Source organism: Pristiophorus japonicus, chromosome 5, assembly GCF_044704955.1.
Source record: "Pristiophorus japonicus isolate sPriJap1 chromosome 5, sPriJap1.hap1, whole genome shotgun sequence".
Taxonomy (NCBI): Eukaryota; Metazoa; Chordata; class Chondrichthyes; family Pristiophoridae; genus Pristiophorus; species Pristiophorus japonicus.
In genome coordinates this window covers 95458177-96534726 of record NC_091981.1, presented here as the reverse complement: position 1 = coordinate 96534726, position 1076550 = coordinate 95458177, and the positions used below count along the sequence as shown (strand labels likewise).

At 46.2% G+C, this 1076550-nt stretch overlaps 2 protein-coding genes across 3 annotated transcripts; one reads left to right on the top strand and one right to left on the bottom strand.

Moving 5' to 3' along the window:
* Positions 1 to 44509: 44509 nt before the first annotated feature.
* Positions 44510 to 59588, top strand: cfap90 (cilia and flagella associated protein 90). Of its 2 annotated transcripts, XM_070879908.1 has the most exons (4): positions 44510 to 44913; positions 52147 to 52164; positions 54169 to 54285; positions 59310 to 59588. In XM_070879908.1, exons 1-4 carry the CDS (start codon positions 44797 to 44799, stop codon positions 59466 to 59468), a joined length of 411 nt encoding a protein of 136 aa, XP_070736009.1. In that variant the 5' UTR covers positions 44510 to 44796; the 3' UTR covers positions 59469 to 59588. The 2 variants fall into 2 exon arrangements, with proteins under 2 accessions (XP_070736009.1, XP_070736011.1); XM_070879910.1 differs by lacking the exon at positions 52147 to 52164.
* A 74522-nt stretch (positions 59589 to 134110) lies between these two features.
* Positions 134111 to 930743, bottom strand: adcy2b (adenylate cyclase 2b (brain)). The gene is made up of 25 exons (XM_070879907.1): positions 930546 to 930743; positions 912046 to 912243; positions 777731 to 777892; positions 616212 to 616361; positions 567330 to 567484; positions 479462 to 479573; positions 479218 to 479345; positions 419078 to 419236; positions 414047 to 414179; positions 392293 to 392469; positions 370687 to 370730; positions 368419 to 368499; positions 365360 to 365429; positions 363126 to 363223; positions 358672 to 358756; positions 351953 to 352090; positions 294450 to 294566; positions 289560 to 289744; positions 286551 to 286635; positions 265474 to 265632; positions 207246 to 207392; positions 177259 to 177366; positions 163352 to 163466; positions 158516 to 158640; positions 134111 to 134356 (listed from the first exon to the last, which is right to left on the bottom strand). Exons 1-25 carry the CDS (start codon positions 930741 to 930743, stop codon positions 134204 to 134206), a joined length of 3282 nt encoding a protein of 1093 aa, XP_070736008.1. The 3' UTR covers positions 134111 to 134203.
* Between the last annotated feature and the right edge of the window lie 145807 nt (positions 930744 to 1076550).

The following is a 1076550-nucleotide window of genomic DNA, read 5'->3' as shown; positions in this document are numbered from 1 at the left end:
CCAATCTGCTGGGACCTCCCCAGGATCCAGGGAATTTTGATAAATTACAACCAATGCATCCACTATTCCTGCCGCTACTTCTCTTAAGACCCTAGGATGCAAGCCATCAGGTCCAGGGAATATATCCGCATTTAGTCCCATTATCTTACTGAGTACCACCTCCTTAGTGATCGTGATTGTATTAAGTTCCTCCCTCCCTATAGCCCCTTGACATTCCACTGTTGGGATATTTTTAGTATCCTCTACCGTAAAGACTGATAGAAAATATTTGTTCAGAGTTTCTGCCTTCTCCATGTTCCCCATCACTAATTCCCCAGTCTCGTCCTCTAAGGGACCAACATTTTTACTTTAGCCACTCTTTTCCTTTTTATATACCTGTAGAAACTCTTGCTATCTGTTTTTATATTTCGTGCTAGTTTAGTCTATCTTCCCTTTCTTAATCATTTTTTTTTAGTCATTCTTTGCTGGCTTTTTTTTAATAATAGATGGCACCTCTGACACTGCAGCACTCCCTCAGCAATGCACTGGAGTGTCAGCCTAGATTTGTCTGCTCAAGTTCCTGGAGTGGGATTTGAACCCACAACCTTCTGACTCAGAGGCAAGAGTGCTACCCACTGAGTGGCTTTTAAAAGCTTCCTAATCTTCTGTCCTCCCACTAGTTTTGGCCACTTTGTATGCCCTTGTTTTTAATTGAATACCATCTTTTATTTCTTTAGTTAGCCACGGATGGCTATCTTTTCTTTTACATCCTTTCCTCCTCACTGGAATATATTTTTATTGAGAGTTATGAAATATCTCCTTAAATGTACACCACCGTCCTACACTTTAATTGATTTTCCCAGTCCACTTTAACCAACTCTGCCCTCATAACTTTGTAGTCTCCTTTATTTAAGCTTAGTGCGCTGATTTGAGATCCAACTTTCTCACCCTCCATCTGAATTTGGAATTCAGCCATGCTATGATCACTCATTCCAAGGGGATCCTTTACTAGGAGATTGTTTATTAATCCTGTCTCATTACACAGGACCAGATCCAAGATAGCCTGCCCCTGGTTGGTTCCGCTACATACTGCTCAAGGAACCCATCCTTATGCACTCTATGAACTCTTCCTCAAGGCTACCCTGACCAATTTGATTTGTCCAATCAATATGGAGGTTAAAATCACCCATGATTGTTGCTGTTCCCTTTTTACAAGCCCCCCCATTTCTTGGTTTCTGCTCCAACCAACAGAGTTGCTACTGTTAGGGGGCCTATAGACTATGCCCACCAGTGACTTTCTCCCCTTATTATTCGTTATCTGTACCCAAACTGTTTCAACATCCTGATCATTTCAGCCAATATCGTTTCTCACTAGTGCAGTGATTACATGCTTTATCAACAGAGCTACCCCGCCTCCTTTTTCTTTCTGTCTCTCCTTCCGAATTGTCAAGTGCTGCTGAATGTTTAGTTCCCAGTCCTAGTCACCTTGCAACCAGATCATACCCATTTGTAACTATTTGTGCTGTTAGCTCATCTGAATGCTAAGTGCATTCAGATAAAGAGCTTTTAAATGTGTTTCGTTACCATTTTCTCCTGCTATGGCCCAAGTTTCTGATACACCCTTATGTTTATAGATTCTGTCCCTTCCTGTCACGCTCTTGTTTTAGTTTCCCCCAATGCTGCCCTGCTCTATTGCCGCCACCTTGTACTTTGAGCTTTTAGGTTTCTCCTCACCTGAACCGTTCCCCGTTATATAATGGCCCAGATTTTGCAGTGGGTATAATGGCGTAGTATGCCATCATACCGCCTTGGAACACACCACAAGTTCGGGAGTTCCGCTTGTGCATGCACTAAAGCTCGAACTTGCGATCTGTCAAGGTACGCCTTGAAAGATCATCTGCTCCGCCTTGAAAATCACAATTGCTGCCGCAGAGTTGGGCTAATTGCCCACCAACTGCCCAGAAATGACCCCTGAAAATTTTACGGTTAGTGAAAGCAGCCACAGGAGCCTGTTTCGCATCTTAAAAGATTTTGGTGGCGGAAACTTTTTTTGGTGGCTGATTAAGGTTCAAATGGCCATGCCTTTCAAGTTAAAGCATACATAGGCGCAGAATTTGCAGTCGGAGGCATCCCGGGTGGATGGCTCCAATCTCAAAAATTTATACGCAAGTTACCTGATGGTCCCAAAGGTACAGAGACCTCTGGTCCTGGGCCTCTATGTGAAGGCCTGCGCAGAGGCCCACGTATTCCAGGAGCGTATGTTTTGCTGAAATCACATGGGCCGGCCCAACCTATCAAAATGGGGTATTTCCAGTGATACTTATGGTGAGTTCCGTTTGTAGGGAACAGCCATAGGTATGAATGGGAATACCCCCAAAAACACACAAACATATTAAATACATTTTTTTTTAAATTACATATTTAACATTACTTAAAATACAAATTAATTAAATATTTTCTGCAAAAAATTATTTTTTTGAATTTTTATAAAATATGATTTAACAGGGCCGGAAATAAACTTACTTTAATGGACAGGGGTTTTAATGTGTAAATGAGTGCTAATTGTTTATTTTTCTTGTTATGTATTTAACCCTATGTATCCTGCAAGACACCTGACTACCAGAGAACCCACCTGTTGGAGTCCCAAGGGATCCCAGCATCCCTTGGCCTATGACCTCTGGCCTCATGAAGAATCTCCTGGCCCTGGCAAAACCAACAGAGAAATCCTATGAAGAATTGTGTACGCTGGTCCGGGAGCACCTAAATCCTAAGGAAAGCGTTTTGATGGCGAGATATCAGTCCTACACGTGTCAACGATCGGAGGGTCAGGAAGTGGCGAGCTATGTCGCCGAACTAAGGCACCTCACAGGATATTGTGAGTTTGAGGGATTCCTAGAACAAATGCTCAGAGACTTTTTTGTACTGGGCATTGGACATGAGACAATCCTTCGCAAACTGTTAACTGTAGAAACTCCGAATCTAAGTAAAGCCATAACGATAGCCCAGGCATTTATGTCCACCAGTGACAACACCAAGCAGATTTCGCAGAGTAAAGAAGTTTCGGCCAGTACTGTGCATAAAGTAACGTCAGTCTCGAGCAGAAATGTACATGGCAGAACATGCTGGCTGCTGCTGTACGACCTCAGATGACCCAGAGTCTGCCATCAATCGTTAATGCGAGGCAGTTAGCACCTTATTGGCGCTGCGGATGTGATCATCGGCTCCATCAATGCCGCTTTAAGCACTATGCGTGCAATAGTTGCATAACAAAGGGGCACCTCCAATGAATGTGTAGGCGAGCTGCAAACCTTGCAAACCCTGCAAACCACCATGTTACAGAGGAAGATCGATCCACTGTGGATCAGGCTGAATTGGAGACTCATACTGAGGCGGCAGAAGTCTATGGGGTACACACATTCACTACGAGATGCCCACCAATAATGCTGAGAATTGAACTGAACGGTATTCCAGTATGTATGGAACTGGACACAGGGGCAAATCAGTCCATAATGAGTAAAAAGGCCTTTGAAAGGCTGTGGGGCAAAAAGGCACACAGGCCCAAGCTCAGCCCCATTCACACCAAACTAAGGACTTGCACCAAGAAACTAATCTCTGTAATTGGCAGTGCAGAAGTCAAAGTTTCGTATGACGGAGCAGTACACGAACTCCCGCTGTGGATTATGCCAGGGGATGGCCCCACATTGTTTGGCAGAAGCTGGCTGAGAAAGATTGTACCGGGTGGAAATGGCACAGCCAGCGGACTTGCTCATCGTCATGGAGGCATTCAAGAACGTGAAGTCCCCCGTTACGGCCCACCAGATCAGAACCTGGACCAGCCAACATCCTTTACTGTCCTTGATAAAAAACTGTGTCCTCCATGGGAGTTGCTCCGGTGTCCCAGTGGAGATGCAGGAGGCGATTAAGCCGTTCCACAGACGCAAGGACGAGTTGTCCTTGCAGGCGGACTGTCTATTGTGGAGCAATCGCGTGTTCTTGCCCAAGAAAGGCAGAGATACTTTCATATGTGAACTGCACAGCACCTACCCAGGCATTGTAATGATGAAAGCCATAGCCAGATCCCATGTGTGGTGGCCCGACATCGACTCAGATTTAGAGTTATGCGTGCGCCAGTGCAACACTTGCTCTCAGCTGAGCAATGCACCCAGACAGGCACCACTAAGTTTGTGATAGTGGCCCTCCAAACCGTGGTCGAGGATCCACGTAGATTATGCGGGCCCATTTCTAGGCAAAATGTTTTTGGTTGTCGTGGATGCTTACTCAAAATGGATTGAATGTGCAATAATGTCTGTAAGCACGTCCACAGCCACTATTGAAAGCCTACGAGCCATGTTTGCCACACACGGCTTGCCTGATGTCCTAGTCAGCGATAATGAGCCTTGCTTCACCAGTGCTGAATTCAAGGAATTCATGACCCGCAACGGGATCAAACATGTCACATGTGCCCCATTCAAGCCCGCATCCAACGACCAGGCAGAACGGGCAGTTCATACCATCAAGCAAAGCTTGAAACGTGTGTCGAAAGGTTCCCTGCAGACCCGGCTGTCCCGAGTGCTGCTCAGCTACCGCACTAGACCCCACTCACTCACCGGGGCTCCCCCAGCCGAGCTGCTCATGAAAATGGCGCTTAAAACAAGGCTCTCTCTTGTCTGCCCTGATCTCCATGATCGCTTGGAGGGCAAGCGGCATCAACAAAATGTGTACCATGATCGCGCAAATTTGTCACACGATATTGAGATAAATGATCCCGTGTTTGTGCTCAATTATGGACATGGTCCCAAATGACTCGCTGGCACGGTCACAGCCAAAGAGGGGAGTAGGGTGTTTCAGGTCAAATTGGCCAATGGACAAATGCACAGAAAACATTTGGACCAAATCAAATTGAGGTTCACCAACAGCTACGAACAACCTGAAGAAGACACCACCAACTTTAACCCTCCAACACACACAAAAGTGACAACTGACATCATGGTTGACCATGAAGCTGAACTCACCATCCCCAGCAGCCCAGCAAGGCCGGCTGCCCAACAGCCCAGTGAAGAACTGACCAATCCAACCACACCAGCATTTGTACCGAGACGATCGACAAGGGAGCGAAAAGCCTCAGATCGTCTCACCTTGTAAATAAGTGTACTATTGACTTCACAGGGGAGTGATGTTTTGTATTTAACCCTTTGTAACCTGCATGACACCTGACCACCAGAGGACCCACCTGTTGGAGTCCCAAGGGATCCTAGCATTCCTTGGGAGCACAATATATAAGCAGGCCACCCACGAGGTACCTGCACTCTGGAGTCTTATTAAAAGAGCTAAGTTCACACTTGCTCATTGTACACAGTACTCAGTTTCATCCTTTATTATGAGTGTACCATTTCTTTTTTTTTTAAACTTACAATGGTTAAAGCAGGCCTTACACTTTTACCAGGTGTAATAATTTGAAGGATATTCGCTGGGCAGGAGTTGGGCAAATAGCCCAATCGGATCACAAGTTATGGGTTTAGGTGCATGTTCTTCGCATTCCTAAACATGAACTTGCGCGGCCCCTAGTGGCACGTGTACACCTCGTACACACCTATAGGGGCCGCGAATTCAGGGCCATAGTGTGACAAATAATCTTCAAGACCAGAAAACATGTCAAACTAGAATTAAAAGTTTTCAACATTTCTAGCTTGATGTTCAATATAAATTTGTGGTTTTTAGATGTGTGTGTGAGAGAGACATACACAAGTTGGTGCCGTCCTGGTTGGAGATACCAGCAGCGGGACAAAAGAGGAGCAGTACCTAAGTCCCAGCATGGCGCCGACCTGGTTGGAGACACCAGCAGTGGGGATAAGAGCAGCAAGCTGCCGCCGGAAGCAGTGCGAGCCGTCCTGAGAGGGCGACAAAATCGAAGTGTGACGTCACCGGAAACCAGGTAGCTGATTGGCTGCGTATTTCAGATTGAGGTCGGGGCCCCAGGAGCAAGGTCGGGATCCAGGTGTGAGGTCGGGACCCAGGAGCGAGGTCAGGAGGAACAGCGAGGTAAGGACCCAGGAGCCAGGTGGGGAGGAGCAGCAAGGGCGGGCCCCAGGAGCGAGGTCAGGAGGAGCAGCAAGGTTGGGATCCAGGAGCGAGGTCGGGCCCCAGGAGCGAGGTTGGAAGGAGCAGCAAGGTTGGGACCCAGGAGCGAGGTCGGAACCCAGGAGTGAGGTCGGGACCCAGGAACGAGGTCGGAAGGCTTACACTGCATCTTATGAAACCCAGGGAGAGAGTACCTGTGGGAATGAGGGAGGAGGACAGTGGGAATATGTGTGTGTGTGCGTAATAGGCCCTTGCAGTGGAGCCTGGTCTCGAATCGTCTTGGATCCCCTTGCCATTGGACCAAGATTTTGCTCTGTCAAGCCCATGTGGTAGCTGGTGTGCAACAGCCACCCATAAGAAAATAAGAACATAAGAACATAAGAATTAGGAACAGGAGTAGGCCATCTAGCCCCTCGAGCCTGCTTCGCCATTTAATAAGATCATGGCTGATCTGGCCGTGGACTCAGCTCCACTTACCTGCCCTCTCCGCGTAACCCTTAATTCCCTTATTGGTTAAAAATCTATCTATCTGTGACTTGAATACATTCAATGAGCTAGCCTCAACTGCTTCCTTGGGCAGATAATTCCACAGATTCACAACCCTCTGGGAGAAGAAATTCCTTCTCAACTCGGTTTTAAATTGGCTCTCCCGTATTTTGAGGCTGTGCCCCCTAGTTCTAGTCTCCCCTACCAGTGGACACAACCTCTCTGCCTCTATCTTGTCTATCCCTTTCATGATTTTAAATGTTTCTATAAGATCACCCTCATCCTTCTGAACTCCAACGAGTAAAGACCCAGTCTACTCAATCTATCATTATAAGGTAACCCCCTCATCTTCGGAATCAGCCTAGTGAATCATCTTTGTACCCCTTCCAAAGCCAGTATATCCTTCCTTAAGTAAGGTGACCAAAACTGCACGCAGTACTCCAGGTGCGGCCTTACCTATACAGTTGCAGCAGGACCTCCCTGCTTTTGTACTCCATTCCTCTCGCAATGAAGGCCAACATTCCATTCACCTTCCTGTTTACCTGCTGCACCTGCAAAATTAGTTTTTGGGATTCATGCACAAGGACCCCCAGGTCCCTCTGCACCTCAGCATGTTGTAATTTCTCCCCATTCAAATAATATTCCCTTTTACTGTTTTTTTTCCCAAGGTGGATGACCTCACACTTTCCGACATTGTATTCCATCTGCCAAACCTTAGCCCATTCGCTTAACCTATCCAAATCTCTTTGCAGCCTCTCTGTGTCCTCTACACAACCCGCTTTCCCACTAATCTTAGTGTCATCTGCAAATTTTGTTACACTCTGTTACACTACACTCTGTCCCCTCTTCCAGGTCATCTATGTATATTGTAAAGAGTTGTGGTCCCAGCACCGATCCCTGTGGCACACCACTAACCACCGATTTCCAACCCGAAAAGGACCCATTTATCCCGACTCTCTGCTTTCTGTTCGCCAGCCAATTCTCTATCCATGCTAATATATTTCCTCTGACTCCACGTACCTCTATCTTCTGCAGTAACCTTTTGTGTGGCACCTTATCGAATGCCTTTTGGAAATCTAAATACACCACATCCATTGGTACACCTTTATCCACCATGCACGTTATATCCTCAAAGAATTCTAGTAAATTAGTTAAACATGATTTCCCCTTCATGAATCCATGCTGCATCTGCTTGATTGCACTATTCCTATCTAGATGTCCCGCTATTTCTTCCTTAATGATATTTTCAAGCATTTTCCCCACTACAGATGTTAAACTAACCGGCCTATAGTTACCTGCCTTTTGTCTGCCCCCTTTTTTAAACAGAGGCGTTACATTAGCTGCTTTCCAATCCGCTGGTACCTCCCCAGAGTCCAGAGAATTTTGGTAGATTATAACGAATGCATCTGCTATAACTTCCGCCATCTCTTTTAATACCCTCGGATGCATTTCATCAGGACCAGGGGACATGTCTACCTTGAGTCCCATTAGCCTGTCCAGCACTATCCCGTAGTGATAGTGATTGTCTCAAGGTCCTCCCTTCCCACATTCCCGTGACCAGTAATTTTTGGCATGGTTTTTGTGTCTTCCACTGTGAAGACGGAAGCAAAATAATTGTTTAAGCTCTCAGCCATTTCCACATTTCCCATTATTAAATCCCCCTTCTCATCTTCTAAGGGACCAACATTTACTTTAGTCACTCTTTTCCGTTTTATATATCTGTAAAAGCTTTTACTATCTGTTTTTATGTTTTGCGCAAGTTTACCTTCGAAATCTATCTTTCCTTTCTTTATTGCTTTTTTAGTCATTCTTTGCTGTTGTTTAAAATTTTCCCAATCCTCCAACTTCCCACTAACCTTGGCCACCTTATATGCATTGGTCTTTGATTTGATACTCTCCTTAATTTCCTTGGTTATCATGGCTGGTTATCCCTTCTCTTACCGCCTTTCTTTTTCACTGGAATATATTTTTGTTGTGCATTTTGAAAGAGCTGCTTAAAAGTCCTCCACTGTTCCTCAATTGTGCCACCGTTTAGCCGGTGTTTCCAGTCTACTTTAGCCAACTCTACCCTCATCCCACTATAGTCCCCTTTGTTTAAGCTTAGTACGCTCGTTTCTGACACAACTTCCTCACCCTCAATCTGTATTACAAATTCAACCATACTGTGATCACTCATTCCGAGAGGATCTTTTACTCGGAGATCGTTTATTTTTCCTGTCTCATTACACAGGACCAGATCTAAGATAGCTTGCTCCCTTGTAGGTTCTGTTACATACTGTTCTAAGAAACAATCCCGTATGCATTCTATGAATTCCTCCTCCAGGCTACCCCGTGCGATTTGAGTTGACCAATCGATATGTAGGTTAAAATCCCCCATGACTACTGCCATTCCTTTTTCACATGCCTCCATTATTCCCTTGATTATTGCCCGCCCCACCGTGAAGTTATTATTTGGGGGCCTATAAACTACGCCCACCAGTGACTTTTTCCCCTTACTATCTCTAATCTCCACCTACAATGATTCAACATTTTATTCATTAGAGCCAATATCATCTCTCACAACTGCCTGATATCATCCTTTATTAACAGAGCTACCCCACCTCCTTTCCCTTCTTGTCTATCTTTCCGAATCATCAGATAGCCCTGTATGTTTAATTCCCAGTCTTGGCCACCCTGCAACCATGTTTCTGTAATGGCCACCAAATCATACCCATTTGTAATGATTTGTGCCGTCAACTCATTTACTTTATTTCGAATGCTGCGTGCATTTAGGTAGAGTGTTTTAATCCTAGTTTTTAAACCACCCCATGTTAAAAGAATTCACGCACAGGCATCTTCTGCCCTTCAAAGTGACCTGGGACCTGGAACATCAGAACACTCATGGGCAACCCCAACAGCGACAGACTGGAACACTGTACTGCTACCGTTGCCCGGGAACTCAGACGATTCGACATTGACATCGCCGCCCTAAGCAACACTTGATAGGCAGGGGAAAGCCAGCTCAAGGAACAAGGTGATGGTTACATCTTCTTGTGGAAAGGTAAACCAGAAGAAGAACGCCGCCTCCATGGGGTAGACTTCACCATAAAAAATTAATTAGTTGGGCATCTCAGAGACTTCACTTGTGGGATAAACGAACGCCTCATGACCATTCGGCTCATCCTAACCCAGAACCAGTGTGCTACGGTCTTCAGCGTGTATGCCCCAACACTGAAAGCTACAGACGAGACCAAAGAGGAATTCTATTCCAACCTTGAACAATCCCTGACCTGAGTCTCAATGGGCAACAAGCTGATCCTCCTTAGTGACTTTAGTGCGAGAGTTGGAAAGGACACAGACCTGTGGGGAGGTGTGATCGGCAGAGCAAACCGGTAGGGAAAACCAACTCCAACAGTACCCTCCTGATGAAATGCTTAGAACATGGTCTTGTCATCACCAACACCTTGTTCTGTCAGTGGGACACGTACAAGGCCTCATGACAACACCCCTGCTTCAAGCACTGTCATCTGTCATCATCTGAGCGAGGGACCGCAAGGACATCCGCTTAACCCGTGCCATGACAGGAGCTGACGACTGCTGGACGGACCACCGCCTAATCCGCTTTGTCATTTCTAATAGTCTGAATCCTAGAGTACTTAAGGAAGTGGCCCTAGAATTAGTAGATGCATCTTCTAGAGTTTTTTGAGCATGTAACTAGTAGAGTGGATAAGGGAGAACCAGTGGATGTGGTGTATATGGACTTTCAAAAGGCTTTTCACAAGGTCCCACACAAGAGATTAGTGTGCAAAATTAAGGCACATGGTATTGGGGGTAATGTATTGACGTGGATAGAGAACTGGTTGGCAGACAGGAAGCAAAGAGTGGGAATAAATGGGTCCTTTTCAGAATGGCAGGCAGTGACTAGTGGGGTGCCGCAGGGTTCAGTGCTGGGACCCCAGCGATTTACAATATACATTAATGATTTAGACAAAGCAATTGAATGTAATATCTCCAAGTTTGCAGATGACACTAAGCTGGGTGGCAGTGTGAGCTGTGAGGAGGATGCTAAGATGCTGCAGGGTGACTTGGACAGGTTAGGTGAGTGGGCAAATGCATGGCAGGTGCAGTATAATGTGGATAAGTGTGAGGTTATCCACTTTGGTGGCAAAAACAGGAAGGCAGATTATTTTCTGAATGGTGACAGATTAGTGAAAGGGGAGGTGCAACGAGACTTGGGTGTCATGGTACATCAGTCATTGAAAGTTGGCATGCAGGTACAGCAGGCAATAAAGAAAGCAAATGGCATGCTAGCCTTCATAGCGAGGGGGTTTGAGTATAGGAGCAGGGGGGTCATACTGCAGTTGTACAGGGCCTTGGTGAGGCCACACCTTCAGTATTGTGGGCAGTTTTGGTCTTCTAATCTGAGGAAGGACATTCTTGCTATTGAGGGAGTGCAGCGAAGATTCACCAGACTGATTCCCGGGATGGCAGGACTGACATATGAAGAAAGACTGGATCGACTAGGCTTATATTCACTGGAATTTAGAAGAATGAGAGGGGATCTCGTAGAAACATATAAAATTCTGACGGGACTGGACAGGTTAGATGCAGGAAGAATGTTCCCGATGTTGGGGAAGTCCAGAACCAGGGGGTCACAGTCTAAGGATAATGGGTAAGCCATTTAGGACTGAGATGAGGAGAAACTTCTTCACTCAGAGAATTGTGAACGTGTGGAATTCTTTACCACAGAAAGTTGTTGAGGCCTGTTCGTTAGATATATTCAAAAGGGAGTTAGATGTGGTCCTTATGGCTAAAGGGATCAAGGGATATGGGGAAAAAGCAGGAATGGGGTACTGAAGTTGCATGATCAGCCATGATCATATTGAATGGTGGTGCAGGCTCGATGGGCCGAATGGCCTACTCCTGCACCTACTTTCTATGTTTCTATGTTTCTTTCAATGTAGCCCCAAAACAGCAGCGGCAACAGAAACGCTGCCGCAGGAAAATCAATGCTGGAGCACTCAAAGATCTTGCTAAGAAAGCCCTATTCAGCCAACCTGAAGTCTTCCAGTGAACTGGAGACACAGAGTGTCCACAGTGCCTGGTCTGCCCTCAAGGGCTACATAATTAGCAGCTGTGAAGAGACGCTTGGTCACTCCACCAGGAAACATTAAGACTGGTTCGACGAAATGACCAGGTGATCCAGGAGATAATAAGCCCCAAGCGCAAGGCATTCTTGAACTGAAAACAATAACACAACTTGAGAGCAAAAAATCAGCACTACAGATATCTGAAGGTCGAGGTCCAACATAAAACTCATGACCTAAAGAATAGATGGTGGGTGGAAAAAGCGCAGGAGATCCAGCAACTATTCGACAACCATGACATGCGTGGATTCTTTAGCGCAGTCAAGACCATCTATGGCCCAAGCACCCAAGGTCCTACCCCACTGAGGGCCAAGAACGGAAAGGTACTCATCAAGGACAGAGAGGCAGTCAATGCCCACTGGAAGGAGCACTTTGAAGATCTCTTTAACTGAGACTCTGTCTTCGACATGAGTGTCCTCAACTCCATCCCGCAACATGCTACCCGCCACCACCTCAGCACAACGCCTGCCCGGCACCAGGTTGAAAAGGCCATCCAATAACTGAAGAACAACAAGACCTCAGGAGCAGGTGGAATCCCCGCCGAAGCACTAAAGCATGGCGGAGAAACACTATTGGTGCCAATCCATGAACTAATTTCTCTTATTTGGAAGGAGGAGAGCATGCCAGGGGATCTCAGACGCTGTAATCGTGACCATCCAAGAAAGGTGGCAAATCCGATTGAGGGAATTACAGAGGCATTTCCCTGCAGTCTGCTACAGGGAAATTCATTGCAATAATCCTCCTCAATTGCCTTCTCCCAGTGACTAAAGAGTTTCTCCCAGAGTTACAATGCGAATTCTGCCCATTAATGGACATGATCTTCACCACGCGTCAAATTCAAGAAAATGCAGGGAGCAGCACCAACCTCTATAAATGGCATTCTTTGACCTCACAAAGACCTTCGACTCTGTCGAGGGATTATGGAGGGTCCTCCTCAAATTCGGCTGCTCTCAAAAGTTCGTCACCATCCTCTACCTGCTTCACAATGACATGTGTTAGATCTCTTAATTTTCAATGAAATGCGTACTCCGGTTGTAGTTTTAATGTAATTTTATTCTGGCAGCAGCAACAAGCTTCTGGCTTTAAGCCAGGCCTTTGTCCTTCTGAGACCACATGGCCAAAATGGCTGTACTTATACCTGGCTCAGTTTACAGAAAAGAATGCGCCTTCTTTGACCTTATTGGCTCAATTGATAGCCGGTTAACCTTTAATTGGCTCACTACCAAAGGTCCTAAAATGTCAAGTTGATTGATGACTTAATGCAACATACTCCCACTCACGTAGCATCTCTGACTGGAAAGTCTGTGAATTCTTTATCAACATGCAAGCCATGATCCTGACCAACGAATCCACCACAGACCAAATACACATGCAGACTGGGGCCAAGCAAGGCTGTGTCATCGCCCCAAGCTCTTCCTGATCTTCCTTGCTGCAATGCTCCATCTCAACCTCAGTAAGCTCCCACTGGAGTGGAGCTGATCTACAGAACAAATGGGAAATTGTTCAACCTCCGTTGCCTCCAGTCCAGATCCAAGGTCTTCCCATCCTCTGTCTTTGAATTACAGTATGCAGACAACACTTGCATTTGTTCATACTCGGAGGTCGAATTCCAAACCATTGTCAATACCTTCACCAAACGTAGGAGAGTATGGGCCTTACACTAAACATCTGTAAGACAAAGGTCCTCTATCAACCTGCCCCCGCCACACAGTACTGCCCCCTGATTATCAAGATCCAGGATGAGGCCTTGGACAACGTGAACCATTTTCCATACTTCGATGACGAAGTCCAACACCGCCTTCATTGTGCCAGTGCAGCCTTTGGTCACCTGAGGAAGATGTTGTTTGAAGACCAGGACCTCAAACACGGCACCAAGCTCATGGTCTACAGCGCAATAATGATACCCGCCCTCCTATATGCTTCAGAGACATGGACTATGTACAGCAGGCACCTCAAAGCACTGGAGAAGTACCACCAACACTGCCTCCGCAAGATTCTGCAAATCCATTGGCAGGATAGGCGCACTAACATCAGTGTTCTCGCTCAGGCCAACATCCCCTGCATCGAAGCATTGACGACACTCAATCAGCTCCGATGGACGGGCGATATTGTCCGCATGCCCAACACTAGACTCCCAAAACAAGCGCTCTACTCAAAGCTCCGACATGGCAAGCGAGTCCCAGGTGGGCAGAGGAAATACTTCAAGGACATCCTCAAAGCCTCCTTGAAAAAGTGCAACATCCCCATCGACACCTGGGAATCCCCGGCTCAAGACCACTCAAAGTGGAAGAGAAGCATTATGAGTCTCTTCGCCGGGAACACAGAGAAGCCAAGCGCAAACAACGGAAGGAGCGCACAACAACCCAAGCATCCCACCCACCCGTTCCTTCAATCACCGTCTGCCCCACCTGTGACAGAGACTGTAGGTCCCACATTGGACTCATCGGTCACCTGAGAACTCATATCAGTGTGTAAGCAAGTCATCCTCGACTCCGAGGGACTGCCTAAGAAGAAGACACAAGCACACAAGTAAATATTTGTAATATTGTATTACTAAGAGCATACTTATCACCTATGTTCAAATAGCCTGGATAAAACCATCTCCTAAAGTCAAATTATGCTTCTCACAGTACACTTTGCAGACTTTTAAGTAGAAATCAATTCAAGGTTTCAGTGTTTAGTGAGGGCATGTTATGTTATGTGAACTTTAGTTTTATATTATTAAATGGAGAGCACACATCCAAATCATACAATGTAACAGTAGTTAAAATATTTTTTTTCACTTATTTTTGCAAGTTTCATGTTTACACACTATTTAGCATACTCTATTTTACTTTCAGTTAAATTCTGAAAATTAATTGATTGCTCATGAAAAAATATTCTTCAGAAACACAGATGGCCAGACAGATAGAAAGATAGATAGAAAGTATTCATTTTACTTACTTGGGAAGTTGAATAAGAAAGTTAGATAAAGCAAACATCTATCAGATTTCAGTGACCAATTCTAATCTTTCAACACAAAAATAAACATCTATAACAAGAAAAATAGATTTATCTATTACCAGTCGAAATGAGGTCTGAATTATGGCCCGGATTTTACAGTGCTTCCGATCGCATACACACAGTAGGCGTAAGGCCTTTTACCAGCATAAGGGTTAAAATAAATGTTAAAATAAAATTTCTTAAATGATTTAAACATTCACTTACATTTAAAATTAGGTTAGATAAATTTTGTCCCATTTTAAAATGATTACATTTATTTTTCAAAAATATAAAATTTTTATTTTAAATGTTTAATTAAAGGGTAGTCTAATTAATAGTCTAATTAGCTTTGTGTTATATATGCAGACTATAGATATACTCTCTGTGTAGTCACTGTATAGTTGCATAAGATGGAGACTTGTTTACCTGATGTACTATCAATAGGGTTTACACTGTGTATATACATGCTGGCACCATTAGAGGGTGCAACTGGTGGAGACCTGGGTTTCCTGCCCTGGAGGCAGGGCTGTATAAAAGGATACGAATAAAGGACCAAGGTCACTGCAGTTTGAGTACAACACATTGCCTCGTGGAGTCATTCACAAGTACATTACAAACATAACAACTGACGACGAGAATTTGGACTTTCACGCGATTATGGCTACCTTTGGCACACTAAAAGACTTCGCAGAGGGTGATGATAGGTATGCCTTCACGGAAAGGCTCGAGCAATATTTCATGGCAAACGAATTGGCAGGGAAGACGGACGCATCGGCAGGGAAGCGTAAGGCTATACTGCTGACCAATTGTGGGCCCGAGGTCTACCGCCTCGTCAGGGACTTGCTGGCATCCACGAAGGCCAAGGATAAGACATACGATGAGCTGACTGAACTAATTTGTGACCAACTAAAACCAAAAGAGAGCATCCTCACGGCCAGGCACAGGTTCTACACTCACCGCAGACCTGAGGGCCAAGAGATTGCAAAATATGCTGCCGACCTCAGAAGACTTGCGGCACCATGTGATTTTGGCACGCACCTCAACAAAGCATTATGAGACATCTTCATTATAGGAATTGGCCATGAGGGCCTCCTTCACAAGCTATTATCTGCCGACACCACAGTCAACCTGCAGAAGGCCATCAGCATCAGTCAGGCGTTCATGACCTCGACCTGCAGCACCAAGCAAATTATTCATCCTGTGGACTCAAACCCAGGAAGTACTGTACACAGAATGGTGCCTTTCACAGGCAAGACTGTAGGATGTGGCTCTGCACGGGGCAGAGAGCACAGACCTCAGGGTTCCAGAACTCAGAGTCCGCCGAGGAGTGCTAATCGAGTAGCACCATTCTGGCATTGCGGAGGAAACCATAGGACTCACCAGTGTTGGTTTGCTGAGTACGTATGCAAAGCCTGTAACATGAAGGGCCACCTCCAGCGTATGTGTAAAAGAAATACGACTCACCATCTAGCAGAGGAGTCAGTAAATGATGTTGAATCCAGCGGGGAGTATGATGATTTAGCCAGAGAGGCAGCTCAGCCCCAAGAAGAAGTGTATGGAGTGTATATCTGCACCATCGATTGTCCTCCAGTGAAGATGGAAGTCGAGATAAATGGCGTTCCAGTCTTCATGGAAGTGGACACGGGAGCGAGCCAGTCAGTGATGAGCCAGAATGCCTTTGAGAGGCTATGGAATGAAAAATGACCCGAATTGGTTCCAGTATAGGAAAAGTTGTGCACCGACACAAAGGAACTGATCCCAGTCCTTGGTAGTGCGGAAGTAAGTGTAATCCATAATGGCGTGGTGCACAAGTTACCTCTGTGGATTGTTGCAGATGATGGTCCAATGCTACTCGGAGGAAGGTGGATGGTGAAGATCCAGTGGAAATGGGAAGACCTTTTCACTCTAGCAATCAATGTCCCCCGTGCTCACAGTCAGAGCAAAACCTCACCTTCACTTGGGCCAGGCACCAGAGAACAGACCAGCACAGCACCTGAGACACAGACCGTCCACCAGGATTGCATGGCAATAATCCAACCAGAGCAACCTAAAAGTACCTTCCCGGCTCCAATGGCAGGACTTCTTGGGAGGAAGATCGAATTCACAGGCACTCTTCCAACCTTTGTGGCAGAATAGCGGGAGAGAAGGATCAAGGCATTCGACCTCGAGGACAGAGGCAAGATGGCAACCCTGCTGCAGCGAGGTGCAGCATGGCTGGAAAAAAAGATGGCCATAGCCAGACCACTAGCTGCAATGCTGAGGGACCAACACGTAGTGTCTAATAAAGGATTTGATTGGGTTAAAGCTAGCAGTGTTCATTTAAAGGAGACCTGCAATCAACTGAACTTAAAGTGACATTGTATGCATGGCAATCAATGTAACGAACTGATTAAGAATATAAAGAACAAAATGTTGTTGCGAGATGTCGGGCATAGAGTGTCCCGAAAAGTAGCAAGCGAGCGAATTCGGGAGGGTAAAGGCACTGATCCTGATACCCTGCCCCAGGTCTATCCCACGCTGCAGGCACCCGATGGCACTATTCGCCACGAACCTGGAAATGAAAACAGCGCCAATACGTGCAGTCGGCCGCCGTTGCCCACCACCCGGGTGGAGATGGCGCAGCCCCCAGACCCAGTCACTACCTCGGCCATGTCCAGGAGCGAAAGGTCAGAACCAATGAGTTCTTCAAACGGGATCTGGAACAGCCATGTTCCCAACACCGTTAGAGAGGAGGCAGAACATTCTGCAGCCCTCAAAGGAGGACAGGGAGGCCACACATATCTGTGTCTCTGCCCACCACTAGGCCACGGCAAAGGCCCTGAGTCCTGGCAAGGTGAGCGAACCAAGCCCACTCCACTAGCAGGGAGCACAGTGCCGCCATCAGATGACTAGGAACACAGTGCTCTGGAACCTGCGTCCTTGCATACCTGTACTGCTTCCTCAGTACTGACCATGACAGAACCATGAATGCAATCTACCCAATCCTGGTGCACGACCGTAAAACGTAACGAATGTAAGTCACTGAACCAAGGTGTCACGATACAAACTGTAAAAAAAATGTTTTTTTTCTTCCTTTCTTTGTACTTGCACTGTCTCTGATCCTGTATGTTAATGTAACGGGCCAGCTGCATGATGTCACTGTGGGGGTGGGGGGGGGACTGCATGTATGTAGTCATGGACACACACATGGATCACACCCAGAACCCACTGGAACTTCCACTGCATCATCAAACCATCCAAACTGGTAACCATTACCCAACGTTGTGGCAAAAGGACTTGGGGTTTAACAGGGAGAGAGCCAAGCCAAAGCACAGCCAAGGTTCAAGGGCTATTGGCACTTAAGTCTGGGGAGAGCTAAGCCAGAGCACATAGTGCAAAGATAATTGGCACAAAGGACTTGGGGGAGAGTGATGTTATGTATGCAGACTATAGATGCACTCTCTGTGTAATCACTGTATAGTTGCAGAAGATGGAGACTTGTTTACCTGATGTACTATCAATAAGGTTTACACTGTGTATGTACATGCTGGCACCACTAGAGGGTGCAACTGGTGGAGACCAGCGTTTCCTGCCCTGGTGGCAGGGGCTGTATAAAAGGGTAGCCACCATGTGGCTAGCTCACTCTGGAGTTACGAATAAAGGACCAAGGTCACTACAGTTTGAGTACAACACATTTCCTCGTGGAGTCATTTATAGGTACATTACAGACATAACATTTTGAACATTTGATCATCTCTTTTTTTAAAAAGAGGTGTGAAATGTTATTTATTAGGTGATTTCTATTGTACTTATGGGAATTCTGTTCGTAAATGGAATCCCCGTAAGCATCATAGGAATCCCCCTTTTTCATTGGTTAGGCTGGACCACATGATCACAGGATGCTTGTGGAAACACCAGGTAAATTTATACTTTTCTTTCGGTTTGGAGGTGTTCAACATTACTTGTAGGAGTGTTAGACCTTTATTTAATATCAAAACAGGAATGTATACATAGGGACTAATAAATTGTGAATTTGGATGAAAAAATAAAACAAAAAGCTGATATGCAAAATAAGTCCAAGTACCAGTTTAATTAAAAGTTTTTACAAATTTTTACAGGCTTTTTAAAATGTAATTTCAATGGAAGAAACTGAGAGAAGTTTCAGTGGGGTGGCTTAGTATTGACAGCTTTTGTGGGTGTGCCTTCCCTTATGAATAGGCTGTACGCTGCGCTCCTGGCATCCCTGATGTCATACGCTGCACAGAGCTTTGCAGCACAGAAGAGCAAGTCTCCATTCTGGGCCTCGCACAAGGTAAGGTTGTATTATTTTCGTAGGTCACTGGCGTACTCGTAGAAAGCCTCTGTCCGCAATTTTTGGGCCAATATGTTAAAGACATATGGGCTGAAATTTCCAGTGGGAGGCTTCCCGAGGCCATTCGCCTCGAACCACCGGATGCGATCCGCATCTACCTTTAGGTGCTGCGCCTTCCTATGATTGCGGTTTTCTCTGGGAGGTTCCTGGGTAGCGGATGATGTCACGTCACCGAGGAACATTGCGCGCGCGAAGCCTGTTGCTTCAATCGTAAAATAGTCCCGCCCACAATATATGCCAAAAAAGCTCATTTAAGTAAGTCACCCCCCGTTTTTTTAACACTTCACAGTCTTCAGCTTTGAAAGTCGCTGGAAAGGCTTCTAGGTAAGATTCTTTAAAGACTTTACTAATCTTTAAGAAAATTTAAAAGACTGTCAAATTGATTTGAAACATTTTATATAGTTTTCAAGACTTTCGAAGAGATTTAAAGCAATTTAAAGTCTTTTAAAAACGTTGAAATAATTTGCGATTAATAATTAAACAGAAGAGTCAAATGGAAGTATCAAACATTGTCCTTATGAAAAGAGCTCAGAATTTCACTGATGGTGATCTGACCACACTCCTCAATGAGGTTGAGGCGAAACGTCTACAGCTAATTGGGACCACGAAGTCGAAAGCACTGCGGAAAGGACAAATGGCAGCCTGGAATGAAGCTGCGATGGTTGTAAGTGCCAACTCCACTGTTCCACCGACAGCGGGACAATGCCGCAAAAAAATTAATTATTTGATGAGACCTGCCAGGGTTTGTATAGTTATAAGAAATCTCAAATGTTTTTAACCTATTTAAAAGTCCATTGTTATCTGACTTAATTATCCTGTTACATGAGCTCATTGTGAAGTTATATGGTTGTGGTTCAATGAAAGGGGATGTTTACATTTATCTTTGATGAACTGCTTGTAAGTTGTAAAAACTCAATTAGTCAACATTTGTGTGTCTCCAACACAGACAAGTGCTTGTCTGGGCTTTAAAAACCAAAATTTTAATTTTCCTTTCTGTTTTCAATTTAGAGTAGTTGGCACATAATACGAGGGAGCGGGCAATGATAGGCAGGGGGCTTTGCCACTCTCAGGCAGTTATCAGACCTAGATGAAAGGGTGGCACAGTTGTTTGGCCTCCTATGTGGTGGTTCTGCATCTGTTGCCCAAGCAGACATTGAATAACGAAAGGTGAGTGGCTCTGTCCAGCTGCATGTTTAGAACTGTTAGGTGTGCGCATAATATCAGCTTCTGTGATGTGACAGATCACGGGTCAACTTTTTAAATGTTTACTGTTTACGTCCCACAGGTGGACAGCTGTCTTCACACACAGTGGGCGAACAGTTCGTAGAGACAGTGGCTGCAGAGGACATTGTCCAAGAGCTTTCAGATCTGGTGCCAGCAGTGAGGCGGCACAGGAGGAATGGGTGACTTTAGAGTCAGTAGAAGGGGTGGGTAGCAACCCTAGGTCTCTGCACACCACCTTTCCATCTCCCGGCCCCTCTGTCTCTGTGAGAGGCACAGATGTCTGTGGTTCCAGAGCCACACACCAGCCTGATACTGCACAGTAAGTGGGAGAAGTAGGAAATCTACAAACTGTGATAGAAGCTGAGGCGCAACAAATTGCACATATGAGGCAAGAGATGCTTAGTCATTATACAAATTTAATAAACTTTCTTGCCTTTATCGTTCGTGCGATTGATGGTGCTGGGAGCAAGGTGGACTTGGCTTCAAAAAGCTGTTCACTTGCGATGGGCCAGATTAACAAAGCTCTCATTCCACTGTCGCAGTTGTCGCAGTTGATTCCTACTCTTATTCAGATTAGTGACACAAACTCAACTATTGCAGTTTATTCCTGCTGCGCTTAATCAGATTCACGACACGCACACTCAACTATTGCAGTCAAATACTGCTGCGCTTAATCAGATTAGCAACATTCTAATTCAACTATTGGATTTGAAGAGTGCAGGCCCTGATCCCATTATTTTGACTACTGCGGATAACACCTTCCCTGATCCCAGCGAAGACACAGTGCAGGGCCACGAGATGGGAGCCACGCTAGCGATGCTGGAAGGGAATGTTGCCCTTCAGCAGCAACAGGAAGAGCAACCCTGCAATGAGCCAACTGCTGAAGGGCAACAGTTGGATATTTCAACTGGCAGGAGAATAGTCCCGTGACGGGGAAGGGGAAAGTGCAGGAGACAGTAGGTGTCACGCTGTACACAAGCTGCCTCTTTGGACCCTTAGGAATAGATATTCGTTAATGTTGTATTTAAATGTTGGTGTTATGTTATTATTTAAAACTGATATTGTATTTCACTTTTATTTAATAGTTATAGCCTGTAGTCGCTTGAAATTTTGATTCAACTGTTTTATTGTCAACCAAATGTTACAACTGTTTGTTAAGTAGAAAATAACTAGTTTACATCTTGATTGTTAAGTCTTTATTACATTACAAAACAAAAACAATCACTTTAAACTGTTTACATGTTTTTATCAAACACTTTATAATAGAAAATGTTTACAAAGTAGCAAATAGGTATCTAACAATTTGTAATTAAAGACGAAAAACATTGCTGCAATAAAAGTTCACTGTTTCACTTTAAACTGCGTGTGATCTTCTCTGTGCCTTGCTGGGGTAAGTGGGAGGCAGCAGTATCATCACCCTGTGTATGTGTTGGCTACTAGCTGTTCCCTTGCAGCTCTGCTTTCGGTACAAGTTGACTCCTCCCCTTCATGCCTTGCCCTAGAAATCCCGGTCAGCTGCTTCTGGCAATCAACTGAAATAGGGAAAAAAGATGCACACTTACCTGAACCTTCTGTGCCCACGAGAGATCCCGGTCCTGAGGCCTCCTTTCACTGCGCATTAGAGCGCGTGCACGTCAGGACGTCCGTAGAGCTGGAGCTGCAGTCACACGGCTCTGTGCAGCCAATCAAGGTAAAGTAGAAGTTCCCATTATTATGATTGAGAAACAACCCCCAAACACCAAAACACTAATAAAAAATAGAAAAAATATGCCACATATTTAATATTAATTTAAATTAAAGTTATTGATGTCATTAAAAAATTTTTTTAAATTATGATTTAAAATAAACTTACCGTAGTGTGGAGGGTTTTTAACAATAACATGTGTTTTTAATTTTATGTTATTATGTTTTTGTGTGTTTTAAAACTCTTATGCCTGTAAAAGCAGGCGATGCGCCTGCTTTTATCAGGCGCAAGAGTTTTCAGGAGATCCGCTGAGCAAGATATGGGTAAATACTGCAATCTTGCCCATGCGAATGTCCTTGCTCCCGCATGCGCATTGTGTGCTGAAAACTGGCTTTTGCGATGCTTTCCCGGGTCCGTACACACTCAGGGAGGCCGCGATTTCTGGGCCAATGTGATCGTCAAGATCTTCCATTTCAGCAGGGAGCTCATCTGCAGGATTAAGAGTTAGTCCTTTCTGCAGGGCAAAGTTGTGCATTGCGCAACAAGCCACCGCAATTCTGACCGTTTTCACAGGACTGTACTGTAATGTCTCCCCTGACCTATCCAAGTATTGGAAGCATGATTTCAAAAGCCTGATTATCCTTTCGACCACTTGCCATGTGCCCACATGTGCTTGGTTGTATTTCTCCTGTGTCTCATTATTGGTCCTGCGGTATGGTGTCATCAGCCACGGCTTTAGCAGGTAGCCCTTGTTGCCCAATATCCATGAGGATCCTGGAGGCAATTTGTTGAGAGCATCATATAAGTTGGAGTGGTGGAGGACAAAGGAGTCATGAGTACTTCCACAGTGACCACAGGTCCTGCATTCACGCTTAGGATCCTGAATTGTGCATCACAGACGATCATTACATTTAATGAATAATACTTCTTCCTGTTGATGTATCTCACAGATGTATCAATTGATGCCTTCAATGGAACATGGTTTCCATCGATGGCTCCAATCACTTTTCGGATGCCAGCAATTTTAAAACAGGCAAGGGCACTCTCCTTTTGCTGCCAAGAGGGCAAGTCAAAGTGTATGAACTCGGAGGCCCTAGGGAATATGGCATCCGTGACCTGGTGAATGCAGGACCTCACAGCATACTGTCTGATGTTTGAAATGTCACTGGTGCCTGTCTGAAATGATCCTGATGCAAAGAAGTTCAGTGCAGTGGTTATCTTCATGGTCACAGACAAAGCAATGCGGGTCTTTGAGCATGTTTGAAGGTCGTCCTTTAACATGTCACACAATCACCCGATTGCCTCTTTGCTGAAGCACAGCCTCTTCAGACACAACTCCTCCAATATAATTTCAAAAGATAGCCTCTTCCTGTACACTTTCTGTGGTGGGTATAGTTCCTTTTGATGATGCGGTGGTCATGGTTTCTCAATCTTCTTAGTTGTTCCCTGTGGCATTTCATTCTATGCGCCAGAATCACATAGAGTATCGGGATAAAATTATAAACAGGCATTTTGCTCCCTCTCAGGCTTCCTCTGTAGATAGATGCTGTACACATAGGAAGAAAGATGGAAAGACTTGTAAAAGTAATTTTTAAAGTGAGTAGATAGAAATTCACGTTGGGCGGTGGAGCAAAACGATCGGTAACTGATCGCCATTCATCATACCCACCTGGTAAATATCATGCCCTAAATTAATTTTTAAGACACTTTATAAATTCATACATAAAAATTTTAAAAAGCATAAAAAGTTAGCATTTAAAACATTCATATATTATGGGATAATTATTTTAAACAGCAGTAGCTATGAGAAAAATCATTTTGAAACAGTCTTTTTCAGGTTAAAAACAAGTGCAATCAAATTGAATACACAGTTGAAGTTACTCTTCAAATTAACTGTACTGCTGAGAAAAAGATACAAAACTAATGAAATATCTGTACAATTATGTTGTTAAAGGCTTAAATCAGCCTTTTAAAAACTGCTTTCTCACAGTTAAATGTTATAGGGCTTTAAGCTAAATAGTGGGTTGGGGGGGAGTGGGGGAGATCAGGTGAGTGGAAATTTAAAAAGTCAAAAAGAAAGGAGAAGGCAATAGTGCAGGGTGTTGATAAGGATAATGATAACCAAAGTGTGACAGGAAGAGACAGAGCGTATAAACATAAGAGTGCATCAGAAAGTGGGATCAGAGTAGGGAAAAATGGTAAAAAGACAAAATTAAAAGTTCTTTATCTGAATGCACGATAGATGAGTTGATGGCACAAATAGAAGTAAATGGGTATGATATGATAACCATTACAGAGATGTGCTTGCAAGGAAACCAAGACTGGGAATTGAATATTCAGGGGTATTTGCCATTTCGGAAGGATTGGCAGAAAGGAAAAGGAGGTGGAGTAGCTCTGTTAATAAAGGATGAGATTAGTGCAGTAATAAGAAATGATATTGGTTCAGAAGATCAAGATATAGAATCAGTTTGGGTGGAGATAAGAAATAATAAGGGAAAGAAGTCGCTGGTGGGAATAGTCTATAGGCCACCAAATAGTAGCCACACTGTCGCACAGAGTATAAATCAAGAAATAATGGGTGATATTAATCTTCATATTGATTCGACAAATCAAATTGACAAAGGTATAGCCTTGAGGAAGAGTTCATAGAGTGTATTCGGGATGGTTTCTTGGAACAATACATTGTGGAACCAACCAGTCCTGAACTTAAATAAAGGCAATTACAAAGGTATGAAGGCAGAGTTGTCTAAAGTGGACTGAGAAAATAGATTAAAGGGTAAGACATAGATGAGCAGTGGCAAACATTTAAGGAGATATTTTGCAACTCTCAGCAAAGATATAGAAACATAGAAACATAGAAACATAGAAAATAGGTGCAGGAGTAGGCCATTCGGCCCTTCTAGCCTGCACCGCCATTCAATGAGTTCATGGCTGAACATTCAACTTCAGTACCCCATTCCTGCTTTCTCGCCATACCCCTTGATCCCCCTAGCAGTAAGGACCTCATCTAACTCCTTTTTGAATATATTTAGTGAATTGGCCTCAACAACTTTCTGTGGTAGAGAATTCCACAGGTTCACCACTCTCTGGGTGAAGAAGTTCCTCCGCATCTCGGTCCTAAATGGCTTACCCCTTATCCTTAGACTGTGACCCCTGGTTCTGGACTTCCCCAACATTGGGAACATTCTTCCTGCATCTAACCTGTCTAACCCCGTCAGAATTTTATATGTTTCTATGAGGTCCCCTCTCATTCTTCTGAACTCCAGTGAATACAAGCCCAGTTGATCCAGTCTTTCTTGATAGGTCAGTCCCGTCATCCCGGGAATCAGTCTGGTGAACCTTCGCTGCACTCCCTCAATAGCAAGAATGTCCTTCCTCAGGTTAGGAGACCAAAACTGTACACAATACTCCAGGTGTGGCCTCACCAATGCCCTGTACAACTGTAGCAACACCTCCCTGCCCCTGTACTCAAATCCCCTTGCTATGAAGGCCAACATGCCATTTGCTTTCTTAACCGCCTGCTGCACCTGCATGCCAACCTTCAATGACTGATGTACCATGACACCCAGGTCTCTTTGCACCTCCCCTTTTCCTAATCTGTCACCATTCAGATAATAGTCTGTCTCTCTGTTTTTACCACCAAAGTGGATAACCTCACATTTATCCACATTATACTTCATCTGCCATGCATTTGCCCACTCACCTAACCTATCCAAGTCGCTCTGCAGCCTCACAGCATCCTCCTCGCAGCTCACACTGCCACCCAACTTAGTGTCATCCGCAAATTTGGAGATACTACATTTAATCCCCTCATCTAAATCATTAATGTACAGTGTAAACAGCTGGGGCCCCAGCACAGAACCTTGCGGTACCCCACTAGTCACTGCCTGCCATTCTGAAAAGTACCCATTTACTCCTACTCTTTGCTTCCTGTCTGACAACCAGTTCTGAATCCATGTCAGTACACTACCCCCAATCCCATGTGCTCTAACTTTGCACATCAATCTCTTGTGAGAAAGAAAGACTCTAAAAGGATGAACCAACTGTGGCTAACTAAGGAAGTAAAGAATGGTATCAAATTGAAAACAAAGGCATACAATGTTGCAAAGATTATTGGAAGGCCAGAGGATTGGGAAATTTTTAGAAACCAGCAAAGGCTGACTAAAAAAATGATAAAGTGAACATAGTTTATGAGCGTAAACTAGCAAGAAATATTAAAACAGACAGTAAAAGCATCTACAGGTATGCAAAAAGGAAGAAAGTAGCTAAAGTAAATGTTGGTCCCTTAGAGGATGAGACTGGGAAATTAATAATGGGAAACGGGGAAGTGGCAGAGACTTTGAACAAATAATTTATATCATTCTTCACAGTAGAAGGCACTAAAAAATCTCAATAATTGATAATCAAGGGGCTATTGGGAAGGGGAAGCTAAAAACAATCACTATCACTAGAGAAAAAGTACTGTGCAAACTAATGGGCCTAAAGGTGGACAAGATCCCTGGACCTGATGTCTTGCATCCTAGATTCTTAAAAGATGTGGCTGCAAAGATAGTGGATGCATTGGTTGTAATCTACCAAAATTACCTGAATTCTGGAGAGGTCCCAGTGGATTGGAAAACCGCAACTGGAACATCCCTATTTAAGAAAGAAGGAAGACAGAAAGCAGGAAACTATAGACCAATTAACCTAACATCTGTCATTGGGAAAATGCTGGAGTCCATTATTAAGGGAGTAGGACATTTAGAAAATCATAATACAGTCAAGCAGAGTCAGCTTGATTTTATGAAAGGGAAATCATGTTTGACAAATTTGCTGGAGTTCTTTGAGGAATTAACGAGCAGGGTGGATAAAGGGGAACCAGTAGATATCGTGTATTTGGATTTCCAGAAGACAGTCGATAAGCTGCCACATAAAAGGTTACTGCACAAGAGCTCACAGGGTTGGGGGTAATATATTAGCAGGGATAGAGGATTGGCTAACTAACAGAAAACAGAGAGTCGGGATAAATGGGTCATTTTTGAGTTGGCAAACTGTAACTAGTGGGGTGCCACAGGGATCATTGCTGGGAGCTCAACTATTTGAAATCTATATTAATGACTTGGATGAAGGGACCGAGTGTAATGTAGTCAAATTTGCTGATGATACAAAGATTGGTGGGAAAGCAAGTTGTGAGTAGGACGCAAAGAATCTGCAAAGGGATATAGATAGGCTAAGTGAGGGGGCAAAAATTGTCAGATGGAGTATAATGTGGGAAAATGTAAGGTTATCCACGTTGGTAGGAAAAATAAAAAAGCTAATTATTATTTAAATGAGAAGAGATTAAAAAATGCTGAGGTGCAGAGGGATCTGGAGTCCCTTGTGCATGAAACACAAAAAAGTTAGCAAGCAGGTACAGAAAGTAATTACGAAGGCAAATTATATGTTGACCTTCATTGCAAGGGGGTGCAGTATAAAAGTATGGAAGTTCTGCTACAACTGTACAAGGTGTTGGTGAGACCACACCTGGAGTACTGTGTACAGTTTTGGTCTCCTTATTTAAGGAAGGATATACTTGCATTGGAGGCAGTTCAGAGAAGGTTCATGAGGTTGATTCCTGAAATGAAAGGGTTGTCTTATGAAGTAAGGTTGAGCAGGTTGGGCTTATACTCAGTGGAGTTTAGAAGAATAAGAGGTGATCTTATTGAGACATATAAGATTCTGAGGGGGCTTGACAGGGTAGATGCAGAGAGGATGTTTCCTCTCATGGGGGAATCTAGAACTAGGTGGCAAAGTTTCAGAACAAGGGGGTCACACATTTAAAATGGAAATGATGAGGAATTTCTTCTCTCAGAGGGTCATGAATCTTTGGAATTCTCTGCCCCAGAGAGCTGTGGAGGCTGGGTCATTGAATAGATTTAAGGTGGAAATAGACAGATTTTTGAATGATAAGGGAGACGAGGGTTATGGGGAGCAGGCAGGGAAGTGGAGTTGAGGCCAAGATCAGATCAGCATGATCTTATTGAATGGTGGATTGGCCTACTCCTGCTCTTATTACTTACGTTCTTATTAATAAAAACTTAGCGTTTAAAACCTCCCCAATTCTTCCTGCTTCCTCCTGCTGCTGTTCTCTCGATAGAATGCAGGATGTATGTCTGCTTCCATCTGCCGCAGAAGTTTCGTGGGTAGTTTCTTGCCAGTAGATGGGCAAACTGCCCAATCTCGCGCGAGAACGGCTACTTCTCCAACGCACACGGAGTATCTGTCATCTTCTTGTTTCACAGATCGCAAAAGCCAGTTTTGGGTGTATGTGTAGTGTACGCCTAAGTCTGGCACTTCTGGGGCCTCTACAGGTGTGTGCGCTCTTAATACACACCCGCGAGGTTGCAATTTTCGCCCCGTATTGTATACATGTTGAGGTCCGCTGAAAATGAAATTATCAAATGGTGTCTGAGACTACAAGGTGCTCACGACCACATTACAATGCATGGAATACAAACAGAAAATGCTACAAATCTACTGCAGTGTTGATTCAGGTGTGAAATGGGATGAAAAGTCAATAATTAAGGTTAGATACCACCAGATCCCTTCATCTTTCTGGGCTGATAATTTACACAAAGAAACTTCACAGTTCACACACTAATTGGATGACACAAACCCTATGTTACATTAATAAAGCTACTTAAACACCAGGAATAAATTCATTGGTATACCACTAACATTTTATAAATAAAGTAAATATTAAAAACACAACTCTACTTTTAACACTTATGTCTGATTGTATCCTCTGGCATCATTCCCCTATCTAAGCAGGATGGAAGATTGTGGCCAGAGCCACCACAATCTCCACCCTTACTTCCCCCAGTAACCTAGGATGAATCCCATCTGGACCAAGTGACTTTTCTACTTTGAGGACCTTTTAAGTATATCCTTTTTATCAATTTGTATCCTATCCAATATCGCTACTGCCTCCTTCTTTACTGCTACTGGCAGCATCCTATTCTCTAGTAAAGACAGATGCAAATTACTTATTTATTACCTCAGCCATGCCCTCTACCCTTCTTTTGACTTTCCTTCTACTATTTATGTGTTTCTAAAAGACTTTTGGTTTCCCTTTTGTGTCAGCTCCAGTTGTTTTTCAGACTGGAGAAAGTGGTATTCCCCAGGGGTTGGTATTAGGACCACTGTTCCTTTTGATATAATTAAGGACTTGGGTATAAAGGGCATAATTTCAAACTTCGCAGATGACACGAAAGTTGGAAATGTAGTAAACAATGAGGTAGATAGTAAAAGACTTCAGGATGACATGAACAGTCTGTTAAAATAGGCAGACATGTGGCAGATGGAATGTAATGCAGAGAAGTGTGAAGCGATGTAAGCTTTGGATCACAGGTCACACATAGATTACCCAATAGGTCATAGGAGTTACAAGGTGTTTTATTAAAGAGCTACAGTTTTAAGCATAATCAGATGCTACATGTGATTCAGATAGATACAGTAGACATACAACCCGTGACAGATGAGAACAACCTACGGCCCCAGAACGGAATGTAATGACCGGTTGGATGAATGGCGAGGTAGAACGGTGGTCTCGGATTGGGTGAATCCCTACAGCCTACTGCAGTGTTTACATCTGTTAGGCTGTCCCTCGAACTGTTGGAGATGTTAGGCCATCAGCCAGCATTGATCTATCCTAAAGGTTAAGCTTGACCAAGATGTTAGGCCGTAGCCAGCATACATCCACCTTGGGGAAGCTGTTCCCCTGAACTGCCTGTTTTTCTCTCTCAGTCACCCATTTTTATACAATATTTTGATGGACTCTTGGTGTCAATCATTTTAATCCATTCCATGATCCTATCACAGGGGAGCGAGTATCTCTGACAGCCCCCTCCCATCCTCCTGAGGTCAGCTTTTTCCTTATCGTTCTAAATGTCCTGTTGTTCTTCTACAGACAGCTTGTTTATCTTTAAGGCTCCTTGCGAAAATCCCTTATCGACATAGCTATGCCTTGAAGGTCTGTTTTTCTCTCTCTGACCTTGCAACTCAGCTCTCTGTATAACTCTTTTCCTGACATGACTGAAGTCCTTTTGTATCCTCAACTTAAGCAAACTGCTGAGCTAGGGAACCCGTAACAAACTATTATTTCTTCCAATCCATGATTTCTTACATCTCCCCTCCTGAGGAGGAAATATCCTTATTGATTCTCACAATTGGTTCCTGACCACTCTGACTAGTTCCAAGTTATTTGCTGATTGCTTTCTGCACTTGGGCGTTAGTTAGTTCAGAGACTCAGAAATGAAGATTCCCCCCTTTCTTACAGTCCATTCCTTTGAGGGGGAGGAGAAACCTTCGACCCCATACTCAAATTCAATTCACCGTTCCGGTGTTCCAATTGTACCCCGCCTGGGGTATCCTCTGCTTCTTCTACCTTTCCTGATCGTATCCCACATGGGGTCTCCTCTACGTTGCTTCAGATCTTCTCTTTCGGTATGTTCAATTAATTTTTTTTTAGTGCTGGTTAGTCATAGACATGAGTACACAATTGGCTTATGCATCAAAGTCTTGCGACATGGGGTACATGTATCAAATATATCAAATACACTATCATTACAAGTTGAAGAACTACCCGACTGTGTGAAATTACACGAACCCAAGAGTGTGCTGATATATTAAGTCCAATATCCCACCAGTGTGAGTCGTCCCCTATGCTGTAAATTTTAATACTATTCTCAAGATGTCTTGCTCCAAAACAGATGTAATGTGAAGCAGAAACTAGGGCTATTAATGGGAGAGGTCCTGTTAGACCCGTAAAGCATGGTAGTTGCAATCGCAGTGACACAGGAGGCACCACCAAAACCACCTCATTCTGGATCCGTACTGGCTTTTCCCATGCTCTGTTACCTACAAAATACGATTATTACAGTCACAATCACAGTTAAACTCAGTCTTACAATCATTTCAAGTGACACAACAGTTTAACATCTAATCAACAGTCATGGACTTGAATGATCTCCAGATCTCATTTTTACTCATATCCATCTTGTGCATAGCTCTTGCTAAATTTATTTCTCCTTAGTCTTCAATTGTCCCAATCCAAATTCCATGTAACTCTCCATTTCAGCTACAATTTCAATCCTTCTAACAGTTTCCAGTGTGTTTAACTCTATCCTGATTGTTTAATTAATTAATAGTTTCTCGATGGACCTTGTGCCAATGCTTTAAAAGATGTCTCACTCTCCTAAGCAACATTAACCATTTCATATATCGCTGTTGTCAAGTAACTGAGCATATCTGAGACCAGTTCTTCAGCGCAAATTCATTTGCACATTACATTCATACCAGTATCTCAATATCATACCACAAGTGCCATCGGATACAAGCCATTCTCGGGCTTTCAGGTGATCTTATCAGAAGGTTGTACTCGTCTTTGCTCATCTCCCTCTGCATGGTCCTGATGTCTTGACTAATGACCAGGCTATCAATGCAGTTTTCTTAAAAGGTACATAAGCAAGGACAACAAATGTCTCCAAGAGAAAGCTGTTAATTTACGATCCATAACTACACTTTCCTGACTTTCACTAGAAAGCTAGGAAAATTCCATTTGGTAGTATAATTTTTCTGTTTCTATCTGCATTGTAAGTGGGGCAACCCATTAATTACCATTCTATCTCATTCATGAGCCCTGGAGGAATACAATATTCAAGATAGAAAACATAAATCAAACGTTCCCGCTTGGTCAAATTATGTCTGCAGATAAATTCATAAATTCTGATGCTGAGGATGCCGTGAATAGCATGTTTAGTGAGTTGGCCACACCGCAGGTTACACAGGCAGATGGCAAATGGGTGACCAACAGGAAGAGCAGTGGAAGGAAGGTAGTGCAGGGGTCCCCTGTGGTCATTCCCCTGCAAAACAGATACAATGCTTTGGGTACTGTTTAGGGGGATGACTCATCAGGGGAGAGCAGCAGCAGCCAAGTTCATGGCACCGTGGGTGGCTCCGCTGCACAGGAGGGCAGGAAAAAGAGTGGAAGAGCTATAGTGGTAGGGGATTCTATTGTAAGAGGAATAGATAGGCATTTCTGCGGCCACAATCGAGACTCCAGGATGGTATGTTGCCTCCCTGGTGCAAGGGTCAAGGATGTCTCGGAGAGGCTGCAGGATATTTTGAAGGGGGAGGGTGAACAGCCAGTTGTCGTGGTGCATATAGGTACCAATGATACAGGTAAAAAACGGGATGAGGTCTTACAAGCAGAATTTAGGGAGCTAGGAGTTAAATTAAAAAGTAGGACCTCAAAAGTAGTAATCTCAGGATTGCTAGCAGTGCCATGTGCTAGTCAGAGTAGCAATCGCAGGATAGCTCAGATGAATACATGGCTTGAGGAGTGGTGCAGAAGGGAGGGATTCAAATTCCTGGGATATTGGAACCGGCTCTGGGGGAGGTGGGACCAGTACAAACCAGACAGTCTGCACCTGGGCAGGACCGGAACCAATATCCTAGGGGGAGTGTTTGTTAACGCTGTTGGGGAGGGGTTAAGCTAGGATGGCAGGGGGATGGGAACCTATGCAGGGAGATAGAGGGAAGATGAATGGGGGCAGAAGAAAAAGATAGAAAGAAGAAAGGTAAAAGTGGAGGTCAGAGAAACCCAAGGCAAAAATCAAAAAGGTCCATATTACAGCAAAACTCTAAAAGGGCAAAGTGTGTTAAACAGACAAGCCTGAAGGCTCTGTGCCTCAATGCGAGGAGTATTCGTAATAAGCTGGACGAATTAACCGCACAGGCAGCAATTAATGAATATGATATAATTGGCATCACGGAGACGTGGCTCCAGGGTGACCAAGGCTGGGAACTCAACATCCAGGGGTATTCAACATTCAGGAAGGATAGATAGGAACGAAAAGGAGGTGGGGTAGCGTTGCTGGTTAAAGAGGAAATTAACGCAATAATAAGGAAGGACATTAGCTTGGATGATGTGGAATCTGTATGGGTGGAGCTGCGGAATACCAAGGGGCAGAAAATGCTGGTGGGAGTTGTGTACAGACCACCAAACAGTAGTAGTGATGTTGGGACAGCATCAAACAAGAAATTAGGGAGGCATGCAATAAAGGTACAGCAGTTATCATAGGCTACTTTAATCTACATAGAGATTGGGCTAACCAAACTGGTAGCAATATGGTGGAGGAGGATTTCCTGGAGTGTATTAGGAATGGTTTTCTAGACCAATATGTCAAGGAACCAACTAGAGGGCTGGCTATCCTAGACTGGGTGATGTGTAATGAGAAAGGACTAATTAGCAATCTTGTTGTGCGAGGCCCCTTGAGGAAGAGTGACCATAATATTGTAGAATTCTTTATTAAGATGGAGAGTGACACAGTTAATTCAGAGACTAGGGTCCTGAACTTAAGCAAAGGTAACTTCGATGGTATGCGACGTGAATTGGCTAGAATAGACTGGCAAATGATACTTAAAGGGTTGACGGTGGATAGGCAATGGCAAACATTTAAGGATCACATGGATGAGCTTCAACAATTGTACATCCCTGTTTGGAGTAAAAATAAAACGGGGAAGATGGCTCAACCGTGGCTAACAAGGGAAATTAAGGATAGTGTTAAATCCCAGGAAGAGGCATATAAATTGGCCAGAAAAAGCAGCAAACTAGAGGACTGGGAGAAATTTCGAATTCAGCAGAGGAGTACAAAGGGTTTAATTAGGAGGGGGGAAATAGAGTATGAGAGGAAGCTTGCCAGGAACATAAAAACTGACTGCAAAAGCTTCTATAGATATGTGAAGAGAAAAAGATTAGTGAAGACAAATGTAGGTCCCTTGCAGTCAGATTTAGGTGAATTTATAATGGGGAACAAAGAGATGGCAGACCAGTTGAACAAATACTTTGGTTCTGTCTTCACAAAGGAAGACACAAATAACCTTCTGGAAGTACTAGGGGACCAAGGGTCTAGTGAGAAGGAGGAACTGAAGGATATCCTTATTAGGTGGGAAATTGTGTTAGGGAAATTGATGGGATTGAAGGCCGATAAATCCCCGGATCCTGATAGTCTGCATCATAGAATACTTAAGGAAGTGGCCCTAGAAATAGTGGCTGCATTGGTGATCATTTTCCAACAGTCTATCGACTCTGGATCAGTCCCTATAGACTGGAGGATAGCTAATGTAACACCACTTTTTTAAAAAGGAGGGAGAGAGAAAACAGGTAATTATAGACCGGTTAGCCTGACATCAGTAGCGGGGGAAAATGTTAGAATCAATTGTTAAAGATGAAATAGCAGCGCATTTGCAAAGCAGTGACAGGATTGGTCCAAGTCAGCATGGATTTATGAAAGGGAAATCATGCTTGACGAATCTTCTGGAATTTTTTGAGGATGTAACTAGTAGAGTGGACAAGGGAGAACCAGTGGATGTGGTGTATTTGGACTTTCAAAAGGCTTTTGACAAGGTCCCACACAAGAGATTGGCATTCAAAATTAAAGCACATGGTATTGGGGGTAATGTACTGACGTGGATAGAGAACTGGTTGGCAGACAGGAAGCAGAGAGTTGAGATAAATGGGTCCTTTTCAGAATGGCAGGCAGTGACTAGTGGGGTGCTGCAGGGCTCAGTGCTGGGACCCCAGCTCTTTACAATATACATTAATGATTTAGATGAAGGAATTGAGTGTAATATCTCCAAGTTTGCAGATGACACTAAACTGGTGTGAGCTGTGAGGAGGATGCTAAGAGGCTGCAGGGTGACTTGGACAGGTTAGGTGAGTGGGCAAATGCATGGCAGATGCAGTATAATGTGGATAAATGTGAGGTTATCCACTTTGGGGGCAGAAACACGAAGGCAGAATATTATCTGAATGGCGGCAGATTAGGAAAATGGGGGGTGCAACGAGACCTGGGTGTCATGGTTCATCGGTCATTAAAAGTTGGTAGGTACAGCAGGCAGTGAAGAAGGAAAATGGTATGTTGGCCTTCATAGCTAGAGGATTTGAGTATAGGAGCAGGGAGGTCTTACTGCATTTGTACAGGGCCTTGGTGAGGCCTCACCTGGAATATTGTCTTCAGTTTTGGTCTCCTAATCTGAGGAAGGACGTTCTTACTATTGAGGGAGTGCAGCAAAGGTTCACCAGACTGATTCCCGGGATGGCAGGACTGACATATGAGGAAAGACTGAATCGACTGGGCCTGTATCCACTGGAAGGATGAGAGGGGATCTCATAGAAACATATAAAATTCTGACGGGACTGGACAGGTTAGATGCAGGAAGAATGTTTCCGATGTTGGGGTAGTCCACAACCAGGGGACACAGTCTAAGGATAAGGGGTAAGCCAGTTAGGACTGAGATGAGGAGAAACTTCTTCACTCAGAGAGTTGTTAACCTGTGGAATTCCCTACCGCAGAGAGTTGTTGATGCCAGTTCATTGGATATTTTCAAGAGGGAGTTAGATATGGCCCTTACGGCTAAAGGGACCAAGCGGTATGGAGAGAAAGCAGGAAAGGGTTACTGAGGTGAAGGATCAGCCATGATCTTATTGAATGGTGGTGCAGGCTCGAAGGGCCGAATGGCCTGCTCCTGCACCTATTTTCTATGTTTCTATGTTTCTACGTTTCTATGTTTCCTAAAACTGCTGGATCTCTTGCTACATCATCATTATTAACTTTAAATAAAACATTCTCATCACGGAAGACATCATTTTTAGATTCCAAAACCCAGTAAGTTACGTCATTTATTTTGTTCTTTCTTCAGATCCCTTTTGAAATGACTAAAAATACTGAAAATGGCGAAAAATTAGTTTTCACATTTAAACAAATGAAATCAAACTGCTTTGGATATTGCTATAGCAACCATGACTCCAAGGTTAAATCTTGTTAAACAAACTTATTTTGGTTTTCTCAGTTTTTCTACCAGCTTAACCTAAATATGTTCATACACTCTTAAAACATCCAATACCAAGACAAGATTACAAAGGGTTAAATGGCTTTTAGCTCTGTGCTCAAAGAAGTGGATGGAGCTAAAATGAACATAACAGACACGTTTTTTAAAAAACAGACTTTTACACAAAAGCAATACTGTAACGTTTTAAACATTCATACATTTAAACAAGACATTAACATTCACACTGAAAACAAAAAAAAACTGTAGAACATCAGAAAAGAGACATGATCTTCCCTCTTCTTCTTTATTCCATCATAACTATTTTACCCTTTCTCCCATAAGCTAATTTTTAATTTCTGAGGCTTTCTACTGAATCCATTCCATACTGATTATTGCCACTGGGTATCTGGGAGAGTAGGGTGGGTGTCTCCCAAACCAATATGGCACACTCAGGTTTGACTGAGTTGTGTTGGCAATAGTCAATAGTCATCCAGTTTTCTAACCGGCCAAACTGGGGAATTAGTCGTGAACTTGCCTTTGCGAACAATACCTTGCTTTAGCTCCAAGGGAAGGGATCCTTGTATAGTTATCTGGATTGAATTGCCAAAGCCCGATAAAGCTTGTAGGATCGGGGTGGGATCATGAATGATGATGGCGGAGAAGCCGGAGTCGATTAACATTAATTGTTGATGGCCTCCAGGATCACCAGTCTCCCACTCCATCATATTGGAGAGGGGAAGTTATCTCCCCTTGCGACACTTGCAGGAGTCATAGGGGAGGTGGAAGTGGAGGCGTTGGCTCGGGTTGCTGATGCATCGCGGCAACCAGTCAAGCCCCTTGAATGCCTCCATTCTCTCTAGCTGCTGTTTGACCGAGTCGGGGCCTGTCCATCTTGGGGGAGCATAGCATTGACGAGCATAGTGGCCTAGGTGATTGCAGAGATAGCAGCACACCGAGACACCTTTTTCTGGCATGGGGGTTTTGGACAGCCCTGACTTCTGGTTAGGCAGCAGGCCTTCGACGGCCGCTATTGCAACTTTAGCCGGTGTCCTAGAGATATTGGCACGGGTCTGATCCCAAGCAGTCCTGGCTTAGGTGCGTACTTATTCCCACAGAGTATCTTTGGAGACATAAACGCCCAGTGCATTCCGGCCAACGGTGGAGGCTGTTCGAATAGAAGGTTTTGTAGCCTAGATAGTTGAAGTAGATCCCTCCACCACCCCAGGTGTGCTGGAAGGTGCCATCGAGTTTATGCGTGAAGGCATTCGGGCTTTTGGTGGGACCCTGCATGGTGCTACCTAGGAGCTGATGGATGTCGATGCCCTCCTCCTCTAGTTTTTGGCACAGTTCTAACTCAATATCCTCTATCGCATCCTCCACCGGAATGTCCTGATCCATTTCTTGTTTTAATTCTGAGGAACACGCATCAAGGAGGACCTGTTTACAGTCGTCCTCTTCTAGTTCTGGATGGGTAATCTTAAAAATCCTCCACCGCTGACTGAGGTTGAGGGGGCTGGTGTCTGTGTTTTAACTCTTTAGTTTTCTTATTTAACTGTACAGCGCACAAGTTTGCTTCATAAGTTAACTTATCTCAGCCTTTTTCAGCTTAAGTTTGTTTTTCTGGACATCCTCAGAGAGTCTGTCAAGAATATAATCATAGTCCCCGTTACTAACTTCTAGGATTTTTAGAAGGTCCGTCGCCACAGGCCCGCCAGCCTTTTCTGTCAGGCTGTCTATTAAGCGTTCCCAGTGATATGTTAATGCCATTGTATTTCTGGTTTTACTTTTAACGCGCGCTCTCCCTCTCCCTTCTTTCAGGGAGTCCCCTACTCAGTCTAAGCAACAATCACACGCAGTCGATCAAGTCTCTCCGGTCCTCACACCGGGACCTTACAACTTCCTACATTGTGAATCTCACTACTGACACCAATGTAAGATTTAAATCACAGGTCACACACAGATTACCCAAAGGGTCTTAGGAGTTGTAAGGCATTTTATGAAAGAGCTACAGTTTTAAGCATAATCAGATACTACATGCGATTGTGATACATATAGTAGACATACAACCCGTGACAGATGAGAGTGACCTACGGCCCTGGAATAGAACGGAATGACCGGATGGATGAATAGTGAGGCAGAACGGTGGTCTCGGATTTGGTGGATTCCTGCAGCCTGCAGCAGCGTTTACTTCTGTTGGGCCATCGCTCGAGCTGTTAGAGGTGTTAGGCCGTCAGCCAGCATTGATCCACCCCGGATTTCGTCCACTTCGGGGCACAAGGGACATGATTATTGCAGCGCGACAGCTGCAGGAAAAATGCAGCGAACAGCGCCAGCCCTTATACATGGCCTTCTTTGATCTTACAAAGGCCTTTGACACTGTCAACCGCGAGGGTCTATGGAGCGTCCTCCTCCGATTCAGATGCCCCCAAAAGTACGTCACCATCCTCTTCCTGCTCCACGATGACATGCAGCCGTGATCCTTACCAATGGATCCATCGCAGACCCAATCCATGTCCAGACCGGGGTCAAGCAGGGCTGCGTCATCGCCCCAACCCTGTCCTCAATATTCCTCGCTGCCATGCTCCACCTTACAGTGGACAACCTCCCTGCTGGAGTGGAACTGAACTACAGAACCAGTTCAACCTTCGCCGTCTCCAGGCCAGGTCCAAGACCACTCCAACCTCTGTTGTCGAGCTACAGTATGCGAATGACACCTGCATCTGTGCACACACAGAGGCTGAATTCCAGGACATTGTCGACGTATTTACCGAGGCATATGAAAGCATGGGCCTTACACTAAACATCAGTAAGACAAAGGTCCTCCAACACACAGCACTGCCCCCCCCCCCCAGATATCAAGATCCTCAGTGCGGCCCTGGACAACGTGGACCACTTCCCTTATCTCGGGAGCCTCCTAGCAACAAGAGCAGTCAGTGACGACACGATCCAACACCGCCTCCAGTGCGCCAGTGCAGCCTTCTGCCGCCTGAGGAAAAAAGTGTTTGAAGACCAGGCCCTCAAAACTGTCACCAAGCTCATGGTCTACAGGGATGTAGTAATACCTGACTTCCTGTATGGCTTAGAGACATGGAGTATGTACAGTAGACACCTCAAATCACTGAAGAAATACCACCAATTATGCCTCCGCAAGATCCTACAAATCCCCTGGGAGGACAGACGCGCCAACATTAGCATCCTCGTCCAGGCGCACATCCCCAGCATTGAAGCACTGACAACACTTGATCAGCTCTGCTGGGCAGGCCACATAGTTCGCATGCCAGACACGAGACTCCCAAAGCAAGTGCTCTACTTGGAACTCATCCATGGCAAACAAGCCAAAGTTGAGCAGCGGAAACGTTACAAGGACACCCTCAAAGCTTCCCTGATAAAGTGCAACATCCCCACTGACACCTGGGAGTCCCTGGCCAAAGACCGCCCTAAGTGGAGGAAGTGCATCCGGGAGGGCGCTGAGCTCCTCGAGTACCGTTGCCGAGAGCATGCAGAAATCAAGCACAGGCAGTGGAGGGAGCGTGCAGCAAACTAGGCTCCCTGCCCACCCTTCCCTTCGAACCACGGTCTGTCCCACCTGTGACAGAGACTGTATTGGACTGTACTGCCACCTAAGAATTCATGCTAAGAGTGGAAGCAAGTCTTCCTCGATTCTGAGGGACTGCCTATGATGATGATGATGATGACCCCAGAGGTTAAACTTGACCAAAGTGTAAGGCTGTAGCCAGCATACATCCACCTCGGGGAAAATGTTCCCCCTAACTGCCTGTTTTTCTCTCTTGGTTGCCCGTTTCTATACAATACTTTGATGGACTCATTGATACCTATTCTCAATCATTTTTACCCATTCCATGATCCTATTACAGGGGAGTGAGTACCTCTGACAGCCCCTCCCATCCTCCTGAGGTCAGCTTTTTCCTTATCTCTGTTTTAAATGTCGTCTTGTTCTTCTACAGACAGCTTGTTTATCTTTAAGGCTCCTTGCTAAGTTCCCTTATCAGCATAGCTATGCCATGAAGGCCTGTTTTTCTCTCTCTGACCTCGCAACTCAGCTCTCTGTACAACTCCGTTCCTGACATGACTGGAATCCTTCTGTATCCTCAACTTAAGCAAAGTGCTGAGCTAGGGAACCTGTAACAAACTATTATTTCATCCAATCCACGATTTCTTACGGTGATATATTTCAGTAGGATGAATGAGGAGAGGCAATTTGAACTAAATGGTACAATGTTAAAGGGGGTGCTGGAAAAGAGACATGGGGGTGTATGTACACAAATCTGTGAAGGTAATAGGACAAGTTGTGAAAGCTGTCAAAAACCATATGGGATCCTTAGCTTTATTCATAGAGGACTAGAGTGCAAAAGCAAGGAAATTATGCTAAACCTATATAAAACACTGGTTAGACCTCAGCTGGAATATTGTGTTCAATTCTGGGCACCACACTTTAGGAAGGATGTCAAGGCCATGGAGAGGGTGCAGAAGAGATTTACTAGAATGGTACCAGGGATGAGAGACTTCAGTTATGTGGAGAGACTGGAGAAGCTTGGGTTGTTCTCCTTAGAGCAGAGAGGTTTAAGAGGAGATTTGATAGAGGTATTCAAAATCATGAATGATTTTGATAGAGTAACTAAGAAGAAATGATTTCCAATGGCAGTAGGGTTGGTAATCAGAGGAGACAGATTTAAGGCAATTGGCAAAAGAACCAGAGGTGACATGAGGAAACATTTTTTTACACAGCGAGTTCTTGTGATCTGGAATGCACTGCCTGAAAGGGTGGTGGAAGCAGCTTCAATAGTAACATTCAAAAGAGAATTGGATAAATACTTGAAGTGAAAAACTATAGAAGGCTATGGGAAAAGAGTAGGGGAGTGGAATTAATTGGATAGCTCTTTCAAAGAGTCGGCACAGGCATAATGGGTCGAATGGCCTCCTTCTGTGCAGTATCATTCTACGATAGATTTTTGTTAGATAATGGTGTCAAGGGATATGGAGAACAGGTGGGTAAATGGAGTTGAGGTATAGATCAGTCATGATCTAATAAATTGGCATAACAGGCTTAAGGGGTTGAATGACCACCCCACTTCCCGGCTGTCGAAAACCACATGGAGGTTTGCATAAGATATATATTTTTTTGTTTTTGCAATAAACCTAAAACAGAAAACAGTTTCAACAGCCACAAACCTAATCATGGCATGTCATGCGAAAGAGGGGGGGAGTGGGACTAAATGGATTGGTTTTCGAAAGTGTCGGCACAGACTCAATGGGCCAAATGGCCTCCTTCTGTGCTGTATGATTCTATGATTTCTTCTTTCAGATGAGTCATTAAACTGAGGTCCCATCTGCTCTCTCAGGTGGACTTAAAAGATCCCATGGCATTATTTCAAAGAAGAGCAGGGGAGTTATCCTCGCTGGCCTGGCCAATAATTATCCCTCAATCAACATAACAAAAACAGATTTCCTTCCTTCCTTCCTTCCTTCCTTCCTTCCTTTCTTTCTTTCTTTCTTTCTTTCTTTCCCCTTGTGCGTACTGACTTCATCATCATAGGCAGTCCCTCGAAATTGAGGAAGACTTGCTTCCACTCTAAAAGTGAGTTCTTAGGTGACTGAACAGTCCAATACGGGAATTACAGTCTCTGTCACAGGTGGGACAGTCGTTGAAGGAAAGGGTGGGTGAGGAGTCTGGTTTGCCGCACGCTCCTTCCGCTGCTTGCGCTTGTTTTCTGCATGCTCTCGGCGATGAGACTTGAGGTACTCAGCGCCCTCCCAGATGCTCTTCCTCCACTTAGGGCAGTCTTTGGCCAGGGGCTCCCACATGTCGGTGGGGATGTTACATTTTATCAAGGAGGCTTTGAGCGTGTCCTTGAAACGTTAACTCTGCCCATCTGGGGCTCGCTTGCCGTGTAGGAGTTCGGAGTAGAGCGCTTGCTTTGGGAGTCTTTGTCAGGCATGCGAACAATGTGGCCCACCCAATGGAGCTGGTCGAGTGTGGTCAGTGCTTCGATGCTGAGGATGTTAGCCTGAATGAGAACACTAACATTGGTGCGTCTGTCTTCCCAGGAGATTTGCAGGATCTTGCGGAGACAACGCTGGTGGTATTTCTCCAGCGATTTGAGGTGTCTACTGTATATGGTCCATGTCTGAGCCATATAAGAGGGTGGGTGTAACTACAGCCCTGTAGACCATAAGCTTGGTGCCAGATTTGAGGGCCTGATCTTTGAACACCCTTTTCCTCAGGCGGCCGAAGGCTGTGCTGGCACATTGGAGGTGGTGTTAAACCTCCTCGTCGATGTCTGCCCTTGCTTACAATAGGCTCCCGAGTTATAGGAAGTGGTCCACGTGGCCGTGGATCTTGATGACTGGGGGGACAGTGCTGTATGGCAGGATCAGGTTGGTGGAGGACCTTTGTCTTACGGATGTTTAGCGTAAGGCCCATGCTTTCGTACGCCTCGGTGAAGATGTTGACTATGACTTGGAGTTCAACCTCTGAATGTGCGCAGACGCATTACATTGGCCTACATTGGCTTCTAATCCCCCAGTGCTTCAAATTTAAAATTCACATTCTAGAACATAAGAACATAAGAAATAGGAGCAGAAGTAGGCCATACGGGCTCTCGAGCCTGCTCCGCCATTTAATACAATCATGGCTGATCCGATCATGAACTGAGGTCCACTTCCCTGCCGGCTCCCCATAACCCTTTATTCCCTTATCGATTAAGAAACTGTATCTCTGACTTAAATTTATTCAATGATCCAGCTTCCACAGCTCTCTGAGGCAGCAAATTCCAGAGATTTACAACCCTCTGAGAGAAGAAATTCCTCCTCGTCTCAGTTTTAAATGGGCGGTCCCTTATTCTAAGATTATGCCCCCTAGTTCTAGTCTCCCCTATCAGTGGAAACATCCTCTCTGCATCCACCTTGTCAAGCCCCCTCATAATCTTATACATTTCAATAAGATCACCTATCATTCTTCTGAATTCCAATGAGTAGAGGCCCAACCTACTCAACCTTTCCTCATAAGTCAACACCCTCATCTTCGAAATCAACCTAGTGAACCTTCTCTGAACTGCCTCCAAAGCAAGTATATCCTTTCTTAAATATGGAAACCGAAACTGCACGCAGTATTCTAGGTGTAGCCTCACCAATATCCTGCATAACTGTAGCAAGACTTCCCTGCTTTTATACTCCATCCCCTTTGCAATAAAGGCCAAGATTCCATTGGCCTTCCTGATCACTTGCTGTACCTGCAAACTAACCTTTTGTGTTTCATGCACAAGTAACCCCAGGTCCTGCTGCACTGCAATACTTTGCAATTTTTCCCCATTTAAATAATAACTTGCTCTTTGATTTTTTTTCTGTCAAAGTGCATGACCTCACACTTTCCAACATTATACTCCATCTGCCAAATTTTTGCCCACTCACTTAGCCTGTCTATGTCCTTTTGCAGATTTTTTGTGTCCTCCTCACACATTGTTTTTCCTCCCATCATCAGCAAACTTGGCTACGTTACACTCGGTCCCTTCTTCCAAGTCATTAATATAGATTGTAAATAGTTGGGGTCCCAGCACTGATCCCTTTGGCACCCTACTAGTTAATGATTGCTAACCCGAGAATGAACCATTTATCCCGACTCTCTGTTTTCTGTTAGTTAGCCAATTCTCTATCCATGCTTATATATTACCCCCAACCCTGTGAACTTTTATCTTGTGCAGTAACCTGTTATGTGGCACCTTGTCAAATGCGTTCTGGAAGTCCAAATACACCACATCCACTGGTTCCCTTTTATCCACCATGTTTGTTACATCCTCAAAGAATTCCAGCAAATTTGTCAAACGTGACTTCCCCTTCATAAGTCCATGCTAACTGAATTATGCTTTTCCAAATGTCCTGCTACTGCTTCTTTAATAATAGACTCCAACATTTTCCCAACCACAAATGTTAGGCTAACTGGTCTATAGTTTCCTGCTTTTTGTCAGTCTCCTTTTTTAAATAGGCGCGTTACGTTTGTAGTTTTCCGATCTGCTGGGACTCCCCAGAATCCAGGGAATTTTGATAAATTCCAATCAATGCATCCACTATCCCTGCCGCTACTTCTCTTAAGACCCTAGGATGCATGCCATCAGGTCCAGGGGATTTATCTGCCTTTAGACCCATTATCTTACTGAGTACTATACCTCGTTAGTGATTGTGATTGTTTTAAAGCTCCTCCCACCCTATTGGCACTTGACGATCCACTGTTGGGATCTCATCTTTAAATCCCTCAATGGCCTCACCCTCTCCATTTCTGTAAACTACTCCAGCCCTGCAACCTTTGGTGAATTCTGCTTTACTCCAGCTTCGGCTTCTTTATCCCGCTATAAAAGCTGTCCCTTCAGCTGTCTCAGCCCATTGCTCTGGAATTCCCTCCCAAAGCCGTTCGTCTACCCATCGCTCGCCTCCTTCAAGATCCTCTTGAAAACCTCTCTTCGACCAAGCTTTCAGTCACCTTAATATATTTTGCTTTGTGTTTATTTCGATCTGATAACGCATCTGCTAATATTTTCTGTTAAGGTGCGATGTGAATGTGTTATGTAAGTGCAAAGACTTCAGGTCCTGGTCATAGTCTCAAAGGAAATAGTTATTTTTAGCGTGAACTCAGGTAACCAGCCAACCAGCTGGCTCAATGTCAGCAGCAGAGTCCGCAAACAGCCTGCTGTGACGTTGCCAGTTGCCCACGGCACAATCGAGCCATTGTGACGTCACAGCACAGCTGGCCAGACACGCGATGCTCTGACGCCATTCGAGCAGCAAACAAAGGCGCTTCGGCCCATCGCCGGCGTCAGCCGCTGAGTCTGGTGAGCAGTTACAGGCCTGGTGCTGCTAACATGAGCGCTTTAGTGCTGCTCATGTCCGTCTCAGAAAGTAGTTCACATTGAGAAAGAGCCGGAACTGACCACGAGTCCCGGGTGTTTGTAACTTAGCAACGAAAGGACGCGAGAAGTTCCGGGGCTGCGCCTGTATTTTCACTGTAAATAGATAAACAAAAGAACATGACGGAAATAACCAAACGCTTAAACAAGACATCGCTGTGTACGTTATCTGCCTTCAGTTTCATCCCGGAGAGAAGAAACCCCAACGAGCTGACATACTTCGGTAACAAGAAGAAAGTGAGTGCCCGTTCTAAACAGAATCCTTTCCATAAAGTCTCCCCGTCACAGTTCTTAATTGTAAAAATATTCTTTCTGCTTATCACAAAATGTCTCTTGATCGACTGCTAATAACAGAATCATAGAATGACACCGCACAGAAGGAGTTTCTGGCATGTTCTCAGTTTCGTCTCATCTGCAAACCAAGTCCAGGTCATTCGTGCTTGTGCCGGCTCTTCGGTGGAGCTAACCAATTGTGTCCACTCCCCTTCAAATATAAAATCCAATTCCTTTTTGAAAGTTATTATTCAATCTGGCTGTATTTGGACTTCCAGAAGACATTTGACAAGGTGCCACATAAAAGGTTATTGCACAAGATAAAAATTTACAGGGTTGGGGTTAATATATTAGCATGGATAGATGGAAAACAGAGAGTCAGGATAAATGGTTCATTCTCTGGTTGGCAACCAGTAACTAATTGGGTGCTGCAGGGATCAGTGTTGGGACTCCAACTATTTGCAATCTATATAAATGATTTGGATGAAGGGACCAAGTGTAACGTAGCCAAGTTTGCCGATGATACAAAGATGGGAGGAAAAACAATGTGTGAGGAGAACACAAAAAATCTGCAAAAGGACATAGACAGGCTAAGTGAGTGGGCCAAAATTTGGCCGATGGAGTATAATGTTGGAAAGTGTGAGGTCATGCATTTTGGCAGCAAAAAAAAATCAAAGAGCAAGTTATTATTTAAATGGAGAAAGATTGCAAAGTGCCGCAGGACCTGGGGGGTACTTGTGCATGAAACACAAAAGGATAGTATGCAGGTACAGCAAGTGATCAGGAAGGCCAATGGTATCTTGGCCTTTATTGCAAAGGGGATGGAGTATAAAAGCAGGGAAGTCTTGCTACAGCTCTATAAGATATTGGTGAGGTCACACCTGGAATACTGCGTGCAATTTTGGTTTCCATATTTATGATAAGATATACTTGCTTTGGAGGCAGTTCGGAGAAGGTTCACTAAGTTGATTCCGGGGAAGAGGGGGTTGACTTATGAGGAAAGGTTGAGTAGGTTGGGCCTCGACTCACTGGAATTCAGAAGAATGAGAGGTAATCTTATCGAAACATATAAAGTTATGAGGGGGCTTGACAAGGTGGATGCAGAGAGGGGGAGACTAGAACTAGAGGGCATGATCTTAGAATAAGGGGCCGCCCATTTAAAACAGAGATGAGGAGAAATTTTTTCTCTCAGAGGGTTGTAAATCTGTGGAATTCGCTGCCTCAGAGAGCTGTGAAACAGGGGCATTGAATAAATTTAAGACAGAAATAGACAGTTTCTTAAACGATAAGGGGATAAGGGGTTATGGGGAGTGCGCGGGGAAGTGGAGCTGAGTCCATGATCAGATCAGCCATGATCTTATTGAATGGTGGAGCAGGCTCGAGGGGCCGTATAGCCTACTCCTCCTATTTAGACGAAGGAATTAAATGTAATATCTCCAAATTTGCAGATGACATTAAGCTGACTGACAGTGTGCGTTGTGAGGAGGATGCTAAGAGGCTGCAGGGTGACTTGGACAGGTTAGATGAGTGGGCAAATGCATGGCAGTTGCAGTATAATGTGGATAAATGTGAGGTTATCCACTTTTGTGGCAAAAACAGGAAGGCAGATTATTATCTGAATGGTGACAGATTAGTAAAAGGGGAGGTGTCATGGTACATCAGTCATTGAAAGTAGGCAGCAGGCAGTAAAGAAAGCAAATGGCATGTTAGCCTTCACAGCGAGAGGATTTGAGTATAGGAGCAGGGAGGTCTTACTGCAGTTGTACAGGGCCTTGGTGAGACTATTGTGTGCAGTTTTGGTCTCCTAATCTGAGGAAGGACATTCTTGCTATTGAGGGAGTGCTGCGACGGTTCACCAGACTGATTCCCGGGATGGCAGGACTGACATATGAAGAAAGACTGGATCGACTAGGCTTATATTGCCTGGAATTTAGAAGAATGAGAGGGGATCTCATAGAAGCATATAACATTCTGACAGGATTGGACAGGTTAGATGCAGGAAGAATGTTCCCGATGTTGGGGAAATCCAAAACTAGGGGTCATAGTCTAAGGATAAAGGGTAAGCCATATAGGATCGAAATGAGGAGAAACTTTTTCACCCAGAGAATTGTGAACCTATGGAATTCTCTACCACAGAAAGTTGTTGAGGCCAGTTCGTTGGATATACTTAAATGGGAGTTCGATGTGGCTCTTACGGCTAAAGGGATCATGGGGTATGGAGAGAAGACAGGACTGGGGTACTGAAGTTGCATGATCAAAAGGCCAAATGGCCTGCTCCTGCACCTATTTTCTATGTTTCTGTTTCTTATGTTCTTGTGTAAAACCTGAAGTGGGGAGGTTGGAGGTGAGTTCAGGTTGGATTCACACTTTTAACACTTTACTCCCATCCACCCAACCCACCCTTTTTTTAGGTGAAAATCCCCACCATTGTTTTTGGTGACCTCTATTCATCTCATTCCCTTGCCACTGATATCATGCCCTCATCACTTGGTCAGGCTGAATAAAACCATGCACACCCTCAATGGTTTATTCAACCTTGAGCTAAGCTTCGTACTCCACATCCTGTCCATCACCAAGTGTGCTTACTTCCAATATTGCCTGTCTCCTCCTATACCTCCATCTCCACACCACTGAAACTGTTGATGCTTTTAGCACGTCCAAAATTGATTATCCAGACCCTTTTGCCTCCAAATGTCCATTCTCCACAAACACTAACATTTAAAAAATGCTGCCACCCACATCCTGTCCCAAACTAAGTCCACTTGCCTACAACGCAGGGCTATACCTCCATGTTAAACACCAAAAGCAGTGTGCCATAGTTAGATCGAAGTGGTCCCATAACCAAAAGATCTGAGCAAAGCTCCGTAGCCTACACATCCAGTCAAGAATAGTGGTAGACAGTCAGGAAACTAATATAAGGATATGCCATGTACATGGTGGAACGCAGCACATGAGCAAAGAGACAAGCGTTTGCAAGATCTTCAGCCAAAAGTGTTGAGTGGATGATCCTACTCTGCCTCCTCCTGCAGTCCCCACAATCATAGGTGCCAGTGTCCAACTAATTTGGTTCACACCTTATTACATTAAAATGCAGCTGAGGCATTAGTCACAGTGAAGGCTATGGGCCTTGACAACATTCTGGCTGTACTGTTCAAGACCTGCACACCGGAACAATAGCCTTCTCCCACCTCAACCAAATTGTGAGCATTGTGGCTAGGAGAGCAAGGCAGAAACTCGGTGTTAGCGCGAATGTTTTCCCGGAAGAATCACTCGACACTCTGTGTCGGTTCCATACATCAAAACGGCCTTTATTACGCCAGCGGGGAGGAAGTCTCTGGTCCAACTTCAGGCACTCCACTCCACCAAACAAAGAAATCCATCGACATTTATATGTTTTACAACAGTTCATTACAGTTACTCATCCCATGTTGGCTGGACACAATCCAATCATAACGATTATAAATTACATATAGGTTTCTTTGGGCCAACAGAATTGGCCCCTACGCATCAGGGGCTGCATGCTCAGTTCATGTTTAGCTGGAGCTGATTCATGCCCTTGTGATGTTCTCCAGACCCCCCTATCTTAGAGATATTCCTGGTACCAGGCACTGCAGTGTCAGCACCTATCCAGAAACTTAGCTAACTTGGCTAACTGAATTCCCATAATGCTTTGCGGAGCCCCTGGCAGCCATTTTATATCTGGCTACCATTTTAAACATACATACATGCATACATATATTCAGCAGGTGCCTTTGCCTTTGAAAGCACCCTACAACACTAGGCATTCTGAGAGAAATAGCCCTAGAAACATGCCTGATGCCATATTGGTTCGGGTGCTGTAAAGGTGTCCCCAGCGACTATTGAAAATGGATGTTGGCCCCTTGTCTTAATAAGGGGCTAAATGGTCTCCTTCTGTGCGGTAATGATTTTATGACTCTCTATATGCGCTCCCAGCAATCCTGGTCAAGGTTATGAGCCTGCTTGCTGAGTTAAAGTATGGTTCATGGCTAAAGAAAACATAAATAACTAATTATGCAAGAATAGGTTGCTCATGAACAGAAATGTATAACACAGACTAAAATGAAAGCACTCCTAAAATCTGAATTAATCAAATTTCCTAATTCAATTTATTCCATGTAATTCTAATTAAGGGAAAATTTGCAACAGAAATTGAAAATTTTGCTGAGTATTGGCTTTTTATTATGTTCAAAATGAAGCATTGTGTGGAAAAAGTAATTCAAGCTAAAAGCATTAACGTTTCACTAGTTCCTTCAGTCTCTATAGATAGAAAGTGTTTTTTTAAGAGATACAGCCATTCCCTAAATGCATTATGTAAGGACTGCAAATTTCAAAATGTCTTTCCTTTTATAAGATGAGAATGGCAGCTCAAGAATTTTGATATAAAAGGAATGAAATCTTGCAGTGGTCCTTTGCTTTTATGCAAGACAGTTGGATGGGTACTAGTCATGTCTTGTAAAGGTACATGCTTTTTGCACTATATAAACTCTTCAGAAAGTAGTCTTTGATAAAGCAGTAGTTTGTAAAATAACAAATGATTTTAATCAGTCATCACATGTTTGCCATTCATTCAGAGTTACTGCCACTGGTAAATCTTGGCATGAGGGAGTTGCTTCTCACCCACTTGCTGTTAGAACCCCAGTCCTAGCAAAACTATAGAGAATACTCCTTTCTCGTGTTCCTGAACTGGAAGGGAGATGGAACTCTGTACAGCTGGCTACAAATTATTCTTAATTCAAATTTTTCTTTGCCCCATTTGGGCCTAGGGAGGGCTCTACTGCACCTTGGAAGGGCTGATCGGCTCGGCTGGATGCTCCTAATGCTGTTTTGCAAGCACCGGTGGCCAGTTTTGGTACAAAATGACCCGATTCCTGGGATTTGGCTCTAGGTCTCTGGTCTTTGGGCGAGTGCAGATGGGGATTTGGCTCCGCTGCACTTAACACCAGCGGAGCGGTGCCCCAGAAATTTGCAAGCCTATAAATTAGTCAGATTTTAAAAATATGGTTGTGGAAAACTCTCAGTATACTTAATTACTGCAGTTCTTTGAATTGTTCTTTTTTGAACAAATAAACATTTTACATTATCTAACTTATTTGATTGGAAAAAAATGTGCAAAGCAACTGACTTATTTACATTGTTGGATCAACCTGATAACCCCTGGAAGTGACAAGAATATTACAGCTTTAAATATTCCAAATGGTCTGTGTTATTTCTCTCATTAAAATTCATTGGGTAAAAGCAATCTAAATACCAAGCGCCAGGTGTCCAACACATGTTATAACACCAGCATCACTTGGATATTAAGCCTGTAATCGTAGTTACTAGTATTTGCAGCACACAAACAGGCCATTCGGCCCAACAAGTCCATGACAGTGTTTATGCTTCACACGAGCTTTCTTCCACCCTTCTTCATCTAACCCCATTCGCATCTCCCTCATGTGTTTATCAAACTTTCCTATAAATGCATTTATGCTAATCACCTCAACTACTCCTTGTGGTGGCAAGTTCCACATTCTAACCACTCCCTAGGTAAAGAAGTTTCTCCTGAATTCCCTTTTGCATTTATTAGTGACTATCTTGCATTTATGGCCCCTAGTTCTGGTCTCTTCTGCTAGTGGCAACATCTTCTCTGCATCTACCGATCAAACCCTTTCATAATCTTAGATCTCTATCCAGTTACCCCTCAGTTTTCTCTTTTCTAGAGAAAAGAGCCCCAGCCTGTTCAGTCTTTCCTGATGGGTACAACCTCTCAGTTCTGGTATCATTCTAGTAAATCCTGTTTTGTACTATCTGCAGTGCCTTTGTATCCTTTTTATTAATATGGAGACCTCGGGGGAGAAATTGGGCTCCTTTGCGCCTCCAGTTGTCGTCTCCGGGGAGGCGATAACGGAGCGCAAATGGGTTTGCAACCGGGCGCGGCAAGAGATCAGGGACTCCTGTTAAATTCGGTGGGAGTTTTGCGGCAACGGTGTGGTGTTGCGCCCCAGTCTCCTTCACTTGGAGATCGTGACATCATCATCGTGAGCATCGTCCTGGTAGCACCCAGGACCCGAACTTGCGTTCCGCCCCCTGTAGCATCACCGGGAAAAAACACTGACCACTGTAGGAGGTGTCCATTGGGAGGCCGGGCGCTTCAGAGGCGATGCTTAAAGGTGAGGTGGCTGAGGTAAGTTTATAAAAAAGAAATGTTTTCACATTTCTGCTTCAAATTTTTTACCTGGTTTCCTGCCCGTGATCGATCAGCCTGGTATTCTGCTGTAGTGCATTGGGGTGATCAGGTTGGATCGCGGCAGCCGTTGGGGTCCAGGTAAGTCTTTTGTAGAGCCTGCAGCGATGGTCCTTCGTTTTAAGGGAGGGAAGGAGCCTCCGAACGTGACCGCGCTGCACGGCCTATTGTGCAGCGCTACATAGCTACCTGCCTGCTGCTTCTTGCGCTCCAGGAAGGAAGTGGAGCACTTGATTTAGCGCTCCACTTCCTTCCTGAAGCGCAAATGCTGAACTTTAAAAGTTGAAAACATTAGCACTCTATCCGATTTTATACACTTACTTTCCAAAGAATATGTGGTCTCCTTATTCCCCTGACCAAAATGTACCACCTCACACTTGCTTATGTTGAATTTCCTTTGCTAATTACACTCCCATTCTGCAAGTTTTTTAATGTCTTCCTCTATTTTGTTGTTGTCCTCCTCTGTATTAACCACAACCCCACCCCCCCCAAATTTGATGTCATTTGCAAATGATTAAATTGTGCTTCTGATTCACAAGTCCAGATTGTTTATGGAAATGTTGAGCAGCAGTGGTTCCAACATCGATCCTTATGGAATACAACTTCCCACCTTTTGCCATTCTGAGTAGCTACCTTTTACCTCTACTCTCTTAACTTCTGCTATCTCTTCCCTAACTTTTAATATGTATGGGTGCAATAAATCCAGACCAGCAGTTTTGTCTTCTCTAAGTTTGATTAGTTTATCACTTATCTCTCTTCTTTCTATCTCAAATGTCTTGATATCTTTTGATCTCTTCTTCCAATGTCATGTCCACCATGCTAATCTCCCTGATAAGTACCAAGACAAAGTAATTATTTAATATTTCTGCCATTTCACTGTTGTTATCTGACTTTATTGTGTGTATCTCATAGTGGCCCTTGACATTTCTTGATTTTTCTTTTGTTATTTTTAGATCCTTCAGGATATTGTGGTAGGGACATGTTGCTACAACAGCAGTTCGATAGATGTTTAACCTGACTACTTCCAGGGAAGTTTCTGTGTCCGTTGTACCCAGTTGTCCCCATCTCCAAATGTACTCCATTGATTAGCAGTGCCTCATCACTTGAACAAATACTTCGGTTCTGTCTTCACGAAGGAAGACACAAATAACCTTCCGAATGTACTAGGGGACAGTAGGTCTAGTGAGAAGGAGGAACTGAAGGATATCCTTATTAGGTGGGAAATTGTGTTCGGGAAATTGATAGGATTGAAGGCCGATAAATCCCCGGGGCCTGATAGTCTGCATCCCAGAGTACTTAAGGAAGTGGCCCTAGAAATAGTGGATGCATTGGTGATCATTTTCCAACAGTCTATCGACTCTGGATCAGTTCCTATGGACTGGAGGGTAGCTAATGTAACACCACTTTTAAAAAAAGGAGGGAGAGAGAAAACGGGTAATTATAGACCGGTTCGCCTGACATCAGTAGTGGGGAAAATGTTGGAATCAATCATTAAGGATGAAATAGCAGCGCATTTGGAAAGCAGTGACAGGATTGGACCAAGTCAGCATGGATTTATGAAAGGGAAATCATGCTTGACGAATCTTCTGGAATTTTTTGAGGATGTAACTAGCAGAGTGGACAAGGGAGAACCAGTGGATGTGGTGTATTTGGACTTTCAAAAGGCTTTTGACAAGGTCCCGCACAAGAGATTGGTGTGCAAAATCAAAGCACATGGTATTGGGGGTAATGTACTGACGTAGATAGAGAACTGGTTGGCAGACAGGAAGCAGAGAGTTGGAATAAACGGGTCCTTTTCAGAATGGCAGGCAGTGACTAGTGGAGTGCCACAGGGCTCAGTGCTGGGACCCCAGCTCTTTACAATATACATTAAAGATTTAGATGAAGGAATTGAGTGTAATATCTCCAAGTTTGCGGATGACACTAAACTGGGTGGCGGTGTGAGCTGTGAGGAGGACGCTAAGAGGCTGCAGGGTGACTTGGACAGGTTAGGTGAGTGGGCAAGTTCATGGAAGGTGCAGTAATGTGGATAAATGTGAGGTTATCCATTTTGGGGGCAAAAACACAAAGGCAGAATATTATCTGGATGGCGGCAGATTAGGAAAAGGGGAGGTGCAATGAGACCTGGGTGTCATGGTTCATCAGTCACTGAAAGTGGGCAGTCACTGAAGAAGGTTCACCAGACTGATTCCAGGGATGGCTGGACTGTCATATGAAGAGAAACTGGATCAACTGGGCCTTTATTCACTGAAGTTTAGAAGGATGAGAGGGGATCTCATAGAAACGTATAAGATTCTAACAGGAATAGACAGATTAGATGCGGGAAGAATGTTCCTGATTTTGGGGAAGTCCAGAACCAGGGGACATAGTCTTAGGATAAGGGGTAGGCCATTTAGGACTGCGATGAGGAGAAACTTCTTCACTCAGAGAGTTGTTAACCTATGGAATTCCCTCCCGCAGAGAGTTGTTGATGCCAGTTCATTGGATATATTCAAGAGAGAGTTCGATATGGCCCTTGCGGCTAAGGGGCTCAAGGGGTATGGAGAGAAAGCAGGAAAGTGGTACTGAGGGAATGATCAGCCATGATCTTATTGAATGGTGGTGCAGGCTCGAAGGGCCGAATGGCTTACTCCTGCACCTATTTTCTATGTTTCTATGTTTCTCTGTTTCATCCAGAATTGCTCATACAAGTTCAGAGATTAGGAAAGTTTGAATCAACAATTATATTTTTTTATTTATTGAAATGTGGATGAAGCTGCCAATTTGATTTGACATTTATTGCCTATCCTTAGTTGCCCTGAAAAGATGCTGGTGGATCTTCTCCTTCAACTGCTGTAGTCCTTGTCCTGATCTGATGCCTAGGTCTTTGCTGATGGGGCCCATCCAATATTTCTCACCATGAACTCACAACACAGTGAATTAGGAGACTATGAACAAGATTTTATATGGCTATTAACATAATTCATTTTTTTTAGGAAGTATCCGTGCTGTTTTATGATCAGATTTTTAAAGTACAACAAGGGTATAATAATAAGATTCATCGTGATGATCGAGAACACAGTCGCATCCAAGGTCTTAATGTGAATGCTGAGGTATGTGGCCTTTTTAAATAAAAATGATATTCCCATTCTCCCATTCATTGAAGTATTATGTCTGGATGGTAGGAAATGGTGTGGGAGAAATGGGTTTTAGTTCATGAGGCACTGGCACCAATACTGGGGTAAGAGAGAGCTGTTCTTTTGGGACGGGCTCCATTTGAACCATGCTGGGACTAGTGCCCTGGCGAATCGAATAACTAGGGCTGTAGAGAGGGCTTTAAACTAAATAATGGGGGGGACGGTTCAGGTGAGCGGAAATTAAAAAAGTCAAAGAGCAAGAAGGCAATAGAGCAGGGTAGCGATGGGGAAAATGATAACCAGAATGTAACAGGAAGGAACAGAATGAATAAAAATAAGAGTGCATCAGAAAGTGGGGTCAAAGCAGGGAAAAACGGTAAAGAAACAAAATTAAAAACTCTTTATCTGAATGCATGCAACATTCGTAACAAGATAGATAAGTTGACGGCACAAATAGATATAAATGGGTATGATCTAATAGCGATTACAGAGATGTGGTTGCAAGGTGATTAAGGCTGGGAACTGAATATTCAGATGTATTTGACAATCCGGAAGAATAGACAGGAAGGAAAAGGAGATGGGGTGGCTCTGATAAAGGATGAGATCAGTGCAGTAGTGAAGAATGATATTGGCTCAGAAGATCAAGATGTAGAATCAATTTGGGTGGAGATAAGAAATAAAAAGGGGAAGAAGTCACTCGTGGGAGTAGTTTACAGGCCCCCAAACGGTAGCCACACTGTTGCAGGGAGTATAAATCAAGAAATAACGGAGGCTTGTAAGAAAGGAACGCCAATAATCATGGGCGACTTTAATCTTCATATTGATTGGACAAATCAAATTGGCCAAGGTAGCCTTGAGGAAGAGTTCATAGAGTGTATCCGGGATGGTTGAACAGTACATAGTGGAACCAACCAGGGAGCAGGTTATCTTGGAGCTAGTACAGTGTAATGAGACAGGATTAGTAGCTGATCTCCCATTAAAGGATCCTCTAGGAAAGAATGATCATAGCATGGTTGAATTCCTAATTCAATTGGAGGGTGAGAAAGTTGGATCTCAAACCAGTGTCCTGATCTTAAATAAATGAGATTACAATGGTATGGAGGCAGAGTTGGCTAAAGTGGACTGGGAAAATAAATTCAAATGTAAGACTTAAGCAGTGCCAGACATTGAAGGAGATATTTCATAACTCTCAACAAAAATATATTCCAGTGAGAAGGAAAGACTTTAAGAAAAGGGAGAATCATTTGTGGCTAAGGATGGTATCAAATTGAAAACAATGGCATACAAAGAGGCCAAGATTAGTGGGAGGTCAGAGGATTGGGAACCTTTTTAAAACTAGCAAAGGATGACTAAAAAAAATAAGAGGTGGAAGATGGATTATGAAAGTAAACTAGCAAGAAATAGAAAAACAGACAGTAAGAGTTTCTACATGTATATAAAAAGGAAGAGTAGCTAAAGTAAACGTTGGTCTCTTAGAGGATGAGACTGGGGAATTAATAATGGGAAATGTGGAAGTGGCAGAGACTTTGAACAAATAATTTATATAATTCTTCACAGTAGAAGGCACAAAAAACATCCCAATAATAGATAATCAAGGGGCTATAGGGAGCGAGGAACTTAAAACAATCACCATCACTAAAGAAAAAGTACTCTGTAAAATAATGGAACTAAAGGTGGACAAGTCCCCTGGACCTGATGGCTTGCATCCTAGGGTCTTAAAAGAAGTGGCAGCAGAGATAGTGGATGCATTGGTTGTAATCTACCAAAATTCCCTGGATTCTGGTGCGGTCCTAGCGGATTGGAAAACCACAAATGTAACGCCCTTATTTTAAAAAAGGAGGCAGACAGAAAACAGGAAACTATGGACCAGTGAGCCTAACCTCTGTCATTGGGAAAATGTTGGTGTCCATTATTAAGATAGCAGTAGCAGGACATTTGGAAAAGCATAATACAGTCAAACAGTCAGCATGGTTTTATGAAAGGAAATCATGTTTGGCAAATTTGCTGGAGTTCTTTGAAGATGTAACGAGCAGGGTGGATAAGAGGGAACCAATGAACGTGGTGTATTTGGATTTCCAGAAGGCATTCAGTAAGGTGCCACATAAAAGGTTACTGCACATGATAAAAGTGCATGGAGTTGGGAGTAATATATTAGCATGGATAGAGGATTGGCTAACTAACAGAAAACAGAGAGTCGGGATAAATGGATCATTTTCTGATTGGCAAACAGTAACTAGTGGGGTGCCACAAGGATTGGTGCTGGGGCCTCAAATATTTACAATCTATATTAATGATTTGGATGAAGGGACCGTGTAATGTAGCCAAGTGTGCTGATGATACAAAGATGGGTGGGAAAGCAAGTTGTGAGAAGAACACAAAAAATCTGCAAAGGGATACAGACAGGCTAAGTGAGTGGCCAAATATTTGGCAGATGAAGTATAATGTAGGAAAGTGTGAGTTTATCCACTTTGGCAGAAAAAATAAAAAGGAAAATTATTATTCAAATGGAGAGAAATTACAAAATGCTGCCGTATAGAGGGACCTGGGGGTCCTTGTGCATGAAACACGAAAAAAGTTAGTATGCAGGTATAGCAAGTAATCAGGAAGGCAAATGGAATGTTGGCCTTTATTGCAAAGGAGATGCAGTATAAAAGTAGAGAAGTCCTGCTACAACTGTACAGGGTATTGATGAGACCAGACCTAGAGTAGTGCATACAGTTTTGGTCTCCTTATTTAAGGAACGATATACTTGCATTGGAGGCAGTTCAAAGAAGGTTCACTAGGTTGATTCCTGAGATGAAGTAGGTGACATAAAGAAAGGTTGAGTAGGTTGGACCTATACTCATTGGCGTTTAGAAGAATGAGAGGTGATCTTATTGAAACATATAAGATACTGAGGCGACTAGACAAGGTAGATGCAGAGAGGATGTTTCCACTCGTGGGGGAATCTAGAACTAGGGGGCATAGTTACAGAATAAGGGGTCGCCATTTAAAATTGAGATGAGGAGGCATTTCATATCTCGGAGGGCTGTAAATCTGTGGAATTCTCTGCCTCAGAGCTGTGGAGGCTGGGTCATTGAATTTATTTAAGGTGGAGATAGACAGATATTTGAGCGATAAGGGAGTAAAGGGTTATGGGGAGTGGGCAGGGAAGTGGAGCTGAGCCCAAGATCAGATTAGTCATGATCTGATTGAATGGCGGAGCAGGCTTGAGGGGCCATGTGGCCTACTCCTGCTCCTATTTTTTATGTTCTTATGAGAGGGGGAATCAAAGGGACATTGAGTGGTGTAAGTATGTAATCTTCCCCTGTTATGTATCGTTGTTCTGGTATAGCAACTCAATTCTTCTTCCGTCATCAGTAGCACTCTATTCTTTTGTTAAAATATGAGAAAATGTTGTTCATTATTTGGTAGAGTTCTTCCTTGGCTAAAGTTATGTTGAATGCTTTGTAATGATTCTGAAATGTTTGTAAATCTTTTTTGGCTTATTAAGATCACATTGCGCTAAATATTCCCCTGCTATCCTAACCAATATTTGGTGGGAGAATGGAGCAGGGACCTGCAAAGGCTTCCTCACCCCCACCATGATTCGCCTACCAACTGCCCCTTCCTTGTTTACCACATGTGACTACCACCCTGGCTCCTGTTCCATTTTGCTCCTGCCAGCCCTGTTGCCGCTTGCCGCTTACCAGTCGATCCAGGGCAGCAGCAGTACTGACCTCAAAGTGCAGCAATGGAACGGAAGGGCTAAGTAGATGCCTCCTCTACCCGAATCTTGCCTCCAGTCACTTACCTGGCGAAGCCTCACATTTTGCCAAGGCCTACAAACCTGGGACTTCCTGCTGTCCGTGGGATCTTGTGCCTCGTTAGGATCTTTTGCCACTTCCAGTGATGCTGCAGTGATGTCCCCGCTGCAGCACAGCCAGACGTTCTTCGCTGTCACTAGTATCTCTTGGTAGCAGGAATCTTGACTAAAGCCTGCTTGTTGAGCATGCTCCATGTGACTTGAACCAAGAAATTGGACGGGGCCTTGGTAAAGGTTAGAGGGGCATGTGGAAATCCTGCCCAACTGCAACTCAACCCCAAGGAGGGAAATTTGCTCATTTCTTAATCCGAATTTTTTTTATTTTGAGAGTTATTTTATTTATTCCCCCTGCCATGACCTGTACTTAAATCTGAAAGTGACTGTAGTGTCCAGGAAGATAACATTCTCCAATATGCTGGAAGAAAGTCCCAACCAAATCATAGTCGTGTTGGATAGGGGTGGGAAAATTCAGCTCATGTTCCCAATCCAGTGACTGATGCTGAAAATGTGTGTGCGTAGGTGTCAATGGAGGACAGTGGATTGGGGCTAGCTGCAGTGTTCTCCACAGACCGTCACCATCTAGGCTAATGCATTAAAGAATGTTCACTTGGGTTTATAGTGCTGGTGAACCAGACTCCAACATGCCAATGGGGGTCATTTTTATCTTCGCTATCTGGGCAGTAATCTGGCAGAATGGGGATGAATGACACAGATTCTACAAATGGACAGACAATCCGCTCTACCACATTACCGTCCAAGTGGTTGAGCTGAGAATTATCCCCAGTCTATTTAGTAAAGGTGAGGAAGCAATTGACAATTATTATTTGAATAATAATTTTATCAAGTATAACTATATATCAAATTATGTTCTTGCATCTTCTCTCCCTGGGAGTTCATTCCAATCAGAAAAATGGCGTTCACGTTTTGGACTATTTTGAATAGAAAGAAAAATCAGTTTACTAAGATAATGCAGGGAAGTAGAAAAGATTTCAGAATTCGTTTTGTTTTTCTGAGTAATTAGATATACTAAATTTAGAAATTTCAGGAGAATAATCTGAAAACTATATATGAAACAAATAAACTGTTAAAATGACATTTAAATTGTCTATTTTAAATATTCTTTGTTCAGGATCTGTCAGCATTATAATTTTATTTTTCAAAACTTTTGAACAATAACTACTCATCTGTCTTGCAGGAAAATGCTCGAATAGTTCCAGTATTGTCGTCATCACACTATGGTAAACGTCCCCAGCTTGAGCCAACAAATCGGACTTTTGTCAGAGTTGCCCGAGTCCAAGCAGAATTTTACAGAAGAAATGGCATTGCCAATTATTTGGAAGAGGATAAGCAATGAAAAATTAGAGTAAATTCAACCTGATTATTGTCTCATTTCCTCTGGAATTTAAATACATTCCTTGTTAAATGTAGATTTCTCTTTTTGGAAGAGAATTCTTGATTAAAAATTTAAACTTGTTTCAAGCTTGAAGATTTTTCTGAACTATTAGCATTTTTTTTTACAGTTCAATCTCTTCATAGATGAGGAGGTGATCCATATGCATTCTGTAGCTAGCCATCATTGCTGACTGGACTTGGGATCCAGAGATGTGTGTTCAAATTCCATCACGGCAGCTGGGGAATTTAAATTCAGTTATTTAAATAAGTCTGGAATAAAAAAACTAGTATCGATAATGGTGACCATGAAACTATCGTATTGTTGTAAAAACCAACTGGTTCACTAATGTCCTTTTTAGGCAAGGAAATCCACTGTCCTTACCTAGTCTGGCCTATTTGTGATTCCAGACCAATAACAATGTGGTTGCCTTTTAACTGCCCTCAGTTCTACCAAACAGCTACGGAAAACAATAAGATGATTAAAACCTGAAGGACCACTCGACATTGACCTAAGCACTGGCTTCCGACAGGATAAAGGCACACCCAGTCCAGTCAACCCTGCAAAGTCCTCCTCAAAAACATCTGGGGACTTGTGCCAAAATTGGGAGAGCTGTCCCACAAGCAACAACCTGACTCACAGAACCATACCTTTCAGTCAGCATCCCACAGGAAGACAAACAGGAAATTGAGATTGATTTGAAGCTTTGGGAAGAGCACTGTAAAGACGAAAACCAACATCATCTATGAATGATACCAGTTTAACAATTGTGTACAAGGGGACGAACGGTTTGACAGATATCTCGTGAAAGTGAAGGAGCTAGCGTCGTCATGTGATTTCGGCAATTTGAGGGATGATTTCATCAGAGACCGCATAGTCTGCGGAATATCTGATAACACTCTGCGTAAGAGGCTGTTGCAAGAATCAAGCCTAACATTTGATAAATGTGTGATGCTCTGTAAAGCTACAGAGGCCACAGTTGCACAAATCAAATCCATGAAGCTCACTAAAACAGATTTAGACTCTGAAGATGTCAAAGCTGTCAGACAGAAACCCTGATCCACGAAGAAAGAATTCACAAAGAGTTCACAAACGCCTGTAGATATTGTGGCAAAAGACATGAACTGTCAAAAACTAAATGCCCAGCATATGGGAAGACCAGCACAAGTTGCGACAAACAAAATCACTTTTCTCAAAAGTGCAGGTAGAATGGATCGAGGCAGAAGTCTACACATAACCCTAAATATAACGGCACGTCAAAAGTTCATGCATTATATGAAGACAGTAATGATTTTGATTTTGAAGTTATGGCTGTAAAGATGCTTGGTAAAGTTGATCGCACAATCAAGGACAAAGCTGACAGAAAGTATCCTAACAAGATTATGTCTACCTTCTCCATTAAAGGTCAAAGGGTAAAAATGCAAATAGATTATGGGGCCACATGCAATGTGCTACTTCTTAGATACTTACCTAAAGGCTTAAAGGTAAAATAATCTAAAACAACACTGTCACTATGACAACCATGCAACCATTCCAGTGGTAGGAACTTGTAATGTGCCACTGGAACATACAAAGATCAAGCAAAAGTACTTTGTGTCCTTTTTGATCATTGAGGGCCAAAGTGCACCACTGATTGGCTCATGCGCTGCTCAACAGCTACAACTGATAAAAGTGCAGCATCAGAATATCGCAGTGATAAATGAACCATACGAATCGCAAACTACGAATAGGGCAAACATTTAGCTAGCGTCAAAAACTGTCAACAATGCATATCCGGATGTGTTTAAGGGACTTGGACACATGCCAAGGACAGTTCACCTTGAACTTAATGAATCAGCGACACCCGCGGTAATGCCACCCAGACGGTTGCCAATAGCGATCAAATAGATGCTGAAAGAGGAACTCAATCGTTTGGAAGAACGACAAATCATCACGAAAGTTGTTGAACCGACAGACTGGGTATCCAGTCTAGTGACTGTACAGAAACCAAATGGAAAGATACGAGTATGTATCGACCCTCAACATCTGAACAATGCCCTGAAACGCGGACACTATCTATTTCCTGCGATCGATGACATCTTGCCACAGATGTCAAATGTAAAGGTCTTCACTAAAGCAGACTGTAAGGAGGGTTGCTTGCAATGTGAACTATACACTGAGTCCTCCTAACTCATGACCTTCCAGACTGCATGGGGACGATACGGATATAATAGAATGCCATTTGGCATCAGTCCTGCCCTGGAAATCTTCCAGCAGAAACTAGACCAGAACCTTGGGTCTAGATAGGGTCTACAAGATTACAGATTGCAGATGATATCTTGTTCACTGGACACTTAAAGGCCAATCACGATCATGACGCAAACTTACGCAAATTCATGCAGTGATGCAGAGAGCAAAACATCAACGGTCGCAAGATCATGCAATGGACAGACCGTAAGCCATTGGTTGCCATAAGATGCAAGCCATTATCTACAGCACCCAAGCGGCAACAACGTCTGCTCATTTGGCTCAACCAATATGCCAAAATAAAGTATCAACCAGGAAAAAAAATGTACCTAGCAGACACCCTCTTGCGCGCACATCTTGAAAATGTGGAGAGATCACCAACTGAAATTGCAGTGGAATGAATCCACATGGTGGACTTTCTCCCACTCTCCTGACATATAATGCTCATCTGCAAGCGACTCCACATTACAACTGGTCGTACAACAAATCACAACTGGATGGCCAGAAATGACATATGAATGCCTGCCTGAAATGCATGATTACTTCAAAGTTCGTGATGAACTCACAACCCAGGATGGCATAGTCTTCAAAGGCTGTGTCATACCAAAAACCCTGAGATCTGACATTCAGCAGTGACTTCATGCTGCTCACACTGGCGCAAGAGCACTCTTCGACGTGCCAGGGAATCCTTTTACTGGCCAGGACTGAATAGTGACATAAAGGACTATGAGCCCGAAATTCATTGACATATCGTCCACTACCGCCTGCTTCTCGCCCAAAAATACAAATTTCGACAGAAAACAGGTACATACCAATCGGCGAAAGATTCATCATTGATATACCATCGAGCGGTACCGCCCAAAAAATGCAAGTTTCATGACATACTGCCAATATACCACCAGAGCTGCATACCGTCCTGGAAAAGGTGGTTTTACTTGATCTTAAGTGGGTGGGAATGGCCGGTAGTGCTTGGTGCCGCCATTTTGAAATCGGGAACAGGCAGCAAAAGCAGTACCTCAGTATTTCAGAGGTGAACAGTGACTTTGCAGTGCGATTTACAGTGGGAAAGGTATTTTTTTATTGGTACTGAGTACATTATTAAGATAGAAGGCATTTGAGTTAAATGATTTTTCAATGAAAAAAAATAGTGAGTTTATCTCAGGATATTTGAGGAGATTCTGGAGATTTAAAAAGAATGGGGCCTGTACTATCTCAGCCTGTATTGCTGACTACCTGTCTAATGCAGGATCAAGATGGGAGAAGGTTTATTGAGCAGAATTATCAGGGTAATGGAGGAGGTTGCAGACTAATGAGGAGGAGACGAGGAAGAGGCTTTTCAGGGAGAAGTGTGTTCGAAGGCTGTGCTTCTAAAAAGAGTTAATCAATGAGATTTGCCAGCTCATTAAAGCAGACCTGCAGCCCAGTACCACCAACATTACTGCACTGTCTGTCGAGATGAAGGTGACTGCGGCACTTTCCTTTTATGCATGCGGCTCTTTTCAGGCATCAGCTGGGGACATATACTGCATTTCTCAGAACCCTACTCATTGCTGCATTCGACAGGTAACCGAAGCAGTGTATGCACGCCGGATGGAATTTATAAACTTCCCAATGACCAGTGAGGCACAGAGTGACAGAGCTTTGGGTTTTGCACGCATTTCCGGCTTCCCCAAGGTGTAGGGTGCTATTGACTGTGTCCATATTGCCCTGCGAGCACCATTACAGGAGGCGGAGGTGTACCAAAACCATAAAGGATTCCACTCCCTCAACGTACAGCTCGTCTGCAACCATACACAGTGCGTAATGGCAGTGAATGCCTACTTTCCAGGGAGCATCCATGATGTACACATCTTGTGTGAGAGCACAGTGTCTGACTTGTTTGAAATCTGAGCCACAAGGTAAATACAGGATGCTGGGAGACAAACGGTACGGCCTCATCACCTAGCTCTTGACCCCCTATGGAACCCTCAGACAGAAGCCGATCAACGATATAAGAGCCATATAGCCACACGTAATATGATTGAGAAGACAATTGGAGTGCTGAAGCAGCCCTTTCGATGCTTGGACCACTCGGGAGGCAGGCTGCAGTACCACCTTGAGCAGTTTGCTCAGTTCACAGTGGTGTACTGCATGTTGCATAATTTAGCAATCATGTGGGGACAGGAATTACCACAAGGGACTGCGGGACTACCTGAGGAGAGAGTGCAGGAGACTGAGGAGGAAGAAGAGGAAAATGAGGTGGAGGAGGATGAGGAGGAGCTTCCAGATGAACCTATGGCACCGCGCTCCCACTCAGTGGAGGGCACACAGAGCGTATGCCTCTGCAAAATTGTTAGGTCAGCAGCTCATAAATGAACACTTTGCTTGAATGTGGAGAGCTGTGTTTTGGGACCCTGATGACTGTTTCCCCAAAAGTTTGACACTGTATAAGAGAGCTTAAATTCAATTGAAACATTAATGTAAAAAATATACAACAACTGTAAAACTTTGTAAAATGTATAACTGTAACTTTGAACAACTGTAGCCACTTTAACAACTTGAACTAAATTTAAAATAGTTGAAGTTTGATTTTTAAAAGTTAACAGTGAACACTTGACTACAACAAAGCACTCTTTACTGTCCTTGACCTTGACCTCGACTGTGTACTCCCCCACCCTTCGGACTCACCACCCCTTTCTTACTCCCGCCCTTCCTTTTCCCACTGCCTCTGAGTCCAGACCTCCCCGTGGTGGTACCAAGCCGGCGTGCAGCAGGGCACCCCGAGTGCTGTTGCTATCGGGGCTGGACATTTCAGGCGCAATGAATGGGGCCTCAGGAGAAGCTCATGATCTGGAAGGCACGGCTTCAGGGCTAGAAGCTGCTGTCGACCCGACTACTATGGCATGGGGGGATTCCGTGTCATGACCCGATCCTGTCGATTGCCGCACAGCATCGACAGAGTCAGCGGTTCGCTCCATCGCGGTGATCAGACGTGACATATCCTCCGACTGTCGTTCTGATAGTGCCGGGATGTTTCTGGCTATCATAGCCATGGTCTTGAGCAGCTCTCGACCTATGTCGACGCTGGCCTGTGACAGACGCACCATGTCCTGGTACGCACCTATCTGACTTGCAGCAACGGACCTTTTCAGCACCAACCTCTCGCTGCGGCAAAGGCGCTGCACCGCTGGAGGTGCGTTGCTGCGCACCGCTTGGTCCTGCAGAATCAGAGGAGACATGGGGAAATCACATGAATATAGAGTTGGTGGTGGAGGATGTTCCAGCTGGCCCACATATTCTCCTCCATCTCCACCTCTAGCTCCACTTCCACTGGCTCCAGAATGAGCTGCACGTCCTCTTCCTCAGCTCTGGCACGGGTGAAGTTGGGATAGGGAGGGCTGGGTGATGCCAGAGGTGGAGGCAGTGGGTTTGTCGTCTGTTCTCTCTGCAGAGGTCTCATCTGAGTCCACCGAGTCTGGAAGAACAAAACAACATTTAAAAGTGCTTGGCACCAGGGAAGGGGTCAGGGTTACATAAGTACATGAGTACAGTGATGTAGTGCAATCTTACTTAAATGTCCACCACTGCTGCATTACTGTATTACATATCGCAGACAGACAATACATATATACATATACATAGCGTTACATGCCCCCAACATTGCAGTACATCACATGAGCCCAACATTACAGTGCAATAAACTTACATTACATGAGGCCAACATTACGGTTACATTACATGACATTACAGGACTGAAACACATACTGGGGATTGTATTGAAGTGACCATTCTGTGTGGTTGGGTCAGCTCCAACACTAGTGGTGGCACATTTGATATCACCGACCAGCGACAGTGCACGGATCTCAGTCTCCATCAGTGGTTCTTGCATTGGGGATCCTCCCCCCATACGCCGCTGATCCGCTGCTATTGCAGATGTCTTCTTCTGAAGAAAGTGAAGTAAATGAAAGTAAAAATCTTCAATCCATTTAATATTGCAGACACACAGGTTCGCACACACATCAAAACACTGGGTTGATCCTCTTGTCATTGCTTGAAAGCATAAATACATCACCGTAACCTCGGGATAAATAACACCATCCATGTGACATTGAACCTACATTTACACGGTACATGGGGGGTGCGTAAATAAAATCATTACTCCTGCTACCCTCACCAGGTCTTTCCACACCTCTTACGACATCTTTCTCCAATGCGTACCATTGTACTTGTGGAGGAGACAGCCTCCCCGATCACGTCCCATATTCTGTTGTAATCCTTTTAGTTAAGTCGGAGTATCTCTCTGTGATATTCTCCAGCAGGGAAGGTAGCTCCGTTTCATCGAAGGCGGGCGCCCTGAACCTCCCGTCCTTCTCAATGGTCCTGCGCTTCGACTTCTTTTTCAGCATTTCCATTATATTTATTTAATTATATAATTTTTTATTTATAAAATATGTATTATTATTGTTGATATTGTATAATTATTTATTAATATTATTTGACTCTAGAATCCCTGATGAAAACAAGTGATCTCGAATACTTTGCTGCTCCTTCTCACTCTCTCTCCCTTGACCTCAACTCTCTGTGCATGTGCAGGTAACCCCTGGTCCACAAAATGACGGGGAAAAAGCATCTGTGGAACAAAAAGCAAAAAAAAAAAAATTTGCGCATGCGCAGTGCCGCACCGTTCATCGACAAGAAAGTCAATCTTGATCGACTATAATGCTGCATACCGCCCACTGCACATCGCTCGCATACCGCCGAAAAAATTCACCAAACCAGTGCTCTTCGGTCTCGGCGGTATTCTGGTGGTTTTAAACGACACACCGCCGAGAAATGGGTGAACCTTATGTCCTGATGAATTTCGGGCCCTATGTTTCAAAGTGTGCAACATGCAACACCTATCAATCGAGCCAACCAAAAGAGCCATTGATAAGTCACAACCTCCCTCAGAGACTATGGGAAAAGATTGGTTGTGACATATTCACATTCGATAGCAAAGACTACTTATGCACAGTGGACTGCTACTCAGACTATTTTGAGATAGACAATCTGCACAGAAAGAAAGATGCCACTGTCATCATCAAACACCTCAAGAAACACTTCTCTAACCAGGTATTCCAGACAAGGTTCAATCCGACAATGGACTTCCGTTCAACTCACAACAGTTCACAAACTTTGCCACAAAATATGGATTAGATCACACAACAAGCTCACCAAAATATCCACAAAGCAACAAAAAGGTTGAGAACACAGTTAAGCTCGCAAAGTATTTAATCAAGAAGACAAAGAAAGACTGGTGACTTCTACATGAACCTTCTCATCTGGCGAAACACACCATCAGAAGGCCTTGATTGTACGCCAGCACAATGCTTACTCGGTCGCCGCACAAAGACAAACATCCCAATCGCAAATGTACTACTCAAACCAAGAATCATACATGATGTCATTGTCAACAAAGAAAAGAACCATGCCAAACAAACAACAGAGGTGCTGCAGCACTTCCTACACTGCAGGAAGGAGAAATAGTGAGACTCAAACAAATGAGAGACAGCAAAGTGTGTCAAAAAGCTCAGGTTCAGAAACAAGTTGGCATTCGATCATATAAGGTCATTACAGAAGATGATGATGAGTAGCGCCGAAATAGAAAACATCTGAAAAAGAGTGCTGAGACATTCATCAAAACTCCAGAGATCTCAGTGACACCCACACACGATCCGCTGACTACACAGCCAGCTAACACGTGAAACAGCACTTCAATGACAACATGTGAAAACAGTGATATGTTGCCTGATATTTCCCCTCAGAGCACTGATAAAGGAACTTAAGTGATCAGTGCACACAACACCACTGAAACAACCAGTTTGAGGCGAAGCAACAGAATCCGCACAACACCAAAATACTTGGAACACTATGTACAGAATAAGAAATCATGCACACTGGACACTTGGATAAAGAATCAGTAAGACAAAGTTTTTTGTTGTTTGTTAAACTTGTAGTTGTTTATTGCATGTATTCATAAGAAGATAATTACCAGTTATATTGAAGGTCACTTTAATCCAATTTGTTTCTTATGAAAGGAAAGGAAAGGTGTAACGGTATAATGTACAGCATCCTCTAGCTAGGAGGTCTAAAACCCTGGTTCTGTATTTTAAGAAACCTGCTTGTCTGATGAGAAACTTCATTTTAATCTGCACATGGTTGTCTGAGATCTCCCAAATAAATAGAGTTCATTTGAACTAAGAATGTTCAAGAAACTATAAAATATAGGTAGCATGACTACTGACCGAGCTGGCTGAGTCCTGAAGGGCATAGCTGCCAGACTAGGCCTGCGGCAAATGGTGAGAGAACTAACACGAGGGAAAAACCTACTTGACCTCGTCCTCATCAATCTACTTGTCACAAGTGCATCTGTCCATGACAGTATTGGTAGGCGTGACAACCGTACAGTCCTTGTGGAGACAAAGTCCCGTCTTCACACTGAGGACACCCTCTAACGTGCTGTGTGACAACACCACTGTGCTAAATGGGATAGATTCAGATCAGATCTAGCAACTTCAAACTCGACATCCATGAGGTGCTGTGGGCCATCAGCAGCAGCAGAATTGGACTCTACCACAACCTGTAACTTCATGGCCTGGCATATTCTTCACTCTAACATTACCATCAAGCCAGGGGACCAAATCTGGTTCAATGAGGAATGCAGACGAGCATGCCAGGAGCAGCACCATCCTGGAGGTCACCATTGACCAGAAACCTAACTGGACCAGTCATGCAAATACTGTCGGACAAGAGCAGGTCAGCGGCTGGGTATTCTGTGATGAGTGTCTCACCCGTAGACTTCCCAAAGCCTTTCCTGACTTGTGCCTTGCAGATGGTTGTGTGTGTTGGAATGCTCTCCATTTGCCTGGATAAGTGCAGCTTCAACAATACTCAAGAAGATTGACACGATCCAAGACAAAGCAGCCTGCTTGATTGACACCCCATCCATCACCTTAAACATTCACTCGCTCCACCACCGGTGCACCATGGCTGCAGCATGTACCATCTACAAGAAGCACTTCAGCAGCTCGCCAAGACATCTTTGACAGCACCTCCCAAACCTGCGATCTCTACCACCTAGAAGGACAAAGGCAGCAGGTGCATGAGAACACCATCACCTGCAAGTTCCCCTGCAAGTTATACACCATCCTGACTAGGAAATATATCACCGTTCCTTCATCGTCGCTGGGTCAAAATCCTGGAACTCCCTCCATAACAGTACTGTGGTAGTACCTTCACCACACAGACTGCAGCGGTTCAAGAAGGCAGCTCACCATCACCTTCGAATAATTAGGATGTGTAATAAATGCTGGCCTTGTCAGCGATGCCCACAGCCCAGTAATAAAAAAAGTCAAAGTCTTTGAAGTTGGACTTGAACCTACGACCATCTGACTCAGAGCTGAAAGTGTTACCCACACCCACTGCTTTGATATCTAACTGTATCTTCAACTGGATGTGAACCCTAGTCACCAGAGCGTCCATCGGTAATGGGCGAGAGCTCATGCATATATGCAAATAGGGGTCAAGTGCTATAATTTAGAGATTTTCATCAATCACCACCTGACTACCTCTAGTTCATGGTCCTGATCATCAACCTTGCGCGATAAAAGTCATGAGGCAAAGATTTGGGGTAATGTTTAAAGGGATACTTAAAAGAATACTTTTCTGGAAGTTGTTTATGGGTTTCGCATCTGAATGGATTTAAAAGCTTATGTAGTTCCTAGTTTAGGGAATGAACTTGTGTTGCTACTCGCTGTTTCTGCTGAAAAATGCACCTTTTTAAGCTACTGTTGCAGGCCCTTGACAATCAGCCTTATCACCCTATTTCCTGCCTCCAAATCGATGAGATGCCTATGGGGAGCACAGTTCATGCTGGCAGCTCATCAACCACATGTAAATGAAGCATCGCACAGTTCCCCCATTGACACCTCCAGGTGGGACCACACTTGCTCCACTCACTACTGACCCATTTACCGTGTGCATATGAAAATTGGCCACCATAAGTTCTTTTAAAAGAGAATTAAATAGTTGTTTAAATAAAATGAATATTAAAAGGTATGAAGAGCAGACATCTGCTGAATACAATTGATTTTTCATATGCCTCTTTTCCCTGTTCATGTACTTATTATGTGTGACTCGTTTTGTTTTTGTACAATACTGCAGACCCATTGGCGTGACAACAACAGCAACTTGTATTTATATAGCGCCTTTAATGTAGTAACATGACCCAAGGCACTTCACAGGTGTGTTATAAGACAAAGCAAATAAATTTGACACCGAGCCACATAAGAAGAAATTACGGCAGATGACCAAAAGCTTGTTCAAAGAGGTAGGTTTTAAGGAGCGTCTTAAAGAAGAAAGAGAGGTAGAGAGGTGGATGGGTTTAAGAGGGAATTCCAGAGCTTAGGGCCCAGGCAGCTGAAGGCATGGCCACCAATGGTTGAGCAGTTATAATCAGGGATGCTTAAGAGGGCAGAATTTGAGGAGTACAGACATCTTGAGGGGGTGGGGTTGGAGGGTGGTGGAGAGGTTGTGAGGCTGAAGGAGACTACAGAGATAGAGAGAGGCAAGGCTATGGAGGGATTTGTAAACAAGGATGAGAATTTTGAAATCGAGGCATTGCTTAACCGGAGGTCAATGTAGATTAACGAGCACAGGGGTGATGGGTGAGCGGGATTTGGTGCAAGTTAGGACACAGATTGCCAAGTTTTGGATGACCTCAAGTTTACGTAGGGTAGAATGTGGGAGGCCAGTAAGGAGTGCATTGGAATAGTCAAGTCTAGAGGTAACAATGGCATGGATGAGGGTTTCAGCAGCAGATGAGCTGAGGCAGGGGCGTCTGACAATTTAGAGAAAATGGAGGGGTCGAGAGAAGTGGTGGTGAGGTAGAACTGGGTGTCGTCAGCATACATGTGGAAACTGACCCCATGTTTTCAGATGATGTCGCCAAGGGGCAGCATATCGATGAGAAATAGGAGGGGGCCAAGGATAGATCCTTGGGGGACACCAGAGGTAACGATGTGCGAGTGGGAAGAGAAGCCATTGCAGATGATTCTCTGGCTACGATTAGATAGATAAGAATGGAACCATTCTTAGCCCACCCAGCTGGACGATGGTGGAGAGGCGTTGGAGGAGGATGAAGTGGTCAACTGTGCCAAAGGCTGCTGACAGGTCGAGAAGGATGAGGAGGGTTAGTTTACCTTTGTCACAGTCACAAAGGATGTCATTTGTGACTGATGAGAGTCATTTCGGTACTGTGGTAGGGGTGAAAACCAGATTGAAGGGATTCAAACATGGAGTTCTGGGAAAGATGGGCATGGACTTGAGAGGCAAAAACACGTTTGAGGACTTTGGAGAGGAAAGGGAAGTTGGAGATGGGGCGGTAGCTTGCAAGAACAGTGGGGTCAAGGGTTGTTTTTTTAAGGAGGGGGTGATGATGGTAGATCTGAAGGACGGGGAATAGTACCTGAGGAGAGAGAACCGCTAACAATCTCAGCTAACGTGGAAGCCAGGAAAGGAAGTTGGGTGGTCAGCACTTTAGTGGGAATAGGGTCGAGGGGGCAGGAGGTGGGTCTCATGGACAAGAGTGTGACGAGGTCAAGAGGGGAGATCGAAGAGAAACTGAGAAAGATGCAAGTTCAAGGCTAGGGCAGGGGGGAACCTCAGAGGAAGTTTGGCCCGGTGGGCTAGGGGAAGGAAGGGAACTGGCAGGGGCAACTAATCGGACAGTATCAGAAGAAGAAGTCCATGAGCTCCTCCCACTTGTTGGAAGTGAGTGTGATGTAGATGTAAATTCCTGGATTCTTTTACCTCAATCTGGTTCAGTAAAATTACTGAGTTGAATACCTCTTGTGCTTTGAACAAAGCAGTCTTTATTACCGGCCAGTAAGACCTATCAGACAGAAGATATACTCTCTGGATAGAGCGTACACACTCCCTACGGATAGGTGAAGTTACATCGTAAAGCGTCAACAGTTATACAGTTTTGAAATCAGATAACAAAATACAATGAGATTGACATTCTAACTCAGCCACTCATTAGTCAATCTATATGAGATGTTTTTTTATGAAAGCTCAAGCATTGCCTCTAAATGTTTCAATCTAGTGGTGTGACTACTAACTGAGACCTTGCAATTCTGCAGATTTATTTCATGTTACAATTAGATGTTATTGGCAGGATTAGTGACTTGAAACCTTGAGAAAGACTGTTAGCTATGCTGATGTTGCACTATTTGCAATCTGACATTCTCCCAGCTATTCTTCCATGGCTTATACATTTTCATATATCCCGTTTACTTTACTATCCTTAATTCCATATATTCCGTTCAGATATCCACATCCCTCCTTTTATCATTCTATGATAACATTTAGGATCATTCTAGGAGTATTGCATTCATCCGTTCGCACTCCCTTTCCAGAATCATATTATTGTTGAGTAGTTCTCTAGTTTGTTGGATCATAACCCAGGAACCCTTGACCACAAGAGGGTCTGCTAACCTTGTCATCATTACTTTACAGCAGAGGTTAAGGCAACCAACAATCAAACAGCAGGTAATTATTATTACGATGAGAACAATTGCCCCATGTATTAGATAGGATCTCCAAGATCCACCCAGAAACCAATCAAACCTGCTAAGTTCTTTTGCTGGTGTGGATAACTTCTTTACCTCCCTCCTTATGTGATCGGCAAGGTGGGTTATGTTTTCTGAACTATCAGGAATGTAAGTGCAACATTCAGATCCTATCAGGGCACACGTTCCCCCTTTCTCAGCTAACAGGTAATCGAGGGCCATTCGGTTTTGTAATGCTACGGTCCTTATCGCTACCTTTTCAGCTGTGATGCCCTCCAGAGCCTCAGCAGTGCGGTTAGCTACCTGTTCCAATATCATTTCTTTGAATCTATCTAACAGCCTCAGTTAGGGTCAGTGGAACGGTGCGCAAAGGAATTCCCCCTTTGGAATGTATAGGAATATGTGAACACACCCAGCATCTAGTGAAGTGCCCTTTTTCCGCATAAACGCAAGATATATACAAAAAGGTGTTTACATGGAGCTCACGCCTTTGTCTTCCTTCCCGTGCACCAAAACTGTCATATATCAACACTATTATGCAGACAGTGGCATACAGACATAGTCTCATCTTATAAATAGTCCAATTATTTAGCTGATAAAAAGAGTTCTGTTTTCCCGTTTCCCTTCTTCAGGTCTCCGTCAGTGTATTTGGCTGTCTTACGGGTAAAAGTTCAAACTGATCCTCCTTCAACTGCCTTGTTCAGCTATGGGGAAGAGGAGATCTGGAACAGAAACAGGAATTAGACTAACCAGCAAAATTTGTTTAAATGGTGATGAGCTTGCAGTGGTGCAGGTGAACCCAGGCACTTTTCCCCTCAACCTTGGCTGCAGTGGGGGTAGTGAGTGACACCTAAAAAGGCCCCTCCCATTGTGGCTCTAATCCCTTCCGAATCCATACTTCCCTGGTGCCACGAGGGACAATTCGGGTAAAACTGGGAGTTCGAGGTGAGCATCTTGAACCTGGTTGTGAACTAATCGCAGAGCCTGAGTCAGAGAAAGAACATAGGTAGTCATCAGTCGAGCTGAGATCTCATATCTAGGAACAATTTCCCTCATTAACACCTTAACAACAGTTTGAGTCTTATTGTCTAGGTTAGGGTAGGCTTCAATCCATCTGCTAAACACATCTACTATTACTAACACATATTTGTAACACTGAACTTTTTGCAACTCAATGTAGTCCAACTGAAATGTCTCAAAGGGACCTTCGGGTAGGGGCGTTTTACCCCAATCACAGGGGACTCCCTTCCCTGGATTATGTTGCTGGCCAACCAGGCAACGACTACTGATGTTCTGGGTGAGCGCCTGGAGTCTAGGGTGCCACCAAGTAGCCAAAAGCGTATCACTTGTTGCCCTTGCTCCACAATGAGTAGCAAAATGCAGACATTCTATAACCCATGAGGCCAACTCGTCAGACATGCAAGTCTGTTCCGCGGGAGTGGTCCAGAGTTTAGAAACATTGTCATAAGTACATGCATAATATTTCCACAACAGTTTATCTTTTTCAGGAGCGTCCTCCTGTGCTTTTATAACATCTTGGATGGTTGGCATTGGTTTTTCCGAGGCTAACTTATCCTTCACAGGATTTTTAGTCTGACTCATAATTTTGGGCACTACCATCTGTTGGTCACGAGAGGCCTGTTTGGCCTCTTGGTCAGGACAACGATTCCCTATATCAACCAGAGAATTTCCGGTAGTATGGGCGGTACATTTGACAATGGCAATGCGTTTGGGGAACATGAGGGCTTGCAACAAATCAGATACTAGCTGTTTATGAGATATCTCATTCCCCTATGAGGTTAGGAATCCCCTACTTTTCCATAATTGTCCGAAATCATGGGCCACCCCAAAGGCATACCTAGAGTCGGTATAGATATTGACTTTGAGATCTTTGGCCAAGATACAGGCTCGGGTGAGGGCGAATAGTTCAGCTTGTTGAGCAGAATAGGCGGTTTCAAAAGCGGCAGATTCCAAGACCTGATTCTCCTGGTTTACTATGGCGTATCCTGAGATTTGTGTATCTTCTGGATTAATAGAAGTACTTCCGTCAACATACATGAACAATCATGACTGGGTTCTTCCTCATCTTGGGTTGGCTCAGTAAGAATACAGTCTGGATCTTCCATTGGTACATCAACTAAATCTTCCCTGACTGATGTGGCCTCTTAAATTAAAGATAAGCAATCATGACTGGGTTCTTCCTCATCTTGGGGTGGCTCAGTAAGAAAACAGGCCGGATTAATTGCAGTATAGTGCCGAAAGGTCAGTTTAGGATTGCCTGTGATTTCAGTGGGTTCTGTCGGATAGAGGGCCAGTCCACATTGCCCTGCACTGGGATCTCAATCGGATCAATGGGAGTATAACCCACTTGGGAGGGGTCCTCTGCCCACACATGAGGATCCATATAGTCAGGTATGTCCGAGCCAGTATGATGCTGTAGAGTCGTTAAGACCTTCTCGGGGTCCCCATGAAATTGGACTGTTCGGCCATGTTTTACGATTTGCACATCCCGGCTGGTAGGGTCAGCCTCATCTATGGCCTTGCGTACCATAACTCCCAAATCTTTAGCATGGTGAGGGGCTAATACTTCACGAGCAATATGCGGTGCCATTGTTAGGGGCTGTTTCCACAGATTCTTATCCACTTCCACAAAATCTGCCTCTCTTTCCAGTCCAGTCACTCTAGCCCTTAATAGAATTCCCTTCACTTCCCCTTCGTGATCCTGATAAAAGTTCTGCAGGTCCTGATTCTTTCCACTGGGATCGTATGCTAGGGTCACGTGATAGGGTGCCTGCGGCAGGTCCAGAGACCACTACTGAGGGGTTCTAGTGGTATAATACTGCAGCTTAAGGGTTTCCTGTTTTACAATAATCCCATCATCTCCACACTCCAAATGCAACTGGAATTTGCAAAGGAAGTCTCTAGCCATCAAGTTACAGTCCAGATTAGTTGTGATAACAACTCGATGTTCCACCGATTATTCCTGGTAACCCATTTTAACCGGTTCTGACACTGGGAATGTTGAGATTTGTCCCAGGAATCCTGAAAGTTCCTGTGTTTCAGTAGAGACAGGGAGTTTAAGCTTTGATTGTACAGAAGACATGAAGGCTCCCGTATCTATCAAAAAGGGTTGCCACTCATTCAGAATGGGTTCGTCGTCCGGGGAGGATCCCTGCACAATCAAACTGCGTAGTCAATCGAGGGACAATTGACCAAAGGGGTTGTTTCTGGGAGAAGTTAGTGTAAGATCCTCCTCTCCCCCCTTGCCCCCCTCCTCTTCCTCCTCTTCCTTTTCCATGCTGACGGTAGGGGCAATTTTTATTCCAATGTCCTTCCTGCCCACAATTAAAACAGTCAATTCTTCTTACCCAGTCCCGGCCTCTTCCCATACCATGCCGGGGACAATAGGGAGGTTTATTAGCAGGGCTCGGGCCATTTGGTTGTTTAGTATAACCGTATCCTTGCTTATCCATCCAATCCTGTATGCAACACTACGGTTCTATTGATCCTTCCTCCCGAGATGGCTCTTCCTTTCTAGTCACGTATTCAGTCTTGACCCGGGTTGGGGGCGCACCTCCCCCCTCCTCTTTCTTTTCCTGCCAATAATATCTAACTGCCCTTTCCATCTGTCCGGATAGCGTGAGCAATCAAATAGTTGTTTGAAGATCACAGACATCTATAGAGAGGTGGTCTGCAGCTTGTTGTGCATCAGGGTTTGGCATTGGTCTGACAGGGAATTGGTGTCGGGACTTTGGGATCTTGGAAATCATTTCTAGGCCGGAGGATGTTTCAGAGCTGTCTGACTGCTTGACAGTTCTGCGTCTCGATCGGCGGGGGTGTTTGCTATGTCTTTCACAACTTGGACTGGTAGATAGACTAGAAGATTTACGGGACTGTTTGTGATGTTGAGATATAGTTCTGCCCTTTCGAGTGTGAGATCTGGTCCTTTCGGATATATTGCCTGTGAACTGGGGATCCAAATCGCTATCAGAGGATGAGAAGTCAGTTTGGGTTAGTTGCTTTGGTGATATGGGATTGTTCCTAACTCTTTTTACCGGAGTGTTAGGTGGAGGGTGTTGGGAAGAGGACTGGAGCAAGGGGCCAGGGGGTGCGGGAGGCACCGTTGGGCGCTGAGTCAGTGACCACTCATCAATTTCATCATCAGCCTCGGTTAACACAAAGCCAGCCATTTTTACTACGTAGTCGGTCAATACCTTTCTCAGAGGTCCCAGAGGATCTCTTAGTAAGTTTCTCGTGCACACATTCTTTTTTTTTTAAAGACGTCTACAGTTTTAACATGTGTTCCCTCTGTCAATGCAAGTCCTAATTTAATAGCATTTGTTTGCCAACTTGACAGAAGTGATGCATCTTTTAATTAATTTTTTTTTAACAATCCCTGTGCTTTTTTTTTACTACCTCTACGCTTCTAGTGCCACCTAGAGGCCATTGATCATCTCCCAATAATTTGTTCAGGGCTCCTGATAATTTCCTAAAGTCTTCAGCTCTTTCAGGGAATTCCTCACATAGCTTTTGTAGCGGACTATCCGCATCCGTTGTTTCATCCAACAGATTACCCATTTTCACACTGCCCCTCGTATTACCGTGTCGTTACGCGTTCGTGTCGTCGTGCAATTTAAACAAACTTAAAAATAGACACAGACTTTACAGAAACTAACACTGACTTTAACTAACTCCAAATAAACAAACTTTACTAATGCTAACACTTACCCGCGTCACCACGCGGTTCTCGTCGCCGCGCGATAGGATACTTAAAACTCCCACGTCGCCTCACAGTTCACGTCGCCGCGCAATTCGCGTTGCCTCGCAGTTCACGTCGCCACGCAATCCGCGTCGACCTGTGGCTCGTGTCGCCGTGCGAGTTAAGATACTTAAAACGTTAAAAGATAAACAAGGACTTCTAACACTTACCCGCGTCGCCGCGCGGATCACGTCGCCGCGCGATTTCAATACAAGATAGACAAAGACTTCTAACACTTACCCGCGTCGCCACGCAGTTCGTGTCGACGCGCGATTTAAATACTTAAAACTCTAAACACTTAAGACTTACAAAGACTTACTGACATTAGCACTGACTTTCGCGATTCGCGTTGCTGCGCCTCTGCGTCACTACGCGTCGGAGTCACTGCGCGTCTACGTCACTGCGTGTTTGCGTCACTACGCGTTAGTGTCGCTGCACGTTCGCGTCGTTTGCGCGTCTGCGCCGCTGCGCGCTCGCGTCGGCCCTACCTTCCGAGTTGCTGCGGGTTTTTAAATTCAATCAGAGCCTAGACGGGCCAAGTGATATACAAGGTCGACGTCGTACCTGAATTGAACACCTATCCTCTATTTAAATCCCCATTTTATTCCCTGTGAGCCTAATTTTCTAATTTTGATTTTTTATGAGCCTCAATTAATTTCTTTCAGTCTCCAAATTTCCCTATCCTTTCGCGTTACTGCGCAGTTTAAATTCAATCAGTCAATGACAGCCCTAATTTAATGGAGTTTTTCTGCCAACTGGACAGGAGTGATTTATTTTTTTCTTACTGCAGTGGAATTTTTCTCATAATTTAAAATCTCAGAACTTTTTTTTTAGCACCTATTTAGTACGTTACTTTTTTTTAATAACTAGAGAGAAGTCTGGCACGTAGGCTGTGGACTGCTTTTCGTTATCTCAATTGTTCCAGCCTCAAGGTCGTGTTATTTAATATAATTTTTTTTTGAATCCTTTTGAATCCATCTCAGTTGATTTGCTGTGCCTTCTCTGAATGTTTTCTTTCAACAAGTTTTTCTTTTTTTTTTAACCACCGGGACCATGTAATTTTTTTTTTCAACAACCTATCCTTTGTGCATTTCCTGGCTCCGTAACTTATCATCCGAATATACGCAATTCAATAAGGCTCACACTCTTAAACTTCCCACATACAGGACAACACTAAGAAGGGTTAAAACAAACTTTCATTCTGTTTGAGATAAAACAAACCACAACTCCCCGGCTTTTTTTTTTCAGTAAAAATCACAGAAGCATTTCTCATTTAAACAGACATTCACAAGAGTCTCTTTTCTTTCCTATTAATTTTTGGATCCATGATTGATCATCTATCCCTATCTAGCTCTAACTATAATCTATCTTTCCAAGTCGCCGCTTGGTTTGCGTCATCGCGCAATTTCCCTATCTCTATCCCTATTCTAAGTTTGAAAGGTATTCACCAGATTGTCCTGGATCTCGTTCAGACACTACCAGAGAACCAGCGAGTGGCTAAACTTTCCTCAGACTTTTGAAACCGGGGGAAACTGGAGCAGTATTGAAATCATACTCACTCCAGTGGCCACTTTCCCCTCGTCTCGTCCAAGGCTAGTCTGGCTCTTAATTCGCAAGTTTTCGGCTGTCGTCCGTTGAGATCCCACTTCTGACACCAAATGTAAATTCCTGGATTCTTTTACCTCAATCTGGTTCAGTAAAATTACTGAGTCGAATACCTCTTGTGCTTTGAACAAAGCAGTCTTTATTACCGGCCAGTAAGACTTATCAGACAGAAGATATACTCTCTGGATAGAGCGTACACACTCCCTACGGATAGGTGAAGTTACATCGTAAAGCGTCAACAGTTATACAGTTTTGAAATCAGATAACAAAATACAATGAGATTGACATTCTAACTCAGCCACTCATTAGTCAATCTATATGAGATGTTTTTTATGAAAGCTCAAGCTTTGCCTCTAAATGTTTCAATCTAGTGGTGTGACTACTAACTGAGACCTTGCAATTCTGCAGATTTATTTCATGTTACAATTAGATGTTATTGGCAGGATTAGTGACTTGAAACCTTGAGAAAGACTGTTAGCTATGCTGATGTTGCACTATTTGCAATCTGACATTCTCCCAGCTATTCTTCCATGGCTTATACATTTTCATATATCCCGTGTCCTTAATTCCATATATTCCATTCAGATATCCACATAGACAGGGGAGAGGGGTTTAAGAAGACGGTTAGCAGTAGAGGATAGTAGCCAGATGTTATCTTTGCATTCATAGAAACATAGAAACATAGAAAATAGGTGCAGGAGTAGGCCATTCGGCCCTTCTAGCCTGCACCGCCATTCAATGAGTTCATGGCTGAACATGCAACTTCAGTACCCCATTCCTGCTTTCTCACCATACCCCTTGATTCCCCTAGTAGTAAGGACTTCATCTAACTCCTTTTTGAATATATTCAGTGAATTGGCCTCAACAACTTTCTGTGGTAGAGAATTCCACAGGTTCACCACTCTCTGGGTGAAGAAATTCCTCCTCATCTCGGTCCTAAATGGCTTCCCCCTTATCCTTAGACTGTGTCCCCTGGTTCTGGACTTCCCCAACATTGGGAACATTCTTCCTGCATCTAACCTGTCTAACCCCGTCAGAATTTTAAACGTTTCTATGAGGTCCCCTCTCATTCTTCTGAACTCCAGTGAATACAAGCCCAGTTGATCCAGTCTTTCTTGATAGGTCAGTCCCGCCATCCCGGGAATCAGTCTGGTGAACCTTCGCTGCACTCCCTCAATAGCAAGAATGTCCTTCCTCAGGTTAGAATGATGCTGGACTAGTGAGCAGTTTTTGCAGGCAAGAGTAGGAAGCGATAATGCTTTATGTGGTCCAGCCAGATCTGGCGGTGGTTGGCTAAACCATTGTCTACCACATCAGTTCAAGTCTGCATCCCTTGGTCTTGAAGAAGCGAAGATGAAGGCCGTACCAGGGAGAACAGCTAGGGTGAGAAAGAGTAATGGTTTTACTAGGGACTAGGGCATCAAAGGTGGTGGTGAGGGTGTGGTTGAACAGATTGGTGGCTGCAGAAATGTCATGGTGAATGGACGGCCAAAGATTGGACAGTTTGGAGTTGATAAGTGCATTTGTAAGAGACTTCTTTCCAGGGGCGGACGCAGAAGGAAGTGATTGACTATCCATAAGCACACCAACCTGAATAGACTCGGGAACATTTACAATTAATGTCCATGTCAGTAATATGGATGCTTTGTATTGTGTTTCTAATACAGATGAGGCTGCACACAGGGAGGTTAAAGTAACGGTGACCTCAGTCTTTAATAAGACACTCCAGAGTGAGGAACAGGCCTTAGGGGCCGGCTTATATACAGTGCTCCCAAGGGATGCTGGGATCCCTTGGGACTTCAGGGGATGAGTTCCCTGGTGGCGGAACATGGGAGTGCATGCTTAACAGATACACAACATCACTCCACTCCCCCACCCAAAGTCAAAGAGAAAACTATTTACAAGGTGAGGCGGTCGGAAGCCTTTCTTTCCCTGGTGGACCGCCTCGGTACAAACGTCTGTTCTGGTGTGTTGGCTGTGCCCTCGCTGGGCTGGTGTGTTGTTGGCCCTGCAGGGCTGCTAGATGAGCCTGGCCTTGCTGGGTTGTTGGGCGTGATGTGTTCAATTTCCTGGTTCGGGGTGATGTCATTGATCCTTTGGGTGTGAGTTGTGGGCTCGAAAAAGGTGGTGTCTGCTGTGGGTTGTTCAGCAGCCTCATTTTGTCGAGGTGCTTTCTGCAAATTTGTCCATTGTCTAGTTTGACTACAAACACCCTATTCCCTTCTTTAGCTATCACCGTGCCCGCGATCCACTTGGGACCATGTCCATAGTTCAGCACATACACAGGGTCATTCAGATCAATTGCCCGTGACACAGTGGCGCGACCATGGTTTACATTTTGTTGCTGCCGCCTGCTCTCTACCTGATCATGCAAGTTGGGGTGAACCAGCGAGAGTCTGGTTTTAAGTGTCCTTTTCATGAGTAGCTCAGCCGGGGGCACCCCTGTGAGCGAGTGAGGTCTCGTGCGGTAACTGAGCAATACTCGGGACAGGCGGGTTTGGAGTGAGCCTTCCGTGACTCGTTTAAGGCTCTGTTTGATGGTTTGTACTGCCCGCTCTGCCTGCCCATTGGAGGCTGGTTTAAACGGGGCCGAGGTGACATGTTTGATCCCATTGCGGGTCATGAATTCTTTAAATTCGGCACTGGTGAAACATGGCCCGTTGTCACTGACCAGTATGTCAGGTAGGCTGTGGGTGGCAAACATGGCCCTCAGGCTTTCAATGGTGGTGGTGGCGGTGCTTCCCGACATTATTTCACGTTCAATCCATTTTGAAAAAGCATCCACCACCATCAGGAACATTTTACCGAGAAACGGGCCCGCATAGTCGACATGGATCCTCGACCATGGCCTGGAGGATCAGGACCACAAACATAGTGGTGCCTCTCTGGGCGCGTTGCTCAACTGAGCACATATGCTGCATTGTCATACACAGGACTCTAAGTCAGAGTCGATACCAGGCCACCACATGTGGGATCTGGCTATGGCTTTCATCATTACTGTATTCGGGTGTGTGCTGTGAAGATCCGAGATGAACGTCTCCCTGCCCTTTTTTGGTAGCACTACACGGTTACCCCACAACAGGCAGTTTGCTTGAATGGACAGCTCGTCCTTTCGCCGCTGGAACGGCTTGGTTGAAATGCAAGAGCCAACGGGGTTGCTGGCCCAGCTTCCATGCGATACACAGTTTTTTTATGAGGGACAGCAGAGGATCTTGGCTAGTCCAAGTCCTAATCTGGCGGGCCGTGACAGGTGATTTATCATTTGCAAACGCTTCCATGACCATCAACAAGTCTGCGGGCTGCGCCATTTCCACCCCCGTGGTGGGCAATGGTAACCGACTGAGAGCATGCCCACCTTTGTATGCGGGCTGAGGCATTAGTATTTATCCCCTTGTTTTTCGTGAACAGGGATGTGAGGGGCTTGTGATCGGTTTGCAGCTCAAATTTGAGGCCAAACAGGTACTGATGCATTTTCTTTATCCCGAACACACACGCTAATGCCTCTTTCTCAATCATGCTGTAGGCCCTCTCAGCCTTAGACAAGCTCCTGGAAGCATAGGCGACAGGTTGCAACTTCCCCGCAACGTTAGCTTGTTGTAATACACACCCGACTCCGTACAACGATGCGTCACATGCTAGTCTTTTACACGGGTTATACAATACAAGCAGTTTGTTGAAGCATAAAATGCTTCTGGCTTTCTCAAAAGCAATTACTTGTTTTTTTTCCCCATACCCAGTTCTCACCTTTGCGCAATAACACATGTAGGTGTTCTAAAAGAGTGCTTAACCCCGGTAGGAAGTTACCAAAATAATTGAGGAGTACCAGGAACGACCGCAGCTCCGTGATGTTCTGTGGCCTGGGCGTGTTCCTGATAGCGTCTGTCTTGGCGTCTGTGGGCCGAATGCCATCCGCTGCTATCTTTCTCCCCAAAAACTCCACTTCTGTTGCCATGAAGACGCATTTCGACCTCTTCAGCTGCAGCCCTACGCGACCCAGTCGCTGGAGGACGTCCTCCAGGTTTTGTAGGTGCTCGGCGGTGTCCCAACCCGTGACCAATATGTCGTCCTGAAAGACCTCCGTGTGTGGTACCGACTTGAGTAGGCTCTCCATGTTTCTCTGGAAGATCACTGCAGCTGTCTGAATTCCAAATGGGCATCCGTTGTAGATGAACAGTCCCTTTTGTGCGTGTTGTTGCAGGTGAGCCCCTTCGAAGACTCCTTCAGCTCCTGCGTCATGTAGGCCGAAGTCAGGTCGAGCTTGGTGAATATCTTGCCTCCTGCCAGCGTCGCAAATATGTCATCTGCCTTAGGTAGCGGGTATTGGTCCTGCAGCGAGAAATGATTAATAGTTACTTTATAATTGCAAATCCTGACCATGCCATCACTTTTAAGTACTGGAACAAGCGGGCTGGCCCACTCACTGAATTCCACTGGGGAGATGATGCCCTCGAGTTGCAGCCTGTCCAGTTTGATTTCCACTCTCTCCCTCATATGTGAGGTATCGCTTGCGCCTTGTGGTGAATGGGTCGTGCCTCTGGGACCAAGTGGATCCGCACCTTCGCCCCGGAAAAGTTTCCAATGCCTGGCTCAAAAAGGGAAGGAAATTTGTTAAGAACCTGGGTACATGAGGCCTCATCGACATATGATAGCGCTCGGCTGTCATCCCAGTTCCAGCGGATTTTGCCCAGCCAGCTCCTTCCAAGCAGTGTGGGGCCATTGCCCGGGACAATCCAGACTGGCAGTTCATGCATCGTGTCCTCGTAGGTGACCTTGACCATGGTGCTGCCCAGGACCGTGATAAGCTCTTTGGTGTACATTCTCAGTTTTGTGTGTATGGGGTCAGGGCTGGTCTGAATGCCTTGTGCACCACAATCTCTCAAACATCTTTTTATTCATGATGGATTGGCTGGCGCCAGTGTCCAGTTCCATGGCTACGGGTAAGCCATTCAATTTTATGTTTAGCATTATAGGTGGACATTTCGTTGAAAATGTGTGCACCCCGTGTACTTCAGCATCTGCCTCCTCTCTGAGGCTCGAAATTGCTTTGATCCACCATGGACCGATTTTCCTCTGCCACGTGGTGGTTAGCAGGTTTTGCAGAGCTTGCAGCTCGTTTGCAAGCTCGTTGGAGGTGCCCCATTGTTCCACAGCTCTTGCAAACATACCCTTTGAAGCGGCACGAATAGGCTGAATGGAAGCCTCCACAACGCCATCAAGGCGTGAATTGCCTTGCATTCATCCTTTCTTGGGGATTCTGAGTCATCTAGGTCAGGTGCCCCACAGACCGTGAGGAGGACCGCTCTCCTTTTTGCAGCGCTTCTTTCTCCGTCCAGCTCGTTGGCTACAAAGTACTGGTCTAGCCGTTCGACATAGGCTTCCCAGTCCTCACCCTCCGAGAACTTTTCCAGGATGCCCACAGTTTGCTGCATCTTTGCGTTGGATTCGTATTCTCGTCGCCAGTTATTGTGTTCCTAACACAGAGGAGGCTGCACACAGGGAGGTTAAATTAAAAGTGACCTCAGTCTTTAATAAGACACTCCAGATTGAGGAACAGGCCTTTGGGGCCGGCTTATATATAGTGCTCCCAAGGGATGCTGGGATCCCTTGGGACTTCAGGGGATGAGCTCCCTGGTGGCGGAACATGGGAGTGCACGCTTTACAGATGCACAACATTTGAAAATAAATCTGAATGATATATTTATGCTTTACAGACAAATAGTTGAAAAATGGTTGTATTCAGTTTTGTTGTTGGGTGTGGAGGGTGGGGGAGAAGAAGATAAATCACATTAGATAATACTAATCGAAGACTTGAGATGTTACTGCATTCAATAACACAGTGAGAGTTTGCTCGCACTCCAAAAATAAATATATTCCCAATTACAAGAGGAAGACCAGTTGCTATCAGCCAATTGTTAATTTAGACTCAGGGTGGATCCTGTGAATTATATCAAAGAGTAACTGGCACAAAAAGATTCTATCTTCATCCCAGCATAGAGTCACCGTGAGAGCACATTCAATTTTACAGTGAGAGATAACATTCAGTTAATCATCTTTACTGCGAGAATTCATAACGTTTACTGTGAGAATACATCAAATTTTACTGAGAGATTCAAGCACTTTTTACATTGAGATCCCATCACTTTTTACTTTGGGATTCCATCACTTTTTCCTGTGAGTATCCATCAAATTTTACTGAGAGAATCCACCAATTTTTACCATGAGAATCCATTACTTTTTACTGAGAATCCATCACTTTTTACTGTGAATATAATATATTTGCTTCATGGGTTCTTTGCTTAAGAATTCATAGCAACACATTGCTATTAATAACTACCGGGTAGTTGGTTTATTAGCAAAAGTTTTAACAATCACATTGCACATTACCAATTCATCCACCAGGCTCACAAACACCTGCCTCATTGTGGATCCCCTGAACGCAACTGGCTGGGTTTTATTGAGTCTTGTGAACATCACATGACTGGCTGAGCCACTCAGAACTCAACAGCTCTGCAACTATTTTGAGCATAACTTTAAATCAAGTGCCCCCACAAATTCTAGAACCCATAAAATTCCAAATAAAACTTTAAAGGAAATTTAGTTCAATCTAAAATTCGGTTGCCGGGAGTGACGATGGGGCCTACCTCTCACGGAAGGCCGCAAGATGCTCCATCTCCAGGGACACCCTGGCACGAACATAGCCATGGAAGAGAGGCAGGCAATTGGACTGAACGACCCACTCAACTGCATCAACAGCTCTACAACTCTTTTTGTAGCAAAAACAATGAAATCAAGTACCCCCTTATTAAGGCGGGGCGGGGGGAGGGGGGTGGTGGGGGGGAGGCGGAGAAACTCCAAACACTTTTCACGTGCTCTTTTTTTATGTGTTTTTTTGTGTATTTTTTTAGGGCACCGATAGGCAAATTATACAAGTGCCCCCTGACTGGGGGGACACTAAAACCGTCAATAAAAACAAATTAAACGTTGAAACATATAAAATCAAATTAAAATTTGGTTGCCGGGGGTGATGATGCACTCCAGTCCCTCCGGCGCCCACCTCTCGCGGAAGGCCGCGAGCGTACCGGTGGACACCGCGTGCTCCATCTCCAGGGACACCTTGGCTTGGAGGTAAGCGCGGAAGAGGGGCAGGCAGTCAGGCTGAATGACCCCCTCGACCGCCTGCTGCCTGGACCGGTTGATGGCACCCTTGGCCGTGCCCAGGAGCAGTCCTACGAGGAGGCCTTTGGACCTACACTCTCCCGTCCGCACAGGGTGCCCAAAGATCAGGAGTGTGGGACTGAAGTGCAACCAGAAATTGAGGAGCAGCCCTTTTAATTAATGGAACAGGGGCTGCAACCTCGCACATTCGATAAAAACGTAGAACACGGATTCTTCCAGACCGCAGAAATTGCAGGCAGCCTGGGAGCCCGTGAACCGACTTAAAAATTTGTTGCACGGGACTGCTCCGTGCACCACCCTCCAGGCCAAGTCCCCAATAAATAGTGGGAGGACTCCCGCGTAGAGTGCACTCCATCGGGGACCCCCGCCTCCTCCGGACAGCAAAATGATGCGCCATGACGTGTCCGGACGGCAGGCAAGGATGGCAAGGTTGAGAATGTGCAGGAGCAGCCCGTACAGGAAACCCCTTCGTGCAGAACTAAAAGACACGGAGGGGATTTCCCCGAGATGGCTCAAGTGGTGAGGCGCCGGCTCCCAAGGGATGTTTCGGGGCTTGGCGCCGATGAGGAATTCTGTCTGGACGGGGGTCAGTTCGGACAGGATCTCCCCATGTGCCTGAGCCTCTTCGACACACCTAATGGAATCAGGGCCCAGCGCTGTTTTTAGTGACTTGATGGCATCGGCCGCGTGGCGGACGTCGGCCCAGTTTAGGCGCCGTGCCAGCACGTCTGGCGCCATCCAGCCCGATCCTCCGCCATCGAGCAGGTCTCTGACCTTGGTCACCTCGCCAGCCACAGCCCCCTCGTCCATCTGCCATCTAAAACCGCGATCGTGGAGGTAAGGATTCCTGAGCAGCGGCTCCTGCAGGACAGCCGCCACTCCAGATGTTGGAGAGCTGTGCTTGGTGACGACTCTGTTCCAGACCCTGATGAGTTCCTGGTAAAAGACAGGCAGTCCCTGGACGGCGGTCCTGATGCTCCCCAGGCCCACAAACGGGAGCTGCGTGTAGTATTTCAGGCTGTCCTGCTGGCGGAAGAAATACGTCGCCAGCACACGCCACCTAGGAGGGGGCTCGACGTAAAGGTATCTCTGCAGGGTCTGAAGACGGAAAGTCGCGAGCTGGGCGCTGACGTACACCAATGCCTGACCGCCCTCCTTAAGCGGGAGACTCAAGACCGCGGCAGAGACCCAGTGCTTCCTATTGTTCCAGAAGAAGTCCACCAGCTTCTTCTGTATCTTGGCGACAAATGCAGGGGAAGGGGTCAAAGTGACCAGCCGGTACGACAGCATAGCGGCCACCAGCTGGTTTATGACTAGCGATCGACCCCTGTAGGACAGCACTCGGAGCAGTCCGTCCAGCGCTCGAGGCGAGCGGTGACCTTGGCCTCCAGCTCTTGCCAGTTCGCCGACCAGGCTTCCTCATCGTGGCTAAGGTAGATTCCCAGATAGAGGAGATGGGTCGTGCTCCAGACAAAAGGCCTGAACTCCTTTGGCAGGGAGCCCACCTGCCACTGACCCACCAGGCGTCCGGAACATTTCTCCCAGTTGATCCTGGCGGAGGATGCAGCTGAGTAAATCTCCTTGCACTCATGCATCCTCCGCAGGTCAACGGGATCCTCTACCGTGAGGAGCACATCATCGGCGTAAGCCGAGAGGATGACCTCCACACCCGGCCCTTGCAGAGGCAGTCCCGTCAATCTCGTCCGCAGGAGGCGCATGATTGGCTCCACGCAGATGGCATATAACTGGCCGGACATGGGGCAACCCTGGCGCACCCCTCTCCCAAAGTAAAGGGACGCCTTCAAGGACCCGTTAACCTTAATCAGACATTCCGCGGCGGCGTACAAAAGTCGGATCCGGGTGACAAAATGCGTCCCAAACCCGAATGAGCGCAGAGTTCCGAACAGATATTCATGATCCACCCTGTCGACCGCCTTCTCTTGGTCTCGGGATCGGAAGGCGACCGACAGACCAGCCTCCTGGGAATGATGGATGAGGTCCCGGACCAGATGGATGTTATTATGGATTGTCCGGCCCGGGACCATGTAGGACTGGTCGGGGTGGATCATGTGGTCCAGCACGGCGCCAAGGTGAGCAGTCACCACCCTGGCGAAGATTTTATAATCCTTGCTGAGGGCGGAGACCAGGCGCCAGTTCTTAAGGAGGTGGAGATCGCCCTTCTTAGGCAGCAGGGCGATGAATGCCCTGCGCCAAGAGAGGGGCATCTCCCCAGTCGCCAGACTTTCCCCCAGGACTCGCGCGTAGTCACCCCCCAAGACATCCCAGAATGCCCTGTGGAACTCCACGGTCAGCTCATTCAGCCCCGGGGCTTTTCCCCACGAGAGCTGGTCGAGGGCGCCGGTCAGCTCCACCAGGCTTAGCGGAGCTTCCAGATTTTCGGCGCCCTCTGGGCCGACCTTCGTCAGGTCCTCCCACAAATCTCTAAGCGCTTCCTCCCTGGACGGATCCGAAGAGAACGGAGCCCCATAATATTGTCGGGCCCTGTTGCCTCCGGATCTGAGACGACTCGTCATCAGCCAGCAGCGTCAAGAGCTGCTTACGGACTCCCTGTCTTTTTTCCAGCGAGTAGAAGAAGCGGGAACCGCAGTCCAGGTCCCGCAGGAACCGGATCCGCGACCTCACGAACGCGCCTCAGGACCCGACGAGCTGCAGGTCCTTCAGCGCGGCCTTTTTCGCTTCATACACTGTCCGCAGGGCTGGGTCCTCAACGACTTGACCGATACGGGATTCCTGGTCGAGCACCTTTTCTAGGCGCCCGACCCTGGCCGCCCGCCTCTTGGTCGACCCCCTCGCATACTCTTGACAGAAGAGACTGACGTGAGCAGTGCCCACATCCCACCATAGCTTCAAGGAGGGGAAGCCCCCCTGCTTCCCTCTCCAGTCGGCCCAGAAACGACGGAACGAGTCCTGGAACCGCTCGTCCTCCAGCAGCAGGTTGTTAAAGTGCTTGTACGCGACCCCGTCCTCGCGCGGAGCGAAGTGAGCTCCGCCCACACCAGGTGGTGGTCCGAGCACGGCGCGTGCTGTATGGTGGCCACTGGAATACAGAAGACATACGCCTGAGACACGTAAAGGCGGTTGTGATATATTCACAGAGCACAGCACACACAGCTTCCTAACATGGAAGGCAGCTCTCTCGGAAGACTCCGGAAATCTGCCTGGGCTGTTTATTATTAACTCTGCAGTTGCAGTACACAATACATCCACATCCACAGTGTGGAGCTACAAACATTACAAGCTTACAGACATTACACTTCTCCCTCCTTAATGAAGAAGCCATCATAAAAACATAATACATAACTTTCATGTTTATACGTAACACAGGATATAAACTTATTTTTTTCCATATTTACAAATTTAACTTTATCACTTGTTTTCTAATTTGAAGAGGATACCTTCGCTCTCGAACAGAACCTTCCAAACATGGTGTTGATTTCACACTCATTCGAGGCTCATCCTGAGGAACGTTTTCCTCCACGAAATTGCCTTGATTTTCATTTGAACTCACTCTAACTTCAGGCTCTTTGTTTTCCTGACTCGGACTCAGACTTTCATTCTGATTCTCTCCTGGATTTGTTTCCAGTACATTGGATTTAGGATTTGCTACTGGTGTATCAAAACTATCTGATGAGCCAGAAATAATTGAATCATTCCCACCTTCAACTCCTTCCATGTCTGTAGGTAAAATATGATCAATATGAACAAACCTAACCTGTCCATTATCAAACATCTTTACCAAATATGTGCGAGGACCACATATCTTCAACACTCTTCCTGGTAACCACTTTAACCATTTATGGTGATGGTTCTTCACTCTCACCTTCTGGTTTAATTTCACATTTCTCTCTTTTACTCTACCTCTATCATGATTCTCTTTCTGTCTTAATTGTGTCTCTTCTACAAACTGTGCCAAATTTGGCTTTAACAACAAGAATCTGGTTTGTGGCTGTCGTTTGAGAAACAAATCTGCTGGTGTTCTACCAGTAGTTGTATGAGGAGTATTTCGATATGTAATCAAAAAATTAGCCAATTTGTGATCCAATGTCAACTGTCGTTTCCTTGGATTTGATCTAACATTTGTTTTACGAGGGCACGTTTTACAATTTGTACAGTGTGCTCTGCTGCACCATTCAAAGCAGGATGGTATGGTGGAACCTTGCTATGTTTCACACCATTTTTGCTTGTGAATTGTGCAAATTCTTCTGAACGAAATTGTGGTCCATTATCCGAAACAATTTCTTCAGGGAGGCCAAATGCAGAAAATAATTTTCGTAAAATGTCCAATGTTTTACATGTTGTTATTTTCCACATTGGAAACACCTCAACCCACTTCGAATGGCTATCAATCACAATGAACAATTGTTGTCCTTCTAACTCAGCAAAATCAATATGTACCCTTTGCCACACCCTGGGAGGCCATTTCCATGGCTGTAATGGTACTGGTAGTAGTTGCTTGCTTACCGATTGACATGCCGTACACTGACTCATGATGTACTCTATATCTTTATCAAGATCTGGCCACCATAAATAACTGCGTGCAAAACTCTTGGTCAAGCACATTCCCAGGTGCTGGTCATGGAGGTCTCCTAATAATTTGGACCTGAATTTATTTGGTATAACCACTCTTGCACCCCACATGATACAATCTTTATCAACTGATAATTCATTCCTACGAATGAAGAATGGATGTGTATCTTTGTCTGTTACCTGGTTTGGCCATCCATTTGCAATATACTCATACACCTTTGACATCACTGGGTCACGTTTGATTGCTCTACCAATCTCTTCAGCTGTTCATCAATGTATGAAAAATAGAACACTTCTTCCCTATTGGGCGTAACTTGTGATGGGGAAGGCATTCTAGACATTGCATCAGCATTACTGTGATCAGCTGATCATCTGTATTCAATACCATATGTATATGCTGACAAAGTCAAAGCCCATCTCTGCATTCGGGCTGCAGCTAATGTTGGAACTGGGGACTTTGGATGGAGGATTGCTGTTAGGGGCTTATGATCCGTAACTATGGCAAACTTACGACCATACAAGTATTTGTAAAACTTCTTGACCCCAAAAATTTATGCCAAAGCTTCCCTTTCAATTTGCGCATAATTACTCTCACTGGCACTGAGAGTGCGTGAAGCAAAAGCAATTGGTCTCTCCTCCCCACTACTTAATACATGAGCACTACTTAATACATGAGAGATTACTGCCCCAACTCCATACAGAGAAGCATCACATGCTAGCTTAATCTCCTTAGATATGTCATAGTGAACTAACATGGTGCTCTCTACCAATTTGCTTTTACACTCCTTGAATGCTGTATCGCATTCTTTTGACCACTTCCAATGGACCTGTTCTTTCAAAAGTTCATTCAGTGATTGTAATACTGTAGCCAAATTTGGTAGGAACTTCCCATAATAGTTCAAAAGACCCAAGAATGAACAAAGTTCAGTGGCATTCCTAGGAGTGGGTGCATTTCTAATTGCATCCAATTTTTCCATAGTTGGATGTAAACCATCTTTGTCTACTCTGTACCCTAAGTACTCCACTGAGTTTTTAAATAATTCACACTTACGAGCAGACACTTGTACTCTGTGCTTCTCTAGCCGTTTGAGGACTTCATTCAATATGTTATTTTGAAATTGCCTATTTGGTGCTGAAATTAGTATGTCATCCAAATAACATACTACCCCTTCAATACCTTGCAAAATCTGGTTCATCACCCCTTGGAATATGGCAGGAGCAGAAGACACTCCAAACGGTAGCCTATTAAATTGATATAGGCCTAGATGAGTATCTATAGTCAAACATGACTTGGACTCCTCATCTAGTTCAAGCTGTAAGTAGGCATTCGTAAGATCCAGTTTTGAGAAGATCTAACCACCTGTCAGTGTTGTGAACAAATCTTCTATATTCAACAATGTATTGGGGACATTATCCTCGAGAACCTGGTTTACGGTTACGTTATAATCACCACACAATCTTACCTTACCATCAGACTTAGGTACAACAACAATGGGTGTAGCCCAATTATATCAATCTATCTTACAAATAATGTTCTCAGTCTCTAGTCTTTTGAGTTCTTGCTCAACTTTCTCCTTGAGTCCATATAGTACAGAATGTGGCTTGTAGTTGGAATCAATCATTAAGGATGAAATAGCAGTGCATTGGGAAAGCAGTGACAGGATCAGACCAAGTCAGCATGGATTTATGAAAGGGTAATCATGTTTGGCGAATCTTCTGGAATTTTTTGAGGATGTAACTAGCAGAGTGGACAAGGGAGAACAAGTGGATGTGGTGTATTTGGACTTTCAAAAGGCTTTTGACAAAGTCCCGCACAAGAGATTGGTGTGCAAAATCAAAGCGCATGGTATTGGGGGTAATGTACTGACGTGGAGAGAGAATTGGTTGGCAGACAGGAAGCAGAGAGTCAGGATAAACGGGTCCTTTTCAGAATGGCAGGCAGTGACTAGTGGAGTGCCGCAGGGCTCAGTGCTGGGACGCCAGCTCTTTACAATGTACATTAAAGATTTAGATGAAGGAATTGAGTGTAATATTTCCAAGTTTGCGGATGACACTAAACTGGGTGGTGGTGTGAGCTGTGAGGAGGACATTAAGAGGCTGCAGAGTGACTTGGACAGGTTAGGTGAGTGGGCAAATACATGGCAGATGCAGTATAATGTGGATAAATTGAGGTTATCCATTTTGGGGGCAAAAACACGAAGGCAGAATATTATCTGGATGGCGGCAGATTCGGAAAAGGGGAGGTGCATCCAGACCTGGGTGTCATGGTTCATCAGTCACTGAAAGTGGGCATGCAGGTACAGTAGGCAGTGAAGGCGGCAAATGGCATGTTGGCCTTCATAGCTAGGGGATTTGAGTATAGGAGCAGGGAGATCTTACTGCAGTTGTACAGGGCCTTAGTGAGGCCTCACCTGGAATATTGTGTACAGTTTTGGTCTCCTAATCTGAGGAAGGACGTTCTTGCTATTGAGGGAGTGCAGCGAAGGTTCACCAGACTGATTCCAGGGATGGCTGGACTGTCATATGAGGAGAGACTGGATCAACTGGGCCTTTATTCACTGGAGTTTAGAAGGATGAGAGGGGATCTCATAGAAACGTATAAGATTCTGACGGGACTGGACAGGTTAGATTCGGGAAGAATGTTCCCGATGTTGGGGAAGTCCAGAACCAGGGGACATAGTTTTAGGATAAGGGGTAGGCCATTTAGGACTGAGATGAGGAGAAACTGCTTCACAGAGAGTTGTTAACCTGTGGAATTCCCTACCGCAGAGAGTTGTTGATGTCAGTTCATTGGATATCTACAAGAGGGAGTTAGATATGGCCCTTACAGCTAAGGGGATCAAGGGGTATGGAGAGACAGCAGGAAAGGGGTACTGAGGGAATGATTAGCCATGACCTTATTGAATGGCGCTGCAGCCTCGAAGGGCCAAATGGCCTACTCCTGCACCTATTTTCTATGTTTCTATACCGATCTAGCATCCTTCTGTACCCTGACACTCACCTTGAAGCCTTGGATCAGACTGCCCGTTTCACAGAACACCTTCGGATATTTCTTGATAACCTCATCCGTTGATGAAAATCTCGCTTTCACACAGAAAACCTTACTCCAATCTAGCTTCAGTGAGCTCAACCAATTTCTTCCTAGTAAGGCAGACTTGTCTCCTTTCACTACTATTAGAGGCAAGTTCTGAAATTGATCTTTATATTTCACCGTTACGGTGATACGACCTACCACAGGAATTTTCTCTCCCGAGTAGCCTCGCAGCTCTATCTTGGATTTCTCCTGTTGGAAATCACGCAATTTGTCGCGGCATAGTGACTCCGGTACTACACTCATGGAGGCAACCGTGTCAATTTCCATTGGTAGCTTGAATCCCACAACATCTATGTGGATTTTGATGCTTTCCGAATCGCTGTCCGTTAAACTCGTGCTCCTGATGACGTGTAACTCTAACATCTCCTCGTCCTGTTGTTCTTCCATGCTATATAGTCTCTTTGGATTTCTACTCATAGCTTTGAACGCTGGACTCATAGCTTTGAAAACTGGTTTACCCTTCAGTCGGCATGCCTTCACAAGATGCCCAGTCTTCCTGCAGAAGAAACACTCTGCCTTCACATATGGACAACTTTGAGCAATGTGTTGTCCCAGGCGCCTATAGCATGACTTCGACGCTCTGTTAGAATTTCCAGTTTCTAAGACTTTCGGCCATGCCCGTCTTTTACTTTGAACCTGCAGGTGACTTACCTCGGTTGACTGATGACCGTAATCATTATTTAATTCTCGGGAATATTGTTCGGCCATGCCCATCGACCTCGCTGTCTGACAAGCAATCTCAAAAGTCAAGTCATCCGTCATCAATAACTTCCTTCTGATCGCATCATTTTTCATCCCACAAACAAAACGATCCTGTAATGCTCGGTTTTGAAAGTTGGCAAAATTACAGTGCATCGATAGCTTTTTTAATGCTACGATGTAATCACTGATACTTGCATCAGCCTTTTGATTCCGAATCCCGAAACGATAGCTTTCAGCAATTTCTAACAGTTTGGGGTTATAGTGCTGCTCCAGCTTCGTTAAAATCTCTTTAAGCATTGTGTCCTTTGGCTCGTCAGGCACAAGCAGATTTACAAGGGTTTCGTATAATGTCGGATCGGCCACCGATAAGAAGATCGCTTTCTTATGTTCCAACACAGCCCAGTTCTGGACTGCATTGTCTGGAACTTCGATTATGTTATTTGCAGTGAAATACATTTCTAGCCAATGCACATACGCTTTCAAACATTCCCGGTCGTGTCTATATTCCCCCAAATGTCCCAATACACCTGCGGGTGCTGCCATTTTAATCTCTAGCTGTTCACACCGTGTGCTGTATTTTAACTCGGATTTTGTAGCTTTTATCCAAAGACAGAAACTTCCAAAGTCTCTCTGTCGGTTGGCTGAATCTTTCACCAACAAAATTTAAGCTATAAATCATCCGAAAAATCCCATCTCAATCACCAAACGTGATATATTCACAGAACACAGCACTCACAGCTTCCTAACATGCAGGCAGCTCTCTCGGAAGTCTCCGGAAATCTGCTTGGGCTGTTTATTATTAACCCTGCACTTGCAGTACACAATACGTCCACATCCACTGTGTGGAGCCACAAACATTACAAGCTTACAGACATGGAAAGGCGGTCGATTCTGGACCATCCTCCTCCAGGCCTCACCCAAGTAAAGGCGCTGGAGTCGGGATGGAGGTTTCGCCAGATGTCCACCAATTCGAAGGACCCGACCAGGTCCATCAACTTCTCGATCACCGTCATGCTCTGCGGGGCACCGGAGCAGTCCCACGCCTCGAGGGTGCAGTGAAAATCCCCCCCCGAGGCCAATGCAGTCGCCGACGTCAACGGAGCCAAGAAGAGTGGACACTTCTTCGAAGAAGTGCGTTTGCCGTGGGCCGGGCTGAGGGGCGTACACATTCACGAGATGGAGCGGCACGTCCCCCAGGCAAACCATGACGTGCAGCAAGCAGCCTGGCACGGGCTCCTCATCCCCCAAGAACTCCAGCTGAAAATGTGGGGCCAGCAAGATGGCTACCTCACAAGAAGTGGCGGTGAGGTGGCTCATGGGGACCTCTCCTTGCCATTCCAGGAGCCATGTGGCCTCATCTCCCGGAACGGTGTGGGTTTCTTGCAGGAAGCATACTGCATATTTCCCCTCCCGCAGGAGCGAAAAATTGTTAAATCTACGGCGTGCCTCTCTGCCGCCGTTGATGTTGAAGCTGGTTATGGTTATATTCATGGCAAAAGCATTGTGCAACCTCTAATTAAACCTATTGTGGGGGCCGAGTGGAGTAGTTTGTTGACCTCCACTCCCTCAGCAACCCAGCGAGGAACGTTTTGAGCCGGCGCAGCTCAAGGCTTTGTGCTTTTAATAAGGGCCCGCCCGCGGCCATGGTTTTAGCGGCGGCGCGGACAGACCTGATGAGCAGCGCCGGCTCAGACCATTTTTCCAGGGCCAGATGGGCTTGGTTGCGATGACCCTGGCTTTGGACCATAAAGTCCCAGAGTTCCTTTACAGGAATGAGGGGGGACTCAGCGGCGGGCACGAGGAGATCCACCACCTCACTGGCGATGGACTCCAGATCGTCTCCCGTGCCCTCCACCGAGTCCCCGTCCCCCTCCGGGAGGTCGCCGCCAGCAGCTGGTCCGTCGACCGCACGAGGTACGGCAAACGGCCCGGCCACTCCATCCGGCCCTGGCTCTGCCCCGATCCCACCCCCAGGATCGTCGGCAGAGGAGTCCCCCCCTGGACTCTTTTTCTTGGGATGCCGGGTCGGGAAGCGGCAGCAGAAGGGGGTCCCCCTCCGCCCCAGGCACTGGGGAACACGGAGAAAATGGGCCGAAGTACAGCTCCAGGTCCTCCAAGTCCCCCAGCTCCAAATTCAGGGGCGAAGGTTGGGATTCCTCACACACCCGGCAGCAGCCCCCGGCCCAGCGGGTGCGAGTTCAGGGAATTCGTTATTTTTTTAAATGTTAAAATACGGATTCCCGAGTAGCGGCTCCTGCAGGACAGCCGCCACTCCAGACGGTGGAGAGCTGCGCTTGGTGGAGACTTTGTTCCAGACCCTGACGAGTTCCTGGTAAAAGACAGGCAGCCCCTGGACGGTGGTTCTGACACCCACAAGCTCACAAACAGGAGCTGCGTGTCGTAATTGAGGTTATATTGCTGGTGGAAGAAATACCTCGCCAGAGCACACCACCTAGGAGGGGGCTCGACGTAAAGGTATCTCTGCAGGGTCTGAAGACGGAAAGTCGCGAGCTGGGTGCTGACGCACACCAACGACTGACCGCCCTCCCGAAGCGGGAGACTCAAGACCGCGGCAGAGACCCAGTGCTTCCTGTTGTTCCAGAAGAAGTCCACCAGCTTCTTCTGTACCTTGGCGACAAACACAGGGGGAGGGGTCAAAGTGACCAGCCGGTACCACAGCATAATGGCCATCAGGTGGTTTATGACTAGCGCTCGATCCCTGTAGGACAGCACTCGGAGCAGTCCTGTCCAGCGCCCTAGGCGAGCGGCGACCTTGGCCTCCAGCTCCTGCCAGTTCGCCGGCCAGGCTTCCTCGTCGGGGCTAAGGTAGACTCCCAGATAGAGGAGATGGGTCGTGCTCCAGGCAAAAGGCCTGAGCTCCTCCGGCAGGGAGTCCACCTGCCACTGACCCACCAGGAGTCCGGAACATTTCTCCCAGTTGAGCCTGGCGGAGGATGCGGCCGAGTAAATCTCCTAGCACTCACGCATCCTCCGCAGGTCAACGGGATCCTCTACCATGAGGAGCACGTCATCGGCGTAAGCCGAGACGACGACCTCCACGCCCGGCCCTTGCAGAGCCAGTCCCGTCAACCTCGTCCGCAGGAAGCGCAGGAAAGACTTCACGCAGATGGCATATAAATGGCCGGACATGGGGCATCCCTGGCGCACTCCTCTCCTAAAGCGAAGGGGCGCCGTCAAGGACCCGTTAACCTTAATTAGACACTCCGCGGCGGCATACAAAAGTCGGATCCGGGTGACGAAATGCGTCCCAAACCGGAAAGCGCGCAGAGTTCCAAACAGTTAATCGTGATCCACCCTGTCGAACGCCTTCTCTTGGTCGAGAGATAGGAAGGCGACCGACAGACCAGCCTCCTGGGAATGATGGATCAGGTCCCGGACCAGATGGATGTTGTCGTGGATTATCCGGCCCGGGACCGTGTAGGACTGGTCGGGGTGGATCATGTGGTCCAGCACGGCACCAAGGCGAGCAGACATCACCCTGGTGAAGATTTTGTAGTCCGTGCTGAGGAGGGAGACCGGGCGCCAGTTCTTAAGTAGGCGGAGATCGCCCTTCTGATGATGACTGCCCTGCGCCAAAAAAAGGGCATCTCCCCGGTCGCCAGATTTCCCCCAGGACCCGCGCGTAGTCGCCCCCCAGGACGTCCCAGAACGCCCTGTGGAACTCCATGGTCAGCCCGTCCAGCCCCGGGGCTTTTCCCCTTGAGAGCCGGTCGAGGGCGCCGGTCAGCTCGGTCAAGCTTAGCGGAGCTTCCAGATTTACGGCGCCCTCTGGACCGACCTTCAGCAGGTCCTCCCACAAAACTCTACGCGCTTCCTCGCTGGACGGCTCCGGAGAGAACAGAGCCCCGTAATATTCTTGGGCCCTGTTGCTGACGCGCTCCGGATCCGAGACGAGAGAGCCATCGTCAGCCAGCAGCGTCAAGAGATGCTTACGGACACCATCTTTTTTCCAGCGCGTAGAAGAAGGGGGAGCCGCGGTCCAGATCCCGGAGTAACCAGATCCGCGACCTCACGAACGCGCCTCGGGACCCGACGAACTGCAGGTCCTTCAGCGCGGCCTTCTTTGCTTCGTACACCGTCCGCAGGGCCGGGTCCTCGACGACTTGACCGAGACGGGATTCCAGATCGAGCACCTCTTTTTCTAGGCGCCCGACCCAGGCCGCCCGCCTCTTGGTTGACCCCCTCGCATACTCTTGGTAGAAGACACGGACATGAGCCTTGCCCACGTCCCACCATAGCCTCAAGGAGGGGAAGCCCCCCTGCTTCCTTCTCCAGTCGGCCCAGAATCGACGGAACGAGTCCTGGAACCGCACGTCCTCCAGCAGCCGGTTGTTAAAGTGCCAGTACGCGGACCCCGTCCTCGCGCGGAGAGAAGCGAGCTCCGCCCACACCAAGATGGTGGTCCGAACACGGCGCCGGCAGCATGGAGGCCGCCGGAACGCAGGAGACATACGCCCGAGACATGTAAAGGCGGTCGATTCTGGACCATCCTCTTCCAGGCCTCACCCAAGTAAAGGCGCTGGAGTCGGGGTGGAGATTTCGCCAGATGTCCACCAAATTGAAGGACCCGACCAAGTCCCTCAACTTCTCGATCGCCGTTATGCACTGCGGGGCACAGGAGTGGTCCCTTGCCTCGAGGGTGCAGTTAAAATCCCCCCCGAGGACAATGCAGTCGCTGACGTCGACGGAGCCAAGAAGAGCGGACACTTCTTCGAAGAAGCGCGTTTGCTGCAGGCCGGGCTGAGGGGCGTACACGTTCACGAGATGGAGCGGCACGTCCCCCAGGCGAACCGTTACGTGCAGCAAGTGGCCTGGCACAGGCTCCTCGACCCCCAAGATCTCCGGCTGAAAATGCGGGGCCAGCAAGAAGGCCACCCCACAAGAAGTGGCGGTGAGGTGGCTCATGCAGACCTCTCCTTGCCATTCCAGGAGCCACGTGGCTTCATCTCCCGGAACGGTGTGGGTTTCTTGCAGGAAGTACACCGCATATTTCCCCTCCCGCAGGAGCGAAAAATTGTTAAATCTACGACGTGCTTCTCTGCCGCCGTTGATGTTGAGGCTGGCTATGGTTATCTTCATGGCAAAAGCATAGTGCAACCTCTACCGTAAATTATTATCGGGGTGGGAGTGGAGTCATTTGTTGACCTCCATTCCCTCAGCAGCCCAGTGAGGAACGTTTTGAGCCGGCGCAGCTGAAGGCCTTGCGCCTTTGATAAGGGCCCGCCCGCGGCCATGGTTTTAGCGGCGGCGCGGACGGACGTGATGAGCAGCGCAGGCTCGGACCATTTTTCCAGGGCCAGATGGGCTCGGTTGCGGCGACCCTGGCTTTGGACCAGAAAGTCCCGGAGTTCCTTTACAGGAATGAGGGGGGACTCAGCGGCGGGTACGAGGAGATCTACTGCCTCGCTAGCGATGGACTCCAGATCTTCTCCCGTGCCCTCCACCGAATCCCCGTCCCCCTCCGGGAGGTCGCCACCAGCAGCCGGTCCGTCGACCGCACGAGGTATGGCAAAAGACCCGGCCGCTCCATCCGGCCCTGGCTCTGCCCCGATCCCATCCCCAGGATCGTCGGCCGAGGAGTCCCCACTGGGCTCTTTTAACTATGGTGCTTGGTCAGGAAGCGGCAGCGAGTTCCCCCTCTGCCCCAGGGACCGAAGAAATGCTCCAGGTCCTCCAAGTCCCCCAGCTCCAAAGTTGGGGGCGAGGGTTGGTGTTCTTCCCCCTCCCCGGCGCCACCCCCCGGCTCAGCGTGTACATGTTCATTAAAATCAATAGTTTTGTGTTCGGTTTCTGCCGGATCGAGCAAGTCCCGGGGGATGTTGATTGTTGGCTGGGCGGGCTTAGGTTCGGCCTTTTCGGCTCCGCCCGCCTCAGTCCCCGGGACGCTCGACCCGGCGGTGATGCATTCCTCCGCCGGCCCCACGCCCCCCACAACAGGCAGATCTTCCTCGCCACCCCTGGGAGGCAGAGGCTGGGCAGCCTCGACTGTCTGACCCTCCCCGGGGACAGATTCCCCCCGCTTACGGTGCGGTTTGGGGGCGCTGGTGGGGGATGCGGGACACGCGGCGGGCACCGACTCCTCCGCGGAGGGATGTTGTTCCCCCTCCACCTCATTGGAGCGGCGCCTCCTTTTTTTCCTGGGGGGGCGCGGAGGCAGGGAGACCTCCATGTCTGCCAAGGCCTCCTGCTCCACTCCCCCCTTTTGCTTTTCTTGCCCATGCCCGAGCCCCTCTGCGGTATTGGTCAAGGGCTCGGGCACAGGCTCAGGGCACCCCGTGCTCGCCGGTGACAGGGTTGGGCTGAGCGCGGTGATCGGACTGTCCGGTGCACTGAGGGTCCCGCCTCGAGGTGTCTTGTCTTCCTCCGCGCCTTCCTTCCGACCGGACGCTCTCCCTCCCTCCCGCCGGAGGCCGTGAAAACAAAGGCCCCCGACGATGCCCACGCACCTATGGCTCCCGGTACGCGGACGATACTAGGGGGAGGCTTGGCCGCCTTAGGTGGTTTGGCGGCTTTGGAGGCGGGGCAGTTTTTACAAACGTGCCCCACCTCCCTACAGGCATGGCACCGCATGCCGTCCGAGGCAGTCCCCTCGTGTACCACATTAAAAGTGCCCTCCGTCGTCTCCTCCCGCGCCAGCTGGACAAAAAGCTGGCGGCGGAAGGAGAATACGTGACGCAGGCTGGTCTCCCTGAGGGTTAATCCCCTCCGCCCCAGGCACCGGGGAACATGGAGAGACCTGGTCAAAGAAATGCTCCAGGTCTTCCAAATCCCCCAGCTCCAAAGTTGGGGGCGAGGGTTGTTGTTCTTCCCCCTCCCCGCCGCCAACCCCCGGCCCAGCCTGTGCAGATTCATAAACATTTTTTAAATGTTCGATTTCTGCCGGATCGAGCAAGTCCCCGGGGGAAGTTGGATAATGGCTGGGCGAGCTCAGGTTCGGCCTTTTCGGCCCCGCCCGCCTCAGTCCCCGGGACGCTCGACCCTCCCCGGGGACAGATTCCCCCCCGCCTACGGCGCGGTTTGGGGGCGCTGGTGGGGGACGCGGGACACGCGGCAGGCACCGACTCCTCCGCGGAGGGATGTTGTTCCCCCTCCATCTCATTGGAGCGGCGCCTCCTTTTTTTCCTGGGGGGGCGCGGAGGCAGGGAGACCTCCATATCTGCCGAGGCCTCCCGCTCCACTCCCCCCTTTTGCTTTTCTTGCGCGCGCCCGAGCCCCTCTGCGGTATTGGTCGAGGGCTCGGGCACGGGCTCAGGGCACCCGTGCTCGCCGGTGACAGGGTTGGGCTGAATGCGGTGATTGGGCTGTCCGGCGCACTGAGGGAACCCGCCTTGAGGTGTCTTGTCTTCCTCCGCGCCTTCCTTCCGTCCGGACGTTCTCCCTCCCCCCCACCGGAGGCCGTGAAAACAAAGGCCCCCGACGATGCCCGCGCACCTACGGCTCCCGGTACGCGGACGCTACTAGGAGGAGGGGTGGCAGCTGCGCCAGCCTTGGCCGCCTTAGGTGGTTTGGCGGCCTTGGAGGCGGGGCAGTTCTTACGAACATGCCCCACCTCCCTACAGGCATGGCACCGCACGCCGTCCGACGTCCAGAAGATGTGGTAGGCGGTCCCCTTGTGCACCACGCTGAAGGTGCCCTCCGTCGTCTCCTCCCGCGCCAGCCGGACAAAAAGATGGCGGCGGAAGGAGAACACATGACGCAGACTGGTCTCCCTGAGGCCGAGCGGTATCGGGTTAATCCCCGACCTTACCTCCCCCAGTTGATGTAGGTGGGGGAGGAGGAGCTCAGCGGGAACAAAGGGTGGGACGTTCGAAAGAATGACCCTCTGCACGGTGGCCTCAAGAGGGTCCACCGGCAGGAATGTCCCACCCACCGTGAGCCCCTTTTCAAGGGCCAGGGACACTGCCCGCTCCAACCCCAGGAAGCACACAGCCTTCCCAGACATCTTGGAGGCTGCGACAATGGCCGAGGGGCCGACTACCCCAGCCATCGCACGCACGCACTCCTCAATGCTCATAGTGGGGTGAGTGTAGCTCTTGACCCCGTTTTTTTTGGTAATTAACCTGAACTGTGGCAGGGCAGCAGGAGGCGCAGGAGGCACCGTGGCTGAAGACGCCGCCTGTGCGTATGTTTTTGCTGGCCCTGCCACCGGCGTGGATGGGGTCACCATCACGGGGTCCCTTTAAGGGCTACACCCACCCCAAGGCCACAGGCCTTAATGGTCTTAAAGAGGCCTCGTTAATGTGTGAGCAGAAGGAACTCTTAGAGAGGCACACCTCTCCCCTCGTTAACGATTGGGGAGGGGCCTTGCTCCCTCTGTTCAGTTGTCTTTTAATTGATTTTTTTAATTAGCAGGAAAGAGCCCTCAGAGAGAGAGGGGAGAGACAGAGGGAGAGAGAGAGAGAGAGAGAGAAGGGGGTAGAAAAGAGGAAAGCTGTGAGGGCAGGTCTCCCCTCACAGTGCTGGGTGGGTGTTTTGCTGGGGTGCACCCCCCAGATGGTGAAAGAACAAAGTCTTATGGATGGTCTTCGGGTGGGGGGAGAAGATGTCTTCACCTGGGGCAGCTGGAGCTACCCAGGCACAGCACTCCCAACGATGTTAATTGGGGTTAACAACAAGTCTTTACCCAGGTAGCTCCAGCTATCCCAGGCCAGGCAATGGGGGAGGGGTGCTTCAGTGGTGTGTGGGGCCTAATTGTGGGCAAGACCCCCACACACACTTCCACACACACACACCCCCGCGATGTTCCGGCCCTCGAGAAGGTCTTCTTTCCTTCCCCTACCAATAAAACAAAGTCTTTAGGGAGTGCACCAATATACACCCACCTGTAGAAGATGTTGACTCACCCTCCTTCCACACTGGATGGTGTTTTCTCAGGTTCTGATGTTATTATTTCCCCCTCTCTCCAACTCTCTGCAGCAGTAATAAAGTTGTTGTTTTCTGCTCTCCTCCTCTCCCTCTGGATGAATTGTAGAGTAGCAAGCCCCCTTCTCCTCTTCCTGGGCTGGTCTCAGGGTTCACAGGCCTCAGGCAGGAGCAAAAGCAGGGAGCTCCTTCCCTCACTGCTCCAGGCTCCAAATGATTAGGCCACACCTCCAACAGCTCCACAACTCTTTTGGGGAAAACATAATAAATTAAGCCAAGTGCCCCCCGATCTGGGGGACACTCCAAACACTTTTCACGTGCCCTCTTTTTTTTTGTGATTTTTGTGGGTTTTATTTTTTTTGGGGCAGTAAAACCATAATTTATAACTGCCCCCTATAAAAGGGGAGGGGGAGCAACAACAGCTCCACAACTCTTTTGGGGAGTACAAAATTAACATTAGATCGCGTGCCCCCCGATCTGGGGGACACTCCAGACACTTATAACTGCCCTCTTTTTTGTTTGTTTTTTTTTGTGTTTTTTTTTCATTTTGTGATTTTTTGGGGGGGCATTAAAATCATATAATTTACAAGTGCCCCCTATAAAAGGGGAAGGGGACACTAAAACCCGGCAATTAAAACAAATTAAACTTTAAAACATATAAATTAAAATTAAAATTTGGTTGCCGGGGGTAACGATGCACTCCAGCCCCTCCGGCGTCCACCTCTCGCGGAAGGCCATGAGCGTACCGGTGGGCACCGCGTGCTCCATCTCCAGGGACACCCTGGCCTGGATGTACGCGCGGAAGAGAGGCAGGCGGTCAGGCTGAACGACCCCCTTGACCGCCCGCTGCCTGGACCGGCTGATGGCACCCTTGGCCGTGCCCAGGAGCAGTCCTACGAGGAGGCCTTCGGAACTACCCGCTCCCCTCCGCACAGAGTGCCCAAAGATCAGGAGTGTGGGACTGAAGTGCAACCAGAAATTGAGGAGCAGCCCCTTTAAATAATGAAACAGGGGCTGCAATCTCGCACACTCCATAAAAACATGGAACACGGACTCTTCCAGACCGCAGAAATTGCAGGCGGCCTGGGAGCCCATGAACCGACTTAAAAATTTGTTGCACGGGACTGCTCCATGCACCACCCTCCAGGCCAAGTCCCCGATGAATAGTGGGAGGACTCCCGTGTAGAGTGCACTCCATCGGGGACCCCCGCCTCCTCCGGACGGCAAGATGGTACGCCATGGCGTGTCCGGCCGGCAGACGAGGATGGCAAGGTTGAGAGTGTGCAGGAGCAGCCCGTACAGGAAACCCCTCCGCGCGGAACTGAAAGGCACGGAGGGGATTTCCCCAAGGCGGCTCAAGTTGTGAGGCGTCAGCTCCCGAGGGAGGTTCCGGGGTTTGGTGCCGATGAGGAATTCCTACCGGACGGGGGTCAGTTCGGACGGGATCTCCCCACGTGCTTGAGCCTCCTTGACACACCTAACGGAGTCAGGGCCCAGAGCTGTTTTTAGCGACTCGATGGCATCGGCCGCACGGCGGACGTCGGCCGAATTTAGGCGCCGCACCAGCATGTCTGGTGCCATCCAGCCCGCTCCTCCGCCATCGAGCAGGTCCCTGACCCTGGTCACCTCACCAGCCACAGCCCTCTCTTCCGACCGCCACATAAACCCTCGGTCGTGGAGGTACGGATTCCCGAGCACCGGCTCCTGCAGGACAGCCGCCACTCCAGCCGGTGGAGAGCTGCGCTTGGTGGAGACTTTGTTCCAGACACTGGTGAGTTCCTTGTAAAAGACAGGCAGCTCCCGGAGGGCGGTCCTGACGCGCCCCAAGTTCACAAACAGGAGCTGCGTGTTGTAATTGAGGTCGCGCTGCTGGCGGAAGAAATACCTCGCCAGCGCACGCCACCTAGGAGGGGGCTCCACGTAAAGGTATCTCTGCAGGGTCTGAAGACGGAAAGTCGCTAGCTGGGTGCTGACGCACACCAACAACTGACCGCCCTCCCCAAGCGGGAGACTCAAGACCGCGGCAGAGACCCAGTGCTTCCTGTTGTTCCAGAAGAAGTCCACCAGCTTCTTCTGTATCTTGGCGACAAACGCAGGGGGAGGGGTCAAAGTGACCAGCCGGTACCACAGCATAGTGGCCACCAGCTGGTTTATGACTAGCGCTCGACACCGGTAGGACAGCACTCAGAGCAGTCCTGTCCAGCGCCCTAGGCGAGCGGCGACCTTGGCCTCCAGCTCTTGCCAGTTCGCTGGCCAGGCTTCCTCATCAGGGCTAAGGTAGATTCCCAGATAGAGGAGATGGGTCGTGCTCCAGGCAAAAGGCCTGAGCTCCTCCGGCAGGGAGTCCACCCGCCACTGACCCACCAGGAGTCCAGAACATTTCTCCCAGTTGAGCCTGGCAGAGGATGCGGCCGAGTAAATCTCCTGGCACTCACGCATCCTCCGCAGGTCAACGGGATCCTCTACCGTGAATAGTTTTGTGTTCGGTTTCTGCCGGATCGAGCAAGTCCCGGGGGATGTTGATTGTTGGCTGGGCGGGCTTAGGTTCGGCCTTTTCGGCTCCGCCCGCCTCAGTCCCCGGGATGCTCGACCCGGCGGTGATGCATTCCTCCGCCGGCCCCACGCCCCCCACAACAGGCAGATCTTCCTCGCCACCCCTGGGAGGCAGAGGCTGGGCAGCCTCGACTGTCTGACCCTCCCCGGGGACAGATTCCCCCCGCTTACGGTGCGGTTTGGGGGCGCTGGTGGGGGATGCGGGACACGCGGCGGGCACCGACTCCTCCGCGGAGGGATGTTGTTCCCCCTCCACCTCATTGGAGCGGCGCCTCCTTTTTTTCCTGGGGGGGCGCGGAGGCAGGGAGACCTCCATGTCTGCCAAGGCCTCCTGCTCCACTCCCCCCTTTTGCTTTTCTTGCCCATGCCCGAGCCCCTCTGCGGTATTGGTCAAGGGCTCGGGCATAGGCTCAGGGCACCCCGTGCTCGCCGGTGACAGGGTTGGGCTGAGCGCGGTGATCGGACTGTCCGGTGCACTGAGGGTCCCGCCTCGAGGTGTCTTGTCTTCCTCCGCGCCTTCCTTCCGACCGGACGCTCTCCCTCCCTCCCGCCGGAGGCCGTGAAAACAAAGGCCCCCGACGATGCCCACGCACCTACGGCTCCCGGTGCGCGGACGCTACTAGGGGGAGGCTTGGCTGCCTTAGGTGGTTTGGCGGCCTTGGAGGCGGGGCAGTTCTTACAAACGTGCCCCACCTCCCTACAGGCATGGCACCGCATGCCGTCCGAGGCAGTCCCCTCGTGTACCACATTAAAAGTGCCCTCCGTCGTCTCCTCCCGCGCCAGCTGGACAAAAAGCTGGCGGCGGAAGGAGAATACGTGACGCAGGCTGGTCTCCCTGAGGGTTAATCCCCTCCGCCCCAGGCACCGGGGAACATGGAGAGACCTGGTCAAAGAAATGCTCCAGGTCTTCCAAATCCCCCAGCTCCAAAGTTGGGGGCGAGGGTTGTTGTTCTTCCCCCTCCCCGCCGCCAACCCCCGGCCCAGCCTGTGCAGATTCATAAACATTTTTTAAATGTTCGATTTCTGCCGGATCGAGCAAGTCCCCGGGGGAAGTTGGATAATGGCTGGGCGGGCTCAGGTTCGGCCTTTTCGGCCCCGCCCGCCTCAGTCCCCGGGACGCTCGACCCTCCCCGGGGACAGATTCCCCCCGCCTACGGCGCGGTTTGGGGGCGCTGGTGGGGGACGCGGGACACGCGGCGGGCACCGACTCCTCCGCGGAGGGATGTTGTTCCCCCTCCATCTCATTGGAGCGGCACCTCCTTTTTTTCCTGGGGGGGCGCGGAGGCAGGGAGACCTCCATATCTGCCGAGGCCTCCCGCTCCACTCCCCCCTTTTGCTTTTCTTGCGCGCGCCCGAGCCCCTCTGCGGTATTGGTCGAGGGCTCGGGCACGGGCTCAGGGCACCCGTGCTCGCCGGTGACAGGATTGGGCTGAATGCGGTGATTGGGCTGTCCGGCGCACTGAGGGGACCCGCCTTGAGGTGTCTTGTCTTCCTCCGCGCCTTCCTTCCTTCCGGACATTCTCCCTCCCCCCCACCGGAGGCCGTGAAAACAAAGGCCCCCGACGATGCCCGCGCACCTACGGCTCCCGGTACGCGGATGCTACTAGGAGGAGGGGTGGCAGCTGCGCCAGCCTTGGCCGCCTTAGGTGGTTTGGCGGCCTTGGAGGCGGGGCAGTTCTTACGAACGTGCCCCACCTCCCTACAGGCATGGCACCGCACGCCGTCCGACGTCCAGAAGATGTGGTAGGCGGTCCCCTTGTGCACCACGCTGAAGGTGCCCTCCGTCGTCTCCTCCCGCGCCAGACGGACAAAATGCTGGCGGCGGAAGGAGAACACATGACGCAGACTGGTCTCCCTGAGGCCGAGCGTATCGGGTTAATCCCCGACCTTACCTCCCCCAGTTGATGTAGGAGGGGGAGGAGGAGCTCAGCGGGAACAAAGGGTGGGACGTTCGAAAGAATGACCCTCTGCACGGTGGCCTCAAGAGGGTCCACCGGCAGGAATGTCCCACCCACCGTGAGCCCCTTTTCAAGGGCCAGGGACACCGCCCGCTCCAACCCCAGGAAGAACACAGCCTTCCCAGACATCTTGGAGGCTGCGACAATGGCCGAGGGGCCGACTACCCCAGCCATCGCCCGCAGGCACTCCTCAATGCTCATAGTGGGGTGAGTGTAGCTCTTGACCCCGTTTTTTTTGGTAATTAACCGGAACGGTGGCAGGGCAGCAGGAGGCGCAGGAGGCACCGTGGCTGAAGACGCCGCCTGTGCGTATGTTTTTGCTGGCCCTGCCACCGGCGTGGATGGGGTCGCCATCACGGGGTCCCTTTAAGGGCTACACCCACCTCAAGGTCACAGGCCTTAATGGTCTTAAAGAGGCCTCGTTAATGTGTGAGCAGAAGGAACTCTTAGAGAGGCACACCTCTCCCCTCGTTAACGATTGGGGAGGGGCCTTGCTCCCTCTGTTCAGTTGTCTTTTAATTGATTTTTTTAATTAGCAGGAAAGAGCCCTCAGAGAGAGAGGGGAGAGACAGAGAGAGAGAGAGAGAGAGAGAGAGAAGGGGGTAGAAAAGAGGAAAGCTGTGAGGGCAGGTCTCCCCTCACAGTGCTGGGTGGGTGTTTTGCTGGGGTGCACCCCCCGGATGGTGAAAGAACAAAGTCTTATGGATGGTCTTCGGGTGGGGGGAGAAGATGTCTTCACCTGGGGCAGCTGGAGCTACCCAGGCACAGCACTCCCAACGATGTTAATTGGGGTTAACAACAAGTCTTTACCCAGGTAGCTCCAGCTATCCCAGGCCAGGCAATGGGGGAGGGGTGCTTCAGTGGTGTGTGGGGCCTAATTGTGGGCAAGACCCCCACACACACTTCCACACACACACACCCCCGCGATGTTCCGGCCCTCGAGAAGGTCTTCTTTCCTTCCCCTACCAATAAAACAAAGTCTTTAGGGAGTGCACCAATATACACCCACCTGTAGAAGATGTTGACTCACCCTCCTTCCACACTGGATGGTGTTTTCTCAGGTTCTGATGTTATTATTTCCCCCTCTCTCCAACTCTCTGCAGCAGTAATAAAGTTGTTGTTTTCTGCTCTCCTCCTCTCCCTCTGGATGAATTGTAGAGTAGCAAGCCCCCTTCTCCTCTTCCTGGGCTGGTCTCAGGGTTCACAGGCCTCAGGCAGGAGTAAAAGCAGGGAGCTCCTTCCCTCACTGCTCCAGGCTCCAAATGATTAGGCCACGCCTCCAACAGCTCCACAACTCTTTTGGGGAAAAGATAATAAATTAAGCCAAGTGCCCCCCGATCTGGGGGACACTCCAAACACTTTTCACGTGCCCTCTTTTTTTTTGTGATTTTTGTGGGTTTTATTTTTTTTGGGGCAGTAAAACCATAATTTATAACTGCCCCCTATAAAAGGGGAGGGGGAGCAACAACAGCTCCACAACTCTTTTGGGGAGTACAAAATTAACATTAGATCGCGTGCCCCCCGATCTGGGGGACACTCTAGACACTTATAACTGCCCTCTTTTTTGTTTGTTTTTTTTTGTGTTTTTTTTTCATTTTGTGATTTTTTGGGGGGGCATTAAAATCATATAATTTACAAGTGCCCCCTATAAAAGGGGAGGGGGACACTAAAACCCGGCAATTAAAACAAATTAAACTTTAAAACATATAAATTCAAATTAAAATTTGGTTGCCGGGGGTAACGATGCACTCCAGCCCCTCCGGCGTCCACCTCTCGCGGAAGGCCGTGAGCGTACCGGTGGACACCGCGTGCTCCATCTCCAGGGACACCCTGGCCCGGATGTACGCGCGGAAGAGAGGCAGGCAGTCAGGCTGAACGACACCCTTGACCGCCCGCTGCCTGGACCGGCTGATGGCACCCTTGGCTGTGCCCAGGAGCAGTCCTACGAGGAGGCCTTCGGACCTACCCGCTCCCCTCCACACAGAGTGCCCAAAGATCAGGAGTGTGGGACTGAAGTGCAACCAGAAATTGAGGAGCAGCCCCTTTAAATAATGAAACAGGGGCTGCAACCTCGCACACTCCATAAAAACATGGAACACGGACTCTTCCAGACCGCAGAAATTGCAGGCGGCCTGGGAGCCCATGAACCGACTTAAAAATTTGTTGCACGGGACTGCTCCGTGCACCACCCTCCAGGCCAAGTCCCCGATGAATAGTGGGAGGACTCCCGTGTAGAGTGCACTCCATCGGAGACGCCCGCCTCCTCCAGGCGGCAAGATGGTACGCCATGGCGTGTCCGGACAGCCGGCGAGGATGGCAAGGTTGAGAGTGTGCAGGAGCAGCCTGTACAGGAAACCCCTCCGCGCACAACTGAAAGGCACGGAGGGGATTTCCCCGAGGCGGCTCAAGTTGTGAGGCGTCGGCTCCCGAGGGAGGTTCCGGGGTTTGGCGCCGATGAGGAATTCCGTCCGGACGGGGGTCAGTTCGGACGGGATCTCCCCACGTGCTTGAGCCTCCTTGACACACCTAACGGAGTCAGGGCCCAGAGCTGTTTTTAGCGACTCGATGACATCGGCCGCACGGCGGACGTCGGCCGAATTTAGGCGCCGCTCCAGCATGTCTGGTGCCATCCAGCCCGCTCCTCCACCATCGAGCAGGTCCCTGACCCTGGTCACCTCGCCAGCCACATCGTGGAGGTACGGATTCCCGAGCACCGGCTCCTGCAGGACAGCCGTCACTCCAGCCGGTGGAGAGCTGCGCTTGGTGGAGACTTTGTTCCAGACACTGGTGAGTTCCTTGTAAAAGACAGGCAGCTCCTGGAGGGCGGTCCTGACGTGCCCCAAGCTCACAAACAGGAGCTGCGTGTTGTAGTTGAGGTCGCGCTGCTGGCGGAAGAAATACGTCGCCAGCGCACGCCACCTAGGAGGGGCTCCACGTAAAGGTATCTCTGCAGGGTCTGAAGACGGAAAGTCGCTAGCTGGGTGCTGACGCACACCAACAACTGACCGCCCTCCCCAAGCGGGAGACTCAAGACCGCGGCAGAGACCCAGTGCTTCCTGTTGTTCCAGAAGAAGTCCACCAGCTTCTTCTATATCTTGGCGACAAACGCAGGGGGAGGGGTCAAAGTGACCAGCCGGTACCACAGCATAGTGGCCACCAGCTGGTTTATGACTAGCGCTCGACACCGGTAGGACAGCACTCAGAGCAGTCCTGTCCAGCGCCCTAGGCGAGCGGCGACCTTGGCCTCCAGCTCTTGCCAGTTCGCTGGCCAGGCTTCCTCGTCGGGGCTAAGGTAGACTCCCAGATAGAGGAGATGGGTCGTGCTCCAGGCAAAAGGCCTGAGCTCCTCCGGCAGGGAGTCCACCCGCCACTGACCCACCAGGAGTCCGGAACATTTCTCCCAGTTGAGCCTGGCGGAGGATGCGGCCGAGTAAATCTCCTGGCACTCACGCATCCTCCGCAGGTCAACGGGATCCTCTACCGTGAGGAGCACGTCATCGGCGTAAGCCGAGAGGACGACCTCCACGCCCGGCCCTTGCAGAGCCAGTCCCGTCAACCTCGTCCGCTGGAGGCGCAGGAAAGGCTCCATGCAGATGGCATATAACTGCCCATCCCTGGCGCACTCCTCTCCTAAAGCGAAGGGGCGCCGTCAAGGACCTTTATCTTAATCAGACACTCCGCGGCGGCGTACAAAAGTCGGATCCGGGCGACGAAATGCGACCCGAACCCAAAAGCGCGCAGAGTTCCGAACAGATAGTCGTGATCCACCCTGTCGAACGCCTTCTCTTGGTCGAGGGATAGGAAGGCGACTGACAGACCAGCCTCCTGGGAATGATGGATGAGGTCCCGGACCAGATGGATGTTATCGTGGATTGTCCGGCCCGGGACCGTGTAGGACTGGTCGGGGTGGATCATTTGGTCCAGCACACCGCCAAGACGAGCAGACATCACCCTGGGGAAGATTTTGTAGTCCGTGCTGAGGAGGGAGACCGGGCGCCAGTTGTTAAGTAGGCAGAGATCGCCCTTCTTAGGCAGCAGGACGATGACTGCCCAGCCCCAAGAGAGGGGCATCTCCCCGGTTGCCAGACTTTCCCCCAGGATCTGCGTGTAGTCGCCCCCCAGGACGTCCCAGAACGCCCTGTGGAACTCCACGGTCAGCCCGTCCAGCCCCGGGGCTTTTCCCCTCGAGAGCCGGTCGAGGGCGCTGGTCAGCTCTGCCAGGCTTAGCGGAGCTTCCAGATTTTCGCCGCCCTCCGGGCTGACCTTCAGCAGGTCCTCCCACAAAACTCTACGTGCTTCCTCGCTGGACGGCTCCCAAGAGAACAGAGCCCCGTAATATTCTCGGGCCCTGTTGCTAATGCCCTCCAGATCCGAGACGAGAGAGCCGTCGTCGGCCAGCAGCGTCAAGAGCTGCTTACGGAATCCTTGTCTTTTTTCCAGCGAGTAGAAGAAGGGGGAGCCGCAGTCCAAATCCCGCAGGAACCGGATCCGTGACCTCACGAACGCGCCTTGGGACCCGATGAACTGCAGGTCCTTCAGCGCGGCTTTCTTCGCTTCGTACACCGTCCGCAGGACCGGGTCCTCGACGACTTGACTGATAAGGGATTCCAGATCGAGCACCTCTTTTTCTAGGCGCCCGACCCTGGCCGCCCGCCTCTTGGTCGACCCCCTCGCATACTCTTGACAGAAGTCACGGACATGAGCCTTGCCCACGTCCCACCATAGCCTCAAGGAGGGGAAGCCCCCCTGCTTCCTTCTCCAGTCGGCCCAGAAATGACGGAACGAGTCCTGGAACCGCACGTCCTCCAGCAGCCGGTTGTTAAAATGCCAGTACGCGGACCCCGTCCTCGCGCGGAGCGAAGCGAGCTCCGCCCACACCAGGAGGTGGTCCGAACACGGCACCGGCCGCATGGAGGCCCCCGGGACGCAGGAAACGTACGCCCGAGACACATAATGGCAGTCGATTCTGGACCATCCTACTCCAGGCCTCACCCAAGTAAAGGCGCTGGAGTCGGGGTGGAGATTTCGCCAGACGTCCACCACGTCGAAGTACCCGACCAGGTCCCTCAACTTCTCGATCGCTGTCATGCTCTGTGGGGCACCGGAGCGGTCCCTCGCCTCGAGGGTGCAGTTAAAATCCCCCCCGAGGACAATGCAGTCGCCGACGTCGACGGAGCCAAGAAGAGCGGACACTTCTTCGAAGAAGCGCGTTTGCTGCGGGCCGGGCTGAGGGGCGTACACGTTCACGAGATGGAGCGGCACGTCCCCCAGGCGAACCGTGATGTGCAGCAAGCGCCCTGGCACAGGCTCCTCGACCCCCAAGATCTCCGGCTGAAAATGCGGGGCCAGCAAGATGGCCACCCCACAAGAAGTGGCGGTGAGGTGGCTCATGCGGACCTCTCCTTGCCATTCCAGGAGCCACGTGGCTTCGTCTCCCGGAACGGTGTGGGTTTCTTGCAGGAAGCACACCGCATATTTCCCCTCCCGCAGGAGCGAAAAATTGTCAAATCTACGGCGTGCCTCTCTGCCACCGTTGATGTTGAGGCTGGCTATGGTCATCTTCATGACAAAAGCATAGTGCAACCTCTACCTAACCTATTGTGGGGGGGGGGAGTGGAGTCGTTTGTTGACCTCCACTCCTTCAGCAACTCAGCGAGGAACGTTTTGAGCCGGCGCAGCTCAAGGCCTTGCGCCTTTGATAAGGGCCCGCCCGCGGCCATGGTTTTAGCGGCGGTGCGGACGGACGTGATGAGCAGCGCCGGCTCGGACCATTTTTCCAGGGCCAGATGGGCTCGGTTGCGGCGACCCTGGCTCTGGACCATAAAGTCCCGGAGCTCCTTTACGGGAATGAGGGGGGACTCAGCGGCGGGCACGAGGAGATCCACCGCCTCACTGGCGATGGACTCCAGATCTTCTCCCGCGTCCTCCATCAAGTCCCCGTCCCCCTCCGGGAGGTCGCCGCCAGCAGCCGGTCCGTCAACCGCATGAGGTACGGCAAACGGCCCGTCCGCTCCATCCGGCCCTAGCTCTGCCCCGATCCCACCCCCAAGATCTTCGGCAGAGGAGTCCCCACTGGGCTCTTTTAATTGTGGTGTCGGGTCAGGAAGCGGCAGCGGAAGGGGTTCCCCCTCCGCCCCAGGGACCGGGGAACATGGAGAGACCTGGTCAAAGAAATGCTCCAGGTCCTCCAAGCCTCCAAAGTTGGGGGCGAGGGTTGATGTTCTTCGCCCTCCCCGCTGCCACCCTCCGGCCCAGCGAGTGGATATTCTTTAAAATGGTTAAAATGTTCGGTTTCTGCCGGATCGAGCAAGTCCCTGGGGATGTTGATTGTTGGCTGGGCGGGCTCAGGTTCGGCCTTTTCAGCCCCGCCCGCCTCAGTCCCCGGGACGATCGACCCGGCGGCGACGCATTCCTCCGCCGGTCCCACGCTGCCCACGCCAGGCAGATCTTCCTCGCCATCCCCGGGAGGCAGAGGCTGGGCAGCCTCGACTGCCCCACCCTCCCCGGGGACTGACTCCCCCCGTCTATGGCGCGGTTTGGGGGCGCTGGTGGGGGATGCGGGACACGCGGCGGGCACCGACTCCTCCGCGGAGGGATGTTGTTCCCCTTCCGCCTCATTGGAGTGGCGCCTCCTTTTTTGTCTGGGGGGGCGCGGAGGCAGGGCGACCTCCATGTCTGCCGAGGCCTCCCGCTCCACTCCCCTCTTTTGTTTTGCTTGCCCATGCCCGAGCCCCTCTGCGGTATTGGTCAAGGGCTCGGGCATGGGCTCAGGGCACCCCACGCTCGCCGGTGACAGGGGTGGGCTGAGCGCGGTGATGGGACTTTCCGGTGCACTGAGGGGACCCGCCTCGAGGTGTCTTGTCTTCCTCCGCGCCTTCCTTCTGACCGGACGCTCTCCCTCCCTCCCACCGGAGGCCGTGAAGACAAAGGCCTCCGACGATGTCCGCGCATCCACGCGGACGCTACTAGGGGGAGGGGTGATGGCGGCGCCAGCCTTGGCCGCCTTAGGTGGTTTGGCCGCCTTGGAGGCATGGCACTGCACGCCGTCCGACGTCCAGAAGACGCGGTAGGCAGTCCCCTCGTGCACCACGTTAAAAGTGCCCTCCGTCGTCTCCTCCCACGCCAGCAGGACAAAAAGCTGGCGGCGGAAGGAGAACACGTGACGCAGGCTGTTCTCCCTGAGGCCGAACGGTATCGGGTTAATCCCCGACCTTACCTCCCCCAGTTGATGTAGGTGGGGGAGCAGGAGCTCAGCGGGAACAAAGGGTGGGATGTTTTTGCTGGCCCTGCCACCGGCGTAGATGGGGACGCCATCACGGGGTCCCTTTAAGGGCTTCACCCACCCCAAAGTCACAGGCCTTAAAAGTCTTAATTGACCTCGTTAATGTGAGCAGAAGGAGCTCTTAAAGAGGCACACCTCTCCCTAGTTAACAATTTGGGGAGGGGCCTTGCTCCCTCTGCTCAGTTGTCTTTATCATTTTTAATTAAGGAGAAAGGGGCTCTCAGAGAGAGAGGGGAGAGACAGAGAGACACAGAGAGAGAGAGGGTAGTGGGAAAGAAGAATGCTGTAAGGGCAGGTCTCCCCTCACAGTGCTGGGTGGGTGTTCGCTGGGGTGCACTCCCCAGATGGTGGAAAACAAAGTCTTATTGATGGTCTTCGGGTGGGGGGAGAAAATGTCTTCACCCAGGATAGCTGGAGCAACCCAGGCACAGCACCCCCAATGGTGTTAATTATGTACTAACCATTCTTCACCCAGGCAGCTCCAGCTAACCCAGGTCAGGCAATGGGGGAGGGGTGCTTCAGTGGTGTGTGGGGCCTAGTTGTATGCAAGACCCCCACACACACTTCCACACACACACACCCCCCGTGATGTTCTGGCCCTCGAGCAAATCCTCTTTCCTCCCCCCCACCGATAAAACAAAGTCTTTAGGGGAATGCACCAGTACACCCACCTTTGGATGATGTTGACTGTCTCTCCTTCCACATTGGATGGTGTTTCCTCAGGTTGCTAATATTATTCCCTCTCTCTCCAACTCTCTGCAGCAGTAATAAAGTTGTTGTTTTCTGCTCTCCTCCTCTCCCTCTGGATGGTGAAGTGTTGTAAGCCCCTTCCTCCTCTTCCTGGGATGATGTGCAAGGTCACACAGGCCTTCAGGCAGGAGCTAAAGCAGAGAGGTCCTTCCCTCACTGCTCCAGGCTCCAAATGATTAGGCCACGCCTCCAACAGCTCCACAACTCTTTTTGGGGAACAAAAATAAACGTTAGATTGAGTGCCCTCCAATCTGGGGGACACTCCAGACACTTAACTGCCCCTTTTTTTAATAAATGTTTTTTTTTGGGGGGTTTTTTGTGGGTTTTTTTGGGGCATTAAAATCATATAATTTACAAGGGGAGGGGGACACTAAAAGGGGAGGGGGACATTAAAACCCGGCAATTAAAACAGTTGTAGACAAGACCCCCACACACACTTCCGCACACACACACCCCCCGCGATGTTCCGGCCTTCGAAATAGTCTTCTTTCCTCCCCCCACCGATAAAACAAAAGTCTTTCGGGAGTGCACCAAATTACACCCACCTGTCGAAGATGTTGACTCTCCCTCTTTCCACACTGGATGGTGTTTTCTCAGGTTTTGATGTTATTATTTCCCCCTCTCTCCAACTCTCTGTAGAAGTGATGATATTGTAGTATTTTCTGCTCTCCTCCTCTCCCTATAGATGGTTTGATGTAGTAGCAGGCCCCTTCCTCCTCTTCCTGGGGTGTTTCTCAGGGTTTTCCAGGCCTTCAAGCAGGAGCCAAAGCAGGGAGCTCCTTCCCTCACTGCACCAGGCTCCAAATGATTAGGCCACGCCTCCAACAGCTCCACAGCGCTTTTTGGGGAGAAAAGTAAACATTAAATCAAGTGCCCCCCGATCTGGGGGACACTCCAAACATTTTTCAAGGCCCTTTTTTGTGTTTTTTTGTGTTTTTTTTGTATTTTGTTTTCTTTTGTTTTTTGGGGTTTTTTTGGGCACTAAAATCATATTTTTTTCAAGTGCCCCCTATAAAAGGGGAGGGGGACACTAAAAACCCGGCAGTTAAAACAAATTAAACTTTAAAACATATAAAATGAAATTAAAATTTGGTTGCCAGGGGTGACAATGCACTCCAGTCTCTCCGGCACCCACCTCTCGCGGAAGGCCGCGAGCGTACCGGTGGACAGAGATGAGGATTTTACTGTGAGTAGGGAACTGGTGGTCTGCACAGTGTTCACAGATAGAGGTTCAGAGGCTGGTATGTCGGAGTTATGCGTTGTGGAAACATGTACTCACTGACTGAGGTGGTTGAATTTTTACAGCACTGTGTGAGGGTTCGGTCTGTCACCGTGTTGGCCGAGACCTCCTCACGCATCTCTCACCACATAGCCCTGAAAACCTGTGGCAATGGCTTCCTTCCAGATGGAGGGAACAGCGCATCCCTCCTTCTCTCCACTGCCCCCACCAATGTCTCCAACACCACTTGGTTGACTCGTGGAGCCCTTTCCCTTGCACCAGGATTCTGAGCAAAGTCCACAAGTTAATGAGAGTATTCACTCAAGTGCAGCAATGCTGAAAATGAGCCTTCAACAGCTCCACAACACCTGTGAGCATACTCACAGGTGCATACATTACACTGCTTCCCTTTTTTTTTAGAAGCAAGGTATTTATACAATATTTCAAAAGATTTCTTATCATGATTACAATTTTACAAATTTGACTGCTGAGCCTGACTATCTTGTCGTAAACTTTTAGCTTGCTCCATTTCTTTGCACTTGGCTGGCTATGCGCATTTTCTATATTCTTATTTGACTCCGGAGACTGTCTTGGGGAATTTCTGTTTTCAGGGCATGTAGCCCAGGATTCCTGACCTTTATCTTCCTACGTCCTCTTGAGTTTTCTTGATATTTTTTCTAAGATCTTGATATTTCCAGTTATCAATATCCTGTCTAGTTGGCTTGTGTTTTCTCGTTGATCTTCTCAACTGAACCCCAACTCTGCCTTCCCCCCCCCCCCCCCCCCCGCGGAAGGTACAGAGTGTCTGTGAGATTGTCCCATACCCGCAGTCGGGTATGCAGTCGGCTGCATCTGAGTTGGTGGGGATATGGATGTTGTGATCATTGTGTCCGTTGAAGTACTTGGACCTGCCAACTCACTCTGATCATCATCCAAGTCAGGCTCATAATTATCTACTCGTGGTACTGAAGGTGCATCATTACGCTCACTGCAAACATTTGATCCACATTAACCTTCCTGGTGTATTCCCCAATTTTGAACAAATACTGTTTGGTGCCACATACCTGAATAATTGTACCAATGTCCCATTTATGTGGACCTGCCCTTTTTGACTGACTTAAAACTCTGACCTGATCATCCTTCTCAAAGCACCGCTCTTTAGTACCGGAATGATAACGATGTTTCTGCACCGATTGTGCCTTCTCTCCCTTATCAGACAAGTATGGTTGCAATAAACTGAGATGCGTCCTCAGCCTATGCTTCATCAATAATTCAGCAGGTGTGTAGCCTGTTGTAGAATGAGGTGTTGTTCTGTATTTGAAAAGACAATTTGCTAACCTGTGCTTCATGCTCACTGATGATCCAGCCTGTAGAACTTGTTTCCGCAAAGCCCCCTTGACAATCCTGACAGATCTTTCAGCTGCACCATTCGATGATATGGTGCTACCAATGTGTGTTTGATACCATTGTGTACCAATTTACAAATTGCATTGGCCGAAATTGCGGCCCATTATCTGACACCATTTCTTCAGGCAGGCCATGGCATGCAAAAATGTCCCACAATTCATCCAATGTACGCTCTGTAGTCGTAGATGACTCCATATGCCATACCTCCAGCCATTGCGAATGGCTATCGATTAGAACCAGAAAATTATCACAGCCCCTCTCGCAAAAATCAATATTTATTCCTTGGAATAGTCTCAGCCAAGTCCATGTTTGCAGTGGCGTTTTAGCTGGCATGGTCCTGCAGTCTTGACACTTACTTACTCATACTTATAAGTCTTTATCCAACCCAGGCCAATAAACAAAATTTTGGGCCACTGCTTTGATGCCGACGATGCCAGTGTGCTCACCGTGAAGTTCCGTCAAGACTTCGGCCCGTAGTACACTGGGAATGATTACACTCAGGCCCCATTTTAGACATCCCTGCTCACATGATAATTCGTGCCGACAATGATAAAAGGGCTTTATCGCCTCATCTAAATGTGTCTGATCTTCAGCCTACCCTCGCAGGGTGTGCTCATAGGCCTACTGTAATGTGGCATCTTTCTGTGTGTGCTCTGCAATAACAGAGGCAGTGACCGGAAAGTCCTCATCAACGATATCTAGAGTGAAGACAGACTGTTTGCAGCCAATTTCTGAATCTTCATGAGGCAACCTTGAAAGGGCATCTGCCACTGCATTCTGCTTTGACGTGCGATACCCGATTTTGTAATCGTACTGCAACAATAAAATAGCCATTCTTTGCACCTGGAAGCCGCCATAGATGGAATTGCTGCCGTTGGGCCTAGGATAGTTAGTAACGGTTTGTGATCGGTTGCTAGCATGAATTAGCATCCCAAAAGAAACTGGTGAAACTTTTTAATACCAAATATAATTACCAAAGCCTCTTCCTCAATCTGGGCATAATTTTGTTTGCTTTTGTTGAGCATACGCGATGCAAAGGCAACTGGTTTTTCCTGCCCATCATTCATAACATGGCTGATCACTGCTCCCACATCATACCCAGAGGCATCACATGCTAGTCTTAGTTCATGAGTCAGATTATTGTGGACGAGAAGAGCACTACTGCTCAAGTATCGCTTGCATGTGTCGTATGCATTCTGTGGCTCTTTGTCCCATATCCAATGATGGGGATGCTTTAATCTTCCACCAATGGAGAAGGTGGAAGCATCTACCATGGCCAGTTCTGAGGCAGTTGATGGTTGTCCACTGTTTGCGAGGAAGGTTTGATCCTACAGGTTGTACTGTGGGGTCCTCTATAAGGAATCCATTCCGTATATCACAGTTCTTCCAAGTATTTCACCTTCGATCATCAAGGCTGAGGGGAGATCGCTGAAGGGCTTCGGGGACGGTCCAAAATGACCTTCTAGATTTGAGGCAGGTTGGTGATAGGTTGTTCAAGTCGGCCTGGGTCGACATGCCTTTGCTGGTGTAGTGGTTGTATTCTCTGGAGACTGCATATTGACGACGTAGGTCTGGTGGTATGACGTTTGCAAGTATGGGGAGCCAAGGTCATGTACTACAACTGGTACTGTGGAGCTGCTTCAACTGGACCGAAGATATCCAGCTGAAGTTGTTGCCGTGGTTTTTGTGGCTATGGAATGGGCTTCATTGGCGCTGGTTGGATGTTTGTGGCCTTTTCGCTCAGACTGAATGCTTCGCAGTGGAAGACAAACTCCACGATGCGAGTGTCAATCTCAGGCCACAATACTGAATCGTGACATCTCTGCTTCATGTGGACAATGCCAGGGCGTCCATCGTGTGCCAATGAGAGAATGCGCTGTTGATGTGATTTGAGAATCACTGCTCTATCACCACAAGCTATGCAGCCATCGTTCTAAACGGAAAATTCATCGCAAAGTCTGTGGAAGGTTTTCAGCTCTTCCGGAATTTGCTTAGGCCACTCCATCTGGAGGAAGTGACTCACGTGCTGGAGCGTAGCATCACTTTGTGATTCGGTTTTGAGTTTGTCGCAGGAGACAAGGTTTCTGATGGACTGAGTGATGATCGATGTGACATATGTGTCGTCATCTGAGAACAAGTCAACACCAGAGTCCGAAACAGGAGTTGAGCGGCTGAGCATGTCAACTACATGGTTGCAACTGCCAGCGATGTACTGTACATCAATGTTATACTGATGAAAGCGATCTGACCATCGGCTGATTTGTAGTGGTCTGTGCCCAGATCCAGTTGTAGCGAGTAGTATAGTTAGTGCTTGGTGATCCGTACGGAGGGTAAATTTCCTGCCATAGAGGTAGATGTGCCAGCGTTCAAATGCGTAGATGCAAGCGAGTGCTTTGTGTTCTCCTGTAGAGTATTTACGTTCTGCAGACAAGAGCGTGCGAGAGGCGAAGGCGACTAGGCGTTCCAGGCCGTCTATCCAGTTCGAGAGCACAGTACCCATGGCAGCGCCTGATGCATCCGTGGTGACATAGGTAGTGGCATTCGGAGCAAAGTGTGCGAGGATAAGAGGGGATGTGATTTTCTCCTTAAGCGTGGTGAATGCCTGAGCCTGGGAATCTGTCCGTTCCCAAGTTACGTCCTTGCGCAGCAATTTGCGAAGTGGTTCGGCAATGTGCGCGTAGTGCGGGACGAACTTCAGATAGGAGTTGCAAGTGCCGAGGAATGATGAAAGTTCTTTGACGTTGGTAGCCTCCTGCATTCGCTGGATCACGTCAATGGTGTCGACACCTTGTGCTGTGACTCTGTAGCCCAGAAAGTTTACATCTCCAGCAGCGAAGACACACTTATTGGCATTAAGTGTAATGTTATGTGCAGCCAGTCTAGCTATAAAAGTTCTCCAATGTTATGTCCTTGTAGTATATTGGGACAGATATGACCCCAAGTACCTCAATTTTGGAGCCGAAGTACACATGTAGAATGGAAGCTGTGGGCTGCGGTTGACAGTGCGTGAAGTGGGTTTTGTACACAGCCTCGCTCAAAATGGAGACTTTGGCTCCAAGGTCAAAGAGGAGGCAGCAGGGCATGCCATCAATTTTTACCTCACAGTTCTTGAATTTGCCTGAATCGATGTGCAAAATGTCACGAACAGTGTAAACCATACTGGGTTTATGGCTATCGCGGTTGTCAACATGTCGAATATGCTGCGATGAGAGACAGACACTAGCAAAATGGTTAATTTCACTACACTCAGAGCATTTCTTCCCACTTGCAGGGCAGTTATGACTCTTTGCTGAGTATGATTTGTCCCCACAGTTAAAGCAGTTGAAGTTAGGCCCACTATCCATAGTGTGTGGCTTATTACTAGCCTTGGGTCTCTTCTGTGATTTCCGCTTTGGACGAATGCCTTGCACATGGGCTGTATCTGCAGTCTGCTGCACAGGGGGGAGCAGGGGATCTGATCGCTTTTGAATCGGAAAGCGCTGATTCGATTTTGATGGCCAAATTAGTTGCTTTGTCCAATGTCAATTTGTCATCCTGCATTAGCAAGTCTTCCCGAATGCGGGAATCATTGTTTTCTCAATAATTTGATCACTGATCATTTCCTCTGTGAGTGCTCCAAAGTTACACGTAGTGGCCAGTTCAGTTAATTAAATTATGTAATGGTTGATTGGTTCACCGTTCCCTTGCCCCCTTTTATGAAATTGGTATCTCTCCATCACGATACTTTTTTCTGGCCCCAAATAGTTCTTTAGGGCGCTTACCGTTTTGTCGTAAGACTCTATGTCTTTGATTTGGTCAAAGATGCGTTGGCCTTCGGTGCCGAGGCATTGGATAAGTATTGCACGGCGGCAAGCTTGTGTTACGCTGTCGCAATCTAACGCACTCGTCAAGATGTAGGTAGAAAAACGTTTTATCTATCTCGGCCACGGAATTGGAGGGTCCCCGGGTGTGGAGAGGAAAGGCGGGTGGGGGGGGGAGGGCGGGTGGTATGGAGGTTAATTTGAGTCATCCTCATCACCAAATTATGCTGTGTATGCGTAAATAACTGACAAACTGAGCCAAGAGTAAAGTAACTTAACTTAACTGTGCTTTTATACAATCCAAAATGGAGCCCCAAACTGGCATGAACCAGAATGAGTACAGCAACTGTGAATAGCTCCTGCAGGGTCCTAATGCCTGTCTAGTGAGCTGTAACAAATAAATAGAGCCTGTCTAGTGAGCTGTAACAAATAAATAGAGTATCAAAACAACAGAATCCATTAATTTAATGAGAATCCATCACTTTTTACTGAATCCATCATTTTTTCTGAGAATCCATCACTTTTTGCTGATAATCCATAAATTTTACTGTGAGAATCCGTAACTTTTTACTGAGATTCCATCACTTTTTACTGTGAATCCATTACTTTGTAATGAAAATCCAATTTTTACTGAATCCTTTGTTTTTTTACTGAAAATCCTTCACTTTTTACTGGGATTCCACAATCCGTCACTTTTTACTGAATCCGTCACTTTTTACTGAGAATTCGTCACTTTTTACTGAGAATTCATCACTTTTTACTGAGAATTCGTCACTTTTTACTGCGATTCTACAATCCGTCACTTATTACAGAATCCATCGCTTATTACTGTGAGAATCCATCACATTTTAGTAAGAAACCATCATTTTTTACTGAGAATCCACTTTTTACTGAGAATCCCACTTTTTACTGAGAATCTGTCACTTTTTACTGAATCCATATTTAACTGAGAATCCATCAATTTTTAACGTGAGAATATATAATTATTAATGTGAGAATCCATCACTTTTTACATTGAGATTCCATCATTTTTACAGAGTTGTCTGCCTTTTTTACTTTGTGAGTCCTTCATGCTTTACTGGAAAAGTTAATTACTTGCAATAAAATTTGATGGATCCCGACATCTTTGCATGATGGGTGGACCACCAATTTTGAAATTTATGGGGAACGCCAAGTCAAAGAAGTGCATGTGCATGACTATGCATCGTGACATTCCATGCACGGATTTGGGTGCCTTGCCATTCATTCTATGTAACAATGTAACACACAATCGCACATATTTGTTATTCGTTATAATACAGGCAGTATTAAAGAGAATTACTAGCCAATTTATACCTGAAAAGTTATCAGAAGGAGCTGAGTAAATGTGAAACAAAGCACTAAATCTGTGTATATGACTAATGTGACAATGAAGCTTTATTTCATAATTTAATAGCAGAAAATGTATGATGTGCTAAGAAGCCAAACCTTCTTTCTCTGATGTAAAGAACTAACAGTCCCACTACTGCATCATAATAACTCCGTAAACGCAGGATTCTTCTGAACAATATTTCTGAACTGATGAAATTGATTACACATTTATATTTCTGATTAACATTTCTTCAGTATTTTACATTAAAAAATAATGTTAGTAATATTTGTAATATTTCCTTCAAAAGATAGGACAGGTACAGCGTCTAAAATCCGGAATTCCGGAATCCGGATTGTCCGGAATCCGGACTCCGGGACGATCCGTGGCAGGGTCGTCCAGAATCCGCAAAATGTTCCAGAATCCGGACACCCTGCCAAACCGTTACCGCTGCCAGCCGGGCCCAGTGAAAAGTCAAAAAATGAAATCCAACTACTGTACAGTGATAAAAATTGCAAGAATAAAAACGCCAATCCTACATGTTCTAGGCCAGGTCTTCACAGTCACCACACCGCTGTTCCTGGGTCCGCACCAACTCTGCATAGCACACAAGTCCCTTCGGCCAGAATCAAACTCTGCACAGCACACAAGTCCCTTCAGCCAGAACCAACCAAGCTCCCGCGTGCAAGTCCCCTCCTGCGCGCAAGTCCCCTCTCGCACGCAAGTCCCTGGCCAGAATCAAACTCTACACAGCACACTGCCGCTCCCCAAAGCAGCAACTGCGCGATCGGATTGCCACGCCCCATGGCTCCAAGTGGAGCTGACCCGACCTCACCTAAGCTGACCCGACCTCACCTGAGCTGACCCGACCTCACCCAAACTGACCCGACCTCACCTGAGCTGACCCGACCTCACCTGAGCTGACCCGACCTCACCCAAACTGACCCGACCTCACCTGAGCTGACCCGACCTCACCCAAACTGACCCGACCTCACCTGAGCTGACCCGACCTCACCTGAGCTGACCCGACCTCACCCAAACTGACCCGACCTCACCTGAGCTGACCCGACCTCACGCAAACTGACCCGACCTCACCTGAGCTGACCCGACCTCACCCAAACTGACCCGACCTCACCTGAGCTGACCTGACCTCACCCGACCAGATTGCGAATTTAAGTTTGCACATCTGGAGGCTGATCAGAGAAGGTTCACTAGGTTGATTCCAGCGATGGGGGTTGACTTATGAGGATAGGTTGAGTAGGTTGGACTTATATACATTGGAGTTAAGAAGAATGAGAGGTGATATTATTGAAACTTATAAAATAATGAGGGGGCTCGATAAAGTGAATGTAGAGAGGGTATTTCCACTCATAGGGGAAGCACATTGGAGGGCGCAAAAGAGCCAGGAGGTTTTCAGACGAGGCAAATGCCTCCCTCCTGCAGGAGGTCAAGTTACACTGTGGTGATTTGGCTCAGGGACGGTGTGGGATGCCCACCCCAAAGGCATACCAGAAGATATGGACTGAGATAGCAGAGGTGGTCTCGTCGGCGACCAACGAGGTGCGTGAGGGCAACCAATGCCGCAAACGATGGAACGACCTTGCGGGATCCGCAAGAGAAAGTATTACATTGATTTGCATGTACTTATGTATTTATATAATTTGATTTGTAACAGTCATGAGTGCCTATCATCAGATGTGAGGTCTTTCACTTTTACCAGGAATGTTTTACTCAAAGCCTGCAGTCATAGTGTACGTCTTTAGGTAAAGAATGATAATTATCATAATAATCATGATTACATCTGTCGGTTGTGTGTTGTATCAGTGACTGTGACAGTACCGAGCAATGATATCATGCAATGATCTCATGCCATGTCGTCCTGTCACCTTTTACAGAAGAAGCTATCGACGATGAGGTCCGTGCAGAGGCGAACGGGTGGGGGGCCACCAGTCCCCAGCGACATCACTGAGATGGAGGAGCGTGTGCTCACACTCGTGGGGAAGCACCCCCGTACAGCCACGGACGCATTTGCAGACCCTGAAGTGATGCCACGTGAGTAAAACTTACACCATTGCATGATGTAAAGTCAATAGATGCCACACCCACTCATATCCGAACAATCATATATGATAGATGATTTCTAAAATTGTCATATAAATAATGCTGGCCTAATGAAAATCATTGGAATGCAAATGTGTTGATGGTCATGAAATGTGATGTCTGTGATGATTTTGATAGCGGTGGTGCTTTTGATGTGCATATGCTGTGTGTAGCGTGGACTCACCTTGTCACCCTAGCACCCCCTTCTCCTCTAATCACCTAATTTGTGTTTTGCAGCTCAGCCAGCAGCACGTCCTAAGGCAAGACCACAGAGGCCAGAAGCTGGGGGCGGGGCAGGAGTCGGTGGACGATCCTACATCTGGTGCTGAGGAGTTCCGCTGGGTCTGTTCTCCATGGATGAGAGCGCGGACTTCGAGGAACCTGCATCGCCACGCTCCGGAAGCCATTCTACCTCAAGGTCATCTAGTGGTCCTCCGGTTATTCCCGCCTCCACTCTGGAGGCACTGATCCCAAGCACCTCCCCACATTTGTCCCCAGGACCGCTCCGACCCCGCGGAGGTCCCGTGGATGCGGCAGGTCTGTTTCACGAGCGCGACATGACAGCGGAGAGATGGTACAGTTGTCCAGGAGGACTGTAGACATTAGTGATCAGCTCATCGAAGCATTGGGGGACATATCCTGACAGCTGGCCACCATCCCCGGCACCATGACCGAGTACATTCTGCGGATGGCGGAGTCCCTGGATGCGATAGCCAGGAACACTGCTGCCACAGGCTTCCCAGTAGTCCCCGAGCATGGCACTCCACCCCCAGGTTCTGCACCACCACTGCGAACAACAGATGAGAGCAAAGACCAAGATCCTGCTTCTGCATCAGAGAACGTTGCCCCCTCGGCTCCCCCCGCTCCCATACCCATCCAACCACCGCCTCTGCCTTCATACCCCCCAATGCAGCACCACCTGAGGAGCTCCTCAGCCAGGCGCCATGGAGCAAGGAGGGGAAGGGGTAGAGGTGGGGAGAAGAAGGGGAGGGGGGAAAGAAAGTGAGGTGCATGTCTGCAGGTGATGGCTGTGTTATATCTCCATCTGGGTGTATGCAATTTGTTGCAATGTATGGGGGATGGGGACCACGCTCTTGCTTTTCCTTTGTATTCTATGTTGCTGGACATGTTGAACATGTGATTAATGTCAATGGTGGAAAAAGTGGGGCGTGGGCGGGGGTTGGGTGTTATTGCCTGTGATGCTTATGATTTCAGACCAATGTTGGTATAAAATTTTTGTTATTGACCATAACCTTGTTGCTCATTGTCTCAGATAGCTGAACCGTTACACACTGGTGATCCATTAACATGAAAGGGTTAAATACAACTTAACATCAATGAACAAAAATTTTAACTGGCACCAAGATGATGGGCACCATTGATGTCTGAGCTGCACACACACAATAGTGTGTCAGCGTTGTCACTCACATCAACGCTCTTTCAGGCAAATCGCTCAAGATATCAGCTCCTCATGTAAGAGTAGGATTTTAAAAATGCCAGCCATACAGCATTCGTTCAGAATAGTTCCACTTTTTGTGGCCGTTTTTTTGGGGGTCAGCAATATGTGTGTGAGGTGGTGAAATTGATGCTGGCTGATCTGCTGAGCATTAGTTTCGGTAAATATGTGGGCGGGCGTTAATATTGAAGCTTGTCGTTAAATCAGCGCGGAAATTAACGCTGAGTGATATTATGGGCCTTGATTTCGCCCATTTGATGATTCTACCCAAAAAAGTGGGCGGGCGGTAATATTTTTTTCCGGCATTAAGCACATTGGGAAAGTAATGCTCGGCGATAATGTGCTGAAAAATGGACGTCAGTTTCCATTTTATGGCTAAATGGGCGATATCTGGGCGTTATTCGTCATTTCAGCGATACAATGGGCGTTAAGTCGCCGTTAAGCATGCAAAAAAAGTGCAGGTTCTAGCCCATAGTCTTATTTAAAACTGCCCGTCTAAAACTGAGCTGAGGAGAAATTTCTTCTTCTAGAGGGTTGTAAATCTATGGAATTCTCTGCCCGAGAGAGCTGTGGAGGCTGGGTCATTGAATATATTTAAGGCAGAGATAGACAGATTTTTGAAAGATACGAGAATAAAGGGTTATGGGGAGCTGAGTCATGATCAGATCAAACATGATTTATTGAATGGTGGAGCAGGCTCGAGGGGACAAATGGCCTACTCCTGCTCCTATTTCTTATGTTCTTATGTACCTGTAATAAAATATAGTACCTGTACCTGCATCTGTACTGTACATGCACTTTTAAATTCAGCATTTAAAAAAAATAGTGGCATTAAACATTATAGGGCTGACCCACCTACACTCCATGCTGAGACCCCACCTGACCCACCTACATCCCATGATCAGGCCCCACCCAACCTGACTCCGTCGCTGTGGTGTTTTTCTCGATTTAAAGATCTGCACAGATAAAGATTGTGACTTTGTGTTGTGTCATCGCAAACATGTCAAAAAGGCCAACAGGTACCCCAATGGGTTCAGATAAAGGAAAGAGGAAGCATAGTTCACTTTCAATTGCCAAGAAAGCGGAGTTACTCCAGAGATTAAATAGAATTGCTTCAGTGCGAAGATTGAGTGAGGAGTATGGCGTTGGACTCTCCACCATCTGTATCAGAAAACAGAAAGAACAGCTCATGAAGTTTTATGTGGAAAGTGATGTTCATAAGGAAATGAGTAAGAGAAAAAGTATGCATAAGCTGAAATGTGATGATTTGGATCGAGCAGTGATGGAATGGCGGTGACAGAGGCGAAGTGGAAAGGTTCCTTTGTCTGGCCCAATGGTGGTGTAACAAGCTAAAATATTCCAAAGCTCCATGCGAGTACTCTTCTGGTTAGCTAGCCACATTTAAAAGGCATCATGGCATCAGGCATGAAAGAATGTGGTGTGAAACCCTCAGCAGATCATGAGGCGGCTGGAAATTATATTGATGAGTTCATCAAACTAATTGCTGATGAAAACCTTTCACCTGAGCAAATGTACAATACTGACAAGACAGCACTGTATTGGTGCTACGTACCGCGAAAGACATTAGCAGCAGCAGAAGAAACGCAGCTAGCAGGTGTAAAAGACACCAAAGATAGGTTGACTGTGCTTGCTACTTCAAATGCGGCTGGGACACATAAGTGTAAGCTTTTGATCATTGGGAGAAGCCAGCGTCCAAGATGTTTCAAGGGTTTGAGAGTATTGCCAGTGCATTATTATGCCAATAAGAAAGCATGGTAACCAGGGTAATTTTTCTGAACTGGTTTGAGAAGCATTTTGTCCCTCAGGCGCGTGCTCATTGCACGGAAGCTGGCTTTGAGGAAAACTGCAAAATATACTTGTTACTCGACAATTGCTCAGCACGTCCCGATGCTGAGCTTTTGTTAAAGGATAATGTCCATGGAATCTACTTACCTCCAAATGTTACATCACTGATATAGCCAATGGACCAAGGCATTTTGAGATTAATGAAGTGGCTCTACAAAAACAAGTTTATGAGGTGTTTGCTTAATGCTGTGAACATAGGCATGGGAATAAAAGCATTCTCAAAAGCTTTCTCTGTCAAGGACGCCATATGGGCAGCTGCGGATGCATGGAACTTGGTAACTGCAGACACCTTGGTCAATGCTTGGCATAACATCTGGCTGTGATATATTCACACAACTTTCTAACATGGCAGGCAGCTCTCTCGGAAGTCACCGGAACCTGCTGCTTCTGTTTAATTATTAACTCTGTAGTTGTAGTACACAATACGTCCACATCCACAGTGTGGAGCTACAAACATTACAAGCTTACAGACATTACACTGGCCATCAACTATGCTTGCTGAAGTTGATGCTGATGATGCTCCTCAGGATTTTCAAGGCTTTCGTGTGTCCAGCGAGAAAACAATGATTGTTCAACTTTTAGATTATGGAAGAGGGCTGACTTGCGAAGCTGTGCAGGAATTGAATGAGGATGATGTTGCAGGAGTCATGGACATAGACAACATAGAAAATAGGTGCAGGAGTAGGCCATTCGGCCCTTCTAGCCTGCACCGCCATTCAATGAGTTCATGGCTGAACATTCAACTTCAGTACCCCATTCCTGCTTTCTCGCCATACCCCTTGATCCCCCTAGTAGTAAGGACTTCATCTAACTCCTTTTTGAATATATTTAGTGAATTGGCCTCAACAACTTTCTGTGGTAGAGAATTCCACAGGTTCACCACTCTCTGGGTGAAGAAATTCCTCCGCATCTCGGTCCTAAATGGCTTACCCCTTATCCTTAGACTGTGACCTCTGATTCTGGACTTCCCCAACATTGGGAACATTCTTCCTGCATCTAACCTGTCTAACCCCGTCAGAATTTTAAATGTTTCTATGAGGTCCCCTCTCATTCTTCTGAACTCCAGTGAATACAAGCCCAGTTGATCCAGTCTTTCTTGATAGGTCAGTCCCGCCATCCCGGGAATCAGTCTGGTGAACCTTCGCTGCACTCCCTCAATAGCAAGAATGTCCTTCCTCAGGTTAGGAGACCAAAACTGTACACAATACTCCAGGTGTGGCCTCACCAATGCCCTGTACAACTGTAGCAACACCTCCCTGCCCCTGTACTCAAATCCCCTTGCTATGAAGGCCAACATGCCATTTGCTTTCTTAACCGCCTGCTGCACCTGCATGCCAACCTTCAATGACTGATGTACCATGACACCCAGGTCTCTTTGCACCTCCCCTTTTCCTAATCTGTCACCATTCAGATAATAGTCTGTCTCTCTGTTTTTACCACCAAAGTGGATAACCTCACATTTATCCACATTATACTTCATCTGCCATGCATTTGCCCACTCACCTAACCTATCCAAGTCGCTCTGCAGCCTCACAGCATCCTCCTCGCAGCTCACACTGCCACCCAACTTAGTGTCATCCGCAAATTTGGAGATACTACATTTAATCCCCTCATCTAAAACAACGATGCTCCCATTGTGCATGCAGTGACAGATGAAGAAATCATGTAGAGGGTTTTGCATCCAGAAGAAAAGGATGAAAGCAGTGAGGATGATGTTGATGCCTGTGATCAAGTCGAAAAAGTGCCCATTGACAAAGCAATCAATCTTTGTCAAGAATTAATTTATGCCTTAGAGCAACAAAGCTTCATAAGTGAAGAAGAAATACTGCAGGTCTACAGAATTCGTAAAAAGTTCGTGAAAAAAAAGCCCAAATTATTTAAACAAACAACAATATTAAATATCTTTCAAAAGATGTCACATCAGAAGGCCCAAGACCTACAATGTGCAAATACACCAGTAATTTCCACATTTGATAATCCTATTGCTGGCCCATCCATCATCAGCCCCAGCCATCATAGCTGAGCCCTCTACATCAAGCATAATCTTCAGCCAATTGTAACTGAACCTGTTTATTTTTACTCTGTTTACCAAATAAAAGCCTTCATTTACTGTTTTAGATTTCAGAACTTTACTGCTCTGCAAATAAAAACCTTTATATTTCATGCTTTGAGTACTTTTCAAATTTGAAGATGGTAGCAAAAGATACAGGCCAGGAAGCTCACATTAAGTACAGGTATTGCTTTGCAAAAGCAAGAGAGGGACACTTACCATGCATTGCGAAGAAGCGAGGACTACAAGACCTGCGAGGAGAACTACAAAATGACGTCCAAAAACCAGAAATATTGGAACCTGGGCCCAGGCATTTCCGGACTCGGGATGCTCCAAAGTCCAGAAAAACACGAAGTCCGGAATGGCCTCGGTTCCGATGGTTCCAGATTTTAGGCGCTGTACCTGTAATAAGCCTATTTGATCATCTGATGATTATGCCCTGCGGCAAACCAGTCCCACCCACCCCTTCCCTCAATGAATATCTGTCCCACCTGTGACAGAGTCTGTGGCTCTCGCATTGGACTGTTCAGCCACCAAAGAACTCACTTCAGGAGTGGAAGCAAGTCTTCCTCGATTCTGAGGGACTGCCTATGATGATGATGATTATGCCCTGCTGTCTAAGTACATACATAATTACAGGATTGTGGCTTTGATTAGCCTTTATTATGAAATTGTTTAAAGTAAACTTCAAATACTCAAAATTCTGAATTCATTTCAACCTGTCTATCAATCAATGGCAGCAATATCCATGATTACAATAAGTAGTTTCTGAAGTAGATTATTAAATACAATGCTCAGTTTGGCAATACTCTAATGAATTTTCATAGTGTTTTGTGATTCATCCACCACTGATGAAAAACTGCTTTGGTTTGTCCTTTCCATAAAGGAGCTTTGTTTGATATCTTTTGAACATGCATTAACAGTCCATTAGTGTTTCATAGAAAAAGTGGTGTCAATTTTCTTGACCTTTGTTCCATTTCTCAAGCACAAACATCAAGAAAAATAGGGTGGATGCATCAGGTCTTCTGTTGCTGTGGGATTATTGGTTCCTTCACAGGGAACAGAGTTGGGCCTGCAACTACTGTAGACTTCCGAAGACCAGAGGATGCTGGGCACTTTGAGGGGGGGGGGGTCAGAAAAATTAGTTCCGGCATTTTGCTGCAATACTGAAATACATCTCCTGGCAGATTGTTGAAGGAACAGCACTGATTACAATAGGATAGATTTTTTTCTGGGCCCATTTTCGGGATTGATCAGTGCATGTCTGAACTGAAAGGCCAGAGGATCAATGGAAATTGGTCCTCGGGCTTCGTCAACAGACTTGGCACAAGCTGCTGATGCTTGGCAGCTCGTCCGAGTGCAGAGATCAATGTTGGGCTGCTTGCCTTGCTGGAAGCGGCCCTCAGCTAAGTCCCAGGAGAGGGATTGGATTGGTTTGTGAATTTAGAAGTGGGGCTAGTGCCTGTGCAGATTTTGTGCAGGCAGTCCTATTTTACATCTGAAAAGGAGGCGTAAAAGATGCCAATCTAAACCCTATAAGTATACTGATTTCCCTTTATGAAGATACAACTTTGATTTGACTTGACATGAACTAACTACTCCATTCTCTGCGAGTAGAGTTTTACAAGTTGAAGAGAACAAGATACTGGCACCAAGGGTTAATTAAGATGCAGCATAAACAATTAATGCTATCTTATGTGAAGCTAGAGTAAAGAAAAGTGACCTAGATAACTGTGGCTGTGGGTTCCTAAAATGGTGCTTGCAAACATAAACCATATCTTTGTCGATTTTAACAAAATATACTTAAACATTTATTCCTGAAGCTGACTTAACCTTCTACATGCCTCCAATCAGAAAAGATCAAAATGAGTTCCAAAATATCTTAAAATATTAATATTTGGTCTAACCCTGTAGATTGATAAAAGATGTGCTTCATGGTGCACACATACTTGAATGGAAGCTTTTTTGACTGACTTATTTTTTTTGCAGTCATTTTCTATTTCATGAACTACATTGAACTTTTAATTTTCGAAAGAGTCTTACAGCTCCATAAATCCCACTTGCAGCTTTTACATACACAAAGAACTAAAAAAAAGTCAGAGTTGAAATTTATACTTGAGGCACTGTTGGCAGATTCACCGTCCCCGAAGAAAATATTTTATGCTAGTGAAGACAAGAATGTGAAAATATCCTTCGGATTTTAGATTGAGATCTACTTTATAAACTCGTCCAACAATGCCCTTGGCTCAACAGTATGCTTCTACATATAGTTTTACAAGCTGTGGGAACTGGGTGTTGCATATTCTTGACATATAGTGGATTAAAAATGTTATCTTACTACACCCGTTTTACAGGCATAATATGGGTGGCTAAGAATCCAATATGGTGGATGGCATGCGTCCACTTATTCTGCACTGGAAATACATCACCTGCCATATTGGATCGGGCTGCTCAGTAGGTGCCTAGGGCAGGTGCCTGAAATTGGAAGTGATGCTGTGGTTAGTTTTTCAGGCGCACAGCTGGAGGCTGCCACTTAAAAGGTAAGTTTCAAACTTTTCATTGACCTTATTGTAGAGCCGAGAGGGATGTTCCAGCCACAGCTTGTACCCCTCCCGATTGCCTCTTCCCGAACTCTCCTGAGGCCCTCTGAGCTGGCTGATCTTGCTGTCACCCCCTGTGACCGGTAACTTGTCTCTGGGGCTGCAACTGGTGCCTGCAGCTCACCAGTACTATCTGACTGAGGCTGCTGGATCAATTTGCCACGGCCCTGCCGCCAGCCTCATTAAGCCTGTGCAGTGTGCCCTGCACAGGGACGCAAAGACAATTTACAATCCGTTTCATGAGTAGAGAAGATGGAGGGAAGTTTAACCGGTAGTGGAAAGCTGACCCCTGGTGGTAGAAGCAGTAGTCTACATATCAAGGTAAATGAGGTCAACCTTAATGTGTAAAAGCATTACGTTTTATTTTTCCATGGAATAATAACAAATGACAGATTCTGTAAATAAAAGAACATACAAACGTTTAATGAATAAGTTATTATAAAACAATGTAACTTTAAATGCAAGACACATTTGTAAAAACTTGTCCTTGTAAGTGATTCTTTTAGTTTGCTCAATTGAAGCAAATAAGGTGTACACAGCACGTCTGAGTGTTTCTAAACCTGAAGAATTTAGATATAAGTAATTCTACATATCCAAAACATAAGCAATGCATGTGCAACTAAGGACAGAATCAAACCTATGTACACAGTTTTTATTCAGATCACTCCTTCAGAGGCTTCTCTGACTTTGCTGCTGAATATATGATATAAACGTTGAGCCTTCTGTTTTTAGGTCACCAGATTTCCTTGTGACAGCGATCGTGTCATTTCTGTATTTACAAAGTATGTTTTCAGCTCTCCTTTCCCTTTGACATTTATTATTCCCCTGCATGTGCAGTTGTAGCCGAGTGTTTGTAAAATGTTACTGGTTTCTTCTGTGATCTAGGAAAAGTTAAAAATGAACAAGAAAAAAAGACTTGTTACTACAGTAATTTATCCTGCACATGTGCCTATTGCTATGTTCTTATAGAAACATGGAAACATAGAAAATAGGTGCAGGAGTAGGCCATTCGGCCCTTCGAGCCTGCACCACCATTCAATAAGATCATGGCTGATCATTCACCTCAGTGCCCCTTTCTTGCTTTCTCTCCATACCCCTTCATCCCTTTAGCGTAAGGGCCACATCTACCTCCCTCTTTAATATATCCAATGAACTGCCATCAACAACTCTCTGCGGGAGGGAATTCCACAGGTAACAACTTTCTGAGTGAAGAAGTTTCTTCTCATCTCAGTCCTAAATGGCTTACCCCTTATCCTTAGACTGTGTCCCCTGGTTCTGGACTTCCCCAACATCAGGAACATTCTTCCTGCATCTAACCTGTCCAGTCCTGTCAGAATTTTTTATGTTTCTATGAGATCCCCTCTCATCCTTCTAAATTCCAGTGAATAAAGGCCCAGTCGATCCAGTCTCTCTTCATATGTCAGTCCAGCCATCCCGGGAATCAGTCTGGTGAACCTTCACTGCACTGCCTCAATAGCAAGAATGTCCTTCCTCAGATTAGGAGACCAAAACTGAACACAATATTCCAGGTGAGGCCTGTACAACTGCAGTAAAACCTCCCTGCGCCTATACTCAAAATCCCTAGCTATGAAGGCCAACATGCCATTTGCCTTCTTCACCGCCTGCTGTACCTGCATGCCAACTTTCAAAGACTGATGTACCATGACACCCAGGTCTCATTGCACCTCCATTTTTCCTAATCTGCCGCCATTCAGATAATATTCTGCCTTCGTGTTTTTGCCCCCAAATTGGATAACCTCACATTTATCCACATTATAATGCATCTGCCATGCATTCGCCCACTCACTTAACCTGTCCACATCACCCTGCAGCCTCTTAGCATCCTCCTCACAGCTCACACCCCACCCAGTTTAGTGTCATCTGCAAACTTGGAGATAGTACACTCAATTCCTTCATCTAAATCATTGATGTATATTGTAAATAGCTGGGGTCCCAGCACTGAGCCCTGCGGCACCCCACTAGTCACTGTCTGCCATTTTGAAAAGGACCCGTTTATCCCGACTCTCTGCTTCCTGTCTGCCAACCAGTTCTCTATCCACGTCAGTACATTACCCCCAATACCATGCGCTTTAATTTTGCACACCAATCTCTTGTGTGGGACCTTGTCAAAAGCCTTTTGAAAGTCCAAATACACCACATCTACTGGTTCTCCCTTGTCCACTTTACTAGTTACATCCTCAAAAAATTCCAGAAGATTTGTCAAGCATGATTTCCCTTTCATAAATCAATGTTGATTTGGACCGATCCTGTCATTGCTTTCGAAATGCGCTGTTATTTCATCTTTAGTAATTGATTCCAACATTTTCCCCACTACTGATGTCAGGCTAACCGGTCTATAAATACCCGCTTTCTCTCTCCCTCCCTTTTTAAAAAGTGGTGTTACATTAGCTACCCTCCAGTCCATAGGAACTGATCCAGAGTTGATTGACCGTTGGAAAATGATCACCAATGCATCCACTATTTCTAGGGCCACTTCCTTAAGTACTCTGGGATGCAGACTATCAAGCCCCAGAGATTTATCGGCCTTCAATCCCATCAATTTCCCAAACACAATTTCCTGCCTAATAAGGATATCCTTCAGTTCCTCATTCTCACTAGACCCGAGGTCTGCTAGTACTTCCAGAAGATTATTTGTGTCTTCCTTCGTGAAGACAGAACCAAAGTATTTGTTCAACTGGTCTGCCATTTCTTTGTTCCCCATTATAAATTCACCTGAATCTGACTGCAAGGGACCTACGTTTGTCTTCACTAATCTTTTTCTCTTCACATATCTAAGATTTTGCAGTCAGTTTTTATGTTCCCAGCAAGCTTTCTCTCATACTCTATTTTCCCCCTCCTAATTAAACCCTTTGTCCTCCTCTGCTGAATTCTAAATTTCTCCCAGTCCTCCGGTTTGCTGCTTTTTCTGGCCAATTTATATGCCTCTTCCTTGGATTTAACACTGTCCTTAATTTCCCTTGTTAGCCACGGTTGAGCCGCCTTCCCGACTTTATTTTTATTCCAGATAGGGATGTTGAAGTTCATCCATGTGATCTTTAAATGTTTGCCATTGCCTATCCACCATCAACCTTCTAAGTATCATTTGCCAGTCTATTCTAGCCAATTCACGTCTCATACCATCGAAGTTACCTTTCCTTAAGTTCAGGATCCTAGTCTCTGAATTAACTGTGTCACTCTCCATCTTAATAATGAATTCCACCATATTATGGTCACTCTTCCCCAAGAGGCCTCGCACAACAAGATTGCTAATTAGTCCTTTCTCATTACACATCACCCAGTCTAGGATGGCCAGCCCTCTAGTTGGTTCCTTGACATATTGGTCCAGAAAACCATCCCTAATACACTCCAGGAAATCCTCCTCCATCATATTGCTACCAGTTTGGTTAGCCCAATCTATATGTAGATTAAAGTTGCCCATGATAACTGCTGAACCTTTATTGCACTCGTCCCTAATTTCTTGTTTGATGCTTGAATCTCTAAACTAATGTTGTAAAATATTACAACAAAATACCATTTTGATATTTGATTCTGGGCTTTCCTTCTAATTACAGTCAATTTTCAGGCAGTTTGGGTTCGCTGAAAAGAGTAAAATGGGATGGTAAGTTCAACCAGAAAAGAATTGCATTCATCTTTAACGCCTGCCTGGAGCCAACTCACCACAATTAAATGGTGATGGGCAGGTGCGACTAACATACCTGCTCCATTTCCTTCAACTACTGCAACAAATCTGACCCAAATAAAAGCATATGAGCAATTTACAGCTGTATCCTTGAGGCTGATACTGTTTGATACTCTGGAGGTTCTGCAACACTCTTCCAGTCACACTGAGGATATGGATTTCCCCAATGGGAATCCCTTTATTCTTAGGTTTTGAAGAAGAGGATGAGGCGATTAGAGAAACATAGACATAGAAACATAGAAAATAGGTGCAGGAGTAGGCCATTCAGCCCTTCTAGCCTGCACCGCCATTCAATGAGTTCATGGCTGAACATGCAACTTCAGTACCCCATTCCTGCTTTCTCACCATACCCCTTGATTCCCCTAGTAGTAAGGACTTCATCTAACTCCTTTTTGAATATATTTAGTGAATTGGCCTCAACAACTTTCTGTGGTAGAGAATTCCACAGGTTCACCACTCTCTGGGTGAAGAAATTCCTCCTCATCTCGGTCCTAAATGGCTTCCCCCTTATCCTTAGACTGTGTCCCCTGGTTCTGGACTTCCCCAACATTGGGAACATTCTTCCTGCATCTAACCTGTCTAACCCCGTCAGAATTTTAAACGTTTCTATGAGGTCCCCTCTCATTCTTCTGAACTCCAGTGAATACAAGCCCAGTTGATCCAGTCTTTCTTGATAGGTCAGTCCCGCCATCCCGGGAATCAGTCTGGTGAACCTTCGCTGCACTCCCTCAATAGCAAGAATGTCCTTCCTCAGGTTAGGAGACCAAAACTGCACACAATACTCCAGGTGTGGCCTCACCAAGGCCCTGTACAATTGTAGCAACACCTCCCTGCCCCTGTACTCAAATCCCCTCGCTATGAAGGCCAACATGCCATTTGCTTTCTTAACCGCCTGCTGTACCTGCATGCCAACCTTCAATGACTGATGTACCATGACACCCAGGTCTCTTTGCACCTCCCCTTTTCCTAATCTGTCACCATTCAGATAATAGTCTGTCTCTCTGTTTTACCACCAAAGTGGATAACCTCACATTTATCCACATTATACTTCATCTGCCATGCATTTGCCCACTCACCTAACCTATCCAAGTCGCTCTGCAGCCTCATAGCATCCTCCTTGCAGCTCACACTGCCACCCAACTTAGTGTCATCCGCAAATTTGGAGATACTACATTTAATCCCCTCGTCTAAATCATTAATGTAAAGTGTAAACAGCTGGGGCCCCAGCACAGAACCTTGCGGTACCCCACTAGTCACTGCCTGCCATTCTGAAAAGTCCCCATTTACTCCTACTCTTTGCTTCCTGTCTGACAACCAGTTCTCAATCCATGTCAGCACACTACCCCCAATCCCATGTGCTTTAACTTTTCTCTTGTGAAGGACCTTGTCGAAAGCCTTCTGAAAGTCCAAATATACCACATCAACTGGTTCTCCCTTGTCCACTCTACTGGAAACATCCTCAAAAAATTCCAGAAGATTTGTCAAGCATGATTTCCCTTTCACAAATCCATGCTGACTTGGACCTATCATATTACCTCTTTCCAAATGCACTGCTATGACATCCTTAATAATTGATTCCATCATTTTACCCACTACCGATGTCAGGCTGACCGGTCTATAATTCCCTGTTTTCTCTCTCCCTCCTTTTTTTAAAAAGTGGGGTTACATTGGCTACCCTCCACTCCATAGGAACTGATCCAGAGTCAATGGAATGTTGGAAAATGACTGTCAATGCATCCACTATTTCCAAGGCCACCTCCTTAAGTACTCTGGGATGCAGTCCTTCAGGCCCTGGGGATTTATCGGCCTTCAATCCCATCAATTTCCCCAACACAATTTCCCGACTAATAAGGATTTCCCTCAGTTCCTCCTCCTTACTAGACCCTCCGACCCCTTTAATATCCCCTGATTCTGACTGCAGGGGACCTACGTTTGTCTTTACTAACCTTTTTCTCTTTACATATCTATAGAAACTTTTGCAATCCGTCTTAATGTTCCCTGCAAGCTTCTTCTCGTACTCCATTTTCCCTGCCCTAATCAAACCCCTTGTCCTCCTCTGCTGAGTTCTAAATTTCTCCCAGTCCCCTGGTTCTCTGCTATTTCTGGCCAATTTGTATGCCACTTCCTTGGCTTTAATGCTATCCCTGATTTCCCTTGATAGCCACGGTTGAGCCACCTTCCCTTTTTTATTTTTACGACAGACAGGAATGTACAATTGTTGTAGTTCATCCATGCGGTCTCTAAATGTCTGCCATTGCCCATCCACAGTCAACCCCTTCAGTATCATTCGCCAATCTATCCTAGCCAATTCACGCCTCATACCTTCAAAGTTACCCTTCTTTAAGTTCTGGACCATGGTCTCTGAATTAACTGTTTCATTCTCCATCCTAATGCAGAATTCCACCATATTATGGTCACTCTTCCCCAAGGGGCCTCGCACAACGAGATTGCTAATTAATCCTCTCTCATTACACAACACCCAGTCTAAGATGACCTCCCCGCTAGTTGGTTCCTCGACATATTGGTCTAAAAAACCATCCCTTAAGCACTCCAGGAAATCCTCCTCTACCGTATTGCTTCCAGTTTGGTTAACCCAATCTATGTGCATATTAAAGTCACCCATTATAACTGCTGCACCTTTATTGCATGCACCCCTAATTTCCTGTTTGATGCCCTCCCCAACATCACTACTACTGTTTGGAGGTCTGTACACAACTCCCACTAACGTTTTTTGCCCTTTGGTATTCTGCAGCTCTACCCATATAGATTCCACATCATCCAAGCTAATGTCCTTCCGAACTATTGCCTTAATTTGCTCCTTAATCAGCAATGCTACCCCACCTCCTTTTCCTTTTATTCTATCTTTCCTGAATGTTGAATACCCCTGGATGTTGAGTTCCCAGCCCTGATCATCCTGGAGCCATGTCTCCGTAATCCCAATCACATCATATTTGTTAACATCTATTTGCACAGTTAATTCATCCACTTTATTGCGGATACTCCTTGCATTAAGACACAAAGCCTTCAGGCTTGTTTTTTTAACACCCTTTGTCCTTTTAGAATTTTGCTGTACAGTGGCCCTTTTTGTTCTTTGCCTTGGGTTTCTCTGCCCTCCACTTTTCCTCATCTCCTTTCTGTCTTTTGCTTTTGCCTCCTTTTTGTTTCCCTCTGTCTCCCTGCATTGGTTCCCATCCCCCTACCATATTAGTTTAAATCCTCCCCAACAGCACTAGCAAACACTCCCCCTAGGACATTGGTTCCAGTCCTGCCCAGGTGCAGACCGTCCGGTTTGTACTGGTCCCACCTCCCCCAGAACCGGTTCCAATGCCCCAGGAATTTGAATCCCTCCCTGCTGCACCACTGCTCAAGCCACGTATTCATCTGTGCTATCCTGCGATTCCTACTCTGACTATCACGTGGCACTGGTAGCAATCCCGAGATTACTACTTTTGAGGTACTAATTTTTTAATTTAGCTCCTAGCTCCTTAAATTCGTTTCGTAGGACCTCATCCCTTTTTTTTACCTATGTCGTGGCTGTTCTCCCTCCCTTTTTAGAATGTCCTGCACCCGCTCCGAGACATCCTTGACCCTTGCACCAGGGAGGCAACATACCATCCTGGAGTCTCGGTTGCGGCCGCAGAAACGCCTATCTATTCCCCTCACCATTGAATCCCCAATCACTATTGCTCTCCCACTCTTTTTCCTGCCCTCCTGTGCAGCAGAGCCAGCCATGGTGCCATGAACTTGGCTGCTGCTGCCCTCCCCTGATGAGTCATCCCCCTCAACAGTACCCAAAGCAGTGTATCTGTTTTGCACCGGGATGACCACATGGGACTCCTGCACTACCTTCCTTGCAGTGCTCTTCCTGTTGGTCTTCCATTCTCTATCTGGCTGTGGACCTTTTCCCTGCGGTACGACCAACTCGCTACACGTGATACTCACGTCATTCTCAGCATCGTGGATGCTCCAGAGTGAATCCACTCTCAGCTCCAACTCCGCAACGCAGACCGTCAGGAGCTTGAGGTGGATACACTTCCTGCAGATATAGTCGTCAGGGACACTGGTGTCATCCCTGAGTTCCCACATGGTACAGGAGGAGCATAACACCCGACCGAGCTCTCCTGCCATGACTTAACCCTTAGATACACTTAAATTGGCAACAACAATGTTAAAAGTTACTCACTGATATAGAAGAGAAAAAAGAAAAACTACTCACCAATCACCAGCCAATCACTTACCCTCTTGGCTGTGACGTCACCTTTTGATTTCTTTCTACTTCTTTTTTGCCTTCTCCCTGTAGCTGCACAAGTCACGCCTTTTATAGGCCTCTCCAACGCACCTCCTCAACGCTGCTCCCGACTGCCGCCCACGCTGGGCCCCGGACTCCCTGCTGTGCCTTTTATGGGCCTCTCCACGCACCTCCTCGACGCTGGGCCCCGGACTCCCTGCTGTGCCTTTTATAGACCTCACCACGCACCTTCAACGCTGCTCCCGACTGCCGCCGACATTGTGAAACATTGCAGAAGACATTTGTTTCCTACATGTAGCTACCCACTCATCAGGGTTTACAGACTTAGTTTTCTCAACATGTCACTTCCTCAGAAGGTTGTGCTTTCTCTCAGAGGTAACTGAAGACCTGCCACCCACTTCCACCAGAGGAACTGCATTGTTTGTAGCAGTGAAAAATCAGTACTGCCTTGAATTTCTTTGCTACTGGATTCTTCCAGGCAGCATTTTAGTGACCTTTGTCACATTGGCCATGTAGCATCTCACCTCTCATACTATTTTCAGCGGCCACCCAGTTTATTTCCTTGTCAATGACACCAATCACACAGAGCTATTCAATTCTACAGGTGTAAGGAGCACTTTCTGAATGCATGTGGTACTCAAAGCCCAATATGTGAACCATCCTCAATTTCAAAAACATGAAGGTCTTTCATTTGATTATTACACAGCTAGAGTGTGCTGGCAATGACCTTATCCTAAATTTATTTGCTCACATGGAGGGAGATATTGAGGCCCTAAAGTAAGTTCAGAGGAGCGTCATTAGATTAATACCTAGTTTAAAAATCCTTACCTATTAAAATTAGCTTAGAGAGGTGGGTCTTTTTACTCAAGAAAAGCACAGGCTTCAGATAGACTTGATTGAAGTATTTAAAATGATGAAGGAACTAGACTGAGTACACATGGACAGATTATTTGAATTGAGTAAATTAGAGAGAATGAGGGGACATGCGTACCAGGTGCTTAAGCATAAGATTAGACGTCAGGAATTTTTTTTTGCCAGGAGATCACTGACCTTCAGTTCGTACAGTGGGTGCAGATTTGCTGCTAATGTTCAAAAGGTAGGGTTCCCGGAGAAGGCTGATGGTGCTGCATACAAAAGGTAGGTGCAATGTTGTGTGATGTACCTTATGGTCACTGTTTTCTCCTGGAACTTGTTTTTGATCACCTTTGGGGGTCAGAGAAATCTTTATTCCTTGAATTGGCACAGGGTTTAAAAAAAATCTTAATTTTACTCTCCCAGGAGATTACATGTCTGCTGGGAGTATTGAAGCTTGTGTTGCTTAGTTGCAATATAACTGAATGAGACAGACTCGATGGACCAGCTAGTCTTTTTCTGTTCATCTTTTTCATTTGTTCATATGTCAGTATCCACTATCTGGCAGCTGTCAGGACAGTTTCATCTTGGGTCAATCCACTAAACCAGATAACTCAAAGCCATGTAGCAGATGGTTGATTGGTGATCAGGGCTTTTCTCTGCAGGTATGACTTATGACTCCAGTAAAACTTCTGCAATTGGGCAAATTTTGCTGTCAAAATAACAGCAAGACTAATGGCACACACCATTATTTTGTGGGTAAATGGTACAGTAACTTCAGGCAGCAGATGCGAATATCCATAAATTGTTGTCCGCGTTGCACCGCTCTGCCATTAGTTTTTCGAAAATGACATCTTGCCCTTAGCCTCCCTGTTTTTTTTTTAGGAACTTGCTTTATTTGTCCATTACTTGCCCATTAAACTCGCCACAAAAAGCTAAGCCTAGTCATTACAAGTACACTTTTAACAACGTGATAAGTGTTAGTGACTGCCAATTAACTTCTCTCGCACCAAAAATTAACTATCACAAGTGTGGCATCTCATTCCTTCAGATTTTGAATTTTTTGAGATCTTAAAAATGTAAAATTTTAAATGTTAAATGTTTTTTTCTTACTTTTCCTTTGTGTCCCTTTCTATCTCTTTTATCTCTCTCTCTTAATCCAATCGTTCTTTCCCTCTCTTTATTTCTTTCTGAACTTGCCCCCTTGAATTTGCCCCCTTTAATTCACCCTCCTTCTCAGTCCTTCCTGTATTTATTTCCCAATAGTTAAAACTTATTGGTTAAGAAGATACCCTGTTGGTTGCCCTGTTTACTCAGTGACCAGGTGCCATGTTTTCCTCGCTGCGCCATCATCAGCTTGCACTTTCAGGAACTTTGTGGGGAAAAATGTTTTGAGCTGAAGGGTGCAGAGGTAAGTCCAACTAATGGAAGATGCCATTAGATGCACGGTTACAGCAAATTCTAGCTCAATTAGTCTTGTGGGATTATGAGAAGTGTGGTAGTGCAGACTATAGCCATTCTGAAGTCTCATTTTAGGTGCTTGGATAACTCTGGTGGAGCCCTGCAAGACAGTCTAGCAAGAATATCGAACATTATTGTAGCATGCTCCATATTACATAATATTGCTATGAAAAAGGCTTGTTGCTTCTGGAAGCTGAAGAGGATTATGATAACGATGGAAGGGAAGGACCTCCAACCCACATCAGGAGGAGGGTACACAGGCAAGAAAGGATATAGAACAGGACAGTAAACAGCTAGAGAAAGGAGACAACTTATAAGGCTCAATTTTCCCCAAGTCCATTTTCTGCCATATTGCCAGAGTTACGCCTGTTCTTCTAGGCCAGAAATGCACCAGAAATATTTTGCCAAAGTTTCCCCAATGTATCATTCAAATTTGGCGCCGCGCAGCTTGTCCAGTCGCCTCGGGGGGCGGAGCCTGCTGTCTGCGCCAAAAAATGAAGCCGCACCTTCTGAACATGCACGGGAAAAAAATTACGTTTCTGGCATGCTCAGTACAGCTCGGATTTGGCAATCGGCCATTTTTAAAGAGCCAGTTGTGTGTGTGAGAAGGAATGCTGTGTGAGAGCATTGGAAAAATCGCAGCTGGAGCAATACAAGATGCAACATGGTGCATGGACCAAGAATGTCTTACAGGAAGAAGTGGAGGCACTAGTTACTGTGATTGAGGCCAGATGGCAGGAGCTGGACACCAGCAGAGATCACAAATAAGTTCCACCCAATGAAATGAAGAAACGCTGGAACTAAGTTGCAGAAGATTACTGCGCAATGGTGACCACCACGAGATCTGGAGGCCAGTGTAAAAAGAAGTGTCAGGACCTTGGTCAAGTAGTTAGTGTAAGTAATATTTTCATTTATTCAATGGAATTGCAATTGAAAAGTGACCATCTGTATCTCCCAGCCAGCAGAAAGGCACCCTCTTTAAAAAGTTGCATTTTCATCTTTGCAGAGGAAGGTGGCACATACTACAAGGGAAAGAACTCGAACAGGAGGAGACCCGGCAAATCTGCACCCACTGACACACTTGGAAGAGAGAGTCACTGCTTTGATGGGTCCTGCCTGGAGAAAAGCAATCAGTACTGCACAAGCTGGGCCCACACTCGAGGGAGAGGATAAGTCCTGCAAATTCATCATGGTCCTTCAAATCAGCCTGCTGCCTGGCCTGCTATATGGGAGCCTACTCATATCACCCACCCTGGCCCCTCCACTGCTGCTAACCATTTGACTGTTCTGTTATCTTTTGCAGAATTTGAGACCATCCCTGACGATGCAGAAGAAGATTCAGACGCGGCCGAGCCTAAAAAGGAGAACATCTTCCAATCCAACCCTCCAGACCAAGAACATGGGGGTGAGGGGGAGGGGATGGAGCTGGATAAAGCTCTTACTGTTGTACTGACTTTGGAGGAGCTGCTGCTCATGGAGGTGACGGCCCCTTCCATGACTAGTGGCACCAAAGATAGAATTCCTGGGGTGGAAAATTGCTGCTGACGGCATCAGGCCCACGGACGCGAAAACCAAGGCCATCAAGAATGCATCCAAGCCACAGAATGTGATGGAGCTGTGTTCATTCCTGGGTCTACTCAACTACTTCCTACCTAAATTGAGCACCTTATTAGAACCATTGCACGTGCTGCTAAGAAAAGGCGACAACTGGGTGTGGGGTGCGTCTCAAGATAGAGCTTTTGAGAAAGCCACCAGTCTGCTTTGCTCTAACAAGCTGTTGGTACATTATGACCCATGTAAACATTTAGTATTGGCCTGTGATGCTTCGTCATATGGAATTGGTTGCGTACTCCAACAAGCTAATGAGTCGGGTAAACTTCAACCAGTCGCATATGCTTCAAAAGGTTTGTCTAAAGCGAAACAGCCTACAGCATGGGAGAAAAAGAAGCACTAGCCTGTGTGTATGGGGTTAAAAAGATGCATCAGTACCTGTTTGATCTTCGGTTTGAACTGGAGACAGATCACAAGCCGTTCATTTCACTATTCTCTGAAATCAAAGGTATCAATACCAATACTTCATCCTGCATCCAGAGGTGGGCGCTGACATTATCCGCCTATGATTATGTCATTCGCCAGAGACCTGGCACCGAGGATTGTGCCGATGCTTTGAGCCATCTGCCGTTGCCTGCACCGGAGGTGGAAACGCCACAACCGGTGGACCTATTGTTAGTTATGGATGCTTTTGAGAGTGAAGGAACCCCTGTCACGGCTCAACAAGTTATGACCTGGCCCAGCCGGGACCCGATTTTATCAGTGGTGAAGAGTTGTATCCTCAAAGGTGATTGATCTGCCATACCCAAGCAAATGTGCGAGGAGACCAAACCTTACATTCATCACAAAGACAAACTGTCTATTCAGTTGGATTGTATACTGTAGGGCAATCATGTTATGCCCAAGAAAGGGAGAGAGAAATTTGTATGTGAGCTACATAACACTTACCCCATTGTAATGATGAAAGCCATTGCCAGGTCTCATGTATGGTGGCCGGGAATTGACTCTGAGCAAAGCACCAGCGGAATCGCTGCTGACTCTAGTCGTGGCCGTCCAAGGATCCAGGATCCACATAGACTTTGCAGGTCCCTTCCTGGGGAAGATGTTTTTAGTTGTAGTGGATGCATATTTGAAGTAGATAGAGTGTATAATCATGTCATCCAGTACATCCACAGCTACCATTGAGAATCTCAGTGTTATGTTCGTGACAGATGGTCTGCCTGACATCGTTGTTAGTGACAACAGATCATGCTTCACCAGTCAGGAGTTTCAAGAGTTCATGAAATTCAATGGTATCAAACATGTAAGGTCAGCACCGTTCAAACCTGCATCCAATGGGCAAGCAGAACGTGCTGTCCAAATCATAAAACAGAGTTTGAAGTGAGTAACCCAAGGGTCACTGCAGACCCGCCTGTCATGCATACTGCTGAGTTACAGGACAAGACCACACACGCTTACTGGGGTCTCGCCTGCTGAACTAATGATGAAGAGAGGTCTTAAGATCAAGCTATCTCTTGTACACCCTGACTTGAATAATCATGTTGAATATAGATGACAAAGTCAGCAAGGGTATCACGATCGTGCAGCTGTGTCACGCGATATTTCTGTAAATGATCCTGTATATGTTCTCAATTATAGTCAGGGTCCCAAGTGGATCACTGGTACTGTCATGGCCAAGGAGGGCAACAGAGTATTTGTTGTGAAGCTCAAAAATGGGCAAACATGCAGGAAACATATGGATCAGACAAAGCTGTGGCACACAGATGAACTGGAACAGTTGGAGGAAGAGACAATCGACGACCAACCAACCTATCCCCAGTCATCAGAGGACTCGGTCGTCATCAGTGAATCGGGACTTTCAATCATTGACATGTTCAATGAAAATGGACTTTCAATCCTTGACATGTTCAATGAAAATGGACTTTCAATCCCTGACATGGCCACAGCCACTCCCACCAGGTCAGCCACCCAGCCACCAGTCACAACAGACTCTGAACACTCACCCAAGGCTGGAGTTGAACTGAAACGGTCAACCCGGGAGCGTAAAACACCGGACCGCCTCAATTTGTAAAAGACTGTGTTAATATCTCAGAGGGGGGTATTGTCATGTATTTACTTTTGGGATCACTAGCCACTAGATGGCGTCACTGTTGGAGGCCATTGGGCTGCACGCACGTGTGTGCAGCCCAAGTATAAAAGGCCAGCCATTTTGTATATTAGGCACTTTGGGCATTTATAAAGCAGAGCCAAGGTCGTACCTCTTGGAGTTAAACAGTACTCAGTCTAACAGTTATTTTTGCATACACAACACTCGCAAGGCGATGTGGGTATAATCAATGCAGCCCTGCACCTTTGGGAAACCAGCAATCCTGGAAAAGCCCACAGCCCTGTTATGGATTGCTTGGGCGGTCATGAGGAACTTCATGAAGTCATTCCTATGTGCATACAGTGCAGCCATGACCTAGCGAATGGAGACATGTGTTTCACGTTGAGAGATGGCGCACACATCTCCAGTTGTAGCTTGAAACAATCCGGAGGCATAGAATGAAAGTGCAGCTGTAACCTTCACTTCAACTGACAAAGCTGTCCTCCTGATGCTTCCAAGTTGCAGGTCTGCTTTGACCAACTCACAGATCTCAGTTATAACTTATTTGTGGAAACATAGCCTTCTGACACAGTCTGCATCACTCAGGTGGAGGTACAAACGCCTGTCTCGATATAGCCGAGGTGGGTAAGGCCTCCTGCCCAGCACCCTATGGGCTCTGATATTCCTGATGCGATGAAGTCGAATGAATTGTCTCCTATGTAGCACCATGATGCAGAAGGCTTGGACAAGGTATGGCATTGTCAGTATTTCCCCCATACTTAAATTTACCTTTGAAATAAGCTCAAAATGGCAGGAAAGCAGGCAGCACAGGTTCGCAGTTCTCTTTCTCCAGGTCTGTATGGATGGACCACACCCAAAGGTCCTGTGATTTATCCTCTCTCCACCCCCCTTTTACTAATTGGAGTCTTGTGACTTCTCTCCCTCCCCCCGCCCCCCCACACACTCATTGCAGTCTTCAGTGCAGAAACACCTCGCTCCCCGGGCTCTAAGCCTTCTGATCGGTATCTCGCTGTCTCTCTCTCCTCTACCACCTCCGCCACCCCCCCCACCCCCCATGGCTTGTTTTGCAGCCAAGCCCTGAGCCGCTGTGTCCAGGCATGAGGCCGATTCTGCCAACCAAAGCTACGCCCCTCCAGCTCTGCTTCAAGACATTCGGTGGTGGCGTGTGAGTGAGTAAAACAATGAGAGAATTTCTGAAATCCAACAAATTTACACTTCTACGTTGACAGGTAAAAAAAAATTAACTTTATTATTGATTTTGACAGTTTTCTTGACTCCCTCCAAAATCTTTGATTTAAAAACAATGGCATCTTTCAGCACAGGTTTGTGAATGTGCACTGGTTTTCTTAACTCACCAGAAGGTTTTTTGGCACTGGCCAGATATGGCGACCTAGGAGAAAAAAATGTTGCCAAACTGCGAATAATTGAAAAAAACGGCGCAGACATGAGGGAACTATGACGTAAAAACAAAAACGGGCCTAGAAAAATCGTAACTAAATCAGTTATGCCGGCGCAGATCGCAGGGGGAAACTTTGAAAAAAATAAATACGCCAAAAAAACGGTGTGTGCCAAAAAAACAGCGCAAATGAATGGGGAAAATTGAGCCCATAGTCTGGAGATCTCAATGAATGTAAGTTGACACACCAAATAAAATCACTTCACATCTGCCTTTTAACCCACCAGCCTCACAAAGTCCTTCACTTATCCTTCCAAAGACAGCAATCTACATTTTTTGAGCCATCATTCAACTGCAACTATACACAGAAATGAACTCAGAACTATGGTCACGCCATGTTTACTTTCCAGAATAATTTTAACAAAAAGTGCCAAGAAAACCTGTACATCCCATTTATAACTACTTCTTACCACTGTGTCAACCCTTTGTGCCAGTTACTTCAATTCCTCCAGCTCTTAATCTACTAAATTCCCTGAATGAGATGAAGTTAAAAGGTAGATAGCTGGGAAGGTTCCCTATGAACCTTAGAGGCCTGAGGGAATGCTCATCTCAGTGAAATAACTGTACCAGAGGGGCAAGCTATTCGCAGCTTTTCTCTAACAGAATCAAGCAGTGCAATGTCTGAAGCTCCCTCGTGTGCAGGCATTTAAGGGGCCTGAAGGAAGCAGGCTCATTGCCACTCTCTGGAGAGAAAGTGACATCTATAACAACTCCTTACAACCCACTTGTGCAGGGCACAGACTCGGAGGTGCTACTGGTTGATGGCATTATAGGCAGAACAGTACCAATTAAGTCAAGGAAGCCCTGTGAAAGTGTTGTTTTAGGCTGACACTCAAAGCATCTATTGGAACTGTGGTAGCTATCATTCCTGTAGCCACCACAGTTCTTATAACCTCCTCCTGCTGCCTTGTTGCTGTAGAAACTGCTTGAACTGTCATTCTCTCCAGAATTGTTTTCATTTCATGAGAAACTTCTTGAAATATGTTACAGATAGATGTAGTGGACTCCACCTAAATATCTATCATCTCAACCACATGCATGGAAACCTTTTCCACTGCCTACACAAAATCATAATATCATTGGCAGAGTCAACTTGCTTTTATGAAAGGGAAATCATGTTTAACAAATTTATTAGAGTTTTTTGAGGATGTAACAAGCAGGATAAAGGGTAGTATATTTGGATTTTCAAAAGGCATTCAATAAGGTGCCATGTAAAAGGTTGCTATGCAAGATAAGGGCTCATGGGGTTGGCGGTAATGTGGATAGAGGATTGATTAATGGACAGAAAAAAGAGAGTAGGGATAAATGGGTCATTTTCATGGTGGCAGGTTGTAACTAGTGGGGTGCTGCAAGGATCAGTGCTTGGGACTCAGCTATTTACAATCTATATTAATGACTTAGATGAAGGGACCGAGTGCAATGTATCCTAGTTTGCTGCCAATACAAAGCTAGATGGGAAAATAAGTTGTGAGGAGGATACAAAAAGCCGGCAAAGATATATAGACAGGTTAAGTGAGTGGGCAATAAGGTGGCAGATGGAGTATGATGTGGGGAAATGTGAGGTTATTCACTTTGGTAGGATTAATAGAAAAACAGAATATTTTTTAAATGGTGAGAAACTATTAAATGTTGGTGTTCAGAGAGATTTAGGTGTCTCCTCGTATAGGAAACACAGACGATAACGGGGCGCCAACTGGGTTGCGACTGGGCACGGCGACAACATTGAATCCGGCCATATTTGGCGGGAGTTTTGCGGTGGCGGTACGGCAATGCACCCCAATCACCTTCACCTGGAAATCGTGACGTCAGCACCGTGCGCATCGCCCCAGATTCGAGCTTATGTTCCGAGCCCTGCAGCATCGTCGGGCGAAAACACCAGCAGCTGCAGGAGGCGTCCATCAGGAGGCCGGTTGCTTCACGGGTGATACTTAAAGGTGAGGTAAGTAAAAAAAAAAAAATTGACTTTCTTTCTCTCTTGCAGGTTTTTTTGTTGGTTCCTGCCTGCGATCGATCAGTCTGGCACTGCTTAAGTGCCGAGCTGATCAGGCAGGATCGTGGCTGTCGTCGTGGAGAAGGTAAGTTTTTGTTTCTTTGCATAGCCTGTAGCGATGGTCCTTCTCTTTAAGGAAGGGAAGGAGGGTTTAAATACGGCAGTGCTGCATGGCCCAGTGTCCAGCGCTGCTCCACTCACCACCCCACCTGCTGCTGATTGCGCTCCAGGAAGGAAGTGGAGCGCCTGATTTAGCGCAACTGCCAAATTTTTTTAAAGTTTGAAAATATTAATGCCTGGCTCCCGAAATTCTCCCCCAGAGAGTTAGCATACAGGTACAGCAAGCAATTAAGAAGGCAAATGGCATGTTGGCCTTTATTCCAAGGGAGTTGGAGTACAAGAGTAAGGAAGTCTTGCTATGATTTTTAAAAATTTGTTCACGTGATGTGGGCATCGCTGGCAAGGTCAGCATCTATTGCCCATCCCTTGAGAATTGCCTTTGAGAAGGGGTGGTGAACCGCAGCCTTGAAACGCTGTAGTCTGTGTGGTGAAGGTACTCCCACGGTGCAGTTAGGTAGGGAGTTCCAGGATTTTGACCCAGTGATGATGAAGGAACGGCAATATACTTCCGAGTCAGGATGGTGTGTAACTTGGAGGAGAAGATGCAGGTGATGATGTTCCCATGTGCCTGCTGTTCTAGGTGGTAGAAGTCGCGGATCTGCAAAGGTACTGCCGAAGAAGCCTTGGTGAGTTGCTGCAGTGCATTTTGTAAATGGTACACACTGCACCAACGTCAGCATTCTCTCTCAGGCTAACATCCCCAGCACCGAGGCATTGACCATGCTTGATCAGCTTTAATGGGCGGGCCACATTGTCCGCATGCCCGATACTAGACTCCCGAAACAAGCACTCTACTCGGATCTACATCACGGCAGGCGGGTCCCAGGAGGGCAGAGAAAACGCTTCAAGGGCACCCTCAAAGCCTTCTTAATAAAATGTAACATCCACACCGACTCTTGGGAATCCTCATGGCCCAAGACTGCTCAAAGTGGAGAAGCATCTGAGAAGGCGGCGAACACTTCGAGTCCCTTCGCCGGGAGTACGCGGAAGCCAAGTACAAACAGCGGAAGGAGCGTACGACAAATCAAGCACCCGACTCACCCGTCCCTTCAACCATCATCTACCCCATCTGTGACAGAGACTGTAGTTCCCGCATTGGTCTCATCAGTCACCTTAGAACTCATTTTAGTGTGGAAGCAAGTCATCCTCAACTCCGGGGGACTGCCTAAGAAGAAGACACACTGCAGCCAAAGTAGGCCGATGGTGGAGGGAGTGAATGTTGAAGGTGATGGATGGGATGCCAATCAAGCAAGCTGCTTTGTCCCATTGGCTTCAGTTTTACAAGGGTTCTCCTTGATGTCAAGGGCACTCACTCTCACCTCACCTCTGGAATTCAGCTCTTTTGACAATATTTCGACCAAGGCTGTAATGAGGTCAGGAGTCGAGTGGTGCTGGCGGAACCCAAACTGGGCATCGGTAAGTAAGTGCTGTTTAATAGCACTGTTGATGACATTTTCCATCACTTTGCTGATGATTGAGTGTAGACTGATGGGGTGGTAATTGGACGGATTGGATTTGTGCCGTTTTCTGTGGACAGGACACACCTGGACAGTTTTCCACATTGTTGAATAGATGAGAACATAAGAACATAAGAAATAGGAGCAGGAGTAGGCCATACAGCCCCTCGAGCCTGCACCGCCATTCAATAAGATCATGGCTGATCTGATCATGGACTCAGCTCCACTTCCCTGCCCGCTCCCCATAATCCTTTATCCCCTTATCATTTAAGAAACTGTCTATTTCTGTCTTAAATTTATTCTATGTCTCGGCTTCCACAGCTCTCTGAGGCAGCAAATTCCACAGATTTACAACCCTCTGAGAAGAAATTTCTCCTCATCTCAATTTTAAATGGGCGGCCCCTTATTCTAAGATTATGCCCTCTAGTTCTAGTCTCCTCCATCAGTGGAAACATCTTCTCTGCATCCACCTTGTTAAGCCCCCTCATAATCTTACACGTTTCGATAAGATCACACCTCATTCTTCTGAATTCCAATGAGTAGAGGCCCAACCTGCTCAAACTTTCCTCATAAGTCAACCCTCTCATCCCCAGAATCAACCTAGTGAACCTTCTCTGAACTACCTCCAAAGCAAGTCTATCCTTTCATAAATATGGAAACCAAAACTGCACAAGGTATTCCAGGTGTGGCCTCACCAATAACCTGTATAGCTGTAGCAAGACTTCCCTGCTTTTATACTCCATCCCCTTTGCAATAAAGGCCAAGATTCCATTGGCCTTCCTGATCATTTGCTGTACCTGCATACTATCCTTTTTTGTTTTATGCACAAGTACCCCCAGGTCCTGCTGTACTGCAGCACTTTGCAATCTTTCTCCATTTAAATAATAACTTGCTCTTTGATTTTTTTCTGCCAAAGTGCGTTACCTCACACTTTCCAACATTATACTCCATCTGCCAAATTTTTGCCCACTCACTCAGCCTATATATGTCCTTTTGCAGATTTTTTGTGTCCTCCTCACACATTGCTTTTCCTCCCATCTTTGTATTGTCAGCAACCTTGGCTATGTTACACTCTTCCAAGTCGTTAATATAGATTGTAAATAGTTGGGGTCCCAGCACTGTTCCCTGCGGCACCCCACTAGTTACTGATTACCAACCCGAGAATGAACCATATATCCCTACTCTCTGTTTTCTGTTAGTTAGCCAATCCTCTATCCATGCTAATATATTATTACCCTCAACCCCGTGAATTTTTATCTTGTGCAGTAACCTTTTATGTGGCACCTTGTCAAATGCCTTCTGGAAGTCCAAATACACCACATCCATTGGTTCCCCTTTATCCACCCTCTTTGTTACATCCTCAAAGAACTCCAGCAAATTTGTCTGTTAAGTATGGAAGAACTCCACAAGACTGAGTACTGTGAGCTAAAACTGACGTGACCTTAGTCTCTTTAATGCAACTCCAGAGTGCCTAAGCAGCATGGCAGACAACCTTTTATACTCCCTTGCATGAGGTATGCAGGTGACCCTTGGGCCTCCAACAGTTGCGTCCTCTGGTGGCAAGTCTTACAGAGTTACAATGTTTACATACATAACATCACTCCCCCTCAAAGTCTTTGATACAAATTATTTACAATCCGGGGGCCTATGCTCCCTGGTTGATCGTCTGAGTTCAAACTCTGGCATGGGTGAGTTGGTTGGACCATTGCTGCACTGTGGCGCGGCTGGTCTGACAGGACTGTTGGGAATGGCGGGTTCATCCTCTTGATTAACAGCGAGGTCGATTGCTGGTTGGGTGTGTGTTGGTGGATCGATGATGGTGATCTCCTCTTCAGGTTTTTCCTGGTTGTCGATGAACAGCAGTTTGGTCTGATCCAAGTGTTTTCTGCACGCTTGTCCATTCAATAGTTTGACTATAAACACTCTATTCCCCTCCTTGGCCAAGACAGTGCCAGCAACCCATTTAGGACCATGACTGTAATTAAGGACTAACACAGGGTCATTAACATCAATGTCACGCGATACAGCCGCGCGATCGTGGTACATATTTTGCCGGTGACGCCGGGTTTCCACATGATCATTTAGATCCGGGTGGAATAGGGAGAGCCTGGTTTTGAATGCTCTCTTCATTAACAATTCTGCAGGGGGAACCCCAGTGAGCGAGTGGGGTCACGTCCGGTAGCTGAGCAGAACCCGAGATAAGCGGGTCTGCAAGGAGCCTTCCGTCACGCATTTCAAGCTCTGCTTGATAGTTTGGACTGCCCATTCCACTTCATTGTTGGACGCTCAAACAAATTGCTTGTGCTGTACGATCCATGTAAGTGTTTGGTACTAGCATGTGATGCGTCGTCATATGGCGTCGGGTGTGTATTGCAACAAGCTAATGATTTCAGGAAACTGCAACCGGTTGCTTATGCATCCAGGCGTCTATCTAAGGCTGAGAGAGCCTACAGCATGATTGAGAAAGAAGTGTTAGCATGTGTCTATGGGGTAAAGAAAATGCATCAATACCTGTTTGGGCTAAAATTTGAATTGGAAAATGATCATAAGCCACTTATATCCCTGTTTTCCGAGAGTAAAGGGATAAATATCAATGCATCGGCCCACATCCAGAGATGGGCGCTCACATTGCCCGCATACAACTACGCCATCCTCCATAGGCCAGGCATAGAAAACTACGCCGATGCTCTCAGTAGGCTGCCATTGCCCATCACGGGGGTGGAAATGGTGCAGCCTGCAGATCTAGCCATGATTATGGAAGCATTTGATAGTGAGCAATCACCCGTCACTGCCTGGCAGATCCAAACCTGGACAAGTAAGGACCCCTTATTATCTCTAGTCAAAAGCTGTGTGCTTCACGGGAGCTGGTCCAGTGTCCTAGTGCAAATGCAGGAAGAGATAAAGCCGTTCCAGGGTGCAAAGATGAAATGTATATACAAGCAGACTGCCTTCTGTGGGGCAATCGCGTAGTGGTCCCCAAGAAGGGCAGAGACACCTTCATCAATGGCCTCCACAGTACCCACCCAGGCATCCTAATGATGAAAGCGATAGCCAGATCCCACGTGTGGTGGCCCGGTATCGATGCAGACTTAGAGTCCTGCATTCACAGATGTAATACATGCTCGCAGTTAAGCAATGTACCCAGGGAGGCGCCGCTAAGGTTATGATCTTGGCCCTCCAAACCGTGGTCTAGGGTACACATCGCCTATGCAGGCCCATTCTTGGGTAAAATGTTCCTTGTGTTTGTAGACGCTTATTCCAAGTGGATTGAATGGGAGATAATGTCAGCTAGCATGTCCGCTGCCACTACTGAAAGCCTGCGGGCCATGTTTGCCACTCACGGCTTACCTGATGTCCTGGTGAGCGACAACGGGCCATGTTTTACCAGTGCTGAGTTCAAAGAATTCATGGCCCGTAACGGGATCAAACATGTCACATCTGCCCCGTTTAAACCAGCGTCCAATGGTCAGGCAGAGAGAGTAGTGCAAACCATCAAGCAAGGCTTGAAGAGAGTAATCAAAGGCTCACTGCAGACACGCCTATCCCGAGTTCTGCTTAGCTACCACACGAGACCTCTCTCGCTCACTGGGATCCCACTTGCTGAACTGCTCATGAAAAGAGCGGTTAAGACAAGGCTCTCGTTAGTTCACCCTGATCTACATGAACACGTAGAGAGCAGGTGGCTTCAACAAAGTGCATACCATGATAGCGAAAATATGTCACACGAGATTGAAATCAATGATCCTGTATTTGTATTGAATTATGGACAAGGTCCCAAGTGGCTTCCCGGCACTGTCGTGGCCAAAGAGGGGAGCAGGGTGTTTCGGGCCAAACTTTCAAGTGGACTCATTCACCGGAAACACTTGGACCAAATCAAACATTACGGACTATCCTGAGCAACCCACCTTGGACCCTACCTTTTTTGATCCCCCAACATACACGTCAGTGGCAACCGGCACCATGGTTGACGACGAAGCAGAACCCATCATTCCCAGCAGCCCAGCGAGGACCCAACACACCAGGCAGCCCAGCAAGGCTAACTGCATAGCAGCCCAGCGAGGGCCCAACAAATGATTCAACAACACCAGCTTTCACATCGAGACGATCAACCAGGGCAAGAAGGGCCCCAGATCGACTCACATCGTAAATATATACACTATTGACTTTGGCGGGGAGTGTTGTTATTTATTTAAACTTGTATTTACTCTGTACAGCCACCAGAAGGCTCAACCCCTGGAGTCCCAAGGGATCCCATAATTCCTTGGGAGCACTGGTATTTAAGGAGGCTTCACAAGTTGGAGAGGCACTCTGGAGACCTGCAATAAAAGACTAAGGTCACACTTTACTTTGAGCTCACAGTGTTCTGTCTGGCTCTTTCTCCATACATAACACTTTCAACTGCCAACCTGAAGGCAGATGTATGTCATATAGTTGATGAGGGAACACAGAAACTTCAGATGGCTTAGTGATAGAATTTTCCAGTAGTCTGGCAAATGGAAACTATTCTCAGTTATTATCAGTTAATGTGACTTTGGATGCCAGAAGCTTTTGCTCATTTTAATGCAAGTTGAATTCTCACATTTACGAATTTCTGATAAAAATAGGATGTCATTAACAAATCATTCACAAAGCTTTTGCTCATTTTTATGATAATTCTGCATGTGATGATTTATTTACAGAAGTAACATAAGTTAACACTGAAAGGTAGATTTACTAATCCCTGCAGGGAGCCATAGAAACATAGAAACATAGAAAATAGGTGCAGGAGTAGGCCATTCAGCCCTTCTAGCCTGCACCGCCATTCAATGAGTTCATGGCTGAACATGAAACTTCAGTACCCCCTTCCTGCTTTCTCGCCATACCCCTTGATCCCCCGAGTAGTAAGGACTTCATCTAACTCCCTTTTGAATATATTTAGTGAATTGGCCTCAACTACTTTCTGTGGTAGAGAATTCCACAGGTTCACCACTCTCTGGGTGAAGAAGTTTCTCCTCATCTCGGTCCTAAATGGCTTACCCCTTATCCTTAGACTGTGACCCCTGGTTCTGGACTTCCCCAACATTGGGAACATTCTTCCTGCATCCAACCTGTCCAAACCCGTCAGAATTTTAAACGTTTCTATGAGGTCCCCTCTCACTCTTCTGAACTCCAGTGAATACAAGCCCAGTTGATCCAGTCTTTCTTGATAGGTCAGTCCCACCATCCTGGGAATCAGTCTGGTGAATCTTCGCTGCACTCCCTCAATAGCAAGAACGTCCTTCCTCAAGTTAGGAGACCAAAACTGTACACAATACTCCAGGTGTGGCCTCACCAAGGCCCTATACAACTGTAGCAACACCTCCCTGCCCCTGTACTCAAATGAAGGAAGCATGGAGCAGATACAGCGCTACAATCCTGTGGCATTGATTCTTTGACTTATGCTCCTATCGAGTGCAGCTTTCCACAAAGAGTGTGAAATCAGTAAATTTATCTGTTTGAAAAATATTGCATAAAACAGCTTTGAAAATCAGCAATCTTTGGTGACCAGCTATCAGTTAATCAAGTTACAACCTATCTTCCTGCAGGTCATTGTGGTTAGATAAACTTTTTTTCATTCTGAGATCCTAACATATAACTGGATTCTGTTGTAACTTAAGAGTGAAAGTATTTGACACTAATTATTCTTTAAAAAATGACAGCTATAAGAAATAGCTGCTGCAGGTTGGATCTCCCTTATTTGGGACTCCCTTCTCCGGCACCACCCCTCGTCCGGCATGATTCCGGCAGCAGGGGGCGTATGGGCATAATACGGCCGACCTCCACCCCGACTTTGGGGCCGCTCTGACACTCGGCCCGCTGGTGCCCGCCGACACTTTGCAGTCCGCTGAGGGCCCGCCGACACTTCGGGCCTACCCGGTGCACCGACCTCCCCCCTGCCCCCTCCCCGACCTCGGGCTGACCTCCCGTCATCTGGCAAAATCCCTTATACGGCACAGGCCAGGTCCCGAGGGTACCGAATAAAGGAGATTCAACCTGTATTTGTGGCATATGAATGGTTGTACATCCATTAGGTACTTGCGTCTGAAAAACAATGTAGAATCAATTTGGATGAGGCTACCTGTATCTTGCCTAGGACTCCTGTGCTGTCCATCCTGCTGGCCACATTAACACTATTTCCCCAGATGTCGTACTGTGGTTTCTGAGCTCCAATCACTCCAGCAATAACAGGACCGTGGTTAATACCTGCCAGAAAATTAAATAATTATGTTGCAAAAAATGGTACAAAAAATATTTTCTCATTGTTACAAAATAAAAGTAGGGCAAGGGCAGCGACAGGTCATTGCATATCAAAAAATATTAAGGGGCAGATTTTGCAGTCAGCAGCGTACCTATGGTGTAGTGGAGGGCAGAGTAATGGCCTACAGATCCCCGGGGAGCAGCGTGTGCAGAAGAGTACCAGGGATCATGGGGGCCTAGTGCTCCAATCATTAAACAAAATTAGATGTTAGATCATTTCAGAATCGAATCCCGTAATCAGATTTAATCAAAATTACTTTACAAGATTGGAATTTTACAGCATGTAAGAACAAAGGAGCAGATTATGCCTTGTGTATGTTTAATTAACAAAGTTATGACTGGGGATGGCGATCTAAGTATCAATTCAAACACCTCAAACACAGAAAATTAACCAGTCCGATTTCTGAGATGAAAATGATTTTAAAACATGTCAAACGATGCTTTGGATCTTTTGCGATATCCCCTCACGCTGATGCAAACAGGCCCTGTAAAATTTTCGTACGTGATTGCCGGACAGTTGGTTGGCAATTAGCCCAACTCTGCACCAGCAATTGGGTTTTCCAGGGCCGTGCGGATGATCTGTCAACTTGACAGATTGCAAGTTCGGGATTTAAGCATGTACTTCCCGAACTTGCGGTCCATTTCAAAGGTGGTATGATATATACCCACTGCAAATTCTGGCACAACATCTGCATGGCAGACAGGTCTAATGGCAACCCTTTAATTGCTCCATGACTATAACATAGCAGGCATATGCAACTCCGATCCTTTGATTAGAGGGTTATGATTTGAATTATCAGAGAGAAAAAAATTGGAAATTTTGAATCGAAAAGGAACATTCTATAGTGGGTTAAGTGATTACAGGACATAGCTCCATTTACCAACATAACACCATGGGCCTGAATTTGTGGCCCCTACGGGCGTGTACGAGGTGTCCATGCGTTCGTAGAGACCACAGAAGTTCCGGCTTTAAGCATGCACTGCGCATGTGCACCCGGAACTTGCAATCAGTCAAGGAATCTGACAGATCCACTTCACCCAAAGGAAAAGGGCCTCCGCGGGCAGAGAGTTGTGTTATTTGCCCAACTCCTGCCCAACGAATGTCCTTGAAATTCTTACGCTGGTGAAAGCAGGCATATGGCCTGCTTTTACCAGCGTAAGTAACCAGCATAAGTGCTTTAAAAAATAGAAAAATAAAATGTTATCACTCATTTATATATTAAAAACCCTGTCCATTAAGGTAAGTTTATTTTTAACCCTGTTAAAACATATTTAAAAATTTTTCAAAAAATAAATATTTGTATAAATATTTAATTAAATCGCACTTTAATTAATTTTATATATGTAATGGGTTTTTTAAATTAATTTTCAGTGTTTCTGTGTTTTTGGGGGTATTCCCATTCATATTTATGGCAGCTCCGTACAAACGGAATCGCCATAGGTATGATTGGAGATTCCCCATACTCTGATAGCTTGGGCTGGCCCATGTGATTCCAGAGATCTGTATGAAGCCCTTACGATCCTGGGATACATGGGCCTCTATGCTGGCCTTCTGGTAGAGCCCCAGGACCATAAGTCGCCAAACCTCCGGCACCAGCAAGTACTTTTGTAGAAATCTTTACAGTCGGAGGCATCCTCCTGCGGGAAGCCTCCGACCACAATTTCTGGGCCATTATTTTCTTCTGGCAAACCACCTGTTTTCAGGCAGTGCAGGGAAAATGAACATAGGGAGGCCTATCTGAATCCCGGTCCCTAAATCAGGCTACAGAAACTTTTCTATCCTGCCATTACCAGAGATTATGGCTGTCTGGCCTTTGGCCGTCCTGCTACATTCAAATGATGGTGAGGATGCAGGATTTTATTGCTGCAGTGCAGCCAACCCATAACTTGATTGCTACCAGCGTGGCAGGTTATGGATTTTAGTGAAGGAAAGAGTGTGCCATCCAGGGAAGGGGGAGGGAAAGAACTTGTTTTGTCCACCACTCTCTCTCTTATGACCCCCAACAACTAACAGGTCTGTTTTGAATATCGTCAGGACAATTCTGCCTCCTTTAACAGTTATCTGGATTTTCCTAGGTTGCATTGCTGGGCTCCCTCTGCAGAGCATAAATAATTGATCCCAACTCGGGAAAATGAGAAATCCTCCCCCAACCCATCTCCAGCGGCAATACCATTCCAGATGAAAGTCCATGTCTATATATCAGGGGATTAATACTTCTACCTGAAATAATGAGTCGATGAAGGAATAGACTTTTGAATAAATAGTTTGTTTATTTGAGTATCAACGGTGTTCTAGTTGCTTACGTCTAATGAAGCTTTTCTGTTCTGTACTATTTAAAACTGGGTGCTGCAAGTACTGGCACATCTTTTTTATTTGTTCATGGGATGTGGGTGTTGCTGGCAAGCCCATCCCTAATTGCCCTTGAGAAGATGGTGGTGAGCCGCCTTCTTGAACTGCTGCAGTCCGTGAGTTGAAGCTACTCTCACAGTGCTGTTAGGTAGGGAGTTCCAGGATTTCAACCTAGCGACGATGAAGGAATGGCGATATATTTCCAAGTCAGGATGGTGTGCAACTTGGAGGGGAACTTGCAGATGGTGGTGTTCCCATGTGCCTGCTGCCCTTTTCCTTCTAGGTCAGTGGCGGGCACAATATCCGGCCCACCAATGGATTCAATCTGGCCTGCTAAGGCCTGGCTTCGAGGCCGAATGTCTGCTACACCTGACCCCTAGTCTGACCTCGGCCACGTAAGGAGGCGGGTCATTGTTTCCAAGGCAGCAGGGGTATCTATAATGCGTCTTAGAGATGGGAGGCAAAGATACATTGTTTGGCAGCTGAGGTGGACAGAAGGCAGCCGGGAGTCGTAGATTGGGCCACAGTCCCCCCGGTGAGGGCCTTTTACCAACGGCAGCATGGTTCCTCAACCGGTGGAGAGCGGTGAGTGCAGTAGTTGGGATGGCACTGGCCTATCCCCTCCAGCCCAGGCTGTCTATCACCATCTGTCAGGTACTAAAGGAAATCTGATACTGTCTCACTTCATTACCGAGAAGGATGGATATCAGGTAGCAGACTGTTTGTTCTACTGAAGTGTTGTGAGAGTTGTATAAGACCACATGGTGTTTGATCTCGCTATTGAGGCATAGGTCCAGCACAGATGTGACAGACTATACCAAATCAGATTCATCAGATATTATTCTCATGTCACAACGTGTCTGAAGCATCCCGAAATCTGGCTACATTTATCTAATGCCCTTGATGGGATGACTGATGGATGATACCTGTTAACCGGTTATTAACTACCACCTAACTAATTAATGCAAAACTGATTTGTGTTTACTAATAAGAATTTTAATTATCTCAAATTTATTTAACATTGTTTATTTATACTAACTGATAATTTGTAAATTTGTTAGCAAATTTATTCACTAACTTAACACCCTCTGCTTGTTAGACAATGGTGAGCAATTTAATTGTGCTCATTACTGAACTAATTACACAGCTATTAATTTAAAAGCCGCTGAGCGGTCAGACTGCTGCGTGACTGTGTGATTGCACAGGCTAACGGGACCATTGGTGTGCGGCCCTCAACAGCTCATCTAAACTGGTTAAGTGGCCCTCCAGCCCAAATAATTGCTCACCCCTATTCTAGGTGGTAGAAGTTACGGGTTTGGGAGGTGTTGTCGAAGAAGCGGCGAGTTGCTGCAGTGCATTTTGTAGATGGTACACACTGCAGCCACGGTGTACCGGTAGTGGAGGGAGCGGATGGTTAAGGTGGTGGATGGAATGCCAATCAAGTGGGCTGTTTTGTCCTGGATGGTGTTGAGCTTCTTGATTGTTGTTGGTGCTGCACTCATCCAGGCAAATGGAGAGTGTTCCATCACATTCCTGACTTGTGCCTTGTAGATGGGGGAAAGAATTTGGGGAGTCAGGAGTTGAGTTACTTGCTGCAGAATACTCAGCCTCTGACCTGTTCTTGTAGTATTTATAAGCCTGGTCCAGTTAAGTTTCTGGTCAATGGTCACCCCCAGGATTTTGCTCGTGAGGGATTTGGCGATGGTTATCCTGTTAAATGTCAGGGACCGGTGTCTAGACTTTCTCTTGTTGGAGATAGTCATTGCCTGGCACTTGTGTGAATATTACTTGCCACTTTTCAGCCCAAGCCTGAATGTTGTCCAGGTCTTTCTGCATGCGGGCACGGACTGCTTCATTATCTGAGGAGTTGCAAATGGTACTGAACACTGTGTAATCATCAGCGAACATCCTCACTTCTGACCTTATGATGGAGGGAAGGTCATTGATGAAGCAGCTGAAGATTGGTTGGACCTAAGACATAGCCCTGAGGAACTCTGCAATGAAGTCCTGGGGCTGAGATGATTGGCCTCCAATAACCACAACCATCTTCCAACTGGAGTCAGCGTTAGTCTACAAATCCAGAATGAAGAACCCCTTGCATGTGTAGACAAACATGCCTGTAAAAAGCCTCATATGTCTGATTAGATGAGGATATGGAACTGGACGTATAATTCAGTGTCACCAGTTCTGCAGCATTCTAAGCAGGTATAGGTTTCAAACCATATCTGTAGCATAACAGCACCAAAGGAGTACTTTGTACTAGCAGTTTCACCAGATCATGAGAGCAGACAGTATAAACATACATACCAATACGCAGCTTAAAGTCATTGAAAGAATGCTTGTTGATCACGTCAAGTTTTATCATGAGTGCAAAGGCAAACTCTAACATGGTTCCAATGTGTGTATACTGTCTGTCTGCCTCCTGCAAATCAAGAGAATCTTTGAATCAAATTGCATACAAAAGAAAGACTTTCATTTATATAGCATCTTTCATCCAAAGCACTTTACAGCCAATGAAGTACTTTTGAAGTGTAGTCACTTTTGTAATGTAGGAAACGCACAGCCAATTCAGCACTGCAAGCTCCCACAAACAGCAATGTGATAATGACCAGATAATCTCTTTTTTAATTATGTTGATTGAGGGATAAATATTCACCAGGACACTGGGGATAACACCCCTGCTCTTCTTTGAAATAGTGCCATGGGATCTTTTACGTCAACCTGAGAGTGCAGACAGGGCCTCGGTTTATCAACTCTTTCGAAAGACGGCACCTCTGACAGTGTAGCACTCCCTCAGTACTGCACTGGAGTTTCAGCCTGGATTTTGTGCTCAAGTCTCTGGAGAGGAACTTGAACTCACAACCTTCTGACTCAGAGGCAAGATTGCTACCTACTTAGCCACAACTAACACTTAGGGCCCAAGTTTCCACATGATTCGCGCCTGATTTTTAGGAGCAACTGGTGGAGAACGGACTATTTTAGAAATCGCAATTCTCCACATTTTTTTTCTGCAGTTCTAGTCAGGTAGAACAGTTCTAGTTTAGAACAGAATTTTTTCTTCAAAAGGCGTCCGGCCACTGACGCCTAATTTGAAAGTTTCCACAGTGAAAATGTACTCCAAACTAAAGTAGAATGGAGCCAGTGAAGATTTTTGTAGAACTGAAAAAACCTGTTCTACACATTAAAAAATCAGGCGCAGGTTACAAATTAGGCGTCCAGAGCGAGGTGGGGGGGAGGGGGGGGGGGAAGGGAACTCATTAAATTCGACAATAAATCCTTATTTATACTTCTACAAATATTATACAAATAAATCCAACCTGAATAAACATTTATAAGCCACGAAAAGATTAAATAAACCATCTTCCTACCTGTGTGAAAGTGCTTCAGCCAGGGAGAATTCTGCAACCGTTCGTGCCGCTGAGTGGGAGGGAGAGAGAGAGGGAGGGAGGGAGAGAGAGGGAGGGAGGGAGAGAGGGAGAGGGAGGGAGGGAGAGAGGGGGAGGGAGGGAGGGAGAGAGGGGGAGGGAGGGAGGGAGGGAGGGGGGGGAGGGAGGGAGAGAGGGGAGGGAGGGAGGGAGGAGAGGGGGGGGAGGGAGAGAGAGAGGGGAGGGGGGAGGGAGAGAGAGAGGGGGGAGGGAGAGAGAGAGGGGGGGAGGGAGAGAGAGGGGGGGGGCGTTGGGTTGGGGAACAGGAGCGCGGGTCGGGTCAGTCGGGGGTGGGGGGGAGCGGGTGTCGGGTCTCGGGGCGGGGGGTGGGGGGGAGCGGGTGTCGGGTCGTCGGGGGGGGGGAGCGAGTGTCGGGTCTGGTCAGGCGGGGAGCATGAGCTGGCCGTGGGAGGAGCCCCAGTGAGGCCATTGAGCCAGGGCTAGTGGCTGCGTGCTTCGGGCCCCTCCCACACAGTTCGGCGCCTGGAGCTACTGCACTTGCGTGCCGACTGTAGCGCGCATGTGCAGAGGTCCCGGCACTGTTTTCAGCGCCGGGACCTGGCTCCGCCCCCCCACAGTTCGTGCTGACTGCGCCATGGGCCAGAGGACCTGTAAGTAGGTGCAGACTACCGAGGATTTTTTTAGGCGCCGTTTTAGGCGCGAAAAACGGGCGCCCAGCTCGGAGGGGCGCCCGTTTTTTTTCTTGTGGAAACCTGGGCCCATTGTAACTAGTCAACTGACAGTTCACAAATTAAAGACATATTGGAAAGCATTTAGAAATTGATTATAAAACTGAGCAAAATAAATCTATGGATGTAAGCTAAAAATGCAGAAAATGCTATAAAGTAACATGAATTTTTAAAGAAAAATGTAGGTCAACATTCACTAATCAGTAAGTGCCATACAGCCTGCACAATGAACATATTGAGTGATAATATATATTAAATAATCTACCAAAGGACATTGATTATCTTAGATGTTGTCATGTATCTTACATTATTATAGATAACTGTATCCTAACATACTATACATGACTGTAATAAGATATGACCTGTAACCACCAGCATACCTTACCACCAGGGGTGCACTTGCAAGAGACAGGTATATAAGGACAGGTCTCAGGCAAGTGCAGCATTCCAGAGCTGTGAAATAAAGGTGCAGGTCCAGAGTGACCTTGACTTCACGACATGCCTTGTGTGAATCTGTACAGAGGGGACAGGACTTTACAGATGTCATGCCCAAATTTGCGTATTTTAAATCATGCCCTTCTCCAAAGATATTTGCTATAATTTTCCACTTGTGATGTAGAATCTCAAAAATTAAGTTCAAGCTTTTTATTATGAAACAAATGTTTCTGGTTTTATGTTGTTGATGCATTGATGAGGTGACTAACAGTTCACGGAACAAAATAATACAATGGTGTTAATTTACTTGTTTTGCCTGCTTAATCTTGCACATTATGTTTGCAGTTTTTCTGTTTTATGTAGCATCAGCTGCTGAGCTTCCCTGATAATGTTACTGCCAAGTGTAGAATCACCACTTTATCTGATGGGTTGTGAATGGCTGCTGATTTATGTTAATTCACATTATATTCTGTCCAGAATACTTTGCTCGTGCATTTAAACTCACACATGGGGAATCTTGAAATGTGGGCGTTCAACACCCAGTACAACTGGGACTAGCATGCATAGCACCTGCTACGCTTATTTTTTACCATAATTGTAATTAGGGTCCTATTGGGATGAATATTGTCTCAAATTTTGCATTGTTAAATGCCTGATACTGGCAGAATAATGAGTGTTATGGATATTGCACGGAGGGAGGAAAAATAAACCATGCACTTATGCAAACAGATTAATCTTATCTTGGAAAGCAGTCAATTCTTGTGAGGAAAAAGTTATTAACCTTAATATAATTTTGGATTTCAAGCTGCTTGGCAGTTCACAATTAAGTATCCTCTTTATATAGTCAGCAGTTTGGGAGCCTCATCCGTGTCAAAACAAACATCAATGTAGACCAAACCTCTGTCCTGACAGCACTGCTCTTTCCGAGCCAGGTTAAAGGGCAGAGTGGAAGATGAGTACCATTTGAACTAAATTAGAAGGAAAGAACAGTGCAGGTTCAATGGTGGAGGCATGTGTGCCAGGCTCAATTGAGGAGAAAGGAAAAGTGTGGCAGATTGAAATGAGGTGAGAGGCGGTTGAATTGAGGAGAGTAAAGCAAAAAACATGAGCTGGGTGAGTTTGTGGAGGAGAGAGTTGGCTGGATTTTTCTATTTTCACAGTAGGAGGTGGGTTGGATCTGGACTTCTACCACTGTCCTAACCATGCATTGAATGCAACTGATTTTCCTGAGTCAGGTCTGATTAAAAGTCCTGGTGAGATCTCCACCATCACCACTGTGCATCAAAATTTGGGCCAGAAGAAGAAGGAGCCAGCACTGAAAGGGGCAGAATCACCCCAAAGACATTTAAAGCAATTTTTACAAAAGGTTCTGAATGAACAATTGTCCCAAGGCATGGGACAGAAAAGAGGGACAGGTGTCCACTACCAGGCCCTCTCAGTCCATTAGGACCTTCAGTGGTCTTTGTGCCACTGTCTCCAAGTTACCTGGGGTTGGTTCTACATGAGCGGGAAGGCAGAGAAATAGGATAGTGTGGTTGTCAAGTGTTGGGTGGGCAAGTTTCCTGCTTGGGGAGAGGAAAACTTGAGATATCAGCTTTCAGGGTCAGGGATTCAGTGACATGAGGAAAGAAGCTGGAGGCAGTGTGAGAGTGGAGAGAGGGGAGGGAGTTCTGGGGAGGATGGGAAGAACACAAGTTTGAATTGGGGGAGAAAGCAGAGTGCTGGGTTCCACCAGGAAAGCGGGGACTGGCGGTTGAGCACCAGTTTGAACCGAGGGGAGGATGGGGAGAGGATTTCCAGTATGAACTGGAAGAGTTGGAAAGGGGGATAGTGTATTTGGTTCAGAGTGTCTCAGTAAAGTGGGGGTCTGGTTTGAGGGCATGAGTGCCCCATGAAACAGGAATAGTGACTATTGAGGTAGGTTTTGGAGGAACCCCAATGACATTGCATTTCTCCTTTTATTAGATTCAAAATCTATCAGTTGTGAAGTATAAATGGAGGGGCAACATTTGGAAATGTGTATAATTCTAAATTTATTGCTTCAAATGATCCTATGATCAATAAGGACACATTTGAGTCCCCTATTTGCAGTGATGCTATTTTTAGAAAAAAAAAGAATTAAAAACTTTTCTCTCTCAGTATATAGATTGTCTTCTGCTGTTGAGAAAAGCTTTTAAACATAAAGAAGAAGAATGAATTACCAAAAACAAATACAATATACTTTTCAATAAAATTGAGTCCATCCTTTTTCGGTGAATAAATGCAATGCACTTTCGCATTATAGGTTCCAAAATACTTAAAATGCACAAAATTAAGTACTGAAAACAACAACTGGCACCCCTTTAACGTAGAAAAATGTCCCAAGACATTTTACAGGTGTACTCATAAATTGGATGCTGAGCTAAAGAAGGTATAATTAGGAAAGGTGACCAAAAGCTTGGTCAAAGATGTGTATATTAAAGAGGATCTTGAATGAGGAGAGGATAGTGAAGAGCTGTAAGGGTTTAGGGAGGGAATTCAAGAGCATGGGGCCTTGGAGGCTGAATGCAGTCAGCAATGGTGGAGTAAGGGAGCGGTGCTTAAGAGTTCCAAGACAGAGTAACACAGAGTTCAGAAGGGGTTGTAAGGCTGGATGAGGTTTCAGAAATAGGGGAAGGAAGGTCATGAAGGGGTTTAAACACTAAGATGAGAATTTTAAATTTGAGATATTGGAAGACCAAAAGCTAATGTTGGAATGTTGGGGAGGACAGCAGGACTTGATAGGGGATAGGATACAGGCAGCCGAATTTTGGATGAGCTGATGTTTATGGAGGGTGGATGTTTGGTGTCGTCGGCGTACTTGTGGAAGATGGCACCATGTGTGTGGATGATGTCGCCAAGGGGTTACATGTAAATGAGTATGAGGAGGGGGCAAGATAGATCCTTGGAGAACTTCAGAGATAATGGTGTAAAGGCAGGAAGAGAAGCCATTGATGGAGATGCTCTGGCTACAAAATGTTCTGAGTTGGGGAGGGAGGTAGGTGACATAACCTCAGGCCCCACTCCCCAAAAAATTAATTTTGTACCTTCAACATCTGTATGTCTCCAGATTTTCAAGCACTTATTTGTTCCCTCCAATATGAGTGAAGGAATGTTGGGTATACCAATAGCTTATGTTACAAGCTCATGTCCTACTGCATTCTCAGTATAAATACTTGTTTTCACTTACCATAAACAAAGTCAGATTTGATTTTTGAAACAATTAGTCTACTTTTTTGAAGCTATTGATCAGCTTTTGCTACTTTTCTAGGTTGGCAATTATGTATATAACATTGTCACAGCTAAACAACACAGCCTAATTCATTTTGATATAATTCACATGGAAGATAAACAGGAGGCAAACACTTGTCTAAAAACAGCCATTTTAGTTAAAATAGTCTGTATTCACAGTAGATGCTATAAAGACACGCTTTTGGAAAGCAAAATGTTAAGTAGTGTTTAGCAATGAAGAGTTCACTACAGGGAAAGTTATCAGATTGCATAATTGGCAATACCTTTGTGATACACTAAACAACGAAGAGACTGAATAAAACTCTTCATATTATTTGCATTCTATGAAACTGCAGCAACTCATTTTAATTGGTTGCTGTCATTAACACAGAGCAATCACATTTCACAGTTAGAATTCTAATCAGCAATTCAAATTGCTGCTGCAATTACCAAATTATTCCTCTTCTACAGATCCTAATAAAGCTCCTTCACTCTGAGAAGTTTAGATCCTAAAGCATTCACTCATTTTGCAAAATGGGCACAGGTATATCAATTTCAGCGTAACCATAGCAATATGTTTAATAACCAAAACAGAGCATTATAATCTGTTCTGGTTTAATGGAAGCTTGGCTATAAATTTAAAATAAAACCATGTCTTGCTAATGATACTTCACTCTGTCTGGGAAAAAGTTCAGATAGTTTAAAATGCTTTAAAAGTAAACTATTTCAGGACTATGATATAGCTTTTGCAGTAAAATTAAAATCAAAATGATAGTGTATGTGTGGGACTGAGCTCTGAATGAAACTGAACAGTTCGCTCCTTTTATATCCCTATCTCTCTTTTCAACAGCATCATGTTCTAACTCATTGATCTTTTATCAATCAACCACGTGCTTACCTCATAAATAACAGCATTAACTCCCTGGGCTATACCCTCTACTGGATACATATGCAACTGCATTTTATCATTTTAAGCATCACTGTGATTCTGAACATTTGCATCATTTTCTATTATACAGAAAATGTGTATGTGATATATATTTTACATTAAAGTGGAAACTGAGGATTAGGAGAATTACAGCTATGGCGATCAATTGTTCACACAGATTGTTTTATTACCTGGAACATTTTAGGTTAACTGCAAGTTAGGGCTCTGCATAAGTGTAATTTATACATTTGGCAAATACTCTGATAGAGTAGTTCTGTGGTCTTGTTTTCCCATTTATCTGAATATCCCCAAATCAATTTTTTTTATAGGCATTCTCTAATTCTAAGCCCATAGACTGTCTTTACATTACCCATATTTAGGAGGGACTGTAAATAGTGCAGATAAGAACATAAGAATATAAGAAATAGGAGCAGGAGTAGGTCATACAGCCCCTCAAGCCTGCTCTGCCATGTAATACGATCATGGCTGATCTGATCATGGACTCAGGTCCACTTCCCTGCCCGCTCTCTATTCCCTTATCATTTAAGAAACTGTCTATTTCTGTCTTAAATTTATTCAATGTCCCAGCTTCCACAGCTCTCTGAGGCAGCGAATTCCATAGTTCCACAACCCTCTAAGAGAAGAAATTTCTCCTCTTCTCAGTTTTAAATGGGCGGCCCCTTATTCTAAGACCATGCCCTCTAGTTCTAGTCTCCTCTATCAGTGGAAACATCCTCTCTGCATCCACCTTGTCAAGCCCCCTCATAATCTTATACATTTCAATAAGATAATCTCTCATTCTTCTGAACTCCAATGAGTAGAGGCCCAACCTACTCAACCTTTCCTCATAAGTCAACCCTCTCATCTCTGGAATCAACCTGGTGAACCTTCTCTGAACTGCCTCCAAAGCAAGTATATCCTTTCGTAAATATGGAAACCAAAACTACACGCAGTATTCCAGGTGTGGCCTCACCAATACCCTGTACAACTGTAGCAAGACTTTCCTGCTTTTATACTCCATCCCCTTTGCAATAAAGGCCAAGATTCCATTGGCCTTCCTGATCACTTGCTGTACCTGTATACGAAGATGGGAGAAGGAAGTTGCAAAGGGACAGAGAGAGATTCAACGAGTGGGCAAAATTATGGCAAATAAAATTCAACGTGGGCAAGTGTGAGGTTATCAACCTTGGACCTAAGAAAGATACGTCAGATTATTTTCTAAATGGTGAGAAATGAGGAACTGCATAGGATCAAAAAGATTTGGGGCTAAATTTTCCATGTTTTTTGCATGCTTAACGCCCACTTAACATCTATTTTACCGCTGAAATGATGTATAATGCCCATATATTGCCCATTTAGCCACAAAATGAAAACTGACGGGCATTTTTCAGAAAACTTAGCGCCGAACGTTACTTTCCCCTTGTGCTTAACGCTGGGAAAAAAATACCACCTACCCACTTTTTTGGAGTGGAATCATCAGAATGGGTGAAATCAACGCCCATAATATCGTCCAGCATTAATTTCCGCAGTGATTTAACACCGAGATTCAATATTAACACCCGCCCACTTTTTTTGTCGTGAAGAGCATATTTACCAAGACTAATGCCCAGCAGATCGCCCAGCGTCAGTTTCACCACCTCACACACATATCGCCCACAACATCGCTCGCCCAAAAAAATGCGCACAAAAAGTGGAACTGTTCTGAACTAAAGCCAGCAGTATGGCTGCCACTTTTAAAATCGCAAGTCGCTTCATTCAAAAGGCTGCTTCAACTTCGGGGGAGTTTGCATTGACTCTGGAGTTCTTCTCAAGTGAAGTGACCATCTCAACCGACATATATTGGGGGTTTACTCTAGGTGTATTTCCTGTATCAGTGTCCTCGCCCAGGCTAACATCCCCAGCACTGAAGCACTAACCACACTCGATCAGCTTCGCTGGGCAGGCCACTTAGTTCGCATGCCAGACACGAGACTCCCTAAGCAATTGCTCTACACAGAGCTCCTTCATAGCAAATGAGCCAAAGGTGGGCAGTGGAAATGTTACAAGGACACCCTCAAAGCCTCCCTGGTGAAGTGCAACATCACCACAGACACCTGGGTGACCTAGGTGAAGAGAGTGCATCCGGGAGGGCGTTGAGCTCTTCGAATCTCAACGCTGCGAGCGTGAAGAGGTCAGGCACAGGCAGCGGAAGGAGCGTGTGGTAAATGCCACCTCAGTGCCACCTCCCCCTTCCCCCGAAAAATATCTGTGCCACCTGTGACAGGGTCTGTGGCTCTCGTGTTGGACTGCTCAGCCACCAAAGAATTCACTTTAGTAGTGGAAGCAAGTCTTCCTCGATTCCGAGGGACTGCCTATGATGATGATGATGATGCGGATGATGATTTTAGTGAGGAAATTATTGCTTCTGATCAATCGCTATTATACTTTCATTGCAACGGCCATTTCTCAGCCTACATCGATTAATATGCAGATGCTGCAGAGTGCAGATGGCTCAATGTGTGATGCACATCATTATGTCCCCAATTTAAGACGTGCAAGAATGAGGAGGAGGACCAGACCATACACACCCCGCACGTACAGGGAAAAGTGGTCTTACCTCGAAGTCTCCGATCACATCTGCCTTCGAAGACTGCGCTTCCACAAGGTGGTGATCAATGAAATATGCAAGCTCATCAGGCCACATATGCAGCCTGCCATCAGGACTTCAGTGTTGGCCGAGGTCAAGGTCACTGCGGCACTGTCTTTCTACATGTCCGGTTCCTTTCGGGCCTCCATGGTCGAGATTTGCCCTCTGTCTCACCATGCAACCCATCGTTGCATTAGACAGGTCACGGAGGCCCTGTACGTGAGAATGATGGACTTTATCACCTTCCCCATGACCACGGAGGCTCAGACTGACAGGGCTGGAGCATTCTACCACATTGCTAAGTTCCCCAGGGTGCAGGGAGCAATACAGTGCACTCACATCGCCATGTGGCCACCTTTTCTGGACCCGGAGCATTTTCATAACAGAAAGGATTTCACTCCCTGAAAGTCCAACTAGTTGTCGACCACAACTAGATCATAATGGCAGTGAATGCCAAATGTCCGGGCACCTTCGATGAGGCTCACATCCTGCGTGAGAGTGTTTTCTCTGACATATTTAAGAGTCAGCCACAAGGACAATGCTGGATGCTTGGTGATAATCGATATGGCCTAGCCACCTGGCTGATGACCCCCCTGCGTGACACCCACACCGAGGCCGAGAAGCGATACAACCGGAGCCACAGAGACACACACAGTGTGGTTCAGAAAACAATAACTGTACGTAAGTAGCGCTTCAGATGTCTGGACCACTCAGGAGGGGAGCTACAATATAATCCTAAGCAAGTAGGTAAATTCGTGGTCGTGTGCTCCATACTGCACAATCTGGCTATCAGGAGGGGCCAAGAATTGTCAAAAGGGACTGATGCTCCACCTCAGGAGAGAGAGGAAGAGGACAACGAGGGGCTGTATGCTAACCTAGGGCCAGACAATCAGGCTGGCTATGCAACCATGCCCATGACCCCCTCCAGACCACAGGAAAAAGCCCGTGGTGGCTACATAGCTGCAAGACTCTTACCTGAGGAGCTGATATCTGAACGATTTGTCAGAAAGAATGTTGCTGTGAGTGACAACGCTGACACACTGCTGTGTGTGTGCAGCTCAGACATCAATGGTGCCCATCAACTTGGTGCCAGTTAAAGCTTATGTTGATTGAAGTTACATTTTATTTAATCCTTTTATGTTGAGGAATCGCCAGTGTGTAACGGTCCAGAGATAATGCGCAACAAGGTTATGTTCAACCAAAAATTTTTTATACCAACATTGGTCTGAAAACATAAGTATCACAGGCACTATCACCCAACCCCCACCCACACCCCACTTTTTCCACCATTGACATCAATCAAATGTTCAACATGTCCAGCAACACAGAATACAAAGGCAAAGCAGGAGGGTGGTCCCCTCCCCCATACATTACAACAAATTGCATACACCCAGATGGAGATATAACACAGCCATCACCTGCAGACATTCACCTAATTTCCTTCCCCCACTCTCCTTCTTCTCCCCACCTCTACCCCTTTCCCTCCTTGTTCCATTGCACCTGGCCGAGGAGCTCCTCAGGCGGTGCCTCATTGGGGTGGATGAAGGCAGAGGCAGTAGTTGCACGGGTACAGGAATGGGGGGTGCCGAGGGGGCAACATTCTCTGATGCAGAAGCAGGATCTTGGTCCTTGCTCTCATCTGTCATTCTCAGTGGTGTTGCAGAACCTAGGGGTGGAGTGCTGCACTCTGGGACCACTGGGAGGCCTGTGCCAGCAGTGTTCCTGGCTATAGCATCCAGGGCCTCCGCCATCCGCAGAATGTACTCGGTCATGGTGGCCAGCTGTCAGGATATGCCCCCGATGCTTCAATGAGCTGGTCACCAATGTCTACAGTCCTCTTGGACAACTGTACCATTTCTCCACTCTCATGTGGCGCTCGTAGACCACACCTGTCGCATCCATGAGGCCTCCGCGGGGTTGGCACCGTCCTGGGGACAAATCGGGTGCCCTGTGGCGAGGTGCTTGGGGCTGGTACCTCCAGAGTGGAGGCGGGAATGACCGGAGGACCACTAGATGGTCTTAGAGTGGAATAGCTTCTTGGATGTGGCGATGCAGGTTCCTCGAAGTCGGCGCTCTCATCCGTGGAGAACAGATCCAGTGGATTGACGGGCGGGAATCGGAACTCCTCAGCACCAGATGTAGGATCATCCGGAGAGTCGGGCCTCGCGTCCCCACCTTCTGGCCTCTGTGGCCTTGCTTGGGGATGTGCAGCTGGCTGAGCTGAAAAACACAAATGAGGTTATTAGAGGAGAAGGGGGTGCTAGGGTCACAAGGTGAGTCCAGCGCTACACACAGCATATGCACGACAAAAGCACCACCGCTCTCAAAATCATCACAGACATCACATTTCATGACCATCAATACATTTGCATTGCAATGATTAACATTAGGCCAGCATTATTTCTAGGACAATTTTAGAAATCATATATCATATATTATTGTTTAGATGTGAGTGGGTGTGGCATCTATTGAATTTACGTCACGCAATGGTGTAAGTTTTACTCACGTGGCATCACTTCAGGGTCTGTAGATGCTTCCGTGGCTGTCCGGGGGTGCTTCCCCACGAGTGCGAGCACCCGCTCCTCCATCTCAGTGATGTCGCTGGGGACTGGTGGCCCCCCACCCGTTCGCCTCTGCATGGACCTCATCATCGATAGCTTCTTCTGTAAAAGGTGACAGGACGACATGGCATAAGATCATTGCATGATATCATCGCTAGGTACTGTCACAGAGACGAATACAACACATAACCGACAGATGTAATCATGCTTATTATAATAATTATCATTCTTTACCTAAAGACGTGCACCATGACTGCAGGCTTTGAGTAAAACATTCCCGGTAAAAGTGGTAGACCTGACATCTGCTGATAGTCACTCATGATTCTTACAAATCAAATCATATAAATACATACGTACATGTAAATAAATGTAATACTTACTCTTGCGGATCCCACAAGAGCATTGGTTGCCCTCATGCACCTCGTTGGTTGCCGACGAGACCACCTCTGCTATCTCGGTCCATATCTTCTGGTAGGCCTTTGGGGTGGGCTTCCCACGCCCTCCCTGTGTCAAATTGTCCCAGCGTAACTCGACCTCCTTCAAGAGGGAGGCATTTGCCTCGTCCAAGAACCTCCTTGCTCTTTTGCGCCCTCCAATGTGTTCCTCTCCCACCTCACTGCTCTCTCCAGCGTCAGTCTCCACAGCGTGCTGTGATGCCTCCTCCTCTCCCTTCATTATAGGCCAAATTCGGATAAATATGTGGCTGGTAACAGCTAATTTTTGTTTCCCTATTTGTTGTGAAGCTCTAAAGTCTCCCTCCTTTCTCCCAAAGCAGCCACACCACACCCACACATGCCTTCAGTCCCTCTCAGCTCCCTCTCTCTCTGTCTCCTCTTCTGCGCATGTCATGATGACCCTTGACCTTCTGAATCACGGGAATCGAGTGTTGCCATGCCATTGCGAAGGACGCGACACTTTACGGCAGAAGGTCAGCGAGATTTAACGCTACCGCCCATTTCATATCGCTCGCGGTAACACCCAATTTCAAAAATGGAGACTAGATGCTTTGAGAATGGGCGAGAAGCCGGCGATTTGAAAACCCATTTTTGCCGCCCACGCCGGAAATAACACCCATTTTTGGGTGATAAGCACAAAATTGTAAAATCTAGCCCTTGGAGTGCAAGTAGACAAATCATTAAAAGGTACAAAAAGGCTAATGAAATGTTGGTCTATATATCAAGGGGGCTAGTATAGAAAGGGGAGGAAGTTATGCTTCAGTTGTATAGAGCCTTGGTCAGACCCCATCTGGAGTACAGCATGCAGTTTTGAACACCGCAACGTAGGAAGGATAAATTGGCCTTGTCGCGGGTGCAGCGCAGATTCACCAGAATGATACCGGGTCTTGGTTAAATTATGGGGACAGGTTGCACAAACCTGTCAATATTCTCTTGTGTATAGAAGATTGAGGGGGTCATCTGATAGAGCTGTTTAACATGTTGAAAGGATTTGATAAGGTAGATATGGAGAATCTATTTCTTGTAGTAGGGGAAATCAAGAACAAGGGGGCATAACTTTTAAAATTACAGGCCATTCAGAAACAAAATCAGAAAGCACTTTGTCACACAAAGGGTAGTAGAAATCTGAAACTCTCTCCCCAAAAGACTGTGGATACTAGGATAATGAGAACTTTCAAGACTGATAGATAGATTTTTGTTAGGCAAGGGTACCAAGAGATATGGAGCAAAGGTGGGAAAATGGAGTCCAGGTACAGATCAAACATAATCTAATTGATTAGCAGAGCAGGATGGAAGGGCTGAATGGCCTTCTCCTGTTTCTAATGGTCTATGTTCCAGAGAGAACGGGAATCTTTACATAGATCATAATTGTGCATTGAGTACCCATAAACCCTCACATGGGTGAAAGTAAATTTATACCACCTTTAGCTTCCCAAGACCCAATTATGAGCTCCCAGCACCACCTCAGCAACAAAATGGTTTCTCATCTATAGCCCCAGAACTGACAGTTTAGAGAGTAGGAAGCAGCAGATCCAGAGAAAATAGTCGATGACAGTGACCACGCATCTTAATGGGGTGCCTGCTTGGATCACAGGAAATGTGCCTCTCTGATTTTAATACGTTTCCAGTGGCAACAATCCCACTCTCCACAATGCTGCTACACTGCACCCTCCCCTTTGTTGCCACTCGCCAAAGTATAAAATCTTAAAATAGCAAAATATTTTGTGCAGGTTTGTTTCTAAAATTATGGGAATGCCCCTTGTAAATCTGAAACTGAACAGTGATATGCACTGAAAACTTGCCATTAGAAACTAATTTTACTGAAAGGGAAAAGAATATGACTTACTTGGCTGTACTCCTGAACTGTGGCAGCACTTAACCCAGTTGCTGCCATATACGTGCTCCCAATAGTTTTGATTTTTTCTACTCCGCTGAATTTAGGCTTGGACAATAACTATAGGAAATAATAACAATATTTTTGTGAACATCTAAATGGTAATTTGGATAATCAGATTCCAACTAAATAGAGTCTTGAACAACAGTGATGTGTATATATTTAGGAAGTTAACATGCTGTGATTGTTTTAACACAAGATAAAAATAAGATATTGCTTTATGTTGTACAAAATAAGCTAACAGACAAGTATTACTTTCAATTTAAAACAGATAGATTTATTCCAAAAAATGGAGAAAAGAAGCAACAACACAACAGACTGTTTAAATGTTTATTATCTTTGAATTTTATTATCAGGAAAATTGTGATTAAGGGTGACTAATGAAAGTGCTTCAAGATTATTCTGAAAGCCAACCTGAGGGGCTGTTGAATTCCCATTATGGTCTGGGAAAAGCAAATTGAATCTTGCACAATGTATGAAAGATAACCCAAAGCAATTGAAGAAAAATGTATGCCTGACCTAGCAGAAAAAACAGATCACCAAGAACAGACTATGGCGAATTTACTGGCACTAAATGTGACCATGTACGCACATCACTTGTTGCATTTGCATTCATCCCAGAATCCTAAAAGCTTTAAATCCATATCAATGTAACATGACTGTTATGATCACTTTTGATTTGGCAGTACCTGAGCTAAATTTCAAAAGGTAACCTGTTCTATTGCACAAGAAGTGTGTCTATATTTCAAAGTCTATGTTTGGAGAGAAAGTGAAAGTGAATTGAATCGGGGAGAGTAGAGAGATGCGTTTATTATTTATTCATCTGTCTTATAAAAATAAAACCACATTGGTTTAAAGCCTATAGGTCTAGAAGTTGGCCAAATAGCATGAGTATGGTTCTTTTGGTGCTAATCGCATATAACGTTTTGTTATCGCACAAATAACATCAAAAAATAATACCACAAAATTGGCCAACCCCTTTTTGCCGATTGCTATAGAGGTAAAAGTGCGCGTTGAAACTCAATTTCTCGTTCTGCATATGTGCAAAAACAAAATTCCTCGTGTTTTTTTTCATCCGATCCTTCTGGCATCATCCAGGTCACGTGCAAGGTGTGCCTGCACAAGTGCAGTACACCCAGGGCCGAATCAGCCATTTTTGAGAGGGGATTTAAAGATCTGCAGACCAGCACAACTCAGAAACAGTTAATCAAAAATCAAAAATGCCGGGTGATTCAGCAAGGAAGAGGGCCAGGAAATTCACTCAAGATGCTTATGAGGCATTAATCACTGCTGTAGAAGGCAGATGAGGGGAGATCTCGAGGAAGGGTCATGGAAAACTATACCCATCTGCTATGGTGCATGTGTGGAAAAGTGTGGCTGAGCAGGTTTCCTCAGTGGACTCTATCCAGAGGGACCATGTCCAGTGCAGGACGAGGTGGAATGACCATTGCAGGGTTGTCAGAGCAAGTAATATTTTTATTTATGCACTCCAATTACTTAAATTGTAAATGTGACACATGTTGGTATCGTTAGGCATGGTGTTGCAACTTATTTGCCATGAATAATTGTCACACATTATAAAGATTGCTTTTTGACATCTTAAAAGATGTTTCTATACTTCGATGTTTTCCTGATGAAGCACATAGAACAACCAGGGCCATTAAATGGAGCACTATATTAAATGCACACAATATGGTATATCATCGTCATCATAGGCAGTCCCTCGGAATCGAGGAAGACTTGCTTCCACTCTAAACATGAGTCCTTAGGTGGCTGAACAGTCCAATACGAGAACCACAGTCCCTGTCACAGGTGGTGCAGATGGTCGTTAAGGGAAGGGGTGGGTGGGACAGGATTGCCGCACGCTCTTTCCACTGCCTGTGCTTGATTTCTGCGTGCTCTCAGCAATGAGACTCGAGGTGCTCGGCGCCCTCCCGGATGCACTTCCTCCAGTTAGGGCGGTCTTTGACCAGGGACTCCCAGGTGGCAGTGGGGATGTTGCATTTTATCAGGGAGGCTTTGAGGGTGTCCTTGAAACGTTTCCTCTGCCCACCTTTGGCTTGTTTGCCGTGAAGGAGTTCCGAGTAGAGCGCTTGCTTTGGGAATCTCGTGTCTAGCATGCGAACAGTGTGGCCTGCCCAGCGGAGCCGATCAAGTGCTTTGATGACTATCTGTGCATGCCACAAGAGCAGAAGGACCCTCTGTTAAAAATTTGTATTGTCATCTTTGCAGGGAAAGTTGTCACACAACCGCTGAGATAGGTGTAGAGAGAAACAGAAAAAAATAAGAAAACAGCCAAAGCAGGATTAATGGTAATAAGTCAGTGCCTACAATTACGGAGGTTAAGAGTAGAAGTGAATAGTTTGAGAATGACGCCCACTGGACGGTTGGGACAGAGACTGATGAAGAAAAACAAGGAAACCAGAAAATAAGTTGCTCAAAAAACTAACTAAAAAAAAAAGAAAATAAGTTTTGTTGAATGAAAGTTGGTGTGAATGTCTGTCTTTAAAATAAAGTGTCTGTTATGTTTGTTTAAGCTCCACCCACTTCTGTGCAGAAGCTAGCTTATTAACCCTTTTATCATGGATGTGGGAACTTTTATATTCATTGTTTACCTAGAAGTGAATTACATTTTAATTTAGAAACGCAGGTGCGGATTTATTTTGATTATGATTTACGAAGCAATGAAATACACAAAGGGTTTGTTTAACAAAAGATATATATATTATATAAAAGAAAATAGAACCCACACAGAAGCTTCAGCTCTTCGACGTTCTAATTGGATTACAGTAAAAAAAGATGCGTGGTCTCGTTTTTTTTTAAAAAATTTCCGACCCGCTCACTTAGTTGTCAAAAGAAAACACATTGATTACATTGGGTTAAAAGACAATACATTTAGTCTAAGAATGAGATAAAGAAAGGAGAAGGGAAATTGTAATGCCTTTAAAAAAGCCTGCATGGGTCTCTCGAGGTTACGGACTGGGGGAAGGCTGCCCCCCCCCCCCCAACCCCCGTTTTCCTTTGTGTAAAATCTTATGCTAAATGACGTGAAAGCTTCTAGCTCAGTAAAAAGAGTTTTAAATAAAAGATTGGCAGTACAATATTTGAATTGGGATTTTGAGATATTTCAGGTGATTCTCCTTGATAAACATTTTGGTTGTATTGGAAAATCTTGGGTTTGGAAAACTTTTTTAAAAGAAATAATACTAAACAGTGTAGGAAAAAAAACTAAAAAGTTTGGAAACAATCTAAAAATGTCATTTTCTCTGATGAGAGACAGAAAAGCCGTTTTGGGGAGACGAGGTAAGATATGGAAGTAACCTTGGAAATGATTTGCGAGAACTTGAATGTTAAGATAGTTTATAAACTATCACTTGTTTTTGAATACAGGAAACCAGACAATCCTGGTCAGAATTACTACCCACGATACCAATGAGGTTACGCGCCACACCAAATCAAATGACAGGATTAACCCCCTATGAGCTAATAAGGATACAAAAACTACATAAAACAGCCCCTAGGGGGTGACATCCGAGTGCCAGGAGCATTTATCTTGAAGCCACAAGATGAGTGGGTAACAGGATGTTACCTGAACATTGTAAACCAGGGGAGTAAGGAAGGTGTTAGGAATCTTTAATTATAGTCGGAATTTTATACCTCAATACACAACAATAGCGGAACACATACAGAAATTAATTAAAGGAACCGGGGGATCCCTACAGAAGATAGTTTGGAGACCGGAACAGGAAAAGACATATGGAGAATTAAAAAGAGCCCTGATGTCGGCCCCCGCCCTAGGATTGCCAGATCCCAATAAACCTTTCCACCTATATTATGATCAGGATGATGGAAGCTATTCCGCCATGGTAATGCAGGAACATGGGGGCCGACAGAGAATTATAGCCTACTACTTGACCAAAAAGACCCAGTGGTTAATGGGATGCCCCGATGTGTGGCCGCCCTGGACTGTGCAACTTGGGTGGTGAAAGTAAGCAAACCAGTAGTGATGATGGGACAGACCATTTTGCACACACAACATACCTTGCTAGAATTACTAAATACTGGAAAGTTGGGTCGATCTCGGACAGCCAAAAGGCTAAGTGAGAGGCCGCATTGTTACGCAAAAACAAATCAGTAATAATAAAAAAGCATAATGGAGTTAACCCCGCTACCGGGGTGTTGACAGAAGGGGAGGAAACGGATAGTGGGGTAAAGGAAGAGCCATTGGACAACCCAGATGAGACTTTATATATGGACGGATCCAGAAAATACATTGATGGAGAACCCCATACTGGGTGGGCGGGAGTAACACAGGAGGCAGAGACAATAATGGCAGGAGCACTCCCAGGAGACAAGTCAGCTCAGGTGGCAGAACTGGTAGCCCTTATAAAGGCTCTCAAGACAGCCAAAGGAAAGCGAGTAAATATATATTCAGATAGTCGATACGCTTTCGGGGTGGTTCACGACTATATGGCAGCCTGGTCACGACGAGGTTATGTGACATCTACTGGCGAGGTGGTAAAACATGGAAAGCTAGTAGAAAGGCTAATGAAAGCAGCAAAGGAACCATAGGAAGCAACGGTAATCAAGGCAAAAGCACACACAAAACTAACTAGTAAGGGCCACAAGCACCCACAAGACCTAACCACCTTGGGAAATCGGTTTGCAGACCTAGCAGCAAACGAGCGGCAGCTGAACGGAAGCCAGAGCCAGCATTTAAGGCTGAAGTTCAACCAATAATGACTAACAGTGTTCAGACAGACGTAAATATAGCACAGGTCCACCAGAGTTTCGATCAGGAAGAGCGACGTGAATGGAGTAAGCACGGGCCCAACAAAAGGGTGACATATGGGGTCACCAGGAGCAAGTTGTGGCACCACAATGCTGTAGGCAACAACTACTAAAATTATATCACAGAATAACACATACCGGAAGAAGTAACATGCTGTGCCTGCTCTCGCAGTACTGGTGGTGGCCAGGAATGGGGAAGGATGTAGCTAAATTTTGCCAAAGGTGCATTATTTGTGCCCAACATAATGTAGGTAGGGGATGCAAGGTACGAATGGGACATCAACCAAGGCCACAGAGACCTTGGGAGAATTTACAGATAGACTTCACCGGCCCCCTGCCAGAGCATAGGGGAAAAAGATATTGCCTGGTAATTATAGACCAGTTCATCCGGTGGGTGGAAGCCTTCGCTACCAGGGAATGCTCCGCTCGGACGGTAGCGCAGATCCTGGTTAGCGAGGTGATACTTTGGTGGGGAGTACCCCTACAGATAGATTCAAAAAAATGGGACACATTTCACGGGCAAAATAATGAAAGAAACATGTGCCCTGCTGGGAATCAAACAGAGGTACCACATACCATATCGTCCCCAAAGTTCGGGAATGGTGGAGAGAATAAATAGGACCTTAAAAATGGCCCTGTCCAAAGCAATCCAGGAGACAGGCAAGGGATGGACTGGGGTGTTAGCAGCAATTCTAATGCAGCCCAGAGCCACCCCAAGGCGAATCATGGGACTAACACCCTATAAGCTGATAACTGGATGGGCTATGAGACTATCAAAGGATTTAGCCAGAGGGACAGGTGAAGCAGGACCAATTCAGGATAGGCTAAGGCGGTACTTGGTCCACTTAAACCAAGAGGAGCAGGCTATGAATAAAGAAGTTAAAAGCAGACAGCAGATAAGAGATCTAGAAATTCAGAATGAGGGAATGAGACCCGAAAGGCTACCTAAAATAGGGGAACAGGTTATGATGAAGGTAACAGGGATGCGAAAGGGAATGGAGCCCTGATGGATGGGGCCGTACTCGGTACTAATGACAAGCGATACTTGTGTTTGTCTACAGGAACCCACTGGACACAGGCAAAACCATATAACACTAAACAACCCCCGTCTGTTTTAACCCACAGTGAAGGTGCATCCAGCAATGACAAAGGAATAAGATAAACCTCAACCAATGAACAAAATGAAGTGGGTATTACTAGGGATGGTGGCCATAGAAGCCCTGCCATTACCCCCGCAACGGTACGGGGGGTTGGAAAGTGTCACAAAGGAACTGAACGCAGGACAATTTTACCTGTGAGGCCAAAAGCAGATGTAATATGTTAGATATAACATATAATTGCACCTCATGCACCTTGGGAAGAGAGCCTCCTGTCTGCACCGGAGACAAATGCCACCCCGGGAACATCATGATAATAACACATACCAATGAAACCATAACCCTGGAAAGCAGGTGGGAACCAGACGGCCCAACAATAATATGTAAAAACGGGAGCGATGATACCCCATCTAATCAGACAAAGCTAATAAAGGAATTTTACGGGGGAACCAATAATTACACTAAAAGTACTAATTAGATGAAGGTTGAACAAAGGGACGGAGAATGGTGGTTATGTAAAAACGGAACGACAATAAATGGCCGGGGACCATACCTCTTTATGATAAGCGTAAGAAATCCCCGCACCAACAAGGAATAGATGCCACACTTACAAAGGCTGCACGATACATGCCTGAGCACACTGATAGCCCCTTCAATAATAAATTTAACAATAATTATACAGTATGACCGAAAATGATACCCAGGTATTGTAAGAACCCGGATCTTGCCCTAAAAATAACAAAAGCTCATAATCGGCGACACATACTAGATACAGTAATAGGAGAGATAGGAACGGGAATAGGAGCATTAAATTCAATGGATATCAAGACGCTGCAGAATAAACTACAGAAAGCGGAACACTTGACTAAAAATGTCATAAGGCTGCCAGATGTATGGCAGGAACCCTTACAAGCCAATAGCCTGCGGGGATGGCTGTCAGACAAAATGATATGGCAGTGGGCAAACAAAACTAGCTGGGAACAGCAACAGGTATCGGCCAATTTAACACGGGAAGCCAATAAGACTCACTGCCTGAGAAAGGGTCTGATCAAGGAAGGACAATGGGCTGAATTAGAAAGGATAGCATTCTCTGGGAATGCCCCACAATGGGCTAAACTGTTTCAGTTTGACCAACAAAATCTAACACTCAGACCAAATATGAAGCATGCACGATGAGATAAAGAGGGATGTAATATGACTATGTTGTTGGCTAATGTTACTAACAGTCATATATGGTGTGAGTTTGTGACCCTACCTCAACTATTCGGTAAAAACTTATGGAAGCCAGTTTTACGGAAAATGGATAGACCCAAAGAATAAAACGCACAAAGGGATGGACTGTGTAAAATGGCCATTCGGACAAGTATGCCCGCTACATACACCAGCGGTGGAATCATGCAGCATGGAAGGCACAGTAAGGGCTTGTGAATGCAACCCTTAAGTGATACCATAATACATGAAATCGGACAAAACTACATATGTGTAACCGGTACCCGCACGGTATACTTGAACGCGGATCGATTGGAACCCCCGGTAAATGAGTGTCGGAAGGAAATATATGTCGTTTTCAACGTTAAAACGACCAAGTCCTACCAAATAGGACAAAGGAAAAATATTGCACAACATAGAAGCACCAGAGGACTATCAGTACTACCCCCGGTAGTGGACTTGGTGAAGTTAAGGGCCTTTTTGAAAAAACACATTTAGGTGACCAAGTACCTGGAAGAAAAAAGGGAACGGTTCCTCAGACAATAGGTCGTAATGAGTTACACAAAACAAGAACTGATCCGATTGACGGAGGAACTAAATGACGATCGTCACTGGTGGGACATTTTTAAGGGCTGGTCACCTAAGGCTTATGCTGTCCTCAAATTGATGTGGCACCCGATTGTGATAATAATGGTAGTGGTGGGGATATGTATTGTGATCCAACTATATCTGATGTATATGATCAGAAGGGATATACAACCGCATGGCTGCAGCCGAACAGCAAACAGCCTTATTAACTATGTAATGTAAGTATAATAAGGAGGCGAATGACTTTGTAATGAGTTAGGGAAATAACTAAGACCCCCGAGCTTAGGCTCTGTATGTACAAAAACAAATATAAGCAGCTTGCCAATAATCCCAGGGAGATGGTCAGGGGTAGTATGCAAAGACTCCGTTAAAAGACAGAACTACGAGCGATCCCAAGGACATGGATGTGATCATCATTTCCGGCAGATGGCTCACAACATATATGTGGTCGGCTGATTATTTAGACAGTGGATAGTCAAGAGGCTACAGGGCGGGAGGAACTTAACACAATCACAATCACTAAGGAGGCGGTGCTCAGTAAGATAATGGGATTAAAGGCAGATAAATCCCCTGGACCTGATGGCGTGCATCCTAGGGTCTTAAGAGAAGTAATGGCAGGGATTGTGGATGCATTGGTTGTAATTTACCAAAATTCCCTGGATTCTGGGGAGGTCCCAGCAGATTGGAAACCTGCAAATGTAACGCCCCTATTCAAAAAAGGAGGCAGACAAAAAGCAGGAAACGAGAGCCCAGTTAGCCTAACATCTGCGGTTGGGAAAATGTTGGAGTCCATTATTAAAGAAGCAGTAACAGGACATTTGGAAAAGCAAAATTTAGTCAGGCAAAGTCAGCATGAATTTATGAAGGAGAAGTCATGTTTGACAAATTTGCTGGAATTCTTTGAGGATGTAACGAACAGGGTGGATAAGGGGGAACCAGTGGATGTGGTGTATTTGGACTTCCAGAAGGCATTTGACAAGGTTCCACACAAAAGGTTACTGCACAAGATAAAAGTTCACAGGGTTTGGGGTAATATATTAGCATGGATAGAAGATTGGATGATAAACAGAAATCAGAGAGTCATGATAAATGGTTCATTCTCTGGTTGGCAATCAATAATGAGTGGGGTGCCGCAGGGATCAGTGCTGGGACCGCAACTATTTACAATCTATATTAACAACTTGGAGGAGGGGACTGAGTATAACGTAGCCAAGTTTTCTGACAATACAAAGATGGGAGGAAGGGTAATGTGTGAGGAGGACATGACGAGGCTGCAGGGGGACATAGACAGGCTAAGTGAGTGGGCAAGAATTTGGCAGATGGAGTATAATATTGGAAAATGTGAGGTCATGCACTTTGGCAGAAAAAAATCAAAGAGCAAGTTATTATTTAAATGGAGAAAGATTGCAAAGTGTTGCAGTACAGTGGGGCCTGGGGCACTTGTGGATAGTGTTATATTTGTGAACTTGTATTTACTCTGTACAGCCACCAGAGGGCTCATCCCCTGGAGTCCCAAGGGATCTCATAACCCTTTGGGAGCACAGGTATTTAAGGAGGCCTCACAGGTTGGAGAGGCACTCTGGAGACCTGCAATAGAAGACTAAGGTCACATTTTACCTTGAGCTCACAGTGTTCAGTCTGACTCTTTCTCCATACTTAACAACTGGCAATGAGATACAGATAGTGAACCAAAAGATGCAGAGAACAGTGGGCATCCTGGAGAAATTCTCGGAGGGAGATGATTGGGAAACTTTTGTGGAGCGACTCGACCAATAATTCGTGGCCAATGAGCTAGATGGGGAAGAGAGCGCTGCCAAACGAAGGGCGATCCTCCTCACCGTCTGTGGGGCACCAACGTATGACCTCATGAAGAATCTGCTCACTCCAGCGAAACCTACGGAGAAATCATATGACTATTTGTGCACACTGGTCTGAGAGCATTTGAACTCGAAGGAAAGTTTTCTGATGGCGAGTTACGGTTCTACACCTACAAAAGGTCTGAAGGCCAGGAAGTGGCGAGTTATGTCGCCGAGTTAAGTTGCCTTGCAGGATATTGCGAATTTGATGCACATTTGGAGCACATGCTCAGAGACTTTTTCATACTTGGCATTGGCCACGAAACCATACTTCGCAAACTTTTGACTGCAGAGACCCCAACCTTGAGTAAGGCCATAGCGATAGACCAGGCGTCCATTGCCACCAGTGATAATACGAAGCAAATCTCTCAGCATACAAGTGCTGCTACAAGTACTGTGAACAAAGTGATGTTGTTTTCGAATCATAATGTACGGGGCAGCACACATACCTGCAGCTGCACGTCTGCAGATACCTCAGAGTCCACCATCAAGGGTGATGAATGCAAGGCCATTAAAACCTTGTTGGCGCTGCGGGGGTGATCATTGTTTCCATTCATGCTGATTCAAAGGGTACATTTGCAAGGGCTGTGGAACAATGGGACATCTCCAACGAGTGTGCAGGCAAGCTGAAAATCCTGTTAAACCTGCAAACCACCATGTTGCAGAGGAGGGCAGACCCACGGAGGATCACGACGAACCAGAGCCTCAGACCGGGAGGCAGAGGTATATGGGGTGCACACATTCACCACGAATTGTCCCCCGATAATGCTGAATGTTGAACTAAATGGACTCCCGGTGTCAATGGAGCTGGACACGGGTGCAAGCCAGTCCATCATGGGCAAAAAGACTTTCAAAAGATTGTGGTGCAACAAGGCCTGAAGGCCAGTCTTAACTCCAGTTCGCACAAAACTAAGAACTTACACACAAGAACTGATTCCTGTAATTCGCAGTGCTACCGTAAAGGTCTCCTATGAGGGAGCAGTGCACAAGTTACCACTCTGGGTGGTACCGGGCGATGGTCCCACGCTGCTCGGCAGGAGCTGGCTGGGAAAGATACGCTGGAACTGGGGCGACGTCTGAGCACTATCGCCCACTGACGACATTTCGTGTGCCCACGTCTTAAACAAATTTCCTTCACTGTTCGAACCAGGCATCGGGAAATTCCAAAGAGCAACAGTGCAGATCCACCTAATTCCGGGGGCACGACCCATCCATCACAAGGCAAGAGCAGTACCATGCATGATGAGAGAAAGGGTAGAGATCGAGCTAGGTTGGCTGCAAAGAGAGAGCATCATTTCACCGATCAAGTTCAACGAGTGGGCCAGTCCAATGGTTCCTGTCTTCAAGGGAGACGGCACCATCAGAATCTGTGGCAATTACAAAATAACTATCAATCGTTTCTCCCTGCAGGACCAATACCCACTACCAAAGGCCGACGACCTCTTTGTAACGCTGGCGGGAGGTAAGACGTTCACAAAGCTGGATCTGACTTCAGCCTACATGACACAGGAACTGGAGGAATCATCGAAGGCCCTCACCTGCATCAACACGCACAAAGGTCTTTTTGTTTTTAACAGATGACCCCTTGGAATCCGATCAACGCTGGCGATATTCCAGAGAAACATGGAAAGCTTACTGAAGTCGGTCCCACACACCGTTGTCATGTATTCAACTATCATTGTAACCCATGTATAAGCTGACCTAAGTTGTACACCTTGAGAACATTAACCACAAGGGGGTGAACTTGTGGGAGACACTCCTAACCTGGACTTTCAGATATAAAACGGGAAGCTCCACCCACCTTCATCACTTGAGGTCTTGGTAATAAAGATAACTGGTCACAGAGTGACCTTCTCTCAAGATGGGTCTCATGTGCATTTATACTGTATAGTAAGGACATATCATTGGCGATGAGAAACTGGGATTCAAACCACGCGAGCATGGCCACTAGCAGCACAGAAGAGAGGTACTGTGTTGGTGATGATTGGGACGACTTTATTGAGAGACTACAGCACTAAGGAATGGTTGGAACAGGATTCGGACGATAAACGCAGGGCTCATCTCCTGACGGTTTGTGGATCCAGAACGTACTCCCTGATGAAGGACCATCTAGCGCCAGAGAAGCCGGCGGACAAGACGTTCGAAGAGCTCAGTAAGATGATCGGGGAACACCTTAAACCGGTGAGCAGCATGCACATGGCGAGACACCGGTTTTACACACACCGGCGGTGAGAAGGGCAAACTGTTCCTGACTTCGTGGCCGATATCCGGCGACTGGCGAGCCTATGTAAGTTCACAGATGCATGCAGAGCGGAGAAGCTGCGAGACTTTTTTATTGAGGGCATTGGGCACGCTGGGATTTTCAGGAAACTGATTGAGACCAAAGACTTGACCTTGGAAGCAACGGCTCTGATAGTCCAGATATTTATCTCGGGGAGGAAGAGACCAGAATGATGTATGACAAAAATCTTGGCTCAAATGCGGCAAATGACCAGGGAGTCAACAATGTTAATGCGGCACACAGTTCTCTAGGCAGACAAGGGCAATCGGACATGCCCCAGCATGTGGTCGAACCCAAAGGGGGAATTCAACATAGAAAATGGCTAGCTGAACGGTGCTTCATGCCATCGCAATGGATAATGCGGCCAGTAATGGGGCCATCAACACCTGTTAATGGTGTGCTTAAGGATAGTTACAGAGACAGTCAGAGATGATCGACGAGTAATGGACCTTTTGTTTCCAACAACGGGGCCTCCAGCTCATGCTGGAGGTGTGCAGGCAAACACCCAGCCAGAGCTTGTAGGATTCAGCAATATACCTGCAGAAACTGCAATGTCAGCGGGCACTTGGCACGTATGTGCAGGAAGCCTGCAGCCAGGTTGATGTACGAGGAGGACGGGCCCGATGTAAGCCCGACGAGGCCAAATGAATACTGGGGGAAATCGCTGGAAGCTGAAGTTCAGTGAGTTCATGTGGAGCACATATACAGTTCATATACCAGGACGCCACCGATAATGATGAAAGTGCTCCTCAATGGCATCCCAGTATTAATGGAGCTAGACACGGGGACCAGCCAGTCCCTGATGAGTATCAAACAGTTCAAAAGGTTGTGGATGTCCAAGGCCAGGAGGCCAAAATTATTGCCGATTGACACATAGCTGCGGACATATACAAAGGAGATAATTCCGGTGCTAAGCAACGCCACGGTAGTCGTGACCCACAAAGATTCGGAGAACAGGTTGCCACTCTGGAATGTCCTGGGGGACCGTCCCGCACTACTGGGGAGGAGTTGGCTTGCTGTCATGAACTGGAAATGAGGCGATGTCAATGCAATTTCTTCTGTGGAGCGAGTATCATGTTCACAGCTCCTCGGCAAATTTGACTCATTATTTCAACGCGGCATTGGCACTTTCATGGGGACCAAGGTAGTGATTCACATAAACCCGGACGCCAGGCCAGTACACCACAAGGCCAGAGCGGTGCCGTACGTGATGCGGGAAAAGATAGAAGGCGAATTGGACCGCCTGCTGAGGGAAGGCATCATCTCGCCAGTCAAATTCAGTGACTGGGCGAGCCCGATTGTGCCGGTGATCAAGGCGGATGGGTCGGTCAGGATATGTTGCGATTACAAGGCCACCATCAATCGGGTGTCACTCCAAGACCAGTACCCGCTACCGAGAGCGGAGGACCTCTTTGTGACACTATCCGGTGGCAAACCTTTTTTCAAAATTGGACATGACCCAGGAGCTGGTGAGTGAGTCAAAAAAGCTGACCACCATCACAACACACAAGGGGTTGTTTGAGTATAACTGATGTCCGTTCGGGATTCGTTCGGCTGCCGTGATCTTTCAGCGAACTATGGAAAACCTCCTCAAGTCGATTCCAAGGACGGTGGTTTTTCAAGGCGACATCCTCATCACGGGTCGCGATACTGAAGAACACCTCCACAACCTGGAGGAGGTGCTATGCAGACTGGACCGGGTAGGGCTGCGACTGAAAAAGGCGAAGTGCATCTTCTTAGCTCCAGAGGTAGAATTCCTGGGGAGGAGGGTAGCAGCAGACGGGATCAGACCCACTGCGTCCAAAATGGAAGCGATCCAGAGAGCACCCAGACCCCGTAACATGATGGAGCTGCGTTCGTTCCTGGGGCTCCTGAACTATTTTGGTAACTTTCTTCCCAAATTGAGCACGCTGTTAGAGCCGCTACACGTGCTCCTATGCAAGGGTCGTGAATGGGTCTGGGGGGACAGCCAGGAAAGGGCTTTTGATAGAGCATGCAACTTGTTATGCTCCAACAAACTGTTAACATTATATGACCCGTGTAAGAAACTTGTTCTAACGTGCGATGTGTCATCCTATGGGGTCGGGTGTGTGTTGCAGCATGTGAATGCCAATGGTCAGTTACAGCCGGTAGCTTCTGCCTCCAGAAGTCTGTCCCAGGCAGAAAGGGGCTACGGGAAAAGGAAGCGTTAGCATGTGTATATGCAATAAAAAAAATGCACCAGTACCTGTTTGGCAGGAAATTTGAGCTGGAGACAGATCACAAATCCCCAACGTCCCTTTTGGCTGACAACAAGGTCATAAATGCCAATGCATCGGCACGCATACAGAGGTGGGCACTTACGTTAGCCGCCTATGACTACACAATTCGGCACAGACCAGGCACTGAAAACTGCGCCAGTGCACTCAGCAGGCTCCCACTAGCCACCACTGAGGGGGCAACTGAGCATGATGCTGAGATGGTCATGGCTGTTGAAGCTTTCAAAAAGTGAAGGCTCACCTGTGACAGCCCGTCAGATTAAAGTCTGGACAAATAAAGACCCGCTACTGTCTTTAGTTAAGAAATGTGTCCTGAATGGGGACTGGGCAGCCACGTACGGGGCATGCCCTGAGGAATTTAAACCGTTTCATAGGCGCAAGGATGAACTCTCGATTCAGGCCGATTGCCTACTGTGGGGAAACCACGTAGTCCTGCCCCAGAGGGACAGAGAGGTGTTTATCAGAGAACTTCACAATGAGCACCCGGGCATTGTCATAATGAAGGCAATTGCCAGGTCACACGTTTGGTGGCCAGGGATAGATGCAGACCTGGAACATTGTGTTCGCAGTTGCAACACATGTGCTCAGCTGGGCAACGCAACCAGGGAAGCCCCCCATAGCCCCTGGTCCTGGCCCGCCAAGTCATGGTCACGCATCCATGTGGACTACGCAGGTCCTTTCATGGGAAAAATGTTTTTGGTTGTAGTAGACGCCTACTCCAAATGGATTGAGTGTGCCATTTTAAATTCAAGCACATCCTCTGCCACGGTAGAAAGTCTACGGGCAATGTTCGTCGCCCATGGTCGACCAGATGTCTTGGTCAGCGACAATGGCTCGTGCTTCACAAGCACTGAATTCCAGGACTTCATGGCAGGCAATGGAATCAACCATGTCAGAACGGCACCGTTCAAGCCGGCCTCAAACGGCCAGGTGGAATGAGCAGTGCAGATAATCAAACGGGGGATGTAGGGGTTCCCTACAAAGCCGCTTATCACACCTCCTGTTGGCCAATAGAACCCGACCACACTCGCTCACAGGGGTTCCACCCGCAGAGCTGCTAATTAAAAGGATGCTCAAAACCAGGTTATCACTTATACACCCCACTATGAAAGAAATTGTTGAGAGCAGGCGTCAGTCACAATGTGACTACCATGACAGGAATGCGAGGGTGCGATGTATTGATGTCAATGACCCTGTTTTTGTCCTTAATTATGCTGCAGGGCCCAAATGGCTTGCAGGCCCTGTGATTGCCAAAGAGGGGAATAGGGTTTTGGTAGTTAAACTTACTAATGGACAAATCTGCCGCAAACACGTGGATCAAACTAAAAGGATGTTCAGCAACCCCATAGAAGAAGCAGAGGAAGAACACGACGTTGAGTTTACTCCACCACAGGTGACCGAACACCGGAACCAAGTGGAGGAGAGCCCAGTCACTGTGGGCAGTCCAGACAGGCCTGAGGCACCGCAAACAGCAGACACTCAGGCCAGCGCCCAACAATCGGAGCCCCAACTCAGGCGCTCTGCAAGGGAGCGCAAACAACCAGAGAGACTTAACCTGTGATCCCAATAAGATTTTGGCGGGGGGAGGCGATGTCATGTATTCAACTATCATTGTAACCCATGTATAAGCTGACCTAAGTTGTACACCTTGAGAACATTGACCACAAGCGGGTGAACTTGTGGGAGACACTCCTAACCTGGACTTTCAGGTATAAAAGGGGAAGCTCCATCCACCTTCATCACTTGAGCTTTTGGTAATAAAGGTAACTGGTTACAGAGTGACCTTCTCTCAAGTATGCATTTATACTGTATAGTAAGGACATATCAACCGTGATCTTCCAGGACAACATCTTGGTCACAGGTCAGAACACAGTCGAGCATCTGCAGCACCTGGAGGAGGTTCTTAGTTGACTCAACCGCATGGGGCTCAGGTGAAAACGCGAGAAGTGCGTTTTCCTGGCGCCTGAAGTGGAGTGCTTGGGAAGAAGGATTGCGGCAGACTGCATCAGGCCCACCAACGCGAAGACGGAGGCAATCGAGAATGCACTGAGGCCACAGAACGTGAAGGTGCTGCGGTCATTTCTGGGACTTCTGAACTACTTTGATAACTTCTTACCGGGTGTTAGCACACTGTTCGAACCACTGCATGTTTTACTATGGAAAGGGGATGAATGGGCTTGGGGCAAAAACCAAGAAAATGCCTTTGTAAAAGCGAGAAAACTGTTATGCTCAAACAAATTGCTTGTGTTGTATGATCCATGTAAGTGTTTGGTACTAGCATGTGATGTGTCGTCATATGGTATTGGGTGTGTATTGCAACAAGCTAATGATTCTGGGAAACTGCAACCGGTTGCTTATGCATCCAGGAATCTGTCTAAGGCTGAGAGAGCCGACAGCATGATTGAGAAAGAAGCATTAGCGTGTGTCTATGGAGTAAACAAAATGCATGAATAACTGTTTAGGCTAAAATTCGAAATGGAAACTGACCATAAGCCACTTATATCCCGGTTCTCCGAGAGTAAAGGGATAAATACCAACGCATCGGCTCGCATCCTGAGATGGGCGCTTACGTTGTCCGCATACAACTACACCATCGCCACAGGCCAGGCACAGAAAACTGCGCCGATGCTCTCAGTAGGCTGCCATTGTCCACCATGGGGGAGGAAATGGTGCAACCCGCAGATCTAGCCATGGTTATGGAAGCATTTGAGAGTGAGCAATCACCCGTCACTGCCCGGCAGATCAAAACCTGGACAAGGCAGGACCCCTTATTATCTCTAGTCAACAGCTGTGTGCTTCACGGGAGCTGGTCCAGTGTCTCAGTGGAAATGCAGGAAGAGATAAAGCCGTTCCAGCGGCGCAAAGATGAAATGTCTACACAAGCAGACTGCCTTCTGTGGAGTAATCGAATCGTGGTCCGAAGAAGGGCAGAGACACTTTCATCAATGACCTCCACAGTATCCACCCAGGCATCGTAATGATGAAAGCGATAGCCAGATCCCACGTGTGGTGGCCCGGTATCGATGCGAACTTAGAGTCCTGCCTTCACAGATGTAATACATGCTCTCAGTTAAGCAATATACCCAGGGAGGCGCCGCTAAGTTTATGGTCTTGGCCCTCTAAACCGTGGTCTAGGGTACACGTCGACTATGCAGGCCCGTTCTTGGATAAAATGTTCCTTGTGGTTGTAGACGCGTACTCCAAGTGGATTCAATGTGAAATAATGTTGGCTAGCACGTCTGCTGCCACTACTAAAAGCCTGCGGGCCATGTTTGCCACTCACGGCTTACCCGATGTCCTGGTGAGCGACAAAGGGCCATGTTTTACCAGTGCTGAGTTCAAAGAATTCATGACCCATAACGGGATCAAACATGTCACATCTGCCCCATTTAAACCAGAGTCCAATGGTCAGGCAGAGAGAGCAGTGCAAACCATCAAGCAAGGCTTGTAGAGGGTAACTGAAGGCTCGCTGCAGACTCGCCTATCCTGAGTCCTGCTTAGCTACTGCATGAGACCCCACTCGCTCACTGGAATCCCACCTGCTGAACTGCTCATGAAAAGAGCACTTAAGACAAGGCTCTCGTTAGTTCACCCTGATCTACATGAACAGGTAAAGAGCAGGCTGCTTCAACAAAGTACATACCATGATAGCGCAAATGTGTCACGTGAGATGGAAATCAATGATCCTGTATTTGTATTGAATTATGGACAAGGTCCCAAGTGGCTTCCCGGCACTGTCGTGGCCAAAGAGGGGAGCAGGGTGTTTTGGGTCAAACTTTCAAATGGACTTATTCACCGGAAACACTTGGACCAAATCAAACTCAGATTTACGAACTATCCTGAGCAACCCACCTTGGACCTTACCTTTTTGATCCCCAACTTACACACCAGTGGCAACCGGCACCACGGTTGACCACGAAGCAGAACCCATCATCCACAGCAGCCCAGCGAGGACCCAACAAATGATTCAACAATACCAGCTTTCACACCGAGACGATTAACCAGGACAAGAAGGGCCCCAGATCGACTCACATTGTAAATAAGTACACTATTGACTTTGGCGTTGGAGGGGGAGTGTTGTTATATATGTGAACTTGTATTTACTCTGTACAGCCAAAAGAGGGCTCATCCCCAGGAGTCCCAAGGGATCCCATAATCCCTTGGGAGCACAGGTATTTAAGGAGGCCTCACAGATTGGAGAGGCACTCTGGAGACCTGCAATAAAAGACGAAGGTCACACTTTATCTTGAGCTCACAGTGTTCAGTCTGACTCTTTTTCCATACATAACAGATGGTATGCAGTACAGCAAGTGATCAGGAAGGCTAATGGAATCTTGGCCTTTATTGCAAAGAGGATGGAGTATAAAAGCAGGGAAGCCTTGTTACAGCTGTACAGGGTATTGGTGAGGCCACACCTGGAATACTGCGTGCAGTTTTGGTTTCCATATTTACGAAAGGATATACTTGATGTGGAGGCAGTTCAGAGTAGGTTCACTAGGTTGTTTCTGGGGATGAGTGGGTTGACATATGAGGAAAGGTTGAATAGGTTGGGCCTCCACATTGGAATTCAGAAGAATGAGATGTGATCTTATAGAAACGTGTAAGATTATGAGGGGGCTTGACAAGGTGGATGCTGCAGAGAGGATGTTTCCACTGGTGGGGGAGACTAGAATTAGAGGCTATGATCTTAGGATAAGGGGCTGCCCATTTAGAACTGAGATGAGGAGAAATCTCTTCTCTCAGAGGGTTGTGAATCTGTGGAATTCACTGCCTCAGAGAGCTGTGGAAGCTGGGATCTTAAATAAATTTAAGACAGAAATAGACAGTTTCTTAAACAATAAGGAGATAAGGGGTTATGGGGAGCGGGCAGGGAAGTGGAACTGAGTCCAAGATCAGATCAGCCATGATCTTATTGAATGGCGGAGCAGGCTTGAGAGGCCTTATGGCCTACTCCTGCTCCTATTTCTTATGTTCTTATGTACTTATGTAGGAGGGACTGAAGAGGTAAATTACAATTCTTTATAATTGTGCCATTTTAAAATGGAGCAAACAGATTTTAAAATGGAATCCACAGCCTGGTTTACAGACTGTGAGAACATTCCTGTGATGTTCCAGTTCGACGACTAAAGACCTTGGGCCTTGGGAGGCGAGAGTACAAAGAGATAACCTAGAAACTGAAGCCAAAGCAAGATAAGGGTAGAATAGAAATGGACACTATAGCAACTGTCTGGACTTACCATTTAAGGCAGATGAAAGTCAGACTGGAGGAAACGCTGTACCAATGTACTAATCAATCATCATGTATCAATCATCATGTATTAATTGTAACTTGCGTAATTACGTAATGACTTAATCTGGAACTGTATAAAGGACTACGTCTCCAGGTCTTCGGTGAGCACTGTTCTAAGGAAGAATGTCTCCCCTGTCGACTTGCATAATAAACTGCATTTACTTTAAGGCTAACGGAGTGGTGGTTTGAAGTTAACCCTTACCTGCGGGCTACGGTTCAATTAATACAATGTACTGTCAGTCATCGACATGTAATGCAGTAATGGTGGTCCTTCAAATGAGCCTGCACTATGTGAGCCTACTGATGTCACCCTACCTCCTCCCCTGCTGCTAACCAGTCGCCTGTTGTTGTCTATTTTGTAGAGGTGGATTCCGAGTCATCCAATGCACCAGAGGAAGCCCCCAGCTCAATGGGTGTCATGGTCGAGGACACCGACCTCAGTCCTGCTGAGAAACTTCCACAGGAGGAGGCACAGGAGGAGGAACAAAGTGTTATGGGGGTGGGGGGGTCGGTGGGCGGGGGATAACCCACAAAGGCACTAACCACTTCAGCTGCAGCCACCAGTTTGTCGGATGAGGACATCACATTCCGTAGTTATCCAGCATCCGGGGCCCCAGGTCCCAGTGGATTGCAGCAAAGCACACCCGGGGCAGAAGCCCGTATGACATCGGTGTGGAGGCTGAGTCGCCAAAGCCGCTCTGCCGAAGGGCAGGCAGACAAGCAAATGGATTTGGTGGGACTGTCTGGGGAGAGCATCCAGCTCAGCCGACAGCTCCTCGAGGCCATGGGTGTGATCTCGGGAAACATTACCGCACTATCTACGGACATAAGGGAGGGTTTTTCGCAGCTTGTAGTTGCAACAAGGCAGAACACCGAGGCTGTCAATGCTCAACTACAATTGACGGCCTCGCCTCATGGCACTCCAGTCCCCTGTATCCCCAGACTGACAGCACCAGTGAGTGGTGAGGCTGAGCAACAGGCTCACCACTCAGAAGCCAGACCTTCCACAGCCGTAGCTTCTCCAGGGCTTCGAATGGCGTCTCCTATGTCTGTCCCCCAACAACAGCAGTGCCCTGTCCGCGCTGCTAGTAAATGTCTTGGGACCAGTGCAGGTAGGGGTAGGGGCAAGGGCAACAATCGACGGCGGGGCGGGGCGGGGGGGGGGGGGTTAAAATTAGGGTGCGGGTGGGTAAAGATGACTGCAGCTAAAGAATGTTAGGTGCAGGGTTGTACTTTTGTTATTCTTTTGTTGTTGTTGTTTTGCTGTTATTTAAGTAAAGTTTACATTTCAAAAGTTTTAATATTCAAAAATGTTATTGAAGTTACTAAATTAACATTTACAAAGTTTCATTAATGTACAACTGTACAAATATTTAATACATTTCTAGTTATTTTTTCACCGAAACCAAACTTGTGCAGTGTCGCATTTGAAGGTCCACATAGTGGATGAGAGTGGGCAGTCAATGATGAAATGTGCTGTTCAGCATTCATGCAATGCGTTGAATTATCAGCTGCTGATGTAAGGCTTTTGCAATGGGGAAAGCTGCACGAGACCTCCTCCCCTGTCGTGGGAGTGGTGGTAGCATGGGTTCCTCGTCCTCGTCCTCCCCCCTCCTTTCCTGAGGTAGTTCTGCAATCCCCAGTGGCAAATCCTGTCCTCTCATGATGGCTAAGTTGTGTAGCATGTAGCACACAACAATAAACTCAGCGACCTGCTCAGGGTAATATTGCAGAGAGCCTCCGGAGTGGTCCAGACATCAGAAGCGCTGCTTCAGCACTCCAATTGTCTCCCCGACGATGTTGGGTGTGGCTATATGGCTGTTATTGTAGCGATGCTCGGCTTCTGTCTGAGGGTTGCAGAGCGGGGTTATGAGCCAGGTGGTGAGCCCTTAACCTTTGTCCCCCAGCATCCAGCTCTGGCCTTCTGACTGATGCTCAAACAGCTGTGAGATAGTGCTCTCACGCAAGATGAAAGCATCATGGATGCTCCCTGGAAGTTGTGCATTTACTGCCATGATCCGCTGAGTGTGGTCACACATTATCTGTATGTTCAGCGAGTGGAATCCCTTTTGGTTTCGGTAAACCTCTGGATCCTCAAAAGGTGATCGCAGGGCGATGTGCGTACAGTCAATAGTAGCCTGTATCTTTAGGAAGCCAGCAATTCATGCAAAGCCTAAAGCCCTCTGTGCCTCCTTGACCATTGGTAAGTTTATGAGGTCCTTCTTGTGTGCATACCGTGCAGTAGTCACCTGGCGAATGCAGCGATGTGTAGCGCACTGCGAGATGGAGCATATGTCCCCTGCTGATGCCTGAAAGGAGCTGGAGGCATAGAAGGCAAGTGCACTGTCACCTTCACCTCGACGGGCAGTGCAGTCCTCCTCATATTTGTAGGCTGCATGGCTGCCTTTCTGAGCTGGCATATCTCTGTGACCACCTCTATTTGAAAGCGCAGCCTTCTAATGCACTGTGCCTCAGACAGGTGCAGGTATGAATACTGTTCCCTGAAAACTTGTGGGGGGTAAGGCCTCCTCCTCATAAGTCTGCAAGCTCTTTGATTAAGCTGATAATGCTGTTGAATAAGCCTTCTTCCAGGTCTCTCTGCTCCATAGAAAAAGCAGTCAGCAATAATAGCAGAGATAGCATAGGCCCCATTCTTTTTAATGTCCTTAAATGTCCTCAAAAACAAAGTATAAACTCACAAAATGCTAAAGTGTAAAACGCAGCGTTCCCTCCAAATGCTTTAATTCACTGAACTATAACTCCATTTTTCAAGATGGCGCCGTTAACGCTGGTTTCGTTGTAAATCCGACCTGGTAAGATTTGCATTTTTCGGGCATTTTTTTTTGCGGTATTAAAATGCCGGTATTCACCAATTTTGCTAAAACGGCGGTATCGTAGCGTTTGACGCCCAGTGATGTCATAGAAACGGTCCAAAAAAGGGCAGATGGCATTTTTTATTGCTGGCATTAAACCGTTGACCAATTTTGAAAAATAGTGGTAAATTATTTTAGCGCCAAAAAACACATTTTACCTTTAAAAAATGGCAGTAAAATGGGCGCAAGGCTGGCCAATTTCTAGCCCTGAGTCTTGGTTTTGCATGAGCACATATTCAGTCTGCTTTTGAATAGGAGAGTCACACATCATATATACCATTAGCTGGGAATCTCTTTTATAATCTGTGGGTCTTGCTATCATTTACCGAGATATTGAGCAGAAAAAGAGGCACTCTGGATTATAAGGAATCCAGGTAAAAAGGTCTGCTTATAGGAGTGGTCAGTGAAGCTGAATAATAACAACTTGTAATTAAATAGTGCCTTTAACGTAGACACAGAAGGAGATGTTAGGAGTAACTAAAAGCTTGGTCAAAACGATAGGTTTTAAGGAGGGTCTTAAAGAGGAAGAGAGAGGCAGAGAGCTTTATATTGTGTTCCGAACACAGATGAGGCTGCACCCAGGGAGGTTACAGTAACAATGACCTCAGTCTTTAATAAGATACTCCAGAGTGAGGAACAGGCCTTAGGGGCCGGCTTATATACAGTGCTCCCAAGGGATGCTGGTATTCCTTGGTACTTCAAGGGATGAGCTCCCTGGTGGCAGAACATGGGAGTGCATGTTTTACAGATACACAACATCACTCCCCCCCGCCCCCAAAGTCAAAGTTAAAACTATTTACAAGGTGAGGCGGTCGGGAGCCTTTCTTTCCCTGGTGGACCGCCTCGGTACAAATGTCTGTTCTGGTGTGTTGACTGTGCCCTCGCTGGGCTGGCGTGTTGTTGGCCCTGCAGGGCTGCTGGGTGAGCCTGGCCTTGCTGGGCTGTTGGGCATGATGGGTTCGATTTCCTGGTCCGGCGTGGTGTCATTGATCCTTTGGGTGTGTGTTGTGGGCTCGATAAAGGTGGTGTCTGCTGTGGGTTGTTCAGGGCAGTCTGTGCACCGCAGCCTCGTTTGGTCCAGGTGCTTTCTGCAAATTTGTCCATTGTCTAGTTTGACTACAAACACCCTATTCCCTTCTTTAGCTATCACCGTGCCCGTGATCCACTTGGGACCACGTCCATAGTTTAGCACATATATAGGGTCATTCAGATCAATTTCCCGTGACACAATGGTGCGACCATCGTTTACATTTTGTTGCTGCCGCCTGCTCTCTACCTGATCATGCAGGTTGGGGTGAACCAGCGAGAGTCTGGTTTTAAGTGTCCTTTTCATGAGTAGCTCATCCGGGGGCACCTCAGTGAGTGAGTGGGGTCTCGTGCGGTAGCTGAGCAGTACTCGGGACAGGCGGGTTTGGAGTGAGCCTTCTGTGACTCTTTTAAGGCTCTGTTTGATGGTTTGTACTGCCCGCTCTGTCTGCCCATTGGAGGCTGGTTTAAATGGGGCCGAGGTGACACGTTTGATCCCATTGCGGGTCATGAAGTCTTTAAATTCGGCACTGGTGAAACATGGCTCGTTGTCACTGACCAGTATGTCAGGCAAGCCGTGGGTGGCAAACATGGCCCTCAGGCTTTCAATGGTGGCGGTGGCAGTGCTTTCCGACATTATTTCACATTCAATACATTTTGAAAAAGCATCCACCACCACCACCAGGAACATTTTACCAAGAAACGGGCCCGCACAGTTGACAAGGTACCTCGACCATGGTCTGGAGGGCCAGGACCACAAAATTAGTGGTGCCTCTCTGGGCACGTTGCTCAACTGAGCACATACGCTGCATTGCCATACACAGGACTCTAAGTCAGAGTCGATACCGGGTCACCACACGTGGGATCTGGCTATCACTTTCATCATTACTATACACGGGAGTGTGCTGTGGAGATCCGAGATGAACATCTCCCTGCCCTTTTTTGGTAGCACTACGCGGTTACCCCACAACAGGCAGTTTGCCTGAATGGACAGCTCGTCCTTTCGCCGCTGGAATGGCTTGATTGGCTCTTGCATTTCAATGGGGATGCTGGCCCAGCTCCCATGCAGTACACAGTTTTTTACTAGGTACAGCAGAGGATCTTGGCTGGTCCAAGTCCTAATCTGGCGGGCCGTGACAGGTGATTTATCATTTTCAAATGCTTCCATGACCATCAACAAGTCTGCAGGCTGCGCCACCATCAACAAGTTTGCAGGCTGCGCTATTTCCACCCATGTGGTGGGCAATGGTAGCCGACTGAGAGCATCTGCACAGTTCTCGGTGCCTGGCCTGTGGCAGATGGTATAGTTGTACGCTGATAGCACGAGTGCCCACCTTTGTATGCGGGCTGTGGCATTAGTATTTATCCCCTTGTTTTCAGCGAACAGGGATGTGAGGGGCTTGTGATCGGTTTCCAGCTCAAATTAAGGCCAAACAGGTACTGATGCATTTTCTTTACCCCGAACACACACGCTAATGCCTCTTTCTCAATCATGCTGTAGGTTCTCTCGGCATTCGACAAGCTCCTGGAAGCATAGGCGACAGGATGCAACTTCCCCGCAACGTTAGCTTGTTGTAATACACACCCGACTCCGTACGACGACACGTCACATGCTAGCACAAGTCTTTTACACGGGTTATACAATACAAGCAACTTGTTGGAGCATAAAATGTTTCTGGCTTTCTCAAAAACAATTACTTGTTTTTTTTCCCCATACCCAGTTCTCACCTTTGCGCAATAACACATGTAGGGGCTCTAAGAGGATGTTTAACCCCGGTAGGAAGTTACCAAAATAGTTGAGGAGTCCCAGGAATGACCGCAGCTCCATGTCGTTCTGTGGCCTGTGCGCGTTCCTGATAGCCTCTGTCTTGGCGTCTGTGGGCCGAATGCCGTCCGCCGCAATCTTTCTCCCTATAAACTCCACTTCTGTTGCCATGAAGACGCATTTCAACCTCTTCAGCTGCAGCCCTACGCGATCCAGTCACTGGAGGACCTCCTCAAGGTTTTGTAGGTGCTCGGCAGTGTCCCGACCCATAACCAATATGTTGTCCTGAAAGACCACCGTGTGTGGTACCGACTTGAGTAGGCTCTCCATGTTTCTCTGGAAGATCGCTGCAGCTGACCGAATTCCAAACGGGGATCTGTTGTAGATAAACTGTCCCTTGTGCGTGTTGATGCAGGTGAGGCCCTTCGAAGACTCCTCCAGCTCCTGCGTCATGTAGGCCGAAGTCAGGTCGAGCTTGGTGAACGTCTTGCCTCCTGCCAGCGTCGTAAATAGGTCGTCTGACTTAGGTAGCGGGTATTGGTCCTGTAGCGAGAAACGATTAATAGTTACTTTATAATCGCCGCAAATCCTGACCGTGCCATCACTTTTGTGCACTGGAACAATCGGGCTGGCCCACTCACTGAATTCCACTGAAGAGATGATGCCCTCGTGTTGCAGCCTGTCCAGCTCGATTTCCACTCTCTCCCTCATCATGTGAGGTACCGCTCACGCCTTGGGGTGAATGGGTCATGCCTCTGGGACCAAGTGGATCTGCACCTTTGCCCCGGAAAAGTTTCCAATGCCTCGCTCAAAAAGGGAAGGAAATTTGTTTAGAACCTGGGTACATGAGGCCTCATCGACATGTGATAGCGCTCGGATGTCATCCCAGTTCCAGCGGATTTTGCCCAGCCAGCTTCTTCCAAGCCGTGTGGGGCCATCGCCCGGGACAATCCAGAGTGGCAGTTCATGCACCATGCCCTCGTTGGTGACCTTGACCATGGCGCTGCCCAGGACAGTGATGAGCTCTTTGGTGTACGTTCTCAGTTTCGTGTGGATGGGGCTCAGGGCTGGTCTGAATGCCTTGTTGCACCACAGTCTCTCCAACATCTTTTTACTCATGATGGATTGGCTAGCACCAGTGTCCAGTTCCATGGCTACGGGTAAGCCATTCAATTTTATGTTTAGCATTATAGGTGGATATTTCATTGAAAATGTGTGCACCCCGTGTACTTCAGCATCTGCCTCCTCTCTCTGAAGCTCGAAATTGCTTTGATCCACCATGGACCGATCTTCCTCTGCCACATGGTGGTTATCAGGTTTTGCAGAGCTTGCAGCTCGTTTGCAAGCTCGTTGGAGGTGCCCCATTGTTCCACAGCTCTTGCAAACATAACCTTTGAAGCGGCATGAATAGGCTGAATGGAAGCCTCTACGATGCCAACAAGGTGTGAATTGCCTTGCATTCATCCTTTGTTGGGGACTGTGAGTCATCTGGGTCACCTGAGGCCTGCTGGTCATTGCAGACTCATGGGTTCTGCCCTGTACATTTCTGCTCGCAAACACAGTTCCAGTTAATTTATGGACATTGCTAGCACTTGTGTGCTGAGAGATTTGTTTGGTGTTATCACTGGTGGACATAAATGCCTGTGCTATCGCAATGGCCTTACTGAGGGTCGGTGTCTCTACAGTCAAAGGTTTTCGTAGCATGGTCTCGTGGCCAATGCCCAGCACAAAAAAGTCTCTGAGCATTTGCTCCAGGTAGCCATCAAACTCACATCGCCTTAGCTCGGTAACGTGGCACGTGTAGAACTGATACCTCGCCATCAGCACGCTCTCCCTCGGGTTAAGATGCTCCCGAACCAGTTGTACACAGCTCCTCATACGACTTATCTGTGAGTTTCACTGGAGCCAGAAGATTCTTCATGAGGCTGTTGGTCGGTGCCCCGCAGACTGTGAGGAAGACCGCTCTCCTTTTTGCAGCGCTTCCTTCTCCGTCCAGGCTACAAAGTACTGGTCTAGCCATTCGACATAGGCTTCCCAGTCCTCACCCTCTGAGAACTTCTCCAGGATGCCCACAGTTTGCTGCATCTTTGCATTGGATTCGTATTCTCGTCGCCAGTTATTGTGTTCCTAACACAGATGAGACTGCACACAGAGAGGTTAAAGTAACAGTGACCTCAGTCTTTAATAAGACACCCCAGAGTGAGGTACAGGCCTTAGGGCCAGGCTTATATATAGTGCTCCCAAGGGAGGCTGGGATCCCTTGGGAATTCAGGGGATGAGCTCCCTGGTGGTGGAACATGCTTTACAGATACACAACACTTTAAGGAGGGAATTCCAGATCTTAGGCAGCTGAAGTCTGACCGCTTTGGAGGGGCGAAGGGAGTGCAGGGATGCACAAGATCCCAGAGAGTTGGAGGAATGCACAGTTCTCAGAAGGTTATAGGGCTGGAGAAGGTTACAGAAATAAGAAAGGGCGAACTATGAAGGGATTTGAACAAGAGGTTGAGAATTTTAAATTGGGAGTGTTGGGAAACTGAGAGCCAATGCAGGTCAGTGAGCACAGGAATGATGGGTGAGCAGTATTTGGTGCAGGTCAGGGAACAGGCAGCAAAGCTTTGGATGAGCTGAAGTTTATGGAGGTCAGGAGGCTAGTCAGGAGAGCATTGAAATAATTGAATCTGGAGGTGACAAAGGCATGGGTGAACGTTTCGGCAGCAGATAAGCTGAAGCAGGGAAGGAGACAGGCAATATTACAGACATTTTTGTGATGGAGAGGAGATAGGGTCAGAAGTTCAACTCGGAGACAAATAGGAGACTGAGATTATGAAAATTGGCTTCAACCTGAGACAGTGGCAGGGAACAGGGATGGAATTGGTATCGTGGGTACAGAGTGTGGCAGGTTCGAAGACGATGGTTTTGGTATTCCCAATATTTAGCTGGAAAAAATTGTGGCTAATCCAGGACTAGAAGTTGGACCAGCAGTGTGACAACAGAGAAGCAGTGGAAGAGTCGAGAGAGATGGTGGAGAAGTAAAGCTTGCTATCGTCCGTATACATGTGGAACCGGCCAACAGGTCTTTGGATGATGTACCCAATGAAGGGGCATATAAATGAGGAAAATCCATTACTGGAGATGCTCTGATAACATTTGGATAAGAAAGAGTGGAACCAAGTGAGCACTGTTCCATTGAGCTGGATAATGGAAGAGAAGTGTTAGAGGAGGATAGTGTGGTCAGAAATGTCAAAGGTAATAGAAAGGTCGAGAAGGACGAGGAGGATAGTGCACTATGCTCACAGTCACAGAGGATATAATTTTGTTTCAGTGCTTTGGCAGGGGTAGAAATCTGATTGTAGAGAATCAAACGCTGAATTGCGGGAAAGATGGGCATGGATTTTGGAGGTAACAACATATTCCAGGACTTTGGAGATGCAAGGGAGATTGGAGATGGGGTGATAGTTTGCAAGGACAGAGGGGTTGAGGGTGGGTTTTTGAGGAGGAGATGCAAGCATTTACAACGTGGGGCTGGAAATCAATGTTAGCAAATTAGTGGGAATGGGGACGAGCGAGCAGGAGGTGGGTCTCATGGACAAGATGAGCTCAGAGATGGCATGAGGGGAGTAAGGAGACAAGCTAGAGTAAGACCCGGTTCAGGGCTAGGGCTTGGGAAACAGTTATAAGTAGGGCGGAAGGGAGAGAAATCTGTCGGACATGCTGCCCTCACCACTATTTGCATGTGATTGGCAGGAAAGACCAGTAGAAATTCTTGTGGGAATAGACAGAAGGAAATCTTGGTCATAAGCTGAGAGGCTGTAGTTGGCCTCATTGCTCACATTTTTCATCATTCTCCTTTGATTCCATCTGATTTCGGACGGGATTGTGGATGGTGAATGCTGGCCACAGTTATTTTGTACTTGTCTCTAAATTTGCTACTACCTTCTTCTTCATCATTAAAAATGAAAATGTGAATGAAAAAAATGGTTTATGTGAAATAATTTGCAATGCAGTAAGTTAGATTATTGCACTTTTTCCATCGAGGGCTATCAGTCCATCATCATCTGAATACAGGTTGAACTTCCCTTATCCGGCACCCTCGGGACCTGACCTGTGCCAAATAAGGGATTTTGCCAGATAAAGGGAGGTCAGCCCGAGGGGGTGGGTGGGGGGGTGTGGGAGGATGTCGGTGCCCTGGGCAGGCCCGAAGTGTTGGCGGGTCGCGAAGTGTCAGTGGGCCCCCGGCTGGCCAAGTGTCGGCGGGCCCCAGCGGGCCGAGTGTCAGCGGGTCCCAGCGGGCCAAGTGTCGGCGGGTCCCAGCGGGCCGAGTGTCGGCGGGCCCCAGCGGGCCGAGTGTCGGCGGGCCCCAGCGGGCCGAGTGTCGGCGGGCCCCAGCGTACCGAGTGTCGGCGGGCCCCAGCGGGCCGAGTGTCAGCGGGCCCCAGCGGTCCGAGTGTCGGCGGGCCCCAGCGGGCCGAGTGTCAGCGGGCCCCAGCGGGCCGAGTGTCAGCGGGCCCCAGCGGTCCGAGTGTCGGCGGGCCCCAGCGGTCCGAGTGTCGGCGGGCCCCAGCGGGCCGAGTGTCGGCGGGCCCCAGCGGGCCGAGTGTCAGCGGGCCCCAGCGGTCCGAGTGTCGGCGGGCCCCAGCGGTCCGAGTGTCGGCGGGCCCCAGCGGGCCGAGTGTCGGTGGGCCCCAGCGGTCCGAGTGTCGGTGGGCCCCAGCGGTGTGGAGGTCAGCTACATTATGCGCATGCGCCCCCGGGCTCCAGAATCATGCCGGATGAGGCGTGGTGCCGGATAAGGGAGTCCCGGATAAGGGAGTCCTACCTGTACTAAGAAGTGGTTCCCCTGCATTTGGAAAGATCACACCATTGTATCTACAGACTAACAAGTGTCTTATGTTGCTGTATACTTACATCATCAAAGTCAGCAATAATTTCATTCAATAATCGTAGACATTCCAATCCTTCTTTATTTACATCTGACTCTGTGTAGAATTCTTTGAAATCTGGGATAGATGCAAACATGACACAGACACACTCGTATGACTGATGGTAAAGATCCTGCCAAGCAAATGAGAAATATAACATTAGAAACGTGCAGACTTATTCTTTTCCACTGAAAGTTTAAATCCAGCACATTGTCCAAGTTTAATTACAATCATGCATTAAAGAATTGAAAAAAATTGAACAGTCTGCACACAGGCTAACCGAGCTCTTTTTCAGCAGTATGTTTGATTACATGTATTTATCAGCACAATGTGTTTCTCGTTAGTCCCCAGGCGGCACCTACATTTTTGCTGCCCACTGCTGCTGGGGCCAGTCAGGAGCGAGCTTCACCGCAGTTGTGTCGGCGGCAGCGGCAGGCAGCGGGAGTCGGTGGGCGGCGGCAGCAGTGGGCGGTAGGTGCAGGCCTCTCGATTCGGAAAACTTCGGAGGCCGTGCACCGCGCATGCGCGAGACTTTGGGATATTTTTTTTGCAGTTTTATTTGCCAGCTGACGTCAGTGTTGCTGCATAAGAACATAAGAATTAGGAACAGGCTGTGCCCCCTAGTTCTAGTCTCCCCCACCAATGGAAATAACCTCTCTGCCTCTATCTTGTCTATCCCTTTCATGATTTTAAATGTTTCTATAAGATCACCCCTCATCCTTCTGAACTCCAACGAGTAAAGACCCAGTCTACTCAATCTATCATCATAAGGTAACCCCCTCATTTCTTGAATCAGCCCAGTGAATCGTCTCTGTACCCCTTCCAAAGCTAGTATATCCTTCCTTAAGTAAGGTGACCAAAACTGCACGCAGTACTCCAGGTGCGACCTTACCAATACTTTATACAGTTGCAGCAACACCTCCCTGCTTTTGTACTCCATCCCTCTCGCAATGAAGACCAATATTCCATTCGCCTTCCTGATTACCTGCTGCACCTGCAAACTAACTTTTTGGGATTCATGCACAAGGACCCCCAGGTCCCTCTGCACCACAGCATGTTGTAATTTCTCCCCATTCAAATAATATTCCCTTTTACTGTTTTTTTTCCCAAGACTGGGTGATGTGAAATAAGAATATAAGAACATAAGAATTAGGAACAGGAGTAGGCCATCTAGCCCCTCGAGCCTGCTCCGCCATTCAATAAGATCATGGCTAATCTGGTCGTGGACTCAGCTCCACTTACCCGCCCTCTCCCCGTAACCCTTAATTCCCTTATTGCTTAAAAATCTATCTATCTTTGACTTGAAAACATTCAATGAGCCAGCCTCAACTGCTTCCTTGGGCAGAGAATTCCACAGATTCACAACCCACTGGGAGAAGAAATTCTTTCTCAACTCGGTTTTAAATTGGCTCCTCCGTATTTTGAGGCTGTGCCCCCTAGTTCTAGTCTCCCCTACCAGTGGAAACAACCTCTCTGCCTCTATCTTGTCTATCCTTTTCATGATTTTAAATGTTTTTGTAAGATCACCCCTCATCCTTCTGAACTCCAAGGAGTAAAGACCCAGTCTACTCAATCTATCATCATAAGGTAACCCCCTCATTTCTCGAATCAGCCTCGTGAATCGTCTCTGTACCCCTTCCAAAGCTAGTATATCCTTCCTTAAGTAAGGTGACCAAAACTGCACGCAGTACTCCAGGTGCGGCCTTACCAATACCTTATACAGTTGCAGCAACACCTCCCTGCTTTTGTACTCCATCCCTTTCGCAATGAAGGCCAACATTCCATTTGCCTTCCTGATTACCTGCTGCACCTGCAAACTAACCTTTTGGGATTCATGCACAAGGACCCCCCGGTCCCTCTGCACCACAGCATGTTGTAATTTCTCCCCATTCAAATAATATTCCCTTTTACTGTTTTTTTCCCAAGGTGGATGACCTCACACTTTCCGACATTGTATTCCATCTGCCAAACTTAGCCCATTCGCTTAACCTATCCAAATCTCCTTGCACCCTCTCTGAGTCCTCTACACAACCTGCTTTCCCACTAATCTTAGTGTCATCTGCAAATTTTGTTGCACTACACTCTGTCCCCTCCTCTAGGTCATCTATGTATATTGTAAACAGTTGTGGTCCCAGCACTGATCCCTGTGGCACACCACTGATTTCCATCCGGAAAAGGACCCATTTAGCCCGACTCTCTGCTTTCTGTTCGCCAGCCAATTCTCTATCCATGCTAATACATTTCCTCTGACTCCGCGTACCTTTATCTTCTGCAGTAACCTTTTGTGTGGCACCTTATCGAATGCCTTTTGGAAATCTAAATACACCACATCCATCGGTACACCTCTATCCACCATGCTCGTTATATCCTCAAAGAATTCCAGTAAGTTAGTTAAACATGATTTCCCTTTCATGAATCCATGCTGCGTCTGCTTGATTGCACTATTCCTATCCAGATGTCCCGCTATTTCTTCCTTAATGATAGTTTCAAGCATTTTCCCCACTACAGATGTTAAACTAACCGGCCTATAGTTACCTGCCTTTTGTCTGCCCCCTTTTTTAAACAGAGGCGTTACATTAGCTGCTCTCCAATCCGCTGGTATCTCCCCAGAGTCCAGAGAATTTTAGTAGATTATAACAAATGCATCTGCTATAACTTCCGCCATCTCTTTTAATACCCTGGGATGCATTTCATCAGGACCAGGGGACTTGTCTACCTTCAGTCCCATTAGTCTGTCCAGCACTACCTCCCTAGTGATAGTGATCATCTCAAGGTCCTCCCTTCCCACATTCCTATGACCAGCAATTTTTGGCATGGTTTTTGTGTCTTCTACTGTGAAGACGGAAGCAAAATAATTGTTTAAGGTCTCAGCCATTTCCACATTTCCCATTATTAAATCCCCCTTTTCATCTTCTAAGGGACCAACATTTACTTTAGTCACTCTTTTCCATTTTATATATCTGTAAAAGCTTTTACTATCTGTTTTTATGTTTTGCGCAAGTTTACCTTCGTAATCTATCTTCCCTTTCTTTTTTACTTTTTTAGTCATTCTTTGCTGTTGCTTAAAATCTTCCCAATCCTCTAGTTTCCCACTAACCTTGGCCACCTTATACGCATTGGTCTTTGATTTGATACTTTCCTTTATTTCCTTGGTTATCCACGGCTGGTTATCTCTTCTCTTGCCGCCCTTCTTTTTCACTGGAATATATTTTTGTTGTGCATTATGAAAGAGCTCCTTAAAAGTCCTCCACTGTTCCTCAATTGTGCCACCGTTTAATCCTTGTTTCCAGTCTACTTTAGCCAACTCTGCCCTCATCCCACTGTAGTTCCCTTTGTTTAAGCATAGTACCCTCGTTTCTGACACAACTTCCTCATCCTCAATCTGTATTACAAATTCAACCATATTGTGATCACTCATTCCGAGGGGATCTTTTACGAGGAGATCGTTTATTTTTCCTGTCTCGTTACATAGGACCAGATCCAAAATGGCTTGCTCCCTTGTAGGCTCTGTTACATACTGTTCTAAGAAACAATCCCGGATGCATTCTATGAATTCCTCCTCCAGGCTACCCCCTGCGATTTGATTTGACCAATCGATATGTAGGTTAAAATCCCCCATAACTACTGCCATTCCTTTTTCACATGCCTCCATTATTCCCTTGATTATTGCCCGCCCCACCGTGAAGTTATTATTTGGGGTTGATGGGACATCTCCGCATGCGCTTAAATGCTGATCACTCCCTTGCACCTGCCAGTTGGAGAGGTGAGAGTGTTGGAAATACAGAGCTACAAAGTAATCAGCAGCCATCCATCAAGGAAATTAAAATGAGTGGACAAAAAGCTTCAACGAAGAATGTTAAAACCAAGCCCAGAGCTCCCTGGTTTAATGATGAAGAACTGGAGGAGCATGTAACAGAGGTGGAGAGCAAGCCGAAAGACCTCACCCGGAATGGTCGTGGCAAGCCTCCACCACCCCAATACAGACACATTTGGAAGGAGATTGGCGAAGTTGTGTCCTCAATGGGCAACATTGCGTGGGATGGAGATCAGTGTAGGAAACGTTGGAACAATGTGTTGGCGTCAGCAAGAGTGAGTAACCATTTATTGGAGCCCTCCCGTACAACTTCAAAAGCTTCTGTGCCAGATGTGTCTGTGTGTGTGTGAGTGTGCGTGTGGGGCATGAGCAAAATGGGTCAAGTCTGCAACGTTTCTTTCTGCAGAAGAAAAATACATCCAAGACAGCAAGCCTCAGTGCCACGGGAGGGGGCCTAGCAGAGTTGAGCAGCCTGGAGGAGCATGCCTTGGCATTGGTGGGTGACCACCGCCGTGCAACCACAAAGGGTGATGCAGATCCCGTGCTAGAGCATGGTAAGGATATACTAATCTCCGGTGTGCATAATGCTCATGTCATGAAAGGTCATGCAATGTTAAATCAAATGCGTTTTAACGCACACTTTATCGGCCATTATTGGTGGGCCCATGTAGCGATGGAATTCCTGGATGGCACAATGTGAATGGCATGGCTCACATGTCATCTTGACCAACCCCACCCCCCAGCTACAGACTGAAATATTGTCCTCTACTTGCAGATGGTGAGTCAGACAGTACCGAGCAATGCACACCATCCACCTTTGGCACACAAAGGAGGAGTGTGATCCCAACTTCTCCCACCCCAATGCTGTGACCAGCCCAAGACAGCAGCTCCTTCCTCCACCATCTCTCCACCCCTCCCCCAAGATCACCCATGTCCACCGCATCCACCTCTGCAATCCAGAGTCAGGAAGACCAGGAGGGAGAAGGGCCTGTGTTCAAGCCAATTGAGCTTGAAGAGCTGGAAGTGGAGGACACCAGCCTCCTGACATGTGTGCCACCTGTCCGAAGAGTCTCGGCATCGGGGTCCGAATTCATGGGCTTCGAACCGGACGAACCAAGAACAAGTGCTGGCAGGCGCAGAGGCCGTGGCGTTAAACCAACCACGCCTCATGCACCCACACTGACCCAAAAATCACTTGAGGATGCAGGACGGCTCACAGCTATTCAGGAGATAATCCAGCTGTTGAGAACGATGCTGACCTAGGTCGCGATCTGCGGCAGACCATGGCTGGGACAGTTGCCAGCAGCGCAACCTTTGCTCAGCACCATACTGACAGCATGGAGTGGCTCATTAGTGCGGTGGAACCGAGTCTGTTGAGGCGATGAGGTAAGCGATGGCAAGCCCCCGACCCCACACCCTCAAGGCACACAGATCGCGAGGAGCCGGAGATACCGGCGCATTCAATCACGCCCCCTGCACGTCTGCAGAGATCTGGCTGCCCTCCTGCACAACCTGATCAAGCAGAGGCGGTGAGGGGCAGGGGTGCGGCACACCGTGTTGAAGGCAGAGCGAAGAAGAGGATGATGGGCCTCACATCGAGGGGGGGAAGAGAGGTGGTTGGTGGCGGGTAGAGGGGTGGGTGTTGGTGGTGGATATGTTCGTTAATGTTATGATGTTCTGTCACTTTTGGCATGCTGCACTTTTCAATACAGTCACATTGTTCACCCACTCTTGGTCAGTGTCTTAATTTTACACAATGTGTGTTGCCTTCTGAGAAAAACACAGCTCTCCCTCAGGTGTTCTGCTGTATGAGGAATATCTTGCCCTCCACGTATGATTCTACTGCATAATCATATGTGGAGGGCAAGATATTCCTCAAGTAAGGGTCACCAATTCAGGTAGGCTTCCATTTAATGAGTCAGTTGAACTACTTGCAGGGCACACATTAAGGCTTGCAGTTCACCCCACTTTTTCTGACACCAAACATCGCATAATGCCATCCCTGAGATGACATGTGCATCAGTGATATTGCAGTCCATTATATGTATTTTTCCATCTTTCATACCTCATATCATGCTTTTCTCACTTTCATATGCAGCAAACTGCCAGAGCATTACATCTTCTAACTTTCGCTTATTTACTGACATAAGCTCATACCATCTGCGCAGTCACAATCTGTCACTAAATATGTTCCGCCTGAAATGGTGTCAAAATTCTTGTAGGGCATCTCCATTGAGCCTTTAGCATCTCTCGCTACTCATTGCTGCTTCCTCTTCCACACCTTTCCTTCAACGGAGTAATCTGGATTTACATATCTCAATTCAATGCGGATTAAGGTCCATCACATTACTATTTCTATGCCACTGTTAATGCTGCAGCATATGCACGGTACCCGGGATGTGAAGCGCTGCAGCACCCTGCCGCCTGACTTGCAGCCAGCTCAGACCAGCTTTTTGCCAGCGGTCCTTCTGGTGGGCGGCAAGGTGAGCTTAGTCCATGGTGCCTGAGGAAAATCCTGGATTTCCAGCCTCCAGCATGGGTGGGCGGCAGCAAGTAGCACCGGCAGAACCTCCGCGAGGAATCTCCCAGGGGGTGGTACCTGGGCGGCAGGTGGGCGGTACCGGAGGAATCGCAAAAAAAAACTATTTCTGGCGGAATCTCAGCGGCTGTGGGCGGAGGGCACCTCACTAACCTGAGGCAGGTGGGTACAAATGCCAGTTTGGGTGCATCGCTGATGTCCCCGCTTTATGCCTACTGAAACTCAGGACTTCCTCCATCTGTTGGGCGGGCGTTTGGGGGTTGAAGAGTTGCCGTGGCCCTTCCTGACCCGGGCAACTGTCCTATTGGCCCTTGAGTAAGGAGGCCGATCTCCAAATTATTTTACAAAAGAACTTAGTGGTTTTCAGAGTTTCAGGCTGTTTGCATTGCCTGGACTCCAGTGGTGGGGCCCACATATATATATATCCTTGTATGCCTCCACTCTATGGGCTCAAATTTGGCCAGTATAGATTTCTGGAGCACTCACCAGAGTTGCACCGCTTTTGTCCGCCTCGAAGTGCTACAAATATCTTCGGGCCGAGCTTGGCCGCTCCTCAGCCTCTCCTCGGTGGTGGCGTAGCATGGCCACTGGATTTGGGGGTGGAGCCAGGTCCCGGCGCTAGAATGTGCGCATGTGCAGTAGCACCTTGCCCCCAGGGGCCGAAGTCATAGCAAGTATACACAGATTGCTCTAACCAGACTAACATGCAGCAATCAGAAAAGACTACATTGGGGCATTGGAACCGGTTCTGGGGGATGTGGGACCAGTACAAACCGGACGGTCTGCACCTGGGCAGGACCGGAACCAATGTCCGAGGGGGAGTGTTTGCTAGTGCTGTTGGGGAGGAGTTAAACTAATATGGCAGGGGGATGAGAACCAATGCAGGGAGACAGAGGGAAACAAAAAGGAGACAAAAGCAAAAGACAGAAAGGAGAAGAGTAAAGGTAGAGGGCAGAGAAACCCAAGGCAAAAAATAAAAAGGGCCACTGTACAGCAAAATTCTAAAGGGTCAAAGTGTAATAAAAAGGCAAGCATGAAAGCTCGGTGCCTCAATGCAAAGAGTATTCGGAACACAGGAGAGGGCTCTGAGCGAGTTAGAATGGGTGAGAGCTCAGATGAACAGGACCCCAAGAAAGAATGCAAAAGGCAGGAGGCAACAGAGCAGAGTAGCACTGGGGTAAGTGTAAACAACAAGGTGATAGGAAGGGACAATATGTATGAATATAAAGGGGCTGCAGGAGGGTCAAAACTAAAAATCATGGTTTAAAAACTAGTATTAAAACACTCTACCTAAACGCACGCAGCATTCGAAATAAATTGAATGAGTTGACGGTACAAATCATTACAAATGGGTATGATTTGGTGGCCATTACAGAAACGTGGTTGCAGGGTGGCCAAGACTGGGAATTAAACATACAGGGGTATCTGACAATTCGGAAAGATAGACAAGAAGGGAAAGGAGGTGGGGTAGCTCTGTTAATAAAGGAAGATATCAGGGCAGTTGTGAGAGACGATATTGGCTCAAATGAACAAAATGTTGAATCATTGGACCCAAGTTTCCAAATGATTTGCGCCTGATTTTTAGGAGCAACTGGTGGAGAATGGACTATCTTAGAAATCGCAATTCTCCACATTTTTTTTTCTGCAGTTCTAGTCAGGTAGAACAGTTCTACTTTGGAACAGAATTTTTTCTTCAAAAGGGGGCGTGTCCGGCCACTGACGCCTGATTTCAAAGTTTCCACAGTGAAAACGTACTCCAAACTAACTTAGAATGGAGCAAGTGAAGATTTTTGTAGAACTGAAAAAACCTGTTCTACACATTAAAAAATCAGGCGCAGGTTACAAATTAGATGTAGGGAACGAGGGGGGGAAGGGAAGTCATTAAATTCTACAATAAATCCTTAGTTATACTTATACAAATATTATACAAATAAATCCAACCTGAATAAACATTTATAAGCAAAGAAAAGATTAAATAAACCATGTTCCTACCTGTGTGAAAGTTCTTCAGGCAGGCCTTTAGGGAGCGGTTTGCCGTCGGGACCGAAGGCTGAACGGGCCGGGCCCGAGATTTCGGGCAGGGCCCGTCCCCAGCACCAGAGGTAGGTGGCGTTGGGTCGGGTCGGGGAGAGAGGTTCGGTTCGGGTCGGCGGGGGAGGGAGGGAGAGTGGGGGAGGGAGAGAGGGAGGGAGGGAGAGAGGGGGAGAGGGAGGGAGGGAGAGAGGGAGAGGGAGGGAGGGAGAGAGGGAGGGGAGGGAGGGAGGTCAGGTCGGGGAGAGGGAGGTCAGGTCAGATCCAGTCCGGGGGCGGGAGTAGAGTCGGGTTGAGTCGGGTGGGAGCGGGAGCGGCAGCGGCAGACGGGTCGAGTCGGGTCCGGTCCGGTCCACGGGGGGGGGAAGCAGGAGCGGCGGGGAAGCAGGAGCGGCAGCAACAGGCGGGTCGAGTCGGGTCCGGTCGGGGGGGGGGGGGGGCGGGGGGAAGCAGGAGCGGCAGCTCGTCTTCTCTGAGGAGCAGTTCCTTCAGCTGCTCAGGGTGGGGACGCACTGGAGGACGGGCAGGGTGCTTGATCTCGGAGCTGGAGACGTAGAGGTTACTAAAACCATCAGCCCCTATTTTGACGAGGTCTATGTGACTGAAGTGTCTCCCACCATGAAGTGGCAACTTAAAAAGAAACAGTACAGAGTTCTAGGTCGGGGCGGGTCCGGTCCGGCGGGGGGAAAGCAGGAGCGGGAGTCAGCAGGAAGCAGGAACTGGCCGTGGGGGGAGCCTTATTCACGCAGCCCCAGTGAGGCCATTCGGCCAGGGCTCGGGGCTGCGTGCTTCGGGCCCCTCCCACACAGTTTCGGGCACCTGGAGCTACTGCACTTGCGTGCCACTGTAGCGCACATGTGCAGAGCTCCCGGCACTGTTTTCGGCGCAGGGTCCAAGCTCCGCCCCCTACATCTCCTGCTGCGCCGCGCCGAGGGCCAGAGGACCTGCAGGGAGGTGGAGAATACGGAGGGTTTTTTTAGGCGCACTTTGTGGCGCGAAAAACGGGCGCCCAGCTCGGAGGGGCGCCCATTTTTTATCATGTGGAAACTTGGGCCCATAGTGGGTGGAGATTAGAGATATTAAGGGGGAAAAGTCACTGGTAGGCGTAGTTTATAGGCCCCCAAATAATAACTTCATGGTGGGGCGGGCAATAATCAAGGGAATAATGGAGGCATGTGAAAAAGGAACGGCAGTTACCATGGGGGATTTTAACCTACATATCGATTGGTCAAATTAAATCGCACGGGGTAGCCTTGAGGAGGAATTCATAGAATGCATACGGGATTGTTTCTTAGAACAGTATGTTACAGAACCTACAAGGGAGCAAGCGATCTTAGATCTGGTCCTGTGTAATGAGACAGGAATAATAAACGATCTCCTAGTAAAAGATCCTCTCGGAATGAGTGATCACGGTATGGTTGAATTTGTAATACAGATTGAGGGTGAGGAAGTAGTGTCTCAAACGAACATACTATGCTTAAACAAAGGGAACTACAGTGGGATGAGGGCAGAGTTGGCTAAGGTAGACTGGAAACACAGACTAAACGGTGGCAGAATTGAGGAACAGTGGAGGACTTTTAAGGAGCTCTTTCATAGTGCTCAACAAAAATATATTCCAGTGAAAAAGAGGGGCGGTAAGAGAAGGGATAACCAGCCGTGGATAACCAAGGAAATAAAGGAGAGTATCAAATTAAAAACCAATGCGTATAAGGTGGCCAAGGTTAGTGGGAAACTAGAAGATTGGGAAAATTTTAAACGACAGCAAAGAATGACTAAGAAAGCAATAAAGAAAGGAAAGATAGATTACGAAAGTAAACTTGCGCAAAACATAAAAACAGATAGTAAAAGCTTTTACCGATATATAAAATGGAAAAGAGTGACTAAAGTAAATGTTGGTCCCTTAGAAGATGAGAAGGGGGATTTAATAATGGGAAATGTGGAAATGGCTGAGACTTTAAACAATTATTTTGCTTCGGTCTTCACAGTGGAAGACACAAAAACCATGCCAAAAATTGCTGGTCACAGGAATGTGGGAAGGGAGGACCTTGAGACAATCACTATTACTTGGGGAGTAGTGCTGGACAGGCTAATGGGACTCAAGGTAGACAAGTCCCCTGGTCCTGATGAAATGCATCCCAAGGTATTAAAAGAGATGGCGGAAGTTATAGCAGATGCATTCGTTATAATCTACCAAAATTCTCTGGACTCTGGGGAGGTACCAGCGGATTGGAAAGCAGCTAGTGTAACGCCTCTGTTTAAAAAAGGGGGCAGACAAAAGGCAGGTAACTATAGGCCAGTTGGTTTAACAACTGTAGTGGGGAAAATGCTTGAAGCTATCATTAAGGAAGAAATAGCGGGACATCTAGATAGGAATAGTGCAATCAAGCAGACGCAACATTGATTCATGAAGGGGAAATCATGTTTAACTAATTTACTGGAATTCTTTGAGGATATAACGAGCATGGTGGATAGAGGTGTACCGATGGATGTGGTGTATTTTGATTTCCAAAAGGCATTCGATAAGGTGCCACACAAAAGGTTACTGCAGAAGATAAAGGTACACGGAGTCAGAGGAAATGAGGAAAGGCAAAGAACAAAAAGGGCCACTGTACAGCAAAATTCTAAAAGGACAAAGGGTGTTAATAAAACAAGCCTGAAGGCTTTGTGTCTTAATGCAAGGAGTATCCGCAATAAGGTGGATGAATTAATTGTGCAAATAGATGTTAACAAATATGATGTGATTGGGATTACGGAGACGTGGCTCCAGGATGATCAGGGCTGGGAACTCAACATTCAGGGGTATTCAACATTCAGGAAGGATAGAATAAAAGGAAAAGGAGGTGGGGTAGCATTGCTGGTTAAAGAGGAGATTAATGCAATAGTTAGGAAAGACATTAGCTTGGATGATGTGGAATCTATATGGGTAGAGCTGCAGAACACCAAAGGGCAAAAAACGTTAGTAGGAGTTGTGTACAGACCTCCAAACAGTAATAGGGATGTTGGGGAGGGCATCAAACAGGAAATTAGGGGTGCATGCAATAAAGGTGTAGCAGTTATAATGGGTGACTTTAATATGCACATAGATTGAGCTAGCCAAACTGGAAGCAATACGGTGGAGGAGGATTTCCTGGAGTGCATAAGGGATGGTTTTCTAGACCAATATGTTGAGGAACCAACTAGGGGGGAGGCCATCTTAGACTGGGTGTTGTGTAATGAGAGAGGATTAATTAGCAATCTCATTGTGCGAGGCCCCTTGGGGAAGAGTGACCATAATATGGTGGAATTCTGCATTAGGATGGAGAATGAAACAGTAATTTCAGAGACCATGGTCCAGAACTTAAAGAAGGGTAACTTTGAAGGTATGAGGCGTGAATTGGCTAGGATAGATTGGCGAATGATACTTAGGGGGTTGACTGTGGATGGGCAATGGCAGACATTTAGAGACCGCATGGATGAATTACAACAATTGTACATTCCTGTCTGGCGTAAAAATAAAAAAGGGAAGGTGGCTCAACCGTGGCTATCTAGGGAAATCAGGGATAGTATTAAAGCCAAGGAAGTGGCATACAAATTGGCCAGAAATAGCAGCGAACCTGGGGACTGGGAGAAATTTAGAACTCAGCAGAGGAGGACAAAGGGTTTGATTAGGGCAGGGAAAATGAAGTACGAGAAGAAGCTTGCAGGGAACATTAAGGCGGATTGCAAAAGTTTCTATAGGTATGTAAAGAGAAAAAGGTTGGTGAAGACAAACGTAGGTCCCCTGCAGTCAGAATCAGGGGAAGTCATAACGGGGAACAAAGAAATGGCAGACCAATTGAACAAGTACTTTGGTTCGGTATTCACTAAGGAGGATACAAACAACCTTCCGGATATAAAAGGGGTCAGAGGGTCTAGTAAGGAGGGGGAACTGAGGGAAATCTTTATTAGTCGGGAAATTGTGTTGGGGAAATTGATGGGATTGAAGGCCGATAAATCCCCAGGGCCTGATGGACTGCATCCTAGAGTACTTAAGGAGGTGGCCTTGGAAATAGCGGATGCATTGACAGTCATTTTCCAACATTCCATTGACTCTGGATCAGTTCCTATGGAGTGGAGGGTAGCCAATGTAACCCCACTTTTTAAAAAAGGAGGGAGAGAGAAAACAGGGAATTATAGACCGGTCAGCCTGACCTCAGTAGTGGGTGAAATGATGGAATCAATTATTAAGGATGTCATAGCAGTGCATCTGGAAAATGGTGACATGATAGGTCCAAGTCAGCATGGATTTGTGAAAGGGAAATCATGCTTGACAAATCTTCTGGAATTTTTTGAGGATGTTTCCAGTAAAGTGGACAAAGGAGAACCAGTTGATGTGGTATATTTGGACTTTCAGAAGGCTTTCGACAAGGTCCCACACAAGAGATTAATGTGCAAAGTTAAAGCACATGGGATTGGGGGTAGTGTGCTGACGTGGATTGAGAACTGGTTGTCAGACAGGAAGCAAAGAGTAGGAGTAAACGGGTACTTTTCAGAATGGCAGGCAGTGACTAGTGGAGTGCCGCAAGGTTCTGTGCTGGGGCCCCAGCTGTTTACATTGTACATTAATGATTTAGACGAGGGGATTAAATGCAGTATCTCCAAATTTGCGGATGATACTAAGTTGGGTGGCAGTGTGAGCTGCGAGGAGGATGCTATTAGGCTGCAGAGTGACTTGGATAGGTTAGGTGAGTGGGCAAATGCATGGCAGATGAAGTATAATGTGGATAAATGTGAGGTTATCCACTTTGGTGGTAAAAACAGAGAGACAGACTATTATCTGAATGGTGACAGATTAGGAAAAGGGAAGGTGCAACGAGACCTGGGTGTCATGGTACATCAGTCATTGAAGGTTAGCATGCAGGTACAGCAGGCGGTTAAGAAAGCAAATGGCATGTTGGCCTTCATAGCGAGGGGATTTGAATACAGGGGCAGGGAGGTGTTGCTACAGTTGTACAGGGCCTTGGTGAGGCCACACCTGGAGTATTGTGTACAGTTTTGGTCTCCTAACTTGAGGAAGGACATTCTTGCTATTGAGGGAGTGCAGCGAAGGTTCACCAGACTGATTCCCGGGATGGCGGGACTGACCTATCAAGAAAGATTGGATCAACTGGGCTTGTATTCACTGGAGTTCAGAAGAATGAGAGGGGACCTCATAGAAACGTTTAAAATTCTGACGGGTTTAGACAGGTTAGATGCAGAAAGAATGTTCCCAATGTTGGGGAAGTCCAGAACCAGGGGTCACAGTCTGAGGATAAGGGGTAAGCCATTTAGGACCGAGATGAGGAGAAACTTCTTCACCCAGAGAGTGGTGAACCTGTGGAATTCTCTACCACAGAAAGTAGTTGAGGCCAATTCACTAAATATATTCAAAAGGGAGTTAGATGAAGTCCTTACTACTCGGGGGATCAAGGGTTATGGCGAGAAAGCAGGAAGGGGGTACTGAAGTTTCATGTTCAGCCATGAACTCATTGAATGGCGGTGCAGGCTAGAAGGGCTGAATGGCCTGCTCCTGCACCTATTTTCTATGTTTCTATGTTTCTATGTATTAGCATGGATAGAGAATTGGCTAGCTAACAGAAAGCAGAGAGTCGGGATAAATGGGTCCTTTTCGAGTTGGAAATCGGTGGTTAGTGGTGTGCCACAGGGATCGGTGCTGGGACCACAACTGTTTACAATATACATAGATGACCTGGAAAAGGGGACAGAGTGTAGTGTAACAAAATTTGCAGATGACACAAAGATTAGTGGGAAAGCGGGTTGTGTAGAGGACACAGAGAGGCTGCAAAGAGATTTAGAAAGATTAAGCGAATGGGCTAAGGTTTGGCAGATGGAATACAATGTCGGAAAATGTGAGGTCATCCACCTTGGAAAAAAAAACAGTAAAAGGAAATATTATTTGAATGGGGAGAAATTACAACATGCTGCGGTGCAGAGGGACCTGGGGGTCCTTGTGCATGAAACTCTTTTTAAGTTTATCTGTAAAACAAAAAACATTAAACCGTGCCACCCGCCCTGGATGACACAGCAGACATTTACAAGGCCCTTTATTGTTTTCCTTTTTTGTGTTTTTTTTTGTGTTTTTCTTTTTTTTTGGATTTTTTTTTGGGCGCTAAAATCACATTTTTCCAAGTGCCCCCTATAAAAGGGGAGGGGGACACTAAAAGCTCCTTGTGCATGAAACTCTTTTTGGGGTTTACCTGCAAAACAAAAACATTAATCGGTGCCACCCGCCCTGGATGACACACCAGACATTTACAAGGCCCTCTTTTTTTTCCTTTTTTTGGTTTTTTTTTTGGGCACTAAAATCAAATTTTCCTTTTTCCAGTGCCCCCTATAAAAGGGGAGGGGGACACTAAAAGCACCGGCAATTAAAACAAATTAAACTTTAAAACGTAAAATCAAATTAAAATTTGGTTGCCGGGCGTGATGATGCACTCCAGTCCCTCTGGTGCCCACCTCTTCCTTGTGCATGAATCCCAAAAAGTTAGTTTGCAGGTGCAACAGGTAATCAGGAAGGCGAATGGAATGTTGGCCTTCATTGCGAGAGGGATGGAGTACAAAATCAGGGAGGTCCTGCTGCAACTGTACAGGGTATTGGTGAGGCCGCACCTGGAGTACTGCATGCAGTTTTGGTCACCTTTCTTAAGGAAGGATATACTAGCTTTGGAGGGGGTACAGAGACGATTCACTAGGCTGATTCTGGAGATGAGGGGGTTACCTTATGATGATAGATTGAGTAGACTGGGTCTTTACTCGTTGGAGTTCAGAAGGATGAGGGGTGATCTTATAGAAACATTTAAAATAATGAAAGGGATAGACAAGATAGAGGCAGAGGTTGCGTCCACTGGTCGGGGAGACTAGAACTAGGGGGCACAGCCTCAAAATACGGGGGAGCCAATTTAAAACCGAGTTGAGAAGGAAGTTCTTCTCCCAGAGAGTTGTGAATCTGTGGAATTCTCTGCCCAAGGAAGCAGTTGAGGCTAGCTCATTGAATGTATTCAAATCACAGATAGATAGATTTTTAACCAATAAGGGAATTAAGGGTTACGGGGAGCGGGCGGGTAAGTGGAGCTGAGTCCACGGCCAGATCAGCTATGATCTTGTTGAATGGCGGAGCAGGCTCAAGGGGCTAGATGGCCTACTCCTGTTCCTAATTCTTATGTTCTTATGTTCTTATAATTAAATGGTGCGAGTTGCATTTTACTTTGAAAAGTATTTCACTATCCAGACTTAGTAATGTTTCACTGTAAACATTTCTACTTTGGAATTAACTTGGAGAAGTCCCTGGGAGAAGTCCCTTGGTGAAGTCCCCGGAGAAGTCCTCAGGGAAGTCCTCGGAGAAGTCCCTGGAGAAATCCCTCAGTCAAGTCCCTGGAGAAGTCCCTCGGAGACGTCCCTCAGTCAAGTCCCTGGAGAAGTCCCTCGGAGAAGACCATGGAGAAGTCCTCAGAGAAGTCCCTCGGAGAAGTCCTCGGAGAAGTTCCTCGGTGAAGTCTCTCGGAGAAGTCCCTCGGAGAAGTCCCTCGGAGAAGAGGAGCACTGGAGCACTGGGGAACAGGAGACCTGGAGAGCTGGAACACTGGACCATGGGAGAACGGCTACACTGCTGCTGGCTGCAAGGCTCCTGCACCTAGCCCTGGCTGAAGGGCATTGCCGGTGCGTGCTCCAGTCGGGAAGGTAGGACTCCTTATTAATTATTACTTGATTTATTTTTCATTTACTATTATTTATTAATTATTATGGTTTCTATGGTTCTTTATTGTTAAAAGTGAAGTGTTTAATACTTTGGAGAATCCTCTAACTTCCCCCCCGTCTCTGGCTACCTGTGCTGATCTCTTAATTCACTGCAGGGTTTTTCAGCACGTACTAAAGTGGACACTTACTCTGGCCTAAGTTAGTTTGGAGTAAGTTTTAGTTGGCTAAACTTGCTTAAATGGCCAAAACAGGTGTAAGTGGCTGGTAACGCCCCCTTTTGAAAGAAAAACGTAACTAAAAAAAACCTAACTAACTCACTTGCACTGGAGCAACTTAAATGGGGAGAATTACGATTTTTAAGTTACTCCAAAAAAATCTAGTTGCTCCAAAAAAAACGGAGCAACTCCTGGGGAAACTTGGGGCCAATTAGGTGTATCAGTGGCCACACAAATGGCAGATTTTGACTGTGGATCAAAAATGGGGAGGCCTCGCCCCATGCCCTGCCCTTTCCCTGTAATTTGCCTGGTAAGAGGCGGACACAGGTCATTGTGGAAACAGCCATAAATGGCGAAAACTCAGCTTAACTGGGTCATAACATGTTCTTGGGAATTCCGAAAGAGATACAAAAGGAGAACCGTGGAACCCTGGCAGAATTTATGTGATATAGCATTTTAGTGTCCCATTGATGGTAACAGATTTGGACCCTGAAACAGGAATACATATAATCGGCAAAGTTTACACATGAATATTACATTCTTCTGTGTTCTGTTTTAAGGCAGACATTAACCATTTTATGAGTACATTAAACATTTTTACTTGAACTTCACCAATCAGAAAATATAATTGACACAGCCAAAATAATTTAGGATCTCTTTGATGATGCACTAGCTTTGGGACAACCAGGTAGAAAAACTAAGGTGTTATAGATTCCATTGACAGCCGGCAACAATGCACAAAAAAGTACTGTATAGATGCCAGTCCCTGACATGGCAGGGATTGTAAACATGTTCTGTGCTGTTTTTGAACTGGTTAATAATTGAGGCAAGGATGAATAGTCCTTTTAACTATTGATAGCTTGTGTGGGTGGTAAGCTCCATCACGCGAGATAAGTGGTTACATTCTGAAAGCACTCTGGAGGTACTTGTAAATCACAATTTTCAGATTTATCTATAATGGTATTCAATGCCACTTCCTGCCATCACATGCAAAACATTATTTTTTTTCCCCCAATAATACCAATGCTAACAACAAGTAAAGAATCAGGTGTAATAATTCTCAGAAAGATAAACATGTCTTGGGCAAAAAGGAATTCATAGAAATTAAATGCTAAAGCTTCTAAAACTTAGAAAACCTTGTTGCATAGTTACGTTTTTGGATTTTTTTCATTAAGTATTTTCATTAGGTTCAGCATCACACTCCATAAGTGAGTAGTTGATCCCTATGACCATTATCTAACATCTTGGTAAGTGATGTGAGCGCAGGGTTCCAACAGAGATAAGAACATAAGAATTAGGAGCAGGAGTACTCCATACGGCCCTTCGAGCCTGCTCCACCATTCAATAACATCATGGCTAATCTTTGACTTCAACACCACTTTCTTGTCTATCCTCATATCCCTTGATTCCTCTAGAGTCCAAAAATCCATCTATCTTGGCCTTGAATATACAATGACTGAGCATCTACAGCCCTTTGGGGTAGAGAATTCCAATGATTCGCAACCCTCTGAGTGAAGAAATTCCTCCTCATCACAGTCTTAGAAGGCTGACCCTTTATCTTGAGACTTTGCCCCCTAGTTCTAGACTCATCAGCCAGGGGAAACAATCTCCAAGCAGGAGGCTAAATCTCTCAGAACTTAAGCAGCACCGGGTGAAAATCATCTCGGCTGCACATCCTCACTCCTCATTAAAATGGTTGCAGTCATGACTCTAGACTAAAAGCTCAAACTCATTGGCATTGCACTGAAAAGATGGACCAATATTGGGGGCAGTCTAAATGCAAATAATGATTGCCACAGGCTTTTTTCAACAACATCAACAACAACAATTTGTATTCATATAGTGCCTTTAATGTAGTGAAACATCACAAGGTGCTTCACAGGAGTATTATGAGCCAAAAAAATTTGACACTGAGCCACATAAGGAGAAATTAGGGCCGGTGACCAAAAGCTTGGTCAAAGAGGTAGGTTTTAAGGAGCATCCTGAAGGAGGAAAGAGAGGTATAGAGGCGGAAAGGTTTAGGCAGGGAATTCCAGAGCTTAGGGCCTAAGCAGCAGAGGACGCGGCCAACAATGGTTGAGTAATTATAGTCAGGGATGCTCAAGAGGGCAGCATTAGAGGAGCACAGACATCTCGGTGGGTTGTGGGGCTGAAGGAGATTGCAGAGATAGGGACGGGTGAGGCCATGGATTTGATTCACTACTCAAATGGGAGGATCATTGATGTACTTTGATGTAAATAAGGAGCACTGATGGCAGGTCTCCGCCCCAGGGAGAGAGCCCGGAGGTTTTCCAAGGAAGCTTTGCTGGCATTGCTTTTAACAGTAGAGAGATTGCGGATGGTCCTGTACCCTCCAACTGGCAGAAGGCCCTCACAACAAGTCTGCCAGACTATGTGGAGCAAGTTGGCACACCACGACTCGGCAGCACTGTGCTCCACAAGACCCACACAACAGAGCAGGAGGAAGTTTAACAAGCTCACATGGTGGTCAGGGTGAGTGAAGGCTTCAACAAGTGCTATGTACCACTATCTGTATCACAAGCTTCACACACAGCTCAATGCACCACATCCCCAACATTCACCCACCAACAACCTCTACCTAGCAACACTAACACTCACATCTCAACCTTGCACATAATGACAGCTGTTCAACTATGGCAGGCACAAGGGTCATTAGTTATTAGAGTTCATGTGATATGTGTGATATGTTTCTAGATAAATTTATTAAGTGTGCTTGGAATATTTGTGTTCTCTCTCATTTCACTTTTGTTCCCAGAAGGACGCTATGATATAGCATGAGGTAGGGATTGTATGATGGAGATGTGGTGAGCTACAGGGATCTGGGGTTTTATTCATGCGAATCAGAGTCTGATGAGCCCATCATGGACAGCCCTTCCGGAAGGCTGATTGTCTCGCTGCCTTCGCCCTTCCTCCTATTCCTCCTCCTCCTCATCCACCTCCTCCTTGTCTCCTTCCTCCTCATCCTCCTCTGCCTCATCCTCTTCCTATTCGTCCTCCTCCTCCTCGCCCTTCTCTGTCTCATTGTCCTCCTGAGGTAATCATGCAGCTCTTATGACTGTGAGGAAGTGTATGAGCAGAAGCCTTTAATAAATAATGAGTGACTTCTGCACTTGAATCAACACTCCCTGTCAACAAAAAACTTGAAATAACTAAAGGAAGCTGTTATATGTGTAAACTTGTATTTACTCTATACAGCCACCAAAGGGCTCATTCCCTGGAGTCCCAAGGGATCCCATAATCCCACCAACCCATAAGGAGGTAAAAGGCCTCTTTTCGACCTTGCACATTCCAGTACCAAGGCTCCAGAAGTTACGAATTTAATATTTACCAGGACACCAGATAACATTTCGACAAGACACAATGGAAGAGCCTAAACAGACATTGATAAGACCCTGCGAAGAGGCTCAAGATAGACTCACGGGCACCAAGGAGAATAAGCAAATTCTAACCTGATGAAATCATCTTAGTAGGGCCTAGGGCTGCCTTGGGGTCCATCAATCCAATGTAGTACTGATAAGGTAACCCAATTGGAGATCAGGGAGGGTCATACCGGGGGGCCAAGGGGTCTGTAAAATGTATAAATGATGTTGATTTTGTTACACGAGGAGCATCTCCACTCACAGGCAACTGTGATGAGAGGTGTCCCCGGACGTTCATAATTAAAGATCGTTATACCTTGCCATCCTTCTCTGTCTGCTAACTTCGAGAACTGCTACACGTGTTGGGGCGAGCGCCGACCCTCTAGATCGGGGGCCGGCTCATGGGAGGAGAAGCATTCCCAATTTCCCCCGACAACCTGCAATAAAAGACTCCGGTCACACTTTTACTTTGAGCTCACAGTGTTCAGTCTGACTCTCTCTCCACACACTACAACTGGCGACGAGATACAGATAGCGAACCCAAAGATGCAGAGCACAGTGGGCATCCTGGAGAAATTTTAGGAGGGAGATAATTGGGAAACTTTTGTGGAGCAACTCGATCAATACTTCGTGGCCAATGAGCTAGATGGAGGAGAGCGCTGCCAAACGAAGGGCGATCCTGCTCACCGTCTGTGGGGCACCAACGTATGGCCTCATGAAGAATCTGCTCACTCCGGCAAAACCCACGGAGAAATCGTATGACGATTTGTGCACACTGGCCTGAGAGCATTTGAACCCGAAGGAAAGCGTTCTGATGGCTGGTACCGGTTCTACACCTACAAAATGTCTAAAGGCCAGGAAGTGGCTAGTTATGTTGCCGATCTAAGAAGCCATGCAGGATATTGCGAATTTGAAGGACATTTGGGGCACATGCTCACAGACTTTTTCGTATTTGACTTTTGACTGTAGAGGCTCCAACCTTGAGTAAGGCCATAGCGATAGCCCAGGCGTTCATTGCCACCAGTGACAATACGAAGCAAATCTCTCAGCACACAAGTGCTGCTACAAGTACTGTAAACAAAGTGATGTTGTTTTTGAATCGTAACATACAGGGCAGGTCACACATACCTGCAGCTACACGTCTGCAGATGTCTCACAGTCCACCATCAAGGGTGATGAATGCAAGGCCATTAACACCTTGTTGGCACTGCGGGGGTGATCATCGTTTCCATTCATGCCAATTCAAAGTATACATTTGCAAGGGCTGTGGAACAATGGGACACCTCCAACGAGTGTGCAGGCGAGCTGCGAGGTGTGTTAAACTTGCAAACCACCATGTTGCAGAAGAGGATCATGACGAACCAGAGCCTCAGATAGAGGAGGCAGAGGTACAGGGGGTACACACATTCACCACGAATTGTCCCCCGATAATGCTGAATGTTGAACTAAATGGACTCCTGGTGTCAATTGAGCTGGACACGGGCGCGGGCCAGTCCATCATGGGCAAAAAGACTTTCAAAAGGTTGTGGTGCAACAAGGTCTCAAGGCCAGTCTTAACTCCAATTCGCATGAAACTAAGAACTTACACAAAAGAACTGATTCCTGTAATCGGCAGTGCTACCATAAAGGTCTCCTATGATGGAGGGCTGCACAAGCTACCACTCTGGGTGGTACCGGGCGACGGTCCCACACTGCTCAGCAGGAGCTGGCTGGGAAAGATACGCTAGAACTGGGACGACGTCCGAGCGATATCGCCCACTGACGACACTTCGTGTGCCCAGGTCTTAAACAAATTTCCTTCGCTGTTCGAACCAGCCATCGGGAAATTCCAAGAAGCAAAAGTGCAGATTCACCAAATTCCGGGGGCGCGACCCATCCATCACAAGGCGAGAGCAGACCGTACATGATGAGAGAAAGGGTAGAGATGGAGCTAGACCAGCTGCAATGAGAGGGCATCATTTCACCGATCTATTTCTGCGAGTGGGCCAGTCCTATTGTCCCAGTCCTCAAGGGAGATGACACCGTCAGAATCTGTAGCGAATACAAAGCAACTATCAATCGTTTTTCCCTGCACGACCAATATCCACTACCAAAAGCCGACGACCACTTTGCAACACTGCATCAATACACACAAAGGTCTTTTTGTTTATAACAGATGCCCGTTTTGAATCCGATCAGTGGCGGCGATATTCCAGAGAAACATGGAAAGTTTACTGAAGTCGGTTCCGCACACCGTGGTCGTCCAGGACGAAATCTTGGTCACAGGTCGGAACACAGCCGAGCATCTGCAGAACCTGGAGAAGGTTCTTAGTTGACTCAACCGTGTGGGGCTCAGGTTAAAACGCTCGAAGTGCATTTTCCTGGTGCCTGAAGTGGAATTCCTGGGAAGGAGGATCGCAAAGTTGGAGGCAATTGAGAATGCACCGAGACCACAGAATGTGACGGAGCTGCGGTCGTTTCTGGGACTCTTGAACTACTTTGGTAACTTCTTACCGGGTCTCAGCACCCTGCTAGAACCACCACTACATGTCTTACTATGAAAAGGGGGCGAATGGGTTTGGGGCAAAAGCCAAGAAAATGCCTTTGAAAAAGCGAGAAAATTGTTATGCTCAAACAAATTGCTTGTGTTGTGTGATCCATGTAAATGTTTGGTACTAACATGTGATGCGTCGTCATATGGCGTCAGGTGTGTATTGCAACAAGCTAATGATTTTGGGAAACTGTAACCGGCTGCTTATGCATCCAGGAGTCTGTCTAAGGCTGAGAGAGCCTACAGCATGATTGAAAAAGAAGCGTTAACGTGTGTCTATGGGGTAAAGAAAATGCATCAATACCTGTTTGGGCTAAAATTCGAAATGGAAACTGACGATAAGCCACTTATATCCCTGTTTTCCGAGAGTAAAGGGATAAATACCAATGCATCAGCCCGCATCCAGAGATGGGCGCTCACGTTGTCCGCATACAACTACGCCATCCGCCACAGGCCAGGGACAGAAAACTGCGCCGATGCTCTCAGTAGGCTGCCATGACCCACCACGAGGGTGGAAATGGCGCAGCCCGCAGATCTAGCCATGGTTATGGAAGCATTTGAGAGTGAGCAATCACCCATCACTGCCTGGCATATCAAAACCTGGACAAGCCAGGACCCCTTATTATCTCTCGTCAAAAGCTGTGTGCTTCACGGGAGCTGGTCCAGTGTCCCAGTGGAAATGCAGGAAGAGGAAAAAGCTGTTCCAGCGGCGCAAAGATGAAATGTCTATACAGGCAGACTGCCTTCTGTGGGGGCAATCGAGTAGTGGTTCCCAAAACCTGATCCCAATGACCTCCACAGTACCCACCCAGTCATCGTAATGATGAAAGCGATAGCCAGATCCCACATGCGGTGGCCCGGTATCGATGTGGACTTAGAGTCCCGCATTCACAGATATAGTACATGCTCGCAGTTAAGCAATGTACCCAGGGAGACGCCGCTAAGTTTATGGTCTTGGCCCTCCAAACCGTGGTCTAGGGTACACGTCGACTATGCAGGTCCGTTCTTGGGTAAAATGTTCCTTGTGGTTGTAGAAGCGTACTCCAAGTGGATTGAATGTGAGATAATGTCGGCTAGCACGTCCGCTGCCATTACTGAAAGCCTGCGGGCCATGTTTGCCACACACGGCTTACCTGATGTCCTGGTGACCGACAACGGGCCATGTTTTACCAGTGCTGAGTTCAAAGAATTGATGACCCATAACGGGATCAAACATGTCACATCTGCCCCGTTTAAATCAGCATCCAATGGTCAAGCAGAGAGAGCAGTGCAAACCATCAAGCAAGGCTTGCAGAGGGTAACTGAAGGCTCACTGCAGACTCGCCTATCCCGAGTCCTGCTTAGCTACAGCACGAGACCCCACTCACTCACTGGGATCCCACCCGCTGAATTGCTGATGAAAAGAGCACTCAAGACAAGGCTCTCGTTCATTCGCCCTGATTTACATGAACAGGTCGAGAGCAGGCGGCTTCATCAAAGTGCATACCATGATAGCGCAAATGTGTCACACGAGATTGAAATCAATGATCCTGAATTTGTTTTAAATTATGGACAAGGTCCCAAGTGGCTTCCCGGCACTGTCATGGCCAAAGAGGGGAGCAGGGTGTTTCGGGTCAAACTTTCAAATGGACTCATTCACCGGAAACACTTGGACCAAATCAAACTCAGATTCACGGACTACCCTGAGCAGCCCACCTTGGACCCTACCTTTTTTGATCCGCCAACACACACACCAGTGGCAACCGACACCATGGTTGACCACGAAGCAAAACCCATCATCAACAGCAGCCCTGCAGGGCCCAACATACCAGGCAACCCAGCAAGGCCAGCTGCACAACAGCCTAGCGAGGGCCCAACAAATGATTCAACAACACCAGCTTTCACACCGAGGTGATCAACCAGGGCAAGAAGGGCCCCAGATCGACTCACAACTATTGACTTTGCGCGGGAATGTTTTTATATATGTGGGCTTATATTTACTCTGTACAGCCACCAGAGGGCTCATTCCCCGGAGTCCGAAGGGATCCCATAATCCCTTGGGAGCACAGGTATTTAAGAAGGCTTCACAGGTTGGAGAGGCACGCTGGAGACCTGCAATAAAAGACTAAGGTCACACTTTACTTTGAGCTCACAGTGTTCAGTCTGACTCTTTCTCCACACACTACAGAAGCTGTTTCAGTTGCAGGAATTAGCAAACAGGCACTGAAACTGCAGAGCCATGTTAGTTGGAGCTGATTGGGGATGGTACTTTTAAATATTGCTGCTGCAGCCCGCTTCCTGCTGGTAAACGCCAGCTCTCCCTGTCATTGTTTTTCGCTGCCGTAAGTGGCTATAACAAAGTTGGGAGATCGGATATCTAGTGATTGTTGCACGCTCACTACCACTTCTCTCAACCCCTCCACGGTCTCTAAATTCTCAGAGTGTTTGTCTGACATCCAATTGTGATTGAACAGAAATTTTCTCCAATTGAATATTGGGAAGACCAAAGCCCCACCACAAACTCCGTTCCCTAGCCACTGACTCCATCCTCTCCCCAACTTCTGTATGAGGCTGACCCAGACTGTTCGCAACCTTGGTGTCATATTTGACCCTGAAATGAGCTTTCCACCGGATATCCGCAAGCATAACTAAGACCGCCGATTTCCACATCCGTAACATCGCCCATCTCTATCCTTGCCTCAGCTCATCCGCTACTGAACACCTCATCCATGCCTTTGTTACCTCTAGATTTGACTATTCCAATGCATGCACAAGAACACAATAAACAGGAGCAGGAGTAGGCCATCTGACCGCTCAAGATCATGGCTGATCTGATCATGGATTCAGTTCCACTTCCCTGCCCGCTCCCCATAACCCTTTATTCCATTATCACTTAAAAATCTGTCTATCTCTGCCTTAAATATAATCAATGACCCAGCATCCACAGCTCTCCGGGGCAAAGAATTCCACAGATTTACAACCCTCTAAGAGAAGAAATTCCTCCTCATCTCAGTTTTAAATGGGCGGCCCATTATTCTGAGATTATGCCCCCTAGTTTTAGTTTCCCCGATGAGTGGAAATATACTCTCTGCATCCATCTTTTCCAGCCCTCTCATTATCTTATATGTTTCGATAAGATCACCTCTCATTCTTCTGAACTCCAATGAGTATAGACCCAACCTGCTCAACCAATCTTCATAAGTCAACCCCCTCATCTCCGGAATCAACTTAGCGAACCTTCTCTAACAGGCTCCAATGCAAGTATATACTTTCTTAAATACGGAGACCAAAACTGCATGCAGTACTCCAGGTGTGGCCTCACCAATACCCTGTACAGTTGTAGCAAGACTTCTCTGCTTTTATACTCTATCCTCCTTGCAATAAAGCCCAACATTCCATTTGCCTTCCTGATTACTTGCTCTACCTGCATACTAACTTCTTTGTTTCATTCACAAGGACCTCCCATGTCCCTCTACACTGAAGCACTTTGCCATTTTTCTCCATTTAAATTATAATCTGCTTCTCTATTTTTTCTGCCAAAGTGGATAACCTCATATTTTCCTACATTATACTCCATCTGCCAAATTTTTGCCCATTCACTTAGCCTGTCTATACCCCTTTGCAATTTTTTTGGGTCCTCCTCACAATTTGCTTTCCCATCCATCTTTGTATCATCAGCAAACTTGGTTACATTGCACTCAGTCCCTTTATCCAAGTCATTAATATAGATTGTAAATAGTTGAGGTCCAGCAATGATCCTTGTGGCCCGCCACTAGTTACTGTTTGCCAACCAGATAATGACCCGATTATCCCGACTCTCTGTTTTCTGTTAGTTAGCCAAACCTCAATCCATGCTAATATATTATCCCCAACCCCGTGAGCATTTATCTTGTGCAGTAACCTTTTATGTGGCACCTTATCGAATGCCTTCTGGAAATCCAAATACACCACATCCAATGATTCCCCCTTATCCACCCTGCTCATTACATCCTTGAAGAACTTCGGCAAATTTGTCAAACATGATTTCCCTTTCATAAAACTATGCTGACTCTGCTTGATTGAATTATGCTTTTCCAAATGTCCTGTGACTGCTTCCTTAATAAGGGACTCCAGCATTTTCCCAATGACAGATGGCTGGCCTCCTACATTCTACCCTAAATAAACTACAGGTGATCCAAAACTCGGCTGCCTGTGTCCTAACTCGCACCAAATCCCGCTCACCCATCACCCCTGTGCTCACTGACCTACATTGGTTTCCGGTTAAGCAACGCCTCAATTTCAAAATTTTCATCCTTATCTTTAAATCCCTCCATTGCCTTGCTCCTCCCTATCTCTGTAATCTCCTCCAGCTCCACAACCTACCGAGATGTCTGTACTCCTATAATTCTGCCCTCTTGAGCATCCCTGATTATAACAGCTCAACCAGTGATGGCCGTGCCTTCTGCTGCCTAGACCCCAAGCTCTGGAACTCACTACTTAAACCTCTCTGCCTCTGCATCTCTCTTTCCTCCTTTAAGACGCTCCTTAAAACATACCTCTTTGACTAAGCTTTTGGTCACCTGCTCTAATTTCTACTTCTGCTGCTCTGTGTCAAATTTCCATCTCATAGAAACATAGAAAATAGGTGCAGGAGTAGGCCATTCGGCCCTTCGAGCCTGCACCACCATTCAATATGATCATGGCTGATCATCTTTGCAACTTTAGCATCCCATTCCTGCTTTCTCTCTATACCCCTTGATCCCCTTAGCCGTAAGGGCCATATCTAACTCCCTTTTGAATATATCTAACGAACTGGCCTCAACAACTTTCTGTGGTAGAGAATTCCACAGGTTCACAATTCTCTGAGTGAAGAAGTTTCTCCTCATCTCGGTCCCAAATGGCTTACCCGTTATCTTTAGACTGTGGCCCCTGGTTCTGTACTTTCCCAACATCGGGAATATTCTTCCTGCTTCTAACTTGTCCAATCCTGTCAGAATTTTATATGTTTCTATGAGATCCCCTCTCATTCTTCCAAATTCCAGTGAATATAAGCCTAGTCGATCCGATCTTTCTTCATATGTCAGTCCTGCCATCCCGGGAATCAGTCTGCTGAACCTTCGCTGCACTCCCTCAATAGCAGGAATGTCCTTCCTCACATTAGGAGACCAAAACTGTACACAATATTCAAGGTGTGGCCTCACCAAGGCCCTGTATACTGCAGTAAGACCTCCCTGCTCCTACACTCAAATCCTCTTGCTATGAAAGCCAACATGCCATTTGCCTTCTTCACCGTCTGCTGTACCTGCATGCCAACTTTCAATGACTGATCTACCATGACACCCAGGTCTCGTTGCACCTCCCCTTTTCCTAATCTTTCACCATTCAGATAGTATTTTGCCTTCCTGTTTTTGCCACCAAAGTAGATAACCTCACATTTATCTACATTATACTGCATCTGCCATGCATTTGCCCACTCACCTAACCTGTCCAAGTCACCCTGCAGCCTCTTAGCAGCCTCCTCACAGCGCATACTGCCACCCAGCTTAGTGTCATCTGCAAACTTGGAGATATTACACTCAATTCCTTCATCCAAATCATTAATGTACATTGTAAATAGCTGGGGTCCCAGCACTGAACCTTGCGGTACCCCAGTAGTCACTGCCTGCCATTCTGAAAAGGACCCGTTTATTCCTACTCTTTGCTTCCTGTCTGCCAACCAGTTCTCTATCCACATCAATACATTACCCCCAATACCATGTGCTTTAATTTTGCAAACTGATCTCTTGTGTAGGACCTTGTCAAACGCCTTCTGAAAGTCCAAATACACCACATCCACTGATTCTCCCTTGTCCACTCTACAAGTTACATCATCAAAAATCTCTAGAAGATATGTCAAGCATCATTTCCCTTTCATAAATCCATGCTGACTTGGACTGATCCTGTCACTGCTTTCCAAATGCGCTGCTATTTCATCTTTAATAATTGATTCCAACATTTTCCCCACTACCGATGTCACGCTAAACGGTCTATAATTCCCTGTTTTCTCTCTCCCTCCTTTTTAAAAAAGTGTGGTTACATTAGCTACCTTCCAATCCATAGGAACTTATCCAGAGTCAATAGAATGTTGGAAAATGACTAACAATGCATCCACTATTTCTAGGGCCACTTCCTTAAGTACTCTGGGGAGCTGACTATCAGGTCCTAGGGATTTATCGGCCTTCAATCCCATCAATTTCCCAAACATCATTTCCTGACTAACAAGGATTTCCTTCAGTTCCTCCTTCTCGCTCACATGGATGAATGACAACAATTGCCTGGCGTAAAAATATCAGGTCCCCTATTATTTTCAGAAGGTTATTCGTGTCTTCCTTCGTGAAGACAGAACCAAAGTATTTGTTCAATTGGTTTGCCATTTCCTTGTTCCCCATTATGAATTCACCTGATACTGACTGCAAGGGACCTATATAGTCTTCATTTATCTTTTTCTCTTCACTTTGTAGTCAGTTTTTATGTTCCCTGCAAGCTTACTCTCGTATTCTATTTTCCGCCTCCAAATTAAATCCTTAGTCCTCCTCTGCTGGATTCTAAATTTCTCCCAGTACTCAGGTTTGCTGCTTTTTCTGGCCAATTTATATGCCTCTTCCTTGGATTTAACACTATCCCTAATTTCCCTTGTTAGCCACGGTTGAGCCACCTTCCCCTTTTTATTTTTACGCCAGACAGGAATGTACAATTGTTGTCGTTCATCCATGTGATTTTTAAATGTCTGCCATTGCCCATCCACCATCAATCCTTTAAATATTATTTGCCAGTCTATCCTAGTCAATTCATGTCTCATACCATCGAAGTTACCTTTCTTTAAGTTCACGACCCTAGTCTCTGAATTCACAGTGTCACTCTCCATCTTAATGAAGAATTATACCATATTATGGTAACTCTTCCCCAAGGGGCTTCGCATGACCAGATTGCTAATTAATCCTCTCTTATCACACAAGACCCAGTCTAGGATGGCCTGCTCTCTAATTGGTTCTTTGACATATTGGTCTAGAAAACCATCCCTTATACACTCCAAGAAATCCTCCTCCACAGTACTGCTACCAGTTTGGTTAGCCCAATCTATATGTAGATTAAAGTCACCCATGATAACTGCTGTGTCCTTATTGCACACATCCCTAATTTCCTGTTTGATGTCATCCCCGACTTCCCTACTACTATTTGGTGGTCTGTATACAACTCCCACTAATGTTTTCTGCCCTTTGGTGTTTTGCAGCTCTACCCATATAGATTCCACATCATCCAAGCTAATGTCCTTCCTTACTATTGCGTTAATCTCCTCTTTAACCAGTAACGCTACCCCACCTCCTTTTCCTTTCTGTCTATCCTTCCTGAATATTGAATACTCCTGGATGTTGAGTTCCCAGTCTTGGTTACCCTGGAGCCATGTCTCCGTAATCCCAATGACATCATATCCGTTAACAGCTATCTGCGTAGTTAATTCATCCAGCTTATTACGAATGCTCCTCGCATTGAGACTCAGAGCCTTCAGGCTTGTTTTTTTTAACACTCTTTGTCCTTTTAGAATTATGTTGTAATGTGGCACGTTTTGAATTTTGCCCCTGATTTCTCTGCCCTCCACTCTTGTTTTTCTCCTTCCTATCTTTTGCTTCTGCCCCCTTTTCACTTCCCTCTGCCTCCCTGCGTAGATTCCCATCCCCCTGTCATATTAGTTTAAACCCTCCCCAACAGCACTGGCAACACTCCCCCTAGAACATTGGTTCCGGTCCTGCTCAGGTGCAGACCATCCGGTTTGTACTGGTCCACCTCCTCCTGAACCGGTTCCAATGTCCCAGGAATTTGAATTCCTCCCCCTTGCACCACATATTCATCTGAACTATCCTGCTATTCCTACTCTGACCAGCACATGGAACTGGTAGCAATCCTGAGATTACTACCTTTGAGGCCCTACTTTTTAATTTAACTCCTAGCTCCCTAAATTCAGCTTCTCGGACCTCATCCATTTTTTACCTATATCATTGGTACCTCTATGCACCACGACAGCTGGCTGTTCACACTCCCCCTCCAGAATGCCCTGCAGCAGCTCCGAGACATCCTTGACCCTTGCACCAGGGAGGCAACATACCATCCTGGAATCTCGATTGCGGCCGCAGAAACGTCTATCCACCTTACAATAGAATCCCCTATCACTATAGCTCTCCCACTCTTTTTCCTGCCCTCCTGTGCAGCAGAGCCACCTATGGTGCCATCAAGTTGGCTGCTGCTGCCTTCCCCAGATGAGCCATCTCCCCAACAGTATCCAAAACGGTATATCTGTTTTGGAGGGAGATGACCGCAGGGGACCCCTGCACTACCTTCCTTCCCCTGCTCTTCCTGCTAGTCACCAATTCTTTCTCTGCCTATATAACCTTTACCTACAGTGTGACCAGCTCACTAAATGTGCTCTTCACGACATCCTCAGCATCGCGGATGCTCCAGAGTGAATCCATGCGCAGCTCCAGTGCCGCAATAGAAAGAAGAAAAGTAAAAGTGGAGAGCAGAGAAACCGAAGGCAAAAAGCAAAAAGGGCTACATTACAGCAAAACTCTAAAGGGGCAAAGTGTGTTAAAAAGACAAGCCTGAAGGCTCTGTGCCTCAATGCGAGGAGTATTCATAATAAGATGGACGAATTAATTGCGCAGATCGCTGTTAACGGATATGATGTAATTGGCATCACGGAGACATGGCTCCAGGATGACCATGGCTGGGAACTCAACATCCAGGGGTATTCAACATTCAGGAAGGATAGAAACATAGAATCATAGAAAATAGGTGCAGGAGTAGGCCATTTGGCCCTTTGAGCCTGCACCGCCATTCAATAAGATCATGGCTGATCATTCCTTCAGTACCCCTTTCTTGCTTTCTCTCCATACCCCTTGATCCCCTTAACTGTAAGGGCCATATCTAAATCCCTCTTGAATATATCCAATGAACTGGCATCAACAACTCTCTGCGGCAGGGAATTCCACAGGTCAACAACTCTCTGAGTGAAGAAGTTTCTCCTCATCTCAGTCCTAAATGGCCGACCCCTTATCCTAAGACTATGTCCCCTGGTTCTGGACTTCCCCAACATCGAGAACATTCTTCCCACATCTAACCTGTCCAGTCCCGTCAAATCTTATATGTTTCTATGAGATCCACTCTCATCCTTCTAAACGCCAGTGAATACAGGCCCAGTTGATCCAGTCTCTCCTCATATAACAGCCCGCCATCCCTGGAATCAGTCTGGTGAACCTTTGCTGCACTCCCTCAACAGCAAGAACGTCCTTCCTCAGACTAGGAGACCAAAACTGAACACAATATTCCAGGTGAGGCCTCACTAAGGCCCTGTACAACTGCAGTAAGACCTCCCTGCTCCTATATTCAAACCCCCGAGCTATGAAGGCCAACATACCATTTGCCTTCTTTACCGCCTGCTGTACCTGCATGCCCACTTTCAGTAACTGATGAACCATGACACCCAGGTCTCGTTGCACCTCCCCTTTTTCTAGTCTGCTGCCATTCAGATAATATTCTGCCTTCGTGTTTTTGCCCCCAAAATGGATAACCTCACATTTATCCACATTATACTGCATCTGTCGTGTATTTACCCACTCACCTAATCTGTCCAAGTCACTTGCAGCCTCTTAGCGTCCTCCTCACAGCTCACACCGCCACCCAGTTTAGTGTCATCCGCAAACTTGGAGATATTACATTCTATTCCTTCATCCAAATCGTTAATGTATATTGTGAAGAGCTGGGGTCCCAGCACTGAGCCTTGTGGCACCCCACTAGTAACTGCCTGCCATTCTGAAAAGGACCCGTTTATCCCGACTCTCTGCTTCCTGTCTGCCAATCATTTCTCTATCTACATCAGTACATTACCCCCAATACCATGCGCTTTGATTTTGTACACCAATCTCTTGTGTGGGACCTTGTCAAAAAGCCTTTTGAAAGTCCAAATACACCACATCCACTAGTTCTCCCTTGTCTACTCTACTAGTTACATCCTCAAAAAATTCCAGAAGATTCGTCAAGCATGATTTCCCTTTCATAAATCCATGCTGACTCGGTCCGATCCTGTCACTGCTTTCCAAATGGGCTGCTATTTCATCCTTAATGATTGATTCCAACATTTTCCCCATTACTGATGTCAGGCTAACCGGTCTATAATTACCCGCTTTCTCTATCCCTCCTTTTTTAAAAAGTGGTGTTACATTAGCTACCCTCCAGTCCATAGGAACTGATCCAGAGTCGATAGATTGTTGGAAAATGATCACCAATGCATCCACTATTTCTAGGGCCACTTCCTTAAGTACTCTGGGATGCAGACTATCAGGCCCCGGGATTTATCGGCCTTTAATCCCATCAATTTTTCTAACACCATTTCCCGCCTAATAAGGGTATCCGACATATTTATAGAAGCTTTTGCAGTCAGTTTTTATGTTCCCTGCAAGCTTCCTCTCGTACTCTATTTTCCCCTTCTTAATTAAACCCTGAGTCCTCCTCTGTTGAATTCTAAATTTCTCCCAGTCCTCAGGTTTGTTGCTTTTTCTAGTCAATTTATATGCCTCTTCCTTAGTTTTAACACTATCCTTAATTTTCCTTGTTAGCCATGGTTGAGCCACCTTCCCAGTTTTATTTTTACTCCAGACAGGGATGTACAATTGCTGAAGTTCATCCATGTGATTTTTAAATGTTTGCCATTGCTTATCCACCGTCAACCCTTTAAGTATCCTCTGCCAGTCTATTCTAGCCAATTCACACCTCATACCATCGAAATTACCTTTCCTTAAGTTCAGGACCCAAGTTTCCAAATTAACTTTGTCACTCTCCATCTTAATAAAGAATTCTACCATATTATGGTCACTTTTCCCCAAAGGGACTCGCACAACAAGATTTCTAATTAGTCCCTTCTCAGTTGGCGAGAGGTGGGAGCAGTGTCGGAGCGGCCTATAAAAGGTGTACCGGTGCAGCTACAGCGGGAGAGAAAGCAAAAAAGAAGTAGAAAGGAATCAAAAGGTGACGTCACAGCCAATGGGGTAAGTGATTGGCTGGTGATTGGTGAGTAGCTTTTCTTTTTCTTTTTATATCAGTAAGTAAACTGTAACATTGTTATTACCAATTTAAGGGTATCTAAGGGTTAAGGCATGGCAGGAGAGATCGGTCACGTGATATGCTCCTCCTGTGCCATGTGGGAACTCAGGGACGCTTCCGGTGTCCCTGACGACTACATGTGTAAGAAGTGTATCCGCCTCCATCTCCTGATGGACCGCGTTGCGGAATTGGAGCTGAGGGTGGATTCACTCTGGAGCATCCACGATGCTGAGAATAACATAAGTGGCACGTGTAGTGAGTTGGTCTTACCGCATGAGGAGGATCCACAGCCAGCTAGGGAATGGAAGACCAGCAGGAAGAGTAGTACAAAGAAGGTAGTGCAGGGGTCCCATCTGGTCATCCCCCTGCAAAACAGATACACTGTTTTGAGTGCTGTTGAGGGAGATGACTCATTAGGGGAGAGCAACAGCAGCCAAGTTCATGGCACCGTGGCTGGCTCTGTTGTACAGGAGGGCTTAAAAAAGAGTGGGAGAGCGATAGTGATAGGGGATTCAATCATAAGGGGAATAGATAGGCGTTTCTGTGGCCGCAATCGAGACTCCAGGATGGTATGTTGCCTCCCTGGTGCAAGGGTCAAGGATGTCTCCGAGCGAGTGCAGGACATTCTGAAAAGGGAGGGAGAACAGCCAGTTGTCGTGGTGCACATTGGTACCAACGACATAGGTAAAAAAAGGGATAAGGTCCTACGAGACGAATTTAAGGAGCTAGGAGTTAAATTAAAAAGTAGGACCTCAAAAGAAGTAATCTCGGGATTGCTACCAGTGTCACGTGCTAGTCAAAGTAGGAATCGCAGGATAGCACAGATGAATACGTGGCTTGAGCAGTGGTGCAGAAGGGGGGGATTCAAATTCGTGGGGCATTGGAACAGGTTCTGGGGGAGGTGGGACCAGTACAAACCGGACGGTCTGCACTTGGGCAGGAACGGAACCAATGTCCGAGGAGGAGTGTTTGCTAGTGCTGTTGGTGAGGAGTTAAACTAATATGGCAGGGGGATGGGAACCAATACAGGGAGACAGAGGGAAACAAAAAGGAGACAAAAACAAAAGACAGAAAAGAGATGAGTAAAAGTGGAGGCAGAGAAACCAAAGGCAAGAAACAAAAAGGGCCACTGAATATAAAAGGGCTGCAGGAGGGGTAAAAACTAAAAATCATGGTTTAAAAACTAGGATGAAAACACTCTACCTAAATGCACGCAGCATTAGAAATGAAGTAAATGAGTTGACGGCACAAATCATTACAAATGGGTATGATTTGGTGGCCATTACAGAGACATGGTTGCAAGGTGGCCAGGACTGGAAATTAAATGTACAGGGGTATCTGACGATTCGGAAAGATAGGCAGGAAGGGAAGGGAGGTGGGGTAGCTCTGTTAATAAGGGATGATATCAGGGCAGTTGTGAGGTATGATATTGGCTCCAATGAACAAAATGTTGAATCATTGTGGGTGGAGATTAGAGATAGTAAGGGGAAAAAGTCACTGGTCGGCGTAGTTTATAGGCCCCCAAATAATAACTTCATGGTGGGGCGGGCAATAATCAAGGGAATAATGGAGGCATGTGAAAAAGGAACGGCAGTAGTTATGGGGGATTTTAACCTACATATCGATTTGTCAAATCAAATAGCAGGGGGTAGCCTGGAGGAGGAATTCATAGAATGCATACGGGATTGTTTCTTAGAACAGTATGTAACAGAGCCTACAAGGGAGCAAGCCATTTTGGATCTGGTCCTGTGTAACGAGACAGGAAAAATAAACGATCTCCTCGTAAAAGATCCTCTTGGAATGAGTGATCACAATATGGTGGAATTTGTAATACAGATTGAGGATGACGAAGTTGTGTCAGAAACGAGCATACTATGCTTAAACAAAGGGGACTACAGTGGGATGAGGGCAGAGTTGGCTAAAGTAGACTGGAAACAAGGACTAAACGGTGGCACAATTGAGGAACAGTGAAGGACTTTTAAGGAGCTCTTTCATAATGCGCAACAAAAATATATTCCAGTGAAAAAGGGCGGCAAGAGAAGAGATAACCAGCCGTGGATAACCAAGGAAATAAAGGAAAGTATCAAATCAAAGACCAATGCGTATAAGGTGGCCAAGGTTAGTGGGAAACTAGAGGATTGGGAAGATTTTAAGCAACAGCAAAGAATGACTAAAAAAGCAAAAAAGAAAGGGAAGCTAGATTACGAAGGTAAACTTGCGCAAAACATAAAAACAGATAGTAAAAGCTTTTACAGATATATAAAACGGAAAAGAGTGACTAAAGTAAATGTTGGTCCCTTAGAAGATGAAAAGGGGGATTTAATAATGGGAAATGTTGAAATGGCTGAGACCTTAAACAATTATTTTGCTTCTGTCTTCACAGTGGAAGACACAAAAACCATGCCAAAAATTGCTGGTCATAGGAATGTGGGAAGGGAGGACCTTGAGATGATCACTATCACTAGGGAGGTAGTGCTGGACAGACTAATGGGACTGAAGGTAGACAAGTCCCCTGGTCCTGATGAAATGCATCCCAGGGTATTAAAAGAGATGGCGGAAGTTATAGCAGATGCATTTGTTATAATCTACCAAAATTCTCTGGACTCTGGGGAGGTACCAGCGGATTGGAGAGCAGCTAATGTAACGCCTGTTTATAAAAGGGGGCAGGTTAGTTTAACATCTGTAGTGGGGAAAATGCTTGAAACTATCATTAAGGAAGAAATAGCGGGACATCTGGATAGGAATAGTGCAATCAAGCAGACGCAGCATGGATTCATGAAAGGGAAATCATGTTTAACTAACTTACTGGAATTCTTTGAGGATATAACGAGCATGGTGGATAGAGGTGTACCGATGGATGTGGTGTATTTAGATTTCCAAAAGGCATTCGATAAGGTGCCACACAAAAGGTTACTGCAGAAGATAAAGGTACACGGAGTCAGAGGAAATGTATTAGCATGGATAGAGAATTGGCTGGCGAACAGAAAGCAGAGAGTCGGGCTAAATGGGTCCTTTTCCGGATGGAAATCAGTGGTGTGCCACAGGGATCAGTGCTGGGACCACAACTGTTTACAATATACATAGATGACCTAGAGGAGGGGACAGAGTGTAGTGCAACAAAATTTGCAGATGACACTAAGATTAGTGGGAAAGCAGGTTGTGTAGAGGACTCAGAGAGGGTGCAAGGAGATTTGGATAGGTTAAGCGAATGGGCTAAGTTTGGCAGATGGAATACAATGTCGGAAAGTGTGAGGTCATCCACCTTGGGAAAAAAAACAGTAAAAGGGAATATTATTTGAATGGGGAGAAATTACAACATGCTGTGGTGCAGAGGGACCTGGGGGTCCTTGTGCATGAATCCCAAAAGGTTAGTTTGCAGGTGCAGCAGGTAATCAGGAAGGCAAATGGAATGTTGGCCTTCATTGCGAAAGGGATGGAGTACAAAAGCAGGGAGGTGTTGCTGCAACTGTATAAGGTATTGGTAAGGCCGCACCTGGAGTACTGCGTGCAGTTTTGGTCACCTTACTTAAGGAAGGATATACTAGCTTTGGAAGGGGTACAGAGACGATTCACGAGGCTGATTCGAGAAATGAGGGGGTTACCTTATGATGATAGATTGAGTAGACTGGGTCTTTACTCCTTGGAGTTCAGAAGGATGAGGGGTGATCTTACAAAAACATTTAAAATCATGAAAAGGATAGACAAGATAGAGGCAGAGAGGTTGTTTCCACTGGTAGGGGAGACTAGAACTAGGGGGCACAGCCTCAAAATACGGAGGAGCCAATTTAAAACCGAGTTGAGAAAGAATTTCTTCTCCCAGTGGGTTGTGAATCTGTGGAATTCTCTGCCCAAGGAAGCAGTTGAGGCTGGCTCATTGAATGTTTTCAAGTCAAAGATAGATAGATTTTTAAGCAATAAGGGAATTAAGGGTTACGGGGAGAGGGCGGGTAAGTGGAGCTGAGTCCACGACCAGATCAGCCATGATCTTATTGAATGGCGGAGCAGGCTCGAGGGGCTAGATGGCCTACTCCTGTTCCTAATTCTTATGTTCTTATATTCTTATTTCACATCACCCAGTCTAGGGTGGCCAGCTCCCTGGTTGGTTCCTCGGCATATTGGTCTAGAAAACCATCCCTAATACACTCCAGGAAATCCTTCTCCACTGCATAGCTACCAGTTTGGTTAGCCCAATCTATATGTAGATTAAAGTCTCCCATGATTACTGCTGTGCCTTTATTGCACACATCCCTTATTTCTTGTTTGATGCTGTCCCCAACCTCACTACGACTATTTGGTCATCTATGCACAACTCCCACTTGCGTTTTCTGCCCTTTGGAATTCCGCAGCTCCACCCATACCAATTCCACATCATCCAAGCTAATGTCCTTCCTTACAATTGCATTGATTTTCTCTTTAACCAGCAATGCCACCCCGCTTCCTTTTCCTTTCTGTCTATCCTTCCTAAATGCTGAATATCCTTAGATGTTGAGTTTCCAGCCTTGGTCACCCTGGAGCCATGTCTCCCTGATGCTAATCACATCGTATCCGTTAACTGCTATCTGCGCAGTTAATTCATCCACCTTATTCCGAATACTCCTCGCATTGAGGCACACAGCCTTCAGGCTTGTCTTTTTAACACACTTTGCCCCTTTTGAACCTTGCTGTAATGTGACCCTTTTTGCTTTTTGCCGTGGGTTTCTCTGCCCTCCACTTTTACTATTCTCCTTTCTATCTTTTGCTTCTGGCCCCCTTCTATTTCCCTCTGTCTCCCTGCATAGGTTCCCATCCCCCTGCCATATTAGTTTAACTCCTCCCCAACAGCACTAGCAAACACTCCCCCTCGGACATTGGTTCCGATCCTGCCCAGGTGCAGACCATCTGGTTTGTACTGGTCCCACCTCCCCCAGAACCGGATCCAATGTCCCAGGAATTTGAATCCCTCCCTTCTGCACCATTTCTCAAGCCACGTATTCATCTGAGCTATCCTGCGATTCCTACTCTGACTAGCACGTGGCACTGGTAGCAATCCTGAGATTACTACTTTTGAGGTCCTACTTTTTAATTTAACTCCTAGCTCCCTAAATTCGTCTCGTAAGACCTCATCCCGTTTTTTTACCTATATCGTTGGTACCTATATGCAGTACGACAACTGGCTGTTCACCCTCCCTTTTCAGAATGTCCTGCACCCGCTCTGAGACATCCTTGACCCTTGCACCAGGGAGGCAACATACCACCCTGGAGTCTTGGTTGTGGCCGCAGAAACGCCAATCTATTCCCCTTAGAATTGAATCCCCCCATCACTATCGCTCTCCCTCTCTTTTTCCTGCCCTCCTGTGCAGCAGAGCCAGCCACAGTGCCATGAACTTGGCTGCTGCTGCTCTCCCCTGATGAATCATCCTCCTCAACAGTACCCAAAGACAGAAAGGAAAAGGAGGTGAAGTGGCGTTGCTGGTTAAACAGGAAATTAACGCAATAGTAAGGAAGGACATTAACTTGGATGATGTGGAATCGGTATGGGTGGAGCTACGGAATAGCAAAGGGCAGAAAACACTAGTGGGAGTTGTGTACAAACCACCAAACAGTAGTAGTGAGGTTGGGGACAGCATCAAACAAGAAACTCGGGAGGCGCGCAATAAAGGTACAGCAGTTATCATGGACGACTTTAATCTACATATTGATTGGGCTAACCAAACTGGTAACAATGTGGTGGAGGAGGATTTCTTGGAGTGTATTCGGGATGGTTTTCTGGATCAATATGTCAAGGAGCTGACTAGAGGACTGGTCATCCTAGACTGGATGATGTGTAATGAGAAGGAACTGATTAGCAATCTTGTTGTGCGAGGCCCCTTGGCCACGGATTAAAGTTGCCAAAACTTGGGGTTTGCGCCGTGAATCCTCGTGCAACCACTCCTTTACCGATGTGGCGCAGACATAAAGACCAAATGTTTGGCCAAAAAACGGTAGCGCTGCGAAAATGGTAATTTTGCCATAAAACTACCGTTTCGCCGAAAGCAGAAAATGAGTCACCTTTTGTTTTATTTGTACTATTATAATATTACTGAAAAGTTGCTGGGTTTGCAGAATTGTTCAGGTAAAATAACAGACACCAACAAAGTTTTCAAAAATTCTATGATTTTACTTAAAGTTTTTTCATTTTAATTTGAAACATATGGTGGGTGACACAATTACGCCATTGTTGTGTTCAACAACCTAACGGCCCTGCAATTGCGGTGTCTGTGACAGTGTAGTTGTAGTGTATGCCGTGTATTCTCTTTGAAAGGCGCTGCAAGTTCTGGATTTCAACATCCGCTTGCAGTACGCCTTGACAGATCATTCAAACAGCTTGAAAAATGAATGTTGCTGGTGCAGAGTTGGGCTATTTACCCAAAAACTGCTTAGCACTTGCGCACGCAACTCTTACGGCTTGTAAAAGCAGGTATATAACACTTAAATAAAACAATTAAAAATCCAAAATTATGCACATACACTTTAAATGAGTTTATGCAAATATATTCCCGCATTAAGAAGTTTAAAATTATTTATCAAGAAATTAAATTTTTATTGAGGTTGGTGCATGAAGGAAATCATGAATAAAATTGCAATTCATTACATTGTATAATTATTAGAATTCTGTACTTTGTATAATTATTTGGGGATTACAAATTATTTGGGGATGAAGAAATTTTGGCAAATAAAATCAAAGTTAACTCAAAAATGTTTTATAAATACATTAAGAGCAAGAGGATAACTAAAGAAAGAGTAGGGCCTATTAGAGACCATGGGCTGGATTTTCAGTTTGTTGCCGCCTCTGTTTTCACCACGGAGGGACGGTAATGGCGGCAGGAAGCATTTCTGGGCAGACGGCCAGCTTCCAGTGCCACGCTGGGGCATTCGGTGCTGGGTTTATGGGAGCGTGGCGCAGTACCACTCAGGAGAGACGAGCCGGTGTGCAACGCTGCTGGTGGCGACACCGGTCTGAAATTTGAAACTTGCACGATCCGTAATGTCCCACAGCGCACTCTCGTAGGACCGCCTATGAAAGCTGGCAGTTCCAGCTATAGCGGCCACAGTGAGGACAGGAATGTCTACCTAAGGTAAGTGTGATTGTTTTTTATTTTTTTATTTTTGCAATTCCTGTAGATGTGGCATGAGGAAAGTATTGGGAATGTTTTGGTGGGGTTTTTAAAGTTTTTTTTCACGGAAGCTTCTCTTAGGGCACTCTGAGGCTGACTGTTTAGCTCAGGATTTTCAGTTGCTCAGCCGGCCTAGCATGCTAAAAGAGGCGTGCGCCTCCCTTAGAGCTCCGCCCCACACTCAGGGCCCAGCTAGTGAATTTTGCAGCTGCAGGCGCAAACCATTTTCTGGCGCAAAATTTACCACTCTGCCCAGGTTAACGCCGCAACAGAGGCAGGACCAAATTTCTACCCCCATAAAGGTAATCCGTGTGTGGAGGCAGAACACGTGTGTATGATTCTTAGTGAATACTTTGCGTCTGTTTTCACAAAAGAGAGGGGCAATGCAGACATTGCAATCAGGGAGGAGGAGTGTGAAATATTAGATGAAATAAACATAATGAGAGAGGAAGCATTAAAGTGTTTAGCAACTTTGAAAGTGGCTAAGTCCCCAGGCCTGCATGAAATGTATTCCAGGCTGTTAAGAGAAGCAAAAGAGAAAATAGCAGAGGCTCTGACCATAATTTTCCAATCCTCTCTGGCTACAGGTGTGATGCCAGAGGACTGGAGGACTGCTAACATTGTACCTTTGTTTAAAAAGGGAGAAAAGGATAGACTGAGTAATTACAGGCCAGTCAGCCTAACCTCGGTGGTGGGAAAATTATTGGAAAAAATTCTGAGAGACAGGATAAATCTTCATTTAGTAAGACATGGATTAATCAGGGACAGTCAGGGATTTGTTAAGGGAAGGTCGTGTCTGACTAACTTGTTTGAATTTTTTGAGGAGGTAACAAGGAGGGTCAACGAGAGTAGGGCATTTGATGTAGTGTACATGGATTTTAGCAAGGCTTTTGATAAGGTCCCACATGGCAGACTGGCCACGAAAGTAAAACCAAAGGATCCAAGGCAAAGTGGCAAGCTGGATCCAAAATTGGCTCAGATGCAGTGAGCAAAGGGTAATAGTGGATGGGTGTTTTTGTGACTGGAAGGCTGTTTCCAGCAGGGTTCCGCAGGGCTCAGTACAAAGTCCCGTGATTTTTGTGGTATATATCAATGATTTAGACTTGAATGTAGCGGGTGTAATTAAAAAGTTTGCAGATGATACAAAAATTGGCTGTGTGGCTGATAATGAAGAAGAAAACTGTAGACTGTAGGAAGATATCAATGAACTGATCAGATGGGCAGATCAGTGGCAAATGGAAATCAATACGGATAAGTGTGAGGTAATGCATTTGGAGAGGGCTAACAAGGCAAGGGAATACACATTAAATGGTAGGATACTGGGAAGTGTAGAGGAACAAAGGGACTTGGAGTGCATGTCCACAGATCCCTGAAGTTAGCAGGCCAAGTAGATAAGGTGGTTAAGAAGACATACGGAATATTTGCCTTTATTAGCCGAGGCATAGAATAGAAAAGCAGGGAGGTTATGCTTGAACTGTATAAAACACTAGTTAGGCCACAGCTGGAGTACTGTGTGCAGTTCTGGTCACCACATTACAGGAAAGATGTGATTGCACTAGAGACGGTACAGAAGAGATTTACGAGGATGTTGCCTGGAGTGAAAAATTTTAGCTATGAGGAAAGATTGAATAGGCTGGGTTTGTTTTCTTTGGAACGGAAGAGGCTGAGAGGAGATCCTATTGAGGTGTATAAAATTATGAGGGGCCTCGATAGAGTGGTTAGGAAGGACCTATTTCCCTTAGCAGATTGGTCAACAACCAGGGGGCACAAATTTAAAGTAATTGGTAGGAGGTTTAAAGGGGATTTAAGGGAAAATTATTTCACTCAGAGGGTGGTAGGGGTCTGGAACTCACTGCCTGAAGGGGTGGTAGAGGCAGAAACCCTCACCACATTTAAAAAGTACTTAGATATGCACTTGAAGTGCCGTAACCTACAAGGCTACGGACCAAGAGCTGGAAAGTGGGGTTAGGCTGGATAGCTCTTTTTTGGCATGGACATGATGGGCCGAAATTTCCATGCTGTAAGTTTCTATGATTCTATGATTCCATTGCATATCATTAGGGGATTTGTTTCATAAATGATTGCAATGGAATTCTCCTATGTCATTGGAGGACCGGGCGCATGTGATCCCTGGGACACTTCGGAACCACCTGCGTCCCTGGGAACCGTGAACCTTTACTCTTCCTTCTGTCTGGAGGCCTGAGACTGTAACTCTTCACAGTCTGGCCGCCAGCATGTAATTTCGGAATTATTTTGCGGGTTGGTGGCGTACTCTGGAGGTACGCCTCCCACTGAAAGTTCTAGGCTAATATGTACCAAAAGAATCTTTAAAATTGACTTGGATTTTCAATCAAAATCACTATTGCCATTTTCTACATACGTGCATCAATCCAGTATTGCAACATAGACAAGTATTTTTTTTTAAATGTACATGAAAGGTGGTATTTTAGAAAACTATTAAACTTTCTGTGTATTTATTATTCCTATAAGTTTTGAAAATAAGTAATATGCAAAAAAAGTTCAATAAGACTAAATTAGCAACTGGACTGACTGCAGCACTGGTTTGATGCACTGTGTTTAGAAAATGGCATGAGTGATTATTAGTAAAATAATATTGAATTGAAAATCCAAGTCAACTGTAAAGATTCTTTTGGTACATATTAAGTAATTGAACACACAATGGCATAATTGCATCACTCACCATATGTTTTAAGTAAAAATGAAAAAAATTTACAGTAAAATAGTAGAACTCCACTTTCTGTCTGCTTCTCACTCAAACTCTGTTATATATTTGGACTTGTATTTACTCTGTACAGCCACCAGAGGGCTCATCCCCCGGAGTCCCAATGGATCCCATAATCCCTTGGGAGCACAGGTATTTAAGGAGGCTTCACATGTTGGAGAGGCACTCTGGAGACCTGCAATAAAAGACTACGGTCACACTTTACTTAGAGCTCACAGTGTTCAGTCAGACTCTTTCTCCATACACAACAACTGGCGACGAGATACAAATAGCGAACCCAAAGAAGCAGAAAACAGTGGGTATCCTGGAGAAATTTCAGAGGGAGATGATTGGGAAACTTTTGTGGAGCGACTTGACCAATACTTTGTGGCCAACGAGCTAGATGGGGAAGAGAGCGCTGCAAAACAAAGGGCGATCCTCCTCACCGTCTGTGGGGCACCAACATATGGCCTCATGAAGAATCTGCTCTCTCCAGCAAAACCCACGGAGAAATCGTATGACGATTTGTGCACATTGGTCCGAGAGCATTTGAACCCGAAGGAAAGCGTTCTGATAGCGAGGTACCAGTTCTACACCTACAAAAGGTCTGACGGCCAGGAAATGGTGAGTTATGTCGCTAAGCTAAGATGCCTTGCAGGACATTGCGAATTTGAAGAACATTTGGAGCACATACTTGGCATTGGCCACAAAATCATACTTTGCAAACTTTTGACTGCAGAGACCCCAACCTTGAGTAAGGCCATAGCGATAGCCCAGGTGTTCATTGCCACCAGTGACAATACGAAGTAAATCTCTCAGCATACAAGTGCTGCTACAAGTACTGTGAACAAAGTGATGTTGTTTTCGAATCGTAACATACAAGGCAGGTCACACATACCTGCAACTGCACATCCGCAGATGACTCAGAGTCCACCATCAAGGGTGATGAATGCAAGGCCATTAACACTTTGTTGGCGCTGCGGAGGTGATCACCGTTTCCATTCATGCCGATTCAAAGAGTACGTTTGCAAGGGCTGTGGAACAATTGGACACATCCAACAAGTGTGCAGGTGAGCTGCTAAGCCTGTTAAACCTGCAAACCACCATGTTGCAGAGGAGGACAGATCCACGGGGGATCACGACAAATCAGATAGAGGAGGCAGAAGTACATGAGGTGCATACATTCACCACGAATTGTCCCCCGATAATGCTGAATGTTGAACTAAATGGACTCCCGGTGTCAATGGAGCTGGACATGGACGCAAGCCGGTCCATCATGGGCAAAAAGACTTTCGAAAGGTTGTGGTGCAACAAGGCCTCAAGGCCAGTCTTAACTCCAGTTCGCACGAAACTAAGGACTTACACAAAAGAACTGATCCCTGTAATCGCCAGTGCTACCGTAAAGGTCTCCTACGATGGAGCGGTGCACAAGCTACCACTCTGGGTGGTACCGGGCGATGGTCCCACGCTGTTCGGCAGGAGCTGGCTGGGAAAGATACGCTGGAACTGGGATGACGTCCAAGTGCTATTGCCCGCTGACGACACTTCGGGTGCCCAGGTCTTAAACAAATTTTCTTCGCTGTTCGAACCAGGCATCGTGAAATTCCAAGGAGCAAAAGTGCAGATCCACCTAATTCCGGGGCCATGACCCATCCATCACAAGGCGAGAGCAGTACCGTACATGATGAGAGAAAGGGTAGAGATCGAGCTAGACCGGCTGCAAAGAGAGGGCATCATTTCACCGATCGAGTTCAGTGAGTGGGCCAGTCCTTTTGTTCCACTCCTCAAGGGAGACGTCACCGTCAGAATCTGTGGCGATTACAAAGTAACTATCAATCGTTTCTCCCTGCAGGACCAACACCCACTACCAAAGGCCGATGACCTTTTTGCCTCCTGGCAGGAGGAAAGACATTCACGAAGCTGGATCTGACTTCAGCCTACATGACGCAGGAACTGGAAGAATCATCGAAGGCCGTCACCTGCATCAACATGCACAAAGGTCTTTTTGTTTATAACAGATGCCCCTTTGGAATCTGATCAGTGGCGGCGATATTCCAGAGAAATATGGAAACTTTACTGAAGTCAGTCCCGCACACAGTGGTCTTCGAGGATGACATCTTGATCACAAGTCGGAACACAGTCGAGCCCCTGCAGAACCTGGAGGAGGTTCTTAGTTGACTCAACCGTGTGGGGCTCAGGTTAAAACACTCAAAGTGGGTTTTCCTGATGCCTGAAGTGGAGTTCCTGGGAAGGAGGATCGCGAAGACAGAGGCAGTCGAAAATGCACCGAGGCCACAGAATGTGACAGAGCTGCGGTCATTTCTGGGACTCTTGAATTACTTTGGTAACTTCTTACTGGGTTTCAGCACACTGCTAGAACCACTTACTATGAAAAGGGGGCGAATGGGTTTGGGACAAAAGCCAAGAAAATGCCTTTGTAAAAGCGAGAAAATTGTTATGCTCAAACAAATTGCTTGTGTTGTCTGATCCATGTAAGCGTTTCGTACTACCATGTGATGCGTCGTCATATGGTGTCGGGTGTGTATTGCAACAAGCTAATGATTACGGGAAACTGCAACCGGTTGCTTATGCATCCAGGAGTCTGTCTAAGGCTGAGAAAGCCTACAGCATGATTGAAAAAGAAGCGTTAGCATGTGTCTATGCGGTAAAGAAAATGCATCAATACCTGTTTGGGCTAAAATTCGAAATGGAAACTGACCATATGCCACATATCCCTGTTTTCTGAGAATAAAGGGATGAATACTAAAGCATCGGCCCGCATCCAGAGATGGGCGCTCACGCTGTCCGCATACAACTACGCCATCCACCACAGGCCAGGCACAGAAAACTGCGCCGATGCTCTTAGTAGGCTGCCATGGCCCACCACGGGGGTGGAAATGGCACAGCCCGCAAATCTAGCCATGGTTGTGGAAGCATTTGAGAGTGAGCAATCACCCGTCACTGCCCGGCAGATCAAAACCTGGACAAGCCAGGACCCCTTATTATCTCTAGTCAAAAGATGTGTGCTTCACTGGAGCTGGTCTTGTGTCCCAGTGGAAATGCAGGAAGAGATAAGGCCGTTCCAGCGGCGCAAAGATGAAATGTCTATACAGGCAGACTGCCTTCTGTGGGGCAATCGAGTAGTAGTCCCCAAGAAGGGCAGAGACACCTTCATCAATGACCTCCACAGTACCTACCCAGGCATCGTAGTGATAAAAGCGATAGCCAGATCCCACATGTGGTGGCCCGGTATTGATGCGGACTTAGAGTCTTGCATTCACCGATGTAATACATGCTTGCAGTTAAGCAATGTACCCAGGGAGGCGCCGCTAAGTTTATGGTCCTGGCCCTTCAAACCGTGATCTAGGATACATGTCGACTATGCAGGCCCGTTCTTGGGTAAAATGTTTCTTGTGTTGTAGACGCATACTCCAAGTGGATTGAATGTGAGATAATGTCGGCTAGCATGTCTGCTGCCACTACTGAAATCCTGCGGGCCATGTTTGCCACACACAGCTTACCTGATGTCCTGGTGACTGACAACGGGCCATGTTTTGCCAGTGCTGAGTTCATAGAATTCATGACCCGTAACGGGATCAAACATATCACATCTGCCCCGTTTAAACCAGCATCCAATGGTCAAGCAGAAAGAGCAGTGCAAACCATCAAGCAAGGCTTGAAGAGGGTAACTGAAGGCTCACTGCAGACTCGCCTATCCCGAGTCCTGCTTAGCTACAGCACGAGACCCCACTCACTTACTGGGATCCCACCTGTTGAATTTCTCATTAAAGAGTACTTAAGACAAGGCTCTCGTTAGTTCACCCTGATCTACATGAACAGGGAGAGAGCAGGCGGCTTCAACAAAGTGCACACCATGATAGCGCAAATGTGTCATGCGAGTTTGAAATCAATGATCCTGTATTTGTATTAAATTATGGACAAGGTCCCAGTGCCTTCCGGCACTGTCGTGGCCAAAGAAGGAAGCAGGATGTTTCGGGTCTAACTTTCAAATGGACTCATTCACCGGAAACACTTGGACCAAATCAAACTCAGATTCACGGACTCCGCTGAGCAACCCACCTTGGACCCTACCTTTTTTGATCCCCCAACATACATACCAGTGGCAACCGGCACCACGGTTGACCACGAAGCAGAACCCATCATCCATAGCAGCCGCACAGGGCCCAACACACCAGGCAGCCCAGCAAGGCCAGCTGCACAGCAGCCCAGCGAGGGCCCAACAAATGATTCTACAACACCAGCTTTCGCACCAAGACAATCAACCAGGACCCGAAGGGCCCCAGGTCGACTCACCTCGTAAATAGTTACACTATTGACTTTAGCGGGGAGTGTTGTTATATATGTGGACTTGTATTTACTCTGTACAGCCACTAGAGGGCTTATCCACTGGAGTCCCAAGGGATCCCATAATTCCTTGGGAGCACAGGTATTGAAGGAGGCTTCACAGGTTGGAGAGGCACTCTGGAGACCTGCAATAAAAGACTAAGGTCACACTTTACTTTGAGCTCACAGTGTTCAGTCTGACTCTTTCTCCATATACAATAAACTCTATGTGAAGTTTTCTGTTAAAGCCAGTACCGGTGGGAATCCTTCAAACCAACAAGATTGGTGACTATAATTGTCAGAGAATTCAATCCTAATTAGTAGTTGAAAAGGAGCTTCATTTTCACATTGCATAGTTGGTGGATAGGCTCATTAACAAATCCTGTTCTGAAAACTCAGGTCAATATCTGCCATTTTGGTCAGCGGGAAGTGTTTGTGCTACAGTCGAGTCTTTACTGCAGCTACCTGACTTTAGTGCAGCACAACATTCCTCAATGCTTCAGACACTGGTTTTAATTTTATACATAGATGGGGTTTTTTTTAAGTTGCAGAATTTGTGACTGGTGAAAGCGGTGAACACCTTGCTCTCCTGGTAAGAAACACAGAAACATAGAAACATAGAAAATAGGTGCAGGAGTAGGCCATTCGGCCCTTCAAGCCTGCACCACCATTCAATGAGTTCATGGCTGAACATTCAACTTCAGTACCTCATTCCTGATTTCTCGCCATACCCCATCTCCCTAGTAGTAAGGACTACATCTAACTCCTTTTTGAATATATTTAGTGAATTGGCCTCAACAACTTTCTGTGGTAGCGAATTCCACAGGTTCACCACTCTCTGGGTGAAGAAGTTTCTCCTCATCTCGGTCCGAAATGGCTTGCCCCTTATCCTTAGACTGTGACCCCTGGTTCTGGACTTCCCCAACATTGGGAACATTCTTCCTGCATCTAACCTGTCTAAACATGTCAGAATTTTAAATGTTTCTATGAGATCCCCTCTCATTCTTCTGAACTCCAGTGAATACAAACCCAGTTGATCCAGTCTTTCTTGATATGTCAATCCCGCCATCCCGGGAATCAGTCTGGTGAACCTTCGCTGCACTCCCTCAATAGCAAGAATATCCTTCCTCAAGTTAGGAGACCAAAACTGTACACAATACTCCAGGTGTGGCCTCACCAAGGCCCTGTACAACTGTAGTAACACCTCCCTGCCCCTTTATTCAAATCCCCTCGCTATGAAGGCCAACATGCCATTTGCTTTCTTAACCGCCTGCTTTACCTGCATGCCAACCTTCAATGACTGATGTACCATGACACCCAGGTCTCGTTGCACCTCCCCTTTTCCTAATCTGTCACCATTCCGATAATAGTCTGTCTCTCTGTTTTTACCACCAAAGTGGATAACCTCACATTTATCCACATTATACTTCATCTGCCATGCATTTGCCCACTCACCTAACCTATCCAAGTCATTCTGCAGCCTCATAGCATCCTCCTCGCAGCTCACACTGCCATCCAACTTTGTGTCAACCGCAAATTTGGAGATATTACATTTAATCCCCTTGTCTAAATCATTAATGTACAATGTAAACAGCTGGGGCCCCAGCACAGAACCTTACGGTACCCCACTAGTCACTGCCTGCCATTCTGAAAAGTACCCATTTACTCCTACTCTTTGCTTCCTGTCTGCCAACCAGTTCTCAATCCACGTCAGCACACTACCCCCAATCCCATGTGCTTTAACTTTGCACATTAATCTCTTGTGTGGGACCTTGTCGAAAGCCTTCTGAAAGTCCAAATACACCACATTAACTGGCTCTCCCTTGTCCACTCTACTGGAAACATCCTCAAAAAATTCCAGAAGATTTGTCAAGCATGATTTCCCTTTCACAAATCCATGTTGTCTTGGACCTATCATGTCACCTCTTTCCAAATGCGCTGCTATGACATCCTTAATAATTGATTCCATCATTTTACCCACTACCGATGTCAGGCTGACCGGTCTATAATTCCCTGTTTTCTCTCTCCCTCCTTTTTTAAAAAGTGGAGTTACATTGGCTACCCTCCACTCCATAGGAACTGATCCAGAGTCTATGGAATGTTGGAAAATGACTGTCAATGCATCCACTATTTCCAAGGCCACCTCCTTAAGTACTCTGGGATGCAGACCATCAGGCCCTGGGGATTTATCGGCCTTCAATCCCATCAATTTCCCCAACACAATTTCCCGACTAATAAGGATTTCCCTCAGTTCCTCCTCCTTACTAGACCCTCTGACCCCTTTTATATCCGGAAGGTTGTTTGTGTCCTTCTTAATGAATACCGAATCAAAGTACTTGTTCAATTGGTCTGCCATTTCTTTGTTCCCCGTTATGACTTCCCCTGATTCTGACTTCAGGGGACCTACATTTGTCTTTACTAACCTTTTACTCTTTACATAACTATCGAAGCTTTTGCAGTCCGTTTTAATGCTCCCTGCAAGTTCCTTTCGTACTCTGTTTTCCCTGCCCTAATCAAATCCTTTGTCCTCCTCTGCTGAGTTCTAAATTTCTCCCAGCCCCCGGGTTCGCTGCTATTTCTGGCCAATTTGTATGCCACTTCCTTGGCTTTAATACTATCTCTGATTTCCCTTGATAACCACGGTTGAGCCACCTTCTCTTTTTTATTTTTACGCCAGACAGGGATGTACAATTGTTGGAGTTCATCCATCCGGTCTCTAAATGTCTGCCATTGCCCATCCACTGTCAACCCTTTCAGTATCATTCGCCAATCTATCCTAGCCAATTCATGCCTCATACCTTCAAAGTTACCCTTCATTAAGTTCTGGACCATGGTCTCTGAATTAACTGTTTCATTCTCCATCCTAATGCAGAATTCCACCATATTATGGTCACTCTTCCCCAAGGGGCCTCACACAACGAGATTGCTGATTAATCCTCTCTCATTACACAACACCCAGTCTAAGATGGCCTCCCCCCTCGTTGGTTCCTCGACATATTGGTCTAGAAAACCATCCCTTATGCACTCCAGGAAATCCTCCTCCACCGTATTGTTTCCAGTTTGGTTAGCCCAATCTATATGCATACTAAAGTCACCCATGATAACTGCTGCACCTTTATTGCATGCACCCCTAATTTCCTGTTTGATGCCCTCCCCAACATCACTACTACTGTTTGGAGGTCTGTACACAACTCCCAATTGGATTTTCCTGCCCTTTGGTATTCCATAGCTCCACCCATACCGATTCCACATCATCTAAGCTAATGTCTTTCCTTACAATTGCATTAATTTCCTCTTTAACCAGCAATGCCACCCCGCTTCCTTTTCCTTTCTGTCTATCCTTCCTAAACGTTGAATACCCTTGGATGTTGAGTTCCCAGCCTTGGTCACCCTGGAGCCATGTCTCCGTGATGCCAACCACATCGTATCTGTTAACTACTATCTGCACAGTTAATTTGTCCACCTTATTCCGAATACTCCTCGCATTGAGGCACAGAGCCTTCAAGCTTGCCTTTTTAACACACTTTGACCTTTTAGAATTTTGCTGTAAAGTGGCCCTTTTTGTTTTTTGCCTTGGGTTTCTCTGCCCTCCACTTTTACTCTTCTCCTTTCCATCTTTTGCTTCTGTCTCCATTTCGTTTCCCTCTGTCTCCCTGCATTGGTTCCAATCCCCCTGCCATATTAGTTTAACTCCTCCCCAACAGCACTAGCAAACACTCCCCCGCGGACATTGGTTCCGGTCCTGCCCAGGTCCTGTAAGACAGTAACACTCCTCCAAAAGGTTGCGTAAAACTGGGTTGACAAGAAACTACCTTTTTCCCCTCTCATGTTCTCTACTTACTTCTTCAGGGTGCTGAGTCCTGCTGGAGAAAAATCTCACAGGGGCCAACATGCCTCTTCTACCTCAACCAAGGGATAATTTTTCACATCCTTCTTCTTAGGCAGGCCCCCAGAGTTGAGGATGACTTGCTTCCCCACTAAAATGAGTTCTAAGGTGACTGATGAGACCAATGCGGGATCTGCAGTCTCTGTCACAGGTGGGGTAGATGGTGGTTGGAGGGATGGGTGGGTCGAGTGCTTGATTTCTCGTACGCTCCTTCCACTGTTTGTACTTGGCTTCCGCATGCTCCCGGCGAAGAGACTCGAGGTGTTCGGTGCCTTCACGGATGTTTCTCCTCCACTTTGAGCGGCCTTGGGCCAGGGATTCCCAAGAGTTGGTGGGGATGTTGCACTTTTTCAAGGAGGCTTTGAGGGTGTCCTTGGAGCATTTGCTATGCCTTCCTGGGATATAGCTTGGAGTAGAGTGTTTGTGTCGGGAGTCTAGTATCATGTATGCAGACAATCGGAGCTGATTGTCCGAGCATGATCAATGCCTCGATGCTGGGGATGTTGGCCTGAGAGAGAACGCTGAAACTGACGTTGGTGCACCTACCCTGGCAATGAATTTGTAGGATTTTTCAGAGGCAGCATTGGTGGTATTTTTCCAGTGCTTTGAGGTGCCTACTGTATATAGACCATGTTTCTGAAGCATATAGGAGGGCGGCTATCACTACTGCTCTATAGACCATGAGCTTGGTGCTGGGTTTGCGATCCTGGTCTTCGACACTCAGGTGGCCGAAGGCTGCACTGGCACACTGAAGGTGGTGTTGGACTTCGTCGTTGATGTCTGTCCTTGCTGATAGTAGGCTTCTAAGGTATGGGATGTGATCCACATTGTCCAAGGTCTCATTATGGATCATGATAATCGGAGAGTAGTATTCTATGGCGGGGCAGGTTGGTAGAGAACCTTTGTCTTATGGATGTTAATGTAAGGCCCAGACTCTCATACGCTTCAGTGAAGGTATCAACAAGGTTTTGAGTTCGGCCTCCGCGTGTGCACAAACGCAAGCTCCATCTGCATATTGTAGTTCAATGACAGAGGTTGGAACCACCTTCGATCTGGACTGGAGGCATCAATTTCCCACTTGTCCTGTAGATTACTTCCATTCCAGTGGGGAACTTGTTAAAGGTGAGATGAAGCATTGCAACAAGGAAGATTGGGAAGAGCATTGGTGCGATGACACATCCTTGCTTGATCCTGCACTTGTATTGGGTCTGTGGTAGATCCATTGGCAAGAATCATGGCTTGTATATCATCGTGAAGCAGGTGGATGATGGTGACAAATTTTTGAGGACAGCCGAATTTGAGGAGGACACGCCATAATCCCTAATGGTTGACAGAGTCGAAGGCCTTTGTGAGGTCAAATAAAGCCATGTACAGAGGTTGATGCTGCTCTCTACACTTTTCTTGGATTTGTCACGCGGTGAAGATCATGTCCGTTGTGCCCCTTAGTGGCCAGAATCTGCATTACGACTCTGGGAGGAGCTCTTCAGCCACTGGGAGGAGACGATTGAGGAGGATTCTTGCGATGATTTTCTCTGGGACAGACAGCAGGGAAACTCCTCTATGATTACCGCAGTTGGACTTGTTACCTTTCTTGAAGATGGTCACGATTACGACGTCTCTGAGATCCCCTGGCATGCTCTCCTCCTTCCAGATAAGAAAGATGAGGTCATGGATTCATGACAAGAATATTTCTCCACCATGCTTTAATGCTTCAGCAGGTATTCCATCTGCCCCTGAAACCTTGTTGTTTTTCAGTTGTCGGATGGCCTTTTCAACCTCATACCAGGCTGATATTGAGGTGGTGGCGGGTAGCATGCGATGGGATGGAGTCAAGGACGTCATGTCAAAGACAGAGTCTTTGTTAAGGAGATCTTTGAAATGCTTTTTCCAGCAGGCACTGACTGCTTCACTGTCCTTGATGGGCACTGACTGCCTCTCCGTCCTTGATGAGCACCTCTCTGTTCTTGGCTCTCAGTGGAATAGGACCTTGAGTGCTTGGGCCGTAGGTGGTCTTGACTGCGCTAAAAAATCCACACATGTCGTGATTGTCGGCTAGTTGCTGGAACTCCTGTGCTTTTTCCACCCACCATCTGTTCTTTAGGCCACGAGTTTTATGTTGGACCTCGGCCTTCAGTTGTCTGTTGAGTTCCGTTTTGTTCAGTTGTCTCTGCTTCCTCTCCACAGATGCTGCTTGACCTGCTGAGATTTCCAGCATTTTTTGTTTTTATTATTGTTGAGTTGTGGTGAATTCAGAAATGCCTTGCATTAGCGATTTATTAGCTCTTGGATCTTCTGGTCGTTCTCATCAAACCAGTCTTGGGGCTAGAACCTCCACTTTTTTTGCATGCTTAACGCCCACTTACCGCCCATTTTACCGCTGAAATGACGTATAACGCTCATATAGCGCCCATTTTGGCACAAAATGGAAACTGACGGGCTTTTTTAGGAGACTTATCGCCGTGTTATTTTCCCCATGTGCTTAACGCCAGGAAAATATATTGCAACCCGCCCATTTTCTGGGGGGCAGGATCTGCAGAACAGGCGAAATCAACGGCCATAATATCGCCTAGCATTACTTTCTGCACGGAATTAACGCCGAGATTCAATATGAACGGCCGCCCACTGTTTTTTGTCGTAAAGAGCATATTCACCCAAACTAGCGACCATGGAGATCGCCCATCGTCAATTTCACCACCTCACACACATTTCGTCCACAATATCGCTCGCCCAAAAAACTGCCCACAAAAAGTGGAACTAACCGAAACGAACGGCAGCAGTGTGGCTGGCATTTGTTAAATCCCCCTCTTACATGAGGAGCTGATATCTGAAAGATTTGCCGAAGAGTACTGATGTGAGTGACAACGCTGACACACTTTTGTGTGTGTGCAGTTCAGACATCAATGGTGCCTATCACCTTGGTGCCAGTTAAAGTTTACGTTGATTGATGTTAAGTTGTATTTAACCCTTTCATGGTAAGGAATCACCAATGTTTAATGGTCTTGCTATCTGAGACAATGCGCAACAAGGTTATGTTCAATAACAAAAGATTAATACCAACATTGGCCTGAAATCATACGTATCACAGCCAATAACACCCAACCCCCGCCCACACCCCACTTTTTCCACCATTGACATAAATCACATGTTCAACATGTGCACCAACACAGAGTAAAAAGGCAAAGTAGGAGGGTGGTCCCCAGCCCCTATACATTGGAATAAATTGCATACACCCAGATGGAGATATAACACAGCCATCACCTGCGCACATGCACCTCACTTTCCTTTCCCCCCTCTCCTTCTTCTCCCCACCTCTACCCTTTCCCCTCCTCGCTCCATGGCGCCTGGCTGAGAAGCTCCTCAGGCGATGCTTCATTGGGGGGGATGAAGGCAGATGCGATGGTTGCACGGGTACTGGAACAGGGGGTGCCGAAGGGGCAACATTCTCTGATGCAGAAGCAGGATCTTGGTCCTTGCTCTCATCTGTCATTCGCAGCGGTGGTGCAGAATTTGGCTCTCAGGGACCACTGGGAGGCCTGTGGCAGCAGTGTTCCTGGCTATCGCATCCAGGGACTCCGCCATGCATGGAATGTACTCGGTCATGGTGGCCAGCTATCGGGATATGCTCCCCAAAGCTTCGATGAGCTGGTCACCAATGTCTACAGTCCCCCTGGACAACTGTACCATCTCTTCGCTCTCATGTCACGCTCATGGAACAACAGACCTGTTGCGTCAACAAGTCCTCCGTGGGGTCGGCACCATCCTGGGGACGAATGGGGTGCCCTATGGAGAGGTGCTTGGAGCCGGTACCTCCAGAGTAAAGGCGGGAATGACCGCAGGACTACTGGATGGCCTTGGGGTGGAATGGCTTCTGGAGCGTGGCGTTACAGGTTCTTCGAAGTCCGCGCTCTCATCCGTCGAGAACAGACCCAGCGGATTGACGGGCGACAATCGGAGCTCCTCAGCACCAGATGTAGTAGGATCGTCCGCCGACTCCTGCCCAAAACCCCCACCTTCTGGCCTCTGTGGCCTTGCTTGGGGCTGTGCTGCTGGCTGAGCTGCAAAACACAAGTAAGGTTATTAGAGGAGAAGTGAGTGCTCGGGTGACAAGGTGAGTCCAGTGCTACACACAGCATATGCACGACAAAAGCACCACCGCTCTCAAAATCATCGCAGACATCACATTTCATGACCATCAACACATTGTGCATTGCAATGATTTTCATTAGGCCAGCATTATTTCTATGACACTTTTAGAAAGCATCTATCATATATGACTGTTCGGATATGAGTGGGTGTGGCATCTATTGACTTTACATCACGCAATGGTGTAACCTTTTCTCACGTGGCATCACTTCAGGGTCTGCAAATGCGTCCATGGCTGTCCGGGGGTGCTTCCCCACGATTGCGAGCACACGCTCCTCCATCTCTGTGATGTCACTGGGGACTGGTGGCCCCCCACCCATTCCCCTCTGCACTGACCTCATCATCGATAGCTTCTTCTATAAAAGGTGACAGGATGACATGGCATGAGATCATTGCATGATATCATTGCTAGGTACTGTCCCAGAGATTGATACAACACATAACTGACAGATGTAATAATGATTATTATGATTATTATCATTCTTTACTTAAAGACATACACTGTGACTGCAGGCTTTGAGTAAAACATTCCCGATAAAAGTGAAAGACCTCACATCTGATGATAGTCACTAATGACTGTTACAAATCAAATTATATCAACACATAAGTACATGTAAATCAATGTAATTCTTACTCTTGCGGATCAAACAAGGTTGTTCCATCGTTTGTGGCAGTGGTTGCCCTCCCGCACCTTGTTGGTCGCTGATGAGACCACCTCTGCTATCTCGGTCCATATCTTCTGGCAGGCCTTTTGGGTGGGCTTCCCACGCCCTCCCTGTGTCAAATCACCCCAGCGTAACTCGACCTCCTGCAGCAGGGAGGCATTTGCCTCGACCGAGAACCTCCTGGCTCTTTTGCGGCCTTCAATGTGCTCCTCTCCCACCTCACTGCTCTCTCCAGCATCAGTCTCCACAGTGTGCAGTGCTGCCTCCTCCTCTCTCTCCATTATAGGCCAAATTCAGTCAAATATATGGCTGGTAACAGCTCATTTTTGTTTACCTACTTGCTGTGAAGCTCCAACGTCTCCCTCCTCCCTCCCAAAGCTGCCACACCACACTCACATACGCCTTCAGTCCCTCTGAGCTCCCTCTCTCTCTGTCTCCTCTTCTGCGCATGTCATGGTGACCATTGACCTCCAGAATCGCGGAAATCGAGCGTTGCCTTGCCGTTGCTAAGGACAGCGACACTTTACGGCAGAAGGTCAAAAAAATTTATCGCTAGTGGTAATGCCCATTTTCAAAAATGGAAACTAGGTATTTTGAGAATGGGCGAGAAGCCAGCAATCTGAAAACCCTTTTTTAATGCCCACGCCGGAAATAATGCCCATTTTTGGGTGATAAGCACAAAAGTGGAGGTTCTAGCCCTTGGTGTTTTCTGGTAGAATAACCAAGAGTCTCTTCACAGGTGCCAATTATGATGGCCTTGAGGGCAGACCAGGCACTTTAAAATATGGACATTTTGCGTCTCCAGTTCATTGGAAGTCGTCAGGTAAAGAAGCTGAACAAATTCGCAAACTGCTCCAAGATTGGGGACCGGGGTGGGGGGGGGGGGGGGGGCAGGGAGGGGCCTGGCGGAGCGGGGGGATGCCCCGGATGGCAAGGATAGGCAGGCGGCGAGGATCAGCGAGAATCGGTGGGCGGCGAGGACCCAGGAAAGGTACAGCACGAGCCAGCAGCAAGTTTGGGAGCTAGGAAAGGTTCAGCACGGGCCAACAGCCGAGACAGTATCAGGAGTCTAAGATGCTAGGCATCAATGTCCAACTTAATCAAGACTTCACCTGGCATCCAGACACACACATATGGCTGACTGGATATACAGATCAGGAGCTGTTTTCCACTTGCTTTGGGAGAAACTGAGGTCAATTGTAGTGTTCCATCTTTACACCAGCTGAAGTTGCCCAGTATAGCATAGACTGAGAAGCCAAGCTGGGACGTTGTTAGTCTGTATAGTTCAGTTCGATTTCATATATTTGCTTGCTGAGCCAGTTATCTTAGATTTTAGTATATGGCAGGGGGGGGTGGGGGTGAGGAAATTGCCTCCTTCTTTAAGGCCCATTAACGGGGCAGTAACGCTTCCACCCAAGAGCAGGTGCCAGGGCCGACCCATCCACAATTTCCCCCGGGCCGGGGTTGGTGGGTACAGGTTTCCGCTGCGCTCCGTGTATTCACTCTGCATGCCAGCCCCTTACCGCCTGGCGACAACCCCTTTTCCACCCCACCGGTCGGTGCCCCAACAGCTTCGCGAGGCAGGAAGTTGCCAGTGGTTGGGCGGTGTGGCCACCCTTAAACGGTAGGGCACATGGCCGCCATTTTGTTTCAATCGTCAGCCGATTCCTGAGTCGGCCCGACAATGGCGGTCGTTGATTTGGCCCTTCCCTGGTGGACCAGTGGGCTCCATGAGAAGGGGAGGGGAGGGACGTTGCAACACCAATGGACACCGCCCCACTCCCGACTGGAACCCACCCCTAACCAGCCTCAAACAACGCCCCAAAATGCTTGGAAGTAGTGTCAGTTAAAGAGCCGAATTTTTCAGCTCTTCTCTCTGACACCCGCCGGCGGTAAATTTCCAGATAAATCAAAGTGCCCTCCCCAATTTCCTGCTGAGGCAATTTCAGACCCATAGACTCATACCAGAAACCACTGATTTGTTTTTGTCGAAGTCCGAAAAAACACTTACTTCATTTTTCCAGTTTTGAGCCAGGAAATGTTCAGCCACGTGAGCAGGAAGCACATTTTCTAGCAATACTCTGTTGAGGTTTTCCATAGTTTCTATCTCCTCACATTCTCTTTTGAATTTGTTCTTCCACAGGAAGTCTAACCTACAGTAATATTCATTCTGTTACAAGAGGACACAAAGGTAAAGAAACAATAGACAACTTATCATCTGACTGAATTACACAAGATGTTAAAAATATTCTAAGGCAAATGGAATACAGGTCAACACACACCAGTTTATAATATGAAAGCACTGATTGTATCAAATCAATGGTAGATGTCGCAGTAAAATTCTCAAAATCTCAACTTGCATCTGTACAGCGCTCCTTACATGCAGGAAGATGTCTCAGAGCACTTTACAATAAAGTACAAAGGGATAGCGTACACACCTAGCATGAGGAATGAGGGAAAAAGGCAAGTAAGGTTTTGAGGAGTTTTTTGAAAGCCGGGGGAGGAGGTGCAAGGCAGAGAGAACTAGGTAAAGAGTCCCAGAGGGCTGGAGCACAGAGGGAGAGATTGGCCAATGCCGATCGATGGGCACAAATCGGGCAGCGCTACTTCAACGCACACCTGAAGAGGTTGGCCCAAGGAACACCAAAAATTGGTCCTGAAGCCTCATTCCCATGAAACCGGTGAGATTGGGGCAGCAAACAAGTGCTCCAGTGCAGCTCACCAGTCAGGCCAAATGCAAAATCAGTTAGTTTGGATGCATGCAACAGTCGTCATGTAGATCCTGTGGGGTGGGTGGCAAACAGGAGGGTCTAGTGCGTGCCAGCAGTGGAAACTCTACAAAGCTTTTGAATAATTTTTGATTGGGGTCCTAATAAGTCATTCGACCCCTGATTAGCATATGCACGGAGCCCAACACTTGTTTCTTGATCTAACACTTGACCTAATTTTGCATTTGCCACGCTTCAGGGTTGAATTGGGCATGGAACATTATGCTTCAAAATTGTTAGGTTTTGCATCTGTTTCACACCCGAAAAATGGGCAGAATGCATACCAGTTCCTACCATATATATAGTGGCTAACTCATTACTTTCAATCTTATATTTAAATATTAATCTTCACGCCCAGAAGCTGAGTAAATACAAATAATCTCCAAATAACAATACTTCAAAATGTTACATTTTAATCTACATTTACATTTCCTGAAATTAATAAAAGATTATTTGGACTAAAATTGACCTTAAAAAGAGTTATTTTCGCATATGGTACCTTCAGTTGAATATAATTTCATGGTGAGTTTGTAGTGTGAAGATTTATGTTAGAAACACTAAAAGTCCATATTTTGTGAATAGATTAATTACCACGTTCTATAAATTCAATTAGCTACAATTATCAGCTGATTACATCAAGGGCCTCAAAAATTCTAGCATTATACAAGCTCAAGGGGACCAGTTAAAATTCTTCTGGCTATCTTTCTTCTCCACATGAGTCGCTGTTACTAACAGAGAGCTCTGAAGTCGCAGATTGTGCTGCTGGATTGCACAAACACACACATGACTCAATCTTAAAAGTAAAAGAGCCCTTTCTAAAAGGTATTTAAAAAAAATACGTTCTTGGTGAGGGTTAGTGCTCCACTAACCGCCAAGGGCTCAGCTATGTCCCTGCAAACAATGGCCTGCACTATCTCCTCCAAGGGGGTGAGGTGAGGCTTGGAATGGGAGGTGCATCCCGTGACTGGTACAGATTGCTGGTAGGTGAGTGATTTGGCAGGGGCGGGGAGTCGTGCATTGAGCAATGTGTGAGGCTAGCTGGAGTGCTGCGTGAGAGACCCCGAGTGTCCCTTCCCTGGCTTGCTGAATCATTTGTGCTAGAGCTGAAGCACTTTTCCCATTTTTTGAGGTTGGGAAAGGGAATTCAGCTTTAAGACTTGAAGACACCCATTTGGCACTTTTTAATATATTTTTTTTTAAAGGCAGTAAGGGATGAAAACTGCATTTTTCCACTTCATTGTTATTTTTACCCGCCTTGGTACCATTTCCCTTTTAATGCATTGCCCTTTTAATTTCCCACAATACTGAGTGAACTGCATTGCTTCGCTTCCAGAGGCTGTTGGAAAATCGAACACTGCTTCTGTGGGGGGGGCAACTTCGACTCCCATGCCTGTACTAACGCCACCAGGATGACATTATATGGTAAGTTAGCGCTGGGGTAAAAATCATTAGTCCCTAGTGCGTATTTTTGTCTTGTCGTGCTTCATCCATTTTCAGTGGCCGTTAACCCAAGGCCGTCATGACACCGGCAACTCTCGTGGCAGCCCTGAATATTTAGCCACTAGATCTTGCAGACGATAGCTGCCTCATTAATAGAAGTATACAAGACATGCAAAGAAAGACAAATGGGGGGACAAAATTGCCTCACGCCAGGTCTGGGGCGCATAATTCGAATAAAGTGAAAATTTATCACCTGGCGCCAAAGGAAGGAAAGTGATCCGAAATTCGACCCGCAAAGCTGTCGGTGGCATTGTCCTGCGCCAACCTTGCTCCCGTGAGCCGTAAAGGGATCGGTGCGGGGAGTAAAGGGTTCGGTGTGTGGTGATAAGGGGTCGGCGCGCACGGTGATGACATCATCAAAACTACAGAACGCAGTGCAAAGCCGTTTTCGCCCACGGCATCCCGGTGACAATTCCGGAGGCGCTAACAGGCCTTTCGCAAAAGGGCAATTTTGACCCCATGATCTCAGAGACAAAATCAGAAAAGTGGGGCTATGCATCAATGGTACTAAAAGTCATGCCATATCATGAAAGTTAATGTTGACTGAATGGTGTATGAATGCAGGCTTTGTATTCTTAAACCTACTTCGGCAGTGTGGTGGAAGACGATAGAGGCTGCATGTCAGATGCCAAAGCTCGCACTGGAAACCTAGTAGATCTTTTAAAATGCTTTACTCAATCTGGAAATCAAATGTGACTGGAGAAAAAGCATAGTTGAGAATTTTTCAAAGAAGTGTACGAGCTGTGCTCCTATATTGATCAGAAATGTGGTGGTCCAACAGAGCCACCAAAAAGAAACTCAACAGCTTTCAGTTGAAGTCTGTAGCCTGCCTGTTTAAAGTAGCCTCGGGTAGGGGCAAATTCCAAAGCAGAAAAGTTTGAATTTAAACAGGAAGTTGCATCAAACAGGAAGAGGTATTTTTGATGGACATTCAAGTTGGCCAATCTCTAACCAAACTCTAACCAAACAGAACTGGACATTTGACTGTTAACCGGGATCATTTATTTGAGAAATATAAGAACTTCGAACAAAAAAATGTTCTTTCTCTAGAGCTTCGAACAAAACACTAGAAGGAGATGCTGGAAGACAGCCGTCGAACATATGGAACGGAATACGTGGAAGGGAACACGTGTAAGGTATATTCGTAAGGACTGATCACCCACTGAATTATACTGAGCCAGTTTTAGCATAGTTACTGCTGAAAGGCATGACCAGTTAATGTAGGAATAGGTTAACTGTAAACAGTTGGATATATACATTGTGGGATGCATTGTGTATAACCAGTTAATGTAGCAGCATATATGTTGCGAAGTGTAAGGTTGTTTAAATTGTAAGCAACTGGGAGAATTGGGGTATGTCAATCTAAAATCGGGAAGCTAGAGATTCGTGGTTTTGGTTCTTGATTTTAAATCTGTATGCAGTATTGTTGAACTCGGAACTTATAGTCATTTTAATCTTTTTAATAAAAGTCCATTGTATTGGAAAATCTCAGTGTTCTTATAAGTCTTGATGTTCGAAACCCGTAAGAAGAGATCCTACAGAAATGGCGATCACCGAAGGGACATTGAGCTAAAAACACTGACTATGGGGATAAAAAGAGAATGTCTATGGATGAGTTGATAGTGAAATATATTCACTGGAGAATTAGACCAACTGATCCATGGGTGCAGGATATAAGGGAGGGGGAAGACCCCATCCAGAAAGCGAAAGAATGGACAGAGGATCCATCATCATCATAGGTAGTCCCTCGAACCGAGAATGACTTGCTTCCACGTCAAAAAGTTCACAGGTGTTTCAATGATGGACCTAAAAATCCAGGTCCGAACTAAATCTTGAAGGGTGGAAGATGCCTGTGCGTGGGTTTTTTTAACGTGTGGCGACCGTTGCACACCAGTCACCACACAGGCTTGACAGAGCTAGGTCTTGGTCCAGTAGCAAGGATTAACCAAGACGACTGGAGACTTGCTTTGCTGCATGGACCTAGTACGCACACATATTGCAGTGTGGGCTGGCCTGTGCTGCCCCTGGGCCCTCACCCTGAACTCGCGCCTCTCCTGGGCCCCGATCACATCCCTCTATAATCTCTCGCCGCTCCTTCGCCTTGATCTCGCCGCTCCTGATGTACCTGCCCACGTTCCAATCACCGACCAGGGACCTTGGTGACGTCCATTTTCACTGCCACTGCTCTCCTGCTCCAGCGCATGCTTCTCTCTAGAGTGGTATGCTGCCACGCTGCTCCTTCCGCTCCTCGGCCTGCTCCGATGGTGCTCGCAGGCCTGGGGCAGCGCAGACTGCTGGGCTCGGCTCCAACGCTGCTCCATCTGCTCCCCGGCCTGCTCCATTCACTAAACCACTGTGGCACAAGGCAGTGTGGCTGATGGCTTACCGCAGGGAGTCAGATAATAGGTTACAATTGAGACAGCTGGAGAAGGCCATTGTGGAGTTAAAAAGGAAAGCTAGCAATAGAGAAGCAATAGTAAATCGCCTGCTCAAGGAGCTGAAAGAGTCGCGGAACAGCAGAGAGGCCAATAAGCTGCGGCTGGAGAACACAATAGAATATTTGCAAAGTTCGGTTACAGAGAACTCGAGGGGGTGCAATGAATATCGGGGGGAGTGTAATATAAATTTTAGGCAGGCCCAGAAGGCTGAGGAGACAGCCAGAGAAGTAAAAGCAGCTTTTAAGGTTCTGCAAAACCAAAGAGAGAGTGAGACTGATCACACAAGATGGGTGCAGGAGAGTCAGAAAATCGGAAAAGAACTGGACATAAAAAGGGGAATTATTTCCTTAATGAACCCTGGTATGGAACAAGAGGTGGAGGAAAAGGGGAAGTCTGATGATGGGCCCCAGTACAGGAATGTAAGGCCTCCACCTGAGGTGCCTGCGCACCTGGTGCCGATGAACCCCATGCGGGAACAAAGGTTTGTGCCGCCTGAACAGGACCGCCAAACAGGGGCATTGCAAAGTGATTATGTGGCCCCCTATAACACGGCCCAGCTTAAAAAGAATTGGTTCAAGAAGTACTGAAGCTGGGGTTAGGGAGCGATCCTGGCCAGAGGATTCAGGAGATTAAAGTGGTGCAGAGAAAGGTTGTGAAACAGAATGGGCAGAAGGACCATGCAGAATAAGAACATAAGAACATAAGAATTAGGAACAGGAGTAGGCCATCAAGCCCCTCGAGCCTGCTCCGCCATTCAACAAGATCATGGCTGATCTGGCCGTGGACTCAGCTCCACTTACCCGCCCGCTCCCCGTAACCCTTAATTCCCTTATTGGTTAAAAATCTATCTATCTGTGATTTGAATACATTCAATGAACTAGCCTCAACTGCTTCCTTGGGCAGAGAATTCCACAGATTCACAACCCTCTGGGAGAAGAAATTCCTTCTCAACTCGGTTTTAAATTGGCTCCCCCGCATTTTGAGGCTGTGCCCCCTAGTTCTAGTCTCCTCGACCAGTGGAAACAACCTCTGCCTCTATCTTGGCTATCCCTTTCATTATTTTAAATGTTTCTATAAGATCACCCCTTATCCTTCTGAATTCCAACGAGTAAAGACCCAGTCTACTCAATCTATCATCATAAGGTAACCCCCTCATCTCCGGAATCAGCCTAGTGAATCGTCTCTGTACCCCCTCTAAAGTTAGTTTATCCTTCCTTAAGAAAGGTGACCAAAACTGCATGCAGTACTCCAGGTGCGGCCTCACCAATACCCTGTACATTTGCAGCAGAACCTCCCTGCTTTTGTACTCCATCCCTCTCGCAATGAAGGCCAACATTCCATTCGCCTTCCTGATTACCTGCTGCACCTGCAAACTAACTTTTTGGGATTCATGCACAAGGACCCCCAGGTCCCTCTGCACCGCAGCATGTTGTAATTTCTCCCCATTCAAATAATATTCCCTTTTACTGTTTTTTTTTCCAAGGTGGATGACCTCACATTTTCCGACATTGTATTCCATCTGCCAAACCTTAGCCCATTCGCTTAACCTATCTAAATCTCTTTGCAGCCTCTCTGTGTCCTCTACACAACCTGCTTTCCCACTAATCTTTGTGTCATCTGCAAATGTTGTTACACTACACACTGTCCCCTCTTCCAGGTCATCTATGTATATTGTAAACAGTTGTGGTCCCAGCACCGATCCCTGTGACCACCGATTTTTAACCCGAAAAGGATCCATTTATCCCGACTCTCTGCTTTCTGTTAGCTAGCCAATTCTCTATCCATGCTAATACATTTCCTCTGACTCCGCGTACCTTTATCTTCTGCAGTAACCTTTTGTGTGACACCTTATCGAATGCCTTTTGGAAATCTAAATACACCACATCCATCGGTACACCTCTATCCACCATGCTCATTATATCCTCAAAGAATTCCAGTAAATTAGTTAAACATGATTTCCCCTTCATGAATTCATGTTGCGTCCGCTTGATTGCACTATTCCTATCTAGATGTCCCGCTATTTCTTCCTTAATGATAGCTTCAAGCATTTTCCCCACTACAGATGTTAAACTAACCGGCCTATAGTTACCTGACTTTTGTCTGCCCCCTTTTTTAAACAGAGGCGTTACATTAGCTGCTTTCCAATCCGCTGGTACCTCCCCAGAGTCCAGAGAATTTTGTTAGATTATAACGAATGCATCTGCTATAACTTCCGCCATCTCTTTTAATACCCTGGGATGCATTTCATCAGGACCAGGGGACTTGTTTACCTTGAGTCCCATTAGCCTGTCCAGCACTACCCCCCTAGTGATAGTGATTATCTCAAGGTCCTCCCTTCCCACATTCCTGTGACCAGCAATTTTTGGCATGGTTTTTGTGTCTTCCACTGTGAAGACCGAAGCAAAATAATTGTTTAAGGTCTCAACCATTTCCACATTTCCCATTATTAAATCCCCCTGCTCATCTTCTAAGGGACCAACATTTACTTTAGTCACTATTTTCCGTTTTATATATCGGTAAAAGCTTTTACTATCTGTTTTTATGTTTTGCGCAAGTTTACTTTCGTAATCTATCTTTCCTTTCTTTATTGCTTTTTTAGTCATTTTTTGCTGTCGTTTAAAATTTTCCCAATCTTCTAGTTTCCCACTGATCTTGACCACCTTGTACGCATTGGTTTTTAATTTGATACTCTCCTTTATTTCCTTAGTTATCCACGGCTGGTTATCCCTTCTCTTACCGCCCTTTTTTTTCACTGGAATATATTTTTGTTGAGCATTCTGAAAGAGCTCCTTAAAAGTCCTCCACTGTTCCTCAATTGTGCCACCGTTTAGTCTGTGTTTCCAGTCTACTTTAGCCAACTCTGCCCTCATCCCACTGTAGTCCCCTTTGTTTAAGCATAGTACGCTCGTTTGAGACACTACTTCCTCACCCTCAATCTGTATTACAAATTCAACCATACTGTGATCACTCATTCCGAGAGGATCTTTTACTAGGTGATCGTTTATTATTCCTGTCTCATTAGACAGGACCAGATCTAAGATAGCTTGCTCCCTTGTAGGTTCTGTAACATACTGTTCGAAGAAACAATCCCGTATGCATTCTATGAATTCCTCCTCAAGGCTACCCCGTGTGATTTGATTTGACCAATCGATATGTAGGTTAAAATCCCCCATGATCACTGCCGTTCCTTTTTCACATGCCTCCATTATTTCCTTGATTATTGTCCGCCCCACCGTGAAGTTATTATTTGGGGGCCTATAAACTACGCCCACCAGTGACTTTTTCCCCTTACTATCTCTAATCTCCACCCACAATGATTCAACATTTTGTTCATTGGAGCCAATATCGTCTCTCACAACTGCCCTGATATCATCCTTTATTAACAGAGCTACCCCACCTCCTTTCCCTTCTTGTTTATCTTTCCGAATTGTCAGATACCCCTGTATATTTAATTCCCAGTCTTGGCCACCCTGCAACCACGTTTCTGTAATGGCCACCAAATCATACCCATTTGTAATGATTTGTGCCATCAACTCATTTACTTTATTTCGAATGCTGCATGCGTTTCGGTAAAGTGTTTTAATACTAGTTTTTAAACCATGATTTTTAGTTTTGACCTCTCCTGCAGCCCCTTTATATTCATACATATTGTCACTTCCTATCACCTTGTGGTTTACACTTACCCCAGTGCTACTCTGCTCTGTTGCCTCCTGCCTTTTGCATTCTTTCTTGGGGTCCTGTTCATCAGAGCTCTCACCCACTCTAACGAGCTCAGAGCCCTCTCCTGGGTTCCGAATACTCCTTGCACTGAAGCACCGAGCTTTCATGCTTGCCTTTTTTTTATTACACTTTGTCCCTTTAGAATTTTGCTGTACAGTGGCCCTTTTTGTTTTTTTGCCTTGGGTTTCTCTGCCCTCCACTTTTACTCATCTCCTTTCTGTCTTTTGCTTTTGTCTCCATTTTGTTTCCCTCTGTCTCCCTGCATTGGTTCCCATCCCCCTGCCATATTAGTTTAACTCCTCCCCAACAGCACTAGCAAACACTCCCCCTAAGACATTGATTCTGGTCCTGCCCAGGTGCAGACCGTCCGGTTTATACTGGTCCCACCTCCCCCAGAACCGGATCCAATGCCCCAGGAATTTGAATCCCTCCCTGCTGCACCACTGCTCAAGCCACGTATTCAAAATCCAAAAAGAACTTCACAGGGTTTGGATATAGGTTACTGATTCAGAAAATAATTGTATTTGTTGTATCTTTATAGTCCGGAATCAGGTACACCGATTGTTTAAAAGACAGGAAAAAAATAAACAGATGTTTGGGGAGTGGAAGAATTTTCATTTGTTTGAAACTCTGTTTTCCAAAGAAAGTTTCTTCTGTTTGTTTTAGCTGCACCCATTTTTTTTTCCTGGACAAATGTAATGTGTGGAATGTGGAGAGGGAGGGCCCTTTTGTGCTGGAGGAGATAAGGATCGAAGTTAGTTGCTATGGTGACTGCTTAAAAAAAAGCAGGAATGAATTTGAAATAGAGATGTTCAGTTCGAATCCAAACCATGAATTGTAGGCATATAGCAGAGAAAAGTGCTACAGGGGCAACAAATTATGGTGGCAATTATAAAACAAATATTAAATGGTATGACACTGAACAATGTAGAGGAACAAAGAGACCTTGGAGTGCAGGTCCACAGATCCCTGAAGGTAGCAGGTGGATAAGGTGGTTAAGAAGGCATACGGATACTTGCCCTTATTAGTCAAGGCATGGCATACAGGAGCAGGGACTTTATGCTTGAACTGTATAAAACACTAGTTGGGTCACGGCTGGAGTGCTGTGTGTGGTTCTGGTCACCACATTGCAGGAAAGATGTGATTGCACTGGAAAGGTGCAGAGGAGATTTACTCGAGTGTTGCCTGGACTGGAGAATTTTGGCTGTGTGGAAAGATTGGCGATGCTGGGTCCCTTTTCTTTGGAACAGAGGAGATATGAGGGGAAATTTCTTCACCCAGAGGGTGGTGGTGGTCTGGAACTCACTGCCTGGAAGGGTGATAGAGGCAGAAAGCCTCACCACTTTTAAAAATACTTGGATGTGCACTTGAAATGTGCAGGGATCAGAAATTGAAAATTGGTTTAAGGAAAAATCGATAAATAGTTATGACTGAATCAAAAGGAGAAAAAGGGAAGATCAGATTTCTTTCATACTGTCCTCGTGTTTTTCTTTGATGTTTCAGTAAAGTTTTAGGAAAGCATGTGTGACTGTTCCTTTGTGTGGCTGTGGCTCCTTCCCTTTTTCTAAGTGATATTGGTTAGTTTAAGATTGGAATTATTGAGGTTAATTAACCTATTAAAATCAGACTTTTATTATGGCCATGATAAAATTCTGGTTGGTGTAAATTGCGTGAAGAGCTTTTAGTTCCAGACATAAGGCAATTCACATACATAATTAGTATTGTTTTTAAACAAAATTCTGATCAATATGTGACTGGGGAGAAAAGGATGAAATGATATTGGTGTGTGCAAAGTTGTTTTCCTGAATGTTTATTTTAAAAGTAAAAGCACAGAGACTTTACAAAAGTATAGTTTTTTTTAACTGGAAATGCTACAAGCTGTGTGACTGAATTTGACATTGATTGATGGTGTCTGTGTTTCTCAGCTGTTGAAACAACAAAAGTTAACTCTTTCATAAGCAGCTGTGAATTCTGTTTTAATTCAGTGGGCAACACCTTTTGAATATTGGAAATTGTCTTAATTTGAAGAGACTATTTGCTCCTGGGGTGGAAGGAATTTCATGATCATGCTATAAAGTAAGCCTTTGGGCTCTTAAACAGAGTCAAAAGGGATTCTCTTTGTCTTTTGTTTTAAGTAGCTGACCATTGGGAAGAAGGCAAACCTGTTTAAAGGGGTTGGTGGATTGTGCCCGAGGGACCAGGAGGGCACACCACCATAACCAACTGCACCTGGCCCCAAGTAAACCTCAGGAATGGGAGGTGGGGGGCCAGGTAATGGAACAAAACTATGCAAAGGTGGAAGTTTTGAACCCCGGTACATGGGACCGTATAATATCATTGGTAAAGCTAGTCCCATGGTATACACAGTCCAGTTACCTAGGAGAATTAAATGGTTTTATATTAACCAGATTAAGTTTTTTTTAGTCCACTAGCAGGTCAGTGAGACAAGAAGAAATGGTTATGAACATGGGGAGCTGGATTAGATTTCTCCAGGGGGATGAAGAAGAAGGGGTGCCCAATGGGATACCCCCATCTAATCAGGTACAGTTTGATTCAGGACACAGGAGCTGGAAGAATCTCCTCGGGTCCAAGATCTGGAACCACCTCCTATCCACAAACATGTCTCACAAATCCCTCCAATCCCACGAAGTAGTAAGAGACATATCATGAATGCTAGAAGTAGGGACGGCCGAGGGTATAAGGTCAGGGTACATTTCCAGTGGCTTGGTAATCATACCATTGTAAGCATCCATTATATCAAGGGATGGAAGGATGGGAGCGCAGTTGTACAAGCAATAGAGTTTTTTTTAAAAAAAACCTCATCCGGGGGTTCCTTCTCCTGTGAATAAACAGATTGTTTGTCATAAGTACATCTCAGGGCCAACAAATGGGCTCATGGTAATCCCAACTCAGATGATATTGCACCATGATGTGCATCATGAAGTGGTACGTGTAATATTGAGTCTGGCCGGGATGGGACTGCCTGGGTGGTGCAAGCCTAAAACAGCGCGGCTACATGGGAGAATGATCAAGGGATCTTGGCAGAGGGCCAGTATAACCTACACCGAATCCAAGGAAAGTAATAAGCTTAATCATACCTTGACAAGAATGGTACTAAATCTGTTAAAGAAAATCATAACAGAAGGTGGCGAGGCCTGACTAATATGTTGCAACTGGTTTTAATGCTAAAAAGGAGGTAAACCAGATTATATAAGGGAATAAAACATCTTTAACGAAACAACTCGAAGTAAAGTATGGATCTTGGTTAATGGAACAAGCCCGAGAAAACCTGCAGCATATTGCAGAGGAAAAGCTCTCTTTGTGGGTAACTGATCGAGACCTGAGAATAATGTCCACTTATCAACTTACTAAGACTCTACGCCAAGTCAGAAATTTAGTACAGGTGTACCCGGTGGCACGAGTGTCATTTACAGGAACAGAATGACATCACCCTGTTAGCGATAGTATGGTATTACCCAATCATGTCCGAGAAAATTTAGTAGGATACAGTGAACACCGGAAATGTAACCCGGGTGGATTACTTTTCTTTCTCTAGAGCTTGAAACAGAACAGAAGGAGGTGTTGGAAGATGGCCATGGGGCCCGCCTGACGCAAACACCTCGATGGGCCCGCCCGCCTGACAACATCTTTGGTGGGGCCAGCCCGCCCGACAACCTCCTCAGCAGAGGCCCGCCCGACGTGGAAGTGAACACATGGAAGGGAACACGTGTAAGGTATATTCGTATGGACTGATCATCCACTGAATTATACTGAACCAGTTTTAGCATAGTTACTGCTGAAAGGCATGACCAGTTAACGTGGGAATAATTGTACATAACTGGGGAATAGGATAACTGTAAACAGTTGGATATATTATGGGACGCATTGCGTATGACCAGTTAACGCAGGTTTTAATTGTACATAACTGGGGAAAATAGGATAATTGTAAACAGTTGGATACAGGTGCAGCGTCCCGAATACGGAACCCTTGGGACCGAGGCCATTCCAGATTCCACATTTTCCGGACTTTGGAACATCTTTCTGATGTCACGTAGCCGGCAACACCCGAGCCCAGGTTCGGGTATTTCCGGATTTTGGAACGTCAGAAGGGGGCAGGGAGATACCTGCCGAGGAGCAGTTCGGGCCATTCGAGGCCCACTGAGGAGGTCGTGTTGGCAGGTCCCCACTGAGGAGGTCATCGTCGGGCCGGCCCCGCCAAGGATGTTGTCGGGCGCGGCTCCGCTGAGGAGCTTGTCGGGCGGGCTGGCCCCGCCAAGGATGTTGTTGGGCGGGCCGTCCCCGCCGAGGAGGTGTTCGGGCAAGGGCCCCGCCAAGGAGGTGTTCGGGCAAGGGCCCTGCCGAGGAGGTGTTTGGGCGGGCCGGCGAGGAGGCCTCGAGGTAAGGGCAGTGGCGGTGGAGCGAGGTGAGCAGCGGCAAGGCGAGGCCCGAGGTCGGGCAGCGGTGGGACCAAATTTCGGAACGTTTTACGGATTCCGAACAACCCTGGCACCGATCGTCCCAGAGTCTGGATTCTGGAACATTCCGGATTCTGGTACTCCGGATTCTGGACACTGCACCTGTATATACATTGCAGGAGAATTGTGCATAACCAATTAATGTAGCAGCACATAGGTTACGATGTGTAAGGTTGGTTAAATTGTAAGCAACTAGGAGAACTGGGGTATGTGAATCTAAAATCGGGAAGCTCGAGATTTGTGGTTTTGGTTCTTGATTTTAAATCTGTATGCAGTAGTTTTGAACTCAGAACTTATAATCATTTTAATCTTTTTAATAAAAGTCCATTGTATTAGAAAATCTCAGTGTTCTTATAAGTTTTGATGTTCAAAACCCGTAAGAAGAAATCCTACACAGTGTAGATGCCTGCGATGGCTCTTTAACATTGGAGGATTTAATAAAGTGATGATTGCAAGTGATGACTTCAGGTGGCACAGATGCCATCATAGATATAATTGCCACCTACGTGAGGCCTTTAAAGAGGAAATGGTTTGTGTACTGAGTAGATACAATCCCACGAGGGAGAAAGGAAGGGCATCCAAGGCTAGAGCTCCCTGGATGAATAAAGATATAGGGGGAGAAATTCAGAATCGCCTCATTTGAGGCACTAACTTATGAAAGCTGGGAAAATTAGCACCAGGCGCGAATGATTCCCAACTTTTTGTAAATTCAGTGTTTGCGGTCCGGGAAGGGCCATCACTGCAAGCTCTGCATTGGGACCCGTTAGCTGGTCTCCAACGGCAGCCACGATCCGGCCCAAACAGCCTCATGCACTCCAGCAGAGTGCCAGACTTATTGATCGCGGTCGAAAAGGCAGCAAAAAACTTGCAAGTAACCATTCCACCCATGAAGCTGCCGGCCTCCGGAACAAAGCCTTCAGCAGCTGTCGGTGTTTTTACCTGGTGATGCTGCAGGTGGTGGAACCAAAGTTCAGGTCCGGGGCGCTACCGGGGTGATGCGCACGGCAATGTCGTCATGATCTCTGGGCACAGGAGACCGTGGCACAAAGTGTTACCACCGCCACAAACCTCCCGCCCAAGTTAGCAGGAGTCGTTCATCTCGCTGTGCCCAGTTGATAAGTCGTTAGCGCCCTGTTCTATCGGGAGGCACTAAGGAGGCCAATTCCTAGGGGTATGGAGAGAAATCAGGAAAGGGGTACTGAGGTGAATGATCAGCCATGATCTTATTGAAAGGTGGTGCAGGCTTGAAGGACCGAATGGCCTACTCCTGCACCTATTTTCTATGTTTCTATGTTTCTAGGCCATAGATGTTAAAATGAGAAAGAAAAAGGAGGCTTATGATAATTGAAAGATTCATAACACAGTAAAGAACCAAGCTGAATATAGAAAGTACAGAGGAAATCTAAAAAAGGGCATACAAGGGGCAAAGCAAGTGTAGGAGAATAGATTAATGGCTAACATAAAAGGGAACCCAAAAGTCTTTTTATAAACACATAAATAGTAAGATGATAGTCAAAGGAAGAGTGAGGCCGAGTAGGGACCAAAAAGGAAATATTGTGGAGGCAGAGGGCATAGCTGAGGTACTAAATGCGTACTTTGCACTTGTCTTCACTAGAGAAGAGGATTCTGCCAATGTAGCCATAATGAAGGAGGCAGTAGCGATTTGGCTAGGGTGATGATAAATAAAGAGGAGGTATTTAAGTGTTTGGCAGTCCTCAAAGTAGAAAAGTCACCTGGTCTGAATGGGATGCATTCTAGGTTACTGAGTGAAAGGTTAGAAATCGCAGAGCTTCTGGCCACAATCTTCCAATCCTCCTTGGGTATGGGGGTGGTGCCAAAGGACTGGAGGATTGCAAATGTTAAAATGGGAAAGCAATAAACCTGAAACCTGAAAACTACAGATTAGTTGGCCTAACGTTGGTGTTGGAGAAACCTTCAGAGACAATAATCTGAGACATTAATTAGCATTTGGAAAAGTATGGGCTAATAAATTAAAGTTAACATGGATTTTTTAAAGGCAAATTGTGTTTGAAAAACTTGATTGAGTTCTTTGATGAAGTAACGGAGAGTGTTGATGAGGCTGATGTTGTGTATATGGACTTTCAAACAGAGTTTGACAAAGTAGCACATAATAGTCATGTTAACAGAATTAAAACCCATGTGATTAAAAGGACAATGGCAAAAAGGATACAAAATTATCTAAGAAAGAAAGAATTGTATTTATATAGCCCCTTTCACGACCACATGCAGCCAGTTTGTGCATAGCAAGCTCCCACAAACTGCAATGTGATAATGACCAGATAATCTGTTTGTTGATTGAAGGATAAATATTGGCTAGGACACCGGTGAGAACTCTCCTGCTCTTCTTCGAAATAGTGCCATGGTCTCTCTTGTATCCACCTGAGAGAGCAGACAGGGCCTCGGTTTAACGACTCATCCAAAAGACAAGAGAAAGCAGAGAGTAGTGGTCAACAGTTGATTTTCAGACTGGAGTGAGGTATACAGTGGTGTTCCCAGTGGTCGGTGTTAGGACCACAGCTCTTTATAATATATATTAATGACTTGGGTATACAGGACATAATTTCAAAGTTTGAAGATGATAAGAAACTGTGTAGAAAACAATGAGGATAGTAACTGAATTCAGGAGGACATAGACATACTGGTGAAATGGGCCGACACATGGCAAATACAATTTAATGCAGAGAAGTGTGAAGTGATACATTTTGGTAGGAAGAATAAAGGGAGGCAATATGAACTAAATGGTATAATTTTAAAGGGGATGGAAAAACAGAGAGGCATGTGGTTATAAGTACATAAATCTTTAGAGCTGGCAAGTTATTAAGGCTATTAAAAGCATCTGGGATACTTGGCTTTATTCATAGAGGATCAGAATACAAAAGCAAGGAAATTATGCTAAACCTATATTAAAAACACTGGTTAGGCCTCAGCTGGAGTATTGTGTTCAATTCTGGGCACCATATTTTCGGGAGAATGTCAAGGCCTTGGGGAGGGTGCAGGAAGGCCAGGAAGTGGCGAGCTATGTCGCCGAGCTAAGACACCTTGCAGGACATTGCGAATTTGAAGGACATTTAGAGCACATGCTCAGGGACTTCTTTGTACTTGGCATTGGCCATGAAGTGATACTTCACAAACTTTTGACTGTAGAGACCCCAACCTTGAGTAAAGCCATAGCAATAGCCCAGGCGTTCATTTCCACCAGTGACAATACCAAACAAATCTCTCAGCACACAAGTGCTGCGACAAATACTGTGAACAAAGTAATGTTGTTTTCGAATTGTAACATACAGGGCAGGCCTCACATGCCTGCAGCTGCACGTCCACAGATGTCTCAGAGTCCACCATCAAGGGTGATGAATGCTAGGCCATTAACATTGTGTTGTTGCTGTGGAGGTGATCATCATTTCCATTCATGCCACTTCAAAGGATACATTTGTAAGGACTGTGGAACAATGGGACATCTCCAACATATGTGCAGGCGAGCTGCAAACTCTGCTAATCCTGCAAACCACCATGTTGCAAAGGAGGACAAATCCACGGTGGATCACGACAGTCCAGAGCCTCAGACTGAGGAAGCAGAGGTGTATGGGGTACACACATTTACCACAAAGTGTCCCCCGATAATGCTGAAGGTTAAATTAAATGGACTCCCGGTGTGAATGGATCTGGACACGGGCGCGAGCCAGTCCATTATGTGCAAAAATACTTTCGATAAATTGTGATGCAGCAAGGCACAAGGCCAGTCCTGACTCCCATTCGCACTAAACTGAGAACTTACATAAAGGAACTGATTCCCGTAAACGGCAGTGCTACTGTAAAGGTCTCCTACGATGGAGCGGGGCACAAGCTACCACTCTGGGTGGTACCGGGCGATGGGCCCACGCTGCTCGGCAGGAGCTGGCTGGGGAAGATACACTGGAACTGGGACAACATCTGAGCGCTCTCATCCGTCGATGACACTTTGTGTGCCCAGGTCTTAAACAAGTTGCTCTCACTATTTGAACCAGGCATCGGGAAGTTCCAAGGAGCAAAAGTGCAGATCCACCTAATTCCGGGGGCGCGACCCATCCATCACAAGGCGAGAGCAGTACTGTACATGATAAAAGAGAGAGCGGAGATCAAGCTGGACCGGCTGCAATGAAAGGGCATCATTTCGCCGATCGAATTCAATGAGTGGGCCAGTCCGATTGTTTCAGTCCTCAAGGGAGACAGCACTGTCAGAATCTGTGGTGATTACAAAGTAACTATCAATCGTTTCTTCCTACAGGATCAATACCCACTACCAAAGGCAGGCGACCTTTTTGCGACGCTGGCGGGAGGAAAAACGTTCACGAAGCTGGACTTGACCATGGCCTACATGACGCAGGAGCTGGAGTAATCAGCGAAGAGCCTCACTTGCATCAACACGCACAAAGGTCTCTTCTTTTACAACAGATGCCCGTTTGGGATTCAATCAGCCGCAGCGATATTCCAGAGAAACATGGAAAGCTTACTGAAGTTGGTCCCGCGCACCGTGGTCTTCCAGGACGACATCTTGGTTACAGGTCGGTACACAGTCGAGCATCTGCAGAACCTGGAGGAGCTTCTTAGTTGGCTTAACCACGTGGGGCTCAGGTTAAAACGCTCTAAGTGCATTTTGCCGGCACCTGCACTGGAGTTCCTGGGGAGAAAAATCGCGGCGGACGGCATCAATCCCACCGATTCGAAGATGGAGGCAATCGGGAACGCACCAAGGCCACAGAATGTGATGGAGCTGCGGTCGTTTCTAGGACTCCTGAACTACTTTGGTAACTTCTTACCGGGTCTCAGCACACTGTTAGAACCACTGCATGCCTTATTGCGTAAAGGAGAAGAATGGGTATGGGGTAAAAGCCAAGAAAATGCCTTTTTAAAAGCTAGAAAACTGTTATGCTCAAACAAATTGCTTGTGTTGTATGATCCATGTAAGCGTTTGGTACTAGCATGTGATGCATCGTCATATGGTGTCGGGTGTGTATTGCAACAAGCTAATGAAGCTGGGAAATTGCAACCAGTTGCCTATGCATCCAGAAATCTGTCGAAGGCTGAGAGGGCCAACAGCATGATTGAAAAAGAAGCATTAGCGTGTGTTTATGGGGTAAAGAAAATGCATCAATATCTGTTTGGGCTCAAATTTGAATTGGAAACTGACCATATCCCTCTTTTCTGAAAGTAAGTGGATAAATACGCATGCATCAGCCCGCATCCAGAGATGGGCGTTCATGTTGTCCGCATACAACTACGCCATCCGCCACAGGCCAGGCACAGAAAACTGTGCCGATGCTCTCAGAAGGCTGCCATTGCCCACCATGGGGGTAGAAATGGCACAGCCCACAGATCTAGTCATGGTAATGGAAGCATTCGAGTGTGAGCAATCACCCATCACAGCCCGTCAGATTAGAACCTGGACGAGCCAGGATACCTGACTCTCCTTAGTAAAAAAGCTGTTTGCTTCACGGGAGCTGGTCCAGTGTCCCATTAGAAATGCAGGAAGAGATAAAGCTGTACCAACGGCGCAAAGATGAAGTGTCTATACAGGCAGACTACCTTCTGTGGGGTAATCGGGTAGAGGTACCCAAAAAAGGCAGGGACACTTTCATTAGTGATCTCCACAGCACCCACCCAGGCATTGTAATGATGAAAGCGATAGCAAGATCCCACGTGTGGTGGCCTGGTATCGATGCCGACTTAGAGTCCTGCGTGCACAAATGTAACACATGTTCATAGTTAAGCAATGCACCCAGGGAGGCGCCACTAAGTTTATGGTCTTGGCCCTCCAAACCGTGGTCTAGGGTCCATGTCAACTATGCAGGCCCGTTCTTGGGTAAAATGTTCCTAGTGGTTGTAGATGCGTACTCCAAATAGATTGAATGTAAGATAATGTCGGCAAGCACGTCCGCTGCCACCACTGAAAGCCTGCGGGCCATGTTTGCCTCGCGCGGCTTGCCTGATGTCCTTGTGAGCGACAAAGGGCCGTGTTTCACCAGTGCCGAGTTCAAAGAGTTCATGACCCGCAATGGGATCAAACATGTTACATCTGCCCCGTTCAAACCAGCATCCAATGGTCAGGCAAAGACAGCAGTGCAAACTATCTAGCAGAGCTTGAAGAGGGTAACTGAAGGCTCACTGCAGACTCGCCTATCCCGAGTCCTGCTTAGTTACCGCACGAGACCTCACTCGCTCACTGGGATTTCACCTGCTGAACTGCTCATGAAAAGGGCACTTAAGACAAGGCTCTCGTTAGTCCACCCTGATCTACAGGAACAGGTAGAGAGCAGGCAGCTTCAACAAAGTACATATCATGAGAACGTAAATGTGTCACGCGAAATTGAAATTAATTATCCTGTATTTGTGTTGAATTATGGACAATGTCCCAAGTGGCTTCCCGGCACTGTCATGGCCAAAGAGGGGAGTAGGGCGTTTCAGGTCAAACTTTCAAATATACTCATCTACAGGAAACACTTGGACCAAACCAAACTCAGATTTACGGACTATCCTGAGCAACCCACATTAGACCCTACCTTTTTTGACCCGCCAACACACACACCAAGTACATCGACACAGCGGTTGACCATGAAGCAGAACCCATCGCCCGCAGCAGCCCAGCAGGACTCACCACACCAGGCAGCCCAGCAAAGCCAGCTGCACCGCAGCCCAGCGAGGATCCAACAAAGGACTCACCAAAACCAGCATTTGTACCGAGACGATCAACCAGGGAAAGAAAGACCCCAGATCGACTCACCTTGTAAATAGTTACACTATTGACTTTGGGGGGAAGTGTTGTTATATATGTAAACCTGTAAATACCTTGTTTAACCACCAGAGGACTCATCCCCTGGAGTCCCAAGGGATCCCACAATCCCTTGGGAGCACCTGTAGATAAGGAGGCCTCACAGACTGCAGACCTGCAATAAAAGGCTATTTCACACTTTACTTTGAGCTCATAGTATCTGGTCAGGCTCTTTATTCATACACTATGTTAGCGCGAATGTTTTCCTGCAAGAATCACTCGACACTCTGGGTCGGTTCCAATGCTAAAACGGCTGTTATTACGCTGGCGGGGAGAGAGCCTCTGGTCCAACTCCAGGCACTCCACTCCACCGAACAAGGAAATTCATCGATATTTATATGTTTTACAATAGTTCATTACAGTTACTCAGCCCACTTCGGCTGGACACAATCCAATCATAATGATTATAGATTACATATAGTTTAAATGGGCCAATAGAATTAACCCTGATACATCAGGGGGCTGCATGATCAGTTTGTGACAGTTGGGGGCGGATCCTTATCCGTGTGATGCTCTCCAGGCCCCCCTTAACTTTGTTGCTCATGGATTCTGCCGGTGCCTAGCTCCTTATCTCTATGGTTGCGAGGCACCCTATATGGGGGTCACTGACTTGAGGACATGCCGTACTAGGTACCGCAGTGTTCTATATACTATCTTGTCTCAAGCTGTTGATTCAAGACATTCCTGAGACCAGGCTCTGCAGGGTCAGTGCTCAGTCAGCAGCTTTAGCTAACTTGGCTAACCGAGCCCCCATCATGCTTTGCTAAGCCCCCTGGCAGCCATTTTATACTTGGCTAACATTTTAAACATACATATATTTATATATTCAGCAGGTGCCTAATGCCCTACAACACACTACAATTATCACATTGCTGTGGGAGCTTGCTGTGTGAAATTGGCAACTGCATTTCCTACATTACAACAATGACTACCCTTCAAAAAGTACTTAATTTGTCTGTAAAGCGCTTTGGGTCTGGTGGTCGTGAAAGATGTTATATAAATGCAAGTCTTTTCTTTTTAAAAAACGTTGACAGCTCCAAAAACAAAGAAAAACACATTATATGTCACTGTACGAACTGTAGCTGAAGCCAAAAGAGTTTCAACTTAGGTACCAGAAAAACAATCAACAATTAGTGTGTAAGCTGCAAGTTAATACAAGAAAAAATGCTAATCCCTGTATTAATCACTTGAATGCCAACAAAGTCAAGGGAGTCTAGTGTCATTGAACCTCTGTTTCTTATTGCAGTATTAATTTAATAATCTTTAAAATTATTCCTGCACATCTCCGTGGTTCTGCTCTTTTCTGTCTATTTTATATTTTATTGTTTAAAAATCAAATATTTAGAGAATACTGTCCTCACCTGTCTGGCCAGAACAAGAAGAGTGACGAAGAAAATTAGAAGAGAGATTGCACCCATTGTCTTCAAATCCTTCAGCACACCAGGCCTAACAAAGGAGTAGAAATATAATGCTTAATACATGAAATCAATATTAGAATAAAATTCTGTCACCAGATCAGTGGATAACTGTAAACAATATCAGAATCAGCGATCAATACTTCTTTGAGTTATTGATCTTCAAAACATCGATTCAATTTATTTGTATACAGTCTTCCATTTTGTTACACATTATAATTGTTCCTTACTTCCACTATTTTAATTTAATGTTCATTGCAAGTTGTAACATATCCATCTGTTTCTTTTAAGATATTATGATAAACATAAAATGATGGAAAACATGATCAAATGTTTTAAGTTTTTCATATGCACCACAAAAATATTTATTTCAAGCTGTTCTGAATTGATTCCATCATACTCATTATATTCATAATGGGACGTAAATTGCGGCCTCTCCGGGTGCATACGATGTGCGCATGTGCCCAAAGAGACCTTGCAAGTGCCGGTACCCGGTGCGTGATGCGCTTCTGCCGAGAGCCTGCATTTGCGAATCGTCAAAATGTATTTTTACAGATTGAACGCATCCCCAGGAGAAGGACATTTGCACACAGAGATTTGGGCTATTTGCCCAACTCCTACCCAGCGATTATCCTTCAAACTTTTACGCCTGGTAAAAGAAGGCGTATAGACTGTTTTTCATAGAATCATAGATATTCACAGCACGGAAGGAGGCCATTTCAACCTATCATGTCCGCGACAGTCAACAAAGAGCCAGCCAGCCTAATCCCACTTCCCAGCTCTTGGTCAATAACCCTGTAGGTTACGGCACTTCAAGTACAAACCGAAGTACTTTTAAAATGTGGTGAGGGTTTCTGCCTCTACCACCCTTTCAGGCAGTGAGTTCCAGACCCCCACCACCATCTGGGTGAAGAAATTTCCACTCAAAGCTACTTTAAATCTATGCCCTATGGTTGTTGATCCCTCTGCTAAGGGAAATAGGCCCTTCCTATTCACTCTATCTAGGCCCCTCATAACTTTATACATCTCAATAAGGTCTCCCCTCAGCCTCCTCTTTTCCAAAGAAAACAAACCCAGACTATCCAATCTTTCCTCATAGCTAAATTTCTCCAGTCCAGCCAACATCCTTGGAAATCTATGCTGTACCCTCTCTAGTGCAATCACATCTTTCCTGTAGTGTGGTGACCAGAACTCCACACAGTACTCTAGCTGTGGTCTAACTAGTGTTTATACAGTTCAAGCATAACCTCCCTGCTCTTGTACTCTATGCCGCAACTAATAAAGGCAAGTGTTCCGTTTGCCTTCTTAACCATCTTATCTACCTGGCCTGTGCTCCAAGGTCCCTTTGTTCCTCTACACTTCTCAATATCCTACCATTTAATGTGTATTCCCTTGCCTTGTTAGCCCTCCCCAAATGCATTACCTTACACTTCTCTCGATTGAATTCCATTTGCCACTGTTCTGCCCACCTGACCAGTTCACTGATATCTTCCTGCAGTCTACAACTTTCTTATTCATTATCAACAATACATCCGATTTTAGTATCATCTGCAAACTTCTTAATCATACCCCGTACATTCAAGACTAAATCATTGATATATACCAAAAAAACAGGGACCTAGTACTGAGCCCTGCAGAATCCCACTGGAAACAGCTTTCCAATCACAAAAATACCCATCGACCATTACCCTTTGCTTCCTGCCTCCAAGCCAATTTTGGCTCCAACTTGCCATTTTGCTCTGGATTCCATGTGCTTTTACTTTTGTGACCAGTCTGCCATGTGGAACCTTATCAAAAGCTTTGCTAAAATCCATATACAGTACATCAAAGACTTTTACCAGCGTAAGAGTTTTAAAAGATAGAAAAATTTAAAATTAAATTAAATTTTATCACTAATTTTTATATTAAAAGCCCTGTCCATTAAGGTATGTTTATTTTTACCCCAATTAAATCATATAAAAAAATTCAAAAAAAAAAATGTTTTTCTAAAACATTTAATTAAATTCAATTTCAATTAATTTTAAATATGTGAGGTGTTATATTTTATTTATTGTGTTGTGTTTCTCTGCTTTTTGGGGTATTCTCATTGATAGTAATGGGAGCTCGTACAAATGGAACTCACCATTATTATCAATGAGAATACTTTATGTCCATTGGTGTCCAGGCTCACACGATTCCAGGTTGCGCTTACGTTCCTTGGATGCGTAGGTCCATATGCTGGACTGTGAATGGAGGCCTCGGACTGCAAACCTATGTTCCTCTGGAACCACTAGGTACTTTTGTAAAAAAAATTTCGGTCAGAGCCATCTGCCCACAGGAAGCTTCCGACCGCAGTTTCTGGGACAAGATTTATAAATTCTTTGCTACTTTCATTTTTTAAACCTTGATTTCTTCAACTTTTTCTATCCACAGTATATTTCAGCCAGAAGGATGAAATAACGTGTATTGTTAACAGAGTAGGGTGCATAATGAGAGTTTTTCACTTACTTGAAATAAAATAATGGCATCAGGAGTAATTTTTTGGTGAAGCAGAGAAGGCTAAAAAATATAATTTATATGTTTAAAATTCTGACAGGGTGAATAGAAAAAGAATATTTACTCTAGTTGGAGATTCAGTGATAGGTGAATTTAAAACAGTCATTCCCACAGTGAGATGAGAGGATAGAAGGGATTTCTTTAGGCAGAGAGATATTGGAGCATCTAATGCTTTGCTACAGGACTTAAGACAGACCTTTTAATGTAAAAGTGCATAAATATTTGAAGCAGGGGAAGATACAGAGCTACATGGAAAAAAACAAGGCAGTGGGATTAGTTTTGGATTGCTCTAGCAAAGAACTGGCCGATGGGCCGAATGGCCTCCCTCTATGCTCTACATTTCTGTGGTTGAATGATTCACACATGTGGTAACCAATGGAAAAAACTCGACGAAGTACTGTAAGCTTGGAGAGAATTTACCTTTCTATCTGTACAGTTGTGTACAGCATTTTGCTATAATCATCAAAGAGCGAGGCATGGGTTTGCAGAAGAATTACATTGTAAACCACCACAGCAATCAGCATCATCACCATTTTCAGCTCGTAGTTTACTCGCAGGAACACAGAACACGACATCAATCCCAAAATGCAGCTGTATAGAAAATACTATGGTAGAAAAGTAACATATTAAAACCCTATTATAGTGATGTCTATTAAAATGAAATTTCCTTTGTAATTTAAAAAAAAATTGTACTGTTGGCTTCTGATATAGTAAAAAGCCTCTTACAGGGAGATGTCTCCTAAAAGGTCAAGATCAGTGCCGCAAGGCTAAGAGCATTTAGATGTATTGCTAGCGCAATCTAATATAAAACAAAAAGCATCATTCAGGGATCAATTTTCCCCAGTGATTTGCGCCATTTTTTTGGCCTAAGTTTAAAAAATACAAGTTTCCCCAATCAATGTGCGCCAGCGTAACTCAATTAGTTACGATTTTTATTAGGTTCAGTCTTTTTGTATCATGGGGGCATAACCTGCCACCCGTGCCAATTCTGGCCAGTTAAGCAAGTTTGGCCAGCTCCGATTTACTCCAATTCTTCTTAGGACGGCGTATGTGGCCTCTGTGGAAAAACCTTCTGGTGAGTTAAGAAAATCGGCACAGGTAAGGAGATCAGAGCAGCAGATGCCCGGACAGCAGCAGCAGAGAGGTGAGAGAGAGTGGGAGAGAGATGAAGGGGGAAGCCTTTCGGGCATAGTTAGGTGTGGGAACCGGGAGAGAGGAGGCCGTTTGGCCTGGGATAGGTGTGGGGAACGGGACTGGGAGGCCATTTGGCCTGGGATAGGTGTGGGGGATCAGGACCGGGAGGCCATTTGGCCTGGGTAGGTGCGGGGATTGGGACCAGTACCAGGAGGCCCTTCGGCCTGGGATAGGTGCGGGGACCGGCATCGGGAGGGGGGTTTGGGGGTGGGGGGAGATAGACTTTTGTCATTACACTTTAATAATTTAACGGAGGTAAATTGCTGCAATGTTTAATATGCTTGGTAAGTTGCTGTGAGCTGGCTGTATGTTTCACTTTCCAACCTCAGCCCACATTGTGTCCCGTGGCAACCCAATCTTTTTGGCACAGATCTTGGGCCCCACCCCCAAAACTGAACGACAGACTAGACGGAGCCAAAATGAAGAATTCAAACGGGGAAACTTGGATGATTTTTTTTGGCGTACTTGGACCCAAAATAAACGGGCGTAACTCTTTAAGTACGTCAAAAAACAGCTTTGGGGAAAATTGAGCCCAATGTCTTCGTACAAAACCTTAGTTAGAACTTATCTAGAAGTCAAGTTATGATCCCCTCTCATGGTGGGTAATAGAGGCTCTGGAAAAGGTTCAGAGGAGGGCCACTAGATTGACACCCAGTTTAAAAGCCCTTAGTTATGATATGTTTACAGAGCTGGGCCTTTTTATTCTAGAAAAGCATAGACTTTGGGCAGATTTGATTGAAATATTTAAAATAATGAAAGAACTAGACTGTGTTTGGGTGAATAGACTAATTTAATTAGAAATTTTAGAGACTACCAGGGGACATGCATATAAGTTAGGTAAGAAAAGGATTAGGTTAGATGTCAGAGGTTCTTCTTTTAGCAGAGGGCTATCATTCTCTTCAACAAGTTGCCTGCCTGTCTGCCTGCTTGATTCATTGCAAACATTCAAGAGGGAGTTGGAGGAATTCCTGGCTGATATCACGGTGTGCAAAAGGTAGGTGGAATGGATTAGGTGATCTGTCTCATGATCACTGTGGTTTCTGGAACTAGTTTGGGGAGTCAATGTGAAATTACTTCACAGCAACAGATAAGCCTACATTTCTCAGTTATCTGCAAACATTCTTCATTCTGTCTTAAATTATCATTTTACAAATCAAATAATTATAAAACTCGTCAGTTGATCTAATTTGAGCTTTTAAAAAAAATAAATGTGTCTTTTTTGTTCTGTAAATTAATTTCTGTTTGTGTAGTATTGTGCAACACTTTATCTCAAGAATAATCTGATGAATAATCAAGAAGGAAGTTAATCAGAGCATAAATAATAGATGTTTCACTGCAGATGGAAAAATAAGTAACATTTTAGATCTTTAAATGTATCGAGCTGTTTCTTCTTTTCTTGGATAGAGGTTCTACATTTCCTTTTTCTACTGTGATGCTTCTAACTTATTTTTCAGGGCAGGAAGTGAATTCATAACTACTGTCAAGATGATATAATAAAATAAATATCAAATATAGCCTCCTGCTGGCCATAGGAAAATGTGCTCTTTAGGATGTGATAAACGTCTTAAATTGTACGTTTAGATGTCCTTTGGTGTCACTTAATCTTGAAGCATTTCATTAAAGGTGCATTCTTACTACAAGTGCTGACTCGGCTTTTGTTCAGAAAATGTTATTTTAACACCAAATACCACCCATTAGGAAAATATTCACTCAGCATGAAGTTTCCAGTAGGGTTTCATGCTGTCAGATCAATATAAAAAATTTCAAACCATATGCATCACTAATCACTCGAGCATTGAAATATTATTGTCCAACATGCAACATAATCAAACATACAATAATGAATTAATAAATTAATAGAGAACCATCAACTAGTGAATTAATACATTCAGAGACCAGGGAGCCAGAAATGAATAAATGAATAGAGTAACAGAAAAAGCAATAAAGAAAAAATAATACCAGGGCAACTATTGTAGAAATGAGCTGCAGGGCCAGTGGAAACACTAGCAAAAACAAGATTTGATCAAAGAATTGGGCAATAAATTAATAGATTCATCGAGCAGTAGGCACACCGATAAATGAATACATTGGCACAGCACTAGTCAATTAATAAATGAATGGAGTGGTGGTACATAAACAAATCAATAAATTAGTCAGTGTAAATTATGGCCTCTCCGGGTGCGTATGATGTGCGCACGTGCCCGAAGAGGCCTCTCAAGTGCCAGTTCTCGGTGCGCAATGTGCATGTGCCGAGAACCAGCACTTGCCAACTGTCAAAGTTTCTTTTGACTGATCGAACGCATCCCCGGGAAAAGGATATTTGCGGGCGGAGATTTGGGCTATTTGCCCAACTCTTGCCCAGCATATGTACTTCAAACTCTTACGCTGGTAAAAGCAGGCATATAGAGTTTTAAAAAATAGAGAAATTAAATGTTATCATTAATTTTTATATTAAAATCCCTGTCCATTAAGGTAAGTTTATTTTTACCCCGATTAAAACACATTAAAAAAATATTTTTTTGTCTAAAACATTTAATTAAATTCAATTTCAATTAATTTTAAATATGTGAGCTGTTTTTATATTTATTTTATATTGTGTTACTGAGTTTTGGGGGGTATTCTCATTGATAGTAATTGGAGCTCGTAAAAAAGGAACTCACTATTATTATCAATGAGAATACTCCATGTTCATTGATGGTCCAGGCCCATATGATCCCAGGTTATGCTTACGTACCTGCGATGCGTGGGCCCATATGCTGGACTGCAAATAGAGGCATCGGACTGCAGGTCTACATTCCTCCAGAACCATCAGGTACTTGCGTAAAAAACATTTTGGTCGGAGGCGTCCGCCCACAGGAAGCCTCCGACCACAATTTCTGGGCCAATGAAGCCTCAGTCACTAATAAATTCATAGAAGAGCGAGAATGATCAGCCATGATCTTATTGAATGACGGTGCAGGCTCGAAGGGCCGACTGGCCTGCTCCTGCACCTAATTTCTATGTTTCTATGTTTCTACACCAAAAAAATCAATGAAACAGCAGGCACGACAAAATAAATAATGCATAAGTGGGCACCAATTAGTAAATTTACAGATAGCAATCACACCAACAAACCAATAAAGTAATGAAGCAGAAAGCATCAGTGAAGCAATGAATTAACATGGCAGCATACACACCAACATATCAATAAATGGATGGTGTAGCAAATACACCAACAAATAAATAATGGCCATACCGACAATCAAAAGATCATAGAGCAATAGGCACTAGTGAATTAATACAAAATAAATAACTTAATTATGGGACAGTACTAAACAGCGAAATTAAGAAATCAACGTAGAAGTGAGTATTAACTAATGAATAATTTAATGGAGCAGCAGGCACACCATTAAATCAATGCATTAATGCAAAATGGACACACCAACTGAATGGTATATCAGGCAGAAATTAATTAATAAATTCACAAAGCAGTGAGCAAACTGACAAATCAAGAATTAATTAATGGAATAGTGTGCATTTGTATTCAATTAATTGTGGAACAGTAGGCACACCAAAATGGAGCAGTGAATACAAGTGAATTAATATACCCTTCCTATTTTTGCAACTGCTGCCTCCTGCAGCTGCTAATTTACTTTCATTAGTTTCACCTGCAGTTAACTACAACTATATTTTCATGTCACAGTGTCATATGGTGGCCAGAAGGCAACCATATTCATTTTGGGGTTTTCTATTCTACTCTTTTTTTCCATTGTAAATATTGGCATGAAAGTGACATAACACTGCGACAACAGAGAATACGTTTTGTAAACAGGAAGTGCATGCCTTTTAATAATACTGATATATTCACCTATGTGAAGAGAAAGTGGAAAAACAATTATAAATTAACTTCCAGATTAAACATTTTAAATCCTCTTCTACAATTTATTTGGATTATTTGCATATTGGCAAGTAATTGATTTTTAAATTATACATGAACAGTACTTTATTACTTTAAATGTTCCAGTTGGTACAGTGAAACAAATGACTTCAACAAACTGTTCCCTTTTAGTTAAATATTAACATGCATATACAAAACCATTCATAAGGGAGAGAGTGGACAAATAGAATTGTACTTACTGGCAGGAAGAAATAGTCATTGTGCACAAACCACAGAGCCTGCCCATTTGAAAATTGTAAACTTGCATTTGTGCTGTTAACAGAGACAGAAGGTACCACTGAGTTCTTCAAGAAAAACTGAAGGAAAAGAATGACAAAAGAAATCAACAATTGTAGTTAAAAATAGAAGTTTTCATTTTGGATAGTAACATCTCTTAAGACTATTGGTGTAAAACATCTTCTCTCAGCGTATGTATAATATATTGGGCCAAAGATTACAGTCAGAGACTTCCCTCGGGTGGATGCCTCTGACCTAAATTAATTTTACGAAAATACCTGGCGGTCCTGGAGGAACGAGCACTTCGGGTCCCAGGCCAAGATGCGCAGCACACGCAGAGGCCCACGTATCCCAGGAGCATACGCGCTTCCTGGGATCACATGGGCCCGGACCACCAATCAAAATGCAGTATTCTCATTCATAGTCATGGGAGCTCCGAGCTCCCATTTCTATCAGAGCTCCCCTTACTATGAATGAGAATACCTCCAAAATCAAATAAAACACAAGCATAAATAAAAAGAACACCTCACTTTGTTAAAAGTGATAGAAATTAAATTAAAATCAATGTTTTAGAAAAAATATTAATTTTTCAATTAAAATTTTTTTTTAATAGTGTTAAACATAAACTTACCTTCATAGGCAGGGATTTTAATATTCAAATAAGTAATGACATTTATTTTTTCTATCTTTTAAAACACATGTTGGTAAAAGCAGGCCTTACGCCAGCTTTTACCAGGCGTAAGAGTTTGAAGGTCATTCATTGGGCAAATAACCCAAATCTTCGCCCTCAAAGGCCCTTCTTCAAGGGATGCCTGCACTCTATCAAAATAAATTTTGACAGATTGCAAGTGCTGGGCACGCACCTAAACCCAGAACCTGCGGGGCCTCTTTGGATGCGTGCGCACATCGTACTCACCTGGAGAGGTCACAATTTATAGCCCATTGTGACAGTATAGGAAGCAGCTGAATAATTTTTAATGATAAATTAGCCCTTACCTAGATATTCAGTGAATATATTGAAACCATTTGTCAATGTGATAAATTCTGTTTTTTCAATTGCTATTACAGGTACAACGTCCAGAATCCGGCTGTCTGAAAACCGGACGCGGCCAAGATGGCAACATCGGGTGGCAAGGGACGAGGAAAACAGGCAAAAAAAAAACATAGTGCCAGGGGCCGCGGGCGGCGAGAATCAGCATGTCGGCGGGCAGCGAGGAGCACCAACAGCGAGATCCGAAATCCAGAAAAATCCGAAAACCGGCACAGTCTCAGTCCTGAGGTTACCGGATTTCAGACATTGTTACCTGTATGTGCATACTTATATTATATAACTATATTTTTGCTCTATTTAAATGCATTTCCCCCCAAATTATTCTATGCCTTATCTATCTTGCAGCAGTTCCATCCAGGCTGGAGAAGGGCGGGGTGAAAAAGTGGTGATTCTTCACATTGTATCATCAGAACATGTACAAACTATACTTTATGCTTGGTGGTCATTTGACTGATTTGTTATTCATGTTGTTATTAATGGTAAAAATATATGCTGTTTTGTGACAGATTTGAATATGCAAAGTGGCTTCTTCAAATGGCGTAATGTTTAGGCTAAGAGTTTACTTCGCTAATTGTTTGTAGACCGTGGGCAGAGTCTCAAAAAAATGCTTTTCCATAGTCCCCTCAGTGGAAGTAGTTCATATTCACACAAATATTAGTTTAGGGATCACTTATCACGAAAATCAATGTTCCCATCTTCAAAAAGTGAGTATTTTGCAGAAATTTTCATTAGAAAATAGACAAAAATCTCGTCAAAACCCAGAATAATATAATTGTGAGTTACTTAAATGACCAATCACAACTGACGTATTTGTCAGTACCGCAAAATCAGCCAATCATGATCTTTGTACTAGATTGATTAAAGTCAGTGACTGCATGCACCGAAACAATGGCGTGCTGCATACACGTCGTTGCAGGAGCCAAAGACAACATAATTTATTTTTTGGAGTCTAGCTGGATGACATTTTTCACGAGTGTTTATCAGTGGAATTTAACTGGAACTAGAAAGGCTAAAATTGCAGAGAATGCTATCGAAAGTTTAGATCTGGAGCAAGTTATTGCACCAGAAAGACTCGCAACAATCCCACATTCAATTGGATATCATCAGCAGTGCTACAGGCTTTTCACTGATAAATCCAAGATCGACAGAGCCAAGAAGAAGCAAGAAAGGGAAAATCAGAACTATGAATGTGAGTACACGTGATTATACAGTATTTCCTATGAAACTGTGTCAGCCTACAGTTCAATGGTTATGCCCTGGTCTCGCCACTGACTCTAAACTTCTCACTCTGGTCATAACACACACAAACACAGCAAAAACAGGTCTTTTGACCAAGGGTCATTGTCAGTGGGGCTGATTAGAATATCCATTTTATCATTCCTTCGCAGCCATTGCAGAACCATTAGAAAGAAGACGAGAGGAGTGAAGTCACCACCAAGGATCAACTGCTTTGCTCAAAGACAATAGCACCCAAGGTTATACCTGCGAGGGCTTCCCATCTTCTTCCAGTGCAGTGCCTTCTCTGCAAGAAGGACAAGAACATTATGTATAGATACAGCCAAAAGAAACAAAAAGAGAGGCTGATACAATGTGAGACTAAAACTGCAGGTAAGCTGCTCCTTGCAGCAGAAACCCGCAAAAATGAGGCAATCCACAAGATCGTGCTGCCCTTGAAGCAAGGTATCAGTGTAGCTGCTAGCAGAGCTACACCAGATTTCTGACCAGAAAGGAGCAGGAAGACCCTCCAGAAGGCAACCTCTACCAGACAGGATACAGGCACTTCTGTGATACAGTGATAGAGGGCAAGATTGTAAAGAACCGTGAAGTTCTTAGAATGACAAAGCTGAACAGTTTGTTTTGTTGTGTTCTGTGGGACACATCAGTAAGGCAGAAGATGTCCCTGCACCAGTAATATTTCCACAACTTGTAAGACTTGCAACAGCATGCAATTTACCAACTCTGAATGTACGTGCTGCCAATCATTAGCATTACTCATGCCTGCAACTTGCCAAAGTACGTTAATTATACTCAATCCAGCAACTTATTTAAGCAGCAGGTTATTTAAGCCAGAGGGTGAAAACAGGGGTTAAATGAGTGCTGTGCTAATAATAAACACCTGTTTGAAAGTCCAGATTTTGCATGCAATTTTTGGGCTAATTGATGATTATCATGATTTGAACATGCCTGGAGCACTAACCAGAAACCTGCAGGTTTAGCACAAGTGCTGATTAGATGAAATTTTAGAGGAGTAGTAGATGTGGGCTCTTCACACCTACTTCCACTGAAGGGCTGCAATTTCGGCAACAGTGGCGAGACTGGTGTGGCCGGCATTGGTGGTATGTGGGGAACGCTCTCTCGGCTCCATCCCGGCCTCTCAACGCTTTTTTCCCTTGATTGGGCTTATTAAGCCCGCCCTGTGAGGTTCATTCCAATTAACAGGAAGTGGGTCTGATGCCAGGTTTCCTGAAGGAACCATGGTCCATTGAGGTGCTGCAAACACTGAAAAGCACTGCACTGATAAGTCCTTACTATACAGTATAAATGCACAAGAGGCCCATGCTTGAGAGAAGGTCAGTCTGTGACCTGTCCTTTATTCCTCAGCACTCAAATGCAGCTAGTGGGTGGAGCTTCCTCTTTTATATCTGAAGGTCCAGGTTAGGAGTGTCTCCCACAAGTTCACCACCTAGTGGTCATTGTTCTCACAGTGTACAACTTAGGTCAGATTATACATGGGTTACATTGCTGGTTGAATACACGACATCACCTCCCCCCCCCAAAGTCTTATTGGGATCACAGGTTGAGTCTCTCTAGTGGCTTACGCTCCCTTGTAGAGCGCCTGAGTTGGGGCTCCGGTTGTTGGGCGCTGGCCTGAGTGTCTGTTGTTTGCAGTGCCTCAGGCCTATCCAGATTGCCCACAGTGACTGGGCTCTCCTCCCTTTGGTCCCTGTGTTCAGTCACCTGTGGTGGAGTGAACTCTATATTGTGTTCTTCCTCTGCTTCTTCTATGGGGTTGCTGAACCTCCTTTTTGTTTGATCCACATGTTTGCGGCAGATTTGTCCATTGGTAAGTTTAACTACCAGAATCCTATTTCCCTCTTTGGCAATCACAATGCCTGCGAGACATTTGGGCCCTGCAGCGTAGTTGAGGACAAAAACAGGGTCATTTACATCAATACATCGCGCCCTCGCATTCCTGTCATGGTAGTCATATTGTGGCTGGGGCCTGCTCTCGACAATTTCTTTCATGGTGGGGTGTATAAGGGATAACCGGGTTTTGAGTGTCCTTTTCATTAGCAGCTCTGCGGGTGGAACCCCTGTGAGTGAGTGTGGTCGGGATCTGTAGGCCAACAGGAAGCGTGATAAGCGGGTTTGTAGGGAACCCTCTTGGATTTTGAGCATCCCCTGTTTGATTAGCTGCACTGCTCATTCTGGCTGGCTGTTTGAGGCCAGCTTGAATGGTGCCGTTCTGACATGGTTAATTCCATTGCCTGCCATGAAGTCCTGGAATTCAGTGCTTGTGAAGCACGGCCATTGTCGCTGACCAAGATGTCCGGTAGACCGTGGGCGGCGAACATTGCCCGTAGACTTTCTACGGTGGCAGAGGATGTGCTTGAATTTAAAATGTCACACTCGATTCATTTGGAGTAGGCGTCTACAACAACCAAAAACATTTTTCCAATGAAAGGACCTGCGTAGTCCACATGGATGCATGACCATGGCTTGGCGGGCCATGGCCAGAGGCTAAGGGGGGGCTTCCCTGGGCGCATTGCCCAGCTGGGCACACGTGTTGCACCTGCGAACACAAAGTTCCAGATCTGCTTCTATCCTGGGCCACCAAATGTGTGACCTGGCAATTGCCTTCATCATAATAATGCCCGGGTGCTCATTGTGGAGTTCTCTGATGAACACCTCTCTGCCCATCTGGGGCATGACTACACGGTTTCCCCACAGTAGGCAATCGGCCTGAATCGAGAGCTCATCCCTGCGCCTGTGAAATGGTTTAAATTCCTCAGGGCATGCCCTGTACATGGCTGCCCAGTCCCCATTCAGGACACATTTCTTGACGAGAGACAATAGCGAGTCTCTATTTGTCCAGACTTTAATCTGACGGGCTGTCACGGGTGAGCCTTCGCTTCCGAAAGCTTCAACAGCCATGACCATCTCAGCACCATGCTCGGTAGCCCCCTCAGTGGTGGCTAGTGGGAGCCTGCTGAGTGCCTCGGCGCAGTTTTCGGTGCCCAGTCTGTGCCGAATTGTGTAATCATAGGCGGCTATCGTGAGTGAAAACCTCTGTATGCGGGCCGATGCGTTTGCATTTATGGCCTTGTTGTCGGCCAAAAGGGACGTTAGGGGTTTGTGAACTGCCTCCAGCTTAAATTTCCTGCCAAACAGGTACTGGTGCATTTTCTTTACCGCATATACACATGCGAGCGCCTCCTTTTCTACCATCCCGTATCCCCTTTCTGCCTGGGACAGACTTCTGGAGGCATAAGCTACCGGCTGTAACTGACCCTTGGCATTGACATGCTGCAACACACACCCGACACTATAGGACGATGCATCGCACGTTAAAACAAGTTTCTTACATGGGTCATATCGCGTTTTTTCTATGTTTCTATATTAACAGATTGTTGGAACATAACAAATTGCGTGCTCTATTAAAAGCCCTTTCCTGACTGTCCCCCCAGACCCATTCACGACCCTTGCGAAGGAGCACGTGTAGCGGCTCTAGCAGCGTGCTCAATTTGGGAAGAAAGTTACCAAAATAGTTCAGGAGCCCCAGGAATGAACGCAACTCCGTCGTGTTACGGGGTCTGGGTGCTCTCTGGATCGCTTCCATCTTGGACGCAGTAGGGCTGATCCCGTCTGCTGCTACCCTCATCCCCAGGAATTCTACCTCTGGAGCTAGGAAGACGCACTTCGCCTTTTTCAGTCGCAGCCCTACCCAGTCCAGTCTACGTAGCACCTCCTCCATGTTGTGGAGGTATTCTTCAGTATCGTAACCCATGATGAGGATGACGTCCTGAAAAACCACCGTCCCTGGAATCGACTTGAGGAGGCTTTCCATATTTCATTGGAAGATCGCGGTGGCTGAGCGAATCCCGAACGGACATCTGTTGTACTCAAACAGCCCCTTGTGTGTCGTGATGGTGGTCAGCTTCTTCGACTCACTCGCCAGCTCCTGGATCATGTAAGCTGAGGTCAGGTCCAATTTTGAAAAAAGTTTGCCACCGGATAGCGTCACAAAGAGGTCCTCCGCTCTCGGTAGCGGGTTCTGGTCTTGGAGTGACACCCGATCGATGGTGGCCTTGTAATCACCACATATCCTGACCGACCCATCCTCCTTGAGCACCGGCACAATCGGGCTTGCCCAGTCACTGAATTCAACTGGCAAGATGATGCCTTCCCTCAGCAGGCGGTCCAATTCGCCTTCTATCTTTTCCCGCATCAGGTACGGCACCGCCCTGGCTTTGTGATGTACTGGCCTGGCGTCCGGGTTTATGTGAATCACTACCTTGGCCCCCATGAAAGTGCCAATGCCGGGTTGAAATAATGAGTCAAATTTGTCCAGGATCTGTGAGCATGATACTCGCTCCACAGAGGAAATTGCATTGACATCGCCCCATTTCCAGTTCATGACAGCAAGCCAACTCCTCCCCAGTAATGCGGGACCGTCCCCCGGGACAACCCAGATGGCAACCGATTCTCCGAATCTTTGTGGGTCACGATTACCGTGGTGCTGCCTAGCACCGGAATGATCTCCTTTGTGTATATCCGTAGCTGTGCGTCAATCGGCAATAATTTTGGCCTCCTGGCCTTGGACGCCCACAACCTTTCGAACTGTTTGATACCCATCAGGGACTGGCTGGCCCCCGTATCTAGCTTCATTGATACTGGGATGCCATTGAGGAGCACTTTTATCATTATCGGTGGCGTCCTGGTGTATGAACTGTGTATGTGCTCCACATGAACTCGCTGAACTTCAGCTTCCAGCGATTTCTCCCAGCGTTCATTTCTGCAATTTCTGCTGGTATTTTGCTCATCTCTGCAAACTCCGGCTGAGTGTGTGCCTCCATGCCTCCAACATGAGCTGCTGTTGGAAACAAAAGGTCCTTTGTCAGTCGATCGTCCCTGACTGCCCCTGTTATTGTCCTTGAGTGCGCCATTAACAGGTGTTGATGGCCCCATTACTGGCCACATTGTCCCTTGCAATGGCATGAATTGCCGTTCAGCTTGCCATTGTCTCTGTCGAACTCCCCCTCTGCCTGGAGAACTGTGTGCTGCTTTAACAATGTTGAATCTCTGTCCCAACCATTCCTTAATACAGTACCTCTCATCTCTTCTGCTTGTGGCCATGCTCGCGTGGTTTAAATCTCAGTTTCTCATCGCCATTGATACGCTCTTACTGTACAGTATAAATGCACACGAGGCCTATGCTTGAGAGAAGGTCAGTCTGTGACCTGTCCTTTATTCCTCAGCACTCAAGTGCAGCTAGTGGGTGGAGCTTCCCCTTTTATATCTGAAGGTCCAGGATGGGAGTGTCTCCCACAAGTTCACCACCTAGTGTTCATTGTTCTCACAGTGTACACTTAGGTCAGACTATACATGGGTTACATTGCTGGTTGAATACATGCCATGCAGAAAGGTGCACAGTTACATCCAGGCTTTACTATGACTCCCTCCAAATGCTTATGGAGGGAGTCACAGCATGCAGGGAAGTTCTCTTCTCTTTCAAAGGACGGAAGAGATCTCACCAGGACACCAACACAGCCAGGTTACATATTGCACAAGAGGTCACAAGCACATGGACTTGGCTGCAGTCGTACAAATCTTTCAATGATCTCAGTTGATCATGAAACGTTACTGCAAAGCCATACTCAACCTCACCCTGCTGTGCCACTCATCACATTCCCATCACTCTGCATTCTCTACCCTACTCCTGCACATCCTTACTCACACCAACTGACCTTGCACCTCCACCCATCACACTATCTCTCTATCTCTATCAGTTCCCCATCTCACTAGCCACCCTTCACACTCACCCTCATCCTTGTCCAACGAACAACACACAAGGGTAGGCACTTGGGTGTTTTTGATAATGTTCATGTAGAGTTTCTGCTAATGTGTTGTCAAACATTGAAATCTTTATTTTGAACATGTTGTATTTGTGACAGATTTGTGTGCACCTTTGGAAGTTGCTTAGTGAGTGGTAGTGAATGGTCAGACATAAGGATACCCTGCACAATGGTGATGAGTGTGAAAGGAATGGCTTGGGCATTGTAGGAATGCTTTATGGTGCTGGTGTGGGTTGGTGCCAATCTGGCACATCATGTAGCAGCCAGGTTGTTCAGCATCAAGTGAAGTAAATCTGGCCATGGTGAGGCCATGCCTGGCCTCCCGGGCAGCAATGTGGTCGGGTGCTGATGCCCTGTGTCCTGTGCAGCATCAGGTGATTGCGGAGAAGGTCTGTGTTATTGTTGGTGATGCTGGTGTATTGATGTTGGGGCTGATCATGGTGGAATTCTGAGGATCAAGCTGAGATTTTTTCAAGGGCACAAATGCTGCTGGAATAGATGGCAGATGAGGTTGAGTTGATAGAAACGATCTGTCAATGGTGAGAGAGGTTGTTCCAAGGAGGTGACAGTGAATAGAATTCACTGCAAACACTTCCAAACTGCATACAGCTCAAAGGTTTCTTCAAAATCCTGAAGGCTTCAGCTTTTGACATTGGAAAGTGAATAACTGTGAAATAGTAATGTTTATACCACTTCTGCAGCAGTCAACTAGTCAAAGCAATGGAGAGTCACTGAGAACCCGATACACTTAGGGACCCGAGGGACAGCAACTCGTTGAAAACTTAGTAAAAATGGTAAGTGCCTGGGTAAAATCCTTTGAAATACCTTTAAATGACCTCTTAAGCATCTTAAATGACTGGCCCACCACTTGGTGTTAGGTCTGTGATCCGCACGTAGACCTGACAGTTGAGATACTGACACAGAGGCGGTTTCAGAGTGGTCTTCTGCCCCGCTATCAATCAGGGTCATATTCACAAGGGGCCTACCTCCAAACCTGCACTCGCAGGGCTGGGAAGATTTTGACCAAGGTGTGGAGTGCTCTGGCAGGCACACAGCAGTACATTGCAGGATGGCATAGGGACCAAGGGAAATAGCGCAGGTTATCAGATGTGGCACTGGAGATTCTGGTGAAAGAGGTCCAGAGGAGGAGGAGGGATGTTCTGTAACTGCAGGAGGGAAGGACGCCACCTTGCCCTCCTGTCTCTCTCTCCTGGTGCTGCTCTGCCTAGCCTCATGTCCTCCTCTCATTCCTTATCCAGACCAAGGGGTACCGCTAGCAAGATGCCCATGACCAAGCATGCCATGCAAACTTTTTAATGAGTGCTAGCACGCATTTCAAGTAGCAATCAGTTGTTTAATAAGCTTCCGAGCAGTCGTGACTAGTGCTGGTTTCAACTCCTTTATCAAGATGGCATCTTGCGCAAGCGTAGGCTAAACCGGCATTTCAGCTTAAGACCCCATCTTGGCCACCTCTTTAGTGCCTGAAGTAAACAGCGAAAAATGCCCCAATTACTTTGGTGGATGTTATTCCTGCTACACCTGCCACCCTCCAGTTCCAGGATTCAACATGCAAATCAGCCCAAAGTGTTCTCAGAAATTCAAATAGATGTTTCATTTTGATGGAGAAAGGCTCAGCAGATCTGACAGGATTAAATCAGTTAAGCAGAAAGAGAACTGGAATTGATTTATTTTCCTGTCCTATTTTAAGATGAGGGATTGGAGTCAAAACTCCTAGCTCTTATTCAGTTTACCTCGTCATGTACTTTCAAAGACATAACAGATGATTTTACTTATGTTAAGACTTTTAACCATCATGTTCTCATCTTCAAATCAGCTCTCAAATACTAGTTGCTCAGCTCACTGCAACAACAACATACTAGAGGCAGCTTTGAAAGTGTCAGGATGCTCTGTACTTTTAAATCTGTGCTTATTAAGGGTATTTTCTTTATCAAAATATCAGGGATAAAAGTTTGTGTTCGCTAGTAACTGCAGTTAACGGTTGCTGGAAATGGCCACAATGCTAACCGAGTGAAAATGGTCTGGGGGGAGCTCACAGATAGGTGGTGCAGCGCCCACCTTCCGTGCAACGCTGTCCTGGTGGCATCCCTGGAGAATCCAGGATGAAGTTCCTGGCCAGGTCCAGTGTTGCAGCTTTCCACAACCTCTGTGAGAAAACTGTGGAGTTTGCAAAGAATTGTGGGTAATGAAGAGGTCTGAGAATTAAATGGGGCCATGTACACTGAAACAATACAAAATAAAATGCAGTGAATCAATAGACTTTTCAGCCCTTTCTGCCTTTTAAAAATGCACTTTGGGTTTCTGGTGGTAGCCATGGAGAGGAGGTGGGTTGTCCTCTTCCTGTAAACTGGTAGGAAGCCATCGGCCCATGTGTGTAGAAGGCTATGGCAGGAGATATCTGCTCACATGACAGCCAACAGTGTGGTCCCCAGGAGCTCGATCCAATGCCACAAGAATTCTAATGATCTCACATTGCAAGTCAAAGTGAGTGAAGGCTTCAGTAAATGACATATCCCATTATCTGCACCACAAGCCTCACACACTGCTCAATGCACGATACCCCCTGCACTCACCTACCATCAATCTCTAACTAACAACGGTCAGACCTCACAATCATAGCTTCACTTCACCCTTACAACCTTACCACTAATGAAACATTCACATCCACATCTCACACCTTGCACACACAGACAGCTGTTTAGCTATAGCATGCACATCACCCAAACACATTGCACCTCACTCACTCACAGACATCCCTCTCTCTTGCAGGCTAAAGTCGAGCACAATCGGCAGGTGCAGCGGCAGACAGATGGTGGGCGGGGAGCCGCGATACAGGCCTTGAGCCAACTGGAGGAAAGATTGCTCGACATCACTGGACGGGAAGTCACCAAGGCCTAAGCAACGGGTGAAGTTGAAGCCCTTGGGAACAATAACGGTATGGTCATTCCTAATCCTTCTTCTTACATCCTACTTCCTCCTCATCCCACAATCTCTTCTCACTTGCATGCATATCTTGCTCTTCCCCCTGCTTCCCTTACCACTACCTGACACTTGTGCCTTTCTGCTTTCAGATAACTAAGAATAAGCAGCACAGAGCCTATCCCTGAGGCGATGGAGGACAGCGATGGGGCAAGAAGAAGACACAGCATCTGACACTCACAGATACCAGCTCAGAAACTAGCACTGCGCGTAATTTAGAGGGTAGTGTAGATGCATCGGGCTCGAGTGGGCTGCAGCAAGGCCAGGGGGAAAGGGTTGCTTGGAGACCAACTCCCTAAAGGGTGAGTTCGCGTGCGTCTTTTGCTGCAAATGACCTAGATGTGGACCTAGATGGTGTGTTTTTCAGAAGAAGGGTGATGGGCATGCATACCAAATTGCTAGGTACAATGGCACGCCTGCCAGAGAGCCTGTTGGCAATGTCATGGAGCATGGAGGAGTCTGCCCCAACAGAGCCCAGACTGTCCATGCTGGAAATGATGGAAAACTCCAGGAGAGACCGTGTCAACCCAGACATGATGCTGTGTGTCATGGGTGATGTTGCGGCTGCCATTGTAGCACAGGCGGAAGCGACCCAACGTCTTAGTGCTGCAGTGGAAGTGTAGACTGCTGTCTTGCAGTCTCAGCTTGCTGCCACGCAAGATCAGCCTGCTGCCATTGTGGCTGGGTTTACCACTGTCGAACTGGGCTTGCAAGGTGTTACAGCAGGCCAGCAATCCGTCCTCCAACAGATTGCTAGGAATACTGAGGCGCCACCCTAGGGAATGGCAGTGAGTCTGCAGAGCAAGACTCTACTATCTTCTATCAAGATGACAGCATTCCTGTTGCCACTACTGCCACTCCGCCATTGTCCTTGCCACTGTCAGCCAGCCTAGACTGTTGCCGCCCATGCCAAGGTGGAGCAGTCTATAGACGGGCCTTCTAGGTCCAGAGCTGCTCAAGATCATCCTGCAAGGCCATCTGACATCTCCCCTATGGAAATTCGACAGTCTTCCGCCAGCCATGCTGCAGCTGCTGGGGGAGTACTTCATAGGAGTACTTGAGTAGGAAAGGGCACTTGAACTACAGGCACTTAGGGATTGCACAAGGGTGATTAGTTGATATAGTATTTATGAATTGATTATTGATAAATGTATTAATTTTGTTTGGAATCTTTGTTTTGTGGTGGTTCTCATTTCAGCTTTGTGCCCAGGAGAATTCTGTGACATTCTATGGCACGGTGATGTTATGATTGGGATGTGGTTGATGAGGACATGGTGAGCAACGGGGATCAGGCGTTCACAGACAGCCCATGCAAAAGAGGGATTTGTTGCCTGCCTCCTCCCTTCCTCCTCTTCCTCTTCCCGAGCTGGTCCCGCAATCCTCGAATGTAAGGGGGAATGCCAGTAGAGCCCCCATGACTGGGAGCAAGTGTTGCAAGCAGAAGCCTTTAAATAAGAATGAAGGTGTTCTCTACTTGCCCCAACACTCCCTGTTACTTTATGAAAGAAGTTTATAAAGCTGCTAGAGTTGCAGAAAATTCCACAGAGCCAGTCAAACTGAAGAAACACATCAGCTACAAGTTGTTGCTGATGATCCCTTTAATTAACATTGCTGGAACCTCCTTCCTATAAGAACATAAGAACATAAAAAATAGGAATAGGTGTAGGCCACATGGCCCCTCGAGCCTGCTCCGCCATTCAATAAGATCATGGCTGATCTGATCATGGACTCAGCTCCACTTCCCCGCCCGCTCCCCATAACCACTTTTCACCTTATTGTTTAAGAAACTCTGGGCCCCATTTTCGGGCCGTGCCTAGAACAGCGCAGCCCCGACCTGGACGCCCGTTTTTCGCGCCACAAAATGCGCCTAAAAAAAACGTACAGATTCTCCGGCTCCCTGCTGGTCCTCTGGAGTCGGGCGCGGCGCAGCACGAGCTGTAGGGGGCGGAGCCAGGTTCCTGCGCTGAAAATAGTGCCGGGACCTCTGCACATGCGCGCTACAGTGGGCGCGCATGTGCAGTGCAGTAGCTCCAGGCGCCCAAAACTGTGTGGGAGGGGCCCGAAGTACGCAGCCCCTAGCCCTGGCCGAACGGCCTCACTGGGGCTGCGTGCATAAGGCTGCCTCCCACGCCCAGCTCCTGCTTCCTCCTGACCCGACTCGACTCCTGCTTCCCCTCACCCCCGACCTGACCTCCCTCTCCCTCCCTCCCTCCCCCCGACCCGAACCGAACCAACCTCCCTCCCACCACCCCCCCGACCCCGACCCGCGCTTCCCCCGACCCGACCCACGCTCCCGCCCCATCTCTTTCCCCTTCTCGCCCCATCTCTTTCCCCTTCTCCACCCTCCCCCCCTCCCCCTTCTCTTCCCCCTTCTCCCCCATCCATCCCTCCCCCTCTGCCTCCCTCCCTCCCCTCCCCCTGCCCCCCCTCTCTCCCTCTACCCTCCTCCTCCTCCTCCCCTCGCTGTCAGAAACACAGACACTGACAGACAGAGAGTGAGAGACACAGACAGACAGACAGACAGAGAGATAGAGACACTGACAGAGACACACTGCGGGGGGCATCCCAGCACGCTGTTGGAGGGCTCCCGGTGCTGCAGTCGGTAAGTAGAAAATGTTTTATTTATTGATTTAAAAAAAAATTATTTCTTATTAATTTTTTTTGATTGATTTATTGGTTGATTTATTGATGTATTTATCATTTATTATTGATGATGGCTCTTTATTTGTAAAACTGAAGTGTTTAATGTTTGTAAACTTCCCTTTAAACCCCCCCCCCACCATTCCCTACGCCTGATTTGTAACCTACGCCTGATTTTCTAAAGTGTAGACAAGGTTTTTTCGAGCGTACAAAAATCTTCACTTACTCCATTCTAAGTTAGTTTGGAGTAAGTTTTCTCTGACGAAACTTTGAAAACAGGCGTAAGTGGCCGGACACGCCCCCTTTTGAAAAAAAAATTCTGTTCCAAAGTGAAACTGTTCTAACTGACTAGAACTGGAGCAAACTAAATGCCGAGAATTTGAATTTCTAAGATATTCCGTTCTACACCAGTTGCTCCAAAAAATCAGGAGCAACTGAGGCCAAAACTTGGGCCCTCTATTTCTGTCTTAAATTTATCAATGACCCAGCTTCCACAGATCTCTGAGGCAGCGAATTCCACAGATTTACAACCCTCTGAGAGAAGAAATTTCTCCTCATCTCTGTTTTAAATGGGTGGCCTCTTATTCTAAGATCATGCCCTCTAGTTCTAGTCTCCCCCATCAGTGGAAACATCCTCTCTGCATCCACCTTGTCAAGCCCCCTCATAATCTTATACGTTTCGATAAGATTACATCTCATTCTTCTAAATTCCAATGAGTAGAGGCCCAACCTACTCAACCTTTCCTCATAAGTCAACCCCCTCATCCCCGGAATCAACTTAGTGAACCTTCTCTGAACTGCCTCCAAAGCAAATATATCCTTTCTTAATATGGAAACCAAAACTGCACGCAGTATTCCAGGTGTGGCCTCAGCAATAGCTGTAGTAAGACTTCCCTGCTTTTATATTCCATCCCCTTTGCAATAAAGTACCATTGGCCTTCCTGATCACTTGCTGTACCTCCATACTATCTTTTTGTGTTTCATGCACAATACCCCCAGGTCCCGCTGTACAGCAGCACTTTGCAATCTTTCGCCATTTAAATAATAACTTGCTCTTTGATTTTTTTCTGCCAAAGTGCATGACCTCGCACTTTCCGACATTATACTCCATCTGCCAAATTTTTGCCCACTCACTTAGCCTGTCTATTCTCCTCACACATTGCTTTTCCTCCCATATTTGTATCATCAGCAAACTTGGCTATGTTGCACTCTGTCCCTTCTTCCAAGTCGTTAATATAGATTGTAAATGGTTGGGGTCCCAGCACTGATCTCTGCGGCACCCCACTAGTTACTGGTTGCCAACCAGAGAATGAATCATTTATCACGCTTGACAATGTTTGCTCAGCTTGGTCGCACTTAAGACAGGAGGTAAGTGGAGCAGCGCACTTCAAAATTGCAACTCGGACATCAAGTGAGCGTTGCACACTCACTGATGTCATGATCTGCATAATCTCCAAAATGATAGCAAGCGTACACATGGTCAGCACAACCGCCCGGCCAAAAATGGCGGCTGCCACAGGACCCGCCAGCAGTGGGTGAAAGTTTGACGGCCACCTGTTTTCTCCCAAATCGGGCCTTAATGGCCGACACCATACTCTCACATTTCTAGAATTTGAAATGAAACAACACGGATGCTTATGATAAATATCAGGCTCATAATGCAGTCGAAAACCAAACTGAATTGCAAGAAGTAATGAGGAGAACTGAAAAAGGAGATTAGCAAAGAGAGAGTATGTGAATAGATTAGTGGGTGACATTAAATATAGCCCAAAAGTCTTTAAAAATATATAAATAGTAAATGGTAGTCAAAGGAACGATGGAGCCGATTAGGGACTGAAAAGATCTTCTCGTTGAAACAGAGGGCAAGGCTGAGATACTAAATGATTACATTTTATGTGTCTTCACGAAAGAAGAGGATGATGCCAATGTCACAGTAAAGGAGAAGGTAATGGCTGATTTGATAGGGTAAACATAGATAAAGAAGAGGTATTAAAAGATTGGCAGCGCTCAAAGTAGAAAAGTCACCCGATCCAGATGGGATGCATCCTAGGTTTCTAAGCGAAGTAAGGCGAGGAGATAGTGGAGGCTCTGGCCACAATCTTCCAGTCAATGTTCCCTATAAGCTGCACGGCTGTGGAGCTCCCTGCCAGTCCCACACAGCCTGAGACCGACTTTTGCAATGTTAAAGTTTGGACATTCGTGAAACTGTGAATGTGCCACACAGCCCCTTAAAAAATGATGGTGTAAGTTGCTCCCAATCCTCCTAAGAGTTGCAAAATTAAAAAGGAAATACAAGAATAGATTTGCGGCTAACATAAAGGGGAATCCAATGGTCTTCTATAGGCATATTAACAGTAAAAGAATCGTCAGAGGAGCGGTGGGGGCAATCAGGGACCAAAATGGAGAACTATTGGTGGAAGCAGAAGGCATGGCTGAGGTTCTAAATGAGTATTTTGCATTGGTGTTTACCAAGGAAGAGGACTTTGCCAAAGCTATGGTAAACAAGGAGGTTGCTGCGATAGTGGATGAGGTAAAAATACATAAAGAGGAGGTACTATACAGGCTGGCAGTAATTGAAGTGGATAAGTCACCCGTTCCAGATGGAATACATCCTGGGTTACTGAGGGAAGCAAGGGTAGAGATTGCGGAGGTGTTGGCCACAATTTTCCAATCCTCCTTAAATAGAGATGGTGCAAAAGGACTGGCAAATGATACATCCTTGTTCAAAAAAGGTAAGAAGGATAAACCTGGCAATTACAAGCCAAGTCAGTTTAATGTCGATGGTGGGGAAGCTTTTAGAAACAATAATCCGGGAGAAAATTAACAGCCATTTGGACAAAATGGACTAATAAAAGAGAGCCAGCACTGATTTGTTAAGGGCAAATCGTGTTTGACTAACTTGATTGAGTTTTTTGATGAGGTATCAGAGAGGGTGTTTGAGGGTAGTGTGGTTGATGTTTTGTATATTGACTTTCAAAAGCCGTTTGATAAACTACCACATAATAGGTTTGTTATTTTTGTTGTTTTTGTTGTTTTTGATATACATTAATGACTTGGACTTGGGGGCGTACAGGCCATAATTTCAAAATTTGCAGATGACAAAAAACTTGGAAGTGTAGTAAACTGTGAGGAAAATAGAAATAGACTTCAAGAAGATAGACTGGCTGGTGGCATGGGTGGACACATGGCAGATGAAATTCAATGCAGAGATGTGTAAGGTGATATATTTTGGTAGGAAGAATAAGGATCGACCATACATACCAAATAGTACAATTATGAAGGGGACGCAAGAACACAGAGGCCTGGGGATGCTTTTGCACAAATCTTTGAAGGTGACAGTACAGTTAACAAAGCTTTATAAATAGAGGCATTGAGTACAAAAGCCAGGAAGTTATGATGAATCCGTGTTGACTCTACCCAATCCTATTATTATTTTCTAAGTGCCCTAAGTGCTGAACATTTATAAAACATTGGTTCGGCCTCAACTGAAGTATTGTATCCAATCTGGGCACCGCACTTTAGGAAGGATGTGAAGGTCTTAGAGAGGGTGCAGAAAAGATTTACAAGAATGGTTCCAGGGATGAGGGACTTCAGTTACCTGGACAGACTGGAGATCTAGAATCTATTATTAAGGATGTGGTAACAGGGCACTTAGAAAATAATAATAGGATTGAACAGAGTCAACACGGATTTATGAAAGGGAAATCATGTTTGACAAATCTGTTAGAGCTTTTTGAGGTTGTAACTAGCAGAATAAATAAGGGGGGACCAGTGGATGTGGTGTATTTGAATATTCAGAAGGCATTCGATAAGGTGCCACACAAGAGGTTATTGAACAAAATTAGAGCTCATGGGATTGGGGATAATATACTAACATGGATTGAGGATTGGTTAACAGACAGAAAACAGAGAGTGGGAACAAATGGGTCATATTTAGGTTGACAGGCTGTAATTAGTGGTGTGCTGCAAGGATCAGTGCTTGGGCCCCAGCTATTCACAATTTATATCAATGATTTGGTTGGGGGAACCAAATGTAAATTATCCAAGTTTGCTGATGATACAAAACAAGGTGGGAATGTAAGTTGTGTGAAGGATGCAAAGAGACTTAAAGGGGATCTAGACAGGCTAAGTGAGTGGGTAAGAGCATGGTAAATGGAATATAATGTGGAGAAATGTGAGGGTGTCCTTGTAACGTTTCCTCTGCCCAACTTTGGCTCGCTTGCCATGAAGGAGTTCCGAGTAGAGAGCTTGCTTTGGGAGCCTCATGTCTGGCATGCGAACAATGTGGCCTGCCCAGCGGAGCTGATCAAGTGTGGTCAGTGCTTTAATGTTGGGGATGATGGCCTGGTCGAGTACGTTAACGTTGGTGCGTCTGTCCTCCCAGAGGATTTGTAGACTCTTACGGAGACATCGTTGGTGGTTTTTCTCCAGCGACTTGAGGTGTCTACTGTACATGGTCCATGTCTCTGAGCCATATAGAAGGGCGGGTATTACTACAGCCCTTAGACCATGAGCTTGGTGGTGGATTTGAGGGCTTGGTCTTCAAACACTCTTTTCCTCAGGCGGCCGAAGGCTGCGCTGGCGCACTGGAGGCGGTATCGAATCTCGTCGTCAATGTCTGCTCTTGTTGATAAGAGGCTCCCGAGGTATGGGAAATGGTCCATGTTGTCCAGAGCTGCAGCGTGGATCTTGATGACTGGGGAGGGGGGAGTGCTGTGCAGCGAGGACAGGCTGGTGGAGGATCTTTGTCTTACGGATATTTTGCATAAGGCCCATGCTTTTGTACGCCTCAGTAAATATGTTGACTATGACTTGGAGTTCAGCCTCTGTATGTGCGCAGACACAGGCATCGTCCATGTACTGTAGCTCGACGGTGGTTTTGGACCTGGCCTGGAGTCGACAAACGTTGAACAGGTTCCCACTGGTTCTGTAGTTTAGATCTACTCCAGCGGGGAGCTTGTTGACTGTGAGATGGAGCATGGCAGTGAGAATGATTGATAGACTGGTGGATACAGATTCAATAGTAGTTTCAAAAGTGAATTGGATAAATACTTGAAGAAAAAATTGCATGACATGGAGAAAGAGCAGGGGAATGGGACAAATCGGATTGCTCTTTGATAGAGCTGACTTAGACTTGATGGGCCGAATGGCCTCCTTCTGTGCTATACTATTCTATTATTCTAAGGGAGAGGTGCCAGTGGGCTGGAGGATTGAAAATGCTACACCCCTGTTCATAAAAGGGGAGAGGGATAAACCCAGCAACTACTGGACAGTCAGCCTAATGTTCGTGGTGAGGAAAATTTTAGAAACAATAATCCGGGACAAAATTAATTCTCACTTGGAAAAATATGGGTTAATAAATTACAGCCAGCATGTATTCGTTAAAGGCAAATCATTGACTAATTTGATTGAGCTCTTTGAAGTAGTGGAAAGGGTGAATTAATTTAGTATAGTTGATGTGTATATGTTTGATGCGGCTGAAGACGTGTCTCCAGGATGGTATGTTGCCTCCCTGTTGCCAGAATCAAGGATGTCACTTTGTGGCTACAGAACATTCTGAACGGGTAGGGTGAACAGCCAGAGATCGTGGTCTATGTCGATATCAACAACATAGATAGAAAGAGGGATGAGGTCATGCAGACAGAGTTTAGGGAGCTAGGAAAGAGATTAAAAAGCAGAACCTCAAAGGTAGTAATCTCTGGATTACTCCCAGTGCCACGAGCTAGTGAGTATAAAAAGATGAATCAGCAAATAAATGCATTGCTGGAGAGATGATGTAAGAGGGAGGGCTTTAAATTCTAGAACATTGGGAGCAGTTCTGGGGGAGGTGGGACTTGTACAGGCCAGATGGGATGCACCTCAACAGAGCCGTGACCAATTTCTGCTGTGGGTGGGGGTGGTGGGGGGGGGGGCGTTTGCAAGTGCTGTTGGAGAGAGGTTAAACTAATCTGGCAGGGGGATGGGGGAACCACAATATAGCATTAGAAAGGGGAAACAAAGGACTGGGAAAAACAGATAATACCACAGTAAGAAATACCCTGTAGTACGGTATTAGTTGGGGTCAGACTAAGAGAGAATACAAAAAGGTCTAAGATAGGTTTGCAATGTATGTGTGTCAATGCACAAAGCATGGTAAATACGGTTGGTGAGCTGCAGGTGCAAATATGATGTCATGGCGATAACGGTGACCTGGCTCAAAAAGGGGCAGGATGGGGTACTAAATATTCCTGAATAAAAGGTGTTCAAGAAAGATAGGGAAAGAAAGAAAGGAGGTGGGGTGGCATTATTAATTAAGGAGAATATTACAGTGCTGGAGAGAGAAGATGTCCTGGTGGGATCAAGGACTGAATCTATTTGATTAGAGTTGAGAAACAATAGAGGTGCCAAGTAGTGGGAAGGACACAGGAGCAAATTTTCAGGGAAATTACAGAGGTGCAAGAATTATACAGTAGTGATAATGGGGGACTTCAACTATCCTAATATATACTGGGATATTCATAGTGTAAAGGACAGAGAGGGGGAAGAATTTCTGGAGTATTCAGGAGAACTTTCTTGATCGGTACATTTCCAGCCCAACAAGAAAGGAGGCATTGCTGGATCTAATTCTGGGGAATGAGATAGGTCAAGTGGAGCAAGTGTCAGTAGGGGAACATTTAAGAAGCAGTGATCATAGTACCACAAGGTTTAGATTAGGTATGGAAAAGGACAAGGAGCAATCTAGAGTAAAAATAGTTAATTGGACGAAGGCCAATTTCAGTGGGTTGAGAATGGATCTAGCTCGGGTAAATTGGAATCAAATATTGTTAGGCAAAACTGTAATTGAACAATGCGCTGCCTTTAAAGAGATGGTTTGGATACAGTCGAGTTACATTCCCATGAGGGGAAAGGTAGGGCAACCAAAGCAAGAGCTCCCTGGATGATGAAAGAGATAGAGAACAGGGTGAAGCAGAAAAAGGAGGTGTATGACAGATGTCAGGTCGAGAATACAAGTGAGAACTAGGCTGAATATAGAAAGTTCAGAGGGGAAGTGTAAAAGGAAATAAGAGGAGCAAAGAGAGAGTATGAGAATAGACGGGCAACTAACATAAAAGGGAATCCAAAAGTCTTCTATAGGCAAATAAATAATAAACAGATAGTAAGAGCAGGTGGGGCCGATTAGCAACCAAAAAGGAGACCTACACGTGGAGGCAGAGGGCATGGCTGAGGTACTTAGGGCTAGAGTTTCCCTAATCTGTTTTTCTAGCACCCTCACCCGAGGTGCACCGCTTTTGTCCGCCTCCAAGCGCGCTGAAGAAAGATGTGCGTATTCTGGCCGCTCATCGGTCGCGGTGCAGCGTGGCCCAATGGATTGGGGGCGGAGCCAGGTCCCAGTGCTGAAAACAGTGCTAGGACCTCTGCACATGCATGCTAGAGTCTGCGTGCATGTGCAGTAGCTCCTGGCAGGCAGTTTCTGCAAACGCGCGTTGCAGGCTGTGTGGGAGAGGCATGAAGCACGCCGCCCATAGCCCTGGCCGAATGGGCTCCCTCATCAGCGGCCAGAGTGTGCTCTGCAGGCTGTGTCAACTCTGACCTGAGTGTAAAACTCCTGAAGTGTTTCTGGGGGTCTGGGTTTGTAACTCTCGACCAGATGAATCGGGGATTCATGCGGGTGTTTGATGTCATGCCAGACATCAGTCTAGACGTGCCAAACTCTTAGAGGACCAATGTCATCAGCAAGTGGTCATCACCAAAGCCCTCCAAGATCAGTGCCCCAAACGTGAAGCCAGGCCCTCTGGGAGCAAGGATGGGAATAACTGCGTCATGCAGGCAGCCAAGTAAGCGGCCCCGACAACAGGAACAGATGCGCCTGAGCGGAGGGAACGTCCACCGTATCTCGGGCGAACAAGATCCTCAGGATACTGAAGTCCAAGGGGCTAGCTCCAGACCTTTTAGAGGATTTGTACCATTTGATCAAAAGGGTACATCCACCTTCCCCCTCTCCTCTCTCTCCCCACCCCTCCCTCCCTCCCTTTCCTCTCCCCAACCCCCCTCCTCTCTCCCCCCCCCCCCCCCGCCAGCCCTAGCCGAATGGTCTCGGTCATCGGTGGCTCGCTGCCTTCCCGAGCTGTGTTTTGGTAGGACTTCTATTTTTAAATTATTATTGACTGATTGATTGCTTATTACTTTGGTCTTGGTGCTTTAGGTGCAGGGTTCCTTCTATTTTTTATTTGTTAATTAATTGCTTCTTACTTTTTGTGCTTTGTTTAGTGTTTGGTGGTGCTTTAAATGTAGTTACTTGCACCGATTCCTTAACTCTAGGTAAGGTTCTTCTTTGCGGACAGAAGTGGCAGCATACACTGGCCGAAGTTAGTTTGGAGCAACTATTTGCTGGCCAAACACCTAAAACAGGGATAAGTGGCTGGGAACGCCCCCTTTTGAAAAAAAAACTGAACTAAAAAAATACCTACCTAACTCACTTACACTGGCACAAATTAAATGGCCAGAATTGCAACTAAAAATATAGTCCAGAAAAATCAAGTTGCTCCAAAAAAAAAAGTAGCAACTCCTGGGGAAACTTCAGCCCTAAATGAATACTTTGCATTTGTCTTTAACAAGGAACAAAACCCTGCCAAAGTCATTTTGAAATAGGAGGTAGTTGAGAAACTGGTTGGGGTAAACATAGAAACATAGAAATATAGAGATTAGGTGCAGGAGCAGGTCATTCGGCCCTTCGAGCCTGCACCGCCATTCAATAAGATCATGGCTGATCATTCAACCTCAGTACCCTTTTCCTGCTTTCTCTCCATACCCCTTGATCCCTTTGGCCGTAGGGGCCATATCTAACTCCCTTTTGAATATATCTAACGAACTGGCCTCAACAACTTTCTGCGGTAGAGAACGCCACAGGTTAATCTCTGAGTGAAGAAGTTTCTCCTCATCTCAGTCCTAAATGGCTTACCCCTTATTCTTAGACTGTGACCCCTGGTTCTAGAACTCCCCAGCAACGGGAACATTCTTCCTGCCTCTAACCTGTCCAATCCCGTCGGAATTTTATATGCTTCTATGAGATCCCCTTTCATTCTTCTAAACCCCAGTGGATACAAGCCCAGTTGATCCAGTCTTTCCTCATATGTCAGTCCTGCCATCCCGGGAATCAATCTGGAGAACCTTCGCTGTACTCCCTCAATTGCAAAAACATCCTTCCTCAGATTAGGAGACCAAAACTGAACACAATATTCCAGGTGTGGCCACACCAAGGCCCTGTACAACAGCAGTAAGACCTCCCGGCTCCTATACTCAAATCCTCTAGCTATGAAGGCCAACATGCCATTTGCCTTCTTCACTGCCTGCTGTACCTGCATGCCAAACTTCAATGACTGATGTACCATGACACCCAGGTCTCGTTGCACCTCCCCTTTTCCTAATCTGTCACCATTCAGATAATAATCTGTCTTCCTGTTTTTGCCACCAAGTGGATAACCTTACATTTATCCACATTATACTGCATCTGCCATGCATTTCCCCACTCACCTAACCTGTTCAAGTCACCCTGCAGCCTCTTTGCATCCTCCTCACAGCTCACACCGCCACCCAGCTTAGTGTCATCTGCAAACTTGGAGATATTACATTCAATTCCTTCATCTAAATCATTGATGTATATTGATAAAGAGGACAAACTAGAAAGTCGGACTCTACTTAAAGTAGACAAGTCACCAGATGGGATGTATCCTAGGATGTTGAGGGAAGTAAAAGTTGAAATTGTTGAATAATCTTCCAATCCTCCTTATCATCATCATAGGCAGTCCCTCAAAATGGAGGAAGACTTGCTTCCACTCTTAAAATGAGTTCTTAGGTGGCTGTACAGTCCAATATGAGAATCACAGTCTCTGTCACAGGTGGGACCGATAGTCATTGAGGGAAGGGGTGGGTGGGACTAGTTTGCCGCACGCTCTTTCCACCGCTTGCGCTTGATTTCTGCATGCTCTCGGTGATGAGACTCGAGGTGCTCAGCGCCTTCCCGGGTGCACTTCCTCCACTTAGGGCCGTCTTTGGCCAGGGACTCCCAGTGTCAGTGGGGATGTTGCACTTTATCAGGGAGGCTTTGAGGGTGTCCTTGTAACATTCCCTCTGCACACCTTTTGCTCGTTTGCCGTGAAGGAGTTCCGAGTAGAATGCTTGCTTTGGGAGTCTTGTGTCAGGCATGCGAACAATGTGGCCTGCCCAGCGGAGCTGATCAAGTGTGGTCAGTGCTTCAATGCTGGGAATGTTGGCCAGGTCGAGGATGCTAATGTTGGCGTGTCTGTCCTCCCAGGGGATTTGCAGGATCTTGCGAAGACATCGTTGGTGGTATTTCTCCAGCGACTTGAGGTGTCTACTGTACATGGTCCATGTCTCTGAGCCATACAGGAGGGCGGGTATTACTACAGCCTTGTAGACCGTGAGCTTGGTGACAGTTTTGAGGGCCTGGTCTTCAAACACTCATTACCTCAGGCGGCCGAAGGCTGCACTGGCGCACTGGAGGCGGTGTTGAATCTCATTGTTAAAGTCTGCTCTTGTTGATAAGAGACTCTCGAGGTATGGGAAATAGTCCAGATTGTCCAGGCCGTGCCATGGATCTTGATGACTGGGGGGCAGTGCTGTACGGCAAAGACAGGCTGGTGGAGGACCTTTGTCTTACGGATGTTTAGCGATAGACCCATGCTTTTGTACGCCTCAGTAAATACGTCGACTAAGTCCTGGAGTTCAGCCTCTGTATGTGTGCAGAAGCATACATCGTCCGCGTACTATAGCTTGATGACAGAGCTTGTGATGGTCTTAGACCTGGCCTGGAGTTGACGAAAGTTGTGCAAGTTCCCACTGGTTCTGTAGTTTAGTTCCACTCCAGTGGGGAGCTTGTTGACTGTGAGGTGGAGCATTGCAGCGAGGAAGATTGAGAAGAGGGTTGGGGCGATGATGCAGCCCTGTTTGACCCTGGTCCGGATGTGATTGGGTCTGTAATGGATCCGTTGTTAGGGATCATGGCCTGCATGTCGTCATGGAGCAGGCGGAGGATGGTGACGAACATTTGGGGGTATCCGAAACGGAGGAGGATGCTCCAGAGACCCTCGTGGTTGACAGTGTCAAAGGCCTTTGTAAGGTCAAAGAAGGCCATGTATAAGGGCTAGCGCTGTTCCCTGCATTTTTCCTTCAACTGTCGCGCTGCAAAAATCATGTCCGTTGTGCCCCGTAGGAGATGAAATCCGCATTGCCACTCCGGGAGGAGCTCCTCGGCCACAGGGGGAAGACGGTTGAGGAGGACTCTAGTGACGACTTTCCCAGTAGCTGATAACAGGGAGATTCCTCTGTAGTTGCCACAGTCGGACATGTCCCCTTTGTTAAAGATGGTCCCTGTTATATATGTAAACCCGTAAATACCTTGTTTAACCACCAGAGGGCTCATCCCCTGGAGTCCCAAGGGACCCCACAATCTCTTGCGAGCACCTGTACATAAGGAGGCCTCACAGGCTGGAGAGGCACTCGGGAGACCTGTAATAAAGGACTACGGTCACACATTACTTTAAGCTTACAGTATCTGGTCAGATTCTTAACTCAAGACATAACAACTGGCGATGAGATACAGATGACGAATCCCACTGCAACAATGCAGAGAACCATGGGTATCCTGGAGAAATTTTCAGAGGGAGATGATTGGGAAACCTTCATGGAGCGACTCGACCAATACGTCGTGGCCAACGAGCTGGAAGGAGAAGCGAACACTGCCAAATGAAGGGGGATCTTCCTCACCGTTTGCAGGGCACCAACATATGGCCTCATGAAAAATCTGCTCGCTCCAGCGAAACCCACAGAGAAGTCGTACAATGATTTGTGCACACTGGTCCGGGAGCATCTAAACCCGAAGGAAAACGTTGTGATGGCAAGGTACCAGTTCTACACGTACAAGAGGTCTGAAGGCCAGGAAGTGGCAAGCTACGTCATCGAGCTAAGGCGCCTTGCAAGACATTGCGAATTTGAAGGAAACTTGGAGCATATGCTCAGGGACTTCTTTGTATTGGCATTGGCCATGAAGTATTACTTCGCAAACTTTTGATGGTAGAAACACCAACCTTGAGTAAAACCATAGCGATAGCCCAGGAGTTCATCGCCACCAGTGACAATACCACACAAGTGCTGCTGCAAGTACTGTGAATAAAGTAATGTTGTTTTCGAATCGTAACATACAGGGCAGGACTCACATGCCTGCAGCTGCATGTCCACAGATGTCTCAGAGTCCACCATCAAGGGTGGTGAATGCAAGGCCATTAACACCTTCTGGTGCGGTGGAGGTGATCATCGTTTTCATTCATGCCACTTCAAAGGATATGTTTGCAAGGGCTGTGAAACAATGGGACACCTCCAACATATGTGCAGGCGAGCTGCAAACCCTGCTAATCCTGAAAACCACCAATTTGCAGAGGAGGACAGATCCACGGTGGATTACGATGAACCAGAGCCTCAGACTGAGGAGGCAGAGGTATATGGGGTGCACACATTAACCACAAAGTGTGCCCCGATAATGCTGAAGGTTGAATTAAATGGACTCCCGGTGTCAATGGACCTGGACACGGGCACGAGCCAGTCCATAATGAACAAAAAGACTTTTGATAAATTGTGGTGCAGCAAGGCCTCAAAGCCAGTCCTCACCCCCATTCGTACTAAACTGAGAACGTACACAAAGGAACTGATTCCCGTAATCGGCAGTGCTACCGTAAAGGTCTCCTAAGATGGAGCGGTGCACAATTTACCACTCTGGGTGGTACCAGGCGATGACCCCATGCTGTTTGGCAGGAGCTGGCTGGGAAAGATACGCTGGAACTGGATGACGTCCGAGCGCTCTTGTCCGTCAATGACACTTCATGTGCCCAGGTCCTAAACAAGTTCCCCTCGCTGTTCGAACCGGGCATCGGGAAGTTCCAAGGAGCAAAAGTGCAGATCCACTTGATTCCGGGGGCGAGATACATCCATCACAAGGTGAGAGCGGTACCGTACATGATGAGGGAGAGGGTGGAGATCGAGCTGGACCGGCTGCAACGATCGAATTCAACGAATGGGCCAGTGCGATTGTTCCAGTCCTCAAGGAAGACGGTACCGTCAAAATCTGTGGTGATTACAAAGTAACTATAAATCGTTTCACCCTGCAGGATCAATACCCGCTACCAAAGATAGACAACCTATTTGCGACGCTGGCGGGAGGAAAAACGTTCACGAAGCTGGACTTGACCTCGGCCGACATGAAGCAGGAGTTGGAGGAATAATCGAAGGGCCTCACCTGCATCAACATGCACAAAGGTCTCTTCATTTACAACAGATGCCCATTTGGGATTCAATCAGCCGCGTTGATATTCCAGAGGAACATGGAAAGCTTGTTGAAGTCGGTCCCGCGCATCGTGGTCTTCCAGGACGACATCTTGGTTACGGGTCAGGACACCGTCGAGCACTTGCAAAACCTGGAGGAGGTTCTTAGTCGGCTTAATTATGTAGGGCTCAGATTAAAATGCTCGAAGTGCATTTTTCTGGTGCCTGAAGTGGAGTTCCTGGGGAGAAGAATCGCGGCGGATGGCATCAGGCCCATCGATTCGAAGATGGAGGCAATCAAGAACGCACCGAGACCACAGAACGTGACGGAGCCGTTGTCATTTCTAGGACTTTTGAACTACTTTGGTAACTTCTTACCGGGTCTTAGCTCACTTATAGAATCACTGCCCTCTTTACTGCATACAGGAGATGAATGGGTATGGGGTAAAAGCCAAGAAAATGCCTTTGAGAAAGCTAGGAAACTGTTATGCTCAAAAAAATTGCTTGTGTTGTATGATCCATGTAAGCGTTTGGTACTAGCATGTGATGCATCGTCATATGGTGTCGGGTGTGTATTGCAACAAGCAAATGAATCTGGGAAATTGCAACTGGTTGCTTATGCATCCAGAAGTCTGTCTAAGGCTGAGAGGGCCTACAGCATGATCGAAAAAGAAGCATTAGCATGTGTTTATGGGGTAAAGAAAATACATCAATATCTGTTTGGGCTCAAATTTGAATTGGAAACTAACCATAAGCCACTTATAACCCTCTTTTCTGAAAGTAAGGGGATAAATACGAATGCATCGGCCCTCATCCAGAGATGGGTGCTCACGTTGTCCGCATACAACTACGCCATCCGCCACAGGCCAGGCACAGAAAACTGTGCCGATGCTCTCAGTAGGCTGCCATCGCCCACCACAGGGGTGGAGATGGCACAGCTCGCGGATTTAGTTATGGTAATGGAAGCATTCGAGAGTGAGCAATCACCTGTTACCGCCCGACAGATTAGAACCTGGACGAGCCAGGACCCCTTACTGTCCTTAGTAAAAAACTGTGTACTCCATGGGAGTTGGTCTATTGTCCCGTTAAGAGATGCAGATAGAAATAAAGCCGTACCAGCAGTGCAGAGATGAAATGTCCATACAGGCAGACTGCCTCCTATGGGGTAATCGGGTAGTGGTGCGAAAAAAGGGCAGAGACACTTTCATTAGTGACCTCCACAGTACCCACCCAGGCTATGTAATGATAAAAACGTTAGCCAGATCCCACGTGTGGTGGTCCAGTATCGATGCAGACTTAGAGTCCTGCATGCATAAATGTAACACATGTTCACAGTTAAGCAATGCACCCAGGGAGGCGCCACTAAGTTTATGGTCCTGGCCCTCCAAACCTTGGTCCATGGTCCATGTCAACTATGCAGGCCCATTCTTGGGAAAATTGTTCCTTGTGGTTGCAGATGCATACTCCAAATAGATTGAATGTGAGATAATGTCGGCAAGCATGTCTGCTGCCACCATTGAAAGCCTGCGGGCCATGTTTGCCACGCACGGCCTGCCTTATGTCCTTATGAGTGACAATGGGCCGTGCTTCACCAGTGCAGAGTTCAAAGAGTTCATGACCCACAATGGGATCAAACATGTCACATCTGCCCCATTTAAACCAGCGTCCAATGGTCAGGCAGAGCGAGCAGTGCAAACAATCAAGCAGAGCTTGAAGAGGGTAACTGAAGGCTCACTGCAGACTCGCCTATCCCGAGTCCTGCTTAGTTACCGCACAAGACCCCACTCGCTCACTGGGGTTCCCCCCGCTGAACTGCTCATGAAAAGGGCACTTAAGACAATGCTCTCGTTAGTCCACCCTGATCTATATGAACAGGTAGAGAGCAGGCGGCTTCAACAAAATACATATCATGATCGCGCAAATGTGTCACGCGAAATTGAGATTAATGATCCTGTATTTGTGTTGAACTATGGACAAGGTCCCAAGTGGCTTCCCAGCACTGTTGTGGCCAAAGAGGGGAGTAGGGTGTTTCTGGTCAAACTTTCAAATGGACTCACCTGCAGAAAACACTTGGACCAAACCAAACTCAGATTTACGGAATATCCAGAACAACCCACAATAGACTGTACCTTTTTCGACCCTCCAACACTTATACAAGTGGCAACCGACTCAGTGGTTGACCACGAAGCAGAACCCATCACCGCAGCAGCCCAGCAGGACTCACCACCCCAGCAGCCCTGCAAGGCCAGCTGTGCAGCAACCCAGCAAGGGCCCAACAAATGACTCAACAAAACCAGCGTTTGCACCAAGAAGATCAACCAGGGAAAGGAAGGCCCCAGATCGACTCACATTGTAAATAGTTACACTTTTGACTTTGGGGGCGAGTGTTGTTATATATGTAAACCTGTAAATACCTTGTTTAACCACCAGAGGACTTATCCGCTGGAGTCCCAAGAGATCCCACAATCCCTTGGGAACACCTGTACATAAGGAGGCCTCACAGGCTGGAGAGGCACTCTGGAGACCTCTAATAAAGGACTACGGTCACACATTACTTTAAGCTTACAGTATCTGGTCAGATTCTTCATTCAAGACATAACAGTCATGATCACTGCATCTCTGAGATCTTCCGGCATGCTCTCCTCCCTTCAGATGAGAGAGATGAGTTCATGTATTCGCGCTAACAGTCCCTCTCCACCATACTGCACAAGATAAAAGTTCACGGGATAGAGGATTGGCTAACTAACAGAAAACAGAGAGTTGGGATAAATGGTTCATTCTCGGGTTGGCAATCAGTAACTAGTGGGGTGCCGCAGGGATCAGTGCTGGGACCCCAACTATTTACAATCTATATTAACGACTTGGAAGAAGGAACCGAGTGTAAGGTAGCCAAGTTTGCTGACAATACAAAGATGGGAGGAAAAGTAATGTGTGAGGAGAACACAAAAAATCTGCAAAAGGACATAGACAGGCTAAGTGAGTGGGCAAAAATTTGGCAGATGGAGGATAATGTTGGGAAGTGTGAGGTCATGCACATTGGCAGAAAAAATCAAATAGCAAGTTATTATTTAAATGGAGAAAGATTGCAAAGTGCTGCAGTACAGCAGGACCTGGGGGTACGTGTGCATGAAACACAAAAGGTTAGTATGCAGGTACAGCAAGTGATCAGGAAGGCCAATGGAATCTTGGCCTTTATTGCAAAGGGAATGGAGTATAAAAGCAGGGGCGTCTTGCTACAGTTATACAGGCCACACCTGGAATACTGCATGCAGTTTTGGTTTCCATATTTACGAAAGGATATACTTGCTTTGGAGGCTGTTCAGAGAAGGTTCACTAGGTTGATTCCAGAGATGAGGGGGTTAACTTATGAGGAAAGGTTGAGTAGGTTGAGCCTCTACTGATTGGAATTCACAAGAATGAGAGATGATCTTATTGAAATGTATAAGATTATGAGGGGGCTTGACAAGGTGAATGCAGGGAGGATGTTTCCACTGATGGGGGAGACTAGAACTAGAGGGCATAATCTTAGAATAAGGGGCCGCCCATTTAAAACTGAGATGAGGAGAAATTTCTTCTCTCAGAGGGTTATGAATCTGTGGAATTTGCTGCCTCAGAGCTGTGGAAGCTGGGATATTGAATAAATTTAAGACAGAGATAGACAGTTTCTTAAACGATAAGGGAATAAGGAGTTATGGGGAGCGGGCAGGGAAGTGGACCTGAGTCCATGATCGGATCAGCCATGATCATATTAAATGGCGGAGCAGGCTCAAGGGGCCGTATGGCCTACTCCTGCTCCTATTTCTTATGATCTTATGTTCTTATACTTTAGAGCCTCAGCAGGGATTCCATCCGCTCCCGTAGCCTTGTTGTTTTTAAGCTACCTTATGGCTTTTTCTACCTCGTGCAGTGTTGGTGTTTTACTGAGGTGGTGATGACTAGCATGCTGCGGATGGAATTGAGAACACTCACGTCAAAGGCAGAGTCTTGATTGAGGAGATCTTCGAAGTGCTCCTTCCAGCGGGCCCTGACTGTCTCAGTATCCTTGATGAGTGTTTCGCCATTCTTGGCCAGCAGTGGGCTGGGGCCTTGGGTGTTTGGGCCGTAGGTGGCCTTGACTGTGGTGAAGAATCCTCGCACTTTATGGCTGTCGGCCAGCTGTTGTATCTCCTGTGTTTTCTCCATCCACCACCTGTTCTTTAGATCCCGGGTTTTTTGTTGGACCTCAGCCTTGAGCCGTCTGTAATGCTGCTTTGCTGCTCCCGAGTTGGGTTGTTGTTTAAGGCTCAGAAATGCCCTGTGCTTGCGATCTATTAGCTCTTGGATCTCCTGATCATTCTCATCAAACCAGTCCTGGTGTTTTCTGGTTGAGTGACTGAGCGTCTCTTTGCGGGCACTGGTTATAGAGGCCTGGAGGACAGACTAAGCGCTGTGGGCATTCTGCGTCTCGGGGTCATCAAGGCACCCCAGGTTAGCTGTGAGGTGCTGACTGTATAGGGCTCTCTTAGCTGGGTCCTTAATTGCCCCGACATTGACTTTTTTGTGGCACTGCTTCTTCTGCCCCCTCCGTTTTGGGGCTATGTTGATGCCATTGATGGATCGGATTAGGTGGTGGTTCGTCCAGCAGTCATCAATCCTGTCATGGCACAAGTGATGCGCACAACCTTGCGACCCCTGGCTCGGACGATGACATAGTCGAGCAGGTGCCAGTGTTTGGAGCGAGTGTGTTGCCACGATGCCTTGTATTTATCCCTCTGGCGGAACAAGGTTTTGGTGATGACAAGTTCATGTTCTAGACATTTTATCAGGAGTAGGGTACCGCTGGAGTTGGCTTTCCCTACCCACTCTCTGCCAATCACACCTACCCAGAGAGCTGTGTCCTTGTCGACCCTGGCATTAAAATCACTGAGGAGGATCAGTTGGTCATCCGCGGGGACACGGGACAGGGATTTTTCGAGGTTGGAGTAAAAACCCTCCTTGTTCTCATCTGTTGCATCGAGTGTTAGGGCATACGCACTGATGACTGTGGCGCATTGATTCCGGGATAGGGTGAGTCCAAGACTCATGAGGCATTCATTAACCCCACAGGGGGAGTCTTTGATGGCGAAGGCAACTCCGTGGATGCGGCGTTCTTCCTTTGGTTTTCCTTTCCAGAAGAAGATGTAACCTCCACCTTGTTCCTTGAGCTGGCCTTCCCCTGCCTGCCAGGTCTCGCTTAGGACAGTGATGTCGATATCAAAGCGTCTAAGTTCCCGGGCAACGATGGCAGTGCGGCATTCCGGCCTATCGCTGTTGGAGTTGTCCATGAGGGTCCTGACGTTCCCAGGTCCCGAACTTCATGTTATAGGATTGGAAGATGCCTGTGCATGAGTTTTTTTAATGTGGGGTGGTCGTTGCACACCGGCTACCACACAGGCTTAGCTGAGCGAGGTCTTGGTCCAGTTGCAAGGGGGTCCAAGATGACTGAGACCAGGCACTGCAATATGGGCCAAGTTGCCCACGGTGAGATGTTGGCCGCAGGCTCGGTGCTGAGTAGCGCCCTTGATGGTAGGTGGTCCGAGGCTTGGTTGGGTGTAGGCATTGGGAGGGTCTGTGGCCCTGAGGGTGTGCTGCAATGTCAGAGGGGTAGTACTGAGAGAGTACCAGTACAAGCTGGTAAGATGGCCACCGGGGTGGCAGCTCCCTAGGGAGCTCCCGTGCAAAACAACACCCTTCTTCTACCATTGGAAACTTTCCACCCTCAACCTCCCCCCTCCCACTGTCTAAACTTCCCCTTGCCCTGATATACTCTAATAGGGGGTCTTAAACTTCCCCTTGGCCTGATATACTCTAATAGGGGGTCTTAAACACTTAAATCCCTACTCTAAACCTAACTCTGCGAATCCCAGAAGTTCGGGCCTACCTCAGGCTTCCCACCACACCACCCATCAGTGACGACGACAGGGCCTCCTGCGGCAACGACCTGGAACTCCCGATTGGAACATCTCTAGTGGCGGCAATGGGCCTCTCCTCTACAACGGTGTCTGGGCCTCCTCGACAACGGCTGGATCTCCTGCGGCAACAGGCGACCTCTTCCTTAACGGCGACCGGGTCCTCGTCTCCTACGACGGCAGTTGGCCACCCCCTCTCCCTCAGCATGACTGGAGCTCTCCTTCCCTACTGGTGACCTGGCCTCTTCTCCTCCTCCAACACATGGTGAGTACCATGGCTGTGACCCTCCTGACCTCCCACACCACACTTTAGGAAGTAAGTGAAAGTCTTCGAGAGGGTGCAGAAAGGAAGATTCCAGGGATGAGGGACTTCAGTTATGTGGATAGACTGGAGAACCTGGAGCTGTTCTCCTTAAAGCAGAGAAGGTTGAGAGGAGAATTGATAGAGGTGTTCAAAATCATGAGGTGTCTAGACAGAGTACATAGAGAAAAACTGTTCCTATTGGCGGAAGACTAGAGAATCAGAGGACCCAGATTTAAGATGATTGGCAGAAGAAGTAATGATTATGGTCTGGAATGCATTGCAAGGTGATTCAATCATGGCTTTCAAAAGGGAATTAGATGAATACCTGAAGGAAAAAAATTTGCAGGGCTGTAGGCAAAGGGTGGGATATTGGGACAAGCTGAAGCGCTCTTGCAAAGAGTCGGCATGGGCTCGATGGGCCGAATGGCCTCCTTCTGTGCTGTAACCATTCTATGATTCTATGATATTGACTTTCAAAAGGCATTTGACAAATAACCATGTAATATACCTGTTAACAAAATTCAAGCTGATTAAAGCGGGCAGTGGCAGCATGGATCCGAAATTAGCTAAGAGACAGAAAGCAGAGAGTAGTGGTAAACGATGCATTTCAGTATGGAAGGAACTATAGAGTGATGTCCCTCAGGGGTGGGTATTACAGAGGAAAATTGATAGAGGTGTTCAAAATCATGAGGTGTCTAGACAGAGTACATAGAGAGAAACTGTTCCTATTGGCGGAAGACTAGAGAATCAGAGGACCCAGATTTAAGATGATTGGCAGAAGAAGTAATGATTATGGTCTGGAATGCATTGCAAGATGATTCAATCATGGCTTTCAAAAGGGAATTAGATAAATACCTGAAAGAAAAAAATTTGCAGGGCTATAGGCAAAGGGACTTCAGTTATGTGGATAGACTGGAGAACCTGGAGCTGTTCTCCTTAAAGCAGAGAAGGTTGAGAGGAGAATTGATAGAGGTGTTCAAATTCATGTTTTTGGTATATATTAATAACTTGGTATAAAGGGCATAATTGCAAAACTTGTAGATGAAACAAAACTCAGAAATATAGTAAACAGTGAGGAGGACAGTAGCAGACTTCAGGAGGATGTAGATCGACAGGTGAAATGGTCGGTCATATGGCAGATGCAATTTAACGCAGAGAAATGTGAAGCAATGCATTTTAATAGGAACAATGGGGAGAGGCAATATAAACTAAATGATACAATTTTAAAAGGGGTGCCGGAACAGAGAAACATGAAAGTGTACATACAGAATCATTTGAAGGTGGCAGGACAAATTGAGAACAATGTTAAAAAGGCTACAGATACTTGGCTTTATAAACAAAGGGTTCCTATTAAATTGCATTGCTTCACATTTCTCTGCGTTCAAAAGGGAATTGGATAAATACTCGAATTGGCAACATTTGGAGGGCTATGGGGAAAGGGCAGACGAATGGAACTAATTGGATAGCTCTTTCATAGAGTTGGCACAGGCAGGATGGGCCAAATGGCCTCCTTCCGTGCTGTATCATTCTATGACTAAACTTCTAGGACCAACATTTTGTAGAAGACAATGTCAGGAAAATAGTTCATAGAATTATAGAATGGTTACAGCATGGAAGAAGGCCCGTGCCGACTCACTGCAAGAACGCTTCAGCTAGTCCCAATCCCCCGCCCTTTCCCCATAGCCCTGCAAGTTTTTTTCTTTCAGGTACTTATCCAACTCTCTTTTGGAAGCCGTGTTTGAGTCTGCCTCACCACCCTTTCAGGCAGTGCATTCCAGATTCTAACCACTCGCTATGTAAAAAGTTTTTTCTTATGTCGCCCTAGGTTCTTTTGCCAATCACTTTAAATTTGTGTCCTCTAGTTCTCGACCCTTCCGCCAATGGGAACAGTTTCTATCTTCTCTGTCCAGACCCCTCATGATTTTAAACATCTCTATCAAATCTCCTCTCAATCTTCTCTGCTCCAAATAGAACAACCCCAGCTTCTCCAGGTTCAGAGGCAGGAAGCAAAGGGTAATGGTCAATGGGTGTTTTTGTGACAGGAAGGCTGTTTCCAGTGGAGTTCTGCAGGGTTCGGTACTAGGTTTCTTGCTTTTTGTGATATATATCAATGATGTAGACTTGAATGTATGATTAAGAAGTTTGCAGATGATACAAACATTGGCAGTGTGGTTAATAATGAAGAAGAAAGCTGTAGATTGCAGGAAGATGTCAATGAACTGGTCAGGTGGGCAGAACAGTGGCAAATGGAATTAAATAGAGAGAATTGTGAGGTAATGCATTTGGGGAGAGTTAACAAGGCAAGGGAATACACAATAAATGGTAGGACACTGAGAAATGTAGAGGAACAGAGGGACCTTGGAGTGCACATCCACAGATCCCTGAAGGTAGCAGGCCAGATCGATAAGGTGGGGAAGAGTGATCATAATATGGTTGACTTCTTTATTAAGATGAAGAGTGACACAGTTAATTCAAAGACTCGGGTCCTGAACTTAAGGAAAGGAAACTTCAATGGTATGAGACGTGAATTGGCTAGGATAGACTGGCGAATGATACTTAAAGGGTTGATGGTGAATAGGCAATGGCAGACATTTAAAGATCACATGGATGAACTACAACAATTGTACATCCCTGTCTGGCATAAAAATAAACGGGGAAGGTGGCTCAACCGTGGCTAACAAGGGAAATTAGGGATAGTGTTAAATCCAAGGAAGGCGCATATAAATTGGCCAGAAAAAGCAGCAAACCTGAGGACTGGGAGAAATTTACAATTCAGCAGAGGAGGACTAAGGGTTTAATTAGGAGGGGGAAAATAGAGTATGAGAGTAAGCTTGCAGGGAACATAAAAACTGACTGCAAAAGCTTCTATAGATATGTGAAGAGAAAAAGATTAGTGAAAACAAACGTAGGTCCCTTACAGTCAGAATCAGGTGAATTCAAAATGGGGAACAAGGAACTGGCAGACCAATTGAACAAATACTTTGGTTCTGTCTTCACTAAGGAAGACATGAATAACCTCCCGAAAATACTAGGGGACTGAGAGTCTAGCGAGAAGGAGGAACTGAGGGAACTGAGGAAAATCCTTATTAGTCAGGAAATGGTGTTAAGGAAATTGATAGGATTGAAGGCCGATAAATCCCCAGGGCCTGATAGTCTGCATCCCAGAGTACTTAAGGAAGTGGCCCTAGAAATAGTAGATGCATTGGTGGTCATTTTCCAACATTCCATGGATTCTGGATCAGTTCCTATGGATTGGAAAGTAGCTAATGTAACCCCATTTTTTAAAAAAGGAAGGAGAGAAAACAAGGACTTATAGACCGGTTAGCCTGATATCGGTAGTGGGGAAAATGCTGGAATCAATTATTAAAGATGAAATAGCAGCGCATTTGGAAAGCAGTGACAGGATCGGTTCAAGTCAGCATGGATTTATGAAATGGAAATCATGCTTGACAAATCTTCTAGAATTTTTTGAGGATGTAACTAGTAGGGTGGATAAGGGAGAACAAGTGGATGTGGTGTATTTGGACTTTCAAAAGGCTTTTGACAAGGTCCCACACAAGAGATTAGTGTGCAAAATTAAGGCACATAGGATTGGGGATAATGTATTAATGTAATGGATGGCAAGCAGTAACTAGTGGGATACCGCTAGATTCAGTGCTGGGACCCCAGCTATTTACAAAATACATTAATGATTTAGACGAAGGAATTGAATGTAATATCTCCAAGTTTGCAGATGACACTAAGCTGGGTGGCAGTGTGAGCTGTGAGGAGGATGCTAAGAGGCTGCAGGGTGACTTGGACAGGTTAGGTGAGTGGGCAAATGCATGACAGATGCAGTATAATGTGGATAAGTGTGAGGTTATCCACTTTGGTGGCAAAAACAGGAAGGCAGATTATTATCTGAATGGTGACAGATTAGTAAAAGGAAAGTGCAACGAGACCTGGGTACATCAGTCATTGGTCATGGTACATCAGTCATTGAAAGTAGGCATGCAGGTACAGCAGGCAGTAAAGAAAGCAAATGGCATGTTGGCCTTCATAGTGAGAAGATTTGAGTATAGGAGCAGGGAGGTCTTGCTGCATTTGTACAGGGCCTTGGTGTGACCACACCTTGAGTATTGTATGCAGTTTTGGTCTCCTAATCAGAGGAAGGACATTCTTGCCAACGAGGGTGTGCAGCGAAGGTTCACCAGACTGATTCCCGAGATGGCAGGACTGACATATAAAGAAAGGCTGGATTGACTAGGCTTATATTCAATGGAATTTAGAAGGATGAGAGGTGATCTCATAGAAGCATATAAAATTCTGATGGGATTGGACAAGTTAAATGCAGGAAAAATGATCCCGATGTTGGGGAAGTCCAGAACCAGGGGTCACAGTCTAAGGATAAGTGATAAGCCATATAGGACCTAGATGAGGAGAAACTTTTTCACCCAGAGAATTGTGAACCAGTGGAATTCTCTACCACAGAAAGTTGTTGAGTCCAGTTCATTGGATATATTCAAAAGGGAGTTAGATGTGGCCCTTACGGCTAAAGGGATCAGGGGGTATGGAGAGAAGGCAGGAGTGGGGTTCTGAAGTTGCATGATCAGCCATGTTCATATTGAATGGTGGTGCAGGCACGAAGGGCGGAATCGCCTGCTCGTGCACCTATTTTCTATGTTTCTATGTTAAGAAGGCATACGGAATACTTGCCTTTATTAGCCGAGGCATAGAATACAAGAGCAGGGAGGTTTTGCTTGAACTGTATAAAACACTAGTTCGGCCACAGCTAGAGTACCGTGTGTAGTTCTGGTCACCACATTACAGGAAAGATGTGATTGCAATAGAGGAGGGTTGCCTGGGGACAATTTTAGCTATGAGGAAAGATTAGATAGGTGGGTTTGTTTTCTTTGGAACAGTGGAGGCTAAGTGGTGACCTTATTGAGGTGTAGAAATTATGACGGGCTTAGATAGAGTGAAGAGGAAGAACCTAATTCCCTTAGCAGAGGGTTCAACAAACAGGGGACATAGATTTAAAGTAATTGGTAGGAGGTTTAGAGGGGATTTGAGGGGAAGATTTTTCACCCAGTGGGTGGTGGGGGTCTGGAACTCACTGCCTGAAAGGGTGGTAGAGGCAGAAACGCTCACCACATTTAAAAAGTACTTGGATGTGCATTTGAAGTGCCATAAGCTGCAAGTCTATGGACCAAGAGCTGGAAAGTGGGATTAGGCTTGATAGCTCTTTGTCAGCCGGAGTGGACACGATGGGCCGAAATGGCCTCCAACTTGCTGTAAATTTTTATGATTCTATGCACGTAATTGAAGTTCCTCATCCCTGGAATCCTTCTCGTAAATCTTTTCTGCGCCAGGTTGTATTGTCTTGCAGCACATCTACTCTATAGAATCGCTTTGTTTTGTTGTGTCAGCTGTGGCTCAGTGGGTAACTCTCTGAGTCAGAAGGTTGTGGGTTCATAGTCCCACTCCAGGAATTTGAGCACAAAAAGAGTTATCCCCAGTGTCCTGGCCAAATTTAGCTCTCATTCAATATAACAAGCAAATTATCTTGTCACGATCACATTGCTGGTTGTGAGAGCCTGCTGTGTGCAATTGGCTGCTGTGTTTCCTACACGACAACAGTGACTACACTTCAAAAGCACAAGTGGAAAATTATAGCAAATATCTTTGGAGCAGGGCATTATTTAAAATACTCAAATTTGGGCATAGAAACATAGAAACATAGAAAATAGGTACAGGAGTAGGCCATTCGGCCCTTTGAGCCTGCACCACCATTCAATAAGATCATGGCTGATCATTCACTCAGTACCTAAGGGCTAAAATTAGCTAAAATAGACTGGCAAAGGATACTTAAAGGGTTGACAGTGGATAGGCAATGGCAAACATTTATAGATCACATGGACGAACGTCAACAAGTGTACATCCCTGTCTGGAGTAAAAATAAAACCGGGAAGGTGGCTCAACCGTGGCTAACAAGAGAAATTAAGGATAATGTTAGATCCAAGGAAGAGGCATATAAATTGGCCAGAAAAAGCAGTGAACCTGAGGACTGGGAGAAATTTAGAATTCAGCAGAGGAGGACAAAGGGTTTACTTAGGAGGGCAAAAATAGAGTACGAGAGGAAGCTTGCCGGGAACATAAGAACCGACTGCAAAAACTTCTATAGATATGTGAAGAGAAAAAGATTAGTGAAGACAAACATAGGTCCCTTGCAGTCAGAATCAGGTGAGAGCTAAGGTAATCAATGTCCTTTGGTAGATTATTTTATATATATATATATTATCACTCAATAAATGTGTTCATTGTGCAGGCTGTATGGCACTTACTGATTAGTGAATGTTGTCCCACATTTTTCTTTAAAAATTCATGTTACTTAATAGCATTTTCTGCATTTTTAGCTTACATCCATAGATTTATTTTTGCTCAGTTTTATAAACAATTTCTAAATGCTTTCAAATGTGCCTTTAATTTGTGAACTATCGGTTTACTAGTTACTAAGTGTTATTTGTGGCTAAGTGGGTAGCAATCTTGCCTGAGTCAGAAGGTTGTGGGTTCAAGTTCCCCTCCAGAGACTTGAGCACAAAATCCAGGCTGAAACTCCAGTGCAGTACTGAGGGAGTGCTACACTGTCAGAGGTGCCGTCTCTCAAAAGAGATGTTAAACCGAGGCCCTGTCTGCTCTGTCAGGTTGACGTAAAAGATCCCATGGCACTATTTCACAGAAGAGCAGGGATGGTGTCCTGGTGAATATTTATCCTTCAATCAGCATAATTAAAAAACAGATTATCTGGTCATTATCACATTGCTGTTTGTGGGAGCTTGCTGGGCTAAATTGGCTGTGCATTTCCTACATTACAACAATGACTACACTTCAAAAGTACTTAATTGGCTGTACACTGCTTTGGGATATCCTGAGGTTGTGAAAGGAGATATATAAATGCAAGTCTTTATTTCTTTTTTGGTAGAGCTCTGTACTTTTTTGTGTATGGGACTGTATCCTTTGGAAATGCAAGAGAATGGCAATCAGAGGTTTCACTGAGATGAGGGTCACCACAGTCCTCAAACGTTTCAGAGGAATCATCTCTGCCACACACTTCTCAATCTCCAATCACTCAAAGAACAGTCATTGAAGTAGTAAATTAGGAACTAGAGTAAGGCGGCTACCATGAAGGGGAGACACAGTGGTAATAAATAGTTGCAGTTAGTGTTTGAAATTATGTTTTTGACGAATTTGATCTCAAAAGTAACATTTATTTGACCACAGATTTCAGAGTTCATTTCCACGTGTCACTATAACGTAGTGGTCCACAACTTATGTGGTACTGTGACTTCTGTATTATGGAGGCAAGGTACAGAAGCAGTTGGGAATACAAATCTTTTCATGGCAGTTGAGAGTACAGAGAGGTACATGCAGCTGGGCGAGACACTTTCATTGGGTTTCACAACTTCTATTAATTGAAAGCACTCAACTATAAGTTGCTGCCTCCTTTCTCTGGCTGCAGGCTGATAGCTCTCTTGCTCAACCTCCTCTCCTTCCTGTGCACGCTCCTCCTGATGTAGGTATAGTGGGCCTTCTCCATCTTCTTCAGCATCATTATTTCAGCTCCAGGAAACAACAACCTTTTCAGTATTGTTAAGTCCTGACTCTAATGTATTGACTTACACGAGACACACGCTGAAGTCAAGGTCACTCAGGGTGTGCACCTGTAATTCCCAGCTCTCCAGTGCTGCACTTGCCTGAGACCTCCCTTTATATACCTCAGTGGGACAGGTATGGAGTGTCTCCTGCAAATGCACCCCTGGTGGTAAGGTATGCTTATTGTTACAGGTCATATCCAGTTACAGTCATTTATAGCATGGTAAGATACAGTTATATACAGTAATGTGAGATACATGACATCACCCTCCCCCAAGGTCTTATTGCCTTTATAGATTCAGTCTCTCAGGTGGTCTGCGCTCTCGCGTGGAGCGTCTTAGTTGTGGTTCAGTTGTTTGCCTTGGTGCCTGTTTTTCGTTCAGTGTGATTGCTGGTATCTCGCCTGGGCTGTTTGTTGAGACTGCCCTTTCCTCAGGTTGTTCCACCTGTCTGTCCACCAGGTGTGATGTGAGTTCCACATTGTAGTCTGCCTCTGGTTCTTCAGTGTTATCAGTGAATCTACTTTTTACTTGGCCTACATACCTCCGGCAGGTTTGGCCATTGTCCATTTGTACAACCAGTAGCCTGTTTCCCTCTTTGTCTGTTACTGTCCCTGCTAGCCATTTGGGACCCCGGCCATAGTTTAGCACAAACACTTTGTCCCCTATCTCATTCCACCTCCCCCTCGAATTTCGGTCATAGCTTTTGATGCTTAGCCTCAACAATTTCATGCATGTCTGGGAGGATTAACGAGAGCCTAGTCTTTAAGGTCTGTTTCATCAACAGTTGTGCGGACAACGAATGCAGACGAGATCTGTATGCCAGCAGCATTCACGACAGGCGGCTCTGCAGCATGGGACCTTGGATTCTGAGCATGCCTTGTTTAATGATCTGCACTGCTCGCTCCGCCTGGTCATTGGAGGCCGGCTTGAAAGGTGCCGTCTTAACGTGATTTATACCGTGGTCAACTATAAAATCGTGAAATGCTGCGCTGGTGAAGCACGGACCATTATCACTGACCAATATGTCAGGAATGCCTTGCATTGCAAACATGGTTCTGAGGCTCTCCACAGTGGTGGAGATGGTGCTCGAGTTTAAAATGGTGCACTTGATCCATTTTGAAAATGCATCAACGACTACGAGGAACATTTTGCCCATGAATGGGCCCGCATTGTCTACATGCCCCCGCGACCATGGTTTGGTGGGCCAGGGCCAGGGGCTTAGGGGGGCCTCCCTGGGGGCATTACTGAGTTGGGCACAAATGGTGCACCGACGGACGCAGAGCTCCAAGTCCGCGTCAATACCAGGCCACCAGACATGAGATCTGGCTATGATCTTCATAAGGACGATCCCCGGGTGCTCGCGATGGAGCTCCCGGACAAACGCCTCCCTGCCTCGTAAGGGCATAACTTCTCAGCTGCCCCACATCAGGCAGTCTGCCTGTAGTGAGAGTTCATGCATGCGCCTATGGAAGGGTTTGACCTCCTCAGGGCAGGCACCGTGAGCCTCTGCCCAGTCATCAGTTAAAACGCATCTTTTAACTAGAGATAACGTGGGGTGGCTGGTCGTCCAGGCTCTGACTTGGCGAGCCGTCATAGGTGAACCTGTGGATTCAAAGGCATTGATTGCCATGACCATCTCACAGTCCTGTTCGTCGGACCCTTCTGTGGTCGCCAGGGGTAGCCTGCTAAGCGCGTCGGCACAGTTGTCTATGCCTGGTCTGTGCCTTATCGTGTCGTCGTAAGCCGCCAGCATAAGTGCCCATCGCTGAATGCGCGCCGAGGCGTTGGCGTTGATTGCCTTGCACTCGGATAGTAGGGACGTGAAGGGTTTGTGGTCGGTTTCTAATGCAAACTTGGCCCCGAAAAGGTATTGGTGCATCTTTTTGACACCGTACACGTACACGAGCACTTCCTTCTCAACCATACCGTACCCGCGCTCCGCCAGCGAAGGTGACCTGGAGGCATAAGCAATGGGCTGCAATTTACCCGCATCATTGACGTGCTGTAAAATGCAACCGACCCCGTACGCTGACGCATCACACGTAAGGACTAACTTTTTACCTGGGTCAAAAAAGGCTAAAACACTCTTGCAACATAGAAGATTGCGTGCCTTATTGAAGGTGCGTTCTTGGGCGTCCCCCCAAAACCAATCGCACCCCTTTCTGAATAGCACGTGGAGAGGCTCCAGCAGCGTGCTCAAGTTCTGCATAAAGTTCCCAAAATAATTGAGTAGCCCGAGAAAGGCGCGCAGTTCTGAGATATTCCGGGGCCTGGGTGCCAGGCGAATCGCTTCGGTTTTGGATTCGGTTGGGCGGATTCCATCAGCGGCAATCTTTCTGCCCAAAAATTCAACCTCAGGCACGAGAAACAGACACTTGGATTTCTTAACTCTTAGGCCAACTCGATCCAATCGACTTAGTACTTCCTCAAGATTGCGGAGATGAGGGTCGGTGTCCCTGCCCGTGATGAGTATGTCATCTTGAAACACAACCGTCCCCGGGATGGACTTGAGCAGACTTTCCATGTTGCGCTGGAATATGGCAGCTGCCGACCTGATGCCGAAGGGGCATCGATTGTACACAAAAAGGCCTCAATGTGTGTTGATGGTGTTGAGTAGCTTAGACTCTTCAGTCAGTTCTTGCATCATATACGCAGATGTGAGGTCAAGTTTCGAGAAAAGTTTTCCTGCAGCCAACGTGGCAAATAGGTCCTCCGCTCTGTGCAGCGGGTATTGGTCCTGTAGGGAGACTCTGTTTATGGTAGACTTGTAATCCCCACAGATTCGCATGGATCCATCAGGCTTCATGACGGGGACGATGGGGCTTGCCCAGTCGCTGAATTCCACGGGAGAAATTATGCCTTCCCGCAGAAGCCGGTCCAATTCGTTTTCAATCTTTCCCCTCATCACATAAGGCACAGCTTTAGCTCTAGCCTTGTGATGGACCGATCTGGCATTCTGTGTGATGTAGATTCTAACTTTAGCCCCTTTGAAGGTGCCCACACCTGGCTGAAAGAGATGTTCAAAACAGCTTAGAACTGTTGAGCAGGAGCTCCGTTCCTCTGACGACATGGTATGAACATCATTCCATTTCCAATTAAGTTCTGCTAGCCAGCTTCTCCCCAACAGGGCTGGGAGATCCCCGGGGACAATCCACAGGGAAAGTCGGTGCACCATCCCTTTGTGTGTGACTGAGAGCATGGCGCTGCCAAGGACTGGGACGATTTCTTTAGTATAGGTCCTAGTTTGGTGTCGATCTTTGTGAGTTTTGGTCTGTTGCTTTTGTGCGGCCACAGCTGTTCAAATTGTTGAACGCTCATGAGGGATTGACTGGCCCCCGTGTCCAGTTCTATGTTGACGGGTATCCCATTGATCATAATTGGAGTCTTCTTGGTGTAAGAACAGTGGACATTGATCGTGTTAACCCGCTGTACCCCGTGCACTGTTCCAACCTTCTTCTGGTCCGCTTTCCATCCCTTCCGATTCGTATACCAGCCGAGCTGCTGTTTTTCTGCACATGCGAGTCAGATGCCCTGTGTAGTTGCAGTTTCTGCAAACGGCATGCTGAAATCGATTCACCTTGGTTGAGTGCCTTCCCCCACATCTCCAACACAGACCGTTTCCATTGTTTCTGAAGGATGAGCTGCGTCTGGCTGATCTCCCTTGAGCTTCTCTCAATCTGTTGTTGATTGCTCGCATTGTGGGTTGATGAGGTGTGATCGGCCGTTCATGTGGCCCTCGATTTTGATGGCTTCTGGCACCACTGTCTGTTGTTGAAGGCCTGCTCTCCTGCCTTTGTCTGTGTGTGGGGGTAGCGGTTTGTTTCACAATGTGAACCCCTTGTTCTGATGCCTCGTTGGTAGTCGTACCCGAAGTATAGATCAGCCTCGTTTCTTCTTCGCCTGCCAAGAATGTCTGTGGGACCAGTGCTGCTGCTTCTAGAGTCAAATTCTTAGTCTCTATAAGCTTTTGGAATATGCCTGTGTGGCCTATTCCTTCAATGAAAAAGTCTCTCAGTACTTCTCTCCTTAGTTCATCGGGGAACTCACATGAACTAGCCAGCCTCCGAAGTTCCACCACGAAGTCGGGTATGCTTTGGCCCACACAGCGTCTGTAGTTGTAGAACCTGTGTCTGGCCATGTGTTGGCTGCTCGCTGGCTTCAAGTGGTCTCTCACCAGTGTGCTCAACTCCTCAAATGACTTGCTTGCTGGTTTCTCGGGTGCCAGCAGGTCTTTCATTAAAGCATATGTTTTCGAGCCACAGCTGGTCAAGAGATGGGCTCTTCTCTTGTCTGCCTTATCGTCGCCCAGCCAGTCTTTGGTAACAAAGCTTTGCTGGAGCCTTTCTATAAAGTCATCCCAATTGTCTCCAGCATTGTATTTCTCATCTGAGCTGTTGGTAGCCATTCTGTGGATTCTGTGATTCCGTAACTCATCGCCACTGATAAGTCCTGACTCTAATGTACTGACTTACACGAGACAAATGTTGAAGTCAAGGTCACTCAAGACCTGCACCTTTCATTCCCAGTTCTCCAGTGCTGCACTTGCCTGAGACCTCCCTTTACAGTCTTGGCGTCTGTGGGCCGAATGCCGTCCAGCGCGATCTTTCTCCCCAAAAACTCCTCTTCTGTTGCCATGAAGATGCATTTCGACCTCTTCAGCCGCGGCCCTACGTGATCCAGTCGCTGGAGGACATCCTCCAGGTTTTGTAGGTGCTCGATGGTGACCAATATGTCATCCTGAAAAATCATCGTGCGTGGTACCGACTTGAGTGGGCTCTCCATGTTTCTCTGGAAGATCGCTGCAGCCAACCAAATTCCAAACAGGCATCTGTTGTAGATGAATAATCCCTTGTGCGTGTTGATACAGGTGAGGCCCTTTGAAGACTCCTCCAGCTTCTGCGTCATGTAGGCCGAAATCAGGTCAAGCTTGGTGAACGTCTTGCCTCCTACCAGCGTCGCAAATAGGTCGTCTGCCTTAAGTAGCGGGTATTGATCCTGCAGCGAGAAACGATTAATAGTTACTTTATAATCACCGCAAATCCTGACCGTGCCATCACTTTTGAGTACTTGAACAATCGGGCTAGCCCACTCACTGAATTCCACTGGGGAGATGATGCCCTTGCGTTGCAGCCTGTCCAGCTGGATTTCCACTCTCTCCCTCATCATGTGAGGTACCGCTCGCGCCTTGTGGTGAATGGGTCATGCCTCTGGGACCAAGTGGATCCGCACCTTTGCCCTGGAAAAGTTTCCAATGCCTGGCTCAAAAAGGGAAGGAAATTTGTTCAGAACCTGGGTACATGAGGCCTCATCGACATGTGATCGCGCTCGGATGTCATCCCAGTTCCAGTGGATTTTGCCCAGCCAGTTCCTTCCAAATAGTGTGGGACCATCACCCGGGACAATCCAGAGCGGCAGTTCATGCACCGTGCCTTCGTAGGTGACCTTGACCGTGCCGCTGCCCAGGACAGTGATGAGCTCTTTGGTGTACCTTCTCAGTTTCGTGTGGATTGGGCTCAGGGCTGGTCTGAGTACCTTGCTGCACCACAGTCTCTCAAACATCTTTTTACTCATGATGGATTGGCTAGCGCCAGTGTCCAGTTCCATGGCTACCAGTAAGCCATTCAATTTTACATTTAGCATTATAGGTGGACATTTAGTCGAAAATGTGTGCACCCCGTGTACTTCAGCATCTGACTCCTCTCTCTGAGGCTCGAAATTGCTTTGATCCACCATGGACCGATCTTCCTCTGCCACATGGTGGTTAGCAGATTTTTCAGAGTTAGCAGCTCGTCTGCAAGTTCGTTGGAGGTGCCCCATTGTTCCATAGCTCTTGCAAACATACCCTTTGAAGCGGCATGAATAGGCTGAATGGAAGCCTCCACAACGCCAACAAGGTGTGAATTGCCTTGCATTCATCCTTTGTTGCAGACTCTGAGTAATCTGGGTCACCTGAGGCCTGCTGGCAATTGCAGACTCGTGGTTTCTGCTTTGTACATTTCTGCTCGCAAACACAGTTCAAGTTAATTTATGAACATTGCTAGCACTTGTGTGCTGAGAGATTTGTTTGGTGTTATCACTGGTGGACATAAACGGCTGTTCTATCGCAATGGCCTTACTGAGGGTCGGTGTCTCTACAGTCAAAAGTTTTCGTAGGATCGTCTCGTGGCCAATGCCCAGTACAAAAAAGTCTCTGAGCATTTGATGCAGGTAGCCATCAAACTCACATTGTCCTGCAAGTCGCCTTAGCTTGGCGACGTAGCTCGCCACTTCCTGACCCTCAGATCACTGCCACGTGTAGAACCGATACCTCGCCATCAGCACGCTCTCCCTTGGGTTAAGATGCTCCCGAACCAGTGTACACAGCTCCTCATACGACTTATCTGTGGGTTTCACTGGAGCCAGAAGATTCTTCATGAGGCTGTAGGTCGGTGCCCCGCAGACCGTGAGGAGGACCGTTCCCCTTTTTGCAGCGCTTCCTTCTCCGTCCAGCTCGTTGGCTACAAAGTACTGGTCGAGCCGTTCGACATAGCCTTCCCAGTCCTCACCGTCCGAGAACTTCTCCAGGATGTCCACAGTTTGCTGCATCTTTGCGTTGGATTCGTATACTCATCGCCAGTTATTGTGTTCCTAACACAGATGAGACTGCACACAGGAAGGTTAAAGTAACAGTAACCTCAGTCTTTATTAAGACATTCCAGAGTAAGGAACAGGCCTTAGGGGCCGGTTTATATACAGTGCTCCCAAGGAATGCTGGGATCCCTTGGGACTTCAGGGGATGCGCTCCCTGGTGGCGGAACATGGGAGTGCATGCTTTACAGATACACAACACTCGCGAACTTACCTTGAGAACTTCCTGCGCCCCAGAGATCATAATGTCATCCAGTTCACAGCGCCCCATTACCGCCCCAGATGCTAACTTCGCATCCGCCCCTGCAGTATCGCCAGCATCAACAACAGCAGCTGTAGTGTGGTCAGCCGGCCGCTTGCGGAATGGTAGTTAAAGGGATTGGTGGTCAAGCAGGCCAAAACAAATTCTCACGCCTCTGCTCTTTTTTCACTTTCTGTATTGCCGTGATTGATCGGCGTTGCACTTGGTTGGAGTGATTGGGGCTGATCTATCATATCGCAGGTGCCGAGCAATGTATATGTTTCTTCGCAGCGTCCTCAGCATTGGCCCTTCCCTTTACGTTGCACTGCTTCCTTTGAGGGGCAATCATGGGCGGCATGCACTGAGAGGGGAGGGCCGCTGTGCACTCTGCAGGCCCTTTGGTGGCCGCCACTGAGCCACCAGATACGCAATTGACCGGGCCAGCAGCCAAAACGGAGTGCCTGGCTGCATGATGCCAGCCTGGTCGCGCGAGGGCCACCATTGTCGGGTCGACGCAAGAGTCGATGGACAAATTAAAATGGTGGCTCGGGGTGCTAAACGCCTCTCCTTTAAGGGGCGCTCTGGTGGCGGATGTCCACAACCCATGAAGCTGGCGCTGACATCCGCCCATGCTAGCCTCGTGGCCTGCGGAGGCAATTTCCCCCATGGGACGGTGAGGGGTTGGTGCACACGGTGATGTCGTCATCGCTGGCTGTGTCCCGGACCAGGGCTCTGATCACGTGGCGCTGCACTGCCGGGACAGCGCAGTCCCCTAATCATCGGGGCAATTTCCCCAGAGGTGGTAGCACCCCCCCGCCCCTGGGCAAAAATGCCACTGGGCCCCAGAGGTGCTTACAGGGATATAAAAAGGGGCAATTTTGGCCCCTAGCTCTTTTTCTCTCTCCACACATGCTGCCTGACTTGCTAATTATTTCGAGCATTTTCTGCTTTTATCCCCAATAGTCAAACAGAAGAAGTCTTCAGAGACGTTCCATGGCAAGCACCAACCAAAGATCACTGTAGGAAAATATTCGACAAGCTTCACCCACAAAATTTTAAATCGCCACTTAAGTGTCACTTTTAGAGTGGCAATGCTCTGGAAGGTCAAGTTAGGGGTGGAAGTTGGGATAAATGTTGTGGGAACATTGGCATGCCCACCCGGCTCCACTTACATACGGAGAAGTATGCTCCAGGCGGATGCCAATATCAATTAGTGATGTTGTTGACTACCTTTTGGGGTGGGTTTGTGGCAGTAAGCCACACATGCCTTGTTTTACTTTATTTTATGCTTCAATACTGCTTGAAAATAAGTGTATTTTAACACAAGAATCCTAGCCGTTATCTTCCCAAAATAGAGGGACCGAGGTCCTGGTTTTCTTGCTTGTTTGGGAAGTTGCTCTGATTATTCTATAAGTCAGTTTGATGAACTGGTGGAATGAAAGAAAGTGATACTGTACTTGCCCTTGTATAGCTAGCTGCCCTCACGCAGAGCACTTTTCTTCTTTTTTAGTTCATTTGCATGAGACAGGAGGGTGGACACCTGTTTAATCAGCTTGGACCAGGAGAAGGCCTTTGACAGGATATCGCACACGTACCTGATGGACATGGTCTCCAAGATGGGGTTTGGGGAGGGTATCCGCAATTAGATTCAACTGCTCTACACAGATATCAGTAGCACAGTTCTAATCAACGGGTGGGAAACTGAAAGCTTTCCGATCAGGTCTGGAGTCAGGCAAGGCTGTCCTCTCTCCGCTGTCTTGTTTGTGTGCTGTATCGAGCCCTTTGCCAAGTCCATCAGGAAGGATGTGGGCATTAGAGGGGTGACAATCCCAGGCAGCAGAGGAGCTCAGGTCAAGACCTTCCTGTACATGGATGACGTCACCGTCTTTAGCTCGGATCCGCAGTCAGTCCATGGATTGCTCACAATATGCGACCAGTTTGAACTGGCCTCAGGGGTGAAGGTTAATTGCAGCAAAAGCGACGTCGGTGGGTATGGAATCTGTGTAGGGCCATGTGTACACTGCTCGCCGGTTTGAGCTGCTCACCGATTAGTTTGCTGAGCTCTTCAAAGGTTTTGTTTGCCGGCTTCTCGGGTGCTAGCACATCTTTCATGAGCGTGTAAGTCTTAGGTCCACAGCTGGTCAGCAGATGAGCCCTTCGCTTGCCGGCCGCTGCGTTTCCCAGCCAGTCCTTCGTGACAAAACTCTGCTGGAGCCTCTCAATGAAATTGTCCCAGTCCTCACCAACACTGTACCGTTCATCTGTGCTGCCGGTGGCCATTCTCGTGGGTTGTTGATTCCCGTTTCTCGTCGCCAATGTAAGGTCCTTACACAATACCACAAATCCACACGAGGCACATTCTATGGACAAGGTCACTCCATGACTTGAACCTTTATTCACAGGACCAAGAAGTGATGACCCTGCGTGGGATCTCCCTTTATATACCTGGATGACCAGGTGAGGAGTGTCTCCCACAAGTTCACCCCCTGCGGTCAAGGTGTGCATTTCTTACGTATATACAGTATTGCAGTGTTGTTACATAAAGGTTACATACATGACAACCATGGAGGCCAGGCCCCAGAAGGCGGGAAGAGGCCACAAAGGACTCAAGTGGAGTCCAAACCTGGGAGGAAGTCTGGAAACCATGCCCTGAGGCCCTGCATCCATTAAAACACAGACAGTGGTCTGTGTATTGGGGGTATATCAGAGAGCTGTTTTGGATAGCGCTCTCCCTCTCTTTCTCTCTCCTGCGCTCACCATAACGAACGTCAAGAGGAGCTGAGCCTTGCTCTTCCAACAGAGACAGACTTCGACTCAGACTGGGACTCACATACCACAAGGCCGTTATAGAACCAGGTAGCTAAAACTTACGGGAAGAAGCTGCAAGCAAGATCAAGGAAAATCTAGATGAGCATTGCCAAGCCTACACCGCCACAAGATCATTTAGCTGGGAAAGGGGGTGACTGTATGTTCTTACTAAACCAGAGGGGGTTTCGTGTTGAAAGGGTCCGTTGATAGTTTAGTTCATGGGAGGGTGTCTTTATGTCATGGTAAGTCAGTATGACAGGGGCTTGTTGGACAAGCCAGGGTTATACTGTTGTAAACTGTACTGTTGTGTGCACATTGCTTGTACTGTGTACGAGCGGGGTGGTTTTGTTAACCTGAATAAACACTGTACGGGTGAGCCCGAAAATGCTGTCCTCAGTAATCCCTATCATCCAGAACTTGTAGTAAGGGGGTTTGCCTGCTCGGTATGGGCGGGGCGAAACCACTTACAATAACCGGCGATTGTGGCGGGGCTTATTGGTTGCCACAAAAACCGGTTACAGATATTGCCGACCGCAGCAGGACAATAGGTTGTGGATTAGATATGGACAGTTTGGATGGCAAGAATTCCGGAATGGAGGACAGAATTTCTTCCTACGTGTTTACAAAGGTTAACATGTCTAAGCACTGGGTGCTGGAAATGTTGCGCTCTGAGAGTCTGCAGGATAGGGCCGCAGAGTGGACAGGTAGCAAGGATCACAGGAAGTCCAAAGAGAAAGCGATTTGGCTCCTATGTCTGCAGAAGCAAGTTCAACTGCTCAGGGAGCAGGTTGCAAAGCTCAAAAACGAGCTGATGGAGTTTGAAGACAGGTCAGATGTATGGGGGATAGGCTGGAGTAGACAAATGGAGGAGTTGCGCGAGGAAAGATGCGCGCAGAAAGAGACCACCCATAATATGGGGGAATACCTGCAGTACCAGGTTATGGAGGCCAGGTTAAATGAACAGTCCTTACGGGGGGACAACGCAAGATTAACAGCGAGAACCAATGGTTTTGAGGGTCAGCTAAGGGACATTAAAATAGCTATAGGGTAGCTAGAAGTAGGAGCTATGAAACGTAGAAACATAGAAAATAGGTGGAGCAGTAGGCCATTCGGCCCTTCGAGCCTGCACCAACATTCAATAAGATCATGGCTGATCATTCACCTCAGTACCCCTTTCCTGCTTTCTCTCCGTACCCCTTGATCCCTTTAGCCGTAAGGGCCATATCTAACTCCCTCTTGAATATATCTAACGAACTGGCATCATCAACTCTCTGCGGTAGAGAATTCCACAGGTTCACAATTCTCTGAGTGAAGAAGTTTCTTCTCATCTCGGGCCTAAATGGCCTACCCCTTATCCTTGACTGTGACTTCTGGTACTGGACTTCCCCAACATCGGAACATTCTTCCTGCATCTAACCTGTCCAGTCCCGTCAGAATTTTATATGTTTCTATGAGATCCTCTCTCATTCTTCTAAACTCCAGTGAATACAGGCCCAGTCGATTCAGTCTCTTCTCCTATGTCAGTCCTGCCATCCCGGGAATCAGTTTGGTGAACCTTCGTTGCACTCCCTCAATAGCAAGAATGTCCTTCCTCAGATTAGGAGACCAAAACTGTACATAATATTCAAGGTGTGGCCTCACCAAGGCCCTGTACAACTGCAGTAAGACCTCCATGCTCCTATACACAAATCCCTAGCTATGAAGGCCAACATGCCATTTGCCTTATTCACCACCTGCTGTACATGCATGCCAACTTTCAATGACTGATGTACCATGATACCCAGGTCTCGTTGCACCTCCCCTTTTCCTAATCTGTCACCATTCAAATAATATTCTGCCTTCGTGTTTTTGCCACCGGTGGATAACCTCACACTTATCTACATTATACTACATCTGCCATGCATTTGCCCACTCACCTAACCTGTCTAAGTCACCCTGCAGCCCCTTAGCATCTTCCTCACAGCTCACACTGCCACCCAGCTTAGTGTCATCTGCAAATTTGGAGATATTACATTCAATTCCTTCGTCTAAATCATTAATGTATATTGTAAATAGCAGGGGTCCCAGCACTGAACCGTGCGGTACCCAACTAATCACTGCCGGCCTTTCTGAAAAGGACCTGTTTATCCCGACTCTCTGCTTCCTGTCTGCCAACCAGTTCTCTATCCACTTCAATACATTACCCCCAATACCATGTGCTTTAATTTTGCACACCAATCTCTTGTGTGGGACCTTGTCAAAAGCCTTTTGAAAGTCCAAATACACCACATCCACTGGTTCTCCCTTGTCCACTCTACTAGTTACATCCTCAAAAAACTCTAGAAGATTTGTCAAGCATGGTTTCCCTTTCATAAATCCATGCTGACTTGGACCGATCCTGTCATTGCTTTCCAAATGCGCAGCCATTACATCTTTAATAAATGATTCCAACATTTCCCCCACTACTGATGTCAGGCTAACCAGTCTATAAATCCCTGTTTTCTCTCTCCCTCCTTTTTTAAAAAGTGGGGTTACATTAGCTACCCTCCAATTCATAGGAACTGATCCAGAGTCTATGGAATGTTGGAAAATGAGCACCAATGCATCCACTATTTCTAGGGCCACTTCCTTAAGTACTCTGGGATGCTGACTATCAGGCCCTAGGGATTTATCGGCCTTCAATCCCATCAATTTCCCTCACACAATTTCCTGATTAATAAGGATTTCCTTCAGTTCCTCCTTCTCACTAGGCCCTCAGTCCCCTATTATTTCCGGAAGGTTATTTGTGTCTTCCTTAGTGAAGACAGAACCAAAGTATTTGTTCAATTGGTCTGCCATTTCTTTGTTCCCCATTATAAATTCACCTGATTCTGACTGCAAGGGACCTACATTTGTCTTCACTAATCTTTTTCTCTTCACATATCTATAGAAGCTTTTACAGTCAGTTTATATGTTCCCTGCAAGCTTACTCTCATTTTCCATTTTCCCCCTCCGAATTAAACCCTTTGTCCTCCTCTGCTGAATTCTAAATTTCTCCCAGTCCTCAGGTTTGCTGCTTTTTCTGGCCAATTTATATGCCTCTTCCTTGGATTTAACACTATTCCTAATTTCCCTTGTTAGCCACGGTTGAGTCACCTTCCCTGTTTTATTTTTACGCCAGACAGAGATGTACAATTGTTGAAGTTCATCCATGTGATCCTTAAATGTCTGCCATTGCCTATCCACCGTCAACCCTTTAAGTCTCATTTGCCAGTCTATTCTAGCCAATTCACATCTCATACCATCGAAGTTACCTTTCTTTAAGTTCAGGACCCTAGTCTCGGAATTAACTGTGTCACCTTCCATCTTAATGAAGAATTCTACCAACTAGAATTCTCTCTACTTGGTTCCTCGACATATTGGTCTAGAAAACCATCCCTTATACACTCCAGGAAATCCTCCTCCACCTTATTGCTACCAGTTTGGTTAGCCCAATCTATATGTAGATTAAAGTCACTTTTGATAACTGTTGTACCTTTATTGCATACATCCCTAATTTCCTGTTTGATGCCATCCCCAACATCACTACTACTGTTTGGTCGTCTGTATACAACTCCCACTAGCGTTTTCTGCCCTTTGGTGTTCCGCAGCTCTATCCATACAGATTCCACATCATCCAAGCTAATGTCCTTCCTTACTATTGCGTTAATCTCCTCTTTAACCAGCAACGCTACCCCACCTCCTTTTCCTTTCTGTCTATCCTTCCTGAATATTGAATACCCCTGGATGTTGAGTTCCCAGCTATGGTCACCCTGGAGCCATGTCTCCGTAATCCCAATTACATCATATCCGTTAACAGCTATCTGCGCAGTTAATTCATCCACCTTATTACGAATGCTCCTCGCATTGAGACACAGAGCCTTCAGGCTTGTTTTTTTAACACTCTTTGTCCTTTTAGAATTATGTTGTAATGCGCCCCTTTTTGATATTTGCCTTTGATTTCTCTGCCCTCCACTTTTCCTTATCTTCTTTCTACCTTTTGCTTCTGCCCCCATTTTACTTCCCTCTGTCTCTCTGCATAGATTCTCATCCCCCTGCCATATTAGTTCAAACTCTCCCCAACAGCACTAGCAAACACTAGGATTGGTTCCAGTCCTGCCCTGGTGAAAACCTGGTTTGTACTGGTCCCACCTCCCCCAGAACCGGTTCCAATGTCCCAGGAATTTGAAGCCCTCCCTCTTGCACCATTCCTCAAGCCACGTATTCATCTTAACTATCCTGCTATTTCTACTCTGACTAGCACGTGGCATTGGTAGCAATCCTGAGATTACTACCTTTGAGGTCCTACCTTTTAATTGAACTCCTAACTCCCTAAATTCAGTTTGTAGGACCTCATCCTGTTTTTTACCTACATCGTTGGTACCTATATGCATCACGACAACTGGCTGTTCACCCTCCCCTTCCAGTATGCCCTGCAGCCGCTCTGAGACATCCTTGACCTTTGCACCAGGGAGGCAACATACCATCCTGGAGTCTCGCAGGCCGCAGAAATGCCTATCTATTCCTCTTACAATAGAATTCCCTACCACTATCGCTCTCCCACTCTTTTTCCTGCCCTCCTGTGCAGCAGAGCCACCCATGGTGCCATGAACTTAGCTGCTGCTGCCTTCCCCTGATGGGCCATCTCCCCCAACAGTACCCAAAATGGTATATCTGTTTTGGAGGGAGGTGACCGCAGGGGATCCCTGCACTACCTTCCTTTCACTGCTCTTCCTGATGGTCACCCATTCCCTCTCTGCCTGTGTAACCTTTACCTGCTCGCTAAACGTGCTATTCACGACATCCTCAGCATCGCGGATGCTCCAGAGTGAATCCATGCGCAGCTCCAGTGCCGCAATGCGGTCTGTCAGGAGCTGCAGCTAGATACACGTCCTGCACACATAGGGTCTGGGCTCTTGTGCCATGACTTAACCCTTAAATTAACTTAATTTGGCAACAAAGGTTACCTACTCATAAGAAAAGAAAAAGATCATGACATCAATCAGTGTGCGACACTAATTTGATGGAAGACCTCCCATTTTCGATGTCGCCATTCCATTCAACACCCTCTCCAAATCACGAAGAGCTGGACATGCATCCAGCAGCAAAACGCAGCCCCCCCAGCAGCTCTATTTAAAGAGATCAGCAACTGACTTGCTGTTTGATTTCTGCGGGCTCTGTATAAGTTTGTGCAACTTTTTGGAGCTTTCTGCACTTACTTAAAGTTGGTGGGATGACAGGGAGTGAAGCTGCAAGTGGAAAACCCTTGCTTCTTATTTAAAGAGTTCTGTTTGCACCACTTGCTCCCAGTCATGGGGGTTCTGCTTGCAGATCCCCTCATGCTCGAATATGACAGAAATATGGAATGGAGGCAGCGAAGAAGAGGAGAACGTGCTCGCATGGGGAGGAGAAGAGGGGCAGGAGGGCTCTCAGCAGGAGACCTTATCCACCTAGGGTCTTCTGAGAGCACTTTTCTTAACTCCACTGAAGTGAGGAGTAGTGTATTAGGAGGCTTATCTTCATCAAGGAAGTGGTCATAGAACTCTGCCACTATTGAAATAAGACCTGCTGCCTCAGAGCATGCACTGCCAGTGGCCCTCAAGTTCACCGTGGTCCTCAATGATTTCGACACTGGATTCTTCCCATATGGAGCAGGAGATATAGCTACTATCTCCCAGTTCGCTGTCCATTGTTACATCCGGGAGGTCAGAGGCTTTATACTCCAGGAGAAGGGACTTCGTTGTCCTCTGTCTAACAGAGAAAAACAGGATGAGTGAGCATGTGGCTTTGCCAGGATATCAGGCTTCTCCATGGTGCAGGGTGCCATCGACTGCACACACGTGACTTTGCGGGTGCTGAATAGCAATCCTGAGATGTTCCGTAACTACAAAGGCTGCCACTTACTTAATATGCAGTTGATGTGTAACCACACCCAGCGCATCCTAATGGTGAATGCCTGGTATTCTGGCAACAGTCACGATGCCTTCATCCTGCGCCAGTCCAGTGTGCTGGCAACATTCCAGCCACCACGTCAAACCCAAGGGTGGCTGCTTGGAGACCAGGGATATCCGCTCTACATCTGGCATAATAAATAGTTGGATATCAAAGGGTGAAAGGGCAGAATGGCAGCACAGCATGTTAGAACACCTAAACACTGAGCAAACATATGCAATATGCTTCTCTGCTGTGCACTGAGAAGAAATCAGAGAGCAAGTCGACTGTAGCTCATTCTTACACAAACCTGGATAACCAACTTAATAGTAATTCTGGCAGAAACCTGGGTGCAAGCATTTGTTTATACTCTAATCTATACTCTAAGCAAGCACTCTACTCGGAACTTCTTCATGGCAAACGAGCCAAAGGTGGACAGTGGAAACGTTACAAGGACATCCTTAAAGCCTCACTGATAAAGCGCAACATCCCCACTGTCACCTAGGAGTCCCTGGCCAGAGACCGCCCTAAGAGGAGGAAGTGCATCTGGGAGGGCGCTGAGCACCTCGAGTCTCATTGCCAAGAGCATGCTGAAAACAAGTGTCGACAGCGGAAAGAGCGTGCGGCAAAACAGTCCCACCCACCCCTTCCCTCAACGACTATCTGCCCCACCTGTGACAGAGTCTGTGGTTCTCGTATTGGACTGTTCAGCCACCTAAGAACTCATGTTAAGAGGGGAAGCAAGTCCTCCTCAATTCCAAGGGATTGCATTTGTGAATGGTCCATGAAACAAGAGGAAAGAAAACTAAATAGAGATGATTTAATATAGCAGCACATAAAATTAATTTAATAACGAAGATTAATTCTATAATGTTAAAAGAATCAAAGCCGATTTGGTTTAATTATATAATAACATACTTACCATGTTAAATATGGCCATAACTAATATAACTGTGGTGGTTGTCATTGTGAGAATAAGACGCGGCAAAGGCGTGTTGGCAATTATCTCAGATGATTTCAAAATCCACAACAAGGATGCTGAAGCCTTTTTGCTACATTGCTAGATGCAAAAGAAACAATACAATTAAACCTGTTTAAAAGAAAATTGCATTGTGTCCAAATTAACAATTTCTGTCAGCTTAAATGCTTTTGGTTTTGCTAGTATAAATTACTGCCAGCAAAAGTGGAAAATTAGAAAACTAAATTTTTGTTAAACAAACCATTAGTTATGTATTTAACAAGATTAAAATGCTGCAGAATCTCCAACCTCCTTTTGATAACAATTAAGTATTTGAATATATTATTCCTGTATAAAAACATATCAACGCCACCTCTAGTGCGCCAGTGCAGCCTTCTGCCACCTGAGGAAAAGAGTGTTTGAAGACCAGGCCCTCAAAACTTCAACCAAGCTCATGATCTACAGGGCTGTAGTAATACCCTCCCTCCTGTATGGCTTGGAGAAATGGACCATGTACAGTAGACATCTCATGTCACTGGAGAAATACCACAATGATGCCTCCGCAAGATCCTACAAATCCTTTGGGAGGGCAGATGCACCAACATTAGCGCCCTCGACCAGGCCAACATCCCCAGCTTTGAAGCACTGACCACACTTGATCAGCTCCACTGGGCAGGCCACATTGTTCGCATGCCAGACATGAGACTCCCAAAGCAAGCGCTCTACTCAGAACTCCTTCACGGCAAACGAGCCAAAGGGGCACAGAGGAAATGTTACAGGGCCTGAAAGCCTCCCTGAAAAAGTGTAACATCCCCACTGACACCTGGGAATCCCTGGCCAAAGACGGTCCTAAGTGGAGGAAGTGCATCCGGGAGGGCGCCGAGCATCTCGAGTCTCATCGTCGAGAGCATGCAGAAATCAAGCGCAGGCAGCAGAAAGAGCGTGCAGCAAACCAGTCCCACCCACCCCTTCCCTCAATAACTATCTGTCCCACCTGTGACAGGGACTGTGGTTCTTGTATTGGACTGTTCAGCCACCTAAGGACTCATTTTTAAGAATGGAAGCAAGTCTTCCTTGATTCAGAGGGACTGCCTAAGATGACGATGATAAAAACATATGCCACATATTACTACTTTAAAACTGCAGAGATGCACTTGGTATAACCTTGAAAGGTTTACATCTCATCTTTGGTGGATCCAGTTAACAATCAGATTTTTTTGGTCCAAAAAGATTCTGCTGCTTCATTTGAGTTGCAGCCCTTACGTGCTGTCCACACAACATTGACACTTGCTTCAAAAACACTTAAGAAGGCATTATTCGAACTGTGAAGCTGTGTCCCAATGTGCAGAGGCAAGATCATCATTTATTCAAGATCTTTGAAGCCCACATTTTCCTGCTGTCACCCTATTCACCATGCAGAATCATAAAATCATAGAATAGTACAGCACAGAAGGAGACCAATCAGCCCATGGTGTCTGCGCTGGCTCTTTCGAAGAGCATTCCAGTTAGTCCTACTCCCCCACTCTTTCCCCATATCCCTGCAATTTTTTATTCTTCAAGTATGTATCCAATTACTTTTTGAATGCTACTATTGAATCTGTATCCACCACTCTATCATGCAGTGCATTCTAAATCCTAACCACTTGTTGCATCAGGTGCAGAATGTCCGGCCCCGGAGAGGTTACCGCCCCCAACTGGGGCAATGGTCAATTTCAAACCCTCTGTTTTCTATCCTTTAGCCAATTTTACATCTATTCTGTGACTGCACCTTTTATCCCATGAGCTTCAATTTTGCTAACAAGCCTAATATCTTGTACTTTATCAAACACCTTTTGAAAAACACCATTAATTGCACTGCCCTCATCCACCCTCTCTGTTACCTCATTAAAAAAACTCAATCAAGTTAGTCGATCACAATTAACAAATCCGTGTTGGCTCTCCTTTATTAGCCCACGCTTGTCCAAGTGGCTGTTAATTTTCTCCTGCATTATTGTTTCGAAAAGCTTCCCCACCACCAATGTTAAACTGACTGAAGTGTCATTGCCAGGTTTATCCTTTTCCCCTATTTTGAACAAAGGTGTAGCATTTGCAATCTTCCAGTTCACTGGCACCACCCCTATATTTAAGGAGGATTGGAACATTGTGACCTCTGCAATTTTAGGCAAAATATGCATATTCATCTACACATAGCTCATTGTATTTTAAGTTCCTTGCTCAATTTTCTTTACAAGTTGCTTATTTACATCATAAATTGGGAATCATTGAAAAAGGGAAGATAACAATAATTAAGGAGAATTAATAAAGTGTGCTGTGCGTCTTAAATTTAACACCTGAGAATGACAAACTGTGGATCTTAATAATTTGTACGCAGTGATGGTATTGGAGAAGATTTTAAATGCTATACTTTATAAAAAAAACAGTCAGTCATTGCAGCTAGAGGGTCAAGACTTTTTTGTGTTCAATAATGCTTATGCAAGCAATCCGAAGAGAAAAAATCCGAATACACTTGGTCTATGAAGGAGACCAACTAGTTCTATTATTCTTGGTACAAACTGATTTATTTCACTGGTCTTAGGAAGTCATCATCATCATAGGCAGTCCCTTGAAATCGAGGAAGACTTGCTTCCACTCTGAAAGTGAGTTCTCAGGTGACTGTACAGTCCAATACAGAAATTACAGTCTCTGTCACAGATGCGACAGACAGTTGTTGAAGGAAAGGGTGGGTGGGGTGTCTGGTTTGCCGCACACTCCTTCCGCTGTCTGCACTTGATTTCTGCATGCTCTCGGTGAGGCTTTGAGGGTATCCGTTAAACCTTTCCTCTGTCCACCAGGGGTTCGCTTGCCATGTCGGAGTTCCGAGTAGAGAGCTTGCTTTTGGAGTCTCGTGTCGGACATGCGGACGATATGGCCCGCCCATCGGAGCTGGTCAAGTGTGGTTAGTGCCTCGATGCTGGGGATGTTGGCCTGATTGAGAACATTGACATTGGTGTGTCTATCCTCCCAGTAGATTTGCAGGATCTTGTGGAGGCAGCGCTGGTAGTATTTCTCCAGCGCTTTGAGGTTCAACAGCATATGGTCCACATCTCTGAGCCATATAGGAGGGCAGGTATCACTACTGCCCTGTAGACTATAAGCTTGTTGCCAGATTTGAGGTCCTGGTCTTCAAACACTCTCTTCCTGTGCAGATGTGTACAGTTGCAAGCGTCGTCCACATACTGTAGTTCGATGACAAGGATGGGGCAATCTTGAATCTAGCCTGGAGACGACGAAAGTTGAACAGGTCCCCATTGGTTCTATAGTTTAGTTCCACTCCAGAGGGGAGCTTGTTGACAGTGAGATGGAGCATTGCAGCGAGGAAGATCGAGAAGAGCGTTGGCACGATAACACAGCCCTGCTTGATCCCGGTCCGGACGTAGATTGGGTCTGTGGTGGAACCGTTGGTCCGAATCACGGCTTGCATGTCGTCGTGGAGCAGGCGGAGGATGGTGACAAACTTTTGAGGGCAGCCAAAACGGAGGAGAACGCTCCATAGTCCCTCACGGTTGACAGTGTCAAAGGTCTTTGTGAGGTCAAAGAAGGCCATGTACAAGGATTGGTGCTGTTCCCTGCTGTTCCTCTTGTAGTTGTCGCGTGGTGAAGATCATGTCCGTTGTATCCCTTATGGATGGAATCCGCATTGTGACTCTGAGAGGAGCTCTTCAACCACAAGGAGAAGACGGTTGGGGAGGATTCTAGCGATGACTTTCCCAGTGACCGACAGCAGGGAAATTCCTCTGTAGTTGCCGCAGTCGGACTTGTCCCCTTTTTTGAAGATGGTCACGATTACCGCATCTCTGAGATCTCCTGGCATGCTCTCCTCCTTCCAGATAAGAAAGATGAGGTCATGCATTCATGCCAATAGTGCTTCTCTGCCATACTTTAGTGCCTCAGCGAGGATTCCATCTGCTCCTGATTCCATCCCACTCAACCACAGAACCCTTGGCAAGTACATGGTGTGCACAATGGCTGTGGCCCCTCCGACCTCTCCTCCTTCCACGAAGTGGACCTCTGGCCATCTCAATGCCTGCCCTCAGTCAGGAGCTAATACCTGAGAAAGGGAAGCATTACCTCAAATCTCTCACCCCCACTTTCCACGCCTCGGATCTCTCACCATCTCACCAAAGGGCGCTGCTCAGCGCCGAGCTTACGGCTTGCATCCCACCATAGGCAACTAGGCCCATACAGTGGAGCCTGGTCTCCAGTCATCTTGGATCTCCTTGGTACTGGACCAAGACCTTGCTCTACTAAGCCCGTGTGGCAGCCGGTGTGCAATGGCCACCCCACATTAAAAGAACTCACGAACAGGCCTCTTCCACCCCTTCAAAGTGAAGTTCGGGACTTGGAATGTCAGGACCCTCATGGACAACCCCAACAGCAACTGACTGGAATGCCGCACTGCCATCATTGCCCGGGAACTCAGATGCTTCTTGGGAAGTACCTACATCATCACCAAGACTCGGGTAATGCTGAGAAACTAAGAAGACAGACATTGGTGAGTAGCCATCCAGGTCATTGCTGCAGGGGTTCCTCAGGGCAATGTTCTAGCCTCAACTATCTTCAGCTCTTTTATCATTGATTTTCACTTCATCGTTATATCAGAATGGGGCTGTTTGTTGACAGTGATTTCATAGTTTTCGGCTCCATTCACAATTTATCAGATAATGAAGCAGTCTATGCCTGTATGCAGCAAGACTTGGACAACATCGAGGCTTGAGCTGATAAATGGCAAGTAACATTAGTGCTACACAAGTACCAAACAATGACCATCACAACAAAAGAAACAACAACAACTATTATTTATCACCAGCAAGAGAGAGCCTTAGCCCTTTCTCCTGACATTCAATGGGATTACCATCACCAAGACCCCACCATTAATATCCTGGGGGTCACTATTAATCAGAAACACAACTGGAACAGCCACATAAATGTCGTGGCTATTTCAGCAGGTCAGAAGCTGGGTGTTCTGCAGCGAGTTGCTCACATCCTGACTCCCTAAACCCTCTCCATCAACTATAACCCACAAGTAAGAAGTGTGATGGAATCTCCTCTCTTCTTAGGCAGTCCCTCGGAGTCAAGTGATGGAGTACATTCCACTTGCCTGGATGAATGCAGCTGCAACAACACTCAATAATGCTCAACACCATGCTTAACAAAGCAATCCACTTGACTGGCATCTTATCAACTAGTTTAAATATCCACTTTCTCCCCCACCATGCGTGCAATGTGTCCTATCTACAGGATACACTGCAGGAAATCACCAAGGCTCCAAAACCCGCAACCTCCACTACCTAGTAGCTTCAGAATGGTTGAGCTGCATGTTGACCCTTTTGTCACTCTTGAATATCCACTCTGTGTAGTGCTAAAGCAGATTAATGTATATGTCTCCTGTGGTTTTTCCAAACTTAATACCACATAGTAGTACAAATACATTGCTCTCTTAAATTCTAAAGGGGAGAAACTGGGCTCCTTTGCACTTCCCATTAGAGCCTCCGGGGGCGATTACGGGGTGCAAATGGGTTCACGACTGGGTGCGGTGAGATCAGCGACTCATGGTAAATTCGATGTGAGTTTTGTGGCGGCGGTACAGCGTTGCACCCCAATCTCCTTCGAGATGTCATCGCCATGTGCATAACTCCGGTAGCGCCCCACCCGAACTTACATTCCACCCCCTGCAGCATTGCCGGGCGACAACACCGGCAGATGCAGGAGGCGTCAATCGGGAGGCCGGGTGCTTCGGGGACGATGCTTAAAGGCGACGTGGTCAAGGTAAGTAAAAAATTAATTACAATCTCTGTTTCGAATTTTTTACCTGGTTTCCTGCCCGCGATCAATCAGCCCGGCACTCTGTTACAGTGCTCAACGCGGCAGCCGTTGGGGTCCAGGTAAGTCTTCTTTTGCAGAGCCTGCAGCAATGGCTCTTCCTTTAAGGTAGGGAAGGAGCCTTCGAACGCGGCAGTGCTGCATGGCCCAGTGTGCAGCGCTGCACACCCACCGTCCCACCTGCTGCCTCTTGCGCTGCAGGAAGGAAGTGAAGTGCTTGATTTAGCGCTCCACTTCCATCTTGGAACCGAAATGGCGATTTTAAAAAAAGTTTGAAAACATTAGTGCCTGCCACTAATTTTTCAAACTTTTAAAAGTTAGCGCCCCAAATGGGGCGCTGTCCAATTTCTCCCCCTAAATTCTATCAGTTTGCTTTAGCTGTTGGTTAATTGTGCTCTCCCTCTGTGCTGGCTGGGCTCAATTGTGATGTTGGACGAACAAAAAAAACTGTCGGATTCATTATGTAGGCTGAGATATTTTTTTAAATGGCCATTTGAGAACAATAGCACACTGTGGCCAGCAGCCATTGAATTATATTCTACTTTAAGAAGAGGAAGAATGAAAGGAGATCATGATTTTGTTTTAAAAGAACAGCTTGCCTAAGGACGGGAAACTTTTAGCACTGGTTTCTTGAATCAATGTTGCAATACATTTTAAGAAAATTAACCTGTTTTTCTAACTGCTGTGGGTGAATTCTTCATCATAGACATACATACATATATAAATATATCTGATATTATCTAACTGATCAATCACATGAATATAAATATTTGTCTGTTAATTTATTATCATCTTTATCCTAAAAGAAAGACACGAACACCCACCAGAAGCTGTCCTGCAAAACAGATGAAGAGGATGAAGACGAGTGTGAGGAAAGCAGTTCCAAATGAAATTCCAAGAACAGAAGTTCTACAAGAAATCCAAATATTTCATTTAAAATAAATGTAATTTTGATCACTTACACAAATAATATTAACAGTTGCTGAATTAACCAATACGTGTTTCAACTTTTGCCTGCCATCAAAACAGTACCTCACATCTCTCAAGATATCCCAAAGTGTGTCGCATATATTGAATTACTTTTTGAATTGCAGTCACTTTTGTTATGCAGGTAAATGTGGTAGCCCTTTTACACACAAGGCTCCACAAGTAGGAATGAGATGAATGGCAATTTATTCTGGTGATGTTGATTGAGAGAAGAATGCTGGCCAGGAATCTGCTCATCTTTTAATAGTGCCATAGAATCATTAACATCTACATGAACCACTGGACTAGGCAGATAAGATCTTGGGATCTTGGTTTAATGTGTCATCTGAAGGACACATCTCCAGCTGCGTACCAGTTTAGATTATGCTGTCAAGTACCGGAACTAAGCTCAGAATCTCCGTTGGATGGGAGGAGGGGGAGGGGGAGTGGAGGGGTGGCGGGGGGTGGGACGGTTGAAAGTGATTCTAAGTAAGCCAGCTAACACTTAAAGAACTTCTGCTGATGGATATTGGATTCAATGGCTTGTAGAATCCCTATATTGCAGCACCATGGAATGATGTGAGTTTAAGATTGTGAGTCCTCATTTTTCTGATTTCCAATCTCAGCCACTGTGGAAAAGCACTGATGAGAGGTCTAGCCTTCCTCTAAAAAGGAAAAACTTAGTGAGAGATTTGTCCCAAGCTGCTGTCAACACACATTTCCACATCTTAGCATCCAATTCAAGTGTGCATGGGTGGAGGCTGACAAGGAAGTATGGAGGTTGATGTCTGGAAAGCAGTTGGTGTGTACCATGGCCAACCACGGCATGGAGAGAATAAAATAGAAGTTAGCACTCCTATTTAAAAATGAAATTGCTCTCATTGACTCTGTTGATGTGCATTACATAAGTCACTTAACAAAGCAAAATCTGTAGCAAGTAAAGACCACATTTGTCGTATGAGCCTTATATTAAATGTCCATCAAATTCACTAGTAATATAGGTGCACATAGTCAGGCAAAACAGGAAAGCATCAAACAATGCTACCAGTCAAATTGAATATATTACTATTACTGAATAAAAAGCAAAGACAGAAATCAAATACGCAACCTGATAATCAAAGAATAGATATATTTAATGCATCATTAAATGCTCAGTATTAAACTATTAAAATATGGAGGGGTTAGTAAAGCTTTATCTTGTAGTCCCTCTTTTATATTTCAACCCTGCTTGCTTGATTCACATTACCAACTCTCCATCAGCATATATCATAGGTACTTTTTATGCAGTCAGCCCTAATATAATTCCTTGGTCAACCTGCCAGGGTTGGAATCAAGCTTGGGGAATGAGAAATGTTCTGACAATTGTCAAGTCTACTAAGATTTTGATAGTATTTCAGTTGGCTAGCCTACCACTGGTGGTAGCTTATTTCCTGAACTGACGTGGGTAGGGAGACTATGCTCTTTATCTTTGCTTTTATTGATGACACAGTTGACAATAGCAAAACAAAGTCACTAAGGAAAACATAATGTAAATGATGGTTTAAACTATGATTTGAACTCAGGTTCACCAGTTAAGAATTCATTTCTCAAACGTCATAGTTGCGGAATCAAGAATAAATTGAGTTTTACATGTGAAAAATCAACAATTTTGTTGATAATTTGCATCTTAAAGATCCGCTTGTAGCAGCATCTACAAGTGTAAAGTGCTTCCTTACAAAAGGATATTGGGAAGAGAAATCAAATTCAATTGCAGAACTGTCAATTATCACTTCTGTTATTACGTATCATGACAATGTCAAGGGAAAGTCACAACATTTTCATAAAGTGAAGAACATTTTTACAATACAACTTAAGTTACACTTAAGAACGGTCCTTGTTTGTGGCCTTCTACTGCTGGTTTTCCCACCCGGCAGCCAACCAGCCTCTTAATCTGGCTGACTGTGAGGAGGGAAATGGAGTAAAAAACTAATAATGAGGTCCTGCCTTTAAATTCGTCAGGACTTTGACATTTCCGGCATTGCCAGGCTCATTCCCCCTCATGCCTCGACTGCCCCCCACCTTCCCCCCCCCCACCCCCCTCCGTCTCCCCCCACCTCCGCAAATACAGGAATTGTATGTTGGTGATTTTAACTTTACAATATGAAAAATCTACAGTGGTGGTAATCCACTTAAACAGTGGAAGATTTAAATGGCACTGAGGCACAGGCCCTATATCCTTCTCATTTCTACCTGTCTACCAACTTACCCATTATTTTATCAGTTCACATGCTGTGTTTCCCTTCAGTTTACTTTTTCAGTTATTTAGACGTAATTAAATTATTTAATTCCCATATTAGTTCAAAATATTATACCTCAAAGGTGTATTAATTATGATGAGTAGATATCATGAATGATACATACATCTCATTAAAGGTGCATTTCATTAATAGTCTAAATTTGCATCTAAATAATATACTTGCATACATATCTGTAAAGCAAGCATTATTTTGTTTCCAAACAGGGAGGGACATGCTGGGATGATACTCAATCTTGATCACTGATCTTAGTAGGGGCATAGTTTTGGTTGCAGCTATGAAGACAGGAAGAGGCCTGTGCACACCCTGGCTTTTAAAGGTACCAGCACCATTAAATAGGACGCAGAATAAAAGCCTCACGAGAGGCCAGAAAGGATTTGTTTTCTTTAACGGGTAATACGGAAGGATTTTATCTGGATACCTTCTGATGAAGAATACTATGTTCTTAAGTTAATGGGGGTAATTTTAATCCCACATGATGGGCGAGAGAGGGGTCGGAGGTTAAATTGGCAAATATATGAAACCTGACCCCAAACCACTCAAATGCGCCGACTTCCGGTTTAATCACGACCCACATCTGGTGAGTACCCGGCTCTGGAGGGGCAGGTTTGTGATTATAATATGCTAATGAGTCTCAGTTCTTCAGATTTTGGCAGCCATTTGATTTTACCGCTGACCGGCCATGTTTCCCAGGGCTTGGGAAACCAGGCAGCTAAAGGGAGGTGGAAATAGCCAGCTCAAGCAGGTAAGTGCTTTTTCGAGCACTGGTTGTGGGCCAGGAGGAGCAGGAGTCCTTCCCCTCGGCCCCTTAAGCAAATCTCCTGCCGCAATAGGCTGGCCCCAGCCGCCCCCACAATCTGCCAACCCCTCCCCAACACCAAACCTGTGATCCTGAGCTTTCCTCCTAGCCAGCTCTCTCTCCTTGCTGCCACGCTCTGAGCCCTCCATCATGCCTCGACCTTTTCTGATTGCTGACTGCTGTTTTCTACCGCTGGCTTTCCCACCCAGCAACCAGCCAACCTCTCAATCTAGCCAACTGCCAGGAGGTAAATGGAGTAAAAGAATAATAATGAGTAACAGGAGGGTATTGATTTGACTGTGAAGCTTGTCCTTTTACTCCAAGTGGCATGGAGTAGGCATATGCTCAGCAAGTGGGGGAGGATTCTAAATCAGTTGCAGTGGTTAGTGGCTTAGAAGAGGCTGAGGTGAATAGCTATCAAACAGCTTGAGGTTGCTTCCCTTCATCTGCTTCCAAATAAGCCATTGTCAAAAAAGCGTAGGATGTGGCACAGCACAACCTCCATTACTAGGTGTAACAGATGACCAACATTCGGCACCAAGCCTTCAATCAGCAAAACCATTTTTTATTCAAAAAGCAAAACTCTTCTTGACATTGCCAGCCTGTCCTTTAAGAGAGACAGCATCTAAATGGTGCACTGGAATCAGTTGCACCAGGTTTTTTGGGGGAGTAGTTTGTTTCTGGACTGAATCTGAGTGCAAAGATCTATGGCATTCATTTTCATGTAATTTACATTATTGATCCCTCTTCAGCTGCAGACACCATAAAAGCCCAGCGGTTGGAGACCCTGCAGCAGTGGGAATGGCCACTGGAATCGTGTCCTTCCGAATGCTATCTAAAAACAGCAGCCACGAGGCCTTCTGTATTGAATCCTGTTCCTTGAAGATGAAAAAAAAGACTTAGCTTGGTCCCTGTTGTCTTTGGTGCCTGCCCCTCTGTGACCATCGACTAGAGAGTGGCCGGGCACAGTCCCAAAGTCTACTAGACACCTTTCAAAATGGCTCCCTTTCAGTTTTGGAGAGGAAAATGAAGCAGGAGAGCCAGGACATGACAACCCTTAGCCTGTGCCTATTGTAATACAGGCATTTTCTCCACTTCTTGGAGAAATGCAAAGGGGAAGAGAATAAGAATCTTCTGGATGCAAAGCCCAGGGAAATTGCCCCTAATATTTCAAGGACATTAATATATTCACAGAAGTGAATTGTGTACATGTACTTACTTTGGCAACACCAAAATCTGAACGATGAAGATACAGAAAAATATGAGGCAAGCACAGGTGACATAGTACTTGAAGGCTGGAAGTGCAGTTGCTCGGTACTACAGGAGTTAATATAAAAATATTAATTAATCAATGATCTAATGTAAAAAAAAGGCTACACATTAGGGTAAAGTGATATTATTTCTAAGTACAGACAGTAAAACAATAGCCCCAAAATTCACAAGGAGGCCTTAGCAAGGTGAACGGGAGTAAATAGTTTCCCTATAAAACGATTTGTAAAACGTTCCCAAGCAGTCATAGTTGGTCCACTTTGGAATATTTAAAATGCTGGCAAAGAGTTCTGTCAGTTTTTTGCTAACATTAAATAAATTGGCAAATGCTGATGAGAGAACCGTTTCAAATATATTTAAGTATGTATGCATTGAATATTATACTGCCACAGAACAATGCATATTTGGCAGTATAATTTAGCATTGCAAATTTTATGGTACCATGCAGGTACTGCTTTAAATGGTAATCTGTAATATAATAGTGCCATAAAAGTACTGAAGCCTAATGATTTAGGGGCAAATTTGGGCCATATATCACCTGTTTGTTAGGCGCTATATGGCCAATTAATGTGTTCCAAGATGCATATGCGTGCTTTTGATGAGTATTGTGCAGACGCCATCTTGGTAAAGGGGCTTGTGCGCGTGCCTAACGACCACCAGCAGCATGCAGAGCAGCGAGATAATGACGTAAATCAGTGTGCAATGCTGATTTGAAGCCACCACTCTAATTTTTCAACTCCACACTCTAGCCAATGCTGAACATGATGTTAAGCAGAATGAAGGATTCCCCACCCGTGTTATTTAAAGGGATCATGAACATTATTCCCTGTAATTTTTTTTTGCTGTGCGGGCCCTATAACTGGCTGCATGGTCCATTCAATTTCTCGCACATGTGCAGTTGTTTACATTGAAAAGTCTGTAAGCAGCCTGCACGGATCCTCCAGAACGCTGCGCGTTAGTGGGAACATTGATCATGAAGTACTTACAGATTAGTTGCTGAATTATTTCTTCTGGCTATCAGTGCAATTGTATGTATTTTTGGAGGGTTCCTACACTTGGCTGTTTGATTGTAGAATTTGAATACTCTACAGGGAGTAGTCTGGATAGTCTTTTTTTGTTCTATAAAATATTATGCTGAAAGAAGTTGCTTCCAGGCATGGGTGGTCTGGGAATTGAGCATAGCTGGAAGTATGAAGAGAGGCCTCGCAGAGCAGGACAAGCTGCTAGAAGAAGGAGGAGGAGGGGGAAACAATAGCCATGAAGGGCCTTCAGGGACCAATTTTCTTACCTAAACTTCAGTGACAACCAGTGGATGTGATGTCTTCAATTCATTAAAGAAGTCATGACTGAAATCTGTCAACTTCTGCAGCAGTAACTACAGCCTGAAGGCAGAGCAAGGACAGCATTACCTGTAGCTGTCATGGTTGAAAAGCTGCAGTATGTGTGAGCTGTGAATTGTGTGTGAGGGTGAGTTAAACCACAGGAATTGAAGGGTTGAGTAATGACTGATAGATATTGTTGATAGGTGGTGAGGGGAATATAGTGAATTCAGCAATAGATGAGATTTGAGGTGCAGTTGATAGGATGTGTCATTTAAAGATTGAACTCATGCACCTTGACAACTCATGTCAGATCATTAAACTTTTTCTTGCACAGCATCCATATTCTTGGAGCAACTCTCCTGGCATTGACCTCTGCTGCTCTTCTTCCTATTGCTTCCTGAGAACATGTCTCAAGGGTCTCCTGGCTCCCTGAGGATAAAGGATATCCCTCCTTCTTTCCCCATCTTGCACCAAGTTCTCCAGCACATTATTAGAAAACCTTGGTACACACCGTCTCGCATGTTCAGTCATTCTTCAATATATTACAGCCCAGATTCAGTTCACAAAGGACTCCCACCACTTCTTGCAGCCACAGCGCACCTTCCATTTAAGAGGTGCAGGCTGTCTTTAAGTAGCACTAACCACCTGCAATGTAGGGTACCCTGCTGATACATGCAGCCAATAAACAGCACGGGTAGTACCGACTGCACGCAGCAATCATTTAAGACAGCAGGCAGCACAAATTTAATATGCTGCCTGCAACACAGTCAATGGGTTAATTGCCCGTTTTTTAGGGGTTATCCAATTTAACCCCCGATATCTTTCCCTATAATATCAATATTTGAATAAAAGTGACACTTACCTCTTTCTCTAATTCTTGATTATGAAAGAAAAGGGAAATTCTTTGAATGTCATCAGATTTTAGCCATTGTCTGTAAAAGAAACACATTTTCTATAAACTGTTCCATTAATTCTCAAACAAATGCTACAGATTTTTTTTTAAAGAGTAAACATTGTGATCTGGGATTGAGTCCAGATAAATGCATAATCTGATCCAAACCAAGAACTTTAATGTAGTAATGGCAATGTCTAACCCAAATAAAATTATCTGGTGCATGGAGTTCGGACTTTTAACACATCACTCTCACTGCACCACTGGTAAGTACAGCGAGCACTGTTAATGAAAAGCGCTCAATCCTGAAAATCCGATTTACTGGTAGATTTTAGGAATTTAACAAAAAACTAGTATCAGCATTGCTGCTAAATTAGCAGGAGCGAAGCAGGCTGACATGCAGTTATTGTTTCCAGCAGTGGTGTTCTCCACTCCAGTTGAGTCACCTGTGCAGAAGGAATCTGTTAAAAGGCAGAGTTCTGCAAGCTGGATAATGATGAGAAACAGGCTAGATTTGGTTCATGGGCTGGAGAATGGACACTATCACCCACACATCAGAGTTCTGAAGCCCCCTCTTTTAACTGTCTGAGTGCTGATGCCATTGCCTCTAACTTACCTATTCACTTGAGTCCTGATTCTCCTATGCACCTGTCTGAGTCTCCACCTGATGCTGCTGTCTCTAAATTGAGTTTCAGTGCTGCTGCTTCTATCCATCTACTCAAGTCCCTACCTTATGCTTCTCTATTGAACACGCTTGCTGACGTAGATACTCATATTGGTGTCTCCCCTTGACTGCAATTGTAGAAACAAACAGGGGCGAGTGTCAAAAACAGAAGAGTAAGAAAAAAGTGAAAAAGGAGAAAAGAGAGCAGAGAGAGAGAGAAGTGAAGGAGAATGTTCTTTCATTTTATTGAGGAAGAGAATTAAGTCCCTGCTCCTCCGGGTCCGGTAAGAAATGTCAGAAAAAAAACAAATAGGGAGAAAAATTGGGCTTGGTAGCACTGTATTTGGGCACTACAAGTGCCCTTAGGGTTCCAAAATGGCATCTGGAGCACGTGTGCACTTAATGCCCACCTGAAGTATGCAGAGCAGGCAGATCATGACGTCATGCTGATTTGACACCAGCTCTGCCATTTTGGAGCTCCATGCTCTCTCTTAAACCTGCAGCATCAAGGTCCCCCCAACCAGCGCTATTTAAAGGGATCATTAATTACTTACAGGTCAGTTTCTGGTTTATTTCTTCTGGCTGTTGCTACAATTCTACACGTTTTTGGTGCTTTCCATAGTTGTTTCAAGTTTCAAAAGTCTGCAGGGAATAATGTGGCTGGTGCTGAAGTACTTTATGCTGACTTCAAGGCTTCTGCACAAACCAGACATAGGTGCACTAGCACACCTTCCTCTTGGAATCGAGCATGACTGGAAGAATGAACAGAAGCCAGCAGTGTAAGACAAGCTGCTAGAAGAGGGAGGAGGAGGAGGAGGAGAAGAAGCACTCTCAGCAGGAGTGCCGAGGCTTTTCAGGGCGCAATTCTCCCACCTGAACCACAGCGACAACCAATGTTTCAGATGTCTGCACTTCACTAAAAAGGATGTCAGTGAAATCTGCCAAATGCAGCAGCCACAACTCCAACCTTAGAGCAGGGCAAGGATCGCATTGCCAGTGGCTGTGAAGGTGACTGAGGGTATAAAATGTTATGCATCTGGCTCCTTCCAGGCTGGAGCTGGAGGCATTTGCAACATCTCACAGTTTTGCTTAAGAAAGATCACTGAAGCTCTGTCCAAAGAGAGATAACTTCATTTCATTCCTCGGTTAGATTCTCGCTTTTTGAAGATGGTCATTACCTGGCACGTGTGTGGCGCGAATGTTACTTGCCACTTATCAGCCTAAGCCTGAATGTCATCCAAGTCTTTTTGCAACTGGACACAGACTACTTCATTTTCTGAGGAGTTGCGAATGGAACTGAACACTATGCAATAATCAGCAAACATCCCCACTTCTGACCTTATCATAGAGGGAAGGTCATTGCAGCAATACCTTGGGGCTGAGAGGATTGATCTCCAAAAACCACAACCATCTTCCTTTGTGTTAGGTATGACTCCAGCTTGTGGACATTTTTCCTTCTGATTCCCATTGACTTCAATTTTACTCAGGCTCCTTGATACCATACTTGGTCAAATGCTGCCTTGGTATCAAGGGCAGTCACTCTCCACTCTGGAATTCAGCTCTTCTGTCCATGTTTAGACCAAGACTGTAATGAGGTCTGGAGCCAAGTGGTCCTGGTGGAAGTTATACATCATCCTGACTTGGAAATATATCACTGTTCCTTCATTGTCATTGGGTCAAAATCCTGGAACTCCCTCCCTTACAGCACTATGGGAGTACCTTCACCAAATGGATTGCAGCAGTTCAACAAGGCAGCTCACCAACACCTTCTCAAGGGCAATTAGGGATGGGCAATGAATCCTGGCCTTGCCAGCGACACCCACATTCTTTGCTGTTGATTTGCAGAGAGATACAGGCCCTGGGTAGAATGGATCGAATCAATGGAGAAGTGTGCTTTTTGGTGTATTTTTATTGGTTAATAAACGCATTTCCACTGCTTTTTGATAGAGTCCCCAACTATCTGGGTGGTCTCAGACAGTCATTGCCTAATTCCTATGGCATAGGAGAATGTTAGAGGTAGTACCTGCACTTTAGTAGCACATAGGTGATCTCTGATGCATAGATGCTGTTTGGGGTATTTGTGATCTCTGGCTGGTAGTGGCCATACGATTGCCAAAGATGAGTGCACAATCAGCAGCATATATTGATGAGTTTCTTTTTTGACTTTCTTACACTAATTCTTTCCCTTCCGTGTTATCCTTCAACAGAGATGGTGAGGCAGTTAAGGCTTTAAATTTCTCCACAGCTGTCAGGAGCATTCTAACCATCCCAGATACAAACTTATGGTAAATTGTGTGGCATTAATATTTAATTCTGCATTTTAGAATATTATTAATTTATCAGCCTTTCTTTAATGTAAACTTACTTTTGTGAATTAATTCCGTCTATAGCTCGAATCATCCTTTCATTTAATTCCTCCTCAAATCTCCTTTTCTGTGACTTTGTTCTGCAACAGTAAAAGTGGTTATCTGTCAATGTATAGCGTGGGATACTTAACGGCAAGTAATTCAGAGAAAAACTCTGAGGATTCCCATCATATTTTCCTTATCCCCACATGCATAGTACTCTTGATGGCCTTGAAATTGTGCACGAGGATAAAAGAAGCCATAATTCCAGAAAATAGGCTAGGGCCCAGATACGTTAGGTCCTGGCATGTGCTGTCACTTCTTGTGGGGCCTTGTGGAGTACAGGAGCAGGGATTAGGGAGTAGGGAGTCCCCTGACCTTGAGCTAACACAAGCTGAGAGCATTTTCAGAAGCCAGTATACCGGAAGAGTAGAGCTATACCGGCCCCTTCCTTGGCAGAAGTGGGGGTGGGGGTAACTAGGTCTCGATGGTAATTTGGACCCTTGAAGAGATAAGGCGCATGAATTGTTATGTGTTTTGCTTGTTTTTCAGGTAAAATGGCACAGCATATAGCAATTACTGGGTACGTGGTCTTGTGCCCGATATGCAGTGGCAGTTTGACCACTGGCATATTGGAATTTCAGAGCTATAGTGTACAAATCCTTAAGACATTCATATGAAATTTCTCTCTGCTAAATTAGTGGCGGTGTTAGCCATTTAAAGAAAATGGGTTAATGCCTTCGCTAACATAGGCCCCAAGTTTCCACACGCGGCGAAAAAGGCGCACCTCAGAACTGGGCGCCTGTTTTTCGCGCCGAAAACGGCGCCTGAAAAAAAATGCGGTATTCTCAAGCTCCTTGGAGCTCGATGTCTGCTTGGCACGGCGCACAGGGGGCGGAGCCTACCACTCGCGCCGATTTTGTAAGTAGGAGGGGGCGGGTACAATTTAAATGAGGCTTCTTGGTGCCGGCAACCCTACGCGTGCGCGTTGGAGCGTTCGCGCATGCGCAGTCTGAAGTAAACATTGGCACTCGGCCATTTTTAAAAGTGCTGCAGAAAAAGTGAAGATTTGTTTCTTGGACCCCTGCAAAGGCTTATATTTTAATTTTCTTGATATTTCTGTGTGTGAGGGAGTGTTTTTAGCAGCACTGCTGAATAAATCACCTGCTGAAATCAGTGAGTTCAGCTTTTCACTGCTAAACTTGCAGAACCGGTGCCTGCAAATTAAGGACTGTGTGTTTGGAGAAATAAAAGTGCCAATTCAACTTTGCAATGGATCAACTTCCACCAAGGACAAAGAATTTCTTACATGAGGAAGCAAACCATTGCATAATATGTGGTGCACCCATTCTGCAAATTTAAATATAAAGATGTCGATGTGGCTGCCTTGCCCTGTCCAAATGGCCTCAGTCAGTCCCCCTCACAGCTCGAAGGCTGCTGCTGCTCCCGGCCAGCCACTGACGCCGCTGCAATCCCATGGCCGAATGGCCTCAAGTCCGTCCGGGTGCTGCATCTTCACGGGGAATGAAGGCCTGCCTCAAGCACCGCAGCTCAGCTCGAAGGCTGCTTGCTGCCTGCCCCTGCCGTCGAGAGACACTGACGCCACACCGCTGCCTGAAAGGCCTGCCTGAAGCACTTTCACACAGGTAGGAACATGGTTTATTTAATCTTTTCTTTGCTTATAAATTTTTATTCAGGTTGGATTTATTTGTAGAATATTTGTATAAGTATAACTAAGGATTGATTGTAGAATTGAATGACTTCCCTTCCCCCCCCCCACTCGTTCCGGACGCCTAATTTGTAACCTGCGCCTGATTTTTTAAAGTGTAGACAAGGTTTTTTCAAGCGTACAAAAATCTTCACTTGTTCCATTCTAAGTTAGTTTGGAGTACGTTTTCACTGTGGAAACTTTCAAATCAGGCGTCAGTGGCCGGACACGCCCCCTTTTGAAAAAAAAAATTCTGTTCCAAAGTGAAACTGTTCTACCTGACTAGAACTGCAGAAAACTAAATGTGGAGAATTCCGATTTCTAAGACACTCCGTTCTACACCAGTTGCTCCTAAAAATCAGGAGCAAATCATGTGGAAACTTGGGGCCATAGTGTTTAAAGAATTTCAGATAAATCTGTTATTCATTGCTACACTATTATCTTAAAGCATAATTTCAGAGCCACTGTAAAAAACCTTCAACAGTTCCGAATATGTAAGCTTTCACAGAGTGATCAGGAAAACAGCTGATGGAAATAATGAATTAGAAGCTGTATATGAAGGATGATAATTGACACTAACCTTTCTGTGCGTCGATGGAAATGGTACTGAACCATAGGTACATCCTGCAAAAGTGGAATAATATTTGATCATTGTTATCTGGAAAAAACCCAAAACAGTAAGAAAACACACCATTTCATGATGTTGTCACACATATAAATAAATGTTCCTGTTTCTTTAAACACTCTCAGCTTTATGAGACTGAAATTTACGGGGCTTGAGATTTGGGGCGGAACACAGATCTGTTGTTTTATCACTCCATTTAAACAATGTCCCAATTCCATTGGGGATGGGGCGGGCAAGCCATCTGCCTGACCCTATGCCTTGGGACATGTCTGTGGGAGTTCAGGACTACCTAAGAAGTTCATCAATTGCAACCCCATTAGGTTCACCAGAACTCTCACCTGCTGAGAGCTGGCATGACTTTTACTTTGGGATTAGCAAAGGCTTCAAGACTGTACTTATAGTGTATGGACTGAACACTGTGAGCTCAAAGTAAAGTGTGACCTTAGTCTTTTATTGCAGGTCTCCAGAGTGCCTCTCCAATCTGTGATGCCTTCTTAAATACCTGTGCTCCCAAGGGATTATGGGATTCCTTGGGACTCCATGGAATGAGCCCTCTGGTGGCTGTACAGAGTAAATACAAGCCCACATATATAACAACATTCCCCCCCAAAGTCAATCGGGTAACTATTTACAATATGAGTCGATCTGGGGCCCTTCTTGCCCTGGTTGATCGTCTCGGTGTGAAAGCTGGTGTTGTTGAATCATTTGTTGTGCCCTCGCTGGGCTGCTGTGCAGCTGGCCTTGCTGGGCTGCCTGGTGTGTTGGGCCCTGCAGGGCTGCTGTGGATAATAGGTTCTGCTCCGTGGTCAACCGTGGTGTCGGTTGCCACTGGTGTGTAGGTTGGGGGATCAAAAAAGATAGGGTCCAAGGTGGGTTGCTCAGGGTAGTCCATGAATCTGATTTTGATTTGGTCCAAGTGTTTCCGGTGAATGAGTCCATTTGAAAGTTTGACCCGAAACACCCTGCTCCCCTCTTTGGCCACGACAGTGCCGGGAAGCCACTTGGGACCTTGTCCATAATTTAATACAAATACAGGATCATTGATTTCAATCTCGCGTGACACATTTGCGCTGACATGGTATGCACTTTGTTGAAGCCGCCTGCTCTTTACCTGTTCATGTAGATCAGGGTGAACTAACGAGAGCCTTGTCTTAAGTGCTCTTTTCATGAGCAGTTCAGCAGGTGGGATCCCAGTGAGTAAGTGGGGTCTCGTGTGGTAGCTAAGCAGGACTCGGATTAGGCGAGTCTACAGTGAGCCTTCAATTACCCACTTCAAGCCTTGCTTGATGGTTTGCACTGCTTTCTCTGCCTGACCATTGGACACTGGTTTAAACGGGGCAGATGTGACATGTTTGATCCCGTTACGGGTCATGAATTCTTTGAACTCAGCACTGGTAAAACATGGCCCGTTGTCGCTCACCAGAACATTGGGTAAGCCGTGAGTGGCAAACATGGCTCGCAGGCTTTCAGTAGTGGCAGCGGATTTGCTAGCCGACATTATCTCACATTCAATCCACTGGTACTGTGGAGGTCATTGATGTAGGGGTCTCTGCCCTTCTTGGGGACCACTACTCGATTGCCCCACAGAAGGCAGTCTGCCTGTATAGACATTTCATCTTTTTGCCGCTGGAACGGCTTTATCTCTTCCTGCATTTCCACTGGGACACTGGACCAGCTCCTGTGAAGCAAACAGCTTTTGACTAGAGATAATAAGGGGTCCTGGCTTGTCCAGGTTTTGATCTGCCGGGCAGTGATGGGTGTTTGCTCACTCTCAAATGCTTCCATAACCATGGCTAAATCTGCGGGCTGTGCCATTTCCACCCCCGTGGTGGTCAATGGCAGCCTACTGAGAGCATCGCAGTTTTCTGTGCCTGGCCTGTGGCGGATGGCGTAGTTGTATGCGGACAACATGATCGCCCATCTCTGGATGCGGGCCGATACGTTGGTATTTATCCCTTTACTCTTGGAAAACAGGGATATAAGTGGCTTATGGTCAGTTTCCAATTCGAATTTTAGCCCAAACAGGTACTGATGCATTTTCTCTACCCCATAGACACACGCTAACGCTTCTTTTTCAATCATGCTGTAGACTCTCTCGGCCTTAGACACACTCTTGGATGCATAAGCAGCCGGTTGCAGTTTCTCAAAATCATTAACTTGTTGCAATACACACCCGACGCCATATGACGACGCATCACATGCTAATACCAAATGCTTACATGGATCATACAACACAAGCAATTTGTTTGAGCATAACAATTTTCTCGCTTTAACAAAGGCATTTTCTTGGCTTTTGCCCCAAACCCATTCACCCCCTTTTCGTAGTAAGACATGCAGTGGTTCTAGCAGGGTGCTGAGACCCGGTAAGAAGTTATCAAAGTCGTTCAAGAGTCCCAGAAACGACCGCAGCTCCATCACGTTCTGTGGCCTTGGTGCGTTCTCGATCGCCTCCGATCAGGTGGACCTGATGCCGTCTGCCGCAATCCTCCTTCCCAGGAACTTCAATTCAGGCGCTAGGAAAACACACCGAGCGTTTTAACCTGAGCCCCACAGGGTTGAGTCGATTAAGAACCTCTTCCAGGTTCTGCAGGTGCTCAACTGTGTTCCGACTGTGACCAAAATGTTGTCCTAGAAGACCACGGTGTGCAGGACCGACTTTCCATGTTTCTCTGGAATATTGGATTCCAAACGGACATCTGTTATAAACAAAAAGACCTTTGTGCATGTTGATGCAGGTAAGGGCCTTTGATGATTCCTCCAGTTCCTGCGTCATGTAGGCTGAAGTCAGATCCAGCTTCATGAACGTCTTTCCTCCCGCCAGCGTTGCAAAGAGGTCGTCGGCTTTTCATAGTGGGTGTTGGTCCTGCAGGGAGAAACGATTGATAGTTACTTTGTAATCGCTACAAATTCTGATGGTGCCGTCTCCCTTGAGGACTGGGACAATCGGACTGGCCCACTCGCTGAATTCGATCGGTGAAATGATGCTCTCTCTTTGTAGCCGATCTAGCTCGATCTCTGTCCTTTCTCTCATCATGTATGGTACTGCACTCGCCTTGTGATGGATGGATCACACCCCCGGAATTAGGTGGATCTGCACTTTTGCTCCTTGGAATTTCCCGATGGCTGGTTTGAACAGCAACAGAAATTTGTTTAAGACCTAGGCACACGAAGTGTCGTCAGCGGGCGATAGCGCTCAGATGTCGTCCCACTTCCAGCGTATCTTTCCCAGCTAGCTCCTGCCGAGCAGCGTGGGACTATCGCCCGGTACCAGCCAGAGTGGTAGCTTGTGCACTGCTCCATCGTAGGAGACCTTTACGGTAGCACTGCCGATTACAGGAATCAGTTATTTTGTGTAAGTTCTTAGTTTCGTGCGAATTAGAGTTAAGACTGGCCTTGAGGCCTTGTTGCACCACAACCTTTAGAAAGTCTTTTTGCCCATGATGGACTGGCTTGCACCCGTGTCCAGCTCCATTGACATCAGGAGTCCATTTAGTTCAACATTCAGCATTATCGGGGGATAATTCGTGGTGAATGTTTATACCCCGAATGTTTCATCGTGATCCTCCTCTGCAACCTGGTGGTTTGCAGGCTTAGCAGCTCGCCTGCACACTCGTTGTCGGTGTCCCATTGTTCCACAGCCCTTGCAAACATACTCTTTGAATCGGTATGAATGGAAATGATGATCATCCCCGCAGCGCCAACAAGGTGTTAATGGCCTTGCATTCATCATCCTTGATGGTGGTCTCTGAGACATCTGCAGATGTGTAGCTGCAGGTATGTGTGACCTGCCCTGTATGTTATGATTCAAAAACATCATCACTTTGTTCACTATACTTGTAGCAGCACTTGTGTGCTGAGAGATTTGCTTAGTTTTGTCACTGGTGGCAATGAATGCCTGGGCTATCGCTATGGCCTTACTCAAGGCTGGGGTCTCTACAGTGAAAAGCTTTCAAAGTATGTTTTTATGGCCAATGCCAAGTACGATAAAGTCTCTCAGCATGTGCTCCAAATGTCCTTCAAATTCGCAATGTCCTGCAAGGCGTCTTAGCTCGGCGACATAACTCGCCATTTCCTGGCCCTCAGATCTTTTGTAGGTGTAGAACCAGTACCTCACCATCATAACGATTTCCTTCAGGTTGAAATGTTCTCGGACCAGTGTGCACAAATCGTTGTACGGTTTCTCTGTGGGTTTTGCTGGAGTGAGCAGATTCTTCATGAGGCCATATGTTGGTGCCCCACAGATAGTGAGGAGGATCGCCCTTCGTTTGGCAGCGCTCTCTTCCCCATCTAGCTTGTTGGCCACGAAGTATTGGTCGAGTCGCTCCACAAAAGCTTCCCAATCATCTCCCTCTGAAAATTTCTCCAGGATGCGCACTGTTTTCTGCATCTTTGGGTTCGCTAACTGTATCTTGTCGCCAGTTGTTGTGTATGGAGAAAGAGTCACACTGAACACTGTGAGCTCAAAGTAAAGTGTGACCGTAGTCTTTTATTGCAGGTCTCCAGAGTGCCTCTCCAACCTGTGAAGCCTTCTTAAATACCCGTGCTCCCAAGGGATTATGGGATCCTTTGGGACTCCGGGGAATGAGCCCTTTGATGGCTGTACAGAGTAAATACAAGTCCACATATATAGCAGTCCTGAAGAAAGGTCTTCTGTGGGGATCAATTACTTTGCCGATTGCACTCTTGGGAAAATTCAAACAAATTTGGCATTTTCTCTTTGGGCTTTCCTGGGCCTCACATTCACCATTGGTCCTGCATGACTCCTCTCCAAATTTCCCAAACCTCTGTACAAGCATGGGCTACCTGTATTTAAACAATTTCATCCTCATGATTTGGGACAGGATCTACAGCGATGGATGATCGTGGAAGGGAGTCCCGCTCCTTTACCCTATTCAGTTTTGCATGGATAGTTTTATTTAGCAGCGATTATTGTCTGGAGCCACATATCCAGAAACTTGTTTTCAGTCCTGAATTCATTCAGAATCACTATTATTTTGTACATTCATCTTTTTATTTTTAAATGTAGACTTTGCTCTTCCCCCCAACCCCGCACCCAATGCTGTGCATTAATTCCTAAGTGACAGGTAGGCAGACAACATGCTGTGAAGTTGATAATTTTCCATCCATCCCAGCAGTGCTTCAAACAAAATCAGAAACTTCTTGTGAGGGATTCATAAGTGAAAACTCAGATCTCATCACTTCACAGCATAGCACAAAGCCTGCTGTTACTGAAATGAAGCGAGTGCACTAGTCAGCTCAGTTATTTATAGTTTTCTGTTACTTGGTAAGTTCAAACTCATGTCATCTTATATTATTTGTAGCTCTCCAGATGAGAAACAGAATTTATTTATGAAGTTTGTTGGAAAGGTGTGATTATCATGTGATACACTATGCAATGTAGAACGACACTAATGGTTCTAAGAAAAGACAAATGGATGTATACAGATCTTTGTACTTAAATGCCATCCTGCACTTTTTAAACATTCATTTCATTAATTAAAAGCTTATCAATATATTTCTTTAAAAGACTTGTATTTCTCACATTTTATTCTTCACAGGAGGTTGGAGGATATGCTGTCTGTCCTATTCCCTGCTCTCCTGCCCCAAACCTAGGCATCATCGCTAATCTTCGCCATTCCTTCAACTCTGCAATTGCCCTATTTTTCTTCATTTGTTACCTCCTACCCCAGCACTCTTTGACATTTCTACTAATGCTCCCTCTCTGGATTTCCCTGTTCTCCAATACTCTTTCACCCACTTCCTCCTTCTGAGCTATGCAAAAGATTTTTACCCGCTTACCTTCCATCCACCATCCAGGTGTCCCATCAGGATGAGGCATATTGCCTGTGATCCCAGCCTGGTTGTTACCTTTCCTTACTCACTTCCTGCACTCCTGCACCATCCTGTGTGATCATTACAGGTAAACTGGCACAACAGTTCGGAATGTGCAATGAAGCGCTTGCAATGCAGGACACCAGGTTGGTGGGAAAGTGGACAGGAAAGCTGTGGCAAATAGGAGTCAACCCTTTAGAGCCTAATGGTGCAGCAGCATGGTGAGTCTGAGATGCGAAGTGAGAATGGGAGACCTGGGAGTAGGAAGAAAGGCAGCAGACAAAAGTGAATAATATTTAACAATTTACCTGGAGGAGGGGACCAGGTGGTACTGTCCAGAGGTTCAATCTTGGAACAATTATTAATAAATGTGCAACTAATAGATGGGGAAGGTTAAAAAGAAGTTAAAAAATTGAGCAGAGGGAAGTGGTGAAATTGGAGAATGCAGGGTTCCTCAGGAATGACATGAAGGGTGATTGAGGCAGGAGCTGGGGCTGGAAGTCTGGATTTTAGGCCTGGTGGCCCTGACTTAGACAGAAAATTGACGAAATATTATTAAAAATAGAATGGAAAGCAGAAAAGATAGAGCAGAAAATTAAATACTTTGGAAAAGCTCAATAGGCACCAGAAAGAACTCTGGAGATCCGATGCTGAGACCTGATTGAGGGGGTTGCTGATTGGGGGAATTTACCATTGATGCCAGAGGAACCTGAGGACATGTAAACAGCTGGACAGTGACGTGCTATGGGTTAGGTCACTCTGGGAGAATGGGTCAAACTGCATATTTTCAAGTAAAGGTGAGAACTAATTTTTCCAAATACATTTAGTTTGTTTCCATACTACATATTTTATATCTTTGATCCTAATTGTGATTAAAGTTGAAATATTCTTCTGCTGCCAGTGCATGCCTATGTAGTGCCATTGCATGCTTAGTCTGAGATCAATATCAGTAATGGGGTATTCAGCTAACATTACATCAAAGGTCTTTTTACATTGTAAAGGCTATCATAGCACCACTTACAGGCATAAATAATACTGCAACCACATGTTGACAGTTTTAAAGTGAATTTTGCTTTTTATGGAGCCTGACATAGGAATTATCAATTTGTTTTGGAACAAAATGTTGCGACCCACTCGTATTTTTAATATATAACAGATATATTAGTAGAAGAGAAAAGGTCTAGTAGCCGAAATTATTGTTATAAAGGGAAAGGAGTCTACTAAATAAATATAGACTAAGATGAGGTAAGGACTAAAGATAAAGAAATAAAATACCTAAAGCAGGTTTCAAAAAGCATGAGATTTTCCAGTAGTATCCATTAGGCTGGGATAATCAACTCACGGACCCGGTGATGTCACAGGACAGCAAGTTGGTGATTGGTTGGTGAGTAATGCATTTTTTTTGCTTTCAGGTGAGTAAACAGTAAACAATTTGTTTTTATTAACGAAAGCAGTCTACCTACTTTTAATTCCGGCTATCAATAAACAAATAAATAAAAAATATTAGAGATGGCAGTAAAGGGGAGTGTCAGGACTGCAGTATGTGAGTTTATGTGGACAGTGAACCTGTCCCGGATCACACATCGGCAGGAACTGTCTCTGCCTTTAATCACTCTGGCTCAGCGTCATTGAGCTGGAGTGTGAGTTAGAGACACTCCGAAACATAGGGGAGGAGGAGGAATTTCCATGCTAGTTTTACCCAGAACACAATCACACCCCAGAGGAAAGCACAGGTTCAGACAGGGGAGGGTGTAACTGTTAAGGAGCCGGGTAGGGGGACTTAGGAGAGGTTGAGAAGAAGGTCTCACAGATACTGGTCCTGCCCAACAGGTCCTGTGAGGACAAGAAAAAAGACTGCGGAAAAGACAGCCACAATGCAGATCAAGGCACCGTCGCTCAGAAGGCTGTCTGGGCAGGGACAGCAGAATAGAAATGTGGTAATGATAGGGGATTCTATATTTGTGGGATAGCTAGCATCCTCTGCAACCACGAACGAGAGTCCCAAAGGATGTGTTGCCTACCTGGTGCCAGGGTAAGGGATATCACGTGGTGGCTGGAGAGGAATTTGGAAATGGAGGGGAAAATCCAGTTGTCGTGGTCTATGTCGGAACAAAAAAGATAGGTAGAAACAGGAGGAAGTCCTGCTAAGGGAGTATCAGGAGCTAAATTAAAAAGCAGAACCTCGAGGGTAATAATCTCTGGATTATTGAATGAACCATGTGCAAATTGACTGATCAAGAAAATTAACACAAGGCTGAAAGGCTGATGTAGGGGTTTCTTTTCATGGGATAGTAGCATCAGTACTGAGTCAGAAAGGAGCTGTACCAATGGAACGAGCTCCACCTGAACATGGTTGGGACCAGTATCCTCGTGGAATGGGTAAATAGGGTGATGGCAATAGCTTTAAACCAATAAGACGGGAGTAGGGATCCACAAAAAATGAAACAAGTCCAAATATAAAAAATACAGTAAAGGAGAGCATAGGACAGAATAAATAAATTAAATTAAAAGACCAGGGAATAAATAGAGTTGTAGAAAAGGAGTGTAAAAAGTTGATTAAAAATAAATTGAGAGGAATTGGTATTAACAATGACTTAAACAGCAATGCAGAGAGTGTCCGTAAAACAGAGGAACTGCAGGCAATAATACATTGCGAGGAACCAGAGATAGTAGGGATTACTGAGACATGCTACAGAAAAATCAGGACTAGGAATTAAACATTGCAAGGTATATCACAATTAGAAAAGATACAGAATGAAAAGGGGAAGGTGGAGAATCTGTCCTTATTAGAGAAAACATAATGGCAGTAGAAAAAAGTGACACAGCCATCAGTAAGACAGAAATCGAATCCACGTGGATAGACATAAAAGATAAGGGTAGCCTACAGTCCTTTAAGCTACGTGGCTGCGCAGTGCTCTGGAGTCTCGTGCAGCCAGTGAGATGACTCTTAAATTGAAATAAACGCACATGTGCAGATTTTTGAATGGGTCATGCAGCCTGCTAAAGGGGCTGCCTGGGCCCAAAAAAATTAAAGGGAACATTGCTACAGACCACCTAATAGTGGAAGGGAGGTGGAGGAAGAAATATTCAAACAAATTAGGGAAATGAGTAATAATCATGGGGGTTTCAACTACCCCAAAATAAATTGGATTGAAGATGTAGGTAAAAGGGATAAGGGAATGGGGTTCCTACAATGTGAACAGGACTGCTTTCTAAACCAATATATAAAAAACCCAACAAGGGAGGATTCACTATTGGATCTAGTAATGGGGAATGAACCAGAGCAGATAAGATAAATAAAAGTAGGGGAACATCTAGGCAATAGTGACCATAATATAACGCACTTTATATTAATAATTGAGAAAGATAAGTATGATGAAGACCAAGATAATAGATTGGAGAAAAGCTGATTTTGAGGGGCTGAGAATAGAACTTGGGAAAATAAAATATATAACAATAATGTAGAACAGCAATAGGAAACATTTAAAATGGTGTTCAACAGAGACCAGGAAAAATATATTCTGCTTAAAAAAACTAAACACTAATGAGACACTATGAATGAATAATGAAATCAGGGAAAGATTGAGGGTAAAGAAAGAGCCATACACTAAGTACATGAACAGTAGGAAAGAGCACAACAAGGGAGAATACAAAGTGATTGGGAGAGAAGTCAAAAAAACAATAAGGAAGGCAAAGAGGAACTATGAAATTAAATTATCAAGGAACATAAAACAAAACAGTAAAATATTCCACAGGCAAGTAAATAAAAAAAGGAAAGTTGGGATGGACAGGATGAAATCATAGGTAGTGATAATGAAATGTCAGGAATATTAAATAATTACTTTGCTTCAGTATTTACCAGGGAGACAGATAAGATGAACACAACATCAGAAGATGAGAAATTATATAACTGCATTTAAAATAAAATATTAAATAAACTAATCAAACTCAAGGAGGATATAAGCCCTGGTCCAGACGGCTTGCATCCACACAGAAAATAGAAAAACATCTAGGGCTAGACTTTCCATCGGGATCTATGTCACCCAAAAATGGATGATATTTCTGGCATTAATTATATTATTATTTTTTGGGATCGCCGGAATATCACCCATTTTCAAAAGCGCTAGTTTCGATTTTTTAATTTGGGCGTTAGCGAAGTGAAATGGGCGTTAGCAATTTATTCCGTCATGCAAGACCAGCGTCCATAGCAATAGCCGTTCTGCGCATGTGTGCTTTTTTCTTTAGGTGATTAACTTTTCCTGTGATTCGGGAGGTCAGGGGTCATCTGCACATGCGCAGAACAGAGAGAGAAAGAGAGAGAGAGAGTCGAGTGTGGTTGGAAAGCTGGTTTTGTTGATTGGATATTGGATATTGAAGAATTATTTTTTGACGGGAAATAACTGAAAATAATTATAAATAAATAATGGAACACGTAGAGGAGGCCATGTTGAGTGATGTCATAGAGGTGGAGGAGGTGGGTGAAGAGACTGATCTGGGTGAGGTGGGACAAGAGGTGGGTGGCAGAAGGCAAGCCAAGAGGAGGCAAATGCTGCCCTCGTCCACGAGGTGGAAACTCGTTGGGCCCAATTGACCTGGGGTGGTCATGGGAAACACCCCCCAGGGTTTATCAGCGAATATGGGAAGATATCGTCGAAGCGATACATGCTGTCCGTGGGCCAAACGAGTGCCGCAAGCTCTGGAACGACATTGTTGGTTCCGGAAGAGTAAATATTAAATTTATTAAATTTATAAATTGTAATGATGTAATGACTCATTAATTTAAATGTAGATCTGCTGAATTGTAATTAAGTTGGTAATCTTGGTGTCATGCATTAGTTCCTAACTGCGATCTTATTAAATTTATTCTCAGACCGTAGATGTAACCATGCATTCAATTGCATACAAAGCGTATTAGCATGTAAAGTTAACGATGAATAGCCAGGGCAATGACTAATTGTGGATTATCTGTGTGTTGTGTGTGTTGTGTTGTGTGTGTTGTGTAATAGTAATAGTATCTATTAATATCTGTAATATCTGCAATAGTACTGAGGCAATGAGCTTATGCCATGCTCTTGTCATCTTTGCAGAGGAAACTGTCAAAAAACCAGGCCGAGCAGAGGCGGACTGGTGGAGGACCGGCAGACCTCCAACAACTCACTGACCTCAAGGAGCGGGCGTTGGCATTAGTGGGGGTCCATAATCGTTCGGCCACCCGTGGTGGTGCTGAACCTGTTCTTGTGCCACGTGAATAATGTATAAATCATTGGTGATTTAAAGTCATTTAATGCCATTTCAGTATAATGTATGATTGATGTAATGTTATGCAATGTTATGTAATTAATGGTGAGATCATGAAATATCATTGTAATGCAATGCAAATTCTGTACTATCATGATGTTAATTATATGTGACGTCTGTCAGTGATATTTATAGCTGTAGTGTTTCGTACATATGCCTGCATAGTGTAAGCATTCTCATGTCACCCTGGAATCCCCTTCTCTTCTACTAACCTCATTTATGTTTTCTAGGTCCCCAGGCTCCCCAGGTTCTCCAGATTCTCCAGGCTCCCCAGGTACTCCAGGCTCCCCAGGTTCTCCAGGTTCTCCAGGCTCCCCAGGTTCTCCAGGCTCCCCAGGTACTCCAGGCTCCCCAGGTTCTCCAGGTTCTCCAGGCTCCCCAGGCTCCCCAGGTTCTCCAGGCTCCCCAGGTTCTCCAGGCTCCCCAGGTACTCCAGGCTCCCTAGGTTCTCCAGGTTCTCCAGGCTCCCCACGTTCTCCAGGTACTCCAAGTTCTCCAGACTCCCCAGGTTCTCCAGGTACTCCAGACTCCCCAGGTTCTCCAGGTTCTCCAGGTACTCCAGACTCCTCAGGTTCTCCAAGCTCCCCAGGTTCCCCAGGTTCTCCAGACTTGCCAGGTTCTCCAGGTTCTCCAGGCTCCCCAAGTTCTCCAGGCTCCCCAGGTTCTCCAGACTCCCCAGGTTCTCCAGGCTCCCCAGGTTCTCCAGGCTCCCCAGACTCTCCAGCCTTCCCAGGCTGTATCTGGCGGCGAGGAGGCAAGAGCCTCTCCGCTGCTCGTACAAGTGCTCTTGTCCACCGAGGACAGTGAGGAGATGGAAGAAGAGCCTGCAGCAGGTTGTTCCAATGATCCTGCGGCCACATCCTCAACCACCGAAGAAGCAGCGGGGCCGAGCTCCTTGCAGCAGGGCACCCCGAGTGGTTCAATGCCTGTGCCTACCCCGCGGAGGTTGGTTCGGCGAGGTTGGATTGCTCCCTGACCGGCAGAAGTCAACCTGGACATGGTACAACTGTCACGGACAAGCGTCGACATTGGTCGTGAGCTCCTCCAGGCAATGGGCAGGTTAACTGGGTATGTTGCCGCTCTGACCGCGATAGTCTCGGAGGAGATGCTGCGGATGGTTGCGGCAATGCAGAGAATAGCCGATTCCATGGATGCCAGATGGCAGGCTGCTGTCTTGGAATAGGGCACTGCACCTCAAAGGTGCCGTACTGCCATTGTCAGTGGATGCAAGTCAGGAGGAAGCAGTTGCTTCTGACTCGGAGGACGTTTATTTGGAAACGTCCTCTCCAGCTTCTCCAGCCTCATCTGTGAGTCTGGCACCATTAGCCCCCACACAGCAGCAGCACTCGAAGTACCCTACTACAAGGCGGCTTGGTGTGGGTAGAAGGGAGGCTGTAAGTGGGAGAGTTGGGGTTCAGACCGTTGGGGGGGGGGCGTGGGGGTAAAGACAAGGTGAGGCGTGGCTGCCAGTGGGGGGGGGGTGACTGTATTTTTTTGTATTTTTGGATTATTGTTATTAATAAATTTGTTGACTGTTGGGTGGGTGGGTGGGTGTTTGTTACATTTATAATTGTTTTTGAATGTTTGTTGTTGTTATACTGTTATGTATTATGCTGTTGTTAATGTTGTTACTATTATTTTAAAAATGTTCACTGTTGGGTTGGAGGTGGGGGATAGATGGGTGTTTATTTGTTAAAAAAAAATTCTTTCAAAATGTTGTAATCATTAAATATTTTTTATTTAACCTAACATTGTTGTGCAGTGTCTTCCAATAACAGAGACATTAAATATCAATACAAAGTTTGCAAACAATGGCGAGGCCAGGCCAGGCAAGGATGAAACGTAACGGAATGCAACTGTAACTGTCACCAACGTAACTTCACGTAAAGCGTTCATTTATGAGCTGCTGACGCAACAGTCTTGCAGCTGTGTAACTGTGCTGCGTTTCCTGTGGTCTACAGTGGGATGGGGGCATGGTTTCAATGCCAGCCTGATTGTCCTCCCCGAGGTCCTCGTCCACCTCCTCGTCCTCCTCTTCCGCGTCGCCTCTCTCCTGAGGTGTCCCTTCCTGATAGCTAAGTTATGCAACATGCAGCACACCACAATGAACTCGGTGACCTGCTCAGGGTGGTATGTAAGTAGCCACCTGAGTGGTCCAGGCATCCGAAGCGCTGCTTCAGCACACCAATTGTCTTTTCGATGATATTGCGTGTGGCTATATGGCTTTCATTATTGCGCTTCTCGGCTTTCATCTGGGGCTTACGCAGGGGGGTCATGAGCGAGCTGGCAAGGCCATATCCTTTATTCCCCAGTATCCAACCGTGACCTTATGGCTCACTATTAAACAGGTCAGAGACAGTGCTCTCACGCAAGATGTGCACATCATGGATGCTCCCTGGAAATTTTGCATTTTATTATTTTATGGTGGTCGACGAGTTGCGCATTCAGGGAGTCGAATCCCTTTCGGTTCCGAAACACCTCTGCATCCTGAAAAGGTGCTCGGAGGGCGATGTGCGTACAGTCTATTGCTCCCTGCATATTGGGAAAATGTGCTATTCTTGAGAAACCCAAAGCCCTCTCAGTCTGTGCCTCCCTGGTCATAAGGAAGTTTATAAAGTCCATCCTGTGAGCGTAAAGGGCTTCAGTCGAATGCAGCAATATGTTGCGTGCTGAGAGATATCACAAATGTCACCAGCTGAGGCCCGAAAGGAGCCCGATGCATAGAAGGAAAGTGCCGCAGTAACCTTGACATCAATGGGCAGTGCAGTTCTGATGGTGCTAGTAGACTGCAGATCTCCATTAATTAGCTGGCATATCTCACTGATGATCTCCTTACAGAAGCGCAGCCTCCTAAGGCACATGTTATCGGTAAGTCCAGGTATGATCGCTTATCCCGGTAAGTGAGTTGGGTGTAAGGTCGCCTCCTCCTCAGCAGTCTGCCACCTCTTTGTTCGGGCTCTTCAATAAACCTTCTCCCATCTCTAGTCTAGCATGTGAGTAGTGATCAATATTGGCTGAGAAATTACAGGCCCCATTACTATAAATGTCCGATTATGTCTTCAAAATTATTAAATTGTCCTCTAAAAACGCAATAGAAACTGAAAATTCACCACAATGTGATTGGATGGTTGTCAAGAGATTTTAAAATGACCTTAAAAGCACTCACAAATTACTTCAATGCTCCCATGAACTTGAAGCAGCCTTTTATGAAAAGTCTCCCGAATTACAAAATGGCATTCCATACCGTTTGGTTAAGGTCAGGTGAGTGCAGCTTTCCTTGAGCATTTTTTTTGGGCGAGTGATCATTTGGGCAGTATATGGACGAGATGCCGAAAGTAGTGCTCGCCGATAATCTGGGCGGTATTTGGGCGTTAGTTTCCATTATAAACAGTCTTCTGGGCAGTGCATGAGTGATGATGTCAGATTTTATAAAAATAATATGGGCGGGTGGTTCAGCTAGTTCCCAGCGTTAATTGTATGCTGAAAGTTACGCCGGCGATAAATGGGCGATAATTGGACATTAGTTTTTATTTTTAATCAAATATCGGTGTTAAACTCAATCTCAGCGGTTAAATGGGTTGTAACTGGGTAGTAACTGGACAATCTCGATGGAAAGTCTAGCCCCAGAAACGAAAAATATAATAACAAATAATTAGCCTGGATTTCAAAAGGGAAACTCTTGTTTGACTAACCTTGCTGAATTCTTTGAAGAGGTAACAGAGAGAGAGAGTAGACAAGAGTAATGCAGTAGATGTAATTTATCCAGATTTCCAAAAGGCCTTTAATATAATATGTGGCTCCTTATCAATGAATAAGGTCAGAGCATGCGGAGTCAGGGGACAAGCAGGAGAATGGATAGCCAGCTGGCTGCAAGACACAAAACAGAGAGTAGGGAAAAAGGGCCGCTGCTCATAGTGGCAGAAGCTATAAATTGGGGTCCCACAAGGATTTGTGCTTGGACTACTATTGTTCACAATTTATATTAATGATTTAGAAACATAGAAACACAGAAAATAGGTGCAGCAGTAGGCCATTTGGTCCTTCGAGCCTGCACCACCATTCAATATGATCATGGCTGATCATCTTTGCAACTTTAGTACCGCATTCTTACTTTCTCTCTATACCCCTTAATCCCTTTAGCCGTAATAACCGTAATAAATACAAATAACCTTCCGAATGTACTAGGGGACAGTGGGTCTAGTGAGAAAGAGGAACTGAAAGATATCCTTATTAGGCAGAAAATTGTGTTAGGGAAATTGATGGGATTAAAGGCCAATAAATCCCCGGGCCCTGATAGTCTGCATCCCAGAGTACTTAAGGAAGTGGCCCTAGAAATAGTGGTTGCATTGGTGGTCATTTTCCAACAATCTATTCACTCTGGATCAATTCCAATGGACTGGAGGGTAGCTAATGTAATGCCACTTTTTAAAAAAGGAGGGAGAGAGAAAGTGGGTAATTATAGACCGGTTAGCCTGACATCAATAGTGGGGAAAATGTTGGAATCAATCATTAAGGATGAAATAGCAGCGCATTTGGAAAGCAGTGACAGGATCGGACCGAGTCAGCATGGATTTATGAAAGGGAAATCATGCTTGATGAATCTGCTGGAATTTTTTGAGGATGTAATTAGTAGCGTGGACAAGGGAGAACCAGTGGATGTAGTGTATTTGGACTTTCAAAAGGCTTTTGACAAGGTCCCGCACAAGAGATTGGTGTACAAAATCAAAGTGCATGGTATTGTTCGTAATGTACTGACGTGGATAAAAAACTGGTTGGCAGACAGGAAGCAGAGAGTCGGGATAAAGGGGTCCTTTTCGGAATGGCAGGCAGTTACTAGTGGGGTGCCACAGGGCTCAGTGCTGGGACCCCAGCTCTTTACAATATACATTAACGATTTGGATGAAGGAATAGAGTGTAATATCTCCAAGTTTGCGGATGACACTAAACTGGGTGGTGGTGTGAGCTGTGAGGAGGACGCTAAGAGGCTGCAGGGTGACTTGGACAGATTAGGTGAGTGGGCAAATGCATGGCAGATGCAGTATAATGTGGATAAATGTGAGATTATCCATTTTGGGAGCAAAAACACGAAGGCAGAATATTATCTGAATGGCGGCAGACTAGAAAAAGGGGAGGTGCAACGAGACCTGGGTGTCATGGTTCATCAGTCACTGAAAGTGGGCACGCATAGCTAGGGGATTTGAATATAGGAGCAGGGAGGTCTTACTGCAGTTGTACAGGGCCTTAGTGAGGCCTCACCTAGACTATTGTGTTCAGTTTTGGTCTCCTAGTCTGAGGAAGGATGTTCTTGCTATTGAGGGAGTGCAGCGAAGGTTCACCAGACCGATTCCAGGGATGGCTGGTCTGTCATATGAGGAGAGACTGGATCAACTGGGCATTTATTCACTGGCATTTAGAAGGATGAGAGGGGATCTCATAGAAACGTATAAGATTCTGACGGGACGGGACAGGTTAGATGCGGGAAGAATGTTCTCGATGTTGGGGAAGTCCAGAACTAGGGGACATAGTCTTAGGATAAGGGGTAGGCCATTTAGGACTGAGATGAGGAGAAACTTCTTCACTCAAAGAGTTGTTGACCTGTAGAATTCCCTGCTGCAGAGAGTTGTTGATGCCAGTTCATTGGATATATTCAATGAACTGGCATCAATTACGGTTAAGGGGATCAAGGGGTATGGAGAGAAAGCAGGAAAGGGGTACTGAAGGAATGATCAGCCATGATCTTATTGAATGGCGGTGCAGGCTCGAAGGGCCGAATGGCCTACTCCTGCACCTATTTTCTATGTTTCTATGTAAGGGCCAAATCTAACTCCCTTTTGAATACATCCAACGAACTGGCCTCAACAACTTTCTGTTGTAGAGAATTCCACAGGTTCACAATTCTCTGAGTGAAGATGTTTCTCCTCATCTTGGTCCCAAATGGCTTACCTCTTACCCTTAGACCATAACCCCTGGTTCTGGACTTCCCCAACATCGGGAACATTCTTCCTGCATCTAACCTGTCCAATCCCATCAGAATTTTATATGTTTCTATGAGATCCCCTCTCATTCTTCTAAATTCCAGTGAATATAAGCCTAGTCGATCCAGTCTTTCTCCATATGTCAGTCCTGCCATCCCGGGAATCAGTCTGGTGAATCTTCGCTGCACTCCCTCAATAGCAAGAACGTCCTTCCTCAGATTAGGAGACCAAAACTGTACACAATATTCAAGGTGTGGCCTCACCAAGGCCCTGTACAACTGCAGTAAGACCTCCCTGCTCCTATACTCAAATCCTCTCGCTTGGAATCAAAAGCACAGGCCTAAAAATTACTTATCTTCGCACCACCCATTAGCACTGGAACCATGGCAGCCGGCACTCTACTGCCCATCTCTGAGGCGGGACTCGGTGGCTGCCATTTGGTGAGGGCCTTAGTCCCGCCAATAGCAGCACTGGTCCTGGAGATGTAAATCAGGAAAGTGTGACATCAGTCGGCGTGCATCGCTGACTCAATGTCATCTCAGTGAACTTGAACGTTAGTAGTGCCGGGTCCTAAGCTCACTCAGTGTTCAGCAGACCAACAGAGATGCTGTCAGCACGTCTTAAAGGGACACACAATCTTTCAGGTAAGTTTGCATTTAAGCTTTTGGACTGGATATTTTTTATTTTACTGAAGTAGTGGCTTGCTGCAATCGATGTTAAACATTTTTTTTAAGTGTGAAGGGAGTGCTGTTGGACACTTTCAAGCTTCGGATGGTAAAGGAAATACTCAGCAGGTCAGGCAGCATCTGTGGAGAGAGAAACAGAGTTGTCTCAGGTCAAGATATTGCCTGACCTACTGAGTATTTTCAGGATTTTATGCTTTAATTTCAGATTTATAACATCCGCTCGCAGAGGGGAGAGGAGGAAGTAGAATAGGAGGAAGCAGAAGGAAGGATGCAACCCAGAAGACCCTTTTTGCCTGGGATATCCGAGATGGAATCATCCGCCTGCGATACCAGTGATCACAACACAAATTCCGCTTTCAACATTTGTCCCACATTTTACTTTCCCTCTGTTAATGATCTATCACAGCGTCCTCTTGGCCACAATGCTGAAATAAAATCCAGCACAAAGCCAACTTTCCAATCCAACTTTATACATCTATCCATCCAATATGACACCATGAAATTGACTCATCACCCTTATGCATTCTCTTAGTGACTGTCTTGTGTGTGCCTTTACTTATCCCACTGATGTCAGGCAGTGCTACCCCACTGGCTGCAGCATGGCTGGTAGAAGGCTGCTGACTTTCAATGGGGGACACTGCAAATGGCCTTGCTGATCGACCTTGAGGAGCTGGTGGCTGGGAATGTGAAATCGAGTGCCAGTGTTTCTTCTTCTTCTTCTTTTTTTTCTTTTTCACTCTCCTCTCCCTCTTCTTGGTCACCCACTGGCTGGGCAGGCTGCATTTCATGGGTATGTGAAATGAGGAAGGCACAAGCGTGGAGCTGTGGTGAGAGGAGGGTGGGAAAGCAAGAGGTGCATGTGAGAAGGAGGATAACGTATGAGACTACCAACATCTTGTATCCTTTCAGTCCCGTTTCTGACCAAGGGCTCAGCCAAGCTCCTGCCAAGAATGGCCAGCACCATCTTCTCCAAGGGGGTAAGGTTAAGCCAGGAATGGGAGGTATGTCTCATATTTGGTACAGATTGTTGGTAGGTGAGTGCTTGGATGGGGGGGGGGGGTGGCGAGCGGGGAGAGTCATGCATTGAGAAGTCTGTGAGGCTGGTGGTGTATTTGGTAGGAGATTCCTTTTGAAGATGCATTCACTGACCTTGACCACTGGTCTGAGGTCATGAAGCTTCTTTGGGCACTGGTGGGGGCAATGCTGCTGGTAGTGACGGCCTCAGTGATCAGGTCACACATCCTTCTTTCTGGAGGGCCTCCCTGCTCCTGTGGGTAGAGGACCTCTCTTGCGATGTTGACCCCCTGCACAAAGCTGGAGTGCTGCATGCAATACCCTGGGTGCCCCTTCCCTGGCTTGCTGAGCCATTTGTGTTAGTGCTGAAGCATTTTCCCATTTGTTTAGGTGCAGAAGGGAATTTGGCTTGAAGAGCTGAAGACTCCCATTTAGGAATTCTGTTTATTGTTTTTTTCAGAAGGCAGTTGAGCTGTCAGGACTAAAAGCTGCATATTTTTACATCATTTTTATCTTTTTCATTTCAGAAGGCAATGCCCCATTAAAAGATCGAAAATGCTTTCTGAAATGACAGCCTTGCTTTCAGAGAGGCCATTCTCGCTGCAGTGACGCTTTGGTCATGCTACATTGGGACCTCATGTCAGAACCAATGCCATCAAGATGCAATAAGTTAAGCACTGGGCTTAATTGGTCTCCAGTGCCACCATTTTCAGCGGTCGTTAACACCCATTAAAATAGTAATCCAAGCACTAGGGCTTATTTCTAGATGACGAGAATTGAAAAGTAGAGAAGTTATGCTAAACTTATATTGAACCTTGGAGTACTGTGTACAGGTCTGATCACCATATTATAAAAAGGATATTGAGGCACTGGAGAGGGTGCAAAAAAGATTTACAACGATGACACCAGAAATGCGAGGTTATAACTATCAGGAAAAGATGAAAATGCTGGGTCTCTCTTTTCTTAAAAAGAGAAGGCTGCGTGGTGACCTAAAAGGTCTTTAAAATTATGAAAGTTTTTGATAGAGTGGACACAGAGAGAGTATTTCCATTTGTGGGGAAGAGCAAAACTAGAGACCATCAATATAAGATAGTCACCAAGAAATCAAATAGGGAATTCAGAAGAAACTTCTTTACCCAGAGAGTGGTGAGAATGTGGAACTCGCTACCACAGGGAGTAGTTGAGGCAAATAGTGTTGATGCATTTAAGGGGAGGCTAGATAAGCATATGGGAGAAGTGAAATGAGGGTTATGCTTGATAGAGTGAGTTGAGGAAAGATGGGAGGAGGCTCAAGTGGAGTATGAATGGCGGCATGAACTGGTTGGCCCGAATGTGCTGTATATTCTTTGTAATCTATGTAATTCTACTCATTTTAAAATAAGTTTTCAATTTGTGGTATGAAGGTAATACCATTTCTCAGCAGGTATTGATTCAAATTTTTCTGGTATTGTACCAATTTTGTGGAGAAAATCAATAATCTCAGGGCAATAAATGCTGCCGTGAGATTACCATAATTGCTCACTACTACCATTTTCTATGTTCAGGTTTAAAAATACCTGCATGTAGCAGAAAGGTTAAAATTTAGACACTGGTGTTTTAACTAACATCTAACTAGGATGAGGTATCTCCTTGCCTTCTACATTTTTTCACATACTCTGTTAACTTTTAACTCATTTATAATCATGATTCAGTGCTGCATAATTATTCTATTATCATCATCTGATTTAGAGGATAGAATATTATTCGAGAGCAGTCACATCACAATTGCCTCTCACAGATTTCAATCTTTTCCATTTAATTGAGCCTATTGTTATAACTGCAGCTACAAATATGATTGCAGAGCCACAATTTAATCATGGATTCAGCAGCACCCATAAAGCACTCATGTGGCTTAGAAAGGTCCTCTGAAGCCCTAAAACCATAATACACCCTCAACTATCCATATCTCTCTCTATAATTTAAAAGAAGAGATAAATAATGTAGATTAATCTGGACAACTGCTGATGTGACAGCAGCTCTGTTGAGCAGTTAGTGACTAAGAGATGTTGATGCTGAAGAATGAAACAGTGTTCCACTTTTTACATTGTCGGCATCAAGCACCACAGACCAAGTATAACACAGGTTAGATTTGAGTGGAGGCGTCCTCTGTTCCATTCCAACAATGTGCCTAAAATCCCATGACTCACTTACTGCATTAGTGTGACAATGTAGATCTCCCACAATGTGGAAGTTTTCTGAGCAAGTATGTCAATTTAGTGGCCGATAGTGCTGAATTATGGATAGTTTTAAGATAGGACCTTTCACCAACATGAACCATATTGATACCATTTGTAACTTATTCATGTTGTGCCCTTGATTTCCTGTCATTAATCTCAGCTCTGGAAAGGGATAGTGCTCTAACCCACTGCAACTCCCAACCTAAGCCTGATTTTAAGTAATTGTATAAATTCTCTGTAACCCATGGGGAACTCCTCATACAAGCCTAACTGAAGTTGTTATCCTTGATATCATGGAGTTTCAATGGTACAATTGCATGCATTTCCAAATACCATGTAAGAACCACTATAACTTCCCATAGGTTCGTTCCACAATGTAACACACTATACATATCCAACACAATTATGACACAGGTCAATACAATACATCCACGAGTGAAATTTAGTTTTCTTGTAATTAATACATTTCATAAACTTCAAAAGAAAGTAACAATTTTAGAAAAATCTCCCAAAAAATAAAGTATCCCAGCTTATCCTTACAACAGTGTTGATTTTGCCATTTTCAGTTGTCATGCTGTCTCGATGGTGTAAATGTGCAAAGGGTTTGGCTGCTCCCCAGGACTCCAGATATCTGGTCATCCGGACAGAAGCTCTCATCTTGGCTCCATCTGCGGTGTGTCGATGTCTGTAATGGTGCTGGGGGCTACGTCTTTCCACCTGCAAATATTAAAACAAAAATACTAAAAATCTGTACTTTCTAAAGGTCACATGAACAAGATATTCTACATCTTGCATTAACTCACATTAAAAAATACATATTATTAGACTAGAAAATTAAAGTGATCCCTTAAGGATCACACCCACCTTAAAGAAGTCTCGCTACCAGGACTCTTTCTCAAAATCATACTGTTACAAACAATTATGAATAACTTACACCCCTTTTTTCTGTCCTTTCATCTGTCATTGGTCAGCTTTGTTTACGTAAAAAAGATTTAAGAACATATACAAGGATAGATTCTGCAAGTCTGTGCACATAGTGAGGCTTTGAAAAATGTACCCAATATTGATGACATCATGAAAAGAACAATTGTGTAAAAGTTTCACCACGCAAGGGAGCCAATTACAATCTGCAGGGACAATCATTATTAAACTAATGTGCATCAGCAATTTTGGTCATTTCAACTAATTTGGCTCCCTGCTTTTCAAATTCATCACTGTACATTCTCCAATTGGTTACACCTTGATTAACAGGCATAAGTGGGTGTAACCAATCGTTGGAGATCACTCACAACTGAGTTCCACCCATTTTAGGCCTCATTAAATTCTCCACTCAGATATTATGATGCTGCCAGACACATCATCACTTAAAAGTCGGCTCCACTTTGGTATGTCCATAATACTGCCAGCAAATGAGGGTGAGCGTTGTGTCACTGCATCACTTTGCCCCAAACTTGGCAGATTATTTTGGTCAAAGGGTGAAAATGGGTGCTGAACTAAGAAACACCTGTCTGAAAGGTTGCAAGCAATATTCAGGCGAATTGATGAATTTCATGATTTGAACATGCCGATAGATACTAGTCAGAAACCTGCAGGTTAGCAGTATATGCAGGCTTCTCGCAACCACTTCCACTGAAGGTGTGGAGAGCTCTGCCTGGCACACAGCAGAACATTGCAGGATGCTACAGGGACTGAGGGAGAGGGCGCACAGGTTATTGGATACAGCACTGTTGGTCCTGGTGAAGGAGGTCACAGAGGAGGAGGTCAGAGGTCAGAGGTCCTGTACCCGCAGAAAGGAAGGACACCACCTTGCCCTCCTGTCCCTCTCTCCGACAGAAGCTGGTGCAGCTCTGCATGGCCTCATTCCTCATCTTAAACCTAAATAAAGCCAATGACATTGATATGAGGAGCGAGTTTGCTATGGTAGATTTGGAACTTACATTAAAAGGTATGATGGTAGATAAGCAGTGGCAAACATTTAAATAAATATTCCAAAATTCTTATACATTCCATTTAGAAATAAAAACTCCATGGGAAAAGTGAACAATGCATAGCTAACTAATGAAATTAAGGATAGTATTAGATTAAAAGGCTTAGAATGTTGCAAAGAATAGCAGTAAGCCTGAGAATTGGGAGAGTTTTAGAAACCAGCAAAGGATAACCAAAAAATTCATAAGAAGGAAGAAAATAGAATATGAGAGTAAACTCACAGGAAATATTAAAATAGATTGTAAATGTTGTGTATCTGTAAAGCATGCACTCCCATGTTCTGCCACCAGGCAGCGCATCCCCTGAAGTCCCAAGGGATCGCAGCATCCCTTGGGAACACTGTATATAAGCCGGCCCCTAAGGCTTGTTCCTCACTCTGGAATGTCTTAATAAAGACTGAGGTTATTGTTACTTTAACCTTCCTGTGCACAGTCTCATCTGTGTTAGGAACACAATAACTGGCGACGAGGATATGAATCAAACGCAAAGATGCAGCAAACTGTGGGCATCCTGAAGAAGTTCTCGAAGGGTGAGGACTGGGAAGCCTATGTCGAATGGCTAGACCAGTACTTTGTAGCCATTGAGCTGGATGGAGAAGGAAGCGCTGCAAAAAAAGAGAGCGGTCCTCCTCATGGTCTACGGGGCACCAACCTACAGCCTCATGAAGAATCTTCTGGCTCCGGTGAAACCCACAGATAAGTTCTATGAGGAGCTGTGTACACTGGTTTGGGAGCATCTTAACCTGAGGGAGAGTGTGCTGATGGCGAGGTATCGGTTCTACACATGCCAGCAGTCTGAAGGTCAGGAAGTGGCGAGCTACGTCGCCAAGCTAAGGCGACTTGCAGGACAATGTGAGTTTGATGGCTACCTGGAGCAGATGCTCAGAGACGTTTGTGTACTTAGCATTGTCCACGAGACCATCTGACAAAAGCTTTTGACTACAGAGACACCGACCCTCAGTAAGGCCATTGTGATAGCACAGGCGTTTATGTCCACCAGTGATAACACCAAACAAATCTCTCAGCACACAAGTGCTAGCAATATTCATAAATTAACTGGAACTGTGTTTGTGAGCAGAAATGTACAGGGCAGATACCATAAGTCTGCAACTGTCAGCAGGCCTCAGGTGACCCAGATGACTCAGAGTCCGCAACAAAGGATGAATGCAAGGCAATTCACACCTTGTTGGCGTTGTGGAGGCTTCCATTCAGCCTATTCATGCCGCTTCAAAGGGTATGTTTGCAAGAGCTATGGAACAATGGGGCACCTCCAACGAGCTTGCAGACGAGCTGCAAGCTCTGCAAAACCTGCTAACCACCACATGGAAGAGGAAGATCGGTCCATGGTGGATCAAAGCAATTTCGAGCCTCAGTTAGAGGAGGCAGATGCTGAAGTACACTGGGTGCACACATTTTCGACGAAATGTCCACCTATAATGCTAAATGTAAAATTGAATGGCTTACCCGTAGCGCTAGCCAATCCATCATGAGTAAAAAGATGTTTGAGAGACTGTGGTGCAACTAGGCACTCAGACCAGCCCTGAGCCCCATCCACACAAAACTGAGAATGTACACCAAAGAGCTTATCACGGTCCTGGGCAGCGCCTTGGTCAAGGTCACCTACGAGGGCACGAACTGCCACTCTGGATTGTCCCGGGCGATGACCCCACATTGCTTGGAAGGAGCTGGCTGGGCAAAATCTGCTGGAACTGGGATGACATCCGAGCGCTATCACATGTCGATGAGGCCTCATGTACCCAGGTTCTTAACAAATTTCCTTCCATTTTTGAGCCAGGTATTGGAAACTTTTCCGGGGTGAAGGTGCAGAACCGCTTGGTCCCAGAGGCACGGCCCATTCACCACAAGGCGTGAGCGGTATCTCACATGATGAGGGAGAGAGTGGAAATCGAGCTGGACAGGCTGCAACGCGAGGGCATCATCTGCCCAGTGGAATTCAGTGAGTGGGCCAGCCCGATTGTTCCAGTACTCAAAAGTGATGGCATGGTCAGGATTTGCGGCGATTATAAAGTAACTATTAATCGTTTCTCTTCTCAGGACCAATACCCGCTACCTAAGGCAGATGACCTATTTGCGACGCTGGCAGTAGGCAAGACATTCACCAAGCTCGACCTGACTTCGGCCTACATGACGCAGGAGCTGGAGGAGTCTTCGAAGGGCCTCACCTGCATCAACACACACAAAGGACTGTTCATCTACAACAGATGCCCGTTTGGAATTCGGTCGGCTGCAGCGATCTTCCAGAGAAACATGGAGAGCCGACTCAAGTCGGTACTACGCACGGTGGTTTTTCAGGACGACATATTGGTCATGGGTCGGGACACCGTCGAGCACCTACAAAACCTGGAGGAGTTCCTCCAGCGACTGGATCGCGTAGGGCTGCGGCTGAAAAGGTCATTTCGTAATTGCGTTATTGCGAAAAGGTGAGAACTGGTTATGGGGAAAAAAACAAGTAATTGCTTTTGAGAAAGCCAGAAACATTTTAAGCTCCAACAAGCTGCTTGTATTGTATAACCCGTGTAAAAGACTTGTGCTAGCATGTGACGCGTCGTCGTACGGAGTCGGGTGTGTATTACAAGAAGCTAACGTTGCGGGGAAGTTGCAACCTGTCGCCTATGCTCCAGGAGCTTGTCTAAGGCCGAGAGGGCCTACAGCATGATTGAGAAAGAGGCATTAGCGTGTGTGTTCAGGGTAAAGAAAATGCATCAGTACCTGTTTGGCCTCAAATTTGAGCTGGAAACCGATCACAAGCCCCTCATATCCCTGTTCGCTGAAAACAAGGAGATAAATACTAATACCTCAGCCCACATATAAAGGTGGGCACTTGCATTATCAGCGTATAACTAGACCATCCACCACATGCCAGGCACTGAGAACTGTGCGGATGCTCTCAGTCGGCTACCATTGCCCACCACGGGGGTAGAAATGGCGCGGCCTGCAAACTTGTTGATGGTGGCACAGCCCGCAGACTTGTTGATGATCATGGAAGCGTTTGAAAATGATAAATCACCTGTCACAGTCCGCCAGATTCGGACTTGGACCAGCCAAGATCCTCTACTGTCCCTAGTAAAAACCTGTGTACTGCATGGGAGCTGGGCCAGCATCCCCATTGAAATGCAAGAGCTCATCAAGCCGTTCCAGCGGCGAAAGGACGAGTTGTCCATTCAGGCAGACTGCCTGTTGTGGGGTAACTGCGTAGTGCTACCCAAAAAGGACAGGGAGACGTTCATCTCGGATCTCCACAGCACACATCCGGGTATAGTAATGATGAAAGTGATAGCCAGATCCCACGTGTGGTGGCCCGGTATCGACTCTGACTTCGAGTCCTGTGTATGACAATGCCGCATGTGTGCTCAGTTGAGCAATTCGCCCAGAGAGGCACCACTAAGTTTGTGCTCCTGACCCTCCAGACCATGGTCGAGGATCCATGTCGACTATGCGGGCCTGTTTCTCGGTAAAATGTTCCTGGTGGTGGTGGATGCTTTTTCAAAATGGATTGAATGTAAAATAATGTCGGGAAGCACTGCCACCACCACCATTGAAAGCCTGAGGGCCATGTTTGCCACCCAGGGCCTGCCTGACATACTGGTCAATGACAACGGGCCATGTTTCACCAGTGCCAAATTTAAAGAATTCATGACCCGCAATGGGATCAAACATGTCTCCTCGGCCCCGTTTAAACCAGCCTCCAATGGGCAGGCAGAGCGGGCAGTACAAACCATCAAACAGAGCCTTAAACGAGTCACAGAAGGTTCACTCCAAACCCGCCTGTCCCGAGTACTGCTCAGCTACCGCACGAGACCCCACTCGCTCACAGGAGTGCCCATGGCTGAGCTACTCATGAAAAGGACACTTAAAACCAGACTCTCGCTGGTTCATCCCAACCTGCATGATCAGCTAGAGAGCAGGCGGCAGCAACAAAATGTAAAGATGGTCGCACCACCGTGTCACGGGAAATTGATCTGAATTACCCTGTGTATGTTACAAACTATGGACATGGTCCCAAGTGGATCACAGGCACGGTGATAACTAAAGAAGAGAGTAGGGTGTTTGTAGTCAAACTAGACAATGGACAAATTGGTCCAGGTGCTTTCTGGAAAACGAGGCTGCAGTTCACAGACTGCCCTGAACATCCCACAGCAGACACCACCTTTTTCGAGCCCACAACACATACCCAAAGGATCAACAACACCACCCCGGATCAGGAAATCAAACCCATCATGCCCAACAGCCCAGCAAGGCCAGGCTCACCCAGCAGCCCTGCAGGACCAACAACACGCCAGCCCAGTGAGGGCACAGCCAACACACCAAAACAGACATTTGTACCGAGGCGGTCCACCAGGGAAAGAAAGGCTCCCGACCGCCTCACCTTGTAAATAGTTTTCACTTTGACTTTGGGGGGGGCGGTGATGTGTATATGTAAAGCATGCACTCCCATGTTCCGCCACCAGGGAGTGCATCTCCTGAAATCCCAAGGGATCCCAGCATCCCTTGGGAGCACTCTATATAAGCCGGCCCCTATGGCCTGTTCCTCACTCTGGAGTGTCTTAATAAAGACTGAGGTCACTGTTACTTTAACCTCCCTGTGTGCAGTCTCATCTGTGTTCGGAACACAATAGTAAAAGCTCCTACAAATATGTAAAAAGGTAGAAAGTAGCAAAAGTAAGCATTGGTCCATTAGATGTTGAGACATCAGAAATTATAGTGGAGAATAAGGAAATGGCAGAGACTTTAAACAAATATTTTGTATCTGTCTTCACAGAAGAAGACACAATAAGCATACCAGAAATAGTGGGAAACCAAGGGGCGAATGAAATTGTGGAACTTAAAGTAATTAAGTTGAGTGGAGAAAAAGTACTTGAGAAACTAATGGGACTAAAAGCCAACAAATCCCTTTTACCTGATGGCCTACATCCTAGGGTTCGACAAGAGCTGGCTGCAGAGATAGTGGATGCAGTGGTTGTGATCTTCCAAAATTCCCTCGATTTTAGAATGGTCCCAGCAGATTGAAAAGTAGCAAATGTAGATGCATTATTTAAGAAAGGAGGGAGAGAGAAAGCAGGGAACTACTGGCGAGTTAGCTTGACATCAGTCGTTGGGAAAATGCTGGAATCCATTATTAAGGAAGGGGTAACAGGGCACTTAGAAAATCCTAACATGATTAGGCAGAGTCAACATGGGTTTATGAAAGGGAAATCATGTTTAACAAATGTGTTAGAGTTTTTGAGGTTGTAACTCGCAGGGTAGATAAAGGGGAAGCAGTGGATGTGGTATATTTGGACTTCCAAAAAGCTTTCGATAAGGTGCTACATAAAAGGTTATTACTCAAGACAGGAGCTCATGGGTTGGAGCAATTAGTTAGCATGGATAGAGAATTGTTAATGGACAGAAAACAAAGAGTAGGGATAAACAGGTCATTTTCAGGTTGGCAGGCTGTAACTAATGGGGTGTCGCAAGGATCAGTGCTGGGGCCTCAGCTATTTACAAACTATATTAATGAGAGATGAAGGGGCCAAGTGTAATGTATCCAAGTTTGCTGATGATACAAAGCTAGGTGGGAAAGTCAGCTGTGAGGAGTATGCAAAGAGCCTGCAAAGGGATATAGGTTAAGTGAGTGGGCAATAAGGTGGCAGATGGAGTATAATGTGGGGAAATGTGAGGTTATTCACTTTAGTTGGAAGAATAGAAAAACTGAATATTTTTTAAATGGTGAGAAACTATTAAATGTTAGTGTTCAGAGAGATTTAGGTTTCCTTATATAGGAAACAGAGAGTTAGTGTACAGGTACAGCAAGCAATTAGGAAGGCAAATTACATGTTGGCCTTTATTGCAAGGAGGTTGGTGTACAAGAATAAGGAAGTCTTGCTACAGTTGTATAGGGCTTTGGTGAGACCAAACCTGGAGTACTGTGCACAGTGGTGGTCTCCTTATTTGAGGATGGATATACTTGCTTTAGAGGCAGTGCAACGAAGGTTCACTAGATTGATCCCTGGGATGAGAGGGTTGTCCTATGAAGAGAGATTGAGTAGATTGGGTCTATATTTGCTGCAGTTTAGAAAAATGAGAGGTGCTCTCATTGAAATATATAAGATTCTGAGGGGGATTCACAGGGTAGATGCTGAGAGTTTTTTTCCCTGGCTGGAGAGTCTAGAACTAGAGGGCATAGAAGTTGCAGAGGTGCTGGCCACAATCTTCCAAATCCTCCTTGAATTGAATTGAAATTATACATCCTTGTTCAAAAAAGGGGAGAAGGTTAACCTGCCAAATACAGGCCGGTCAGTTTAACATCAGAGGTGGGGAGGCAGATTATCAAAGCTGTTTATAAAGCATATAGGATCCTGAGCTTTATAAATAGAGTACAAATGCCAGGACATTAGATTAAATCTATATAAGACACTAGTTCGGCCTGAGTTGGAGCACTGTGTGCAATTCTGGGCACCACACTTTTGGAAGGATATGAAGGATTTGGAGAGGGTACAGAATAGATTTACAAGAATGGTTCCATGGATGAGGGAAAACAGTTATGTGGATAGACTAGAGAAGCTGAGGTTGTTCTCCTTGGAGCAAAGAAGGCAAAGAGGAAATTTTGTAGGTGTTAAAATCATGAATCCATTCCCTGGATTCTGGTGCGGTCCCAGCAGATTGGAAACCCGCAAATATAACGCCTCTATTTAAAAAAAGGCAGACAAAAAGCAGGAAACTATAAACCAGTTAGCCTGACATCTGTCGTTGGGAATATGCTGGAGTCCATTATTAAGGAAGCAGTAGCAGGACATTTGGAAAAGCATGATTCAATCAAGCCGAGTCAGCATGGTTTTATGAAAGGGAAATCATGTTTAACAAATTTGCTGAATTTTTTTGAGGATGTAATGAGCAGAGTGGATAAGGGGGAACCAGTGGATGTGGTGTATTTGGATTTCCAGAAGGCATTCGATAAAGTGCCACATAAGAGGTTACTGCACAAGATAAAAGTTCACGGGATTGGGGCTAATATATTAGCATGGATAGAGGATTGGCCATCTAACAGAAAACAGAGTCGGGATAAATGGGTCATTTTCCGGTAGGCAAACAGGACTAGTGGGGTGCCGCAGTGATCGGTGCTGGGTCCGCAACTATTTATAGTCGATATTAATGACTTGGATGAAGGGACCGGGTATAATGTAGCCAAGTTTGCTGATGATACAAAGATGGGCGGGAAAGCAAATTGTAAGGAGGACTCAAAAAATCTGCAAAGGGATATAGACAGGCTAAGTGAGTGGGCAAAAATTTGGCAGATGGAGTATAATGTGGGAAAATGTGAGGTTATCCACTTTAGCAGAAATAATAGAAAAGAAAATGATAATTTAAATGGAAAAACATTGCAAAGTGCTGCAGTACAGAGAGACCTGGGGGGTCCTTCTGCATGAAACACAAAAAGTTAATATGCAGGTACAGCAAGTAATCAGGAAGGCAAATGGAATGTTGGCCTTTATTGCAAGAGGGATAGAGTATAAAAGCAGAAAAGTCCTGCTACAACTGTACAGGGTATTGGTGAGGCCACACCTGGAGTACTGCTTACAGTTTTGGTCTCCATATTTAAGGAAGGGTATAGTTGTATTGGAGGCTGTTTAGAGAAGGTTCACTAGGTTGATTCTGGAGATGAGGGGGCTGACTTATGAGAATAGGTTGAGTAGATTGGGCCTATACATATTGGAGTTCAGAAGAATGAGAGATGATCTTATTGAAACTTATAAGATAATGAGGGGGCTCGACAAGATGGATTCAGAGAGCATATTCCCATTTAAAACTGAGATGAGGAGAAATTTCTTCTCTCAGAGGGTTGTAAATCTATGGAATTCTCTGCCCCAGAGAGCTGTGGAGGCTGGGTCATTGAATATATTTAAGGCGGAGAGAGACAGATTTTTGAACGGGTAAAGGGTTATGGGGAGCGGGTAGTGAAGTGGAACTGAGTCCATGATCAGATCAGCCATGATCTTATTGAATGGCAGTGCAGGCTCAAGGGGCCAAATGGCCTACTCTTGCTCCTATTTCTTATGTTCTTATGAAGGGTTTAGTTAGATTAAATAAAGAGAAACTGTTTCCAATGGCTAAAGGGTCGATACTGAGAGGGCACAAACTTAAGGGGCTGGATTTTCGGCTCATTTGCGCCTCGGTTAGCGCCCTGGTGGTGAACTAGTAATGCTGGCTTCGGGTGTTATGCCGGCCATGCAGAATTTACCGCCAAGGCAGAAGATTCAGCTATAGGTTGGCGCCGGCGCAAATAATTACCGCCCCGCCCTCCGTTTTTAGTGTGATGATGATGTCAATCATCATGCAATGCTGCACTTGTGCCCTGGATGAAACATTTGGCCTTAACGCCTCATTTAACGCCTGCCCCAGGAAATGCCTGAAAAACACTGTGCCGCAGGCGGTATTGCCAGCATTTTTAAATGGAGCCATGAGGATCCTACATCGCAGGTAATATTGACGACAACGGTTGCGCACATAATGCTGTGTGAAGCTCCAACTTGCAAACCTCACTTGTATCTACCATTACAGTGCCCTTACAACTTCAGTGAGAGAATTTAATGGGGGCATTACTAGTTCACCAGCATATCAGTAGTAAAGGATCCCATTGAAATGAGTGATCATAGCATGATTGAATTTCAAATTCAGATGGAGGGTGAGAAAGTTGGATCTCTAACCAGCGTACTAAGCTTAAATAAAGGAGACTATGAAGGTATGAGGGCAGAGTTGGCTAATGTGGACTGGGAAAATAGATTAAAGTGTAGGACGGTTGATGAACAGTGGTGTACATTTAAGGAGATATTTCACAACTCTCAAGAAAAATATATTCCAGTGAGGAGGAAAGGGTGTAAAAGAAAATATAGCCATCCGTGGCTAACTAAAGAAATAAAGGACGGTATCCAATTAAAAACAAGGGCCACTGTACAGCAAAATTCTAAAAGGACAAAGGGCGTTAAAAGAACAAGCCTGAAGGCTTTGTGTCTTAATGCAAGGAGTATCTGTAATAAGGTGGATGAATTAACTGTGCAAATAGATGTTAACAAATATGATGTGATTGGGATTACAGAGACGTGGTTCCAGGATGATCAGGGCTGGGAACTCAATATCCAGGGGTATTCAACATTCAGGAAGGATAGAATAAAAGGAAAAAGAGGTGGGGTAGCATTGCTAGTTAAAGAGGAGATTAATGCAATAGTTAGGAAGGACATTAGCTTGGATGATGTGGAATCTATATGGGTAGAGCTGCAGAACACCAAAGGGCAAAAAGCGTTAGTGGGAGTTGTGTACAGACCTCCATACAGTAATAGTGATGTTGGGGAGGGCATCAAACAGGAAATTAGGGGTGCATGCAATAAAGGTGCAGCAGTTATAATGGCTGACTTTAATATGCATATAGATTGGGCTAACCAAACTGGAAGCAATACGGTGGAGGAGGATTTCCTGGAGTGCATAAGGGATGGTTTTTTAGACCAATATGTCGAGGAACCAACTAGGGGGGAGGCCATCTTAGACTGGGTGTTGTGTAATGAGAGAGGATTAATTAGCAATCTCGTTGTGCGAGGCCCCTTGGGGAAGAGTGACCATAATATGGTGGAATTCTGCATTAGGATGGAGAATGAAACAGTTAATTCAGAGACCATGGTCCAGAACTTAAAGAAGGCTAACTTTGAAGGTATGAGGCATGAATTGGCTAGGATAGATTGGCGAATGATACTTAAGGGGTTGACTGTGGATGGGCAATGGCAGACATTTAGGGACTGCATGGATGAACTACAACAACTGTACATTCCTGTCTGGCGTAAAAATAAAAAAGGGAAGGTGGCTCAACCGTGGCTATCAAGGGAAATCAGGGATAGTATTAAAGCCAAGGAAGTGGCATACAAATTGGCCAGAAATAGCAGTGAACCCAGGGACTGGGAGAAATTTAGAACTCAGCAGAGGAGGACAAAGGGTTTGATTAGGGCAGGGAAAATGGAGTACGAGAAGAAGCTTGCAGGGAACATTAAGACGGATTGCAAAAGTTTCTATAGGTATGTAAAGAGAAAAAGGTTAGTAAAGACAAACGTAGGTCCCCTGCAGTCAGAATCAGGGGAAGTCATAACGGGGAACAAAGAAATGGCAGACCAATTGAACAAGTACTTTGGTTTGGTATTCACTAAGGAGGACACAAACAACCTTCCGGATATAAAAGGGGTCAGAGGATCTAGTAAGAAGGAGGAACTGAGGGAAATCTTTATTAGTCGGGAAATTGTGTTGGGGAAATTAATGGGATTGAAGGCCGATAAATTCCCAGGGCCTGATGGACTGCATCCCAGAGTACTTAAGGAGGTGGCCTTGGAAATAGCGGATGCATTGACAATCATTTTCCAACATTCCATTGACTCTGGATCAGTTCCTATCGAGTGGAGGGTAGCCAATGTAACCCCACTTTTTAAAAAAGGAGGGAGAGAGAAAACAGGGAATTATAGACCGGTCAGCCTGACCTCAGTAGTGGGTAAAATGATGGAATCAATTATTAAGGATGTCATAGCAGCACATTTGGAAAGAGGTGACATGATAGGTCCAAGTCAGCATGGATTTGTGAAAGGGAAATCATGCTTGACAAATCTTTTGGAATTTTTTGAGGATGTTTCCAGTAGAGTGGACAAGGGAGAACCAGTTGATGTGGTATATTTGGACTTTCAGAAGGCTTTCGACAAGGTCCCACACAAGAGATTAATGTGCAAAGTTAAAGCACATGGGATTGGGGGTAGTGTGCTGACATGGATTGAGAACTGGTTGTCAGACAGGAAGCAAAGAGTAGGAGTAAATGGGTACTTTTCAGAATGGCAGGCAGTGACTAGTGGGGTACCGCAAGGTTCTGTGCTGGGGCCCCAGCTGTTTACACTGTACATTAATGATTTAGACGAGGGGATTAAATGTAGTATCTCCAAATTTGCGGATGACACTAAGTTGGGTGGCAGTGTGAGCTGCGAGGAGGATGCTATGAGGCTGCAGAGTGACTTGGATAGGTTAGGTGAGTGGGCAAATGCATGGCAGATGAAGTATAATGTGGATAAATGTGAGGTTATCCACTTTGGTGGTAAAAACAGAGAGACAGACTATTATCTGAATGGTGACAGATTAGGAAAAGGGGAGGTGCAACGAGACCTGGGTGTCATGGTACGTCAGTCATTGAAGGTTGGCATGCAGGTACAGCAGACGGTTAAGAAAGCAAATGGCATGTTGGCCTTCATAGCGAGGGGATTTGAGTACAGGAGCAGGGAGGTGTTGCTACAGTTGTACAGGGCCTTGGTGAGGCCACACCTGGAGTATTGTGTACAGTTTTGGTCTCCTAACTTGAGGAAGGACATTCTTGCTATTGAGGGAGTGCAGCGAAGGTTCACCAGACTGATTCCCGGGATGGCGGGACTGACCTATCAAGAAAGACTGGATCAACTGGGCTTGTATTCACTGGAGTTCAGAAGAATGAGAGGGGACCTTAGAGAAACGTTTAAAATTCTGATAGGTTCAGACAGGTTAGATGCAGGAAGAATGTTCCCAATGTTGGGGAAGTCCAGAACCAGGGGTCACAGTCTAAGGATAAGGGGTAAGCCATTTAGGACTGAGATGAGGAGAAACTTCTTCACCCAGAGAGTGGTGAACCTGTGGAATTCTCTACCACAGAAAGTAGTTGAGGCCAATTCACTAAATATATTCAAAAAGGAGTTAGATGAAGTCCTTACTACTAGGGGGATCAAGGGTAATGGCGAGAAAGCAGGAATGGGTTACTGAAGTTGCATGTTCAGCCATGAACTCATTGAAAGGCAGTGCAGGCTAGAAGGGCCGAATGGCCTACTCCTGCACCTATTTTCTATGTTTCTATGTTTCTGTACAAAGTGGCTAAAGCTAGTGGGAGGATAGAAGATTGGGAAGCATTTAAAAGCCAGCAAAGAATGACTAAAAAAATGATTAAGAAAGGGAAGATAGACTATGAAAAGTAACTAGCACGAAATATAAAAACAGATCGCAAGAGTTTCTATAGGTATATAAAAAGGAAAAGAGTGGCTAGAGTAAACGTTGGTCCCTTAGAGGACGAGACCGGGGAATTAGTAATGGAGAACATGGAGATGGCAGAAACTTTGAACAAATATTTTGTATCAGTCTTTATGGTAGAGGACACTAACAATATTCCAACAGTGGATAGTCAAGGGGCTAAAGAGGGGAGGAACTTAACACAATCACAATCACAGAGGTGGTACTCAGTAAGATATTGGGACTAAAGGCAAATAAATCCCCTGGACCTGATGGCTTGCATCCTCGGGTCTTAAGAGAAGTAACGGCAGGGATAGTGGATGCATTGGTTGTAATTTAACAAAATTCCCTGGATTCTGGGGAGGTCCCAGCAGATTGGAAAACTGCAAATGTAATGCCCCTATGTAAAAAAGGAGCCAGACAAAAACCAGGAAACTATAGACCAGTTAGCCTAACATCTGTGGTTGGGAAAATGTTGGAGTCCCTTATTAAAGAAGCAGTAGCAGGACATTTGGAAAAGCATAATTCGGTCAGCAAGAGTCAGCATGGATTTATGAAGGGGAAGTCATGTTTGACAAATTTGCTGGAATTCTTTGAGGATGTAACGAACCGGATGGATAAAGGAGAACCAGTGGATGTGGTGTATTTGGACTTCCAGAAGGCATTTGACAAGGTGCCACATACAAGGTTACTGCACAAGATAAAAGTTCATGGAATTGGGGGTAATATATTAGTATGGATAAAGGATTGGCTAATAAATAGAAAACAGAGGGTCGGGATAAATGGTTCATTCTCGGGTTGGCAATCAGTAACTAGTGGGGTGCCACAGGGATCAGTGCTGGGAGCCCAACTATTTACAATCTATATTAACGACTTGGAAGAAGAGACCGAGTGTAATGTAGCCAAGTTTGCTGATGATACAAAGATGGGAGGAAAAGCAATGTGAGAGGATGACACCAAAAATCTGCAAAAGGACATCGACAGGCTAAGTGAGTGGGCAAAAAATTGGCAGATGGAGTATAATGTTGGAAAGTGTGAGGTCATGCACTTTGGCAGAAAAAAATCAAAGACCAAGTTATTATTTAAATGGAGAAAGATTGCAAAGTGCTGCAGTACAGCGGGACCTGGGAGTATTTGTGCATGAAACACAAAAGAATAGTAAGCAGGTACAGCAAGTGATCAGGAAGGCCAATGGTATCTTAGCCTTTATTGCAAAGGGGATGGAGTATAAAAGCAGGAAAGTCTTGCTACAGTTATACAAGGCATTGGTGAGGCAACACCTGGAATACCTCGTGCAGTTTTGATTTCCATATTTACGAAAGGATATAATTGCTTTGGAGGCAGTTCAGAGAAGGTTCACTAGATTGATTCCAGAGATGAGGGGGTTGACTTATGAGGAAAGATTGAGCAGGTTGGGCCTCTACTCATTGGAATTCAGAAGATTGAGAGGTGATCTTATCAAAAGATTATGCGCAGGTGGATGCAGAGAGAATGTTTCCACTAGGGGAGACTAGAACATGGGGGCATAATCTTAGAATAAGGGGCCGCCCATTTAAAACTGAGATGAGGAGAAATTTCTTTTCTCAGAGGGATCTGTGGAATTCGCTGCCTCAGAGAGTTGTGGAAGCTGGGACATTGAATAAATTTAAGACAGAGATAAACAGTTTCTTAACCGATAAGGGAATAAAAGGTTATGGGAGAGGGCAGGAAAGTGGACCCGAGTCCATGATCGGATCAGCCAAGTTCGTATTAAATGGTGGAGCTGGCTCGAGGGGCCTTATGGCCTACTCTTGCTCCTACTTCTTATGTTCTTATGTTCTTATGTTCTTATCATGCTCGATGCTATTGTCAAGCTGGAGGAAGGACTCTTGGTTATGTCAGCCCATGGATGATGAAAGGCTGAAGACGTCCAGGAAGGAGGGCTTACCCCCCATGGGTTTACATGCACAAACGCTCAGACCTCCACCTCTCTGAGGAGCAGTGTGTGAGAAGGCTGCATTTCCGAAAGGAAGGGCTGACAAAGATATGCCATCTCCTACAGGCCGATTCCCGCACCGCTCTGGAGGCAGCCTTCAATACGCCCCTCAACAGGTTTCCAAATTCAGTGTGGTGTTGTGCATGTTGCACAGCTTGGCCCTCATGAGGGGCCAGGCATTGCCAGTGGGGATTGCATGCCCACCGCAGAAGGAGGAGGATGACAAAGAAGAGCATGGCGAGGCCCTCATTGGATAGCCACCCCATCCATGGGGGAAGCAGCGTGGAGATGCTGCCGGACCAACACTCGTACGTCACCAGCTCATAATGGACCGGCTCTCCTAAATGGAGGAAACTGAGGGATGGAGCTAATACTGGACATTCGATGTGCCCCCATAAAGGCACATCTCCGGTGAATGTTGGAATGATGCACAAGACACTAATGGCAAATGATGAGTCATAAATGTTACCGCAACAAAGTCACAAAAACACCCCACCAAAATAAAACCATACAATATGCAACATTATGTTGCAGGGCATTAAACAACAATGAAACTTCTTTACCGCTGCAAGATTCGGCTCGGGCGCACAAAGTCCATTGTGTTATGCCTGATTTAACGCCAGTGCTCCTCCAACTTACATTTTCGCTGAAACTTTCAGTTGGAGGAGCAAACTATTTTCAGGCGTTAATTTTAACACCCCGCCGGGATTAACGCCCCTAAATCCAAAAAAACAAAATCCAGCCCAAGATGATAAGGAAAAGAACCAGAGGTGACATGAGAAAACACTTTTTTATGCAACACGCAGTTGGGATTTGGGATGCACTGCCTTATAGGGTGGTGGATACAGATTCAATAGTCACATTCAAAAGGGAATTGGATACATACTTGAAGGAGAAAAAAAATTGCACGGATATGGGGAAAGAGCGGGGGAGTGAGACTAACTGCATTGCTCTTCAATGGGCCGAATGGCCTCCTTCTGTGCTGTACTATTTTATGATTTATTTTTCTATCTCCTTGGGATATTCCAGCACAAGGGGGATTTCAAGTAGAGCTCCCATGACTGGGATCAAGTGGTTTAAGCAGAACCCTTGACGTCAGAAGCAAGGCCTTGTCCATTTGCAACACCACTCCCTGCCACGTCACCAACTTTAAATAACTCTAGAAAGCTCTAAACAGTTGCACAAACTTACACAGAGCAAATAGAAATCACAAACCAAGTCACCTGCAAGTTGTTGATGATCCCTTTAAATACCATTGGTGGGGGTCCCTCATGCAGCTGAACGCACGTTCTGCTCTGCGTGATTTGGAGAGGCTATGCAGTCGAGCACGACTTCCAAAATAGCAGGTCGTGCATCAAATCAGTGTTGCGTGCTGATTTATGTTACGATCTGATTCATTAGCATTCTTCTGGGCAATGGGCGTGCTACCAACCTGCCCAAAATTGCGACCCGTGCCGGAAGTCGGCGGAAACGAGGTGGCTGCCATTTTGCTAACAGCCAGTGCTAAAGTGCAAAAGTTCACAGCTTAAGCCTTAGAATTAGTTAAGTGGGCTAGGTTTCTATTGGAGAAAGAGAGTGCACTTTCTATATTGGGAAAACACAACTTCCACATTAAAGATTTCTCAGTTGGTTGGACTGTCGACTTTTATACACTTTGATGGGCTTGCATATGTGTCAGACAAAACACTTTAACATTTATATTTTTGAGGCAAAGCAGTAGAAAACATAATATACAATGAAAATCTCTAGAAAGAAAAATAAAATGCAAACTAAACTGTAATTATTAAATGCACTTGATTAAAATATTTGAAAATTAAACTGATTCCCATGGTACAAATGAAAATTCAAAGTTGCGTGACTATAATATTTTCAGACAGGGTACATTTGAAAAGATAATGCATTGTGCAGCTAAATGTAGAAACAGATGAATAAATAATAAAGTGGATTCCTATTCTTCAGAGTCATTCAATTCCCCAGACATATTTTCTTATCAAACCAACTTTTCCATTTAAATGGAATGCAACCTCTCTCAGCTTCTCCTGTAATCTTTGCATGTTCCAGGGAACTTGCTGTAATTGCCCACTAGTTCCGCAAGAAAAAGAGCTGAAAAAGTTAGGGCTGTTGCATTGAGGAGTAAGTTGGTTTATAATGGCATGATAAATGATAATTACTGCTGAACAACCTCTCGGGCCCTGAAAAATTAATTTTCCCTTCATCCCATCTGTATGTCCCAATCTTTGTTTTGCTTTCTGTACATCATTTAAATCTAATTTATATTTCTTGCTTTATACTTCCTGGTTTGGACTCTGCATGTCTCAGATGAGGCAAACTTCATAGCTACATTATTAACTGTAAGGATACGTGCAACCACCTCTTGTATAAGGACAGCTCTGCCAGTGGTAGATAGTCACCAACTCCACTGCCACCGTTAACCTTTAATTATATTAGAGCCTTTCAGGACTTTGGCTGTAAAGCATTTGGGACATCCAATGAAGTACAGCCAGTGTAGCCACTGTTGTAATGTAGGAAACATGGCAGCCAATTTGCACACAGCAAGGTCTCACAAACTGCAATGAGATAAATGACCAAATAACATGTTTTTAATTATGTTGGTTGAGGGAGAACTTCCCTGCTGTTCTTCCAATAGTGCAGAGGGATCTCACTACAAAAGAACCAATTTTCCGTGCACTCTGTTCACTGCTCAGCCATTATTACTTCTCAAATATCTGCTGCTGCTTATTAACATCAAATTTTAGACTTTCATTAAAATGTTTCAAACCCAAATAATGTTGTTCGAAAACTAACTAACAATGAAAAGTATAACAACTGCACAATATAGAGCAAACAGGTTGTAAATACACTCCCCATACCTCAATTCTCAAGATATAATTTGAGGCATACTGTCTTGTAGTCATCAAAGTATGTGGCTAGAATGGAGACACTGGGCCGTCATGTCATGCTCCTGTTGCTATTTAGTGAGAAAGGAGGTGAAAGTGTTGTGATACTGACTCTCTGCATCAACTGTTTAATAAATTTGTGGCCAACACATTGATACTGCAGATGATCCATATTCTAGCATGGAAGGAGGCAGGGGCATAAAGGTTAACGGCGGTGGTAGTGATGGTGACTATCTACTGCTGGCAGAGCTGTCCTTATGCAAGAGGTGATTGTACGTATCCCTACAGCTATGCAATTAGCCTAATGCTGACCCAGAGCCTTTGGAGGCAGTCGTCATCAGTCATTGCTTGGTAGGTATTCCATGACCAGATATGGTTGGTGGCAAAACAGGAGGTATAGGAAGTCTAACTTTGGTAATTGGCCTCCTTGATTTTCCCTTTTTCACCTTGTACCACTTCAACTTTAAAAGCATTCCTTGTCATTATTCTAAATTGTACTGCAAATCGGCATATTGTCACTCCGAGGTGGAGTAAACATTTGTATTTTCATGTCCACTGTTCCTTTGCTAGATTCCTGTTCTGCTGAACTTTTGTATCTGTTTCAAGACTGACTGACTTGTAATTATATACCGCCTTTCACAACCTTGGACTTCCCAAATGCTTTACAGCCAATGAAGTACAGCCAGTGTAGACACTGTTGTAATGTAGGAAATGTGGCAGCCATTTTGCGTACAGCAAGGTCCCACAAACCGCAATGAGATAAATGACCAGATAACAGGCTCAATTTTCTCCAGTGATTTGCACCATTTTTTTTTGAGCAGGCTGCTTTTTTTGGCCTACGTTAAAAAACCACAGTTTCCCAATCAATTTGCACCAGTGTAACTCAGTTAGTTACGATTTTTTTTAGGTACGTTTTTTTTTTAGCCAGAGGTGGCGTAACCTGCCACCCGCGCCAATTCTGGCTATTTAGGCAAGTTTGGCCAGCTGAGAGTTACTCCAGTTCTGCTTAGGCCAGCACGTGTGGCCTCTGCAGAAAAACCTTCTGGAGAGTTAAAGAAATCGGCGCAGGTAAGGAAATCGACGCTGGTAAGTGTAGCAGATGCCCGGACAGTAGCAGCAGGAAAGGTAAGAGGGGGAGAGAGAGGTCAGGGGTTGGGGGGGGCTGGGGAGAGAGAGGTGGGGGAGAGAGAGGGGGTGGGAGAAGCCTTTCGGGTGTCGTTAGGTGCGGAGACCGGGAGGGAGGAGGCTATTCGGCCTGGGATAGGGGCAGGGGAGCAGACTGGTAAGGTACTTGGGGCCAGGGTCAGGCGGGGGAGTGGACCGGCAAGCCCTTTGGCAGGGCTAGGGGCGGGGGAGTAGACCGGCAAGGTACTCATGACTGGGGGTGGGGGGGGGAGCTGGAGCTGGAGCTGAACTGGCACTGGCAAGGGGCTCAGGGAGGGCTAGGCAAACAGACCACCAAGCCCTTCGGTCAGGGCTAGGGCAAGCGAGCGGACCGGCAAGGCACTCAGGGCCAGCGTCGGGCAGGGGTGCGGATCGGCACGCCCTTCGGCCAGGGCTAGGGGCGGGGGACCGGGACTGGCAAGGCACTCGGGGCTGGGGCGGGTGGGAGATGCTGGAGCTGGAGCTGGAGCTAGAGCTGGAGCTGGAGCTGGAGCCGGAGCAGGAGCCGGAGCTGGAGCTGGAGCTGGAGCTGGACTGGCACCAGCAAGGGGCTCGGGGCGTGCTAGGCAAACAGACCGGCAAGCCCTTCGGCCAGGGCTGGGGGTGAAGGTAGCAGGACCCCGGCTTTAATAATTGGAGGTAAGTTACTGCAATATATTTTAATGTGTTTTTAAGTTGGTGCAATGTGTTTTTAAATTGATGCAATGTGTTTTAATATGTTGCGAGCTGGCTGTATCTTTCACTTTGCTGCCTCACCTCGCATTGTGTCCCTGGTTACCACCGCAGATCAAGGCTCCACCCCCCAAAAATAAAGGACAGGTTAGGCCATGCCAAAATGAAGAAATCCAATGGGGAAAATTAGAACATTTTTTTTTGGCGTACTTGGGCCCCCCAAAAATGGGCGTAACTCTTCAAGTACGCCAAAAAAAAAGCTTTGGGGGAAATTGAGCCCAATATGCTTTTAATGATGTTGGTGGAGGGAGAAATTCCCTGCTCTTCTTCCAATAGGGCAGATGGGATCTCGGTTTAATGTCTCATCCGTAAGACCACACCTCTGACAGTGAAGCACTTCCTCAGTACTGCAGCGGTGTGTCAGCCTACATTTTGTGCTCAAGCCTCTGGAGTGGAACTTCAACTCACATCCTTCTGATTTAGAGGCAAGAGTTCGACCACTGAGCCACAGCTATAATTCAATTACAATTCAGCTGTATTTTGTTCATACATAAAAGGGGGTGAAATTCACCAGCACCCCGTTTGGGGGCGGTAACTGACTCGGGGTGAGACATCCTGCACCCGGCGCGGAAGACCCGCCCCGGCCGTGAAATTGCAGTTACTGCCTCTCACAGGAAGTGTATCTCAATGTCGCGTGCTGCACTTACTTTTGGGGCAGGTTTGGGGGCGCTTCTCAAGCACGTTCGTCAGTGCGACACTGCTACTCTACGTAGCACTGATGCATTTTAATGCCCTTCCCCTTCCGTTAAAGGGGAGGATTGCTGCACACTCTGCTGGGCCTCTGATGGCCTCCACTGGGCTACCAGGGCAGTGTGGTGCCAAGGCTGCAGCCCGACACCCAAATGATTGCAAGATGGCAGGCTGGACCACGCCAAGGAAAAACAGAAAGGGCCGACCAGTGAGTCAGTCAGAAAAAAACATGGCATTGCACAGCGCTCCTGATCTCCCTTTTAACTTCCTTCCCGGGAGCGGAGGTTGGCCCGGTGGGCAACCCATGAGGCTGGCGCTGACACCGCTGGCAGCAGCCTTGAGGGGCACTGGCCAATTTCAGCCATGTGGCGGAAAGGGGTCGCCGCGTGTCAGGCCCCCGCTAACTCCCACACAATATCGCAGGAGCTGGAAGCACAGTTTTGCACCCCGTTAGTGCACCCTGGTGGCACTAACGTTGGTGCAAAACAGGGCAATATCAGCCCCAAACTTTCTGAACATCTCCTGAAACAAAAAAAACTGCAAAAAACAAAAGCCAAAAATGAGAAAAAAGGAGAGAAAAACAACACATTTTTTAAACCAGAAGTGAAAAGCCACTTAAAAAAAAACATTGGCCCAGATTTTCTGGGGGCTTATGACCACACACTGGAATGTCAGCCTAGATTTTTGTACTCAAGTCTCTGGAGTGAACACACATTGCCAGAGATTGGTGGTCATGTGTGGTCCAATGTTTGGATGCAGCCAATTTAAAGAATTATACCATAAAGAGAGGAGGATAACCAATTAACACTTACATTTGGGTTAATCACTAAGTGGGTCCTGATGTTGTGCTCCTTCAGATAGGGGTCTCTGATATGTCCATTACCATCTTCCACTTTATAAGCTCCATTCAAATGTTCCAGTGTGACAGAAGTGATATGCACACGACTAGCATGGTCAAAAATAAGATAAAGTTGCAAAATATAAGAGTAAGATTGCATAGTACTGTGGAAAGTAAATGTTAACAATCACAGACTTACAAAATGACCGTAAGGTAGTTCAAACTTAGCTTCTCGACATACACGGATTACAGCCATTAATCTTTACAAATAGGTGCTCATTGCCCCAGTCACCCATGTAAGAATGCCACAAAACTAAGTGATAATGAAGATATTAAGTAGCTAAAGCTCAAGTTTATAATCAGAATTATTACTGATAGCTGAGGCCTGGAAGTTACAGGGGAGAAATTGCCCTGCGCCCCGATTGTGGGCTGTAACCTGCTCGGGGAGGTACTACCTGCATCCGGTGCATAAGTCCCATCCCAGCAGTTGAATTGGCCTTACCGCCCCTGAGAGAAAATCGAGTGCAATCTCGTGCGTTCCACTTCTTCTTAGGGCAGGTCCAGCAGCGCTAATGGGGCATGATCAGCAGCACTACACGGATGCTCCGCGTAGAGCTAATGCATTTCAACGCCCCTCCCTTTCGTTTAAAGGGAAGGAGTGCTGCGCACTCTGCAAAGCCTCTGATGGCCTCCACCTTTTTTTCCTCTCTATCTACTCTGTCCGGACTCATGACGATTTTGAACACCTCTATCAAATCTCCTCTCAACCTTCTCTGCTCTAAGGAGAACAACCCCAGCTTCTCTAGTCTATCTACATAACTGAAGTCTCTCATCACTGGAACCATTTTTGTAAATCTGTTCTGTACCCTCTCTAAGGTCTTCATAACTTTCCACATTGCTTCTTTCCCATCCTGTGCACAACACATCTTCAGTGGAAGTGGGTGAGTGCAGGCTGCATATAAAGCTCCATGAAAAATGAGTGAGTGCTAAACCTGCATCAAAAGATGCATGCTAAATCCACACTTTTAAACAGACCTTTCTTATTAGCATAGCATTGGCCAAAATAACCCCCTTATTATTCTAAAAGGCTTTGCATGAAAAATTACTTCCAAGTTCCCACTTTAAGCTTCTACTACTAACCCCAAATGTTTGTCCCCTTGTTACTGATTCAACAACAAATGGAAATAATCTTTCACTGCTTACATTTCCCAAACACTTTCATAATTTTGAACATGCTGATCAGATTATTTCTTAACTGTTTCTACTCCAGTGAATGCAGCTGAACTTTTCAAACCTCCCCCATCACTGCGTGTCATATCCGTTCAGCCCTGACAGACCTGACATCTGAGAAAGTAGCGTGGCAGCGGGTTGACATAGGGGTCCCAACCTGCTGGCAGAATTTTCTTTTCCCACCCGACCCATCGCTGTGCCCTCGAAAAATCTTGGCCTCCCTGTTTCAGTGCCACACCTACATGGCTGCTGCAACATGACTGGCATTGTGACAAGGGAAAAATGTTGCTTCTTGTGTGCTCAAGAGCTAAAACCATCTATGGGAACAGCTGTATCTTTAGTTAAATAGTTATATGGGTTCCACAATTAATATAGCACAATTTTATGATGAACCATTAATCAGATAATTGGGTACAAGGGAATATTTTAGTAATGCAATATTTGACAGGAAAATAATAAATAATAACAAGCAAGTGTCCTAATTGAGCTGTATTCAATCTCACTACTTTTTCTTAACGATATATTCAAATGACAACTTTTAAAAGTTTTATGGGGGCTGTGATTGGTAGGCTGCTGATTCTTCCTCAAAATATTACTGCAGTCTCGCACAACCTGTAGATGTGAAATGGACTGGCTGAATCCATTCGGGCGGTGTAATAGAGCTCTGCCTAGTGGACTACTGCTCCACTTAGTGGACTACTGTGGTAATGCAACTGCTGATGTAAAAGGGTCATGTGGCAAAGTTACATGATGACAAGGTTTCTGTGTAAGAACCATCTTGTAGAGTGTGTTTGTTAGTGATGTCCTAAGAATATATCACAGGCGGAATATTTGGCTGTGACTTTGGGGGGAATTTTAACCCCCATAAATTTTGGGTGCTGGGTCAGGTGGGAAGTAAAAATGTAAAAAATCTCGAACTACAATCCAACCTACATCTAACTTCTGATTTTAACAGAAGCAGGCAGGGGGGGGGGGGGGGGGGGGGGGGGCGGTGGCAGGGAACAAACCAGATCCCAGGAGGTGTGTCGTTCATTTAAATCTTTTAATGAGGCTACATGCCTCAGATTTCTTTCACAGGTTTCAGCTTTAATGCTGGCCAGCCAGGATTCCCGGGCCTCAGGAAGCCCAGCAGCTAAAGGGAGGCGAGGATTGCTGTATGGAAGGCAAGTGCTTTTCCAGCATTGCTTGTGGGCCAGAAGGAGCAGAAGTGTTCCTTCCCGGCTGCCCGAGCAAACCTGTTAACTTCCCCAATGATTGGACCCCCACTCCCCGTAATCTGAAGCCCTCCCAACGTCCTCCACAGCCCCAATTTCCTCCAGGCCTCCCTCCATGCCCCCCCTCCCCCACCCCCTCACGAGCTTCTCCCCTTGTCCCTCGATCTCTTCGGCTCCTTGCCTGATCTTCTCCCCTCCATCCCTGATCTCTCCGGATGCTCCCATTGACGGCCTTCCAACCCCCGAAGCCAGGGAACGGAGTACAAAAATGGTAATCATGTCCTGCTATTAACTTCGGCAGCACCTGAGGGAAACCCGGTCTTCCATGTATCCTGACTGCAAAAATGCCGCCCCCCCCCACTCTCTGCCTCCCCGTTAATGTCGAGGCCTTTGAAAGGTACATTTTAAAAGTCATATCCTCTGAAACCAAGTGCAATGCCAAACTTTGGATTTTCTAGATTGATTCAGGCCCCTGAGTAAAAGTATGCTGATTTTCCTTTTTGTAGTGCCTAATCAGTCTCACCGATTCTTAGATTGTACTTTTTAAAACTGTTCATTCTAATTCAATTACAGGAAATTACAAATCTCAGGATCACAATTAATTTTTCAAAATGATAGTCAATTCCGAAACCTGAAAAAAGTGGAGAATACGATACCTTTCCTTATTAAGAATCTTTGATCCCGATATTTACTGGGTGGCTGTGAGGGAGTGGGGGGCAGCTTTGCATTCAGGTCCTGCTATTAAATTCGGCAGGACCCGATTAACATTTTTTTATCTGTGGTTCCTGGCCGCAGCCAGCCAGAATGAGAGTCTGGCTGGCTGTTGGTCATATAGGCCTGCGGCACCAGGCTGCATCCACAGAGCAGAGAGATCAGGGGGTTTAAGATTTTTAACATTTTGACACCTCATCTGACCCAAACTCACCTGTTTTTGAGGGTTAAAATGTCCCGCTTTGAATCACATTTTAAATCAATGTGAAGAGTGCATTTATTTCAAATTGAACAGTTTTTACTGCAACTAAGGTTGTCATTGTCTTTTTCATTTCATCAGACTATCAGTCAAAAATATTGGCCCCAATATTTACAGGGAAGGTGCGGGGCGACCAAGAACAGCTGAAGAACCCAGCAAGGCCGTGGATGCGGAGTTCTTGTTGGACTTAACAGCAATACCTCATTACCATCTTTTTGTCCTCTTTTCTGCCTGGGAGCTGGAAAAATTGACAGGTTGGGCAGTGGCTGGGAAAGAAAACCAGATGCAGGAGGCCGCAACCAAGGACCCTTGGGGACAGTCCCCGGCAATCGGGAGGGAGGAGAGTGAGGTCATCGGGGTTGGGGATGGGAGATCGGCGGTCATGCTAGGACAGAGGAAAGGCAGGAGGGAGGTCGAAGGCTTCCTTGCGAGGCCAGGAGAGTGCTGGAAAAGGAGCCGACAGTTCCTGTCTGGTTTCCCAACCCCTGGGAAACCTGTGCAGCAGCAGTGAATTTTAAATCAGGCTTCCAATTGCACCTTGAGAGCTCAATTTAAATATGTTAATGTAGTGTCATTTCTCCATGTCGGGACATTCGGACAGCCTGAAATCCGCCACCGTAAAAAAGGTGGCAGGTGCGTAGGCTATTTGTTGGGGACGTGTTCCCCGTGTTTATATCTTTAAGCCTCCACCACCCCCCACCGCCTTGGTGAGGAGGCAGTGAGAGGGTGACGGTTAATATCAAGGTCACTGTGTCAGCTCCTGATATAGTGAAACTCCTATAAAATTATATTTTGTTTTGTATTACAAACTTTATAATAAAAGTAGTATATTCTAAACTGACAATGTACACTTGCCTAAAATGTAGAAAGAGAATAAATTTTGCATCACAAATATAATAACTTATTAAACATTAATTACATGGTGTCAAACATTTCAATTATTTAGACTTAGAAAGTCTTTGAATTACCAAATTACTCAAGTATGAGGCAACCCACATGTAAGGTGACCTGCCAAAATTCCACTAAAAAAGAACTATGACCCTTGTATAAGACCAGAGTCAACACAGCTTCTATTCAACAAAATGTCACCTACATGTTGGCTGGTGTACACAAATGTAATTTCTCTCATCTTTTTCTTTACGCCTATTAACTGGTCCTCCACTTTTCCAGTGCAGTAATATGTCTGCCAATTTCAGTACTGGCTTCTGCTGCTGAATTTAAATCTTCCCTCACTGTATCTGTCTGATGCTTTCAATTTTAAACCAGCAGCAGGAGTCTCGATTGAAGTTGGTAGCCGAGAGAAAAAATTGCCATTAATATTGCAACATTGAAGGAGGAGCGTAGAATAACAAGTGACAGCAACAGTTGATCAGAATGCAGAGGCACTGCACTGTTGCTGGGTCTACAATTTTTGAAGAAATTGTTCCACTAGGAGGGAAATCAGTCAGGATGCAAACCATGTGCAGGATATCAACCTTGTATAAGACAACCTTGGTTGCTACTTTTCATCCCAAGTAGACATATGGAAATATATATGGTATTTTAAAATTTCAAACATAAAAAATAGTGGTGCACTTGGAAACTTTCTTACCCTGGGACACCTCCAGCTTCCAAGTGATTTGCAAGAGTAACATCATGTGACCAGACATCATATTGCCATTTCTGTAATCCAATGACTCCACAAAGAACATTCCCAGAATGTACTCCGACACGCATGTTTATATCAACTCCTGTGGCATCCCTTACCTTCCTTAAAAATAAAAGATGAAGATGAATATGAGTAACTTTTATTTTAGAACGAGAACAAATTGAAAAATAACTCCCAACTATCCATTACAGATTTCTAGTGCTGAAAGTTCCTTTCCGAGATATTAGGCAGACGTGTGGTTAATTTTCATTTCCATTGCCAGGAGCAAAATGGGAGGTAGTGGATCGGCCGCCCATTTTTACACCGTGTGTATACCAGTTCACACTGACATATCTCCCACCACCCCACCCCACCGGCCATCATTTATCTGTGGGCCAACTTGGCGAACCAGCCAGATGATTTGGGGAGCTGCATTGGAGTGCCATCCACAGCTTGCCAGTGTTATGCAGATGAGCCCAAAAAGTTAATTGTAAGCGAGTCTTTGGCCTCCATCTTCAAGAGCGTGTCCCAGGTGCACAATCCACTTTGCTCCAGTTTTTGGTGCGGGATTCATTTCCTAGCCAATATGTTCCTCAACTAAATATAACAGCCGCGAAATTTGGCTCCTTAGCGCCCATTGTTTTAGCGCTACGAGTGCTATTTTAGCTCCAAAAGGTGTCCGCAGCGTGCTTGTACACTTCTGGTGCGAGTCACGTTGCACGCCATCTTGGTGAGAGTGTTAGCACCTGCACAATGAGCGTCCATGGGAAGTATGTAGAGGGCAGATCATGCCGTTAATCAGCGTGCAATGCTGATTCAATGCCAGCACTGTCATTTTGGAGCTATATGCTCCAGCTAATTCACACAGCTATTTAAAGGGATCATCAAATGTTTTCAGGTTCGTTTCTGGTTGATTTTTATTGGCTGTTGCTACAACTGCATACGTGTTTGGTGCTTTCTAGAGTTCTTTAAAGTTGCTAAAGAGGATGGGGAGTGCTTTGAGAGGTGCTGAATGCCTTTAACCTGATTTCAAAGCTTCTGCACAAACAAGTTGCTCCCAGACATGAGTAAACTTGTGGGAATTCCGCTTGGAATACAGCATGACCTGGAGAATGAAAAGAGGGTAGGCAGAGCAGGACAAGCTGCTGGCAGGGAAAGGAGTAGGGGGAAGAAGGGCTCACAGCAGGAGGCCATAACAGCCCAGGGTGTTAAGGGAGCAATTCACATACCTGAACCTTAGCGAGGAACAGTGTGTGAGGTGTCTGTGTTTCAGTAAGGATGTCCTCAATGAAATCTGCCACATGCTGCAGCCACAACTGCAACCTCAGAGCAGGATGAATAGCACATTGCCAGTGGCTGTGAAGGTGACAGTGGCCATGAACTTTTATGTGCAGGCTCCTTCCAGGCTGGAGCAGGAGATATTTGCAAGTTTGCCATCCACTGTTGCATAAGGGAGGTTACTGAGGCTCTGTATTCCAAGAGAGGTGAATACATTTCATTCCCTCTTGCCAGAGAGAAATAGGCAGAGTGAGCACATGGCTTTGCGAGGATTTCAAGCCTTCCGCATGGCGCAGGGTGCCATTGACTACATGCATATCGCTTTGTGGGCACTGCATGCCAACTCTGAGATTTATTATAACAAAAGGGATTCCACTCCTTCAATGTCCAGCTGATGTGTGACCATATGCAGCAAATTATGCAGGTCAATGCCCGGTATCCTGGAAGCAGTCCATTCTGTGGCATTCCACTGTGCCATCAGCATTTAAGCCACCAGGACAAACCAAGTGACTCCTGGGCAACAAGGGCTATCCATTGACAACATGGCTCATGGCATCGGTGTGCACACGTGGGCAGCATGTATACAATGAAAGCCATGGTGCCACACAAAATGTGACAGAGCACACCATTGGCATGCTAAAACAATGCTTCCAATGCCTGGATCATTCAAGAGAAGCCCTGCGGTACTCAGCAGGACAGGTGTCAAGATTTGTGATGGTCTCCTGCATGCTGCACAATCTTGCTATCAAGAGGGCACAGCCCTCGTCACCAGCTGTACATCGAGCTGCTGAGGAGAAGGAGGAGCAGAAGCAGGAAGAGAAGGAGGAGGAGGAAGAGAAAGTGAAGAGGCAAACTAGACAGCCCCTGTCTGGCTGGGGTCTCTGTGAATGATTTATCCAAATGCGATACCAGTAAATGCAATCCAAATTTCCCATTCACCAACAGTCCCACACCTTACCTTCCCTCTGTTACTGGCCATCACAGCATCCGCTTGGCTACAATAAAAATAAAAGCCAACATAAATTAAACATTCCAAACCAAATTTATAAAACTAACCATGCCATATTGCATACAAACATCAACGAATCATCCTTGTGCATTCCCTGAGTTTTATTTTCTTCGTTCCTGGAATATGAGCTTTGCTAGCAAGGCCAGCATTTATTGCCCATCTCTAATTGCCCTCGAGAAGGTGATGGTGAGCTGCTGCCATAAACCGTTGCAGTCTTTGTGGTGAAGGTACTCCCACAGTGCTATTAGGGAGGGAGTTCCAGGATTTTGACCCAGCAACAATAAAGGAACAGCGATATATTTCCAAGTCAGGATTGTGTAACTTGGAGGGGAACTTGCAGGTGATGGTGCTCCCTTGCATCTGCTGTCCTTGTCCTTCTAGGTGGTAGAGGTCGCGCGTTTGGAAGATACTGCCGAAGAAGTCTTGGCGAGTTGCTGTAAAGCATCTTGTAGATGGTACACACTGCAGCCATGATGCGCTAGTGGTGGAGGGAGTGACTGTTTATGGTGATGGATGTAGTACCAATCAAGTGGGCTGTTTTGTCTTGGAGGGTGTCAAGTTTCTAGAATGTTGTTGGAGCTGCATTCGTCCAGGCAAGTGGAAAGTATTTCATCACACTCGTGACTTGTGCCTTGTAGATGGTGGAAAGATTTTGGTGAGTGAGGGGAGGAGACACTCACCTCAGAATACCCAGCCTCTGACCTGCTCTTGTAGCCACAGTATTTATGTGCTGGTCCAGTTAAGTTTCTGGTCAATGGTGACCCCAGGATGTTGATGGTGGGGGATTCGGCTATGGTAATGCCATTGAATGTCAAGGGACAGTGGTTAAACTCGCGCTTGTTGGAGATAATCATTGCCTGGCAACTTTGTGGTGCGAATGTTACTTGCCACATCAGCCCAAGCCTGAATGTTGTCCAGGTCTTGCTGCATTTAGGCATGGACTGCTTCATTATCTGAGGAGTTGCGAATGGAACTGAAACATGTGCAATCATCAGCGAACATCCCCAATTCTGATGATGGAGGGAAAGTCATTGGTGAAGCAGCTGAAGATGCTTGGGCCTAGGATACTCCCCTAAGGAAATCCTTCAGTGATGTCCTTGAGCTGGGATGATTGACCTCCAACAACCACAACCATCTTCCTTTGTGCGAGGTATGACTCCAGCCAGTGCAGAATTTTACGTTAATTCCCATTGACTTCAATTTTACTAGGGCTCCTTGATGCCACACTCCGTCAAATGCTGCCTTGATGTCAAGGGCACTTCAGCTCTGGAATTCAGCTCTTTTGTCCATGTTTGGACGAAGGCTTTAATGAGGTCTGCAGCCAAGTGGTCGGTTATTGGTGAGTAAGTACCGCTTAATAGCACTGTCGATGACACCTTGCATCACTTTGCTGATGATTAAGAGTAGACTGATGAGGTGATAATTGGCTGGATTGGATTTGTCCTGCATTTTGTAGACAAGACATACCTGGGCAGTTGTCCACATTGTCGGGTAGATGCCAATGTTGTAACTGTATAGGAGCAACTGGGCTAGAGGCACACCAGTTCTGGAGTACAAGCCTTCAGCACGACAGCCAAGATGTTGTCAGGGCCCATAGCCTTTGCTGTATCCAGTGCGCTCAGCTGTTTCTTGATATCACATGGAGTGAATCAAATTGGCTGAAGACTGGCTTCTGTGATGGTGGTGACATCAGGCGGAGGCCAATATGGATCATCCACTCGGCACAACTGACTGGAGATGGTTGCAAACACTTCATCCATGTCTTTTGCAATTGCATACTGGGCTCCATCATCATTCTGGAAAGAAATATTCATTGAGCCTCCTCCTCCCGTTAGTTGTTTAATTGTCCACCTCCATTCACGACTGGATGTGGCAGGACTGCAGGACTTTGATCTGATCTGTTGATTGTGGGATCGCTTAGCTCTGTTTATAGCATGCTGCTTCCGCGGATGGGAAGCTCGACTTCACAACCTCATGGAGCTGGAGGACGTAGTGCTGGAGATAATTGCATGGGCCGTCATTGAGTCTATGGCGAGCTGCAAAGTTGAAAGCATTGCTCATGATGACATTATGCTCATACCTAATTCTTCTCACGTCCCACTTGCCCCTCATCCCACAATCTCTTCTCATTTACAAGCTGCTGATGGTGTAAGCCTGCACATTTTGCTTTCCCTGCTCCCCTCACGACAACTCGGCCCTTGTTCCTTTCGCCTTTCAGATACCCAAGGAGTCCCACCAGCTAGCCTGTCCCCGAAGTTATGAGGACGAGAGTGAAGGAGATGAAGAGGCACTGTCACTCGGTCTGACACTTCCAGACACCAGCTCAGAAAATGGCAGTGTGAACTTTAGAGGGTAGTATAGAAGTGGGATCTGTGAGTCACAGGGCACAAGTGGGCTACAGTCAGGCCAGGGGGAAAGGCTAGCTCGGGTGCCGGTGAGTTTGCGCATGTGTTTTGCTGCACAGGACTCAGATGATGACCTCGATGGGGTGGCCTTCAGAAGAAGGGTGATGGGCATGCACACAGAAATTCTTCATGCAATGACAAGCCTGTTGTCAGTGTCAAGAGTATGGAGGAGTCTGACTCCAACATTGCATGGGGTTTTGCATGGAGCCAGGAGCCCATGATTTCCAGGATGGAAATGACATTATGTGATGGGCAATTTTGCAGCTTGCATTGCAGCATAGGCAGAAGTGACCCAGTGGATGCTCAGACTGCTCTCATGCAGTCTCAGCTTGCTTCCACGCAAGAGCAGATGGCTGCCATCGTGACTGGGTTTAGAAGTGTGGAAATGAGTTTGCAGGGTCTCACATCAGTCTAGCAATCTGTCCTCCAACATGGCTAGAACTGCTGAGGTGCCACCCCAGGAGAGTGGTAATGGCTCCGTGGAGTAAGAACCTACTGTCCTCTCTCCGGATGACAGCATTCCTACTCCCACCCCTTCCAGTCCACCAGTGTCCTTGCTGCTGCCTGACATCCAGTCAATCTAGACTCCTGCTGCTGAGGCCAAGGTAGTGCAGTCTACAGTCGGGCCTTCTAGCCCCAGGGCTGCTTAACATCACGCTGCAAGGCCCCCACTGAAAATCAGCAGCCTTCCACCAGCCATGCTGCAGCTACTATGGTTGCACTGCATAGGAACACTAGCGTAGGAAAAGGAACATGAAATAGAGACACCATGGGCGAAAAATTGAATGGAACAGCACCACCCATTAGCACCGGAGAGGGGCGATAACAGGCCGCTAAGCACTTACCGCCACAGTGCCACGCTGTCAGTGCCTCCCGAGAACTTGATTGGAGGTTTACCGGCAGCGCTACCAGTTGGCACCTGCCGCTAATCACAGCATAGAAAGCAGAAGCTCTCGGGGTGATACTGAAACGGATCATCAGGTGAGTGGTTAGAAGATGGGGTTTTTTCATTAACATGCACTGAATCAATTTTTCCCCCTAAGGGAATGCATAAAGGTGATTAGTTGACTTTGTTGTGTAGTATTGGAATTAATAAGTTTATAAATTATGTTCGTAATATTTGTTTTGTGGTGGCCCTCATTTCAGCTTTGTGCCCAGGAAGATGCTGTGATGTTCCGTGACAGAGTGATAATAAGATGGGGAAATGGTGAGCAATGGGGATCTGGGGATTCATTCATTGGAACCAGAGTCTATTGACATGCTCACGGACAGCCCGTCCGGAATGGGGATCCGCTGCCTGCCTCCTCCTTTCCTCCTCCTCCTTCTGAGGTGGTCCCGGAACCCATGGTGGCAAGGTTGTGTTAGATGCAGCAGACCACCACAAAATGGAACAACCACTCAGGTGTATACTGGGGGGCTCCTCCCGAGCGGTCAAGGCAGCAGAACCATTGCGTGAGCACCCTGATGGTCTGCTCGATAATGATCCTCATGGAAGCAAGGCTCTCATAATATGAGTGCTGGCTACAAATGGTCGGGTTGCGTAGGGGAGTCATCAGCGAGGTATAGAATGGAAAGCCCTAGTCTCTGAGCCACCACCCTTGGGTTTGACAAGGTGTCTGGAAGATTGCTGGTACACCAGACTGACGCAGGATGAAAGCATCATGATTGCTGCTAGGATACTGGGAATTCATCATCATGATGTGCTGGACGTGGTTGCACAACAATTACACGTTAAGTGAGCAATACCTTTTGAGGTTAGGGAATATCTCAGGATTGATATATGGTGCCCGCAAAGCCATGTGTGTGCCGTCAATGGCGCCCTGCACCATGGGAAAGCCCGACATCCTGGCAAAGCCACATGCATGTTCGTCATGCTTCTCTCTGTTCGGAGAGAAGACAATGAAGTCCCTTCTCCTGATGTATAGAGCCTCCCAAGTGCAGTGATGGATGGCGAACTGGGAGATATTAGCTATGTCTCCTGCTCCAGACTGGAAGGATGTGGTGGAGAATAAAATTGAGGGCCACTGGGAGAGCCATGGTCACCCTGCTCTGAGGCTGGAGGTCTGGTTCCAGGAGGTAGCAGAGTTCTGTGACCCCCCTCCTTGATGAAGTGGAGTCTCCTAATACACTGCTCCTCGTTTACGTGGAGTTAAGAGAACTGCTCTCGGAAGACCCTAGGTGGGTAAGGCCTTCTGCTGAGAGCCCTTGTGCCCCTCCTCCCTCTATGAGCAGCTTGTTTTCTTCTTCACTGCTTCTGCTCCATCTCCCTGTCATACTTGAATGCGAGGGGGACTGCAAGTAGAGCCCCCATGACTGGAATCAATTGGTGTGAGCAGAACTCTTTACAACAGAAGCAAGGCCTGCAGTAACACTCATTATCATCTCACCAACTTTAAGTAAGTGCAGAAAGCTCCAAACCATTGCACAAAGTTACACAGAGCCAGTCGAAATCAAAAGCAAGTCAGCTGCAAGTTGTTACTGATCCCTTTAAATAGTGCTGGTGGGAGATCCTTCCTGCTGCTGAACGCATGTTCAGTGGTTCGCGATTTGGAGAGGATGTTGAATGAAATGGTGACATCCAAAATAGCAGATTGTGTGTCAAATCAGAATTGCATGCTCATTGCCATCACGATCTGCCTCATTACCATTTCTCTAACGAGCGCAGGTAACGGCAACGCTGCAAACCTGCCCAAAATGGCGGTAACCACGGTACCCACCGGAGGTGGGCTGAAGTGAGGCGGCTGCCATTTTTTCACCGAAACTGGCCTTATCAGCTGGTGCTGTGGGGCTGAATTTCATGGTCACTGACCTTGACCACATTCGCGAGGTCATTGAACTTTTTGCGGCACTGCATCTAGGTCCTTGGGGCTTGACTACTGGCATTGACTGCAACAGTTATCTGGTCTCCAATGGACATGAATAGAGACACTTTGGGCTGAATTTCCTGTGGTGGTAGCGGGCGAGATTGGTGGCGGGTTGGGTGGGAAAGTTGGTTCTTTTTGACAGCGGGTCAGGAACCCGCTGTCGTCCCGCAGATGCATCTGTCACCGTGGAGCCGACCCGACCTGCAGCAATTGAAATCATTATGAGGTACTTTACAGGCACTAAGAGCCTTTGCCCCTCCACCCCCCCCACCTCCCCTACTTTTTAAATTTCCCTGCATGGCCACGGGATTCACACAGCTTGGGGACCACGTCTGTCAATCTGAGGCACGAGTTCTGTGGCCATAGCTCCAACTGATTACTTGACAATATTGGAAACAATCTAGAATAAAAAACATGTCGATTACATCAGCTAATAGATTGATGAAGATTCTGTTCTACTTGAAAAGCTACTGGTAAATGTAACTTCAGAAATTCCTGAAGGGATGTAAATGGTGAGGGAAATACATTTTTCACTGACAATTCTTGGCTGTTGCCTTCCTGCTGAACAATAATTGCAGTGCATTGATCTGCACTGTAAAAAGGACACATATCATTTAAATGCATTTTTGTGATGTTTCTGGTTAGGTTTTTCTCACAGTATACTGTGATTGTTCAGTTACACATTAAATCAAGTCATCAACCATAACAATTTCATTCTCATCACTCATTCTATTGGTTCAATTTGCTTTTAATCCCTGAATGTGACGAATTAAATTTTTCAGACTGAGACTTTAGGGTGAATTTCTGCGGAGGTTCTTGTCCATTGTTAACTTCAATGGGAAATCTGCAAAAATCTCAAAAACACATTGTAAGCATCACTTACACTGTTTGTCAGGGATTCCGCAGCTGTTCCACTGAACTTGCATAAGATTGTAAATCCACTCCTTTAAAATTACATTTAAAATCTGTTTAATTGTATGTCTTACCTATACACATGCATCTTTTATTTGTACCAGTTACTGATATAAAAGTCTATAGTTTAGTGACTAAAACACCAATACCTTCATAATTAATGTACTTTTTAAATTATGTTTTGATCGTATTTGTAGATGTAATCATATTACTTAATGACAATATAATTTAAATATTTCTTTATCACTCATATATTACTTTTATTATATTATTCTACAGTAAAGATTCAACAACCACAACAAAACTTAGCATTTAATGTATCCATGGTCTCTTAAAGGATCCTGGTTTAAAATGCATCATGAATGACATCATCAGCCCTTCTCCATCTAATTGGGCCAATAACATGCTGGAGGGGGGCTTAATAGGCCACATTAAGGTAAGTTCATTTTCTACAGCGGATGGAGGCAGCAGCGGGTTTGACCCGATATGGCCACTGGCCGCACCGGACACACCAAGGTAAGGAAAATTCTGGCCTTTAAATTCACTGAATCACTCGACTGATTCCTCCTGGAAATGCACTCATCAAACAATTACGATGATTTTACGACTGTTGATTTTTCTACTTTCAAATGCAAATTGCTAGTGAGTGTCAAGTAATGATCTGATGGAAACCTCACACTTCAACAGTTTATAATGAATTTATCAAGTATTTATTCATGTGTAAATCACATTATAACACCAGCGGTCACGTACCCATTTTACACCAACCTCAAAAGCCGTGACTTTCAATGCGACATTCAGCTTGATCAGTGATAATTGATATGTTATATGGTTGTGAAGAAAAATGGAACTTTCTCTCCTTTGATGATCAACAGCTTTCAAATCAGCTGATATGGAGGCAGTGATCAAATGCATAACCTGTGCCTGCCTCTCTTCCGCTCTTACATCCGGTCCAGGGTGTCCTTGGAGATGGAGCACGCGGTGTCCACCGGTACGCTCGCGGCCTTCCGCGAGAGGTGGGCACCGGAGGGACTGGAGTGCATCATCATGCCCGGCAACCAAATTTTAATTTGATTTTACGTTTTAAAGTTTAATTTGTTTTAATTGCCGGTGCTTTTAGTGTCCCCCTTCCCTTTTATAGGGGGCACTGGGGAAAATTGTGATTTTAGTGCCCAAAAAAAAAAACAAAAAAAAAAAAATAAAAAAAATAAATAAAAAAATGCATAACCTGTGAATCAAAAGGAATGGCACAGCAAGAGATGGTGGCAGAACATCCATTATCAATATGATGTGAGACTGCTAGAACAGCAGCACGATGATCTGGGGGACAGCCTGTTACAGGAGGTAAAGGCTGCATCCATTATCATCACAAATTGTTTGCCATCACCACCTGCTTTCAGACGAAAGAACGAGCACTTCAAATTATTGGAACCTTTTATTCACCCTTTCCAATTCACACTTAACAGCAAAACTACATGTTCCCATTATAGACAATTAGAGAGGATGTGGTATAATTAGTGTTCAGCTTTTAAAAAACAAGGCATACTGAAACCATATAGCATCACATATAAAAAAAACTCTGTAATATTAGACAATCATTGAATGATACAGCACAGGAGAGCATTTGTCCCATCGTGCTTGTGCCAGCTCTTTAAAAGACAGCCTGCCCTTTCCTCATAGCCCTGCAAATTGTTCCTTTTCCAGTTTTTATCAAAATCCCTTTTGAAAGTTATTATTAAATCTCCTTCCACCACCCTTTCAGACAGTGCATTCCAGATCATAACATCTCTGAAATGTTTTTATCCTCATGCTGCCTCTGGTTCTTTTGCCAATTACCTTAAGTCTCTATTCTCTGGTTACCGACCCTTCTGCCACTGGAAACGATTTCCCCTTAATTACCCTTTGAAAACCCTTCATAATTTTGGACACTTCTATTAAATATACCCCCCGATCTAAGGAGGACAATCACAGCTTTTCCAGTCTCTCCACCGAAAGGATGTCCAGCATCCCTGGTACTATTCTAGTAAATCTTCTCTCCACACTTTGGGCCCAACTTTGGCCATGACTTGCATCAATTTTTTTGGAGTAAGTTGTTTTTTCTGGCGTAAGTTAAAAAATGCCATTTTCCCCCCAAAATTTGCTCCAGAGTAAGTCAGTTAGGTACGATTTTTTTTAGGTCAGTTTTTTTTTTCAAAAGGGGACGTTCCCAGACACTTAGGCCAGTTTTGGCCATTTATGCCACTTTGGCCAGCAAAAACTTACTCCAAATCGACTTAGGTCAGCGTATGTGGCCAGCTCTGAAAAACCTTGCAGGCTGTAAAGAAAAAGCAGCGGACATTCGGCAGACATTAGGGCAGGGATAAGGGAGGGAAGGGAACTGGAGAGGATCTCAACAACCAAGCACCAAACATTGCAAGGAAAAGTTCAAACAATTAAAATACTATTAAAAATGAAGTAAATCCTACCGGAGAAACGCAAGCTGCTGGCCGTGATGTCACGGGGGGGGAGGGGGAGGGGGTTTTGGGGGTAGCCAGAGAGAGAGCGAGAGAGATACTGGTATTCAAAACACTCTTTCTCCCCAACCCCCAAAACAATCTTTCACCAACCCCCCCCCCGCACAAAACACTCCTCCTCCCCAATACATTCTTTCTCTCCCCCCGCCCCCCCCGAAAACTCTCCTCCTCCTTCCCTCCCCCCAATCAAAACTCTCAAGCACACACAACCACTAAATAAAAAGTAAAACCGAAGTCCTACCTCACCCAGGAACTCAGCGGGCTGGCCAACCGGTGCGGGAGGCCACTCGGCTGGGGATAGGGGCTGCGAGCATTGGGTCCTGCTCACAGCCCACAGGACACGCCGAAAGGGCAGGAGCATGTGCGCAGCCTTCACTGTGCATGCGCGCAGGTGCCGGCAGTGCTTTCTGCGCTGGCCTGTTGCTCCGCCCCCCCCCCCTTTAGTCTGCATGCCACGTCACGACTCTGGGGACTCCGAAGAGCAGCCAGGATGGGGCCCCTTTTTCCCGGCACCCTTTCCAGCACGCAAAGTTGGCGCACTTTAGGTAAGTGCGCCGAAAAAGGGGTTGGGTAAAATTGGGCCCTTTCTAAGGTCTTAACATTCTTCCAAAAGTGTGGTACCCAGAATTAGACACAATGGAGGGAACTTTAACTTTTGGACCAGCTGGGACCAGGGGTGAGGTTGCGGGGGGTGTGTGTGTATAGGGCGGGGCGGGGCAGGGCCAGTATCGCGATGGAAGCCCGGAAGGGTTTCCCCACATGCCACACCATGCGTGTGACGTCACTGACAGGTTCCCCGCCCGGAAATCACCCTGATTGACAGGTGTGGCTTCCAGTCGGGTGGGGAAAGCTGGAGGAATGGCTGCAGCCCCAGGTAGGTCCGAGCCCCAAACATGGGGTTGTCTGATCCTGGTGGGATATCCGATCCTGGTTTGTGTGGCGGGGTGGGATTGATTGTTGTGGAGCTTGAGAGCCCGGGCGGAAGCACACCTGTTCCTCCCGACCCACAAGGAGTGCTCCCCGAGGCTGTCCTCACCTTGCTGCAGGAATTTCCGAGGCTCGGGAACCCCGGCCGGCCACAGTTAAACCTGCTAAATAGATTTCCAGTCACATGATCATATTTGAAGTGAAAACCGGCCTCATGGGAGCCAGGTTGGCTGCCTGTCCCCATCCCACCTCCGTTAAAACCAGAAGCAGGTAGGTTGGGGTCGCGATTCAGATTTTTAACACTTTAACCTCCTAACCGACCATAACCTGTCGTTTTTTGGTGTTAAAATTCCCCCCTTATGTGGCCTAATCAATGATTTATAAAGATTTAGCATAACTATTTTGTTTCTGTACTCTCTACTCTGTTTACAAAGCCAAGCTTTTTTTAACAGCCTTCTCAACTTGTCCTGCCACAGATTTGTATATGTGCACCCCCAGGTCTCTCTGTTCCTGCATCTCCTTTAAAATTGTACCATTTAGTTTATATTACCTCTTCTTATTCCCCTACCAAAATGCATCACTTCGCATTTTTCTGCATTAAATTGAATCTGCCGTGGATCTGCCCATTTCACCAGTCTGTTCATGTCCTCCTGAAGTCTGTTACTATCCTCCTCTCAATTTACTACATTTCAGAATTTTGTGTCATCTACATACTTTGAAATAATGCCACGTATACCTAAGTCAAAGTCATTAATATATCAAAAAGAGTAGTGGACTTAATACCAGCCCCTGAGAAACACCACTGTCTACTTCCCTCCGGTCTGTAAAACAACCGTTCACCATTATTCTGCTTTTTTTCTCTTAGCCAATTTTGTATCCATGCTGCCACTGCCCCTTTAATCACATAGACTTCAATTTTGACAACAAGTCAATTATGCAGTATTTTATCAAGTGCCTCAATCGCACTACCTTCATCAACCCTCTCTGTTACTTTATCAAAGAACTCAACTAAGTTAGTCAAACACGATTTGACTTTAACAAATCCATGCAGGCTGTCATTTATTACCCCATATTTCTCCAATTGCAAATTAAATTTGTCTCGGATTATTGTCACTAAGAGTTTCCTCACTACCGACGTTGGGCTGATTGTCCTGTCGTGTCCTGGTTTATTCCTCTCCTCTGCTTTGAATGGAGGCAGGGATAATGTTTGCAATCCTCCAGTCCTCTGGCACTGCTCTCATATCTAAGGAGTATTGGAAGATTGTGACTGGAGCTTCTGCAATCTCCACGTTTAGTTTCCTCAGCAACCCAGGATGCATTCAAACCAGACCAAGTGACTTAGAACCTCAGAAATGCCCTCTGCTTCCACAATAAAATCTCTTTTCTGGTCCTAACTAGCCCTAACCTCCCCTTGACTACCCTTTTACTTTTAAGTTTGTACCTGTTTCAGATTCAAACCTCAAATTTCATTCGGTTAGAAATTGATTATAGCCAAAAAATGAGCGGTGTTTTGACTAAAAATGGTTAAGTAGCGCCACCTGCAAAGCGCCTAGAATGCACGCAAAATTCATGCTCACTCCTCATTAAAATGATTGCAGTCATGTTTCCAGTCTAAAAACCCAAGCTGAAAAGCTAGATCAATATCGGGGACAATCTAATTGCAAGTCATGGGACTAGAAAGTCATCTACTTACCGACACTCTGTAGCGCTATGAAATGGCGATAAAATGGCTGCTGCCACTCTTTTGCCAGCAGGTGGTGGGTCCTGTGACGGCCGCCATATTCCTCTCTCCCTCCCACAAGATGGATATGGTGTGCGGCACTGGAACTGCCATCAGCTGGCGATAGAGCTCTGAACGGCGTTTTAGCGGCATCTCATGGTGCTAATGTGTGGCACTAAACACACAAATTTCTCCCCCATTATTTTTACTAAATGTTACAACATGATTTATTTTCTCCTTGCAAGCACTGTTTTATAATTCAGCAATGATTTTATATGGGCCCAAAACTCTTTCAGTCACATGCTTCTTTCCTCACAAGCATTGGGGCAGACTACAGTTTCTATAAAACAGGTGCTATGTCGTGTTTGTCCCTCTTCATGCATTTTAATGTTTGAACACACAGGTATTATAAAAGAAAGTACTTTGATTCCTGATACTGAAAACTATTAAAACTTACCTCTTTGACCAAGCCTATGGTCATCTGCCCTAATTTCTCCATATGTGGCTCGGTGTAAAATGTTTGTCTTATAATACTCTTGTGAAGTGCCTTAGGGTGTTTTACAATGTTAAAGGCACTATATAAATACATGTTGTTGTTGTTGTTGTTGTTATTATTATTATTATTATTATTATTATTATTATTAATAATAAAATTATTTCAATCCTTATCCAATGAGTGCTGAAAGACCTTTTCAACTTTCAAAGCATAAATGTTTTATGCAGTTAAATGAGTGAGGTAAAGTACAATTAGAGAAATGTAAAAAAAAAGGATATTTATGATTTATCCTAATAAGACAAAAACTGATAAATTTGCTTCTTTGCTGGAAATTTAGTTCAAAAAAATCTAGAGTGCCATTGCATTAAAGCCGCTAGATTTTTTGGATCATGAAATACGATGGGTTAGAAATTTGAAAAGTTGAAAAAGTACCGGCAGGTTCTAATCAGTCTCTCCTCCAAAGATATTCAGTTTTAGCGCTCTAAAAGGGAGGTGGAGCGTTAAATCAAGCACTAACCACTTCTCTTACAGTGCTAAAGTCCGAGAGCGGGGCAGTAGCAGCAGAGCGCTAAACAATTTCGATCATGAGGGCTGCTTCCCTCGCTTAAAGGGAAGGGCCAAAGATGCTGCACAATCTAGTTGTCGGCAGTTCTTTTTTGCAAGGTGACCTGCGCGACTCCATTACAGCCCCAAACACTCTCACAAAGTGGAGGGCTGGGACATCTTGCACCAGTGAAACATGAAAAACTTTGCGTAAGTACCAGACTGGCGCAAATAACAAATGTTGCGCTAGCTGAAACCCATTCCCTCTAATTACTGCTCCCCAAGTGGCCAGCTGAGTTCCCAACGCCTCCTCTTGTTGGCATTGTCGGGGCGAGGTGATACAGCAGGGGGAAAGAGCCAATTTTACATCTGAGGCGATAACAGGGCGCTGTGCACTTTATGACATCATGATCGGCAAGGCGCTAGAGGCCGAGGCACTACGAGTTACTGCCAGTGCTAACCGACACTGAAGTTCACGGATATCGCTGCATTCACCGCGCCCGGTCGCTAACCTACTGAATTTGTAGTCCTATGCAACAAGCGCCATGTTGGAATCTTGGCATGCATGATTTTCCACATGAGCTTCATTTCTATATTTAAATAGTGCTTCTGTGCCAGCCTTGGTCAAAAAGTTGTGAGGGATGGCAGAAATTGCCCTGTTCTGTGCCTTCCATTAGCATCTCTAGGCGGTGCTAATGGGGTGCAAAACTGTTTTTGCCTGGAGAGGGTTGGGGGTCAGGGATACTATCAGCTCCCGTGAAATTGTACAGGAGTTAGCGGAGGTGCTGACACAGTAGCGGCGCATCAGCCTAATAGTGCCCAGGGCCAGCGCGCAACCGCCGATGACATCATCGCTGTACACGACAACCCTTTAGAGCCCTGCAGCGACCCCTTTCTGCCCTGCGCCGGAATTTGGCTAGCATCCCATGAGGCTAACGTGAGTGGTGTCAGTGCCAGCCTAGCGGGTCGCAAATCGGGTCAACCACTCCCGGGGCAGAAGTGAAAGGGGAGGTGTGCTGCGCCATTTATCTTTTCACCCATCAGCCCGTTGTAATCTGCTGCCACGTGTTCTGGGCCGCCATCGTGTAGCCCTGCACTCCGTCACGGCACCACGCAGCTCTGGTAGCCCAGTGGAGGCCATCAAAGGGTCTGCAGAGTTCGCAGCAGCCCTCCCCTTTAACGTCAAAATGTGTCAGTGCTACGCAGAGAAGCCGCGTAGCGCTGCCAAACCTGCCCGAAGAGCACCCCCATACCCACCGCAACAGGAAGTGGAGCATGCGACAATGCGCTCCACTTCCTGTGAGACTCAGTATATGAAATTTTGTGGCCGTAGTGAGACCTCCCCACCGGGTGCAGAAATCTTGCCCCAACTGGGTTACTGCCCCTAAATGGGGCGCTGGGGAATTTCGCCCCCTTGAGCACATATTCTAGGCTGATACTTCAGTATATTAGTGATGGGTGCTGACTTTTGGATGAGTTGTTAATTAAGGCCCTATCTACCCTCTCAACATCACTGAAACAGATTACTTGGTCATTTATCTTATTGCAGTTTGTGGGATTTGCTGCGCGCAACTTGGTTGCCACATTTTCCCCCCATTACAACAGTGCATATTTCATTGGCTGTGAAGTACTTTGGGACATCCTGTGGCTATGAATGGCACTATATAAAGGCAAATTATTTGTTTCTTAATGAAGTTTCTGTCCTTCCTTTATTTTTTTTAGCTGCTTTTTAAACATATCTTTTCTGAGGTTATTTTTCTATGTTCCTTCCTGATTTTCTGGCTTTTATCGCTTTCTGCTCAATTTTTGGCATTAGATGTTCAGACTGTTTCCGTGGAAACAAAAACATTTGAATATAAGGGTAGAATTTACGAACTAGTGCTCCTAACAGAGAGTTTTGCATGACAGCACACATATTTGGATTTCTACTGCGGATATCAGAGCACCTTGCAAAATTTTCTACTAATTTGCTTGCAAAATCCCAGGCCAGTGCACTGTAATTGAAGCAGACATAAAAAGGGGATATTGCAATACACCAGCTCAGCGAATGATAATTCACCTAATGCTTGCCAGCGGCAGGTCATCTCAAAATGATTGCTGGGGTTACTAGTAAAATATCAAAATTGCATCACATCATGATTGAATTACATGATGAAAGAAGAACATAAGAACACAAGAAATAGGAACAGGAGTAGACCATTTAGCCCCTCGAGCCTGCTCCGCCATTCAATAAGATCATGGCTGATCTTCTACCTCAACTCTACTTTGCTGCACTATCCACATATGCCTTGATTCTATCGATCACTGGGGCAGAAATTCAGGCCCACCGGAAAGCTGGTGCACCTAACGTTTTTAAAGTTTTTTTCCCGCCGCACTGGATGAGGCGGCCTCTTTCGCAAAATTTAACACTTTTTCATTTTTTTTCAGGTGTACCGGAAGTCGGTCATAATGGGACAAAAGTGGGGCAGTAAGTAGAAGATGGACCACGAGAGGGGCAGAAGTGGAGGCGGGACAATTTCACCACCGCTCATCAACAGAGCGGTGATGGCGTCATGATGCATGTGCATCACCACAGCTCTCCACTTCACTTAAAGGGGAGAGTCATCGCCATTTAAAAGTTTCGGTCCACTGGGCCACCAGGGAGGGTTTCGTCCGGGCCAGCGGCCTGGCACCCAAAAGGGGGTGCCAGGCTGTATGTTGGTAGCTCAGCCAAACCCGGGGGTATAATTGTCGGACCGACCTGGCAGTCGGCCGACAAAAAGATAAACATGGCGGCTGCGGCATTGGGCCTTCACCTTTAATAACTGCTGCATAGCCATGTCCCACATGCTGAAAGCAAGATGCACCAACAGAATAAGCTGTCGGGGGCACCGGGCAGCGGATCTACGATTTTTTTGTGCTGAATTTGGTTGGAGCTGCGGGAGATTGGCGGCGCGCTCTTTGATTATGTACTTAGGACGGGTCAGCAGCAGCGGGGCAGAAGTGGGGACTGCCGTAAAAACCCCCGAGGTAAATTTCGCTGGCGGTGGCCATTTGACCCCAAATCGGCGGCCATTCGACTCCACCGCATGGCTGCCGCTTTCTGATAGTAAGAGGCCTTTTCTGGAGGCTGAATTTCGGCCCCTCTGTCTTAAATATACTCCACAGCCCTCTGGGGTAGAGAATTCCAAAGATTCACTACCCTTTGAGTGAAGAAATTTCTCCTCATCTCAATTCTAAATTAAAAAAATACCTCTGATTCTGAGACTGTGACCCCTGGTTCTAGACTCCTCAGCCAGGTGAAACATCCTCCTTGCATCTACCCTGTCAAGCCCTGTAAGAATTTTTTATGTTTCAATGAGATCACCTCTCATTCTTCTAAACTCTATAGAATATAGGCCTAGTTTACTCAATCTCTTCTCATAGGACAATCCCCCCATCCCAGGAATCAGTCTGTTGAACCTTTGTTGCACTCCCTCTATGGCAAGTATATCTTTCTTTAGGTAGGGAGACCAAAACTGCACACAATACACCAGGTGTGGTCTCAACATGGCCCTATATAAGTGCAGTAAGACGTTTTTACTCTTATACTCAAATCCTCTTGTAATAAAGACCAACATACCATTTGCTTTCCTAATTGCTTGTGTACAAGGACACCCAGGTCCATCTGAACACCAACATTTCCCAATCTCTCACCAATTTAAAAAATACTCTGCTTTTCTATTATTCCTACCAAAGAAGGCATGCCAGATCCATCAGAAGGGATCAGAGCTGGACCCCCTCCACAGACACCCATTATGCCATCAACTTGCAGGATCTAGCATGCTTACCTGACAATGACGTAAGACAATCAGCACCACGTCTCACAGTTATACCATCAGCTGCAAGAACACTTGTAGCCAACATAGTGAAGGCCAGCGGTAGGCAAAGTCAGCACTCCCTTCAAGCATTCTGTCTTTGTCTTCACCTGAAATATCAACCATTGTGCTGGTCACACATGTGGCAGTGTCTAGTGTTGTCAGCACATTTATCTACTTACCCACTGTATAAGAGTGATGCAGCTGCTGAATGACGCAACAAGTGAGAACCAGTCTGAATATAGAAAGTTCAGAGGGGAAGTTTAAAAGGACATAAGAAGGGCAAAGAGAGAGTATGAGAATAGATTGGCAGCTAACATAAAAGTGAATCCAAAAGTCTTCTATAGGCATATAAATAGTAAACGAGTAGCAAGAAGAGGGGTGGGGCCGATTAGGGACCAGAATGGAGACCTACGCATGGAGGCAGAGGGCAATGGCTGAGGTACTAAAGAAATACTTTGCTTCTGTCTTTACCAAGGAAGAAGATGCTGCCAAAGTCATAGTGAAAGCATATTTCTCTTGAAAATAGAAGCTGAGGGTTGATCTAATGGAGGTCTTTAAATTTTGAAAGGTTTTGATCGAGTGGATACAGCGAGACTTTCCACTTATGGGGAAGAGCATAACTAGAGGCTGTCAATATAAGATAGTCACCAAGAAATCAAATAGGGAATTCAGAAGAAACTTCTTACCCAAACAGTGGTGAGAATGTGGAAGTCGCTGCCACAGTGAGTGATTGAAGCGTATGGTATAGATGCATTTAAGAGGAGGCTAGACAAGCATATGAGGGAGAAAGGAGTAGAGGGTTATGCTGCAATGGAGCATAAATGCCTGCACAGACTAGTTGGTCCAAATGGCCTGTTTCTGTGCCGCATATCCTATGAAAGAGGAGGTAGTTGACATACTGGATGGGCTAAAAATGGATAAGGAGGTACTGGAAAGGCTGTCTGTACTTAAAGTTGATAAGTCACCAGGACCGGATGGGATGCATCCTAGGATGCTGAGGGAAGTAAAGATGGAAATTGCAGAGCTACTGGTCATAATCTTCCAATCCTTCTTGGATACAGGGGTGGTGCCACAGGACTGGAGAATTGCAAATGTTACACCCTTGTTCAAATAAGGGGAGAAGGATAAAGCCAGCAACTACAGATCAAGATCAGTCAGTTCAACCTCGGTATTGTGGAAGCTTTTAGAAATTATAATCCAGGACAAAATTAAGAGTCATTTGGACAAATGTGGATTAATTAAGTAAAGCCAGCATGGATTTGTTAAAGGCAAAAAATGTTTAACTAACTTGATTGAGTTTTTGATGAAGTAACAGAGAGTTATTGAGGGCAATGTGGTTGATGTGGTGTACATGGACTTCCAAAAGGCGTTTGATAAAATGCCGTATAATAGGCTTGCCAGCAAAGTTGAAGCCCATGCAATGCAGTATGGAGACAAAATTGGCTATGTGACAGGAAACAGAGAGTAGTGGTGAACGGTTTTTTTTCGGACTGGAGTGGTGTTGCCCAGGGGTCGGTACTAGGACCACTGCTTTTGTTGATGTATATTAATGACTTGAACTTGGCTGTACAGAGCACAATTTCAAAATTTACAGATGACACAAAACTTGGAAGTACATTGAACAGTGAGGAAAATAGTGATAGACTTCAAGGAGACATAGACAGGCTGGTGAAATGGGCGGACACGTGGCAGATGAAATTTGTGAAAAGTCTGAAGTGATATATTTTGGTAGGAAGAATGACAAGAGGCAATATAAACTAAAGGGTACAATTTTAAAGTGGGTGTATGAAAGAGAGACCTGGGGGTATATGTTCATAAATTGTTGAAGGTGGCAGGGCCGGTTGAGACAGCAGTTAAAAAGCGAATGGGATTCTGGACTTCATAAACAGAGGCATAGAGTACAAAAGTAAGGAACTTATGATGAACCTTTATGCAACACTGGTTTGGCTTTAACTGGAGTATTGTGTCCAATTCTGGGCACCACACTTTAGGAAGGATGTGAAGGCCTCAGATAGGGAGCAGAAAAGATTTAGAAGAATGGTTCCAGGGATGAGGGACTTCAGTTACGAGGAGAGACTGGAGAAGCTGGGGTTGTTCTCCTTAGAGCAGAGAAGGTTGAGAGGAGATTTGATTGAGGTGTTCAAGATCATGAGGGGTCTAGATAGAGTAGCTGTTTCCATTGGCGAAAGGGTCAAGAAACAAGAGGACACAGATTTAAGGTGATTGGCAGAAGAAGCAAAGGTGACATAAGAAAAAACATTTTCACACAGCGAGTGGTTAGAATCTAGAATGCACTGCTTGAATCATCATCATCATAGGTGGTCCCTTGAATCAAGGAGGACTTGCTTCCATGCCAAAAATAGATGAGTTCACAGGTGTTTCAATGAAGGACCTAGTATTCCAGGTCACAAACTACATCTTGAAGGGTGCAGAAGATGCCTGTGCGTGGATTTTTTTAACGTGTGGTGGCCATTGCACATCAGCCACCACACAGACTTAATTGAGCTAAGTCCAGTGACAAGGATTAGCCAAGACGACTGGAGACCAGCTCTGCTGCACGGACAGAGTGTGCACCATGCTGCCCCGGGCCCAACGCCTCTTCTGGTCCCAAACTCACGCGTCTCCTGGGCCCCAATCCCGTCGTTCCACGATCACTCACCGCTCCTGCACTCCAACCTTGCCGCTCCTGCTGTACCTGCCCAAGCTCCAATCACTGACCCAGACCTTGATGATGTCCAATCCAGTCACCCTCTTCACTGCCATTGCCCTCCTGCACCAGCACGCGCTGTGCCTTGCAGTGCTACGCCACCACGCTGCTCCAGGCCGCCGCTCGCCGCTCCTTTTATGGCCCCGACCTGCCGCTGATGGTCTCTCACAGGTCGGGGCCACCACGCTGCCTGAAAGGGTGATGGAGGCATATTCAATCGTGGCTTTCAAAAATGAATTGGTAAGTAGTTGAAGGAAAATTGATTGCAGGGCTATTGGGGAAGCGGGGGTGGGGAGTGGGATTAGCTGAAGTGCTATTGCAGAGAGCCTGCATGGGCTCGATTGGCCAAATGGCCTCCTGCTGTGCTGTAACCATTCTATAATTCTACGATTGCTGTATTTTCCAAAGTAGAGGGGGTCATTGATAACAGCCGCGTGACCACCTGGGCAACTTGAATGTGTGGTCTGCTGGAGTTTCGGTGTGCATAGTCACTTTAATGGTGAGGCCTGAGACTCCCCAGATATTGGGCCTTGAGCCTAATTATAATGGAGTGCCATCAGAACCAACTAACAGGAGTGTAAGATCGGGCCGCTGCGATTTAAGTAGGTCTCGGGGTCGGGTCAAGCCATGGATTGGGGCCAGGGGTTGGGGTCGGTTCTGGAAGTTAGTCCTTGGGGCCGGGACCGGGGGTGCCTGGGGAGATCAGGGTCAGGGCCGGGGCAGATCGACAGTCAGGAGTGAGGGAAATCAGGGATCAGAACGAGGGAAATCAGGAATCTGGAGATCAGGCATCAAGGCTCAGCGTGGCAGCGATGTGGGTGGGAGGGAGCATTGGCGATCGGTTTCTGTTCCTCCAGGTTCCATTTTCAGGTTAAGTTACTTAATTTCTTGGTTGGGCCTAACAGGCGATCATTGGACCTGGTTTCCCTGAGCCAGTCTGGTCAAGGTCACCAGGGGCTGGAAATCGCAGGGCCAGGAATTGTGGTGTTGAGGGTCAGGGTGGCCAGGATTCAGGGCTGGGGAAGGGGTAGATCGGGGTTCGGGACAGATTGGTGTCAGGACCTGGAGCGGGGGTCAGGGCTGGGGGACATCAGGAGTGGAGAGCGAGGGAGATTGGGGATTGGGGCCAGGAGATCAAGGGTTAAATTACGTAACTTCTTGGTTGGGCCAAGTAGGCGATCCCTCAGCCTGGTTTTCCTGAGTGGAGCCTGTGTGGCGCAGGCACCAGCTGTATCAGGGCAATCCAAGCTTGGGAGAGGGGGCCCCAAATAGGTGTTAGATCCCTTATTTGCATATGCAAAGAGCCAACCACCTATTTCAGGAAGCATATCTTTCGTGCTTGCCCAATATGACAAGCACTGCAATTCTGTCCGGAAATGTGCGCATGCTTCCTCCCCTATTGGGGCCTTAGTATTCCAAGAACACCCAAAATAAAATAAAACAATAAAAATAAAATGAACAATTGAGAATGTAATTTATTGGGGGCCGAAATTGTTCCCCGCCCAAAATTATAATAATAACTTTTATTTATATAGCACCTTTACTGTATTAAAACATCCCAAGGCACTTAATGGGGAAATGGGGTGCCGCAACCCGTTTTGATGGTTTTTACCGCTGCAGTGATTGAGGTCGCCTCTTGAGCAAAATTCTACTCTTTGTTGCTTTTTTTAATTTGGATCCGGAAGTCGCTCTTAATGCGGGCGGTGATGTGGCAATGGCAACACTAGAGGGGCAGAAGTGGGGGGCGGTGCGGAGTGGCCGCCGCAATGACATCATCATGGCACCGTGTCACCACGGCTCTCCCCTTCACTTAAGTAGGAGAGCCTCCGCAATTATTTAACTTCGGTCCACTGTGCCAGCAGGGAGGGTTTTGGCCGGTCCAGGGATCTGGCATCCAAGAGTGCGTGCCAGACTGCCTTTTGGCAGCCCGGCCAAACCCGGGGCCACAACTGTCGGGCTGATATGGCAGTCGGCCAAGAAAAAAAACATGGCGGCAGCAGCAATGCATCCTCCCCTTTAAGGGAAGCTACACCGCCATTGCAGAAGGCCACAGCCTCACTGAACCACCAGGAAAAAACAGGTTTTGGCACCACCGGGCAGGCTGAAGATTTTCATGGCAGAATTTTGCTGTCAGAGGGGTAGATTGACAGTGCACACTGTGAGGATGCACTTAACATGGATTAGCAGCAGCGAAGCGGTAGGGGAGGGAAACAGGTCGCCGCCGGGATAACATGGGAATGGAATTTTGATCATGGCGGCCATTACATGAAAAATGCTGAACTGCTCTCATTTAATTTTTTTCGTTGCTTTTTCCCTGCGATCATTCAGCCCAGCACTCTGCTGCAGTGCATCAGGCTGATCGGACCCAATCGTGGCTGCCATTGGGGACCAGGTAAGCTTTTACTTTGCAGAGCCTGCAGTGATAGCCCTTCCCTTTAAGAGAGGGAAGTGGCCTTCCAACAAGGCAGCGCTCCACGGCCCATTGTGCAGCCTGCACACCTACCTCCCCACCTGCTGCCTGTTGTGCTCCAGGAAGGAAGTGGAGTATTTGATTTGGCGCTCCACTTCCTTCCTGAAGCGCAAATCACAATTTTTCTTAAAGTTATAAAACATTAGCGCCGAGTGCTAATTTTTTCAATTTTTAAAAGCTAGCCACCACAATGATGACCCTTGTCACACTGCACCAAGCTTTCCGAGAAATCAGGTGTGGGTGTAAAGGGGGTGGGGTTGGAAGAACATGATCCATCTTCCCGAGTTCCATTTCTCCCCGCTGATCCCTTCTCCCTCCCCAGTCTCTCTCTCTCTCTCTCTCTCTCTCCCCTGATCTCTCTCTCTCTCTCGCCCTGCAGTTTCTCTCTCCCCTAGTCTCACTCTCTCTCACCAAGTCTCTCTCCCCCCACCCAGTCTCTCTCCTCCCCCCATGTCTCTCTCTCCTCCCCCCATGTCTCTCTCTCCCCTGATTTGTCTCTCCTCCTCATCTCTCTCTCTCTCCCCCACCCGCCATATCTCTCTCTCTCCACCTCCCCGTCTCTATCTCCCCCCCACCGTCTCTTTTCCCCACCATCTCTTTCTCTCTCTCCTCGACCCCCCGTCTCTCTCTCCCCCTCCCTGTCTCTCTCCCCCCTGGTGTCTCACTCTCTCTACACCCCATCTTTCTCTCTCTCCCCTCCCCCATTTCTCTCTCCCCCTCTCCCCCTCCCCCAGTCTCTCTCCCTCCCCAGTCTCTCTTTTTCCCTGATCTCGCTCTCTCTCCCCAGTTTATCTCTCCCCCAGTCTTACTCTCTCTCCCCCAGTCTCTCTCTCTCCGCCCACCCAGTCTCTCTCCTCCCCCCACATCTCTCTCTCCCCTGATCTGTCTCTCCTCCTCATCTCTCTCTCCCCTCCCCCATCTCTCTCTCTCCCTCGCTCCCTCCCCCATCTCTCTCTCTCTCCCTGTCGATCTCTCTCTCTCCCCGTCTATCTCTCTCTCCCATCCTATCTCTCTCTCTCTCCCCCATCTCTCTCCCCCCGTCTCTCGCCCCACGTCTCTCTCGCCCCCCCCACTTCTCTATCTCCCCCTCCCATCTCTCTCCACCCCTATCTCTCACACTCCCCCCGACCTTGTCTCTCTCCCCATCTACATGTCTCTCTCTCCCCCCATCGCTCCCTCTCCCCCCTCCCATCTCTCTCCTCTGCCCTGTCTCCCTCACCTCCATCCTGTCTCTCACTTTCACTCACCACCCCCGTCTCTCTCTCTACACCCACCCCCACCCTCATCTCTCTCTCTCTTTCCCCATCTCTCTCTCTGCCCCCGTCTCTCTCATTTGCTCTCCCGCCCCCTGTCTCTCTCTCTTTCTCCCCCCCCCACATCTCTCATGCTCCCCCCTACCCTGTCTCTCTCCCCCACCTGCCCCCGTCTCTCTCTCTCTCTCTCTCTCTCTCATCCCCATCTCTCTCTTTCTCTCTGCCCCCCATCTCTCTCTCTCCCCCCGTCCCTCTCTGCCCCCACCCCGTCGCTCTCTTCCCCCCCCGTCTCTCTCACTCTCTCTCCTCGCCCCTCTGTCTCTCTCTCCTCCCCCATCTCTCTCGCCCCTCCACCCCATCTCTCTCTCTCTCTCTGCCACCAACCCTGTCTCTCTCTCTCTCTCTGCCCCCCTGATCTCTCTCTCTACCCCCCACTCATCTTTTTCTCCCCCGCACCATCTCTCTCCCCACAGTATTTCTCTCTCTCTTCCGCCCCCCCACTCCATTTCTCTCTCGCTCTCTAACCCCCCCATCTCTCTCTCCCCCCGTTTCTCTCTCTCTCCCCCACTGTCCCTCTCACTCTCTCTCTCCACCTGTCTCTCTCTCTCTTTCTCCTCTCCATCTCTCTCTCTCTCTCTCTCTCGCATCTCTCTCTCTCCACCTACCGCCCCTGTTTCTCTCCCTCTATCTCCCCTCGTCTCTCTCTCTATCCCCCCATCTCTATCTCTCTGCCCCCCATCTCTCTCCCCCCCTGCCCTCGTGTCTCTCTCTCTCTCCCGTCTCTCTCTCGTTTTCCCCCATCTCTCTCTCTCCCCCCCGCCGTCTCTCTCTCTCTCTCTATTATATATGCAGACTATAGATATAGTCTCCGTGTATCACTGTATGGTTGCAATAAGATGGAGACTTGTTTACCTGATGTACAATCAATAAGGTTTATACTGTGTAAATACTATGCCTGCACCACTAGAGGGTGCAACTGGTGGAGACCGGGGTTTCCTGCCCTGGTGGCAGAGGCTGTATAAAAGGGTGGCCACCATGTGGCTAGCTCACTCTGGAGTTACGAATAAAGGACCAAGGTTATTACAGTTTGAGTACGACACATTGTCTCGTGGAGTCATTCATAAGCACATTGCAGACATAGCAACTGTCGATGAGTATACGGACTGTCACGCGATTATGGCTACCTTTGGCGCACTAAAAGACTTCGCAGAGGATGATGATTTGGATGCCTTCACGGAAAAGCTCGAGCAATATTTTGTGGCAAACGACCTTGCAGGGGCCCGACGTCTACCGCCTCGTCAGAGACTTGATGGCATCCACGAAGGCCAAGGATAAGACATACGATAAACTGACTGAACTAATTTGCGACCAACTAAAACCAAAAGAGAGCATCCTCACGGCCAGGCACAGATTCTACACTCACCACAAACCTGAGGGCCAGGAGATTGCAAAATATGCTGCCGACCTCAGGAGACTTGCTGCACCATGTGATTTTGGCACGCACCTCAACGAAGCATTGCGAGACATCTTCGTTATGGGAATTGGCCACGAAGGCCCCCTTCACAAGCTCCTATCTGCCAACACCACAGTCAACCTGCAGAAGACCATTAGCATCAGTCAGGCGTTCATGACCTTGACCTGCAGCACCAAGCAAATTATTCATTTTGTGGACTCAAACCCGGCAAGTACTGTAGAACGTGGCTCTGCCCAGGGCAGAGAGCACAGACCTCAGGGTTCCAGAACTCAGAGTCCGCCGAGGGGTGCTAATTGAGTAGCACCATGCTGGCATTGCGGAGGAAACCATAGGGCTCACCAGTGTCGGTTTGCTGAGTACGTATGCAAAGCCTGTAACACGAAGGGCCGCCTCCAGCATATGTGTAAAAGAAATACGACTCACCGTCTAGCAGAGGAGTCAGTAGATGACTTTGAATCCAGTATGATGATTTGGCCGGAGAGGCAGCTCAGCCCCAAGAAAAAGTGTAAGGAATGTATACCTGCACCACCGATTGTCCTCCAGTGAAGCTGGAAGTCAAGATAAACGGCGTTCCAGTCTTCATGGAAGCGGACACAGGAGCGAGCCAGTCAGTGATGAGCCAGGATGCCTTTGAGAGGCTATGGAACGAAAAACCACCTGAGCTGGTTCCAGTTCAGGAAAAGTTGTGCACCTACACCAAGGAGCTGATGCTAGTGTGGATGTAAGTGTAATCCATAATGGCGTGGTGCACAAGTTACCTCTGTGGATTGTTGCAGGTGATGGTCCAGCGCTACTCGGAAGAAGGTGGATGGGGAAGATCCAGTGGAAATGGGAAGACCTCTTCACTCCAGAAATCGATGTCCTCCATGTTCAGAGGCAGAGCAAAACTTCACCTTCGCTTGGGCCAGGCACTAGAGAACAGACCAGCGCAGCACCTGAGGCATAGACCATCCATCATGACTGCGTGGCAATGATCCAACCGGAACAACCTAAAAGTACCTTCCTGGCTCCAGTGGCAGGACTCCTGGGGAAGAAGATCAAATTCACAGGCACTCTTCCAGCTTTTGTGGCAGAATCGGGAGACAGAAGGATCAAGGCAGTCTACCTCGAGGACAGAGGCAAGATGGCGTACCTGCTGCAGCGAGGTGCAGCATGATTGAAAAAAAAGATGGCTGCAGCCATACCACGAGGTGCAATGCTGAGGGACCAACATGTGGTATCTAACAAAGGATTTGATTGGAGTAAAGCCAGCAGGGTTCTCTTAAAGGAGACCTGCAACCAACTGAACTTAGAGACATTGTATGCATGGCAATCAATGTAACGAACCGATTAAAAGTGTGAACAAAATGTTGTTGCAAGATGTCGGGAATAGAGTGTCCCCAAAAGTACCAAGTGAGCGAATTCAGGAGGGTAAAGGCGCTGATCCTGATGCCCTGCCCCATGTATCCCCACAAGTTATAGGCCAACGACCTCAGAAGGGTGAAGGCACTGATCCTGATACCCTGCCCCAGGTCTATCCCACGCTGCAGGCATCTGATGGCACTATTTGCCACGGACCTGGAAACGTAAAAGGCGCCAATACGCACAGTCGGCCGCTGTTGCCCACCACCCGGGTGGAGACGGCGCAGCCTCCAGACCCAGTCGCTACCTCGGCCATGTCCGGGAGTGAAAGGTCAGAACCAATGAGTTCCCTAAATGCGACCTGGAACAGCCAGGTTCCCAACAATGTTAGAGAGCAGGCAGAAGATTCTGCAGTTCTCAAAGGAGGACAGGGAGGCCACACACATCTGTGGCTCTGCCCACCACTAGGCCACAGCAAAGGCCCTAAGTCATGGCAAGGTGAGCGAACCAAGCCCACCCCACTAGTAGGGGCCGCAGCGCCACCATCAGATGACTAGGACCCCATCCCGTTGCTCTGGAACCAGCATCCTCGCACACCTGTATTGCTACCTCAGTACTGACCATGACTGAACCATGAATGCAATCTACCCAATCCTGGCGCACGACTGTAAAACGTAGCAAATGTAAGTCACTGAACCAAGGTGTCACGATACGAATTGTACTTGCACTGTGTCTGATCCTATATGTTAATGTAATGGGCCAGCTGCATGATCTCGCTGTGGGGGGTGGGGGGAGAAAATGGATGTACGTTGCCATGGACACACATATGGATCACAACCAGAACCCACTGGAACCTCCACTGCATCATCAAATCATCCAAACTGGTAACCACTACCCAACGTTGTGGCAAAAAGACTTGGAGGTTAACATGGAGAGAGCCAAACCAAAGCACAGCCAAGGTGCAAGGGCTATTGGTACTTAAGTCTGGGGAGAGATAAGCCAGAGCACATAGTGCAAAGGTAATTGGCACAAAGGACTTGGGGGGGAGTGATGTTATCTATGCAGACTATAGATATACTCTCTGTGTAGTCACTGTATAGATGCATAAGATGGAGACTTGTTTACCTGATGTACGATCAATACTATGCTGGCACCACTAGAGGATGCAACTGGTGGAGACCAGGGTTTCCTGCCCTGGTGGCAGGGCTGTATAAAAGGGTAGCCACCATGCGGCTAGCTCACTCTGGAGTTACGAATAAAGGACCAAGGTCACTACAGTTTGAGTACAACACATTGCCTCATGGAGTCATTCTTAAGTACATTACAGACATAACACTCTCTCCCACTACCTCCGATGTTTTCTCTCCCACAGAAGGCCTCAAAAATGTTTCAACTAATCCAAATGCTAGAAGTAGCTCCACGCGGCTCGTGATTTGGCCAATTCCGACTTCTTGATATGTCGCACTGTGCATGCGCGACCGAATCGAGGGCCCATGCTCAAAAAGGGGGCAGAGTCCAATGCGCACATGTGCAGAAGGACACACTAAAACCTAGTGCAAATAGTCACTCTGTATTTATATCCTATTCAATATCGCTACTACCTTCTCCTTGACTGCTACATTGGCAGCATTCTCTTCTGTAGTGAAGACAGATGCAAAGTACTCATTTGGTATCACGACAAGAATATCCACTTTATGGTCCTTAAATGACACTACCTTTCCTTTAACTACCCTTTTACTATTTATATGTTTTTGTTTTGTTTTTATTTGTTCACAAGATATGGACTTTGCTGACTTTATTGCTCATCCCTCGTTACCTGTTCAACGGTAACCCTCAGGATATTGATGGTGAGTGGATTCAATGATGGTAATGTCATTGAATGTCAAGGGGATATGGTTAAACTCTTTCTTGTTGGAGATGATCATTGCCGGACACTTGTGTGGCACAAATGTTACTTACCACTTATCAGCCCAAACCTGAATGTTATCCAGGTCTTGCTGCTTGCTGACACAGACTGCTTCATTATCTGAGAAGTTATGAATGGAACTGAACACTGTGCAGTCATCAGCGAACATCCCCACTTCTGACCTTATGATGGAGAGAAGCTCATTGATGAAGCAGCTGAAGATGGTTCGACGTAGGACACTATCCTGAGAAACTCCTGCAGAAATGTCCTGGGGCTGAGATGATTGGCCTCCAACAACCACAACCATCATCCTTTGTGCTAGGTATGACTCCAATCAGTGGCGAATTTCCCACCTGATTCTTATTGACTTCAATTTTACTTGGGCTCCCTAATATCACATTCAGTCAAATGCAGCATTGATGTCAAGGGCAGTCACACTCACCTCAACTCTGTAATTCAGCTCTTTTGTCCATGTTTGGACCAAGGCTGTAAGAAGGTCTGGAGCCTAGTGGTTGTGGTGAAACCTAAATTGAGCATCCGTAAGCAGGTTATTGATGAGTAGGTGATGCTTGATAGTACCGTCAGCCAGCCCTTCCAGCACTTTGAAGATGATTGTGCATAGGTTGATGTAGAGTTAATTGGCCGGACTGGATTTATTCTGCTTTTTGTGGACAGGACATACCTGGGCAATTTTGCACTTTGTCGGGTTGATGCCAGTGTTGTAGCTGTACTGGAACACTTCGCTCGAGGCGTGGCTAGTTCTGGAGCACAAGTCTTCAGCATTACAGCCGGAATGTAGCTGTGACCCATAGCTGTATCCAGTGCACTCAGCCATTTTTGGATATCACGTGGAGTGAATCGGATTGGCTGAAGACTGGCTTCTGTGATGGTGGGGTCCTCGGGAGGATAACGAGATGGATCATTGACTTGGCACTTCTGGCTGAAGATGGTTGCAAATACTGCAAGATTCCAAAATTCGTGGAAACCCCACAGTGTTTGGACTCATTGAAAAGGAAATTCGATTTGGGACTATTGAGCAGATAGTTTGGTTTCCTAAAATGTTTATGGAAGAAATCTACGAGTTTTAACCAAGTTTGGGATTTTTATAAAGGTGAATGTTGGGTCTGCAAGAAAAGGGGTGGGGTCAGTTTGGACACTGGAGCTAATCAAATTGTCTGGGGAACTGTTTACCCCTGAAACCTGCCCCTAGAAGACATTTACATTTCAACAATCGATTAAAGAAAGTACAGTTTCAACTCAAGCACAAAAACTCATCCAACACATGCATAATGCTAATCACTTTTCCGGCCTGCATTGACAAGAGCTCATCAGCTCAGAAAAGTCTATCAGCGCCAGATTGAAACTTAATCAAATTTCAGTTAGCTGGGCTGCAAAACTTAAAGAATCAAGGTTGATTTGGGGAGCAGATAAGGAAGTCTCTCAAAGTATAATTAAGGCCTGTTTTTACAGCCAGGAGGACACTTTGCTTCTACACCAGCTTCGTATGCTTCAGACCTGGCAGACTTCAAGATCAGCACACCAGTTTTCGTTAACCTGGTTCTTCAGAACATCAACCAAGACAGCATCGCAAACGACTATGACACCAAGCACGCCACAGCAGCAAGAGGTTCACGAAGCAACCACCAAGATATTACCAGCAACCAAATTGGTAATATTAAGCGACCGCGACCAACGATTTCCAAACCGAAGAAAACACGAAGATTCACAAGCTGTTTCCACTCTACAAGCTATCCCTGAGCTACCAACGGGTAAAACATTATCTAAAAGAACTTTAAAACCTACTGCTGAAGGAAGAAAGTGGGTACTTACCCCATAAATCCAATACGTGCCCGACCGCATCAGCGGAAACCACCCAACTGAGGAACAGGCAGCAAGAAGTCCTCTCCTACGTCTGGGGTACGGCTAGCAGAATCGACAAAATCCAACGCACCCCGAAACCGTGACCCATTACCGACTGTCAAGGAAGGATTGGTGAGCATTGTCCCTGAAGCCCCAGAGCCTAACCTAGTTAGATAGGGGGAATTGGGAGGTGGGAGGTGTTGTACTGCTGTGTATTCTTTTGTGTTTGAGTAAAGGATTCCCCATTAGAGTGATAAGTTTTCTCTCATCTAAAGTGATAAGTTTTCTCAGTTTTAATAAAGGGTGTATTCATTCTTCTTGAATAAAAACCATACATTTCTTTGTACAAAACAGTTGTCTGCTGCACCTTATCAAACCCTGATTAATAAATCCAGGCTCGAGAACCAGGGAGTAGGGCCGATTCGCAACCGCTCTGGGTCAGGGAAGGCAAACTGACCCCACACACCACCCCCTACAGAATGACGAGTCAGGTAGAAGCTTGGTCAAAAATGTGTGATTCAGTAGACACTGTTTGTGAGGAAAGAAGCAAAATGGAAGAGAAGATTTCCCCTTACATATTCAAGAAAGTCAATATAACAAAGAAATTGGTACTGAACCTATTGCGCGCTGAGTATCCTATAGACACTGCAGCCAAATGGACTGAGAGTAAGCACTCTGTGGAGATAGCAATATGGTTAGTCTGCCTGCACTGACAGATCCAGCAATTGGACAAGAAAGTCGAGTCGCTGGAGGCAGACCTCAGGTAGTCCGAGGAGCACTCGTGTGCCAGAGCTATCATGGGGGAGAGATTATTTGAGGAGTCAGGCAAGCAAAAGCAAGGGAAACTATGGTTAGTGGAAACACATAGAAACCGCCAGGATTACCTTCAGTGTCAGGTCACCGAAGCGAAGGGTGAAAAACTGGTGTTGCGGGAGGAAAGCACCCGCCTCACCAGGATAATTAAAGAGCAGGAGGAGAAGTTAAGGGATGTACAAGCTGCTTATAAGGTAGCAAGCAGCAGTCCCTGCCAAAAGCAAATTGATTCTGAACCTTGCTCTTTCCAAGGCCAAAGGCATGTTCTGCCTAATAAACCCGAGTACGGCTCGGGCAGACCTGGAAGGGCAGGGGGGATCCGTTCGACCAGTCCTATGGCGCTGGGGCTTAGCCCGGTCTGGCAGCAGGAGGGGCGAACGGGGAGGGACATTCAGGGAACCGAAGGGTCCTCTTTATGGCTGAGCTTGTCCAGGTGGGCTACCATGGTTCTAAGCTGCTGGGTGCTGTGGGGGAAGACAAAGTTACTTTCGAGAGGCCCTGCTGCCCCACCGAGAGTCGGCGCACCGTACTTCTGCTGCCATACCGGGCACATCAGCCCCGGTCCCGACCCTCGTTGTACTGGTGTCGCTCCCACCTCTCCCTGCTCCCAAGTTTGACAGCAGGAGGGGCGAACAGTTAGTGGGGCAGACGGGGACGGTGCACCACCACCTGTGGCGTTGGGTTGTGACTCGGCTTGGCAGCAGGGAGAGGTGGGAGCAGCAACTGTACGACAAGGGCCGGAACCGGAGCCGATGTGCCCGGTACAGCAGCAGAAGTACGGTGCGCCTACTGTCGGTGGGGCAGCAGGGCTCCTCGAAAGTAACTTCGTCTTCGCCCACAGCACCCAGCAGCTTAGAACCATGGTAGCCCACCTGGACAAGCTCACCCATAAAGGGGACCCTTCGGTTCACTTTATGGAAGTAGACCAAGCGGCAGGCATCGAAGGGTGCGACGACTCTGAAACGGCAAAAATGCTTCTATTCTCCCTAGACAGTAGAATATACCAGTCTCTCTCTGTGGAAAGCAAGAGAGGGCAGCATACATACGCTACTGTCAAGGAAGAAGTCTTGTAAGTTATGGGCCTAAATGACGGGAGTCCCTTCTCCCAAGTGGAGAAGACGATGCAACAGGCAGGGGAAACTTCACAAGCTTTCGCAGACAGGCTGTGGCCCATCTATGAGAGTGCCTGCATTGGGACCCTCAACCGGGATCACTTGACCCGGGATGAGAGGGCCCACTGGTTCTGGAGCCTGGTGGCAAACAGTTTGCCATGGGTGAAGGCCAAAGCCGAGCTGTGGTTCGATCCTAGGGATCCTAACGCCACCGAGGAGTCAGTGATTAGGCAACTGACCCTGGTTTTTAGGAGCAGCCGAGGGACGGAGGAGAACACACCCAAGGGGAGGGTACATGAGTTAAAGCCCCACCAAGCAAAGCGAGAATGGCATCAGAAAGAGGGTATCTCTTCTGACACCAAGCGTAACTGCTTTGGGTGCGGGAAAAGTGGGCACTGGAGAAAGGATTGTAGGAACCCTTGGAAGGATAACGTAGCTAAGGAACCCCCAGCACCTGCCCAAAAGGCCGGACCCGGAGCACAGAAGTCTCCCTCTTCCTTCGAGGAGTTCGTGGCCGCGCACTGGTCTGTATTGGACGGCCCAGGGAAGGTAGCTACGGCCATCAAGAGGGAAATCCCATCTGCTCCACCAAATCCTGACCCATGACTAGGTACACCGCCTGTGTACCTGTGTCTCCTAGAATACGAGAGACCGTGCATTAAGATGGAGGTGGAGAAGGTGACAGGGACCTATCTGCTAGATATTGGAGCTTCAAGCACCATTGTATACGCAGATAACCCATCCGCCTCACCTCTATCTAACGGGGTCCTGTACAGTCTAGTGGGTTTCACAGAGAACAAACAGGCTTGGTTGTTCTCTATCCCGCTATCATTGGGAACAGTGAACCGTTCTAGGAACAGGATCCTCAGCCAGCAGCCTCCGACTGTGGAAACCCACAGGGTACGTTGCAGACTCACAGACTGTACCGATGGGGACGGTGAACGGTATTACTGGAGGAGCTATCCCCCCAGTCATTTGGGACTCGGACGCACCCCCAGTAGCCAGAACCTTAAGAAGGGCTCCCCGCACACCCGGCCTAAGACACCGTGGTCACCAGCACCCCAGTTTTAGTGGTTCAGCCCTGGGAGGTTTGCCATCCGTAAAAGAATACCCAAGATCAGGGATCAGTCTACGGACAGGGACCCCCCAGCTGGTAGTCTTGGGCGGTGAGGAACTCATGGGAGAGGTAGTGGTGGACCAGCCACCAACTGAGAGTCCCCAGCCTGCAGCCTCAGGCTGCGCAGAATTCACAGGGAACGACATGGACCCAGCAGCTACACAGAAGGAGGTAGTGTGCTGTAGTACCGGAGGGGCCATTCCCCCAATCATCTGGGACTCAGGGAAACCCCCAGTTCTCCGGGTCCTGCAGTACAGACCACCTTACATCCAGCCATACAAGCTGCCCAGAAGTTGCAAAAGGAAAGAGCAGAAGAGGATTTAGCCTGGCCACCCGGAGACGGGTGACGAATGTACATGGCGCAGTCAGTCGAGGAGGCGGGAGCTCGGAGCAGCGCGAGTCCGGGGTCGGCGAGAGGCCTATAAAGGCCAGCGGGAGCTCGGAGCAGTCAGTCGAGGAGGCGGGAGCTCGGAGCAGCGCGAGTCCGGGGTCGGCGAGAGGCCTATAAAGGCCAGCGGGAGCTCGGAGCAGTCAGTCGAGGAGGCGGGAGCTCGGAGCAGCGCGAGTCCGGGGTCGGCGAGAGGCCTATAAAGGCCAGCGGGAGCTCGGAGCAGTCAGTCGAGGAGGCGGGAGCTCGGAGCAGCGCGAGTCCGGGGTCGGCGAGAGGCCTATAAAGGCCAGCGGGAGCTCGGAGCAGTCAGTCGAGGAGGCGGGAGCTCGGAGCAGCGCGAGTCCGGGGTCGGCGAGAGGCGTACCGGTGTAGCTGCAGGGAGAAGGCAAAGATACAAAGGTGACGTCACAGCCTAGGGGGTAAGTGATTGGCTGGTGATTGGTGAGTAGTTTTTCTTTTTCTTCTTATATTGGTCAGTAACTTTTAACATTGTTATTACCAGTTTAAGTGTATCTAAGGGTTAAGACATGGCAGGAGAGCTCAGTCGGGTGTTATGCTCCTCCTGTACCATGTGGGAACTCAGGGACGCTTCCGGTGTCCCTGACGACTACGTGTGCGGGAAGTGTGTCCACCTCCAGCTCCTGACCGACCGCGTTGCGGAGTTGGAGCTGAGGGTGGATTCACTCTGGAGCATCCACGATGCTGAGAATGACGTGAGTATCACGTGTAGTGAGTTGGTCTTACCGCAGGGAAAGGGTCCACAGCCAGATAGGGAATGGAAGACCAGCAGGAAGAGTAGAGCAAGGAAGGTAGTGCAGGAGTCCCCTGTGGTCATCCCCCTGCAAAACAGATACACTGCTTTGGGTGCTGTTGAGGGGAATGACTCATCAGGGGAGGGCAGCAGCAGCCAAGTTCATGGCACCGTGGCTGGCTCTGCTGCACAGGAGGGCAAGAAAAAGAGTGGGAGAGCAATAGTGATAGGGGATTCAATTGTGAGGGGAATAGATAGGCGTTTCTGCGGCCGCAACCGAGACTCCAGGATGGTATGTTGCCTCCCTGGTGCAAGGGTCAAGGATGTCTCGGAGCGGGTACAGGACATTCTGAAATGGGAGGGAGAACAGCCAGTTGTCGTGGTGCACATTGGTACCAACGACATAGGCAAAAAAAGGGATGAGGTCCTACGAAACGAATTTAAGGAGCTAGGAGCTAAATTAAAAAGTAGGACCTCAAAAGTAGTAATCTCGGGATTGCTACCAGTGCCACGTGATAGTCAGAGTAGGAATCGCAGGATAGCGCAGATGAATACGTGGCTTGAGCAGTGGTGCAGCAGGGAGGGATTCAAATTCCTGGGGCATTGGGACCGGTTCTGGGGGAGGTGGGACCAGTACAAGCCGGACGGTCTGCACCTGGGCAGGACTGGAACCAATGTCCTAGGGGGAGTGTTTGCTAGTGCTGTTGGGGAGGATTTAAACTAATATGGCAGGGGGATGGGAACCAATGCAGGGAGACAGAGGGAAACAAAAAGGAGACAAAAGCAAAAGACAGAAAGGAGATGAGGAAAGGTGGAGGGCAGAGAAACCCAAGGCAAAAAACAAAAAGGGCCACTGTACAGCAAAATTCTAAAAGGACAAAGGGTGTTAATAAAACAAGCCTGAAGGCTTTGTGTCTGAATGCAAGGAGTATCCGCAATAAGGTGGATGAATTAATTGTGCAAATAGATGTTAACAAATATGATGTGATTGGGATTACGGAGACGTGGCTCCAGGATGATCAGGGCTGGGAACTCAACATTCAGGGGTATTCAACATTCAGGAAGGATAGAATAAAAGGAAAAGGAGGTGGGGTAGCATTGCTGGTTAAAGAGGAGATTAATGCAATAGTTAGGAAAGACATTAGCTTGGATGATGTGGAATCTATATGGGTAGAGCTGCAGAACACCAAAGGGCAAAAAACGTTAGTAGGAGTTGTGTACAGACCTCCAAACAGTAATAGGGATGTTGGGGAGGGCATCAAACAGGAAATTAGGGGTGCATGCAATAAAGGTGTAGCAGTTATAATGGGTGACTTTAATATGCACATAGATTGGGCTAGCCAAACTGGAAGCAATACGGTGGAGGAGGATTTCCTGGAGTGCATAAGGGATGGTTTTCTAGACCAATATGTTGAGGAACCAACTAGGGGGGAGGCCATCTTAGACTGGGTGTTGTGTAATGAGAGAGGATTAATTAGCAATCTCATTGTGCGAGGCCCCTTGGGGAAGAGTGACCATAATATGGTGGAATTCTGCATTAGGATGGAGAATGAAACAGTAATTTCAGAGACCATGGTCCAGAACTTAAAGAAGGGTAACTTTGAAGGTATGAGGCGTGAATTGGCTAGGATAGATTGGCGAATGATACTTAGGGGGTTGACTGTGGATGGGCAATGGCAGACATTTAGAGACCGCATGGATGAAGTACAACAATTGTACATTCCTGTCTGGCGTAAAAATAAAAAGGGGAAGGTGGCTCAACCGTGGCTATCTAGGGAAATCAGGGATAGTATTAAAGCCAAGGAAGTGGCATACAAATTGGCCAGAAATAGCAGCGAACCTGGGGACTGGGCGAAATTTAGAACTCAGCAGAGGAGGACAAGGGTTTGATTAGGACAGGGAAAATGGAGTACGAGAAGAAGCTTGCAGGGAACATTAAGGCGGATTGCAAAAGTTTCTATAGGTATGTAAAGAGAAAAAGGTTGGTGAAGACAAACGTAGGTCCACTGCAGTCAGAATCAGGGGAAGTCATAACGGGGAACAAAGAAATGGCGGACCAATTGAACAAGTACTTTGGTTCGGTATTCACTAAGGAGGATACAAACAACCTTCCGGATATAAAAGGGGTCAGAGGGTCTAGTAAGGAGGGGGAACTGAGGGAAATCTTTATTAGTCGGGAAATTGTTTTGGGGAAATTGATGGGATTGAAGGCCGATAAATCCCCAGGGCCTGATGGATTGCATCCTAGAGTACTTAAGGAGGTGGCCTTGGAAATAGCGGATGCATTGACAGTCATTTTCCAACATTCCATTGACTCTGGATCAGTTCCTATGGAGTGGAGGGTAGCCAATGTAACCCCACTTTTTAAAAAAGGAGGGAGAGAGAAAACAGGGAATTATAGACCGGTCAGCCTGACCTCAGTAGTGGGTAAAATGATGGAATCAATTATCAAGGATGTCATAGCAGTGCATCTGGAAAATGGTGACATGATAGGTCCAAGTCAGCATGGATTTGTGAAAGGGAAATCATGCTTGACAAATCTTCTGGAATTTTTTGAGGATGTTTCCAGTAAAGTGGACAAAGGAGAACCAGTTGATGTGGTATATTTGGACTTTCAGAAGGCTTTCGACAAGGTCCCACACAAGAGATTAATGTGCAAAGTTAAAGCACATGGGATTGGGGGTAGTGTGCTGATGTGGATTGAGAACTGGTTGTCAGACAGGAAGCAAAGAGTAGGAGTAAACGGGTACTTTTCAGAATGGCAGGCAGTGACTAGTGGAGTGCCGCAAGGTTCTGTGCTGGGGCCCCAGCTGTTTACATTGTACATTAATGATTTAGACGAGGGGATTAAATGCAGTATCTCCAAATTTGCAGATGATACTAAGTTGGGTGGCAGTGTGAGCTGCGAGGAGGATGCTATTAGGCTGCAGAGTGACTTGGATAGGTTAGGTGAGTGGGCAAATGCATGGCAGATGAAGTATAATGTGGATAAATGTGAGGTTATCCACTTTGGTGGTAAAAACAGAGAGACAGACTATTATCTGAATGGTGACAGATTAGGAAAAGGGAAGGTGCAACGAGACCTGGGTGTCATGGTACATCAGTCATTGAAGGTTGGCATGCAGGTACAGCAGGCGGTTAAGAAAGCAAATGGCATGTTGGCCTTCATAGCGAGGGGATTTGAATACAGGGGCAGGGAGGTGTTGCTACAGTTGTACAGGGCCTTGGTGAGGCCACACCTGGAGTATTGTGTACAGTTTTGGTCTCCTAACTTGAGGAAGGACATTCTTGCTATTGAGGGAGTGCAGCGAAGGTTCACCAGACTGATTCCCGGGATGGCGGGACTGACCTATCAAGAAAGATTGGATCAACTGGGCTTGTATTCACTGGAGTTCAGAAGAATGAGAGGGGATCTCATAGAAACGTTTAAAATTCTGACGGGTTTAGACAGGTTAGACGCAGAAAGAATGTTCCCAATGTTGGGGAAGTCCAGAACCAGGGGTCACAGTCTGAGGATAAGGGGTAAGCCATTTAGGACCGAGATGAGGAGAAACTTCTTCACCCAGAGAATGGTGAACCTGTGGAATTCTCTACCACAGAAAGTAGTTGAGGCCAATTCACTAAATATATTCAAAAGGGAGTTAGATGAAGTCCTTACTACTCGGGGGATCAAGGGTTATGGCGAGAAAGCAGGAAGGGGGTACTGAAGTTTCATGTTCAGCCATGAACTCATTGAATGGCGGTGCAGGCTAGAAGGGCTGAATGGCCTACTCCTGCACCTATTTTCTATGTTTCTATGTTTCTATGTACGATTTTATGGGTGTTTTAAATATTTTTGGGAGTTAAGTTTAGATTTTAGAAATTTTTAAATTTTAAAGTTCAATTTGGATTGTAGAACTGGATCACTTTTGCCAAGCCAGAGAACTGTTTTTCTCAAGGGCAAGACTATGTATTTTGTGTCCCTACAGGGAAGGAATCAAACGATAAGAGGGGCTTTGCTCCTGCTCGCCCTAATGGGAGCGAGTACAGGTCACAAACCTGACATCGAGGAATACCAGGAGGTACACTGTGCAGTAGCTTCAGTCATCTTAAGCCTTACAGAAGTACACTTACCTGCATGGTGCCTGAAGGAAACGGACAGCTATACCAGGCCCTACTCAGAGAAATGTCCAAGAAATGTTACGAGTTAGATTTTGGCAACGTAGACAAAGCAGATTTACACATCCTACACGCTGGGAACACTATGGGCACAGGGAGACAAGAGGGAAGTAATGCGGGTCAATCCAAAGAGTGTTATAGCTGTGGGAATTTGGGACACTGGAGCCAGAATTATAGGCTCCCGAAAGGAGGGAAGCCAGGTTACGAGGGTACTGAGGCAAAACAGAGCCACAGAAAGGCAGCCGACGACCTAGTACAAATTTTAGTGGCCGCATTATAGCAGGTTATGGGCACGGGTGGAGAAATGCTGGACTAAAAATCTCTGATGTTTCAGTGTGAATGGTAAAATTAAAAGCAGTGGATGGTTTGTAAGTTGTCTTTAAGTGTGTGTGTGTCTGTATAGTTTTTTTTCAACTGGCACTGGTTAGTTTGAAATTGGTTTGTGTAAAGTCCTGTCCCTGCAGTACAGATTCACACGAGGCACATACTGAAGTCAAGGTCACTCAGGACCAGCACATTTATTACACAGCTCTCGAATGCCACACTTGCCTGAGACCTGTCCTTATACACCTGTCTGGGACAGGTATCCAATGTCTCCTGCAAGTGCATCCCTGGTGGTAAGGTAAGCTTGTGGTTACAGGTCATCTCTGGTTACATTCATGTATAGCATGGTAAGATACAGTTATGTACAGTAGTGTGAGATACATGACATCATCCTCCCCCAAGGTCTTATTGTCTTTATAGCTTCAGTCTCTCAGGTGGTCTACGCTCTCGCGTGGAGCATCTTAGTTGTGGTTCAGTTGTTTGCCTTGGTGCCTGTTGTTCTTTCAGGGTGATTGCTGGTATCTCGCCTGCGCTGTCTGTTTCGTTCAGTATGATTGTTGGTGTCTCATCTGGGCTGTCTGTTGGGATTGCCCTATCCTCAGGTTGTTCCCTCTGTCTGTCCACCAGGTGTGGTGTGAGTTCCATATTGTAGTCTGCCTCTGATTCAGCAGTGTTGTTGGTAAATCTACTTTTGACTTGGTCTACATGCCTCCGGCAGGTTTGGCCATTGTCCATTTGTACCACCAGTAGCCTGTTTCCTTCCTTGCCTGTTACTGTCCCTGCAAGCCATTTGGGACCCCTGCCATAGTTTAGCACAAACACTTTGTCCCCTATCTCATTCCACCTCCCCCTCGAATTTCGATCATGGTACTCGGTTAGCTTCCGGCGCTTTGCCTCAATGATTTCATGTATGTCTGGGAGGATTAATGAGAGCCTTGTCTTTAAGGTTCGTTTCATTAATAGTTGCGCGGGGGGAACACCAGTCAATGAATGCGGACGAGATATGTATGCCAGCAGCAGTCGCGACAGGCGGCCCTGCAGCGTGGGACCTTGGATTTTGAGCATGCCTTGTTTAACGATCTGCACTGCTCGCTCCGCCTGGCTGTTGGAGGCCGGCTTGAACGGTGCCATCTTAACGTGATTTATGCCGTGGTCAATTATAAAATCTTGGAATTCTGCCCGGTGAAGCATAGACCATTATCACTGACCAATATTTCAGAAATGCCGTGCGTTGCGAACATAGTTCCAAGGTTCTCCACAGTGGTGGAGATGGCGTTCGAGTTTAAAATGGTGCATTCGATCCACTTTGAAAATGCATCTGCAACTACGAGGAACATTTTGCCCATGAATGGGATGCATAGTTGACATGCACCCGCGACCACGGTTTGGTGGGCCAGGGCCAGGGACTCAGGGGGGCCTCCCTAGGGACATTACTGAGTTGGGCACAAATGGTGTACCGTCGGACGCAGAGCTCCAAGTTCGTGTCAATGCCAGGCCACCAGATGTGGGATCTGGCTATGGCCTTCATGAGAACGATCCCCGGGTGCTCGCGGTGGAACTCCCGGACAAATGTCTCTCTGCCTCGCAGAGGCATAACTACTTGGCTGCCCCACATCAGGCAGTCTGCTTGAAGTGACAGCTCATGCATGCGCCTATGGAAAGGTTTGATCTCCTCGGGGCAGGCATCGCGAGCCTCTGCCCAGTCACCGGTTAGGACACATCTTTTTACTAGGGATAACGTGGGGTCGCTGGTCGTCCAGGCTCTGATTTGGCGAGCCGTCATGGGCGAACCTGTGGACTCAAAGGCATTGATTGCCATGACTATCTCACAGTCCTGTTCGTCAGATCCTTCCGTGGTCGCCAGGGGTAGCCTGCTAAGCGCGTCGGCACAGTTGTCTGTGCCTGGTCTGTGCCTTATGGTGTAATTGTAAGACGCCAGGATGAGTGCCCACCGTTGAATGCGCGCTGAGGCGCTGGCGTTTATTGCCTTGCTTTCGGATAGTAGGGACGTGAGGGACTTGTGGTTGGTTTCTAACGCGAACTTGGCCCCGAAAAGGTATTGGTGCATCTTTTTGACACCGTACATGCACGCGAGCGCCTCCTTCCCCACCATTCCGTACCCGCGCTCCGCCCGCAAAAGTGACCTGGAGGCATAAGCTATGGGTTATAATTTCCCCGCACTATTGACATATTGTAAAACGCACCCAACCCCGTACGCTGATGCATCACATGTAAGAACTAGCTTTTTACCTGGATCAAAGAAAGCCAAAACACTGTTGGAACACAGAAGGTTGCGTGCCTTATTGAAGGCGCGTTCCTGGGCGTCCTCTCAAAACCAATCGCACCCCTTTCTCAATAGCACGTGGAGAGGCTCCAGCAGCATGCTTAAGTTCTGCATAAAGTTCCTAAAGTAATTGAGTAGCTCGAGAGAGGCGCGCAGTTTTGAGACATTTCGAGGCCTGGGTGCCAGACGAATTGCTTTGGTTTTGGACTCTGTTGGGCGGATTCCATCAGCGGCAATCCTTCTGCCCAAAAATTCAACCTCGGGTGCGAGAAACAGGCACTTGGATTTCTTAACTCTTTGGCCTACCCGATCCAACTGCTTTAGTACTTCCTCCAAATTGCGGAGATGGGAGTCAGTGTCCCTGCCCATGATAAGTATGTCATCTTGAAATACAACTGTCCCCGGGATGGACTTGAGCAGACTCTCCATGTTGCGCTGGAATATAGCAGCTGCCAACCTGATGCCGAATGGGCATCGATTGTTCATGAAAAGGCCTCGATGTGTGTTGATGGTGGTGAGTAGCTTGGATTCATCGGTCAATTCTTGCGTCATATGTGAGATGTGAGATGTGAGATCTAGTTTTGAGAAAAGTTTTCCTGCAGCTAATGTGGCAAATAAGTTCTCCTCTCTGGGCAGCGGGTATTGGCCCTGTAGGGAGACTCTGATTATGGTAGATTTGTCGTCCCCACAGATTCGTACGGATCCATCAGGCTTCATGACTGGGACGATGGGACTTGCCCAGTCGCTAAATTCCACAGGTGAGATAATGCCTTCCCGCAGAAGCCGGTTCAGTTCGTGTTCAATCTTTTCCCTCATCACATAAGGCACAGCTCTCGCCTTGTGATGGACCAGTCTGGCATCCTGTGTGATGTAGATTTTAACTTCAGCCCCTTTGAAGGTGCCCACACCTGGCTGAAAGAGATGTTGAAAACGACTTAGAACTGTTGAGGAGGAGGTCCGTTCCTCTGACGACATGGTGTGAACATCATCCCATTTCCAATTTAGTTTTGCCAGCCAGCTTCTCCCCAACAGGGCTGGGAGATCTCTGGGTACAATCCACAGGGGAAGTCGGTTCCCATCCCTTTGTGTGTGACTGAGAGCATGGCGCTGCCAAGGACTGGGACGATTTCTTTAGTATAGGTCCTTAGTTTGGTGTCGACCCTTGTGAGTTTTGGTCTGTTGCTTTTGTGCGGCCACAGCTGTTCAAATTGTTGGACGCTCATGAGAGATTGACTAGCTCCCGTGTCCAGTTCCACGTTGACGGGCATCCCATTGAGTAGGCCCCTCATCTTTATTGGAGTCTTCTTGGTGTAAGAACAGTGGACATTGATCGTGTTGACCTGCTGACCCCGGCGTCCCGGGCACTGTCCCCACCGTCTTCTGGTCTGCTTTCCGACCCTTCCGATTCGCATACCAGCCGAGCTGCCGTTTTTCTGCAAATGCGGGCCAGATGCCCTGCATAGTCGCAGTTTCTGCAAACAGCACACTGAAATCGACACTCCCTTGATGAGTGCCTTCCCCCACATCTCCAGCACAGACTGCTTCTATTGTTTCCAAAGAATTAGCTGCGTCTAGCTGATCTCCCTTGAGCTTCTCTCAGTTTGTAGTTGATTGCTCGCATTGTGGGTTGATGAGGTGTGAACGGCCGTTCATGTGGTCCTTGATGGCTTCTGGTGCCACTGCCTGCTGTTGAGGGCCTGCTCTCCTGTCTTTGTCTGCGTGTGGGGGTAGCAGCTTGTTTCACGCTGTGAACCCCTTGTTCCGATGTTTCGCTAGTTGTCGTACCCGCAGTGTAGATCAACCTCGTTTCTTCTTCTCCTGCCAAGAATGTCTGTGCAACCAATGTTGCTGCCTCTAAGGTCAAGTTCTTGGTTTCTATGAGCTTTCGGAATATGCCTGCGTGCCCTATTCCTTCAATAAAAAAGTCTCTCAGTACTTCTCTCCTTAGTTCATCGGAGAACTCACATAAGCTAGCCAACCTCCGAAGTTCTGCCACAAAGTCGGGTATGCTCTGGCCCACACAGCATCTGTAGTTGTAGAACCTGTGTCTGGCCATGTGTAGGCTGCTCGCTGGCTTCAGGTGGTCTCTTACCAGTGTGCTCAATTCTGCAAACGACTTGCTTGCTGGTTTCTCGGGTGCCAACAGATCCTTCATTAAAGCGTATGTTTTCGAGCCACAGCTGGTCAAGAGATGGGCTCTTCTCTTGTCTGCCTTATCGTCGCCTAACCAGTCTTTGGTTACAAAGCTTTGCTGGAGCCTTTCTATAAAGTCCTCCCAATTATCTCCATCATTGTATTTTTCATCTGAGCCGTTGTTCGCCATTCTGTGGATTCTGTAATCCTGTAACTCGTCGCCACTGTAAAGTCCTGTCCCTGCAGTACAGATTCACACGAGGCACATACTGAAGTCAAGGTCACTCAGGACCAGCTCCTTTATTACACAGCTTTCGAATGCCACACTTGCCTGAGACCTGTCCTTATATACCTGTCTGGGACAGGTATCCAGTGTCTCCTGCAAATGCACCCCTGGTGGTAAGGTAAGCTTGTGGTTACAGGTCATCTCTGGTTACATAGAAACATAGAAACATAGAAAATAGGTGCAGGAGCAGGCTATTCAGCCCTTCTAGCCTGCAGCGCCATTCAATGAGTTCATGGCTGAACATGAAACTTCAGTACCCTCTTCCTGCTTTCTCGCCATACCCCTTGATCCCCCGAGTAGTAAGGACTTCATCTAACTCCCTTTTAAATATATTTAGTGAATTGGCCCCAACCATTTTCTGTGGCAGAGAATTCCACAGGTTCACCACTCTCTGGGTGAAGAAGTCTCTCCTCATCTCGGTCCTAAATGGCTTACTCCTTATCCTTAGACTGTGACCCCTGGTTCTGAACTTCCCCAACATTGGGAACATTCTTTCTGCATCTAACCTGTCTAAACCCGTCAGGATTTTAAACGTTTCTATGAGGTCCCCTCTCATTCTTATGAACTCCAGTGAATACAAGCCCAGTTGATCCAGTCTTTCTTGATAGGTCAGTCCCACCATCCCGGGAATCAGTCTGGTGAATCTTCGCTGCACTCCCTCAATAGCAAGAATGTCCTTCCTCAAGTTAGGAGACCAAAATTGTACACAATACTCCAGGTGTGGCCTCACCAAGGCCCTGTACAACTGTAGCAACACCTCCCTGCCCCTGTACTCAAATCCCCTCGCTATGAAGGCCAACATGCCATTTGCTTTCTTAACCGCCTGCTGTACCTGCATGCCAACCTTCAATGACTGATATACCATGACATCCAGGTCTCGTTGCACCTTCCCTTTTCCTAATCTGTCACCAGTTACAGTCATGTATAGCATGGTAATATACAGTTATGTACAGTAGTGTGAGATACATGACAGTTTGAATTAATTTGGAATTGAGGTTAATTAACTTGGAAAAACCAAACTTTCATTGTGGCCATGGTAGAATTTTGGTTGATTTAAATTGTGTGAAAAAGCTCCAGTTCCGGTCATGAGGCAAGCACATATATTTGGTATTTTAAAATAAAAAATTTCCGACCAATTCAAGAATGTGACCAGTGGAGAAAAGGCTGTGTGCTGCTATTATACATGAAGAAGAGAACCATTGTAATGTGTAAGCTATTGGTATGCATGGTACCATGCATTAGTATGTGTGTTTGTTGAAAAAAAAAGGTAACACTCTGTGCAAGCTGAAAGCAACACCTTGTCAAGAGTGAAATAAGTATTCCGAGCATTTGTAAAATTTTGAAGTTATATTTTAAGTTATATTTTGAGTGGATGTTTTCCCTCAGTAACAGTAAGGGGAAAAATAGCTTGATGAATTAACCCATTGGGCGGACAGAAAAGCCACAATGGATGTTCTTTTCTTTTTCTTTCAAGCAGGCAATTACCGGAGAGGTGTAAGTGATTTATAGGGAAATGACCTCAAGGTGTAGCTGAACTTGAACCTGGATGGGGCAGTGCTGTGTGAACTCCAGTAATTTAGATCACAAAGGCTGGACATTTGACTAAGCTATATGATTTGAAGATGAAAAAATGTGAATAACTGGAGAAGGAGCTGTGAGGGGGCGGCCCCAACAGAGCAAAAGATTTTTCTTTCATTTTTTGTCTTAATAAGAACGAATCGAGCCAAAGATACGAGATTGTGTTGGGAAAAGTGGTGGAAGGAGAAACAAGGGATCCATGTCATGTCTTGCCTGTCTTGTCTGTGTGGGTTTGAGGCCCAATGTCTTGTCTGCATGGGTTTGAGGCCCAGCGTACATTGTTTGTCTGTTTGGGTTTGAGGCCCAATGTCTGTGTGATCCCAAATCCCCCGAACATCATCAGCGCCACAGAGCTCATCTCATACACCAGGACGCCCCCGCCCAGAGCCCCGATGGTATAGACGACTGTAGCTAGGTATCCCACCACCACCAGGGGTCCGGTGAATGGGTTGGTGTTAATTACCTACTGACAAAGTTTTGTTTCAGAACGCGCACTACTCCATGGCATCCGTGATCCTGAACCTGACTGAAGTCCACCTGCCTGTGTGGTGCCCGAAGAAGATGGAGAAGCTGTTAAAAGTGATGTTTCAGGAATTTTATGAAGATGGGAATGTAGATAAATAGCAGCTTTATGATCTGAATATTGGGAATAGTGTGGGATCCGGGAGGCAGAGAAGACAGACCTGGAACGATGTGGCCACAGTGTTCAGTACAGGAACAGGTATTGTTAATAGCATGGATGATGTACAACTCCAGATGCAGATCACTGGGTTAAGGAACCAACTGCGTAAGATTCTAGGGGAAGAGAACACAGTTGTGGGTTCAGAGCTTCATGAGGACCAGGCAATGACCATTCATTTAAAGGAGGTAATTGCGGAGCTGGAGAGGCATGCTAATAACTGTTAATGATTTGATACGGGAGGACAGGAACGCCTCGGAGCAGACTGCACGGAATGAGGTGGGTGTGTTATATGGAGCATGGTTGCTGGGCAAGGGTCGCAACAACCTGGAGGGCCTGAGGCAAGGTCGCGTCCCTTCATGGATAAGCAACAAGCATCTCGCTGCGCTGCACCCGTATAGCAATTCGCTGAGCCCGTGCCAGCTTCGTTTAGCCTCTGAAGCCCACCCTGTCCCTGTAGATTGCGGGCGGTCCAACCATACAGTGATAGGAATTATAGTAAGGATGGGCAGGTCATCCCGGTCAGCACCGGTATACAGGGTTGAGAATATCGGGGTCATTCGCGGAGGAGTGCATGTTCGTTTTAAAGCGGTCCTGCCTTATGTCATAAAATGGGAGCATGCTATGACAGGCATTGACCTCTCCAGATGCCAGAACCGGAGTGCACACGTAATACTGTGCCCCCAGCACTTGAATGGTTTTGCTCGATCAGAATGTGGGTTTGCTTCTGCAGGCGCGGATCCTATCAATTGGAAGTGATGGCACAAGACCATGTTCCTCCACAGGTAGCAACATAGGGGGTGGGACATGTTGTGTCACCACAAGTGCACCCCACTACCAGCATAGACAGCACATCTAGTGTCTGGTGACAGCAGTTTCTGTTTTAAATCCGAGGCAGAAGTTCAAGTGGATTGTTCCCATTCCTGAAACCTCCACTGTTCACCTCACTGTAAGTAACAACATAACAAACCTGCAAGACTATGTCACACATTTTGGTTACAAAATTCCCCCTCTACCCGAACATCTTACCGCCCTACTGAAAGCTGTAGAAGTATCAGAGAAACATTTCTATACTCTAGAACAAAAAATAATTGAGATAGAGTGCGAGATTTCGGAGATCACAGTTCCACCCTGGTGGGATATTTTCAGAAATGTAGAGGTCCCTGCCGGGATCAGAATAGCTTCCCACGTTTTGGTTGTCTGCCAGCTCACGATTATTCTTTATCTATGGTGTACTACCTGCAGGGTGAGAGGGAGAGGTCGTTGGTCCCGGCATCAGAGGGTGCTGGACGAGCCCTAGCTGAACTTAAGGGTGGTATCAGGGAAGAAAACACAAAATATGATAGGACACTGCAGAAAAATCGCAGTCACCCGGTGAGGTCCAGTTTAGATTCCACCTGCTGTAAAACGCAGAGGTCAAATGTTAAAAGGTTTTTACTATGTGTGTTTTACTGTGTATTTTTGTGAAACTGGAGTAATGGAGGGGCATTGGACCCCCTCTATGCTGTAATGTGACTTATCACTGAATTTAGCTGTAAACAGTAATACATTTCAAAGGGGAACGTACGTTTTGGTTTAGCTAGGTAAATCACAAGGGAAGGTTGGTTCTCGGGAATCAGGAATTTTGTTAATTTAGGTTGACATTCTGTGGCGAAGAGTGTCAAATGGGGAACTGCAAGATTCCACAATTTGTGGAAACCCCGCAGTGTTTGGACTCATTGAAAAGGAAATTCGATTTGGGACTATTAAGCAGAAAATTTGGGATCCTAAAATGCTTATGGATGAAATCTACGAGTTTTAACCAAGTTTGGGATTTTTAAAAGGTGAATGTTGGGTCTGCAAGAAAAGGGGTGGGATCATTCTCTAAAAGGCCAGTTTGGACATTGGAGCTAATCAAATTGTCTGGGGAACTGTTTACCCCTGAAACCTGCCCCTAGAAGACATTTACATTTCAACAATCGATCCAAGGAAGTACAGTTTCAACTCAAGCACAAAAACTCATCCAACACATGCATAATGCTAATCACATTTCTGGCCTGCATTGACAAGAGCTCATCAGCTCAGAAAAGTCTATCAGTGCCAGATTAAAACCACTTAATCAAGTTTCAGTTAACTGGGCTGCAAAACTTAAAGAACCAAGGTTGATTTGGGGCGCAGATAAGGAAGTTTCTCAAAAATTCCCCTTAAGGCTAATTAACGTGTATGCCTCGCCTCTCAGAAGCGAGCGGCTGGCCCTCTTCCAGCAGCTCCCACTGCTGCTGGCAACGTCCAGGCCGGTCATTCTGGGCGGTGACTTCAACTGCATCATCGATGCGGCTGGACGATCCAGCAGAGCCGACAGCAAGCTGGACACCACGTCCAGACTCCTGATGGACGTGGTAAAAGACACCAAGCTGTGCGACGTCTTCAGCAACCCTGGAGATTGAGCACCGCGCAGACACACCTGGTCGAGACCAGACGGGTCTGTCTGTTCGAGAATAGACTTCCTCTTTGTGTCCCACACGCTCAAGGTCAGATCCACCGACGTCACGCCGGTGTTCTTCTCTGACCACTGCCTCCTACTGGCCGACTGTTGCCCACAGGAAAACCAGAAAGTTGGCAGAGGGATATGGAAGCTGAACGTGAAACTGTTGACTCCGGAAAACGTGGAGGAACTCAAGAGGCATTACAAAGGTTGGAGAACCGTAAAACCCTTCTATGATTTCCCGATGCACTGCTGGGAAACAATCAAGACAAACATCAAGAGGTTCTTCATCCTCAGAGGTGTTCAGGAGGGGAGAGGGAGACAGAGGGAATTGTCCCAACTCCAGAAGAGCATGCAAAATCTGCTCCTGTTGCAGTCGATGGGGGTCGATGTCGTGGAGGAACTCCAAGAGGTGAAGGGCCAGCAAGCCTCGCTCTTTGCCTCAGAGTCCTCCAAAATCATTTTCCACTCCAGATTCCACTCCGTCGAGCAGGATGAGACGTGTTCATGTTTCTTCTTCCAAAAGGTACACAGGGGGAGCTCTGTGATCACCAGCCTTAAGGAAGAAGACGGTTCTGTGACGTCTTCGCAGCCTGACATGCTGAGGATCAGCAAATCCTTCTATATCAGGCTGTATGACGTCAAGCCCACAGACCGCGCGGCCTCCCTGTCGTTCCTGTCGTCTATCATGGAGGTGCTAGACAACAGCGAACGGGAGAGTCTGGACCACCCGTTAACTCTGGACGAGCTGACAAAGGCCGTCCGGTCCTTCGAGACGAATAAAACCCCCGGAAGCGACGGCTTACCGGTTGAGTTTGATTTGTTTTTGTGGGATGGGCCCCGACCTGCTGGAAGTGTTCGGGGGTATGCTTCTGGCAGGCAGCATGTCAGAATCGATGCGGAAAGGCATCATCACCCTCATCTACAAGCAGAAGGGGGAGAGGGAGGAAATCAAAAATTGGCGGCCCATTTCGCTGCTCAATGTGGACTACAAGATCCTGTCAAAGGTCATCACCAACAGGGTCAAGTCTGTTCTTGAGCTGGTGATTCACCCGGACCAGACCTGTGCTGCCCCCAGCAGGAAGATCTCTGATAGCCTTGCATTACTCAGGGATACGATTGCCTACGAGCGGGACAGGGGGGTGGACACCTGCTTAATCAGCTTAGACCAGGAGAAGGCCTTTGACAGGATATCGCACACATACCTGATGGACGTGCTCTCCAAAATGGGGTTTGGGGAGGGTATCCGCAATTGGGTCAAACTGCTCTACAGAGACATCAGTAGCGCAGTTCTAATCAACGGGTGGGAAACTGAAAGCTTTCCGATCATATCTGGAGTCAGGCAAGGCTGTCCTCTCTCGTCTGTCTTGTTTGTGTGCTGTATCGAGTCCTTTGCCTGGTCCATCAGGAAGGATGCGGACATTAGAGGGGTGACGATCTCAGGCAGAGGAGGCGCTCAGGTCAAGACCTCCCTGTAAATGGACGACGTTGCCGTCTTTTGCTCGGATCCGCAGTCGGTTCGCAGATTGCTCACAATCTGCGACCAGTTTGAACTGGCCTCGGGAGCGAAGGTCAATCGCAGCAAAAGCGAGGCCATGTTCTTTGGCAACTGGGCTGACCGATCCTTTATTCCCTTCACCATTAAGCCAGATGACCTGAAGGTGTTGGGAATATGGTTCGGAGCGGACGGGATGTGCGGCAAAAACTGGGAAGAGCGTATCGCCAAAGTGAAGCAAAAACTGGGATGGTGGAAGCTGCGCTTCCTTTCCATGGCAGGAAAGAACCTGGTCATCAGGAGTGAGGTGCTCTCGGTGTTGCTGCACGTGGCGTAGGTTTGGCCCATCTCACGCTCCTGTGCCGCGGCAGTCACCCGGGCCGTCTTCCACTTTGACTGGAGGTCCAAAATGGACCGTGTTTGCAGAGACACAATGTACAAATCTATGGACAGTGGGGGAAAGGATGTTCCGAACGTGGCCCTCATCCTGATGGCCACCTTTGTGTGTGGCTGCATCAAGCTGTGCGCAGACCCCCGATACGCAAACACCAAGTGTCACTATGTGCTGAGGTTCTACCTGTCCCCGATGTTGCGAAGGATGGGCCTGGCCACGCTGCCGCGAAACGGTCCCATCAGCTGGACCATGCCTGTCCACCTGTCCTTCGTGGAAAAGTTTTTCACAAAAAACCCCTTTGACCACAAAGCCATAAAACAGTGGTCAGCACATAAGGTCCTGGACGCCCTACGAAAGGAGAGGGTGGACCCTGTCGGGTGGTTCCCCGAGCAGACTGTCGAACTCGTTTGGCAGAACGTCTCATCGCCAGAGCTTTCACACAAGCACCAAGATGTAGCTTGGTTGGCGGTGAGGAGGGCTCTACCCGTCAGAGCGTTCATGCTTAGCTGGCTTCTCAGCAGCACGGCATGGTGCCCCCGAGTCGGCTGCAGGGCGGACGAGATTGTCACCCACCTCCTTCAGGATTGCGCCTTTGCAAGGCAGGTCTGGAAAGAGATGCAGTGGTTGCTGTCGAGGTTCATCCCGAGTGTCATGTATCTTACATTATCATATATAACTGTATCCTAACATGCTATACATGACTGTAATAAGATATGACCTGTAACCCACCAGCATACCTTACCACCAGGGGTGCACTTGCAGGAGACAGGTATATAAGGACAGGTCTCAGGCAAGTGCAGCATTCCAGAGCTGTGAAATAAAGGTGCAGGTCCAGAGTGACCTTGACTTCACTACATGCCTCATGTGAATCTGTACTGAGGGGACAGGACTTTACAGTGGCGACGAGTTACGGGATTACAGAATCCACAGAATGGCGAACAACGGATCAGATGAAAAGTACAATGTGGGAGACAATTGGGAGGACTTTATAGAAAGGCTCCAGCAAAGCTTTGTAACCAAAGACTGGTTAGGCGACGATAAGGCAGACAAGAGAAGAGCCCATCTCTTGACCAGCTGTGGCTCGAAAACATACGCTTCAATGAAGGATCTGTTGGCACCCGAGAAACCAGCAAGCAAGTCGTTTGAAGAATTGAGCACACTGGTAAGAGACCACCTGAAGCCAGCGAGCAGCCTACACAGGGCTAGACACAGGTTCTACAACTACAGACGCTGTGTGGGCCAGAGCATACCCGACTTCGTGGCGGAACTTCGGAGGTTGGCTAGTTTATGTGAGTTCTCCGATGAACTGAGGAGAGAAATGCTGAGAGACTTTTTCATTGAAGGAATAGGCCACGCAGGCATATTCCGAAAGCTCATAGAGACCAAGAACCTGACCTTAGAGGCAGCAGCACTGGTTGCACAGACATTCTTGGTAGGGGAAGAAGAAACGAGGTTGATTTACAATGCAGGTATGACAACTAACGAAATATCGGAACAAGAAGTTCACAGCACTAAACAAGCTGCTACCCCCACACACAGACAAAACCGGGAGAACAGGCTCTCGACAGCAGGCAGAAGCCATCAAGGGCCACAGGAACAGCCGTTCACACCTCATCAACCCACAATGTGAGCAATCAACTACAAACTGAGAGAAGCTCAAGAGAGATCAGACAGACGCAGCTCATTCTTTGGGAACACTTTGAACAATGGAACAGGTCTGTGCTGGAGGTGTGGGGGTGGGCACTCATCAAGGGGATGTCGATTTCAGCAGGCTGTTTGCAGAAATTGTGAATATACAGGGCATTTGGCCCGCATGTGCAAAAAAACGGCAGCTCGGCTTGTATACGAATCGGATAGGTCGGAAAGCGGACCAGAGGATGGTGGGGACAGTACCCGGGACACCGATGTATAGCGGATCAACACAATCAATGGCCGTTGCTCCTGCAACAGGATTCCTCCTATAATGATGAGAGTCCTACTCAACGGGATATCTGTCAAGATGGAGCTGGATAAGGGAGCGAGTCAATGTCTCATGGGCGCTCAACAATTTGAACAACTGTGGCCGCATAAAAGAGACAGACCAAAACTCACAAGGGTCGACACCAAACTAAGGACCTACACCAAAGAAATCGTACCAGTCCTCGGCAGCGCCATGCTCTCAGTCACACACAAAGGGACAGTGAACCGACTTCCCCTGTGGATTGTCCCCGGAGATCCCCCAGCACTGCTGGGGAGAAGCTGGCTGGCAAAACTAAACTGGAAATGGGATGATGTCCATGCCATGTCATTAGAGGAACGGACCTCCTGCTCAACAGTTATAAAGCGATTTGAACATCTCTTTCAGCCAGGTGTGGGCACTTTCAATGGGGCCAAAGTCAAAATCTACATCACACAGGCTGTTAGACCAGTCCATCACAAGGCCAGAGCTGTACCCTATGTGATGAGGGAAAAGATTGAACACAAACTAGACAGGCTTCTGCGGGAAGGCATTATATCACCTGTGGAATTTAGCGACTGGGCAAGTCCCATCGTCCCAGTCATGAAGCCTGATGGATCCGTACGAATCTGTGGTGACTACAAATCTACCATAAACAGAGTCTCCCTACAGGACCAGTACCCGCTGCCCAGAGCAGAGAACTTATTTGCCACACTGGCTGGAGGTAAACTTTTCTCAAAATCTGCACATCTGCGTATATGACGCAAGAATTGACCGAGGAATCCAAGCTACTCACCACCATCAACACACATCGAGGCCTTTTCATGAACAATCAATGTCCATTCGGCATCAGGTCGGCAGCTGCCATATTCCAGCGCAACATGGAGAGTCTGCTCATGTCCATCCCGGGGACGGTTGTATTTCAAGACGACATACTTATCACGGGCAGGGACATCGACTCCCATCTCCGTAATTTGGAGGAAGTACTAAAGCGGTTGGATCGGGTAGGCCTACGAGTCAAGAAATCCAAGTGCCTGTTTTTCGCACCCGAGGTTGAATTTTTGTGCAGGAGGATTGCTGCTGATGGAATCCGCCCAACAGAGTCCAAAACAGAAGCAATTCGCCTGGCACCCAGGCCCCGGAATGTCTCAGAACTGCGCGTCTTTCTCGGGCTACTCAATTACTTTGGGAACTTTATGCAGAACTTAAGCACGCTGCTGGAGCCTCTCCACGTGCTACTCAGGAAGGGTTGCGATTGGTTTTGGGGGGATGCCCAGGAACGCGCCTTCAATAATGCACGCAACCTTCTGTGTTCCAACAGTGTTTTGACTTTCTTTGACCCAGGTAAAAAGCTAGTTCTCACATGCGACGCGTCAGCGTATGGGGTCGGGTGCGTTTTGCAACATGTCAATAGTGCGGGCAAATTACAACCTATAGCTTATGCCTCCAGGTCACTTTCGCGGGCGGAGTGCGGGTACGGAATGGTAGAGAAGGAGGCGCTCGCGTGCGTGTACGATGTCAAAAAGATGCACCAATACCTTTTCGGGGCCAAGTTCGCGTTAGAAACCGACCAGAAGCCCCTCATGTCCCTCCTATCCGAGAGCAAGACAATAAACGCCAACGCCTCGGCGCGAATTCAACGGTGGGCACTCATCCTGGCGTCCTATGACTATACCATAAGGCACAGACCAGGCACAGACAACTGTGCCAACGCGCTCAGCAGGCTATCCCTGGCGACCACGGAAGGGTCTGATGAACAAGACTGTGAGATAGTCATGGCAATCAATGCCTTTGAGTCCACAGTTTCGCCCATGACGGCTCGCCAAATCAGAGCCAGCGACCCCACGTTATCCTTAGTAAAACGATGTGTCCTAACCGGTGACTGGGCAGAGGTTCGCGATGCCTGCCCCGAGGAATTAAAACCCTTTCACAGGCACATGCATGATCTATCACGACAAGCAGACTGCCTGATGTGGGGCAGCCGAGTAGTCATGCCTCTGCGAGGCACAGAGGCATTTGTCCGGGAGCTCCACCGCGAGCACCCGGGGATCGTTCTCATGAAGGCCATAGCCAGATCCCACGTCTGGTGGCCTGGTATTGACGCGGACTTGGAGCTCTGCACCATTTGTGCCCAACTCAGCAATGCCCATAGGGAGGTTCCACTTAGCCCCTTGCCTTGGCCCTGGCCTACCAAACCGTGGTCGCGGGTGCACGTAGACTATGCGGGCCCATTCATGGGCAAAATGTTCCTCGTAATTGTAGATGCATTTTCAAAGTGGATCGAATGCACTATTTTAAACACTTTAAGCACAACCTCCACCACTGTGGAGAGCCTCGCAACCATGTTTGCAACGCACGGAATCCCTGACATATTGGTCAGTGACAATGATCCGTGCTTCACCAGCGCAGAATTCCAAGACTTTATAATTGACCACAGCATAAATCACGTCAAGACGGCACCGTTCAAGCCGGCCTCCAACGGCCAGGCAGAGAGAGCAGTGCAAATCATTAAACAAGGCATGCTTAAAATCCAATTGCAGGGTCACCTGTCGCGACTGCTGCTGGCATACAGATCTCGTCCGCACTCACTGACTGGGATCCCCCCCCCGCGCAACTGTTGATGAAAAGGACTTTAAAAACAAGGCTCACATTAATCCTCCCAGACATGCACAAAATCGTTGAGGCAAAACGCCGTAAACTGACTGAGTATCATGACAGAAATTCGAGGGGAGATGGAATGAGATAGGGGACAAAATGTTTGTACTAAACTATGGCGGGGTCCCACATGGCTTGCAGGGACAGTAACGGGCAAGGAAGGAAACAGGCTACTGGTAGTACAAATGGATAATGGCAAAACCTGCCGGAGGCATGTCGACCAAGTCAAAAGCAGATTTACCAACAACACTGCGGAACCAGAGGCAGACTACAATGTGGAACTCGCACCACATCTGGTGGACAGACAGAGGGAACAACCTGAGGAAAGGACAATCCCAACAGACAGCCCAGACGAATCAACAACAATCACACCAATCGAAACAAACAGCCCAGGCGAGATACCAGCAACCACACTCAAAGAAAAACAGACACCAAGGCAAACAACTGAACCACAATTCAGACGCTCCACGCGAGAGCGTAGACCACCTGAGAGACTGAACCTATAAAGACAATAAGACCTTGGGGGAGGGTGATGTCATGTATCTTACATTATTATATATAACTGTATCCTAACACGCTGTACATGACTGTAATAAGATATGACCTGTAACCACCAGCATACCTTACCACTTGGGGTGCACTTGCAAGAGACAGGTATATAAGGACAGGTCTCAGGCAAGTGCAGCATTCCAGAGCTGTGAAATAAAGGTGCAGGTCCAGAGTGACCTTGACTTCACTACATGCCTCATGTGAATCTGTGCTGAGGGGACAGGACTTTACACTGAGCAGCTCCATAACACAGGACTCTGTGCTCTACGGGCTGTTCCCAGGGACACAAACCGAGACAGATATCACCTGCTGCTGGAGGGCCATCAACTCGGTGAAAGACGCACTTTGGTCTTGCCGAAACTTGCTGGTCGTCCAGAGCAAGGAGATGTCCACGTCTGCGTGTTGCAGACTGGCGCAATCCAAGATCCAGGAGTACGTGCTGAGGGAAGCACTAAAAATTGGTGCAGCCGCCGCAAAGGCACGGTGGGGAAGAGCCACAGTTTAAAGCCCTTCCGTCACGGTAAACCCAGGGGCTGGTATCAGTATAAAACTCCCCTCGGGCTGCAATGGTAAACCTTTTGTATACATAGAGCACCATGATCTTCAAACACCTATGTAGTGCCATGTATAATGCAAGTTCTGTTGTGTAATGCATGTTGGAAAGAATTGTAACTGTACCCTCACTGTGTACCATATGGTGACACATGTAATGTAACTTGATGAACGTACCACAATGTATCCTGGATTGTATGAATTGTACCTTGAAATGTAAAGTAAAGAAATGTATTGAACGGAACTGCGGTCAGCATCCAAATGTAATGTATGGAATTGTTGACCGCATCCAAATGTACTGAACTGCTTTCGAATGTTTTGTGCAAATTTTTATATGAATTAAGTATATTTTGAAATTTAAAAAAAAAGACCTGGCAGACTTCAAAATCAGCACACCAGTTTTCGTTAACCTGGTTCTTCAGAACATCAACGAAGACAGCATCGCAAATGACTATGACACCAAGCACGCCGCGGCAGCAAGAGGCTCAAGAAACAACCACCAAGATATTACCAGCAACCAAATTGGTAATATTGAGCCACCGTGACCAACGATTTCCAAACTGAAGTCAACTCAACGAAAACACGAAGATTCACAAGCTGTTTCCATTCTACAAGCTATCCCTGAGCTACCAACGGGTAAAACATTACCTAAAAGAACTTTAAAACCTACTGCTGAAGGAAGAAAGTGGGTACTTACCCCATAAATCCAATACTTGCCCTACCGCATCAGCGGACACCACCCAACTGAGGAAGTGGCAGCAAGAAGTCCTCTCATACGTCTGGGGTACGGCTAGCAGAATCGACAAAATCCAACGCACCCCAAAACCATGACCCATTACCGACTGTCAAGGAAGGATTGGTGAGCATAGTCCCTGAAGCCCCAGAGCCTAACCTAGTAAGATACAGGGAATTGGGAGGTGGGAGGTGTTGTACTGCTGTGTATTCTCTTGTGTTTGAGTAAAGGATTCCCCATTAGAGTGATAAGTTTTCTCTCCTTTAAAGTGATACGTTTTCTCTCATCTAAAGTGATAAGTTTTCACAGTTTTAATAAAAGGTGTATTCATTCTTCTTGAATAAAAACCATACATTTCTTTGTACGAAACAGTTGTCTGTTGTACTTTATCATACCCTGATTAATAAATCCTGGCTCGAGAACCAGGGAATGGGAGCGACTCACAACCGCTCTGGGTCAGGGAAGGCAAACTGACCCCACACACCACCCCCTACAATGCTTAAGCCTTGTCTTTTGCACTCACATGCTGTGCTCCGCCACCATTGTGGATGGGATGTTCATGGAGCCTCCCCTTCCCATTAGTTGTTTAATTGCAGGATTGCAGAACTTTCATCTGATACATTGGTTGCGGGATTGTTTAGTTCCGTCTATAGTGTGTTGTTTCTGGTATTTACCAATCATGTAGTCCTGTGTTTTAACTTCACCTGGTTAGCACCTCATTTTTAGGTATGCCTGGTGCTGCTGCTGACATGCTCTCCTACACTCCTCATTGAACTAGGGTTTGTCCCCTGGCTTGATGGCAATGGTAGAGTGAGGGATATGCTGGGCCCTCAGGTTACAGATTGTGGTGGAGTACAATTCTGCTGCTGCTGCTGATGCCCCACAGCATGAATATATCCCATTTAGCACTGTGATAGTGCTACACAACCCGATGGAGAGTATCCTCAGTGTGAAGATGGCACTTCATCTCCACAAGGATTGTGTGGTGGTCCCTTCACACCAATACTGTCATGGACACATGCATCTGCTACAAGTAGATTGTCTATGTTATATGTTAACATGTTAGATTTTATCTAAGTTAATATATTAGATGTTCTATATAACATTGATTATAATTCAATTTGGATTTTTTTTCTATTTTGATCAGTTCAGTTCACTTGTGGGATGTAAATCATATCTTTTAGCTCATCAACACTCTCCATGTATGTAGAATTTCTAAGTTTACTTGATTAAAAAAGTATGATAAGCATTTATTCCGTGCCTGGGACCTGTCCAATACTTTATATACTCAGGGTTTATTATTGTTTACAGTCTTGCTCGAAACCTTATAAGTGCATTTTCATGAATCTTTTGTGAGGAAGACTGATTTACTAAAATGTCAGTACTAAAATGTCAGTGCACTGTTTCCCTCTGTTTGTAGAATAAGATATTATTAAATCATGATTGATAAAACAGCCTGAGTGTAGTGCAACATCAACCAGTTAATGTTGGCTGGAAGAATCCATTAGCAGTAAATGGGAGGGAGAGCTTTTCAATTTAAAGTTTATAATCACTTAAGTATCCGTGAATGCTTTTTTTGCTTCTAACCCCATTATCATGCAGTTTTAGATGTCTCTGCAAGCAGCACATCCGCTACAGCTACAGCTACAGCAGAATCATCTGATGGGCCTCTACCAAAGTTATTGTTAACTGGTCGGTACACATAAATGACTCTTTAATTTTTATTCCCTAGAGGAAGTCTCTGGTTTCCATTCAATATTTTCACCGTCCCCACCACACTACTGTGAAATAAAGCTGAGATAGTCAGCTCAGCGACATGGGAAAATCAAACTTGCGATCCATCACTTTGTGATGGTGCACATTTGTGTTTCAATGGATTGTACCATTCTGCAACTGCCAAATTTGTAATAACTTGTTGTTTGAAGGCACTTGGCTCTGTCTTGTTCATTCATTCAAAGAACTTTTATAATTCACTAACAGTAGTGATTTATGTAGAAAATAGATGAAGCTTTGAGAAAGACACTCTCGAAACAGAAGTACGTACCTCCGAACAGCATTCAGCACATATACAAACTTACAAGCAGCACAGATTAACACTGAGGAATCCAAATAGACTCTTGCTGGAAAATTAATTTTACATTATTTCTATTCTTCAAGGTGGAAAGGCTTTAGAATTTACTTACTTTATGGCTTCGCACATGTCCAAACCCATTTTCACGCAGTTTTTGGCATGGTTTGGCAGGGATATTGGTAAACCGGAGACACAGTAGTAGCAGTCCCCTAAAATCTTGATCCTCATACAATCATTTTCCTGAATAAAACCAAAGGTAAAAGTCACTTGTTAATGCCAATGCATAATCGTGCATATAACCTTTAAGTAATCAACCTTCAAGTCATGCTTTGCTTATCAGTATACTTACTGCTTACCTTTGCAATTTGATCAAACTTGCCAAATAACTCATTGAGTGTGTGCACAAGCTCCCCAGGTGAACACTCGCTGGCCAGGCGTGTGAAACCCACAATGTCAGCGTACAATATACTGCAGAAACATAAATATTTGTAGCATTTGAATTCCATCGCCAATCATAATACTAAAGCAGCACAACAGCATGCTCTGCCCACTGATGGGAAAAATCTAAAGATATTTAAGAGTGCAGTTGGACTATAGCTGGCAGACCCAAGTTAGACTGCTGAATGCATCCTGCATTGAACTCCGTGACATAACATATGTGCTTAGATTCATCCTCAGAATTCCACTTTGTGAATGTTGTAACTAATGTTCCCCTTACCTTTTTACGGGGCTGCATGGCTTATTCACAATTTTGTGCATGCATGAAATTTAACATTGAAAAAGCCAGTCCCAGGCTGTGCAGGACCAGCAGAGAGCTGTGTAGCTTAGAGGGAATGTTGGTTGTAGCAGCAGAAGCAAAACCTCCTTGTTCACCTGTACTCAGACCATTTCCCACGGTCTCAAACACTCTTTTCATGTGAGGTGCCATTCACTTACTTCCTCCAATCTAGTATATTGTATTTGCTGCTTAAGATGTAGCTTTCTCTACATTGAGGAGACCAATTACAGTTTGTATGATTACTTTTCTGAATACCATTCTGCTTCCAAGTGTGATCCTGACCTCATTGTAGCTTGCCGCTTTAACTACTGTCTCATTCTCCTTCTGCCCTCTGGCTTTGGCCTGCTACACTGTTCCAATCAAACTCAACAGAACTTCAGGAACATCTTTCTTCTGGGTAGTCTGCAGGCCTCTGGTGTGACCATAGCTGTAGTGGGATGTTGGATGGGTCTACTGACATCTGGGGAGAATGGGTGAGATGAGTTGTGATTTTAATTATCGACCCCTTGTCAGATCTTAGTTCTGTCCTAGGAAGTGGTGGGGTATGCCCACAGTGTTGAACTGCCTTTTCTCTTTTTGAAAATGGCAGATCCTCTTTGTGTTCCCACCATTTCTCATTTCAGACCTCCTGTATCTACAGTTTCTCCCCCTTTTCTCAATTTCCTGCAATGTTCCTGTGTTTTTCTTTGTGTTAATCTATTCCAAGCCTTTACCCCATTTTAGCTATTTGCACATTCTTATGTTCTATTAGTGGCCCAGGTTTTGCTGGAGTGAGGCATCTTGGAGTATGTCCTGTTTGTTAGACAGGTTTGAACACGTTTAGGTTTTAACATTTTTTGCCCACTAAGTTTTTGGATGTGCGAGCTGATTATGGCGCGACAAGGGCACAAGGGCATCTGGGATCTTGGCAAATGATGGGACAAATAGTGTATCTCCTTAGTCAATGTGATTAAAGGATTGAGAAGTAGACAGAGGAAGAACTAAGAAGGAGTGTGAATTAGAGTGGGTGAATTCAATGTCAAATCAGGTACAGAAAGAGAAATAGAGTGAAAGAAAGATTGGATTAAGAGAGAAAGACAGAAAGAAAAGACAAAAAATTTAAAAATTAAAACATTTTTAAATCTCCAACAACAATTCACAGCCTAAAGGAATGAGACTCCACATTTTAATTGTTCACTTTCTGAGAAAGAGGAGTTGATTGGCAGTCATTAACAATTATCACGTTGTTAAAATGGTACTTACGCTGTTAATTACCAGACTTAACTGTCTGTGGCACGATTAATGGGCAATTAATGTGCAAATGTAGCAACTTTATGAATATCATGGGGAGGTTAAGGGAAAGATGCTGTTTTTACAATTCATGGAGTATCTCTTCCTCACCACAAATTGCTGGCCATTAATAACTGCGTGTGATGTTCACAAGTTGTTTTTTTCAGCAAATTCTGAGCCAATGTCTTTCATTGCCTTACCAAGATTATATTTAAAACAGTTTCCTGTTTTTCTTTAAAGCAGTTTGCAGATCATTAAACCTATTAACTTCTTCTCTGTGATTGGACTACTTGTTGTGTCTTCTACACTTTTCTTTTTCCAATCCTGCTAAAATGTTTGCTTATCTTTCCATTTTGAATTTTGACAAAGATTTCAGCTGAAATACTAACCTATCCTTTCATTTTACAGATGTTGATTATTTAACGTGTATCTCCATAATTTTCCCGAATTTGACGTTTTTTCTTTTTGCTTGTCGTCTCATATCTGTCACTTTAATGCGCACAAGAAACATATTGCCACTTTTGTACCACTGCACACTGAAGGTCAAATTGTACACATGTACTATAAACAGATAACTAGCCAATATGTTGAACCATTTTCAATACATTCATTTGTATAATTTAGAAACATATCAATTCCATATTCTTCTTTTTCTCAATTATTAAAACAAATAAAAATATGCAATCCTTTCAGTACTTTCTAACATCACGTCAGCTGTCGACATCTTAAAAACACAATAGCCTAGACAGCGTTAAGCCTAATGCTGATGGAAAATATCATACTGGGCAGTAATGTTGGAAATGTGACATAGCATTTATGTACTGTGATTTTCCTTGCTGGCACAAAATTATTGTGTGAATTTTTTTAAGATTGAGCACTAATATGGTCAATTCACATGAAAGGCCAATTAAACCAGCATGCATATCATCATTGATTATTAAATACATTTAATTCATTCAAATAAAATAGACATTGCAGATGAGGCTATAGTGGGAAAACTGATAAGAACATAAGAATTAGAAGCAGGAGTTGGCCATACAGCCTCTCGAGCCTACTCTGCCATTCAATAAGATCATGGCTAATCTTCGACCTCAACACCACTTTCTTGCCCAATCCCCATACCCCTTGATTCCCCTGGAGTCCAAAAATCTATCTATCTCAGCCTTGAATATACTCAACGACTGAGCATCCACAGACCTCTGGAGTAGAGAATTCCAAAGATTCACAACCCTCTGAGTCAAGAAATTCCTCCTCTTCTCATTCTTAAATGGCCAAACCTTTATCCTGAGACTATGACCCCAAGTTTAGACTCTCCAGCTAGGGTAAACAACCTCTCAACATCTACCCTGTCAATCCCCCTCAGAATCTTATATGTTTCAATGAGTTAACCCCTCATTCTTCTAAACGCTAAAAAATTTAGGCCCAATCTACTCAATTTCTCTTCATTGGACAACCCTCTCATCCCAGGGATTAATCCAATGAACCTTTGTTGCAATGCTTCTACGACAAGTATGTCCTTCCTCAGATAAGGAGTCAAAAACTGTGCAATCATCATAGGCAGTCCCTCGGAATCGAGGAAAACTTGCTTCCACTCTTAAAATGAGTCCTTAGGTGGCTGAACAGTCCAATACAAGAGCCACTGTCCCTTTCACAGGTGGGACAGATAGTCATTGAGGGTAAGGGAGGGTGGGACTGGTTTGCCGCATGCTCTTTCCGCTGCCTGCGCTTGATTTCTGCATGATCTCGGCGATGAGACGCAAGGTGCTTAGCGCCCTCCCGGATGCACTTCTTCCACTTAGGGCAGTCTTTGGCCAGGAGCCCCCAGGTGTCGGTGGGGATGTTGCACTTTATCAGGGAGGCTTTGAGCGTGTTCTTGTAATGTTTCCTCTGCCCACCTTTGGCTCGGTTGTCATGAAGGAGTTCCGAGTAGAGCGCTTGCTTTGGGAGTCTCGTGTCTGGCATGCGAACAATGTGGCCTGCCCGGCGGAGCTGATCAAGTGTGGTCAGTGCTTCAATGTTGGGGATGTTGGCCTGGTCAAGGACGCTAATGTTGGTGCATCTGTCCTCCCAGGGGATCTGTAGGATCTTGCGGAGATATCGTTGGTGGTATTTCTCCAGCGACTTGAGGTGTCTACTGTACATGGTCCATGTCTCTGAGCCATACAGGAGAATGGGTATTACTACAGCCCTGTAGACCATGAGCTTGCTGGCAGATTTGAGGGTCTGGTCTTCGAACACTCTTTTCCTCAGGTGGCGTACTGAAGGCGGTGTTGAATCTCGTCATCAATGTCTGCTCTTGTTGATAAGAGGCTCCCGAGGTATAGGAAATGGTCCATGTTGTCCAGGGCTGCGCCGTGAATCTTGATGACTGGGGGACAATGTTGTGCGGCGAGGACAGGCTGGTGGAGGACCTTTGTCTGATGGATGTTCAGCATAAGGACCATGCTTTTGTACGCCTCAGTAAATATGTCGACTATGTCCTGGAGTTCAGCCTCTGTATGTGCGCAGACATCATGATGTGCGAGGATTCTTCATTGCAGTCAAGGCCACCTACGGTTCAAACTCCCAAGGCCCCACCCCACTGCTGGCCAAGAACGGGGAAACACTCACCAAGGACACCGAGACAGTCAAGGCCTGCTGGAAAGAGCATTTCGAAGATCTCCTCAATCGAGACTCTGCCTTTGACTCGAGTGTTCTCGACTCCATCCCGCAGCATGCTACCTGCCACCACCTCAGTAAAACCCCAACACTGCACGAGGTAGAAAAAGCCATAAGACAGCTTAAAAACAAGGCTATGGGAACGGATGAAATCCCTGCTGAGGCACTAAAGTATGGTGGAGAGGCACTGTTGGTGTGAAGACGTGACCTCATCTCTCTCATCTGGAGGGAGGAGAGCATGCCGGGAGATCTCAGAGATGCAGTGATCGTGACCATCTTTAAAAAGGGGACAAGTCCGACTGCGGCAACTACAGAGGACTCTCCCTGCCAAGAGCCACTGGGAAAGTTGTCGCTATAGTCCTCCTCAACCGTCTTCCCCCTGTGGCCAAGGAGTTCCTCCCGGAGTCACAGTGCGAATTTCGTCCCTTACGGAGCACAACGGACATGAGTTTTGCAGTGCGACAGCTGCAGGAAAAATGCAGGGAATAGTGCCAGCCCTTATACATGGCCTTCTTCGACCTTACAAAAGTCTTTGACACTGTCAACCACGAGGGTCTATGGAGCATCCTCCTCTGTTTCAGATGCCCCCAAAAGTGTGTCAACATCCTCCGCCTGCTCCATGACTACATGCAGGCCGTGATCCTTACCAATGGATTCATTACAGAGTCAATCCACGTCCGAACCGGGGTCAAACAGGACTGTGTCATCGCCCTATCCCTCTTCTCAATCTTCCTCGCTGCCATGCTCCACCTCACAGTCAACAAGCTCCCCGTTGGAGTGGAACTAAACTACAGAACCAGTGGGAACCTGTTCAACCGTTGCCGTCTCCAGGCCAGGTTCAAGACCACCCCAACCTCTGTCATCGAGCTACAGTACGCAGACAACAACTGCGCCTGCGCACATACAGAGGCTGAACTCCAGGACATAGTCAACGTATTTACAGTGCACAGTACTCCAGGTGTGGCCTCACCAAAGCCCTGTACAATTGTAGCAAGACTTCCTTGCTCTTGTACTCCAACCCCCTTGCAATAAAGGGAAACATGCTATTTTCTTTCCTAATGGTACCTGCGTGCTAAATTTCTGTATTTCCTGTATGAGGACGCCTAGATCTCTCGGAACACCATTTAATAATTTATCACCATTTAAAAAAAATCAGTTTTTCTATTCTCCATACCAAAGTGAATAACCTCACATTTCCCCACATTATACTCCATCTGTCACCTTATTGTCCATTCACTTAACCTGTCTATATCCCTTTGCAGGCTCTTTGTGTCCTCCTCACAGCTTACTTTCCCATCTAGCTTTGTATCATCAGCAAATTTGGATACATTACACTTGATCCTTTCATCTAAATCATTACTGTAGATTGTAAATAGTCCGTTAAACAAGCCTCTATCCATCCTAATATATTACCCCCAACCCCTTATCTTCGAAACATAGAAACATAGAAATCTACAGCGCAGAAGGAGGCCATTTCAGCCCATCGTGTCCACGCCAGCCGACAAAGAGCCATACGGGCCTTGGTCAGCAGCCCTGAAGGTTACATATAAACCTATGAACAATGGCAGAAAGGTAAAGAGCACCCAGCCCAACCAATCCGCCCCACACAACTGCGACACCCCTTGAACTGAAACATTCTACATTTCACCCCAACCGGAGCCATGCGAACTCCTGGGAGATGCAAAAAAGACAAAATCTCAGGCCAATTGGGGGAAAAAATCTGGAAAAATTCCTCTCTGACCCATCCAGGTGATCGAAACTAGTCCAGGAGATCACCCTGGCCGTATTCGATTAGCTACAGTTCTTACCATCGTATCTGTGCCAGCCAACAAGAGGTTATCCAGATTAATCCCACTTACCAGCTCTAGGTCCTGTTATGTATTTAACCTCTTGAAGCCTGTATTACACTACCACCAAAGGGCCTACCTGTTGGAGTCCCAAGGGATCCCAGTATCCCCTGGGAGCACGGTATATAAGCAGGTCACCCATGAGGTACCTGCACTCTGGAGTCTCATTAAAGGAGCTAAGGTCACACTTGCTCATTGTACACAGTACTCAGTTTCATCCTTTAATATGAACGCATTATTTGGTGACGAGGTAACGAACAACCGCGCGAAAATGCAGAGAACGATTGGTATCCTGAGAAGTTCTCAGAAGGGGACGATTGGGAGGCCTTTGTGGAGAGACTTGACCAATACTTTGTGGCCAATGAGCTGGAAGGGGACGAGAATGCTGCCAAACGAAGGGCGATCCGCCTAACTGTCTGTGGGGCAACAACCTATGGTCTCATGAAGAATCTCCTAGCCCCTGTAAAACAAACAGCTAAATCCTATGAAGCATTGTGTATGCTGGTCCGGGAGCACCTAAATCCTAAAGAAAGCGTTTTGATGGCGAGATATCGGTTCTACACGTGTCAACGGTCGGAGGGCCAGGAAGTGGCGAGCTATGTCGTCGAACTAAGGCGCCTCGCAGGACATTGCGAATTTGAGGGATTCCTAGAACAAATGCTTAGAGACTTTTCTGTACTGGGCATTGGCCATGAGGTAATCCTTCGCAAACTGTTGACTGTTGAAACTCCGAATCTAAGTAAAGCCATAACGATAGCCCAGGCATTTATGTCCACCAGCGATAACACCAAACAGATTTCGCAGAGTAAAGAAGTTTCGGCCAGTACTGTGCACAAAGTAACGTCGTTTTTGAGCAGAAATGTACATGGCAGAACGTACACGCCGGCTGCAGCTGCTCGACCTCAGATGACCCAGAGTCCGCCATCAATCGTTAACGCGAGGCAGTTAACACCTTGTTGGCGCTGTGGAGGTGATCATCTGCCCCATCAATACCGCTTCAAGCACTATGCGTGCAACGGTTGCAGAACAATGGGGCACCTCCAGCGAATGTGCAGGCGAACTGCAAACCCTGCAAACCCTGCAAACCCCCACGTTGCAGAGGAAGATAGATCCACTGTGGATTAGGCTGAATTGGAGACTTGTACCGAGGAGACGGAAGTGTACGGGGTACACATATTCACCACAAAATGTCCACCAATAATGTTGAAAGTTGAACTGAATGGAATTCCAGTATCTATGGAACCGTACATGGGTACGAGTCAGTCCATAATGAGTAAAAAGGCCTTTGACAGGCTGTGGTGCAACAAGGCACACAGGCCCAAGCTCAGCCCCATTCACACCAAACTAAGGACTTACACCAAGGAACTAATCCCTGTAATAGGCAGTGCAGAAGTCAAAGTCTCCTATGATGGAGCAGTACATGAACTCCCGTGTGGATTGTGCCAGGGGATGGCCTCACATTGTTTGGCAGAAGCTCGCTGGGAAAAATCCGCTGGAACTGGGACGACATCCGAGCGCTTTCGTCCATCGACGACGCCTCATGTGCCCAGGTTCTGAGCAGGTTTCCATCGTTGTTCGAGCCAGGCATTGGAAGCTTCTCAGGGGCGAAAGTGCAGATCCATTTGGTTCCCAGTATGCGACCCATCCACCACAAGGCACGGGCGGTACCATACATGATGCATGAGAAAGTGAAAATTGAGCTGGACAGGCTGCAGCGAGAAGGCATCATCGCGCCGGTGGAATTCAACGAGTGGGTCAGTCCAATTGTCCTGGTACTTAAATAGGACGGCACGGTCAGAATTTGTGGGGACTATAAAGTAATGATTAACTGTTTTTCGCTACAGGCCTAGTACCTGCTACCCAAGGCAGATGACCTATTTGCGACCCTGGCTGGAGGGAAGACGTTCACCAAGCTGGACCTGACCTCGGCCTACATGATGCAGGAGCTGGAGGAGTCTTCGAAAGGTCTCACCTGCATCAACACGCACAAAGGTCTGTTCATCTATAACCGGTGCCCGTTCGTGATTTGATCGGCCGTGGCAATCTTCCAATAGAACATGGAGAGCCTGCTAAAGTCGGTTCCTCACACCGTGGTTTTCCAGGACGCATACTGGTTACAGATCGGGACACCATCCAGCACTTGAAGAATCTGGAAGAGGTTCTTAGTCGGTTGGATCGCGTGGAACTCAGTTGAAATGCTCAAAGTGTGTTTTCCTGGTGCAGGAGGTCGAGTTCTTGGGAAGAAGAATCGCAGCAGATGCCATCAGACCCACCGACGCCAAGATGGAGGCCATCAAGGCCGTGCTGTGACCACAGAACGTGACGGAGCTGCAGTCATTCCTGGGACTCCTTAACTATTTCGGTAATTTCTTACCCGGGTTAAGCACCCCGCGAGAACCCCTTCATGCTCTACTGCGCAAGGGAGATGACTGGGTATGGGGGAATTCACAAGAGGCTGCCTTTAAGAAAGCCAGGAATCTGTTGTGTTCTAACAAACTGTTTGTCCTGTATAACCTGTGTAAACACTTAGTGCTAGCTTGCGATGCGTCGTCATACGGGGTCAGGAGTGTGTTATAACAGACAAACGAATCGGGGATTTTGCAACCGGTTGCTTATGCGTCCAGGAGTTTGTCCAAGGCTGAAAGGGCCTGCATCACGATTGAAAAAGAGGCTCTGGTGTGCGTTTACGGGATAAAGAAAATGCACCAGTACTTATTTGGCCTCAAGTTTGAGCTTGAAACTGACCACAAGCCGCTCATATCGCTGTTCTCTGAGAACAAAGGGATTAACACCAATTCCTCTACCTACAATCAAAGGTAGGCGCTCACACTGTCGGCATACAACTATGTAATCCGCCACAGACCGGGCACAGAGAACTGCGCTGATACTCTCAGTTGGCTGCCATTGCCCAACACCGGGGTGGAAATGGCACAGCCTGCGGACTTGCTCATGGTAATGGATGCATTCAAAAACAAAAAGTCCCCCATTACGGCCCGCCAGATCAGGAGCTGGACCAGCCAGGATCCTTTACTGTCCTTGGTAAAAAATTGTGTTCTCGATGGGAGCTGGTCCAGCATCCCAGCGGAGATGCAGGAGGCAATTAAGCCGTTCCACAGACACAAAGACAAAATGTCCCTGCAGGCAAACTGTCTGTTGTGGGGCAATCACGTGGTCTTGCCCAAGAAAGGCAACCCACCCAGGCATTGTAATGATGAAAGCCATAGCCAGATCCCATGTATGATGGCCTGGCATCGACTCAGATTTAGAGTCATGCGTGCTCCAGTGCAACATTTGCTCTCAGCTGAGCAATGCACGCAGAGAGGCACCGCTAAGTTTGTGGTCATGGCCCTCCAAACCGTGGTCGAGGATCCACGTGGACTATGCGGGCCCATTTCTAGGCAAAATGTTCTTGGTTGTCGTGGATGCTTACTCAAAATGGATTGAATGCGCAATAATGTCTGTAAGTACGTCCACGGCCACTATTGAAAGCTTACGAGCCATGTTTGCCACGAACGGCCTGCCTGATGTCCTAGTCAGTGACAATGGGCCGTGTTTCACCAGTGCTGAATTATAGGAATTCATGACCCGCAATGGGATCAAGCACGTCACATCTTCCCTATTAAAGCTCGCATCCAACAGCCAGGCAGAATGGGAAATTCAGACCATCAAGCAAAGCTTGAAACGTGTGTCGGAAGGCTCCCTGCAGATCCGGCTATCCAGAGTGCTGCTCAGCTACCATAATCAAACCCCACTCACTCACCGGGGCTCCCCCAGCCGAGCTACTCATGAAAAGGGTGCTCAAAACAAGGCTCTCTCTTGTCCACCCTGATCTCCAGGATCACGTGGAGGGCAGGCGGCATCAACAAAGTGTGTACCATGACCGCGCAAATTTGTCACGCAATATTGAGGTCAAGGACCCTGTGTTTGTACTCAATTATGGACATGGTCCCAAATGGCTCGCTGGCACGGTCATAGCCAAAGAGGGGAGTAGGGTGTTTCAGGTCAAAATGGCCAATGGACTAACGGGCAGAAAACACTTGGACCAAATCAAATTGCGGTTCACCAACAGCTATGAACAACCTGAAGAAGACACCACCAACTTTGACTCTCCAACACACACACACACACACGTGGCAACTGACATCATGGTTGACTACGAAGCCGAACTCACCATCCCCAGCAGCCCAGCAAGACCGGCTGCCCAGCAGCCCAGTGAAGAACTAACCATCTCACCCACACCTGCATTTGTACCGAGACGATCGACAAGGGAGTGAAAAGCCCCAGATCGTCTCACCTTGTAAATAAATGTACTATTGACTTTACAGGGGAGTGATGTTATGTATTTAACCTCTTGCAACCTGTATTACACTACCACCAGAGGGCCTACCTGTTGGAGTTCCAAGGGATCCCAACATCCTTTGGGAGCACGGTATATAAGCAGGCCACCCACGAGGTACCTGCACTCTGGAGTCTCATTAAAGGAGATAAGGTCACACTTGTTCATTGTACACAGTCCTCAGTTTCATCCTTTATTATGAACACATTAGGTCCGTAACTCTGCAGGTTACGGCACTTCAAGTGCCCATCCAAGCACCTTTTAAATGTGGTGAAGTTTTCTGCATCCACCACCCTTCCAGGCAGTGAGTTCCAGACCTCCACAACTTCTGCGTGAAGAAGCCTCCCCTCAAATCCCCTCCGAACCTTCCACCAACCACCTTAAAAATATGCCCCCTCGTAATTGACCCCTCCACCAAGGGAAATAGGCCCTTGCTATCCACTATATCCAGGCCCCTCAAAATTTTCTATACCTCAATGAGGTCTCCTCTCAGCCTTTCTGTTCAAATGAAAACAAACCTAGCCTATCCAATCTGTCCTCATAGCTAAGATTCTCCATTCCAGGCAGCATCCTAGTAAATCTCCTCTGCACCTCTCTAATGCAATCACGTCTTTCCTATAATACGGCGATCAGAACTGCACGCAGTATTCCAGCTGTGGCCTAACCAGCGTATTATACAATTTAAGCATAACATCCCTGCTCTTGTATTCTATGCCTCTGCCAATAAAAGCAAGCATTCCATATGACTTCTTAATCCACTTATCCACCTGGCCTGCTACTTTCAAGCACTTCAAGGTCCCTTTGTTCATCTACACTTGTAAATGGCCTACTGCTTAATGTGTATACTCTTTCCTTATTAGCCCTCCCCAAGTGCATTACCTCACACTTCTCCGAATTAAATTCCATTTGCCACTGCTCTGCCCACCTGACCAGTAGATTGATATCCTCCTGCAGTCCATGACTTTCCTCTTCATTATCGACGTATTTACCGAGGCGTACGAAAGCATGGGCCTTACGCTAAACATCCATAAGACAAAGGTCCTCCATCAGCCTGTCCTCGCCGCACAGCACTGCAACCCAGTCATCAAGATCCACGGCGCGGCACTGGACAACAGGGACCATTTCCCATACCTCGGTAGCCTCTTATCAACAAGAGCAGATATTGACGACGAGATTCAACACTGCCTCCAGTGCGCCAGTGCAGCCTTCGGCAGCCTTCGGGAAAGAGTGCTTGAAGACCAGGCCCTCAAAACTGTCACCAAGCTCATGGTCTACAGGGCTGTAGTGATACCCGCCCTCCTGTATGGCTCAGAGACATGGACTATGTAGCTGGAGAAATACCACCAACGATGCCTCCACAAGATCCTACAAATCCCCTGGGAGGACAGACGCACCAACATTAGCGTCCTCGACCAGGCAAACATTCCCAGCATTGAAGCACTGATCACACTTGCTCAGCTCCGCTGGGCAGGCCACATCGTTCGCATGGCAGGCATGAGACTCCCAAAGCAAGCGCTCTACTCGGAACTCCTTCACGGCAAACGAGCCAAAGGTGGACAGAGGAAACTTTACAGGGACACCCTCAAAGCCTCCCTGAAAAAGTGTAACATCCCCACTGACGCCAGGGAGTCCCTGGCCAAAGACCGTCCTAAGTGGAGTTTACAGGTAATTCAATGAAAGACCTAATATTCTAGTTCCCGAGCGACATACTGGAGGGTGGAAGATGCCTGTGCGTGGATTTTTTTAACGTGTGGTGACTGTTGCACACCAGCCACCACACGGGCTTGACAAAGCTAGGTCTTGGTCCAGTGGCAAGGATTAACCAAGATGACTGGAGACCAGCTCTGCTGCACAGACCTAGTGCGCACACATATCGCAGTGTGGGTTGGCCTGTGCTACCCCTGAGCCCTCGCCTCTTCTGGGCCCCGAACTCACGTCTCTCCTGGGCCCTGATCACATCCCTCTGCAATCTCTTACCGCTCCTTTGCCCTTAGATCATTGATCAAATCTAAATCATTGATGTATACCACAAAAAACAAGGGACCCAGTACTGAGCCCTGCAGAACCCCACTGGAAACATCCTTCCAGTCACAAAAACATCCAGCAATCATTACACTTTGCTTCCTACCTCTAAGCCATGGGCTTTAACCTTTGTGACCTGTTTACCATGTGGGACCCTATCAAAAGCTTTGCGAAAGTCTATATACACTACATCGTACGCACTACCCTCATCGACCCTCCTGGTTACCTCCTCAAAAATTCAGTCAAGTTAGTCAAACACGATCTTCCCTTAACAAATCCGTGCATAGCAACCTTTTCTGCGGCACCTTATCGAATACCAATCCTCTCTCGCTACACGTGTGGTGCCGGAGAACTGGAGGACTGCTAACGTTGTACCATTGTTTAATAAGGGAGAAAGGAATAGACCAAGAAATTACAGCCTAACCTCGATGGGGGCAAATTATGAGAAAAAATTATGAGCAACAGTATTAGAAAGGCACAGATTAATCAAGGACAATCAGCACGGATTTGTTAAGGGAAGGTCATGTCTGACTAACTTGATTGAAATTTTTGAAGAGGTAAGAAGGAAGGTTGATGAGGGTAACACATTTGATGTAGTCTGCATGGATTTTAACAAGGCTATTGACCAGGTCCCACATGGCAGACTGGTCAGAAAAGTAAAAGCCCATGGAATCCAAGGGAAAGTGGCAAGTTGGATCCAAAATTGTCTCAGTGGCAGGAAGCAAAGAGCAATGGTTGATGGGTGTTTTAGTGACTGGAAGGCTGTTTCCAGTGGGGCTCCGCAGGATCAGTAGCAGGTCCCTTGCTTTTTGTGGTATATATCAATGATGTGGACTTTAATGTAGTGGCCATGATTAAGACGCATGCAGATGATACAAAAATTGGCCATGTGGTTGACAATGAGGAAGAAAACTGTAGACTGCAGGAAGATATCAATGGACTGATCAGGTGGCAAATGGAATTCAATCCAGAGAAGTGTGAGGTAATGCATTTGGGGAGGGCTAACAAGGCAAGGGACGAAAGAGGACCTCCCTGCATGCTGTGACTCCCTCCATAAGTATAAGCATAAGGAGGGAGGCATGGGAGAGACTGCGTGCAGCCCGGTCTAAACGTAAGTAATGATTGCCAAAGGCTCTTTTCACTGCTTAAAGGGGAGGTTAATTGATGCTGTAGCACCTCATTCTCAGCATTGTTGCGTGTGCAGCTGTTTCAACAATCCTAAGAAGAAGCAGGAGAAGGAGCACTTATTTACAAATTCTGATTGAAGATCTCCGCCCCAGGGAGAGAGTCCGGAGGTTTTCAAATGAAGTTTTGGAGGCCAGGCGCTAATGTTTTTTAACTTTTAAAACATTCACCGTTTCGGCTCCAGGAAGTGCTGAATCAAACGCTCCACTTCCTTCCTGGAGTGCAACAGGCAGCAAGCGGGATGGAAGGTGTGCAGTGCTGCAGAATGGGCTGTACAGCATTGGACGGCTCCCTCCCTCCCTTAAAGAGAAGGGCCATCGCTGCAGGCTCTACAAAAGAAGAACTTACCTGGACCCCGACGGCAGCCGCAATCCAACCCGATCAGCCTGATGCATGTAATATCTCCAAGTTTGCAAATGACACTAAACTGGGTGGTGGTGTGAGCTGTGAGGAGGATGCTAAGAGGCTGCAGGGTGATTTGGACAGGTTAGGTGAGTGGGCAAATGCATGGCAGATGCAGTATAATGTGGATAAATGTGAGGTTATCCACTTTGGTGTCAAAAACATGAAGGCAGAATATTATCTGAATGGTGGCAGATTAGGAAAAGGGGAGGTGCAGTGAGACTTGGGTGTCATGGTTCATCAATCATTGAAAGTTGGCATGCAGGTACAGCAGGCGGTGAAGGCGGCAAATGGCATGTTGGCCTTCATAGCTAGGGGATTTGAGTATAGGAGCAGGGAGGTCTTACTGCAATTGTACAGGGCATTGGTGAGGCCTCACCTGGAATATTGTGTTCAGTTTTGGTCTCCTAATCTGAGGAAGGACGTTCTTGCTATTGAGGGAGTGCAGCGAAGGTTCACCAGACTGATTCCAGGGATGGCTGGACTGATATATGAGGAGAGACTGGATCAACTGGGTCTTTATACACTGGAGTTTAGAAGGGTGAGAGTGGCTCTCATAGAAACGTATAAGATTCTGACGGGACGTTACAGGTTAGATGCGGGAAGAATGTTCCCGATGTTGGGGCAGTCCAGAACCAGGGGACACAGTCTTAGGATAAGGGGTAGGCCATTTAGGACTGAGAAGAGGAGGAACTTCTTCACTCAGAGAGTTGTTAACCTGTGGAATTCCCTGCCGCAGAGAGTCGTTGATGCCAGTTCATTGGATATATTGAAGAGGGAGTTAGATATGGCCCTTACGGCTAAAGGGATCAAGGGGTATGGAGAGAAAGCGGGAAAGGGGTACTGAGGTGAATGATCAGCCATGATCATATTGAACGGTGATGCAGGCTTGAAGGGCCGAATGTCCTACTCCTGCACCTATTTTCTATGTTTCTATGTTTCTATGTTTCTATATTGCAACCAGAGTGCCGGACTGATCGATTGTGGGGGAAAAACATGGGAAAAAAAATCACAGAAAGCCAATGAAGAAAAAATGTTAACAACCTTGGCCACCTCACTTTTAAGCATTGCGCCCGAAGCGCCCGGCCGCCCGATGAACGCTTCCTGCAGCTGCCGGTGTTTTCACCCAGTGATGCTGCAGAGGGCGGAACTGAAGTTCAGGTCCGGGGCGCTACCGGGGCGATGAGCATGGTGATGATGTCACGATCTCCGGGTGAAGGAGATCGAGGCACAATGCCATACCGCCGCCGCAAACCTCTCGCCGCATATGGCAAGAGTCCATCTTCCCGCCACGCCCGGTCGGTAATTGCTTCGCGCCCTGTTGCCACCCACGGAGGCGATAACGAGAGGCGCTAAGGAGGCCAATTTCTCGGCCATGAGGTTCTGGTCAAATTAGCCTGACATCAATAGTAGGAAAAATGCTAGAATCTGTCATTAAGGGCTCTTGGAAAATTCCAATAGGATTAGGCAGAGTCGACACAGTTTTATGAAAAGGAAATTGTAAGCTGTGAGGAGGAAATAATAGGGTGGTGGGGGTCTGGAAGGGTGCTAGAGGCAGAAATACTCATCACATTTAAAAAGTGCTTGGATGTGCATTTTAAGTGCCGTAACCTACAAGGCTACAGACGAAGAACTGGAAAGTGCCATTAGGCTGGATAGCTCTGGAGAGGCTGGCGCAGACACGATGGGCCAAGATGGCCTGCTTCCATGCTGAAAAATTCTATGATTCTATGAAAGAAGCTAAATGAGTGGGAAAGAAGGTGGCAGATGGAGTATAATGTGGGGAAGTGAAATTATCCACTTTGGTGGGAATAATGGAATAATGGAAAAGCAGAATATTTTTTAAATGGTGAGAAACTAATAAATGTTGGGATTCAGAGGTATTTGGGTAATCTTGTACATGAATCACATACATTTAACATGCAAATAAAGCAAGCAATTAGGAAGGCAAATGGTATGGTAGCCTTTATTACAAGGGAGTTGCAGTATAAGAGGTGATTTTATTGAAAAGTATAACATTCTTAGAGGGCTTGTCAGGGTCAATGCTGAGAGGCTGTTTCCACTTCCTGGAGAGTCTAAAGCTTGGGGGCCATAGTCTCAGAATAAGGGGTCGGCCATTTAAGACTGAGATGAGAAGAAATTTCTTCACTCAGTGAGTTGGAATTCTCGACCCCAGTTGATGCTCAGTCATTGAGTATATTCAAGTCTGAGATCAATAGATTTGGAATGCTAAGGGAATTAAGGGATATGGGGACAGGGCAGGAAAGTGGATTTGATAAGAACATAAGAACATAAGAAATAGGAACAGGAATAGGCCATGCGGCCCCTCAAGCCTGCTCCACCATTCAATAAGATCATGGCTGATCTGATCATGGACTCAGCTCCACTTCCCCGCCCGCTCCTCATAACCCCTTAACCCTTATCATTTAAGAAACTGTCTATTTCTGTCTTAAACTTATTCAATGTCCCAGCTTCCACAGCTCACTGAGACAGTGAATTCCATAGATTTGCAACCCTCTGAGTGAAGAAATTCCTCCTCATCTCTGTTTTAAATGGGCAGCCCCTTATTCTAAGATCATGCCCTCTGGTTCTAGTCTCCCCCAAAAGTGGAAACATCCTCTCTGCATCCACTTTGTCCAGCCCCCTCATAATCTTATACGTTTCAATAAGATCACCTCTCATTCTTCTGAATTCCAATGAGTAGAGGCCCAACCTACTCAACCTTTCCTCATAAGTCAACCCCCTCATCCCCGGAATCAACCTAGTGAACCTTCTTTGAACTGCCTCCAAAGCAAGTATATCCTTTTGTAAATATGGTAACCAAAACTGCACGCAGTATTCCAGGTGTGGCCTCACCAATACCTTGTATAGCTGTAGCAAGACTTCCCTGCTTTTATACTCCATCCCCTTTGCAATAAAGGCCAAGATACCATTGGCCTTCCTGATCACCTGCTGTACCTGCATTCTATCCTTTTGTGATGTAGAAGTTCAGACATGATCTTAATGAATGGCCGACTCATTCTATTTGCTATGTTCATGTGCTTAAATATTGACAAATCTATCCTCAGCTTATTGACGTAGATTCTGCATAACACCAGTTCCAGAGTATGAGTTGTCACCCTGACAACATTTTTAATGAGTTGTCTGAATTCTGATAAATGCCATTTCTAGAATGCATATACTTCTGCATTGAGGAACTTCAAGTTTGCTCAATGTGTGAAATTGCACAGGTTCATAAGCATAAATAAGAATGTAAAACACATTAAACTTCTTCGGGCCGAAATTGCTCATTGCTGGAAATGGGATGCACTTACCCTGTTTCTGTTGGTTTTACCAGCGTGGTGGCTGTGGTGGCCTCTTGAGCGAAATTTCGCTCTTTGGCTTTTTTTTTCAGTGGACCGAAAGTCGGTCATAATGGAGGTGGATAGAAACATAGAAACATAGAAAATAGGTGCAGGAGTAGGCCATTCGGCCCTTCTAGCCTGCACCGCCATTCAATGAGTTCATGGCTGAACATGCAACTTCAGTACCCCATTCCTGCTTTCTCTCCATACCCCTTGATTCCCCTAGTAGTAAGGACTTCATCTAACTCCTTTTTGAATATATTTAGTGAATTGGCCTCAACAACTTTCTGTGGTAGAGAATTCCACAGGTTCACCACTCTCTGGGTGAAGAAATTCCTCCTCATCTCGGTCCTAAATGGCTTACCCCTTATCCTTAGACTGTGTCCCCTGGTTCTGGACTTCCCCAACATTGGGAACATTCTTCCTGCATCTAACCTGTCGAACCCCGTCAGAATTTTAAACATTTCTATGAGGTCCCCTCTCATTCTTCTGAACTCCAGTGAATACAAGCCCAGTTGATCCAGTCTTTCTTGATAGGTCAGTCCCGCCATCCCGGGAATCAGTCTGGTGAACCTTCGCTGCACTCCCTCAATAGCAAGAATGTCCTTCCTCAGGTTAGGAGACCAAAACTGTACACAATACTCCAGGTGTGGCCTCACCAAGGCCCTGTACAACTGTAGCAACACCTCCCTGCTCCTGTACTCAAATCCCCTCGCTATGAAGGCCAACATGCCATTTGCTTTCTTAACCGCCTGCTGTACCTGCATGCCAACCTTCAATGACTGACGTACCATGACACCCAGGTCTCGTTGCACCTCCCCTTTTCCTAATCTGTCACCATTCAGATAATAGTCTGTCTCTCTGTTTTTACCACCAAAGTGGATAACCTCACATTTATCCACATTATACTTCATCCGCCATGCATTTGCCCACTCACCTATCCTATCCAAGTCACTCTGCAGCCTCATAGCATCCTCCTCGCAGCTCACACTGCCACCCAACTTAGTGTCATCCACAAATTTGGAGATACTACATTTAATCCCCTCGTCTAAATCATTAATATACAGTGTAAACAGCTGGGGCCCCAGCACAGAACCTTGCGGTACCCCACGAGTCACTGCCTGCCATTCTGAAAAGTCCCCATTTACTCCTACTCTTTGCTTCCTGTCTGACAACCAGTTCTCAATCCATGTCAGCACACTACCCCCAATCCCATGTGCTTTAACTTTGCACATTAATCCCCTGAGTGGGACCTTGTCGAAAGCCTTCTGAAAGTCCAAATATACCACATCAACTGGTTCTCTCTCGTCCACTCCACTGGAAACATCCTCAAAAAATTCCAGAAGATTTGTCAAGCATGATTTCCCTTTCACAAATCCATGCTGACTTGGACCTATCATATCACCTCTTTCCAAATGCACTGCTATGGCATCCTTAATAATTGATTCCATCATTTTACCCACTACCGATGTCAGGCTGACCGGTCTATAATTCCCTGTTTTCTCTCTCCCTCCTTTTTTAAAAAGTGGGGTTACATTGGCTACCCTCCACTCCATAGGAACTGATCCAGAGTCAATGGAATGTTGGAAAATGACTGTCAATGCATCCACTATTTCCAAGGCCACCTCCTTAAGTACTCTGGGCTGCAGTCCATCAGGCCCTGGGGATTTATCGGCGTTCAATCCCATCAATTTCCCCAACACAATTTCCCGACTAATAAGGATTTCCCTCAGTTCCTCCTCCTTACTAGACCCTCCGACCCCTTTTATATCCGGAAGGTTGTTTGTGTCCTCCTCAGTGAATACCGAACCAAAGTACTTGTTCAATTGGTCCGCCATTTCTTTGTTCCCCGTTATGACTTCCCCTGATTCTGACTGCAGGGGACCTACGTTTGTCTTTACTAACCTTTTTCTCTTTACATATCTATAGAAACTTTTGCAATCCGTCTTAATGTTCCCTGCAAGCTTCTTCTCATACTCCATTTTCCCTGCCCATATCAAACCCTTTGTCCTCCTCTGCTGCGTTCTAAATTTCTCCCAGTCCCCGGGTTCGCTGCTATTTCTGGCCAATTTGTATGCCACTTTCTTGGCTTTAATAGTATCCCTGATTTCCCTCGATAGCCACGGTTGAGCCACCTTCCCTTTTTTATTTTTACGCCAGTCAGGAATGTACAATTGTTGTAGTTCATCCATGCGATCTCTAAATGTCTGCCATTGCCCATCCACAGTCAACCCCTTTCTTTATCATTCGCCAATCTATCCTAGCCAATTCACACCTCATACCTTCAAAGTTACCCTTCTTTAAGTTCTGGACCATGGTCTCTGAATTAACTGTTTCATTCTCCATCCTAATGCAGAATTACACCATATTATGGTCACTCTTCCCCAAGGGGTCTCGCACAACGAGATTGCTAATTAATCCTCTCTCATTACACAACACCCAGTCTAAGATGGCCTCCCCCCTAGTTGGTTCCTTGACATATTGGTCTAAAAAACCATCCCTTATGCACTCCAGGAAATCCTCCTCCACCGTATTGCTTCCAGTTTGGTTAACCCAATCTATGTGCATATTAAAGTCACCCATTATAACTGCTGCACCTTTATTGCATGCACCCCTAATTTCATGTTTGATGCCCTCCCCAACATCACTGCTACTGTTTGGAGGTCTGTACACAACTCCCACTAATGTTTTTTGCCCTTTGGTATTCTGCAGCTCTACCCATATAGATTCCACATCATCCAAGCTAATGTCCTTCCGAACTATTGCCTTAATTTCCTCCTTAACCAGCAATGCTACCCCATCTCCTTTTCCTTTTATTCTATCTTTCCTGAATGTTGAATACCTCTGGATGTTGAGTTCCCAGCCCTGATCATCCTGGAGCCACGCCTCCGTAATCCCAATCACATCATATTTGTTAACATCTATTTGCACAGTTAATTCATCTACCTTATTGCAGATACTCCTTGCATTAAGACACAAAGCCTTCAGGCTTGTTTTTTTAACATCCTTTGTCCTTTTAGAATTTTGCTGTACAGTGGCCCTTTTTGTTCTTTGCCTTGGGTTTCTCTGCCCTCCACTTTTCCTCATCTCCTTTCTGTCTTTTGCTTTTGCCTCGTTTTTGTTTCCCTCTGTCTCCCTGCATTGGTTCCCATCCCTCTGCCATATTAGTTTAAATCCTCCCCAACAGCACTAGCAAACACTCCCCCTAGGACATTGGTTCCAGTCCTGCCCAGGTGCAGACCGTCCGGTTTGTACTGGTCCCACCTCCCCCAGAACCGGTTCCAATGCCCCAGGAATTTGAATCCCTCCCTGCTGCACCACTGCTCAAGCCACGTATTCATCTGCGCTATCCTGCGATTCCTACTCTGACTATCACGTGGCACTGGTAGCAATCCCGAGATTACTACTTTTGAGGTCCTACTTTTTAATTTAGCTCCTAGCTCCTTAAATTCGTTTAGTAGGACCTCATCCCTTTTTTTACCTATGTCGTTGGTACCAATGTGCACTACGACAACTGGCTGTTCTCCCTCCCATTTCAGAATGTCCTGCACCCACTCCGAGACATCCTTGATCCTTGCACCAGGGAGGCAACATACCATCCTGGAGTCTCGGTTGCGGCCGCAAAAACGCCTATCTATTCCCTTTACAATTGAATCCCCTATCACTATCGCTCTCCCACTCTTTTTCCTGCCCTCCTGTGCAACAGAGCCAGCCACGGTGCCATGAACTTGGCTGCTGCTGCCTCCCCTGATTAGTCATCCCCCTCAACAGTACCCAAAGCAGTGTATCTGTTTTGCAGGGGGATGACCACAGGGGACTCCTGCACTACCTTCCTTGCACTACTCTTCCTGCTGGTCTTCCATTCCCTAGCTGGCTGTGGACCCTTCTCCTGCGGTAAGACCAACTCGCTACACGTGATACTCACGTCATTCTCAGCATCGTGGATGCTCCAGAGTGAATCCACCCTCAGCTCCAACTCTGCAACGCGGACCGTCAGGAGCTTGAGGTGGATACACTTCCTGCAGATATAGTCGTCAGGGACACTGGTGTCGTCCCTGAGTTCCCACATGATACAGGAGGAGCATAACACCCGACCGAGCTCTCCTGCCATGACTTAACCCTTAGATACACTTAAATTGGCAACAACAATGTTAAAAGTTACTCACTGTTATAGAAGAGTGCGGTGGTAAGTGGAAGTTCGCAGTCTAGAGGGGCAGAAGTTGGGGCGGGTGTAGTGACCGCCGCTGTCAGTGATCAGTGAAGCGCTGATGATGTCATTACGGTGCTGTGTCACCGCGGCTCCCCTCTTCACTTAAAGGGGAGAGATTGCACGATTCTTTAAATTCAGTCCACTGGGCCACCAGGGAGGGTTTCGGCCGGGTCAGGCTGCCTGTTGGTGGCCCAGGCGAACCCGGAAGCATAGTTGTCGGCCCGACATGGCAATCGGCCGACAAAAAAAAAACATGCTGGCAGCGGCAGTAGGTCCTCCCCTCTCTACTTTAGAAGGACTCCAAGCTCAGTGCACCGGCAGAAAAAGTTGCCCTTGCCACCATGCAGCAGGAGCAAGATGTTTTTGGCAGAGTTTCGCGATCGGGGGGTGGCGGGGTAAAACATCGGCTGTGCTCGCTCTGATGATGCACTTAGGATGGATTGGCGGCAACGGAGCAGTAGTGGGGGGAGCGGGTCACCGCCGGGATACCGCAGGAGCAGGATTTCAATAATGGTGGTCATTACACAAAAAACCGGCAGCCATTGCACTCCGCAGCATGACCGCCGATTTCCAATGGTAACGGGCCTTAAGGGAAGGGGCAATTTCAGCCCCCTTGATTCTGGTGCAATGCTGTGCCTTTATTGTAGAAAAATATGTTTATCACTTAATCCAAAGACTATTATTTGAGATTGTTACATTATAATGGCATGCTAACTTTGTCAAAAATACTAATAACCAATGATTTTGAATTTGTAAAATTAGAATCAGACAAATGTAAATCTCATCTATCTAAAATAGTTTGGATGAACATAGCAATCGGTAATAGAGAGAATCAAAATAAAACAGGGATGTCCATTTAAACCTTGCTCCTCTTTTTAGAAAATGTATTTAGAACGTGAATGAGGAAAAGGCAGTCCATAAAGGTAGTAACTGTCCATAAGTAGTAACTGAATTCAGCTTCTGTCAAATTCTTTGAAAAATTTGTACAGCTAGACTTTTTGAATTTGTGCACCCAATGTGTAGCTTTATGTGGTTGGGCCACCATTCAAGTCAAAAGAAATCCTGTGAAACTCGCTGAGCTCCACACCCAAGCTCCCAATCTGTGCTCCCGCCAGGCAAAGCTCTACGTCTGGAACACAAATTCATATAAGGTACTCTTTAGTCCATTTACAACAGTCACTTCATATCCTCTCAAAGCTACTCATCCACTGGAGGCAATCCTATTTCATGTTGGTGATATTTAATTTACTTCTTGCCCAGGATTAGGTGCAGAAAGAAGTTGTCATAAACTTTTGAGAACTGCCCAGGGACTCTTGCCTGGAGTTGTTAAACTGAATTAGCTAAAATTACATGCATTGCAAAGTAAGTTGAAACAACTAAAAAAAATGGGTTGCTCCTCAAGGCAGAATTGTTATCTGGTGAAGCATCTTTCAAGATAGTAGTAGAAATTGAGTGAAATAATACAAAACAGGAATGCATGTTTAGTCACGGAGTCAGAGGATATGCTATTTTATAACAATAGGGATGCTATGTCATGTGCCTTTCAAGACACATTATCATGTAGTAAACAGAAGAGGACACAGTTTCATTGATCATGCTTTCTAGCACTTAAAAAACAAATTAATTACAAACTACCATAAAAAGAAGCATCAGAAGAAAGTTTATGCTGCAGCATAAAATCTAGTGGAGTACAGTTTTATTGCCACAGCCTAAGTGAAGTAGCAACCTTTAAAATTGCAATATGCACAACTGTCTGAATGAAAATGTAGTCATGTTTTTGATATGTAGCAGTTATCATCGGACTTTTAAAAAATTGTGGCTAGGCACACAGGTTTCCCTTTCCACAATTGTTTCTGATACTGAGTTAAAGTGACATTTTCAGAACAGGCTGAATTATCAAGCAGATTCTGATGGCTGATGTCTCATTTTACATTGTGGCTCAAGCAGGGGCCATCCAATGTCTGAGTGCTGCAGTGGAAGCTCAGACTTCTGCCACGCAAGTTCAAACTGCTCTCATGCACGCACACTTGCTGCCACGCAAGCTCAGACTACTGCCACCGTGGCTGTGTTTACCAGTGTGGAAAGGGGCTTGCAGGGTGTTACAGCAATCTCTCCTCCAACATCTGGCTAGGACTGCAGCCCCTGCTGCCGGCAGTCGCTCCGTGGAGCAATAACCTGCTGCCCTCTCTCAAGATGAGAGCATTCGTCCTTGCACTGCCACTCTGCCAGCACCCTTGCTGTTGTCTGTCAGCCAGCCAGCCCAGATTGATGCCACCCATGCCGAGATGGTGCATAGTCCGCAGCTGGCCGTCTAGGTCCAGAGAGGCATGAGGTCGTCCTAGAAGGCTATCTACAGTCTCCCCCACTGAAAGTCAGCAGCCTTCCACTAGCCATGCTCCAGCCACTGAGGTAGGAGTTCATAGGAACACGAGGACAGTCAAAGGCACATTGAAGACAACAACAAAAGTGCTTCATAGGAGTGTTATAAAAAAAAACGGCAGAAAGGGGCTGCGTGGATTGCCTCCTCCTTTCCGCTTTCTCTTCCTCCTCAGCTGGTCACCAAATGCTTGGTGGCAAGGTCATTGCCCACATGATGGTGGGGTTGTGAAGCATTCAGGAGACCACGACAAATCTTGAAATGTGCTCTGGTGAGCACTGCAGAGCTCTTTCAGAGCGGACTAGGCAGCGGACAAAGTGTTGTTTAAGGATGCCAATGGTCTGCTCTATCAGATTCCATGTGACAGCATGGCTCTCATTGTACGCATGCTGCCCACATACGTTGGGTTGCAGAGCAGAGTCATGAGGCAAGTGGTAAGCGGATAGCCCTGGTCGCTCAGTAGCCAGTTGTCATGGTGGCTGAAAGACTGAGGGAACAGCAAATGACTGCTGTCAGGATACCGAGCATTCACCATCATGAACTGTTGAGCGTGGTCACATACCAACTGCACATTCAGCGGTTGCGGTACATATCAGCATTTGGATGTGGTGCCCGGAAAGCCACGTGCGTCCAGTCGATAGTGCCATACACCATGGGAAAGCCTGCCATCTAGGCAAAGCCCATGCACACGCCGCCAGCTTGGCTCTGGTCAGAGAGAAGGCAATGAAGTCCCCTCTCCTGGCATAAAGAGTGTTGGTCAACTCTCTTACGGAGCCTGGATGGCGACATGGAAGATGCGCCAGCCTGGAAGGATCCCGATGCGAGGAAGTTCAGGGCCACGATCACCTTCACAGCCACTGGCAGTATCGTGCTTGCCCTGGAGTGAGGTTGTGGGTCTAGTTGCAAGAGATGGCAGAGTTCTGTGAGCACCTCTGTCATAAAGCACTGACACCTCACATGCAGCTCCTGGCTCAGGCTGAGGTAAGAGAATTGCTCCTGGAAGACCCGAAGTGGGTAAGGCCACCTGCTGAGAGCCTTCTCCCCTCCTCCTCCTCCCTCTGCGAGCAGCCTGCCCTCTTCTTCGCTGCCTCTGCTTCATCCCCATCTGTCATGCTGCAGGCCAAGGCAGATGACAATTAGAGCCCCCTTAACTGAGAACAAGTGGTCGAACCAGAAATCTTAAAGTCAAAAGCAATACCTTCTCAATACCTTGCAGCACCACTCCCTGTCACCTCACCAACTTTAATCAACTCTAGAAAGCTAAAAACACTCACAAAAGTACACAGAGTCAGTAGAAATTAATCAGCAACTAAACTTATAATGGTTGCGGATCCCATTAAATATCGCTGGTGGGGGTCCTTGCAGCTGCTGAACGCATGTTTAACTGAGCGAGATTAAGGCAGAGTATTAGCTCAGGCGTTGAGGACGAAAATGGCAGTGCTAGCATCAAATCAGCTACTTACTTCTGGCAGACACTCTAACGCCAACCCTACCGCCCTCACCAAGATGGCATCTGTCGCGGCATGCACCAGAATTGCGCAGAGGCCATTTTTGTCACAAAACAGCTTGCATAGTGTCGAAAATTTGGAGGCTATGGAGCAAAATTTCGAGCCCTACTTCTTTAAAATTGTCCAATATGTATAATACAAAATAAGGGTATGCTTTCCAGTTTTGGAAGTATTTGACTTCCTTACTTGAACTGATTTTTGTTCAGTTAGTTTGGTTTCTTAACAAATTCTCAGTGTTTGCTAACAACACTCACCTCTTGCCTTCTTCACATTGAGTAAACTGATTTTATTTTTTCATTCACTGGCAGAAGACTAATTCAGAATAATTTCTTCTCAGACAGTTATCATCTAACTTCCGAAATTAAGAATTCTTAACTACATTTATGATAACTGGATTCACGGTGAAAATGAAATGTGTATAAATGCCTTACTTATGGAAAATACAATATATTACACATTAAGGTTCAGAAGAATCATCAGTCCTGCTACACTACTGTAACGATGATGGAGCAAGGAATTTGGTGTCCTGTTCAGTTGTTCACCTATTTCTAGGGTTGTAGGATATCGCACAAAGTAGACAGACACCCACATGGTGGGGAGGGAGGAAATTTGTACTGTTATCATGCCACGATGTTAGAGTGCTGGCAGTACCGGAAGTTGATTTCCCATTTCCAGAGAGACTATTTTCTTACAGCAGCTGATCACTCTGTGGTCACCTGCAGTAAGGAAACAGCCTTTTAAAGTTCCTTGGGTCTGACTTCTGTTGGTATGGGGTCCTGGAATGTAATACATTCTTGCTTCATGCAGCTGTACAGAATATTGGGGACAACTAAGATGGAACTGGAGGGAATTTTGGTAGAAGTTGCTATTCTGACAGTCCTGCCTATTTCACTGATGTTAGGATTGAAGAGATCCAATACAAAAATGACTGATCCCCACAGGAAATGGTAGTACCTGTGAAACATAGAAACATAGAAAATGGGTGCAGGAGTCGGCCATTCGGCCCCTCGCGCCTGCACCATTATGCAATAAGATCATGGCTGATCGTTCACCTCAGTACCCCTTTCCTGCTGTCTCTCCATACCCCTTGATCCCTTTAGCCATAAGGGCCATATCTAACTCCCTCTTGAACTGGCATCAACAACTCTCTGCGACAGAGAATTCCAGAGGTTAACAACTCTCTGAGTGAAGACGTTTCTCCTCATCTTGGTCCTAAATGACTTACCCCTTATACTTAGACTGTGACCCATGGTTCTGGACTTTCCCAACATTAGGAACATTCTACCTGCATCTAACCTGCCCAGTTGCATCAGAATTTTAAATGTTTCTATGAGATCTCCTCTCATTCTTCTAAACTCCAGTGAATAAAGACCCAGTCGATCCAGTCTCTCCTCATATGTCAGTCCCGCCATCCCGGGAATCAGTCTGGTGAACTTTTGCTGCACTCCCTCAATAGCAAGAATGCCCTTCCTCAGATTAGGAGACCAAAACTGAACACAATATTCCAGGTGAGGCCTCATCAAGGCCCTGTGCAACTGCAATAAGACCTCCCTGCTCTTATACTCAAATCCCCTAGCTATGAAGGCCAACATGCCATTTGCCTTCTCCACCGCCTGCTGTACCTGCATGATAACTTTCAATGACTGATGTACCATGACACCCAGGTCTTGTTGCACCTCCACTTTTCCTAACCTGCCGCCATTCAGATAATATCCTGTTTTTGCCACCAAAGTGGATAACCTCACATTTATCTACATTATACTGCATCTGCCATGCATTTGCCCACTCACCTAACTCCCACCTGTCCAAGTCACCCTGCAGCCTCTTAGCATCCTCCTCACAGCTCACACTACCACCCAGCTTAGTGTCAACTGCAAACTTGGAGATATTACACTCAATTCCTTCATCTAAATCATTGATGTATATTGTAAATAGCTGGGGTCCCAGCACTGAGCCCTGCAGCACCCACTAGTCACTGCCTGCCATTCTGAGAAGGACCCGTTTATCCCTAGTCTCTGCTTCCTGTCTGCCAACCAGTTCTCTATCCACGTCAATACATTACCCCCAATACCATGTGCTTTAATTTTGCACACTAATCTCTTGTGTGGGACCTTGTCAATAGCCTTTTGAAAGTCCAAATACACCACATCCATTGGTTCTCCCTTGTCCACTCTATTAGTTACATCCTCAAAAAATTCTAGAAGATTTGTCAAGCATGATTTCCCTTTCATAAATCCATGCTGACTTGGACCGATCCTGTCACTGCTTTCCAAATGGGCTGCTATTTCATCTTTAATAATTGATTCCAACATTTTCCCCACTACTGATGTCAGGCTAACCGGTCTATAATTCCCTGTTTTCTCTCTCCCTCCCTTCTTAAAAAGTGGTGTTACATTAGCTACCCTCCAGTCCATAGGAACTGATCCAGAATCGATAGACTGTTGAAAATGATCATCAATGCATCCACCATTTCTAGGGCCACTTCCTTAAGTACTCTGGGATGCTGACTATCAGGCCCTGGGGATTTATCGGCCTTCAATCCCATCAATTTCCCTAATACAATTTCCTAACTAATAATGATTTCCTTCATTTCCTCCTTCTCGCTAGACCATCGCTTCCCTAGTATTTCCGGAAGGTTATATGTGTCTTCCTTCGTGAAGACAGAACCAAAGTATTTGTTCAATTGGTCTGCCATTTCTTTGTTCCCCATTATAAATTCACCTGATTCTGACTGCAAGGGACATACATTTGTCTTCACTAATCTTTTTCTCTTCACGTATCTATAGAAGCTTTTGCAGTCAGTTTTTATGTTCCCAGCAAGCTTCCTCTCATACTCTATTTCCCCCCTCCTAATTAAGCCCTTTGTCCTCCTCTGCTGAATTTTAAATTTCTCCCAGTCCTCAGGTTTGCTGCTTTTTCTAGCCAATTTATATGCCTCTTCCTTGGATTTAACACTATCCCTAATTTCCCTTGTTAGCCACGGTTGAGCCACCTTCCCCATTTTGTTTTTACTCCAGACATGGATGTACAATTGTTGAAGTTCATCTATGTGATCTTTAAATGTTTGCCATTGCTTATCCTCCGTCAACCCTTTAAGTATCATTCGCCAGTCTATTTTAGCCAATTCACATCTCATACCATCGAAGTTACCTTTCCTTAAGTTCAGGACCCTAGTCTCTGAATTAACTGTGTCACTCTCCATCTTAATAACGAATTCTAATATATTATGGTCACTCTTCCCCAAGGGGTCTCGCACAACAAGATTGCTAATTAGTCCTTTCTCATTAAACATCACCCAGTCTAGGATGGCCAGCCCTCTAGTTGGTTCCTTGACATATTGGTCTTGAAAATCATCCCTAATACACTCCAGGAAATCCTCCTCTACCGTATTGCTACCAGTTTGGTTAGCCCAATCTATACGTAGATTAAAGTCGCCCATGATAACTGCTGTACCTTTATTGCATGCATCCCTAATTTCTTGTTTGATGCTGTCCCCAACCTCACTACTACTGTTTGGTGGCCTGTACACAACTCCCACTAGCATTTTCTGCTCTTTGGTATTCCACAGCTCTACCCATACAGATTCCACATCATCGAAGCTAATGTCCTTCTTTACTATTGTGTTTATTTCCTCTTTAACCAGCAACGCTACCCCACCTCCTTTTCCTTTCTGTCTATCCTTCCTGAATGTTGAATACCCCTGGATGTTGAGTTCCTAGCCTTGGTCACCCTGGAGCCATGTCTCCATAATTCCAATGATATCATAAACACGGTGTAGATCGTGAAAACTGGGTTCTATTCCAATTTTCAACACACCCACCTCAAATGCGGTATCTTTATGCTGTAGGTATAACAAATTTTCAAGACCTAAATATATAATGTGGGACATTGTGTCCACAGAATGAAAAATCAGAAATCATTTTTCTGATTAGTTCACATAACCACTCTCAGTTAAGTTATCGTCCCTGAAATTCCGGCCTTCCTGGGTCCGTACGGAATGTACGGACCCGGGAAGGCATCACAAAAGCCATTTTCTGGTGCGCAATGTGCATACGCTGATTACCGGCTTTTCCAATCTGTCAAGTTCTGTCTTGACAGATCACACACATCTCGGCAGCAAGGACATTCACATGGGCAAGATTGCGCTATTTGCCCATCTCTTGCCCAGGGAATGTCCTTAAAACTCTTGCGCCTGGTAAAAGTAGGCGCATAGCCTACTTTTAATTTTTAAAACATATAAAAATCATATAAAAATAATATATTTAAAAACACATTTTTCTGTTAAAAATCCTGCCCACTAAGGTAAGTTTATTTTAAGCCTTAATTACAAAACTTTTTTTTTCTAAGACATTTATTAACTTTAATTTCAATTAACTTTAATTTCAATTAATTTTAATTATGTAAGGTGTGTTTTTTCATTTTTTATGTTTTGTTTAGTGTATTAGGTTTTTTTGCTCTCATTAATAGCAATGAGAACTTGGAGATACGGAGTTCTCATTGCTATTAATGAGAACACTGTACCTGATTGGTTGAGCAGTCACACGTGACTGCACCTTCTGCATTGGAACCTCGAGGACGGGAGCACGCTTCACAGCGTGGGAAGAGAAGGCCTCCCCACCGGAATCGAAGGCGTCTCCGGGATCGCCAGGTAATTTCGTAAAAATTCTCGGGTCGGTGGCTTTCGTCCGAGAGAAACCTCGGATCGGAATTTCAGGGCCGGTCTTGCTCCTTCACTCAAATACAGATATGTAGTGAAATCTACCAATCAGGAATAAGGAACTTGGAAATTAAAACAACTAATTCAGTTGATCTTTTTCTCTCTGAAGGTACAAATCTTATAGCAGCAGTCCACACAATGAACCAATCCCATTTCTCAATGTTTTACCCAAACTGGTTTTAGCTGCTTTCTTGACATCAGACTTAGCTGAATATATAGTTATACAATATTAAATAAGTTTGCAAAAAGCACTAAAATTACTCATAAAATCAGTGACTGTATGTTAGAAATGATTCCAAGAACTTTGTACCACCAATTTTTCTCTCTCTGGAGACTGAAGCTTAAATTTACATGAATGATTTAGACATTGGAATCAAATACACAATTTCTAAATTTGCAGATTTGGGGGGATAATTAATACTGAGGAAGACTGCAACAAGTTACAGGAGGACATTAATAAACTTGCAGAATAGGCATATAATTGGCAAATTAAGTTCAACACAGATAAATGTGAGATATTACATTTTGATGGGAAGAATAGGGAGGTCACTTATTAATTGGAGGGTGCGAGTCCAGGTGAGGTAGAGGAACAAAGGATCTCGGAGTACAAATACACATCACTAAAAGTTGTGACACATTTAGCAAGGCCATAAAAAAAAGCAAACCAAGCACTAAGGTTTATTTCTAGAGGTACAGAATTGAAAAGTAGGGAAGTTATATTAAACCTGTATCGAAACTTAGTTAGATCACACTTAGAGTACTGTATACAGTTTGGTCGGCACATTATAAAAAGGATATAGAGGCACCGGAGAGAGTGCAGAGAAGATTTACAAGGATGATACCAGAAATGCAAAGGTATACATATCAGGAAAGGATAAACAGGCTGGGTCTATAAGATAGTCATCAAGAAATCCAATTGGGATTCAGAAGAAACTTCTTTACCCAAAGAGTGGTGAGAATGTAGAACTCGCTACCACAGGGAATGGTTGACGTGAATAGTATAGATGCATTTAATGGGAGGCTGGACAAGCATATGAGGGAGAAGGGAATAGAGGGAAATGCTGATAGATTTTGATGAGGAAAGATGGCAAAAGGCTCAAGTGGAGCATAAACGCCGGCGTGGAATGGTTGGGCCGAATGGCCTGTTTCTGTGTCGTATATCCTATGTAATCATATGTAAATTCTGCTGCATTCCCTACCTTTCCCAGAATGCACCAGTATCACTGTGCTATCACTCTGATCAACTACAACTCCCAGCTTAAGCCTGCCACCTTCTACTGAGTCTAAAGCAGTACAGGGCAGGGATTTTAGGGCTTACAAATTGTGGCATATTTCCTGAATTGTTGTTTTTCCCATTGATCACATATATGAAAAAAATCTAGTACTCTAAAGGCTCAATTTAATTTTTGATTCGACAAACAAAATAATTCCCACTCAGACATAGCTTCAAATTAGAAATTAGACACAGGGAAAATAAAATCACATCTGGTTCCACTCCTTCCTTTCTTATGTTCTTATAACTATCACACCTTTATTATTTAATAAAGGATTGTGGTAGGGTTCATGGATGTGATTCCACATAATTCTGATCTTGGCCATGACGTAAGTCTGATGTTCCTCTGGGGATTAACCAGAGTTGAAGTGAGAAAGTAGAACAGGACTAGCTGAATTTCAGTGCCCAGAGATGTAAAATAAACCTATCTTAAACGTAACTAGAGCTTAGATGATTCCCCCCACCAAAGTAGTGGTGATATGTGGGACTGACTCTTAGCAAAATTGTTTGAAGTTGTGTTGATTAAATCTCTCACGAAGAAGATGGGAAATATAATTGGATGTTCTGCAGATATGTATCTACTGCTGTGGCTGAGGTCAGGAGCAAGGTGAAGAATTTGTTTGTAGAGGACAGCTGCCACGACTGAATAGTGGTCTGAATGAATATTTCAGAATATTGCTTAATTAACTTTGGGAACAAGATATGTATGCAAAAAACCTACTCTTGAGATTAAATGGATGGGGAAATCTTTGATAAAAGTGGGAATGATGTGCTGATTTTTTAAATGTAAATTTTCTTATAAATAACACACCTATAAAATGTCAACAAATTAACCCACATTACATCTAAAACGTCTTTTTTTAAGATCCCCTGTGTCCTATTATAATACTTTCTGAAATCAGCAAGAGAAACCTTATTGATTTAAAAGAGAACCATATTGGTCATATCATTAAGTTCAGAAGCACATATTATTTTAATACAATTAGTCTAGCTTTACTCAAAGGGTATGGTGAGTCACATCTATCTATCAAATTTTGTTTTAATATGGATAACAGCCTTAACAAAGGAATCGTAAAATCACAGATTTTTAGTAAAAAACAGGAAAATTGACACCTTGATATCCCCTCACTAGCTATGAAAAATCATAAAAGTCAAATACAATGTTTGACAAATAATTCAGAAAGGAGATATAAACTTACATTAACTCCAATTAATTTTACATCCCTTGAGTATAGTGAAGGACTAAAGTTTAATACATGGCAAATGGATTTCCAACTGTTATAATAAACAAGGTAACAATTAAGGGTCATCGACCCGAAACATTAACTCTGCTTCCTCTCCACAGATGCTGCCTGACCTGCTGAGATTTCCAACATTTTCTGTTTTTATTCCAAATTCCAGCATCCGTGCTTTTTGCTTTTGTATTAGGGTAATATAATTAATGTAGAATAATGTTTAGAATCGTAAAATCACAGTACTAAATCTTTAACATAATTTTGAACTTAAATTGCTTCTGCCCAATAGCAGTACTTCCTGTTTGATGATTACATATGCAGCAATAGCCCTTTTTCAGAAGAACCTATAGTGTTTAGTCATTTTAGATGTCCCAAGTCTGTATTGCTGTCTTATATTCTGAAATAGAGTCTGTGGGTAAGATCCCTGTTCAGACCAACCTGTAAGGTGGTCCTTTCTCCGGAACAGTCTCAAGTGGTTGTCACTTTTTAGGGCCAGATGGGAATGTGAAGTGGCTATTAAAGAGAGTCTGAAGTGGTAGTTCTGTCAAGAAGAGAATCTGTGAACAGTCACGAGGCTGAGAATTTTGGGGGTCTCTATCTTTGGGTGAATATGAAGTGATGGTGCTTATTTTTGATAACAACAATTTGCATTTATAGCCCTAATGCATTTCGTAGATAGGAATGTACTCTGCGTGGTACTTCAATGTCCATCACCCAGAATGGCTCGGTACCACCACTGCTGACCGAGCAGGCCGAGTCCTGAAGGCCTGCAGCAGGTGGTGAGAGAACCAACACGAGCGGAAAACCTACTTCACCTTGTCCTACCTGTCGCAGATGCATCTGTCCAAGACAGCATTGGTGCTACCGAGCTATTCTGGCCACTGCACAGTCACTGTGGAGACAAAGTCCCATCTTCACACTGAGGACACGCTCCAACGTGTTGTGAGACACTACCACCATGCTAAATGGGATAGATTCAGAACAGATCTAGCAGCTCAAAACTGGGCATCTATTTGGGCCATCAGCAACAACAGAATTGTATTCCACCACAATCTGTAACCTCATTGCCCAGCATATCCCTCACTCTACCATTACCATCAAGCCTGGGGACCAACACTGGTTCAATGAAGAGTGTAGAAGAGCATGCTAGGAGCAGCACCAGGCGTACCTAAAAATGAAGTACCAACTTGGGGAAGCTGCAACACAGGACTACATGCATTCTAAAAAGCGGAAGCAGCAAGCCACAGACAAGGCTAAACGATCCCACAATCAACGGATCAGATCAAAGCTTTGCAGTCCTGCCACATCCAGCCGTGAATGATGGCGGAGCCCAACACGTGAGTGCAAAAGACAAGGTTGAAGCATTTACAACCATCTTCACCCAGAAGTGTCAAGTGAATGATTCATTTCGGTTACTTCCTGAGGTCCTCACCATCACAGAAGCCAGTCTTCAGCCAATTCAATTCACTCCACGTGATATCAAGGAACGACTGAGTGCACTGGATACAGCAAAGGCTATGGGCCCTGACAACATCCCGGCTGTTGTGCTGAAGATTTGTGCTCCAGAACTAGCTGTGCCTCTAGCCAAGCTGTTCCAGTACAATTACAACACTGGCATCTATCCAACAATGTGGAAAACTGCCCCGGTATGTCCTGTCCACAAAAAGCAAGACAAATCGAATCCAGCCAATTTCCGCCCCATCAAGTTTACTCTCAATCATCAGCAAAGTGATGGAAGGTGTTATCGACAGTGCTACCAAGCAGCACTTACTCACCAACAACCTGCTCACCAATGCCCAGTTTGGGTTCTGCCAAGACCACTCGGCTCCAGACCTCATTACAGCCTTGGTCCAAACATGGACAAAAGAGCTGAATTCCAGAGGTGAGATGAGATTGACTGCCCTTGACATCAAGGCAGTATTTGACCGAGTGTGGCATCAAGGAGCCCTAGTAAAACTGAAGGCAATGGGAATTAGGGGGGAAACTTTACACTGTTTGGAGTCATACCTAGCACAAAAAAAATGGTTATGGTGGTTGGAAGTTAGTCACCACAGCCCCAGGAAATCGCTGCAGGAGTTCCTCAAGCAGTGTCCTAGGCCTAACCATCTTCAGTTGCTTTATCAATGACCTTCCCTCTTTCATGTTCAGAAGTGGGGATTGAAGTAGGATTTTAGAATCCCACTAAGTAAGACCCTGGCAGTAGTCAAAGAAGGTCAGCAGCAGTTTTAGCAACAGCAGGTATAGAAATAATAATCGTACATCACATAAACAGTTCCAAGAAATCGCATGGGGCAGGATGTCCAGCTGCGAGAATGTAAAACAGCAGTCATCTAGACTGTGAGTTGTGTGCTCCTCTGTAGCTGTTCTAGATATTGTAGTTGAGATGTACAAACTACACAATTCAAGCAAACTTGTCAACACGATGTTTTTCTCTGACCGAAATAGGTCAATGTCACATCTTCGGAGAGCAAGCAACACATAACCTGCAAGATGGCTGCAGGTTCCGGAATCTTCTGACCTGCTGGTCAGATGACCTGCACTTTATTAAACAGCACTAGCTGCAGTAACACAGGCATCCACAGTGTGGAGCTACAGACATTACACTTCTCCCTCCTTAATGAAGAAGTTATTATACCAAACAATCACCATAAAGACTTGCAGGGTTAAACATAACAAAGGATATGGACTTATTTTGCCATATTTACAAATCAAACTTAACCACTTGTTTTCTGTTTCAAAGAGGATACCTTCGCTCTCGAACAGAACCTTCCAAAGATGGTGTCGAATTTAAACTCATTCGAGGCTGATCCTGAGGGAAGTTATCCTCCAAAGGATGCCCTTGATTTCCATTTGAACTCTCTCTAACTTCAGACTGTTTGTTTTCCTGACTCGGACTCAGACTGAAATTCTGACTTTCTCTTGGATTTGTTTCAAGTACATTGGATGTAGGATATGTTACTCGTGTATCAAAACTATCTGATGAGTCAGAAATAATTGAATCACTCCCACTCTCAACTACTTCCATGTCGGTGGGTAAAATATGATCAATGTGAACAAACCTAACCTGTCCATTATCAAACATCTTGACCAAATATGTGCGAGGACCACATATCTTCACCACTCTTCCTGGTAACCACTTTAGCCATTTATGGTGATGGTTCTTCACTCTCACCTTCTGATTTAATTTCACACTTTTCTCTTTTACTCTACCTCTATCATGATTCTCTTTCTGTCTTAATTGTGTCTCTTCTACGGACTGTGCCAAGTTAGGCTTTAACAACGAGAATCTGGTCCGTGGCTGTCGTTTGAGAAACAACTCTGCTGGTGTTCCACCAGTAGTTGCGTGAGGAGTATTACAATACATTATTATAAAATTAGCCAATTTGTGGTCCAATGATAACTATCGTTTCTTTGGATTTGGATCCAACATTTGTTTGATGAGGGCACATTTTACAATTTGTACAGTGCGCTCTGCTGCACCATTTGAAGCAGGGTGGTATGGTGGAACCTTGGTATGTTTCACACCATTTTTGCTCGTGAACTGTGCAAATTCTTCTGAATGAAATTGTGGTCCATTATCCTAAACAATTTCTTCTGGGAGGCCAAATGAAGAAAATAATCTTCGCAAAATGTTGTTATTTTCCACATATCCTGCACCTATTTTCTATGTTTCTATAGGAAGGGGGTACTGAAGTTTCATGTTCAGCCATGAACTCATTGAATGGCGGTGCAGGCTAGAAGGGCTGAATGGCCTGCTCCTGCACCTATTTTTCTAATGGAAACACCTCGACCCACTTCGAATGGCTATCAATCACAATGAACAATTGTTGTCCTTCTAGTTCAGCAAAATCAATATGTAGCCTTTGCCACACCCTGACAAGCCATTTCCATGGCTGTAATGGTACTGATGGTAGTTGCTTGCTTATCGATTGATATGTCGTACACTGACTTACGGTGTACTCCATATCTTTAGAAAGACCTGGCCACCATAAGTAACTGCATACAAGGTGCTGGTCATGGAGGTCTCCTAATAATTTGGACCTGAATTTATTTGGTATAACCACTCTTGCACCTCACATGATACAATCTTTGTCGACTGATAATTCATTCCTACAAATGAAGAATGGATGAATATCTTTGTCTGTTACCTAGTTTCGCCATCCGTTTGCAATATAATCATACACCTTTGACATAACTGGGTCACGTTTGGTTGCTCTACCAATCTCTTCAGCTGTGACTGGCAGTTCATCAATGTATGAAAAATAGAACACCTCTTCCCTATCGGGTGTAACTTGTGATGTGGAAGGCAATCTAGATATTGCACCAGCATTACTGTGATCAGCTGATCGTCTGTATTCAATATCATATTTATATGCTGACAAAATCAAAGCCGACCTCTGCATTCGGGCTGCAGCTAATGTTGGAACTGGGGACTTTGGATGGAGGATTGCTGTCAGGGGCTTATGGCCTGTAACGAGAGTAAACTTACAACCATACAAGTATTTGTGGAACTTCTTGACCTCAAAGATTAATGCCAAAGCTTCCCTTTCAATTTGCACATAATTACGCTCACTGGCACTGAGAGTGCTTGAAGCAAAAGCAATTGGTCTCTCCTCCCCACTATGTAATACATTAGAGATTACTGCCCCAACTCCATATGGAGAGGCATTACATGCTAGCTTGATCTCCTGAGATATATCATAGTGAACTAACATGATGTTCTCTACCAAGTTGCTTTTACATTCCTTGAGTAGACTGGATCTTTACTCGTTGGAGTTCAGAAGGATGAGGGGTGATCTTATAGAAACATTTAAAATAATGAAAGGGATAGACAAGATAGAGGCAGAGAGGTTGTTTCCACTGGTCGGGGAGACTAGAACTAGGGGGCACAGCCTCAAAATACGGGGGAGCCAATTTAAAACCGAGTTGAGAAGGAATTTCTTCTCCCAGAGGGTTGTGAATCTGTGGAATTCTCTGCCCAAGGAAGCAGTTGAGGCTAGCTCATTGAATGTATTCAAGTCACAGATAGATAGATTTTTAACCAATAAGGGAATTAAGGGTTATGGGGAGCGGGCGGGTAAGTGGAGCTGAGTCCACGGCCAGATCAGCCATGATCTTATTGAATGGCGGAGCAGGCTCGAGGGGCTAGATGGCCTACTCCTGTTCCTAATTCTTATGTTCTTATGTTCTTATGTTATGTTCATTCTTTTGACCACTTCCAATGGACCAGTTTTTTCAATAGTTAATTCAGTGGATGTAATACAGTAGCCAAATTTGATAGGAACTTCCGATAATAGTTCAAAAGACCCAAAAATGAACGAAGTTCAGTGACATTCTTGGGAGTGGGTGCATTTCTGATTGCATCCAGTTTTTCCTTGGTTGGATGTAAACTATCTTTATCTACTCTGTACCCTAAGTACTCCACTGAGTTTTGAAATAGCTCACACTTGCCAGCAGACACTCGTACTCTGTGCTTCTCTAGCCGTTTGAGGACTTAATTCAATATGTTATTATGAATTTGTCTATTTGGTGCTGAAATTAGTATGTCATCTAAATAACATACTACCCCTTCAATACCTTGCAAAATCTGGTTCATCACCCCTTGGAATATGGCAGGGGTGGAAGACACTCCAAATGGTAGCCTATTAAATTGATATAGGCCTACTTGGGTATTTATAGTCAAGCATGACTTGGATTCCTCATTAGTTCAAGCTGTAAGTAAGCATTCGTAAGATCCAACTTTGAGAAAATCTGACCCCCTGTTAGTGTTGTGAACAAATCTTCTATATTTTGCAATGTATTGGGGACATTACCCTCTAGAACCTGGTTTACGGTTTCTTTATAATCACCACACAATCTTACCTTACCATCGGACTTAGGTACAACAACAATGGGTGTACCCCAATTACATCGATCTATCTTAGAAATAATGTTCTCAGTCTCCAGTCTTTTGAGTTCTTGCTCAACTTTCTCCTTGAGTGCATATGGTATGGAATGTGGCTTGCAGTAAACTGATCTTGCGTCCTTCTGTACCCTGATACTCGGCTTGAAGCCTTGGATCGGACTGCCCGTTTCACAGAACACCTTCAGATAATTCTTGATGACATCATCCTTTGACGCAAATCTCGTTTTCAACACAAAAAATCTCACTCCAATCCAGCTTCAGTGATCCCAACAAATTTCTTCCTAGTAAGGCAGGCTTGTCACCTTACTATTAGAGGCAAGCTCTGAAATTGATCCTTGTATTTCACCGTTACGATGATATGACCTACCACTGGAATGTTCTCTCCCAAGTAGCCTCACAGCTCTATCTTGGCTTTCTCCAATGGGAAATCCCGCAATTTGTTGAGCTATAGCGACTTGGGTACGACACTCACGGATGCACCAGTGTCAATTTCCATGGGTATCTTGAATCCTGCAACATGTATGTAGATTATGATATTTTTCGAATCGCCGTTCATTAACCTCGTGCTCCTGATGACGTTTAACTCTAACATCTCCTCGTCCTGAAGTTGTTCTTCCATGCTATGTAGTCTCTGTGGATTTCTATTCATAGCTTTGAAAGCTGGTTTACCTTTCAGTCGGCATGCCTTCGCAAGATGCCCAGTTTTCCTGCAGACGAAACACTCTGTCTTCACATATGGACAACTTTGAGCAATGTGTTGTCCCAGGCACTGATAGCAGGACATCAATGCTCTGTTCCCATTTCCAGTTTCTGAGACTTTGGGGCCTCACGGCATTTTACTTGGAACCAGTAGGTGATTCACCGCGGTTGTCTGATGACTGAAATTAGCATGAAATTCTTAGGAATATTGGTCGGCCATGCTCATCGACCTAGTTGTCTGACAAGCTAAATCAAAAGTCAAGTTAGGCACCGTCAATAACTTTCTTCTGATTGCATCATTTTTCATCCCACAAACAAAGCAGTCTCGCAATGCTCGGTTCTGAAAGTCTCCGAAATTACAGTGAACAGATAGCTTTTTTAATGCTATAATGTACTCACCGATATTTTCTTCGGCCTTCTGATTTCGGATTCCGAATGGATAACTTTCAGCAATTTCTAAAGGAACAGGGCCGTAATGTTGTTCTAACTTAGTTAGAATCTGTTTCAGCATTGTATCTGTTGGCTTGTCAGGCACAAGCAATCTTATCAATGTTTCATACAATTCAGGCCCAGCCTCAGTTAAGAAAATAGCTCTTTTTCGTTCCAACACCGCCTGGTTATTGTCTTCATTACCGGGGGTTTCGATGATATTATTTGCAGTGAAAACATCTCTAGTTGATCCACATATGCTCTGAAACTTCCACGGTCGCATTGAAATGCCCCCAAATGCCCTATAACTCCCATAGGGGCAGCCATTTTGACTCTGGCAGTTTCACCAAGTGTGCTCGTAATTTACCTCAGATTTGTAGCTGTTTCCAAAAACAGAGAAGCTCTCAAAGTCTCTGTGTCAGCTGGCTGAATCCTTCACTAACAAAAAATTCAGCTTTGTATTGTCCGATTACATGCCATTCTCGTCGCCAAGTGTCATGTCTTTGGAAAGCAACCTGTAACCTGTAAGATGGCTGCAGGTTCTGGAATCTTCTGACCTGCTGGTGAGGTGACCTGCTCGTTATTAAACAGCACTAGCTGCAGTAACACAGGCGTCCACAATGTGGAGCTACAGACATTACAGTCAATGTAGATGTATAAAAGATTCGACCATTTTATGTTCGAAGAGAGTGAGCCCTGGAATGCCTGGGTGAGGACCCAGGAAGATTGCTGCCCTCCCCTGCAGGTATAGGGAATAAACGATTCTTTGACTTTCAACAGACTTTGAGTGGTGTCTCCTTTATTACACTACATCAGGGATGTTCGCTGATAACTGCATAGTGTTCAGTGCCATTTGCAACTCCTCAGATAATGAAGCAGTCCATGCCCACATGCAGCAAGACCTGCACGACATTCAGGCTTGGGCTGATAAGTGGAAAGTAACATTTGCCCCACACAAGTGCCAGCCAATGACTATCTCCATCAAGCGGGAGTTTAACCACCGCCCCTTGATATTCAACGGCATTAGAATCGCTGTATCCCCCACCATCAACATCCTGGGGGTCACCATTGACCAGAAGCTTAACTGGACCAGCCACATAAATACTGTGGCAATAAGAGCAGGTCAAAGGCTGGGTATTCTGCGGTGAGTGTCTCACCTCATGACTCCCCAAAGCCTTTCCACCATCTACAAGGCATAAGTCAAGAGTGTGATGGAATACTCTTCATTTGCCTGGATTTGTGCAGCTCCAACAACACTCAAGAAGCTCAACACCATCCAGGACAAAACAGCCCGCTTGATTGGCACCCCATCCACCACCTTAAATGTTCACTCCCTCCACCACCAGCGTACCGTGGTTGCAGTGTGTGCCATGTACAAGATGCACTGCAGGAACTCACCAAGGCTTCTTCGACAGCACCTCCTAAACCCGTGACCTCTATCATCTAGAAGACAAGGGCAGCAGGTGCATGGGAACACCACCACCTCTACGTTCCCCTCCAAGTCACACATCATCCTGGCTTGGAAGTATATCGCCGTTCCTTCATCGTCGCTGGGTCAAAATTCTGGAACTCCCTCCTTAACAGCACTGTGGGAGTACCTTCACCACATGGACTGCAGCGGTTCAAGAAGGCACTCACTATCATCTTCTCAAGTGCAATTAGGGATGTGCATTAAATGCTAGCCTTGCCAGCAATGTCCACATCCCGTGAATGAATTTTAAAAATATGCAGGAGTTTGGAAAACAAGACAATTTATGGCATTATTTAGGAGATCTGTCCTTGTTTGGGAAAGTCTGGTACACTAACATTTTTCAATGTAACAGTAATATCACAGTAATGTGTGGACACAGTGGGGCTGAAATTCAGCACCTCCCGATTTTTCTGGGCCATTACTGACTGACAAAATTTTTTCGGTGGTGGCCCGATCCATATTCAGCCCCAAAAGTGAAAAAATAGATTCCAGTGCTAAGGAACTCTTCCAAAGTCCATTTTTCAGCAGTGTGGCTGTCCTAATTGGAGCTGAATTACCACAGATAAATTCAGCATGCAGGTAAGTGTTTCTAATGAGCCAGCTGCTCCCTGGCCTAAGGCCAGGCTTTGCAGCTAGGCCCTGAGGGTGGAAGGAATTGCATTGAAGGATGGCTGGCATGAGAGCAGGAAGGAGGGCGAATAGGTTTACTGATCTGGAGCTCGAGACCCCGAAGCAAGGTGTGGAGGGTAGATGGCCAGTGATGTTTCCAGACGTGGGGAAATCAACCAGACAGGTCATATATAATTGCTGGAGTGAGATAGCACAGGAGGTGTTAGGTACCTCCATATATCAGAGGATGCCAGTGCAGTGCCGGAAGAGATTCCACGACATTATCCGGCTTATGGAAGTGAGTACCTCTTCCAGCAACTACTGACCTTGCATCTGCGACACTCTCCTTCAACATGCCATACCGGTTAGTCACTCAATCAGCATTTTATTGTTAATGCCTCTATACATATATGTGTGTGTTCTGGCAATAGAGGCTCCCTGTCGTCTCATACTTTCAGCTGCATGTCACGGACAAACACTTGTGCAGTCATTTCTGATGCGTCATCACAGTCGTATTCACCCACCATGCTTTCTTTTGCAGGCTAAACTGGAACACAATAGAGCCGAGCTAAGGATGACCGGGGATGGTGACACAGACACACAGGTGCTCACACCTCTGGAGGAGAGGGCTCAGGCATTGGTCAGTGGCCAGGCTGCATTTCCTGTGGCCGACGTAAGTGCTGACACCGATGTGGGTAAGTGAAGGCCCTCCTTAAATGCTCTCTCCTTCACTGCACCAGTGCCTGCTGTTCTTTTCCTTCATGGAAGTCTGCTAGTTGCATTCTCCATGCCTTCATCCCTCACCTCCCCTCACAGCAGCCCTTCTGTGTATAAGTGTGCTAATTGCACGCTCCATGCGTCAATCCTCCACCTCCCCTTCACGGCAGCCCTCCTCCCATTTATGCTTGTAGATGAAACACTGAGTGGCAGTGTAAAGTCCTGACCCTGCAGTACAGACTTACACGAGGCACATGCTGAAGTCAAGGTCACTCTGGACCTGCACCTTTATTTCACAGCTCTCGAGTGCCACACTTGCCTGAGACCTGCCTTTATATACCTGTGTGGAACAGGTATGCAGTGTCTCCTGCAAGTGCATCCCTGGTGGTAAAGTATGCTTGTGGTTACAGGTCATATCTAGTTACAGTCATGTATAGCATGGTAAGATACAGTTATATACAGTAGTGTGAGATACATGACATCACCCTCCCCCAAGGTCTTATTGTCTTTATAGATTCAGTCTCTCAGGTGGTCTGCGCTCTCGCGTGGAGCGTCTTAGTTGTGGTTCAGTTGTTTGCCTTGGTGCCTGTTTTTCTTTCGGTGTGATTGCTGGTATCTCGCCTGGGCTGTCTGTTGAGACTGCCCTTTCCTCAGGTTGTTCCCTCTGTCTGTCCACCAGGTGTGGTGTGAGTTCCACATTGTAGTCTGCCTCTGGTTCTGCAGTGTTGTTGGTGAATCTACTTTTTACTTGGTCAACATGCCTCCGGCAGGTTTGTCCATTGTCCATTTGTACAACCAGTAGCCTGTTTCCTTCCTTGCCTGTTACTGTCCCTGCAAGCCATTTGGGACCCCCGCCATAGTTTAGCACAAACACTTTGTCCCCTATCTCATCCACCTCCCCCTCGAATTTCGGTCATGGTACTCAGTTAGCCTCCGGCGCTTTGCTTCAACAATTTCATGCATGTCTGGGAGGATTAACGAGAGCCTAGTCTTTAAGGTCCATTTCATCAATCGTTGCGCAGGGGGAACCCCAGTCAACGAATGCGGACGAGATCTGTATGCCAGCAGCAGTCACGACAGGTGGCTCTGCAGCGTGGGACCTTGGATTTTTAGCATGCCTTGTTTAACGATTTGCACTGCTCGCTCCACCTGGCCATTGGAGGCCGGCTTGAACGGTGTCATCTTAACGTGATTTATGCTGTGGTCAACGATAAAATCTTGAAATTCTGCGCTGGTGAAGCACGGACCATTATCACTGACCAATATGTCAGGAATTCCATGTGTTGCAAACATGGTTCGAAAGCTCTCCACAGTGGTGGAGGCAGTGCTCAAGTTTAAAATGGTGCACTCGATCCACTTTGAAAATGCATCGACAACTACGAGGAACATTTTGCCCATGAATGGGCCCGCATAGTCTACATGCACCCACGACTACGGTTTGGTGGGCCAGGGCCAGGGGCTCAGGGGGGCCTCCTTTGGGGCATTACTGAGTTGGGCACAAATGGTGCACCGCCGGACGCCGAGCTCCAAGTCCGCGTCAATGCCAGGCCACGAGACGTGGCTTCTGGCTATGGCCTTCATAAGGATGATCCCCGGGTGCTCGCGGTGGAGCTCCCGGACAAACGCCTCTCTGCCTAGCAAGGGCATAACTACTCGGCTGCCCCACATCAGGCAGTCTGCCTGTAGTGATAGTCCATGCATGCGCCTATGAAAGGTTTGATCTCCTCGGGGCAGGCATCGCGAGCCTCTGCCCAGTCACCAGTTAAAACACATCTTTTGACTAAGGATAATGTGGGGTCGCTAGTCTTACAGGCTCTGATTTGGCGAGCCGTCATGGGCGAACCTGTGGATTCAAAGGCATTGATTGCCATGATCATCTCACAGTCCTGTTCATTGGACCTTTACGTGGTCACCAGGGGTAGCCTGCTAAGCACGTCGGCACAGTTGTCTGTGCCTGGTCTGTGCCTTATTCTGTAGTCGTAAGATGCCAGCATGAGTGCCCACCGCTGAATGTGCGCCAAGGCGTTGGCGTTTATTGCCTTGCACTCGGATAGCAGGGACATGAGGGATTTGTGGTCGGTTTCTAACATGAACTTGGCCCCGAAAAGGTATTGGTGCATCTTTTTCACAACGTACACGCACGCGAGCGCCTCCTTCTCTACCATACCGTACCCGCGCTCCGCCCGTGAAAGTGACCTGGAGGTATAAGCAATGGGTTGTAATTTACCCGCAAAATTGACATGCTGTAAAACGCACCCGACCCCGTACGCTGATGCATCACATGTAAGAAGGAGTTAGATATAGTCCTTACTACTAGGGGGATCAAGGGGTATGGCGAGAAAGCAGGAATGGGGTACTGAGGTTGCATGTTCAGCCATGAACTCACTGAATGGTGGTGCAGGCTCGAAGGGCCGAATGGCCTACTCCTGCACCTATTTTCAATGTTTCTATGTTTCTAACTAGCTTTTTACCTGGGTCAAAAAAGGCTAAAACACTGTTGGAACATAGAAGGTTGCATGCCTTATTGAAGGCGCGTTCTTGGGCGTGCCCCCAAAACAAATCGCACCCCTTTCTGAGTAGCACGTGGAGAGGCTCCAGCAGTATGCTCAAGTTCTGCATAAAATTCCCAAAGTAATTGAGTAGCCCGAGAAAGGAGCGCAGTTCCGAGACATTCCGGGGCCTGGGTATCAGACGAATTGCTTCGGTTTTGAATTCTGTTGGGCTGATTCCATAAGCGGCAATCCTTCTGCCCAAAAATTCAACCTCGGGCACGAGATGCAGACACTTGGATTTCTTAACTCTTAGGCCTACCCGATCCAATCGACTTAGTACTTCCTCCAAATTGCGGAGATGGGAGTCGGTGTCCCTGCCTGTGATGATTTTGTCATCTTGAAACACAACCGTCCCTGGGATGGACTTGAGCAGACTCTCCATGTTGCATTGAAATTTGGCAGCTGCCGACCTGATGCCGAATGGGCATCGATTGTACATAAAAAGGCCTCGATGTGTGTTGATGGTCGTGAGTAGCTTAGACTCTTCGGTCAGTTCTTGCGTCATATACGCAGATGTGAGATCTAGTTTCGAGAAAAGTTTTCCTCCAGCCAATGTGGCAAATAGGTCCTCCGCTCTGGGCAGCGGGTATTGGTCCTGTAGGGAGACTCTGTTTATGGTAGACTTGTAATCCCCACAGATTCGTACAGATCCATCAGGCTTCATGATGGGACTTGCCCAGTCGCTAAATTCCACAGGTGAGATAATGCCTTCCCACAGAAGTTCATGTTCAATCTTTTCCCTCATCACATAAGGCACAGCTCTAGCCTTGTGATGGACCGGTCTGGCATCCTGTGTGATGTAAATTTTAACTTTAGCCTCTTTGAAGGTGCCCACACCTGGCTGAAAGAGATGTTCAAAACGACTTAGAACTGTTGAGCAGGAGGTCCGTTCCTCTAATGACATGGCATGAACATCATCCCATTTCCAATTTAGTTTTGCCAGCCAGCTTCTCCCCAACAGTGCTGGGAGATCTCCGGGGACAATCCACAGGGGAAGTCAGTTCACTGTCCCTTTGTGTGTGACTGAGAGCATGGCGCTGCCAAGGACTGGGACAATTTCTTTGGTATAGGTCCTTAGTTTGGTGTCGATCCTTGTGAGTTTTTGTTCAAATTGTTGGACGCTCATGAGGGATTGACTGGCCCTCGTGTCGAGTTCCATGTTGACGGGTATCCCGTTGAATAGGACCCTCATCATTATTGGAGGCGTCTTGTTGTAAGAACAGTGGACATTGATCCTGTTAACCCGCTGTACCTCGGCGTCCCGGGCACTGTCCCCACCGTCTTCTGGTCCGCTTTCCGACCTTCCGATTCGTATACCAGCCGAGCTGCTGTTTTTCTGCACATGTGAGCCAGATGCCCTGTATAGTTGCAGTTTCTGCAAACAGCATGCTAAAATCGACACCCCCTTGTTGAGTGCCTTCCCCCACATCTCCAGCACAGACCGCTTCCATTGTTTCCGAAGGATGAGCTGTGTCTGTGACTGAGCTTCTCTCAGTCTGTCGTTGATTGCTCGCATTGTGGGTTGATGAGGTGTGAATGGCCGTTCATGTGGCCCTTGATGGCTTCTGGCGCCACTGCCTGCTGTTGAAGGCCTGCTCTCCTGCCTTTGTCTGTGTGTGGGGGTAGCGGCTCGTTTCACGCTGTGACCCCTTGTTTCGATGTTTCGTTAGTTGTCGTACCCGCAGTATAGATCAACCTCGTTTCTTCTTCTCCTGCCATGAATGTCTGTGCGACCAGTGCTGCTGCCTCTCGGGTCAAGTTCTTGGTCTCTATAAGCTTTTGGAATATGCCTGCGTGGCCTATTCCTTCAATAAAAAAGTCTCTCAGTACTTCTCTCCTTAGTTCATCGGAGAACTCACACAAACTAGCCAGCCTCCGAAGTTCCGCCACAAAGTTGGGTATGCTCTGGCCCACACAGCATTTGTAGTTGTAGAACCTGTGTCTGGCCATGTGTAGGCTGCTCGCTGGCTTCAGGTAGCCCTCACCAGTGTGCTCAACTCCTCAAACGACTTGCTTGCTGGTTTCTCGGGTGCCAGCAGGTCCTTCATTAAGGCGTATGTTTTCGAGCTACTGCTGGTCAAGAGATGGGCTCTTCTCTTGTCTGCCTTATCGTCGCCCAACCAGTCTTTGGTTACAAAGCTTTGCTGGAGCCTTTCTATAAAGTCTTCCCAATTGTCTCCAGCATTGTATTTCTCATCTGAGCTGTTGTTCGCCATTCTGTGGATTCTGTAATCCCGTAACTCGTCGCCACTGTAAAGTCCTGACCCTGCAGTACAGACTTACACGAGGCACATGCTGAAGTCAAGGTCACTGTGGACCTGCACCTTTATTTCACAGCTCTCGAGTGCCACACTTGCCTGAGACCTGCCTTTATATACCTGTGTGGAACAGATATGCAGTGTCTCCTGCAAGTGCACCCCTGGTGGTAAAGTATGCTTGTGGTTACAAGTCATATCTAGTTACAGTCATGCATAGCATGGTAAGATACAGTTATATACAGTGGTGTGAGATACATGACAGACAGCACACAACAAAAGGACACACCACCCGTGAGACAACCTGTAGGCCTGAAGCACAGACATGCGGACAGAAGGCCTCCAATATCGGCAAGCACGGATGATGACATGAGCGATCGAGACCATTGTCAGCACTCCCCGGCTCATCCAGGCGACTGATGAGGAAGAGGAGGAGGAGGAGGACATAGATGGCACAAGTGTGTCACGGCTTCCACCCACATGCGCCAGCTCAGATCCTGATGGGAGTGCACAGTGTGCAATAGTTGACATGGTATGTGGGGCAGCACTGGGTATTGCACCGGGGAAAAGCGTGCTGCAGCATGGTGATGGGGCTAGGCAACCTCAGGTGCCACCTCGCTCGGGGGTGAGTTCGCACCGGAGTTCTGCCGATGAGGACTCAGATGATGTCATTGACGTAGCGGCTTATGAGCGGTGGAGGCCATGCATTCCCAGATGTTGGGGGCACTGACAAGGGTGCCAGAGAGCCTGTCCGGAGGAGTCTGCCTCCCGCATAGTCGACAACTCTGCGCACACCATGGAGCCCATCATTGCCAGTGTGCAGGTGACGGTGGACTCCCAGAGTGTCTGTGCGGATCCACCTGTGATGTCGCAACCTGCAGGTGATGTGGCAGCTGCCATTTCAGCACAGGCACGAGCGAAAGATCGCAGGGGATGTCCTTTGTGTAGTATATGGAGAAAGAGTCAATCTGAACACTGTGTGCTCAAAGTAAAGTGTGACCTTAGTCTTTTATTGCAGGTCTCCAGAGTGCCTCTCCAACCTGTGAAGCCTCCTTAAATACCTGTGCTCCCAAGGGATTATGGGATCCTTTGGGACTCTAGGGGCTGAGCCCTCTGGTGGCTGTACAGAGTAAATGCAAGTTTACATATCTAACAACACTCAACCCCCCCAAAGTCAATAGTGTACTATTTACAACGTGAGTCAATCTGGGGCCCTTCTTGCCCTGGTTGATCGTCTCGGTGTGAAAGCTGGTGTTGTCGAATCATTTGTTGGGCTCTCGCTGGGCTGATGTGCAGCTGGTCTTGCTGTGCTGCCTGGTTGGTTGGGCCCTGCTGGGCTGCTGTGGATGATGGGTTCTGCTTCGTGGTCAACCGTGGTGTCAGTTGCCACTGTTGTGTGTGTTGGGGGATCAAAAAAGGTACGGTCTAAGGTGGGTTGCTCAGGATAGTCCATGAATCTGAGTTTGATTTGGTCCAAGTGTTTCCGGTGAATGAGTTCATTTGAAAGTTTGACCCGAAACACTCTGCTCCCCTCTTTGGCCACGGCAGTGCCGGGAAGCCACTTGGGACTTGTCCATAATTTAATGCAAATACAGGATCATTGATTTCAATCTCGTGTGACACATTTGTGTTATCATGGTATGCACTTTGATGAAGCCGCCTGCTCTCTACCTGTTCATGTAGATCAGGGTGAACTAACGAGAGCCTTGTTTTAAGTGCTCTTTTCATGAGCAGTTCAGCAGGTGGGATCCCAGTGAGCGAGTGTCGGTGCGGTCTCGTGCGGTAGCTAAGCAGGAGTCGGGATAGGCGAGTCTGCAGTGAGCCTTCAGTTATACTCTTCAAGCCCTGCTTGATGGTTTGCACTGCTCTCGCTGCTTGACCATTGGATGCTGGTTTAAATGGGGCAGATGTGACATATTTGATCCCATTACAGGTCATGAATTCTTTGAACTCAGCACTGGTAAAACATGGCCCATTGTCGCTCACCAGGACATCTGGTAAGCCGTAGTGGCAAACATGGAAAACAGGTTTTCAGTAGTGGCAGCGGACGTGCTAGCCGACATTATCTTACATTCAATCCACTTGGAGTACGCGTCTACGACCACAAGGAACATTTTACCTAGGAACGGGCCTTCATAGTCGACGTGTACCCTGGACCACGGTTTGGAGGGCCAAGACCATAAACTTAGCGGCACCTCCCTGGGTGCATTGCTTAACTGCGAGCATGTATTACATCTGTGAACACAGGATTCTAAGCCCGCATCGATACCAGGCCACCACACGTGGGATCTAGCTATTGCTTTCATCATTATGATGCGTGGGTGGGTACTGTGGAGGTCATTGATGAAGGGGTCTCTGCCCTTCTTGGGGACCACAACTCGATTGTCCCACAGAAGGCAGTCTGCCTGTATAGATATTTCATCTTTGCGCTGCTGGAATGGCTTTATCTCTTCCTGCATTTCCACTGGGACACTGGACCAGCTCCCGTGAAGCATACAGCTTTTGACTAGAGATAATAAGGGGTTCTGGCTTGTTCAGGTTTGGATCTGCCGGGCAGTGACGGGTGATTGCTCACTATCAAATGCTTCCATAACCATGGCTAGATCTGTGGGCTGCACCATTTCCACCCCCGTGGTGGTCAATGGCAGCCTACTGAGAGCATCGGCGCAGTTTTCTGTGCCTGGCCTGTGGCAGATGACGTAGTTGTAAGCGCCCATCTCTGGATGCGGGCCGATGCGTTGGTATTTATCCCTTTACTCTCGGAGTTTCCAATTCGAATTTTAGCCCAAACAATTAGTGATGCATTTTCCTTACCCCATAAGACACACGCTAACGCTCATTTCTCAATCATGCTGTAGGCTCTCTCAGCCTTAGACAGACTCCTGGATGCATAAGCAACCGATTGCAGTTTCCCCAAATCATTAGCTTGTTGCAATACACACCCGACGCCATATGATGACGCATCACATGCTAGTACCAAATGCTTACATGGATAATACAACACAAACAACTTGTTTGAGCATAACAATTTTCTCGCTTTTACAAAGGCATTTTCTTGGTTTTTGCCCCAAACCCATTCGTCCCCTTTTCGTAGTAAGACATGCAGTGGTTCTAACAGTGTGCTGAGACACGGTAAGAAGTTACCAAAGTAGTTCAGGAGTCCCAGAAATGACCGCAGCTCCATCACGTTCTGTGGCCTCGGTGCATTCTCGATTTTATCTGTCTTCACGTTGATGGCCTGATGCCGTCCACCGCAATCCTCCTTCCCAGGATTTCCACTTCAGGCGCCAGGAAAATGCACTTCGAGCATTTTAACCTGAGCCCCACGCGGTTGAGTTGACTAAGAACCTGCTCCAGGTGCTGCAGATACTCGACTGTGTTCCGACCTGTGACCAAGATGTCATCCTGGAAGACCACGGTGTGCGGGACCGACTTCAGTAAACTTTCCATGTTTCTCTGCAATATCGCCGCTGCTGATCAGATTCCAAACGGGCATCTGTTATAAATAAAAAAACCTTTGTGCATGTTGATGCAAGTGAGGACCTTCGATGATTCCTCCAGTTCCTGCGTCATGTAGGTTGAAGTCAGATCCAGCTTCGTGAACGTCTTTCCTACTGCCAGCGTTGCAAAGAGGTCGTCAGCTTTTGGTAGTGGTTATTGGTCCTGCAGGGAGAAACCATTAATAGTTACTCTGTAATCACCACAGATTCTGACGGTGCCGTCTCCCTTGATGACTGGGATGATAGGACTGGCCCACTCATTGAACTCGATCGGGGAAATGATGCCCTCTCTTTGCAGCCGGTCTAGCTCGATCTCTATTCTTTTTCTCATCATGTACGGTATGGCTCTTGCCTTGTGATGGATGGGTCGCGCCCCCGGAATTAGGTGGATCTGCACTTTTGCTCCTTGGAATTTCCCGATGCCTGGTTCAAAACAGCGAATGAAATTTGTTTAAAACCTGGGCACACGAAGTGTCGTCAGCGTATCTTTCCCAGCCAGCTCCTGCCGAGCAGCGTGGGACCATTGCCCGATACCAGCCAAAGTGGTAGCTTGTGCACCGCTCCATCGTAGGAGACCTTTACGGTAGCACTGCTGATTATGGGAATCAATTCTTTCGTGTAAGTTCTTAGTTTTGTGCGAACTGGAGTTAAGACTGGCCTTGAGGCTTTGTTGCACCACAACCTTTCGAAAGTCTTTTTGCCCATGATGGACTGGCTCATGCCAGTGTCTAGCTCCATTGAAACCGAGAGTCCATTTAGTTCAACATTCAGCATTATCGGGTGACAATTCGTGGTGAATGTGTGCACCCCAAGTTCTTCTGCCTCCTCGATCTGAGGCTCTGGTTCTTCGTGATCCTCCGTGGATCTGTCCTCCTCTGCAAGACGGTGGTTTGAAGATTTAACAGGCTTTGCAGTTTGCCTGCACACGCATTGGAGGTGTCCCATTGTTTCACAGCCCTTGCAAACGTACTCTTTGAATCGGCATGAATGGAAACGATGATCACCCCCGCAGCGCCAACAAGATGTTAATGGCCTTGCATTCATCATCCTTGCTGGTGGACTCTGAGACATCTGCGGACATGTAGCTGCAGGTACGTGTGATCTGCCCTGAATTTTACGATTCGAAAACAACATCACTTTGTTCACAGTACTTGTAGCAGCACTTGTGTGCTGAGAGATTTGCTTCGTATTGTCACTGGTGGCAATGAACGCCTGGGCTATTGCTGTGGCCTTACTCAAGGTTGGGGTCTCTACAGTCAAAAGTTTGCGAAGTATGGTTTCGTGGCCAATGCAAAGTACGAAAAAGTCTGAGCATGTGCTCCAAATGTCCTTCAAATTCGCAATGTCCTGCAAGGCATCTTAGCTCGGCGACATAACTCGCCACTTCCTGGCCTTCAGACCTTTGGTAAGTGTAAAACCGGTACCCCGCCATCAGAACGCTTTCCTTCGGGTTCAAATGCTCTCAGACCAGTGTGCACAAATCGTCATACGATTTCTCCGTGGGTTTCGCTGGAGTGAACAGATTCTTCATGAGGCCATACGTTGGTGCCCCACAGACAGTGAGGAGGATTGCCCTTCGTTTGGCAGCGCTCTCTTCCCCATCTAGCTCATTGGCCACGAAGTATTGGTCAAGTCGCTCCACAAAAGTTTCCTAATCATCTCCCTCCGAGAATTTTTCCAGGATGCCCACTGTTCTCTGCATCTGTGGGTTCACTATCTGTATCTTGTCGCCAGTTGTAGTGTATGGAGAAAGAGTCAGACTGAACACTGTGAGCTGAAATTAAAGTGTGACCTTAGTCTTTTATTGCAGGTCTCCAGAGTGCCTCTCCAACCTGTGAAGCCTCCTCAAATACCTGTGCTCCCTGCTGGCAGTACAGAGTAAATACAAGTTTACATATATAACACTTTGTCCCCAAGCAGCCAACCACAATCCTGATTTGGACCTATGAAGAGAGCAGGCACAGTGGTCTGATGCAGAATGAAGGAATCATGGCTGCTTCCTGGGTACCTCGCATCAACAGCCACGATCTGATGCTGGTGGTCACAGACGAGCTGCACATTAAGTGAGCAGAAGCCCTTGCGGTTCACAAAGATCTCGGGGTGATGTAGTGGCGCCCTCAGCCCAATTCTGCACTCTCAGGAAGCCTGCAATTCAGGCAAATCCGGCCTGCCGCTCCACCTGTTTGTCCCTTGTCATGGGGAAAGAGATGTACTGCACCCTACTCCAGTGCAGTGCATTGTTGACCTGCTGGATGTGTGGATAATTGCAAGATATTGCCAATGTTTGCAGTGGCAGACTGGAAAGACCCCATGGCATAAAAATTCGACGTGATGGTGACCTTGGTCTCTACGATCAGGGCGGTCCTCAGACTTATGTGAGGCTGGATATCTTCACGCAGGACAGTGCAGAGCTCCTTGAGTACTTATTTCCTAAATCTTAGCCTTCGCAGGCATTGCTCATCACTGAGCTGGGGGAAGGAGAACTGAGTTCTGTAGACCCTTTGAGGGTAGGGCCTTCTTCCCCCACTTCTGCGTTGGCCACCTCCTCTGGCAGTTGGCTGATGCTCATCTCCCTGGTCCTCCTGATTGTCGGGCGCCTCTGGAGGCTATTGCTGGCAAGGCTCCTGGCCCATTATTTGTTGGGGGGGGCGGGGGGGTCAGCATACCTCACCCTCCTCCTGACGCCATCTCCCTCCTGGCCACCCTCTCTTGCTGCAGGCCTGTGCATATTTGCAGGTGCTGCCTGTCTAGACGTTGTTGACAGCGACGCTTTCTCCTGCATGTCGCCCTGCGTCTGACCAGGCATACCAGGTGTTCCCCTGCCAAACTGATCCCATTCTTTTACAGGCTGCACCCTGCCAAGCAGGCCTCTAGAGCACAGAATGAGGCATATAGGCTTCCACTAAAGACCGAGGGGTGAAAGTCCTCAGAAGTCTCATAAAACCTCTGAACACCACTCAGCAGCTTCAATGCTGCCAAAAAGCAGAAGTTAAACTTTCCTGACAAAATGGCCCCGATCACGGGAATAGTCCGTTGACCTCATCCAGCGGTGTCGCGTTCCACGGCAAAGTGGACCGACACAAAAACCTGTTGGAGTCACTGCTGAAAAACCCCGCTCCCTTTTAACTGCTGGAAATGGATGGCATGGCGCCTAGCAGCGGCGCACACCCTGATGATGTCACGGCAGCCCAAATCCCTTTACCGCTGATTGACCCCGCCAATTCTGGCAGAAGTGCGCACTGCTGGAACCCCCCTGAGATGAATATGGTTCAGGGCGGGGGGGGGGGGGGGGAGGGGGGGAAAACACCCGACTGCGGCGGCCGACTAATTTTTACAACTGGCCGCCGAAAACCCGCGTTAACGGTCTCTCGCGGGACACTGAATTTCGGCCCCAGCATCTTTGCATAGTGCTTTCGAAAAGATTTATGGTTAAAACAAATGTCTTGTGTGTATCTGTGAAATGGCACAATCTATAGTACGTGCTACACTGATATGTAAGTTGAAACCAAACTGACAGAGTTGTTACTATTTCAACAATCACCAAGCTAAGCTGTTAAGTTGATCTTCCACTTAAATGAAATGTCAACAAACAACCATCATCCACAAAGGAAAGCGGCATGAGGCAATGAATTGATCAATACATGAATCTTATTCCAAAACCATTAAAAACTGTTAAGGTTATTCAAAGTTAAATGAACTGAAATCACCATATAACTTTTAATTTTGACAAATATAAAAATGGAAGTAATGGAACTTGTATAGTGTAAAATGTTTCCAAATTCCTAAATCACCCAATAAAAAGCAGCACAACTTCAGTATTTGAAAACATGAACCATATGTATACATGTACTGCATAAATTTTAAGGCAACTTATAACCAGAAATATATTTTCTACAAAACTGGTGAAGTTTGTTTTATTTATTACATATTGGCCCAAAAATTCCGACATCCCGGGCCCGTACGAAGTTTCTACGGACACGGGAAAGCATCGGAAAAGCTTGACAGATTCCAGACATATCGGGAGTAAGGATGACATATCAGGAGCGAAGACATTTGTACGGGCAAGATTGCGGGATTTACGCATATCTTGCACCTGAAATAGCTGCCGCATAGCCTACTTTTACAGGCTCAAGTGTTTAAAAACACACATAAACATAATAAAATAAATACATTGTATTGTTTAAAAACTCTGCCCACTCAGGTAAGTTTATTTTTAACGCGAATTACAAAACTTAAAAAAAATCGGAAATATACTGTTTTTTTCTAAGGCATTTATTAACTTTAATTTCAATTAATTTTAATTATGTGAGGTCTGCTTTTTATTTTTTCTTAGTGTGTGTTTGTTTTTTTTCCCCCATTAATAGTACTGAGAACTCGTAGTTACGCGAGTCTCAGTGCTATTAATGGGAACCGTGAACTACCTACCTAATTGGTCGAGCAGTCACACATGACTGTATCTTCTGCATCGGAACCCTCTGGACGGGAGCGCGCTTCACAGCGCGGGAAGAGAAGGCCTTCCTATCGGAATCCAGGGCGCCACCAGGTACTTTCATAAAAAATCTCCGTCGAGGAGGCAACTGCCCGCGGGAAGACCTCCAGAGGAATTTCTGGACCATTATGTTATCAATATCTGGCAAAGTCATAATCCTCTAATCGGTAGGACTAGAAGAGTATCAGTGTTACGCGCATTATGCAATAGCTGATAGTCTGCATAAACTGGACCCCACAATATTGTCGAACATTTAGTAATACACTTATGGTCCCTACGCACATAGAATCATAGAAGTTTACAGCACGGAAGGAGGCCATTTCGGCCCATTGTGTCCGCGCCGGCCAAGAAGAGGCTATCTAGCCTAATCCAACTTTCCAGCTCTAGGTCCGTAAACCTGCAGGTTACGGCACTTCAAGTTCACATCCAAGTACTTTTTAAATGTAGTGAGGGTTTCTGCCTCTACCAGCCTTTCAGGCAGTGAGTTCCAGACCCCCACAACCCTCTGGGTGAAGAAATTTCCCCTCAAATCCCTTCTATACCGTCTATCAAATACTTTAAATTTATGCCTCCTGGTTGTTGGCCCCACTGCTAAGGGAAATAGAGCCTTTCTATCCACTATATCTAGGCCTCTTATAATTTTATACACAACAATGAGGTCTCCCCTCAGCCTCCTCTGTTCCAAGGAAAACAAACCCAGCCGATCCAATATGTCCTCATAGCTAAAATTCTCCACTCTCAGCATCATCTCGTAAATCTCCTCTGTACCTTCTCCAGTGCAACCACGTCTTTCTAAAGAGATCTTTCAAGCAAGGTGTATACCCACAATGATGAGAAAAACATCCAACCATTCACAGAAATTGCAAACAAGAGCCATCATAGAAAATAAAGAAAAAGTAGAACACAATAAATCAAGTATGTTGGAATTTGTTACATTGTTATGCATATAGTTAACAATAGTGTTTCATCTTGAGTTGAGACAGTGGGGTCGATTTTAACCTTACCCACCCAGGCATGTGGGTAGTTAAATGCCTTGGTTACATCCATGTTGCACTGTGCTCACAAGTATACCTAACGTCATACAACATTTTTGCTCCTGAGTGCTCTGAAAGTGTATTGAAAGAGGTGAAATGCTAGCACCAATACACTTTAGCTTATATGCTCATCACATATAAATTAGATATGGAGGACATATCTGTATGAGAAATTGTCTACTAGTGTCTGACCAATATGAAAGATCTGTTCCCACATGAGGGTGTTTGCATTTGGTTTTGCTTTGAAATTTGCCTCAGCCACACCTTATTCTTATTCTGAGATCATGATCGTTTTGGACAGCAATGATGAGGATTATCAGTGGAGATACAAGAACAAACTTTGCTTACTTGTTAGATTGTACATTAACCGATGGACAACAAACTTTACAGATGTTTTGAACATTGAAGACGACTGGGTGGAACTTATGACAAGGTGACTGATTATGGAGAAAGGATATTTACATAGGTTTTATAGGGCTTGTATTTTATATTACTATAATGCCTATTATACAATGTGCAATGGAAATATCTGGGGATGAAACATGCAAAGTATTATTGCTGATTTCATTTTAAAAACTAAAAGTTACCAGAAAATTCCAACTGCCATAAGTGAATTCTGATTGAATATCCTGTTTTTTCTGAGGAGCTGTCATTGTAAATGCTTCAACAGAGATTGTCAGGCATTTCCCCCTCAAAATGAATTGAAAATCCAGCTTCATTTGTTTTTAGCACACAATCTGGAAGATCCTGTCAATGGTGTCTGAACATGCACTATAAGTTATTAATTTCCACGCCAGGAGCCATTTGCCACATCAGACAGTCTGCAGTGCGCACACGTATTAAGGAAGTGGCAATGCCTATGTTTGTAAGAGGCAACACCTTCGCCACTTTTCCTGTGGAAAGGAAACAGTAGCTGGACAGGATACATAGCTTTCACTAGCTGACAGAGTTCCCTCAAGAGTACAGAGTTGTACATCGTACCATGGAAGAATCAGGGCTCTTCATATCAACACATTACCTCTACGAAGAGAAAAGGTTTGCACTCAATGTTCAGATGATAGCTACATCACAGAAACATTATTATGCATGTCATTAGCTGTGATACAAGAAACTACCATAATGCTTTCATTGTGTGGCAGTGCATAGTAATGCATTAGTTGAAGCAGAAACACTAACTGGATGGTTCTTAGTACAATAGAGCTACCCTCTATAATTATGACTGTTGAACCCACTGAGAAACCTATCAACATCAGAGGATCACCTTAGCCTGTTTTTGCCAGGCGCTGCTACAGGGGGTGAAAAAGAATTTCGGGGCTGGTATGCTACGGGGTGATGCGCACGGCGATGACGTCACGATCTTCGGGCGCAGCAAATCGGGGTGCAACGCTGTAGTGCCGCCGCTAAACTCCTGCCCAATATGGCGGGAGTCATTGTTGTTGCGGCGCCCGGGTGATAAGGCATTAGCGCTCCATTAGCGCCCCGCCCAGGCACTAACGGGAGAATTAACGCAATTAACTATTTAGTCTAGACGGTGCCTAAATTTTCTTATTACTTTGGCAATCTAGGGTTATCATCTGAGGCAGTCATGTCTTTGGTAGTTTACCCCTATTTTTCTTACCAAACTTGGGGACTGTTCTTGTAGTTTACATCCCCGAATCTGGTCTGAAATTTCTAATTTTTCATTCCTACGTCCCTACGCTGCTAGCAATTTTAATACCATATTAATTTTAATTGAGTTGCTCAGGTTGGGTCACTCTCCTTCCTAGGTTACACTGGTACATCACTGAAGGGAAGTATCCTTGTGCAGCTCCACGGGAGACATCAGAGGCCATAATTTTGAACCAGCCTGAGAACTGTTCAATGAAAGAACTGGGTTATTTCAGGTGACTGGTTCATTTTGGGGAAGGGAGGGGGGGGTGCGGAGGGAGTGGGGGGAGGCTCTGCAATATGGTTCAAGTAGAGTTTCCGAAAAATGGTTGTGTGATGCATGCTGCACAATATCACTTTTCAATAAATCCAGGTCATTTAAGTCACTGAGGAGTAAAGAATGCCAGATCGATGCAGAACACACATAACAAAATCAGCAAGAGGTGGCAGAGGGCCATTCAATACTGGCTGTTAGAGATGTATGTAAACTAATAATACAGGAGACCTTCTCCAGAGAATAATATATTCACACTGCCTAAACTGAGTGCATCTGGGGCAAAAATTTAGAGTAAAAATATTTAATTGGAGGAAGGCAAATTTCAGTGAGTTGAGAACGGATCTGGCCCAGGTAAATTGGATTCAAAGATTGGCAGGCAAAACTGCAATCGAACGATGGGCTGCCTTTAAAGAGGAGATGGTTCGGGTGCAGTTGAGATACATTCCCATGAGGGGGAAAGGTAGGGCAACTAAAGCCAGAGCTCCCTGGATGATGAAAGCGATAGAGGGTAAGATGAAGCAGAAATGTGTATGATAGATGTCAGGTTGACAATACAAATGAGAATCAGGCTGAATGTAGAAAGTTCAGATGGAAAGTGAAAAAGGAAATAAGAGAGGCAAAGAGACACTACGACAATAGATTGGCAGCTAAAATAAAAGGGAATTCAAAAGTCTTCTATAGTCATATAAATAATAAATGAGTAGTGAGAGAAGGGGAGGAGCCGATTTGGGACCAAAAAGGAGACCTACACTTGGCTGAGGTACTAAACTAGTACTTTGCATCTCTGTACACTAAGGAAGAAGACGCTACCAAAGTCATAGTGAAAGCGGTGATAGTGGAGATACTTGATGCGATAAAAATTGATAAAGAGGAGATACTAGAAAGGCTGAAGTTACGGACAAAATTGCAGAGGTAATGGCCATATTCTTCCAATCCTCCTTAGATACAGGGGTGGTGCCAGAGGACTGCAGAATTGCAAATGTTACACCCTTGTTCAAAAAAGTGTGTAAGGATAAATCCAGCAATTACAGGCCAGCCAATTTAATCTTAGTAGTGGGGAAGCTTTTAGAAACGATAATCAGGGATAAAGTTAAGTCACTTGGACAAGTGTGAATTAATTAAGGAAAGCCAGCACGGATTTGTTAAAGGAAAATCATGTTTAACTAAATTAATCGAATTTTTTGATGAGGTACAGGGAGGGTTGATGGGGGCAATGCGATTGATGATGAGGAACCAACTAGGGGGGAGGCCATCTTAGACTGGGTGTTGTGTAATGAGAGAGGATTAATTAGCAATCTCATTGTGCGAGGCCCCTTGGGGAAGAGTGACCATAATATGGTGGAATTCTGCATTAGGATGGAGAATGAAACAGTTAATTCAGAGACCATGGTCCAGAACTTAAAGAAGGGTAACTTTGAAGGTATGAGGCATGAATTGGCTAAGATAGATTGGCTAATGATACTTAAGGGGTTGACTGTGGATGGGCAATGGCAGACATTTAGAGAACGCATGGATGAATTACAACAATTGTACATTCCTGTCTGGCGTAAAAATAAAAAAGGGAAGGTGGCTCAACCGTGGCTATCTAGGGAAATCAGGGATAGTATTAAAGCCAAGGAAGTGGCATACAAATTGGCCAGAAATAGCAGCGAACCTGAGGACTGGGAGAAATTTAGAACTCAGCAGAGGAGGACAAAGGGTTTGATTAGGGCAGGGAAAATGGAGTACGAGAAGAAGCTTGCAGGGAACATTAAGGCGGATTGCAAAAGTTTCTATAGGTATGTAAAGAGAAAGAGGTTAGTAAAAACAAACGTAGGTCCCCTGCAGTCAGAATCAGGGGAAGTCATAACGGGGAACAAAGAAATGGCAGACCAATTGAACAAGTACTTTGGTTCAGTATTCACTAAGGAGGACACAAACAACCTTCCGGATATAAAAGTGGTCAGAGGGTCTATTAAAGAGGAGGAACTGAGGGAAATCTTTATTAGTCGGGAAATTGTGTTGGGGAAATTGATGGGATTGAAGGCCGATAAATCCCCAGGGCCTGATGGACTGCATCCCAGAGTACTTAAGGAGGTGGCCTTGGAAATAGCGGATGCATTGACAGTCATTTTCCAACATTCCATTGACTCTGGATCAGTTCCTATCGAGTGGAGGGTAGCCAATGTAACCCCACTTTTTAAAAAAGGAGGGAGAGAGAAAACAGGGAATTATAGACCGGTCAGCCTGACCTCAGTAGTGGGTAAAATGATGGAATCAATTATTAAGGATGTCATAGCAGCGCATTTGGAAAATGGTGACATGATAGGTCCAAGTCAGCATGGATTTGTAAAAGGGAGATCATGCTTGACAAATCTTCTGGAATTTTTTGAGGATGTTTCCAATAAAGTGGACAAAGGAGTACCAGTTGATGTGGTATATTTGGACTTTCAGAAGGCTTTCGACAAGGTCCCACACAGGAGATTAATGTGCAAAGTTAAAGCACATGGGATTGGGGGTAGTGTGCTGACGTGGATTGAGAACTGGTTGTCAGACAGGAAGCAAAGAGTAGGAGTAAATGGGTACTTTTCGGAATGGCAGGCAGTGACTAGTGGGGTACCGCAGGGTTCTGTGCTGGGGCCCCAGCTGTTTACATTATACATTAATGATTTAGACGAAGGGATTAAATGTAGTATCTCCAAATTTGCGGATGACACTAAGTTGGGTGGCAGTGTGAGCTGCGAGGAGGATGCTATGAGGCTACAGAGTGACTTGGATAGGTTAGGTGAGTGGGCAAATGCGTGGCAGATGAAGTATAATGTGGATAAATGTGAGGTTATCCACTTTGGTGGTAAAAACAGAGAGACAGACTATTATCTGAATGGTGACAGATTAGGAAAAGGGAAGGTGCAACGAGACCTGGGTGTCATGGTACATCAGTCATTGAAGGTTGGCATGCAGGTACAGCAGGCGGTTAAGAAAGCAAATGGCATGTTGGCCTTCATAGCGAGGGGATTTGAGTACAGGGGCAGGGAGGTGTTGCTACAGTTGTACAGGGCCTTGGTGAGGCCACACCTGGAGTATTGTGTACAGTTTTGGTCTCCTAACTTGAGGAAGGACATACTTGCTGTTGAGGGAGTGCAGCGAAGATTCACCAGACTGATTCCCGGGATGGTGGGACTGACCTATCAAGAAAGACTGAATCAACTGGGCTTGTATTCACTGGAGTTCAGAAGAGTGAGAGGGGACTTCATAGAAACGTTTAAAATTCTGACGGGTTTGGACAGGTTGGATGCAGGAAGAATGTTCCCAATGTTGGGGAAGTCCAGAACCAGGGGTCACAGTCTAAGGATAAGGGGTAAGCCATTTAGGACCGAGATAAGGAGAAACTTCTTCACCCAGAGAGTGGTGAACCTGTGGAATTCTCTACCACAGGAAGTAGTTGAGGCCAATTCACTAAATATATTCAAAAGGGAGTTAGATGAAGTCCTTAGTACTCGGGGGATCAAGGGGTATGGCGTGAAAGCAGGAAGTGGGTACTGAAGTTTCATGTTCAGCCATGAACTCGTTGAATGGCGGTGCAGGCTAGAAGGGCTGAATGGCCTGCTCCTGCACCTATTTTCTATGTTTCTATGTTTCTATGATATACATAGACTTCCAAAAGGCGTTTGATAAAGTGCCACGTAATTGGTTTGCCAGCAAAGTTGAAACCCATGGAATAAACGGGACGGTGGCAGCACGGATATGAAATTGGTTAAGTGATAGGAAACAGAGAGTAGTGGTGAACAGTTATTTTTCAGACTGGAGGAAGGTATGCAGTGGTGTTCCCCAGGGGTTGGTACGAGGACCACTGCTTTTCTTGATATATATCAATGACTTGGACTTGGGTGTACAGGACACAATTTCAAAATTTGCAGAACACACAAAACTTGGAAGTATAGTGAACAGTGAGGAGGATAGTGATAGACTTCAAGAAAACATAGACAGGCTGGTGAAATGGGTAGACACATGGCAGATGAAATTTAATGCAGAAAAGTGCAAAATGATATATTTTAGTAGGAAGAATGAGGAGAGGCAATAAAGGGTACAATCCTAAAGGGGGTGCAAGAACAGAGAGATCTGGGGGTATATGTACAGAAATTGGTGAATTTGGTCGGGCAGGTTGAGAAAGCAGTTAAAAAAGCATCCAGGATCCTGAACTTCATAAATAAAGGCATAGGGCCAGACTTTCCACATTGAAAAATATCTCCGTTATTTCCAATTAACGGCTGTTTTTTTAGGCCGAAATAACACCAAATAAATAAGGCCTAAGTTTCACTAAAAGTTTTAAAAATTTTGGCATAGCCTTAAATACCTCCGTTTTTAAGGACGGAGCTAAATTCTTTTGCCTTACAAATAACGTCCGTTCTGCGAATGTTCAACACTCGAAGCATTTAGGTTTCCAGGGTAATGTTGTTCAATGAAACGCGAGGCACAATTGCAACTCGCCAAGTTTGTTCACAAAAAGACGGGGCTCTCGGCAATCTTACCATATCCTTAAATTGCATTTTCTGTTTGCATTTCGCCCCAGCTCCTTAAACTAATAACAGCTATAGTAGCCTGAATTAAACAGGGGAGATTTGTTCACAAAACCCCGAACTGGAAGGATTCCCACTGACCCTGTAATGTATGTACGTAAATTCTGCCCACCACCAGGGGGCACTACCGTCGGAGGTCCTAGGGTCATAGGTACACTTGTACTGGGTCCGGTATATAACCTGGACTTCACCTTTGTATCTTCACTTCTGGAAGCCATTAAAGACTGACCAGGTTACACCTAGTCATTGGCTCACAGTACAGAGTTCATTGTATCATTTCATACACCACAACTGGCGACGAGGCAAATACGGTCCCACACAAAAGTATGGTGAGCACAGCACGATCGAGTACTGTTAGAATTCTCAAGAGATTCAATGAGGGAGAGGATTGGGGAGATTTCACAAATCGTCTTGACCAGTATTTGGTGGCAAACGACCTAAACAAAGATGAGGATGCAGAGAAGCGCAGGGCAGTTCTTCTCACCGTCTGTGGCCCCACGATCTATGCACTCATCAAGAATCCGCTCTCACCCACTCTTCCTACAGAAAAGAATTACAAAGAATTGTGTGCTCTAGTTCGGGAACACCTTAAACCCACGGAAGGAATCCTCATATCCAGATATCGCTTCGAAACACACATTCATCCAGAAAGCCAGGATGTAGCGGCATTTGTTGCTGACCTGAGACGCCTTGCAGGGTCTTGAAAATTTGGGCCTGCGTTGGAAGACATGCTACGTGACTTTTTCATGATCGGGGTCAACCATGAGGCGATTTTAAGTAAGCTGCTGGCTGCAGAGACGCCGGACCTCAGCAAGGTCATCACCATCGCCCAGGCTCGCATGTCCACGCAGAAAAGCACGAAGCAGATATCGCAACAAAACAGGAACTCCACGGCAAGTACTGTGTACAAAATTGTATTGACGGCCGGCAGAGCTGCACATGGCAGGGCCTACTCGACTGCGTCTGCAAGACCGGGAGCCACTCAAAGTTCGCCATCGAGGGCCTACTCGACTGTGCATGCGAGAACAGGAGCAGCTCAAAGCCCGCAATCGGGCGCAAATCCGAGCTCAACATGTTGGCGTTGCGGGGGCAATAACCGACACCATCAGTGCCGCTTCAGGCAGTATGTATGCAGAGGGTGTGCGAAGATGGTGCATCTTCAGCGGACGGGTCCACAGCGGAGCAAGCAAGCTGCGACACACCACGTGGATGATGATCAATTCAGCGTGGATCTGGCGATGCAGCCCGAGGCATTTGAGAGCTCCAACGAGGAAGTGTATAGCGTACGTGTGTTCCTAACAAAGAGCCAACCGATAATGATGGAGGTAAACTTAAACGGCGTGCCGGTATCCATGGAATTAGACACGGGTGCGAGTCAATCGATAATGAGCCAGAGGACTTTCGAAAAGCTGTGGGACCAAGGCAGAGAGACCCAAGCTAAGTCCGATAATTGCGCAGTTTGAAGGGTGCAAAATTCGGGGGAAACCCCCACTCCCCCAATGTTTGGATTCGTTGGAAAGGAAATTTAATTGGAACTATCTACCAGAAAGTTTGAAATCCTATAGTACACATGGAAGAAACTACGAACTTTCATCGAATTTGGGATTTTATGAGACAAATTTAGTCTGTGTGGGTAGGGCTAGAGAACTAAAGGATGGCTATCCTACAAAGAAACCAGTTTGAGTATTGAAGCTGGCTGGGGTATTGAAACTAAAGTAAATTGCCTGGAGAATTATGGATACTCGAAAATCCTTCTCCACAGGAGACATTAACATAACAACAATTAACCCAGAGATAGCTAACCATCAGCCTGAATCTGGAAAGCCATTTCAGCATATGCATAACAAACAAAGGCCCATCCAGCCCGCATGATGAAAAAAACAAGCACAGACAGGCCTTGCAAATACCAAGCTAATATTTCCATCAAGAAACAGACTTAGAAGATCGACACACCCGAGACAAGTTATCATTTTAATGAACCCGCCAAAATATGACAACGAAATATCAAGCCCGCCAATATTTAAACAAAGAATCCGGGCTGATTTGGTGTGAAGATTAGAACAGCTCAAAACGTATAACTGAGCCCTGCTTTAACAAAGGGTATGCTATGCAGTTGCTACTGCCTCAGAGACACTGCTAGGGACGCTTAGCAGAATGTATGCACACAGCAACCTAACATCAAGAAGGGAGAGAGACCACCGCAGCAGTTGTAACTAACTTCTCCAGCCTCGACGTCCTGAAATCGGAAAAGAAAGGAAGAACATCACCATCGCGGCAGCAATCAACCACAGCCAACGTGGTACCACCAAAACCACCGCGATCGACCAACTTTGAAACAAAGCTCCACAAGGAAGAAACTGAAGAATCAAAATTTTCCATTCTACAACCTAAGTCCTGACTACCAACAGGTGAAAACATTGCCTAAAGAAACTTTAAATCTATTTCTAATGAAAGAAAACGCGTACTTACCCCATAAGTCCAAAATGCGCCCTACCGCATCAGCCGACACCACCCAACTGAAGATTGCGCAGTAAGAAGTCTTCTCCGACGTTCGGGGTACGGCAAGCAGAACCTACAGAATCCAGTGAACCCAGAAATCGCAAAATACCACTAAATGACCATAAAGGTTTGGTAAGCACAGTCCCTGTTTGCCCTGGAGTCTAATCTAGTCAGTGTTAAGTATTGGGAGGTGGGAGGTGTATTATTCACTGTAACCCCTTTGAATGTATGATGTACTGTTCTTTATTAGAGCAATTATAAGTTTGACATTGTATTTTCTTGTCGTTAATAAAATCAAAGTTCTTTTGCACCAAACCAGTGGTCTCTTGCACTTTATCACATCCCCCAAATAAATCTAGAGTCTAGAACCCAAGGGAGTGGGAGCGATTCGAACTGCTCAGAAGGTCAGAGGTGAACCTGACCCCCAAGACCACCCCTTACAAAATGGTGATTGCGGTAGGACTCTGGTATAAGGGGTGTGATGCAGAGAGTACTGATTTGGGAGAAAGAACCAAGATGGAAGAGATGATTTCCTCCTATATGTATAAGAAAGTGAATGTCACTAAAGAATGGGTGCTTGGTCTATTGCGTGCTGAGCGTCCAGGAGACGCTGCAGCCCTGTGGACAGCCAGCAAGGACCATAAAGAATCAGTAGAAAAGGCAATTTGGTTGGTCTGTCTACAGCGACAGGTCCAACTCCTAGACAAAACTGTTAAATCACTACAGGCAGAACTATGGGAATGTCCAGAGACATCACAGGAAAGGGCTATGGCAGAAGAAAGGTTATGGGGAGAACTCCGTAAGCTAAAACAGGGAAAGGCCCAACTAATGGTAAGGTATAAGAACAGTCAGGACTATTTTCAGTGTCAGGTTACCGAGGCTAAAAATAATGAAAAGATATTGCGGGAGGAAAGCACTCACCTCAACCTACAAGTAAAAGAGCTGGAGTAGAAATTAAGAGACGTACAGGAAGCATATAAAGTAGCCAGCATTAACGGGTTTGAGTCAGGAGACCACGGTCCCTGCCAGCAACAAATCAAAAGTTTAACCCTTGCTCTGTCCAGGGCAAAAGGCATGGTATGCCTAATAAACCCGGATATGGCCCAGGTAAACCTGGAAGAGAAGGAGGAAACTGTTCAACCACCACCTGTGGTGCCGGTGACTACACCGGTTCAGCAGTAGGAGGGGCGAACGAGTTGCGGGGCGGACAGGGATAGCGGACCACCACCACCTGTGGCGCTGAGTTTCAGCTCGGCTTGGCAGCAGGGATGAGGGGTAGGCGAGCCAGAACAGGAAGGGCCACAACCAGAGCCAATGTGCCTGGCCCGGCAACAGAAGTTTGGCCTGTCCACCGGTGCTAGGGGTCTGGGGTCCCTGGAAAGTCAATTTGTGGTTCCCCACACTACCCAACAGCTTAAGGCTATGATAAGTCACTTGGGAAAGCTCACTCCAAAGGGAGACCCCTCGGTTCACTTTATGGAAATGGAACAGGCAGGGGATATTAACGGGTGTGATGATGCCGAGATAGCAAGCTGTACCAGTCTCTCTGCTGAGAGCAAAAGGGAGCAGAGGACATGTGCCAACATCCAGGAAGACATTCTAGAGGCCATGGACTGTAATGCTGGGAGTCCCTTCTCCAGAGTAAACAGTGCAGCTCACAGGGAAAACCCAACAGGCTTTCGCAGATAGGCTGTGGCCTGTGTACCAGAGTGCCTGTGGAGGGGACCTCAACCAAAATCATTTAAGCCAGGACGAGAGAGCCTGGCTCTGAAGCCTGGTGGCAAACAGTTTACCACGAATAAGAACAAAGGCTGAGGACTGATTTGAACCGAGAGATCCCCAGGCCACCGAACAGAGAGTGGTCAGGCAACTGACCCTAGCCTACTGGAACGGCAGGGGGAAGGGTCCACGAGGTCAGACCCAGTCAGGATAAGAGGGAATGGCGCCACGAGGGGGGCAACCCCCCCAATACAAAACGTACCTGCTTCGGGTGCGGAAAGAGTGGGCACTGGAGAAAGGATTGTAGAAATCCATGGAAGAGTTGTGCAGGGAAGAGTTCTCCAGCCCCTGCCCAAAAGACCGAGACCGAGAAGTCAGTCCCTCCCCACACGTTTGATACCTTCCTGACTGCACTCCGAACAATGATAGATGGCCCTGGGAGAGCTGCCACCATCACCAGTACTGAAATCCCATCTGCCCCATCCCAGCCAAAACAGTGACTAGGACAGATGCAGCCTGTTCATCTGTGTTCACTCGAGTATGATGCGTGGGGGAGACCGACCGTTCAGATGGAAGTGGAAAAGGTGAAAGGGACTTACCTGCTGGATACTGGCACCTCAAGCACCCTCATCTATGCAGCTAACCCCGCTGCCTCACCTCTGTTTAGCGGGGTCCCTTACAGCTTGGTGGGTTTCACAGGCACGGAGCAAGCTGGCTCATTCTCCATTCCGTTCTCTATTCGTTTAGGAACACTCCACACCAAGTGGACTTGTGTCCTGATGAAGTGGGAACAGGAAGGGAGAAGGATCCTGGGGGCTGACTTAATTCTAGGCCACGGGAAGCTAGTGGATTTAAGAAACCACTGTCTTTGGGGGTCAGTATGTACGGGACAGGAGAGTGAGGTGATGGTTATCCCAGAAAAACGGAGAAAAAGGACGGTGTGCACCATGACGCCAAAGGAGGGTTACGACCTTGAATCACTGGTCAGTAACACTCCGATGGAGTACCAAGTGTATGTGAGGATAAACCTTGCAGCTTTTGTCTCTCACAAACACGACTGTGGAAGGATAAACTGGGTCAAGGTTAGCATAGATGGGGACCCCATAACCCGACCACAGAAACAGTATAACTTTCCCAGGGAGGCGGAGGCAAACATGGAAACAGCCTTGGGTTCTTTAGTTAAACAGGGGGTATTGAGACCAATAGCTACCCATGTGAACTCTCCGATGTAGCCGATTAAGAAACCGGACAACTCCTGGAGTGCCACGGTGGACTATCAAGTACTCACCATAACATCCCCGCCTGTGCACCCACCGTGGCTGTCATCACCGACCTCATTGGAAGTATCCCAGCCTCTGCGACCACCTTCACGGTGCTGGATATTTCCAATGGGTTTTGGTCCATACCTTTAAGAAGGGAAGATCAGTACAAGTTTGCTTTTACCTTTAAGGGACAGCAATACACTTGGAACTGCCTCCCTCAGGGCTTCCACAACAGCCCTAGCATTTTCCATCAATGTATGGCCAACTGTTTAAAGAGCTTCAGCAGACGCCAGCAATCAGTACAGTATGTGAACGACCTGCTCCTATTCACCGATGAGGGGGAGGAGCATTGCCCACTGCTGGCTGAACTGCTGGAGCTGCTGATAGAAGAAGGGTTTAAAATGAATCCCAAGAAGGCACAGATCGGCCTGAAGGAAGTAAAATTCCTGGGGCTGGCTGTGCGCACTGGGGAAATGGCCATTGACAAAGCTAGAAGGGAAGCAGTGCAGAAGTTATCAGCCCCCAACAGAGTAACAGGAGTAAGATCTTTTCTAGGGCTAATCGGGTACTGCAGAGATTTCATTGAGGATTATGCAGCCACAGCAGCCTCTATGCTCCGACTCCTACACAAGGGAGTGGAGTGAGAATGGGACGAAGGTTGCGAGGCAGCAGTTATCCAACTCAAGAAAGACCTGCAGACCGCGCCAGCTCTAGGGGCCATTGATGGGGTAAAGAGTTTTTCCTGGAGGTAGCAGCCAGTGGGGACAGCCTGAGCGCAGTACTGCTCCAGGAGCGGCACGGCCGGCTGAGGCCAGTGGGCTACTCCTCCAGGATACTCACGGACGTGGAGAAGGGATACTCCAACTGTGAGCGGCACCTCCTAGCCACTCACTGGGCTGTGAAAAGATCACTGATCTTCACAGGGGGGTCCCCTATCACACTCCTTACCCACCATACGCCCACCCAAATGCTCCTGGACGGGAGAATCAAGGACAGAACGGTGAGCAGTGCCCATATTGCTCGCTGGACCCTACTCCTCTCTCAGATGGACCTAAGGGTAAAGGGTCTCTGCAAGCCATGACTCGCAGCCAACATGATCTATCCAGGGACAGCCCACTGGTGTTCCATAGAAAGGATATGGGAAATTAACATAGGCTTTCGGGCCGGGTTACACCCCACAGGCCAAGAGATCTATGTGGACGGTTCAAGCACGGTATCTGCGGGTGAACGACTCACAGGCTGCGGAGTTTATGATGCAGAGGCAGGTATTGCCCTGGCGATTAAACTCCCCAGTACTATGAGCACCCAGCACGCTGAACTGTCTGTGGTGGTGTACGTAGTCACACACCCCGAAGAATTCCCTACCCCATACACGATTTCTCGGAATGTATGTTCACATTCAATTCATGTACAGAGTACCTGGCTATCTGGTCCCGTCGCGGATACACATCCGCAGATGGGAGACCCCTGACAATTAAGTCCTTACTGGAAAAGATCATGACAGCCGTGGGGGAGGAAGGGAAGATCTATATACATAAAGTGAAGGCACATTCCACCACTCAACCCTGTAGCAAGGGAAACTAGCAGGCTGACATATTGGCCAAGCAACGTGCCCGCACGGGCAAGCCCTGGGATCCGTACAACCCAGGCCCCATCGCAGCAGTCAGGAGCAGAATTAGGACAACAGGGAGGGGAGGGGTAGCATTGCCCTCGGACCTAAAAACAGTTCAGACCCAAGACCCCTTCCTCAAAACTGTCCTGAACACGCTAGCTAAAGGGGAAAGGATAGACGGCCCGTACGGCACCGCAGCGATTGCCATTAACGAAGGCATGCTGTTCAGGGGGGAGCAATGGGTAGTACCGCAACAACACCGGAGAGAATTCCTCCAGCTGGCCCATGAGGGTCCAGGAGCAGGACACCCGGACCTGAGACCACTTGGCAATGAGTGGAACAGGCAGGGTGGTGGCCGGGAATCAGGGAAGACATCCGCGAGTTCTGCGCCAGCTATCAACAACCCTGACCCCCAGAAAAGAAAGGTGTCTATGGGACATATCAGGAGGGTAGAGGGACCCTGGCAGTTGATCCAGATTCATTACATCGGGCCCCTAACCACTGCCCAGGGAGGCTACAACTACTGCCAAGTATTGGTGGATTTCTTCACCAAATGGGTGGAAGCCTTCCCATGCCGAACAGCCACTGCTCTGAAAACAGCTAGGATCCTGGTCAGGGAAGTGTTCTCCCGATGGGTACTACCACAGTACGTGGAGACCGACCAGGGGAGCCACTTCACCGGGCAGGTGATGCAGGAGACCCTTAAGGTGCTCAGCATCAATGGAAAATGGCACGTCGCCCACAACCCGCAGTCATCCGGGCCTGTGGAGCATTTAAACCGCGCTATTAAAGAAAGGCTGCATAAAGAGACAGGGGACTCACCCAAGAGGTGAGTATAGGTCCTACCACTGGTCCACATGGGGATCTGGGCCAGCCAGTCAAAGAGCACGGGGTACTCCCCATACGAGCTCATGACCGGCAGAGCCATGCAAACCCCCACCCATGTATTAGCCCGGGTACTCATGAAAGGTCAGCTTAGGGAAGCGAGCCGGGACAGCTTTGTCAGGAATCTGTTTGAACACCTTAAACAGATTCACTGGCAGGCTGCTAACAACATCGGAAAACAGCATCGGAGCAACCGACTGCTGTTAGAACTCCGCAAACACCACGAATGGGAGATATCGGACCAGGTTATGGTAAGGAACTACGCTAGAGTAGGGATTTTTGAGGCATTGTACATGGGACTGTACCACATTGTCGACAAGGCAAGCCCCATGGTCTATGCCGTGAAAATGCCCCGCCGTACAAAGTTGTTCCACGTAAGCCAGTGTAAACTTTTCAAGCAGCTAAACGTAAGGGACAGCCGAAAACAGTGAACCGTACTAATGGCAGGGATCCCCAGCCAGCAGCCCCCGACTGTGGAAATCCCACAGGGGATGTGGCAGACCCACAGACTGCACCTAGAGGGGCGATGGACTGTGTACTGGAGGAGCTATCCCCCAATCATTTGGGACTCGGATACACCCCCCAGTAGCCAGAGCCCTAAGAAGGGCTCTCTGCACGCCACGGCCTAAGACACCATGGTCACCAGCGCCCCAATTTAAGTGGTTCAGCCCAGGGAGAGGGACCAGCCGTGAAAAGGTACCTAAAATCAGAGACCAGCCTGCGAGCAGGGACCCCCAGCCGGTAGTCTCGGGTGACAAGGGATCCCTAGAAGAGATAGTGGTGGACCAGACACCAATTGGGAGACCCCAGCCCGCAGCCCTCGACCAGGCAGAACCCCCAGGTGAAGAACTGAACCGGGCAGCCACCCCCAAAGGAACGGTATGCTGTAGCACCGGAGGGAACGTTCCCCCAATAGTGTGGGACTCAGACCTACCTCCGGTCCGGACACTCTGGGTCCTGCGGTACAGGCCGACTTACTACCGGCCCCGCTGGAAACCCAGAGGCCAGAGAAGAAAGAAGAAGGACAGGAATTAACCTGGCCACCCGCAGACGGGTGGCAGATGTACATATATAGTGCGATATGACTTTAAGTATGTTTAGTAAGGATCTAACATAGTGTAGGATTATCTGTGTAATGATAGTGACATATGTACTAGTTAGTGGGGTAAGAGAAAGAATCCACCTGTGCAGCTATTTAAAAGAGGCACAGGCCGGGTAACACCCGGGAGTAGGAAGAATCTACCAGTATAGCTATTAAAGGAAGCACCGGTAAGATAAGAGTAAAACGGCTGTGAGACAAACGTTAAAAGCAGACATCAGTTCCAAAAGGAACTGAATAAGACAGCCGGCCGATTAAAGACTGTATTGTGTGTCTAAGAAATGAGCCCAAATTGGAACTCGGTCACCTTTGTCAAGCCAGAGAGCTTTTCTCAGGGCTGGACAATCTGTTTTATGTGCCCCTACAGGAAGGAGAACAACATGAGAAGGGTCCTGTTCCTGCTCACCCTGATAAGGATAAGTAGCGGCGGCCGAGGAGATGTGGAAGAATCCCTCATTTGTGGGTGCTCAGGAGAAAGAGCACCGATCATGACTGCAGGGGGTGGCACACCGGGTGTGGAAGAGTTCGCCGTTTACGCCCACAAGGGAAGGTGGCCAGGGTGGCTGGGATCTAACTCCACCTGCTACTGCAGCCAGGAAGGATATACCTATGGGGAAGCGTCTGCTCCATGCCCCAGGATACAGGTTGTTGCTGCGCGGGTCAGTGTTATGGAGGGAAAACGGTTTGTTTGACTTGTAATGGAAAGATTCCCCTGGGTAGATAGTGGTGGCTCAGGAAGCTGAGCAAGGACGCGGGAGACCAGGAATCTGACTGGGAAAGACTCAGTAATGACACGTACCGTACCATCACGGGGACACGGGGAGGAGTGAAGGTGTGTTGGAACAAGTGGTGGGAGTCTGAACAGGGAATTTACGTTTGCATGTGGGGGTCAGAGGAGATCTGTCCCGCAGGCATATCAATTGTCTTCGCCATGCAATGGCACGATGAGGGGGAAGGGATGGAGTGGGATTCTAGCCTACACGGGTGTACGGTCCCACACTCCCCACTCCCAATTAACGCCACCGAACTTAGAGCACACATTAAGAAACCCCTGCCCACGACCCCACCAACATGCACAATAATAGAAAGGTGTCCTACCACCACCAAGGGACCAGGGAACAGATTAGTATTGGTACCGACCAAAAAGGTGTTATACCAGGAGGTACACTATGCAGTAGCTTCAGTTATCTTAAACTTTACCGAGGTGCACTTACCGGCATAGTGCTATACCAGGCCCTACTTAGAGAAATGTTCAAGAAATGTTATGAGTTAGACTTTGGGAATGTAGACAAAGTAGATCTATACACCCTACACACTAGGGACACCATGGGCATGGGGAGACCTAGAAGAGGAACCTTGAATGACATTTTTACTGCATGTAATGTAGAGTCCTCAGTGATAAATAGCCTAGATGATATAGACTGCAAACATGATAAATGGTCTAAAGAACCAACTGAGAAAGATCCTGAAACAGGAAAACGCAGTAGTAGGCTCAGAGCTACACGAGGACCAGGCTATGACGGTCCATTTAATGAAATTGTGGCTGAGCTGGAAAAACATGCACAGACAGTGAATGCACTCATACAGGAGGATAGAAATGCTTCCGACCAGGCTGCACAGAACGAGGTGCGCGTGTTGTATGGGGCATGGTTGTTGGGCGAGGGCCGCAACAACCTGGAGGATTTAAAACAAGGTTTAGTCCCCTCCTGGATCAGTAACAAGCACCTCGCAGCCCTCCACCCGTACAGTAATTCACTAAGCCTGTGCCAACTCTGCCTAGCCTCTGAAGCCTATCCTGTCCCAGTAGATTGTGGGAAATCTAACCACACCATCATGGGGATAGTACTAAGGATGCCGGTCATGCATAGGACTGCCTGACCCGCGCCGGTACACAGGGTGGAGAACACTGGAGTGCTTCAAGGAGGTGCACACGTTCATTTCACAGCGGTCCCACCCTATGTCATAAAGTGGGAGCACGCTATGATGGGTACTGACCTCTCCGGGTGCCGGAGCCGGGGTGCACACATAATACTGTGCCCCCAGCACTTGAGTGCCCATTCTAAGTCACAGTGTGGGTTTAAAGCTGCTGGCGCACAGCCTATTAACTGCACCATGGAGGTAATGACACAAGACCATGTCCCTCCACAGGTAGCATACATAGGGGGTGGGACATATTGTGTCACCACCAGTGCGCCCCACTACCAGCATGGACACTTCTGGTGTCTGGTGAGTAACAGCAGTTTTTGTTTTAAACCTGAGGCATCAGTTCAAGTGGCCCAGGAACGGATTGTTCCCATTCCTGAACCCTCCACTGTCCACCTCACTGTGAAGGAAAACATTACAAACCTGCAGGATTATGTTGTACATTTTGGCTATGCAATTCCCTCTCTACCGAACATCTTACCACTCTGCTAGAAGCCGTAGTGATCTCACAAAAACATTTCTATACTCTAGAACAGAAAACAATTGAGAAGGGAGAAAGATTCTAGAGATCACAATTCCGCTTTGGTGGGACATTTTCAGAAATATAGAAGTTCCAGCTGGATCAGAATAGCCTCCCATATTTTGGTTGTCTATCAAATCGCGATTATTCTTTACTTACGGTGTCTCACTTGCCGAGTGAAATGCAGAGGCCATTTGTCAGGCACCAAAGGGTGCTGCACGCTCCCTGGCCAAACTTGGGAATTGCACATGGAGTGATGACAACATATTACCATGTTTGATTTGTTTTAAGTTTACCTGCTGTAAAAACACCGAAATCGAGTGTTGTAAGAATGTTTCTTAAAAATGTGTTTGACTAAGTACCTTTATTTTACTTAAAAATGTGTTTGAATTTGTACCTTTGTTTTACTGTAAAAACGGAGTAATGGAGTTGTGACGGACCCCCTCTATGCTGTAATAGAATTGAAATGACTGTATTTATCTGTAAACTGCATTGCATTTCAAAGGGGGATGCATGTTAAAGTTTTAGCTAGGTAAATACAGGGATGGTTGACTCTCGAGAAATCAAGAATTTTGCTCGCCTAGCATGACACTCAAGTATGTAGAGTGTCACAGGGGGAACTGAAGGGTGCAAAATTCGGAGGAACCACCCCCCACCCCAAGTGTTTGGATTCATTGGAAAGGAAATTTTATTTGGAACTATCTACGAGAAAGTTTGAAATCCTAAAGTATACATGGAAGAAACTACGAACTTTAATCGAATTTGGGATTTTATGAGACAAATTTAGTCTGTGTGGGCAGGCTAGAGAACTAACTATCCTACAAAGAAACCAGTTTGAGTATTGAAGCTGGCTGGGGTATTGAAACTAAAGTAAATTGTCTGGAGAATTATTGAAACTCGAAAATCCTTCTCCACAGGGGATATTAACATAGCAACAATTAACCCAGCGATAGCTAACTATCAGTCTGAATCTGGAAAGCCATTTCAGCATATGCATAACAAACAAAGGCCCATCCAGCCCGCATGAAAAAAAACCCAAGCACAGACTGACCTTGCAAATACCAAGCTAATATTTCCATCAAGAAACAGATTTAGAAGATCAACACACCCGAGACAAGTTAACATTTTAATGAGCCCGCCAAAATATGACAAAGAAATATCAAGCCCGCCAAAATTTAAACAAAGAATCCAGGCTGATTTGGCGTGAAGATTAGAACAGCTCAAAACGTATAACTGGACCCTGCTTTAACAAAGGGTATGCTATGCAGTTGCTACTGCCTCAGAGACACTGCTAGGGACGCTTAGCAGAAGGTATGCACACAGCAACCTAACATCAAAAAGGGAGAGAGACCACCGCAGCAGTTGTAACTAACTTCTCCAGCCTCGACGTCCTAAAATCGGAAAAGAAAGGAAGAACATCACCATCGCGGCAGCAATCGACCACAGCCAACGTGGTACCACCAAAACCACCGCGATCGACCAACTTTGAAACAAAGCTCCACAAGGAAGAAACTGAAGAATCAAAAGTTTCCATTCTACAACCTAAGTCCTGACTACCAACAGGTGAAAACAATACCTAAAGAAACTTTAAATCTATTTCTAATGAAAGAAAACGTGTACTTACCCCATAAGTCCAAAACGCGCCCTACCGCATCAGCCGACACCACCCAACTGAAGATTGCGCAGTAAGAAGTCTTCTCCGACGTTCGGGGTACGGCAAGCAGAACCTACAGAATCCAGCGAACCCGAAATCGCGAAATATCGCCAACTGACCATAAAGGTTTGGTAAGCATAGTCCCTGTTTGCCCTGGAGTCTAATCTAGTCAGTGTTAGGTATTGGGAGGTGGTTGGTATATTATTCATTGTAACCCCTTTGAATGTATGATGTACTGTTCTTTATTAGAGTAATTATAAGTTTGACATTGTATTTTCTTGTCTTTAATAAAATCAAAGTTCTTTTGCACCAAACCAGTGGTCTCTTGCACTTTATCACATCCCCCAAATAAATCTAGAGTCTAGAACCCAAGGGAGTGGGAGCGATTCGAACCGCTCAGAAGGTCAGAGGTGAACCTGACCCCCAAGACCACCCTTTACAAGTTACATACCTACACCAAAGAGCTCATACCAGTGATCGGTAGTGCAGCAGTAAGAGTGTCGTACGAGGGAGTGGTTCATGATCTACTGTTATGGATTATCCCGGACAACGGCCTATCGTTATTCTGCAGGAGTTGGCTCGAGAAAATAAAATGGAAAGGGTACGATAACAAAGCTTTGTCATCAGCGGATGATGATTTGTGTGCTCAAGTGCTGAGCAAATTTCCCTCACTATTTGAACCGGGAATTGGCAGCTTCAAGGGAGCCACGATGCAGATTCACCTAGGCCCAAACGCAAGACCCATCCATCACAAAGCCAGGGCGGTCTCGCACATGATGAGAGAAAAGGTCGAGCTCGAATTGGACAGGCTACAATGAGAGGGAGTCATCTCACAGGTCAAATTTAATGAATGGGCCAGCCCCATTGTTCTGGTGTTAAAGAGCGACGGCGCGGTCAGGATTTGTGGAGACTACAAGGTCACGATCAACCGAGTTTCGAAACAAGATCAGTACCCGCTACCGAAAACTGATGACCTGTTTGCAACGCTTGCCGGGAGAAAATCGTTCACCAAATTGGATCTAACATCGGCCTACATGACACAGGAACTGGTTGGACCATCAAAGAAACTTACGTGCATCAACACACACAAAGGGCTGTTTATTTACAACAGGTGCCCTTTTGGCATTCGTTCGACGGCAGCCATATTTCAGAGAAACATGGAGAGCCTATTGAAATCCATCCCCAGGACCATGGTATTCCAAGACCACATCCTAGTCACAGGTCGTGACACCGCCGAGCACCTGCACAATCTGGAAAAGGTTCTGCATCGTCTGAACAAAGTGAGATTCAGGCTGAAACGTTTGAGTACGTTTTCATGGCACCAGAGGTCGAATTCCTTGGACGAAAGATTGCTGCAGACAGAATCAGGCCTACAGACACGAAAACAGAGGCCATCAAAAATGCGTCCAGGCCCAAGAATGTGACGGAGCTGCGTTCGTTCCTGAGATTTCTCAACTACTTCGGTAACTTCTTACCTAAAATTGAGCACAGTATTAGAGCCTTTGCACAAGCTGCTCAGGAAAGGAGATGACTGGGTGTGGGGTGAACTTCAGGACAGAGCCTTTGAGAAGGCTAGAAATCTGTTGTGTTGCCACAAGCTACTGGTACTGTGTGACCCATGCAAGCGTCTAGTTTTGACCTGTAATGCGTCGTCCTATGGGGTCGGCTGCGTACTCCAGCAAGCCAATGAGTCAGGCAAACTACAACCAGTTGTATACGTGTTTCGAAGTCTGTCCAAGTGGAAAGAGCCTATGGCATGGTAGAGAAAGAGGCTTTAGCATGTGCTTATGGGGGTTAAAAAAAAATGAACCAGTACCTGTTTGAGCTTCGCTTCGAGCTGGAAACCGATCACAAGCCGCTTATATCATTGTTCTCGGAACATAAAGGTATCAATACCAACGCATCGTCCCGCATCCAGAGGTGGGCGCTGACTTTATCTGTCTATGATTATTTCATTCGCCATAGACCAGGCACCGACAACTGCGCTGATGCATTGAGCCGGTTACCGTTGCCCACACCGGAGTTGGAAATGCCAATGCCCGCAGAGTTACTCATGGTCATGGATGCCTTTGAGAGTGAAGGGTCATCTGTCATGCTCAACATGCTTAAGACCTTGACCAGCCAGGATCCGACGCTCTCGGTTGTAAAACGTTATGTGCTGAACGGGGACTGGTCGACCATCCACAAGGAATGGGTGATGAAACCAAACCGTACAGCCATCGCAAAGATGAGTTTTCCATCCAGTCCAACTGTTTACTGTGGGGTAATCGTGTTGTAATGCCCAAGAAAGGCAGGGCGAGATTTGTACGGGAGTTACATAGTATGCATCCCGGTATTGTCATGATGAAGACCATCGCCAGGTCCCATGTTTGGTGGCCTGGCATTGACTCGGACTTAGAGTCATGCGTGCATCAGTGCAGCACTTGCATGCAGTTAAGCAATGCCCCAAAGGAAGCTCCGCTCAGTCTGTGGTCATTGCCATCCGAATCGTGGTCTAGAATCCACATCAACTTTGCGCGCCCCTTCCTCGGTAAAATGTTTTTTGTGGTGGTGGATATATATTCCAAATGGATAGAATGTGTAATTATGTCATCCAGCACTTCCACTGCCACCATTGAGAACCTGAGAGCCATGTTTGCCACATATGGTCTGCCAGACATCGTTGTCAGTGACAACGGACCGTGTTTCACGAGTTCATGAAACGCAACGGCAAAAAACACGTGAGGTCAGCCCCGTTCAAACCCACGTCCAATGGTTCAAGCGGAGCGGGCAATTCAAATCATCAAGCAGAGCCTGAAACCGTAACTCACGGTTCCTTGCAGACACACCCATCACGCATACTGCTCAGTTATAGGACAAGGCCACACATGGTCACCAGGGTCCCGCCTGCGGAACTATTGATGAAGCGAGGCTTCAAAACCAGGCTCTCTCTAGTCCATCCTGACCTTAACGATCATGACGAAACCCGACATCAACGCCAGCAGTGGTATCACGACCGCGCCGCAGTGTCACGCGACATATCTGTAAATGACCCAGTGTATGTACTTAACCATGGTCAAGGGCCTAAGTGGCTCCCGGGCAATGTTATGGATAAGGAGGGTAACCGGGTGTATATGGTTAAGCTCGAGACTGGGCAGATGTGCAGGAAACATATTGATCAAATCAAGCTAAGACACACTGACAAACTGGAACAGTTGGAAGAAGATACCGCGAGCTTAGACGACCAACCAACTCATGTCCAGCCATCGGAAGAACCCACTGTGGTCAACGCCCAGTCCCAAGTCGTGAGAGACTCGGAAAGCACTGGAATTGTACTGAGACGGTCAACCAGGGAGAGAAGGGCTCCGGACCATCTGAACTTGTAATATGGACTTGTGCCAAGAACTGGGGTGGGGGGTGGGGGTGGGGGTGGGGGGAATGATGTAATGTATGTACATAATGTCTGCCCACCACCAGGGGACACTACTGTCGGAGGTCCTCGGGTCATAGGTACATGCATACTGAGCCCGGTATATAACCTGAATTTCCCCTTTGTATCTTCACTTCTGGAAGCTATTAAAGACTGACCAGGTTACACCTAGTCACTGGCTCACAGTACGGAGCTCATTGTATCATTTCATACACCACTGACCCGATTATGAACAGCAGAGATTTCGGCCACCACCAAACTGTTCACCTCCCGTCTCCGAAACTTTCAATTGTGTTTTACTATTTCTAAATGACCTTTGTATATTGGTTATACCTTTTGAATTAATTTGCTCCTGCAGTTATAATAGTTGACCGATGGATCAATTAATAATCAGATACAGGTCACAGTAACTATCTAGAAAGCTGGATATACATTTGTAGGAAAAGCTGTAAATATTTTAAAGTATTTTTATATAAAATATAGGTTTTGTTCCCTCCAAAACTTTTACCTTTTATCTCCATTTCCCAAAATGGCCCCATTAACGCCGATTTCGATCGGACTCGACTAGGTAAAGCAAGCTTTTTAAAAATGGTATTTAGCACTGTCCTTAAAAATATCCTTATTGGGGAAACTTGCAAAAATGGCGTTATCATTGAGTTTGACCCCGAGTGACGTCACAAAAATGGATCTTAAAAAAAACGGCCCTTATTTTTTTAACGATGACATTATACCATTGGCGAAACTAGCAAAATCGCCTTAAATTTATTTAGCTCCAAAAAATGGAGCTAAATCGATTGTACGGTGGCACATTTCTGGCGCTATAGAGTACAAAAGTAAGGAAGTTATGATGAACCTTTACAAAACGCTGGTTCGGCCTCAACTGGAATATTGTGTCCGGTTCTGAGCTCTGCACTTTAGGAAGCATGTGAAGGTTTTAGAGAAGGTGCAGAAAAGATATACGAGAATGATTCCAGGGATGAGGGACTACAGTTATGTGGATAGACTATAGAAGCTGGGGTTGTTCTCCTGAGAGTAGAGAAGATTGAGAGGAGATTTGATAGAGGTGTTCAAAATCTTGAGGGGTCTAGACAGAGTAGATGGAGAGAAACTGTTCCCATTGGCAGAAGGGTCGAGAACCAGAGGATACAGATTTAAGGTAACAGGCAAAAGAACCAAAGGCGACAAGAGGAAAAACTTCTTTACACAGCGAGTGGTTAGGATCTGGAATGCACTGCCTGAAAAGGTGGTGGAGGCAGACTCAATCATGGCTTTTAAAAGGGAATGATAAGTATCTGAAGGAAAAAAATTGCCGGACTATGGGAAAAGGGCTGGGAAGTGGGACTAGCTGAAGTGCCCTTGCAGAGAGCCGGCACAGGCTTGACGGGCCGAATGTGTGCAGTTGATGATGTCTTGCCATGGAAGCCAACCAGAGCCTCAAACCTGAGCGCCCGCTCATTCTGACTGCCATCATAGTAGACAAAGTTCACTTAATTGCCGGCCCTGGCTTGGAAGCAATCAATCAGCTGTCTTATGCATTTGTGTGCCGCCCAGGATCCAGAGGCAAAAAAGTTGAAGGCAATGGTGACTTTGTCAGCCACTGGTAAAGTGTGGCCAGCAGGTCCAGTTGGCAGCAGGTCATGTTCCAGCAGGCTGCAAATGTCTGCCACCACCTGCATCGACACCCTGAGCATCCTCAGCCACTGGTGTTCCGACATGTTGAGGAAGCTTATCCTCTGCATGTAGACCTTTTGTGCCAAGTATGGCCTCTTGCGAGCTGCAGTTCTGTGAACAGTAGGCTGTTGCTGGTGCAGGTCCTGCTACAGAAGCAATTCCACAGAAAAATCAACGCCTGGGCACTCAAAAGACCCAGTTAAGAGAGCCCTATACAGCCAGCGCCGCACTGCCAAGCTGGTGACCCTCGACGACCCCGAGATGCAGAGTGCCCACAGCACCTGGTCTGCCCTCAAGGCCACCATAACCAGCACTTGCGAAGAGACGATCGGTCACTCAACCAGGAAACACCAAGACTGGTTTGACGAGAAAGACCAGGAGATCCAGGAGCTAATAAACTGCAACCGCAGTGCATTTCTGAACTTAAAGCAGCAATGCAATTCAGGAGCATCAAAGCAGCTCTACAGACGGCTGAAGGCCGAGGTCCAACAAGAAACCCGCGACCTAAAGAATTGATGGTGGGTAGAGAAAGCACAGGAGATCCAGCAGCTGGCCGACAGCCATGACATGCAAGGATTCTTCACCGCAATTAAGTCCACCTACGGCCCAAGCACCCAAGGTCCCACCCCACTGCTGGCCAAAAATGGGGAGACACTCATTAAGGACACCGGGGCAGTCAGGGCCTATTGGAAGGAGCACTTTGAAGTTCTCCTTAATCGAGACTCTGCCTTTGACACGAGTGTCCTAGACTCCATCCTGCAACATGGTACCCGCCACCATCTCAGCAAAATCTCAGCCCTGCATGAGGTAGAAAAGGCCATCCGCCAGCTCAAGAACAACAAGGCGACGGGAGAGGATAGAATCCCTGCCGAGGCACTAAAGTATGGCAGAGAAATACTATTGGCACGAATGCATGACCTCATTTCTCTTATCTGGAAGGAGGAGAGCATGCCGGGAGATCTCAGAGATGCCATCATCATGACCTGAAGAGCTCCTCCCAGAGTCACAATGCGGATTCCTAGGGGTACAACGGATACGATCTTCACCGCGCGACAACTACAAGAGAAATGCAGGGAACAGCACCAAACCTTGTACATGGCCTTCTTTGACCTCACAAAGGCCTTTGACACTGTCAACCATAAGGGACTATGGAGCATCCTCCTCCGTTTTGGCTGCCCCCAAATGTTTATCACCATCCTCCACCTGCTCCACGATGACATGCAAGCCATGATCCTGACCAATGGATCCACCACAGACCCAATCCACATCTGGATCAGGGACAAGCAGGGCAGCGTCATCGTTCTAACGCTCTTCTCGATCTTCCTCGCTGCAATGCTCCATCTCATTCTCAACAATCTCCCCGCTGGAGTGAAACTAAACTATAGAACTAATGGGAACCTGTTCAACTTTGGTCATCTCCAGGCTAAATCCAAGGTCGTCCCATTCTCTGTCATCGAACTATAGTACGCGGATGACGCTTGTGTCTGCGCACATGCAGAGGTCAAACTCCAAGCCGTCGTCAACATCTTCACCGAGGCATATGAAAGCATGGGCTTTACTCTAAACATCCATAAGATAAAGGTCCTCCACCAACCTGACCCCGCCTCACAGTACCGCCCCCCCGGTCATCAAAATCCACGGCGCAGCCTTGGACAATGTGGACCACTTTCCATACCTCGAGAGCCTACTATCAGGAAGGACAGACATCGACGACGAGATCCAACACTGCCTCCAGTGTGCCAGCACAGCCTTTGGTCACCTGAGGAAGAGAGTGTTTGAAGACTAGGACCTCAAATCTGGCTCCAAGGTTATGGTCTACAGGGCAGTAGTGAAACCCGCCCTGCTATAGGCTCGGAGACGTGGACCATATACAGTAGACACCTCAAAGCGCTGGAGAAGTACCACCAGCGCTGTCTCTGCAAGATCCTGCAAATCCACTGGGAGGATAAACGCACCAACGTCAGTGTTCTTGATCAGGCCAAATCCCCAGCATCGAAGCACTGACCACACTCGACCAGCTCCATTGGGCGGGCCACATCGTCCGCATGCCCAACACGAGATTCCCAAAGCAAGTGCTCTACTTGGAACTCCCACACAGCAAGCGAGCCCCAGGTGGGCAGAGGAAATGTTTCAAGGGCACCCTCAAAGCCTCCTTGATAAAGTGCAACATCCCCACCAGCACCTGGGAATCCCTAGCCCAAGATCGCCCTAAGTGGAGGAGGAGCATCCGGGAGGGCGCTGAGCACCTCGAGTCTCGTCGCCGAGAGCATGCAGAAACGAAGCGCAGACAGAGGAAGGAGCGTGCGGAAAACCAGACTCCCCACCCACCCTTTCCTTCAACAATTGTCTGTCCCACCTGTGACAGAGCCAGCAATTCCCAGAATGGACTGTACAGTCACCTGAGAACTCACTTTTAGAGTGGAAGCAAGTCTGCCAGCTGCAGAACCTGTCCTCAAGATGAAGGAGGAGAGCGAGGGAGAAGGAGAGGGAGGGAGAAGAAGAAGCCACAATGTCACTGCTTCTGACAGTCACAGACACCAGAGTTCTGCAGCACACAATTCAGATAATGACCTCGATGGGGTGGCCTTCAGAAGAAGGGTGGTGAGCAAATCCCTCGATTTGCTAGGTGCAATGGCATGCCTGCCAGAGAGCCCCTTGGCAATGTCAAGGAGCATGGAGGAGTCTGCCTCCAACATTGGCTGGGACTTTGCGCAGAGCTTGGAGCCAATGATTTCTAGGCTGGAAATGATGGACAATTCCAGAAGAGACCATGGTAACACAACCACGATGCTGCATGTGATGGTCAATGTCATGGTTGTCATTGCAGCACAGGCGGAGGCAACATAATATCTGAGTGCTGCAGTGGGAGCGCAGGCTACACTCCTGCAGTCTCAGCTTGCTGCCACACAAGATCAAACTGTTCTCATGCAATCTCATCTTTCTGCCACCCAAGATTAGACTGTTGCCATCGTGGCTGGGTTTACCAGTGTCGAAATAAGCTTGCAGGGTTCACAACTGCCCAGCAACCTGCCCTCCAACAGATTGTTAGGAATACTGAGGCACCGACCCAGGGAGTGGCAGTGGGTCTGTGGAGCAAGAATCTGCTGTCCTCAGTCAGGATTTGACGAGTGGTATGCTACAAGGATCTGTGTTAGGGCCTCATCTATTCACAGAATTTATTGATGACTTAGATAATGGGATAGAAAGCCATATATCCAAATTTTCTGAAGACACAAAGATAGGCAGCATTGTAGTTAGTGTAGATGAAAGCATAAGATTACAAAGGGATATCGATAGATTAACTGATTGGGCAAAAGTGTGGCAAATGGAGTTCAATGTAGGCAAATGTGAGGTCATATATTTTGAACCTAAAAAGGATAGAACAGGGAACTTTTTAAATGGTTTAAAGCTAATAACAGTGGAGGTCCAAAGAGACTTGGGGGTCTAGGTACACAGATCATTAAAATGTCATGAACAGCTACAGAAAATAATGAAAAAGAACATAAGAAAGAGGAGTAGGCCATTTGGCCCTTCGAGCCTGCTCTGCCATTCAATAAGATCATGGCTGATCTGATCTTGGGCTCAGCTCCACTTCCCTGCCCACTCTTCATAACCATTAATTCCATTATCATTCAAAAATATGTCTGTCTCCACCTTAAATGTACTCAGTGAACCAGCCTCCACAGCTCTCTGCAGCAGAGAATTCCACAGATTTACGATCCTCTGAGAGAAGAAATTCCTTCTCATCTCAATTCTAAATGGGCGACCCCTTATTCTTAAACTATGCTCCCTAGTTCTAGATTCACCCACAAGTGGAAAAATCCACTCTGCATCTGCCTTATCGAGCTTCCTCAGTATCTTATATGTTTCAATAAAATCACCTCTCATTCTTCTAAACTCCAATGAGTATAGGCCCAACCTGCTCAAGCTTTCTTCATAAATCAACCCCTTCATCTCAGGAATCAACCTAGTGAATCTTCTCTGAACTGCCTCCAATGCAAGTATATTCCTCCTTAAATAAGACCAAAACTGTATGCAGTATTCGATGTGTGGTCTCACCAATATCCTGTACAGTTGTAGCAGGACCGCCCTGCTTTTATACACCATCCCCCTTGAAATAAAGGCCAACATTCCTTTTTCCTTCCTGATTCCTTGCTGTATCTGCATGCTAAAAAAGAAAATGGAATGCTGGCATTTATATCTAGAAGACTAGAATACAAGAGGTTGCAGCTGTATAAAGCCCTGGTTAGACCACACCTGGAGTACTGTGAGCAGTTCTGGGCACCACACCTTCGGAAGGATCTATTGGTCTTGGAGGGAGTGCAGCATTGGTATACCAAAATGATACTCGGACTCCAGGGGTTAAATTTTGAGGAAAGATTACAAAAACTAGGGTTGTATTCTCTAGAATTTAGAAGCTTAAGGAGTGATTTGATCGAAGTTTTCAAGAATTTAAGGTGAACAGATAGAGTAGATAGAGAGAAACTATTTCTGCTAGTTGGGGAGTCTTGGACTAGGGGGCATAGTCTAAAAATTAGAGCCAGAGGTATTAATAAAGGTATTAAGGGGTATGGGGCAAAAGCAGGTATATGGAGTTAGGTCGCAGATCAGCCATGATTTCATTGAATGGCGGAACAGGCTCGAAGGGCTAAATGGCCTACTCATGTTCCTATGACAGCATTCCTATTCCCACCACTGCCACTCCGCCATTGTCCTTGCCGCTGCCTGTCAGCCAGCCAGCCCAGACTACTGCCGCCCATGCAGAGGTGGTGCAGTTTACAGTCGGGTCTTCTAGGTCCAGAGCCATTTGAGGTCATCCTGCAAGGCCATCTGAAGTCTCCGCCACAGAAACTCAGCAGCCTTCCACCAGCCATGCTGCAGCCACTGGGAGAACACTGCATAGGTGCACCAGAGCAGGAAAGGGCACACGAACAACAGGCACTGTGATTGCACAAGAGTGATTAGTTAATATTGTATTTGTGAATTGATTATTGATCAATTTATTAATTTAGATTGGATTGTTTTGTGGTGGCTCTCAATTCAGCTTTGTGCCCAGGAGGACGCTGGGATATTCTGTGACAAAGGGATGGTATGATGGGGATGTGGTTGATGGGGATGTGGTGAGTACAGGGATCTGGAGTCTCATTCACTCGAATTGTAGTCTGATGAGGCATTCATTGACAGCCCATGTGGAAGGGGGATTTGCTGCCTGCCTCCTCCCTTCCTCCTCATCCTCAGGTGGTGCCGCAATCCCTGCTGATGAGGGTTGCGCCCTCATGATGGCCAAATTGTGAAGCATGCAGCAGACCACCATGAAATGGGACACCCATTCCAGCGAGTACTGGAAGTCTCCTCCCGAGCGGTCAAGGCAGCAGAACGATTGCGTCAGCAGCCCGATGATCTGCTCGATGATGTTCCCGGTGGCAGCATGGTGCTCATTTTATTTCAGTTCTGGGCACGAATATTGTGGTTGCAGAGGCGCGTCATTAACCAGGTGCAGAGCAGATAGACCTTGTCTCCCAAAAGCCAACCTTGAGTTTCATGTGGTGGCTGGCATCATGTCTACTGCCAGGATAGTGGGCACTGACCATCAGGATGCGCTGGGCATGGTCGCACAACAACTACCCATTAAGTGAATGGTAGCCTTAGCCATTATGGAAGATCTCAGGATTATTATACGGTGCCTGCAAAGTCATGTGTGTGCAGTCAATGATGCACTACACCATGGGAAGCCTGCTATCTTGCCAAAGCCACATGTGTGATCCTCTTGAGAGAAGAAAACGTAATCCCTTCTCCTGGTGTAGAGAGCATCTGTGACCTCCCAGATGCTGCAACGGATAGCGAACTAGAGATGTAAGCTATGTCTCCTGGTGCAGACTGGAAGGATCTGCTGGTGAAGAAACTGAGGGTCATGGTGACCTTGTGGACCACTGGGAGAGCCGTGGCCACCCTGTTGTGAGACTGCAGGTCTGTTTGCAGAAGGTGGCAGAGTTCTGTGACCATCTTCTTCTCGAAGCGGAGCCTCCTAGTACACTGATCTTCCTTAAGTGGTTCCAAGAGAAATGCTCTCTGAAGACCCTAAATGGGTAAGGCTTCCTGTTGAGAGCTTTCCTGGCCCTCCTCCCTCTGTGTGAATCTTCTCTTCTTCCTAGCTGCCTCCACTCCCTCTTCCAAAGATAATCGAGTGCAAGGGGGACTGTCAGTAGAGCCTCCATGAGACTGTGAGCAAATATTGTGAGCAGAAGCCTTTAAATAAGTATGAAAGTGTTCTCCACCATTTTATTAAGTCAAATCTTATTCCAAATGTTAAAAATAGAGCTAATACTGATAGGTTTATCTAGGCATCTGACTCGCTAAACCACGTGGGGATAAAATGAATCAGCCAGCCGACTCACAAAATTACTAAGCATAAAAATGCCTTCTGCATATCCTCATTTTAATCTGGATAGTAGTATGGATTGTGATATTATAAAGTGTGCTTTTCAAAGTTTACGATTTAATGCCTGAAGTGTACAGACAGAAAACATAACAAATGTGAAAAATAATCATCAGCAACTGGAACAACTGAATAATTTTACAAAATGATCCTTGTGGCATCATACTGGCGTAGGAATGTCAAGATACATTTTTTTATATCTGTTTCATAGTTTTGAGAAGAAACAAAAAGTACCTCACATGTGTGTGCCTCTTCACATACAAATTGTGAAAGTTATTTGTATTTTCCAGCTGGCAGTGACCAGACTTAGGTCCTTGTAATCGCTGAATGATTTCAGCCTTCATCTCCATGGCAATATGTGCAGGAAGCAACGACAGTAACAGACGTTCCTTTGGAAAGAGAGGGAAAAGAAAAGTACAAATTAAAATGTTGTGATGCTGCATTTTCTCATCTCTTGCTTGGAAACAGAGTGAATAAATGCACACAGATGAAAACCAATATACCTTAAATAATATTTTAATAGATTTACTTATGCAATTTTAAACAATTTTTGTACATATTACATTTAATTCAACGAAATTTCTGTGGGTGATATGGCAATCATAATTTTCTCTTTTATGCTAAATAGATTACAATGAAGAAAATATCAGTTTTGACGTGAGCAGAATAAACTAATTTCTCTAATGGGTAATTGATAAGCACATTTGCTTTCTGCTTTCACATCACTTTTGATCTCTCTCTCCACATTGAACATTTTTGCTACAAACCTAACATTAAAAAATGCAGCATAGGAAAGTACTTGCCTCAAAAGCCATCTTTCATTTTAACACTAAAATTGCACCAAACATACTTACGTTTTGAGAGATATGATATATTCTATGCCTTAACATCAAAACAAGCTCATCTTTTTCATGTGGTTATTAGTAATGCTGTTTGATCTGACTCAAATCAACTTCCTGCTGCGTTGGTTCTTTGGTTTGTTAAATCTTTGAATTAATTTTCATGAAAATAATTTCTAATTTTAATACATCGTGAACATAGAATATATGGAACAGATTAGAACAATTCCACTTTTATTGCAACCACTGACAAAATGGTCTAGAAATTAGATGATGCCTTGCTCGTTTCTCAGGCGCTTAAGTCTCCACAATGGCGGATAAGAAGCACGTGCTTATTTCAAGTAGAAGTACACTGCTCATCATATTGATATAGGCAAAAAAATAGGTGCCTGAAACAGGCTAGTGAAAGGGAAGGCGATCCGGAGGAGGATAATTAAGGAGCCTAATGCCTGTATCAGGCCCCCTGTGCAAAATTGTGTTGCCCTAAAGACAACTAGTGCCGGGACAGCTACATCATGAAAACCAGGTCTCCATGTGGCATAATCACCAGCCTTTAAAGGGTCCACTCAAGGCCATCACTAAAAAGTTTTAAGTTTGAAAAAATACTAATCTGAATGTAGAGCTGTGAGGAGCAGGAATGCATTAAAACCATAGGCCATTACACGCATCCTCACCAATTGCCATCTTGACCCCCCTCCTGATCGCTGCCTCAACCCTGGCCCTAATGTCCCGATCACTCCCCCCACCTCCCCAGCCCGATCAACACTCTCCCAGTCGCTCACCCTCCATTTCTGGTCTCAACCCCGTCCTCTTAAACAATGGCTTCCTTCTGTGCCATAAATTTCTATGATTATATGACTTCTACATGAGGATCGCTGCTGTCGATGCAGCGGCCTAAAAGTCAAAGCCTCTTCATCGGTGAGCTGCCTGATGTTGCCCAGCAGGTTCCTGCAGCTTACTGGTCTCAGTTAAATGAGGCCTAAGGCTCAAATGAGGTTCGCCTCTGGCCTACCCATTCAGATGCAGGAATTGTTCCTTATGCCCAGTCCATGCCGGTCTAGGCCATTAAGTTCAAATCAGTTCAAATATCATAATTCACATACATCTATATTGGGAATTAACCTGATATTAACCTGCTATTTGACAGGAGAGAACCAACCAGATATTCAATGCAAATGATACATTTTTATTTCTCCGAACTGAAAGTTTTCAAAGCACCCATTCTATTAACACAGAACACAGATCGTGGTTTATTTTACAAAACTGAATGAGATAAAAGTGCATGAGTATTTGAAGTTATAAATAATGCATGAGTCATTTTCCTTTTTTGAACAAAAACTACATACTAGTTTACGTTTAAGTTTATTCCCAGAAGAAGAAGATATCTATAGGGAGGCAGGGAGGGTGTGGGAAAGCCAAAAATGGCCAAAGAACCTGGCAAGACCAGGGAGATGGAGGTCCTGCTGATCTTAACGGCAGGACCTCATTATCATTCTTTTGTTCAGCTTTCTGCCTGGCAGTCTGCCAAATTGATAGCCTGGATGGCTGCCAGGAGGGAGATCCAGCGGCAGGAGACCACAGCTGGGGACCCTTGGGGATGATCCTTGACAATCGACAAGGGAAGGTCGGCCATCGTGGCTTGGGGGGGCGCGGTATCGAGATTGGTCACCATGCGGTGGGGGAGGGGGGGCAGTTGCAGGGGAGGGAGCATGAAGAGATCGGACATTGGGGCTGGAGGGAGAGAGGCCATCGGGGCGAGGGTGGTCAGTGATTGCAGGGGTGTGGGATGGGGGGTTGGGGGGTGGAGGGGAGTGGAGAAAGAGGCTGTGTTCAGCAGGGTGTGGCCGAAGGCTTTATTGAGGGACATGGTAGAACACTTGAATTCCTCCTGGCCCACAAGGAGTGATGGAAAAGTCATGTACCTTGTGGAGATGGCAGCTCCCACCTCCGTTTCAATGCCGGGTTTCCTGACCCCTGGGAAATCTATGTAGTAGCAGTGAATTTTAAATTAGGCTCCCAATAGCACTGTGAGAGGCGATTTGGAAATGTTAATGCCAAATTGGCCACTCCACAGCGGCACACTCGGACACTCCGATACACACTACCTGTCTGCCCCGATACACACTGCCTGTCATGCTGGAGACACGTTCCCCATATTTAAGCCTTTAACCCTTCCCCACACCACGACCTTCTCCCGCATATCATGGGGGGAGTTCAATATCGAAATCTTGGTGACTGTTTACAGAAGATTCATGGCCAGGCTGTCCATGCAGCAGCATAAGAGGTTCAGTCTAAAACAGGTCCATTCAAGGACTTAGCTGCTGCAAACCCACTTCAATGCCCAGAAGCTTCTATGAAATGCAGCAGCCACACACTACTGCCATTCAGGTAGCATCTAGGAGAAGTACAAGATTAGATTTCAGAGGTCACACATCATACGCTGGCATCAAGGCGAAGCAAAGTATAATTACACGTATGTATCTGGCATACAACTGGCTTAGACATCCACCACCAGATTTGGGTGGACGATGTCAGGTTCTACCGGGCCTCACTGCCCCCTCCTGTAGAATCTTCCCCAAAGGCAAAGATAACCCCCGGCTTCTTTTCTCCGTCCGTCACCTTAAACCCCTCTCTCCTGCCATTCCAACTTTAACAATAAAGGCAAGGAGCTCATGAATTTCTTTGCCACCAAGATAAAGACTGTCCATTCAGCTGCCTCTGCCAGTCTCCTCCCCTTCCCTGTTCATCTCATTCTTCTAAATACCTTACAATCCCACACAAGTTAGAAGATTTAAAATAATGGAGTAAATTTGGTCTTGAGCAATAGCACAAAATGGGCGGCAGAGAATCGGCAGCCGGTTTTCCACCACGTCTGATTTTCTTTTCCATTGATTTCAATAGAAAATAAAATAACGCGGTTGTAAATCAAGCTGCTGATTTTCTATCACCTGTTGCATGACAATCCACTACCAATTTCTTCTCCCAATATCTTTAAAGTTGCAGGGGAAGAAATTGAACCATGACAGCCACATCACACTATATTGCAGGACACTCACTGACAGACTTCCCTCTTTCTTCCAGGAATAGTTGGCATGTAACAGCAGGTAGCAGTATTGAACTGGAGGAGGGCAAGAGCGCCTTTATGTCTTAATCCTCATTGATAGAGAATTCAAGCAGGCTGCAAGGGTCTGTGAGAAAACACAGACCCCAGTCAAGGTGCCTACGTGTGAAGTGGCACAATGCATTAAGCCATAACTCACATTTGACATTTCAAGACTTTAGGCCAATTATGGGTTAATAACACATACTGTTGAATCGGTTGAGCCAATAAGGTCAAAGGGGGCGAGCTCACTATTGTAAATTGATCCAGGTATAAGTATAGCCATTTTTTGCCATGTGCTTCAGAAGGACAAAGACCTGGCAATCAGCCAGAAGCTTGTTTGCTGCTGCTGGAATAAAGTTACTTTAAACCTACAACCGGATTTAGCAACTCATTGAAAATTAAGAGGTCTAACAATTTTGGCATCACGAACAGGATCGCTGAGGGAAGAAACTGAATTTTGGACATCGGACCTACATACTGAGGTAAGGACTCCTCTTTATAAAAGTCCTCGGTCAATTGTCTAAATTCATCTCCCCCTCTACGCGATTCCGAAAGCCTCTGGTTTGTAGTCGGCTCGAGGTCCCATATAGACGTTTAAATTCGGCGGTGTGTTAGTTAATTAATTACCAACCCACTGACACAGCTGGAAAGCCTACGACTTGAGACCCCAGTAAAGAAATCAGTATTATGGCAGCAGAAAATAAGAGCAAAGAATTGCCTACACTGTTAAAGGTGGGCAGGCCCCACCTGAGGTTTCGACAGATGAAATCCTCCAACAGTTGAAAGAATACATAGAGCAACAATTCGACTTATCTAAAACCTGTATCAAGATTGAACAAAAGTACGGAACCTCCAAAGGACAATGGTCCTTGGACGAGATCAAAAGGGTCTGGGGAAAAACGATCCGTATGAAAAATAAAGAACGAACTAGATGGTCCCTAGCGGTTATGGGACAGATCCGACAGTGGAATGAAGTCATGACGCGGTCCCAACATGATAGGTACCTGACCAGTACAAAGGACTAATTGCAAGCGGCTTGTGAACAACTCAGACAGAAAAAACTTGAACTTGAAAAGTTGGAAGTGGAAGTTAAAGATCTTAAAGGTGAAATTAAAGAATGGAAAAAATCATTAGGTCAAGAGACAGTAATAGGAAAAGGGAAATGTATCGGTCAATTCCTAGGGTACCCATGTTTGGATAAATTAAAAGCGCAAACCCGAAGACACGACCGAGGAATAGATACAGATTCTGAGTCCTCTGTCGATACAGGGTCGGAGGATGAAGAATTAGGGGTGCGCTTTGCCCTGTTTAATAAAAGACGAGTTGTCGTCAAATCAGAAGAGACTGCGGATGAGGACGGAAGCAAAAAAACAAAGAAAAGGGTGTATGCAGAATATTTATTTCATGATCCGGCAGACCCAGAGAAAATTGATAAATGGTCCAAGGAGTTGCCCAATCCAAAGAAAGGGGGAGTGAAAACGTGGGACCAATTGGACTGCCTAAGAAATATATATCAACTTCATCCCTGGGACGGAGTGCAAATTTTGACCATAATGGTGCCAAAAACACAAGGAAGAAAATTGCACGACAAGGTAGAAGAAGCTTTGGTGCAGGATGAGCAAGAATTAAATGCAGGCGATTAAACACTGGCTGCAAGCCTTCAGTCCAGCTAAGACAGACTGGGGAAAAATTGCAGCCTGCCAACAGAAAGGAACAGAGGAGGTCTTGGAATATGAAGAGCGGTTTAGATGCAAGTGGCTAGAACATTCGGGTATGAATAATACGGATGAGGAAATGGATGGACAAGTGTTTGGACCCCTGAAAGCAACTTTCGTGGCAGGTCTGAAGCCAGAACTGTCCAAAATGCTTAAGGTAGTGTCACCGGACTGGGAAGGTAGAGGAACTACCTTTGCAGCGTTGGTGGATCAATGTAACCAATTAGACAGGGATATGGGAGCTAAAGTCCGAGCTGTGCAGGCTATGGGATGGAAATCCCAGGATTTCGATAAACAGTCATTAAGAAAGTTACCCGGAAAATGTCATTATTGTGAGAAAGGAGGTCACTGGGCCAAGACGTGCAGGGCAAAACAGCAAGGTCATGGCCGGGGATGAGAACGTGGCCAGGGATACAATTCAGCCAACAAACCAGGCTTGTCACAAGATAACGACCTCATAGAAGCATTTAGGCGACTGACAATGTGACAACAGAAAGAGTTACTTGGGATAGCAAAAAAAGATTAGAGCCCGCCCTGCCCCCACCCTCCCCTCGCACTAATACAACAGAGGGGAGATGGGCTATATATAACTGTGAGGGTGGGCGATAAGGATGTGGACTGTCTTTTAGACACAGGGTATGTAATTAACATACTTACCCCTACAATATGGAGACTTTTTGCCGTTGGATGGTAGGGCACGTACAGCCTATGGAGTTGGGGGCCATAAAATGGAAATTAAAAGGACAACACCGGTACTTATAGGGCTGGGTCCACATGAACTAACCACGCCGGTCTGGATAGGTCCAGTAGATCAACCCCTTTTGGGAATGGACGTCCTAATCCAAGTAGATTCATCGTTGCATTTCGAGGATGGTCGGGTGACATGGTCAATTAGAACTCTGAAGAAAGAAGAATTGAAGAAACACCCAATATGGGCTAAAGATAAGAACGATTGTGGCCTACTCCAGATGGAGTCTGCGTCACTTACCGGGACCAAGCCTCCATGCACTAAACAGTATCCCATCAGTCCAACTGCCATTGCGGGAATCCTACCTGTTATTCAGCAATTGGAGAAACAAGGGGTGCTTATTAAAACGCATAGCTCCTCCAATAGCCCCATGTGGCCGGTACAGAAATTTAATGAGACTTGGCGTTTGACTGTCAATTATAGGAAAGCTAACCAGTGTATTGATCAAAAAGCTCCTTTGGTCGTGGATCCCTCCACCATTTTTAATGCCCTCAAACCAGAACATAAATATTTCTCGGTTATAGATATGGCCAATGGATTTTGGTCGGTGCCTCTGGCACCGGAGGTTCGACAGTGGTTTGCTTTCACGGTCCAAGGACAACAGTATACTTGGACCCGGTTACCACAGGGTTTCCACAACAGCCCTATGGTATTCCACATGGCTTTACAAAGCCATTTGCGAGAATTATCTCCCCTGTCATACACAGTCATCCAATATGTAGACGATATCTTGCTAGCTTCAAACACAGCAGAACAGCATGAACAAGATTTACGAGCTTTGCTGGATCACCTTCGGCTGAAAGGACATAAAGACAGCATCAACAAAGCACAAATATCCCAAGAAGAGGTTGTATACCTGGGACAAAAGATTTCACAAGGAAAGAGAGAACTTACCAAGGATAGAACTGCAGCCATTCGGGCTGCTAAAAAACCCACCACTATTCAGGAACTAAGGTCTTTTTTGGGATTGTGTAACTGCAACAGAAATTGGATTGACTCCTTCACACAGCTTGCTCAGCCATTGAATGATATCTTAAAGGGGAAAAGTGCCTCTAAAGAAGCCATCACCCTCACTAAGGAACAGCAAGAGGCCTTTCTGAGTTTGAAAAAGGCTTTGTGTTCGGCAGCGGCTCTGGGAATCCCCGACAGTGGTTAGGCATTTACCCTGTTTGTCAATGAGAAAGAAGGATACATGACAGCTATACTGACACAAGAACATGGGGATCGGCAAATACCTATTGGCTATTATTCGGCAAAACTGGATGCGGTAATGATCACTGCGGTTCTAGTCCTCGACCAAAAGCTGATGGTCAAGTGTCCCCACACCGTACACGCTTTGCTGTCTATGAATAGAATGTCTTAGATGACAGCAGCTAGATGGACCCGCTGGACAGCAGTTTTGGAAGCTCCTAATCTCCATATCGTCCGGGCCAGCCCGGTTATTCCCGCAACTATGCTCCCGATGTCAGAATCGAGGGAGCAAGAGGGGGGAGAATGTGAAGAGCATGACTGCGTGGAGATTTTAAAAGAAACAGAAGAAGCAGCCTTAGCAGCAGAGGAGCCTCTGCACAACCCAGACCTCATCCTGTTTACAGATGGTTCCTCCTTTGTTGACAATGGTACCAGAAAAGCAGGATGGGCAGTTAAAACCTTATATGTGGTAGTGGCAAAAGGATGTTTACCCTCAGGAATGTCAGCACAACAGGCCGATTTATGGGCCCTGTCAGAAGCATGTCGAATAGCAGAAGGACAGACAGCTAATGTCTACACAGATTCGCGTTATGCTTTTGGAGTCGCTCACGACTTTGGTCTGTTATGGCGGAAAAGAGGATTCCTCACTGTTGCTGGTACACCTATCCGAAATGGAAAAGAAGTCCGAGACTTACTAGAGACCATACAATTACCTCAGGAAGTGTCCATCCTGAAATGTAAGGCCCATATCAAGGAAAATACCACGGAAGCACAGGGAAATGCCCTAGCCGACCAGGCAGCTAAAGATACTGCCTCACAGGGCGCTCCCCGAGAAGAACCAACACAGATGTGTAGATTGAAAGCACTCAGGACTCTGATATGAGACCTTCAAACAATGCAAGGCGAGTGCTCCCGAGAGGAAAAATAGACATGGATTGAGGCAGGAATTAAGCAATGCGAAGATGGTGTCTGGAGACAAAGAGTTACCGACAAGCCAGTCGCGCCACAAGCGCTTATGTCTTTTTTAGCCCAACAGATCCACTCGTGGGGACACTTGGCCTCACAGCAGATGACGGCACGGTTCCAGAAAAGCTGGTGGGGTCAGGGATTTAAAAAACACACCCAGCTGGTAGCAGACCGCTGTCTGGTCTGCCAGAAAAATAATTCTAGACCCATCACGGTAATGCCCCAACTGGGGCCCCCTGCCCCTGTCGGACCATTCCAGCATCTGCAGGTTGATTATATATCTCTTCCTTCATGCCAAGGATACACTAACATTCTTGTCATGGTCGACAGATTCTCTCGATGGGTAGAAGCTGTCCCAACTAAAAGAGCCCCAGCCAATCACACTGCAAAGGTCTTGTGTAAGGACCTTCTACCCGATGGGGAGTCCCGAGTAGCATTGACTCAGATCAGGGAACACATTTCACAGGTGCTGTCTGCCAAGAAGTCTGTAGGTTACTGAACATTACGTGGGATTTACACTGTCCTTATCACCCACAATCATCAGGACAAGTAGAACGAATGAATCGAACTCTGAAACAACGGCTTGCCAAATATCACCAAGAAGGAACACCATGGCCCCAGGCACTATCAATAGTGCTATGTAGCAGTAGGGCAACCCCGAACAGAACTACAGGTCTAAGCCCGTTTGAAATTATAACAGGAAGACCCATGTCGCTGCCAGGAACTATTGATTTACGGAAAGCTGATGTTCACTTAATGAGTGACACTCTATTATCATACTGTCAGAACCTAACCAATGCTATTAGTTCTGTTTCTCGACAGGTATCAGCAGCTTGGGGTAATCCACCCAAAGGAGGACACGACATCATCCCGGGAATCTGGGTGTATGTGAAAAAGTTGCATAAAGAACCTTTGGTTGCCAAGTGGGAGGGACCCTACCAAGTGTTATTGACCACCCAGGCAGCTGTTAAAGTCCAAGGAAAGAAAGCCTGGATCCACGCCTCACACGTTAAACAAGCACCCGTAACTGAAGCTGAAATCTGATAAGGACAATTACTTCTTGCCAAAATGTATAAATTTACTGTACTACTGATTGTAGGTATTCTAGGCATTTGCCTACTTCTTACTAGCCGGCCCTCTGCATCAAAGGGAAATAGAGTACCCAGGGAATTACATGTAAATACTTTTTTACATATGTCATATGTTTATACCAAACAAGGTAACATTTCTAGTTGTTGGGTGTGTACACATGTTCCTATTCACTCAAAGGGAGGGATTCCCTTGAGGCCAATTCCCTTAAATATCTCGGAAATGGCTGAGTGGATAATTAATCAAAACAAAACAGGCAATGCGTTTCAGGATACGGAAGACTGGGCACCTAAATGGAAGTCAGCAGGTTACAATCTGACTACCTTTGAAGTGGGGTACCAACTGTGCTGCAATAATTCCAAACGGCCCCCATTTTTTGTTATCACTAATACAACGGGGGTAGGAAGACCGGGGGAATCGGTCTGTCTGATTAGAAACATGAAGGGAGGCCAAAATATGGGGTATAGTAACTGCTCCCAGAATTATAATGTAATCAAGCCATGGAACCGTCCAAACTGGGCCGATGTGGGAGCTCTTAACGTAACGGGGATTCTGAATAAAACAGATGGAAAAGCCTGGACAGGCCCCGGAGTGTTGCTGACAAAGAAACAGCTAACATTCATTGTCTATAATGGCACCTATTGGGTGTGTGGCCACAAGGCCTACCCTTGGCGGCCCCAGAATTGGACGGGATCCTGCTATTTAGCCTATATTGTGCCATATATGTATCATATAAAGTCCCTGTCGGAACATCTACACCGTCCTAAGAGAGCTATCACAGAAACAGAGAGGTTCTTTGCCATTCTGGTCCCTGGGTATGGGACCGCCAAACTGGCAAGGGAATCCATTAACATGGCATCCGTTGTGGAACAGGTAGTTCCTAATTAAAATCAATGCAGAAATGGTAGCAATCTGCACAGTATCCCTACAGAATAGACTGGCCCTTGACTACATCCTGGCTGAAAAGGGAGGTACTTGCGCCCTACTCGGAACTGAATGTTTCACATATATCCCAGATAACGCCGAAGAAATTACCCACTTAGCGGAGCATATCCAAAAAGAGGTAGAAAAACTTAAGCAACCCCCATCATTCACTTTGTGGAGCGGGGCCACTGGATGGCTAGGTTCAATAGGAACTTCATTGGTGGAAGGTTTAATTCTATTCGTTGTAATTATTTTACTTTTATATTGTTTGTTTATGTTGATTAAATGTTGTTGCAACCAGGTGGCTGTAGCTGCTGTCCCGCAGGTGAGATGCCTTGCAGGACCCAGCAGACCGTCTGTACGTGGCACAAGGGTATGTTATGTTTAAGGAAAGGTTGTTCACTGGTTGAATTAAGATATTGATTTGGATTAAATTGGAATGAGGTTAATTAACCTGCTAAAACCAGACTTCCATTGTGGCCACGATGGAATTCGGGTTGCTGTAAATTTGTGTGGAAGCTACTAGTCCGGACATGTGGCGAAACACATCAACAAATTTTAGAAGGAAACTCTATTAACATGTATGAAATTATTTTGTAGAATGTTTAACCAGTGATACCTGATGTTTTATGATTCAGTTTGTGAAAGAATCAAAGTGGGGATTGATAGAGAATTCAAGCAGGCTGCAAGGGTCTGTGAGAAAACACAGACCCCAGTCAGAGTACCTACGTGTGAAGTGGCACAATGCATTAAGCCATAACTCACACTTGACATTTCAGGTCTTTAGGCTGAGAGCCAATTATGGGTTAATAACACATACTGTTGAATCGGTTGAGTCAAAGGGGGTGAGCTCACTATTGTAGATTGATCCAGGTATAAGTACAGCCATTTTTTGCCATGTGCTTCAGAAGCACAAAGACCTGGCAAACAGCCAGAAGCTTGTTTGCTGCTGCTGGAATAAAGTTACTTTAAACCTACAACCAGATTTCGCATCTGATTGAAAATTAAGAGATCTAACACTCATGGAGGAGACATTGCAGCCCATCATGAGAAGGGGCATCACTGAGGCCGTGGCCACTAGCGGTACTAAAGCGGTCGATGATGATCTGCTGATCTAAACCTCCCTCTCGCATCCCATTTCTCCCTCATCCCTCAATCTTTCTGACTTAGGAGCTGCAGATGATGGAAGCACGCACTTCTTACTTTCTCCATTCCCCTCATCACAATCCAACCCTTGTCCATTTTTCATTTCAGATAACCAAGAACTGGAACTTTCCTACAAAATGGAGGAAGAGGAAGAAGACAGTGAACATGATGAGACACGGTTACAAGATCTTACACTCACAGCAACCAGCTCAGATACAGGCAATTTGTGTAGTTTAGAGGCTAGGATAGAGGAGGGATCTGCATGTGGTGAGACACTGGGCACAAGTGTTCAGTAGCCAGACCGGGAGGGGCGAAAGGATAGCACAGGTGCTAGCTCGCTGGAGGGCGAGGTCGCTGCAGAGGACCCAGATGAGGACTTTGATCGGACAAGCTACAGAAGAAGGCTGATGGGTGCACACAACCAAAAGTTTATTGCAAATAGGTTAGCAAGGACCAGGGGATACAAATTTAAGTTTTGTAAGGCCAAATCTAGGTTAGATGCTTGAAGTTGGTTCTTTTCCCAGAGAATAGTGGGTCTCTGGAACAAGCTGCCATCTTGTGCGATGGATGCTGAGTCGCTGAATTCCTTCAAGTGAGAGCTGGACTTGTTTCTGGCTGGGGCAACGAAAGAAGGAAGGTACTACAGGAAATTCAGGGCTAGAGAGATCTCCTGGACTTTTTTCAATCACCTAGATGGGACAGAGAGGAATTTCTAAGATTTATTTCCGCAAATTGGCCTCAGTTTTACATTTTTTTTCCCTCTCCCAGGAGATCAAATGGTTATGGATGGTGTGGAGAGTGTATATATTGTGAGACACCAGGGGGCCGAAATTGCCCCTTTTTATAGCCCCGTTAGCGCCTCCCAGGGGCACTAATGGGGTGCAATGGCGTTTCTGCCTGGGGGAGGTGGGGTACTATCCCAGCAGCGTCACACCCCAACATTAGTAGCCCAGACTGGCTTGCAATTGGCGATGACGTCATAGCCATGCGCGCCAACCCCTCACCTCCCAGCACTGACCTCTTTGCGCCCTGTGGAGGAAATTGCCCCGTAGGCCACGAGGCTGGCGCGGGCAGATGTCAACGCCTGCTTCGCCGGTCGCAAAGCTGGTGGACCTCAGCTGCCGGGGTGCCCCTTAAAGGATAGGCACTCTGCTTTGGGTGCCAGGCTGCTGGTCCAATCGATCGCCTCCCTGGTGGCCCAAGGGCCTGCAGAGTGCGCAGCGGCCCTCCCCTTTAACTGGACCCCGGGATGCCCCTCAAAGGATGTGGAGCACCAGAAACACTTGGAATAAGATTTGACTTAATAAAATGGTGGAGAACACTTTCATACTTATTTAAAGGCTTCTGCTCACAACATTTGCTCACAGTCTCATGGGGGCTCTACTGACAGTCCCCCTCGCACACGATTGGCCATCATGAGGGCACAGCCCTCATCAGCAGGGATTGCGGCACCACCTGAGGATGAGGAGGAAGGGAGGAGGCAGACAGCAAATCCCCCTTCCACATGGGCTGTCAATGAATGCCTCATCAGACTACAATTCGAGTGAATGAAACTCCAGATCCCTGTACTCACCACATCCCCATCAACCACATCCCCATGATACCATCCCTCTGTCACAGAATATCCCAGCGTCCTCCTGGGCACAAAGCTGAATTGAGAGCCACCACAAAACAATCCAATCTAAATTAATAAATTGATCAATAATCAATTCACAAATACAATATCATTGGGCTGGAAATCCCGGCCTCCCTGGGTCCGTACTGAGTATCTATGGACCCGGAAAGGCATCGCAAAAGCCGTTTTCAGCGTACAATGTGCATGTGCTGAAAACCAGCTTTTCCGATCTGTCAAGCTGGAGCTGGAGCTTGACAGATCCAATGCATATCGGGTGTGGGGACATTTGCAAGGGTATGATTGTGGTATTTACCCATATCTTGCTCAGCAAATGTCCTCAACATTCTTGCGCCTGATAAAAGCAGGTGTATAGCCTACTTTTGCAGGCGTAAGAGTTTAAAAACATACAAAAATATAATTAAATTAAATTTAAAAAACACATTTTATTTTTAAAAACCCTGCCCACTACATTACATTTATTTATAACCATAATTAAAAAAACGTTTTAAAAACTCGGAATTTTTTTTTCTCTAAGGTATTTATTAACTTTAATTTTAATTATGTGAGGTGTGTTTTTTATTTTTTATTATATGCATTTAGTGTGTTTTTTTTTCTCATTAACAGCAAAGTTCTCAATGCTATTAATGAGAAAGCTGTGGAATACTGTACCTGATTGGCTGAGCAGTCACACGTGGCTTTGCAGCGCGGGAAGAGAAGGCTTCCCCAACGGAATCCAACGCTGCTCCCGGACCACCAGGCAGAGTCGTAGAAATGTTTCAGGTCAGAGGCAATTGCCCACGGGAAGCCTCTGACCGCAATTTCAGCCCCATTAACTAATCACTCTTGTGCAATCACTTAGTGCCTGTTGTTCGTGTGCCCTTTTCTGCTCTGGTGCACCTACTCAGTGTTCCCCCAGTGGCTGCAGCATGGCTGGTGGAAGGCTGCTGAGTTTCTGTGGCAGGGACTTCAGATGGCCTTGCAGGACAACCTCAAATGGCTCTGGACCTAGAAGACCCGACTGTAAACTGCACCACCTCTGCATGGGTGGCAGTAGTCTGGGCTGGCTGGCTGACAGGCAGCGGCAAGGACAATGGCGGAGTGGCAGTGGTGGGAATAGGAATACTGTCATAGGAACATGAGTAGGCCATTTAGCCCTTCGAGCCTGTTCCGCCATTCAATGAAATCATGGCTGATCTGCAACCTAACTCCATATACCTGCTTTTGCCCCATACCCTTTAATATCTTATTTAACAGAAATCAATCAATCTCAAATTTAAAATGAACAATTGATCTAGCATCATTGCCATCTGCAGAAGAGGTTTCCAAATTCTACCACCCTTTGTGTGTAGAAGTGTTTCCTAATTTCACTCCTGAAAGGGCTGGCTCTAACTTTTAGACAATGACCCCTAGTCCAAGACTCCCCAACTAGCGGAAATAGTTTATCTCTATCTAACCTATCTGTTCACCATAAATTCTTGAAAACTTCAATCAAATCACTCCTTAAGCTTCTAAGTTCGAAATACAACCCTAGCTTTTGTAATCTCCCTTTAAAATTTAACCCCTGGAGTCCGGGTATCATTCTGGTAAACCGATACTGCACTCCCTCCAAGGCCACTATATCCTTCCGAAGGTGTTGTGCCCAGAACTGCTCACAGTACTCCATGTGTGGTCTAACCAGGGCTTTATATAGCTGCAGCCCCTTGTATTCTAGTCTTCTAGATATAAATGCTACCATTCCATCAGCCTTTTAAATTATTTTCTGTACCTGTTCATGACATTTGAGGGAGCGCCCATCAAAGGAAGTGGAGCACCAGTGACAGCGTTCCACTTCCTTTGAGGGACACTACGTCTGGCGTGGGACTCCCTGGCCGGGCACCGGGACCTGGAAGGTTATCGGGACAAAGGGCAATTTCTAGCCCAAGGTATTATAATTGAGTGGGACTAGCTCGATGGTCCAGAGGGTATTCACCTGTCTGTCATTGTTCATATGTTCATAGAAGATATACCAAGGCCTAGAAATTGGAGGTGTTGGTGCTAGTCGTTAAGGCACATTTCAGCAAAAAAAATGGCAGCAGCCGCCTGATGCCGACAGATCCCATGGTGGCCACCAGGGATATGTAGATTATGCAGATCGTGGGGTCAGTGAGTGTGCAACGGTCGTCTGATGCCCGATATGATATTTTTGGGTGCGCCACTTGAATTACTGGCCTGTGTTAATTACAACCAGCTGATTAAGCATTCGCAAACAGGAAGGAGCCTCCAGCAGTGTTATTCAAAGGGATCATCAGCAACAACTTGCCCTGACATGTTATATCAGTTTGACTGGCTCTGTATAATGGTCTGCAATTCTAGCTGCTTTCTAAGTGTGTTTCAAGTTCCGAAGGTGATAGGAAATGTTGGGGCAAGTGGAGAACGCCTTCATTCTTATTTAAAATCTTCTGCTCACAATACTTGCTCAAGGTCATGGGCGCACGAGTGTGACAGTGAGATGGAGCAGAGGCAGCAAAGGAGAGGACAAGCTGCTGGCAGAGGGAGGACGAGGAGGGGCAGGAGGGCTCTCAGCAGGAGGCCGAGTGTCTTCTTCTGCCTGCACTTTTCCTACCTACACTTAAGCCAGGAGCAGTGTATTTGGAGGCTCCGCTTCACCAAGGAGATGGTCACAGAACTCTGCCACCTCCTGGAACCAACAAAGCGCTGCCAGTGGTCCTCAAAGTCACTGTGGCCCTTAAATGTTTTGCCACCGGATCCTTTCAGTCTGGAGCAGATGACATAGCAATCATCTCCCAGTTCACCGTCCATCGCTGCATTCGGGAGATCACAGAAGCTTTGTATTCCAGGAGAACATAAGAACATAAGAAATAGGAGCTGGAGTAGGTCACCTGGCCCCTTGAGCCTGCTCCATCATTTAATAAGGTCATGGCTGATCTGATCATGGACTCAGCTCCACTTCCCTGCCCACTCCCCATAACCCTTTATTCCCTTATCGCTCAAAAATCTGTTGATCTCAGCCTTAAATATATTCAATGACCCAACCTCCACAGCTCTCTGGGGCAGAGAATTCCACAGATTTACTACTCTCTGTGAGAAGAAATTCCTCCTCATCTCAGTTTTAAATGGGAGGCTGGGCCCCTTATTCTGAGACTATGTCCCCTAGTTTTAGGTTCCCTTATGAGTGGAAATATCCTCTCTGCATCCACTTCAGATCACCTCATGTTCTTCTCCTACTCAACCTATCTTCATAAGTAGAGGCTTCATTATCTTCTCTGAACAGAGAGAATCAGGAGGAATGCCAGCATATCGGCCTTCCCCATGGTGCAGGGCACCATCATGGCTTTGCAGGCACCGCATATCAATTCTGAGATGTACCGCAGCTGCAAAGGCTACCACTCAATTAATGTGCAGTTGGTGTGTGACCATGATGATGAATGCCCGGATTCCTGACAGCAGTCATGATGTCTTCATCCTGCGCCAGTCTGGAGAACCAGCAATCTTCCAGCCACCATGTCGCACCCGAGGGTGGCTGCTCGGAGATAAGGGCTATCCGCTCTACACCTGGCTGATGTCATTAAAATTCTTGGGGTACTGGCTATCTCTTGCCATAGCCTTCTCAAAGTGTGCACTGATGGCTTCCCTATGGGAACAGTACGGCCTGCCTCCTCTCCACTGCCAGTACCAATGCCTCCAGAGCCATATTGGAGAACTTTCTGACTCGTTCTCTTTACTGATGCTCAGCCATGTCTTCCAATTGTAATTGCAATTCTAACTCCAATGACAATGTGATGCTGCAGCATCAACGCACTTCCCCTTTAAGTAGTGGAGAGAGACTCGGCCAAACATTACTGGCCATTGGACTGCTCCCGATATTGTCCCACCTGTTGCGCAGCAAGCCAATCAGCAGTGCTTTAGTACTGAGATCAGCACCCCGTCACGTTTCTGAGCAGGCAGCATGAATTTTGCGTGCTGCCTGGACCACTTTGCATGGGTGCCAAAGAATGCTGGGCCATGACACTGCCTGTTTTTGGCCCATATCCAATTTCTAAGCCCATGACTAATCCTTTGGTTTTGTTGCCATGGATTACTTTCTTTAGTTTCTTATTAATCAGCTTTTTATCATTGATTTGTCATTTTCTTTTATATAGAATGAGCTTTCCCTTTAGCCACAAATCTGCAGTGAGGCGTATTATGAAATACCTTCTAAAATTAAAATATTCAAGTGCTGATTCCTGACTGAGAGCTCCCAGCGAGGAGCAGCTCTCATTGGGGGCACTGATTGGAAAATTGCAGGCCTGCATTTCCTGAATTTCTATCTGTTAATTTAAATAGATGGAAAATCAAGCTCCAATCAATTCTTGAACCGTGTTGCCTGCAAGCACAGCTCCTCACAAGGAGCACCCAATCTGGAAAGCGGTTAATAGCCAAGAATTTGGTTGTAGCTTTAAAAGGTTCCAATAAGTTTGCAGGGCATGACTTTATCTAAGGCTATTTATAACCATGTTGACTGTGAACTGTTGTAATTTACTTGTGCTGAATGCATTCAAAACCTTGGAAAGCAGATACCAATGATATTTCTACTAGTAATTTAAAGCTAACATACCTGTAATTACCAGCATCAACTTTCTGTTTCATAGAACTATAATAATATTAGTTATTCTACAGTCTTCTAGCACTGCCCCTATATTTAAAGGGCTGCTAAAAATTTCAGATACAATTTTCCCTACTTCTTGTTTCAGATCTCTAAGCAATGTGGAAAACACCAACCTCTCCACACTTTCTCACCAATTACACATTATTGATTTTCCTTTCTGATCCTTTTGTTTTCTTGACTCACTTCCACTTTTTGATTCTATTGAAACAGTTAGTTCTCTTTAAAGAACTGTTACTCAACCAGAGCATAGTATTGTAACTCTCAAAAATGAATTTTTACTACCTGTATTTTTACTACCTGTATGTCCCCTGGTTCTGGACTTCCCCAACATCGAGAACATTCTTCCCACATCTAACCTGTCCAGTCCCGTCAGAATCTTATATGTTTCTATCAGATCCCCTCTCATCCTTCTAAACGCCAGTGAATAAATGCCCAGTTGATCCAGTCTCTCCTCATATGACAGCCCAGCCATCCCTGGAATCAGTCTGGTGAACCTTCGCTGCACTCCCTCAATAGCAAGAACGTCCTTCCTCAGACTAGGAGACAAAAACTGAACACAATATTCCAGGTGAGGCCTCACTAAGGCCCTGTAAAACTGCAGTAAGACCTCCCTGCTCCGATATTCAAATCCCTAGCTATGAAGGCCAACATACCATTTGCCTTCTTTACCGCCTGCTGTACCTGCGTGCCCACTTTCAGTGACTGATGAACCATGACACCCAGGTCTCGTTGCACCTCCCCTTTTTCTAGTCTGCCGCCATTCAGATAATATTCTGCCTTCGTGTTTTTGCCCCCAAAATGGATAACCTCACATTTATCCACATTATACTGCATCTGCCATGCATTTGCCCACTCACCTAACCTGTCCAAGTCACCCTGCAGCCTCTTAGCATCCTCCTCACAGCTCACTCCGCCACCCAGTTTAGTGTCATTTGCAAACTTGGAGATATTACACTCTATTCCTTCATCTAAATCGTTAATGTATATTGTAAAGAGCTGGGGTCCCAGCACTGAGCCCTGCGGCACCCCATAAGTAACTGCCCGCCATTCTGAAAATGACCCGTTTATTCTGACTCTCTGCTTCCTGTCTGCCAATCAGTTCTCTATCCATGTCAATACATTACCCCCAATACCATGCGTTTGATTTTGTACACCAATCTCTTGTGCGGGACCTTGTCAAAAGTCTTTTGAAAATCCAAATACACCACATCCACTGGTTCTCCCTGGTCCACTCTACTAGTTACATCCTCAAAAAATTGCAGGAGATTCGTCAAGCATGATTTCCCTTTCATAAATCCATGCTGACTCGGTCCGATCCTGTCACTGCTTTCCAAATGGGCTGCTATTTCATCCTTATTGATTGATTCCAACATTTTCCCCACTACTGATGTCAGGCTAACCGGTCTATAATTACCCGCTTTCTCTCTCCCTCCTTTTTTAAAAAGTGGCGTTACATTAGCTACCCTCCAGTCCATAGGAACTGATCTAGAGTCGATAGATTGTTGGAAAATGATCACCAATACATCCATTATTTCTAGGGCCACTTCCTTAAGTACTCTGGGATGCAGACTATCCGGCCCCGGGGATTTATCGGCCTTCAATCTCATCAATTTCCCTTGCACAATTTCCCGCCTAATAAGGATATCTTTCAGTTCCTCATTCTCACTAGACCCACTGTCCCCTAGTATATTCAGAAGGTTATTTGTACCTTCCTTTGTGAAGACAGAACCGAAGTATTGTTTCAATTGGTCTGCCATTTCTTTGTTCCCCATTATAAATTCATCTGAATCCGACTGCAAGGGACCTATGTTTGGCTTTACTAATCTTTTTCTCTTCACATATTTATAGAAGCTTTTGCAGTCAGTTTTTATGTTCCCTGCAAGCTTCCTCTCGTACTCTATTTTCCCCTTCTTAATTAAACCCTTAGTCCTCCTCTGTTGAATTCTAAATTTCTCCCAGTCCTCAGGTTTGTTGCTTTTTCTAGCCAATTTATATGCCTCTTTCTTGGTTTTAACACTATCCTTAATTTCCCTTGTTAGCCATGGTTGAGCCACCTTCCCAGTTTTATTTTTACTCCAGACAGGGATGTACAATTGCTGAAGTTCATCCATGTGATCTTTAAATGTTTGCCATTGCTTATCCACCGTCAACCCTTTAAGTATCCTCTGCCAGCCTATTCTAGCCAATTCACACCTCATACCGTCGAAGTTACCTTTCCTTAAGTTCAGGACCCTAGTTTCCGAATTAACTTTGTCACTCTCCATCTTAATAAGGAATTCTACCATATTATGGTCACTTTTCCCCAAGGGGCCTCGCACAACAAGATTGCTAATTATTCCCTTCTCATTACACATCACCCAGTTTAGGATGGCCAGCTCCCTGGTTGGTTCCTCGACATATTGGTCTGGAAAACCATCCCTAATACACTCCAGGAAATCCTCCTCCACCGCATTGCTACCAGTTAGGTTAGCCCAATCTATATGTCGATTAAAGTCGCCCATGATTACTGCTGTATCTTTATTGTACACATCCCTTATTTCTTGTTTGATGCTGTCCCCAACCTCACTACTACTATTTGGTGGTCTATACACAACTCCCACTCGGGTTTTCTGCCCTTTGGAATTGCTGGCCTTAGTGCCTTAGTCTATGCAGCTGCAGGAATATAGACTCTACTAACAAAACTGCATCCATAATCTAAAATGCACAATCCAATTCAGATCTAGATCCAACAATTATGCAACTCCAATGCCCACAGTCTCTCTGAAAAGTCATTTTTGGTACATATATCGTATCAAAATTCTTCTCCCCAGGACCTTGGTCCAAGTTACGATGTCAGGCAGAGCTGAACCAACCTAGATGGCTTTAGCTCATTGTGATTGGGCCATCATTCCACGGGCGCAGGTCAATCCAATGGTGCAGGCCTGAAAAGGCAACAGTGGCAACAGCTGTTGGTTGTAGGCCTTCTAGTTCATGTCAAATAACAGTCGCCAGAAACCTTTCAGCCCTGAGTATCCACTGAGGACTTGTTAAAAGAAAACATGTCTATCTTTTTAGCTCCCTGTCCCTCTGAGATCCGTCAATTTAAGAGTAGCCACATGCAAGGATTACGAACAAAATCTTCTTAGCATCCCTACGTTTGGTCACCTATCAGCAAACATAACTACTTCTTGATTACTTCTACTCCAGGAACAAGCATTCCCATTCCTGAAGAAATCCCTTGGCAACATAGAGAGAAGGGAGACTTGGCATCATAGCCTCCATCGCTGTTTGCACTTCTTTCCACCTTGGAACTGAGCATTCCCCAGGTCTATGAGACAGGAAAGTCCAGCCTATTATGTTGTGCAATTTGGTCCAGTTTACTTCACCACAGTGACCTGGATCTTCAAGAAATTGCAACATTTAAGTTAATTGATGTACAGAGGGTTTTCAGCTTTTATTCTCTGTAATATTACTTCACAGGGGAGTTCTAGGATATTAGCCAATTTGAAGTACAGAATGAATTTAGTAACAGAACAGACATTAAGATTTAATGTATCTGTAAAGCTGATTAATCATGAGTCATTAAATCATGTTACAACAGTTTTTCTGAAATCAATTTCAGCGTACACATTCATCTTCATTGTATAGAGCTCACAATTCCTTTTCTATTTCTCTTTAAAGTACCCACAAACCCCCCATTTAGAAAAAGCAAATACAATTTTTATTAGGCGAGTGAATGATTATAAATTTATTTTATCCTGAAGCAATGCAGCCAAGGCTTGCTTCTCACTGTTCAGTCAATTATGTTGATAACCAAGTAGGACTGTATTCACTCTACTGTGAAATGAACAATTACTATAATAAACAAAGTAAAGCTGTTATAGCTGCTGGCATATTTTAAGTCAAGCTAAAACAGTTTGAGGTAGAAATGCTTTTTCGCTTCACCGGGTTTATGAGTGGGAAATAGGCGTTTCACTTACCAATTTTGTGGTTGGACGAACGTCATTGGAAATGTGGTAAAAAGTTGTCACCGCCATATTGATTCTGATACACATTAGGCATCCCTGGCGGCTGCCTGAAATAAGCACTGGCATCAAATATACAAATAGGAGTACAGCGCTTGAATTAGGACCCCTTTTGGAAATTGGTGCCTGGGAGCCTTTCAGTTATTCATTATTATGCCTGCCAACACTTGAGAAGCTGGCTACTGTAGCGATATTTAAAGGGATCCCACCTCCATTAAGGTAATTCTCTGGAAAGACGTTTTGGTCTACTGGGGATTTTTGGAGAATTGTTTTGCCTGACTTTCGGGTACTTTGAAGTTTTTCTGCAGAGAAGAAACATAGAAGGAAACTGAGAAGATGAGTCTATCAGAAAGGGATGAGATTGTTGTGCCTAATAGTTTATTATTCATAAAATAAATGTATGTTCTTATATCTTAGGAATGAGCAACTCTCTCCACATGTGACTGTGGAGTCAACACTGCCTGACCGGAAAATTTGGGTGTAGATTTTACTTCCTGATGTGCTGGGAATGTGATGGGGAGGGCGAGTCCGGTAGCACGTAGGAAAGTCTGAAGACTGGGTTTCCCCGCAAGCTATGGAGTTTTAACTGCACAGCATGCATCTTTCGTCATTGACAGGTTCCCCACTCGGAAGTCAGCCTGATTGAGAAGCTTGGCTTCCAGTCGGGTGGCTAGTACACCGGTGGAGGCTGCAGGATCAGGTAGGTCCAATCCCCAAACCCGGGGAGTGGTGCTATCTGATTTCAAGGGATCCCAACCCGGAGAGGGGGTCCGAATTCAAGGGAGGTCCGATTCGGGGTGGGGGGATGTTTCTTTGGGGTTGGGGGGTCGATTGGTAGAGGAGCTTGTGGAGGCTGGGAGAAAGCACTCCTGCTCCTCCCGATCCACAAGGAGTTCTTCCGAGGCGGTCCTCACCTCACTGCAGCTGCCTGGGAAAGTCAACCGGCCATGGTTAAACCAGCTAAGCAGGTTAAATCCGAGGCTTCCAGCCAATGTTGCCTCTAAGTTGCAAGGTCCCCGTGCAGACTGCTCACTGGCTTTTACATTGTAAATACTGTGCATGTGCATAAATTTAAAGGGACCGCGCATTAAAAGAAAAAGGGCGCAAAGAACAAAGCGCAGCTTACAGAGAACATTGCATCCAGCCTCATTAACATATTTAAAATTAGTCAAATCAAATCGCACGGGGTAGCCTTGAGGAGGAATTCATAGAATTGATTGTTTCTTAAAACAGTATGTTACATAACCTACAAGGGAGCAAACTATCTTAGATCTGGTCCTGTGTAATGAGACAGGAATAATAAACGATCTCCGAGTAAAAGATCCTCTCGGAATGAGTGATCACAGTATGGTTGAATTTGTAATACAGATTGAGGGTGAGGAAGTAGTTTTTCAAACGAGGGTACTATGCTTAAACAAAGGGGTCTACAGTGGGATGAGGGCAGAGTTGGCTAAAGTAGACTGGAAACACAGACTAAACGGTGACACAATTGAGGAACAGTGGAGGACTTTTAAGGAGCTCTTTCATAGTGCTCAACAAAAATATATTCCAGTGAAATAGAAGGGCAGTAATAGAAGGGGTAACCAGCCATGGATAACAAAGGAAATAAAGGAGAGTATCAAATTAAAAACCAATGCGTATAAGGTGGCCAAGGTTAGTGGGAAACGAGAAGATTGGGAAAATTTCAAACAACAGCAAAGAATGACTAAGAAAGCAATAAAGAAAGGAAAGATAGATTACGAAAGTAAATTTGCGTAAAACATAAAAACGGATAGTAAAAGCTTTTACCGATATATAAAATGGAAAAGAGTGACTAAAGTAAATGTTGGTCCCTTAGAAGATGAGAAGGGGGATTTAATAATGGGAAATGTGGAAATGGCTGAGACCTTAAACAATTATTTTGCTTCGGTCTTCACAGTGAAAGACACAAAAACCATGCCAAAAATTGCTGGTCATGGGAATGTGGGAAGGGAGGACCTTGAGATAATCACTATCACAAGGGGGGTAGTGCTGGACAGGCTAATGGGACTCAAGGTAGACAAGTCCCCTGGTCCTGATGAAATGCATCCCAGGGTATTAAAAGAGATGGCGGAAGTTATAGCAGATGCATTCGTTATAATCTACCAAAATTCTCTGCACTCTGGGGAGTTACCAGCGGATTGGAAAGCAGCTAATGTAACGCCTCTGTTTAAAAAAGGGGGCAGACAAAAGGCAGGTAACTATAGGCCGGTAGTTTAACATCTGTAGTGGAGAAAATGCTTGAAGCTATCATTAAGGAAGAAATAGCGGGACATCTAGATAGGAATAGTGCAATCAAGCAGACGCAACATGGATTCATGAAGGGGAAATCATGTTTAACTAATTTATTGGAATTCTTTGAGGATATAACGAGCCTGGTGGATAGAGGTGTATTGATGGATGTGGTGTATTTAGATTTCCAAAAGGCATTCGATAAGTTGCCACACAAAAGGTTACTGCAGAAGATAAAGGTATGCGGAGTCAGAGGAAATGTATTAGCATGGATCGAGAATTGGCTGGCTAACAGAAAGCAGAGAGTCGGGATAAATGGGTCCTTTTCAGGTTGGAAATCGGCGGTTAGTGGTGTGCCACAGGGATCGGTGCTGGGACCACAACTGTTTACAATATACATAGATGACCTGGAAGAGGGGACAGGGTGTAGTATAACAAAATTTGTAGATGACACAAAGATTAGTGGGAAAGCAGGTTGTGTAGAGGACACAATGAAGCTGCAAAGAGATTTTGATAGGTTAAGCGAATGGGCTAAGGTTTGGCAGATGGAATACAATGTCGGAAAATGTGAGGTCATCCACCTTGGAAAAAAAAACAGTAAAAGGGAATATTATTTGAATGGGGAGAAATTACAACATGCTGAGATGCAGAGGGACCTGGGGGTACTTGTGCATGAATCCCAAAAAGTTAGTTTGCAGGTGCAGCAGGTAATCAGGAAGGCGAATGGAATGTTGGCCTTCATCGCGAGAGGGATGGAGTACAAAAGCAGGGAGATCCTTCTGCAACTGTACAAGGTATTGGTGAGGCCGCACCTGAAGTACTGCATGCAGTTTTGGTCACCTTTCTTAAGGAAGGATTTACTAGCTTTGGAGGGGGTACAGAGACGATTCACTAGGCTGATTCCGGAGATGAGGGGGTTACCTTATGATGATAGATTGAGTAGACTGGGTCTTTACTCGTTGGAGTTCAGAAGGATGAGGAGTGATCTTATAGAAACATTTAAAATAATGAAAGAGATAGACAAGATAGAGGCAGAGAAGTTGTTTCCACTGGTCGGGGAGACTAGAACTAGGGAGAACAGCCTCAAAATACGGGGGAGCCAATTTAAAACCGAGTTGAGAAGGAATTTCTTCTCCCGGAGGGTTGTGAATCTGTGGAATTCTCTGCCTAAGAAAGCAGTTGAGGCTAGCTCATTGAACGTATTCAAATCACAGATAGATAGATTTTTAACCAATAAGGGAATTAAGGGTTATGGGGAGCGGGCGGGTAAGTGGAGCTGAGTCCACGGTCAGATCAGCCATGATCTTGTTGAATGGCGGAGTAGGCTCGAGGGGCTAGATGGCCTACTCCTGTTCCTAATTCTTATGTTCTTATGTTGTTATGTTCTTATTTAAAATGCCAACCCGCCTCTCTGGGAGCAGTTTGGCTGCCCGCCCTTTGTCTGGCCTCAGTAAAACCCGGAAGTCAGCAGATTGGACTTTTTTGCCTATTTTTGCCCACCCTCACCCATTTCCACCCAATCACCCATGTTAGTATTCTCCCCTTTAATTCTACTATGAGAATTATCACTGGTACGCTTTTATCCATTCCCAATACTTTGGCTGTCCATGCTTGCAAACATCGCACCACTGCACCTAAAACCCTGAAGGGGTTAAAAATCATTAGTATTTTCTAAAAAGTATTATAGCTAAGCTTGTACTCTCAAGAAGGGAGTATTTGGCAGAAACGATAGAAAAACACGCTAATCTTAGAGAAACCAGACAAATTATCTAAGGTAGAGGAAGTAAACAAGAACAGTTAGTAATTACACGGCATAGTACGAGATAACGATACAAAGAAGGATTGAAACACTCCAGCTTGTCTGTCAATTAACAAAAAATATAGTCAAGGACAAGATAGTCACACAAGACAAATAGGTCTGGGAAGAAGGTCACAGGAATGAAATTGTTGTAACTAGGTAACGTGTTAGAGGAAACAACCAATGGAAAATTTCCGAGCGTATGCTTCATGATTTTTTATGTATTTTGAATGTATAAAAATAGCAGCCTAAAGCTGTTTGTGAGAATGACTGGTTGGGACACTGAATTACTGAACTCGAATAGAGCTGTTTCTCCCTTGATCAAGTTCTTTATAATAAACGATTATTTTCTCCGAAGCAGACCTGTGTTGAGTATCTTTGTAATACTCCAAAATGTTTCTTTGGGGTTGGGGGTCTAATGGTAGAGGAGCTTGTGGAGGCCGGGAGAAAGCACTCCTGCTCCTCCCGATCCACAAAGAGTGCTTTTGAGGCTGTCCTCAACTCGCTGCAGCTGCCTGGGAAAGTCAACTGGCCATGGTTAAACCAGCTAAGCAGGTTAAACCACCCTGGTAAAACACCCCAAATATGCAGTCATCAGAGAAGACAACTGATACATCCTTACTATACAGTATAAATGCACACGATGCCCGTCCTTGAGAGAAGGTCAGTCTGTGACCTGTCCTTTTTTCCTTAGCACTCAAGTGATGAAAGTGGGTGGAGCTTCCCCTTTTTCCTGAAGGTCCAGGTTAGGAGTCTCTCACACAAGTTCACCACCTGGTGATCATTGTTCTCACAGTGTACAACTTAGGTCAGATTATACATGGGTTACAATGCTGGTTGAATACATGACATCACCTCCCCCCCAAAGTCTTATTGGGATCACAGGTTGAGTCTCTCTGGTGGTTTACGCTCCCTTGTAGAGCGCCTGAGTTGGGGCTCTGGTTGTTGGGCGCTGGCCTGAGTGTCTGCTGTTTGCGGTGCCTCAGGCCGATCCGGACTGCCCACAGTGACTGGGTTTTCCTCCCTTTGGTTCCGGTGATTGGTCACCTGTGGTGGAGTGAACTCTATATCGTGTTCTTCCTCTGCTTCTTCTATGGGGTTGCTGAACCTCCTTTTTGTTTGATCCATATGTTTGCGGCAGATTTGTCCATTGGTAAGTTTAACTACCAGAATCCTATTTCCCTCTTTGGCAATCACAGTGCCTGCGAGCCATTTGGGCCCTGCAGCGTAGTTGAGGACAAAAACAGGGTCATTTACATCAATATATCGCGCCCTCGCATTCCTGTCATGGTAGTCATGTTGTGACTGGCGCCTGCTCTCGACAATATCTTTCATGGTCGGGTGTATAAGGGATAACCGGGTTTTGAGTGTCCTTTTCATTAGCAGCTCTGCGGGTGGAACCCCTTGTGTGTCGTGATGGTGGTCAGCTTCTTCGACTCACTCGCCAGCTCCTGGGTCATGTAAGCTGAGGTCAGGTCCAATTTTGAAAAAAGTTTGCCACCGGATAGCGTCGCAAAGAGGTCCTCCGCTCTCAGTAGCGGGTACTGGTCTTGGAGTGACACCCGATTGATGGTGGCCTTGTAATCACCACATATCCTGACCGACCCATCCGCCTTGAGCACCGGCACAATCGGGTTCACCCAGTCACTGAATTCGACTGGCGAGATGATGCCTTCCCTCAGCAGGCGGTCCAATTCGCCTTCGATCTTTTCCCGCATCACGTAAGGCACCGCTCTGGCCTTGTGGCGTACTGGCCTGGCATCCGGGTTTATGTGAATCACTACCTTGGCCTCCATGAAAGTGCCAATGCTGGGTTGAAATAATGAGTCAAATTTGTCTAGGATCTGTGAGCATGATACTCGCTCCACAGAGGAAATTGCATTGACATAGCTCCATTTCCAGTTCATGATAGTAAGCCAACTCCTCCCCAGTAGTGCGAGACCGACCCCCGGGACAACTCAGAGTGGCAACCTGTTCTCCGAATCTTTGTGGGTCACGACTATCGTGGCGCTGCCTAGCACCGGAATGATCTCCTTTGTGTATGTCCGTAGCTGTGTGTCAATCGGCGATAATTTTAGCCTCCTGGCCTTGGACGCCCACAACTTTTCAAACTGTTTAATACCCATCAGGGACTGGCTAGCCCCCGTGTCTAGCTCCATTGATACTGGGATGCCATTGAGGAGCACTTCCATCTTTCATCATTATCGATGGCGTCCTGGTGTATGAACTCTCTACGTGCTCCACATGAACTCGCTGAACTTCAGCTTCCATCGATTTCCCCCAGTGTTCAGTTCTGCAATTTCTGCAGGTATTTTGCTCATCTCTGCAAACTCCGGCTGAGTGTGTGCCTCCACGCCTCCAACATGAGCTGTTGTTGGAAACAAAAGGTCCCTTGCCAGTCGATCGTCCCTGACTGCCCCTGTGACTGTCCTTGAGTGCGCCATTAACAGGTGTTGATGGCCCCATTGCTGGCCGCATTGTCCCTTGCAATGGTGTGAATCGCCGTTCAGCTTGCCATTGTCTCTGTCGAACTCCCCCTCTGGGATCGACTTCATGTTGGGGCATGCCCGATTGCCCTTGTCTGCCTGGAGAACTGTGTGCTGCTTTAACAATGTTGAATCTCTGTCCCAACCATTCCTTAACACAATACCTCTCGTCTGTTCTGCTAGTGGCCAGGCTCGCGTGGTTTAAATCGCAGTTTCTCGTCGCCATTGATACGTCCTTACTATACAGTATAAATGCACACGAGGCCCATGCTTGAGAGGTCAGTCTGTGACCTGTCCTTTATTCCTTAGCACTCAAGTGATGAAAGTGGGTGGAGCTTCCCCTTTTTCCCGAAGTTCCAGGTTAGGAGTGTCTCCCACAAGTTCACCACCGAGTGATCATTGTTCTCACAGTGTACAACTTAGGTCAGATTATACATGGGTTGCAATGCTGGTTGAATACATGACAACAACCACTATACCAGCAAAGACATGTCAATCCAGGTCAACTTGAACAACTTACCACAAACCCGTCTCAAATCTAGAAGGCCATTTTGGACCGTCGCCAAAGCACTTCAGCGATTTACCCTCAGCCTTGATGACCGATGGCAAAATGCTTGGAACAGCTGTGACATACGGAATAGATTCATTATAGAGGACCCCACAGTACAATCTGTAGGATCAAACCTTCCTCGCAAACAGTGGACAACCATCAATCGCCTCAGAACTGGTCATGGTAGATGCTGCCGTCTTCTCCATAGGTGGAAGATTAAAGCATCCCCATCATGCGACTGTGGAGCTCCTAATCAAACCCTGGAGCACATCATTGAGCTCTGCCCTCAGAGGTAGCACACAGGTAGCCTACAAGATATCCATGCTGTTACACAGGAAGCTTTGACCTGAATATCCAACTTAGATACTGACATTTGATTTGCTTTGCTACTACCATGTGACACATAAGAACATAAGAACATGAGAACATAAGAAATAGGAACAGTAGACCATGTGGCCCCTCGAGCCTGCTTCTCCATTCATGGCTGATCTGATTATGGACTCAGCTCCACTTCCCCGCCCGCTTCCCTGTCACAGGAGAGAGAGTGGAGAGCATCAGTTCCAACTGTCACAGGACAGAGAGTGGAGAGCACCAGTTCAAACTGTCACAGGACGGGAGAGTGGAGAACACAAGTTCCAACTGTCACAGGACAGAGAGTGGAGAGCATCAGTTCAAACTGTCACAGGACGGGAGAGTGGAGAGCACCAGTTCAAACTGTCACAGGACAGAGAGTGGAGAGCACCAGTTCAAACTGTCACAGGACAGAGAGTGGAGAACACCAGTTCAAACTGTCACAAGACAGAGAGTGGAGAGCACCAGTTCAAACTGTCACAGGACAGAGAGTGGAGAGCACCAGTTCAAACTGTCACAGGACGGGAGAGTGGAGAACACAAGTTCCAACTGTCACAGGACAGAGAGTGGAGAGCATCAGTTCAAACTGTCACAGGACGGGAGAGTGGAGAGCACCAGTTCACACTGTCACAGGACGGGAGAGTGGAGAGCACCAGTTTACACTGTCACAGGAGCATCCAGTCGTGCCCCGGTAACTGCCCCCAAAGGAAGTGGAGTGTGGGAAATTGCACTCCGCTTCCATTGAGGGGTGGTAAGGCCAATTCTGCGGCGGGAGCAGGACTTCCACGCTGGGGGCTAATATTCCCTGCCCCAGAAGGTTACCGCCCCCAAGATGGGAGCCTGTGCGGGGAGTCGGAGGGAAGATGAGGGGAGATGGGGTCGGAGGATGGAGGGGAGAGTGGTGGAGGTGGGGGGTGGAGAAACTCAGGGCAGGGGACAGGAGGGGCCACATTGCAGCGGAGGTCTGGGGGGGGGGGGCGAAGTGTGTTGGAGGGGTGGGCCTGGGGGCTCTGTGCCTCGGTGTGGGGAGTGTTCGGAGTGGGATAGACGGGTTGACTGCGCAGATGGCGGTTGGTGGATGTGGTGTGGTTGGCGTCGCGGGGGGTGGCTCCGGGGTGGCCGGGGCTGGGGGCTCGACATCCGGGGGTGTTCGGTATTTGGGAAGGATTCTGACGGGACGGGGCGGGTTATGTGCGGGGGGAGTGTTCCCGGTGTTGGGTGGGTCCGGAGCCGGGGGCAAGGGGCATGCTCTTGGGATGGGGGGTGGGCTGTTTGGGGTTGGGATTGGGAGAGACTTCTTCACTCGGGGAGTTGTTGGCCTGTGGGGTTCCCTGCCGCCGAGAGTTGCTGATGCCAGTTCATTGGATGTGTTCGGGAGGGAGTTGGATGTGGTCCTTGCAGCTGGGGGGGGGGGGTGTCGGGGGGTGTGGAGGGGAGGTGCTGGGGTGGGTGATCAGCCATGATCTTGTTGAATGGCGGTGCAGGCTCGAGGGGCCGAATGGCCTACTCCTGCACTTATTTTCTATGTTTCTATGTTTAACCCCTTATCCCCTTTTTGTTTAAAGAAGAAAAAGCTGTGGAGCTGCATTTCATGGCAATGTAAAACCTTGCCCCATTAGACTGCAAATGGATTGATCTGAAGGAACAAGCCTGCTACTTCATTTTGCTTAAGGAAATATATTTCCTGTGATCAAAGACAGAATCATCGGGGGAGCAATTCGCCTGCTTAGTGCTTCCCATTAGCGCCTGAAGAGGGTGCTAACGGGGCACTAAGGAGTTAGCGATCGGGCGCGGCAAATTCAGCATCGCCCGTGAACTGCAGTGCCGGTTTAGCGCTGGCGCTAACTCGTAGCATCTGGGCCTCTAGCACCTCGTAGATCGTGATGCAAAATTTTCGATGTTTCATGGCTGCAAGATGTCCAAGCCGTCCACTTTGTGAGAGTGTTCGGGGCTGTAATGGCAGTTGTGCAGGTCGCCTTGAAACGCAGAACTGCCGACAAGTAGGTTGTACACCATCATTGGTCCTTCCTTTTAAGCGAGGGAAGCAGCCTCTGATGCCTTGTGCAATGTGCTCCACATTGATTTTGTGCTCCACTTCCCTCTTGGAGAGCTAAAGCTGAATTTCCCGGCAGGAGAGAATCATTAGCGCCTTGCGCTACCTTTTCGACATTTCAAAATGTAGCACCCCGCAATTTCTAGCCCTATGGAATAATACAACACAGAAAGAGGCCATTCGGCCCATCATGCCTGTGCCGGCTGTTTGAAAAAGCTATCTAATTAGTCCCATTCTCCTGCACTTTCCCCGTAGCCTTGTGAATTAGTAAGGGCCAAATTGGTGCCCATAGCTTACCAGAATTATGATGATGAGGCCCGAGAACCAACTTAGGACAGTCCTCAGACCTCTGCATTCTGGCATGCTGCCAGAAATGTGCCTGGTTTCGGCGGCTGTCCAATTTCCACTTCAATGTTTTTATTTTTACATCTTAAGCCTGATGCACATTTGCCATGATGAAAACAAAATTACTGAGAATTGGAATTATGTGAATATTAATAGAGAGCATAATATTCACAAAGTATTTTGTTGCCTTCAAGTCAGTAAAAGTGCTGCATTTTTTTCGACTTCATACATATTTAAGAGACAGCCTTAAAATTAGACTGCAATTTGGCAGCAGGTTCAAATACTCAGCCTCAAGTTGGAATGGACAGATCCTTTCAGTAGTTAGCCCTATTTTATCAATGGTGACCGCAGACTCACAGTTCAAATTATACTTTGGCATTAGGGCCCAAAAAGCAGCATGACTTCTTGTAAGTTCCAGAATATGCTCGCCTGTGATTTCCTGCATTGACCTTGTAGCACAGATAGCAGCTCCAGGAGGCAATAAAATGCAGCAAGTGGTGCCAGGAACAGCGCCACCTCTCCCCACAAAAAGGCTCTAAAATGCACCCTCTGTAAGGGGGCTGAAATTTTACCTTTTCCTTCTTTCATTGAGGGCATGTCCCAGGTGGGTTCCACATCAGTTGTTGGATGGGCTGGTATGCATATTTTCACTTGGCACCCTGGCTCGCAGATGAGGACATTTTCAGCCTGGGAGTTCCTGCCTCCCCTCCTATGCCGCTGGTCTTGTTTGGAACAGGCACAGAATCCTCAAGCTGTTAGAGATGTTCAAGACCTGATGTATCTGGGTCCACAACATCTTTTTACAATTTAATGTCAGCTAGGGCAGTTTTGGGCTTTAGGCTCGTGGCTGCTTGGAATTGCCCAAACCCATTTCACACAGGACAGCAGCGGACAGAAATTATCAATAAGTTGACAAGTTAAGCCCTCACTAAAGATGAATGTACAAATTTACTCAAGCTTGACTTTCAGCTCACATTGTTTTATCAGAGTAAGATTTAGGATGACTTTGCAAGTAAATGTTGTGATGGTGGTGGGGTGATGTCACCTTCTGTCAACCCATATCAGAAAATTGCTTATCTAATATGCACTGAAGGTGATTGAGATTTCCTGCCACTGGCACAAATTTAGAAAATTACCCCACCTACATGCAAAAGATATGGCTCAGCAAGGAGGCTATGGATGAATTCTGCTATTTCCTGGAAGCAAATCTGAAATCAATGAGCAACGTGAGCACTGTACAACAAGTAATAATAAAAGTGATAACAGCACTCAATTCTTCCTTCCAGTCTCCTTCCTAGCAAAGATCAGTCAGTTTGCAGTAACCATTGCATTACCCAGGTCAAATATGCACTGTTTCAACAGCACTTTTTAAAAATATCTTTAAATTTCTGGACTGCACCTATGAAGCCACTTAAGTAGCATCCCACCATGTTCAGTGGAGAAGGTTACTATTTGATGAATTTCCAAATGGTGCATGACCATTGCCAAATCATTATCTAGATGGATGCATGATTTCTAGACAGCCCACATGTCTTAAGGAAATCATGGAAGGGAAGCAGTCACAAACCATATGATGGGAGGAGGAGGAAGAAACGGAGGCAGTGGAGGATGATGATGAGGCTGGCAGAAGCTCAGCAGCTAGTGCCGGAAAGAACATGTGTTCACCAGGCTCTGACTGAGCAGTTTTTTTCTTGAAACCTGCCTTATGTTCTATTTAGAATTTTTATAGTAACAGAGACCAAAAAATTCGATCATGCCCAAAAACAACATTGCATGGACCACGTTAAATTGGTGCTGGCAGCTCTTTATCATGAATTAGGCGTGTAGCCAGCGCTAACCATGCTACTCACTGGCTGTGTACTTGTTTGGGGCGGGGAATCAGGCTTGACTAACGTCACATAAAGGCATCTAATGCCTCTCAAAAGGAGGTTCACTGCGTCTGCAGACAGCATGGAAACTTCACAAGTGGACAAATAGCTGCATGCTTGGACACTCAGGAATTTTGGGTCCTATTTTTTTTGATTTTTAAAAAACTTTGCTGGTACAGAAATTTGTAAAAAAAAGATTAAATCTGGTAAAAACTGTGTGGCACAGCATTCATTGTAACACAAAATTGTTGAGAGAAATTTATCAAGTAAATATTTCCCTCTAATTCTCACCAGTGGAGTCGCTAGCTCAAACAAAATTCAATGAGTTGTATTTAGAATGTCACCAAAAGTGCTATTGTCATCCTTGGTGTAAGATGCCATTTTTATTAGTTCTTAAATTAGGAGGTTCTACAGAAGTCAAGATTTTGCTTAGGTACTAGATGTTGATTGAAAGTTCTCCTCTTTGCTACTCTCCTAAAAATATTAATATGTATTGAACAACACCAGGACAAGGATGTGAGTTCTGCCAGCAATAAGCCAAGTACATCAGAAAAGGAGTGGAGCACAGGTGCAGCTTCATCATTTAAAAGACTTATTTAATTGAGAAAGGTGAGGAGGCTTTGCAAAGAGGGCAGGCAATAGCAACGACAAGAGGCGGAAAATGGCAGCAGCAAATTATTTGGAGTTTGATGTTGAAGTTTTACAGTCAAAAATAAGACAAACAAAGTATACCATCATTGGAATAGCTGAGAGAAGCCATAAGTGTAACAGCAAGAGTTGTATGTAAGGAGGTTGGTGGAGCAGTAAACTAAGGACCCCTTTGCATTGTTGGAAGAAATTTAATGACCTCACATATTCAGCATGTCCGGCCAGGTTTGGCTGGAAGACTGCCAGGACCTAGGCAGATGAGGCCTGGGAGGTAAGCTCAACGGGACCTCACTGCAGAGGGCTGGATGGTTTGCCATCCACCCGTCGACACCCACTGGAAGTCAAAATTGGCACTATGATGTCATCTGAATCCCAGAAAAAAGATGGCCCTGAATTCACGGCCCCTTACAGGCGCGTACGAGGTGCGCACGTGCCGGAAGGTGCCCTGCAAGTTCCGGGTTTAGGCATGCACTACGCATCCACCTAAACCTGGAACTTGTGATCTATTAAGAATCCTCTTGACAGATCGCACGCACTGGAAGAAAAGGGCCTCCGCTGGTGGAGAGTTGGGCTATTTGCCCAACTTCAGCCCAGCGAATGCCCTTGAAATTCTTACGACTGATAAAGGACAGAAAAATATACTTTTTAAAAAATAATTAAACATTTAAAAACTTGTGAAATAAAGTAAGTTTATGTTTAGACCCTTTAAAATATGTAAATATTTTAAATAATTTAATTTAATTCAATTTTTATGAATTTTAAATGTGATTTTTTTTAAATTTTAGGTGTTTGTGTATTTTTTGGGGTATTCCCATTCATACTTATGGTGATTCCATATGGAACTTACCATAAGTATGAATGGGAATACCCCCACTTTGATTGGTTGGGCCGGTCCACGTGATCCCAGGGATGCGTGCAAAGCACCTACGTCCCTGGAATGTGTGAGCCTCTATGCATGCCTTTACACAGAGGCCCAGGACAGCAAATCTCTGAACCTCCCGGACGAGCAGGAAAGTTCGAAGATATTTTTCAGGTTGGAGGCAGCCGCCTGCGGGAAGTGGAATGCTGGGCCGCAACATGGCGGCACAGACCCCGTGAATTCGTCAATGCTAGGCCTCCATTGAAAAAAATGGCACAATGTGTCTCCCCTTTAATTTTGTCTCAACCGTGGCTAACAAGGGAAATTAAGGATAGTGGTAAATCCAAGGAAGAGGCATATAAATTGGCCAGAAAAAGCAACAAACCTGAGGACTGGGAGAATGTTATAATACAGCAGAGGAGGACAAAGGGTTTAATTTGGAGGAGTCGGGATAAATGGGTCCTTTTCGGGTTGGAAATCGGTGGTTAGTGGTGTGCCACAGGGGTCGGTGCTGGGACCACAACTGTTTACAATATACATAGATGACCTGGAAGAGGGGACAGAGTGTAGTGTAACACAATTTGCAGATGATACTAAGATTAGTGGGAAAGCGGGTTGTGTAGAGGACACAGAGAGGCTGCAAAGAGATTTGGATAGGTTAAGCGAATAGGCTAAGGTTTGGCAGATAGAATACAATGTCGGAAAGTGTGAGATCATCCACCTTGGAAAAAAAACAGTAAAAGGGAATATTATTTGAATGGGGAGAAATTACAACATGCTGAGGTGCTGAGAGACCTGGGGGTCCTTGTGCATGAAACTCTTTTTGGAGTTCATCAGCAAAACAAAAAAACATTAAACGGTGCCACCCGACCTGGGTGACACTCCAGACATTTACAAGGCCCTTTTTTTTTTCCCCCTTTTTTTTGTTTTTTTTTGTGTTTTTCTTTTTTTGTTTTTTTTTTTGGGCACTAAAATCACAATTTTCCCCAGTGCCCCCTATAAAAGGGAAGGGGGACACTAAAAGCACCGGCAATTAAAACAAATTAAACTTAAAAACGTAAAATCAAATTAAAATTTGGTTGCCGGGCGTGATGATGCACTCCAGTCCCTCCGGTGCCCACCTCTCGCGGAAGGCCGCGAGCGTACCGGTGGACACCGCGTGCTCCATCTCCAAGGACACCCTGGACCGGATGTAAGAGCGGAAGAGAGGCAGGCAGTCAGGTTGAACGACCCCCTCGACCGCCCGCTGCCTGGACCGGCTGATGGCACCCTTGGCCGTGCCCAGGAGCAGTCCTACGAGGAGGCCCTCGGACCTACCCGCTCCCCTCCGCACAGGGTGCCCAAAGATCAGGAGAGTGGGACTGAAGTGCAGCCAGAATTTCAGGAGCAGCCCCTTCAAATAATGGAACAGGGGCTGCAACCTTGTGCACTCAATAAAAACATGGAACACGGACTCCTCCAGAACGCAGAAATTGCAGGCGGCCTGGGAGTCCGTGAACCGGCTTAAAAATTTGTTGCACGGCACTGCTCTGTGCACCACCCTCCAGGCCAAGTCCCCGATGAATAGTGGGAGGACCCCTGCGTAGAGTGCCCTCCATCGGGGACCCCCGCCTCCTCCGGACGGCAAGATGGTACGCCATGGCGTGTCCGGACGGCCGGCGAGGATGGCAAAGTTGAGGGTGTGCAGGAGCAGCCCGTACAGGAAACCCCTCCGCGCGGAACTGAAAGGCACGGAGGGGATTTCCCCGAGGCGGCTCAAGTTGTGAGGCGCCGGCTCCTTGTGCATGAAACTCTTTTGAGTTTACCTGCAAAACATAAAAACATTAAACGGTGCCACCCGACCTGGGTGACACTCCAGACATTTACAAGGCCCTTTTTTTTTTTTTCCCCACCTTTTTTTGTTTTTTTTTGTGTTTTTCTTTTTTTTTTTTTGGGCACTAAAATCGCAATTCTCCCCAGTGCCCCCTATAAAAGGGAAGGGGGACACTAAAAGCACCGGCAATTAAAACAAATTAAACTTAAAAAACGTAAAATCAAATTAAAATTTGGTTGCCGGGCGTGATGATGCACTCCAGTCCCTCCGGTGCCCACCTCTCGCGGAAGGCCGCGAGCGTACCGGTGGACACCGCGTGCTCCATCTCCAAGGACACCCTGGACCGGATGTAAGAGCGGAAGAGAGGCAGGCAGTCAGGTTGAATGACCCCCTCGACCGCCCGCTGCCTGGACCGGCTGATGGCACCCTTGGCCGTGCCCAGGAGCAGTCCTACGAGGAGGCCTTCGGACCTACCCGCTCCCCTCCGCACAGGGTGCCCAACGATCAGGAGGGTGGGACTGAAGTGCAGCCAGAATTTCAGGAGCAGCCCCTTCAAATAATGGAACAGGGGCTGCAACCTCGTGCACTCAATAAAAACATGGAACACGGACTCCTCCAGACCGCAGAAATTGCAGGCGGCCTGGGAGTCCGTGAACCGGCTTAAAAATTTATTGCACGGCACTGCTCCGTGCACCACCCTCCAGGCCAAGTCCCCGATGAATAGTGGGAGGACCCCTGCGTAGAGTGCCCTCCATCGGGGACCACCGTCTCCTCCGGACGGCAAGATGGTACGCCATGGCGTGTCCGGACGGCCGGCGAGGATGGCAAAGTTGAGGTTGTGCAGGAGCAGCCCGTACAGGAAACCCCTCCGCGCGGAACTGAAAGGCACGGAGGGGATTTCCCCGAGGCGGCTCAAGTTGTGAGGCGCCGGCTCCTTGTGCATGAATCCCAAAAAGTTAGTTTGCAGGTGCAGTAGGTAATCAGGAAGGCGAATGGAATGTTGGTGAGAGGGATGGAGTACAAAAGCAGGGAGGTCCTGCTGCAACTGTATAGGGTATTTGTAAGGCCGCACCTGGAGTACTGCATGCAGTTTTGGCCACCTTACTTAAGGAAGGATATACTGGCTTTGGAGGGAGTACAGAGACGATTCACTAAGCTGATTCCGGAGATGAGGGGGTTACCTCGAGGAGCTAGATGGCCTACTCCTGTTCCTAATTCTTATGTTCCTATGTGAAAATAGAGTATGAGAGGAAGCTTGCTGGGAACATAAAACTGACTGCAAAAGCTTCGATAGATATGTGAAGAGAAAAAAATTAGTGAAGACAAATGTAGGTCCCTTGCAGTCAGATTCAGGTGAATTTATAATGGGGAACAAAGAAATGGTGGACTAGTGAAACAAATACTTTGGTTCTGTATTCACGAAGGAAGACACAAATAACCTTCCGGAAATACCAAGGGACCGAGGGTCTAGTGAGAAGGAGGAACTGAAGGAAATCCTTATTAGGCGGGAAATTGTGTTAGGGAAACTGATGAGATTGAAGGCCGATAAATCCCCAGGGCCTGATAATCTGCATCTCAGAGTACTTAAGGAAGTAGCCCTAGAAATAGTGGATGCATTGGTGATCATTTTCCAATAGTCTATCGACTTTGGATCGGTTCCTATGGACTGGAGGGTAGCTAATGTAACACCACTTTTTAAGAAGGGAGGGAGAGAGAAGGCAGGTAACTTGACATCAGTAGTGGAGAAAATGTTGGAATCAATTATTAAAGATGAAATAGCAGCACATTTGGGAGGAATGACGGGATCGATCCAAGCAGCATGGATTTATTAAAGGGAAATCCTGCTTAACAAATCTTCGAGAATTTTTTGAGGATGTAACTGGTAGAGTGAACAAGGGAGAACAGGTAGATGTGGTGTATCTGGACTTTCAAAAGGCTTTTGACAAGGTCCCACACAAGAGATTGGTGTGCAAAATTAAAGCACATGGTATTGGGGGTAATGTACTGACGTGGATAGAGAACTGGTTGGCAGACAGGAAGCAGAGAGTCGGGATAAATGGATCCTTTTCAGAATGGCAGGCAGAGACTAGTGGGGTGCTGCAGGGCTCAGTGCTGGCATCCCAGCTATTTACAATATACATTAATGATTTGGATGAGGGAATTGAGTGTAATATCTCCAAGTTTGCAGATGACACTAAGCTGGGTGGCGGTGTGAGCTATGAGGAGGACGCTAAAAGGCTGCAGGGTGACTTGGACAGGTTAGGTGAGTGGGCAAATGAGTGGCAGATGCAGTATAATGTGAATAAATGTGAGCTTATCCACTTTGGTGGCAAAAACATGAAGGCAGAATATTATCTGAATAGCGGCAGATTAGAAAAAGGGGAGGTGCAACGAGACCTGGGTGTCATGGTACATCAGTCATTGAAAGTTGGCATGCAGGTACAGCAGGTGGTGAAGAAGGAAAATGGTATGTTGGCCTTCATAGCTCGGGGATTTGAGTATTGGAGCAGGGAGGTCTTACTGCAGTTGTACAGGGCCTTAGTGAGGCCTCACCTGGAATATTGTGTTCAGTTTTGGTCTCCAAATCTGAGGAAGGACGTTCTTGCTATTGAGGGAGTGCAGCGAAGGATCACCAGGCTGATTCTTGGGATGGCAGCACTGACATATGAGGAGAGTTCTTATGTTCTTATGTAGAATGGATCGACTGGGCCTGTATTTTCTGGAGTTTAAAAGGATGAGAGAGGATCTCATAGAAACATATAAAATTCTGACGGGACTGGACAGGTTAGATGCAGGAAGAATGTTCCCGATGTTGGGGAAGTCCAGAACCAGGGGACATAGTCTAATGATAAGGGGTAGGCCATTTAGGACTGAGATGAGAAGAAACTTCTTCACTCAGAGAGTTGTTAACCTGTGGAATTCTCTACCGCAGAGAATTGTTGATACCAGTTCATTGGATATATTCAAGAGGGAGTTAGATATGGCACTTATGGCTAAAGAGATCAAGGGTTATGGAGAGAAAGCAGGAAAGGGGTACTGAGGTGAATGATCAGCCATGATCTTATTGAATGGTGGTGCAGGCTTGAAGGGCCGAATGGCCTACTCCTGCACCTATTTTATATGTTTCTATGTTTAGCCCCGCAATCGGAGTGTGGCCTGGTTCGCGACCCGTGAAGCCGAGGCAGACATCGCTCACGGCGGTCTCATGGGGCACTACCGAAGTTCTGACGTCATCATCACCGGTGTAGCGACCCAGGGCGCTATCGGCGGGAGCGGGGGCACTGCCGGTTTGTGCCTCCGCTAACTCCTGCAGAATTTTGTTGGAGGCAGTAGCAGGCCCGCGGCCTGGACGAGAAATCGTTTGCGCCCCGTTAGCATCCCCTTGGATGGAGGGAGACATAGGAGACAAAGGTGCCATAGCTAACATCTCCCAGTTTGCCATTGCAGAGTGCCATCGACTGCAGACACGTGGCCTTGCGGGCACTGTATACCAATCCTGAGATGCTCTGTCACTCGCTTCGGCTATCACTCACTTAATGTGCAGTTGTTGTGCAAGCACGGCCAGCACATGATGATGATGAATGTCCGCTATCCTGGTAGCAATCTGCGTCATTCCGGTGTGCCAGCAATCTTCCAGCCACCATGTCAAACCCAAAGGTGGCTGCTCGGAGACAAGCGGAATGATGGGCTGGAACATGGCACGGACCCCGCGAATTCGTCAATGCTAGGTCTACCTGGCTGATTACACCCCTCCGCAACCCCATCACTCGTGGCCAGCACTCATGTAAGGACAGCTATGCTGCAACAAGGAACCTCATCAAGCAGACCATCGGGAAGCTAAAGCAATTGTTCTGCTGCCTTGACCACTCAAGAGGAGCCCTCCAACACACGACGGAATGGGTGTCCCATTTCGTGGTGGTCTGCTGCATGCTCCAACAACTTGGCCATCATGAGGGCACAGCCCTTGCCACCACAGGTTCTGGAACCATCTCCGGAGGAGCTGGCGGAGGAGGAAGAGGTAAAGGAAGAGAAGCAGGGGAGGTGGCAGGCACCAGATTCCCTTCCAGAGGGCGGTCCGTAAGCAGTCCGCAAACGCTTCATCAGACTCCGGTTCCAATGAATGATACCCAAATTTGAGTTGCTCACCATTTTCCCATCTTACTTTCCCTCTGTCATGGAGCATCACAGCGTTCTCCTGGGCATGAAGTTGAAATGAGAGCCACCACAAAACAAACTGAGTAAGTTATAAATTTTCAAATCAAAATCAGAATTACAAAGTCTACTAATCACCCTTGCGCATTCCCTTAGTGCCTGTCTTTCATGTTCCTTTTCCTTCTCTAGTGTTCTTACAAAGGGCTCCCCTAGTGGCTGTAACATGGCCGGTAGAAGACTGCTGACTTTCCATGTGGGAGACTTCAGCTGGCCTTGCAGGAGAACCTCAAACAGCTCTGGGCCTAGAAAGCCTGGCTTATGGCCGCACCACCTCAGCATAGGCGGCAGCAGTTTGGGCTGGTTGGATGACATGCCTTTAACACTATTAACCATGAGGGGCTATGGAGCGTCCTCCTCTGTTTCAGCTGCCCCCAAAAGTTTGTCACCATCCTCCGCCTGCTCCACGACGACATGCAAGCCATGATCCTGACCAATCGATCCACCACAGACCCAATCCATGTCCAGACCAGGGTCCCCCATGAAGTCTCCCCCATGGAAAGTCAGCAGCAAGGACACTGGCGGTGTAGCAGTGGTGGGAGTGCAAATGCTGTCATCCTGAGATAGGACAGCAGGATCTAGCTCCACTAAGCCACTGCTGCTTGGCCGAGATGGCACTTCAGCTTGCCTAGTCATCAGTTAGGGGACAGATTGCTGGTCTTCTGCAAGACCCTTTCCATACTCGTAAACCCAGCCATGATGGCAGCAGTCTGAGCATCCACTGCAGCACTGAGACATTGGGTCACTTCCACCTGTGCTGCCATGGGAGATGCGACATTACCTATCACTCCCAGCATCATGGCTGGGTTCACAAGCTTTCTCATGGAGTTGCCCCTTATTTCCATCCTGGAATTATGGGCTCCGAGATCCGCACAAAGCCCCGTGTAATGTTGGAGCCGGACTCATCCATGCTCTTTGACACTGACAAGAGGCTATCTGGCAGGTTTGCCATTGCACCAAGCATTTCTGTATGCATGCCCATCACCCTTCTTCTGAACGCTGCCACATCGAGGTCATCATCTGAGTCCTGTGTAGCAGAACACTTGTGCGAACTTGTCCTCCGGGGAGCTGGCACCCGAGCTATCCTTTCTCCCTGGCCTTGCTGCAGCCCACTCGTGCCCGGTGACTCACCACCTGCAGACCTGACCACTATACTACCCTCTAAAGGTAGTATAACAGTGCCATTTTATGAGCTGGTGCCTGCGAGTGTCAGATTCAGTTATGGTGTGTCTTCTTCTCCTCCTTCAATGTCCTACTCCATCACTTCGGGGATTGAGTGGTCAGGTTGGAGATTTTGGGAACTGAAAGGAAAATGGCACAAGGGTCGGGTTGTGATAAGGGAAGGGGGAGAGCAAGATATCCATGCAGATGTCATCAGCAGCTTGTAAGTGAGAAGAGATTGCGGGATAAGGGGAAAGTGGGATGTGAGAAGAAGGATTAGGGATGAGCATACCATCATCGTCCCCAATGCTTACAACTTCTGTGGACTCTGTGACTGCCCCTCTAATGATGTCCGGCACTGTTCCTCCAGCTCCATCAGGTTCTGCAGATGGGCTTCCCCTCCACCCGTCTCCAGGCAGGTATGAGCAACTTTTCCCTGCAAGAGAGAGGAAAATGTGCCAGTGAGTGCAGTGCAATGTGTTTGGGTGATGTGGCTACCATGGTTGAACAGCTGGCAGTGTGTGCAGCATGTGAGATGTGGGTATGGTCTTGCAGCAGTGGTAACTGTGTGAGGGTGAACTGAAGCTATGATTGTGAGGTATGAGTGGTAATTGCTAGAAATTGTTGGTTGGTGTGTGATGGGGGTGTGGTGAATTGACCAGTGTACAAGGCTTGTGGTGCAGATGGTGGGATATGGCATTTGAAGATGCATTCACTCACCTTGACCACTTCTGTGAGGACATTACATTTTTTTCAGGACTGGATCCAGGTCCTGGGGACAACAGTCATCGTATTGACAGGTTCAGGGATCTCCTCCCACAGCCTCTGGTGTTGTGCCTTTTGCTCCCCTGTGGGTAGACCTGACGGCATCTTTATACCCCAAGGACCAAGGCCACAGTGCTGCATTTGAAAATCTCCTCATCCTTTCCCTGGCTGTTTTGGCCTGGCTCTCTCCACAATGACAATGAGGTGCTTTTGCAACAAAGCACCTCCCCTTTTAGTTGTGCAGAGAGCCTGGGCCAAACCTTATTGGCCGGTAAACTGCCCCCCTGACTGCCTTGTTTAGTGTGATGCAAATCAGCAACATGTTTAGCGCTGACATGAGCGCTGTAATCATTATAATGAGCAGGCAGACTGAATTTTGCATTTTTTGTGGCCTTTGCATCAGAAAAAAAGGGGAAAAAAACTTATTTTGTGGAGCGAATGGACATTTACATTCTTTTCAGCAAAGCCGAAAGATTACAAAACCTTCCTGCATTAAGATCTGCTTCTAATCAAGCAACAGGTACACTTTAAAAAAGTTGGAAACCGTGAACGCATTGGATAAGACTTTGCTGAAAAAAATAACAGCATCAAAACAACGCACACTGGTATTAATGTGAAATTAGCCAACAACTTGTAGTGAGCAAGAGCTAACCCCTGATTTGCGAATTGCCACAAGATGCCGTTAGCCTCATGAAAACGGCATCTCGCACTTAACCTCTTGAAGTTGCTGCATTTGCACATTGATTACTCATTAAACTCACCACAGAAAGTTAAATCTAGTAATTAATAGTATAAGTACACCTTTAACAATGTGATCATTGTTAATGACTGCCAATCAACTGCTCGGGCCTAGAAAATGAACAATTAAAAGTGTGGTGTCTTATTCCTTCAGGTTGTGTATTGTTTTAGCAGATTATTAAAAAGTCAAATTTTACATTTTGTTCTTACTTCTCCTTTCTGTCTCTTTTTTTCCTCTCTCTCTCTTAATCGAGTCTTTATTTTTCTCTCTTTATTCCCCTTTCTGTACCTGATTTGACATTGAATTCACCCACTCTCATTTGCTCTCCTCAGTTTTTCCCCTGTTTATTTCTCAATTCTTTAATCTCATTGGTTAACAAAATACAATATTTGTCCTGTTGTTCACCAAGGTCGCAGAATATCCTGTTGCCCTCACTGTGCACATCAGTCACATTTACAGCAACTTTGTGGGCAACATTTTTAAAATCCGAAATGTACAAAAACAAGTCTAACTAACAGAGCACACTGAGATGTCCTACTCCAGCAAAATCTGGCCACTTCATATGAATAAAGTAGTTAGTGTAGCAGTCCAGTGCTTCAGTATTTATCATCATTTACCTAATGCCAAGTCTTATTACTCAGACGCAATTAGAAAAATAGAATTTCTCTAACTGGATCATAAGAAATCAAGTACACTGATGAAAATGTTATACCACAAGATTGCTTCTGCCAAAAATTAACTGTTCTGTGGTCATACAATGTGTTGTGTGTAATTGAATAGAGGCTCTGTACATTTTCTAATCACCAATCTACACTTTTCTGTGCTTATACTTTAATTTGCTGAAGTCAAATTGGTCTTGGATTAATGCTGATGATTTCTTCAGCTGAATATGACATATTGTCTCATTAAAACTCAACACAAAAATAAATCAGAAAAAGAATGAACATATAGCTAAATTGTACTATTTAACAGCACAGTGGGTTACAGCACTTGTGTTACTGAACCTTTTTCTTAAAAAATATAGGGGTAGTAATTGCTTAAAGTGCAATTTCCTGCGCAGACATGGAGCTGCTCTCAGATCGCACATCCAATTACCTGGCCACAAAGAGAGCCCCAAGTTTGTGCCCCTCATGAATTAAAATAAAATAGGCAGCTCACGTTCTTCATTGGCAGTTCACCTAATCAGGGGCATCAATTTCACACATTGCTGATGACACATAAAGGCAGCCTGTACCTCTTAAAACTGAGCTGCATTTTGACTGCAGCAACTGTCACTAAAGACTCTGCACAATGGCAGGCACAGCAGATGCTGCAAGGGTCCCACTGGTTTCGGATGCTGTGTTGGAGGTTACAATGGAGGAAGTTGGGAGGAGGAGAGAGATGTTCTATCCGCCAGGCAGTAGGAAGATATCCAGATAAGTACAATGAGTGGGCAGATGTGGTTGAGTGCATGAGTGCCAGAAGCATCACCCCCCCCAGGACATAGAAACATAGAAACATAGAAAGTAGGTGCAGGAGTAGGCCATTCGGCCCTTCGAGCCTGCACCACCATTTAATAAGATCATGGCTGATCATTCAACTCAGTACCCCTTTCCTGCTTTCTCTTCATACCCGTTGATCCCTTTAGCCATAAGGGTCATATCTAACTCCCTCTTGAATATATCTAATGAACTGGCATCAACAACTCTCTGTGGTACACAATTCCACAGGTTAACAACTCTCTGACTGTGACCCCTGGTTCTGGACTCCCCCAACATTGGGAACATTCTTTCTGCATCTAACCTATCCAGTCCCGTCAGAATTTTATATGTTTCTATGAGATCCCCTCTCATTCTTCTAAACTCCAGTGAATACAGGCCCAGTCGATCCAGTCTCTCCTCATATGTCAGTGCTGCTATCCCAGGAATCAGTCTGGTGAACCTTCACTGCCCTCCCTCAATAGCAAGAACGTCCTTCCTCAGATTAGGAGACAAAAACTGAACACAATATTCCAGGTGAGGCCTCACCAAGGCCCTGTACAACTGCAGTAAGAGCTCCCTGATCCTATACTCAAATCCCCTAGCTATGAAGGCAAGCATGCCATTTGCCTTCTTCACTGCCTGCTGCACCTGCATGCCAACCTTCAATGACTGATGTACCATGACACCCAGGTCTCGTTGCATCTCTCCTTTTCCTAATCTACCGCCATTCAGATAATATTCTGCCTTCATGTTTTTGCCACCAATGTGGGTAACCTCACATTTATCCACATTGTACTGCATCTGCCATGCATTTGCCCACTCACCTAACCTGTCCAAGTCACCCTGCAGCCTCTTAGCATCCTCCTCACAGCTCAGACTGCCACCCAGCTTAGTGTCATCTGTAAACTTGGAGATATTACTCTCAATTCCTTCATCAAAACCACTGATGTATATTGTAAACAGCTAGAGTCCCAGCACTGAGCCCTGTGGCACCCCACTCGTTACTGCCTGCCATTCTGAAAAGAACCCGTTTATCCTGACGCTCTACTTCCTGTCTGCCAACCAGTTCTCTATCCACATCAATACATTACCCCCAATACCATGTGCTTTAATTTTTCACACCAATCTCTTGTGTGGGACCTTGTCAAATGCCTTTAGAAAGTCCAAATGCACCACATCCTCTGGTTCTCCCTTGTCCACTCTATTAGTTACATCCTCAAAAAATTCGAGAAGATTTGTCAAGCAATGTTTCCCTTTCATAAATCCATGCTGACTTGGACCGATCCCATCACTGCTTTCCAAATGCGCTGCTATTTCATCTTTAACAATTGATTCCAACATTTTCCCCACTACTGATGTCAGGCTAACCCAGTCTATAATTCCCCGTTTTCTCTCTCCCTCCTTTTTTAAAAAGTGGTATTGCATTAGCTACCCTCCAGTCCATAGGAACTGATCCAGAGTCGATAGACTGTTGGAAAATGATCACCAATGCATCCACTATTTCTAGGGCCACTTCCTTAAGTACTCTGGGATGCAGACTATCAGGCCCTGGGGATTTATCGGCCTTCAATCCCATCAATTTCCTTAACATAATTTCCTGACTAATAAGGATTTCCTTCAGTACCTCCTTCTCACTAGACCATCGGTCCCCTTGTATTTCCGGAAGGTTATTTGTGTCTTCCTTCGTGAATATAGAACCAAAGTATTTGTGCAATTGGTCTGCCATTTCTTTGTTTCCCATTATAAATTCACCTGATTCTGACTGCAAGGGACCTACGTTTGTCTTCACACATAATCTTTTTCTCTTCACATATCTATAGATGCTTTTGCAGTCAGTTTTTATGTTCCCAGCAAGCTTCCTCTCATACTCTATTTCCCCCCTCCTAATTAAACCCTTTGTCCTCCTCTGCTGAATTCTAAATTTCTCCCAGTCCTCAGCTTTGCTGCTTTTTCTGGCCAATTTATATGCCTCTTGGATTTAACACTATCCCTAATTTCCCTTGTTAGCCACGGTTGAGCCACCTTCCCCGTTTTATTTTTACTCCAGAGAGGGATGTACAATTGTTGAAGTTCATCTGTATGATCTTTAAATGTTTGCCATTGCCTATCCACCGTCAACCCTTTAAGTATAATTCGCCAGTCTATTCCAGCAAGTTCACGTCTCATACCATCGATGTTACCTTTGCTTAAGTTCAGGACCCTAGTCTCTGAATTAACTATGTCACTCTCCATCTTAATAAAGAATTCTACCATATTATGGTCACTCTTTCCCAAGGGGCCTCGCACAATAAGATTGCTAATTACTCCTTTCTCGTTACACATCATCAGTCTAGAATGGCCAGCCCTCTCGTTGGTTCCTTGACATATTGGTCTGGAAAACCATCCCTAATACACTCCAGGAAATTGTCCTCCACCGTACTGCTACCAATTTGGTTTGCCCAAACTATATGTAGATTAAAGTCGCCCATGATAACTGCTGTACCTTTATTGCACGCATCCCTAATTTCTTGTTTGATGCTGTCCCCAACCTCATTACTACTGTTTGGTGATCTGCACACAACTCCCACTAGTGTTTTTTGCCCTTTGGTATTCCACAGCTCTACCCATACAGGACAAGGCCTGCAATTTCGAAAACGGTTTGAAGACCTCACTAGGTTAAGTAAGGTAGGCTTGCTAACTGATACCTCTCATTACTTGTTGCGTAGCCCAGCACTATCTCTTGCCCAAGCACTCAACACCCTTCTCCCCTCAATTACCAGCACTCTCCTACAAACACTACAGGCCTCATCACTCCATTGGCTTCCATTCCTATTGCAGCTACTCTCCTCACTAATACTTCCTCACACCTCTGCCATCTTTCACACACCAGCAACATTATTCTACCCTGGCATACACATCCTCAAAATTTCTCGCTACTCTAACACTGACATTTCCTTCTTTCTTTCAGCACAAGCTCACACACAATAACAGGGAGCAGGTGGCCACAGGAGGAGGACCACGATTCATCCATATGCTGTCCCCACTTGAAGAACGGGTGATGGACATCGTGGGCAGGGGGCACATCAGGAGAGTTGTGTGTGGCAAGGCTGGAGAAATCCTGCAGGGTTATAAAACATCTTTTTCTTCTCACTTCAATGTCATCCTTTCACATGATGCATGACACTGTTCACATAACAATGGCAAAGCAGAACTTCATAGCATTCTCCTTACTACTGCATGTAGGATAAATAAGGATCATGGTTATAGGAACAAATCTCTGCATGTAATATTGAGGTGCAGCTCTTTAGTGAACATCTCTTCAGAATGTGGCTTTTAATTGCAAAGGCTAGGAAATATTTAAAACATCAGTTTTTTTTCTTTTTTGCATCTTTCCTTCTTTACCAAATATCTCTGCAACAAAGATCAAATTTTAAAACTACGTACTTCCAGAAAGAAACTTTGCCTGCAATGCATATTGAGAAATTGTGGGCAGGGCCTTAGTTAGTGTATCATCCAAGAAACAAGATCTCTAACAATCCAACAATTCCTCAGTCCTGCAATGAATATCAACCGAGGTATTATGCTCATGTCTCTAGTAGGCTTGAGCACGCAACCTTCCAACTCAGAGTCAAAACTATCAAACGAGCTAGGCTGACACAACGGGCTTTAGTGCTACAATAAACTAATCAGAATCAGTTTGAGTAGATTGTATATGTTATCGCCAAACCAACGTCAAATTTCTAGATATAAAAATGGTATTATGGTGCAAAATGCATACATGGAATATAAATATTTACCTGTTGTCGCTTTTCAAATTCTAGCTTGATACGTGACTTAATGCAGTTGCATGTGTCTTGATATGTCTGCTGCAGAGCCAGTTCCATCAGATGCTTGTGATAGGCTCCTGCCAGATTTCCACAGATAAAAATGATGACATTGGCCAATATCTGGAAAAAAATAATTCAAATCAGTAAAATTTACTTTCTGCAATGTCCATGACTTTTAGGGGGCGAAATTGCCCTGTGCCCCTTTTGGGGCGCACAATTTGAATTAAATGAAAATTTAGCGCATGATGAGTGGGGAAGCTAGATGTCCCGGAATTGGGGTCTTTGAATCAAAAAAATCTGCATGGCGGTACCGGAGGGGTAATTCACCTCTGCAGGGCAACAACAGGGTGAGGAGCGGAGGCACGGCACTGCTGACGTGTCACAACGTCCCTCCCCATCTTTTAAAGGGGAGGATCGCTGTGAACTTTGAAGCTGCTTTCCTGGCACCTACTGGGCCACCAGGGAGGTTTGGCCAGGCTTTATGTTGGCGGCCCGGCCAAACCAGCGGCCGTCATTGTCGGGCCGACTGCAAAGTCGGGCGACAAAAAAAAAGATGGCGGCCGTGGAGCAAGGCCCTCCTGCTTAAGGGCAGGCAGGGCGCTCCAGCCATAAGAGCTTTGCAAACCGCAAAGCTGTCAGTGACATTGCGTCACGCCAACCCTGCGGGGCACAAAGGGGTCGGAGCGGGGCGATAAGTGGTCAGCGCGCACGCCAATGATGTTATCGCCGTGTGCACCACCACCCAGGGCGAAAACTACAGGTTGCGGCACAAAGCCGTTTTCACTGCAGCCATCCTGGGGGTAATTCCTGGCAGGTCATTTCCGCCGCCTGCCCCCGGGCGAAAAGTCCTTATTACCCCGTTAGCACCTCTCGGAGGCACTAATAGGCCTTTCGGAAAGGGGCAATTCCGGCCCCTTAATATCTAAAGAGTATATTTTTAGAGATTTGGCACCCAGTGCTGTCTTGCTCAACAGGAGTGCAGATTTGGAAAATTGAATACATAAGAACATAAGGTGATTCGGCTCTTCGAGCCTACTCCGCCATTTAGTAAGATCATGGCTGATCTTCGACCTCAACTCCACCTTCCCGCACTAATCGCTTGATACCACTACTATCCAAAAATCTATCGATCTCTGTCTTGAATATACTCAATTACTGAACAGTTGCTGCACCATGTCAAGCCCTTTAAGAATTTCATGTGTTTCAATCAGATCACCTCTCATTCTTCTAAACTCTATGAAATATGAGCCTAGTGTACACAATCGCTCCTCACAGGACTATCCCTTCATCACAGGAATGAGTCTAGTGAACAATTGTTGCACTCCTTCGAAGGCAAGTATATCCTTCCTTAGGTAAGGAGACCAAAACTATACACAATACTCCAGGTGTGGTCTCTTCAAGGCCCAATATAATGGTACTAAGACTTCTTCCCAGAGTACTTAAGGAAGTGGCCCTAGAAATAGTGGATACATTGATGGTCATTTTCCAACATTCCATGGACTCTGGTTCAGTTCCTATGGATTGGAGGATAGCTAACATAAACCCACTTTTTAAAAAAGGAACGAGAGAGAAAACAGGGAATTATAGATCAGTTAGCCTGACATCGGTAGTGGGGAAAATGCTGGAATCAATTTTTAAAGATGTAATAGCAGCGCATTTGGAATGCAGTGACAGGATCGGTCCAAGTATGCATAGATCTATGAAAGTGAAATCATGCTTGACAAACCTTCTTGAGTTTTTTGAGGATGTAACTAGTAGAGTGGATAAGAGAGAACCAGTAGATGTGGTGTATTTGGACTTTCAAAAGGCTTTTGACAAGGTCCCACACAAGAGATTAGTGTGCAAAATTCAAGCACATGGGATTGGGGATAATGTATTGACGTGGATAGATAACTGGTTGGCAGACAAGAAGCAAAGAGCGGGAATAAACGGGTCCTTTTCAGAATGGCAGGCACTGACTAGTGAGGTGCCGCAGGGCTCAGTGCTGGGACCTCAGCTATTTACAATATACATTGATGATTTAGACAAAGGAATTGAATGTAATATCTTCAAGTTTGCAGATGACACTAAGCTGGGTGGCATTGCGAGCTATGAGGAGGATGCTAAGAGGCTGCAGGGGGACTTGGACAGGTTAGGTGAATGGGCAAATGCATGGCAGATGCAGTATAATGTGGATAAATATGAGGTTATCTACTTTGATGGCAAAGACAGGAAGGCAGATTATTATCTGAATGGTGACAGATTAGGAAAAGGAGAAGTGCAATGAGACCTGGGTGTCATGGTACATCAGTCATTGAAGGTAGGCATACAAGTACAGCAGGCAGTAAAGAAAGCAAATGGCATGCTGGCCTTCATAGCTAGGGGATTTGAATATAGGAGCAGGGAGGTGTTGCTGCAGTTGTACAGGGCCTTGTTGAGACCACACCTTGAGTATTGTGTAACGTTTTGGTCTCCTAATCTGAGGAAGGACGTGCTTGCTATTGAGGGAGTGCAGCGAAGGTTCACCAGACTTATTCTTGGGATGGCACCACTGACATATGAGGAAAGACTGGATCGGCTAGGCTTATACTCACTGGAATTTAGAAGAATGAGAGGGGATCTCATAGAATTTTATAAAATTCTGATGGGACTGGACAGGTTAGATGCAGGAAGAATGTTCCCGATGTTGGGAACGTCCAGAATTGGGGGTCACAGTCTAAAGATAAGGGGTAAGCCATAAAGGACCGAGATGAGAAGAAACTTTTTCACCCAGAGAGTGGTGAACCTGTGGAATTCTCTGCCACAGAAAGTTGTTGAGTCCAGTTCGTTGGATATATTCAAAAGGGAGTTAGATGTGGCCCTTACGGCTAAAGGGATCAGGGGATATGGAGAGAAGGCAGAGGTGGGGTACTGAGGTTGCATGATCAGCCATGATCATATTGAATGGCGGTGCAGGCTCGAAGGGCCGAATGGCCTGCTCCTGCACCTATTTTCTATGTTTCTATGTTTCTTTGCTCTTTTACTCCAATCTCTACATAATAAACATACCACTACTCTCCTAATTGCTTGCTGTACCTGCATGTTAGCGTTCTGTGATTTGTGTACAAGGAACCCAGGTCCCTCTGAATACCAACATTTCCCAGTCTTTTCCCACTAAAAAAATATTCTGCTTTTCTATTTTTCTGACCAATATGGAAAACTTCACACTTCTCCACATTATGGGTCCAAAGTTCCCCATGAGTTGCACCGTTTTTTTTGGTGTAACTTAATTTTTCTGGTGTATCTTTTTAGTTGCAAATATGGCCATTTAATTTACGCCAGTGTAAGTGTGTTAGTGAGATTTTTTGTTCGGTCATTTTTTTTTTCAAAAGGGGGCGTTCCCAGCCACTTACACCATTTATGCCAATTTGGCCAGAAAAAAGTTGTACGAAACTAACTTCGGGTAGCATATATGTTCACTTTTGTCCGCACAGAATAATCTTACTTACAGTTAAGGAATTGGTGCAAGTAACTACATTTAAAGCACCACCAAGCACCAAACAAAACACAAGCAGTAATAACAATTCAATAAAAAATAAAAAAGTGAAGTAAATAATTAAAGTAACAAATAAAAGTACTGCGTCAAATCCGACCTTAAACTGAATGGGCAATTAAGAAATCGGCGCAGGTAAGTAAGAACCTGCATCCAAGCACCAAACATTGCAAATAAATACGCATGTGCGACGCTGCCAGCACTGATTTCGGCGCAGGGCTGTAGCTCCGCCCCCCCATTGTTTAATCTGCACCACACCAGGGCACACCAGACTCTTCAGAACAGCCAAGATGGGGCCATTTTTTTACGGTGCCATTTCCAGTGCACAAAAACAGCACATAAAGGGTAAGTACGCCAAAAAAATGGGTTGTCCAAAATTGGGCCCTATATTCCATCTGCCATGTTCTTGCCCACTCACTTAGCCTGTCTACATACCTTTGTAGCCTCTTTGCATCCTCTTCACAGCTCAATTTGCAACCTAACCCTCAGCAGCAAACTTGTATATATTACACTCGACTCCCTCATCTAAGTCATTGATATAGATTGTAAATAGCTGAGGCCCAAGCATTGATCCTTGTGATACCAACTAGTTATAGCCTGCCAACCGGAAAATGATTCATTAACTGTTTTCTTTCTGTTAACCAATCCTCAATCCATGCTAATATATTGCCCCCAATCCCATGAGACTGAATTTTGTGTAATAACCTCGTATGGTACTTTATTGAATGCTTTTTGAAAATCCAAATGCATTACATCCACTGGTTCCCCTTTATCTATCCTGCTAGATATAACCTCAAAAAACTCTAACAGATTTGTCAATCACAATTTCCCTTTCATAAATCCATGTTAACTCTCCAATCATATTATGATTTTCTAAGTGCCCTGTTACCACGCCCTTAATAATAGAGTCTAGCATTTTACTTACTATTAATGTCAGACCTATAATGGCCTATAGTTCCTTGTTTTCTCTCTCTTTTCTTTCTTGAATAGCAGGGTTATGTTTTCTACCTTCCAAACCAATCCAGAGTTCAATAGATCCGATTTGCAGCATTTCTGACTTTCCAGTCATTGGTGGAAATTTTGAAGCCTCTTGCCTGATGAAAACACAGTGGTAGCACACCAAAAATGACAAGGTATGACTTAAAACTCCATTCCCACCAGCAGTTTTGCTGACGCTACCTTCTGATGGGGTTAACTACTACTAGGCAGCTGGAGTGCCTGTCTGAGTCAGGTGCTAGACCCTTTTAATATGCAAATTAGGGCCATATGATGCACATAACGAAAATTGCAATTTTAGGACTCAATTGGGAGGGGCGTTCATCATGCACAATCCGCATGGTATCACTTAGAATCATAGAAGTTTATGGCACAGAAGGAGACCATCTGGCCCATCAAGCCAGCCAAAAAAGAACAATCCATCCTTGTTATATATGTGGACTTGTATTTACTCTGTACAGCCGCCAGAGGGCTCTTCTCCTGGAGTCCCAAGAGATCCCATAATCCCTTGGGAGCACAGGTATTTAAGGAGGCTTCACAAGTTGGAGAGGCACCCTGGAGACCTGCAATAAAAGACGAAGGTCACACTTTACTTTGAGCTCACAGTGTTCAGTCTGACTCTTTCTCCAAACACAACAACTGTCAATGAGATACAGATAGCGAACCCAAAGATGCAGAGAACAGTGGGCATCCTGGAGAAATTTTCGGAGGGAGATGATTTGTGGAGCAACTCGACCAATACTTCGTGGCCAATGAGTTAGATGGGGAAGAGAGCGCTGCCAAACGAAGGGCGATCCTCTTCACCGTCTGTGGGGCACCAACGTATGGCCTCATGAAGAATCTGCTCACACCAGCGAAATCCATGGAGAAATCGTACGACAACATGTGCACACTGGTCCGAGAGCATTTGACCCTGAAGGAAAGTGTTCTGATGGTGAGGTACCGGTTCTACACCTACAAAAGGTCTGAAGGCCAGGAAGTGGCGAGTTATGTCGCCAAGCTAAGACGCCTTGCAGGACATTGCGAATTTGAAGGATATTTGGAGCACATGCTCAGAGATGTTTTCGTACTTGGCATTGGCCACGAAACCATACTTCGCAAACTTTTGACTGTATGGCCCCAACCTTGAGTAAGGCCATAGCAATAGCCCAGGCGTTCATTGCCACCAGTGACAATACGAAGCAAATCTCTCAGCACACAAGTGCTGCTACAAGTACTGTGAACAAAGCGATGTTGTTTTCGAATCATAACGTACAGGGCAGGTCACACATACCTGCAACTGCACACCCGCAGATGACTCAGAGTCCACCATCAAGGGTAATGAATGCAAGGTCATTAACACCTTGTTGGCGCTGCGGGGGTGATCATCATTTCCATTCATGCCGATTCAAAAAGTATGTTTGCAAGGGCTGTGGAACAATGGGACACTTGCAACGAATGTGCAGGCGAGCTGCAAAGCCTGTTAAACCTGCAAACCACCATGTTGCAGAGGAGGACAGATCCACGGAGGATCACGATGAACCAGAGCATCGGATCGAGGAGGCAGAGGTACATGGGGTGCACACATTCAACACGAATTGTCTCCAGATAATGCTGAATGTTGAACTAAATGGACTCCCAGTGTTAATGGAGCTGAACACCAGTGCAAGCCAGTCAATCGTGGGCAAAAAGACTTTCGAAAGGTTGTGGTGCAACAAGGCCTTAACTCCAGTTCGCATGAAACTAAGAACTTACACAAAAGAACTGATTCCTGTAATTGGCCGTGCTACCATAAAGGTCTCCTACGATGGAGGTGGTGCACAAGCTACCTCTCTGGGTGGTACTGGGCGATGGTCCCACACTGCTCGGCAGGAGCTGGCTGGGAAAGATACGCTGGAACTGGGATGATGTCCGAGTGCTATCGTCCGCTGACGACACTTCGTGTGCCCAAGTCTTAAACAAATTTCCTTTGCTGTTCAAACCAGGTATCGGGAAATTCCGAGGAGCAAAAGTGCAGATCCACCTAATTCCGGGGGCGCGACCCATCCATCACAAGGCAAGAGCAGTACCATACATGATGAGAGAAAGGGTAGAGAACGAGCTAGACCGGCTGCAAAGAGAGGGCATCATTTCACCGATCAAGTTCAGCGAGTGGGCCAGTCCTATTGTCCCAGTCCTCAAGCGAGACGGCACCATCAGAATCTGTGGCGTTTACAAAGTAATTATCAATAATTTCTCCCTGCAGGACCAATACCCACTACTAAAGGCCGACGACCTCTTTGCAATGCTGGCGGGAGGAAAGACATCAAGAAACTGGATCTGACTTCAGCCTACATGACGCAGGAACTGGAGGAATCATCGAAGGCCCTCACCTGCATCAATACGCACAAAGGTCTTTTTGTTTATAACAGATGCTTGTTTGGAATCTGATCAGCGGCGGTAATATTCCAGAGAAACATGGAAAGTTCACTGAAGTCGGTCCCACACACCGTGGTCTTTCAGGACGACATCTTGGTCACAGGTCGGAACACAGTCGAGCACCTGCAGAACCTGGAGGAGGTTCTTAGTCGACTCAACCGCGTGGGGTTCAGGTTAAAATGGTCGAAGTGCATTTTCCTGGTGCCTGAAGTGGAGTTCTTGGGAAGGAGGATTGCGGCGGACAGCATCAGGCCCACCAACACGAAGACGGAGGCAATCGAGAATGCACCGACGCCAAAGAACGTGACGGAGCTGCGGTAGTTTCTGGGACTCTTGAACTACTTTGGTAACTTCTTACCGGGTCTCAGCACACTGCTAGAACCATTGCATGTCTTACTACGAAAGGGAGGCGAATGGGTTTGGGGCAAAAGCCAAGAAAATGCCTTTGTAAAAGCGAGAAAATTGTTATGCTCAAATAAATTGCTTGTGTTGTATGATCCATGTAAGCGCTTGGTACTAGCATGTGATGCGTCGTCATATGGCATCGGGTGTGTATTGCAACAAGCTAATGATTTTGGGAAACTGCAACCGGTTGCTTATGCATCCAGGAGTCTGTCTAAGGCTGAGAGAGCCTACAGCATGATTGAAAAAGAAGAGTTAGCGTGTGACTATGGGGTAAAGAAAATGCATCAATACCTGTTTGGGCTAAAATTCGAATTGGAAACTGACCATAAGCCACTTATAGCCCTACTTTCCGAGAGTAAAGGGATAAATCGGGCCACATTCAGAGATGGGCGCTCACGTTGTCCGCATACAACTACACCATCCGCCACAGGCCAGGCACAGAAAACTGCGCCGATCCTCTCAGTAGGCTGCCATTGCCCACCACGGGGGTGAAAATGGCGCAGCCCGCAGATCTAGCCATGGTTATGGAAGCATTTGAGAGTGAGCAATTATCCGTCACTGCCCGGCAGATCAAAACCTGGACAAGCCAGGACACTTAAAGAACCATCTTCCTTTGTGCTAGGTATGACTCCAGCGTCTAAGGTGGTAGTTTGGGTGCCAATCAAGCCGACTGCTTTGTCTGGATGGTGTTGAGCTTCTTGAGTGTTGTTAGAGCTGCACTCATCCAGGCAAGTGGAGGGCATTCCATCACACTCCTGACTTGTGCCTTGTAGATGGTGGAAAAGCTTTGAGGAGTCAGGAGATGAGTCACTCGCCACAGAATACCCAGCCTCTGAACTTCTCTTGTAGCACACAATATTTATGTGGCTCGTCCAGTTAACTTTATGATTAATGATGAGCCCAGGATGTTGATGGTGGGGGATCTGATGATGGTAATGCTGTTGAATGTTAAGGGGAGGTGGTTACACTCGCTCTTGTTGGAGATGGTCATTGCCTGGCACTTGTGTGGTGGTGAATTTTACCTGCCACTTATCAGCCCAAGCCTGAATGTCGTCCAGGTCTTGGTGTATGGTGGCACAGACTGCTTCAATATCTGAGGAGTTGTGGATGGAACTGAACACTGTGCAATCATCAGCGAATGTCCCTACTTCTGACCTTATAATTGAGGGAGGGTCACTGATGAAGCAACTGAAGGTGCTTGGGCCTAGGATATTTTCCTGAGGAACTCCTGCAGCGATGTTCTGGGGCTGAGATGATTGGCCTCCAACAACCACAACCATCTTCCTTTGTGCTAGGTATGACTCCAGACAGTGAAAAGTTTTCCCCCAATTCCCATTGACGGACACGGTGTGCATTGCTGTCACAAACAGTTTAATTCATTTTAAAGAGCAGTTCCTCTTACTTTATTTTTAACCATCTTTTTACACTCCTGTTCTCCTGTGGATAATCTACTCTATTAATGGTAATTAATTAGGAGGTTCAGAAATTCCAAACTGTACTTCTACAAATGAATCCTAACTGTGTCTTGACTAAAGAATTATGCATAGTCGCACAGATCAAAGACAGGACAAAATAACTTACAAATTCTCTCCAAAAATATGACGTAATTCTGAAAATATCATTGCCAGCATTAAGTGTTGGTCATTCTGTATGAAATAAGAGAGATCTGAAAAAACTCAGCTCAAAAATGACAGTTTTTTTTAATGCTTATCATGTAGGTAAAAATCTTCATTGTTATTGGCACCCATAAAACCTCTGTACTGGGAGCTGAGTCTCTAATAATATACTTCTAGGTAACCTAATCTTCTTCTTCTAAGTCTCAAATTACTTAGGTGATAATCTTCTGAGCTCACACCACCAATGGCAGACCTCACCTGCTGACTATGCATATCATAAAATCGTGTGTGTGCTGCTGACAATTTTCTACTTGTTAAAAATAAATAACTTATTTTAAAACTTCAATTTTCTTGGATTACTCAAAAAATTAAGCAAGTATTTCAAAAATTAATAACTAGATGTCTTAATTTTACAGTTAGGTTTTATCCATTGAGTTTAGTTCCTTACAGTCTTCGTCTTTGATGAGCTTTACAAAACTGACACCAACCTCCACTACCATTTCTTTAAGCTCGCGTTTATTTCCAACACCAGATTTCTGATTAATTACCTTGGAGGACAAGACTTGATTTCTGATTGGTCCCTTCGGAGGACAGGACACACCCAGCAGTTTCTTTGGAATGTGTAATTAGATACTGCCTGCCTAAGTAATCAATTAGTTTGCAAAATGTAATTCGAGCCAATCTGACTGTCAGGCTCAGACAGAATAGAGCTCACACAGTACAGGTGGGGCTCACCCTTTCAGGTGAAGACCTTCTCCCATCCCCCAAATAAGTTCTTGCCAACCCCCTAACAAGTTAATAACCTTCCTCTCACCCCCAGAGTTTCTGACCTTTTCCATCGCCAAGAATTTTCTAACCTTCTCCCCCTGCCCAAGTTTCTGACCTCTCTTACTCTCCCCCTCTGATTCCCTCTCTCTCTCCCCCCCCCATTGATTCACTCTCCCTCCCCTCCGATCTCCTCCCTATGATTCCTTCTCTCTCTACTCTGATCTCCTCCCTCTCCCTCTCTGAATCCCTCTCTCTTCCCCTCCAATCCCCCCTCTCTCCCTCCTCTGATTCCCTCTCTCTCCCCTCCGCTCTCCTCCCTCTGATTCCCTCTCTCCCTCCTCTGATTTCCTCCCTCTCCCCCCTCTGATTCCCTATCCCTTCCCCTCCAACCCCCCCACCCCCATCCCGCTCCATCCTCTGACTCCGTCTCTCTCCATCTCCGATTGCTTCTCTCTCCCCCTCCGATTCCCTCTCTGTCTTTGCTCTGATTCCCTCTCTCTCCCCCAAGTTGGTTACTGGTCCTTCACTAGTATTTTTGTTGTTACTTTTGATTCATTCACATTTAGTGAATTGGATATTTGATTGTTAAGTGTTTAGTTGAGCCACTTCTGAGCCTATCATTTTTATATATTTCCTTGGAAATTTGCAACGTAATAGATGTGTACTTAGATGCAAGACTTAATAGATGCACAAAATGCTTGAAAATGTCTCAGACATAGTAAACCAGGGAAAGATAAAGAAATTAATAGAAACAATATTACAATGGTTGTAATAGAGTCAGGCAGTGGGCCAACCACTTGTATGTTTTATTGAAGAGTGCAACAGTTTGCATTTGTGTGGGGGGAAAGGGTTTGAATTGTCAACTTTGATGAAGTATTTGTGGCAGCCCAAGATTCCTGCAGCTAGAATCATAGAATTGTACAGAACAGTAGGAGGTCATTAGGCCCATCAAACTTGTGCTGGCTCTTTGAAAGGGCAGTGAAATTTAGTCCTACACCCCAGCTTTTCCCCATAACCCTGCAAAGTAGTCTTCTTCAAGTGCATATCCAATTGCCTTTTAAAAACTCCTATGGATTCTGATTCTACCACCTTTTCAGGTAGTGCATTCCAGATCTTAACAACCATCTGTGTGAAGACATTTCTCTTCATTTGCCCTCTAGTTCTTTTTTCAATTATTTTAAATCTATGACCTCTGGTTACTGACCCATTTGCCAGAGAAAATAGTTTTTCCCTACTTGCTCTGTCAAAACCCTTCATAATTTTGAATACCTCTATTAGTTCTCCACTTAACCTTCTTTGATCTAAGGAAAACAATGTCAGCTTCTCCAATCTTGATACAAAGCTGAAGTCCATCATCCCTGGTATCATCCAGGTAAACCTTCAGGCAAACCCTTTCCAGAGTCGTGACATCCTTCCTAAAGTGTGGTGCCCAGCAGCTGAGACCTAATCAGAGTTGTTGAAAGGTTTAGATTACTTTCTTGTCTTTGTATTTAATGCCTCTATTTACAAAGCCGAGTATCCCATTCACTTTCTTAACCACCTTATCAACTTGTCCTGCCATCTTCAAAGATTTGTGAATATGTAACCCCAGGTCCCTCTTACACCCACCTCAAAATAGTACCATTTAGATTGTACTACCTCTCCATGTTGTTTCTTCTAAACTGCATCACTTCACACTTAACTGCATTAAATTGCATCTGACATATGTTTGCCCATTTCACCAATCTGTACATGTCCTCCATAAATCTGCTACAATCATGCTCACTATTTATTATGTTGTCAAGTTTTGTATTGTTTGTAAACTTCAAAATTGTAATACATATCCCTGGGAGACACCTCTGCATATTTCTCTCCAGTCAAAAATATATCCGTTCACCATTACTTTCTGCCTCCTAACCAACCAATTACGGACCCAAGTTACCACTGTCTCATTAATACCATGAGCTTCTATTTTCTGAATAAGTCTGTTATGAGATACTTTATCAAATGCCTATTGATAGCCCATATATACAACCTCTACTTCACTACCTTCATAAATCCTCTCTGTTACTTCATCAAAGAAGTAGCTTTACTCAATGATGCAATAAAACAACTACTGGATATGTGGCCTCATAAAAAAAACTTTGAGAAGTAAAATTTTTATTTGTTTGCTAGTTTTCTTGAAGTGACTCCCTGATAAGGTACATCCCAAGGTGCTGATAGGTCTCCTCGGGAACTTCCTGATCTACACACCTCAGCTACTCGCTATATAAAATCACTGGGGGCTAAATTTTCTAAGACCTGAAAACAGGCGCGGAGATAGAGATGCGCGAGCTGCATGTTCCCATTGAAAGTAATGCAGGCAGAATGCCAGATCTGTGCTGCCTGCTAACTAACATGATTGAAGCGCTGAGCCCATTGCTGAATACACTACTGGTTGGCTTAGCGCTCAGCAGGAGGCCCGATTTCGTGCAAAATGCGATCTCTATTTAATGGTAGCCTGCACTTCTTAAAGGGAAGGTGCTTTCTGAAAGAAGCAACTCATTTTTAGTGTGGCAAAGGAAAGGGGAAGGTACCTATGGCTCAACAGGTCAGAGTAAGGGAAAACAGTTCTCCGATGTAGCACTGGAGGCTGCAGCCCCAGGAAGTGGCAATAACTGGGGAGGATACAAAAAAATCCCATCATATCCTCATTTGAGACATGCACAGACTCACTTTCAACAGGAGTCACTTGACAATGGTCAGGACAGAAACTGACTGATTTATTTCCCTCCCTTTCCCAAGCTTGCTGAGGCCAATTGTGACTCACTAACTAGCTGAGTTCAAACTAACTCAGCACTGACAATTGAACCAGGAGTCTTCTGGTCTGTATGATTTCATCCTGTATTTACCGACTTTGTCATCAGGAAGTTTATTATCCCATTTTTTTTAAACTCTAACATTTTATATTCTTTAGAGTCCAGGTGGCTTTTCTTGGGCCAGCCCCACATATATATGATCAGAATATTCAGTAGTGATAATAAAGATAATCACTGACTCTTGAGTCTGCAGGGCATTGAAAGGAGGAGTCAGGTCCTTTACCTGCAGACTGACTGTAAGAAGGCAGTGGGAGCAGATTGCTGAAATGGTCAGTGCCATCAGTCTTTCCCCCAGGACCTGGATCCAATGCCGAAAGAAGTGTAATGACGTCACACGATGGTCAAGGTTAGTGAATGCATCTTCTAATGCCATACTCCACCAACTGCACCACTAGCCTCACATACTGTTCAATGCACCTCATTCCCATCATTCACCTACCAACAACCTCAATCAATCACGACTCATACCTCACAATCATAGCTTCACCTCACCTTCACACACTTACCACTGTTGCAAGCCTCACGTAATGCCAGCTATTCAACCATGACAGGCATATCACCCAAACCTGCAGCTAACAGTCAGGGGGCAGGCACTGCTGAAGAGCATTACCCAGATGGAGGAGACAGTGCTGGATATCATAGAAGGGGCTGTCAATGAGGCCGTGGCAATCAATGAGGCTGAAAGCATTGATGATGACAGTATGCTCATACGTAATCCTCCTTCTCACATCCCACTTCTCTCTCATCCCACAATCTCTTTTCACTTACAAACTACTGATGGTGTAACCATGCACATCTTGCTTTCCACTCCTCCCCTATCCACAAACCTACCCTTGTGCCTTTCTTCTTTCAGATACCCATGAACTTCAACTAGCCCAGCCTATGCAAGAAGAATAAGAGGAGGAGAATGATAGAGAAGAACAGACACTATCACTCACAAGCACAATCTCAGAAAATGGCATTGCATGTAATTTAGAGGGTAGATTAGAGGTGGGATCTGCAGGTGATGAGTCATCGGGCATGAGTGGCTGTAGCCAGGCCAGGGGGCAAGGATTGAGCAGGTGCCAGCTCCCCCATGGGTGAGGTCGCATATGCGTTCTGCTGCAGAGGACTCAGATAGGGACTTCGATGGGGTGGCCCACAAAAGAGAGGTCATGGGAATACACACAGAAATGCTTGGTGCATTGGCAGGCCTGCCAGAGAGGTTGTTGTCACTGTCAAACATAGAACATAGAAATAGAAATATAGAAATCTATAGTGCAGAAGGAGGCCATTTCAGCCCATCGTGTCAACGCCGGTCGACAAAGAGCCACAAAGCCCTCGGTCAGCAGCCCTGAAAGTTACATATAAACCTATGAACAGTGAACAAAGGTGGAAAGGTAAAGAGCATCTGGCCCAACCAGTCCGCCGCACACAACTATGACACCCCATACATCGCAACATTTTACACTCTACCCCAACTGGAGCCATGCGATCTCCTGGGAGAGGCAAAAAAAAAAACAGATAAAAACACAGGCCAATTGGGGGAAAAAATCTGGGAAATTCTGCTCCGACCCATCCAGGTGATCGAAACTAGTCCAGGAGATCACTCTGGCAGTATTCGATTCCCTGTAGTACTTACCATCTTATCTGTGCCAGCCAACAAGAGGTTATCCAATCGAATCCCACTTGCCAGCTCTCAGTTCGTAACACTTCAAATGCCCATCCAAGCACCTTTTAAATGTGGTGAGGGTTTCTGCCTATACTGGATATATTCAAGAGGGAGTTAGATATGGCTCTTACAGTTAAGGAGATCAAGGGGTATGGAGAGAAAGCAGGAAAGGGGTACTGAAGGAATGATCAGCCATGATCTTATCGAATGGCGGTGCAGGCTCGAAGGGCCAAATGACCTACTCCTGCACCTATTTTCTATGTTTCTATGTTTCTATGTTTCTATGTTTGCTAAAGTCCATATACACTACATCATATGCACTACCCTCATCGACCCTCCTGGTTACCTCCTCGAAAAATTCAATCACGTCAGTCAAACACAATCTTCTCTTAACAAATCCATGCTGACTGTCCCTAATTAATCCTTGCCTTTCTAAACGTAGGTTTATTCTGTCCTTCAGGATTTTTTCTAATAATTTTCCCACACTGAGGTTAGGCTGACAGGCCTGTAATTATTTGACCTATCCCTTTCTCCCTTCTTAAACAAGGGTACCACATTAGCAGTCCTCCAGTCCTCCAGCACCACGCCTGAATTCAAAGAGGACTGGAAAATGATGCTCAAGGCCTCTTTTCTCTTTTACTTCGCTCAACAGCCTGGGATGCATTTCATCCGGGCCTGGGGACTACCCACTTTCAAAGCCCCTTTAATACCTCTTCTCTCACTATGTTTATTTCATCCAGAATTTCACGCTCTTCCTCGATAGCAGTATCTGCATTGCCCCTTTCCTTTGTGAAAACAGGCACAAAATATTCATTAAGAAGCATACCCACATCTTCTGCATCTACACAGAGATTACCCTCATGGTCTCTATTAGGCCCTACCCTTTCTTTAGTTATCCTCTTGCTCTTAATATATTTATAGAACATTTTTGGGTTTTCTTTGATTTTACTTGCCAAGAATTTTTCATGCTCTCAGCATTCCTAATATCCTTTTTAATTTTACCCCTAAACTTTCTATATTCCTCCAGGGATTATACAGTATTATACAGAGATTATACAGGTACAGCAGGAGCGGCGAGGTCGGGGCAAAGGAGCAGCGAGAGATTATAAAGGGACATGATCGGGGCCCAGGAGTGGTGCGAGTTCGGGGCCCAGGAAAGGCGAGGACCCAGGGGCAGCACGGGCCGGCCCACACTGTGATATGTGTGCGCACTAGGTCCATGCAGCAGAGCTGGTCTCCTGTCATCTTGGTTAATCCTTGCTACTGGATGAAGACCTAACTCTGTCAAGCCTGTGTGGCGGCTAGTGTGCAACGGCCACCACACGTTAAAAGAAAATCCATGTACAGGCATCTTCTACCCTTCAAGATTTAGTTCGGGACCTGGAATTTTAGGTCCTCCATTGAAACGCCTATGAACGTCTTGACGTGGAAGCAAGTCATCCTCGATTCGAGGGACTGCCTATGATGATGATACAGTATTTAGCTGTCGGTATTTGACATAAGCTTCCCTTTTTTTCTTTATCCTCCCCTGTAAATCCCTAGACTTCCAGGGGGCTCTAGAATTGTTATTCCCACCCTTTTTCTTTTAGGGCACATCTTTGGCCTGAGCGTTCCAGATCTCCTCCTTGAATGCCTCCCACTGTTCCGACACTGATTTACCTACAAGTAACTGTTTCCAGTCCACTGTGGCCAAATCACTTCTCAACTTAGCAAAGTTAGCTTTTCCCCAATTTAGGATTTTTATTCCTGGTCTATCCTTGTCCTTGCCATAACTGCCTTGAATCTGCTTGAATTATGGTCACTGGTACCCAAGTACTCTCCCAGTGATACCCCTTCCACCTGCCCAGCTTCATTCCTCAAAACCGCCCCCTCTCGTGTTGGGCTTCTTACATACTGACTAAAAAAGTTCTCTTGACTGCATTTTAAGAATTCCGCACCCTCTATACCTTTCACACTATATTTATCAAAATAAATATTAGGATAGTTGAAATCCCCTACTATTACAGTCCTATGGTTTTTGGACTCACAGAAATTTGCCTGTATTTTTGCTCTTCTATCACCCTCCCACTGTTTGGGGGTCTATAATACATGCCCAACAGTGTGATCGCTCCTTTTTTATTTTTCAGTTCGACCCATATGACCTCATTGGATGATCCCTCTAACATATCATCCCTCCTCACAGCTGTAATAGTTTCTTTAATCAATACTGCGACGGCCCCCCTTTTTTTTATCCCCATCCCTGTCTTGTCTAAAAATCCTGTAACCAGAATATTGATCTGCCAAACCTGCCCCTCTTTCAGCCATGTCTCTGCAATGGCTATAATGTCATACTCCCAAGTGTCTACCTGTGCTCTCAGCCCATCCGCCTTATTCGCTATACTCCTTGCATTAAAGTATATACCATTCAGCACAGGAAGATCTCCTTGATTACTAGTTACTCACCTGTGTTTTCTCTGTCTTACAGATTCACTTTCTGCATTCTTGCTTTCCAATTTAAGCTTTACTTCCTTTCCTATTGAATTTGTTTTCAGGTTCCCATCCCCCTGCCAAGCTAGTTTAAACTCTCCCTATGACGATATTGGTCCCGGTGCTGTTGAGGTGCAACCCATCCAGTTTGTACAGGTCCCATCTCCCCCAGAAGCGGTTCCAATGCCTCAAGAATTTAAAGCCCTGCCTCCTACATGAACTCTCCAGCCACATGTTCATCCTCGCTATCCTTCTTTTCTTGTACTCATTAGCATGTTACACTGGTAGTAACCCGGAGATTAGTATCTTTGAGGTCCTACCCTTTAATTTAGCTCCCCAAATTCTGCCTCGACCCTCTTTCTACCTATGTCATTGGTCCCAATATGCTTTGTGGTGTATTTCATTTCAACATTGTGGCCAAGAGGACACTGTAATGTTCTATGACAGAGAGATGGTAAGGTGGGAAAATGTTGAGCAACCGGGATCTGGGTTTCATTCAGCGGAACTGGAACATGAAGATGCGCTCATGGACAGCCCAGACGAACGGGAATTCGCAGGATGCCTCTTCCCTTCCTCCTCAAGCTCCTCAGGTGGTCGTGGAATCTTTAGTGGTAGGGGCTTTGCCCTCATGATGGCCATGTTGTGGAGAATGCAGAAGACCACAACGAATTGGGATACCCGCACCGACGAGTACTCCTGAGCAGTCAAGGCAGCAGAAGAGTTGCTTGAGCACACTGATGGTCTGCTCAATGAGGTTCCTTGTGGCAGCATGCCTCTCATTATATGAATGCTGGCTACGAGTGTGGGTTTGTGGAGGGGAGTCATCAGCCAGGTGTAGATTGGATAGCTCTTGTCATCTAGCAGCTACGCTCAGGTTCGACGTGGTGGCTGGAAGATTGCTGCTACAGCAGACTGGCGCAGGATGAATGTCTCTTGATTGCTGCCAGGATACCAGGCATTCACCATCATGATGTGCTGGGCGTGGTCGCACACCAACTACACATTAAGTGAGTGGTACTGTTTGCGATTACGGTACATCCCAGCATTGATATGCTGCAACTGCAAAGCAACATGTGTGCAGTCGATGGCACCCTGCACTATGTGGAAGCCCAATATCTGGTAATGCCACAGCCATGCTCCTCCTGCTTCTCCCTGTTCAGAAAGATGACAATGATGTCCCTTCTCCTGGAGTAGAGCCTCTGTCACCTCCCAGATGCAGCGAATGATGAAAACTGTGAGATGTTTGCTATGTCGCCTGTTTCAGCCTGGAAATATTCGCTGGCGAATAAATTCAAGGCCATAGTCACCTTGAGGACCACTGACAGTGCTGTCATCACACTGCTCTGAGACTGCAAGTCTAGTTCCAAGAGGTAGCAGACTTCTGTGACCACTTGCTTGGTGAAGCGGAGCCGGCGAACACACTGCTCCTGGCTTAGGTGCAGGTACGCAAAGAGCTACCTGAAGATCCTAGGTGGTTAAGAGCTCCTGTTAAGATCCCTTCCGTCCCTCCTACCACTGCGAGCAGCTTGTCTTCTTTGCTGCCTCTTTTCCATTTCCCTATCATGATACAGTGTGAGGTGGACTGCAATTAGAGCCACCATGACTGGCAGCAAGTGGTGTACTCAGAGACTTTCTAGAAGCAGCCGTCTTCTCAACACCAAGCTGTGCTCTCTGCATACTTTAACAACTTTATAAAAGGCTTCCAGCAATCCAGTTTTCATACAAACTCTGCAAGAGCCAATACCAGAGAAATAATCAACTTACCTGTAAGTTGAATGTATTCCTTTAAATAGCGCTGGTGGGGGGGTCCCTTATGCAGCTGAACGCACATTCAGCTACGCGTGTTTAGGAGAGGGCATTGAGTGGAGCGGCGACATCCAAAATGACAGGTCGTGCGTCAAATCAATTACACGCTGACTGACATCACGATCTACTGACTCTGCACACTGCCGGTGAACACATACCCCACCCGTGCTATCGTCTGTACCAAGATGGTGAACAGTGCGGGCCACGCCGGAAGTGGGCGCAAGCGAGGAGGACGTTTTTTTTTCAATACCAGCCTTAACTATCGGTGCTAAGGTGCCGAAAGCCACGAGCACATAAACTTTGGGAGAACCTTAATATTAAAAACTGTCTTGAAATGTTCTTCAACATTTGTTTTGAGTTTAAATAATAAGCTCTGATATTTGACACTGGAAATTATTTTCTATGAAAATTTCAGAAAGGCTCCTAACTATATATTTAGTAGAGTGATGATTCAGCAACACAGAATTGCACATCTCTTGTCACACAACATTTTTTAGATAGATGATTGGCCCCGATTTTAACTCCAGATGTATTCCCTGTTCAGCCTGAATTAAAATACATTGGGCCATAACATGCGTGTGTAAAAAAGGACCCTGTTGGCTCCCGGCCTGTGCTCTTCCTGCCTGCTCAGGAGAGCAGGTTAAAATTGCAGATGTTGCGATTATTGCGGCTTTCGGAAGAGCCAGGGCGATTTTAACTGTCCACCTGCCAGGTTTCTACTCAGTGAGTAAGGTTAAAATCACCCTATTTCGCAACAGATATACTGGGAGATTTTTTCTGAGTATATTATATGCAGGGATTCCATGCGACATTCAGTAAAATGCCACTATTTTTCCAATCTTTCAATATGAAAATTAGACTCTAGAGGTAGGATGCAACTGTAAAATAAAAGCAGAAAAATATGAAGTTTTGCGAAGTTTAGGAACATAAGAAATAGGAGCAGGAGTAGGCCATTGGCCCCTCGAGCCTGCTCCACCATTCAATAAGATCATGGCTGATCTGGTCATGGACTCAGCTCCACTGCCCTGCCCGCTCCCCATAACCCTTTACTCCCTTATCGCTCAAAAATCTGTCTATTTCAGCCTTAAATATATTCAATGACCCAGCCTCCACAGCTCTCTGGGGTAGAGAATTCCATAGATTTTCAACTCTCTGAGAGAAGAAATTTCTTCTCATCTCAGTTTGAACTGAGCGGCCCCTTATTCTAAGACCATGGGCGAGAACCTTCACTTTTTTTTGCATGCTTAACACCCTCTTAACACCCATTTTACCGCTTAAATGACGTATAGCGCCCATATAGCGCCCATTTTGGCACAAAATGAAAACTGGCGGGCATTTTTCAGAAACTTATCGGCGAGCGTTACTTTCCCCATGTGCTTGACGGTGAGAAAAAATATTACCGCCCGCCAGTTTTTTTGGCCGGAATCAGCAGAATGGGCAGATTCAACGGCCATAATATCGCTCAGCGTTACTTTCCGCATGGAATTAACGCCGAGATTCAATATTAACGCCCGCCCACTGTTCTTTGTCATAAAGAGCATATTTACCCAAACTAGTGGCCATTGAGATCACCCATTGTCAATTTCACCACCTCACACACATAGCACCCACAATATCGCTCGCCCAAAAAACCGCCCATAAAAAGTGGAACTAACCAGAACGAATCACAGCATTATGGACGCCATGTTCTAGATCACATGTCGCGTCCTTTAAAAGGCTGCTGTGCTTCAACCTTGGCGGAGTTCAGATGTACTCTGCAGAACGTTGGAGTTGATGTGAACATCTGTAAAAACATCTTGACCATACTGTGACCGATTGGAATTGAAGAGGTGTCTTCGTCGGGACATTCATTGTTTGTGAGCAATCGGTGGAAAACAGAGAGTTACTGCAATGGGGCCTATCCTTTCTCACCCTCTCTTGGTGACCAAATACATGCAGCAGACTCTACATCGCCGAAGGAACTCCCCACTGCATTATGTGCCCAATGTAAGAAGTGACAGGCAGATGAGGAGGACCAGATGTTACACCCCCCGAAAGTACAAGGGGAAGCATTCTTACCTCGACTTGCCTGACACCACCTGCCTTCAGAGACTGCGCTTCCACAAAGAGATTATCACTGAGGTATGCCAGCTGATAAGGGCAGATCTGCAGCCTGCCAGCACCATCAGTACTACACTGTCTGTCGAGGTCAAAGTCACTGTGGCACTGTCGTTCTACGCCTCGGGTTCTTTTCAGGCCACAGCTGGCGACATTTGCGGACTTTCTCAACATGCCACATATTGCTGCATTAGACAGGTCACTGAAGCCCTGTACGCATGCAGGAGGGACTTGATCAGCTTCCCTATGACCAGAGAGGCACAAAGTTAGAGGGTTCTAGGATTCTCCAGAATTGCAAACTTCCCCAAGGTGCAGGGAGCAATCGACTGTACGCACATCGCGATGCGGGCAACTTTTCAGGATGCTGAGGTTTTCAGGAACTGCAAGGGATTCCACTCCCTGAATGTCCAACTGGTTGTCGACCACCAGCAAATTATACTGGCAGTGAATGCTCAATTTCCGTTCAGCATCCATGATGCTCACATCCTGTGTGAGAGCACTGTATCTGACTTGTATAACAATGAGCCACAAGGTCAATGCTGGGTGCTTGGTGACAAAGGATATGGCCTCACCACCTGGCGAATGCCCCCACCCCCCCACCCCCGCATGACACCCACACCGAAGCCGAGAGACGATACAACGAGAGCCACAGAGCAACTTGCAATATCGTGGAGAAAACCATTGGGGTGCTGAAGCAATGTTTTAGATGCCTGGACCACTCAGGAAGCGAGCTCCAATACCACCCTGAGCAGGTAGCTCAATTTGTGATGGTCTGCTCCATGCTACACAACTTGGCTATCAGGACGGGACAAGAATTGTCTGATGAATCTGACAGACCACCTCACCAGAGAGAAAGGAAGAGGAGGTCGAGCAGATGGACGCTGACATCGGGCCAGACATTCAGGCTGACACTGAAGCCATGCCCCAGCCCCCCTGTAGACCGCATGAAAGGGCCCATGGTAGCATGATAGCTGCAAGAGCCTTACATCAGGAGCTCATCAATGATCATTTTGCCTGAAAGAACGTTGGTGTTATTTACAATGCTGACATACTGCTGGGTGTGCAGGTCATACATCAATGGCGGGCATCACCTTGGTGACAGTTAAAGTTTAAGTTGATTGAAGTTAAGTGTGATTATACCCTTTGATGTTAAGGAATCACCAGCGTGCAATGGTGCAGCTATCAGAGCCAAATTGCTACAAGGTTTTGTTACATAAAAAACATTGAAACCGAACATTAGTCTGAAATCATCAGTATTTCTGTACAAACCAACCCTTTCCCCTCCTCACCCTCTGCTTCTCCTCCCCACCTCTACCCCTTCTCCTCCTGACTCCAAGCCACCTGACCAAGGAGCTCCTCAGGCGATGCTTCATTGTGAGGGGGTGGGGGGGGGGTGGATGACGGCCGAAGCGCTGCTTGGACAGATACGGGAGAGGATGGTCCCGAGGTGGGAACATGCTCTGAGCCAGAAGCAAGATGTTGCTGCTGGCTCTCATGTGTGGTTGGCAATGGGGGGTGCGTCACCTTGGGGTGCAGTGCGGAGCTCCGGGACCACTGGGAGCCCTCTGCCACCAGTGTTCCTGGCTACCAGTTCCAGGGCCTCCTCCATCCCTTATATCTTATTTGTTGGACAAAAACTCGGTGTCAACTATGTTCTTTGTGCTTAGTAGGCTTTTTGGGACTGGTGAATCTCCGTCGTGCCTCCCACAACAAACACACACCACAGCCATATACGCTTTCAGTGCCTCTGAGCTCCCTCTCTCTGTTTCCACATCTGCGCATGTCATCATCACCCTTGACTTGCTGAATCGCAGGAATCGAGCGTTGCCATGCCGTTGCTCAGGACGGCCACACTTTACGGCAGAAGGTCAAAGAAATGTAACGCTACCGCCCATTTGATATCACTCGCGGTAACGCCCATGTTCAAAAATTGAAGCTAGGTGTTTTGAGAATGGGTGAGAAGCCAGCGATCTGAAAACCCTTTTTTATCACCCACGCTGGAAATAACGCCCATTTTTGAGCCCTAAACACAAAAGTGGAGGTTCTTGACTCATGTCCCTGAGTTTTAGTTTCCCCTATGAGTGGAAATATCCTCTCTGCATTCACCTCTCATTCTTCTGAGCTCCAATGTGTATAGGCCCAACCTACTCAACCTATCTTCATAAGTCAACCCCCTGATCACCGGAATCAACCTAGTGAACCTTCTCTGAACAGCTTCCAATATCCTTCCTAAAATACGGAGACCAAAACTCTACGCAGTACTCCAGGTGTGGCGTCACCAATACCCTGTACAGTTGTAGCAGGACTTCTCTGCTTTTATACTCTATTCCTTTTGCAATAAAGGCCAACATTCCATTTGCCTTCCTGATTACTTGCTGTAGCTTCTGCATGTAACACTTGTTGTGTTTCATGCAGAAGGACCCCCAGGTCTCTCTGTACTGCAGCAGTTTGCAATTTTTCTCCATTTAAATTGTAAGTTGCTTATCTATTATTTCTGCCAAAGTGGATAACCTCACATTTTTCCACGTTATACTCCATCTGTCAAATTTTTGCCCACTCACTTAGCCTGTCTATATCCCTTTGCAGATTTTTTGTGTCCTGCTCACAATTTGTTTTCCCACCCATCTTTGTATCATCAGCAAATTTGGCTACATTACACTCGGTCCCTTCATCCAAGTCATTAATATAGATTGTAAATAGTTGAGGACCCATTTATCCCGACTCTCTGTTTTCTGTTAGTTAGTTAGACTCCAGCATTTTCCTAACAACAGATGTTAGGCTAACTGGTATATAGTTTCTTGCTTTTTGTCTGCCTTCTTTTTTAAATAGGGGCGTTACATTTGTGGTTTCCCAATCTGCTGGGACAACCCCAGAATCCAGGGAATTTTGGTAGATTTCAACCAATGCAGCCACTTTCTCTGCAGCCACTTCTCTTAAGACCCTAGACTGTAAGCCATCAGTTCTAGGGGTCTTGTCCACCTTTAGTCCCATTATTTTACCAAGTACTGCTTCATTAGTGATAGTGATTGTATTAAGTTCCTCCCTACCTATAGCCCCAAGATTATCCATTATTGCGATGTTTTTAGTGTCTTCTACCGTGAAGACTGATACATAATATTTGTTCACCGTCTCTGCCATTTCTCTGTTCTCCATTATTAATTCCCCAGTCTCATCCTCTAGGGGACCAACATTTACTTTAGCCACTCTTTTCCTTTTTATGTACCTGTATGTTTATTTCCACCTTATCCAAGCTGGAGTTTCAATCTGATTGGCACATCCTGAATTAGATAATGCTTAGACATACCTTGTTGCTGGAATTAAGGACATTATTTGGTGGCTATAATATGGCAATGAAAGTATAATAAAACAACAATGATATAGTGGTGGTTTTTGGAAAGAGCACAACTTTGGAACTCATTTATGTTTGTCAAGAGAATTATGTACTGCAAGCCAAGAGAATGTATGTAAAACAGATCACTTCCACAAAAGATTGCCACTGTTGTTACTGATCAGAATTGATAGGGACAACATCTTCCCATAAATCTACTTATTGAGCAACTTCTGTATCATCAACATGTTCACAAAAGAATGTGGCCTTTGACAAGGTCTGTGAAGGTAGAAAAGAAAGTATCACAGAAGTGACTGCTGGAGGGATTCACTTTTATTTCTGTCTGGGTTTCATTATGAGATCATTTTACCTTGTGTGTCATCACAGAGAATGAACTAGTCCTGGCCTATAAATCAGCGACAAAAAAGCACTCACCATCTTTTTGATTGATTTAATCTTTGATTTAAAAGTTCACTTGCGCAAGGCAAAGTTATTTTTTTATTATTCGTTCATGGGATGTGCGCATTGCTGGCAAGGCCAGCATTTATTGCCCATCCCTAATTGCCCTTGAGACGATGGTAGTGGGCCACCTTCTTGAACCATTGCAGTCCGTGTGGAGAAGGTACGCCCACAGTGCTGCTAGGGAGGAAGTTCCAGGAATTTGACCCAGTGACGATGAAGGAATGGCGATGTATTTCCAAGTCAGGATGGTGTGTGACTTGGAGGGGAACGTGGAGGTGGTGATGTTCCCATCTCTTGCTGCCCTTGTCCTTCTGGGTGGTAGAGGTCACGGGTTTGGGAGGTGCTGCTGAAGAAGCCTTAGCGAGTTGCTGCAGTGCGTCTTGTCGATGATACATATTGCAGCCACAGTACGCCGGTGGTGGGGGGAGTGAATGTTTAAGGTGGTCAATGGGGTGCCAATCAAACAGATTGCTTTGTCCTGGATGGTGTTGAGCTTCTTAGGTGTTGTTGGAGCTGCACTCATCCAAGCAAGTAGAGAGTATTTCATCACACTCCTGACTTGAGTCTTGTTGATGGTGAAAATGCTTTGGGGAGTTAGGAGGTGAGATACTCGCCGCAGAATACCCAGCCTCTGAACCACTATTTATGTGGCTGGTCCAATAAAGTTTCTGGCCAATGGTAAACCCCAGGATGTTGATCGTGGGGGATTCGGTGATGGTAATGCCGTTGAATGTCAAGGGACCGTGGTTAGACTCTCACTTGTTGGAGCTAGTCATTGCCTGGCACTTGTGTGGCGCAAATGTTACTTGCCACTTGTCAGCCCAAGCCTGATCAGAGAATCACGTATAAAGGTCTTGCTGCATGTGGGCATGGTGTGCTTCATTATCTGAGGAGTTGTGAATGGCACTGAACACTGTGCAGTCATTAGCAAACATCCACACTTCTAACCTTATGATGGAGGGAAGGTCATTGATGAAGCAGCTGAAGATGGTTGGGCCTAGGACACTGCCGTGAGGAACTCAAACCACCTTAACTTCTTCCTAGGTATCGAGGCTTGCTGGATGAAAGCAAGGATTGGAGAACTGTCCACAGTGCACCTGGTTTGTGCGTCTCCCAATTTCTCTGTGGTTAATTTAACTCATCAGAAATTAGTAAGCACTGTAAAAAGGAGTTGACCTTTAAACGTGATTCTCTGATCAGTGCTCCCATTGACTGATTCTCTGTGCTGTGAGTACAACCATGCGCAATTTACTCTGATGTTCAATGTTATATATTGTAATGTTAAAAATTCAAGATAATTTGATTTTAAGATATGTCTTTGGAGGCTCTGAAATTCAGAATTTTCCAAATTTTAATTGAAACCTAAAATCTGAACATTAGAATTGTAATATGAAGCCTGGTCCCACCACCATGACCTTTTTCTCAGGTAAAATGGGAGCCCGTAACCCACTCCTAAAGCATATAGCAGCTCGACCGTCCCGTTAATGCCGGGTGGAGCAAGTTAAAATCCTGTTTTAATATACCAAGCAGATAGGCAGCCAAAGAAGTAAATTCTTTGACAAATCTAATTCCTGTATAAATCTGTTAAATTGCAGTTGTTACTTTGCTCTCACTGCACTTCAGGGGGGAAATTAAAGGAGTAATTTTACATAATTACGTTCTATTGCGGGCTGAAAATTATGAAGAGTACACATCTAAATTCTTTAATATGCTCTCCTGATAAGTAAGTCTTCACAATTTTGTAAAGGTACCCCTTAAATGTAAAATAGATCTGAGGGTCTTTTTGGCCTATTTTCTCTCCTCCCGAAGGTGGTGACTCTTGCTGGTGTGTGGATCGATAAGTTCCCTTGGTCCTCGTGTACATCACTCAAGTGAGCATTTATAATATTTGAACTCAACGTTATAGGATCCATTCCTCCCGCCGCCCCCTGCCCCTCCCCATGGTAAAAATTAGACTATTGAATATAAAAACTCAGAACTGCATCACAGCTTGCAAAAAGAGCTGGACAGGAAAGGGTTAATTCTTATATTGCAGCCAAACCATCAGATATCTATGAAGGACTATGATACAGGGTATCTGCCATCAACCAAAATGACCAGACAATGGCAGCAGAAGAGAGACATTCACATCTTCAATGGTTTCTTGTCTGAAAAGACAGGAACATTCATATATTCATTTACCTTAAGGGGTTACATTGTTTAAAAAACGTACCCTGGACTGTGGCTCCAGAAAGGCTGGTCTCAGGATAGGCCTAGACAATGGACCGGACCCTGAGCCATTTGGATATGAATGTTACCAGAAACCAACAGTTAAGTCACCTTGGGAAGGTTACTTGTAAAGGACCTCACCCTACAGGTAGGCAGGGGCCAAGGTAATCATGGACAATGACTCGAAATGAGACACTTGATGTACCCATCATGTCACATAGAAACATAGAAACATAGAAAATAGGTGCAGGACTAGGCCATTCGGCCTTTCGAGCCTGCACCACCATTCAATATGATCATGGCTGACATGCAACTTCAGTACCCCATTCTTGCTTTCTCTCCAGACCCTTTGATCCCTTTAGCCGTAAGGGTCACATCTAACTCCCTTTTGAATGAATATATCTGACGAATTGGCCTCAACAACTTTCTGTGGTAGAGAATTTCACAGTTTCACAATTCACTGAGTGAAGAAGTTTTTCCTCATCTCGGTCCTAAATGGCTTACTCCTTATCCTTAGACTGTGACCCCTGGTTTGGGACTTCCCCAACATCAGGAACATTCTTCCTCCATCTAACTTGTCCAATCCCGTCGGAATTTTATATGTTTCTATGAGAACCCCTCTCATTCTTCTAAATTCCAGTGAATATAAGCCAAGTCGATCCAGTCTTTCTTCATATGTCAATCCTGCCATCCGGGGAATCAGTCTGGTGAACCTTCGCTGCACTCCCTCAATTGCAAGAATGTCCTTCCTCAGATTAGGAGAACAAAACTATACACAATATTCAAGGTGTGGCCTCACCAGGGCCCTGTACAACTGCAGTAAGACCTCCCTGCTCCTATTCTCAATTCCTCTTGCTATGAAGGCCAACATTCTATTTGCCTTCTTCACCGCCTGCTGTACCTGCATGCCAACTTTCAATAACTGATGTACCATGACACCCAGGTCTCGTTGCACCTCCCCTTTTTCTAATCTGTCACCATTCAGATAATATTCTGCCTTCCACATTTATCCACATTATACTGCATCTACCATGCATTTCCCCACTCACCTAATCTGTCCAAGTCACCCTGCAGCCTCTTAGCATCCTCCTCACAGCTCACACGGCCACCCAGTTTAGTATCATCTGCAAACTTGGAGATATTACATTCAATTCCTTTGTCTAAATCATTAATGTATATTGTAAATAGCTGGAGTCCCAGCACTGAACTTTGCGGTACCGCACTAGTCACTGCCTGCCATTCTGAAAAGGACTCGTTTATTCCTAATCTTTGCTTCCTGTCTGCCAACCAGTTCTCTATCCACGTCAATACATTACCCCCAATACCATGTGCTTTAATTTTGCACACTAATCTCTTGGGTGGGACCTTGTCAAAAGCCTTTTGAAAGTCCAAATAAACCACATCCACTGGTTCTCCCTTGTCCACTCTACTAGTTACATCCTTAAAAACATTCTAGATGATTTGTCAAGCATGATTTCCCTTTCATAAATCCATGCTGACTTGAACCGATCCTGTCACTGCTTTCCAAATGTGCTGCTATTACATCTTTAATAATTGATTCCAACATTTTCCCCACCACCGATGTCAGGCTAACTGGTCTATAATTCCCTGTTTTCTCTCTCCCTCCTTTTTTAAAAAGTGGGGTTACTACATTAGCTACCCTCCAATCCATAGGAACTGATCCAGAGTCTATAGAATGTTGGAAAATGACCACCAATGCATCCACTGTTTCTAGGGCCACTTCCTTAAGTACTCTGAGATGCAGGCTATCAGGCCCTAGGGATTTATTGGCCTTCAATCCCATCAATTTCCGTAAGACGATTTTCTGACTAACAAGGATTTCCTTCAGTTCCTCCTTCTCGATAGGCCATCGGTCCCCTAGTATTTCCGGAAGGTTATTTGTGTCTTCCTTAGTGAAGACAGAACCAAAATATCTGTTCAATTGGTCTGCCATTTCTTTGTTCCCCACTATAAATTCACCTGATTCTGACTGCAAGGGACCTATATTTGTCTTCACTAATCTTTTTCTCTTCACGTATCTATAGAAGCTTTTGCAGTCAGTTTTTATGTTCCCTGCAAGCTTACTCTCATACTCCATTTCCCCCCTCCTAATTAAACCCTTTGTCCTCCTCTGCTGAGTTCTAAATTTCTCCCAGTCCCCGGGTTCACTGATATTTCTGGCCAATTTGTATGCCACTTCCTTGGCTTTAATACTATCCCTGATTTCCCTTGATAGCCACGGTTGAGCCACCTTCCTTTTTTTATTTTTACGCCAGACAGGGATGTACAATTGTTGTAGTTCATCCATGCGGTCTCTAAATGTCTGCCATTGCCCATCCACAGTCAACCCCTTAAGTATCATTCACCAATCTATCCTAGCCAATTCACGCCTCATACCTTCAAAGTTACCCTTCTTTAAGTTCTGGACCATGGTCTCTGAATTAACTGTTTCATTCTCCATCCTAATGCAGAATTCCACCATATTACGGTCACTCTTTCCCAAGGGGCCTCGCACAATGAGATTGCTAATTAATCCTCTCATTACACAACATCCAGTCTAAGATGGCCTCCCCCCTAGTTGGTTCCTCGACATATTAGTCTAGAAAACCATCCCTTATGCACTCCAGGAAATCCTCCACCACTGTATTGCTTCCAGTTTGGTTAGCCCAATCTATATGCATATTAAAGTCACCCATGATAACTGCTGCACCTTAATTGCATGCACCCCTAATTTCCTGTTTGATGCCCTCCCCAACATCACTACTACTGTTTGGAGGTCTGTACACAACTCTCACTAACGCTTTTTGTCCTTTGGTGTTCTGCAACTCTACCCATGTAGATTCCACGTCATCCAAACTAATGCCCTTCCTAATCTCCTCTTTAACCAACAATGCTACCCCACCTCCTTTTCCTTTTATTCTATCCTTCCTGAATGTTGAATACCCATGGATGTTGAATTCCCAGCCCTGATCATCCTGGAGCCACATCTCTGTAATCCCAATCACATCATATCTGTTAACATCTATTTGCACAGTTAATTCATCCACCTTATTACGGATACTCCTTGCATTAAGACACAAAGTCTTCAGGCTTGTTTTTTTAACACCCTTTGTCCTTTTAGAATTGTGATGTAGTGTGGCCCTTTTTATTTCTTGCCTTTGTTTACTCGACCTTCCACTATTGCTTTTTACCTTTCTACCATCTGTTTCTGACTCCATATTACTTCGCCCTATCTCACTGCATAGGTTCCCATCCCCCTGCCATATTAGTTTAAACACTCCCGAACTGCATTAGCAAATGTTACCCCCAGGACATCAGTTCCAGTCCTGCCCAAGTGCAGACCGTCCCTTTTGTACAGGTCCCACTTCCCCCAGAACTGGTTCCAATGTCCCAGGAATTTGAATCCCTCCCTCTTGCACCACTGCTCAAGCCACGTATTTATTCTAACTATCCTGCTCCCTCTACTCATGTTTAGCACATGGCACTGGTAGCAATCCAGAGATTACTACCTTTGAGGTCCTACTTTTTAATTTAACTCCTAACTCCCTAAATTCAGCTTGTAGGACCTCTTCACACTTCTTACCTATATCGTTGGTACCTACATGTACCACGACAACTGGCTGTTCACCCTCCATCTCCAGAATGCTCTACAGCTGCTCCGAGACATCCTTGACCCTTGCACCAGGGAGGAAACATACCATCCTAGAGTCTCGGTTGCGGCCGCAGAAACTCCTATCTATTCCCCTTACAATAGAGTCCCCTATCACTATAGCTCTCTCACTCTTTTTCCCACCCTTCTGTGCAGCAGAGCCACCCACGGTGCCATGAACCTGGCTGCTGGTGCCTTCCCCTGGTAAGTCATCTCCCCCAACAGTATCCAAAATGGTATATCTGTTTTGGAGGGAGATGACCACAGGGGACTCCTGCACTACCTTCCTGCTCTTGCCTTGTCTCTTGGTCACCTATTCACTATCTGTCCTAACCCTTACCTGCAGTGTGACCAACTCACTAAATGTGCTATTCACAACATTCTCAGCATCGCGCATGCTCCAGAGTGAGACCATCCGCAGCTCCAGTGCCGTCATGCGGTCTGTCAGGAGCTGCAGCTGGCCTAGAAAACCATCCCTTATACACTCCAGGAAATCCTCCTCCACTGTATTGCTACCAGTTTGGTAAGCACAATCTATATGTAGATTAAAGTCACCCATGATAACTGCTGTACCTTTATTGCACGCATCCCTAATTTCCTGTTTGATGCCATCCCCAATCTCACTACTACTATTTGGTGGTCTGTACACAATGTGTTCTGCCCTTTTGTATTCCGCAGCTCTACCCATACAGATTCCACATCATCCAAGCTAATGACCTTCCTTACTATTGCGTTAATCTCTTCTTTAACTCTGTTCCAAGACTCTAAGTTGATTTTTGGTATAAAGTGGACCCATTTTAGAAGGCAAAGGACTCAGCAGTACAGAAGCAGTACAGGAACAACAACAGAAGCCAGCCAGTCTTCGGGACACAAGCTGTAACTAAGAAAAGAGCCTACAGTCAACCTCAGAAGACAGCCGAGGAATTGGTGATTGTATGTTTTGTTCCAGCCAAATCATAGAAGGGTTTTGTGTTTGGGTCTGAATAACTTTATATGTAACAGTCAAATCGCGAACGAGTTTAACTTTGTCAAGTTGTGCCGATGCAAATGACCTTTTCGCAGGGGTTTGTATTCTGGGTTTGTTCGTCCCACGTAGATCGTAGTGACTTATACTAGGGAGGTAGTTGTGCATGTATATTCAATAAAACAAACAAATGGTGGTAGAGCCAAAACCCTGTGCTGTGTGTAATTTTGATCTTATAAATCCTGACGTCAAAGAACCATGTAACGAGGGACTAGGCATTTAGTGACCTTTACAGAATTTTCAACCGTGTCGCATGACATTCAAGATTTAGAAGAATAATTATTGACAGGGTTAAGGACAAGAAACCTGCGATGGAGGATAGGATATTGTCGTATGTATTTGAAAAAGTAAACATTTGTGAGCACTGGATGCTAGTCCGTAGGAGAAAGCGGCAGAATGGACGGGGTGTAGCATACACAAGAAATCGAAGGAAAAGGCGATTTAGTTAATATGTATGAAGAAACAAATTCAGATACTCACAGAACAAGTTGAGCGTTTAGAAAAGGAGATACAGGAATCAAAGTAGGGCAGGAGAGAGAGAGGCCATAGTGAATTGGCTGGCAGCAGATTTGAGCATTGAAAGGCAGGAGAGGAAAGCACAGGAATAAATGGCTAGAAACATGATAGAGTACCTGCAATGTCAGGCCACCAAAAGTAGAAGGCAGTATCAGGCTCAGCGTAAGGAAGGATCAGTGGTGGGGAAAATGTTGGAATCAATTATTAAGGATGAAATAGCAGCGCATTTGGAAAGCAGTGACAGGATCGGTCCAAGTCAGCATAGATTTGTGAAAGGGAAATCATGCTTGACAAATCTTCGAGAATTTTTTGAGGATGTAACTAGTAGAGTGGACAAGGGAGAACCAGTGGATGTGGTGTATTTGGACTTTCAAAAGGCTTTTGACAAGCTCCCACACAAGAGATTAGTGTGCAAAATTAAAGCACATGGCATTGGGGGTAATGTACTGACGTGGATAGAGAACTGGTTGGCAGACAGGAAGCAGAGAATCGGGATAAACGGATCCTTTTCAGAATGGCAGGCAGTGACTAGTGGAGTGCCACAGGGCTCAGTGCTGGGACCACAACTATTTACAATATACATTAATGATTTAGACGAAGGAATTGAATATAATATCTCCAAGTTTGCAGATGACACTAAGCTGGGTGGCAGTGTAAGCTGTGAGGAGGACGCTAAGAGGCTGCAGGGTGACTTGGACAGGTTAGGTGAGTGGGCAAACGCATGTCACATGCAGTATAATGTGGATAAATGTGCGGTTATCCACTTTGGTGGCAAAAACACAAAGGCAGAATATTATCTGAATGGCGCAGATTAGGAAAAGGGGAGGTGCAACGAGACCTGGGTGTCATGGTACATCAGTCATTGAAATTTGGCATGCAGGTACAGCAGGCGATGAAGAAGACAAATGGTATGTTGGCCTTCATAGCTAGGGGATTTGAGTATAGGAGCAGGGAGGTCTTACTGCAGTTGTACAGGGCCTTGGTGAGGCCTCACCTGGAATATTGTGTTCAGTTTTGGTCTCCTAATCTGAGGAAGGACATTCGTGCAGCGAAGGTTCACCAGACTGATTCCCGGGATGGCAGGACTGACATATGAGGAGAGACTGGATCGACTGGGCCTGTATTCACTGGAGTTTAGAAGGATGAGAGGGGATCTCACAGAAACATATAAAATTCTGACGGGACTGGACAGGTTAGATGCAGGAAGAATGTTCCCAATGTTGGGGAAGTCCAGAACCAGGGGACATAGTTTAAGGATAAGGGGTAAGCCATTTAGGACTGAGATGAGAAGAAACTTCTTAACTCAGAGAGTTGTTAACCTGTGGAATTCCCTACCGCAGAGAGTTGTTGATGCCAGTTCATTGGATATATTCAAGAGGGAGTTAGATAGGGCCCTTACTGCTAAAGAGATCAAGGGGTATGGAGAGAAAGCAGGAAAGGGGTACTGAGGTGAATGATCAGCCATGATCTTATTGAATGGTGGTGCAGGCTCGAAGGCCGAATGGCCTACTCCTGCACCTATTTTCTATGTTTCTATGTTTCTAATAGGAACTCAGAGAGAGCTGACAAGGCTGAGGATCAGTTAAAAGATATAAAGTTGGCATACAGGGTAGCCAAAAACAGCGTACATGAGGTGGCCGATCACAGGCCCTGTATTGAAAAAATCTGTAAGTTGATCCCAGCATTATCCGGGGCCAGGGGAATGGCTTGTCTCATGGCACCAGGGAAACTTGGGGTAAATTGGGAAGAGGAGGAGGAAAAGGAGCCCGATGATGGGACCATTGCAGAGTGATTATGTGCTCCCATATATATCCCTCCAGTTGCAGGAAATGCTGGCCCGTGTGACGAAACTGAAGCATGGAGGAGATACCTCTGTTTATTTTGCCAATGTAGAACAGATAAGGGATTCAATAATTGTGGCGGATGATGAACTGAGAAAGATGATACTGTTTTCCCTAGATGCGAAGCTGTACCAGTCTTTGTTGACAGCCACTAAATTAGGAGGGGGTACTCTGGATGCGGTAAAGTACGAAATTTTAATGGTGCTGGGACATAGCCAAGGCAACCCATTCTTGCACGTTGAGCAGACCAGACAGCTGACTGGCGAGGCTCCAGATGCATTTGCAGACAGGTTATGGCCCGTGTATCTACGGGGGGAAATTTAGGCCAAGCACAGTTGTTAGGGGCTCCCAGGAATCATTGGTTGAGGACTCTAGTGGCTAACAGCTTGCCACGGATCAGGGCGAGGGTGGAATCATGGTTTGACCCCAAGGATGTTAATAATACAGAGCCCTCGTGTTAAGGAAACTGACTCTGGCATTTAAATCCGACTGGGAGGAAAAGAATAGACAAAATGGAAAAGTGCATGAGATGACAAGGTGGATGCAGAGAGGATGTTTCCACTGATAGGGGAGACTAGAACTAGAGGGCATAATCTTAGAATAAGGGGCTGCCCATTTAAAACTAAGATGAGGAGAAATTTCTTCTCTCAGAGGGTTGTGGATCTGTGTAATTCGCTGCCACAGAGAGCTGTGGAAGCTGGAACATTGAATAAATTTAAGACAGAAATAGACAGTTTCTTAAACGATAAGGGAATAAGGGGTTATGGAGAACGGGCAGGGAAGTGGACCTGAGTCCATGATTGGATCAGCCATGATCTTATTAAATGGCGGAGTAGGCTCGAAGGGCCGTATGGCCTCCTCATGCTCCTATTTCTTACGTTCTTATGTTCTTATGAAGGGAAGCATGGATGGTAGAAAAGAATGGAAGCAGGAGAGGGGTAATGTGAACAGATCCCAGCAATGCTTTAGCTGTGGGAGAACGGGACACTGGAGCAAGGGTGCAAGTTCCCAAGAAAGGAAAAACCAGGACACGGGGGTCCCTCTAGGTCAAAACCACGGGTAGTAGAGACGGAGAGAGAAAAGGTAGAAGACCAGTTGGAACTTCTAATGGCCACGTTACGGCAGGTTATGGGCAAGGATCAGGGATAGCTGGCCATAAGCAGTGAAAAGCCACTTCCCCCATGACTAGGACACGCCCAGCCCGAATACCTGTGCCCGCTCACATACGATGAGTGGGGCAGAACTTGTGTAAAAAATCAAGGTAGAGACCACTTGGAGAAAGTATCTAGTGGACATTGGAGCTTCCAGTACGGTGGTTCACTCACCAAACCCGACCACTTCTCCATGGTCGAGCAGGGTCCCATTTAAGTTAGTGGGTTTCACAGGGAACGAGCAGACTGGGACAGTATCAAAACCTTTGCCTATAGGGTTAGGACCCCTTGTCACTAAGTGGGAAGGTGTACTGATGCAAATGGATCAGCCTGGTGCGCTGGTTCCTCAGAGCTGATTTTATGCTGGCGCACTATGTGATAGTAGATATGAGGAACCATTGTCTATGAGAGGCAGTTGGTTTGGATAAACCTGAGGAAGTTTAGTTATCCCCAAGGCGGAAAGGGTGAAAGGTAGCACCTGTACTATGAAACTGAAGGGAAGCTATGAGCTGGAATAATTGGTCTATAGCACTCCGGAAAAGTATCAGGTGTATGTGAAAAATAATCTCACAGGGCTCACCACTCACCGATATGACTGTGGTAGGGTAACGGGAGTAGAAGTGAAGGTACACGGGAATCCAATGTCGTGACCGCAGAAACAGTGTAGTTTTCCCCGGGAGGCAGACAAGGACTTGGAAACTGCATTGAGCTCCCTGGTGGAACAAGGGGTACTGAGACCGATAGCGACCCACGTGAATTCACCCCTATGGCCAGTTAAGAAGCCCAATCAGTAAAGGAGAGCCACGGTAGACTATCGGGTTTTTAATAAAGGTATTCCAGCATGTGTGCTCATGGTAGTAGCAGTTGCCAATCTAATAAGGAATATCCCTGTGGAGGCAACGACGTTCACTGTACTGGACATAGCTAACGGGTTCTGGTCTATCCCAGGATGACGGGAGGATCAGTATAAATTTGCCTTTACATTCAAGGGGCAACAATATACGTGGATGTGCTTCCCGCAAGGGTTTCATAACAGTCTCTCGATTTTCTATCAGTGTATGGCTGATGCTTTAAAAAAATTTAGTCAGCCTAGCCAGTTGATCCAGTACATGGACGACATACTATTATTCACAGAAGGTGCAGAGGTCCACGGACTTCTGGACAAGCTCCTAAAGCTTTTGGGGGAGGCAGGACTTAAGGCAAACCCCAAGAAGGCCCAAATTGGACAGGAGGTGGTGAAATTCTTAAGACTGACGATTAGGGCAGGGGAAAGGGCTATAGACAAGGCAAAGAGGAAGGCCGTACAGGAACTACCCGCCCCAAAGAGTGTAACTGGGGTAAGATCTTTTCTGGGTATGACTGGGTATTGCAGGGATTTTATTGAAGGCTACGCAGCCATGGCAGCCCCTTTGCTTAGACTCCTTAGGAAAGGAGTCGGATGGGAATGGGATGAGAGTTGCAAGGAGGCATTTACCCACCTAAAGGAAGATTTATAAACTGCACCCACACTAGGAGCAATAAACAGGAATGAGGACCTTTATCTGGAGGTAGCAGCTATTAGGGATAGTTTGAGTGCAGTGTTGCTCCAAGAGCGGCATGACAGGTTGAGGCCAGTGGCTAATGCCTCACGAGTCCTGACGGATGTAGAGAGGGGTTACTCAAACTGCAAAACACACCTTTGGGCCATAAAATGTTTCCAATTATTTACGGGGTCATCTTTAATAACTTTACTGACCTGTCACACCCTGACACATATGTTATTGGACAAGAGGATAAAAGATAGAACAGTGAATAGTAATCGTATTGCCCTCTGGACATTGCTACTCTCCCAGATGTATCTGAGGGTGGAAAAATTGGCAGAACCTAAGCTGGCCCTGAGTATGATTTATCTGGGGATGGATCATCTATGCTTGGTAGAAGGGGTATGGGATGTAGATGTGGGATTCTGGGCCGGGGAAAATCTGACAGGGAGAGATATATATGTGGATGGGTCCTGCTCGGTAACAGACGGAGAGCATAGGACAGGGTGTGGAATTTATGACCCAGGGGCTGGAATAGAGAAAGCTATCAAACTCCCCAGCACACTGATAGCACAGCAGGCCAAGCTGGTGGCTGTAGCTTATGTCATCATGCACCCTTAGGAATTCCCAAACCCCTACACCATGTGCTCAGACGCGATGTTCAAGTACAATTCTTGCACTAACTATCTGGCAATGTGGGCTAGATGAGGGTTCAAGTCCGCTGATGGGAAACCGTTGGTAACGGCCCCGCTGCTAAAATCCTGGGCATTATGGTAAATAAAGGGGAGTATTACATTCAGAAAGTAAAGGTGCATTCCAAAACCGAGCCTAAATGGAAAGGTAGCCAGAAAGCTGCCGAGATGGCAAAAAAGGGGGCCAGAGAGGGAATACTTTGGGACCCGTACCGATCTGGACAGATCGCAGCCATAAGGGATATGGAGGGCCCAGTGGAGGTGAAGTTGCCCCCAGATCTGACTCAGGTTCAAGCACAAGGTGCGGTTTTAAAAACTGTGATTAAGAAAAGGGTGGAAGGAGGAGCAAGGGGTTTATGTGTGTGTGGGAAGATCGGAACGTAAATGCCAGAAGTGGGTGTTGATCACTTTTAAACGGCAATGGCAAGATTCCAGATCTGGAATAGGCTGGACTCAGTTTCAATTCGTATGTGGTCCCAGATCCCCCAAACATAGTCAATGCTACTTGTAAAGTCCTGTCCCTGCAGTACAGACTTACACGAGGCACATGCTGAAGTCAAGGTCACTCAGGTAATACCTTTATTACACATCTCTCGAATGCCACACTTGCCTGAGACCTGTCTTTATATACCTGTGTGGAACAGGTATGCAGTGTCTCCTGCAAGTGCACCCCTGGTGGTAAGGTATGCTTGTGGTTACAGGTCATATCTAGTTACAGTCATGTATAGCATGGTAAGATACAGTTATGTACAGTAGTGTGAGATACATGACACTACTGACCTAGTAGCACATAAACGGAAGCCCCTACCATCAGCCTCAAAAACACGGGATATAGAGGTTACGTGCCCCAAAATAACACCCGAACCTAGGAATGGGTTGATGCTGATTCCAACCGGGAAAGTGTTGTACCACGATGTGCATTACAAGGTAGCATCTGTCATCCTTAATTTAACAAATGTACGGCAACCCCGGTGGTGCCAGCTGAAACGGAAAAATTGTACGAGAAACTGTTAAAAGAAATGTCACGACAATTCTACAAGTTGAACTATGGGGAAAAATTTATTATAAACAAGCTGACAATAGTCACACCGGATTGGAGAGATGGAAGAGGGGATTGATCAATGACGCGGCCATGCTGTTTAATACAGGGACATCACTGGTCAATAGTATAGATGATGCCCAGCTGCAAACGCAGATCAATACCTTACAGGATCAGCTAAAGAGAATAGTGGGGGAGTGTAATGAGATTGAGGGACAAGAATTACGAGAAGACCAAGTAATGACAATTCATCTAAAAGAATTGATAGCTGAGCTGGAAACTCACGCCCAGCCCATAAACAACTTAATAATAGAGGACCACAATGCATCGGACCGAGCCGCCCAAAATGATGCGTGTGTTATTTACGGTGCTTGGTTATTAAACGAGGGGCGCAGTAATTTAGAAGATGTGGAGCAAGGTCATGTACCATCATGGGTTGACAACAGACACCTAAAAGCCATGAGCACTTGTGACAATCTCATGAGCCCGAGTCAGTTGCAGTTGGCCTCCAAAGCATACCCAGTCTCAATCGATTGTGATTATTACAACCAAACTATGATGGGGATAGTTCTCAGGATGCAAGTCACAATGGCCAGTGCCGGTATATCGGGTGGAAAATCTTGGGGTTATCCAAAATGGGGTATATGTGCGGTATCATGGGGTGCCTCCAAATGTGGTTAAGTGGGGAAATTCAATGACCGGCACTGATCTGAAGGGATGTCAGGAAAGGGGTGCACATGTGGTGTTGTGTCCACATCACCTGAATGTGTTCGACCAACCGGTATGTGGCTTTGAATCTGAAAGCGCACAACTGATCAACTGTACAATGGAGGTGATGGCTCAGAGCCATGTCCCGCCCCAGGTTGCTTTTGAGGGTAACGAAATCTACTGTGTCACCACCTGTGCGAATCAGTATAGGGTACACAATGATACCTGATGTACAGTTCATGACTCAACATTTTGTTTTCAACGCCTGATAGAGGTTCAAGTGACATAGGAAAGGATTATACCTATTTCAGATCACACCTCGGTAAATCTCACAGTGAGCAGTATTTTACCAAACCTCCAAGATCATATATCACATTTTGGGTATGATATTCCTGAGCATCTGACAAACTGATAAAGGATATGGAGATCTCCCAAAACATTACTACACTCTCCAACAGAAAACCAGAAAAACACGAGAGGCGATCAGGGGAATGACCACCTTGGTGGGACATTGGGCTTAATATTGAAATTCCTCCCTGGATTCGAATTGCCTCAAATGTATTGATAATTGTGCAATTAATCATTGTGTTGTATCTGTTCAGGTTGTCGTGTAAAACGAAACAAAGGGTAAAATGTAAAAAGGAGGAAAGAATGCATAAGGAGGAGTTGGGGATTATAAAATCAAATGTATAGAATGTGTAAAAGGAATGTGAGATTTGATTGGGACTGACAATGCATACACCACGGCAGAAGGATGGACTAGTAATATCCCGAATGTAAGAGATATTAAAGGAGAGAGATGTAGGATCCGTTCCTCCCTCCCCCCGCTATGGTAAAAATTGGACTATTGAATATAAAAACTCAGAGCTGAGCAGGAAAGGGTTAATTCATACATTGCAGCCAAGCCATCAGACATCATGAAGGACTATGATACAGGATATCTGCCATCGACCTAAATCACAAGACAATGGCAGCAGAAGAGACACATTCACACCTTCAATGGTTTCCTGTCTGAAAAGATACAGGAACATTCATATATTTATTTATCTTTAGGGGTTACATTGTTTAAAGAACATACTCTGGACTATGGCTCCAGAAAGGCTGGTATCAGGGTAGGCCGAGACAACAGACCGGACCCAGAGCCATTTGGATATGACTGCTACTAGAAACCAACAATTGTCATCTTGGGAAGGGAGGCCGATCAGGAAGGTAAGTCTTGATTGGGGGATGGGCAGTGGGCCCAGGTAGCTGCCCTTGCAGCACGGGTTTTAGAGGTAAGGGATATACTTGGGGGGGGGGCGGGGGAATGCATCCTCCATTAGGGTTAGGGGGGGCTTAAACAGTGGGGGGAGGGGGAGATTGCGGAAGAGAAGGGTGAATGATGGCAGCAGATGGCCAGGGGAATGTTTGTTTGGGGAGAGATCCCTAGGGAGCTGCCATCCCATCCGCCACTCCTGAATACATAAGTTAAGAGAGTCCTATAGAGCCTCACTGCCAACCTGACGACCTTCGATGATCCCGAGACGTAGAGTGCCCACAGCGCTTGGTCTGCCCTCCAGGCCACCATAACCAGCACCTGCAAAGAGACGCTCGGTCACTCAACCAGGAAACACCAGGGCTGGTTTGACGAGAATGACCAGGAGACCCAGGAGCTAATAAACTGCAAGCGCAGGGCATTTCTGAACTTAAAGCAGCAACCCAATTCAGGAGCAGCAAAGCAGTTCTACAGATGGCTGAAGGCCGACGTCCAGCAAAAAAATCACGAACTAAAGAATAGATGGTGAGTAGAGAAAGCACAGGAGATCCAGCAGCTAGCCGACTGACATGATGTGTGAGGATTCTTCACCGCAGTTAAGTCCACCTATGGCCCAAGCACCCAAGTCTCCCCATTATTGGCCCCTCACTGTTGCTGGCCAATAACGGGGAGACATTTATTAATGACACTGAGGCACTCAGGGCCCACTAGAAGGAGCACTTCAAAGATCTCTTTAATCGAGGCTCTGCCTTTGACACGAGTGTCCTCGACTCCTTCCCGCAGCATGCTACCCGCCACCATCTCAGCAAAACCCTAGCCCTGCACGAGGTAGAAAAGGCAATCCGCCAGCTTAAGAACAACAAGGCATCAAGAGCAGATGGAATCGCCACTAAGGCACTAGAGTATGATGCAGAAGCATTATTGGCACGAATGCATGACCTCATCTTTCTTATCTGGAGGGAGGAGAGCATGCCGGGAGATCTCAGAGATGCCGTAATCGTGACCATCTTCAAAAAAGTGGGCAAGTCCGACTGCAGCAACTACTGAGGAATCTCCCTGTTGTCAGCCACTGGGAAAGTCATTGCAAGAATCCTCCTCAACCGTCTTCTCCCTGTAGCTGAAGAGCTCCTCCCAGAATCGCAATGCAAATTCCGTCCACTAAGGGGTATAATGGACATGATCTTCACAGTGCGACAACTACAAGAGCAGTGCAAGGAACAGCACCAACCCTTGTACATGGCCTTCTTTGACCTCACAAAGACCTTTGACACTATCAACCATGAGGGACTATGGAGCGTCCTCCTTCGTTTCGGCTGCCCCCAAAAGTTTGGCAACATCCGCCTGCTCCACGATGACATGCAAACCGTGATCCTGACCAACGGATCCACCACAGACCCAATCCACACCCGGACCGAGGTCAAGCAGGGTCGTGTCATCATGCGAACGCTCTTCTTGATCTTCCTCGCTGCAATGCTCCATCTCATGCTCAACAAGCTCCTGGCTGTAGTGGAACTAAACCATGGAACCAATGGGAATCTGTTCAACCTTCATAGCTTCCAGGCTAGATCCAAGGTTGTCCCATCCTCTGTCATCGAACTACAGTACGCGGACGACGCTTGCGTCTGCGCACATTCAGAGGCTGAACTCCAAGCCATCGTCAACATCTTCACCGAGGCATACGAAAGCATGGGCCTTACACTAAACATTCATAAGATAAAGGTCCTCCATCAACTTGACCCTGCCACCCAGCACTGCCCCCCGGTCATCAAAATCCACGGCATGGTCTTGGACAATGTGGACCATTTTCCATATCTTGGGAGCCTACTATCATCAAGGGCAGACATCGCCGATGAGACCCAGTACCTCCTCCAGTGCGCCGGCGCAGCCTTCGATCACCTGATGAAGAGAGTTTTCAAAGACCAGGACCTCAAATCTGACACCAAGCTTATGGTCTACAGGGCTGTAGTGATACCTGCCCTCCTATATGGCTCAGCGACATGGACCATAGACAGCAGACATCTCAAACCATGGAGAAATACCACCAACACTGCCACCGCAAGATCCTGCAAATCCATTGGGAGGATAATTGCACCGTCAGTGTTCTCAATCAGGCCAACATCCCCAGCATCAAAGCACTGACCACACTCGACCAGCTCCGTTGTGGGGGCCACATCATCCGCATGCCCGACACAAGACTCCCAAAGCACGTGCTGTATTTGTAACTCATACACGGCAGGTGAACCCCAGGTGAGCAGAGGAAACATTTCAAGTACAACCTCAAAGCCTCCTTGATAAAGTGCAACATCCCCACTGGCACCTGGGAATCCCTGGCCCAAGATCTCCCTAAGTGGAGGAAGAGCATCCGGGAGGGCATTGAGCACCTCGAGTCTCGTCGCCGAGAGCAAGCGGAGGACAAGCGTAGGAAGCGGAAGGAGCGGGCGGCAAACCGGACCCACCCTTTCCTTCAATGACTGTTTGTCCCACCTGTGACAGAGACAGTAATTGCTATATTGGACTGTACAGTCACCTGAGAACTCATTTTTCAAGTGGAAGCAAGTCTTCCTCGGTTTTGAGGGACTGCCTATGATGATGACTTTGTAAAGGACCTCACCTTATAGACAGGTGGGGGCCAAGGTAATCATGGACAATGACTCGAGATGAGGAACAATTAGCCATCAAAAGTTCAGATTTGATATGGTTAAATCTGTTCCAAGATTGCAAGTTGATTTTTGGTATAAAGAAACCCATTTTTGAAGGCTGTCATGTATGTACATTCTGTTTGTAGCCACCAGATGGCGTCATTGTTGGAGGCCACTGAGTAGCACGCACATGGTGCTGCTCAGGTATAAAAGGCCGCCATTTTGAGAGTCAGGCACTTTGGGCCTAAATAAAGCAGAGCCAAGGTTGTACCTTGCTAAGTTAAACAGTACTCAGTTTGAATCTTTATTGCATACATAACATTTGGCGACGAGAATGCAAGAACCTTTGTTTGCAAAATGAGCACGATTGGATTTTTAGAGCAATTCGTGGAGGGAGAAGATTGGGCAGACTTTGTCAGCCGTTTGAACCAGTACTTCGTGGCCAACAAAATGAAGGGGGTCGACGATGCAGATTGGCGCCGGGCCGTGATCCTCACTGTGTGCGTTTCAAAAATCTATGGTCTGATAAATAATCTATTCATGTCTACTGATCCAACAGAGAAAACATACGAGGAGTTGTGTACATTGGTATGGAAGCACCTCAAGCCAGGAGATGGCATCATCATCTCGAGATACAGGTTTTATATACACGTTCGATCGGAGGGCCAGAGCATGGTGGAATTCGTTGCCAACCTGAGACGTCGAGCGGGACCTTGCAAGTTTGGGACGGTGTTGGCAGACATGTTGCGGGACTTCTTTGTTATCGGTATCAACCACGAGGTGATCCTGCGCAAACTTCTGGTGGTGGAGGAGTTGGATTTAAAAAGGGCCATCCAGATCGCTCAATCATGTATGCCGACGGACAGGAGTCTAAAGCAAATAGCGGTGAAGAACCGAACCTTGGCAAGTACTGTAAATGCGATTGATTCGGCAGAGTGACACATGGCAGGGCCTATCTGAATGCGTTCGCGAAATCTGTGGCTGCCCAATGTCCGCGAGCGGGAATGTATCCGATTTCTCCGTGTTGGCGTTGTGGGGGAAATCATCTGCACCAACAGTATCGATTTAAGCAATATAGTTGCAAAGGCTGCCTGAGAGTGGGGCATCTCCAGCGCAAGTGTGCACAGATGAGCAAGCGAGCTGCGACACACCACGTGGAGGATGAGAGTCAGACTAGCGCGGATCCGAATACGCAATCCGAGATGCCAGAGGAGGAAGTGTATGGACTGTACTCCTTCATAACCAAGAGTAAACCAATTTTGATTAATGTGAATTTTAATGGGATACTGGTATCGATGGAACTGGACACGGGGGCGAGTCAATCGATCAGGAAGAGAAGGCATTTAATAAGCTGTGGGATACTAAAACTGTGAGGCCCACGCTGAGCCCTGTTAATGCCAAGCTGCGAACGTACACCAAAGAACTGATAAAGGTGATTGGCAGTGCACAAATTAATGTGTCATATAACGGTGTGGTTCACGAGTTACCGCTGTGGATTGTTCCAGGCAATGGCCCAACACTGCTCGGCAGGTTAGAGAAAATCAGATGCGACTGGAACGACATAAAGGTGTTGTCATCGGAGGAAGATACATGTGCCTAAGTATTGAGCAAGTACCTCTAGCTATTCGAACAGGGTCAGCAACTTCATGGGAGCAAAGGTGAAGATCCACGTGGACCAGATGCAAGACCCGTCCATCATAAAGCTTGGGCAGTGCCGTATATGATGAGGGAGAAGGTCGAAATTGAACTGGATAGATTCCGGCGTGAAGGATCGAATTTAATGAATGGGCCAGCCCCATTGTTCCTGTGCTGAAAAATGATGGCACAGTCAGATTCTGTGGAGACTACAAGACTACGATCAACAGGATTTCGAAACAAGATCAGTACCCGTTACCGAAGCCTGATGACTTGTTTGCAACACGAGCCGGAGGGAAGTCGTTCACAAAACTGGACTTGACGTCGACCTATATAACACATGAGTTGGTCGAGACATTGAAGAGACTTACATGCATTAACACGCACAAAGAACTGTTTATTTACCATAGGTACCCTTTCAGAATTTGCTCGGCTGTAGCAATATTCCAGAGGAATATGGAAAGTCTACTGAGGTCCGTTCCCAGAACTGTCGTGTTTCAAGATGACATCCTGATCACCGGTCATGACTCCAAGGAACATCTGAACAACCTGGAAGAGGTTCTACTGCGTTTGGATAGAAAGGGGCTCAGACTGAAATGCTCGGTGCGTCTTCATGGCACTGGAGGTCGAATTCCTCGGGAGGAAAATCGCCGCTGATAGCATCAGACCTACTGAAGTGAAAACCAAGGCCATCAAGAATGCACCCAAGCTGCAGAATGTGACAAAGCTGTGTTTGTTCCTGGGTGTACTCAACTACTTTGGTAACTTTCTACCTAAATTGAACACCTTACTAGAACCACTGCACATGCTATTGAGAAAAGGCGACAACTGGGTGTGGGGCGCATCACAAGACAGAGCTTTTCGAGAAAGCCACCAATCTGCTGGTACATTATGACCCATGTAAATATTTAGTTTTGGCCTGCGACGCATCGTCATATGGAATTGGTTGCGTACTCCAACAAACCAATGAGTCGGGGAAACTTCAACCTGTCGCGTATGCATCCAAAAGTTTGTCTAAAGCAGAAAGAGCCTACAGCATGGTAGAAAAAGAAGCTTTAGTGTGTGTGAACGGTGTTAAAAAGATGCATCAATACCTGTTCGGTCTGAGGTTCGAATTAGAGACTGATCACAAGCCGCTTATTTCATTGTTTTCCGAGAACAAAGGTTTCAATACCAATGCTTCATCCCGCATCCAAAGGTGGGCGCTGACATTATCTGCCTATGATAATGTCATTCGACACAGACCTGGCACAGAGAATTGTGCCGATGCTTTGAGCCGGTTGCCGTTGCCCACACCGGAGGTGGAAACGCCACAACCGGCAGATCTAATGTTAATCATGGATGCTTTTGAGAGTGAAGGTACCCCTGTCACGGCTCAACAAGTTAAGACCTGGACCAGCCAGGACCCGATTTTATCGGTGGTAAAGGGTTGCATCCTCAAAGGGGATTGGTCTGCCATATCTAAGCAAATGTGCGAGGAGATCAAACCGTACATTTGTCGCAAGGACAAACTGTCTATTCAAGCAGATTGCATATTGTGGGGCAATCGCGTTGTAATGCCCAAGAAAGGGAAAGAGGAGTTCGTGCAAATGACCTTTTCGCTGGGGTTTGTATTCTGGGTATGTTCGTCCCACATAGATTGTAGTGATTTATACTAGGTAGTTGTGTGTGTATGTTCAATAAAACAAACAAATCTTGGTTGAACCAAAAACCCTGTGCCATGTGTACTTTTGTTCTTATAAATCCTGACGTCAAAGAAACGTGTAATGGGGAACTAGGCATTTAGTGACCTTTACAAAGTTAACAATGAAATTTCCGGCAAGAGCGAGTGGATAGTGATTAGAAGTAGGAACCCTGGCTGTTTTCTTTCCTTCATAACACAGGCCCCAGCTGCTGTTCCAGAAAGGATCATCTAACCAAATACAAATCATGAAGAACCTAGGTCTGGTCTGTATGGCTTAGTACTGGACTGGATGTGTCTTTATTCTATAAACCATCAGGGAGGCTGATATGTATTCTTAAAGAGGCAGAGAAAGATTTTCATCTTATTCTTTTTGAATGTAAAGGACCACCTGAGAACAGCAGATAGAAAAAAATGGGCAGGAAAAATTGCGTGCGATAAAGGAGCCTGCTTGAGGTTCTGCCCATTAAAATTGTTGGACGGAAAACCCAACAATTGGGATTAATTACTTTAAAGAAATGGCCTTTTGTTTCCTTGGGAGCATTTTAATATTTTTACAGTATTTTCTTTGGGGTAGATGCCTCTGACATGCCCTTATACTTATGCGCTGCTTGCTGCGATTATCGTAATGACCCCATCCATGCCCCCCATTCTCCTGATTTGGGAAGCGGGTCTCCATCACTGGCCACAAGAAATAATGAATAAACTATTCTTTAACAATCAGCTCACCGAAACTAAGAGAGGCCTCCCTCAATCATTAAAAAAGAGAAATAATTTCTTATTATGTCTGTAGTGTACTTATGAATGACTCCACGAGGCAATGTGTTGTACTCAAACTGTAGTGACCTTGGTCCTTTATTTGTAACTCCAGAGTGAGGCAGCCGCATGGTGGCTCCCGTTCTGTACAGCCCCTGCCACCAGGGCAGGAAACCCCGATCTCCACCAGTGTGGTGTGTGCTTGTTTGGCTGTTGTGGGAGGAACGACGGAGATTCACCAGCATCCACTAAGCATCAAGAACATAGTTGGCACCGAGTTTTTGTCCAACAAATAACATATAAAATGGAAGGGATGGAGGAGGCCCTGGAGCTGATAGCCAGGAGCACTGGTGGCAGAGGGCTCCCAGTGGTCCCGGCGCTCCGCACTGCACCCCAAGGTGACGCACAGCAGCCTTTTAAAGGACATGACATGTGATCAACAACATAGCGTCCATAATGCTGCGATTCATTCCGGTTAGTTCTACTTTTTGTGGGCAATTTTTTGGGCGTTAATATTGAATCTCAGTGTTAATTCCACGCGGAAAGTAACACTGGGCGATATTATGGGCGTTGAATTCTGCTGATTTCGGTCAAACAAAGTGGGAGGGCTGTAATATTTTTTCTCGTCATTAAGCACATGGGGAAAGTAATGATCGGTGATAAGTTTCCGAGAAATGTCCACCAGTTTCCATTTTGTGCCAAAATGGGCGATATATGTCATTTCAGCGGTAAAATGGACGTTAAGTGGGCATTAAGCAGGCAAAAAAAGTGGAGGTTCTAGCCCTATGACCCCTGGTTTTTGACCCCTCTGCCAAGGGAAATAGACCCTTTTTATCCACTCTATCTAGGCCCCTCATAATTTTATATGCCTCAATGAGGTCTCCCCTCAGCCTCCTCTGTTCCAAGGAAAACAAACTCAGCCTATCCAATCTGTCCTCATAGCTAAGATTCCCCACCCAGCAACATCCTCGTAAATCTCCTCTGTACCCTCTCCAGTGCAATCACATCCTTCCTGTAACGCGGTGACCAGAACTGCACGCAATGCTCTAGCTGTGGCCTAACCAGTGTTTTATACAGTTCAAGCGTAACCCACCTACTCATATTCTATGCCTCGGCTAATAAAGGCAAGCATTCCATATGCCTTCTTAACCACCTTATCCACCTGGCCTGCTACCTTCAAGGATCTGTGGACATGCACTCCCAGGTCCCTTTGTTCCTGTACACTTCTCAATGTCCTGCCATTTAATGTGTATTCCCTTTCCTTGTTAGCCCTCCCTAAATGCATTACCTCACACTTCTCTGGATTCAATTCCATTTGCCGCTGTTCTGCCCACCTGACCAGTTGATTGATGTCTTCCTGCAGTCCGCAATTTTCTTCTTCATTATCAACCACACAACCTACTTTTGTATTATCTGCAAACTTCTTAATCGTGCCCCCTAAATTCAAGTCTAGATCATTGATGTCTAAATCATTGAAATGACTGAGCGCAATGGATACACGAAAGGCTATGGGCCCCGACATATTCCCAGCTATTGTGCTGAAGACTTTTGCTCCAGAACTAGCCAGCGCCTCTCACCAAGCTGTTCCTGTACAGCTACAACACTGGCATCTATCTGACAATGTGGAAAACTGCCCAGGTAAGTCCTGTCCACAAAAAGCAGGACAAATCCAATCCAACCAATTACCACCCCATCAGTCTACTCTCAATCATCAGCAAAGTGATGCAGGGGGCCTTAACAGTCTTATCAAATGGCACTTACTCACCAGTAGCCTGCTCACCAATGCCCAGTTTGTGTTCCGCCAAGACCACTTGGCTCCAGACCTCATTACAGTCTTGGTTCAAACACGGACAAAAGAGCTGAATTCAGGAGGTAAAGTGAGAGTCACTGCCCTTGACATTAAGGCAGCATTTGACCGGGTATGGCATCAAGGAGTCCTAGTAAAACTGAAGTCAATGGTAATCAGGGGGAGAACTCTTTATTAACACAAAGGAAGATGGTTGTGGTGGTTGGAGGTCAATCATCACGGCCCCAGGACATCGCTGCAGGAGTTCCTCAGTGCAGTGGCCTAGGCCCAACCATCTTCAGCTGCTTCATCAGTGACCTTTCCTCCATCATAAAGTCAGAAGTGGGGATATTCACTGATGATTGCACAGTATTCAGTACCATTTGCAACTCCTCAGAAAATGAAGCAGTTCATGCCCGCCTGCAGCAAGTCCTAGACAACATTCAGGCTTGGGCTGACAAGTGGCAAGTAACATTCACACCACAGAAGTGCTAGACAATGACTATCTCCTACAAGTGAGAGTCTAACCACTGTCCCTTAATATTCAACGACATTACCATCACCAAATCTCCCATCATCAACATCTCGGGGGGTCACCATTGACCAGAAACTTAACTGGACTAACCACATAAATACTGTGGCAACAAGAGCAGCCCAGAGGCAGGATATTCTGTGGCAAGTCTCACCTCCTGACTCCCTAAATCCTTTCCACCATCTACAAGGCACAAGTCAGGAGTACCTTCACCACACGGACTGCAGCGGTTCAAGAAGGCGGCTCACCACCATCTTCTCAAGGGCAATTAGGGATGGGCAATAAATGCTGGCCATTGCCAGCAACGCCCACATCCCATGAATGAATAAAACAATTTAAAAATAAGGGGCTGAAATTGCCCCTTCCCTTAAGGTCTGTTACCACCAGAAATTGGCGGCCACGCTGCGGAATGGAATGGATGTCGATTTTTCGTGTAATGGCTGCCACTCATGCAATTGCCCTGCAGCGGTTTTCCGGTTGTGAACATATCCGCAACGCTTCCCCCCACTTCCGCCGCGCTGCTGCCGAACAGTCCTAAGTGCGTCATCAGAGAGCACACGCTGAGGTCCCGGCCAGGAAGCCAAATTCCACTTTAACAATATTGTGACCGATTGACAGTGCCAACGTTAGTTTTTTTTTCTGTGCCTAGTTCTTGCTGCAGATCGCCAGCATTGCTTAAAGGTGTGTTGGTTTTTCCTGCATTTGTGTCGCCGACTTTTTCATGTCTTTCATAACCAGTGCGAGGAAACTACACTGAGCGATTGATTGACAGTGCTGCAGGCTCCTCCACCTGCACAACAGGGAGCCGACATCGAGGAGGCTGGGCTTGGGGAGGGGTTGGAAATGGGGGCATTGCTGGCAGGCCAACGCCTCCGGCACATTGTGCGTGCCACCGAGGCACGTAGGAGAAGGCGGCGCCGGGTTCAACTGCTGCAGAAGCAGCAGGCAAGTGCTGCAGCTATCATGGCGGCCCAGCATGGAGAGGGCCAGGGAGATGGAGACAGAGGAGAGGCCAGAGAGCTGCCACAGGAAGGCCCTCAGCAAGGCGTCCCTCTAAGGAAGAGAGTGAGGTATGCAGATCCCCCGCACCAGATACTGGGCCAGCAGGAGAGGAGGCAGCCTGTAGTGGAGGCAGATGCTGAGCAGTACCAGCCTGCTGAGATGGAGGACCAAGCAAACCAGCAGGGAGCAGTCAATGAGGCAGAAGATTGAGCAAGACAGCTACACAGACATGGGGACGGAAGACCATATCGACAAAGGGTGTTCCGGCACCAATTCTCCTACAGGGACTTCAATGATGATTAGTTTTTTATTTATTTGTTCACGGGATGTGAGCCTATCTGGCAAGACCAGCAATTATTGCGCATCCCTAATTTCCCTTGAAAAGGTGGTGGTGAGCCATCTTCTTGAACAGCTGTAGTCCGCATGGTCAAGGTACTCCCACAGTGCTGTCAGGGAGGGAGTTCCAGGATTTTGACCCAATGACGATGAAGGAATGGTGATATGCTTCCAAATCAGAATGGTGTATGACTTGCAGGGGAACTTGCAGGTGATGGTGTTCCCATGCGCCTGCTGCCCTTGTCCTTCTAGGTGGTAGAGATCACAGGTTTTGGAGGTACTGCTGAAGAAGCCTTGTCAGGTTGCTGCAATGCATCTTGTAGATGGTACACACTGCAGCTACGGTACACAGGTGGTGGAGGGGGTGGATGTTTAAGGTATTGAATGGGGTGCCAATCAAGCGGGCTCAATGGTGTCGAGCTTCTTGTGTTATTGGAGCTGCACTCATCCAGGCAAGTGGAGAGTATTCCATCACACTCCTGACTTGTGCCTTGTAGATGGTGGACAGGCTTTAGGGAGCCAGGAGATGAGACATTTGCCGCAGAATACCCAGCCTCTAACTGGCCTGCGCAGACTACGACTCCGCATGGATGTAGTCACGGAGCTCTGCAATCTTCTGCAGGCCGGCATGGTACCCAAGGTTACAATCGCCCTGAACTTTTATTCCACTGGGTTGGTCCTTCCCAGCTGCCGCAGCAGACATCTCAAACATCTTGCAGTTTGCAGCCCATACATCCAAATGGGAAAAAAACGATGCTCTCTTTTGGAGGAGGGGCGGCAGACTGATTCCTGCACATTGCGGGCTTCCCCAGGGTCCAGGGGGCCATTGATTGCACCCATCTCGGTCTGAGAGCACCCCAACATACTCCCGAGCAATTCCGAAACCGCAAGAGATTCCACTCCCTCAATGTTCAACTGCTTTGCAACCACAACTGCAAAGTTATGGCAGTCGATTCCCGGTTTCCTGGCAGCAGCCACGATTCTTTCCTACTGCTGCAGACCGGTGTGCCAGGCATCTTCACTGGGCTGAATCAAGATTGCGGCTGGCTCCTCGGTGACAAGGGCTACACACTGAGCACCTGGCTCATGACTTCTCTTCGCATCCCTAGAATTGCTGCGCAGCATGCCTATAGTGACAGTCTCTTGGCCACCAGGGCCATCATCGAGCACACAATTGGGATTTTGAAGCAGAGGTTCCGTTGCCTGGACCGCTCAGAGTATATGCTGCAGTACTCGCCTGAGTGTGTAGAGGAAGCTACAGATGTCCTTTTAGGATGCCCTCGACCAGCTCTGGCCCTAGAAGGGCCGGCTGCAGACTGCTCCTCTACACTGTCAGTCGGAAGTGGCTGAGGCGATTCCACATCAATATCCTGGTCCGAGGAGCCAGCACCCCACTATCTCCACTAAGGTGCTGGAACACAGGTCGGTGGGGTGGGTGGCACTGTTAGGCCCCCAGTGGACTGTGATGGTTCCAACCACAATGGCAGCAGTCAGATCTCGCGTAACATCCAGCTGAGACTGCATGAGAGCAGCCACAGTCTCGATGCCACCGGAGACGACAGCAGTAAGACGCTCCGTGGCCTATTGCCCAGAGTGCATCAGAGCATTCTGAGTTTCCAGGGTAGCAGCCATCCTGTCCAAAGAAGCAATGAGATGCTTGTTCCCTCATGCCTGTGCTGCAATGGCAGCTGCCACCTCGCACAAGAGTCGTGTCATCGCAGCTGGATCCGCACGGTCACTCTGGGAGTCCATCATCGTCTGCACACTTGCAATGATGGGCTTCATGGTGTGCGCAGAGCTGTCCACAATGCGTGAGGCGGACTCCTCTATGCTCCTCACCACTTGCGACAGCCTCTCGGGCATTCCTTGCATTGCTGCTAAGAGCTCGGATTGCATGGCCTCCACCCTTTTTTATAAGCCCCAACATCGATGGGCTCGTCTGAATCCTCCTCAGCAGAATTCGCCTGCACACTCGCCCCTCAGAGAGATGGCTCCTGAGGTTCCCTTTGGCCTGGACCATACTGCAGCCTGCTAGGCCCCGGTACATCACCCAGTGCAGACCCCTCTCTAAATCTAACATACCCGACCGCATACTCCCAGTATCTAAGCTGGCGCATGAGTGTAGAAAGCAGTGACGCAGTGGTAATGGCAGAGCTCTCCCCCTCTTCATCTCCCTCATCGGATATGCCGCCAAGATCTTCCACGGCCTCAAGGGTGTCCTCCTGACTCTGGTTGCCAGTCGCCTCAAGGGCTCGCTGTGGCTAACACCCGGGGTCTAATCGGCAATCATTAATGGGGTGCCATGAGGCTAAAGAGGTGCATTGCACCATGCAACAAGCAGCTTGCACGCAAGCACAAGCAATTGCCAGGTAGCCGATTGCACTGTCAGGGAGAGATGGCATACCACGAAGGTCTTCGCATACCCATGCTGACCCCGCAGGATCGGCGCGACCAGCAGCCACAGGGAAGCCAACATTTGTGCCCACTAGCCACTGCACCCTCTCCTCCAGATCAGCCAGCTCAACATTTTCGGCCTCACCACCACCAGTGCTTTGTTGCTGGGCACAGTTCCACGCCATCTTGGCCTGCAAAGCAAAGAAGGGTTGGTAAGTCGGAGTGTCCTCAGCCTCGGCAATTAGGGCAAGTGTGGATCTATTACATGCAGCTGTGAATCTCACGTGCAAGGGAGCCTCCATTGTGAGTGTGCACAAATACATGCCTCAGCAATCAAATGCTACTTCATCTACTATATAGTGGTGAGAAAGAAGTTAAGATGAAGAAGAGTCTTGCAGATGTAAGGTGAGGAGCTGGGGAACATGTACTCACTTTCATTAGTCGAATAAGGTCTCTGAGCCTTTTCCAGCATTGGGTTGCGATGCGCTGGTGAATGGAGGACCCCGAAATCTCCTCTGCAATCTCCCTCCAGGCATTTAAGAAGACGCTCCTAATTGGTCACCCAGTATCGGGTAGAGTAACCGCCACTTCCTTCCACAGCTTGCATCACGCTTTCCAGCTCAGCGTCGCTGAAATGGCTGGCCCTCCTCAAAGGTCCTCCTTCAGCCATCTCCTCCATAGCAACTCAGATCGAAGTCAAGACACAGCTGCAAAACCTGCCCTTTAAGAAGGCTATGGAGCAGCTGCATCGTTATGATCAATTGGTTAGGCGCAGGCTCTCGCAGTCCAAACACCACTCCACTCCCACACCGTTGCAACCAGCCCATTACAGCAGTCATTACTACTCCGCTCCGTTTAGGCGCCGAAAAAGCGGAATTTCGCTCTTAACGGTAAGGGACTCAAAAATGCATCAGGTGCATTCTATTTCCGACGGAGGACAATTTCGTGACGGAAGGCTGTGCCAGCATGCGAACTGGAAAAATGGGAAGAAAAACATTAAAACTTCTCTGACCCACACACACACTTCCCCACTGGTATAACTAGTAAATAAATGTTGAAATAAATAAAGAAAAAAGCCCCTTAATGTTTAGTCTGACAGACTAGAATTAAACAGCATTTGGAGCACAGGAAAGCTACTATTGCAAAGAATTACTCTGCAGAGTAGATTTTCTGAATCCAGATCCTGGTGCAGAGCTTCATCACCGTAAGTGCTTATCAGGAATTCAAGTACACAGATCAACATGCCCTGCAGAATTTTCCGATTCATTAGTTCTACTGGATAGAAATTTCTGTATGGTCTGCTGACCTTGGCAAAAAAATTGTTATGTGTCATCCTGGATGTATGCATTTAGATGGAGAAATGAGATGCATATGCAGATTAAAGATACAACATTTTGAACTGAGTAGGTCAGCACTTCTTTTCAGTCACTGTATGGTTTCTGGAATCGTACAATCGTACAATCAGTTCAGAATCACTAAATTGTGTTAAATCCACAATTCAATCCAATAACAGAAATACTGCAAGAATCAGATAATAACCGATAGTTTAAGAAGCATCTTTAAATGAGCACACTATTACTGTAAGGACAATGAAGAAGGCCAAACTAGCATGGTGTAATACTTCCATGGGGTGAAATCAGACTGTGTAATATTAGCACATGAATGCTGTGATTCCTATATCCATTATTTCATCTAAGGTATTAACTATTGAGAACATGTATGGTAATATTGCACATCACCTCGTAAAACAGCACTACAATATTAAGATATTCATAACACCTTCATTACAGTTTACTATTGGAAAACAAGTGCAGTTGTAGCTGACAGTTCCATTGATTCCCTGCAAATGAATTGTGAAGAATGGGTTGAATAGGAATTCAAAGAATATGCTGAATCCTTTTCACTCTTTTTGGAGCTTAGTAACAACAGCAAGGATTATGTAACCAGCTCTGAGATCATTGTTAATACAGTTTTGTCAAATCAGTTTCTCATGGCAACTCATGAAAAGCAGCTGCATAGTTCCCTGCCCTTCGGTCGGCCTCATATTCTTCCTGGACTGTTTGTCACCTTCTCTTGCACTGCCCTGACCATGAGTTTTTCTCTCTCCTCCATCTGTTCCATTTTTCCAGAAGGCAGTGACTGTGGCTGAGTGTGATTTCAAGGGCATCTGTGGCCCCCGAGTACCTTGCCATGAGGCAATACTTCATATATGAGACTAAACCATGACTGTCAGCAGGCAATTCAATCATTAGGGGCATAACATACAAGACTGATCCTGTCATCATCACATGTCCACAATTAAGCACTTCTATAAGGGGTCACTATGATAATGATAATTGTCATGGCCATCATATTAGTAACACAAAAATAAAACACTGCAGATGCTGGAAATCAGAAAATGCTGGAAATAGTCAGCATGTCAGGCAGCACCTGTGGAGAGAGAAACATTGCTTTACCAATGCCATAGGATTGTTGCAGCTTTACTCGATGATATACAGTACTGGTAATCTAAATGCTTTGCTTAATTAATAATTATGGGCTGAGTTCAGGAAGGTAGGCCTAGAAAATCTATGGGGAGGGGTCACTCTCGGCAGGAACATTGAGAAACCCCCCCAGCCCTCCCTCCGACCCCCACCTTCAGTGGAACTTGCCACTGACCCACCTGAAGTTTTCAGGGTCAGGGACGGCATCTATAAGAGTGGGCCTTTGGTGCATTTCGGGCGCTGCCACTGAAGACCCTGGAAATGCTGGCCAGCTTGAGGGCAAGGTTAAATCTCCTCCCCATGGATTTTAGGTTTCCTCATCTTCAGGATTCAAGCCTCAACCATAGCCTGGACCCCACAGTTAGGCCCCACTTCTGATGAGACCAGGCACACCAGCATTGACTATAAATTGGGAACATAGAAACATAGAAAATAGGTGCAGGAGTAGGCCATTCGGCCCTTCGAGCCTGCACCAAGATTCAATTAGATCATGGCTGATCATTCACCTCAGTACTCCGTTCCTGCTTTCTGTCCATACCCCTTGATCCCTTTAGTCGTAAGGGCCATAGAAAACTCCCTCTTAAATATATCTAATGAACTAGCATCAACAACTTTCTGTGGTAGAGAATTCCACAGGTTCACAATACTCTGAGTGAAGAAACTTCTCCTCATCTCGGTCCTAAATGGCTTGCCCCTTATCCTTAGACTGTGACCCCTGGTTCTGGACTTCCCCAACATCGGGAACATTCTACCTTCATCTAACCTGTCCAATCCCGTCAGAATGTTATATGTTTCCATGAGATCCCCTCTCATTCTTCTAAACTCCAGTGAATACAGGCCCAGTCGATCCAGTCTCTCTTCATATGTCAGTCCTGCCACCCCGGGAATCAGTCTGGTGAACCTTCGCTGCACTCCCTCAATAGCAAGAATGACCTTCCTCAGATTATGATACAAAAACTGAACACAATTTTCCAGGTGAGGCCTCACCAAGGCCCTGTAAAACTGCAGTAAGATCTCCCTGCTCCTATACTCAAATCCCCAAGCTATGAAGGCCAACATACCATTTGCCTTCTTCACCACCTGCTGTACCTGCATGCCCACCTTCAGTGACTGATGAACCATGACACCCAGGTCTCGTTGCACCTCCCCTTTTCCTAATCTGCCACCGATCAGATAATATTCTATCTTCATGTTTTTGCCACTAAAGTGGATAACCTCACATTTATCCACATTATACTGCATCTGCCATGCATTTGGCCACTCACCTAACCTGTCCAAGTCACCCTGCAGCCTATTAGCATCCTCCTCACAGCTCACACCACCACCCAGCTTAGTGTCATCTGCAAACTTGGAGATATTACACTCAATTCCTTCATCTAAATCATTAATGTATATTGTAAATAGCTGGGATCGCAGCACTGAGCCCTGCGGCACCCCACTGCCTGCCATTCTGAAAAGGATCCGTTTATCCCGACTCTCTGCTTCCTGTCTGCCAACCAGTTCTCTATCCACGTCAATACATTACCCCCAATACCATGTGCTTTAACTTTACGCACCAATCTCTTATGTGGGACCTTGTCAAAAGCCTTTTGAAAGTCCAAATACACCACATCCACTGGTTCTCCCTTGTCCACTCTACTAGTTACATCCTCAAAAAATTCTTGAAGATTTGTCAAGGATGATTTCCCTTTCACAATTCCATGCTGACTTGGACCGATCCTGTAAAGTCCTGTCCCCTCAGTACAGATTCACACAAGGCATGTAGTGAAGTCAAGGTCACTCTGGACCTGCACCTTTATTTCACAGCTCTGGAATGCTGCACTTGCCTGAGACCTGTCCTTATATACCTGTCTGGGGCAGGTATCCCAATATCTCCTGCAAGTGCACCCCTGGTGGTAAGGTATGCTGGTGGTTACAGGTCATATCTTATTACAGTCATGTCTAGCATGTTAGGATACAGTTATATATAATGTAAGATACATGACATCACCCTCCCCCAAGGTCTTATTGTCTTTATAGGTTCAGTCTCTCAGGTGGTCTACGCTCTCGAGTGGAGCGTCTGAGTTGTGGTTCAGTTGTTTGCCTTGGTGTCTGTTTTTCTTTGGGTGTGGTTGCTGGTATCTCGCCTGGGCTGTCTGTTTCGATTGGTGTGATTGTTGTTGACTCAATCTGTTGGGATTGCCCTTTTCTCAGGTTGATCCCTCTGTCTGTCCACCAGGTGTGGTGCGAGTTCCACATTGTAGTCTGCCTCTGGTTCCGCAGTGTTGTTGGTAAATCTGCTTTTGACTTGGTCAACATGCCTCCGGTAGTTTTTGCCATTGTCCATTTGCACTACCAGTAGCCTGTTTCCTTCCTTGCCCGTTACTGTCCCTGCAAGCCATTTGGGACCCCTGCCATAGTTTAGTACAAACACTTTGTCGCCTATCTCATTCCATCTCCCCCTCGAATTTCTGTTATGCTTACGGCGCTTTGCCTCAACGATTTCATGCATGTCTGGGAGGATTAATGAGAGCCTTGTTTTCGAAGTCCTTTTCATCAACAGTTGCGCGGGGGGGATCCCAGTCAATGAGTGCGGACGAGATCTGTATGCCAGCAGCAGTCGCGACAGTCGACCCTGCAGCGTGGGACCTTGGATTTTAAGCATGCCTTGTTTAATGATTTGCACTGCTCTCTCCGCCTGGCCACTGGAGGCCGGCTTGAACGGTGCCGTCTTGACGTGATTTATGCCGTGGTCAATTCTAAAGTCTTGGAATTCTGCGCTGGTGAAGCACGGACCATTGTCACTGACCAATATGTCAGGGATTCCGTGAGTTGCAAACATGATTGCGAGGCTCTCCACAGTGGTGGAGGTTGTGCTCGAGTTTAAAATGGTGCATTCGATCCACTTTGAAAATGCATCTACAACTACGAGGAACATTTTGCCCATGAATGGGCCCACATAGTCTACGTGCACCCGCGACCACGGTTTGGTAGGCTGGGGTCAGGGGCTCAGTGGAGCCTCCCTGGGGGCATTGCTGAGTTGGGCACAAATGATGCAGCTTCGGACGCAGAGCTCCAAGTCCACGTCAACACCAGGCCACCAGACGTGGGATCTGGCTATGGCCTTAATGAGAACAATCCCCGGGTGCTCGCGGTGGAGCTCCCGGACAAATGCCTATCTGCCTCGCAGAGGCATGACTACTCGGCTGCCCCACATCAGGCAGTCTGCTTGCAGTGATAGATCATGCATGCGCCTGTGAAAGGGTTTTAATTCCTTGGGGCAGGCATCGCGAGCCTCTGCCCAGTCACTGGTTAGGACACATCTTTTTACGAAGGATAACGTGGGGTCTCTGGCCGTCCAGGCTCTGATTTGGCGAGCCGTCATGGGCGAACCTGTGGACTCAAAGGCATTGATTGCCATGACTATCTCACAGTCCTGTTCGTCAGAACCTTCCATGGTCACCAGGGGTAGACTGCTGAGCGCGTCGGCACAGTTGTCTGTGCCTGGTCTGTGCCTTATGGTATAGTCGTAGGATGCCAGCATGAGTGCCCACCATTGAATTCGCGCTGAGGCGTTGGCGTTTATTGCCTTGCTCTCAGATAGGAGGGACGTGAGGGGCTTGTGGTCGGTTTCTAACGCGAACTTGGCCCCGAAAAGGTATTGTGCATCTTTTTGACACCATACACGCACGTGAGCGCCTCCTTCTCTACCATTCCGTACCCACGCTCCGCCCGCGAAAGTGACCTGGAGGTATAAGCTATGGGTTGTAATTTGCCCGCACTATTGACATGTTGCAAAATGCACCCGACCCCATACGCTGACGCATCGCATGTGAGAACTAGCTTTTTACCTGGGTCAAAGAAAGTCAAAACACTGTTGAAACACAGAAGGTTGCGTGCCTTATTGAAGGCGCGTTCCTGGGCGTCCCCCCAAAACCAATCGCACCCCTTCCTGAGTAGCACGTGGAGAGGCTCCAGCAGCGTGCTTAAATTCTGCATAAAGTTCCCAAAGTAATTGAGTAGCCCGAGAAATGCGTGCAGTTCTGAGACATTCCGGGGCCTGTGTGCCAGGTGAATTGGTTCTGTTTTGGACTCTGTTGGGCGGATTCCATCAGCGGCAATCCTTCTGCCCAAAAATTCAATCTCGGGTGCGAGAAACAGGCACTTGGATTTCTTGACTCGTAGGCCTACCTGATCCAACCGCTTTAGTACTTCCTCCAAATTTCGGAGATGGGAGTCGGTGTCCCTGCCCGTGGTAAGTATGTAATCTTGAAATACAACCGTCCCCGGGATGGACTTGAGCAGACTCTCCATGTTGCGCTGGAATATGGCAGCTGCCGACCTGATGCCGAATGGGCATCGATTGTACATGAAAGGGCCTCGATGTGTGTTAATGGTGGTGAGTAGCTTGGATTCCTCGGTCAATTCTTGCGTCATATACGCAGATGTGAGGTCTAATTTTGAGAAAGGTTTACCTCCATCCAATGTGGCAAATAAGTTCTCCGCTCTGGGCATCGGATACTGGTCCTGTAGGGAGACTGTTTATGATAGATTTGTAGTCCCCACAGATTCATACGGATCCATCGGGCTTCATGACTGAGACGATGGGACTTGCCCAGTCGCTAAATTCCACAGGTGATATAATGCCTTCCCGCAGAAGCCTGTCTAGTTCATGTTCAATCTTTTCCCTCATCACATAGGCTACAGCTCTGGCCTTGTGATGGACCGGTCTAGCATCCTGTGTGATGTAGATTTTGACTTTGTCCCCTTAGAAAGTGCCCACACCTGGCTTAAAGAGATGTTCAAATCGCTTTATAACTGTTGAGCAGGAGGTCCGTTTCTCTAATGACATGGCATGGACATCATCCCATTTCCAGTTTAGTTTTGCCAGCCAGCTTCTCCCCAGCAGTGCTGGGGGGTCTCCGGGGACAATCCACAGGGGAAGTCGGTTCACTGTCCCTTTGTGTGTGACAGAGAGCATGGCGCTGCCGAGGACTGGTATGATTTCTTTGGTATAGGTCCTTAGTTTGGTGTCGAGCCTTGTGAGTTTTGGTTTGTCTCTTTTATGTGGCCACAGTTATTCAAATTATTGAGCGTCCATGAGAGACTGATTCGCTCCCGTATCCAGCTCCATGTTGACAGATATCCCGTTGAGTCGGACCCTCATCATTATAGGAGGCATCCTGTTGTAGGAGCAGCGGCCATTGATCGTGTTGACCTGCTGTACATCGGTGTCCCGGGTACTGTCCCCATCATCTTCTGGTCCGCTTTCCGACCCATCCGATTCGTATACCAGCCAAGCTGCCGTTTTTTTGCACATGCGGGCCAAATGCCCTGTATATTCACAATTTCTGCAAACAGCCTGCTGAAATCGACATCCCCTTGACGAGTGCCCACCCCCACACCTCCAGCACAGACCTGTTCCATTTTTTAAAGTGTTCCCAAAGAATGAGCTGTGTTTGGCTATTCTCTCTTGAGCTTCTCTCAGTTTGCAGTTGATTGCTCGCATTGTGGGTTGATGAGGTGTGAACGGCCGTTCCTGTGGCCCTTGATGGCTTCTGCCTGCTGTCGAGAGCCTGTTCTCCCGGTTTTGTCTGTGTGTGGGGGTAGCAGCTTATTTAGTGCTGTGAACTTCTTGTTCAGATATTTTGTTACTTGTCGTGCCTGCATTGTAAATCAACCTCATTTCTTCTTCCCCTACCAAGAATGTCTGTGCAACCAGTGCTGCTGCCTCTAAGGTCAGGTTCTTGGTCTCTATGAGCTTTCAGAATATGCCTGCGTGGCCTATTCCTTCAATGAAAAAGTCTCTCAGCATTTCTCTCCTCAGTTCATCGGAGAACTCACATAAACTAGCCAACCTCCGAAGTTCCGCCACGAAGTCGGGTATGCTCTGGCCCACACAGCGTCTGTAGTTGTAGAACCTGTGTCTGGCCATGTGTAGGCTGCTCGCTGGCTTCAGGTGGTCTCTTACCAGTGTGCTCAATTCTTCAAACGACTTGCTTGTTGGTTTCTCGGGTCCCACAGATCCTTCATTAAAGCGTATGTTTTCGAGCCACAGCTGGTCAAGAGATGGGCTCTTCTCTTGTCTGCCTTATCGTCGCCTAACCAGTCTTTGGTTACAAAGCTTTGCTGGAGCCTTTCTATAAAGTCCTCCCAATTGTCTCCCGAATTATACTTTTCATCTGATCCGTTGTTCGCCATTCTGTGGAATCTGTAATCCCGTAACTCGTAGCCACTGTAAAGTCCTGTCCCCTCAGTGCAGATTCACACGAGGCATGTAATGAAGTCAAGGTCATTCCGGACCTGCACCTTTATTTCACAGCTCTGGAATGCTGCACTTGCCTAAGACCTGTCCTTATATCCCTGTCTCTTGCAAGTGCACCCCTGGTGGTAAGGTATGCTGGTGGTTACAGGTCATATCTTATTACAGTCATCTATAGCATGTTAGGATACAGTTATATATAATAATGTAAGATACATGACAGATGCTGTCACTGCTTTCCAAATGCCGACACAAGGCCACGCCAAGGGGACTCATGACAGGAAGTTCCCACACCCTCATCTGTCAATTGCCTTGTAGTGGTGAGTAGAATCTCTGCCCCTACAAAGTCATCCTTAAGTGTGCACTTAAGGGTAGGCCCAGCATAGCCACACAATTTTAGTACCTTGATCTCTAACTGAGACTTAAATTTTCCTGACTGAGGTTTAGGAGATGTATAGGCCATGGGGGCGAAATTGCCCCTCAACCCAATTGGGGGTGGTAACCTTCCGGGGCAGGGACTTTTATCGCCCGGCCTGGAAGTCCCACTCCCGATGCGGAATTTAGCCTTATACCCCTCAAAGGAAGCGGAAAGCTGTCTCCACTTTGGTGGCTGCCACTGGGCCACCAGGGATGCGGGAGATCAGGTCAGCAGCCCTGCACCAAGGTGGAGTGCCGGGCTGCACGGTGGTAGCTGACCAACAAAGATGGCGGCCTGGGGCGCTGCAAGCCTCCGCTTTAAGCAGCACCCCGGGAGTGGATGTCCTCCAGCTCTGCGACCCGCGAAGCTGGCGTTGACGTCCGCGTGCGCAAGCCTTGCGGCCCGCAGTGCAATTTTCCCCTCGGGGCATTAAGAGGTTGGTGCGGGGCTGTGAGAGGTTGCAACGCGTGGCATCGCCGCTTGCGCGGCGGCCCGGGGCGCTAATCGCAGAGTGCGTCACTGCTGGGACAGCGCCTCCCAAACCTCCAGGGCATTTTTCCGGGAGGCGGTTGCGCCCCCCCCACCGGAGGCGCTAACAGGGCACAAAAAAGTAGCACTTTTTCCCCCATATCGCGATAAAGAACAGACATTACAATGGTGATGAGGATGCAGAATAGCTGCCGAGAACAAAACAGAACCAGCTGGAAAAAAATATCAGTAAGACAAGAAAAAATGTTGATCTGGTGCTTGCAGAAAAAATCATTCAGCAGGGAGAGGAATAGTGAAATCCTGGCCTCGCCGGGTCGGTACGGAGTGTGTACAAACCTGGCGAGGCCTCGCAAAAGCCGTTTTTTGGCACGCAATGCACATGCGCAAAACAACAGCTTTTCCGATCTGTCAGGTTTTAGCTTGGCAGATCGAATGCATCCCCGCAGCAAGGACATTCGTGCGGGTGAGATTGGGCTTTTTGCCCAACTCTTGCCCAGCGAATGTTCTTGAAACTTTTACGCCTACTTTTATCAGCGTAAGAGTTTTAAAACACATAAAAATTAAATTTAAATGCATATTTTTAGAGTAAAAACCCTGTCCATTAAGGTAAGTTTATTTTAAACTCTTAAGAAACACATTAAAAAAAAATCCAAAAATATATATTTTTTCTAAAACATTTAGTTAACTTTAATTTCAATTAATTTTAAATATGTGAGATATTTTTTTAATTATGTTGTGTTTGGGTATTTTGGGGGTTATTCTCATTGATAGTAACAGGAACTCGGAGCTACGGAGTTCCCATTATTATCAATGCGAATACTTTACTGTGATTGGTTGTCCAGGCCCACGTGACTCCATCTTAGACTTACGTACCTGGAAGACAGGGGCACGCTGCCAAGCGCGGGAACCTTCCAGAGAAAAAAGGAGTCGCAGGAGGGCGCAGGAGCAGAAGGTAGGTGCGGATCGTATTTTTTGCTTTCAAGCGAACGTCCGCGGGAAGCTTCCAATCGGGATTTCAGGGCCATTATATGCCTTTTCTGAACTGCCTTCCTCCACTGCCTTTGAGGTTTATTGCTCTCAAGATGAAAGATGGATGATGACATTTTTAATTTTACTTAGAACACTGGATATGAAAGACACGAGGCGAAAATGTGTAATTTATGTACATGAACAAAAGGTGCACTTCCAAATTATTTCTACACCATTAAATATTTTGTGCAGCACAACACAGGGGAAAGTATAGATCAGGATCAGCCATGCTGACTGCCATCTGTGAGTTCACAAACATTGAAAAAGAGATTAGAATTCAAATGCTACAAGGATGTTTATCAGAAAAATTGAAGAGACATGTTTTACAAGATCCTGAAATTACTTTAACCAAGCCATTAGAAACTCTTCAAGCAAATGAGATGCTGGAAGGTGTTAGAAGCACAAGCATAACAGACCTGGCAATTTGACTGAAGTTTCAAAGTCAATAAATAAGAAACAAACAAAACAAGGTCAGATGCAGAGATTCCCTGTCAATGCTAAGCTTAAAACCATGGCCAGGAAATTCCCTACCTTAATGCTGCCCGGTAATGCCATATTTATGGAAAAAAATGGCAGCTGCCTCGCTTCTCCCTGCATCTGGCGCAGGACAAGACGACCGCCATGTTGAAGAGGTCGATCTCCAATGCAAAGATGCAGATCATGACATCAGTCAGCGTACAACGCCTGATTTGATGCATGACTGCGATTTTGGACATTGCCGCACGCCATAACGCCTTCTAAACACGCATGGGAGAATGTGCAGGCAACAGTATTGCAGAGACGCTGTCAGTGTTTCCTAAAGGTACACACACATCTTTCCGGTAAGTTTCGATTTCAGCATTTAGACTGTGTTTTTTTAATATTTTATTGAAATAGTGGCTAATGCAATACATTTTAATAGTGTTAAAGTGTGCAGGGAGTGCTGCTGGACACTTTCAAATCTTTGGATGTTAAAGGAAGGCCTCTGAGAAGACAGCAAATGCAGTAAATACTCAGCAGGTCAGGCAGAATCTGTGGAGTGAGGAACAGAGTTAGTGGCCAAGAAATCCCGGCCTACCCGGGTCCATAGTGAGTGTGTATAGACCCAGGAAGGCATCGCAAAAGCTGGTTTTCAGCGCACAATGCGCATGCGCTGAAAACTAGCTTTTCCAATCTGTCAAGCTCTGGCTTGACAGATCGTCCTTATCCCCACAGCCAGGACATTTGCATGGGCAGGATTGCGGTATTTATCCATATCTTGCCAGGCGGATGTCCTGAAAACTCTTGCACCTGGCAAAAGCAGGCGCATAGCCTACTTTTACAGGCGTAAGAGTTTTAAAACATACAAAAACATAGTAAAATAACATTTTAAAAACACATTTTAATGTTAAATACCCTACTCATGATGGTAAATTTATTTTAAACTATAATTAAAAAACTTTTTTAAAAATCGGAAAAATATATTTTTTTCATAAGACACATATTAACTTTAATTTAAATTAATCTTAAGTATGTGGTGTATTGTTTCTACTTTTTCTTTGTGTTTTGATGTTTGGTGGGTGTTTCTCAATCATAACAATGGGAACTCCGACTTATGAATGAGAAAATACTGTACCTGGATTGGCTGCCCAGTGCCATGTGACTCCAGCTCCAGCATACGGATGTCCCGACGTGCACGCACTCCGAGCGAAGGGAGTGGAGGCCTCAGGACCGGGATCGTTGGTGGGCACACAGGGATAAGGTAGGGACGCAGCTTTTTTACTTTTTTCTGTCGAGCACCCACGGGAACCAGAGGACTGGGATTTCGAGGCCAATGTTTCAGGTCAAAAGGGCATCGACCTTAAACGTTAGCTCTGCTTGACCTACTGAGTAGTTCCAGGATTTTCTGTTTTTATTTTACATTTCCAGCATCCGCAGTATTTTAACTCTGAGAAGACAATTGCTCATAGTCCTGAGAATACATGGAGCTGAAGCAGAGGCAGCAAAGGGAATAAGCTGTTTGCAGAGGCAAGAGGAATGAGCAGAAAAGGAAGATGCAGACGAGGAGGAAGTGGAACGAAGGCTGCAACTCAGACAGCCCCATTCTAGCTGGAATATCCGAGATTGAATTATCCGCCTGCGGTACTAGTAGCTAAAACCCCAATTCCCCTTTCGACATTTGTCTCACACCTTACCTTCCCTCTATTACTGACCATCAAAGCAGCCTCTGGCCACAATGGTAAAAAAAAAAGCTACTATAAAGCAAACTTTTCAATCCAACTTTACACATCTATCCATCCAATATGACATCAAGGGGCCGAAATTGTCTGTGCCCCATTTGGGGCGGATAAGTCAAATTAACTGGCAAATTACCGCCAGTACTGATGGGGCAGGGAATAGAGGGAAATTGGCCACTGTTGTCTTTAAAAATCAACAAGACGGTTGGCAGAGGGGCGGAAACGAGTCGGGCACCGTTCGGAAGGTGGGTGGTGTCATTCAAGGGGAGGGACGCTGCGAGGCCGAGCGAGGCTTCCTTGGTACACAAGAGGGAGTGTCGGGCTGCCTGTGGCCGCCGTTGTTGGGCCGACTGCAGAGTTGTCTGACAATGAAAATAAAATGGCGGCCGCAGCAGTGCACTCTCCCCCAGAAGGGCGCACCTCCCAGCCAGCGGCAGCTTCCTGCCGCGCAAAGCTGTCAGGGACATCGACCGGTGGCAGCCGTCCTCCCGCGGGGTGATTTCCCACGCGGGGCGGAAAGCGGTCTCCACCGGGTGGTAAAGGGTTGCCGTGTGCCCGACAACGAATTGGAGCACCAGGCAGGCCACCCACGGCCATTAGAGACGGCCCTTAGAGGCAGTAACGAGCCTTAAAGGGGGAAATTTCCCCTCCCCAACAAATCAACAAATCACCCTTGTGCATTCCCTTAGTGACTGTCTTGCGTGTGCCTTTGCCTATCCTAGTGATGCCATGCAGTGCTACACCACTGACTGCTATTGTGTTCCTAACACAGATGAGGTTGCACACAGGAAGGTTAAAGTAACAGTGACCTCAGTCTTTAATAAGATACTCCAGAGTGAGAAACAGGCCTTAGGGGCCAGCTTATATACAGTGCTCCCAAGGGATGCTGGGATCCCTTGGGACTTCAGGGGATGAGCTCCCTGGTGGCGGAACATGGGAGTGCATGCTTTACAGATACACAACATCACTCCCCCTGCCAAAGTCAAAGTGAAAACTATTTACAAGGTGAGGCGGTCAGGAGCCTTTCTTTCCCTGGTGGACCGTCTCGGTACAAATGTCTGTTCTGGTGTGTTGGCTGTTCCCTCGCTCGGCTGGCATGTTGTTGGCCCTGCAGGGCTGCTAGGGCGTGATGGGTTTGATTTCCTGCTCCGGCGTGGTGTCGTTGATCCTTTGGGTGTGTGTTGTGGGCTCAAAAAAGGTGGTGTCTGCTGTGGGTTGTTCAGGGCAGCCTGTGAACTGCAGCCTCGTTTGGTCCAGGTGCTTTCTGCAAATTTGTCCATTGTCTAGTTTGACTACAAATACCCTATTCCCTTCTTTAGCTATCACCGTGCCCGCGATCCACTTGGGACCATGTCCATAGTTTAGCACATACACAGGGTCATTCAGATCAATTTCCCATGACACAGTGGTGCGACCATCATTTACATTTTGTTGCTGCCGCCTGCTCTCTACCTGATCATGCAGGTGGGGATGAACCAGCGAGAGTCTGGTTTTAGGTGTCCTTTTCATGAGTAGCTCAGCCGGGGCCACCCCTGTGAGTGAGTGGGGTCTCATGTGGTAGCTGAGCAGTACTCGGGACAGGCGGGTTTGGAGTGAGCCTTCTGTGACTCGTTTAAGGCTCTGTTTGATTATTTGTACTGCCCGCTCTGCCTGCCCATTGGAGGCTGGTTTAAACGGGGCCGAGGTGACACGTTTGATCCCATTGCGGGTCATGAAGTTTTTAAATTCGGCACTGGTAAAACATGGCCCGTTGTCACTGACCAGTATGTCAGGCAGGCCGTGGGTGGCAAACATGGCCCTCAGGCTTTCAATGGTGGCGGTGGCGGTGCTTCCCAACATAATTTCACATTCAATCCATTTTGAAAAAGCATCCACCACCACCAGGAATGTTTTACCGAGCAACGGGCTCGCATAGTCGACATGGATCCTCGACCATGGTCTGGAGGGCCAGGACCACAAACTTAGTGTTGCCTCTTTGGGCGCGTTGCTCAGCTGAACACATACGCTGCATTGCCGTACACAGGACTCTAAATCAGAGTCGGTACTGGGCCATCACACGTGGGATCTGGCTATCGCTTTCATTATTACTATACCCAGGTGTGTGCTATGGAGATCCGAGATGAACGTCTCCCTGCCCTTTTTGGGTAGCACTACGCGGTTACCCCACAACAGGCAGTCTGCCTGAATGGACAGCTCGTCCTTTCGCCGCTGGAACGGCTTGATTGGCTCTTGCATTTCAATGGGGATGCTGGCCCAGCTTCCATGCAGTACACAGTTTTTTACTAGGGACAGCAGAGGATCTTGGCTGGTCCAAGTCCTAATCTGGCGGGTGATTTATCATTTTCAAATGCTTCCACGACCATCAACAAGTCTGCGGGCTACGCCACCATCAACAAGTTTGCGGGCTACGCCATTTCCACCCCCATGGTGGGCAATGGTAGCCGACTGAGAGCATCCGCACAGTTCTTGGTGCCTGGCCTGTGGTGGATGGTATAGTTATACGCTGATAGCGCGAGTGCCCACCTTTGCATGTGGGCTGAGGCATTAGTATTTATCCCCTTGTTTTCAGCGAACAACGATATGAGGGGTTTGTGATCAGTTTCCAGCTCAAATTTGAGGCCAAACAGGTACTGATGTATTTTCTTTACCCTGAACACACACGCTAATGCCTCTGTCTCAATCAGGCTGCAGGCCCTCTCGGCCTTAGACAAGCTCCTGGAAGCATAGGCGACAGGTTGCAACTTCCCCGCAACGTTAGCTTGTTGTAATACACACCCGACTCCGTACGACGACGCGTCACATGCTAGCACGTCTTTTACATGGGTTATACAATACAAGCAGTTTGTTGGAGCATAAAATGTTTCTGGCTTTCTCAAAAGCAATTACTTGGTTTTTTTCCCCATACCCAGTTCTCATCTTTGCGCAATAACACATGTAGGGGCTCTAAAAGGGTGCTTAACCCCGGTAGGAAGTTACCAAAATAGTTGAGGAGTCCCAGGAACGACTGCAGCTCCGTGACGTTCTGTGGCCTGGGCGCGTCCCTGATAGCCTGTGTCTTGGCGTCTGTGGGCCGAATGCCGTCCGCCGCTATCTTTCTCCCCAAAAACTCCACATCTGTTGCCATGAAGACGCATTTCGACCTCTTCAGCCGCAGCCCTACGCGATCCAGTCGCTGGAGGACCTCCTCCAGGTTTTCTAGGTGCTCGGCGGTGTGCGGACCCGTGGCCAATATGTCGTCCTGAAAGACCACCGTGTGTGGTACCGACTTGAGTAGGCTCTCCATGTTTCTCTGGAAGATCGCTGCAGCCGACCGAATTCCAAACGGGCATCTGTTGTAGATGAACAGTCCCTTGTGCGTGTTGATGCAGGTGAGGCCCTTCGAAGACTCCTCCAGCTCCTGCGTCATGTAGACTGAAGTCAGGTCGAGCTTGGTGAACGTCTTGCCTCCTTCCAGCGTCGCAAATAGGTCGACTCCTTAGGTAGCAGGTATTGGTCCTGTAGCGAGAAACGATTAATAGTTACTTTATAATCGCCGCAAATCCTGACCGTGACATCACTTTTGAGTACTGGATCAATCGGGCTGGCCCACTCACTGAATTCCACTGGGGAGATGATGCCCTCGCATTGCAACCTGTGCAGCTCGATTTCCACTCTCTCCTTCATCTTGTGAGATACTGCTCGCGCCTTGTGGTGAATGGGTCATGCCTCTGGGACCAAGTGGATCCGCACCTTCGCCCCGGAAAAGTTTCCAATGCCTGGCTCAAAGAGGGAAGGAAATTTGTTGAGAACCTGGGTACATGAGGCCTCATCGACATGTGATCGCGCTCGGATGTCATCCCAGTTCCAGCGGATTTTGCCCAACCAGCTCCTTCCAAGCAGTGTGGGGCCATCGCCCGGGACAATCCAGAGTGGCAGTTTGTGCACTGTGCCCTCGTAGGTGACCTTGACCATGGCGCTGCCCAGGGCAGTGATAAGCTCTTTGGTATACGTTCTCAGTTTCATGTGGATGGGGCTCAGGGCTGGTCTGAATGCCTTGTTGCACCACAGTCTCTCAAACATCTTTTTACTCATGATGGATTGGCTAGCGCCAGTGTCCTGTTCCCTGGCTATGGGTAAGCCATTCAATTTTACATTTAGCATTATAGGTGGACATTTCGTCGAAAATGTGTGCACCCAGTGTACTTCAGCATCTGCTTCCTCTCTCTGAGGCTCGAAATTGCTTTGATCCACCATGGACCGATCTTCCTCTGCCACATGGTAGTTAGCAGGTTTTGCAGAGCTTGCAGCTCATTTGCAAGCTCGTTGGAGGTGCCCCATTGTTCCACAGCTCTTGCAAACATACCTTTTGAAACGGCATGAATAGGCTGAATAGAAGCCTCCACAACGCCAACAAGGTGTGAATTGCCTTGCATTCATCCTTTGTTGGGGACTCTGAGTCATCTGGGTCACCTGAGGCCTGCTGGCAGTTGCAGACTCGTGGGTTCTGCCCTGTACATTTCTGCTCACAAACACAGTTCCAGTTAATTTATGAACATTGCTAGCACTTGTGTGCTGAGAGATTTGTTTGGTGTTATCACTGGTGGACATAAACGCCTGTGCTATCGCAATGGCCTTATTGAGGGTCGGTGTCTCTACAGTCAAAAGTTTTCGTCGGATGGTCTCGTGGCCAATGCCCAGTACAAAAAAGTCTCTGAGCATCTGCTCCAGGTAGCCATCAAAGTCACATTGTCCTGCAAGTCGCCTTAGCTCGGCGACGTAGCGCGGCACTTCCTGGCCTTCAGATCGCTGGCACGTGTAGAACCGATACCTCGCCATCAGCATGCTCTCCCTCGGGTTAAGATGCTCCCGAACCAGTGTACAACAGCTCCTCATACCACTTATCTGTGGGTTTCACCGGAGCCAGAAGATTCTTCATGAGGCTGTAAGTCGATGCCCCGCAGACGGTGAGGAGGACTGCTCTCCTTTTTTAAGCGCTTCCTTCTTCGTCCAACTCATTGGCTACAAAGTACTGGTCTAGCCCTTCGACATAGGCTTCCCAGTCCTCACCCTCCGAGAACTTCTTCAGGATGCCCACAGTTCGCTGCATCACAGGGAGGTTAAAGTAACAGTGACCTCAGTCTTTAATAAGACACTCTAGAGTGAGGAACAGGCCTTCGGGGCCGGCTTATATACAGTGCTCCCAAGGGATGCTGGGATCTCTTGGGACTTCAGGGGATGAGCTCCCTGGTGGCGGAACATGGGAGTGCATGCTTTACGGATACACAACACTATCCACAGTCACCTCCTTGGAACATCATCATAGGCAATCCCTTGGAATCAAGGAAGACTTGCTTCCACTCCCAAAATGAGTTCTCTGGTGGCTGAACAGTCCAATATGAAAGCCACCGACCCTGTCACAGGTGGGATAGACATTCGTCGAGGGAATGGGTGGGTGGGGCTGGTTTGCCACGCGCTCCCTCCGCTGACTGCACTTGACCTCTTCATGCTCTTTGCGTTGAGACTTGAAGAACTCAACGTCCTCCTGGATGCACTTTCTCCACCTCGGGCGGTCTTCGGCCAGGGTCTCTCAGTTGTCAGTGGTGATGTCACACTTTACCAGGGAGGCTTTGAGGGTGTCCTTGTAATGCTTCCGCTGCCCACCTTTGGCTCATTTACCATGACAGAGCTCCGCATGAAGCATTTGCTTCGGGAGTCTCGTATCTGGCATGCGAACTATGTGGTCTGCCCAGCGAAGCTGATCGAATATGGTCAGTGCTTCAATACTGGGGATATTAGCCTGAAGGAGGACACTGATGTTGGTGCGCCTGTCCTCCAAGGGGATCCACAGAATCTTGCAGAGACATCGTTGGTGATATATCTCCAGCGACTTGAGGTGCCTTCTATACATGCCTCACATCCATACAGGAGGGCGGGATTACTACAGCCCTATAACCCATGAGCTTAGTGATAGATTTGAGGGCCAGGTCTTCAAACACTCTTTTCCTCAGATGTCTGAAGGCTGCACTGGAGGCGATGTTGAATCTCCGCATCAAATGTCTGCCTTTGTTGATAAGAGGCCCCGAGATATGGGAAATGGTCCACGTTGTCGAGGGCCGTGCCATGAATTTTGATGGTTGGAGGGCAGTGCTGTGCAGCGGGGACAGGCTGGTGGAGGACCTTTGTCTTACGGATGTTAAGCGTAAGGCCGATGCATTCATATGCCTCAGTGAATACATTGACTATATCCTGGAGTTCAGCTTCTGAATATGCGCAAACGCAAGCATCATCCGCATACTGGGGGCAGCTCAACGACAGAGGTTGAAGTGATCTTGGACCTGGCCTGGAGGCGGCGTAGGTTAACCAGGTTCCCACTGGTTCTGTAGTTTAGTTCCACTCCAGCAGGGAGCTTGTTGATTGTGAGGAACAACCTCTCTCATCATTGACAGATCGCTTCTGTCATCTCAACATCACCTGCCATCTATTCCATCAGCATTGGTGCCCTTGATAAACTCTCACCTTGGTCCTCAGAATCCCACCATGATCAGCTCCAACACCAACATCACCAGGCACTCCAGCATGACCAGGCATACCAGCAGCACCAACAACAACACCAAACTTCTCCCCAATCACCTGATGTTACATAGGGCATGAGTACCTGACCAAAATGCTGCCCGAGAGACCAGGGATGGCCTCACAATGGCCACATTTACTTCATTTGAAGCTGCACACCGTGACTGCCACATGATCCGCCAGGTTGGCACCACCCTACACCGGCACCATAAAGCATCCCTGTAATGCCCAAGTCATTTCCTTCACACTCACCACCATTGCCGGTATACCATTATGTCTCACCATTCACTGCAACTCACTAAGCCACTTCCAAAGGTGTACACCAATCTGATCAAGAAGGAAAAATGTTGAAAATAAATATATGTATATTTGACACCACATTAACAGAAACTTTACATAAACACCCAAGTGCCTACCTTGTGTGTTGTTAGTTGGTACGCTTGCACTAGGATGAATGTGTGTGTGAGGGATGGCTTGTGAAATGGAGAAGTGATAACGTAGATAGAGAGAGAGGAATGGGTGGAGGTGCAAGGTAAGATGTGTATGAGTAGGATAGGCACGGCAGAGTGATGGGGATGTAATGAGCGGCACAGCAGGATGGGAATGAGTCCCTTCATTCATAAGCATATGGAGGGAGTCATGGAAGAGCCTGGGTGCAGTCAGTGTTTGTCAGTGTTTGCAGCCCCTCAAAGCTGTAGAACACTAACAGCACAATTGTCAAAATGATTGGTCCCTTTAAGGAAACCGGCTGATGATGCGCCATCAAATGACGTCATCATAGTGCAGACATTAGTATCAATGCTGAGGGCATGTGCCAGAACATAGGAACAGGAGTGGGCCATTCAGCTCCTCGAGCATGTTCCGCCATTCCATGAAATCATGCATGGACCTAACTCCATATACCCACCTTTGGTCCATAATCCTTAATACCATTGGTTAACAAAAATCTATCAACCTCAAATATAAAATTAATAATTGATCTAGCATCAGCTGCCATGTGCAGAAGAGTTCCAAACTTCTACCACCCTTTGGCCACGATTTCGCCGACCGAGGTGAGGTGCCCGCCCGCTTCTGGCTGTAGCCTGTGCTCTCCAAGTGATTTTACCTTGATCGGGCTTGTTAAGCCCACCCAGTGAGGTTCCCAGCCAATTAAAAGGAAGTGGTTCTAATTACATCATTTGTTGATGCGCCATGGTTTATGTAACCTAAACACCAGCAGCTCCTGCTAGGGCTTGGGATCACGAATCACAGACGTTTAAAAAGATTGATACGAGCTAGTCCTTAGTGTATGAATGTAGTTAGATAGATATAAAAAAAGGCGAGATTGTAACGCACGATAAGAAGATGAAGGACAAGAAAGTGATTTAGAAAGTGGAACTTAACAGCTGTAGTGTGTGATTCTTTACAGCAAAGCATCGCCATGCATTCTGGGGTGTTGTCTATGAGTATGTTGATTTAACCCTTCATAAACTTGTAAGTGTTTGACTCCTGCTCCTAGAACTTTCACTTCTGTCTATCCTTAAAATAAACATAGATAAAGAAGGTAAGTTGGCCCATTCATGAAGACATAACCAGATCCACATCACATCTAGTTGTCTCTAAATGACTCTTAGATTTTCCCTTCCACAACCCTATCTGAAAGTCTATTCCACTTGGTAATCACTTTTTACAAGAACTTGCTAAGTTTGCCTTTTGTCAGTTGATCTTGTCCTACTTTGATGGCATGCCTTGATGTAATGCTCCACATTTACTTTATCTATGTAATTAATACCTTATGCGTCTTTATAAGGTCACCTACTTTCAAGACCGAAATGGCCAAGTTTCTCCATCTTTTGTGATAATTTTATCCACTGTACTGCCTCCAGGGTTTGAATGTTACTATTACATTTCAGTTATTAAAACTGCATTACACATGTCTGCAAGGTGACAAATGGCAGCTCCATGGGAAGTACAAAAAGACAATATATAATGTCCTGATGGCTTTGTGAGCTTATTCACAACTTGGAATAATTTGACATTCTATTCTAAAACATGAATAAACCTTAAATCCCGATTTTAACTCCCAGGGTGAGCGTCAAGCTCGTTTGACCACGCTGGACTGAGGCTTGAGCCATTTTAACTCATTTCTATCTCCGAAGTGTCTCCCACCCAATCTTAGAGGGGCGACGATGGGATTTCAGGACAGTGGTTAGAGAGGAGGGTAAGCCCAGGGCAAGGGAGGTCTAAGGTATCCTCTCGGACTTTTCTGAGCCTGCTCCTGCACAACTATGTGTTAAATTCATGTTAGGATCCTATTTACGATAAATAGGACCAGTACCTTCGCACACTTACGAGGCTCTTGCCTACCTGCAGTGGACTTCACACTACCTGAAACACGCTAGGTAAACTGGCGGCGACGACAGGTGTGAGTGGGCGCTAACCTGGAGGGGAGCATGCTGCCTCTATTTTAACCCCATTCTCATCAAGTGCAGGGAAGGGTGGTGGGGGGGGAGTAAAATCGGCACTTTAAAGTTGCTCCACATCCTTCGTATTAAGTAGGCAATACAGAAAAATCCGAGGCCCCTGTAACTACTATTAAGGAGCCACAGGTGTCACTGTTCGAGATAGATTTGTGATAGATCCATCTCAGTGGAGGCAACGGAAAAGGGATGGCTTGAGATCAAGGAGGGAGAGAAATGTCATAGTGAGCAAAGCTCCATCACTTGCCATTCAACAAGTGCAATTGAAAAAAAATTATGAACAAATTTGTAAATTAAAACATCAATGATAAATTTGATTGAAATATTCATATTATTCATTTTTAACATTTAAAAGAAATTTCACTATTGGAATAGGTTTTGTGTTGCTATTTCTGTTCATTATTCACTTTCATTTTCAGCTAATGTTTACTATTTTAATCACTTCTCTACTGAATGATAGAAGCAAAATACAGACACAACATTGAAATCTGGAATCCTCGGGATCGAATCCATTCCGGTTTGAAGTTTTTTCCGGATTTCAGACAAGAAAATCAATAGTCTGAAATCCTGAATCCGCAACCAAATCCGTGCCAGGTTTTGAGCGACGAGGTCTGAAATCTGGCAAAACTCGAAATCTGGCACGGATTCGGTCGAGGATTCCGGATTTCAGACTTGATTTTTTTTGTCTGAAATCGGGAATCCTTGACTGAATCCATGCCAGATTTTGGGTTTGGCCTAAAAAATGTCTGTTTTTTGGACAATAATTCCGAATTCCGGACCACTCTATCAGCTATGTGCAAAATGTCCGGTTTTCGGAGTTCCAGATTCGGGACGTTGCACCTGTACTGCAGACCATGGAATATGAACTACATCCACAGGTGACTGTGACTAGAATTCATTTAGAACTTTGTAACACATAAATTGGGGGATCATCATTTTATCAACCTTGGTATCATGTTTGAGCGCAAAATGAGCTGCCGACCGCATATCCGCGCCGCGACTCAGACCGTCTATTTCCACCTTCGGAACATTGCCCGACTCCACCCCTGCATCAGATCATCTGTTGCTGAATCGCTCATCCATACCTTTGTTACCTCCAGACTTGACTATTCCAACTCACTCCTGGCTGGCCTCCCACATTCTACCCTTCATAAACTTGAGGTCATCCAAAACTCTGCTGCCCGTGTCCTAACTCGCACCAAATCCCGTTCACCCACCACCCTATGCTCGCTGACCAAATTAGCACCAGGTTAGGCAACGCCTTGATTTAAAAATTCTCATCCTTCTTTTCAATTCCTCCATGGCCTCACCCCTCCCTATCTCCATAATCTTCTCCAACCCCACAACCCTCCAAGATATCTGCGCTCCTCTAATTCTGGCCTCTTAAGCATTCCTGATTTTAATCGCTGAATCATTGGTGGCCGTGCCTTCAACTGCCAAGGCCCTAAGCTCTGGACTTCCCTCCCTAAACCTCGCCGCCTCTCTCCCTCTCTTTCATCCTTTAAGATGCTCCTTAAAACCTACCTCTTCGACCAAGCTTTTCGTCATCTGCTCTAATATCTCCTTATGTGGTTCGGTGTCAGACTTTGGTTTATAACACTCCTGTGAAGCACCTTGGGATGTTTTACTACCTTAAATGTACTATATAAATACAATTTGTTATTATATGTGTGGGCATATATATTTAGTGGTCTAGAAATGGATGGCGGTGCATCCGTTTTTTGGGTGCTAAACAAACACCTAAGCCTCCAATGTGGAAGGCTTGAAGCACAGGTTCATTATGAAGTGTGCCATCTGCCATATTGGTGTAGGCAAAAAAATACGTGTCCAAGGCTCACACCTGTAACAGGCGTTGGAGATTTTGAGTATTCTAATAAGCAACTTAACGCCTGTTTGAAGCGCCCTGCAATATTGGGTTTCTCTAATCGCAGCTAGGTTCAAGAAAACAAGGTCTCAATGCAGATTAACTGCCGGTCCTTAAAGGGACCACTGCTGGCCACAACTAACAACATAAGTGATTAAAATATACTTACCTGAATGTGAAGCCGGGAGGAGGAGGAGTCCTGCTCCGGCCCCACATTCAATCAAGCAGACCGCTGCCAGAGAATAACAGTCAGTTTATATTATGACTTTTCAATAATAATTACCTCCCAGCTTTGACTTCTGCTAATGTTTGAATCTAATCTCAAGGTTATAAAATTAACACTCCACACCTAATTTTCAGCAGGTTTAGCATAATTACAAAAACATTTCATATGCTTGAGAGTTTGATCAAGAACACAATTTGAAAGGTACGTCAGAGTTTAAAAGTAACGTCGGCACAAAGGAAGTAGCAGATTGGTGAGTGTTTTTTTTTCTCCGTTAAATTAGAACTTAGTCTTTAAATAAAGGTTAGTTAAATTCACTGATTGCTGAGTAGTTGCTGGGTGTGTTTTGCTAAGGTTTAGAGTTTATTGTTGCTTGATAGTTCTGAATCTAACTAGAGGGATGGCAGGGCAGCTCAGTCCCATGGATTGCACATCCTGTGGCATGTGGGAAGTCCTGGACGCTTCGCACAGCCAGGACGACCACGTGTGCAGAAGGTGTCTTCAGCTGCACCAACTCGAGCTCCGTGTTTTGGAGTTTGAGCGGCAGCTGGAGTCACTGAGGTGCACCCGCGAAACTGAGAACAGACGTGACTCCCTGGTGCCAGGCTCAAGGATGTCTCTGAGTGGCTGCAGGGCATTCTAGGGGGAGAGGGAGAACAGCCAGAGGTTGTGGTCCATATCGGGACCAATGACATAGGTAGAAAGAGGGATGAGGTCCTGCAGGCAGAGTTTAGGGAGCTAGGAGAGAGATTAAAAAGCAGGACCTCAAAGGTAGTAATCTCCGGATTACTCCCGGTGCCACGAGCTAGTGAGTACAGAAATAGGAGGATAGAGCAGATGAATGCGTGGTTGGAGAAATGGTGCAGGAGGGAGGGCTTTAGATTCCTGAGGCATTGGGTCTGCTTCTGGGGGTGGTAGAATCTGTACATCCGGACGGGTTGCACCTCAACAGAGCTGAGATCAATCCTCGCAGGGGGGTTTGCTGGTGCTGCTGGGGAGGGTTGAAATTAGCTTGGCAGGGGGATGGGAACCTGAGAATAGATTCAGTAGGAGGGAAATAAAGGTGGAATTAGAAAGCAAAAATGTAGAAAGTGAGTTTGAAGGACAGAGAAACAAACAAGAAAAAAGAGTTAAAAAAAACAAATTTAAAAGCTCTTTGTATAAATGCATGTAGCATTCGTAACAAAATAGATAGATACATATGATCTGATAGCTATTATAGAGATGTGGTTGGAAGGTGACCAGGACTGGGAACTAAATATTCAGGGGTATTTGACAATTCGGAAAGACAGACAGAAGGGAAAAGGAGGTGGGGTAGCACTGTTAATAAAGGATGAGATCAGTGCGTTAGTGAGAAACGATATTGGCTCAGAGGATCAAGATGTTGAATCAGTTCGGGTGGGGATAAGGAATAATAAAGCGGAAAAGTCGCTGGTGGGCGTAGTCTATCGGCCCCCTAACAGTAGCTACATTGTTGGGCGGAGTATAACTCAAGAAATAATGGAGGTTTGTAATAAAGGAACAGCAATAATCATGGGTGATTTTAAACTTCGTATTGATTGGACAAAGCAAATTGGCCAGGGTAGCCTTGAGGAGGAGATCATAGAGTGTATCTGGGATAGATTCCTTGAACAGTATGTTGCGGAACCAACCAGGGCGCAAGCTATTTTAGATCTAGTACTGTGTAATGAGGCAGGATTAATAAATGATCTCATAGTAAAAGATCCTCTAGGAAAGAGTGACCATAATATGGTTGAATTTCAAATTCAGCTGGAGGGTGAGAAAGTTGGTTCTCAAATCAGGATCCTAAGCTTAAATAAAGCTTAAATAAAGACTACAAAGGTGTGAGGACAGAGTTGGCTAAAGTGAACTGGGAAAATAGACTAAAGTATGGGATGGTTGATGAGTAGTGGCAGATAATTAAGGAGATATTTCATAACTCACAACAAAAATATATCCCAATGAAAAGGAAAGACTGTGGCTAACTAAGGAAATAAGGGAGGGTATCAAATTGAAAACAAAGGCATACAATGTGGCCAAGACTAGTGGGAGACCAGAGGATTAGGACATTTTTTAAAGCCAGCAGAGAACGACTAAAAAAATGATTAAGAAAGTGAAGATAGATTATGAAAGTAAACAGCATGAAATATAAAAACAGATAGTAAGAGTTTCTACAGGTACATAAAAACGAAAAGAGAGGCTAAAGTAAATGTTGGTCCCCTGAAGGATGAAACTGGGGGAATTAATAATGGAGAACAGGGAAATGGCAGAGACTTTGAACAAATATTTTGTATCGGTCTTCATGGTAGAAGACACTAAAAACATCCCAATAGTGGATAATCAAGGGGCTATAGGTAGGGAGGAACTTAATACAATCACTATCACTAATGAAGTAGTACTAGGTAACATAATGGGACTAAAGACGGAACAGTCCCCTGGATGTGATGCCTTACATCCTCGGGTCTTAAGAGAAGTGGCTGCAGAGATAGTGGATGCATTGGTTGTAATCTACCAAAATTCCCTGGATTCTGGGGCGGTCCCAGCAGATTAGAAAACCGCAAATGTAATGCCCCTATTTAAAAAAGGAGGCAGACAAAAAGCAGGAAACTATAGTCCAGTTAGCCTAACATCTGTCGTTGAGAAAATGCTGGAGTCCATTATTAAGGAAGCAGTAGCAGGACATTTGGAAAAGCATGATTCAATCAAGCAGAGTCAGCATGGTTTTATGAAAGGGAAATCATGTTTGACAAATTTGCTGGAGTTCTTTGAGGATGTAATGAGCAGGGTGGATAAGGGGAAACTAGTGGATGTGGTGTATTTGGATTTCCAGAAGGCATTCCAGAAGGTGACACATAAGAGGTTACTGCACAAGAGAAAAGCTCAAGGGGTTGGGGGTAATATATTAGCATGGGTAGAGGGCTGGCTAACTAACAGAAAACAGAGAGTCGGGATAAATGGGTCATTATCCGGTTGGCAAACAGTGACTAGTTGGGTGCCGCAGGGATCGGTGCTGGGTCCTCAACTAGTTACAATCTAGATTAATGACTTGGATGAAGGGACTGAGTGTAATTGTAGCCAAGTTTGCTGATGATACAAAGATGGATGGGAAAACAAATTGTGAGGACACAAAAAATCTACAAAGAGATATAGACAGGCTAAGTGAGTGGGCAAAAATTTGGCAGATGGAGTATAATATGGCAAAATGTGAGGTTATCCATTTTGGCAGAAATAATAGAAAAGCAAATTATAATTTAAATGGAGAAAAATTGCAAAGTGCTGCAGTACAGAGAGACGTGGGGGTCCTTGTGCATGAAACACAAAAAGTGAGTATGCAGGTACAGCAAGTAATCAGGAAGGCAAATGGAATGTTGGTCTTTATTGCAAGGGGGATAGAATATAAAAGCAGAGCAGTCCTGCTACCGGTTATTGGTGAGGCCACACCTGGAGTACTGCATACTATTTTAGACTCCGTATTTGAGGAAGGATATACTTGTATTGGAGGCTGTTCAGGGAAGGTTCATTAGGTTGATTCCGGAGATGAGGGGGTTCACTTATGAGGATAGGTTGAGTAGGTTGAGCCTAAACATATTGGAGTTCAGAAGAATGAGAGGTGATCTTATTGAAATTTATAAGAAAATGAGAGGGCTCGACAAGGTGGATGCAGAGGATGTTTCCACTCATAGGGGAAACTAAAACTTGGGGACATAGTTTTAGAATAAGGCGCCGTCCATTTAAAACAGATGAGGAGAAATTTCTTCTCTCAGAGGATTGTGAATCTATGAAATTCTCTGCCCCAGAGTGCAGTGGAGGCTGGGTTATTGAATATATTTAAGGCGGAGACAGACAGATTTTTGAGTGATAAGGGAGTCAAGGGTTATGGGGAGCGGGCAGGGAAGTGGAGCTGAGTCCATGATCAGATCAGCCATGATCTTATTGAATGGCGGAGCAGGCTCAAGGGGATAAATGGCCTACTTCTGCTCCTATTTCTTATGTTCTTATGTTCTTACAATTCTTATCAACATCCCTTGTGCATTATCATTTCCATAGTACAAAAATAGGTTTTAGATGATTCAGAAACCTGAATGCACAAATGAGGAAAATCATTTGCAATTCATATATCTGACAGGTATCCTACTTAGAATGGAACCAAAAATAGCGATTGTATTCTCATGATCAACTCTCTTTCAATCTAACAAGTCATTATTTTTAGCTGTTAAGTTAAAAGGAAAAAAAAGGAGTCAGTTACTGTAAAGATAGTGCGGATAGAGTAGCTACAAAAAGAGCTATTTTTCCAGTTCGGTGCTCTTGGAAAGTAAAAGCTGTTGCAAGGAGCATGGGTGTGAAATCTTGGGCTTAAAATCCGTAATTTTCTTTCCATTAATTTAAATGGATGGAAAATCAGGGGCTGTGGAGTTGGCCCTAACCGGGAGTGACCCATTTCTGACCCAAAATGACGACAAAACACGTAAGCAGAGTGCCGGACTGAACAATCGCGGTACTGACCCCGCGACCTCCGGATCGGCAAGCAAAAGGCAGATTTTTTTCAGCAGCAACCGGCCACTTCCCCGTTAAATTTCGCCCCGATAGCGGCCGGCTGCCTGGTTCGCGACACCTGAAGCTATCGCTGTTAACGGCAGGTGCAGCTTCAGGGGGCGAAACCCAATTTAGGGTCCGGGGTGCTAACGGGGCATTGCACATGGCGATGATGTCAAGATCTCCGGGTGCAGGAGATCGGGGTGCAATGCTGCAGTGCTGCCGCTAACCACCCACTGAATTTAGCATGAGTCTTTAGCGGCACAGCCACCGGCTGCAAAGTCATTTGCACCCCATTATTGCCCCCCCCCCCCCCCCGGGACTGCTAACCGGAGGCGCAAATGCATCTAATTTCTCCCCTTAATTTCTAAGGGAATGGGATATAGATTTGTAAAGGAGGAAAATAAAAAGGACTTGGGAGTGGGGAATGGGATTCTGTTTTAGTGATGTTGATTGAGGGATAAATATTGGACACGACACTGGGGAAAATTCCCCAGTTCTTCTTCAAAATAGTGCCAAGGGATATTTTACATCCACCTGAGAGAGCAGATGGGACCTCAGTTTAATGCCTCATCTGAAAGACGGCACCTCCGACAGTGCAGCACTCCCTCAGCACTGCACTGGAGTGTCAGCCTAGATTTATGTGCTCAAGTCCCTGGTGTGGGAGAATGATTCCAGGGATGAGGGACTTCAGTTGCGTGGATAGACTGGAGAAGCTGGGGTTGTTCTCCTTAGAGCAGAGAAGGTTGAGAGGCGATTTGATAGTGGTGTTCAAAATCATGAGGGGTCTGGACAGAGTAGATCGAGAGAAACTGTTCCCACTGTTCCCAAAAATCTTCTAAGTGCAGAAAATCGATCAGATGGCTGCCTCATCGCTCCTGGCAGTAAAAACAGGTAAAAAAAAGCAAAAGTGCACCAGCTTTCTGGCGTACCTGAATTTCGGACCCGAGTTCTCTCCTAAAATGGTAATCAGAGTCCTATGCACATCATATGATTCAAAATTGTATATTAAAAGGGCCTATCATCTGAAACAAGCAGATGCTTTGGCCGCCCATTGGTAAGTCCTTGTGAAAGTTGTAGTAGAACGATCATCGAAGTTAAGTCTATCGACCTCATTTTGAGCCTGTTAACGCCAAGTTCAGCAGGTTAAAATTGAAGGAATACAAACAATAACTGCAACTACATGTAATTGAACACTTCTTATTTTCAGCTTAAATTAGAAGTGCAACATAATTTTTGGTCCTGATATTTACGAGAGGTGAAAAGGGAGCAGGAGCACATGATTGCGGCCGGGAAACCCGGAAATACAGGGAACTTGGAGGGAACTTGATTAACATTTATATTACTCCGTTTCCCATCTGGCAGCCGGCCAGATTGAGTGGTTGGCTTGCTGCTGGCTGGGAAAGCCAACGGTAGAAAGCCGCAGCGGTAGACTGCTGGGGACGGTCCCCATCAATCGCAAATGATCAGTTCATTGTGTGAGGGTTTGAAGCGCAGCATCAAGGAGGGAGGGATTGATCGGGGCATAGTGAGGCGGGGGGGGGGGGGGAGCGTTAGATCTGTTTCAGTTTACAGCATTATCATTTAAATCCTAATTTTAAATTGATTGAATGATGTTAATTTTGAATGATCATTGTCTTTTGTTAAGGCAATGCATAATGATCATTTGCAGATCAAAACAACATTTCTTTTGATATGATGACAAAAAGATGATTCAAATTTTTACCAATTTGTGCTTTCATGGATGATCTCACCATTGTTTCTCCAGAGCAAGCCAAGACTGGCTGGGTTGGCACAACTGACTGAAGTAATTAGATATGGAACGATGAAATTTAAGAAGAACAACAACTGGAGTAAGGCCCTTCGGAAATAATTAATTCCAGACATTGAGGTCGATTTTCATGTTCACCACCTGGGTAGTGATCTGTTGGAGTGAATAGCCCGCCTTTAGAGAATCTGTCTGGTTTTCATTATATTGAAATGAGTGGAATGACAATCAGCTGGTTCTGTAAAGGGTGGATGATGCGCTCTGCCAGATTACGGCCCAGATGGTGAAGATAAAAGTATACCCCATTGATGTTGATGTTTCTGGAAAATAATTCTCAATGGCAAAATAAGTGTGTGATTTTTAAAAATCTAATTTTAATGTCATTTGGGGGTATCATTTCTCTAATATCTGACAGTTGCATTGTTTTGTAGCTGCATTCCCCTGGTAGCTGCTCTTACTGATCCCTTCATTTACTCTTATCCTAAATATCTGCTGACTTAAAATCCTTGCATCTAGCTAAGCACATATCACAATAAATTACGGTAGTAGAAATCTGGAACTCTCTCCCCAAAAGACTGTGGATGGTCGATAATTGGAGCTTTCAAGGCTGAGATTGGTAGATCTTTATTAGGTAAGGGTATCAAGAAATATGAAGCATAGGCGGGTAAATAGGGTTGAGGTGCAGATCAGCCATGATCTAATTGAAGCAGGCTCAAGGGGATGAATGGCGCACACCTGTTCCTAATATTCACATGATTGTGAAAGGAGTGAAAGAAAGGCCTGGAAAAATGTTTGGAGTATCCCCCAGATCAGGGGGCACTTGATTTAACTGTTTGTTTTGTTTTCCAACAAAAGAGTTGTAAAAGGAGTGTCCACCGGTACGCTCGCGGCCTTCTGCGAGAGGTGGGCGCCGGAGGGACTGGAGTGCATCATCACCCCCGGCAACCAAATGTTAATTTGATTTTATATGTTTTAAGGTTTAATTTGTTTTAATTGCCGGGTTTTAGTGTCCGCCTCCCCTTTTATAGGGGGCACTTGAAAAATTTATGGTTTTACTGCCCAAAAAAACCCCAAAAACCCCCCACAAAAATCAACAAAAAAAACACAAAAAAACCCACAAAAAAAGGGCACGTGAAAAGTGTTTAGAGTGTCCCCCAGATCAGGGGGCACTTGATTTAACTGTACAATTTTGTTTTGCTACAAAAGAGTTGTGAAAGGAGTGTTGTTGAAAATCAAATAGTGAAAGGACATGTGTCAGCAGTCACCCACAGACAATCTTAATCGGAGCTAGCTACTTAAAAAAACTTAGTGAACAAAATTGCTCCACAGTCATAAAATTTAGTCAGAAATAATTCATTTTTTATCTGTTGGCCGTTCCTGACATGTATAACCAATTTTCTCTGCACGGCATTTACATATATAATGCTAGTTCATTGGGGAGGAAGAGAATAATTGTGTCATATTTGTTACAGGGTTTTTGATGAAATAACATTGCGTGCAGAGATGTTGGATCACTATGTGGTGTCAGGAAGTGCTGGGACAGAGGTTTAACTCTTTGCACGCCACTATTTTAGAGATGGAAAGAACTGAAAATCAGAGATCTTGGTCAGAATTTTTACATTGGAGAATGTGCGAGTTTGGGGACGGATCGGCGGGTAAAAGCACAGAAATTGACAGCGTGTCAGGAACCTGCTGACATCACGCCGACTTCCGCCTTTAACTTGGGTGCATTTTGAGTCACACCACGGATCCGCTTGGGAGAGGCGAGCAACCTCATTGAGGTACTTAACAGCTCGTTTACAGACCCTTAACTGCCTTTTTAACATTAGGTTTGAACTTTAACTGGTTGTGCACGGGATTCATGCACCTTGGGAACCTTGCATGTGAAGCGGAGACGGGAGCTCAGTTACCATTGTGCAAGTTCATTAAGTGACAGCTGGAAAAAGCACTTAAATACACTTGCTTTCTTGCCGAGCAGAAATGCTTTTGCTGACACCATTTTGTGCAGAGAATTAGCTTACAGGAGTTTGCAGGTGATTTCTGCAACCTCGGAAGCCACTCTTACCACATTACTAGTCACTCTCAGCACACTGGAGGATTGTGCCTTTGATCTCCACTTTACCTGGCATCTATTAGATCAGCATGGTACTGCTTATGCTGTCTCACCTTGGACCTCAGAATCAGACCAAGATAAGTTTCAGCATCAACAATACCAGCCACACCAGCAAAACACCAAAAGCAGCAGCAACCATACCAGCAGCCTTCTTCTCTCCTCACCGACCTGATGCTCCAAAAGAGAGAATGGATCAGCACAGGGTTGCACCGCACTGGAGGCAATACCCACAACAGGCAGAGGATGAGCTTTCTGCACCTGACTGAGCAGCACTGCTTCGGGAGGCTCAGGCTATCGCAACCAGGTCATCGCAGACATTTGTAACTTGTTGGAACAAGACGGGCTGCCCAGAGGGCCTGGTGGACATGCCTTACCAGTGGCTGTCAAAGTCACCACCATCCTCAACTTCTTCACCTTAGGCTTTTTGCAGGGATCTGCAGCAGACATTTCCAGAATGTCGAAGCCGACTGCCCACAGATGCATCACCCAGGTGACCGATGCCATGTTTCACAGGTCAGCCAATTATGTGAACTTTGCCACTGATGAAGCCAGTGCAACATGGTGCATCATGTGTGCAGCGTGAAGTTAATTAAATCTGGCCATGGTGAGGCTATCCCTGGCGTCCCGAGCATCAATGTGTACGGTGCTGCTGCCCTCTGTGCTGTGCAGCATCAGGTGAGTGCGGATAAGGTTGGTGCTGTCGTTCGTGCTGCTGGTGTGCCTGATGACACTGGTGTTGGGACTGATCGAGGTGGGTTTCTGAGGACCAAGGTGAGAGAGTATAAAGGGCACTGTGCTGATGGAATCGATGTCAGGTGAAGTAGAGTGGACAGAAGCGATTTGTCAATGGTGGGAGAGGTAATGAGGTCAGACTGGGTGGATAGAAGCATAGAAACATAGAAAATAGGTGCAAGAGTAGGCCATTCAGCCCTTCGAGTCTGCACCACCATTCAATAAGATCATGGCTGATCATTCATCTCAGTACCCCATTCCTGCTTTCTCTCCTGACCCTTTGATCCCTTTAGCTGTAAGGGCCATATCTAACTCCCTCTTGAATATATCCAATGAACTGGCATCAACAACGCTCTGCGGTAGGGAATTCCACAGGTTAACAACTCTGAGTGAAGAAGTTTCTCCTCATCTCAGTCCTAAATGGCTTACCCCTTATCCTTAGACTGTGCCCTCTGGTTCTGGACTTCCCCAACATCGGGAACATTCTTCCTGCATCTAACTTGTCCAGTCCCGTCAGAATTTATGTTTCTATGAGATCCCCTCTCATCCTTCTAAACGCCAGTGAATACAGGCCCAGTCGATCCAGTCTCTCCTCATATGTCAGTCCTGCCATCCCGGGAATCAGTCTGGTGAACCTTCACTGCACTTCCTCAATAGCAAGAACATCCTTCCTCAGATTAGGAGACCAAAACTGAACACAATATTCCAGCTGATGCCTCACTAAGGCCCTGTACAACTGCAGTAAGACCTTCCTGCTACGATACTCAAATCCCCTAGCTATGAAGGCCAACATACCATTTGCCTTCTTCACGGCCTGCTGTACCTGCATGCCAACTTTCAATGACTGATGTATCATGAAACCCAGGTCTCGTTGCACCTCCCCTTTTCCTAATCTGCTGCCATTCAGATAACATTCTGCCTACGTGTTTTTACCCCCAAAGTGGATAAGCTCACATTTATCCACATTATACTGCATCTGCCATGCATCTGCCCACTCACCGAACCTGTCCAAGTCACCCTGCAGCCTCTTTGCGTCCTCCTCACAGCTCACACCGCAACCCAGCTTAGTGTCATCTGAAAACTTGGAGATATTACATTCAATTCCTTCATCTAAATCATTATGTGTCATGTTTGTAACCTTCACACAACTGTAAGCTTTATGTAACAACACTGTACGCTATATACATCTGAGAAATGCACACCTTGACCACAGGGGTTAAACTTGTGGGAGACACTCCTCACCTGGTCATCCAGGTATATAAAGGGAGGTCCCACGCAAGGTCAGCACTCCTTGGTCCTGTGAATAAAGGTACAGGTCACAGAGTGACCTTGTCTCCTGTATGTGCCTCGTGTTGATTTGCAGTGGTGTGTAAAAATTTAACATTTGGCGACGAGAAACGGGAATCAACGACTCAAGAGAATGGCCACCGGTAGCACAGAGGAATGGTACTGTGTTGGTAAGGACTGGGACAATTTCGTTGAGAGGCTCTAGCAGAGCTTTGTCACGAAGGACTGGCTGGGAGCGGCAGCGGCTGACAAGCGAAGGGCGCATCTACTGACCAGCTGTGGACCTAAGATGTACGCGCTGATGAAAGACCTGCTCACACCCGAGAAGCCGGCGGACAAAACCTTTGAAGAGCTCAGCAAACTGATCGGTGAGCACCTCAAACTAGCGAGTAGTATACACATGGCCCGACGTCGGGACGGGCAGAGCATATCAGACTTCGTTGCGGACCTTCGGCACTTGGCCAGCCTCTGTAAGTTTACAGATGCCTGCAGGGGGGAGATGTTACGGGATTTCTTCATTGAGGGCATTGGTCATGCCGGGATTTTTAGGAAGCTAATTGAGACCAAGGGCTTGACCTTGGAAGCAGCGGCATTGATGGCTCAAACCTTCATGGCGGGGGAGGAGGAAAAGAAGATCATATACACACGCAACTCTGCTCCCAACGTGGCGATGGAGCAGGGAGTTAACATGGTAAACGCGACTCAGAATCCCGCAGGCAGGCAAGGGCAATTCAACACCAATCAGGCAGTAACAGACTCTAGGGTGGGTCCTCAACAGAGACAATGGCAGGTTGAATGGACATTTACACCATCACAGGGACAATACGCCCCGGGATGAGACCATTGACACTCACAAACAGAGTGCTCAAGAGTAATCAAAGAGACAATCAGAGAAGAATACCTGGTAACAGCTCATTTGTTCACAACAATCTCAGCTCATGCTGGAGGTGAGGGGGCAAACATGCTGCAAAGACCTGCCGGTTTCAACAATTCATCTGCAGAAATTGTAACTTGAGTGGAAAATGCTTGAAGCTATCATTAAGGAAGAAATAGTGGGACATCTAGATAGGAATAGTGCAATCAAGCAGACGCAACATGGATTCATGAAGGGGAAATCATGTTTCACTAATTTACTGGAATTCTTTGAGGATATAATGAGCATGGTGGATAGAGGTGTACCGATGGATGTGGTTTATTTAGATTTCCAAAAGGCATTCGATAAGGTGCCACACAAAAGGTTACTGCAGGAGATAACGGTACGCGGAGTCAGAGGAAATGTATTAGCATGGATCGAGAATTGGCTGGCTAACAGAAAGCAGAGAGTTAGGATAAATGTGTCCTTTTTGGGTTGGAAATCGGTGGTTAGTGGTGTGCCACTGGGATCAGTGCTGGGACCACAACTGTTTACAATATACTAGATGACCTGGAAGAGGGGACAGAGTGTAGTGTAACAAAATTTGCAGATGACACAAAGATTAGTGGAAAAGCGGGTTCTGTAGAGGACTCAGAGAGGCTGCAAAGAGATTTAGATAGGTTAAGCGAATGGGCTAAGGTTTGGCAGATGGAATACAATGTTAGAAAATGTGAGGTCATCCACCTTGGGAAAAAAACAGTAAAAGGGAATATTATTTGAATGGGGAGAAATTACAACATGCTGAGGTGCAGAGGGATCTGGGGGTCCTTGTGCATGCATCCCAAAAAGTTAGTTTGGAGGTGCAGCAGGTAATCAGGAAGGTGAATGGAATGTTGGCCTTCATTGCGAGAGGGATGGAGTACAAAAGCAGGGAGGTCCTGCTGCAACTGTACAGGGTATTGGTGAGGCTGCACCTGGAGTACTGCGTGCAGTTTTGGTCACCTTACTTAAGGAAGGATATACTAGCCTTAGAGGGGGTACAGAGACGATTCACTAGGCTGATTCCGGAGATGAGGGGGTTACCTTATGATAGATTGAGTAGACTGGATCTTTACTCGTTGGAGTTCAGAAGGATGAGGGGGTGATCTTATAGAAACATTTAAAATAATGAAAGGGATAGACAAAATAGAGGCAGAGAGGTTGTTTCCACTGGTCGGGGAGACTAGAACTAGGGGGCACAGCCTCAAAATACGAGGGAGCCAATTTAAAACCGAGTTGAGAAGAAATTTCTTCTCCCAGAGGGTTGTGAATCTGTGGAATTCTCTGCCCAAAGAAGCAGTTGAGGCTAGCTCATTGAATGTATTCAAATCACAGATAGATAGATTTTTAACCAATAAGGGAATTAAGGGTTATGGGAAGTGGGTGGGTAAGTGGAGCTGAGTCCACGACCAGATCAGCCATGATCTTTTTGAATGGCGGAGCAGGCTCGAGGGGCTAGATGGCCTACTCCTGTTCCTAATTCTTATGTTCTTATGTTCTTAGCCAGGATATGCAGGAAACCCGCAGCGAGGCTGGTTTACGAAGTGGATGAACCACAAGAGGGGTCTGCAAGGCAGGGGTATGCCTGGGACACAGCAATGGACGCTGACGTTCAGCGGGTCCAGGTGGCAAACATCCACAACTCATACACAAATACGCCACCTATAATGATAAGAGTTCTGTTAAATGGCATCCCGGTACGCATGGAGCTGGACACAGGAGCCAGCCAGTCACTTATGAGTATCCAACAATTCGAGAAACTGTGGCCACTCAGAGCTAACAGATCCAAATTAGAACGCATTGACATGCAATTACGGACATACACCAAAGAGATCATCCCAGTGCTAGGCAGTGCAATGTTGGTGGTCACACATAATGGATCTCAGAACCGGCTGCCACTCTGGATTGTCCCAAGAAATAGTCCCGCGCTTTTGGGGAGGAGCTGGCTAGCCGAGAAGAACTAGAAAAGGGGTGAAGTGCACGCCATTTCATCTGTGGAGCGAAGTTCATGCTCACAGGTCCCACAAAAGTTCGAATCATTATTTCAAAGGTACCAAAGTAAGGATACGCACTACCCCGGACGCCACACCAGTGCACCACAAAGCCAGAGCTGTGCTGTATGTGATGCTGGAGAAAATTGAGAGTGCATTGGACAGGTTGCTAAAAGCGGGCATAATTTTGCCCGTTGAATTCAGCGACTGGGCAAGCCCCATTGTCCCTGTTTTAAAAACGGATGGCTCGGTCAGGATCTGTGGCGACTACAAGGGCACCATCAACCGAGTGTTCCTTCAGGACCAATACCCGCTTCCGAGAGCGGAGGATCTTTTTGCCACACTGGCAGGCGGCAAGCTGTTCACCAAGTTGGACCTCACTTCGGCCTACATGACTCAGGAACTGACCGAAGAATCCAAGCTACTGACCACCATCACCACGCACAAGGGGCTGTTTGTCTGCAACAGGTGTCCGTTTGGCTTTCGTTCAGCAGCCGCTATCTTTCAGAGGAACATGGAAAGCCTGCTCAAATCCATCCCCGGAACAATCGTATTTCAGGACGACATCCTTATCACGGGTCGAGACACCTCGGAACACTTCCACAACCTGGAGGAGGTGCTACACCGATTGGACCAGGTAGGCCTGCGACTAAAGAAGTCCAAGTGTGTGTTTTTGGCCCCAAAGGTCGAGTTTTTGTGCAGGGGGGTTGCCGCAGACAGGATCCGGCCCACCGAATCCAAAACGGAGGCGATCCGTCGCGCGCCCAGGCCCGGCAACACATCAGAGCTGCGTTCACTTCTGGGACTATTAAACTATTTCGGGAACTTTCTGTCGAACTTAAGTACATTATTGGAGCCGCTACACGTGCTCCTGCGTAAGGGTTGCGATTGGTTTTGGGACTGTCAGGAACGGGCTTTCAATCAGGCGTGGAATCTGCTTTGTTCTAATAAGTTATTGACCCTGTACAACCCCTGTAAGAAATTGGTTTTGACATGCGATGCATCATCCTATGGGGTTGGGTGTGTGTTGCAGCAGAGAAATGATGAGGGCCAACTCCAACCTGCAGCTTATGCCTCCAGGTCGCTCTCCCAAGCAGAAAGTGGGTATGGGATGGTTGAAAAGGAAGCACTTGCATGTGCCTTCGGGGTGAAAAAGATGCACCAGTACCTTTTTGGCAAAAGGTTCGAGTTAGAAACGGACCACAAGCCGTGAACATCCCTGTTGTCCGACAGCAAAGCTGTCAATGCCAATGCGTCAGCTTGCGTACAGCGATGGGCTCTCACATTGGTTGCGTATGACTATACCATACGGCACCGGCCAGGCATCAAAAATTGCGCTGACACGTTCAGCAGGCTTCCACTGGCCACCACCAAAGGGGCAGCGGAGCAAAGCATGGAGATGGTCATGGCTGTCGATGCCTTTGACAGCGCAGGCTCCCCCATCACAGCCCACCAGATGAAAACCTGGACAAACAGAGATCCCCTCCTATCTCTGATTAAGAAATGTGTCCTGACTGGGGATTGGGCGCCCGCACACAGAGCATGCCCTGAAGAGATCAGACCATTTCACAGACGGATGGATGAACTCTCCATCCAAGCCGACTGCCTAATATGGGGCAGCCGGGTAGTCATGCCCCATAGGGGTAGGGAAGCATTCATCAGGGAACTCCACAGCGAGCAGCCAGGCATCGTGCTTATGAAGGCCATTGCCCGGTCACATGTACGGTGGCCGGGAATTCATGCAGACCTGGAACACTGTTCGCAGGTGCACGATGTGTGCCCAGCTGGGCAATGCCCCCCAAGGAGGCCCCACTCAGCCCGTGGCCCTGACCCACCAAGCCATGGTCACGTATTCACGTAGACTACGCGGGCCCGTTCATGGGAAAAATGTTCCTCATTGTTGTTGATGCGTACTCGAAATGAATCATATTGAGTGCATAATATTGAATTCGTGCACGACATCCACCACAGTGGAGAGTCTGCGTGCGGTCTTTGCCCATGGCTTGCCGGATATCCTAATTAGCGACAATGGCCCGTGTTTCACTAGCTATGAATTCCAGGAGTTCATGTCGGGTAAAGGCATCAAACATGTCAGGACAGCGCCATTCAAGCCAGCTTCCAATGGCCAGGCAGAACGTACGGTCCAAATAATAAAGCAAGGCATGCTCCGATTCAAGGACCCTCCCTTCAATACCGTCTATCGCGTCTCCTGCTGACCTACAGGTCCCAACCGCACTCGCTCATGGGAGCCCCACCAGCGGAACTACTCATGAAATGTACTCTAAAAACTCGGCTGTCCCTCATTCATCCAGTCTTGTCAGACATTGTTGAGGGCAAGCGCCAGTCCCAAAATGAGTGCCACGACCGTAACTCAAAGGGGAGATGGATAGAAATCGGTGACCCTATATTTGTTCTTAATCACGCTGTGGGGCCCAATTGGCTCGAGGGTACTGTAATTAGTAAAGAGGGGAATAGGGTCATAGTGGTCAGACTCAACAATGGGCAGATATGCCGCAAGCATCTGGACCAAGTAAAAAAAAGGTTCAGCATGGACACTCAGGAATCTGAGGAAAATCATGAGATGCTGCCCACACCACTGCCAGTGAACGAGCAACAAGAACCGTCAGCAGCATGCACAGTCCCTGCGGTCAGCCCGGACGAGCCGGAATCACCACAGGTGACAAAGACACATGCCAAGGCTCAACAACCAGAGCCCCAACTGCGGCGCTCCACGAGAGAGCGTCGACCGCCTGAAAGACTCAATCTTTGACCCAAATACATTGGGGGAGGTGATGTCATGTTTGTAACCTTCACATAACTGTAACCTTTATGTAACAATACTGTACACTGTATACACCTGAGAAATGCACACCTTGACCACAGCGAGTGAACTTGTGGGAGACACTCCTCACCTGGTCATCCAGGTATATAAAGGGAGGTCCCACACAGGGTCAGTACTCCTTGGTCCTGTGAATAAAGGTACAGGTCACAGAGTGACCTTGTCTCCAGTATGTGCCTCGTGTTGATTTGCTGTAGTATGTAAGAACTTAACATTATGTATATTGTAAATAGCTGGGGTCCGAGCACTGAGCCCTGCGGCACTCCACTAGTCACTGCTTGCCATTCTGAAAAGGTCCCTTTTATCCTGACTCTGCTTCCTGTCTGCCAACCAGTTCTCTATCCACGTCAGTACATTACCCCCAGTACCATATGCTTTAATTTTGCACACCAATCTCTTGTGTGGGACCTTGTCAAAAGCCTTTTGAAAGTCCAAATACACCACACCCACTAGTTCTCCCTTGTCCACTCTACTAGTTACATCCTCAAAAAATTCTCGAAGATATGTCAAGCATGATTTCCCTTTCATAAATGCATGCTGACTTGGACCGATCCTGTCACTGCCTTCCAAATGCGCTGCTATTTCATCTTTAATAATTGATTCCAACATTTTCCCTACGACTGATGTCAGGCTAACCGGTCTGTAATTACCCGTTTTCTCTCTCCCTACTTTAAAAAAAAGTGGTGTTACGTTAGCTACCCTCCAGTCCATAGGAACTGATCCAGAGTCGATAGACTTTTGGAAAATGATCACCAATGCATCCGCTATTTCTAGGGCCATTTCCTTAAGTGCTCTGGGATGCAGACTATCAGGCCCCGGGGATTTATCGGCCTTCAATCCCATCAATTTCCCTAACACAATTTCCCACCTAATAAAGATTTCCTTCAGTTCCTCCTTCTCACTAGACCCTCGGTCCCCTAGTATTTCCGGAAGGTTATTTGAGTCTTCCTTCGTGAAGACAGAACCAAAGTATTTGTTCAATTGGTCTGCCATTTCTTTGTTCCCCATTCACCTGAATCTGACTGCAAGGGATTTACGTTTGTCTTCACTAATCTTTTTCTCTTCACATATCTATAGAAGCTTTTGCAGTCAGTTTTTATGTTCCCAGTAAGCTTCCTCTCATATTCTTTTTCCCCCCTCCTAATTAAACCCTTTGTCCTGCTCTGCTGAATTCTAAATTTCTCCCAGTCCTCAGGTTTGCTGCTTTTCCTGGTCAATTTATATGCCTCTTCCTTGGATTTAACACTATCCTTAATTTCCCTTGTTAGCCATGGTTGAGCCAACTTCCCCGTTTCATTTTTACTCCAGACAGGGATGTACAATTGTTGAAGTTCATCCATGTGATCTTTAAATGTTTGCCATTGCCTATCCACTGTCAACTCTCTAAGTATCATTTGCCAGTCTATTCTAGCCAATTCACGTCTCATACCATCGAAGTTACCTTTCCTTATGTTCAGGACCATAGTTTTATGAATTAACTCTGTCGCTCTCCATCTTAAAAAAGAATTCTACCATATTATGGTCACTCTTCCCCAAGGGGCCTCGCACAAGATTGCTAATTAGCCCTTTCTCATAACACATCACCCAGTCTTGGAAGGCCAGCACTCTAGTTGGTTCCTCGACATATTGGTCTAGAAAACCATCCCTAATACACTCCAGTAACTCCTCCTCCACCATATTGCTACTAGTTTTGTCAGCCCAATCTATATGTAGATTAAAGTCGCCCATGATAACTTTTCAAAATCAAAAATCTGGGAAAAAAAGCATTGTTAAGTAGCTGTAAACAAACCACTAATGATTTCAATTGCCTCCCCCGCCGCTGCGTGTTGGGTCTGCTCAGCGCTGGTAGACCCTACATTTGGGAAAGGCCGCAGCAGCAGGTTGACAGCGGGGTCCCGACCCACTGTAAAAAAATAAACACTTTTCCACCCGACCTGCCACCAAAGCCAGAAGATAATTTTTTTTTTTGCTCGAGGTAGAACTATGAACAGTCATCTATACATCAACTACTTACCGCTATGTAACTCAACTTGAACTTATTTTGCTTGATAATGTGTAACTGTTTTACTTCTGAGAGAAGGGGATCAGCTATTTAAAAATATTACATCAGAGTTCATTGCACATCTGAGTTTATGTGACTTCTGCAATGTTTATACATTAATTTGGAGTAGAGTGTTAAAGCTGAAAAGCTGAATTATGTGCATGGTAATTGTACTAGACCCTTTCTCTAATGCTGCGTCTTTGCCAGCTATATGAAATGCATTATGTAGTAGGTATTTAAATTATTTTTGTAAAAGAGAAGGTACCATGACTATCAGTAATGGATGCTCTTAGGGTAGATCAAGTAGTGATGTTCTGAGATACTGGTGTATTTCACATTGATGTTTTGTAATTTCTTTCACCTATTGGGGATCCATACTTCATTAAAACACAGTAGCAGTGACTAACATCAGATTGAATAAATAAAATAGGCTTCAAAGACCAATTGCAAACTGTACAAATGTGTTTGGTTGCTAAAAAGAGCTTCACAGTACAATATATATTTTAATACAAAATTAACGTGGAAAACTGCTTGCTTTATACTTAAAACCAGATAATCTGGTTTGAAAAAGTGGGGAGACTTACAGAATTGAAAGTCAAGTGCTTCGTAAATAATTAGGTGCACAACTTATGTGTTTAGATGAAAATTTAATAAACACTGTTTTAACAGTGAGAATGGGTTTGGCTGCATAACTGCCTATCAAAAATAACATTATTATTCATATCACAAATTACTTCCATAAATATGATTGGGGGATATTTTAAGAATTAAGTTCAATGGAATGTATATTTAAACACAGTTCAGTTAACAATAGCGTTGTTCACACTACTTCAGTATTTGCAGCTTGCATTGTGATGAGCTCGAATATGATTAAATTGATATTCACAAAGCTTTTGTTGAAAACTCTGGAGATATGCAAGCCAGTACTACATTTGATTTGCTCAGATCTGAAAAGACCGATCAGACTTAATGAACGTTTTTGAAAATTCCAGAAAGCATCTGCCCTAATGGTTTGGTCAGTAAATGCATTGCAGTATGTGATAGAAACATAGAAACACAGAAATTTACAGTGCAGAAGGAAGCCATTTCGGCCCATCGTGTCCATGCTGGCCGACAAAGAGCTGTACGGCCCTTGGTCAGCAGCCCTAAAGGTTACATATAAACCTATGAACAATGACGAGAGGCAAAGAGCACCCAGCCCAACCAGTCTGCCTCACACAACTGCGACACCCCTTATACTGAAACATTCTACACACCATCCCAACCGGAGCTATGTGATCTCCTGGGAGAGGCAAAAACCAGGTAAAAACCCAGGCCAATTTAGGGAGAAAAAATCTGGGAAAATTCCTCTCCGACCCATCCAGGTGATCGAAACTAGTCCAGGAGAACACCCTGGCCATATTCGATTCCCTGCAGTACTTACCATTCATTATATCTGCGCCGTCCAACAAAAGGTCATCCAGTCTAATCCCAATTACCAGCTCTAGGTCCGTAACCCTGCAGGTTACGGCACTTTAAGTGCGCATCCAACCATTTCTTAAAAGTGGTGAGGGTTTCTGCATCCACCACTCTTCCAGACAATGAGTTCCAGATATGCACAACCCTCTGCTTAAAGAAGCCCCCCCTCAAATCCCCTCTAAACCTGCCACTAACCACCTTAAAACTATGCCCCCTTGTAATAGACCCCTCCACCAATGGAAATAGGCCCTTACTATCCACTATGTCTAGGCCCCTGAATATTTTGTACACCTCAATGAGGTCTCCTTTCAACCTCCTCTGTTCCAATGAGAACAAACCCAGCCTATCCAATCTGTCCTCATAACTAAGATTCTCCATTCCAGGCAGCATCCTAGTAAATCTCCTCTGCACCCTCTCTAGTGCAATCATGTCCTTCCTATAATACGGCGACCAGAACTGCACGCAGTACTCCAGCTGTGGCCTAACCAAAGTATTATACAATTTAAGCATACCCTCCCTGTTCTTATATTCTAAGTGTCCCTTTTTTTCTTTATCCTCCCCTGTAAGTCCCTAGACATCCAGGGGGCTCCAGAATTATTATTGCCACCCTTTTTCTTTAAGGGCACATCTTTGGCCTGAGCCTTCCGGATCTCCTCCTTGAATGCCTCCCACTGTTCCAACATTGATTTACCCACAAGTAGCTGTTTCGAGTCCACTGTGGCCAAATCACTCCTTAACTTAGCAAAATTAACTTTTCCCCAACTCAGGACTTCTATTACAGGCCTATACTTGTCCTTATCCATAATCAACTTGAATCTGACTAAAATATGGCCATTGGCACCCAAGTGCTCTCCCACTAATACCCATTCAATCTGCCCAGCTTCATTCCCCAAAACTAAATCCAAAACCGCCCCCTCTCGTGTTGGGCTTGCTACATATTGACTAAAAAAGTTCTCTTGAATGCATTTCAAGAATTCCGGATCCTTTATACCCTTCACACTATATTTGTCCAAACCAATATTAGGATAGTTAAAATCCCCTACTATTACTACTCCATGGTTTTTGGACTTCACAGAAATTTGCCTACACATTTGATCCTCTATCTCCCTCCCACTGTTTGGGGGTCTATAATACATGCCCAGCCATGTGATCGCCGCTTTTTTATTTTTCAATTCAATCCATATGGCCTCATTTGATGATCCCCCTAACATATTATCCCTCCTCACCGCTGTAATAGTTTCTTTATTCACTACCGCAACGCCCCACACCCCCCCACTGCCTTTTTACCCCCCTCTCTGTCTTGTCTAAAAACCCTGTAACCAGGAATATTGATCTGCCAAACCTGTCCCTCTTTCAGCCATGTTTCTGTAATGGCTATAATGTCATACTCCCAAGTGTCAACCTGTGCTCTTAGCTCATCCGCCTTATTCGCTATACTCCTTGCAATAAAGTATATACCATTTAGCACAGGAAGACCTCCTTGCATACTACTTACTAACCCTTGTTTCCTCTGTCTTACAGATTCGCTTTCTAGATTCTTGCTATCCAATTTATACTTTACTTCCTTCCCTATTGAATTTGTTCTCAGGTTCCCATCCCCCTGCCAAGCTAGTTTAAACTCTCCCCAACAGCACTAGCAAAACTCCCCGCGAGGATATTGGTCCCGGCACTGTTAAGGTGCAACCCGTCCGGTTTGTAGAAGTCCCATCACCCCCAGAAGCAGTCCCAATGCCTCAAGAATTTAAAGCCCTCCCTTCTACACCAACTCTCCAGCCACGTGTTCATCTTCTCTATCCTATTCTTGTACTCATTAGCACGTGGCACCGGTAGTAACCCGAGATTACTACCTTTGAGGTCCTACCCTTTAATTTTCTTCTTCGCTCCCTGAATTCTGCCAGTAGGACCTCATCCCTCTTTTTAGCTAGGTCGCTGACCCCGATATGCACTACGACCTCTAGCTGTTTGCCCTCCCCCCCCAGAATGCCCTGCGTCCGCTCTGTGTCATCCTTGACCCTGGCACCAGGGAGGCACAAAACCATTCGAGAATCACGTCTACGGCCGCAGAAACATCTGTCTGCTCCCCTAACTATAGAATCCCCTATCACAAGAGCTCTTTTATTCTTCGTCCCACCCCGCTGTGCAGCTGAGCCACCCATGGTGCCTTGGAATTGGCTCTGGCTGCAGTCGCCAGAGGCACCATCATCCTTACTGATACTCAAAAGTGAATATCGGTTTGAAAGCGAGATGGACTCATGGGGGAGACCCTGCACTAGCTGCCTAGCATTCTTATTTCATCTGGTGGTCACCCACTTTCCCTCTGTATGCAAGCCTTTAAGCTGTGGGGTGACCACCTCCTGAAACGTGTTATCCACGTAGCTCTCAGCCTCGCGGATGCACCGTATTGACTCCAGCTGCCGCTCCAGCTCCGAAAAGCGGAGCTCAAGTAGTTGAAGCTGGAGACACCACCTGCACACATGATTGTCTCAGCTGCGCAAAGCATCCAGGACTTCCCACATGCCACAAGATGTGCACTCCACGGGACTGAGCTGCCTTGCCATCCCTCTAGTTAGATTTATCTAGTTTAAAATCTAATTAAAAAGAAATAGAGAACATAGAGATATTTACCAACTCACCTCACCGACCTCTCTGGCCTCCCGAACTCACTGACCTCTGTGGCCTCCTGAACTCACCGACCTCTGTGGTCTCCCGAACTCGCGGACTCTTGATCTCCGAACTCCTGACTTCTGTGGCCTCCCGATCTCTTGGACTCCTGGCCTCAGAACTCCCGACCTCTGTGGCCTTCCGACTTCTCGGGCTCCTGGCCTCCGGAACTCTTGGACTCCTGGCCTCCCGAAAATGGAAACACCAGAAAGATCTTGGAATTGAATTCCTAATATATACTGAGCTAGCTGAACTCAGGTAGAATGGTACTGGGGGGAAATAAGTTTGCTTCTGCTCTATGGATTAGGGGCTCCAACAATCAGCCTAGTGGCTAGCTTCCAATTGCTATACAGTTACACTGCTGGAAAATGTGTAAATATTTTGAGCAAAATCAGGATTAGCCTCAGCTGTGATGCGCCCCCAATCGAATATCTGCTGACACTCAATATACAAAGTCACACATGAAGAATTGCCACTGGAAAGTTACCTGAGGGCAGCTGGCATCCCAGCATAAATCAATACTATATGAGAGGAGTGCAGAAAATTGTAGAGCAGAAAGTCTGGTCCAGTAATTTACAAAAAATTACCATTTTTTCTTATTTCCTTAATAGTTCAAATCAGCCTGCTCAGAAATTTAGAGGGCAATTGACAAATCAGTATGCGTGTATGCATATGTTTAAATAACTAATACAGGTATAACTTTAGTCACATTAACAGAAAGCTGTTATTTTTTTCTGAATGAAAGGCCAGAAAGCAAGCACAGCTGATTGAGGATGTATTTTAAATTACTGATCCCAAAAATCTCAGAGGCCAACATCCTGGCATGGGTGTCAGAATGTGCGTGCTGGGAACTTATGACCCTGACACCGTCGGAGATATGGCGGGCCAGGGGAGTCTCCATCATTTAAATATTGATGGCAAACACCTGTTTCGCTCAGGGCACATCTCAGGTGCATGCCAGTCGGTGGAAACCAGTAATTCTGCTTGAGTGATTGTACATCTCGAGATGTGGCTCATCAGCTCCATTTATGAAGGTTAGGTCATGATCTGAACCTCAAGATGGGTCGGATTTACACAGTCGTGGATTTTAAACCCCACCTTTTTACTCTATAGTTCTTTGTTATTGGTAACATTCTAGATGTCATTAGTACTTAACTAAACTCCAATGTTAATTAGTAGACGGGTGATTTAAATGCATCACCAAAACCTGTTCCTGTAAGGCTGCTGATCAGCCTTTATAAAATAATTAAATATTTGCTTGAAGCATGCCCGAGGAATTTATTTTCACATACATAGTAGTTTCTTATCACTTTGTTCTCATAGTGTTATGGTGAATGTCTAAGGAAAAGCTAATTTTTAAAAATTTAAGTTTAAATGTATTTGCTTGTGATGCTTAACCATACATTACTTTCCTATATGACAACATTGAGTACATATCAAAAGTATTTAATTGGCTGTATAATGCTTTGGGACATTCTGAGGTTGTGAAAGCCGTTACATAAATGCAAGTTTTTCTTTTTATCTTTAATTAATAAGAATTCTTCCGTACACACGATAATTGTGGCCAATCTACTCACACAATGCTCATTTTCAAAGTGCTCAAAAATGATGCAAGGTGACATCAAAGGAGGCAACCAATTAGGAGGTGCCCTTCCACCAGAGTCTACAGATCTCTTTGCTCCCTTGAGAATGTATCAGAAAAGATCGGCTTAAGGAGGCAACAGTTCAGTCAGGAAGTGTAGAAAAAATTCTGTCTCCCATTGAAAACTGACCTCCAAATATCTCCTCAAACACAAAGAACAGATAGAGGAATGTATTTTAAATTACTGGCCCCAAAAATCTCCGAGACCAACATCCTGTCATGGGTGTCAGAATGTGCGTGCTGGGAACGAATGACCCTGGCTGTCCTGATGGTCGAGGACAACAATCCCTGATTTCACAACTGGTAATAAAACATTAGCTGGAATTTTCGCGTTGCCATGCTTGCGGGTTTGGAGGCAGGTCGGCTGTAAAAATTATGAAAATTGGCAGCACATCGGGAACCTGCCGTCATCACGCCTCCACACGCCTTCAACTTGGCCGCATTTACCAGCTCACCGCAGACCTGATCAGGAGAGGCGGGCGACCTAATAAAACTCATTAAATGCTTGTTATCAGACCCTTAACAGGGTTTTTAACTGCAGCTTCTGAATTTAACTGCATGAGCATGGGAAGCACACATCTCTGCAACTTGTGAAGGGGAGGTAGAAGTTCAGTGCCCATCATGTGAGGGCATTAATTGACAGCTGGGAATACCAGATAAATAGACACACCTTACACCTCATTAGTCTCCATTTTGTGCACAGATTTAGGTTTCCGGGGTTTGCAGGTCATTTCTGCAACCTTGGAAGCCACACTCACCACATTGCTAATCACTATCACAATATTGAGGAACTGGCCCTCTGATCGCTACTTGACCTGCCACAGAATTGGACCAAGATGAGCCCCACCACCAACAACACCTGCCACAGCAGCAGCAACAGCAGCAACCACAACAGCAGTCTTCCTGATGCTCCACAGAAGAGGAGAGGACCACAGCTAGCCGGAGGCAATATCCCCAACATAGGGTGTACAGGGAGAGGATAAGCTTCCTCAACATGACTGAGCAACAGTGCTTCAAGAACCTCAGTCTATCGTGCCAGGTCATCGCAGATATTTGTAGCTTGCTGGAACAAGACCTGTTGCCCAGAGGTCCTGGTGCCAGTGGCTGTCAAAGTCACCACCGCCTTCAACTTCTTCACCTCAGGCTCCTTCCAGGGATCTGCAGCAGACAGTTGCAGAATGTCGCAGTCGGCTGTCCAAAGATGAATCACCCAGGTGACCGATGCCATCTTTGACAAGTCAGACAATTATATCAAATTTGCCACTGATGAAGCCAGTGTTACTGAACGGACGCTGGGGTTTGCAGCTCTGGCTGGCTACCCACAGGTGCAGGGTGTCATCACTTCATGTGGCCATCAGGGCACCCCATCATCACCCAGAAATATTTATGAACCGCAAAGGCTTCCACTTCCTTAATGTGCAGCTTATTATGCATGTGTGTGCCAGATTCCCTAGCAGCTGCGATGACTCTTTTGTGCTGCGTCAGTCCACTCTCCCTCAGCTCTTTGCACCTCCAAACAGATTTACCGGCTGACAGCTTGGAGACAAGGGCTATCTACCGAAGACGTGGCTCGTGACACTCCTGAGGAGGCCAAGTGCTGAGGCTGAGGACGTTATAATGAGAGTCACATCTCCAGCAGATGTACCATGGAACAAGCAATAGGCCTGCCAAAGGTGCACTTCAGATGCCTTGACAAATCTGGAGAAGCCCTTCAGTACACACTAGCCAGGGTCTTCGGAATCATCGTTGTCTGCAGCGCTCTGCACTGCATAGTGCAGTAATGAGGATTAGAGCTGCAAGAGGAGCATGGTACACAGAACACAGCCTCTTCAGAAGAGGAGGAGGTGGAAGATGAGGAGGAGGAGGAGTAGGAAGTTGAGGTGCAGATGCCACCAAAAGCAGTGCACATTGCTGCCCGGGAGGCCCAGGATGGCCTCATCACGACCAAATTTACTTAATTTTCTCCAATTCAGCCACATGGCTACCACATGCTGAAGGAAGTTCCCCTCCCGGCAACAACGCCATAAAGCATCTCTACAATGACCAATCCATTGCTCTCACTCAAAGCCCCAATGCTCGAAGTTAAATAAAGGGACTGACAATTTGTACTGCACTTTTTCTGTCCTTCTGTGCCTGCGTCCTCTCGAGACTCCGCCTCGATGCCTCCCGCCCGAAACCGAAACCGGAAGCAGGACCCTGCAATCAGTCCGACCACATTGTTGCTCCATGGGTTGTTTGACCGAGCTGCTGATCTTCCGCGAGCCTGCTCCTCCGACCAACTGCCAACCGGGACTCCCACTGAGCCCCGATCCTCCAACCAGGCCCCGAGCCTCCCGCGAGTCGCGAGCCCGAGCCTCTGACCGGGCCTCCCGCTGAACGGCGGCGGCAGGGGAAGAGCGGTGGTGACGGTGGGCAGCTGGGGGAGAGAGAGAGCCTGGGGGGGAATGACAGATTGTGGAGGAGCAAGAGATTGGGGGTGGGGAAGAAAGAGAGAGCCTGCAGGAGGGAGAGCCTGCAAGTGGGGTGGGGAGGGGGAGTTGCGAGAGAGAGAGAGCCTGGGGGGGGCGGCGAGAAAGAGTTTGCGTGGGGGAAAGAGAGAAGATTGGAGGGGAAAAAGAGAGAGAGATTGGGGGTGGGAGAGAGCATTGGGAGGGGGGAGAGAGAGAGCCTTGCAGGGGTGCGGGGGGGGGGGAGGGGGACGGAGAGAGTCGGTGTGGGGGGGAAGAGAGAGACACCGGGGGGGGGGGGACGGAGGGAGAGAGACTGGGTGCAGGGGAAGAGAGAGACATGGGGGGGGTGCGCTTGGAGGAGTGAGAAGTTCTTCGAACCTCCTTTAAATCCACACCCGATTTCTCGGAAAGCTCAGTGCGTGTGTTACAAGGGACATTGTTGGAGTGAATGAAATCCAGAAGTCATGACATTCACTATTCACTTCATACCCAATAAACCTGTTAACATTCCGCACACAATGCCCCATCTATGGCGGGGGCGAGGTGGGGGGAGGTGGTAAGGTCATACACGTGCGCTGGGTTAAGGGACTTCAGTTGGCGGAGGCAGCACTTGCGCTGGTGTAAGGGACTTCGGCTGGGGGAGGGATGCACTTGCACTGGGGTAAGGGACTTTAGCTGGAACTTGGTGGCTTTTGGAGAGATCTATCCTCTGTGGCTTCTGAAGTCAAAATGGATCAAATTACAAATTAGAAAGTCAGTCAGAACTTGGATTGGGCGGTTCCAAATACACATTCCAGAGGAACCTCAAGGTGTGGCTTATCCTCCAAGGGAACCAATCAGCAATAGTTCAATGTTATATTGGAGAGCCAATCAGAGACAAGGTGGCCATTTTAGCTGCACAAATAGACGCATCCTTAAATAATGTGTCACCATTGACTCCAAGTGACAAAGCAAGGTTTCAGACAAAAATGCACAAGACCCGAAAGTGGTGCAAAGAAAAACCCAATTCTGAAATTAAAACAATTGAAACTTAGCACTAAAATGTTTTGATACACCATGTGTTTACCCTTGTGCATCTACTTTTGTGCCATTTATCTTTTGCGAGTGCTTCTACAAGGTGCAACCCCTGTGGCTTCAACAGAGGTAGTTGCAGGTTGTAACTGCGTAGACACTTTTGGCGGACGTCCTCTGGGATTTGGAGCCTGTGATGGCCACTCTAAAACCTGCTCCTCCTGCGACTGTGCAGAGGCAGACTCGGCCATCAGGATCCGAGGCAGCATGTGGGGCTCTGACTGAGGGGGAGGCAACGTGGGAGAACTAAGAGCTCTTTCAGAAGAGCCCCCATATGTCCCCTCTCACCACCATCCCTTTCATGGGCCACCTGCACTTCTATTATAGCAAGAACATAAGAATGTAAGAATATAAAAAATAGGAGCAGGAGTAGGCCATTTGGCCCCTCAAGCCTGCTCCACTATTCAATAAGATCACACAAGAGATTAATGTGCAAAGTTAAAGCACATGGGATTGGGGGTAGTGTGCTGACGTGGATTGAGAACTGGTTGTCAGACAGGAAGCAAAGAGTAGGAGTAAACGGGTACTTTTCAGAATGGCAGGCAGTGACTAGTGGCGTGCCGCAAGGTTCTGTGCTGGGGCCCCAGCTGTTTACATTGTACATTAATGATTTAGACGAGGGGATTAAATGCAGTATCTCCAAATTTGCGGATGATACTAAGTTGGGTGGCAGTGTGAGCTGCGAGGAGGATGCTATTAGGCTGCAGAGTGACTTGGATAGGTTAGGTGAGTGGGCAAATGCATGGCAGATGAAGTATAATGTGGATAAATGTGAGGTTATCCACTTTGGTGGTAAAAACAGAGAGACAGACTATTATCTGAATGGTGACAGATTAGGAAAAGGGAAGGTGCAACGAGACCTGGGTGTCATGGTACATCAGTCATTGAAGGTTGGCATGCAGGTACAGCAGGCGGTTAAGAAAGCAAATGGCATGTTGGCCTTCATAGCGAGGGGATTTGAATACAGGGGCAGGGAGGTGTTGCTACAGTTGTACAGGGCCTTGGTGAGGCCACACCTGGAGTATTGTGTCCAGTTTTGGTCTCCTAACTTGAGGAAGGACATTCTTGCTATTGAGGGAGTGCAGCGAAGGTTCACCAGACTGATTCCCGGGATGGCGGGACTGACCTATCAAGAAAGATTGGATCAATTGGGATTGTATTCACTGGAGTTCAGAAGAATGAGAGGGGACCTCATAGAAACGTTTAAAATTCTGACGGGTTTAGACAGGTTAGATGCAGAAAGAATGTTCCCAATGTTGGGGAAGTCCAGAACCAGGGGTCACAGTCTGAGGATAAGGGGTAAGCCATTTAGGACCGAGATGAGGAGAAACTTCTTCACCCAGAGAGTGGTGAACCTGTGGAATTCTCTACCACAGAAAGTAGTTGAGGCCAATTCACTAAATATATTCAAAAGGGAGTTAGATGAAGTCCTTACTACTCGGGGGATCAAGGGTTATGGCGAGAAAGCAGGAAGGGGGTACTGAAGTTTCATGTTCAGCCATGAACTCATTGAATGGCGGTGCAGGCTAGAAGGGCTGAATGGCCTGCTCCTGCACCTATTTTCTATGTTTCTATGTTTCTATGGCTGATCTGATCTTGGCCTCAACTCCACTTCCCTGCCCGCTCTCCATAACCATTGACTCCCTTATCATTCAAAAATCTGTCCATCTCCACCTTAAATATATTCAATGACCCAACCTTAACTGCTATCTGGGGCAGAGAATTACAAAGATTCACGACCCTTTGAGAAAAGAAATTACTCCTCATTTCCGTTTTAAATGGGCAACCCCTTATTCTGAAACTATGCCCCCTAGTTCTAAATTCCCTCACAAGGGGAAACATCCTCTCTGCATCTACCATGTCAAGCCCTCTCGGAATCTCATACATTTCAATAATATTCACCTCTCATTCTTCTGAACTCCAATGAGTATAGGCCCAACCTGCTCAATCTTTCTTCATAAGAAAATGCCTTCATCTCAGGAATCAACCTCGTGAACCTTCTCTAAACTGCCTCTAATGCAAGTATATCCCTCCTTAAATAAGGAGATCAAATCTGTAACAGTACTCCAGGTGTGGTCTCACCAACGCCTTGTACAGTTGTAGCAGGACTTCCCTACTTTAACACTCCATCCCCCTTGCAATAAAGGCCAACATTCCATTTGCCTTCCTACTTACTTGCTACACCTGCATGCCAACTGCTTGTGTTTCATGTGCAAGGACCCCCAGATCCCTCTGTACCTCAGCATTTTGTAATCTCTCCCCCTTTAAATAATAATTTGATTTTTTATTCTTCCTACCAAAGTGGATAACCTCACATTTTCCCATATTATATTCCAACTGCCAATTTTTTGCCCACTCACTTAGCCTGCCTATATCCCTTTGCAGATTCTTTGCATCCTCCTCACAACTTGCTTTTCCACCTACCTTTGTATCATCAGCACACTCGGTCCCTGCATCCAAGTCATTAATATAGATTGTAAATAGTTGAGGCCCCAGCACTGATCCCTGTGGCATCCCACTAGTTACAGTTTGCCAACCTGAAAATGACCCATTTATCCCGTTAGCCAATCCTCTATTCATGCAAATATATCACCCCCAACCCTGTGAGCTCCTATCTTGTGCAGTAACCTTTTACGTGGCACCTTATCGAATGCCTTCTAGAAATCCAAATACACGACATCTACTGATTCCCCTTTATCTCCCCTTCTCGTTACATTCTCAAAGAACTCCAGCAAATTTGTCAAACATGATTTCCCTCTCATAAAACCATGCTGACTCAGCCTGACTGTATTATGATTTTCTAAATGTCCTGCTATTACTTCCTTAATAATGGACTGGTGGAGGACCTTTGTCTTCCGGATGTTTAGCGTAAGGCCCATGCTTTCGTATGCCTCGATGAAGGTGTTGACGATGGCTTGGAGTTCGGTCTCTGAGTGTGCGCAGACGCAAGCATCGTCCGCGTGCCGTAGTTCGATGACAGAGGATGGGATGACCTTGGATCTAGCCTGGAGGTGGTGAAGGTTGAACAGGTTCCCATTGGTTCTATACTTTAGTTCCACTCCAGCGGGAAACTTGTTGAGAGTGAGATGGAGCATTGCAGCGAGGAAGTTCCAGGAGAGTGTTGGTGCGATGATGCAGCCCTGCTTGACCGGTCCGGACGTGGATTGGGACTGTGGTGGATTCATTTGTTAGGATCACGGCTTGCATGTCACTGTGGAGTAGGCGCAGGATGGTGACAAACTTTTGGGGGCAGCTGAAACGGAGGAGGACGCTCCATAGTCCCCCATGGTTAACAGTATCAAAGGCCTTTTTGAGGTCAAAGAAGGCCATGTACAAGGGTTGATGCTGTCCCCTGCATTTCTTTTATAGTTGTCACGTGGTGAAGATCATGTCCATTGTACCCCTTAATGGGTGGAATCTACAGTGCGACTCTAGGAGGAACTCTTCAGCCACGGGGAGAAGATGATTGAGGAAGATTCTTGCAATGACTTTCCCAGTTGCCAACAGCAGGGAAATTCCTCTGTAGTTACCGCAGTCGTACTTGTCCCATTTTTTGAAGATGTTCACGATTCTGGAATTTTTGAGATCTCCTGGCATGCGATGAGGTCATGCATTCGTCCCAATAGTGCTTCTCCACCATACTTTAGTGCCTCGGCGGGGATTCCATCTGCTCCTAATGCCTTGATGTTCTTGAGCTGACAGATGGCCTTTTCTACATCGTGCAGGGCTGGGGTTTTGCTGACGTGGTGGTGGGTAGCATGCTGCGGTATGGAGTCGAGGACACTCGCGTCGAAGGCAGAGTCTCGGTTAAGGAGATCTTTGAAGTGCTCCTTCCAGTGGGCCCTGACTGCCTCAGTGTCCTTAATAAGTGCCTCTCCATTCTTGGCCATCAGTTGAGGTGGGGCCTTGGGTACTTGGGCCGTAGGTGGACTTGACCGCACTGAAGAAACCTCGCACGTCAGGCCAATTGCTGGATCCCCTGTGCTTTCCCCACCCACCAACTATTCTTTAAGTCGCGGGTTTTTTGTTGGACCTCGGCCTTCAGCCGCCTGTAGAGCTGCTTTGCTGCTCCCAAATTGGGTTACTGCTTTAGGTTCAGAAATAGCTTGTGCTTGCGGCTTATTAGCTCCTGGAACTCCTGGTCATTCTCGTCAAACCAGTCTTGGTGTTTCCTGGTTGAGTGACTGAGTGTTTCTTTGCAGGCATTGGTTATGGTGGCCTGGAGGGCAGACCAGGCGCTGTGGGCACTCTGCGTCTCGGGGTCATAGAGGGTCACCAGGTTGGCAGTGAGGCACTGGCTGTATAGGGCTTTCTTAACTGGGTCTTTGAGTGCCCCAGCTTTGATTATTCTGCGGCATTGTTTCTGCTGCCGTCACTGTTTTGGGGCTATATTGATATTAATGATGGAATGGATTAGGCGGTGGTCCATCCAGCAGTCATCGGCTCCTGTCATGGCGTGGGTGATGCGCATGTCCTTGCGGTCCCTCATTCGGATGATGATGTAGTCGAGCAGATGCCAGTGCTTGGAGCAAGGGTGTTGCCATGATGCCTTGTACTTGTCCCTCTGATGGAACAAGGTCCTCCACCAACGTGACCCTGCCACACACCACTGCCCCATGGTCATCAAACTCCATGTCGCGGCCTTGGACAATGTGGACCATTTTCTATACCTCGGGAGCCTACTATCAGCAAGGGTAGACATCGATGATGAGGTCAAACACTGCCTCCATTGTGCCAGCAGAGCCTTCGGTCGCCTGAGGAAGCGAGTGTTTGAAGACCAGGACCTCAAATCTGGCACCAAGTTTATGGTCTACAGAGCAGTTGTGATACCCGCCCACTTATATGGCTCAGAGACGTTGACCATATGCAGCAGACACATCAAATCGCTGGAGAAGTACCACCAATGCTGCCTCCACAAAATCCTGCAAATCCACTGGGAGGATAGATGCACCAACATCAGTATTCTCGCACAGGCCAACATCCGCAGCATTGAAGCACTGACCACACGCGACCAGCTCCGTTGGGCGGACCACATCGTCCGCATACCTAACACGAGACTCCCATAGCAAGTGTTCTACTCGGAACTCCTACACAACAAACGTGTCTCAGGTGGGCAGAGGAAACGTTTCCAGGACACCCTCAAAGCCTCCTTGATAAAGTGCAACATCCCCATCGGCACCTGGGAATCCCTGGCCCAAGACTGCCCAAAATGGAGGAAGAGCATCCGGGAGGGTGTTGAGCACCTCGAGTCCCATCGCCGAGAGCATGCAGAAATCAAGCGCAGACAGTGGAAGGAGCATACGACAAACCAGGTTCCCCATCCACCCTTTCCTTCAACCACTGTCTGCCCCACCTGTGACAGAGACTACAATTCCCACATTGGACTATACAGCCACCTGAGAACTCACTGTTAGAGTGGAAGCAAGTCTTCCTCGATTTCGAGGGGCTGCCTATGATGATGATGAATAATGGACTCCAGCATTTTCCCAATGACAGGTGTTAGGCTAACTGGTCTATAGTTTCCTTCTTTCTGTCTCCCTCCTTTCTTAACAAGGGGCGTTACATTTGTGGTTTTTAAATCCAGGGACCTCTCCAGAATCCAGGGAATTTGGTAGATTACAACCAATGTATCCACTATCTCTACAGCCACTTCTTTTAAGACCCTAGGATGCAAGCCAGAGGACTTGTCAACCTTTAGTCCCATTAGTTTCCCTCGTACTTTTTCTCTAGTGAAAATGATTGTTTTAAGTTCCCCTTCCCAATAGCCCCTTGATTATCAATCATTAGGATACTTTTAATATCTTCTACCATGAAAACTGATACAACATATTTGTTCAAAGTCTCTGCCATTTCCCTGCTTACCATTATTAATTCCCCAGTCTCATCCTCTAAGGGACCAATGTTTACTTTAGCTACTCTCTTCCTTTTTATATACCTGTAGAAGGTCTTACTGTCTGTTTTTATATTTCTTGCTAGTTTACTCTCAGAAAATATCTTCTCTCTCTTTATTATTATTTTAGTCGTCCTTTGCTGGTTTCTAAAAAATGCTATTCTTCTCAACATTGTATGCCTTTGTTTTCAATTTGATAACATCCTTTACTTCCTTAGTTAGCCACTGATGGTTCATCCTTCTCTTAGAGTCTTTCTTTCTCTAAGAGAAGGAGTACGGCTATGAGGCGATGAAGACCTAAGTCAACATTTACATCCCTCCTTGATGACAGGAGGCCTATGTGTGCCTGCCATCTGTTGTCCACAGCTAGCATGTGCTCATGTAGGTGATGCAATAGCTGCTCCATATAGGTGGCCATCCTTTCCATGGAAGAGCACATTGTTGCCGTTGTCTATGACATGGTGCTGTTCATACTGGAGATGAACTCCTCTATTCTCTGAATATTTGCAGACATCATGGCTATAAAAGATGCCAGAGCCTCACACAATTGTTGCTGCCACTCCAGGATCACTCTCATTTTCGGTGGTCCCTGAGACTCAACATCTGCATGCAGCTCAGCAGAGCTTGAAGCGTCCTGCGCTCTCTGACGATGAATCTCCACTGCTGTACTTGTCTTGCTCACTTGTCAATTGTGAGACACCAGGTGACAACACTACCCTATGGCACAAAGGACCCAATGAGGTGTGCGTATCTGCGCGAGTGCTGGGTGCATTTGGGTCTGCTGATGCTGCAGCCTCAGAGGCTGGAGGTTCTTTTGAGAAGTTGTCTTCCTCCTCCGGCTAGACAGTTGGGGGACCTGTGGGAGAGTAAAGAGATGAATTATAGGTGTTATAATAAGAATGGATAATGTTATCATTATGCACATGATGACATTTCACTGGCTGCTGACATCAGTCACAATATGGGTTACTATTGTATGCCATGTAGCTTTATGAGATGTGATGCTGTCACCTGGTTTCTGGGATGTGCCCCGCTCTCCGCCTCTCATCGCCAGTGTCTCTCGATCTCCCACAATTTCCAGAACTGCCTACTCTGCTGCTGTAAGATGTGAAATTACTGGCGGGCCACCTCTGGTTCTCTCCCTCTCCCTGCTGTTGTGGGCTCTCTTCTGCTTCAAGGAAGGAAAGAAGAGAAGTTTGAGTGAGAGTGATAGAATGAGTGCAAGAAATGGGTGGGTTACATCTGTATAAGTGACTCTGAGGGAGTGGGGTGCCACGGCCAAATGGCCTCCTTCTTTGGTGTTACTTGCTATGATTGCATTAGGATGAGGGTGAGTGTGAGGGGTGTACATAGAGAGAGAGGGATGGGTGGATGTGCAAGGTATGTTGGTGTGAGTAATGATGTGCAGGAATAGGCGTGTGAAGGCAGAGTGATGGGGATGTGTTGACAGGCACTTCAGGATGAAGGTGAGTGTGGCATTGTGCTTACCTTTCCTGACCTCATGAGATCAATGAAGCGTTTACTGTAATGTATCTAGGTCCTCCTGACCACATCCCTGTTGCTGACCTTCTCAGCAATATCCGGCTAGGGTCTTTTTCTTTCTTATGGAGGTCTCCTTTGCCTGTCAGCAGGGAAGAGGACCTCCCTGCATGCTTTGACAGCCTCCACAAGAGTATGCAATGAAGAACCAGCGAACCAGGGTGCAGCCCTCTGCCTTTGACTATCCATGTTTTTCCTCTATTATGGCCTTTGTTTCACACCTTCCACTCTCCTCTGACAACCTTTAAATGAGTTGAGTGCAAGGCTGCTATAAATATGAATGCTGGAAATGAGTTCTTGATGTCGTCATCAGATCCGCACCATTTAAAAGGGCCGGGAAACACGCATGACTCTTTCAATTGGGGCCATTAAGTGAAAGTCGCTCTGAGCAGCTCGTTGCTCGAAACATCGCATTTTGGACCCGCTACACTGCCCGCGCACACCCATCCCAAAGGTGAAAATTCCATCCCTTGTAGCAATAGACTTAGTTGAAAGGTTTGCGGCAGCGGTAACACATTGCGCCACAATCTCCTGCGCCCAGAGGAGGTAAGTAGGAAAATTGTTAAAATGCTTATTTTCGATTTTTTCCATTTCTCCTTGGCCATGATCAATCAGCCAGGTATTCTGCTGGAGTGCATGGGGCTGATCGTGCCAGATCACAGCTGTCGTTGGGGACCAGCTAACTCGTCCCAATGCAGAGCCTGCACCGATGGCTCTTCCCTTTATGAGAGGAAAGGAGCCTCGGACCTTGACAGCACTGCACTGGACATTGTGCAGTGCTGTACCAGTACCACCCCACCTGCGTCCACTTCCTTCCTGGAGCGCTAACACTGAATTTATAGAAAGCTGAGAATTATTAGCGCCTGGCGCTAATTTTTCCAGCTTTCAAAAGTTAGCGGTCCAAACAGAGTGCACCCGAATTTCTCCCCCCTTATATACTTTTGTGAGCTTGTCCTAGTATTGCAAACACTCAGGATTTTCAGCAAGTTTTACAATCCTTGCAATTCATTAAGCATCAGCTTGGCTCAGTGGCAACACTCCTACCTCTGAGTTCAAAATTGTGGGTTCAAATCTCACTCCAAAATTCAAGCATATAATCTAGCCTGATTGTTCCAATGCAGTACTGAGGGAATGCTGCATTGTCAGAGATACTGTGTTAAATGAGACATTAAACTGTGGTTCAATCTGACTGTTCAAGGGGACATACAAGATTCTATGACAATATTCAAAGAAAAGCAGGGTTTCCGGGCCAACATTTATCCTTCCACCAACACCACCAAAACAATTTAACTGGTTATCATCTCTTTGCTTTTTATGGGACCTTGCTGTGCACACATTTGCTGTCGCGTTTACCAGTAAACCAACTTCAAAGTGATTCATTGGCTGTGAAGTGCTTTAGGATATCCTTAGAATGTAAAAGGTGCTATTTCTAAAGATTCACACATGAATTCCAAATGTGAAAAACTTCTCAAAATTGTGAGAGTTCGCCATTTTAAAATTATTTTCTACCCTTTGTTGATTTGGGCTCCTTGGCTGAAAGGACAGGCAAGTGACCCACTCCCCACCCCATGCCAATGACACTCTGAGATGGCCACTAGGAGGTGCGGAGAGTCTGGATGGAGTGGCTGTCATTAAAATTTTTCCTTTCCTACTGGTAATTATGCCGTACCATTTGTCCACAGTGCAGCAGGTCCTCCAATGAATCTCTTAATAAGAGAATCTCTGCAGGTTAATGAGCATCAGAAATGAAGAACCTGAATTGTGTGAACAGAAGCATAAGAGTGTGTTGTATTCCAACAATTACCAGCAGACAGAAGGAGTCTGTTAGTTGGGTCAATTAAAAAAATATTGGAACTGTACACAAACTCAAAATGACAAAGCACTCCTTATTATCACTTTAAAAATGTTTAATAAATATTTTTATTTGGGCAACGTAGTAGTAAGACAAGATTTTCCCAATTAAGATGGCCATCTGCTTTAAGTAGCTTGACAATACAATAGTTCTATGCTACAGATTACCCAGGGGTCAAAATCATTGATTCACTTTTTCTGGACAGTACAGAAAGATTTTCATCTACTGCTGCAGAATAGGAGGTTCATTCAAATAACTGAAGCAGGATTGTAATGTGCAATATAAACATATAAAAGTTTCAGCTTCCTGTTTGTAGGTCGTTTATTTTTGCCAGAAGAACTTGAGGGTTGGTGGGGGAGAAGTGAGTCAAGCACCAAATTTACTCTTGTGAAATGAAGTGAGTGTTGTTACACTGTTACTTACTAAAAAAAAGTTATGAATAACATAAAAAAATATTTACATAACCAACCGATCTGGATTAGGCTACGGGTTCTAACAGTGGTTTTTCCTCTTTTCTTTGCAGGGTGATCATAAGAACTTAGAAAAAAAGAAAATAGGTGCAGGAGACGGCCATTTGGCCCTTCGAGCCTGCACCACCATTCAATAAGATCATCCACCTCAGTACCCCTTTCCTGCTTTCTCTCCATACCCCTTGATCCCTTTAGCCATAAGGGCCATATCTAACTCCCTCTTGAATATATCCAATGAACTGGCTTCAACAATTCTCTGCGTTAGGGAATTCCACAGGTTAACAACTCTCTGAGTGAAGAAGTTTCTCCTCATCTCAGTCCTAAATGGCTTACCACTTATCCTTAGACTGTGTCCCCTGGTTCTGGACTTCCCCAACATCGGGAACATTCTTCCTGCATCTAACCTGTCCAGTCCCGTCACAATTTTATAAGTTTCTATGAGATCCCCTCTCATCCTTCTAAACTCCAGTGAATAAAGGCCCAGTCAATCCAGTCCATCCTCATATGTCAGTCCAACCATCCCGGGAATCAGTCGAGTGAACCTTCGCTGCACTGTCTCAGTAGCAAGAATGTCCTTCCTCAGATTAGGAGACCAAAACTGAACACAATAGTCCAGGTGAGGCCTCACCAAGGCCCCGTACAACTGCAGTAAGACCTCCCTGCTCCTATACTCAAATCCCCTAGCTATGAAGGCCAACATACCATTTGCCTTCTTCACCGCCTGCTGTGCCTGCATGCCAACTTTCAATGACTGATGTACCATGACATCCAGGCCTCGTTGCACCTTCCCTTTTCCTAATCTGCCGCCATTCAGATAATATTCTGCCTTCGTGTTTTTGCCCCCAAAGTGGATAACCTCACATTTATCCATATTATACTGCATCTGCCATGCATTTGCCCATTTACCTAACCTGTCCAAGTCACTCTGCAGCCTCTTAGCGTCATCCTCATAGCTCACACCGCCACCCAGTTTAGTGTCATCTGCAAACTTGGGGAGATATTACACTCAATTCCTTCATCCAAATCATTAATGTATATTGTAAATAGCTGGGGTCCAGCACTGAGCCCTGCGGCACCCCACTAGTCACTGCCTGCCATTCTGAAAAGGACCCGTTTATCCCGACGCTCTGCTTCCTGTCTGCCAACCAGTTCTCTATACACATTAATACATTATCCCCAATACCATGTGCTTTAATTTTGCACACCAATCTCTTGTGTGGAACCTTGTCAAAAGTCTTTTGAAAGTCCAAATACACCACATCCACTGGTTCTCCCTTGTCCAATCTACTAGTTACATCCTCAAAAAATTCTAGAAGATTTGTCAAGATTGATTTCCCTTTCATAAATCCATGCTGACTTGGACTGATCCTGTCACTGCTTTCCAATTGCGCTGTTATTTCATCTTTAATAATTGATTCCAACAGTTTCCCCACTACTGATGTCAGGCTAACAGGTCTAGAATTACCCAGTTTCTCTCTCCCTAATTTTTAAAAAAGTGGTGTTACATTAGCTGCCCTCCAGTCCATAGGAACTGATCCAGATTCGATAGACTGTTGGACAATGATCACCAATACATTCACTATTTCTAGGGTCACTTCCCTAAATATTCCGGGATGCAGACTATCAGGCATTGGGGATTTATCGGCCTTCAATCCCATCAATTTGCCGAACACAATTTCCCACCTAATAAGGATGTCCTTCAGTTCTTCCTTCTCACTAGACCCTCGGTCCCCTAGTACTTCCGGAAGGCTAATTGTGTCTTCCTTCGTGAAGACAGACCAAAGTATTTGTTCAACTGGTCTTCCATTTCTTTGTTCCCCATTAGAAATTCACCTAAATCTGACTGCAAGGGACCTACATTTGTCTTCACTAATCTTTTTCTCTTCACATAACTATAGAAGCTTTTGCAGTCAGTTTTTATGTTTCCGGCAAGCTTCCTCTCATACTCTATTTTCCCCCTCCTAATTAACCCCTTAGTCATCCTCTGTTGAATTCTAAATTTCTCCCAGTTCTCAGGTTTGCTGCTTTTTCTGGCCAATTTCTATGCCTCTTCCTTGGATTTAACACTATCCTTAATGTAGATTAAAGTCGCCCATGATAACTGTGATAACTGCTGTACCTTTATTGCACTCATCCCTAATTTATTGTTTGATGCTGTCCCCAACCTCACGACTACTTCATTAAAGCGTATGTTTTCGAGCCACAGCTGGTCAAGAGATGGGCTCTTCTCTTGTCTCCCTTATCGTCGCCTAACCAGTCTTTGGTTACAAAGCTTTGCTGGAGCCTTTCTATAAAGTCCTCCCAATTGTCTCCCGCATTGTACTTTTCATTTGATCCGTTATTCGCCATTCTGTGGATTCTTAATCCTGTAACTCGTCGCCACTGTAAAGTCCTATCCCCTCAGTACAGATTCACATGAGGCATGTAGTGAAGTCAAGGTCACTCTGGACCTGCACCTTTATTTCACAGCTCTGGAATGCTGCACTTGCCTGAGAACTATCCTTATATACCTGTCTCTTGCAAGTGCACCCCTGGTGGTAAGGTATGCTGGTGGGTTACAGGTCATATCTTATTACAGTCATGTATAGCATGTTAGGATACAGTTATATATAAGAATGTAAGATACATGACAGCTACCCCACCTCCTTTTCCTTTCTGTCTATCCTTCCTGAATGTTGAATACCCCTGGATGTTGAGTTCCCAGCCTTGGTCACCCTGGAGCCATATCTCCATGATGCCAATTTATATCATATTCGTTAATTGCTGCCTGTGCAGTTAATTTGTCCACCTTATTACGAATACTCCTCACATTAAGGCACAGAGCTGTCAGGGTTGTCTTTTTTTAACATACTTTGCCCTCTTAGAATTTTGCTGCAATGTGGCCCTTTTGATTTTTGCCCTGAGTTTCTCTGCCCTCCACTTTTACTTTTTTCATCCTATCTTTTGCTTCTGCCTCCATTTTACTTTCCTCTGTCTCCCGGCTGAGGTTCCCATCCCGTCATATTAGTTTAACTCCTCCCTAACAGCACTAGCAAACACACCCCCTCGGACATTGGTTCCAGTTCTGCCCAGGTGCAGACTGTCCGGTTTGTACTGGTCCCACCTCCCCCAGAACCGGTTCCAATGTTCCACGAGTTTGAATCCCTCCCTTCTGCACCACTCCTCAAGCCACGTATTCATCTGAGCTATCCTGCAATTCCTACTCTGACTAGGACGTGGCACTGGTAGCAATCCTGAGATTACTACCTTTGAGGTCCTACTTTTTAATTTAACTCCTAGCTTCCTAAATTCAGCTTGTCGGACCTCATCCTGTTTTTTACCTATATCGTTGGTACCTATATGCACCACGACAACTGGCTGTTCATCCTCCCCCTTCAAAATGTCCTGCAACCGCTCAGAGACATCCTTGACCCTTGCACCAGGGAGGCAACATAACATCCTAGAGTCTCGATTGCGGCCGCAGAAACATCTATCTATTCCCCTTACAATAGAATCCCCTATCACTATAGCTCTCCCACTCTTTTTCCTGGCCGCCTGTGCAGCAGAGCCACCCATGGTGCCATGCACTTGCCTGCTGCTGCCCTACCTTGGTGAGACATCCCCCCCAACAGTACCCAAAGCAGTGTATCTGTTTTGGAGGGGGATGACCGCAGGGGACCTCTGCACTACCTTCCTTCCACTGCTCTTCCCGTTGGTCACCCATCCCCTATCTGGCTGTGTAACCTTTACCTGCAGTATGATCAACTCACTAAATGTGCTATTCACGGCATCCTCAGCATCGCGCATGCTCCAGAGTGAATCCACCCGCAGCTCCAGTGCCGCAAGACGGTCTGTCAGGATCTGCAGCAGGATACACTTCCCGCACATGTAGTCGTCAGTGTCCCTGACTCCCACATAGCGCAGGAGGAGCATGACACGTGTCCGAGCTCTCCTGCCATGACTTAACCCTTAGATTAACTTAATTTGGCAACAACAATGATAAAGGTTAGCTACTGATAGGGAAAAGAAAAAAGAAAAACTACTCACCCATCACCAGCCAATCACTTACCCCCTTGACTGTGACGTCACCTTTCGATTTCTTTCTACTTCTTTGTTTACCTTCTGTCCCTGCTGCAGCTGCACCGGCTGGCCTCCTCCGACACTCGGACCTTTAGAGACTGCTCACCTCCCGAACTCCCACTCCTGTGGCCGCCTCCTCCAATACTCGGGCCTTTATAGGCTGCTCGCCTCCCAAACTCCCGCTCCTGTGGCTGCCTCCTCCGGCATTCGGGCCTTTATAGGCCGCTCGCCTTCCGAACTCCCACTCCTGTGGCCACCTCCTCCGATACTTGTGCCTTTATAGACCGCTCACCTCCCGAACTCCCACTCCTGTGGCCACCTCCTCCGATACTCGGGCCTTTATAGGCTGCTCGCCTCCCAAACTTCCGCTCCTGTGGCTGCCTCCTCCGGCATTCGGGCCTTTATAGGCCGCTCGCCTTCCGAACTCCCACTCCTGTGGCCACCTCCTCCGATACTCTGGCCTTTATCGGAACAGGACCCGCCATTCAGCACATTGAGATAGCTCCAGCATATCTTTAAACTTACTGCACCCTACATAACCAATTGCTCTCTGATGCTTGGACATAAATTCATCATGACATCAGGATAGAAATACTTTTAAAACAGTACATTTACATTAAGCTACTATCGTTTCTTTCAAAGTTGGGTAACATTGTGTTTTCACTGACAGACAATAATAACATTTAGCCCAGTAAGCTTGTGAACATAAGATTAGGAATTACAGTTTGTGCAGCATTAAAAGGTTAATTGAGCCTCACTTCAGCTTTTTCAACATAATTAAACATGCTCATGAACCTGAAATGTTGTTGGATTACTTGTCTGTGATGTAGTGGACACTATAATAAATGCATAATGGTGCTGCAGTGGAACAGAAGAATCAATAATTGTGGCAAGGATCTTTAACAGGATTAAACAACTATTTTAACTGCTGAAATAGCTATTTACTCAGTGAATTTCCCACATTAAGGAGTATAGAAAACAAAGAAAATATGTTACTGGAGTGACCATAAGTTGGAAACACTGCTTGAAGAAGTATGAGAAATGATCCAGAGAGTATAAAATAGGAATGGCTTCCCCTCCCTTCTGCCTTCAGAAGCACTTGGTGCAGCAGAGATGGAAATAAAGTACTGTGGGCAATGTTATCTCCCAAACCTGTAAGGTCGGACAGGACGTAAAGAAGAAGGTGGCAGATCTAAAGAGATCTGCTAAGGTGAATTCAATACTGTTAATATGAGGGATAAGCTATTCTAAGTTGAAGAACAACTTCCCTGCTACTTATTTACAACTAAAAATTTCCTGTGTGGCTTATTGAATGGCCGCCAATGGTCCTTTTAAGGATCACTGGTTAGGCCACTCAATGCCTGTTACAAATAGATGCAGCATGATGTGTGGCGCAAAGTCAGCTCAATTGTACCTGAATCTTGCATTCGCGGACCTACAGCCAGCCTAGGACCCTGATTTGCATATTTGGAGAGCCTGGACAACTAAAAGTTGCCCAGACCAATAAAAAAAAGAAAGACTAACATTTATATAGCGCCTTTCATGACCTCAGGACATCCCAAAGCACTTTATAGACAACAAAGTACTTTTGAAGTGTAATCACTGTTATAATGTAATGTAATATGGCATCTGGAGCACTTCCACACAGTTTGGGCATGGCAGGACACGATACAAAATTCAGAGGTCCAACACCAATTTTATGTCAAAAAAACAGCAGGCCATGAGTTAACTTTCTTTTCCATTTTCAGTTCATTAAGTACTTTCAATTTCTCCATATTATTCTTTTAGTTGTTGGATAAGGTAGCCTTTAACTGGTGGGAGCAGTGTTGGCTTCCCCTGAATTACTGGACAGAAATTTGTGGGAAATGCATATACAAAAAGATTAAGGATTACATGGACGATAGATTTGATTGTAAGCACTAAATAGTATGAATCTGTGAGTGAGCAATGTATTCTAGAAATGAAATAGAGAAGAATCCACTTTGAACTCTATGGATTATTAGCAGAGGCAACATGGGGAATAGATGCCTACACTAAGCCTAGAAATTCAAGAACCCTGGAAACCTGCCGGGCACCACGGACCACGTTTAATGGCTGCTGAAATGAATGGTGCAGGCAATACCGGTACATCAGTGCTGCTTGCTAATTAACATTGGCGCAACGCTAAACTGACTGTGCAAGACCGGTTTGCATGGCGATAGTCTCAGCAGGAGGCCCAAAGTAGCATGGTCATTCATCATTACAGCAAGACCAGCAAGGCTTAAAGCAAGGCTGTTATTTTAGAAAGTAGTGTGGCCCCTTAAAGGGGAACTGCCTTCCAAAATGAAAACAATAAAAATCATTTAAGAATAGGTAAATTTTCGTCCTTTCAGCACAACTGCCTTCTGAAAATAATTAACATTGAAAAGAATTCCCAAATAGCAGTCTTAAGCTCTTAAAGCTGAATTGCCTTTCACACCCCAAAAAATGGGAAAAGTGCCTCAGCACTAACAAAAATCGCCCATCAAGCCAGGGAAGGGCATTCAGTGTCTCGCACACCACACTCCAGCTTTGTGCAGGAGTCAACACTGCAAGATAGGTCTTCTACTCACAGGGGCCATGAGGCCCTCCAGAAAGAATGATGTGGGACTATATCACCAAGGCCATCACCACCCTAATGTGGCCCCCACCATCTGGTTGCAGTGCCCAAAAAAGCTTCATGGCCTACCATTGGTCAAGGTCGGTGAATGCATCTTCAAAAGCCATCTCCTACCAACTGCACAACTACACATTGCTCAATGTACAACCTCTAATCACTCACCTACCAACAATGTGCACCAATCACAAGGCACATCTCTCATTCCTAGCTTCACCTCAACCCCTTGGAGGAGACGTTGCAGGTTATTCTTGTCAGGGCGGAGCTAGGGCCCTGTGCGTGACTCCAGGATGGTATGTTGCCTCCCTGGTGCAAGGGTCAAGGATGTCTCGGAGCGGGTGCAGGACATTCTGAAAAGGGAGGGTGAACAGCCAGTTGTCGTGGTGCATATAGGTACCAATGATATTGGTAAAAACGGGATGAGGTCCTACGAGATGAATTTAGTGAGCTAGGAGCTAAATTAAAAAGTAGGACCTCACAAGTAGTAATCTCAGAATTACTACCAGTGCCATGTGCTCGTCAGAATAGGAATCGCAGGATAGCTCAGATGAATATGTGGCTTGAGGAGTGGCGCAAGAGGGAGGGATTCAAATTCCTGGGACATTGGAACCGGTTCTGGGGGAGGTGGGACAAGTACAAACCGGACAGTCTGCACCCGGGCAGGACTGGAACCAATGTCCTAGGGGGAGTATTTGTTAGTGCTGTTGGGGAGGAGTTAAACTAACATGGCAGGGGGATAGGAACCTATTCAGGGAGACAGAGGGAAATAAAATGGAGTCAGAAGCAAAAGATAGAAAGGAGAATAGTAAAAGTGGAGGGCAGAGAAACCCAAGGCAATAAACAAAAAGGGCCATATTACAGCAATATTCTAAAGGGGCAAAGTGTGTTAAAAAGACAAGCCTGAAGGCTCTGTGCCTCAATACAAGGAGTATTCGGAATAAGATGGACAAATTAACTGCGCAGACAGCAGTTAACGGATATGATGTAATTGGCATCACGGAGACATGGCTCCAGGGTGACCAAGGTTGGGAACTCAACATCCAGGGGTATTCAACATTTAGAAAGGATAGGCAGAGAGGAAAAGGAGGTGGGGTGGTGTTGCTGGTTAAAGAGGAAATTAATGCAATAGTAAGGAGGGACATTAGCCTGGATGATGTGGAATTGGTATGGGTGGAGCTGCGGAATACCAAAGGACAGAAATTGCTAGTGGGAGTTGTGTACTTGTTGTGCGAGGTCCCTTGGGGAAGAGTGACCATAATATGGTAGAATTCTTTATTAAGATGGAGAGTGACACAGTTAATTCAGAGACTAGGATCCTGAACTTAAGGAAAGGTAACTTCGATGGAATGAAACATGAATTGGCTAGAATAGACTGGCAAATGATACTTAAAGGGTTGACGGTGGATAGGCAATGGCAAACATTTAAAGATCACATGGATGAACTTCAACAATTGTACATCCCAAAATGGGGAAAGTGGCTCAACCGTGGCTAACAAGGGAAATTTTCTTTGTTTCTATGTTTAAACTGAAAATATACCAGTCAGCACCGGCATTTCTGACGTCTCACCTATTTCCACCAGATGTTGAAAATCAGCCCTTATTTCTAAACAATGACACTTTATTTTATATTGTTTATTTGTCTTGGTATTTCAAATCATTTTGTACATATTTTCAGCATTTAGAAAAATCCACTGATTGTCAGAAAACGTAATGGAAAATCAATTAGTACAAGGAATTATTTATAATCATAGATGTAACAATCACTCTTCATTCAGCTTCCATAATCATTCGAAATAAATCCAATACTATTGCACGCACATGATTTGATACATTGAATTTAAACCTTATGCACCCACAGCAGCCGAAAATGGCCAATTACTTCCCAGTAAAAATAATGGGCTAGGAATTGATGAATTCCCCACCACTCCATTTTCGGCTGCTGTGGGTGCATAAGGTTTAAATTCAATGTATCAAATCATGTGCATGTAATAGTATTGGATTTATTTCGAATGATTATGGAAGCTGAATGAAAAGTGATTGTTACATCTATGATTATAAATAATTCCTTGTACTAACTGATTTTCCATTACGTTTTCTGACAATCAGTGGATTTTTCTAAATGCTGAAAATATGTACAAAATGGCAATAAAATGGTGGCTGTTGCTCTTTCGGCAGCTGGTGGCAGGTCCTGCAGCGGCCGCTATTTTCGTTTCCCCCTTTGTGTTGCTGGTAACTGGCAGCGCCCAGTAATATAAAAGGTGGCATAGTGACATCAATTGGCATGCAATGCCAACTTATTGTCACCAACACAAACTTTGACCCTAGCGCTGAATTCAGCACTGGGTCCTGGGCACGCCAGGTTAGCAGGCTGACAGTGGCTGACAGTGGTAATGTCTGCAGCTCTTAAAGGGATACACACATCATTCAGGCAAGTTTGAGTTTAAGGGTTTGGACTGTTATTTTATTGAAGAGGTGGCTTGCGGCAATAGATGAGAAAAGTGTGTAGGGAATGCTTCTGGATGCTTGCAAGGGCTTAAATGAAGGGGTAAATGAAGAGTTTGAGAAGACAGAACATGCTGCGAATACTCAGCAGGTCACGCAGCATCCATGGAGAGAAAAAGAGAGTTCACATCTCAGGTTGACGGCTGCCTGACCAACTGAATATTTCCAACATTTTATGCTGTCATTTCACATTTACAGCATGCGCTTGCAGAGGGAAGTGGAAGATGCAGAAGTGGATGAAGCCAAAGAGGAGGAATTAGATGGATGGATGCATCCCAGACAGCTCCTTTGTGGCCGGGATATCCAGGATGGAATCATCCGCCTGCAGTCCCACAGGCTGGGCTGCCTCTTCTTGTTGACCCACTGGCTGGGCAGGCTACATTTCTAGGGTGTGTGAAATGAGGAAGGCACAAGGATAGAGTTGTGCTGATGGGATGGCAGGAAAGCAAGAGGTGCATATCAGAAGTATGCTAACATATGAGGATACCCGCATCTTGTATCCTTTCAGCACTGCTGCCGGCCAAGGGCTCAGCCTGCGATTCCTACTCTGACTAGCACGTGGCACTGGTAGTAATTCTGAGATTACTACTTGTGAGGTCCTACTTTTTAATTTAGCTCCTAGCTCGCTAAATTCATCTCGTAGAACCTCATCCCATTTTTACCTATATCGTTGGTACCTATATACACCACGACAACTGCCTGTTCACCCTCCCTTTTCAGAATGTTCTGCACCCGCTCCGAGACATTCTTGACCCTTGCACCAGGGAGGCAACATACCATCCTGGAGTCACGGTTGCGGCCGCAGAAACGCCTATCTATTCCCCTTACAATCGAATCCCCTATCACTATCGCTCTCCCACTCTTTTTCCTGCCCTCCTGTGCAGCAGAGCTACCCATGGTGCCATGAACTTGGCTGCTGCTGCTCTCCCCTGATGAGTCATCCCCCTCAACAATACCCAAAGCGGTGTATCTGTTTTGCAGGGGATGTACCTTCCTGACACTGCTCTTCCTGTTGGTCACCCATTCACTATCTGGCTGTGTACCCTTTACCTGCGGTAACACCAACTCGCTAAATGTGCTATTCACGTCATTCTCAGCATCGTGGATGCTCCAGAGTGAATCCACCCGCAGCTCCAGTGCCGCAATGCGGTCCGCCAGAAGCTGGAGGCGGATGCACTTCCCGCACACGTAGTTGTCAGGGACACCGGAAGCATGCCTGACTTCCCACATAGCACAGGAGGAGCATAACACATGTCCGAGTTGTCCTGCCATGACTTAACCCTTAGATAAACTTAATTTGGCAACAACAAGGCTAAAGGTTACTTACTGATAAAAAAAAGAAAAAAGAAAAGCTACTTGCCAATCACTTACCCCCTTGGCTGTGACGTCACCTTTCGATTTCTTTCTACTTTTTTTTGCCTTCTCACCCTGCTGCAGCTGCACCGGCTGGCCTCTCCTCGACGTTGGGCCTTTATAGGCCTCTCCGATCTGCCGCCCGAACTCCCGCCTTTGTCGACTCCCCGAACTCCTGGTCTCGCTGGGCCTTTATAGGCCTCTCCGATCTGCCGCCCGAACTCCCGCCTCCGCCAACTCCCCAAACTCCTGGGCCTTATTGGAGTGCTACCAATAATCTGCAGATCACCAGTTGTGGAAGAGCAGTAATTTGGACAGCTCCCATGCTGAGCTGGTTGACAGGTCAGGTTTTGGGGAGGGGAGGTGAGCTGATGGGGTTGGGGGGATGGTGGCGGTGGCACCTCACATGAGCCGGCAGTGCAGCAGAATTTTTTTGTGGGCTCAAGAGGAGTGCTCCTACTTCTTCTGGCTCCACAAAAATAAAGATTAAAAATTTCCTGGCCAGTTTTTTGAGTGGCATCTATCGGTCTCTTTGAGGACCACTGGTTAGGCCATTCAACACCAGGTACAAATGGGTGCAGCCAATGCAGCACATGCTCCACTCATTTGCATCTAAAAATTGCAATCATCTATAACCAGTGTAGGACCCTAATTTTCATATTTAAGCAGCCTCCCATCAATTTCAGGCAGGAGGGCTGCTTGCACATTTATAAGCCCGTCAATGGGTTGGCCAATATTTCCGCACCCCAATTTTTAACTGCTGGCCCCATTTTTCAGATAAATAACTGGCAGCCAGCAGTGAAAAATTGTCCTTGTAGATGGAGAAAATGAGAATTAGTCCTTAAAAATGTTACCTTCCATATCTCACACTAATTGCTGCTTGATTACATCTCACTTGCTTTGATAAATTTGGTTATAAGTAAAAGACCATAGTTTACTTAAATTCATTGGGATTTCTCCAGTATCGTGTGCAACCTACCAAAAAAAAATCAATCACTGGAGTCAAAGTGCAATATTTATTCCACATTGCAGCCATCTATCAGTGATTCCAACTCCAAATACTTTTGCAGTGAAATATTCATACCACTGAAGGTGTCTTGAAGGCATTCTATAGCAGTTAATGACTGTGCATAGTAAAATGTCCCAAGGCTTCACAGGAGCATTATCAAACAAAATTTGACACTGAGCCACCACATATTAGGATAGGTGACCAAAAGCTTATTCAAAGAGGTAGGTTTTAAGGAATGCCTTAAAAAAGGAGTAAAGTGAAGAGATTAAGCAGGGAATTCCAGAGCCTAGGGCTGAGGCAGCTGAAATCATGACCATCATTGGTGGAGTGAATAGAATTGGGGATGCACAAGAGGCCTGAATTAGGGGAGTGTAAAGTTTGTACGGCTGGAGGAGGATAGAGAGATTGGGAGGTGTGAGGTCATAGAGGGATTTGAAAACAAGGATGAGAATTTTAAGATCGAGGTGTTGCCAGACTGGGAGCCAATGTAGGTTAAGAATCAGAAAGAAATATGTCCACAATTTAGACCCTTTTGTTGACAGTTTGCAGCAAAGAAAGTGTCGTGAGGAAAGGAAGATTAGAATGGCTAAAAGGGAATATTAAGAAAAGGTCAGCAGATAATATGAGAAGAAATAGTAAAGGATTTAATAAATATATTGAAAGTAAAAGAATGATTAAAGTGGTTAGAACTGCTCAGGGATGAAGGGTGAAATCTAGTTGCAGAGGATCAATATAATAAATAAAGATTTGCAGCAGTTTTTAACAATCATAGCGGAAATGAGCCTTTAGCTATAATAAAGAAGAATACGGAAACAAATATTGGAGATAACAAATTTTCCACATCCAGCCTCTTTGTGTAACTCCCCGCTTTTTGTGTCACCATTAGGTGACTATGCCTTCAGCATTGAGATCACAATCTTTAGAATTACCTCCGCAAAGCCCACTGGATTTTCACTTCCTTCTTTTTTTGACTTCCATAAATCCCCCACTTTGGCCAAGCTTTTTATTACCCTTCTTAATTGCTCCTTTGCCTCAGCATTCAGTTTTTTCTCACGCCCCAGTGAAGTTTCTTGAGATGTTTTTCTGTTAAAACTGGAGCTTTAGAAATGCAAGTCACTATTGTTAATAACTATAGAAAAGTTACTGATTCTGACAAAAATTAGAATTCAAAATCAATAAGACTGTTGAAAGAGGAAAAAAGTCCAGCATCAATTAGGGACAAACTTTTAGGCCTGGGTTTTGTTGACACTCAGAGGATGGGTTTGGGGGCGGGTCTGCTGTCAAAATATGAATGATTGACAGCGGATAGACAGTCCGCTGTGAACCTGCCTCCATGTCAGTTTCCCAAGTGTTGGGTCTGCCTGCGCTTTACAGACCCGACACTAAGCAGCGGGTGAGCCAATCGAAATCGTTAAGAGCTTGTTAAAAGGTACTTAAACAGCATTTTACCATCTACTTACCACTTTTCCAGCTTTTTCATCAGGTTCCCGGTGCTTGGGGATCACGTCAGGTAGTAGGTTGGAGTTTCTATGGGGCCACGTTTCCACAGGAGTTGCTCCTATTTTTTTGTTGCAACTAGTTTTTTTTGGAGTATCTTAAAAATCGCAATTCTCCACATTTGGTTTGCTCCAGTTTCAGTGAGTTAGCTCAGTTTCTTTTTAGTCTCAGTTTTTTTTTCAAAAGGGGGCATTACCAGCCACTTACGCCTGTTTTGGCCATTTAAGCAAGTTTAGACAGCCAATAGTTACTCCAAACTAACTTAGGCCAGTGTATGTGTCCACTTTTGTATGCTCAGAAAAACCTTGCGGACACTTTAGAAATCAGGCGCAGGTAGCCAGAGATAGCATGGAAGGGAAGTTAGGGGATTTTCCAAAGCACTAAACACCTTCACAACAATATTAAAGAAGCATAAGTACATTTAAAGCACTAGGCACTAAACAAATCAATACATTTAAAGCACCAAGCACTAAACAAATCACAAAAATAAGCATTCAATAACAAATAAAAAATACAAGGAAAGCACTAGGACTTACAAAGCACTAAACAAAGCACAAAAAGTAATAAGCAATTAATTAATAAATAAAAAATAGAAGGAACCCTGCACCTAAAGCACCAAGACCAAAGTAATAAGCAATCAATCAATCAATAACAAATAAAAAATAGAAGTCCTACCTTTATGTGATGGAAGGCAGGGGGCCACCGATGAGGGAGAGGGGAGGAGAGGGGAGGAGAGGAAGGGGCAGGAGAGGAGGGGGGGGAGGAGGAGGGGGAGGAGGAGGAGAGGAGAGGGGGGGAGGAGAGGAGACAGGAGAGAGGAGGGGGAGAAATGAGGGGGGAGAGGAGGGGGAGGAGGAGGAGGGGGAGGTGGAGGGGGAGAGGAGAGGAGGAGGGGGGTGAGAGGAGGGGAGAAGAGGACGGGGGCAGGAGGGGGGAGAGGAGGGGGGAGAGAGGATGGGGGAGAGAGGAAGGGGGAGAGAGGAAGGGGAAGAGGAGGTGGGAGGAGATGGGGGGAGAGGAGGGGGGGAGAGGAGGGGGGAGCGGGGGCAACGTTAAACATATGAGCCTGCCCAGGTCCCATCCTACTCACGTCTTGCCCCCAATCTCTTTGCTTTCCTGCTACCCCCGCACCCCCCCGAACATCTCCGAGACAGTCCCAAAGGAACACTCGATGGCCTCAGTTATCTTCCTTCTTGATGGTCACTTTTGCCAGCACCTTCTCCCTTTCTTGTTTGGCTTTCTGTTCCCGGGATCTCCTGTCTCCGATGACAGACATTGCCGTATGTTCCCTCGCAGGTCGCAGCGGGGAGCCCATTCGGCCAGGGCTAAGGGCGCCGTGCTTCGGGCCCCTCCCACACAGCCTGCAGCACACGCTCTGGGGGTGAGGAGCTACTGCACATGCGCAAACACTCTAGTAGAGGTCCCAGCACTGTGTTCAGCGCCGGGACCTGGCTCCACCCCCCCCGCTGGTTCTGCTGAGCTCCGCCAAGTCCGAAGGAGGCCTGATGAGTGTGGAGAATACCACGGTAAGGATTAGGTGTGCTTTTTGTTCCAGAAAGTCGACGGACCTCACGGATGTGTGCCGTTCTAAGGGTCGGTGGAAACTTGGCCCCAATGTCTCTCCATTCTTCTGAAAAGGTGACTGTTGCAAAAGTTGTATAAATGCTACCATTTCACAGCTGTTCACTTTCCAATCTTAGAAGCTGAAGCCTTCAGGATTTGGAAGACACTTTTGAGTTTTATGCAGTTTGGAAGTGTTTGGAGTAAACTCTCTATCCACTGTCACCTCCTTGGAGCAACCTCTCTCACCACTGACAGATCACTTCTGTCATCTCAACTTCAGCTGCCATCTAATCCATCAGCATCGGTGCTCTTGCAAAAATCTCACCTTGGTCCTCAGAATCCCACCACAATCAGCCCCAACATCACCAAGCACACCATCACCAGACACACCAGCAAAACCAACAACAACACCAACCTTCTCCACAATCACCTGATACTACACAGGACACAGGGCAACAGCACCTGGCCACATTGCTGCCTCACCATGACGATATTTACTTCACTTGACACTGTACACTCTGACTGCCACATGATGCGCCAGGTTGGTACCACCCCACACCAGCACCATAAAACATCCCTACAATGCTCAAGCCATTCCTTTCACACTCATCAGCATTGCAGGGGGTACCTTTATGTCTCACCATTCACTACAACTTACTAAGCCACTTCCAAAAGTGTGCACAAATCTGTCCAAGAAGGCAAAGTGTTCAAAATAAAGAGTTATAAATTGCATTGCACCCCATTTGGGGTGTTAACTTTTGAAGGAGTGCAAAATATCACCAGGCGAAAACAATTTGCTGCTCCTGGGAACATCAGCTTAGTGCTCCAAGAAGGAAGTGGAGTGCTAAATCAAGGGCTACCACTTTCCTTAGTGCGCTAAGTGTGTGAGAGGTGCAGTCGCATCAGAGTGCAGTTCAGTGTAGCGCTGCCGTCTTTAAAGACTCCTTCCCTCACTTAAAGAGAAAGTCCAATGATGGGTTGAATGAATCTTACTGCTCTCTCTGTGGGGCCACGGGACCTGCACTACATGCATAACAGTGTCAAGCACTCTACGAGAGTGAGGGCTGAGGAATCGCAAGGTCAAAATCAATCAGAAGGCAGCAGACTGGGGAGAGTAATAAATTGTGCCCTATCTGAACACCACTGCCTTTAAATATCGCTCCCCAAGTGGTTAGTCGAGGTGACAATGCCTCCTCGATGACGCCCGGCAATGCTGAAGGGGGCAGAAGCGAATATCACATCCGGGGCGCGAACAGGGCGTTATGCGCCAGATGACATCACAATCTATGGGGCGCAACAATGCAAGGTGAAATCACCGCGCCAGGTCAATAACCCCTTAGCGTCCCATTACTGCCCCCACAGGCACTAACGGGAGGTGCAAACCAGGCGAATGTCTTCACCAAAGTTTTCAATGGTTGACAACATATTACCAGAAACCCTACGTGAATATTGGCTAAAAGACCCAAGTTCCTACCCTTGCGTGTTGTTAGGTGATATGATTGGACAACGATGAAGGTGAGTGTGATAGGTGGCTAGTGATATGGAGATGTGATAATGTAGATAGATAGAGAGGGATGGGTGGAGGTGCAAGGTAAGTTGGTGTGAGTAAGGATGTGCTGGAGTAGGGTAGGGAAACATAGAAACATAGAAATTTACAGTGCAGAAGGAGGCCATTTCGGCCCATCGTGTCCATGCCGGCTGACAAAGAGCCGCACGGCCCTTGGTCAGCAGCCCTAAAGGTTACATATAAACCTATGAACAATGATGGCAAGGCAAAGAGCATCCAGCCCAAACCAGTCCGCCTCACACAACTGCGACACCCCTTATACTGAAACATTCTACACTCCACCCCTACCGGAGCCATGTCATCCCCTGGGAGAGGCAAAAAACAGATAAAAACCCAGGCCAATTTAGGGAGAAGAAATCTGGGAAAATCCCTCTCCGACCCATCCAGGCGATCGAAACTAGTCCAGGGGATCACCCTGACCGTATTTGATTCTCTGCAGTACTTACCATTATATCTGCGCCGTCCAACTAAAGGTCATCCAGTCTAATCCCAATTACCAGCTTTAGGTCCATAAGGCAGAGTGATGGGGATGTGATGAGTGGCACACCAAGATGAGGTTGAGTGTGGCTTTGCAGTAATGTTTCCTGATCTACTGAGATCATTGATAGGTTTGCGCCACTGCAGGCAGGTCCTCCTGATGACATCTCTGCTTCTGCCCTCTGTGTAATGTGTAACCAGGCTGTGTTGGTGTCCTGGAGAGGTCGCTTCCGCCCATTGGAAGGGAAGAGAACCTTCCTGAATGCTGTGACTCCCTCCATAAGCATTTAGAGGGAGTCACGGGAGAGCCTGGGTGCCGCCGCAAACCTCTGTGCAGTCATTGTCAGTGTTTACAGCACCTCAATGCTGCAGAACACTGACAACACTACTGTCAAAATTAATTTGGACATGGTCCCTCTAAGAAAATCGGCTGATGATGTGTCATCAAATGACGTCATCAGACACGGTTCCTTTTAATTGGTCGGGAACCTCACAGGACAGGCTTAACAACCCCCATCTGGGGAAAGTCGTGGGGAAGCGGGATGGCAGTCCGCCACCTACTTCGGCCACACTGATCCTGCCTCGGTAGACGAAATCGTGGCCTTAGAGTCTGTCAGGGGAATTTTATTTGCCAAGAACGGGTGAATGGGTTGAGAGCTGGTGTGGGCGGGGCGGGCGGGGGCGTGTACAAATGATCACATTTTAGAGCGGGAAAGCAACACCGCTCTAACCCGCCCAATTCTAAGTTTAACGGAGGTGCATTTGGATGTCGACGAGAAACCTACTCGCTGAAGTCGGGGTTTCCTAATTGGATGCGGGCGGGTACTTACTGGTGCCATTAATGTCCTTAGGAACATTAATAAGGTAGTTTTAAATTGTTTTTAACTTGGCTTCAAAGTTTTCTTGGATTTCCCCCGGCTCGGGAAACTGACAAGGGAAACAGGCGGATTTGACCAGCAGTTCAGGTGCGTATTTAAACTTGTCATTGTCCCATCTGAATAAAACCTCACTTGTTGCAGCTGCTGTCTCTTTTCCCTCTGGCAAATGTCTGGCCAGGAATGCTTGTGTGGATACACCTTGGAGGATTTTAAATTGCCAAGATCAGGATGGGAGCTGCACTGTATATGTTTAACAGCACATCAGAAGAGGGAGACCATCACCATCCAAGTGCATAGGAGAGAGGGCCACAGGAGGGAGGATGGTGTGGAGGAGCACAAAGGGGCTTATCACTCATCTTCGGATAAGGAGAACATAGAGGAGGAGGAGGAGCAGGAGACCTAAAGATGGTGCACCAATCGGCAGACATGCCACTTACATTGCTGCCAGGGATGCCCTAATATCACAAAGGTTCATCTAATCTGAAAGATAATAAATGAAATCCTATGGTCGCTCCCACCACCAGCATCAAACCCAGCCCCTCCCTTTGCACTAAACTGTCCTTCAAACATTCATCCATCCATTGTACATCTGCCCAATGGGTCCCGGCATATATTCACATTGAACATGAAACAAGTGAAAGGGCAAGTTGGCCCTCTGAGTGTAATAATGGGCAAGATGTGGAAGTGGGGTAAATCATTACATTTTATGTCACATTATCAAAAAAGGAAACTTAACAACACAATATTTTGTCAAACACCCATGGGCATACCCTTGGTGAATATAATTTCTTCATCTTACACTTCCTATCGCTTCTACCTGATGCATGCCGTGTGGCTTCAAGAGTGATAGAGGCAGGTTGCTCAGATCCCTGCACTGACTGCTGAGATGCCTATGACCTTTTGGGTTTTGGAGCCCCTAAGGGCCCCACCAAAGACTGCTCCACCTGCATCTGTGCAGGGGCAGGCTCGGCCATTGGGAGATGAGGCAGCATGTTGGATGCTGGCTGGGGTGGGCGGGGTTTTGGGGGGGAGCGCAATAGGTGAGAATTGGGAGTGCTTTGAGTGGAGTTCCCAATTTCATGTCCTCTTTCACCATCATCCCTATCCTGGGCCAGCACCATATCAATCTTGCCACTCTGCTGCAGACCAGATTGGTGAAGATTAGTGACATGGTGTAAGACCACAGATTATCTATCATCCTGTTTAAGGTTTTATAAATAGGGGCAAAGAGTACAAATGTAAATATTTTTTTGCTCTTCATATGTAAGAGACACTGTTAAAGCAGTATTTATTGCTTGTGTGCATAAAAGTCAACCGCACAGTGTGGTTCTGGAATTACATATAAGCCAAACTAGGCAGGGTCCCTTCCCTGAAGGATGTTAGTGAACCAATTGGGTTTTTATGACAGTCGAGCAGCTTCCTTGGTCATTTTCTGGTGCTCACTCATAAATTACCAGTTTTATTACATTCTATTTCACAACATACCATGGTGGGTTACTAATTCTAGTATCATAACCATTAGGTTACCAGACTGATAATTGCACAGTAAGATAAAGAATGAAGAAAGAACTTGCATTTATATAGCGCCTTTCATGACCTCAGGACATATCAAAGCACTTTACAGCTAATGAAGTACTTTTTAAAGTGTAGTCACAGCTGTAATGTAGGAAACACAGCAGAAATTTTGTGCCACACAGATACTACAGTGTAGACAATGCCAGCAATTGGAAACTACGGTTGTGAGGGCAGACAGATGTAGGTGAACTATTTCCACTGGAGCAAAAAAGACGAAATGAAGATTTAATAGCAGTTTTTACAATTATAAAGGGCTTTGACAGGATGAATATGGAATGTGTATTTCCTCTGATTGGGGAGTCAGAAGAGAGTGAGGAGAAAGATTAGGAGAAAGTACCTTGCACATAAAATTGCAAGAGTATGGAATGCTTTCTTACAAGGAGTAGTTGAGGCAAAGATGAATAAAAAGCAGTTAGATATTACCCCAGTATTATGAGTATTTATTTGGATAGAACAGTGGCGACGAGTCTGATTTAAATTTGACAGCTGCAGGCCAAGCTTGGGAAACCCAACAGCAAAATGGACAGCTGCAGCAGCTAATTACTTTTTAGAGCACTCCTTGTGGACCAGGGGGAGCAGGAGTGCTCCACCCGGCATTTCAAGCAAGCCTTCTGCCAATCGTGGTCCCTCCTCGCTGCCGCAATTGCCGACCTCACCCCGATCTCGCCCTCCCTCACTCACTCCAACCCTCGATCTCAGACCTGCCTCAATCTCACCCTCCCTCCGTCCAACCCTAGACCTCCAGCTTGTCCCAATCTCATCCTTCCTCCCTCATTCCCACCAAACCCCGATCTCCAGCCTGCCCCAATCTCTCCCTCCCTCACTTCCCCAATCTTCGATCGGCTTTCCCCAATATCGCCCTCCCTCCAATCCCCAGGGCAATGATATCTGATATGTATAGCACTTGTATATTGTTAACTGAACATTTGATGGTCTCCTGATGGGAGTAAGAACACAGTAGCAATTACACTCCACAGTCTCTCTTATATTACTTTTGCTATTCTTCGCCAGAAGATTCTAGAGGGTCTGGAAATAAAAAGCAGTTAGTTGTTATCCCACCGAGGGTTCATTCGGATATAACAGTGGCAAGAGGAAAAAGGACAACACAATGGGGCAGAAATTCCTCCAGCGGACTTCCCGCGGGCAAAGCACGAAATAATAGACATAAAATGTGCACTTACCTGAAGCTGCTGCGCCCGCTTGAGATCCCGGTCCACAGGCCTCCTCTCCCTGCGCGTCGCAGCGTATGCTCAGGTGTCACGTGTGCCTGGACACCCAATCACAGGTAAGTACTTTCTCATTCATTGTAATAGGAGATTCGTAAGTTACGAATCTCCTATTACTGTAAATGAGAAAAACCCCAAAATGCACAAACTCTACTTAAAACATTTTAAAAAGACCTCACACAATACACTAATAGAAATTAAAGTTGTTCTACATGTTTTTAAAGAAAAAAAAAATTGCCGATTTTAAAAAAAAGTTAGGGTTAGGGTTTAAAATAACATTACCTGATTGGGCAGGGTTTTAACATAAATATGTTTTTTTTAATTTTATTTTAATCATGTTTTTTATAGGTTTTTAAACTCTTATGCGCCTGCTTTTTCAGTTGCAAGATTTTTGAGGACATTTTCCGGGCAAGATATGCGTAAATCCTGCAATCTTGCCCATACAAATGTCCTCGCTCCCGAGATGTCTACGATCTGTCAAGCTGGAGCTTGACAGATCGGAAAAGCCGGTTTTCAGTGCATGCGTATTGTGCGCTAAAAAACGACTTTTCCGATTGGTCTACCTCGTCACAGACGTTATTTTTAGCCAGAGAGTTTGGAGAACCTGGTCATTTCAATGCTGTGACCAGGTCAAACTACAATGTCCGAAAATAACCATATTTTTGCATTGGAGAGACCATAATTGGGAAATAGAAATTTCATAATTGTGCAGTTAGGAGTGCTCTTCTAAGTTTACAGTTTAATTATATTGTTGGAAGAGGTATATCCTTGCATCTAACCTATGCTACACCTCTCTTCAAGAATGTTTCAAGCTAACTGGGTGAAAGAAAAAGAAGAGAATTTTTTAATTCTCCAGCACCTACATCCTCCATATGTTCATATCTTGAACATAAAACTCACCTCCAAAAAATGTAGTAGAGGGATCTGCACTGTGACATTTTAACTGCCACCAGTAACATAATTCATTTCAACAGCAGCCAAGATAATTTTGACTGTTTGGAGAATCTGCACTGATTTAACTTGGTCATTTCAATGCTGTGACCAGGTCAAATGACAATGTCCTGAGCCACTGTCAGAAAACCTGCCATTTGGAGCCAATTTCCTGTCAATCGGATAATGGGACACACAAAAAGTACAAAATTAAAAAAAATACATAAACATAAAAACAAGTAAGCTATGGAATATTAGTTTAAAATTGTGTAAAATTAAAATTAAAACAATAAAATCAGAAGACAGATAATGGAGAAAGTTATCATGGAAAAGACACAACAGAGTGAGCATGAGTAGTTTATAAAAACAAATTAATTAAAAAAAAAAAATTTATTTCAGAAAAAATAGAAACAACTTGCATTTATATAATGCTTTTGATATAGAAAACATCTCAAGGTACTTCACAGACATAATCAAAAAATGGAGAGAAGGAGATATTAGGAGGGGTGGCCAAAAGCTTAGACAAAGAGGTAGATTTTAAGGAGAGCCATAAAGGAGAAGAAGGGAATGGAGAGGTATTGGTTTAGGGAGCATGGGGCCTAGACGGCTATTGGCATGGGTGAAAGTAGAGGACAGCCACAGGATGTCAGAGTCAGGGATCAGTGCTGGGACCCCAACTATTTACAATCTATATTAACGACTTGGAAGAAGGGACTGAGTGTAATGTAGCCAAGTTTGCTGATGATACAAAGATGGGAGGAAAAGCAATGTGTGAGGAGGACACACAAAACCTGTAAAAGCTAAGGGAGTGGACATAAATTTGGCAGATGGAGTATGCTGTTGGAAAGTGTGAGGTCATGCACTTTGGCAGAAAAAAAATCAAAGAGCAAGTTATTATTTAAATGGAGCAAGATTGCAAAATGCTGCAGTACAGCAGGACCTGGGGGTACTTGTGCATGAAACACAAAAGGTTAGTATTCAGGTACAGCAAGTGATTAGGAAGGCCAATGGAATCTTGGCCTTTATTGCAAAGGGGATGGAGTATAAAAGCAGGGAAGTCTTGCTACAGTTATACAGGGTATTGATGAGGCCATACCTGGAATACTGCGTGCAGTTTTGATTTCCATATTTACGAAAGGATATACTTGCATTCGAGGCAATTCAGAGAAGGTTCACTAGGTTGATTCCGGAGATGAGGGGGTTGACTTACGAGGAAAGGTTGAGTAGGTTGGGCCTCTACTCATTGGAATTCAGAAGATTGAGAAGTGATCTTATCAAAACATATAAGATTATGAGGGAGCTTGACAAGGTGGATGCAGAGAGAATGGCCCCAAGTTTCTACACGCGGCAAAACAGGCGCCCCTCTGAGCTGGGCGCCCGTTTTTCGCGCCAAAAACGGCGCCTGAAAAAAACGCGCTATTCTCGACGCTTTGCAGCTCGATGTCAGCTTGGCACGGCGCCCAGGGGGCGGAGCCTACCACTCGCGCCGATTTTGTAAGTAGGAGGGGGCGGGTACCATTTAAATGAGTTTTTTTCGTGCCGGCAACCCTGCGCGTGCACATTGGAGCATTTGCGCATGCGCAGTGTGAAGGAAACATTGGCACTCGGCCATTTTTGTAGTTCTTTGTAGCTGTTCAATTTTTTTACATTTTTTAATAAAACCACATTGCTCTTCCATGATCAGCACTGAGGCTTCTTGCAGCCTCCCCCCCCCCCTGCCGTCGGGAATGGCTGCCTCAACTTGTGAGGCTTCCTGCAGCCTTCTCCCTGCCTGAAGCACTTTCACACAGGTAGGAACATGCTTTATTTAATCTTTTCTTTGCTTATAAATTTTTATTCAGGTTGGAATTATTTGTATAATATTTGTATAAGTATAACTAAGGATTTATTGTAGAATGTAATGACTTCCCTTCGCCCCCCCCCCCCCCCCCGACCTCGTTCCGGATGCCTAATTTGTAACCTGCGCCTGATTTTTTAATGTGTAGACAAGGTTTTTTCAGGCCTACAAAAATCTTCACTTGCTCCATCTAAGTTAGTTTGGAGTATGTTTTCACTGTGGAAACTTTCAAATCAGGCGTCACTGGCCGGACACGCCCTCTTTTGAAGAAAAGATTCTGTTCCAAAGTGAAACTGTTCTACATGACTAGAACTGCAGAAAACTTAAATGTGGAGAATTGCGATTTCTAAGATACTCCATTCTCCACCAGTTGCTCCTAAAAATCAGGAGCAAATCATGTGGAAACTTGGGGCCTATGTTTCCACTGATCGGGGAGACTAGAACTAGGGGGCATAATCTTAGAATAAAGGGCCGCCTATTTAAAACTGAGATGAGGAGAAATTTCTTTTCTCAGAGGGTTGTGGATCTGTGGAATTCACTGCCTCAGAGAGCTGTGGAAGCTGCGACAGTGAATAAATTTAAGACAGAGATACACAGTATCTTAACCGATAAAGGAATAAGGGATTATGGGGAGCGGGCAGGAAAGTTGATCTGAGTCTATGATCAGACCAGCCAAGATCGTATTAAATGGCGGAGCAGGCTCGAGGGGCCTTATGGCCTACTCCTGCTCCTATTTCTTATGAATGGAGAGTTTGAATGTAGGGGAGGACAGCCTAGATTATGTGCCTACAATCTGGAATAGGGCTCACATTGACAGCTCTGATTTTAGTACTATTACACTGACATCTGAGTAGGAGTATGACTATAGTATTAGTGGGTTATCCATGTTATTGTGTGTGAGCTGGAATATTTAAACAACTAGCCAGCTCAGAACGTATGGAGGTTTCTGCATCTGCCAACAGTCTAAAGACTAATTCCATGTAACCAGATTCTTTTAAGTCAGTGACTTATGTGGTTGCAATTTTTTTTAGTTGATTAAGTAAACTGTAAACATATTACTCCATTAATTAAAAATTAAACAAAACTTGAAAATCTGTCACAAGTCTAACTATTTCAAAGTTAGATTTCATTATGCGATCTAAAAATGAGGCTTGCCATTATAAATATTCAGCATAGTACATGATTGGTTTGTTGGAGCTATCTAAAGATTCTAAATCATGTTACTGTGAGCCAACTTCATTGCATCTGGACATTTGCCAACAAGGCTTAAAATAGAATGTTTTAAGCTACTATATGCAGCAATGCAAGAAATGAGCAGTTCTGCTTCACAGCCAGCACTCAAAGTTATAAAATGCCTGCTGTCTTTTGTCTATTAACACATTCTTGACATTGATATGGTGTGATTATTTGTTAAAAGTGTAATATAACACTGCTGAGTCTGCAGAAATTTGCATTTTGGCATTAATATCTGGAAGAGGTAATTGTGACAAAAATAAAGCAGTTTTGTAAGGTACAAACTCATAAATCCAGAAACCTCGGGACCAAGGCCATACTGGATTTTGGGTATTTCCGGATTTCGGAACAGAAATCTGATGTCCCGAATCCGGAAACGCCTTGGCTGAGGTTCGGGTATTTCCGGATTTCAGAACAGAAATCCAAAGTCCCGAATCCGGAAAACCTTGGGCCGACTTTCGTGTATCTGTATTTTCCGATAGCGCGCTGACCCAATCAAGAAGGGAATACCGGAGGCAGTGGAGAGAAGAGGAGCAGCCAGCCCCAGGACACAGCGTGTCAACATGACCTAGGAAGGAACACCGGAGGCAGCGGGGAGAAGAGGAACAGCCAGCCCCTGGACACAGTGCACTGACCCAACCAAGGAAGGAATACCAGAGGCAGCGGGGAGTTATTTTGCTGCCTATTAAAAAAAAAATTCCAATTTTCGGAACATATTTCCAGATTTCGGACGACCCCTCCTCCGAGCTGTGCGATGTCCGGATTTCAGAACATTCCGGTTTTTAGAACTCCGGATTTGGAAGGTTGTACCTGTAATATATCATGGAATTGGTTTCTTTCTTGCTGTCACTGTATATATAAAGTTAAAAACCAAGTATACTCACAGAAAATAGCTTCAGATTACAAATGTTTCCGAGGAAGGGGCATTTCTTAATTTTAAAGGCCTCTAATAGGTCATCTCTCAGCCTTCTCTTTTCAAGAGCAAAGAAACACAGGCTGTTCATCCTTTCCTGATAGGTGTAACCTTACAGTTCTGGTGTCATCCTTGGAAATCTTTTTTGCCTCTTCTCCAGTGCCTCGATATCCTTTTTATATATGGTGACAACAACTGTTCACAGTACTCAAAGTTAGGTCTAACCAAGGTTCGATACAAGTTTAGCATAACTTCTTCACTTAGCAATTCTATCCCTCAAGAAATAAACCACAGTGCTCGGTTTGCTTTTTTTTATAGTCTTATTCATCTGTGTCACAACTTTTAGTGATTTGTGTATTTGTACTTCCAGATCCCTTTTTTCCTCTACCTCATTAAGATTCTTATTATCCAAGTAATATGTGACCTCCTTATTTTTCTTGTAATGTAATGCCTCACACGTATCTATGTTGAAATTCATTTGGCAATGATATGCTAATTATGCACGTTTATTAATGTCTTCTTGTGTAATGTTGCAGTCCTCCTCAGTGTAGACTATCCCTCCCAAATTGGTGTCAGCCGCAAATTTAGAAATTGTGTTTTTGATTTCAAAGTCTAAATTGGTAATAAAAATTGCAAACAACAGTGATCATGATCATAGCACTGATCCTTGTGGGACCTCACATCCCACCTTCTGCCATTCCGAATAGCTACCCCTTACCCCTATAACTCTACTTTCTGTCTTGTAACCAGCTAGCTATCCATTCTGCTACTTATCCCCTGACTCCGCATGCTCTGATCTTTTGCATTATTTTATTATGTAGTATCTTATCGAAGGCCTTTTGGAAATCTAGATATATTACATCTATTGCATTACCCTCTGTTACCTCTTCAAAGAATTCAATGAGGTTGGCCAAGCAAGACTTTCCCTTTTGAAATCCATGTTGACTATTCATTATTGTATTTTTGGTTCAGATATTTTTGTATTTTCTTCTTTATTACGGATTCCATTATTTTTCCAATCCTGTTGCTGTTAAACTCTACAGTTCCTGGGCATGTTTTATATCCCTTCTTAGATATAGGTATAACATTAGCTATCCACCAATTCTCTGGCACTTCACATTTTTCTAATGAATTATTAAAGACTTGTAATAGTGCTTCTGCTATCTCTTCCCTAGAATCTTTTAAAATGCACGAATGCAATCTGTCCAGAAATGGGGCTAGAACCTCCATTTTTGCGCTTATTGCCCAAAAATGGGCGTTATTTCCTGCTTGGGCGGTAAAAAAGGGTTTTCAGATTGCCGGCTTCTCGCCCATTCTCAAAGCACCTAGTCTCCATTTTTGAAAATGGGTGTTACCGCGAGCGATATGAAATGGGTGGTAGCGTTAAATTTTTTTGATCTTCTGTCGTAAAGTGTGGCCGTCCTTAGTAACGGCACGGCAACGCTTGATTCCCGCGATTCAGGAGGTCAAGGGTCATCATGACATGCGCAGAAGAGGAGACAGAGAGAGAGGGAGCTCAGAAGGACTGAAGGCGTGTCTGGGTGTGGTGTGGCTGCTTTGGGAGGAAGGTGGTAGAGTTTAGAGTTTGAGAGCAAATAGGGAAACAAAAATTAGCTGTTACCAGCCACATATTTTTCCGAATTTGACCTATAATGGAGAGAGAGGAGGAGGCATCAGAGCAGGCTGTGTAGACTGATGCTGGAGAGAGCAGTGAGATGGGAGAGGAGCACATTGGAGGACGCAAAAGAGCCATGAGGTTCTTAGATGAGGCAAATGCCTTCTTCTTGCAGTGGGTCGAGTTACGCTGGGAGGGCGTGAGAAGCTCACCCCTAAGGCCTACCAGAGGATATGGACCGAGATAGCAGAGGTGGTCTCTTCGGTGACCAACGAGGTTCGTGAGGGAAACCAATGCCGCAAACGATGGAACGACCTTGTGGGATCTGCAAGAATAAGTATTACATTGATTTACATATACTTATGTATTTATATAATTTGATTTGTAACAGTCATGAGTGACTATCAGCAGATGTGAGGTCTTTCACTTTTACCGGGAATGTTTTACTCAAAGCCTGCGGTCACGGTATAGATCTTTAGGTCAAGAATGATAATTTTCATAATAATCATGATTACATCTGTCGGTTATGAGTTGTATCAGTCTCTGTGACAGTACCTAGTAATGATATCACGAATGATCTCATGCCATGTCGTCCTGTCACCTTTTACAGAAGCTATCGACAATGAGGTCCATGCAGAGGCGAACGGGTGGGGGGGCCACCAGTCACCAGCGACATCACTGAGATGGAGGAGCAGGTGCTCGCACTCGTGGGGAAGCACCCCCGGATGCATCTGCAGTCCCTGAAGTGATGCCACGTGAGTAAAACTTACACCATTGCGTCATGTAAAGTCAATAGATGTCACATCCACTCATATCCGAACAATCAGATAGGATAGATGATTTCCAAAATTGTCATAGAAATAATGATAGCCTAATGAAAATCATTGCAATGTAAATGTGTTGATGGTCATGAAATGTGATGTCTGCGATGAGTTTGAGAGCGGTGGTGCTTTTGTCGTGCATATGCTGTGTGTAGCGCTGGACTCACCTTGTCAACCTAGCACCCCCTTCTCCTCTAATAACCTCATTTGTGTTTTGCAGCTCAGCCAGCAGCACATCGCAAGGCAAGACCACAGAGGCCAGAAGGTGGGGGCGTGGGGCCCGACTCTCTGGACAAACCAACATCTGGTGCTGAGGAGCTCCGATTCTTGCCCGTCAATCCACTGGGTCTGTTCTCCATGGATGAGAGCGCCGACTTCGAGGAACCTGCATCGCCACGCTCCAGAAGCCATTCCACCCCAAGGCCATCTAGTGGTCGTCTGGTCATTCCCGCCTCCGCTCTGGAGGTACTGACCCCAAGCACCTCGCCACAGGTCGGCGCGGAAAGTAACGCTGGGTGATATTATGGGCATTAATTTTGCCCATTCTGATGATTCCGCCCCAAAAAAGTGGGCGAGCGGTAATATTTTTTCCCAGGCGTTTAGCACATGGGGAAAGTAACGCTCGGTGATAAGTTTCCTAAAAATGCCCGTCAGTTTCCATTTTGTGCCAAATGGGCGATATATGGGCATTATACATCATTTCAGCAGTAAAATGAGCATTAAGTGGGTGTTAAGCATGCAGAAGAAGTGGAGGTTCTAGTCCATGGGGTTTTATTCTCTGAGTTTGATTAGTTTATTTAATATTTCTCCTCTTTTTATGTTATCATTTCTAATCTCATCTTCCGATGTAATGTCCTTCTGATCCAGCTCCCTGGTAAATACTGAAGCAAAATAATGATCTAATATTTATGCCATTTCGCTATTGCTGCCTGTAATTTTATCTTGACTGTCCCTTAGTTCCCATCCTGACTTTCAAGGGGTGCGAGGAGAGAGGTGTCAGGATTCTGGAGAGTGTGCAAAGGTTGTGGTTGGTGAGGGCTCGGGATCCTTCTGGCTAGAAGGGTGCAGAGGCTTGTGAGGGCTTGGGATGCTGGCAGGAAGAAGAGGTACAGCAACCAGTAGGGACTCACAGTCATGGCAGATGGAAGGAGCGAGGTGTTTGCTGAGGGCTTAAGTTCCTTACATGAGAGGGACTGTGCAGTGGCCAGTGGCAGCTTGGGCTGCTGGGTGGCAGGAGGCATGCAGCGGCCACTGATTCCTTACTGGTCTTACATATTATTAAACATCGGTATTTACTGTTTTAGTAAAATAGAACTCATATAAATACCTCCACCTGCTAGCCATCATATATGGTCCAAAACACACCTATGACCTGCTGGCCTATAAACCAGGCTGGATCCCTACTGCAATCGGTGGCCTGCTCGTGCCACCAGAAAATGTGGACTGTGGCCTCTCCCTTCCCTGCCATGCACCCATCACCTCCAACCTGAAACAACAGGACAGAGAAAGAGAGATACAGAAAAGGACAGAGAAAGAAAGGAAGACAAAAGCAAATGAGACAAAAGCAAAAGAGAAGTCAGAGAGAGGGAGAAATAGAAGCAGAAGATGAGAATGAGAGAAAATATTTTTATGTATGTTAGTAGATCACCTGTAGTATTACGTTGAATCGAAATCTGCTAGTATATAAAACAAAATTGCAAAAAATGTGTCCATAACGCACTTTCTCTAGTGTATCTCTGTAGTAATTCTCTGTCACACTTAACATCTGCAAAAAAATCACCACATTTTGTAATTTTGTTTAGTTTTGGTTAATGGCTGTCCCTTTAAAACCAGTCACTACATAAGCAGTTGATTTCCAATCACTGCAACAAGGTTCTTTTGTTGCATATGTTGCAAGGCCAGTGGCTTTCAAACTATATGCTTGAAGGAAGGAATCAGCCTACTTTTGAACAAGCACAAAAGGTCACCTTGGTATCCTCGTCTTCTTGCCCACCTCCACAATGAGCTTGTGCTCTGTTCCATATCTCTGCTTAAATTCATGACAGGCAATTATTTTAAATCTGACTTGTCAGTTACGAAGAATAAAATAAACCACAGAAAGCAGTGAAAGGGTATTGAAGTAGCTTGATCTGTTCAATGAGTTATGTTATCAGAAGATGGTTACATCTATTAGAAACAACACAGCTCTAGTTGACTAGCTCATTTCTATACTCAGAAAAGATTGCAAGAATGAAAATGGCTGTTTATAAAAGTTAAATATAAAACAATTGCTTCATATTAAATTACAACTCTTATTTTATCTATTTGAGAAGTTCATGGGTATAACTTTAGGCTTGGAAAATGGTTGAATGGACACACCATCAATAGCAGTTACATAATGGGCTACATTCTGAAAAAATAAAATGCAGAATAACACCCTGGCCAAAAAGTATTTTTCAGCTAGGACTGGTGGAAGAGAGTTAAGATCGGCGAGAAGAGATATGGGGCAGAGAATAAGGTCATTATAGAGGTGGGAGAGAAAATTAGAATACCAAGGTGAAGATGTGGAAATAAAATGAAAATTAAAATGAGGTGGTATAATCAAAAATAGGCATAAAGCTGACAAAGGAAATTATAATGAAAAGATTATGTACACAGCAAAAACAAAAATGTAAGGGAAAAGGACCAAGGGGAAATATGTGGATAGAGATGGTGAAGCAGAAATCTAAACAAGAGAACATGATTTTTAATCAAAGTGAGCTGTCAGGCAGTAATTGAGCTTACTATCCCCTGATCTACAGTGATGACTACCTTGAAAACTACTGAACAGCGAGATCATGAAAGTTGTAGCTTGATGAATGAGAAAGGGTGACAATGACCTTGGAAAGTCATTTGTCTTCGCAACATACCATTTGCCTTCTTCACCGCCTGCTGTACCTGTATGCCAACTTTCAATGACTGATGTACCATGACACCCAGGTCTCGTTGCACGTCCCCTTTTCCTAATCTGCCGCCGTTCAGATAATATTCTGCCTTCGTGTTTTTGCCCCCAAAGTGGATAACCTCAAATTTATCCACATTATACTGCATCTGCCACTCGTTTGCCCACTCACCTAACCTGTCCAAGTCACCCTGTAGCCTTTTAGCGTCCTCCTCACAGCTCACACCGCCACCCAGCTTAGTGTCATCTGCAAACTCGGAGATATTACACTCAATTCCCTCATCCAAATCATTAATGTGTATTGTAAATAGCTGGAGTCCCAGCACTGAGCCCTCCGGCACCCCACTAGTCACTGCCTGCTATTCTGAAAAGGACCCGTTTATCCCGACTCTCTGCTTCCTGTCTGCCAACCAGTTCTCTATCCACGTTAGTACATTACCCCCAATACCATGTACTTTCATTTTGCACACCAATCTCTTGTGTAGGATCTTGCCATTCACCGGTTCTCCCTTGACCACTCTACCAGTTACATTCTCAAAAAATTCTAGCAGATTTGTCGAACAGGATTTCCCTTTCATAAATCTATGCTGACTTGGGCTGATCCTATCACTGCTTTCCAAATGTGCTGCTATTTCATCTTTAATAATTGATTCCAACATTTTCCCCACTACTGATGTCAGGCTAACCGGTCTACAATTACCCGCTTTCTCTCTCTCTCCCTTCTTAAAAAGTGGTGTTACATTAGCTACCCTCCAGTCCATAGGAAACATAGAAACATAGAAACATAGAAAATAGGTGCAGGAGTAGGCCATTCGGCCCTTCTAGCCTGCACCGCCATTCAATGAGTTCATGGCTGAACATTCAACAGAGTCGAAAGACTGTTGGAAAATGATCACCAATGCATCCACTATTTCGAGGGCTACTTCCTTAAGTACTCTGGGATGTAGACTATCAGGCCCCTGGGATTTATCGGCCTTCAATCCCATCAATTTCCCGAACACAATTTCCTGCCTAATAAGGATTTCCTTCAGTTCCTCCTTCTCACAAGACTCTCGGTCCGTTAGTATTTCCGGAAGGTTATTTGTGTCTTCCTTTGTGAAGACAGAACCAAAGTATTTGTTTAACTGGTCCGCCATTTCTTTGTTCCCCATTATAAATTCACCTGAATCTGACTGCAAGGGACCTACGTTTGTCTTCACTAATCTTTTTCTCTTCACATATCTATAGAAGCTTTTGCGGTCAGTTTTAATGTTCCCTGCAAGCTTCCTCTCATACTCTATTTTCCTCTTCCTAATTAAACCCTTTGTCCTCCTCTGCTGTATTATAAAATTCTCCCAGTCCTCAGGTTTGCTGCTTTTTCTGGCCAATTCATACGCCTCTTCCTTGGATTTAACACTATCCTTAATTTCTCTTGTTAGCCACGGTTGAGCCACCTTCCCCGTTTTATTGTTACTCCAAACAGGGATGTACAATTGTTGAAGTTCATCCATGTGATCTTTAAATGTTTGCCATTGCTTATCCACCGACAACCCTTTAAGTGTCACTCGTCAGTCTATTCTAGCCAATTCACGTCTCATACTATCAAACTTACCTTTCCTTAAGTTCAGGACCCTAGTTTCTGAATTAATGGTGTCGCTCTCCATCTTAATAAAGAATTCTACCATATTATGGTCACTCTTCCCCATGGGGCCTCGCACAACAAGATTACTAATTAGTCCTTTCTCGTTACACATCACCCAGTCTAGGATGGCCAGCCCTCTAGTTGGCTGCTTGACATATTGGTCTAGAAAACCATCCCTAATACACTCCAGGATATCCTCCTCCACTGCATTGCTACCAGTTTGGTTAGCCCAATCAATATGTAGATTAAAGTCGCCCATGATAAATGCTGTACCTTAATTCACGCATCCCTAATTTCTTGTTTGATGCTGTCCCCAACCTCACAACTACTGTTTGGTGGTCTGTACACAACTCCCACTAGCGTTTTCTGCCCTTTGGTATTCCGTAGCTCCACCATACCGATTCCACATCATCCAAGCTAATGTCCTTCCTTACTATTACATTAATTTCCTCTTTAACCAGCAACGCCACCCTACCTCCTTTTCCTTTCTGTCTATCCTTCCTAAATATTGAATATCCCTGGATGCTGAGTTCTCAGCCTTGGTCACCCTGGAGCCTTGCCTCCGTGATGCCAATTACATCATATTCGTTAACTGCTATCTGCGCAGTTAATTCGTCCACGCTTTTGCGAATACTCCTCGCATTGAGGCACAGAGCCTTCAGGCTTGTCTTTTTAACACACTTTGTCCCTTTAGAATTTTTCTGTAATGTGGCCCTTTTTGTTTTTTGCCTTGGGTTTCTCTGCACCACTCCTCAAGCCACGTATTCATCTGAGCTATCCTGCGATTCCTACTCTGACTAGCACGTGGCACTGGTAGCAATCCTGAGATTACTACTTTTGAGGTCCTACTTTTTAATTTAGCTCCTAGCTCCCTAAATTCGGTCTTGAAGGATCTCATTCTGTTTTTTACCTATATCTTTGGTACCTATATGCACCACGACAACTGGCTGTTTACCCTCCCCCTTCAAAATGTCCTGCACTCGCTCCCGAGACATCCTTGACCCTTGCACCAGGGAGGCAACATACCATCCTGGAGTCTCGGTTGCGGCCGCAGAAATGTCTATCTATTCCCCTTACAATAGTATTCCCGATTACTATAGCTCTGCCACTCTTTTTCCTGCCCTCCTGTGCAGCAGAGCCACCCATGGTGCCATGAACTTGGCTGCTGCTGCTCTCCCCTGATGAGTCATCCCCCTCAACAGTACCCAAAGCGGTGTATCTGTTTTGCAGGGAGATGACCACAGGGGACCCCTGCACTACCTTCCTTCCATTGCTCTTCCTGTTGGTCACCCATCCCCTATCTGGCTGTGTAACCTTTACCTGCGGTAAGACCAACTTACTAAACATGCTATTCACGTCATTCTCAGCATCGTGGATGCTCCAGAGTGAATCCACCCACAGCTCCAGTGCCGCAATGTGGTCTGTCAGGAGCTGCAGCCGGATACACTTCCTGCACATGTAGTCGTCAGGGACACTGGAAGCGTCCTTGACTTCCCACTTAGTATAGGAGGAGCATAACACGTGTCCGAGCTCGCCTGCCATGACTTAACCCCAAAATTAACTTACTTTGCCAACAATAATGCAAAAGGTTACTTACTGATAAAGAAAAAAAAAAGAAAAACTACTCACCAATCACCAGCCAGTCACTTACTCCCTTGGCTGTGAAGTCAGCTTTCGATTTCTTTCTACTTCTTTTTTGCCTTCTCTCCCTGCTGACCGGCTGGCCTTTGTAGGCCTCTCTAACGTCCCCGGACTCCCGCTGCTCACAGTCCCACCTCCTGGATGACTGCTGGGCCTTTATAGGCCACTCCGGCATCCCCGGACTCTCGCTGCTCGCACTCCCGCCTCCTGGATGACTGCTGGGCCTTTATCGGCCGCTCCAACATCCCCGGACTCCCGCAGCTCGCACTCCTGCCTCCTCTACGACTGCTGGGACTTTATGGGCCGCTCCGACATCCCCGGACTCCCGCTGCTCACACTCCCGCCTCCTGGATGACTGCTGGGCCTTAATAGGCCGCTCCATATTTCCCGGACTCCCGCTGCTCACACTCCCCAGATGGAGCAGATGGTGGTCATGGGTGTCTGATCGGGCGGGGAGGGGGGGGCGAGCAGACAGATTACGGGGATGGGGGAGTGGTTTACTGGTAAGCTTGTTGGGCCTGGAGGAAATACTCCTGTTCCTCCTGGCCCACAAGCAGTGCTTTAAAGACACTTGCCTCATACATTCAGCCCTTCTCAACTCTTTTCACCTGCTGGGTTTCCCAGGCCCGGGAATCTCGGTTGACTGTGGTTAAAAATAGAATCACTGTTAAAACGATGAAGCGCACAGCCTCATGAAAATATTTAAATGACTAATCTACCTCCTGAGAACCGGAGTGGGCAGATTTAAGGTGGGTTGGGTTATTGTTTCAGATTTGTAGCTTTCTAAAATCCCACCCAAACCAAACACACCCATTTTGGAGGTTAAAATTACCCCCAATATTTCAGGATGCATTACAAATGTTAGCAGCGTAAAAGGATTGAAAAGTAGCTATTTTAACATCAAACTTTTAAAAGTGCCCAATGAAATTATAGGCTAGTGAGTTTATGGGTGAAGTATTAAAAGGCATCCCGAAAGTTATACCACAATTGCGCCTTCCACTGATGTCGACCGCTGAGTATGTGGAGTTAGGGGAGGGTGCCTTATTGCCATGGGTCTAGTGAGCACTCGCTCCACTACAGCACATCCTGGTCACTCAGTAGGTCAAACAGGCCTGTAACTCCAGTGCCTGATTTTGTCTTGAGGGGGAGAACCTGTCCACCTTACCCCCAACCCACCGCCAGATTTCTTGGTTCCTTTTTATTGGGGGTTCAGGCTCCTTTCCTGGCGGAGACCCCCCTCTCCACAGTAGGGTCTTTCAGGAGGCCAGTATACCTCATCTCACTAGAACTACTTATCTCCACACAAGCTGAACCCCGCTGAGGCTGGGAAAGCGTAGTGAGTCCCTGTCGCCAGCCCCAACCCCTCTGTCAAAAGTGACTTTGAGGAAGACAGAGGTTCTGCCCCAGGCCACCTGGAAACGATCAACTCCTGCCTGATGACATTGAGGCAGGATACGGGTGGGAGTTGGGCCTGGTGTATTTAAATGAGTTCCAGGAGTTAAATGGGCCGGGGTCTCATGTTTCCGTGATAGTGTGACTTAATAAATGCTTCGGTGGCCCCACCCTCATCAATCACACCAAGTTAAAATCAGGGTTTGTGTGTTTATAGATTTATGCTACCAACAAAGATCTTTGTCCGCCAAGAGCATAAGAACACAAGAACATAAGAAATAGGAACAGGAGTAGACCATACGGTCCCTCGAGCCTGCTCCGCCATTCAATAAGATCATGGCTGATCTGATCATGGACTCAGCTCCCACTCCCTGCCCGCTGCCCATAACCCCTTATCCCCTTATCGTTTAAGAAACTGTCTATTTCTGTCTTAAATTTATTCAATGTCCCAGCTTCCACAGCTCTCTGAGGCAGCGAATTCCACAGAGTTACAATCCTCTAAGAGAAGACATTTCTCCTCATCTCTGTTTTTAAAGGGGAGGTCTCTTATTCTAAAATCATCCCTCTAGTTCTAGTTTCCCCCATCAGTGGAAACATCCTCTCTGCAGCCACCCTGTCAAGCCCCCTCAAAATCTTATACATTTCGATAAGATCACCTTAGTGATTCTTCTGAATTCCAGTGAGTAGAGGCCCAACCTACTCAACCTTTCCTCATAAGTCAACCCCCTCATCACCAGAATCAACTTAATGAACCTTCTCTGAACTGCCTCCAAAGCAAGTATACCCTTTCGTAAATATGGAAACCAAAATTGCGCGCAGTATTCCAGGTGTAGCCTCACCAATACCCTGTATAACTGTAACAAGACTTCCCTGCTTTTATACTCCATCCCCTTTGCAATAAAGGCCAAGATTCCATTGGCCTTCCTGATCACTTGCTGTACCTGCATACTATCCTTTTGTGTTTCATGTACAAGTTCCCCCAGGTCCCGCTGTACTGCAGCATTTTGCAATCTTTCTCCATTTAAATAACAACTTGCTCTTTGATTTTCTCTGCCAAAGTGCATGACCTCACACTTTCCAACATTATACTCCATGTGACAAATTTTTGCCCACTCACTTAGCCTGTCTATGTCCTTTTGCAGATTTTTTGTGTCCTCCTCACACATTGCTTTTCCTCCCATCTTTGTATCATCAGCAAACTTGGCTATGTTACACTCAGTCCCTTCTTCCAAGTCGTTAATATAGATTGTAAATAGTTGGGGTCCCAGCACTGATCCCTGCAGTACCCCACTAGATAGCCAATCCTTTATCCATGCGAATATATTACCCCAACCCCGTGAACTTTTATCTTGTGCAGTAACCTTTTATGTGGCACCTTATCAAATGCCTTCTGAAAGTGCAAATACAGCACTTTCACTGGCTCCCCTTCATCCACCCTGTTTGTTATATCTTCAAAGAATTCCAGCAAATTTGTCAAACATGACTTCCCCTTCATAAATCCATGCTGACTCTGCCTGACCAAATTTTGCTTTTCCAAATGTCCTGCTACTGCTTCTTTAATAATGGACTCCAACATTTTCCCAACCACAGATGTTAGGCTAACTGGTCTATAGTTTCCTGCTTTTTGTCTGCCTCCTTTTTTAAATAGGGGCGTTACATTTGCAGTTTTCAAATCTCCTGGGATCTCCCCAGAATCCAGAGAATTTTGTTAAATTACAACCAATGCATCCGCAATCCCTGCCGCTACTTCTCTTAAGACCCTAGGATGTAAGCCATCAGATCCAGGGGATTCATCTGCCTTTCGTCCCATTATCTTACTGAGTACCACCTCCTTAGTGATTGTGATTGTGTTAAGTACCTCGGGATTTCAAGCATGGAAGTCAGTCGGCTTCACAGGATTTCAGGCCATGCTTCCCTATCCTCTGCACACAAATGGCAGCAAGTTGATGTGGGGCCTTGCCACCTGTGTTAATGCTGCTTCCTGGGACTGCCATGTTGGAAGTTGTGATAGGCCCCAGGAAATGGCAGTAATGGCCCTGAGAAAAAGGACCTTGTAGCAGCCTCCTCTTTCTCCAATCCGGTCTCTACCAAAGCTGCTAATATCCCTGATCTTCTGCCCCTTTAAATGTTCAACTGCCTCTTCTGATACATCTCCAACTTATTACCTAAACCTCCTAAGGTGGGTGTATCTGGGCTGGCAGTTGCAAGGGATAGAGTGAGTGATGGTGTTTTGTGGAAAGGAATGACTGTCAGATGTAGTGCATATCAGATTTTCAAGTCTGGCACAGGCTCGCTTCTATCACCGTGCATGTCATCTTGAACATCTGCTAACAGCAACAACTTGCCTTTATTGTGCCTTTAATGTAGTAAAACATCCCAAGGTGCTTCACAGGAGCATGACAGAGACTGTAATTCCTGTATTGGACTGTTCAGTCACCGATGAACTCACTTTTAGAGTGGAAGCAAGTCTTCCTTGATTTTGAGGGACTGCCTATGATGATCAAACAAAATTTGGCACCAAGCCAAATAAGAAGCTATTAGGGCAGTAAAGAGGTATGTTTTAAGGAATGTCTTAAAGGAGGAAAGAGAGGTAGAGAGGCGGACAGGTTTAGGGAGGGATTTCCACAGCTTAGGGCCTAAGCTGAAAGCACTGCCGTCAATGGTGGAGCACTTAAAATCGGGGATGCGCAAGGGGCCAGAATTGGAGGAGCACAGATATCTCGGAGGGTTGTAGGGCTAAAGGAAGTTACAGAGATAGGGAGGGGGTAAAACCATGGAGGGATTTGAAACCAAGGATAACAATTTTAAAATTGAGGCGTTGCTCAACTGGGAGCCAATGTAAGTCAGCGATCACAAGGTTGATGGGTGAACAGGAGTTGGTGCGAGTTAGGACACGGGCAGCAGGGGTTTGGATGTACTCAAGTTTACCTGCCCCGCTCTTCTCATTAGGCACACAACAGATACCAAAAACTCATCATATATGGTACAATGAACAGTGAAACCTACCACTAACTGTGAGTAAATTTCCACCATTCTCCTGACCACAACATGGACATAACACCAGACCCAACTGAATGGTAATTTTATCAGTTAGAGGTGCACAGCTTCCGCAGCAATTGCTTGCCACTCTGCAACCCAGTCATGAGTCACCAAACCTTGCACATGTAAATGTAAGTTCTCATACCTTCCAGCAGCTTTCTTCTCAAACCTTATAAGTTCTATATCAGTTATAAGTCGAACATCAACCTTCAGCATGGTAGAAGGGCCTATGCAGACCAACTTGCAAAATTCCAGCCACCTTGATGTTATAGATATGTATATCTAGTGTTGCATAGAAAGCATACTCATCATCATCTCTTTAATCCAGTAATCTGCTCCAGTTTCTGCTCATTGAAAATAGCTGATCTCATTTTAATCAGAAGAAAATAAAATTATGCCATAGAAGTTGGTGTACAAAACATACAAGTTAAAAGGCGGATAATGTGAAGTTATACTGGAAGGAGTTTGAAATAATCTGATGTTAAACCATCATCTGCAAGTCAGTAAGAGTGGAAGCTGAACTGGCAGCAGCAGTGCTAGACTATAAATCTTGAACATCACTGAAAAAACTTCATTGGAGCACAAAAATGTCAGTATAGGGGTTTGTAACAGCAAGTTATTGGAGTATATTTTAAAATAATAGAAATCTATTCAGCAGCTGGGACTCTTGCATGTCACAGACACAGACAAGGCATTCATCAAATATATGTTAACCAGCTAAATCAATTTCAATTGACCATCTGGCACTTCCAGGGATTGCGAACATTATTCTCATTTTATAAAATTTACAGCTCAAATTAACCAAGTTCTTCATATGTAAATTGCTTAGAGACAGTCATTATCAATTTATCTGCATCATCAGAAAAGCTTTATGCCAGAGGCTCAGATGTCCACTAAGAATTACATTTGACTAAGAATACCGTTTAACTCTTTCTCACAAATTGGGATATTTATAATATCAGGAGCATCTCAGATACAATTAAAGACCACTTATGGGGCCCAAATTTGGCCAGGAGTTGCTCTGTTTTTTTTGGAGCAACTTGATTTTTTTGGAGTATCTTAAAAATCGCAATTCTGCACATTTAATTTGCGCCAGTGTAAGTGAGTTAGTTAGGATTTTTTTAAGTTTAGTTTTTTTTTTCAAAAGGGGGCGTTACCAGCCACCTACGCCTGTTTTGGCCATTTAAGTTAGTTTGGACAGCTAATAGTTGCTCCAAACTAACTTAGGCCAGCGTATGTGGCCACCTGTGGCCCGCACAGAAAATCCTTGCGGAGAGTTAAGAAATCAGCGCAGGTAAAGCACCAAACACTAAACAAAGCACAAAAATAAGCATTCAATAACAAATAAAAAATACAAGGAAGCTGAGAGGACCTGCACCTAGCACCAAGAGTTACAAAGCACTAAACAAAGCACAAAAAGTAATAAGCAATTGATTAACAAATAAAAAATACAAGGAACCCTGCACCTAAAGCACCAAGACCAAAGTAATAAGCAATCAATCAATCAATAACAAATAAAAAATATAAGTCCTACCAAAACACGGGCTGCTACATTGATATAATTTGCACTTTCATGGGCAATTTAATCTACAATTGTAAGAAAATCTAGTAGATTTGCCTTCAATCATGTACATGCCAGCATGCTGATAAAACACCTTAATGGCCAACCCTCAAGTACTTTGCAATATGTCAACATAATTTCAATTTTACTGACAAATACAGATATTCTGGTAGCTAATCTGGCCGCCGATGAGGGAGCCCATTCGGCCAGCGATAGGGGCGGCACACTTCGGGCCCCTCCCACACAGCCTGCAGAGCACACTCACAGATTCTGGGGGCGAGGAGCTACTGTAGATGCATGCACACTCTAGCGCGCATGTGCAGAGGTCCCGGCACTGTTTTCAGCGCCGGGACCTGGCTCCACCCCCGAATCCAGTTGCCATGCTGCGCCACCATCGAGGAGAGGCTCGGGAGCGGCCAAACTTGGCCTGAAGATTTTTGGCACCCTAATCATTCTACAAAAGTGGCGCACCTCTGGTGAGTGCGCCAGCAATATGTACTGGCCAAATTTGGGCCCATGGTGTTGAAAAAATGCTTAAAATGGCAAGTTAGAATATTGACATTACATCTGCAATGAACTGCCAAATCTTTTTTTTAATCATTTATTAACATAATTTTGACAGTGCCCCTTGTGAGTTACTTGGAAAGGTAATTAAGGCTAGGTCAGTAAGTCTCGTTAAGTTACAGTTGGCTTATGTTCCATTACATGTTCATATATATCTCAAGCAATACATCATGAGAAATCTATTAAGGTCAGTGTGGTTAAAATGTATTATAATTATTGCTCATCATTCGTACCTTGACAACAATCTTGGGGGCCGAATTTGCTGTAGGTTGCGCCCGCAGCCGCCGAGGATCCACTGGAAATGTATGTTTTCTGGGCAATTCCTCCGGAACCGCCTATCTGCCGTCCAGGTTCCACCCGGCGCAAGATTGGTCACGGAGGGATCAGCCGGCATGATGTCATGCAGCCCACCCATGCCGGATGCTGCAAATTGGCCATTTTGGTGAGGGATGCTGGCTTCAGATTGACCTGCCGCCTGCCAGATGGACCCCTGGCAAAAAGCAGGTCTGACCTTGTCATGAGTTGGGCGGCAGGGAGAAGGGCTCCGAGTGCTGCAGCGCTGCACATCGCGGCTATGGTGCAGATGCTCGACCATCATGAGTGGGACTGCTGGAAAAAAGTTAGATGGATGTTGCTTTATTTATTGCTGATGGTCATGTTTAATGGGATGTGATAATGCGACTGAAATGTGTCTAAGCTGATGGAAACTTTTTTCTTTGACCTTGCTGAAAGAACTTCATTGAGAAGCCTAATGGCGAAGGCAAAATTATTATGAATAAGTGAAAAGTCACATTTTGTCCATCCAAGCTGATCAATTAATTCTACATAAGAACATAAGAACATAAGAAATAGGAACAGGAGTAGGCCATATGGCCCCTCGAGCCTGCTCTGCCATTCAATAAGATCATGGCTGACCTGATCATGGACTCAGCTCCACTTCCCCGCTTGCTCTGACACAATCCTTCAAGAAGTTCTCAGAAAAGCACTACATATCACATAGAGGATGAGAGGGTTATGGTTAGAATGGTCTATTGTAAGCCTGAGACAGCTACAGACTCTGACAACATTTGTATGGGAGGAAAAGGGTATAAAGTTACAGCTATTCAACTTTAGAGGCAGCACGATTACTGACCAAATTGAGGAAAGACTCCGGTCAATAGAACACAGCAAGAGACAAACAGCGCGGTGACTCAGTGGCCTACCGTTGAGGTTTCAATGACTAGACTGTCACTATCGTCTTGTTAATGTGGTTTTCTTTTTACTGCAAGGAAACTACTTCACAAAATCTGTTCTGATTCAACACAAAAGACTTGTACCCAGCATGCCTTGTTGTGGTGATGGCTATAAGTCTATTCTGAGAGCTGTAATTAATCTGACACATCGAATAATCTTCACAGCACACAAAGCGTGTTGCGATGGCCTGATGACCGTACCCATTATATAGTGCAGTCATATGTGGATGGGAAGATATTCCTGATAAAGAATATTCCTGAGGGACAGATGTGGGTTTCTCACAAGGCAACACACATGGCGTTAAAATCAGACACTCACCAAGAGAGGGTCAACAATGTGAGTGTATTTACAAGTGCACAATAACCAAAGGTTACATAACATTATTACATTATTACATTTACACCAACAACACCCACCCCTCTATCTGGCACCATCACCTCTCTTCCCCTTCCTTGAAGCGATGCCGAAGCACCTCTTCCTCACCCCACCTACACCACGGTGTCCCGCTCCCCTAACTCTCTCTGCCTCTGGTTGACGAGGTTGTGCAGGAGGGCAGCGGGATGTCTGCAGACGTGTGCATCTTGGTGAGAAGGCAGGGGGCTCAGATCTCCTGCTCCTCCAGACCTGTCTGCCTTGAGGGTGTGGGGTCAGGGGCTTGAACTGTGCATCCAGAAGCCATTTCTTGCCTCATCGCCTCAACGGCCTCGGTTGTGCGCTCCAACACAGTGATGAGCCGGTCCATCTTGTCGTCATGCTGCTGGGTGAAGGTGGCCATGCTGGCAGCTATTCCAGTCATGGTCTGGAGCATATCGCAATCTATCTGCTGCTTGTCCATGATAGCTGGACCTTCTCTAGAATTGCAGGGAGCCGTGGTGAATCCTCTGGTGGATGCTCGCTCCTGGTGGGTTCTGGCACCTTGCTTGTCTTCGCGCCACGGCCTCTGCACTTGGTTGAGCTTGCCAGTGTGGAGTCCGTTCCAAACCCCAGGAACTCGGAGGCCGACGCCGAGGTTCTGCTGACACCTGGCTCACATGGCAGGAGGCTGCTTTCATCTTGTTCCTGCTCCTGGAGCACAAGGGGCTCAAAGACGGGCCCTTCTCCTTCCTCTCTCTCCTCATCTTCGTGGCTCAGGGTGGCAGAGGTGGGAGCGGTAGAAATAGGTGATCTGTTGGCGAGGGGGGGGGGGGGCGGTGGGGTGGAGGAGGGATCTGCTGTTTTGGGCCAGGGGCAACATCGTCATGGGAAACATTGGGGTCTGTCAGCTACTCTGAAGGCCAGAGGTCCATGGTGTGCCTTGATCTGTGCTGTCCGAGTCATCATCTGCAAGTAGAGGACGACATTTCAGTCTGTGAGGGGGCGTTTGGTGCTGGTCAAGCTAAAATGTCAGCCATGCTACCTCACATTCTGCCACCAAGGAGTTCCATCTCTACATGGGCACAAGAATATTGGCCAACAAAGTGTGCGGTAAACCATGAGTGCATTAACATTGCATATCCTTTCATGCCATGAGTGTCGCTCATACCAGGGATTAATATAACCTTACCATGCTGTGGCATCAGATCTGCATCAACATTTGTGGTTGCATGGCGGAGGTCACCCACCAATGCCAACGCACGCTCCTCCAGCCTATTCAATTCGACCACCTCTGCTGCTCCCCCTCCCATTGTTCTCAGGCTTGTTGCCTTGGATGCTTTTTTCTTCTGCACAAAGAAACGTTGCAGCCTTTATCCCCTTTGCTGATGCTCCCCACACACACTCCCTCATACACACACACAAGCATAATCTTTTTGGCGTTGGACAGGAGGGCGCGAATAAATTTGTACTCACTCTTGCTGCCGCCAGCAAATCGTTCCAACGTTTCCAGCATTGGTCCCCATCCCGCTCAATGTTGCCCATTGCATTCAAGATCTCACTGATCTCCCTCCAAATGCGTCAATAATGGGGTGGTGGAGGCTTGCCATGACTATCCCGGGTGAGGTCTTTGTACCTATGCTCCACCTCCATCACGAGCTCCTCTAATTCCTGCTCATTAAACCATGGAGCTCTGGGCCTGGTTTTAGAAACATAGAAAACATAGAAAATAGGTGCAGGAGTAGGCCATTCGGCCCTTCGAGCCTGCATCACCATTCAATATGATCATGGCTGATCATGCAACTTCATTCCTGCTTTCTCTCCATATTCCTTGATTCCTTTTGCTGTAAGGGCCACATCTAACTCCCTTTTGACTATAACTAACGAACTGGCCTTAACAACGTTCTGTGGTAGAGCATTCCACAGGTTCACAATTCTCTGAGTGAAGAAGTTTCATCTCATCTCGGTCCTAAATGGCTTACCCCTTATCCTTCGACTGTGACCTCTGGTTCTGGACTTCCCCAACATCGGGAACATTCTTCCTGCATCTAACCTGTCCAACTCCGTCAGAATTTTATATGTTTCTATGAGGTCCCCTCTCATTCTTCTAAATTCCAGTGAATATAAGCCTAGTCGATCCAGTCTTTCTTCATATGTAAGTCCTGCCATCCCGGGAATCAGTCTGGTGAACCTTCGCGGCACTCCCTCTATAGCAAGAATGTCTTTCCTCAGATTAGGAGACCAAAACTGTACACAATATTCAAGGTGTGGCCTCACCAAGGCCCTGTACAACTGCAGTAAGACCTCCCTGCTCCTATACTCAAATCCTCTCGCTATGAAGGCCAACATGCCATTTGCCTTCATTACCGCCTGCTGTACCTGCATGCCAACTTTCAATGACTGATGTACCATGACACCCAGGTCTCGTTGCATCTCCCCTCTTTTCCTGATCTGTCACCATTCAGATAATATTTGCCAGTCTTCATTGCTGATTTCTGGCCACTCATCGTCAATGATGAAACGAATGGCTGCTCAACATTTTGTGTCTCAATTTCTCCGACTGCCCCATCTGCAAATCAGGCTGCCCCCTCTGCAACTTCTCAGTCTGTCCTCTCCAAACTCCAACTCTGTCCTCTCAAACCTCCAACTCTCTCCTCTCCAACCTCCAGCTCTCTCCTCTCCAACCTCCAACTCTGTCCTCTCCAACCTCCAACTCTGTCCTCTCCAATCTCCAACTCTGTCCTCTCCAACCTCCAACTCTCTCCTCTCCAAACTCCCAACTCTGTCCACTGCAACCTCCAACTCTGTCCTCTCAAACCTCCAACTCTCTCCTCTCCAACCTTCAGCTCTCTCCTCTCCAACCTCCAACTCTGTCCTCTCCAACCTCCAACTCTGTCCTCTCAAACCTCCAACTCTCTCCTCTCCAACCTTCAGCTCTCTCCTCTCCAACCTCCAGCTCTCTCCTCTCCAACCTCCAACTCTCTCCTCTCCAACCTCCAGCTCTCTCCTCTCCAACCTCCAACTCTCTCCTCTCCAACCTCCAGCTCTCTCCTCTCCAACCTCCAACTCTCTCCTCTCCAACCTCCAACTCTCTCCTCTCCAACCTCCAACTCTCTCCTCTCCAACCTCCAACTCTCTCCTCTCAAATCTCCAACTCTCTCCTCTCCAACCTCCAGCTCTCTCCTCTCCAATCTCCAACTTTGTCCTCTCCAACCTCCAACTCTGTCCTCTCCAACCTCCAACTCTGTCCTCTCCAACCTCCAACTCTGTCCTCTCCAATCTCCAACTCTGTCCTCTCCAACCTCCAACTCTCTCCTCTCCAAACTCCCAACTCTGTCCACTGCAACCTCCAACTCTGTCCTCTCCAACCTCCAACTCTGTCCTCTCCAACCTCCAGCTCCCTCCTCTCCAACCCCCAACTCTGTCCTCTCCAACCTCCAACTCTGTCCTCTCCAACCTCCAACTCTCTCCTCTCCAACCTCCAACTCTCTCCTCTCCAACCTCCAACTTTGTCCTCTCCAACCTCCAACTCTGTCCTCTCCAACCTCCAACTCTCTCCTCTCCAACCTCCAACTTTGTCCTCTCCAACCTCCAACTCTCTCTTCTCCAACCTCCAACTCTCTCCTCTCCAACCTCCAACTCTCTCCTCTCCAACCTCCAACTCTCTCCTCTCCAACCTCCAACTCTCTCCTCTCCAACCTCCAACTTTGTCCTCTCCAACCTCCAATTCTCTCCTCTCCAACCTCCAACTCTCTCTTCTCCAACCTCCAACTCTCTCCTCTCCAACCTCCAACTCTCTCCTCTCCAACCTCCAACTCTCTCCTCTCCAACCTCCAACTCTCTCCTCTCCAACCTCCAGCTCTCTCCTCTCCAACCTCCAGCTCTCTCCTCTCCAACCTCCAACTCTCTCCTCTCCAACCTCCAACTCTCTCCTCTCCAACCTCCAACTCTCTCCTCTCCAACCTCCAACTCTCTCCTCTCCAACCTCCAACTCTCTCCTCTCCAACCTCCAGCTCTCTCCTCTCCAACCTTCAGCTCTCTCCTCTCCAACCTCCAACTCTCTCCTCTCCAACCTCCAACTTTGTCCTCTCCAACCTCCAGCTCTCTCCTCTCCAACCTCCAACTCTCTCCTCTCCAACCTCCAACTTTGTCCTCTCCAACCTCCAACTCTCTCCTCTCCAACCTCCAACTCTCTCCTCTCCAACCTCCAGCTCTCTCCTCTCCAACCTCCAACTCTCTCCTCTCCAACCTCCAGCTCTCTCCTCTCCAACCTCCAGCTCTCTCCTCTCCAACCTCCAACTCTCTCCTCTCCAACCTCCAACTTTGTCCTCTCCAACCTCCAACTCTCTCTTCTCCAACCTCCAAATCTCTCCTCTCCAACCTCCAGCTCTCTCCTCTCCAACCCCCAACTTTGTCCTCTCCAACCCCCAACTTTGTCCTCTCCAACCTCCAACTCTCTCCTCTCCAACCTCCAACTCTCTCCTCTCCAACCTCCAACTCTCTCCTCTCCAACCTCCAACTTTGTCCTCTCCAACCTCCAACTTTGTCCTCTCCAACCCCCAACTTTGTCCTCTCCAACCTCCAATTCTCTCCTCTCCAACCTCCAACTCTCTCTTCTCCAACCTCCAATTCTCTCCTCTCCAACCCCCAACTTTGTCCTCTCCAACCCCCAACTTTGTCCTCTCCAACATCCAACTCTCTCCTCTCCAACCTCCAAATCTCTCCTCTCCAACCTCCAACTCTCTCCTCTCCAACCTCCAACTTTGTCCTCTCCAACCCCCAACTTTGTCCTCGCCAACCTCCAACTCTCTCCTCTCCAACCTCCAACTCTCTCCTCTCACACTCAGAGGTGGAATAAAGTGATGTGCCTTTATGCGCATGCGCAGTACAGCAATCAGCCTCAAAAGGCCCTGAAATGACGACATGTCGGAAAATAAAAACTACAAAACAAAAATCATGAAGTCACACGCATGCTCATTGGAGACCCTCCGAAGATCCCTGGGTGGAGAGGCCTCCAACGGCCACACACTGATGACAGCGGCTGCTCATTCCCGCTCCCGCCTGCTCCCTGCCGCCGCTGCCACTGCCACCCACACAACGGAGCCGAAAGTGGCACCTGACGGGACCCGGCAGCAGCGAGCGGCAAAAAGGTAGGTGCCGCCCGGGGGCCGCCGACCAAATCCGGCCCCTTGATCTTGGAAGCAAAACATTTTATACAGAGACAGGAACGATCACGTATTGACTGCACACACTTTGTGCTTTTCATTAGACCTCAAACTATCAGTAATTAAAGCACACACAAATCTGAATTGCATTATGTTTGAGCTGACATAATACTCAAGCCATATTCAAAAAAGGTTTGACAAGAAAAACTACACTTTCTGTGTAAAACATGCGACGGGCAACATGGGTTTTCCAAGCAGGTACATAGGACGCAAATGAAAAAACAACGATTCACAATAACACAATCAGTATTTTACATACTCCTACCAAGTTCCATTTTTATTTGCTTTTTTTCAAATCAGCTTGTGAATGCATTCAGATTTAACTTCTAGTAACACTGGACTCTTGCAACTATCTTACTGAACACTCACCTGCCAGACCAAATGCTCCTTAATGACAGATGTGGCTGATAGGCAGATGCTAAGCACTATTGTATGGGAGGATGATGTCAGCACGCTGGCAACTACAGCATCTCGCATACGAAAGGGCAGCATGGTGTAGACCACAAAGATAATGAATAAGAAGAAGGATACCTGGAAATAAAAGAATAGTTTTTTTGATACTGGCGAGAAAATGGAAACAAACATCAGTCATTCCTGTCTCAGAGCTTAAAGATATCCTCCACTGTTCCAACAAAGCTCAATGTAAGCTCGAGGAACAGCACCGCATCTTTTGATTCGGCACTTTACAGCCTTTGGGACTTAATATCGAGTTCAACAATTTAAGACCATAACCTCCGCCCCTATTTTTTCAGATGACAGCTATTGATGATTCTGTCATTTGCACCTCTTCTAGACTAATCTTTTGTTTCTTTATCTATCCCATTACCATTTCCTTTTGCCTTGCACCATCATCCTTTTTGTCAAGAGATTGTTGAGCAAAATTAAAGCACATGGTATTGGGGGTAATGTATTTACGTGGATAAAAAACTGGTTGGCAGACAGGAAGCAGGGAGTCGGGATAAACGGGTCCTTTTCAGAATGGCAGGCAGTGACTAGTGGGGTGCCGCAGGGCTCAGTGCTGGGACCCCAGCTATTTACAATATACATCAATGATTTAGATGAAGGAAATGAGTGCAATATCTCCAAGTTTGCAGATGACACTTAGCTGAGTGGCGGTGTGAGCTGTGAGGAGGATGCTAAGAGGCTGCAGGGTGACTTGGACAGGTTAGGTGAGTGGGCAAATGCATGGCAGATGCAGTATAATGTGGATAAATGTGAGGTTATCCACTTTGGTGGCAAAAAACGTGAAGGCAGAATATTATCTGAATGGTGACAGATTAGGAAAAGGGGAGGTGCAACGAGACCTGGGTGTCATGGTACACCAGTCATTGAAAGTTGGCATGCAGGTACAGCAGGCGGTGAAGAAGGCAAATGGCATGTTGGCCTTCATAGCAAGGGGATTTGAGTGTAGGAGCAGGGAGGTCTTACTGCAGTTGTACAGGGAATTGGTGAGGCCTCACTTGGAATATTGTATTCAGTTTTGATCTCCTAATCTGAGGAAGTACATTCTTGCTATTGAGGGAGTGCAGCGAAGGTTCACCAGACTGATTCCCGGGATGGCAGGACTGACATATGAGGAGAGACTGGATCGACTGGGCCTGTATTCACTGAAGTTTAGAAGAATGAGAGGGGATCTCATAGAAACATATAACATTCTGACGGGACTGGACAGGTTAGATGCAGGGAGAATGTTCACGATGTTGAGGAAGTCCAGAACCAGTCTAAAGATAAGAGGTAAGCCATTTAGGATCGAGATGAGGAGAAACTTCTTCACTCAGAGAGTTGTGAACCTGTGGAATCCTCTACCGCAGAGAGTTGTTGATGCCAGTTCGTTAAATATATTCAAGAGGGAGTTAGATATGGCCCTTATGGCTAAAGGGATCAAGGTGTATGGAGAGAAAGCAGGAAAGGGGTACTGAGGGAATGATCAGCCATGATCTTATTGAATGGTGGTGCAGGCGCGAAAGGCCGAATGGCCTAGTCCTGCACCTATTTTCTATGTTTCTATGTTTCTTCTATGCTTGGCACGCAATAGGCATGTCTCTGCAATCAGGAAGCAATTTGCTTTACACAAACTTGTACATAGATTGTGTACATAATACATGACATAGGCATAATAATCAAATTTCAACTGATATGGCATAACAAAGTTCTCAATTTTTTTTAGAGGTACAGAACATTCAATAATGTTTACTTTTCTTACCTTAAAGCAGGTGAGAATGTTGTAAGTGGAACATGTCATAATCACTCATATAACACAAAACATATTCTCCCATTATGTAATTGGTGGTGAATTTTGCAGTCTTTCTATTTTGTGCAGATATTTTAAGTTTTTACTCAGTCACGGGATGTGGACATCGCTAGCAAGGCCAGCATTTATTGCCCATCCATCGAGAAAGTGGTGGTAAGCCACCTTCTTGAAGCAACTGAGTGGCTTGTTAGGCCATTTCAGAGGGCAATTAAGAGTCAACCACATCGCTTAGTCACTCACTCATCTGAAGTCACATTTAGACCAGACCTGGTAAGGATGGCAGGATTCCTTCTCAAAAGGCCATTGATGAACTAGTTTTATGACAAACTAGCTTTTTAGTCCAGATTTATTTAATTAACTCAATTTAAATTCCCCAGCTGCCAAAGCAAGATTTGAACTCATGTCTCCAAATCATCAATCCAGTAACATAACCACTATGCTACTGTACCCCTGAGGGGCAAGAGCTCTACTTGCCAGAAAAAAAAAAGCCATGGACGACTAAAGAGATAGGAGATGGCATAAAATAAAGAACCATAAAGGGTGATGAAATAGATACTAAAATCTACAAAAAGAGAGCATGAAAAGAAATTTGCAAGGGATATCAAAATCAACACATATCATTTTTACAATTATATCAGGTAAAAGGTGGTCAGGAGCAATATTGGCCCCTTAAAAACTGATATCGGTGATATAGTCAATGATAATAATGAAATGGCGAACATGTTGAATAACTACTTTGCATCAGTATTTACAGTAGAGGAAGAGCATGCCGGAAATCCGAAGGAAATTAATACTAAATCTGGGGCAGGGACTTAATAAAATTACACCTAAGCAAAATTGCAGTAGTGAAGAAAATAATGGCACTAAAGAGTGACAAATTTCCAGGACCAGGATTTTGAAGGAAGTAGTTGAGCACATTGCATGTTGCAGATGCCCGAACTATAATCTTCTAAAGTTCTTTTAATTCAGGGACAGGTTCCTTTAGATTGGAAAATTGTGCATGTCACGCCACAATTTAAGAATGGCGAGAGAGGGAAACACAGGAAATTCTAGACCAGTTAGCCTAACATCTGGTATCAGGAAATTGCCAGAAGTTATATTGTGGCAGAAATCCTAGCCTCCCCGGGAAGGCATCGCAAAAGTTGGTTTTCGGCGCGCAATGCGCATGCACCGAAAACCGGCTTTTCCGATCTGTCAAGCTCTGGCTTGACAGATCCTCTGTATTCCCACAGCCAGGACACTCACATGGGCAAGATTGCGATATTTACCCATTTCTTGCCCAGCGAATGCCCTGAAAACTCTTGTGCCTGATAAAAGCCAGAGTAAGTGTTTTAAAACATACAAAATCATAGTAAAATAACATTTTAAAAACATGTTTTAATGTTAAAAATCCTGCCCACTAAAGTAAGTTTATTTTAAACCATAATTTAAAAACTTTTTTTAAAAAATCAGAAAAATATATATTTTTTCTAAGACATTTATTAACTTTAATTTAAATTAATCTTAAGTATGTGATATATTTTTTCTATTTTCTATCTGTGTTTGGGTGTTGCGGGGGGTGGTGTTTCTCAATCATAATAATGAGAACTCCTACTTACGGAGTTCTCATTATTATGAATGAGAAAATACTGTACCTGGATTGGCTGTCCAGTGCCATGTGACTTCAGCTCCAGCATACGGACGTCCAGATGTGCACGCATTCCGATGCACAGGGAAAGGAAGCCTCAGGACCAGGATCACTGGTGTGCGCAGCAGGAAAAGGTAGGTGCACATCTTTTTTACCATTTTCTTCAAGCAGAGGACCAGGATTTCAGGGTCAATAAGGATAGGGTGACTGAACACCTTGAAAATTTTCAGTCGATCAGAGAGAGCCAGCATGGATTTGTGAAAGGTAGGTCATGCCTGACAAACCTGACTGAATTTTTTAAAGAGGTGACTTAAGTAGTGGACAGGGGAATGTCTATGGATGTTATTTATATGGACTATCAGCAGGCATTTGAAAAAGTCTCACAAAGGAGACTGTTAACTAAGGTTGAAGCCCATGGAATTGAAGTCAAATTATTGACCTGGTTAGGAAATTGACTGAGCGGCAGGAGACAGAGAGTAGGGATAACGGGTAGGTACTCTAATTTGCAGGATGTGACTAGTGGTGTCCCACAGGGATCTTGTTGGGGACTCAACTATTCACACGATTGACAATAGCATAGAAAGACACGTAAAAATCTGCTGATGACACAAAGATAGATGGCATTGTATGCAGTGTAGATGAAAGCAAAAAATTACAAAGGGATATTGATAGATTAAGTGAATGGGCATAACTGTGGCAAATGGATTTCAATGTAAGCTAATGTGAGGTCATCCACTTTGGACCTAAAAAGGATAGAGCATTTCTAAATGGTGAAAGGCTAAAATGATGGAGGCCTGAAGAGACTTGGTTGTCCAGGTAAATAAATTTCATGAACAGGTACAGAAAATAATCAAAAAGGCTCGCATTTATATCTAGAGGACTAGAATACAAGGGGGTAGAAGTTATGCTGCAACTATACAAAGCCCTGATTTGACCACATCTGGAGAATCGTGAACACACCTTAGGAAGTATATATTTGCCTTGGAGAGAGTGCAGCATAGTGTAAGAAATAGTTAAATCTAAAAGTAGGGGTTTAAGTCCAAAGGAATTGCAAATTACAAAAAGGGATAATAAACCTAAAGAGAAAGACTTCACAGCCCAATAGCTTAGACAAGGGCAGGCTAACACAAGGACGCTAGCACAAGGACGAATATCCCCGGACATTAAATTGATAAGAGAGGACCAGCACAGAGCAATAGAATAAACAAACTACTCTTAGGGAGATTCAAAGTCAGACAGCCTGGGACCAGGAAGGCAATAAAGTGTCCTTAAGAAACATAATGAGACATTCTCGCCCATCAATCAGTTGGGTCTGTTCGCTACGGATCAGAGCACGGATTTTGAGGAGCCTGCATCGCCAGGCTCCAGAAGGCATTCCACCCCAAGGCCATCTAGTGCTCCTCCAGCCATTCCTGCCTCCGCTCTGGAGGTACCGGGCCCAAGCACCTCGCCACAGGGCACCCCCATTTGTCCCCAGGATAGCGCCAACCCCGCGGAGGTTTCGTGGACGCGGCAGGTCCGGTCCACGAGCGTCAGATGATAGCGGAGAGATGGTAAAGTTGTGCAGGAGAACTGTAGATATAAGTGACCAGATCATAACTGCATTGGGGGGCATATCCCGACAGCTGGCCAGCATCTCCGGCACCATGACGGAATATGTTTCGCGGATGACGGAGGTCCTGGAGGCAATAGCCAGGAACACTGCTGGCACAGACCTCTCAGTGGTCCCGGAGCATGGCACTCCACCCCTAGGTTCCGCACCCCCAATGCCAACGACAGATGAGAGGCAGGAGCAAGATTCTGCTTCTGGATCTGATCATGTTCCTACCTCAGTATCTCCCGCTCCCGCACCCATGCAACACCGGCTCTGCCTTCATCCCCCCCAAAGAGGCACCGCCTAAGGAGCTCCTCGGCCAGATGGCATGGAGCGAGGAGGGGAAGGGATAGAGGTGGGGAGAAGAAGGGGAGGGGGGAAGGAAAGTGAGATGCATGTCCGCAGGTGATGGCTTTGTTATATCTCCATCTCAGTGTATGCAATTTGTTGTAATGTATGGGGGGAGGGGGCCACTCTGTTGGTTTGCATTTGTGTTCTGTGTTGCTGAACATGTTGACCATTTGATTGATGTCAATGCTCGAAAAAATGGGGTGGAGGTGGGGTGTTTTTGCCCTTGATACTTATGATTTCAGACCAATGGTCGTATTAAATGTTTTTTATTCAACATAACCTTGTTGCGCATTGTCTCAGATAGCTGGACCGTTACACACTGGTGATTCCTTAACATGAAAGGGTATATTTGCACTTAACTTGAATCAACTTAAACTTTAACTGGCACCAGGTTGATGCCCACCATTGATGTCTGAGTTGCACACACACAGCAGTGTGTCAGCTTTGTCAATAACAGCAACGTTCTTTCAGGCAAATCACTCATTTATGAGCTCCTGACGTAAGAGTCTTGCAGCTATGTAGCTACCACGGGCCCTTTCCTGCGGTCTGGAGGGGGGGCGGGAGCATGATTGCATAGTCAGCCTGATTGTCTGGCCCATGGTCAGCATCCAGCCCCTCGTCTTCCTCTTCCTCTCTCTCCTGAGGTGGACCATCAGTACCTTCTGGCAATTCTTGTCCCCTCCTGATAGCCAGGATGTGCAGCATGGAGCACACGACCACAAATTGAGCTACTTGCTTAGGGTTGTATTGTAGCTCCCCTCCCGAGTGCTCCAGGCGTCTAAAGTGCTGCTTAAGCGCACTAATTGTTTTCTGGACCACATTGCGTGTGGCTCTGTGGCTCTCGTTGTATCGTTTCTAGGCCTCGGTGTGGGTGTCACGTAGAGAGGTCATCAGCCAGGTGGCTAGGCCATATCGTTTGTCACCAAGCTTCCAGCATTGTCCTTGTGGCTGACTGGTAAACATGTCAGAGACAGCGCTCTCACACAGGATGTGAGCCTCATTGAAACTGCCCGGACATTTGGCATTCACTGCCATAATTATCTGGTTGTGGTCGACAACTTGTTGGACCTTCAGCGATGAGAAATCCTTTTCTGTTGCGAAAAACCTCTGGATCCTGAGAAAGTGCCCGCATGGCGATGTGAATACACTGTATTGCTCTCTGCACCTTGGGAAACTTAACAATCCAATAGAATACTCCAGCCCTGTCAGTCTGAGTCTCCGCGGTCATAGGAAAGCTGATAAACTCCATCCTACACGCGTACAGAGCCTCTGTAATGACCTATCTAATGCACCAATGTGTGGCATGCTGAGACAGAGGGGAAATGTCGACCGCGGAGGCACGAAAGGAACCAGATGCGTAGAACAACAGTGCCGCGGTGACCTTGACCTCGACGGACCGTGATGTCCTGAAGGCGCTGGCAGGCTGCAGATCTTCCCTGATGAGCTGGCATATTTAATTGATCACCACTTTGTGGAAGCGCCGTCTTTGAAAACAGGTGTTCTCGGATACATCGAGGTAAGACTGCTTCTCCCTGTAAGTGCGAGTTGTGTATGGTCGGGACCTCCTCCTCAGTTTAGCACATCTTAGAGTGGGCACATAATGATGTGCATTAGACGTTGTGCCATTTGCACTCTGCAGCATCTGTGTAGTAATCGATGCAGGCTGAGAAATGGCTGGCCCCATTCCAATAAAAGTATAATGCCGATTGTTCACAAGCAATAAATTTCCACACTAAAAGACACCTACAGTAAAACCCAATCGTTCACGTCGGAAAAGATGTCTGTTCAGATGGTCACTTCACCTGAGAAGGACTCCAGAGTCAATCCAAATCCCCCCGAAGTTGAAGCCTCCTTTTCAATGAAGCGACCTGCGATTTGCAAAATGGTATCCACACCGCTGTGATTAGTTCAGAACAGTTCAACTTTTTCAGAGCGGTGTTTTTGTTGAGTGATATTGTGGGCGAGATGTGTGCGAGGTGGTGAAAGTGACGTTGGGTGATATACTGGGCGTTAGTTTCGACAAATGTGATCTTTACGGAAAAAAAAGGTGGGCGGACGGTATTATTGAATCTCGGCATTACTAATGTGCCAAAAGTAATGCTGGCCGATATTATGGGCGTTGGTTTCGCCCATTCTGATGATTCCACCCAAAAAAAGTGGGCGGGCGGTATTATTTTTTCCCAACGTTACGTACATGGCGAAAGTAACACTCGCCGATAAGTGTCCGAGAAATGGGCGTTAGTTTCCATTTTGTGGCTAAATAGGCGATATATGGGCATTACACCTCATTTCAGCATTAAAATGGATGGTAAGTGGGCATTATGCATGCCAAAATAATGGAAAATCTAGTCCATTGAGTTAGAGCCATGCCAAACACTAGGGGAGGAGGCCATCGAGATCCTCAGTGGCAGTAATCAGTACAGAATAGGATTCAGTAGAAAACATCAAAAATTGAAAATTATCTTTATGAGAGCAAGGATAGAATAGTTAGGATGGAACAAAGGAGAAGAGAGAAGATCATGTCTCTTTTCTAATGTTCTATAGTTTTTATTTGTTTTCAGTGTGAATGTTACCGACTTTTTACAAAGTATGTATGAATATTTAAAAAGCTACAGTACTCATTTTGTCTGAAAGCCTGTCTTTTAAAAAGTGTCTGTTATGTTTGTAGTTCTGTTTTTTAGTTCCACCCACTTCTATGTAAACAGAGGTAAAAGCCGTTTAACCCTTTGTAATCTTGTCTTGGTATTGAAAGTTTTAAAAATGTGTGAAAATATTTAAGTTAAACTGGTAGAAGAACTGAAAAAAACAAAATATTTGCTTAACAAGCGATTATGGAGACGAAATTGCCCTTTCCGATAAGGCCTCTGCCCACCTGAAAGTGGTGGCCATGGGGCGGCGCGGAATGGCTGCCGACTCTCTGTGGAGAGGAGGTTGGCCAGGTCGACCCGACAATTATGCCCCCGGGTTCGATCAGGCAGCCTGGCACCCCATCTTGGGTGCCAGACCGCTGGCCCGGCTGAAACCCTTCCTGGTGGCCCAGTAGACCTCACTGAAAACTCTGCAGAGTTCGCAGCGGCTCTCCCCTTTAACTGATGTCGTCATCAGCATGGCGTTGATGACTGAGAGCTGTGGACTCTCCGTCTCGCCCCCACTTCCGCCCCACTAGTGATGGCCACTGCGCTCCACTCCCATTTCCAACTCCATGATGATCCACTTCCGCCCTGCTGGAAAAAAAACGCAGAGGAGCTGAATTTCGCCGGAAAGGCCGTTGCATCCATTGCGGTGGCCAGAACACTTCAAAAAGGGTAGGTGCGCCCCGTTTCTGGTGGAGGGCAATTTCTATCCCTATGTTTCAGCCTAAGATTTAACCTTAGATTCACAGTTGCTATAACAATTTGATTTGTTTAAATTTTATCTGCTCTGTATTGTGTTTAGTTAAGTTAATAACGAGAGTTTTTAGTTCCGCAGAAGAGATTCTCACATTTAAAAAACAAAGATTGGCAGTATTTGATTTGGAATTTGGAGACATTTGAGGTGATTTTTCTTGTTAAACATTTTGGTTGTACTGGAAAATCTTGGGTTTGGAAACCTTTTTCAAAGAAACAAAATTAAAAAGTTTGGAAACAATCTAAGATGCTGTTTTCTCTAATGAGAGACAGAAGTGCTCGAGCGGGGAAGTTACCTTGTAAATGAATTGCGAGCACTGTGTCTCTAATGTGTAAAATGGAGCGAGGAAGTTTTAAAGGTACAAAGACTTGGGGAAAAAACAAGTTGCTCCGCCTTCTTACAAACTTGCAAAGGAGTTAACCCTTTCCTCTGTCAGCTTGTTTTTTTTGTTCACCAAACAACTTTAGTATCACGAAATGAAATTTTAAAGATATTGCACGTTATTAATTTAAGTTTCTTAATTTTAAATGAATATTTTCCAATGTGCCAGAAGGAAAATTATGATTTGACAAATTAACTCCTTGGACTCTTAAGCAGAGCTACAAGTCAAACACTCGGGAAAGGAAAATCTAACTGAAGTTTAAGACGATAATAGCTGTGTATCAAGAGATAAGTTTGTGGGGAAATATAATTGAACATTGATAAAACCTGTCAGTGCAACAATGCTGCTGTTTGCATTCGTAATTAGTTTCAAATGACGAAATGGATTCAGGCACAATATAGCTGGTTATAAAGAACTAAAAAAAAAATGTGTTGATAACTTGGACAAAGTAGGAACATTTAATCCATGTTTTCTATCTTTAATATTATATTGGACAGTAACGTTCCTCCAGAGCTCATGAATATGAATAGTAAACAATGGGATGCCCGACTTAAGATTCAATATAGAAACAGGAACAGGAAAATTACACCACCAAGTGGGAATTTTTCTAACATTCTAGTGAAAACAAGGAACGTGTAGTGAAGAATAGTAAATCAATAGCTTTCTCTTGGAGACATTTGTGTCCTTGCCTATGAACTTTTTAAGAAAGCTGCATTGATGGCCTGGCCACTACCCGAGAAATGCAGTGGAAGATGAGCAAAGATCTCCAAACAATAAGATCACCTAAAAGCCCGAGGATGGCTTCTATTGTATGGCATGATATGGAGATACCAATGTAAGTGTGCAGACATGATTTGTTATGTATGAAGCAATTAGCATGTGGGAATGCATGGTGAATTTGCACTGAAGAACGGGCCTCCGACATGCTCAGTTACTTGACAAGAGCAAGACATGAAATGGTTAATGTGGCTCAGGGAAGTGAGACCATTTTTCAGGTATTGACACATACTCCATCGAGAAACTATCTAATCAATGAAATAATCAGCCGAGAGTTAAACACACTGGTACCTGTCAGAGGGATTAAAATCTAAGTAAAAAACAATTGAAGGCCAGAGAGAAATAAATTTAGTAAGAATTATCCACAATGGTGGATACAAGTAAAAGAGATCTGGAGAATCTTTTAAGTCCATGACTTGTTGATTAGATGTTAAAATTCAGCTTTCTTTACAATTTTTGTTTTCTTTGTCTGCATCATTGTCACTCAAAATATATGTACTTAGTCGACATGCTAGTGATTGTGAGACTGAATTATAACTTTAACTGTAATTGTGTTTTGTAGGATTAGGGGTATAGTCTAAAAATTAGAGCCAGATCTTTCAGGAGTGAAATTAGGAAACACTTCTACACACAAAGGGTGGAAGTTTGGAACTCTCTTCTGCAAACGGCAATTGATGCTAGATCAATTGTTAATTTTCAATCTGAGATTGATAGATTTTTGTTAACCAAATATATTAAGGGATATGGGCCAAAGGCTGGTATACAGAGTTAGGGCACAGATCAGCCATGATCTCACTGAATGGCGGAGCAGGCTCAAGGGGCTACATGGCCTACTTCTGTTTCTATGTACCCCTATTTACCATTCATCGCCATTTTTTATTGTTATTATAATTGTGAATTCTTTATTACACGTGACTATTAAGGCAGAGACTGTAACATCATTAACAAGAAAATTGGATGAGTGTTTGAAAAGGATATAAAACAATATGGGAAATTAGGATTTGAGTGGATAGCTCCAGTTGAAAAGCTAACAGTGGCACAGGTGTGCTGGTCCTTGTGTGTTGTAGTTTTTATGCCATCTCGACGAGATTGTTAAGATTGAAATTGCACTCACCATGTCCTGCACTTTCTTTGCAAAATCTTAAATTCGTATTGGGAGCCTTCTTGCGAGACTGGCCTAGCAACACACCATTCCAACTATGATTTTCAAAAATGTTTTTAAAAATTAGGCATGATACAGGCTGCTGACAATATAGGGGAAAACAGGGCTATTGAATATAGCAATGAAATGGGCAGTATTAAGATCAAACGAGGGTGGGCTGCACCACCTGAAAATGGATTAGGTAGCACATAAAATTCGTGTTCACTCTTCATTATCATGATTTTAGTCACGATTTCAGCACTAAAACTGATGCTAATTGACAGAACGCCCAACAGGTGGACAATATCGAAGCCAGTCTAATTCAGTCTTGTTTGCCACAAGCATTTTCCACTACTTAAAGGGGAGATTCAGTAATGCTGCAGCACCTCATTGTCAGGGTAGTTGGGTTTGCAGCTGCCCAAACAACCATAAGAAGAAGGTGAGGACAAGCAAGACTTCTGTAAAAATCGTGATGGCAGATCGTCGCCTAAGGGAAAGAGCCCAGAGTTCTCAAATGAAGCTCTAGAGGCACTGATATTCACGGCGGAGAGTAGGCAGGTTGTCTTATACCCGCAAACTGGCAGGAAGCCCTCGCCCTATATATCCAAAACCATGTGGCAGGAGATTGTGGACCACATGACGACCAGCACCGTGGTCCCTAGGACCCCCATCCAGTGCAGGAAAAAGTTTAATGACATCACATGAGTGGTCAAGGTGAGTGACGGCTTCAGCAAATGCCACATATCACCATCTGCACCACAAGCCTAACACACTACTCAATGTACCACAACCCCAGCACTCATTTACCAACAATCTTTACCTTTCACCATTCACACCTCACAATCATAGCTTCACTTCAGTCTCACAACCTTACCAATGCAGCAACACTCACACCCACATCTCACATTTTGCACACACTGACAGCTATTCAGTTATGACAGGCACATCACCCAACACATTGCACTTAATGGACTCATAGACTTCTCTTTCTCTTGCAGGCCAAGCTGGCACATAATCGCCGGGTGCAACAACAGACAGGCAGGGGCCAGGCGAACATGCAGGGCCTTAGCCAGATGGAGGAGCAAATACTCCAGATAACTGGGGGCCACGTTGTTGACACCATGGCAATCGGTGAGGTAGATTTGAGGGCCTGGTCTTCAAACACTCTTTTCCTCAGACGGCCGAAGGCTGCACTAGTGCACTGGAGGCAATGTTGAATCGCCACATCAATGTCTGCCTTTGTTGATAAGAGGCTCCCGAGATATGGGAAATGGTCCACTTTGTCGAGGGCCGCGCCGTGAATCTTGATGATTGGAGGGCAGTGCTGTGCGGCGGGGACAGGCTGGTGGAGGACCTTTGTCTTACGGATATTAAGCGTATGGTCTACAGGGCTATAGTAGTCTCAACGCAAAGAGCGTGAAGAGGTCAGGCACAGACAGCGAAAGGAGCGCGCAGCAAACCAGTCCCACCCAACCCTTCCCTCGAAGAATGTCTGTCCCACCTGCGACAGAGTCTGTGGCTCTTGTATTGGACTGTTCAGCCACCAGAAAACTCACTTTGGGAGTGGAAGCAAGTCTTCCTCGATTCCGAGGGACTGCCTATGATGATGATGAATCGGTGAGGTTGAAATCCTCGGAAACAACAACAGTATGTTAATTCCTAATCCTTCTCACAACCCAACTGTCCCTCAGCCCTTAACATTTTCTCAACTTTCAAGCTACTCATGATGTACGCATGCATTTCTGGCTTCCCACGACCCGACCCTCACCCTAACCCAACTTTTGTGCCTTTCTGCTTTCAGATAATCAAAAAGCACCTGAGCAGCCTGTCCCCGAGGTCACTGCAGAGACTGAGGGAGGAGAAGAGGAGAAAGACGACATAGCATCACTACATCTCTCACTCGCAGACACCAGCTTAGAAACTGGCACCGCGCATACTTTAGAGGCTTGTATAGAAGTGGGATCTGCGGAGGATGATGCACCAGGCATGAATCGGCTGCAGCAAGGCCAAGGGGAAAGGGTAGCTTGGGGCCAGCTTCCTGGAGGGCGGGTTCGCGCATGAGTTCTGCTGCCCAGGACTCAGATGATAGGATGTCCTTCAGAAGGCGAACGATGGGCATATGCACGGAATTGATGGGTACAATGGCAAGCCTGCCAGAGAGCCTCTCCGCAATGTCATGGAGAGTGGAGGAGTCTGCCTCCAACATTGAATCATAGAATCATAGAAGAATTATAATACAACAGGAGGCCATTCGGCCCATCGTGTCCATGCCATGCACAAAGCTCTGCGTAGAGCATGGAGCCCAGGATTTCAAGCCTGGAAGTGATGATACACTCCCAAAGAGACCATGTTGAGCCAGACATGTTGGTGCGCATGATGGGCAATGTCGCAGCTTTCATTGCAGCACAGGCAGAACTGACCTAACGTCTCAGTGCTACAGCGGAAGCTCTGAGTGCTATCATGCAATCTCTGCTTAGTGCTATTGAAACTCAGACTGCTCTCATGCAGTCTCAGCGTGATGCCAGTCAAACTGACTGATTGTGAGGAATTCTGACATGCTGCTCCGGGGGAGTGTCAGTGGGTCAGTGGAACAGGACCCTGCTGTCCTCTCTCAGGATTACAGCATTCCTATTCCCACCATTGGCTCTCCGCCATTGTCCTTACCGCTGCCTGTCAGCCAGCCAGCCCAGACTGCTGCCGCCCATGCCCAAGTGGTGCAGTCTACAGCCGAGTATTTTAGGTCTAAAGCTGCTCGCAATTGTCCTGCAAGGTCATCTGAAGTGTGCCGCATGGAAACTCAGCAGCCTTCCACCAACCATGTTGCAGCCACTGGTGAAGCACTTCGTAGGAGCACTGGAGTAGGAAAAGCCACCCGAAAGACAGTCACTAAGGGATTGCACAAGGGTGATTAGATAATAATATTTGTGTAAATATGTGTTGTTTGCTTAGTGATAAATTTAGTAATTTTGTTTTGAATCTTTTGTGGTGTCTCTCATTTCAGTTATGTGCCAAGGAGAATGCTGTGATATTCCGTGAGATCGGAATGGTATGATGGGGATGTGGTGAGTAACGGAGTTCTATGGTTTCATTAATTGGAATCAGAGTCTTATGAGACGTTCATGGACAGCCTGTCCAGATGGGCGGTTGGTTGCCTACCTCCGCCCTCCATCCTCTTCACCTTGCTCCTTGTCCTCTTCCTTCTCATCCTCCTTCTTATCCTGCTCCTCCTCCTCTCCCTCATCCTCCTCTGAAGGTGATGGTGCAATGTCTGCTGGCAAGGGCTGCACCCTCATGATAGCCAAGTTGTAGAGCATGCAGGAAATCACCACAAATTGGGACACCTTGATCCTCCGGGTACTGGAGGGCTCCAGTAACCCGAAGGTCTGCTCAATGATATTCCTGATGGAGGCATAGCTCTCATTATGTAAGTGTTGGGGTTGCGGAGGTGAGTCATGAGCCAAGTGGAGAGTGGATAGTCTCTGTCTCACAGAAGCCACCGTCAAGTTTACTGTGGTGGCTAGAAAGTGGCTGGCACACTGGACAGGCGCAGGATGAAGGCATCATGGCTGCTGCCTGGATAGCGGGCATTGACATTGAGGATTCGCTGTGCATGGTCACACACCAACTGAACATTAAGTGAGTGCTAGCCTTTGCGGTTGTGGAAGATTGCGGGATTGTTAAGCCACATGTGTGCAGTCGATGGTGCCCTGCACCATGGAGGCCTGCTATCCTGGCAAAGTCACATGCATGCTCATCCTGCTTCTCTCTGCTGAGAGAGAATACAACATAACATTCATAATGTCATGGAGGATTATAAAGATGTTCAACTGTTTCCAGTTTATATATTGTATACAGGCAACTCTCGATTATCCGGGGCCCTCGGGGATCGGTCTATTCCGGATAAACGATTTTGCCGCTAGGGCGAGTGCACATATTTGCCGAGAATGTTTGGGTCCCAAATTTATACAGTACTTGGTCTTTTCTGCTTCTGTGCACTCCAGATGGGATTGTCCACCTATTCATTTTAATATAAAGTGAAGAGACCCATGTTATACTGTGTCTACTTTTTCTTAAAATGTCCAGTCTAAAGGCTTCAACAGCTGGAGGTCGAATGAGACTCGGCTTTACTTACCCCAGAGGTGGCACCCTCAGTGATACTCCAGACTGCACAAGAGCACATTCACCAAGATCAGAAAACGGAAAGACTGCAGGGAAGGGAGGAAGAGTTGGATAAATCTTTTACCCCTCTGAACTTGCTTCCAGCATGATGATCTGGACAGTGCCCTAAAAGAGCGGGGTTGGGAGCAATGCCTTCGATCTGATAACGCGAGGATGGGTCGCAGTACGAGCGGACAGACTGTCCAGGTCCGAGTTAATTTGATTGCTCTACAAGGATTCCTTTAAGGTCGAGACAGCATTAAACATTATTATAAAATAAAGCCCTTCCTCTGTGTGCAGTGATAATGCTGTGTGTCAGCGCAGGACTGTGTGTGGGGTGGGTTTAATGGTCATGTGCAGCTGTACACGGGACAGAATCACAGTTTTTAACAGTGCCATTGCAGCAGGTTCCCTGTTAGATCCGTGTAATACGGATAATCGAGAGTTGCCTGTATTTGTAAATTATTCATGTTGCTCTGAGCAGAGGGAGAAATCCACTAATGTTTATTGCAGTGACAAAGATCTACTCCCTAAGAATTTCTCTTTTCTCGAGCACGTTTGACAGGTTATTCAGGAATTCACTGTTCCTCCCTTACAAGCTCCCAAGATTAGTTTCATTGAGAGTTAAAATTGCTGATTTCTTCTGCTGCCTCAGTTAACTGTTCAGATCAAAGAGGAAATATTGTAGCATTTGTTTTGTCTGTAACATTTAAGAAGTAATGAATCTTCTTTCCCGGAGGGGAGGACAATGGAAGGGTCCCAAGTTCATAACAACTGCAAGCTGAAAAGGTTAACTTAATTACAAAGTCATTAGGTATAACTTGTTTTATGAGCTACTTTTGACATACTGCTCAGGAAATGGTAGACAGAAAAGGTCATATTTCACTTCATCCTTCAATATAGTTTACGGTCAAGAAAATACTTATTTGTCCTCCTCCCATTTCTCCCTTGGGCACCTGCACATTCTTTAATCTTTAAAGATAACACATAGAAATTGGATATGGCCTGAAAATAGGCAGTGTCAAGGCAAGGCGCTATTGGCTCCGCCTGCTCAAAGTGGTCCAGGCAACACGCAAAATTTGTGCTGACTCTCATTTACATGTTTGTAGTGCTGACCTCAGCGCTAAACATGCTGCTGATTGGCTTACATAGAATTATATAACTTTTCATAGAATATACAGCACAGAAACAGGCTATTCAGCCCAACCAGTCCATATCGGCATTTATGCTTCACTCGAGCCTCCTCCCGTCTTTCCTCATCTAACTATCAGCATAACCCTCTATTCCCTTCTCTCTCATATGCTTATCTAGCCTCCCCTTAATGTATCTACACTATTTGTTTAAACCACTCCCTGTGGTAGCGGGTTCCACATTCTTATCACTCCTGGTTGGTAAAGAAGTTTCTGCTGAATGCCCCATTTGATTTCTTGGTGACTATCTTATATTGGTGGCCTCTAGTTTTGTTCTTTCCCAGAAGTGGAAACATTGGCCGAATCGTTACCTTGGAGTCGGGTTGCATGCGTGAGGACCGCATAGCGGGTTGGGAACTTGAACATGTGAATAGCACGTTCTGCTGTGCGACTTTTACATAATGCCCCAATTAAACCAGTCATGCGCGTTTCCCAGCCCAATTAAATGGAGCAGGTCTGATGACATCATCGATAACTCGTTTCCAGTGCAGATATTTAAAGTAGCCTTGCACACATCTCATTTGAAGGTTAATGTACGAGTGAATAAATTGGTATCCAGAAATCTGATAAAATTGTGGGTCATGGAGACAAGGCAGAGGGCCACACCAAGATTCAACGATGCCTCCCTTAAAATTCTGGTGCAGGCAGTAAGAGCACGCAGGGAGGTCCTCTTCCCTGATGATTGAAGAAAATGGCCACACAAAGACACAAAAAGGGCATGGCTGAGTAGGTCGGCAGCAGGGATGTGGTCAGTAGGACGTGGATCCAGTGCAGGAAAAGATTCAATGATCTCATTAGGTCAGAAAAGGTGAGTGCAATGCCACACTCATCTACATCCTGATGTGCCTGTAACCACAACCTCATCACTCTGCCTTCCCAAGCTGACTTCTGCACGTCATTCCTCACACCAACCTACCTTGCACATCCACTCACCTCTCTGTCTATGTACTTACTCATATCCCCATCTGATTAACCACCATTGACACTTACCCTCATGCTAATGCAATCATAGCAAGTAACACACAGAACGAGGCCATTTGGCAAAGTCACATCACTCCCTCATAGTCACCCTCTACAGATATAGCCCATCCATTCCTTGCACTCACTCCATCACTCTCACTCAAAGTTCTCTTCTTTCCTTCCTTATAGGAGAAGAAAGCCCACAACAACAGAGAGAGGCTGACAAACAGAGGTGGTCCTGCAGTCTTCACTCAATTGAGTCCAGCAAAGGAGGAAGCCTTGGAGATCTCTGGAGAGAGTGGCTGGCAGTGGGAGATGGAGAGAGGAGGAACTTCCAGCAACCTGGTGACAGAATTACATCTCATACAGCAACATGGCATACAGCAGTTACTCATATGGTGATGTCAGTAGCCAATGGAATGTCATTATATTCATAATGGTAACGTTACCCATTCTTATTATCACATTTCTAATTTATCTCTTTACTCTCCCACAGGTCCATCAAGTGCCCCTGTACCCCCCTCCTTTCCCCCACTGTCCAGCTGCAGAAGGAAGTCAACTCCTCAGAGGAAGCTCCAGTCTCCAGGGGATTGAACAGCCTAGAGGTGAGAGGGATGTGGGTTGAGAGCAATACAAGGAAGTGGCCAGAGATGGCTTTATCTGCAATTGGCACAATAGGAGTAGTGAAGCCACGAGAGATGGCAAGGTCGAGGGGGTGGCTGTGAATAGGGGTTCTGGAATTTACAGGGAGGGAAAGATTAAGGGAAGATAGGAGGCTAGTGAACTCAGAGAAGAGAGCACATGATGAATTAGATGGAGGTTGAAATTACAGAGGATGCTCAGTGCAGAGGCTGAGGGAGGAAAACAGTGAAGATATTTCAGTGATAACAGTTTTATGGTAGTTGGGTGGCCAGAAGAGAATGAGAATTTTAAACAAGAGGTGAGGGGTAGTGTAATGTCTGTAGCTCCACACTGTGGATGCTGGTATTACTACCACTAGTGCTGTTTAATAAAGAGCAGTTTACCTGACAAGCAGGGGAAGATTCCGGAACCTGCAGCCATCTGTGTTGTATTCTCTCCGAAGATATGACATTTGTCGACGAGAATGGGATGTAATTGGATAATACAAAGCTGAAATTTTTGTTGGTGAAGGAGTCAGCCAGCCGACAGAGAGACTTTTGGGAAACAGCTACAAATCCGAGGTAAATTATGAGTACACTTGGTTAAACTGCCAGAGTCAAAATGGCTGCCCCTATGGGAGTTATAGGGAATTTGGGGGCATTTCAACGCAACTGTGAAAGTTTCAGAGCATATGTGGATCGGCTAGAAATGTTTTTCACTTCAAATAATATCAGCGAAACCCCCGGTAATGAAGACAATAACCGGGCAATGTTGGAATAAAAAAGAGCTATATTCACAACTGAGGCTGGGCCCGAGTTGTATGAAATGCTGATAAATTTGCTTGTGCCTGACAAGTCAAAGGATACAATGCTGAAACAGATTCTAACTAAGTTAGAACAACATTACAGCCCCGTTCTGTGAGAAATTGCTCAAAGTTATCATTTTGGAATATGAAATCAGAAGGCAGAAGAAAATATCAGTGAGTACATTGTAGCATTAAAAAAGCTATATATTCACTGTAATTTTGGAGACTTTCAGAACCGAGCATTGCGAGATCGCTTTGTGTGTGTGATGAAAAATGATGCAATCAGAAGAAAGTTATTGATGACACCTAACTTGACTTTTACATAGAAAATATAGAAACATAGAAAATACGTGCAGGAGTAGGTCATTCGACCCATCGAGCCTGCATCACCATTCAGCATGATCATGGCTGATCATTTTTGCAACTTTCGTACCCCAGTCCTGCTTTCTCTCCATACAACTTGATCCCTTTAGCCGTAAGGGCCGTATCTAACTCCCTTTTGACTATATCTAACAAACTGGCCTCAACAACTTTCTGTGGTAGCGAATTCCACAGGTTCACAATTCTCTGTATGAAGAAGTTTCTTCTCATCTCGGTCCTAAATGGCTTACCCCTTACCCTTAAACTGTGACCTCTGGTTCTGGACTTCCCCAACATCGGGAACATTCTTCCTGTATCTAACCTGTCCAAACCCGTCAGAATTTTATATGTTTCTGTAAGATCACCTCTCATTCTTCTAAATTCCAGTGAATATAAGCCTAGTCGATCCAGTCTTTCTTCATATGTCAGTCCTGCCATCCTGGGAGTCAGTCTGGTGAACCTTCGCTGCACTTCCTCAATAGCAAGAATGTCCTTCCTCAGATAAGGAGGCCAAAACTGTACACTATATTCAAGGTGTGGCCTCACCACCAAGTCTTTGTACACCTGCAGTAAGACCTCCCTGCTCCTATACTCAAATACTCTCGCTATGAAGGCCAACATGCCATTGGCCTTCTTCACCGCCTGCTGTACCTGCATGCCAACTTTCACTGTTTGATGTACCATGAAAATCAGGTCTCGTTGCACCTCCCCTTTTCCTAATCTGTCACCATTCAGATAATATTCTGCCTTCCTGTTTTTGCCACCAAAGTGGATAACCTCACATTTATCTACATTATACTGCACCTGCCATGCATTTACCCACTCACCTAACCTGTCAAAGTCACCCTGCAGCCTCTTAGCATCTCCTCACAGCTCACACTGTCACGCAGCTTAGTGTCATCTGCAAACTTGGAGATATTACATTCAATTCCTTCATCTAAATCATTAATGTATATTGTAAATAGCTAGGGTCCCAGCACTGAACCTTGGGGTACCCCACTAGTCACTGCCTGCCATTCTGAAAAGGACCCATTTATTCCTATTCTTTGCTTCCTGTCTGCCAACCAGTTCTCTATCCATGTCAATACATTACCCCCAATACCATGTGCTTTAATTTTGCACACTAATCTCTTGCGTGGGACCTTGTCAAAAGCCTTTTGAAAGTCCAAATACACCACATCCACTGGTTCTCCCTTGTACATTCTACTAGTTACATCCTCAAAAAAATTCTAGATAATTTGTCAAGCATGATTTCCCGTTCATAAATCCATGCTGACTTGGTCCGATTCCGTTACTGCTTTCCAAATGTGCTGCTATTACATCTTTAATAATTGATTCCAACATTTTCCCCACTACCGATGTCAGGCTAACTGGTCTATAATTCCCTGTTTTCTCGCTCCCTCCTTTTTTAAAAAGCGGGATTACATTAGCTACCCTCCAATCCATAGGAACTGATCCAGAGTCTATAGAATGTTGGAAAATGACCACCAATGCATCCACTATTTCTGGGGTCACTTTCTGAAGTACTCTGAGATGCAGACTATCAGGTCCTGGGGATTTATCGGCCTTCAGTCCCATCAATTTCCCTAACACCATTTCCTGGCTAATAAGGATTTCCTTCAGTTCCTCCTTCTCGCTAGACCCTCGGTCCCCTATTATTTCTGGAAGGTTATTTGTGTCTTCCTTAGTGAAGACAGAACCAAAATATTTGTTCAATTGGTCTGCCATTTCTTTGTTCCCCCTTATAAATTCATCTGATTCTGACTGCAAGGGACCTATATTTGTCTTCACTAATCTTTTTCTCTTCACATATCTATAGAAGCGTTTGCAGTCAGTTGTTATGTTCCCTGCAAGCTTCCTCTCATACTCTATTTTTCCCCTCCTAATTAAACCCTTTGTCCTCCTCTGCTGAATTCTAAATTTCTCCCAGTCCTCAGGTTTGCTGCTTTTTCTGGCCAATTTATATGCCTCTTCCTTGGATTTAACACTATCCCTAATTTCCCTTGTTAGCCACAGTTGAGCCACCTTCCCCGTTTTATTTTTATGCCAGGCAGGGATGTACAATTGTTGAAGTTCATCCATGTGATCTTTAAATGTCTGCCATTGCCTATCCACCATCACCCCTTTAAGTAACATTCGCCAGTCTATCCTAGCCAATTCACGTCTCATACCATCGAAGTTACCTTTCTTTAAGTTCAGGACCCTATTTTCTGAATTAACTGTGTCACTCTCCATCTTAGTGAAGAATTCTACCATATTATGGTCACTCTTCCCCAAGGGGCCTCACACAGCAAGATTGCTAAATAATTCTCTCTCATTACACAACACCCAATCTAGGTTGGCCAGCTCTCTAGTTGGTTCCTCGACATATTGGTCGAGAAAACCATCTCTTATACACTCCAGAAAATCCTCCTCCACCATATTACTACTAGTTTGGTTAGCCCAGTCTAAATGTAGATTAAAGTAACCCATAATAACTGCTGTATCTTTATTGCATGCATCCCTAATTTCCTGTTTGATGTCATCCCCAACCTCACTACGACTGTTTGGTGGTCTGTACACAACTCCCACTTGCGTTTTCTGCCTTTTGGTGTTCCACAGCTCTACCTATACAGATTCCACATCATCCAAGCTAATGGCCTTCCTTATTATTGCGTTAATCTCCTCTTTAACCAGCAACGCTACCCCACCTCCTTTTCCTTTCTGCCTATCCTTCCTGAATATTGAATACCCCTGGATGTTGAGTTCCCAGCCATGGTCACCCTAGAGCCATGTCTCCGTAATCCCAATTACATCATATCCGTTAACAGCTATCTGCGCAGTTAATTCGTCCACCTTATTACGAATGCTCCTTGCATTGAGACACAGAGCCTTCAGGTTTTTTTTTAACATTCTTTGTCCTTTTAGAATTATGTTGTAATGTGGCCCTTTTTGATATTTGCCTTTGATTTCTCTGCCTCCACTTTTCCTTTTCTCCTTTCTACATTTTGCTTCTGCCCCCATTTTACTTCCCTCTGTCTCGCTGTATAGATTCCCATCCCCCTGCCATATTAGTTTAAATCCTCCCCAACAGCACTAGCAAACACTCCCCCCAGGACATTGGTTCCCGTCCTGCCCAGGTGCAGACCATCCGGTTTGTACTGGTCCCACCTCCCCCAGAACCGGTTCCAATGTCCCAGGAATTTGAATCCCTCCCTCTTACACCATTCCTCAAGCCACATATTCATCTTTACTATCCTACTATTCCTACTCTGACTAGCACGAGGTGCTGGTAGCAATTCTGAGATTACTACCTTTGAGGTCTTACTTTTTAATTTAACTCCTAGCTCCCTAAATTCAGCTTGTAGGACCTCATCCAATTTTTTCCTATATCGTTGGTACCTATATGTACTATGACAACTGGCTGTTCACCCTCCCCCTGCAGAATGCCCTGCAGCCACTCGGAGACATCCTTGACCCTTGCACCAGGGAGGCAACATATCATCCTGGAGTCTCGATTGCTGACGCAGAAACGTCCATCTATTTCCCTTACAATATAATTCCCTACCACTATAGCTCTCCCACTCTTTTTCCTGCCCTCCTGTGCAGCAGAGCCACCCATGGTGCCATGAACTTGGTTGCTGCTGCCTTCCCCTGATGGGCCATCTCCCCCAACAGTACCCAAAACAGTGTATCTGTTTTGGAGGGAGGTGCCCGCAGGGGACCCCTGCACTACCTTCCTTCCACTGCTCTGCCTGATAGTCACCCATTCCCTATCTACCTTTGTAACCTTTACCTGCCATGTGACCAACTCACTAAACATGATATCACGATATCCTCAGCATCATGGATGCTCCAGAGTGAATCTATGCACAGCTCCAGTGCCACAATGCGGTTTGTCACGAGCTGCAGCTGGGTATACTTCCCATACACATAGCAGTCAGGGACACTGGAAATGTCCCTGATTTCCCACAAAGAACAGGAGGAGCATGACACGGGTCTGGGCTCTCCTGCCATGATTTAACCCTTAAATTAACTTAATTTAGCAACAATGCCAAAAGTTACCTACTGATAAGAAAAGAAAAAGAAAAAGTGGTGGAAGGGAAAGCGGTAAATATCCCAAGAGTGCAAGGAAATCAGCAGCGTTGCCACCCAGCATAAAACGGCGGCTGCCATTTTTTTGCCAAAATTGGACTTAACGGCCATCGCTAACACCTCCAATTTCTAGGCCAACAACTCTATAGCTAACCCTTCTCAATGCACTCTGATTAAGTGAGAACTAACTTGCAATCTTGCATTACGACTACTCTTCTAACAGCAATTACTTGCACGCACAACCCTAAAACTGCTTTGTCCATTTTATTAAGCAGATACTGACAAATTTTCAGTTCTCCCATTTTCATCCACGTGGCACATTGCTAGCCTTCACCCCAATCTGGTTGCAGTAGAAAATGGTGCCCAATACCTGCTAGAGGCAGGTTAACGAGGATGGCTATGAAACTTATAAGGAGGCACTCTGCTTTTGCCATGGAAGACGACAAGCTCATTGGCACAGTGCAGGTGCCAGGTTAGTATTTGAACACATAAAGGGGAAAAATTTGTTGTTGCCCGGAAAGCAGTCAGTGTCATCGCCACCTGCTGTTAATGGCCTCCCAAAATGGCCACTGAGCTAAACTAGATAAATTGGTGTGGGGGAGCCGGGGAAGGCATGTACATTTTTATTCATGGGTGTTGCTGGCAAGGCCAGCATTAATTTCCTATCTCTAATTACCCTTGAAAAGGTGTTGGTGAGCCGCCTTCTTGAACCGTTGCATTCTTGTGGTGAAGGTACTCCCACAGTGCTGTTAGGGAGGGAGTTCCAGGATTTTGACTCAGAGACGATGAAGGAACAGCGACATATTTCCAAGTCAAGATGGTGTATAACTTGGAGGGGAACTTGCAGGTGATGGTGCTTCCTTGCTACCCTTATCCTTCTAGGTGGTAGAGGTCATGGGTTTGGGAGGTGCTGCCGAAGAAGCCGTCGTGAGTTGATGCTGTTCATCTTATAGATGGTACACACTACAGACATGGTGCACCAGTGATGGAGGGACTGAATGTTGAAGGTGGTAGGTGCCAATCAAGCAGGCTGCTTTGTCCTGGATGGTGTCAAGCTTCTTGAGTGTTGTTGGAGCTGCACTCATCCAGGCAAGTGGAGAATATTCCCTCACACTCCTGGCGTGTGCCTCGTAGATGGTGGAAAGGCTTTTGTAAGGATAAAAGTGTTTATTAATGATTAAAATTGATTCTGTATATGTATAAATGTTAAAAGTGTTGATGATACAAAAAGGTCTGTTTGTGTTGAAACAAAATGAAAGCCCACAAGTTGCCAGCATGGACTGAGTTTTGAAAGAAACACAATGGAAGCCCACAGAGCTGCCACATGGGTTTTGTATATTGGAAAGACATTTAAACTAATCAAGAGATGGCTGAGCCAGGCTAGACAGCCACATGTGTGAGGAGAGCCAATAAGGAACTTCCCTGGAACCAAGGTCTAATCATGAGGCTTTCTGAGGGACAATGGCTTTGAGAGGTATAAAGAACTCAGCCAAAGACTTTTCTCTCTCTGCTGGACACACGGTACAAGACCTCCTGTTGAAGACCAGCCAAAACAGCAAGCCATGTGTTCAAACCAGCCATCCAAAGGAAAGTAATGTATATCGCTTGTTATTATAACCTCATTGTATCTGTTGTAACTAAGTAACGGACGTCTGCTGATGTGCATGTGTGTGTGTTTTTTAATAAACTGTTCCAATTGTTTTAAAAGAATTGTCTCACTGTCAAATTTAATGCCAGAGATTTAGAAATCTTACAACTTTGGGGAGTCAGGAGGTGAGACACTCGCTGCAGAATACCTAGCCTCTGACCTGCTCTTGTTGCCACAGTATTTATGTTACTGGTCCAGTTAAGTTTCTGTCAATGGTGATCCTCAGGATGTTGATGGTGGGGGATTCGGCAAAGATAATGCTGTTGAATATCAAGGAACAGTGGTTAGACTCTCGCTTGTTGGAGATGGTGATTGCCTGGCACATGTGTGGCGCGAATGTTACATGCCACTTTTCAGACCAAACCTGAATGTCATCCAGGTCTTGCTGCATGCGAGCATGGACTGCTTCATTTTCTGAGGAGTTGCAAATAGAACTGAACGCTGTGCAATCATCAGTGAACATCCGCACTTCTGACCTTATGATGGAGCGAAGGTCATTGATGAAGCAGTTGAAGGTGGTTGGGCCTAGGACACTGCCCTGAGGAACTCATTCAGTGATGTCCTGGGGCTAAGATGAATGACCTTTAACAACCACAACCGTCTTCCTTTGTGGTATGACTCCAGCGAGTGAACCGTTTTCCCCGATTCCCATTGACTTCAATTTTACTAGGGCTCCTTGATGCCACCCTCGGTCAAATGCTGCCTTGATGCTAAGACCAGTCATTCTCACCTCATCTCTTGAATTCAGCTCTTTTGTCCATGTTTGGACCAAAACAGTATTGAGGTCCGGAGCCGAGTGGTCCTGTCGGAACCCAAACTGAGGATCGGTAAGCAGGGTTATTGGTGAGTCAGTGCCACTTGACAGCATTGTCGACAACACCTTCCATCACTTTGCTGATGATTGACAGTAGACTGATGGGGTGTTAATTAGCCAGATTGGATTTGTCTGCTTTTTGTGGACAGGACATACCTGGGCTGTTTTCCACATTGTCGGGTAGATGCCAGTGTTGTAGCTGTACTGGAACAGCTTGGCTAGAGGCGTGGCTAGTTCTGCAGCACAAGTCTTCAGCACGACAGCCGGGATGTTGTCCCCCCATAGCCTTTGCTGTATCCAGTGCACTCAGCCATTTCTTGATGTCATGTGGAGTGAAGCAAATTGGGTGAAGACTGGCTTCTGTGATGGTGGGGACCTCAGGAGGAGGCCGATGTGGGTCATCCATTCGGCATTTCTGGTTGAAGATGGTTGCAAATGCTTCAGCTTGTATTTTGCAGTTGCGTGCTGGGCTCTGCCAGCATTGAGGATGGGGATATTCACGGAGCCTCCCCTGCCCGTTAGTTGTTTAATTGTCCACCACCATTCATGACTGGATGTGACAGGATGGCAGAGCTTTGATTTCATCCATTGATTGTGGGATTGCTTAGCTCTGTTTATAGCATACTGCTTCCGCTGCTTCGCATACACGTAGTCCTGTGTTGCAGCTTCCCCAAGTTGGTACCTCATTTTTAGGTACACCTAGTGCTGCTGTGGCATGCTCTTCTGCACTCCTCATTGAACCAGGGTTGGTCCCTTGGCTGGATGATAATGGTAGAGTGAGGGATATGCTGGGCCATGAGGGTACAGATTGTGGTGGAATACATTTCTGCAGCTGCTGATGGCCCACAGCGCCTCATGAATGCCCAGTTTTGAGCTGCTAGATCTGTTCTGAATCTATCCCATTTAGCACCTTGGAAGTGCCACACAACACAATGGAGGGTGTCTTCAGTGTGAAGACGGGACTTTGTCTCCACAATGACTGTGCGATGGTCACTCCTATCAATGCTGTCATGGACAGATGCATCTGCGACAGGTAGATTGATGAGGACGAGGTCAAGTAGGTTTTTCCCTTATGTTGGTTCTCTCACCACCTGCTGCAGGCCCAGTTTGGCAGCTATGTCCTTCGGGACTCGGCCAGCTTGGTCAGTAGTGGTGCTACCGAGCCACTCTTGGTGATGGACATTGAAGGCCCCCACCCAAGTACACTCTGTGCCCTTGCTTTCCTCAGTGCTTCTTCCAACATGGAGGTGTACTGATTCATCAGCTGAGGGAGGGCAGTAGGTGTTAATCAGTAGGAGGGTTTCTTGCCCATGCCATGAAGCCACGAGACTTCATGGGGTCCAGAGTCAATGTTGAAGACTCCCAGGGCCACTCCCTCCCAACTGTATACCACTGTGCCACCACCTTGTTGGGTCTGTCCTGCCAGTGGGACAGGACATACCCAGGGATGGTGATGGAGGTGTCTGGGACATTTTGTGAAAGGTATGATTCTGTGGGAATGACTGTGTCAGGCTGTTGCTTGACTAGTCTGTGGGGCTGCTCTCCCAATTTTGGCATATCTCTAGATGTTAATGCATTGGTAGGTGGCGCACTGCTAACCTTAGTTGCAACAGCTCAGGTTATGCATCGTGGGCAGTGATAAGCTCTGAAATTTAAAGCACCATGCACACTGAAGGAAGAGAAAATAAAATGCACCAATTCAATACATTTTTCGGCCCTTTCCGTCTTTTAATAAATAACTAATTACCTTCCTGAATTCAATAAATGGAAAAACTGCCTCTGCACTACCACAAATGGCTCAGCAAGAAAGGAAAGGGGCACCCAGGGTCTTGCACTCATCACTCCAGTTTTGTGCAGGGGGTCAACACTGCAATACTGACCCTTTATCCACAGGGGCCAGGAGGCCCTCCAAAACAAACAATGTGGTAGTACATTACCAAGGCCGTCACTGCCAGCAGTGTGCCCCCCCACCACCTGGCTCCAGTGCCCAAAGAAGCTTCATGACCTCAGACCAGTGGTCAAGGTCAGTGAATGCATCTTCAAAAGACGTCAGCTACCAACCGAACCACTAGCCTCACACACTGCTCAATGCAGGACCCTGAATCTCTCACCTATCAACGATCTGCACTAATGACGAGGCACATCTCCCATTCTTGGCATATCCTCAGCCCCTTGGAGGAGACAGTGCAGGCATTCTTGGCAGGGGCCATTGGCCATGCTGAAAGGATACAAGATGCGGGTATCCTCGTACGTTATTCTTCTTCTGGAATGCAACTCTAGGCTTCCTGCCCTACCGTCAGCACAACTCCACCCTTGTGCCTTCCTTATTTCACACATCCAAGAAATGCATCCTGCCCAACCAGTAGGGCCGCAGGCGGATGATTCCATTCCGGATATGCCAACCACCAAGGGTCTGTCTGGGATGCATCCTTTCAGTTGTTTGCTTCTCTTCGGCTTCCTCCTCTTCTGCCACTTCCTCTTCTGCCTCTTCATCTTCTGCCTCTGCAGGCAAATACTGTAAATGTGAAATGACAGCATAAAATGCTGCAAATACTCAGTTGGTCAGGCAGCACGTCGATCTGAGATGTGAACTCCATGGATGTTGTGTGACCTGCTGAGTATTCGCAGCATATTCTGTCTTTTTAAAGGCATTCACTTACCATCTGAGCCTGTGCAAGCATTCAGTAGCAGTCCCAAAACACTTTCAAAACTTTTCACATATATTGCAGCAAGTTACCAGTTCAATAAAATCCAAAAAAACAAGGCCAAACCCTTCCATTGAAACTTACCTGATTGATGTGTGTGTCCCTTTAACACCTATAGATATCGCCCTTGTCAGCGTCTGTCAGCCTGCTTGCACGCCAGGTTAACCTGGCATGCTTAGGACCCAGTGCTGACTTGAGCACTAAGGTCAAATTTCAAGTAGGTGACATTCAGTCGTCAGCACGCTGCCATTTTGTTTTACAAGGCGCTGCCGGTAAGGGGCCCACGAATATGGCAGCCACTGCGCGGACCTCTAGCTGATGCATTTTTTCAAGAATCATTGGCACTAAAGGGGCAGTAAGTATATTAATTTCTCACCCCAACATTGTTACTGTGGCATCAATGTGAAGCACTGCACAACCACAAGCCTCCAGCCTCTTCGATGTCTCCATAATCCTAAGGGAGTAATGGTCACATATTCTTAGCTTGTATCCTCCTTTCCTGCAGATTCACATGGCAAAAGGGTGCACAGGAGGAAGAATTACTACTCCCTCATGAACTACAATAATGATTGTTGGACATTGCAAAAGTTAAAAGATTAACAGTTAAACTTCTTTGTATCTTAAAGCAACAGGCTTTCTTGGAAGTGTCGTAAAACGACTGCATTGTCAGGCTTTCCAAGATATAAACAGGATGACATTGAAGTGTCTGTGGAGAAGGCATTGCTTATTTTCGGAAATATAAAGTTATTGGGGCCAAAATTCAGCCTCCCGAAAATGCCTCTTACTGTCGGAAAGCAGCGGTCACGCGGCGGAGTTGAATGGCCTCCGATTTGGGGGTCAAAAGGCCTCCACTGGTGAAATTCGCCTAGGTGTTTTTTCCGGCGTTCCCCAGTACCGCCCCACTGCTGCTGACCCCTCCTAACTGCTTCATCAAAGTGTGCACCGCCGATCTCCCGCACCTCCATCGAAATTCAGGGCAAAAAATCTTCGGGCGATGAGCGGTGACCCTGACAGCTTTTTTTGTGCAACATGGCTGTGTGGCGGTTAATCAAAGGGAGGGCGCACTGCCACGGCCACCATTTTTTTTTGTCAACCGACTGTCAGGTCGGCCCAACAGTTATAAGAACATAAGAACATAAGAAATAGGAGCAGGAGTAGGCCACCTGGCCCCTCGAGCATGCTCCACCATTTAATAAGATCCTGGCTGATCTGATCATGGACTCAGCTCCACTTCCCCGGCCGCTCCCCATAACCCTTTATTCCCTTAGCGCTCAAAAATCTGTTGATCTCCGCCTTAAATATGTTCAATGATCCAGCCTCCACAGCTCTTTGGAGCAGAGAATTCCATAGATTTACAACCCATTGGTAGAAGAAATTCCTCCTCATCTCAGTTTTAAATGGACGCCCCTTTTTCTGAGACTATGTCTCCTAGTTTTAGTTTTGCCTATAAGTGGAAATATCCTCTCAATATCCCCCACTTGGGTGCCAGACTAGGCCGAAATCCTCCCTGGTGGCCCAGTGGACCTAACTAAAATAATCACAGAGCTCGCAGCGGCTCTCCCCTTTAAGTGAAGGGGAGAGACGTGGTGACGCACACGCATCATGACGTCATCAGCACCAGGCTGATGACTGACAGTGGCGGAGACTCCGTCCCGCCTCCACTTCTGGTCCTCTAGAGTGCTCACTGCCACACTACCACCCCACTTATGACCGACTTCCGGTCTGCTCGGAGAAAAATGACAAAGAGCTGAATTTCGCACAAGAGGCCACCTCATCCACAGCAGCAAGAAAACACATCAACAGCGGTAGGTGCGACCCACTTCGGGCGGTGCTGAATTTCTACCCCATTGAGTAACGGAATATATGTTATTGATGACACCACCCATGAATGGTTCATTTTTCATTTTAGAGTGATAAACCTGGGAAGTAGGTATCCATTAGATACAGATAACAATTGGTCAAAAGATGTTAGAAAATATTACATTAGAAAAAACTTTTTTACACAGCGAGTGGTTAGGATCTGGAATGCACTGCCTGAAAGGGTGGTGGCGGCAAACTCAATCACTGCTTTCAAAAGGGAGTTGGATAAGCACCTGAAAGAAAAAAATTTGCAGGGTCTTACGAAGGGTGGGGAATGGGACTAGCTGAAGAGCTCTTGCAGAGAGCCGGCACGGGCCCGACAGGCTGAATGGCCTTGTTCCGTGTTGTAACCATTCTATGATTCCATGATCAGGAAGCCTTGTTTAAGAGAAATGGTTCTGAGGTAAACAACTGCAAACTATTTACATAGGTATTCTGTTTCCAGAGGATTTGGGAAATAGATACGTCATTTTGACATTTCCTTTGTTGTAGTCAAAATATGATGTATAAAGGAGCATGGTTTTCAACAGTTTGCCAGAGTATACTTGAAACATACAGAAACCGAATCTCCACTCTCTGTATGCAGTTAATACTGATCATCTTTACTGTGTATCAATAAAGTCTATTCCGTATGCTGCACTACGAAGTCTCGTGCTTACTCGAAACATGTTGTGAACCGGTGGAGAAAAGCGGTTGCTTGACAATGATGAAGAGGACTTTCTGCTCATCCTCAGTTCTCTGAATCTACTGGAGAACCTCCAGTGCTTCAACTGAAACTCTGCTTCACCAATGGCTCCTGGACCCACCTCCTCTACTGACTGCAAACACAGACTTCTCTCCTTCATCAGTTGTTAGATGCTCCCACCCTTTCTACAAGTGGACTTCATCCTACCACAACCTCGTAATCTTCAGACATTAATGCAAAACTATTTCATGTTGTTTCTTCCTTGCCTTCTGTTCCCAACTGTTACATGTCTTGCCGAATCTCTGTCATACCTGTGTAACCCAGAATTTCCTTTATGGCCATTCACATGTATATTTGGTTCCAGACCGAAGCTCACTTCTTCTATCTCTCTTTTCAGCCCTTAGACCTTAATCTTGCATGCAACTATTTTTCATCTTTCCCCTCTCAGATATTTTGCCTCTCCTGACCTCTACCCATATCTGTCATTGAGCAGATTATTTCTGTCTTACACGGTTTCATGACAATTATCATTCCAAATGGATTTTCAAATAAGTAATCCTCAGCCTTCCTTATCTCTTCCTGCCATCCTATGATTGAATTCCCCCATGAACAATCCTATGGTTATCCTTTGTGCCTCTCATGGTATTCTCTGACAGCTTCAATGTGGCAGCTGTCACTTAAGAATGACAGCCTCACTTGTTCTATCCTCAACTCTGTCTACTATCCCGCCCAGCTTGCTCATTGCAGGCTATCATCACTAACCTCCTTCCTGTGTCACTTGTCTCACTCACCACCATCCCCAGACTTGGCTCACAGATCAGGAATCATTGTCCACCGACCCTCTCCATATCTATCTCCAGAATGTCCACTCATTTGTGAACAAAGTCCATTATATTCATGAACTTATTGTGGATGATCTTATTGACATCTTGGCTTTCACAAAAGCTTGACTCATGGTTGGTGACATGTTGCCTCTTACCGAATCCTTCTTGCCTAGCTAAACCTTCCACCCTTATCACCAAGTGACACCTTGGCCTTTCCCCATACTCCTCTGGCATTTCTGTTCATTTGAGCACCTCACTCAATTATACCCCTCTCTTTAGGAAATCCTTACATTCTAGCTCTGTGATAGAATCCTTTACAAACATGGCCAATCCACCACTGCTTTTTGCCTTTATACCTCTCAAAATGTTAAAACCAGGAACATAGGGAGAGAAATTTGTATGCTTAGCGCCACACATTAGCGCAATATGCCGCTCAGAGCTCTACTGCCAGCTGATGCCGGTTCCAGCGGCACACGTCATAACCGTCTTCCCGTTAGCACTGCCACTAAACTCGATCAGTGGGGACATTGCAATCACGGAGATCATGAAGTCAGTGCAATCCTCACTTGATGCACGGTCTCCCAACTTCACTTAGGCCATTGAAGTTACTGGCTGGAGAATGTAACGACAGCTTCAGGTGGCATGCAGCAGCAGCAGGAAGCCGGCTCCAGCAACACTATTTAAAGGGATCATCACCAATGAAGGGGTCATCAGTCACTGAAAGTGGGCATGCAGGTACAGCAGGCGGTGAAGAAAGCAAATGGTATGTTGGCCTTCATAGCTAGGGGATTTGAGTATTGGAGCAGGGAGGTCTTACTGCAGTTGTACAGGGCCTTAGTGAGGCCTCACCTGGAATATTGTGTTCAGTTTTGGTCTCCTAATCTGAGGAACGACGTTCTTGCTATTAAGGGAGTGCAGCAAAGGTTCACCAGATTGATTCCGGGGATGGCTGGACTGTCATATGAGGAAAGACTGGATCAACTGGGCCTTTATTCACTGGAGTTTAGAAGGATGAGAGGGGCTCTCATAGAAACGTATAATATTCTGACGGGACTGGACAGGTTAGATGTGGGAAGAATGTTCCCGATGTTGGGGAAGTCCAGAACCAGGGGACATAGTCTTAGGATAAGGGGTAGGCCATTTAGGACTGAGATGAGGAGAAACTTCTTCACTCAGAGAATTGTGAACCTGTGGAATTCCCTGCCGCAGAGAGTTGTTGATGCCAGTTCATTGGATATATTCAAGAGGGAGTTAGATATGGCCCTTACGGCTAAGCGGATCAAGGGGTATGGAGAGAAAGCAGAAAAGGGGTACTGAGGGAATGATCAGCCATGAGCTTATTGAATGGCAGTGCAGGCTCGAAGGGCCGAATGGCCTACTCCTGCACCTATTTTCTATGTTTTTATGTTTCTAATCACTCGCACCTAACAGGATTTTGCAGTTTGAGTGGCTGCATGCTACTTCCTGCAACTGCAAGAGTTTTCTTTAGTTATTTCAAAATTATTTGGCATCAGGGAGTGTTCTGACAAGTACAAATCTTACTCATTATTTTTGAGACGCTTCAAACTACAACACTTGCTAAAAGTCATGGAGGCTGTACTAGTAGTCAACCTCATCCTCCTGGATCTATGGCAGAGGGAGCTGAGGCAGTGAGATAGGGAACGTATGTGCAGAGGGAGGAAGAGGGCCATCATGACAGCACAGCCCTTGCCATTAGGGATTGCTGGATGACCTCAGGAGGAGGACGAGGGAGAGAACGATGAGGAGGAAGAGGACAAGGAGAAAGATGACGAGGAGGAGGGAGGACAGAGGCAGCAAGACAATCGGCCTTCCAGACTGGCTGTCCGTGACCATCAGACTCAGATTTGCATGAATGAAACCCCAGATCCCCGTAGCTCACCACATCCCCATCATACTATCCCTGTCTCATGCCATATCACAGCATCCTACTGGGTGCAAAGCTGAAATGAGAGACACCACAAAAGATTCCAAACACAATTAATAAATGTTTCTATAAACACATCACACATATTACATGAATACTATTAACTAATCACTTTTGTGCAATCCCTTAGTGCCTGTCATTCATGTGCCTTTTCGTTCTCTAGTGCTCCTAATCAGTGCGTCCCCAGTGGTTGCAGCACGGCTGGTGGAAGGCTGTTGAGTTTACGTGTGGGAGACTTTAGATGACCTTGCAGGATGACCTGGACCAGCTGTGGATCGAGAAGGCCTGACTGTAGACTGCATCACCTCAACATGTGTGGCAGCAGTCTGGGCTGGTTGGCTGACAGGCAGCAACAAGGCAATGGCGGAGTGGCAGTAGTGGGCGTAGGAATGCTGTCATCCTGAGCAAAGAAAACAAGTTTTGTTCCACAGACTGACTGCCACTCCCCAGGGGTGGCGCCTCAGCATTCCGAGCAATCTGTTGGAGCACAGATTGCTGACCTGCTGCAACACCATGAAAGACACTGGTAAACACAGCCCTGATGGCAGCAGTCAGAGCTTGGATGCCACCAAGCAGAGACTGCATGAGACCAATCTGAGCTTGGGACTCTCAAGCAGAGACTGCATGAGAGCAGTCTGATGTTCCACTGCAGTACTAAGATGTTGGGTTGCTTCCGCCTTTGCTGCAATGGAAGCTGTGACATCGCTCATCACGCCATCACATTTGGGTCGCCACAGTCTCTCTGGGAGTGCACCATCATTTCCAGGCTGGAAATCCTAGGCTCCATGCTCAGTGCACAGTCTCGTGCAATATTGGAGGAAGACCTGTTCACGCTTCTTCCCATGCTGAGAGGCTCTCTGGCAGCTTTGTAATGCAAGCTGAGTCATCGACCATCAGATGCTGCATCATGGTTGGTTCTGCACGTGTGCTAATGAAGTTGACTACCACTTCCATGCTCCATGCTCCTTGATAATGCACGCAGGCTTTCTAGCAGACCTGCCAATGCACCAAGCATTTCATTGTGCATACCCATTAGCCTTCTTCTTAGCTCGGCCAATCAAAATGCTTATCTGAGTCCTCTGCAGCGGAACTAGTGTGCGGCCTTGCCCACTGGTTATTACAGTGTACAAGCTGTGAGATGATGTGTGAGGCTTACAGCAGTGCTAAATGTGTGAGGGTGAGATACAATCGCAGCAAGAATCAGCAGAAATCAATCAGGAACTAATCTGATAGTAGTTGATGATCCCTTTAAATAGCGCTGGTGAGGGATTTTTCCTGCTGCTGAACATGTGTTCAGCTGTGTATGTTTAAGAGAGGGCATTAGCTGGAGTGAAGAGCTCCAACAAGGCAGTGTTAGCGTCAAATCACCATTACATGCTGATTGATGTCTCAATCTGGATACTCTCTATACTTCCAATGGATACTCCCTGTGCGCGTGCTAACACCTTCATCAGAAGTGTGTCATTTTATAGCCAAAATTACATTCATAGCACTGAAAAAACGGGTGCTATAGAACCACATTTTGCGGCCACAACCTTTATATAGCCTTCCCATTTTACAGAACTTACTCCAATGCCCGCCTGCAGCCATACATTAATTTTCCTCATCTCCATGTTTGTGAAATTGAGGTCAGCTTGCACGTGTATAGATCGTACTCCCTAACTTGACTCATGCACCCTAAATTTCCAGATTTATGGTCTTTGTCAAGCAGTTGCTTCTTCAAGGCCTTCCTAACAAAGGGAGCTTTTCTGCCTATTCTGTGTCTGTGCAATAATTTTAGTTTTAATTAGTTCTTTTCCCAAACCATTCTCCTGCTTCCAAAAAGGATGGGGCAGAATTTGCAGTCAGGATGATGCGTGCTCTCTGAATACGCTGTCATACCGCCTTTGAAGTTGGCCGCAAGTTCGGGATCTGCATGCGCTATCGCGAACTTGCGATCTGTCAAGTTCAGAGGAGACACATCCTCCGCTGCGACTGTCAAATCTTCATTGCTTATGAGAGGTTGGGCTAATAGCTCACAAACTGCGCAGCAATTATGCTGTAAAATGTTATGATTCTTTTGCATATTTGCAGAGCGTAAGAACATAAATAAGAAATAGGAGCAGAAGTCAGCCATTTGGCTCCTCAAGAGCCTGCTCTGCTATTTAATAAGATCATGGCTGATCTGATCATGGACTCAGCTCCTCTTCCCTGCCCATTCCCCATAACTCTTTATTTCCTTATCGCTCTGCTACCGGTCTGCTTCCCCCGCCTGCCCCGAGCCTCTAGAGTCTTGCCGGTGTCTGTCCCGCTCCCCTGCCCCTAGTCCTGGCCGAAAGGCTTGACGGTCCCGCTACCCCCCCACCCCCGAGTGCCTTGCCGATCCCACTCACCCCCCCACCCCCGAGTGCCTTGCCAGTGACGCCCCTAGCCCACGCCGAGTGGCCTCCCAGACCACTCCCCCGCCCCTATCCCAGGTCGAATGGCCTCCCGGTCCACTCCCCCACCTCTATCCCAGGACGAATGGCCTCCCGGTTCGCTTCCCCGCCCCTATCCAAGGCCAAGTGGCCTCATCCCTCCCAGTCACTACACCCGAAAGGCTTCTCCCCAGCCCCCCTCTCTCCCCCCCAACCCCCCCCTCTCCCTGCCACCCCCACCCCCCTCTATCTCTCCGCCCCCCCTCCTCTCCCTGCCCCCCCCCACCTCTTCCTCTCTCTCTTTCTCCCTCTGTCTCTTACCTTTCCTGCTGCTGCTGTCCGGGCATTTGCTACACTTACCTGTGCTGCTTTCCTTACCTGCGCCGATTTCTTTAATTCCCCAGAAGGTTTTTCTGCAGAGGCCACATACTCTGGCCTAAGCAGAACTGGAGTAACTCTCAACTGGCCAAACTTGCCTAAATCGTCATATTGGCGCAGGTGGCAGGATACGCCCCCTTTGGCTGAAAAGAAAACGTACCTAAAAAAATCGTAACGAACTGAGTTACGCTGGTGCACATTGATTGGGGAAACTGTTTTTTTTAAACTTAGGCCAAAAAAAGCAGCGTGCTCCAAAAAAACGGCACAAATCACTGGGGAAAATTGAACCCATTTTTCTGAACTCCAATGTGTATAAGCCTAACCTATTCAACCTATCTTTATAAGTCAACCCCCTCATCTCCGGAATGAATCTAGTGAACCTTCTCTGAACTGCCTTCAATGCAAATATATCCCTCCTTAAATAAGGAGACCAAAACTGTACACAGTACTCCAGGTGTGGTCTCACCAATACCCTGCACAGTTGTAGCTGGACTTCTCTGCTTTTATACTCCATCCCCTTTGCAATAAAGGCCAAGATTCCATTGGCCTTCCTGATCACTTGCTGTACCTGCATACTATCCTTTTGTGTTTCATGCACAAGTACCCCCAGGTCCCGCTGTACTGCAGCACTTTGCAATCTTTCTCCATTTGAATAATAACTTGCTCTTTGATTTTTTTCTGCCAAAGTGCATGACCTCACACTTTCCAACATCATACTCCATCTGCCAAAGTCCATCCCAGCTTCAGGACAGCACTGCATGAGTTTCACACGGCAGTGTCCTAGGCCCAATCATCTTCAGCTGCTTCACCAATGACATTCCCTCCATCATAAGGTCAGAAGTGGGGATGTTTGCTGATGACTGCAGTGTTCAGTTCCATTCGCAACTCCTCAGAAAATGAAGCAGTCCATGCCCGCATGCAGCAAGACCTGGACAACATTTAGGCTTGGGCTGATAGGTGGCAAGTAACATTCGTGCCACATAAGTGCCATCACCAAGAAATGAAAGTCTAATCACTTCTCCTTGATATTCAACGGCATTGCCATCGCCAAATCCCCAACATCCTGGGGGTCACCATTGACCAAAAACTTAACTGGACCAGCCACATAAATACTGTGGCAATAAGAGCAGGTCAGAGGCTGGGTATTTTGCGGCGAGTGTCTAACCTTCTGACTCCCCAAAGCCTTTCTATCATCTACAATCCACAAGTCAGGTGTGTGAGGCATACTCTCCACTTGCCTCAATTAGTGCAGCTCTAACAACACTCAAAAAGCTCGACACCATCCAGGACAAAGCAGCCTACTTGATTGGCACCCCATCCACCACCTTCAACATTCACTCCCTCCACTATCGGCACACCATGGCTGCAGTGCGTACCATCTGTAAGTTCTGCAAGATGTCTCATCTCTGCTTTATTTAATTGAAGAGGGTTTTCCGGTTGGATTCCAAGAAATTGTGGCATCTTTTTTTCTGCCTCTGTATCAAGCCTTTCTCCTCACTTTCATTGTCTCTAGCAGGTTGTGCTCTGTTAGACATTCTTATAAAGTGTCACCAAAACAGTCATGAGACAGACATCCAGCCGAGCTAGCTGACAGTCAACTGACTAAGTCAAGCACTGATGCTTACTTAGATGCTGCTGCACTAGCTGCAATCCTCAGCCAGAACTAACTTTCCAAGGGATGAATTCTAATTTCTGCACACACAGCAGATTACTGCTATTTTATACAGGTTTTATGCCAATCACTATTCCAATGTACATGGAAATGAGCTGACCTACAAAATTCTTTTGTAAATACCTTCCAGACAATGAGCGGCCACAACTTATTTTGCATTGGGGTTAAAGTGTTGCAATTCAGCACTTGCAATTTCTCGGTCATTGTAATCTTCCCAGAGAAAAATGAATGAACATTCTGGTTTCTTTGGGAAAGATTGGAAAGAAGAGACTTTTTAATAATAAACCGATTTAGTATATATAACTTAAAAAAATAAAAAGAATGCTGTGTGGTCACATCGGCCTTGGCATAAATGATTTTGCCAATTCCCAAATATCGCATTGATTGTACTAAGGTGTAATCCCATTCTAATTCGGTTAGTGCCACTTTCAGACCCGTCGACAGTGTTTAGACTAAATAAGGTTAAACTGCGCCACCTGAAGATAGTCTAGGTACCATGCAAAATTCGTGCTGGGCACCCTGTGCGGAGGGAAGCGAGTAGGTCCGAGGGCCTCCTCGTAGGACTGCTCCTGGGCACGGCCAAGGGTGCCATCAGGCGGTCCAGGCAGCGGGCTGTCGAGGGGTCGTTCAGCCTGACTGCCTGCCTCTCTTCCGTGCCTACATCCGGGCCAGGGTGTCCTTGGAGATGGAGCACGCGGTGTCCACCGGTACGCTCGCGGCCTTCCGCGAGAGGTGGGCGCCGGAGGCACTGGAGTGCATCATCACCCCCGGCAACCAAATTTTAATTTGATTTTATGTTTTAAAGTTTAATTTGTTTTAAATGCCGGTTTTAGTGTCCCCCAAAAGATAGGGGGCACTTGTAAATTATGGTTTTAGAGCCAAAAAAAACTACAAAAATACAAAAAAAAGGGGGCCCTGTGAAATGTTTGTAGTGTCCCCCAGATCGGGGGGCACTTAATTTAATGTTGCAAAATTCATGTTCACATGATTTTAGTCCTAAAACGTAAGATCATTGGCGTTACACTGAACAGCTGGACCAATATCAGGGACAGTCTAATTGCAACTCATGATTGTCACAGGCTTTTTCCACTACTTAAAGGAGAGGTTCATTGATGCTACAGCACCTCATTGTCAGGCTTGTTGGGTCTGCAGCTGCCTCAAAAGCAAAGCAGCCAACATTAAGAAGAGATCGATTTCAGCCATTGCTGACTGGAAATGGAGGGGGAGAGCTAGTAGGTTCTCAGATGAAGCTCTTGAGGCATTGGTGTTTGCAGTGAAGGAGGCGATCCTATACCCACAAAATGGCAGGAGGCCTCACTACAAATATCCCAGATTATGTGGAGGAAGATTGCAGACCACATCACGGGCAGCAGTATGATCCCCTGGACCCACATTCATTGCAGGAAGAAGTTTAACAACCTCATATGGGTGGTCAGGGTGAGTGAAAGCTTCAGCAAATGCAACATACTACCATCTGTACCTCAAGCTTCACACACTGCTCAATGCATCACACCCCCAGCACCAACAATATCTACCTATCAACACCCACACCCACATCTCATACCTTGCACAAAATGACAGCTATTCAACTATGGCAGGCACATTACCTAAACACATTCCATTGAACTCACTCAACACTCGTTGCACCTCCCCTTTTCCTAATCTGTCATCATTCAGATAATATTCTGCCTTCCTGTTTTTACCATCAAAGTGGATAACCTCACATTTATCCCGACTCTCTGCTTCCTGTCTACCAACTAGTTCTCTATCCACGTCAGTACATTACCCCCAGTACCATGTGCCTTAATTTTGCACACCAATCTCTTGTGTGGGACCTTGTCAAAAGCCTTTTGAAAGTCCAATTACACCACATCCACTGGTTCTCCCTTATCCACTCTACTAGTCACATCCTCAAAAAACTCCAGAAGACTTGTCAAGCATGATTTCCCTTTCAAAAATCCATGCTGACTTGGACTGATCCTGTCACTGCTTTCCAAATGTGCTGCTATTACATCTTTAATAATTGATTCCAGCATTTTCCTCACCACTGATGTCAGGCTAACTGGTCTATAATTCCCTGTTTTCTCTCCCCCTCCTTTTTTTAAAAAGGTGGGGTTATATTGATTGGCTGCCCTCCAATCCATAGGAACTGAACCAGAGTCCATGGACTGTTGGAAAATAACCACCAATGCACCTACTATTTCTAGGGCCACTTCCTTAAGTACTCTGGGATGCAGACTATCAGCCCCTGGGGATTTATCGGTGGAGCAGCGTCGATGAGGAGCATGTGGGAGGCCTATAAAGGCCCAACGTCGAGGAGAGGCGGCAGTCAGAGCAGCGTCGGTGAGGCGAACGTGGGGAGGCCTATAAAGGCCCAACGTCGAGGAGAGGCGTGGCTTGTGCAGCTGCAGCAGGGTGTCAAAAAAGAAGTGGAAAGAAATCGAAAGATGACATCACAGCCAAGGGGGTAAGTGATTGGCTGGTGATTGGTAAATAGCTTTTCTTTTTTCTTTTCTTTATCAGTAAGTAACCTTTAATATTGTTGTTGCCAATTTAAGTTTATCTAAGGGTTAAGACATGGCAGGACAGCTCGGACACGTGTTATGCTCCTCCTGTACTATGTGGGAAGTCAGGGACGCTTCCGGTGTCCCTGACGACTACGTGTGCGGGAAGTGTATCTGCTTCCAGCTCCTGACGGACCGCATTGCGGAACTGGAGCTGCGGTTGGATTGACTCTGGTGCATGCATGATGCTGACAATGATGTGAATAGCACACTTAGTGAGTTGGTCTTACCGCAGGTAAAGGGTCCATAGCCAGATAGGGAATGGAAGACCAACAGGAAGAGCAGTGCAAGGAAGGTAGTGCAGGAATCTCCTGCGGTCATCCCCCTGCAAAACAAATACGCAGCTTTGGGTACTGTTGAGGGGGATGACTCATCAGGGGAGAGCAGCAGCAGCCAAGTTCATGGCACTGTGGCTGGCTCTGCTGCACAGGAGGGCAGAAAAAAGAGTGTGAGAGCGATAGTGATAGGGGATTCAATTGCAAGGGGAATAGATAGGCATTTCTGCGGCCGCAACCAAGACTCCAGAATGGTATGTTGCCTCCCTGGTACAAGGGTCAAGATGTCTCGGAGCAGGTGCAGGACATTCTGAAAAGGGAGGGTGAACAGCCAGTTGTCGTGGTGCATATCGGTACCAACGATATAGGTAAAAAACGGGATGAGGTCCTACGTGACGAATTTAGGGAGCTAGGAGTTAGATTAAAAAGTAGGACCTCAAAAGTAATAATCTCAGGATTGCTACCAGTGCCACGTGCTAGTCAGAGTAGAAATTGCAGAAAAGCTCAGATAAATACGTGACTTGAGCAGTGGTGCAGAAGGGAGGGATTCAAATTCCTGGGGCATTGGAACCAGTTCTGGGGGACGTGGGACCAGTACAAATTGGACGGGCTGCACATGGGCAGGACTGGAACCAATATCCTAAGGGGAGTGTTTGCTAGTGCTGTTGGGGAGGAGTTAAACTAATATGGCAGGGGGATGGGAACCTATGCAGGGAGACAGAGGGAAATAAAATGGAGTCAGAAGCAAAAGATAGAAAGGAGAATAGTAAAAGTGGAGGGCAGAGAAACCCAAGGCAAAAAACAAAAAGGGCCATATTACAGCAAAATTCTAAAGGGGAAAAGTGTGTTAAAAAGACAAGCCTGAAGGCTCTGTGCCTCAATACGAGGAGTATTCGGAATAAGGTGGACGAATTAACTGCGCAGATAGCAGTTAACGGGTATGATGTAATTGGCATCACGGAGACATGGCTCCAGGGTGACCAAGGCTGGGAACTCAACATCCAAGGGTATTCAGCATTTAGGAAGGATAGACAGAAAGGAAAAGGAGGCGGGGTGGCGTTGCTGGTTAAAGAGGAAATGAATGCAATAGTAAGGAGGGACATTAACCTGGATGATGTGGAATCGGTATGGGTGGAGCTGCGGAATTCCAAAGGGCAGAAAACGCTAGTGGGAGTTGTGTACAGACCACCAAACAGTAGTCGTGAGGTTGGGGACAGCATCAAACAAGAAATAAGGGATGTGTGCAATAAAGGTACAGCACTTATCATGGGCAACTTTAATCTACATATTGATTGGGCTAACCAAACTGGTAGCAATGCGGTGGAGGAGGATTTCCTGGAGTGTATTCGGGATGGTTTTCTAGACCAATGTGTCGAGGAACCAACGAGAGAGCTGGCCATCCTAAACTGGGTGATGTGTAATGAGAAAGAACTAATTAGTAATCTTGTTGTGCGAGGCCCCTTGGGGAAGAGTGACCATAATATAGTAGAATTCTTTATTAAGCTGGAGGGTGACACAGTTAATTCGAAAACTAGGGTCCTGAACTTAAGGAAAGGTAACTTCAATGGTATGAGGTGTGAATTGGCTAGAATAGACTGGCAAAGGATATTTAAACGGTTGATGGTGGAAAAGCAATGGCAAACATTTAAAGATCACATGGATGAACTTCAGCAATTGTACATCCCTGATTGGAGTAAAAATAAAATGGGGAAGGTGGCTCAACCATGGCTAACAAGGGAAATTAAGAATAGTGTTCAAGCCAAGGAAGAGGCATATAATTTGGCTAGAAAAAGCAACAAACCTGAGGACTGGGAGAAATTTAGAATTCAACAGAGGAAAACTAAGGGTTTAATTAAGAGGGGGAAAATAGAGTACGAGAGGAAGCTTGCAGGGAACATAAAAACTGACTGCAAAAGCTTCCATAAATATGTGAAGAGAAAAAGATTAGTGAAGACAAACGTAGGTCGCTTGCAGGTGAATTTATAATGGGGAACAAAGAAATGGCAGACCATTTGAACAAATGCTTCGGTTCTGTCTTCACGAAGGAAGACACAAATAACCTTCCAATTGTACTAGGGAACAGTAGGTCTAGTGAGAAGGAGGAATTGAAGCATATCCTTATTAGGCAGGAAATTGATGGGATTGAAGGCCGATAAATCCCCGGGGCCTGATAGTCTGTATCCCAGAGTACTTAAGGAAGTGGCCCTTGAAATAGTGGATGCATTGGTGATCATTTTCCAACAGTCTATCGACTCTGGACCAATTCCTATGGACTGGAGGGTAGCTAATGTAACACCACTTTTTAAAAAAGGAGGGAGAGAGAAAATGGGTAATTATAGATCGGTTAGCCTGACATCAGTAGTGGGGAAAATGTTGGAATCAATTATTAAGGATGAAATAGCAGCACATTTGGAAAGCAGTGACAGGATCGGACCTCGTCAGCATGGATTTATGAAAGAGAAATCATGCTTGACAAATCTGCAATTTTTTAAGGATGTAACTAGCAGAGTGGACAAGGGAGAACCAGTGGATGTGGTGTATTTGGACTTTCAAAAGGCTTTTGACAAGGTCCCGCACAAGAGATTGGTGTGCAAAATCAAAGCGCATGGTATTGGGGGTAATGTACTGACGTGTATAGAGAACTGGTTGGCTGACAGGAAGCAGAGAGTCAGGATAAACGGGTCCTTTTCAGAATGGCAGGCAGTGACTAGTGGAATGCCGCAGGGCTCAATGCTGGGACCCCAGCTCTTTATAATATACATTAACGATTTAGATGAAGGAATTGAGTGTAATATCTCCAAGTTTGTGGATGACACCAAACTGGGTGGCAGTGTGAGCTGTGAGGAGGACGCTAAGAGGCTTCAGGGTGACTTGGACAGGTTAGGTGAGTGGGAAAATGCATGGCAGATGCGGTATAATGTGGATAACTGTGAGGTTATCCATTTTGGGGGCAAAAGCATGAAGGCAGAATATTATCTGGATGGCGGCAGATTAGGAAAAGGGAGGTGCAACGAGACCTGGGTGTCATGGTTCATCAGTCACTGAAAGTGGGCATGCAGGTACAGCAGGCGGTGAAGAAGGCAAATGGTATGTTGGCCTTCATAGCTAGGGGATTTGAGTATAGGAGCAGGGAGGTCGTACTGCAGTTGTACAGGGCCTTAGTGAGGCCTCACCTGGAATATTGTGTTCAGTTTTGGTCTCCTAATCTGAGGCAGGAATTTCTTGCTACTGAGGGAGTGCAGCGAAGGTTCACCAGACTGATTCCAGGGATGGCTGGACTGTCATATGAGGAGAGACTGGATCAACTGGGCCTTTATTCACTGGAGTTTAGAAGGATGAGAGGGGATCTCATAGAAACATAAGATTCTGACGGGACTGGACATGTTAGATGCGGGAAGAATGTTCCCAATGTTGGGGAAGTCCAGAACCAGGGGACATAGTCTTAGGATAAGAGGTAGGCCATTTAGGACTGAGATGAAGAGAAACTTCTTCACTCAGTGAGTTGTTAACCTATGGAATTCCCTGCCGCAGAGAGTTGTTGATGCCAGTTCATTGGATATATTTAAGAGGGAGTTAGGTATGGCCCTTACAGCTAAGGGGATCAAGGGATATGGAGAGAAAGCAGGAAAGTGGCACTGAGGGAATGATCAGCCATGATCTTATTGAATGGCGGTGCAGGCTCGAAGGGCCAAATGGCCTACTCCTGCACCTATTTTCTATGTTTCTATGTCTATGTTTCATTCCCTTCAATTCCCCTAACACCATTTCCTGACTAATAAGGATTTCCTTCAATTCCCCCTTCTCGCTAGACCCTCGGTCCCCTAGTATTTTCGGGAGGTTATTTGTGTCTATCTTAGTGAAGACAGAACCAAAGTATTTGTTCAATTGGTCTGCCATTTCCTTGTTCCCCATTATGAATTCCCCTGATTCTGACTGCAAGGGACCTACATTAGTCTTCACTAATCTTTTTCTCTTCACATATCTTTTGAAGCTTTTGCAGTCAGTTTTTATGTTCCCTGCAAGCTTACTCTATTTTCCCCCTCCTAATTAAACCCTTTGTCCTCCTCTGCTGAATTCTAAATTTCTCCCAGTCCTCAGGTTTGCTGCTTTTTCTGGCCAATTTATATGCCTCTTCTTTGGATGTAACACTTTCCCTAATTTCCCTTGTTAACCATGGTTGAGCCACCTTCCCTTTCTTATTCTTACGCCATAGAGGGATGTACAATTGTTGAAGTTCATCCATGTGATATTTAAATGTCTGCCATTGCCTATCCACCATCAACCCTTTATGTATCATTCTCCAGTCTATCCTAGCCAATTCACCTCTCATACCGTCGAAGTTTCCTTTCTTTAAGTTCAGGGCCCTTATTTCTGAATTAACTGCGTCACTCTCCCTCTTAATGAAGAATTCTACCATATTACGGTCACTCTTTCCCAAGGGGCCTCGCACAACGAGATTGCTAATTAATCCACTCTCGTTACACAAGACCCAGTCTAGGGTGGCCTGCTCTCTAGTTGCTTCATCGACATATTGGTCTAGAAAACCATCCCTTATACACTCCAGGAAATCCTCCTCCACTGTATTGCTGCCAGTTTGGTTAGCCCAATCAATATGCAGATAAAAGTCACCTCTGATAACTGCTGTACCCTTATTGCATGCGTCCCTAATTTCCTGTTTGATGTCATCCCCAACCTCCCTACTACTGTTTGGTGTCTGTACACAACTCCCACGAACGTTTTCTGCCCTTTGGTGTTTCGCAGCTCTACCCATAGATTCCACATCATCCACGCTAATGTCCTTCCTTACTATTGCGTTAATCTCCTCTTTAACTCGTACCGCTACCCCACCTCCTTTTCCTTCCTGTCTCTCCTTCCTGAATATTGAATACCCCTGGATGTTGAGTTCCCAGCCTTGGTTACCTTGGAGCCATGTCTCCGTAATCCCAATTACATCATTTCCGTTAACAGCTATCTGCGCAGTCAATTCATCCACCTTACTTTCACTTCAGCCCACAATCTTCTCACTTTCAAGCTATTCAGGCTATATGCATGCATTTCTCCCTTCCCCCGCCTCACCACATCCCGTCCACACCATAACCCGACTCTTGTGCCTTTCTGCTTTCAGATAATCAACAAGCAGCCTCTTCCTGAGGTCACCGTAGAGAGCGAGGGGAGAGAAAAGGAGAAAGAAGACACTGCATCATTGCATCTCTCACTCGCAGATACCAGCTCAGATACTGGCAGTATGCATACTTTAGAGGTTAGTGTAGTGGGATCTGCACAGGATGAGGTACCGGGAATGAGTGGACTACAGCAAGGCCAAGGAAAAAAGGTAGCTCGGGGGCTAGCTCTCTGGCAGGCGAGTTCGCTGCACAGGACTCAGATGAGGACCTCGATGGAGAAGCCTTCAGAAGAAGGGTGATGGGCAGGCACATGCAAATGACCGGAGCAATGGCAAGTTTGACACAAAGCCTCTTGGCAATGTCAAGGAGTGTGGAGGAGTCCGCCTCTGCGCAGAGCATGGAGCATAGGACTTTCAGTCTACAAATTATGGTACGCTCTCAGAGAAAATGTGGTGACTCAGACGTGATGGTGCGCATGACAGGTGATGTCATAGCTTCCATTGCAGCACAGACAGAAATTACCCAACGTCTGAGTGCTGCAGCAGAAGCTCAGACTGCTCTTGTACAGTCTTTGGTGCCATCCAGCTCTGACTGCTCTCATGCAGTCTCGGCTTGAGGCCACCCACGTACATACTGCTCTCACGCAGTCTCAGCAGGAAGCTTCCCAAGCTCAGACTTCCCTCATGCAATCTCAGCTTGAAGTCACCCAAGCTCTGACTGCTGCCATCGTTAGCTCGGTTTATCACCATCTCCCGAGGCTCTCAGTGTTTTGCAGCAAGCCAGCAATCTGTGGTTCAACAGATTGCTCGGAATGCTGAGGCTCCACGCCAGGAGAGTGGCAGTGGGTCAGTGGAGCAGGAACCTGCTGTACTCTCTCAAGATGTCAGCATTCCTACTCTCATCACTCCCACTCCACCATTGCCCTGGTCACTGCCTGTCAGCCAGACAGCCCAGACCTCTGCCGCCGATGCCGAGGTGGTGCAGTCTACAGCGGGCCTTTGATGGATTGAGACAGGGATGGTATGATGGAGATGTGTTGAAGAAAGAGAATCTGCGGTTTCAATCATGTGAATCGGAGTCTGATGAGCCGGTCACGGACAGCCCGTTCAGAAGGCTGATTGTCTGCCTGCCGCCTCCCTCCCTTCTGTTCCTCCTCCTCATCCTCTTCTTCCTCTCCCTCCTCCTGCGGTGGTTCCACAATCCCTGGTGGCAAGGGCTGTGCCCTCCTAATGGCCAAGTTGTGGAGCATGCAACAGACCACCATGAAATGAGACACCCGCTCAGTCGAGTACTGCAAGGCTCCTCCCAAGAGGTCAAGGCAGTGCAACCGTTGCTTCAGTAGGCTGATGGTCTGCTCGATAATGTTCCTGGTGGCTGCATGGCTCTCATTATATGAGTGCTGGATACAAATGTTGGGTTGCGGAGGGGAGCCATGAGTCAGGTGGAGAGTGGATCGCCAATGTAATCCTTCTCCTGGTGTAGAGAGCCTCAGTGACCTCCCGGATGCAGCGATGGATGGTGATCTGTGAAATGTTAGCTATGTCTCCTGTTGCAGACTGGATGGATCAGTTGTCGAAGAAATTGAGGACCATGGTGACCTTGAATGCGACTGGGAGAGCTTTGGTCGCACTTGTCTGAGGCTGGAAGTCAGATTGCAGGAGGTGGCAGAGTTCACCTCCTTGGTGAAGCGGAGCCTCCTAATACACAGCTCCTCGCTTAATTGAAGCTAGTTAAAGTGCTGTCAGAAGACCCTAGGTGGGTAAGTCCTCCTGTTGAGAGCCCTCTGCGCACATATTCCCGTCTTTCTCGATGCCTCCACTCTCTCCGGCGTAGATCCTGGAGGGTAAAGTTGACTGCCAGTACAGCCCCATGACTTTTAGCAAGAGTTGTAGTTTGAAGCGTTTCTAAAATAATGAAGGAGTTTTCAATGTGACAGAACAGTCCGTGATACAAAATTATCTTGAAATAACTAATGAATATTCTTGCAGTTGCAGGAAGTAGCACACAGCCACTCAAACTGCAAATTCCTGTCAAGCACGTGTGATTGGTGATGATCCCTTTAAATTTAATCATTGGAACTGGCTTTTTGCTGCTGCACTCCAGTTCTACCTGTTGTTGCTTCCAGCCGGTAACTGAAATGGTCAAAATCAGGTTAGGAAATCAGGCATCAAGTGAGCATTGCACATTCACTGACGTCATGATCTCCATACTTTTAATTTCGCCAGCGATCGAATTTACTGACATCGATACCGGCAACTCAAAAATGGCGCCCACGACTGGAACAGCCACCAGCTGGCAGTAGAGCGCTGGTCGGCGTTTTAGCGCCATCTTACGGCACTAACTTGTAGCACTGAAGATAGGAAATTTTAGCCCATTGTTCTGCGTGCAATTGATGTTCAATTTTAAGCTCATTTGCACAATTGTTCACAATTCTAGGTCCAAACTCAGATGGGTCTATGGATGATCACTGGTAAGCGAGGAAAATTGCACCTAATGAGATGTGAAAACAAGAGTTGAACAAGCAAAATTGTTTGCAGAGCTGCAAGGTAAATTTGTGTTAAAATTATATCAAAAACAGTCTTGTGCACAATGCAAATGTAACATAATTCTGTCTTGTCACCGCCAGCACTGTTTATAAATGGTACAAGTTAACATGCATGAAGATGACACTGCACTTCAACAACAGTGTAGGCTTTTCAAGTTTTATAGTCAACTTTGACACATAATTATTGTGAAATCATAAAAGTCCATTGTTCTTAAATCCTATGAACTTTTGAATACAATATGAGTTCTACAGAACCTGCATAACACAGACACTGAATACTCGATTTCTAAACTATTTCTAAAAGGTACCAATACATTTTTTTAGCAAATATATCTGATATTTGATTTTACCAGACAAACTGCATTATGTACTGAGTATGGGCTTCAGAGTGTCGATTAATATTGATGTTCTATCCAGCCAACATTTCTACTCTTCCCTTTCTCCTCTTCTGATGGTATTGACTTCTTGACAGTGTGGAGTTCCACAGGCACCAGACACTCTCCAGTTCCTTAACCAGCCTAAACTGTAAGTGCCAGTAGGTTATTCAACCACAGGAGGAATCACAGCAGGGGTCACTTGATAGTTTGGAATAAGAACCCGAGATAATTATTCCCTCCTTAACTCAGGATCAAATAAACCAATTGGAACGTGCCCACTGCCACCACAATTAAGTTCTGATTAAATTGGGAAAAGATTATTGCCAGAGAAGGATATATGCACTGTCATGTACGTCTGCATTGTTTATGTTGCACATGTATCTCCTTGCTTCTTGTAAAAACAATGCCTTCAAATATACAGATGATTACAGTGAAAATTACTATAATATGTATATATAAGTTCTACCATCACAAAGGTTTTTATGACATTCAAACCCGAAGACAGTATTGTGACTGATACTCGTAAAACCAGAATAATACAGCCTAGAAATTTAGGCACGCTCATTTTGGGGCCTTCGGGAGGCACAGGGTACAATCACTGCACCTAAATGGTGACGTCCAAGGTGCCCCTGATATTGAGCCTTGGGCCTCATTTTCATTGAGCTGGAGACCTGCCAGTGAAATGTAATTGAAAATCAGGCCGCTGCACGCATCGCAGGTAACTGAGGAAGTGTGAGCAATCATGCCGAGGCTCGGGCGATCAGTGGACAAAGGGGGAGCAATCGATGGCTGTGTAACATCCTGTCCCCTCAGTACAGATTCACACAAGGCATGTAGTGAAGTCAAGGTCACTCTGGACCTGCACCTTTATTTCACAGCTCTGGAATGCTGCACTTGCCTGAGACCTGTCCTTATATACCTGTCTGGGGTAGGTATCCCAGTGTTTTCTGCAAGTGCACCCCTGGTGGTAAGGTATGCTGGTGCTTACAGGTCATATCTTATTACAGTCATGTATAGCATGTTAGGATACAGTTATATATAATAATGTAAGATACATGACATCACCCTCCCCCAAGGTCTTATTGTCTTTATCGGTTCAGTCTCTCAGGTGGTCTACGCTCTCGCGTGGAGTGTCTGAGTTGTGATTCAGTTGTTTGCCCTGGTGTCTGTTTTTCTTTGGGTGTGGTTGCTGTTCTCTCGCCTGGGCTGTCTGTTTCAATTGGTGTGATTGTTGCTGACTCACCTGGGCTGTCTGTTGGGATTGCCCTTTCCTCAGGTTGTTCCCTCTGTCTGTCCACCAGGTGTGGTGCGAGTTCCACACTGTAGTCTGCCTCTGGTTCTGCAGTGTTGTTGGTAAATCTGCTTTTGACTTGGTCTACATGCCTCCGGCAGGTTTGTCCATTGTCCATTTGTACTACCAGCAGCCTGTTTCCTTCCTTGCCCTTTACTGTCCCTGCAAGCCATTTGGGACCCCTGCCATAGTTTAGCACAAACACTTTGTCCCCTATCTCATTCCATCTCCCCCTCGAATTTCTGTCATGGTACTCAGTCAGCTTACGGCGCTTTGCCTCAATGATTTCGTGCATGTCTGGGAGGATTAATGAGAGCCTTGTTTTTAAAGTCCTTTTCATCAACAGTTGCGCAGGAGGAGTCCCAGTCAATGAGTGCGGATGAGATCTGTATGCCAGCAGCAGTTGCGACAGGCGACCCTGCAGCGTGGGACCTTGGATTTTAAGCATGCCTTGTTTAATGATTTGCACTGCTCTCTCCGCCTGGCCATTGGAGGCCGGCTTGAACGGTGCCGTCTTGACGTGATTTATGCCGTGGTCAATTATAAAATCTTGGAATTCTGCACTGGTGAAGCACGGACCATTGTCACTGACCAATATGTCAGGGATTCCGTGCGTTGCAAACATGGTTGCGAGGCTCTCCACGGTGGTGGAGGTTGTGCTCGAGTTTAAAATGGTGCATTTGATCCACTTTGAAAATGCATCTACAACTATGAGGAACATTTTGCCCATGAATGGGCCCGCATAGTCTACGTGCACCCGCGACCACAGTTTGGTAGGGCAGGGCCAGGGGCTCAGGGGAGCCTCCCTGGGGGCATTGCTGAGTTGGGTACAAATGGTGCACCGTCGGATGCAGAGCTCCAAGTCCGCATCAATCCAAGGCCACAGATGTGTGATCTGGCTATGGCCTTCATGAGAACGATCCCCGGGTGCTCGCGGTGGAGCTCCCGGACAAATGCCTCTCTGCCTCGCAGAGGCATGACTACTCGGCTGCCCCACATCAGGCAGTCTGCTTGTAGTGATAGCTCATGCATGCGCCTGTGAAAGGGTTTGATTTCCTCGGGGCAGGCATCGTGAGCCTCTACCCAGTCACCGGTTAGGACACATCTTTTTACCAAGGATAACGTGGGGTCGCTGGCCGTCCAGGCTCTGATTTGGCGAGCCGTCATGGGCGAACCTGTGGACTCAAAGGCATTGATTGTCATAACTATCTCACAGTCAAGTTCGTCAGACCCTTCCGTGGTCGCCAGGGGTAGCCTGCTGAGCACGTCGGCACAGTTGTCTGTGCTTGGTCTGTGCCTTATGGTATAGTCGTAGGATGCCAGCATGAGTGCCCACCGCTGAATTTGCGCCAAGGCGTTGGCGTTTATTGCCTTACTCTCGGATAGGAGGGACATGAGGGGCTTGTGATCGGTTTCTAATGTGAACTTGGCCCCGAAAAGGTATTGATGCGCCAAAGTAATTGAGTAGCCCAAGAAAGGTGCGCAGTTCCGAGACATTCCGGGGCCTGGGTGCCAGGCGAATTGCATCTGTTTTGGACTCTGTTGGGCGGATTCCATCAGCGGCAATCCTTCTGCCCAAAAATTCAACCTCAGGTGCGAGAAACAGGCACTTGGATTTCTTAACTCGTATGCCTACCCGATCCAACCGCTTTAGTACTTCCTCCAAATTACGGAGATGGGAGTCGGTGTCCCTGCCCGTGATAAGTATGTCGTCTTGAAATACAACCGTCCCCGGGATGGACTTGAGCAGACTCTCCATGTTGCGCTGGAATATGGCAGCTGCCGACCTGATGCCGAATGGGCATCGATTGTAAATGAAAAGGCCTCGATGTGTGTTGATGGTGGTGAGTAGCTTGGATTCCTCGGTCAATTCTTGCGTCATATACGCAGATGTGAGGTCTAGTTTTGAGAAAAGTTTACCTCCAGCCAATGTGGCAAATAAGTCCTCCGCTCTGGGCAGTGCGTACTGGTCCTGTAGGGAGACTCTGTTTATGGTAGATTTGTAGAACCCACAGATTCGTACGGATCCATCAGGCTTCATGACTGGGACGATGGGACTTGCCCAGTCGCTAAATTCCACAGGTGATATAATGCCTTCCTGCAGAAGCCTGTCTAGTTCGTGTTCAATCTTTTCCCTCATCACATAGGGTACAGCTCTGGCCTTGTGATGGACCGGTCTAGCATCCTGTGTGATGTAGATTTTGACTTTGGCCCCTTTGAAAGTGCCTAACCTGGCTTAAAGAGATGTTCAAATCGCTTTATAACTGTTGAGCAGGAGGTCCGTTCCTCTGACGACATGGCATGAACATCATTCCATTTCCAGTTTAGTTTTGCCAGCCAGATTCTCCCCAGCAGTGCTGGGAGGTCTCCGGGGACAATCCACAGAGGAAGTCGGTTCACTGTCCCTTTGTGTGTGACGGAGAGCATGGCGCTGCCGAGGACTGGTACGATTTCTTTGGTATAGGTCCTTAGTTTGGTGTCGACCCTTGTGAGTTTTGGTCTGTCTCTTTTATGCGGCCACAGTTGTTCACATTGTTGAGTGCCCATGAGAGATTGACTCGCTCCCGTATCCAGCTCCATGTTGACTGGTATCCCGTTGAGTAGGACCCTCATCATTATAGGAGGCATCTTGTTGTAGAAGCAGCGGCCATTGATCGTGTTGACTCGCTGTATATCGGTGTCCCGGGTACTGTCCCCACCGTCTTCTGGTCCGCTTTCCGACCCATCCAATTCGTATACCAGCCGAGCTGCCATTTTTTTGCACATGCGGGCCAGATGCCCTGTATATTCACAGTTCCTGCAAACAGCCTGCTGAAATCGACATCCCCCTGACAAGTGCCCACCCCCACACCTCCAGCACAGACCGCTTCCATTGTTTCCAAAGAATGAGCTGCATCTGGCTGATCTCTCCTGAGCTTCTCTCAGTTTGTAGTTGATTTCTCGCATTGTGGGTTGATGAGGTGTGAACGGCCGTTCCTGTGGCCCTTGATGGCTTCTGGCGCCACTGCCTGCTGTCAAGGGCCTGCTCTCCCGCTTTTGTCTGTGCGTGCGGGTAGCAGCTTGTTTCACGCTGTGAACTCCTTGTTCCAATATTTCGTTAGTTGTCGTACCTGCATTGTAAATCAACCTCATTTCTTCTTCCCCTGCCAAGAATGTCTGTGCAACCAATGCTGCTGCCTCTCAGGTCAGGTTCTTGGTCTCTATGAGCTTTTGGAATATGCCTGCGTGGCTTATTCTTTCAATGAAAAAGTCTCTCAACATTTCTCTCTTCAGTTCATCGGAGAGCTCACATAAACTAGCCAACCTCTGAAGTTCCGCCACAAAGTCGGGTATGCTCTGGCCCACACAGCTTCTGTAGTTGTAGAACCTGTGTCTGGCCATGCGTAGGCTGCTCACTGGCTTCAGGTGGTCTCTTACCAGTGTGCTCAATTCTTCAAATGACTTGCTGGTTGGTTTCTCGGGTGCCAGCAAATCCTTCATTAAAGCGTATGTTTTTGAACCACAGCTGGTCAAGAGATGAGCTCTTCTCTTGTCTGCTTTGTCATCTCCTAACCAGTCTTTGGTTCCAAAGCTTTACTGGAGCCTTTCTATAAAGTCCTCCCAATTGTCTCAAGTATTATACTTTTCATCTGATCCGTTGTTCGCTATTCTGTGGATTCTGTAATCCCGTAACTCGTCGCCACTGTAAAGTCCTATCCCCTCAGTATAGATTCACACGAGGCATGTAGTGAAGTCAAGATCACTCTGGACCTGCACCTTTATTTCACAGCTCTGGAATGCTGCACTTGCCTGAGATCTGTCCTTATATACCTGTCTGGGGCAGGTACTCCAGTGTCTCCTGCAAGTGCACCCCAGGTGGTAAGGTATGCTGGTGGTTACAGGTCATATCTTATTACAGTCATGTATAGCATGTTAGGATACAGTTATATATAATAATGTAAGATACATGACAGGCTGGGTGAGAGGTAGCTGTGGATGGAGGGTGGGAAAGGTAGCGGTGGCTAGGTCTAATAGAATTGGTAGCTGAGTTCATAGCCCAGACCTTTTAATGTGGGGGTCAGGTAAGTATGGGGGCCTTACTGCTGGTTAGCGCCATGTTGTGCTTTGCAAATTCAGCACCTGTTAATTGAAAATCGAAAACTGCAGGACCTTAATATATAACACTGACCAGAAATGAGCGTGTGCATCCTGCCTGCCGAACTGGGGGCTTAGTAGTTGGATTAATACCTGAAAAAAGGTGCTGCACGTCTGAGTTGCTCGGCCTAGATGTTACTTAGTATACTGTATTCGCTGCTCATGATGTGGTCTCCTCTACATTGGGAAGATCGAGCATAGATTGGGTGACTGCTTTGCAGAGCACCTCCGTTCAGTCCGCAAGTGTGACCCTGAGCTTCCGGTCGCCTGTCACTTTACTTCTCCACTCCATTCCACTTTGACCTCTTTGTCCTCGCTCTCCTTCACTGTTCCAACGAAGCTCAACGCAAGCTCGAGGAACAGCACCTCATCTTTCGTTTTGGCACTTTACAGCCTTCTGGACTTAAGATCGAGTTCAACAATTTCAGAGCGTAGCCGCTGCCAATCTTTGGCTCCCTTCTTTCCGAACACTTTCCGGTTCTGATGAAGGGCCATCGACCTAAAATGTTAACGTTGCTTTCTCTCCACAGATGCTGCCTGCCCCGCTGAGATTTCCAGCATTTTCTGTTTTTATTCCAGATTCCAGCATCCGTAGTATTTTGCTTTTGTGTTACACTAGTTCCTCATTTGTATGTAAGGATATGAAGCCATCTTGTACATTTTGGTACTTTGGTGCAACGCACCTAAATTAATGCAGCCAGTTTCACCTTGAGCCACAAATGTGTGAACACTAAACTTAACAATTTCTGCAGATAAATTTGCAAGTGTTATTCATTCCCTGAAACCAAACACCCTTGGTTCCTTTTTAATAAATGAGTCCTGTTATTCATGTCAATGAACATGAAATAATCAATGACTAATTAAACAACAGTTAATGGGGCCAAAAGTCAGTAGCACAAGAAAGCTGGCACACCTCCTGTCTTTTTGGGGCCACCACCGCCAAAATTTTTTCGGCAGTGGCCCGATTGATTTTCAGCCCAAAAAGTTGAAAAATGGGTTCCAGTGCAAAGTGCAGTTTCCAGCGGTGTGGTTGTGTTAATTGAAGCGGAATCCCCTTGGAGAAATTCAGCATGCTGGTAATGTGTTTGTAACCAGCCAGCTGCTCCCTGGCCTTCTTAAAGGTCAGGGTTTGCAGCTAGACCCTGAGAGGGAAAGGAGTTTATTTTGAGGATGTCTGGTGTGAGAGGAGCAAGGAGGGCAAGCCGCTTCACAGATGCTGAGCTGGATACCCTTATGTAAGGTGTAGAGGGCAGGAGGAGACTGCTGTGTCCGGATGTGGGGAGACCAAGTTTACCAGGTGGTGACTAATGCATGGAGGGAGATAGCAGAGGAGGTCTCAGGCACCTCCATTTATCAGAGGGCTCCCATGCAGTGCAGGAAATGATTCCACAACATAATCCATCTTCTGAAAGTGAGTACCTCTTCCAACAACTGCCGACCTTGCATCTGCGAGCCTCTCCTTCAACATTCTCTTATTTCCATTACTCACTGTTTAATCACTCAAGCAGCATTTCATTGTTCACGCCTCTATACATATATGTGTGTTCTCGCAATGGAGGCTCCCTTTCATCTCACACTTACAGCTACATGTCAGGGACAAACACTTATTCACTCATTTCTGATGCATCATCACAGTGGTACTCACCAACCATGCTTCCTTTTGCAGGCCAAACTGGCTCACAATAGAGAGGACCGGTGGTGGCGAGGCAGACACTCAAGTCCTCATATCTTTGGAGGAGAGGGCTGAGGCACTAGTCGGCGGACATGGTGCGTTCCCTGTGAGCCAGGATAGTGCTGACGCCGGTGTGGGTACGTGAAGACCCTCCTTTAATGCGATCTCTCCTTGAATGCGCCAGCGCCTACTGTTCCTTTCCTTCATGGAAGTCTGCTTGTTGCATCCTCCATGCCTTCACCCCCACCATCCCCTCACAGTAGCCCTTCTCCTCCTATTTATGCTTGCAGATGACACGCTCCCTGTTGGCTCCGGTACTGGCGACACCGATGTGGGCTGCATGGATAAGTGAGGCCATCCTTGAATGCGCTCTCTACTTGACTGCGCCAGCGCCTACTGTGCCTTCCCTTCTGATAGTCTGCTATTTGTAGGCTCCATGCATCAATCCCCCACCTCCCCCTCACGGCAGCACTTCTCCCATTTATACTTGCAGACGACAGACCAAGTGCCAGCACACCAAGCACAGTCGCCAGTGACGAGAGACGTCGCACAGCATCTGCAAGCCTGCATCACACCCTGCAAACCCCGAAATTTCAGGTCTGAGCAGTGACGACATTGAGGGTTCAAGCCCTGCTGCAAACATCCACAGCACTCTCTCATTTGGGATGCCACTGAAGAGGAAGAGGAGGACAGTTCTGGCACCAACGCGCCAGCTCAGATACTGGGAGTGCGTGGTTTGATATAGAAGTATAGCGTTGCAGTAGACCACCACGAATTTGGAGACCCATTCAGGAGCATACTGCAAGGCGCCACCTGAATGATACAGGCAATGGCACCTCTGCGTGAGGATCCCAATGCAATGCTTGATGATGCACCTGGTGCCAGAATGAGTGCCGTTGTAGGCATGCTCTGCCACTGTCCTGGGGTTCCACAGTGGAGTGAGCAGCCAAGTGCACAGGGGATATCCCTTGTCGCCAAGCAGTCAACCACAATCCTGATTTGGGCCAGAGAAGAGGGCGGGCACACTGGTCTGGCGCAGAATGAACAAATCATGGCTGCTGCCTGGGTACCTCACATCAACTGCTAGGATCCGACGCTGGCGATCACACACGAGCTGCACATTGAGCGAATGGAACCCCTTATGGTTGACAAAGATCTTTGGGTGGTGTTGTGGCGCTCAGCCCAACGTGTGCAGTCGATCACACCCCGCACCCTCAGGAACCCTGCAATGTGGGCAAATCTGGCCTGCCGCTCCACCTGCTTGTCCCTCATCATTGGGAATGAGATGTAGTCCAGTTTTCTCCTGAACAGTGCATTGGTCACCTGGCGGATGGAGCGATATGCAGAGAATTGAGAAATGTTGCCAATGTTTACAGTGGCAGACTGGAAAAACCCCGTTGCATAGAAGTTCAAAGCTATGGTGACCTTGGTCTCAATGATCAAGGGGGTCCCGGGCCTTGTGCAAGGCTCGAGATCGTGCCGCAACACATTACAGAGCTCCCTCAGTATCTCCTTTCTGAATCTCAGCCTTCGCAGGCATAGCTCATCACTGAGCTGGAGGAAGGAGAACTGAGGTCTGTAGACCCATTGAGGATAGGGCCTCCTTTCCCCAGCTCTGTGTTGGCCACCTGTGATGGACCCAAACTTCAAGCAACTGAATACTGAACAGGCTTTCACTCTTAAAGTTGTGAAGTATATTTGAATAAATAATAATTTTTAAACACTGATATTTACATCAAAAAGCAGATCATCAAATAAATGCACTTTAATCCCCTCGCCCCCCCCACTCTCCCGCCACCCCCCACAGAAATTATCCCATGCAGCTTTATGTACCTGGAGGAAATGCTTATTAGATTTTAATCACTTTAAACTCAATTTTAGTAAAATGAGTTATGAAAGTCCCATTACCATTAGGTGATGAAGCAAATGTTATCCAGTACTCTACTTTTCTCTTGCCCACAATGGTATTACAGTACGAGGAATCCTCATTCAGGTCCTACAATATCAGAGGCATTAATTTGTTTTTAATATATTTAGTAAAAATTGTTAGGCAAAGTACAAACAAGCAAACAACCTGCTTGATAAATTTGTTAACTACATCATAATAAATAAAACATATGAATATTCCCTGATTTAAAGGTAACAGCCTTGTTTCATTTCTAACAGCGACTTCTAATTGCGTGTAACTTTTAAAACATAGAAATAAATAAAAAGGAATAGACACTGAGTCATGGTGAGAGAGCTAGGGGAACTAACCAAAAGCTTGGTTGAAAAGATTGGTTTCAAGAAGGTATTTAAAGATGTAGAAAGAAGTATAGCAATGGAGTGATTAAAGAACAGAGTTCCAGAGTAGAGCCAAAGAAGCTGAAGGATTTGTCCGATTGTGAGGCTGAAGAGAGGGGGATGCACAGAAGGTCATGTCAGAAGACCAAAGGGTGTGGGAAGGAGCATAAGACTGGAGCAGGTTGCAGATTTAGATCAGAAAAGGTTATGGAGGCATTTGATGACTACAATGATTTAAAAGTTAATTCACCGGGGATAAGAAGTCACTGTGAATCAGTAAGGACTGAAGTGATTGGCAAGTAAAACTTACTGTGGGACAGGATGGCCCGAAAATTGCGGGCAGATGCCTCCGACCAAAATCTTTTTTACAAAAATATCTGGTGGTCCCGGAGGAATGTAGAGTTGCGTTCCAAGACCTAGATACGGGCCCATGACTTCCAGGAACGTATGTGTATCCTGGGATCACGTGGGCCTGGACCATCAATCACAATGTAGTATTCTCATTCATAGTAATGGGAGCTCCGAGCTCTCATTACTATCAATGAGAATACACCAAAATCAAATAAAACACCAACATAAATTTAAAAAACACTTCATTTTTAAAATTAATAGAAATTGCATTAAATGTTTTAGAGAAAAATGCATTTTTTTGTGAATTAAAAAAAAGTTTTAATAGTGTTCAAAATAAATTTACCTTCATAGACAGGGTTTTTAATATAAAAATAAGTAATAGCATTTATTTTTTCTATATTTTAAAACTCTTACGCTGGTAAAAGTAGGCTAGACACCTGCTTTTACCAGGCATAAGAGTTTGAAGGACAGTCGCTGGGCAAGAGTTTGGCAAGCAGCTCCACCCGCAAATATCCTTCTCCCAGGGATGCGTGCGTTTGACAGATCGCAAGAGCCGGTTCTCGCCGCATACATATCGCGTGCCGAGAATCATAATTTGGTTCAGGTGCATGCGCACATCGTATGCACCCAGAGAGGTCGCAATTTTCGGGCCAATATGGATGGTTGGACAAGTCTAGACATGACAAAAACACAAGTAAAGGTTTTGTTGGGGTGTAGGTGAGATAGGCAGGCAATGATGCAGAGGTGGAAGTAAGCAAAATTGGTAATTGATAGAAGATAAGTTTTGAAGCTCAGCTCTGGATCAAATAGGATGTCATAGTTCGCAGGTCTGATTCAATCTGAGCACAAAGTTGGGACAGAAATGGAGTTTGTGGAATTTATGGCAGTGGCCACAGCCAATGGCTTCAATCTTCTTAATGTTTGGTTAAAGGACATTTTGATTCATCTACAATTTGATACCAGACAAATAGTCAAACAAGATAGTTGTGTGTTGAGAGAAGTGGTGGGGAGATAGAGTTATTGGAAAAACATAAGTACATAAGAAATAGGAGCACCAGTAGACCATTTGACCCTTTGAATCTGTTCTGCCATTCAATAAGATCATGACTGATATTCTATCTCAACTCCACCTTCCCGCACCATCCCCATATCCCTTGATTCCCTTAATATCCAAAAATCTATCGCTCTCTGTCTTGAATATACTCAACGACTGAGCATCCACAGCCCTTTGGGTAGAGAATTCCAAAGATTCACAACCCTTTGAGTGTTCATATGGAAGCTAATTCTGTGTCTATGTTACTGATGGGCAGCATGTAGACAAAGAAGAGGAGGGACCAAGAATTAATCATTGGAGAATGCTGAAATGGCTGCACAGACACAGGAAGAGAATCCAATACCAGTGATGCTCCAGCTGTATTAGAACAGGTAGGAATGGAATCATGCCAGGCCAGTCTCACAGAATTAGACACAGAGAAGCAATGGAGGAAGATGGCATAGTTGACTGTATCAAATACCAGGAAGAAGCTAAGCTGGATAAGGTGGAATAATGTACTGGGCTCACAGTCACGGAAAATATAGCTTATGATTATGGCCAGAGAGTTCTTGATCTTATGAGCAGGGTGGAAGGCAGACTGAAAGGACACAAACGGAGTTTTCGAGAGATGGTTACAGAGATGGACAGCAACAGCATCTTTGAGGCTAACAGAGCAGAAAGGGATGCTAAAAATAGGGCAGATTGATCAACAGTGGATTTTTTAAGGAGAAGGATGATTACAGTAGATTTGAACAGGCGAAGGAATGTGCCTGAACAAAGGGACCCATTAATAATGTCAATAAGAATGCTGGCCATGAAAGGTAATTGAATGTTCAAGGGTTGGATGGAAAGAGGATCACAAGAGCAAGATGTGGGTTTCATGGATAAGATCAGGCAAAGATGGTCATAGTTGCCAACCACTTGTTCTTACAGAAAATGTCAGCATTTCTGGCCTGTATTCACACTACTTGAACTGAGCCCAAAATATTTGCCTTTTCCTGGAGATTTAAAATCACCCTATACAAAATCTCTTCTGCACAGGTGTAGAAACATTGCACATGTACAGAAGGGATAAGGCATAATGGGGAAGAAATTCCCTGCCTTAGTGCCACCTGTTAGCGTTGATGGAAAAACTTCCGCCAGCTTGTCGTGAATCCCACAACTTCACCAGCTTGTAGTAAGTCCCACAGCGTCCTCCATTTTCAAAGTACCAGTACCACTGCCGGTAAGATCCATTGCCCTGCAAAAAAAAAAAAGTGGACTGGTGACATCAGTCAGCATGCGATGCTGGCTTAATGTCACCACAGCCAAGTTCAGCGCTGGGTCCTAAGCACGCCAGGTCAACCCAGTGTGCAAGCATACACACATCTTTCAGGTAAGTTTGCATTTAAACATTTGGAACTGGATTTTTTTAGATTTTATCGAAGTAGTGGCTTGCTACAATACATGTTAAACGTTTTTTAAGTGTGTAGGGAGTTCTGCCAAACACTTGCAAGGCCTCGGATGGTAAAGGAAGACCTCTGAGAAGAGAGAAAGTCCTGTAAATATTCAGCAGGTCACGCAACATCTATGGAGAGAGAAAAACACAGTTCACATCTCGGGTCAAGAGGCTGACTGACCCGCTGAGTATTTCCAGCATTTTTTGCTGTCATTTCAGATTTACAGCATCTGCTTAGAGGGAAGAGGAAGATTCAGAAGAGGAAGAGAAAGAAGCCAAGGAAGAGGCAGAAGAGGAGGAAACATAAGGAATGATGCAACCCAGACAGCCCCTTTCTGACCGTTATATCCGGGATGGAATCATCTGCCTGCGGTACTAGTGACTACGGGCCCAAGTTTCGGCATCTGGTGAAAACGGCGCACCTCCGAGACTTACGTGACCTGCCTGGGCTCGAAGGTGCGCCGGAATATTCTGCAGCAATTCTCCGGTCCTCCTGGACCATGGCGTGGAGTGGCGTGGCGCAGCGTAGTCTCCCTGGGGAGGAGACTGCCTGCAGGGGGGCGGGGCTAGGGATCATGCCTTCTTCTCAGAGCCAGCAGCGTTGCGCAGGCGCGCTGGAGCATGTGCGCCTGTGCAATGACTCGGGAGAGCTTGGGTATCCGAGGGCGGGAGGGACGTGGATACCGGGGTGGGGGGGAGGAGGCACTCAATGATCGGAGGAGAGAGCAGGGGTGCCTCCTTCCAGCCTCTCCCACACCCCCCCCACCCACACACACACATCACCCACACACACACACACCCCTCCCACCCCCCCCACACACACATAACCCCTCCCACCCCCACTCCCACACAGACACACACCACACACACCCACCCCCCCACCCTCCCCCCCCCCGCACCCATCACTGTCAGATACAGATAGAGAGAGACACTACAGAGAGAGACACTGACAGAGACACCTTCCCTTCACATAAAGATAGGACTTCTATTTTACATTGTTGATTACTTATTACTTTGGCCTTGGTGCTTTGGGTGCAGGGTTCCTTCTATTTATTATTAATAAATTGCTAATTACTTTTTGTGCTTCGTTTAGTGCTTGGTGCTTTAAATGTACTGCTTTGTTTAGTGCTTAGTCCTTTAAATGTGCTTTGCTTCTTTAATGTTGTTGTGAAGGTGTTTTTGGAAAATCCTCTAACTTTCCTTCCCCCCGCTGTTGTGATGTTGATGTGTCCTTTGTGTTTAATGCTTCCCACCCGCCTTCTCTGGCTGCGCCTGCACTAAACTTAACTCTAGGTAAGGTTTTTCAGAACTTACAAAAGTGGACACTTACTCCATCCTAAGTTAGTTTGTAGTAAGTTTTCACTGCCGAAACTTGCAAAACAGGCCTGAGTGGCTGGACACACCTCCTTTTGAAAACAAAGTACCTTACCTAAAGCCAACCTAAACTAACTCACTAGAACTGGAGCAAACTAATATCCGAGAATTGCAATTTCTAACATACTCCAAACTAAACTAGTTGGTCCAAAAAACTAGGAGCAACTCCACCCGAAACTTGGGCCCAACAACCCTAATTCCCCTTTCAATACTTGTACCACACCTTCCCTTCCCTCTGTTACTGACCATAACCGTGTCCTTTTGGCCATGATGCTAAAATAAAAGCCACCACAAAGCAAACTTGCCATTCCAACTTTATACATCTATCCAGCCAGAAAAAGCAGCAAACCTGAGGACTGGGAGAAATTTAGAATTCAGCACAGGAGGACAAAGGGTTTAATTAGGAGGGGAAAAATAGAATATGAGAGTAAGCTTGCAGGGAACATAAAAACTGACTGCAAAAGCGTCTATAGATATGTGAAGAGAAAAAGATTAGTGAAGACAAATGTAGGTCCCTTGTAATAAGAATCAGGTGAATTTATAATGGGGGACAAAGAAATGGCAGACCAATTGAACAAATACTTTGGTTCTGTCTTCACTAAGGAAGACACAAATAACCTTCTGGAAATACTAGGGGACCGAGGGTCTAGCAAGAAGGAGGAACTGAAGGAAATCCTTATTAATCAGGAAATTGTATTAGGGAAATTGATGGGATTGAAGGCCGATTAAATCCCTAGGGCCTGATAGTCTGCATCCCAGAGTATTTAAGGAAGTAGAAATAGTGGATGCATTCGTGGTCATTTCCAACATTCTATAGACTCTGGATCAGTTCCTATGGATTGGAGGGTAGCTAATGTAACCCCACTTTTTAAAAAAGGAGGGAGAGAGAAAACACGGAATTATAGACCAGTTAGCCTGACATTGGTAGTGGGGAAAATGTTGAAATCTATTATTAAAGATGTAATAGCAGCACATTTGGAAAACAGTGACAGGATTGGTCCAAGTCAGCATGGATTTATGAAAGGGAAATCATGCTTGACAAATCATCTAGAAATTTTTGAGGATGTAACTAGTAGAGTGTACAAGGGAGAACCAGTGGATGTGGTGTATTTGGACATTCAAAAGGCTTTTGACAAGGTCCCACACAAGAGATTAGTGTACAAAATTAAAGCACATGGTATTAGGGGTAATGTATTGACGTGGATAGAGAACTGGTTGGCAGACAGGAAGCAAAGAGCAGGAATAAACTGGTCCTTTTCAAAATGGCAGGCAGTGACTAGCGGGTTACCGCAGGGTTCAGTGCTGGGACCCCAGCTATTTACAATATACATTAATGATTTAGACGAAGGAATTGAATGTAATATCTCCACTTTTGCAGATGACACTAAGCTGGGTTGCAGTGTGAGCTGTGAGGATGCTAAGAGGCTGCAGGGTGACTTGGATAGGTTAAGTGAGTAGACCAATGCATGGCAGATGCAGTATAATGTAGATAAATGTGAGGTTATCCACTTTGGTGGCAAAAACAGGGAGGCAGAATATTATCTGAATGGTGACAGATTAGCAAAAGGGGAGGTGCAATGAGACCCGGGTGTCATGGTACATCAGTCATTGAAAGTTGGCATGCAGGTACAGTGGGTGGTGAAGAAAGCAAATGGCATGTCGGCCTTCATAGCGAGAGGAATTAAGTATTGGATCAGGAAGGTCTTACTGCAGTTGTACAGAGTCTTGGTGTACAGTTTTGGTCTCCTAATCTGAGGAAGTACATTCTTGCTATTGAGGGAGTGCAGCGAAGGTTCACCAGACTGATTCCCGGGATGGCAGGACTGACATATGAAGAAAGACTGGATCGACTAGGCTTATATTCACTGGAATTTAGAAGTATGAGAGGGGATCTCATAGAAACATATAAAATTCTGACGGGATTGGACAGACTAGATGCAGGAAGAATGTTCACGATGTTAGGGAAGTCCAGAACCAGGGGTCACAGTCTAAGGATAAGGGATATGCCATTTAGGACCGAGATGAGGAGAAACTTCTTCACTCAGAGAATTGTGAACCTGTTGAATTCTCTACCACAGAAAATTGTTGAGGCCAGTTCGTTAGATATATTCAAAAGGGAATTAGATGTGTCCCTTACGGCTAAAGGGATCAAGGGGTATGGAGAGAAAGCAGGAATGGAGTTGCATGATCGACCATGATCATATTGAAGGGCTGAATGGCCTACTCGTGCACCTATTTTCTATGTTTCTATGACATCAAGAAATCAACTCATCACCCTTATGCATCCCCTTAGTGACTATCTTGTGTGTACCTTTGCCTATCCTACTGATATCATGCAGTGCTACCACAGTGGTTGCAGCATGGCTGGTGAAAGACTGCTGACTTTCAATGGGGGACACTGCAAATAACTTGATGGTCAACCTTGAGTTGCTGGTGGCTGGGAGTGTGAAATCAAGTGACCATCCAAGGGGGTGAGGTGAGGTTAGGAATGGAAGATATGCCTCATGATTGGTACACATTGTTGGTAGCTGAGTGATGGGGTGGGCAGGCGGAGTCATGCAATGATCAGTATGTGAGGTTAGTGGTGCACTTGGTACAAGATGGCTTTTGAAGATGCATTTACTGACCTTGACCAGAGTTCTGAGGTCATGAAATTTCTTTGGGGACTGGAGCCAGATGGTGGGGACGACACTGCTGGCATTGACGACCTCGATGATGCAGTCCCACATCCTGCTTTCTGGAGGGCCTCCTGGCCCCTGTGGGTAGAGGATCTCTCTTGCACTGTTGACTTCCTGCACAAAGCTGGAGTGTTGCGTGCGAGATCCTGGGTGCCCCTTCCCTGGCTTGTAGAGCCATTTATGTTAGTGCTGAAGCATTTTTCTCATTTTTTTGAGGTTCTGAAGGGAATTTAGCTTTAAATGTTGAATATGCCCATTTGGGACCTCTTTTTAATAGTAATTTTTTTTTGAAAGGCAGTGAGTGCTGAAAGCTGCAATTTTTCATTCTATTTTAATTTTTGTTAGTTCTGAATGCATTGACTTTTTAATTCATAGCCCTTTTAACTGTCCACAATGCCTTGTGAACTCCACTGCCTTGCTCCCGCTCCTGATTGGGAACTCCAGGTTGGATGCCTCCACTAGCACCACCAAGGGGGGGTTACATGGCAAGTTAGCACTGCTCTACAAATTTCCAGCTCCCAGTGCAAATTTTTGCCCGGTAGCACTGCGGCCATTTGCAGCAGCTGTAAATTCGAGGCTGGTAACAACGGCAGGTTTCTGTCGATGTCCAATTTCTAGGCCAATGTTTTATGGCATGAGTTCTCTACTCCCAGGAAAACACTGGCTGAAATATTTAACTAGCCTGATTGACAAGTTCCAGATCTTTGTGATGTTAATTAGCAACAGTTTATTTTGCAGTATTTAAAAATTGATTCTTCAGAGTCCTTCCAGGCTGCTAGTGGGCAGATCTCTCACACCTCCCAGGCTGCAGTCTACAAATATATCAGGGAGGTCATCCATGCAATAATTGCCAGGTAAAATCAATACCTATTTTTTCCTATGGATGAGAACACTCAAATTGAGAGAACCTTGGGATTTGCAGCAATTGCTGAAGTCAGCCTTTTCATAAAAGAAGGTATACTCACTCTACTACTTCTATGAAGTGCTCCCCCAATGGCTTCAGCAGAGCTAGTCGGTCGTCAATTATAGATAATTTTAGGACCCTTGAGATGGAGATGGCCGGTGACCTCTGGAAGCTCAAGCCTTTGAGAGAATGGCTGCAGACCGCAGCTCCTTGACTGCTGCCTGGGCAGTCTGAGCCCGCTGGCATTCTGGTACCATGGTAGATATTGGTTGAGGGAGTGGTGAGGCAGGAGACATGCAGACATCCTGAGAGAGGGCAATGCTTGCCTTTCTCATAGCACCACCATCGCTCCCATGAGGCCAAAGCTCATTACTTCCACTGATCTGAAGTAGAGAAGTCTGCAGGAGATGAGTGAGGCCTTGAAAACCCCTGTTCATGTGGTCCACCAATCAATCGGCACGAGTCCCTCCAAAGTGGAAGAGTTGTTGGAACCCAAACTCTGAATGGCTGCTGTGTGAGCTTCCATCAAAGTTGCAAATGCAAGTGAGGGCCCAGCTGCAGCATCCCTGGAGATTGGCAGACTCCAAGATAGAATGCAGAGTGGAAATGCCACTCGATACATGCTGGAGTGGATTTAAAGTGTTTGGTATCCCTTCCAATACCTCATACAATCGCTGGTGTGCCGCAAGCTGGGCTCCAGAAGTCCACATTTCTATCCCACTCAGCAGAGCTGGGGAAGGATGTTGCCCTCCATGGAGCCATCTCCTGTGCTGTTCTTGCGACCCACTACCTGCTCCTGCTCACTTTTATTTTGTGTTTTCCACCAAGTGCAGGCTCCTCAATCAATCCCAGCCGAGGTGGCAATCTGTGCGCAGATGCTTGGGCGGGATGGAGCGCCTGACGATGCTTCCTTAGGAGGAATGTTTTCCTCTAAGGTGCCTTCTTGTGGAAATTCTTGCTGCTGAGAAGGATCTAGTGGCAAGAGGCAAGAGTTAGGATGGCAGGGAGAGGCTGCACAGTAGCACATGAAAGAATTGACCATACCGCTTGAGGTTCTGAAGTTTACTGAAGGATCAATTAGTTTACTGAAGGATCAAAGTGTACCCGTTATAAGCTGTTACCCTGGTCAAAGAAACCACCAGCCTTGCCATGTCCAATGCTGGAAGGTCCTTGTGGTGATTCTACTGCTGATTTCCAGTTCTTCCTGCTCCACCTGGGTGAGGACCATGATGTTGGGGCTTCTCCCCCAACTTATTTCTTTCTCTCCTGTTGTGAGTTGTTTTCTCTTGCAGAAGGAGAATGAGAGAGTGATGAGTAGCTCGGAGAAGGCAAGTGCACAAGTGTGTGGTTTTTATATATGGTGCATAAGCTGAAAAGGAGAAGAAGCAAGATGCTAGGTGATCAGGGAGGTGCTGAGTGGGAAGTAAGTGGCTTGAGTGTGAATTGAGGAAGGAGTCATAAGGTGAGGTGCAGGTCTAGTAATTAACATCAGGTGAGAAGAGCATTGTTAGTGGAAGTAGTGAAGGCAACAAGCAGCAGATGAATGTGTTCGGAATGAGATTGAGTGAGCATAGTGTGCCGTTGTGAGTGGCACTGAGGGATGTGAGGCAGGAGTGATAATTGGTCTGAATGCTGGGGGAGGGATGAGAGTGACTATGACCCCAGGTGCAATGTCTGTTGAGGAAAGGAAGAGCTATACTCATCTTTGTTGAACTTGTGAGGTCATTACTTTTCTTCATGCACTGTATCCAGCTCCTTGTGGTGCTGCAACTCATTTGATCTATCAGTGTTCGCCAGACTTTCTGAGTGAGGTTGTTGGGCATCTTCTTCCCACTTTGTGAGAAAAACACTTCCCTCCTGGCTCTGAGCTCTGCCAACAACACCTCCAGGGAGACGTCTGAGAATCTGAGGACAACCTTTCTTCTCACTGCAGCACTTTCCAATAGAATAAAAATCTGAACTCAATGTGAATACATTTAGTGAACATAACGGCCCAGAAATCCCAGCCTCCCCGGGTCTGTATGGAGTTTCTACGGAAGGCATTGGAAAAGCCGATTTTCAGCGCACAATGCGCATGTGCTGAAACCCGACTTTCCCGATCTGTCAAACTGGAGCTTGACAGATCATCCGCATCTCGGGTGCGAGTACAGTTGCAAGGGCAAGATTGCGGTATTTACCCATATCATGCCCAGCAAATGTCATCAAAACCCTTGTGCCTGATAAAAGCAGGCGCATAGCCTACTTTTACAGGCGTAAGAGTCTTAAAACACACACAAAACATAAAATAAAATTAAAAATACACATTTTATTTTTTAAAAGCCTTGCACACTAAATTAAATTTATTTTAAACCAGAATTAAAAAATTTTTTAAAAACTCAATTTTTTTTTCTTTAAGGTATTTATTAACTTTAATTTCAATTAATTTTAATTATGTGAGGTGTGTTTTTTATTTTTTATTATGGCGTTTTTGTGTTTGTTTTTTTTTCAATTAGCAGCAATGAGAACTCGTGGATACGGAGTTCCCATTGCTATTAATTGAGAATACGTTACTTGATTGGTTGAGGAGTCACATGTGACTGCACCTTCTGCGTGGGAACCTGGAGGACGGGAGCATGCTTCGCAACGCAGGAAGAGAAGGCCTCCCCAACCGAATCTCACGCTCCTCTGGGACCACCAAGTACTTTCGGAAAAATTCTCCGGTCAGAGGCAAATGCCTGTGGGAAGCCTCCGACCGGAATTTCAGGGCCAACATTCCTTTTAGAGGTGCATTCACCCTTTAAATATGCTGCCTCACCAGTTCCGCACTGCTTTCCCATACCCTCCCTTCATATCCGTTTATCTCAAAGAGGCTTTGTTTGTTTCAACTTACTTGTGTTTTTAAAAAATAATAAATCAAATCAGAATGAGGAAAAACACTGTGTGCTTTTCTCTCTCTCTTGCTCATAAGTGTTGACAATTAGAATCTCTGTCTAATAGATGTAAGCAATTAATATTTACAAAACACATGCTCCATGATTAGTTGGTTTCAAAATTCATCATTTTTAACAAATAGAACTATTCCATGAAGAAAGGAACGCTCTCTCTTTCTGATCCTAATATTTCTCATTTGCAAATGATTTTGAGACTGGGTGCAGTGATATCAGCTAATCCCACCATATTTGGCGGGAGGGAGGTTTGCAGCGGCATTATAGCGATGTGCCCTGATCTCCTTCGCCCGGAGAGCGTGACGTCATCACCGTGCGCATCGCCCCAGACCCGAAATTGTGTTCCGCTCCCTACGGCGGGGCTGCATTGGGCAGTTGGGCGCTTCGGGGGTGATGCTTAAAGGCGAGGTGGCTGAGGTAAGTACAAAAAAAACTTACCTTCTCTCTTGAAAGTTTTTCTGCATGTTCCTGCCCGCGATCGATCAGCCGGCAATCTGCTTGAGTGCTGAGCTGATCAGGCGGGATCGTGGCTGCCGTCGTGCAGAAGGTACGTTTTTTTTTCCTTTGCAGAGCTTGCAATGATGGCCCTTCCCTTTAAGGGCGGGAAGGAGCCTTTCAATGCAGCAGCGCTACACGACCCAGTGTGCAGCACTGTCCACTCACTGCCTCGCCTGCTGCCGATTGTGCTCCAGGAAGGAAGTGGAGCGCTTGATTTAGCGCTTCATTTCCTTCTTGAAGTGCAAACGTCAAATTTTTTAAAAGTTTGAAATCATTAGCGCCTGACGCGAATCTTTCCAACTTTTAAAAGTTAACGCCCAAATGGGGTGATACCCAATTTCACACCGATGTCATTAAAAGTGGCAGGTCGACAGAGGCAAAATAAACGTGGACATAGGAATTTACAATGATAAAAAATTAACACAAAAGTGTGACAAAAGAAAGTCAGGTTTTGCAAAGGGAAAGTGCAGCAGATATAAGATATAACACACACACACGCAAATCTTGATCTGCCATGGTGCTTCCCAGAGGGAATTACGATAAGTGTAGTATTGTGACAAAGTGGGGTTGGAAGGCAGGGAATTATTAATGCCAGAAAATTTATGATGACAAGACACTTGACATGTGAAGGCTCAATCCAATGATGAGGGGCCGAGTCCCACGGGGGATTCGGGAACAGGTGGGAAGTAGAAAGAGGATGGGGTGTTGGCACAGGACAGGGCAACAGAAAAGATACCAAGGCCTGGGGCCTAGACAGGAAATGGCATGGGGGGAAATGGCAAGGGGAGGGGAGAGGGGGAAGGGGGGCAGGGTTGGCAGTGGTGGGGGTCAGGAACCAGTGGTGAGAGAGGAGCAGGAACATGCGACAAATGGCAGCGGAGGTTGTTTCAACACGTTAGAAAATAAAGTATACATTTTTTTTAATAAGTTTTTAAAAGATATTAAAAAATGTAATAAAACAACTGAAGTATGCAGTAGCTCAAAACTGATTGCCTCAGCACACTTTAAAGTGGAGTCAAACATGGGAGGGATCAAAGGTAGGAATGCAACAGCAGTATTTAGCTTGCAGATCAATAGGCAGAATTTTCTTTGGAAATTACACTGGTTTTCTGTGGTTACTAGGATGGGCAGAGGCAGAAAAACATTCAGCGATCTGTTCTGTCGTTCCTTACCCATTTCTGCAGTACAGCAGATAGCAAGATACAAGTATGACAATGACAGAAAAAAGCGTGATACAGTAATATATGTTACACTGCAGGAAACCCATGCATATGCAAGTATTTTAATATATTATGAATAGACCCCTTGTGGCCTTACTGAAAGTGAATTAAAGATTATAGGGTCTGAAGTTCATCGACATACCGCCCACGTACCGCCTGCGTACTGCCCAAAAATGCAATTTTGGTGAAAAAACACCTACATACCACTCGGCAAAATATTCATCATTTACATGCAACTGAGCAGTTTGCATACCATCCGTTGTGCAGGACCGTCCGCATACCGCCTAAAAAGTCCAATTTTCATCGCATTCCGCCGACATACCACCGGAGCTGCATACCGTCCTGGAAAAGGTGGTTTTACACGCTGTTAAGTGGGCGGGAATGGGCTGAGTGCTCGGAGCCGCCATTTTGGAAATCGGGAACAGTCAGCTAAAGCAGCACCTCTCTATTTCTGAGGTGAACAGTGACTTTACAGTGCGATTTAAAGTGGAAAAGGTATTTTTATTGGTACAAAGTAACTTATTAAGATAGAAGGCATTTTAGTTTTTTTTTCATTGAAAAATATTGTGGCGATTTAAAAAGAATGGGGCCTGTACTATCTCAGCTTGTATTGCTGACTACCTGTCTAATGGAGGAACCAGATGTGAGAAGGTTTATAAATGAACGCTTTGCTTGAATGTGGAGACTGCGTTTTGGGACCCTGATGACTGTTACCCCAAAAGTTTGACACTTCAATTCAAACATTTATGTAAAAATGTCAAAAATATACAACAATTTTAAAACTTTGCAAAACTTATAACTATAAAACAACTGTAACAACTTTAATAACAACTTAAACAAAACTTTAACAACTGTAATAAACTTTTAGAAATCAAACTTTAATTAATCAAGTACAACAAAAGACCCTTTACTGTCCTCGACCATGACCTCGACCGTGTGCTACACCACCCTTGGGACTATTCCACTTTCTTACTGCCGCCCTTCCCTTTCCCACTGCCCCTGAGCCCGTACCTCCCCTTGGTGATACCAAGTCGGCGTGTAGCACCGCACCCAGAGTGCTCTGCTGTCATTGAGGGTCAGACATTGCAGATGCAATAAATGGTGCCTCAGGAGAAGCTCGTGATGTGGAAGGTATGGCTTTAGGGCTGGAAGATGCTATCAGCTCCCCAACCTCAGGTGCTGTCGATTTGACTACTATGGCATGGGGGGATTCTGTGCCATGTCCCATCCCGTCGATTGCCGCATGGCTTCGATGGCGTCGGCGGTTCAATCCATCGCGGTGATCATGCGCGATATATCCTCCGACTGCCGCTCTGATAGAGCCAAGATGTTTGAGGCTATTGTAGCCATGGCCTTGAGCAGCTCTCGACCTATGTCGATGCTGGCCTGTGACAGACGCACCATGTCCTGGTATACGTCTAGTACAGCAACCGACCTTGTCTGCACCAGCCTCCGTCACTGCGGCAAAGGTGCTGCAACACTGGGGATGCCTTGCTGCGCACCACTTGGTCCCGCAGAATCAGAGGAGCCATGGGGGAATCCCCTGAATACAGACTCAGTGGTGGAGGATGTTCCAGCTGGCTCACATGGAGCTGGTGTATCCTCCTCCGTCTCCACCCGCACCCCACCTCCACCTCCACTGGCTCTTCCTCTTCCTCTTCGTCTTCATCATCTCTGCCAGTGGTGAAGTCAGGAGAGGGTTGGATGACGCCAGAGGTGAAGGCAGTGGGTCTGTCGTCTGGTCTCTCTGTGTTGGTGTGGTCTGAATCGTCTGAGTCTGGAAGTACAAAACAACATTGTAAAATGCTTGGCACCAGGGGAGGGGTCAGGGTTACATGAGTACATAGTACAATGACTTTTCGTATTTTTACTTAAATGTCTACCACTGCTTCAGTACTGCATTACATATCGCAGATAGACAATACATATATGCATTGCGTTACATGCCCCCAACATTGCAGTACATCACATGAGGCCAACATTAAAATGCTATAAAATTACATAACATTCCATCAGGCCAACATTACAGTTACATTACATGACATGACAGAACCGCAAAGCAGACTGGATTGTATTCAACTTACCATCCTGTGTGAGTGGGTCAGCTCCAATGCCTGTGGTGGCACGGTTGCTATCCCCAACCAGACCAGGGCACGGATCTTGATTTCAGTCAGAGGCTCTTGGGTTGTGGGTCCTCCCCCCATACGCTGCAGATCGGCTGCTATTGCAGATGTCTTCTTCTGCAGAAAGTAAAGTAAATTAAAGTAAAAATGTTCAATCCAGACACACAGGGTCACACACACACATATACACACACACACATACACACATTAAAAACACTGCGTTCATCCTCTTGTCATTGCCTGAAAGCACGAATACATCGCCATAACCTTAAGATAATTAACATAATCCGTGTGACATTGAACCTACATTTACATGGTACATTGGCAAATGGAGGGTGCATAAATAAAATCATTACTTACTCTTGCTACCCTCACCAGGTCGTTCCACCTCTTAGGGCACCTTTCCCCGGTGCATACCACGGTACTTGTGGAGGACACAGCCTCCATGATCTCGTCCCATATCCTGTTGTACTCCTTTGGGGGGGGGGTCCAAGTACCTCTCTGTGATATTCTCGAGAAGGACAGGTAACTCCGTCTCATTAAAGGCGGGCGCTCTCAACCTCCTGTCTTTTTCGATGTTCCTGCGCTTTAATATTTCTTTTTACATTTCCATAATATTTATGTTATGATTTTTGCTTTGTAAAAAATGTCTTCTTATTCTTCAAACTGTAGAATTATTAGTTGTTATTGACTCCAGCATTTCCGTACGTACAGGGAAGTCAACTCCCCATGTGCTGTGCATCGAATGAAGGCCTCTAACCGGAATCGAAGGTGCCTCCGTGCCCACCAGGTATTTTCGAAAATTTTTTCGAGTCGGAGGTGTTCGTCCAAAGGAAGCCTCCATCTGCAATTTTCCTCCCTTTGTCTCGTATATAATACATTTTAAAATACCTCACATATTTAAAATTAATTGAAATTAAATGTAATTAAATGTTTTAGAAAAAAAAAATATTTTTTGTAATTTTTTTAATGTGTTTTTATAGTTTAAAAAATAAACTTACCTTAATGGACAGGGTTTTTAGCATAAAAATGAATGATTAAATTTAATTTTTATATGTTTTAAAACTCTTATACTGGTAAAAGTAAGCTATGCGTCTGCTTTTACCAGACGTAAAAGTGTGAAGGACATTCGCTGGACATGACTTGGGCAAATAGCCCAATCTCCCACGCGAATGTACTTCCTGCGGGGATGCGGAGGATCTGTCAAGAGAAATCTTGACAGATTGGAAAAGCCGGTTTCGGTGCATGTGCATCTCGCCCCAAAAAATGGCTTTTGCGAGATCTCGCCGGGTCCGTGCGCACTTCGTACGGATCTGGTGAAGTCGAAATTGGCCCAATATATTGGGCTCAATTTTCCCCAGTGATTTGTGCTTTTTTTTGGATTTTTTGGCCTAAGTTAAAAATCCACAGTTTCCCAATCAATTTGCATCACGTAACTCAGTTAGTTACGATTTTTTTAGCTAATTTTTTTTTCAGCCAAAGGGGGCGTAACCAGCCACCTACGCCAATTCTGGCCATTTAGGGAACTTTGGCCAGTTGAGAGTTACTCCATTTCTGCTTAGGCCAGCGTATGTGGCCTCTCCAAAAAACCCTTGTGGAGATTTAAAGAAATCGGTGCAGGTAAGTAAATCGGAGGAGGCCTCGGCTAGGGGCGGGGAGCGGACCGGGAGTGCACTCGGGGCCAGGGTCGGGCGGGGGAGCGGGTCGGCAAGCCCTTCGGCCTGGGCTAGGGGCGGGGAGCAGACCGGCAAGCCCTTTGGCCTGGGCTAGGGGCGGGGAGCAGACCGGCAAGCCCTTTGGCCTGGGCTAGGGGCGGGGAGCAGACCGGCAAGCCCTTCGGCCTGAGCTAGGGGCGGGGAGCAGACCGGCAAGCCCTTCGGCCTGGGCTAGGGGCGGGGAGCAGACTGGGAGGGCACTCGGAGCTAGGGTCGGCGGGGGAGCGGATCGGATCGGTAGGCCCTTCGGTCTGGACTAGGGTCGGACAGTGGACCAGGAGGGCACTTGGGGCCAGGGTCGGCAGGGGATCGGATTGACAAGCCCTTCGGCCTGGGCTAGGGTCAGGCAGCAGACTGGAATGGCACTTGGGACCAGGGTCAGTGGGGGAATGGATCGGCAAGCCCTTCAACCTGGGCTAGGGTTGGGCAGCGGACCGGGTGGACACTTGGGGCCAGGGTCGGCAGGGGATCGGATCAGCAAGCCCTTCGGCCTGGGCTAGGAGCGGACAGCAGACCGGGAGGGCAATGCTCTCACATACACAGCACTCCTTCTCTCACACACACACACACACACACACACACAACTGGCTCTTTAAAAATGGCCGATCGCCAAATCCCAGCTGTACTGAGCATGCGCGTCCATTGCAGTGATGTCAAAAATGTAAGTTTTTTCCCCCGCGCATGCGCAGAAGGCCCGGTTTCGTTTTTCGGCGCAGAAAGCAGGCTCCACCCCCCCGAGGTGACTGGACACGCTGTGCGGCTCCGGATTCGAATTACAGATCAGGGAAAGTTTGGACAATTATTTATGGCGCATTTCTGGACCGAAATACCCAGCGTAACTCTGGCAATATGCCAGAAAACGAGCTTGGGCAAAATTGAGCCCATTATCTGTAATCAAATGCAGATGATTTCTCCTTAAACATGCAAAAGTAAAAATACAAACTTCTTAAAGCCCTTTTGTGAGTGTTATATAACACCAGTCTTAACTGTTAACTTATCACTGTAAAGGACTAAAAATACAGTGCCAAGAATGTGATAAATTAAAAAAACTCAGCGTCTGATAACACTTTTTTTAGTAACTGTTATCTGTGATGAGGATATTTTTGTCAATAAAAGGTTGCAGCACACACATACATTCCCAAGAAATGCTGACTGCTGTGAAACCTCCTCACCTGACATACTTCCAGTCACAAGATATTTGCCAAAATCATAAAACTAATTGTAATCTAATCTCAGGGGAAAGAATTCAGGTGTTTTTCATAAACATTCTATTTATTAGATTACTGGCTGGATAATGGTTGGGAAAAGTGCTTCTTCAAAACATTATTCCACATACAAATCATTATATTACTGCCAATCACTTGGGAGTAACAATTTAGGCTGAATTTTCCATGGTGGTAGCGGGTGCGATCGTTGGTGGGTTGGGTGGGAAAGTTGTTTTTTATGACAACGGGTTGGGAACCAGTTACTCACACAAAGGAGGGCTAGAAACTCGGTAGTGTCCCTATTGGGGAATTACATTTTTTAAAGTTGAAAAAGTAGCGCCAGGCACTAATCATTCTCTCCTCCAGCGATATTCAGTTTTAGCGCTGCAAGAGAGAAGTGAAGCGCTAAATCAAGTGCTAACCACCGAGAGCGGGAAACAGTTTCGAACGCATTGGTAACGGCATGAGAGGCTGCTTCCCCCGCTTAAAGGGAAGGGCCAATGATGCTGCACAAGCTAGTTATCAGCAGTTCTGTGTTGCAAGGCGACCTGCGTGACTGCCACTACAACCCCAAAGTATAGGGCTTGGACATCTTGCACCAGTGAAACATGAAAAACTTTGCGCAGGCACCAAACTGGCGCACATAATAAAGGTTGCACTAACTGGAAAGCATTCCCTTTAATTACCACCACCATCCCCCCCCGCCCCACCTCCCCAAGGGACCAGCTGAGTAGACAGCGCCTCTTCTTGTTGGTGTTGTTAGTGCGAGGCGATACAGCAGGGGGCGAGAGTCAATTTTACATCCGGGTGCTGCGCACTTTATGACGTTACAATCTGTGAGGCGCTAAAGGCCCAGGCACTACGAGGTAGCACCAGCACTAAACCGGCACAGAAGTTTGTGAATATCGCTGCATTCGTCACGCCCGGTCTCTAAACCCTTAGCGCCCCGTTTGTGCCCCTCCCCAGATGCGAACAGGAGGCACTAACCTAATGAATTTCTAGCTCTATAGATTTAAGAACATAAGAATTAGGAGCAGGTGTAGGTCATTCTGCCTCTCGCGCCTGCTCCGCCATTCAATGAGATCATGGGTGATCTTCTACCTCAATTCCACTTTCCTGCACTTTCCCCATATCCCTTGATTCCCTTAATATCCAAAAATCTATCTATCTCTGTCATGAGTATACTCAAAGACTGAGCCTCCACAGCCCTCTGGGATAAAGAATTTCAAAGATTCACCACTCTCTGAGTGAAGAAGTTTCTCTCCATCTCAATCCTAAATGGTCAACCCTTTATTCTGAGACTGTGACCCCTGGTTCTAAATTACTCGACCAGAGGAAACATCCTCCCTGCAGATACCCTCTCAGGGCCTGTAAGAATTTTGTATTACAATGAGATCACCTCTCATTCTTCTAAACTCTGGAGAATATAATAATAACTTTTATTTATATAGCGCCTTTAATGTAGTAAAACGTCCCAAGGCACTTTACAGCAGTGTAACAAGATAAAACAGATACATTTGACACAGAGCCACAAAAGAAGAAATTAAGGCAGATGACCAAAAGCTTGGTTAAAGAAGTAGGTTTTAAGGAGCGTCTTAAAGGAGGAAAGAGAAATAGAGAGGCAGCGAGGTTTAGGGAGAGAGTTCCAGAGCTTAGGGCCCAAACAGCTGAAGGCACGGCCACCGATGGTTGAGCAGTTATAATGAGGGATGTTTAAGAGGCTAGAATTTGAGGAGCGCAGAAATCTTGTGAGACTGAAAAAGATTACAGAGATAGGGAGGGGCAAGGCCATGGAGTGATTTGTAAACAAGGATGAGAATTTTGAAATCAAAGCGTTGTTTAACCGGGAGCCAATGTAGGTCAGAAAGCATAGGGGTGATGGTTGATCATGACATGGTGTGAGTTCGGACACGGGCTGCAGAGTTTTGGATGATCACAAGTTTACATGGTGTAGAATGTGGGAGGCCAACTAGGAGTGATTTGGAGTAGTCAAGTCTAGAGGTAACAAATGCATGAATGAGGGTTTCAGCAGCAGAAGAGTTGAGGCCGGGGCGTAGGCGGGCAATGTTACGGAGGTGATAAAAGGCAATTTTAGTTATGCCGTGGATATGTGGATGGAAACTCATTTCAGGATCAAATATGACACCTCGGTTGTGAACAGTCTTGTTCACCCTCAGATTGATGCTAGGGAGAAGGATGGAATCAGTGGTTGGGGAACGCAGTTTGTGGCGGGGACCAAAGATAATGGCTTTGGTCTTCCCGGTATTTAATTGGAGAAAATTTCTGCTCATCCAGTACTGGATGTCAGACAAGAAATCTGACAATTTAGATACCAAGCAAGGGTCGAGAGAAGTGGTGGAGAGGTAGAGTTAGGTGTCGTCAGCGTACATGTGAAACTAACTGTGTTTTTGGATGATATCGCCAAGGGGCAGCATATAGATGAGAAATAAGAAGGGGCCAAGGACAGATCCTTGGGGGACACCAGAGGTAATGATGCGGGAGTGGGAAGAGAAGACATTGCAGATGATTAGATAGATAAGAAAGGAACCAGGCGAGTGCAATCCCACCTAGCTGGACGATGGTGGAGTGGCGTTGGAGGAGGATGAAGTGGTCAACTGTATCAAAGGCTGCTGACAGGTTGAGAAAGACAAGGAGGGATAGTTTACCTTTGTCACACTCACAAAGGATGTAATTTGTGACTTTGATGAGAGCCGTTTCGGTACTGTGGTAGAGGCGAAAACCAGATTGAAGGGATTCAAACATTGAATTCATGGAAAGATGGTCATGGATTTGGGACGCGACAATACGTTCAAGTACTTTGGGCAAGAAAGGGAGGTTGGAGTTGGGGCAATAGCTAGCAAGAAAAGTGGAGTCAACGGTTGTTTTTTTGAGGCGAGTGGTGATGACAGCAGATTTGAAGGAGAGGGGAACAATACCTGAGGAGAGAGAACCGTTAACAATGTCGGCTAACATGGGAGCCCAAAAAGAAAGTTGGGTGGTCAGCAGTCTAGTGGGAATAGGGTCAAGGCAGTAGTAAGTGGGTCTCATGGACATGAGGAGCTTGGAGAGATCAAGAGGGGAGATGAAAGAGAAACTAGAGAAACATGTGAGTTTAAGGCTTGGGCAGGTGGGGGCACCAGATGAAGTTTGACCTTGTGGGCTTGGTGAAGGAAAGGAACTTGCAGAGGCAGCTGATCGGATGGTCTCAATCTTTGAGACAAAGAAGTCCATGAGCTCCTCACACTTGTTGTTGGAGGTGAGTGTGATAGAGACAGGGGAGGGGGGTTTAAGGTGACAGTTAGCAGTAGAGCATAGTAGCTGGTGGTTATTTTTGCAATCCAGAATGATCTTGGAATAGTGAGCAGTGTTTGTAGACAAGAGTAGGGCCCGATAATGTTTTATGTGTTCGAGCCAGGTCTGGCAGTGAATTGTCCACCACATCTGTTCAAGTCTGCAGCCTTTTGACGTGAGGGAGCGAAGATGAGGGTTTTACCAGGGGGAATGGCCAGTGTGGGAAAGAGTAATCTTTTTAATAAGGACAAGGGCATCAAAGGTGTTGGTGAGGGTGTGGTTGAGCAGATCGGTGGTTGCAGAAATGTCATTGTTAAAAGAGGGCCAAAGGTTGGACAGTTTTGAATTGGTAAGTGCAGTAGTAAGAGAGTTTGGAGAGAGTTTTTTCCAGGGGTGGATGCAGAAGGAAGTAGGATTGTATTGGGGAAGGGGGATGTGGACCGAGAGCGATACAAGGAAATGGTCAGAGATGGCTTTATCTTTATTTGAGACAGTTGGAATAGCAAGGCCATGAGAGATTGCAAGGTCAAGGTCAAGGACATGAATATGGGTTTAGGAATTTACATGGAAGGAGAGATTAAGGGAGGATGGGAGGGTAATGAACTCAGAGGAAAGAGAGCATGAAGAATTGAGATGGGGATTGAAGTCACCGAGGATGAGAAGTCGCTCGGTGCATAGGCTGAGGGAGGAAAGCAGTGAGGATATATCAGTGATAACGTTTTTATCATACTTGGGTGGGCGGTAGAGAACGAGAATTTGAATGAGAGTTGAGAGGGGTGGAATACGATGAGATGTTCAAAAGATGAGAAAGTGCCGGATGAGTAGGGGGCAGACCAAGGCATGATTTGGTGATACCACCATCATGGCGGTCTGGGTGGGGTAAATGGTGGAAGGTGTAGCCGTGAGGAGAGGCTTCAATTAAAGGTAGTGTGTCATTATCCTTCAGCCAAGTTTCCATTAGTGTTATGATATCGATGCAGTCGTCCACGATAAGGTCAAGAATGGCAAAGGCCTTGCTTCCAAGTGAATGGACCTTCTGCAAGGAGATTTTGAGAGGATCCGTGATGGCTAATCTACTCTCAGCATACACATGGTCATTGCTTGAAGGGATAAGTTGGACGGGGAGGAGATTTACAAGGTTAGCACTGCCTGTGTGAGCTTGGTGGTAAGGTCGGTGAGAGACTAGGATGGGACAGTTGGGGTTGCTGCTTGTGAGGAGACAGAGAGGAGTGCCACGATGAATGCCAAGAGAGGCACAGAGGGAAGCTGCAGGCTTGTCTAAAAGGGAATCAAATCTGGGATGGCAGCACGAGAGTAGGAAGGTTGTAAAGTAATGAGGTGTTGTCGCAGAGATTTTGGAGGACAGAGTACATGAGAGAGGATAGATGAAAGGTGGCATATTGACATTAGATACTGACCAGGGAGGGAAAGAGAGAAGGAAGTGTAAAAAGAAGTCAATGGCTCGGGTCTGAAGCAGCAGCCAAAATGTGCATGCAAATAGATACAAGCGAAAAACTAAAAAAAAAAAATTCAATTTACATGGTAAATACAATAAGGATTCTACAATAGTATAATCAGTAAATCAAGATTAATTATATACAGGGTATCAATAAAATGAAATAATATATAGAATAATTATAAATTAAGTTAAAATCAGTAATTGAAGAAAAGTAAATCGATCTTTAGCTGTCTTTAAAATTCACTCTCTGTCCAGTGATTCAATTAATATGGAAGAACTAATCACTTCCCTCCATTGTTGTGACATCATCATTTGATTATTAATATAGCCCTAGTCGACTCAATCTCTCCTCAAACGATAATCCCCCCATCCCAGGAATCAGTCTGGTGAACTTTCGTTGAACTGCCTCAATGGCAAATATATCCTTCCTTAGGTAAGACCAAAACTGTACACAATACTCCAAGTGCGGTCTCACCAGGGCTCTATACAATTGCAGTAAGACGCCTTTACTCTTATAGACAAATACTCTTGTAATAAAGGCCAACATACTACCTGCTTTCTTAATTGCTTGCTGTACCTGCATGTTAACTTTCAGTGATTTGTGTACAAAGACATCCAGGTCCATCGGAACACCAACATTTCCCAATCTCTCATCATTTAAAATATACTCTGCTTTTCTATTTTTGTGACTTAAAGCACCAATAACTTCACAATTAATGTATTTTTAAAATTATGTTCTTGGTCATATTTGTAGATGGAGTCATATTACTCAAAGATAATTTTAATTAAATATTTCTTTGTCACTTATATATAATTTTTATTATATGATTATACAGTAAAGATTCAACACCCACTATATTAGATTGAACTTCAAATTTAACATGGCCAGGGACCCTTTAATGCATCATGAGTGATGTGATATATTCACAGAGCACAAGCACACACAGCTTCTAACATGGCAGGCAGCTCTCAGAAGTCTCCGGAACCTTCTGGTTCTGTTTAATTACTAACTCTGTAGTTGCAGTACACAATACGTCCACATCCACAGTGTGGCGCTACAACATTACAAGTTTACACACATTACACTTCTCCCTCCTTAATGAAGAAGTTATTATAACATCATACATAACTTGCATCTTTATACATAACACAGGATATAGACTTATTTTTTTCCATATTTACAAATTTAACTTAACTACGTGTTTTCTGTTTCAAAGAGGATATCTTCGCTCTCGAACAGAACCTTCCAAACATGGTGTTGAATCTAAGCTCATTCGAGGCTCATCCTGAGGAACGTTTTTCTCCAAGGAATTTCCTTGATTTTCATTTGAACTCACTTTAACTTCAGACTCTTTGTTTTCCTGACTCGGACTCAGACTGAAATTCTGATCTTCACTTGGATTTGTTTCCAGTACATTAGATGTAGGATTTGCTACTGGTGTATCAAAACTATCTGATGAGTCAGAAATAATTGAATCATTCCTACCTTCAACTCCTCCCATGTCTGTAGGTAAAATATGATCAATATGAACAAACCTAACCTGTCCATTATCAAACATCTTAACCAAATATGTGCGAGGACCACATATCTTCACTACTCTTCCTAGTAACCACTTTAACCATTTATGGTGATGGTTCTTCACTCTCACCTTCTGGTTTAATTTCAAACTTCTCTCTTACTCTACCTCTATCATGATTCTCTTTCTGTCTTAATTGTGTCTCTTCTACGGACTGTGCCAAATTTGGTTTTAACAACGAGAATCTGGTTCGAGGCTGTCATTTGAGAAACAACTCTGCTAGTGTTCTACCAGTAGTTGTGTGAGGAGTATTACGATACGTAATTAGAAAATTAGCCAATTTGTGATCCAATGACAAGTGTCGTTTCTTTGGATTTGGATCTAACATTTGTTTCATGAGGGCATGTTTTACAATTTGTACAGTGCGCTCTGCTGCACCATTCAAAGCAGGGTGGTATGGTGGAACCTTGGTATGTTTCACCCTATTTTTGCTTGTGAACTGTGCAAATTCTTCCGAACAAATTTGTGGTCCATTATCCGAAACAATTTCTTCTGGGAGGCCAAATGAAGAAAATAAACTTTGCAAAATGTCCACTGTTTTACTTGTTATTTTCACATTGGAAACACCTCGACCCACTTCGAATGGCTATCAATCACAATGAACAATTGTTGTCCTTCTAGCTCAGCAAAATCAATATGTAGCCTTTGCCACACCCTGGGAGGCCATTTCCATGGCTGAAATTATACGGATGGTGGTTGCTTGTTTACCGATTAACATGTCGTACACTGACTCACGATGTACTCTATATCTTTATCAAGACCTGGCCACCATAAATAACTACGTGCAAAACTCTTGGTCAAGCACATTCCCAGATGCTGGTCATGGAGGTCGCCTAATAATTTGGACTTGAATTTATTTGCTATAACCACTCCTGCACCTCACATGACACAATCTTTATCGACTAATAATGCATTCCTTCGAATGAAGAATGGATGAATATCTTTGTCTGTTACATGGTTTGGCCATCCATTTGCAATATAATCATACATCTTTGACATCACTGGGTCATGTTTGGTTGCTCGACCAATCTCTTCAGCTGTGACTGGCAGTTCATCAATGTATAAAAAATAGAACACTTCTTCCCTATTGGGTGTAACTTGTGATGGGGAAGGCAATCTAGACATCGCTTCAGCATTACTGTGATCAGCTGATCGTCTGTATTCAACATCATATATATATGCTGACAAAATCAAAGCCCATCTCTGCATTCGGGCTGCAGCTAATGTTAGAACTGGGGACTTTGGATGGAGGGTTGCTGTTAGGGGCTTATGGTCCATAACGATGGTAAACTTACAACCATACAAGTATTTGTGAAACTTCTTGACCCCAAAAATTAATGCCAAAGCTTCCCTTTCGATTTGCGCATAATTATTCTCACTGGCACTGAGAGTGCGTGAAGCAAAAGCAATTAGTCTCTCCTCCCCACTACTTAATACATGAGAGATTACTGCCCCAACTCCATACGGAGAGGCATCACATGCTAGCTTAATCTCCTCAGATATGTCATAGTGAACTAATATGGTGCACTCTACCAACTGGCTTTTATACTCCTTGACTGCTGTATCCCATTCTTTTGACCATTTTCAATGGACCTGTTTTCTCAATAGGTCATTTCGTGGATGTAATACTGCAGCCAAATTTGGTAGGAACTTCTCATAATAGTTCAAAAGACCCAAAAATGATCGCAGTTCAGTGACATTCTTGGGACTGGGTGCATTTCTGATTGCATCCAGATTTCCCATGGTTGGATGTAAACCATCTTTGTCTACTCTGTACCCTAAGCATGCCACTGAGTTTTGAAATAGCTCACATTTACAAACAGACACTCATACTCTGTGATTCTCTAGCCGTTTGAGGATTTCATTCAATATGTTATTATAAATTTGCCTATTTGGTGCTGAAATTAGTATGTCATCTAAATAACATACTACCCCTTCAATACCTTGCAAAATCTGGTTCATCACCCCTTGGAATACGGCAGAGGTGGAAGACACTCCAAACAGTAGCCTATCAAATTGATACAGGCCTAGATGAGTATTTATAGTCAAGCATGACTTGGACTCCTCATCTAGTTCAAGCTGTAAGTAGGCATTAATAAGATCCAGTTTTGAGAAGATCTGACCACCTGTCAGTGTTGTGAACAAATCTTCTATATTTGGCAATGTATTGGGGACATTACCCTCTAGAATCTGGTTTACGGTTACTTTATAATCACCACACAACCTTACCTTACCATCGGACTTAGGTACAACAACAATGGGTGTAGCCAAATTACATCGATCTATCTTAGAAATAATGTTCTCAGACTCTAGTCTTTTGAGTTCTTGCTCAACTTTCCCCTTGAGTGCATATGGTATGGAACGTGGCTTGCAGTAAACCGATCTAACGTCCTTCTGTATCCTGATACTCGCCTTGAAGCCTTGGATTGGACTGCCCATTTCGCAGAAAACCTTCAGATAACTCTTGATGACATCATCCTTTGATGCAAATCTCATTTCAACACGAAAAATCTCACTCCAATCCAGCTTCAGTGATCTCAACCAATTTCTTCCTAGTAAGGCAGGCTTGTCTCCTTTCACTACTATTAGAGGCAAGTTCTGAAATTGATTCTTGTATTTCAGCAGTACGGTGAAACGACCTACCACAGGAATGTTCTCTCCCGAGTAGCCTCGCAGCTCCATCTTAGATTTCTCCAATGGGAAATCACGCAATTTGTCGAGGTATAGTGACTCCGGTACTATGCTCACGGATGCACCCGTGTCGATTTCCATTGGTATCTTGAATCCCACAACATCTACGTGGATTTTGATACTTTCCAAATCACTGTCCATTAACTTCGTGCTCCTGATAACATTTAACTCTAACATCTCCACGTCCTGTTGTTGTTCTTCCATGCTATGTAGTCTCTGGGGATTTCTATTCATAGCTTTGAACGCTGGACTCATAGCTTTGAAAACTGGTTTACCCTTCAGTCGGCATGCCTTCGCAAGATGGCCAGTCTTTCTGTAGAAGAAACACTCTGCCTTCACATATGGACAACGTTGAGCAATGTGGTGTCCCAGGCACCTATAGCACGACTTCGATGCTCTGTTAGAATTTCCAGTTTCTGAGATTTTGGGCCCCCACTACCTTTTACTTTGAATCTGCAGGCGATTTATCTCGGTTGACTGACAACCGTAATTATTATGAATTCTCGGGAATATTGATCGGCCATGCCCATCGACCTCGCTGTCTGACAAGCAATCTCAAAAGTCAAGTCATCCATCGTCAATAACTTTCTTTTGATCGCATCATTTTTCACCCCACAAAAAAAACAATCCCACAATGCTCGGTTTTGAAAGTTTCCGAAATTACATTGAATAGATAGCTTTTTTAATGCTACAATATGATCACTGATATTTTCATCAGTCTTTTGATTTCATATACCGAAATGATAGCTTTCAGCAATTTTTAACGGTTTGGGGTTAAAGTGCTCCAGCTTTGTTAAAATCTCTTTAAGCGTTGTGTCCTTTGGCTCATCAGGTACAAACAGATTTACCAGGGTTTCATACAATTTCGGACCTGCTACAGATAAGAAGATGGCTCGCTTCCATTCCAACACAGCCCGGTTCTGATCTGCATTCCCTGGAACTTTGATTATGTTATTTGCAGTGAAATACATTTCTAGCCGGTCCCCATACATTTTAAACCTTTCCTGGTCGTGTTTATATTCACCTAAGTGTCCCATTATTGCTATGGGTGTAGCGATTTTAAACTCTGCAGTAACTAGTGTGCTCGTTTTTTACCTCGGATTTTGTAGCTTTTTCCAAAGGCAGAGAAGCTTCCAAAGTCTCTCTGTTGGCTGGCTGAATACTTCACCAAGAAAATTTCAACTTTACATCATCCGAAAAATCGCATCTCGTTGCCAGATGTGAGATATTCACAGAGCACAAGCACACACAGCTTCTAACATGGCAGGCAGCTCTCGGAAGTCTCCGGAACCTCCTGCTTCTGTTTAATTATTAACTCTGTAGTTGCAGTACACAATACGTCCACATCCACAGTGTGGAGCTACAAACATTACAAGCTTGCAGACATTACAAGTGACGTCACCAGACCCGCTCACCCCTTCCATCTAATTGGGCTGGGTAACGCGCTGGATGGGCTTTATAGGCCCCATTAAGATTAGTTCATTCTGTACAGCGGGATGGAGCCAGCAGTGGGGTCGCGACCTGTCACGGACACCGGCTGCACCGGACACACCAAGGTAAGGAAAATTCCGGCCTTTGTTTATGTAAACAGTCCATGGGCTCAATTTTCGACAAGGCTGATTTTTGGCGCAGTTGAAGAGGAACATACGATTTTTTAGTGGCACAAAGGCGGCAAAAATTAAAAATCCAAGTTTCGCCGGAATTAACTTTGAATTTGGAGCAGCGCAGATTGGCCTTCAGCTTTGTGGGTGGAGCTTAAACATAGAAACATAGAAACATATAAAAATAGGTGCAGGAGTAGGCCATTCGGCCCTTTGAGCCTGCAACGCCATTCAATAAGATCATGGCTGATCATTCCTTCAGTACCCCTTTCCTGCTTTGTCTCCATACCCCTTGATCCCCTTAACCGTAAGAGCCATATCGAACTCCCTCTGAATGTATCCAGTGAACTGGCATCAACAACTCTTTGCGGCTGGGAATTCCACAGATTAACAACTCTCTGAGTGAAGAAGTTTCTCCTCATCTCAGTCCTAAATGGCCTACCCTTTATCCTGAGACTATGTCCCCTGGTTCTGGACTTCCCCAACATCGGGAACATTCTTCCCGCATCTAACCTGTCCAGTCCCGTCAGAATCTTATATGTTTCTATGAGATCCCCTCTCATCCTTCTAAACTCCAATGAATAAAGGCCCAGTTGATCCAGTCTCTCCTCATATGACAGCCCAGCCATCCCTGGAATCAGTCTGGTGAACCTTCGCTGCACTACCTCAATAGCAAGAATGTCCTTCCTCAGACTAGGAGACCAAATCTGAACACAATATTCCAGGTGAGGCCTCACCAAGGCCCTGTAAAAACTCAAGTAAGACCTCCCTGCTTCTATATTCAAATCCCCTAGCTATGAAGGCCAACATATCATTTGCCTTCTTCACGGCCTGCTGCACCTGCATGCCAACTTTCAACTGATGTATCATGAAACCCAGGTCTCAATTAACAACTGGCTAACAAAACTAAGGAAGTGTCAGGAATTGAAATTTCAGGGAAAGAAAATCCTGTTTTTTTGTTAGACAAATTGCTTCAACCCCAGAGAGTTCAAATATTTTGTTTTCTTATTTTATTTCATTTTAAACTCAAGCTGTTCCATTCCATTTTCAAAAACAAATCTCAAATTGTCCAATGACTATATTCATCTGTCGGGCTGGTTTTTGTGGGGAGTCAGCGGGCGTGATCGGTAGCGGGTCAGGTGGGAAAGTGTTTTTTCTTCATGCGGGTCAGGACCACGCTGTGAACACGCTGCCTCATGCCTTTACTAAAGGTTGGCTCTGTCAGTGCTGAGCAGACCTGACATGCAGCGGAGGGGGAGACATTTAAAATCAATAGTGGCTTATTTACAGACACTTATCAATGGATTTTTTTCCCCAGCTTTTTGGATTTGGCAGGTTGCCCACCAGTTTCCTGCTGCCTAGACCTCATCTGTTAATCTGAGGTGTGAGGTCAGTGGCCATTGAATCAGATGATGAGTTGACAGCATTAAATGTCAAGTCAAAATTCCAAGCTGATTGAGAAATGTTCCCTTAACCACTAGCTTCTTTAAACTGCATTTCCACTCCAGATACAGGATGCTGCAGGTCTTTACACAAGTCTTCATCCAGTCGAACGTCATTACCTCTCCCACCATTGACAGATCGCTTCTGTCATCTCTACTTCATGTGCCATCTATTCCATCAGCATGGGTGCCCTTGTACTTCTCTCACCTTGGTCCTTATAATCCCACAATGATCAGCCCCAACACCAGCATCACCAGGCACACCAGCAGCACTAGCAACAACACCAAACTGCTCTGCAATCAACTGATGCTGCAAAGGACAGGGGGCATCAGCACCCAAACACATTGCTGCCGGAACACAGGGATGGCCTCACCATGGCCACATTTACTTCACTTGCCACTGTACACCCTGGCTGCCATATGATGCGCCAGGTTGGCACCACCCCACACCAACAACATAAAGCATCCGTTCAATGCCCAAGCCATTCCTTTCACACTCATCACCATTATGGTGAGTACCATTATATCACCATTCACTGCAACTCACTAAGCTACTTCCAAAGGTGCATACAAATCTGTTCAAGAATGTAAAGTGTAGAAAATAAAGTTTTCAATGTTTGACACCACATTAACAGAAACTTTACATGATCAATGCATAAAACATCCAAGTGCCTACCCTTGTATGTTGTTCGTTGGTATGATTGCAGTAGGATGAGGGTGAGTGTGAGGGGTGGCTCGTGAGATGGGGATGTGATAATGTAGATAGAAAAGGATGGGTGGAAGGTAAGTTGATGTGAGTAATGATGTGCAGGAGTAGCGTAGAGAAGGCAGAGTGATGGGGATGTGATGAGAGCCAGAAGAGGATGAGGTTGAATGTGGCTTTGTGCTAACATTTCGCAATCTATTGAGATCATTGAAACATTTGCAGCACTGCACCCAGGTCCTCCTGACAACATCCCTGCTTGTGCACTCCTCTGCAATGTGTAACCAGGCTGTGTTGATCTCCTAGGGAGGTTGCTTCCACCCATAGGAAGGGAAGAGGACCTCCGTGTGTGCTGTGACTCCCTCCGTAAACATATGGAGGGAGTCATGGGAGAGCCTGGGTGCAGCCCTGCACCTCTGTGCAGTGCTTGTCAGTGTTTGCAGCACCTCCATGCTGTAGAACACTGACAGTACAAATATCAAACTAAACTAAAGGAAACCGGCTGATGACGTGTCATCAAATTATGTTACCAGACGTGTTTCCTCTAATTGGCCGGCAAACCGCTGGCCGTTAACAAGCCCAATCATGGGGGAATTCATTACAGAGGCTGGGATGGGGACAGCAGCGGGGTCGGAACCTACAACTGACGTTGCCCGCCACGGGTCCGCCAAGGTTCGTAAAATCCAGCCTGTAATGTTTTTAAGCACTTTTTCATTTATCATCGTCTTTTTTTTCCTGGAGCAATACATTGTCCTTACAACAAGAAAATGCTACAAAGAATGCATCCAACACATCTCACAACATCAACAAGAAAAAGTATAGAATTACAAATTACTTACATAACTTAATAGGGATAAACACTTGACAGAAATTAATTGTACACTATTTTTCCTTAATTTAATAGAGATGAAAGAAGGGTTCCAGGATTGCATATCATGAAATTAACTATAGCGTTTGACGTATCTGAGGAGCTTCAACGAAATAATTTTTAATTATTTTGGGCTTAAATATAAATGCTGTTCAGCATTTGTAATTTGATTTGTGAAGAGCTATGAATCCAAATATTTTGATTAAAGGCCACGTTCCCAAATGCTGCAATGCACTGGAACGTAAGATGGTAGAACATGGGTTGCTGTCACTAGAGAAAAAGTACGAGTCAAACCAATGGGACAAATCACCTGGACCTGAAGGCCTGCATCCTCAGGTCTTAAAAGAAGTGGCTGATGAGATAGTGGATGCATTGTTTGTAATTCACTGGATTCTGGAGATGTCCCCACGGATTGGAAAACGATCTCCTAGTAAAAGATCCTCTTAGAATGAGTGATCACAGTATGGTTGAATTTGTAATACAGATTGAGGGTGAGGAAGTAGTGTCTCAAACGAGCGTACTATGCTTAAACAAAGTGGACTACAGTGGGAAGAGGGCAGAGTTGGCTAAAGTAGATTGGGAACACAGACTAAACGGTGGCATAATTGAGTAACAGTGGAGGACTTTTAAGAAGCTCTTTCATAGTGCTTAACAAAAATATATTCCAGGGAAAAAGAAGGGCGGTAAGAGAAGGGATAACCAGCCATGGATAACCAAGGAAATAAAGGAGAGTATCAAATTAAAAACCAATGCGTATAAGGTGGCCAAGGTCAATGGGAAACTAGAAGATTGGGAAAATTTTAAACGACAGCAAAGAATGACGAAGAAAGCAATAAAGTAAGGAAAGATAGATTACGAAAGTAAACTTGCGCAAAACAGAAAAACAGATTGTAAAAGCTTTTACCGATATATAAAACGGAAAATAGTGACTAAAGTAAATGTTGGTCCCTTAGAAGATGAGCAGGGGGATTTAATAATGGGAAATGTGGAAATGGCTGAGACCTTAAACAATTATTTTGCTTCGGTCTTCACAGTGGAAGACACAAAAACCATGCCAAAAATTGCTGGTCACGGGAATGTGGGAAGGGAGGACCTTGAGATAATCACTATCACTAGGGGGGTAGTGCTGGACAGGCTAATGGGACTCAAGATAGACTAGTCCCCTGGTCCTGATGAAATGCATCACAGGGTATTAAAAGAGGTGGCGGAAGTTATAGCAGATGCATTCGTTATAATCTATCAAAATTCTCTGGACTCTGTTGTTTCCACTGGCCGGGGAGACTAGAACTAGGGGGCACAGCCTCAAAATACGGGGGAGCCAATTTAAAACCGAGTTGAGAAGGAATTTCTTCTCCCAGAGGGTTGTGATTCTGTGGAATTCTCTGCCCAAGGAAGCAGTTGAGGCTAGCTCATTGAACGTATTCAAATCACAGATAGATAGATTTTTAACCAATAAGGGAATTAAGGGCTACGGGGAGCGGGAAGGTAAGTGGAGCTGAGTCCATGGCCAGATCAGCCATGATCTTGTTAAATGGCAGATCAGGCTCGAGGGGCTAGATGGCCTACTCCTGTTCCTAATTCTTATGTTCTTATGTATGCAAATATAACGCCCCTATTTAAGAAAGGAGGGAGACAGAAAGCAGGAAACTATAGACCAGTTAGCCTAATATCTGTCATTGGTAAAATACTGGAGGCCATTATTAAGGAAGTAGTAGCAGGATATTTAGAAAATCATAATACAGTCAAGCATAGTCAGCATGGTTTTATGAAAGAGAAATCATGTTTGACAAATTTGCTGGAGTTCTTTGAGGATGTAACGAGCAGGGTGGATAACGAGGAACCAGTAGATGTAGTGTATTTGGATTTCCAGAAGGCATCCAATAAATTGCCACATAAAAAGTAACTGCACAAGATAAGAGCACACGGATAGAGGATTGGCTAACTAACAGAAAACAGAGAGTTGGGATAAATGGGTCATTTTAAGTTTTGCAAACTGTAACTAGTGGGGTGCCACAGGGTTCATTGCTGAGGCCTCAATTATTTACAATCTATATTAATGACTTGGATGAAGGTACTGTGTGTAATGTGGCCAAATTTGCTGATGATACAAAGATAGGTGGGAAAGCAAGTTGTGAGGTCGACGCAAAGAATCTGCAAAGGGATATAGACAGGCTAAGTGAGTGGGCAAAAATTTGGCAGATGGAGTATAATGTGGGAAAATGTGGTTATCCACTTTGCAAATTATTATTTAAATGGGGAGAGATTACAAAATGTTGCGGTACAGAGAAATCTAGGGGTCCTTGTGCATGAAACACAAAAAGTTAGCGTGCAGGTACAGCAAGTAATTAGGAAGGCAAATGGAATGTTGGCCTTTATTGCAAGGGGGATAGAGTATAAAAGCAGAGAAGTCCTGCTACAATTGTACAGGGCGTTGGTGAGACCACATCTGCGTACAGTTATGGTCTCCTTATTTAAGGAGGGATATACTTGGATTGGAGGCAGTTCAGAGAAGGTTCACAAGGTTGATTCCTGAGATGAAGGGGTTGTCTTATGAAGAAAGGTTGAGGAGGTTGAGTCTATACTCATTGGAGTTTAGAAGAATGAGAGGTGATCTTATGGAAACGTATAAGATTCTGAGGGGGCTTAACAGGGTAGATGCAGAGTGGATGCTTCCCCTCGTGGGGGAATCTAGAACTAGGGAGTATAGTTACAGAATAACGGGTCGCCCATTTAAAACGGAAATTCGGAGGAATTTCTTCTCTCAGAGGATCGTGAATCTTTGGAATTCTCTATCCCAGCGACCTGATCAGGCTGGGTCATTAAATATATTTAAGATGGAAGTAAACAGAATTTTGAGTTATGGGGAGCAGGCAGGGACGTAGAGTTGAGGCCAAGATCAGATCAGACATAATCTGATTGAATAGCAGAGAAGGCTCGAGGGGCCAAATGGCCTACCCCTGCTCCTATTTTTTATGTTCTTATGTCAGAATTTCTTATACCATGAGCTCCTGATCTTAGCCATGCCTCCAAGGAAGGCTCTCAGTGGAGGCCAAGCTCATTCCTCAGGGTGAAGGAAAATATTAGAGACTGGTCATCCACTCAAACACATTTTAGCAACCAACTGTGGAGTGCCATTGGCAGAAGCATTGAACAACTTGTCAGCCCAGACAGACAAATGATGTATAGTGCTGGGAGAAAAATAGGAAATAATAATATATAAAGTCCTGGGAGAGGGATGAGAATGAAAGTTATGCATTTGCTGGTTAAGCCAGTGAACAGATACAAAAAGTACTCAATAGGCCCAACAGAATGTTGGGTTTTATCTCAAAGAGGCTTGAATACAACGGAGAGGAAGTGACCCTTTAGTTGTACAGAACTTCGGTCAGACTACCATATGGAGTACCGCATTCAGTTTTGGGCACCGCACCTCAGGATGGATATATTGGCCTGGAGGGGGTAGGGCACAGATTCACCAGAGTTATAAAAGGGTTAAATTATGAGAATAGGTTGACTTGACTTGTATTCCCTTGAGTTGAGGGGTGACAAGTTGTTCAATGCTTCTGCCAATGGCACTCCATAGTTGGTTGCTAAAATGTGTTTGAGTGGATGACCAGTCTCCAGTTTTTTTCCTTCACCCTGAGGAATGATTGGGATGTTTAAAATTATAAAGGATTCACTAGAGTAGATATAGAGAAACTATTTCCTCTGTTGTGGGAATGTAGAAGGGGGCACTAGCTTAAAATTACTGTTGCGCCATTCAGGAGTGAAATCAGGATGCACTTCTTCATAAAAAGAGTAATGGAAATCTAGGATTCTTTCCTTCAAAAGGCTGTGGCTGTTGGGTCAACTGAAACTGTTAAGATTGAGCTCAATAGATGTGTGTTAAATAAGGCTTTCAAGGAATATGGATCAAAGGCAGGTAAGTGGAGTTGAGGTGCAGATCAGCGATGATCTTATTGAATGGCGGAATATGTTCAAAAAGCTGAATGGTTTACACCTATTCCTAAGTACGGTTTCTATTTATGGAGTATTTTCCCCTTTTTGTTTGAAGCTTTTTTCTTCCTTTTTATAGTCTTTTTCTTCTGTCTGACAGAATGAGTATTATGTGTCTTCTTGAGTGTGAGTGTGAGTGAGTTGAATTAATATCAGTAGGGATAGAAATAATTAGAAATAATTAGACTAGTGGTGCTTTGGTGATTGTGTTATTTCAGATTGGTGCATTTGGCTTCCTCACAATATCATCCTTAGTAGCTCCAAGTCGGTTGCTTCCTGCAAGGATGTTGTAAGCACTTATTATGTATCATATATATATATATATATACATAGTTAAAAGTGCTTTTGTAAACAAGATGTTGTAATGACTAGATATTTCAATTCCCTCAGGTAATGCTGTGACGGAACTTTTTCTTCCAGCTTAAATATAACATTTTGTTCGTGAGAAGGTTATAGTATTTCAACAAAATGATTATTACAGGAACAAATGTAGCACTAAACTGTGAGTCACACTGTTCAGACTGCTATAATAACTTGTCAAAGGTTTCATTAAATCAAGGTCTAAATTGCATAAAAAATTACTTTTTTAAATAGACAAACCATTCTGAAATATAGGACTTGCTACTTATTTATATATTTAAATAAGGGTAGATAAACTTAATTTAGTTGAAGCAAAATTCTGTTGCCTTGGATCATAATTATATTTTATTTTTTAAGCATTTGTTTTTTCACAGCTCACTCATCGACCAGTAACGTTAACTCTGTTTCTCTCTCCACAGATGCTGCCTGACCTGCTGGGTATTTGCAGCATGTTCTGTTTTTATCTCATTTCTCTCTCACCTTCATCATTTGTTTTCTTTTCCCTTCTCTCTCCTCTTTTGTGTCTCTCAGTTTTCTCAAATGTTTCAATAGGGTATATTTCTGCCTTCACCTTCAGATGGAAATCTGGTGGAGTGGATTACCTGCCCATTGTAGAGCCCACCTGATTTTCATTTCATTGGAAGTAGGTGGTGAAGACTATGTTTATCCCAAGTCTCTGCTTCTGTTTCTCTCCCCTTCTCTTTCTTTCCCTCTCTCCTCTTCAGGTTTGCTGTCTGACTTCCTTTGTCTGTTTCACCCTCCTCCTCGCCCTTTCTAGTCCATGCTTTCCCTCCTGCTATTTCTCTCTCTCCTTTTCTGTTCTTGATCCCTTTTCTGCTTTATTGTCTTTCTCTTCTCTTTTCACTTTCTCTTTGTTGACATCGCTCTGCTGTCATCTGTCTATGGAGATACTTCAGGGTAGAAATAATGTGAGTCATTGAAGAGAGACAATGTAAGTAGACCAAAGTGGCTAATAAGGAATATCAGAGAGCAGCTGAAGCAATCCAAAAAACAGATGAGAGTGTTCATTGGAGCCTGGAGAATGGGAAGTATCTGGCTGGGCTGTTACAGCAGTACGGTGAACATGACCCTAGCTGAGCTTTGCAAGATATGAAATGGGTGCAGGGATGAAAGAAAATAATTGAACAACTTGGAACATGATGTTCATCCTTGTGGAAGCAAATGTAAGACTTTATTTAAGACTTTTTGTGGATTTCCATTTTTTTAACCAATACGAAGTTTACCCCATTTCTATTCATCTTTGCATTATTGCCAAATGGGCTACCTCCATATAGTGTTCTTAGCTAAGAGGGAACACGAGTAAGATCGTGGCTTTCTATAGTTATTATGGCCAGGTTGCTCTTACTAAGAAATGCAATGGCTGTGAATTTAAGATGAACTACAAGTTCTCTTGAAGAACCTGAACTATATGTTAGGGAGCCTAAGCATCAGTACTCTACTTAAAAGTCAATGGTGTTGATTTTCACTTCAAGTGTCGTGGGTGGAGAGACAACGAATTTGATGGCTGGGCTCTATTTGAATATCATTGGCGAGTTGCCCACAGATTTTCCAGCGGGGTTGGTGCCTATTTAAAGCAAGGTTGTGTAAGAATAGGTAGAATAGACTTAGTAAGCACGCCTTTTTATATACACACAAACAAATCAAAGGCTAATTCTGAAGCAATATGAAGACAAGCCTGAAGTATAGCAGACATTATTTCACTCAAAGAATGTGGGAAGAGACTTGGGGCCGAAATTGCCCTCTCCCAAAAATGGGACGCACCTACTTCATTTTAGCGTACCTTACCACCGGTGGTAAGGTATGCTAAAATGAAGTAGGTGAGCCCCGGCAGTGTTATGAGCGAAATTCCGCTTTTTCGATGGCTAAGCAGAGTGGAGTGGTAATGACTAGGGTAATAGGCTGGTTTCAGTGGTGTGGCGGCAGAGTGGCATTTGGACCGCGAAATTCCACCCGAACCAATTGATCCTAACAATCCAGCTGCTCCATGACCTTCTTAAAGGGCAGGTTTTGCAGCTGTGTCATGACTTCGGTCTGAGTTGCTTCAAAGGACATGGCTGCAGGGGGACCTTTGAGGAGGGCCAACCACTTCAGCGATGCTGAGCTGGAAAGCCTGATGCAAGTTGTGGAAGGAAGGAAGTGGTTTCTCTACCCTGATGCTGGGTGACCAATTAGGAGCGTCTTCTTAAATGCCCAGAGGGAGAGTGCAGAGAAGTTTCGGGGTCCTCCATTCACCAATGCACCGCAACCCAATGGCAGAAAAGGCTCAGAGCCCTTATTCAACTTATGAAAGTGAGTACATGTTCCCCCAACTCCTCACTTTACATCTGATTCTCCTTCACCTTAACTTCTTCCTTAACTTCTTTCTCACCAACACTATATAGTAGCTGAAGTAGCTGAAGTCGCCAAGGCATGAATGTGCGCTCCCTTGCATGTGAGATTCACAGTTGCATGTAATGGACCCACACTTGCACTAATTGTCGAGGCCTCAGGAAGTTCCGACTTACCAACCCTTCTTTGCTTTGCATGCCAAGGTGGAGCGCAACCATGCCCAGCAACAAGCCACTGGTGGGACGAGTCCAAAAATGTCAAGTTCACTGATCTGGAGGAGAGGGTGCAGCAGCTAGTGGGCATAAATGTTGGATTCCCTATAGCTGCTGGCTGCTCCGATGACACTGGGTGCAACATGGGTAAGGGAAGGCCTTTGTTCAATGCCATCTCTCACTGACAATACAATCGGCTACCTGGCAATTGTTTATGCTTGTGTGCAAGCTGCTTTCTGCCTGGCGCAATGCTCCAGCTGACCGTCACGGCACCCCTTGCCCCATTTATGATTGCAGATGAGACCCCGAGTGTCAGCCAAAGCGAGACGGACACCCTTGATGCGACTGGTAGCCAGAGTCAGGAGGACGCACTTGAGGGCCTGGATGATCTTGGTGGCATGACCGATGAGGGAGATGTGGGTGGGGGAGACCTGTGCCAACAACACCGCATCACTGCTTCCTACAGTCACTCGTACCAGCTCTGATACTGGGAGTCCGCGGTTGGGTATGTTAGATTTAGGAGAGGGGTCTGCACTGGGTGATGCACCGGGGCCCAGCAGGCTGCAACATAGTGAAGGGCAAAGGGAAGCTCGGGTGCCATCTCTCCCGGGGGCGAGTGTGCAGTCAAATCCTGCTGAGGAGGACTCGGACGAGCCCATCGATGTTGGAGCTTATGAAAGAAGTGTGGAGGCCATTAAACCGACCTCTTGGCGGCAATACAAGGGGTGCCCAAGAGCCTGTTGCAAGTGGTAAGGAGTGTGGAGGAGTCCACCTCACGCATTGTGGACAGCTCTGCACACACCATGGAGCCCATCATTGTCAGTGTGCAGGCGATGGTGGACTCCCAGAGGGACCGTGCGGATCCAGCTGCGATGATGCGTCTCTTGGGCGAGGTGACAGCTGCCATTGCAGCACAGGTGCGAGGGAACAAGCATCGTTGTGCTTCTTTGGACAGGATGGTCGCTGGCCTGGAAGCTCAAAATGTTCTCATGCACTCTGGGCAACAGGCCACGGAGTGTCTTACTGCTGTCTGGTGGCTTTGAGAGTGTGGCTTCTCTCATGCAGTCTTAGCTCGATGCTATGCGAGATCTGACTGCTGCCATCGCGGCTGGGTCCACCATGATCCACCAGGGGCCTAATGGTGCCACCTCGCCCCACCGACTTTTGCTCCAGCAGCTTCGTGGAGGAGGTGGGGTGCTGCCCCGGGGGAGTGGTGCTGGCTCCTCAAACCAGGATACTGATGTGGGCTCTCAGGCTCCGAGCAGCCCTGAGCCGAGACCTGCCACTCCGCATTTCTGCCAACCATAGCATCACCCCAGCCACTTCTGACTGAAGGCGCAGAGGAGGGCATCCGAGAAGGACATGTGTAGCTTCCTCTACAGACACAAAGAGCCTTTCCAAAGCCAATCGGCAGCCACAGGGGAGACACTGCGGCATAGTGTAAGGATAGGCCTGCGTAAGAGTGGTACTAAGTAGTTGCACAAGGGTGATAATTGAGAATGTTGATGTTTTGTGCACTCATTGTTTGGGGTATAATAAATCTTTATTTTGTTCTGGAAAATTCAGAATAGGTCTCTCATTTAACTGTTCGGAAATGATATGTGAGAGGGGTCATAGGTTGGACATGGCCATATGTAGACTCAACTGGGCATTCAGCTATGTAAAACGCGCAGCTATGAGATGGTTTTGTGCTTCCCTTGCAGGGTCACAATGCCAACTCCGTCTCCTGTGTGGCTGGCCACCTGCATCCTGCTCCTCCTCTTCATGCGTCTCCTCCTCCTCCTCCTCCACATGTGGCACTGCTGCCTTGTCCTCCAATGGCTGTGCCCTCATGATGGCCAGTTGTGGAGCATGCAGCACACCACCACGAATATGGAGACATGCTCAGGCGAGTACTGCAGCATACCCCCTGAGCAGCTCAGGCAATGGAAACTGCTTCAGAATCCCAATTGTGGCTGACAGACTGTCACTATAGGCGTGCTGCACAGCAGTTCTAGGGTTGCGAAGAGGAGTCATGAGTCAAGTGCTTAATGCGTAGCCCTTGTCACCAAGCAGTCAACCGCAATCTTGAATCGGACCAGTGAAGAGGCCTGGCACACCGGTCTGCCGCAGTATGAAGGAATCGTGGCTGCTGGCAGGAAACCGGGCATCCACTTGCATAATTTTGCAGTTGTGGTTGCAAAGCAGTTGAACATTGAGGGAGTGGAATCCCTTGCAGATTCGGAATTGCTCGGGAGTATGTTGGGATGCCGTCAGACTGACATGGGTGCAATCAATATCCCCCTTGACCTTGGGGAAGCCCGCAATGTGCAGGAATCCAGTCTTCTGCTCCAACTTCATGTCCCTGCTCATAGAGAAGGAGATGTAATCGGCCCTCCTCCTATAGAGAGCAACTTTGACCTCCTAAATCGATGTATAGGCTGCAAACTGCGAGATGTTGGAGATGTCCGCAGTGGCAGCTTGGAAGGACCCAGTGGTATAAAAGTTCAGGGCAATAGTCACCTTGGATGCCACGCTCAGTGCTGTCCTCACGCATGTTTGCGGCTCCAAGTCTGCCTGCAGGAGATTGCAGAGCTCTGTCACTACGTCCTTGCAGAATCATTGTGTGTGTGGCACTGATCATCATTCAGGTCCCTTTATGAGAATTAGTGGCGGAAGACCCTTTGTCGATATGGCCATCTAACCCCACACCTGCCAGCACTTCCCCCATTTCCAACCCCTCCCCAAGCCCAGTCTCCTCAATGTCGGCTCCCTGTTCTGCAGGTGGAGGTGCCTCCAGCACTGTCAAACAATCGCGCACTATAGTCTCGCACTGATTCTCAAAGACGGGGAATAAGTCGCCAACCAAAAACCAACACAAGTTTAAGGAACGCTGGTGGCATGCATCAGGGGCTATGCACTGACCAAAAAAACCTACTCTTGGCACCGTCGTGCGGTCAGAGATTTTTATAGTGGAATGTGGCTTCTGGCCCGGGACCTCGGCGGTGTGCACTCTAATGACGCACTTATGACTGCTGGCCAGCAGCGTGGAAGAAGTGGGGGGAAGTGGTGCGGTGATGCTCACCACCGGGAAACCATGGCAGGCCAATTGGGCGAGCGGCAGCCATTCCACGAAAAGTCCATGGCCATTCCACTCCTCAGCGTAGCCGCCGATTTCCGGTGGTAACAGGCCTTAAGGGAAGAGGCAATTTAGGCCCCAAGAAATATAACCAGTTAGGAGAATGTAAAGGAGTAACCGGTATGAATGGAGTTAGTTATGGATGTACTAGAAGGAGATAATAAAGGAAGGGCGTAACAAATATCCACGGTTTCTCATTGATGAGTACAATGTACAAGAATCAGGTAGCATTGCGCAGGCAGAGTGAAAGGGATTATCTAATAAACGCTGCTTTACGCAGTGATGTAGTAGATTAGTGTACTCATGTATTTATTCAGATGCAGGTAGGTTATGTTGGTGTATTAGCTTCATGTTGGGGGATGTAGTTTACCCTATAAGGGTATGACACAACGGAATCCCTTTGTGACTTCAATCTAGTTTTGTTGAGGCTAGGGTGAGCAGTCAACATGACACACTTACGATATTCCTGATGTGTCCTTCCACATGAGCTACTATTGGTACCAGTCTCATGGGCACTGCATGTAAAGGATTGTGTTATAGCATAGATTTGATTAAAAAAAGATTAACCAGAAAGATACTAATAGGCCTTGCTATTGTTCACAAGTTAACTACATTTATCTATCAAATGATTTTCCTTAGACACTAGTGTTATATTAACTGCAATAAGCACAAATTACAACAGAATATTTCTGAAAATTTGGTAATGCCATTCAGAACAGAACATCTTTTTTGGAAGCTACGGGATAAACAGAATGTGCTGGAGCAAATCCAATTTTCATAAAACTGCAGAAAAGTTTATCGATGTTTGCAATGCCAGATTAAAAAAGAAATTAACTAAGTACACTAAGGGGGTGTAATTGGTCTTCGGCAGCTGTGCAAAGTAGGTGATAATGAATTGGCAGTGTATCTTTCACCCACCCCATTTTCTTTTCCAGTGGCTTCAATTAGTTAGACATACCGGGACTCCAATTGGTCTTCAGCAGTATTGTGTTCCGAACACAGATGAGACTGAACACAGGGAGGTTAAAGTAACAGTGACCTCAGTCTTTATTAAGGCACTCCAGAGTGAGTAACAGGCCTTAGGGGCCGGCTTATATACAGTGCTCCCAAGGGATGCTGGGGTTCCTTGGGACTTCAGGGGATGCGCTCCCTGGTGGCGGAACATGGGAGTGCATGCTTTACAGATACACAACATCACTCCCCCCCGCAAAGTCAATGTGAAAACTATTTACAAGGTGAGGCGGTCGGGAGCCTTTCTTTCCCTGGTGGACCGCCTCGGTACAAATGTTTGATCTGGTGTGTTGGCTGTGCCCTCGCTGGGCTGGCGTGTTATTGGCCCTGCAGGGCTGCTGGGTGAGCCTGGCCTTGCTGGGCTGTTGGGCGTGATGGGTTCAATTTCCTGATCCGGGGTGGTGTCGTTGATCCTTTGGATGTGTGTTGTGGGCTCGAAAAAGGTGGTGTCTGCTGTGGGTTGTTCAGGGCAGTCTGTGAACTGCAGCCTCGTTTGGTCCAGGTGCTTTCTGCAAATTTGTCTATTGTCTAGTTTGACTACAAACACCCTATTCCCTTCTTTAGCTATCACCGTGCCTACGATCCACTTAAGACCATGTCCATAGTTTAGCACAAACACAGGGTCATTTAGATCAATTTCTCGTGACACAGTGGCGCGACCATCGTTTACATTTTGTTGCTGCCGCCTGCTCTCTACCTGGTCATGCAGGTTGGGGTGAACCAGCGAGAGTCTGGTTTTAAGTGTCCTTTTCATGAGTAGCTCAGCCGGGGGCACCCCTGTGAGCAAGTGGGGTCTCGTGCGGTAGCTGAGCAGTACTCGGGACAGGCGGGTTTGGAGTGAGCCTTCTGTGACTCGTTTAAGGCTCTGTTTGATGGTTTGTACTGCCCGCTCTGCCTGCCCATTGGAGGCTGGTTTAAATGGGGCCGAGGTGGCATGTTTGATCCCATTGTGGGTCATGAATTCTTTAAATTCGGTACTGGTGAAACATGGCCCGTTGTCACTGACCAGTATGTCAGGCAGGCCGTGGGTGTCAAACATGGCCCTCAGGCTTTCAATGGTGGTGGTGGCGGTGCTTCCCAACATTATTTCACGTTCAATCCATTTTGAAAAAGCATCCACCACCACCACCAGGAACATTTTACCGAGAAACGGGCCTGCATAGTCGACATGGATCCTCGAGGGTCCCTGGAGGGCCAGGACCAGAAACTTAGTGGTGCCTCTCTGGGCACGTTGTTCAACTGAGCACATATGCGGCATTGAGTACACAGGACTCTAAGTCAGAGTTGATACCGGGCCACCACACGTGGGATCTGGCTATCGCTTTCATCATTACTATACCCGGGGGTGTGCTGTGGAGATCCGAGATGAACGTCTCCCTGCCCTTTTTGGGTAGCACTACGCGGTTACTCCACAACAGGCAGTCTGCCTGAATGGACAGCTTGTCCTTTCGCCACTGGAATGGCTTGATTACCTCTTGCATTTCAACGGGGACACTGGCCCAGCTCCCATGCAGTACACAGTTTTTACGCGGGACAGCAGAGGATCTTGGCTGGTCCAAGTCCTAATCTGCTGGGCTGTGACAGGTGATTTATCATTTTCAAATGCTTCCATGACTATCAACAAGTCTGCGGGCTGCGCCACCATCAACAAGTTTGCAGGCTGCGCCATTTCCACCCCCGTGGTGGGCAATGGTAGCCGATTGAGAGAATCCGCACAGTTCTCAGTGCCTGGCCTGTGGCGGTTGGTATAGTTATATGCTGATAGCGCGAGTGCCCACCTTTGTATGCGGGCTGAGGCATTAGTATTTATCCCTTTGTTTTCAGTGAACAGGGATTATGAGGGGCTTGTGATCGGTTTCCAGCTCAAATTTGAGGCCAAACAGGTATTGATGCTTTTTCCGAACACACACACGCTAATGCCTCTTTCTCAATCATGCTGTCGGCCCTCTCGGCCTTAGACAAGCTCCTGGAGGCATAGGCGACAGGTTGCAACTTCCTTGCAACATCAGCTTGTTGTAATACACACCCGACTCTGTACGACGATGCATCACATGCTAGCACAAGTCTTTTACACAGGTTATACAATGCAAGCAGCTTGTTGGAGCATTAATGTTTCTGGCTTTCTCAAAAGCAATTATTGTTTTTTTTCCCATACCCAGTTCTCACCTTTACGCAATAACACATGATTAAGAGGGTGCTTAACCCCAGTAGGAAGTTACCAAAATAGTTGAGGAATCCCAGAAACGACCACAGCTCCGTGACGTTCTGTGGCCTGGGCGCGTTCCTGATAGCCTCTGACTTGGCATCTGTGGGCCGAATGCTGTCCGCCGCGATCTTTCTTCCCAAAAACTTCACTTCTGTTGCCATGAAGACGCACTTCGACCTCTTCAGCCGCAGCCCAACGTGATCCAGTCGCTGGAGGACCTCCTCCAGGTTTTGTAGGTGCTCGATGGTGTCCCGACCCATGACCAATATGTCATCCTGAAAGACCACCGTGCGTGGTACCGACTTGAATAGGCTCTCCATTTTTCTCTGGAAGATCGCTGCAGCCGACCGAATTCCAAACAGGAATCTGTTGTAGATGAACAGTCCCTTGTGCGTGTTGATGCAAGTGAGGCCCTTCGAAGATTCCTCCAGTTCCTGCGTCATGTAGACCGAAGTCAGGTCGAGCTTGGTGAATGTCTTGCCTCCTGCCAGCGTCGCAAATAGGTCGTCTGCCTTAGGAAGTGGGTATTGGTCCTGTAGCGAGAAACGATTAATAGTTACTTTATAATCGCCGCAAATCCTGACCGTGCCATCACTTTTGATCACTGGAACAATTGGGCTGGCCCACTTGCTGAATTCCACTGGGGAGATGATGCCTTCGCGTTGCAGCCTGTCCAGCTCGATTTTCACTCTCTCCCTCATCATGTGAGGTACCGCTCGTGCCTTGTGATGAATGGGTCGTGCCTCTGGGACCAAGTGGATCTGCATCTTCGTCCTGGAAAATTTTCCAATGCCTGGCTCAAAAAGGGAAGGAAATTTGTTCAGAACCTGGGTACATGAGGCCTCATCGACATGTGATAGCGCTCGGATGTCATCCCAGTTCCAGCGGATTTTGCCCAGCCAGCTCCTTCCAAGCAGTGTAGGGCCATCGCCCAGGACAATCCAGAGTGGCAGTTCATGCACCATGCCCTCGTAGGTGACCTTGACCATGGCGCTGCCCAGGACAGTGATGAGCTCTTTGGTGTACGTTCTCAGTTTCGTGTGGTTGGGGCTCAGGGCTGGTCTGAGTGCCTTGTTGCAGCATTGTCTCTCAAACATATTTTTACTCATGATGGATTAGCTAGCACCAGTGTCCAGATCCATGGCTACAGGTAAGCCATTCAATTTTATATTTAGCATTATAGGTGGATATTTCATCGAAAATGTGTGCACCCTGTGTACTTCAGCATCTGCCTCCTCTCTCTCAGGCTCAAAATTGCTTTGATCCACCATGGTCAGATCTTCCTCTGCCACGTGGTGGTTAGCTGGTTTTGCAGAGCTTGCAGCTCTTCTGCAAGCTCGTTGGAGGTGCCCCATTGTTCCACAGCTCTTGCAAACATACCCTTTAAAGCGGCATGAATAGACTGAATGGAAGCCTTCACAATGCCAACAAGGTATGAATTGCTTTGCATTCATCCTTTGTTGCGGACTCTGAGTCATCTGGGTCACCTGAGTTCTGCTGGCAGTTGCAGACTCATGGTTTCTGCCCTGTACATTTCTGCTTGTAAACACAGTTCCAGTTAATTTATGAACATTGCTAGCACTTGTGTGCTGAGAGAGTTGTTTGGTGTTATCACTGGTGGACATAAATGCCTGTGCTATCGCAATGGCCTTACTGAGGGTCGGCGTCTCTACAGTCAAAAGTTTTCGTAGGATGGTCTCATGGCCAATGCCCAGCACAAAAAAGTCTCTGAGCATTTGCTCCAGGTAGCCATCAAACTCACATTGTCCTGCAAATCGCCTTAGCTCGGCGACGTGGCTCACCACTTCCTGATCTTCAGATCGCTGGTATGTGTAGAACTGATACCTCGCCATCAGCATGCTCTCCCTCGGGTTAAGATGCTCCTGAACAGTGTACACAGCTCCTCATACGACTTATCTGTGGGTTTCACCAGAACCAGAAGATTCTTCATGAGGTTGTAGGTCGGTGCCCCGCAGACCGTAAGGAGGACCGCTCTCCTTTTTGCAGCGCTTCCTTCTCTGTCCAGCGCATTAGCTACAAAGTAGAGGTCTAGCCGTTCAACATAGGCTTCCCAGTCCTCACCCTCCGAGAACTTCTCCAGGATGCCCACAGTTTGCTGCATCTTTGTGTTGGATTCGTATACTCGTCGCCAGTTGTTGTGTTCCTAACACAGATGAGACTGCACACAGGGAGGTTAAAGTAACAGTGACCTCACTCTTTATTAAGACACTCCAGAGTGAGGAACAGGCCTTAGGGGTCGGCTTATATACAGTGCTCCCAAGGAATGCTGGGATCCCTTGGGACTTCAGGGGATGCGCTCCCTGGTGGCGGAACATAGGACTGCATGCTTTACAGATACACAACAAGCAGCATCACAAAACACGCTTATGGTGAATCAGCAGCCCATTTTACACCATGTTCAGTATTATTTTCTATTGAGGTCAATGAGTGAGTAATCGGATTTTGCCAGTTTATATCACTCCCATCCGTTCACCACCCACACTAAAGTTGAAAGTTACCCCCAGTGTATTTTTTATATTTGTTTTATTATAAACTATATTGGTATTTATACATACTGATCTGAGTGAGTGATGACTGAAAGTATTTTGAAAAACAATTTACAGTTATTTGATTGGTTCATTTTATGACAGTTGCTGGTTCATATAACACAGGAAACAGCTTTGCAAATAAAATTATGTGATTTCATTTGTTGGGATTGCTAATTTGTGATTTTCTTACCTTTCTAAAGGTTCATGATTATTAGTTTCTCACACCTGTTTTTTTATTTGTTCATGGGATGTGGGTGTCACTGGCAAGACTAATACTTATTGCCCATCCCTAATTGCCCTTGAGAAGGTAATGGTGAGCCGCCTTTTTGAACTGCTGCAGTCCTTGTTTATACTTGAGTTAATCACCATGGTTAATTTAAGAGATGGTCGTTATTTGAGTCCAACTGGTTAATGCAACACTTTAAAGTGTGATGTTTCATGCATCAGTATTATCATATGCAGTTCCTCGAATCGAGGATGACTTGCTTCCACGTCAAAAAGTTCACAGATGTTTCAATGAAGGACCTAAAATTCCAGGTCCCAAATTAAATCTTGAAGAGTGGAAGATGTCTGCGCTTGGATTTTTTTAACGTGTGGTGGCCGTTGCACACCAGCCACCACACGGGCTTGACAGAGCTCGGTCTTTATCCAGTAGCAAGAATTAACCAAGACGATTGGAGTTCAGCTCTGCTGCACGGACCTAGTGCACACACATATCACAATGTGGGCTAGCCCGTGCTGCCCCTGGGCCCTCGTCTCTTCTGGGCCCCGAACTCACACCTCGCCTGGGCCCCGATCACATCCCTCGCCGCTCCTTCGCCCCGACCTCGCCATTCCTGCTGTACCTGCCTACGCTCCAATCACCAACCTGGATCTTGGTGATGTCCCTCTTCACTGCCGTTGCTCTCCTGCTCCAGCACGTGCTGCTCCCTGGAGTGGTATGCCACCACACTGCTCCTTCTGCTCCCAGGCCTGCTCCAATGGTGCTCGCAGGCCGGGGGCCTTGCAGACTGCTTTAATTTTATAGAGAGTTGTAATGTGTGAAAATAACCAAGAAATGTCTAAACAAAGACATACCCACTGAAAGTTAACTGAAAGAACAAGTTAACTGAAGCAGACCAAAAGGCGTTTTGGATCATGGGCACCTCAACTATCCAATAAGACAGTTCCAGTCTCTTTTGTGGTCGCTTGTGTCTGTATGTGAAAATCTTTAACATTAATTGCAGCTCAAATTAGATAGAGCAATGTCTGTTGTGAAAGAACTGTGATCAAGACAGAAGATGAGAACACTGCAACAGGGAATTTAATGGAGACAGACCAGATTATAGATAACAATAAAGGCATGAAGCCTCCTCCAAGTGGGAGAAAAAATCAGATGAGGGTCCAGAAATCCAGGCGCAGGTTACATTCCCTGCACCTGAATGGTGAGGTCCAAGGCTCCGCAGATATTGGAGCTCGCCCCTTATTGTAATGGAGCCAGCTGCCGATTTGGCATTGCTAGTGTCGTAACGGCCCTCAGGTAAGTTGATCAAGTCTAGGATTAGGGCTAGGGGCCAAGAATCGAGGGGGCTAGGAAACACAGGGCTGTGAATCCAGTAATCACGGTGTCGGGGATGGCGGCTGCGGGCGAGGGATAGATCGGGGGCATTGAGGATGAGAGGTAGTGGCAGTGATTGGTTCCTTTTAAGTGGGGTCGGGAGGTTCTGCTTCTCCTGGATCCAGATTCAAGTAAGTTATTTTTCTTCTTGGTTGGGCCTAGTAGCCAATCCCTAAGCCTGGCTTCCTTGAGTGTCTACAGTGGGCTGTTATTTTGTGCCACCTTGTGGGCAGTGCCTCACTTTGAGAACTGCTTCACTGTCTGACCCTCTTGATTTCATTGAAATATATATGGTCGGAATTTTCACATTGCAGAGCATGTGGGTTTGTGGGTGTGTCAGCAGTTCCTCTTCTTCTTAGGCAGTCTCCCGGAGTTGAGGATGACTTGCTTCCACACTAATATGAGTTCGAAGGTGACTGAAGAGTCCAATGCAGGATCTACAATCTCTGTCACAGGTGGAGCAGATGGTGGTTGGAGGGACGGGTGGGTATGGTACTTGATTTGTCTAACGCTCCTTCCACTGTTTGTACTTGACTTCCGCGTGCTCCCAACGAAGAGACTCGAAGTGTTCGGTGCCTTCTCGGATGTTTCTCCTCCACTTTGAGCGGTCTTGGGCCAGGGATTCCCAAGTGTCGGTGGAGATGTTACATTTTTTCAAGGAGGCTTTGAGGGTGTCCATGAAGCTATTTCTCTGCCCTCCTGGGACTGGCTTGCTGTGATGTAGCTCGGAGTAGAGTGCATGGAGTAGGAGGAGGAGGAACAGGTGGTACACGAGGAGGAGGAGGAAACTGAGGTGGTGATGGCACCAGCAGCAGTGTACATTGCTGCCCGGGAAGCTTAGGATGGTCTCATAATGGCCCGATTTACTTAACTTGCACCAGTGCAATCATATGATTCCCAGATGCTGTTGTAACTTCCCCACCAATAACACCACAAAACAGTCCTACAATGACCAAGCTGCAATGAGATAATGTATAGCATCCTCTAGCTAGGAGGTATCGGGAGCTGTATTGAGAGAGGGTCTGGTGAAGGAACACCATTTTAAAGCTCCACATAGCTGTCTGAGATCTCCCAAATAAATAGAGTTAAGTTGAACTAAGAGTGTTCAAACGTTTTCAAGACACTATAAAATACATGGTGTCAGAAGTGGAGACTTCCGATTTTTCATCAAACGCATCTACGACGAAATATTGGAACTGCAAGACTTTTTCGAGCTGATCGAAATCGACGTTAAGCAGTGCAGTGCAAAGTGTGCTTCCTGCACATTGCGCGTGGATCGTGAAATAGTCATAAGCTTGTAAAATAATCTAGAGACATTAGTAAAGTAATTTTAAAGTGGCATAAGTTATTGTAGAGTCTTGATTGAAAACGTATTTCTACAATTACATGGCCACGATATTTTACTATTAGACTTGTTCTAAATTCTCTGGGTATTTGAACTGTATACATGTATGTGACAAACACAAAGTGCTAGATTTTACACTTTTGTGCAGAGCAGATCGCCCAAAAATGGGCGGTATTTCCGGCGTTGGCAGTAAAAATGGGTTTTCAGATCGCAGGCTTGTCGCACATTTTCAAAGCCACTAGTCTCCATTTTAAAAATTAGGCATTACCACGAGCGATCTGAAATGGGCATTAGCATTAAATCTCTCTGACCTTCTGCCGTAAAGTGTCACCGTCCTTAGCAACGGCATGGCAACGCTCGTTTCCCGTGATTCAGGAGATCAAGGGTCATCATTACATGTGCAGAAGAGGAGACAGAAAGAGAGGGAGCTGAGCGGGACTGAAAGCGTGTATGGGTGTGGTGTGTGCTTGTTTGGCTGTTGTGGGAGGCACGAGGGAGATTCACCAGCAGCAAAAAGCCTACTAAGCACCAAGAACATAGTTGGCACCGAGTTTTTGTCTGACAAATAATACGTAACATGGAAGGGATGAAGGAGGCCCTGCAGCTGCTAGCCAGGAACACTGGTGGCAGAAGGCTCCCAGTGGTCCCAGAGCACGGCACTGCACTCTAAGGTGTTGCACCCCCATTGCCAATGACACATGAGAGCCAGGAGCAACATCTTGTTTCTGGCTCGGAGCACGTTCCCATCTCGGGACCGTCCTCTCCTGTATCCATCCAAGCAGCTGTTCTGCCGTCATCCCCCCCCGCCCCGCCCAGTGAAGCAGCGCCTGAGGAGCTCCTCGGCCAGGCGGCTTGGAGTCAGGAGGAGATGGGGTACAGGTGGGGATGAGAAGCGGGGCAGAGGAAAGGGTTGGATTTTACAGATATACTTATGATTTCAGACAAATGGTCGGTTTGAATGTTTTTTATTTAACGTAACCTTGTAGCGCATTGGCTCAGATAGCTGCACTGTTATATCGCCCATTTAGGCACAAATTGGAAACTGACGTCTATTTTTCAGACACTTATCGCCGAGCGTTACTTTCCCCATGTGTGTAACGGTGGGAAAAAATAATACCGCCCGCCCACTTTTTTGGGGCGGAATCATCAAAATGGGCGAAACCAACGCCCATAATATCGTCCAGCATTACTTTCCGCACGTAATTAACGCCGAGATTCAATAATACCGACTACCCACTTTATTTTGTCGAAAAGTTCACATTTGCCGAAACTAATTGCCCAGCGTCACTCTCACCATCTCGCACACATCTCGCCCACAATATCGCTCGCCCAAAAAAACACCGGGAAAAAGTGGAACTAAACGGAACCATTCACAGCGTGATGGACGCCATGTTCTAAATTACATGACACATCATTTAAAAGGCTGCTCTGCTTCAACCTCGGGAGAGTTCGGATGTACTCTGGAGGTTTTTGGAGGTGTAGGATTCTGCCGAATTGCTAACTTCCCCAAGGTGCAGGGAGCAATAGATTGTACGCACATCGCGATGCGGGCACCTTTTCAGGATGCAGAGGTTTTCAGGAACTGCACTCCCTGAATGTGCAACTCGTTGTTGACCACCAGCAAATTATTATTATTTCCAGGCAGCATCCATGATGCTCACATCCTGCGTGAGAGCACTGTATCTGACTTGTTTAACAATTATCCACAAGGTCAATGCTGGATGCTTGGTGACAAAGGATATGGCCTCGCCACCTGGCTGATGGCCTCCCTGCGTGACACCCACACCGAAGCCGAGAAGCAATACAATGAGAGCCACAGAGCCACTCGCAGTATCGTGGCAAAAACTATTGTGTCTGTAAGCACTCTAGTAATGACTCCACGAGGTAAGTTATTGTACTTGAACTGTGGTGACCTTAGTCCATTTATTGCAGCTCCTGAGTGATTGTACAGCATGGTGAGCTCCCTTTTATACCTGGTTACCTGTAGTGTACAGGTGAATCTTAGGTCTCCACCAGTTGCACCCTCTGGTGGTACAATCACAGTGTATACAGTGTGAAGATACATCCAGTCGTCTTATGTAACTGTACATTGAGTGCACACGGTATATCCTTAAGTTATACATACACAACATCACTCTTCCCTCAGTCTTGTGCCACTGGCCTTTGCATTGTGCGCTCTGGCCCTAGACTTAAGTGCCCAAAGCCCTTGCACCTTGTCTATGCTTTGGCTTGGCTCTCTCCATGTTGACCCCCAAGTTCTTATTGCCACAACATTGGGAAATGGTCAGCAGTGGACGGTTAGAGGTTGCAGTGGGGATTGCGTGGGTCCTGGGTGTGATCCATGTGTTTCCATACATCCATTCCCCCCCCCCATACATAGACCATGTGTGTGGCTCAACACCTGCATGTGCATACATGTACAGAAAGAAAAGAACAAAAAAAAAGGAACATAGGATTAATTACATCACTGTTTGGGTTTTGCAGTAGTGGAACAATACATTTTACAGGTAAGGTACATACATGGTATTACAGTCTTGCCCCTGGGTTGTGTAGGTGCAGGTGGGTGAGGACGCTAGTTCCAGAGTAATCGGACTGTGTCCAGGTTGTCTGATGGCGGCGCTGCGCCCCCTGCCAGCTGGGTGGGCTCGGATCGCTCACCTGGCTGAGTCTCAGGGCCTTTGCCTAGTGGTGGGCAGAGCCACAGGAGTGTGTCGCCTCCCTGTTCTCCTTTGAGGGCTGCAGTGTATCCCTGCTGCCCTTCAGCGGTAGTGGGTGCCTGGTCATCCCAGGTCCAGTTGGGAGGGCTGGAGGGTGCTAGCCTCTTGCTCCCGGTACTGGCCCTGGTGGCCAGAGAGGTAGAGCCGATCTGGGGCAGGCCCTTGCCGTCCGCTGATCGCTGGCCCTGTAGTTGGTATGCTCCCTCTGTGTGTGGCCACGCGCCCTGGGACATCACATTGGTCCCAGAGACGCAGGCTACATGATCAGGTAGCCCGCTGGACCTGGGTGTTTCCGATGGGAGGTTGCCCTTGGTTTTGTCGGCGTACATGTAGAACCCGGCATCGCACATCATTTCTTCATTTACTGTCATAATACATTGCCTCCGACCACAATCGCCCAACTCGACACGGTTAGTTACATTTAGATACTTGCATTTGTCAATTACATCTGTTACATATGTATTACCGGCATCGCTGTATAAAGAGTGGAACTGGCCCTTTAATTGTGATGGGTTGCCGGTCTCCTTTAAGAGGGCCTTGCAATCTTTACCCCAATCCGGTTTGTTGCTCGGCATCACATGTTGCTCCATCAATGCTGCCCCTCATGGTCTGGCTGCTGCCATCTTTACTTCAGGCGCTTCACCTCGTGATGCGGGCGCCATCTTCTTTCTCTCCACGAGGTAGGCTGCGGTGATCCTTTTCTCCCCAGGTTCTGCCACGGAGGCAGGGAAATTACCTTCTGCACCGATTTTCTTCCTCCGGAGTCCTGCCACTGGAGCCTGGAAGGTGAGATCGGGTTGTTTGGGCTGGATTATCTCGCCATTGGGTTGAGCGGTCTGTGTCATCTCCATGCAGTTGAGTTGGGTGGTTGGTTTTTCAGGTGTTGTGCTGGATCCAAATTTGTGGGGCGTCGATCGCCAGGGCTTGGAGGCTTTCCCAGCTCCAATGGATTTGTTTCATCCATCTTTTTCCTAGCAGCGTTGGACCATCACCAGCAACGATTCACAAAGGTGCTGCCATGGAACACCTGGACATCCACGCTGCCAACGACTGGGAAGGTGTCATTTGTGTAGGTGAGCAGCTTCACTTGGATCGGGATCATTTTAGGTTGTTCGATTGGATTGTCCCAGAGTTTCTCAAAGGCCACCTATTCATCAGCGATTGGCTCGCCCCTGTTTCCACCTCCATCGTGACTGGAACGCTGTTGATTTCAACTTTCATTTTCAACGGAGAGCTCTTGGTGGAGCAGTTAAATACGTGGTACACTCCTTTGTGGGGCTGAGCTGCCTCCTGGACTCTCTCTTCATCGTCGCTGGAGTCCGGATGATCAGCCAACTCTTCAGCGACTCGGTGAGTAACATTTCTTTTGCACATTCGTTGGAGGTGGCCCTTCGTGTTACAGCCTTCGCAAGTATAGTCTTTGTAGCGGCACTGGTGGGCCCTGTGATTTCCTCCACAGCGCCAGCAAGGGGTTGGCCGGTTGGCCCCATCTGGCCTCTAAAAGGTGCCAGTTGGTTCACAGTGCTTGCTGGGTTAGAGTCCTGGGGGTGAGTGATCCACTTGGAATCGCAGGCCGAGGCCATGAATGCTTGGCTCACATTAATTGCCTTCTGCAGGGTGACCATGGTGTCTGCAGAAAGCAGCCTGTGGAGAAGGCCCTCGGGGCCAATTCCAATAACAAAGATGTCCCTCAGTGCTTCGGTGAGGTGGTCGTCAAAATCACACGGTGCAGCCAATCGTCTGAGGGGTTTGCAGCATATTTTGCGATTTCTTGGCCTTCGGGTCGCCGATGTGTGTAGAACCGGTATCTGGCTGAGAGGATGCTCTCTTTAGGTTTGAGCTGTTCCTGTATCAGCGTTACGAGCTCCGCATTTGTTTTGGTTGTTGTCTTCTCTGGGGCTAGCAAGGCCATAGACGGTGGGTCCACAACTGCTGAGCAGGATAGCTCTGCGCTTATCAGCCAGCGAGGTCGGTGTGTCTCCCGCCAGGTCGTCGGCAGCCTTTCCACAAAGGCCTCCCAATCTTCCCCATCGACGAACTGTTAAAAGTTGCCACGGTTAGCCATTTTTCGTGTGGAAATTCGTTATCTCGTCGCCAATTATTGTGTCTGTAAGCACTCTAGTAATGACTCCATGAAGTAAGGTATTGTACTTGAACTGTGGTAACCTTAGTCCATTTATTGCAGTTCCTGAGTGAGGGTACAGCATGGTGAGCTCCCTTTTATACCTGGTTACCTGTAGTGTACAGGTGACCCCTAGGTCTCCACCAATTGCACCCTCTGGTGCAAGCACAGTGTATACAGTGTGAAGATATATTCAGTAGTCTTATGTAACTGTACATTGAGTGTACAGAGTATATACTTAAGTTATACAGACACAACAAAAACCATTAGAGTGCTTAAGCAGTGCCTTAGATGCCTGTACCACTCAGGAGGCGAGCTCCAATGCCACCTGAGCAGGTAGCTCAATTTGTGATGGTGTGCTCCATGCTTCACAACTTGGCTATCAGGAGGGGATAAGAATTTCCAGAAGAGCCTGACAGTCCACCTCAGTAGAGAGAGGAAGAGGAGGACGAGGAGTTGGACACTGACATCAGGCCAGACAATCAGGCTAACGCTGAAGCCATGCCCCCGCCCCCCTGTAGACCGCATGAAAGGGCCCGTGGGAGCATGATAGCTGCAAGAATCTTATGTCAGGAGCCCATAAATGAGTGCTTTGCCTGAAAGAACGTTGGTGGTATTTACAAGGCTGACACACTGCTGGGTGTGCAGGTTATACATCAATGGTGGGCATCACCTTGGTGACAGTTAAAGTTTATTTTGATTGAAGTTAAGTGTAATTATACCCTTTGATGTTAAGGAATCACCAGTGTGTAACGGTGCAGCTATCTGAGCCAATGTGCTGCAAGGTTTTGTTAAATAAAAAACATTTAAACCAAATATTTGTCAGAAATCATAAGTATTTCTGTAAAAACCAACCCTTTCCGCCCCCCCACCCGCTTCTCCTCCCCACCTCTACCCCCTCCCCTCCTGATGCCAAGCCGCCTGGCCAAGGAGCTCCTCAGATGATGCTTCATTGTGGGGGGGGGATGACTGCCGAACTGCTGCTTGGACGGATATGGGAGAGGATGGTCCCGAGGTGGGAATGTGCTTCGAGCCAGAAGCAAGATGTTGCTCCTGGCTCTCATGTGTCATTGCCAATGGGGGTACGGCACCTTGGGGTGAAGTGCCATGCTCTGGGACCACTGGGAGCCCTGTGCCACCAGTTCTCCTGGCTACCAGCTCCAAGGCCTCCTCCATCCCTTCCATGTTATATATTATTTGTGGGACAAAAACTCGGTGGCAACTATGTTCTTGGTGCTTAGTAGGCTTTTTGCTGCTGGTGAATCTCCCTCATGCCTCCCACAACAGCCAAACAGTCACACACCACATCCACGCATGCTTTCAGTTCCTCTCTGCTCCCTCTCTCTCTGTCTCCTTTCTGCGCATGTAATGATGACTCTTGACCTCCTGAATCATGGGAATTGAGCATTGTCATGCTGTTGCTAAGGACTGCGACACTTTACGGCAGAAGGTCAGAGAGATTTAACGCTATTGCCCATTTCATATCGCTCGCAGTAATGCCCAATTTCAAAAATGGAGACTTGGGGCTTTGAGAATGGGTGACAAGCCGGCGATCTGAAAACCCATTTTCACCGCCCACACCAGAAATACCGCCTATTTTTGGCCGATCTGCACAAAAGTGTAAAATCTAGCCCTATGTTTCAAAGTGTGAAACATGCAACACTTGGATAAAGAATCAGTAAGACAAAGTTTTGTTGTTGTTTGTTAAACTTTTAGTTGTTTACTACATGTATTCATAAGTAGTTAACCACCTGTTTATATTGAAGCTAACTTTAATTCATTTTGTTTCCTATGAAAGGAAAGGTGTAATGAAATAATATATAGCGCCCTCTAGCTGAGAGGTATCAGGAGCTGTATTGGGAGAGAGGGTCTGGTGAAGGAACGCCATTTTAAAGCTCCACATGGCTGTATGAGATCTCCCAAATAAATAGAGTTAAGTTGAACGAAGAGTGTTCAAGAGACTATGAAATAAACAAGCCATTCCTGTCACGCAAATTCCCAGTGCTCGAGGTTAATTAATGTCTCACCATTCACTCTGAGTGACAAAGCCACTTCCCAGGTAGCAGGAAAAAATGGACAAGACGGGAAAGTTGTGCAAAGATATAAATTTACGTGTGTCATACATATAATTGAAACTTAACATTAACATATTTTCATACACCCATGTGCATCAAGCATTGTGTCTTTTTTCATTTACGTTTGCATCTACGAGGTGCAACTCCTGTGGCTTCAGCAGAGGTAGAGGCAGGCTGCTCGCTTGCCTGCTGCGACTGCTTTGACACGTTTGGCATATATCCTCTGGGTTTTGGAGCCTGTGAGGACCCTGCCAAAGATTCCCTTCCTGAAACTGTGTAGGGACAGACTCGGCCATCAGGATTCAAGCAGCTTGTGGGGCTCTGACTGAGGGGAAGGCAATGGGGGTGAAGTGGGAGTGCTTTGAGAAAAGCCCCCACTTCCTTGTCCGGTCTCACCATCATCCCTCTCATAGGCCACCCGCACTTCCTTACTAGCAAGGAGCTAGAGAGCACCTTGCTGCATATCAATGGGGCGATGAAGGCCCAAGGCTATGTGAGTATCCCTCCTCATGATGAGGTCAATGAGTGTTTGCAATCTGTTGTTCACAGCAAGCATGATCTCGTTGGACTGGCACATTTGCTGAAAGGAAAGAAGAGAACTCTGAGTGAGATTGATGAAATGAGTGCAAGGAATAGATACATAAGAACACCAGAAATAGGAGGAGGAGTAGGCCATTTAGCCCCGCGAACCTGCTCCATTTAATAAGATTATGGCTGATCTGATCATGGACTCAGCTCCTCTTCCCTGCCTGCTCCCCATAACCATTTATTCCCTTATCACTCAAAAATCTGTCTATCTCCGCCTTAAATATATTCAATGACCCAGCATCCACAGCTCTCTGGGGCAGAGAATTCCACAGATTTACAATCCTCTGAGAGAAAAAATTCTTCCTCATCTCAGTTTTAAATGGACAGCCCATTATTCTGAGTCTATACTCCCCTGGTTTTAATTTCCCCCATGAGTGGAAGTATCCTCTCTGCATCCAACTTGTCCAGTGCCCTCATTATTTTATGATCATCTCTCATTCTTCTGAACTCCACTGAGTATAGAAACATAGAAACATAGAAAATAGGTGCAAGAGTAGGCCATTCGGCCTTTCAAGCCTGCACCGCCATTCAATAAGATCATGGCTGATCATTCCCTCAGCACACCTTTCTTGCTTTCTCTCCATACGCCTTGATCCCCTTAGCCGTAAGGGCCATATCTAACTCCCTCTTGAATATATCCAATGAACTGGCATCAATAACTCTCTGCGGCAGGGAATTCCATAGGTTAACAACTCTCTGAGTGAAGAAGTTTCTCTTCATCTCAGTCCTAAATGGCCTACCCCTTATCCTAAGACTATGTTCCCTGGTTCTGGACTTCCCCAACATCGGGAACATTCTTCCCGCATCTAACCTGTCCAGTCAGGTCAGAACCTTATACGTTTCAAGAGATCCCCTCTCATCCTTCTAAACTCCAGTAAATAAAGGCCTAATTGATCCAGTCCCTCCTCATATGACAGTCCAGCCATCCCTGGAATCAGTCTGGTGAACCTTCGCTGCACTCCCTCAATAGCAAGAACGTACTTCCTCAGATGAGGAGACCAAAACTGAACACAATATTCCAGGTGAGGCTTCACTAAGGCTCTGTACAACTGCTGTAAGACCTCCCTGGTCCTGCATTCAAATCCCGTAGCTATGAAGGCCAACATACCATTTGCCGCCTTCACCGCCTGCAGTACCTGCTTGCCCACATTCAGTGACTGGTGAACCATGACCCCCAGGTCTCGTTGCACCTCTTTTCCTACTGTGACGCCATTCAGATAATATTCTGCCTTCGTGTTTTTTCCACCAAAGTGGATAACCTCACATTTATCCACATTATACTGCATCTGCCATGTATTTGCCCACTCGCCTAACCTGTCCAAGTCACCCTGCAGCCTCTTAGCGTCCTCCTCACAGCTCACACCGCCATCCAGTTTGGTGTCATCTGCAAACTTGGAGATATTACACTCAATTCCTTCAACTAAATCATTGATGTATATTGTAAATAGCTGGGGTCCCAGCACTGAGCCCTGCGGCACCCCACTAGTCACTGCCTGCCATTCTGAAAAGGACCCGTTTATCCTGACTCTCTGCTTCCTGTCTGCCAACCAGTTCTCTATCCACGTCAGTACATTACCCCCAATACCATGCACTTTAATTTTGCACACCAATCTCTTGTGTGGGACCTTGTCAAAAGCCTTTTGAAAGTCCAAATACACCACATCCACTGGTTCTCCCTTGTCCACTTTACTAATTACATCCTCAAAAAATTCCAGAAGATTTGTCAAGCAATATTTCCCTTTCATAAATCCATGCTGACTTGGACCAATCCTATCACTGCTTTCCAAATGCACTGCTATTTCATCCTTAATGATTGATTCCAACATTTTCCCCACTACTGATGTCAGGCTAACCGGTCTATAATTACCCGTTTTATCTCTCCCTCCTTTTTTAAAAAGTGGTGTTACATTAGCAACCCTCCAGTCCATAGGAACTGATCCAGAGTCGATAGACTGCTGGAAAATTATCACCAATGCATCCACTATTTCTAGGGCCACTTCCTTAAGTACTCTGGGATGTAGGCTATCAGGCCCTGGGGATTTATCGCCTTCAATCCCGGCAATTTCCCTAACACAATTTCCCGCCTAATAAGGGTATCCTTCAGTTCCTCCTGCTCACTAGCCCCTCGGTCCCCTGGTACATCCGGATGGTTATTTGTGTCTTCCTTCGTGAAGACAGAACCGAAGTACTTGTTCAAATGGTCTGCCATTTCTTTGTTCCCCATTATAAATTCACCCGAATCCGACTGCAAGGGACCTACGTTTGTCTTCACTAATCTTTTTCTCTTCACATATCTATAGAAGCTTTTGCAGTCAGTTTTTACGTTTCCAGCAAGCTTCTTCTCGTATTCTATTTTCCCCCTCTTAGTTAAACCCTTTGTCCTCCTCTGCTGAATTCTAAATTTCTCCCAGTCCTCTGGTTCGCTGCTTTTTCTGGCTAATTTGAATGTCTCTTCCTTGGATTTCACACTATCCTTAACTTCGCTTGTTAGCCATGGTTGAGCCACCTTCACCATTTTATTTTTACTCCAGAGAGGGATGTACAATTGTTGAAGTTCATCCATGTGATCTTTAAAGGTTTGCCATTGCCTATCCACCGTCAACCCTTTAAGTATCATTTGCCAATCTAATCCAATTCGCGCCTCATACCGTCAAAGTTACCTTTCCTTAAGTTCAGGACCCTAGTTTCTGAATTAACTTTGTCACTCTCCATCTTAATAAAGAATTCTACCATATTATGGTCACTCTTCCCCAAGGGGCCTCGCACAACAAGATTGCTAATTAGTCCCTTCTCATTACACATCACCCAGTCTAGGATGGCCAGCTCTCTGGTTGGTTCCTTGACATATTGGTCTAGAAAAACCATCCCTAATACAGTCCAGGAAATCCTCCTCCACTGCATTGCTACCAGCTAGGTTAGCCCAATCAATATGTAGATTAAAGTCATCCATGATTACTGCTGTACCTTTATTGCACACATTCCTTATTTCTTATTTGATGTTGTCCCCACTTCACTTCTACTATTCAGTGGCCTGTACACAACTCCCACTAGCGTTTTCTGCCCTTTGGTATTCCATAGCTCCACCCATACCGATTCCACATCATCCAAGCTAATGTCCTTCCTCACAATTGCATTAATTTCCTCTCTCACCAGCAATGCCACCCCGCCTCCTTTTCCTTTCTGTCTATCCTTCCTAAATGCTGAATACCTTTGGATGTTGAGTTCCCAGCCTTGGTCACCCTGGAGCCATGTTTCCGTGATGCCAATCACATCGTATATGTTAATTGCTATCTGCGCAGTTAATTCATCCACCTTATTCCGAATACTCCTCGCATTGAGGCACAAAGCCTTCAGGGTTGTCTTTTTAACACACTTTGACCCTTTAGAATTTTGCTGTAAATTTTTGTTTTTTGCCTTGGGTTTCTCTGCCCTCCACTTTTACTATTCTCCTTTCTATCTTTTGCTTCTGTCTCCATTTTATTTCCCTCTGTCTCCCTGCATAGGTTCCCATTCCCCTGCCATATTAGTTTAACTCCTCCCAAACAGCACTAGCAAACACTCCCCCAAGGACATTGGTTCCGGTCCTGCACAGGTGCAGACCGTCTGGTTTGTACTGGTCCCACCTCCCCCAGAACCGGTTCCAATGCCCCAGGAATTTGAATCCCTTCCTGTTGCACCACTGCTCAAGCCACGTATTCATCTGAGCTATCCTGCGATTCCTACTCTGACTAGCACGTGGCACTGGTAGCAATCCTGAAATTACTACTTTTGAGGTCCTACTTTTTAATTTAACATCTAGCTCCCTATACTCGTCTCGTAGGACCTCATCCCGTTTTTTACCTATATCGTTAGCACCTGTATGTACCACGACAACTAGCTGTTCACCCTCCCTTTTTAGAATGTCCTGCACCCGCTCTGAGACATCCTTGACCCTTGCACCAGGGAGGCAACATACCATCCTGGAGTCTCAGTTGCGGCCGCAGACACGTCTATCTATTCCCCTTACAATTGAATCCCCTATCACTATCGCTCTCCCACTCTTTTTCCTGCCCTCCTGTGCAGCAGAGCCACCCTTGGTGCCATGGACTTGGCTGCTGCTGCCCTCCCCTGATGAGTCATCTCCCCCAACAGTACCCAAAGCAGTGTATCTGTTTTGCAGGGGGATGACCGCAGGGGACTCCTGCACTACCTTCCTTGCACTGCTCTTCCTGTTGGTCTTCCATTCCCTATCTGGCTGTGGATCCTTTTCCTGCGGTAAGACCAACTCACTGAACGTGCGATTCACGTCATTCTCAGCATCATGGATGCTCCAGAGTGAATCCACCTGCATCTCCAGTGCCACAATGCGGTCCGTCAGGAGCTGCAGCCAGATACACTTCCCGCACACGTAGTCGTCAGGAACACCGGAAGCGTCCCTGACTTCCCACATCGTACAGGAGGAGCATAACACGTGTCCGAGCTCTCCTGCCATGAATTAACCCTTAGATAGACTTAATTTGGCAACAATAATGCTAAAGGTTACTTACTGATATAGAAAAGAAAAAGAAAACCTACTTAGCAATCACTTACACCCTTGGCTGTGACATCACCTTTCGATTTCTTTCTACTTCTTTTTTGCCTCCCCGCTACAGCTGCACCAGCTGGCTGCTCGCACTCTGGGCCTTTTGTAGGCCGCTGCCGCTCCGACCCTGGAACTCCCGCCTCTCCTCAACTCTCCAACGCTGCTCGCACTCTGGGCCTTTTGTAGGCCGCTGCCGCTCCGACCCCGGAACTCCCGTCTCACCTCAACTCTCCAACGCTGCTCGCACTCTGGGCCTTTTGTAGGCCGCTGCCGCTCCGCCCCCAGAACTCCTGCTTCTCCTCGACTCCTATAGATCCAACCTACTCAACCTATCCTCATAAGTCAACCCCCTCATCTCCGGAATCAACCTAGTGAACCTTCTCTGAACAGCCTCCAATGCAAGTACATCCTTCCTTAAATAAGGAGACCAGTACTCTCGGTGTGGCCTCACCAATACCCTGTACAGTTGTAGCAGGACTTCTCTGCTTTTATACTCTATCCCCTTGCAATAAAAGCCAACATTCCATTTGCCTTCCTGATTACTTGCTGTACCTGCATATTAACTTTTTGTGTTTCATGCACAAGGACACCCAAGTCCCTCTGTACTGCAACACTTTGCAATTTTTCTCCAATTAAATTATAATTTGCTTTTCTATTTTTTCTGCCAACATGGATAACCTCACATTTTCCCACATTCTACACCATCTGCCAAATTTTTACCCACTCATTTAGCCTGTCTATATCACTTTGCAGATTTTTTGTGTCCTCCTCACAACTTGCTTTCCCACCCATCTTTGTATCATCAGCAAACTTGGCTACATTACACTCGGTCCCTTCATCCAAGTCATTAATATACATTGTAAATAGTTGAGGACCCAGCACCGATCCCTACGTCACCCCACTAGTCACTGTTTGCCAATCGGAAAATTATCCATTTATCCCGACTCTCTGTTTTCTGTTAGCTAGCCAATCCTCTATCCATGCTAATATATTACCCCCAATCCTGTGAACTTTTATCTTGTTCAGTAACTTTTTATGTGGCACTTTATCGAATGCCTTCTGGAAATCCAAATACACCACATCCACTGGTTCCCCCTTATCCACCCTGCTCGTTACATCCTCAAAGAGCTCCAGCAAATTTGTCAAACATGATTTCCCTTTCATAAAACCATGCTGACTCTGCTTGATTGAATTATGCTTTTCCAAATGTCCTGCTACTGCTTCCTTACTAATGGGCTCCAGCATTTTCCCAATGACAGATGTTAGGCTAACTGATCTATAGTTTCCTGCTTTCTGTCTACCTCCTTTTTTAAATAGGGGCATTACATTTGCAGTTTTCCAATCTGCTGGGGCTTCCCCAGAATCTAGGGAATTTTGGTAGATTACAACCTCTGTAGCCACTTCTTTTAAGACCCTAGGATGCAAGCCATCAGGTCCAGGGGACTTGTCTGCCTTTAGTCCCATTATTTTACCGAGCACTACTTCTTTAGTGATAATGATTGTATTAGGTTCCTTCCTCCCTATAGCCCTTTGATTATCCACTATTGGTGTTTGGTAATGTTTACATACATATGTATAAGACTTGTCACCAGGAGGGTGCACCTGTGGGAGACCTAAGGGTCACCTGCACACCCTGGGCAAGCAAGTATAAAAGGCAGTCTACCATGCTGCCTCCTCACTCTGGAGTTACAATAAAGAGACCAAGGTCACAACAGTTTGAGCTTAAGATACAGTCTTGTGGAGTTATTCTAAACATAACAATTGGCGACGAGTAACAGATCACGAACTTTCATGCAGTTATGGCTGCCGTTGGTACTCTTGAGATATTTGTTGAGAGTGATGATTGGGAAGCCTTCGTTGATCGTCTTGGCCATTACTTCGTGGCCAATGAGCTGGAAAATACAGAAACCGTGAGCAAGCGCAGGGCGATTCTCCTCACCATTTGCGGGTCCACGATATATAGCCTCATCAAAAATCTGCTTGCACCGACGAAACCAACGGACAAGACATATGAAGAGTTGTTGATGCTGGTTCGGGAACACCTCAAGCCGAAGGAGAGCATCTTAATGGCCAGGTATCGCTTTTATATGCACCACCGATCTGAGAGCCAGGACATGGCGAGCTATGTCACCGACCTAAGGCATCTTGCGGGACCGTGCATATTTGTTGGATTTTTGGGGGAAGTGTTGCGGGACTTTTTCGTGCTTGGAATCGGCCACGAGGTCATTCTTCGCAAACTGCTGTCTGCCGAATCTCTAGATCTGAGCAACGCCATCACGATAGCCCAGGCTTTTATGTCCACAAACAATAACACTAAACAGGTATCACTGCAGCATCGGAACTCACGGGCAAGTACTGTGCATAAAATTACACCTTCAGCAGGCAGAACTGTATATGGCAGGGCCTATACATCCGCAGAGGCCAGACCTAGAATGACTCAAGAGTCCGCCGTGGGGCGTGAATGCGAATCCATTAACACGTGTTGGCGCTGCGGGGGTAATCATCGAGCCCATCAATGTCGATTCAAGCACTACGTGTGCAAGGGCTGTGGAACAATGGGGCACCTCCAACAAACGTGCAGACGTGCTGCGACTCACCACGTGGCAGAGTTGGCAGACGATGTCCGATCCGGCGCAGATCATGCTGAATGAGGCAACTCAACCCGAGGCTGAAGAGGAAGTGTATGGGGTACACACCTTCACTGCCAAAGGCCCTCCGATAATGTTAAAAGTCAAATTAAATGGCATTCCAGTTTCCATGGAATTGGACACAGGGGCGAGTCAGTCAATTATGAGCCAGAAGGCTTTTGAGAAACTGTGGGGCAACAAGGCACAAAGGCCAAAACTAAGTACGATCCACACCAAGCTGCGCAGTTACACCAAAGAGCGCATACCAGTCATTGGCAGTGCGGCAGTGAAGGTATAGTACGATGGAGCTGTGCATGATTTACCACTATGGATTGTACCAGGCGATGGCCCAACACTGTTTGGTAGAAGCTGGCTAGGAAAGATCCGATAGAACTGGGACATCAAAGCACTGTCTTTGGAGGATGACGCCTCGTGCGCCCAAGTGCTGAACAAATTGCCGTTGTTATTCGAGCCAGGCATCGGCAACTTCACAGGTCCAAAGTAATGATGTTTTCGAATCGCAACATACAGGGTAGGCCTCACATGCCTGCAGCTGCACGTCCACAGATGTCTTAGAATCCACCATCAAGGGTGATGAATGCTAGGCCATTAACAGCATGTTGGCGCTGCGGGAGTGATCATCAATTCCATTCATGCCGCTTCAAAGGATACGTTTGCGAGGGCTGTGGAACAATGGGACATCTCCAACATATGTGCAGGCGAGCTGCAAACCCTGCTAATCCTGCAAACCACCATGTTGCAGAGGAGGACAGATCCATGGCGGATCACGACGGTCCAGAGCCTCAGACCGAGGCTACAGAGGTATATGGGGTGCACACGTTTACCTCAAAGTTTCCCCTGATAATGCTGAAGGTTGAATTAAATGGACTCCCGGTGTCACTGGAGCTGGACACGGGCGCAAGCCAGTCCATTATGAGCAAAAAGACTTTTGATAAATTGTGGTGCAGCAAGGCCACAAGGCCAGTCCTGACTCCCATTCGCACTAAACTGAGAACTTACACAAAGGAACTGATTCCCGTAATCGGCAGTGCTACCGTAAAGGCCTCCTACGATGGAGCGGTGCACAAGTTACCATTCTGGGTGGTACCGGGCAATCGTCCTACGCTGCTCGGCATGAGCTGGCTGGGAAAGATACGCTGGATGACGTCCAAGTGCCCTCGTCCGTCGACAACACTTCGTGTGCCCAGGTCTTAAACAAGTTCCTCTCGTTGTTCGAACCAGGCATCGGGAAGTTCCAAGGAGCAAAAGTGCAGATCCACCTAATTCCAGGGGCGCGACCCATCCATCACAAGGCGAGAGCAGTACCGTACATGATGAGAGAGAGGGTGAAGATCGAGCTGGACCGGCTGCAACGAGAGGGCATCATTTCGCCGATCGAATTCAACGAGTGGGCCAGTCCGATTGTTCCAATCCTCAAGGGAGATGGCACTGTCAGAATCAATGGTGATTACAAAGTAACTATCAATTGTTTCTCCCTGCAGGATCAATACCCATTACAAAAGGCAGATGACCTTTTTGCAATGCTGGCGGGAGGAAAGACGTTCACGAAGCTGGACTTGACCTCGGCTTACATAACGCAGGAGCTGGAGGAATCATCGAAGGGGCTCACCGGCATCAACATGCACAAAGGTCTCTTCATTTACAACAGCTGCCCGCTTGGGATTCGATCAGCCGCGGCGATATCCCAGAGAAACATGGAAAGCTTACTGAAGTCGGTCCCGCGCACCGTGGTCTTTCAGGACGACATCTTGGTTACAGGTCGGAACACAGTCGAGCATCTGCAGAACTAGGAGGAGGTTCTTAGTCGGCTCAACTCCCCGTGTGGGGCTCAGGTTAAAACGCCCAAAATGTGTTTTCCTGGTGCCGGAAGTGGAGTTCCTGGGGTGAAGAGTCGCAGCAGACGGCATCAGGCCCACCGATGCGAAGCTGGAGGCAATCGAGAATGCACTGAGGCCACAGAATGTGACGGAGCTGCGGTCGTTTCTAGAACTTCTGAACTACTTTGGTAAATTCTTACCGGGTTTCAGCATATTGTTAGAACACGTAAAGGAGACGAATGGGGTAAAAGCCAAGAAAATACCTTTGTAAAAGCTAGAAACTGTTATGCTCAAACAAATTGCTTGTGTTGTATGATTCATGTAAGCGTTTGGTACTAGCATGTGATGCGTCGTCATACGATGTCGGGTGTGTATTGCAACAAGCTAATGAATCTGGGAAATTGCAACCGGTTGCTTTTGCATCCAGAAGTCTGTCTAAGACTGAGAGGACCTACAGCATGATTGAAAAAGAAGCATTAGCTTGTGTATTTATGGGGTGAAGAAAATGCATCAATACCTGTTTGGGCTCAAATCTGAATTGGAAACTAACCAAAAGCCACTGATATCCCTCTTTTCTGAAAGGGGATAAATACAAATGCATGGCCCGCATCCAGAGATGGGTGCTCACGTTACCCGCATACAACTACGCCATCCGCCACAGGCCAGGCACAGAAAACTGTGCCGATGCTCTCAGTAGACTGCCACTGCCCACCACGGGGGTGGAAATGGCACAGCCTGTAGATTTAGTCATGGTTATGGAAGCATTCGAGAGTGAGCAATCACCTGTCACAGCTGACAGATTAGAACCTGGGTGAGCCAGGACGCCTTACTGTCCCTAGTAAAAAATTGTGTGCTTCACGGGAGCTGGTCCAGTGTCCCAGTGGAATTGCAGGAAGAGATAAAGCCATACCAGTGGCGCAAAGATGAAATGTCTATGCAGGCAGACTGCCTTCTGTGGGGTAATTGGGTAGTGGTACCCAAAAAGGGCAGGGACACTTTCTTTAGTGATCTCCACAGTACCCACCCAGGCATAGTCATGATGAAGGCTATTGCCAGGTCGCACATTTGGTGGCCCGGCATTGACTCGGAATTGGAGTCATGCGTACACCAATGCATCACTTGCTCACAGTTGAGCAATGCACCAAGGGAGGCCCCACAGAGTCTGTGTTCATGGCCCTCCAAACCGTGCTCAAGGGTCCACGTAGATTTTGCTGGCCCCTTTCTAGGAAAGATGTTCCTAGTAGCAGTGGACGCTTACTCTAAATGGATTGACTGTACAATAATGTCATCAGGTACATCCACTGCCACCATTGAAAGCCTCTGGGCCATGTTCGCCACCCATGGTTTGCCCGACATCCTTGTTAGTGACAATGGACCATGCTTCACCAGCTTGGGATTCAACGAGTTCATGATCCGCATGGCATCAAGCACGTCAGGTCTGCGCCGTTTAAGCCCACATCCAATGATCAAGCAGAACGGGCAGTCCAAACCATCAAGCAGAGCTTGAATTGCGTGATGGACGGTTCCCTGTAGACCCGGCTATCTCGGATTCTGCTGAAATACCGCACGCGACCCCACTCGCTTACCGGTTTCCCCCTTGCAGAATTGCTAATGAAGAGAGCACTCAAAACCAGGCTCTCCTTAGTCCACCCAGATCTCAATGATCATGTAGAAAGCCGGCGTCACCGGCATAACATGTACTATGATTGCGCGGCTGTATCGCATTGAAATTGATGACCCTGTGTTTGTTCTTAATTATGGTCATGGTCCCAAATGGGTTGTTGGCACTGTGTTAGCCAAGGAGGGGAATAGAGTGTTTGTTGTCAAACTTTTGAATGGACAAACATGCAGAAAGCACTTGGATCAGACCAAACTGCGGTTCACTGACAACCAAGAACAGTTTAAAGAGGACATTACCATCATTGATCCACCCACACACATCCAACCAGCAATCGATCTCGCGGTCCAGCACAAGGATGAACCCAGCATGCCCAACAGTCCGATCAGACCAGCCACACCGCAGCGCAGCAATGATCCAACCGATTCGCCCATGCCAGGACTTCAACTCAGGCGATCAACCCGGGAACGCAGAGCCCCGGATCACCTCAACTTGTAAATAACTTGTACATAAAATTTGGGAGGGTGGGGGGGCGGCGAGTGATGTTATGTATGTAAAGTGTGCAAGACTTGACACCAGGGTGCGCACATTTTGGAGACCCAAGGGTCACCTGCACACACTGGGCAAGCAGGTATAAAAAACAGTCGACATTCTGCCTCCTCACTCTGGAGTTACAATAAAGAAACCAAAGTCACAACAGTTTGAGCTTAGGGAAATCCTTATCAGTCAGGAAATGGTTTTAGGGAAATTGAAGGGACTGAAGGCCGATAAACCCCCAGGGCCTGATAGTCTGCATCCCAGACACTTAAGGAAGTGGCCCTAGAAATAGTAGATGCATTGGTGGTCATTTTCCAACATTCCATGGACTCTGGACCAGTTCCTTTGGATTGGAGGGTAGCTAATGTAACCTCACTTTTTAAAAAAGGAGGGAGAGAGAAAACAGGGAATTATAGATCGATTAGCCTGACATTGGTGGTGGGGAAATTGCTGGAATCAATTATTAAAGATGTAGTAGCAGCGCATCTGGAAGGCAGTGACAGGATCGGTCCAAGTCAGCATGGATTTATGAAAGGGAAATCATGCTTGACAAATCTTCTAGAGTTTTTTGAGGATGTAGCTAGTAGAGTGGATAAGGGAGAACCAGTGGATGTGGTGTATTTAGACTTTCAAAAGGCTTTTGACAAGGTCCCGCACAAGAAATTAGCGTGCAAAATTAAGGCACATGGTATTGGGGGTAATGTGGATAGAGAACTGGTTGGCAGACAGGAAGTAAAGAGTGGGAATAAACGGGTCCTTTTCAGAATGGCAGGCAGTGACTAGAGGGGTGCCAAAGGGTTCAGTGCTGGGACCCCAGCTATTTACATATACATTAATGATTTAGACGAAGGAATTGAAGGTAATATCTCCAAGTGTGCAAAAGACACTAAGCTGGGTAGCAGTGCAGGCTGCGAGGAGGATGCTAAGAAGCTGCAGGGGGACTTGGACAGGTTAGGTGAATGGAAAAATGCATGGCAGATGCAGTATAATGTGGATAAATGTGAGCTTATCCACTTTGGTGGCAAAAACAGGAAGTCAGATTATTATCTGAATGGTGACAGAGTAATAAAAGGGGAGGTGCAAAGAGATCTGGATGTCATAGTACATCAGTCATTGAAGGTAGGCATGCAGGTACAGCAGGCAGTAAAGAAAGCAAATGGCATGCTGGCCTTCATAGCGAGGGGATTTGAGTACAGGAGCAGGGAGGTCTTGCTGCAGTTGTTGAGGGCCTTGGTGAGACCACACTTTGAGTATTGTGTGCAGTTTTGGTCTCCTAATCTGAGGAAGGACATGCTTGCAATTGAGGGAGTGCGGCGAAGGTTCACCAGACTGATTCCCGGGATGGCAGGACTGACATGAGGAAAGACTGGATGGGCTAGGCTTATTCTCACTGGAATTTAGAAGAATGAGAGGGGATCTCATAGAAACTTATACAATTCTGATGGGACTGGACAGGGTTAGATGCAGGTAGAATGTTCCCGATGTTGGGGGAAGTCCAGAGCCAGAGGTCACAGTCTAAAGATAAGGGGTAAGCCATATAGGACCGAGATGAGGAGAAACTTTTTCACCCAGAGAGTTGTGAACCTGTGGAATTCTCTGCCACAGAAATTTGTTGAGTCCAGTTCGTAGGACATATTCAAAAGGGAGTTAAATGTGGCCCTTACGGCTAAAGGGATCAGGGGGTATGGAGAGAAGGCATGGGTAGGGTACTGAGGTTGCATGATCAGCCATGATCATATTAAATGGTGGTACAAGCTCCTGCACCTAGTTTCTATGTTTCTATGTTAAGATGTACAGTCCTGTGGAGTTATTCCAAAAATAACAATTGGGATGCTTTAGTATCTTCTACCATGAAGACAATACAAAATATTTGTTCAAAGTCTCTGCCATTTCCCTGTTCCCCATGGGCTTCATCTGTAGAGGGTGACTATGAGGGAGCTGCGTAACTTTGCCAAATGGCCTCCTTGTGTGATGTTACTTGCTATGATTGCATTAGGATGAGGGTGAGTGCCAGTGGTGGTTGATCAGATGGGGATGTGAGTAGATGTATAGACAGAGAGGAATGGCTGGACCTGCAAGGTAGGTTGGTGTGAGAAGTGATATGCAGGAGTCGGCTTGGGAAGGCAGAATAATAGAGTTGGGGTGACCTACACTTTGGGATGTAGGTAAATGTGACTTGCACTCACCTTTCCTGACCTCATGAGATCATTGAATTTTTTTGGCACTGGATCCACATCCACCTCACCACATCCCTGCTGCTGACCTCCTCCGCGATCTCCAGCTATGCCCTCTTGGGCCGGGATTTCACCAACTGAGGCTTGTTCGATGTGGGTGGATTTGGTGCAGTGTTGGAAACCCACCCACCCTCTCCCTTCAATCTTCTGTGGCTCGGGCTTGTTAAGCCTGCCCTGTGGGTTGCCCGGCCAATTAACTGGAAGCGGGTGTGATGACATCATCTGATGATGCGTCATTACCTGGTTTTCTTAAAGGGACCATTACCAACTTTTGTTTGACAGTTCTTCTGTCAGTGTCTTGCAGCAATGAGCTACTGCAAACAGGGATGTCATCTGGAGGAGCCGGCTGCAGTGGCGCAAACCTTTCAATGATCTCAGTAGATCACAAAATGTTACTGCAAAGCCACACTCAACCTCATCCTGCTGTGCCACTCATCATATCTCCATCACTCTACCTTCCCTACCCTATTCCTGCACATCCTTGCTCACACCAACTTACCTTGCACCTCCACCCATCCCTCTCTTTCTCTCTCTCTCTCTACATTATCAGTTCCCCATTTCACTAGCTACCTCTCACATTCACCCTCATCCTTGTCCAATCATACTAACTAACAACACACAAGTAGGCACTTAGCCAATGTTCATGCATAGTTGATGTGTTGTGAAACATTGAAATCTTTATTTTCAGGACTTTGCATTCTTGGACAGATTTGTGAGCACCTTTGGAAGTGGCTTAGTGAGTTGTAGTGAATGGTGAGATGTAAGGTTATCCCTCGCAATGGTGATGAGTGTGAAAGGAATGGGTTGGACATTGCAGGGATGCTTTATGGAGCTGGTGTGGGATGGTGCCAACCTGGCGCATCAAGTGGTAGTCAGGGTGTACAACATGAAGTGAAGAAATGTGGCCACGGTAAGGCCATCACTGGCCTCCCAGGCAGCAATGTGGTCAGGTGCTGATGCCCAGTGTACTGTGCAACATCAGGTGATTGCGGAGACGATTAGTGTTGTTGGTGGTGATGCTGGAATGTTTGGTGATGCTGGTGTTGGGACTGATCCTGGTTGGATTCTAAGGACGAAGGTGAGATTTTTTTCAAGGGCACCGATGCTGCTGGTTGCTCTAAGGAGGTGACAGTGAATGGAAAGTTCACTGCAAACACTTCGAAAGTACATACAGCTCAAAAATCTCTTCCAAAACCTGAAGGTTTCAGCTTCTGACATTGGAAAGTGAACAGTTTTGAAATGGTAGCTATTATACCACTTCTACAGCTGTCAACAAGCCAAAGGAATAGAGAGTTTCTGAAAATCTGACTCCACTTACCTGACCAAGGGACAGAAAAACCATCAAAATTATATGTGCTCGCTTTTAAGCCTCTTAACTAGCATTTAAGTACCTTTTAATGATGTTAATTACCTGTCCCGCTGCTTGCTCTCGGGGCTGCTATCCAAACGCTGACCTGAGAGCTGAGGAACTCACATGGAGGAGGGCTCAGAGCGGGCTCCCGACCAGCTGTCAATCAAAGCTACTTTGACAGTGGGCCCACCTCTAAACCTGCATTCGCAGGGCTGGGAACATTCGGCCTTGGTGTCTTTGGCTGGTCTTTTGCGGTCATCGAAAGGGAATGGGACCTCCCTGCGTGGTCTGACTTCCTGAACCAGCACTTCCAGGGAGGCATCTGGGAATCTTGATGCAGCCTTCTGTCTGTGTGTCTTCATGACCCACACAAATCTCAATATTATGCAGTGATTTGTAGCTCTTCCAAACCTCTTGATCTCTCCTACAGCATCTTTCAAATCAGATGTGTGCAAAGCTGCTTTAAATATCCATTCTTAAAATGAGTCATCGATCATGTCATCAGGCCCACTCCATTTAATTGGGCCAGGAAACCTGCATGACTCTTGCAATTGATGCATTTGAGTTAATGCGCAGTGCAGAACACGCTGTTGAAAAGTTTGGGTTGCCAATCCGCTACGTGGCCCACATGCATCTGCCCCGACACTCAGGTAATGATTCTGGCCATAATATTCCCTCAGAAAAACAATAGAGAAAAACTATCCTAAAACAGAGGAGAGGGGTACCTTCAATTTAGATGCCATGCCATTATTGTGGAATCTACTTAAAAATAACTGCATATGAAAGACAGCTCAGAACAAAAGCTGAAAAAAAAAGAGCTTGCACTAATATGGGGCCCAAGTTTCGGATCCACGGTAGAACAGCGCACCTCGGAGAGGCCCCCCTAATTTCTCAAACTGAAAAAGCGGCAAATACTTACCTCGCAATTCTCCGATATCTGTAGGCCCGTTTGCAGCTCAGCGCGGCGCAGCAGGAGCTGCTGGGGGCAAAGCTACAGCCCTGCGTGTGCGCAGTAGCTCCTGGCCCTCCCAGCGCGTCCTGTATCTGGGCGACAATCCTATCCCTGGCCGAAGGGACATCGACCTTATCCCGGGCCGAGTGGCCTGCCTGCCCTTACCTCCTCGGCGGCGGGGCTCGCCCAACCAGCATCTTGTCGGGGATGGGCCCCGCCTGAGCATCGCGTCGTCGGCAGGGCCTGCCCGACCTGCATCTCATTGGTGGCGGGGCCCGGCCAACCAGCATCGTTTCGGTGAATAGAAACTTTTAATTTTTTATTTACTGATTGATTTTTTTTTTTTTTTGATTGGTTGATTTATTGGTTGATTTATTGATTTATTTATCATTTATTATTGATGATGGCTCTTTATTGGTAAAAGTGAAGTGTTTAATGCTTTGTAAAATCCCCTAACTTCCCTTCCCCCCCATCTCTCGCTACCTGCGCCTAATTTATAAACATAGAGAAACATAGAAACATAGAAAATAGGTGCAGGAGCAGGCCATTCAGCCCTTCTAGCCTGCACCGCCATTCAATGAGTTCATGGCTGAACATGAAACTTCAGTACCCCCTTCCTGCTTTCTCGCCATAACCCTTGATCCCCCGAGTAGTAAGGACTTCATCTAACTCCCTTTTGAATATATTTAGTGAATTGGCCTCAACTACTTTCTGTGGTAGAGAATTCCACAGGTTCACCACTCTCTGGGTGAAGAAGTTTCTCCTCATCTCGGTCCTAAATGGCTTACCCCTTATCCTCAGACTGTGACCCCTGGTTCTGGACTTCCCCAACATTGGGAACATTCTTTCTGCATCTAACCTGTCTAAACCCGTCAGAATTTTAAACGTTTCTATGAGGTCCCCTCTCATTCTTCTGAACTCCAGTGAATACAAGCCCAATTGATCCAATCTTTCTTGATATAAAGTGTAGGCAAGGTTTTTCTGAGCATACAAAAATCCACACTTACTCCGTTCTAAGTTAGTTTGGAGTAACTGTTCACTGCCTAAACTTACAAAACAGGCGTAAGTGGCTAGTAACACCCTCTTTTGAAAAAAAAACTGTACTGAAACAAAACTATTCTAACTAATTGGAACTGGAGCAAACTAAATGCCGAGAATTGCAATTTCTAAGATATTCCATACTAAACTAGTTGTTCCAAAAAAATAGGAGCAACTCGAGCCGAAACTTGGGCCCATGGTGTCTTTCATATCCTTAGCCTATCCCAAAGTGCTTCACATCTCATGAATTACTTTTCACATGTAGCCACTATTGTTTTGTATGCAAAAGTTGCATCCAATTTTCACACAGCAAGATCCCACAAACAGAAAATGAAAGAAATGACCAGATAATCTGTTGAGCAGGATACCAGATGAATTGACTGCTCTTCTTCAAATAGCGCCATAAGATCTTTTACACCCACCTAGAATAAGCATATGAGGCCTCAGTTTAACATCTGATGGAAAACATGGCACAATGCAGTACTCCTTCAGTACTGCACTGAATTGTCAGTGTAGATCATATCCACACATCCCATTGTGATACAGGGTACAAAATCACTGTTTTCAATGACCTACCAAAGCTCCCCCAAAAACAAACACACACACACACACACACACACGCACCTCTCCGGGCTACATAAGTGGTTAATATAACAGCATTCACCGTTGGTATGGATTAAAAACTCCAGTTGCTGATGTTTACTGTTGACCTGCAGTGATTTTACATCATATATCAAACTGATTGGAGAGCTCTGTTTCCTATCATTTAATAAATCCTTGACAGAAAGTGCTCAATTATGAAGCCAGTTTTAATATTTCTGTTGGGTCTACAACTTCAAAAATGGAAATATTTTAACAACAGATTTTAATTGAAAGCAAGTGTTGACTGGTAAAACACTTCAATTATAATTTTTTAAGTGCATTTTTTTCATTGGCCATTACAGTATTTTGCAAACTCTTTGGAGTATAATATTCTCTCAACAACTATGTTAAAATTAGAACATAGTTCATCTTGGTGGTTGGAATAATATAGATCAATCCATATCTTTTTTGAAAAGCAGGGCTATGTATAATGAATGACACAGTGTTTTGGAGCACCAATGCAGCGTATCATGGAATGGTGGGAAATACAGGTTCAATGTTCTATTTTGCTGCATTCCAATCACATACATGTCATTGTATGGAGATGCCAAGTAGACCCCTGTTGAAGGGAGGAAGAAAAATCATGACTAGGCTGGTTGTGTAAGCTTTCTTGGGACTGGTTTAGGAGCAGCATTGGCAGATAAGAACATAAGAAATAGGAGCGGGAGTAGGCCATTTGGCTCCTCAAGCCTGCTCTGCCATTCAATACGATCATGACTGATCTGAGCAGAGTAGAGAATGCGAGAATGACTAAGCGTAGGTCATCCTCTCAGTTGAAAGAGTTGTATGACATGGGTAAAAATACAGATAGGAACAGAAGGCAATCATGAATAAAAGATAGGTAAGAAAAGATAATAATCACAAGCCAGTAATCTCACAACCCCAACTATTCAAATTTCACATCACTTCATTTTTTTCAAAGTTGTTACCTGTGTAATCAGGAATCAGCAGCTGCCAATCAAACCACTCAAATATCTTTGTCTTTCAATATCACTTACTCAGTTCAATATGTACAGTTAACAATAATATTTATTAAAAAACATAATTGGAAGGTAAAATATTACATTTGTACATTCTTACCTGGTCCCAAGGAGAAATGATCCCACCAAAACACATGAAGAGGTAACCCATAGCAACCAGACATGCCCAAACTACAAGGGAAAACACATGCAGTAGCTTTCTGAATACTGACTCCACGCAGACCAGAACGAATATTGTGAAGAATAGAGCCAAGGCTGTTGGAACAGTTATTAGGAAGGCCACATGGTCTTCAATATCCTGGGGGGAAAATAAATGAAAAGCTGGCTTAGCACAGTATCTCCAGGCTGATTAATTCATCTAACAATCTCAATTGTATGTCAAAGTCATCTGATAAAACAGTTTTTTTGTCAGTTTCAGAAATTTGCAGGAGCTGATCATCATTCACCAGTTCAAATAGTAAATTAAATTGACACAATTTAATGTAGTCTAAACCTCCAATTGATTCTATTTATTTATAGTAATGCCTTACAAATATGTCCGTAACAAAATAATCTTTGGTGCTGATGAAAGTTCATTAATCTGAAACATTTCTCTCGCCATAGATACAGCCTAACCTGTTGAGTGTTTCCAGCATTTTCTGTATTTATTTTTGTCATTTATTGCTATGTTGTGAAACAGACATTATTGACTTACTCGAAGTAAAATTAACATTTACATTTATTATGATGTGAATTGGAATATCTAATTAAATGGCTATAATTAGTACTATGCCCAGTGGGGGTTGTTAGGTATTTCTGAAAGAACTCTTAAGCACTGAACTTCCTCTGCATTATGTTGTCAATTACACAATATATGTGCAATAACAATATTGGCTCACTGGGGGCTGCATTCACTCCTCAATTTCCTGTCATGGTTATACACATAGTACCTTCAAAACAAGATGTGCCTCATGGACTGCAACCTTTATAATATGCCGCTATCAAAAAGTGTCAAACTGTGTTCCCCTTGATTGACAAGGACAGAACAAGAGGGCAATAAAAATATATTTTACTTCAGGCTGAATGCATATTTGCATGCCTGTTGTTTTCAACGGGAAAAGAAGAGATTAGAAAAAGCTTCCACTGTGACTTAAACACCTGTGTGCTTTTTGTGTGCTGTGGCTGTCACCATTCACAACTGTTTTCCTTATATGCTTATGTTTAGTGACATGGATAATTTTTTGTTTGTTTTGTGTCCATGTACAGGTGTTTGGAATTCCCTGCCACCAGTAGTTGTTCCCATTTTCACGAAATGACCAACAGAGATCTTAGTTTAAAAAACAATGCAAGTAGTCATACATAGAAGCTCCAGAACCTAGCTAATTCAGCTGTTTGTACATAGAGGAGGGTGCTTATATAACAAGCCACCAAGTTGCAACACTCTGCCATGTAGCGAGGGCCATTTTACACTATACTTAGGGGCCGGAATTGTCCCCCGCCGAAAACGCGGCGCACCTCCCATGTTTCGGCTGTTTTCAGTAGATGTGGTGGTCTCTTGTGTCAAATTCCGTTCTTTGGCTTTTTTTTTCAAGTGACGCGGATGTCAGTCATTATGGGGGCAGAAGTGCGGTGGACAGCGGAAGTTCAGTAAGTAGAGGGGCGGAAGTGGGGGGGGCGGCCAGAGTGTCCGCCGCTGTCACTCATCAGTGTAGCGCTGATGACATCATCATGCTGGCGCGTCACACCGTCACGCCCCTCACTTAAAGGGGAGAGCCGCTGCTGTGAGCTCTGCAATTCCTTAAGTTGGCCCACTGGGCCACCATGGAGGGTTTCGGCCGGGCCAACGGCCTGACACCCAAGACGCGATGCCAGGCTGCCTGTTGGCGGCCCGGCCAAACCCGGGGGCATCATTGTTGGCCCGACCTGGCATTCGGCTGACAAAAAAAATAAGATGGTGGCTGCGGCAGTAGCCCTTTAATGGCAGCCGCACCGCCATTTTGCAAGCAGTGCAAGCATAGTGCACCGACAAAAAAAGTTGTCAGTGGCACCGAGCATCGGGAGCAAATTTTCTGCACGGAATTTCGCATTGGGGGGGGGGGAGGGGCACATCGGCGATGCACGCACTGATGACCTAAAAAAGGACTGATTGGCAGCAGCGGAGCGGTAGTGGGGGGAGCGGGTCACCACTGGGATACTGAAGGAGGGCAACTTTTAAAATGACAGCCATTCCACAAAAGATCGGCGGCCATTCCACTCCGCTGCGTGGCCGCTGATTTCCGACGGTAACAGACCTTAAAGGAAGGGGCAATTTCGGCCCCTTAATGTTTTTAGAATGGGGAAATGAATATCAAATACTAACCAAAAATTAATAGGCGTGAGCCTTTGGTAGCAAACCGGTTTCTGAGTCGAAGGTGCAGGGTTCAAACCTCTCTCCAGACATATCTCCTGACGGAAGTATAATTTAAAGTATTTAAAGTATTTCATTCATGTCAACACATTAAGGACATTAAGGATGAGACCAATCAACGGTTAGATCCTACAATTTGAAATCAGACTACTTGATGGGGCCGAAATTGATGGTCCTACCGCTGGCTCGGCGGTTTCCCCGATTTTTCGGCACTCTCCCCTCCGGGGGAAATTGGTGAGGCCCACACGCCGGCGGTTTGGAAGGACCGCTAGGGAGTGTCCGCCGGCATGTAAAGCCAGAAAAAGTCCTCCCGCCCACTCCTGCCTGAGATTAATCCGAGCTGTCCTCCGCTCCTGCAGCAAAAAAGACCGCTGCGTGGGAGCAGGTCTTGCCTGGACGGTAGAAAAGGTGAGATTTTTTTTTACATCTATTGCATCGATTTTGTTTTAAAGGGTCCTCTGGAGGTTTTGTAATTTATTGTTTCTTATTTTTTGAACATTTTGTTTGGAGCGTTCCCCCTCCCTGGGCGCGACTCCAGCCTCGGCATAACTTTCTCCAGGATTCCATTTGCCACCCAGAATCCCCCCCTACTGCCCTCAACCTCCCAGAATCAACTTGTAATGCCCATTTTTGCCATGGGTGCTTTTTTCCTCCTTTTTTGACCAAAGTTCCGCCCAAAGTACCGTTAGGATCTTAGTGATCTTTTCGACGGTAAATGGGCTGAACTTGCCTTTGATCAATTGCAACCCCAATGTATTTTCATGATCCATGTTCTTGAGCTCAAGTTAAAGATTACTGTTCTGTGTTTCACTGTTTTATTCTTATGGGGAAATAATTCCTCTATGTATTGAGTTGCACACAGCACAAAGAGAACATTTGACAACCCTTTTTACTCCTTTGTATTGTTCCTTAATTCTTTAAAAGCATGCAAGTAGAGGGGAAGTGGTGAATATCAGACGGAGGAAGAACGCTAAGCAGGTAGTGCAGGAGTCCCCCCACTGAGTCTATCTCGCTTTACAACCGATATTCTCTTCTGAGCACCGGTGGAAGCGACGGTGCCTCTAGGGAGTACAGCCAGAGCAAGTCCAAGGTACCACGGGTGGCTTAGCTGCACAGGGGGGAGGGACAAAGAATAAGAGAGCTGTAGTGGTAGGGGATTCAATAGTTAGGGGAACAGACAGGCGTTTCAGCAGCCATAGACATGACTCCAGGATGGTGTGGTGCCTCCCTGGTGCCAGGGTCAAGGATGTCACAGAGCGGACGCAGGGCATTCTGGAGGGGAGAGGGTAAACAGCTAGAGGTTGTGGGCCATATCAGGACCAATGACAAGTTAAAAAGAGGGATGAGGTCCTGCAGGCAGAATTTAGGGGGCTAGAACCTCCACTATTTTTGCCTGATTAACGTCCAATTAACGCCCATTTAACCGCTGAAATTAAGTATAACGCCCATATATCACCCATTTAGGCATAAAATGGAATCTGGCAGGCATTTTTCAGGAAAATTATCGCTGAGTCTTACTTTCCCAATGTGCTTAACGTTGAAACAAAATATTACCGCCCGCCCACTTTTTTGGGGCGGAATCAGCAGGATGGGCGACTTCAACGCCCATAATATCGCCCAGCGTTACTTTCCGCATGGAAATAATGCCGAGATTCAATATTAATGCCCGCCGACTGTTTATTGTCATAAAGAGCATATTTACCCAAACTAGCGGCCATGCAGATCACCCATCGGCAATTTCACCACCTCGCACACATTTCGCCCACAATATCGCTCGCTCAAAAAACCGCCCACAAAAAGTGGAACTAACCGCGATGAATCACAGTGTTATGGACGCCATGTTTCAGATCACATGTCACATCCTTTAAAAGGCTGCTGTGCTTCAACCTCGGAGGAGTTCGGATGTACTCTGCAGGTTGTTGGAGTTGATGTGAACATCTCTAAAAAGCTCTTGACCACACTGTGACCGATTGGAATTGAAGAGATGTGTTCGCCGTGACATTCCTTGTATGTGTGCAATCGGTGGGAAACAGAGAGCTACTGCAATGGGGCCTGTCCTTTCTCACCCTCTCTTGGTGACCAAATACATGCAGCAGACTTGACATCGCATTATGTGCACAATGAACAAAGTGACAGAGAGATCAGGAGGACAGGACGCTACACCCCCCGCAAGTATAAGGAGAAGCATTCTTACCTCGACTTGCCCGACACCACCTGCCTTCGGAGACTGCGCTTCTACAAAGAGATAATCACTGAAGTATGCCAGCTGATAAAGGCAGATCTGCAGCCTGCCAGAACCAGCAGAACTGCACTGTCCGTCGAGGTCAAAGTCACTGCGGCACTGTCGTTCTATGCCTCGGGTTCTTTTCAGGCCACAGCTGGCGACATTTGCGGACTTTCTCAGCATGTCACACATCGCTGCATTAGACAGGTCACTGAAGCCCTGTATGCACACAGGAGGGACTTGATCAGCTTCCCTATGGCCAGGGAGGCACAGAGTGAGAGGGCTCTAAGTTGCTCCAGAATTGTAAACTTCCCCAAGGTGCAGGGAGCAATAGACTGTACGCACATTGCGATGCGGGCACCTTTTCAGGATGCTGTGATTTTCAGGAACCGCAAGGGATTCCACTCCCTGAATGTCCAGCTGGTTGTTGACCATCAGCAGATTATACTGGCAATGAATGCTCAATTTCCGGGCAGCAACCATGATGCGCACATCCTGCGTATCTGACTTGATTAACAATGCGCCACAAGGTCAATGCTGAATGCTTGGGGACAAAGAATATGGCCTCGGCACCTGGCTGATGACCTCCCTGCGTGACACCCACACACCGAGGCTGAGAGGCGATACAACGAGAGCCACAGAGCAACTCGCAATATCGTGGAGAAAACCATTGGGGTGTTGAAGCAGCGCTTCAGATGCCTGGACCACTCAGTAGGCGAGCTCCAATACCACCCTGAGCAGGTAGCTCAACTCGTGGTGGTCTGCTCCATGTTACACAACTTGGGTATCAGGAGGGGACAAGAATTGCCTGATGAGCCTGACAGTCCACCTTACCAGAGAGAGGAAGAGGAGGACGAGGAGGTGGACGCTGACATGGGCCCAGACAATCAGGCTGATGCTGAAACCATGCCCCTGCCCCCCCTGTAGACCGCATGAAAGGGCCCATAGTGGCATGATAGCTGCAAGAGCCTTACATCAGGAGCTCATCAATGATCGCTTTGCCTGAAAGAACGTCGGTGCTATTTACAAGGCTGACACATAGAAACATAGAAACATAGAAAATAGGTGCAGGAGTAGGCCATTCGGCCCTTTGAGCCTGCACCACCATTCAACAAGATCATGGCTGATCACTCACCCCAGCATCTCCCCACCATGCTCCCTCCACACCCCCCCGACTCCCACAGCCGAATGGACCACATCCAACTCCCTCCAGAACACATCCAATGAACTGGCATCAACAACTCTCCGTGGCAGGGAACCCCAAAGGCCAACAACTCCCCGAGTGAAGAAGTCTCTCCCCATACCAGCCCCAAAAAACCACCCCCCATCCCAAGAGCATGCCACTCCCCGGCTCTGGACCCACCCAACACCGAGAACACTCCCCCCACACCCAACCCAACCCCGTCCCGTCAGAATCCTTCCCAAATGCCGAACACCCCCGGATGTCGAGCCCCCAGCCCCGGCCACCCCGGAGCCACGCCCCCGCGACGCCAACCACACCACATCCACCAACCGCCACCCGCGCAGTCAACCCGTCCACCCCACTCCAAACACCCCCCGCACCGAGGCACAGAGCCCCCAGGCCCACCCCTCCAACACACTTCGCCCCCCCCAGACCCTCGCTGCAATGTGGCCTCTCCCGTCCCCCGCCCTGGGTTTCTCTACCCCCCCACCTCCACCACCCTCCACTCCATCCCCCGCCCCCGTCTCCCCTCATATTCCCTCTGCCTCCCCGCACAGGCTCCCATCTTGGGGGCGGTAACCTTCTGGGGCAGGAAATTTTAGTCCCCAGCATAGAAGTCCTGCTCCCAGCGCAGAATTGGCCTTACCACCCCTCAATGGAAGCGGAGTGCAATTTCCCACACTCCACTTCCTTTGGGGGCAGTTACCGGGGCACGATTGGATGCTCCTGTGACAGTTGGAAGTGGTGCTCTCCACTCTCCCGTCTTGTGACAGTTGGAACTGGTGCTCTCCACTCTCTGTCCTGTGACAGTTTGAACTGTGTTCTGTGACACACTGCTGGGTGTGCAGGTCATACATCAATGGTGGGCATCACCTTGGTGACAGTTAAAGTTTAAGTTGATTGAAGTTAAGTGTGATTATACCCTTTGATGTTAAGGAATCACCAGCGTGTAATGGTGCAGCTATCTGAGCCAACATATGACATTACAGCCATTACAGAGACACGGCTGAAGGAGGGGCAGATTTGCTAGCTCAATATTCTTGGTTACAGGATTTTTAGACAGGACAGAGAGGGGGGTAAAAAAGTGTGTGTGTGGGTGGTGGGGGGGGTGGGGTTGCGGTATTGATTAAAGAAGCTATTACAGCTGTGAGGAGAGATAATATGTTAGAGGGATCATCCAATGAGGCCATATGGGTCGAACCGAAAAATAAAAAAGTGGTGATCACACTGCTGGGTGTGTATTATAGACCACCAAACATTGGTAGGGAGATAGAAGAGCAAATATATAGGCACATTTCTGTGAAGTCTAAAAACCATAGGGCAGTGATAGTAAGGGATTTCAACTATCCTAATATTGATTGGGATAAATATAGCGAGAAGTGTATAGAGGATGGGGAATTCTTAAAATGCATTCAAGAGAACTTTTTTAGTCAGTATGTAACAAGCCGAACACGGGAGGGAGCGGTTCTGGATTTAGTTTTGGGGAATGAAGCTGGGCAGGTGGAAGGGGTATCAGTGGGAGAGCACTTGGATGCCAGTGACCATAATTCAGTCAGATTTAAGGTAGTTATGGATAAGGACAAGGATAGGCCAGGAACAAAAGTCCCAAATTGGAGAAAAGCTAACTTTGCTCCGTTGAGAAGTGATTTGACCACAGTGGGCTGGAAACAGCTACTTGAAGGTAAATCAGTGTCGAAACAGTGGGAGGCATTTAAGGAGGAGATCCGGAGGGCTCAGGCCAAACATGTGCCCTTAAAGAAAAAGGGTGGAATAACAATTCTAGAGCCCCCTGGATGTCTAGGGACTTATAGAGGAGGATAAAGAAAAAAAGGGAAGCTTATGTCATATACCGACAGCTAAATACTATAGACTCTCTGGAGGAATATAGAAAGTTTAGAGGTAAAATTAAAAAGGATATTAGGAACGGTAAGAGAGAGCATGAAAAATTCTTCGCAAGTAAAATCAAGGAAAACCCAACGATGTTCTATAAATACATTAAGAGTAAGAGGATAACTAAAGAAAGGGTACGGCCTATTAGAGACCATGAGGGTAATCTGTGTGTGGAGGCGGAAAATGTTCGTATGGTTCTTCATGAATGTTTTGCATCTGTTTTCACAAAGGAAAGAGGCAATGCAGATACTGCCATCGAGGAGGACTGTGAAATTCTGGATGAAATAAACATAGTGAGAGAAGAGGTATTAAATACTTTAGCGGCTTTGAAAATGGATAAGTCCCCAGGCCAGATGAAATGTATCCCAGGCTGTTGAGCGAAGCAAAAGAGGAAATAACAGAGGCCTTGACCATCATTTTCCAGTCCTCTTTGGATTCAGGCATGGTGCCGGAGGACTGGAGGACTGCTAATGTGGTATCCTTGTTTAAGAAGGGAGAAAGGGATAGGCCAAGTAATTACAGGCCTGTCAGCCTAACCTCAGTGGTGGGAAAATCATTGGAAACAATCCTGAAGGACAGGATAAATTTACATTTAGAAAGGCAAGGATTAACCAGGGACAGTGAGCATGGATTTGTTAAGGGGAGATCGTGTTTGACTAAGTTTATTGAATTTTTCGAGGAGGCAACCAGGAGGGTCGATGAGGGTAGTGCGTATGATGTAGTGTATATGGACTTTAGCAAAGCTTTTGATAAGGTCCCACGTGGCAGACTGGTCACGAAGGTAAAAGCCCATGGGATCTAGGACAAAGTGGCAAGTTGGATCCAAAATTGGCTGAGAGGTAGGAAGCAATGGGTAATGGTTGATGGATGTTTTTGTGACTGGAAGGATGTTTCCAGTGGGGTTCCGCAGGGCTCAGTACTGGGACCCTTGCTTTTTGTGGTGTACATCAATGATCTAGATTTGATTATGGGGGTATGATTAAGAAGTTTGCAGATGACACTAAAATTTGCTGTGTGGTTGATACTGAAGAGGAAAGTTATGGACTGCAGGAGGATATCAATCTGCTGGTCAGGTGGCCAGAAAAGTGGCTAATGGAATTTAATTCGGAGAAGTGTGGGGTAATGCACATGGGGAGGGCTAATAAGGAAAGGGTATATACATTAAATGGTAGGCCACTTAGAAGTGCAGATGAACAAAGGGACCTTGGGGTGCTTATCCATAGATCCCTGCAAGTAGCTGGCCAGGTGGATAAGGTGGTTAAGAAGGCATATGGAATGCTTGCCTTTATTAGCTGAGGCATAGAATACAAGAGCAAGGAGGTTATGCTTAAATTGTGTAATACACTGGTTAGGCCACTACTGGAATACTGCGTGCAGTTCTGGTCGCTATATTACAGGAAGGATGTGATTGCACGAGAGAAGGTGCAGAGGAGACTTACGAGGATGCTGCCTGGAATGGAGAATCTTAGCTATGAGGATAGATTGGATAGGTTGGGTTTGTTTTCTTTGGAACAGAAGAGGCTGAGAGGAGACCTAATTGAGGTGTATAAAATTTTGAGGGGCCTGGATATAGTGGATAGCAAGGACCTATTTTGCTTGGTGGAAGGGTCAATTACAAAGGGGCATAGGTTGGTGGAAGATTTAGAGGGGATTTGAGGGGAAGCTTCTACACGCAGAGGGTTGTGGAAGGCAGAAACCCTTAGCACATTTAAAATGTGCTTGAATGGGCACTTGACGTGCCGTAACCTGCAAGGTTACGGATCTAGAGCTCGTAAGTGGGATTAGACTGGATAACCTCTTGTTGGCTGGCGCAGATACAATGGTAAGTACTTCAGGGAATCTAAGACGGCCAGAATGATCTGCTGGACTAGTTTTGATTGTCTGGATGGGTCGAAGAGAAATTTTCCCAGATTTTTTTCCCCCGATTGGCCTGGGTTTTTATCAGGTTGTTTGCCTCTCCCAGGAGATCATATAGCTCTGGGTGGGCTGGAGTGCAAAATGTTGTGATACATTGAGTATTGCAGTTGTGTGGGGTGGATTGGTTGGGCCGGATGCCATTTCTTTCTGCCATTGTTCATTGTTCATAGGTTTATATGTAACCTTCAGGGCTGCTGACCGAGGGCCGTGCAGCTCTTTGTCGACCGACCCGGACACAATGGGCCGAAATGCCCTCCTTCTGCGCTGTATGTTTCTATGTTCTAATTCTTTTTGAGTTTAGGGTTAGGATTAGGGTTGTATAGTTTTATTCTCCATTTAGGACTTTTTGGGGGGAGAAATTGGCCTGCTGTGTGCCTCCTGTTAGCAGCTCCGGGGGCCGCTAATGAGGTGCCAATGTGCTTTTGCCCGGCGGGGGGGGGGGGGGGGGGGTGGAGTGTGGTGCTACTAGCTCCCGCGAAATTGCGCGGAAGTTAGCAGAGTCGCCAAACCGGTAGTGCCCGGCTCTTGCCAGTAGCGATGCGGGCCGCTGCGTCTGCCAATGACGTCATCGCCGTAAACAGCGACTAGTTTTCACTCGTGCCGGTGCTTTTTTGCCCTGCGGTGGAAATTGGGCAGCGCTCCATGAAGCTGCCGTGGACGATGTCAGCGCCAACCTCGTGGGTCACGAACCAGGCCACACTTCGCTCACGGGGCGAAACTTAAAACGGAGGTGCGTGCCGCAATTTTGTTATGTCCTCCGGTCTCTGTGAGTTTTCTTGCGGGGTCCATGCCGCGAAGGTGCACCTCAGCACACCGCTTTGGTGCAGGGCTGCAGCCTTGGCAGCCCCGCATCCCCGGTTGCTGAGTGGAGGCCACTCAAACTCATGCAGAGCTCGCAGCATGCCCTCCCCTTTAACGGAAGGGGAGAGCCCCATGCTCGTGTGCTCCGACCTTCACGTCCTTAATGCCCCAGACCAAATCGGGTTACTGTCCCCAAGAGGAAGTGGAGCGCAATGTCGGGCGCTCCACTTCCTCTTGGGGACAGTAACCCGATTTTAGGTCGCGGGGCGGGACCTCTGCGCCAGGGGCAGGAAGTCCCGCCTAGCAAAGGTTACGGACTCCAAAAGAGGCGAAACGCAATTTCACCCCCTGTGTCTCTGTTTCTTGTTTACTTTTTGTTTCTTACACTCATTTGTATTTATTCTCTTTTATTTATAATTTCACCTTTTTCTGTCTTTTATTTTCTTTGTACTTAGTTGCCTTTTACTATTTCATATTTTTTATTTCTCTTTGTTCTTTTTGCATCTTTACATTAGATAATACAGTAAAGTACTGGTAGGATTTGCAGAATGATTAACAGTCTGATTTCAAATCATCATTTGCATTACATCACATACATGACTCTGTATGCAAAGGAGTGCACTAAGTTTTGCAGTAAGCAAGAATACATAGTCCGTATAAACCTGACTGCATATACTGCCTGGAATTTACGATTGGGATGACGGCGAACTGGCAGCTTTCGCCGTCATTCCACCTTTGAAACTGACCAAAACTTCAGGATTTGGCGTAGGTTCAGATGCATGCGGAAATCCTGAAGTTGTGGTCTGTCATTCACTGCTGTGACACAGGCTGCACTGTACTCCCCACCTCCTCCCTCTCGCCTCCCACACCCCCCCCACCCCCGCCATGCCTCCCCCAACCCCTCCCCCCCACCCCCCACACCCCATTCCCCACCCCTCCCCACCACCAGCACGGAGCCGGCAATCTGTGTATACACCCAAATTAGGGAAACTTTGGCACATTTCATAAATCTTAACTATCATCGTATTTCTCAGCCTTGGTCTGAGGCCAGTCTCGTTGTGAAGGTTGTACTATTCTATTTCTTGTGTTATGACTGTTATGACTCCAGTGTTGGTTCCTGAGAGCCCTGAAAATTTCTTGCAGTTGCTCAGACTCAATAATCTTTTGTTTGGTTCATATAGCAAAACCACTTCTTGATCCTTGGAGCTTTGAGATTTGCTTCCTGTATATTTAAGAAGGAGATCTCTTGAGTACATTTCAGAGTACAGAGGACATTGCATACATAACAGCAGAGGCTGCACTTCTAAAAGCAGTTAATTGCCTGTGAAGAGCTTTGAGACGTTCTCAGAATGTGAAGAGGAGTATGTAAATGCAACTTCCATTCTTTTTTTATCAGTGGCAACAGAAAAAAAAGATGCATGATCAAGTTTGCACATGAATGGTTGCTTCAAAGACACAACTGCATCTTTACTTTCTGGCCATGGACCTTCAATAATGCAACACTGTAATATTTGTAAATCTGGAGATATTTAATTGTCAATTTACAAGTTTCCTGAATATTCCTTTTAGGTAAAAAAAGACTTTGGGGGAGAAATTCGGGTCGTTTGCGCCTCCCATTCGCGCCCCCAGTAACGGGTCACAAACAACTTTTCACCCGGGCACAGCACTGCTAATGACTCCCACTAAATTACATGGGAGTTTAGCGGTGGTGGTGTCATGTTTGTAACCTTCACATAACTTTAACCCTTATGTAACAACACTGTACACTGTATACACCTGAGTAATGCACACCTTGACCACAGGGGGTGAACTTGTGGGAGACATTCCTCACCTGGTCATCCAGGTATATAAAGGGAGGTCCCACGCAGGGTCAGCACTTCTTGGTCCTAGGAATAAAGGTTCAGGTCACGTAGTGACCTTGTCTGCAGTACATGCCTCGTGTGATTCTCTAGTAAGGTGTAAGGACACCACATTTGGCGACGAGAAACGGGAATCAATGACTCACGAGGATGGCCACCGGTAGCACAGAGGAACGGTACTGTATTGGTGAGGACTGGGACGATTTCGTTGAGAGGCTCCAGCAGAGCTTTTTCACGAAGGACTGGCTGGGAGAGGAAGCAGCTGGCAAATGGAGGGCGCATCTACTGACCAGTTGTGGATCCAAGATGTATGCGCTGATGAAAGACCTGCTCACACCCGAGAAGCCGGCACACAAGTCTTTTGAAGCACTCAATAGTCTGATCAGTGAGCAGTATACACATGGCCCGGCACCGGTTCTCCACACACCGGCGTCGGGAGGGACAAAGCATATCGGACTTCATTGCGGATCTTCGGCGTTTGGCCTGCCTCTGTAAATTCACGGACGCCTGCAGGGGGGAGAAGTTAAGGGATTTCTTCATTGAGGGCATTGGTCATGCCGGGATTTTCAGGAAGCTCATTGAGACCAAGGACTTGACTTTGGAAAGGGCAACGTTGATAGCTCAGACCTTCATGGCAGGGGAAGAGGAGACCAGCATAATTTATACACGCAGTCCTGGTTCCAACGTGCCGATGGACCAGGGAGTTAACATTGTAAATGAGATTCGACACCGCCCAGGCAGCAACAAGCTCTAGGGTGGGCCAGCAACAGAGACAATGGCAGGGGGATCGGCAATTCACGCCATCACAAGGGACAATGCGTCCCGGGATGGGACCATTGACACTCAGCAACAGAGTGCTCAGGAGTAATCAAAGAGACAATCAGAGAGGAATGCCTGTTAACAGTTCCTTTGTTCACAACAATTTCAGCTCATGCTAGAGGTGCGGTGGCAGACATGCTGCGAGAACCTGTAGGTTTCAGCAATTTATCTGCAGAAACTGTAACTTCAGTGGACATCTGGCCAGAATGTGCAGAAAGCCCATAGCGAGGCTAGTTTACGAGGCAGAGGAACCAGATGAGGGGTCTGCAAGGCAGGGTGATGCTTGGGGCAAAGCTATGGATGCTGAAGTCTAGGTTCATGTGGCAGACGTCCACAGCTCGTATACCAAAACGCCACCTATGATGATGGAAGTTCTATTAAATGGCATCCCGGTACACATGGAGCTGGACACAGGAGCCAGCCAGTCACTTATGAGTGCCCAACAATTTGAAAAACTATGGCCACTCAAAGCTAACAGGCCCAAACTGGAACGCACTTACACCCTGTTACGGATGTACACCAAAGAGATCATCCCAATACTAGGCAGTGCAAACTTGGTGGTCACGCACAATGCTTCGGAGAACCGGCTGCCACTCTGGATTGTCCCGGGGAATGGTCCCGCGCTCTTGGAGAGGAGCTGGTTAGCCGAGATGAACTGGAAATGGGAGGATGTGCACGCTATTTCATCTGTGGAGCGAAGTTCATGCTCACAGGTCCTACAGAAATTCGAGCCACTTTTTCAACCAGGTGTCGGGACTTTTAAGAGCACCAATTATTGATACGCATCACCCCGGACTCCAGACCAGTGCACCACAAAGCCAGAGCCGTGCCATATGTGATGCGTGAGAGAATTGAGAGTGAGTTGGACAGGCTGCTAAGAGAGGGCATAATTTCGCCTGTTGAATTCAGTGACTGGGCAAGCCCCATCGTTCCTGTCCTCAAAGCGGATGGCTCGGTCAGGATTTGTGGCGACTACAAGGCCACCATCAACCGAGTGTCACTACAAGACCAATACCCGCTTCCGAGAGCGGAGGATCTTTTTGCCACGCTGGCAGATGGCAAGCTGTTCACCAAGTTGGACCTCACTTCAGCCTACATGACCCAGGAACTGGCTGAAGAATCCAAGCTTCTGACCACCATCACCACGCACAAGGGGCTATCCGTTTACAACAGGTGTCCGTTTGGCATTCGTTCAGCAGCCGTTATCTTCCAGAGGAACATGGAAAGCTTGCTTAAATCCATCCCTGGAACAATCGTATTCCAAGATGACATCCTAATCACGGGTCGGGACACCGAGAAACACCTCCACAACCTGGAGGAGGTGCTACGCCGACTGGACCGGGTAGGCTTGCGACAAAAGAAATCCAAGTGTGTGTTTTTGGCCCCAGAGGTCGCGTTTTTGGGCAGGAGGGTTGCCGCAGACGGGATCCGGCCGACCGAATCCAAAACGGAGGCGATCCGTCGTGCGCCCAGGCCTGGCAACACATCATTTCAGGAACTATTGAACTACTTTGGGAACTTTCTGCCGAACTTAAGCACATTGTTGGAGCCGCTGCACGTGCTCCTGCGTAAGGGTTGCGAATGGTTTTGGGGGGACTGTCAAGAATGGGCTTTCAATTGGGTGTGGAATCTGCTTTGTTCTAACAAGCTGTTGACCTTGTACAACCCCTGTAAGAAACTGGTTTTAACGTGTGATGCATCATCCTATGGGGTTGGGTGCGTGTTGCATCAAAGTAATGATGAGGGCCAACTCCAACTATGGCTTATGCCTCCAGGTCGCACTCCCAGGCAGAACGGGGATATGGGATGGTTGAAAATGAAGCACTTGCATGTGTCTCCGGGGTGAAAAAGATGCACCATTACCTTTTTGGCAGAAGGTTCGAGTTAGAAACGGACCACAAACTGTTAACATCCCTGTTGTCTGACAGCAAGGCTGTCAATGCTAATGCGTCAGCTGGCATACAGCGGTGAACCCTCACGCTGGCTGCGTATGACTACACCATACGGCACCGGCCAGGCACCGAAAATTGCGCTGACGCGCTCAGCAGGCTCCCATTGGCGACCACTGAGGAGGCGTCGGAGCAAAGCACAGAGATGGTCATGGCCGTTGAGGCTTTCGACACCGCAGGCTCACCCATCACAGCCCGCCAAATCAAAATCTGGACCAACAGAGATCCCCTCCTATCACTGATAAAGAAATGTGTCCTGACCGGGGATTGGGCGCCCGCACACGGAGCGTGCCCCGAGGAGGTCAGGCCGTTTCACAGACGGATGGATGAGCTCTCCATCCAAGCCGACTGCTTGCTATGGGGCAGCCGGGTAGCCATGCCCCAGAAAGGAAGGGAAGCATTCATCAGGGAACTCCACAGCGAGCACCCAGGCATTGTGCTAATGAAGGCCATTGCCTGGTCACATGTATGGTGGCTGGGAATTGACTCAGACCTAGAACACTGCATTTGCAGGTACATGATGTGTGCTCAGCTGGGAAATGCCCCCAGGGAGTCCCCACTCAGCCCGTAGCCCTGGCTCACCAGGCCATGGTCACGTATTCACGTAGACTACGCGGGCCTGTTCATGGGAAAAATGTTCCTGATTGTTGCCGATGCATACCCGAAATGGATTGAGTGCATCATATTGAATTCGTGCACGACATCCACCACCGTGGAGAGTCTGCGTACGGTCTTTGCGACCCACGGCTTGCCGGACATCCTGGTTAGCGACAACGGTCCGTGTCTCACTAGCTATGAATTCCAGGAGTTTATGTTGGGTAATGGTATCAAACACGTCAGGACAGCACCGTTCAAGCAGGCTTCCAATGGCCAGGCAGAACGTGCGGTTCAAATCATAAAACAGGGCATGTTCCCGATTCAAGGACTCCCCCTTCAGTATCACCTATCGAGCCTCCTGCTGGCCTATAGGTCCCGGCTGCATTCGCACACGGGAGTCCCGCCCGCGGAACTACTCATGAAATGCACACTTAAAACGCGGCTGTCCCTCATTCATCCAGCCCTGTCAGGCATTGTTGAGGGCAAGCGGCAGTTCCAAATCGAGTGCCATGATCGCAACTCAATCATGCTTTGGGACCCAAATGGCTTGAGGGTACTGTAATTGGAAAAGAGGGGAATAGGGTCATAGTGGTCAGACTTAACAATGGGCAGAAATGCCGCAAACATCTGGACCAAGTAAAGAAAAGGTTCAGCATGGACACTGAGAAACCTGAGGAAGATCATGAGATATCACTTACACCACTGCCAGTGAATGAGCAACAAGGACACTCACCAGCATGCACAGTCCCTGCGGCCAGCCTGGACAGGCTGGAATCACCTCAGGCAACAGAGACGCATGCCAAGGCCCAACCACCAGAGTCCCAACTGCGGCGCTCCACGAGAGAGAGTCGACTGCCTGAAAGACTCAACCTTTGACCCAAAGACGTTGGGGGGAGGTGATGTCATGTTTGTAACCTTCACATAACTGTAACCCTTATGTAACAACACTGTACACTGTATACACCTGAGTAATGCACACCTTGACCACAGCGGGTGAACTTGTGGGAGACACTCCTCACCTGGTCATTCAGGTATATAAAGGGAGGTCCCACGCAGGGTCAGCACTTCTTGGTCCTGGGAATAAAGGTTCAGGTCACATAGTGACTTTGTCTGCAGTGCATGCCTTGTGTGATTCTATAGTAAGGTGTAAGGACACCACAGGCGGTAACAAGTAGCGTCCTGCTCTGCTGGCGATGATGACATCATCACCGTGCGTCGAGACCTGTTTTCACCCCGGAGCGAAATTCGGGAGCATCTCCTGAAACTGGGCCGGGCGATGCCAGCGACAGCTTCAGGGGGTGTGAACTGGCCTGTAGGCCACTCACGGGGCGGTAGTTAAAGGGGAGGTAACGCTCGGGGGAAAAAAAAATCAACCGACTTACCGGTTGCGGCCCGTAGCATGGTGGACCACAGGATCTGCCACGATCTGGCAGTCCAGCACTCCGCTTGAGGGCCAGGCTGGTGCCACAGCACTCCGCTCCTCAGTGGTCCAGGAAGGATCTCGCAGAGCCTGCAGCTTGGCCCTCCCCTTAGACGATGGGGAGGGCCCTTTCTATGTGGCAGCGCTACACGTCCCAGCATGTAGCACTGCACCCCTTTCCTTTTGCTTCCGCCCCGCTCGCGCCCCACAAACTATTTTGTGCTCCACTTGCTCTCGCATGCGGTAATCCCAATATCGCGAGCGGAGCGGGACTTCTGCATCTGACACAGCAAATCCCGCCTCACAGCCATTACTGCCCCAAATGGGGCACTACACAATTTCCCCCCTATTTTTTTAAAGACTCCTGTTGCATCAGGAACTCATATCTTTTGTGTATTTTTAAAAATATTATGCAATGATATAGCACAACTACACTCTTGTATCTGTTGTCTAAACTGCGGTCTGTCTCTGTTTTGCAAGGACACATTTTCAGCAGGATAGCATCAGTGTCACTTGGCATAGAAAACTTTCATGCATTATACAGTCCCTTCCCCCTCCACTAGAGGTTAATGCAAATCTGCAGCGTCGCTAGTAGTCAGAAATATTATTAGGTCTGCACACATCAGGGCACAATTGTTTCTAGCATAATTAAAATAAACAAAATTCTGCCTAATATTTGGAGCAAGATTCAACAGGGAATTTTTCAGAGATTATTGTAATTAATATTTTAGCACAAGTAATAATGAGGAGGAAATTCAGTTCGCAAAGGTTTAGTTGTAATATACTTCGAAAACTGATTATTTATTCTAAATGTCCTTGTGAAACTGATAATTGGTTGTACACATTAACATTTTTGTTGCTCTTCAAGATTGTGATAATATTTTCAAACATTCAGATTTTTAAAATGATCACATTATGGCATTTCTATGATTAACAAAACTGAAGCTCGAAACAGCCTTAGGGTGTCAATGTGAGCAGGAAATATATAACCAGACCCAAGGACATGGGCTAAGCAGTTCTTTTACATAGTTCTCACAAGCACTGACACTCCAAAGGTGCACATTGATGCTTTCAGTCAGTTTTATAATTGGATACTGTTTTATAAAAGTATAGATTTTTTTTTGTTTTATTTGCCATTGTGTGATGGCATTTTGCTTTGCCTTTCTATATAATACAACAGTTGTAAGAACTTGGAACTCTTTGTTTATTTGCTGGGATGTTGCGCGCACTCACGCTGCTCTGCCTGCTTTCTGACTGGCTTCAAATCAGGTAATTATTAAGTGGCACCACACTCTGACAGTACATTTTACTCCAAGCTGTTTATAATTTTCACTGCTGAATAATTTTATGCAATGATCCTCATTGTCAATTATAGAAATTTAGTAACACTGACAAAAATGTGTGCAAATCGTGTAAAATATACAGTTTAAATGCAAAAAGAGACATATTTAATATATGAACACAATCATGCTGATTTTTAAAAAAACTCAAAATAATGGAAATTGAACTATTTTACAAATAATTTCAGATAGTAATGAGACAGAAAGGATCTTACCAGCCCTGAAGCAAAGAAGACAGCCAGTAGTGACAAACAGGCTCCCATCACAATCAGAAGCAAGAAAACAATCAGAGGATGCTGCTGGCTCATGCAGTAATACGACTCATACAGCCAGTCGGTTGACTTTTGCTTGGCAGGAGCATCATCAGTTCTACTAAGCAAATAGCGTCTCCTCCTCATTGTGTCTTGCCACATAAAAATCAGCAATTATGCTTTCAACTCTCAATTAACTGGTACACAGTCAGCAAGGTGCAGCTGAGGGAGCACACTTAAACTGTATTGCTGAAGCAACATGTTGAGCTGTGATGAACTAGAAGCAGACTGCAAGCTAGACTGGTGTGCAAAGCAGAGGGTGCACTCATCTCAATCGAAGCGCATCATCCTAAACAACTATTTCCCCTCTAGTAATGGATGTCAAACATCAATAGCAAGTGGCTTTCAGTTGATGGAAGGCTTCATGAAAATCAATCCCTCAATTATCGGCAAAAAATCACAGTCTAGAAAGAAAAAAAGACATCTACAATTAGTTAACTCATTACTGCATCACGTGCAACTACATGCATGAAAAGCTGTAATGTACCTAATGGACGTTGGAGAAATGTTTTTCTAAGCCAGTAGAATAATTAAAATATAATCCTATAACATGAATTACAGTTATCTCTTTTTCCTCCAGTATTTTCAGAATTTATCAACAAATTCTGAAGCAATGCAAACAGACATAATACATAGCACAAAAAACTTATGTCACACAGGTTGCACTTGTATAATAAAGGAACCAAATGACATCTGCACAGGAGAAGAATTGCTCCTCACAGGGGATTGTGTGTCATTTCCGCAGCTGCTGTCTCAAACTAAGTAAATAGCAACTCATCCATCAACAACACAGCTTGTTCTGCTTTCAAATATTCAATCTTCTGCTTTTGGGGGAATACAACTCAACACATTTACAGGATACACGTACCGGGGATCTAAAAGATGAATACACCAGTCATACCGTACCAGCTGAGTACTATTCAAATTTCACTTGTTATCATTTATTTCAGTGAGTTCACATGCTTTCTATTAAATTGTTCAAATAGATTATTTTAATTTATTGATTGGATTATGTTGATTCTTAAATTTGTGTTTCATGGAAATCCACAAGGTAGTTTGGTTTAGAGGCAGTTATGTTGTATTAATGTTTAAGAATTCTAACTTCCTGGAATGTAAAACCCTTGGTTACATGTTCTGTGTGTAATGGAAAGATGGAGAAATTTAGAAGATCCAACAGTTTCAAAGAGTCAGGAAGTACTGATCTGGAGAATTTGTCTCATTGTTGCATTATTGTTGCTTTAGATATTATTGATGACCTTATATTTTCCTGTCTTGAATTTCTCCTCTTACCCCACTTTTTCTGATGGCAGTGACTCAAGGTGGTTAAACAATGCTGCAGATGTCAGCTAACCACCTCATTTCCTCACCTAGGTAGCCATTCTTCATGTACAAGACTAAATAGTGAATGTTGGTAAACATTTACCATGGGGCCATTATTGTTAAATGAGATGTTCTTTTTCCCCTCTCATATTATCCACACAGTTGGAGTCACTGGATAGTGATTAAAAATAGGGGAACAAGCAATTTTCCTGGTTTGAGCACACTCTCAGCACAGGCCTGCCCAATGGCTTGGAATTTTACCTGAAAATTAAGGAGGAAACAGTAGCTGCAGATCTCTCAGCTCAACACTTGCACTTTTGGTCATCACCATTGGGCTTTTTGGTAGCTGTCTTAAAATCATTTGGGAGGGTGGACTTTGAACAAAGATCCATCATATGCGAACAAAACCTTTGTCCTGCCCCTGAGACTTTCAAAAATCCGCCATTTGGACCCATGCCTGACCTTGGCACCAGATTTCTTTCGGTACCCCAGTGGATCAAGTGATGAGCAAACTAAGGGAGAACTCTGGAAACGCTCATTAAGGTCTTATTACTGGGTTGGTATGTAGTTCAGGTGTAGGCTAAATACTGCTGGGGACTTCCCTGGAAATCCTGTTGTATTTGGTCGTTGCTCATTTTTCCTGGGGAAAACTGATATCCCAGGTACGTTGAAGAGGAAAATCCACCCTTCCCCTCCTCTAGGCTTCTTGACATCAGGCAGTAGATTTCTGCCAAGTGGGCTTCTCTCATATCGATCTATAGCTAGCTGCATGGAAGCTTCTGACAGGAAACTTCTGTCCAGAGCAATTTTGGTGCCTTGCAAGATCTCAGCACCATAACTTACTGAATAATCCAGGCATACCTGAAGTGTATATGGGAGTGTCCTTTTGGACACAGAAAGAAAGACTTGCATTGACATAGCGCCTTTCACGAGCACCGGACGTCTCAAAGCGCTTTACAGCCAATGACATCATTTGGAATGCAGTCACTGTTGTAATGTGGGAAGCGCGGCAGCCAATTTGTACACAGCAATCTCCCACAAACAGCAATGTGATAATGACCAGATAATCTTGTTGTGTTGATTGAGGGATAAATATTGGCCAGGACACTGGGGATAACACCCCTGCTCTTCTTCGAAATAGTGCCATGAAATCTTTTACGTCCACCTGAGAGAGCAGACACCTCCGATAGTGCAGCACTCCCTCAGCACTGCACTGGAATGTCAGCCTAGATTTATGTGCTCAAGTCCCTGGAATGGAACTTAAACCCACAAACTTCTAACTCAGGGGCGAGTGTGCTACCCACTGTGCCACAGCTGACACTCATGACACAGGCAAGAAGGAAACAGGTAGTATGGGCATTTCTGGGGCCTTGAAGGCTACAGAAATTTATAAAGGGGCAAATCCAATGGAAGTGCTGTGTCAGAAACAGAAGGATTTGAATTTCAGTATTTATGGGAGCAGGATTTTTATTTTCTTAGCTTCTGATAAATAGTGCTAAGTTTTAAAATCCATTCATGTCAATCAGAAGCTGCAATGAGCATATCTCTGGTCTTCACATTTATCCTTGTGAGTGTATTTGTGCTTCTTTGCCAAGGCTAGCATTGCAGAAGCATCCCAAGCAGGAATCTGGATGAATCTGTCGTCTGCCTTGGAAGGAATTGGTGAAAGGGCAGCAATGTGGTGCCAAGCTGAAGGAACAGGGAAATCAAGTGTGGGTATGAAAAGTTATGGTGCAGGAATAGGAGTAGAGCTCTAGTTTAACTGTGAGGCTTTCCTTTCCAGTAAAGGTGGAATGGAGCAGTTGCATGGTTGGGGGAAGGAAGTGTTTTTGTTCTGTGGTAGAAAAACAGTTATTAGTGACTACACATGACCTGAGAGGAAATCAGCATGCAGAACCATCTGACACCAATTTGGATGTAATTTACATTACTGTGCCGTCTTCAGGGACAGTCAGGTGCAGACAACAGAAAAGTCATAGAAGTTCGAGTGCAGTGCTCTTCAGGCACAGATCAAAGCAGAACAAAATCTATCGAACACCTGCTTTCTGCAAGGTAAATGAATGATGTGATACATTATCAAAGGCCAATTGTCTTTATCGAGAAATGTTTAGCATTTGCAAACAAAACCAAGCCCCTAGCATATGCCTTCCCAATTGCTTGCTGTACCTGCATGTTAACTTTCTGTGATTCATGTACAAGGACCCTAAAATCTCTCAATACCAACATTTACTAGTCTTTCACCTTTTAAAAATAATTCAGCTGTTCCATTTTTCTTATCAAAGTGGATAGTTTCAGACTTTCCCACATTATACTCCACCTTCTACCTCTTGTCCGATCACTATACCGTTTGCAGGCTCTTTGCATCCTCCTTACAGCTTACTTTTCCACCTAGCTTTGTATCAACAGAAAACTTGGATAAATAACACTCGCTTCCCTCATCTAAGTCACATATAGATTGTAAATAGCTGAGGCCCAATCACTGATCCCTGCACACTCCACTAGTTACAGTCTGCCATCCCAAAAATAACTTTTTTATTCCTAATCTCTGTTTTGTGTTCCTTAACCAATTCTTAATCCATGCTAATACATTACTACCAATCACATGAGACCTAGGGGCCGAAGTTGCCACGCTTTGAAAATGCCCATACGCGCTTCTGGCGAGCGCCAACGGGGTGATATGTGGTTTGCGGCCAGGGGCAGGCATCGGAAGCGACTCGGCTGGAAAATACCCCCCGGGATGATAGGGGCAAAAATGGATTTGTGCCACACCCCATTGGTGCCCCTGGTGCCGGCGCACACAACCATGATGTTATCGCCCTGTGCCAACCTCTTTGTGCCCCAAGGGGCAAATTGCCCCATGGGAGCGCGGTCGGCGCCGGGCGATGCCACCGACAACTTCACAGGGTGCGAAGCTGCTGGTGGCTGTGGCATACAGCTGCCCTTAAAAGGGAGGACCTAGTGCCGTGGCTGCCATCTTACTTTAATTGTCGGCTGACTTCATCGCCAGATCTGCCTGGACCACATAAAGCACTCATCTGTCAAAATCACTCACTATTTCAGAATCATTCTGGAATGTAAACATAAACCCCGGCTTCTATTCTCCACTGCATACCGCCTTTTTAAACCCCTCTCCCCAGTCTCCGCCCTCACCTCCGACAATAAGTGTGAGAAGCTCATGGATTTCTTTCTCTCTGAGATTGAGACCATCCGTTCAGCCACCTCTGCCTCCTCCCTTCCTTTTCCTAGCTCACCGGGCCAAACTTCCTCTAAGGATTTCACCTGCCCTAGCCCTAACCTCACATCTTTCTCCAGCTTCTCTCCAATCTCCCCTCATGACCTTTCCGAGCTCATCCTGTCCATGAGACCCACTCCCTGCTCCCTTGACCCTATTCCCACCAAACTGCTGACCACCCAACTTCCTTTTCTGGCTCCCATGTTAACTGACATTGTTAACGGTTCTCTCTCCTCAGGTACTGTCCCCCTCTTCCTCAAATCTGCTGTCATCATCCCTCTCCTCAAAAAAACAACCTTTGACCACTCCGTCCTTGCAAACTACTGCCCATCTCCAACGCCCTTTCCTCTCCAAATTCCTTGAACATGTTGTGGCTTCCCAAATCCGTGCCCATCTTTCCCGCAATACCATGTTTGAATCCCTCCATTGTTGATTCCGAGTCTGCCACAGTACCAAAACGGCTCTCATCAAAGTCACAAATGACATCCTTTGTGACTGTGACAAAGGCAAACTATCCCTCCTCATCTTTCTTGACTTGTCTCAGCCTTTGACACGGTTGACCACTGTATCCTTCTCCAATGCCTTTCCACCATCGTTCAACTGGGTAGGATTGCACTCACCTGTTTCCATTCTTACCTATCTAACTGTAGCCAGAGAATCACCTGCAATGGCTTCTCTTCCCATCACCGCATAGTGACCTCTGGTGTCCCCCAAGGATCTATTCTTGGTCCCCTCATATTTATCATCTATATGTTGCTCCTTGGCGACATCATCTGAAAACACAGCATCAGTTTCCACATGTACACTGATGACATCCAGCTCTACCTTAATACCACTTCTCTCGACCCTCCACGGTCTCTAAATTGCAAGCAGCTTGTCTTACGTCCAGTTCTGGATGAGCAGAAATTTTCTCCAATTGAATATTGGGAAGGCCGAAGCCATTGTTTTTGGTCTCTGCCACAAACTCCGTTCCCTAGCCACTAACTCCATCCCTCTCCCCAAATCTGTCTGAGGCTGAACCAGACTGTTCGCAACCTTGGTGACATATTTGACCCTGAAATGAGCTTTTGGCCACATAGCCGCAACATAACTAAGACCGCCTATTTCCATCTCCGTAACATTGCCCGTCTCCGCCCTTGATTTAGCTCATGTGCTGCTGAAGCCCTCATCCATGTCTTTGTTAACTCTAGACTTGAGTATTCCAATGCACTTGCTGACCTCCCACATTGTACCCTACGTAAGCTAGAGGGGATCCGAAATTCAGCTGCCCTTGTCCTAACTTGTACCAAATCCCACTCACCCATCACCCATGTGCTTGCTGACCTTTCTTGGCTTCCAGTTAAGCAATGCCTCGATTTCAAGATTCTCATCCTTATTTTCAAATCCCTCCATGGCCTCGCCCCTCCCTAACTCTGTAATCTCCTCCAGCCCCACAACCCCCTGAGATGCCTGCCCTCCTCTAATTCTACACTCTTGAGCATCTCTGATTATAATCGCTCAACCATTGGTGGCCGTGCTTCTGTTCCCCAGGCTCCAAGCTCTGGAACTCCCTGTCTAAACCTCTCTGCCTCTCTACCTCTCTTCCTCCTTCAAAATGCTCCTTATAACCTACCTCTTTGACTAAGCTTTTGGTTACCTGCGCTTATTTCTACTTGTGCGGCTCGGTGTCAAATTGTTTTATCTCCTGTGTAATACTCCTTTGAAGCGCCATGGGACATTTCACTAAGTTAAAGGCACTATATAATACAAGTTGTTGTTGTTGTTGTCAGGCTAATTGACCTATAGTTCCCTGTTTTCTCTCTCCCTCTATTGTGTTCCTGACACAGATGAGGCTGCACACATGTAGGTTAAAGTAACAGACCTCAGTCTTTAATAAGACACTCCAGAGTAGGAACAGGCCTTCGGGGCCGGCTTATATACAGTACTCCCAAGGGATGCTGGGATCCCTTGGAACTTCAGGAGATGAGCTCCTTGGTGGCGGAACATGGGAGTGCATGCTTTACAGATACACAACATCATTCCCCCGCAAAGTCAAAATGAAAACTATTTAGAAGGTGAGGCGGTCGGGAGCCTTTCTTTCCCTGGTGGACCGCCTCGGTACAAATGTCTGTTCTGGTGTGTTGGCTGTGCGTGTTGTTGGCCCTGCAGGGCTGCTGGGTGAGCCTGGCCTTGCTGGGCTGTTGGGCGTGATGAGTGCAATTTCCTGGTCCGGCATGGTGTCGTTGATCCTTTGGGTGTGTGTTGTGGGCTCGAAAAAGATGGTGTCTGCTGTGAGTTGTTCAGGGCAGTCTGTGAACCGCAGTCTCATTTGGTCCGGGTGCTTTCTGCAAATTTGTCCATTGTCTAGTTTGACTACAAACACCCTATTCCCTTCTTTAGCTATCACCGTGCCCGCGATCCATTTGGGATCATGTCCATTGTTTAGCACATACACAGGGTCGTTCAGATCAATTTCCCGTGACACAGTGGCGCGACCATCGTTTATATTTTGTTGCTGCCGCCTGCTCTCTACCTGATCATGCAGGTTGGGGTGAACCAGCGAGAGTCTGGTTTTAAATGTCCTTTTCATGAGTAGCTCAGCCGGGGGCACCCCTGTGAGCGAATGGGGTCTCGTGCGGTAGCTGAGCAGTACTCGGAACAGGCGGGTTTGGAATGAGTCTTCTGTGACTCTTTTAAGGCTCTGTTTGATGGTTTCTACCTCCTGCTCTGCCTGCCCAATCGGAGGCTGGTTTAAACTGGGCCGAGGTGACATGTTTGATCCCATTGCGGGTCATGAATTCTTTAAATTCGGCACTGGTGAAACATGGCCCGTTGTCACTGACCAGTATGTCAGGCAGGCCGTGGGTGTCAAGCATGGCCCTCAGGCTTTCAATGGTGGTGGTGGCAGTGCTTTCCGACATTATTTCACATTCAATCCATTTTGAAAAAGCATCCACTGCCACCAGGAACATTTTACCCAGAAACGGGTCCGCCTGGTCGACATGGATCCTCGACCATGGTCTGGAGGGCCAGAACCACAAACTTAGTGGTGCCTCTCTGGGCGTGTTGCTCAACTGAGCACATACGCTGCATTGCCGTACACAGGACTCTACACAGAGTCGATACCGGGCCACCACACGTGGGATCTGGCTATCGCTTTCATCATTACTACACCCGGGTATGTGCTGTGGAGATCCGAGATGAATGTCTCCTTGCCCTTTTTTGGTAGCACTACGCGGTTACCCCACAACAGGCAGTCTGCCTGAATTGACAGCTCGTCCTTTCACCACTGGAACGGTTTGATTAGCTCTTGCATTTCAAAGGGGATGCTGGCCCAGCTCCCATGCAGTACACAGTTTTTTACTAGGGACAGCAGAGGATCTTGGCTGGTCCAAGTCCTAATCTGGCGGGTCATGACAGGTGATTTATCATTTTCAAACGCTTCCATGACCATCAACAAGTCTGCGGGCTGCGCCACCATCAACAAGTTTGCAGGCTGCGCCATTTCCACCCCCGTGGTGGGCAATGGTAGCCGACTGAGAGCATCCGCACAGTTCTCAGTGCCTGGCTGGCAGATGGTATAGTTATAAGCTGATAGCACGAGTGCCCACCTTTGTATGCGGGCTGAGACATTAGTATTTATCCCCTTGTTTTCAGCGAACAGGGATGTGAGGGGCTTGTGATCGGTTTCCAACTCAAATTTGAGGCCAAACAGGTACTGATGCATTTTCTTTACCCCGAACACACACGCTAATGCCTCTTTCTCAATCATGCTGCAGGCCCTCTCGGCCTTAGACAAGCTCCTGGAAGCATAGGCGACAGTTTGCAACTTCCCCGCAATGTTAGCTTGTTGAAATATGCATCGGATTCCGTATGACGACGCGTCAATTGCTAGTACAATTCTTTTACACGGGTTATATAATACAAGCAGCCTGTTGGAGCATAAAATGTTTCTGGCTTTCTCAAAAGCAATTACTTGTTTTTTTCCCATACCCAATTCTCACCTTTGCGCAATAACACATGTGCAGCCTCTAAGAGGGTGCTTAACCCCAGTAGGAAGTTACCAAAATAGTTGAGGAGTCCCAGGAACGACCGCAGCTCCGTGACGTTCTGTGACCTGGGCGCGTTCATGATAGCCTCTGTCTTGGCGCCTGTGGGCCGAATGCCATCCACCGCGATCTTTCTCCCCAAAAATTCCACTTCTGTTGCCATGAAGTCGCATTTCGACCTCTTCAGCCGCAGCCCTACGCGATCCAGTCGCTGGAGGACCTCCTCCAGGTTTTGTAGGTGCTCGGCGGTGTCCCGACCCATGGCCAATATGTCGTCCTGAAAAACCACCGTGCATGGTACAGACTTGAATAGGCTCTCCATGTTTCTCTGGATGATCGCAGCAGCCGATCGAATTCCAAATGGGCATCTGTTGTAAATGAACAGTCCCTTGTGCGTGTTGATGCAGGTGAGGCCCTTCGAAGACTCCTCCAGCTCCTGCGTCATGTAGGGCGAAATCAGGTCGAGCTTGGTGAACGTCTTGCCTCCTGCCAGCATCGCAAATAGATCGTCTGCCTTCGGTAGCAGGTATTGGTCCTGTAGCGAGAAACGATTAATAGTTACTTTATAATCGCCGCAAATCCTGACTGTGCCATCACTTTTGAGTACTGGAACAATCGGGCTGGCCCACTCGCTGAATTCCACTGACGTTGCAGCCTGTCCAGATCGATTTCCACTCTCTCCCTCATCATGTGAGGTACCACTCGCGCCTTGTGGTGAATGGGTCCTGCCTCTGGGACCAAGTAGATCCGCACCTTCGCCCTGGAAACGTTTCCAATGCCTGGGTCAAAAATCCATGAACTCATTGAATAGCGGTGCAGGCTCGAAGGGCCGAATGGCCTACTCCTGCACCTATTTTCTGTGTTTCTATGTTTCTATGTCTATGAAATTTGTTAAGAACCTGGGTACATGAGGCCTCATCGATATGTGATAGCGCTCGGATGTCATCCCAGTTCCAGCGGATTTTGCCCAGCCAGCTCCTTCCAAGCAGTGTGGGGCCATCGCCCGGGACAATCCAGAGTGGCAGTTCGTGCACCGTGCCCTCGTAGGTGAACTTGACCATGGCGCTGCCCAGGACAGTGATAGACTCTTTGGTGTTTGTTCTCAGTTTCATGTGGATGGGGCTCAGGGCTGGTCTGAATGCCTTGTTGCACCACAGTCTCTCAAACATCTTTTTACTCATGATGGATTGGCTAGCGCCAGTGTCCAGTTCCATGGCTACGGGTAAGCCATTCAATTTTACACTTAGCATTATAGGTGGACATTTTGTCGAAAATGTGTGCACCCTGTGTACTTCAGCATCTGCCTCCTCTCTCTCAGGCTCGTAATTGCTTTGATCCACCATGGACCGATCTTCCTCTGCCATGTGGTGGTTAGCAGGTTTTGCAGAGCTTGCAGCTCATTTGCAAGCTCGTTGGAGGTGCCCCATTGTTCCACAGCTCTTGCAAACATACCCTTTGAATTGGCATGAATAGGCTGAATGGAAGCCTCCACAATGCCAACAAGGTGTGAATTGCCTTGCATTCATCCTTTGTTGGGGACTCTGAGTCATCTGGGTCACCTGAGGCCTGATGGCAGTTGCAGACTCATGGTTTCTCTCCTGTACATTTCTGCTCGCAAACAGTTCCAGTTAATTTATGAATATTGCTAGCACTTGTGTGCTGAGAGATTTGTTTGGTGTTATCACTGGTGGACATAAACGCCTGTGCTATCACAATGGCCTTACTGAGGGTCGGTGTCTCTACAGTCAAAAGTTTTCGTAGGATGGTCTCGTGGCCAATGCCCAGTACAAAGAAATCTCTGAGCATTTGCTCCAGGTAGCCATCAAACTCACATTGTCCTGCAAGTCGCCTTAGCTCGGCGACGTAGCTCGCCACTTCCTGACCTTCAGATCACTGGCAGGTGTAGAACCGATACCTTGCCATCAGCACACTCTCCCTCGGGTTAAAATGCTCCTGAACCAGTGTACACAGCTCCTCATACGACTTATCTGTGGGTTTCACCGGAGCCAGAAGATTCTTCATGAGGCTGTAGGTCGGTGCCCCGCAGACTGTGAGGAGGACCGCTCTCCTTTTTGCTGTGCTTCCTTCTCCATCCAGCTCGTTGGCTACAAAGTACTGATCTCGCCGTTCAACATAGGCTTCCCAGTCCTCACCCTCCGAGAACTTCTCCAGGATGCCCACAGTTTGCTGCATCTTTGCGTTGGATTCGTATTCTCGTCGCTAGTTATTGTGTTCCTAACGCAGATGAGGCTGCACACAGGGAGGTTAAAGTAACTCCCTGGTGGCGGAACATGGGAGTGCATGCTTTACAGATACACAACATCCTCCTTTCTTGAACATCGAGGTTACATTTATACCTTCCAATTCCAATCTAGGGAATTCTGGCAGATCAAAGCCAATGCATCCACCATCTCTGCAGCCACCTCTTTTAAACCCCTAGTGTGTCCAGGGGATTTGTAGGCTTTTAGTCCAATTAATTTCTCCAGTACTTTATATTTAATCATATTAATTACTTTAAGTTCCTCACTCTCATTAGGCCCTTGATCCCCAAAATTTCCGGTATGCACTTTGTGTCTTCTCCTGTGAAGACAGACACATATGGCGAGAATTTTCAGAGGTAAGAGCAGGTGGGATGGAGACAGGTGGGGAAGTGAAAGTTGATAAAATGTGAACCTTAACCCCAACTTGCTCACTTTCACCTTTAATTTAGGAGAGATGGGTGAGGGGAGTTGCCACTTTAAATATTATAATGAGGCCTGAAGCCTCTACTGTAACCTGCTTAGCAGGTTTTACTGCTGGTGGCTGGGGATCCCAGGGTTTGGGATTCCCGGTGGCTGCAACGAGGCGTCCTCAGCCTCAGGGAGCAATCCTTGTGGGCCGGGAGCAGCAGAAGTGTTTCCTCCCAGCTCCTCCCACCATCAGCCCAGCCCTCCCCGGGGCCAAGTCAGACCCACCCTGGGATCGGACACTCCCCCCATCACCCGGATCGTGACTCGCCACCTGGGGGTCGGGGATCAGATAATCCCCTCAGGGTCGGGGATCAGAATCCCCCCTCCGGGGGATCGGACCCATCACCACCTTGGCATCCTGGGCCCAGCACTTACCTGGTCCTGTGGTCTCTTTCTTCATGTTTTCCGCACGACTGGAATCAGGCTGACATCTGGGCAGGGAACCCGACCCTGACTTCGCACGCACGCTGTGGAGTTAACGGGCCCGAAATTCAGTACTGCTGGAAAGCTGGTGCTCCCCCGACCTTTTTGTGGCCATTAGCGCCGACATTTTTTTGTGGCTGGGCCACTCCATATTCAGCTCCAAAAGTGAACAAATGGGTTCCAGCACTCATGAATCCTTCCAAAGTGGATTTTTCAGTGGTGTGGCTGTCTTAATTTGAGCGTTATCACCACTGAGAAATTCAGCATGCAGGTAAACGTTTCTAATGAGCCAGCTGCTCCCTGGCCTTTTTAAAGGTCTTTTTAAAGGCCAGGGTTTGCAGCAAAGCCCTGAGGGGAAAAGGAGGTTGGAAGGATGGCTGGTGTAAGAGGTGCAAGGAGAGTCAACAGGTTCACTGATATGGAGCTGGAGACACTGATGGACGGTGTGGGGGACAGAAGAAGAATACTGTTTCCTGAAGTCTGGAGACCTGGCAGACAGGCAGTACATAATGCATGGAGGAAGATTGCAGGGGAGGTGTCAGGCACCTCCATATCTGTGAGGACGCACCCTCCCAGGAGGGTACTGGCCAGTCTGCACCCGACCCTTCCAGGGTGGCGATGGGTCGACGCCTCCTAGCTCTAGAGTGATGCCTCCTCCTCCTCCTCCTCCTCCTGCACCTCCTCCTCCTCCTCATCCATTGGTTGTGCTGGTTCGACCTCCAGCGGCTGTCCCCTCATGATGGCCAGATTGTGCAGTATGCAGCAGACCATGAACAATTATGGAGACCCATTGAGTTGAGAACTGCAATGTGCCACCTGAGAGATCCAGGCACCGGAATCTCTGCTTGAGGATGCCTATACAATGCTCGATGATGCACCTGATGACACAATGAGCATCATTGTATGCATGCTCTGGTACTGTCCTGCAGTTCTGCAGAGGAGTGAGCAGCCAAGTGGACAGGGGATATCCCTTGTACCCAAGCAGCCAACTGCATTCCTGATTCGGGCCAGTGAAGACGGCGGGCACACTGGTCTGGCACAGAATGAACGAATCATGGCTGTTGCCTCCCTTGCCCGCTGCCTGTCTGCCCGGTGCTGACGGCGATGTCTCCTCTTGCCTGCTTCCTAACACTCCTCCCATCCTCAGGGTGAAGCAGGTCTCTGCAGCCCACAGGACACCACTAAAGAGTCAGACCTGAAAGTTGTACAAAGGTACAGGGGTATGTCCAAATCTCTGAGCAGCACTCAGCAGGTTTAATGGAGCCAAAACAATTAATAAAATTATATCAAAAGCTAAATACTGCAGACCATGGAAAATGAAATAAAAACATTAATAATTAATAAAACTGTATCAAAAGCTAAATACTGCGGACCATGGAAAATGAAATAAAAATGCTAATAATTAATAAAACTATATCAAAACATAAACAGTGCGGATGCTGATAAATGAAATAAAACACTAATAAGTAATAAAACTGTATCAAAAGATAAACACTGAGGATGCATGCTGGAAAATGAAATAAAAACAATAATAAATAATAAAACCTGTTACCTACCAAAGGGCCCCAGCGGTGGCGCGTTCGAGCATCGCATCAAAAGCCTCGCAGGGTCACTGATGGGAAAAGTTCTACCTTTTCCTCGATGAATTTCGCTTTCCAGCGGCCCGCACTCTGCAGAGCTCACCGTTGGAAACCTTCCTTTACAGCGGCTTCACCGCGCCGTTTCCGGCGGAAGAGAACACTGCTGAAATCCTCCCCGTGCTGAATATTGTTCAGGGAGGGAAAAGTACCCGACCGCGGTGACCAATTGATTTTTTCGATCGATCGCCCAAACTCCACGGTAGCCATCCCTTCGGGGATGTGAATTTAGGGCCCAACAGCTCTGCCATTTCCTTATTTCCATCATCGTTTCTACTGTCTCTGCCTCTAAGGGACCCATGATTCATTTTGCTACACTCTTCCTTTTTATATACTTGTAAAAGCTCTTAACAATTAATAATTAATAAAACTGTATCAAAAGCTAAATACTGCGGACCATGGAAAATGAAATAAAAATGTTAATAATTAATAAAACTATATCAAAACATAAACAGTGCGGATGCTGGAAAATTAAATACTAGTTGAGTCATATTCTGTTTTCTCCTTCTTTAACAATTTCTTGGCCATTCCTCGCTGATTTTTAAATCCATCTCAATCCTCAGGCTTGTTATTCTATTTGGCAACATTGTAAGCCTCTTTTAATCTAATACTGTCCTTAACTTCTCTAGTTAGCTATGGTTGTACCACCTTTCCAGTTTTTGTATTCCTCAAAGGAACAAAATATTCGTTGAGAATTATGAATTATTCCTTTAAATAATTGCCATTGCTTATCTACCATCATATCTTTTGCCAACTTACCTCAGCCAGCTCGCTTCTCATACCTCCTTAATAAGCTTTGTTTAAATTTAAGACCCTAGTTTCAAACTTAACCACATCATTCTCAAAATTAATATGATATTCTATCATATTATGATCACTGTTTCCCAGAGAATGCTTTAATACAAGATTACTAACTAACCCTGTTTCATTGTATAATACTAGACCTAAAATAGCCTGTTCCCTGGTTGGTTCCTTGGCATATTGTTCTAGAAAAGTCTCGGATGCAATCCACGAACTCATCCTCCAAGCTACTTTTGACAATTTGGTTTGCCCAGTCTATATGAAGATTAAAATTCCCCAAAATGATTGCATTACACTTGTTACGTGTTCCTCTAATTTCCCAATTTATACTCTATACAATACTATGATTAATGTTATAAACTACTCCCACCAGTGTTTTCTCCTCTTTGTTATTTCTTAACTCCATACGGATTCTACATCCCGATTTTCTGGGCTGATATCCTTTCCCACTACTGCCTTTATCTCAACCTTTATTATCAAAGCGCTACACCATCTCCCTTTCCATTTTGCCTATCTTTTCTAAAAGTCAAGTATCCTGGAATATTCGCTACCTGCAAAAAGTTGCGTAAAGAGAGTGTCCGCTCTCTTTTGCCAGTGGGTCCAGTGGCATCCTCTGTTTTCTCAGGCCTGGTAAGATCCATTGCCTTGCAAATTAAAATGAGGGAGAGGTGATGTCAGTCGGCTTGAAAAGCCAACTTAACATCATCATGGCGAACTTGGACCTTTGCGCTGAGCTCGCCATGTAAACCGAGCATTCAGCAGACTGACAGAGGCGCTGTCAGCATCTCTTAAAGTAGCACACACATCTTTTAGGTAAATTTGCATTTATGTTATTGGATCAGTTTAATTGGTTTTTTTAATTGAAATAGTGGTTTGCTGAAAGATAGAGTGAAACAGGGTTCATGTCTCAGGTCAAGATGCTGCCTGACCTACTGGATATTTCCAGAATGTTATGTTTTTATTTCAGATTAAAACAGCCACTAGCAGAAGGAAGATGCAGAAGAGGAAGAAACAGAAGAGGAGGAAGCAGAAGAAAGGATGCAACCCAGTGATATCCTTTTTGCCTGAAATATGCAGGATAGAATCATTCACCTGTGGTCCCAGTGACCACGGCCCAAATTACCCTTTCAACATTTGTCCCACATATTACCTTCCCTCTGTTACTGACCATCACAGCATCCTCTTGGTCATGATGCGAAAATTAAAGGCACCACAAAGCAAACTTTCCAATCCAATTTTATACATTGTTGGTAGGTGAGTGGCTGGTGGGCGGGCGGGCGGGGCGGGGGGTGGGGGGGGAGTTGTGCATTGAGCAGTGTATGAGGCTAGTGGTGCAGTTGGTAAAAAGATGGCTTTTGAAAATGCATTCACTGACCTTGACCAGTGATCTGAGGTCATGTCACTTCTTTGGGCACTGGAGCCAGGTGGTGAGGCAACACGGTTGGCAGTGACGGCCTCGGCCATGTGGTCCCACATCGTTCTTTCTGGAGGGCCTCCTGGCCCTTGTGGGTAGAGTACTTCTCTTGCAGTGTTGACCCCCTGCACAAAGCTGGAATGCTGCTTGTGAGACCCTAGGTGTCCCTTCCCTGGTTTCTTGAACTATTTGTGTTAATGCTGAAGCACTTTTCTCATTTCTGGAGGTTCGGAAGAGAATTCAGGTTCAAGAGCTGAAGACTCCCATTTGGGACTTCTTTTAATTTTTTTGCAAAAGCTGTATTTTTTTTACTTCATATTTATATTTATTAGCTCAGAAGGCATTGTCCTTTTAATGCATTTCCCTTTTAATTTCCCACAATGCCTAGCAAACTTCAATTGCCTCACTTCCAGAGGCTATTGGAACATCAAACGTTGCTTCTGGATGGCAACTTCGACTCTCATGTCTGCAGTAATGCCACCAGGAGGGCATTACATGGTAATTTAGCACTGGGCTAAAAATCTTTAGCACCCAGCGCAAATTTTTCTCCTGTAGAGCTTCATCATTTGCAGCGGTCATTAATTCGAGGCCATGGTGGCACCAGCAACTTTCGTGGCGGCCACGAATTTTTAGCCCTTAGTTCCCAACCTTGGTCACCCTGCAATCACATCTCAGTAATGGCTACTGGATCAAATCTATTTATCTCTATTTGTGCCATTAATTCATCTATATTGTTGCAAATGTTTCGTGCCTTCATATTTGCATTAATGCCCTATTACCATTATTAAACCTTCTGGGGTTGAAATTGGATTGGGCCTGAAAATGGGTGTAAGGAGCGCGAAGTGCAATCTGCCTGCTCAAAGTGGTGCAGGCAGCATGCAAAATACATGCTTTCAGCTCATTATAATTACTGGAGCTCTGAGCTCAGCACGAAATGTGCTGCTGGTTGGCTCAGCACTCAAGAGGGGTCCAATATCGAATGCAGTCTACTTGCCAATAAAATTTTACCTAGGCTCTCTGCAATTCTTAACGCAGAGGTGCTTTTTTGCCGATATTCCTCATTGTCACTGTGAATGCAGCCATGTCACAACAGCAAAGAGAAGGACAAGGTGCTTCTCGGATGCGGTAATGGAGGCCTTGCTCCTGGAGGTGCACAGAAAAAGACAGGTCCTCTAACTGCAGAAAGGCAGAAAGACTTCCAGACAGAACTTTGGACACTGTGATACATCACGGGGTGGGGGGAGTTACCTGGACACTTTGTTCCAGGAGGCAGTTACACCCCTTAGGTTAAATACTTCAAATTTGGTCCATTGTCAGGGACAGGAGAGTGTGATTATGAGTGAGTTAGCTATGGGGATCCAGATGGTACCACTGGAGAAGCCTCAGACTTTGCACTTGCCCAACAGTCTCGAGGTTCTTGCTCCCTATGTGGACAAGAGCAGGACTGCAGGGAGGATGAGCAAACTGACCACAGCACCGTGGTACAGGGGGCCATTCAAGTTGGGGGAGTAAAAAGAAATGTAGTAGTGGTAGGGGATAGTATAGTTAGAGGGATAGATACTGTTCTCTGCAGCCGAGAGTGTGAGTCCCGAAGGCTGTATTGTCTGCCTGGTGCCAGGGTTAAGGACATCTCCACTGGGCTGGAGAGGAACTTGGAGCGGGAGGGGAAAGATCCAGTTGCCATGGTCCATGTAGGTACCAACAACATAAGTAGGACTAAGAAAGAGGTTCTGCTGAGGGAGTATGAGCAATTGGGGGCTAAATTAAAAAGCGGAACCACAAAAGTAATAATCTCTGGATTACTACCTGAGCCACGAGCAAATTGTCATAGGGTCAATAAAATCAGAGATAAATACGTGGCTCAAAGATTGGTGTGGGAGAAAGGGATTTCGAATCCTGGGACACTGGCACCAGTACTGGGGAAAGAAGGAGCTGTTTCGTTGGATGGGCTTCACTTGAACCATGCTGGGACCAGTGTCCTGGTGAATCAAATAACTAGGGCTGTAGATAGGGCTTTAAACTAAATAGTGGGGTGGGGAGAGGGAAATGTAAAAAGTTAAAGAGAAAGGAGAAGGCAATAGTGCAGGGGCAATGATAACCAGAGTGAGACAGGAAGGAGCAAAGCATACAAACATAAGAGTGCACCAGAAAGTATAGCCAGAGTAGGGAAAAATGGTAAAAAGACAAAATTAAAGGTTCTTTATCTGAATGCACGCAGCACTCACGACAAGATAGATGAGTTGACGGCACAAATAGAAATAAATGGGTATGATCTGATTGTGATACAGAGAAGTGGTTGCAAGGTGAACAAGGCTGGGAACTGAATATTCAGGGGTATTTGACATTTTGGAAGGATAGGCATAGAAGAAAAGGAGGTGGGGTAGCTCTGTTAATAAGGGATGTGATCAGTGCAGCAGTGAGAAATGATATTGGCTCAGAAGATCAAGATATAGGGCCCAAGTTTCCACATGATTTGCGGCTGATTTTTAGGAGCAACTGGTGGAGAACGGACTATCTTAGAAATCGCAATTCTCCACATTTTTTTTTCTGCAGTTCTAGTCAGTTAGAACAGTTTCACTTTGGAACAGAATTTTTTCTTCAAAAGGGGGCGTGTCCGGCCACTGACGCCTGATTTCAAAGTTTCCACAGTGAAAACGTACTCCAAACTAACTTAGAATGGAGCAAGTGAAGATTTTTGTAGAACTGAAAAAACCTTGTCTACACATAAAAAAATCAGGTGCAGGTTACAAATTAGGCGTCCAGAACGAGGGGGGGGGGGGGGAAGGGAAGTCATTAAATTCTATAATAAATCCTTATTTATACTTATACAAATATTATACAAATAAATCCAACCTGAATAAAAATTTATAAGCAAAGAAAAGATTAAATAAACCATCTTCCTACCTGTGTGAAAGTGCTTCAGCCAGGGAGAATGTTGCAGGAAGCCTCACAAGTTGAGGCAGCCGTTCATTCCCGCGGGGGGGGGAGGAGGCAGCCGTTCCCGACGGCGGGCGGGGGGGGAAGGAGACAGTGAGAAGGCTGCAGGAAGCCTCAAGTTCAGCAGCCATTCCCCGACGGCAGTGGGGGGAGGCCGTCGGGAAACGACTGCCTCAACTTTCTGAGGCTTCCTGCAGCCTTCTCACTGCTGCAAGAAGCCTCAGTGCTGATGTGCTGATGGCAATGTGCTTTTATTAAAAAATGTTCAAAAATTAAACAGCTACAAAGAAGTACAAAAATGGCCGAGTGCCAATGTTTCCTTCACACTGCGCGTGCACGAACGCTCCAACGCGCACGCGCAGGGTTGCCGGCAGGAAAAAAACTAATTTAAATGGTACCCGCCCCCTCCCACTTACAAAATCGGCGCGAGTGGTAGGCTCCGCCCCCCTGGGCGCCGCACCAAGCAGACATGGAGCTGCAGGGCGCTCCAGAATCGCGCGTTTTTTTTCTGGCGCCGTTTTCGGCGCGCAAAACGGGTGCCCAGCTCGGAGGGGCGCCCGTTTTCTATCGTGTGGAAACTTGGGGCTGTAGAATCAGTTTGGGTGGAGATAAGAAATAGTAAGGGAAATAAGTCACTGCTGGGGGTAGTCCATAGGCCCCCTAACAATAGCTACACTGTAGGACAGAATATAAATCAAGAAATAATGGGGGCTTGTAAAAAAGGTACAGCAATAATCATGGGTGATTTTAATCTTCATATAGATTGGACAAATCAAATTGCCAAAAGTAGCCTTGAGGATGCGTTCATAGAATTTATTCAGGATGGTTTCTTAGAACAATATGCTGTGGAACCAACCAGTGAGCAGGCTATTTTAGATCTAATAAGGTGTAATGTGATAGGATTAATTAATGATCTCATAGTAAAGAATCCTCTAGGGAAGAGTGATCATGTCTGTAATAAACCTATGAATGACGCCACGAGGTAATGTGTTGTACTCAAACTGTCGTGGCCTTGGTCCTTTATTCGTAACTCCAGAGAGAGGCAGCGGCATGGTGGTTGCCCTTTTATACAGCCCCTGCCACCAGGGCAGGAAACCCCGGTCTCCACCAGTTGCACCCTCTAGTGGTGCCAGCATGTATATACACAGTGTAAACCTTATTGATAGTACATCAGGTAAACAAGTCTCCATCTTATGCAACTATACAGTGACTACACAGAGAGTATATATCTGGTCTACATATATATCACTCTCCCCCAAGTACTTTGTGCTAATTACCTTTGCACATGTGCTCTGGCTTAGCTCGCCCCAGACTTAAGTACCAATAGCCCTTGCATCTTGGCTGTGCTTTGGCTTGGTTCTCTCCCCCAAGTCCTTTTGCCATAACGTTGGGTAGTGGTTACCAGTTTGGATCGTTCGATGATGCAGTGGAGGTTCCAGTGGGTTCTGGGTGTGATCCATGTGTGTGTCCATGGCTACATACATCCATTCCCACCCCCCGCCCCCCAAAGCGAGATCATGCAGCTGGTCTATTACATTAACATACAGGATGAGACACAGTGCAAGTACAAAGAAAGGAAGAAAAAAAAAGTTTGTATCGTGACACCTTGGTTCAGTGACTCACATTTGTTACATTTTACGGTTGTGCGCCAGGATTGGGTAGATTGCATTCATGGTTCAGTCATCGTCAGTACTGAGGTAGCAGTACAGGTATGTGAGGACGCTGGATCCAGAGCAACCAGACGGGGTCCTAGTCATCTGATGGCGGTGCTGCGCCCCTGTTAGCGGGGTGGGCTTGGTTCGCTCAACTTGCCAGGACTCAGGGCCTTTGCCGTTGCCTAATGGTGGGCAGAGCCACAGATGTGTGTGGCCTCCCTGTCCTCCTTTGAGGGCTGCAGAATCTTCTGTCTGCTCTCTAATGGTGTTGGGAACCTGGCTGTTCCAGATCCCGTTTGGGGAACTCGTTGGTTCTGACCTTTCACTCCCGGACATGGCCGAGGTAGCGACTGGGTCTGGGGGCTGCGCCATCTCCAATTGGGTGGTGGGCAATGGCGGCCGACTATGCGTATTGGCGCCGTTTTCATTTCCAGGTCCATGGCAAATAAGTGCCATCGGGTGCCTGCAGCATGGGATAGACCTGGGGTAGGGTATCATGATCAGCACCTTTACCCTTTCGAATTCGCTCGCTTGCTACTTTTGGGGACACTCTATTACCGACATCTCGCAACAACATTTTGTTCTTTACATTAGGAATAGTACCAACATCTCGCAACAACATTTTGTTCACAATCTTAATCGGTTCGTCACAATGATTGCCATGCATACAATGCAATGTCGCTTTAAGTTCAGTTGGTTGCAGGGTCTTCTTTAAGAGAACCCTGCCAAGCCACGCTGCATCTCACTGCAGCAGGGACGTCATCTTGCCTCTGTCCTTGAGGTCGACTGCCTTGATCTTTCTCTAGCAGCAGCACCCTCTGGTGTACAGGCAAGGTGTGTACAGTGTAAGGGTACATTCAGTGTTGCATAACAGTATTACAGACATCATACAGTAAATAGGCATGCATACACAACAACACTTCCCCCCTAAGCATTTTTCATATCCTTATTGTCATGCCCAGGGGAGGTGATCAGTGGTGGCTATGTGAGGTTGTGGTGAGGGTTGTGTGGTTGACAGATGTGACCCCTGTGCTTGAGGCTGGCCTCGTACGTTTCCCCTCCCTCACACACAGACCAAGTAGGTGTCACTGTTGTGGGGTGGTGAGCAGGGCCACAAGACTGGGTGGGCTCCTTGTCCACCAATTGCGATGAGGGTCAGGTCATCCCAGGGTTTGCCAGGGAAGCTGGAGAGTATTGGTCTCATGCTCCTGGTGTTGGCCCTGATGGCCAGGGGTTGTAGGGCTAGTCTGGTGCAGGTTGCCATTGGTGGTGGCTGGGCTGCCCATTGACCACTGTCCCTGAAGTGGGTTTGCTCCCATTGGCTGTGTGTGTGTCCTGCAAGGGGCATCACATTTGTTCCAAAGGTCCAGGCTACATGGTCAGGTAGCCTGCTGGACCTGGGGGTCTCCCACAGGGGGATTCCATTGGCATCAGCATGGTCCCTGTAGAACCCAATGTCCTTTGGCAGTGTCCTACCGGTATACATGACACCTTGGCTCTGATCACACATAGTCGAGCCTGCATTATACATTCTAGAATTTGCATCACTTTTGGGTGTCCTGGTTTCAACAGACATGGTTACATTAGGCATTTCACGTTCTTTATCATTATTGTTAAGCATAATAAACTTGTTCTTAACCTTACTGACACCTGCATTCATCTCATTAGTCACATTAGTTAAACCAGCATCACAATTCATGGTTACAGTGCATACATTTTCATACTTGCACCCTTTAATTGCATCTTTAGCTTTAAAGTCCATGTATTCAAATAGTTGAAACTTCCCCTTTAAATTATTTTGGTTACCGGTCTCCTTTAAACGAGCCTTCAAAACCGATTGGCCGCTCGATGTCACATGATGCTCCTCCATGTTGACTCGTGGCATGGCGGAGGCCATTTTGATTACAGGTTCTGCTGCTTGTGATGCTGCAGCCATTTATTGGTCTTGCTGCAGGTAGGCTAGGTAGGCTGTGGTGCTCTTTTCTTCCAAAGGTTCGATCCTGGATGTTGGGAATCCATTTCTTTCGTCGAAGTTCACCTCTTGGAGTGCTGCCCCGGCCTGTAAAGTGGAGTTTGGATCCTCGGTCTCGGAAATTTTGCCGGGATGCTGTGGGCAGTCGAGCTGGACAGTGGAACCTCTGGATGCAGCGATGGATCCATGTTCGAGGTCGATTGCCGGAGCCCAGAGGCCTGGGAGCAGCTTCGTTTGGACAGGATGCCGTTGTGGTCGATTGGCGGGATTCATCCAAAGTTCTTCAAAGGTTGCTTGGCTCATCACAGACTGGCTCGACCGTGTGTCGCTCTCCATAGAAACTGGGACCTCGACGACGTCTACTTTCATCGTCCACGGAGAACTTTCGGTGGAGCAGGTTTAAGTTCCATACTCTTCTTCCAGGGATTGAGCAACTTCACCTTCCTCTGTGTCGGAGCCCCGGTGATCAGCCAATTCATCAGAGATGCGGTGAGTAAAGCTTTCTCTGCACATCCTTTGAAGGTGCCTTTTCTCTTTGCATGCATAGTCTTTGTAGTGGCACTGGTGGGCCCTGTGGTTTCCTCCACAGCGCCAGCACGGAGCTAGCCAGTTTGCCCCATGTGATGGACTCAGGGTTGCGGGACTCGGGGCAGCGATTCTGCCCTTAGAAGTATCAATGCGGTGCACTGCTCTCGTCAATTTAGAGTCCCTTAGTGCTTCATTTAGGTGGTCGCCAAAGTCGCATGGTGCAGCCAGTCTCCTTATGTGTTCCAATCTTTCTACTAAAGCATCCCAATCTTCTCCATCGGTAAATTGCTGAAAGATGCTGATATTCGACATGCTGAGCTTTGGTTCGTGACCTCGTATTCCCGTCGCCAGTTGTAGCGTTTGTAGGCACCTTTAGTAATGACGCCACGAGGCAGGGTATGATACTTAAACTGTGTAGACCTGTAGTCCTTTACTTACAGCTCCTGAGTGCAGACAACAAGCTGTGTGTTCATTTTTATATTGGGTTACCTGCAGTGTGCAGGTAACCCTTAGGTCTCCAGCAGCAGCACCCTCTGGTGTACAGGCAAGGTGTGTACAGTGTAAGGGTACATTCAGTGTTGTATAACAGTGTTACAGACATCACACAGTAAACAGTCATGCATATACAACAGTAGCCTTTACGGTTACGGAACATCTCAGGATTGATATGCAGCGCCCGCAAAGGCAGATGTGTGCAGTTGATGGTGCCCTGCAACATTGGGAAGCCCGATATCCTGCAAAAAGCCACATGCGTACTCCTCCTGCTTCTCTCTGTTCAGAAGTCTCTTTTCCCGGAGCCTCTCAGATGCAGTGATGTTACAGTGATCTGTGATAAAGACAAACTATTCCTCCTCGCCATTCTTGAATTGTCTGCAGTCTGTGACACGGTTGACCACTCCATCCTTCTACAACACCTCTCCACCGTCGTCCAGCTGAGTGGGACTGCACTTGCCTGGTTCCATTCTTATCTATTTAATCGTAGCCAGAGAATCGCCTGCAACAGCTTCTCTTCCCGCGCCAGCATTGTTACCTCTGGTGTCCCCCAAGGATCTATTCTTGGACCCCTCCCATTTCTCATCTACCCCTTGGCAACATCATCCGAAAACACAGCATCAGTATCCGCATGTACGCTGATGATACCCAGCTCTACCTCACTACCACTTCTCTCCACCTCTCCACCATATCTAAATTGTCAGACTGCTTGTCCGACATCCATTTCTGGATGAGCAGAAATATTTTCCAATTAAATATTGGGAAGACCAAAGTCATCTTCTTTGGTCACCGGCACGAACTCCGTTCCCTAGTCACAGACTCCATCCTTCTCCCCAACATCTGTCTGAGGCTGAACCACACTGTTCACAACCTTGGTTTCATAGTTGACCAGGAAATGAGCTCTCGACCACATATCCACTAAGACTGCCTATTTCCACCTTTGTAACATCGCCCTTGCCTCAGCTCATCCACTGTTGAAACCCTCATCCATGTCTTTGTTACCTCTAGACTTGACTATTCCAATGCACTCCTGGCTGGCCTCCCACATCTACGCTACGTAAACTTGAGGTCATCTAAAACTCAGTTACCTCAGTCCTAACTCGCACCAAGTCCCGCTCAACCAACACCCCTGTACTCGCTGACCTACATTGGCGCCCAGTTAAGCAATGCCTTGAATTCAAAATTCTCATCCTTGTTTTCAAATCGCTCCATGGCATCGCCCGTCCCTTTCTCTGTGATCTCCTTCATACCAACAACTCCCCATGATATCTGCGCTCCTCTAATTCTGCTCTCTTGAGCATCCCTGATTATAATTGCTCAACCATTGGTGGCCGTGCCTTGTGTTGCCTAAGTCTAGAATTCCCTGCCTAAATCTCTCCGCCTCTACATCTCTTTCTTCCTTTAAGACGCTCCTTAAAACATACCTCTTTGACCAAACTTTTGTTTTAGTACAATTAAGGAATTTTGGTTTAGAAGCATAATAAAAAATAGCTCACCTTTCCAGAAAATTGACTAAAAGTTAGGGTCATACTGAGGGAAGATAGAGCAAAAGGCAAAATGGAAAGAATGGAAAGAGGGGCATTTGAGATGGGATAGGAAGAGGAATTGAATAGATGGAGGGGAACAGGGGAACAAAGACAGGGAAAGGATGGAAAAGGATCTCAGTGGAGGAGGAAGCACAAAACTTGCTCAACAGCAGGTTGGGTGGTTGACAGCCCATTAAAATTTCTTAGCTGTGGAAGTGTGGGAGGGTACAAGGCCTCTCTCAATGGGGTGGGGGAGGGATGAGTTGGAACCTCTGAAAAATGGTCCCTTGCAATGCAGACTAATCAAATGGCAGCTAGGAAAGCGTCCTGGCAGGGAGGCAAAGGAGCTTGGCAAAATCTCTTAATGTGGGAAGGGGGAGCAGATACCTGACCCCATGCAAATCTTCCTATCTATGTCTGAAACCCTCTGATGCCTCCTCAGGCCTCTTCTCTGCTTGGTTACTCAAAGACTTTGAAAAATTCTCTCATGAGGGGGGAGCTCAACCAATATTTCACTATTCAAGGGCTAAGCGAAAAGGTCTGAGTGGGTGGAGGCACCTAATGATTCACTGGGTTGTGTAGTGACAGCATTGCAACTCATTTCAGGTTTCAGCTATGACATATGTAGTTGTGTGTATTGCCAAAGGTAAATAATCTGGGGCCAATTGAGGTGTGTTATTTTGTACAGTGGGGGCAAGCAGATCATTCAAGTTCAGGAGATATCAAATTATTTGTTGACATCACAGGCATCCTGTTTAATTGGCGACTAATCTATTCAGAATCTATTCACTTCTTGTACCTTAAAAACAGCTTTAATTCCTGCCTCTATGGATTGTCATTATGGATTGAGGAAAACATATTCCAGGAAGAATGTCCAGTGGAGACGAAATGCTGGCTCACATCTATACTGTACAATAAGAACTTCTGTTGCTCTTGCTAATGTTATCTGACAGTTTAACGTTGAAACTGCCTAACATGCTACCAGATACTGGTGTAGCTGGTTCTGCAGATCAATGCTGACATTGTGAAAATAGATTTTTCATTGATAAAAGCCTGACACCGCATTTTGAAACAGAATGTTGCTACCGACACAATTATTTTTAATAGATGACATATCACTTTTCACCTTCACATCAACAATGTCTGTTAAGCATTCTCAAAGTCTAGATCTATCTTTTGACAGAGTAGTATTCTCTCTAAATTCATTAATTTAATATGCATTTGTAGTAATCTACTCTGGAGCTAGGTATATGTTTCTGAAGTAAAATGTCCAAAACTGTTCCATAAATTCTGACTTATTGTTTCCTTAAATACCAGGCGAGAACACTGCAAACAATAGTGACTTAACATAAGACATTCAAAAGGTGTATAGTAGTTTTAAAAATAGTAAAGTTTGTATTTCTGATTTCAAATAAAGCACTTTGTGACGAACAACCCACTGACATAGAGAGGGAGGAACTTAATACAATCACTATCACTAACGAAGTAGTATTCGGTAAAATAATGGGACTAAAGGCGGACAAGTCCTCTGCACCTGATGGCTTACATCCTAGGGTCTTAAAAGAAGTAGCTGCGGAGATAGTGAATGCATTGGTTGTAATCTACCAAAACGCCCTGGATTCTGGGGCGGTCCCAGCGGATTGGAAAACTGCAAACGTATCGCTCCTATTTAAAAAAGGAATCAGACAAAAAGCAGGAAACTATAGACAAGTTAGCCTAACATCTGTCATTGGGAAATTGCTGGAGTTGATTATTAAGAAAGCAGTAGCGGGACATTTGGAAAAACATAATTCAATCAAGCAGAGTCAACATGGTTTTATGAAAGGGAAATCATGTTTGACAAATTTGTTGAAGTTCTTTGAGGATGTAACGAGCTGGATGGATAAGGGCAAACCAGTGGATGTGGTATATTTGGATTTCCAGAAGGCATTCGATAAGATGCCATATAAAACATTACTGCACAAGATAAAAGTTCAAGGGGTTGGGGGTAATATATTAGCATGGATAAAGAATTGGCTAACAGAAAACAGAGTCTGGATAAATGGGTCATTTTCCAGTTGGCAAACAGTAACTAGTTGGATGCCGCAGGGATTGGTGCTGGGGCCTGAACTATTCACAATTTATATTAATAACTTGGATGAAGGGACCGAGTGTAATGTAGCCACGTTTGCTGATGATACAAAGATGGGTGGGAAAACAAATTGTGAGGAGGACACAAAAAATCTGCAAATGGATATAGACAGGCTAAGTGAGTGTGCAAAAATTTGGCAGATGGAGTATAATGTGGGAAAATATGAGGTTATCCACTTTGGCAGAAAAAATAGAAAAGCAAATTATAATTTAAATGGAGAAAAATTGCAAAGTGCTGCAGTAGGGACGGACCTGGGCGTCCTTGTGCATGAAGCACAAAAAGTTAGTATGCAGGTACAGCAAGTAATCAGGAAAGCAAATGGAATGTTGGCCTTTATTGCAAGGGGATAGAGTTTTGGTCTCCGTATTTAAGGAAGGATATATTTGCATTGGAAGCTGTTCAGAGAAGGTTCACTAGGTTGATTCCGGAGATGAGGGGGTTGACTTATGAAGATAGGTGAGTAGGTTGGGCCTACACTCATTGGAGTTCAGAAGAATGAGAGGTGATCTTATCGAAACATATAAGATAATGAGGGGGCTCGACAAGGTGGGTGCTGAGAGGATATTTCCACTCAGAGGGGAAACTAAAACTAGGGGACATAGTCTCAGAATAAGGGGCCGCCCATTTAAAACTGATGAGGAGGAATTTCGACTCTCAGAAGGTTGTAAATCTATGGAATTTTCTGCCCCAGAGAGCTGTGGAGGCTGGGTCATTGAATATATTTAAGGCAGAGATAGACAGATTTTTGAGCGACAAGGGAATAAAGGGTAATGGGGAGCGGGCAGGGAAGTGGAGCTGAATCCATGATTAGATCAGCCAGGATCTTATTAAATGGCAGAGCAGACTCGAGGGGCCCAGGTGACCTACTCCAGCTCCTATTTCTTATGCTCTTATGACAGAATGGGAACACAGGCTGTAACAATCATTTAGTTATCCCACTTGAAACAAAGCAAAACTATCTATAGAGTATAAAAGGAAGTAAGGATTTAAAATTTAGGGACAATTTACAAAGAGTGACAAGCTGTGGTTTGACAATAGATTATTTGAAATCTTTATAATCGGGCTAGAAATTCGTTATAGCAAAGAAATGGACTAAATGTGGTATGTAGTGCCAGTTGAAAAATCATCTAAGCTGCATGCAAAATTCATCCTCACTCCTCAATAAAATGACAGCAGTCATAATTCTAGCCTAAATGCTCAAGCTCATTGGCATTACATTCAAAAGATGGTCCAATATTACGGGTAGTCTAAATGCAAGTAATAATTGCTACAGGCTTTTTTCACGACTTAAAGGGGAGGTTCATTGATGCTGCAGCACCTCATTCTCAGCATTGTTGGGTGTACAGCTGCCTCAACAATCATAAGGACAAGGAGAAGGAGCATTTATTTACAAATCCTGCTCACAGATCTCCAAGCCAAAGAGGGAGTCCAGAGGTTTTCCGAGGAAGCTTTGGAGGCATTGGCTTTCGAGGTGGAGAGAGGGCAGGCGGTCCTGTACCCCTCCCCCCACCCCGCATCCCCCCCCCTCCCCCACAACTGGCAGGAGGCCCTTGGCACAAGTCTGCCATAATATGTGGAGGGAGGTGCCACACCTCATCACGGGCAGCACTGTGCTCCTCAGGACCCACACACAGTGCAGGAGGAAGTTTAACGAGCTCACACTGGTGGTCAGGGTGAGTGAAGGCTTCAACAAATGCCACATGTAACCATCTGTACCACAAGCTTCACACACTGCTCAATGCCTCACATCCCCAGCACGCACCCACCACCAATCTCTACCTAGTAACACTAACACCCACATCTCACACCTTGTACACAATGACAGCTATTCAACTACGGCAGGCTCAAGGGTCATTAGTTGTTAGAATTCATGTGATATGTGTGATATGTTTATAGATAAATTTATTAAGTGTGTTTGGAATATTTTGTGGTCTCTCTTATTTTACCTTTTTGACCAGGAGGATGCTGTGATATGAAGTGGGACAGGGATTGAATGATGGGGATGTGCTGAGCTACGGGGATCTGGTGTTTCATTCATGCGAATCAGAGACTGATGTACCAGTCACAGACAACCCGTCCAGAAGGCTGATGGTTTTGCTGTCTCCGCCCTCCCTCCTGTTCCTCCTCCTCCTTCTACTCTTCCTTTTCACCCTCTTCTGTCTCGTTGTCCTCTTAAGGTAATCCCGCAATCCCGCAGCCCCCAGGACTGTGAGGAAGAGTTGTTCGCAAAAGCCTTTAACAAATAATGAGTGACTTCTTCACTTGAATCAGCACTCCTTGTCACGAAAAAAACTTGAAGGGCTAGATTTTACACTTTTGTGCAGATCGCCCAAAAAAGGGCATTATTTCCGGCGGGGCGGTAAAAATGGGTTTTCATATAGCCGGCTTCTCGCCCATTCTCAAAGCACCTCGTCTCCGTTTTTGAAATTGGGCGTTACCATGAGCGATAAGAAATGGGTGGTAGCGTTAAATCTCGCTGCCCTTCTGCCATAAAGTGTCGCCGTCCTTAGCAATGCCATGGCAACGCTCGATTCCCGCGATTCGGGAGAGAGGAGAGATGGTACAGTTGTCCAGGAGGACTGTAGACATTGGTGACCAGCTCATAGAATCATTGGGGGGTATATCCTGACAGCTGGCACAGGCCCCCCAGTGGTCCCAGAGCGCAGCACTCCACCTAGATTCCGCACCAGCACTGCGAACAACAGATGAGAGCAAGGACCAAGATCCTGCTTCTGCATCAGAGAATGTTGCACCTTCTGCACCCCCCCGCTCCTGTACCCATGTAAACGCCGCCTCTGCCTTCATCCCCCACAATGAGGCACCGCCTGAGGAGCTCCTCAGCCAGGCGCCATGGAGCAAGGAGGGGAAGGGGTAGAGGTGGGGAGAAGAAGGGGAGGGGGGGAGGGAAAGTGAGGTGCATGTCTGCAGGTGATGGCTGTGTTATATCTCCATCTGGGTGTATGCAATTTGTTGTAATGTATGGGGGGAGGGGACCACCCTCCTGCTTTGCATTTTTATTCTGTGTTGCTGGACATGTTGAACATTTGATTGACGTCAATGGTCAATGGTGGAAAAAGTGGGGTGTGGGGGGGTGGTTGTGTGTTTTTGCCTGTGATACTTATGATTTCAGACCAATGTTGGTATCATATTTTTTTTATTGAACATAGCCTTGTTGCGCATTGTCTCAGATAGCTGGACCTTTACACACTGGTGATTCCTTAAAATGAAAGGGTTAAATAAAACTTAACTTCAGTCAACGTAAACTTTAACTGGCACCAAGGTGATGGGCACCATTGATGTCTGAGCTGCACACACACAGCAGTGTGTCAGCGTTGTCACTCACAGCAATGTTCTTTCAGGCAAATCGTTCAGATTTCAGCTCCTCATGTAAGAGTCTTGCAGCTATGTAGCCACCACGGGCCCTTTCCTGCGGTCTGGAGGGGGTCATGGGCATGGTTGCATAGCCAGCCTTATAGTCTGGTGCTAGGTCAGCGTCCAGTTCCTCATCATCCTCTTCCTCTCTCTCCTGAGATGGAGCATCAGTCCCTTCTGGCAATTTTTGGCCCCCTTTGACAGCCAGATTGTGCAGCATGGAGCACATGACCACGAATTTACCTACTTGCTCAGGGTTGTATTGTAGCTCCCCTCCTGAGTGATCCAGACATCTGAAGCGCTGCTTAAGCACAGTTATTCTTTTCTGGACCACGTTGCGTGTGTCTCTGTGGCTCTGGTTGTATCGCTTCTTGGCCTCAGTGTGTGTGTCACGCAGGGGGTTCATCAGCCAGGTGGCTAGGCCATATCGGTTATCACCAAGCATCCGGCATTGTCCTTGTGGCTGACTCTTAAACATAGAAACATAGAAAATAGGTGCAGGAGTAGGCCATTCGGCCTTTTGAGCCTGCACCACCATTCAATAAGATCATGGCTGATCCTTCACCTCAGTACCCCTTTCCTGCTTTCTCTCCATACCCCTTGATCCTTTTAGCTGTAAGGGCCATATCTAACTCCCTCTTGAATATATTCTATGAACTGGCATCAACAACTCTCTGCGGCAGGGTATTCCACAGGTTAACAACTCTCTGAGTGAAGAAGTTTCTCCTCATCTCAGTCCTAAATGGCCTACCCCTCAACCTAAGACTGTGTCCCCTGGTTCTGGACTTCCCCAACATCGGGAACATTCTTCCTGCATCTAACCTGTCCCGTCCCGTCAGAATCTTATACGTTTCTCTGAGATCCCCTCTCATCCTTCTAAACTCCAGTGTATAAAGGCCCAGTTGATCCAGTCTCTCCTCATATGTCAGTGCAGCCATCCCTGGAATCAGTCTGGTGAATCTTCACTGCATTCCCTCAATAGCAAGAACGTCCTTTCTCAGATTAGGAGACCAAAACTGAACAAAATATTTCAGGTGAGGCCTCACCAAGGCCCTGTACAATTGCAGTAAGACCTCCCTGCTCCTATATTCAAATCCCCTTGCTATGAAGGCCAACATGCCATTTGCGACACCCAGGTCTCGTTGCACCTCCCTTTATGTCAGAGACATGTCAGAGACAGCGCTCTCACGCAGGATGTGAGCCTCATCGAAGGTGCCCGGACGTTTGGCATTCACTGCCATGATGATCTGGTTGTTGTCGACACCTAGTTGAAATCCTTTTCTGTTACGAAAACACTCCAAGTCCTGAGAAGGTGGCCACATGGCGATGTGAGTGTACTGTATAGCTCCCTGCACCCTGGGGAACTTAGTAATGTGTTAGAATGCTCCAGCACTGTCAGTCTGAGCCCCCGTGGTCATGGGGAAGCTGATAAAGTCCGTCCTTCTCACATACAGGGCCTCCATGACCTGTCTAATGCAGCGATGGATTGCATGGTGAGACAGAGGGGAAATGTCGGCCACGGAGGCAAGAAAGAAACCGGATGCTTAGAAAGACAGTGCCACGGTGACCTTGACCAACACTGATGTCCTGATGGCAGGCTGCATATGTGGTCTGATACGCTCATATATTTCATTGATCACCACCTTGTGGAAGCACAGTCTCCGAAGGCAGGTGTGGTCGGACACGTCGAGGTAAGACCTCTTTTCCCTGCACGTGCGGGGTGTGTATGGTCTGGCCCTCCTCCTCATTCTTGCATGTCTTAAATTGGGGACATAATGATGTGCATCACACATTGAGCCATCTGAAATCTGCAGCACCTGCGTATTAATCGATGCAGGCTGAGAAATGGCTGGCCCCATTGCAATGAAAGTATAATAGCGATTGATCAGAAGCAATCATTTCCTCACTAAAATACACCTAGATTAAACCCGCAATAGTCCAGAATCTGAAAATATGTCTGTTGAGATGTTCACATCACCTGAGAACTCCAGAGTTAATGCAAACTCCCCTGAAGTTAAAGCAGCCTTTTGAATGAAGTGACCTGTGATTTTAAAAATGGCAGTCACACCACTGGCTTTAGTTCAGAACAGTTCCACTTTTTCTGGGCGATTTTTTTGGCGAGCGATATTGTGGGTGATATGTGTGCGAGGTGGTGAAATTGACGGTGAGCGATCTCCTTGGCGTTAGTTTCGGCAAATGTGCTCTTTACGACAAAAAAAAATGGGCGGGCGATATTATTGAATCTTGGCATTAATTCTGTGCAGAAAGTAACCATGGGTGATATTATGGGTGTTGATTTCGCCCATTCTGATGATTCTGCTCCAAAAAGTGGGCGGGCGGTATTTTTTCCTGGCATTACGCACATGGGGAAAGTAACGCTCGGCGATAAGTTTCTGAAAAATGCCCGTCGGTTTCCATTTTGTGGCTAAATGGGCGATATATGGGCATTATACGTCATTTCAGCGGTAAAATGGACGTTAAGTGGGTGTTAAGCATGCAAAAAACATGGAAAGTCTATCCCATATAACTGAAGGAAGCTGTTTCAGTTGCACAAAGTAGCAAACAGGCATTGAATCTGCAAAACCATGTTAGTTGGAGCAGGTTGGGGATGGTACCTTTAAATATTGCTGCTGCAGCCTGCTTCCTGCTGGTAGACGCCAGCTCTCCCTGTCGTTGTTCTGCACTGCCATTAAGAAAAGTGGCTCTAAAGCGGTTGGGAGATCGGACGTCCAGTGAGCGTTGCACACTCACTGACGTCACGATCTCCATGATGGCGAGGTCCCTGGCGATCGAGTTTATCGGCAGCGCTATCGGCAACACTGATGTGGCGTGCAGTGCTGAACCGGCATCAGCTGTCAACGGCATTTTAGCACCATCTTGTGGTGCTAACGTGTGGCTCAAACCACACAATTTTTTACACTATGTTTCCTTAAACTTTACTGTCGTAACCTAACATTTATCATGCACAAAAGTATGAAGAATAATTTCCAGCAGATAAGTAGAACTACACAGAATTAGTTTGCACTGAATTCTTCACTGTATTCAATTCTGTTGTTAATGTTCTGGTGCCAGGTAGAACCATATATCTATTGGTGGCCACATGCTGCCAAATAAACCCATGCACTTGTTGGTACCCACATGGGTTGGTCAACCATACAGAGATTAGAGTAACAAAGCAAAATATTGCAGATGCTGGAAATCTTAAATAAAAACAGAAAATGCCAGAAGATTTGTAATAGTAAATAAAAAATTAAAGTAATTCAAAACCAGTATCTATGTATTGATAAATCATGTTAAAAAGCAAGATGTTATTTTGGATTGTTTATATACAGTACATAAATAATTTTCTTACTATCATCTATGACACCTGGATTTTGTCATAAACCTTTCTTCCCTAACCTCTCTCTGTTATTCTGTAGAATTATACAGTAATATTCTGGAATTTACTTATTTTGTGACAGTTAAATGTGTTCTGAAAGTCATCCTCCAATGATTTTGCTTACAGACCATTAAAGATTACACTGCTGTAGTGGTTGAAGTTGTAGAATTTAGGAGCCACTAGAGAGGTGCTAGAGTGTAATGTTGTTGGAGAATAAAAGGACTGTAATTAGAATAATCAGTATGACATACATTCCATCCTATTGATGGATTGAGACAATCATAGAGGAAGCTATTAAGTGAGAAAAATTTGGCTCGCTTGCACTTCCTGTTTTAATGGGTCTGCATCGCCAGTTGCGTGCCGTGCCAGGGCGCTAATTGCGAAGCGCGGCGCTGCTGGACAGTGCCTCCCCCAAATATCCAAACCAATTTCCCAGGAGGCGGTAGTGCCCCACCGTAGCCCCGGGCGAAAGCGGTAGCGCCCCCCAGAGCTGCTAACGGGGCTATTACATGGAGCAATTCCACCGCCAAAATTTTGGAAAAGAAAGCAAAATGCCACAATGAGAGCTGCTACGAGTGTAGGGGTTGCAGAGATAATTTATCGGAGGAAGGTATGTACATGCAAAATCATTGAAGGACACAGATGTCAAAGACATGTGCGGAGGCCTAAAAGAGACATTGAGATACTGAAACCTTACACATGCACAGAAGACCAAAATGATGAGAAGAAGCTTCTGTTGAAAAACTGGAGGTCTGGTAATGGAGGGGTTTACAAGTGAAGGTCCTTGAGAGATGAAAAAGTTAAAGAAAGTTTTTAAAATAAATTAATTCATGAAAATCCATTACAGTTCAGTATTGATGCATTCATTGTTCAATATTAAATTAAACCTTTTCCTTTTCAAATACTTGAGTGTCATTACATTTACACAGTGCAGATCCAGTACTGACAAGTGCAAGTGCATGTAAAACAAAAAGAAAACAGAGTCGGGATAAATGGTTCATTCTCGGGTTGGCAATCAGTAACTAGTGGGGTGCCGCAGGGATCAGTGCTGGGACCCCAACTATTTACAATCTATATTAACAATTTGGAGAAAGGGACTGAGTGTAACGTAGCCAAGTTTGCCGACGATACAAAGATGGGAGGAAAAGCAATGTGTGAGGAGGACACACAAAATCTGCAAAAGGACATAGACAGACTAAGTGACTGGGCAAAAATTTGGCAGATGGAGTAAAATGTTGGAAAGTGTGAGGTCGTGCACTTTTGTCAGAAAAAAATAAAAGAGCAAGTTATTATTTAAATGGAGAAAGATTGCAAAGTGCTGCAATACAGCGGGACCTGGGGGTACTTGTACATGAAACACAAAAGGATAGTATGCAGGTACAGCAAGTGATCAAGAAGGCCAATGGAATCTTGGCCTTTATTGCAAACGGGATGAAGTATAAAAGCAGGGAAGTCTTGCTACAGCTATACAGGGTATTGGTGAGACCACACCTGGAATACTGCGTGCAGTTTTGGTTTCCATATTTACGAAAGGATATACTTGCTTTGGAGACAGTTCAGAGAAGGTTCACAAGGTTGATTCCAGAGATGAGGGGATTGACTTATGAGGAAAGGTTTAGTAGGTTGGGCATCTACTCATTGAAATTCAGAAGAATGAGAGGTGATTTTATCGAAACGTATAAGATTATGAGGGGGCTTGACAAGGTGGATGCAGAGAGGATGTTTCCACAGATAGGGGAGAGTAGAACTAAAGGGCATAATCTTAGAATAAGGGGCCGCCCATTTAAAACAGAGATGAGGAGAAATTTCTTCTCTCAGAGGGTTATGGATCTGTGAAATTCGCTACCTTAGAGAGCTGTGGAAGCAGGGACATTGAATAAATTTAAGACAGAAATAGACAGTTTCTTAAACGATAAGGAAATAAGGGGTTATGGAGAGCGAGCAGGGAAGTGGACCGGATCAACCAAGGTCATATTAAATGGCAGAGCAGGCTTGAGGGACCGTATGGCCTTCTCCTGCCCCTATTTCTTATGTTCTTATGTAAAAGATCGAATCAGCAGGAGTTTGTTTTGTTGCTAATAGTTTTGTGACATCTTTTTGAATTAACAGAATGCCGCAGTTTTGGGATTAAATCCTTCTGTGATTTGGCCAATGTTTCAAAACACTTTGAAATATTTTGATAATGCATCTTGTTTAGTTTTTCACTTTTTGTTATGGTTTCTGTTTGATCCTTGATTTTTCATCTGTTAAGTAAAGATCAGTGGAGAGTACTTTATTTTCCTACTGAAATGAAGGGAAGCTGAAAGGACGGAAAATGTTCAATTTACCCAAGGCAGGATGAATTTTACATATATATTTATTTGCAATGAGAAAAAAAAGTTTCAACTCATGCTTTCAAAATTTTCTGCAGTCAAAAAAGCACTTTCTCTGTATACTCACCTTTCTATTGTCTGGCACTGCAATTACACACATGAACGTTGAATGAGACAGTCCAAGAAATTTAGTGCATTTTTTTTCTATAATGATTTTTTAAGATTTTTTTTAAACTGTTATCACTTTTAAGCTGTAGACCATTAAACCATATAAGTAGCATATTCATAATGTAATGATTAGAGCAGTCTGCACAGAGCAGCATTAAAAGGAGTGCACTAAACAGAGTGTTTTATTTGGAAATTTGGAGAGAATGGGAATTCGGAGAAGAGGGGTAAGGAGTTGCTGTTTTTTTGCCTACACTACTTTGTGTTACAGGTAGATATTTAATTTCTTTTACTCATAAATTAATCTAGATCAAAGTAAATAGTCAAGAAACTAAACTGTGAACTATGTTGCTTAAATACAAATATGATTAAATGTAATTAAATAAAGAATGCGTCATTTGAACTAACTGAAATGCAGCCGGTTCTCTGATTGGCTCCCCAGACCGACTGCTGATTGGTCCATTTGGACGATAAGCCACACCCTGAAGTTCCTCTGGAATGTGTAACTGGAACCGCCCAGCCCAAGTTCTGAGTGAATTTCCAAGTTGTAATTCGATCCATTTTGACTTTGGAAGTCACAGAGGATAGATCTCCCCAAAAGCCACCAAGTTCCAGCCGAAGTCTATTACCCCAGCGTGTGCATCCCTCTGCCAGCTCAAAACTCTTATCCCAGCACATGTGCTGCCTCCCACAGCTGAAGCCCATTACCCCAGTGTACATGCATCCCTCCGGCAGCTGAAGACCCTTACTCCAGCAATCCCTTCGCCAGCTGAAGACCTTTACCCAAGCGCAAGACCTTACCTCTCCGCCTCCCCCCGCCCCATAGATGGGGCATTGTGTGCGGATTGTTAGCATGTTTATAAGATATGAAGTGAATAATGACAGTGTCGTGACTTCTGGATTTCATCCACCGCAATGATGTCCCTTGTAACACACGTACTGAGCTTGCACGCACCAGGGGGTAGGAAGAGCGTGATCCGTCTTCTCTGAGTTCCCTCTCTCCCTTCTGATCCTCCCCCGCCACCTGTGTCTCTTTCTTCCCCCACCCGCACCCCCCCCCAGGCTATCCCTCTCTCTCTCTCTCTCTCTCCCCCCCCTTCTCCAGGCTCTCTAACACTCTCCCCATCCCAAGCCCCCTTCCCCCAAACTCTCTCTCTCCCCTTCCCCAGGCTCTCTCTCATCCCCAAGCTCTTCCCCCTCCCCCAAGCCCTCCCCCCCAAGCTCTCGATTCCCCCAAGCTCTCTCTCCCCCCTCCCCCAAGATCTCTCTTCCCCCCCCTCCCCCAAGTTCATTCCTCTCTCCCTCAAGCTCTCTCACACACTCCTCAAGCTCTACCTCTTCCCCTCCAAGCATTCTCTTCCCCCCAAGTTTTCTCACCCCCAAGCTCTCTCCCCTCTCCGCAATCTCTCGCTCCCATTCCCCTACACTCTCTCTCCCCCCTCCCCCAAGCTCTCTCCACTCCAAGCACTCTCTCTCCCCCTCGCCAAGCTCTCCTCCCCACCAAGCTCTCCTCCCCAAACTCTTTCTCTCCCCTCCCACAAGTTTTCTTACCCCCAAAGCGCTCTCTCTCCCCCCCAAGCTCTCTCTTCCCACCCCACTCAAGCTCTATCTCTTCCCCCCCAAGCTCTCTCATTCCCCCCCGCAAGCTATTTTCCCCCAAGCTATCTCTCTCCACCCTCCAAGCTCTCTCTTCCCCCCTGCCTCCCCAGGCTCTCTCTCTCTCTCTCTCTCCACCCCAAGCTCTCTCTCCCCCCCTCCGAAGCTTTCTCTCCCCTCCCCCAAGCTCTCCCCCCCCAGGCTCTCGCTCCCCCACCCCGCGAGCTCTCGGTCCCCCTTCCCCCAAGCTCTCTCTCCCCCACTAAATCTCTCTCTCTCCCCCCCCAAATTCTCTCTCCCACCCCACTCAAGCTCTATCTCTTCCTCCCAAACTCTCTCATTCCCCCCGCAAGCTATTTTACCCCCAAGCTATCTCTCTCCCCCCGCCCGCCAAGCTCTCTCTCCCTCCCCCCCACCCCCACCCCTCCAAGCTCTCTCAACCCTCCAAGCTCTCTCTTCCCCCCCTGCCTCCCCAGGCTCTCTCTCTTTCCCCACCCCAAGCTCTCTCTCTCCCCTCCGCCAAACTCTCTCTCCCCCCTCCCCCAGGCTCTCGCCCCCACCCCCGAAGCTTTCTCCCACCTCCCCCAAGCTCTCTCCCCACAAGCTCTCACTCCCCTCTCCCCGCAAGCTGTCGCTGCCCCTTCCCCCAAGCTCTCTCTTCCTCTCGCCCAAGCTCTCTCTTCCCCTCCCCAAGCTCTCTCTCCCCCCACTAAATATCACTCTCTATTCCCTCCTGTTTCTCTCCCCCCTTCAAGCTCTCTCCCCCCCCAAAGTTTGCCCCCACCCACCCCCCAAGCTCTCTCCCTCCCCAAAGCTCAAAACGGGGAAGGTGGTTCAACCGTGGCTAACAAGGGAAATTGGGGATAGTGTTAAATCCAAGGAAGAGGCATATAAATTGACCAGAAAAAGCAGCAAACCTGAAGACTGGGTGAAATTTAGAATTCAGCAGAGGAGGACAAAGGGTTTAATCAGGAGGGGGAAAATAGAGTATGAGAGGAAGCTTGATGGGGACATTAAAACTGACTGCAAAAGCTTCTATAGATATGTAAACAGAAAAAGATTAGTGAAGACAAATGTGGGTCCCTTGCAGTCAGAATCAGGTGAATTTATAATAGGGAACAAAGAAATGGCAGACCAATTGAACAAATACTTTGGTTCTGTCTTCACGAATGAAGAAACATACAACCTTCCGGAAATACTAGGGGACCGAGGGTTAAGCGAGAAGGAGGAACTGAAGGAAATCCTTATTAGTCAGGGAATTGTGTTAGGGAAATTGATGGGTTTGAAGGCTGATAAATCCCTAGGGCCTGATAGTCTACATCCCAGAGTACTTAAGGAAGTGGCCCTAGAAATACTGGATGCATTGGTGGTCATTTTCCAACAGTCTATCGACTCTTGGTCAGTTCCTATGGATTGGAGGGTAGCTAATGTAATACCACTTTTTAAAAAAGGAGGGAGAGAGAAAACGGGGAATTATAAACCGGTTAGCCTGACACCAGTAGTGGGAAAAATGTTGGAATCAATTATTAAAGATGAAATAGCAGCGCATTTGGAAAGCAGTGACAGGATCGGTCCAAGTCAGCCTGGATTTATGAAAGGGAAATCATGTTTGACAAATCTAGAATTTTTTGAGGATGTAACTAGTAGAGTGGACAAGGGAGAACCAGTGGATGTGGTGTATTTGGACTTTCAAAAGGCTTTTGACAAGGTCCCACACAAGAGATTAGTGTGCAAAATTAAAGCACATGGTATTGGGGGTAATGTATTGACGTGGATAGAGAACTGGTTGGCAGACAGGAAGCAGAAAGGGATAAATGGGTCCTTCTCAGAATGGCAGGCAGTGACTAGTGGGGTGCCGCAGGGCTCAGTGCTGGGACCCCAGCTATTTACAATATACATCAATGATTTAGATGAAGGAATTGAGTGTAATATCTCCAAGTTTGCAGATGACACTAAGCTTGGTGGCAGTGTGAGCTGTGAGGAGGATGCTAAGATGCTAAGAGGCTGCAGGGTGACTTGGACAGGTTAGGTGAGTGGGCAAATGCTTGGCAGATGCAGTATAATGTAGATAAATGTGAGCTTATCCACTTTGGTGGCAAAAACACGAAGGTAGAATATTATCTGAATGGCGGCAGATTAGGAAAAGGGGAGGTGCAATGAGACCTGGGTGTCATGGTACATCAGTCATTGAGAGTTGCCATGCAGGTACAGCAGGCGGTGAAGAAGGCAAATGGCATGCTGGCCTTCATATCTAGGGGATTTGAGTACAGGAGCAGGGAGGTCTTAATGCAGTTGTACAGGGCCTTGGTGAGGTCTCATCTGGAATATTATGTTCAGTTTTGGTCTCCTAATCTGAGGAAGGATGTTCTTGCTATTGAGGGAATGCAGCGAAGGTTCACCAGACTGAATCACAGGATGGCGGGACTGACATATGTGGAGAGACTGATCAACTGGGCCTGTATTCACTGGAGTTTAGAAGAATGAGAGGGGATCTCATAGAAATATATAAATTTCTGACAGGACTGGACAGATTAGATGCAGGAAGAACGTTCCCGATGTTGGGGAAGTCCAGATCCAAAGGTCACAGTCCAAGGATAAGGGGTAAGCCATTTAGGACCGAGATGGGGAGAAACTTCTTCACTCAGAGAGTTGTTAACCTCTGGAATTCTCTACCGCAGAGAGTTGTTGATGCAAGTTCGTTAGATATATTCAAGAGGGAGTTAGATATGGCCCTGATGGCTAAAGGGATCAAGAGGTATGGAGAGAAAGCAGGAAAGGGGTACTGAGGTGAATGATCAGCCATGATCTCATTGAATGGTCGTGCAGGCTTGAAGGGGCGAATGGCCTACTCCTGCACCTATTTTCTATGTTTCTCTCCTCCCCCCAAGCTCTCTCTCCCCCCACTCAAGCTCTATCTCTCCCCCCCAAGCTCTCTCATTGACCCCCCCCCCACAAGCTCTTTTACCTCCAAGCTCTCTCTCTCTCTCTCTCCCACCCAATCTCTCTCCCTCCCTCAAGCTCTCTCTTACCCCATGCCTCCCCAGGCCCTCTCTCTCTCTCTCTCTCTACGCCCAAGCTCTCTCTCCCCCTCCAAGCTCTTTCCCCCTCCTCCAAGCTCTCTCTTCCCCTGCCTTAAGCTCTCCCTTTTCCCCCCCAAGCTCTCGCCCCCCCCTACCCCATCTCTCTCTTTCCCCCCCACCTCCACAGGCGCGCGCTCTCTCTCTCTCTCTCTCTCTCTCCACCCCTAGCTCTCTCTCCCTCCTCCCCCAGGCTCTCTCTCCCCCTCCCTTAACCTTTTTCTCTCCACCTCAAGCTCTCTCTCCCCCCTTCAAACTCTCTGCCCCCCAAGCTCTCTCCCCCCCAAAGCTCTCTCCCCCCCCCCAAGCTCTCTCTCTCCCCCCCCCAAGCTCTCTCTTCGCCCCCCCCAAGCTCTCTCTTCCCCCCTAGCTTTCTTTTCCCCAAGCTCCCTTCCCCCCTGCAGCTCTCTCCCCCCGCAAGCTCTCTCTCCCGCCCCCCCAGCCCCCACACACTCCCTCTCTCCCCCCCAAGCTATCTCTCAACCCTTCATACTCTCTCTCTCTCCCTGCTTCTCGCTCACCCCGCCTGCCGTGTGCTCTCCCCGTTGCCCGCTCTCTCCGGCGCTGTGGGAGGCTCGGGGCTCGGCGCTGTGGGAGGCTCGGGGCTCGGCACTGTGGGAGGCTCGGCGGATGCGTTCAGCTGCTCGGTGAAGGCAACGCGATGTTGGATGCCTGTGCAGAAAAGGGTTAGTAGGAATTGTGCTGGATGGAGGGGGTGATTCAGTGATATTTGTTCTAATTCTCGCTTCTGTGCACATGTGCAGAAGGGAGATTTAGTACAAATAGTAACTCGGTTAAATAAAACAAAGTCATATCGGGATGGCAGTGCAGGTGGTGTGCCGCAACTGCAGCAAGTGGGAGTTTGTGGAGAACATTGAGATCCGGACAACCACTTTTGCAGTAAGTGCCTGTATCTTGATGAATTTCAGCTCAGAGTTGTTGAGCTGGAGTCTGAGGTGCAGACATTGTGGGGCATCAAGGTGTGGGAGTATAACCTGGACATTTTGATGCAGGAGGCAGTCACACCCCTTAGGTTACATAGTGGTACAGGTCTGGTTAGTGGTCAGGAACAGGAGGGTGTGACTGCAACTCAGGCAGGTAAGGGGACCCCAGGCCTTTGCCCTTATTCAATGGATATGAGGTTCTTTCTGCCTGTGTGGATGAGGGCAAAGGATACAGGATGGATGAGCAAGCTGACCATGGCACCATGGTACAGGAGGCCATTAAAGTGGGGTGAGTAATGTTTGGGGACAGTATCAGGGAGATGGATAATGTTCTATGCAGAGTGGGTCAGGAAGGGACAGAGAGAGTAACAATTGGGCATCAGTGACTAAGGTGACATCAGGGAAAAACAGAAAAAGTCAGAGCCAAAGGCACTATTTCTGAAAGCGCAAAGCATTCACAACAAAATAGATAAATTAACAGCGTAGATAGAAATGAATAGGTTTGATCTCATCACCATTACGGAGTCATGGTTGCAAAGTGGCCAAAGTTGGGAACTAAATATACCAGGATATTTAACTTTTAGAAGAGATAGGTAAAAAGGAAAAGGAGGAGGGCTAGCCCTGATAATAAAGGATGCGATAAAGATAGTAGATAGAAAGGATCTTAACTGAGAAAATCAAGAAGTAGAATCAATTTGGGTGGAGCTAAGAAACAGCAAGGGGCAGAAAAGATTGGTGGGATTTGTTTGTAGGCCCCCAAACAGTGGTCGTAATGTAGGGCAGAGTGTAAATCAGGAAATAAGAGGCCCATGTAGCAAGGGTAATACAGTACTCATGGGGGACTTTAATCTACATATAGACTGGGTAAACCAAATTTGTAGTAATACTGTGGTGGACAAGTTCATGGAATGTATACAAGATAGTTTTCTAGATCAATATGTTGAGAAACCAACTGGGGAATAGGCTATTTTAGATCTAGTATTGTGCAATGAGAATGGGTTAATTAATAAGAACATAAGAAATAGGAGCAGGAGTAGGCCATTTGACCCCTCGAGCCTGCTCCGCCATTCAATAAGATCATGGCTGATCTGATCTTGGCCTCAACTCCACTTTCCTGCCCGTTCCCCATCGTTCAAAAATCTATCTATCTCTATCTTAAATATATCCAGCCTCAACAGCTCTCTGGGGGTAGAGAATTCCAAAGATTCATGACCCTCTGATAGAAGAAATTCATCCTCATCTCTGTTTTAAATGTGCGACCCCTTATTCTGAAACTATGCCCTCTTGTTCTAGATTCCCCCACGAGGGGAAACATCCTCTCTGCATCTACCCTGTCTAGTCCCCTCAGAATCTTAAACATTTCGATAAGATTACCTCTCATTCTTCTAAACTCCAATTATAGGCTCAACCTGCTCAACCTTTCTTCATAAGACAACCCATTCATCTCAGGAATCAAACTAGTGAACCTTCTCTGAACTGCCTCCAATGCAAGTATATTCCTCCTTAAATAAGGAGAACCAAAACTGTACACAGTACTCCAGGTGTGGTCTCACTAATGCCCTATACAGTTGTAGCAAGACTTCCCTACTTTTATACTCCATCCCCCTTGTAATAAAGGCCCACATTCCATTTGCCTTCCTGATTACTTGTTGTACCTGCATGCTAACTTTTTATGTTTCATGTAGAAGGACCCACAGATTTCCCGGTACCGCAGCATTTTGTAGTCTCTCTCCATTTAAATAATAATTTGCTCTTTTATTCTTCCTACCAAAGTGGATAACCTCACATTTTCCCACAAGAACCTTGTAGTTAAGAGACCTTTAGGGAAGAGTAACCATTATATGATAGAATTTTATATTGAGTGTGAAAGTGATTTAGTTAAGTACGAAACTAGGGTGTTAAATATAAACAAAGCAAACTACAGAGATATGAGGGGCGAGTTGGCTAAGGTAGATTAGGAAACTACATTAAAAGGTATGACAGTAGACAGCAATGGCTAGCATTTAAAGAATTAATACTTAATTTACAACAAATATACATTTCTTTAAGGTACAAAACCCCACAGGAAAAGTAATCCAACTGTGGCTAACAAGGGAAGTTACAGATAGTATTAGATCAAAGGAAGAGGCTAATAATGTTGCCAAAAATAGTAAGCCCAAGGATTTTAGAATTCAGAAAAGGAGGACCAAAAATTGACAAGGAAAAAGAAAAAAGAATATCAGAGTAAATTAGCAAGAGACATAAAAACAGATTGTAAACATTTCGATAGGTATGTAAATAGGAAGATATTAGTCAAAGTAAACGTGGGCCCATTAGAGGCAGAGACAAGAGAAATAAGAAAATGGCAGAGATATTAAACAATACTTTTTATCTGTCTTCACAGTAGATGACACAAAAAATTTTCCAGAAATATTGGGGAACCAAGGATCTAGAAAGAATGAGGAACTTAAAGAAATCAGTATAAAGAAAGACATAGCGGCCAAAATTGGTGAAGGCCCCCGCGCACCCAAGTGCCGCCCAAGAGGACTGCCGATGACCGCCGAGGTACCTAACAGTACTTTGGGTGGGGTTTTCATCAAAAAGGTCCTTGAAAGGTTGGCGGGCAGCAAAAGAGGGACTCATGTTGCCAATCTGGGCGGCAAAGGCACTTGCCGCCCAAGTGCCACTGAGGATGAAGTCGGGCCCATGGAGGGTCAAAGATCTGAAAAGGAAAATCATCAAAAAAATAACATCGGAACACCTTCAGTGGACTCCATCAAGGTAAGTCGCTGTAAAGAGAAAATGTTAAAAATGTTTGCTAACCTTTTTTTTTCAGCTCTTCATACTTACCGTCAGGGATAGAACAGCCTCCAGCCAGCGGTCCTGCCCCATTCTGGCACCGACTCCCGCCTGCATCAATATGGCATCACAGCAGGCGGGAGGTTAGTTGCGCCACTTGACCGCTCGCTGACGTCAGCGGGCGGTTCTCCCCTCCCGCCTGCTCCACATCAAATGGAAAGTGGCACTGGGCACAACTTCAAGAGGAATGTCGGCAGCAGTGGGCGGCAGTCGGTGGTAAGGCCATCATTTCAGGCCCTCAGTGGTGGAGAAATTAATGGGACTAAGTGACGACAAATTCCCTGGATCTGACGACCAGCATCCTAGGGTTTTAAAAGAGGTAGCTGCAGAGATAGTGGGGATGCAGTAGTATTAATCTTCTAGAATTCCCTAGATTCTAAAACAGTCCCCAAGGATTGGAAGGTAGAAACATAGAAAACATAGAAAATAGGTGCAGGAGTAGGCCATTCGGCCCTTCTAGCCTGCACCGCCATTCAATGAGTTCATGGCTGAACATGCAACTTCAGTACCCCATTCCTGCTTTCTCACCATACCCCTTGATTCCCCTAGTAGTAAGGACTAGATCTAACTCCTTTTTGAATATATTTAGTGAATTGGCCTCAACAACTTTCTGTGGTAGAGAATTCCACAGGTTCACCACTCTCTGGGTGAAGAAATTCCTCCTCATCTCGGTCCTAAATGGCTTCCCCCTTATCCTTAGACTGTGTCCCCTGGTTCTGGACTTCCCCAACATTGGGAACATTCTTCCTGCATCTAACCTGTCTAACCCCGTCAGAATTTTAAACGTTTCTATGAGGTCTCCTCTCATTCTTCTGAACTCCAGTGAATACAAGCCCAGTTGATCCAGTCTTTCTTGATAGGTCAGTCCCGCCATCCCGGGAATCAGTCTGGTGAACCTTCGCTGCACTCCCTCAATAGCAAGAATGTCCTTCCTCAGGTTAGGAGACCAAAACTGTACACAATACTCCAGGTGTGGCCTGGTAGCAAACATAACCCCGCTATTTAAGAAAGGAGGAAGAGAAAAAACGAGGAACTATAGGCCAGTTAACCTGACATCAGTAGTAGGCAAAATGCTAGAATCTATTATTAGGGACGCGGTAACAGGACACCTAGAAAATCATTATATGATTAAACAGAGTCAACATTGTCTTATGAAAGGGAAATCATATTTGACAAATCTGTGAGAGTTTTTTGAAGATGTAACTAGTAGGATGGATAAGGGGAACCAGTGTACTTGGATTTTCAATAAGCATTCACTGAGGTGCCACACAAGAGGTTATTACACAACTCATGGAATTGGGGGTAATATATTAGCATGGATTGAGGATTGGTTAATCGACAGAAACAAGAGAGTAGGAATAAACAGGACTTTTTGGGGTTGGCACACTGTAACTAGTGCATTGCCACAAAGATCAGTGTTTGGGCCTCAGCTATTTAAAATCTATATTAATGACTTAGATGAAGGGACTGAGTGTAACATATCCAAGTTTGCTGATAATACAAAGTTAGATGGGAAAGTAAGCTGTGAGGAAGACATAAAGAGGCTTCAGAGAGATATAGACAGGTTGACTGAGTGGGCAAGAATATGGCAAATGGAATACAATGTGGGGAAGTGTGAAGTTATCTACTTTGGTAGGAAAAACATAAAAGCAGAATATTTGTTGAATGGTGAGAGACTGGGAAATGTTCTCATTCAGAGGGACCTGGGTGTCCTTGTACATGAATCACAGAAAGTTAACATGCAGGTACAGCAAGCAATTAGGAAAGCAAATGGTATGTTAACTTTTGTTTTAAAGGGATTAGAGTATAAGAGTAAATAAGTCTTATTACAATTATACATGGCATTGGTGAGGCCACATCTGGAGTATGTGTACAGCTGTGGTCTCCTTACCTAAGGGAAGACATATTTGCCTTAGAGGGAGTGCAATAAATGTTCCTGGGATGAGTTTGATTACCCTATGAAGAGAAATTGAGTAGACTAGGCCTAAATTCCCTAGAATTTAGAAGGATGAGAGGTGATCGAATTGAAACATATAAAATTCTTAAGGGACTTAACAGGGTTAATGCTGAGAAAATGTTTCCCTGGCTGGGGAATCTAGAACACGAGGACACAGTCTCAGAATAAGGGACCGGTCATTTATTACTGAGATGAGGAGAAATTCCTATACTCAAAAGATTGTGAATCTTTGTCATTCTCTACCCCAGAGAGCCGTGGATGCTCAGTCGTTGAGTATATTCAAGACAGAGGTCGATACATTTTTGGGAACTAAGAGATATAAGGATAATGCGGGAAGATGGAGTTGAGGAAGAAGATCAGCCATGACCTTGGTGAATGGCAGAGCAGGCTCAAAGAGCCAAATGGCCTACTCCAGCTCCTATTTCTCATGTTCTTATTTTCTTATGAGTGCAAATCCTAATGTGACAACGCAGTTAATGATTTCATGAATAACATAGAATTACATAGAATATACCGCACAGAAACAGGCCATTCTACCCAACTAGTCCATGCCGGTGTTTCTGCTCCTCTCAAGCTTCCTCCCATTGTTCCTCACCTAACTCTATCAGCATTACACTCTATCCCCTTAAATGCATCTATACTATTTGCCTCAACCACTCCCTGTGGTAATGGGTTCCACATTCTCACCACTCTGGCTAAAGAAGTTTTTTTTGAATTCCCAATTTTATTTCTTTGTGATTTATTGATAGCCTCTAGTTTTGCTCTGCCCCACAAGTGGGAACACTCTGTCTGGAATTTTCCGGGGTGGTAGCGGGCGCAATTGGTGGCGGGTCAGGGGGAAAAGTTTTTATTTTTGACAGAGGGTCGGGAACCTGCTGTCATCTCGCTGCTACGCACCTTTCCCCTAAGCACATCTGTCATCATGGACCCAACCCGACTGGCAGAAGTGGGTGACCCAATTTAATCAATTAAAAGATAAGGTTAATTTTTAACCTGCTCCAGAAGCACATCTATAAACCTGAGGTGGGAGTTGAGTGGCCATTGCTCCATCTGATTAGTTGATTGGATGAAATATACTATACAAGCTCTGACCTGACAGCTGATCACTTTCCTCAGGCAGAAACTGTTTCTCACTGCATTTGAAAAACAGATTGAGCTTTTTGCAGGCTGCATGTCTTTCAAGCAAAGTCTCATCCAGTGTCACCTCACTGTAAGAACCTCTCTCACCATTGACAGATCGCTTCTGTCATCTCTACTTCATCTGCCATCTAATACAGCAGCATTGGTGCAATTTTTACTGTCTCACCTTGGTCCTCAGAATCCCACCACAATCAGCCCCAACACCAGCAGCACCAGGCACACCAGCAGCACCAACAACCATACCAATCTTCTCCGCAATCACCTGATGCTGCACAGGACACAGGGCGTCCGCACCACATTGCTGCCCGGGAGGCCAGGGCTGGCCTCATCTTGGCCAGATTTAATTAACTTGACGCTGTACATCCATATGGTTGCCACATGATGCGCCAGGTTGGCACCACTCCACACCAACACCACAAAGGATCCCTACAACGAACAAGCCATTCCTTTCACACTCATCACCATTGCGGGGGTGGGAGGGATACCGTTATATCTCATCATTCATTACAACTCCCTAAACCACTTCCAAAGGTGCACACAAATCGCTCCAAGACTGGAAACTGTTGAAAATAAAGATTCTTATGTTTGACACCACATTAACAGAAACTTTTCATAAACATTGGATAAAGTACCCAAATGGCTACCCTCGTGTGTTAGTTGGTACGATTGCACTAGGATGAGGGTGAGTGTGAGGGGTGGCTAGTGAGGTAGGGATGTGATTATGTAGATAGAGAGAGAGGGATGGGTGGAGGTGCAAGCTATGTTCATGTAAGGATGGGCAGAATGATAGAGATATGATGAGAAGCATAGCAGGATGAAGTTGAGTGTGACTTTGTACTAACGTTTCCTAATCTAATTAGATCATTGAAATGTTTGTGGCACTGAACTCAAGTCCCCCTGATGACATCCCTGCTTGTGCCCTTCTCTGTAATCTGGGGAGGTGTTTACCGCCCATGGGAGGGCCGAGGACCTCCCTGCGTGCTCTGACTCCCTCCAGAAGCATATGGAGGGAGTCATCTGTAAACCTGAGTGCAGCCCTCTGCCTCTGTGCAGCCATTGTCAGTGTTTTTAACACTCCAATGCTGAAGTACACTGACAGCACTATGTTAGATTAAACTTCAAATTTAATGTGGCCATGGTCCCTTTAAAGATCCCGGCTGAAAACAGATCATGAATTATGTCACCAGACCTATTCCAACTAATTGACCCGGGTAACATGCTGAGAGTGCTTAATAGGTCCCATTAGGTAAGTTAATTTTCAACAGTGGGATGAAGCCAGCAGCGGGGTCGAAACCCGCCACGAACAGCACCCGCATCAGACCCACCAAGGTAGGCAAAATTCTGGCCTCTCTGTGTCTACTTTGTCAAAACATTTCATAATTTTAAAGACCTCTATTATGTCACCCCTCAGCCTTCTCTTTTGAAGAGAAAGATACCCAGTGTGTTCATCCTTCCCTGATAGGTATAACCCCTCAGTTTTGGTATCATCCTTGTTAATCTTTTTTTTTACCTACTCCAGTGCCTCTATATTATTTCTATAATATGACGACCGGAACAGTATACAGTACTTAAGAGTGTGGTCTAACCAAGGTTCGATACAAGTTTAGAATAACTTCTTTACTTTTTAATTCTATCTAGAAATAAACCCTAGTCCTTGGCTTGCTTTTTTATGGCCTTGTTAAGCTGCCTCGCTACTTTTAGTGATTTATATATTTTTGCTCCCTTTGCTCCTCTACCCCATTTAGATTCTTATTTTCCAAGTAATATTTAACCTCTGTAATTTTCTTACCAAAATGTAACAGCTCACAGTTCATTATGTTGAAATTCATTTGCCAATTCTGCTATTCTGCAAGTTTATTAGGGCTGGATTTTCCACTTCCTTGCGCCTCTGGCAGCAACCCGGAGGGGCGGTAAAAGATGTTTCTAGGCATTACAGCGGGTGTCCAGCTTTTACCGCCCGGTCAGCAAATTTAGCTCATGTTTTGTGTCGGCACAAAAACTTACCACCCCGCCTTTAGTTTCGCTGAGGTCATGATGTCAATCGTCGTGCAATGCTCCGCTCGCGCCCCAGATGCAAAATTAGGCCCTCACGCTGCATTATACGCCCGCCGCAGGAAACGCCTGAAAAACCAGGCAGTCCCAGGGTGCAGCAGGCGGTATTTGCGGCGTATTTAAATGGAGGGAGGAGGATCCTACATTGCAGGCACATTGACTGGCGCTGCCTGTCGCAGAGAAGGTGACTGAGGCGCTGGCCTTCTGTGCCTCCGGCTCCTTCCACATTGACTGCAACAGTTGCGCATAGCACACTGCATGAAGCTCTGACTTGAAAGCAGCAGTTTTATCTGCCATTATAGTGTCCTTACTGTTTGCCAGCATAACATGCTCCATGCTATTGCTTGGTGGTGTCAAGATAGAAGAAGGGCTCTTGGTCATGTCAGCCCAAGGATGAGGAGAGGCTGAAGATGTCTGGGGAGGAGGACTTACCCCCCACGGGTTTACAGGCACCAACGTTCATACCTCCATCTCTCTGACGAGCAGTGTGTGAGTAGGCTGCGCTTCCGAAAGTGCTGATAGAGCTATGCTATCTCCTACAGGCAGACCAGCACCAACAGGACTGCGTTGCCTGTCGCAGTGAAGGTGACTGCAGCCCTGGCCTTCCAGGCAGCAGCAGGGGAAATATGCAGCATCTCTCAATACGCTACACGTTGCTGCATTCGGCACATCACAAATACTCTGTAAGCCCGCAGAATGGACTTTATAACGTTCCAAATGATCAGGAACAGCCAGGATAAGCGGGCATGTGGGTTTGGAAGAATTGCGGGCTTTCCAGGGTTGAGACATTGACTGCACACATGTGGCCTTGCAAACACCATTCCACAAAGCAGAGGTATTCAGAAAGGGATAACAATCCCTAAAGGTGCAGCTGGTGTGCGACCACACGTGTGTATCCTCGCAGTGAATGCCCGCTATCCAGGGAATGCACATGATTCTTTCATCTTGTATGAGAGCAGTGTCTCACAAATGTTTCAGCGACAAACCGATGGGCACGGCTGGCTGCTCAGGGACAAAGGATACGGCCAAGCCACCTGGCTCATGACCCCTCTCCGCAACCCCACCACAGAAGCCAAGCACCGCTATAATGGGAGCCTGCAGCCACCCGCAACATTGTCGAACAGACAATTGGGGTGCTCAAGCAGCGATTCCGATGCCTGAACCGCTCTGGAGGCAGTCTTCAATACTCCCCTCGACAGGTCTCCAAATTTATTGTGGTGTGCTGCATGCTGCACAATTTGGCCTTCAGGTGAGCAAAAATTTAAAAAGTCAAAGAATAAGGAGAAGGCAATAAATCAGGGTAGCACTGGGGGAAATGAAAACCAGAGCATGCCATGAAGGGACAGAATGTATAAACATAATGGTGAATCAGAAAATGGGGTCAAAGCAGAGAAAAATGGTCAAAATTTTTTTTTTTAAACTCTTTATCTGAGTGCATGTAGCATTCGTAACAAAATAGATGAGTTGATGGCACAAATAGATACAAATGGGTATGATCTGATGGCCTTTACAGAGAAGTGGTTACAAGGTGACCTGGACTGAGAACTAAATATTATGGGGTATTTGACAATTCGGAAGGACAGACAAAAAGGAAAAGGAGGTGGAGTAGCACTGTTAATAAACATAAGAACATAAGAAATAGGAGCAGGAGTAGGCCATTTGGCCCCTCGAGCCTACTCCACCTTTCAATAAGATCATGGCTGATCTGATCATGGACTCAGCTCCACTTCCCTGCCCGCTCCCCATAACCTTTTACTCCCTTATCGCTCAAAAATCTGTCTATCTCTGCCTTAAATATATTCAATGACCCAGCCTCCACCACACTCTGGGGCAGAGAATTCCATAGATTTACAACCCTCTGAGAGAAGAAATGTCTCCTCATCTCAGTTCTAAATGGGCAGTCCCTTATTCTAAGACTATGTCCCCTAGTTTTAGTTTCCCCTATGAGTGGAAATGTCCTCTCTGCATCCACCTTGTCGAGCCCCCTCATTATGTTATAGGTTTCAATAAGGTCACACCTCATTCTTCTGAACTCCAATGTGTATAGGCCCAACCAAGTCAACCCCCTCATCTCTGGAATCAACCTAGTGAACCTTCTCTGAGGAGCCTCCAATGCAAGTATATCCTTCCTTAAATATGGAGACCAAAACTGTACGCAGTGCTCCAGGTATGGCCTCACCAATACCCTGTAGCAGGACTTCTCTGCTTTTATACTCTATCCCCCTTATAATAAAGGCCAACATTCCATTTGTCTTCCTGATTACTTGCTGTACCTGCATACTCACTTTTTGTGTTTCATGCACAAGAACCTCCAGATCTCTCTGTACTGCAGCACTTTGCAAATTTTCTACATTTAAATTATAATTTGCTTTTCTATTATTTCTGCCAAAGTGGATAACCTCACATTTTCCCACATTGTACTCCATCTGCCAAATTTTTGCCCACTCAATTAGCCTGTCCATATACCTTTGTAGATTTTTTGTGTCCTCCTCACAATTTGCTTTCCCACCCATCTTTGTATCATCAGCAAACGTAGCTACATTACACTTGGTCACTTCGTCCAAGTCATTAATATAGATTGTAAATAGTTGAGTAACCAGCACCGACCCCACTCGTCACTGTTTGACAACCGAAAAATAACCAGAAAATAAAGGATGAGATCAGTGCGCTAGTGAGAAACGATATTGGCTCAGAAGATCAAGATGTTGAATCAGTTTGGGTGCAGATAAGGAATAATAAGGGGAAAAAGTCACTGGAGGGTGTAGCCTATAGGCCCCTAAACAGTAGCTACACTGATGAACGGACTATAAATCAAGCAATAATGGAGGCTTGTAAAAAAGGATGGCAATAATCATGGGGGATTTTAATCTTCATATTGATTGGACAAAGCAAATTGGCCAGGGTAGCCTTGAGGATGAGTTTATAGAATGTATCCGGGATAGTTTCCTTGAACAGTACGTTGTGGAACCAACCAGGGAGAAGGCTATCTTAGATCTGGTACTGTGTAATGAGGCAGGATTAATAAAATGATCTCCAAGTAAAGAATCTTCTAGGAATGAGTGACAATAACATGGTTGAATTTCAAATTCAGTTGGAGGGTGAGCACGTTGGATCTTAAACCAGTGTCCTGATCTTAAATAAAGGAGACTACAAAGGTATGAAGGCAGAGTTGGCTGATGTGGACTGGGAAAATAGATTAAAGAATGGGACGGTTGATGAGCAGTGGCAGATATTTAAGGAGATATTTCATAACTCGCAACAAAAATATATCCCAATGAGAACAAGAAACTGTAAGAGAAGGGATAACCATCCGTGGCTAACTAAGAAAATAAGAGATGTTATCAAATTGAAAACAAGGGCATACAATGTGGCCAAGACCAATGGAAGGCCAGAGGATTTGGAAACTTTTAAAAGCCTGCAAAGAACATCTAAAAAAATGATAAAGACAGGGTAGATAGATTATGAAAATAAACTGGCACAAAATATAAAAACAGATAGTAAGAGTTTCTACAGCTATATAAAAAGGAAAAGAGTGGCTAAAGTAAATGTTGGTCCCTCAGAGGATGAGACTGGGGAATTAATAATGGAGAACAGGGAAATGGCAGAGACGTTGAACACATATTTTGTGTCGGGCTTCAAGATCGAAGACACTAAAAACATCCCAATAGTGGATACTCAAGGGGCTATAGGGAGGGAAAGAAGGAGTACTCGGTAAAATAATGGGACTAAAGGCGGACAAGTCCCCTGCACCTGATGGCTTACATGCTAGGGTCTTACAAGAAGTGGCTGCGGAGATAGTTGTGATCTACCAAAATTCCCTAGATTCCCAGCGGATTGGAAAACCGCAAATGTAACGCCCCTATTGACAAAAGGAGGCAGGCAAAATGCAGGAAACTATAGACTAGTTAGCCTAACATCTGTCATTGGGAAATTGCTGGGGTCCATTCAGCATCATCATAGGCAGTCCTTCGGAATCGAGGAAGACTTGCTTCCACTCTTAAAATGAGTCCTTAGGTGGCTGAACAGTCCAATATGAGAGCCACAGTCCCTGTCACAGGTGGGACAGATAGTCATTGAGGGTAAGGGAGAGAGGGACAGGTTTACCGCACGCTCTTCCCGCTGCCTGCGCTTGATTTCTGTATGCTCTCGGCGATGAGACTCGAGGTGCTCAGTGCCCTCTGGATGCACTTCTTCCACAGGGCGGTCTTTGGCCAGGGACTCTCAGGTGTCGGTGGGGATATTGCACTTTATCAGGGAGGCTTCGAGGGTGTCCGTATAACGTTTCCTCTGCCCACCTTTGGCTCGTTTGCCATGAAGGAGTTCCGAGTAGAGCGCTTGCTTTGGGAGTCTCGTGTCTGGCATGCGGACACTGTGGCCTGCCCAGTGGAGCTGAACAAGTGTGGTCAGTGCTTCAATGCTGGGGATGTTGGCCTGGTCGAGGACGCTAATGTTGGTGCGCCTGTCCTCCCAGGGGATTTGTAAGATCTTGCGGAGACATCATTATTAAGGAAGCAATAGTGGGACATTTGGGAAAGCATAATTTTATGAAAGGGAAATCATGTTTGACAAATTTGCTAGAGTTCTTTGAGGATGTAACAAGTAGGGTTGATAAGGGGGAACCAGTGGACGTGATGTATTTGGATTTCCAGAAGGCATTTGATAAGGTGCCACATAAAATGTTAATGCACAAGATAAAAGTTCACGGGGTTGGGGCAATATATTAGCATGGATAGAGAATTGGCTAACTAACAGAAAACAGAGAGTCAGGATAAATGGGTCATTTTCCGGTTGGCAAACAGTAACTAGTGGGGTGCCGCAGCGATTGGTGCTGGGGCCTCAACTATTTACAATCTATATTAATGACTTGGATGAAGGGACTGAATGTAATATTGCCAAGTTTGCTGATGATACAAAGATGGGTATGAAAGTAAATTTTAAGGAGGATACAAAAAATCTGCAAAGGGATATAGACAGGCTAATTGAGTGGGCAAAAATTTGGCAGATGGAGTACAATGTGGAAAAATGTGAGGTTATCCATGTGATGTATTTGCAGCCATACTCTGTACCATGCATTGTACCGTGTAATTACATATAATAGCCAACAGATGGGGAAAGCCCGGGAGGCACACATTACTGCACCTTGTGCTGCCTCCCTATATATAGCAGGCTTCCCCTGCAGTGCTCACTTTTGGAGTTTACATTAAACCTAAAGTTCACAGGATGATCAGCTCCAGCATGGGCCACGTGTGATTCGTTATAGTGATAAACATACGTATCAACTGAGAATAGGATACTAACACGCAGCTATGGCCACCGTTGACTACATCGAGCGATATTGCATGGGGGAAGACTGGGATGACTTCATTGACCGGCTGGATTAATGCTTTGTCGCGAAAGACTTAGAGGGAGCCTCGAATGCCAACAAACGCAGGGCCGTCCTCCTCACGGTCTGCGGATCACGGACATACGCACTGATCAAGGACCTACTGGCCCCAACGAAACCCACTGAGAAAAGCCGAAAAGCAGTGCACTCATGACGAGGTACTGTTTCCACACCCACCGCCGCTGAGTAGGCCAAGACTGGCAGTGTTCATCACTGAGCTAAGGCGTCTTGCTGGGCCATGCAAATTCGGGACAGTTCTTGAAGAAATGTTAAGAGACTTCTTTGTTTTTGGAATCGGGCACGAAGGGATTTTCCGCAAATTGCAACAGAGGAAGACTTGGACCTAGTCAAAGCAGCCGTAATTGCTCAGGCATACATGGCCAGAGAGGAAGAAACAAAGCTACTCTACTCACAACTTCGGAATCACCCGGGGCCAAACACCGTGAATAAGCTAAATTCGTCGGCAGTCAGGAAAGTGCCCACAGCTGGGCTAATGCGACCTCTGCTCGACCTGAGATGACTCACTCACCACAACAATGAACTAATGTGAAGAGATCAGTACCTGTGAATGCAAGTCCATCAGCAAGCTGTTGGCGCTGTGGAGAGGCTCATCGAGCAAACCAGTGCAGGTTCAAACAATATGTCTGCAAGAATTGCTCAATGATGGGGCACCTCCAACGAATCTGTAAATGTGCCACAACTCGATCATCATCATAGGCAGTCCTTCGGGATCGAGGAAGACTTGCTTCCACTCCTGAAGTGAGTTCTTTGGTGGCTGAATAGTCCAATACGAGAGCCACAGACTCTGTCACAGGTGGGACAGATAGTCGTTGAGGGGAGGGATGGGTGGGACTGGTTTTCCGCTCGCTCTTTCCGCTGCCTGCGCTTGATTTCTGCATGTTCTCGGCATTGAGACTCGAGGTGCTCAGCGCCCTCTTGGATGTTCTTCCTCCACTTGGGGAGGTCTTGGGCCAGGGACTCCCAGATGTCAGTGGGGATGTTGCACTTTATCAGGGAGGCTTCGAGGGTGTCCGTATAACGTTTCCTCTGCCCACCTTTGGCTTGTTTGCTGTGAAGGAGCTCCGAGTAGAGCACTTGCTTTGGGAGTCTCGTGTCTGGCATGCGGACGATGTGGCCTGCCCAGCGGAGCTAATTGAGTGTGGTCAGTGCTTCAATGCTGGGGATGTTAGCTTGAATGAGGACGCTGACGTTGGTGCGCCTGTCCTCCCAGGGGATTTGTAGGATCTTGCGGAGACATCGTTGGTGATATTTCTCCAGCAACTTGAGGTGGCTACTGTCCATAGTCCATGTCTCTGAGCCATACAGGAGGGTAGGTATTACTACAGCTCTGTAGACCATGAGCTTGGTGGCAGTTTTGAGGGCCTGGTCTTCAAACACTCTTTTCCTCAGGCGGCCGAAGGTTGCACTGGCGCATTGGAGGCGGTGTTGGATCTCGTCGTCGATACCTGCTCTTGTTGATAGGAGGCTCCCGAGATATGGGAAGTGGTCCACGGTGTCCAGTGCCGGACTGTGGATCTTGATGACTGGGGGGCAGTGCTGTGCGGTGAGGACAGGCTGGTGGAGGACCTTTGTCTTACGGATGTTTAGCGTAAGGCCCATGCTTTCGTATGCCTCAGTAAATTCATCGTCCTGGAGTTCAGCCTCCATATGTGCGCAGACGCAGGTGTCGTCCGCGTACTGTAGCTCGACGACAGAGGTTGGGGTGGTCTTGGACCTGGCCTGGAGATGGCGCAGGTTGAACAGATTCCCGCTGGTTCTGTAGTTTAGTTCCACTCCAGTGGGGAGCTTGTTGGCTGTGAGGTGTAGCATGTAGACGAGAAAGATTGAGAAGAGGGTTGGGGCAATGACACAGCCTTGTTTGACCCCGGTCCGGACGTGGATTGCGTCTGTGTTGGATCCGTTGGTAAGGATCACGGCCTGCATGTCGTCGTGGAGCAGGCGAAGGATGGTGACGAACTTTTGGGGTCATCCGAAATGGAGGAGGACGCTCCATAGACCCACACGGTTGACGGTGTCAAAGGCCTTCGTAAGGTCGAAGAAGGCCATGTATAAGGGCTGGCGCTGTTCCCTGCATTTTTCCTGTAGCTGTCACGCTGCAAAAATCATGTCCGTTGTGCCCCGTGGGGGACGAAATCTGCACTGTGACTCCGTTGAAGAGCTCCTCGGCCACGGGAAGAAGACGGTTGAGGAGGGCTCTAGCGACGATTTTCCCAGTGGCTGATAGCAGGGAGTTGCCGCAGTCGGACTTGTCCCTTTTTTTAAAGATGGTCACAATTACTGCATCTCTGAGATCCCTCGGCATACTCTCCTCCCTCCAGATGAGAGAGAAGAGGTCGTGTATTCGCGCCAGCAGTGCCTCTCCACCATACTTCAATGCCTCAGCAGGTATTCCATCCACAGCTGTACCTTGTTGTTTTGAAGCTGCCTGATGGCTTTTCTACCTCGTGCAGCGTTGGGGTCTCACTGAGGTGATGGCGGGTAGCATGCTGCGGGATGGAGTCAAGAACACTCGAGTCAAAGGCAGAGTCTCGATTGAGGAGATCTTCGAAGTGCTCCTTCCAGTGGACCCTGACTGCCTCAGTGTCCTTCATGAGTGTTTGCCCTATCTTGGCCAGCAGTGGGGTGGGGCCTTGGGTGTTTGGCCCATAGGTGGCCTTGACTGCGGTGAAGAATCCTCGTACATCATGGTTGTCGGCCAGCTGCTCGATACGTAGCAGAGGATGGGAGGTCAAGCGTAGAGCCTGAGGATCATGCAGAGATGACCGATGAGGAAGAGGTACATGGGGTGCACGTGGTGAAGTGCACACCTTTACCAACAAGAGTCCCCCGATTATGATGAACATTAAACTGAACGGCATATCGGTACCGATGGAACTGAACACGGGTGCGAGCCAATCGATTATGAGCCAGAAGGCCTTCGAGAAGTTATGGGCAAACAAGGCACACAGGTCCAAGCTGAGCCCGATCGACGCGAAGCTACGCACCTACACTAAAGAGATTATCCCGGTCCTCGGAAGTGCAATGGATCAGGTGCTGTATGATGGTTCTGTGCATAAATTGCCACGATGGATTGTTCCCAATAACGGGCCCATGCTGCTTGCCAGAAGCTGGCTACGGAATTTTAACTGGAAATGGGGCGATGTAAAAGCATTATCGTCGGTGGAGAAAGCCACGTGTGCGCAGGTCTTAGACAAGTTTCCATCACTGTTCCAGCCTGGCATTGGCAGCTTCACAAGGGCCAAGGTGACAATTCATCTCAGCCCAGACACAAGACCAGTTCACCACAAGGCTAGAGCAGTCCCTTATATGATGTGGGAGAAAGTAGAAGTCGAGCTAGATCGGCATCAGTGCGAAGGCATCATATCACCAGTGGAATTTAATGATTGGGCCAGTCCCATTGTCCCCGTTCTGAAAAGTGATGGGACAATTAGAATCTGTGGAGATTATAAAGTAACTATAAACCGAGTATCGTTACAGGATCAATACCCACTACCCAAGGCGGAGGATTTGTCCGCGACCCTGTCGGGCGGAAAGCTGTTTTCGAAATTGGACCTCACCTCGGCATACATGAACCAGGAGCTGGCGGAATCGTCCAAGAAGCTGACGTGCTTAAACACACACAAAGGGCTGTTCATATACAACTGGTGCCCCTTCTGGATCTGTTCAGCGGCTGCGCTCTTCCAACGAAACATGGAGAGCCTGCTGAAATCTGTCCCGGGAATGGTCGTCTTCCAAGACGACATCTTGATCACCGGACACGACACCGATGAACACCTCCATAACCTGGGAGAGGTGTTAAGTCGATTAAATCGAGTAGGTCTAAGGTTGAAACGAACCAAATGCGTCTTCTTGGCACCAGAGATGGAATTTCTGGGAAGCAGAATCGCAGGAGATGGCATCAGACCCTCAGACTCCAAGACGGAGGAGATCCAGAAGGCCCTGAGACCACACAACACGATAGAGCTGCGCTCGTTCCTAGGACTACTGAACTACTTTGGTAATTTTCTGCCTGGGCTGAGCACTTTTCTTGAACCAATACATATACTGCTCCGTAAGGGCGATGACTGGGTCTGGGGTAAAAATCAAGAAACTGTCTTCGAGAAGGCCAGAAACTTATTATGCTCAAACAAACTACTGGCACTGTATCTTGTTTTAGCGTCATCCTATGGGATCGGGAGTGTGCTTCAGCAAGCGACTGTGTTGGGTAAGCTCCAACCTGTAGCGTATGCGTCCCGCAGCCTTTCCAAGGCCGAAAGGGGGTACAGCATGGTTGAAAAGGAGGCCCTAGCTTGTGTGTACACGATAAAAAAGATGCACCAATACCTATTTGGCCGGCGGTTCAAACTAGAAACCAACCACAAGCCGCTCACGTCGTTATTCTCTGAGAGCAAAGGCATTAATACTAACGCCTCAGCTCACATTCAGAGGTGAACATTAACGCTGTCCGCTTACAACTACACGATCCGCCACAGACCAGGCGCTGATAACTGCGCAGATGCGCTCAGCCGGCTCCCGCTCGCCACCACCGAGGGTGAAGCAGAGTAGCCCGCAGAACTGGGCATGACCACGGAAGCCTTTGAGGGCGAAGGGTCACTCTCACGGCGTGCCAGATAAGAATCTGGACCAGCCAAGACCCACTGCTGTCCCAGGTGAAAAACTGTATATTAAGTGGAAACTGGGCAACCACATTTGGAGAGATGCATGGCGATTTTAAGCTGTTTCACCGGCGCAAGGGCGAGCTTTCCGTCCAGGCCGACTGCATTTTGTGGGGAAATCGCGTAGTCCTGCCCAAGAAGGGCAGAGATTTATTTGTTAAGGATCTCCATAGCACACACCCCGGCATCGTCATGATGAAAGCCATTGCGAGATCGCACGTGTGGTGGCCCGGCATCGACGCAGACTTAGAGTCGTGCGTATGCCAGTGCAACACGTGCTCGCAACTCAGCAATGTACCCAGGGAAGCCCCCCCTGAGCCTGTAGTCCTGGCCCTCCAAACCCTGGTCCCGTATCCATCTAGACTACGCGGGTCCCTTTCTAGGAAAAATGTTCCTAGTTGTAATTGATGCTTGTTCGAAATGGATCAAATGTTTTATAATGTCATCCAGCACATCCACCGCCACAATAGAGTGCCTTCGGACAATGATTGCCACCCATGGCCTGCCCGACGTCCTTGTTAGTGACTATGGACCATGCTTTACGAGTTCCGAATTTCGCGAATTTAGGTGCTGTAACGGCATAAAGCATGTCAGGTCGGCCCCGATCAAACCAGCCTCCAATGGCCAAGCTGAACGGGCAGTACAGATCATAAAGCAGGGCATGCAGCGAGTGACGGAAGGCCCCTTGCAGACCCGTCTGTCTTGCATGCTGCTTGCATATCGGACGAGGCCCCACTCACTCACAGGGGTTCCGCCCGCCGAACTCCTCATGAAGAGGACCCTCAAAACAAGGCTGTCCCTCGTGCACCCGGTTTTAAGTGAGATTGTCGAAAACCGGCATCTTAAGCAATGTACATATCATGACCGCAACTCTGTAATGCGTTGTATCAATGTCGATGACCCTGCTTTTGTGCTGAACTTTGGTACGGGCCCCAAGTGGCTCGGAGGCACTGCCGTAGCTAAAGTAGGGAGTAAGATAGTCGTGGTAAGAATCACTAATGGCCAAACCTGCAAGAAGCACATCGATCAAACCAAATTGAGGTTCACCGATGATCCAGAACCGCTGGATGACTACAGTGACGTCGACTTCCAACCACAAGCAACAGAACCAGCGGTTCACCAAGAGACAGAACCTCTCGCACCGGATAGTCCGACCAGAGCCACAGCACCACAAGGCAGCGACACTCCGGTCAGGCCGCCCACACCCAGTGTCCAACTCAGACGCTCAACCAGAGAGCGCAGACCCCCAGTCAAGCTTAACCTGTAAACCGCATCTAAGACGTGGGGGAAGTGTTGTGATGTATTTTGCAGCCATACTCTGTACCATGCATTGTACCATGTAATTACATGTAATAGCCAACAGATGGGGAAAGCCCAGGAGGCACACATTATTGCACCTTGTGCTGCCTCGCTATATAAAGCAGGCTTCCCCTGCAGTGCTCACTTTTGGAGTTTACATTAAACCTAAAGGTCACAAGGTGATCAGCTCCAGCATAGGCCACGTGTGATTTATTATAGTGATAAACATATGTATCAATCCACTTTGGCAGAAAAAATAGAAAAGCAAATTATAATTTAAATGGAGAAACATTGCAAACTGCTGCAGTACAGAGGGACCTGGGGATCCTTGTGCAAGAAACTCTTTTGAGTTTACCTGAAAATAAACACAAACATTAAACCGTGCCACCCGCCTGGGTGACACAGCAGACATTTTCAAGGCCCCTTTTTTTTTTTCCTTTTTTTTTTTTTGGTCCTTGTGCAAGAAACTCTTTTGAGTTAACCTGCAGAAACATAAAACATTAAAACCATGCCACCCGACCTGGGTGACACAGCAGACATTTTCAAGGCCCCTTTTTTTTTCTCCTTTTTTTTTGTTTTTTTTTGGTCCTTGTGCAAGAAACACAAAAATTGAGTATGCAGGTGCAGCAAGTAATCAGGAAGGCAAATGGAATGCTGGCCTTTATTGCAAGGGGGATAGAGTATAAAAGCAGAGAAGTCCTGCTACAACTGTACAGGGTATTGGTGAGGCCACACCTGGAATATTGCGTACAGTTTGTTCTCCGTAGTTAAGGAAGGATATACTTGCTTTGGAGGCTGTTCAGAGAAGGTTCACTAGGTTGATTCCGGAGATGAGGGGGTTGACTTATGAGGAAAGGTTGAGTAGGTTGAGCCTATACTCATTGGAGTTCAGAAGAATGAGAGGTGATCTTATCGAAACATATAAGATAATGAAGGGGCTCGGCAAGGTGGATGCAGAGAGGATATTTACACTCATAGGGAAAACTAAAGCTAGGGGACATGGGGCCAGACTTTCGGCTTCATTGTCGGCAATTTTCTCGGTGTTACAGCTGGTTTTTCGCCCGGCGAGAGTTTCCACGTAAGTTTTTGAATGTTATCGCCCACATCTGAAGTCGCCCGCCGGGACCAAACCGCCTACGTGCAATGCCGAGAACAACCGCCAGGGCGTAAGTTTGGGCTCAACCGCCGACGTCCAGATCGCCGAGAGACCCGCCCTTTAAAAGCTGCTTTTACAGGGCAGTAAGGGGGGACCCTGCAAAGAAAGGTAAGTTAAAGGTTATGTAATTACTTTAAAAATTTTACTAGAGTGATTAGGGTTAAAACTGTCTTGGGAATGCTTTGTATGTGCTTTTTTTTTTTATGAAAATGTTTTTTTAAGTTTCCCCCCTCTGTATGCCCAACTGCAGCCTCGGACAAAATTTTACTACTTACCGTCCATTCCAGTAACGACTGACTATTTGTCTAACTTTGTACTTACCCGCCGAGAAAACCGCTGTGAATGAGTGTGCAACTTACTTTTACCTTCAAGATGGAAATTCTCGCCCGCTTTTTCAAACGAACGTTAGCGGTCCTTCTCATTGGGCAATCGGACGTTGAGGGCCTTTATGCAATGTCTGGCCCATAGTATCAGAATAAGGGGCCGCCCATTTTAAACTGAGATGAGGAGGAATTTCTTCTTTCAGAGGGTTGTAAATCTATAGAATTCACTGCCCCAGAGAGCTGTCGAGGCTGGGTCATTGAATATATTTAAGGCGGAGATAGACAAATTTTTGAGCAATAAGGGAATAAAGGGATATGGGGAGCGGGTATGGAAGTGGAGCTAATACTGGCCACGCTATGTGGCACCATAAAGACACATCTCTGATGAACTTTGGAAAAATACACACAACACCAATGGCAAAGGGTCAAAGTGACCTTTTACGCCAACAAAGTACCAAACAGTCTCCCCCCCCGCCCCCCCCACCAAAACAAAACCATACAATAAACAGAGTTCTGCTACAAGGCACTCAAGAATAATGAAGTCATAACAATACATCAGGGCAGCTCCACAATGTTGCCCCACCCCCTCATGCGACTTGCCCTGAGCTTTCCCTCCTCCCCCTTCCCTTCATTCCCACTCCCACGTCTGCTGATCCTCCTCAATGAGGCCTCCGTGTCTACAGCAAGGCAGCATGAGGGCTGCTGTGTTGGTGAGCCAGATAGTGTAGATGGCCTAGGAGGACGCCCTGGACCAGCTCTGGGCCTGGAAGGCCCGACTGCAGACTTCTGCACCTCAGCATCGGCGGAAGCAGTCTCTGATGGCTCGGATGTGGACCGCGAAAGGTGCATGGTGGGAGAGTCAGTGGTGGGAGCTGGAATGCTATCATCCAGAGGAAGGACAGCGCCTTCTATTTCCTGGGAACCAATGTCACTCACATGGGGCTGGGCCTCAGCATCGGGAGCACAATGTGTCACCACAACTTGTTGGCTTGATTTGGCACCATCATTTCCCTATTGGACAGTGGGGAAGACACAGAGGATTGTAGCAGTCATTAACCGCATGACATCACCAAGCGGAAGTGCAGCTTGTGCCTGCGATACGATCAACACTGCAAGGTCACCCATGGCACGTACCCCACACTCTGGAACTTCATTGTCGCTGCTGGAGCCCATCTGCCTCTGAGAGTGGGCAAGGATGGTCTCATTGGAGTCCTCAGATGCACGTGAAATGCATGAGGCGCCCTCGACACACTCACAGCGTGCGCCTATGCTCTGGGGTACCCAACCCAATGGACCCATGAGCTCGCAGTGCATTTCTGTGTTCTCCCTGGACAAGTCCATGACTGTCTGTTCTTGAGCAGGACTACTGTGCCAACTCACCTTCCGGGGAGCTGGCCTCCTAGCTTCCCCACCCACTTGGAATTGCTGTAGGCCACTGGGGCCAGGAGCCTCAGAGTCCTCAAACCCCTCAAAGTCGCCTTCGTCCCCTGATGTTGTGTCCCCACACGGTGTGACTGGTGGACTCTGACGCTCAGGCAGCAGACTATCATCCCCTCCCTCATTATCTTCCCCGTGGCCAGATGTCGATGGCCCACAGGAAGGCTGCTGCGCTTCTGACTGGTCATCTGTAAATACAAAACAACAGACAGGTGGTTAGCAGCAGGGGAGAGGGCAGGGTGATAACAGAAATGTGGCATTGGACATGTATATGTAAAGAGGCTAGACCACTTGATATTAGGGGTCAAAGAAGTCACATCAGTCGCAAGTGCCATTCACAAACCCTCGGCATCGCCCCCGACCACTGCGCAAACTGGGGTGCCCATGAGGGCCGACACTCACTGCTCCATCTCGGTGAGCTCCAGTAGTTCCAGCTGTCCGCCTCTGGTACGACATTGCTCCCTTCTATTATGGGAAAGCTTGGCCTGCAATAAGAGCAAGAAGAAGGGTTCAGTAAGGGTCCACCTCCTCTTGTGCCACATGTGCCTTCCATAGTTCAATAGCTGCCACTGTGTTGATGTGCAAATGTGTTCCGTTCAATCTGTGTGGCTGTTGACTGAGGTTTTTTAAAGACTGGGAGGAGGTAAGAGCCAGGTAGTGTAACGGTTCAGGGTGATGTTTAGACAATGCATACCAACTGTGGGAGTGGCGTGCGAGGAGGGTTGACAATGATTAGGGGACAAGAGGATATGTGCATTCTGAATGCAGAGGGAATGGCTGGAGAAGTGAGTCTCCAGCTTTCTGCTGGATTCAATCCACACCATGGCCTGTAATACACTGAGAAGGGCCAGCTCCATCAAAGACTTAACATTTTGTGAGACAGTGATCTTGCAAGCATGGCAGGCTTACGTAAATGTTAAGGGTACTCATCCTAATGACCTTCGTGAGGTTGTTGAACTTCTTGTGGCATTTTGTGCCTGATCTGGCCACCGTGTCTGGCGCTGACAATGCCTGGAAAATCTCCCTCCATATTCTTTTAAAGATGCTAGCACGGGTCTCCTTACACCAACCAGATGGAGTGCAGGCCAGCTACTCTCAATGCACTAACGCCTCAGCAGCCACTAGAGAGAATTGGTGTGCATGCTGCCTGCCCTCTTGCTGTGCCATCTCTCCTGCTATGCTGGAAGTGGGCTGGGTCATCTGCGCATGCGCAAAGGAAACTGCTGCGCCCTGAAGTACCGCCTGCAACCGGTAAAATTTAAGCAGGTCTGTGCACACACGAAATGTGTAACTATTTTAGCGCCGCGATTTTCGGCTCAGGCGCAAAAACTTCCTTGTGCAACACCTGATTTTGCGCCCCTGATTATCGAACCTCTTTTTTTGCAGAATTTTGCAGACGAGGGCACAAAGTTTTCCCAGGCAGCATCAGGACCACCCTGCCACCATTAATGCCCCAAAATCACAAAAGCCGAAAATCCAGCCCCAAATGTCTTCTTGTAATTTGTTGCACTGCTCCTCAGCATTGACTATCCCACCACCCTGCCAAAATTTGGTATCATCCACAAATTTAGAAATTGTGTTTTTGATTCCAAAGTCTAAATTGTTAATATAAATTGTGAACAGTAGTCCCAGCACTAATCCTTGTGGGACAACACTTTCCACCTTCTGCCACTCTGAATAGCTACCCTTTACCCCTACTCTCTGGTTTCTGACCTGCAGCCAGCTAGCTATCCATTCTGCTACTTGTCCCCTGGTTCCGCATGCTCTGTCCTTATTCATTACTCTATTATGTGACACCTTATTGAAGGCCTTTTGGAAATCTAGATAAATGACATCGAGTGCATTACCCTTGTCTACTCTCTCTGTTACCTAGCTGTCAGATTGCTATAAAAACTGGCTCATTAAAGTCATTTAGAGAAGGAAACCTGCCATCCTTGCCTGGTCTGGCCTACTTATGACTCCAGTCCCACACCAATGTGGTTAACTCTTAACTGCCCTAGCAACAATGTGCCCTCTAATTTTTTTTGTACTGAGCAGGCCACAAAATCCTTCGTGCGCAACCGTTTCGTCCATGAGCAAATTTTACAACTACTTTTACAATAACAACTTTTACAACAACAGCTTTTAAGCATATATGCAATAATGTCATATTGCCACCCCACTGTCTCAAATCATGAGACAATCAGACAAGGCTCTATACAATTTCAAAATAACGTCTCTGCTTTGGAAATGAACTCCAGTGCTTTATTTGCACTGTAATGGTTTTTTTAACCTGCATTGCTAGTTTTAATGATTTTTGAATCTATACCCCGAGATCCCTTTGTACCTTTACCCCATTTAGACTCTTATTTTCCAAGGATTAGGTAACCTCCTTCTTCCTGCCACCAAAATGCACCACCTTACACTTACATATTATTATTGAAATTCATTTGTCATTTACCTGCCCATTCTGCAAGTTTGTTTACGGTAGAATTAATGTAAAAGCTTTTAGTTTGTCATCTACAAACTATTTTAAAAAAATAGTTATCATAAATGACTGGGATATAAATGAACTGCATAATAATCCATTAACACTTCAGAAACATCACTCAGTTACACGGTTATGTATTGACAAACAATTAAAAAACTCAAGATGAGCTGAAAGAGGCATATCTATTTGTGAAATTTGTATTAATTTTAAAGTTTTCAACATATTATTCCATCCCTCATGTCACTACTGCAATAGTTGCACAAGGACAGTAGGAATATGAATGTGTGTGTGTACTAGGCCCATGCATTGGAGCCTGGTCTCCAATCATCTTGGATCCCCTTGCCATTGGACCAAGACCTTGCTCTGCCAAGCCCGTGTGGTAGATGGTGTGCATTGGCCACCCCACGTTAAAAACATTAATGCACAGGCATCTTCCACCCTTTAAAATGAAGTTCTGAACCTGGAATGTCAGGACCTTCATGGGCAACTCCAACAGCGACAGACCGGAACATCGTACTGCTATCGTTGCCCGGGAACTCAGATGATTCGACATAGACATCGTCGCCCTAAGCGAGACTCGGTGGGCAGGGGAAGGCAAACTCAGGAACAAGGTGGTGGTTACACCTTCTTCTGGAAAGGTAAACCAGAAGAAGAACGCCACCTCCATGGGGTAGGCTTCGCCATAAAAAATGAACTAGTTGGGCGGCTCAGAGACTCCCCTTGCGGGATAAATGAAAGCCTCATGACCCTTCGGCTCACCCTAGCCCGGAACCAGTGCGCTACAGTCTTCAGTGCATACCCAACAACACTGGAAGCTACAGACGAGACCAAAAAGGAATTCTACTCCAACCATGAAGGATCCCTGTCCCAAGTACTGACGGGTGACAAGCTGATCCTCCTTGCAACTTTAAAGTCAGAGTTGGAAATGACACAGACATCTGGGCAGGCGAGTTCGACAGAGAGGGGCTAGGGAAGCCAACTCCAACGGTACCCTCCTCTTGAGGAAATGCTTAGAACATGGTCTTGTCATAACCTTGTTCCATCAGAGAGATAAGTACAAGGCCTCATGGCAACACCCCTGCTCCAAGCACTGGCATCTGCTAGACTATATCATCGTCCAAGCAAGGGACCGCAAGGACGTCCACATCACCTACGCCATGACAGGAGCTGATGACTGCTGGATGGACCACCGCCTAATCTGCTCTGTCATCACCAGCAATGTAGCCCCAAAACAGCGGCGGCAACAGAAACGCTGCCGCAGGAAAATCAACGCTGGAGCACTCAAAGACCCTGCTAAGAAAGCCCTATTCAGCCAGTGCCTCACAAGAAACCTGACAACTTCCAGTGAACCAGAGACACCGACTGTCCACAGTGCCTGGTCTGCCTTCAACACCTCCATAATTAGCACCTGTAAAGAGACGCTTGGTCACTCCACCAGGAAACATCAAGACTGATTCGACGAGAATGACTAGGAGATCCAGGAGCTAATAAGCCGCAAGCGCAAGGGATTCTTGAACTGGAAACAACAAAACAACTCGAGAACAAGGAAGCAGCTCTATAAATCTCTGAAGGCCGAGGTCCAACATAGAACTTGCGACTTAAAGAACAGATGGTGGGTGGAAAAAGCGCAGGAGATCCAGCAACTAGCCGACAACCATGATGTGCGTGGATTCTTTAGCACAGTCAAGACGACATAAGACCCAAGTACCCAAGGTCCTACCCCACTGAGGGCCAAGAATGAAGAGGTACTCATCAAGGACAGAGAGGCAGTAAGTGCCCACTGGAAGGAGAACTTTGAAGATCTCCTTAACCGAGACTCTGGCTTCGACGAGCGTGTCCTCAATTCCATCCCACAGCATGCTACCCGCCACCACCTCAGCACAACCCAGCCCAGCATGAGGTTGAAAAGGCCATCTGACAAATGATGAACAAGGCCTCAGGAGCTGATGGAATCTCCGCTGAAACACTAAAGCATGGCGGAGAAGCATTATTGGCACAAATCCATCAACTAATTTTTCTTATTTGGAAGGAGGAGATCATGCCAGGGGATCCCAGAGACGCTGTAATCAGGACCATCTTCAAGAAAGGTGACCAGTCCGATTGCGGTAATTACAGAGGAGTTTCCCTGGTGTCTGCCACAGGGAAAGATATTGCAAGAATCCTCCTCAATTGACTTCTCCCAGTGGCTGAAGAGCTCCTCCCAGAGTCGCAATGCGGATTCCGCCCACTAAGAGGCACAATGGACATGATCTTCACCACACATCAAATTCAAGAAAAATGCAAGGAGCAGCACCAGCCTCTGTACATGGCCTTCTTTGAACTCACAAAGTCCTCCGACACTGTCAACCGGGAGGGATTATGGAGTGTCCTCAATTTTGGCTGCCCTCAAAAATTTGTTACAATCCTCCGCCTGCTTCACAATGACATGCAAGCCGTGATCCTGATCAACAGTTCCACCACAGACCCAATACACATGCAGACCGCAAGGTTGTGTCATCGCACCAATGCTCTTCTCGATCTTCCTTAATGCAATGCTCCATCTCACCCTCAATAAGCTCCCCGATTGGAGTGGACCTAATCTACTGAACAAATGGGAAACTGTTCAACCTCCATTGCCTCCAGTCCAGATCCAAGGTTGTCCCATCCTCTATCATTGAATTACAGTATGCAGATGACTCTTGCGTTTGCGCACACTCGGAGGTCGAACTCCAAACCATCATCAACACCTTCAATGAAGCGTATGAGATTATGGGCTTTACACTATACATCCGTAAGACAAAGGTTCTCTACCAACCTGCCCCCACCACACAGTACTTCCCGCTGATTATCAAGATCCATAATGAAGCCTTGGACAACGTGGACCATTTTCCATACTGCAGGAACCTACTGTCAACAAGGGCAAACATCATTGACGAAGTTCAACACCGCCTTCAATGTGTCAGTGCAGCCTTCGGTTGCCTGAAGAAGAGAGTGTTTGAAGACCAGGACCTCAAATCCGGCATCAAAGCTCATGGTCTACAGAAAAATAGTGATACCCGCTCTCCTATATGCTTCAGAATGGCAGGCAGTGACTAGTGGAGTGCCGCAGGGCTCAGTGCTGGGACCCCAGTTCTTTACAATATACATTAACGATTTAGATGAAGGAATTGAGTGTAATATCTCCAAGTTTGCGGATGACACTAAACTGGGTGGCGGTGTGAACTGTGAGGAGGATGCTAAGAGGCTGCAGGGTGACTTGGATAGGTTAGGTGAGTGGGCAAATGCATGGCAGATGCAGTATAATGTGGATAAATGTGAGGTTATCCACTTTGAGGGCAAAAACACGAAGGCAGAATATTATCTGGATGACGGCAGATTAGGAAAAGGGGAGGTACAATGAGACCTGGGTGTCATGGTTCATCAGTCACTGAAAGTGGGCATGCAGGTACAGCAGGCGATGAAGAAGGCAAATGGTATGTTGGCCTTCATAGCTAGGGTATTTGAGTATAGGAGCAGGGAGGTCTTACTGCAGTTGTACAGGGCCTTAGTGAGGCCTCACCTGGAATATTGTGTTCAGTTTTGGTCTCCTAATCTGAGGAAGGACGTTCTTGCTATTGAGGGAGTGCAGCGAAGGTTCACCAGACTGATTCCAGGGATAGCTGGACTGTCATATGAGGAGAGACTGGATCAACTGGGCCTTTATTCACTGGAGTTTAGAAGGATGAGAGGGGATCTCAAAGAAACGTGTAAGATTCTGACGGGACTGGACAGGTTGGATGTGGGAAGAATGTTCCCGAGGTTGGGGAAGTCCAGAACCAGGGGGCATAGTCTTAGGATAAGGGGTAGGCCATTTAGGACTGAGATGAGGAGAAACTTCTTCACTCAGAGAGTTGTTAACCTATGGAATTCCCTACCGCAGAGAGTTGTTAATGCCAGTTCATTGGATATATTCAAGAGGGAGTTAGATATGGCTCTTATGGCTAAGGGGATCAAGGGATATGGAGAGAAACCAGGAAAGGGGTACTGAGGGAATGATCAGCCATGATCTTATTGAATGGCGGTGCAGGCTCGAAGAGCCGAATGGCCTACTCCTGCACCTATTTTCTATGTTTCTATGTTTCTATGTTTCAGAGACATGGACTACGTACAGCAGGCACCTCAAAGCACTGGAGAAGTACCACCAGCACTGTCTCTGCAAGATCCTGCCAATCCATTGGCAGGATAGGCGCACCAACATCGGTGCTCAAGCTCAGGCCAACATCCCCAGCATCGAAGCACTGACCACGCTCGATCAGCTCTGATGGACAGACCACATCGTCTGCATGCCCGATACTAGACTCCCAGAACAAACGCACTACTCAGAGCCCTGACACGGCAAGCGAGCCCCAGGTGGGCAGAGGAAATGCTTCAAGGATACCCTCAAAGCTGCCTTGAAAAAGTGCAACATTCCCACCGACACCTGGGAATCCCTGGCCCAAGACCGCTCAAAGTGGAGGAGAAGCATCTGGGAAGGCGCCGAACACCTCGAGTCTCTTTGCCGGGACCACGTGGAAGCCAAGCGCAAACAATGGAAGGAGCGCACAACAACCCAAGCACCCCACCCACCCACCCCTTCAATCACCATCTGCCCCACCTGCGACAGAGATCGTATTGGACTCATCAGTCACCTGAGAACTCATATTAGTGTGGAAGCAAGTCATCCTCGATTCCGAGGGACTGCATAAGAGAGAGAGAGGCTGCACAAGCAGCAGGATTAGCGGCTTTCCGATAGCACTGATGTGCTGTACGTTCACATAAGTAATTAGAATACTAATCACAATGCAACCAGACAACAAACAAATATAAAGTGCTGCAGTTCTTTAGTTCCCAGTATTAAAAAGAATAAAACAAAAACAGGAATCCATATTTTGAACTTCAATCACTTCCATTAATAAACAAGGTCTTCTTGACCCAGCACCTCCCCCAATTTTACATGTCAGAAATGCAGCATTTATTCTCTCCATCTACATAAGAACATAAGAATTAGGAACAGGAGTAGGCCATCTAGCCCCTCGAGCCTGCTCCGCCATTCAACAAGATCATGGCTGATCTGGCCGTGGACTCAGCTCCACTTACCCGCCCGCTCCCCATAACCCTTAATTCCCTTATTGGTTAAAAATCTATCTATCTGTAATTTGAATACATTCAATGAGCTAGCCTCAACTGCTTCCTTGGGCAGAGAATCTGCCCCCTCTTTCTCTGTTTCTCGCTCTCTGTGTTCTGTCTCCCTCTCCATTTACTTCTGCTCCAGTCTCAGTCACTCTCTCCCTCTACTCCTGTTCCAGTCTGTCTCTCTCTTTCCCTCTGTCCCTGTCTCTCTCCCCACCAGTCTCTCTCTTCCCCAGTCTCTCTCCCTCTGTCCCAGTCTCAGTCTCTCTCTCTGTCCCAGTCCCAATCTCTCTCTCTCTATCTATCTTTCTATCCACCCTCCCCCCTTGCCTTCCCTCTCCCCTCCCCTCTCATTTCTCCCCCCCACCCTCATCCCCCCTGCCCTCCTTGCCCTCGCCTCCCTCCCCCCTTTCCCCAAGCATCTCCCCTCTCCCATTCCTTCTTTCAAATTAGTGTCAGCCCTGACTAAATATTTTCTGCCGAGTAAGAGGAATTCATTTGTCTTCCCTTATGCTTGTTTATGTTACAAAATTATGTTAGTAACCATCAGCCAAGGTTAAATATATGATGTTACTTTCCTTTTGTCTGCAAAGCATTTACTTCTTTGCTATCTGTATTCCACAATGTCCACGGGTTTCTGTGTAAACAGGTCTTGACTAATTACAGCTGAATTATATTACACTCTATTTAAATGGGCAGCAATTTTTGTGACCTAATTAATATGTAATCATCTCTAGCAGTCCATTAAAAAAAGGCTGTTCATCTTATGGTTAAATATCTTGCAAGAATCTTTAAATTTGTTTATAACTTGGGCGGAACGACAATTTAATTAATGGTGACATTAAGTAATCAGACTAACAATTGCTTCTGTTGCCACAAACTTATTCAGGAAGTCACTTGAAAGGTTAATGATAATGCTGCAGCAAATATTGAATTTACAGGGTGCTCAAATTTGCCCTCGTGCCCAATAGGGCAGCATGAGAGCTGGGTGGCTGTATAATATTTGGCTCAGGCGAATGCATGATCAAACCCTCGCCTAGTGCAGTATAAGAAGCGTGCAATCCTGGGTTACATTTTCACCAGTGCAATCACATCTTGCACTGCCAGAGTACATGTTTTAAAGTTAATTTATTGATGCAAATCATGTTTCTGCTGGACTTAACTTTTCAGATATTGTATTTCTGAATGCAATTCTGACCTATGAGTATTTTAATAAAGCAGTATGTCAGTGTAAACATACCTCAACTCTCTCAATCTGTTAGACTATATTGATTTTAACCGTAATTTCCTGTTAAGACATTTCTGTATTATTGCATTTGGGCCCTAATCCGTGATATCAAAAAATGCAGCTTTAATTCTGAGAATGACTATTTTTATAGTAAGCTCTGTACTGCCTCTCCTCATTCATGTACCTGTCACCTTAAACTTCTGACAAAAGAGCAACATTTGTAAAGGATGTTTAGATGTGTCCTGGGCATCATTATCGTATGATTCGACACACTGACTACAGGAAATACTGCCCAGAAATAATGGGACAGTATTCATTTGTACTGAAATACAGAGCGTGAATAAAGAGAAGCAAATGTAAGTGGAATTGGAGGAGCTGTAACTTGCTTGCTGGAGGTTAAGATCAAGGACTCCAGCAATTGTTGAGCCCAGGGATGAGGTCCTCACTGGGCCTGCCTACAAATACAATTCGTTAGCCTAACATTTTTACAGTAAATTGAGATTGCACCAAAGAGCCCACAAGTTTAGGGGTGTCTATGGAGGAGTCCACAATGTAAAGCGCTTCATGACCACCTGACACAGCTACAGAGTAAATGCATCTGTGCTGGTGTATATCATTGCAGGTGTAAGTGATGTAGAATGCAGTGAGATGTTAGTCTTGGGTCCGCTTCATTATGGAATCTAGAGGATCAGAAGATGTCACATATGTTACAATGCTGCCAGTAAAACAACAATCATAGAATAGTACAGCACAGAAGGAGATCATTCACCCATCAAGTCTGCGCCGGCTCTTTCAAAGAGCAGTCCAGTTAATCCCACTCCCCAGCTCTTTCCCCACATCACTGCAATTGTTTTCTCCTCCAAGTATTTATCCAATTCCCTTTTCAAAGCTATTATTGAATCTGTTTCCACCATCCTATCAGGAAGTGCATTCCAAATCCTAACCACTTGTTGTGTAAAAAGGTTTTCCTCATGTCACCTCTGGTTCTTTTACCAATCGCCTTCAATCTGTGCCCTCTGATTAGCGACCCTTAAGCCATTGGAAACAGTTTCTCTTTATTTACTCTATCTAAATCCTGCATGTTTTCAAACACCTCTATCAAGTCTCCTCCTAGTCTTCTCTGCTCCAAGAAGAATAACTTCAGCTTCTCCAGTCTATCCACACAACTGTAATCACTCATGCCTGGATTCATTCTAGTAGATTAAGACTATTTAGAGTAAGAAATAGTACGGTATTAGGTGGGGTCAGACTAAGAGCGAAAACAAGAAAGTCTAAGATAGGTTTACAGTGCATGTGTGGGTGAATGCACAAAGTATGGTAAATAAGGTTGGTAAGCTGCAGGCACGAATAGACTCATGGGAATATGATGCTGTGGCAATAACAGGGTCCTGGCTCAAAAAGGGCATGATTTAGTACTAAATATTCTTGGATATAAGGTGAGAAAGCAAGCAAGGAAAGCAAGGAAGCAAGAAAGAAAGAAAGAAAGAAAGTGGCAGTATTGATTAAGGAGAATATTACAGTGCTTGAGAGAAGGATGTCCTGGAGGGGTCAAGCACAGAATATATTTGTTTAGAATTGAGAAACAACAGAGGTGTCCTTACACTGCGAGGTTTATTCTACAGGCCGCCAACCATTGGGAAAGATATAGAGGAGCAAATTTGCAGGGAAATTACAGAGAGGTGCAAGAACTATAGAGTAATATATATCGTAATATAGACTGGGATAGTAATAGTGTAAAGGGCAGAAGGGAGAAGAATTTCTGAAGTGTGTTCAGGAGCACTTTCTTGATCAGCATGTTTCTGGCCCAATGAGGAAGCAGGCATTGCTGGATCTGGTTCTGGGGAATGAAGTGGGTCAAGTGTCAGCAGGGAAATAGTTAGGGAACAGTGATCACAATGTCATAAGATTTAGAGTAGCTATGGAAAAGGATAGGGAGCAATTAGAGTAAAAATACTTAATTAGAGGAAAGCCAATTTTAGTGGGTTGAGAATGAATCTGGCCCGGGTAAATTGGAATCAAAGATTGGCAGGCAAAACTGTAATCAGACAATTAGGAGATGGTTTACTTACAGTCAAGATATATTCCCACGAGGTGGAAAGGTAGGGCAACTAAAGTCAGAGATCCCTGGATGATGAAGAGATAGAGAGTAAGATGAACAAGAACAAGAGAACCAGGCTGAATATAGAAAGTTCAGAGTGGAAGTGAAAAAGAAAATAAGAGAGGCAAAACGAGAGTATGAGAATAGACTGGTAGCTAACATAAAAGTGAATCTGAAAGTCTTCTATCGGTATATAGGCCCCAAGTTTCGTCCCGCGGCGAAAACGGCGCACCTCCGAGCTGGGCGCCTGTTTTTCGCGCCGAAAACTGCGCCTAAAAAAAATGTCCGATATTCTCGAGCTCCTTGGAGCTCGATGTCTGCTTGGCACAGCGCGCTCTTCGCAGCAGGGGGCAGAGCCTAACACTTGCGCCGATTTTCTAAGTAGCAGGGGGCAGGTACAATTTAAATTAGCCTTCGTGGTGCCGGCAACCCTGCGCGTGCGCGTTGGACATGCGCAGTCTCAAACAAACATTGGCACTCGGCCATTTTTAAAAGGACTGCAGAAAAAGTGAAGATTTGTTTCTTGGACCCACTCACGTCCGTCCTTCCGCTCCTGATTCTTCGGTTGCCTTCGAGCCACTGACGCCGCCCCATAAGCGTGGCCGAACGGCCGAAAGAATCTTAAATCAGCTGCGTGTGTCCTGTGTTCATTCTTCGGCTCCCGGCCAGCCACTGACGCTGCTGCAATCCCATGGCCGAATGGCCTCAAGTCCGTCCGGGTGCTGCATCTTCGCGGGGAATGAAGGCCTGCCTCAAGCACCGCAGCTCAGCTCGAAGGCTGCTTCCAGCCTATCGCTGCCGTCGAGACACTGACGCCACACCCCTGCCTGTCTCCAACATGAAAGGCCTGCCTGAAGCACAGCAGCTCGAATGCTGCTGCTGTTTCACACAGGTAGGAAGATGGTTTATTTAATATTTTCTTTGCTTATACATTTTTATTCAGGTTTGATTTATTTGTATAATATTTGTATAAGTATAACTAAGGATTGATTGTAGAATTTAATGACTTCCCTTCCCCCCCTACGCCTCGTTCCCTACGCCTAATTTGTAACCTACGCCTGATTTTCTAAAGTGTAGACAAGGTTTTTTCGAGCGTACAAAACTCTTCACTTACTCCATTCTAAGTTAATTTGGAGTAAGTTTTCACTGCCGAAACTTTGAAAACAGGCGTAAGTGGCCGGACACGCCCTCTTTTGAAAAATAAAATTCTGTTCCAAAGTGAAACTGTTCTAACTGACTAGAACTGGAGCAAACTAAATGGCAAGAATTCCGATTTCTAAGATACTCCGTTCTACACCAGTTGCTCCTAAAAATCAGGAGCAAATCATGTCGAAACTTAGGGCCATAAATAGTAAACAGGTAGAAAAAGGAGGGGTGGGGCCAAATAGGGACCAAAATGGAGACCTACACATGGAGGCAGAGGGCATGGCTGAGGTACTAAATGAATATTTTGCATCTGTCTTTACCAAGGAAGAAGATGCTGCCAAAGTCATAGTGAAAGAGGAGGTGGTTGAGAAACTGAATGGGATAAAAATTTATGAGGAGGATGTACTAAAAGGCTGGCTGTACTTAAAGTACATTAGTCACCAGGACTGGATGGGATGCATCCCAGCATGCTGAGGGATATAAAGGTAGAAATTGAAGAGGTACTGGCCATAATCTTCCAATCCTCCTTAGAAACGGGGGTGGTGTCAGAGGACTGAAAAATTGCAAATGTTACACCCTTGTTCAAAAAAGGGTTTAAAGATAAAGCCAGCAACTACAGGCCAGTCAGTTTAACCTCGGTAGTGGGGAAGCTTTTAGAAACAATAATCAGTGACAAAATTAACAGTCACTTGGACAAGTGTGGATTAACTAAGGAAAGCCAGCACGGATTTGTTAAAGGCAAATCATGTTTAACTAAGCTGAATGAGTTTTTTGATGAGACAGAGAGGGTTGATGAGGACAATGTGGTTGGTGTGGTGTACATGGAGTTTGACAAAAGGCGTTTGACAAAATGCCACATAATAGGCTTGTTAGCAAAGTCGAAGCCCATGGAATAAAAAGGACAGTGGCAGCATGGATACGAAATTGGCTAAGTGACAGGAAACAGAGAGTAGTGGTGAACAGTTATTTTTAGGACAGGAGGAAAGTATACAGTGGAGTTCACCAGGGGTCGGTACTGGGACCATTGCTTTTCTTGATATATATTAATGACAAAGGGCTAGACTTTCCATTATTTTTGCATGCATACCGCCCACTTAACGTCCATTTTAACGCTGAAATTAGGTATAATGCCCATATATTGCCCACTTAGCCACAAAATGGAGACTAACGATCATTTCTCGGTCACTTATCGGCAAGCATTACTTTCGACATGAACATAATGCCGATAAAAAATAATACTGCCCACCCACCTTTTTTGGGCGGAAAGATCAGAATGGGCGAAACCAATGTCCATAATATCGCCCAGCGTTACTTTTGGCATGTAATTAACGCCGAGATTTAATAATGCCGCCCAGACACTTTTTTTTGTCGTAAAGATCACATTTGCCGAAACTAACACCCAGAAAATCGGCCAGCATTACTTTCGGCACCTCGCACACATCTCGCCAACAATATCGCTTGCTGAAAAAAAACGCTGTGAAAAAGTTGCTCTCACAAGAACTAATCATAGCAGTATGGATGCTGTAGTGTATGCAATGATACAATGAACTCCGTACTGTGAGTCAGTGATTAGGTGTAACCTGGTCAGTCTTTAATGGCTTCTAGAAGTGAAGATACAAAGGGGAAGTTCAGGTTATATACCGGACCCAGCACGAGTGTACCTATGGCCCTAAGGCCTCCGATGGCAGTGCCCCCTGGTAGTGGGCAGATCTTATGTACATACATTACATCATTTCCCCCCCCCCCCCAGTTCTTGGCACAAGTCCATATTACAAGTTCAGATGGTCCGGAGTCATGCATGCATCAGTGCAGCACTTGCATGCAGTCCGTGTCAATGTCAGGCCACCAAACATGGGACCTGGCAATGGCCTTCATCATGACAATACGTACTATGCGTACTATGTACCTCCCGTACAAATCTTGCCCTGCCTTTCTTAGGCATTACAACATGATTACCCCACAGTAAACAGTCGGACTGGATGGAAAGCTCATCTTTGCGATGGCTGTACGGTTTGGTTTCATCACCCATTTCCTAGTGGATGGTCGACCAGTCCCCGTTAAGAACATTTTACAACCGATAGGGTCGGATCCTGGCTGCTCCAGGTCTTAACTTGTTGAGCAGTGACAGGCGACCCTTCACTCTCAAAGGCATCCATGACCATGAGTAGCTCTGCGGGCATTGGTGTTTCCACCTCCGGTGTGGGCAACAGTAACCGGCTCAATGCATCAGCGCAGTTGCCGGTGCCTGGTCTATGGCGAATGACATAATCATAGGCAGATAATGTCAGCGGCCACCTCTGGATGCAGCTGAAGCGTTGGTATTGATAACTTTATGTTCCGAGAACAACGATATATGCGGCTTGTGATCAGTTTCCAGTTCAAAGCGAAGCCAAAACAGGAACTGGAGCATTTTTTTTACCCCATAAACATATGCTATAGCCTCTTTCTCTACCATGCAGTAGGCTCTTTCTGCCTTGGATAGGCTTTGAGATGCGTATGCAACTGGATATAGTTTGCCTGACTCACTGGCTTGCTGGAGTATACAGCCGACCCCATAGAACGATGCATCACAGGTAAAACTAGACGCTTGGATGGGTCATACAGTACCAGCAGTTTGTGGGAACACAACAGATTTCTAGCCTTCTCAAAGGCTCTGTCTTGAAGTTCGCCCCACACCCAGTCGTTTCTGTTGTGTAGGCATGCCTGTTCACTATGTGATGTCTGTAACACTGGCATGCAACATTGAATGTACCCTTGTACTGTACACACCTTACCGGTACACTAGAGGGTGCTGTTGCTGGAGACCCGGGGGTTGCCTGCACACGGCAGGTAACCCAGTATAAAAAGGGACACACAGCTTGTTGTCATCACTCAGGAGCTGCTAATAAAGGACTGCAGGTCTGCACAGTTTAAGTACCATACCCTGCCTCGTGGAGTCATTACTAAAGGTGCCTACATACACCATAACTGGCGACGGGAATACGGGATCACGAACTACACGCTCAACATGTCTAACCTCAGCAACTTTCAGCAATTTACAGAGGGGGAAGATTGGGATGCTTTTTGGAAAGATTGGAACACTTCTTTATAGCCAACGACCTGGACAGGGACACACCGGCCACACTACCAAACAAACGCGGGGCCATCCTGCTTAGCAGTTGTGGGCTCACCATCTACGGTCTCGTCAGGGACTTACTAGCCCCGGTGAAGACAACCACCAAGAGCTATGAGGAACTTGTAACAATCATACAGGAACAACTAAAACCGAAAGAAAGCATCCTAACAGCCAGGCACCGGTTCTACACTTACCGGCGACCTGAAGGCCAAGAAATTACTAAGTATGCTGCACACTTAAGAAGACTAGCTGCACCGTATGAGTTTGGCGACCACCTTAATGAAGCACTAAGGAACATATTTGTCATCGGAATCGGCACGAAGGCCTCCTACACAAATTGCTCTTGGCTGACATCACGGTCACCCTGCAGAAAGCAATTCAAGTGAGCCAGGCCTACATGGTTTCAGCCAGCGACTCCAGGCGAATACTGACCCAGGACTCTAAACCGGTGAGCGCAGTGCACCGCACGGACACTTCTAAAGGCAGAAATGCTGCCCTGAGTCCTGCAACCCTGAGTCCGCCACATGGGGCAAACCGGATGGCCCCTTGCTGGCACTGTGGAGGAAACTACTGGGCCCACCTGTGCCGCTACAAAGACTGTGCATGCAAAGGCTGCAAAGAAAAAGGGAATGTGCAGAAAAGGCTGTACTCACTGTGTCTCTGATAAGTTGGCTAATCACCGGGGCTCCGACACAGATGAAGATGAAGCTGCTCAAACCCTGGGAGAAGAGTATGGAATCTTTACCCGCTCCACCGGAAGTTCTCCGTAGATGATGGAAGTGGACATCGACGGGGTTCCAGTCTCCATGGAGATCGACATAGGGGTGAGCCAATCTGTGATGAGCCAAAAGACCTTTGAAAAAATTTGGCAGAATCCTGCCACTCGACCAAAACTGTCTCCTGTCCAGGCAAAGCTGCTCACCTATACCAAAGGTAAAATCCAAATTGTTGGCAGTGTGGACGTCCAGGTCTCCCAGGGCAGCATGTTGCACAAACTCCCCCTGTGGATTGTAGCCGGCGACGATCCCACGCTGCTGGGCAGGAATTGGATGAACCGGGTCCACATCAGGTGAAGTGGTGCTGTGGAAGAAAAGAGCACCACAGCCTGCCTGCAGCAAGACCAGAAAATGGCTGCAGCACCACAAGCATGTGGAAGAAAAGAGCACCACAGCCTGCCTGCAACAAGATCACAAAATGGCTGCAGCACCACAAGCATGTGGAAGAAAAGAGCACCACAAAATGGCTACAGCACCACAAGCAGGAGACCTGCATTCAAAATGGCCTCCTCCATGCCACGAGTCAACATGGAGGAGCATCATGTGACATCGAGTGGCCAATCAGATTTGAAGGCTCCCTTAAAGGAGACCGGTACCCAAAAAAATTTAAAGGGGAAGTTCCAACTATTTGACTACACTGACTTTAAAGCTAAAGATGCAATGAAAGGGTGCAAGTATGAAAATGTATGCAATGTAACCATGAATTGTGATGCTGGTTTAACTAATGTGATTAATGAGTTAAATGCAGGTGTCAGTAAGGTTAAGAACAAGTTTATTATGCTTAACAATAATGATAGAGATTGTGAAATGCCTAATGTAACCATGTCTGTTGAAACCAGGACACCCAAAAGTGATGCAAGTGCTAGAACGTATAATGCAGGCTTGACTATGTGTGATCAGAGCCAAAGTGTCATGTATACCAGTAGGACACTGCCAAAGGACACTGGATCCTACAGAGACCATGCTAATGCCAATGGAATCCCCCTGTGGGAGACCCACAGGTCCAGCAGGCTACCTGACCATGTAGCCTGGACCTTTGGAACGAATGTGATGCCCCTTGCAGGACACACACACAGGCAGTGGGAGCAGACCCACTACAGGGACAGTGGTCAATGGACAGCCCAGTCACCACCAATGGCAACCTGCACCAGACCAGCCAGAAAGCCCCTGGCCACCATGGTCAACACCAGAAGTATGAGGCCAATACCCTCTAGCTTCCCTGGCAAACCCTGGGATGTCCTGACCCTCATCCCCATTGGTGGACAAGGAGCCCAACTAGTCTTATGGCCCTGCCCATCACCCCACAACTACACACATCACAGTGTATACACACCACCTACTGCTGCCTCCCCGAGGGATCCCACAACAGTGACACCCACTTGGTTTGTGTGTGAGGGAGGGGAAACGTACGAGGCCAGCCTCAAGCACAGGGGTCACACCTGGCAACCACACAACCCTCACCACAACCTCCCATAACCCACCACTGATCACCTCCCCTGGTCATGACAACTAGGCTATGAAAAATGCTCAGGGGGGAGTATTGTTGTGTAGGCATGCCTGTTCACTGTGTGATGTCTGTAACACTGGCATGCAACATTGAATGTACCCTTGTACTGTACACACCTTACTGGTACACTAGAGGGTGCTGTTGCTGGAGACCCAGGGGTTGCCTGCACACGGCAGGTAACCCAGTATAAAAAGGGACACACAGCTTGTTGTCGTCACTCAGGAGCTGCTAATAAAGGACTGCAGGTCTGTACAGTTTAAGTACCATACCCTGCCTCGTGGAGTCATTACTAAAGGTGCCTTCATGCACCACAGTCTCCTTTCCTGAGCAGCTTGTGCAAAGGCTCTAATACTGTGCTCAATTTGGGTAAGAAGTTACCGAAGTAGTTGAGAAATCCCAGGAACGAACGCAGCTCCGTCACATTCTGGGGCCTGGGCGTATTTTTGATGGCCTCTGTTTTTGTGTCTGTAGGCCTGATTCCATCTGCAGCAATCTTTCGTCCACTTGTATTCACTGGAGTTCAGAAGAGTGAGAGGGGATCTCATAGAAACGTTTAAAATTCTGATGGGTTTAGACAGGTTAGATGCAGGAAGAATGTTCCCAATGTTGGGGAAGTCCAGAACCAGGGGTCACAGTCTAAGGATAAGGGGTAAGCCATTTAGAACCGAGATGAGGAGAAACTTCTTCACCCAGAGAGTGGTGAACCTGTGGAATTCTCTACCACAGAAAGTTGTTGAGACCAATTCACTAAATATATTCAAAAAGGAGTTAGATGTAGTCCTTACTACTAGGGGGATCAAGGGGTATGGCGAGAAAGCAGGAATGGGGTACTGAAGTTGCATGTTCAGCCATGAACTCATTGAATGGCGGTGTAGGCTCGAAGGGCCGAATGGCCTACTCCTGCACCTATTTTCTATGTTTCTATGTTTCTAAACTATTCCCTGCCGCTAACTTTCCCGCCCCTTCGTCATTATCACCCCGAAATAGGAAAACTGAAAATCCAGCACTACATTTCAGGAGCCAGTGCTGTCAAAAGCAGTGCTATGGCTTTACCAAAATGGCAGATGCCTTTTCCCTATTGTGTCTAACTGTGGGCACCACAATTTAGGAAGGACACAAAGGTGCAAAATTTGGCTCCTTCGCACCCAGTGTTTTGGTGCAATTTCTACCCTTACTTCCCTCAGCAACCTAAGACACATCCCATCCGGACCAAGTAATTAATCCACTTTAAGTACTGCCAGCTTTTCTAGTACCTCCGCGTTATGTATTTCTATTTCATCCCGTATCCCGACAACCTCCTCGTTTACCGTAGCTTTGGCAAAATCCTCCTCCTTGATAAGTACCTCAGCCATACCTTCTACAACCATCAATATATCTCCATTTTCGGCTGTAATCGGCCCCACCGCTCCTCTGACAACTCATGATCCTGACAGTCTTACTGGGTTTAAGGCAATCTTCCCTAAGTAGCCTGTTAATGGTGGGTGCCTGTGCCACTACATGCATAAGGGATGCTCGCATAGAAAGCAATCTGAAAAGACCAGTGGCCATGGCCAGGCTTAGGGTCAGGATTGGACATGGTCTCCTCCCCCTATCTATTCCATCAATCGCTTGCAGGCTAATAATCTACAGGTCTCGCTTATCATAGGAGGAAACGCTTTTAGACTTGTTGTGCCCCCTCCTGTCTGTGTTCACTCCTGCTCCAAGTAGTTAGAAAAGGGACATATGTGTGTCAGCCAAGTGCGGAAAGCACCTCTTACCTTATGTGAACATGTAACATGCAGATAGCTTGTTTTGGCAACATACTTGCTCCTTGCACGTTACCAAGTTCCATGGGCTATAGTCAGTCAGTCATAGGCGGTCACATTGGCATACGAACAAGAACATAAGAACATAAGAATTAGGAACAGGAGTAGGCCATCTAGCCCCTCGAGCCTGCTCTGCCACTCAACAAGATCATGGCTGATCTGGCCGTGGACTCAGCTTCACTTACCCGCCCGCTCCCCATAACCCTTAATTCCCTTATTGGTTAAAAATCTATCTATCTGTGATTTGAATACATTCAATGAGCTAGCCTCAACTGCTTCCTTGGGCAGAGAATTCCACAGATTCACAACCCTCTGGGAGAAGAAATTCCTTCTCAACTCGGTTTTAAATTGGCTCCCCCGTATTTTGAGGCTGTGCCCCCTAGTTCTAGTCTCCCCGACCAGTGGAAACAACCTCTCTGCCTCTATCTTGTCTATCCCTTTCATTATTTTAAATGTTTCTATAAGATCACCCCTCATCCTTCTGAACTCCAATGAGTAAAGATCCAGTCTACTCAATCTATCATCATAAGGTAACCCCCTCATCTCCGAAATCAGCCTAGTGAATCATCTCTGTACCCCCTCCAAAGCTAGTATATCCTTCCTTAACTAAGGTGACCAAAACTGCACGCAGTACTCCAGGTGCGGCCTCACCAATACCCTGTACAGTTGCAGCAGGACCTCCCTGCTTTTGTACTCCATCCCTCTCGCAATGAAGGCCAACATTCCATTCGCCTTCCTGATTACCTGCTGCACCTGCAAACTAACTTTTTGGGATTCATGCACAAGGACCCCCAGGTCCCTCTGCACCGCTGCATGTTATAATTTCTCCCCATTCAAATAATATTCCCTTTCACTGTTTTTTTTTCCAAGGTGGATGACCTCACATTTTTCGACATTGTATTCCATCTGCCAAACCTTAGCTCATTTGCTTAACCTATCTAAATCTCTTTGCAGCCTCTCTGTGTCCTCTACACAACCCGCTTTCCCACTAATCTTTGTGTCATCTGCAAATTTTGTTACACTACACTCTGTCCCCTCTTCCAGGTCATCTATGTATATTGTAAACAGTTGTGGTCCCAGCACCGATCCCTGTGGCACACCGCTAACCACCGATTTCCAACCCGAAAAGGACCCATTTATCCCGACTCTCTGCTTTCTGTTAGCCAGCCAATTCTCGATCCATGCTAATACATTTCCTCTGACTCCGCGTACCTTTATCTTCTGCAGTAATCTTTTGTGTGGCACCATATCGAATGCCTTTTGGAAATCTAAATACACCACATCCATCGGTACACCTCTATCCACCATGCTCGTTATATCCTCAAAGAATTCCAGTAAATTAGTTAAACATGATTTCCCCTTCATGAATCCATATTGTGTCTGCTTGATTGCACTATTCCTATCTAGATGTCCCGCTATTTCTTCCTTAATGATAGCTTCAAGCATTTTCCCCACTACAGATGTTAAACTAACTAGCCTATAGTTACCTGCCTTTTGTCTGCCCCCTTTTTTAATCAGAGGCGTTACATTAGCTGCTTTCCAATCCGATGGTACCTCCCCAAAGTCCAGAGAATTTTGGTAGATTATAACGAATGCATCTGCTATAACTTCTGCCATCTCTTTTAATACCCTGGGATGCATTTCATCAGGACCAGGGAACTTGTCTACCTTGAGATCCATTAGCCTGTCCAGCACTACCTCCCTAGTGATAGTGATTGTCTCAAGTTCCTCCCTTCCCACATTCACATGACCAGCAATTTTTGGCATGGTTTTTGTGTCTTCCACTGTGAAGACCGAAGCAAAATAATTGTTTAAGGTCTCAGCATTAGATACAGTATCAAAATTATGGGCATGCCTTTGCCTTTGGGGAGTAAATGGACTGCTAACAGAGTGCCGTTCATTTGCCATGTATGATGCTGTACCAAGCTTATAATTTTACATTAGAGCCTTGCAATCTGTCAGCACACATAGTAAAGCAATATTGTAAAACTCTACAAATTGTAATATCATTCACTGTGCCAATTTTTTTGAAACCTGTAATTTTTTTGTGCACCTGCTCACAAAATCATTGGAACAGGTGAAATGGTATTGACCCGTTCTGCCACTTTCCATAGTGCTCTTCGCATTAGAATGCCGCTCACCACTACATAAGGCGACGCTTCATCCCAACATCTTCTTCAGCATGACCTCCAGAGCTTCACCCTGCAATGGTGCCATTGTACCTGCCACCCTTGATTCAGCAATTTCTCCCCAAAGCTACAGCTTTAAGGCAACCAACAGATGTTTGAATTGCTGGGACCAGTTACCCTACCCTTTGACTCTGGTGCACTGACAGTACATCAGGCTGTGTACCAGGAGCACTGCATATTTATGCTAATGAGCTAGCTTACATTATGTATGTAGCACCAGAAGATAATCGTCCCAGCATCACGGCACCTTAGGATTGCCAACTCGGATTGGATGTTTCATCATATGACCTCCTGCTTCCAACTGTCCCAATCTCACGCTCCCGCCATTAGCCACCCAACATGTCCATCCTCTCGCTGCACCACCTTCCCATGCCGAATGGAAAGCAAAAACACTCTTCATTACCCAACTGGATGAATCTTGACTGTCAGTCAAATGCCCTTTTTTTTCCCTATCTCCAATATTTTTTATAACTAAGACACAGAAGTGTTCAAATAAAATGAAAAAAACATTTTTTTTTCACATCACTTTGATTTTTCCAGGATTGCTTTCAGCAGTGTCCTGGAGATTAATCTTCAATTCCTGGAGACTCCTGGCGAATCCTGGAGGGTTGGCAATCCTACTGCACCTGAATGCCATTTTTAGCCCTATTTACATTATAATACAAACAAAGATGATCAGTCTTGCCAGAAATGACAATACTGTTGCATCAAATGAATATTCATATGATTTGCTCATTCAATGTTTCACACCTATCCATTTTAAACAAGGGCAATTTGCCATGTATCATAACCTCCAGTAATGAGAGAAGTTCTGATGACAGTTAGTTACCTGCTATCCTGAATCATAGTTTTCTGTGGTCCTGTCAATCACAAGGTAACAAAAGCAATCTGTAGAAACACAAATACAATATTTAATTATAGGTATTCTTTAACAGTAGGAGAGAAATTCACATTTCCAAAATATATCATACAAAACAAGCAGAAAAAAACAAATAAAAATTAACTGCTCTTCTGGCATTAGAAAAAATACAATCTATCTCACATGTAAGTACAGTGGTCCTGACTTATTACATATTTGTTTTTAAAGAATCACCGTTAATAAAGAACAAATTAAAATGTTCTGAATTTAATCGATGATAAAACTGTTTGATGACACCAAATGCATTATCCATGTACAACACGTTTTTAAAAATAACTTCTTCCTGAAGCTAATAAAATTCCAGACTAATTATCAGATATCTCTCCCTCCGGTTGCTAATGTGAGCAAAAAACTTGGTGAAAATAGTGCATCTTATGCTCACATGATCTTTTCATTCCTATTAGCAACTGGAGGGAAATATACCTTAAGACAAGTACAGGTACTACTGCATATAGCTCAGTTGGAGCAGACTTTGAAGGCGAGGGCTGAATGAACTGTGCAGAGATTGTGAGAACTTTTTTCTAACTCCATGGAGACTGCACTCAGTATAGGGCTGCATCACCTCCACCTACTCTCACTTGTCCTGTTCAAATCAGAACCTGGACATGAGGAAAGATTCCCTCTGGTGTGCCACATGCAACAAAACCATAAACTCATTTATTCGGAAACCATTTACAGGTTGAACCTCACTTATCCAGAACCCTTTCGACCTGGCCTGTTCTGGATAAGGGATTTTTCGGGACGAGGGGTGGTCACGTTAAATTGGTACTGAGCAAGGGGATATTGGGGCTGGCTGGCTTGGGGCTGTGAGTGCGGCAGAGAGATCATGGGGGTTGCCGGTGGATCGCGGGGTCAGGACAGCGATTGTGGGAGTCGGCAGCAAGGAAGGACTTCAATTTGTTCATGTCGGAGTTCTGCGCATGCGCCACCCGGTGGCCGGGAATGGTTCTGGATGAGGGGTGATTCTGGTTAAGGGAGTTCCAGATCAGGGAGGTTCAACCTATACTACAAATACAGCACTGAGGAAAGCTTCTTTTGCATATTGTTGGTTCTAAAATATTCATTATTAGGCTCATCCATAAAGTATGTAAACAGGTACTGTGGGATGAAAGGCATACAAAAAATAGGAAGGCTGTTATTTTCAATTGTTATTTTGAGTTGGAACAATGATGCCAGCTCAAGTGAGGATTTGAACTTGTTCCAGATATACAATTTATCACTTCAGCAGCTCCAGGGAGAGGATGGAATCAAATAGTTGTTTAGAGGTCTGATTGAATTTTGAGGGACAATGGAGGAAGATGCCATGCATTTTAAAAGGTCATGGAGAATGGTACAATTGGGAACAAATTAGATTTCTGTAGTGCAATGTAAAAAACCAACCCAATGCACTTCACAAATGCTTTTAAGGAAAACGGAGGCAAACCAGAAAAGGAGAGATTTTAGAAGGGGTGACTGAATGTTCAGTTAAAGAGCTCGATCATAAGGAGATTTTTAAAGGTGGAGAGAGTGGTGCAAAGGCACAATGGTTGAAGAAGAAGGTGCCAAAGGGTAGAACTGAGTTATTCAGCAAAGGAAAGGGGAGATGTATAAGAGACCGGAATCAGAGAAATGGAGCGTTCATGAGGAGACGTAACACTGAAGTAGATTGTAGGGATATGGGGGGAGCAAGTCATGCAGGGATTTATGGATAAGAGGATTTTGAATTTAATGCATTGAGGGAGGGGAAACCAGTGTAGGTCAGTGAGGACAAGGGTGATCAATGAGTGGGACTTAGTGTGGGACAGGACATGTATAGTAGAGGTTGGACAAATTGGAGTCTAAAAAGAGTGAAGAATAGGAGACCAGCAAGGACAACATTAGAATAATCAAATCTGGATGTGATAAAAACATGTACAAGGGTCCCAGCAGTAGACAATGGGGGAGAAATTTGGTCGCGCCTCTGTTGCGACGTTAATCCAGGAGGAGCGGTACTTTTGGCACCTTGAAAAGGTTTGCGCTTCCCGCCCAGAAATTCGTTAGAATCGGTCGAAGAGCTGACAGGGGTGATAAATCAGCCATTGCACACCAGAGCTGGGGGAACTAAAGTTTGGTCAGTACATTTTGCAGACCCATTGCGCATGCGCAGAACTCTGAATCAGATCCCGGGAAAAGCTGCCTCTTAAAGGCGCGGCAAATCAAGTATGTTCAAGATTCTCACTCACCTGAGAGCGGGAGGGTGGATGACAGGGAGGCAGACAAAGAGCTCACCGCTTCTCAGCTGCGACCCTTGAGGCGCTGCTGGAGGCCATGGAATGTCGCCAAAATGCCCTGCTGCCTGGAAGGCAATGAAGGTCATCCCCCAGAGTGTTTAGGAGGCTGTGGCGAGAGGTCGCACAGCACGTTTCTGCCCACAACATGGTGCACAGGACCGTGACTCAATGTTGGAAGAAATTCAATGACCTGACTAGGCTCATCAGGGTGAGTACCCGTTATATTATCCATGCAATGCCTTCGTGTGAGCCTCACCATTTTACACTGCCCACACCTACTCTATGTGTGCCAGGCCATGATCCTCATTGCTGTACTCACCCTTAAAGCTCTCTAGTGCCTCCCCAGACATGCCCCGCCCATCCAAGCATCTCTCATCTTCTAGCTCCCGACTCAGCCTGAGGACACCAACAGCACCTTTTAACTCTCCATATGCGGTCACAGATCTTCAGCTTCTTACTTACTCAGAGTTCCTTGTACCCAGACTCCACCTTTTACACATCTACTGTGAGTGCGACGCAGGCTGAGTTGCAGACATTCACACCTCGCGACATCAGTAGCGAGTCAATTACTACAGACACATGTTTCATACGAGTAACTGCAGATCCACTGACTACATCTTATTTTGCTCATTGCAGGCCAATCTCGCCCACAACTGGCGAGAGCAGGAGCAGAAGGGAGGAGATGAGCCAAACCTCCAAGACCTCACCGCCATAGAGGAGTGAGTGTCTGCACTCAGGGGCCCACCAGTCAGAGCGATGGCGAACAAAGAGGCAGAGCCCCCGCAGAACACTGATGGTTTGTCAATGAGATGTCTGTTTTCTGTGACAGACCTGACCCTTGATCCTACATGCCTTACGACATGTATCTGCAAAGTAACGATGCCCCCTCCTTCTTGCCTTCCTGCCCCCTCCCCAACTGCTATGCACACTTTGCAGCTGCAGGTGCAAACCATTTTCTGATGCAAAATTTATCACTCTGCCCGGGTTAATGCCGCAACAGAGGCACGACCAAATTTTTACCCCCATAAAGGTAATCTGTGTGTGGACCGGAAAACGTGTGTATGGTTCTTAGTGAATACTTTGCATCTGTTTTCACAAAAGAGAGGGGCAATGCAGACATTGCAATCAGGAAGGAGGAGTGTGAAATATTAGATGAAATAAACATAGTGAGAGAGAAAGCATTAAGGGGTTTAGCAGCTTTGAAATTGGATAAATACCCAGGCACAGATGAAATGCATATCAGGCTGTTGAGAAGCAAAAAAGGAAAAAGCAGAGGCTCTGAGTATCATTTTCCAATCCTCTCTGGCTACAGATGTGGTGCCAGAGGACTGGAGGACTGCGAACGTTGTACCTTTGTTTAAAAAAGGAGAAAGGGATAGACCGAGTAATTACAGGCCAGTCAGCCTAACCTCAGTGATGGGACAATTATTAGAAAGAATTCTGAGGGACAGGATAAATCTTCATTTCGAAAGACAAGGATTAATCAAGGACAGTCGGCATGGATTTGTTAAGGGATGGTCGTGTCTGACTGAATGTTTTGAGGAGGTAACAAAGTAGGTCGATGAGGGTAGTACGTTTGATGTAGTGTATATAGATTTTAACAAAGTTTTTAATAAGGTTCCACGTGGCAGACTGGTCACAAAAGTAATCCAAAGCAAAGTGGCAAGTTGGATCCAAAATCGGCTCAGAGGCAGGAAGCAAAGGGAATTGGTTGATGTGTGTTTTTGCAACTTAAAGGCTGTTTCCAGTGGAGTCCTGCAGGGTTCAGTACTAGGTCACTTGATTTTTGTGGTATATATCAATGATTTAGACTTGAATGTAGGGTGGTAGAGGCAGAAACCCTCACCACATTTAAAAAGTACTTGAATGTGCACTTAAAGTGCCATAGCATACACGGCTACGTACCGAGAGCTGTAAAGTGGGATTAGGCTGGATAACTCTTGGTCCCTTGCATTTTGTGGTATACATCAATGATCTAGACTTGAATTTAGGGAGTATGATTAAGAAGTTTGCAGATGATACTAAAATCGGCTGTGTGGTTGATAATGAAGAAGAAAGTTGCGGACTGCAGGAAGATATCAATGAACTGGTCAGGTGGGCAGAACAGTGGCAAATGGCATTTAATCCGGAGAAGTGTGAGGTAATGCATTTGGGGAGGGCTAACAAGGAAAGGGAATACACATTAAATGGCAGGACACTGAGAAGTGTAGAGGAACAAAGGGACCTTAGAGTGCATGTCCATAGATCCCTGAAGGTAACAGGCCAGATGGATAAGATGGTTAAAAAGGCATACGGAATGCTTGCCTTTATTAGGTGAGGCATAGAATATAAGAGCAGCGGGATTATGCTTCAACTGTATAAAACACTAGTTAAGCCACAGCTGGAGTACTGCTTGCAGTTCTGGTCACCGCATTACAGGAAGGACGTATTCTCATTCGAAGAACCACCTATGATGATGATGATTGCACTGGAGAGGGTACAGTGGAGATTTACGAGGATATTGCTGGGAGTGGAGAATCTTAGCTATGAGGACAGATTGGATAGGCTGGGTTTGTTTTCCTTGGAACAGAGGAGGCTGAGGGGAGACCTCATAAGAACACAAGGGCCATATGGCCCCTCGAGCTTGCTCCGCCATTCAATAAGATCATGGGTGATCTGATCATGGACTCAGCTCCACTTCCCCGCCCGCTCCCCATAACCCTTTATCCTCTTATCGTTTAAGAAACTGTCTATTTCTGTCTTAAATTTATTCAATGTCCCAGCTTCCACAGCTCTCTGAGGCAGAGAAGTCCACAGATTTACAACCCTCTGAGTGAAGAAATTTCTCCTCATCTCAGTTTTAAATGGGCGGCCTCTTATTCTAAGATCATGCCTTCTAGTTCTAGTCTCCCCCATCAGTGGAAACATCCTCTCTGCACCCACTCTGTCAAGCCCCCTCATAATCTTATACGTTTTGATAAGATCACCTCTCATTCTTCTGAATTCCAATGCGTAGAGGCCCAACCTACTCAACCTTTTCTCATAAGTCAACCCCCTCATCCCCGGAATCAACCTAGTGAACCTTCTCTGAACTGCCTCCAAAGCAAGTATATCCTTTCGTAAATATGGAAACCAAAACTGCACAAAGTATTCCAGGTGTGGCCTCACCAATACCTTATATAGCTGTAGCATGTCTTCCCTGCTTTTATACTCCATCCCCTTTGCAATAAAGACCAATATACCATTAGCCTTCCTGATCCCTTACTGTACCTGCATACTGCTATGTATTGAATAAAGAGTCTGACCAGATACTGTAAGCTCAATGTAATGTGTGACCATAGTCCTTTATTGCAGGTCTCTATGTTTCTATGTTTTCTATGTCTCCAGAGTGCCATTCCAGGCTTTGAGGCCTCCTTATGTACCTGTGCTCCCAAGGGATTGTGGGATCTCTTGGGACTCCAGGGGATGAGCCCTCTGGTGGTTAAACATTGTATTTACAGGTTTACATATATAACAACACTCCCCCCACTTCCCGCCCCAAGTCAATAGTGTAACTATTTACAATGTGAGTCGATCTGGGGCCTTACTTTCCCTGGTTGATCGTCTCAGTGCAAAGCTGGTTTTGGTGAGTCGTTTGTTGGGCCCTCACTGGGTTGCTGCGCCGCTGGCCTTGCAGGGCTACTGGGTGTGGTGAGTCCTGCTGGGCTGCTGCAGGTGATGGGTTCTGCTTCGTGGTCAACCGCTGAGTCGGTTGCCACTTGTGTGTGTGTTGGGGGTCAAAAAAGGTAGAGTCTACTGTGGGCTGTTCTGGGTAGTCCGTGATTCTTAGTTTGGTTTGGTCCAAGTGTTTCCTGCAAGTGAGTCCACTTGAAAGTTTGACCTGAAACACCCTACTCCCTTCTTTGGCCACGACAGTGCCGGGAAGCCACTTGGGACCTTGTCCATAGTTTAACACAAATATAGGATCATTAATCTCAATTTCGCGTGACACATTTGCACGATCATGATAGGTATTCTGTTGAAGTCGCCTGCTCTCTACCTGTTCGTGTAGATCAGGGTGGTCTATCGAGAGTCTTGTCTTTAGTGCCCTTTTCATGAGCAGCTCAGCAAGGGGAACCCCAGTGAGCGAGTGGGGTCTTGTGCGGTAACTAAGCAGGACTCGGGATAGGCGAGTCTGCAGTGAGCCTTCAGTTACCCTCTTCAAGCTTTGCTTGATTGTTTGCACTGCTCGCCCTGGACGCTAGTTTGAATGGGGCCGAAGTGACATGTTTGATCCCATTGCAGGTCATGAATTCTTTGAACTAGGCACTGGTGAAGCATGGCCCATTGTCACTTACAAGGACATCAGGCAGGCTGTGCGTGGCAAACATGGCCGCAAGCTTTCAATGGTGGCACCGGATGTGCTTGCCGACATTATCTCACATTCAATCCACTTGGAGTACGCACCTACAACCACAAGGAACATTTTTCCCAAGAATGGGCCTGCGTAGTCAACATGAACCCTGGACCATGGTTTTGAGGGACAGGACCATAAACTTAGTGGTGCCTCCCTGGGTGCATTGCTTAACTGGGAACATGTGTTACATTTGTGGACACAGGACTTTAAGTCTGCATCGATACCGGGCCACCACATGTGGGATCTGGCTATCGCTTTCATCATTATAATACCTGGGTGGGTACTGTGGAGGTCACTAATGAGAGTGTCGCTGCACTTTTTAGGCACCACTACCCGATTACCCCACAGGAGGCAGTCTGCCTGTATGGACATTTCATCTCTGCGCCGCTGGTACTGCTTTATTTCTTCCTGCATCTCTAAAGGGACACTAGACCAACTCCCGTCGTGCACACAGTTTTTTACTAAGGACAGTAAGGGGTCCTGGCTTGTCCAGGTTCTAATCTGTCGGGCAGTAACAGGTGATTGCTCACTTTCGAATGCTTCCATTACCATAACTAAGTCTGCGGGCAGCGCCATCTCCACTCCTGTGGTGGGCAATGGCAGCCTACGAAGAGCATCGGCAAAGTTTTCTGTGCCTGGCCTGTGGCGGGTGGGTAGTTGTATGCAGACAATGTGAGCGCCCATCTCTGGATGCGGGCCGATGCATTCGTGTTTATCCCCTTACTTTCAGAGAAGAGGGATATAAGTGGCTTATGGTCGGTTTCCAATTCAAATTTGAGCCCAAACAGATATTGATGCATTTTCTTTACCCCATAAACACATACTAATGCTTCTTTTTCGATCATGCTGTAGGCCTGCTCAGCCTTAGACAGACTTCTGGATGCATAAGCAACCGGTGGTAATTTCCCAGATTCATTAGCTTGTTGCAATAAACAACCGACACCATATGACGATGCATCACATGCTAGTACCAAACACTTACATGGATCATACAACACAAGCAATTTGTTTGAGCATAACAGTTTTCTAGCTTTCTCAAAGGCATTTTCTTGGCTTTTACCCCATACCCATTCATCTCCTTTACGTTTAAAGAGTGCAGTGATTTTAACAGTGTGCTTAGACCTGGTAAAAAGTTACCAAAGTAGTTCAGGAGTCCAAGAAATGACACAGCTTCATCATGTTCTGTGGTTTCGGTGCGTTCTTGATTGCCTCCGCCTTCGAATCAGTGGGCCTGATGCCGTCCGCCGCGATTCTTCTCCCCAGGAACTCTACTTCAGGCGCCAGGAAAATGCACTTTGAGCATTTTAACCTGAGCCCCACACAATTAAGCCGACTAAGAACCTCCTCCAGGTTCTGCAGATGCTCGATGGTGTCCTGATCTGTAACCAGGATGTCGTCCTGGAAGACCACTTCAGCAAGTTTTCCTCTGGAATATCGTCACAGCTGATCGAATCCCAATGGGCATCTGTTGTAAATGAAGAGACCTTTGTACGTGTTGGTGCAGGTGAGACCCTTCGATGATTCCTCCAGCTCCTGCGTCATGTAGGCCGAGGTCAAGTCCAGCTTCATAAACATTTTTCCTCCCGCCAGCGTCGCAAATAGGTCGTCTGCCTTTAGTAGCGGGTACTGATCCTGCAGGGAGAAATGATTGATAGTTACTTTGTAATCGCCACAGATTCTGATGGTGCCATCTTCCTTGAGGACTGGAGCAATTGGACTGGCCCACTCACTGAATTCGATCAGCGAAATTATGCCCTCTTGTTGCAGCCGGTCCAGCTCGATCTGCACCCTCTTTCTCATCATGTACGGTACCGCTCTCGCCTTGTGATGGATGGGTCACGCCCCCAGAATCAAATGGATCTGCACTTTTGCTCCTTGGAACTTGCCGATGCCCGGTTCGAAGAGTGAGGTGAACTTGTTTAAAACTTGGGCACATGAAGTGTCATCGAGGGACGAGAGCGCTCGGACGTCGTCCCAGTTCCAGCGTATCTTTCCCAGCCAGCTCCTGCCAAACAGCGTGGGACCATCGCCCGGTATCACCCAGAGTGGTAATTTTTGCACCGCTCCATCGTAGGAGACCTTTACGGTAGCACTGCCGATTACGGGAATCAGTTCCTTTATATACTTTCTCAGTTTAGTACGAATGGGAGTCACGACTGATCTTGAGGCCTTGCTGCACCACAGCTTATCGAATGTCTTTTTGCTCATAATGGACTGGCTCGCGCCCGTGTCCCGCTCCATTGACACCAGGAGTCCATTTAATTCAATCGTCAGCATTATCGGAGGGCACTTTGTGGTAAATGTGTACACCCCATATGCCTCTGCCTCCTCAGTGTGAGGCTCTGGTTCATCATAATCCATGGATCTGTCCTCCTCTGCAACATGGTGTTTGCAGGATTAGCAGGGTTTGCAGCTTGCCTGCACATACGTTGGAGGTGTTCCATTGTTCCACAGCCCTTGCAAATGTATCCTTTGAAGCAGCATGAATGGAAGCAATGATCACCTTCGCAGTGCCAACAAGATGCTAATGGCCTTGCATTCACCATCCTTGATGGTGGACTCTGAGACATCTGTGGACATGCATCTGCAGGCATGTGAGTCCTGCCCCATACATTACGATTCGAAAACAACATTACTTTGTTCACAGTACTTGCAACAGCACTCATGTGCTGAGAGATTTGTTTGGTTTTGTCACTGGTGGCGATGAACGCCTGGGCTATCGCTATGGCGAAGGTTGGTGTCTCTACCGTCAAAAGTTTGCAAAGTATTGCTTCATGGCCAATGCCAAGTAAAAGAAGTCCCTGAGCATGTGCTCAAAGTGTCCTTCAAATTCGCAATGTCCTGCAAGGCGCCTTAGCTCGCCACTTCCTGGCCTTCAGACCTCTTGTACGTGTAGAACTGGTACCTCGCCATCAGAACGCTTTCCTTTGGGTTTAGATGCTCCCGGCCTAGTGTGCACAAATCATCATACGACTTCCCTGTGGGTTTCGCTGGAGCAAGCAGATTTTTCTTGAGGCCATACTTTGGTGCCCCGCAAACGGTGAGGAGTATCGCCCTTCATTTGGCAGCGTTTGCTTCTCCTTCCAGCTCGTTGGCCACAAAGTATTGGTCGAGTCGCTCCATGAAGGTTTCCCAATCATCTCCCTCCGAAAATTTCTCCAGGATGCCCACGGTTCTCTGCATTGTTGCGTTGGGGTTCGACATCTGTATCTCGACGCCAGTTGTTATGTATTGAATAAAGAGTCTGACCAGATACTGTAAGCTCAAAGTAGTGTGTGACCGTAGTCCTTTATTTCAGGTCTCCAGAGTGCCTCTCCAGCCTGTGAGGTCTCCTTATGTACCTGTGCTCCCAAGGGATTGTGGGATCCCTTGGGACTCCAGGGGATGAGCCCTCTGGTGGTTAAACATTGTATTTACAGGTTTACATATATAACACTGTCCTTTTGTATTTCATGCACAAGTATCCCCCAGGTCCCACTGTACTGCGGCACTTTGCAATCTTTCTCCATTTAAATTATAACTTGCTCTTTGATTTTTTTCTGCCAAAGTGCATGACCTCACTTTACAACATTATACTCCATCTGCCAAATTTTTGCCCACTCACTTAGTCTATCTATGTCCTTTTGCAGATTTTTTGTGTCCTCCTCACACATTGCTTTTCCTCCCATCTTTGTATCGTCAGCAAACTTGACTATGTTACACTCAGTCCCTTCTTCCAAGTCATTAATATAGGTTGTAAATAGTTGGGGTCCCAGCACTGATCCCTGCGGCACTTCACTAGTTACTGGTTGCCAACCAGAGAATGAACTATTTATCCTGACTTTCTGTTTTCTGTTAGTTAGCCAATCCTCTATCCATGCTAATATATTACCCCCAACCCTGTGAACTTTTATCTAGTGCAGTAACCTTTTATGTGGCACCTTGTAAAATGCCTTCTGGAAGTCCAAATACACCACATCCACTGGTTCCCCTTTATCCACCCTGTGCATTACATCCTCAAAGAACTCCAGCAAATTTGTCAAACATGAATTTCCATTCATAAATCCATGCTGACTCTGCTTGACTGAATGCTGCTTTTCCAAATGTCCTGCTACTGCTTCTTTAATAATGGACTCCATTGAGATGTATAAAATTATGAGGGGCCTAGATATAGTGGATAGAAAGGGCCTATTTCCCTTAGCAGAGGGGTTAACAACCAGGGGGCATAAAATTAAAGTAATTGGTAGAAGGTTTAGAAGGGATTTGAGGGGAAATTTACTCACGCAGAGGGTCATGGGGACTATGAACTCACTGCCTGAAAGGGTAGTAGAGGCAGAAACCCTCACCATATTCAAAAAATACTTGGATGAGCACTTGAAGTGCCGTAATCTGCAGGGTTACGGACCTAGAGCTGGAAAGTGGGATTAGGTTGGATAGCCTCTTGTTGGCGGGCAGGGATATGATGGGCCGAAATGGCCTACTTTGTGCTGTAAACTTCTATGATTCTATGATTTTCCCACCTTACCTACCACCGATCGCACCTGCTGACCCCCCTGGAAAATTCTGCCCACATTCAATGAATGTTTAGTATCTAAAATGGTGTTCTTCATGTACAGGGTTGACTGTATAATGTAAGCCTGGGTGAAATTATTTATTGTAATAATTGTTCCATTACCCTCGAGTTCTCCAAATTATTTCCTGGCACTGGCAGACAAAAAGATGACCTGTAGAACATTCAGCTATCTTATACATTAGATCAATCACACAACCAAACCAGATTGTGGCCTGATTGTTGAAGCAGGTAGTTTGTAACTATCCTGTGACAAGGAATTGATTAAAATTGCACAACGGGACAAGAAAGCGAGAGCAAAATGATAGAAATCAACCACATTCTCGGCAACACGGATTAAAAAAATGTTTGTGTGTTTACTTAATTCTTGGCAACATAGAAATAAAGGCCTAGAATTTCCATGCTGTTTTTGGATTAATTTCAGCATTTAGTTCGGCTAAGTAACTTTTCCAGCAGCAAAATGGGGCACAAGGTACTATTACTGATTTTCAGCCCTGAAAAAGAACCCCTATCCAGAATTGCCTCGCAGTTTTTGGCTCTACCTGCAGTCTGCCTACCAAGTCCCAAGTGACCTTTTATTATAATGATGACCAGTGGCACTTAAACTTCGAGTTTCCCGCTATTACACTTGCAAAGTACTCGGAGTAGGTTCGACTGAGAATTATAAGGTGCAGCTAGATGGAAGTGAGGAGTGTCTGGGCCTGAAGAGCGTGGAGAATATCAGTAGCAATTTCTGCTGCTGGGAACAACTTCTTGCAGCAATTTATTTTTGTTGACCGTGAGAGACCACCACAAAATTTTCACCCACCCCCATCGGCTTCACAATGGGCATACTTATATGCCATAATCATGGAGGAGGTGGAAGAGGAGCAGCAAAGGATGGAGAAAAGGAGGGTCAAGCAACACTGATGAAGGATGGAACCTATCCCTCCACATAGAACACAGACAACAGAAGTCATATGAGGAATAATATCTGGGTACTCATGCCAAAATTCAGAGAGCTGTCCCACAGATGAATCAAGCAACAGCCTGACATAGTCATGATCATAGAATCATACCTTTCAGCCAATGTCCCAGACTCCTCCATCATGATCTCTGGGTATGTCCTGTCCCACCGGAAGCAGTGACCCACCAGAGGTATTGGCACAGTGGTATACAGTCGGGAGCAAGTGGCTCTGGTAATCCTCAACATTGACTCCAGAACCCATGAACTCTCATGGCATCAGTTCAAACATGGGCAAGGAACCATCCTGCTGATTACCATCTACCACCCTCCCACAGCTGATGAATCAGTACTCCTCCATATTGAATACCACTTGGAAGAAGCAGTCAGGGTAGCAAGGGCATAGAACGTAGTCTCAGTGGGTAGCACCACTACTGACCGAGCTGGTAGAGTTCTTTAGGACATAGCTGCCAGACAGGGCATGTGGCAGGTGGTGAGAGAACCAACACGAGGGAAAATCCTACTTGACCTCATTCTCACCAATCTATCTGTCACAGATGCATCTGTCCATGACAGTATTGATAGGTGTGACAACCATTAAGTCCTTGTGGAGTTGAAGACCCGTCTTCACACCAAGGACACCCTCCATCATGTTGTGTGGCACTATCACCGTGCTAAATGGGATAGATTCAGAACCGATCTAGCAGTTCAAAACTGGGCATCCATGAGGTGCTATGGGCCACCAGCAGCAGAATTGTATTCCACCTCAATCTGTAAACTCATGGCTCAGCATATCCCTCACTCTACCATTACCATCAAGCCAAGGGACCAACTCTGGTTCAATAAGGACTGTAGAAGAGCATGCCTGAAACAGCACCAGGCATACCTGAAAATGAAGTGCTAACCTAGTGAAGCTACAACACAGGACCACATACATGCTAAACAACGGAAACAGCATGCGATAGACAGAGCTAAGTGATCCCACAACCAACGGATCAGATCAAAGCTCTGCAGTCCTGCCACATCCAGTCATGAATGGTGGTGGATAATTAAACAAATAACAGGAGGAGGAGGCACCATGAACATTCCTATCCTCAATTATGGCAGAGCCCAGCACATGAGTGCAAAAGACAAGGCTGAAGCATTCGCAACCACCTTCAACCAGAAGTGTCGAGTAGATGATTCCTCTCATCGTCCTCCTGAGGTCCCTACCATCACAAAAGCCAGTCTTCAGCCAATTTGATTCACTCCATGTGATATCAAGATACAGCTGAACGCACTTGATACAGCAAAGGCTAAGGCCCCCGACAATATCCCAGCTATTGTGCTGAAGGCTTGTGTTCTAGAACTAATTGCGCCCCTAGCCAAGCTGTTCCAGTATAATTACAACACTAGCATCTACCGGCAATGTGGAAAATTGTCTAGGTATGTCCTTTCACAAAAAGCAGGACAAATCCAAACCAGCCAATTACCGCCCCATCTCAATCATCTGCAAATTGATGGAAGATGTCGTCGACAGTGCTATCAATTGGCATTTACTCATCAATAATCTGCTCACCGATAATAAGTTTGGGTTCCACCAGGGACACTCAGCTCCAGAACTCATTAGAACCTTGGTCCAAACATAGACAAAAGAGCTGAATTCCAGAGGTGAGGTGAGAGTGATTGTCGCTGACATCATCATCATCATCATCATAGACATCCCTTGGAGTCAAGGATTACTTGCTTCCACTCTAAAAGTGAGTTCTCAGGTGACTGAGGAGTCCAATGCGGGACCTATGGTCTCTGTCACAGGTGAGGCAAACAGTGCTTGAGTGAAAGGGTGGGTGGGGAGCCTGGGTTGACGCATGCTCCTTCCGCTGTCTACACTTGGTTTCTGCTTGTTCTCGGCGATGGGACTCGGGGTGATCAGCGCCCTCCCGGATGTTCTTCCTCCATTTTGGATGGTCGTGGGCCAGGGATTCCCAAGAGTCGGTGGGGATGTTGCACTTTATCAAGGAAACTTTGAAGGTGTCCTTGAACCATTTCCTCCGCCCACCTGAGGCTCGCTTGCCGTGTCGAAGCTCTGCGTAGAGTACTTGCTTTGGAAGTCTTGTGTTGGGCATGCGAATGATGTGGCCAACTGCCCAACAGAGCTCATCGAGCGTGGTTAATGCTTCGATGCTTGAGATGTTGGCCTGAGCGAGAACACTGCCATTGGTGCCTCTATCTTGCCAATGGATTTGCAGGATCTTGCAGAGGCAGCACTGGTGGTACTTCTCCAGCGTTTTCAGGTGTCTGCTGTATATAGTCCACGTCTCTGAGCCGTATATGAGAGCGGGTATCACTACTGCCTTGTAGACCATAAGCTTGGTGTCGGATTTAAGGTCCTGGTCTTCAAACACTTTCTTCCTCAGACGACTGAAGGCCCATTCTCTCGTACGCCTCAGTGAAGGTGTTGACAAAAGATGGCTTGAAGCTCGGCCTCCGAGTGTGCGCAGACGCAAGCGTCGTCTGCGTACTGTAGTTCAATGACAGAGGATAGGAAGACCTTGGATCTGGCCTGGAGGCGGTGGAGGTTGAACAGGTTCCCATTTGCTCTATAATTTAGCTCCACTCCAGCAGAGAGCTTGCTAAGGGTGAGATGAAGCATTGCAACAAGGAAGATCCAAAAGAGTGTTGGCACGATGTCGCAGCCTTGCTTGACCCCGGTCCGGATGTGGATTGGGTCCGAGGTGGATCAATTGGTCAGGATCTCAGCTTGCATGTCATTGTGGAGCAGATGGAGGATGGTGACAAACAGCTGTGGGCAGCTGAAATGGAAGAAGACACTCCATAATCTCTCATGGTTGACAGTGTCAAAGGCCTTTGTGAGGTCAAAGAAGGCCATGTACAAGGGTTGGTGCTGTTCCCTGCATTTCTCTTGCAGTTGTCGCGCGGTGAAGATCGTGTCCGTTGTACCCCTTAGTGGACGGAATCCGCATTGCGATTCTGGGAGGAGCTCTTCAGCCACAGGGAAAAGACGATTGAGGAGGATTCTTGCAATGGCTTTCCCTGTGGCTGACAGCAGGGATATTCCTCTGTGGTTACCGCAGTCGGAGTTGTCCCCTTTTTTGAAGATGGTCATGATTACGGTGTCCCTGAGATCTCCTGACATGTTCTCCTCCTTCCAGATAGAAGAAATGAGGTCATGTATTCGTGCCAATAGTGCTTCTCCACCATGCTTTAGTGCTTCTTGGGAATTCCATCTGCTCCTGTTTCCTTGTTATTCTTCAACTGACGGATGGCCTTTTCTAACTCGTGCCGGGCTGGGGTTGTGCTGAGATGGCGGAAAGTAGCATGCTGTGGGATGGAGTCGAGGACACCTGCGTTAAAGACAGAGTCTCGGTTAAGGAAATCTTCGAAATGCTCCTTCGAACTGACTGCCTCTCTGTTGTTGATGAATAGCTCATCGTTCTTGGCCAGCAGTGGGGTAGGGCCTTGGATGCTTGGGCCGTAGGTGGCCTTGACTGCGCTGAAGAATCCATGCATGTAGTGGTTGTCGCCTAACTGCTGGATCTTCTGTGCTTTCGCCATCCGCCATCTGTTGTTTAGATCGCGGGTTTTTTGTTGGACCTCAGCCTTCAGCCGTCTGTAGAGCTGCTTCCTTGCTCTCGTGTTGGGTTGCTGTTTTAAATTCAGAAATGCCTTGCACTTGCTGCTAATTAGCTCCTGGATCTCCTGGTCTTTCTCGTCAAACCTATCTTGGTGTATCCTGGTCGAGTGACCGAGCGTCTCTTCGCAGCTCCTGATTATGGAGGCCTTGTGGGCAGACCAGCTGCTGTGGGCACTCTGCATCTCTGGGTCATCGAGGGTCACCAGGTTGGCAGTGAGGTGCTGGCTAAATAGGGCTTTCTTATCAGGGTTTTTGCGTGTCTCTGCATTGACTTTCCTGTGGCATTGTTTCTGTCGCTGTTTCGGGGCCAAATTGATGTTGATGATGGAGCGGATTAGGCGGTGGTCTGTCCAGCAGTCGTCGACTCCTGTCATGGTGCAGATGATGCACACATACTTGCTCGAACGATGACGTAGTCGAGCAGATGCCAGTACTTGGAATGAGGGTGCTGCCATGATGTTGGTAATGACAATGCTGTGTTCTAGGCATTCCATCAGGAGCAGGGTACCACTAGAGTTGGTCTTCCCTACCCCCTCTCTGCCGATCACACCTCCCCAGAGGTCTCCCCTGACATCAAGGCAGCATTTGACTGAGTGTGCCATCAAAGAGCCCTGGTAAAATTGAAGTCAATGGGAATCAGGGGTTAAACTCTCCACTGGCTGGAGTTATAGCTAGCACAAAGGAAGATGGTTGTGGTTGTTAGAAGCCAATCATCTCAGCCCCAGAACATCGTTGCAGCAGTTACTCAGGGCAGTGTCCTTGGCCCAACCATCTTCAGATGCTTCATCAATGACCTTCCCTCTATCACAGGGTCAGAAGTGGAAATGTTTGCTGATGATTGCACAGTGTTCACTTCCATTCACAACTACTTAGATAATAAAGTATTCTGTGCCTGCATGCAGCAAAATCTGAACGACAATCAGGTTCGGGCTGATAAGTAGCAAGTAACATTCGTGCCACACAAATGCCAGGTAATGACCATCTCCAACAAAAGCGAATCTAACTACTACCCTTTCACATTCAACGGCATTACCATCGTCGAATCCCCCACCATCAACATCCAGGGGGGGTCACCATTGATCAAGAACTTAACTGGACCAGCACATAAATATTGTGGCTGCAAGAACAGGTCAGAGGCTGGGTATTCTGCAGCGAGTGTAGGAGAGAGAGAGAGAGAGAGAGAGAGAGAGACAGCCTTTTTGCCATCTACATGGCGTAAATCAGGAGTGTGATGGAATACAATCCACTTGTCTGAATGAGTGCAGCTCCAAGAACACTCAAGAAGCTTGACACAATCCAAGACAAAGCAGCCTGCTTGATTGGCACCCCATCCATCGCCTTAAACATTCACTCCCTTCACCACCAGCGCACCGTGGCTGCAATGAGTACCATCTATAAGATACACTGCAGGAACTCGCCATGGTTTCTTTGCCAATGCTTCCCAAACCAGCGACCTCTACTGCCTAGAGGACAAGGGCTGCAGGGCATGGGAACACCACCCGCCATCCTGACTTCAAGTCACACATCATTCCTTCATCGTCGCCGGTTCAAAGTTCTGGATCTCCCTCCCCGACACTGGAAGTGCCTTCATTACACGGACAGCAGTGGTTCAGGAAGGCAGCTCACTACCACCTTCTCAAGGGCAGCTAGGAAGGGGCAATAAATGCTGGCCTTACCAGTGACGGCCACACATGTGAATGAATAAAAAATACATTCTTGAAAAATGGCACAAAGTTATTCATGAGACATGCAATCATGCTAACTAAGAGGTCAGTGAGTGAGCCAAGCACTGTTCCTCACTTATTTACTGCTCCCCCAACATATTACTGCAATCTTCAGCCAGAACTGGCTTTTTAAATGCTGCATTCTAATTTCCATACACCTCGGCAGATTACTCCAATGTTATACCAATCACCACTCCAATTGATCGGCAAATGGACTGACCCAGGAAATTCTGAGGTAAATAGCTCTGCAGATCATTGGCAGGCACAACTCATTTTCCATTTTATATCATTGTACCTTATACATCATTTTCCATTGGTGGACATGATTTTTACAGCACGACAGCTGCAGGAAAAATGCAGGGAACAGAACCAGCCCTTATACATGGCCTTCTTCGACCTTACAAAGGTCTTCGACACTGTCAACCGTGAGAGTATATGGAGCGTCCTCCTCCGTTTCAGACGCCCCCCAAAAGTTCATCATCATCCTCCGCCAGCTCCTCGCGACATGCAGGCCGTGATCCTTACCAACGGATCCATTACAGACCCAATCCACGTCCGGACCGGGGTCAAACATCGCCCCAACCCTCTTCTCAATCTTCCTCGCTGCCACGCTCCACCTCACAGTCAACAAGCTCCCCGCTGGAGTGGAACTAAACTACAGAACCAGTGGGAACCTGTTCAATCTTCGCCGTCTCCAGACCAGGTCCAAGACCACCCCAACCTCTGTCATTGAGCTACAGTACGCGGACGAAGCCTGCATCTGCGCACATACAGAGGCTGTACTCCAGGACATAGTCGACGTATTTACTGAGGTGTATGAAAGCATGGACCTTACACTAAACATCCGTAAGACAAAGGTCCTCCACTAGCCTGTCCTCGCCGCACAGCACTGCCCCCCAGTCATCAAGATCCACGGCGCGGCCCTGCACAATGTGAACCATTTCCTATTGTGTTCCTAACACAGATGAGGCTGCACACAGGGAGGTTAAAGTAACAGTGACCTCAGTCTTTAATAAGACACTCCAGAGTGAGGAACAGGCCTTAGGGGCCAGCATATATCTGGGATCCCTTGGGACTTCAGGGGATGAGCTCCCTGGTGGCGGAACATGGGAGTGCATGCTTTACAGATACACAACATCACTCCCCCCCCCCCAAAAGTCACAGTGAAAACTATTTACAAGGTGAGGCGGTCGGGAGCCTTTCTTCCCCTGGTGGACCGCCTCGGTAAAAATGTCTGTTCTGGTGTGTTGGCTGTGCCCTCGCTGGGCTGGCATGTTGTTGGCCCTGCAGGGCTGCTAGGTGAGCCTGGCCTTGCTGGGCTGTTGGGAGTGATGGGTTCTGTTGTGTCCTTACACACTGCAGCAAATCACACAAGGCACATACTGAAGACAAGGTCACTCTGTGACCTTTACCTTTATTCACAGGACCAAGAAGTCTTGACCCTGCGTGGGACCTCCCTTTATATACGTGGATGACCAGGTGAGGAGTGTCTCCCACAAGTTCACTCCCTGTGGTCAAGGTGTGCATTACTCAGGTGTATACAGTGTACAGTGTTGTTACATAAAGGTTACAGTTATGTGAAGGTTATAAACATGACAGGTTCGATTTCCTGGTCCAGCATGGTGTCATTGATCCTTTGGGTGTGTGTTGTGGGCTCGAAAAATGTGGTGTCTGCTGTGGGTTGTTCAGGGCAGTCTGTAAACCGTAGCCTCGTTTGGTCCAGGTGCTTTCTGCAAATTTGTCCATTGTCTAGTTTGACTAGAAACATTCTATTCCTTCTTTAGCTATCACCGTGCCTGCGATCCACTTGGGACCATGTCCATAGTTTAACACATACACAGGGTCATTCAAATCCCATGACACAGTGGCGCGACCATCGTTTACATTTTGTTGCTGCCGCCTGCTCTCTATCTGATCATGCAGATTGGGGTGAACCAGCGAGAGTCTGGTTTTAAGTGCCCTTTTCATGAGTAGCTCAGCCGGGAGCACCCCTGTGAGCGAGTGGGGCCTCGTGCGGTAGCTGAGCAGTACTCGGGACAGGGGCGGAGTGAGCCTTCTGTGACTCGTTTAAGGCTCTGTTTGATGGTTTGTACTGCCCATTCTGCCTGGGATCCCTTGGGACTTCAGGGGATGAGCTCCCTGGTGGTGGAACATGGGAGTGCATGCTTTACAGATACACAACATTTCCCATACCTTGGGAGCCTCTTATCAACAAGAGCAGATATTGACAATGAGATTCAACATCACCTCCAGTGTGCCAGTGCAACCTTCAGTCACCTGAGGAAAAGAGTGTTTGAAGACCAGACCCTCAAATTTGCTACCAAGCTCATGGTCTACAGGGCTGTAGTAATACTTGCTCTCCTGTATGGCTCAGAGACATGGACCATGTACAGTAGACACCTCAAGTCGCTGGGGAAATGCCACCAATGATGTCTCCGCAAGATCCTACAAATCCCCTGGGAGGACAGACACACCAACATTAGCATCCTCGACCAGGCCAACATCCCCAGCATTGAAGCACTGACCACACTTGATCAGCTCCGCTGGGCAGGCCACATTGTTCGCATGCCAGACATAAGACTCCCAAAGCAAGCGCTCTACTCAGAACTCCTTCATGGCAAACGAGCCAAAGGTGGGCAGAGGGAATGTTACAAGGACACCCTCAAAGCCTCCCTGATAAAGTGCAACATCCCCACTGACACCTGGGAGTCCCTGGCCAAAGACCGCCCTAAGTGGAGGAAGTGCATCCAGGAGGGCGCTAAGCACCTCGAGTCTCATCGCCGAGAGCATGCAGAAACCAAGCGCAGGCAGCGGAAAGAGCGTGCGGCAAACCTGTCCCACACATTCTTTCCCTCAACGATTATCTGTCTCACCTGTGACAGGGACTGTGGTTCTCGTATTGGACTGCTGAGCCACCTAAGAACACATTTTTAGAGTGGAAGCAAGTCTTCCTCGATTCCGAGGGACTGCCTATGATGATGACAAGCGGTACAACTCACCTTGAGGAATTTCTAGGCCGAAGTGTGTATAACTTTATAGTCAATGTGCAGATAATAATGAAGGTAATATATTAATTTGAAACTAATGATAAAGTGTAAAGATGTGTTATTTATTTTGCTTGTAGTCTGACTACCTCTTACAAGTGAGACGATCAAACTCTGCCACTGAGTGTGCAAGACAGACACTCAGAAAATGAAGAACATAGCAATGTTGGTGCTGCTGGTAATAGTTGCTGTTTTATCTTCAACTGAAGCACCATGGCATTGCATTCCATAGTCCAATGACTCCCTGGGTAACCAGATTTCTTCTCTGTTTACTTTCATTTTAAATTTTGTGAAGACTCATCACCTGGGCCTCCAACCCTTGATCTATGATACATATTAAAAATAGCGTGTGGTAACAAAATTCCCAAAGTATTGCACCTGTAGATGACACTGTCAACATAACAGTGGGACACCCCGTAACACTATTGCCGCGATTTTACGAACCTGGGCGGGTCTGTTGCGGGTTACGTCGGTGGCGGGTCCCGACCCCATAGCTGCTGTCTCCATAGCAGTCCCTGAACTGAATTTCCCGAGATGGGGCTTGTTAAGCCCACCCAGCGCATTTCCCGACCAATTAGAGGAAGCGGGTCTGGTGACATCATTTGATGACGCGTAATCAGCTAGTTTACTTGAAGGCGCTATGGCCAAATTAATTTTGATATTTGTGCTGTCAGTGTTCTACAGCATTGAGGTACTGCAAACAATGACAATGAATGCACAGAGCTGCAACCAGACTCGATCATGACTACCTCCATATGCTAATGGAGGGAGTTACAGCACGCAGGGAGGTCCCCTTCCCTTCCCATGGGCAGAAGAGACCACCCAGAAGATCAACACAGCCTGGTTGCACATTGCAGAGGAGAGCACAAGCAGGGATGTGGTCAGGAGGACCTGGGTGCAGTGCTGCAAACATTTCAATGATCTCAGTAGATCACAAAAGGTAAGTACAAAGCCACACTCAACCTCATCCTGCTGTACCTCTCATCACATCCCAACACCCTGCCTTCCCTACCCTACTCCTGCACATCCTTACTCACATCAACTTACCTTACACCTCCACCCATCCTTGTCTCTCTATATTATCACATCCCCATCTCACTGGCCACCCCTCACACTCACTCTCATCCTAGTGCAATCATACCAACTAACAACACGCAAGGATAGGCACTTGGGTGTTTTAGCTGATGTTCATGTAAAGTATCTGTTAATGTGCTATCAAACATTAAAACCTTTATTTTCAAGACTTTCTGAGTTATGTAGGTATGTCAATGATGTACTGTAACACTAGACCTGAATGTACCTTCACTCTGTATATACCATACCTGTACACCAGAGGGTGCTGCTGCTGGAGACCTAAGGTCACCTGTACACTGCAGATAACCAAATATAAAAGGGAGCTCACCTCTTGGTGTCCTCACTCTCGGAGCTGCAATAAAGGACTACAGTCTGTACAGTTCAAGTACCATACCCCTGCCTCGTGGAATCATTAACAGAGTGCTTACATATACAATAACTGGCGACGAGGTCACGAATTCCACGCACAACATGTCTAATCTCAGCAACTTCCAACAATTCGCTGATGGGGAAGATTGGGATGCCTTTGTGGAAAGGTTAGAACACTTCTTCATCGCGAACGACCTGGCTGAGGACTCACCGATCTCGCTGGCAATCAAGCACAGGGCCAACCTGCTTAGCAGTTGTGGACCCACCATCCACGGCCTCATCAGGGACCTGCTAGCACCAGCGAAAACAACAACCAAGAGCTATGCGTAGCTCATAACTTTGATACAAGAGCAACTTAAACCCAAAGAGAGCATCCTCACAGCCAGGCACCGATTTTACACTCACCAGCGGCCCAAAGGCCAAGAAATTGCTAAGTATGCTGCAGATCTAAGAAGGTTGGCTGCACCGTGATTTTGGCGACCACCTCAACGAAGCAGTAAGGGACATTTTCGTTATTGGAATTGGCTACGAGGGCCTCCTCCATAAACTGCTCTCTGCGGACGCTACGGACACCCTGCAGAAGGCAATCAAAGTGAGCCAGACCTTCATGATTTCGGTCTGCGACTCCAAACGAATGATGACCCACACCCAGGACTCTAAACTGACGAGCACAGTGAATAGAATGGCAACTTTCAAAGGCAAGAATGCTGCATCGAGTCCCGCAACCCCTGAGTCCGCCACATGGGGCCAACCGGCTAGCCTCGTACTGGCGCTGTGGAGGAAACCACAGAGCCCACCTGTGCCGATACAAACAATATACCTGCAAAGGCTGCAACGCGAAAGGTCACCTTCAGCGAATGTGCAGAAAAAGTTGTACTAACCGTGCCGCTGAAGATTTGGCCGATCACCTGGGCTCTGACACTGATGAAGCCGAAGCTGCTCAGCCCCTGGAAGAAGAGTACGGAATATGTCCCTGCTTCACCAAGAGTTCCCCATGGAAAATGGAAGTGGAGATCAACGGGGTTCCAGTTTCAATGGAGATAGACACGGGGCGAGTCAGTTGATGAGTCAAACGGCCTTTGAGAAATTCTGGAACAATCCGGCTGAACAACCAAAACTGTCCAAAATCCAGGCAAGGTTCTCACCTACACGAAAGGCACCTGTTGTGTATCTGTAAAGCATTCACTCCCATGTTCCGCCACCAGGGAGCGCATCCCCTTAAGTCCCAAGGGATCCCAGCATCCCTTGGGAGCACTGTAAATAAGCCGGCCCTTAAGGTCTGTTCCTCACTCTGGAGTGTCTTAACAAAGACTGAGGTCACTGTTACTTTAACCTCCCTGTGTGCAGCCTCATCTGTGTTAGGAACACAATAACTGGCGACGAGTATACGAATCCAACGCAAAGATGCTTCAAACTGTGGGCATCCTGGAGAAGTTCTTGGAGGGTGAGGACTGGGAAGCCTATGTCGAACGGCTAGGCCAGTACTTTGTAGCCAACGAGCTGGACAGAGAAGGAAGCGTTGCAAAAAGGAGAGCGGTCCTCCTCACGGTCTGTGGGGCACCGACCTACAGCCTCATGAAGAATTTTCTGGCTCTGGTGAAACCCACAGATAAGTCATATGAGGAGCTGTGTACACTGGTTCGGGAACATCTTAACCCGAGGGAGAGTGTGTTGATGGTGAGGTATCAGTTCTACATGTGCCAGCGATCTGAAGGTCAGGAAGTGGTGAGCTACATCGCTGAACTAAGGCAACTTGCAGGACAATGTGAGTTTGATGGCTACCTGGAGCAAATGCTCCGAAACTTTTTTGTACCGGGCACTGGCCACGAGACCACCCTACGAAAACTTTTGACTGTAGAGACACCGACTCTCAGTAAGACCATTGCGATAGCACAGGCGTTTATGTCCACCAGTGATAACACCAAACAAATCTCTCAGCACACAAGTGCTAGCAATGTTCATAAATTAACTGGAACTGTGTTTGCGAGCAGAAATGTACAGGGCAGAAACCACGAGTCTGCAACTGCCAGCAGGCCTCAGGTGACCCAGATGACTCAGAGTCCGCAACAAAGGATGAATGCAAGGCAATTCACACCTTGTTGGCGTTGTGGAAGCTTAATTCAGCCTATTCAGATGAGCTGCAGGCTCTGCAAAACCTGCTAACCACCACGTGGCAGAGGAAGATCGGTCCATGGTGGATCAAAGCAATTTCGAGCCTCAGAGAGAGGAGGCAGATGCTGAAGTGCACGGGGTACACACATTTTCGACGAAATGTCCACCTATAATGCTAAATGTAAAATTGAATGGCTTACCCGTAGCCACTGGACACTGGCGCTAGCCAATCCATCATGAGTAAAAAGATGTTTGAGAGACTGTGGTACAACAAGGCACTCAGGCCAGCCCTGAGCCCCATCCACACGAAACTGAGAACATACACTAAAGAGTTCATCACTGTCCTGGGCAGCGCCATGATCAAGGTCACCGATGAGGGCTTGGTGCATGAACTGCCACTCTGGATTGTCCCGGGGGATGGCCCCACGCTGCTTGGAAGGAGCTGGCTGGGCAAAATCCGCTTGAGCTGGGATGACATCCGAGCGCTATCACATGTCAATGAGGCCTCATGTACCCAGGTTCTTAACAAATTTCCTTCCCTTTTTGAGCCAGGCATTGGAAACTTTTCCGGGGCGAAGGTGCGGATCCACTTGGTCCCAGAGGCACGACCCATTCACCACACGACGCGAGCGGTACCTCACATGATGAGGGAGAGAGTGGAAATCGAGCTGCAAAGGCTGCAACACGAGGGCATCATCTCTCCAGTGGAATTCAGCGAGTGGGCCAGCCCGATTGTTCCAATACTCAAAAGTGATGGCACGGTCAGGATTTGCGGCGATAAAAAAGTAACTATTAATCGTTTCTCGCTATAGGACCAATACCCGCTACCGAAGGCAGACGACCTATTTGCGACGCTGGCAGGAGGCAAGATGTTCACCAAGCTCGACCTGACTTCGGCCTACATGAAGCAGGAGCTGGAGGAGTCTTCGAAGGGCCTCACCTGCATCAACACGCACAAGGGACTGTTCATCTACAACAGGTGCCCGTTTATAATTCGGTGCAGCGATCTTCCAGAAAAACATGGAGAGCCTACTCAAGTCAGTACCACGCACGGCGGTTTTTCAGGACGACATATTAGTCACAGGTCTTAGTCACGTCGAGCACCTACAAAACCTGGAGGAGGTCCACCAGCAACTGGATCGCATAGGGCTGCAGCTGAAGAGGTCATACTGCGTCTTCGTGGCAACAGAAGTGGAGTTTTGGGGGAGAAAGATCGCGGCGGACGGCATTCGGCCCACAGACGCCAAGACAAAGGCTATCAGGAACGTGCCCAGGCCACAGAACATCACGGAGCTGCGGTCGTTCCTGGGACTCCTCAACTATTTTGGTAACTTCCTACCGGGGTTAAGCACCCTCTTAGAGCCCCTACATGTGCTATTGTGTAAAGGTGAGAACTGGGTATGGGGAAAAAAAACAAGTAATTGCTTTTGAGAAAGCCAGAAACATTTATGCTCCAACAAGATGCTTGCATTGAAAAACTCGTGTAAAAGACTTGTGCGAGCATGTGATGCGTCATCGTACGGAGTCGGGTGTGTATTACAACAAGCTAACGTTGCGGGGAAGTTGCAACCTGTCGCCTATGCCTCCAGGAGCTTGTCCAGGGCCGAGAGGGCCTACAGCATGATTGAGAAAGAGGCATTAGCGTGTGTGTTTGGGGTAAAGAAAATGCATCAATACCTGTTTGGCCTCAAATTTGAGCTGGAAACTGATCACAAGCTCCTCATATCCCTGTTCGCTGAAAACAAGGGGATAAATACTAATGCCTCAGTCCGCATACAAAGCTGGGCACTCGTGCTATCAGTGCATAACTATACCATCCGCCACAGGCCAGGCACCGAGAACTGTGCGGATGCTCTCAGTCGGCTACCATTGTCCACCACGGGGGTGCAAATGGCGCAGCCTGCAAACTTGTTGATGGTGGTGCAGCCCGCAGATTTATTGATGGCCATGGAAGTGTTTGAAAATGATAAATCACCTGTCACGGCCCGCCAGATTAGGACTTGGACCAGCCAAGATTCTCTGCTGTCCCTCGTAAAAACCTGTGTACTACATGGGAGCTGGGCCAGCATCCCCGTTGAAATGCAAGAGCTAATCAAACCGTTTCAGCGGCGAAAGGACAAGTTGTCCAGTCAGACAGACTGCCTGTTGTGGGGTAACTGCGTAGTGCTACCCAAAAAGGGCAGGGAGACGTTCGTCTCGGATCTCCACAGCACATAACCGGGTATAATAATGATGAAAGCAATAGCCAGATCCCATGTGTGGTGGCCCGGTATCGACTCTGACTTAGAGTTCTGTGTACGGCAATGCAGCGTGTGTGCTCAGTTGAGCAACGCGCCCAGAGAGGCACCACTAAGTTTGTGGTCCTGGCTCTCCAGACCATGGTCGAGGATCCATGTCGACTATGCGGGCAAGTTTCTCGGTAAAATATTCCTGGTGGTGGTGGATGCTTTTTCAAAATGGATTGAATGTGAAATAATGTCGGGAAGCACCGCTACCGCCACCATTGAAAGCCTGAGAGCCATGTTTGCCACGCACGGCCTGCCTGACATACTGGTCAGTGACAACGTTCCATGTTTCACCAGTGCCGAATTCAAAGAATTCATGACCTGCAATGTCACCTCGGCTCTGTTTAACCCAGCCTCCAATGGGCAGGCAGAGCGGGCAGTACAAACAATCAAACAGAGCCTTAAAAGAGTCACAGAAGGCTTACTCCAAACCCGCCTGTCCCGAGTACTGCTCAGCTACCGCACGAGACCCCACTCACTGAAAGGAGTGCCCCCGGCTAAGCTACTCATGAACAGGACACTTAAAACCAGACACTCGCTGGTTCACCCCAACCTGCATGATCAGGTAGAGAGCAGGTGGCAGCAACAAAATGTAAACGATGGTCGCGCCACTGTGTAATGGGAAATTGATCTGAATGACCCTGTGTATGTGCTAAACTATGGACATGGTCCCAAGTGGATCGCGGGCACGGTGATAGCTAAAGAGGGAGTAGGGTGTTTGTAGTCAAACTAGACAATGGACAAATTTGCAGAAACCTGGACCAAACGAGGCTGTGGTTCACAGACTGCCCTGAACAACCCACAGCAGACACCACCTTTTTCGAGCCCACAACACACACCCAAAGGATCAATGAAATCATCCCGGACCAGGAAATTGAACCCATCACACCCAACAACCCAGCAAGGACAGGCTCACTCAGCAACCCTGCAGGGCCAACAACACGCTAGCCCAGCGAGGGCACAGCCAACACACCAGAAGAGACATTTGTACCGAGGCGGTCCTCCAGGGAAAGAAAGGCTCCCAACCGCCTCACCTTGTAAACAGTTTTCACTTTGACTTTGGCGGGGAGTGAGGTTGTGTGTCTGTAAAGCATGCACTCCCATGTTCCGCCACCAGGGAGCGCATCCTCTGAAGTCGCAAGGGATCCCAGCATCCCTTGGGAGCACTGTATATAAGCCGGCCCCTAAGGCCTGTTCCTCACTCTGGAGTGTCTTAACAAAGACTGAGGTCACTGTTACTTTAACCACCCTGTGTGCAGTCTCATCTGTGTTATGAACACAATAGCACCATCCCAGTCGTTGGCAGCGTAGATGTCCAGATGTCCCATGGTGGCGCGATGTACAAGCTTCCTTTGTGGATCGTTGCCGGTGATGGTCCAATGCTGCTGGAAAGAAGTTGGATGAAGTAAGTCCAAATTGGTCAGAGCGACGACGGCCTCCGGGCCCCAGCGATCGACATCCTACGTGGCCCCAAACTTGGATCCATCGCAGGACCTGGAACTCCTACCATCCAGCTCGATTGCGTGGTGACGACACAGACTGCACAACACCGCGGCGAGATGATCCAACCCGAACGACCAGACTGCACCTTCTGGTCTGTGGCAGGACTCCAAGGGAAGCAGATCGGTGTAGAAAGTAGATTCCCGGCGTCTGGGGCGAACCTGGGGAGAAAAAGATCACCACAGCCTACCTCGAGGAGAGAGAGAAGATGGCGGCCGCAGCATGAGCCGAAGCAACTGGAATCAAAATGGCCGCAACCAGACCACGAGGGGCAGCGTTGGAGCAGCAACATGTGGTACTGAGCGGCGAACTGGATTGAGGTAAAGGGGACCTCTTAAAGGGGACTGGCAACTCAAGTATACCAATTAAAGGGACAGTTCCACTCTAGGCACAGCAATGCCAAGGACATTAAACTTAAAATTGCAGTAAACGAATGCAGGTATACTAATGTAATGTTAAATGGTGATGCCGGAAAAACTAATGGGAAAAATGTAATGAATGGTGTAATGAATGCTTCTAAAAGTGATGTAAGTAATAAATTTGTACCGTTGAATAGTGATGCCAGAAATGCTAATGTGATAAATGTAACCCTGTATAGAGATACCGATACACAAGAAAGTGTTGTAAGTGCAAAATGTAGAGATAACAGTATCGAGTCGACTAGTTGCGATTGGAGCCAATGTGTCATGCATGTAAAAGGTAGAATGACTAATGACACCGGGTTCTACAGGTATAATGTTAATGCCAGTGGAAACCCCCCATGGGAGACCCCCAGGTCCAGGGGCTACCTGACCATGTAGCCTGAGCTTTTGCAACAAATGTGGTGCCCCAGGAAGGGCTCACACACACCCAGTGGGAGCAGACCCACTGCAGGGACAGCGGTCAACGGGCAGCACAGCCACCACCACTGGCAACTTGCCCCAGATCAGTCCTGCACCCCCTGGCCACCAGGGCCAGCACCAGGAGCGAGAGGCCAGTACAATGGAGGGCAAGGAGCCCACACAGCCCTGTAGCCTTGCCCACCACCTACCCATTCTACAGTGTATGTACCTTACCCTTTGCACTGGCTCCACCACTGAGGAATCCTCCAACAGTGACACCCACATTGTCTTTGAGTGAAGGAGGGGAAATGGATGAGGGCAGCCACCAGCACAAGGATCACATCTGGCACCCACACAACCCTCACCACAACCTCCCACAGCCCACTATTGATCATCTCCCCATTTTGTGGCAATAAGGACTTGGGAAAGGCTTAGGGGAGAGAGTGTTGTTATGTATGCATGTCAATGATGTACTGTAACACTAGACCTGAATGTACCTTCACTCTGTATATACCATACTTGTACACCAAAGGGTGCTGCTGCTGGAGACCTCAGGGTCACCTGTACACTGCAGGTAACCAAGTGTAAAAGGGAGCTCACCTATTGGTCTCCTCACTCTAGGAGCTGCAATAAAGGACTACAGTCTGTACAGTTCAAGTGCCATACCCCTACCTCGTGGAGTCATTAACAGAGTCCTTGCATACACAATATTCTGTTCTTGGACACATTTGTGTGCACCTTTGGAAGTGGCTTAGTGAGTTGCAGGGAATGGTGAGACTTAACGGTAGCCCCTGCAATGCTAATGAGTGTGAAAGGAATTGCTTGGGCATTGTAGCGATGCTTTATGTTGGTGTGGGGTGGTGCCAGACTGGCATATCATGTGGTAGCCAGGGTGTACAACATCAAGTGAAGTAAATATGGCCATGATGAGACCATGCCTGGCGCCCAGGTAGCAATGTGGTTGGGTGCTGATGCCCTGTGTCCTGTGCAGCATCAGATGATTGCGGAGCAGGTTGGTGGTGTTGTTGGTGCTGCTGGCGTGCTTGGTGATACTGGTGTTGGGGCTGATCATGGTCAGATTCTAGAAGCAAGGTGAGAGAGCATTAAGGGTACCTATGCTGATTGAATAGATGGCAGGTGAAGTAGAGATGACAGAAGTGATCTGTCAAAGGTGAAAGAGGTAATGAGTTCAGATTGGATGGAGACTTATGTAAAGACTTGCAGCACAGTGAATCTGTTGTGGAAATGCAACTAAGAAAAGCCAGTGCTTAAGGGAAGGTGTCCCAATCAGCTGGGATCTTTGACAACATTTGAAGCTGTCAAATCATCAGCTGATTCAATGGCCACTGACCTGCCACCTCAGCTTCACAGACGTGCTCCAGGCACAGTATGAAACCTGTGGGTGACCTGTCAAATTCAAAAAGCTGGGAAAAATCCTTTGTTAATTCGCTGTAAACAAGCCACTAATGATTTTAATTGCTTCACCCGCCGTGACCCGACATCAGGAAAGTCCAGTGTGCGTGTTTTGACAGCGGGTTCCCGACTCACTGTTAATCAACTCAAATTTCATAGCTGACCCGTCCCGAGCCCGTCCGCTGAGCACAGCAAAAATTTGGCCTTAGTGCCAGCGTCAAGGTGAATCCTCAAACTAGGCAGAAAGTGTCAGGACACCAATGTCACTAGAAGCTCATAATTATCAGAAAAGAAAGCAACAAGTTATCGACAGCCATAGACGAAGAATACTTTTTAACCTCCTCCATCCCCCGCACCCCGAGCAAATGTTAAGCCTGTGTTCCTGTCCCCTATCCCCAATGCGCAAGTTCTCAGCTTGGTTCCACCTTCCTCCCCACTGAGGAAGATAATGTACCACTCACTAATGAGCAGTAACTCATGGATTCCACTCAACTCCCCCTTGGACTCCTGGCTGCATCTCACTTACAACTCTCCTTCCTCCCCATTGGCTGCATTTCTCATTCCAACCCACTGTCAATCCCTTTACCTCACAGCCACCACCATCGCCCTGCCCCCCCCCCATTCCACCTCACTTGCTGCAACTGACCTTCAGAGGCTACCCCAACTTTGCTATATTTTCCCTTTTATACGAACAATCTTTCCCAGCCACACCACCATCCCTCCCCCTGCTACACTCTTCCCCCACTCAATCTAGCCTGTATTCTTCATCACCCAAAGACTAGCCATCCCATGCTTCAATCCTCCTGAATTTCCCTTCCTCAGCAGTCTTCCCTCCAATTGGCTAACTTTTTCAGTCATTAGCAACCTCCCTCCCTACCCATCGTACCGACAGAATTTATCACACAGAGATACAGTCCACTGAACAGCAGCCCCTCCTATGCCCCTTCATCTCCTTCCCATTCCTCGTCCCTTAATCTATCCCATTCACCCTCCCCCTCCCTTGATGCCTGTTTCACTGGCAAGCAACCTGGAGTCGCACAGTAGTTCAACAATCTAAATGTAAATGAGGTCCAAGGTCCAATTTTGATTTTGATTGGGCCTTAGGTCTACCTGTTCCATCACAGGGACCATTCTCTGTGCCCAGTTTGCGTCAGCAGGCTGGAACTATCTACTTTCTATCCCCTTTCCTATTTGGGATGCAGCATACTTCAGAGAGTACAATTGCTGTGGCCTAGGCAATGTTTTGTACACATTTATCATTACTTATTTACTCTTGTGTTTTGTGCCCCAACACAAGGTTCATTGATGAGGTAAATAGGATCCACTACATCAATCTGTGTGTGGAAAACAATACAATATTGTAATTTGTTTAATAATAGGATGTACCTCATCTTCACTAAATCTATTTTGCCAGTGACACCAGCAGCTTTTCTATACCAAATGAAACCACTCAGCCTTAATTGACATTTGCAAATGAGATCTGATTCTTATACTTAGACAACATGTGTTGCTCATGTTCTAAATTTTGCATTGTTTTGTCAGCTTCTATGATACATTGAAGAGAACATTTGAAATGTGGTACTTTTGTATTTTATGGACAGAATTACTTGCACAATAAGAGCTAGTTCACATCTTTTTTTAAATAAATGCAAATTAGGAAAAACATTTTTTTTAAACATAGCAACTTTTTTTTGCAAAACGAGAGCATCGCAGGAGGCCCAACAAGCACAAATACAACACAGGGGCAACTAAAGCAGCAGAAAGCATACCAAAATAACCACAGGGAGAAAAAGTGAAGAATTGACTTCACAACCAGGCAGAGGGTGAAGCCCAAGGAAGTATACGTAAGTATTGAGGATAAGTATTTAGAATAAGTACTTAAGGAGATAAAATAAACTAAGTAGGGGAATTTAACATTAATATTGCATTCGGCAGGCCCATTCAAAACCCTCCCTGATGGCCCAGTGGACCTAAGTAAAACCTTTGCACAGTTCGCAGCGGCCGTCCCCTTTAATTGAAGGGGAGGGACGTTGTGACGCGGCTGACGTCATCAGCCCAGGGCTGAGGACTGGTTGGGGCGGCCGACCCGCTGCAAAGGCACTTCTGTCCCACAGCCGCCCAGAACACTGCCCCAACCGGAAATAAAACAAAGTACTGAACTTCGCTGGAATCTCTGCCCCATGGATTGGAGTGGAGAAAAACTTCTAAAAATGGTAAGTGCGGTCCGTTTGGGGCTGGGCTCAATTTTGGCCCCATATATTCTAAATAGAATGGCAGGACAGTGAAACCCATTGCCTGCAATTCCTGCGCCATATGGAACTCCAGAACATTTCCGGTGTCTTGGGTGTCCATGTGTGTAAGAAGTGCCTCTGGCTGCTCGAGCTCGAGTTCAGGGTTTCTGACCTTGATGAGCGGCTGGAATCATTACACAGCATTCGGGAGGCTGACAATTTCCTGAATCGTGTTCCAGGAGGTGGTCGTGCCATAGCCACAGGGAGCTCAGGACAGTAATTGGGTGGCCAACATGCAGTAAAGGAAGAGGCAGGCAATGCAGGAATTCTCTGGGAGTCTGGCACTCACTAACCAGTTTCCTGTATTGAGGGTGACGACACCTCGATGGAGGGCAGTGTGGAGCATGGCCCTGTGGGACAAAGGGCTTCACATGGCAGCACATCGAGGCGAAATAATGCAATGGGTATGAGGGATTCAATACTCAGGGGTACATACAGGTATTTTTGCAACTGCCGACATGAGTGTAATATCTTCTCTACGTCATCACAAACAAAATGGTTCCAAACATCATGGGGTAAAAATTGCCCCTCGCCCAAAACAGGATGCTCCCACCCCGTTTCGATGGTTTTTACCACAACTGCGGTTCAGGTCGCCTCTTGAGCGACATTCGACTCTTTGTTTTTTTTTCCCTCTAATCCGGAACTCGATCATAATGGAGGTGGTGACGACACCTGAGGGGCGGATATGCGGCGGTGGCAGCAACGGAGGGGCAGAAGGCGGGTGCGGAGCGGAGTGACTGCTGCGATGACGTCATCCCGGTGCCTCGTCACCACGGCTCTCCCCTTCACTTAAAGGGGAGAGCCTCCGTGATTATAAAACTTTGGGCCACTGGGCCACCAGGGAGGGTTTTGGCCGGGCCAGTGGCCTGGCACCCAAGAGGGGGTGTCAGGCAGCCTGTTGGTGTCCCAACCGAACCCGGGGGCATATTTGTCGGGCTGACATGGCAGTCGGCCGACAAAAAAAACATTTTGGCAGCAGCTGCAGAAGGCCACATCCTCATTGGAGCATAAGAAAAAAGTTTATTTTTGGCACCGCCGGGCGGGCCAAAGATTTTCCAAGTGGAATGTCACTGTCGGGGGGTTAGATTGGTGATGCGCATGGTGATGACGCTCTTAAGATGGATCAGCAGCAGCGGAGCGGTGGGGTGGGGGGGGATTGGGCCACCACCAGGAAAACTCGGAAGGACAATTGGGCTAGCAGCGGCCATTCCACTAAAACCCGGTGGCCACTCCACTCCGCAGCATGGCCGCCGATTTGCAATGGTAACGGGCCTTAAGGAGAGGGGCAATTTCGGCCCCCATGTGTCTTTTATTGTATTTACAGCAGTACTTGCATTACCACAGTAGTCCACTAGGTAGAGCAGTAATCCACTAGGTGGAGTTATATTACACTTCTCCCTCCTTAATGAAAGAGTAATCATAACAAATAATCATCATACATAACTTGCAAGGTTATACATAACAAAAGATATGGACTTATTTTGCCATATTTACAAATCAAACTTAACCACTGGTTTTCTATTTCAAAGAGGATGCCTTTGCTCTCGAACAGAACCTTCCAAACATGGTGTCGAACTTAGATTAATTCTAGGCTGAGCCTGAGGAGAGTTTTACTCCAAGGGCTGCCCTTGATTTACATTTGAACTCTCTAGAACTTCAGACTGTTTGTCTGCCTGACTCGGACTCAGACTTAAATTCTGACTTTCTCTTCGACTTGTTTCAAGTACATCTGATGTAGGATTTGCTATTGGTATGTTACTTGCAACAAGACTATCTGACTCATCAGAAATAATCAAATCTTTCCAACTTTCAACTACTTCCACATCTGTAGGTAAAATATGATCAACGTGAACAAACCTAACCTGTCCATGGTCAAACATATTGACAAATCTTCACTCTTCCTGGTAACCACTTTAACCATTTACGATGATGGTTCTTCACTCTCATCTTCTGAGTCAAGTTCACACTTCTATCTCTTACTCTACCTCGATCATGATTCTCTTTTGTCTTCATTGTTTCTCTTTTACTGACAGTGCCAAGTTTGGCTTTAACAACGAGAACCTACTTCATGGCTGTCATTTGAGAAACAACTCTGCTGGTGTTCTACCAGTAGTCGTATGAAGAGTATTACGATAAGTAATTAGAAAATTTGCTAATTTGTAGCCCAACAACAACTTCCGTTTCTTTGGATTTGGATCCAATATTTGCTTGATGAGGGCACGTTTTACAATTTGTACTGTGCGCTCTGCTGCACCATTTGAAACAGGGTGGTGTGGTGGCACTTTCGTATGTTTCACACCATTTCTGCTCATGAACTGTGCAAATTCTTCTGGACAAAACTGAGGTCCATTATCAGACACAATTTCTTCTGGGAGGCCATATGAAGAAAATAATCTTTGCAAATTGTCCACTGTTTTATTTGTTATTATTTTCCGCATCGGAAACAACTCTCCTCACTTCGAATGGTTAGCAATCATAATGAACAATTGTTGTCTTTCTAGCTCAGCAACATCTATATGTAACCTTTGCTACATCCTTGGAGGCCATTTCTATGGCTGTAATGGTACTGATGGTGGTTTCTTGCTCACCGATTGACATGTTGTACACTGACTAACGATGCAATCTCTCTCATTATCTAGACCTGGCCACCATAAGTAACTGCATCCAAAACTCTTGGTCAAGCATATTCCCAGGTGCTGGTCATGAAGATCTCCTAATAATTTGGACCTAAACTTATTTGGAATAACTACTCTTGCACCCCACATGATACAATTTTTATCCACTGATAATTCATTCCTGCAAATGAAGTATGGATGAATATCTTTCTCTGATACCTGGTTTGGACAGCCATTTGCTATGTAATCATACACCTTTGATATAACTGGATCATGTTTGGTTGCTCTACCAATCTCTTCAGCTGTGACTGGCTGTTCATCAATGTATGAAAAATAGAACACTTCTTCCCTATCGGGTGTAACTTGTGACGGGATGGCAACCTAGATGTAGCATCGGCATTACTGTCTGACTTAGGTACAACAACAATTGGTGTAGCCCAATTACATAGATCTATCTTAGAGATAATGTTCTCAGTCTCTAGTCTTTTGAGTTCTTGCTCAACTTTCTCCTTGAGTGCATACGGTACATGGCTTGCAGTAAACTGGTCTAGCATCCTTCTGTACCCTGACACCTGCCTTGAAATCGGACTGCCTGTTTCACAGAACACCTTCGGATATTGCTTGATGACATCATCCTTCGATGCAAATCTCGTTTCACCACGAAAAATCTCATTCCAATCCAACTTATTAAGTCAGGCTTGTCTCCTGCCACTGCGAAGAAAGGCAAGCTCTGAAACAGATCCTTGTATTTCACCGGTAGTGATACATCCTACCACAGGGATTTGCTCTCCTAAGTAGCCTTGCAGCTCTATCTTCGACCTTTCCATTGGAAAATCACTCAACTTGTTAAGATATAGCGTTTCCAGTACTATGCTTACGGATGCACCAGTGTCGATTTCTATGGGTATCTTGGTTCCTCCAGGGGCAACCGGCACCACGGTAGACCACGAAACAGAACCCATCATCTACAGCAACCCAGCAGGGCAAAATACACCAGGCAGCCCAGCAATGCCAGCTGCACAGCAGCCCAGCAAGGGCCCAACAAATGATTCAACAACACCAGCTTTCACACTGAGATGATCAACCAGGGCAAGAAGGGACCCAGATCGACTCACATTGTAAATAGTTACATGATTGACTTTGTGGGGGAGTGTTGTTATATATGTACACTTGTATTTACTCTGTACAGCTATCAGAGAGCTCATCCCCTGGAGTCCCAAGGGATCCGATAAGCCCTTGGGAGCACAGGTATTTAAGGAGGCTTCACAGGTTGGAGAGATACTCTGGAGACCTGCAATAAAAGACTAAGGTCACACTTTACTTTGAGCTCACAGTGTTCAGTCTGACTCTTTCTCCATACACAACAGAATGGACGTCAGTAGACTCTCAATATATGTCTGAAAAATGGCTGCAGCCGAACGAATTCCAAAAGGACACCTGTTGTAGTCAAACAGTCCTTTATGGGTGTTGATGCAGGTGAGTTTCTTCGAAGTGTCGACAAGCTCCTGTGTCATATAGGCCGACGTCAGATCCAGTTTAGTGAATGACTTTCCACCAGCTAGCACCAAAAAGGGCCACATTACAGCAAAATTCTAAAGGGGCAAAGTGTATTAAAAAGACAAGCCTGAAGGCTCTGTGCCTCAATGTGAGGAGTATACGTAATAAGGCGGATGAATTAACTGCACAATTAATGAATATGATATCATTGGCATCCCGGTGACATGGCTCCAGAGTGACCAAGGCTGGGAAATCAACATCCAGCGGTATTCAACATTCAGGAAGGATAGACAGAAAGGAAAAGGAGGTGGGGTAGCGTAGCTGGTTGAAGAGGAAATTAATGCAATAGTAAGGAAGGATATTAGCTTGGATGATGTGGAATCTGTATGGGTGGAGCTGCGGAATACCAAAGGGCAGAAAACGCTAGTGGGAGTTGTGTACAGACCACCAAACAGTAGTAGCGAGGTTGGGGACAGCATCAAACAAGAAATTAGGGATGCGTGCAATAAAGGTACAGCAGTTATCATGGGTGACTTTAATCTACATGTAGATTGGGCAAAGCAAACTGGTAGCAATACGGTGGAGGAGGATTTCCTGGAGTGTATTAGGGATGGCTTTCAAGACAAATATGTCAAGGAACCAACTAGAGAGCTGGCCATCCTAGGCTGGGTGATGTGTAATGAGAAAGGACTAATTAGCAATCTTGTTGTGCGAGGCTCCTTGGGGAAGAGTGACCATAATATGGTAGAATTCTTTATTAAGATGGAGAGTGACACAGTTAATTCAGAGATTAGGCTCCTGAACTTAAAGAAAGGTAACTTCGATGGTATGAGATGTGAATTGGCTAGAATAGACTGGCAAATGATACTTAAAGGGTTGACGGTTGATAGGCAATGGCAAACATTTAAATATCACATGGATGCACTTTAACAAATATATATCCCTGTCTGGAGTAAAAATAAAATGGGAAAGGTGGCTCAACCATGGCTAACAAGGGAAATTAGGGATAGTGTTAAATCCAAGGAAGAGGCATATAAATTGGCCAGAAAAAATAGCAAACCTGAGGAGTGGGAGAATTTTATAATACAGCAGAGGAGGACAAAGGGTTTAATTCGGAGGGGGGAAATAGAGTATGAGAGGAAGCTTGCCGAGGAACATAAAAACTGACTGCAAAAGCTTCTATAGATATGTGAAGAGAAAAAGATTAGTGAAGACTAATGTAGGTCCCTTGCAGTCAGAATCAGGTGAATTCATAATGGAGAACAAAAAAATGGCAGACTAATTGAACAAATACTTTGGTTCTGTCTTCACGAAGGAAGACACAAATAACCTTCCAGAAATACTAGGGGACCGAGGGTCTAGTGAGAAGGAGGAACTGAAGGATATCCTTATTAGGTGGGAAATTGTGTTAGGGAAATTTATGGGATTGAAGGCCGATAAATCCCCGGGGCCTGATAGTCTGCATCGCAGAGTACTTAAGGAAGTGGCCGTAGAAATAGTGGATGCATTGGTGATCATTTTCCAACAGTCTATTGATTCTGGATCAGTTCCTATGGACTGGAGGGTAGGTAATGTAACACCACTTTTTAAAAAAGAGGGAGAGAGAAAGCGGGTAATTATAGACCGGTTAGCCTGACATCAGTAGTGGGGAAAATGTTGGAATCAATTATTAAAGATGAAAGAGCAACACATTTGGAAAGCAATGACAGGATTGGTCCAAGTCAGCATGGATTTATGAAAGGGAAATCATGCTTGACAAATCTTCTAGAATTTTTTGAGGATGTAACTGGTAGAGTGGACAAGGGAGAATCAGTGGTGTATTTGGACTTTCAAACGGCTTTTGACAAAGTCCCACACAAGAGATTGGTATGCAAAATTAAAGCACAGGGTGTTGGGGGTAATATACTGACATGGGTAGAGAACTCGTTGGCAGACAGGAAGCAAAGAGTCGGGATAAACGGGTCCTTTTCAGAATGGCAGGCAGTGACTAGTGGGGTACCGCAGGGCTCAGTGCTGGGACTCTAGCTATTTACAATATACATTAATGATTTAGATGAGGAATTGAGTGTGATATCTCCAAGTCTGCAGATGACACTAAGCTGGGTGGCGGTGTGAGCTGTGAGGAGGACGCTAAGTGGCTGCAGGGTGACTTGGTGTGAGGTTATCCACTTTGGGGGCAAAAACACGAAGGCAGAATATTATCTGAATGGCGGCAGATTAGGAAAAGGGGAGGTACAATGAGACCTGGGTGTTATGGTACATCAGTCATTGAAAGTTGACATGCAGGTACAGCAGGCGGTGAAGAAGGCAAATGGTATGTTGGCCTTCATAGCTAGGGGATTTGAGTATAGAAGCAGGGAGGTCTTACTGCAGTTGTACAGGGTCTTGGTGAGGCCTCATCTGGAATATTGTGTTCAGTTTTGGTCTCCTAATCTGAGGAAGGACATTCTTGCTATTGAGGGAGTGCAGCAAAGGTTCACTCGACTGATTCCCGGGATGGCAGGACTGACATATGAGGAGAGACTGGATCGACTGTGCCTGTACTCGCTGGAGTTTAGAAGGATGAGAGGGGATCTCATAGAAACATGTCAAATTCTGACAGGACTGGACAGGTTAGATGCAGGAAGAATGTTCCCGATGTTGGGGAAGTCCAGAACCAGGGGACACAGTCTAAGGATAAGGGGTAAGCCATTTAGGACTGAGATGAGGAGAAACTTCTTCACTCAGAGAGTTGTTAACCTATGGAATTCCCCACCGCAGAGTTGTTGATGCCAGTTCATTGGATATATTCAAGAGGGAGTTGGATATGGCCCTTATGGCTAAAAGGATCAAGGGGTATGGAGAGAAAGCAGGAAAGGGGTACTGAGGTGAATGATCAGCCATGATCTTATTGAATGGCGGTGCAGGCTTGAAGGAACTCCTGCACCTATTTTCTATGTTTCTATGAACAGGTCATCAGCCTCCAGTAATGGGTACTGATCCTGTTTCGAAAATCGGTTAATCGTAACCTTGTAGTCGCCACAAATCCTGACAGTGCCATCACTCTTCAACACAGGAACTGGCCGACTCATTAAACTCGACTGATAATATGGCCCCTTCACGTTGGAGTCTGTCAAGCTCATCATGTAGGGCACAGACCAAGCCTTATGACAGACAGGCCTTGCATCAGAATCCAGGTGAATCTGCAGCTTGGCTTTTGAAAAATTACCAATGCCCGGTTCAAACAAAGAAGGAAACTTCTTCAACACTTGAGCACACAAAGTGTTATCCACCGATGACAACGCTTTGATATCATTCAAATTCCACTTGATTTTCTCGAACTGATTCCTGCCGAACAGCGTCGGACCGTTATCTGGGACGATCCATAATGGTAGATCATGAACCATGCCATCATATGACACCTTGACTACTGCACTGCCAATCACCGGTATGAGTTCCTTAGTGTAAGTACGCAACTTGGCATTGACTGGACTCAGCTTAGGCTTCACAGCCTCAGTGTCCCACAGCTTGTCGAATGTCCTTTGGCTCATTAGCGACTGACTCACATCCGTGTCCAGCTCCATTGATATAAGCACGCCATTGCAGGAGTACTGTTTAAACCAACATTGATGAGGCCGATGATTGCCCCCACAACGCCAACAGGGTGAAATTGGATTCATACCAGTGGGCGGACTTTGAGCAGCTACAGGTTTCACATAAGCAGTCGAATAGGCCCTGCCATAATCAGCTCTGCCAGACGACGACACAATCGTGTATACAGTACTTGGCATGGAGCTCCGACTCTTCGATGATATCTGCCTCAAATTATCATCAGTCGTCATGCATGCCTGGGCAGTTGCGATGGCCTTGCTCAAATCCAGCTTCTCTTCGGCCAATAAATTCCGAAGAATCACATCATGGTTGATGCCGATCACGAAGAAATCTCACAGCATGTCTTTCAACACGTTCCCAAATTTACATGGCTCAGCAAGACGTTGCAGGTCAGCGACGAATCCCGACACATAAGAACATAAGAAATAGGAGCAGGAGTAGGCCATAAGGCCCCTCGAGCCTGCTCCACCATTCAATATCATGGCTGATCTGATCATGGACTCAGCTCCACTTCCCTGCCTGCTCCCCAAACCCCCTTATCATTTAAGAAACTGTCTATTTCTGTCATAAATTAATTTAATGTCCCAGCTTCCACAGCTCTCTGCGGCAGTGAATTCCACAGATTCACAACCCTCTGAGAGAAGAAATTTCTCCTTATCTCAATTCTATATGGGCGGCCCTTTATTCTAAGATCATAACCTCTAGTTCTAGTCTCCCCCACCAGTGGAAACATCCTTTCTGCATCCACCTTGTCAAGCCCCCTCATAATCTTATACGTTTCTATAAGATCACCTCTCATTCTTCTGAATTCCAATGAGTAGAGGCCCAACCTACTCAACCTTTCCTCATAACCCCTCATCCCCAGGATCAACCTAGTGAACTTTCTCTGAACTGCCTCCACAGCAAGCATATCCTTCCGTAAATATGGAAACCAAAACTGGAAGCAGTATTCCAGGTGTGGCCTCACCAATACCATGTACAGCTATAACCAGACTTCCCTGCTTTTATATTCCATCTCCTTTGCAATAAAGGCCAAGATTCCATTGGTCTTCCTGATCACTTGCTGTAATTGCATACTATCCTTGTGTGTTTCAGGCACAAGTACCCCCAGATCCCGCTGTACTGCAGCACTTTGCAATCTTTCTCCATTTAAATAATAACTTGCTCTTTGATTTTTTTTCTGCCAAAGTGCATGACCTCACAGTTTCCAATATTATACTCCATCTGCCAAATTCTTGCCCACTCACTTAGCCTGTCGATGTCCTCCTGCAGCGTCTTTATGTCCTCCTCGCACATTGCCCTTCCTCCCATCTTTGTATAATCAGCAAACTTGGCTACATTACACTCAGTCCCCTCTTCCAAGTCGTTAATATAGATTGTAAATAGTTGGGGTCCCAGCACTGATCCCTGCTGCACCCCACTCGTTACCGATTGCCAAGCAGAGAATGATTCATTTATGCCAACTCTCTGTTTTCTGTTTGTCAGCCAATCTTCTATCCATGCTAATATATTACCCCCAACCCTGTGAACTTTTATCTTGTGCAGTAACCTTTTGTGTGGCACCTTGTCAAATGCCTTCTGGAAGTCCAAATACACCACATCCACTGGTTCCCCTTTATCCACCTTGTTTGTTACATCCTCAAAGAATTCCAGCAAATTTGTCAAACATGATAGCTTGAGATGATGAACCCCTCTTTTGACTTAAGATGGTCACGCACCAAAGCACACAAATCCCTATTTTCTTTCCCCGGTGGACATAAAGGCGAGAGAAGATTCTTCATGAGGCCATAAATGTTTGGACTACAAATGGTGAGGAAAAACCACCCTCTGCCGAACTGTGTCAGCCTCTCCCTCCATTTTGTTGGCCACTAAGTACTGATCCAGGCGTTTGATAAAATCCGCCCGATCCTCGCCATCTGCGAATTTCTCCAGAATTCCAATAGTGCCCATTGTACATGCGAAGGTTCTTAATTTACCTCATCACCAAATGTAATGAATGTAATGACTCAAAAGACTTATTACTGTAAACTGCTTCAGGTGTAAACCTGATCCAACTTTATTCGCACCCAAAGGAACCTGCGTGACATGGTACCCGCGCTTAGATACCAGGACAGCCCGATGACCTCCGACAGTGGCACCCCCTGGTGCCTGGTGACCCCAAGCATAAATACATAACAGCGGAGAAAGAAAAAGATCTGTGCATGAGCAATGCCGTGAAGTGATAGCTAGAGTGAATAGTATGTTGGGTGTATTTATGGGACAATTGATTAGAATCCAAGGCATACTATTTTCATAGAATCGTAGAATAGCACAGCAAAGAAGGAGGCCATTCAGCCATCGAGTCAGCGCTAGATTTTTTGAAGAGCAAACCAGTTAGTCCCACTTCCCGATTCTGTTCCCATAGCCCTGCAATTTCTTCACCTTCAAGAATTTATCCAATTCCCTTTTGAACGCCACTATTGAATCAGTTTCCACCACATTATCAAGCAGTACTTTCCAAATCCTAACTACTCATTGCGCAAAAAAGCTTTTCCTCCTGTCCTCATAGTTCTTTTGCCAATCACCTTAAATCTGTGCCTTTTGGTTATCAACATTTCAGCCATAGGAAACAGTTCCTCTTTATTTACTCTACCTAAACCCTTCAAGATTTTAAACAGCTCTATCAAATCTCCTCTTAAACTCCTCTGCTCTAATGAGAACAACCCCAGCTTTCCCAGCCTGTTCACACAACCCTAAATGCAATCCTTCTTCACTGGGACCCATCCAACTAGATCTCTTCTCCAAAGCCTCCATGTCCTTCCTAAAGTGTGGTGTTGTAAGGATTGCACTTTTGCAGAAGGCACAGGAAGAGGCCATGAACTAAAAATGATTTAACATAAGTTTTTTGGATTAACTGGACAAAGAGTGGTAATGCAGGCCACCCTAAAGCTGTTAGGGATACAGGGGAAATGGCATGTGGCATATAACCCCCAATCGTCAGGTCCAGTAGAAAGGACAAACTGGATATTAAAAGAGAGCCTTAGGAAGGAGATAGGAAATGCCCTGAAGAAATGGGATGAGATCCTACCCCTAATACTGATGAGCCACCGAGCCAGTCTCTCTAAGAGTATGGGACACTCCCCACATGCACTGATGACAGGGAGACTTATGAGGGCCCCGACGCACATACTATCACCAGTCTTGACCGAAATGCAGGTTAAAGAGGTCACATGGGACAGAGATCTGTATGATACTCTAAGGGGCTGCATTGGGAAGCAGCTAACAATATGGGCAGACAGCACCAGCAGAATAAACTGCTGCTGGAACCCCGGGTTACAAGGAATGTAAGGTAGAGTGTCAGGTAATGGTCAGGAATTATGCAAGAATAGGGGCATTTGAACCACTGTACAAAGGACCATATAGCATGGCAGACAAGGCAAACCCTATGGTCTGTGCGATCCAGCTGCCAAAACGAATAAAGTGGTTTCATATAAACCAATGTAAGCTGTACAACCCCGGAGAGAAAAATAAAAAGCGGGCGAAGGCCCAAGGAACTGTGATGAGTTTGATCAGTGTAAGCCTTCCACCAATGCTGTGGGATGATGAGGATGGAGAAGTAAGGGACGGAGCAGTAAGGCGGAGTGGTCGGGTATTGCGACCTAGGGTGCCCTGGACGTCTCCTTCATCTCCACCCCTGAGCCTCCAAAAGCCCAAGCATCAGGATAAAAGAAGAGGGAAGCAGTAATCTTAAAAAGGGAAAATGTATATATGTGTATAACTGAAGAAGGAATTGTGAGGGGGTGCCCCCCACAGAGCTAAAGTATTTCTTTCATTTTATCTTTATAGGAGCGAATCGAGCCAGGGATACAAGGTGAGGTGGACATTGTGGATAGGCCTGTGGATGGCCATTATTATTAAAGGATGGGGAGATCGGGGAGACACCGAAACATTCCTTACATACAGGTGTATGGGAGGAACTGGCCCCACCGTAACGCAAGGGGGAGCGATACGGAGCAACAAGGGCACAAATGCTTATACACACACTGGGAGTTGGCCAGGATGGCCAAATTTGACCAATACTCCAGACAAACCAAAGGTAAACTTGTGGAGATATCAGTATCCTGCCCAAGGGTAAACATCACGACCAGAAAGGTACAGGTGAGAGAGGGTAGACGAGTTTGTCTGGAATATAAAGGGAGGGAATACCCCCATGGGAGGATGGTGGTGGTTATGGAAAACATACAGGGGAAAAATGAATGCATCCACATAATGGAGGAAATTGGGTAATAGCTCAACAGGCTGACCACATAAACAAAAGAAAGGGCGAAATTATGTTGGGAGAAGTGGTGTAAGAAGGAACACGGGATTTATGACTTTGTGAGTCGATCTAGCCACAAGTGCAGGGGAGATGTGGCGATTGTTGTTAAAAGACAGTGGCAGGATTCCGGGTCGGGTATGAATTGGACGCAGGGTTTTGATTCCTGTGTGACCTTGAACCCTCCAAAAACAGTCAATGCAACCGAGCTGATCGCAAGCAGATTAAAACCTCTCCCTAAAATGTTGGAGATTCCAAACCAAGAAATTCCATGTCCTGTCTGAACACCTGGGCCTAAGAATGGGCTGGTGTTAATCCCAACAGAGAAAATGTTGTATCATACTGTGTATTACGAAGTAGTGTCGGTTATTCTGAATTTAACAGAGTCACAATTACCCCGGTGGTGCCGGCCAGAAACGGAAAAGTTATACAAACGATTGTTAAAAGAAATGTTTAAACAATTTCTATCAGAAGAATTATGGGGACAAAAATCAGGGGGAGGCATACAAACCGAGACGAAAAAGGGGACTAGTGTAGCTATAGCGTTTAATACCGGGATATCACTGATCAATAGTGTAGACAACACGCAGTTGCAAGTCCAAGTGAATACCTTAAGGGACCAGTTAAAGAAGATACTGGAAGAGGGTAGTGACATAGAGGGTCACGAAATACAGGAGGACCAGATAATGACAATCCATTTAAAGGAGATGGTAACTGAGGTGGGAACACACGATCAGACCATCAATGCTTTAATAAAGGAGGGTAGAAATGAGTCAGATTAAGCTGCTCAGAATAATGTGTGTGTCATGTACGGAGCTTGGTTGTTAAATGAAGGGCACAGTAATTTAGAGGATTTAAAACAAGACCATGTACCATCGTGGGTCAATAACAAGCACTTAAAAGCTTTGAGTGTCAACAACAACCTCCTGAATTTGTGCTAGCTACGGTCAGCCTCCGAACCGTGCCCAGTCCCGGTCAACTGTGATTAGAGTAAACAATCTATAATGGGGATAGTGCTTAGAATACCGGTGATGGATCAGTCGCAACAACCTGTACCGGTATACCGGGTGGAAAACATTGGGGTAATTCGGAACAGGTTGCATGTGAAGCATCATAGAACCCCTCCGTCTGTGGTGAAATTGAGAGACTCCTTAACCGGTGCTAGTATGGAGGGATGTCAGAGAGGAGATACACATTTGGTATTGAGTCCCGATCATCTGAATCATTTCGCCCAACCGGTATGTGGGTTCAAGTATGAGGACGGGCAGCCTATAAGCTGTATCATGGAAGTGACGGCTCACGACCATGTCCCGCCACAGGTTGCGCAGAAGGGAAATGGGACATAGTGTGTCACCACCAGCGAAAGTCGGTACCGAGTACACCAAGACACTTGGTGTCCAGTGACAGATTCTATCTTTTGTTTCAAACCCGAGGTAGAGACACCAATAGCACAAGAAAGGATAATTCCTATCTCAGACCACAAACACATAAGTATCACAGTCAAAGGTACTTTACCGAACCTCCAGGAATACATTTCGCGTTTTGGACACGATATCCTGCCGTTATCCGAATATTTGACCGAGCTATTAAAGAACATTGAGCTATCCCAGAAACATTGTTACACGTTACACCAAAAGAACGAAAAGGGAGGAAATCGAGGAAATGATTGCCCCTCCATGATGGGACTTGGGACTCAGTATTGAGATCCCCATGTTCGAATCGTATCACAATCACTAGTAATTGTACAGATGGTAATAGTGTTGTCTCTATTTAACTTATCCTGTAAGTTAAAACAAAAGATGAAGAAAGAAAATCTTGAAGGGTTATTAAAATGAACCAAGGCCAAAGTATTTGTAAATATAAAACTGAAGTCAGATGGATCAAGGCCGAACATTGTGTTGTTGTAAAAAGCGTTGGTTTGTTGGGAAAGGTACTGTTTTGTTGTAAAAAGGGATGTAATCTGGAGTTTTGACTGAAGGCTGCAATACACCCAAAAAGGCTCATGGAAAAGAAGTCACCAAGAGTAATGTCTCTGAGTTTATAATAAGAGACGTTAAAGGGGGGAGTGTAAGGATTGCACACTTTTACAGAAGACACAGGAAGAGGCCACAAACTAAAAATTATTTAATACAAGCTTTTGGGATTGACTGGACAAAAGGAGAAAAAGGCGCCCTACACCAATTAAAGCCAATCGCTGGGTGATTTATCCTCCGATGTCTTGGTTGTATCCTACAGCCTTCTACTGCCCGAACTTCTGTTCCTGCTCACCAACCAGCTGTTACTTCACACCCGTTTTAGGTGGGCAGCTGACCAGTGCTATGTAGATGAGGTCTGGAAGTTAAAATTGACTGGGTCTCAAGCTGCCGAGGTCAGGGAGGTTTGGCGCTCGCTCCTTTCCCCAAATCCTCCTCCAAACTAAAAGTCTCCTTCTGTTGTAATAATGGGGGGTGGGGGGGGTATTTTCTCGGAGGTTCTCCTGCTCTGCCATAACTTTGGCAGACGTTCAGCAAAACCTTGTTTACATGCGTACATGGAGTTTCCACTCATATTACAGCGGTGGAGCGGTAGAAGATTCAAGGAAATTCATCTCCCAATGGATTCTAGCTATCCTAAGATAGCCTGATTTGAATGAATTGGTTTTCCTTTTAACAGCATCTTGCACATTCATTAAGGAAGAAGGCAGTGCCAGATCTGATTATCGGTAAGAACAAATAAGTAACCTGAAGAACACTTGGGAAATAGTGACTGCAACCGAATTATGTTTATATTGAATATAGACAAAGATAAAGATGTTGGATTGAAAATTAGCTAATTTCAGTGGGATGAAAGGAAGCTTAACCGAGATTCATTGGTTGGAAATAAATTTACAGAACAAAGAATAAACCAGCAGTAAAATATTTAAATATTAGATTAATAAAGATAAATACATTCCTGCTCGGAGAAATGGTATATGCTAAAGGCTGGGATTCAGTGGATAAATAGCAAAAATTAGATTTAAAAGATGCATTTGATAACTATAGGAGAAACCACAGAAGAAAATTATGATAAAAAATTAGGAAGGGAGAAAAAAGGCAGATTCAGAAAGTTAGGAAGTAGTACAGAAGATTGAAATAAATATAAAAGGAAACAGCAAGGGCTTTTAACACGCTTAAGGTAGTAAACAGCATGCATTATAATTCATTATTAACATAAAAGCATAAGGAAAGTTAGGGATGAGAAAAAGCATCCAGAACAGTAAAACTCATCTCTTCCTGTCCAGGCCAATCAGCCCATCAAGTCTGCACCGGTATTTTTCTTCATGCAGACCACATGGTCTAATCCAACGTTCCTGATTGCATGCCATTACCTTTAATATTCCTTTTGAAGCAGCTATCTAATTTCCCTTTAAAGAATTTCTGAACTCAGCTTCAACAATGGTTTGTGGCACAAAATTCTTCATTCCAACTCTACTGTAAAAATCAGTAGTTTCACCAACACAGGAAAGAAGCTCAGATTATTCAAACCTTCACTGAAAGTTTCTTTGAATGTGACTCTGCAGCATTAAAGTAGCATTATAGCTCTTATTCATTAAAGCAACAAGGGGACCAATATAAAAGTTAAAATACACAGCTGCTGAAACACCGTGGGCTGGATTTTCGCCTTTCCCGATTTCGGGGCATTAATTGCGGCGGAGCGGTAAAGATACCGCCTGAAAAAAGTTTGCGTCCTCGACTGGGAAATTCGGTAAAAAATGAGGTTCCATGATCGCAGGCATTAAATCAGACATTACACAATGGACTTTGTGCACCTGAGCCGAAAATCACGGTGTTATAAAAGGTTTGTTGTTGTTTAGTGGCCTGTAACATAATGTTGTATATTGTATGGTTTTATTTTGGTTGGGGTAGTTTTTGTGACTTTGTTGCAGTAAAATTTATGATTCATCATTTGCCATTGGTGTTTTGTGCATCATTCAAACGTTCACCAGCGATGTGCCTTTATGGGGACACATAGCGTGTCCAGTATCAGCTCCATCCCTCAGTTTCCTCCATTTAGGAGAGCCGGTCCATTACATAGAAACATAGAAACATAGAAAATAGGTGCAGGAGTAGGCCATTCGGCCCTTCTAGCCTGCACCGCCATTCAATGAGTTCATGGCTGAACATTCAACTTCAGTACCCCATTCCTGCTTTCTCGCCATACCCCTTGATCCCCCTAGCAGTAAGGACCTCATCTAACTCCTTTTTGAATATATTTAGTGAATTGGCCTCAACAACTTTCTGTGGTAGAGAATTCCACAGGTTCACCACTCTCTGGGTGAAGAAGTTCCTCCGCATCTCGGTCCTAAATGGCTTACCCCTTATCCTTAGACTGTGACCCCTGGTTCTGGACTTCCCCAACATTGGGAACATTCTTCCTGCATCTAACCTGTCTAACCCCGTCAGAATTTTATATGTTTCTATGAGGTCCCCTCTCATTCTTCTGAACTCCAGTGAATACAAGCCCAGTTGATCCAGTCTTTCTTGATAGGTCAGTCCCGCCATCCCGGGAATCAGTCTGGTGAACCTTCGCTGCACTCCCTCAATAGCAAGAATGTCCTTCCTCAGGTTAGGAGACCAAAACTGTACACAATACTCCAGGTGTGGCCTCACCAATGCCCTGTCCAACTGTAGCAACACCTCCCTGCCCCTGTACTCAAATCCCCTTGCTATGAAGGCCAACATGCCATTTGCTTTCTTAACCGCCTGCTGCACCTGCATGCCAACCTTCAATGACTGATGTACCATGACACCCAGGTCTCTTTGCACCTCCCCTTTTCCTAATCTGTCACCATTCAGATAATAGTCTGTCTCTCTGTTTTTACCACCAAAGTGGATAACCTCACATTTATCCACATTATACTTCATCTGCCATGCACTCACCTAACCTATCCAAGTCGCTCTGCAGCCTCACAGCATCCTCCTCGCAGCTCACACTGCCACCCAACTTAGTGTCATCCGCAAATTTGGAGATACTACATTTAATCCCCTCATCTAAATCATTAATGTACAGTGTAAACAGCTGGGGCCCCAGCACAGAACCTTGCGGTACCCCACTAGTCACTGCCTGCCATTCTGAAAAGTACCCATTTACTCCTACTCTTTGCTTCCTGTCTGACAACCAGTTCTCAATCCATGTCAGTACACGACCCCCAATCCCATGTGCTCTAACTTTGCACATCAATCTCTTGTGTGGGACCTTGTCGAACGCCTTCTGAAAGTCCAAATATACCACATCAACTGGTTCTCCCTTATCCACTCTACTGGAAACATCCTCAAAAAATTCCAGAAGATTTGTCAAGCATGATTTCCCTTTCACAAATCCATGCTGACTTGGACCTATCATGTCACCTCTTTCCAAATGCACTGCTATGACATCCTTAATAATTGATTCCATCATTTTACCCACTACCGATGTCAGGCTGACCGGTCTATAATTCCCTGTTTTCTCTCTCCCTCCTTTTTTAAAAAGTGGGGTTACATTGGCTACCCTCCACTCCATAGGAACTGATCCAGAGTCAATGGAATGTTGGAAAATGACTGTCAACGCATCCACTATTTCCAAGGCCACCTCCTTAAGTACTCTGGGATGCAGTCCATCAGGCCCTGGGGATTTATCGGCCTTCAATCCCATCAATTTCCCCAACACAATTTCCCGGCTAATAAGGATTTCCCTCAGTTCCTCCTCCTTACTAGACCCCCCGACCCCTTTTATAACCGGAAGGTTGTTCGTGTCCTCCTTCGTGAATACCGAACCAAAGTACTTGTTCAATTGGTCCGCCATTTCTTTGTTCCCCGTTATGACTTCCCCTGATTCTGACTGCAGGGGACCTACATTTGTCTTTACTAACCTTTTTCTCTTTACATATCTATAGAAACTTTTGCAATCCGTCTTAATGTTCCCTGCAAGCTTCTTCTCGTACTCCATTTTCCCTGCCCTAATCAAACCCTTTGTCCTCCTCTGCTGAGTTCTAAATTTCTCCCAGTCCCCAGGTTCGCTGCTATTTCTGGCCAATTTGTATGCCACTTCCTTGGCTTTAATACTATCCCTGATTTCCCTTGATAGCCACAGTTGAGCCACCTTCCCTTTTTTATTTCTATGCCAGACAGGAATGTACAATTGTTGTAGTTCATCCATGCGGTCTCTAAATGTCTGCCATTGCCCATCCACAGTCAACCCCTTAAGTATCATTCGCCAATCCATCTCAGCCAATTCACGCCTCATACCTTCAAAGTTAGCCTTCTTTAAGTTCTGGACCATGGTCTCTGAATTAACTGTTTCATTCTCCATCCTAATGCAGAATTCCACCATATTATGGTCACTCTTCCCCAAGGGGCCTCGCACAACGAGATTGCTAATTAATCCTTTCTCATTACATAACACCCAGTCTAAGATGGCCTCCCCCCTAGTTGGTTCCTCGACATATTGGTCTAAAAAACCATCCCTTATGCACTCCAGAAAATCCTCCTCCACCGTATTGCTTCCAGTTTGGTTAGCCCAATCTATGTGCATATTAAAGTCACCCATTATAACTGCTGCACCTTTATTGCACGCACCCCTAATTTCCTGTTTGATGCCCTCCCCAACATCACTACTACTGTTTGGAGGTCTGTACACAACTCCCACTAACGTTTTTTGCCCTTTGGTGTTCTGCAGCTCTACCCATATAGATTCCACATCATCCAAGCTAATGTCCTTCCTAACTATTGCCTTAATCTCCTCCTTAACCAGCAATGCTACCCCACCTCCTTTTCCTTTTATTCTATCCTTCCTGAATGTTGAATACCCCTGGAGCTGGCAACGTGCAAGTGTTGGTCCGGCAGCATCTCCATGTTGCCTCCCCCGTGGATGGTGTAGCTATGCAATGGGGGCCTCACCAGGCTCCACTTCATCGTCCTCCTCCTCCTGAGGTGGGCATGCAATCCCTACTGGCAATGCCTGGCCCCTCATGATGGCCAAGTTGTGCAGCATGCAGCACGCCACAGTGAATTTGGATACCTATTGAGGGGAGTATTGAAAGCTGCCTCCAGTGTGGTCCAAGCGTCGGTCTGCCTGTAGGAGATGGCATATCTCGGTCAGCACTTCCTTTCCGAAGCGCAGCCTTCTCACACACTGCTCATCAGAGAGATGGAGGTACGAGCATTGGTGCCTGTAAACCCATGGGGGGTGAGCCCTCCCCGGCTTCTCCTCATCCATTGGGCTGACATGGCCAAGAGCCCTTCTTCTAGCTTGACGCCGCCTAGCAATAGCATGGAGCATGATACGCTGGTGAACTAGTAATGCCCTCATTAACTTTTCTCACTCACCTTGTAAGGGCATTGTAATGGTAGATAAAAATGATGTTTGCAAGTTGGAGCTTCACGCAGCGTTATGTGTGCAACCGTTACAGTCAATGTGACCTGCGATGTAGGATCCTCAACCCTCCATTTAAAAATGCTGCCAATACCGCCTGCTGCACCCTGAGAATGCCTGGTTTTTCAGACCTTTCCTGGTGCGGGCGTTAAATGAGTCATTAGGGTCGAACAATGTTGTACAATAATTGACGTCATGAGCTCAGTGAAACTGGAGGGCAGGGCAGCAAGTTTTTGCACCGCCGCAAACCATGAGCCGAATTTACTGGCTGGGCGCTAAAATCTGGATGCCCGGCACAATGCTTAAAAACAATATTTACCACCCCACCGGGGCGCAAATAGAGACACAAGAGCTGAAAATCCAGCCCCATGTGCTGTGGTGGTCATCACACCATAGAAAAAATATTGGCCTGGACTTTTCTTGGAGCTGTTCTCACTCCACTGCCATAACTTAGCTGTAAGTGCGGCGGAAATCCTGTTTGCCTGCATGAATAAGGTTTTCACCGCACTTCCAGCAAAGTAACGGCGGCAAAGAGCAGCTCCGAAGAAATTCCAGGCCATTACTACCAGGTATGGTAGAGGTAAGGAGCAGCAAAAACCCGTGGAGGATCAAAGAAGACGCCGAAGGAAGCAAGGGCCAAGGAGGCGTTATAGCATGCAGGTCTTCCAGAACAAGATGTCGTACCTCAACACGTCAGAGGAGCAGTGTGTGAGGAAACTGTGCTTCAGCAGGCAGGCAGTCACTGACCTATGTCACCTGTTTCAGTGAAATTAGAGACAAAAACTAGGGCACACACAACACTGTTGCTGTGAAGGTTACAGGGGCCCTCAATTTCTATGCCACAAGCTCATTCCAGGCTCAAACAGGTGACACCAGCAACATCTGCTAATCAATCTTCTGCCTATACAGCCATCAAGCAAGTGACGGATGCCCGCTTTGCACGGAGAAAGCAATACATTACTTTTGCAATACAGGCTGCTGATCAGGAAGAGAGAGCGCTCAGATTTGCGCATATTGCTGGATTTACCCAAGTGTAAGGTCTCATTACCTGCACACATGTTGCCCTGCATTTTCCCCATTAAGAACCAACCATGTTTTATAAGAGAAAGGGGTTCCAATCCTTGAATGTTCAGTTGGTGACCACAGACAGCGAATAATACAGGTTTGTGCCCAGTATCCTGGCAGTAGTCATGACGCCTTCATATTGTGCCAGCCCTCAATTCCACTCCCCCCCCCCCTCCTCCCCCCACCCCATCCAGCTCAGACCGGGAGTGTCAGGCTGGCTCCTAGGAAACAGGGGGTATCCCCTTCATACGTGGCTCATGACTCCTGTCAGGAACCCAGACATAGACATGCAACAACGATACAATGAGAGCCAAACAAGTACATTGAGCAAACCGTAGGTGTCCTCCAGCAAGATGCCTGGACCAATCCAGAGGAGACCTGTAATGTAGCTCGGAGGGACTCCCGATTTGTGACACAACAATGCCATTCAGAGGCGCCACAGGAGGAAGTAGTGCAAGAGCAAAATGAAGAAGGAGATGAGGAATAAAATGATAATGAGAAAGACCAAGGCTGAGCAGTGCTGCCAGCTGCCAGAGCTGTACGGCAACAAATTATTGCAGAGACTCGTTTATACAAATCCTCCCCCAGCGCAACAATAGTCCTACCATTTATCCCACTCTTTCCAGCCACCTTCTGAATGTCCTCCAAAACTACATACTCAATGATCTTCCTCCTACATAACTAATATGAAGAACTGCGGCAAAGCCAAGCAAATAAAAGTGCTTACTGCACATTGTGTGTTTTACAACTTTACTTGCTGCTTCATATTGAAATGAAATCACAGTAGTGCAATCCCTTTGTGTCTGGCCTCTGTGATTGTTGACCTATTCTCATTTTCCTACAAAGTGTTGCTCTGCAATTTCCCCATTAAGAACCAGCCATGTTTTATAAGAGAAAGGGGTTACGATACTGTCACTGGAGCCACCGAGGTGGGATGCTGCTGATTATCCACTGAGGGCACTTGAGATTGCTATGGTGAGCGACATCAAGCAGCTCTAGACCTTGAGAGCCAAACTACAGACTGCTACGTCTCAGCGTCAGCCAGAGCTGTCTGAGCCACCTGGCTGTGTGGGCCTCATAAAGCCACAGAGCCAGGGGCTGTCAGGGGAGTTGCCTGCTGTCATCCTGAGAAAGGACAGCATAAGCCTTTCCCATGGAGTCAATGCCACCGACATTGGCCTGCAACTCTATAACCCCTCTGCTCTGGCCATCACTGCAGTGTTCATAGAGCTGACCACTCACTTCAAAGAAGATATCAATGGACTGGTCAGGTGGGCAGATAAGTGGCAAATGGAATTCACTCCAGGGAAGTGTGAGGTAATGTATTTGAGGAAAGCTAACAAGGTAAGATAATACACAATAAATGGTATGATACTGAGAGGAACAGAGGGACCTTGGAGTGCATGTCCACAGATCCCTGAATGTAGCAGGGTAGGTATATAAGGTGGTTAGGAAGGCATACGGGATACTTTGCTTTATTAGCCGAGGCATAAAATATAAGAGCAGGGAGGTTATGCTAGAACTGTATAAAACACTAGTTAAGCCACAGCTAGAGTACTGCATACAGTTCTGGTCACCACATTACAGGAAATATGTGATTGCACTAGAGAGGATACAGAGGAGATTTATGAGGATGTTACCAGGACTGGATACTTTAGCTATGCGGAAAGATTGGGTAGGCTGGGGTTGTTTTCTTTGGAGCAGAGGAGGCTGATGAGAGACTGAATTGAGGTGTAAAATTATGAGGGGCCCAGATAGAGTGGATAGGACGGACCTATTTCTCTTAGCAAAGAGGTCAATAACCAGGGGGCATAGATTTAAAGTAATCGGTAGAAGGGTTAAAGAGGAGTTGAGGAGAAATGTTTTCACCCAGAGGGCAGTGAGGGTTTGGAACTCACTGCCTGAAAGGCTGAGAGGCAGAAACCCTCATTGCATTTAAAAAGTACTTGGATCTGCATTTGAAGTGTTGTAATCTACAGGGCTACGTACCAAGAGCTAGAAAATAGGATTAGGTCGGATAGCTCTTCTTCAACCGGCAAAAATACAATAGGCTGAATGTCCCCCTACTGTGCCATAAATGTCTATGATTCTATGAAAGTTGACTGCATGGTCTGAATGTATTGCTTGAAGATCCCACAATCTAGAACTGGACTGCTCTATATTCTGTGTCATTGTGCGCAAGTTCTGGGCAGAAATGGGACTAGGAACAAAGTTTGGCCAAGAATAAAGTAAATGAGCAATGGCAGGCCTTCAATGTTGAGATAGTTTTGGTACAAATATTCTCATAAGGAGGGAAGCTAGGGTTTCCAAAGCTAGAGTTCCCCAGATGACAAAGGAAATAGAGATTAAAATAAAACAGAACAAGAAAGTTTATGACAAATGCTCAGTAAAGAATACAGTAAAAATCAGGTAGAATACAGAGAGTGCAGCGGGAAATTGAAAAAGGATATAAGAAGGCCAAAGAGAGAATATAATATAAGATTAGCGGATAACATAAAAGGGACCTCAAAGATCTTTTATAAACATATTAAAAGTAAAAGGTTAGTTAAAGGAAAATTGGAGCTGATTAGGGACAAGGAAGGGAATCTTGCAGGAGGCATGACTGAGGTATCAAATGAGTACTTTGCATCTGTCTTCACAAAAGAGGATAAAGTTAATGTTGCAGTAAAGGAAGAGGGAATAGAGATATTGGACAGGATAAAAATAGATAGGAAGGAACTGCTAAGCAGGTTGGCATCACTCAAAGTAAACAAATCACACCATCCAGATGGGATGCATCCTAGGTTTCTGTACGAAGCAAGAACATGGATACCAGAAGCTTTGACCACAATCCTCCAATCCTTCTTGGAAATAGGAGTGGTGCCAGAGGACTGGAAGATTGCAAATGTTAGACCCCTATTCAAAAAAGGACAGGGAGGAAAACTTGGTATCTACAGGCCAATCAGTCTAACGTCAGTGGTGGGAAAACTATTCGAGACCATTATCAAGGACAAAATTAATTCTTGCTTGGAGAAACATGGGTTAGTAAGGAACAGCCAGCACAGATTTGTTAAAGGCAAATTGTATTTGACTAACCTGATTGAATTATTTGATGAAGTAACAGCAAGCTATGAAGGTAGTGCAGTAGATGTATATATGGAATATATATCCCCTGGACAGCGTGGTGGCCCCGACCTGCAAGAGACCATCAGCGGTAGGTCGGGGCCATAAAAGGAGCGGCGAGCGGCGGCCCTTGGAAGCGTGGCGGCGTACCACTTCAAGGTACAGCGCGAGCTGGTGCAGGAGGGCGACGGCAGCAAAGAGGGACATCATCAAGGTCCAGGTCGGTGGTTGGAGCGTGGGCAGATACAGCAGGAGCGGCGAGGTCGGGGCGAAGGAGCGGCGAGAGAATGTAGAAGGATGTGATCGGGACCCAGGAGAGGCGCGAGTTCAGGGCCAGAAGAGGCGGGGGGCAGCACAGGCCACCCAAACTGCGATATGTGTGCGCACTAGGTCCATGCAGCAGAGCTGGTCTCCAATCATCTTGGGTAATCCTTGCCACTGGACCAAGACCTAGCTCTGTCAAGCCCGTCTGGTGGCTGGTGTGCAACGGCCACCACACGTTAAAAAAATCCATGCACAAGCGTCTTCCACCCTTCAAGATGTAGTTTGGGATCTGGAATATTGGGTGCTTCATTGAAACACCTGTGAACTCATCCTTTTTTGGCGTGGAAGCAAGTCACCCTCGTTTCGAGGGACTGCCTATGATGATAATGATGGATATATGGAATTTCAAAAGGCATTTCATAAAGTACCACATAACAGACTTATTCGGAAAATAGAAGCATGTGGGATTAAAGGGATGGTTGTAACTTGGGTAAATAATTGGCTAAGGGATAGGAGACAGAGAGTAAAGGCGAACGGATGTTTTTCTGACTGGAGAGAAGAATGCAGTGGGTTCCCCAGGGATGGGAATTAGGACCACTACTTATATAAGTAACCTGGACTTAAGTATAGGGAGTATCATTTCAAAGTTTGTGGATAACACAAAACCTGGCAACATAGTAAATACTGAGGAGAACAGTAGTAGACTTCAGGAGAACATAGACAGACTAGTGAAATGGGCAGACACATGGCAGATGCAATTTATGCGGATAAGTGTGAAGTGCTACACTTTGGGAGAAACAACATGGAGAGGCACTCTAATTTAAATGGTACTATTTTGAGGTGCTTGTGAGAGCAGAGGGAGCTAGGGATGCATATTCATAAATCGTTAAAGGTGGTATGACAAGTTGATGAGGTGGTTAAGAAAGTGTATAGTATATTTGGCTTTGTAAATAGGGGCATTGATTACAAAAACAAGGAAGTCATGCTAAACCTTTACTGGTTAGGCCTCATCTGGAATACTGTGCACAATACTGGGCACCATACTTTAGAAAGGATGTCAAGGTCTCAGAGAGGGTACAGAGGTGGCTTACCAGGATGATACCAGGGTTGAGGGATTTTGGTTATGTGAAGTGATGGAGAAGCTATTCTCCTTACAGTAGAGAAGGTTAAGGGGAGACCTAATAGACATATTCAAAAGTCTGAGGGCTTCTGATAGAGTAAGCAAGGAGAAACTGTTTCTAGTGGCAGAAGGGTCGGTAACCAGAGGTCACAGATTTAAAATAATTGGCAAAAGAACTAAAGGAGAAATGAGAAAAAAAATGTTCACAAGAAGTTTGTTAAGATCTGGAACACACTACCTGAAAGCGTGCTGAAAACAGATTGCACAGAAAATTTCAAAAGGCAATTTGTTACGTACTTGAAGAGGACTAATTTGCAGAGCTAAAGAGAGAATGCTGAGGTATGGGATTAAATTGAACTGTGTAATGAGACAAGATTAATAAATGATCGCCGAGTAAAGGATCCTCTAGGAATGAGTGACCATAGCATGGTTGAATTTCCAATTCAGTTGGAGGGTGAGAAAGTTGAATCTCAAACCAGTGTCCTAAGCTTAAATAAAGGAGACTATGAAGATATGAAGGCAGAGTTGGCTAAAGTAGACTGGGAAAATAGATTAAAGTATGGGACGGTTGATGAACATTAAAGGAGATATTTCATAACTTGCAACAAAAATATATCCCAATGAGTAGGAAAGACTGTAAGAGAAGGGATAACCATCCTTGGCTAACTAAGGAAATAAGGGATGGTATCAAAGTGAAAACAAGGGCTTACAATGTGGCCAAGACTGGTGGGAGGCCAGAGGATTGGGAAACTTTTAAAAGCTAGCAAAGAAAGATTAAAAAAGTGATAAAAAGAGGGAAGATAGATTATGAAAGTAAACTAGCACAAAATATAAAAACAGATAGTAAGATTTTCTACAGGTACATGAAAAGCAAAATAGTGGCTAAAGTAAATGATGGTCTTCTGGAGGATGAGACTGGGGAATTAATAATGGAGAACTGGGAAATGGTAGCGATGTTGAACAAATATTTTGTATCGTTCTTCACGGTAGAGGACACTAAAAACATCCTAATAGTGGGCAATCAAGGGGCTATAGGGAGGGAGGAACTTAATACAATCACTATCACTAAAGAAGTAGTACTCAATAAAATAATGGGACTAAAGGCAGACAAGTCCCATAGTCCTGATGGCTTACATCCTAGGGTCTTAACAGAAGTGGCTGCAGAGATAATGGATGTATTGGTTGTAATCTACCAAAATTTCCTGGATCCTGGGGTAGTCCCAGCGGATTGGAAAACTGCAAAAGGAATGCCCCTATTTAAAAAGGGAGGTAGACAAAAAGCAGGAAACTATAGACCAGTTAGCTTAACATCTGTCGTTGGAAAATGTTGGAGTCCATTTTGAAGCATTAGCAGGACATTTGGAAAAGCATAATTCAATCAAGTAGATTCAGCATGGTTTTATGAAAGGGAAATCATGTTTGACAAATTTGCTGGAGTTCTTTGAGGATGTAACGAGCAGAGTGGATAAGGGAGAACTAGTGGATGTGGTGTATTTGGCTTTCCAGAAGACATTCGATAAGGTGCCACATAAAAGGTTACTGCACAAGATAAAAGTTCACAGGGTTGGGGGTAATATATTAGCATGGATAGAGGATTGGCTAACTAACAGAAAACAGAGAGTCGGGATAAATGGGTCATTTTCTGGTTGGCAAACTGTAACTAGTGGGGTGCTGCAGGGTTCAGTGTTGGGGCCTCAACTATTTACAATCTATATTAATGACTTGGATGAAAGGATCAAGTGTAATGTAGCCAAGTTTGCTGATGATACAAAGATGGGTGAGAAAACAAATTGTGAGGAGGACACAAATAATCTGCAAAGGGATATAAACAGGCTAAGTGAGTGGGCAAAAATTTGACAGATGGAATATAATGTGGGGAAATGTGAGGTTATCCACTTTGGCAGAAAAAATAGAAAATCAAATTATAATTTAAATGGAGAAAAATTGCAAAGTGCTGCAGTACAGGGGGACCTGGGGGTGCATGAAACACAAAAAGTGAGTATGCAGGTACAGCAAGTAATCAGGAAGGCAAATGGCATGTTGGCCTTTATTCCAAGGGGTTAGAGTATAAAAGCAGAGAAGTCCTGCTACAACTGTACAGGATTTGGTGAGGCCACACCTAGAGTACTGCGTGCAGTTTTGGTCTCCATATTTAAGGAAGGATATACTTGCATTGGAGGCTGTTCAGAGAAGGTTCACTAGGTTGATTCTAAAGATGAGGGGGTTGACTTATGATGATAGATTGAGTGGGTTGGGCCTATACTCATTGGAGTTCAGAAGAATGAGAGGTGATTTTATC

Bases quoted from the DNA above. Each gene is read 5' to 3' on its own strand.
- adcy2b (XM_070879907.1), bottom strand. From the start codon at position 930,743: ATGTGGCAAGACACAATGAGGAGGAGACGCTATTTGCTTAGTAGAACT. The intron at 912,244-930,545 runs GTAAGATCCTTT...TTTTCCCCCCAG, and splicing joins TCTTCTTTGCTTCAGGGCTG to GATATTGAAGACCATGTGGC. The intron at 286,636-289,559 runs GTAAATTCTCTC...CTCCTTTGTTAG, and splicing joins ACAACTGTACAGATAGAAAG to GCCTGGTGTGCTGAAGGATT.
- cfap90 (XM_070879908.1), top strand. From the start codon at position 44,797: ATGACGGAAATAACCAAACGCTTAAACAAGACATCGCTGTGTACGTTA. The intron at 54,286-59,309 runs GTATGTGGCCTT...TCTGTCTTGCAG, and splicing joins GTCTTAATGTGAATGCTGAG to GAAAATGCTCGAATAGTTCC.